At 42.3% G+C, this 1017230-nt stretch overlaps 13 protein-coding genes and 4 long non-coding RNA genes across 61 annotated transcripts; 9 read left to right on the forward strand and 8 right to left on the reverse strand.

Moving 5' to 3' along the window:
- Positions 1-240: 240 nt before the first annotated feature.
- On the forward strand, positions 241-73390 carry UBE2Q2 (ubiquitin conjugating enzyme E2 Q2). 4 transcript variants are annotated; one of them, XM_005294502.5, is made up of 13 exons: positions 241-725; positions 26456-26560; positions 38011-38115; positions 42132-42188; positions 44483-44623; positions 57457-57541; positions 60651-60711; positions 62575-62665; positions 63347-63405; positions 65143-65191; positions 66304-66399; positions 68567-68633; positions 71692-73390. In XM_005294502.5, the coding sequence occupies exons 1-13, from the start codon at positions 540-542 to the stop codon at positions 71721-71723; spliced, it is 1134 nt and encodes a 377-aa protein (XP_005294559.1). In that variant the 5' UTR covers positions 241-539; the 3' UTR covers positions 71724-73390. The 4 variants fall into 4 exon arrangements, 3 of the variants coding, with proteins under 3 accessions (XP_005294559.1, XP_065414464.1, XP_065414465.1); XR_010590767.1 differs by having other exon boundaries at positions 350-725; positions 66054-66399; XM_065558393.1 differs by lacking the exon at positions 241-725 and adding an exon at positions 1627-1784.
- Positions 73391-75591: 2201 nt separating this feature from the next.
- Positions 75592-89489, forward strand: FBXO22 (F-box protein 22). Of its 2 annotated transcripts, none has more exons than XM_005294503.5 (7): positions 75592-75869; positions 77629-77761; positions 80206-80293; positions 84070-84165; positions 85408-85557; positions 86599-86764; positions 88479-89489. In XM_005294503.5, the coding sequence occupies exons 1-7, from the start codon at positions 75766-75768 to the stop codon at positions 88903-88905; spliced, it is 1164 nt and encodes a 387-aa protein (XP_005294560.1). In that variant the 5' UTR covers positions 75592-75765; the 3' UTR covers positions 88906-89489. The 2 variants fall into 2 exon arrangements, with proteins under 2 accessions (XP_005294560.1, XP_065414463.1); XM_065558391.1 differs by lacking the exon at positions 75592-75869 and adding an exon at positions 76263-76396.
- A 4648-nt stretch (positions 89490-94137) lies between these two features.
- LOC112060531 (uncharacterized) lies at positions 94138-101197 on the forward strand. The gene is made up of 3 exons (XR_002889842.3): positions 94138-94272; positions 95367-95437; positions 101061-101197. It is a non-coding gene; the product is annotated as an uncharacterized LOC112060531 (long non-coding RNA).
- NRG4 (neuregulin 4) lies at positions 96836-152465 on the reverse strand. Of its 20 annotated transcripts, none has more exons than XM_042842395.2 (10): positions 152329-152415; positions 139834-140023; positions 136536-136629; positions 134741-134816; positions 133484-133549; positions 127674-127767; positions 108048-108197; positions 101599-101639; positions 101095-101174; positions 96836-100987 (listed from the first exon to the last, which is right to left on the reverse strand). In XM_042842395.2, the coding sequence occupies exons 5-10, from the start codon at positions 133491-133493 to the stop codon at positions 100982-100984; spliced, it is 381 nt and encodes a 126-aa protein (XP_042698329.2). In that variant the 5' UTR covers positions 133494-133549; positions 134741-134816; positions 136536-136629; positions 139834-140023; positions 152329-152415; the 3' UTR covers positions 96836-100981. The 20 variants fall into 20 exon arrangements, with proteins under 20 accessions (XP_042698329.2, XP_065414467.1, XP_008173159.3 ...); XM_065558395.1 differs by having other exon boundaries at positions 152309-152366; XM_008174937.4 differs by lacking the exon at positions 139834-140023 and having other exon boundaries at positions 152329-152465.
- On the reverse strand, positions 103651-104585 carry LOC135973755 (uncharacterized). The gene is made up of 2 exons (XR_010590770.1): positions 104448-104585; positions 103651-103765 (listed from the first exon to the last, which is right to left on the reverse strand). It is a non-coding gene; the product is annotated as an uncharacterized LOC135973755 (long non-coding RNA).
- On the forward strand, positions 152465-281927 carry TMEM266 (transmembrane protein 266). 10 transcript variants are annotated; one of them, XM_065558383.1, is made up of 13 exons: positions 152487-152605; positions 154040-154192; positions 181962-182021; positions 202373-202478; positions 205443-205631; positions 219083-219237; positions 225745-225818; positions 234997-235053; positions 237468-237606; positions 240140-240255; positions 253641-253827; positions 279531-279593; positions 280678-281927. In XM_065558383.1, exons 4-13 carry the CDS (start codon positions 202465-202467, stop codon positions 281286-281288), a joined length of 1605 nt encoding a protein of 534 aa, XP_065414455.1. In that variant the 5' UTR covers positions 152487-152605; positions 154040-154192; positions 181962-182021; positions 202373-202464; the 3' UTR covers positions 281289-281927. The 10 variants fall into 10 exon arrangements, with proteins under 10 accessions (XP_065414453.1, XP_065414460.1, XP_065414452.1 ...); XM_065558381.1 differs by lacking the exon at positions 154040-154192 and having other exon boundaries at positions 152465-152605; XM_065558389.1 differs by lacking the exon at positions 219083-219237.
- Positions 171052-175954, reverse strand: LOC135973754 (uncharacterized). Its single transcript, XR_010590769.1, has 3 exons — positions 175815-175954; positions 173772-173826; positions 171052-171187 (listed from the first exon to the last, which is right to left on the reverse strand). It is a non-coding gene; the product is annotated as an uncharacterized LOC135973754 (long non-coding RNA).
- On the forward strand, positions 228469-231989 carry LOC135973753 (uncharacterized). Its single transcript, XR_010590768.1, has 3 exons — positions 228469-228607; positions 230440-230546; positions 231768-231989. It is a non-coding gene; the product is annotated as an uncharacterized LOC135973753 (long non-coding RNA).
- A 30994-nt stretch (positions 281928-312921) lies between the features above and the next one.
- Positions 312922-358165, reverse strand: ETFA (electron transfer flavoprotein subunit alpha). Of its 4 annotated transcripts, none has more exons than XM_065559567.1 (12): positions 358073-358165; positions 351304-351453; positions 348362-348443; positions 348167-348249; positions 346507-346606; positions 345174-345284; positions 343888-343989; positions 340017-340085; positions 338268-338350; positions 322203-322268; positions 317642-317722; positions 312922-313185 (listed from the first exon to the last, which is right to left on the reverse strand). In XM_065559567.1, exons 1-12 carry the CDS (start codon positions 358148-358150, stop codon positions 313147-313149), a joined length of 1044 nt encoding a protein of 347 aa, XP_065415639.1. In that variant the 5' UTR covers positions 358151-358165; the 3' UTR covers positions 312922-313146. The 4 variants fall into 4 exon arrangements, with proteins under 4 accessions (XP_065415639.1, XP_065415638.1, XP_005311675.2 ...); XM_065559566.1 differs by having other exon boundaries at positions 343888-343992; XM_005311618.4 differs by having other exon boundaries at positions 357988-358159.
- A 9205-nt stretch (positions 358166-367370) lies between these two features.
- On the forward strand, positions 367371-369740 carry LOC135973960 (uncharacterized). The gene is made up of 2 exons (XM_065559565.1): positions 367371-368294; positions 369119-369740. Exons 1-2 carry the CDS (start codon positions 367757-367759, stop codon positions 369619-369621), a joined length of 1041 nt encoding a protein of 346 aa, XP_065415637.1. The 5' UTR covers positions 367371-367756; the 3' UTR covers positions 369622-369740.
- Positions 369741-387849: 18109 nt separating this feature from the next.
- ISL2 (ISL LIM homeobox 2) lies at positions 387850-396974 on the forward strand. The gene is made up of 6 exons (XM_005311619.4): positions 387850-388059; positions 388840-389029; positions 389514-389776; positions 393115-393398; positions 394664-394831; positions 396716-396974. The coding sequence occupies exons 1-6, from the start codon at positions 388002-388004 to the stop codon at positions 396830-396832; spliced, it is 1080 nt and encodes a 359-aa protein (XP_005311676.1). The 5' UTR covers positions 387850-388001; the 3' UTR covers positions 396833-396974.
- Positions 396975-406235: 9261 nt separating this feature from the next.
- Positions 406236-930993, reverse strand: SCAPER (S-phase cyclin A associated protein in the ER). 9 transcript variants are annotated; one of them, XM_065558411.1, is made up of 33 exons: positions 930848-930993; positions 774964-775152; positions 770256-770331; positions 745642-745759; positions 736129-736199; positions 710075-710272; positions 691793-691893; positions 690484-690600; positions 686999-687159; positions 673938-674200; positions 669931-670158; positions 668003-668173; positions 659502-659577; positions 659195-659312; positions 658670-658781; positions 657384-657524; positions 652427-652582; positions 649757-649899; positions 635768-635849; positions 634006-634158; positions 631188-631295; positions 581058-581194; positions 575494-575559; positions 552983-553109; positions 511796-511911; positions 494315-494438; positions 479574-479803; positions 472432-472587; positions 447183-447420; positions 444565-444714; positions 411725-411916; positions 408730-408781; positions 406236-406664 (listed from the first exon to the last, which is right to left on the reverse strand). In XM_065558411.1, the coding sequence occupies exons 2-33, from the start codon at positions 775017-775019 to the stop codon at positions 406558-406560; spliced, it is 4344 nt and encodes a 1447-aa protein (XP_065414483.1). In that variant the 5' UTR covers positions 775020-775152; positions 930848-930993; the 3' UTR covers positions 406236-406557. The 9 variants fall into 9 exon arrangements, with proteins under 9 accessions (XP_065414483.1, XP_065414484.1, XP_065414479.1 ...); XM_065558412.1 differs by lacking the exon at positions 930848-930993 and adding an exon at positions 492528-492560 and having other exon boundaries at positions 411725-411781; positions 669913-670158; positions 774964-775127; XM_065558407.1 differs by lacking the exon at positions 930848-930993 and adding an exon at positions 492528-492560 and having other exon boundaries at positions 669913-670158; positions 774964-775127.
- Positions 452102-454379, reverse strand: LOC135973756 (uncharacterized). The gene is made up of 2 exons (XM_065558416.1): positions 453666-454379; positions 452102-452671 (listed from the first exon to the last, which is right to left on the reverse strand). Exons 1-2 carry the CDS (start codon positions 454240-454242, stop codon positions 452196-452198), a joined length of 1053 nt encoding a protein of 350 aa, XP_065414488.1. The 5' UTR covers positions 454243-454379; the 3' UTR covers positions 452102-452195.
- LOC135973757 (uncharacterized) lies at positions 598668-603443 on the reverse strand. Its single transcript, XM_065558417.1, has 2 exons — positions 599949-603443; positions 598668-599237 (listed from the first exon to the last, which is right to left on the reverse strand). Exons 1-2 carry the CDS (start codon positions 600523-600525, stop codon positions 598762-598764), a joined length of 1053 nt encoding a protein of 350 aa, XP_065414489.1. The 5' UTR covers positions 600526-603443; the 3' UTR covers positions 598668-598761.
- RCN2 (reticulocalbin 2) lies at positions 783870-797842 on the forward strand. The gene is made up of 7 exons (XM_005290596.5): positions 783870-784269; positions 784648-784753; positions 786967-787163; positions 789171-789284; positions 791821-791917; positions 794274-794416; positions 796982-797842. The coding sequence occupies exons 1-7, from the start codon at positions 784132-784134 to the stop codon at positions 797132-797134; spliced, it is 948 nt and encodes a 315-aa protein (XP_005290653.1). The 5' UTR covers positions 783870-784131; the 3' UTR covers positions 797135-797842.
- Positions 831689-923122, forward strand: PSTPIP1 (proline-serine-threonine phosphatase interacting protein 1). 2 transcript variants are annotated; one of them, XM_005290595.5, is made up of 15 exons: positions 831689-832046; positions 868310-868410; positions 873819-873893; positions 892341-892375; positions 894217-894323; positions 897687-897749; positions 900304-900402; positions 901917-901962; positions 903353-903432; positions 908205-908303; positions 909535-909631; positions 912495-912579; positions 913722-913792; positions 917951-918051; positions 922055-923122. In XM_005290595.5, the coding sequence occupies exons 1-15, from the start codon at positions 832014-832016 to the stop codon at positions 922184-922186; spliced, it is 1224 nt and encodes a 407-aa protein (XP_005290652.2). In that variant the 5' UTR covers positions 831689-832013; the 3' UTR covers positions 922187-923122. The 2 variants fall into 2 exon arrangements, with proteins under 2 accessions (XP_005290652.2, XP_042698324.2); XM_042842390.2 differs by lacking the exon at positions 873819-873893 and having other exon boundaries at positions 831802-832046; positions 922055-922492.
- Positions 930994-949324: 18331 nt separating the features above from the next.
- On the reverse strand, positions 949325-985796 carry TSPAN3 (tetraspanin 3). The gene is made up of 8 exons (XM_065558418.1): positions 983931-985796; positions 982266-982516; positions 964876-965067; positions 963887-963961; positions 960075-960176; positions 956135-956287; positions 955680-955763; positions 949325-950283 (listed from the first exon to the last, which is right to left on the reverse strand). Exons 2-8 carry the CDS (start codon positions 982347-982349, stop codon positions 950191-950193), a joined length of 783 nt encoding a protein of 260 aa, XP_065414490.1. The 5' UTR covers positions 982350-982516; positions 983931-985796; the 3' UTR covers positions 949325-950190.
- Between the last annotated feature and the right edge of the window lie 31434 nt (positions 985797-1017230).

The following is a 1017230-nucleotide window of genomic DNA, read 5'->3' on the forward strand; positions in this document are numbered from 1 at the left end:
TCCTGCCCTGCTGTGTGGGGGGAGGAGGGATGAGTATGGGTTGGCACTGCTTGTGTGTGTGTGTGTGTGTGTGTGTGTGTGTGTGTGTGAACCCTGTCCTGGGGAGGGGAGTGAGTAGGGGGCTGGCCTAGCGCTGTCCTCCGGGGTGGTGGTGGTGGTGAGAGGAAGGGTTATAGACCCTGCCCTGCTATATGTGTGGCGGGTAGGGGGCCCCGCGTGGAGGGAGCCCTGCCTGAAGGCAGCGGAGCGAGGAGGGGCCGCCCTTGCACTGTTGCGTGGGGCGGGGTGGCTGGTGGGCCCGGCCCAGCACGGTTGGGGAGGGGGTGGCTAGCTCCGCTGTTGCCCTTTTAAATGTGTGAGAGGGTGCTGGAGGCTGGTACAAAGGGAGCTGCCGCCGCTCCTGCTTCCTCCACCGGCTCAGGCTGCTCCCCGCCATCTTCCGCCCAGCAGGCGCGGCCGGGTCAGGCCGGGCCGGAGCCGAGCTGCGCGGGGCGCGTGAGGCGAGGTGGCGCAGGCCCGGGCCCGGAGATGAGGCCAGGATGTCGGTGTCAGGGCTCAAGGCCGAGCTGAAGCTCCTCGAGTCCATCTTCGACAAGGACCACGAGCGCTTCCGCATCGTCTCCTGGAAGCTGGACGAGCTGCACTGCCAGTTCGTGCTGCTGCCGCCGCCGCCGGGGAGCAGCCCGCCGCCGCCGGCGCCGCTCACCATCCACTGCAACATCACGGTGCGGGCCGGGCCCCTGGCGGGGGAGGGGGGGCACTTGGCACCCACTTAGCCGGGAGCAGTGGGTGGGGGCACGCAGCGCTCGCGCAGGGCGCCCGGCACCCACGGGAAGGGGGTAGAGGTAGCCGTTGCCCCTAAGGTATGGGGCACGGCCCCCTAGCATGGGGTGACTCAGCACCCCGGGGTATGTCGTCCCCATTGGGAAGCAGCATATGGCACCCAGGTGAATCCATCGCCTGCGGGGGCGAGTTTACCCAGTGCCTAGGGGGGCACAGCACCTAGCAACCAGTACACGGGGGGCATGCCAGCTGTGTGCCAGCGGCGTCCTCCGAGCTCGGTCCTGAGACACACTGGGGCTGCCGCTGGCGAGACACTACGCGTGTAGCCTGCCTTCTTCAGAGCCTCGCCTATCCCTGCCTTGATTCCCCTACAGATGGGGAGAAACACCCTTTTCTGCCCACCCCCACCGATTCGGGCTGCCCCTTTCTTTTCTTTTCTTTTCATTTCATAAAGTATTGAATCAGCACCCCCGCTTTCTGTTTCTCCGCTGAAAATGTCGCCTCTCTTAGCCTGGGGGCATTCTGCGGGATGGGGGGAGAAAGGGGTTTTGCCCACCACTTGATTAGTTATGCTGCGTGTCTGGTTCTTAGTTCGGGAGTTGGAGAAGCTGGGAGCCCTAAACAAAGAGAGTGTAGGCCCTGGAGAGAGCGAGAGCCACCCCCTTGTGTATCCCCACCGTTCCTGCTGTTAGTTTTGTGCCCTAAAACCCATGGGGTGAGGAGAAGGAAAAAGGAGATTGCAGGGGAGACAAGTACCTCTCCCTAAAGGATTTTAGTGGGACGTGGTAAGTATTTTGCTCCCTCCCCCAAAAGGTGGAAGCCCAGGAAGAAGGTGGAGTGTGTGCACATTACTGAATACGCAATACAAAACCAAGGCCTGAGCTGAGCAACTTGCTTTTCTGTGTGACCCAGCCAAGTGAACGCCACAGAAAAGCTAACTGTTGTTTTGGGGCTTGGAGGGCAGAAGGCATACAGATCTTTTGGTTTTCTTCTACAGCCTGGTATTTACTGTATCTGCATTTCTAAAATACAATTTTAAAATGTGTGTAATGGTGAATAGGAGATTTCACTTCTGAAAGTGACTGAGTTAGCAAGGAGACTGAGGAAACTTAATTGTTGCCCATTTAAAGGGATAAAACTGAGTGCTTGCTGAATAAAATACTTTTCTTGCATAATAAATTTATGGAGGGGGATGTGTCTTGAATAACTCATTTGTGGGGTTTTTGTTTTTTGTTTACATGAGTGAGTAAAACTAGGGAGCAAGCTCCTTATGGTAAAGATAGATAAGGGGTATTTTAGAAAAAAGTTTACTTACCAGCTTTAGAAATAATATAGCCCCTGAGCATGCAAAAGGATTTGAACATATGGGAACTAATTCATGTAGAATGCCATTCTAGGTTTACTGTGCAGCATTGGGCCCATGTATAGGTACATGTACCAGTCTATTCGGCAGGACTGTTCTTAAAGGTAGACTGTCTTTAAGGCTTGACTGGGTGAAATTGAGATTTAGTATGTTGGGGGTCAAAGTAAAGATGACAACATAATTCATTGTCTTTCAGAAAAGGATGAAAGTGTCTTCAAACAGACATCAAAGGGTCTGACTGGGCAAATGCCCAAGTACTGAAAGCTGAATATTTAATTATATTAGGAACCCTCAGCCTTGCAATATTAACATTAGTTATTCTTTAATATAATAGAATCAACCACATTTTACCTGTATCATCAGTTACTTAAATTAGCTTAGGGGGAAAAAAACTACATATTTTAAAAGAAGGATTTGCAGGTTTGCCAGTTAAATGTCATGGAATTTGTTTTGTACTTACAAGTAGCTGAATAGAAGGGCACTTAATCCAAGTGTACTTACTTTTTTGAAAAACACCAGTAACTTTTTATAATGCAATAGGCAACATGTTTTGGAGCCCTATGTCTAGAAAAATCAGATGAGTTGCATGAAATAACTTTATTTCAATAGAAAACTATTGCTCTTTTGCTGAGGAGGTTGATTGCTACCTTACCAAGAGCATGACCTCTTTCATAAGTTTCTGAAAAGAATATAAAAGATAGTGTTTCTGCACCATGTAACATCAGTTCAGGATGATGGGTTGTTTTTACTGTCAAATGATAAGTAGTAAAGCAGCCAGTAGCAATGGATTCTGGGTTTGTGCTGTGGTGTTTCTAGCCTTTTTCTACCTGTAAGGCCACTTTCGGCAGCGGCTCATACGTATTTTTATTCCAGGTTGAAATTTTGGTTAGTACTTTTTGGTAGTTGCTTAATTGTCTTATGTCAGAGTGTGAAACCAATAATGTAAAGTGTGACCTAAGCTTTCCCCAGCTTATAGTGGTGTCTGTTTACTATGTTGTGTCACTTGCCCCAAAGGGCTGAAACCTCAGCTATGCTGGTTTAAGTGGCATGTGACCTTGCCACAAAGGAACTGAAAATGGCTGTTTTAGACCGAAAAGCCAAGGCTTCTGCTTTGCAAAGTGGTAAGAGTTGAAGTGTCTTGGAAGTTATGTTTGGCACTTCTGCCTAAGGAGGTTGGTGCTGTACAAAACTAGTTAAATTCTCACAGTATAAATAGTGACTTATTCAATCAGTTTTACAGATTGGGGATGGAAACTGAGGTACAGAAGCTGACTTTCACAAAATCACGTGGGAAGTCAGTGGTACAGCCAAGAATAGAATCCTGGTCTCCTGATTCCCAGGCCTGGTGCTTTGCCACAAGTGTGCACTTGCCTTCCTATTAAGGCTTGAAGTGGTGAAGGGAATTCCCTGTAGCAGACTCCTACTCAGTCTTGTGGTTTTAATTCCGAAGTGCTGCCAGCTTTGTCTCTAGATGTTGTATCTAGTTATAATTCTTACCCCTTGTCCTGCATGGGATCTAGAGTGCTTTTCTAGAGAGTTGGGTCAAGGCATTCTAGGATCTAGAATATATTTTCTGATGACCGTGTTAGCACACACAAACCTGTAATGTTATAAAAAGCCGATGGTAAACATGTGTGGTTCTCTGGAGAAACTCAGCCATTGCTAATGGAGGAGTTATCTCCAGGCTCTGGAATTGCAGTGCAAATATGTAACTTTTAGTCTGTTTGCCTTTCCTAGACAGCTTAACCCTCACAATACTGAAAATCCTCAAGGATATTTTCTTCCACTTTGGAAGAGGACTCCTGGCAAGTGCTACTGTAGTTCCATAGGCCATTAAATGTTTATTTCCTTCCTCCTTTGTGATGTCACAGAGACTAGGTTTCTGAATGCCAAAAGACTCCTATTTATAAGGGAAAATAAATAGCAACTAACCATGTGATCCTTTGCATAGTGTCAATTAGCAAAAACGTTGTACCTTGTGGGACTGTCGTACCACATGTACAGTGTGGTGGCTATATAAACACTTGTGCATTGTGTATGGGCATGAAAACTATTAATATTTCTAATGATCACTCTTACAAAGGAACAAAGTTCTTTCAAGAACTTCTGGACCAAGACCTAAAAAAAATGTAAGTTATCAGATCTTCTAATTAATTCTTTCCACTCTCCAATCTAAAGAGAGACAGCAGAGGGAATACGGCTAAAAAAAATTATCTCTGATTAAGAAACATAGGTACTCACAAGGAATTCAGTGTGCTGAGTTGACATACTTTGACTAGCAGCGTGTGTCTCCTGGAATTTCCCACTGAGATGACATTTTCACTTTGAAGGCCTGGAATAATATCTCACTGGAAAATCAGTTTGTTGAACTATCAAAGCTCAATGTTTTCTACAACTTCCCAGAAATGTTATCCATCTAATTCTTAAAGACCCCTGAAATAAAATTAAGATTTAACTAAATTAATAGCTGATCACCTTTTGGATATAGGATAGGAGTGGTCAAGTAGGCATCCAGTCAGATTTTGAGGAAACTGTTTGCTTTACCCTTGCCAGGAGATTGATCTATATTGGACCTTAAATAGTTAATCCTATTAGTTTCAAAGAGGCATTTTAGGGTGGAGTCATCCGTGTCAGAAATACTGATTCTCTGAGAACTATCTAATTATTGAACTTGTTCAGGCCTTGTACCTTTACATTCCCACTTGTTGTGCCAAGAGCAATATCTCTGCTCCACAGTTGTCACCTACCTTTTTTGTGCTCCCTTATTGGTTAGTGACAGCACCTCAGTTACAGTCAGACTGAACAAAATTTGCCTGTTACAAGTTCCATGTGGATTTACTCTTCTCCCCTTGGGGTGTTTTGAATAAAAAGCCAATCTGTGGACTTAAAATCAGTAGTTTATTGCTTTTCTATAACAATGCTTCTACCTTAAACATGTCTTTATTTGAGAGCTGTAGAGTTTCAATTCGAGATGTCACAGCCTAAGTCTGGTAAGGTACCAAAAGTTAAGTGTTGTGATTGGATGTTCTGCTTTCTTTTCACGGAAAGAGAAGGAACTACCCATATGAACTGGTATCTGAAATGCACAGACTGCATTTTAGGTAGAACTCTTATTTTCTTTTCTGCAAGTGGTGTGTGGTTTTTTTTTTTTTTTTAATTCTTGGCTCACTTCTGTACTTAAATGGAGACACACTTGAAAAACCACATTTCTATCAGAACACTTTGCACCTATTCTTACAATTAACTTACGAAAATTTACCTGTTACAGTAATTTTGTATATACAGTTTAAAGATCTGTGTAGTATGATATGAGACCTCTTTAGAGTGCTGGCAGTGGAGGGACAAATTGGACTCTAGTCTAAGCTAGTGTTTATCCAAGAATGAAATTTAATCCCTAGACAGACAGCAAAAGTCTTATGCACCGCTCAAGTTTTACTTAGTGCTTACATGGGGCCTATTTTGAACATTGTCCTTGTGTCAGCTGTGTCTGTCCATGGGGTGAATTTTGTCCCAAATCAGTACCACCTACTACTGTTCACAAATCATGTAAGGTGACTTATTCTGGGACTTGGTTATTTTTCATATGGAAAGACGGATCCTCTGCCTTTCCTGAAAAGGTAGTCTGCTGCTAAATCAGAGTTCAAGCTACTATGAAAGATGTAAAAGGATGTGGTGTCTGGAGATAATTGCAATCAATGAGAAAGGACTTTACTTTTCGGTCTAATACTTTTCTGTTATCTGTTTGGGTTTAGAATGCAGAATTTCTCCTTTTAACACCACAATCCTTTTACAATTTAGTACAGACAAAAATATATATAGGCATATCACATCGTGCACCCTTTTTTCTGGGTATTAATATTAAAGGCAATACCTAGAAGGGGGATGATTTGGAAACTTTTTTTTTTTTAAGGATGCTCAGTTTATACACAAAACTAATTTCATAATGAATGAGCCACCAACTCAAAAGAATCTACCAAACTTCTCGTATGATGGTAAATCCTTATAGTGATGGTTAGAGTCCAGATTATTTCCTATGCAGCATATAAATACAAGGAACAACCTGAAAAAGTTACTGGACATGTTTCCTTTTTGAAGAAAAGGAATATTCTAACACCCAAATTCTAAAATATATAAAACTCCAAAGAGCTAAACATGTTGCAAGGAGGCATAATAATCTTATTTATGCAACAAAGTATGAGAATAATAAAATAGTAAGGTGTTCCTTCTTTAAGGAATGCACTTCTGCAAAAAAAACAAACAAAAAAAATTCAAGAACAGAAATGCTAAAATTCAAAGAATGCTGAGTTTTCTAGCTGCATAATATACTTCGACACTGCAAAGCTCAAATTGGAAAAAACTAAACTTTGCTAGAACAATATTTTTTGGAAAAAATTCCAATTGCACCAGAACTGAACAAAGGTTTATAAACATCTGTAGCTTCTGTAATTTTTGTTTTGTTATTTACAGCTGCTCTGTAGCAAGAATCTATGGCCTAAAGATTATATTAAGAGTTTTGCAGATAAATTGCTCTCGTTTCCCCTCTGTAAAATGTACCTCTAATAATATGATAAATTGCCTCAACATATCCCATGACATCACAATGATAGGCCCCAGTGCTGCAGATGTTTATTACATGTGTCAAACTGTAAGCATCTGAGTAGTCCCATTCAAGTCTAGGGGACTACTCATGCATGTGTGAACTAAGAAGCAAGTAAATATTTTCAGGCTTGGGGCCCCCAAAACAGGCTTTTTTTTTTTTTTTTTTAAATGCTCATTGATATTAATGAAATCAGGTGACAATGTAAAAGTTTGATCTGGCTTAGGTACTTATATGGTTCCCATCACTATAGTATCTGAGTGCCTCACAATCTTTAATATAGTTATTTTCAAAGCATCCCTGTTTGGTAAGGAAGTACTATATCCCCATTTTACAGATTACAGGGGAACTGAAGCACAGTGATTTGCCCAAGGTCACACAGGAAGTCTGTCCCAGAGCAGAGAATTGAACCTTGGTCTCCACATCTTAGGCTAGTACCCTAATCTTTGGATCATTCTTCCTCCTAGCCTACATACTTGCTCAATCAGATTAGAATTAATGCTTCCCAATGCTAACACGGACAAAGTGGTCTCTGTAAAACTTAGTCACTGGTAATCTTTGCAGGTTTATTAACATTATTCACTTATTCTACAGAAACTAAAACATAGTTTAGGATTACTTCATTGGATAACTAGAAAACATTTAGTGGCCTAGGGTGGCCATTTGTGTTTCATGTTATCAAAAACATTGCATTTGAGCCAGAATTAGAGCACATAAAGCTATTACTCAATGTGGCCCTACAAGTGACACTCTTTGTAAATAGTATTACTATTTTTCCATTTAATTTGACAAGGTGTACACAGCAAGGATGTCTGCTTTTGCTGCTTCTGTTTGATGTGGTATTAGAACTGATAATAGCCCTTATGTCAGAGAACTAGCGGTTTTATTTTACTTGCCACAAATCGTTCTAGTTGACTTCCAAATTAATGAATCTAATAAAACAGTTATTGCCTACTTTGTTTCAAGGAAACCTATGATATCTTGGACACCACTGGGTGATAACTGTTGGCAAATGTTTTTTAAATAGAAATAACACCTGTATACTTGCTCTTCATAGACTAACTGCTTAAAATATCTAACAGCTTAAAGTGCTTTGTTCAAAAATTTTAAGTAACACTTAAATTTGCTGTTCAGGCGTTTGAAAGTTAACTTTTCTTATCTGCATAGTAAACACTGTCATTTTTATCTGTTTGAATAATCAAAGTGGTTCTTTCCATGCCTTCTTGGTTGTAAAGATTTGAACTGCTTCCTGAAGGTCCACAGTCTGGGAAAGCTCATGATCTATTGAGATGGTTTCAAGGCCGACCAGCCTCTCCTGTGTCACTGTGGAGCGTAGATGTGTTTTTTTTATTATCTTCAGCTTCGAGAAGCTGTGTTCTCCACTGGTAACAGTTACAGGAAGTGTGAGAAGTATGCACAGAGCAACAAAAGCATTTGGAAAGAGTATGGTCATCTTTGTGCACCTATATTCTTCAGGTATAGTGAGGAGTTTTAGAGTATCATACAACATCCCAGAAACACTGCTGTGTTCCTTGAGCTGCATGAAATGTTCTTCAACTGACTGTATTGCACAATCTAGCACCTGGTTAAAGAATTCAACTTTGAATTGTTGTTTGGGGTCTCTTATGGGATTATCCTGTGCCTCGTAATCAAAATGTTGTCTTCTTCGGTGACTCTTGTATTCTTGAATGGGTGGAAAAATAGCTTCAGTGTGAGGTTCCTCTGCCAACTTCTGTGCAGTCTTCAGAACATTTTGAAATCCCTCATCTGACCAGTAAGACTTTAGGTATGACTTTGCTTTGTCCAGTTGTTCCATTGCTCCAGATATATCAAGGTCAACACCTTGGAGTCTCTTGCTTACAACACTTATTTCAAACAGTTTCATATCAGAACACTAAGCCACACAGAATTTGAAGTTTATGTATGTTTCTGGTGATTCCATTTCCCTCTGCCACTGTTCTCCCACAAACAGTTCCTGTCATAGCATTATCCTCCATAATGGCAACTATGGCATTGTCTATCTTCCCAATTTGGTGTTTGATAGGCTTTATCACCTCCACTCGACTTTCCCATCGTGTGGCACTCAGTGGTTTCAGTGTCCGAGAGGATGTTCCCAGATGTTGCTTCAAAATTTGCCATTGATGAGTTGATGCAGAGGAAAAATACATAGATGCTTTGAATTAAATTAAAAAAATTCAGCAGCCTCACTAGAAGCTGATGCTGCATCACTGACCACCAAGTTCAATGAACGAGAACTGCATGGGACAAAAAAAGCTTGAGGGTTTAACTCTCGGATCTGTGTCTGCACTCATCTGTTCTTTCCTCTCATGTTTGGCACCATTATCATAGCCCTAACCTCCCATGTTAGCTATCGCAATTCCTGTATCCTCCAGCTTTTTAAGAAGCACATTTTGTCATACCAGCTCCTGTAGTATCATCAATGTCAATACATTCTAGAAAATGTTCTCTGACAGTCACCATTGCAGGGACATTTTCACTAGGTTCTGTTGTTACAAAACACACCATTAAAGTCACTTGTTCTGTACGGTTGATGTCAGATGTGCAGTCCAGAATAACAGAGTAATATCTTGCTGACTTCAGATCTGCCACAATCTTCTGTTTGACTTTTGTTCCTAGTAACTGTATGATCTCATTTTGAATTGTTTTTCCAAGGTAGTGGTGTGTGTACATTTCTTGGGAGGTGACTCTTCTGAGTGCTCCTGGAGTACAGCATCAAACTCCGCCATCAGCTCCACAATTTTAAGGAAGTTTCCATTGTTTGTCACATATAGCTGATCTGAAGTGCCACACAGTGCTAGGTTTTGAGTAGCAAGCATTATCACAATGGCAATGAGCCTTTTAGGAACACTTTTCCAGTAAAGAGACTCTGATGCAATCTTCTCTTGATGCTGATCATCTATGGTGGCCTTTAACCTTAATCTCATCTCAAGCTCTTTCCACCTATGGAATGCTCTCTGGTGATTTGCTGCCTTCTCATGGCATGCCAGATTTTTCCAGTCCTTTGTTCCTGTAGAACCCAATATGACTGGAACATTAGACTGGAAGAGTTTGCAACAAAAACAGTATGCAGCATTCTGGGGTTTTGAGTACATAAGCCATGGCCTCTCCACTTGGTCACCATTGGGGATTTCATGCCAGTAATGTGTTGGATGGAAACTTCTATTTTCATTGTCTTTGGGGAACATGAGGTTTTTTCACTTGCTGTGACCCATGCAGTACAAGGAAGTCCTTGAGGCTACTGCTCAAGTGGGTCCACAGTCCTGGATCACCTAGACTTAAGGAACTAAACTCAGCAGCAGCTGTTTCTTGCACCTCCACCACACTCTTCTCTGATCTTCAGGAATGTGCATGGTTACATCTATTTGAGATGGAGATATGGATACTGCAGTAGCTGCCAGGTCACCTGCACTCTGACTAACTGGAAGATCAGGCATCTCCTCACCACTCACATCCTCACTGGGGCCGGAAGGCTGACAGTGAACATTTGTGTCTATGTATCTCTGGAGAGCTCCTTCCTGCTTAGCTGGAAAAGCTTCCTTTGCTTGCTGCTTTCTTCTGAATGCTGTCCCAGAGGGGGATTTTCTTCTTTCACTCATGACTGCTGTTCTGTGCCAGCTATAGTGGCTCTCAACACTCAGTTGAAGGGGACAAATAAGCCGGCTGGTAGCAGGGCCTGAGTGAGGGAAGATATCAGCATCTTAAGGGCCTAACTGGCTCCTACTACTTCAGTTGACTGCCTGTTCTCCTCAGGTGGGTTCAGGGAAGCAGCAGGAAACAGGAAGCTCCCTGAGAAGCTGGTGTTAATCAGTTCAGGCTCCTGGGGGTGCTAGAGAGGTAGATAAGAGGCAGCGGCTCCTCTCTCTCTCTCTCTCTCTCTCTCTCTCTCCTTCCCTGCAGCTCTTGCTGGTTTCTGTTCTTCCCTCTCACCTTTTCTCCTGCCTGTTAAGTCTCTTGTGCCCTCCTTCCTCCAGCACAGCACTCCACCATCTCTGTGCATCTAGAGCAGAGAGAATACATATGCTCCAGCAGCAGACACAATTTTCTACACTCTGGGTCCTAGTAGCGTGTCTCCGCACCCCCCCCCCCCGCCTCAGTTCGCCTCATGGTAAGGCCAGCCCTGCTGGCAAACATTGATTGGGATGCTCTTCAAGCATAGGAGGGATATATATATATATATATATATATATATAAGGAGGAGCAGGGTTAGCAATAGGCAAATCAAACTAAGGATATGTCTACACTACGTAATTCAGTCAAATTTATAGAAGTCGTGTTTTTGTTTTTTGTTTTTAGGAAGCGATTTTATACAGTCGATTTGTGTGTGTGTCCCCACTAAGTGCATTAAGTTGGCGGAGTGAGTCCACAGTAGCGTGGCTGGTGTTCACTTTCAGAGCGTTGCACTGTGGGTAGCTATCCCACAGTTTCCGCAGTCTCCGCTGCCCATTGGAATTCTGAGTTGAGCTCCCAATGCCTGATGGGGTAAAAACATTGTCGCGGGTGGTTTTGGGTACATGTCATTGGTCACCCCTCCCTCTGAGAAAGCAATAGCAGACCATCGTTTCTCGCCTTTTTTCCATGCGGGTGCCATATTGCTTTCAGCAGACGGTGCAGTAGGACTGCTAACCGTCATCAAACTACCACTTCCGCTGCCACTCTGCTCTCCTGGTGCCATGAATCCACCTCGCAGGTCCTCTCATCATTCTGAATAAATATCTATTCTCATGGCATCTGCTGCAACTCTGCTCTCCTGGTCTTGTCTCACCATACCACGGCAAGTGCGCAGCCTGCTCAGCTAAGAGACACCGCCACTGTGTCCTGGTGCTGCTGGCGGCAGATGGCGCAATAGGTTGGCAAAACTGGCCATCCAACCACTGCCTCCACTGCAACTCTGCTCTCCTGCTCTTGTCTTGATTGATAGCAGATTTCTCCATATTGGCTGTCATGGGCTTCTGCTTCCGCTGCAACTCTCCTGCTCTCATGAATCCACCTCGCAGGGCCTCTCATCGTTCTCCATGAATATCTATTCTCGTGGCATCTCTCTATAAATATCTATTCCGTCATCCACCGCCGCTGCAACTTCTGCTCTCCTGCAGACGCCATACCACGGCAAGCATGGAGCTTGCTCGGATCACCACGGCAGTTAAGAACATTGTAAATACCTCGCGCATTATCCTACAGTATGTGCAGAACCAGAACGTGCAAAAGCAGGCAAGGAGGCGACAGCAGTGCAGTGACAAGAGTGATGAGGACATGGACACAGACTTCTCTCAAAGTATGGGCCCCAGCAACTTGGACATCCTGGTGGCAATGGGGCAGGCTCATGCCATGGAACACCAGTTCTGGGCTCGGGAAACAAGCACAGACTGGTGGGACCACATAGTGTTGCAGGTCTGGGATGATTCTCAGTGGCTGGGAAACTTTCGCATGCATAAGGGCACTTTCATGGAACTTTGACTTGCTTTCCCCTGCCCGAATCACAAGAATACCAAGATGAGAGCAGCCCTCACAGTTCGCAAGCGAGTGGCGATAGCCCTCTGGAAGCTTGCAACACCAGACAGCTACCAGTCAATCAGGAATCAATTTGGAGTGGGCAAATCTACTGTGGGGGCTGCTGTGATCCAAGTAGCCAACACAATCACTGACCTGCTGCTATCAAGGGTAGTGACTCTGGGAAATGTGCAGGTCATAGTGGATGGCTTTGCTGCAATGGGATTTCCTAACTGTGGTGGGGCGATAGACGGAATGCATATCCCTATCTTGGGACAGGACCACCTTGGCAGCCAGTACATAAACCGAAAGGGGTACTTCTCAATGGTGCTGCAAGCACTGGTGGATCACAAGGGACGTTTCACCAACATCAACGTGGGATGGCCGGGAAAAGTACATGACGCTCGCATCTTCAGGAACTCTGGTCTGTCTGAACAGTTGCAGTAAGGGACTTACTTTTCAGACCAGAAAATAACCGTTGGATGTTGAAATGCCTACAGTTATCCTTGGTGACCCAGCCTACCCCTTAATGCCATGGCTCATGAAGCCATACACAGGCACCCTGGGCAGTAGTCAGGAGCTGTTCAACTATAGGCTGAGCAAGTGGAGAATGGTGGTAGACCGTGCATTTGGACGTTTAAAAGCTCACTGGCGCAGTTTACTGAGTTGGTTTGACCTCAGCGAAACCAATATTCCCATTGTTATTACTGCTTGCTGTGTGCTCCCCCTTACTCTCACAAATATTGTGGAGATGTTTATGGTGGGAGGTTGAGGCAAATTGCCTGGCTGCTGATTACGCACAGCCAGACACCAGGGCAGTTAGAAGAGCACAGCAGGGCGCGGTGCGCATCAGAAAAGCTTTGAAAACCAGTTTTGTGACTGGCCAGGCTATGGTGTGAAAGTTCTGTTTGTTTCTCCTTGATGAAAACCCACCCCCTTGATTCACTCTACTTCCCTGTAAGCCAACCCCTCTCCCCCCATTCTTGAGTGTCTGGGTAAGGAGGATATGGAACTGGGGGAGGAGGGCGGTCAGTTACACAGGGGCTGCAGCGGTGGTCTATGCTCCTGCCTTTCCTGCAGCTCAGCCATACACCAGAGCATATCAGTTTGATCCTCCAGTAGCCTCCGCATTGCATCCCACCACCTCTCCTCTTGCACATCCCTCCTGTCCTCGTGTTCATTTTGTCGCTTTCCTGGACTCTGATTTTGTCTGCCTCAATGCATTTTGCTGAGCTCTTTCAGTGCGGGAGGACATTACATAGCATGTGCTTTCAGTACAAGGTTGCATTTTGCCTCTGAATGTCCCCTTAATAAAATTCCCCTATTTCAACCAGGTGACCATGAATGATATCACTCTCCTGAAAATAACACCGAGAGAGAGAGAGAGAGAACGGATGTTGCTTGAATGCATTCCAGTAGCTGTACTGGTCGTGAATGCATCCCAAGTCTTCAGGGCAAATTAATCATTAAACATGCTTGCTTTTAGATCATGTATTATATTTACAAAGGTGCACTCACCAGAGGTGCTTCTCTGCCTTCAAGGTCTGGGAGCCCACCTTGGGAGGGTGCCGTTTGCCTCTTTGGTTTTTTGGTAGGCTTGCCTGAGCTCCTTAACTTTCACATGGCACTGCTGCGGGTCCCTGTTGTAGCCTCTGTCCTTCATGCCCTTGGAGATTCCCCTCCCCCCCCCCCCCCCCCCCCAAAAAAAAATATTTTGGCATTTCGTTGTTTGAAATTGAGTTCTGAAAGCACGGATTCGTCTCCCCAGTGATCAGATCCAGTACCTCCTGTTCAGTCCATGCTGGAGCTCTTTTGCGATTCTGGGACTCCATGGTCACCTCTGCTGATGAGCTCTGCACGGTCACCTGTGCTGATCAGCTTGCCACGCTGGCCAAACAGGAAATGAAATTCAAAAGTTCGTGGGGCTTTTCCTGTCTACCTGGCCAGTGCATCTGAGTTGAGAGGGCTGTCCAGAGCGGTCACAAGGGAGCACTCTGGGATAGCTCCCGGAGGCCAATACTGTCGAGTTGCGTCCACACTACCCCAAATTTGACCTGGCAATGTCAATTTCAGCACTAATCCTCTCATTGGGGAGGAGTACAGAAATAGATTTTAAGAGTCCTTTAAGTTGATAAAAATGGCTTCATTGTGTGGACGGGTGCAGGATTAAATCTATCTAACGCTGCTAAATTCGACCTAAACTTATAGACCAGGGCTAAGAGGGTTGGGTGGAACAGTGGCAAGAGGATGTAGAGAAACTAGTGAGAATTACTCACCAGTGCAAGAGGAGATTGCCTCATGGATCACCTCCACAGACTCTAGTAGGATATGGTCCACCCATGGAAAAATCAGAATCCTTGAGGAAGAGATAATAAAAGTGAGAAAGAAGGCATGAATGTTAGAATAAGAGCAGAAGGGAGACATCTTACTGTGAATGATGGGTGAAGGAATTGTCTTAAAAGGTGGGGGGAAGATGAGAACTCTGCCGAGATCACTTATTCCTGAAATCTGTAAGATACAGGGAAGTGAAGGGGAACTGGATACCAGATATGATGGTTCAGCTTTCACCTCTTAAATGGTATTTTGACTTCTAAACCTAATGGTGACCGAGTAAAAGCCAGTCTTAGCTACTTCGCTACTGATATGGCTAATACTTCTCTAGTAAAGCTGTTCACATAGCCATAGAAATAAAGTGTGAATAACTCTTAAATATATTTATCAGAGGGGTAGCCATATTAGTCTGGATCTGTAAAAAGCAACAGAGAGTCCTGTGACCCCTTTAAGACTAACAGATGTATTGGAGCATAAGCTTTTGTGGGTGAATGCCCACCCACGAAAGCTTATGCTCCAATACATCTGTTAGCCTTAAAGGTGCCACAGGACTCTCTGTTGCTTCTGAAATATACAAGAGTTGCCTATTAATTTCAGGTAATCAGTGGTTTTTTTTTTTTTTTGTTTTGTTTTTTTTCCCGTTTTGTTTTGTTTTGTTTTTTTTCTTCCAGACATCCAAAAATTAAGTTGTGTGGTATTCACCATGTCACAGGCTGAATCATACTAACTCCTTTAGAATCTGATACAAAAATCCATGCCTTAAGAATAGACCTTTTGGTGACTAGATGTTAGAGAATAAATATATATTGCTTTACCTCCTCAAAGTGTAGCTTTTTAAAAATTCCAGTTACTAGTTTCTTCTAAAAATAGTGACCTTTCATTGTTCAAATGAATAAGAATATGCTCTTCCCTCCCTTCTCCCTCCCCCCCCCCCCAAACTGGCTTGCTTTAATTATACCACTCAGTATTAAATTTCCTGTAGCATTACTACAAACCCATAAGCAAGATACTTTTTTTCTTTTGTTTGTTTATAATTATTTAGCAAGGGGATGTGCCAACTTAAAGTTGTGCAGTCTGGCAGACTCACTTCCTAGACTGGTTTACCGAACCCATAATCTCCCTGAGGTTGATGTGGTGTTTCACACATTGCATTCATTAAAACAGTAGGTATTGAGTTATAGCCTGAATAATAAACCCAACTTAAGTGGCTATAGAACTCTGCCTACAAGAAGCCTAATAACTGTATGCTATGACATATGTCTACATTCATGACCTTGACAATTTAACTGAAATCTATTATTTGCTGACTATTACCTTCCATTGCGCATACCCTGGCTTATTGTAAGATGTATTGATACTAGAGAACTGTTTGTTTGTTTGTTTTGTTTTAGGAAAAGTTTATGGGCTGGGGTGAGTGTGTGTGTGTTTACACGGGGTAGAGAGATTCAGAATTGCAATCCGCTTTATCTATTTTATTTTACAAATTTCAGAATTATTACACTTTAGAGCATCTTAAATTGAAAACAAGGTTTTTCCTTTTCCTTATGCCAAAGTAATAATCTTGATCTCTAAAATGTTTTTACTTACTGCCTTAACTTTTTTTTAAATTCAGCTACACTTATAGATTCTGTAACAAATCCAAGAAAATTCTGTAGAACTAACTTGTATTTGCTATAAGCTGCATGGTTTTGGAATAGCTTCCAGCAAACATGAGAACTCTCACCCAAATATTAGCCCACTTAGAGAGAGAGAGAGAGTGTGTGTGTGGTTACTCTGTGGTCACTGGCCTGTGAATACTGCACTGGCATGCACCACTGATAGGGTGACCAGACAGCAAGTGTGACAAATCCAGACTGGGTGAGGGGGTTATAGGAGCCTATAAGAAAAAGACCCAAAAAATTGGGACCGTCTCTATAAAATCGGGACATCTGGTCACCCTAGCCACTGAGTCCACCACCTGCTGCAGAACTGTAATCAAGAATCTAAACTTTCATCTTACTTACAAAAATATTTCTAATCCATATGCTTGCAAAGAAAACACTGAAATGTGTACAGTGAGATAACGGTCTGCCTGAATCTATAAAAGGCTGAAATGATAGCTCAGAGGTGTGAACTGCTCCAGTCTTCTCAATAGGGTTTAATTGTGAAACCTAGAAATGATGATTGGTTAAATATTGGCTGACTATTCTGCTTATTTCAAGCAGAAACATCTAACTAATGTTAACAACTCTTTCTACAAGAGTAAAGCTTATCTGTCCGGGAGTCAGATCTGTCTCACGTGGGCTGGCCCAAGACTGGAATAAACTCCCCCAGGATCCTGAGTACCATCACAAACCTCACCATGTCCCACTTTTAGTACAAGGTACATTTCTTTGACCCTTGACTTCTCAAACATATAGTTGTGAGTGTATTTAAAAATAAATAAATAAAAATATCCAAACAAAACACTTCACTGCACACACTTCTCCCCCTAGGGAGAGGGTAAGAGAACAAATACGTGACAGATATTAGTCCCATTGCTTAATGCACTACTGAAAGGTGTTTTGGATACTATCGTGATGAGCACAGTATTAGAACCTATATAGAACAGGATTACGGGATTCTTCTCTAACATGCCTCCCACACCTCCCCAGATGACTAAAGCCCCCACTGTCACCTGCATAACTACGAAAACCTCCAGTTACCTTCATGACTCTCTTCCAGTATAGTTATACCTTGTCAATTCAAAATCTGTATAGGAACAGCATCATATTGAATTTCATATAGAAATTAATGAACTGAATATGAACATATGGAACAATTACGATAATAGCCTCTTTTTTAATCTTTAATCTTAAATGAAGCTTTAGCAGAACTTCTAGACTGCTGCCACACAATCCAGGGCATCTCCCACAAAACATAAGTTGCTTGCCATAGAATACATGGGCTTTTGACTGTAGGGAGGGTGAAAGAAAATAACATTTGTTTGTTGTCATAAATATTCTGCCTATATTGTGTGGATACTTTAAAAAAAATTATATCTGCTTAACTGAAACTATGAATATGGTTGGATTTGTTTATTGTACATTAACAGAAGTAGGTGGTAGGTATTTACATGGCTTGTGTAAGGGAACCGTGGTGGAAAAGCAGATAAAAATGTCTGCCTTTTTCAGGGCGGATACAAATCTATTTTTTAAAAGTTTTTGTTTGTTTACACATGCTTTTTTTCCTAAAAATAAACCTGTTTAAAATTTGTAATGAAAACCTATGTTAAGGCCTAAAGCTATTGTAATCTGTTAAAGACAGTTTAATGAAACATAATACATTACATTAATGAGCACACCTCTCTTCTCTTCTCCCCTCCCCCCCCAATTTGTAATGAGTTAAAAGATGCTGCTTTTTTAATACGGAATCAAGGTGGGAAAATGTCCAACTTTTGAGGTCAACTCAAGGTTTATAAATGTCATTATGTAATGAATTACATTAGTATCTCTGTGGATTCCCATTCCCCCTCCCTCCCCCCCAGTCTTTACAGTGGAGCGAATGCTGGTATTTACACTTGGAAACATGGAAGTTTACTTTCAGTTTTTGTTGTGCAGAAAAGGTTTAGCCTTAATTACTTTTGGTTTCAATGTAGCTAGACTTTAACGTCAAAAGCACTACCATGATCATCTAGTCTGACCTCCTGCACGTTGCAGATCACCACAACCTCACCCACCACTGACTGGTTCATTCAAAGTTGAGAAACCAATTTGGGGGGGGGGGGGGGTTCCCTCCCCTCCACCACCCCCCTCTCAATCTAGAAGTAAAAGCCAGGTTAGAGGATCAAAATTTATAGATATAGGGGGGGCCAGGTTTTCAAAATGTTTTTTTTTATGTGCCTGAAGATGCATATGTGAACCAAATGGCATTGTCAGAGGCGTCTGTCTGCATCTTTAGACAACTAAATACCTTTGCTTCTAGTCACCATGGGCTGAATTTTTTTTTTTCCATGTCAGCTCACTGATTCTACAGTTAATACTTTGTTTAATAAATCAGTTTTAAATGCAAAACAAGTCTTGATAATTTTTGATTTTTTCCCTAATGTATCAGCACATTTAAAATATTTTTAATTAATAAAAACAATTTTAAATGTTTCTGTGCATCCTTAATTGAATTCCAATTTCCATCTAAATGTAACTTACCACAAACTAGATTTTTTTTTTTTTTTTTTTTTTTTAAACTCAGAAGTAAGAAATGTCAATGCCAATTTTCAAACAAGAAACATTTATTCATATTCTAAGTTTATGTTAAGGTATATAATCTAATGAGCTTTATATTGCATCCTCCTGGCTAGTGCAAAATCTAGTTTGAGTCTATTTAGTTTCAGATAAACAGTTTTTAGTGGTTAAACCAACCACAAAGAATTAACCTTTCTTTAGGAAAGTAACTAAAAAGTACAAATGCAAAACAAGATTCAACTTGACTTAAATTAAGGTGTTTTTTTTTTTTGCTTGCTGATTTAATTAAAACTGGTGGGTTTTTTTTTTCCCCCCCTAAATTTTCTCCACCATGGCCTTGGGAATAGTACAATAGTTGTCTAGTGAGGGATAAACCCTGTACATTTTAAGGGTACATCTGCACAAAAGCTGGGAGGTGTAATTCTTGCTCAGGTGGATGTATGTACACCTACTCCGCTGAAGCTGATGCTAATTTTAGTACAATGTAACTGTAGCTATAGGGCAGTGGCTAGGCCAGCCTGCTGCCTATGTAGCCATGGCTTCACTGTGTGAATTTTATCACACTAGTGGTATCTCAGTGTAACCTCTCATCCTTCCTTGTGCGGTAGTTTTATGAAAAACTATTATGCCAACTAACAGATATGTAGTTCTAAAAGTTCCTAGGAGCTCTTCCCTCTCATGTCCTGGGCATTTATTAAAGGTCCAGATTTAACAGCTATCTTGATATTGTTTAGCTATTGGATGCTTTATATAGCATGGGAGCTAGACAGAGGTTTGGGGTTTCTCACAACACAATCTGGCCTCTTGTTAGTACGAAGGCTGTCCTGAATGTGAGGATACTATGAGTTGTAACTGTACCTAGGTTGGCTGTAAACATTGAGCCTTTGTCTTCGGGCCTCAGTAGACTTTAGCTGTGATGTAATTGCTCAGCATGTCAAGTGTTATTGTTACTGAGCAATTTTTACAGTACACAGAGTAGCTTGTAAAAAGCTACACACATTTAAGCATGCAGGTTTTACTTGTAACAAATTCCTGCTCTCATTTGTAGAGAGCAAGAAATTGCTCCCTTGCACAACTGCTATAATAAGACAGCCAATCATTTAATGTGAACAGTAACTCTGCATCTGAACAGTATACAACCTCGTCTCGGTTGAACTGTGTGGCAAAAGGCCCAAGGTAAAGTACCCTTCAACCACCTGAGAAATAACAGTAATTAATATTTATAACAGTAGGTATCAATACAATGGCATTTCTCGAATTAAAGGGTTGCTTTCCTAAAATGTCATCATTGGGCAATGAGTTTTTTTTAGAGAGGCACAGGTGAAGCTGTTGTCCCTATACCACATGGATATTTTTTCTTTTCTTCGACTTTGCACCCCAATGCCACCCCTCACCCCCCCCCTTACAAAAAACAAAACACCAACCCTCTCAGATCAGCTGCTTGTAGGTAGGTTTAGACATCTAGTAAATTTTACAAGTCCCGGTTCTGCTGAGTAGTTCAGATGAGTACAGTTGGATTTTTTTTTTTTTTTTTTTGCCATATCCTAAGTATCATGGCGTTTTGTTTCATTACAGATCTCAAGTGAGCGTCTTTATATTTACAGATTTTAATGTTTGAAATGCTTGTTTATATTCCATATTCCAAAATGGGTGGTGACTCATCTCCAGTGTAACACAAATGATGTCACAGAATAGTTATTAATATAATATCTGCTCATCTACAGAATCTTTTGATATTTCTTTTTTAAAAAAGCTGTTACACTCACTCCAAAATTGTGACTATATCCATCAAGAGTCAACTTTAAATACCTTGATTATGTGCCAAATTGGAATATACAATAAGTGTGTGCATGCACAATTAGTTTAAAAACTAAAACATTAACTCACTAAGTTTTTCTCATCCATTGACTGCATAGGACTGGTATTGAACTTGAAGATCCTTTTCCTTTTGCATGTTCAACTCCCATTAATACTGTGCTTAGTATATCGTCACTGTAATCTGCTTTTTCCACTCATTTTTAAACAAAAATGAGTAAGTAACATACAGCTCAAGAATATAGAAGAGAAAATAAGTGCCTAATGACAGGTGTTTCGTGCCATACAAAAACAGGACTGATATTACCTGTGTCTTAACATGCTTCCTCACATAGGGTGAGATTTACTTTACTTGCAGAAAATCCAGTTAGTTGGGAAGGGATGATGAGAAGGTGAAAATCATCCAATGCAGGATACCTGCATATCCTATTAGCCACTCAACCCAACTTACATATTAAGACCACCAGATCCACAAATCTAGTGTTCTCCTCAGAGGCTGGCCTGCTGTCATTTCTCCTCCCCAACACACTGGTTATTGTAAATGGTGCAGAAGGTATTGCATGGGTCCTCCAGACTGGGGTGAATTTTGCTCACACAGCTGAAGAACTCTACTCTGGATATCTTAATACTGCTGGGGGCACATGGTGGTGTGAGAGAGCCTTTAGAATTCTAGGGAAAGAATATAAATAGAAAACTACTGTCCCAACAGATTTCAAATGCATTGTTTGGAAGAATGAACTGTGAGTAAGATGTCTCCTCCCATTCCCCTTTGCACCCAAAGCCAGGTTGACACAACTCTGGGCAAGTAACTAATCACTCTGATTTTATGGATGATAATTAAATAGGGAGATTCATACTTAAGATTTTGGATTAAATTATTTAACCAAATGCCCAGTTTCAGTGGAAGTTGAGTCTTTGTCATGAGATCACTTGCCTGGCTGGAATAACATCATCCAGGTCTCTCAAATAGCATTTAATGTTTCTAAAATCTTTCCTTCTCTTTACCAAGACAAGAATACAATTAGAAAGGTTCAGTAAATCCAAAAATTCTGGATGGAGTTTGCTTGTCCTCTCTGCAGCTTATAATGAATGACTTATTGCAATCACCTGTAGACGTAAAGAAAATACAGGACTGTAAAAATTTCCGTTTTTGTTCAAGAACTCCTATATCTAGATGTACACCTTCAATTGTAAACCAGGAGACCTAGGAGCCGATGGACATGTTGTCATTTCTAGGGAGCTTCGCAGAGCCAGGTAGGGAGACTTCCAGCCCTGCGCCAAATGAACTTTTAGTGGCCTAGTGAGCAGTTCTGACCGGAGCTGCCAGGGTGCCTTTTCAACTGGGTGTTCCAGTCGAAAACCGGACACCTGGCAATCCTAATTTCTGCAGTTACTTTATATAGTAATTAGTGGAAGCTACATCTCAAGACACTTAAAGCTAGAGTAGGCAGACCCCTAGGAAAATATTCTGCAGCAGGAAAATCTTAAGGCTTCATCCTGCAGCCATGGTCATATGAATGCAGATTCCAGGATCAGTCCCTTGCATTGTGTCTCTACCTCACAAAAGTAAGGCTTAACTCATTCATGAAGCACTTTGAAATCTTCAGATGGAAGGGTGTTATAGAAGGGCCCAGTACTATTGCAGGAGGATGGGACTATGACTAAAGAGGTCTCATTACTACAAAGTGGAATATTTTAAATGCAGTATAACTTTTGATTTTATCAGTTTGTATAGTGTGGTATTGCTTATCTTCTGATAAAAATTGTAAATCTTGGCTAAAAAGGGTGTTTAAAATATCTTTAAGATAGGAAGACATCTGACACATGATCAAAAAGTACCTCATTCAGTGGCTTTAATCTTGGAAAGAATTGCACCCTTCTCCCTCCCACTTTCAAAGTGAAATTGGCTAGGTTGCCAGTGGCTGAGAATGTAAGATGTTGGGTGAAAGAGTGCTATGTGGTGCTCTATAATAAACTTGTTCCTTAATTGGCGGTTAACAGGCTCCACAAAGAACCTGTTTGTGGATGGAAAAATTTAATTAAGATGACCACTAAACATACAAATATCTTGAGAAAAGGAAGAAAGTGAATAACCAAACCTGGCTGTTTTGGACAATTTATTTAATAAATACAAATCTACTTTTGGAGACTTGGCCTGATTTCACCTTAGCTCATTCCCCAAAATACCCCAAACAGAGAATTATTTCTGTATCTTGGAAAACACTTTTGACTATTTCTATGAGCTAAAACTTGATAGACGTCTCAGGGGCCCTGCTTTATTTACAGCATGCTTGAAAACAAAGTGAAAAATGACTGATTTTTAACACTGCTCCTCACTATGTAACACACACAGTCTTCCTGAATGATACTCTTAAGCAATTCAAACATTTAGGGAAAAGTAGCTTCTCTGGAGTCTTGTAAAACTCAGTTTTATAAAACCTGTCAGTTACTAGTAGAATTTTTTTGTTGCTAATTTGTCTATAAAACAAGCTTATCTACTGACATTTATAAACTCTGAGGTCGGAGTCTTTGTTGTATGTTGTTGGGGATGCATTCTGCACTGAACTATCTTTATTGCCAAAACCTGCTGCACCTTGTCTAGTCCTATGACCTCTTGCAAAAATCCGCTTTTCTTCAATTAGAAGGGTTATCTGTGAAGCAACTCTAGTGCTAGTAAGAGCCAATTCTACTATGCTGGTATTTCTCTATTTAAAAGTCTGGCGGTACATACTCTGCACTTTTGTTTTAAAAACATAGTGATTTTGCAAATGATCAAAATGCCTAACCAAGTAGGAAGATCTAGCAAAGTCTTTTTATCCATGATATTCACTTCCAAAGCTTGTTCAAAACCTTGTTTGGGGTTTTAATGACTGAATAGTAGTAACATTAGATCCTAAACTTTAGGGGCAGGAATCATGTCTTCTGTAAAAATTCCCAGCACACTCTGGGGTATTGTAAAGCAAAGAATAAATATCACAAGAAGGAAACTGTGTAAGGATATAGTCATAGTGCACACTTGAACACTATTAATTTCATTAGTCACTAAAACAGCCAGTAATCTTGCAGTAGCAATGGGAATCTTAACTGCAGTTAGTAAGCTGTGAAATAAACTTTCACTTAAGCATAGTGATTGTGCGGATACTGGTGCACTCACAGCCTGGAAAAGATATTTTGTGGTGTTTCCAATGGCTCTTCAGTGAATTTAAAAAAAAAACCTTAATTTTTTGTTGTACAAAACTGGAGGGGAGGGGAAGGAGATGTGTGGTGTTGATAGGTTGCAGATGAAATGTCTGGATGTCTAAACTAGTGCAGTTCAGTGACTGGCTGAGAAGGGGAACATGGAACTTGGCCATCAGAGATCTCTTGGGCTGGAGACTTTCCTGGGCACAACTTAGTTTTTAGATGCGCATAGCCATGTGGTCATGATCAAGGAAACGGGGATGGGTGGGTGAAAGTTTACTACTGACTTGCATAACTTGTCTCACTTTTTGGGGGAAGCCGCTAATTTCCCCATATCTCAAAGACTTCTGAAGAATGGCAGAGGATTGAAGTGAGGCCTCTGTATTTCATTACTCTTACAAAGGCAAATACACTTTAAAATATTCTAAATTTAAAATTAAACTACAGTTGTGTAAGTGATAGTGTCTCAAAACATACTTTGTTCTTTGATTTATTTTGTTTACTATGAGGTTAAATTGTTGCTTTGTTTTTTTCTGAAATATGTGGGAGATATGGAAGTACACTATGCCTAGGCACATGCACCTTCAGTATATGCCCACAGGGTTAGAGGCAGGTAGAACGCCTGCTGTATATAGGGTTACCATATTCAAACATTTAAAAAAGAGGACACTCCAGGGGGCCCCAGCCCCGCCCCAACCCCACCCCTTCTCTGCCCCCATTCCAACCCTTTCCCCAAAGTCCCTGCCCCAACTCTGCCCCCTCCTCTGAGCACCTCACATTCCCCCTCCTCCCTCCCACTCTGATCTTGGTTGGGGGTTGCTAAATGCTTCCCTGCTCCCCACTCGCCCTGCAGCCTCTGCACCCCCCCACAGCGTCTGTGCCCCCTGCTCCCCACTCGCCCTGCAGCCTCTGCAACCCCCCTGCAGCCTCTACACACACACACACACCCTCACCCGGCAGAGGGAGAACTGCAGGCTCCACGTGGACTCAAACACTTCCTCGTTGCTCTGTGGGGGAGGAGGGAGCGGGGGAGGGACTCTGGCTGCTAGAGGCCCTAGTGGCTGCGAGCGGCTTTCAATCAGGCCAGGCGTCCAATCAGCCACGCCGCACTCCACAGGAGGGGAAATCCCGGACATTTCTACTTCATTAGAAATCCCCCCCGGACGGCCATTTAAGGCTGAAAAAGCCGGACATGTCCGGGGAAACCCGGACGGATGGTAACCCTACTGTATATGCTGTACAGTGTATAGCATTTATACAGCTTCTCTTGGAGCTTCTCGCACCTGCCTTCTCTCCTCATTCAAACACCACATCTACTGTAAGATGCTGTCTTGCTTTGGACTTGGCAGACCCTGGCAATACCAGCCTATGGCTTTGTCTACACTGAACTTTTGTCTTTCAGGGGTGTGAAAAAAACACAAACCTCTGAACGACAAAAGTTTTTACTGACGAAAAGTGCCGGTATGAACAGAACTTTGTTGGTGGGACAGCAGACCAAGCTACCACCACTCCCTGGGGGTGGAAGTTTTTTGTCTGCGGAAGAGCTCTCTCCTGCCAACAAACAGTGGCTATACTGCACGCCTTTTAGCGGCACAGCTGTAGCGGCACATAACCATCTATGCTAGGATAGATCTCTTGATCCTAACTACCAAGATTATTCAGTAACTCACAGGCTTCTTCTGACGATTCTGAGAATTTCCTAAAAGCTGCAAAAACAATTTGTAGGAATATTGAATGTTAAGTAAGTGGAGGATGGAGTGGTAAACTTGTCTTATAAGTAGTGTAGCAGTTTGAGTTATCTTTGGTAGCTTCTAAATAGCATAAGACGTGCTTCATGATTGTGCAGAATTCTTTTTATTCTAACTAGCTTATAAATATATTTGGCATTTTGCTATCAAACTAAACAAATTTAAAACCCTTTTTGGGTCATAGTAGTGTCTTGAAAGCAGCCTTGAAGAAGGAGGTTTTTGAGACCCTGCTCTCCAGGAGGCAGTCTTTAAACTCTGGAGGGCCTTTCACAAGCCCACAGTAGCAGAAGCATAGATAAAATTGGTGCCTCTGAAAGTCCTGGTCTTGGAGGACATAATGGGGACATGTTACGTGAATTATTTACTCATGTACACCTAGAGCACACTTCCAAAGCAGTTAGGAGAAACTCGTTCCAGGGTTAAATGTTGGTGCCTCTTCTATGGTACTGTCAGGATTGTGAATAGGTACCAAATGCTTTCATGTTTGTTTCACTTACTTGAGTGAGTCTCTAAAACTTTGTTGACAAACAGGAAGTTGGGATGTAGGTATGTCTGACTCTTGTCCTTCAAAATATAGCTCTAGCTTGTAATATGTGATGACTGTACTAGATTCATTGACTTTCTGTAGTGTCCACTGCCCTCCAGATTTAAACTTCAGAAGTGAAGGAAAATTTACTTTTAAACCTCAATCTTATGCATGTCCATTGTTGGACAGAGAGGAAAATAGGCTGAAGTTTAAAACTGCAGGAAAAAGCTTGAGTAACAAGTTGAGGTAGAGAGGTTGGGGAAAAGTAACTTTAAGAAAAAAGTAAATCTGAGGTAAAAGCATCAATGCTACTACATAATCTAACAGTTTTTTAAGTTAGTCTGACACTAATATTGTATTGCTTAACTATTGGTATGGCTGTGTTAACTGTCATTTCTATTACAGGAGTCTTATCCCTCTTCATCACCAATATGGTTTGTGGAATCAGATGACCCAAACCTGACTTCAGTGTTGGAGCGATTAGAAGATATTAAGAAGAGCAATACTCTGGTGAGGAACTAGTGGTTTTTTACTTTTTCATTAACTGCAGGTCAGATTAAATAAAAAGTGGTTTCACGTGGCAAGGCTCCACTCCCACCCCAATACTTTTGGCTGTTTTGCATATACTTTCATATCAGAATGCAGGCAGCTCTTTTTAAAGTACTTGAATAGTAATTCCAAAAGGCTTGAGTTTTTTGCATGACTTGAAACTGTCTGAGAGAACATTTGTTAAATTGTCAGTGATGTAACTTATGCATTCTGAAAATAGTTAAATGATAAATAGATTTGCACATAAGAACTTAAAACCTATTAAAAATCTCTTAATGGGAAGCATTTGAATATTAGTCATTGGTATTTCCATTATGCAGAAATTATAATTATTTCATTACTTTTGGGGGTAGTTTAATGTGTGGTTTTTAGAGGAAATGTGCTCCAGAATTCAGCTGGAACTGTGGTTTCCACAGCTGTAGAATTTCTCAAACTGAAACCTGAACATTTTTCAGACTCTTTTTTGCTTTTAGTAGGAAAGATTTTAACAGATAACTAATTTGTCCTAGACAGCTTTGCAATCAGGTGGTAATGAGATTGTGCACTTACATGATGGACTTGGAGGACTGTAATGTACAGATTGTTTAAGTTGAAAACTGCTGGAGTACAAGTTCTGTACCAGTAAAGGCTGTTTGGTGGCACTATTTCTGGCGTGAGAACCCTTTGGTGCAATTACAGGGAAACCCCTCTATAACGCGCCCCACGATAATGCAGATTTGGATATAATGCGATCATAAGGTGGCTCCTGCTGCCACAAGCGCGCGCGCAAAAAAAAAGGTGGCTGGAGCACCGCCGAAGAAAAACCAAAAAAAGGAACGTGCCTTCCCCACTGCCTTCCCCCCCCCCCCCCTCCCCCCGCTTCTCCTTTTGGTGGGAAGAGCCATTCTCCTCCCCAGCTGCTCCTCACTCTTCCTCTGCCCCTTGCACATCTCCCCTGCTCTCTGCCCAAGAGAAATTGACGGGCTTGAAACTGACCAGCTTTAAATGGTACAATTTTCGTAACCCTACTATACCGCCGCCCCGCATTTATCGCGATGGAATTTTTTGGACCCCAATCATCGTGTTATAGCAGGGTTTCACTGTATTAGAATTTTATCAAATCAAAACATTCCTTTCTTATACTGTGCAAGGAAGGTGAATGGGACTATGTCCCCAGCCGCTTTTGATTGCTACAATGTGGTTTTTTTGTTTTTTTTTAAGAAAGAGAGGGAGAATCCTAATTCTTTTGCAGGATATTAGTTGCCATATGGATTAATATTGGTTATATATGATTCATTTGTTTGGGGCGGGGAAATAGGGAAATATTCATGTAATTTGCCTGAAATGTTCAGCATGTAGACTTGGTTCTTGATGTGTGGCTTTTAATTATCTGGATGTAAAAATGCACAGGATAAATTACATTTAGGAGACCATGCAGAAATAGCAAGGAAATTAACAACTGAAGGTGAAATTTACCATATGTCTTCCAATAATTAGACATAAAGGCATTTTGGAGCCTACAGGAAGAAGCCTCCCAGCTCAGGTTGACAGACTTGGGTTAGTGAAGCTTGTGCTAATGTACTAAAAATAGTCTAAGGAGGGGGGTGGGCTTCAGAGCCTAAGGTCCAGCCCAAAGTGCTGTCTATATGGCTGTATTTAGAGTGCTAGCGTGAGTCCTGCTAACCAGAGTCTGTTGATGCAGGCTGCAAGGTTCACTTCTGCAGACTCCAAAATGCTATGTGGACATACCTGAAGGGGCACTGACTTAATGCACCCTGTTGGACCTACTTATGTGAGGAAATGCGGTAAACTTCTCCTTCAGTTGTGGATTTCCTTGCTGCTTTTGGTATAAGTGGAACATTCTTCTAACTGTAGTTTTTGGTGTAGTTTTTAATAATTTAGCTTTTTAATACAACCTTTAGCAGAAGGGGTTATAATGATGGATGTGTTCAGGTTCTGGCAGTGATCATCAGTAGACCATATGGCCAAACAAATGGTGTCCTGGGATACAATTGAAGAACTTTCCAAAACTTGCTTGGCTTGTTGTTTAGTCTCTTTGTGAATTCATCATTGTTCAGTGATAACAAATTATTCAGTAAGCATGGAATATGTTTGTTTTTATGTTTAGATTCGGGCTGTCAAGCGATTAAAAAAAAAAAAAAAAAATCCTGATTAATCATGCTGTTAAGCAATACGTATACACCTCTACCCCGATATAACGTGACCCGATATAACACAAATTCGGATAGAATGCGGTAAAGCAGCGCTCCGGTGGGGCGGGGCTGCACGCTCCGGCAGATCAAAGCAAGTTGGATATAATGCGGTTTCACCTATAACACGGTAAGGCTTTTTTGGCTCCTGAGGACAGCTTTATATCGGGGTAGAGGTGTACTATTTATATAAATATTTTTGGATGTTTTCCACATTTTCAAATATATTGATTTCAATTACAGCACAGAATAAAAAGTGTACAGTGCTCACTTTACATTTATTTTTATTATAAATATTTGCACTGTAGAAATAAAAACTAGTATTTTTCAATTCACTTAATACAACTACTGTAGTGCAATATCTTTATCATGGAAGTTGAATTTACAAATGTAGAATTATGTACCAGAAAATAACTGCACTCAAAAACAAAACAACGTAAAACTTTAGAGCAGGGGTAGGCAACCTATGGCACGCATGCCGAGGGTGACACACAAGCTGATTTTCAGTGGCACTCACGCTGCCTGGGTCCTGGCCACCAGTCCGGGGGGGGGCTCTGCGTATAATTTAATTTTAAAGGAAGCTTCTTAAACATTTATAAACCTTATTTACTTTACATACAACAATAGTTTAGTTATATATTATAGACTTAGAGAGCTTCTAAAAACATTAAAATTTATTACTGGCACGCGAAACCTTAAATTAGAGTGAATAAATGAAGACTCGTCACACCACTTCTGAAAGGTTCCCCCTGCTTTAGAGCCTACAAGTCCACTCAGTCCTACTTCTTGTTCAGCCAATCGCTCAGACAAACAAGTTTGTTTACATTTACAGGAGATAATGCTGCCCACTTCTCACTTTCAGGTGACATTGTAAATAAGGCGTTCACATGGCACTCTTGTAGCCGGTGTTGCAAAATATTTGTGCCAGATGCGCTAAAGTTTTATGTCCCTTCGTGCTCCAGTTACCATTCCAGAGGATACGCGTCCATGCTGATGATGGATTCTGCTCAATAATGATCCAAAGCAGTGCAGACCGACGCATGTTCATTTTCATCCTCTGAGTCAGATGCCACCAGCAGAAGGTTGATTTTCTTTCTTGGTGGTTCGGGTTCTGTAGTTTCCGCATCAGTGTTACTCTTTCAAGAATTCTAAAAGCATGGTCCACACCTCGTCCCTCTCAGATTTTGGAAGGCACTTCAGATTCTTAAATTTTGGGTTGAGTGCTGTAGCTATCTTTAGAAATTTCACATTGGTACCATCTTTGCATTTTGTCAAATCTGCAGTGGAAGTGTTCTTAAAACGAACAATATGCTGGGTCATCATCCGAGACTGCTATAACAGGAAATGTATGGCAGAATGCAGGTAAAACACAGAGTATGAGATGTACAGTTCTCCCCCCAAGGAGTTCAATCACAAATTTAATTAATGTATTATTTTTTTAACAAGTGTCACAAGCATGCCCTCTGGCAGGGTGGCTAAAGCATGAAGGGGCATACAAATGTTTAGAATCTCTGGCATGTAAATACCTTGCAATGCTGGTTACAAAAGTGTCATGTGAATGTCTGTTATCACTTTCAGGTGACTTTGGGCAGCATTATGGGGGGAGGGGATAGCTCAGTGGTTAGATCATGGGCCTGCTAAACCCAGGGTTGTGAGTTCAATCCTTGAGGGGGCCATTTAGGGATCTGGGGCAAAAATCTGTCTGGGGATTGGTCCTGCTTTGAGCAGGGGCTTGGACTAGATGACCTCCTGAGGTCCCTTCCAACCCTGAGATTCTATAATTATCTCCCATACATGTATACAAACCTGTTTGTCTGAGCGATTGCCTGAACAAGAAGTAGGACTGAGTGGACTTGTAGGCTCTAAAGTTTTACATTGTTTTGTTTTTGAGTGCAGTTTTGTAACAAAAAAAATCTACATTTGTAAGTTGTGCTTTCACGATAAAGAGATTGCAATACGGTACTTGTATGAGGTAATTGAAAAATACAGTTTCTTTTGTCATTTTTACAGTGCATATATTTGTAATAAAATAATATGAAGTGAGTACTGTACACTTTTTGTATTCTGTGTTGTAACTGAAATCAATATATTTGAAAAACAGCCAAAATATTCAATGAATTTAAATTGGTATTCTATTATCTAACAGTGCGATTAAAACTGCGATTAATTTTTTAATTGCGATTTAATTTGAATTAATCGCATGAGTTAACTGCATTTAACTGACAGCCCTAGTTTAGAGAACTACATGAGAACTTGTGACAAGGCAATAAACTTGTCACAAACTTGACCATGGTTTGTCATGTTGAATTGCACTGAATATATGCACCATGTCTGTCTGTTTGTGTATGCAAATACTAGTTGGTGTCCAAGAAAAGCTCATGGCTGGAGGAGTGAACACAGATTTTTGGTTATGCACTTCATCAGGAATGCTACCTTCATAGGGAAAGAGTTACTTATTTTGTTAGTCACACCTGGCAGTGACTTGTTCATCTTACCATTGTATTGTTTTATAGGATATACTGCTTGTCCAGGGCCTCAGAGGGACAGGCGAGTGGTTTAGTCAGACAGCCAGGGATTCCAAGCAGGGCCCAGAAATAACTGGGGCCCGTTAACGTCTGTGGAAACCAGCCTGGACCACACAAAAGAAAGGAGCAAGGTACCAGAGGCTGGGAGTGGCTTAAGAGTAAAGTAGCCATGCTGAGGGAAATCTGCAGGGACTCTAGACTTGGTACGGAGGCAGCCCTAGTGTCAGGTGTGCCTTTTGCTGCTATCCCTGTGTAAATTTTCCCCCAAATCTGGTCAAGTTGTAAGCCTCTGAAAAAATGTAGTTTGTACATGCACAGGAGAGGCTTGTTTAGAGTTAGGTCTCTAAATATTCAGTCACCACCAGGCATGCGCCAACCTCAGGTGAGCAGGACTCTTCCTGGCAGCCAGAAGGTACTTATCTGGGCAGAGGCACGGAGAACAGGGAGACAGTTGCTCCTGTGTTCTCAGCGCTCCTCCTGCTGGTGCCCAATCAGAGAGGAGAGGAAACAGCATGACTCAAATGCACGGAGTGTAGGCGTGGAGGCCTTCAGAGGAGGGGAAGGTGCATGAGTGGGTTAGCTGGGGTATATGGCGGGGAGCAGAAGGATGTCTGAACACACTGTCCTCTGTGGCTCCTGGGTGCAGTTCTAAGTTCTTAGTTTCTTCATTCCTCTGTCGATCCGTAGCTGTAAAACCCACTGACAGTATCTCATCCCTTTCTAGTGGCTTGTCCACATGAAGGAAAACAGACTACTAGAGCTACTAGTTACATCATTAAACTGAGTGGTAGAGATCTGTGCTGTGCATCTGAGGATCTGGACCCTGCTGATGACCCAAATTAGGCATCAATATGGTTCCACATGATATCAATTGTGTGTGGTGGTGGGGTTGTTGTTTTTTCCAGTTTGCTTCTTTAAAAAGTGGGAAACTACTATTTATCCAACTATACTACTACAAAAATTTGTGATTAAAGACCATCATAATTCATATGCACAAAGGAGCCGAATTAGGGTTACATGGACAACTTTATTTCTGGCTTTTCTGAAATTTTGAGTGGTTGACTTTGCAACCTTGATAATGGGGGGTTATTTGTTTGTTTGTTTATTTATTTGGACACAATATAGATGTCTGTAATGTGGATAAGTTAATGTGACTATGAGCATATTAAAACTTCCTGAATTATGAATTAAAACACTCAAATTAATTTTCTTATTTCAATGAAAAACATGTAATCTCCCTCGTGCAAATTATTCAAACAGTAATAACTGTATTTCTGCTGGGATCACTAAGGGTATGTCTACACTACAAATAGATGCGGCTGGCCTGTGCCGGCTGACTTGGACTAGGGGGTTCAGGATAAGGGGCTATTAATTGCAGTGTAGTCATTTGGGGCCAGAATGCAGCCCGAGCTCTGGGAACCTCTGATCTCACAGGGTGCTAGAGCCCAGGGTCCAGCCAGAGCATGAATGTCCACACCGCAATGAAACAGCCCCTTAGCCCGAACCCAAGACATCTGGCATGGGCTAGTTGCAGATTTTTAACTGCAATGTAGACGTATACTAAGGGATCATGTAGGATGGAAGCTTCATTTTTGTTCTGCTAAAACTTCAAACATCTACAGAACGTGCTTGGACACTATTTCAGTCTTAGTAAGAGTTGCTGTTTCTCTAAATAGTGACATATATATATATATATATATATATATATATATATATATGAAGCAAGATATTTTCTACTTTTTTCTCACTCTTCCCCTTCATGCTGTCCCTCCCCATCATGTTCTCTACCTGTTTTCTAGAGTGGAAGGCTAGCACTTATTGCTGCATTGCTATGTATTCTTTTATCCAGTGTGTTTCCTAGGTGGTCAAAGGCACTAGGCTTCACAGTTGAGCCAGGGAATACATTAATTTTTACAATTAAGGATCTCTAAAATTCCTTGTCCCTTTTGTGCTGTAATGGAAAATCTCTAAAGAATGTATAAAAGAGCCTTTTGTGTGGGCCAGAGTTAAATAAAACTTGTTGTCCTATTCATAAAATGTGAATACAGGAAATTGAAAACAATGTCTAAACACCTCTTGGAACTGTAACACCATCACGGCAACTGCAAGAACAAGTTCGCAGAACCCCTGAGGGGTATAAATAATTTCATGGCTCTATTTAGAGTTACTCAGTTACCATGATATAACTCAGGTGTGTGCAAGACTATTTCACAGTTCTCCTGTGGTGTTTGTGTTAGGAAAACATCCTAATGTCCTTCTGCCCTCCTGCAGAATCTTTTTTGATGTAAGATTCTGCTAAAAGAACAAAAGTAGATTTTCTTGGTAAGTTTAATATCAGGATAAACAGTCAGGTATTGAGAGATGAGGTGTCTCAGTCAGCGTACAACTGAAGTTGCCATTAAAATGGTGCTCAAGTTGGGGTGGGTAGGTCTCTCCTCAGCCATGGTCATAGCCCTCCAAGAACTTCTAAGTCATCCTGTTATGGCACCTCTCTCCTGAAGATTCTCTGGCTTGTCAAATCTAGACAGTACTCAGATACCTTACAGGGAAGAGGAATCTGATACACAAGAGTCACTGGTATTCTGGCTTAGAGACTGCATCTTTCTTGGATAGCCTGGATCTAGAAGATCTAGCCCGGATTTTCTGAGAATTTGGGAGCAATACATTTTAAAAAACAAACCCCACCAGAAACAAACACTCTGTGACACTAAACATAGATTGACTTGGACAAAGCAGATAATAGACTGGAAGGTACATTCTCTCTGTGAAAAATGGCTTGACATGCTAGCCAGAATAGCGCAGGAGGAAAACTGACAATGATTGTTTTAGAGGAGCAGTTTGGGGCAGAGGGAGTGAGGGGAAGGTATCTGACTGTGGCCAGAGTTTCTCATAAGTGTGTGTTACCAGGGAAGGCTCTCAGAATACAGCTTCCTCTTTGGTTTTGAGCTGTTAACTGGGTGTTTCCTCTTAGACTTGTCAGAGCATTAGTACGACCGTTTGTGCTGCTTACTGGTTAATACCAATTAAAACAATTGTCTGATTCCAACACCTTTCAGAAGTAGCTGCATTCCTTCTGGAATAATGGCTGATTTTTCTGTCATCTTTTCAAGCCCTTGAAACAGAACACGGGGGAGGGGGTTAATCACAAGAGATGTCTGTCCTTCAGTCATGATGGTCTGAGCTGCCTCATTTGTGAGAAAGATTAAGGACTCTTAAGGGAAAAGCTCATCTGCAATAGGAGGCAGAATGCAAAGTTGTAGTAATCTTTCTGATGCCTGTGCTACTAGTAGAAAAATGAACATGGTAAGGTACAAACAAGTTCCCTGTGGCCTAGCGAAATCAAACTTTATGAATTATTCATTTCCAACTCCTACCAAGTGCATGTAGCAGGGAAAATGTTAATGACCCTATCTGTTGGCAAGAAAAGGCTGCCAGCCTGTTGGAATCAGTGTCACTGCTAACCTGTAAATGGCTCTTTGAGTGCATCTCTTTCCCTGCCCACCTCCAAACACACACAGGTGTCGGGCTTGTACCTCTCCTTGAATGGAATTCTGCAAGTTGTCCACACTGACCATGATTGGGTTACAGGTCCTTGGGTACCAGCAAGTCCACCAGGGTTTATTCTTTGGGAGCCTGTGATTAGTACATATTTGCTGTGAGATCGAAATAGCTTCTTCAAAACAAAGCCTGGCTTATTTTGGCCAAAATGGATTTTAAAATAACAGACCTATAAGTATAGTCCCTTGCCTAAACTTAGCCTCTATGCCCATCTCAGGCAGGTTTGTCTTATTCCACATCTCTGAGTTGGGAGAAACAGCTTACGCTGCCTGCAGCCTTCTCCCTGTCTCTGACTGTCTGTTGGTCTTTTCACTGGTACATTCTGGCCAGTCTTTCAGCTCACCCAAACTTAATGCCTCCCTTTTCTAGGGTCTGTGTGGTTTTGTAAATCTTTTTTGATCCCAGATTTAGTTCTGGGAAGAGTAAAACATCCTAGCATGGATGGAGCCAGCGAGGTAAATTCTCCTGCCACTTGATGGCCCAACCATCATTACCTTAACTCCTTTAAAGCTGTGTACGTAAGGCTGACTTATTTCTGCCATGTCTTTATCTCATGTGCTGAGTTCTGTAAGACCCCCCTTCTGTAGCATCCTCTGATTTAGCACTGTGCATTCAGGCAGGTCATAGTACAAAATTGGCCAGCATCTTTATACATTGTTCTGACCGCTGGGGAATTTGTGGCTTGCTAACCTTGCTGGTTTTAAGGAAGGTGGTGGTGACCCTTAGCAGGGGGAGCTAGTGTCTGAGACAGATTGGTGCAGGGAAACCCTGGAAATAGCCAGACTGGATGGGAAAGAATGGCCTTGTGGTTGACATGTCAACTGGGGTTCAGTTCCCAGCTTTGCTGCAGCCTTTCTGTGTGACCTAGAGCAAGTAGTTTTAATTGATGTCTGTTTCTCTTTCCATAAATGAGGTTACTTGCATACCTCACAGGACAGTTGAGACAGAATTTGAGCTGCTCCAGAGGGAATGTGTTATTGAATTGCTAAGTATTTTGTACTATCCAGAAAGAAGGGGGTAAGGTAGGAGATAACTGGGTCTATGGGCAGCACATTATGAGACGCCTATTGTACACTATTTCCATAGCTCTTGTGACGGGTTCGGTCACAGAGACCCCCTTGGGACTGTCACCTGATGTGCTGAAACTACCTCTGAGCCAGTTTTCTTTGTCCGCTTAGGACTCCAGAACCCTGCCTTGTTGAGTCAGACATGCTATCTGCTGGAGCAGAGGTCCCTAAAAATCACTGTCTTGCTACTAGTCTGAGCTAGAAACAAGTGCTTTATGCCATTGGAAAACCTGGATTTTCAGCTCCAGTGGGATAAAGTAAATGTATCTAGCTCAGCTAATCATAAGGCCTTGTATCTTTAAAATGGTTGCCAATTCCAAGACTAGCGATGTAAAGAAATGTAATTACTAATCACCAGGGCATCTAAACACCAAAATAAACTAATTGAAGTATGTGTATTGTCCTGACTGATCTCTTCTGCACCCTTGATGAGGCTGGATTGCCTCCTTAAAGGGAAATACTTAAAGAGAATTGGGGCTTTCTGGCCTAAAAATAGCTGCTTCTACTGCAGGAAGACCTGTGTAAACAGATATCTTGTTTTGCACTCTGAAAGTGGCAGGAGAACTTTTCCTCATATCTTGTAGAAGGGAGACCTATTCCTGGCTGCAACTTAGTATCTTATCTCCAGCTCCTGCAGGTAGGGTTGCCACTTTAGTTGGCCATATTCCTGGAGGTTTTGTCACATGATGTAATCTTTAATTAAAGATTTATCTTAATTCCTGGAGACCCCAGGACAATCCTGGAGGGTTGGCAACCCTATCTGCAGGCTTCATCTTCTGTATTATAGTGCATAGTTCTTGTTGATCATATAGCAAATATATAATCCGCAATCCCTGCTTCTTTGCCTAGTTCATGTTGTTTGAGGGCTTGGAAAGGAGGAAGGAAGGAAGGAAACATTTTGTGATAGTGGGGTGTTTGGTATTTTTTTGTTTGTTTGTTTGTTAGTGTTTGAGTTGCTCAGAGGTTTGGAATGTTAGTAATCATGGAAATGAATTCATGCGCACAGTTAAAGTGTAGTGGTAAGAGACAAAATTAATGCCACTATTCCTCACATGCAGAAATAAAGGAGTTTATTCTATGCAGGGAAGTGGGGGGGAAAAGGCATAGATCTCCTCCCGACCCTCCACTTCCCCTTCCTCCACCATCAGCAGCCTGACATGAGCCATGAATACCTACACCTGCCCCCTGTGAATTTGAGTGTTGTGAACTGGTGCAAATCTGAGTGGTGTGGCAATCCATGTACCTGGTTGCAACACTACCCAGTCGCATTGTCACTAAAGTTTGGCCCAGCCAAAAGGTGGTCAGACCATGATCACGGTGGCACCACCCACTCACCAGTTCTGCAGCCAATGCTGTGGATACCATGACCATGTGAAGTCTCTTCATTTACATATTATAACTTTATTGCAAGGTACAGTAATCAATAGCACACTAATAACTACTGGAATCCAATAGTTCTAGTAATTTTGGGCTGAGATTATGCCTGAGCCTATTGCAGGAGGACAGGTGTGAGGATAGGAGTTTACTCTTCCTCTTATCCCTGCACAAGGGCCAGTCTCATTGCTTATGCTGGGACTGCTAGCTCCCACTGCTCCAGGGGTGTGTTTCCCCAAAGTGGGTTGGAAAAGGGTAAGGCCATGGCCACATGGCTCCAGGCTGTGGGGGTAGTAGGCTGCATTCATATTTAAAAAGCATACTTCTCCAAGACCGGAAGCTGGGAGATAGATTGTGCCTCTTGAGATGTAATCCATTTCACTGCTCTTAGGGTAGAGCAGCTTCATGGACATTGCTGGCACAAATTTGATACTTGAGCTGTGAAACCCAGAAAACTTTTACAGTTTCCATTGTTGACTTGCCATGTTGGTGGTTTCCTGATTTAGGAATTTATAGGAGTGTGATCATTATAGAGAAATGAGTGTCTGAAACTTAATTACTCGTGTTACTATTCTGTGGACTTAGTTCTGTACTTGCATGTTAAAATGACAGCCTGAATATTCAGTATCTTCGGTGTAGAAACTTGGAAATGTGTTAAACTGTGTTAAAATAAAACTTTTGTCTTTTAATTTTTATAGCTTCTTCAACAACTGAAGCGATTGATATGTGACCTCTGCAGATTATACAACCTTCCTCAACATCCAGATGTTGAGATGTTAGATCAGCCATTACCAACAGGACAGGTAAATCCAAAAATTCTAGACATCTAATGGAAATTAAAAGCCTGTTCTTTAATTCTAACAAGATTATATATAGCAAGAAGGAAAGGAATGATCTTAAAGTAGCCAGTGTTTGGACACACTGCTTTATATTGCTATTGCTTTATACCAAAACTTAAGGCACCTGTCCTTCCTTTTTAATTTTGTTGTAGGATTTACTTACCTTTTCTATCATTGGCAGAATAATGTACAGCTCCCCTTCCCCTCCCCCCATCCCAATTCCCAGTGAGAGAGAGGTTGTGGGGAAGTGTTCATGTGTACAACCTCTGGACTGTCAGTTGTGAACTTGGCCCAAGATTTTAGTTTGGGGACTCAAAAAACCCGGGTAGAATATTTTCCATCAATTGTTTGTTTGACTTTTTTCCCATGCTTCTGGAACAACTTTGAGTAACTATTTTTATACTCATTCTTTTACTGCATATATCAGTAGGTGCTCAGTGAACAAAGGACATTCCTTCTCCATCACCCCATGCCCTGAAGCAGCTAGCAAGAGGAATGTTGATAGTGATTGCCTTTTCTATTATTGTTTGTTTTTCTTCTTCTCCTATCTATTTATTTGCCATTCTTTGGGCTCATCTGTCGAAATTAACTCCACCGTTTCCCTTCCACTTAGCTGTCATCTACAGCCTCATAACTCCTGGCTCCCCTCTCTTCTTCATCTGTCATCTACTCTTATCCATGGTGACTTTAATTATTATATTGACTGTCTCATCTGACCCAGTGGCCTTCTACCTTCTCTCTCGCCACCTCATTCAGTCTTCAATCCTGACTCAACTCTGTCACATGAAAATACAGCCATTCCTTGGACCTAGTCTTCACTAAGCACGGGTCTCTCTATTACCTCTCTTGCTGAATTCCTGATCTCAGGCCAATATATCAGCATCCCACAACTCTCTTTTGTGACTTTCAGACCATCAACATCTCTGAATTTTCCACTGTTCTTGTTGTCCTTCACATCTCTAGTCTGTCCTCCCAATCTGACTTTCACCCACTGCACTGCTGCCACTGCTACCCCTCTCCACAAATGTACTTCGCTCCAGCCATGACCCGTATTGGCTCCCATGGCACTGAAATCTCTGGAGAAAAATCTAGAGAACTTCTGCCAATGCAAACTTTCCCTTTATCTTTTGCCATTACTGTCTAGCTCCCCAAATGACTCTACTACTTTCTCATTGAATCCATTGTCTGTCTGCCATCTTCAACTGCTTTCTCAGTCCCCTCTTCTCGTCTAACATGCTTCTTCATCTTCAAGGAGAGAGTTGTATTTTGTTATCTTCATTTATTCCTACCCTCCTGCTTTTGCTAGTCACCAATCTTTATCTCTCACCTATTCCCTTCCGACTCATACTCCTCTGACAGCCAGCCTCTCATCTTAAACCAAAAAGTCTCCTTTGTACACAGAATGGAAAGGGTCAAATAAGCTTTGGTAAGCCACATCATCTTAAACAAAAGCTTTGACTCGACAGATATATTGCCTCCCCCTTCTACTTCATCTTTCAACTTAAACAGTCTGCCTACAACCACTGCATTAACTTCCTCACCTCAAACCACTGGATCTACTGTAATCTACCTTCCACCATCTCCATTTCATGGAAACTGATGTCACTTGCTCATTCTCTTTCTGGCTGTCATAGGGGGCCTATGTTCAGTCCTCTTTGATCTCTCATGTGCCTCTGATGCTATTGATTCTTAACCTGCCTTTTCTTGGCATTCATTACTGTTCTTTCCTGGTTCTCCTCTTACCTCTCCAGCCACTTTGTCAGTGGTTTCTTTCGCGGCATCTCCTTCTCTGGAAGAGGGGTCCAAGAATAGAACCTGGAGAGACTCCACTCACATGGGCCTGTCTACTCAAGTGTACTTCTCCACTTTGGATGTCATATCTAGCTGTCTTAGACATCTCTGCCTGGATGGTTTTGTTATCTCAGGCTCCCCAGGGCCTCAACTGAGCATATCTTTCCTCCCAGATGCTTTGTTACAATTAACCCCACCATTCTCCCTATCAGCATGGCCTGTTACGTGGAATTTTCAACTCCTCCCTTCTCCAGCCAAATACATAAACATCCAGCCTGTGCCATTCTGTTGCTCTTTCCTCTGATGCTTCAAAAATTCACCCACTCCACATTCTGGTCCTCATAGCCAAATTGCTTAGGCAGCCTAACTGGCTTCTGCTTTAGCTATTCTAATCTTTTTATTTTGTTAAATAATTTGGATTAATTTTGTCTGTCTGACTATTGCCCACCACAACTTGAGTCACTTTTCTACTTCCCCTTGTACTGCACATAACATCTTGGTCCTATCTCACGGAGCCTTTGCCTAAATCTGACACGGCTTTCTCCTTTTGTGTTTTCAGCTATTTAAATCTGAAATGTAATGGTGTTGTAATTGTAGGGGTCCTGACCCAAAAAGGATTGGGGGGAGGAGGCTTGCAAGGTTGTTGTGGCGGGGGACGGGGGTTGCGGTACAGTTACCCTTACTTCTGCACTGCTGCTGTTGGTGGCGCTGCCTTCAGAGCTGGAGAGTAGTGGCTGCTGGCCAGGAGCCCAGCTCTGAAAGCAGAGCCACCGCCAGCAGCAGTGTAGAATTAAGGATGGCATGGTATGGTATTCCCACCCTTACTTTTGTGCTGCTGCCTGCAGAGCTGGGCCCTCAGTCAGCAACCGCCACTCTCCGCCACTCAGCTCTGAAGGCAGCAGTGCAGAAGTAAGGGTGGCATGTTATGGTATTGCCTCTCTTATGTCTGTGCTGCCACTGTCAGGGCGCTGCCTTCAGAGCTGGGCACCCAGCCAACAGCTGCTGCTCTTCGGCTGCCCAGCTCTGAAGGCAGTGGAGAAATAAGGGTGGCAATACTGTGACCCCCCTCTAAAATAACCTTGCGACCCATCCCTGCAACTCCCTTTTGTGTCAGGGCCTTCAATTTGAGAAACCCTGGTCTCCCCCATGAAATCTGTATAGTGTAGGGTAAAAGCACACAAAAGACCAAATTTCATGGGGGGAGACCAGATTTCACGGTCCGTGATGCATTTTTCATGGCCATGAATTTGGTAGAGCCCTAAATATATGTAATAGGCTCTGAGAATATTCTTTTTATTTGTATGTGTTAAGATAACAACATGGCTTCTAAACTCCTGTAGAACAGCAAACTGTCATGTGGTAAAATAACTTACGGTAATATAGTAATGACTAAATGGGAATGTGACCAAAAATGAGCAAGATTATAGTTGTATAGTGTATCTGTCTTTCCCCAGTTACACACAAGGAAAAGGAAACTCCACGCTGGGATGGACTTGTAAGTCACTAGATCATCATAAAAGGAAATAGTTTCACTGAATAGTTCTGGTCACACTAGGAAGCTCAAGGCAAACCTGAGAAAATCTACAGCAAGTTACTGAAGAATTGATTCAACTTGCTGTTCCATATAATATGCAACAATTCATTAAAAATTTGAACTAAACCACATAGTCAATACCTTACAATAATATTGTTGCACAATTTATGTTTTCTATAGAAGTAAACAGATTTTAGTTAGCTCATGACTTAATTGAGGCCATCATAATATCCATGTGGACTCTGAATGTTCTGAAAACCTAGATGACTGTCATGACATCAGAAAGCTATCTATTTCATTTTAGTAGGTTACCCATGTCTTTAAATAGCTATCCTTGTATCATATCCTTTTTAAGCTCCCACTTTGCTAGATTTAATGTTACAGTAGCTAAACTAATAATGGCATGGCAGCATTTTAACTTGGACTTTACACAGAAATATATCTGTACCACTTTTCCTGGTAATGGAGTAAATAAGACTAGGCATGCATCACCTTTCTGTTTGATCCATTTAGATTAAGCTGCAGTCCTATGTGAATCTTGGTAAATGTAAATGTCATATGTACTGCATTTCTTTCCTGGCATACTAGAGCTGCTACTGTGATGCTAAGCAAAAAAAAATCCATACAATTCATGAAACCTAATTTTGTATTCCAGAATGGAACGACGGAAGAAGTAACGTCAGAGGAGGAGGAGGAAGAAGATATGGGTGAAGTATGTGTATGAGAATTTGTTATGCTGTAAATCTGATGTTTGTGTTCAAGAGGCTGCACAATCCTTGCCTTGATTGCTAATGAAAACAAAATGCATATATTCTAGGCAAAAAATGGCCCTGTGAAAAGTGCTGCAGTATGAACGTTGACCAAAAAGTTCAAAGCTTTGCTGGCCTTCTCGGATAACCCTTCATGCACGAAAATATAGTTTCTCAAAGTATTCTGCTGAGAATGAGGTTCTTGGGTGTTGAAACATGGACATCTGTTCATTGTTTGTCCAAACAATATATATAAAAAGCTTGTGCCATATCAGCAAGTTTGCATTGTAAACCCTTATTTCTAATAGTTTATAAACTGGCTTTGTTTATGTTTTAAAAAGTTTCCCAAGTTGGAACTGAGGCTTCATGTTGAGAGCAAATTTGTTCACTAACTCTTATAAATCAGCTGAACCATTTAAAAAAAAACAACTTAACTTCAGATATATTGAAGAGGTGGAGCAAAGTGTGAAATGGCAGAGACCAAACTTTAAGTGGGTAATATGATTGTATAGCAACATGATACTAATTTTAATAAGCTCCTTCATATATGCAACTCCCACCTCAAATTACTTCCCTAATATGCTAGAATGGCTCAAAGAGAAACAAATGTCTGTGTTTAAACAATATAAAGGTTTTATTAGACAAGAACTGCTCAGGCTTAAAATTTATATTTTTAATAAAAAGGATATTAAATACAGTTCCCTTTGTTTTTGGAATAGAGAATTAATACAACTTTTTTTCAAAAAGAACTTAAATATATGTACCTTGTGGAATGGAATAACTCTAAAGGAGTCTGCTGTGGCCAGCTACTAGGTAGATCAGAATTAACTAGTGTTGGAGCATTTCTAGAAGTGTCTTAAAACTTGCTTGCTTTCAACCAACCCCGTATTTCTGTACAAACGATACTGGGCAAAAGGGTTGTCTTCGCTATATAGAAGCAATGTATTGCTTCCCTGAAGACAGATGAGTGTCAGACATAATCCATTTGAAATCTAGTCCAGATTTTAAAACCATATAATTTGGGGTATTATACCAGAGCACTGCTTATGATTATATCCTTTTAAAAATGTTTCTCTCATCTGAAAGAACCTCACAGATGGGAAATGCACACACAATGCTGTCAAATGTACCAAGTAAGTGAAGACACTTCTAAAACCTTTCCTAGTTTTCAGGTAGTCTCTGACAACCTCAAGGTTTCCAGCATATAGTTTATACTCCCAGTCTGAACTCTTGGGGAAATAACACTTCATTTTGTATTGAAGGATTCCAAAGTATGTTACATCCTGTATACTTGCGTTACTGAAATTCAGCCTCCTTTTTAGCAATGAGGATGTCATCTGAGGGGGTCAAATGAAGCACAACAGTGGCAGGAGGGAAAAACTTGGACAAGAACCCTAGAGCAAATACTGCTTTTTAGTAACTTATGAACTCTTCCCTATCTAAGTATTTGCATGGCCCTTATAATCCTAGTACTTGAACAATTTACAAATAATTATGTTAGCTTCACAACACCCTTTGAGGTAGGGAAGTACTATCCCCACTATTTTTAAAAACGCAGAGGTTAAATGACTTGTCCAAGGTCAGAATGACTGTATAACTGGTATTTGAACCCAGATCTGAGTTGAGGTCTAATGTCTTCAACTGTGACATATACCCCCTCTGTCCTTTTTAACGTCCATGTAATGCAGATGCTCTCTCTGGCCTCTTTCAGCTGAAAGCTTCACATAGTGAACTACGTGTACTTTATTTTTCTGTCTTTCATGTTTGCCAAACATGAATGTGGATTAGAAACTCAGCGGTTGTAAAACTTCTGCTATTATGGAAGTGGAAAGTTGCAATTAAGATTCTGTAGAGGATGCTCTAGACAGGTTCATTTCCAGCTTCTCTGATCACTTTCCCTCTGCTCCCTTCAGAGGTGTTCTAGACCCCTGTTTTCTACTTGTCTCAGTGGACTGGTAATCTGCAACCTCCCCTTCCCACAGCGATGCCTTTTTGCCACCAAAGTCTCTGCCAGCAGAAGTGTAGATGAGTGTGGGCCTTGTGTACAATCACACAGCCTCCCTAAATTACAGAGACTGTCCTGTTAATGGTGATAGCAAAGTCGAGGCAAAATAAAAGTAGCATCAAAAGATGACTAATTTGGTACTCTTCACCGTACACCATCTATGCCCCAGAAACCCCAGCATGGAGAGCAATCTTTTGTGCTAACTGGACTTTGCAGTTCATGTGTTTCAGTGAATTTTCCTCCATCTTGTAGGACATTGAAGACCTAGATCACTATGACATGAAGGAGGAAGAGCCTGTTGATGGAAAGAAATCTGAGGATGAAGGCATTGAAAAAGAGAACCTTGCAATTTTAGAAAAAATCAGAAAGAATCAAAGACAAGACCACCTAAATGTAAGTGTACCTAGGTATTGGACTTAATACACTTACACTGCAGCAGAACCCAGTGCTACATATATCTAGCAAATAAATGTTGCTACTGTGTATGCAAACATTGTAGCTGACTTCTACCATGTATTAGGAAAAGAAGCCTCAAGCCATGAAACTTAAGAGGAGAAGCTAAACTCCGTTAAGCTGGTTTGGTAAAAGACTTCTAAAACTCCAAAGCGAACTGATCACTACCCTAATGTCTTCTCAAAATCCTTCGCTCTGAAGGGGTTTTGCTAGAAGCCTGGATTCCAGAGAGGCACTGTGACAACTTCAAAGTGCTCCATGGCGTGCCCTCTTTCATCTGAGCTGGAAAATGCCAATTTAAATTGAAATTGTTTTGTAAGGTAGATCAAAGAATTTCTGGCATTTCAGCTGAAAAACAACTTTCACACTGGTGAGAGTGAAAAAACTTACACCAAATCCATTTTTCACACTTCATAACATTTCTTAGGTTTCTTGCCAGAGGTATCTAGCTAGCTGGTTTTCCTTCTCCCTAGTCTGTCTCCTACTTGCCTCCTCTGATAGGAGGACTGTTTTCTCTGCAGGATCAACAGGAAGCAGCTAGGTTGTAAGCGAGAGCTGTTGCTCATACCTCTTTAGAACAATTAAAGATACAAAAGGCAAAGTACAGTAATCTCTAATGCAGTCAGTACTTGCAGTTTTACACGTTCTGAAGTATTTTTACACATTTGTGTACTTTATTTAAAAATTTAAAAAAAACTGGAGTCCTATCACCCTCTCCACTTTGGCACAGAGTATATCAAAGAAGCTTGACTACTAGCAAAATCTATTTGATAACCACAGAAGGCAAGCTGTAGGCTGCACAACACCTTCCTTCTTTCTGATGGTGGAAATTTCACTGTGCAGTTGAGGTGTTAGTTTTGTAGGTATTACTTTCAGGAGGCAGAACTGAGAGCAGTTATCTACGGTATCATCCTTTGGAAAGCCAGCAGAAATATCCCCAGAAAATATAGCAGTAAAAGCACTGCTTAGCCGTGTATCATCTATCCTCTCCTCAGAGGCTTGGGAACTTCATGTAGCGAATCACACTGTCTGCCAAATAATCTTCCATCTCCCACAGGTTCATTCTGGGAGGGAATTCTATGACCCGTTAATGAAATAGACAGTTCTTTTTATGGGGGAGTTTCTTTTCTTACTAAAAATTAGCATAACCTCTCCAGATCAAGATTTTTTTTCTTGATTTTTAAATTGAGGTGATTCAAATAAAACAGCTTTTGAAACCTTCTGTTCCTGGAACCAAGACTCCTGCTAAAGAAATGGAAATTAGATTAGAGACCACGGCATGATTGCTATAAAATAAAATATAGTTGGTTCAATATAGTATCTTCTTTAATGCTTTTTTGAGGACCTTCTACATACTCCAGCTGTGTTGTCCCTAAATCTTTATCATGACTGTCCCACTCATAAAGAATCTTTAATTTGCTGTTGGTATTTCAGTAGATGTGAGTATTTGGAGACTGTCATCTGTCTAGAATGAAAATATTGGACAAAAAGTGCTGCTTATGACTGGAACCAATAATACAATCTCAGTAGCTGGGACATATCCAGATCTATTTTAAGCTTTTCTTGTGATTTGTTAGCCTGTGACACCAATGAAGCCCTAGATAGTTTAGGATCTGGCTACTTGAGACAGCTTCTTCCTGTTCAGTACCATCACACTTTAAAATAAGTGGAGGCACTGCACCCTGCTTTTCCAAAATGGAGTGATTCAGTTGCAGGGTATCCACCATGAAGGTTCCTCAACTAGAACTGCTCCTGTCCCTGCATCAGTCTGACACTGGTTGAATTTGTTAAGCCTGGTGGAGCATTCTGAGTTGTGCTTTTCTTAAGGTGGTGGATTGAAGGAAATAGAGTGGCTGAATGGAGGGCACTGTGCTTTTTGTTGAGTGATTCTTCTATATTCCCATACTCTGACTTCAGGTTCTTGGATCAGAAAGTTATGCAGTTCAGAATGTTATCCCTAACTTTCGATCTTTAAAACAAGTCAAACTGAACTCTGCTTTTGCCATCCAAGGACTTGACCATTTAAAGCTTGAGTTCTTCTTTTTTTTAAACTGTGTACAACCACTTAGAGCTTCAGGATAGACACCACTTAAAGGAATATGTATATCTAAAATTCATGCTCTCATGATGATGGTACAATAATTGTAATTAAAAAAACAAACTTGCACAGCAGTGTGAGGTGACACAATCCAGTCACTCTGTCCGTGGAAATTAAATGGAGTTGAAAATAGGCCCCCATAGTGTTAATTTTATTCTTTATGGTTAAGCTGTGAATTTTCTTTCCTTACAGATTTTGTACTTCCATTTGGCAAACGTTGGCTTTCCTCTTCTCTCTTTTGGAGCTGAAATGAACATTGCTGGTTGTTGTTTTTTTTGGGGGGGGGGGGGCGTTCCACAGCTGCAGCTTCAACTTACATAATAGCTTTTTCTCATGCCAACACACTCTTGTTTATGCACCAGCATCAACAAGGTCATCTGAGCCCAGGGAATGGTGTATTCAACTCCTGTAAGGAGCCACAGTATTTGTGTGGGTCACCAGAAATAGTAGCTCCTGTTCTGGTTAAATGCCTTAAAAGATTTTGTTCCTTTGGAGTTGAGATCTGAAAGCTACAGATCCACCACTGAGCAAAAGAGAACTTGCATTAATTAATCTCATACTTGCATTAATGTCCACTGCTGCACTACTAGACAGCAGATGGTGGAACCATAGCAGAATGTTGATTCTAAAATGGTGAGCAATGTGCCCAACATACTAAGAAAAAATGAACTTTGATTCTAAATTCTTTGGCATTAGGCTTTCTTTTCTTATAGCACAGTATGATGGAGAATTCTCTCAGTGCATTGAGGCACAAAGGCAAATCCCAAATTCCTACCTTGTTTTTACACAATTACTGTTCACTTTATCTTCAGAGGATGGCAAAACAAACAAGTACAGATGGAATTAGAAAAAGGAATCACATTTTTAATACCCATCAAACATTCAAATTAGAAATAATTTAATGTTACAAGGAGGAGGCAGATGATAACTATAACTATAACTAGTTTTATTTGGGATCCCAAATAAAACTCTGTACCAGTCCACCCGTATTTTATGTTTCAAGTTTCTCTGCAGTTTAATTTAGTAAGGGCTTTCTGACAGTCAGCACAGCACCAAGTGGGTATTGGAATCCAGAGTTTCATTGGTTGCTTTGTGCTGTTTTTCATAGATTGATAGATTCCAAGGCCAGAAGAGACCACCATCATGATCATCTAGTCTGACTTCCTGTATAACATAGGTCATAGAACTTCCCCAAAATAATTCCCTGAGCAGATCTTTTAGAGAAACATTCAATCTTGATTTAAAAATTGTCAGTGATGGAGAGTCCGCCACGATCCTTGGTAAGTTGTTCCAGTGGTTAATTACCTTCACTGTTTAAAAAAATACATATTATTTTCCATCAGAATTTGTCTAGCTTCAACTTCCAGCCATTGGATCATGTTGTACCTTTCTCTGTTAGATTGGAGAGTATATTATTAAATATCTGTTCCTCATGTAGGTACTTGTACACTATTATCAGTTCACCTTCTCTGTAAGCAAAATAGTTTGAGCTCTTTGAGTCTTTCCTTATAAGGCATGTTTTCTAAGCCTTTAATCTTTCTCATGGCTCTTCTCTGTAACCTCTCCAATTGTTTAACATGCTTCTTGAATTGTGGACACCAGAACTGGACACAGCATTCCATCAGCAGTCACATTAATGCCAAATATAGAAATTAAATAACCTGTCTACTCCTGCTAGAGTTTCCCCTGTTCATGCATTCAAGGGTTGCATTAGTTCTTTTTGGTCACAGCATTGCACTGAGAGCTTGTGTTCAGTTGTTTATCCACCATGACCTCAATCTTTTTCAGAGTCACTGCTTTCCAGGATAGTCCCCCATTGTGTAAATACTGTATGTCCTATATTCTTTGTTCCTAGATGTATGCATTTATATTTAGCCATATTTAAAATGCATATTGGTTTTGTGCCCAGAATACCAAGTGATCCAGATTGCTCTGCATCCGTGCCCTGTCCTCTTATTTACTACTCCCCAGTTTTTGTCATCCTCAAACTTTATTAGTTACTTCGTTTTGTTCCAGGTCATCGATTAAAAATGTTAAATAGCATGGGGCCAGAAACCAATCCTTGTGGGATCCCACTGGAATCGCACCTGTTTGATTCCCTGTTTACAGTTACATTTTGAAATGTATCAGCTGCCAGTTTTTAATCCATTTAATATGTGCCATGTTAATTTTATATAGTTATAGTCTTTTAGTCAAATGTCATGTGGTACCAAGTCAATGCCTACACAAATCTAAGTGTGTTTCATTAATACTATTTTATCACCCAAACTTTTAATATTATCATAAAAAAGATAACAAGTGAGTTTGATATCTAGTTTCCATAAACCCACGTTGATGGGCATTAATTATATCCCCTTCCTTTTAATTCTGTATTAATCAAGTCCTGTATCAGCCGCTCTGTTATCTTGCCAAGCATCAGTGTCAGACTGACAGGCCTATAATTACTTTGGGTCATCCTGTTTCCCCAACATTAGCTTTCTTCCAGTCTTCTGGAACTTATTGAAAATCAGCATTAATGGTCCAAGCAAGCGCCTCAACTTGCATCCAAGAGTATTGAAAAAGCTGGCGATCTGGACCTGCTGATTTTTAAACTAACTTTAGTAGCTGCTGTTTAAAATCTTCCTGAGATACTAGTGGAATGGAAAGTGTTATCCACTTTATATCACTACACAGACTCCTAGACTTTAAGATTAGATCATTTAGTCTGACCTTCTCACCCACCCACTCCTGTAATAGACCCCTAACCTCTGGCTGAGTTACTGAAGTCCTCAAATCATGATTTAAAGACTTCAAGTTACAGAGAAACCATCATTTACATATAGTGGACATATTTATTGAACATCTCCCTTTTCTGCATTATTAGTTGTAATTGGACCATAATCATCTAGCAGTGGACGAATACCATTCTTATGACTTTTTGTTCCTGTTGTACTTTAAAAAAAAAAATCCTTATTGTCCTTTACCTCTTCTGACCATAGATTTCTCCTTGTCTCTTTGCTTCCCTTATCAATTTTTCTACAATTCCTAGCTTCTGATTTATATTCATTACTATCAACTTCCGTTTTCTTCTACTTGTTTTGATATATTGTATATTATTTTTTATAGTTGCCTTCTCTTCCCCTCTAAACCAGATCGGTTTTTAACCAGTATGATCTCCTTCCTTGATTTTGGGATTGTGGCTTTTTTGGCATCTAGTAAAGTATTCTTAAACAATTTCCAATGATCATTCACATTTTTCTGATTTAAATTCTCTGTCCCTTTGTTTTCAGCTTTGTGAAATTGGCTCTTTTAGAATACCAACTATCTATATATCGCTGTTCTGGACTTGATTTAAATTTATAATGTGCAAAGATAAAGTCATGATCACTTGTACCTAAGCTACCATTACTTTTTAGTTCTGTGATCAGTTCCTTTTTTATCTGTCTAGATGAGATCTAATATAGAATTCCATTGTGCTGGATGCAACACTTCTTGAGTTAGGAAATTGTCATATATAGTATTTAGAAATTCCAAGGATGTTTGAGTACTGTCAACATGTGACTTCCAGCATGTGTTACTCAAATTGAAGTTCCCATGATCATGCAGCTTTCTTTCCCTGATGTTCTAGATATAGTAGGTGCATAAGGTGCTGGTATTCCTGTTCTCGGGTGTGATTTTTGAGGTCTGTAGTATACACCAGCTAATACCCATCTTGTATTTTATCTGTGGGACATTGATACATAACTTGGAATAAAAGTGATCTTGAACGCTTATCAGTGACTCACTCAGAAACAGGTAATGCCATTTTTGACATAGAGGGCCACTCCCTTCCTCTTTTGCCCACTCGATCCTTCCTAAGTAGGTTATAACCACTGGGGGTTTTTTTTCCCCTCCCCCATTTCAATCATGGGAATCATCCCCCCCCCCCCCCCCCCCGGTTTCCGTTATAGTAAATGAGCAATTCAAGTTCCTCTTGTTGCAACAGTATCTCATTTGCAAAGAGCATTGGCAGTGGCATATTCTATAACATGCTTCCTTTGTACCATGTCCACCTGACCTAACTTCTTCTGATTTTTTTGAACAAGCAAAGCTTAATTAACAACTCTTTAAAAGATCGTACTCTTAGCTTACCTTACCTGTGTAAACTTCAAGACACCCCCACTTCAACAGCTGTCACTTAAATATTAAATGGCCAGCTGTTTTTTTGCTCCTCCTCTTCCTGTTCATGTTCCTGCACATCTTAAAAATGAACATGACAGAACTAAGATGCTCTAAAGAAAAATCACCTTAAAGATTATAGTTAGATTGTGCTCTGGGAAGATAAAGGATAAATATGAAAAAGCTGTCTCGTTCAGTGTGTGGCCTATGTGGACGTTGCACTTCCTGATGATCCCCTCTCATTCACTATATATTGTTCCTATTCTGCAGCACATATGGTAGTGCTCCTCTCAACCAACACCTATTAAACCACCCAACCCTGTATCACAACTCTGTCCCCTTGTGAGTTCAGGTTGCACAGACAACCTTAACTTTTGCATTTACAGACTTGAGTGCTTCATTTTGCAGTCTGAACTTTCATCTAATACCCACTAGAGATTCCATATAGAAGCTGTATCTTTAAAATTCCATCCATGTTCAACTGCTAAATAGCAATAGAACTCTCTTCTCTGCCCAGTTACGTCAACTAGTGAGGCAAAGGCTACTGCAGAATGCCCCCATTGCATATTAAGGGGTGGGGTCTTTGTCTGGCTTAATGGAGACAAGTAGTCAGTTGCCACTGTAAAGGCTTCCCTTCCCTCTCCCCACTCCACAATGCACACAGAAGGTTTACCTGGTCCATCTAGGAAACAGGGAGGGTCTGACCAGGTCAGCAGAGGGACTTGTGCCCTTCCTCCATGGGTGACCAGAAGAGGAGGGTATTTGGGAGGAGGAGTTGGAAAAACCCCTTTTTACCTGGACAGTGAACCATGGTTCCTTTTGAAGTATTGCCTCCTTATTGTGTACCTGTGCAAACCAAATGAAAGGAGACAGAGCTTCAGCGGAGCCTCTGCCTCTGTCTACATGCCTAATTGCAGACCATATTTCACAAGTCCTATGTATTAAGAAAAATGAGTGGAATTTCAGTTTGTGTATGCAGATCCAATGGAATGCTAAGATGGATGGCCCAAGAGTAATACCCTTTGGCTATGTCTACACTATGGACTTCTGTTGACATAGCTGTATCTGTCAGGGCTGCGAAAAGCTGTGTTCCCTGACAGACATAGCGGTGCCAGCAAGAGCTCCCAGTACTTTTGCTTGTGTAGCTTGTTCCACACACACGAGGAGGGTTACTAGCTCTCTGCATTCATGGGAGGAATGCTTTGCCATCCATAAGCCCTTTGGGTTTGTTTTTTACCTTTTTTACCTGAAAAGCTCCTGGGTTTTACAAAAGCTGTTTAGTCCAAAACTCGGGTGAAAAATCAGGATAAACCACTCAAGTACAGGAAAATACTGAATGTTAAAATCCATACCTTACACTACATAGATGTGTTTTATGCTGATAATAAATTTGGTCTTAAGTGGAGTGCTAGGTAAACATGAAGTTCCTCTTTTTCTAGGTTTTGCTTTGAATTCTGGTTATCATTTAAAAGTTTAAAGACATTAAAGTTTGAGTTTTACATATTTATCCTGACTGTTTGCATGTATTCTAGCCTCTACACCAGGGGAGGGCAAACTATGGCCTGCGGGCCGGCTCTGGCCTGTCAAGGCTTTCAGTCCAGCCCGCAGGATTGCCAGCCCCATGGTGTAGCAGGGCTAAGGCAGGCTCCCTGACTGCCCTGGCCCCGTGCTGCTTCCAGAAGTGCCTGGCACCACGTCCCTGCGGCCCCTGGGGGGGGACAGAGGGCTCCGTGCGCTACCCTCGCCTGCAGGCACCACCCCTGCAGCTCCCAGTGGCCGGGAACAGGGAACTGCGGCCAATGGGAGCTTCAGAGGTGGTACCCACAGGCGAGGGCAGCACGCAGTGTAGCCGCCTACCCCACCCCCAGGAGCCACTACCGGACATGCTTGGCCCCACTGCGTGCCGCTGCCACCCCGGTGCCGCTCGAGGTAAGCAGCACCGGGCCAGAGCCTGCACCATGAACCCCTCCTGCACCCCAACCCCTTGCCTTGAGCCCCTTCCTGCACACCGCACCCCCTCCCACACCTTGCACACCATCCCCCTGCCCCAGCCCTACATTCATGGTTCTGCATACAATTTCCCCATCCAGATGTGGCCCTCGCACCCAAAAGTTTGCCCATCCCTGCTCTACACATTTTGTGTTTAGTGGGAGAGAGAGGATTGGGAAAAAAGCTAACATTACCAGGTGTGGCTTTTGAGTTTTCAAATTTGTCTTTTTCATCCAAAGTAAGGAAGCCATTGTGACGGGTGAGCTGCCACCTGATGTGCTGTGGTTTAACTGAGCCTCCCCTGCTCAATCAGCCTGGGTTCCTTCCCTCTTACTGCTTTGCTGAATTAAGCTCTCTGGCCTCTTGCAGCACATACACGCACGTAGGGCCGCATCCCACTGCAGCTACAGACTGAAATCAGCTCTGTGTGAGATGGCTCCCCCAGCACTCATGTGCCCACCCCTGTTGGGAGACAAACCCAAAATACTACTGTCTTGCACTGTAGAGAAATACTTGTACAGTGCAAGCTCATAAAATTTGCCCTCTTCCTCACGGTGAAGAGAGATGTGCACGACTCCCCCGCCCCCCCAGTTAGAAATTCTAGAAACTGGGTTAAATAATAAAATTTGTTTTGTTCATTAACTACAAAAGGTGAATTTTAAGTGAATATAAGAGATAAAAGACAGAACAAAGCAGTTTACTGAACAAATAAAACAAAGTATGCAAGCTAAGCTCAATATACTTAAGAAACAGGTTACAAAATGTAATTTCTTACCCATATTATTATTTTAGACAGGTTGCAAAGTTTCTGTAGTTTAGAGTTCCAGTTATATTTCTTTTCAGATTGGACCCTTGTCTCAGGCTGGACTCCACTCTGCCTTCTCTTCAGGTGGCTTTAGCAGTTTCTCCAGACAGGCCATGGAGAGGAGAAGTCGCATTTGCCTTTCTCCCCATCCTTAAAGGATTCCTGCCTTATGTAAATCCTATTCGTTTTCCAAACTTAACCCCCTTCCCTTCCAGGGGAAAGTTACAAAAAGTCCCAGGTAATGTTTAATATCAGATAATGAGACCACCTGACCTTGTAGTGTCACAGTTGTCCCTGATGCCTCCCAGGAGGGAGAGAGATTAGTATTTTCATGGTTTTGTTCCTTTCTGATGGCTCATCAGATTTGATGGCCTGTCGTCTGGTGGATGTCTTCCCAATACACACCCAGTTGTAATTGTTACATAGTCCATATTTCTAACTTTAGATACATAAATGATACATTCATACAAATTGGATAATCACATTCAGTAAATCATAACCTTTCCAATGATACCTTACAAGACCCATCTTGCATAAAGTATATCTCAGTTATGTCAGTCATATCATAAGTATATTTTCATAAAGAAGATGGAGTGAAACCTCACAACCATTATTCCTTTCCCCCACATCCTCTGGATCTTCAAACACCATTAATTTCTCTCAGTTTTAGGTAGCAGCCACTTTCCTAGAGAAAGATTATCCCATCAGACTTCTGTTATCTGAGTTCAGCTACTGATAAACTGAAAAGTGTGCCTGTATGCTTGGCTCTCATTAATGGAAATATAAATTGAGTGAAACCACATTTTATTTACTATCCCCCACTTTGTGCTCAGTTTCAGGAAGAGGCTTCTAAATAAGTCCCAATCATATATATATATATATATATTTTTAATTCACTGAATAGTTGTGGTAAGTTTGCCTTAGCTTCATAAAGCGGTTCATACCATATATACTTGATCATAAGCTGGTTCATTTATAAGCGGACCCCCACAGGATGGATAAGTAAAAATGGAAAATTTTTATAACCTGTTTATAAGCCGACCCTATAATTCAGGGGTCAGCAAACTTTGGCTCCCGGGCCATCAGTATAAGCTGCTGGTGGGCCGAGATGGTTTGTTTACCTCCAGCGTCCGCAGGCACGGAGGTAAACCTAAGTAAACAAATTGTTTCGGCGCACCAGCTGCTTACCCTGTCAGGCCAGGACAGCAGCTGGTGTGGAAACTTTTTTGGGGGGAGAAACTGGGAGTCAGGGGAGTAACCCCTGTGACCACCCCCCACATAACCCCAGCCCTAGCCCGGGACCCCCACACTCTCCCCTTCCCATCCCTTCCCACCTTATCTGGGGAGGGCCAGGGGAGGATGTCTCTGGCCTGGCTGGAGCTGCTCCGGTGGGCCAGACCGGGCAGCGCGGCCACAGCCTGCTCTGGGGGGCGGGGCCAACCGGTGCGGCTGCAGCCTGCCAGCCCCGGAGCTGCAGCTGCTTTGGAGACTGGGGAGAGAGCAGGGTGGCCAGAAGCGGAGAGACTCTGGCCCCGCCTCCTCTCTGCTGGCTGTGCTGCCTCTCCTTGCTCCTTCTGTTGGGGGGAGGGGCTGTGTCCCACCTCTCCCTCTCTACACCCATTCATAAGCCGACCCCCTTCTCTGGTGCTTCCCTTTTTTACTAAAAAAAATTTGGTTTATGAATGAGTATATGGGGTACTTTTCTAATGAACTCATCATTAGAGATTTATATATCCAAACTCATCTGACATTTAATGTAAGGGGTTCTCTCCAATTTCCTGGGACAAGAATTGAGGAGTTTGAATGAGGTATCAGGTTTGTAAATCTAGGCAAGAATCTGAAATGTCATTCCTGTGTGTCTGAAGTGAGCAATAATACAATACACTTTGCATAATCTTAGCAGCCCTTTTCTAAGGAGCTGATTACTTCTGAAAAGGGGAATTAATAACAGTTACATTTATGGGCAATTTTACAGAGCCCCTGCATTTTCTTCATCTGATGTGTTCACTGGTACAATATAATAGATTGGGTTGAAAGACAAGAGCCATGTCTACGCTACAAGTGCTTTACGGGTATACTGTATAGGTAGGCTTGGAAGGCCAGATTATCAGTATATTTCACTGTACACACAAACCGACAAAATATATTCCCATTGATAAAAGAAATTTACAGATAAGCAACTTTTTTTTTTTTTTACTCTGCCTAAGAACTTGTTGAAGTTTGATTTAAGGATATAATATAGTTTGTATATTTTGACATGTGATGTTGACAATTTGTGTTTATCATTGTTAAAAGCTTTAACTTTTTTAATCTCAACATCTACTGTCACAAAACAATGGGGGTTGACCATTATTTTACCACCATCCTATAATTTCCCGTAACTGAACATTTAAATAGATAAAAATAGAAAAACATGCTTAAAAATAAATATTTATGATATCCATTGAAATTATAAAATAAAGATAGGCTTCACAGAATTCAATGTTTGGTCTTTATGATTTCCTGGGAATTGATTGATGTTTGTTACAAATTTTTAAAAAATGCATGAAAATTGGGTGCAAAAAAACAAACTTCACAGTTTTCTGGGTAAACATTGGGGGTCTGGAGGACAAAAAAACAACTAATTGAGAAAAGGAAGAGTACTTAAATCACAGCATTTATAAACTTAAGAGTATTTAAACTACAATAAACTGCTTTTATTTTATTTTATGAATTGTACTTCAACACAACGTGCACATGCGTGTGTATATCTACATCTTCTACTACATTGCCTCACTTTAACAGACAACTTTCGGTGGGGTGGCCTCTTCTCTTAGTTGTTCATAAACTTCAAAATTCCTTTTGTGCAGAAATTTTCAGTGCTTGATCTTGAATCAAAGATTAATTCCTTTTAGAACTCTGAGCAAAATCAATTCAGTTGAGTTATAAGAACTTGTCAGTGGGAAGAAGGGGAAAGATAATTTCCTGCATGTCATGATCAGAACTCGTACTCACAGAGGTCCAATGGTACAGTAATTCCTCACTTAACGTTGTAGTTATGTTCCTGAAAAATGCGACTTTAAGCGAAACGATGTTAAGCGAATCCAATTTCCCCATAAGAATTTATGTAAATGAGGGGGTTAGGTTCCTGGGAAAAAATGTTCACCAGACAAAAGACTATATTTTACACTCTCTCTCGCGCGTGTGCTCTAAGTTTTAAACAAACAATTTAATACTGGTACACAGTGATGATGATTGTGAAGCTTGGTTGAGGTGGAGGAGTCAGAGGATAGGATATTTTCCAGGGAATGCCTTACTGCTAAATGATGAACTAGCAATTGGCGGAACCCTCAAGGGTTAACTCTCACACTCTACTGTACAAGGCAGCAGGAAAGTAGGGAGGGCAGACCGAGACACACACCCTGTGTGTGTGAGTGAGAGAGAGATGTGCATTCCCCTTTAAGTATGAAGAGTGGGGTCAGAAGTACACTGCCTTGTTAATTAGATCAGCAAGCTGAGACCAGACCAAAGCTGCAGCTGCTGCTGCCTGGAAGCTCCCTCTGTCTTGTGTTCCCCCTGCTCTATGGAAGATGGGGTAAGTGGGATGCAGGAGCGGCGGGAGGGGGACACCCTGACATTTAATATACTCTACCATTTTGTGGTACCTTAATAGAGTTGCATAGACTTTGAGAGTATACAGTTTTTTTTTTTTAGCATTAGTAATACAAATGAAGCTGTTAACTGTTGCCTGTTTTTTAATTTTAGGGTGCAGTGTCTGGGTCAGTCCAGGCTTCAGATCGACTTATGAAAGAGCTCAGGGATATATACAGATCACAGAGTTATAAAACAGGTAAGGTGCTCTACATTTCTCTCCTTAGAAATGCAAGTCAGAAGCTTTTTATCTCTTGGTAAATATCTTCTGCTAATAGCTCTTTGTTTTGTACTTTATTTCATTATGTGCATTTTTTTTTTTAATCTTCGCTTCAGATTTTGAAGTTGAATTACTTGAATTTTCTTTAAGCATTCCACCTGCAAAAAATTTTTTTTCTGGCTTTCATATTTTTCTAACCTGGCTTCTTTGCTACATAAAATTTCATGTTAACAGTAGTAGCATTAATATAACCGCTTGAGTGCCGTCTAGAGGTGATGCTGAACACCACAGATCACATTGACTTTAGTGGGAATTGTGGTTTTTCAGCATCTCTTGGGATCTAGTCCTCCCACCCCAGGTACATAGGGCAAAAATCTTGCAGTGCTGTCCTGGTCATGTGGTACTGCATGTTACATTTGAAGCAATTTAAATATTCCTGCCACACAAGGGATTGCACTTGATTCAAAAGCCCTTTTCTATTGAATGCAATAAGTGAGATTTAGTCTTAGCCATATTTTTATCTATCAGTTCTCCTTTGATAATACTCTCTGATGCTCAGTTTCTGTATGCATACAGTGTTGCACATACACGTCCTGCCCTTTCAGCTACTGAAACTATTGAAAAACCATGGTTGTATGTTTATTTTGTAAACAAGTGTTCATCATTTATCCCAATAGATTAGCTTAGTCAGATAAAGGCTAGCTATCCTCTTTACACCGTATATAGAAATTGCCTGAAATAGCACAACAGTGGGGTGAGTGGATTGTGTTGTCTGGTCGCTTTCTGTAGTGAGCAGAAGTTTTATAATATAGTTGTTATAGTAGATTCATCTGCTGTAACTTCCTGAGCAGAACATAGCCATACTGGCTCAGCCCTAACGTCTTATTTCTTGCCCACACAAGGGACAAGAGTACAGGTACATGTCAGGGTGGGAATAGGGGGAATTCCTGATCAAAAGTCTTTGGATTTGCTTGTCTGACAGGAAAATGCCTGTCCCAGCTGTCAGGATAGGCAGCCTTGTTCTCAAGTAAATTAAAAAGAATGATTGCTGCTCTGATTTGTCTAAAGGCATTCTCTGCATTTTGCCTGTCCTATTTTGAGTTACTGTGCCAGTTTTCTTATTTTAATGTGCCTGACCCTCATTCAGTGGCTTTGGTATTTTAATTTATATTTAAGAAAGGACAAAACTGAACAAGACAGACCACCAGTCTGAGACTGTCTCAGTTCCATTTCAGAATATTTACTTTAACGTTATTGTGGATTTCCTATATTTATCTGGTTTGAAATACAGATCTGATCATACAGAATAGTGCTAATCTCATGCTGCCTGCTACTGTTGAGTGTTCATTTTGTGACACGATCCATCACTGTCTTTTTGTTCAGATTACCCCTTCAAGCCAGTAGAGACTAGTCAGTGGGGCTGAGAAGAATCTACAGTTAGGCCATTTTCTCTTATCTGCATTAAGTCATGGAGTGCGCTTTGCCGTCTATGTGGGGATTTCAGGTTTATTTTAGGAAAGCCATTTCCATCAAGAGCAGTATCCTTTTGAAAGGCAGGAAGCCTGGTTGCTAAAGTCTTCATTAAATATGCATGTGCACTGTCTCAGGTGGATTTAATGGTATTGAGTCATTTTAGATGCAACTACTGACCAGGGTGCCTTATTTCAATGCCTCTGTGAAGTGTTTAGCAGATTGTCCACCTATAGACTGGCATAATGGGCCAATTCACTAAGATTATGCTACTGTGTGGAGTGAACGTATTGAAACCATGTGACTCTGGAATGCTGTAGCCTGAGAGCCCTATAGATAATTTTTTTTTCTCCCTACTGATTGTCTTGGTGTTAGAGGGCGGAGAATGTACAATTGTGGTCTCTAAAAGTTCTTCATGCACTTGTCTGTGTCTTTGCTGTGGTGCCACATATCTAGTTTGAACACAGCTTTATAAGAAAAGTCTGAGAGTGTATTTTGATAGATGAGTGGCTTGGTCATCCATAGCTCACAGATTTGCACCAACACTAACCATTCCAAATGCAAAGATCCTAGAATAATAACTCATAATTGATTACCAGTGATAAAATCACAACCTTGGGTATCAAAGAATCAGATGGTGGAAGTGATTACTGGAGTTATATATTCCTTCAGAAAGGAATGAGATTTCTACAGCTTGCATAGTTACCAGACTCTCCTGTTGGAATTATAATCTTCAGACTATTCCTGCCTATGTCATTATGTGATTATTATCCATATAAAAATTACATCTTTAAAAACATACCAGTCTTGCCTTATACGGTAAAAGGTTTACTTGACTGTTTATGTATTCCCTGTACTTAATATACTGACTCCTTTAAAATGCTATGGTGAAGTTTAGTTATGTAAGGCAGCAGGCACATTCTCAGTATAATCTGTGATTCTAATTTGTACAATAAACAGTTTAAACATACACAGATCAGAGTCCCAAATCATGCCGTTTACAGGCTGCCAGAGACTGACATCCTTTTGGTTTGCTGTTGGAGTGTCTGTCACTACCCACTGTGATAGCAACCCCCTTTTTTTATTTTCTATTCAGTGGTTACCTTTCTGGCAACATTGATTGGATCAGCCCCCACCTGCAAATTAGGAAATTGTTGGTTTGGATTAACGTGCATAATACTAATCTTTGTGCATACGTACAGGAGATGAAGCCTGTTCAGCATTGAATGAGATGTGGCTATAGATGTTAGGAAATATGAAGAAAACAGAAGTAGAAAAATTCTAGAATGGGAAAGGACACCCTTGATTTGTGTGGTATTCCCATTTGAAACTATTAGGAGATACAGATAGTTTTTGTAACCTTATTCTGAAAGTACTTATGGTTATCTAAGGGAAAGCACATCTTGAATTGAGGGTCTTATCCCTTGATGTATCTGATAGATTAATCGTTGCTTATAGCCACAAACTGGCCTGGTCAGGCACTTAAAAGGATATAACAGATTTTATATGCTTTTCCTTATTAAAGATGATAAAACATAATCTGTTTGGGATGGTGTTACACAGTTAATTCAGAACAATACATTCTGGTTCCTAAATAACTTGTCTAATACTTCCACAGGGATTTATTCAGTGGAACTTGTAAATGACAGCCTGTATGAGTGGCACGTTAAACTTCTAAAGTAAGTTTACATTTTTTTTAAACTCTCTCTCCTAAAGAACCCATTTTAGTGCTGCTACACAGATTACAATATGGAATTGACACTGTCTAGCTAGAATGTACTGTGAAGGCTTCCTGGATAGAGGGCTTTGGAATTTAATGCAGACTGAACTGAACTGCATGGTAGAGCTGGCACAGAATATACCTGAATTTACACTGTCAAACCAGTGCTCTTTTACCATAATTTTTGACCACCAAGATTCTCTCCCCAAACCCTTACAAAATGGTGAACCTGTCGTACTGAATAATTTTTTAACTTGAAGAATAAATAGGTTTTGATCCTTTTTGAGTTATACAAAAGAACAGAACTGTTTTACTGGCATTAGCAGCTTTTATTTTTATGACTCAACAATGACATATGCCTAAAATGAAAAAAATACAATTCCAGGATATAGTCCTAATCACCTGTGTGTGAACTATGAAATGTTAACAAGATTGAAAATCTTAAGCTTTTTACTACACATGTTGGCCAATACTACTGACACATCTATACTTTTAATTACTATTTTATCTATACTTTTAATATGTATATATCTTTTACCTTAAAAAATATTCCCAGAGCTGTTCCCTTGAAATCATCCCTGGTGATAGGGTAACATGCTAACCTACAGATTAACCTCTAAAAAAGGAAAAACATACCCCAAACCAAGCTAGTTACATCTGTCCCCTAGAAGTGATGGAGTGGATCCCATCAGACTGCTATGAGGTTCTCCCAGAACTGCATGGACACACAGAACAACTGCTTGAGGGAACACCCTCTCTGGATGGACCCCCAGCTGCCATGAGCACAAGCCTTGTTTCCCTCTTTGAGGGCTTGTCTACACTACACAGCTTTTAGCGACACAGCTGTGTTGCTACAGCCATGCCGCTAAAAGTCGGGCAGTATAGCCGCTGTTTGTCGGTTCTCCTGCCGTCAAAAAACTGCCACCCGCAACAAGTGGCATTTGCGTTCTCCTGCTGACAAGGCTCTGTTCACACTGGCCCTTGTCGTGGCAAAACTCTTTCTGGGGGTTTAACACCTCTGAAAGACAAAATTGTCACTCACTTATCAGTGTAGACATAGCCTTAGTGTGGTTGTAGGCATTCAGAGAAGTGCTACTGGCTTCCAGTGGAATATCTATGGTCTTCAGCAAAGTGCTTGATGCATCCAGCACATATGTAACCAAACTTACAAGGAAGGGACTGTGTCTGTGTTCTTACTAAAAAGTTTATTGGGATGCCAGTTCTTGAGGTAGGATTAACCTACCACTGCAAGAATTGATAACCAGGCTGCTAGCTATTTATAATCCTGCCATCAGTGTCTGCCAACAAACAGGGTTGTTGAAATTGTGCTGATAGCAAAGACCGTTGGCTTTACTAATGCCACAGATGCAGAATTTCTGATTCGGTGGTAATCTAGAACTCTGCACTATACATCAAATGTAACTCGTTCAGTTAGTAAACATTGAAGGTTTGAGTACGAGTGTAAAAATCTCTTCATTTAAAAGCATTTAACTTTTAGAAGGACACCAAATTTCAGTGACGAGAAAATGAATTACTATTTTCAAACAAAAGGGTTTTTTATTTTGAATGTCCGCATTTCAAATCCTTGAATAACATAAATATGGTAAGAACATGATACATCACAGTGAATCTTCTTGCTGCTACTTTCAACTGCAGAGTGTTTACCTGGCATTTGTGCTTTGATTAAGAATTGTAAAAGTTAATTGAAACTGCAAGAACATTAAAGGAGATAAAGGAACTCTTAAAGGGTAATTTCTCTTCTATAGAAAGCCAAATGATTCATTTCATTCTGTTTTGCTTTTCCCACCTGTTTAATTCCTAGAGTTGATCCTGACAGCCCGTTACATAGTGATCTTCAGGTCTTAAAAGAAAAAGAAGGTGTAGAATACATTTTGCTCAACTTCTCATTTAAGGTAAATGAGTATCAGTAGAGTACTGAGAGGAAATTTTTACTATCTGGATGTAGAAATCATTTAAAATGGTAGTAGGCCATGTGCTCTATTTCGGGGTTCTCAAACTTCATTGCACTGCGACCCACTTCTGACAACAAAAATTACTTCACAACCCCAGAAAGGGGGACTGAAGTCTGAGCCTGCCCAAGCCCCACTGCCCCAGGCGGGGGGGCCAAAGCTGAAGCTCAAGGGCTTCAGCTCCAGGCAGCAGGCCTGCAACCTGAGCCCTGCCGCTCAGGGCTGAAGCCCTCGGGCTTTGGCTTCGGCCCTGGGCAGTGGGGCTCAGGCTTTGGTCCCGGGCCTCAGCAAATCTAAGCCAGCCATGACGACCCCATTCAAAGGGGGTGGCGACCCACTTTGGGGTCCTGACCCACAGTTTGAGAACCACTGCTCTGTTTGAAGGATGATGGTATAGCTTTCAAAAACAGATACGATTTTTAATATATTACTGTACTGTCACATTCCAAGGCTGATGTTCTGGTAGAAGTAATGTAAACTTCTACGTGAATGCAAGATGAAGATTTAACTTTTCAAACTCTATAAACTATGCATTGCCCAAAGAATAAATTGAAATATCCTTTTCTTATTCGAAATCAGTGTTGCAGCATAGCTTTTAACTCTATACTTTGTTGTGCTTTTCAGGATAATTTTCCTTTTGATCCACCCTTTGTGCGAGTGGTATCTCCTGTGCTCACAGGAGGGTAAGTTTGTTTTTTTGTTTTTTGTTTTTTTTTTAAACTCTGACTTGTATAAAAAGGTTTTGTAGTAGAAACTATGCTGAAGACACCCTTGATTTCTGGGAACTACAACTGGATTTTAAGGCAAGACCCCACAATGTATATTGGTGAACTGCTGTCAGATAGGAGACTATGACAACACTCAGGAAATGAGAGACAGACAGACACCGAGACTTGCTTCTCAATCACTGCTAATTCAAACCAGTGAGCTAAAGTAGCTTCCAGCTAGCTGCCTATATGAAATGTGTTGGTTTAGTCCATTGTGACGTTGCAAAGTGTGTGTGTACACTAATTCTTTTCCCTAGAACTTCCTGCTATTGACGTTGGCAGTAGCAATGATAGGTGTAACAGTAAGGATAACTGCCAGTGTCGTTACCTCCATGTGATTTAATCCTGCTGTGCTCAGAGCAGATGACATGGTGGTTATAACGCTGCTGGCCAGTCTGTACTGGTTTTCACACTGGTGGAGCTGCATCTCTGTAACAGTGGGGAGTTTTAGGGCAAAAGTTAGTGCAAACATAGCCCAGAAGCATTAAACTTGATGACGATGACCTTCTTACTCCTAAGGATGATTCCTTTAGAGTATTACTGAAGTACATTGGCTGGGCGGTGTTGGGGAAGCTTAAAGATATTTATTGGGATGGGATGGAATTCGGCATCAGTGTTGTAGGAAGGTAAGTGACAGTTCTTATTTTAAAAAATTTATGAATTTAGTGGAAACTGATTCTGACTCTGCTGTAGCCTATTGTCAACCTTAATTCGAGAAATAGTAATTTTGAATTGTAGACATGACTGCTGCTGTCAACAAATAAATATATAAAAAGTAATATGAAAACAGTGCATTCATTACCCATTTAGAAGCGCACTCTCTTCCTTAAACTGATTCTTCCTGATGCAAAATTGCTGGTAAAGAAAAGGTTAATAGCTCTAAAGGTCTAGATTTTTCATGACTATCGCAGAGGAATGTAACACAATTCCAGCTTCGGAAATGTGTCCAGTGTGCTCCTGATAGTCCAGATGAAGGAGAACATTCTGCACTTTGTGGGCTTAAAACTCCTGTTACTTCATCCCATTCCCTTTGTTGCCCTGGCATGTTGTGAATTGCTGATGTTCATTCAGAGTGACTTCGCAGTATGTATAGTGCATGCTGAGGAGTTATTTGGTTTAGAAGTGACAAAATGCTTGAGAAGGTGAGTTTTAAGATTAAATAATGAATGCCCCTCTTGCCTGTCTCTTCTGTGAAGAGGAGGCCATTGCACATACTTGTAAAGTTGCTGGAATTGTGTTACATTCCTTTTTGGAAGTAACTCTAAAAAACTATCCATTTGTACTATGTCTACAATAGAGCCCTCAAAAATAGCATCCCTCTGCCACATTTTTCAATTCTGACTGTGTAAACTGTCCAGACTAGCTGTCACTGATTCTCACTAAGACTTTCCTTGTGGTTGGACAAAGCAAATTAGTTTCTCTTGTCTCTAGACATCATTCTGCTCTATATAAATAAATGTATATAGCTAACATACTGCAATATATTGCCCTTGAAAGTGCTAATTTTTTATAGCTGAGCAAACAGTGTGACAGACTAACTCATAACAGCCTGAGGGTATGACTGCATAGTAATCTCTTTACTAACTGGTCTTGAAAGATGCCAAATAAAAGCCACGTTGAATTCAAAATTTCTAATCTAACATTTATTTTTAGGTATGTCCTGGGTGGGGGTGCATTATGCATGGAACTTCTTACTAAACAGGTGAATATAAAATCAAAATCTTTTGTATTTTCTTTGTGTATTTGTTTTTTTAATTGTCAAGAGTAATGGTGGAAGGGTGCAATGCTTAGATTGGGGGGGGGAGAAAGTGATTGTAATAGCAGTTAGCATCCTGACTAGAACAAATAATATTTCTTAAGAATAGCAATAAGAAGGTGTTTTTGTATGTGAGCTTAAACACCACCGCCTGTTACGAACAAAGGGCCAAATCATACATTCCTGTGGACATGCTTGCTGTAGGGGAACAAGGTCCAGGAAGCTTGAGCTCTGTAAGGGTCACCTTACTGAACTTGCATCAGATCTTCCTCTTCACCGCGGAGGGACTGGGGAGGGAGAGGAAACAGGAAGTGCTGTTCTTTCTCCCCATCCCAAACTTGGTGGATTCCTGGAGTCTGTGAGAGAGGGAACCCCAGGTCCAGTAAAAGGCGAGATCACTTTGTCCTGCTCCTTTGAAGCCCCCCCACACCTTCTACCCTAGTAGCTGCCCCCCAAAATCTGATATGGGGGTGCAGGTGCTGAGCTTCGGTGAATGCTGCTTGAAGCAGCTTTAATTTAGGAGTAGATAGCTGCTGCCTATGGAAAGAAGATTGCAGTGGACAGCATCTCCCCTACAAATATAGCTCCTGTAAAAGTCTAGTAGAGACTTGTGTGAACCCTGGAAAGGTAAAACAGTGCCAGAGAGGCTGCCCAGCTGTGTGGAAACAAGATCTTTTTGCTCATTTAATTGCTTAATTGAGTCATTAAAAGCAGTCTTTTAAAGCTGTAATTGCTATTGTAAAGCTAGCTGAAAATGAGTAGAATTCTATAATGTAGTTGTGTTTTTCTTTGTTTTTTGTCTTACCAGATTCTGGAAATGTGTGCAACTTGGCTTTTTCCTTTTTCCTACAAGCTCTTTATGCTAACATAGTTTACTTTAGTTTCTTGTGTTTCTCTTGGGAATAACTAATTGTTTTATAGTTTTAAAAGCTATTAACCAAAAATACCATGGTTTGCTAGAGTTTAGCAAAAAGAAACATACTTTCCAGAGTGGATTTGCAAGGTGAGCGTAAGAATACAAGCACATATTCTGTAGAAGTATTTCCTTCTTCCTTTAGGGCTGGAGTAGTGCCTATTCAATAGAATCGGTCATCATGCAGATCAATGCCACTTTAGTCAAAGGAAAAGCCAGAGTACAGTTTGGAGCCAATAAGGTAAATATATTATGTATAATTATTGAAGTGATTTTTGTGTTGTGGGTAGATACTTGTTTTATTTTCCATTTTATGTTGACTCTTATAGAAAGCTCAAATATAAATTTAAAGATTAAATTAAGGTCCATATAAACTTTTGGTTCACTTTTTGTGTGCTGAAACATATTGGTGTATTTGTGGCTAGTTTGCTGGAAATGAACAATGTGTGTGGGCCAGAGGACAAATATTTTTTTTTTACATGGAAGGGTCAAAGAAGCAGGTGAAGCTCCTACTGTCCTCTTTCTGGCTTCTATTAGTAATTTTAATACAACATAAACTTCAGCCTGAACTTTCTCCCAAGGTTAACTCTTCTTAAGACTTTCCCTACCAGTGGTCTGTCACTCTGTCCCTAGTTCTCTGTGCTCCTGAGGACAGGCTCCAACCCTTCTTAAATTCTGATTGGTGCTAACTGAATCCATCCTGTATTTTCATGCCAGGATGAGTGAGGAGCCCTGCATCCCTATGCAAGATTCTGGAGCATGTCACTCTGGTACAGGGAGGTTGTTGTATCCAAACTAACTTTAAACAACTTTTTGCCTTCTCTTGGGTAGTTGAGAAAAAGTATCTGAAGAAAGCTTTTTGGTAAACACTAAATAATATTTTAATAAAGGATGAAAAATTAATGAAATAACTATCATAGATCTTTGTATGTGACTCTAAAAGTTGTCTGACCTTACCACTATTAAGGGGACACCTGCTCTGTGTTTTAATAATGTATGCATAGAAACAGACTAGTAATTCACCATAAAACAAGAGACAAACCATGTTGTTAGGTATTCTTAAAAATGTTTACCCAGGTCCCACTTTCAAGGTGGTTTAGGCACTTAATTCTAAGTCCCATGGACCTTTCATAAGGGCTTAAGTTATGAATGAATTAGATCACTTAGGCACCCTTAAAATGCATTTTACCCATTGCTTCTACTTGCCCTTTGGTAGGAGACCGCTGTCCTATTGGTCCAGTCCATTGACTGTTAAAAGTTAAGCAGTTTTGCTGTTCTTATCAACCTACATTTAATTTCCATCATGTCTGTCTTAGGATGTTTCTAATTTAACACTGATCAGATGTGCATTGCTATGGTCAAGTGGAGTTCTAGGGTCTGCAGGTTATTTAGGCCTCACAGCTCCAAACTGTAGCACAAATTTGTGAACCAGCACAAATTTGTGAGCCTGCAAACTTTGGAGGCATTTCTGATATTGGGTGCATGCAAACTGTGCCATTTGCACTTCTGCCTGCTCCACTTTTTTAAAAATAAATTTTCACCCTCAGAGCCAGATATTTAATATTACAAGCTTTGTGTGGAAGATGGCTAATTAGTTTGACAGTAAGAATCTTTTTAAACATGTTAGGTAGGTTGACTTTTGAAATCTATCCACCTGGAATGTCCCTTACCCTAAAAGTCATTCATCTATGAAATGTTATGTCTACACTGCAATAAAACACCTGTGGCTGGCCTTTGCCAGCTGTCTGGAACCCCAGCTGCGGGACTTTAAAATTGCAGAGTAGATGTCTAGGCTCAGGCTGGAACCCAGGCTCTGGGGTCCTTCCCCCTTTCAGGGTCCCAGAGTCCAGGCTCTAGCCTGAGCCCAGAGGTCTACACTGCAATTTTATAGCCCTGCAGTCTGAGCCCCTCATGCGCAAGTCAGCTGACACAGGCCAGCCAGAGGTGTTTTTATTGCAGTGTAGCCATACCATTACTGTCCTAATATTTGCCTGTATTGGTACTATGGAAAAATATTTTTTAACTTGTACATGATTCAGAATGCAATGTCTTAAGATAGTCTTTTTTTAGGGGGGGGACGTGAAATATGCTAGGTGCAAGAACAGCACTTTAATACAATGCACTTTGAAACCCGAAGCCCTGTATTTTATCAGTTAGCAAGTCCCATCACACAGCCACTGTACATGGCTTTTTAGTATGATGGGAGCCAACTCTTCAGTCCCCGAGGCCATGGATTTTGCAGGTTAAGACTGCAGTTTGTTTTCTTGCATGGCACCTCTTAATAGACATTTTTTTTGTTCTACTTACAATACTGTCTAACTTTTCAAACAGTTACTTTATGGTATTTTGCTTAAGTGACTTGGTGTCGCTTCCTGATGGTAGTATTAAATGACTTATTTTTCTTTCAGAACCAATATAATCTAGCAAGAGCACAGCAGTCCTATAAGTCTCTAGTACAAATACATGAGAAAAATGGTATGTAAATATTTACATTTTGCAATTTTGTATGTTCTTGTCTGTACAAATTGCACAGTGGCATGGAAAAGATAATAATTCTTGAAACTAATATAATTGCCATACAATACAAACTTTTACCTGGTTTATTTGGGATAAAGCAAGAATGGCCTATACCTCTTCCCATGCATTGAAGGGCCTGTTTTGCATTTTGTTTCCACCCTGATTATCCAGATTTTTTTTTTTTTTTTTGTTATGCCTGAAATGTTTAGATGCTTCTCTAGCAAATAGACTCTTCCGTTCTCCAAAGAGCTTATCTAAATATAGTGCAAGACAAGTGAAAGCAATAATCAATGAGAGAATGAAGTAGAAGGGAGGATCAAAGGTTGAAAATACATGGAAAGTACAAATTAAAACGTGTAGCCTGAAAACTGTTCAGTCTGGCTCTGAAGGCGGGGAGGTATGCTTTCCCCCATACAAAACCAGTTGCCACCAGCTGGTGTTGCTGTTCACTTGTTGTGTGGTAAGGTGGACATGGCTCCCTCTAGAAATTAGTATTACTACTTTCCAGCTTGAGTGAGCCACCTAGATCAGTTATCTGCTCCCAATATCCCACATCATGATTTGGCATTGTTTTGCAACTAGACAATTCACCTAGACTTGTCAACTATTTTTAAAGTTGACAAGGCTCTTACAAAGAGAAGTACAGTAACTCCTCACTTAATGTTGTAGTTTATGTTCCTGAAAAATGCGACTTTAAGTGAAATGATGTTAAGCGAATCCAATTTCCCCATAAGAATTAATGTAAATGGGGGGGTTAGGTTCCAGGGCAGTTTTCCCTACTCTGCAAGCACCAGGGGCGGGGGGGCTCAACCCTCAGCCCACCCACTCCACCCATGCCCCCACCCTTGACCCGCCTCTTCCCCCCCCCCACCTCCTCCCCCTTTACTTTGCACGCTGCGTCCTGGCTCCTCCTCCCTCCCTTCTAAACGCCGCAAGCCAGCTGATTGCCGCATTTGGGAGGGAGGGGGGAGGCGCGCAGAGTCCTCGCTCCTCTCTCCGCCTCCTGCCCTGGTGCAATCAGCTGGCTTGCCATGTAGGGGAGGGAGGGGGGCCTGCGTGCTGAGTCCTCGCACCTCCCCCCTCCTTCCTGCCTCCGAAACACCACAAGCCAGCTGATTGTCGTGGGCAGGAGGTGGGGGAGGGGGACGTGGGGAGGCTGCCAGCTGTGGCGAAAGCAGGCAGCCAAACAACGGAAGAGTGGAGCATTGCACAACTTTAAATGCGTATGTTCCCTAATTGATCAGCAACGTAACAACGAAACGACGTTAAGCGGGACAACTTTAAGTGAGGGATTACTGTATCTATTATTTATACTGTCTTGCTTTGCTGACTTATTTATCAAAGAATCTTCATCTAGGGACAGGGTGTGATCCAGTGGTTAAAACCTGGTACTGGGAGCCAGGAGAGCTCTGTCTCAGTTGGACCTTGGATATGTTTTTCAGGGAAACTGAGGTGCACATCTGTACAATAAGTATGTCTTCTGTATCAGAGGAAGAGATGTGTATTGGAAATAGTTGATTCTAAAGCACTTTGAAATGTTATGATTAGCTGCTATTACTTGAGCTTTTTGGTTGTTTTTATTCAAAAAAGTCAATATGGCTCTGTTTTAGTTCTACCTATACACTACACTGATTACCAATATACAGAGCATTCACAGTATTAAAGATGTTTAAAGGCTTCTTTGTTAACTTATGGCTACTATAGGTACACAGGAACAGCTTAAGTAGGCACTGTACTAATCATACAAAATTTGAGGCAGATCTCTTAAAACTTTTGCTAGCATGGTGGATAGAATTAAATAGATACTTTGATTTTAGCAGTGTCCATTTAAAAAAAAAAGTGCACACTTTGGTCTCACAGACTGAACCTTCACATGATCAGAAGTTATTCTGGGTATGTAGCAACTGAAATATGTATTGAGAGGTAAATTGCTTAGTTGGCATTTCTGAACTTGCTGTTACAGTTCATCATTCCCATTCCGTCCTCAGCGGGATGAAACAGATGTGTAACACCAGGAACATCTTGGTCTATATTTTCAAACACTTGTGCAAAAGTTGAGCATGTACTTGCAAAATAGGATATTCATATGCATATACACCTCTACCCCGATATAATGCGACCGTATATAACACGAAGTCGGATATAATGCGATAAAACAGTGCTCCGGGGGGGGGGATGGTCTATTATCTAGACCATCCCTGACAGCTGTTTGTCTAAACCTGTTCTTAATAACCTCCAATGACAGAGATTCCACAGCCTCCCTAGGTAACTTATTCCTGTGCTTAACTACCCTTACAATTGGGAAGGTTTTCCTAATGTCTAACCTAAATTTGCATTGCTGCAATTTTAAGCCCATTACTTCTTGTCCTGTCTCCAGTGGTTAAAGAGAACAATTTATCACCCTCTTCTTTATAACACTCTTTTACATACTTGAAGACTGTTATCATGTTCTCTTCTCCAGACTAAAACCCAGTTTTTCAATCTTTCCTCATAGTCATGTTTCTAGATCTTTAATCATTTTTGTTGCTCTCCTTTGGATTTTCTCCAACTTGTCCATCTTTTCTGAAGTGTGATGCCCAGAACTGGTCACAATACTCCAGTTTTGAGGCCTTGTAAGTGCTAAGTAGAGTGGAAGAATTACTTTTCATGTCTTGCTTACAACATTCCTGCTAATACATCCCAGAATCTGGGCCTTTGTCTTAAGCAGATGGAAACTAGATCACATTACTCTTTGCAGTCTATATTGGTGTCTTAAGATTTGTCTAATTCAGCAGGATGGCTGCCGCTAACAGGAGCTCAATGTTAATGCTTTATTTTCAAATATAAATACTGTGTCTGATCTTGCAAGGTGATGAGTGCTTTAACTCCCACTGAAATCAATAGGAGTTTTGGGTCTGTGGTGGATTGGTCTAGTTTTCAAATACAATTTAAATTTTAATTATACATCAAAATAGAGCCTAAAGCTGTCTCCCACTAAAGTTAAGAGTGCCTAATGTGTTTCTTTGTTCTTCTACAGGCTGGTACACTCCTCCAAAAGAAGATGGTTAATATTGTGGACTGTTGTACACCTGGACCAATGTCAAACAGCTCTTTTTTATTTCTTTCCAACACACACACAGACTCAAGCTACGAGTGCCCCTATAACAGCCGTACTGAAGACTTTAGCTATTAGATAAGTTAGTGGATAATCTGTCAACTGACACATCCAGTATAATTTACAGCCTTACCATTTTGCTCTTATTAGGTATCTTGGACTGAGCAGTTTTGGCCTTTACTGTATTTGTCCCTATGGATTAAGCATATTTGGGCCACTCCCTTCCTTCTCCATTTTTGTTTAAAAGTGCAAACTTTTTAAAGCTGGCTATTGAGTTACTAAAAGATCATTCAATAGGAGTCACTCACTACTTCTTACCTTTTGCAGAATGTGGACTGCAGAGACTTGCATTGTAATGTTTCATTTAAAGCCAACCACGTTTAATACATTGTTTAATACTGTTTTAGGAAATTTCAGGTCTTGTATATCACAGTAGTTTTTCTGGTCTAAAATGAAAACATTTGTAGTATTGCCAAATTAAAAATATAGGAAAACAACATGTATGTTAAGTCATTAAACTTTTTTCATGGCTGTGTGAGGATATGAACTGTTTCTTGGAAGAGATACTCTTTATTAGATTGTTGTATTTTTAAGCAGAGCAAGGCTGTGCCAATAAAACCTTGTAACTAGTCACTTCCACTGGGGCATCAGAATCTTGCTGGGCTGTTTCTGCTACTTAACAAAAGGAGCCACAGTATGAAGCTTGAAGTTATTTAAGATACTAAAAATCTTTTTAGGTGTTCCATTTTATTAACGGGTTGTTGCAATCATTTGTAAACTAATGAACTTATAAAGTGATTGGCACAAATCAAAATGAAAATCCTTGAACAAAAGTTTTTATATAAAAGCTACAATAAAATACAAAAAAGACATCACCTGATTGAGTTGTAAAAATAATGTTGCCATAGTCATGACAGTGCTTTTTGTTATTGAAAGACTAACAGGAACTATTCTTTCATTATTAGGAAATGAATCTGGGTCTGTGTAATTACTATATTTCATTGCCTTACCTAAATCAATTCTATTTTGGTTGTAGTATTAGTGATTAGACCTTTGTACTGCCAGGGATTGATATAAGGGTGTGTACCATGGATTAAGCACTTTTTTTAGCCCAGAAGCATGTGGGTTTTTTTTGTTTTTAGTTACAACTATCAAATTTGTGCTTTTCTTTTCTCTATCAGGCACCCATGGGCCCTTGTGCATTTGCTTCTAGATCCAGTTTTTAGCTTGAAAGAACAGATTGAAGGAATTTGGCACTACTCCTGATACGTACTGTTTTGTTTCAAATAGTCTTCTAGGGAGTATAGTGGATGACTTGCCAGCCTTTCTGCTTACTTGGTTGTACATATATTCGTATACAATCCTGATAAGGTTGCTATCTGAGCAATTGGCTAAGTGAAAGGCAGAACTCTTTAAGCATTAAAGTTCCTTAAAACCTGAGGCTAAAATCTTTGAATACATTATTGAATTCTTTAATATTCTAATGGGCTAGCAGGTTGACAGATGCACATTTGGCATGCTTTGTTTTGGATTTCATTTTTCATTGCAGAATTATTTGGCAATGTACAGTAATTTGTAAACTTGCATCAAGTTTATGAATAAAGAACCATTTTAAGAATTATTCTGTTTGTGGTTAGTCTTTGAATATAGATAGCTTTCTGTTCATGAACATGTGTGTGTTCCCAACCAATGCAATGTATAAAAGGAAAAACTGGTCAACAGGTCAAAACCTCTTTGGATTTCAGGTTCATGAGTGTAAAATGCTCGTATGAAAAGCACCACTAAGTATGTAGACCAATGCATTCTGCACTAGATGAAGTTATTAAGTGGACTTCAGGTATGGCCCCATAAAGTACACTGTAATCTAAAGTATAAAAATCACATGGATCACTGGTAGTAAGGCCCATTGGGGGGTAAGGGGGAAATGGACTTGCGCAGCCACAGAGGAGGAATACTCATTCACTGCTGCTACTTTACCCTCTAAGGTCAATGGGACCTTCAAACTGCATGTCTTGTTAACCAACAAGTGAGCAAATGGGAGGAATGCAATCAGATTCAATCTTCCACTTCTCTGAATATCTTCCTCCTCCTCCAAACACCTTAACTTTCTTGGAATCAAGCCTCCCATACCAGCCCTCATCTAATCCTCTAATCTTGAGTGAATGCTAGGAAAGCCAAAAGCCTACACAATCACAATCAGACAGAGTTGAAAATCATTAGCCATGTAGCCAAACCTGCCTCATTTGGTAAATAGAAGCAGACAGCACTGAATGCTAGGCTACCCCACAATTGCCCTTTGTCAAACAACTAACACAATCCCAGCCTTGAGTTCACAATCTAAATCAGAAACAGGAAACAAAATAATTGTTTTGCAGTAAGAGCATATGAGAGTTTGATCCTCATTTACCTTGCAAAAATGGAAAATCTTTCTAAACCTAAAGAATTAAAAATGCATTAGAGTGCACCTCAACTCTACTTTAACTTACAGTGGCAATGTCATACAGGAGTCTAGGACAAAAATGGTTCTATCTTCAGCAGTTTGAGCTGCATGTGGGTAGAGGAAATGTCACCTTCAATATAGGTGACACTAAAGTAACTTTCAAGTCTTATTCTCCATATAGAAATCTCCTGCATTAAAGGGACATTAACATAGAAACTGCTGACCATTTCTGAAAGTTGTTTACAGTGTCCTAGTTGTGTTAGTCCTAGGATATGAGAGAGAAAAGGTGTGTGAGATCTGGAACATCTTTTGTTGGTGGAAGAGATGGACAAGCTTTTGAGCTAAACAGAGCTTCTTCAGGTTTCTAAAAGAACACTTAAAAAGCAGTGCTTGGTACTACAGCTGCCCAAATCTTCTCCTACCTGCTTTTTTTGTATGTGGTTTTAAATTTTTTTTCATTCCCCCCCCCCCCCCCCCCCCCCGAGAACTGTGCAGTTGGCTTGCTTAACAGTTACTTCTCTAAAGTAAAATGTTGTGTGGGGTGGGGAGAATTTTACCTTAAGATGTGCTGCTGGAGGTTTGTGTCCATTTTTCTTATTCACTTAGGTTGAGAAGGGCAGTTGATCAACTCTAATCCAGCTACATACAGCCGGTGCCTTAAAATCACTTACTTATATATGTAACTGAGCCTGGAACAAACACCTTGAGGCAGGAAGGTGTGGTAGGTTTTTTTTGTTTTGTTTTTTTGAGGAGCAGAGGAGAATGTGTAGCTTTTACTTTCTCACATCAATCCACTTGTTCTAGGCCCAGTTAATGCAGCTTTTAGGCTGGACTCTTGTTATGCCAGTGGTCTGACCCACGGCTGATAGATTCCCCTTTCCCAGTGCAATGCTTGGACAGGATGTAAAGGGAGGGCATCCAGGCATGAGGCACTGCACGCTCCTAAGGCCTGTTTGCCTCTTGTAGGCTGGGGCTTAGGCTGCCACACCCCCCACTACTCTAATTCTAAAACTGCTTCCACCCAGCCCCACTCCCCAGGCGCAGGCAGAGGCATAGCTGTCTCTCCCTCCCCCGGGAGCGTTAACAACAAACCTCACCACAACCTTAAGGTATTTGTCCTCAGCCCCTGTGGGGCTGCGCCCTGCTGCTATCCCCAGAGTACAACTGGACAGACGTCACGGCGATGCTAAGAGACTTGCCCAAGGTCAGACATGAAGGCCATAGCTGAGCAGGGAACCGAACCCAGGGCTCTCCGGGCTGGATCAGTCACATATGCCCCAGCCCCCATCGCCAAGAACTGGAAGTCACGGCTCCAGCGTCTGTCGTAATGTCACGTGGTCACTACGCAGACGTTAGCCGCCCAATCGGCACACGCACCATCTACACACCAGGGAAGCGTTTTGTGGCTGGTCACGTGCTCTGGAGGCGGAGAACGGAAGTGGGGTCTGTGCGGATGACGCAATCGGAATGCGCCGCTGCCAGGACCTTCCGGCTCCTAGCCCGCTTCTTGGTGCGCGAGGCAGGCGCCGGGAGCAGAGGCGTGGGTGGCCGTTGCCATGGAGTCAGACGGCAAAGGGGCCTACGTGCTGAGTAACCTGGCTGAGGTGGTGGAGCGGATCCTGAGCTTCCTGCCCACCAAGGCATTGCTGCGGGCGGCCTGGTGAGGACCGGCCTCGGGCTTCCCCTCGATCCGCACCGGGGGAGTTGGCGTTTGCCCCCGCGGGGGGGCGTTGAACCCTCGCGTCCCAGCTCCTTCCCTCAGACAGCCCCGGTGTCGCCCTGGGAGCTGGCTGGGCCCCGATGTCCTGCCTGGGCCCTCGCCCGCCCCCAGAACCGGGCCCCCGGTTGTTCCCCGCGCGTAGGGCGGAGGCCGAGGACAGTTTGGGATCCAAGAGCACGCTCCGAGGAGCGCGTGCCCGGGCCTGTGACGCGAGCGAGTCATTCCCCGCGCTGGCGGGGGAACGGCTGCGCTCGTGGCCGGGGTGACGTGAAGCCAACGCACAGGCGCCAATTCCCGAGAACAATGTGTAAGAGGAAGCAAGGGCTGGACTCGTCCCTGCTCCGGGCTGATCAGGCCTCGCTGTTTCTGCAGGGAGGTGGGCAGGGGATGCGTTGCGGGAACAGCCCGCGTTTCCCAGCTTCTCTGGAACCCTCTCTGCCCACCAAGGCATTGCTGCGGGCGGCCTGGTGAGGACCGGCCTCGGGCTTCCCCTCGATCCGCACCGGGGGAGTTGGCGTTTGCCCTCGGAATGGCTTAAAAACCGCGCTCTTTACTTCAGCCAAGCTGCGACAGAGTCCGCGGTGCTGCCACTCCGGGGTTGTTGCCTATCTAGTTCTCTGTTGCTGTCCCACGCAGCCGCCCGGCTTTGGGTGAAGCTCGTGATAGTGCTTGTCACGTTTGTAAATGTTGACAAAGTATTTTGAGCTCCTCGGATCAAAGGAGCCCTAGTAGCGTTGTGCTGTTATGGTTAGTAGAGCTGTAACTGTCAGACACACACGCTGTAAGGAGGAGTTTTGTAGTTGCTTGACGAGTTTGTTTTTAAAACAAACTGATTATGTTAAATGAATTGCGAGGCCTTGTTTTGTTTCAAATTAACATTGTTTATTTTTGGAGAGAAACTTAAAATGGCACATCACTATGTTCTTTACATACATTGAGTTCTGTTGCCACTGAACTCCATCATTAGGAGTCAGAAGAATAGACTTAGTGAACAAATCTGATAACACAAGAAAAAAGACTTTTTTTCAAGTGTACAAGGAGTATGTTGTCCCTAGACACTTTCAGCAGAAAACAAGGTTACCTTCTCTGTACTTTGACAGCATTTTGTTTTGCTGATTTATATATTTGTGCTGTAGAGAGGAGCTGGGAATGAATTGTTCAATATGCTCTTTTGACCAGCTACCCCAGACACATTATTTGGTAATTTATTGTGACTGGTACTGAACAAGGCAATTCATTATCAAAATTGCTGGCTTTTTCTGAAATTCAGAAACCTTAAAACAATAGAATAGAATCGAATCTCAGGGTTGGAAGGGACCTCAGGAGGTCATCTAGTCCAAGCCCCTGCTCAAAGCAGGACCAATCCCCAGACAGATTTTTGCCCTAGATTCCTAAATGGCCCCCTCAAGGATTGAAATCACAACCCGGGGTTTAGCAGGCCAATGCTCAAACCACTGAGCTACCATAGTACCCATACAAATAATGTACTCAGTTTGTTCTCTAATAGACGTCAGTAGAAAACCAATCAACAATTTACACTTTGATTTAAATTTGATCTTTTTTTTTTTTTTTTTTTTAAGTGCAAGAGTTTCTCATAAGAATGTGGGATAGATACTTCCAAGTCAAAAAATTGGAGGGGGGGAAGATTCACAGCTGCTAAAATTTCTTTTTGTATATTGTAGTAATTTTTGTATTTTAGTGTTTGCCGGTTATGGAGAGAATGTGCCCGTAGATTACTGAGAACACAGCAGAGCGTTGCGTGGGTCTCTGCACTTGAGCCTGGTCCATCTGATAGTCATTCACTGGTCCGTGCATTAGCCGAAGAACTTGAGGTAGGTAAAATACCACTGTTAACTGCATACATTGGCCATTCCATTTGAATTTCTAACTACTGTGGTATAATCCACATGCACACTTGTGAGTCTGTGGTGATACATTTTTCTAAAGTCAGTTCTTCCATACTGATGTTCTAGTGCACGTTTTAAGTTTCAATTCATATCTATACACAGCTGTATAAGGACATAAGAACATAAGAGCGGCCACACTGCATCAGACCAAAGGTCCATCTAGCCCAGTATCCTGTTTTCCGACAGTGGCCAATGCCAAGTGCCCCAGAGGGAATAAACAGAACAGGTAATCATTAAGTGATCCATCCTCTGTCACCCACTTGATTACCTATTCTGTTAATTCCCTCTGGGGCACTTGGCATTGGCCACTGTTGGAAGACAGGATACTGGGCTAGATGGACCTTTGGTCTGACCCAGTATGACTACTCTCATGTTCTTATGTCCTTTACAGCTGTTTTATGGTTACGGAATGTCCAGCCATTTGGCCTTAAGCATCACATTATGCAGTTTCATGATTTGTCTGACTCTTTCACTAAAAAGACATTATAAAGCTTGGTTTGGTCATACAAATGAGACATATTTTGATTTATTTTTTCTGGTCTTGACCCCTTTACCCATTAAAGTCAGAGAACCCCATTTTGTTTTGCGATCCCCATTGTATTTCAGGATCTCTGCTTTGTATTGCAACCTTCATTTTGAAGTGTTACCTTAATGTTGTCTTGCAAGTTCTTGTGCGGATTAGAGCATCCGCAGGGGGGGGAAAGCTGTGACAGCAATCCGGGGCAATCAACATTGAATGACTCTTCCCTACTGAAACGATGGCGGGGTTCTATTGGTAGGACCATTGACTTTGAATTTGGGGGGAGGAAGGACTGCACCGGCTGAAGCACGTGGAACAAAGGAAGCAGAGACTGTTTTAAAAGAGGGGTGCTTCTCTAAGCAAGGGGGCCAGTCCACTGGCACAGGTAAAAAAACCAAACTAAAGAGGGCAGGAAGGGCTGCCAAGCCTAAGGACACTGTACAAAGCCAAGACGCTCAGAAGGAGAGAGATCAGACTTGGAGCGGGGGGGACTGTGGTCAGGATTTTGTTCGTTTTTGTGTTCTCTTTAACTCGCTAATGCTTTTTAAGAGAAAAATGTCTGTAGTTAAGAAGTTCCTTTGCTAAGCCTGTGTTCTTTGCTTCTCTGCCACATTGTCCCAGAAGAGTTTAGCTAGCAGCCAGAGCTCCCAAGCCAGGTGAATTCTGGAGGTAACATGTCTAAGCAATTGGGAGTTCAGGAAGGCTGTGGCATTGATTCCCAAGTCCAGACAGCTGGATTGCAGGGCCCCACTACCCAGGAAGAATGCCAGACATGGGGTCTGCGCTTGGGAGTGTGCCTGAGAGACGCACAGCTACAAACACTGACTGGTCACTGCTGAGACCCAAGGGGGTTAGACACACATTGGATCCAATGGGTTAGGTCCACTCACTCCAGACTGGTGTCTGTTCAGAGAGTGGGACTGGGCCAGGCTGTAATAGGCAGGATTCCAGTTTTTAAACTGGATTGTAAATTTTCATTTGAGTTTAAGGTGATCGTGATAAAATGGTAAGGAAAGTTCATTTTAAAATATAGTCTTATGTTGATACTGATCCTTAATTTGAGAGAATTTTAAGCAACTGTGTCTAACCAGGCAGACAGCAGTACCGACTTGGAAACAGTGGCAGGTAGTAAGTTTATCTGTGACAAGTCTGGGGTCCCATTTTTTTCAGCATTCTGGAGAATATAAGCCCTCATTTTTCATCTAAAAATTTTAAAAGTTCTGACTCCTTTCTTAAATATACACTGGAGAATGATCAATGCATGGTTTATAGCACTTTAAAATGAGCGAAGCTGAAGCAGGTGACGTTCTCTGCTACTGATACAAACTTTAGAGAACTTGGACAACCGAATATCATAGAGTAAATTATTTCTAGTTCCAAACATCAATGAATATTTAAATAGAATATTTCTCTAGAAACACAAATGTACAAATCACTACAGTTGGACAGATTTATTGTTTTTATATATAAATAAAAAAATCAGCTCTTGAAGTGGTAACTGGATGGCTCTAGGGATTTACAACTGAACATGGAGTGCTCTGCCTTTAGGGCCACAAATGTGGGCTATATCAGTAGTGACAAAGTTGTTACCATCTGACAGCTGTGTTTGGCCAGTTATGAGAATTAATGTCAGTAAAGTGCACTGAGGTTCTTTGATAAAAGGCACTAGAGATGTACCCATGCTTGTCATAGCCAGATCTTTCCTATCACTGACTTCCAGGAATCTTCCTCTCTTGCCTCTAGTTCATTTTGGTTTTCTTTGTGGGACCAAGGTGTGGCAGCCTGCAGTTAGGTAGCAGAGTCTGCTTTTCTTATACTGTGTTTTCATTTATCTTTTTGTACTTTACAGAATGTGCATGTGCTGCCACAAACAGTACTTTACATAGCAGATGCAGAGACTTTCATTGGATATGAAGAGTGTCACAGACAAAAGAGGGGTATGTATAAATCCTATCTATACTTTAAGAGAACCTTGTCAAGTACAACTGTAATGGAGTAGGATGCTTAAAGGAAAACAATCAGGTAATGTGATATTGTCAAGAGGGCATTGTCACCTTGTGTTTGCGTCAAGAGATGTGATCCATGTAAATGTAGGCGATTCTATGTATAGGGCCCTACCAAATTCACAGCCATGAAAAAACATGTTGTGGACCATGAAATACGGAATTGTAGGAGGGTCACAGAATTGCCACCCTTACTTCTGTGCTGCCTTCAGAGCTGGGCATCTGGAGAGTGCAGAGCAGCAGCTGCTGGCCTGGTGCCCAGCTCTGAGGCAGCACCACCATCAGCAGCAGCACAGAAGTGAGGGCAGCATGGTATAGTGGGGGGCGGGGTTTGTCATTTTTTGCAGGGGGTCAGGGCGGGCGAATGCCCCCAGAGCGCTTTGGTTCTCTGTCCTCTTCCCTTCCCCTCCCAGACAAACAGACAGACCAAGGCCCCTTAAACCCACAAGTGCTGGGCCTGGAGAGGGGCCGGGCTGGGGGTGCACCGGCCAGGCATTCCTGCATTGCGCCGGGCTCCAGCTGCTAGTCCAGCTGGACTGAAGAGGGATGGGACTTCCTCTTCCCCTGCAGGGTCCGCTCTTGGGGCTGGGTCAGACCCATCTCTGGGAACCTCCCCTGGCTGCAGGAAGCTCTGCGGCTGCTGGCTGGGAGCCCAGTTCTGAAGTTGCCCCCGTCGTCAGAAGCAGTGCAGAAGTGGCAATATTTCATCCCCAGTGCAGTAGCCTTGCAACTGCCCCCCACAATACCCTTTTGGGTCGGGACCACCATGGCTAAAACACCATAAAATTTCAGATTTAAATATCTGAAACTGTGAAATTTAAGATTTTTAAAATCCTATGATCGTGAAATTAACCAAAATGGAACTTGAATTTGGTAGGGCCCTATCTATATAGATTCATATAATAATTAGGGCTGTTGATTAATCGCAGTTAACTCAAGTGATTAACTCAAAAAAGTTAATCGCAATTAATTGCACTGTTAAACAATAGAATACCTAAATCTTTTTCTACATTTTCACATACACCTCTATCTCGATATAATGCTGTCCTTGGGAGCCAAAAAATCTTACATTGTTATAGGTGAAACCGCGTTATATTGAACTTGCTTTGATCCACTGGAGTGCGCAGCCTCGCCCCCCCCGGAGCACTGCTTTACCGCGTTCTATCCGAATTTGTGTTATATCGGGTCACGTAATATTGGGGTAGAGGTGTATATTGATTTCAATTATAACACAGAATACAAAGCGTACAGTGCTCACTTTATATTATTTTTTATTACAAATGTTTGCAATGTAAAAATGATAAATCAAAATAAATAGTATTTTTCAAGTCACCTCATACAAGTACTGTAGTACAATCTCTTTATCATGAAAGTGCAACTTACAAATGTAGATTTTTTTGTTTTTTGAATGCAGTTATGTAACAATGTAAAACTTTAGCGCCTGCAAGTCCACTCAGTCCTACTTCTTGTTCAGCCAATCACTAAGAGAAACAAGTTTGTATAATGCTGTCTACTCCTTAATTACAATATCACCTGAAAGTGAGAACAGGTGTGTGAAATTTCTAAAGGTAGCTACAGCACTCAACCCAAGATTTAAGAATCTAAAGTGCCTTCCAAAATCTGAGAGGGACGAGGTGTGGAGTTTTAAAAGAGCAACACTCTGATGTGGAAACTACAGAACCCAAACCACCACCAACAACAAAAAAATCAACCTTCTGCTGGTGGCAATCTGGCTCAGATGATGAAAATGAACAGGCGTTCGTCCGCACTGCTTTGGATAGTTATCAGGCATGTCCTCTGGAATGGTGGTTGAAGCATCAAGGGACATATGAATCTTTAGCATATCTGGCATGTAAATATCTTGAGATGCCAGCTACAACAGTGCCATGCAAATGCCTGTTCTCACTCTCAGATGACATTGTAAACAAGAAGCAGGCAGCATTATCTTCTGCAAATGTAAACAAACTTATTTGTCTGAGTGATTGGCTGAACAAAGAAGTAGGACTGAGTGGACTTGTAGGCTCTAAAGTTTTACATTGTTTTGTTTTGAATGCGGAATTTTTTTTACATAATTCTACATTTATAAGTTCAACTTTCATGATCGAGATTGCACTACAGTACTTGTATTAGGTAGGGTTACCATATTTCCACAAGCAAAAAAGAGGACACGGGGGGGGGGGAGCCCCTCTCTAGCCCTGCCCCGCTCCCATCCACTCCCTCCCACTTCCCTCTCCCTGACTGCCCCCCTCAGAACCCCCCCCCCCACCCACTCCTTGTCCCCTGACTGCCCCCTCCTGGGACCCCTGCCACTAACTGCCCCCCTAGGATCCCACCCCCTATCTAAGCCGCCCTGCTTCTTGTCCCCTGACTGCCCCCTCTTGAGAACCCCCTACGACCCTACCTGTCCCCTGACTGCCCCGACCCTTATCCACACCCCCACCCCATATTCACACCCCCGCCTGCAGACAGACCCCCGGGGACTCCCATGCCCTATCCAACTGCTCCCCGCCCCCTGACAGGACCCCCAGAACTCCTGACCCATCCAATTCCCTCTGCTACCTGCCTGCCTCGACCCCTCTCCACACCCCTGCCCCCCTGACACCCTCCCTGCCCCCCAAACTCCCAACCCATCCAACCCCTGCTCCCTGTCCCCTGACCAGGGCCGGCTTTAAAGAGCCCAGGAATCGGGCTGCACTCTGGCCGGGGTTGCAGGGCCTGGGGGGCTGGGCCGGCGCGCTCGGCCGGAACCAGGGCCTGGGGGGCTGGGCCGGCGCGCTCGGCCGGAACCAGGGCCTGGGGGGCTGGGCCGGCGCGCTCGGCCGGAACCAGGGCCTGGGGGGCTGGGCCGGCGCGCTCGGCCGGAACCAGGGCCTGGGGGGCTGGGCCGGCGCGCTCGGCCGGAACCAGGGCCTGGGGGGCTGGGCCGGCGCGCTCGGCCGGAACCAGGGCCAGCGCGGGGCCGGGGGGGGCGGTGCTCGGCCGGGGTCGGGGCTGGTGCTTGGCCGGAACCGGGGCCGCTAGGGCCCGAGCTGGACCGGGGCCGCCGGGCACCGCTCCGCCTGGGCTGGAGGGAGCCGCTCGGCCCGGGCCACGCCTCTCCGGAGCTCTCCTACTTGTGCCCTCCCCCCCCCCCCCCCCCCCCCAGCTTACCTGCTGCTGCCTCCCGCTTGCCCCTGCTTCTTTTCAGACTTCCCGTGAAGATCTGATTCGCGGGAAGCAGGGGAGGGGGAGGAGCAGGTGGGCGGAGCATTCAGGGGAGTGGAGGAGGGTGAAGACAGCTGCGGGGCCGGATAGCGTGGTAAGGTTGCAGGGGATGGGGGGAGCTGGGAAGGGGCTTTGGGTGCCCAGCGGCGCTTGGTCGCCGCTTTTCTGTCTATAAATAGCCGACCAGGGGGAAATCCCGGACACTTTTAGATTTTTTAAAATCCCCCCCGGACGGCTATTTATAGACCGAAAAGCTGGACATGTCCAGGGAAATCCAGACATATGGTAGCCCTATATTAGGTGAATTGAAAAATATTATTTCCTTTGTTCTTTACCGTGCAAATATTTGTAATGAAGAATAAAGGCGCTGTTTTAATCCATATGCAAAGTCAATTCTATTGCTGCTTAGGGTAGAGGTCTTTGAGTACAGACAGAGGCTCTGTGTAACCTGTGGCCAATCACTTTAACCTTTCTGTGCCTTAGTTTTTCCTCCTCTTTTGTTACAGCAAGGAAAAGAAATAGTAAAGAAACAGCAATTGCACTAGAAAAGCTGTTGCCAAAACGATGCCAAGTTCTGGGACTGGTCGCTCCTGGAATTGTAGGTAAGAAGAAGCAATATAACAGCCTGACTTCAAGATATATACCAAACGGTTAACTTTTTCAGACTATTTATTAGACTCCCAAATTCTCTCAAATTGAGGCACAGTCCTACAGATTTGTATGTAGACCATACTAGTATCTCACCGTCTACTAATTCCAAATTGCTCAATGTCTACCCCGTTTAAAGAATTCGTGACAGTGCTGCTAAGTTGTATGGTGTGACTTGAAAATTCTTAAACTCAACATTTTTCAGTCTGCATAGAAAAGACTGACTTTGGAAAAAATTGGATGTGCTAGATATTTGAACTAGGATCAAAGGCCTCAGTATCAGCTGATGGCTATTATGGAATTTCTTCTGGAGAAACCTGCTCAGCAGTCACATATAAAGGTCAATGGTATAGCAGACTTGACCAACTCAGACATGATTTATGGGATTTCAGACACAAACTTCGGAAAGCACTATAAACTCTATCCCAGTTGTGATCGTATTAGCTTCCACACCCAATTATTAAGGTGTTTTCATTATTTTAAGATCCAAGTGATACTTTGTGTCCAAGCGAGTTATACAGTATTCACATTTCTTAATCTTTGATATGACTGCATCTACAAAATAAGAGATGACTAAGCAGAGGTCATAGGCTGTACTCTCTGTATCTCCTTGGCAGAGGATGGCATGAAGCACACATTACATTTTTTGGTTGGGGTCATGTTTCTGACCAGTCCCCTAGGTGTGTGTTAAGAAAATCTCCCATATTTGAGGAGTCTATCTCTAATAAACTCATTGATCCAGATTACTTGGCCAAACTTCCCTGGATCTGTTTGTTCAAAATTTAAAGAAACACAATGGATTTAAAAATGGCACTTAATTTTTTTTTTTTTTCACTTTCTGTGTTACAAAGGACATGCAATGGCTATCACTGAAAGAATTTAGAGGGAATTTTCCTTTATTTTCAGTTTAGTTGTGCATTTGACTCTTTGTATATACTTTCCCCAGTTTGAGTGAGTCATCACTTTTTAAAAGTATGGACACATGGTTGTAAACCCACAGAAATTTGCAGGGGTCAGCTGTACCAAATGAGATTTTGTTTTTAAATTGACTAACTTTCAACTTGACCATAGGTAATATTTTCAAAAGCACCTGCATCCTGTTTTTTTTACCCAGTTTCCCTTTATGTATGTCATTACGTAGGCAAAAGTATTTTAATCAAAATAAACAAGATGTTCACATTACGCTTCTTTATCAGTTACTCCAATGGGCTCAAGCAGCAATCGACCTAAAGAAATCGAAGACGGTGAAGCTGGCTTTGCTTTATTGTTCCCAAAAATTGATGGTGTGAAAATCCATACCTTCCACTTTTGTAAAGTCTTTGATGAAAGCAAATTGACTGAATCAGGCAAGTCATTTAATTTTATATCAAATACTTTGTGTGCTGTAGCCTCAGTTTTGTAGGGGCTCTGTGTGAAGTGAATTGCTGTATTTGTGACTGCAAAACTCAAGTTGCCTCCTGGCTGGGTGGGTGGGTGGGCCAGGTTCCCTGGAATCATGGACCACCATATAAATGCAAAAATGCAAGGCTGCCAGTGATTGATAACTTTGTCCCCCCAGCAGGGTACTAAAGTACAAAGTGTAATCTTGAGAGGTGATCTTGGATCTCTTCAGTTAAATTTGAGCAATCCTATTGTTCCAGCTCAGTGCATGAGTGGGGATGTTGCAATCCTGGATACAGTCATTCTCTTTTGGTAGCTTCCTGCATTATTGAACAGTCATCACACAATAATCAGGACTGTGCAACTGGAAATGTTTCAGATTGTTGTTGTTTGTTTTTTTTTAAACTGGGGCTCGGGGTGGTTTTTTTGTTTTGTTTCATACTTCAATATCCATAGTCCCCAAATTGTATGCCTTGGTGAGGAGCAGAGCAAGAATCCCCAGGGGAATATATACGTAATGTACAGTCAACACACTACGTGCTCAGCAAAATGTCTTGCTTGTGAAGAGTAATTTGGCCAGTTTGTGTATGAGCTTGCTCACTTCTGCAAATTGACAGGTACCTCATCTGTGACTGGAAAAACCCAAAAAGCTAAATATTGAGGGAGTCGATGAGAGCTAGAAGGGGTTTGTACAGTCCTCCTGCTAACAGAGCCAGCTTTTGAGCACTATAGAGGAGAATCTCAGAGTGTGTGTGTGTGTGTGTGTGTGTGTGTGTGTGAATAAATATATATATCTTTGAAAATGCAAACTGTCCAGCCCACCACTTGAGGGCACAGGATGACTTGCTTCTCCCCATTGCTGCAACAGCAGTGAGCTAGGCAGCATTACTGAATGTGTTTGTGGGTAGGTGTATAATAAATATAATGAGAATAATTCAAATGCTTGGATTTCAGAGACTGAGAGGTCTTAAAGGTAAAAATTTTTATTTTTTGTTTTGTATTCCCAGGTCTTAAAAATAATCCAGAGCTCCGTGTGGTTCTTCTATTTGTCTACAATTCCTGGAAGCCGGGAGCTAATCGGTTTCTTAATCAGATAATCAATCCTTTAAATGAAAAAAGTATCATCTTGGCTGGGGGGTATGTGGAGAGCTTGACGTCACTGACCTCTGAGAAGTGGGTATCTCTTTCAAGTTAATTTGTGATGAAACATTGTGGAATCGTAGCAGGTACAGCACTGGACACGAAACCTCTGTGAATAGGGCTGAGTCAGACATCTGTGAAAGGCATCATCCAAGCACAGTGATGTCATTTTTACGTGGGGAGAAGAAATACCCAAGGACTTCCTTTTTCTAACCAGTGTTGTTTTTCATAGTAGTAATGAAGTATTAAGGAAAGTCTTGAAATCACAGTGAAATATGTAATAGGAAAGATGATACAGGGTTGCTGCTGTGTACTCTAGTAGGAAAAGCTGTAGACTTTGTCACATGGCTTTGCTTTGTGGCCTGTTACAAAAAGTAGTTTTAAATCTTGGATTCTAGAGAGCAACTTTCAGGTGAATTAGAGAGGACATTTCCTGCTTTGAAGATTCTCTACTGGTGAGAGTTTATTCCAGTTTGACAGTGCTTTGCTTGAAATCGATTCTGCCTTCTGCATGATTTACTCTTCAGCATTTGTGCTCTTTTCTTTCTCATTATGCATTATATAGTAACATTGTAATTGCTTGCTCATTTTTAGGGAGGCCAGTCTTGCCAGCCAGTTTATAAAGCTTTACATTTCAGATTTCATCATTGGGGGGGGGGGTGTGTATGTATGTATGTATAGCTGGCTGCTATCATGTCTTCCAATTTGTGTGTTAAATTATTCCTTAAGTGTATTACTTCCATTTTTGTCCATTGTAATGTGAAACAACTACAGCAGACCCTCGCTAGAATGTGCGTCTTTCTAGCGCGAATTCGGTTATAGCGCGGGACCGCGCATGGATCCCAAATGTAATTACCTTCATTGGAATCCATGGTAACGCAAGCCCGCGCATAGATCCAAAGCCCCGCATTCTAGCAGGGGGCTCAGTGTACGTAATTTCTTCCTGTCAGGTGTTGAGATGTCAGTGATAATCCCCTGGGTTTTTGAAAATTCTGTGGTCTGAGATTCCTAACTTTTGAAAAAATTGCTAGCCTCACTCTCTACAAAAGATGCTGCTTCAATATGTAGCTACTAGGTCTGTCAAGCGATTAAAAAATGGATCTTAATCACAGTTTTAATCGAACTGTTAAACAATATTAGAATATCATTTAAATAGTTCGGGGGGTTTCTATATTTTCAAATATAGGGTCAGAGCTGGGGGCACGGGGCTTCAGTCGCTCTTGAGGTTTGGGGTGCTGCTTCAGCCCCCCTGCCACCAATGCCTCCCACCCCACCCACAGGTATGCGATTAACGTGTTAATTTTACTTTCAGTTAATCATAAGCTTTAACTGCAATTGACAGCCCTGGTAGCTATAGTAATAGATGCTCAGACAATGTTCTGATTTGAAGTACTCTTTAAACCCCATTGTGTATAAGTATTGCAAGTTGGAGAATGCTGTTCTATAGTATGTTTGCCAAGGAAAAACATATGCCATGGACATTATGCCAAATGTCCAAGAAGGATATCTTTCCATTGCTGAGGAAAAGGAAAGGTTTGCAATTGGCTTGTGAATAGGGGGTGTCTGCCTTTGACTTGACTTATTGGAGAATCTTTGTTGCTTTTGTGGGTGACTGAAAAAATCTCTTTAGAATATTGTCGTCTATACTGGGTGTTCAGTTTGTATAATGTTCTAGTGAAGCCTTTGTATTTAAATCGAGATCGGTTCCTTTGGAATCTTTTCTAATTTGGTGTATGTTGTCTTTCAGTAACACTGAGGCTGGCGATTCCTATGGTGTGGTTGGATTGGCTTTCAGTGGACCCCAGCTACAGAGTGCTACAGTTTTGTTAGACCAGGATGTAATTGATGAACGGACTGTAGAAGCAGCAATGCAGCGTCTCAAAGCAGCAAACATTCCTGAGCACAACACCATTGGGTTCATGTTTGCGTGTGTTGGCAGAGGATACCAGTATTATAAAACCAAAAGGAATCTTGAAGCAGATGCATTTAGGAAGTTTTTCCCTAATGTTCCCCTATTTGGCTTTTTTGGACATGGAGAAATAGGATGTGATCGAATAGTCACTGGGAATTTCATACTGAGAGAATGCAATGACATAAAGGATGATCTACTCCATGGTTATACTACAGTTATGACTCTTATTCATCTTGGTTCAACTAAAGCAAACCAAGTTTAAACATGTTTTTTAAATACACCAGCTGAGCTACTTGGTTGTTTCCATTCCAGAAAACTGAAAAATCTGGAATACATACATACTATAAAAGCACCTTCCAAAATCTAAAGTAATCACTTTTGTAATGTTATAAAATCATGTAGTCAGGATAGTGTTTTAATGCAGTAGGTATGGGGAAGCTTTGCATTTTGTGTAATACTGTGCAAAAGTCAGAACTGCAGGTAAATGTACATGTGTTCAAATTTTACAATAGAAGGAAGCTTCTTTCTTTCTTTCTCCTAAGGCTAGAAGAGTGCACAAATGGCAGTGTAGTCCAGCAAAAATGCTCAACAGTATAGAGAAGTGAACCATCAGTATTTTGATGTGATCTCTTTTATACATGAAGTCTTTAAAAGCTACTGATGTGTATGTGTCCGGTTCCACCTTTACCTGAGTCTTCTCTCAACAGAGATTTGTACATTCCATCCAGATTCAGAATTGAGCCCTACCTACAAGCAATAATACCTCTTTATTAGGTCAAATGAATGAGAATATTTGGGCAATAATCATGAAGTGTTCATTAAATAAAATATAAAATATATGTAAAAGGTACAGTGTCTTCTATTTTTAGAGAAAAAAGCCAATTTAAAGGGACACTATCAGGTTACAAACTGACTCACTTAAAATTGTTTTAATCCAAGGTTTTCTTGAAGGATCTGACATACTCTTTACTGCATCTGCTGGTTTACTTTTGCATTTCTCAGCTTGGACATGAAAATGGACCAGTCACCTTTGCTCTTAGATTCTCCGGGACAAGCACAATGATGCATTGTGGAGGTTGCAGATGCTGCAAAGGGCTGTTTGTTCATTTAAAAACATCCTGTAGAAGCTTAAAAATAAAAATGGAAACGTTTTCATTGGCCTCAAGTTCCTTACGAGTTTTTGGACATTTTTACTGACCCTAAAACATGGGCCAAGCCTAGACCAAGTCATGTCTCTTTTATAAATTAGTTTTTGCAAAAAGGTCTTTGTTGTTGCTTGTTGTATTTTTCTCACTTTTACTATAATGAACAGAGAATTTTTCCCAGGCTTCTTTGCGCTTAAGTTTTTAAATGCAGTTTTTCTCTTATTACCCACTCGGAGCAATACAGCTGGATTGACAAAATATTAACTTTACTAGATACTGAATCTATAAAGTCAGAAAGAATAAATTCATACTTTTATACAAAACACAGTATAGCTTTATTATAACTCAAATATTTTGGTAGTATTTCATGCTGTCTCTAAATTCCAAATCCGGTAACTGTCCTATCCTTTATGTTGTATGTTGGCATCAGGGTAGATTGGGAAATATCACAAAAAGCTCTAAAATGGGAGGAAAATTCTGATCCATTATAGTTATTTGATCTTCAGTAGGAAAGGGATGCTTTTTTTGTTCTAGGACATACTGCTTACTTTTCTGGAAACTGTTGAAAATAACTATCAATAGTATACACCTTGAACATTTTTGGCAATATGACATGTCAAGGGAAAAATTGTCACTGAAATGTATACTCAGTTACATCAGGTTTTTTAAAACTAGAAGAATTCATACTGTGACATTAATTGACATAAACTGTGACCGTATAGATCATTGTTGCAACCAAGGTCCTATAGTTGACCCAAAACTTGTACAAAGGAGGTTTGTAATTTGCTGGTTATGATTATGTTGTCTGTATGTGTTTATCATTTTTGTCCTCTCCATGGATCACCACCTTGTAGTGGTGGAGAGGCTTGCGTGTCTCCATGACCCTGAGAGCGATGCTGCCTGGAGCATTGATCTAACTAAAACCTTTGATTCAGTGGATCGCTGTGCCCTCCGGACTGGACTTTCTAAGATTGGATGTCTTGATAAATACATCAGTGTCCTAAAATTGCTTCATGATAACATGAAAGCGACTGTTCTGAGCAGCACTGGCTCCCAGAGTGAACCCTTTAAAGTACAAACAGGAGTCAAACAGGGATGTATCATCGCTCCAACCATGTTTGCGGTTTTTATTGCCATCATTTTTTACCTAATTGCTGAGAAGTTTACAGCTGGCGTTGAAATCATTTACAGAATGGACGGAAAGCTGTTCAGGCTTAGCAGGCTGAAAACCAAGAGTAAGATCTCCACAACATCTATTGTGGAACTTCAGTATGCTGATGACAAGGCAATCTTTGCTCACTCTGAGAAAGATCTTCAGACTATCTTGAATGTGTTTGCCGATGCTTACGCTTGTCTTGATTTCACTCTTAATATCAAGAAAACTAAAGTGCTCTATCAGCCCTCTCCAAATGAGGTATTACATGCCCCATCTATCAAAGTCAATGGAGTGGGACTGAAGGATGTCGATCATTTCCTCTACCTTGGAAGTCATCTTTCATCCAAGGCAGATATTGATGCAGAAATTCAGCATCACCTCAGCTGTGCCAGTGTAGCTTTTTCTCGTTTATGGCACAGGGTTTTTGAAGATCGTGGCATTTGAACAGACACCAAGCTTCTTGTTTATCAAGCTGTTATTCTCCCAACATTGTTGTATGGGTCCGAAACTTAGATAACCTATAAACATCACTTGAAAGTCCTTGAGAGGCACCATCAACGCTACCTTCGTAAGATTCTCAAGATCAAATGGGACGACAGGTGCACCAATATTGGTGTTCTGGAAGAGGCAAAGACCACTATTGAGGCAATGATCATCCATCAGCAATTCCGCTGGACTGGTCACGTCCGGATGCTAGACCATTGCCTGCCAAAACAGGTCCTGTTCTCTCAGCTCAAAAAAGGGCACCGTAACGTGGGTGGACAAGGGAAAGTGTTATAAGGAATTGCTGAAGGACAACCTAAAAAAGTGTAATATTGACATTGACACTTGCCCAGGATCGCTTAAAATGGAGTGAAGTCCTACACGATGGTCCCCTGCATTTTGAACTTGCTCCCTGACAAGCTGAAGATGACAAGAGGCGTAGGAGGGAGACTGGCTCCCAGTCATGGTCAGCAGCCTCCTGCTGAGTCTGAAAACATCTGCCCTCATTGTAATAGAACTTGTGGTTCAGGGACTGGCCTTATTAGCCACTTGAAGACCCATAACTCCCATGGAAGATGATCATATCGGTAACGAGTGATCGCCCATCAGCATCATCATTTTTGTATTTGAAGTTATGAATATTGGCTATGTACTTGTATCTCAATGTGTTTGATTCTAAGTAGCCTCAGTGAAGCATTTGGTCAGCTTCTAGAGAAAGGACTATTCTCAGTAAGTGCCCAATCAAGGAACACTTAACTGACAATGGACTTTGGGAGACGCCAATCCACATCAGAGCTTTCCTGGGAATGTTCAACTAACATGTAAACAATGGCGTCGGCCTGCAAAAAGCTGAACCATTCATGGACATGTGACTTGCCCAAGTGGCTACAAATTCCATCTTGTTGCTGTGATTTTGCACAGAAGAACAAAGAGGTTTCCACCCACAGAGAGAGAGAGAGAATAGAAAAGACCCTTGAAGCCCCTCTATTTTGTCTTCAGCTGGCTTAAGAGATGGCCTCTCCACCCCAAAGAGATGCCTGAAAGAAACTGGCACAAAGGACCGTAACTATGGAGTTGTGAGTGATTGCTGGACCCAGACTGTGAAAGAAGCTTATTGGAATATCTCTAGGGGTGAGATTTCATGTGTAATCAGTTTCTTAATGTATTAGACTTAGACTTGCGTGTTTTGGTTTGTTTTGATTGGTAACTTACTTTCTGTTCTCCAGCCTCCACACTCAAAACTCACTTAAAATCACTACCAGTGTCTCAAAGCAATCAGCTGTACACAGATCCTGTTCAACTAGGCCACTGTGACGGGTTCGATCACAGAAACCACCTTGGGACTGTCACCTGATGTGCTGAGACTACTTCTGAGCCTGTTTTCTCTGGCAATTTGGGCCTTCAGAACCCTGCCTTGTTGAGCCAGATACACTAATCTGCTGCAACAGACCCAGGGTCTGAACCACATGCCCCAAAGCTGCAGACTTAACTGAAACGGCTTAGCAAGTGCTCCTGTCTCTAGCACCCAGACATCCAGCTCCCAATGGGATCCAAACCCCAAATAAATCCGTTTTACTCTGTATAAAGCTTATACAGGGTAAACTCATAAATTGTCTGCCCTCTATAACACTGATAGAGAGGTATGCACAGCTGTTTGCTCCCCTAGGTATTAATTACTTACTCTGGGTTCATTAATAAGCAAAAGTGGTTTTATTAACTATAAATAGTAGGATTTAAGTGGTTCCAAGTAATAACAAATATTCATAACTTCAAATAAAAAAAGATACACAAATACAGCATAATCATAACCAGAAAATTACAATAGACAAATTACTATAGACAACTTTCTTGACCTCCTTTGTACAAGATTTGGTGCAACTATAGGACCTTGGTTGCAACAATGATCTGTACGGTCACAGTTCATGTCAATAACGTCACACATACCAAGTTGTACTCTGCACTGTTGGCTTTTTAAAGCAGGAGATTAGCAAGTATAGGTCTCTTTAATTTATCCTACTGGATGTTAAAGCTGTTAATTGTGGTATTCGGTTTGTTCTGCCCTTTGAGGATGCGATGTTAAGAGAGGCCTTTCAGGGGGAGTTGGGTGCCTTCCTCTTGTGTTACATTCAGTCATTTCTGGTTACTTGGTGCTATGATTTAACTTAGTGAAAATTTAGATAAGGAAAATGTTTCATTCATTTTATTGTGCAGTTTTCCCAAAACAGCCAAGACTCTTTTAATGAAGAAAAAAACATCTGTTCAAAACATAATAAATGCCAATGTTTGAGGTTTGTGTAAACTTAGTATGGAATGTACCAAAAAGCGTTACTGTGCTCTTCCCCAGTTATTAATTTGTTTTTTTTGTGTTAATTGTACATGTGCCACCAAACAAAATAAACAAGAAGATTTAAGGTTGGACAATAAATGATTATTTGCAAAAATGATTAAAGAGTGAAATGAACAAGAACTTTAAAAGGCTTCCTTGGCAGCCTTCAGACTTTTCAGAGACTTCCCTGAGAAACATTTATACGTGATTTCAGAATTCCTGAGTTCAGGGCTGACTGCAATACATCTCTTGCAGGCGTGACTTCTCGTCCTTGACACAAAGCAGGGCGGAGATCAATTTGGTGGAAAAAAGGAAGAAGCGAACACTTCATAGGCGCAAGATCTGCAGGCCAAAAGTGGTGTTTATGACTTCTGATTTATAGGAAGCAAATATGATCCTGCTTCTACACACGTTGAATATGATCAGAATGTTCTTAAATGTTTGTTTTTACACTACTGTAAAATGAATAGCCTCCATATTCCAGATGAGATACCATTGGATTGCATAAAACCATAAAAGGTAATGGAAAAATGAAATGATTATGATGCCTAGCCAAATAAATGTTTATATTTTTATATATATATATAAAATCACACAGGAAAAAGCATTAAAATGATAGTTATCCTGTTTTTAGAGCTAATGGCCCATGTTTTCATACCTCATAACTGATTGGCCCTGCTGTCCTGTGTAGCTGCCATTTGACTGACACTTTCTAGTTTGACATAATACACTTCAACAGAGAAAATGTGGCTCCAAAATTTAAGAGGCATGGGGAAAAATACAAAACTCAGTTATTGCAAAATGCATTATATTATTACAAAAAATACTTTGAAGTTCTCCCTTGGGTATTCAAACCCCCGTTCAAGGAAAGTACTTAAGCAAAGTCCATGTCTGTTCAGGACAGTTCTTAAGCCTGGCTTAAATTCTATTGATTTCAGTTGGACTTCAGCACCTGCTTAAGTGTTGTCCTGAATAGGAATGTTTTCCAGAATCAGGGACTCAAATATTAAGGTGTATTTTCCTGCCCTTCCAAGTGCAATAGCAACTTCCCGCTTGTTTTTACAATATATTTGAAACTTTTTTTTAAATAGTGTTGGGTCTTATATGTAGGTATAGTGCACGGAGTATTCATGTTATTTTAGTTTTCCCTCAAAAAGCCCAACTGGCATAAGGCTTAATTGGGGAATAAGGAATCCTCTCATTATCCCTGGTGTGTTCTTATAGTAGACCTTTGGAAGAAAGCAAGAATAACCTCATGAAGATAAGAGACCGCAAATCATATGATACTAAATCTTCACAATTGCATCATCTAAAAGGGATTTCAATTTAAACCTGCAGGAACAGTAAATCTGCTTTTTTGTCATTTTCTATGCCTGCAGATTCCTTTTGGTCCAGCTTAATATTGAAATAAGCTTTATTTTAACAGATGTAGACTCCGGGCCTGGTGAGTCATGCCCTCTTTGCGGGGAGCAATATACTAGGATCCTGTAAATGATTAAACCATAGTCTGACTTTCAGGTACAGCAAAGGTGCCTGGTAAGACTATGAATCTCAACTATGAATTTTGGGAAATCGGTTGATCAAAAATGTTCATTTTCTTTTTTACCTTTCAGGTAAAAATGAAGCTCTGCTGTATATCAAATGGGATCTTGGAATTCACTGACGTCCTGCTAAGAAAAAAAGGGTAATACTCTGTTTATGTACCATTGTTTCATTTTTTTCATCATATTTTATCTCCACTTTTGGAAGTAGGGTGACCAGATGTCCCGATTTTATAGGGACAGTCCCGATTTTTGGATCTTTTTCTTATATAGGTGCCTATTACCCCCCCACTCCCTGTCCCGATTTTTCACACTTGCTGTCTGGTCACCCTATTTAGAAGAGACAGAAGTTTCTATTTCTACCATAAGTCAATAAACTGGGTTTTAGTCTTCATTTATCTAAGAAGGGCTATTTCTGACACATCTCCAAATATGAAGCATTAATGGCCAAGTCAGAGAGCGTTTAGTCAATGGGACTACTCAGATGAGTAAATTTATACATGTGCAGAAGTTTGCACAGCATCTGACCCAATGTGAATAGCTGCAGAGGTAGTGAATGTGTAGGTACATGCTTTATATAAAACTTCTTTACTGCTGTAGCACCATCTATCAGAATCTCCAAGTGCTTTACAAGCTAAATAAATGTAATCAATGTCCCTGCCAGCTGATATTTTTTTCATGAGTATGTTTCTGGGGAAGAAAATTTCAGCTGGCACACTCACAGTATATCTATACTAAGAAAAAAGGTGGTGAATTTTACTTTCTTAGTGAACGCATGGTAAATCCTAGTGTGGACAAGGCAGGTGTAGTCTTTGCAAGTGTTAGCAGGACCAGGTAAACCCTAGATCATGATTTCCATGAATCTGTTCTTTGTTTGAAATTATTCACTGAATGTTTTACAAGAGGATGGTTCAGCCAGTGGGTGGCTCACAAATACAAGTGGCAACTGCACACGTTGGAGCTATGAAACTTGAGCTGTTTTGTTTGGACATGTGGTATGTTACTGTCTCCTGAACACAACTGTCAGACCTAGTCTGCATTTGATAAATGATGCTGTTTAGGTACACGTCATAGAATCATAGATCAGCTTTGAACAGCCCTCACTTCTGGCTGTCCAGTTTGGAAGTATACTCCCCAACTGGCTGCTCAGAGGTGTGTCCTCTATGCAACAAGGCAAGCTGGATCTAAATCAGGGGTTCTCAAACGGGGGGGGTCGGGACCCCTCAGGGGGTTGCGAGGTTATAACACAGGGGGTTGTGAGCGGTCAGCCTCCATTCCAAACCCCGCTCTGCCTCCAGCATTTATAATGGTGTTAAATACATAAAAAAGTGTTTTTAATGTATAAGGGGGGGTCACACTCAGAAGCTTGCTGTGTGAAAGGGGTCACCAATACAAAAGTTTGAGAACCACTGATCTAAATTCTGTGGCTCTGTTGCTGGATTCTGTGACACAATAGAAGTTTTTGTGGCCACTTAAATTTAAATAATGAAGGTTTGAAATGAAATACAGAAATAAGACCAATTAGTACAGGAACCCTCGTGTTTATTTTGATAATGAATTTTATTTGTTATGCTGTCCTCATATTTTCACAAACAAAAAGGAAGCAAAACCAGGTATATATACTTTTGGAATACATGAGAAATGGGTAACTTTAGGTATAATAAAGGAAAACAGTTTAAATTTTTTCAGTGTCCTTTTGATATTTGAATGATCTTTACCTTCAAACTATAAGAAAGGCAGCTATGCCTGAAAGGATTTCATACCGTCTAGCATTACTCTTAATGGGGGGGGGGAAAATTACAAATGATTTGTCCTAGATTCTTTTGACTTATCCAGTGCTATTGGGTGGGGGGGAATTCTTATTTTTCCATAGCTCTGCAACTGAGCATATAGCTGCTACCACTAAGTGTGTGAAGACATCAGAGTTTTGTGGTCTAAATAGGTGCTTAACTGGTAACATCAGTAAAATTGCCAGTGAATGACAGTATTTCTGGACTATTATGCCTGGATTTTAGTGTAGTCCCAGCGGGGGGGGATACCAACCAATCCACAATTCCTCCAGCAAATATTTGAAACATTTTTATAGTGTTGTTTCAATCTGAAGAAAGTCAAATACCAGTGGAATATGATTTTTGTATTGTGCTTTTCTACACGTGTTACCATAAAAGAGAGAGTTGCTCCAGGCCACATGCATGACCACTGTTCATAAAAGAGCTCTTCACACAACTACTCCTCCCACTTATGTATCTAATTTATAATGTAATAATTACCAAATACCTGCCAGGAATTATATCTTCTGATCCCTTAGATTTCGTAATAATTTTTTCCAATTCTGTGAGGGCTCTAACTAAAGCAACTCATAGTATGAATGATTTTTAAATATTAAGTAATTAAAAGTGAGGATTTCTAATGGGACAACCATTTTCTGTATTTCACCTGTCCACTGGTTTCCCTTTTCAAATAACTGAGTCATTCTGCAAAAGCTCTTCTCCTTTCCTTTTAAAAAAAAAAAAAAAAAAACACAAAAGGTCTGAGGAAGACTAGAATTCCATTTTATCACAGTAAGTTTGGGAGATTCTAGGCTATCTCTAACCCTTATTTTCTCCCATAACTTTAGAGTAAGAGGTGCTACCACATAGACTTCCTTCTGTTTTCTCCTTGATGTTTGGGAATAAAAATCAAAGCAATTAGTAGAATAGGAAACTCCTCTTGTTCTCTTTCCACCTGTTTCTCTCTGTCTGGTGTACCTTGCCACCAATGTTCAAGATGGATCACCCAATAAGTACCTTTTATATTGGTCACTGACAGGTCACCTTATGATTTAGTTCTAGAAAGAATTTTCCTGTTAATTTTAGCCATTTTGTTTCCCCAAATGAGCTGGAGGATTTTCTAACATCTTATGGGAAACCTTTACTGGAATATTCTGGAAAAGGAAGGTGATCCTCAGGAGCAACATTATTGTTATGGCAGTAATGTTGCCAAAACACTATAATCATCTCTTGCTTTTCAATCACTTTTTAATTATTTTTTTTAACAAGCACAGGTGGCTGGCTTCATATAATGTTATTAAATGGGGAAAAAACATTGACCACTACATACTTTTATGTGATGTTTGGCTAACTTAAATTTAAAATGAATTTGTAGCCTTGTTTGACATTGATCTTTAAGGCAAATTGACATGACTTGCAATTTTGTATAATTAATTTTAAAACCTATGACCTCCCTAAATGTCATTCTTTTGAGGGATTCTGCAGTCATGAATAGGACTTCATCCACAAAGAACGCTATATTATGGATTGACTTCTTTGCATTTAAATCCTGTATTTGTTGAATTTTTCTAATTTTCTGTGCAAATGGTTTCTTGGTTAATACAAACAAGGTGGGGAATAGTGGACAACTTTGCCATAGGCCTCTACGAAATGAGAAAGGCTCTGAATATTTATTACTGACTCTTTCTTTAGCTTTTATAGATTGGTATAAGATTTCAGTCCATTTTTTTCTTTTACTTTCTAGACCTAGTCCCTTCATAAACTTCCATTTAACTTGCTCATAGACTTTTTCCACATCTAGTGAAAGTACCATACCTGACCTCCTTACCTTTGATAGGCTTGAATGGATCACAACCAGTAACCTACGAATGTTATCTAATAGCTGGCTTCCCTGATTAAATCCCATTTGATATATACTAGTTATTTTAAGTGTAAATGATTCTGTCAACACCTTTGCAAAACTCTTAAATTCTATATTTGACAATGAGATGTGCATATGTGAGGTACATTCAATCTTGTATCTTTTGGCCTTTAAAATCACAGCAATATTGATTGATTTCTTCATATCTGCTAATGTTTTGAAGACCTGAAAATTACTTAGACGTTTGGGGGAAAACTGATAAGTCAAAGATTTGTACAGTTCAATTGAGAACCTTTCCATACCAGGTGCTTTACTTGAGAGCATATTTTTAATGACTGATTTGACTTCCTCAGATTCTTTCTGTAAATGTTCAGGTATAACTGGGAGCCCAGATTTTCCAGTGTAAGAACTTGTATGACAGTGCATCTCACTGTTGTGTTCTCTGATACCAATCATAGTATTTTTTTCTTTTTCCTGTCTTAGCCTATATGCTGAATTGTTATGGCCCTTATTTCCCATCCCATTGTACTTTTGTTTAAACTGATATACAACACAGTCTCTTTTTTCTGGCCACAGAACAGAGAGCTGTCCTCTAAGGAAGGGAGGTTTAGCCAGCGTTTTCCTTGCATCTGTCTTTTTGTGCAACTTCTCTAATTTTTTTATTTCAGAGTGAAGAAACTTGTCTTCTGTATTTTTTCCCCTTTTAATTCTAGAGAATGTCTCAATTAATTTCCCCCTCAATACTGCCTTATAAACCTTCCATAGTGTATTGGTACATATGTTTCCATTTTTATCATTATTGAAAGAAATTTTGGTTTTGCTAATTACATCATTCAATACTATAAAGTTTTCAAATAATGGATTATTCAGGTCCCAGTTGCTATGCCTCCTACAACCAAACAAATCTTTAAGTGTTGTCATGATAGGAAGAGGGACTGACCATGTAAATTCACCTCTCTTTGCCTCAGTTAAAGGATTTTCTAAGCAAGCAGACAAAGATATATAATCTCTTTGCGTGAACAGCAAATGGGGATATGAATAAAACAAATAATCCCTCACAAATGGCTTCACATTCTTCCATGAATCCAGTAGACTGAGCTGGGAAAGATTTTGTTTCAAATATGAGCCAGGGGAATTGGGTTCCTCCATTCCACTGTCTGATCTATCAACTGTAGGATTTGAGGTGAGATTTAAATCTCCCTCAACAATGAGATCCTCGGAAGAAAATGTCAGGACAGGAAGAATAGCATTGGGAAAGGCTCTTTGTCCAGTGTTAGGAGCATATACCAAGCACAGGGTAATTACTCTGCCCAGTAGATTTTCTTTAACTGTTATGAATTTCCTCATTTTAACACTGTTTTACTTCAAGTTGAAGTCTCTTAGCTAGGAGGCTGGCCAACAAGGTGATGTTTCAAGACCGTGTGAGGAACCATTGAATCACTATTTAAAACAAAAATGTAGGTCTTGTATCAGCTGGAGAGAAAGTGGAGGGAGAGGCCCTTTTATCCACATCTGATGAGTATGTCTGAAGTCAGCCAAATTCTGAACATATATCCCAGATATGTTTTGAAACCACTGGATTGAGAGAGTCCCTTGACCTCTTTGTGCTGCTTCCAGACTTTCCTATGAGAAGGGGACGATCTCGTGAAAACCTCTAAAATGATATACTCTTTACATGGTGAAATACCTCAAAGATTCTCATGCTCCCTGTCTTTGCATTGGAAAAAGAAAGAACTCCCAGATAGAACTACTTGGCTGCAGAGAGTCTGCAATACATTTGTCAGGGGAAAGCTCACAGAAGATTCAAAAATGGTTCTAATGATTTCTCTACAATGTGACTTCCCTTCTTTGAAAATAATCAGGCACTCTGATAAATGTAACTATTTTTCCCTATTATGATCTATGTGCCATCTTCTCCCAGTACATTAGCCGATTTATTTGTTTCTAATTTCTTCTTTGTTCATCCTGGTTACCAGACCCTCCACAGCGCCTGTTCTGTTGTTATGGTTCCTCTGCATGTTGTTCTCCCATGGTTCCTGTTTTATTGCTTTATTCTGTTATCTCTGAAGAGTTAAAAAAAAATAAAAGGAAAAAAAGTTTTTATTAATAACAATTACCCCTCTCTTCCTCCCCCAGAATAACCCTGCCACTTAATTTCAGATGTACTCACTGTTGCAGCCATTGCTGCTGGTAGTCTCAACCAGGCTGACACCACGCTCTGTTGAGCTGGCCCTTCGAATGTGGACCTTCCTGACAGTGAATAAGTGACCGAAAAAAGGGGGATGGAGGAGAGATGAAGAAACACAGAATGAGAAAATATTGGTCAGAGAAGAGAGAGACAGTAAATGAATGGTGCTTTCACTAACAATATAATACTAGCACTTTGCAACTTCCAAACACATGACAAACTTTAATATTCAGCCCCTTTGTGAGGTAGGGGGGAAGCAGAAGAAATGTGCTCAAAACCACACAGCATGCCCGTAGCAGTGCCAGGATTAGAACTCAATGTATGGGTCCCAGCCAATGTTGCTCTGGGCTGCCTCTCAGGCCTTTATTATGTAATTGGTCACTATAATACAATTTTAACTAATTAATCATTTAAATCTGTTTAAAGCCCTTTCAAAATGCTGAAGAAAGGGATGCTTTGTACATAGCTGTTTTAAACATAGCTAACCTTCTTTTGAAGAGTTCAGTGAGTACCTCACCATCTTGACTCTTTTTAAAAAAAACAAAACAAAACACAACCACTTTAGACATTTATCTTGAGAGAGGCTGTCAGTTTTGCTCCTTTGTGTCCAGTTTTTGCCCTGACGTGACTAATTCCTCCACATAATGTGTTGCCTTGATGGCTATATTCCTAAATGGTGTTTATTAGATAGGTGGCTCCGATCTTGTTTGTTAATATACTCTTCTCACATAGGTAATTTAACCAGTCAACATGGGTTTATATTACGTCAATGATTCACTGATCTGTAACTATCCCTAGCGTTCCATTTGCCCCCTCTATGCTGTCTTCTTCCCCTTTAAATTCTATTGGGAGAATTGAAGTCATAATGTTCTATAACTTAACACAATGAGAAAAAATCTCTCTCGGGTGGATTATAGACCAGATTCAAATCAGCCACCTTTTACTCTTTTCTAGTATACCTTGTACAGCCTTCTCCGGGGGTTAGGAGTCCCAGGGGCCTTCCACAGACATTTTGAATTGCTTGTAGTGAAATCTGCCTTTTGCTCTCTTAGTAACACCAAGCACCATAAATACCTTCCTACTTTCCTCAGTGGTCTGTCTTCGTTCCATTTAGATAACAGCTGGTGTATGCGGCGATCTGCATGGGTGGCGAGGGGAATGGGCAAGGAGCTCTCTCTTCTCCCACCCCCTTGTGTGCTATACAGGAAGCTGGCACACTCAGTCCTTGCTCTTGCTCAGCAAACTAGTTAAGTTAGCTATACGGCCCCTTTGTGCTGCTCCACAGCAGGGGCCAGAAGCTGGTCCTATAGCATTAATAATTGTTAAAACAGAAATTCAAGTTCAAAGCTCCCCTACATAAAACCAATTATCTCAGTTAAAGAATCCTTCACATCCCTTTTTTCAATTCACAATGTCAATATTTAGCTGCTATTGTTAAAATATGGTTAATGTTGACACTATGCCATAGATCCCAGCAATTGTGGAGGACAGTTTGGAATACCCTTACTTGGTGAACTTTCCAAGGGGACAGTGTGGACATACTTGTACCACATTTTGGTAAAAGGGGCTCCCTCTTCTAAACAGGCAAAGTTAACATGTCTGTTTTGCTGTTCATGGAACAGTAAAAATTTTCTGAATAAAGTTCAGTAAAACAGCAAAGAAAACTAAGTTGCTAAAACTCAAGTCATTTGTAGTACCTGCTACCTGATGCAATATTTGTGGGTGTAGAGGGCAAGTTTCTGAATTTGAACAGCCAGAGACAAGGGCTATTAGAATGGTGCAGTGCGGGGCCATAAGGATCAGGGATGCCTCGAGACAGCAATCTGAAGCTGAAAGCCACTAATATTTGTTGCTATGCTTGGGAGTGCAGTGCTTGTAATGTTAGGAGGGGATTGTGATTGGTGCAGATGATGCAATATGAAGGTTTAAGATGATTGTCTGTTGCTTTGCAGGGCTCTGTTTGCTTTCAATTAATAGAATAAAGATTGCTTTCAAACCAACACAATTCTTTTATTAAAAAACAACAACCGGAGGAGAGAGACAAACAGAAAAACACATCAGCACTGAGGGAGATGGGAAGTTCCCAGGAGGAGGTGGGGTACCGGGATGGTTAAAGATTTGTGTATGTCCAGGGATCAGATCCAACCTTCTCCTTTGGAGTACAGTGCAATGGGTACTGTACTTCAGCAGGGCTAAACTGCAGAGGGATGGGTGTTGAATACATTGGGTACTGGGAGTCCGCCGTGCTGGACTGTGACGGGGGAAGAGTGGAATGCAGCAGGTACAGACTAGAGCCAGGAGGTTGATAAGAGTGTGTTGGCGGTGTCTGGGGGGCGCATGGGAAAGTTTTGCGACAGCGGCTGCAGGGGAGGGCGGGTGTGGAGCTGCTTCACTTGCAGTGCTAGTATCGCCTGGAGCATGTCCGCTTGGCTCTCCATAACCTTTAAGAGCCGCTTCATTCTGGAGTACCACGTTCCTTGTGGTCCCTCTCTTTGCTGTCCCTCCACTCCTTCAATTCCTGTTTTTTTGGCCGCAGAGTACATCATAACATCACGCAGAAAGTCCTCCTTAGTTCTTTGTGGCCGCTTTCTAATTCTGCACATCCGTTCAGCTGGTGATAACAAAGAGGAGGGCTGGGCTCCCAAGGTCATCTCTGTAAGTTTAAATGTAACATTTTACAGAAGCAGTATTGTTTGCAACACACAGAACACTGATTCAGTGATTAAAAACACAGCTGTCACTAACTGGCTGACCCCAGGCAAGCACACATGAGCCACAAGATCCCCAAAATGGTGAGGAGGGGCAGGATAAATCAGTGTTCCCGGACCCTATTGTACACTGGGCACGTGGCTCTTGGGGAGAGTCAGCACTGTAGGGGGGGCCTGATAATCATTCCTGTCCCCACATTTTCCACAAGCTGTGATCATTATGGAAGATAGCTCGCTGCTGAGGGTTAGCAGGGAATCAATGGCGGGTCTTCTCCAAGACTGCGGCTTCTGCCCTGGCCCTTATGCAGCTCGCCTGTGTGCAGCAATGGTTCCCCCTGCCCCCTACTGACAGCAGAGTGGTGCAGGAAAGTTACCGTTAATGGGGCAAGAAACAAAGCAGCTCAGCCAAAGACCCTGTGGCAGCAAATTGCCCAGTGTCTCCATGAGAGTTTCCTGGAGATCTCTGAGGGAGATATCCGTGAAGTGAGGGAGTCAATCAACAGCCTGTTTCTCCGCTCAGACGAGGCATGTGGTGGTACGCGCATCATACAGACACAGGCCTGCTTTCTGCAACCCTCCTCCCCCCAGCAACTCGCTTCAGCAATTCCCAAAATCAAATCCACTTACCAGGGGCCTCCTCTCCTGTTTGTGCTTTGCCATCTCCAACAGCTGTGACTGGCTAGCCTCCTCAGGGGTAGAAAAGAGCTCCTCGCTGCATGAATCTCTGACCGCCGAGTGGTCCTCTGCCTCTGGGTCACCCTCCCCATCCTCGTCCAAGATTTCCTACTCCGGGCTCGGTCCACTCTTGACTGGCATGTGAGCCACCGAAGTATCCACAGTGGCCTTCGCACTGGAGGTGGGGTCACCACCGAGTATCGCGTCCAGCTTTTTGTAGAACCAGTAGCTTGTGGGCGCAGCACCGGAGTGGTGGTTTGCCTCCTGTGCCTTGGGTAGGCGTTCCGCAGCTCCTTTGCTTTGACCCTGCACTGCAGTGTGTCCCGGTCATGGCCTCTTTCTATCATGCATCATGAAATTTGTCCTTACGTATCATAATTCCTATGGCTGGAGGGTAGCTGGGACTGGACAGCCTCCTCTCCCCAAATGCTGATGAGGTCCAACAGCTCAGCATCGCTCCCAGCAGGGGATTGCCTGGTGCATGGAGCAGGCATAGTCACCTGGAAAGATGCACTGAGACCACTGCACACATCACCAAGCAAACAGGAAGGGGACTTTCAAAATTCCAAAGGAATTTACGGGGTGGGGATGACAGTTGCTCACGTGAGGGCAGGGCAGTAGTTCAAACCGATGACCAGAGAGGCAAGAACAGGGATTGTGGGACACCTCCTGAAGGCCAATCGCAGCACTGTAATTGATCAGGGTGTCAACACTGGCACGGCGGCGCTGTGCCCCCAGCGCAGAAAGCTGTACGCCTCTCATCGGGGTGGCTTTTTTACAGCGCTGCAAATGCGCAGTTTCTGCACACTAAGTGGCTTGCCAGTGTGTACACCTCGGGAGTTACAACGCAGAAAGCTGCTTTACTGCGCAGAAACTTGCCAGTGTAGATAAGGCCTTAGGCAGCAGTGAAGCCTACCATATTAGGCTTCTCCAGAGTGATGAAGACTGCAAGGCTAATATTCCCTTTATACAGCAAGTGATGTTCCTTTCTTTGTGACGAGAAATCATTCCCTTGTTTTTTGAGATCTCCCACAGTAGTCTGTATTATATTCTGGATTCAAGGTCCAATATGGGAAGACTGAGTTGCTGCCCCTTTGTTATTTCCCTAGGGAGGAATTCATCCTGTACATCCCCTGCACAAAGCCTGAGACAATGGACATGGAGTTTAGGATCCACCCTGCAAACCAATGAGCAGGGAAGCTGCATTCATTCTTTGTGGATGTTATTCTAGTCCCTGAATTAGAATAGTGGCAGCGTTCCCTTGCATGACCCACACACAGGGATCTTTGGCCATTAGGTCCATTTAACTGTGGACTCACTGGTCAATGCCTCCGCCCCTTCCCCAGCTCTACTGCATGCACGTGGAGAGGAGTCCCCATGCTTGATTACTCCTGTGCTATGCATCCTGTGTATATTAAAACCTCTGAAGTTCTGTTGCACTGGGGTCACTTTTCAGCTCCTCTATCCAAAAGAAAAATCTCACCTCCAAAGAACTGCAAGACTGCTGGCATGTATTTTAAAAGGGTAGTACAGGGCTGGTTTTATTATTATTTCAGTGAATTCACAGCAATTCTAGAAAGGTATTCGCTTGCCACTACTCCTCTGGAGCTTAATGAAATGGAGAGGGTTTCCTGTCTCAGTGATAGGGCAGATTGATTTAATCAAAATGGTGACTGCAATGCTTTTGATATCCTTTACAACTGTCTCTTGATTATTGAGAGTATTTCTATAAAATAATTTTGCTTCTTCTAATTGTATTTAGTTAAGGGGGAAAATGAGCATTCAGCAAGTTTCCATTACATCAGCTGATGAAATAAGTCTATTTGTGAAAAGGGACTTTTAGTGGAGCAACTGAGTCTGCTCCATAGAGGGCCCAACATGGATTTGGAGGGATAAAGAAATGAGAAGTGCAGGAGGACTAGTCAGTAACAGCCAAGGGAAGGCTGCAAGTGAGTGATGTGTGAGAGCTATAGGAGCAAAGTCACAGCTCGTGGAGTTAGGCCACAGGTTAGTGGTCACTAAGAATAAAAGTGAACTAGATTGTATTTCAGGGATTAAAATGCTGGCAAAAGTGGAAATATGTGCAGACAGTTTTATGACAGGGTATGAGCTGGAAAAGTACTGTTGATCTACTCCCTTGCAGTTAAAGTGTGACTACTGATTGGGCTGACCAATATACATCTGAGTTAAGTCAGGGCACTAATATTAGCCCTGAGCTAACTATAGTCTTCAGATACTCAGGAGAATAAGCATAAGTAAAAACAGGATACCTGGGATGTCTAGCAAACCAAGTATATGTGAAACGTGCATTCGTGTAAAAACGTTTCCTGTGTTATGCTGGAACAAGAACCTGATTTATTCTTATCTTAATCTCCAGTATAATTCCCAGCGCTTTTTTTTTTTTATTAAATACAACTGTAAAATGTTACAGGAACATTCTGTGGCAGATGAAGTACCAATGTTTTAAGGTGGCCTACAAATGTATTTTAAAGTAATAACTGAAATTACGGTTAGTGCTGAATTGTACAAACATCTACAATCTTGTCTATGCCAGACAGGGTTTGCTGGTGTAGCTTGCTATACCGGCAAACCATCCTAACAGAGATGCGGTTTATATCAGAAAAAGGGTTCTCTTGCTTATATCAGTTCCCTGAATTAAATAACTTCTTTTCTGGTTTAATTATGTCTACACTAGGGCTTTTTCTGGCATAGCTATGTCAGCTAGGGAGGGGATTTTTTGCCCTATACTCTTATCTGACATAAGTATGCTGGCAAAACTTAATTATAGTCCAGACCTAAGGTAACCATAGCTGTAAGCCACTGGCATTTTTGGCTTTTTTTTTTTTTTATTAACTTAAATAACACAAACTTGCTCCTGAACTTGACTGTTTCTAAGGTTGTCCTCTTCAGATTCCTCTGTCCTGGTGCCTTTAGTGCTCCTGGGTTGGAGCTAACTCTCTAGTGTGGAAACCAAATTGACTCAGTAGAATAACTCTGCTCTCCCCATTCCCAGCACAGCCATACAGAGGGAGTCAGAAATTATCCCTGTATGTGGTAATTCTATGGTACATTTTATTTTTACAGTTGAAGGATAAAATTCTCAAAAGTGCCTAAGTTGACTTTCAGTGGGACAGAGTATCCTATATAATAAGATGCTTTTGAAAATTTTAGCCAGTGTTCTGATTTCTGAGCACTGCAGCTGACGGGCTTCTGCCTCTACTTTTTTGCAAACTGGCAATGTAAAGTGAGTTGTACCTTAATGTGTTATACTCTCTGATTCTGGATATGCTTTTAGTTAGGATAGGAAACTGGGGGTCACAATAAGCTTTTGTAAAGTGAGTACAGCTGACAAAGCTGAAAAAGGTATTCCAAAAAATTACAAATTAAAAAATAAAATATTAAGAGCAAAAAGGTCGATTAATTTTGCTGAATAATCATGCATATCTAATGTATAATTCATTACATAATTTTAAATTCAAATAATTAGTATATGATTACCTGAAAATAAATTCTACTTGATTGACTAGCTTCAGTACTCTGAAGCACTTTTACCTGCAAAGGAAGTAGAATGTTCCAATTACAAGAATTCCTAGAACAACAACCGAAGCCAAGAAAGCTGCAAACGGTTCACTTTTAATTTGGGTCTTGAGACTAGGTAGCAAAACTTCTTCACAACGGGCTCCTGTATAGTTCTCAATACACCTGTGAAACCAAGTTTTATATAAATTAGATTTTTTGGCAGGAGGGGGAGTCATTTTCTGACTCAGTACAATTAATTTATATTCATTTCTATAGTGCATATTCATATAAATCCCATTTATAGAATGATGGGAATTTCTGACATTATCCCCTTTGATTTTTGTAACATGACTGGAATGGGGTAAAGAAGCATTCTCCCCTAAAGTACACTTAAATTATCTCTTTACTATATATGCTTTGTGAATCCAGTAGCTACATTATGCTCTCCTGCAGACAAACCTGTGGAAGGGGCAGATTTACTTGGGAAAAAAACCAGGAAGTTGCAGTTTGTTCAGTTCCCAGCACGTCATCTCAGAAGCGGGCATGAAGTTTTCCTTGTCATATAAGGAGAAGAGAGTGTGGCCTTCTGAATGTACAGAACTAAAATCAGTGGAGAGGGAGCGTGCTGCCTGCACCTTTTGTAGATTTATCTTTTTCTCTCTTCCAAGAGCTGCTACTGTTATGACAGATCAAGGAAATGGGCATTCATTGCGACATTTGACAAATTGCAATGATAGTTACATTTGTAGTATATGCAATGAAATAAAAGGCATACCAAAACACATTACATGTTTTTAAAAAGCAGTTGCACTCACTGAGGGACCTAGTTAAAAGGCTTCACTGCTACTCCTACCTTGTAACAGGCTTCTCAAAAACTTTTCCAAAACTAAGGAGAGGCAACTTCTTTGGAGATCACTGTAGCTTCTGACACAATGTAACAAAATTCCTGCTGTTTAAGTGTACATTAGTGTCAGGAATCAGTGCCTGCACCAGATCTAGTCTGGAAGCAGGGCCTTCAGCAGAGCCAGGCTCTGGCAACCTAAGGATCCCAACTGGTATGTAGTAGGCTGCTTGATTGACTGAAAGAGTAATCAGACCTGCAGCAGCTCCAGTTCAGTGGCTGATCAAAGCATTGCCCACAGCTATGATAGCTGCTCTTGCCTTGCCTCACTCCAAGGTCACTGGGTTCTGTCTCTCTGCTCCAATTCCTGACTCTGTCTCTGACCCTGGGCCTGGTGCCTGGCCTCTGACTCCAGCTCTGATGCTTGTCTCAGTTTCCTCGCTATTGATTCCTGCTCCAACCACTGTGCATGACTCCTGCTTAAATCACTGGGCACAACCACCCATGTCCTGGTCACCAGCAATTACAAGTAGTGCTAAAATATGTGCTAAAGGGGCACACCTCACTGAGCCATATGCACGCAGCCAGGTAAGCCAAGCACCCCTCTACACATTCTATTTTCCAAACTGCCAATCATTTTACCAAACTACAAACAGAAGGGTGACTCCCATGAATTTTGTATCTATCATGAGGTCTCCTAATTTCTCTTCATGACATCCTGAGATGGACTATGTTACTTCAAGTTTTACAGTAATGAAGAATAGAGGACATATTTACAAGCATTTGCAGGAGCTCCTACAACTAACCCAATAGGCTTGCCTTGAAGATCTGTCCAATGTCTGTCCTGGCTGTTTGGGTGCAATGCTGAGTTCTGGATTTTTAGCCTCCGTAAGTAGAACACAGATTTGTGATTTTTGGCATGGTGCTTTGCAACTAATAGCTCAAGAAATTCCGTCATCCCCAGTAAATGCTGTACAAAGGGCCAAATTGTGGCTTCACTGCACAAAGAGGCTGCACGTTGGCAGTAACACTTGGGTTTTAGGAGGGGTTTTCCAGAAGCAGACATAGGGCCTGATCATCCACTGCCTTGTACTTTATGTAGTCATTTACCCCTGTGAAAAGGTACCCTTCCCATTTCAGGGAGGTATAAATGGCTACACAAGATCAAAGGTAACAGATAATCGGGTTTCTATCTCCAGGATTATTTGGGGGAGGCACAATGTAACCCAAAATGTATTGTTCTGTGGTACAGGTGTATATGTCATTAAGTCTATAGAGTCTCAGGGCAAAAACCACTGATCTGAACACTTCTCCCAAATCACAAACCATCTACCTACTAATCCAAGATGACAAAATATACTCCACATGTATGAACTAATGCACCACAAAAGATCTTTTTTTTTTAAGTGTTTTTAAAAAGCACTGAGGAAAATGAAGAAAGGTCTGAAAAGCAGACTATCATTTTTTCCCATGTAATTTAAAATTTTAAATTTTTTTCTTTCAGATTTTGAAAGAAAATATCAGTTTTCAGACCAAAGCAAATTTTTACTACAGAAATAGTCATCTAACACTTGAGTTAGAGTAGCATGAACCTGTATAGCTATAGTTAATACTCTCATGCTTAAATCAGACATAGAATTCATGCTACTGTATCCGTGAATTGGCCTGAGTTTGACCTGTTTTAGGTGAGTGATATGATTCATATGCCATCTACAATTATGGTTATTGTAGAAGGTAGCAATGACTTTGCATGTGATCAACATCGTTGTTGTTTATTTAAATGGAGATAGGCTTCCAGCGAAAAATACTGTTTAAAAATTGTGAATGCATCACTGAAGAATTACTAACCAAAACTATCACTTTGGAAAATTCAAATTAGACTTGGCAGATCACCTTTTACATGTTCCTGTTCACTATCATTCGAATCAGGATTTATTACACTTAATATACTGACTCTTCATGATTTTCTTGGCTATGACGACAGTGCAGTGCAAAAAAAGACTGGGCCAAATTCTACACTTAATGATACCATTGTCAATCTGGGTAATTCAAATGAAGTTATGTTATATTTACACCAGTGTAACTGAAAGAAGAACTTGGCTTGCTTTTTATACAACTGTGGTTCAGGTTTCAGTTTTGCTAGGTTATAGCCAAACTTATGGGCCAAATTATGTAAATATGTTGTATAGCTACAAAATGGTTGCATATTAATGTTGCAAAGGCTGAGTTTGCATCCCTTTTCTGGCGGACTCTGGCCCTATATATAGCTTCACTTGTCATATTGTCTCTGATTAGAACAGAAATAATCTGGGGGGGAAGTGCACAGGTAGAATTATGAAGTCAAGAAGCACATGTGCAGAAACATATAGATCACAGTTCTTGACCCTTAGGCCGCATCTCAGAATGTTCCTTGTTGCTCCTGTCAGTGAGTTCTGCAGGGAGACAGATTCAAGGCAGAAAATTTCACTTCTCCCTCCCCCACTGCCCTGTTGTACACAGGTTTCCTGGCAGGCACCTGTGTGCAATCCCCTGCTAGTATTTGACCCATAAGCTTATGTTACTGTGAAAAGGTTTGCATACAACATTTCATAACTGTTAACTGGATTTAGAACTAAATTACCCATTAACTTAACGTTCAGTTGGTACTGGTGATATTATAACCAGTCCAACTTAATGGTCTGTTCATAATTCATACCATGTAAAAGTCAAAGAAATATATAGGCTACAAAACTTATTTACAGACATTTCTTATCTAAAGTTCTTTTAAAGACTGGGTGACTGCACCATAGAAAACTGCATTTTATTTAGTAACCACACTGTTTATATATCAGCTAATTTCTGTATCTTCTTTCCCCATTTTTCATTACTAGGGACTTTTGAAGGAAAATAGGATTTTTGTAGTTTAGGAGTACATCTGTTCCTGCTTCTTACTCTTGACTTTGAAGTTACAATCCTTTGTGACATTACAATACATTGCTATAGCTGCTATTGTAATGACGCAAAGGATTATTGGCTGAAATTCTGTAAGGTGCCAAGTGCCATTGGCTGATGAGGGTGTTCAGTGCCTTACATGACTGGGCTCATAATCATATATCTCTACAACAATATATTGTAACATCACAAGGAATGAGACTTCATCAAGAAAAAGAAGTTGGAGTTGACTGTCCAACAGAGGACAATTCTAGAATATCTAATCAATTGCACAAAGAAATCTTCCTGATTTCTCAATTCCTCTGGCACTGTAGCGAGACGGTGAGATACCCCACAGCCCTGCTGAGGGCCGAACCCCCCCTAACACCAACGTGGGCGGAGCCACCGGGTCTGGCACCTGCCCCTCAGAGGTCACGGCGCCGACCCGGAAGTATAAAAGCCCACCTGCAGAGCTCAGTGGAGAACAAGCCGGTGGAGAGAGCCGACGTCTGTGGCTGAGCTCCCACCTGGGAGACAGCAGCAGGCCGCCCGAGCCTACCCCTCGCCCGGTATCCTGAGGAGGACTGGCCAAGCCTGCCCCTTTCCAGCTACCCCGAGGAGGAGCCAAACATACTCTTCGCTACCTACCTGGAGGAACCGATGCTGGTGGAGAGCACCGAGGACACTAGTCCGGCCCAGGTACCCTACAAGGGGGAGTGTGGAAGTAGCCCGGGTGCAGCCGACCCCAGTCTGGCTGCAGCACTGCCAGAACCTATGTCAGTGTGTTGCGGCCAGGATCCCCACTGACAGCAGCGAGTTTCCGCCACTGCTAGGGCCCTGGGCTGGGACGCAGTGTAGTGGGAGGGCCTGCGTCCCGCCTGCCACCCACTCCTTAGGTGGCAGACTCCCCCTTTTCCCTGGCCTAGAGAGGCTGGGACCTGTTGCTCATTGACTCAGCCCCTGCTTAAGGGCCTGGGTTCCCAACTGACTATTTGATTGCTGCCCCGCCCTGACCTAGGGCCTGGGCTGCTACAACCCATGGACTCAGCCCCTGCTTAGGGATCTGGGTTCCTGAACTGTTGGCTCAGCCCCTGCTTAAGGGCCTGAGCCCCTAACAGTGTGTTTGCCGTCCCCCACTACCGCTGGACCAGGACTGACGGCGGACCAGAGCGAGGCGGTGAGATACCCCACAGCCCCGCTGAGGGCCGAACCTCGGCCGAGACTACTACAGGCACACAGAGATCATATTCTCAATTTGTTGTCCAAATGTTTTATCTCATTTTCAGTCATCAAATATCACAGCTATATAATAATGACTAAATGAACACTATTTTCTTTAAGTCCATTGCTTGAGATCTGATCATCTCAAATTTACTATCCATGCAGAAACTTGATTCCTTAGAGCTATCTAGACCCTGCTTAATCAACTGATTGCTGTAAGCTAACATTTCAGAAATTCTCTGTAGATTTTCATATAAAATGCAAGTTATTTGCATAATGTCCTTCATAAAAGGTATCACAATGTTTCATTCTGAGAAATACAATAGAAATATAGCTTTAAAGAACAGTTTGTCTCATTCAAATAGAAATGGGAAATGACCCAGAGCTGTAGAGAAAAACAGGCACAGAAAAACAATGTATATGCATTTTTCCTGCATTTAACTATTATTGAAGACTAGTGACAGGAAGAATGGAAGCATGCAGTGTTAGGGAAGGGAAAGGGGAATAGGTTTCAGCATCAGTCTAAACCATAAAGAAGAGTTTTAAGGCAAGAGCATAAGAGGAAGTAAGTGAGTGACTTAGAGAGAGGGAAACAAAATGGGTCAGGAGAAGTGAGAGAGACACTGTCATTGTGAATAGCCACCGAGAAGGGTCTGGGGGAAAAGCGAAGGTTAGAAAAGTACAATCATCAGAGTAGACAGATTGCATGGGATGAGGTGAGTAGTCCAAGAATATTTTAAAAACAGGAGGAAAACTTACAATGTGATTGTCAAGGCAGATTCCCCACTCTGTCACTCCGAGTACAGGAAGTGGAGGGTCCACAAGTATTTTAAAAATTAATACTTGCCACTCCAGGCTTGTATTAAACTCCCAAGGTTACAGCTTTTCTCTGACCTTGGCTTGGTAAACGCTGCCACCACCCAAATGCAAAAAAAACCCCATTTGGACCACTTGGGAATTCCTCCCTGTGGGCTACCCTCAAGCCCTTTCACTCCCCATCCCAGGAAGAGCTGAGAAAGAAAACAAAGGAAATTAGCTGTGGCTATCAGCTAATCAAACAACATGCACAAACCTCTTAGGACACCAAAAATCCAATCCTGTTATTTAAAAAGGTCAATTTTATTAAAAACAAAAAGGAAAAAAATACATCTGGAACTTAGGCTTTTTGCTAAATCTTAAAAGAAACAATTACAAAAACTAAGCACCAAAATAGCTTTCTTGGAGGTTCAGCTTAAAGGTTACAAGCAAACAAAAGCATCGGGGTTAGCACAGAAGAGAGCCACAAGCCAAAATAAGAAATAAACCTGATAACTCTAACTTAACATTCCCTATCCCAATTATTTCTTCTAGGTATGGAAGATACTTCTTCATACCTGATTCAAACCTTACACAGCATTTCTGCTTATAGCATTGCTGCTCCGTGTTTCTGCGGCCCAGAGAACAACAGACAAAGGGAAAGTTTCTCTCCCCATTTTTAAAAAGTTCTAGTCTCCCCATAGGCTCTTTTGGTCAGGTGCCCACTCCCTTCCTTTTACCTGTGGGCTTGTTAATCCTTTACAGGTAAAGCAAGCAGAGAACAGCTACCAAGAGGGATTTTACAGCTAACTGGCTGGCTGGGTGTCCATAAAAGGGAGCCCCCCCCACCCTTCATTTATCACAGTGGTGGATAGAAAGATAGCAGAAATCACTGAGAATGTGGAGGCACATTTTTATTAACTAAAAAACAGAAATTGTAGAAGTGGTGCCTTTAACATGAAGACCCAAGAAGCAAATAGCCAGAGAATCTAGACCTGTGAATTTCTCCCTTGAATGTCTGCATTCAGAGCTGCCATACCAGCTGGGAGGGAAGGTGGCATCTCTTAAGGAGTTTTCAGCTGTTCTACCCACTGTTGAAGTAGCATGTTTGTAGAATCAGGTGGGGCTGATCTGGAGTCATACACGAGAACGAATGGATATAAACTGGCCGTCGGGAAGTTTAGGCTTGAAATTAGACGAAGGTTTCTAACCATCAGAGGGGTGAAATTTTGGAACAGCCTTCCGAGGGAAACAGTGGGGGCGAAAGACCTCTCTGACTTTAAGATTAAGCTAGATAAGTTTATGGAGGGAATGGTTTGATGGGATAACGGGATTTTAGTCAATTAGTCAATAACGTGCCATCGCTGGTAAATAGCATCAATGGTCAATGAGAGTCTGGCTGGAGAATCTTGCCTGCATGCTCGGGGTTCTACTGATCGCCATATTTGGGGTCGGGAAGGAATTTTCCTCCAGGGTAGATTGGCAGAGGCCCTGGAGGTTTTTCGCCTTCATCCGCAGCATGGGGCAGGGGTCGCTAGCTGGACGATTCTCTGCGACTTGAAGTCTTTAAATCACGGTCTGGGGACTTCAACAGCTGAGTTAAGGGAAAGTGGGTGGGTCAGCTTTTGTGGCCTGCATCATGCGGGAGGTCAGACTAGATGATCATAATGGTCCCTTCTGACCTTAAAGTCTATGAGTCTATGAGCTTCTGCCTACTGCTCCTGTAGACTAACCTAGTTCCCCTTCCCCCAAAAGGCCCACAGTTGGAAAATATTGCCCTATAGCCTAAATATTCCTTGTAAAAATTTAAAGCATCATTTAAAGTGAACTATAAACTAGTGAAGCACTTTATAGAAACAGGAATGACTAATGTCAAAGTATTGGTTTATCTATTGTTCACATTTGTATCTTTTACAAACAAAATTATGAATGCAGTGACCCTGCCAATGGGCTTAGAACATTGTACAATCTTTTAGTCATTTATAAAAATGACTAAAACATTCTATTAAAAATCATCTTTGTTAAAAACTAAACATTTGTAGGATCTGGTACATCAGAAAGGGGAAGAAGTGTAACAAATATCAGGACAACAGTTGTTCTAAGGCACCCTAAGGAAGGGAAACATTTTTACTATATACGTTTTTAAAAGTCAGAGAGACAGACTGAGCGGATTTCAAGGCTGAGTTCCTCACTCTAAGAACCTGATTATCCTCTTATCCCAGTATAACTCCAGTGATATCAATAGGGTTTCTCATTGACATCAAGAAGAAAATCCAGGCCCCTGCTTCTGAAAGGCATGTGTGTGAGCACAGACTCCCATCATGATGAAACTGTAACAGGAGGTCTCAAAGGTAGCCAAACACCATATTCTTAAGGGCTTTTCAAATCAACTGTACCAGTTTATAATCAATCTGCCACTTTATAGGCAGTCAATGTAAGAACAAGATTAAGCATGATGTGTTTGCAGTTGCTCAGTTCAGTGGATAAATGCTGCTGTGTTGTGAAAAAGTGTCTGCAAGAGACAGAAGCCCTGCAGTAAGCCCTACTAAGAGGGAATTATACTAATTAAGGCTTGTGGTCACAAGGACAAGTGTTACTGTTGCAATAGGTTACTTGCATGCTGTTGCAACACGTTATCTGTTGGCTTTAAACAATCCTACTTTGTAGGATTCTAATATGAATTTAAAAAGGAAAGTATAGTTTTACTGCATCTGAAGAAAAATTAGAATTTCTAATTTAAACAAAAAATGTTAAAAGAAAATAGATTTCAAATGTCTACTAGTAAAGCTGTGAGCTTTAAAACTGTGAAAACAGAATTTCAGATGGTAATCAAGATTTCCACTTGCCTTGTAAAATACATACTTTAAGGGCTGGATCATCTAGCTTGCCAAAGAGTTACAAACAGACTTAAAGGCAGCAGAAAAGAGACAGCTGCGTTGGAGGAGGAGCCAGCCACAAGAAAACTGTGTAAGGGGAACATTTAGGTCTCATACACCACAGAATATTGCTCCACGTGGAACTCTCCATGTCAGCATCAAGGAGGAAGGGTGGGAGTGGATCGGACCTGGGAAGATGTGTGGACATGTCCAGTGGGTCTGCAATTATTTATATCCTTTAGTGAATAAGTCACTCACCAAAATGTGCATTGTGACTCTTCATTGAGCCACAGCAGCTATTGCTGCAATTAGGCTCCAACAGTTTGTACGGTTGTGCAGGTGCTCCAGGACTTGCCCATGGCTTTAGGAATTCTCCCATCCCACCTTTCTCCAATCATTGTAGGTGCCATGAGCAAATCTCATTTTAATAGGCTTTGCGCAGAGAACCAGGATTTGACCCTAATAAACACACAGGAAACCCCACTGCTTTCCTTCTGATTAGTATTGTTATTAATCAGAGCAAATAATATTATTAGAACTTGTCTCCAATCAGGAAAAGCAGGGGAATTTCTTGGTTAGCAATGGTTTGTATGAAAATACCAAGCTCTAGGCAGAATCAACCTGTGGAACTTTGCCAGTGGATAGTCTGAAGGCCAAGACTATAACAGGTTTCAAAAAAGAACTAGTTAAGTTCATGGAGGATAGGTCCATCAAAGGCTATTAGCCAGGATGTGCAGGAATAGTGTCCCTAGCCTCTGTTTGCCAGAAGCTGGGACTGGGCGATGGGATGGATCCCTTGATGATTACCTGTTCTGTTCATTCCCTCTGAAGGATCTGGCATAGGACACTGTTAGAAGACAGGATACAGGGCTAGATGAACCTTTGTCTGACCCAGTATGGCCATTCTCATGTCCTTATATTATCCACCTGCCAATTCAGGCCAAGGGGCTGATATCCTGAATATTGATACAGGCTTTAGTCTCCAACACCGTCCTAAAAGTTGTAAACTATCTTGACCCAGTGGAAGAAAAATCAGAATATCAAATATAAAAAAATTTACCATTTAAAGCCAACACTTGCAAAAGCTTGGGCAGACAAAAACAGCTGTTTAGGGGCCTTTAGAGTTAAAGCTGTGTGCCCAGAGGTCTTTCAAAGCTGGCATTTGGTTGTGCACAAGTTGTCTGAGGCCATGTCTAAACTATGGAATTTCTGAAAATTAAAATGCCCACTGTGCTAACAGCAGTGGGAGCCTAAGCAGTGTGAAACCAAACCAAAGGGACTTTTCCCCTAAAACACCCTAATGTAAACTATCTTAAGTACTTATGCTCAAACCACTGAGCTATGACTCCCAGTACCATAGTATCTGAGTGTCTCACACTCTTTTTAATATAGCTATCTTCAAAACACCCCTGTGAGGTAGGGGTAGTATTATTATCCCATTTTACAGATGGGGAAACTGAAATGCAGAGAGATTATGCCCCAGATCCAGTAAGGTGCTAAAGAGCTTAAACCCAAGACTCAGGTGCTGAAGTCATAGGTTTAGGCACCTATGTCCCAATTTTGGCTACACAGCTATCCATACAACTCCCACTGACCCCTGTAACTGCCTAAACTCAGTGCCTAAGTTTTCAGGGTAAAAGTTCCTTCAGCACCTAGGTTTCTGCTTCTGAGTATGTACACTACTGCCTCCCTCTAGGTGTCTTGATGCCTATCTCCCACCTAAGCCCCAGAACAATTCACAAACCAGTGTGCATGCCCTGAGGCAGCAATTGAGGTGCAGAGGGAACTTTTACACTGCAAACTTTGGCACTGTTGAGTTTAGGCACCTATGGGATTCAGCAGGCATTTTGCAGATCGCAGAGGAGCCAAAACTGGGATTTAGGGACATAAGGCCCTTTGTGGATCCCACTCTAAGTACCTTGCCCAAAGCCACACAGAAAGTCTGTGGCAGAGCAGGGAACTAAACCCAGGTCTCCCAAGTCTGAGCCTAGCACTGAACTATCCTCCCTCTCAACACCTAAGAACCCAGTGACTTCAGCACTCCACAGAAGCAGGATGGAGTGTAGTCTAGGGTAGAGGTACCCAAACAATATTTTCAGAAGGGCCTGTTCGAGGTGTTCAAAGTAAGTTTTTTGAGCCATGAAGAAAAGCCAGGATGTACAGGTTAGGCTGCTAAAGCAGCAGCCCTTCACTGGCTCTTTGCATGTTTGCAGTCTGAAGACAGACATCACACAGAGCAAGGACTCTCTCATACACCCCTTGGAGAGAGCTAGACAAACACAGGGATGGAGAAAGAGATACAGAAAGAAACAGGATTTACTGAAGATTTATAGGATTAGTCTAGGAAAGATGGAGGAGAGTCTGGATTAAGTTAGGGACTAGGAAAGGTGGAGGGAGGAAGTAGAAATAGTTGCCACTCACATATTGGAATTTCATGTGAGAGGCACCTTGTGGAGCTGCCGGAGTGAGGGTGAGGCAGAGGGGTAGCTTGAGGAAGAGAAAGCAGTACAGGACTTGACTATGTGAGGGCTGTATAAAAAATGAGGTGGCATGAAATGGAGAGGCTTAGAGAAGGTGCTGTAACCTTAACGGATTCTGTGAGCCTTAGAGGGCCTTCCTCAACCTTGCTGAGCCACAAGTTACCCCCAAACCACTCAGCAAAACTGTGATGAGCTGAATGCTGACCTAAAAAAGCCAGACCCCTTCTTATCTGTGTCAAGGTCACTGAACTCAGGTCCTTTCAAAGGACCATTGGGGACACTACTAGCATCAGCCAGTGAGTTGCTTCTGTGTAGAGGACTTCTTAAATCTGTGATCTGCATGATTATAGACCCACATTAATTTATTTATGGATGGGCAGACACAACATCAAGTTATACAGGAATTCTAAGCCACGGATGACTTCTCATCTGTAGTGGCACATGGTGCATATCTCTGTGATGATATCAAGGGGAAACTATGCCATCTGTAGTACTGCCAACACCAGGCATTTGAAAATTATGAGGCTGGGCCCAAAAAAGTAATGAGATTGGCTTACAAACAATGAGATTTTTTTAAAAATAATTGTGTTCTTTTTACTTGCTTTCTGTTTTTTGAACCTTCAGGGTGCACTTGGTTCATGTGTTCAAGTTTTTCTCCACAACCATGAAGTCTAAAAACATACTTTCATAGAAAAAGAAAGCTGCGATTTTCACATACTGTCTAGACTCCAGGAGCTGAGACTTTTTTTAAAACATCAAATGTTTCAAGAGTTTGCACCACTGAGTATGAAATAGAACTGACACACAGGTAGTATATACAGCTGTGCTAGATCATTACCCAGAATCATGCCACTACTTCCACATTCTGCCTTTTTCTCCTATGGTATGTAACCAATTTACAACCACAACTTACTGCCTTTGCTTTATCTTGGCAGAGGAGTGTCTTGAGCACTCAAGAGAAGGGCCATTTCTTAATTATGTTGTCAACTTCAGTGCAACCAGTAGGGCTGGATAAAGGCACAGGAGCTACAGGCCTATGCCTAGGGCCTTAGTTCCTGGAGTTATGCGATGGGGACAGACTTTTTTTTTTTTTTTTTTTTTTTTAAAGTAAATGTCCGGTCCTCATTGTTGCAAATGTGACACTTCTGCCAGATAGGTAATAGCAGCAAAAAGGCCATGTTCAATATATTACAAGAACTGGGGGTCACCAAATGAAATTAATAGGTAGCAGGTTTAAAACAAACAAAAGGAAGTATTTTTTTTCACACAACGCACAGTCAACCTGTGGAACTCTTTGCCAGAGGATGTTGTGAAGGCCAAGACTATAACAGGGTTCAAAAAATAACTAAAGTTCATGGAGGATAGATCCATCAATGGCTATTAGCCAGGATGGGCAGGGATGGTGTCCCTAGCTTCCGTTTGCCAGAAGCTGGGTATGGGTGACGGGATGGATTTGGTGATTACCTGTTCTGTTCATTCCCTCTGGGGCACCTGGCATTGGCCACTGTCAGAAGACAGGATATGGGCTAGATGGACCTTTGGTCTAACCCAGTATGGCCGTTCTTATCTAGGGCCCCTCTTGACAAATAACTAAATCAGCTAAAACCTGGGAACACTATCACAGGACTCTCACTTGGACTTGCAGGTCTCCCTTAAAATATCAATAGTACTATTTTCAGAAGACTGAGAGTCCATTTGTTCTGGCAGAGTTAGGTACAGGAGCTCAGTTGTCTTAACATGTGGTTGTTGCCTAACAGACCTTTGCAGGGAAAAGGGCATGGAAAACACCATTTTCCACCAGCCCATTGGATTGGGGATAATGGGGACTAGAGATTATATGTCTAAACCCAAACTTCACTAAAAATTGCTTAAGCTCATTGCCACCAAACTGCGGCCCATTATCAAACATTACTATGTCACTTATACCATGTCGGGCAAAATAGATTTGACATGCACAATCACCAGTTTAGCAGTAGTATCTCCTAGTAAAGCTATCTCAGGGAAATTATAATAATAGTCTAGAATGCATCTTTTCCCAAGTAAATGTAAACAAATCTATGCCTACTGTGCTCCAAGGGACCAATTTTTCCTGTGCCACCAACACAGGCTCTTTTGCTTAACCCATCATGTATTTTTGGCATGTGCAATAGGTCTTGACAACTTCCTCAATGTCACTGTTTATCTGAGACCAGTATAAAACATCTGCAGCCTACTGATGCAATAACATATGCCTGACTTTAGAGAGAGCCTGAAACAATTGTTCTGAGAGGTGTAAGCTACAGCCTGCCTCTTAATGGGGCCTTAACACAAACACCCACTTTTGAAGGGCCCTCCAACAAAGCACTCCGTGTATGAAAGGAGAAAAGTGCAGCAGGCCCAGCCTACCCACCCAGGCAGATACTCTTTCGACTCTCAAGGGGAGGAATGCCCCTGACACTGCTCATGGAGTGGAGTTGTCCCTGCCTGACTTGCCGCTGGCTCTCCAGGGTAGGACCACGAGGGAGCTTCAGCTATGGTGTGTCTAGGAGTAGGACCTGATTGCCTCAGTCAGTAGCTGGACTTCTTCTTGTCCTCTTATCCTCTCTGCTTCTGTCTTATCATTTGTGCCTGCCCCAACCTTTATGAGTTTGGCCGCTCTTCACTGGAAATAGCCATTACTTGAAAATAACCTGCTTTTACACTGCTCATTACTGGGTGTCCAAGCATCATTAGTATACTGCCTGTTACCGCTTTATTGTGCATCTGGTGGCTGTTTCTGCTCAGCCTTAAACACTAAGGATATTTGCGTGGGCACTTTGAAAATCCCACCAAGTACTGTATACTCAAGCAATTTGGGAGCAGCCAAATCCAAGCTGTGAAAATTGCCTGGGCACATAATTCGCTCACACTAGTGCCCCTTGATGGGGACCCAAATAGTTATTTGCATCTACCCAAGATTTTAAAACATTGCCATAGTGTATAGAACCTGCCCCTTCTCTGCTTCTTATTCTATTTCTGCAACCTGTGAGTACAGAATATATTCATCTTAAACAGTGACCAACTCCTGTTCCTGATCTCTATCTCCTAGGCTTTTCTATCTGTTCAGATGCTGATGAGACAATGGTGTCCGTGCAGTCCACAGATTCCCCTCAGAGGATTGCTGAAGCATCTAAAGTGGACTGGGAGAAGGGGAGGGGCAGTGATATTCAGAAACAAGGAGAACAGCAATGCCAGGAGAGCAGAGCACCATATAATAGTGAAGCTTTGAAAATACATTCTCAGTATTGGGTCCCCCAGCCATAGCTGGACTTCCATCCACAGAGATTTTCAAAGAGCATGCACTGCCCACATTCTGCTTCCCTTTTTTGCCTGAGTGCCCAAAACTGGGCATCCAAATTCCTTTGCACAGATGTAAGATAAAATAAAGAAGAAATAATTTAGTATGAGATTGGTACCACGGATGACAAAATCGCAACTTAGTACTCTTCTCCAGCTTGTTAATGATAATGGGACAGCTGTACATCAGGTGCTCAAGCAAACATCTTTCAGCCTCATGCTTTACAACACACCTGAGGCATTTGGATTTCACATTATGTTCTGTGTGTTTGTTACTTATATATATTTTTTAAATTGGATACTTCACTGTTGAATCTCAACCTGTGTATGGCGACAGGTGCACCTTTGGCTGCTGAGGAAATTAAGCCAGTATTAGAAATGGCACAAAGTGAAGATGGCAGCTCACAATATATTAACATATGCCAGGTGCATTTAGAATCAGAAAATGTTATCCTGTGCAGAGAAAGTTTTTGTGCTACCCTATTTCAACTACATACAAATACCCACTTCTGCCAAGTGAAAGTAGCTGTGAAATATCTAAAAGCAAACAGTAACTATCAGCTTCTATATCCTCTATAAAAGAGGCATATTTATTTTAAAGGATGATGCAATTCTACTTTAGACACAGATCATAGTTCGCAGAGTTACAACAGACTATATTGCATCATGTATCCTGCATAAACCCTGCTTGCAACATGGCATTTATCATAATGTGCTATCTATTTACATGAATGTATTTTAAGCATTTTTAAAACAGTTTTCAGGTCCACATTTTTGTTTCCTTAATCCTTTCTAATCAATGGTGCCATGTCAGTGATTCGTTCTTTGGCCTGGAGAATGTGGTTCTAAAGCCCTAAACTCTAGTCATTCTTTGCATTGGCCACAGTTAGTCATATAAGAGCAACTTGGAGGCTATGCTGTAGGGTGGCGCCAGGTCCCTGCTACTTCGAGGAGCTAGGCAAGACTAAGAAACACAACATTTGATCACTTGCTTGGTGATGTCAGTTTTAAGGAAGTTTTAAAGAATCAAATATTTTTGTTAATTCCACTGCACAGTGATGCACTTTTTTCCTGTTATTTCTATTCACATCACTGCTGATTACTCAGATATCTGTGTGTAAACAGAACCTTTCTCATTTATAATTAGCCTTCTTCTCTGACTGATTAAGGAACATGCTTGGAATGAGAATATGCTTAAACAGAATGCTTCTATTTAAATTCGTATAACTTGATAAGCAGCAATTAGATACACAGGAAAAATACTTCAAAGTCAAAATGGGGTAGTGAAGAAATAAGTTTTGAGTGCTAGAGTACAACAGAGATACTCTAAAGAAGTTAGCTTTTTGCCCTTCCAGGCTGCAAAATATCCTAGTGCCAGTCTGACTGATTTACATAAGATTTCATTTGGAACCCTTTTAAAGTGGAAATCACCTATGCTTACAAGCGTGCATTGCTAAAGAATTAATTGTTCAGGAAGTCTGTTACTCCAAATATACATTTATCACATTAGATACACCTCCTTCACTATATATTGTGGTTAGGCAATTCCTAGGACAGAATGCTTTGAAACTGTATCTGAAGTTGTATAACCGACACTATCTAATTTTAATGTTCCACTTTTCCCCTACTTATTATTGCTACTAAAATGCTGGAAAGGAGGGTTTCTTTCTAGTTAACCAAAAATAAGGATTTTTCTTGACAGACTCTTATTTTCAATTTTTCTGCATTAATTTAAATTATATAATGTGAGTTAGTGTGGCCTAGTAGCTAGAATAAGTGACCTGGAAATCAGGACTCCTACATTCTATTCTTATCTCTTCATTTGATTCACTGAATGATGCTGGACAATTATCCTCAAGGATAAATCTCAGTGATGCACAGTGAATATTTTAACAAGAGTTTCCTGCAAAAATATTCTCCCTTAGCGTGTGATAAACGCATGTACCAGGGCCAGCCAGGGGTGCATGTGCTTGCAGAGAAGAAGGATGAGGGAGTGGATAGTGTATTCAAATGGAAGAGCAAAAAGCAAATGAACAAAGGCCCTTTGTCATAATCATAACCAAGAAGAGAGGTGACAGAATGTGTCATGTTTGTATCATGTGCATTTCACTAGAAATGTTTGTACTTTTTTGTTCCAAGAAAAATATACTAAGGTCACAACTGTGCTTACTCACATGAGTAGCCCCACTTATGTCAAGTACTGTGTGAGTAAGGGTTCCAGCACTAGGTCTTGAGTTACTGACAATATCACACAGTGCTCAATTTGTGTAATCTGAAATAGAACTGGGGATTGATTGTGTGAAGACTTATTACAGGATTTTGGCTGCATCCTTCCCAGAGACATTGGCTGAATATAGCTGTGATTTGGTATAATCTAGTACATTCCAAAGACAAAAATATGCACTTCAGAAGGTTTTTGTTTGTCTGTTTCTTTGTTTTCAACCTCAAGGATAAGTAATCTCTGGCAAAGCTTAGCCAGTTAGTATTAAATTTTAACACTGTCCACTACAGGCAGGGAAATTACTTCCACCCAATCTTCAATTTGGTAGTAGAATCTCAAAAGACTCTGAGGGCACCCTTGAACACACTACTAATCATTCTGACCCTCAGTTTATCCATCTGTAAAGTTAGAATATTTATTACGTATCTCACAAGAAAACTGTGAGGCTTAATTCAATGAGTAATGGGGAGATTAAGGTGTTGATTTTGATTAATTTGAATGGATGGATGTATTTGAAAAAATTGGTAACTTTTTAATGTACACACAGGCACTTTTTAAAAATCACAAATTAATCTTTTATTGGACCAACTTCTGTTGGTGAAAGAGGCAAGCTTTGGAGCTACACGGAGCTCTTCTTCAGGTCAGGCTCTTTGTAGCTCGAAAGCTTGTCTCTTTCACCAACAGAAATGGCCTAATAAAATATATTACTTTACCCACCTTGTCTCTCTAGTATCTTGGGACCAAGAAATCTACAACACTGTAACAATAAATTAATTGATAGCACATTAAGATCTTTGGAAATAAATAGGGTACAAAGGCTAACTTCATATAAATTAGAAAATTAAAGATTTAATAATTACTGAAATCCTGTTAAAGAATTTTCCACAACGTGTGTGTTACCCTGTGTTCTTCTTCCTTTTTTCTATAAAATGTATCAATTAACAATTGTGAAAATTCTCTGTTATGATGGGCTGTGTCGAAGTATTTGATGTTTTAATTTAATTTTAAGTTACAAGACTTCTATATACAGCGGGTAACATCCCTAAATTTTCAAAGTGTGAGGGAGAGTTTTAGCTAAGCATTTTCCATTGATTTGAATTATATGGCTAAAATCTCATGCAAGGCTTTGAAAATTCAGGAACCAATTACTAACAGGGCTAGAAGAGAGACAGAATGAGCCATAACCATGGTTTAGTAGTTCTCTGGTAGGTCTGTAAATTTCAGAAGAATTTAGGTTTTCATTTAAAATAAATTAAGTTTCTAACCCTTATGGCTGAAACCTTTCAAATGTGACAATTAGCAGCACTGTTTTGCTGAATCTATTGACCTCCTTAACAATAGCTGAAAGGTGGATTGACCTATTTCAGTAGAAGTTAATTCTGAAGCCTAATTATGCTGATTTAAATGTCAACTTTATTAACTATTCCACTGCTGATCATTTCAGAAGAAATAGTTAATATATGCCTATCTACTGGGGCTAGAAAATATAACAGTAAGAAATGGAAAACATTTATGAGATCATATAATTATCCCTTTAAAAACAATGCAGGATTGTTCCCTGCAGTCTAATCTTCAGGATTTTGTCTATTTTAGATTGGAATGCCCAAAGTGAGATTATTCGGTTTAACAGATCTCACCATTAGAAGTTTTCCTGTTTTTTTTTTTTCTTCCTAAATATTTCAACCCATTACATCTAATTATATCTGAAGGCTGAAAGAAGCCACCACGGAATGGGGAAACAGAAGTTGCCAAGCGTGAGAGAAAGAGATCCCTAACATTCTAACATCCATAAACATAAGCTTTCAGTGTAAGTGCCAGCTTGTCAATTGAACCATTTAAGTTAACCAGCTCACTTATCTCAAATGAAGACTAGTTTAAAATTAGTAGAAGCAGACCTAAGATAATATATTGGTAACCTTTTCTTCTTGTGTCTCTGATGGGTGATTTGGCAAATAGATAGCAGCTGTTTTTACATGTGGAAGGGGAGATCTTATCTGCAAAGATAGGCAGTGTTATGTCTTTCCACATTCTGTTACATGCTCCCCTCCTGGAGGTCACGTATTAGCTTTCCCAAGCACTATAAACCCCTGTCATATGAGCACAGCATACACAAGTTGGATATTAGGAAACACTATTTCACTAGGAGGGTGGTGAAGCACTGGAATGGGTTACCTAAGGAGGTGGTGGAATCTCCATCCTTAGAGGTTTTTAAGGCCTGGCTTGACAAAGCACTGGCTGGGATGATTTAGTTGGTGTTGGTCCTGCTTTGAGCAGGGTGTTGGCCTAGATGCCCTCCTGAGGTCTCTTCCAACCTTATGATTCTACAGCTACTATGCTGCTTTTTTGTCAAATGGCTTTTTTTAGCTGTCCCCTGAAGCTGTGCTTTGTGATTCTTTCAGTTGGGTTCATAGAGCACAAACAGCCTTCACTTATGCTTTTGGCCTCCATTACATTTCCCCCCCTCCCTAAAATAAATATGCTGTCTTTCTTGACTCCTCCCCATTTTGCTCAAGCCACACCCTTTTTATATTATAACACTTTGCTATATAATGTGTAGGAGAGGAGGGAATATACTTGTATCCATTATTGCCTCTCTGTATGCCCTTCCTCCAGTCTCTTCTCTGTGAGATTAAGGGCATTTTTCTCATTCTGTACTGCATAAGAAGAGGGGAGTATAAAGCTCTAAATTATACATACCAGTCTGAATTCTGAATACATAAATGGGTATTGCCTCATCCACCAATTTTTTTTCCCCAAGCATACACAAGTTTTGAAAACATTACCCTTTCTATGAACCAGACAGAAACATTAACATTAAACCACATGAGCAAGAACTGCTGAATTTGCAGATACAAACATGTTTACAACAGCCAGGGACACATACACATTTTCACCTATCATGCTATATTTCTTTAAAGAAATATTGTTAAACTAGAACAGTATCCGTCCTTCCAATAGCTAAATCCAATGTGTGAACACACAAGCTTAAATTTCACTCACCTGCAAAATGGACTGGATACAGTAGGTATCATATAACAAATCCCGCCATTTAGGCAAAAAGGTCCATAACTGGTGCCACAGAGTTCTTCATGATCTGAAAAGAACAGATACAAAGAGAGAGATTTGTTATACTTTTACTCAGGAGGAATCAAGATGTGAAAAAATTATACCATGTGGTGGTTTGGGCTTTGTTTTGTTGTTTTCTTTAAATTATAACAAAAAAGATACAACTGGCTTAAAAACACTAGAAGCTAATAAGGGACAGTTTTACTCTCCAACACATCAGTATGTACCACCAGGTATCTAATAAAATCAGTGATTGTAACTGTGGATACAAGTATTAAAGTTTATTTTACAAAATATATAGCAAATGTACCAGCAAATCAGAAGGCAGGCTTAAAGTTTGAGGAAGTGGGAGCAGTTCCATTAGTAAGGAGTGACAGAACTTTGAAATCTTCCTCGTGGCTTTCACATTTGGGGAGCATAGTGAATATGTTGGGCCAGATGCTAGACCTTATCAAGACTGCTTTGCACTGCTCTAGTGGTAGGGTTACCATATTTCAGCGAGCAAAAAAGAGGACGGGAGGAGCCCCGCCCTAGCCCCGCCCCTGCCCCTCCCACTTCCCGCCCCCCCGACCTCCCAACCCTCCCCCCGTTCCTTGTCCCCTGACTACCCCCTCCTGGGACCCCTGCCCCTAACTGCCCCCCAGGACTATCTAAGCCTCCCTGCCTCTTGTCCCCTGACTGCCCCAACCTTTATCCACACCCCCACCCCCAGACAGACCCCTGGGACTCCCACGCCCCATCCAACCACTCCCCACCCACTGACAGCCCCCCCCCAGAACTCCCAACCCATCTAAACCCCTCTGCTCCCTGTCCCCTGACTGCTCCGATCCCTCTCCGCACTCCTGCCCCCGACAGCCCCCCCCAGAACTCCCAACCCATCTAAACCCCTCTGCTCCCTGTCCCCTGACTGCTCCGATCCCTCTCTCCACTCCTGCCCCCTGACAGCTCCCCCCCAGAACTCCCAGCCCCCTACCCCCCCCCCCGCTCCTTGTCCCCTAACTGCCCCCTCCTAAGACCCCCCCCAACTGCCCCCCAGGACCCTACCCCCTACCTGTACCCTGACTGCCCAAAACTTTCTCCACTCCCCCCAAAAAGCCCCCCCCGTTTCTTGACCTCCACCTCCAGAACCTTCCTGCCCCCTGACCTCCTTACCCTGCTGCTCAGAACAGAGTGTTGGGCTCTGTGCAGCCGAGCCGGACACATGGCTGAGCTCCCCTGCACAACAAAACCCGGTCTGGCCCTGCACAACAAAACCCGGTCTGGCTCTGCACAGTGTTGCTGGACTGGACTGCAAGGGAGCTGCTGGCTCAGAATGCAGGGCGGATCCGGCTCCTCTACAGCTGCTCCTGAGTCCAGCCCGGGACTTCCCTGCAGCCCTCCCAGCCACTCTCTGCTAATCCCGGACATTGTGAGTGATTTACAAATTCCCCCCGGACGCTATTTTTAGCACACAAAAGGAGGACATGTCCGGGGAAATCCGGACGTATGGTAACCCTATCTAGTGGTGCAAAGCAGCTTTAAAAGCAGCTATATGGGGATGCCTGCAGCATACAGGAATCCACAGATGTGGAGGCAGTATAGCCAATCCTATACTCCCCCTCCTCCCAGCCTAGGAGTGGGGCCAGGGAAAGTGGAGGATGGCCTAAGCGCTGCTGCAGTCTAACTGTCCCTGGCAGTGAATGGCCCCTTGGGCCTTTAGGCTGCTCCAACCTTCAATGAAAATTGACCCCCCTGCTGACTCCAACCAATTTTGGTTCACCCAGCTGCACCAAGCACCAGTCTGGCACATCTGAGGAGCTAGTTCATTAATACTTGTTTGGAGAAACTGCAACATAAGATTACTCGAAACAATTACATTTGTTTCTTATAATGTAATTTCAAAAGAGTACATTGTTCATGACTGATTTTATACATGAATTTTCAATGTAGGCTCCTTAATATCCAGATCCAGTATTTGGATGCTCAGATTGGCATGTAGAGAAGTAATTGTCCATTTTATGTACCTAAATGCCAATCTGGGCATCCAAATCCAGGATTTGGACATCCTAGTAAGAAGTCCATGTTTTTAAAACTGGGGTAGGTGGGTGGGTGGTATATGCAAGTGAGTATATAGCCGTATATATGTGGGGGTGGGGGAGAATTTATTTAATTAATCTCACTTATTAAACCCAAGCGTTTCCTTTCAAACAGGAATAGAACAGGCCTGTGACATCACAAACCTGAGAATCATGTGTTATCTCACACTTTAGGTGTGATTATTTTCACTGTTATTTCTAGCCATATCTGAAAATGAGACTGCAGAATGCCTACTGTTCGCATATGGCAAAATGTGCCTTTAGCAGTGCATACAAAATATACTATGATGGAAAAAGGTATCGTGATTTTCATTTTCATATCTACTCTTTTGGAATAACCAATGTAGCTCACATGTAACTCCCCTGGGGCAAAACTGTGGCTGTGAACAACAGTCCGCACTAGCAAGTAGTGTTAAAACATCCCACAACAGGGAGCGCTCCCAGAGGCATTGCAGTCTAAGTGGGCACAATGCTTCCAGGAGCACCAGGAGAGTTTGGCCATTGCTTGTAGTATGCACTATACCTATACCCATGCAGTATGCACTATACCCATACAGTGCACTGGGCTGGCACTACTAATTCTGCCCTCTCACTGTCCTCTTTGGGTTATATAGTGATGCAATTGGCAGTGGAGACCCTGGGTGAAATCCTGGCCGTGTTTAATTCAATGGCAAAATTCCCATTGGATTAAATGTGGCTAGGATTTCAAAGTCAATGGGCGTTTTGCTGTGGACTTCAGCAGAGCCAGGATTACAACCCCCATGTCCATGTACTCAAAGTGCAAGAATCAGAACTGTGCACAGACCCAGTGCAAATTATCAGGAGGGTAGAAAGCTCTTTGTGCCCTCTCCATCCTTGTGCATCTGCATAAGACCAGGCACAACTTAACTCTATACGTTCACACTAAGGTCAAAAATAAAATACTATTTCACTTTTAATCAGGATGATTTCTATACTTATAATACACGTTAACAATTTGTTTACTGCAAACTTACTATTGAGAACTTTTCAAGTATTACACTTGTGTGTACAAAGCATTTACTATGGTGTGGGGGGCAGGGAGAAAACAGCTAAAGAGAAAATTTATTAACAAGTCTTTTTGAACAGAAGCTGTAAATAAATTAAATATGTTTTATTATCTCCATGGCAGATATGTCAGTGTAACCAGATTTGGGGTCATGTCATCTCCTGAATGAAAGGAGGGGATGAAAAAAGTAGAAATCCTACTCTATTGTCTCTGAAACTGCTGGAGGGAAGGGGGAGAAGCAAAAGTAGAAAATCTCCCACCCCTCTCCAACTTCCCCAAGCTTATGGATGCCCATGTGAGGGAATACAGTGCTGCTGAGACTCTACAAGCTGAGATAGCCAGCTGAAGGAAGGCAGGGCCAAGGGAAATTAAGTTTATGCAGCAGCATCTCTTGGCACGCCCTCAGGAAAATTTTCATGAGAGTTAATGAGATCCTTGTTAACTTCCCTAGAGTCCTGCCCAGCGAATGGTCTTTTATTCCTCTGAAAGTAAGAGTAGGGCAAAGGCTGTGGCTCACTCAAGAGCCATGCTGCCATGGGGGAGGAGGACCTAGGAGTAGTTGATGCCACAGCCAACCTCCCAAATGTTCTGAGATCTGCAAGATATTCTTGTAGAACTCAGAACATCTGCCCTCTCTGCAGTCCCACTAGATATGCCTCCACTCCATGGCAAAATGTCTCAGGAACTCTGGAGAAGGAGAGACAGAGAGAGAGAGTGTGTCAAAATAATCCATTTGAATAATTTGAGTATAATGCTCTGTGGGTGTGGGTGTAAATTACAATAATGAATATTGTCATTCTTGAGAGTACAGTAACATCAACAAAACCAGTTCTTCAGGGAATCTCATCACAGACTTAATTCCTGGATATACTGCCACTTTCCAGAGCCATTACTTCTTGCAACAAAGAGGGAAAAAAATGTATCCTTCATTTGTTTAAAGTAACTGCCTATAAGCGGGCTATTTAGAGAATACCTTTACACTCATGTGGGTCAAGTATCTCATCATCAATCCATTTGTACTTTTCAGTCACTCTGATCTGAGCAAATAGTATTTTGCTGCTATTTATTAAAAGTGACACTGTGTAAAGTGGCCTACACATTTTGAATAAATGAAAGAATAAAATAAAATACAAGATGCTATAATATCAAGAGAAATTATTGCAATCAATGTCACAATTCATGGTCACCTCATTAGATAATTTTGACCAAATTCTGCCCTTAGGCATGCACAGCTCTCACCAGTGACAATAGGAGTCAAGTTTGAGCATACAGGGCCAAAATTTGCCCCTTTAAGTTTACAGTTAGTGATTTGGAAGACTGTAATACAAGTATTATATGAGTGTCAGAAGGGGTTCTAATACAGGTAGGAACCCAGATACATTAGCATCAGAGAGGATGGAGTATAGCTTGACACTTTCTACGGAGATAAACTGTTTTAATAACCAGTTCATCTAGCTAGTACTATACTTTGCTGACAAAATAAACTCATCTAACCTGAATTGCTATCGCTATTTTTATTCTGATTTTATTAAATCTGTTGTTAGGAAAGATTGTGTTTTATTTTGAAAGACCTTGCTGTGCCTTTTTACAAGTGAAGTTAATAAACTGTTTTAATCTAAAAATTCAAATGTATTCTACAGTTAGATTAGTATTACCAAGACAGAAAGGTCATACAAGATAAATGTTGATGAGAGGGAAACATTATCAATATCAATCTAGATTATAAATAATTGGATATTGTCATCAACTTTTCCAATTAATACCACTGTAGAAATGGCACCAACATATTATGGATATTCTATGTCATGTATATTTGTATTTTGATATATTGCTTTACTTGCTGGGGACAGAAAATAAAGGAGAGGGCCAACACATTTTATTTAGAAAGTGGTCAAACAGTTGCAACTTTATTGAACCAAAATTAAGCAAAATTGATTCTTGCAGCCCTAACACAGCAGTGGTTCAAAGTGGAAGAGGCAATAGTAGCCTCTAAGTACTCATATAACTAAGACCTACATTTTCAAATTGGCATATTCAGCACTTTATATGCACACACAGGTGTATGCATGTGCACATATCCAAATAGCCTTGTGCTCATGCACTAGGCCCTGTGTGTGCATATTCTGGTCAGACACATGGTAAATTGTATGCACACTTCTATCTGTACCCATTTGAAAATTTGGTCCAGAGTGCCCTATGTGTTGGGGGGGGGGGGGGGGAATCCTCAACACCACCTAACCCCATAGAAACCTCCTCCCCACACATATATTTGTCCCCAATCCAGAGGCTAAACTAATCACTCTTTACCCAGCAAACATTGCCCTAAAGTTGCAATCATGTGAATAAAAAAGAAAAAAAACTCAAAACTGTCAGGTGGCAGATTAGAAAGGATCTGCTTTGTCCTGCCTCCTTTTATAAGTAGTCCTGGGCCATATGCCAGCCAATCCCAGAACTTCTGAGAGGTATTAAGATTGGCCAATGCAATCCCTCCTTACAAAGTTGAAACCTCTGGTCTGTTGCCCCAGGAGTAGAGTTGGCTCTGAGGAGAAGCCACAACAATCCAGCACCAGTTGTTGTAATCAGTGCAACTATAGTGAACTATAAATAAACATCTGAGTAAAAATAAACTTACAAGAAATTACCTGTTCGCATATTATTCTGACAACAATTTTTATTCTTGGTTAGAGGCTAGTTTTCTAAAACAGCACCTAAAGACAAAAATTTAAATTTAGCATTTTAATCCTATTGTATTTTGCCTGAGTAAATAACTAAGTTTGTCTACTGTAGATAGAAATATTCTGTTATACTATATGTAAACTCAATTTTAAAACTAATGGCAAACATTCATACATAGAGTCAAATTCCATAAACCTTTATGGGATAGTGCTACTGATAAAGCAGATACACCTTAAGACTTGTTTGAATAATGAAAACATTGAAAAATAGTTCTGCAGAGGAATTTCGCCTGGAAGAGAATGTAGTAATTCAGGATTTACAGTGCTTAATGCTTTTAGAAAATCTACATTATTACCTACATTGATATCTAATTAAACTCTGTTGCTTTATAAATTCCAGTGCCTATAATAAAGCCAGTCATGATTCTGAAGTCAAATTAAGTTTTGCTGCAGGATTGGGCCCCATTTTTGCAATTCACTAGTATGTGAAACTTACTGTCTCACAATTCTTGTTTGTTGTTTGTTTTCTATTTTGTCTGATTGTAAAATTAAATTAGAAACTGAGAGTTTAATAACATTCAAAAAAGTATTAGTTATATATGGATTACAGAGGATAATTTTTTTTATAAGGGATATAAATTCTTCTACTTCAGGACACAAACCAACCACTACCAGAGACAGCTAGGAAAAAAAACTTCCCTTTTGGGAAGTTTATTCCATAATTGTCCACTATAGGATTTCCTGTACCTTATTCTAAAACATCTAGTTGTGGCCACAGTCAGAGAGGATGGATCATTAAATTGGACTGGTCTGGTATGGCAATTCCTATTTTCTAAAGTTTCCTATTTCTGAATTGATTTTGTTTTAATTCACATATCATACTACTAAACCACTAAAAATAGAACATGTAAGAATAAATTAATTGTGGCAGCATATAGCCACAGGTTAGGAGAAATATTGAGAAGTACCACCACCAGTAAGATCACAATGCCACCAGAGGACAATAGCCGCTACATCACCTTTAAAGAGGATGCAGTGTTTACTCCTCTTTGCATCATCCATCCAAGGTACTTCCTTCCTCCCAGCATTTAAAAGATTTTTTCCAGTTAAGTAACAAAACAAAGAATTTAGAAGCATTACTAGAAAGAAATGCCTCTGCCTGAACCTCTCTAGTTGTACAAAACAAGTTTATATAGAAGCTTTTTTAAAAGGGTTTGTACTTACTGTATAAATGTAAGTAGATAATTCTGTTCCTCACAGGAACTCAAATCACTTCTTTACTCCTTTAAGTGTCCTGACCCTATAAGAGAAATCTAAAATGGCAACTCCCTACATTACAAAGATGTAATACCAAGGTCTCCACCCAAAGGGCAGTCCTCCTCTTTGGCTCTCACACATACATACAATTTTATCCACTGTAAGTGTACATAACAAAATAGTGTTAAAAATAGTACATGGCACAAAACAAACAAAAAAATCTCAAAAATGACTTACCTCACAACTAAAATGTTTACAACAAACACATTATCTTGGAGATGTGGTATGTTCAGCAGAACCCAAGGTTTGCATTGTATACCTGCTGTTAAAAAGCTGAAGATTTATGTGTGTGCATAGTGCAATGTGGGTGAGGTTGAGAAAAAGACAAAGGTGTGCACAGAGGCCAAGTATGGGCTGGGGAAACGCCCCTCTGTGCTCACAAAAGATTTCTCACATTTTCACAACTGTAATCCTAGCAGATCCTCGATTATAAACAAGTGATATTTGGCTGAATTCCAATGCAGTGTCCAAATTCCAACATAAAAAGAATACATTGCAGCCAAGTATCTGGTTACAAGGTAAATTTAAACAAATCAGAAAACTTTTACTCTTAATTTTTACCCCATAAAAGATATCGTTCCACTTTTTAAAATATTCCACTACTGTGAAATACCCAAGAGCTCTCATCCCAATCAGTTTAAATAAGATACATGACCTAACTTTACACTAACTGCTTCACCAGGTTTAATTAGCTGCAACCTCCTCTTTACTGTCATAGCTTGCCTAAGCATTGTTTAAAGCAGGGGTGGCCAACCTGAGCCTGAGAAGGAGCCAGAATTTACCAATGTACATTGCCAAAGAGCCACAGTAATATGTCAGCAGCCCTCCATCAGCTCCCCCACCCCACCGCTCCCAGTGCCTCCCATCCACTGGCAGCCCTGCCAATCAGCGCCTCCCCCTCCCGATCAGCTGTTTTGTGGCATGCAGGAGGCTCTGGGAGGGAGGAGGAGGAGCGAGGGCACAGCAGGCTCAGGGGAGGGGGCAGGAGGGGGTGGAGTGGGGACAGGGCCTGTGAAAGAGCCAGGGGTTGAGCAGTGAGCACCCCCTGGCACATTGGAAAGTGGTAGCTCCAGCCCTGGAGTCGGTGCCTATACAAGGAGCCGCATATTAACGTCTGAAGAGCCGCTTGTGGCTCCGGAGCCACAGGCTGGCCACTCCTGGTTTAAAGGAATATTTTATCCAGATGTTTGTATGTATTGAAAACATTTGTTCTTTAAGATATATCTGTTCTTAATATAAACATGGAACAAAAAATGCCCCGCTTAATCTCAGGCAAATTAACTTTCTCCAATCTGCTACATTTTATCCCATAATCCATTACTTTTTAGACATCCAATACATAATTGAACTCGGTTAACTCTGTTATAACAAATTTCCCCACTGCCACTATCAAACCCATATACTAGTCCAACATATCAGAAACTTGCAGAGACTGAATTTCCAATGCCTGGCCCCTGTGTAGTCCTTTACATCTGTGCAAACTAGGTGTAAACTAACATGAATGAAGAATTTTGATTTGGTTGCCGTTCTACATTCAAATTACACAGGTGTAAATGACTAGACAGGGTGTGAGACAGTGGGGAATCAGGCCAACAAACCTCTATCTAGTCTTATTCTATCATAATTCTTACTTCCAGCACAAGCAACAAGTTTAAAATAACTATCTCCATGCACCAGCCACTGTAACAAAACAGTAACTTACCTCAGGCTTTTTCTTCTTTAAGCTTTGGATCCTGGAAGCAAATGAGGATTCATGCCATGGAAGAAGCCTCTTTATCAAAAGTAACTTTATTCAGCTAAGGAGAAAATATGAACTTATTTCAATACTTACATGATTGTTGATAATGCCAACTTTAGGCATATGATTTAAACTCCCTGACCCCACCCTGATTGAAACCTTTATGAAAAGTGTAACTTCTTTACCAAAACGTATTTCCCATCTGTTTTAATTTTTCCATTCTACCAAATACAATATATCTTAATGCTACAGCTAATTGGTGGGAAATGGATTCACACCCACATTTCAACTAGTTCACGTTATGACCTGTAACTTTTATCTTACCCCCATTAAACTGAGAGGGCCCAATACATCCCTGGTGTAATGCTGTTGAAGTTAATAGGGTTACATCAGGGATTAATTTTGCCCAGGTATTTCTCAGCTTCTGACTCCACTTTCTGTTTTAAAATAAGAAGGTACTATTCCATATGTTTCTGAATTTGATCAAAACTGAAATTAGAGCCCCTAGAAATTAGTGTCCAGGGGACACTTGAACGGGGGGGTGTCTCTCATCATCTCAGGTGAGTACCCTAACCACTGGGCTACAAGTTATGATCCAGCTCCCCATCCCTTTTTGCAAGACACACCGTAGGCACCTAACTCTAAGAGAGGGTTCACCGCTGAGAATTCCAAGCAGAGATAATTGCCTCCCTCCAGTCCAGACTTATGTGCCAAACTCCCATTGTACAGGAAGCCTGAGCACCTGACCCAGGCTTTGTGATTTTTCTAGACATCTGCAATTTAGGCGGTGCAAGTCTGAGCACCGCTGCGCCTAACTCCCTCTGTGAATCTAGCCCCTAGTGCTTATGCTTCTTATTTGTCTAAGGAACATATTACTAGTCTGAGGACTTGATTTTCAAAAACTCTCATACACCATCTTGCATGTAATTTGCATAAGTAATTGCCAGTATTCTGCACACAAATCAGTTATTTGCATGCATAAATGACCACTTATGTGTATAATTAGCTACCTGCATGTGCAATGCCTACTTTGAACATGCAGTTGTAACAGCTCACACAAACTAGATCAGCAAATATGTATACTTAACTGTACATTTTCATTTTTGAAAATGAAATCCTGAAAGTCACAAAAATCTCTATCAATAAGGGACTAGCTGAGAGAAGCATTTTGTTACATAATATTGGAAATAATCTTTCAATTTAGAAATGACAGGACCCACATTGCTAGATGGTATCACTTTACTTGGTATCTCGATAGAGAAAATTTCAGACACGTATTCATGTATTCAACCCTAAATAGACATAATCTATACAGGAGTCTACCTCAATCAATTCTACTCTGATGCTTTTTCTGTATCTTATCATGATACCAGTTCTGAAAACAATAAATATTGTTTGACAGACTACAGCAAATAGATTAACAAATTCTAATGTCATCAGAATATAATGTTATACTTATATTTTTGCCTCTTCTATTATCGGAAGGTTCCATTTGATATGATTTTAATGTCAACTATATTGTTTGGAATTCTGTAATCCATCAAATTTAATTAGATCTGTTAATAACAATAGCCTCAATTCCACAAACTATGTATGCTTAATTTTAGGCATGTGAGTAGTCCCATTTAAGTCAATGGGACTTAAGCATGTGCATAAAAGCTTTGCAGAACTGGAGTTTGTGAGGTATATATTGAATGTGTATATATTCTCTTATGCAGAAGCACAAGGCCCTAAACAGAGTGGAAAGCTGGGTTTTTGCTTCATGGTGGGTGATCATTTCTGTTGGTGGGCCCACACACACCTGTGCACTCTGCAACAGTTCTCTGCTCTGGAGTACAGGGTGGATTTGTTGGGGCTATGGTTTGGGAAAAGCCAGTGAGTTTCTGCACAGGTTGGATCCACTAATCCACAAAGCTGCATAACAGAGAAGCAGTGGATTTTGTCCAGTGCTTGTTCACCCTACAGTTGTGACTGCAGCCCATATATGAGAATGCCTCTTTCTGTGACTGTAAGTTGGGAGGAGCCCTTTGCTCAGAGCACTATGATCTGTCTCTAAATGATCTTGTTTGCATTACCCCTTGCACACTTACTAACAATTAATCTTTTATACTACTAATTTCCTGTGTACTTGACCTTAAATTTATATTTTTAAATTAAATTATTAAATTGCCAGCTATTCTATACATCTGTGACTTGTTTCATCCCAAGAGGACGGGAAATTGGAGGACTTGCATGCGCAGGCAGATTTTTAAAAAGGAATTAAATTAACTGCAAAACCACATATATTCCATATTTTTGTGTTGCTTTGCTCACCACACACTTTTTAAAAACAATCTCCACAAAAGTCCCTAAAGATGATAGATAAATTACTAAAATAGTTTTTCTAGTACGAGTTTTCAAATACTTGCTGTTATTTTTATTATGGTAGTATCTAGAGGCACCACTCAGAATTGGGGCCACACCATGCTATGTATTCATAGATTTTTAAGGCCAGAACATACTATTAGATCATCTAGTCTGACCTCCTGTAGAATTTCACCGTGTTGTCCTTGTATTTAGTCCAATCACCTGTTTGTATATTGTAAAAACACAAAGTAAAAGATGGTCCCTTTTCCCAAAAACACATTATCTATTTAAAAGACAGAAGTGATTGTAAAAATCAATTTGAAGCAAGTGAGATAAGAGAAACATTAATACATAAACTCAGGTTCTTAGGCCAGATATATGCACAGCTAGGTGGTTTTGAATAAACTAATTTTAAACAGTAAATTTAAGATACAATATTGTATCTTTTTTGTATAAGTCCTCTACTGTCCATTCACTTACCAGTTATAAATTAGCAGTTTTCTATAGGCATTACAGTAAAATAAGTCTCAAAGTATTTGAAAGTGGGCAGATTTGTGGCCTAAATGGAAATGAGTGCAGGGGACTGGACTAGATGACCTCTCAAAGTCCCTTCCAGTCCTATGATTTATGGTGTTCTGTACATAAAAAGCAGCATGGAGGTGCTCGTGAAAAAAATGAGCAATGGAAGCTGGCAATATTGGTTGAGTAGAAGGGACAGGAAGAGTGTGATAAGATATAAGAATGGATAAGTTGGGCAGAGCTAAATTGTGAAAGGCCTTAAAGGTAAGAACCAGAAGCTGTATTTGATGTGGTGCAGAAGAGAGAGCCAGTGGTGAGACTTGGAGCTCTTTTTACAGAAGTTAAGGAATATGCAAAAACAATACATAGAACTAACTGCCCATAAAGAAGAACTTACAGGCCACTGCAACAGCCAGGAAAGCCTCTGTAGCCGGATTGCCCTCCCAGTGAGCCATATCATTTCTGCTTCTGTCAGCAGAAGATTCAGCCATCCAGCAGTTCCCAGCCGCAGGAACTGAGAGGAAGTGACATGCTTCTGAAAAGGTGTCACTCTTTCTGAACAGAATCCCCATTGTAAGTTTCATGATCTGAGTGCAGGAAGGGGATCAAGAAGGGGGTTTGGATGAAAAAGTGTTATTGTTCCCTCTTCCTTCACCAATAAAAACTCTGAAGAACCTTCACAGAAAGAACCCCTAGGCTCCTTTTATCTACACGAGCTACACCTCAGCATAGAACTGCGCTCAAACTTAAAGAGCTGACACTGGTTACCCTTTGGCTTCCCCTCTTACTCATGCTAAGGTGTTCGTTCCTAGAGCTGGGTAATTAATGAAGTCTCAAATGTTTTGTGATGGTGTATTTTTGTATGTACAACTTGGTTTATGTTTTTACTATAGTTTTCTCAAAACTTTTTTTAAGGAGGGGGAGGGAGGCTTCACTCTACTTGTATATGTATGCAATAGAAACCCATCAGTGACCATCATTTGTAATTCCTCCTCCCCCATCCCCAAGACTACATGAACTGATTTCAGTCTGGTTTTACTAGAAATGGTTCTTTTCTCCTGCAGATAATGCCCTATAGCATGTAAGGCATTTTTCTTTGGCAGCAGATTATTATCACTTCTGAAAACCAGGGTTCAGACAGTACAAGTGACAACTGTAAACTTTTAGATAATATATTGTCTCTGTGGCAAATCCTTTAGTCTTTACTCAGACAAAACTCCCATTGAGGTCAATAAGAGTTTAGTCTGAGTTTTGGCTGATGGTCAATGAAAGTAGGATTGAATTGAATGGGAGTTTTGCCATCTTCCTCAATGGGAGTGGGATTATGACCCAAGTAGGGGCTGCAGAATTTGTCCCACTGTTCTTTTTAACCTTTGGAATACTAACTTATTCTATATGTAGGACATCTAAAATTCTTGGTCTAAGGGATAAAGCATTTAAATGCTTCCTCACATTAATCCATGCTGAACTCCTATGGAAATGCTCATGACATCTATATTAATAACAAATAATCTCTTCCATATTATTGCTATTATAATGTATGTAAAGTAAGCAAAAATCTCATATATAAGGCAGTTAACATACAAGTGAAATGTATTTATGTATATGCATAGCCATGTGATAGTTTTATTTACTTTGCTGTACCTGCATTTTGCCTACTAATCCATCTCCCTAGGTCTTAGTCTCATGTTCCAAACATCTAAGCATCTTCAAACATATGCCTTTTAAAAATAAATTTATCAGAGAAGTATTTCTTCCTTTTTCACCCCAATCATAGAAACTTACCCCAAATTACATTGGCCAGAGGCCCAGGATGATCAGTCAGTTTTAGACTCCCCAAAGGAGAGGGAGTGATGTAAGGCCAGTGCTCAGTCTCTGTTCCCCTGAGCACTGGACAGCAGAGAGGGGGTGGCATGGGGTAGCATACACTTGTCTGTAACAGGATTAAGCAATGGATGTTTTGTGCTTTCCCGCAGCACTTCCAGAGGCAAAGTGCCTACCACGTGCACAAATGCCATTGAGAATTGCCTGCCATGAGGCTATGTCTTAAAGCCATAATCCAGCCTTCTTCTCAGTTTCTTTACAGAAGAACAAGGCCTAACGGGATATTTTTCACTCCCTATCCCTTCTTCATATGTCAGCCATATTTGGTGGGAGAGGGAACCAGCAAGTTATAAAGTTACATGTGGCTGGATCCAAGATCTGTGACATTGAATTGTAAATTGAATAAAAGGAAAATGTTGCCAAAGAAATCATATTGGGGAGGTACAGGCACATGGAACTGACACGGCAAACGTGCAGAGGAGCAGCTAAATGTTTGGAATATTGCTGAAATAATTCAACAAATGGACATGTGCCATGCAGATACCTGACTGATATGTATTGCAACAATTTGTAGATAGGATCCAGAATCTGACATGCTTTTGGTGAAATTAAAATAATTTGGCAGTGGTTAGATGACTTGTTGTTGGTTTTGAATTTTGAGAAACATGTTTCTCTGCCCTATCACAACTCTCAGCTGCTACTGTGGAGCAAATGATTAGTTCACTGCTAAAGTGGAATATGAAAAGAATATCTTATTTATATATTGCCCATCACCATATCGCTAGGCACTGTGCCCGGCCAATTGGCTCAAAGAGAAGCAGCTATTCTGCCAAAAGAAGAACTAAGAAAAACATAATCCACAAATGAAGAGCTAGTGAAGAGCGCAGACACAATAGTCAAAGATGAACTGTTCTAAATAGAAAGACCTAGCACTGAGCATTGAAGACAGCTACGAAGACAATCTGACAGATGTGGCAGTTTATACATGTGCTGTTGTTTCTGACAGAGCAATAACTTTTGACCTGGATTAAGTCTAGACTTACAACAAAGACGGAAGAAATGAATCCCACGATTAAAGGTGAGCCAGAAGGCACTGAAGATGATCCATGTGAGTACAAATACATTTTAGTCATATAACAGGTATGAGGTTTTGTAGGTTATAATAAACAAGCTAGTCTACATATCAGAAATGTTTGAATATTTGTGTGAGGGTGTGTGGGAATGCAAATATCTTTTGGGTTGAAGAAGTTATTTTTGGCCTGGTAGTATTTTTGCAGGTGGAAATATGAAAAACTTCAGTTCATGTCTCTACCAAGTTGACAAAACATAACAGACATTTTGTAACTATTGATTTTGCATTCCTGTAACTAAGAACAATGGCTAAATTTTTTAAGTAGACATTTTCATACTGGTAATTTGTAATGTGTTGTTTATGTTTTTAAAAAGTAAGTGTTTACAAGTGACTGCAGTGCATGCATAGTAACTACTTTTCATAAAGATTTTTACTCTAAACTTGTTCTTCTAAATTCTTTCAATGCACTTATCTTCATTCTCTATCTAACCACTGTTTTATTTTGCTGATCTCTCTCTCACTCACATACACACAGATCTCAGTACAGCTCAATGTGCCTGCAGAAAATTGCCCACATTAGTAATTTGCTGGATTAGGGCGCAAGCGTTAATCTACTTTAGTTTTGAACAGACCTAGTGATTGTGCCTCAATGATCACCTTTGCTCGCAGATGGTGATACTACTGCATATACCTGTGTTGCTCGTACCTGTCCGAAAACTGAATTCTTGACTTTTATGGTGGAAGGACTATCAGCAGACTACCACTGAATGTCTTAACATCCAAGAGAAAGGACAAGCCACAGGTAAGTCCCTGACACAACAAGAACCTCTAGAAGTCACACCATCAGGGAATCAATCTATGTACAAGAAAAGGGAACCTTCTTGATCAGGTCCCCCTGGTTGCCTTTATACTGGGAAGAAAAGGCAAAAAGTGATCAGATGAGTCTCTCAGACACGAAGGTCAGATGGGACCATCATGATAATCTAGTCTGACCTCCTGCACATTGCAGGCTATGGAACCTCACCCACCTACTCCTGTAATAGGCCCATAACCTCCAGCTGAGTTACTGAAATCCTCAAATCTTGATTCAAAAACTTCCAGCCAGGAGCGGCGCCAGGGTTTTTGCCGCCCTAGGCGGCAGCGCTCCTCCTCTGAGCATTCAGGGAACCTGGGGTCTTCAGCGGTGGGGGTCCTTCCACTCCGCGTCTTCGGAGCGAGTGAAGGACCCGCCGCCGAATTTCCATCGAAGTTCCAGAGCAGAAGGACCCCCCGCCGCCGAAGGCGGCAAAATGCTGCCCCCCAAATCCTGCCGCCCTAGGGTCACCTAGTGGAAGCGCCGGCCCTGCTTCCAGCAACACAGAATCCACCATTTACTGTAGTTCAAACCAGACAGTGAGCTGTGCCCTATGGTGCAGAGGAAGGTGAAAACATGCCCCCCACACACACATCTCTGCCAATCTGATCTGGGGGGAAATTCCCTCCTGACACCAAATATGGCAACCAGCTATAGCCTGAGCATGTGGGTGAGACCCACCAGCCAGACACCTGGGAAAGAATTCTCTGTTGTAACTCAGAGCCCTCCCCATCTCTGACTGTTGGAGATATTTGCTACTAGGTGGCACAGATGGGCCATATGCCATTGTAGGCAATAAATTATAAATAAATAAATTAATGGAGATATCCCATCTCCTAGAACTGGAAGGGATCTTGAAAGGTCATCAAGTCCAGCCCCCTGCCTTCACTAGCAGGACCAAGTACTGATTTTGCCCCAGATCCTTAAGTGGCCCCCTCAAGGATTGAACTCACAATCCTGGGTTTAGCAGGCCAATGCTCAAACCACTGAGCTATCCCTCCCCAATCTCATCATACCATCCATTTTGTAAACTTATCAAGCTCAGTCTTAAACCATGTTAAGTATTTTGGCTCCCCACCACACATACACACACTCCCCTTGGAAAGCTGTTACAGAACTTCACTCCTCTGATGGTTAGAAATCTTCATCTAATTTCAAGCATAAATTTATTGATGTCCAGTTTATATCCATTTGTTTTGGTACCAACATTAACCCCTAACTTAAATAACTTCTCTCCCTCCCTTGGTGTTTATCCTTCTGATGTATTGATAGAGAGCAGTCATATCTCCCCATATGCTTTGTTTTGTTAGACTAAAGAAGCCAAGCTCCTTAAGTCTCCTCTTGTAAGGAAGGTTTTCTATTTCTCTGATCATCCAAGTAGCCCTTCTCTGCGCTTGTTCCAGTTTGAATTCATCTTTCTTAAGCATGGGAGACCAGAATTGCACACAATATTCCAGATGAATTCTCACCGGTGCTTTGTCAATGGTAATAACGCATCCCTATCTCTATTGGAAATACCTCACTAGATGCACTCTAGGATTGCATGAGCCTTTTTCATGGTCACAACATGTTGGCGGCTCCCTCAGTTCTTCTAACTCAGAGCACATCTTTCAAATCTCTGAAGTTGAGGAGGTTCAATCGGGATCTGCAGAGTCCATATGCTTGGAGGGGCGGGGGATGTCTCTACACTGTGTGACCTGCTAGCAGTGGCAATACTCAGAAGGAGGGCTCAGGAGTATAACTAATTAAAAAGTGACAAACAATACTTTTCCAGGTGGAGCAACCAATCTGACCTGGAGGTATTATCAAGAGAATGATGCTTTATAAAGAAATCAAATTCCAGATAGCAGTTCTGCATATTTCAACAATTGTCACATAATGAACAGATGCTGTAGTTTTTGCAGCAGAAAGGGATTTCAGTTCTGCTTTTTGTACAGTAGCTTCAGCAAACACAAAGCATATCTCAACACAGCATTTTGATCCATTTAGATCACCTCTTGACTGATATGGACTGGCCCTTCTTATTTTTTACCAAAAGCCAGAAACAATCTTAAGGACTACTTAAAGGTTTTGTCATGTCAAGGTAATAATCAATAACCCTCTTAACATCCCAGGTGCACAACTGAGCTCAGCCCAGAATATCAGGAGGCTTCCAGAAAATACTAGCAAAGAAGCTGTGTGATTTAAATGAAAATTCAAGACCCCAACAGTCAAGAACTTGGGATGGGATGTTAAGACTATTTCATTTTTATGAAAAATGTGTTATCAAGCGGACCTGCCATCAAAGTGTGCAGTTCTGAAACTCTCTAAAAAGATGCAGTAGCCACAACACATATGCAAATAGGAGCAGATACCAAGCTCAAAAGTAGCCTCCATATGCTTGTCAAAACCAAGATTTCAATTCCATAGATTCATAGATTAAACTTGTGAATGGAGATGTTCATAAAGCCTTTAATATATTATTTTCTAAAGATGACAAAAGACTGGGTTCTCTTGCACAGATGCATGTAAATATGGCACAAATACCTTTTGGTTTTATCCCAATAAAATGCTGTATCCATGTAGGACAAAGAAAATTCTAAAATGACTGATAAAAGGGAAAGAGACTGGAGTGGTATCTTTACTCTCTCCAAATCCTTAAACTATTTCCACTAATTGATATGCGGCTATCTAGCAGATTTCTGTGATTCCACATTCATAGCTCTGTCTTTCGCAGAGGATTAAAATCAAGTAATCAGGCCAACAGATGAAGAACATTTCCAGTTTGAGTGAAGAATTTGATCTTACTGCTGAGGCAAGAGGGGCTCAGGAAGAGAACAAAGGGCTTGTTGTCCTTGGACAGGGCTATCAGAACTGGGAATCACATATGGTAAACTCAAGATGGGGCAACCAGAATCTCTCTGGCCCTTTCTTGCTCAGTCTTTTTGGAATTTTGCTAAGAGAGGAAAAGGTGAAGAATATGCATTTTCTTCCCCAGTGTAACAAACTTATTTGACACTAAATTGCGACTATGGATGCCATGGAGCAAAATATTGCACATTTTGTATTCTCACTCATTGCAAAGAGAACCACATATGGATGACCTCCTCCGGTTTGAAAAAAAAAAGGGAATTAGCTATAGAATCCTTTAAGAGTGTTGATATCATCTTGTTATCCTTAACTGCTAGCATGTTCTCTCATGCCAAAATGCAAGTTGTAGATATTGCCCTGTTATGAATGTACCAATTACACAAAAGTGATGCATGACTTGTTGTCACACCTCAGGGGGCTGGGATCTCCATCTGTTCAAATATACCATTGCCACAGAGTGTTGTTTGTAAGAACTCTCACTGCCTTCCTTCTAATCAGAAAGACAAAAGGCAAGTTAGACGGCCTTCAACCCCAACATGTTTACTTGTAATACAAGATTTTCTGGGTAGTACCTCATAGGGTAACTGCCTGGAAATCTAGTCTTTGAGTTTGGAATCAATGAATCTAAAAAAATGAATCTAAATCCCCTGCTAGGAATCTAGATACTTTTGTTGTGACAGACAAGCTAATACCTTCCTCAAATTCTAGGAAGCCTTTAGAAATATTGGAACCTGAATGTCACTAAGACTGACTTCCACACATTTTATTTAATACTCTTATTTATTTACATTATACAAAAATAAAAAGGGGCATCTAATCAATACTTTACAAGTTATAAGAACAAATATAAAATTCCCTTCTGAACCTTATAGTATTAAGTAGAAAATATTTAACCTGAGTTACTTCCTGTGCTTCTGCCTTATTAAGATGAGGAATTATGCATCGTGAAGGTTGAGGGCCCAAATAAATCTTGAGAATTTAGAACAAGGATTGTACTTTCTAGAGTTGCAATAAGGCCATGGCACCAGCACCTATGCTTTGATCTCCATTTCCAGAAGATATTGGACCTCATCCAATAGCAGTGTATAATGAATAAGATTTCTGAAGAGGAATGGAAAGTTTTGGCATGATCTGAAATTGAAGGGCACAGACACATTTGATAAACTCTGAACAAAACTACATCCTGTCATGCCTGTAAATATTTACACAATTAGGAGCTGAAATTAAAATTGGTTCTATGTCCTTCTGCAAAACTGTGGTTTCACAGTATCTAGAGTAGAATCCAATGGATGCATAATGGATAAAAGAGATATCTCTGGCAATCCTAGAATGATTGGGTCCAAACTGTAATTGAGTGGAAACTCCTTGAAGAAACAGTGGAAGGACTGGCCTTGGATATCAGCAAGAGAGCTACTTATACAAAGACTGACTCAATATCAGTGTCAGAGCTGTAAATCTGGTAACTGAATATTATAGCCAAGAGCACCAGCAAACAATGATGGTCCTTACCAAGGACCTAGTCATCAAGCCTGAAATGTCATGAAAGGCTCACAAAAGTTATGTTCCAAACTACTAATCTTCTTAAATTTCAAGAACGTCTTACTACTTAGGGCTTGTCTACATTTACCAGTAGCTCAGCGCTGCTGCAATCGATGCAGCGGATGTTGATTTAGTGGGTCTAGTGAAGACACGCAAAATCGATGGGAGAGCGCTCTCCGGTTGACTCCAGTAATCCATCACTCCGAGAAGAGTAAGGGAAGTCAACAGGAAAGTGTCTCCAATCAACGCAACATGGTGTAGACATCACAGTAAATTTACCTAAGCTATGGCGACTCCAGTTACATTATTCACGTAACTCGAGTAGTGTAACTTAGGTCGACTTACTGTGATAGTATAGACAAGGCCTTACTCTCAGGGATATTTTCCAGAAATGGGGATATTGTCGTTCAAAGGGTAGAACAAACCATAACTGCTTGTAATTAGTAGTTATTAAAATAAGGACCAGAAAAGAGAATGCCCTCTTCCAAAATTCATTTTCTTTGATACTGTCAACATAACCAAAGAAGCTGGGTTGGATTCTGGCTTGTAAAGTTTGTCATATTTCCTGTTCTCTGATGCATTAGAGACTGGGTGGTAGGGGGCCATTCAGATTGTAACATAATGACAGTTTCTTAGACCCTGCACAGGCATGCAGGGTTTATCAGTTGAGCAACAGTAAGCTCCAGTGCTAAAAGCCTGCATAAAAATGCAGATTAATTATTGCTGTATCACTCTGGCATTTGGATTTGGTTAGCTGCCACTAAGATATGAGGTGTTTTCTCTGGAATATAGAGAAGGGTCTGGCACACAGGAAATCCTGCAAGGAAATCCAAGGGACAGCAAAGCTTGGGGAGAAAACTTAGCCAGAGATTTCACTTATGTAATTATACTTGTATATAAGTTGCCAATACAGCCAAACCCCAGAAAAATAGTAAATTTGGACTATATATATAGTGTGTACGCGTCATTCAAAATAGGCTATGAACCTGACCTGCTTACAGAGATCTTTAGGCTCTACAGAAATGATAGTATTACTATTTATCATCATCCGTTTTAAAGGCTATACTAATAATACCAACATTTATCATGACATGGCGGGCACAGATCAAATTTGTGACTTTATAGCAAATTTAAGGGAAATCTTCCACTCCTAAAATTTTATTAAGTTTTCATCCAACTGTTCATTCGTATATTCAGAATCCCCAGTTGTACAGTGTCAGATATTTGTCCCTCTTTTTTTCATCCTAGTTAATCCTATGTAATGGCTAATTACATATAGCTCAGCGCCGTGCACCTTGTATAGGTATACCCTAGCTCACCAAAGGACAAGCTGTAACATCACCCAACATAATGGAGCATTCTTCATTTATCTAAAACCCTAAATGTTTTGGATGCCCTTTAAATAATGCAAGTAAACATTGCTGAACTGTGTATTTATCTGACTAATGGATATTTGCAAGACTGTAGAATTTTGTGACATGCCTTCCAATTAAATGAAAGACATATCATGAGCACACTTCTCAATTGTGACCCACTACAGCCAAAGTTCTAAGTTTTATTGTTGTTTTTTTAATTTGCCATGCCTTTCATTAAATGATAGGCATGGTAAAGTCTTCAGTCATATTATACATGAGTAATTTCCACTTCTGTTTCTCACACCATATCTTAAAACAATTAAACAAAAAGAAGAATATCTAACATACCAATACTTTGCATTAACTTATACTGAGATTACTCAATTTTATTAAAATTTCCTTCAAATTTATAAAAATATTTATAGGCACCCTTCCTATACTTTGCACATCAACCATAAATTAAAACCCCACAAAATACAAGAGGACTGCCTAGGAATATTATGCATTCTATCTGCCACCAATGAAAAATTACAATAGGTAAGTAATGAACTTGTGTTCCCTCAAAGTATCAAATGCACACATACGGGACTAAATTCTGCCCTAAATTACACTTGTGCAACCCCTCTAAGCTCAGAAGGGTTGCACAAGTGTAAACGAGAACAGAATTTGTCCCATTATTTAAAGACTTGATTTTGTATTTTAATCTTTGAGTTAGCTGGCAGCTGTATAAAATCACATGTACAGTAGGCAGGGAGTTCCCATTTAACTGTATCGTGAAGAGGCCCATGTATAAACATTGTTTACTCCTCCAAGTACATGGACTATATTGTGCTCATAAAGTTTGCCCCACATAGACCAATTTCATACATGGACATATGAGCAGCTGGTGGGTAGTGAAGCTTCAAGCACAGGTCTAATAGGTATTAAAGTTTTCCTGATTTATCTGTCTGAAGATTCTGGTACTCAGCGCAGCTACACTTGTGAGGTGAGGCTGATGCAAATCTGTCAGGTACATACAGGGGTATGTAATTTCTGGTATTTCATGTAGCGCTCCGCAATCAGATTCAAGTCCTGGGCCTATGCAAGGGGAATTATTAGTTAATCAGTTTTAGATAAAAACTGGTATAAATACACACCCTAAAACCCCACAAGTCACACTGTGCGCTCATACATTTAATTTCTTCTCTACAATAATCCCTGACTCACTCTCATACAGCCTCATCCCCAACACACTTGTGTTTAAATGTGTATTTTTAAAAATCAGTTTAAGTGTAATAAAATGTTAAGGTTCCCAATGTGGGATTACTTTTTATATTCATAACTCCGAGTTATAGATATTCCCCTACTAGAATCCCAGTTCTAACTCTCCTTCAAATTTTTGGTAAAGTTGAGGTTCAGATCCAAACATCACATCGCAAGACCATTCTTATTAGAAATTGGTATATTAATAACCAATTTGTCCAGTGGTTATTTGATAAAATGATAGGTCCATATAACTTTTGAGATACTGAAAAATATGTTGTAAAACTTTAATTTTAAAATGTGGTCACTGGGTGCTTCAAGTAACTAGTTTTTATAAACTAAGCACAATCCAAACACAAAATAATTGTCCAGAAACCTCTATAATAGCTAGGCTTGTGGGAGGGAAATGCTAAAAACTGGCTTTTAGTCTTAATTCCCTGAATTTTGTCAGTTTAAAACAGGCTCTTAACCTTATTTTGATGTTTATTTTTTGCATTTAATTTTCTATTAATTTGTTCTACTTGACTGGCACTTACTCCAATGAATGGGTATTATTTACTCTACTGGTGTAATCTTTCTCAGATAGGACAATCTGCTGAATCAATGTAATCTCTAGTCTGCCTCATGTAATCTTGCAGCTGCTCACTCTCTTTGTGATTATGTAATTGTCCTGGTGTATGTAAAAGCAAGCAAAACTTTAGTAAGTGGGGGGGGGGAAGAAACCTTTATCATAAAAGCAAAATTAGGGGAGTCTTGGCACTACACTAGCAGGGCCCAAACAATACTCAATTGAGGACTACATTAGCAACATGCCAGGAGCCCCAGGGCTACATTTAATTTGCATAGACAGTGTAGATTGTTGCAATCTTCATCTTTAGTATGAAGTTACAATTCCTATATATACTACAACTCCTAACATGCAATGATTCTAGCACCCATTTTTATTCTAGAAATGCAGCCTGTGAAAATTATGGGGTCCAGCATTCAAACATTTGTCTTCATAATCAACCAGCTCAGTCTGCAGAGATGATGGCTCCCAAGATCCAAAACACTATACTGACTTGAATGACATAGCCTGCTGAAAAGACAAATACCAACATGCAATGCTCCATCTTGGTACAAGTGCATAGAAAAGATGACCCCCCAGAAGAAGATGATTAATCCAAGCATTACAGCCCCAGGGGACAAGAGGTTTTAGTGGCAACATGCCATCCTGACCATGATGGATTTTGGATTAAACTGGAATACAATGAGCTCTTTATCCCTGGCAATTGGACGCAGGTTTCCTGTAATTCCAGAATTTGCCAAATGGTCCTGATTTTTCCCTTGAGTACAATCTTACATCCCTATTCTTGAAATACGGGACTTGAGAAAGACCATGACGTAGTGAGGACTTTGGTATTTAGCTATGGTGCTGCTCGGGGCAAATTCACGATGGTGATGTCTCACATCTTCCCCTTCATATTAAAGATGTGGTAGCAAATAGCACCAGGAAGCCACAGAGGTGCCTCCATCCTAATGTGGAGAGGACCAAATAAGGCAACTTTGCACCTTACTGTGCACTAACAGCCAACCTCCTTGGGAGCAACAAATCCCAGGCTCAGTTGCCAGGTTAGTACACACCTGTCCTTCCTGCCCCCACTCCAGAGCAACACCTCAGCACAGGGCTCCGTTTTAGGGATAGGATGCTCCTCATGAGTGACTCCCCTCCCCCACTTTAGGTTGGGGTTCCCATCTCAATAGCTCCTCCCCTCCACCAATGTAGGGCACGAGGGGGGTCTCTCAATAGCTCTTCCCTCTCCTCCCCAATGTAGGAGGAGGAGGTCTTAATAGCTCGTCCCCTCCCCCAATCTAGGGCGGTGGGGGGGGTGTCTCTCCTCAACCGTTCCTTCTCTCCCCCAATCTAGGGCGGGGAGGGGGGTTCCTCTCCGCAGTAGCTCCTCCCCTCCCCCCTAAAGCGAAGAGAGCGTCTCTCAGGAGCCACTCCTAGCCCTCACGAGAGGGTGGAGTCGTACTTCAGAAGCCCGCTCTCCTCAGGGGCCCCTCCCTGGCCCCATCCTTGGGTGGTGAGGCCTTTCCTCAAGGGTCCCCCTCCCGAGACAGGGGCTCCTTCCTTCCTCCCTCCCTTCCCCCCTACCGTAGTACTACGAGCCTTACGCAGTCCGTCGTCTCCATTGGGCCTCCATGCCCCACGTGACGCTGAGCGTGCGCCCCAAGCCGAACTGAGCTGCCACAGCCGGTTGTTTCCTAGGCGACCCATAAGAAAGGGAGCGCGCCAGAGAGCGAGCTAGGACTAGGACAGGGCACGTGCACGAGCCACAGCGAGCTAGAGTGCGCGCGCGTTGGAACCCCGATCGCTGGAGAGCGCGCGCCAGCCTGATCCCGGGAGCTGCTGCTGCAGAGCGGAGCGGGATGTCAGGATTCCGGGCATCAGGTATGTGTCTCCCGGCACCGCCCCCCCGACCCCAGCACTCCCGCAGGGCAGCGTTTGCACACGTGCCCAGTCCCACCCGCAGTGGGAGGCGCTGGGGACCCCTCTCCGTAATATACCACATAGCCCTGCAAACCACCTCCGGCCTCTACCAGAGCAGGGCATCACCCACATAGCGGACTGCGTGGGTCAGTATGACAGAGAGCAAGGCATCCCGCATTTAACGGGGCTGTGCGGGTCTGTCTGGCAGGGAGCAGGGCATAACGGGTCTGTATGGCAGGGAGGAGGGCATCCCCCATATAATGGGGCTGTGCGGGTCCCTTTGGACAGAGTAGGGCATCCCCCATGTAACAGGACTGTGTGGGTTTGTATGGCAGGGAGCAAGGCATCCCCCATTTAAAGGGACTGTGTGGGTCCCTGTGGAGAGAGCAGGGCATCCCCCATGTAACAGGACTGTGCGGGTCCCTGTGACAGGTAGCCCCTCACATAAAGGGGCTGTGCGGGTCTGTATGGCAGGGAGTAGGGCATCCCCCATATAACAGGTCCCTGTGGAGAGAGCAGGGCATCCCCCATATAACGGGACTGTATAGCAGGTCTGTATGACAGGGAGCAGGGTATCCCCCATATAACAGGGCTGATTGGGGCAGTATGGCTGGGAGCAGGGTATCCCCCATAGACCAGGACTGTGAAGTCTCTATGGCAGGGAGCAGGGCATCCTCCATATAATGGGGCTATTTGAGTCTCTGTGGAGAAAGCAGGGCATCCCCCATATAACGGGGCTGTGCAGGTTTGTATGGAAGGGAACAGGGCATCCCCCATATAATGGGACTGTGAGGGTCTGTATGGCACGGAGTAGGGCATCCCCCATATAATAGGGCTGTGTGGGTTTGTATCAAAGGGAGCAGAGTATCCCCCATATAACTGGTCTGTATAGCAGGTTTGTATGGCTGGGAGTTGGACATCCCCGATATAACAGAGCTGTGCGAGTCTGTATGGAAGGAAGCAAGGCATCCCTCATATAACAGGTCTATATAACCTGGAGTAGGGCATTCCCCATATAACAGGGCTGTGCGGGTCCCTGTGATGGAGCAGGTCATTCCCCCGTATAACAGGGCTGATTGGGGCTGTATGGCTGGAAGCAGGGCATCCCCCATAGACCAGGCCTGTGAAGTTCCTATGGTATGGAGCTGGGCATCCCCCATATAAAAGGGCTGTGTGGCCGGGAGCAGGGCATCCCCCATAGACCAGGGCTGTGAAGTCCCTATGGCAGGGAGCAGGGCATTTCACATGTAATGGTCTGTGGGATCCTCATGGCAGGGTATGATCTTATGATCCTATATGATCTTCTATGGCAGGGAATTCCGCCCCTCTTCACCCCCCCGTAAAGCAGGCTTTAGAGCAGAATGTTTCTCTTTCCCAACTCCCTTCATTTTACAGGGTGTAAAGTTGCTATGTGCTGGAGCAGGGCAGGTCATCCTTCAAACATCCATCCATCCCGATAGAACAGGCTGTGGGCACCCAATGGCATGGTGCATGGCAAAGTACTGCCCTCCCTACATATTGGGATTTCTGTGGAGTTCCTATAGCAAGGTGCATTGTGATCTGTCTGTCTTTCCTGTCCCGAGGATAAATGTATAAAACTGGTATGCTGAAGAGTTCCTAAAGCAGGTTACGTGTCAGTCCGTCCTCTCCTTTCAGTGTAATAAACGTGCACTGGGGTTCTGGAGGTAAGACATGGCAGCATAGCACCCACTATGCAAATAACAGATGGACTGTGGATTCCTATACTAGTATATATGGCAGTTCACTGCCCTCAATACAACAGGCATACTCTTGATTCTCTATAGAGGGTGTATATAAGTATATTGTGTGGGCATTACCCTTTTTGTAATTGCCCCGGGTGCAGGTCATGTCTTAGATGTCTTTCTCTGCTTGTTATTTCTATTAAGTGCATCATTAGTTTATTAATAAATATAAATAGAGGAGGGAAAATGGACTCCGAAATATTTGTACTTAATGAAAAAGAAGCTACTGAACACTAAATAACTTGTACTGAAGATGTGGTCATGAGTTTGGAAGTTATTCTGAATCTGGTCACTTCTTGTGTTTAAGAAAAAAGCTAAACAAAAAAGATATAAGCTCTGGCTGGTGTGGAGTTGTATGAAGTATGTGGAGGGTTGCCTAGGGTTTGATCCAGTTCTTAGATGCTGATGAGTTTTCCAATTCTGTGATTTGTCAGTAGCTGTAAAACCAGAAAAATTGTTTTCCATCTTTGCTCAGTTGTACCTTGCTAGTCCTGGTCTACATTACTGGGTCTTTCACAAGGATACAAGTAATTAGCAACACTTTAGCAGGTGTATGATTAAGAATTACAAACCTGATCCTAGAAAGAGGCCTTGGGAATCACCTTATACCATATTCTCAGATATAAGTATAAAGAATCCCAGGAGCCTGGGGGCATTAATGCCATTTCTCCTCCTCCCTCCCCCATCCATCTTTTGTGTGATTTCTTCAGGATAATGCCTCTTGAATCATGCCTTCATTCTAAATGCTGTAAATCCATAAAATTATATTGTGACTTTTGTCAAGAAGGTTCTGACCTACATTAGCATGGTATCACATCACAGCACGAAGACCAGTAATAGTTTTTGAAGGCCAAATCCATAAGGACTTTTTTTTTTAATCGGGAAAATGTTTAGTTTTCCCTCTGTAATCTGCTGCATTGTTATGTAGCACAGAATTAACAGTCTTTTTTTTTTTCATTACACACATGTATAGGGATGAAATCGGTAAACGTTGGAGATCCATGTGCAAACATAAGATGTCATAGCATGTCACATTAACTTAATTTTGAGAGGTTCCTAAGTTAACATGAATCACTATTTCAGTTTGTTGTCCTATTGCCCATATATAAAGGGGCTGGTAAATGTGGTTTGATGTAAATTTCTGTATTCTGTACATGCATATTTAACAACAGACAATCACTTGGCTGAACACCAGACTGAGTGCACACCCCTTGAGCCACATTTGCTAGTAGGTACAAAAGGTTTAATATGTAATAGGTATAACATAAGTGTGTATAATATATAAAATAAATGTAACCACACACACATAAACATGTCTTCTATATTGAATCCAGTGTGTGTAATATATTGTGAGGTGCATTGCCATATATTGCCGGCTGTGTTTGCTGAAAAAGTTAGCACAGCAGGACTGAGCTAAGCATTCTGTGGTAGTTTTAATCTGAAGATTCTCGTGCTTGTATGCATTTAAGTGAAAACCAATGTTGTTTTATTATTTTGTTTGTTGTGACCATTAATTGATATTTACAAATATGGCAAGATTTTGTTTCTGATTTTTGCTTAATATATTGTAAAAATTGTATTATCTGTAAAGGGTTGAACTGAGATTATACTGGTACTGTATGGTTCTTCTAGTTCTTGTGCAGATACTGTAAGTTCCTGTAGATCAGGTATGTCAGAATACTTGTAAAAAGTTCATTAATGTAGTATGAGCATGTTAGAGATATTCCACACAAATTAGACAACAGCTGTACGGTATTGACATATAGAGTCTTCTGTTGAGAGATGAGATGTTGGCATTAAATAATTGTTACCTTGGGCTTGTGAACTGTTGCGAGACAGTGTACTTTGTGCAGAAAAGGAAAGGAATGCTTCTCTCTCTCTTACGAAAGGTTCAGAATGGGAAACTAGTGCATGCTGCTTTGGACACACTGTGTCCTGGGCAGCATTACAGTGGGCTGATGGTCAGAAAAGTGACTACAGGTCCAATTCAGTGAGTAAAGTGCCTGCATGCCTGAGGCAGTGCATATGCTCACTGACTCCAGCATGTTTCTGAACAAATTGTAGTAACTTCATGTTCATTTTTCTCACTGAGTTGCAGAATTAACTATGCAGACCCTGTACACAGTGTGGTATGTTTCTCTGACAAAGGATGAGACTGTCTGGGTCAGACAAGAAAGTATACGGCTAGCCTGATGGGCAACTACTCCAAATTCTACAGAAAAGGAATGTGAGCAGTTATTTCAGTCTTAGAACTAAAATATAATAGGGCTGTATGCAGACATAACTCCTGCCAATTCATGGGGCAGTGGAGGGGGTGTTAGTAAGGGCATGACAAAGGTCTGCTAAGCAGGGATCTACCCAGATCTAGCATGCATGGGCCCATGCTTGCAGTGTGTGTGTGCAATGAATAATCTAGAGCTCGGTTGAAATGTCTGTGACTGGGTGAGGTAATATCTTTTATTGGACCAACTTCGGTTAGTGAGAGAGACAAGCTTTCAAGCTTACACAGAGCTCTTCTTCAGATCTGGGCAATGAACTCAGAGGGTCACAGTTAAATACAAGGTGGAACAGATTGTTTAGCATAAGTAGTTAACACATATTTCAAGGGACCATTCAAGGTGCAGTGGCCAATTAACACCTCTCCAGTCATAGGGGCAAAAAATAAAACTGGGGGACAAAAGGGGCAGCTAAAAGGGTTATAGATTGTTGTAATAAGCCATAAATCCAGCTGTGACACTCTGAGTACATTTTCCAGACCTGAAGAAGAGCACTGTATAAGCTTGAAAGCTTGTCTCTCTTTACTTCACCCACCTTGTCTCTCTAATATCCTGAGACCAATACAGCTACAACACTGTGATTTGTGACAGATATTCTGGATGCAATATAGGGTGTAGAGTTAACTGTTTCCATAGGCATCATGTCTGTCCCAATGTATGAGTGTGGGGTGATGATATAGCTGTTTTAGAGGGGCACAACTAGAAAGCTATGGGGATTTATGCAGTTCAGTACCCACCACCATTCTCGTTGTGCCACATGGCTATTTCTGCTGCGATGGCTAATGGCAATTTTCATGCATCCCTGGTTGGCTGGGTGCTGGATACTTGTTTCCTCTTGGATTGTCTCTGTGCTAATGTATGGTGAAGGTAGCTCTGAGTCTCCCTTTGTATGGTCTTCTTTTATTAAAGAGGGATGGAGGTAGCAAATTTCTGGGATGGTTAAGGGCTTTTGTGTTTTAGTATATCCAAAGCACAAGTGGGAGAAGTTAGACTGCCGTAGCAGCAGAAGTCCAACCTCTTTACCAGAAGGCAAAAGTCTGTGTTCCAGCATCTGCATGTGTTTAAATTTCCTGCCCTACCTGAATGCAGAATAAACAGTTACTCTAATCGTGCTACATAGTGTGAACACTGTACAGGAGTACAGTGTACTCTTACCTCTTTAAAGGGGTAGTGAATGGAGCTCAATGTAAGGATGCCACCTTACTCGGCCCATCTGCACCCTGGAGGACTCGGTTACTTTACGGACAAAAAGTTTCATCTTTGTTAATGCTGCAGAGCTAATATAGCCATGGGAAAGTGAGCTGGAGTCTCTTCCGCCTTATGTGTTATCATCAAAAGTGTCAACTAAGTTCTATTTGCAGAATCTTGCTTGCTAGTGGTTATATAAGAGGGATTTATTTATTTATTTTGAATCCTAGATTGAGTTCCTGCTCCCATGGAAACCAAAGGCAAAACTCCCATTAGTTTCAATGGGTGCAGGAGCAGGCCCCGAGTCTGCAGTGGAGCAATACAGAAAGTTTGTTCTTTTGACTTGTAAAATTGATATGACTTTCGCCAAGCCAGAATAAATACAAAACTTCACCAATACTTTTAGAGTTGCTTATCAGTTTAGCTCCACTTTAATGTATTTTGTGAAATTCCAGCTTTATACTTTTAAAAATAAAATAAAAATTCTTGCTTGTTGTTATTGTGGGACTAAACTTGCCCTGTGCCACCCTTTGGCTGCACAGGCCCTTGCCCTTGGGGGAATCAATGAGCAAGGTGGTTACAGGGTGCAGCAGGCCCTGAAGTTTCACAAGAGGTAATGGGCGGGTTCCTTCACAGTCTCTGTCCCAGAAGACCTAGTTACTCAAGCTATATGCTGTGCTTGGAGTTGGCTTGATGAGAATGATGTAATAGAGTTTAATACTTAATTTAGTTATAGGGTCCAAATCAGCCTTCAATTACACCCATGTAATCCCAGCAAAATCATTGGTGGTGCATGAATTTAAGCAGAGGCAGAATCTGTTATGTATACTTGAGAAGCATATGGAGGTGATTCAATTTCTAAAGAATTATTAATGGAACATCTGCTTATTCCTTGGTTTATTCAAAACTGTAATGTTTCCACTGTAAAAATTTCTCCCTCTGTCCCACTTGCATTTTATCTTTTCCCTTATACTATGATCATTTAGATTGTGAGCTTTTCAGGGCCAGTACCACGTTTTTCCTTGCTTTAAAAAGTACCATGTACATCTATGGCACTGTATACAAATACACCTCTGCCTCGATATAATGCTGTCCTCGGGAGCCAAAAAATTTTACTATGTTATAGGTGAAACTGCGTTATATTGAACTTGCTTTGATCCACCAGAGTGCGCAGCCCTGCCCCCTCGGAGCACTGCTTTACCGCGTTATATCCGAATTCACGTTATATCAGGTCACATTATATTGAGGTAGCGGAGTATAATGACATAAAAAAACTATGTTAAAGGAACTTTAGGTTGTGAAGTCAAGCATTCAAAAGTTAGGAAATGCCAGATTAAAATTGTCTGTGCAAATTTAATTCACCCCCTTGTGTGTACATCCTTTACACTGAATGAGGTGGGGGTGGGTTTTGTGGAAAAAATGATAATCGTCATTAAATACTGTATCATAATGCAGCTGAATAATGCAGATTTAAAGATGCACGGGCAACCTTTAATCTGGAATTTCCTAACTTTCAAGAACTTGACTTTTCAGTCAAAATAACAGTCTTGTAACATAGAAAATCCTCAGAAATTCCAAACAACAACTAACAGAAAAGAGAAAACATTCTACTATGTGCAACTCTAACAATTCTCCCAATGAAATATTATCAGCAGGATTTTAACCTTAAACCTGCAGCACTTACCTCTGTTACTTGAGCTACAGAACTAGTTACAGAAGGAGAAGGCGGTTGTCTCAGAGCTGAAGGATAGGCTGTGGGGGCCAAGTGCTGGGTCTGAAGGTGGGAAGGAGGATCCTCCCAACCCATCTCTCTCACTCTCTCCTCTCCTGGAATTGGGGGAGCTCCTGCCCTATGTGCTGTACCCAGATAGGGGGTGGACCACTAGCGCCATATTTTTAATCCAGGGGAGTGGTTGGGGAGGAAGAGCCTGGCCTGGCTCTCTCCCCTTAACCCTCCTCCTCTCCCGCCCTAGAAGCTCCTAGGCTTTCCTGATGCAGTCAGGGCCGGCTCCAGGGTTTTGGCCGCCCCATGCAGCCAAACAAACAAAAAAAAGCCACGATCGCGATCTGTGGCGGCAATTCAGCAGGAGGTCCTTCGCTCCAAGCAGGAGTGAGGGACCATCCGCCGAATTGCCGCCGAATAGCTGGACGTGCCGCCCCTCTCCGAAGTGGCCGCCCCAAGCACCTGCTTGGTAAGCCGGTGCCTGGAGCTGGCCCGGGATGCAGTGTGTGCTGATGTTTTGACAGTGTCATGAACCTGGCTTTAGAATGTTCATATGCAGTCGTTGTTTTGGCAGGCTGCCAGATTTTTTTCTGAGCCAGGCAAGCAAGGGATATGAGATGACCATTTTAAACAATATATATCTTAGCTAAATCTGCATGAAATGTCACAGGATAAAGAAAGGGCACTTTTATAGCCAGAGGGCTATTTCCCTATTGAACTTCAAAGGCCTTTTGTAAACAATGGGGATGTCAGAGCTTCTCAAAAAAAAAAAAGTTGCAAGAAACTTTTATAATGGAAAGTGTTAGGAAACTTAAATGCAGGGGTCACTACCAGCTTCTCCCTATAATTAAAGATGAGAATTCCCAAACATAAAGGGTAAAATCATGACCCTATTGAAGTCAGTGGGAGTTTTGCTATTGGCTTCAATGGGTATGTCTATGCTGCAAGTAAACACCTGCAGCTGGCCCGTGCCATCTGATTTGTGCTCTCAGGGCTCTCCCCTCATGGGGTCCCAGAGTCTGAATGTCTACACTGCAATTTTATAGCCCTGTAGCCTGAGCCCCACGAGCCCGAGTCAGGTGACCAGGACCAGCCACAGGTGTTTAACTGCAGCGTAGACATACCCATTGAAGCTGATGGCAAAACTCCCACTGACATCATTCGGGTCAGGATTTCACCCAATGTGTTCATTTGTTCAAGTCCACCGTATAATTTCTGTGGGAAATCCACCATCTGAACTATCAGCCCTTCTAGCTGAAGGTACACCTCTCTACTGATTAATATTTTCCATATGAAGCCTTAGGCCTTCTTACTGCAAAAACTGAATTCTAAAAAGTTTTTTAGTTAGCTCATGAGCTCTTAGCTGTAATAATTTACATTAGCAAACTGCCAAGGTATGATCACTGGGCATGTGATGTGCATCAGTCAGTAAACAACCCATGACTTTTCTCAGTATCTAATAGGCTAGTGGAATTTACAGGCCCCTTCTAATAAATTATCACATTCTTATCTGGAAAGATAAAATTAGGTTTGGAAAACAGCTTTTTTTTTAAATAGAAATGGGAGACAGCTCAAGGTACTCATGTTCACTTACACAGTTGATCCATAAATAAAAGAACCTTTAAAATATTCACTTGTAACTATTATTCATCAGTTTTTTCTCTCTATCCTTTCTGCCCACTCCCATTCTAAGTAATTTGATTGTTCACTGATTATTTTTAAATAAGTAGGATTTTTGATCAGGGAAACTGATAGTAAACTACATAAATAGAAATGTTTAACTTGTGTTAGTTATAACAAAAAATCTCAAAAAGGCAAATACTCCTTGGAGTCATTATAATATGTGACCATATTGTATCTTCCAATTGGGACAACAAAGCTTAGGAAGCTCCAAGGTTCATTTAAGAGTATCTGACACAAGTTCCCCTTGGCAAGAAGAGACTCAGAGGAGACTGCGGAATAGATGTGACCTCTAGACCTCTAAGGGCTCAATGATCCATGGGAAAAGGAAGTACCAAAGCCTCAGGAGGGCTCATAGCTGTCCCTCTGTAGGGCTGTCTTCCTCCATACACTTCCTCCCCACCTCAAGAGCCATAATGCTATTGGTTCTTTAACCCATGCTTTTGTGATATCCACCCTTTCTCAAAAGGGTCTTTCAGGAAGTTAATCATGCTAGGTGTAACATTAATTTAATTTTGCAAGACATCCACCTGCCAAGCAAGGATTATGCTGAAGAGAGAAGTAGCTCTCTAGTGCCACCTTGGCATTGCCCTCCCTACCCTGAGCTCTGTGTCCCAAGTTACAGTGAGCAAGAGCAGAAGAGTTTATATAGGCTCCTGGTATGGGGGGCAACATGCTGCAGAGACACCATCCAATGGAGAGCTGGAGCCGATTCACACCGGTTCGCAAGAACTGGTTGCTAAATTTAGAAGCTGGTGTAGAATCGGTTCCTAAAGGGGCGGGCAGGTGGGCAAACTCCGGTCCGCGGGCTACATCCGGCCCGCAGGACCGTCCTGTCTGGCCCGCCTGAGCTCCCAGCTGGGGAGGCTCCCCCGGTCCCTCCCCCGCTTCTCCCCCTCTTGCAAAGCCGCCAGAACCCTGGGGAAGTGGCGGGGCTCCGGCAGCTATTTAAAGGACCGGGGCGGCAGAGGCAGCTGGAGCCCCAGCCCTTTAAATAGCCCCTGGAGCCCCCTGCTACTCCAGGGCTCCGAAGGCTATTTAAAGGGCCCGGGGCTCCACCGCTTCTACCGCACCTGTCCTTTAAATAGCTGCCGGAGCCCTGGAGAGGCGGTGGGGCTCCGGCGGCTATTTAAAGGGCCGGGGCAGTAGAAGCAGTGGGAGCCCTGGACTTTTTAAATAGCCCCCAGAGCCCCGCTGCCGCTACCCCAGGGCTCCAGCAGTGGGCCTCTGGTGGCAATTTAAAGGACCTGGGACTCCAGCCCCTGCTGGGAGCCCCAGGCCCTTTAAATTGGTCCCTGGGGAAGCCGGGCCACCCCGGTATGGCGCACCAGCTTACTTTCACCTCTGGGTAAGGGGATGGGGCTGCATCCTTACACAGCAGCATGGTAAGGGGACCGGGCCAGGGCTGGGAGGAGGGGTTGGATAAGGGGTAGGGAGTGGTTGGAGGGACTAGAACTGGAAGGGACCTTGAAAGGTCATCGAGTCCAGCCCCCTGCCTTCACTAGCAGGACCAAGTACTGATTTTGCCCCAGATCCCTAAGTGGCCCCCTCAAGGATTGAACTCACAACCCTGGGTATAGTAGGCCAATGCTCAAACCACTGAGCTATCCCTCCCCCCTTTTTCTGGGGGGGGCGGTCAGGGGATGGGGAACAGGGGGGTTGGGTGGGCAATGGAGTCCCGGGGGTCTTTTGGGGTGGTGGTGGATGGGGTTTGGGCAGTCAGGGGACAGGGAGTGGGGCAAGTTGGGTAGGGGGTAGGGTCCTGGGGGGCAGTTAGGGTGGGGGGTTTTGGGAGGGGGTGGTCATGGGGACAAGGAGGGGGTTGATGGGTTGCGGGTTCTGAGGGGGGCAGTCGGGGGCAGGACGTGGGTTGGGGTTAGATGGGTGGGTGGCGGGGAAGAGACAGGCACGTGGGGCTTGTACTCATCGCGTGGTTCCCTTCCGGGTCTTCAGCGGCACTTCGGCGGCAGGTCCTTCACTCGCTCCGGGTGAAGGACCTGCCGCCGAAAACCCGGAGCAAGTGAAGACCCCCCCTGCCGCCGAAGTGCCACCGAGGACCCGGTAGGGAACCGGTTCTTAGGATTTTGGGAGCTTATCACTGGCACCCTGCTCTGCTCCTCCCTGCTCTGCCATCCCCCACTTTTTTTTCTTTTGCACCCAGTTTAATTTATCTTTGCTCACTTCCCTGCCTTGCAGTGGAGGGGAGCATATGGCATTGCAATGTCCACCTGGTTGCTATATATGCACTTATCATGGTTCCTGCATGAGGACCGCCATTATACATTTCTTATTCAGGAAAAACTTGCATTGAGTTCAGTTGCTCTTTCAGTGTTTATTCTTTCCCGTGAATGGGAGTTGTTCACAAAGAGTTAACAAAACAGATCCCTATTTGTGCATCCTCAAACTCCTATATTAGTAACATCTGTATTATGGTAATGCTCAAAGGCAATAAGGATTGGGGGCCCCATTGTGCTGCGTGCTGTACAAACATAGATAAGAGGTCATCTCTGCCCTGTTTAAAATCTAAAATATTTTTTGTTGGAACAATGTGTATGGTGATAGGTATCTTACCTTAGATATGCAGATAGTACTGTACATCTAATTAGTAAGTCAGTCTTTACATTTTGGCTCCATATCACAAACCCACTTCTGGTATTTTTGCTTAAGTGCAAAACCAAGCATCCTAAATACTTTCTATTTTTATTGTTTTATCTGGTAATTTTAAACAAACAGCTTTTTAAAATGCTTCTTTTTTATATGTGGGGTTTTAGTCTAGAGCTGCGAGATATATATTATATATATATATATAATTTATTTATTTATTTTAAGGAGACATTAAAATCATCATATTTGTTACTATATGTTAATGACCAGGTCCTACAAAATCAAGTACCCTTGCCTCCTGTGGGACAACGTATGAGTGTAAGTGTCTGTCTGTGTAGACTTCCTTGCCATAAATCAGGCTTCAAGTTATTAAAAACTGAAATAATGTTTACAGTCTAACTTTCTATTATGTATTTTGTTGGTTCAGAGAGATACCAATAAGTATATTTTTAAAAAATCACAATTTTGCATGGATTCTTCTAATCTACAAGTAACCCTTAAGCTTAATACAGCTAAAAGTTCAAAGAAATTGTATCTACTTTTTTACTTTATGTGTTTGACAGCTAGCCCTATGTGTACTGCCTATTTCCCCCTGTCCTTAGTTTGGATCTTTCACACAGCAGAATGGGAGAGAAAAAAAATTAAAATACGAAAATGTGATTGTAAAACAAGAAAGTTGGTAGGGGGAATAAGAAGCATGTATATTACCTGAAACTGCCTTGGCCTTTGGAACGGGGACTATCTTGTTGTCATATGTGTGTTCAGTGCCAACGATAGTGGGGCCCTGATCTTCTATTAGAGTGGTAGGTCATACACCAGGGATGGGCAAACTTTTTGGCCTGAGGGCTGCATCTGGGTATGGAAATTGTATGGCGGGCCATGAATGCTTACGAAATTGGGGGTTAGGGCTAGGGAGTGGGTGAGGGTTCTGGCTGGGGTTGCGGGCTCTGGAGTGGGGCCAGAAATGAGGAGTTCAGGGTGTGGGAGGGAGCTCCAGGCTGGGGCATGGTGTTGGGGGGGGGGTTTCCGGCTGGGTGTACGGGCTCTGGGGTGGGGCTGGGGATGAGGGGTTGGGGGTGCAGTAGGGTGCTCCAGACTGGGATCAAGGGGTTCGGAGGGCAGGAGGGGGATCAGGGTTGGGGCAGGGGGTTGGGGCACAGGAGGGGGTCAGAGGTGCAGGCTCCAGGTGACGCTTACCTCAAGCAGCTCCCGGAAGCAGCGGCATGTCCTCCTTCCAGCTCCTACACGAAAGTTGCCACTTTTTGATTCTCATGCCACTAGCACAACATTATTTAGGTTTCCTGTAAGATTGCAGGGGAATGATTCACTTTAAAACACAAAACAATACACTTTTTTTTCCACTTAATTTTGAAAGCATTGAATAAAGTTAACTAGACAGAGGAAGAAGAATCAAGTATTGTTCAATTGACAAATTTAGAAATAAAAGGCAATGTTTGATAGTGAATGAATTAGTTCATATCTGATGGCTCTTTGACGGCTTAAATGAATTAGGGTGTTGGCATCAGTTCATTTTCAATTGAGCAGGTATCCACATCCTGCTCCAAAAAACACCGCCTCAATTGGCATGCTTATTAGAGAGACAAGGTGGGTGAGGTAATATTATTTATTGGACCAACTTCTGTTTATTGAGAGAAATAAGTTTTCATCAACAGAAGTTGGTCCGATGAAAGATATTATCTCACCCACCTTCTGTCTCTAATATCCTGGGATGGACACGACTACAACAACACTGCATACAACAATTGCATACTTGTTGACAGCCTCGGTGGAGAGAGTGAGGATTTAATGGGCCATATGCAGAATGAGCTTTCATCTTGCATTTAAAGTTGGAACCTCCAGATCAGGGTTGAAGCACTGACCCACACTGGCCTGGAAGCTTGCACTTGCGCTATTGACTGTTTTGTAGATAAATAGAAGATTTCACTCTCAGCACCTTCCATCTTTTCACAAGCTCTGTGCCTCTCACAAGCTCTAAAATTCACATTGAAGTATATTCATCTTTTAGATTGTAAGCTGTCTGGGGCAGGATCTGTCTCTTCTGATTGTGCAGCGTCTAATGCAGTGAGGCCCTGATCCTGATTGGGGAAATACAATAATTTAAATGATTATTAATAATAAAGAAACAAAGGGCCAGGAACAAAAATACATCTCTTGCTAATTAAGAATTAGGTACTGCAGAGAAACAGCTGGTTTAGTGATATTTTGATCCTCTAGAAGGATTCTGGACATCTGATCTTGGTGCTAAACAGTGGTTTCATTAAAACAGTTTATCAAGTGGTTCACAGACTGAAATAGAATGTTTTGCTATTGCTTTCATTGCATGCACAAAGCATATTGTGTGAACAGCATTTGGCAGGAGCAAATGTAGTGTATCTGAAACCTTTAATTATATACTGTAGGCAGCTCTGTCTGGGTCAGAAGATACCACATTATCAAATGACATGGTGTAGTCATTCAGAACTCATGCAACAGCTTGATCATTCATTGAATGATTGGTCTCTATCAAGCAAGTAACAGCAACATTTTCATTAGAGCCTAAGTGTGAAATGTTTGACTCTCTTGTTACCTGATTGATATAAGAAATGAAGGGAGCTGTGTTCAGTGAAATTTTTACAGCAGCAAAGACAGTGCATATTATGTGCTGTGTCACACTTCCACTTGCTGTATGGTACTAGCAGTTCAAAAAGTTTACAAGGTATTTCAGTTTCATTGAATTTCATTTTGCGAGTGTATGCAGCAGGACATAATACTATATAAGCTCGGTTTAAACACAAATTAAAAAGAAATGAAGAAAAATGGTAATGTTTGGGGATATTTACACTATTCCATTTTCCAAACTAAAGGTAGAATAAGTTTATGATTAAGGCACAGGAGTGGGAGTCAGGAAGTCTAAGGCTATGTCTACACTGCTCACCTTATAACGGTGCGACTGTACTGCTGCAGCTGCGCCATTGTAAGGTGCACAGTGTACCTGCTTTTTGTTGCAGGTAGAGAGCTCTCCTGGTGACAAAATAAAACCATCCCCAATGAGGGGCGGTAGCTTCGTCGACGGGAGAATATCTCCTGCTGACGAAGCGCTGTCAACACCAGCGCTTTTTGTGGTTAAAACTTTTGTCATTTAGGGGTGTGTTTTTTTCATACCTTTGAGCGAGAAAAGTTTTAACAATGAAAGTGCATTGTAGACAAAGCCTAAATTATATTTATGGCCTTGCCACATACTTCCTGAGTGACTATAGGCATTTCATTCGACCTCCCTGTATCTCAGTTTCCCCATCTGTACAAGGGAGATAGCATCTGTCTCACACAGGGTTGTGAGGCTTACTTCATTTATTTGTAAAGTGCTTTGAGATCCTAAGATGGAAGGTGCTATTGAATGGTAAATTATTAACTGTAGTAGAGTCTCCGGAACCAACCCATGCAACAAACCTCGATGCCAACTCTGCCCACATATCTACACCAGCAACACCATCACAGGACCTAACCCGATCAGCTACAACATCACCGGCTCATTCACCTGCACGTCCACCAATGTTATATATGCCATCATATGCCAGCAATGCCCCTCTGCTATGTACATTGGCCAAACTGGACAGTCACTATGCAAGAGGATAAATGGACACAAGTCAGATATCAGGAATGGCAATATACAAAGACCTGTAGGAGAACACTTCAACCTCCCTGGCCACACAATAGCAGATGTAAAGGTAAAATGATTCATCTTACAGCAAAAAAACTTCAGGACCAGACTCCAAAGAGAAACTGCTGAGCTCCAGTTCATTTGCAAATTTGACACCATCAGATCAGGATTAAACAAAGATTGTGAATGGCTATCCAACTACAGAAGCAGTTTCTCCTCCCTTGGTGTTCACACCTCAACAGCTAGCAGAGCACCTCACCCTCCCTGATTGAACTAACCTCGTTATCTCCATACTGATTTATACCTGCCTCTGGAGATTTCCATTACTTGCATCTGAAGAAGTGAGGTTCTTACCCACGAAAGCTTATGCTCCCAATACTTCTGTTAGTCCTAAAGGTGCCACAGGACCCTCTGTTGCTTTTTACAGAGTCTCATTAGTGGCTGATAGTTTTTGCAAGTCTGACAAAATATGTCAGTTCTGGGTTTGGCTTGTAGCTATTCCAGATAAATGGGTTCCTGCTTTGGACTTGTCAGTCTGGCAGAGTCACCAACTGCCACAGAGAATTTGCAGGTTGCAGGCAATCTTTTTTTTTTTTCTTTTTATTAATGCCATCTCTCTTCTCCACATTTCACTCTGCCTAAAAGTCAGGCAGCTAATTTTCTCTTTCCTAGCACTTACGCTTTAAAAAAGAAGCAATAAAGTGGTGGAACTGAGACTATTTGAAAAATGCAAAAAAATGCTGGCCTTGCACATTAAATTGGCCTGTGACTAACTACAGTGGTACCAATTAATCATAATAATAATTAATAACGTGTTTTTCCATATCCCTGGTTTCTCAGACCACCAAAGAACTCTCTGCCTTGCAGTAGATGAGTTACATTTTCAGTACAAACTATATACCCGTTTGGGCTGGGATCAGCACTTTTACTCTTCCCCTAGGAGAAGTGATGATTGTAGCATTTATCATACATAAAGGAATCTACCATAAATAGCTGCCAAAAAGTAGATCAGCCAAGAGAACAAATTGAGCAGTATCCAGGATCTCAGAAACCTTTTCAGCTAGTATCAGGGGGTAGCCGTGTTAGTCTGTATCCACAAAAACAAGAAGGAGTCCGGTGGCACCTTAAAGACTAACAGATTTATTTGGGCATAAGCTTTCATGGGTAAAAAAACTCACTTCTTCAGATGCAGAAGTGAGGTTTTTTACCCACAAAAGCTTATGCCCAAATAAATCTGTTAGTCTTTAAGGTGCCACCGGACTCCTTGTTGTTGTTCAGCTAGTGGAGCTGATGGTGAATTAAGGAAACTACTCCCTCAGTGCTCTCCAAAAGCTCCCATTTTGGAGCAATAACAGATATGGGTGGGTATATGTGTGTCAAAGTTAGACTCAGGACTCCTAGTTTGTCAGACCACTCTGTTTTATTAGCACAGCGCTCTGCTAATACATTCAGATAATGTGAGCCCCCATGCAAGATTCAAACAGTCTTATTTATACAGATAAAAGGATGCGAACTAAACAAAGGGACAGAGAGAGCAAAATTGTAAAATTTGCATAGGGCACAATATGCATATTCTGCTTCCTTATTAACTCTTATCGATCTAAGGCTAATGCTTCACCAATTGCCCTTAAGTGGCAAGTTAAGCAGTTAATGTCTGCTTTCCTGCCCCCCTGGCTTGCAGCATTTCTCATTTCTACTTAAAGATACATACAGCATTCTTTAATTCATTCTATTTCTTTAATATAATTCATTTCACTTTCACAATCCCTCCTTTTGGTCAAGTTTACACAAAGACAAACAATTACTGGGTTCCACATATTAATAGTTCTTTATCTCTTCATTCATCAGTGATATTTAACATCATCATATTAGCACTCTGTTTTGGGGCAGTCACCTGGGTGGCATACCTTACACAGTTCTGGAGACAACAGGAGATTAACTGAAAGCATACAAAAATCATTAGGATTCCACACAGGATAGTCAGGGCTCCCTGAAACAACCAGTTTCCTATGCCAGAGAAATTGAATAGGTTACTTAGCCACTTCCATAAAGAACTCAGCTCTTCATAGGGAAGATATGCGATTTGTTCTAAGTGACTAGCGTGATCTATTACCTCATTGGTGTTGTCAGGTATGAACACACAACATTCTTTTCCAATGAGAGCACAGGTCCCTCCTTTGGCCGCCAGCACTATGTCCAATGCCTGACGGTTTTGGAGGGCCATCTGTCAGATCGCCCCTGTTTCTTTGGCCAGGGTCTTTAAACTCTCTCCGGTTTCATTTGCCATTATTTCAACTACTGCTTGTAACCTTAGGAACCTTTTTGCACAGTGTATTACCCCCCCAAGTGGGATAAGGGAACCGCCAATAGCCTCTTCCCAGGTCAAGGGGCTTATATTATTTACATACCATTGGGCATCTGATAAGTCCCTTCTTCTTCGCCTGAAATTACGAAGGCGTTCTCATGGGAAGGACCCTAGCACTCGGAATTGTGGGAAGAGTCGGGCGGGATAACAGATACCTGACCAGTTAGCTGGTAACACAGTATAAGCTTTGGTCCCACAAACTCAATGATGGCCTATTAAGGCTGGGAAGGGTCAGTTGCACCCATTTGTCACATAGGTGCCTACAAAGGAGGAGTAATATCCTCCGAAGGCACAGGGTAATTCTCCTTACGAGGAGTGGTGTTATTTGCATGGCATTGAAAGATTGTATTGTTTTCACTAAGATTACTGTAGGGGGAACATGAGATTGATTTTTCTGTTTGATCCCAGGTTGAGAAAAATTCATATCCCCGTACCCAGCCCGCCACTCTTTAGTTTTGTTCGAATAATCCCATACAGCATTGGCCACAATATGCTGAAGGCAACGGCTTTTTCCCAGTTCCAGCCCTGTCCATTACACACTCAACACCAATGACCTTTTCCCTCCATCACACTTATCCATTTAGATACATTTATTCCCACTGATTCCCAAGTGTCATTATTGTTCCATGTTTTGTTAAACAGATGAAGTCCTCCAGTGAGGTCTGGGGAATTGAGTGGGATTGCCAGGACAGGAACACCAGCTTGAGAGTGAGCTGGGATGTGGCTGCAGACCCAGCAATTAGAAATATTAACAGTCTGAGCTATCCACACTTGCTGCTGGATAAAAGAATTGTCATTGTGGACTCCCCAGACCTTAAGACACCAGCAACCGAGGAACAGGCGCCACCAGAGGCTCATGTTGGAGGCAAGGCCTTTCCGGTTCTGACAACCTCAACTGAGGGAACCGCAGTCACGGTTTTACATCTACCAGGCAGCAGGCGCTAGGCTCACTATTGCTTCTTTTTGGGCCTTGCTTTAGGTCCTCGTCTGCTTCTGGCAACCCTTACGAGAGCTTAGATGGTAAGGTATTGCAGGCTGTTCCTCTACGTCTTCTTCTGGAGTCAAAATTGACTGCGTGGTCCTGAGGTGATTGGTTTGCTGGGGGGTGCCTTCTTACACTGCGAAGCATGTATGCACGCTGTGATGCCAGACAGTTTAACAGCCATCTGGATAGTAAGCAGTACCTGATGATTCTTTGATGTCCTTTAAGTCTCTTTACTTCTTCTTTCTTGACTCTGGCTATAACAATGGCCTTCACACCTTATCTTTTCCTGATGCATACATTCCTTATTCAAACAGATTGAGAATACAAACAGTAGTATTTTATATGGAGCAAAAAGGCATTGCAAATTAAACCTTGCTAAGTTTTACAATCAATAACCAAGACAATTTACATTGAGACCCAGGCCTTCAATGTTCCTCTAATCTACTTAACATAGACACAATAGAGAATCCTGTTTCTTACTTACTAAACCTTAAAACAAAGAAATGTATATTTAACTAGAGGCCTACTTTGTAATACATATAGGAAACCATAGTAGACATTATAACTTATTCTAAAACAAAAGGGTGACCATAATCAGTCATAAGGATTGTTCTGGTCTGTCATTCCTTTCTGCTATTCAAAAAGGGTGGCTGACAGGGATGAAATCAAATCATACATTAATTCTTATGGGACATTATAAAATCCTGCTCCTACATGTCCCCCTTTTGACACTAAGATTATTAATCGCCAGTGTCACTTCTTATTTAGTCCACGTAATAGGAAATACTGGGAGGTGATTTGGGCCTGTGGCTCTAGCTTTGCATACATTTGTTTTATCCAACAGCACATTTCAAACGTTACAATTAAACACATACAATTTAAAACCAAAACCAATTAGGGTTAGTAACATTAGTACGCCAGTAGTTGTGGGAGACCATTCAGAAAATATGTTATACCAATGGTAAGCTGTTATGTCTTTCTGCAGTGGCAATTCTTAACATGTTGCCATTTGCATGTATAATATGAATGGTTCAGTTTCCCACATTGCCTTTTTGTTTGTTTTAGGAACTATGTTACCTTTTTACCTTTTGTAAACACATTACTTACATTACATTTACATTTGTCTATTGGAAGGTTGCTAACACTTCCATTCTTTTAAAACACTTTTCCCCCCAAGAATTAACACATACACATAGCCCATTATACAGTACTTTGGTCTCATTATTCATTGTATCCCACATACAGGATCCTAGTGAGATGTCTTTACTACAGGGCTTTGGAGTAACAGGCATGGATAAGCATACCCACTTTTATTTGTTTCTTATTAGGTTGTCCTGTAGCTGATATTAGCTTTTTCTGAAAGACAAAAATAACATTTTTCTACCCCTTTTGGGGTGGCATTCATTATTGCTTAAAATATTCCTTTCTTTTACAAATACCCTTGCTGATTGCAGGCAAAACAAGAGGAATTACCTCCATATTTTCCTGTGTTTTTGTTCTATAGGCAGGCCAGGTTTTAATGGCTTCTATCTTTTAAGAGTTATGGGGAAATTATCCCACTGTTCAGTCATTAAATCCATGAGGTGGTGTACCTCAGTTTTCCCTTTACAGCAGACCAAGGTTACAGTGTCTTTCCTGCTGTGTTAAGCTTTAAGTTTGTTCACAGGTAACAGCTGAAAAGCATCATTACCATAAAGGATTTTTTTTTTCAAAAATCATACACACTATACATTGTTACAGGGGTACTTATTAACATTAAATTTATTTTAATTAAAGGTATCTTGTTATACCGTGCCTTTTATTTAGACAATTTGTTTGCTGACCAGGTTTGTTCTTTGTCTGCAACTTCTTTGTGCTGGCAGTTCTCTCACTTCCTTTATCAGTTAGATAATTTGCATCCACACAGGCTTGGCTTTTGGATTCAAAACCATTAGCAGAGCTCAGAGACTCTGTCTTAAAAGGAACACAATTAACTTTTACCAGAGTTTTGATTACATTTAACTCTTGCTTCCAAAACACACAGATCTGAAAAAGAAAACACAGTCTATTGTGTCTCCTTTGGAGCCCTAATAGGATTTTAATTAAATAGCATGTTTCGTTTGCATTTCTTTTACCCCCTCTATAATATACACTGCACACGTCTGCACATTCCTTCTATACTTTAACTTTTAAAACATTAGCCATATTAATTTTTACATAAGGTGTAACTGTTTCTTTTGTTCTTAGAGTTTTAGGTACCCTTATCAAAGTGACAGTCTGATTACACAGAGCCATTTTAAGGCTCAGTGTTTCTAACATTGCTTCTTTTTGTTTTGTGCACCTCACCCCTGCTGTTGCTTCAGAGGGCCACTGTCTTTATTCTTTTCCTACAGCTTTCATCTGCTATTTTGTTACAAAAACAAACAAACAAACAGAATCCAGAATCTCTCCCTATTTTTCTGATTTTGACTGTCCTGCTGCAGTCATGACTTGGTCTTTATTTGAAAACATTTAAATTTTGTAAAGAATCGAGTTACCCCTTAGGGGTTAAATACCAAATCTCAAAGTCAACCAACACTCGTTACCTGTATCTGGCAAAAAGGTCTGTCAGTTTTGCAACTTTGAATTAAAGAGTCAGATGGATTTTTAGTGGCATTATAAACAAAACCAAACCAATTTATCTTAAACTTACAAAACAGGAGTTTTACAAACCTCACATATTCCCACAGACAGACAGATACATACACATTTTCTCTCCCTTAACATCCCTCTTACACTGTACATAGATTACATTACCTTTATACATTTGGGGCAGTTAAGTTCCAATAGAACCCCCCCTTTGTTCTTTTAGCAAATTTGACTCAATTGTCCATAGTCAAATGATTTTAATTAGATAGTCTCTTTACCTGGATTATTTACAGACATTCCTCTGGAAAAGGGCCCATTTTTCCTTCAGAATAGCTGCAAAGAAACCAAGAATTCTTTTAACAAGATCCTTTTTAACATTTTCACAAAGTTTAACTGTTTAATTCTCTCCAGCCTCTGTAGAGTTAACTTTTCACTCTTTCCTTAAATCACTTGTTTATTTCCCAAAATGACACCTTTATCAACTCAGATTTCACCATTTTAAGTATTGTTCCAGGGGTTCATACTTGCACTTACTCCTGACACTATGCCCTTAGGGCTTCCAACCTGTTTTTTTTTTTTTTTTTTTTTTAGTTTATCTGTTGCTTGCCTGGGCCCAATCCTGCTTTTTCCAATGAACCATTTTTGTGAGTGATATTATGGTCATTTCACAATTTTGAAAGAAATGCTTAAGGAAAGGGACCAGAAAGGGTGGGGGCTAGTTGAGGAGCCCACCCTCCTTGCTGAATTGGTAATGGAACACTAAAGAATCAGTTTCTGAGGCAGACAATGAAGGGGAACAGAACAAGGGGCATTTTATCCTTTTTACAATGAGAGGGGAGTATGAAGGGAGTTGGGATCGATCCGGGGTTGTTGTTTTTTTTTGTCAGAGAACAGGGTGAAGGGGAGCGCTCAGTCTGGTGGTGGGAGAGGAGGCTTTTAATAAAGCTTTTAACTTATTATTTGAATATTTGAGAGAGGCAAGTTTTGATTTTGTCCACCTACGATTTGCCTCTTCCCACCACTGCAGAAACAATTAACCTCTCCTTTAGCCAATTTAGTTTTAGGCTGTCCGAGTTTGTTTTTTAAGATGTCCACTCGGTCCTTGTTCCAAGGTTTTAACAGTGGCCACTGAGTTTTGGGATCTCCCTGAGTTAGCCTAGACCATTTTTCCAGAAATGTACAGGAGTCCGGACCATTCCTAAAACTGAGCCGGCGTTCCTTTAGGGAACTGTCCCGACTTAGACGTCTGGTTACCAATACAGGAGGACTTTACACACACCAATCACACAAGAAGGAAATTCGGGTTCATCAGAGCGATGCCCGGTGCAACACACAAAAGGAGCCCACAGGCTACTGCCTCAGTCGCCCTTGCTTTCACACCAAGGGTTTTACCCAAGGTGCGGTGAGGCTGCGATTGTGCAGATTTCACTCACTCAGATCGCGGGGACAGGAACCCCTTGGTCGGCCGATCCCCGGACGGAGATGGCACCCAGACTCAAACACTCCACAGGAGGACGGATAGACACAGAGACAGGACAGTCCTCAGTCCGGACAAAACACAGAAATAATTACCTGACCAGATTCCTGATGTCAGATCCCGGGATCCCTACCAGAACAGAGTGGGAACCAACAGGTTCGATGGCGTAGACCTCACTGTGGTCGTGCACCCTTCCGTTCAGGAGGAGGACCGCTCGGACCAAATGCCCAGGTGCCGGCTACCACGGTCGTCCTACAAAAACGGTCAGGAATCACACAGCCCCAGTGAAGACGGTTGCCATCTCGGTGGAACCTCCAAATTGTCAAAGTTAGACTCAGGACTCCTAGTTTGTCAGACCACTCTGTTTTATTAGCACAGCGCTCTGCTAATACATTCAGATAATGTGAGCCCCCATGCAAGATTCAAACAGTCTTATTTATACAGATAAAAGGGTGCGAACTAAACAAAGGGACAGAGAGAGCAAAATTGTAAAATTTGCATAGGGCACAATATGCATATTCTGCTTCCTTATTAACTCTTATCGATCTAAGGCTAATGCTTCACCAATTGCCCTTAAGTGGCAAGTTAAGTAGTTAATGTCTGCTTTCCTGCCCCCCTGGCTTGCAGCATTTCTCATTTCTACTTAAAGATACATACAGCATTCTTTAATTCATTCTATTTCTTTAATATAATTCATTTCACTTTCACATGTGGAAAGGTGCCAATAAAGGTACCTGACAACAGAATTCCATCTGAAAGAGACCATTCTAGTATGTCAGAGCATGAGGCCGTTGAGCATCCTGACTAGACCTAGTCCTGTGGACCAGAGCACATTCATACTCACTCAAAAAATTGAGAGTCCACAGACAAAATACTGTGAGCTGGATTAAAAAATATTACTGCCAGGAGAATACTGGACTTGTCCCAGTGGTGGTCTGTTGGTGCAGGAAGAATATCTTTCTGAAGGATGTACTTCAGTCCCTGGTCACCCTAATTATGGATGTGACTCTCCTAGGCTATAGGGAAGAAACAAGAAAAAACAGTACAATACAGTTGGTCCAAAAGAAAAGTAAAAAAAAAAAAATCCATACTAATGTGGTAAATATGAGGGTATTTCATCTGTCTTTTCTGGAATTGAGGACAGAATGGAAAGAAAATCATGTACTGGTCTAATCAGACAGCCCTTTGCCTTTAGCAGAGAGAAATGAGGTGCAGGAGACCAAGGTCCAAAAACTCCTCTTTGCTTCCTCTAGCAGAGGGTAGGAAAAAATAGAGTAGACCCAGGTGTCAGAATGATCTCCCAAGGGAAAACTCTGAGAGTCCAAACTCCAGGTTTTCACTGCCGTGTGCAGAAATCACCAACAGAAGCCTGATCACCTCTGCTGACCTTGGCAGAAATAAAGTTGCTCTCCTCCAGACACTTTGTGCATTCCAAGCAATGAGAATGTCAAGACAGATGGGCTTTATTTCTGGTAAGTATTGTATATTTAGAGGGCTTGGATTGACTTTGTGGGAGTTGGGCTTGATAACCTTGCTTTGCCTTGAATAGAGGAAGGGGAAAGGGATTAGTCAGCACAAAAAATAAGCTGATTCATGCTGATGATCAGGTTCAGTACATGACCCTTATACACTATTTTTTCTTCCCCTCTATCTTGAGCAACAAGACTTGACTGATGGCTTAATTTTAAATTACTGTTTCATCATACCCTTGCTAGATCTCTCCCATTCATTACTGAAGGAACCACCCATCTGCTCACAGAGATGCTTGTGACATAAACAAGGGAGAAAATGTATGGCAAGGGCTAATCAAATATATGATATGAAGCCACCTGCTGCCCTGGTCTCCTGTCATGGCATTTAGATTGGTGGGTTTTGAACTGCCAATCATCCCATAATATAATCTCAAAATAAAAGGTGGGGCTGGAAGAGTTGATCTGTGGCATATTCAGGGAGACTGATGATATTTTTATCCTTCTTTTTAGATTTTGTCTCTGTGTTTTTTGTTTTTGGTGTGTATGTGTGTGTGTATATATACTTAAACCAGTTCTAGGATTTATGCACTGGCCCATGTTGCCTTTTTGATAATTATTGTTTTCAGTTGTATTTTGGTTGATGCTCAGAGGCCCTTTAGAAATAAACGCCTAATAACTAAAAACCTAGCAATAGATAGTGATACTGTGCAAACTGGTTGTCTAGAAACTTATAGCACACATTTTCTTCACAAACCTTTTACTTTATTTGAATGCTAGAAGCTGGGACTGGATGACAGGGGTAGATCACATGTTAATTGCCCTGTTGTGTTCAGTCCCTCAGAAGCATCCGGTACTAGTGGCCACTGACAGAAGGCAGGATACTGGGCTAGATGGACCAATTGTCTGAGCCAGTATGGTCATTCTTATGTTCCATTTGGATTACTTCGTGTAAATCTCAACGCTAACGTTAGAAAATGTACACGTCTGAGATGGCTACACTATTACAGCTAGTATGGGAAAAGGGATATTTGTTTTATTTTAAATGATTGTGTGCAGTATATATGGAATTTTCACATAGAAGTATTTGATAAAGCCCATAACTAGCAGATCTGAGCTTTGATCCTGCAGTATTCAAGCCTGCAAAACATCCATCAAAGTCAGCCCTGGCAGGGGTACTCAAACTCATTTACAATGTAAGTTCTTATTTTAAAAACATTGTCTTGTGGACCACTTCTCTACCATTGTATAACATCTTTGTGGTAACTACAGCAAATGCTTATGTGGAGAAGTAATATTACAAGTGTGTGTGTGAGTGTTAATCAGTTTAGTTAGTTGCTGGGGGGAAATCAGAGAAGCCAGCATTTTGTGACCAACCAGCTCTCAGAGGCCTATCAGCAGTCCATGGACCCCAATTTGAGAACTTCTGGATGACAAAATTCACCTCTTGAACTTTCATTGGTTAGTTCTCTGGGCTGTCAGCACTGAGTGTATCTTTGGATACTTGAGTAAATCCTACCATGTGCTGAAGGATGCAGAATCTGTAGTCTTAGTCACTATTTTTCAGTATCTTGAAAAAGTTAGCTCTTGAGCTCCAAAGTTAAATAAACAGGTAATTTGACTTGTTCAGCTATGTTTTTACTTTAAAAGTCTTACACACCATCTAGTGATGATAGTGCTCTGGAAAGGGCACGACAGTGGCTTAAAGCTTTAGCCTTGTGGCCAAATTCTGCCCTTACATACTCTGGTGTAAGTTCAATAATTCCACTGTCTCCTGGTGTGAGAGAGAGGAAAGTTTGTCTCCTTGTCAGGAATATATTTTAGAATGCCACATTTTCTTACCCTAAGAGGGAAAGACTTTGACAGTCAATATGATTGATTGTGTTTTGGTCCATTTCTTTTCCTTTAGCAAAGCAACAATCAAGTTAAAACAGACAGGAAAAACAGATCTGTGTAGCTTCTCACATTTGTATGGCCCATACGGTAGCCTCCTTTCTGCAGAATGAAGGGAAGTACTTGTAGTAACTTGCTCCAAGATGAGTCAGGAAACAGCTTATGTGGGTGAGAACAGCCTGAGTGACATGCTTCCAGTGTGACATACATCGTAATCACATATAGCACATTCACCATATCTTCAGTGTCATTCACACAAGGTGCGGTCTCTTATAAATATATAATAATTTAATGGAACTATCAAGACGTATAGCTATTCCAAACTTGAGTAACTATGTCATCATATTGCTGAAACCTTTGTCTAAAATTAGATTGTGAGCTCTTTGGAGCAGGGCCTATGTCATTTAAAAGAAATTGCTCTGTAAAGTACCTAACACATTTTTGTGAGCTGTATAAATAATAAAAGTGTGCCCCAATTTTTCTAGCCCAGACAGATTAGCTATTGGGATCTTAAAAATCATATAATTTTGCTTGTTCCTCTTGTGCTTTCCTCTATTTAATCCTGTCATGGTTCTAGCAGCTGAGTTCTCTGACAGCTATTACTGGAAACAAATGAAAGTCTGGAATCCCAAATTTTTCAAAGGGTATAAAACATGAATTTCAACAGTTCCTGAGCTGTCAGATGCTAAAATCGTGTCTGAATTAAGTATGCATGTTTGTTGAGCGTGAGGGCTGGTGCAAATAATTGGAATTGTGTGATTTTTTTTTTTAAGGACTAGTATCTCATGAACTGTAAAAAATAGACATGAATGATCACAAGATATCAGACCTTAAAACTGTCAGTAAACCCTTGATCTAACAGTACATTGTTGGCACTATGCCAGGACCTACTGTAGCAAGTCCCCGATCTCAGGCCAATATAACTTTAATTCCTTGCATGTATCCTTGTTTTACTTGAGACATTTTATTGATTTTGCTGTTCCTTATCTTTCTAATTAAAACAAGCCTTTAAAACAAAATTACTTAGTCATTTTGGTGAACAGATTTCATATATACTCCCAGTAAGGAATATACTGAGACTGCAGGTTTCGCTTTTTCTTAGGAAGCAGCATGGTATAGCACAGTGGTTTTCAACCTTTTTTCATTTGCGGACTCCAAAAAAATTTCAAATGGAGTTGCGGACCACTTTGGAAATCTTAGGCATAGCCCCAGTTGAAAACCACTGTTCTGTGGTAACAAGAATCTTTCACAGAACCTTTAGATATAGTCTGCAAACCCCTAGGGGTCCGTGGACCACAGGTTGAAAACCACTGGTGTAGCAGATTGAACCATGGGCAGTGAGCCAGGAACACAATAGTTCTAATCCCAACTCTGGTACTGACTTGTGGCTTTGGGTTTTGTTTCTAAATTGTAATTAGAGCAGAGGTTCTCAAACCATGGTCCGTGGACCACCAGTGATCCGCGAGCTCCATTCAGGTGGTCTGTGGATAGTTTTCTCTAAGGTGCATGCCTGGGCGGCCACATACAAGAGAATGAAGGGCCACCCACTTAATTAGTGGAGCCGCGCAGGCGTGGCTCCACTAATCAGTTGCCTGGACCCTGGAGAAGACGCACATGTAAGGTGAAGTGGTGGCCTTGGGGAGAATAGGGGGTAGGTGGGAGAGGGCAGTGGGATGAGAAGAGGGGGTGTGGGGAATTTGCGATGTGAAGGGCTGCAGCGGCCAGAGAAAGAGGCAACTTTCCCCAGCTCCAGGTCTGCAGCTGCTGGGGAGAGACTGCCGTCCTTCCCAGCCTCAGCTCTGTGGCTGCTGTGGCGAGGGAGAGACACTCCCCCCTTTCCAGCCCCAGCTCGGGGGCTGCCGCGGCGGGGGAGAGAGGGCACATCCATCGTATTAGAAAGGTAAGACTACTGATATTAAAATATGAGTTGTGTGCTTTTATTTGTAGAACAAAAAAATGTTAATTGTTATTTTTTTTTATATAACGCTTTTATTCAAAGCGCTTTACAATAGTTAGCTAACGGTACAAACAACATTTGGAAAGATCATTAAGTAGTCCACCGATACCCTCAGCAATTTTCAAGTGGTCTGCGGGAAAAAAAATTGAGAACCACTGAATTAGTGGATGGGTGCAGTTTACAGGCCATCATCACACAGACATTAGATTTTATGATGAGAGATTATTGAAAATCAGTTTAATCAAACAAAGGGATCTTCTGATCTCAAGAGATCAGCCACATAGCCAGGTTAATATATAACTCAGATCTTACCCAATAATCATGCTGCTGCCAATCCTTTAGTAACTAAAATCTAAAGATTTATTATAAGAGAAAAGAAGAAGAGAATTACAAATGGTTAATAGATCATTACATACAAGATTGGCAATGTTTTTATACCAGGTTTGTAGCAGTGACATTATAGACTGCTGGCTTGTAAAGTCTCTGGCAACTTCCAAAAGATTGGAAGGTCCTCAGCCCATAGTTCAAATATGCTCCTTTTAGTTGGAAGTCCACAGTCCAGAGAATCAGAGCTAGAAAGAGGAAATATGGAGATGATTCAAGGGTCTTTTATACTCCCTGCCATGTGCTTGGAATGTTACTGTTCCAAAATAAAGCTCACACATTACAGTTTGTGGAAAATTACTACTGGCACAAGAAGGAGTCCAGGGTCAGATGAGCAGGTCACATGCCTCTACATGGCTTACTGATTCACAGGGGCAGCCTTTGGCCACTTGGAAGCTAAGCGCGACTTCAGGAAGAGCCATCTGGGCAGAATGAGTTTCTTCTATGGTCCATTGTGAGAGTTAATTGCCTTGGGTGGGCCATCAACACAAAGCTGTCTGGCTTCAATGTAGATTTTACCTGGTTGGAGTTACCCCAGGAATACAAATCTATAGCCAATATTTATAACTTCAGATACAAAAATGATACGTGCATTTAAACAGGATAATCATCTTCAGTGAATCCTAATTTTTCCATTGACAACTTACATGACATACTTGTACAAGTTTTGTTGCAATTGTCAAATAGTGGGAATATTAATGATATAAATGGTCATATTTCAATCATACAACATCCTATATAGAATCTGTTTACATCATTTTCCTTGTATGTGACACTACCACAATTGCAACCAGTGGAAGAGCCCAAGCTAATTCCCTTGTTTAAAAGAAAGGCAGCTGATTGTAGATTATTGAAAGGAAGGATGATCCAATGGTTGGGGCACTAACCTAGGACTTAGGAGACCTGGGTTCAATTCTTTTCTCTGCCACAAACTTCCCATATGCCTTTGGGTAAGTCACTTTGTCTGTCTGTGCTTAGTTCCCCATCTGTAAAATGGGGATAATAATTCCTCACAGGAGTGTTGTGAAGATAAAAACATTAAAGAGTGTGATGAAATTCTGAGATCTACTGATGAAAAGCACTATTTAAGAAATACATGGTGATATTATTATTATTTTCTGGAACATCCTTCCCCTTGTCCGTCGTGCTCTGAATTTGCCTATATATTTTTACGGTGTTTGGAGGGGAAGGGGGTTTGAAGGATCTAATGGTTGGATGATTGTTTTAGTTACGTAGGTGATCTGATGGGATGAAGTTGGTGGATTGAACTTTTTTTTTATTCTTTCAGTTAAGGATTTATGTCCTCCTCGTGTGTATGGAGTTTTGTACAAAATTTCTAAAACTATGGGTAGGTATTTTAAACATAAATATGAAGAAATGAATTATCCATAGTTATTTGCACTGTTGGTGTATCCTTGTTGGTCCCAGGATCTGAGAGTGACAAGGTGGGGGAGGAAATATCTTTTATTGCTCCAAAAAAAGATATTACCTCTCTTACCTTGTCTCTCTCAAGATATAAATAATACATTTTGAAAAGCTTTACTCCACCTTGCAGGAAAAAGAAAAGAAAAAAAGTACCCTTTATTTTCTGTGCTTTCTTAAACTATTCCTTTCTGGTGCTTTAGTAATCCTCCTTTATATTCTACTTAAAATAACTAATGAATCAGTTAACTCCAGTCAAATAAGTTCTGAAAACCCCATTACATCTCAATTAGTGAAATGTACTGCTTAAGTTCCAGTTACATAGAAAATCGATAATTGTTTTAATATTTCAGTTCCATTGCACAGACAAATTAGAGCCCCTCGTCTCCAAAATACAGTTCAGATACAGACACTTAATGATTAGCAACTAAAGTGATTTTTTAAAAAGTGTAATTACCTAATTAAACTCCAAAATATCTACTTTAATTGTCCGATATAAAAGAGAAATGGAAGACAAATTAAAATTTTGTGCAGCAGACATATTGTAAGAGGAAATATTCTTCACAGAGCCATATCTCAGACCATACTTGTGCTTAGACTAAAGGTAACTCTGGATATTAGCCCTTTACATCTGCATAGCTCAGCTTTGCACCGGTCCACCATACCCTTACTACGGTTGGTGAAGTGGGTGGCGGTTCTTCTTCCTGGCCCCTGGAGCAAGGTTCTGAGCCATTATGTGGGGTGGTGAGCTCATGCAAATGCGTTCCCTGCTGCCCCTTCCCACCACAAGTGGTTTTTTATCTAGCCTGTTTGTGTGTCTTGCTGCTCCTCCTCTCTCGTAGTACCCTAAAATTGTATAGCTACCCCTGTGGAGCTGCTGTGGGAGAAGGAAGGGGGCAAGAGCTGGGTCTCAAAACTAGTTCCCTTCTCCATTCCTCCCCCCAAAAAGATCCCTTTGGCTCATTCCTAAGTACAAGCATTAGGTATTGACACCCAACTCGCTAACAGTGAGCCGGGAAGGAAACTAGACCTAAAAGATGTGCTTTGTATGTGCATTTCCTTCCTGATGTAATCTTTCAGAACTCAGTTGGGGTAGAGATGTAAAGTGATCTCCAAGAGTCAGGAAGGAATTTTACTGCCATGTATAGTATTGCACTTTAGCCCATATAGCTAGTGTGGGCTGCTTCACCTTCTGAGGCAGGATACAAGATTTTGATTAACAATATGTAATATGTGCACCACGATGAAATGCAGTAGTTGTTTGTGAATTTACAGTCTAAGCCACTAGGCTATTTGTCACTAAAAACTAAACTACAGGGAGTTATTTTGGATTTGGGAGAAGGCCAGTGTATTTCATATTAATAGGCTGACTATGTGCCATTATGCAGTTGCCATTAAGATATAAAGTAAAACTACAAATTAAATGTATCCTTGCTAGAAAGATGCCCATAGCATTTATGAAAGATGATGGAACCTAGCTATTTTTCAATAGCAGCAAGTTTCTGTTGCAGTGTAGTGCTTTTTAATGTAAAATCTTCACTTCTAGATATTGAATTTGACTTCCCTGTACCTTTATAAAGAGAAGAATTTGAAAGCCTCGTCATAATTCAAAAAGTGTGCTGCACACGGTGTTGGAACACACTTCAGTATTCAGTCTCCCAATGCAATTTTTTAACTTTTGTTTTTTATAAATTTCCAAGTATGTTTAACAATACAGCTTTGCATGGGAGCAGAGAGTGTAGTCCAACATTTAGAAGAGTGGACTTGGTATGCGGATATTTGGGTATATTCATAGCTGTACTCCATCTTCAGTGTATGACACTGAGCAAAAGTCAGCCACTGTCTCAGTTTCCTATCTGTAATATGAATATTATATTTAAGTGCCTCTTATGGGTGGGATTTGTTAAAATGTATTCAGATGCAGGGAACTATATAAGTGCAAAGTAGTGTGTGTTTATTTTGGGGTTTTATGCATTTATTTTGTATCCTAATGGTAATGCTCTGAGCCTTCCATGTGGGAACAGAGTATTGCTCGATGTTTGAGATTTACTCCTCTGGAAAATTAACAAGCAATACTGATGGTCTCCAAAGGAGTTCCGGTCCAGGAGGATGGTGCATATGACTTGGGTTTACAGGAGTGAGGGATTTTAATTGGTGGAAGTGGGAGTCCACAAAGCTCCAACAGGACTGCAGAGTCCCTTGGAATAAAAAGAACACAAAAGGCAACCTTAACAATGCATTAACCTAAGGGTATGTCTACACTACGAGAGTAGTTCGATTGTACTTAAATCGAATATGTGGAATCGATATTACAAAGTTGAACGTGTGTATCCACTCTAAGGACAGTAATTCGACTTTGTGAGTCCACACTAACGGGGCAAGCGTCGACATTGGAAGCGGTGCACTGTGGACAGCTATCCCATAGTTCCCGCAGTCCCCGCTGCCCATTGGAATTCTGGGTCGAGCCCCCAATGCCTGCTGGGGAAAAAAATGTGTCGAGGGTGGTTTTGGGTAACTGTCGTCATCCAACCGTCACTCCCGCCCTCCCTCCCTGAAAGCGCCGGCGGGCAATCAGTTCGCACACTTTTCTGGTGAGTGACAGCGCGGACGCCACAGCACTGCGAGCATGGAGCCCGCTGCGACCACCACTGCAGTTATGGCCGTTGTCAACACCTCGCACCTTATCATCCACCTTTTCCAGAGGCAGATGCTGAGAAATCGGGCGAGGAGGCTACGGCAGCGCGGTGAGGACATGAAGTCTGAGAGTGGCACAGACCTCTCACAAAGCACGGGACCCTACGCCGTGAACATCATGGTGGCAATGGGTCATGTTGATGCTGTGGAACGGCGATTCTGGGCCCGGGAAACAAGCACGGACTGGTGGGACCGCATATTGCTGCAGGTCTGGGATGAATCACAGTGGCTGCGAAACTTTTGTATGCGGAAGGGAACTTTCCTGGAACTTTGTGAGTTGCTGTCCCCTGCCCTAAAGCGCAAGGACACCCGGATGCGAGCAGCCCTGACTGTCCAGAAGCGAGTGGCCATAGCCCTCTGGAAGCTTGCAACGCCAGACAGCTACCGGTCAGTCGCGAATCACTTTGGCGTCGGCAAATCTACCATGGGGGTTGCTGTGATGCAAGTAGCCAACGCAATCGTTGAGCTACTGCTGTCAAAGGTAGTGACCCTTGGAAAAGTCCAGGTCATCATAGATGGCTTCGCCACGATGGGATTCCCAAACTGCGGTGGGGCTATAGATGGAACTCACATCCCTATCCTGGGACCGGACCACCAGGCCAGCCAGTACATTAACCGAAAGGGCTACTTTTCAATGGTGCTGCAAGCACTGGTGGACCATAGGGGACGTTTTACAAACATCAACGTAGGATGGCCGGGCAAGGTTCATGACGCTCGTGTTTTCAGGAACTCTGGTCTGTTTAGACGGCTGCAGGAAGGTATTTCCTTCCCGGACCAGAAAATAACTGTTGGGGATGTGGAGATGCCTATAGTGATCCTCGGGGACCCAGCCTACCCGCTAATGCCCTGGCTCATGAAGCCCTATACAGGCGCCCTGGACACTGAAAAAGAACTCTTCAACTACCGTCTGAGCAAGTGCAGAATGGTGGTGGAGTGTGCTTTTGGACATCTCAAGGGGAGATGGAGAAGCTTACTGACTCGCTCTGATCTCAGCGAAACCAATATCCCCATTGTTATTGCAGCTTGCTGTGTGCTCCACAATCTCTGTGAGCGCAAGGGGGAGACCTTTATGGCGGGGTGGGAGGTTGAGGCGAATAGCCTGGCCGCTGATTACGCCCAGCCAGACAGCCATGCGATTAGAAGAGCCCAGCGGGATGCGCTGTGCATCCGGGAGGCTTTGAAAGCTAGGTTCCTCAGTGAGCAGGGTAACCTGTGACTATTAAGTTTGTTTAAAGAGAAGCTGAACCTGCTCCCATTTCTTTACCCACTTACTGTTGACTATCCTCTCCAGCTACATACCCCGTTCACCCCGTCCCCCCCCTTCCAACACACATTTAAAAATAAAATAAATGGAACTTTGTTAATGAACACCATTTTCTTTATTACGGATTTCGTGGTAAAGTGTTGAAACTGGGACACAGACTGTGGTGGGGAGCGGGTGTAGTGATGGAAAGAACGCTTCTAAACTCAAGGAATGACAGGCTCCTGCTCCTAGAGTGGGCCGCAGTGGTGGACTGGTTGTTTCAACGGAGCCTGCCACCCCTCCTTTTCGGGACTCTGTGTGTGGGGGCTATTTGACTTTGTGGCGGGGGAGGACGGTTACAGATCCCCTGCTGCGTGGCTCTGTGATCCAGGATAAGGACCGCTGCATAAGATCTCTATCCGCCCTCCCCCGCCACAAAGTCACATGGCCCCCACCACACAGAACATGAAAACCACCTCCCAGACTGACCAGGGTGCCTAGTGACTGCAATGTGTGTGTGACCTTCTGCTGAACCTGCCCCCATGTCTGTACCCTGGTAAAGGTGACTGTCCTCTCCAATTACTAACCCCTTTCCCCCCTTCAAACACACTCTCCCCTAAAAGAACATGATGGAAACAGTAATTAACAGAAACGTATCTTTTATTAGCAACTACACAGTTAGGGGATGAAACTGGGACGGGGGCTTGGGTGAGGCGGGAAGGAAAGGACTTATCAAATTTTTGGGAATGAGAGCCTTCTGGTACTTGAGCAGTCTGCAGGGGTGGAGTGACAGTTTTCACGCCCCCTGCCGCCCCTCCTTCTTGGGACTTTGGGTGAGGGAGGTATGGGAGTTTGTGGCGGGGGAGGGCGGTTAGAGATAGACTGCAGCGGGGCTCTGTCCTCCTGCCTCCGGTCCTGCAGAACATCCACAAGGCGCCGGAGCATGTCCGTTTGCTCCCTCATTAATCCAAGCAGCGTTTGAGTCGCCTGCTGGTCTTCCTGCCGCCACCTCTCCTCCTGTTCACTGTGTGCTCGCTGGTATTGTGATATGTTCTCCCTCCACTGGGTCTGCTGAGCCGCATTGGCTCGGGAGCAGCCCATAAGTTCTGAGAACATGTCGTCCCGTGTCCTTTTCTTTCTCCGCCTAATCTGTGCCAGCCTCTGCGAGGGGGATGCCAGGGTAGGTCGGGAGACATTCGCAGCTGTGGGATGGGAAAAAGGGAGTGAATTCCTCACAAAGATAATTTTTTGTGAACAATGAACATAACCTTTCTCTGTGAACAAGACCATGCACAGCACCTATCACATGCGTACGCAGGACAAGGTCGAATTTTCGGCCTTTGCATTCAGTGCCTGGGGTCTTGCAGTGGAGATCAGACAAGCGGGGCAGGACAGCGGAATTCGGGTAGCAGGCTGACATGGTAAGCCGTAGACTTTTGGCTGCTTAAAACTTAAATTATAGCAGTGCTCTCCTTTCACGTTCAAAGCAATGCTCCTATCATTGGCCAGTTCCTGCTGCCAGCAATCCGGCAAGCATGAACTCTGCCCCTGTCCCACCCCCTCGCGGCTGTCCCCAGGAAAGATCCCTGTATGCTGCCCCCTCCCGCCTCCACCGCGTGGCTGTAAACCGCCGGTGACAGTTCTGTAAAGGAACAGGCAAGCAGTCCCAATAGTAACATTCCCCTAATTCTAAGCAGGTCACCATGAGCAACATCACTCTGCTGAGAATTTCTGAGACCGAGAAAGAACGCATGCTGCGTGAAAGCCAGCAAAAACCAGGGCCGTATGCCACCATGCTCTGCAAGGCAATGATCCCAGAGTACTTGATGATAGCCTGGCGAGGAAAAGTTTCCTACCACGGAGGACACAGTAAGGCCGCTCTCCCCAGGAACCTCATGCAAAGGCTTTCCAATTACCTCCAGGAGAGTTTTGTGGAGATGTCCCATGAGGATTTCAGCTCTATCCCTGGATATATAGACCTTCTTTTCCAGTAGTTGCACTGGAAAGGACTAAAAAGTAGAGCGCCTAGGGCAAACTAATCATGATAAACCAGACATTGTTAGATTCTTTTGCAGTAGTTGCACTACCAAGGACTAAAACGTTAAGCGCCTAGGGCAAACAAATCATGAAAAATCCATTGTTAATATTCCTGTTCTGTTCAAAATAAATGTTTACATATTTAAAACACTTACCAACTGATCCTTCCCCTGATTCAGGGTCTGGGTTAACGTCTGGGAACGGTTGGTAGGGGATCTCTGTGAGGGTGATGAAGAGATCCTGGCTGTCTGGGAAATCAGCGTTGTAAGCGCTGTCGACTGCCTCGTCCTCCTTCTCACCTTCCTCATCTTCCCCGTCCGCTAACATCTCCGAGGAAGCGGGCATCGACAATATCCCATCCTCAGAGTCCACGGTCAGTGGTGGGGTAGTGGTGGAGGCCGCACCTAGAATGGAATAAAGTGCCTCATAGAAACGGCATGTCTGGGGCTGGGATCCAGAGCGTCTGTTTAACTCTTTGGTCTTCTGGTACGCTTATCTCAGCTCCTTAATTTTCACGCAGCACTGCGTTGCATCCCGGCTGTACCCTCTCTCTGTCATGCCTTTTGAGATCTTCTCATAGATCTTTGCAGTCCGTCTTTTCAATCGCAGCTCCGAAAGCACGGACTCATCGCCCCACACAGTGATCAGATCCAGGACTTCCCGATCAGTTCATGCTGGGGCCCTCTTTCTATTCTGAGATTGCATGGTCACCTCTGCTGGAGAACTCTGCATCGTTGCCAGTGCTGCTGAGCTCGCCACGATGTCCAAACAGGAAATGAGATTCAAACTGGCCAGACAGGAAAAGGAATTCAAATTTTCCCGGGGCTTTTCCTGTGTGGCTGGTCAGAGCATCCGAGCTCGGACTGCTGTCCAGAGCGTCAACAGAGTGGTGCACTGTGGGATAGTTCCCGGAGCTATTAGCATCGATTTCCATCCACACCTACCCTAATTCGACATGGCCATGTCGAATTTAGCGCTACTCCCCTCGTTGGGGAGGAGTACAGAATCGAATTTAAGAGACCTCTATGTCGAACTAAATAGCTTCGTTGTTTGGACGGGTGCAGGGTTAATTCGATTTAACGCTGCTAAATTCGACATAACCTCCTGGTGTAGACCAGGCCTTAGAAAACATGAATGAAATCCTGGCTCCATTGAAATCAATGAGATCTTTGCTGTGGACTTCAATGAGACTAGGATTTTCACCTCGTATGTACAGTTAACTGTTTCTAAAAAAATAAGTCTGAAAATACTTAAAAAGTTAAGCAGAGAAGTGCAACCCAGAACTGTAGGTAAAACTTCTGTGTGGGAAAAAATAGGAGCAGTCTAGCATAACAAGACATGGCTTTTCTCTGGAATCCTCTTTATCTTAGTACCCCCTCCAAACACTGACTAGGCTTACCTGGATCAACTTGAGAGCTGAGAAGATCACAAGACATGGTTGCAGGCTGGTGACTTTTTTGAGTAATTTGAATTCCTTGGATCACCAGGGAATGAGCTAAGGACTAGAAATAAAATCAGAGACTGAATTCTCTGTTGGCCCAAGCAAATGCAACTCCAGTGAGGTTGAGTTGGCACTGCACCCATTTACACCAGCAATGCATTTTACCCAAGTGTGTCATCTACAGTATTGCCAACCCCAGCCATTCAGAAATCATGATCTTGGCCCCAAAAATCATGAGGTTTTTAAAAAGAAATAAATAAATTTTGGATTATTTGTATTTGCCTTCTAGTTTTGGAGCCTTCAGGATGCACTCAGTTCATATATTCAAGCTTTTTCTCTGCAGCCACGAGGGCTTGAAACTTGTTTTAAATGTAAGTTGAGGAGTTGGGGCTTTAAGTAATGCATCAGATATCGGAAGGCTCATGATAAAATTGTGTGAGTTGGCAGCACAGCACCTAACACTGATCAGTATGTTCATTAGGCAGGACAGCAACCACAGAACACTAGGTAGTCTCAGATGGTCACCCTGCTGCCATTAAAACCAGCCCAAACCTGGTAACCTTTAGAAAGATGAGTAAACCCAACTTTTTAAGTATGCCATTGCAAATTTACTGTTATTTACTGAAGCAAAATAAACTACACCTCAGGTGACAGTTTGGAAATTTGAGGGATGATGTGACAATAAGAGGATGCTATCCCTGAGTAACAACAAGCTCCAACAGATCCCAATGCTTGATCTGATTAATAAGCTTACTACTGAGAGAGCTAGTAGTGACCTTGATATTTAGGTTGCCTAACAGTTTCCGTTACTTTTTCTGACACCTCTACTATTTGCAGCAGGCCTTTAAAATTCAGTAGAGAGAAAGCCCTCAGGCTAGAGAAGTGCCTTTTGCTCAGCTGTAGCTAAGTTACAGATTGTTAAAAATCATGATTTTCCCTGCTCTGGTTTGTGTTTTTTCAGGAAAATTTTGGAAGCATGACAAAATAATAACTGAACACAAACATTTGAAAGATTCTGGGCTTATGGTGCCATGAAGGTCCCAGAAGGTGCAGTGGCACACACTGCATTGAGAATCCTGGGTTGCTGCTGGAGCAGCAGTGGGACGTGGCGAGCCATATCGAGCTCCCTCCAACCCTCACCACAACGTTATACCTGGCACGTTGCCCCAGAATCACATCCCCATCCCTCCCTCTCTGAGGGGGCACCAAACTGAGCAGGTGCTCCCCCAATTCCTGGGTTTGTGGGAAAAGACCCAGACTGGGCTCCCTCCATAAGTGTCCTGGACTAAGTGTACATAGCCCCAACCCATTCCTCCCCTCTGGAAACACAACATGGGATAGAAGCACTCCAGCTCCCAAGGAGTGGGAAAGAGAAAGGGCTGGACTGGGCTCCCTCTGAACCCTGCACATGGAACCAGAATCCTATTTTCCTACTGCAGATGATAACCTTCTCCTGCTATTAGCTAATGTTAGGTCCTGTACTTCAAGCTATGCTGCAGTGCTGAAAGTTTTGTGTCCAAACCTTCATAATGATACATAATGGAGGGATTGTTACAGTTGTACATAATAGAATTTATTTTTACATTTAAAAAAACTGGGAAATTACATACAAATAACCTGTGTATCTGGATTATGAGATAGTCTTTAATTACATGATCACATACTATTTTTCCACAGCATTCTGGTTCATTCAGGGCACAGGATGATCCACAAAGGGGTAGAATTAAGGCTGTATGAGCAACTGCAAATCTGGCATTTCCTAATGTTTGAGTGCTTGATTTTCCAACCTAAACATCTTTCTTTTAATATCAACACAACAAAGAGTCTGGTGGCACCTTAAAGACTAACAGATTTATTTGGGCATAAGCTTTCGTGAGTAAAAACCTCACTTCTTCGGATGCATAGAGTGAAAGCTACAGATGCAGGCATTATATACAGACACATAGAGAGCAGGGAGTTACTTCACAAGTGGCGAACCGTGTTGACAAGGCCAATTCAATCAGGGTGGATGTAGTCCACTCCCAATAATAGATGAGGAGGTGTCAATTCCAGGAGAGGAAAAGCTGCTTCTGTAGTGAGCCAGCCACTCCCAATCCCTATTCAAGCCCAGATTAATGGTGTTGAATTTGCAAATGAATTTTAGTTCTGCTGTTTCTCTTTGAAGTCTGTTTCTGAAGTTTTTTTGTTCAATGACAGTGACTTTTAAATCTGTGATAGAATGACCAGGGAGATTGAAGTGTTCACTTACTGGCTTGTGTATGTTACCGTTCCTGATGTCCGATTTGTGTCCATTTATTCTTTTGCGGAGGGACTGTCCGGTTTGGCCAATGTACATGGCAGAGGGGCATTGCTGGCACATGATGGCATATATGACATTAGTGGATGTGCAGGTGAATGAGCCCCTGATGGTGTGGCTGATGTGGTTGGGTCCTCTGATGCTGTTGCCAGAGTAGATATGGGGACAGAGTAGGCAACGAGGTTTGCTACAGGGATAGGTTCCTGGGTTGGTGTTTCTGTGGTGTGGTGTGTAGTTGCTGGTGAGTATTTGCTTCAGGTTGGGGGGTTGTCTGTAAGCAAGGACTGGCCTGCCTCCCAAGGTCTGTGAGAGTGAGGGATCATTTTCCAGGATAGGTTGTAGGTCGTGGATAATGCGCTGGAGAGGTTTTAGCTGGGGGCTGTATGTGATGGCCAGTGGTGTTCTGTTATTGTCCTTGTTGGGCCTGTCCTGTAGTAGGTGATTTCTGGGTACCCGTCTTGCTCTGTCAATCTGTTTCCTCACTTCCCCAGGTGGGTATTGTAGTTTTACGAATGCTTGATAAAGATCTTGTAGGTGTTTGTCTCTGTCTGAGGGGTTGGAGCAAATTCGGTTGTATCTTAGGGCTTGGCTGTAGACAATGGATCGTATGATGTGTCTTGGATGGAAGCTGGAGGCATGTAGGTACGTATAGCGGTCAGTAGGTTTCCGGTATAGGGTGGTGTTTATGTGACCATCACTTATTTGTACTGTAGTGTCCAGGAAGTGGATCTCTTGTGTGGACTGGTCCAGGCTGAGGTTGATGGTGGGGTGGAAATTGTTGAAGTCCAGGTGGAATTCTTCAAGGGCCTCCTTTCCGTGGGTCCATATGATGAAGATGTCATCAATGTAGCGCAAGTTGTTGCGCAACATCACTTGTCCCATAACCTCAGCCGTACAGAACGCAATGCCATCCACAGCCTCAGAAACAACTCTGACATTATCATCAAAGGGGCTGACAAAGGAGGTGCTGTAGTCATAATGAACAGGTCAGATTATGAACAGGAGGCTGCCAGGCAACTCTCCAAGACCACATTCTACAGGCCACTATCCTCTGATCCTACTGAGGAATACCAAAAGAAACTACACCATCTGCTCAAGAAACTCCCAGCTACAGTACGGAAACAAATCTACATGGACACACCCCCAGAACCCCGACCAGGGGTATTCTATCTGCTACCCAAGATCCATAAACCCGGAAACCCTGGACGCCCCATCATCTCAGGCATTGGTACTCTGACAGCAGGATTATCTGGCTATTTGGACACTCTCCTCAGACCCTATGCTACCAGCACTCCCAGCTATCTTCGAGACACCACCGACTTCCTGAGGAAACTACAGTGCATTGACGTTCTTCCTGAAAACACCATCCTGGCCACCATGGATGTAGAAGCACTTTATACCAATATTCCACATGAGGATGGACTACAAGCTGTCAGGAACAGTATCCCTGATGAGGCCACAGCAAGCCTGGTGGCTGAGCTTTGTGACTTTGTCCTCACCCACAACCACTTCAGATTTGGGGACAACTTACACCTTCAAGTCAGTGGCACTGCTATGGGTACCCGCATGGCCCCACAGTATGCCAACATTTTTATGGCTGACTTAGAACAACGCTTCCTCAGCTCTCGTCCCCTAGTGCCCCTCCTCTACTTGCGCTACATTGATGACATCTTCATCATATGGACCCACGGAAAGGAGGCCCTTGAAGAATTCCACCTGGACTTCAACAATTTCCACCCCACCATCAACCTCAGCCTGGACCAGTCCACACAAGAGATCCACTTCCTGGACACTACAGTACAAATAAGTGATGGTCACATAAACACCACCCTATACCGGAAACCTACTGACCGCTATACGTACCTACATGCCTCCAGCTTCCATCCAAGACACATCATACGATCCATTGTCTACAGCCAAGCCCTAAGATACAACCGAATTTGCTCCAACCCCTCAGACAGAGACAAACACCTACAAGATCTTTATCAAGCATTCGTAAAACTACAATACCCACCTGGGGAAGTGAGGAAACAGATTGACAGAGCAAGACGGGTACCCAGAAATCACCTACTACAGGACAGGCCCAACAAGGACAATAACAGAACACCACTGGCCATCACATACAGCCCCCAGCTAAAACCTCTCCAGCGCATTATCCACGACCTACAACCTATCCTGGAAAATGATCCCTCACTCTCACAGACCTTGGGAGGCAGGCCAGTCCTTGCTTACAGACAACCCCCCAACCTGAAGCAAATACTCACCAGCAACTACACACCACACCACAGAAACACCAACCCAGGAACCTATCCCTGTAGCAAACCTCGTTGCCTACTCTGTCCCCATATCTACTCTGGCAACAGCATCAGAGGACCCAACCACATCAGCCACACCATCAGGGGCTCATTCACCTGCACATCCACTAATGTCATATATGCCATCATGTGCCAGCAATGCCCCTCTGCCATGTACATTGGCCAAACCGGACAGTCCCTCCGCAAAAGAATAAATGGACACAAATCGGACATCAGGAACGGTAACATACACAAGCCAGTAAGTGAACACTTCAATCTCCCTGGTCATTCTATCACAGATTTAAAAGTCACTGTCATTGAACAAAAAAACTTCAGAAACAGACTTCAAAGAGAAACAGCAGAACTAAAATTCATTTGCAAATTCAACACCATTAATCTGGGCTTGAATAGGGATTGGGAGTGGCTGGCTCACTACAGAAGCAGCTTTTCCTCTCCTGGAATTGACACCTCCTCATCTATTATTGGGAGTGGACTACATCCACCCTGATTGAATTGGCCTTGTCAACACGGTTCGCCACTTGTGAAGTAACTCCCTGCTCTCTATGTGTCTGTATATAATGCCTGCATCTGTAGCTTTCACTCTATGCATCCGAAGAAGTGAGGTTTTTACTCACGAAAGCTTATGCCCAAATAAATCTGTTAGTCTTTAAGGTGCCACCAGACTCTTTGTTGTTTTTGTAGATACAGACTAACACGGCTACCCCCTGATACTTTCTTTTAATATATATTTTTCTTTGTAATATAGTACTGTATATATACTTGTTGACCAGTAAAGTCTTCACGATTGCAAAAATCCACCCTTGCTTTCCCTTTCTTTTTAATATGAAACCTTCTGAAATCCGTCTTGTTCCCCTGCAAACTCCTCTGGAATTCCTTACATTAGAGCTGTCAGAAGGATTAGGAATCTGCAGTGTAAACATTTGATGAACGCCAGCATGTTTCCCAAGTGATAACAAAATTCATTTACTGTTGATGCCCGATATGTGATATTTTAATGTTCATACATTTTTTCTAAACAGCAGTTTTGTTTTGGTTTATCAAATCAAGTGTTCATCTTGTTGGGCTACCTACATGCCATGTTTGGGGTTCTAGAAATTGACTTCTCTGAATACACCCCTTTTTTAAAAAATGTAATAAGTATAGAAAACATTTTCTTCACTGAAAATCAACTGCATGGTTTCCTTCAAACTTTCAAAAAGCATTAATTTAGACTGAGAAATGTATTTACTAGAGCCATGATGGTGAGAGTCATGTGTCAAGCCTAACCAATTGTAAGAGGAGATATTCATTTTAAATTTTAAGCGATATCTGTACAGGAGTTGGTGAAAACTCTTTCCGCCACCACAGCATCTGCAAAGTCCTAAACTGCAGAACTGTTTGGGGCAGTGGCCCTGCCAAATCCTAGTTATTGTCACACAGTTATAAAGTGGAATCTTTTCCAGTTGTGAGAATTTTATGTTGCTGAAGGAAATCATTTGGATCTGTTACTGAGCCTCTGTTGTGGCAAAGCCGTGTCTTGAGGGAATAAATTCTATGTCTATTCCACTTGAATTGAGGTCATTGTTGCTCACTGAAGTGGTGACAGAGCTGCAGGCTGTAGTTTATAAACTAGACCCAAGTTTTTCCTGACTGAGGAATGCCAGCAAGGAAATGTTGTGTTCTCTGTCAGTGGAGATTCTTAGTGCCTCCCTTCAGAAGAGCAGCCTCATTCTTGAGGTATCACTTGATGTGGAAAATGTTTCCAGCTATGGATCTGTTTTGAACCTTTATTTGGGCTGATTAAGAAGATTATAACAGCCCAGTAAATCAGACAGCCTCCAGAATTCTCAGGATTTCTTGACTCCATGCAGTAGCGTTTCAGGTTTCAGTAAGGTACATAAATTGCACTAATAGTGCTGGTTAATATCTTTTCCTGACAGTGAATGAAGGTCACGACCATGCTGATCCTATCTTTTTCCTTTTTTTTAAGCTCTCATCTACCTTCCATGCTGTTGATCATGAAGTTTTTTTGACACATCTGTGGTTCATACCCAGAGGTACATGGAGCCACTCTATTTCTTTCTTTTTTAAAAGATCCCAGAGCGGTACTATTAGATGATTAGCCACTCCTACTCTCCTATGATGACTCCATCCATTTCCCTTTTCCTCTAGGCTTCTAGATAGCTCCATGGCTTACTTATGATTGACTAACAGGGATAGCAAGAATTTTGATGTTCCTATCACTTCCCATTTAACTTTAGAATAGGTATAATTTTCATTCACAGATTGAGATTAGAGCCTAATGTTTCTAGTAAAAAAACCTTTCCAATGTATGTTCTATTAGTGTAAATGCTTCAAAGTCACAGAGAAGTTGAAAAATGGGGAAACCGTGTAAAGCAACCCTGGCATTCTTGCTGAATTTATTTGCTTTCAGAGCATGCTGCCAGGGTTCTCCATTTTCCCCCACTGATTTTGCAAAGGTGGTGTGTGGAGGGATATGGGGATGGGGTGGTGGAGATTGAATTTTGTTGCTTTGGTCAGGTAAATAGTTCTGTTATAGATTTCCATTTCTTGTGTGTATTCTTTTGTACAAGAATCTAGAACTGTGTTATATGTACTTTTAAAGGAATGTTAATAAATATATATATAAAAAAAACTGGACTGTGTGCTCTTGATATACAGTGACCTCAGTTCAGCTGCACAGAGTACAAGTTAGCACAGACTTTGGTCCAGAATGTTTAAACTCCACCTTCCCTCCCTCGTCCTTTCTTCTCTCTCACTCCCTCCCTGCTTCCCTCCCTCTTCTTAGTTCTACAGTGCATACATAGCTTGTTGTATTTGCATATATGTGGTAAGGCTGTGTAATAAAATATCCTGTTTGTAATGAAAAAGTACCAGGGTACAGAGTTTTAAGACTATTCTTGAATTTTCGTGATTACTATCTGGGTGTGCAATATACACACACATTCTTGCATACTTTTTACTGTTATGTATCACCTTTCATCCCAAAGCGCTTTCCAAAAAGTAGCGTATACATATAGTCCCACTGAAATTCAACCACCTCTTGTTTGGAAGGCAACAGTCAGTTAGTGCACTGTATGGCCAATAATATGTAAAGCAATCCATAAAGGTTAACAAAGTAACTCAAACAGTGAAGAGTTCTGGGTAACAGCACCAGTGCAAACCCCTACTCTAGTACCATAGCATATATAATATCCAGGCAGAGCAGACAGGAAATTTTAAGGTCTTCTCTGAGAAGGACACACAGTGAACTGTATAGAATTTAATTCATCTGTGCAAGAAGAATGAAGGGCTAAGTCAACCCTGCTGAGATTTGAACCTATGATGCCAGGGAGTCTATACATGACAAATCTGACTTCTCCAACTATATATAAGATTGGGAAGGCTGGATGATAAAACCATGCTTTACATCAAATTGAAGCCTGTGTATTGGCTCCAGATCTTTTCTCAGTAGGTGCAGGCTAGTATTTTAATGATTTCAGCTTAATGAATGTGGGACCCCACTAGATACATCCTCCCAGTTTGACAGCAAACCATTGATAACCACTCTCTAAGTATAGTCTTTGAACCAGTTTTGTACCCACTTTATACTAATTTCATCTAGATCACATTTCCCTAGTTTGCTTATGAGAATGTTGTGTGGGACTGTGTCAAAAGCCTTACTAAAATCAAGATGTATCACATCTACTGCTTTCCCCCTATTCACTAGGCCAGTAGCCCTGTCAAAGAAGGAAATTAGGTTGGTTTGGCATGATTGTTCTTGACAAATCCATACCGGCTATTCCTTGTAACCCTATTATACTCTAGATCATCTAGATGCCTATAAATTGATGACTTAATAATTTGTTCCAGTATCTTTCCAGGTATCAAAATTAGGCTGATTAGTCCATAATTCCCTGAGTCCTCTTTTTTTTCACCATTTTAAAGATAGGTGCTATGTTTGCCCCTCTCCAGTCTTCTGGAACCTCACCCATCCTCCAGGAGTTCTCAAAGATAATTCCTAATGGTTCTGAGATTGCTTCAGCTAGTTTAAGTACTATAGGATTACTTTTATCAACTCCTGCTGACTGAATACATCTAATTTATCTAATGTTCTTTAACCTGCTCTTTCCCTATGTTGACTTATATTCCTTCCCTCTTGTTAATACTAATTTTGCTGAGTGTCTGGTCACCATTAACTTTTTTAGCGAATATTGAAGCAAAATGGACATTAAATACCTCAGCTTTCTTGATGTCATCCATTATTAGCTCTCCTTCCCCACTAAATACAGTACCTAAAGTTTCCTTAGTCATTCTCTTGCTCCTTTTGTATTTAAAGAACCTCTTCTTAATGACTTTTATGTCCCTTGCTTGGTGTCATGCTATCTGGAGTAGCTCACAACTCTGAATGCCTACCTCAGGGCAGACTGTCCGAAAACAGGGCAGACACCCCAAACTCATGGTATGTTCTATAATTAGATTTCACCAAGCCAGTGACAAAGGTGAACTCCTGGATCACTATACCAGTCTTAACGTGGAGTCACAGACAGTCCACTTAGACTTTCCAGTCTATCTTGCCACCCAGACAATCTGGACTTTGTGATAAATTGTAATAAATTGCCCTGGGAGGTTGTGGAATCTCGATCATTGGAGATTTTTAAGAGCAGGTTAGACAAACACCTGTCAGGAATGATCTAGTTAATACTAGAGAGCAGGGGACTCGACTAGATGATCTCTCGAGGTCCCTTCCCATCCTATGATTCTATGATAAAATGGTTACTTACACCAAAAATCACATCACATTTAGATTGCTTCCAGTCCCAAGACACCAGTCACTTACCCCAGATCAATTGGTACTCTAGATCAGTGGTTCTCAAACTTTTTTTTCGTGGACCACTTAAAAATTGCCAAGGGTCTCAGCAGACCACTTAATGATCTTTCCAAATGTTGTTTGTACCGTTAGCTAACTATCGTAAAGCACTTTGGATAAAAGCACTATATAAAAAAACGTTAATAATTAATATTTTTTGTTCAACAAATAAAAGCACACAACTCATATTTTAATATACGTAGTCTTACCTTTCTAATGCGATGGATGTGCCCTTTCTCCTCCACCGCGGCAGCCCCCGAGCTGGGGCTGGGAAGCGGGGAGTGTCTCTCCCTCGCCACAGCAGCCACAGAGCTGAGGCTGGGAAGGAGGGCTGTCTCTCTCCATCAGCCGCAGCGCTGGAGCTGGGGAAAGTTGCCTCTTTCTCTGGCCGCCACATCCTGCACATCCCAAATTCCCCACACCCCCTCTTCTTACCACACTGCCTACATGGCTCCACTAATTAGGTGGGTGGCCCTTCATTCTCTTGTGTGCGGCCGCCCAGGCATGCACCTTAGAGGGAACTATTCACGGACCACCTGAATGGAGTGGTCCGCAGACCACAGTTTGAGAACCTCTGCTCTAGATCTTACACCAAAGACAACACTGGGAGCCAATTCTATAGTAAACTAACTAAAGGCTTATTAACTAAGAAAAGGAAATGAGAGTTATTGAGAGGTTAAAGCAGGTAAAATATATACACATGTAAGTCACAGTTTGTAATTCCAAATGGTGACAATGATGTAATAAGCTGCCAGTTTCCCAAAAGTCATTTCAGGGTACCCAGATTGTCTCTGGGAATCTCCGTTTTGCATCTGGTACACTTTCTTGTAAGAGTCCAAACAATCCAGAGATCCAGGATCTTTCCTTAAATCCATACTTACATCATCTTCTCACAGAAAACAAGCTGACAGGGTCACTACCCATGTGGATTTTTCCTTTGATGATGGAGAGTGAGGAATACATTATGAGTCTTTGACTTCCAGTCAGCACACACAATGACCACTTGCTTTGAAATTAGCACTTTTCTGTTAAAGTTCTTCATTTGCATTCCACAAGGCTTCTTTCCCATTTGATGGGTTATTTAGTTACAGGGATATACACAATGAAAATGTTTACTACTACATATAACGAGATACAACAATGCAAGTAACATTCCACTAGTTTTCATGAAGTTTAAACACCAAATACATTCTTATACATTTAACAATCACTTTGATCTATACTAATACACAAGTGACTTGGCGTGGGGCTCTGGCATGAGCTGGCACCTGGTCTGCCAGTGTCACACTATGTATAATTCATTTTGTGCCTTGGACTTTCTGATTTTGTACCTACATGTTTGGGCTATTCTTTGTACTCCTCCTTAGCAGTCTGTCCTTGTTTCTACTTTTTGTAGGATTCCTTTTTGATTTTCAGGTCATTAGAGAGCTCGTGATGGAGCCATACTGTCCTCTTACGATTCTTCTTATCTTTACTCAAAAACAGTTGATGGGACTTTGATCAAACTTTCCTTTAAAAATATACCACATTAGAAAATTTCAGCCCGGAAGGTAGACGCTTTAGGGAGCTATGAGCTTCTCAATACAAAGCTCATCCTGGGAAGTGTTTTGTAGCCTTATCTACAATAGTCTGTACCTTTAGCCTGCTATAGGCCCCAGTTCAGCAAATCACTTAAGCATGTGCTTAAGTCTCATTAAAGTCAATGGAAAGTAAGTAAATGCTTTGCTGCTTTAGGAGCATAATGAACAAACTTATAACTAGGTCCTAAGCCAATGGAAAGACTCCCATTGACTTCAAATGAGCGTTGGATCAGCCTGCAGTGCATCAGAATGAGTTTATCTAAATACATATGCAAATTCTGTTTTTAATCCGATTTTTAATTGCAAGTTTCTTAGATCAGTATGGTATATATGTTAGTCTATAAATTATTTATTATTTTAAGGCCAGATCATGCTTGCTCTATTCAGATGAATATTTTCATTAATTTCAGTTGGTCTACCTGCATGCGTAAAGTGATTAAGATTTAGACCCTAGCCTTTTGAATACTCAAGCATATAGGCACTCTAAGAATAAATTAATTGGCTTTTATTGTGTTACAGGCATACGGTATATGAAATAATGCTTTGGAAATTGCTATACTAGTAATTATAGTAGTACTTCTAGTAGTTATACTAGCAATTTTAGGTTAATTATTTGCTATTAAGGGATTGCTGAGGTTCATACTGTCAATATATTAAACATCTTTATCATATCCTATACATTTTTAGCTTATTTTATGAATTTTTGCAAAAAGAAGTATAGGATACCTAAATGATTTGAATGATGCAATTTGTAATTGACTTAAGTAATGTTTAAAACTTAGGAGACATTTTAGTAAAATAATGGCAGTTTTTCAATGTGAATGTCAGCTATACCCTAACTTCATACATTTGTGTGGCACTCATTTTAATATACTCCTAATTAATAAGAGTACATTTTTGTCTTTCACCAACAGTCTCCTTAACTTCATTGTTGCTAATTACATGCACTGTATAACCCTGGAAATAGCTTTTAAAAGTCTCTCATTATATCACTCAGATTCATTTTTATTTTTTATCACTACAGTTTCCCAAATACTTAATTTAAAAGGGCAGTGGCTTGTTTTGTTTAGATTTATATTTTGGACTTTTACATTGTTTTTTACAATTTAGGGTTGAATATTGGTGCTTGTGACAGCAAGGCACATCAGCTGCTGCCAATGGCTTCATTCTAGCAAGCTTGTCCACTACAGTTTTGGTGTTGCACCTCAGTCCTGTGATACAGCACAAATGCACAGGCATATGTTTGGCCTTGGGCAAAGATTGCCTGTTATGCCAAACAGGTTTATGAGCTTGATAGGTAAAAACATTCTCTAGATACTAGACCAATCATTATACATGAGAACCAAGGAGAGGTTTCCTAAAGATGCTAAGGGATTTAGCAGCACAAGTCCCACAGAAGTCATTCAGACTTGTGCTCCTAAATCCTTTCACCTTAACTAACACTCTCATATGTACAGGTCTGTACAGTATGTAGAGAATAAGCTCCGTGGACTTTCTGAGGACTTGTGCTCCTAAACCTCTTCGCCTCTTTTGAAAATCTGCCCCTAAGACCTTGCCCATCACTGTAAATTTTCTGATTGTTTAAAGCCAAGCCTGTAATGTTATTTAAACGTAAGGGTGTATTGCGCGGGGGGCTGGAAAGCTACAATACATTTTCAAAGTTCTATGATGAGGCAGTCTTAACCCAGAATAGAAGCATCACCAAAAAAAGGGGTGGGTGGCTTTTGTGGGAAATAAAACTGCTGTACAAACTACATTATATGAAAATGAATGTTACACTAACTGCAACTGAGTTCTAGATAATACATTTTACCTCTTGTAGAAACCTTGCCTTGAAATGCTGAAAATTCTCTGCAGAGGAGCTGAAGTTAGTTAAATACTGGAACAACTGCTGATTTATTTGCATCTTTCAACATGACCAATCCCCAGTAAGTACGATATGAGAAAGTTACAAATGCTTTTCCATTCAATGAGTCAAATCCCATTCATGTAAAATCCTCTGTGCCAAATTCTCCTGATCCCAAGGAGGTTGCCTCAGTATTCCTGGGAGGAGAATTTTAAGTTTGGGGTAAGAGATGCAGGATTTGCTCAGTTGTCTGCAGACCCGGAATTAGTGCAACAACAACAAAATGAATATTGTAAACTTTTCTAAAGTATTGTTAATAGTGAATTACCAAGAACTAATATATAAAATTATTTTCGGGTCTATCTACATTTTTGTTGTCCTGCCAACAAGCCTGTGTTAAGACTATTTGTCAACACTGTTTCATTTGCTTTTTCACTGTCACTTCATTATCTATCTCTCATTTAATCTACTTAAGAGTCCAAAAGGTTAAAAAAAAAAAACAGTTGGAAGCTGAAAGGGCTTCTCTAACACTTTTCAGTTTGTTCTATAATACCGGTAGTCACACTGTGGTCCACTTCCAAAATAGCTAATATGTGGTATAAAAGCATTAAATCAGACAAGAGAAAAGTCTGGCCAAATATCAGAAAAAAATCTCCTGCTAATTAGATCTTTTTAGACAGTGAAATTATTTTCAGTGGAAGTGGTAAAAGTCTCATTCCTTGAGACATGTAAAATTAGATTGGACAAAGAACTAAATAAAGGGACACTGGCTAGATGACCCAAAGGATCTTTTGCACTAATTTCTATGATTGTGTGAAACAATATAGGTCATTGTAAGCCTTTTACTTCAGTCATAATAGTGTCTTCACATTGTTAAAGTGACCTTCCCAGGTAATCCGTGCAGTGGTTCTACTCCATTGTAATTCTAATGCTTAGACTCTGAGCAATACTGCCTTTTCCCACCTCTTCAACTTAGACTTTTATCCTTCTTCATCCACGTCTTATGTTCCTGGCTCCAAACTCTTACAAGACACACGATTTAGGCAAGAGCTCTTCTAAATTATTCAGGTTTTGTGAGAAAGATGAAGTCTTATTCAAGTTGGTTGAATAACTGGAGGATTATAATAAGCTCTTTTAAAAAAAAATCAATGCAACTTTTGCAGTCAAATAAGAAAGGAAAGTTGCATGTAAGGCACTTTTTAACTGTATTCCTAAGAAAGGTGCGATGGTTGGGAAAGTATTTTTCTATCTGTTAAAAACTTGAATGAAATAGCCTGGCATTTCTTCAGAAGTTAACAAGCTCTCCCAGATTAAAGCTAAAGAGGTTTATGTTTACGACACAATGTGAGTCAAATGGAAAGGGAGGCATTCATTGGAGTCCGCAAAGAATCTATACCTGCTGGGACTTGACAGGCAAACCCTCTACACTAACAGAGTTGTCCATCACATATACTATATATTAAGTACTGGGCAATAACTTATTTTTTCTCTAAGTAAGTGGTATCTTATTGTAAGTCATATAGACACACATACATAGAATCATAGAATATCAGGTTTGGAAGGGACCTCAGGAGGTCATCTAGTCCAACCCCATGTCCCAGATCCCTAAATGGCCCCCTCAAGGATTGAACTCATAACCCTGGGTTTAGCAGGCCAATGCTCAAACCACTGAGCTATCCCTTGGTTTTACCCTTGTATGCGTGCATGGAGTTTCCATTAACATTAAGAAGGATAGAGAATGCATGACCAGTTTTAAAATTATGTTCTACACATATATGGATGGGAAGAATTTATCTGGGATCCTCCTATAATTTTATTCCTCTTCTTACTCAATAACTCTCCTCAGAAATCCTAGAGCATTAGCAACCCTTTCTCTGGTTGAGTAGGGCAAGATGTGGCAGCATTCAGAACTTTTCTAAATATTGACCAGAGGTCAATGAAGGGCAATAGAATGTATGTATTACCTTAGAGCAGTGGTTCTCAAACCATGGGGAAGGCCTCCCAATGGAAGCACAGGAATGTGTCAAGGGAATGTGCTTCTTTTTAAAAAAAAAAAAAGAGCTCTGGCTGTCAGCCCTGGCTGGCTCTGGCTCATGCAGAAAGGCCATGCACACCCAGGAGGCGGAGATAAATGGGACAGCCAGAGCCTGTCCCCCAGGGCTAACAGCTGGAGCACCACCACTTAGGCTCTCCTCCCTCCACCCCCTCAATCCCTCAGCAGGAGGCAGCCCTGGCTTGGGGTTTCCTTCCCCATTTCCTCCACCAACGCCTCAATCCCTCGTCTCAATGCAGCGGGGCTCTGGCTGTCAGCCCCAGAAGAGCAGCAGCAGCGCAGAAGTAAGGGTAGCAATGGGGCACTAAGTCTGTTGTGAAAAGTGATATTGATGAATATTACTTTTCTCATTACCACCCTTACTTCTGTGCTGCTGCTGCTGCTGGGTGCCCTGCCGGCAGATGCTGCTCTCTGCTCTGCCTTCAGAACTGGGTGTTGGTATATATACTTGGGAAGGGGGCGTAAGCAACTACAGACACCAAGAAGGGGAGCCCAATCAAATAAGTTTGAGAATCACTGCCTTAGAGTGATTTGTACACTGGTCAGTAAAGTGCTTGATCATTGTTCACTGATCTCACTACAAGGAAGGGGGTTAGTTCATGTAACTACATGCCTTCGTTTCATTGACTCTCTTTTCTACTTTGCAAGTATACTTTGCTACATAGTTCATAGTTTGTTTCTTTGTGTGTTTGTTGAATATTTATGTTTATATTTTATGTGCATGAAAAGGCTTCAGCTCTGCAGTCTGAATCCAATTTTGCCCTTGTGTGCATGTGAGGATGTTATTAACCTCAGTGGGAGCGACCTTTCACAGATGAGGATAGATTTTGGCCCCATAAAACATTTCTCCACATGTATTATCAAAAATGACACATAAATACCAGTAATCAAGCCTTTTTCCTTCATTATGGGAAATTTTAGTCCTGCTACTTGTGGAAGTTTCCCATTCCTTACTGCGTATATTTTTTTCCGTTTGCTTATTCATCATTTTAGGCCTACAATAGAAGGTGGAGTTTCAGAAGTTGAGATCATTTCACAACAAGTAGAAGAGGAGACCAAAAGCTTAGCTCCTGTACAACTTGTTAACTTCACTTATCGAGATTTACCCCTTGCTGCGCTTGATCTCTCTGTGGCAGGGTCCCAGCTCTTGTCAAATTTGGATGAGGAGTACCAAAGAGAAGGGTAAGTGCAAAGGGTATCCTAAAGGATTTTCATGGTTTACAGAAGGGAAAGCCATGAGATGGAGAGAGAAGGCCAGCCAATTTCACTTGAATCCATTCTAAAAGCATCTTTTCCTAATGTAGCTATTTAGTTGTTTTCAGACTCCTTGCAATAAAGTAATTTCTGGCTCCCGTGTGAACACAGTGCATATTAGGAAACTGCTGTCAGAGAGAAAACTAAAGCTTGGTCTATACTAAAATGTTAGGTCAACCCAGCTACGTCACTCAGGGGTGTGAAAAATCCACACCCTTCAGCGATGTGGTTAAGCTGACCTAACCCCTGGTGTAGATAGTGCTCGGTCAACTGAAGAATTCTTCCTTCGACCTAGCTACTGCCCCTTGGGGAGGTGGATTACCTGCTGCGATGGTAGAACCTCTCCCGTCAGTGTCTACACTAAAGTGCTACAATGGCACAGAAATGCTGTAGCATTTCAAGTGTAAACAAGCCCTAAGTTGAGTCTTTTGCCCTGACTTTTGGCTCTTCTCCATAAAAACAAAACAAAACAAAAAATGCAGAAAAGCCATTCCATAGGTCCTCTGTGACAGATGTCTCAGGAGAGTGTTCCATGGTGAGATGCAGGGGTCAGTGACGGTGGTCCACATGTTTGAGTGGACATTTCTTGACCTGGTGATTATGACTATGCAACACAACTTCCTAAGCCTCATGCAGATTATTTCTGTTTCTAAAAGAAGAATTTGCTCTGGTAGGCTGTGAATGAGGCTGTTGATATTCAGAATATATATCAGGGATCGGCAGCTTTGGCACGGAGCCCATCAGGGAAAGCCCCTGGCAGGCCGGGCTGGTTTGTTTATCTGCCGCATCCGCAGGTTCGGCCGATCACAGCTCCCACTGGCTGCGGTTTGCTGTCCCAGGCCAATGGGGGCTGCAGGAAGTGGCGTGGGCCGAGGGATGTGCTGGCCGCCCTTCCTGCAGCCCCCATTGGCCTGGGACAGCGAATCACGGCCAGTGGGAGCTGCGATCAGCCAAACCTGTGGACGCAGCAGGTAAATAAACCGGTCTGGCCCGCCAGGGTGCTTACCCTGACGGGCCGCATGCCAAAGGTTGCCGATCCCTGATATATATGCACAATAATGTTGTTGATAGAACATACATGCCGATTCTGGCTACATTTACACAGGGAGTCCAAATCAAGTTCATTATATTTGTTAGAAAATGTCTTTGGAAATGAGAGAATTAAAACACCTACTAAATATACTCTTCAACTGAGTATATTAAAGGTAAAAGAATGTTTAATACTGAATCACAATATATATGAGAACGGCAAAGCATTTTACCTAGATCCATTATTTTTATAAGTAGTGGTTTGTAAGTAGCTACCTTAAAAATGTAACAAACCTAGCACCTTGATTGTCTAAAAGGCAGGGAATACCCATAGTGGGGGAGTGTAGAAGGCTCTGTTCTGCCTTAGACATATGGATGCAACTTCTGTTGGTCTGAAGGCCAAATTGAGCTTTTTACAAAGGCCAGTTAACAAGTCAAAATTTCACTGTAATTTACAGGTAAAACAAGTAGCATGTAAACATATTTTACTTATGGTAGTAGTAAGAGTTGTTTATATTTATGCCTGTATCTGTAATTTTCACTCCATGCATCTGAAGAAGTGGGTTTTTTACCCACGAAAGCTTATGCCCAAATAAATCTATTAGTCCTTAAGGTGCAACTGGACTCCTCCTTGTTTTTATGGATACAGACTAATACAGCTACCCCTCTGATAACTGACTGCACAGTGACTCATTTGGAAAGCTGTCTCCCTTAGTGTGTGAAGCTATATAAAAGTAGCATCACCTTTGATAAGGAGACCAATTGCCCAACATTGGATTATATAGCTACTGTTCATTACTATTTCAGTTTATATCATACCAAATGTATATAGTTACTTTTACTGCATGATTTATCTAAAAACACTTCACAGTAAATCAATCTGAGATTTCAAGATGAAGACGTATAAAAAGGTTTATATAAGCTTCAAATTGTTGACAATTAGATATGTTTTAATCTACTCTTAGAAATCAGCAAAGATGAGACATCCTTGATCTGCACTCAGCAGGTATTCCATGCTGCAGTCAGGAAGCAGAATGAGGGGAAAGTTCTTGCAACTAGTTTTTTTTCCAAATTGGACTTCATGAGATATCTTCAGAAATTCCAAACAAGGGGAAATAAATTTCAGTTAGATTATATAAATATGATGCAATGCCACATGTGTCTGAAGAGGCACTTTATAATTAATTTGAGTATGCAGGTGTAAGCCTGAGGCTATACTGCTATTGGATAAATATAAAACAAGGTTAGTGCAAGTATTCAGCCCTAGTAGCTGCAGATTTTACCATCTGAAGATCCATTCTTCAAGGTCCAAAGATCCGTTACAATGGGTACTTCAACCTGCTTGCATCCTGGGTGCAGAAACAGACCTGTCAGTCACAGAGAGCAGGGGAATGCCCCTCTCTCTGAAATTCCCCCCGGATTTATCTGCCTCCGCAGTGGCCAGTGGCTCAGCCAGGCCTCCCTGCTATGAAGCTTTTCTGTGGAAAATTCCAGACTTTATTTCAAATTTCTGACTAACAGATTGGTTGAAAAATGTGTCTGTCTAATTCCCAGCGGTGTCACAGGACTTCATTTGCCTTGTGGGGAGATTGCCCCCTCAACTGTGCTTCCCCTTTGGAGGCATTTGCAGCGGTTGGTGCTCCTGCAGGTTTCAGGGAGTGAGTTAGGCTGAAAAAAGTCAGAGGCAAAGGGAAAGGTCTGTGTGGTCTGCTTCACCTTCTTACCTACTGTTTTTTGAGGGAGCTCGGCTGTTCTATGGGCAGAGCACAGCTTCCTCCTCACAGCCCAAACTGGGCAGGGTCACCTCAGTCCACCCTTCCCCAGGCAGGAAAGAAACTTGGTAGGATTGGAATAGCCGGCTCCAGGGGAAAGCAGCTCCTCCACCCCTATCTCCACGATGGGAATGACTTCAGAGAGGCAGTGTGCCAGATGGTAGATTACACATAAATCCCAATAATCCACACCAGCAACCATGCTCCCAGCTGTGAAGGTCAGTCACCTCCCTCCCTCCCTTTATCTCCCCGCAGGCTGTAGATGGACACAGCACAGACTCTGCCAACATCACAGACTGCAGCAAGATGTCTTTGGGGCTATCTCCCTCTTCCAGCTGCCACCCCACCTCTATAACAGGCGTCCTGGGATTCCCAGGCTGCCATCTCCAGGGAAAACACGCAACCATATGGCCGATCTACTTCCGATGCGGTAGAGAGGGGTAGAGCTTCTGTGAAAGCCCATCTTTGAACCTCAGGCCTGTACCTTCCTGAGAGACCCAAAAGGGGCCCATGTTGGGTAGAGGATACAACATGTCCCAGCCTCTTTGAAAACAGGGAGATTGCTAGCCACTTGAACTATTTTTGGAGCAGTCTCTGAGCCCAGTTTCTCTCTCCCATCTGAAGCAGGATTATGGAGACAAATTCCCAACGGGTAATTAATTAAACTTAGTGGTGTTTTCCCTGCTCACCTTCACAGAGTTCAGTGTGGCAGATCTATGCAAAAAGAACCAGGCCAGAGACTTGTGCAGACCCCTCTGGGCATGCCTGCACATACACACACACACAAGAGGGAATTCTTCCTTTTTTGGGGGGAAGGCCTGCTGTCTGAATCAGAGTTAGGGGATCAAATAATAAAAATATATTAACAACAAACAAACAAACCAAAAGAAGTGGAGGATAGACTTTTAGGCAGAGTACAGAGTATTGTGAAACTATGCTTAGGACAGTGGTTCTCAAACTTTTGTATTGATGACCCCTTTTGCCCAGCAAGCCTCTTAATGCGACCCCCCCTTATAAATTAAAAACACATTTTTATATATTTAACACTATTATAAATGCTGCAGGTGAAGCGGGGTTTGAGGTGGAGGCTGACAGCTTGCAACCCCCCCATGTAATAACCTTGCAACCCCCTGAAGGGTTACAACCCCCAGTTTTGAGAACCCCTGGCTTAGGAGGTCTGCAGCTGCCCTGGAACTTACCCTACAGGCTGTTGCAAAGTCTGTAGTTTAATTACTATGTTAAACAAGTGAAACATAGCCTTGAGAGTCTTCAGGAGGCCTTAATGCAAGTGTATAAAGAGTGTCCATGCAAGAAGGTCAAAGTGTTAGCAGCATGCTCAAGTAAAGGAAGTTTTGTGTGAATCTCAACATTAAGTGCTTCCTTAGGGCAACAACCCTTATAGATTAAACTCCTGAAAGTCTCATAATACTTCATATCCGTTAAAATATACTGCCTATAGCTACTATATCCCGTCAGACAAGTATTGAAGTTGGGAGTTTTCTCAGATGAGACAGAGCTAGTTCTGTGCTTCTAATTCAGACAAGTAGTCTTCAAGCTGTCCTACTATTGATTCCTAGAAGTAAAGTGAAAAAATATTCTTTCTTCTGTTAAGCATCAAAGTCTAGTCCTTAGGACTACTGACAGCCTTAGGCCAGAGAAGTTATATCCCCTGTATTAAGATTTGCTAGGTGGTCAGATGACCATCAATACATAAACTCACCAAAATTTAACATATTGGTTATCTGGTCTTTAACCAATGCCATTTTTTGTCAGAAGGCTTCTCCACACTATAGAGTGCAGGGGAAGATGGAGGATATATAATATGCCTCATTTGGAATGTCCGTACCTAAAAAGATAAGCCTGTTCCTGACCCTGGAGGAACACCGCATTGAAAATCCTATTGTAACAGATCCATGGACCTTAGCACAATGAAGTATAGAAAAATGTGTGTCTGCCACAGATCAGATAATGCACTTGTCAGAGGGTGAGTACAAAATAACCAAAAGGTTCTATTCAACCCTCAGTGTTACTGTGATGTTCTCATTAAGGCTATTGGGAGTTGTTCATGATATTGGAGAGAGTGGACGCCAAAGTAGAAGTGTTATTGTAAGGGAAATTGTTAACCAGAAATCTAGTGAGTGTTTAAAAATGAGTTAAAAGTAGCTTCAGGTGCCGCTCCTAATTTTTATGGTTTATGTTGGTATTTTCTATTTTATAAAAATATTTTCTCTCCCCACTGCCATGTAAAAGATCCACACAACTAATGGGAAATTGATGGGAAAGAGTGAAATTGACTATAGACAGAAAATATTAAATGCACAAATAAACAAACACATTGAAAAAATACTAGATCAGTATTTTTTAAATCTCATAATAAATTAAAAAACTTAGCCAAAAGTGAAAATGTTTTGGGTTTTGTTTTTGGTGTGTGGGGGGGGGGTGGATTGGGGGTGTGTGTGTTTAATTTAAGTAATGGACAGTGTCCCTAAATATGAAAAAAAAAATTGTCTGGTCCATATCTTGTGCTGGTTATGTGTTTTATCTGGTGGATATCCCTGTATGATTTTTTTTAACTATTTGTCTTAGTTTGTTGCTTCTGTACTGAGCCACATTTTAAATCTACTTACATTTGCTTATGTAGAGAGTAAAATAAACTATAGAAAATTATTTAAGAAAAAATGATGGGAAGTAGGATAAGAGGAGGAACAGAGAAGAGAGAGCAGCGAAATAGGAACATTGTGGGCTGGAATTTGGAACAGCTGGGGACGTTAAAAATGGTCAAAGACTTGTCAACAATATTAGGAAGTTAAACATGGGAGAATAATAAACCTTCATGCTTTTAATTTTCAAATCATTTTACAAACAGTAATTAATGCATTCAATCTTCCTGTGAGAAAGGGATGGAAGTATCATTATCTACATTTTACAAATAGGGAAACTGAGGTACAGAATTTAAAAGTCAAATTTTCAAAAGTGACATTTGATTTTTGGTGCTGTAATTTTTAGGTAGTGAGTTTAGGTCATTTTATTCAGTGGGAGCAGAATCATGGCCCTGAAGTATGAATTTCAGAGATGCTGAGCACTGGCAGCTCTCAGTGAACTCAATAGTAAAACTTCCATCGACTTTAATGGTGCAGGATCAGTCCCTTGGTGACTTAAGATAGTCACTAGCCTAAGGCCAAACAACAAGTCCTTGTATTTACAATAACCCTTCTAAAATTTTCTGTAAACAAAGCTGTTTGGATAGACTTTTTAAAAAAACTTTTCTGTGTTTATTTTAATGATTTCTTCTTGTGCAATGTTCTTGGCAGTCTTCTCCAGACGTGAAGTATAGAATTAAGGCTGGATTACATCTTTGTGCTGCTTCACTCCCCTTCTCCAGATGAAATGCCAGTGCATATTTATGTAGATGTGATTCAGGATTCTTGCACCTGAATCTCTCAGCCTTTGGATATTTTCAAAATTGCTTCTCTTTCTGATTCATCAAAGTTCTTTTCATAGTCTACACTGTAATAATAGACTCTACAGCAGTGTTTCCCAAACTTGGGACGCCGCTTGTGTAGGGAAAGCCCCTGCCGGGTTGGCAGGTTCGGCTGATCGCGGCTCCCACTGGCCGCGGTTCACTGCTCCAGGCCAATGGGAGCTGCGGGAAGCGGCGGTCAGTACGTCCCTCAGCCCGTGCCGCTTCCCGCAGCTCCCATTGGCCTGGAGCAGCGAACCGCGGCCAGTGGGAGCCACGATCGGCCGGACCTGCGGACGTGGCAGGTAAACAAACTGGCCCGGCCTGCCAGGGGCTTTCCCTACACAAGCGGCATCCCAAGTTTGGAAGACACTGCTCTACAGCATGGCTTGTTTTATTCCACAATGACCTGATTCCACTGTTTGCAGATGAACCACAGTAAAATCACTTTAATAAAATTAGAATAATAAAGTCGAGGTGAAATACTGGCTCCAGTAAAGTTTGGGAGCTTCACCATTGACTTCACTTTGGGGCCAGGATTTCACCAGGACGTTGTTCACCAGTACTATTGTGATGAGCTGATATAACCCTGACACAATGTGGCATAACCTGTAGTTGTATAAAATAGGTCCCTCATGTTTCTCTTATCTTGAATGAATTCCTCTCCTACAGTTCTTCAAATTTCTTGTTCTCTATCTTATGGTGGGCCATGCAAGGTAACTCCAACTCTTCCTGTTACTGTGAACATTTCTGTGCTTTTAGAGATCTGTTAGTTATTTCTGCTTTGTAATAAAGAAGTGATGTTTGGGGGTAAAGGAATGTTTTATTTTTCCAAGATATAAAATTGCATACTGACTATCTCTGCATAGCATTCTTCATATCTTTTTAGAATCTATAAAGCTTTTGGTTAAGTTTGTGAGATACAGAAAGCAGCACATTATTCACAAGATTACAGGTATTGTGTTAATTGAAGAAATAACTGGAACCTAATCCTACAAGGATTTATGCACATGCATAACTTTACATGTATGTGTTAACTATGTAAATATTAACTATGTGCATAAGTCTTTACAAGATCAGAGCTATAGTAGTGATATTTCATGGAAGATTTTGCACAGCAGCTGTGCAGTGCTGCATGTCAATACAATGCTTCAACCCAAACTACTTCTGTTACTACCATGGAATGTTGTGGGGTGTTTTCCTTCATTATTCTTTGTGTTGCTGTTGCTTTTTATTAGTTTTCTTGACGTGGTCAGTATTCTTATTCTAGATTTATTTTTCATCCTTGTTCCTGTTGTCTTGTAAAAGCTGTAAACATTCTGTTCTTTCTGGCATTTTACATTGCCTCTTCATTTTCATTTTGGTTTTTGTGATCTCATTTCTTATTTTATTTGTAAAACACCAAGAATGTGCTAATTTTGCTCCTTCAGACAGTTTAGTCTGGCTTCTATGTTTGCATCAGATGGTGCTAGATTCTTCATTATTTCTGTTTTTTTCCAAATCTTTGAATTTTTATTTTGATTTCTATCTAGTATTTTAATTGTTTGCTGCAAGACTTAGAGGGGGATTAACTAAAATGGGGTTAAGTTTCTGACTTTCTTCCTTGGTTTGCCACTTGATACTGTAAGGGCTTTTACTATCCTACATCACTCCTCTTAATTACTCTGTTCAACTCATAGAGGTCCATGAAGATATCAGACTGATCCATGATGAATTACTCAGCCCCAAGGAGGGAGATGAGATGGAGAGCTTTTAAGGCTGAACTGTATCATGCAGTGAGCAAGCTCTCTCTCTATTTACAAAAGTGATGTTTGGTTGGTTTTTTGGTTTTTTTTTTTAAACATATGCATAACTGCCAGACATGAACTGGGGCCAGAAAGATGGAACAAAAGCTGAACAGCGAAATGTACTGAAGGAGACTGTAATGATGATTTGTTCTCTTGTGCAGTACTACATCATTGTTACTCTGTGTGCTCTGGTCCAAATCTAAGACCTGCATTGCAGCAGAAAATGTTCTCCCTCTTTTCCACTTTGAGCATTCGGCACTCTAAATTCTGTGGGATAACTGGCTCTTTATTGCAAAACATATAAAATGTTGCACTGCTCAGTCAGTATGTTACAAACATGTTCCATGATTTCAAAATGTCTTTCTGATTCTTTTCTGACACAGATCATTCAAAATCTTCATGTGAACGTTCTTACCTCTGGTAGGTTGTTTCTGTATGTGTCATGGTGCACAAGACCCTTTCAGCCTGATCTACATTAGCCTTTCTCCCTAATATTTCCCACCACTACTCCCACTGGTATAGCTAAACCAGTGGAAGCACTAATACAGGTAATGCAGTGACTGCCCGTGTCTTAACCAAGATGCCATGAAGACCTGCTGTGCGTAGCTAGTAATTACACTAGTGGAGCTGCACCAGTGGTAGTAATGGTGGGAATTTCAGGGAAAAGGCCAGTGTAAGTGCAACTTGAATACTTGGTAGTGTGCACAGTATGGTACAAGCTCAGAAGCAAGCGCAGTTGGTTCTTCATATGCCTTACCCTACATATTTCACCTTTTGATAGGTTCCCATTTGCACACTCGCACACCTGTAATACTAAAGAAGGAAACTTTATACCAGAGCTGTCAGAAAAGAAAGGTTGCAAATCCCCTCAGTATTAAAACTTATTTAAAGAAATAATTCATGAAGTTATTCTTAGCTAAGCCTCTAAGGAGCAATCCAGTTGGAGGGTACAAGGCTGTACGTGTCTCTCAGAGTTCCTCAGGTCTTTGAGGTGCTACTTGCAAGCTCCTGCCAGGCTCTGCTGCCTCGCTTCCCTCAGCCAGGTCTAGGCTGCTACCCATATTTGCTTCATCACTTTCCAATCTAACTATCACTTCCTGGTCCGGGTCATGCCTTCTGTTGGCTAATTGCTAATCTGCATTTGTGTCCATCCCTAGATATAACCTGTTGCCCAATTTTAGCCTGCAAATCATTTTGAGGGAGGTGAATGCTTACTAATTAGCCAAAAAGGCTGGTTACTACACCATGAATGTTTGGTTGGTTGGTTTGTTTTGCAAGACAAGGAAACAGAAACAGTGACGGATGTTAGTAGTTGAATGAAGTGATTATGGTTGCTCATTACCAAAGAAATGTGGTAATTTTTTCCCCAATTATCTTCAGTGTTGAACATCTTTTTTAAAACCTGTGTATTAGTGCATTAAACTATGCTAGTAATAGATTGGCTTTTGTAAAAAGCCATGTTGAAAATGTCTTTTTAAAAAATTCCTGATCATTTCTATCAATATAGATTTCAAACACCCCATAATAAAACTGTGCACTTGTGTATTGACTTCCACGAAAAGATTCCAATATGCTTAATGAACATTAATTTGTTTTACCTCATATGGGTGTTGTGAGGCTAAGTATTAAAAATAAATTCACATTTAAAATAAAATGTTAGGAAAACTGTCCCATCTTCACTCACACGGTCAGTCCTGAGTTCAAAGTTCCATTTCCCCCCTTGCTTTGGATTTCAGAGTTTGCGATGTCTTCAGTTATTGTGGTGGAAACACAGACTCCTCACCCCAGGCTTGCTATGCCTGTGTCTAGTGGTCAGAGCAGATGACTTGCTGTGTGAGTTTGGGCAAATAGCTGAACCTCTCTGCATAATTTCTGTATATGTGAAGTGAGAATGACAACTAATGGTGTAAAATTCCTTGAAATCCTCAGATGACAGATTATACATGAGAGCATAATAAGTGAAAGAGCAGGTAGTTTTCCAGTTTTTAATTTTAAAATGTGTTTGTAATTTTGAGATAAAGATTCATAGTCTGTTAATTATAAAGAATCTTAAGCATTCTAATGCTTTGCAGTTCACCTTTAAGAACAATGCTTTCCAAACTATAATCCGATACTTTCGTTGCATAGTTTTTGTACAGAATGAAAAATTGCTACGTGCAGAGACTGCCAGTGCAGAGCTAGAGAGGCGAACTTTATTTTTCATGCGTTATCAGTTCTTTAAGTAGTTACTAACTTAAACAATGAAATAATAATGTTAATCATTATAGTGCCAGTGTGTAGTATATGCTAAGTAATGCAGTCTATTTAAGCGTATGTATGTTCAGTGTTCTTAGAAGTCTTGAGAATATTGAGATTTTTAAAGTATGTAGCTAGGCCCTCTACTGATCACACTGAGAATAGGAAAAGGGGAAAAGGAAAGAGTTAAGCTAAGGAAAAGGAAGAGCGAAGTATTGGTAAAATAGAAGAGAAAAAAGGTGTAAGAACAAGAGAGAAGCATTAGGAAAATAAATACGGCTATTCATTAAATATAACCACCAGGAGAGTGATCAGAAAATGATTCAAAACTAAAATAACAGCCATAATGAAGAATTAACCTGTTCTGAAATTAATTAAAAAAAACCCCTACCAATAAATCTAATGGCAAAAGGTCTCAGTCCACATAAAGGTCTGTCCCCAGACAGTTTGGAGGATTAGCACTTAAGTATAGTGGTTAAAATATGTAAACAGGAAGCAGGAGTTAGAGGTTCTGTTCCCTGCTCTGCCACAGCTCTCTGTGTGCCTCCGTTTTCCTGCCTGTTAAGAGCAGGGCCAGCTCCAGGCACCAGCTGAGCAGGCTCGTGCTTGGGGTGGCATTCTGCCCAATCCTTTTTGTTTTTTGCTTCGCCACTCCGGCCGCCCTGCAGGTTTTTGAGTTTTTTTGCTTTGCCGCTCCAGCCACCCTGCAGGGTTTTTTTTCTTTTTAGTTCGCCGTTCCGGCCGCCCTGTAGGGGGCAGCAGCGCGGAGGAGGGGAGCGCCCTGCTGGGAGCGGGCTGTGCACTCCATCTGCCCCAGCCGGTGCCAGGTCTGCAGTAAGCCCGGCAGCACAGCCCGCATCATTCCCTGCCCACCGACCGGACAGCGCGGAGCCCTCCCGGTAGGCGGCGCAGCGGGAGGGGCCGCGTGGCAAGCGCCCCGCTGAAGGAAGCCCTGGCTGCCCCCCTTCTCTCTCTCTCTCCCTCCGCTCCCTCCCCCCCGCTATCCGGGGCGCACACTCCGCTGCCCGGGGCACGTCTGCAGCGCAGGGAGTCCCCCTGCACCCTGGCTCCGGCCGCCCACACGGGTTCTTTTTTGTTTTTTGGGGTTTTTTTTGCTTGGGGCGGCAAAAAAGCCAGAGCTGGCCCTGGTTAAAGGGTACAAATGTACCAAGCTGGCTTACCAGGGATCTTGAGAGTGAGGCTTAGCTTATTTATGTTTGTGAAGCAGCTTAAGTTCCTTGGATAGAAGAACGTCAGAGTATTTTTTCAATTTTCCCACAAAAAGAGCAAAAATTCTGAAAAAGATCAACTTTTGCTTCACTTTTCAGTGATGTTCTTTATAGCTTGTGGCATTGGTAGTGCTTTCAAAGCCAAGTTCTATAGACCGAACTAGCGCGGAAGTTTGCAGTGTTGTTGTAGACACATTGGTCCGAGGATATTAGAGAGACAGAGTGGGTGAGGTAATATATTTTATTGGACCAACTTCTGTTGGTGAGACAGACACGCTTTTGAGCTCTTCTTAAGGTCTGGGAGCAGTTTTGAGCACTGGACTGGGATCTAGAAGATAAGGGAATACATCAGCTTCCATCTATGAGATACTTTTTTCCCTGTTGACCAAATTGCAATTTTTCTGTGTGCCCCAGACAGCAGGGAGGATTTTCCCCCTTGTTTTACCTCAAAACCCTGTTTCTTCCCAGCGGCCTTATGTTTGAGCCACCAGCAAAGTAGGACTGAATGCAACTCCTTTAGGAGCCTGTCACTGTCTCACCTTAAAACTGGGCAGAAGGTTAGCAGCACCCCTTTTTCCCAACCACCTGTGTGCCTTTAATTTTTCTTTTTTTTCCCCTCTCCTTTTGGTGTTTTAGTTTTTTTGTTTTAATAATAGTTTAAAAATCTAGAACTCCCAGTCTTTTACAGTTCATGTAGTAGTGTTTTGTTTCACATTTTTTCAGTCAGCATGTGTGAGACAGAGAAGCAATATCAGGTGATTTCAGACGTTTACTCCAGAGTCTTGATGCATTTGAACTAAGGATAGGTCTATGTACTGTAAACCTTGCCAGATCTTTCAAGTTTAAAGTGTCTGCACAGGAGGTCTTTTAGGGTTAGTTAATCAATCCACTGGGGGAAGGAGCATTTCACTGAAACGCTCTGTTCTGAAGAGACTCCTGAGAGCTCTAAGTCCCTGAGTGATGCTTACGTAGCATTGAGACATTCCCTTGTCTCATTTTTGAAGATGTGGCTTATGGATACATCAGGGAAGGCTGTGTGATGTTGATATGATGGTGGGGTTTTTTTTCAGGTGTTTGAATCCCATATGAATTATGCCTCCACTGCATCCACTTGATCACTGACCTTGCCACCCTTCCCTTCTCCAAGCACCCACTGCCACCTTTTGTAACATCATAGACACTGGCTCTGGTGCACAGGGTAGGTTGAAGCACGACTGCATGCCTGCTTTGGCAACTTTCCCTCCCAAGTCATCACAAAGATTAAGTGGTGTAGTGGTCGAAGACCATAATACTCACTTCCAGAGGAACTACCACCAACTTCATCATTTTCCAATCTAACTACAAAGAGTGGGTCTTTGCCTTCACAAATAAAAGCACATAGCACACACATCAAAACAAACATACAAGAATTTTTTTCTTCTTGGGGATTGAGGAAGGGACCACACATGACAGATGTTAGTCATATTGCTTAATGCATTGTTGCAAAGCACTCAGATACAATGGTGATGGGCCTGGTATAAAAATTTGACTAGAATAGAGGGTCTTGTTGAGTCCTCTAGACAAGGAAGAACTTCCTCCATAGTACAGGTGCAATTAAGGATGCCCATTACATTCAGGTCATTTCAGTCGATATATGTAACTAGCATCCAACTCTATACTAATTCAGAAAATTAGATAAGAGGCAAGGCTGCATTTAACAGAGAAATTAATAAAGGTAAATAGTATTTGTAAAATCTTTTAACTTTACTGATGGTCACATCTATTCTAGCAGAACTTCTGTCATTTAGAGTCCATTACTCTTTACCCTCTCTTCCTTTCTCTTTCTCTCTCTTCTGCCCTCCCCGCCCCCCTTGTTTTATTTCCTTAGATCTAACTGGCTAAAGCCGTGCTGTGGGAGACGAGCAGCTGTGTGGCAGGTATTTTTGCTCAGTGCAAGTCTCAACAGTTTCCTGGTAGCCTGTGTAGTGTTGGTGGTGATTCTCCTGACTCTGGAACTCCTAATAGATATAAAGCTTCTCCAGTGTGAGTAGCAGGCTTTTTTAAAAAATTTGATCGAAGATAAATGATGTTTAGATTTAACTTGCTTGGGGGAGTGGGGTTGGTCATGTAAGTAGTTTAAAAGTTAGATAATGACCTTTACTGTACTGTTAATACAGTGGAACCCTGGTATAGTGAAGTCCTCCCCTTCCCCACAGAGCAAATTCGTTAGGGGACAGATTTTTAGAGGATGCAGGTAGAATTCACCTGCAAAAATGTGCCCACACCTTGTTTACCTGCAAAAACTGCACACTCCCATTATGATAACCTTATCCAATTTGCATACACCAGAAAACAGGGCATTTGTGCAGTCAAAAGGTCACTTCTGTGATAGTTACCCAGTTGTCCATTCACATGTATGTATGCAAATAGGTGTGCATGGATTTTGCTGGTGCAGTTGGTGCTCTCTCCTTTAGTAATTTGTCCCTATAAACAGAGATTTGTTGGAACTGAAATTGCAATTTGTATCTGGCAATGCATTGAAACTATTAAGGCTTTCCTTCTACTTCACTAACATATTGTAAGACAAATAACAACAACACAAGTGAAGTTTTGTTATATCCAGGTTCACTCTACACAGGTTCCATGGTACAGGCAATTTTTAATTGTGTTGCTTTGCTTTCTGGTTGAGCTGTTCTTTCACTGTTCTCTCCCTCCATTCTTTTTTGCTTAGTCAGACAAAACTCATCTGAATGTAAGCACCAGCAACAAGTTTTCCTGGGCTAAATATTAAAGGTGCCCTTTAAAAAAGAAATTACGTAGAAATATATAGAAATAACAATAAGGGGTTTAAACACATCCACAATGGCAAAAAAATTTACTGTTAAAGATTAAGGAACTCTAGGGTGAAATTCTTGAGCTTTGCTATTTGACTTCAATGGTTTCAGGATTTCATCCCAGTTTATGTAGTATAATGGAATGCTGTAAAGCAGTGATTCTCAACCAGGGGTCCAGGGCCCCTGGGGGGCCGGGAGCAGGTTTCCGGGGCTCCGCCAGTGTTACACTTGTTGGGGCCTAGGGCAGAAAGCCAAAGTCCCACTGCATGGGGCTGAAGCATGGGGCCCTGAGACCCGCCACCTGGGGCTGAAGCAGAAGCCTGAGCAACTTAGCTTCACGGTGCCCTCTGTTGCATGGGACTCTGGGCAATTGCTCTGCTTGCTATCCTTTAACGCCGGTCTTGGCAGAAACCAGTTATTGTGACACAGGTGGGCCATGGAGTTTTTATAACATGTTTGGGGTGGGGGGGAGGAGCTCAGAAAGAAAAAGGTTGAGAACCCCTACTGTAAAGGTAATATTAAGGGAGACACTAGTTAGGAGCAGCCTGAGTTGTTATTTTATTTTATAAGCTCTGTAAGAAGGAATGCTGACTGGGCCTTCTCCTACACCCTACCTGTATTTGATCTGGTCCCCTTATACCTCTCTATCTGCACACCTCAAACACATATGAAAACACCCCTTCCAGCCTCAGACAACCCCATCAGCTATTTGTGAGGCTCTGCTGTCCTTGCTAACCAAACTCCTCTGTGAACAGGGAAGTCAGAAGGCAGCACCAGAATGCAGTCTTCTAAGTATTGCGGGTTATTGGTTATGAGATTCAATCTTTAGAGCTGAACTAAGAGAGGATCACAGACAAATTCAGTGATGGCACTTTGATAGGTGAGGTGCATATGCCTAAAGTTGCCACTGCTAGTAAAGCTAATGGTTGAATCCTAAACATTGGATTTATTTGCTTTTGTGGGTTTGTCTTAGACTTCTAACACTATTTTGGAGGGATTGCCTGCATTCTTTACCATTTGCTCCCCCATCAATACTCCTCTCTGAGGAGTACTGCATGTTACATCCTTCAGAGCCCACCAACCTCTACCCTACACATCAGCCAGAGAGGTTTGTGCCAGGCAAACAGATGGTACTAGGCTGACCATTTTGTCTCTGCACTACTCTCTACTCTTGCTGGCCCTGGGCGTAACAGACTGCTGCATGGCAATGCATTGCATTGAGACTAAATCGTCAACACACCACGCTTCTCATTATTTCATGTAGCTTTTGTTACATTAAATTCCTTCAGTTTTGTTCTTTAACCACTTATGGAATATATGGGAGGAGTTAACATAAATACTATAGTTCTGTGAAACGAAGACTGTACTTTTAACTTAATCTTTCAAAAGCCATTAGTGTGCAATTATGTTTTTTAAAAATGTAATTGTAGCATATAATGATTCCCTGTAGTATATGAAAGCAACATATACAAGTGTATTAAGGATATGTTATGGTACATCACTGCCAATTTTGTTTCTAATAAAAGCCATTAATCCACATTATAGACTGCAGTCACCAAGGAAATCTGTTTTTTAATGAGTGTTTTTAATGGTTTTGAATTACATGTGCAAAAATATTGTACAAAAAATCAGGCTTCTATGATTGCTAAAATCCCAGGGCAAAATTCTCCTCTCAGATTCTTAGTGCCGATTTCAGTTGCACTCTGCACTTGTTCAGTGGGCACAACTCCTTGTTGTCATCAATGGAAATTGTATCTGCAAAAGTGCAGATTATCCAAATGAGAAATTAATAGACCTTGAGTGAATTTAGCATGAAGCATATTTTATATGACAAACTCTATGTACATTAACTAAATAATCTCTTATTACCCCAGTAATGTACAGAAGTATTGTTATCCCTATTTTGTGGATGGAGAAATGAAGGTAGATTAAGTCACTTGTCCAGGGTCTGAGAGAAGTGGTTCATTAGCAGAGCCATGATTAGAATTCTTTAGTTTTTGACTCCTCGTCATCTCTAGACCATGCACCTCCATCTCTTTGCCAAACCACTTCCTATAGTGGTGGGAGTGACTTACTACTGCCCTTTTCCTGTGATTGGATACATATAGGCACATCTGTATACCTGCGTGAAGTCCTATTGAAATCAGTGGGGCTCCACACAGGTGCAAGAATCCACCTGCGTGTATCTGCTTACTGGATCTGGGCATATGTAAGTACTTGTATAGCTGTACAATGAACATGAATATAAAGATGAAACCATGCCTTAGTGGGAATTTGTTTGGCCTTATTTGTTGTAAAGGTTTGATCATTTCACAGTGTTAAAACAACAGTATGACAGCCCAGAAGAGAATTGCAGCATGTTTGAAAATGATTTTTAATGATTTTTAGAGGTGCTTAATTTCTACAGTTCCTTTCATAGGTACTGGAATTAGGGGTGCTGAGGCTGCGGCTGCACCCCCTGGCTTGAAGTGGTTTCAGTTATATACAGGGTTTACAGTTTAGTTCAATGGCTCTTAGCACCACAACTATAAAAATTGTTCCAGCCCCCCGTCTCCCTTTTGAGTACAGTGGGAGCTGCAAGTACTGAAAACCTACCCAAAAAAAAGAGTAAAGTCGTAGCCTTTGTCTAGTTTTTTTGTTTGTTTGATTTTTCTTCTTTTCTTTAAGAATGTTAATTTTTTTTAAAAAGTTTACAAATCCAAGAAATTCAGAGGTAAGGCTGCACTTCTACAACAAGCCAGATTCACACAAATAGTAGCCTGTGACTCTGTCCCACTCGTTTGGACAATGTAGTGTTCTCATATTGTTTCTGAAACAATAATGTTGTTTCTACAGTTCAGTGTGAGGAAGTCTGTATGTTCAGTTGGATGTCTTTAAGGAAGAGAAGGCAATTGAGAGTGGTGGAATGTCGACTCGGTTTATGGGACATTGATTCAGCTCTTGTTCAGGAACTTCTTGCCTGGAAGGTTATTTTAAACTGTTTACTGTTGATACCACTCGGGCACTTTAATTGTGTCGCCATCCTGCAGTATATCCAGCAGTCTTTGCTGCACATATTGCAATATGAGAAATCCATTTCTCCCCACCCCAAATTCCCATATGTTATACCTCGCTTGCACACTAGGGGGCAGTTTGAGGACTGCATGTCAATGGATTGCTATTAGAATGTCTCCCCATAAATGGATTCCCCCCTATTTCCCAGCCTTGCCCTATTGTTTAGGCAGTGTGTCGGTGAAATTGTGGTATTGTCTGCTTATTTCTTTTTTATTAATCAGTAATTGTGTATCTGCTGAAATTCAGTGATACCATACATGGCAATTTCTACTGACCCCCTATTACCATATCTTAAGGAATATCAGTGGCAACTAAATTGATGTTATTCCTTGAATCCTAATCCCCCTCCCCTCCCATTATTCTGCTACAACCTGGCATCTTCATGCACACAAAGATGCCCAAAACATTTTTCCGTTGTGCGGTAACTCAACCTATCTTCTCAAGCAGTTTTGATCCTTTGTAGACAAGCTCCTAGGACCTGGGCAGCACACAGGGTTTGGGGGGAGAATTTTTTGTCTCCTTCGTGTTTTTTTATGAGACTGCAGGAATATGAACTTTGATACAAGTACTGAACACGTCCTTTCAGTGTTCTGCTTTGCTATGTGAACAAAGCTCTCCTCATCCTGGACACCCACCATGTGCAGATAGCCTTGCAGCTGAACTTTTCCAGAAAGTCCTCCATGTCTCAAAGGTACATTAACGCCTTTATAGACAACCCAGGCCTGAATCTTTCTGGCGTGGTAATACAGTAGTCCTCAGTGGGGTAACACAAAGACAAACTTGGCAGTTTGACAGCTATATGCTTACTGAAACATATTGTATGAAATGTTGTCATTCCTGTAATACATTTTTCTTTATTTTTGAACCTCCATTGTCAGCATTTTATCAATGGGGTCTGTACATTTGTTAATACAGTTTAGAGTTAAATGTGTTCATAGTATGTGTATTCTCCTGCTAGCAATTCATCTTTATTAGGTGGTTTGATGTCAGATGATATTTCACATTTTTCTAATCCACTTCAATTGGATTCATGTGCAGGGATCAAATATTGTTAAAAGGTACATTAGTTCTTCAAGGTATTTCTAATACTGGTCTCAATGCAGGTGTCCATTTTGTTTTGTAGAATCAAACTAACTGTGAGTGGGGCAGAGTTCTTCTGTGAAAGCTGAGGCTAATATATTCATAGTTAGACACCTGAATAAGCGATCACTTCCGAAAATCAGGCCACTTACTTAGGTGCCTAATATGGATAAAGGAATCTAAGTTTATGCATCTGTTCTTGAAAAACTTGGTCCAAACAATTATTGGTCTTCCAGAATAAATAAAAATATTTAAAAAATTATTTAAAGAAATAATGAGTAATTCTTTTTGTTAGTTTATAGAATTTTACTATTAAGTTTTCAGTTGCACAGAATTTAGTCTCATCTCCTAGTAAAACCAATGGGACTTGTGCCCCTATATCCTGGAACAATGACAATACAGGGTATTGCGCACCAAAGATTTCATTCTGTAGCAGCTCCACACATAGGACAGATGCAGAATCTGACCTGCAGTGTCATTCCTGTGTTCCTTTTTTCCTATAGGGCTTCAAACTGGGCTGACATCTTTTGATAGAATTGTGATTGATCTCCATCCCAAGCAGGACGTGGGTGGTCTGACCTAGTCGTCAGAACAGAAGTCAGGCTGGGTCAGATACCAGGAGGTCAGAGGGCAACCTGGGAGTCAGGAGGCAGGGTCAGGTTACCAGGAGATCAGGCAGTAGGAGTTGGTATTGCAGAAGATGCAGTCCTAAGCAAGAGAAACCGAGTCGCGTGGACAATTTCCTGTTCCTGCCATTAGTTTAAATAGAAACTGAGGACCAGTCAGGACCCCCAGCATTCCACCAATTAGATACCAGGATAGGAGACTTCTGTCAGAGTTCAGCTTCTATTCTGACAGCAGTTAGCAGATCACTGGTTGGTGGGTTGGAACTTATTAGCACCTAGGAGCCCAATGGGCTAGGGTTCAAGACCCACTGCCTCCAAAGCCACTACTAGAGAAAGGGAATGGAGGGTCTCCACAATCACCAAGAAGAAGTGGCTGAGAGGAGAGTGGCACAAAAGCCCCTTCCTACGGAGTATTTTTCCTTTCTCAGATTGTCTTGGAGTAGCCTAGTCTCACACTGCCTATTCCAACTCCTAGCTTTGTTTTTCAGAGGCTCCAACTGCATGTTTCACTACTGGAGTGACTTGCAGCCTCCTATCTGCAGGTGGCTTACCACAAAGGTGACCCACTTTCAAAACAGAAAACTGGGATGAACCCATTCATTCCTTAGCCTCTCTCCTGAGACTTCCAGTTAGTGTAGGTTTTAGTGGTGTTGGCAACTGTGAACAGTGTCACCTGGGAACAATGAGTGAGATCACCTACTGATTTTACATAAGGCACTGAACAACCATCAGATAACAACTTTATGGTCATTGCTAACCTGAATTGATTTGAATGAGCAACTTAAGAGGGTAAAGCTCCATGTCCCATTGAATCTAGAATCTTTGTTATATTTTCATTATAGTGTTTCAGATGAAATGCTTCTCCTAAATATAAATGGCGATGGTACTAGTCACCATTATATATAAGTTGCTACCTGGTACTAAAATTATGCTTCATTATATTGTGTTAATTACAGTTTCAAGTGCATCACAGTTTGCAGGAATTATTCACTGGATCAGCCTAGTCATCCTGTCTGTGTTCTTTTCAGAGGTATGTATAATGCATGGTGAAATACAATTGATTTGGATGCAGGGCCCAGTCCTGCTTCCACTGATGTCAAAAGTGGGAATTTTGATGCTAGGAACAGGAGCAGGCACATGGTGTGTTTTAAAAAAGAAAATAAGTCAGCTTTTGTCATTCATATTTGGAAAACCAAAAGATCTTGTTTGTATTGACAGTCATTCTCTTTATTAAAGATAATTAGAATGGACCAGGAAAAATGGAAGAATGTTACCATACAAATATAAGAGCAAAGTTGTGAGGAGAGATAATTATATCTGTATCATCTCAAATCAGTCCCTTTTAAATTATGGGAAACGGACCTGGTTCTGAAGTTCTTATTCCAGGAAAGTTCTCATTGGCCTCAATAGGAATCTTGCTGGAATAAGAAATCCAAGACTTCATCTTATACAAAACTTGGTTCTGAATAAGAATGAATCATCTCCTTTCATAACTTACTTAAGCTGTTCTCTCTGTTTTTTCTAAATATTTTCCTTACATCTATATTACTGCTGTATAAGAAAGTAATTAAATACAGCAAATTAGATACAAAGTAAGAATGAACAATGGTGAATTTCTGTGCAAATGTGTATTGGTACCATAACTGAATAAATTAATTCATTGGAAAAGCCCATATTGATAATACAATAAATGACTAAATTGAAATAACTGACTATAGTTTGCAACTTTATTCCAAAAAATGTCATCTGTGCTGAAATATTAACAATATATCTAAAGTGCTTCCAAAACAGCAATTTGGATTATTCCTCCAGGACATGCTACGCATATTGTTACAAAAATCCTGTTACGTGGTTGTGTGTTTTTAAATTACGCCAACATCCATGCCATGCCAGAAGATTCCCTGGAATATCTACATACCTGAAGAATATTTTTCTAGTTTCGCTAGGGGAAAGGATTTGCATCCAAATAAAACAGAAGTTAGAGGCTGCACCTAAGAGTTCAGTTTAGCTTAAGGTTATGAGTATTCGCCTTAGAAGAAGCAGGAGCCTTGATAGTTATAGCTGATGCTGGAAACCACTCTTGTTGGACATATAGTTAGTTATATTACACAGCCATTTATTTCTATGGTTCTATTAATGGATTTAAAAAATCATACCAAATTTAAGCAATGAATACACACAACCCTAAACCGTATACTTTTGCTCCCAACCTCCAAATCCCGAGTCCGAACCTTTCCTACTGATTATGGTTCAGAAATAAATAAATATTAAGATAAACTTATTTTGAATATGATAGGCAAAGTTGTTTAGCTACCCTCCATCCCATTTTGTGTCTGTATTGCATTTTTTCTTCTCTCTGTGTTTAGGACAATATGAGTATTGGGAGTGAATCTCCCTTCACTGCATTTAGTACCCCTTGTTCTAATTCTGTTAGCACCCACTTTGCAGTTTGCTTCCGTCTTTCCAAATTGATGAATTTCATTCACCCGTTTGACTGTAGTTTGAATTTACATTTAAAAAAAATTCACCAATAATGATATAAAATAGCCATATGAGGAGCACAACGCAGCTAGGATTTTTGGAGTTCGTTTCATCAATCAAGCCTTTGGAAACTTTTAAGAGTCATAGACTGGGCTAATAATAGCTGCAAACATCATGTACTTCACCACTGTGACAGAATCAGCTCCACAGACCACCTGAAAGCACTTGGCAAACCATAGATTGAGAACCACTGAGGAAGGGGAAGAGTGAATTTTTCACCTTTGCTGCTGCTATTGTTTTGCTGGAGATAGTTTTCTACAACATTGGATTAACAGAGCAGAAACATTTCTGTTTACATTGTGATGATTGTCATCAAAATAGAATAGAGAAACTTATTTTTCTCATCTAAAATATTGTCCAATGCTCCAGAAATTGCAGGCCCTGAAAGAGGCAGAGGATCTCTTACAGCATTTTCATTACATTTATTTATTTCCTGTTCCTGATGTAACAGATTTGTCTTTGTTTGGGGTGGGTAGGAAAGAATTTTGCTCTGTGTTTCAGTGAGACTTTTACAATCATTCACTGTTCAGACCAGGCTGGGCAGAAAGATAGTATAATGATTTCACAAAGAGGGTAGGGCTTTTCATTTGATTGATCAAACCTTATCAGATGCCTGTTGAATATGATTGATCACTTATAATACTATTTTCCTCAAACCACACAAAGGCACTTGTGCTCAAAATTTGGAAAATTGTGATTGATAGAAATCTTTAGTTAAAATGGATAACGTTTGCAACTTTAACTATAGTAGGTGCTATTAACACCCATTTTAATGTCTCATTACAGTTAAATAAGAGCTGGCTTTCTGCTTGATTGAAATGTAGTGGACAAATGTGGCAGGTACTTGTAGCTGCTAACAATATTAAGTTGCTACTCCTCCAGCTTTTCCTTCTATCTTTACACTTGTGCTATAGCCACAAGTCTTAACCTGAATTTACTGCATTGTGTTAATTTTATATTCTCCTCGTGTTAGTCTCCGAAGACTTTCCAACATATCACAATATCTTTTTTCAGTAACATGCATATAACTTTTTGCAAATGCTCAAATTAGATTTACTGGTTGTGATGCTTTGCCTGTTAGTCTCTGTTTACGTATGTCAAGCCCGTACACCAAACAATACCCAGATGTTAAGACAGAAGAGGAGATAGAATGTCAGAGGGATAAAAAAACAAAAGCAGCAGTCAAGGCTAATTCAGGATTGCACCGTATCAAGAAGGTAAAACCAGCCCTGAGAAAAGGATGAGAAAAGGCAAACAGAGAACTTGGCATTGACTTTGGTAAGTGGCGTGGGGTCTGAATATATTTTAATAATCTTATGACATTGGTATTAGGGCCAGATTCTGCAGCGCTCACTCACTGCAGTTGTTCCATTGAAGATACTGGGACTATTCATGTGAGAGAGGCCTGCGGGTGTGGGCTTTTTTAGCCTGTAGTACTCTGCTGTTGCATGCTGCTTTATATAGGCCCAATTCAGCACAGCACTTAAGCACTCTACTGACCTTAGTCACAGGAGTAGTCCCATTGAAGTCAACAGGACTGTTCCCATGCTTAAAATTAAGTACACACTGAATCCGGGTCTTTTTTTCCCCCAAAGGTTTTGGAATGGGAAAGCATTCAGCAGGGTTTGGGGTTCCAATAGTTAAGGTGTTAATTGTCTGGGTTTTTTAAGTTTGAGTTAAAATGTATTAATTGACTTGTCGCATTAAGAAGAGAAAGAAGACAAAATGAAACATATCACTCAAATTACATATAAACAAAAAATATTCATTGTAGTCTCTCATACTTGTATTCCTCCTTCATAACAATCTCTAGGAAGATTTAAACATCTGAGAGGAGAGTCCTACAGAATTTAATTAGAATTAAGCCAATATGGTTCTGTAGACGTTACTGGGAAAAAAACCTATAGAATTTAATAGAAAATAATATCCTTTCTGTATGTTTTTTCTAAAGAATCCTATAGTAGTAATATAATTCTCTATTAAATTCTGTAGCATGTTTCAAGCAACCTACCAGTATAGAAAGATTAGAATTTAATAGAAAAGTATATGATTCTTCCATAATGAACTGGAACTTTACCTTTCTGAATGTTTTCCTCCATTCCCTATGCATACTAGTTTTATTATCGTAGGATTCCTTAAGTGTGCTGGATTGTTGGCCATGTATGTGTATTGGGGGAGTTGTTAAGAAGAATTGATATCGACAGCATTTGGTTTTGGGAACAGGTGATGCAGAGGAAAACCTAGAAAAAATTACATGGATTTTATAAACGGATATAAAAAAATTAGTTAAACTTTGGCTGTGGAGTCGTTGATAGAGTCCAGAAATTTAACATCTAATGTTTTGTAAATCTAGCTCTGCTCAGCCATCCAACTTTGTAGCTTACACACCAAGGTGGATTCAGGAGAGCATAGAATTTTATGGAGGGATGGGACTTTAGCACAAAGCCTTCCTAAAATTTCATCCCTCTTATCTCAGCCCCTTTTTCTCAAGAACATTTCTGACCCATGCAGTGTGCTATACTCGTGCTACAGCTGGACTCTCTTCAGGCTTCATTTCTTGTTGCTGATGAGATCCCTGCACCTTCTACACCATGCACCAGGGATGTAGATAAAATCCCTAGTCCAAACGTGACCAGAAGGAACTTCTGATGTAGGAAAGCCAAAGACTAAGTTTGTATCAAATTTATATTTGCCTCATGGTAGCGTGCTGTGCAGCAAATAGGTCACTGAGCCATATCCGTAAAACACTTCTGAATCTAGAATTCTGGGTTTAGAATCCATTTTCATTCTCAATGACTATATTCTAAGGACAAATTTGGTACAATACATGTTACAGGAATGTTTGTCTGAATGCACCTGTAGAATTTAGATACTATGTAATATGGTACCAAAAAAATTGATGGTTGCTAGTGTTAGAGAATTTAGGTGTTTATGCCTGCAATCTTGGTGTCACTCTGCTATTGCAGTTAAGTATTATTAATTATTGTGGATATATTGTACAATAGAACCACAACAATTATAATGCAGAGCACGTGGAAGATATTTTGTACTAGTTTAATAATGTGTGAGATGTAGTCAACTGTTACCCTTTTCTTTCTTTTTCCTTGTAGAAGTTTGACTGAGGAGAAGCTGAATGAGAAGATACCCATGTGTTAGAACCCTGAGTGTCAGGTTAAAGATGATAACATATCCCTGCTTCTCCAGTGGTATGGGAATGGTAGGTACTAATAATTGGGGAAGCACTTCTAAGAACTGTCAGCCCATAAAAAGGTAAATTAGAACACTTCTAAACAGTGTTTGAAATGAGTAATTTGTGGGATGACCTGGGTTGCAGGAGATAAAACTCTCATAGATGAGTACAAGGTATTCTTCTTGGGGAAGGTTTACTCCAGGTATTTTGAGTAATCTGGTGCATTGCAAAACAAAAGTTTGCTTTTCAGAGTAATTATGCCAGCAAACAATAAATGCTGCGGCGTGGGGGAAGGGACAGGGGAGAGCTACACCAGGGATTGGAAAGATTGTCCCTTCCCCCACACAACCCTTTCTTCCATTTTCCCCTTTCAGGACAAACAGTACTGCTGAGCTAAATATAGTACTCTCCTTTACCTAAACCTAATGGGCCAAATACACCCCTTTACTCACTCTTTTGGTTTCTTTACTCTAGGGATTAATATGACCCAGTGAGTCACAGAATAATAAATTGTATATTAACCGTGCAAGGAATAAAGTATGTAATAAAAGTATTGAGTGTACATTCACAGTAGGCTAACTCATGCAAATTGTGGGAATTCACATGGCTGGCTCAGCAAAGACCTCGGCCAAGTTTCCCTACCAAATTAGATAGAAAAACTGTAGTACCACTGCAGAGAGCTAATTCTCTTTACTTGACAATAGTAGGCCACTTTGTTAAGGGGACACTGTCAACTACTACGTTTCTGTCTGAAAACTGTGTACTTTTTTTTAGTAACACCTAAGATTACTGTAATGAAAATAATTTACTAAAAATAATTTTCCTGTTTTTCTTTGTGCATTTAATAACACTTTTTGTGTAATCAGTTATTCAGTTTCTCTCTTGATGAAAAGACATTTACAAACATCAGAGGTAAAAACATTTGTAAAGTTTGGGGATTTTTAATGATTTTTTTTTATAATAAATTCAGAGTGTTCTATTTAAAAGATGCTGTATCACAAACTGAATATCCATACATTTTTCAATTTTAAATAATTCAAGTTGACACTGCCCCTTTAAGCCAAAAGGTAATATGTACAAGTGTATTAGATGCTTGTATTCAAGTTTACACATCAAAATTGCAATGTAGCATGACAGCTGCATTGTTAAACAGAACATCTACAGGTACACATTTACTATAATGCTAGAAAATATCTATACATAAATAACAGAATAACACCACTTCTTATTTTTGCCTTTTTCTTACAGAGACCAGTTTAAGTGGCATTGTATCATATTGCTAGAGTTCATGCTTAAACTTTGGTAAATATTATAATCACAATTCAGTTTTAATTCATTTACATTTTCATTGTGCAAATAAGATGTTCTAATCATTATTCTCCTTTGTCTTTCAGATCCTGCCACAGATTCTGTTTTTAAATGCACTGTACAAATATATCACATTAAATATATTTTTGTTTGCCCAAGAAATACGTTTGATTGTTTGGGGGGGAAATTAATATGTTATTTGTAAGTAACACCAACATTTTTTTATTCCAGTATTTTTCTATTTATCATTAACTTGACAGGTTCAAAATACCATATATGGAAATTTGTCTAATGAAGCTCTTTTGAGTGTAGAAGTTCTCAAAAACAACCATGGAAGCGTGTTGCCAACATGTGTTCTTTGTAAAGGCCAGGGGTTAGTGAGAGAGGGTGATATTAGCTTGGAATTACATTCATAAGCATTGGCTGATGTGTACCAAGAACACTGCAGGTGTATCTTGGGATACACACAGTGTTTAAGACACATTAACCATGCCCTCCTACCTATATCTCCACAGAGCAGAAAATGAATGCATGATTAAAAAGACCTCTGTACAATTTTTTAAATTAACATGTTAATGAATGTTCTGTTGATGAAAGGTGCAGCCCTGAAGACTGAAGACATCTGTCCACAGAACAAGCAGCTGTCAGGCTTATTTACAGGAGCCCTCCCATGTGTCTGTATTCTATTCTGGAGACTCTGCCTCTAGGTTGAGAGGCTGGTGCAGACTTCATGGTTGCTGATTGTGAGGGTGGTTTTCCATGAGGTGGATACCTGTCATCTAGAAACTGGACCGAGACCCACCAGTTCATTCCACATACACCACGAAACAGCGGTCAAATAATTATTTTCAATCATTGCTGACTTGCACTGATTCACAGCAGCAAAATAGAGGTTAAAAGCCTTTGTTACTGGCTACCCCGTAAAATGAGCTAGCCAGACTCCTTAAAATGACAGTATTGCAGCCTGATTAAAATATTGCGGAGAGGACTTAAAGAAGCAGCTACATTGTGTGGGGAAGTGTTATGCCCCCTAAATAGAGAGTTTCAGACAACCTATATTCAGGGTTGTGAGCTAAAGAGTTGTGCTGTTTATTCTCTTTGTAGTGGATATACCTTATTATTCCAAAGATAAAATGTCTTTGTGCATTCTCTGTCCATGGCAAAAATAAGTGCATTTCATAAGCAGTTTCTGAGTATATGCTAACTATTTAGCATTCCTCCAATTGCTCATTAACTTAGCATTTCACAAATACTGTCTAAGCATAGGACAAAATGGGCCAAACTCATCCCTCATGTCGCTCCATTGAAGTCAATGGAGTGGCAACAGGGAAGAGTATGTCCCAAGATTTAAATGAAGGAATGTTTCCTTTTAAGTTTCCTATTAACAGCCTGCTGCAGAATTTACTTTGCCTGGCTTTTAGCTTACTTGCTGAAACCTTCTTTGCAAATTCTTGATCAGAAGCTCAGCAGATTTTTACAGGAAAAACAAATCTTCCATTATAGACATGCCTTCCAGGATTTGATTCTGTTTCTGGAAAGGAGCTGGTAGGGTCAGGGATTTTGAATATGATTTTCTGGTTTTTCAAATCCTTGTTTTTTTGGAGCAAGGACTGAGAACTCTGACACTTATAGGAATGTCAACCAATGTGTGTTTTCAATGGGAATGCTGTGTAATGAAAATGCTGTAAGTGTAGGACTATTCAGATGTCCTAAGGGCCTGATCTTGAGATTTGCTGAGCACCTGCAACTCCAGTTGATTTCAGCTCAGGATTTGAATTTACTCCCGTGTTCATGCTCCCACATAATATTGGTGAGTATGGAATTATTAGAGGAGCTATTCCTTAGCTGCAACCTTGAAATGTTATGAAGTTCTTTCTGCCAATTGAACAGTTGCAGTCTTGCCCCACAGGCAGCTGTGTAACAGGTTAATGTAGTGACCCCTGTGAATGCTTTATCAGTTTGCTAAATTTGTTAATCATTTTGGGATCCTTCAGATGAAAAGGTATTTTATATATGTAAGTTTATCAGCAGCAGCATTGGTTCCTGATGGCAGTTCAAGGACCCACAACACTTCTCAAAGGGGAAAAGGGTAATCGCACTAATTATCCTGACTGGCATACCCCCCCTCTCAGTAAAACAGACTCAGATGTCCAATGCTGTGTGTGAGCTATTTTTAAGTGCACATTAGCTGATCCATTTGCCTGCATAGTCACTGAACTACTGGTATTGTTCTTTTAAAAACTCTGGGCTTGATTCTGCAGTCCCTTGCAGCCAGTGTAGTCATTTATATCTGTGTAAAGTGAGTATAAAAGGCTACCCATCTGATATGGAGCAGTTTCAACTCATTTTGTTCAGGTGAAAACTGCTACAGAAAGTGCAAGGCAGTGGATAATCAGGCTCTTGTGTATGAACAGTGTTATTTGGAAGAACCCAATGCTATTCTGTGTCTACGTTACAGTTATTGTGTTCAGAGTCTGTTAGCAGCATAAACCCAGAGTTTTGGGGTTTTTTTATATATTCGTATTTGGAATGAATAGAAGATATGTATATTCACAGCCATTTTCATTCTTTTTTCCTGCAAAATTCTGACTCCTTTCCTGGCCTGGGCACCTCTCTCACATATCTACCAAGCTCTCTCTGATTAATTATATTTTTAGACAGGCAGAATAATATTTTGGTGTATTTTACAAGCCACACATCTATGTTTTAATCCTCCTCTTGCTTGTAAAGTACATTTTAATCTGAGTTCTGCACTGCCACAGGCAGAATGGCACCCTAACTTTTGTGTGAGTGAAATTACACTAATTTTTAATTTTAATTCGATCTTTTAAAAACACCAACACGAGAAAAAATGTGAAAGATGCTGTTGGAATTTTCATAGGAATTTATCACTGTTTCGTGGTATGTTCAGTTATTATTCCTCTTTTCTAACTAAATAGAAAACCTTACGCTGTTTGCTTAATGGCAAAAGTGGGTGCAGACATTTTCCTCCCTGCACTCAGACTCTCTGGGACTTTAAAATGAGAAAATGCTCCTTTGCTGTGAAGAGAGAGAAAAGCAGCCCAGGAGCATGTAGGGGATAATTGTCTTATTAATTCAAGGAGATTTCTGAATGAGTGTCATGCAAATTATAATAAATTGCTGTCTTTTTCTTAATATTTCTTGTTAGACTATTTTGAGAATTGTGGTTCTCGGTATATGGGATTATATTGAAAACAAAATAGAGGTAAGTAAAAGTACCACAACCAACACTGTTTGTATTTCAGCATGGCAAAGTAAGAATAATTACCTATTTCTGCAGTGTACTTTAGCTATAGGAATTGATGCATTTACACTCTCAGAGATTTATGCATGTTACTCCCTGCACACAAAGGTGAAATTAGATGCAAATTAAAACACTGTCCACAGTGGGAAGTATCAGACCGATGCTGGTTAGAACAGTGTTTTAAACACATTCGTTTCTTTCACAGTTTTAGTGTGATTTTGCTGACTGGTGTGGACAAGAATTTCTTTTTGAGAACCATGTGAGTCAAACTGTGATTATATAATCCCTGGTGACATTATAATGATAACAGAGTCTGAGGATCTGGTTAACAATATGATTGAGAGTTGTAGTGTAGATGAGGCCTAACCATGTTTCCATAATCAAGTTAAAACTAGAGCTGGTAGGAAAATTTTCATCAAAAAGAGTTTTTGTTGGAAAATGCTGCTTTAACAACACCAAACATTTTCACTAAATCATATAGATTTCAACAAAAATTCATTTATGGAAAAAACTTCAAAAATGTTGAAACGTCACATTTTAATATGTTCAGAACTAAAACTTTAGATTTTTGTTGTTGTTGTTTCAAAAAGACTTTTTGTTTGAAAAAAATTATTTGGCTTTTCCTCCCAATCCAGGGTGGAAAAAAAAAATCAAAATCTCAAAATTTCCATGGGGGAGAAAATCAGTTTTCCAACTGGTTCTAGTAAAAACTCTGAAAGTCCAAGTATATAGCCCATTTATTGGGACAATAAGTATCGTCTGCAATACAGTTTTTAACTGTGTTGCTAACCCACTCCCCATACTTGATTCTGGCTGTAGTATAGACAAGGCATAGACTAATCCCCCAACATACAAATAATCTGTCACATAGTTTTATAACAGACAACGAACTCCTGTCCATACTTGTCAAGGAGACCATGGCTGGAACCTGCTAGCAATAATTGTGTTCAGGCGTGTTTGTAGCTATTATGGTTCTGACCAAGAGTAGATAAGGCCTTAATGTACATAACTAACAAAATGATAATTGCTTAAGAATTTACACAGTAAAGTGCAGCAGTAGTTAGTGTACATTATAATTTCAGTAATTGGTAGGATTGCTGTGATAGAAACAGGGATTAAATGGAACGTAGAGCTAATAAACTAAATGCTGTACGGGAGAGGACAGGAAATTTGGTTTTCATTACATATAAAGCCACAATTAGAAGTGTGCAAATCTTCCATAACTAAACCTCAAACCATTTATCTGGCTTGCATATTCCAAGTGAGACATACAGTATGGGTTGGAAGCCAGGTGGTACTTGATGTTATCCAGCAAAACATCAATTTCAACAGTGTTATATTCTAGCATCCTCCAGATGGTGCCAGTGAGGATTACGATTTGTTATTTGCGTCTTTCCAGTGGATTGTGTTTATGTTCAGTTCTTGATGCATGTTGCTTATAGTAGGGTACGTCCTGTTTCCCTGTGCAAACCATGAGTAAATGGGCCTTACTCTGGGACTTTTCACAGGGGCTGGGGGGCACAGAATTCTGCCTTATGCCTTTCCAGGATGCGGTGGGCCAGCCCAAGCATTATTATTAGCATTGCCCTCAATTCCATTTTCTCTGCTTTGCTAATGATCCCAGCCTTGACATGCCATTTGTCCACTTCTCCCACAAACCTTTCCATGGCTTCTCCCACATTGCCTCCCACACATAGAATTGCCCTTCCTGAGCTGATTCCCTGTGGCCACTAACCTCTCCTTATTCAGATCTCTCCTGAAGATCCACGTTTGCCAGGACACCTACAGGAAGTTAGCCAGCTAATAATCAGAGTCATGGAGTCCTTGGGGATAGTCTTTATATCTCTGACAAACACAGAACACCCCAGCATTGAATTACTAGGATGTGGTCAAGTGCCACCTGGTCACTTTACTTGTTTGTTGTTCCCCTTTACTCCACCTCTTTCTCCCTGCGTCTTTTTAAAATGCAGGTTCTTTCAGGCAGGGACTACGTCCTCTTTTGTGTTTGTACAGCACCTAGTGGCTGGTAATAAATATCAATAATAATACAGCTCCTGGGTTGTAATAGCATTTGGGGCATCACCTCTACATGGAGATTTTGGCCAATGGAGTAGTTGCAGACCTTCCTGGCCGTGGCTCCCCCTCACCTCTAAAACTGCAGATGAAGTCACTAAGAAATTCTGCTTCACAGCATGCAGAGGATGCAGCTTTTTTGTGGCCTGCTCACCTCACCTTGAAACACACACACAGTTTATCATAACTGCACCACTTTTGTTCATTAAGAGCCTTCCAAGATCACTAAGGAGGGTGGGAGGATTTGTGACCCTTAGAAAGGGTTTGAAAATGCTATTCATTAAAAATCTTTCTCATTTTAGGTATTTGATGGTGCTGTAATAATTTTATCCTTGGCTCCAATGGTGGCCTCTACAGTGGCAAATGGCCCAAGCAGTCCTTGGGATGCCATCAGTCTCATTATCACTCTGAGAATTTGGAGAGTTAAGAGAATTATTGATGGTAAGTGGTGATTAAACTTGCTGTCTTGAGAATTGGTTGGTTGGTTAAGAAAAGGATTGTAGCCCTCGGAATTGCTTTTAGAGAATATCTATATTGTTCTCCTTCCTCTAAATTTTAAAAGCAATGAACAGGTATTTAGTGTTGTGACTACCACTGGTGGGTGAGAATAGGAATTGATTCCATGGCTTCTTTATGAATCCTTCTTCCAGCATCCTCTATCTTTCAGTTTCTGCCTCTGGTATAACTTTGTATCTGATTCCTCATACTTTCTTTGCATCTTGGAGGTTCTCCACTGAAAATTTTCCACAAATCTGTCTCTGCTATTAATTTGAGATAATTAGCTGTGTGCCAGGGCTGTTTTGCCCAGGATTCCAGGACACAGCTCCATTGGGAAGCACTTGGAGAGAGGCAAGCAGCTTGAAGAATTAAGACTGCAGAGAACAGGAGCAGTGTCTGAGCATGGAAACAAGAATTCAAGGAAGGGGCTATTAGCATAGGTGGAGGGCAGTCAGATCTATTATCAAACTGTTCTGCTATCAGTGTATGGGATTCCAGGATGCAGGGAAGAGGAATGCAAAATGAATGAGGCCAAGGCAGGATCACTTTGCTTCTGTGAGAGAAAGAGCGTGTCACAGTGGCATTTGTGTTCTAGATACAAAACTCCTCACTTAATGTTGTAGTTATGTTCCTGAAAAATGCAACTTTAAGTGAAACAATGTTAAACGAATCCAATTTTCCCAAAGATTTAATGTAAATGCGGGGGGTTAGGTTCCAAGGAAATTTTTTTGGGACAGACAAAAGGCATTATATACGGTACAGTACTGTACTGTACTGTGGTTGGGAAGTGCCCCTGGCTTACTCCACACAGGCACAGCCCGCTGCAGGCAAGGACACTAGGAAGCACCTTTGAAGCAGCAGCGGCAGCTTCCCTGGAGAAGAACAGGCTCGGACTTTGCCAGGAATGCTCCAGGCCCTCCTCTTCCTGTCCCTGCTCCACTCCAGGCCCACCTCTTCCCATCCCCACTACACCTCCTCTCCGGAGCATGCCACATCCCCCCCCACACACACACACACAAAGTCCTAAGCGCCACCAAACAGCAGTTGGGCGGCGCTTAGGAGTTTCTGGGAGGGAGGGGGAGAAGCGGAGACGCAGTGCTTCCCCGCTCCTGCCCCTCCCTCCCAGAAAGTCCTAAGCATGAAGTACTGGGAGGGAGGGGGGGGAGCGGAGAAGCCCCACGTCTCCACTCCTCCCCCTCCCTCCCAGAAAATCCTAAGTGCCGCTAAACAGCTGTTTGGCGGCACTTAGGACTTTCTGGGAGGGAGGGGGAGGAGCAGGGAAGCGCCGCATCTCCACTCCTCCCCCTCCCTCCCAGCACTTCCCTGCTGCCAAACAGCTGTTTGGCAGCGCTTAGGACTTTCTGGGAGGGAGGGGGAGGAGTGGAGATGCGGCGCTTCCCTGCTCCTTCCCCTCCCTCCCAGAAAGTCCTAAGTGCTGCCAAACAGCTGTTTGGCGGTGGGGGAAGCACTGGGAGGGAGGAGGAGGAGGCGGAGAAGGAACTTGTGCAATGCTCCCTTGTAAAGTCGCTGCTCTGCCACAGAATCTTACAAGCAGGCAGCCAAACAACGTTATAAGGGAGCATTGCACAACTTTAAACAAGCATGTTCCCTAATTGAACAGGGACATAACATTGAAACAACGTTAAGCGGGACGACATTAAATGAGGAGTTACTGTACTGAGGACTCCCAAATTCCAAAGGGAGGGAGTGCAGCCCTGTATGGTGAAGTACTGAGATCAAAGTTCAGGATCTGATTCAGGTTGTGAAGAACATCAAGAAAAACAGTAAAATTTGCATAGTCATCCTGAACAAAGTAAGCTGGCCTTAACTGTGACTCGGTGAAGATTTTCAAAGGCATAAATGGCAGGTAGGCGCCCATCTCCTATTGAAAGTCAAAGGGAGTTAGGTGCCTAAATGCTGATTGTACCTTTGAAACTCTCGCCCTTAGTCTACTATTTCCCTCATATAGATATTTCCTGCAGTTGTATTTAGGAGTCGATGTTAAAACGCGTAGGGTCTGGAATAGCTCTTCTCCTAGAAGCTGGTGCACAGCCACACTTTTCAAATGTTATTGGGACATGCAGAATACAAAGCAGAAAATGTTCTTAACCAGCCAGTTAGAGGATCTGTGATAAGTGCTGGAATAGATCTACATTAGTGCAAATGCATTTCAGCTCTAGTTTTGCCTGCAACTCAAGTGATGGTTCGCAGCTGGGGATCTAACATCCAAGGTTCAAACCCTGCTGATGACCCACATCGGGGGTCCTTGTGGTTGCAGGTGATCGAATTCCTTCTCCAAAAGAAATGCTATAGTTCAATCACAAATTGTTGGGTTTCATGGAGCAATTACTGAGTGAAATCCTATGGTCTGTGTTACACAGAAAGTCAGATCGGATGATCGTGATGATTTGTAACATCTCCTCTGATAAGCTAAACTGCTGCTGAATTTCTTCAAGCACTTGTCTGTTTTTTCCAGCATATGTGCTGCCAGTGAAAGTGGAGATGGAGATGGTGATTCACCAATATGAGAAGGCAAAGGTCATTCAAGATGAGCAGCTGGAAAGGCTAACCCAGATCTGCCAAGAACAAGGGGTAAAAATTCCATTATATTTTTATTTACATGTTGTCTTCACTGGAACGGGAAGAATGAATTTTAGTTCATGGAAACGTTTCTTTTGATCTGAGGTTTGGTGAAAGCTTTATTTTCACAAAAGCTAAATTCTGGGATATATTTGGCTTGATGGTGCCCAGGAGAAAGCATTTCACAAGGAAGCCTGTCATCCTTACTCAGGGAAATCTCCCATTCACTGGGAGTTTTAGTTGTGCAGAAAACACAGGGTCAGTTGTCAAGAGAGATGATAGGCTTATTTCTGGCACTCAGCCCAAGCCAGGCTGAAGCAAGAGACTGGAAGGGCACCACCCAAGCACAAGACAAAGGAAGACATACAGCCTAGAGGGATGGCAAAGTATCAGAAAACTAGAGCAAAGCCCTACAAATGCTCCCTTGCATGTATGGTTAAATACTGTCAAAACCTAGCATCCGTAGCCTGTGCTGTAATGGTTAGTACACCCGTATATCCAACAAAAATAAATGTTGCATTGCTCGATGGAGTAAATCCATGGAAACAGAATAGAGTCTCTCCTAGCTTCGAGGTGGCATCAGCTACAGTAAAAAATATATACTAAAGAAAAATGACAGCATACTAATCTCCTTTGTTTTCATATCTTGTATTCCTGCCAAACAAATGTCTCAGCTGTATATTATGAGGTAAATGCACTAATTTGCTGCAACACAAGACATTGACACAAGAACTGCATCCTCCCTTCATAAACGGACAGCTTCATAAGCAAGTGGAGAATAAGCTGTCAGCATTATAATAGTCACATTGACATTGTATGTAGTGTGTAATTGAGAAAACATATCTTAATGTTCTTTAACATCTAAAATTCTGTCCAGCTTCCGAACACCTGCTTTTACACCATTATTAACATTTTTAACTTTTGAAATGCAGACCTCTTCTTGGAGCTTGCTGTCTTGAAAGTTTGTGTTTGTATTTTTGAGCTAACGATGTGGATTTTGGACAGGAAAGTTCCAATAAAAAAAGGTTCCCCTACGATGGTAACATCTGGAAAAGACACATGCAAAGAGGAAAAAGCAGTATTCTTAAGTTTCAAAGCATCATATATAGATAGTGAGAGATTAAAAATATGGGGCAGATCCATAGCCAGAGTAATTTCCATAGGTCCAGCTGAGGATTTGCCCCATAGATGTGTGTGTGTGTGTGTGTGTGTGTGTGTGTGTGTGTGTGTGTGTGTGTGTGTGTGTGTGTAAAAGGGTCAGTTCTGAGCTGCTTATTCAGGCAAAACTCTCAGTGAATTTTCGCATGAGTTAGGAGCTCAGGTTTAGTCTAAAGAATCTGGACAAGAGAGAAGCAGGCGGACTAAAACCTGAGTACTGTTCCTGAAGTTTATATTTTGTGAGCAAGCTAGTGATTTGCATTGATTTACAAATTATTATAGACGGGTCTGGTAGCACTGCCTGTAGGTAAGGTTGCCTGACACTATCCATTGTAAGACGCTGTTTTCAGTTCTTATAATTTTGCCAAACATTAACCATAGGGACTGAAAATTTTCATTTCTGATGTCTGCCTCAGGCTGAATTTTTCTGGAAAATTTCACCCAAAATGGTTCAGCTGTTTCTCAAAACAAAGTTAGGGAAAATGTTATTTTGCTGATGTTAAAAAAATTCTGTCGGCCTTTTCTTGAGTGTCCCTCTAGTGCAGAGGTGGGCAAACTTCGGCCCACGGGACTGTCCTGCCCGGCCCCTGAGCTCCCGGCCCTCCATCCAGTCTTGCAACCCCAATTTGACCCTCGGGCCAAAAAGTTTGCCCATCCCTGCTCTAGTGCCCCTTGGCTTTGGAGCAAAAATTTCACATTTAGCAGGATGGTGGCCTGTGTGTCAGGGATGTGCTTTTTGCCATCACTGTGAAAATCTGCCCAAATTTGACCCAAGTTTTAAGCCTTTGAAAAATCACAGTTTACACATTATCCAAAAAGACTTGCTGGGGCTTTGCAGCTAAATTCCCTGAAGATTCCATCCACGCAGAGTACACTCCAGGCCAGGTCTGAGCAGGATTTGCCCTGGAATTATAACTCTGGTCTGCTGCAGGCTGAGTCCAGGCACCAGAACTGAGAGCAGAGAGACTGTCTCTCCTATGGTCTCAATACACCCTGTGCTAAGTCCAGTATCGGGGGTAGCCGTGTTAGGCTGTATCTACAAAAACAACAAGGAATCTGGTGGCACCTTAAAGACTAACAGATTTATTTGGGCATGAGCTTTCATGGGTAAAAACCTCACTTCTGTGCATCTGAAGAAGTGAGGTTTTTACCCACGAAAGCTTATGCCTAAATAAATCTGTTAGTCTTTAAGGTGCCACCAGACTCCTTGTTGTTTTTGTGCTAAGTCCAGGCAATGTGGAGGAGGAAGCTGCCTGATTCAAATGCTGAGGGGACAAGAGAAAAACCTGGGTAGAGGAGCAAGGGGAGTAAATTGAGACCAGGGTCTTGGGGATGAGGTAAGACTAAGACTGAAGGTGGCAGGAAAGTGGGAACCTGGAAGTTGAGCTGGGGAGAGTAGGACCAGTTGAGCAAGTAGACTTAGCCCTGGTCTACACTACGGGGTTAGGTAGAATTTAGCCACGTTGGGTCAATTTAAAAATGACTGCGTCCACACAACCAGCCCATTTCCGTCGACCTAAAGGGCTCTTAAAATCGACTTCTGTACTCCTCCCTGATGAGGGGAGTAGCGCTAAAATCGACCTTGCTGGGTTGAATTTGGGGTAGTGCGGATGCAAATTGATGGTATTGGCCTCCGGGAGTTATCCCAGAGTGCTCCATTGTGACCGCTCTGGACAGCACTTTGAACTCCGATGCACTAGCAGGTACACAGGAAAAGCCATGGGAACTTTTTAATTTCATTTCCTGTTTCGTCAGTGTGGCAAACTCAGCAGCACAGGTGACCATGCAGTCCCCCCAGAATCATAGAGCATAGAATGTTTCTATGCTCCCCCTATCATCTCCATCTCTGAGGTTATTGCAGATTAGAAGGCGAAAAAACCGCACTTGCAATGACATGTTTTCCGAGCTCATGCTGTCCTCCCGCACTGATAGAGCACAGCTTAATGCATGGAGATATTCAGTGGCAGAGGCCAGGAAAGAATTAAGTGAGCATGAAGAGCGGAGGCAGGACGCAATGCTGAGGCTAATGGAGGAGCAAATGGCCATGATGAAGTGTCTGTTGGGGGAGCAAATGGACGTGATGAAGCATCTGTTGGGGAAGCAAACGGACATGATGAAGCGTCTCATCCATTGGAGCTGCAGGAAAGCCAGCAAGAGCACAGACCCCCGCTGCATCCACTGTATAACCGCCTACCCTCCTCCCCATGTTCCATAGCCTCCTCACCCACATACTCAAGAACGTAGCGGGGGAGGCTCTGGGCACCCAGCCACTCCACTCCAGAGGATGACCCAAGCAACAGAAGGCTGTCATTCAAACAGTTTGATTTTTAGTGTGGCTACAATAAGCAATATGGCCTTGTCCTTCCCTCCTCCCCTACCCCACCTGGGTTACCTTGTCTGTTATCTTTTTTTTTTTTTTTTTTTTAAGAAAGAATGCATGATTTCAAAACAATAGTTACTTTATTTCGAAAGGGGAAGGGTGGTTGGCTTACAGGAAATTAAAATCAACAAAGGGGGTGGATTTGCATCAAGGAGAAACACACACAACTGTCACACCGAAGCCTGGCCAGTCATGAAACTGGTTTTCAAAGCCTCTCTGATGCGCAGCGCACCTTGCTGTGCTCTTCTAATCGCCCTGGTGTCTGGCTGCTCAAAATCGGACGCCAGGCGATTTGCCTCAACCTCCCACCCTGTCATAAACGTCTCCCCCTTACTCTCACAGATATTATGGAGCACACAGCAAGCAGCAATAACAATGGGAACGTTGGTTGCGCTGAGGTCTGACCAACAGCGCCAGTGAGCTTTTAAACATCCAAAGGCATATTCTACCACCATTCTGTACTTGCTCAGCCTATAGTTGAACTGCTCCTTACTACTGTCCAGGCTTCATGAACTGATCCCCGAGCAGGAGAGCAGAGTTGTAGCGGAAGCGGTGGACGAGGATGGTTAGCAGTTCCACTGCACCGTCTGCTGCCAGCAGCGCCCAGGAAGACCAGAACGGATCCCCTGAGCTCGTCGCTGGGGAGCAGGAGAGCAGAGTTGCAGCAGAAGCGGTGGAGCCGTACACCATGCCCTGGAGGTTGCTAGGAGCCGGGCAGGGAAGACGTTCCCAGAACCCCCAGCCAAGCTACATGTCCGACGAGGATGGTTAGCAGTCCTACTACACCGTCTGCTGCGAAGGCAAGGAGCTGCTGCTGTGTAACAATGCCAGCTGCTGCAGGTGTTTGTGTCAAATGCTTGGAGGTCTGGGTAGGGCAAGGTACCTCGGCGAAGGCAAAAGAGCAAGAGCCCTGGAACTGTTACATGTGTCAACCAGAGAAGTGCTATGGGGAGTTACAGCGCCGCCCAGACTGGAATGTACAGCTGCAAGACTTCACCAGCAACAAAGGAGAGGAATATGATGCACCTAAAATCTAAAAAGGCCCGCACATTTTCCAGAGTCACTACCCTTGATAACAGAACGTAAGTGATTGCATTGGCTACTTGGATCACAGCAGCCCCCACAGTAGACTTGCCCACAACAGCAACAGTGATGTTGAGCTGAGTGGGCTCCATGCTTGCCGTGGTATGGCGTTTGCATGGATAACCCAGGAAAAAAGGCGCGAAACGATTGTTTGCCATTGCTTTCACGGAGGGAGGGGTGACTGACGACATGTACCCAAAACCACCTGCGACAATGTTTTTGCCCCATCAGGCATTGGGAGCTTATCCCAGAATTCCAATGGGCGGCGGAGACTGTGGGAACTGTGGCGTAGCTACCCACAGTGCACCGCTCTGTAAATCGATGCTAGCCACGGTAGTGAGGACGCACTCCGCCGAATTAATGCGCTTAGTGTGGACATACACAATCGACTGTATAAAATCGATTTATAAAAATCAACTTCTATAAAATTGACCTAATTTCGTAGTGTAGACATACCGTAAGACTGAAAGTCAAGGTAGAAAGGAGACTGGGACAGCAAACCTCTGGTGTGAGAGGAAGGAAGTGGGGGAAGTGGAGAGAGACAGTGATTTTATAGATATGACATATTCTGTTTTAAAGAAAGTAAAATGGACAGATCACATTCTACCACATTGCACATAACATAGTAAGTTGTGTGTACAATTTATCTTTTGTAAATGTGTTATAGAATGGATCATAGAGCAGATGTAGCAGTGAAGTCTGTTTTTAAAAAATTAACAAACAGAAAATATACATCTGAGTATTGACTTGCTTTTTTAATTACATTTATTTTTATGGGCGGAAGTTTAAAGGGGAAAGGGAGATTGGCAGATGATCAGGGATCACATCTATAAAATACATATCCATTCTGGAATGACGTAAGAGACATACATTTGCAAATATAAAAAACTCTTTCCAGATGTTGAATTTTGGCTGGTCATAATATATATTTTATGAATTAAAGTACCATGCACTACTATTTTGACTTTTACAGTGTCCCACTGAAACTGTTTGAATTTCTGGTATTTTATTCAGTCCACACATGTTAGAAAAGCTACAATTAAAAGAGAAGGCAGTCGAGGTAGAAAGTATTAAAAATACTGACATGACATAACTACATTAGAACTCAGAATAATAAGTATTTATAAAATGGACTGGGTTAATCTATGCCCATTGTAATTTTGTAGTAAATATTATAACAAACACACTAAGTTGCAGGTGAAACAGTTTTATTAGACTGCCTTAAAATAAAAAAATAATCCAAAGCTTTCATTAATGTGCAAATTCCAATCAAGAAAGGTGTAGCTGTATCTTTGGTGTCAACTGTGAGGGAATTTCCATCCCACTACCAGTTCTGGTCATAGGTCATCAGTTTATGAACTTTCTTGCGTAACTTCCTGCTTAAGAATGCTTCAGCTTATGATCCAACCAAGACTGCAAATACAGTCATATCACAAGAGCTGCTTTTCTGTCAAACCATGTAGCATTGGATTTTTCATCATTATTAAAACCATAACTATGGAAGCTAAGATTTTTTTTTAACTTAGTAATTTGTAAAACAGCTGCTAGTTTAATGGCATGGCTATTTAGCTGGTAAAATTACCTATCAGAGAAATAACTTATGTTATCCTTTTGCAATAACTTTAATTTATTTCTAACTACCAGTCATTTTCCTAGGGAATGGCAGGCAGCCAAGGTCATCCTGTGTTTCATTCTGACCATAAATCATTAGTTTGCAACTGTTTCCTGATTTTTATTGTTACCAACAATGGCTAAACTAATGGAAATAAACATTGGATTGTATCCCAGTGGCAGATGAGTTTTAGGGCAGGGCATTCTGTACAGACAGCACTAATAGAATTGAGCAAAATTAATGCTAGTGCATTAGACACGAGCTAGTTTCTGGCTAAAGTGTTCATTGATCTCTCCAAGGCTCTGTCAATCATACTCCATTGCTGGACTGTTAAAGAGAAGTACCATATGATTCACTGCTAATTCTGTCCCTTCTTGATTCTTACATGAGAGTTATACAACAATAGACTGGATGGATGGCACTCTTTATAAATCCAGTCAGATAATGGCAGATGTTCCCTAGAGTTCCATATTGGTCTCTGTCATTTTGTCTGTTTATAAATAATTACCTAGTGCATTGCATTAAGTGGGGATATGCATTGTAATGCACTCTAATTCTTACTCTTTTGTTTACAGCCAAAGCATCACTAATTGTGTTATAGCAGCATGTACAACTAATTTTGCAAAAGGCAAGTTAGTTTAATTCTCCCAACAATGTAGTAACGAGCTTTACCTCCAAAATGTGCGATCTAGTTATGACTCCCTTTGTTAAATCCTTCAGAATGATTGGATAGTTTCAAAAGCCAATCAGAATTTGAAAGCAATTTCTCTTAAATCAGTGTAACTATCAACCAAATCACAGGCTTAAAAAATATTAAGAATCTTGAGACATTTAATGTTCTGGCTTAGAATTTGTTCAGCCAATGACATAATTGTTCAGTTACTATAGGCTGAAATGGTAAGAAATACTATGCCCAGTATCACACCAGAAAAAGAGTTCATAACAGAAGAAAGGAGTTGCCTAATCTCACAGAAAATGGCTTCAAACCCCTTTTCCTCAATAATGAGAGCACTAACGCTTCAGTCATGCACAAGACATTGATTTTATACACCTCAGCACATATAAATATGAAACCCATCCTTACTATAGCAAATCATATTTTAAATAATAGTGGAGACATAACAGATTATCCACATTGAGTGAGTTTAAGTTTGGCCAGTCTCCCTTTTACCTGTTTCAAAAGAGGCATATGACCCAAGTCCTATGAAAGTTCCAGAGGTACAGCTGAAAAAAGTCCTGCAAGTTTTGACTCTCAGACAGTGGGACAACAAGATAGATTCTACCAGGTCTAGAACAAATTGTAATCTACCTTGTATTTTCTGAAGTTACTGGAAACATGGTTCCTTTCTGAAGTTACTGGAACCCTGGTTCCTTTTAGATAAAAGTTTTTCTTAGATGATAAGTTGTTTGGTGCGGGAACCACGTTTTCTAGTGTGGGATTCCCCTCCCCCCCCAGCACTTAGGACAATAGGAGCCTGTTCTTGATTGCGGCCTTTGGATTCTACCACAATATAACTAGTTAAAACAATAAGCTGGTTTTACAACATACCTAGTTAAAGCAAGCCCAAAAATTAAGACATTTTGGAAAGCTGTTGGAGACTCCATAAGGGAGATAACAGGGTGTCAACTGTCAGATAACCCCTTAGTATTTATATTAACTAGGGTTACCATATTTTGTGCCTCCAAAAGGAGGAAACTCCACGGGGCCCCGGCCCCAGCCCCGCCCACGCCCACGCCCCAACTCCACCCCTTCCCCAAAGTCTCCGCCCCCTCTCCTGCTTCCCGCGAACATTTGATTCGCGGGAAGCCTGAAGCAGGTAAGGGGGGTGTGGGGGGAGGAGGCGCAGCCCAGTCTGGCCCCCCGGTGTCTCCAGCCTGGGTCGGCTCGGGTCCTGGGGTGCCGGCCCCGGGCCCGGCCCCTGGCCAAGCACCCCCGGCCCGCCCAGCACCGCCGGCCCGGCCCCCGGCCCGGCCCCGCTCCGCCAGCCCGGCCCCCGGCCCCGCTCCGGCCCCCGAGCCCCTGGCCCGTCCCCGCTCCGCCGGCCCGGCCCCCGAGCCCCCGGCCCGGCCCGGCACCGCTCCGCCGGCCCGTCCCCCGAGCCCCCGGCTCGGCACCGCCGGCCCGCATGTCCCGATTTTCCCGGACATGTCTGGCTTTTTGGGATTTCCCCCCGGACGGGGATTTGGAGCCCAAAAAGCCGGACATGTCCGGGAAAATCCGGACGTATGGTAACCCTATATTAACTTGTCTTGAAAACTCTGTATCTTATAAAAGCCATAAAGAATTGATCACTCCCAGTTGTTGTTACAATTACTACAGTAAAGTGGTGGAAGAGGAGTGACTGCCCTCTAAATCTATTGAGTGGATGTATGGGAAAAGTATGGGAAATTGTATCAAAAAGTATGGGAAATTGTGATACTAGAATACTTATCCCATCAAGGCAAAGGTTTAGAGGGGAGAAGCAAAAAAGATAATTACTTACAAATCTGATGGAAATTTTTGGAGTGTCCTGGAAGATGGTCATCACCCGCCATCATGCCTGATAGTTTGAGAACTTTTTTTGAAAACAAAGGAAGGGAGAAACCCCTTTAATAGTCAGTCACTCAAAATTAAGATAAAATAAGGAAGATAGATAGGAACCATCTCACTACTAGTCATAACCTTTATTTTTATTGGCTTGTTTATACTAGATAAACCTATTTTAATAAATCCTATAGCAGTATTCCAGCATCTTAAATGTCTTCTCTTAACTTAATTTTTTGTTGTGTTTTATACTTATGTAATCTCTCTAGATGAATAATTGGATGTAACTAATTTTAAAATGATCGTTTGGGTAGATCCCATTTGTGAGCTAAAATGATTAGAAGATGTCATGTCTCGTCCTTTATTTTTCCCTAAATATTTTAATAAATATCCATTTGTTTTTCATAGCAGTATTAGTTTATAATATCACTAAATGGTGATTTTCCCCCTCCCTTCTTTTCAAACGTGCTAACTTAAATTAATAGATTTTTTTTGTTTTGTAAACATTTTAAACAGAATTTCATGTATCTTATTTACTGTTGTCAGTAATCAGTTTAAGGGTTTGCATCTCAGTTGGCCAAACTGTATAGATTACCTTACATAAATAATGGACAAAGTGGGAGTGTCATAAAGATCATTAATACAACACACTCACTCTTCTGCCCTGGTGGTAGAAAAGCTGTAGCAGACAAATGGTAGCATTTTATGCCCACTTTCCACTGATGTAAATGACTGCACAAGTTTCATGGCAGTGATGAATGGGAAGTTAGATGCTGACAGTTCCAAATGCGAGGGGGAGGGAAGGGTGAGCCTACCTCAACTCTTTATAGCTGGATGGGTTTCAGTAAGTGTGAGATTCATCAGTATTTCTGCTATTAACTTCTACATTTCTGTGTCCTGTTGCTCAACACACATGCATTCCATTGAAGTAAATAGAACTATGCTGATTTACACTAGCTAAGCATCTGGTCCTCTAAGTGCATTCCTTTAACAGCCACTCTGATCCTCCATGTTTGTCTTTAGCCCAGCTGAACCAGCAGAGAGGTAAGAGTGAAAACAGGCCAAACAACCAGATCATATTTGCAAAGACCAATAAAAAGAGATTCACATATTGTTGGGGAAGTGTATAAGGCTTGTGTATGCTTCTCATGCCTCAAAAACAGGGGAGGGAAACTTTCCACACTACCTGAGACATCAAGTACAGATTTCTGAGGCAGATAAAACTAGATGCTTTGCAGAAATACATGGGTGCACACTTTAGCAGGGCTGGCAATGTGGTGTGTGGTTTTGTCCTTTGGCCATAAGATGGCAGTAAAGCCACTTCTGTTATTTTACTTTATCGACAATATTGCACTGTTCACCTGAATTACTGTTCTTCACTATCTTTGTGACTCCAGTTTCACTCACCAGTCAGAATATTTATCTTCAGCTAAGATATGAATTTTTCCAATTTAGGTTATAAAGATTTGCTTTGAGGAAGTGGAATTGTCTAGTGATTAGAGCACAGAAGTGGGAGTCTGGAGATCTGGTTTCTGTTTACATTTCTGCCACAGATTTGTTGTGTGACCTTGGGTCAGTTTCTGTGCCTCAGTTTCCCCATGTTTACTTATTGTAAATAGTTTAATCTGTTTGCTTTCTGAAAGAGCTCAAATTAAAGTTGGCTTTTGTTTTCCAGTCAATCATGAACAAGATTAAAAGAAAAAGAACAGCAATGCCATTGTAAATGTTCCCCATAATCTGTTTCTTGCCTATGATTTGTGTGTTTTTTTTAAAGATGAAATTTTGCGAGATTTTATTTCATTATTTTAGTTCATGTTCTTCTAAAGATTCAGTATTGAAAGTTGAAATTCTCTGTTATCCACCTGCTCATTGTAGTATCTAAGAATCTTTCTATAAATCTATCTATAAATTGTTGGTTCGTATCTGGCCCAAACTGGCATTTATGAAGAGTCATTATCACCATCTGGCTTTTGAAGTAGGAAGCTATTGTGAAAGGAGTTGGTGGTCCCTGTCCTGTTCTTTTTTCGGCTATGTCTACACTTACCAGCTTACAGTGGCACAGCTGTACCGGAGCAGCTGTGCCACTGTAAGATTGCTCGTGCGGCTGCTGTATGCCAACGGGCGAGAGCTCTCCCATCGACATCATAAAACCAGCTCAATGAGCAGCGATAGCTATGTTGGTGGGAAAATATCTCCCGCCAGCATAGCACTGTGCACACAAGCGCTTGTGCCAGCAAAACTAATGTCACTCAAGGGTGTGTTTTTTCACACCCCTGAGTGACAAAAGTTTTGCTGACATAAGTGCTAGTGTAGACATGGCCTTAAGTTAATAGGTAGCCACAAAAACACTACTGTCAATATGCTTGTTGGAAGTTTCAGTGGAGAGCTCAAGGACTGACAAGGGATAGAGACTAAATTACACTCTCACTCCTTACACGTGTGTCTTACAGGCCAAGTGCCCCTCCCCATACTGTGAGTAGAAGACTTCAGTCTCCAGGGCTGCCAATCTGGTATCTTTTTTTAGTATATGGAAGCTGTTGTCCATTTCCCACTCCAGTAATACATGAATCTCAACCTGGAAGAGCCACTTCTCTCTATAGCTGACCACTAATCCAGTGTTCATACTAAATTAATAGAGACCATTGCTTTGATAGCCTGACAATCATGCTGAATCATGGCTTTTCAACAGAGGACTCAGTGGAATGTACACTATAGAATGAACTGAGTCCTGCCTTACATGGAATGAACTAGGACTACCACATGTATAATCTGACAGCAAGATGGATTTGAGTCAGCATCTCGGAGAGGAAAGCCAGAACCAAATTCAATTAGCTAACGTGCCATTACACGCAAGTTTTTAAGAGCTAAGTTACTAATTTCCCTTCAGTTATAAAAGTGTAGTGACAGGTGCATTGCAGTGTGCCCACTGTAAGACTATCCTTTCGGCCATGCAAAGTCTTTTCAGATCTTTTAGTTAAGAGGCACAATGCTGGAAATGTGAAATGCATTAACCTATCACTTCACTAATTTCCTTTTCCCTCTCACTGTGTGTTATTAGAATTATATTGGTCACCACCATACGTCTCCATGTTTTGAAAGAGTTGCAACCCAATGCATTCCTTCCTCAGAATTGTGGTGGCTTAGGTGTAGGGGTTGTAATGCAGAAGAAGGAGTGAAGAAATCCTCAGCCCCCAAATGAGGATTCAGAGGACCCTTCCTGTCCCTGCCAGGAGGGAGATTTCTTTCTTGCATCACAGGAGGCATGTGTCTGTCAAACACAGGGAAATATCCTGGATCTGTCATTGAGATTGCTACTCCCTAGCTCTCTGCCTTTCGGTCATTGTCACTTTTATTGTATACAGTGCCGCCCAGGATAGGATGTAACGTATTCAAAAATAATAGCAATAATGGGTCAAATCCTGCCCCCTTCCCTGCAGTTCTAGAGGGCCTTGCCTGCAGCAGAACTGCTGTGGTTCAGTTATTTGAGGGAGGAGGTGTTGGGTGTAGAGGGGAGAATCTCCTCCATGGAATTCATCGGTGTAAAGTCCAGATATTAGAATTGTGTGTCAATAACAGGAATCACCCTGAATGATGGTTGAAATTAGGGTTACCATACGTCCGGATTTTCCCGGACATGTCCGGCTTTTGGGGGCTCAAATCCCCGTCCGGGGGGAAATCCCCAAAAGCCGGGCATGTCCGGGAAAATCGGGAGGGCTCGGTGGTGCTCAGCCGGGGCCGGCGGTGCGGGGCCGGGGGCATGGTGCCGGGCCGGGAACCAGGGGCGCAGTGCCGGGCCAGGGTCACAGTGCTGGGCCGGGCGCGGGGCCGGACAGGGAGCCGGGGGCGCGGTGCCGGGCCGGGAGCCGGGGAGCCGGGCCCGCGGGGAGCCGGTCAGCCGGGCCGGGAGCCGGGGAGCCGGGCCCGCGGGGAGCCGGTCAGCCGGGCCGGCGGGGAGCCGGGCCCGCGGGGAGCCGGTCAGCCGGGCCGGCGGGGAGCCGGGCCCGCGGGGAGCCGGGTCAGCCGGGCCCGCGGGGAGCCGGGCCCGCGGGGAGCCAGGGAGCCGGGCCCGCGGGGCCGGGAGCCGGGGGGTGCGCCGGGCCGCCGGGGGCCGGCAGTGCTGGGCGGGCCGGGGATGGTCGGCTGGGGCCGGCACCCCAGGGCCCGAGCCAACCCAGGCTGGAAACGCCGGGGGGCCAGCCTGGGCCGCGCCTCCTCCCCCCATACCCCCCTTACCTGCTTCAGGCTTCCCGCGAATCAAATATTCGCGGGAAGCAGGGGAGGGGGCGGAGACTTTGGGGAGGGGGCGGGGGTGTGGGCGGGGCTGGGGGCGGGGCCGGGGGCCGTGGAGTGTCCTCCATTTGGAGGCACAAAATATGGTAACCCTAGTTGAAATGATTATACAGTGAAACCTGTATTGGAGGTCACACTTATTAGACAATTTCTTCTCTTAAGAAACTGCCCCAAAGTGTATCTCCAAACCGAATTAATATAATTTCCCCCCACCTTTCTTAGAAGACCATCAACATCCAAGCAACCAAACAACAGGTTGGGTGCTAATCTAAACTCCACTTTTCTGGGGAATAATGATTTCCAGGTAGGGTTTACTTGTGTCACATTGTTTTATGTTGTTTTTCTCATAGTTTGAAATTAGGCAGTTGAGAGCCCACCTAGCTCAGCAAGATCTGGACCTAGCTGCTGAGAGGGAGGCTGCGCTGCAAGTACCCCACATGCTGAGTAAACAGAGCAGCAATAGATATAAGGTAGTGGCAACTGGAGACTCAGATGATGAAGCTACTGAGAATATCACCGAGTTACGACCACCACGAGGTGAGTGCTATGTATAGTGCCAATTGCTTCTGCTGTTCCCTTACATGGAATTGTTGAATTCACTGATTATTCTCATTTTACAAGTGAATTGATTACATTCCCTGGAGACTCCACTTCCCCATTTGCAAGGAAGCCAGGTCTGCTTCAAAGTGGCAGATGTTCTATTTGTGAACAAATTCCAGCCAGAGCCAATAAACTGACACTGGAAGAAGATGACTATGATGTTCTCCTTCATGGTTCTGATGCTTATATCCGACAAGCACTAAAGTGCAGCAGCCAAATCAGAATTGGCAAAGAATTTTTCGCTCAGTGATAAAAGCATGGAAATCAGGAGGAACATTAGAAAACATTATCAGCCTTGGGGCCACCCACATTTCTGTGATTTGAAGCAGGCATAGGGCAGTTTTGAACTGATGTCGCATCTCACATCTGCTTGTCTGTCTGTGGAGCAACCTGGTCTCAACGTATTTTTATTAATAGTCAAATAGTAATATTTACAGTGAAACACTCTTTATACGGATTTTTACAGTAACAAATTAAATATGTTGGGCCAGGTTTGTCCCTGATGTTGTCAGCACCATTACATCAGGGATTTATTTGATCTATTGTGCTAATGAGCCCAGTTTTTAAACATGGTCACCTAGGTTGAAGACCCTATTTCTCCAAATTACCAGACATATATAAACATACACACACACCTAATATGAATGTGTCTGATTTTAGTACCCAAATGCAGAATTATGCACCCTCACTTTGGTACCTAATTTTAAACATAGGCATCCATAGAAACCCTGCATCTTCTGTAGTATTCTGGGAGCTGTATAATATTCTGTGAACATTAACACTGGGTTACCAAACAGTAAAAACAAAGACGTATTCAGTGTGGGGAAGTGGTGAATAGCTACACACCTAAACTAAATCAGGAGATCTATCTAGCCTTCGCTGTTGTACAGGCTGTAGATATTACCTTTTTCCTGGTGTGAGCATGAATTTGGGAGACTAGCACTCTGACCTTCACATTAGTATGACCCATAACTGTGCACTGTATATTGCTAATGAAGGAGCGTAATGCCATGTGTCAACTTGCTGAAATGGAATAAGTAATATGTTCACCAAAAGTGTAGGTGCCTTTTCATGACATGAGCTGTGAATGTACAATTCACAATCAGGGCTGGCTCCCGCATTTCTGCCGCCTCAAGCAAAAAAAAAAAAAAAGTCACGAGTGGAGGCGGCAGTTCAGCAGCAGGTCCTTCGCTCCTAGAGGGAGTGAGGGACCTGCCGCCCCCAAATTGCCGCAGGTGCCGCCCCTCTCCCTTGGCCGCCCCAAGCACCTGCATGTTAAGCTGGTGCCTGGAGCCGGCCCTGTTCACAATGCACAGTTCTTGTTATGGAAACAGGATCTTGTTCACATGGCACTCTCACCATACATTCAAAGGCATAGAATGTGGCATTGTGATTGTTGGACGTGCATCAGGTGTTAAAGGTATCTCTAGCTCTTTTATCCCATTGTTTGTTACAACTGTTGTATGGCCCTGGTTATAAAAAGAGATCTGTACCAATTTTTGGAAGTCAGTATATTGCTAAAGAGTATTGGTTTTCATGAAGCAAGAGTATGAATATAAAGAGATGAATATATTTAGTTGACTTTGTCACTAGGAGAACATTTATTGGAGTTCATGTATTGCAGTAACGGCTCATACAGTGCATGACATGACTAAGCCTACTGCTGTTACTATCATGTCACCACAATGCTTGTTTTGTGACTGTCTTGCTGACAAGGTGGCAGTGAGGCACTTTAATCTTTGGGACACACCAGTCGCCATGCTTATCCAGCATGTCGTCCTATTGCCCAGTAGGGATGTGCAAGTGGCCAGACACTTAAAGTGAAGCTCACTTCGTGATTATAGACTTCATAGTCAAAAGGTAGCTCAAAACGCTATAGATGACTTGGGTGCAACGCTGTGCTTGGATGAAAGCAGCTATGAAAACTGAGGATGCAAGAACTGGAGCAATATATGCTGTGGGAAAAGTTCTGTTTTTCTTTTACATGTCTAAGCTGCAAAGCTATGGGGTATGAAGTACTGGTGGTACAGTGGGCCTGTGACCTATTCTGTTGGCTTAGAGGAAGACAGGTAAACGGGACTGTGGAGTACTAGCAGATATATTAGCCGAGGTCCCCTTCTAGCATTCCAGGGACTGGAATCTTACCTATCTGGTACTTATCTGTACAATATAGGGCAGGGTTTTATTCTCCATCTGGACCTAATAGAAGCAGCTGTTCCATAACATTTCTACCACATGAGGATATAACCCACATAATGATGTTAAAGCTGATGAAACAAACTTTTGTACTGGATTTTTTTTTTTTCAAAATTTCAAAAGATTTGGGAGAATAGAATCATAGAATCATAAATTGTAGGACTGGAATGGACCTCAAGAGGTCTTCCAGTCAAGTCCCCTGCACTCAAGGCAGGACTAACTATTATGTAGACCATCCCTAGCAGGTGTTTGTCTAACCTACTCCTAAAAATCTCCAATGACAGAGATGCAACAACCTCCGTAGGTTTATTCCAATTTATTCCAGTGCTTAACTACCCTGACAGGAAGTTTTTCCTACTGTCCAGCCTAAACCACCCTTCCTGCAATTTAAGCCCATTGCTTCTTGTCCTGTCCTGAGAGGTTAAAGAGGACACTTTTTCTCTCTCCTCCTTGTAACAACCTTTTATGTATTTGAAAACTGTTATCATGTCTCCTCTCAGTCTTCTCTTCTCCAGACTAAACAAACCCAATTTTTTCAATCTTCCGTCGTAGGTCATGTTTTCTAGACCTTTAATCATTTTTGTTGCTCTTCTCAGAATTCTCTCCAATTCATCTGCATCTTTCCCGAAATGTGGCACCCAGAACTGAACACAATACTCCATTTGAAGTAAATCAGTTCGGAGTATAGTAGAACACTCATGCTAATACATCCCAGAACGATGTTTGCTTTTTTTGCAACAATGTTACACTGTTGACTCATATTTAGCTTGAGATCCAGTATGACCCCCAGATCCCTTTCCGCAGTACTCCTTCCTAGGCAGTCATTTCCCATTTTGTATGTGTGCAACTGATTGTTCCTTCCTAAGTGGAGTACTTTGCATTTGTCCTTATTGAATTTCAGCCTATTTACTTCAGACCATTTCTCCAGTTTGTCCAGATCATTTTGAATTTTAATCCTGTCCTCCAAAGCACTTGCAACCCCTTCCAGCTTGGTATCGTCCACAAACTTTATAAGTATCAGAGGGGTAGCCGTGTTAGTCTGAATCTGTAAAAAGCAACAGAGGGTCCTGTGGCACCTTTGAGACTAACAGAAGTACTGGGAGCATAAGCTTTCGTGGGTCAGAACCTCACTTCTTCAGATGCAAGTAATGGAAATCTCCAGAGGCAGGTATATATCAGTGTGGAGATTACGAGGTTAGTTCAATCAGGGAGGGTGAGGTGCTCTGCTAGCAGTTGAGGTGTGAACACCAAGGGAGGAGAAACTGTTTCTGTAGTTGGATAGCCATTCACAGTCTTTGTTTAATCCTGATCTGATGGTGTCAAATTTGCAGATGAACTGAAGCTCAGCAGTTTCTCTTTGGAGTCTGGTCCTGAAGTTTTTTTGCTGTAAGATGGCTACCTTAACATCTGCCAGGGAGGTTGAAGTGTTCTCCTACAGGTTTTTGTATATTGCCATTCCTGATATCTGACTTGTGTCCATTTATCCTCTTGCGTAGTGACTGTCCAGTTTGGCCAATGTACATAGCAGAGGGGCATTGCTGGCATATGATGGCATATATAACATTGGTGGACGTGCAGGTGAATGAGCCGGTGATGTTGTAGCTGATCTGGTTAGGTCCAGTGATGGTGTTGCTGGTGTAGATATGTGGGCAGAGTTGGCATCGAGGTTTGTTGCATGGGTTGGTTCCTGAGTTAGAGTTGTTATGGTGCGATGCGTGGTTGCTGGTGAGAATATGCTTAAGGTTGGCAGGTTGTCTGTGGGCGAGGACTGGCCTGCCTCCCAAGGTCTGTGAAAGTGAGGGATCATTGTCCAGGATGGGTTGTAGATCACTGATGATGCGTTGGAGAGGTTTAAGCTGAGGACTGTAGGTGATGGCCAGTGGAGTTCTGTTGGTTTCTCTTCTGGGCCTGTCTTGTAGCAGGAGTCTTCTGGGTACACGTCTGGCTCTGTTGATTTGTTTCTTTATTTCCTTGTGTGGGTATCGTAGTTTTGAGAATGCTTGGTGAAGATCTTGTAGGTGTTGGTCTCTGTCTGAGGGGTTGGAGCAGATGCGATTGTACCTCAGTGCTTGGCTGTAGATGATGGATCGTGTGGTGTGACCGGGGTGGAAGCTGGAGGCATGAAGGTAGGCGTAGCGGTCGGTGGGTTTTCGGTATAAGGTGGTGTTAATGTGGCCATCGCTTATTTGTACGGTGGTGTCCAGGAAGTGGCCCTTCCGTGTAGATTGGTCCAGGCTGAGGTTGATGGTGGGGTGGAAGCTGTTGAAAGCATGGTGGAATTCTTCCAGGGCCTCCTTCCCATGGGTCCAGATGATGAAGATGTCATCAATATAGCGTAGGTAGAGAAGGGGCATGAGTGGACGAGAGCTGAGGAAGCGTTGTTCCAGGTCAGCCATAAAAATGTTGGCATATTGTGGGGCCATGCGGGTGCCCATAGCGGTGCCACTGGTCTGGAGGTATATATTGTCACCAAATTTGAAATAATTGTGCGTGAGGATAAAGTCACAGAGCTCAGCAATAAGTTGTGCTGTGTCATCATCAGGGATACTGTTCCTGACAACTTGTATTCCATCTGTATGTGGGATGTTTGTGTAGAGAGCCTCTACATCCATGGTGGCTAGGATGGTGTTTTCTGGGAGGTCACCAATGCATTGTAGTTTCCTCAGGAAATCTGTGGTGTCACGGAGATAGCTGGGAGTGCTGGTGGCGTAGGGTCTGAGTAGGGAATCCACATATCCAGACAGTCCTTCAGTGAGAGTGCCAATGCCCGAGATGATGGGGCGTCCAGGATTTCCAGGTTTGTGGATCTTAGGTAGTAGATAGAATAACCCCGGTCGGGGCTCTAAGGGTATGTTGATTTGTTCCTGTGTTAGTGTAGGGAGTGTCCTGAGTAGATGGTGCAGTTTCTTAGTGTATTCCTCAGTGGGATCTGAGGAAAGCGGCCTGTAGAATTTGGTATTGGAGAGTTGTCTGGCAGCCTCCTTCTGGTAGTCAGACCTGTTCATGATGACAACAGCACCTCCTTTATCAGCCTCTTTGATGATAATGTCAGGGTGGTTTCTGAGGCTGTGGATGGCATTGCGTTCTGCACGACTTAGGTTATGAGGCAAACGATGTTGTTTTTCCACAATTTCTGCCTGTGCACGTCGGCGGAAGCATTCTATGTATAGGTCCAGACTGTCATTTCGACCCTCAGGAGGAGTCCATGTGGAGTTCTTCTTCCTGTGTTGTTGGTGGGAGGGTATCTGTGTATCAGTGCGCTGTTCAGTGTTATCATGAAAGTATTCTTTGAGTCGGAGGCGGCGAAAGTAGGCTTCCAGATCACCACAGAACTGTATCATGTTCGTGGAGGTGCTGGGGCAAAAGGAGAGTCCCCGAGATAGGACAGACTCTTCTGCTGGGTTGAGTGTGTAGCTGGATAAATTGACGATATTGCTGGGTGAGTTCGGGGTACCCCTGTTGTGGCCCCATGTGGCAGGTAGGATTTTAGACAGCTTACGGTCCTTTTTCCTTTGTAGAGAGGTGAGGTGTGTAATGTAGATCTCCTGTCTTATTTTAGTAAAGTCCATTTGTGTGGAGGGTTGGTTATTTATGAAAGTCTCCAGGTTGGAGAGCTCTTTCTTGATGTTTTTCTGTTTGCTGTATAGGATGCTGATCAGGTGGTTCCTCAGTTTCTTTGATAACGTATGGCATAATCTCTCACTGTGGTCTGTGCAGTATGTAGATAGCAATGGATTTTTCACCTTCAGTCCATTTGGTATGATGTCCATCCGTTTGCATTTGGAAAGGAAGATGATATCTGTCTGTATTTGTGCAAGTTTCTTCATGAGGTTGATAGATTTCTAACTTTATAAGTGTACTCTCTATGCCCTTATCTAAATCATTGATGAAGATATTGAACAGAACCTGACCCCGAACTGATCCCTGCGGGACCTCACTTGATATGCCTTCCAGCATGACTGTGAACCACTGATAACTACTGTCTGTGAATAGTTTCCAAGCAGTTATGCACCCACCTTATAGTAGCTCCATCTAGGTTGCATTTTCCTAGTTCATTTATTACAAGGTTATGCGAGACAGTATCAAAAGCCTTACTAAAGTTAACATATACCACATCTACTGCTTCCCCCTCCCCTCCATCCACAAGGCTTATTACCCTATGAAAGAAAGCTATTGGGTTTATTTGACATGATTTGTTCTTGACAAATCCTTGCTGACTGTTACTTATCACCTTATTATCTTCTGTGTGTTTAATTTCTTAATTATTTGCTCCATTATCTTTCCGGGTACTGAAGTTAAGCTGACTAGTCTGTAATTCACCAGCTTGTCCTTATTCCCCTTTTCATAGATTGGCACTATATTTGCCCTTTTCCAGTCCTCTAGAATCTCTCCCATCTTCCATGACTTTTTGAAGATAATCGCTAATGGCTCAGATATCTGTCAGCTCCTTGAGTATTCTGGGATGTATTTCATCAGGCCCTGGTGACTTGAAGTCATCTATCTTGTCTAAGTAATTTTTAACTTGTTCTTTCTCTATTTTAGCCTCTGATCCTACCTCATTTTCACTGGCATTCATTAAGTTAGAAGTCCAATCGCTACTAAACATTTTGGTGAAAACTGAAACAAAAATGTCATTTAACATTTCTGCCATTTCCACATTTTCTGTTATTGTTTTCCTCCCTCATTGAGTAACGGGCCTACGCTGGCTTTGGTCTTCCTCTTGCTTCTAATGTATTTGTAGAATGTTTACCCTTTATATCTCTATCTAGTTTAATCTCGTTTTGTGCATTGGCCTTTCTAATTTTGTACCTACATACTTGTGTTGTTTGTTTATATTCATCCTTTGTAATTTGACCTAGTTTCCACTTTTTGTGGGACTCTTTTTTGAGTTTCAGATCATTGAAGATCTCCTGGTTAAGCCAGGGTAGTCTCTTACCATACTTCCTATCTTTCTTACACAGTGAGACCATTTGCTCTTGTGCCCTTAATAATGTTTCTTTGAAAAACTGCCAACTCTCTTGAACTGTTTTTCCCCTTAGATTTGCTTCCCATGGAATCTTTCCTACCAGCTCCCGAGTTTGCTATAGTCTGCCTTCTTGAAATCTATTAACTTTATTGTGAATATATGGACATCAATTGCTTATACCAGTTCAAATCTCTTTTCTTCTTTCTCCATGTGCTTTTTAGACCCCCTCTGGCATTTTGCCTGATAATTTTAGTGGGATGGTCACTAACTCTAGAAGGGAGAATTGCAATACTAATCCATTTCAATTAGAAACCTTCTTTCAGTCAAATTACACAGAATTCAGTATGCATAGGGTTTTAACTTAAAGGCCCAAAAGAGCTCCCAAAACTTGTCAAATAATTCTCTGTTCTTTGCTAAATATTAAATTAGTAACAATGAAACAAGTTAAATATTTTGGCGTTTTGGTTTTTGTTCTTTCTTTTTACTAATTTGCAATTATGATAATAATTTATCCATATGTCACCCACCCAAATCAGTGGGTGGGAGAAATTGATGGGGATAGCGAAGGGAGGGAAACATTTACCAGGGGACAATAGGTAGCTCCTTCCCCTCGGAGTCTCTGGCACCCATTGGCCAGCGGAACGGAGAGGGGTGCTGATTGGCCAGCATTCCCCAGCTCCCAGGATTTAACCCAGCACAGGGACCATGTGGAGCCTCTTTCAGCTCCGTTCCAGCAGCCCACCCTATTCACCAGAACTAGGAACGGGAACCCAGCCTGACAGATGCTATGAGTCTAGCTGTTGCCTGTTTATGAGGTCAGGAAGGATTTTTTTCTCCCATGGGCCAGTTGTGGAGGACCATGGAGTTTTTTGCCTTCCTCACAGCACCTTCGAGCCACAGTGGGTTAAGTATGAATGAGCATAGTACCTAACTGTTGGTGTTTATGCGTCGCAACTTGCGGCCATTTTCCAATACGGTTAAGAGAATAAAATGAATGGTTACCAGACATAGGAGAGCTGGGATTTTGGTGATGGGCCTTGGGCTCACGTGATAGGGTCAGACCTTGTAGCCCTTCCAGGCTGAGGTTCCCACCCTGCTGCACCTGCTGTCCCCCTCATGAGAGGAAGGGTGCTGGAGTCAGAGAATGCTGAGTCCTTGAGGGTAGGCTGAGGAGAGTCTACCCCACATTATGGGTTATATGGTAATGAGTCCTGTAACCCCTGCACTGGAACTAATTAAATGCCTGATATAGGAGAATATGGATGATGGGCAGTAGCACCCCTCTCTTATGTTAAAGTTTAATAAAAAGTTGTGGACTGCCACTTAATTCCATGCCTGGATCTGGCCTCATTTTGCTGCTGTATCTACATCAATAACTATTTGAGCTTTCAAATTGTATTTAGAAAAAACAGAAAGTGGATTGTTTGTATGCTGCCCCATAAATGGATTTCCTCCTTTTTGTCCAATTTCAGAGGTTTCCCCAGGAGGATACTTTATAATTTATGCATATGTTCCTTGAGGGTTACATTTGGAACTGAAAAAAGTTGTGCATGGTATAAATACAATTGCTTAAATTATAGTGACTTCAAATAGATTGCAATGTGTCTTATAGATATTAATGCTTGTTACTGAAACCTTGAAAACATACATTTAGCAAATAATAAAAAATGATTGCTACTTTACGTTTTCTATTCCTGAATATCATACTGTTATGTTAGAATTAAGAGGTCTTGTTGGAAATCTACAGTTAATCTCTGATGTCAAGGGAATCAACTGAAAATGTAAAGGAAAGATTTTCATTATGAATCCTATATTGTGTACAAAAAACGATGTTAAAATAAGATTTCAAGTATTTGACTTTGTAACCTAAAGTTGGAAACACCATTTTTGAGGTTGCCCAGTGCACTGAATGAAGTAGGGGTCCTATGGAAAAATAGTGTGTGATTATGTAATTAAAAACTGTGTCATAAGCTTATGCACAAGGGGGCCAAATTAAGGTTGCACACGTAATGGTAAATCTGACATTTACTACCTTTCAAGTGCTAAACTTTGCAAGCTTAAATAACATTATTTTAATGTCGTTTTTATAGATTTAATTTTCTACATTATTTTTTTAAAAAGAAAGAGGTTAAACCAAATCCTGTTATGCACAAATGTAACAACTCTCCTCCAATCATGCATCATCAACAAGATTTGAATCCTGAACCTTCAGTTTTGCTGCACAAATTACGTATTAGCCGGCAGCTGGAGAAGGCTGTTATTCCGGAGAGGATGGGTAGGCCACTGGGACCATGTGCCCATCTAGGTGTGTCTGTAGAGAACCCAGCCCAATCCTGTTCCCCTTCCCCCCAACTGCTCCAATATCTCCCAGGCATTCCCAGTATAATCTGTGCTACTACTGTTGTTGCTTTGTCAGTTATTGTTTTGGCATGCTGCCAAAATTTTCCTGAGCAGTGCAATAGCAATTTCTATAGATTAGATCTCAGCAAAATCTGAATGTTTTTTCTTGGGACAAAGAAAGGACATTTCAATAGCCCAAAGTGCTACTGCAGCTGGGACATTCTATCCATCTACCAGGGGCAGGGAAATCCAGTTAGTCCCAGATCCCTTGTTTTTCCCACACATACCAGTAAGCCTGCCTACATACTAGGGCAGATGATGAACACATACTCTGCATTCTTGCCCCATCTCACACCCGAAAACTGCACTGATTCTGCTGAATGCAGGGCCTTCCACAGCCCTTACTTTGTCCGGCAGAAAGCCCACAGTTTTTTTCTATACGTGATTGTGCTACTTTGGCCCAAGGATTGTATGTTGCAAACTGCCCTGCGATTCAACCAGTCTTAGGAATAATTTTATCTACATCTTCTCCCAACTATGCCCCTCTTCATTAAATTCTCTATCTTGTCAGAACTACTTCTGATCAGACTAATATATTTGGGTGGTTCATATCATGGCATCTAGGAACTATAAAGAATACATGGGAATGCCTATAGCAGCTGAGGTAGGGAATGGCATGAATAATTCACAACTCTGACAAACCTATTTTTGTGGACCTCTCAAGATCTTTCCAGGTTTGGAGGGCCCTGAATTCTGTCGAACCAATGGGCTTTAGCTGGCTAAAGAACTGAGTGCATGGGAAAACGGGGTATTCCTGCCAAAGCTAATCTTATTTCCCTTGTTCATAAGGAACAATGGAAACATTCAGTATCAACTACTTTACCATGCGGTGTTACAGAATAAAAAAGCATTCAGACTTCTGCTCATTTCCCTGCATGTGAGTTTTATGGGACAGTGCATAAGTTAAAGCTCCTTGGGGGCAGCTCTAGCTTGCACTGTGGTATTTACACTGGATTTTGTGTAACCATTTTCAGCAGCATTCAATAAAATAAGTCAGGTAACCCTGCATCACATGTTACACACAGCACCTCAGAGACACAGACTTCCTCAAAGACATACAGTGCATACATATACCAGGAGAATACTGTCTGCACTGGCAACTCGGGTAGCTTTCAGTGTACATTTTCAAACTGGTTTTATTATTGCACAACTGTTTCTTGCCTTCCTTTGTTTCTAAAGTGAAGTAATTGCTGGTGGCATTGAGGAGAGTGAAGTGCTCTATCCATACCATACGATGAAAGTGTTCCAAAATGGCCCTGTCAACATGCCTCATGCTTGTCACCTCTGTGAGGTGACAGCCTTGTTCGGCCTCCATAGCAGAATAATTCTTATGCTAAGCCTGTGAATAACAAATTGGCATGTTTTAGTCTCTGCAAGGTACGCCACTTCCGAGAAGTCTACTGTGGGTAGGAATAGCTGTGTGGAAAGTGTACTAATGTTGAATATCTTTCTGGGCCAGTTTGGCCAAGAGATTCAGGAAACATTTCCTCTTAAACTTGTCCTGAGTGTAGACTTTATGTGCTGGAAAGATTTTTACTAGATCTCTAAAGCAGACAAATATGGAGGCTAAAAAATTGACCTTAACACACAATCAATAGGATTCCCTTATCAATGACAATGGAGGGTGAATGTCAACAGACGAGTGCATACTAATAATATGAGCACCAGGGTAAGGAGCTAGGAATTCCAGAGTTCAACTCTGACATTACCAGTCTCTGTGAATAACGCATTTTCTCCTAATGTAAAATTCGGATAATAATACTTACCTATTTTACAGGAATGTTGTGAGAATTAACAGGTTGGTTTCTAAAGAGTTGAGGAAGAAAACTGCTACATATAAATGCTAAGTGTTGCTGGTAAGTCATTTTTAGGAATCACGTGGACATTCTTTGCGTAATAGTGAAAGAAATATTCTAGATGTTATCCTCTCTCCTCTCTTCCTCCCAGAAAAAGAGCAGTGATGCAATAGCAAAACTTATTCTCACTGTTCATCTCTAGATTACAAAGGAAGTTTTTCTTGTCAAGTTCTTGACTCACACAATATGTAACTGATCATGGTCAGAATAACATCTATTTCTTTTCTGTTTAGATTTGCTCCAGCACAAATCATTTTTAAAGCTTGAGATACAAAGTTCCATGTTTCAAGGAATGTCAAGTTCACAGTGCCCCATATAGTCATTAATACTTCCTTCCAAAATTTATTATTCTTTAATCTGTCCCATAATATGTGAATTACAGTCCCTGGTGGAAATTCCATATTTTTCTGCATATATCATTTCAGTCTTTGAAATTCTACAATACTGACATAGTTTTTAAATTAATACACAGCCCTAGGCCAGGAGAAGAGAATCCCAACTCTGTTACTTTGCATTGCAGAAGGGTTATTTTAGATATTCTGAGACAAATTTCCATTTTTATGAGGTTGGCAATGAAGTTTTACCTTTGGGGAAAAGGTAATATTGCTGCAATTTATGAGCATGTTTAGTGAAAACGAACGCTTGCTGTACCCATTCGTATCCACATTTATGTACGTCTTTATCAAAACAAGTAAAGAAAATGGCATTTAGTGGATCTGAAAAATTCCAGTGCTTTCCAGGGGCTCCATTAGGATTATTCTCAAGCAGGCAGAAAAGTTAAAGCATTACAGTGGAAATGGATTTCACTAAGTGTTGCTGATAATGGTAATTCAGTTATATAAATCAAATCTGGTTTTCAAATAGCCAGTTCCCTTTGGTGCTTGTATGTTTGTTTGTCCCCATCCATGCTACTTGATGGGAGCTTTCTTTGCAAGGGATAATAGGAAATTACTTAAATGTTTTTTTAAAAGCCAGGAAAGACGTATACACCTTTTGAGCTGACTGTTAGACCTTATAATATCTTGATTGCACTGCACTGACACTCTAAAATGCCTGGGTAGACCTCGCTCTGTCTATGGAAGACTGAGAATTTGGCTTTTCTGTATGTGTCTGATTTAGAACACACAGTGTTTCATGGATCCACATGCAGTGACCTCTCACAAGAGTGGATAGGGGTCATCCAAATCAGTCCTTAAAACAGAACCTCCATGCATATAGTATGTAGTTATTGAAATGTGCATTAACAATAGAGAGAGGAAGACACACTTTGCATTTCGAGAACCAGTGAACATTTATCTATCAGTACAAAGTTAAACCTCCTTGCCTCAAGTCTATGGCTGCTTTGCAAGTGTGTAGTAGACAGGTAAAGTTATACTATGAGGGAATTTAAGTTCAAACAAAGATTCTGTAGTCAGAGGGTCTTATTTACAGAGCTAATGAGCACCCACAAAGCCAATTGAAATAAAAGGGAACTGCAGCCAAAGAGTTGCCTGGAGTCCAGTGTAGAAGGAACAGAGGGTGAGATTTTCAGAAGTGACTTAGAAGCACAGGTCCCACTGAAAATCATTTTAAGAATTGAAATCCAGTGGGACTCGTGCTCCTAAGTCACATGGGGTATGTCTACAATGCAAAGAGAAACCTGGGGTGCCGAGTGTCAGAGCCTGGGTAAGTTGATTTGGGCTCATGGGACTTGGGCTGAAAGGCTAAAAATAGCAGTGAAGAAATTCCCAATGAAGACCCTCTTCCCTCCCCAGGTTTCAGAGCCTGGGCTCCATGTCTACACTGCTGTTTTTTGAGTCTGAAGTGTAGATATACCTTTGGGCACTTTTGAAAACCCCAGCCCTAACGAAAAACCCAGAACTTAGATCAGTGACTGGTGGTGTTGGCATGACACAGCAAACACTGGTTTTCTGAATCAAAGTATATTTTTGATTTTTAAATCCTTAAAATATTCTGATCACAGATGTCACTGGCCATCTTGACCTCATTTAGAGCAGACTCCGATAACACATTGATTGAATCAACACACAGTTGATTTATCAGCGAAAACTGGGGCCAAAGTCACCCTTAAAGTCATGTGCTGTCATTTTTAGAGTTTTTTTCTGCTACAGCAACATGTACTGATAAAGGAAGAGGCAGTGTGTCTCAGGATTTCCCAAACCAACAACCCTTCTATGTCTCAGGTGTATTTTTGATTGTGAATCATACTGATTCTCTTGTCTCCTGTGTCTACTAACGTTGACATTTCTGTCAGGATGGATGCAGTAGATCATCCCAAATTCTCCACGCACAGCCAGTCTCTGCAGGGACTGGATATCCGTGTGAATGGAAAACCTTGTGAACACTGCAGCTGTCACTAATGTGAGAGTCCGCTGTTGCATAGAAAACAGAAGGAAGTCTCCCCTGGAGATTGTCAGCCACCCACCCTTGTCCCATTGACAGGAATGTTCCATGTCACTAGAGTGAAAGAAGGACTTGGTGGAGGCACCAAGGTAAGGACTGTGAAATTCCACTCAGGTCATCTTGTTTAAACCCATTAGGATGAATAGTACAGCACAGAGGAGAGAGCATTGACATGACCCTGTTGATGTTTGGCTGTAGGTGACTTCATAATTAATTGATGACAGCAACATTTGTTTGGAAATGGGGTCAGTTCCAGAGTTTGGGGAAAGGGGAATTCAGATGGTTAAGATCAGAAAGTTCTGAAGTGCCAAAAGTGAATTGTAAATAAAAAGGACAATATCAGATTACTTGAATTTCTAAAGTACCGTCGGCATAGTTTGTAGACACTCTGCATAAGTTTGTTTAGTGCGTGGAAGGTGGAATTTTCTGAAGTGCTCAATGTTGGCCCAAATTTGCTCCAACTGAAGTCAGTGGTAAAACTCCTGTTGTCTTCAATGGACACAGAATTAGATCAACACTGAGCACTTTTGAAAAATCCCACCTGTAATGCCCCCTAAATGCAAGCCCCTCTTCTGAACAGCTTCTTGTCAGAAGGGTCACATTCCTAGTGGGATCATACTCTTCCCTAAAGAAAACGCATGCATGAAAAGATGGGTGTTGCACCATGTCCTGCAGATTATACAACTGATTCATCCCAGTGGAAAGATGTTTCATAGCCAAGGACCTGCCACAAAGAAAGTTCTGCCCCCAGATATGCATGAAGGATAGCCTGTGCTCTGTCCACTGAAGTCCTTGTTAACCACAGCTGTTCTTCTGAGTCACAGAATGAGAGGCAAACAGAGGTAGGTGGGACCAAAATACTGTTTGTAAGTGAGGACCAGGACCTTAAACTAGAGAGGCAACTATTTTAAAGTGTGAAGCACCAGTGTGTCATGGGAGAATGAAGCATATGAAGCTGCAATGTCTTTGGGGAAACTCACTTTTGTGGGTTGTCAATGCGATCTCAAAAAGCCATGTTATACCAAAAGCTTTATTTTGCATTGTGTATGCACTATGGTACATCTCAGTCTGCTTCCTTACTATATGGCTGCATCATACTAACCCTCTTTTCTGTTTGCATGTGAACTCAAGTTGAGGATTACTGGGAGCCCTGCTGGCCAAAGACAGAGCAGCACAATGCTTCTCACAGACCTTAACTCTAAAAATACACAGGTGAGCAGGGAAGCCCCTGTGAAAACTGAGGCTTGGTTACATAACCCTGTGATCCACATGAATTAATTGTCACATGACAAGCAGTGTGGCTCTGAATGTGGGCATTCTTATTTAAGGAGTCTTTTCTAAGACAGAAACATTAATGTGTAGCTCCTACCCTTTCTTTATTCTTGTAGCCCTGAGCCGCTATCTTACCATTAGCATCATGGCAAATCCCAAAGGGACATAGATCGAGCACCACACAGATCGATCTTCAGCTAGGTCTTTAAGACAGTCTGGCTGGATGTTCAGTCTGTGTCCATCGTAAGCAATCTTATCACACTGAACCTTTCAGCACTCGTAAGATTGCTGGCTATGTAGTAGCATTCCTTGGTAAACACGCTTTGTAATTTGTTGTTCTTCCATTCTAATAACATGTCTGTACCAAGAAAGCTGCCAAAACTGAACCAGTGCTGATGGAGGCAGTTGCTGGTTTCAGCTACAAATATCCTCATTGGTGATCTTATCCAGCTACTTAATATGGAGGAGCTGATGAAGACGACGAAAGTCAAAAACATCAGTCCACCGCTCTTCAGCCTTCCTCAGCATCCTCCTTTCGCTGGCACACAATAAAGTTGGTATAACTGTGGTTGGGTAGATCCACAGTGTTGTAGCAATCTTGACGTCATAACATCTCCACAGAGGCCACTGAAGGGCCCACATCTTTCAAGCATCCTACACCACTGTCTAGGATGCTTCCCAAGTTTTTGATAGTTGCCATCTTTTCAATGTCCTGTTTGAACAGGTTAATACTGAATGGGTTGTAATCTGGAGCTGCATTCTGCTTGATGGTAAAGGCCATGGAATTAGTTTTATCCACATTAATAACCAGACAAATTCGTGCTGCTTTTCCCCCAACCAGATCAGCCATCAGCTGCAACCATTCACTGAACTGAGCCAACAAGACAACGTCCAAGTTGCCAGACAGCTTTCCTTTTTGAACTGCTTATTGCCCACAAAGTCTTTGAGACTGTCATCTGATGAGGAATGGCTTTGTTTGTCATCGGTTCTTTTGCTGCCAGCTCAGTGCTGGGGCCTCAGCCCTTCAAACATCAACCATGGATCAGTGAGCCACTGTCTAGTCTCATATTAAGACAATTAGCTATAATGGAACCTGGAATTTTGAATATGGTTATATTATCCACAGAGACTGCTAATGTAGATAGTAAAAGATAACCAAAATCATGAGGCAATAATGAAGTTAGGCCATCTCTAATCAGAGCTGATGTACCACTGACAACCCTGTGTTAAAATAATAGGGAGAATTATACTGGAAAAGCACAGAAATCTGCTTTTGGAGCTCCAGTTGAAATATATGCAGTGATGTTTGTTACTGCTTTGAATTTACTTTGAAATCGTTTTTAGTTATCAGGTTTCAAATTTAACAAGTCCCTGTCCTAATGTGACAAGGAACATACTGAACAGTGGCTCAGCAGCCTTTGTTGCTGTACTTGTGTATTCATTTTCCTCTCTTTATCGTGGTTTTCCTTTCCATAGGTTTCTAAATGCTATTGGTACTCAAGGGGAAAGATACCAGTGATGGAGCTGCAAGATCTCATTCTTAAGAAACCGCAGAATAAAGATTGTTTCCTAGTGGTCAGTGTGTCTGTATAGTGAGAGGTAATAATGTTGTATCACTCCACTCTAAAGACTCATGACCTCACAGAGATTCTGCTGCTGAAGAAAGAATAATTCCACGGTCTAGGAAATTCAACTCCAATAGACAGAAGTCAGCAGAATCATTGGTAATAAAAAGATGAAATAAAATGCTTTAATAATAAAATATTTCCAAGTAACATGAAGAAACTTTTTTTTAGAAAAAAGACTCAAAATCATAAAGATGTACAAATGATATTTATTGCATGTAGAGGTTTTGCAGATTCATACACTGGGATCATTGATGAAACAATTGTTACAGTCACTATGGAGGGATTAGAGGACTAGAAGGGAAATCTGCCTTGATGGACAGAATGGCATTTATGTGTTCCACCAAATTTATGATGTTTTTATAGGTTCAGGAGAGAGAGAGAGATTACATTGTCATCTCATGGGTTGGAAGGGACTTTACTCCAAATAGTTTATTATTCCCAGGAAAATTTCAGTTTTATGTTCTATATTTTTACAGAAAAAAAAAAGGCAGACTATTTGGAACTGTTCATCAAAAACTTTCCAGTTGCTGTGTGATAGTTCCTGACCAGGAGCCCCACATTTTTCAAAGACAAGATTTTGGATAGCAGGCTAAAATGCTAGCTCCATCCCCCTGAAGAAAATGGATGGGCCTGGCTTTATAATGCACATGGCAGCTCAAGCAGCTGGCCCACAGAAAATGGTTGACTTTAAATTCAGGGAAGAAGATTTTTTCAGTTTTCATAAGAGATAGGCTATTAACGTCAGTGTCCTGGCTAAACTCCAGTTTGGATAATTACCTTCCTTCCTACTGAAATTCCCACTCTAGTCTTAGTTGGATTCAATACTAGTCTTCACTTCCTGTCCTGTATTGTGCAGTTCTGCTGTGTATTGTTACACAGATGCCTCATTCCATCTAGTGGCCGCATTTCACTGGCAGGTGAAGTGATTCCTTGTATTTATGTTTGTCAGGGTCGGCATTAATTTACACCCCAATTCATTGAGCAGTGTCTTGCCATAGACAGCAGTCTATCCTACCTTCTTCTTTCCAGGGCCTGTCTTTCTCCTTGCTACGCACCACAGTTTCCAATCCACTGAAAAATGTGAAATCATCTTCCCTTCCAGAATGTGCAGATAAATTGGGGTCCTATTGGTAAGAGAGATCCTGATTCCATGGCTTTTATTAACAGCACTGTTGCTTGCGGTCCAAATCTAAAAATTAAACAAGCTCCAGTCCCTGTGTAGAAATGTTTTGATTCCTCTAGGCATATCAAACAAAGAAAGGAAAGCAAGGTGGGACTCTAAGCATAACTATTAGAGTCCAGTGTCCATGACCATGTTTCCAAAGTCACCATCTCCAATGGATGAAAGGAAAATTATTTTTTTTCTTGCTTCTCCAATCCATCAGCTTAGGCTGTGGAATGAGATTGGCTTTATGGAAGAGACTGTGGAGGCCACATAATTGTATCTCATAAAGATCCAAGCTATCTGTAAGAAAAGAGAAAATAGTCTTACATCTCCTGGATCCTGGAAATTGTGAGTTCTCCATGGAATAAAATCAAAAGAAAATTCCACCTCTGAAGAGGAGACAGAGGATGAATTTGAAAGGTGAATTGATACTTAAGAGAATCAATATAGAATTTGAGAGAAGACTGGCATGATTCCACCTGCCAGACTTCACATGCGATGCATACAGCCGTGCTTCAGCTCAGTTTACAGACTGAACAGGGACAGTCTGGACAAACCCCTGTCACTGCCCACCAAGACCAGGAACTCCCTGGACTGGTGGAAGAACCCAGCCAATGCATGCAAAGGGATTCCCTTTTTTCAGGCACCACCTTCGTCACTCCTTACCACCGATGCATCCCTCATAGGATGGGGCACGCATTTAAATAGCTTTGCAGCGCAAAGCAAATGGCCACTTTCAAAGATATCCTTGCATATCCATCTCCTTGAGTTGAGAGCAGTCAGGAACACCTATGCCCATTTCCTCCCGCTGATAACAGGATCACATATAAAGATCCTAATGGATAACATAGCCTGCATGTATTATATCAACCATCAGGGGGAAGCCAGATCGCTCTCTCTCTGCATGGAGGCAATGAAATTGTGTAACTGGTGCATCTCTCACAATGTTACCTTATCCGTGGCTTACCTCCCAGGCACACAAAACATGATAGTGGACAAACGCAGTCACACATTCCCACACAACTACAAGTGGGAGATGCACCCATTAGTACTTCACAACTTATTCATACAGTGGGTAACATCATCCACAGATCTGTTCGCCACTTACCAGAACAAGAAGTGTCCACGATACTATTCCAGGGCAGGGGTCGGTCAGCACTCTCTGGGTGATGCCCTCCTCCTTCCATGGGACAAAGACCTTCTTTACTCCTTCCCTCCGTTTCCTCTTCCGCTGAAAGTCTGGCTGAAGATAAAGAGGGACAGCGCTCACATAATTCTGATTGCTCCCCACGGGGCCAAGAAAGGCCTGGTACCCTTACCTGATGCAGCTCGCAATGTTTGCCTGCAGAAATGGTCCAGGATTCAGATTTGGTGCACATCCCACCAGATCTCTCCAGTATCAGCAACTCTTCCACATGTTCTGGAATATACCCTGACCCTTAAAAAATCGAGGTTATCCCTGAGTTCTCTCAGGGTCCACCTAGCAGCTATTACAGCATTTCACCAAACCGTAGAAGGGTACTCAGTGCTCTCGCACCCAACCACTAAAAGGTTCGATAAGAGAATAACAAACCTCTTCCCTCAACCTCGACTTCCTCCCCCCTCGTGGGATCTAAACCTAGTGTTGAAAGGGCTGACTAGGCCCCCCTTCAAACCTATGGCTACCTGTTCACTAGCACACTGATCGATGAAAGCGGTCTTTCTGGTTGCAATTACCTCAGCTAGAATAGGGGAAATAGCAGCTCTGATGGTGCATCACCCATACACAGTATTCTTCTCTAACAAGCTTACACTTAGGCCACATCCAAGGTTCATGCCTAAAGTGACCTCTTCGTTTCACATGAATCAGTCTATTCACCTTCCCGCCTTCTCCCTCAAGCCTCACCAAGACAATAGGGAAGCCATACTGCATATCCTCCATGTCAGGAGAGCCTGTGCATTCTACCTTGATAGGACAAGGGCCTTCAGGAAGTTCCCTAGACTATTTCTCTCTATGGCAGAAAGATCTACGGGCCCAGCAATATCAGCTCAAAGACTCTCCAAGTGGGTCTCTAATTGCATCAAACAGTGCTGCCAGATTCATAACATGACCCCGCCGGACTCGGTCAGTACACATTCCATGAGATCCATCTCCTGCTCTGTCGCCTTCCTCAAGGAAGTCCCCATCTCTGAGATCTGCAGAGCAGCGACATGGGCATCAGTCCACACCTTCACAGAACATTATGCAATCAACAGGGACTCTGCCTCAGATGCCATCTTTAGCTCTGTCATCTGTGACTAACCCACCCCCAAAGTCCCAACCCTCCAAGGAGGGTACTGCTCGGGAGTCACCTAGAGTGGAGCACCCATAGGGGGACACATCTTGAAGAACCATCATTACGCCACAAGGTAACTTCTTTTATGTACACATAACATTCAGAGGATTCCAACTTTAATATTTTTTTTAAATTCTTGAGTACAAAGCATTCTTCTAAAGCATTTGAGATTCTCTTATGATTAAAAACTAGTTTGTTAATTGCCAGTTTGCTTTAATATAATCATCCAATGCTTGCTTCATGCCTGGTATGCATATACTCATGTTGCTCTGCCATAGTACTTTATTGCAAAGGTTGCACAAGCTAAAAGGCTGGGTAATTTTATGCTCACTAATAACATTTTTAGCAATGTAAATGGAGATAAAGCCAATCTCACATTCCACAGTATAGGCTGTTTATCTGCTGTTGTGGATAAAGAATGTTTCCCTCCATATATAGCACTGCACAGTTAGCTAAGTGCATTATAGGAGACTTCCTTTGGCACATCAGATATTGGCCACTGCCCAGGTCAAGCTGCTGGATTAGTTGGACTAGTGGTATCCAAGTCAATATGGCAAATTTTATGTTGATTTGTTTGAAAACTATCCATTCACACATCATAAATGTTATGTTGATTGATATTCAAATTCTTAGATTGACACATACATGAAATCTGGAAGGAGTTCTGATGTCCAATATGAGTTTTGACATATGGAACCAAAAGCAGACAAGCAATTGTTTATTTCAGGGTGGGTTACGTCGCCATTTTCATTATAACATATAACAACATAGTTTCTCTTTCCAGAATATTTCTTACGTCATCTCTGAATTAGAGTCATATGTTGTTCAAGGATCACAAGAGATTTCTGTAACATACAGAAAATCTAGTGAGATCTTTAAATTGATCAAGGCTCTAATATCTGCACCCCCCTGATGCTCGCCCCAGAAAGTTATGTATACACCTGAAAAATGCATGCTAGATCTATAAAGTGTACATATACTAGCTGTGAAGGTTGTGGCATTTATAGTATAAATTATGAATGATTGAAATGAAGTGTATTTTAAGAGCTGATAGCTGAAAAGCAATGCAATGTACTCCTAATCCAGTAGCATTGCCTTGAGCTACTCTGAGGCCTCTTTTTAAACTCCGACATTAGCACAAAGCACACCTCTGACTGCAGGCATTTAAAGATCAACAGGGGCCAAAAAAGCTTTTAAGATCCAGTGAAACCAGGAAAACAACCATGTTCCCTTTCAGTGTCAGGTTAGATTGCCATCTTATGAGTGCAGCTATTTCAGGTACAGAGTGCTTAGTGGTTTGGGTCTTGTTGTGTGGAGAAAGTGTTCCACTGAAAACATCTGTTTCTTTCACCTGCAAACCACAATGTGCTGTGAAAAGGCAGGACTGTGGCCACAGGGACCCAAGGGGATGTGGGAAATCTGGCTCATAGGGATGAGCACGATGTTCTGAAACATGGTATCAGAAAGAACACTTAAAAGGAGAGGATGCTTCTAAAGCATCTGATAACCGCAAATTGGATAGATCGGATTGCTTTTAAGCTTGAAGTTCTTACTGGATTCTCTCGTTATGTTCATAATGGTAATGGTTCAGTTCTGCTCAAAATTGTGACAAAATATGTGTATATTTTGCAGTTACTGTAAAATTCTCATTGTTTTACCATAAGAGAATTAATTCTTGGGGGGGGAAAAATCAGTTGACAGTCAGCTACTGTACAGAAAACAGAACTTCTTTAGTGACTATAAAATGCACAGTACAGCTGGTGTTTTTCTGTTATTGCTCTCATTACATATTTTTCAGTCTAAAATCAGATGCAGATTTCATATGTGTTGTTACATACGATGGCCAGATCCTCTGCTGGAGTTCAGTCGAAGTCAATAGAGAACTTACACCCCCTGATGATTGGCCCTTAATTCGTTCTGAAAATAATTATCATTGCATAAATAAGGGGCCAGATCTTCAGCTGGTGTAAATCAGCATCACTCCATTGGCTTAATGGGGCGCTGTGAATTTATACCAGCTCAGGATCTAGCCCAACGACCCGTAGCATTTGGGATTGTTGTCTGATATCCCAAGCATTTCAAGCATTGTGCTGTTTTGAAGTGTAACTTCCATTGGTTTGATAAATTCTGGAACAGTCTCATGTTCTTTTGATTTATCAAGTGAATCAGTGTGGCATAATGTAGTTTCTTTCCCCCACCTAAATTCCCTGTTCTGTTTATAGGAACCTACTGGGTACAGGTTAGCATTTTTATTAGTTAACTCTGTATCAGAGCCAACAAGCTGAACATCAAGAGTGAGGGAAAAGAGGCCAGAAACAGACTGAAACTTCCAGAGAGAAAGATGAAAAATCATCAAAATGGAGTGTGACAGCAGAACAGGTTTAAAAAAAAATTACAAGTGAAAAAAAGAGAATCCCAGAACCACCTGGTTAGCATTCCAGAATACTGAGAAAGGGGTTGAATTAAATAATAATACCCCTAAGCCAGAGCTAAGACTTGCAAGTCAAATCCCCAATGCTAGAGAAGCTTCTAGAGGTATTGATCTCTCACAGATTAAGGGAACGGCTGCAGATTGGTAAGAAATGGTCAGCATGGATTCATAAGCGGGAGGTCATGATTAATAGAGAAACAATACAAGACAAGAGTACCACTGCTGTTCCAAAACCATAGTAAATCATCCCCTTTATAAAGAATAATCAGGTGGAAGGAGATTGCTCAGTAGTGTAACTTCAGACCTCAGATTTAGAATATTTATATTCCTTAGTATAAAAGGCTCAGAAGCCAGCAGAACTGATACAAACTTTTGTCCTTTTAAAGCAGATCGTATGAGTGTGTGGGTCAAGTCTTATCTGCTCTGCATGCACATTAAAAATCTCCTGGCATGTTTTATAGGAGTAAGGAGTTGCCATGGTTAAAATTTACCCTCTTCCCCTGTTTTTGTTCTGTCAGCTGAGTGCTGCCCTCTGCCCCAAAAGTGGCTACATTTCAGTGTCACAGTAAGTATATGGCTTGCTTACCATTTCAGGAGCTGCAGATGACTAGCCCCTGTGAAAATGAGGCTGTTTATTTAGATGGCTAAATGAAAATTTAGCTGCCTAACTTTAGACAACCAAATTTGAGCATGTTGACCCCAAAGCTACATCATTCATCCATGGTGTAACCCCACTGAAGTAAGCAGAGCTGCTCCCTAGATGAATGAGGCCTCTATAGTCTAGACATTCTGAACAGTAATGTGACAAAACTGTAGAAAAAGGAAACACCCTTAATAATACATAATTCCTTGGATTTATTTTGCTGTGTTAACTGACTCTTTTTTTTCAGCCATATATCAATGCACAGGAGTAACTATTCCCTAGCACAGTGTTTCCCAAACTTGGGACGCCGCTTGTGTAGGGAAAGCCCCTGGCGGGCCGGGCTGGTTTGTTTACCTGCCGTGTCCGCAGGTCCGGCCGATTGCAGCTCCCACAGCCTGCGGTTCGCTGCTCCAGGCCAATAGGAGCTGCTGGAAGTGGCGCGGGCCGAGGGACGTACTGGCTCTTTTGTTTAATCTTACGGGAAAGGATGACTTTTGTCTCTAAAACACAGGACTCGGAGCCAGGAGATATGTGTTCTACCCCTGCTGCTGCCTGTGTGACCTTGGGCAAACTTGTCTTGGTTTCTCCAGGTCTATAAACGGGGGATAATAATATGCAGCTATTCCCCAGAGGTGCTGTGCTTATTGTTCTTTGTAATGCACTTTGAGATCCTTGAATGCAAATCTATAGTACACCTCTACCCCGATATAACACAACCCGATATAACATGAATTCAGCTATAACGTGGTAAAGCAGCGCTCTGGGGGGCAGGGCTGCGCACTCCGGCAGATCAGCGTGTCTGGCTCCGACACGCTGCTCTGAGCGGCGTGTTAAGGATGGGAGGCGGGCAGGAGGCGGGTGGGCAAGCGGGCTGAGGAGGCGAATGGGGAGGTGAGCGGCAGGCAGGTGGGGGGTGAGGAGGCGGGCGGGCGGGTGGGAAGACAATGAGCAGGAGAGCGGCGGTCGGGCGGATGCAGGGAGGCGCCCCGGACAGACGGTGAGGAGACTAGCGGGGCAGGCCGGTGGGTAGGTGAGGTGAGGAGGTGAGCGGTGGGCAGGCGGGCGGGTAGGTGGGGTGAGGAGGTGAGCGGCAGGCAGGCGGGCGGGAGCTCTGGGCAGATGGTGAGAAGACTAGCGGGGAGGCTGATTTGTCCCAGGCCCCCACCCCTCTAGGGACGGGTCCGACACGCTGCTCTGAGCGGCATGTTAAGGGTGCCAGGCCGGGGCCGAGGGGTTGGGTAAGGGGCAGAGGGTCTCGGGGGGCGGTCAGGGGACAAGGAGCCTTCCCTACCCTGTATAACACTGTTTCACCTATAACGCAGGACGATTTTTTGGCTCCCAAGGACCGCATTATATCGGGGTAGAGGTGTGGTGCAAACCACAATTTTATAGCTTACACTTTCAGATTAATTACAGTGGCTTTGGATGTAAGCCTTTTCAGTAAGGAGATGATTAGCAGCACACAGACAATAGGGAGTGAACCCTACAGAGTTAAACATCCAAACAACTTAGGATCCCTGGAGAGTCAAGCTCCAGACTGAACATTATTGTCACTTTAAATCAATAAACATTGATTGGAAAGAGTGGCATTAATTCTACTTTGTGCTGAGAAATTTCCCAGTCTATCTCATTTAAATGATGGGGTTGCCATTCTTCATATCAGAAGGCTTGAATTAGGTGAATAACAATTTTAGAATTTGGATCAGGAAACTTGTGTTTTGTCTTTCTATTATCCCTTCTTAGAAGTCTTCCATTTGCTACCATATAAAGAAACTTAAAAAGTGCTCAGTGAGGAACTGGTCCCAAAATCTTTATCCAGGCCAAACTCCCATTTACCTTTTGTGCCCGAGTCGGGGCTGCAAGATCAGGCTTGTTGTGAAACTGCTTCCAAAGACACCATTGCATATCTAAAAGCAGCTTATAACCTCACAATGTGTGTCATCAAAGGCCTGGTCCACACTAACCCCCCACTTCGAACTAAGATACGCAGCTTCAGCTACGTGAATAACGTAGCTGAAGTCGAAGTACCTTAGTTCGAACTTACCGCGGGTCCAGACACGGCAGGCAGGCTCCCCCGTCGACTCCGCGTACTCCTCTCGCGGAGCAGGAGTACCGGCGTCAATGGCGAACACTTCCGGGATCAATCCGGGATCGATTTATCGCGTCTAGACAAGACGCAATAAATCGATCCCAGAAGATCGATTGCTTACCGCCAGACCCGAAGGTAAGTATAGACTACTTGACACAATGAATGGGGCTAAGGTAAATGATGCAGGAGAGTATCGCATAGTATGGTATTTCAATCACATGGATTAGAAAAAATAATCAAATGGCTTTCTAATGGCATTCCCTCTTACTCTTCCAGAGGCCATGATCAAGGATGATATGAACAACTACATCAGTCAATATTACAATGAGCCCAGCAGTGGTGAGTTTTCTTTAAAGATTTAGATTTAAACTGAATTTCAGAGTATCAGACATGTGTAACTGCTGTATTGCACTGAATGACATAGAAAAAGCAAGACTGAGCAATTAAGTAGATCAACCTGGGGAATTAAACCAATCTCTAAACCTATCATGTTTTCCATGAAAGTTTATATCAAGGTGATAGTCTCTAAAGGATAAGGGACCTGATCTTGCTCCCACTGAAGTCAACCATAATGGTTTCAAGATCCAGGTGTGCATTTTTCCTAGAGTAAGTTATCCAGTCAATAGAGTGGTTCAAATGGCCATGGAAAAGAAACCTAGGGAGGAAATAAATGAAGAGAAAATCAATTGGAAGTTAACTTAGACAAACCCCTTGCTGGGAACCTTTTAGAAAGGTTAAACTGAATGAATGAAGGAAAAGAAAACTCAACGCCAAACAACATTGACTTGTGAGCAGTAGCACTGCATCATGCTTCAAATGGATTTCTTTATTTTGAGTTGAATTGTAGCCACTAAAGGGTCATAAGATATCATTTTGCACTGCACTGAACGGCTTTCATACACGAAGACGCAGTAGTTTGGATTTTAAAAGATATGCAATAAAGCAAATAGTCAAAGCAGTTCACTTGACTCTGTGCAAATTTGGTTAACAAAAATACCACCGCTTATGTGGCATTTTTATGTTCCACTTAAAAATATTTACTCCCAAATGTATTTAAAAATAATCAGGAGTATATCAGCTCCATATATGCCTTCCTGTGTCATTGTGACCACAGATTCCATTATGGGACATTTGCAAATATAGCATTTTTTAGATACACACATTTAGACTGTAAGCTCTTTGGGGCAGGGCTGTCTTTGTTTGTTCTGTGTTTGTTCCCCACCCAGCACAATGTGGTCCTGTTGTATTACTAGGGCTCCTAGGCACTACGGAAAATACAAATAAAATAATTATATTTCTAGGAATGTCATCAGCTCTCTCCACTTACCGAACAATTGTATGGGAAAATGTGCTGTTGAGACGATCGTCACACATTTCAGAGGCAGGCCATTTTCAATTGACATTTCTATTATTTTACTTACAGACAGTGGAGTTCCTGAAGCTGGTATTTGTGTCATTACCACAACGGCCATTGACGTGCACCACCCCAACATATCTTCTGACCTGTTCACAGTGGAAGTGCCCATGAAGATAGGAAGTAATGGAACTTCTGCTAGTGTCACATCAGGCAGTGCCTCCAGATCTACAGACAGCTCTGTAACCAGAGCCCAGAGTGACAGCAGCCAAACCTTTGGCTCTTCCACAGACTGCAGTACCACCCGGGAGGAACCCTCTGAATACTGCCCTTTAGACAGGGCTGGGAATGCAAAACATGATCAAATCGATTCTGCAAGGCATAGGGTCAGCAATGCAGTAGTTCAGGAACTGTTATCATCGTTGTCAGAGGATTCTTGCTTGACACAAAAAGGCTTAGATCCAGTCAACCTTAAATTGCCTAGTCCAGCAGGGTCCACCAAAGCTAGTCCTGAGCTAGAACATAGAGTGAACATTTACAACAAGAAGAACCAAGAGAGCTTTGATGTGCTCCAGATTAAGCCAGTTATTCACCTTCAGCAAACTGCCTCGGTGATCAATGAAAAGTACAAATCTTTGGAATCCAAAGAGCAAAAGATGAATAGGGTCCCAGATTCATAGTTCTTCACAGTGGTAGGAAAAGACGAGACATTCTAGAGCTTTAATGGCACCCTCAGAACAATTGCTGGCTGGATATCTTGCTCCTTGCTTGGTTTGAATGAATTGAATATTCATAAAATGCATGAGTTCTGAGAGCCAACATGAATCCATGACATTTCTAGCTTCAGAGGTCCTCAGGCCAAGCCCTGGATGAAGAGAAAACATTCTATATTACAAAACAATGACCTCAAAGATGTACATATTCTTGATCTTGGTTTTGTGAGGTTTTTTAAAAATACAACAACAATTTTTATGGAACTCTGAACAACCTTCTATCAGGTCAAGCTTCAGCAGGGTATGGTACATGCAAATGTAAATTTCTCCTTCTACGTTTTCTTACTGTCCCTTTGTACATGACGACAGTTGTAAACCCCTTTGTACAAATTCTGGAATTATTTTTGTTCTTCCCAAAATCTTTTTTCAAGGAGCACTTTGGGTGAGGCAGATTAAAGGGAAAAAGTGTGATCTGTTTTTAATTTAGCATGAGCTCTTTAAAAACAATATTTTGGAAAAGAAAATATCGTTTTCACTTCCAAGTCAACACGAGTGAAAAATGGACATTTTGCAAATTCAATTTTAATTAAAAAAAAACAAACAAAATAGATGTTCATTCAGTGTTTTTATTCATAGATTTAGAGCTAGGCTAGATTCATGAGATTATTACTGTGGCTTTAAATCTTCCATTTTGGAAAATATTTTAATCTCATTTACATTTGAATCAGAGTTTAATGAAGTAGTACATTGAAGTCACTTGAATGTACAGTGACTACTGAAAGTGGACACAAACTTTTGTTATAATCACAAGAACTTTTAAGACAGTTCAGCTACTTAAGATGATTTGAAAGTTAACGCTAAGGTTCTCCTCTAACGTAGTAGTACCTAGCAGTAGGTGTAAGGCCTTTGCTCAATACGACGCACGAGTTTATGCCAAGGTAGATGGCCAGCTGCGTGCTCAGCTCATGCCCAGGGATAAGTTAGGAGAGCCAGAAGGCTGCTTGCTGTAACCTGTGCTGCCTGCTAATAGCCTCAAGGGCCCAGTATGGAGGCCAGACCTCTTTTCCCCAGCTGCATACCGCCTAAAGACCACAGGGAGAGGGATGGCATAAGGACCAGTACACCAGTTGTATGCCACTAGCAGAGCCCCCTGCAGTGGGGTCATCCTCCCATGGCCAGCTGTTATTTATTATTATTTCATGCCAAATTTAAGACTTATTTGCACCAGTGGTGCGACCCAAAGCAACCACAGTACGGCTCAAAGTATGGGACGTTGAGTTTGTTTCTATTTATTTATTGTTGAATTATTTACAATTTACAGAACAGATCCAGTGAAAATCCATGTGCTTTTCTGTCCATTTTAGGTACTGCGCTGGTTTTATGGGAAGATGTATTGATCAAATCCACCTTTACAAGTATTAGGGGCCCAACTGTCCTAGCAAAAACACATATGCAGCTCCTAGGGTTTCAGTGGAAGTTACCCATGCACTGTCAGGGACAATCAGACTTGCCCATATGTGAAAATTGGGCATTATCAAAGGAAACGATTGGTTAATATCTCAGGAAATTATCCATTTTACAGTCTACTTGCTAGACTAGAGCACTTGCAAGTATTTCAGCTGTAGGTTGGGATAAGAACATCGGACCTGCCATTAGCAGGTCAGACCAATGGTACATTAGTCCAATAGCCTGTTTCCACCAGTTGGCAGTGATGGGTGATTCAAAGGAAGGAGTAAAACCTGCACAGTGCTCCTAATTGTGTATCACTGTACCATGAAGAGGAAGGAGACTTTCTGACCTCAGCTAGTGATCCGCTTATGTTCCCTAGCTAGCAAAACTGCTGCTGCTGTTTTTAGTCATATAAAATTTTATGAAACTTTTGCATCCATAATATTTTGCATCATGGAGTTGCATTGTAAGTGATTATACATGTTCTAGTTTTAATTTGCTGCATCCTAATTTCAGTGAGTGCCCCCTTATTCTTTTGTTAGACGGCTGTCTGTAAAACAAATTCACAAAATGCAACTGTTTCTGCTCACAAGACTAAGTGGACAGTAAAGGCCAGTTTTTCAGGAGTGCTCATCATTCACAATTGGGACCAGGTTTTCAAAAGAGCACAGCTGCTCTGTAGGCACCTGAATGGGAGCTGCTGCGTGATAAGTACCTCTGAAAATGGCCATAAATGGGGTCAGTCAAAAAGCTCCCCAACAGAAAAGGCACAACTGCTTTCCTTTTTAAAAAAAAAAGCCAGAGACCCTTGCAAGGTAGTCAAATGCAATTTTTTGTGTTTTTTAACTGAGGTATGTGATGTCTGGTTTTAATGAAAAGCCACATATTGTCCTACTATTTGCTAGATTGATACATTTCTCCACCATCTAATTCCCCAAACTTGTACCTGCTTCCCTAGGGAATGTTAAAAAGGAGACATGAGTTTCCATAAGGATCCCCTTCAAAGTTGCTCTACCCTGGATCAATCTACAAATGCCTCATTTATATATTTGGACAATAACTGCTTATTCATTTGCATTTTGCTGAGTCTTGTGGTGAGTGGGTGGAATGAGCGTCCAAGTGAAGTGGTTAAAGTCAAGTACTAATATATTTAAACAAAAATTGGATGACTGTGTGGAATTTGATAGATTGAAGGGGATCGTTAGTTCTGTGCTTGGGAGAAGCCAACTCCCTTCCTGGGGACTGGAGGGAATTTTGCATTGATCATTCTTTTTCCACAGATCAGCAATGGATTTTTTCCTTTACATGGGAGCATTTTGCCTTTCAATGACACACCCAGCTTTTAAAAGTATCCAGTCAAACACTGATGTTGTCAAACTCCTTCCAGGCATGCAACGTTCCTGGCTGGTGTTTGATACTGTACAGCTGTGTAACTAGTTTTTAAAAAGCCAAGGCAAACACTTAATCATGTGCTTAATTTTATTGCTGTTAAAAACAAATCTCTAGTACTACTCTCGGTAGTAAAGTTAAGCTCATGCATAAGTGTTTGCAGGATCAGGACTGAAGAATTCATTTTTATCAAATTGCGAAGTATGTTAACACAGTGAAATGTGTATAAAACATACTTCTGTAGTCCATGCACGCTGTGGGTATTTGTCATTTACATAGATAAGTGGCCAGTCTTAGGCCTTGGCTACACTTACCCGGTAGTTCGGCGGCGAGCGATCGAACTTCTGGGTTCAACTTATCGCGTCTAGTCTGGACGCGATAAGTCGAACCCGGAAGTGCTCGCCGTCGACTGCGGTACTCCAGCTCGGCGAGAGGAGTACCGCGGAGTCGACGGGGGAGCCTGCCTGCCGAGTGTGGACCAAGGTAAGTTCGAACTAAGGTACTTCGAACTTCAGCTACGTTATTCACGTAGCTGAAGTTGCGTACCTTAGTTCGAATTAGGGGGGTAGTGTAGACCTGGCCTTAAATTCCCTCTAAGCTGCGCAGTTGCACAGCAGGCTATAAAGGGCCGCAGCAGCAGAGGCTTGGAGAGGAGAGGTAGGGGATAGGCAGGGACTGGGAAGGGGAGCAAATTGGGGAGTGCAGAGCTGCCGGGGGCCTCTCCCCTTGCTCCAGGAGCTTGCTCGCTGTTGCCGGCGGGGAGAGAGGGGCCCCTCCCCCAGAGCTTGCTGCTGCCAGCGGGGAGAGGGCTGGGGGGAGTTCTCTGGCCCCGGGCCCAGGGCAGCCTGCCTGCACCCCCCAGCTGGAGCCCTCACCCCCCTCAGCTCAATGCTCTGCCCCAGCCCTTTTGAGTCCCCTACCACCCAACTGAACCCCTCATTCTCGGCCCACCCCGGAGCCCTCACCTCAAGCCGGAGACCTCACCCACGCACCCCCAACCCTCTGCCACAGCCCTGAACCCCTCATCCCTGGCCCCACCCCAGAGCCCACACCCCCAGCCGCAGCCCTCACCCCACCCCGCATCCCAACCTCTGCCCTAGCCCTGAGCCTCCTCCCACACTCAAAACCCTTCCCCCCCCATTAATTTTGTTATGTGTACCCATATGGAGGTGATTTGTCACACATCACCTCCATATGGGTGCACATAACAAAATTCAGATGTGGAGGAGTTTTTTTCCGCACATGAGTGGGAAAAATTAGAGGGAACACTGGCAGCCACTGCATTAAATAAGTTTATGAAGGTCAGTGTATACCTTGCAAGGTAAGTGTGATATGTTGAAATGACAATACTAATAGTAATCTGTACTCATTTTCTGTTGTGCCACAGAGGGAAAAGGCTGGGAGAAAGCATGGGGGGAAAGGAAGTGATACTGACAAACCAGCTGACCTGTCACCAGATCTTGATTTAATGTGGGTATAATTGGAAGAGATGAGGTTTAAGTTTCCAATATCATAATTTAATGAGAGAATCGAGCTTCAGGGTGGTAGAAGGTTATATCCACTAAGGTTAACGTCTGTTCAGCGTACAGCACTAAAAATGGCTGCCCATTCTTACATATGTAAGGGGACTGTTGCCCCCTTACTAACACTCAGTGGGGGTGTTTTGGTTGGCTAGCTCCCAGCACTAAAAGGGGAAGGGTCGATGGCAAATCAGGAGCCTGAGACTGACTGTCCCCAGGAACAATGGGGAGAGGCCAATGCTCCAGATCAGCCTGATTGACAGGGCGGGCAGGCTAATCAGAGAGTCAGGAGGCCGGGGGGGGGTCCCGTCCTCCGTGTGAACTGGAATGGCCTGAGACAGACAGAGTGGGGCCGAGCTAAGGAGAGAGCAGGGGCCCGAGCCGAGCTGCTGGGAGCAGAGCTGCAGCCCCAAAGCCAGAGCACAGCCCAGAGAGAGCAGAGCTGCCCTGGGAACAGAGCTGTAGCAACCAGAGCCAGAGGGGCCAGACAAGCAGCCAGGAAGCAGGTCAGAGCTGGGAGCAGAGTCACAGAAGCAGCCTGCAGAGCAGAGCTGTGCTGGGGGCAGAGTTGCAGCAACCAGAGCCAGAGAGGCCAGAGAAGCAGCCCAGGGAGCTGAAGGCAGAGGAGCAGCAGCGGCCCTGCTGAGGCAGAGTGGAGCTGGAGCCGGGGCTGGAGCAGTCCGGAGCTGGGGCTGGGGCAGTCCGGAGCCGTGTGCAGTCCGAGTGTGGTGAGCAGCTGGGGAGAGTGAGGGGGACCCTGGGCAGTGGGCCCAGCACAGGGAGACGCCTCAGCCGAGAGGCCTTACAGGCCAAACTTGCAGGGGGATCATAACCCCGACCGGGCGGGGGCGACGCTGGGAAGAAGGGTCCTGCCACCTAGAGCCTGAGAGCGTGTGGCCACCACCAGAGCAAGTGTCCAACCCACAGCGTCCCTGCAGCACAGACAGGGCCTGAGAAGCAGGCCTGGGACCTACAAGGAACAGACTGAACTGCCCTGACGTTCCAGAGACACTGTTTGTAATGTTCCCTGCCACAGAGCGGGGTGATGTGTTTTCCTTTAACCTTTCCCATTTTTTCCTTATTCTTTTTTAAAATTAATTGTTAATTAAACAACTTGTATTTGCTTTAAATTGTATGGAATAATCAGTGGGTCAGGGAGGTGCCCAGTGCAAAGAGAGTACCCCGGAGTGGGGACACCCTAGCCCCTGTCCTAGGTGACCACAGCAGGGTTGGGGGTCGAGCCCCCCAGGAATCCTGGGCCCAGCCTTGTTGGGGTTACGAGGACTCAGCCAAACAGGAGAGTGGAAGGGGAGCCCTCAAGGGCAGGGAGGCCTCTGGGTAAAGGAAGTGGGAGCGAGGACTCAGATCCTTTCGCTAGTCCACTTCACCGGGGTAGTGCAGAAGCCAGGAAAGTTCCCCACAATAGCGGGACCATTCCCCCGCTTACATAATTGGCGTCACGAACAGGATCCTATCCACAGGGTCCATCCCATTGGTTTTCTGGTTAAGTTCTAGTAGCATGGTCCGGGCCTAGTTGAGCACCCTACCATGGCTGGAATTGAAGAACTACGAACCCAGTTTGCTGAACTTCAGCGCAGATTATCAGACCAAGCAGAGGCATTACAGCAAGCTAGAACTGAACAGAGAGAAGCCTTATCGCTGGCCAAGGCAGTAATAGACCAACAGACAGCAGAAGCTAAGAAACCCCCTACTATTTACGTCCCACGGGAGCGGAAGGTCACGGAGTTTGGTGGCTTCCCGACTAGACCAGGAGACATTACAGTAGAGGAGTGGGTCAAGTCTGTGAAGGCGGCTCTGCGTGTGCTAAGAGTACCTGAAGAAGATCATGTGGACTTCATAGAGGAGCACCTCAAGGGCCAGGCCAAGGCCACAGTAAAGTTCATGGCAGTGGCAGACAAGAAAGATGTGGAAAAGGTATTTGAACTCCTCCTAAAAGTGTATGGAGACAAGGTACCTATTGGAACCCGACTAAAGGAGTTTTTTGAGAGAAAGCAGGAGCCTGGTGAAACTGTCCGGGCATACGCATATGACCTCCAGGAGAGAATGAGCAAAGTGGAACGGCGAGACCCTCAGCGAGTTCCAGACCCAGATACGGTTCTGAAAGAGCAGTTGGTGCTGGGGCTCCGAGATGACTCCCTCCGACGTGAAATGAAAAGGAGGTTTAAAGAAGAGCCCAGTAAGAAGTTCCATGAACTCATGCAGGCTGCCATTATGTGGTCAGAAGAAGAGGAAGTTCCTGTGGCAGAGGCGGCCAAGCCTAATCCCCATACACGAAGTGGGGGCCTAGTGAATGCAGCTGCTGGGGAAAAGGTCCTGCCCCAAACAGAGCTAACATTGGAAAGCTTAAGTGAAGCTGTCCAAAAACTGGCGGTCCAACAGGGGGAGATGCTGAAAGTAATGACCGAGTTGATGAAAGAAAAGAATCCCATTAGTATGCCAAAGTATCCAAGGGCACCGGGATCCCGAAGAGCCCCACTGAAGGATGAGCTGGGAAGATACATTTGTTACACTTGTGAAAGGCCAGGACATACTAGCCGAGAATGTCCACTGAGAAGGAGAACAGAGTCCCAGGCACTCGAAACCAATGGGGCACCAGGAGCAAGTGGTCCCTCTACAGTAGAAGGCCAAGCAGTGGCAGAAGGATTCCTAGGCCTGTCCTTTGTGGAAAATCCCTCTGCATACAGTGTTGAGAGGAACATGGGCAGTGCCAGCATATCTAGCGATTTCTGTAAGCGAGCATTTGGAGATTGTCTAACTGCTGAAGTATGTATAGCAGGGGTGAAGACCAGATGTTTGTTAGATACTGGCTCAGAAGTCACCACCATTACTAAGTCGCATTTTCAAAAATATCTGAAGGACAAGGACCTGACCATGCACAGCATACAGTTTGTACATCTAACAGCTGTTAATGGACTGGCAATACCAGTGGTGGGGTGCCTCGAAGCAGACATAGAGTATATGGGCCAGACACTGCCAGGAAAATGCATCTTCATCCTGAAAGACAAAGCCTCAAAAGGGAGCCATATAGGAGAAGGAGTCCCAGGGATTCTAGGGATGAACATCATTAGTGAGCTGAAGGAGCTACTGCTGCCAGGAGAAGGAACCAGGAAGATGAACTGTCACGAGCACTCTATGAAGAATGCTGTGCTGAGTAAAGTACTGGCTCGAGAGGAGAGGCAGAGTCTTTCCCTGGGCCCCACAAGGCATATGGGAAATGGTAAAGTGGGCAGAGAACGGAAGACCATTATTCCTCCTTGGAGAGGGAAGATCCTTGACGAACACAGCTGTGTACCAGGAAATGAGCTGCAGGTGACGAAGGAAAAGGGAGGACGAGTTACCTTTCTTCAAGAAAGATGTGATGGGAGACTGCAAGTTCCAGTTCAAGCGGCACGTCAAGGGCTGATTCCTGCACATGTGGCTAACATAAGGGCGTTGCCAGAGAAGCATCAAGAAGTCTTTTCTAAGAATGAGATGACCAATTATGATGACCAGGTCAAAGGTCACCATGACAGGCTGAAGACAGCCTGGAAAGTTGCTCTCAGAACAACTAAAGACAGAGCCCAAAGTAGGAAAGGGACTTATGATAGCAAGTCCAGTGGGGCTCTCATCAGATCTGGTGACTGTGTACCACTTCGTAGCCGTAGACGCCGGAGATGTAATAAAATACAGGACAAATGGAAGCCAAATCCCCCCACTGTGGTCACCCACAACAATCCCGAACTGCCAGTGTACGCTAACCAGCCTGAACGAGGAGGTCCTGGAATAGTAGTACATAGGGACCAGTTGAAACATTGTACTCTTAGTCCAGACAGGGACCATAGGAGGCATAGATCAGTACGCCCTAAGGAGGCTGAAACCAATTGGGAAATGGTTCTAGTCCCACAAACCGAATACAGAGGGGGACAGAGTGGGGCAAACCCAAACCCTAACAAGAATGGCCAGATCCTTCAAACTGACCCAGTATTACCCGAGAATAGAAAAATAGAAAATATGGGTAACGAACCGCCAGTCTTAAGAAGGTCCCAGAGGGCTAATAAGGGCGTACTTCCTGTTAGACTTTAAGATAATTATGTTATTGGTTCTATATAGTGTTTTAATGAATATTGTTATGTATGGTATTAAGAAGTAGATGTGAAATGTTAAATATGCTAAATGTTCTTTTAATAATTGCTAATGGGTTGTTGATATACAATGATATGGGTATATGTTGTTACCATGGGGCCTGGATGTACCGATGTAAATATTGTGAATGTGGCAGTATTTTAGCAAGGGGGAATGTAAGGGGACTGTTGCCCCCTTACTAACACTCAGTGGGGGTGTTTTGGTTGGCTAGCTCCCAGCACTAAAAGGGGAAGGGTCGATGGCAAATCAGGAGCCTGAGACTGACTGTCCCCAGGAACAATGGGGAGAGGCCAATGCTCCAGATCAGCCTGATTGACAGGGCGGGCAGGCTAATCAGAGAGTCAGGAGGCCGGGGGGGGGTCCCGTCCTCCGTGTGAACTGGAATGGCCTGAGACAGACAGAGTGGGGCCGAGCTAAGGAGAGAGCAGGGGCCCGAGCCGAGCTGCTGGGAGCAGAGCTGCAGCCCCAAAGCCAGAGCACAGCCCAGAGAGAGCAGAGCTGCCCTGGGAACAGAGCTGTAGCAACCAGAGCCAGAGGGGCCAGACAAGCAGCCAGGAAGCAGGTCAGAGCTGGGAGCAGAGTCACAGAAGCAGCCTGCAGAGCAGAGCTGTGCTGGGGGCAGAGTTGCAGCAACCAGAGCCAGAGAGGCCAGAGAAGCAGCCCAGGGAGCTGAAGGCAGAGGAGCAGCAGCGGCCCTGCTGAGGCAGAGTGGAGCTGGAGCCGGGGCTGGAGCAGTCCGGAGCTGGGGCTGGGGCAGTCCGGAGCCGTGTGCAGTCCGAGTGTGGTGAGCAGCTGGGGAGAGTGAGGGGGACCCTGGGCAGTGGGCCCAGCACAGGGAGACGCCTCAGCCGAGAGGCCTTACAGGCCAAACTTGCAGGGGGATCATAACCCCGACCGGGCGGGGGCGACGCTGGGAAGAAGGGTCCTGCCACCTAGAGCCTGAGAGCGTGTGGCCACCACCAGAGCAAGTGTCCAACCCACAGCGTCCCTGCAGCACAGACAGGGCCTGAGAAGCAGGCCTGGGACCTACAAGGAACAGACTGAACTGCCCTGACGTTCCAGAGACACTGTTTGTAATGTTCCCTGCCACAGAGCGGGGTGATGTGTTTTCCTTTAACCTTTCCCATTTTTTCCTTATTCTTTTTTAAAATTAATTGTTAATTAAACAACTTGTATTTGCTTTAAATTGTATGGAATAATCAGTGGGTCAGGGAGGTGCCCAGTGCAAAGAGAGTACCCCGGAGTGGGGACACCCTAGCCCCTGTCCTAGGTGACCACAGCAGGGTTGGGGGTCGAGCCCCCCAGGAATCCTGGGCCCAGCCTTGTTGGGGTTACGAGGACTCAGCCAAACAGGAGAGTGGAAGGGGAGCCCTCAAGGGCAGGGAGGCCTCTGGGTAAAGGAAGTGGGAGCGAGGACTCAGATCCTTTCGCTAGTCCACTTCACCGGGGTAGTGCAGAAGCCAGGAAAGTTCCCCACAATAGCGGGACCATTCCCCCGCTTACATAATTGGCGTCACGAACAGGATCCTATCCACAGGGTCCATCCCATTGGTTTTCTGGTTAAGTTCTAGTAGCATGGTCCGGGCCTAGTTGAGCACCCTACCATGGCTGGAATTGAAGAACTACGAACCCAGTTTGCTGAACTTCAGCGCAGATTATCAGACCAAGCAGAGGCATTACAGCAAGCTAGAACTGAACAGAGAGAAGCCTTATCGCTGGCCAAGGCAGTAATAGACCAACAGACAGCAGAAGCTAAGAAACCCCCTACTATTTACGTCCCACGGGAGCGGAAGGTCACGGAGTTTGGTGGCTTCCCGACTAGACCAGGAGACATTACAGTAGAGGAGTGGGTCAAGTCTGTGAAGGCGGCTCTGCGTGTGCTAAGAGTACCTGAAGAAGATCATGTGGACTTCATAGAGGAGCACCTCAAGGGCCAGGCCAAGGCCACAGTAAAGTTCATGGCAGTGGCAGACAAGAAAGATGTGGAAAAGGTATTTGAACTCCTCCTAAAAGTGTATGGAGACAAGGTACCTATTGGAACCCGACTAAAGGAGTTTTTTGAGAGAAAGCAGGAGCCTGGTGAAACTGTCCGGGCATACGCATATGACCTCCAGGAGAGAATGAGCAAAGTGGAACGGCGAGACCCTCAGCGAGTTCCAGACCCAGATACGGTTCTGAAAGAGCAGTTGGTGCTGGGGCTCCGAGATGACTCCCTCCGACGTGAAATGAAAAGGAGGTTTAAAGAAGAGCCCAGTAAGAAGTTCCATGAACTCATGCAGGCTGCCATTATGTGGTCAGAAGAAGAGGAAGTTCCTGTGGCAGAGGCGGCCAAGCCTAATCCCCATACACGAAGTGGGGGCCTAGTGAATGCAGCTGCTGGGGAAAAGGTCCTGCCCCAAACAGAGCTAACATTGGAAAGCTTAAGTGAAGCTGTCCAAAAACTGGCGGTCCAACAGGGGGAGATGCTGAAAGTAATGACCGAGTTGATGAAAGAAAAGAATCCCATTAGTATGCCAAAGTATCCAAGGGCACCGGGATCCCGAAGAGCCCCACTGAAGGATGAGCTGGGAAGATACATTTGTTACACTTGTGAAAGGCCAGGACATACTAGCCGAGAATGTCCACTGAGAAGGAGAACAGAGTCCCAGGCACTCGAAACCAATGGGGCACCAGGAGCAAGTGGTCCCTCTACAGTAGAAGGCCAAGCAGTGGCAGAAGGATTCCTAGGCCTGTCCTTTGTGGAAAATCCCTCTGCATACAGTGTTGAGAGGAACATGGGCAGTGCCAGCATATCTAGCGATTTCTGTAAGCGAGCATTTGGAGATTGTCTAACTGCTGAAGTATGTATAGCAGGGGTGAAGACCAGATGTTTGTTAGATACTGGCTCAGAAGTCACCACCATTACTAAGTCGCATTTTCAAAAATATCTGAAGGACAAGGACCTGACCATGCACAGCATACAGTTTGTACATCTAACAGCTGTTAATGGACTGGCAATACCAGTGGTGGGGTGCCTCGAAGCAGACATAGAGTATATGGGCCAGACACTGCCAGGAAAATGCATCTTCATCCTGAAAGACAAAGCCTCAAAAGGGAGCCATATAGGAGAAGGAGTCCCAGGGATTCTAGGGATGAACATCATTAGTGAGCTGAAGGAGCTACTGCTGCCAGGAGAAGGAACCAGGAAGATGAACTGTCACGAGCACTCTATGAAGAATGCTGTGCTGAGTAAAGTACTGGCTCGAGAGGAGAGGCAGAGTCTTTCCCTGGGCCCCACAAGGCATATGGGAAATGGTAAAGTGGGCAGAGAACGGAAGACCATTATTCCTCCTTGGAGAGGGAAGATCCTTGACGAACACAGCTGTGTACCAGGAAATGAGCTGCAGGTGACGAAGGAAAAGGGAGGACGAGTTACCTTTCTTCAAGAAAGATGTGATGGGAGACTGCAAGTTCCAGTTCAAGCGGCACGTCAAGGGCTGATTCCTGCACATGTGGCTAACATAAGGGCGTTGCCAGAGAAGCATCAAGAAGTCTTTTCTAAGAATGAGATGACCAATTATGATGACCAGGTCAAAGGTCACCATGACAGGCTGAAGACAGCCTGGAAAGTTGCTCTCAGAACAACTAAAGACAGAGCCCAAAGTAGGAAAGGGACTTATGATAGCAAGTCCAGTGGGGCTCTCATCAGATCTGGTGACTGTGTACCACTTCGTAGCCGTAGACGCCGGAGATGTAATAAAATACAGGACAAATGGAAGCCAAATCCCCCCACTGTGGTCACCCACAACAATCCCGAACTGCCAGTGTACGCTAACCAGCCTGAACGAGGAGGTCCTGGAATAGTAGTACATAGGGACCAGTTGAAACATTGTACTCTTAGTCCAGACAGGGACCATAGGAGGCATAGATCAGTACGCCCTAAGGAGGCTGAAACCAATTGGGAAATGGTTCTAGTCCCACAAACCGAATACAGAGGGGGACAGAGTGGGGCAAACCCAAACCCTAACAAGAATGGCCAGATCCTTCAAACTGACCCAGTATTACCCGAGGATAGGAAAATAGAAAATATGGGTAACGAACCGCCAGTCTTAAGAAGGTCCCAGAGGGCTAATAAGGGCGTACTTCCTGTTAGACTTAAAGATAATTATGTTATTGGTTCTATGTAGTGTTTTAATGAATATTGTTATGTATGGTATTAAGAAGTAGATGTGAAATGTTAAATATGCTAAATGTTCTTTTAATAATTGCTAATGGGTTGTTGATATACAATGATATGGGTATATGTTGTTACCATGGGGCCTGGATGTACCGATGTAAATATTGTGAATGTGGCAGTATTTTAGCAAGGGGGAATGTAAGGGGACTGTTGCCCCCTTACTAACACTCAGTGGGGGTGTTTTGGTTGGCTAGCTCCCAGCACTAAAAGGGGAAGGGTCGATGGCAAATCAGGAGCCTGAGACTGACTGTCCCCAGGAACAATGGGGAGAGGCCAATGCTCCAGATCAGCCTGATTGACAGGGCGGGCAGGCTAATCAGAGAGTCAGGAGGCCGGGGGGGGGTCCCGTCCTCCGTGTGAACTGGAATGGCCTGAGACAGACAGAGTGGGGCCGAGCTAAGGAGAGAGCAGGGGCCCAAGCCGAGCTGCTGGGAGCAGAGCTGCAGCCCCAAAGCCAGAGCACAGCCCAGAGAGAGCAGAGCTGCCCTGGGAACAGAGCTGTAGCAACCAGAGCCAGAGGGGCCAGACAAGCAGCCAGGAAGCAGGTCAGAGCTGGGAGCAGAGTCACAGAAGCAGCCTGCAGAGCAGAGCTGTGCTGGGGGCAGAGTTGCAGCAACCAGAGCCAGAGAGGCCAGAGAAGCAGCCCAGGGAGCTGAAGGCAGAGGAGCAGCAGCGGCCGTGCTGAGGCAGAGTGGAGCTGGAGCCGGGGCTGGAGCAGTCCGGAGCTGGGGCTGGGGCAGTCCGGAGCCGTGTGCAGTCCGAGTGTGGTGAGCAGCTGGGGAGAGTGAGGGGGACCCTGGGCAGTGGGCCCAGCACAGGGAGACGCCTCAGCCGAGAGGCCTTACAGGCCAAACTTGCAGGGGGATCATAACCCCGACCGGGCGGGGGCGACGCTGGGAAGAAGGGTCCTGCCACCTAGAGCCTGAGAGCGTGTGGCCACCACCAGAGCAAGTGTCCAACCCACAGCGTCCCTGCAGCACAGACAGGGCCTGAGAAGCAGGCCTGGGACCTACAAGGAACAGACTGAACTGCCCTGACGTTCCAGAGACACTGTTTGTAATGTTCCCTGCCACAGAGCGGGGTGATGTGTTTTCCTTTAACCTTTCCCATTTTTTCCTTATTCTTTTTTAAAATTAATTGTTAATTAAACAACTTGTATTTGCTTTAAATTGTATGGAATAATCAGTGGGTCAGGGAGGTGCCCAGTGCAAAGAGAGTACCCCGGAGTGGGGACACCCTAGCCCCTGTCCTAGGTGACCACAGCAGGGTTGGGGGTCGAGCCCCCCAGGAATCCTGGGCCCAGCCTTGTTGGGGTTACGAGAACTCAGCCAAACAGGAGAGTGGAAGGGGAGCCCTCAAGGGCAGGGAGGCCTCTGGGTAAAGGAAGTGGGAGCGAGGACTCAGATCCTTTCGCTAGTCCACTTCACCGGGGTAGTGCAGAAGCCAGGAAAGTTCCCCACAATAGCAGGACCATTCCCCCGCTTACACATACAACATGCAGATCTTATTCAATTTAAATGTTAAGGTATCACAGCCAATGGGGGCAGAATAAAAACATTTGGGGTTATTTCTTCCATTTTCCTCACTGCCCATTATTAGGATCCTCAGAGGCTGTTGTGTAAACTAAAGAGCAGCAGGCTGTGGGAGTCATAAAGCACATCATAAAGAAAGCTCAAGCTCCAATATTACTTGAAACTAACTAACCCCTGCTTCTTGCATCCTAACTGCTAAGACAATAAGGCAGGTGTGAAAGTGAAATGAATTATATTAAAGAAATAGAATGAATTAAAGAATGCTGTATGTACCTTTAAGTAGAAATGAGAAATGCTGCAAGCCAGGGGGGCAGGAAAGCAGACATTAACTGCTTAATGAATTGCCCCACTTAAGGGCAATTGGTGAAGCATTAGCCTTAGATCGATAAGAGTTAATAAGGAAGCAGGATATGCATATTGTGCCCTATGCAAATTTTACAATTTTGCTCTCTCTGTCCCTTTGTTTAGTTCGCACCCTTTTATCTGTATAAATAAGACTGTTTGAATCTTGCATGGGGGCTCACAGTATCTGAATGTATTAGCAGAGCGCTGTGCTAATAAAACAGAGTGGTCTGACAAACTATGAGTCCTGAGTCTAACTTTGACAATTTGGAGGTTCCACCGAGATGGCAACCGTCTTCACTGGGGCTGTGTGATTCCTGACCGTTTTTGTAGGACGACCGTGGTAGCCGGCACCTGGGCATTTGGCCCGAGCGGTCCTCCTCCTGAACGGAAGGGTGCACAACCACAGTGAGGTCTACGCCATCGAACCTGTTGGTTCCCACTCTGTTCTGGTAGGGATCCCGGGATCTGACATCAGGAATCTGGTCAGGTAATTATTTCTGTGTTTTGTCCGGACTGAGGACTGTCCTGTCTCTGTGTCTATCCGTCCTCCTGTGGAGTGTTTGAGTCTGGGTGCCATCTCCGTCCGGGGATCGGCCGACCAAGGGGTTCCTGTCCCCGCGGTCTGAGTGAGTGAAATCTGCACAATCGCAGCCGCACCGCACCTTGGGTAAAACCCTTGGTGTGAAAGCAAGGGCGACTGAGGCAGTAGCCTGTGGGCTCCTTTTGTGTGTTGCACCGGGCATCGCTCTGATGAACCCGAATTTCCTTCTTGTGTGATTGGTGTGTGTAAAGTCCTCCCGTATTGGTAACCAGACGTCTAAGTCGGGACAGTTCCCTAAAGGAACGCCGGCTCAGTTTTAGGAAGGGTCCGGACTCCTGTAAATTTCTGGAAAAATGGTCTAGGCTAACTCAGGGAGATCCCAAAACTCAGTGGCCACTGTTAAAACCCCGGAACAAGGACCGAGTGGACATCTTAAAAAACAAACTTGGCCAGCCTAAAACTAAATTGGCTAAAGGAGAGGTTAATTGTTTCATGCAGTGGTGGGAAGAGGCAAATCGTAGGTGGACAAAATCAAAACTCGCCTCTCTCAAATATTCAAATAATAAGTTAAAAGCTTTATTAAAAGCCTCCTCTCCCACCACCAGACTGAGCGCTCCCCTTCACCCTGTTCTCTGACAAAAAAACAACCCTGGATCGATCCCAACTCCCTTCGTACTCCCCTCTCATTGTAAAAAGGATAAAATGCCCCTTGTTGTGTTCCCCTTAGTTGTCTGCCTCAGAAACTGATTCTTTAGTGTTCCATTACCAATTCAGCAAGGAGGGTGGGCTCCTCGGCTGGCCCCCACCCTTCCTGGTCCCTTTCCTTGGGCATTTCTTTCAAAATTGTGAAATGACCACAATATCACTCACAAAAATGGTTCATTGGAAAAAGCAGGATTGGGCCCAGACAAGCAGGCAAGCAACAGATAAAGAAACTAAAAAAAAAAAAAAAAAAAACAGGTTGGAAGCCCTAAGGGCATAGTGTCAGGAGTATGTGCAAGTATGAACCCCTGGAACAATACTTAAAATGGTGAAATCTGAGTTGATAAAGGTGTCATTTTGGGAAATAAACAAGTGATTTAAGGAAAGAGAGTGAAAAGTTAACTCTACAGAGGCTGGAGAGAATTAAACAGTTAAACTTTGTGAAAATGTTAAAAAGGATCTTGTTAAAAGAATTCTTGGTTTCTTTGCAGCCATTCTAAAGGAAAAATGGGCCCTTTTCCAGAGGAATGTCTGTAAATAATCCAGGTAAAGAGACTATCTAATTAAAATAATTTGACTATGAACAATTGAGTCAAATTTGCTAAAAGAACATAGGGGGGGTTCTATTGGAACTTAACTGCCCCAAATGTATAAAGGTAATGTAATCTATGTACAGCTATGTAAAAACAAAACAGTGTAAGAGGGATGTTAAGGGAAAGAAAATGTATATGTATCTGTCTGTCTGTGGGAATATGTGAGGTTTGTAAAACTCCTGTTTTGTAAGTTTAAGATAAATTGGTTTTGTTTTGTTTATAATGCCACTAAAAATCCATTTGACTCTTTAATTCAAGGTTGCAAAACTGACAGACCTTTTTGCCAGACACAGGTAATCAGTGTTGGTTGACTTTGAGATTTGGTATTTAACCCTTACGGGGTAACTTGATTCTTTACAAAAATTTAAATGGTTTTCAAATAAAGACCAAGTCATGACTGCAGCAGGACAGTCAAAATCAGAAAAATAGGGAGAGATTCTGGATTCTGTTTGTTTGTTTGTTTTTGTAACAAAATAGTAAATGAAAGCTGTAGGAAAAGAATAAAGACAGTGGCCCTCTGAAGCAACAGCAGGGGTGAGGTGCACAAAACAAAAAGAAGCAATGTTAGAAACACTGAGCCTTAAAATGGCTCTGTGTAATCAGACTGTCACTTTGATAAGGGTACATAAAACTCTAAGAACAAAAGAAACAGTTACACCTTATGTAAAAATTAATATGGCTAATGTTTTAAAAGTTAAAGTATAGAAGGAATGTGCAGACGTGTGCAGTGTATATTATAGAGGGGGTAAAAGAAATGCAAACGAAACATGCTACTTAATTAAAATCCTATTAGGGCTCCAAAGGAGCCACAATAGATTGTGTTTTCTTTTTCAGATCTGTGTGTGTTTTGGAAGCAAGAGTTAAAAGTAATCAAAACTCTGGTAAAAGTTAATTGTGTTCCTTTTAAGACAGAGTCTCTGAGCTCTGCTAATGGTTTTGAATCCAAAAGCCAAGCCAGTGTTGATGCAAATTATCTAACTGATAAAGGAAGTGAGAGAACTGCCAGCACAAAGAAGTTGCAGATAAAGAACATACCTGGTCAGCAAACAAATTATCTAAATAAAAGGCACGTATAACAAGATACCTTTAATTAAAATAAATTTAATGTTAATAAGTACCCCTGTAACAATGTATAGTGTGTATGATTTTGGAAAAAAAAATCCTTTATGGTAATGATGCTTTTCAGCTGTTACCTGTGAACAAACTTAAAGCTTAATACAGCAGGAAAGACATTGGAACCTTGGTCTGCTGTAAAGGGAAAACTGAGGTACACCACCTCATGGATTTAATGACTGAACAGTGGGATAATTTCCCCATAACTCTTAAAAGATAGAAGCCATTAAAACCTGGCCTGCCTATAGAACAAAAACACAGGAAAATATGGAGGTAATTCCTCTTGTTTTGCCTGCAATCAGCAAGGGTATTTGTAAAAGAAAGGAATATTTTAAGCAATAATGAATGCCACCCCAAAAGGGGTAGAAAAATGTTGTTTTTGTCTTTCAGAAAAAGCTAATATCAGCTACAGGACAACCTAATAAGAAACAAATAAAAGTGGGTATGCTTATCCATGCCTGTTGCTCCAAAGCCCTGTAGTAAAGACATCTCACTAGGATCCTGTATGTGGGATAAAATGAATAATGAGACCAAAGTACTGTATAATGGGCTATGTGTATGTGTTAATTCTTGGGGGGGGAAAGTGTTTTAAAAAAATGGAAGTATTAGCAACCTTCCAATAGACAAATGTAAATGTAATGTAAGTAATGTGTTTACAAAAAGGTAAAAAGGTAACATAGTTCCTAAAACAAACAAAAAGGCAATATGGGAAACCGAACCATTCATATTATACATGCAAATGGAAACATGTTAAGAATTGCCACTGCAGAAAGACATAACAGCTTACCATTGGTATAATATATTTTCTGAATGGTCTCCCACAACTACTGGCATACTAGTGTTACTAACCCTAATTGTTTTTTATTTTAAATTGTATGTGTTTAATTGTAACGTTTGAAATGTGCTGTTGGATAAAACAAATGTATGCAAAGCTAGAGCCACAGGCCCAAATCACCTCCCAGTATTTTCTATTACCTGGACTAAATAAGAAGTGACACTGGCGATTAATAATCTTAGTGTCAAAAGGGGGATATGTAGGAGCAGGATTTTATAATGTCCCATAAGAATTAATGTATGATTTGATTTCATCCCTGTCAGCCACCCTTTTTGAATAGCAGAAAGGAATGACAGACCAGAACAATCCTTATGACTGATTATGGTCACCCTTTTGTTTTAGAATAAGTTATAATGTCTACTATGGTTTCCTATATGTATTACAAAGTAGGCCTCTAGTTAAATATACATTTCTTTGTTTTAAGGTTTAGTAAGTAAGAAACAGGATTCTCTATTGTGTCTATGTTAAGTAGATTAGAGGAACATTGAAGGCCTGGGTCTCAATGTAAATTGTCTTGGTTATTGATTGTAAAACTTAGCAAGGTTTAATTTGCAATGCCTTTTTGCTCCATATATTCTCAATCTGTGTGAATAAGGAATGTATGCATCAGGAAAAGATAAGGTGTGAAGGCCATTGTTATAGCCAGAGTCAAGGAAGAAGAAGTAAAGAGACTTAAAGGACATCAAAGAATCATCAGGTACTGCTTACTATCCAGATGGCTGTTAAACTGTCTGGCATCACAGCGTGCATACATGCTTCGCAGTGTAAGAAAGCACCGCCCCAGCAAACCAATCACCTCAGGACCACGCAGAGTCAATTTTGACTCCAGAAGAAGACGTAGAGGAACAGCCTGCAATACCTTACCATCTACGCTCTCGTAAGGGTTGCCAGAAGCAGACGAGGACCTAAAGCAAGGCCCAAAAAGAAGCAGTAGTGAGCCTAGCGCCTGCTGCCCGGTGGATGTAAAACCGTGACTGCGGTTCCCTCAGTTGAGGTTGTCAGAACCGGAAGGGCCTTGCCTCCAACATGAGCCTCTGGTGGCGCCTGTTCCTCGGCTGCTGGTGTCTTAAGGTCTGGGGAGTCCACAATGACAATTCTTTTATCCAGCAGCAAGTGTGGATAGCTCAGACCCTTAATATTTCTAATTGCTGGATCTGCAGCCACATCCCAGCCCACTCTCAAGCTGGTGTTCCTGTCCTGGCAATCCCACTCAATTCCCCAGACCTCACTGGAGGACCTTGTCCGTTTAACAAAACATGGAACAATAATGACACTTGGGAAGCAGTGGGAATAAATGTATCTAAATGGATAAGTGTGATGGAGGGAAAAGGTCATTGGTGTTGAGTGTGTAATGGACAGGGCTGGATCTGGGAAAAAGCCGTTGCCTTCAGCATATTGTGGCCAATGGTGTATGGGATTATTCGAATAAAACTAAAAAGTGGCGGGCTGGGTATGAGGATATGAATTTTTTTCTTGACCTGAGGATCAAACAGAAAAAAATCAATTTCATGTTCCCCCTACAGTAACCTTAGTGAAAACAATACAATCTTTCAACACCATGCTAAAAGGCTCCTAAGGTTACAAGCAGTAGTTGAAATAATGGCAAATGAAATCGGAGAGAGTTTAAAAAACCCTGGCCAAAGAAACAGGGGCGATCTGACAGATGGCCCTCCAAAACGGTCAGGCATTGGACAGTGTGCTGGCGGCCAAAGGAGGGACCTGTGCTCTCATTGGAAAATAATGTTGTGTGTTCATACCTGACGAACCCAAGGAAGTAATAGATCGTGCTAGTCACTTAGAACAAAATCGCATATCTTCCCCATGAAGAGCTGAGTTCTTTATGGAAGTGGCTAAGTAACCTGTTAAATTTCTCTGGCATAGGAAACTGGTTGTTTCAGGGAGCCCTGACTATCCTGTTTGAAATCCTAATGATTTTTGTATGCTTTCAGCTAATCTCCTGTTGTATCCAGAATTGTGTAAGGTATGCCACCCAAGTGACTGCCCCAAAACAGAGTGCTAATATGATTTCGAAATATCACTGATGAACGAAGAGATAAAGAACGATTAATATGTGGAACCCAGTAATTGTTGGTCTTTGCGTAAGCTTGACCAAAAGGAGGGATTGTGAAAGTGAAATGAATTATATTAAAGAAATAGAATGAATTAAAGAATGCTGTATGTACCTTTAAGTAGAAATGAGAAATGCTGCAAGCCAGGGGGGGCAGGAAAGCAGACATTAACTGCTTAATGAATTGCCCCACTTAAGGGCAATTGGTGAAGCATTAGCCTTAGATCGATAAGAGTTAATAAGGAAGCAGGATATGCATATTGTGCCCTATGCAAATTTTACAATTTTGCTCTCTCTGTCCCTTTGTTTAGTTCGCACCCTTTTATCTGTATAAATAAGACTGTTTGAATCTTGCATGGGGGCTCACAGTATCTGAATGTATTAGCAGAGCGCTGTGCTAATAAAACAGAGTGGTCTGACAAACTATGAGTCCTGAGTCTAACTTTGACACAGGCAGCATCAGCTCGCAGGTCTCCATCTGCCTATCACCAACCAACGCCTCCGAAAATTAGCTGGGCCTCAAAAGCTGTTTGTTGATCTTCGTGCGCCACAGAAATTGAATTAAAAAAACAAAGAGCTCAACTCATTTGGCTTGAGAGCTCATGATAATGGTAAACCCTCCATCACCTCCGAAAGCTGCTGTTACTTGAAAACATCTGCCTCATTCTTGCATTTGGACCTATATTACCTGGCCTGTTACACAAAGGATTTTTTGTTTTATTTTAAGCATTTTGGTCAAATTATTTTGTTCTCATGACCTGGATCCTTTGTTTTTAAATTACTCGCTGACAGACAGACGAGTTCATTGTCTGGGATCAGCCAAGGAGAGCCTCATTCTCTGCTGACATCACCCCACCTTTCCCACACCCACACCCAGGCCGCCCAACCGGGTCAAGTTAGTTCACTGTTCTTCTGCCTTTTCCCTGCGTATAATTATATATAAGGGATGCTGCCCCTCCCCCTCAGAATAATAGAAGACAAACCAGGGAAAGCAATAACACATAACAATGTCTACAAACCAGAGGAACAATGTTAATAGTTCTAGTCATTGGGGTGTAACTGTATTAGAGATCATGCTCCTGAGATGTGCTAGTCACACTGTATAGCAGTCCTGGGGTTAATTCACCCAGTTGTGATTTGATATTGGCCACATCTGAGAAGAGAATATGATCTTATGTGTTCTACATTATGCTCTGCAATGCACATTCATTGTAGTGATTCTATGGACCAAGTAAGGAGCCAGAATTTGCGGCTGACAAATGAATTCATGTCCTTACTGTTGTTTCAGTATATATGAATTTTTGTGATTCCCCACCCCCCACCCCTGCCACTCCACGATGTGATCGTACTGCCTTGCAAGTCAGAAACTACGTGGAACAGACAACAGACACATGGAATGCCTGGGTACCAAGGGAGCTGTTTCTCACAGCAACAAACCACATGAAAGCTCTCAGAACGTCAGCTCCTCCTTATGTGAATTGGTTGCAGCTCCCAGACTGCAGGTAGTAAAGGCAAGTACCTAGTTTGTTGCTAAGATTACTCCTAAGACCCTACTTTACCTCCGTTTGGCTTCTCAAATGCATGAGCACACCAGCACTTTTTATCTTAAGAATTTTGGAATGTATTTAATGTTTATAAAAGTTGGGGATTAATAATGAGAGCCACATCCAGTGCAGAGAGAGCCCAAGATTCCCCATTCTGCCTTACCAGGACACCTCAGGCATGACTTGAAACATCTCTGATATTCCAGTGCGAGGGGTGGCGGAGCGTTAAGCAGCAGCTGCCAGTTTGAAGTTCAAATCGACGTTGTTATTAACAGCATTGCAGATGCAGAAGAGAATCACTGGGAAAAGCAAGGCCTCAACTGCCTCTGTGACATCTGTCCATCCACACCCCAAACCTATTTTTGCTGCACTTGCTGATAACTGTGCAGCATCAATGCTAGTAGTTCCAACAGCAAGCGGCATTGTGTAATGTTCTGGTCATGTGGCTTCATGAAGGTATGAGGCTGTTGAAGGGGAGGCCAGACCTAAGCTCTTCCTCTCTCAGGGTGCAAGTTTGGTCCTGATCTGAGTCCCGCGGATGACAAGGGGTATTGGAGCAGTCCCTAAGAACATCTTGCCTGTCAGCCCTACCAAAGATTTGTTTTCCAGAGACCATGTTTTGAATTCTCCCACCTACTCAGAAGTGAGGTTGATTTTGTTTGGGAAGGAAAATATTGGAGGTGGGTGTTCCTGGGGCAACCTAGCTACATGGGGTAATTTTTCAGAGCTGTATACAGGCAGCTCTATGCTCATCATCAGTGGGGCTCCCTGTACTCTGTTTGTTCTATGTTGTGTTTAACCAGGAGTAGGTGAGTCCTTCCTTTCTCTGCTTCTTGGTCCCCTAGCACTGATACATGTAGCAATCCTGGTAGTCTGGAATGTCTACCTTAGTGAAAGTTACAAGCATAAGGTTACAAAGGAAGTGGCAGGAACTATTTACAGCTGAAGGCTCAGCCAAACATGAGCCAAAATAACTTGCTATCATTTAGTGCCTCATTGTGCTAGGGGGCTGCACAAACATATAGGAAATGACAGTCTTTGCCCCAAAGAGCGCAGAATCCAAAAGACAAGACATGGGTGATACAGACAGGTTAAAGGGTGGGGAAGGGGAAAGGATGCGGTTACAAAAAGAACAGACTGTTTTAGCTCAGACAGGGATGTGCCCAGTCCTAGAGAGGTTAGCTTTTCCTCTGCCTTTATTGTTGTTAGGTTCTGTATATGTCACCGACAAGAAAAGGATACATTTTGGGGAGGGGCTCAGGGAGCAAATGAGCTGGGGGATGGGGGCAATGTTAGGGCTCAGCACAAGGTTCAGTGAGGAAAGAGCTAGAATGACAAGAGATGTGCAGGAGCCAACCAGGCAGAAGGGACAAACCGGCGGCGGCTGGGGACACAGACCAGTGCAGTTTCTCTGTGCGTTAGGCCAGATTTACCTCCTCCTGTCTCCAATGGTCATTATTTTTTTGCACAGAAGCTGAAGGGCCCTGCTTCTGTAACCCTGTCCAGAGGCCACAGCATGCACTTCACTTCCTGCGGCTTTTGGCTGGCATCTCTGCTAACATCCAGCAGTGAAGTGCGGCTAATAACCAGGGCTCAGACAGGCAAATGCACAACACAGAGCTTCAAAAGAAGGGGAAATAAAATAAAATGACAAAGAGCAAAATCTCTCCTGGCTGCAGCTAAGAATGTACAGTCCCAGCCACTGTTAGGTTAGCTTATATCACAACTTGTGCCTCTTCTCCCCTCAGGACTCCCAAAGCCTTTGTCACTGCTCATGCAACTTCTTTCCTGATAACTGCTAACAGTCCACCTGTGACTCAGTTAATTCCAGCCTCTGCCCAAGACTGTGATTTGCAGGAAGTGGCTGTTTGCAGCTCAGCTCCCTTGGTGAATGGAAAGAGACTGCTCCTGCTCCTTTCCCAGGCAGCCTAGTCCTAGTGCCGCTAACAAAATGGACTAGGACAAATGGAGAGGGGAAAAAGGAAATCCTTTAAAAAGAAGGAAGGACTGGATTCCTCTTTGCTGTGGGACATAAAGGGAACAGCACAGTGATTTATGGAAGAGAAGAACTAACAGGTAACTCTGTCACTCACCATATTCCATTCATGTGCCTCTTCACAATAGCTAGTGGGAAGTTTTATGGAGATTTCAAAGGTCTATGGCCTCTCTCCTTTCATACTGAGCTAGTGCCTCTGTCCCACTACTGGGGTGTGGGGGAAGGGTTGCGGAATAACACTCTAGCATTAGATCTGTGCATGCAATTCACAGTCCTTGTGTGAATTGTACTACAAAGTGACTAGCATGTAATAGTGAATAACACAACCTCTGGCATCGCCGTAGTCTGTGTGCTGAGAGCGGAGGAATGGTGAGACTTGGGAATCTTGGATTCCATCCCAGCCTTTGGCAGGAAATGTGCTCTGGTGGACACAGACTTCCTGTCTATTTCCTGCAGCCTGGTCCCTTTTGACTTATTCCAGCACACTCTGTTCTCCATCCCACGCTCCTCGTCCAGTCTTCTTATATAGTCCTTGTCTCCCCTCTAGGGGTCTCCTCCCCCAGTGCTCATTCTCTTCCCCAACCCCTCATCCAGTCCCAAACTCTTGGTCCAGCCACTGCCAGTTTTCCCTCCCACCCCAACTCCTTGCACCCAGTCTCCTTGCCCAGCCAGTGCCAGTCCCTGATCCTCCTCCTGGTTCCTCATCCGATCTGTATATCTTCCCCACTGCTCTCAAGCTGGAGCCCAGACTGCGCCTCCATCCCAAGGCTCCTCATCCAGTCTCAGTCTCTCCCCCACCATCTCCCTGGCTTCTCATCCCAGGCTCTTTGCACGGCCAGTCCCAGCTCTCTCCCCCTACCCCAGCTCCTTGTCAGATCTCTCCTCCCTCCCTGCTGCCCCGTTCTCTCCTCTCCCCCACTGTTTCCTTGGCCAGCCAGTGCAAAGCCTCCTCCCCCTCCCCAAAAAGCTCCTCATCCAATCTCACTGGTTTTCCGCCCCACACATCTTCCCCATCCCCCACAACCATCTGGCTCCCAGTCCAGGTCTCCCACTCTCTCCCGAGCCCCAATCTCCCCTTCCCAACTCTCAGTCACAGTCTCACCCGCCTCCAGATCCAGTTTCACCAGGCTCCCAGTGTTCTCCTTTCCCTCCCGACACTTCAGCTTTTGTATACTCTACATTCAAGTCAGGTGGCTTCTTTTTCCGCCCTGCTTGGGTGATAGCAGGGGTCATTGAGCGCACAGGAGAGCCAGACTCACTGTTCCGCTGCCTGGCCTCACCCCAGCCCAAAGTAGCAATTACAGCACATCAGGCTTCGCCGTTGTTGCCCTGGGCTGGAGCATGCTTGTTTGCGCTGTAGAGGTGACGAAAGCCAGACTGGTCAGACTCAGCACTAAAATCTGTGAGAGGCTTCAGTGTGCTAGTGAGGATAGACTCTCTGGTGCTATTAGCTGCTAAAATCAAAGTTGCAGTTTATTTTAAACTTGGTCACATTGGGCAGATTTTCATGGGGATGACAAAAGACACCCTCTGTCTAAAGACAAGGCCTGACACAAAGGCCACTGCCCTCCCTCCCCACCACCACTAAATTTCAAGTCCCAGCTTCAAAGCAATGTATTGTTTTCTGCCCACCTTCTTAGAAACAGCTGAACCATTTTGACTGAAATTAAAAATTATTATTATTATTCAGCCTGAGGTAGGCACCTAGCATGGAGAATTTCAACCCAAAGTTGTTAGCAACTGAAAACAGGGTCTTATAATGGGAAGTGTCAAGCAACCTTAACAACAAAGGTCTAGCAGCCTGATCTATAATACACCCTGGCCTCTGGTTTGAAGTTCTGCTCCATATGAAGCTACTGCTGCAGCAGAGAGCAGGCAGAAATAGGATCTTTTTAAAATGAAGTGAAATTGGAAAAGAGCTGGAGGAGGAAGAGAACTGGCCCGTGCTCGTATACATTATGCACGCTAAGACCATGCTCTAATCAGAGTGGAGCTGGTAATGAAACCAAATCTCGGCCCCACGTTTTCTGCCACAGCAGGGGGTATTAATTTAGGTGCTAAGGCACTAGAACTCCCCTGTTAGATATTGCCAGTGGGTGGAAAATTCAACTGTGCTGAATTTTTGCCTTTCACTCCTGGTCTGAAATGTTTGCCGGTGCCTCTCCCCTGCACCCCTGCATACTGCACTAAGTGATTGTTTCATGCTGTGTAGCTTGAAGTCGGCTGTGAGATGGAACTCTTTGGAAAGCCACCTGGGCCTGAAGACAAACAGCAACTGCATTGCACGGGAGGGCGGCACTAGTTTAATACAAAGCAATGCAATCAGGGAAGCACAGGTGCAGCAGCAGCTTCAAGTGCCACCAAGGCCGTTGAGATGCAAGGCTCCTTCCCTTCTGCCACCATGTTTCCGTTTTGGCTTTAAGCAGTCAGTATAAAATGTTGGGTTTTGGCTTCCTAGGTTTCAGTGCAGGGAGCAGGGACAGTTGGAATTGGCGTCTGGCAAATATTTAATCTAATTAGCTCCAGAGCTGATTGAACGTCTGTTGTTGAAATTTATTGTTGGTCGTGGAAGAGACTGTTGGCAGGGCTTTATGCAGTAGCACTCTGTTCCCATCCTGTACACAATCTGTCTGATCACTCTGGGCATGGGGGAAATGAAGCCGAAGGATCTCCCCCTTCCTAATGTATTTTGCATGGATTTCACATTAGCCACAGGCCTCTCCCCCTGCCAGTGCCCTGATATGGAAACCCAATGTGTTGGATACAAAATAGTCATTGATGCAGGAAACGTGACATGCTGTGGGATTTACCCCATTACTGTAAATAACTTTCTGTAATGATTTTCAGCTGTACAATGGAGGGGGCACCAAATGTGTGTGAATCATAGACAACGTGGGACCGAAGTGAGTGCTGTCCCTTGAAGTGACAGACGGGTCAGAGGGATGCACTCTAGAGCAACCGAATGGGCAAGGAGGCTGAACTACCCTGTCTCACCCTTGGGCTGAGACAGGGTAGTTCAGCCTCCTTGCCCATTCGGTTTTCTGCTACAGCTACCGCCAACCATGCCTGTAGCAATACCATAGCTGCCTCTCCTCTGGGGCTTGGCCTGCCACTGTCAACCAGCCACCAGAGGGTAATGACTCATTTGAAGTAGTCACCGAGAAGTGAGAAGCCCTAGATCCCCTTCCCAACAGTGCTAGCTGAATGGAAAAGTACAAACAGGAGGTAGTAACAGACAGTGCAGTAAAATGTGAGGATTGCTTTGGAGTCTGCCAGCTCTTAAATGTGTCTAAGCTAAGCACCCCATGCCTAGCCAGTACTGAAATGGGCATCTTCTGAAGAAAACCTAGCTGCAGCCCAGCATAGTGGTGGGGTCCCCGCCATGGGCAATAATTCCTTTAAAACACCAGTACTGAATTACACCCCAGCTTATGTGACTAGAGATATGATCCACTGAACGAAATATAATACCAACAGCCTGACCCCTTCCTGATGAGTAACAAGCTCATGGGACTTTTTGGTAAAAGGATGGTTCCTCTGCAAGAGCTGGCCAGCATCTAGTTCTCCATTCGCCCTACCTAAATTCCTGTGTTTGGGAGAGGGCTGTAGGTAGGAGATTAGGGGGTAGGGGAACAATCTTGAGTGTGCCTGCCTTGCCCATTGTGCTTTGTTATGGTTTATGACTCATTAATATCCAGCCCTCTCCACTCTGGCCTTTTTCTTCACAAATGCCTTCATAGCCACCTTTGCCTTCAGAAGAGGCCCATGTTGTGCCCTGTACTGCCAAGCTCCTTTTCCTCTACCCACCCTCTCCCCCTCCCTTGGTGCTGTCATTTGCCCAGCTTCTCTTTGGCACCCAACTCTTCTTGGTTCAGTTCTGCCAGCCCTTGAGACTGTTTTCATCCTGGCTCCCGACACCAGAGCCTCATCTATCCTGTGTCACCATTTTTTATTATGGGATCTAGCAGCACACTGACGCCGCTGCACAGAGCTGGGCGCTCACTTGGCCTGTACTGCTAACAGCCATGTGTGCTTAGTTCATGCTACCACTGACTCTCTTTTCTACCATTGGCGGTCTCTCCTCTCCCCCCCCCCCCCCCACTTTGTTCTCATGAGCATTTGTTGAGCCCATGGTAGGCTTTATAACTTTATCCTCTGCTCACTTTTTTTTTTCTTCTCTTCCCCACATCCCTTGTCACACCTCAGACACGCTCTAGTATTGGAAAAAGCTAACTGCTTGTATTGTACATTCATCTTTGCTTCCTCAACTCCTGCCTCACACTTGTCTGCTTGGTGTCTCAGCCATTTTGTCACTGCCACTGGCCTTAAACCCAACAGCCAAGACCAGCCACACTCTAGGTCCATCAGAAATACTCATCCTCCAAATATCTTGATGCAAACTCAGTGTCTGTGGCCTACATCCCCACACTCCAGCTCTGTACACTTGTCTGTATTTAGGGGTTGGTGTGGCTTCTGTTAGAGCTTGGTATAGCAGAGTGATGTGCTCCTAGCACAAATTGCTTCTAAAGGATTTGTAACTTTAAGTTACTACTTCTACAAAAAACACTCCTGCCGGGACTGTTGGTTGGAAATCATGATAGAATGTTGACTACATTCAAAGAACTTACAGTTCTGATTCAGCTTGGACTATTACCCTTGTCAGCAATGCTTCAGAGCACATTGCAAGCCATGCCAGCTTCTTAACAGTGCAAAGTTAAATATGGGCAGTGGTTGAGCTGTTACTTGCCAAATAACATTTCACTGATGACTTGTACATTTACATGACCAGACTGTTTAAGTAGCCAAACTGTTACTGTGTATGCAGCCTTTTTCTAAACAGCGGGGAAAGCAAATCCACCCTGGCACAATTTCTAGGATCAGTAACTGGGGAGGAAGAAAATCTGGAAAGGGCTGTCTGGAGACAGTGGTATAGTAGAAAGATGAAGGAAAACTCTGCAATATCTTGTGTTGAGTTACCACTGATTTGTAGCTGTCTGATTTCACTTTTATTATATAGAAGTCAGGGCCAAAGCATTAGCTATTTATTAAGGAGTTTTTGCCCTGTGTGTTTAAGGCTGTTCAAATAAGTTTGTATTTCATGATTTGAAAAGTAAGCCTTTCATTCATTAGTAAAAATGGTGTATGTTTCCTTAGTAACTAGAGCTAACCCATTATTGCCTTAGTAGCTGTCTATCCCAGAGCCCTTTGGAGATGGTATTTGTAGAGTAAGCCCTAGACTATTGTATAGTCAGGGATGTTAGTTAACACCTAGTGGATTGTCTGTGACTTAGATTATTGAGCTCAAATGACCATGTTCTGTAAAATAAAAAAAATAAAAAAGGGGGGGCCAAAAAATCTGCACTTAACTCATTCTTTCCTCAGGGGACATTCAGAGACACCCCCCCCCCCAGGCTTGTACCAAGGAAATCTGGTTCCAGCCACACAGATCTTGGGCCATCAAGTACATGGAGCCAGCCTTTGACTTAGCAGCACCACTTATTGATGATCTGTCTTGCCATTGATGCCCAGCTAAGCATGCCCTTTTCCTCCCACGAGTGGACAGAAGCCAGAGATTAACAATGCCTTATTGAGCGCTGCTAAATAACACTGAGAATTTTTCTAGGAGGCTATGCCAAGCCGTACGTGAGGAGGGGTTTCTGCAGGTTTAAGGGTGGAGGATAATAGTTAAGCTCTTCTTCTTTACCTTCACCAATTGCCCTTCTGCAGAAAAAAGTTAGTCTTGAATTCTCAGCTGATATCCCAGGAAGCTATCACAGACTAAGTTTGCGAACACTGATAACAGAAGGGGTATTATATTGCCTAAAGAACAGGGGAAGCTGTATAGCACTTTGTTGCATAAATGATTGTTAGCACCAAAGCCTCCTCTACATTCCCTGTAACCAAGTTATTTTGATAATCGTACAAGGGAATATTTCTCAGAACTCCCAGTAGCTTGGATCATTTATTGGAGTCGGAGGTGGCTTCACTGTTCACACCACTTATAATAGTTAAGAACTCTATAGCATTCATCACACTTTCCTTTCTGTTGCCTCTACTCTTGCTGCATGATGGTTTCTTTATCTTCCTAACACTCAGACATGCTGTCTGAAGTTTCTGGTTTTGGTGGAGTGGTTATTCTCTCTATGGGTATGAAAACTCATCACTTCACACTCTGATTATGTTGACTAATATGATTGCATTCACAAATCCTAGGCTAAGCACCAACTTTGCTTGATTGTCATTAACACAGGGATCACAACAGAACATCACAAAGTACATTAAAACTGAAAGAGCACATAAAACTATGAGACTTTCTAGAAAAGAATAGAGAGATAAGGACATTTTAAAGTATATTTCCCAGGGACCCACCATTGGACTTCTGTGACCCACAGCCTATTGCCAGATGCACTATTAAGAAAAGCAGTAAATTAGTATTAGCTATTGTTTCCTCTGACTAGTTAATTTATTTACAAAACTTAGACAAATTAAGATTCTTTAAATGTCATACAGGTCACTTCTAAACATTAACAGCGATTTGTTAAATCAAAACACATTTAGAATTGACAAATTGTCTAGAAATAACTAATTGTTCAAATGCATATTAAGAGTTTCCAGCAGGGGTCAGTGTTTGGACAAAGCAGAACTACATACATGCTTGTCACTTGTAGTGTATATACACTTTACGTAAAGAACTTCACTACCAAATACAGCACTACTTTAAGTGGCAAACAGACGTAACACTATATTGCAGATATGTTGGAGAAAATAGCATTGTATAGCAGCCCAAGTAATTCATCCACAGTTAAACAGTTCTATACCACCCCCCCAATGCTTTATATACAAGCCAAAATTGAGCTTTGTAAAAGCTCCTTTAAGATACACAGTGACTAAAATCTTGATTTCTGGAGGCTTTCAAGCCCATCCTTCAGACGACAGTTCTTAAAAAGTTGGTCATTTAACCTTACCCCAGAGTAGTCCAGCTGCTGCAGACTTTCTTTTTTTTTTTTTTTTTTTTTAAAGCAAACTAGGTGTTCCAGAAAGAATATAAAACTCTTTCAAGGAGTTTTGCTTTCCATAATTAATACTGTGGTTGTCATAATATTAATTGACATGAGTGGTAAAAGCTCTTGGATCAAAACTCCACTCAATAGAAAAGCACTGGCTTTTATTTAAGAACATCATACAGTGACTCAAAGTAGTAATTGTGTACTCACACACCCCTTCCATGTGTCCCTATAAAATAAATTACAAGGCAGAAGGAAACTGCTACTAAAAAAATTAAACCAAAATAATGAAGGGTTAAAGCTGAAATTCTGGTTTTAGATCTTGCAGCATATAGTCTTGAGTGTGAAGTCTAGAAATAGCAGAAGGAAGTTCTTTACTCTCCATTTGGAGGATCTGGAATAAAGTTTTTGAAAGGTTAAACATAACTTGTTCAAATAATCTTGTTATTAGTGATCTTGCCAAAGAGACATGAGAAAGGCTGTGTTGAGCTAATATATAGCTCAAATGCAAGTTTGTTAGTGGGTAGACAAGTTTCTGGAAAAGAGGGATAATTTTTGTCCCCACCACAAACCAAAGTTCTGAGTTAAAAAAGCACACACTGCCAGCTGCTAGATTTTATATTGTATGTTTTATTAAAGAACTGGAAAAAAATCAAAATGGTTTGCAGTCCAACAGTAGCTGAAAAGGTAAATGACTGCAGTACACACAAGAGATTCAGAGTTAGAATTTAGACAATTTGTACAGTTTTTCATTGTTTCAAAATCTGCCTGAAACCAGCAACTCAATGGCATTGCACACAGATTTTTTTTTTCCTTCAGAATTTGAAGGGTGCTTTCACTTTTTCTTTAATGCTTCAGTCAGCTCAGGAACTACCTGCGAATTTAAACAGATACAGTAAGTATATACACATTTCAAAGAAAAGGTTTACTAGGACTGGGAAAGAAACAGGTTCTGAAACGTTATGTTTAAAGCTCATAAGACACAGACAATACCAAGAAATGATTTGATATGCCCAGCCCTCACAGCCTAATGAACGCTTGTTTAGATTTAGCTTGACCTTTAAAAAAAAAAAAAGAAAAAAAAATGTTTTCACACCAAACTCAGTCATGGGGCTCAACCCAACTGAAGGTCAGATTCTAATCTCAATCAATACAATAACTACTTCTTGGAGGTATTCTGTAAGGTCTGTGTACTGAATAGTTCTACAATTCGCCTGTTCAATATTTAAATATCAGGTGATTTTCAACAGAAAAACTAAGGTGCAGTTGTGCTGATATTATGAGAAGCATCTTTATTGTTGCTGTAAGGCTTCATTAGATACATAAGTAGTAGGTTACAGCCCATTTTTTCTCTATTGAAGTCAGTGGAATTAGAACTGCACAGAGGCTTGAGTATTTGAAGAGCCTTACAATAATAGTTAAAGGCCCTATTCCTAAAATTTCTAGTTCTAGCCTGGTTAGGAATATCAGTGTTGCTTTAGGACATTACAGTACATTTCTGTGATTTACTTGGAAAACTTGTTTCGTTCCTCATATTTTCAGCAAAATTTAATTCCAAAGAGATGAGAAAGTGATAGGTAGTAAACAATCACCATGGCCAAAAAATAGTTTAAGGTAAAATGCATCTACTAGTCAGGCTGCAAAAAATTAGTCAGTAACTAAGTAATAAAAAAAGGAAATTGTTTAATGCTAGTTAAATCAGCTTTTCAATCCTTTTAAAGTGAGTTAGTGCCAAAGCCTTGGCATCTGCTGTGGGTCTGCCACTTAACACACCAGCCATGCTGCACTGTAATTCTGAATAGCACTAGGAAGAGCAGTTAAGCATATAAAGAGTTGGTAGATTAATCTATAGAATACACCTGAAAACCTATCCTAGTCACTTGTGTAAAATATCAATTACCTTGTCTTTCAAGGGGCTGCACATTGCCCCAGCTCACAGAGATCCCAGCTGAACTCACCACTGATGAATATAGCCTCTCAATTATTTAAAGAGAGCTACATTTCCATTAGGTGGAAATAATGTGTTCGTACAAAATTTATTAAGGAAATTGTCTACATGTTGTTTCTTCCGAATGTCACTTTGTCTCCAGCTTATTAAAAGGCCCATGTTTACTGCCGAGCCAGCAGGCATTAGTTCAGGAATGGCATTAAGTGCTGGCAGTGTTTCTGCCTACTTTCCTCAGTGGATATACTATGAGCTCATGCCAGTCATACAGATTACATGCTAATAGAGCGCCAAGTGTAACCTGTAGCAGCACTGTGAAGAGTTCTAGTAAACGTTCAATCTTTTCTACATAATGGTAAAGAAGTTTTTGGGGTGACAGTAGGAGTTCAGGTGATAAGCCTACTTAATATTAGGAAACTGACATGCTTTATTTCACACTGTACAAAACTAGAAACATCACTCAAACTCTATTCACTTGTATCGAAATTCAATGTTAACTGCATGTTCATTCACACTTCAACTAAAGAAATTTAGTGATTATTCAGTATTTGGTCTTTTCTTTTCTATAATAAGTTCAAAAAAAGGAAACCAAATTGTTAAAGTTTCTGAAAGTGAAGTATTTGGGATAACAATCAAGAAAGTCAAACTTGACTATTTAGATCTGCTGTGATGTGGGAATGATACATAATGGTACCTGAAATTAAATTCCTTCAATACGCAACAGAGGAGAATGAAAGAGGGAAAGCTTTCCTCAAGACTTTAAACAGAAACTGCTTTGTGGAAAGGCTAAGATTCCACATAATACTCAGTGAATGGGAGATCCTTGCCTAAGTACAGTTACTATTCAGAACCTAGTGCACAGGATGGATGCACTTTTAGTACAAATCTAAATAAAATTCAAATAGCTATTTGCAGAGGCACAGATTTCCCCCCACATAGCTTCTTATTATGGGGACTGTTTTGATATCTTTATATCATAACTTTCCCAGAATTAGGAAGAGTCTGGAAAGCAAGTCAATGATAGACAAGAAACAGAACTTCTTAAAACCTTGCTTTCACACAACTCAAACCTGGCTCATCAAGGAAGTCAGTTTCGCTGTGAAATGAGAGAAATGTAGAGGGATAGTTGCCCCAACGCAAAGCACTTAGGCTTAATGATGTGCTGAATTCTCATTCATATCAATGGGATTTAAACCTCTGCATAAAATACTTCCCTGAATGAGGGCCAATGAGAAGTTCTGATGGGTAAAACAGATACTGGATTCTTCCTATAAAGCAATGGTGGGCAACCTGCAGCCCATCAGGGTAATCTGATTGCGGGCTGCGAGACATTTTGCTGATTTTGACCATCCGCAGGAAACAGCGAACCGTAGCCACCGGGAGCTGCGGGGGGCCGTGCCTGTGAACGGGCAAAGTCAGCAAAATGTCTCGCAGCTCGCAAACAGATAACCCTGATGGGCCACCTGTGGCCTGCAGGTTGCCCACCACTGCTACAAAGGCTACTACTCATAAGCAGCACAATTTGTGCAATGGTAATTGCTAAAGGAACTCATATTGGAGTTGTTAAAACAGAATCCTAAATTTGAGTTGAGTTTAAGATGGAGATGCCTGTAGGAATATGCAAGGCAAACACAACCGCATCCTACAGGGAGATACCTATAGGTATGCAAAAAACAGTGTAAATAAGATTCCTACAAGAGTTACAATATTGCTGATATCAGTGCAGGTTCTAAGAAATTTTGAAGTGCATGAGAAGCAATTGGAAAAATGAGACTGCAGATCTGGAAAAGGAGGCTATCATTAAAAATGACAATTGGGATGATTGTGTCAATCAGAGTGAAATGTATATTTCAGTTTCAAAACTGCTAAACCGGAGTAAATGTTATCCCTAAATAAACACCAAGCTGAATTTCAAGCTCAAACAATTACGTCTGTTCACACCTGCACTGGAAATTAAGAGTATAACTAGCTTCCAAACAACTCTGTATGGATGCAAACATAGGGGAGATGGGACAGTCTCACTCACCCAACACTGGGATGCTGAAAGTAGGGAAAGAATATGAAAGCCCAAGACACACAGTATGCAGGATTTTTTTTAAAACTTCAATGAGGTTTTGGGCTGCACAGAGAAGCCAGGATGTAGGCTTAGAAAACTATCCTATACCAAACTTTTATTCTCTTGGTTTCCAGCTTTATGTATGATACTTTTAGGAAAGTCACTGTGATGTGTTCTTGAAAACAAGCTTATGACCTCTGGTGAGAAGCAGGAGATGATGGAAAGTGCCTGACTGAGGGCACTCAGTCCAAAAATATAGGAATACAAGTGGAGTCGCATCATAGGCGCATTTAACTTGCGCGATTTTAACTATACGCGCTTGGCAAAACAAAACAAAGAAAAATAATTTAAATACTGTACCTGTAGTGCGGGAAATTCCGCCCGCCATGCCACTCAATGAGCGTTTGACTATATGCGATTTTCGCAATGACTTCAGAACCTAAGGTGTGCATAAGGTGCGACTCCCCTGTAAATACTGCCTGTCCCTAAAAGGTGCTACCTATATGCTGGCTGGTGTAAGGAGCATGAAAAAAGCGTGATTTGTGAGGCGTGGCAGGAATAATGGACATATTATAAGATAAAATCTTTAAAAGGGCAATTGTTCAGCATCTGTAGTAGCTAGTTTTACACCTTAATCTTCTGACAGTTTTACTATTTAAGTAAAACAGTGATGCCAGGATACAGTTATGGACTACTGGCTATAAAGTGTCATGTTTTAAACATCAGTTTGAGTAAATGATCCAAAGCATCTAAGCCTCCTCCCATATTCTAAGGGTCTCTTCCAGAATGAGTCTGATTTAATATAGATTATTTTGAACTGTCTTCCTGTCTCAGACTTCATTACACTCAGCTCCCATCTAGGTATGGTTTTTTTTTTTTTAATAGTAATCTAAACTTCTGATAAACAGGGAGGAGCAGGTGCCACTATAATGCAGAGATGCACGGACACAGAAATTTAAAGATTAATGTTTAAACAATAATTAGTCTACATGGAAATGAAAGGAAAACTTTTCAACAGTTAGGAGGAGTGGTTCTCACCTACAAGCAACCACATGCAATGGTGGACACTTTTAAAGACATCAGAGGGGTTGAACCCATAAGTTCCTTACTCTATTTTTTACTCCTATCCACATGCTTACATCAGCTTAAAACACCATACTTCCTTATTCTTAGTATCTCCTTAAATACATCTTTACTCTTACTTCAAAATTTCATGAAGTAAAAAAAATAAAAATAAAAAAAAATGTATGCAGAACTGATCTGTGCTGGGGCAGCTCTAAAAAATTAAGGAGATTTCCCCTTCCCTCCCCCCCTCAAGGTTACTCTTACCTTAAATAAATCTGCTACCAATCCATAGTCCGCAACCTGGAAAATCGGCGCTTCTGGATCCTTATTAATAGCAACTATGGTCTGAAAGTAGAAACATTTAAAATATACAGCTGTAGATTAAATTTTTTCCAATAAAAAAGTATCTTAAATTCACACCAGAATATTGGACCCAGCAGATATGGTCAAGTGCGTTTGACAAATGCTTCCCATTTCTGCCTCGAAAACAAGACTATAAAGGAAATCTCAATAAAAGAACTAAATGTCGACAATAACAATGGAAAAGTTTTTTAAGCTCTCACTATTCTATGCTCATTTGGTCAACGGCATTTGACAAATGTTTTCAAGGGAGAAATGGGAAGCAAGACTGTGAAGGAAATCTCAATAAGTGAATTAAAATGTCTACAATAAATAATGGAAACACTTATGGTCTGACTATTCCATGCTCAATTAGCAGGGCTGTCATTTGATGTAGGATGGAGGAGGGTGGGGGGGAAGATACTTCCTTAAAATGCTATAATAAAAAAAGGACATCCACTATAAAAGGAGTGTGATGTTTAACAAATAAAAACAGGGAAAGACATTTTGAAAAAGGAACATAAAGCCACATACTGGAGACTTAAATATAATGTGGGCAATCTCATTTAGTTCACTACACAGTGAATCCCAATGCTAAATACAGAAAACTCCCTCTCCTAGAGGACAGAGTCTGTACTTCTAGACCAAGTCATTTGAAAATAGCCCAAAGACTGCAGGTGCCCAGATAAATAGCCTGTTACGGGATAGGGAGAGCTCTGTAAACACAAAGCTATACAGCTCACAAAATAAACCCTATACTGGTTATGGTTATAGCTACTACCTATCAATTCAAAGCAGTGAGAAGCCACACAGGTATTCTAAACCAACATATTCTTCATACATTTATCTGCGATTCAAAGAGACCTTTCATTCAAATGTCTGTTTTTCTCCATCCACTACAAGTACTCTACCAATTAATTTTGCTGAAAAAGTATGATGGTAATAATTAAATGAAATAAGGTTAGAAAATCCTATGTTTCTAAACCACAGAAATGGTTTTCTATAACTAGACTGACATTCAAGATGTGTGCCTCCAACTAGAAGTTGTATGTTCTAAAGCGGTGGCATTTGAGGGTATTAATGCATGATCAAATACCAATTTTCTTTAAGTGTGTTCCCTGAGACACGCCCTATGATTTTTAAATGGAAGTGTTTGAATCAATCTGCAGCCTTAGGAGCAGCTGATGTTGATGCCAAGCTCCAGCTGCCCTGTTGGTTGCCTGCAGTATTCCAAGGGAGGGAGGAGAATGCTGCTCCATTGCTGTTTCCTTACTGGACTATGGAAGCCCACAGAATAGTAGTTGGACTGACTTCACTCGGTGCCTAGAGACAACTAGCAAAGGAGGATCTTCCTCCTCAATATAGCCACCCAGGGCAGCCGGGGGGGAGGGGAAAGCAGTTATGGCTCCTCAATTCTCTGCCCCAGCCTTGGGCACTAGTTAGAGGAGCATGGGGGCTACTCTAATTTCCGCCAGTTGGCAACGTTCCCTTAGGAACCATACGTCTAGCTGGGGATAGCCTCATTGCAGGGTGCTGTGACCACTCCAACAAGGACTGCTTGCACGAATGCATAGGAGGTGGCTGCACTGGTGTTACACCTGGTGAGGACTTCCCTGATAGAGCTCTTCAGGGTGCTGTCTGTTCTTTCTACACTATGTAAGTAGAATAAAGGGTACAAGTCCAGAAATCTGCCCCCAAGTATTGTCATTTTGAAACAAGGTGATTGCCCTCAGGTGAAAAGGCTGGAGAGCACTGCTCTAGAAGAACCTTGTGGAGGTATTATCTAATAGGCATTCAGAAAAATATTCACCACTGGCCTGATGAAGAGGGAGATGTACCCTCACCATTGTTAGATTTCTTTAAAAACACCCCACCTCAGTTTCTCCTATAACATATTCACTAATTCGAAGAATCTCAGTCACCTGGTATTTCTTAATCAGAGCCGATTTTCTGGGTCATACATTACATTTCACAGTCTTTAGTATTGAGAAAATCTCAATACCGAAGGATCAGGCAATCAGCATCTCTTTTCTCTCTCCCTTTCACTTCGTAAACAAGCGTTTTTAAAATTTGCATTCAGTACAACTTAAAACTTTGTACTTTGGTTACAAGACCAACAACAATCCATCTCCTACCCTGTGTGATAATTCGAATCCATGTGTTTTAAGGGTGCAAAAATCAAAAGCTGATAAGAAATGACAGCCTCATGAAAACTGGCCATATTTTCATCATTTTACAGCTCCATCATCCTTTCCATGAAATACTGAAGGAAATCATCAGATGGTAACTTCGGAGAAACAACAAAACAAATACTATACCATTTAAGGTTTTCTAAGAGGTAGGTCTCTTCACTAAAGCCTTTAAATGATAGTTGTTTTCAGACACTGTATTTAAGACCTAATCTTTAACAATGCTTCATAGCTTTGAAATATTTTTATTTTAAATCATTGTTCTGTAAAGTGACTGGATTCAGTACATTTAAAAATTATGCTAAACTGACTGGCATGTAAACTAGGTAAGATATATATATTAAAAAAAGCAAACTCCTAGAAGGGAAAGGAATTGTGAATCCATAACAGACAAAACAACTAACATAGTCCATCCCTTCAGGAAAACTGATTTTTCTACCTTGTTGTAAAAGTACAAATAAATTATACATTTCACTCAGAGAAAGCTTCTCTGACTACTTCTGAAAACATATCCTTAAGTGTGCAAGTTCACAATGCCAGATAATTCACAGTATGGGGGGGGGTGGAAATCACACAAGAGACTGTAGCCATGGTTACATTTTTTTTTAAACAGTAATATAAATCGGATCTTTTCAGTAAATACAGTACCTAACTGCGTCTACTAAAAAAAGAAGTAGGTCACAGTTCAAGTAAATGTAAAAATAAGTCTTAAGATACACAAGTTTGTTTAAATATAAAATAAATAGCATAAAGAGAAAAATTAAACCAAGCAGCATATGACTCAGTTACCTAATCTTTTATATGTAATTGGGATCAAACAAACAAAACAAAAAAAAGGATTTTCAAAATTCAGGACACAATATTGAAGAAAGAGAAGGGGATCTTATGATATTAACAGGAATGCAAATATTCTTTATTTCAAACTATTTCTTTATCACCTTCCCCACCTCTCTCTGTTTAATCTAGCCGAGAAGAGGCTAATGTTACACAATTTCACTAATACTGGCATAAAATCTGCCTCTTCCACTGCAGATCCTATTACCTGCATCTCTCCACCTCACAATCTTCCCTGAAAGTTTTTCCTCCATTGCCCACAGCATAGCCTTTAATTTCTCGCTCAGGTTATTTTTCCAACTGTATTAACTCTAAAGCAGGACACAGTTTGTATGAAGAAGGCTATACAAAATGTATTACACTGCATCTTCCATGGAATTTGCTCTAACCTAAATCTGGCAGCTGGTGTTCCACTCATTCTTATGCCCTCCAATAAAAGTTTGACATTTCACTTTAAAATGCACACACCGGACTGCAGTATTCAGAAGAAACTAGGTGCTAAAATAAGTTCAGATCATCCTATTATGCAGTTTGGCTCATGCTAAAAATATCATTGGATACTTAACCAAGCTAAATTTGTTACTGTGGACTGAAAGGAATTTTAAGAACTTTTCTCCTGAAATTTCAGAAGATGAAGATTCATTTATCAAAAGGTAAAAACAAACATGTGCTCCACCTATAAAACAATGGGAGACCCTCATAGGGGTTTTCCTCTGCTTTATGAGCTGTTCATGCTTCAGCAGGATGCCACAACAGAAACACATTTAAGCCTGTTTGATAAACCTACTTTAACAGAGAGTGTCTCCTGAAGAGGTTCAAAAAATTGCCTCATTTTAAAAATTACTTTTAAAAAAAACCCACTTTTCTATTTTTGGCATTGTTATTACTGCACATAATCCTGCCAATCTATTAGGAAATTGTCATCGTCCAGTCCAGAGTCAAATTCCAAATTTAGCCCATACATTTCAGCTACTAACGAGTTAAACCTTTTAAAGTTTTATTACCATTTTATAATAGGTTTCCATTTGAATGGATAAATGCAGGAATGTCAGAGTCATCTTTTACTTTATGGAATAGTAAGTTCATAATTCAAATTGCATATTGTTATGCATGAATTAATATGTCAGGTTCTGAAATATATGTGCGTGGGACCTATAATATAGTATTCAAGAATGGAATTTTTGTTTAAACAATACATCAATTAGTCTTTTCTAATGAAAAACTTCTGTTTTTGCAACAGATTTCTTTTAAAGTGAGCTTACTATTGAAACACTTTATTTCACAGTATTTAACATAATATAGAGCTTTGAGAGTTGACATTTATAACACAGCAGAACAAACCAATCATCTTGCTATGTTCACTTTCAACAAATGTTGGAAGAAGTTTTACTGCTATATGTATTTTGCCAAAAAAAAAAAAAATTCCCTTCTTTCAGTCTTTTCTAATACATGCAGGACTGTACCTTGCTGTCTTTCATCCCTGCTAAATGCTGGATTGCTCCAGATATTCCAACAGCAATATAAAGTTCCTAGAAGAAAAATAATTATTAGGGTAAGTGAAAGTTTGTAACATCTCACTGAAACTATAACAAAAATCAATATTGTAGAGTGTTTTAATACACAAGTAATTTCTCATCTAGATTACTGAAATCCAGATATCCCAGGGAACAAGATTTGGTTCTCTTGTCCACCTGGCCAGTTTTGGGGTGGGAAATAAAGACAAAAAAAAAAAAAAGCATCTGGCACATACACAGAACCACAGTGATACCCTGTATACGTGAGGTTTGTAGTGTTGTAAATGCATCATAGTACACTACTCCTCAGTTGAAGGATGGACTGTCACCATTGGAGGGTCTTTCAGATTCTCTGAAAGATTTTTTTTTTTTTAATTTAAATTTTTTCTACCAGTTTTAATTAGATACAGGTTTATTCCTAAAAAAACATTTTTAAATTTCAATTTGAAACTGACAACCTTTGTTAAGGCCTAAATTTACTATAATCATTTAAATTAAACCTCAAAAAAATAATATTAAGCAGTATATGTTTGCTACCCAGTTTCAAAGAAATTCACCCACTGACCTAGTGGTATTCACTGGCTATGCACCTGGAACCAGAGTTTGCTGACACACTAAACCAGCTTTTGACAGCAGTAACCTCTTCTGTAGGTGCAAGAAACAAATATTTTTTTCTTTTCAGTTTACTCAGCTAGTTCAGTTCAATAACTAGTTCAAAGTTAAGAAACCAAGCGGGAATGGAAAAAGCAGGAAAGCTTGTTTTTCTCTTTCAAGCCATGAATAAAAACTAGGTGTGAGAGGGTGAGATCTACTAGTCCTAAAACCAAAGGACACAATGACCAGAAACAAATCAGTTCAATTTGCTAACTACCGAGAATTTAGATTAACTGTTTAACAAATCAGTTAGTTTTAAATGCAAAACATGTTTTGATAAACTTTTTCTTATGTATCAGCACACGTAAGATAGCTTTATTTAATTAAAAAAATAAACCGTTTTTGTGCATATTTACTTGAATTTTCATCCTAATGCAGCTTGACACAACCCTCAAATGAAATTAGCTATCTAGTAAATACAAAAATGCAACACTCACCATATTCTAACAATAAAAATGTAAAAATTAAGAATCTGAACAAACATAAGTTAAGTTACATAATGGTTTAAAGAAATGTGCATAGAGAGAGTGAACCCACCTAGGTAGCAAGAAGAAGCACCACATTTAGTGTAAAGAGTACATTGGGTTGCAAATCAACACATTTTTATGTTACTAATAAGAACCAACCTTTCTTTAGAAAAATAACTAAAAAGTACAAATGTAAAACATGATTAAAATCAATTATTTAAATCATGACTAGAACTGGTGATTTAAATCAATCCACCCTGCTGCTATCTGTCTTGGAGACAAATAGGGCTTAAGTCTCCAGGGTTGTCAATGTGGCAACTTTTACATACTTTATATTTGAAATGGGTAAGAATTTATAAGCAAATAAATGTAAATTCTTCAAAAAGGCTTATTAATATTGGCAGTCTTAATTTATAGAAGAAAACGGTTTCTCCTTGGTTTGAAAGTCATCCTGACTACAATCTACCCAAAGCCAGGCACATTTTGAACTCATGAAACAATAGTTTTCGGCCAACAGTCCAAATTTCAGCCAACATTTTATTGTTTGTCTACCTTCAGAAATTCACAGAAGAGAACTAAAGAGTACTTTTCACTACCTCATTCATAAAGACCAAGACAAGGAGCTACTAGCCAGAAGGAAGGTCTAAGTTAAGTCATCATTTCTCATTGCCTCTCACTCACCCACTCTCCAGTCAAGGTCCTCCATTTTGAAAACAAAAATTAAAACAATCTTAGTTACAAAACCCAGTGAGTTTATAACACCTATATTCCAATGCACAAAGAGCATAGTGTACATTATGATCAAGGAGGTAAGAAAGACTACCTTTTTTTTTAAATCGAAGAGTGTTCTAGTTCAAGTTAGCATTTTTGGGTCAGCAAATTTATCAGGGACCCAAAAAAGCCACAAGTGGTGGTTTGTATGTCCTTTTCCCACATGCTTTAGCGCATCCCAAAGAACCACACAATGCCAGCTGTTGTCAATTTAGCCTTTTACCTTACTTGAAATATGAGCAATCCACCAAAAATTACCATATATAACAGACATAGGCAACCAGGGAGGGTTGGGAGTAGGAGTCCCAGAGGGCCTGTCAGGGGGCGGGGATGTTGATAGGGGTCGGGAGGGCAGTCAGGGGACAGGGAGCAGGCGGGTTGGATGGGTTGGGGGTTCTGAGGGGGGCAGTCAGGGGGCGGGAAGTGGGAGGGGGCAGAAGCCAGGCTGTTTGGGGGGGCACAGCCTTCGCTACCCAGCCCTCCATACAGTTGCACAACCCCGATGTGGCCCTCAGGCCAAAAAGTTTGCCAACCCCTGACATATAAAGACAGTAGAATACAGAATAGAGCACAAGGATAAAGTCCCCAATACAGCACAACAAATATTAGAAGTGATCGTGTAACAGTCCTTGTCCTTAACCAAAGGCCTTCTCCAAGCCCACACTTGGAGTCTTGTTACAGTGTTTCAATCACAAACTTTGCTAGACACAAAACTGAGGTCTCAATTTTGATGCCCCACCCCACATTCCAGGCTTAATTTGGAGAAAAATCAGCCTGGAGCCTCTAATCTTGACTTCTTCCATCTTACAAGAGGCAGGTAGTACTTAGAAAATGATGCCCCAACTTTCCCTAGTCTTTATTATATCCTTCCCCTCCTCCCAACTAACTGAAGCACTTTCCCATTTAGCTTTAAAGTGAGCTGATATCTATTTTTCCTTCGGCAGGCTTAGCAGCCCAAAAGCTGCAAATAGTGTGCCAGAGTCTAGATCAGTGGTTCCCAGACTGGGGTTTGCGAAATGTTACAGGGGGTTCTTGGGAAAAAGTTCCCTAATGGCAGACAGAGCTGTCCCTAGGGACCCCGGGCAGCACAGGGCCAGCAGCCCAGAGCCCCTGGACTTCCAAGAGCGAAGCAGATCAAAGCAAGCATCTCTATCACACTGAGGAGATTTAAACTTCAAGACTCCTTATAAGAAATGCAAAGGGAGGTGGATATTTTTTGCTGTTTTTAAAATTAAATAGGCAGCTAGTATTGTTTTTAAAATTACTATGAAGAACAAGTTTAAGCTTTTTTGTAACGTCCGTTGTTTGCCTGGACTGCTCAAGACTTGAATGCTTGCGTAGGAGGAATTCTTAGAGTTGGCTTCTTAAATACCTTCATCAAGGAGTATCAGGTGTGAAACAGCATGAAACATAGGAGCCTTGTCTAATAAAAGGCTTATTCAAAGTGATACAAACTGTGAAAGTGTGTTGCTGTTTTCATAATGTAATAAAAATAATGTAATGATAAATAATAATAATGTGTAATAAGCAAGTCATAAAAACAAATTTTATATTTCCAAGATCACTGCTCTTATAATTTATACTCGGGTAAAGGAGAAAATCCCTGGAAATAATCATTTTGAGGAGGGGGTTCGCGAGACTTGACATTTTAGTGAAAGGGGTTCACAGGTTGTTAAAGTTTGGGAACCACTGATCTAGATCAAGGAAAGGGACTAAAGTGTAGCCTTATTGGCTCTCAGCAGGATGTTTCAACTAGAAAGCCTTGGATATGGCTGTTTCCCTTTTTATTCACCTCAGTTTAACTGCTACCCACTTCTGTTCAATTCTTCACTCTAAAATTACATGCACAGATCAAGTTTAGAATCCAGAGTTCCCACACCCGGACTCCTGTATGGGGCTTCTCCTTTCCAAGGATCGGGGAGAACACTTATCTCAATGGCACATTTTATTCTACTGGATCCCAGCACAAAAATAGCATTGATCATTACTGTCTGATACCAAATAAGCCAAATTCCTGCCCCATTGCTCAGGGGAAACAAAGGCCGGGGGCTTGAATTAAGATGGCTGGATGCATAAGTTAGGAGAAAATTTACTTATTTCTGCCAAAGAGTCTTCAAAAATTATACTTTTAAAATTTTATTTTATTCCTATGTATTCGTGAATCTCTCTCACTGCTTACATAGAAAAATCTCTAAGAGTGATACAAATTATATAGAAGAAGCACAGAGTGATGATAGGATATTTCCTTTTGAATATAAGAAGTCTACAAAAGCAGGAAAAACATGAATTAGGCTATGAAATGCATCTCAATTCTGAGCATTTTCACAAAGATATCTAATAGTTAAAGACTACAAAATTCATTGAGCTTGCACCTCCCCTTTACTCAATAGATTACTGCTTGGGGTCACCCCATTTTAACTGCAGCTGCTATGTCTAACAAGTGTAATATAATATGTACACAGAAGGAACCATGGTTAGACTATAATATTGTAATTATCCCAAAGGAGAAAAAAAATGTTACTGTAATATGATTTTGAGAGAGATTCATTAAGCGCTGGTTTTCTAGACTACCAGGTTCTTCTTGTCAGTTTGCTAAACTTTTAAAGACCAGTCTTTGGAAGGAGTCCAATTTATCAAAAGTCAGACATTCATGTCTATTTCCTATTAACATATCTAGTAAAGACAAAGATGTTTTCATTGAAAGGTCATTTATACACTACCAGATTTCTTTGTCCAAAAAGAAATAACTGTATGTTTAAGACCAATGCACATCACTAGCCTTTTAGTTTGCCTGCCTTCAGCTTCCCAAGTATGATATCCAACCCATTTTGATTGGTTTTAGTTTATGTGGTAGATCACTTCAAGTAAGCAACACTTTCACTTGAATGTGTAATTATAAAGACACTGTGCAGAACAGCATGTTTCCTATTAGTAGTTCCCTACTAAAAAAAAAAAGAAAAAGAAAAAGAAAATCCAAGTATTAAGAAGAAGACTCAGTTTTAATTAAATGTACCAAGCTGATTTGACCAATAAAATTTCCAAGCTGCTAGGTGATGCTTACATCAGCACCAAGGAAGGAACTGGTCACCCAAAAGGCTCTCAGCCATATCCCCTGCCAAGATAAGGAAGATTAGGAAACCCGTATTTCCTCTCAGCTCTAAGGTGAAGTCTTTGGAATTATCTGTGCTGTAATAGTGCCCAAAGTCCCCAGTCAAGTCTGTGGTCCCACTGCACTAGGTACTGCATAAAAACACAAGAGAACATGAAGCCAGATTTCATATTGATGCTCTCAGAAGGCACAGTCCAGGTGGACGGTGGGTAAAAATGGGTTTACACCATCTGTGTGTTTCCCAGATTTGGAGTCCCTGGAGCAAGTTAGAGCACCTTCTGGGGCTGTTCTAACTTTCTGTGACATATGTCAGCCCTATGCTGCTCCTGCACAGGAGAAATTTCACCAAGAGGGCACGTCAGCCTCTTTACATCACTGGGGCGGCAAAAAAAGGCAGTTGTGGGGCCAGATTCTAATCCATGGTCCTTGCCCTGAAGAGCTCACAGTCCAATCTGAAAAAGGATGCAGCAAGTGAATGCAAGTAATATGGGGGGGGAAAGGGAGAATGATATTAATATGATGACATGGCTATAAAACTATATACTCAGGTTGATGGTTTTGAATAATTTGAACCTCCTTCAATATTACCAAGGAATATATACACACATTAGAAGGGTTTGGTAAATATGAACAGCACAAGTGTAAGGAAAGGGGAAAGAGGAGAGCTGACGGGGAGATGGTATGGAATGGAGGAACCAAGAAGCATGGAAGATGAAAGGACACTGTGAATAGCATACAAGGGCAAAAAGTGGAAAGGTAGAGAAGCATGAGTAAGACAATACTAAAGTAACAGCTGTATTTAAATTAAAAAGGTGCTATTTGGGGAATTGGTGGCAGTGATGGAAATGTGTGAAGGCAAGGGGAGGGCCAGCAGCACACACTCACTCCTCAGGAGGGCTACAGCAGCAGCCAGAGATGATTCTGCTTGTGGCTGGGGAATTTGTAACCTGCCCAGACAATCACACAGTAATTGCATAAGCATGAGAAAGAGGACAGGCAGAGGCTCAACTCAAGCATTCATCCCTGGCACCTCTTAGGTCTGTAGCAGCAGGTTTGAGTCAGAACAACTCTAAAGAAAGAGAATCACCACTTAAAGCCCTGATTTTGTTCTATGTACAATCTGGATTTTGACTCAAGTTTCAAGCAGCCAGAATTCTAGGCTGAGAACAATTCTTACTCAGATCTCTCCATGAACTACCAGTTTAGAGTCAAATTAAAGTACCCAATCCTGCAAACGCCTGCATCTGTAATTTTCACTCCATGCATCTGAAGAAGTGGGGTTTTTACCCATGAAAGCTTATGCCCAAATAAATCTGTTAGTCTTTAAGGTGCCACTGGACTTCTTGTTGTTTCTGGTGGATACAGACTAACATGGCTACCCCCTGATACTTAAACCTTACTTGAGTAATCCCAATAAAGTCAATGGGATTTCTTATACAGAATTTTGTAGGATTGCATCTGAAATCCATATACCCAGTTACACTAAGTTTTATGGACTGTCACCTACAGGTCACTATATAGCATACCAATAGGTCAATGCAGAATGTTTTTCATGTGTACCTAGATCCCCAAATTATTTATGAAATGATGATTTCCTAAATGTGCCTAAATGTGTTACTTGATATTTACTTATAATATTATTTTAAAATGCCCAAGGCTGCCTTAGGGCAGTTACATTTGCTTAAGAGAGCCACAAGAATAATTTTTATTCTCATTTATAGTATGAGTGGGAATTCTCTTAAGGTACTGTTTTGTATCTTGCACAGGTGTAACACAAGATGAGGTACTTGCTTTGCAAGTGTGCTGTCAGCTCCTATTGATTTTTATCCCAACTTTTGAATTACATTTAAAATCTTCAGTGTACATCAATTTGTCATCATTGCAAAGGCATGCTTTTAAACAGCTAGTTTAATGAACCCCTTTGGCACATATACTCTTTCTACAGACAGCCCAGAGATTTTATTTTCTTTGAAAGAATGAAAGGACAATAAAATTAGAAAGAAATCTTAGTTATGAGAGTTACTTCACATGAAGGATCCCTTCCAATTAAAAGCTATTAATTCAATAACATATTTTATGGCTTGACACTAGTTATATGTAAACACTGTATCAGACAATTATTCCAAAAAATGTACTAAGCAATAGTTGAATATCTTGCATTCAAGTAGCAGAGGTTATTAAACAGTACACAAAGTATTGCAGTTCCATCCAGTCCTAATCTCTTTCACTTAAAGAACCTTTAAGGACTTTGATCAGCCAGGGCATGTAATTACTCTTAAGAAGCATGCTTAGGGTGTCTGCTGGAGTACAGGGCCATACAGCATTTCTTTCTGCTCTCCTGGGAACTGCACATCAATTGCTTTCAGCTAAATGCACTCACATATGAATATTTTAGTACAATTTAATGTTTCTGCACCAACCCCAAAGGAACAGAGCATCAATTTGTGAACACAGTTCTCTTGGAGTTAAAAGCCATGCTGGATAATGCAGGATGAAAGGGTTGTCAATCTTTAGCTTTTTAGCAAGTCAGAGAAAGGTAGCCTGTAAATTCAGTCCCAGCTGCATACAAACAGCTCTCTAAAGTTCGCTGCTACAGAGCTACTTTTCAACACTAGTGAATTTTCAGAGGAGACAGTCCAAAAAACAAATGTCCTAAGCATGGCCATTTTTCCCAAAGCTATTCCTATCTGCTAACTACCTAACGACCTCAACTCAACCATTTATACAATAACAAGTGCGCCTGCTGGTCTGTTAATAAAATACCCAAATGTAATGCACAAATAACACATTCCCACAAAGAAGCTAACTATAGGTGTGAGAACATAAGTAATTCACCATGTGCTCGATTACTGAAACTTTAGCTATCTCAATATGCTCTTGTACCTATGGACAATTAGGAAGTAACGAAAATGTTGTCCATATAGCTGTTGATAAGCAAGTAGGGGGAATACTATTAAAAAAAGTGAGTATGTACAAATAAGGAGGTCCAGATGACATACAGCCTAGGGACCTAAGGGAATTAACTAGTTCACTTACTGTTAGCAATTACTTTGAAAGGGAGTCAGATCTGAGAAAGAACATGAATACTGGAATAAAGAAAGTGGTACCAACCTCACCCCCCCAAAAAGAGAACAAGTTTCATAGATACCATTCACCAGATGGGACAAGTAAATAATCCCAAGGAAAATAATGGAATACATATTGGGAAAAGAATTTGCAAGCACCCAACTGAGTAACAGAACCATGAGCCACTAATATAAAGAATAAATCAGGCTACACAAAATATCTGATTGCTGTTTTCCCCTGGTTTAATAATGGAATTAGCAGATGAAAAGAACGCAATAAATACAATAATGCAGCTTTGAAGTATACGATGTTGCCTCAGATGGACTGAACAAAACGGTCAAAAAAAGTGTGATGCATCACATGAAGGCGAGATTGTCTAGTGCAGTGCTTCATAGAAAAGTAGATTTTCATTTTTTGTCCAGTTTTCCTTTAAATGCCCAAAGTGATAGAGCTTCCACCACTCCCCTGGGGAAACTATTCCACTGCCTAATGTATCTCAGCACCAGGAAATGTTCCCTACTATTCAGCTCCATTTTCCCTTTCTCGATTTCATCCTGTTATTCCTAGTTATATGGGATGTACCTCACTTAAGGGTTTGTCTACACATGGAATGAGAATATCTGCAAAATAGTTATTGTGCTTTAAACTCATACCCTACCTTAATCCAAGTTAATTCTGAAATGTACACAAGTCCCAAGTTGTTGTTCTCCATCCTTGGTGTTTGTGCCCTTCAAATATTTTAGACTTCCATCCCACCCTTATTCACATCTATTAAACCAGGGGTTCTCAACCTTTTTCTTTCTGAGGACCCCCACAACATGCTATAAAAGTCTCCACAGCCCACCTATGCCACAACTGTTTTTCTGCATATCCAGTAGATTAAAAGCCCATGCCAGCATTAGGAGGTAGCAAGCCGGGCAACTGCCTGGGGCCTAAATTCCCTGTAAGCGGTGCGGCCGTGCAGCAGCCTATTTAGCACCAAGCAGGTGCTCAGGGAACCCGCCCCGGCCCAGCCTCCAGCCGTGGCGCAGACCTGTCACAGCTGGGGGAAGGGCACTTATCCTGCAGCCCCAGCCCCAGAGCTGCCACAACAGGGAAAGACACCTCTCCCCCACAGCCCCAGAGCTGCCACGGCAGGGAGAGCCAACCCTCCCCTCCAGTGCAGGTGCTGCTGTGGGAGAAAGAGCTGGGGGGAGTCCTCTCTCCCTGTCGCAGCCCCGTAGCACTCTCCTGAACCCCAAACCCCTCATCCCAGGCCCCACCCCAGAGCCCACACCCCCAGCTGGAGCCCTCACACCCCTGCATCCCAGTCCTGAGATTCCTCCCACACTCTGAACCCCTCAGCCCCTTTTTAAATTTTTGCACAAAATATTAACTTCCCCAGTATTCCAAGGCTTACTTAAAAAAAAAATCAACATTAGTGGTGCAGTGAGCTCCTCAGCCAGCTCTTGCAAAACTCTTGGATACAAGTTATCTGGACCAGCTGATTTAAAAATGTCTAACTTCTGTAGGTGCTGTTTAATCTCCTCCTGAGATACTAGAGCAGGGGCAGGCAAACTTTTTGGCCTGAGGGCCACATCGGGTTTCCGAAGTTGTATGGAGGGCTGATTAGGGGAGGCTGTGCCTCCCCAAACAGCCAGGCATGGTCTGGTCCCCGCCCCGCGACCCCTGACCCATCCACCTCCCCACTCTCTGTCCCCAGACACCTCACCCCTAACTGCTCCCACCCCCTGCTTCTCGCCCCGACGGCCCCCCCCGGGGCCCCTGACACATCCACCCCCCCGCTCTCTGTCCCCGGACCCCCCACCCCTAACTGCTTCCCCACCTCCCCATCCAACCCCCCTCTCCTTCCTGATGGCCCCCCCAGGACCCCTGCACCATCCAACCACCCCTTCTTCCTGTCCCGACTGCTCCCATCCAACCCCTCCTCTCCTTCCTGATTGTCCCCCTCCTCCCCCCCTCCTGGCACCCCTGCCCCATCCAACCACCCCTTCTCTCTGACCGCCCCCGGAACCCCCGCCCCCATTCAGGCCGGGCTCTGCAGCTGCGCTACCCCAGGAGCTCGCAGCCCGACTGCCCAGAGTGCTGCCCACGCGGCAGCGTGGCTGTGGGGTAGGGGGGACAGCAGGGGAGGGGCTGGGGCCTAGCGTCTTGGGCCAGGAGCTCAGGGGCCAGGCAGAATGGGCCCGCGGGCCGGATGTGGCACACGGGCAGTAGTTTGCCCACCTCTGTACTAGAGGAATTGAAAGTGTGTGTTGTAATCATATCATGATATGACTACATCATCTCTTTTTCCCCACAAATACAGAACAGAAATATTCATTGAACACTACCACCTTTTCCGCATTATTAATAATTTAACATTTCTATCAAGTAATAGACCAATAACCCTGTTAGAATTCTTTTTGTTCCTAATACACTTTTAAAAACGTATTATCCTTATCTCTGCAGGCCATAGATTTCTCCTTGTGCTCCTTTGCTTGTCTTATCAATTTTCTACAATCCCTAGCTTCAGATTTATATTCATTACTATCAACTTCCCCTTTTTTCCATTTTTATATAAACATCTGCCTTCACTTCCCCTCTAAACCAGGTCAGTTTTTAAATCAATATGGCCTTCTTCCTCAGTTGCGGCTTTTGATGTATCTAGTAAAGTATTCTTAAACAATTCCCAATCACCATTCATATTTTTCTGATTAAATTAAGGGGATAGGAGAACTTGCAAGAAAAGACTGGAAAAAATGCCACTGAATAGCTTGGATACATGACAGCTAATGCGTACAGAACAATTATCTACAAGTATATGATAGAGAGAGTCAATATCAAAGAGCGAGGAGTTTTAGGGCAGTCCAAGAGGAGATAATGGGATGAAAGAGCAAATGGATATCTTCCTCCTAGTAGTGAGATCATTTTAGATTCTGAAGGGGCAGCTTTCACTGTTTTCCCAAAGACTACTCCATTTGCCATTTAAAACTAGAGTGCACTCCTACAAGCAGAGGACATGCTGCTCTCCTTAGATTCATCTCTCCCAGCATTTGCGAGGAGAACAGTTTCAGCATCTACAGAGGAAGCAGGCTCCCACAGAGTTTCAGGGGACAAAGTCAGAAGCAAGAGGGGGAGAAACTAAGGGATGCCATATTCTCTGTTTGAATACCTAAAGCAGCAGCAGAGTAGATCTTTGGACTTGCATCCCCTCACATTTGCCCAGAGAAATGGTAGGCCTAGCCAATGGCAGCACAGTTCTTGTAGAAGCTATGTGGCCATTGTGAAACGGGTAGCTAAAGAGTAGCACAGAGGCACCAAACCTCTGTGAGACCTGCTGAACTCTTTCCTGCAGATCTATAAGGCTGGAAGGTCACATCACCTGCCTCTCCTATAGCATCTCTAACCCTCATCCAGCCACCCCAACTTCAAGGTTTTGCAGGACACTACATAAGGTTTACAACAATTTACTGCCCCTCATATACCCTCTGTGAAGGAGCTTACAAGTTTAACAGCTTCAAAATTCAATAGCTTTAATGATTAAATGCTAGACAGAAAGTCCTGCCATGTGCCAGTTCAAGAACAAGTCTACACACCATTATAGGACAGCAACACTGCTAATGCTAATAGCTCAAATCTCCATGAAACACCAAGGTGTTCTTTTCTAAGTGGAATACTATCATAAATGGGACATAAGTACTTGTTTTCATGTATCTAAGCAGTTGATAAACACAGTATTGTATTTACCTACACACTAGCTTTTAGTGGACATCTATGCAGGTGGGTATATTTTAATTGCGTAAATTGAAATCTCTGCTTCGGAACAAAATTCCCCATCAGTTCAGCAAGAATAAGTTCACCTGTTTGGGAATGCAGTAATTTTCCAAACTACATTAGTGTAATGAATATTTACAATAATCTAAAAGTCTAATCAAATATTCAGGCATTCACAAAAAGACTTGTAGCAAATTGAGTATCCAAAACTATTTAATTTGAGTGTCCTAAAAAGAGTTAAAAAAGAAAAAAGAAAGAAAAAAAAACACTAGTAAAACAGGGACAGCACATGGTACTTATTTTAAGGAACAAATTCCATACATTAGCAGAATTTTTATATGGTCAATGTAATAGATGACTGTCTTTTTGTAAGCAACATACTCTTAAAACAAAGAACACAAAATAAGGTTTCTTGTCACTAATTAATATTAAATTAAATTGGATACATAGGATTTTTCAATTAGTAAGAAAGATTTTAGCTTAAGATTCAGCAGACACATGCTACTGCTTATGCCTAACAATATTCTCTGAGTTCACAGATAATCTTAACATAACTTGCCTCCTTATCTATATGCTAAAATGCCCAGTAGGGGAGTTTTTATTTGGATATCAAAAGTTTCAAGAAAATATTGCTAGCGTAACAGACATTTGGAGTCAACAGTAACAAAGTCTACATTAAATTAAAGTAATAAACCTCAATGTCGTAAAAAGTCTGGAACAACTCCTCAAAAATATACAAGAGCAACATTACAACAGCTCCAGTCAACCATAAAATACATGAAACTCAAGAATGAAAGTACTGTATATACTCGATCATAAGCCAGTTAGTTTATAAGCCGGCCCCCCCAAAATGGATAAGTAAAAATGGAAAATGTGTATAACCTGTTCATAAGCCGACTCTATAATTCAGGGGTCAGCAAACTTTGGCTCCCGGGCCATCAGAATAAACCGCTAGTGGGCCGAGATGATTTGTTTACCTCCAGCATCTGCAGGCACGGAGATAAACCTAAGTAAACAAAGTGTCCCGTTGCACCAGCTGCTTACCCTGACGGGCCAGGACAGCAACTGGTGGGGAAATTTTTGTGGGGGGGGGGGTGGGGGGGGGAGCAAGAAGCTGGGAGTCAGGGGAGTAACCCCTGTGACCGGCCCCCACATGACCCTACCCCTAGCCCAGGACCCCCACACTCTCCCCATCCCATCCCTTCCCACCTTATCTGGGGAGGATGTCTCTGGCCTGGCTGGAGCTGCTCCAGCAGACTGGGCAGCGTGGCCACAGCCTGCTCTGGCGGGCCAGACCGGGCAGTGCAGCCGCAGCATGTTCCAGCGGGCTGGGCCCAGCAGCACGGCCGCAGCATGCTCCGGTGGGCTGGGCCAGGTGGCGCGGCCACAGCCTGCTCTGGGGGGTGGGGCCGAGCGCCACAGCTGCAGCCTGCCAGCCCCGGAGCTGCAGCTGCTTCAGAGACTGGGGGGAGAGCAGCGTGGCCAGAAGCAGAGACACTCTGGCCCCGCCTCTTCCCTTTTGGCTCTGCTGCCTCTCCTTGCTCCCTCTGTTGGGGGGAGGGGCTGTGTCCCACCTCTCCCTCTCTATACCCTTTCATAAGCTGACCCCCTTCTCTGGTGCTTCCCTTTTTTACTAAAAAAAATTCGGCTTATGAACAAGTATATACGGTACATGATTTTACAAACACAAAGCTATTGTGAAAGTTAAAGTGTACCATGAAATGTACTGCACACAGACTTAAGTCTCATGTCCATAATGGAACATTTGTATTTGAGTTTCTTATTCAACTAATTTCTCCAGTCACTGAAGAAAAGTGAAAGGTTTTATGGAAGTTTTCTAGGAACATTCCAAGAAGAATGTGTGTCGTTTAAAAAACAATAAAATTGGCAATATGGTCATGTATTAGCATATTAGCATTTCGGAAAAGCTCTTATCTGTGCAAAAAAACCACCTCATAAGACTGTGGGGATTCACAGAGTGTCCCGTGATGCACTAGCTGAGCTGGGTTCTTAAATCTGTAGTCAGTCAGCCAAGGAAAAATTAAGGGTCAAGGACCAAAATTTCTCCCCTCTAATCACATCCACAGAAAAAAAATAAGGAAAGAAAAATACGTATCCCAGAGCATTACCTTCTTCACCAATTAACAGGACGAAAGCACCTCCCCCCATTAGAAGGCAAAAAGAAGCAAGACTCACACCCTTCTTCCCCGCCTCTAAGCTCTCAGAATTAGTCTCCACCTTCCTAGTCCTTAACAACAAACCCAATTCCAGATCCATCCCAGTCCCCCACTGGGGCTATGTAAGCAGCTATAAATAGAATAGCAAGAGCATACACTGAAACACTTTTCCCCCCAGAAACTAAAAAGCACAGAAAAGCAGACATCTCACACTCCAGCAGTTTCTTGTAGCAGAGTCATTTCCTGCTTTTTACAACAAATACAGCGATGCATGATTTAAGTCAGAATTCAATTCTATCTAATCTGAGTGGAAAACTAAGGAATCAAGTAATGTGATTACTTAATATACAAGGTTGCTTTGTGACTGCACTCAAGTAAAAACTTTCAGAATAACAGAGAATTTTTTCACTTCAAGGTCCCAGAAGCAAAGACAAGGTTTTCATCTCGAGGCGAAAAGACCAAAAACGTCAAAGACACTTGATCACGGCCTTGAATAGACCAAGAGACTACCTACACTTGACCAGAGCTCAGAGAGCCAGGAATACTATACTATAGGCTCCTGCTAAACTATCTTCATAGCAAAGCTTGCAGGCACCTCTTTCCGATGACTGTTCTGTATCTAGTATCCCTTTATTCTATTTCAGAGAATCCAATTATATTACTTTTCTAGGTGAACCTCCTCTTCAGCTATAAAGACATACTCTCTAGCTAAAGAACTGAATTGACTACAAGCTTGAACTAGTTAACTTTCAGTAGGAAAGATTCATTGGAGGTCAAGTACATGCATTTTTAGACCTTTTCACATCTAAGGTATGCATGCATTATGGTACAAAATTCTCTCTTCAAATTAGTAACTAACCTTTTTACTATCAGTTCAGCTTGGTTAAATACCAACTCACAGATACATAAACTATTTTTAATGTCTAAGTTACAGTATATTGCATTTTTGACCTGTGATTTGGGACTATAGTTAACTTGGAACAATTCTTTCAATTAAAAAAAGTTTTAAGTTTTAATGCTATTTAAAGAAATAGGAGTAAATATAGCAAAATGCTGATCAAAGGATTTCTTAACTGTCTCATTTACATCCACATGGTTGCATCAATTAAGATTAATTTATTGACAAAATAGTAAGCCTCGTCTATCCACTCCAAATTATTTTGATAGTCTAACTACGGTCACCAAGACTATATGAGTTTCTTATAGCTTTTACAAGTTGCTGATGTGATGTGATCAGTCATCTGGAGTGAGCCTTCTACCTCCAAAAATTAGTCTTTTCTATTCCAACTTTTCATAACTGCCTCTAGGGCTGAAGATCAAAAAAGCTTAGATGTCCCTAGAATGCCCTCTAATGCTTCCGTGATCCTTGACTTTTATAAACCATTTCACAGCTGAGATGTCCCTGAACTAGCACTTTGCAATATAGTCAACATTCCTTGTTTATTTCCCATAAACTTGTAATCCAACAGGCTCTCTGATGCTTGATGTTCTGGCATTTTCATATGTTGCACAAGCTTTGCTTAGCACACAGTGCAACAATTCAGTAAGAGTTACCTAAGAGCTTAGAACACCACATCATTAGTGTGCATATGAGGAACAGCTCTGTAAAGTGCCTAACTACAAAATTACTAGTTAAAGTTATAGGAGCCACAGAATTAGAAGCCAATGCCAGCCATGATGGCATTCAGTAGATCAATGACTTCTCTTGAAAGATGCAACATGTTCACACAGACAACTGAAAGGAATCCAGCATACAGACACCTACTTGAGGTAACTTGCCGAACACTTCAGGTGAACAATAAGTGGAAAAAACGTTACACCAGGAGTTCTGTTGTTGTGACCTTAAAAATGCAAGGTGCCTTTTTTATAGGAGGTACTTGGATGCTGCTGCTAGGTTCAATATTAAATCTTGACTATTATATGCATTACATTAGAAATACATGATTATATTTTTATTAATGACATGGAATACATACAGTTCTCTTATGAAAAAGATAGATATTTCCATACTTACTGGTGCTACTATTTTGCCTGTCTGTCCAACTTGCATGTCATTGGGAACAAAGCCAGCATCAACTGCTGCACGGGAAGCACCAACTGGTTGAAAGAAAATATTTTCAGTGTTTTCTCTTAAAATATTAGCTAGCCAAATTTAGTTTGTATATTAGCAAAGAGTCCCATGCAATGGCATGTATTTGAAAATTTCCCTCCTAAGATTATATTCTTATAGTACTCTCTCTGTACCACTGATTGAAGTTTCTAGTTATTAAGTGCTAATGCATTTCATAAGCAACAGGAAATCCCTACTCCTACCACCAAAGAGTTGTATATTTAAGTCTGGCATATTTCCACCCTTCACTTCATCAAAAAAATATTTGCACACAAGTGCTTTCCCTTACTCTTCATCTACCTTGTATGATATGTTTGTATCATATCAGGTCCCATGGAGATAAGAGGTCAGTTATCATAAATATTTTGCTTAAATTTGATTTTTCTTTTATTTGTAAACTAAAGTGTCTAAACCAGGTGTGGCCAAACCATGGCTCGTAAGCCACATGCAGCTCTTTTACAGTTAAAGTGCAGCTCAGAGCCCCCCGGCCTCCTCGCATTCTCCACCTACGGGGGTGGGGGGGTAGGGAAGGCGGGTAGGGGCTTCTGCCCTGTGGTGGGGGAGTTCTCAGGGCTTTAGCCCCGCATGGGGGACACTGGGGCTTGAGCCATGCCTGCTGGGACTCGGGGCTTCAGCAGGAGCTGAGCTGAAGCACCGACAGGTGTGTCCCATGGGGGAGAAGCCCCGAGCCCTGGCAGGCATGCCCTGCGGCTCTTGAACTACTGAAGATTATCATATGCGGCTTGGAGAGTCAGTAAGTTTGGTCACCCCTAGTCTAAACATTGCCTAAAAGTCAATTAACAGGTCAATTTAGAACAAAACCATGTTTGAAAATATCTACTCATTGTTGCATTTAAAATCTAAAAATAACTATAGCTGAATAAAGAGAAAATATTTTTTTACTTTGTATATTTTGCCACCACATTATGCAGTCAGTTTTTCCTGTTTGTATCAGATTAACAGAGGGGAAAGACTTAAAAAAAATAAAAGTTAGAAAATGTGACTGTAAAACCACAAACTGTCAGGGGAGCTCTGGTGCAGATGCAATACCTAAAGCTATTTTTAATTCACCTTTTTTAATGGACTAGATTAAGTTAAAGGGTGCTCCTTTTAGTGACATACCACCTCATCATTTACCCAAAAAAACAATACTAAAATGTTTCAATGGCTAATATTAATCTTTGGGTATTTTTAATCATGAACAGACACAAATTTACATTTAGCAAAGACATTCATAATTATACTTGAATATTCAAAATTACTTTAATGTATTCCATTTTCATTGAATGTCTGAATTTGAATACCTATGCTGTACATAGCAAAGAAGTTTTGAATCCAAAACTTTAAGTGATATTGCCATTTAAAAATACATATGAAAAATTTCCCCATGTTGAGTTTTTCTGCTTACAAAGGGTACCATTCAGATATTTTACCCAAACTCATGCAGCCTGAAGAAAAGAGAGTGTTTCCTTTTTACAGTGTTAAGATGCCATCAATGGCAAAACAGACCATAATGCCTAGACAAAAAGCAATTTTACATCAGTAGTTGGATGGGATTTTTAAAGACTATCAAAAAACACTAATGTGATCAAGCCTTGTTCTTTTGTGTCAGTTTCAAACACCCACAATTAAAACAAGAAAAAATTTTTTTACCTGCAGCATGCAACTGATCTGCAAGGTCATATAACAGTTTGAAATTGTCACCACTCTTCAAACCTCGCCCTTAAAGGTAAAAAAGGAAGGAGACATTTGATATTCTGTTCAAACACCTTGTAATAGAGAATGTATGCATACATGACACACATTACCAATACTTGTATTCACAGAGGCACTCAAGTACTTTTTGCAAGGGGTACTTTTGACATTTTACTCAACAGTTCTAAGCACCCCTATGAATCTTGAAAATAAAAATTTCAATTCATACAGATTTTGCTCTGTTCCATTTGATTAATATGTGGTTATTTCTTATCCATGCATCAGCATTGCCCTGTCTTGTTTGCCTCCTTAGTTGTCAACAGCATCATCAATTCTCTCTAAAGTCTGGGAACAGGATTTGTTGTCAATTTGTGCTCCCTCTGCTGGCTTTAGTTATATAGCTCTCTTACTGCAGAGCAAAAAAAATAAATAAAAATACGTCATGTAGCTTTTTATTTTCTTGCTTGGGTATAATGTTATGAATTTTTAATTAACAGATAATTCTTGAGCTATTGTACACTGGTTGTACTAATTTGAATGCAGGTCACATTTGGATCTAAAAATATTTGCATGAATCTCTTTAAATTTGCAGAATTGCTAAATGTGATGAGGACCTTAAAATATTTGTCAGCATTTGTTACAAGCTTTCACAGTTTGCGGTTTACATGATGTTGGGCATCTGCCCTCTTCCCAAAAAGAGAGCCACATACTGTAAATAAAATAATCTCTAGACCAGGCCTGCACAACATGCGGCCTGCGTTGGCTCACTGTGCGGCCCGCGGGGGGGGAGGGGGGGGGGAGTGAGAAGGTGGGCTCACTGTGCGGCCCGCGGGAGGGGTGTAGGCAAGCCAACAGCTGGCCGGCCGGCCGCGGCCAGCCGGTTGGTTGGGTGGACGGGGTGGTAAAGGGGCCAGTGGCAGGGTGGAGAGTGAGGGTGAGCCAGCGGCAGGAAGGGGGGGCAGTGGCAGAAGGTAAGAGGCCAGGCAAGTGAGCTGGCAGTGGGGCAGGGGGGCTGAGGAGGCGAGCAGGTAGCAGGGGGTGAGTAGGCGAGCTGGGAGGGGTGGCGGGGCTGAGGAGGCAAGTGGGCGGGCAGTGGCGGGGGGGCAGGTGAGCCGGCAGCGGGGGAGGGGAGGTGAGCGGGCGGGCAGTGGTAGTGGAGCAATTGGGAGAGCTAAGTTTTTCTGTTGCTACACCAGCGGCTGAGGAGGTGAGCGGGGGGGGGCAGATGAGCCAGTGGCGGGGGAGGGGGTGGCTGAGGAGGCGAGCAGGTGGACAGTGGTGGGGGGTGAGTAGGTGAGCCGGAGGGGGGGGGGGGGACGCAATTGGGAGAGGGAAATGGCAGAATGCCCCCGACAGTCCCAAATGTTCAAGTAACTGCCCCAGGGTGGTAAAGAAAACTGGGTCATTAAGGCTTGACAGTCTCTGGGGGGAATCTCTGCTAATCCCAGGACCAGACAGGCTGCTGTGTTTGGATCAGGGGTTCTTCAACTTTTTCATAGTGTGGAAAACTGGTTAATGCAGGGACTGCCTCATGGGTTCATGTGCCTGATATCACTGCAGCAACTGCTTCCATGGAAAAGCCACCTTAGGACGACGTTTAAATGTATATTTAGCTTCTTTCTATCCGGGGCGGCTCTATGGTTTTTGCTGTCCCAAGCATGGCAGTCAGGCGGCTTTTGGCGGCATGCCTGCGGGAGGTCTGCCGGTGCCATGCCTTCAGCGTCCCTGCCACCGAATTGCCGCTGAAGCCGCAGGACCGGCGGACCTCCTGCAGGCATGCCGCCAAACGCAGCCTGACTGCTACCCTCACAGCGACTGGCAGGCCGCCCCCGGGGCTTGCCACCACAGGCACGCGCTTGCTGCGCTGGTGCCTGGAGCCGCCCCTGTTTCTATCTCGCAGTCAGAAGAAGCTGGCCCCATGTGCACACACACCCAGCTCTCTGGACTCAATCCCACCACACTTTGGGAACTTGTGCAGCTAAGTCTGTCCCCAGCAGTGCAAAGGCAAAGGGAGGACAGGATCAAATCAAATGTCCATCCCCACGTTAGAGAAGAGAGAACTATGACATACTGCACATAAATCCGAACCACTTCATTAGCTGAAAAGTTAAGCTGTCAATTTTAGAGGAGCCCAGTTAAAAGCCCATCAACAAATCTCACTTACAAATATTCGACAGCTCCCCTAAAAACCCAAAGGCAGGACAGTCTACAAATGAACAGTTCAGGGATCCAACCCCACAGCCATATCATTCTTCCCTGTTCCTCACCGTCCTGCCTGCCCTGCCCTACCCCCAAGAATCCTAGCCACATCCCACCTGATCCAGGCCCCCAGCTCTTCCTCTGCGGAGCAGCCCTTGCCACAGAGCCAAGACTCAGCAGAAGGGCAGTTTAAATAATTTAAAGAGTCAATGTTATAAACATGACACAGATCTTTGTGATCCCTCCGCTCTCCCCCAGTAACACCCAGAGGCCCTCATCCAACTCAGCCAGACACCTGGTGTTTGGGGCCAAGCCATTTTGGGGGTAGGAAGCTGGGAAAATGTTCAGAAAGGGAATAATGGATATTTGTGAAATACCTTAATTGCAAAACCCCTTTTCTGAAGGTTACCAAACCTCCCAGACAAATCCTACCTGGCCTAGGAGAGTTCAGGGGATCTGGTAATTTTTTGGAGAAGTTACACGGAAGTTAAAAATGAATCTTAGTTGTAAGTTAGGATCAGTCTAAACTATGGAGTGGCTACCACTGGCCCATTACATCCGGGTGAGCGAGCAGCACTGGGCCTGATCTGGTCTGGCTCCCATCCCCTCTCCAAGGGTTGTAGCTGTCTGGAGGTCCTTGCCTTCCACAGTTTCCTCATTCACACCTCATTCATTCAACAAGGCAATTGATTACAAAGTGTGTGGGGGGAGATCTTATTCTACTTCTAGCAAAAAGACATTTTTCTTTTACCTTAATTATACTACCTTAGAAGCCTGCTATAACATATTACCAAGGTTCAATACAAAATCATAAAAGTTATACAAAAATGCATAATGCAGAGATTTATCTACAACTGCATTGATTGACTGCTGTGTGCAGTAATATAGTGACCCCTGGGTCTTTGAATCAGGGTTTATACTTAGGGGAGGCGAGGGGGCGAGCTGGAGGCGAGCGGGTGGGCAAGTGGCAGGTGGGCAAAGAGGCGAGCAGTGAGCCAGCAGGAGTTCTAGGGGCGGGCATGGGGGTTTCTGGCAGGGGAGGGAGGAGGAGAAAGGAGGCAAGTGGTGGGTGGGGGACTGACTAGGAGGGATGCAGCAAGCCAGTGTGGGGGCTAAGGGGTGAAGAGGGGTGTGATGGTGGGGTCAAGTGGGGAGGGGGTGGGTCCTATTTTACTGCTGTGATCTGGTCACCCTATGCACACCGTTTCTTTCCCCCCTCTACACTACAGGCTTCCACACACTGTCAGTGCCTTCCCAGTGTGCCATACATACAATTGTTTACTTTAATTGAAAAATTCTTACTAAAAGTAGCACCCTCCCTCCCCCCCAAACCTTCCTTTTCGGCCCACAGCTGTTTCGGTGGGGCGGCACTGGGGAAGGAAGGTTTGTTTCTGCAGGGCAGGTGGGGCTGGGGTGTGTGTGTTGTATTTCAGGGGGGCTGGGGGTGTGTTTCGGCAGCGCTGGGGGGGGGGGTTCGGCCCTCAGCTGTTTTCTTTGGAGTAATATGGCCCTCGCCACTTTACGAGTTGTGCAGGCCTGATCTAGACACAGCAGAGCAGGTCAAGATGGAGTTCTGCTACAGCTATTAGTTTAACTGAAACTCAGCACTACTTAAATATTATCTACTTACCACCTGATACGACCACCTTTGCACTTGTGAGCTCTGGCCGATCACTTTTTGTTAGCTTCTGCTCAATCCATTCAGACTGACCAACTGGTGATGGAGCCGTTACTGCTTATGTGACATGTTAAAAAGTACATGTTTCTTAATTTTTTAAAACTGCAATATTTTTTCTGCTTTAAGCTAAAGTACTACATAAGAAACCAAGTGACCAGGAATCCCTTCCAGCACTGATTCTATTCATATGCCTCCATAATAATTCCTTTCATAACTGCCCAACTGTCTTTAAACTACAAGTCCATTTATTAGCCACTAAGATAATTTACCTCTGTATTATACTTATATATAATTTAAATTTCATTTGTAGTACTATGTGCAAAGTTTACTGAAAACTATTTTCACTTTGCATATTAAACTGGACTAAAATGAAGGCTTGTAATATACACACATAATGTATCTCCTTAGCAGAAGCAGCTCAAATATTATTAAAAGAGAGAGAGAGAGAGAGAGAGAGAGAGAGAGAGTCAAGCTGGCTAAGTGATCTAATGACAGTGCAACATGCTAATATTAATTGATCAGAGTTGAGTTGACAAGGTCAATGCTGGAGAAGGATTCAGAGGCGGTAGTTGAACATCCCTGAATATTATCATTGATGAGAAAATGCAATACTTATGGTGCTACTGACTCCCTCTGGCAGATGTATGGAACGGTCTTGAATGGCCCCAGACCAAGAAAGGACATGTGTGACTAGGGCCTTGTCTGTATTCAAAGTTGCACTGGTTTAACTGAAAGTGTTATTTTGAACTAGTTTATTTAAAACTGGTGCAAAACATAGTCTGGGACATTCGATCTGATTTAAATCAGTTTATCAATTTATCTTAATGTGATAAGAAATCAATTTAAGCTAAATTGATAGAGAACCGGATTAAATCAAAATGGGAATGTTCAGACTGTTTTGCACTAACTTAACCAAGTTGGTTTTTAAAGCAATTTAAACTTAAACTGGTTCAACTTTAAATATAGACAACTTGTAAGGTTGCTGCAGCACAAGGCCAAAAAGCAGGCATAATGAGTGAAATAGTTACTAGACAGGTGTGATCAGAAGAGGAGAAACGGCAAGTGGACAGACAATATGTATCTTTCCTTTGCTAGCAAAACTAAAAAGTACAAGCTCTTAAGCACAATACAAAGATTATAATAATTAGTTTACTTTGATAAGAAATGCTGTGAACTCAAGTTATGCTTTGCACAAAACTAAAACCAAAAGATGAAAATATATCGAAGTAAACACCCACCTTTTTCTACACTAGCACTTCCACCGCTCACTGGTGCAGCTTCAAAAGAGGTTCCCCGTACAGAAAACACTTTTACTTTTTCATCACACTTCACAGTACACAGAGCATTTCCTAGGAAAGATATTTTGCAAAAAAACATAGAACAGAGTATCAGTGAATCATAAGAAATACTAGTCCTTCTAGCAGAAAATGCAGTGTTAAAAAAAAAAAATCACAAGATTATCTCCCTAAAATTGCCGTTTTAGGTCACCAAAATCAGAAAATCAGGAGGCTTAAAACTGCATTTTACAAATATTTTAACATTTCCTTCCTATCACACACGATTTGAGAAACATGCTAGTATGGAGAGAATGCTTTTCCCCTTTCTGATCAGAGCAGCATGACTGCATTCAAATGAGCGCTCCACTTTTAGGTATTTTTACATTTCAAAGATCAGGATTTTAACTTCATAACAGAATATGAAAAGCCTCCATTTCACGAACAGGCCTTTTAAACTGTCACATGACTTAAGGAAAAAACCAATCCCACTACATCAAACATTTGGTTTTGGATATCTTAACTAACTTAATCTTTCTCAACTGGAGGTGTTAGGAACAGTGGAGGGGAAAGAAATGCTAGAATATCAGCTACCCATTAAAAAAAAAATCTTAAATCTGTGAATTACAAGGAAGCAATTTAAAATGCATTGCAATTCATCTATGTCATGTCTCAAATGTAATATCACAATTATCACAAGATACCATGTAGGCTAAGGAAAGAAAATCCTTTCACAATAAAATTTAAGAAACAGGCTAATGAGCTCATGTCTAAATTTAAAAAATTAAAACATAGGATCAGACAGGCATTAGAGAACTATGATTGAAACAAAGATTGCAAATGATTACTAAAGAAAGTCAATTAAATATTACAAATAATCAGATCAATGTCTACACAACTACGAAAAATAACCTTATGGATATCTGAAATCAGAACTAATGCTAGCCATATTAAATAAAGTCAGACAGTTATCTGAATGTCTTACATTTTGCAAAATCTGATCAGAAGTACATTAACAGAGAAATACAATATGTATGAAAAACATCACCAGAGATAGTTAATTAAAATGCTAGATCTGGTTTCTGAGCTGCAATCCTATAGTACCAGGGAAAATTCTATGTGTTTTTACAAAAATAACTTCTGTTTTCTAGTTTCATTCTGGTTAACCATAGCGATTTAGGACACTATCTTGAAATTCCTTACACATCCCAAGTTATAGTAATGGGAGTTTTGGTAACACAGGTAAGCAGGATCAGGTCCTTATTGTACAGCATACACACAGTCTTGTATTGCTCACCTGCATAAATAGTTCTCACAAAAGTGTCAGGTGATTTAATCTCAATGATGTCAGAAATAGGGGCAACATCAAGTTTAGCTGCCACTCTGGGAAGAAGATTCTAAAAAGTTAAATATGAGAAGTTAGCAAAATGTTCTAAATGCTGACAGGTTGTACCCTAAATATGTAAGGAAAGTTAAAATAAATCTGCTTGGCATATGAACTATAATTAAAATACATTCAGTGCCCTAATTTTAACTTTTATATAATGCTATCTGTGAAAGGACGCACAAAACCATAGACTTCTAGTATGGCTACTCATGTAGCCTTTGCAGTCAAATGAAAGCCCATTACTGTAACAGCATTAGAAATTTTATGAGACTTACAGTAAGTAAACCCTTAATTCAATATGTTGAATTATGATGCTTATTTGCTTTAATAGTTTAAAACTGAATATAGATGCCATTTGCTCCCAAAATTGACAGTTATGGATTGCTGGATTCTGACGAGTAAGGTTGTGGGGTTTTTTTAAATAGATTTAGAAGTTATTTCCCAAATACCAAGAGTGAGGAACAAATCTGTACTTGAGCAGACACAAAAAAAACCAAATTGACAATATCTTAAAATTACAAAATTTAAGAAAGACACTTTTTTAATATATAGTGGACTACAAAATATGTACTTAGCATCCTCCCTGATGTTTTTAAATATAGAAGGCGCACAATTCTTATATGTAATAAGGAGTACAAGGGTTAAGTTCTTCCCCCTGACTTGCACAAAATACAGGCACACTTCTGGTACCTTTAGTCATGTTAAGTAGTACCTTACTACAGGAATAGGTACACTGAATTACTCCCACAGAAAATTACTACTCAATGTAAACAAAGAGGTCAGAGTTAGGTGTTAGGAGAATAGGTTCTTCATACCAAGATCTTAAGACAAGAAAGCTGAAGCTACCATTTTTAGCCAGCTAAATATCAAGTCAGAGCTGCCAAGAAAATTTGCATTGGGACAAAAAGCATCTAAAGAAACTAAACTAAAACACATATAAAGACGGATACTGATTGCAAGTGAAAGCTCATCTAAGGGAAGCCAGATCGAATTACTAATGGAATACTTATGTGAAAGACAAAGTAAAACCAAAAAAAAAAAAAAAAGAGAGTTGCACTTACATTTTAAAAAATATAAAACAGAGTTAGTGGTTTTCATGCACAATTTAAAAAATTTTTATACTCTAGACTGCATTACTCCATAGACATATGTAAAAAAACCCAAAACAGTTTAGTGCTAAAAGGCATGCATGCTTTCCTTCTTCATCGATGCAAATGGCACAACTGAATACAAAGAAGCTAATTTTTACTTTAAAGTAAAATAAGAGCTACCACAGCTAGCTTTTTATACTAGTCTCTCTTTTCGGAAGGCATAATGGTTTCAGATCTCTAGTTCCTATTTGTTTTATTAAACATCCACATAGAAAGCAAAATTTATACTATGACTAATATATTACAATTAAACACTTGCTTTAAATTGCTCTTTTACACTGCTGTAACATTTCAGAAAAGTCCAACATGGCTACAGAATATATGAAAAATCTTTCACAGATTTCTGACTCACACTTACATGTAATGGGCTCTTAGCCTCATACATGCTACAGATTTGTGTGCGTTTCTTATCTGCTCACCTTCCCAAAAGCAGATGCTCCAGCACAGATGTGTGTGTAATTAAACTGTTTCTGAGTTGCCAGAATCAATGGAGTCAGCTCCTCTGAGGAAAAACATGTCACAGTTTACAACAGTCTCATTTATATTTTCAATTACAGTTTTCATTGCTAAGAATGACACCAGACTATTTTTGGCTGTATACAAATAATGCTCACCTGGTAGAAATCCTTTGTATACATCATGCTGAGCCACTAGAACTTTTGCAATGCCCTGTACTTTGCTGAGCTCTTCTGCTACCTAAGATTACAAAAATAGTAGTAGTATTACACCAGCACCTAGAGGCCCAATTGAACTTAGGGCCCCAGGGCGCTAGGCACTGTGCAAACAAATAGTAAGAGACAGTGCCCTCCCCAAAGAGCTCACAATCTAAATAGACAAGACAAAGACAGGAGTGAAACAGAAGGGTAGATTTGCCCAAGGTCACATAGCTGGTCAGTGGCAGAATTCACTGGAACAGAACACAGGTCTTTGACTCCCAGTCCAGGGCCAATACACTAGACCAGAGGTGGGCAAACTACAGCCCGCAGGCCACATCTGGCCCACGGGACCATCCTGCCTAGCCCTTGAGCTTCCAGCCGGGGAGGCTAACCCCCGGCTCCTCCCCCACTGTCCTCCCTCCCCTGCAGCCATGCTGTTGCATGGGGAGCACTCTGAGCAGCGGGGCTGCGCGCTTCTTCAGGGCAGTGCAGCAGCATGTCTGGCTCCGACCGGGCAGCACGGCTGCCAGACATGCTGCTCTGAGCGGCATGGTAAGGGGGCCGGGCTGGGGCGTTGGATAAGGGGCAGGGGGTCCCAGGAGGGTGCAGTCAGGGGACAAGGAGCAGGGGGGTTGGATGGGTCAGGGATTCTGAGGGGGGCAGTCAGGGGGCGGGAAGTGGGAGGGGTTGGCTAGAGGGCAGGGGCCAGGTTGTTTGGGGAGGCACAGCCTTTCCTACCCCGCCCTCCATACAGTTTTGCAACCCTGATGTGGCCCTCTGGCCAAAAAGTGTGCCCACCCCTGCGCTAGACTGTGCTGCCTCTCCACAATTTTTGAATAAGACAAAAACTGCAAAAGAAACCATCATAAGACATGCTGGCCTCATGTAAATAGTAGTGTGCAATAAGGTTATGTTATTACATTGGAACTACAGTTCTCAACAGGGTAGGACAATGAGCCTTCAAATATTTCAGTAATTACAGTAAAATTGAAATGCCAACAACGCTATACACTCAAATTTGGCTCAGTCACTCCTTGTTGTGATGAAGCAGTGGGCAGGGCAAATTTGAATGAAAGGCACTGCTATCTGGTCGTGGAGGGGCCTCCAAGTTCAAAAACAATTCTAAGGTGAGATCTGAGTTAAAAAAAGGTGGAGGAGAACCCCTGCAAGAGTATAAACATTTATAATAAAAGTGATCAACAATTACTATTAAAAACAGTCAACCTAATGCTTCAACTGATCTAATCAAATTATTCAAGAGCTTAATCTTAAAACTCATTGATTTCAGAGGAAGTGCCATTTATTTCAATGATATAGGCCCTATGTTACAAGTGCTAAGGAAAACAAGTGGTGATGTAGTCCTCTTGTTAATTACAATAGAAATCGTTTGTACTGAAGTCTGACATTATTAGCTGTTGAATTGCTGTAGGTTTCAGATCTGCAGTTATGTTTTTGCTATATTACATACACAAAAGCAAATTTTAAGCTACAAAAGGGTTATTGCAAATCACATTGAGTGTATTGATAGAACTGTGTTAAGACACTTGCATTGCCCCAAACAACACTACTTCCTTGCTTTCCTAAAGATCAGTTTTACCCCCCAAAAAAACAAAACAAGGGCTGTAAGACAGAAAACCAAAGTGGCTACTACATAACAGTTATTTATGTATTATGACTTTTTTGTCCCACCTGTACACATTCTTACAACTTTCTTTTTAAAGTTCACGTTATATGCAGTATCATTTTCTAAAATAACTTGGGTCACCACCACACACAACACATGGAGTATTGAAAAAGAACAAGTTTCACCCATCACTATTTAGTTATAAGTGCAAAAAGTCTCCAAAATAAAAGGGGTGCAAATGGAGGTGTTACAAAATATGAACCAAACAGATTTTTCTCAAACTCAGTAAATGTTTGCTCCTGGTCTCAGACCTAGAATGTCAGGTTTTAAATTTAAAACCAGTCTTTACAGTCTAGTTATAATCCCTTCTCCTGAGATTTGTGACTGGAGAGGATGCCACAACTTTAATGTCACTTGCCATGTGTATGGTTCTCTGCCTAAGATAAAACTTATCACTACAAGAGAAACAATTCAGCACTAACTCAGTTCAATTTTACAAATGATCAGACATGATCAACATCACTTCCACAGTCTTTATACAGTTAAACTGTATTGACCTGTAGGTGTCAGTGCTAAAAGGCTATTCTCAAAAGCCTTAGTGACAATGTAACAAAACTGGTCTACTATAGACTCTTGAGACAATTCAAGCAACAGTACTGGCAAGCACACAAGGCATTAGTTCTCTAATGTGTAGCATGCTTTTAAAGTCAGGAAACACTAACATCTTAATCATACATGGTAAACAAATCCTTACATTAGTAACACCTTTGATTATTAACAGTGAGATTTTTTTAAAGTTCTATTTGTCATTCTTTATGCTCTGTTTACTTTTTGACGTTTTCACAGAATGGACAATAAAAGTCAGTTAAGCAAGTTTTGCTTTCAGATTCTTAGTGCTGCAATACCTGGATTTCAAACTTTACAGGAGAATATTTGTTTTTAAATAGCTATTTAAACTGGAATTTTAACATTTCTATTGGCCTTTGGATTTATAAAAACTTCATTAAAAAACAAACAAACAGAATGTAAGTTGAGAGTCCCTTTTAGCATAGTCACTTGTTTAAAGAAAGCAACCCGACACCCTATATGCATATTTTCAGTTTAGAAGAGCAACAATTTAAATTCAGGACATTTCCTTGGGACTAGTGACCATTGGCATAGCTCCTCCCACTTGAACATTATTCTTGAAACTGATCCAAGTCTTGTTTGGTTTACTTAGTGGTAGTCACTACTTTGTTTAAACACATCTAGAAAGAAAAATAATCAGGTTTCTTACCTTTTCACAGTTGGTACCAGCTACTAAACAAGATATTTCACCTCCAAGCCGCTTTGCTGCACTGATAGCATTTAGTGTAATGGGTGTAAGAGACTCATTTGTGTGTTCAGCTATTACCAATGTACTCTGAAATCTCTGGAGCAATGAGGCCTTAAAAAAGAAAAGAAAACAAAAAAACACAGGGTTAACATTAAATGTGGAAGGAACAAACAATATTTTATAGTATTTTACAGAGACCACCTAGTGCCTTATAGAAAGCATTTCATTTGTACAAAACTACATTAACCAGTAACACTGAACAGACCAACTGAACTAACAGATATTTTTAATAAAGCAGTTTGAAGGTACCAGGCACTAAGCAAGTGACAATCTTCTGAACTTCAGGCTATATACTGCATAGCCATTTTGAGATGATAGGAAGATACTGGTCAGGACTAGGGATAACAATTTTATAAACCAGATTTTTTTAGGTCAGTTGATCAGCCTGGTTAAATGCCTTAAATGGGTTGTTGAGCACATGGAAGTAATTTAAGAATTTGGATGGTTGTAGGATGAAATCCACAAGGGAAAGGAAGCAGGACATAATGGGAGGGAATCAGAGGACACACTGCTATAAGGCAAGTAGATAATTATTTGCTTGAAACAATAAATATATTTTTCAAGCAAAGCTTTGACTGAAATCCTAGAGAAAGAACCTGCACTTATTTTATTTTTTAAAAATATTGTATTCTTACTTTACCTTTATTAATTGTTGGGAATTGGGAAAACAAACCAATAATTAGGGTCTTAGGCAGGTTTGCAGTCTAAAGAAACCATAATAAAAACGTCTATTGGACTGTATCAGACTTGAATCTAAGTAATATATTTTATTTTAAAATGTTCAACCCTTTTCTGATGATTCAAACAATATCCCAGTAGAGTCCAATATGGCTACTTAAAATAATCACTTGACCGACCTACTTACTATATTCTCTGGTCATTCTTTAGAACTTGTTCTGGAGCACTTTACAAATCAAAACAAAATTGCAAAAACAGGAAGAGGATCAAACTGAAATGTACAAAGGATTCTAAACATTGTTACTTTGTTTCACTGCATTTCACTAATACTTCAGTTTAGTTTGACTACAGCCTCTTTACATATAAAAGGTTAATTTAGCCAAGCACTGGCCACTCACAAATCATACACAAAATCACAGAACACTATTGCAGGTAGCCTTTTGGATTAACTATATGGACTGGTTGCCTAACACAGTGCATTAAAAAAAATAAAACCACCTGCATTGTTTTCCAAAGGATTTAAGTCATGATATATTTAAGTCTCTCCCTATCAACACATAAGACCAGGCATTTCCTGCACACCTAGTGCCACATAGCCCCACAAGGACAATGCACCCAAGAGGATCCTCCAAGATCTTTACTGTATGGGAGGATACAAGGGAAGAGGTATCATCTGCCTTCACAGTGCCACTTCTTACCCCTGCTCCAAGGACACTCCCTAGAGCAGTGGTCCCCAACCTTTTTTGTCTGGCAGGTGCCAGACAACGAGCCACCGCAGACTGTGGCTGGCGGACAAGCATCAGCCGAAATGCCACCGAGAAGTGGCAATGTCAATAGGCGTTGCCGCCAAAATGCTGCCACCAAGCAACGTCATCCAGAGGTGTCGCCGAAAATCGGCAGCACTTCAGCGGTGAGGCCTCTGCATGACGCTGCTTGTCGGCGGCATTTCAGCGGATACTCGTCCGCCGGCCAGTACGTGGGTGCACATAGATGCCCCAGAGGGCGCCATGGTGCCCGCGGGCACCACGTTGGGGACCACTGCCCTAGAGTCAGGGTCCTTTGGAGTCTGCTCAGGAGGTAATACAGCTGTGCTAACAGGTCCAGGAGAAGAAGCTGCCTGGGGCCAAAAGGTGGTGTAAAGGTACAAGAGCTACAGTGGGTTTTGATCATGAACCTTATCCCTTACGTCAGGGGTAGGCAACCTGCGGCACGCGAGCTGATTTTCAGTGGCGCTCACACTGCCCGGGTCCTGGCCACCGGTCGAGGTGGCTCTGCATTTTAATTTAATTTTAAATGAAGCTTCTTAAATGTTTTAAAAACCTTATTTACTTTACATACAATAGCTTAGTTATATATTATAGACTTATAGAAAGAGACCTTCTAAAAACGTTAAAATGTATCACACAAAACCTTAAATTAGAGTGAATAAATGAAGACTCGGCACACCACTTCTGAAAGGTTGCCGACCCCTGCCTTATGTTAGCATTCCTAATATGATAGGAATAGAAATGATCTATTGGAATTTCCATGCAGAAAACCTGAGTTTTCTTTCCCATACCCTCAAAGGGGAACCCAGAAGTTTTAGGAAGTAAAATATCCAGAAGTGAATACAGAAGATGAAAGTACTCAATGACTATCACCACGGCAATGCATTATTAAATTGCAATTTATTTTAGATTTTTAGGTTTCTATTCTTTAGGTTTGTTTTAGTCTACAAAAGTACCATTTATTATTTTGGTGCTTTTCATACAGTGAATGCTGAAATTTTAAAATACTGCTGAGTGGGTACAACATATACTGTTTTTGCAACGTTTATTACCTATAATGCTACTGTAATACTCTTAGAAATCTCAGTCATGTTGCTCTGTAAGTACTGTATAATAAAAATTCAGGTGCATATGGATCAGCCAGCTGCCTAGCCAAAGTTTTAAATGTGTGTTTTTAATTAATGTTTGAAAAAAATTACCTTCACATCAACAATAAAGACCTTTGCACTCTGGCCATTTGAATACCAATTGTTTCAAGTGACACATTGTAGTGCTCAGGTCATCTTTCAGGAAACCTATTTATGTGAATGACCATGGCAGGCAAAAAGAGAATGGCTACTGAGGATGCAGTGGAGAATAAAATAAAGACCATGGGCAGATTTTCAGATATACCAAACACCCCAAACTTGCACCAAAGTCAACAAGAACTGAAAATGCTCAACAGCATCAAAAATCATGCCACATAGTAAAATAAGTAAAGGCACAGCAAGAATAGATTCTGAAGAGGAAAAAAAAAAAAAAAAGAGAGAGAGAGCACGCCTTTAGTGAAAGACTACTAGATATTAGAAAAATCAAATACGGGTCTGCTAGGCATGCAGAAAAATTAAAAGTTACATTTATACCCTCTTTCACCCAAGGATCTCAAATATTTTTATAAAAATGTGGGAAATAGTATTGAATTTATAGATATGTTGAGTCCAAAATAGATCTAAGAAGATCTTTTGTGCAATAAAAAAGCATTATTGAAATCTGAAAAAGGTCAACAGCTTTTACCCTCCAATCTTTAAGGCCAAAACAAGGAGTTGGAAGCAGCACAAAAAGAATGAACTAACATTCAAAATATTTTTCTTCTCTGATGTCACCCCATCATACAGAGAGAGAACTAGTAGGTTTTTTGCATCCCCATTTGGGTAAAAATACCAATACTGAGTATTTACATGTTTGTAAACTTTAAAAACCCCAATAAAAAGGAAAACTTAGAAATAGGTAAGGCATAACTTTATCCAAACAACCTGATGAATCATTATTTTAACACAGTGGTCCCCAACCTTTTTCGTCTGGCGAGCCACGGAGGACCGTGGCGGCGGATGAGCATCCGCCAAAATGCCACCGAGAAGCAGCAGCATCCAGAGGCGTCGCCGCCGAAATGCCACCAAAAATCGGCAGCATTTCAGCAGCAACGCCTCTGGATGACGCTGCTTCTCGGCGGCATTTCGGCGGATGCTCGTCCGCTGGCCAGTACGCGGGTGCACTTAGACATCCCGCAGGCACCGAGTTGGGGACCCCTCCTCTAACATGTAACTTGGAAATAAAGTATCCACAGAACAATGTTTTATGACGTTATTAGGGCACTAATTTAAGACAAAAATTAATGGAGTCATTAAAATACTAATATCATATAGGTATCCTACCACCAACGTGCCTTACCTAGAATGTGTCTTACCAGTCATCACTATTTACTTGTAGGGGAGTAATGGAGTTTTCCTTAGCACACATTAGAAATCAACTGCTTTTGGATATAGGACCTGTGGCTGCCTAATTTTAGTAAGTTTCTTCTACCATTACCTTCTTATTTAGATATTTGCAGGATTCTTCATTCAGAAAAGAGCTCCTCTGAAATTTATGACATTTCTCGATTATCCCCTTTCCCCACCACTCCCCACCAAGATACCCTATTTTGCAGCAGACACCTCTCAATCTAATTTAAGACTATGACCCGGTTTATCTTAATCAATAGTTTCTCCATTTTAAAGATATCCTAATTTGTAAAAGCAGCTCAATAAAAGTTGCATTAAGTAGAAAATTATATTCTAGAATACCTCAAATTGGCTTTTTCCCTGTTTTTTTAAGAGAATCAAACCTAGAGGACATAAAAAGATGAGGCAAATGTGTTTTACCACCAATGGAGAGTCCAGGATTTTAGTACAGAAAGAAAGTCACCAATATTTGAAATTCCTTCTCACCATCCACATGACCTCCCAAAACTTCACTGAAATCAATTGGTCACAACTCCATTTCAATCAGTGGAGTCACATCCACTTTCAACAGGGGTGAATTTGGTCTTTTACATCTGTTTAGTTTCAACTGAACAGTAGAACAAATAGATTATACCTTATCCCTATATAAACAGGCCACTGGAGCTTCCTCTGCAGTAAACAAGTTGAAAGTCCAGGTTCCTTGGCACTGTTTTGTGCTCTTATTTACAAAGCCACTTATACAGTATATTTAAATATGATCCCCATGACAGCTGATATCAGAGCAGGATTCTTCCATTGAAATTCCCTGCCCCTCTTCTTTGTTGCATAGGATAAATATTTTGAAATTACTAGTTTCTCCTTATCCTTCATACTTTACAAATGCTCCCTGTTTAAAAAAATGCAGGGAAGAGAGTCTTGATCACAATATTGCTAATATACTTCATCTTACAAATTAAAGAACGAGAGTGCAAAAGTTGACAAACAAGGAATTTGGCTTTGTGTTTCCCATTTTGTGGAACTTGGAACTCTAAATTGGTCATAAGGGATTATTATTTATACTGTAATAGCACACAACCGAGGGGCTGTACAGATATACAGGAAAAGATCATCCCTGTCCCAAACAGCCTTTAATCTAAAAATACAAAAAACACAAACAAATTGGTTAGGATAACAGTTTGTATCTTTTAAAAAACAGTGAAACTAATATGACACCCTGTCCACTGCCCCTGTACTAAATCATTGTTTGTTACTGACAAAATCCATTGATATAGCCATAGTATTAATACTTTGCACTTCCATACCACTTAACATTTGAGAATCTCAAAGGACATTATAAATAAAGCTTGTCACCATTTTACCAAAAGGGATACTTAGGTAGGTGGCCTGTAAGTAACTTGCTTAACGTCCTTCCCCCTACAGCATAATAGATTAGATAAAATATGTCCTTCACCCACCCACCAAGTAACCCTGAGTAGTCACCTAGTTGTAAAGCTTAGCAACATACAAGCTGGAACACAGAGTATGATGCAACAAAAAGTAAATAACCTTCTATGGCCTAACATATAAAAGTGCTCAGATCCCACCTTTACATGCAAGCCTCCCAGTTAAATTAGTTTAAGCTCAATCCTGCAAAGAAAATACATGCATTCAAGTCCCACTGCAGTCAACTGGAGGTGACTATCTACTTTACTGTGGTATTAAGGCATATTCCCACTCTCTGCCTATTTTATCACCACAAATCTGGCTAAGCCTCCCCTTTACACACACATGACTTTTTACAAACTCTTAGAAGATCCAGTCACTAAAACCAAGAGTCTTTTACAGCTGCAGTAATTTTCCTTCCTCAGTGGGCTACGCAGGGTTTTTAATCAATGAAAATGAGAGTCCTGGATCCCTGCTCAGAGTAAATGCAGACCAGGACAACTTTTTAGCCTTTTGCTATTAGATGAATGTTTTATTTGACATGAGCCATTATTTGAAGTGAGATAAAAACACATCTCCATAGACTGATTAAGAACTTGTCAAGCCTGTCCAGAGTATGAAAGGGGCACTCTTGCATAATGCAATATAAATTAGACCAAACAAACCTCTTGCGCTGCCTTTTCCTCGCTTGTGTGGTCTTAAATGATGCCCCAAACCTACCAGTAATCAGTTGTTCTCCAAGTCCACCAAGGGCATGGTAAAATGTAACAACAGGCTTAGTTTGCAGCAAGGGAGATTTGGGTTAGATAGGAGGAAAAGTTTTCCAACTCTAAGGATAGTTAAGCACTGGAACAGGTTTCCAACCCCCCAGCACTGGAGGGTTTTGAGAACAGGTCGGACAAACACCTGGCAGGGATGGTCTGGGTTTACTTGGCCCTGGCCCAGCGCAGGGGATGGGCTAGGTGCCCTCCTGAGCTGCCTGCCAGCGCCAGGCTGTGGCTGGGACCACGGGCCCTGTGGGCGGCTGGCGTCTCCCTGGCTCTGGGTGACCTTTGGCCCAGCTCGGGGCCGAGTCAGGCAGCTCCCCAGGACGGATAGGGTGGGGGGAGCCAGCGCTGAAGCGGGGCCGGCCGTATGGGCCCCCGGGAAGGGCTCCAAGGGGGGCGCAGCTCCCCTGCCCGGCGCTGAGGGGGAGACGCTGCTCCCTGCGGAGCGGGCCCCGACCGCCGCGCCGCACTCACCGCCCGCCTCAGGCGCCGAGCCCCGACCGCCAGCAACATGGCGACTCCCTCCGGGACCCTCTCACCCCGCCTCAGCAGCACCCACCCGAGCCGGTTGGGCGAGGCAGAGATCTCGCGAGAGCTGCTGAGGGACAACGTGACTTGGAATCCTGCCTTTTCCCATTGGCCAGCGCGCACAGCCAATCAGAGGAGGCGGGAAGTTTCTTGGGCTCTTTGAGTTCCTAGGGCGGCGCGCGCGTGCGGGGTGAGAAATGAGGTTCGAGGCGGACTCCCGGCCAGCTCTTGTGTTGCTCGCTGAGTCACTAGCCCAGATAACACAGCAGCCCCAAGGCCCTGCCATGGCTGCGCCTCGGTGCAGCTTTGCAGTCCGTGGGTCAGTGTGCGCGGTGCGGTGCGGTGCGGTGCATCGCTTATATTCAGGGGAGGAAAAGTTGGCAAAACTAGACATGGGCACAAATCGAGACCCCAGCTTGAGAAACGGTTGGATCCACAGTCAAAAATGTACAGCTTGGGCCTACCTACAGTCAGCACTCATCCGTCTGCCAGGGACACCCCGGAGCATAAAAAGTGGACTCTCAAACAAGACTGTGACTGCTAACCATCCTTGCTGCTCCTTCTACAGTTAGGGTGATTAAGCAACTCAAACTCCCCATTAGTTTCCTGGATGCAGGCCAGCAGTTATAGCAAAACGAATATCCAACTGGTCCCAGCTTTGCATACGTCTAAAAAAATTAAACTTAAAAATGGGGGGGGAGTGTATTATCCCATTAACCACATGGATGTAAACTTTATGAGATTATTAGTTCTTTCTTTGTATTACATAAGCCAAATATAAAGATTCAAGGTTGTGATCTTAAGCGCACACACAAGCTTTTCTTATTGTTACATGCTTAAAAAAAAACCCACACCTTTCCACTGCTGATAATGCAAATGTTTGAGAACTAGCCAGAAACTTTTACAGGCAGAGACAAAGATGATCTAACAAACATTTTTGGCATCTTAAGTAGTATCATATAATATATAATTATGCCAATTCCATCCTGAAGGGTCTAAATATGGTTCCCAGGCATCACTTAGGAAAGGAACCAAAGAGGTTGTCCTTTGTGCTAATGTTGGAGAAGGAAGCTATACGCTGTATGGACTGGGTTCAGAATCCAAGAATGGGAAGACTAGAATGGATTCATCCAGCAATTGAACAAGAACCATACAGGATCCAGATGGCAGGGAGCACAAATGGACAACCATCTACATAATACTGAGGAATAATGGTGAGCATTATATCCTCCTCTTGACCAGATTTAATAAAAAAAATTACGATATGGTAAAAAAATCTGAATCAGTTTTTCTGATATCTCTTTTATTCACGTGTTTGTTTTTGCCAAGAGTTAAATAAAGTTTTTAAAGAGGAATAACACCTCTGGAAGTGAAGTTATACAGACAAGTATCCAGAATCAGACTGAAATTCTTCCACATTGTACAAAGCTAAAGTAAAGAGGAGGAGGAAATCCTCTGGTGTAGTCTGCAGTACTGCTATTGAAGGTTGTGGGCAGCAACAACCTCTGCAGCCACTGTGCCCTCCACAATGCAGAGTATAATTAATGTATTCACACTGATAATTCCACTCCCTTTCCCAAACCTCTTGCCAATTATCATAAATAGCACACCTGTAGAGCACAGCTTCACAGAGCATAGGAGGGTCCAGAACCTCCTCTCCTGCTGCTGGTCCTGCTCCAATGCCATGCACCTTGTATAGTAATTTATACCAATGCAAAGTAGATTAAGACTGAGTGTAGAATACTACCAAATCAGAATGGCAGTATCTTATACCCAATTTGTACAGTGTAAATTGCAGAAGTGGCTAGACAGAAGAATCAAAACCTCTTCTTTTAGAACACAAGTGAAGGCACCTTGGTACATTTGCACAACTTGTCATGTGTCGTTCTTAGCCTAAATGTTTCCTGCCCTAAATTGTTGGGCAGCGTAGTGTTGGTGTGCATTGCAGCCCATCATGTGCCAGTAATGTATGTTTTCCCATTAAGGATAATGGCCTAAGTCTGTCCATAAGAGCCCTGTGCCATGTTTGATCTGACATGCCCAGTTCAGTCAGGCTGATGTTGACATTGCTGGGCCATCTTCCATTCTGTCTGGGAGCCGGACAGGCCGAAGACCTGACTACAAACTGTGTTGAACAGAGCAGAGGCATTAGTAAGCTCTTAAGTTCTCCCCTATCCTTCCTACACATTGCAAAGTTGAACAAAGCCATAGAAAATGGAAGGTGGCTATGAGCAATGTTCCTCCCTCCACACAGCAGAAGAGCCATGCAGCTGGCATACCATGTGAAAAAGGGAGTATGGCCAAGGTGGGAAAGGACCTGGCAACAGCCACACTAAGTACCATGTTCCATTGTGAAAGCTATATATATTACACAAAAACTTGTGGAAATGTAATGCTGCTTGAAGGAGGCTAGAGTGGCAGGTCAGATACCACTGTGGGCAGAGCAGCAACTGTCAATATGGCTACCTCAACCCCATGTGTTGCCATACTTTGGGGGACAAAGGGGAGTATAGATGCCATGGGGCTAGCCAGAGTCCATGTGCGTTGAGGCTTGGTTTCTCATAGATTAACAGCTCATCACTGCCTTTCTTGGGCCCTGCCTCATGACTGCAACACAATCCCACTGGCCCCATGGCCTAGTAGGAGGTAGTTTATTTACGTAATCATGGATCTCAAAGAAACACAGAGCTTTCGTATTTTGTTCCTCTCTGTGCATTTCTACACAGAAGGGGAATATATGGTGTTTGGTTCCCAAAGTGAAAAGAAGACTCTTTGTAGCCAAGTTCTGGAAGCCCCTCTAAGCTCCTATTGCCAAAACCAAGAAACCCAACATTTGTATCATAGCAGAGCCTATAGTAAATCTCTCTCACGCATCTGGTATAGACTTACTGAAAAAGAAAGAAAGAAGTGTGGGGGGGGGGAAAGCTCAGCTGTCCACAGGTGCTGGAACATGGGAGGGGAGACAAGCCGTCAAGGCTTTTTCCATACTCCAGAACCTGCCAATTGTCTAAGTCATTTGATGTTTCAAAGACCAGTCAAGTAACACCAGCCCAGTATGGTATCCCCATTACAGAGGACAGATGTATAACTGCTTCAGCCAACGCCCCTTCCTCACGTACAGCATTATAATCATCAGAGGCCACAAAACCCATTTCTGTTTTGGAGAATGGCTCATTTGCTTTTAAAAATTTATAGGTTTTTTAATTTTTAAGGAGCTGAATGTATTTTACTCAGGATTATATTTCATTTAACAATATGAAACTGATTAAAGGAAAGTTCAGCAAAATATGGTTTGCATCCTTGCTCTGTCCCTGCTATATAGAGAAAACAGATGATACACAGCAATTCCAGAGCAAATGAGTCAATCTTCCTGCGACAAACTGCAAAGCCCAAGTAAAATGGCTTTGTGGAGGGGTGCTTCTCAAGAGATGAAATCCTCCCTCCCAAACTGTATAGTGCCAGCAGAATCTCACTACAGCCATGATTGCAGGCACGGAGTTACAGCACATTCTGTAACAATTGTGCCCCCACCCAAGGGGTGAAGGGATTGGCCAGTAGATTCACATTGACACAAATCTAATGGACACGGCCATGTCCCTCTCTAACAAACACCTTCTGCACCTCTCTATGCGCTACTACATTAGGAAATCCATAGAGCAAAATTCTATGAGACACTGTAGAGCTCCCTTTGTGGATTCCTTACAGCCTGCCCCCACAGTGCAGTAGAACCACTACCCTTCAGGTAGTATATGCCCATACAAGAGGCAAGATCTGCCCCATGGTAATTGTTTAATTGTTACCTTAGCTGTTGTTTCTCTCCACCCAATTTATTTTCAATACCATTCTTGGAGAGCAACCAACCTGAGTTTAGCTTAGCGCTTATACAGCACTTGCCATCTGACAATCTCAAATACTTTATGAATTTTTCCCATTGTCCCCATTTTACAGATAGGGAAATTGAGGCACGGAGACATTAAGTCTTCCATTTTCAGGTGGCCACTAATTCTGCATAACTCATATATTGGCTGTCCAAGTTGAGACACAGGTATCTCAGGCTAGGCAGCCATAATTAGTGGCCATCTTTGAATCTATGGACCTAAGTGACTTTCCCAAGGCTGCATAGCAAGTCATTAGTACAATGGTGGGCAAACTTTTGGGCCCAAGGGCAATTGTATGGCAGGCCATGAATGCTCACAAAATTGGGGGTTGGGGTGCGGGAGGGAGTGAGGGCTCTGGCTGGGGGTGCGGGCTCTGTGGTGGGGCCAGAAATGAAGAGTTGAGTTTGTGGGAGGAGGGGCCGGGCTGGGGCCGGGGTGCATGGGGGGTGAGGGCTCCAGCTGGGAGTGTGGGCTCTGGGGTGCGGCTGGGGATGAGGGTTTGGGGTACAGGAGGGTGCTCCGGGTTGGGACCAAGGGGTTTGGAGGGAAGGGGGGGAGATCAGGGCTGCGGCAGGGAGTTGGGGCATGGGAGGGGGTCAGGGGTGCAGTCTCCAGGTGGTGCTTACCTCAAGCAGCTCCCAGATGCAGCGGTATGTCCCGCCTCCGGCTCCTACACGGAGGCACAGTCAGGCAGCTCCGCATGCTGCCCCATCCGCAGGCACCGCCCCTGCAGCTCCCATTGGCCATGGTTCCCAGCCAATGGGAGCTGCGGTGGTGGCACTTGGGGCGGGGGCAGTGTGTGGAGCCCCTTGGCTGCCCCTACGTGTAGGAGCCATGCTCCTGCTTTTGGTAGCCACGCGGAGTGGGGAAAGCCCCCAACCCAACTTCCCGGCTGGAGCGAGGAAAGCCCCAGACCCCGCTCCCCAGCTGGAGTTCGAGGGCCAGATTAAAATGTCTGAAGGGCCGGATGTGGCCCCCAGGTCGTAGTTTGCCCACTCCTGCATTAGTAGCTAGGTCTAGAACACATATCCCTTGACTTCCACGTGTACTTAAAGGAATTCTGATATGGCAAAATTCCATACTACATCATTAACATTGCAGCTTCACTCAGATGGTGCCTGATCTATTTTCCCCTCAGAACAGCCTATATTTAACCATAGAACAGCTTCTATTACAAAGTAGAACTATTACAGATCAGTCTTCCAAACACACAGGGTCAGATTGTGATCTTGGTTACACCAGTGTAAACCCAGCTTCCATTAAATTATTCCAGATTCACACCCACATAACTGAGATCTGAAACAGGCCCACTCTCCTAACAAACAAGATTAACACAGGAATCTACTCCACAGTAAGGACCATACAAATCTCTGCACTTTGTTCTGAGAGCCATGACACTTCCCGAGCAATAATATACATTAGGTTCCACAGAAATATCAGGTATTGTTTTGCTTTTTAAAATTTCCTAGTGGCAAAGGGATGGATTTAAAAATACATTAAGCAAAATACTCCCCTAAAAATCTGCATTGTAGATCTTTGAAAAATGTGGTCACTGAAATCTTGGAGAGACTGACAGTGGCCTCTTCACTTAAGTTATAAATCAAATCAATCAATCCAGCAGTACTAAGAGCTTATGGATTTGTAACACTACAGACTTTAAGATCCTGAAATCAATGAATGGTGTGTCACAAATACAGTTTCTTCCTTATCATTAATATTCTTAGTATTCTCTAACCATTTCACAACAATGCATATTTTCCCCCAAAATGTAAGGGGTTTACAGCATGTTGCTGATTTATCCTACAAATGCATTTCTATGCACCCATCACTGTGATCTTTCTCAGACAAGTGCATAGCACTTCAGCTTTCCCACAACCTACAATGCCAAGAAATACTACAGATCCTACTGCAGAATGTGTCCGAGCGTATTCAGATATTTTGTATTGCTGGACAATTAAATTATGATGATTGTAAAGACGAATGAGATTTGAGACAGCCATTATGGCTATACAGCACATCCCATTTCCTGGCTCTGGTGCGCTGGCAACTGTATAGACCCTGTGACAAGGGCTAGAAGAAGCAAGACTGGAGTGGACTGTGCCCTGCCATTCTTGGCTGATCAGATTGTCCCTAAAGGACTCTTCCAGCTGGCATAAATTAGAGTAGCCTCAGGGCCCTTAGCCTTAAAGTTACTATAACTAGCTCAGTGATGCTAAGGAACCAGCCCTTTAGGTCTCAAGGCTGTTCCCAATTCTCTAAATTCTGGAAAGAATTCACCTCAGAAAAATTGAAAAATGACCAAAAAGTCATCACCAGATCTGATTCTCCTCTCACAATGGTGTGCATAAGAATAACTTCGTGGAGCCACAGTGCTATCAAATTGGGGTTAAATGAAAATAAGTACCACTGATTTCAGGGATGAGGCAACTTCCTCCCATCCCTTCAGAGAGCTGCGTCCTAAAAGGCACAACTGAGCCTTCTATAGAGGAAATTTGCCAAATATTGTTACAATTGCTTTGGAAAATATTTTTACTTAGGAAATCTTTATTAGAAATCTAATAAAAGAAGCACAAATAAATTGAGTATATGATGAAGATGCTCTTTGTGTACCCTTTATTTGACTAAAATGTTTTTAATTAATGTATATTTTACTCATTAAAGTGTGGCACACCCCTTGGTAATCCTATTGTAAGCCCCTACACCCCTCCCCCCAAAAAAAAAAATTAGTGTTCACAGTGCAAAAACAGAAGGCATATTTTGTGGAATCAAGCCTTTAAAAGGAACAAGTATAGGTTTAGAGTATTTATTACTCGACTATAAGGAAATTAACATTAGATCAGCTTTGGCCACATGGTTATCAGTCCAGATAACAGCTCAGAGTAAGTCAAACTCTTTCTTTCTATGCATCTGTTTAATAGCATAAAGTATATTTTGATCAGCAAACTGCTGCTGGCAAACTCTAGGTCAGATTTCAAAGTAAAAGTGCCAGAGATCTAGAAAATGACAGGCTTGATATTATATTTTCTGTTTTTAATGTTAATTTAAAACCCGAATAGCACCTCAAATACATGTAATCTTTATTGAAACTGGCTTGATAAGGATTACATCTTGATGCACAAAGGAAGTCTTTATCACTTATGGCTAGTGTTTTAGGCGCTTATAAAACTGTAATCAGGTAGGGATTATATCAGCATGATCCACATGAAATAGAATAAATCTTTTTGTCATGGTTCAGCTCATCTCCCACATAATGGGTGCTGATAATAAACGGGTAAAACATAAAATACACAGGAACCAATGAAACTGTGGATTCAGAATCCATTGCAAGTAAAGAACATTTTTATACATTTAGAAAGAAAAATGAATGATTAATTAGTGGAAGAAGCCCTGAGTATGGTGCATTGTTATCCAGGATTATTTCATTAGGATCTGCTGACCCAATTTCTTCATTGTAAAGGGAATTACATTTTTTCACACTGTGCAGTTAGATCAATACTGAGGATGGCTCAAACTTGTTTAAATATAGTAGGTTAGTGAAAACACAGCAAAAAACCCTACTCCAGTAACTTAATGACCCACAGGGGAAATGAAACAAGAATGGGTACAAATAATATATATGTTGGAACTGAATTTTGGTTCATGTAAAATACATAATTCCTACAAGACATGGAAACCAGCAAACACGTTCTCATGACTAATGGGTTTAGTAAAGAAGATGACTGCATTTTTTGTTTGTTTTTTAAATAGCAACACCACTTTTTGGTATGGGTCATCCTCAGTTTACGGTTTCTGCAATCATGATGAGTATGGCTGACTTGGAGATAAATTAAAGAGCTTCATTCAGGAGCTCTACCAACAGTTGAAAGGATTCACCTACTAATCTGTCAAAATCCAATAATGTTAAAACAATCAGAATCTGCTTACCACTCTACTGAAGAATTTAAAAATTGAACAGACAGTATCTGCCTACATGACACTACAGGGATGGTCAAAAAGAGAGCAAGACAGCAATGCACCACGAGAGATGAGAAAAATAGAAGAAGAAGGAGTGACGCAAAGTCACTAGAGAAGGTAATTGAGGATAGTTATTGCCATAATTTAAAATTATATTATCCCATTTAATGGAGCAGATAATTCTGTTGTCAAATCATTTAGTCTCCAACCCAAATACTTATGCATGAGAGTAACTTTACACATGTGAGTAATCCCATTGTGGCACTACTCAATGTTTAAAGTTACTCATGTGCATGTTTGCCATGTCAAAGTGCAAATATTGCCCATTTCTGTATATTTCAAGCCTTTTTCATTTTTTCTAATCCAGTTAATATTGATCCTTCCCCACTGACATTCATTTCTGCAGTGCATGAATATTGAAACATAGAAATGAAATGAATGAGACCTCTCTCTATAGGGCCTGATTGTCTTCTCACTTGCACCAGTTTTACACTGGTGGACCTCCACTGACTTACTCCTGATTCACACCAATGTAAGTATAAGTCTCAGCCTGTCTTACAATTAGATTCCTTTATAATAAGATATAATCATATCATCATTTATTATGCCCTTTATGGCATCTTTCATCTGAGTATATCAGAGCAATTTACAATCTTTATTTAAATTAACCTTCACTACTTCCCTTTGAGATTGGGAAGTATCTCCATTTTACAGTTGGGGAAACCGAGGCACAGTGCTGTCACTTGCCTTGTCCAATCATAGAGAGCTGGGAACAGAATCCAGATTTCCAGACGCTGCTCTGATTACTGTGCCACACTGCAGTTTCCCTATAAATGACACTTCCTAATGAAGTTCTAAATGTTGATATTCTTCTGGATAATTAGATAAATAACAATATCATTTCATTTTCTCTTTTGCATATTTTCATAAATCATCATTACCAGGGAGTAAAATCACTAGCCGTAATATAGCGCCTGCTCCCATTTAAGTCAATGGTAAAAGTGGTTCAATGGGAGCAGAATCAGGACCTACTAGGTTATGTAAGAAGGAGTACACATGTTCATGAGTTCATTGATCTAGTTGCAGTATTGCTAGAATTGTTAACCTTTTTGGAAGTGAAGGCTTACATTAAAAAAAAAAGATGGAACCTTCCTTGAAAATATTTGTTGTTCATGCTATTTGTAATGCAATTTGCTCAGGAATATTTATGCTACAGTGGCTCAATAGAAAGACAGCCATCTCTTCCTGTCTGCAGTGCCAAAGCAACATTGTCAACCTAGACTTTTGGCTGTACGCTGCCATCGTTCTGTGTGCAGAGCTCCCATTGAAGTTAATGGGAGTTGTTTGTAAAATTCAATGGCAGAATACACTGCCATTATTTTTTAAACACATATCTGCTTTTTATTACATGGCTAAAGAAGAATCTGCATGCCACTCACTATTCCCTATTCACACTATCCTGAGCCTTTCCCTGTAAATCCAAGAACATCCAGTCTGAGGCCTGGTCTACACTACGGGTTTAGGTCGACTTTAGCAGCATTAAATCGAATTAAGCCTGGACACATCCACACGACGAAGCCCTTTCTTTCGACTTAAAGGGTCCTTTAAACCGGTTTCTTTACACCACCTCCGACGAGGGGATTAGCGATAAAACCGGCCTTTGCGGGTCGGAATTGGGGTAGTGTGGACGGAATTCGACGTTATTGGCCTCCGGGAGCTATCCCACAGTGCTTCATTGTGACCGCTCTGGACAGCACTCTCAACTCAGATGCACTGACCAGGTAGACAGGAAAAGACCCGCGAATGTTTGAATTTCATTTCCTGTTTGCTCAGCGTGGAGAGCACAGGTGACCACGCAGAGCTCATCAGCACAGGTAACCGTGATGGAGTCCCAGGATCGCAAAAGAGCTCCAGCATGGACCGAACGGGAGGTACGGGATCTGCTCGCCATATGGGGAGATGAATCAGTGCTAGCTGAACTCCGTAGCAGTAAAAGAAATGGCAAAGTATTAGAAAAGGTCTCCAAGGCCATGAAGGACCGAGGCCATAACAGGGACACACAGCAGTGCCGCGTGAAAATTAAGGAGCTACGGCAAGCTTACCACAAAGCCAGAGAAGCAAACGGAAGGTCCGGGGCAGAGCCGCAAACTTGCCGCTTCTACGCGGAGCTGCATGCCATTCTAGGGGGTGCAGCCACCACTACCCCAACCGTGTGCTATGACTCTCTCACTGGAGAAACACACAGGGAAGACGGTTCGGGGAACGAGGAAGATGAGGATGGAGGTACTGTAGGTAGCTCACAGCAGCAAGGAAGCGGAGAAACCGGTTTCCCCAACAGCCAGGATATGTTTGTTACCCTGGACCTGGAACCAGTAACCCCCGAACTCACCCAAGACCCTCAGGGCACACAGGAGACCTCTGGTGAGTGTACCTTTGTAAATATTTGTAAACATTACACATGGTTTAAAAGCAAGCGTGTTTAATGATTAATTTGCCCTGGCAATCGCGGCCAGTACATCTACTCGAAAAGTCTGTTAACGTGTATGGGGATGGAGCGGAAATCCTCCAGGGACATCTCCAGAAAGCTCTCCTTTATGTACTCCCAAAGCGTTTGCAAAAGGTTTCTGGGGAGGGCTGCCTTATCCCGTCCGCCATGGTAGGACACTTTACCACGCCAGGCCAGTAGCACGTAGTCTGGAATCATTGCATAACAAAGCATGGCAGCGTATGGTCCCGGTGTTTGCTGGCATGCAGACAATATCCATTCCTTATCTCTCTTTGTTATCCTCAGGAGAGTGATATCATTCACGGTCACCTGGTTGAAATGGGGTGATTTTATTAAGGGGACATTCAGAGGCGCCCGTTCCTGCTCTTCTGAACAGAAATGTTCCCCGCTGTTAACCACGCGGTGGAGGGGAGGGGTGAAGTGATCATCCCAGAGAATCGTGTGTGTGTGTGGAGGGGGTGGTTTACTTGGGTTTGTGCCGCATGTTAACTGGGAAACTGCAGCCCCTCCTTTTACATTGAAAACCCATTTTAAATGGACAACCCAATTCATCCTTGATATGGGAAATGCACTGCTGTTTGAAACCTTTCCTGCATGTTAAGAAGGTTAAAAAAGCCAAAACACTGTGGCCTACCATGGCTGCCTGCAAGCCGAAATATGCGACCTTGTAATGAAAGAGTGTACCCATTGTTCTCTAAAATGTGTCTTTTTTAACCACCTCTCCCTTCTCCTCCACCAGCTGCAAATGTTTCTCCTTCGCAGAGGCTAGTGAACATTAGAAAGAGAAAACGTAGGACGAGGGACGATATGTTCATGGAGATGCAGATGTCCTCCCACGCTAATAGAGCACAGCAGAATGCGTGGAGGCAGTCAATGTCGGACATGAAAAAAGCACAATATGAACGAGAGGAGAGGTGGCGGGCTGAATGGCGGGATGAAAAGAGCAAGTGGCGGGCTGAAGACGATAGGTGGCGTCAGCTTGCAGACAGACGGCAAGAGTCAATGCTCCGTCTGCTGGAGCATCAAACTGATATGCTCGAGCGTATGGTTGAGCTGCAGGAAAGGCAGCAGGAGCAGAGACCGCCGCTACAGCCCCTGTTTAACCAACAGCCCTCCTCCCCAAGTTCCATAGCCTCCTCACCAAGACGCCCAAGAACACGGTGGGGGGGCCTCCATCCACCCAGTCACTCCACCCCAGATGATCGCCCAAGCATCAGAAGGCTGGCCTTCAATAAGAGTTAAAGTTTTAAAATGCAGTGTGTCCTTTTCCATCCCTCCTCCCCCACCCATCCCAGGCTACCTTGGCAATTATCCCCCTACTTCTGTGAGGAACTAATAAAGAATGCATGAATGTGAAAAAACAATGACTTTATTGCCTCTGCAAGCGGTGCTCGAATTGGGGAGGGGAGGGTGGGGTGGGGTGGTTGGTTTACAGGGAAGTAGAGTGAACCGGGTCGGGGGGGGGGTTGGAGGGTTCATCAAGGAGAAACAAACAGAAGTTTCACACAGTAGCCTGGCCAGTCACAAAACTCGTTTTCAAAGCTTCTCTGATGCGCACCGCGCCCTGCTGTGCTCCTCTAACCGCCCTGGTGTCTGGCTGCGCGTAATCAGCGGCCAGGCGAGTTGCCTCAACCTCCCACCCCACCATAAAGGTCTCCCCCTTACTCTCAGAGATATTGTGGAGCGCACAGCAAGCAGCAATAACAATGGGGATATTCTTTTCGCTGAGGTCTGAGCGAGTCAGTAAGCTGCGCCAGTGCACTTTTAAACGTCCAAATGCACATTCCACCACCATTCGGCACTTGCTCAGCCTGTAGTTGAACAGGTCCTGACTCCTGTCCAGGCTGCCTGTGTACGGCTTCATGAGCCATGGCATTAAGGGGTAGGCTGGGTCCCCAAGGATCACGATAGGCATTTCAACATCCCCAACGGTTACTTTCTGGTCCGGGAAGAAAGTCCCTTCCTCCAGCTTTCGAAACAGAGCAGAGTTCCTGAAGACGCGAGCATCATGTACCTTTCCCGGCCATCCCACGTTGATGTTGGTGAAACGTCCCTTGTGATCCACCAGGGCTTGCAGCAGCATTGAAAAGTACCCCTTGCGGTTTACGTAGTCGGTGGCTTGGTGCTCCGGTGACAAGATAGGGATATGGGTTCCGTCTATGGCCCCGCCACAGTTTGGGAATCCCATTTCAGCAAAACCATCCACTATTGACTGCATGTTGCCCAGAGTCACTACCCTTGCTATCACCAGGTCTTTCATTGCCCTGGCAAATTGGATCACAGCAGCCCCCACCGTAGATTTGCCCACTCCAAATTGATTCCCGACTGACCGGTAGCTGTCTGGCGTTGCAAGCTTCCACAGGGCTATCGCCACTCGCTTCTCAACTGTGAGGGCTGCTCTCATCTTGGTATCCTGGCATTTCAGGGCAGGGGAAAGCAAGTCACAAAGTTCCATAAAAGTGCCCTTACGCATGCGAAAGTTTCGCAGCCACTGGGAATCGTCCCATACCTGCAGCACGATGCGGTCCCACCAGTCTGTGCTTGTTTCCCGGGCCCAGAATTGGCGTTCCACGGCATGAACCTGCCCCAGTGACACCATGATTTCCACATTGCTGGGGCCTGTGCCTTGTGAGAGGTCTATGTCCATGTCAATTTCCTCATCACTCTCTTCGCCGCGCTGCAATCGCCTCCTCGGCTGGTCCGGGTTTCGCCTTGGCATGTCCTGGCTCTGCATATACTCCAGGACAATGTGCGTGGTGTTCATAGTGCTCATAATTGCCGCGGTGATCTGAGCGGGCTCCATGATCCCAGTGCTAGCTATGGCGCCTGGTCAGAAAAAAGGCGCGAAACTAGTATCTGATGGACCAGGAGAAGGAGGGAGGGCCGAGTGACGACATGGCGTACAGGTACAGGAACAGGGAATTAAAATCAAGAAAGGTGGCTGTGCATCAGGGAGAAACACAAACAACTGTCACACAGAATGGTCCCCCCAAAGATTAAACTGAAAACCCTGGGCTTAGCAGGCCGTTGATTTCACGGAGGAAGGGGAAGCAAATGAATACAGAACAAATCTATTTTTTACATCTTAAGCTGGCAGCCGACGGTGCAGCATGAGTGATAGCCTCTACAGTACGATGACGACGGTTACCAGTCATAATATACCATCGTCTGCCAAAAGGCAAGGGGCTGCTGCTGTGTAGCAATGCAGCCCCACGTCTGCCAGCCCCACGTCCGCCAGCACCCAGCATCGCCCTCGGCCTCTTCTGGGTGCTTAGCAGACAATACTGGGCAATTGGCAGAAAATAGTATACTACGACTGGTAGCCATCATCATCGAAACAGTAGCATGTCTGCCCAGGTGGCCATGATTGACAGCCACTCCAGTACGACGACGATGGGTACCAATCATAATATACCATCGCCTACCAAAGGGCAAGGGGCTGGTGCAATGCAGCCCTACGGCTGCCAGCCCCACGGCTATTACTCATGCTACACTGTCTACCGCCAAAAGGCAGTTAGCAGCTGCTGCTGTGTAGCAATGCAGTCCCACGTCTGCCGGCACCCAGAGAACATATGGTGACAGTGAGCTCAGCTGAGCTGAGCGGGCTCCATGCTTGCCGTGGTATGTTGTCTGCACAGGTAACCCAGGTAAAAAGGCGCGAATCTATTGTCTGCCGTTGCTGTGACGGGGGGGGAGGGGCCTGACGACATGTACCCAGAACCCCCTGCGACAGTGTTTTGCATCATCCGGACATTGGGATCTCAACCCAGAATTCCAAGGGGCGGCGGAGACTGCGGGAACTGTGGGATAGCTACCCATAGTGCAATGCTCCGGAAGTCGACGCTAGCCTCGTACTGTGGACGCGGTCCGCCGACTAGAGCACTTAGAGCATTTTATGTGGGGACACACACAATCGGCTGTATACAACCGATTTCTATAAAACCGGCTTCTATAAATTCGAACTAATTTCGTAGTGTAGACATACCCTATGTACATGATGGCCTCATGGGAATTACACCTTTTATGCTTGCTTCCAAGCATTTCTGGAAAGCTGATTTCCAAATTTCAACCTAGAAAATAATACTTCTGCGATTAGTGCAGGAGTCACAGTCATTGCCTTATTTCTTTAAAAGTTATTATTAGTGATTGTTGATCCATTTGTTTTTGGATGGCTAATTTGCACCACCAGAAACAGGCCCAGTTTTCCAAAAGCGAGCATTCCATTCTGCAGAGCATCAGACCTCTTTATAGGGTCTCAGGTTGTTACTCAAGAATCGAAGCAGCCAGAATCATTAGTCATTTTTGAACATGTAGATAATGTTTTGCATTTCTTTCGGGCCTACCATCTATAGAGCTTAAAGCACTTTTCACATTATTAATGAGGTAAGCATCATCACATGCCACAGGTAGGTCTAACAATAAATCTTATTGTACTGATGAGAAATTTAAATCATGGAGAAGCTAAGAGCCCAATCCAATTCCAATTGGACTCAATAGGAGAAAAATTACCAGCCCACTTTAACACAAGAAGTCTATGGCAGAGAAACAAACAGAATCCAACTCTCCTGGTCTCCAGGGTCTGTTGTTAAACCAGTAGACCATATCATATGTACTATGATTGCATCCAGTTTGCATGGATTGAGAGTGGGAGAAGTTATCTGCAATATTCTGCCTCGAAATGCAAAATGTCCCCCTCCCACCATTTCTTCCTTGCACTCTCAAGATCCCACAGTATGTCCATCATCTTAAATCCTGCAGACAACAGAGTAACAAGATCCAATGGGTGGAATTTAATTTAAAATGCAAATAAGGTGTACATTTTTAAATAGGAGTAGTAAATTAGAACAGCTTACCAAGGGGTGTGGAGAATTCTCAATCACTTAAAGTCTTTACATCAAGACTGGGTGTCTATCTAAATTAAAAGATATACTCTAGCTCATCACAAGTTACTGGTCTTGACACAAAAATTACTGGGTAGAATTCAGTGTTCTTTGTTGTACAGGAGGTCAGACTAGGTGATCCTAAAAGTCCTTTCTGGCCTTAAGATCTTTATTAGATCTTCACTGAAGAAGAAAAAAATGGAGAGAATATCCCTTTGCAATCCCACCAAGGCTAACTCTCAATCAGTCACAGGGGTGGCAGTAGCTGTTGTACAACACCTTTTTGCAGTGTTACACATTCTGTCTCTGCAGAACTCCCAATTCCTTATGGTCTGAGGCTGAAGCAGAGAAATGAATGCTGTATTCCCACAGAGCAATACCATTTAACAGTTAACCACTGTTTAATTTTGTCATATTTGTTTGTGAGTTATACACATACTTTTAAATTGTCAAGGAGACTTTTAAAAAGGATATTGATTTTAATTTCAAAGGCTCTTGAAAATAAAAAATGAATAACTACATTCTAAAGGAGAGTAGTTTCCTCAACAGCTGTAAATAATTTATTGTTCACAACCCAACCAGATCAAAAGATACTTCATCAATTGATGTGGCAAAATCTGGTGCAAGCTGCATTTCTATTATCTCAGATCCAATTAACCATTTGGAGCAGACTAAAACATAACTAGATCAATCCAGAATCAGATTAATATCCAATCCATAATCACATTAATCACAATCTGTCCATAATTAGCCATCAGATAATCTCATTGGACAGGAGGTGACATGCAGTATCCCATTATCTCATTAATTATCTATTTTCAGTATTGGACATTGTCCCTAAGCACAAGAAAATGTTTTTAAAGTGGAAAATGATTGCAGAACTGTCCTTTTGATAAATCTTTCCTATAAAGATTGTGAACAGATCCAAACTTCTGAGTTTTACTGCGTTTCTTTGCTTTTACACATTCTGTTATAACCCAGAAATGGATCCTTGAGAGATGTCATCTTTTAAAATAAAATATGATTATCTTCTCGGGAAGAGGAATAAATAAGACATTTGATTCATGTGGAGTTTATGAAAGAGAAGAAAATCATTCATCAAAGGTTTTTAATAGTAACATAACAATAGCTTTGCAAAGCTAAATCTTATTGCAGATGGTTCCTGTCCTTTTTGTAATGTAAGTGAAATTGTGTTCCATCTGTTTTAATTTTATAATGGACTTAATCCATGGCTGGCTCTGAAAGAATCAGCATTTACTGCCTTTGCAATCTGCTGCAAAAGTCATTGTTTCTTGTTTATAAATGGGACTGATACATCAAATTTGTGACAAAAACTGAAAATTATTCAAAAAAATCTGAAAACCTTATTGGCAAGCTTAATACCATACCCTGACATAACTGCACGTACTCAGAAATCTCACTGAAATCAATAGGAGATTTTCCTAAAAAGTGATTGAGGATTTGGCTCTTAAACAGAAAAGTAAATCAAGAAACAGTAATTGTGACTGTATAGGTTACATTGACTATTGACAATCACACATTTTATTTTAATGATTGTAAGTGACCTGACAGTTTTTCTGTGAAGAAATATACCCCCTGCCCCCCAAAAAAGACCATATTCATTTATTTACCAAATGCAGGTCAAATCTCCAAGGCTAGTTGATTTCAGTGCCTCTTAGCATTATAATGGAGAATATTTTTATAGACTTTTGAGCATCACCTGCTAGAACAGTTTTGGTTTAGGATCCATCAACAGTTCCATTACAAATCCTTTTTTCCTGGGATTTCTACTCAGCGGTGCATGGGGATGACGACATGTTATGACTTGCCATTCAGAGCCAAATTCTTCTCTCAGTTACACTTGTTTAACTGCATAGTAACTCTATATAAGATTCAATAGTGCAACTTCAGATTTACACCAGCATTACTGAAAGAAGAATTTGGCTTCTAGGCCAGAAAGGTGGTTATTTAGAAATAAAAATAATTTATTCCTGTTTGTTTATATTTAAGTGGAGGAAGGAGGTTGTGTGGAAGCGTAAAGAGAATTGGTAGCATTGCCCTCAAAATTGACAAATGATGCAAGAAAAAAATATATTGTATTCTTATGTGTGTTTCAGCCTTACATCAGTCTCCCACTGATGGTAGTTTATTATTATTACTACAACATGTGCAAATACTGACTTACCCAGGAGCCCATGTTTTTCTGGACCAGCTGAGGGTCACGCTGTCTACTTCACTACATTCTGGAGTCTCATCAATCAGACTTTGCTATGCTGGCTAGCAAACTAATTTGCTCTCTGGTTCTTTTGTTCTGTCCTGTAGGTAGCTTTGCCCATTTTCATCACACTTTTGGGTTGGACTCCCAAGGTGAAATCCTATCTCTAGTGAAGTCAATGGCAAAATTCTCATTCCCTTCAAGTGGGACCTGAATTTCACCCACAAAGCATGGGCTCTTCTGTAGCAGCTGAAGAAGTCAAAATGTGTCCTTCGTTGCTTTGGATTTGAGAACTAGAGTCTGGCCCTTCTTGCTCTGGACCTTCAATGTTTATAATTGCAAAGTGATGCACATTGGAAAACACAATCACAACTATACATATATAATGAAGGGGTAGGTCTTTGAAAACATCCACTCAATGTGCAGCAGCAGTCAAAAAAGCTAACAGAATGTTAGGAAAGGGATAGATAAGATGACAGAAAATATCTTGATGCCACTGTGACGTTGTGCAGTCTATATGGTTTTATAAAAATATGATAATAAGTGAATATAATGTAACTGGAATATGCTTCATGCAAAAGATCTCTTGTAAGGTATCATTACAAAGCTTATAATCTACTGAGTGTGATCGTCCTATTTGTATAAATGTACCACTCTTGTATCTAAAACTAGAAATATGAAATATAAGTCTGAGGGCCTATTGTAATTATGCAAAGTGTGGGCCATTAATGGTGGTTTGGAATCTTGATGATTCCCATTAACCAGGACCATTGTGTGCAGATGGCTGTGTTTTACCTGTGAGTCTTCCTGTAGATGTGTGTGCTGGCAAGTGGGCAATGGAGTCTTGTAGTGACATGTGATCATGTCACCTGAACTGGAATCCATCTTTAACCTGGTGCTTTTCCAGTGAGGGGGGGGTGGAAACCCAGAGGGACAAAGGGTTCCCGCCTTATGCAAAAGATATATAAAGGGGTGGAACAGAACAAAGGTGGAGAGAGGAGCCATCATGAAGAATCCCCTAACTACCACGTGAGCTGGATCAAGAGCCGTACCAGGGGAAAGAATTGTGCCCAGGCCTGGAAGTTGTCCAGTCTGAGAAAAAAAACTTACTAAAGCATCTCTGAGGGTGGATTATCTGTATTCAGTTTGATTAGACATAGATTTGCGCATTTTATTTTATTTTGCTTGGTGACTTACTTTGTTCTGTCTGTTACTACTTGGAACCAGTTAAATCCTACTTTCTGTATTTAATAAAATCACTTTTTACTTATTAATTAACTCAGAGTATGTATTAATACCTGGGGGAGCAAACAACTGTGCATATCTCTCTATCAGTGTTCTAGAGGGCAAACAATTTATGAGTTTACCCTGCATAAGCTTTATACAGTGTAAAACGGATTTATTTGGGTTTAGACCCCACTGGGAGTTGGGCATCTGAGTGCTAAAGACAAGCACACTTCTGTGAGCTGCTTTCAGGTAAACCTGCAGCTTTGGGGCAAGTAATTCAGACCCTGGGTCTTTGTTGGAGCAGACGGGAGTGTCTGGCTCAGCAAGACAGGGTGCTGGGGCCCCAAGATGGCAGGGAAGGCAGGGGTAGAAGTAGTCTGGGCACATTGGGTGGCAGCTCCCAAGGGGGTTTCTGTGATCCAACCTGTCACAGCCACTATACAAAGCCATGGTACGCCAACACCTTGAATACTGCGGGCAGTTCTGGTCACCCCATCTCAAAGAAGATCTATTACAAAATGGAAAAGGTACAGAGAAGGGCAACAAAAAATGATTAAGGTTATGGAAAAACCTTGCATATGAGGAGAGATTAAAAAGTTGGACTGTTTATCTTAGAAAAGAGACTACTAAGGAAGGATATAATAGAGGACTATAAAATCATGAATGGTGTGGCGAGAGTGAATAAAGAAGTGTTACTTTCTTCTTCACAAACAAGAACCAGGGGTCACCCAATGAAATTAATAGGCAGCAGGAACAAACAAGAGGAAGTATTTCTTCACACAATGCACAGTCAACCTGTGGAACTTGTTGCCAGGGGATTTTGTGAAGGCCAAAAGTTTAACAGAGTTAAAAAAAGAATTTCATAAATTCATGGAGGACAGGTCCATCAGTGGCTATTAAACATCATGGTCAGGGACTCAACCCTATGCTCTGAGTGTCCCTAAGCCTCTGACTGCCAGATGGTGGGACTGAACAAAAGGGGAGGGATCACTTGATAATTGCCCTGGTCTGTTCATTCCCTTTGAAGCATCTGCCACTGGCCACTGTCAGAGACAGGATTCCAGGCTAGATGGACAATTGTTCTGACCCAGTATGACCATTATAATGTTATTTCTTTGACTTCATAGGGAGGACTCACATGGATAAGGCAAATAGACCTGGCCCAGGAAAGACCTGTCTAGTTTCATTGAACAAGCTGAGTGAAAGGCAGAAGTAAACACAACAGAAGTAGGGGGGGGGGAAATATTTGTCCAGTTTTAGTAGCCTAAGAGGTTATTAGTAACACAGGAGAGATTTTGTCTATTGCATTTTTATAGGGACAGCTGTGTGCCTTTAAAAATCAGAAAAGCAAATAAACTCAAGAGTCAAAACAAAAACACTATCCTTAGTTCACCTCCTTGTGCATGAGTAATGCAGAGATCTCCCAAAAGCAGGAGATGTTTACAAGGTGCAAAACTGAGGGAAAATGGAGTAAGATAAAGACTTGAATCTGTCAACACAGAATTTTCTTGCTAAGGTAGATTTAGACCAACATGTGGCAGGTAGACTTAAAAAATTACCTAAAGAATAACTGCTCTGAGTTTCACCAGTGTAAATCTGGAGTCAAATGGGGGGGGGGGGGAGGAAGTCACATGGCAAATATCCTGTCTTGTCTTCTAGAGGCTCAAAAATTCTGTACCAAACAATATATGTATTTAAAACAAGTGGGATTACTGTATTGTGATGATATTGTTGTCCTATGTATTTTTTTAAATCCCACCTTTAAAGATAATGTAATAAAGCTGTCACTGAGGCACACTTCAGAAGGTGCTACCCCTCTTTTTTTGACCATGAGGAAGTTAACAAATCGGGGGGGAAGGGCGGGGAAGATGAGGGTTACTAAGCCCTGATTGTGGAACAATTTATGCATATGCCCATTAACTTCAAGAACTCAGAGTGTGTAAAGTTAAGAACTTATAAAAGTATTTAAGAGTTAAAGACAAATCCCGTAATGTGAGTTTTTTTTTTTTTTAAAGAATCTCACATCTTTCAACAGCTGAAGAGGATCATTTGTATGTGAAGCTGTGTGAAGATATTTCCTGCTTTAATTTCACTTGAGAAAAGTGGTAGGAATTAATCTGAAATCCCATGGCAGAAAGTTACGGAAAAGCTTGTGCTTGGTAAAAATTAACAGATCTTTTGAGACATTAGTGTTGAACTATAGGGGAGACACAATATCCACCACACTACAAAGTATTTGGGAATGTAAAGGTATTATTTTAGCCACTGAAGTGCTCTCCTATTTTTCCATTAAGGCAAGAGAAGAAACCCATGGAGACTAAAGAGGAAAACAAATCATAAAAAAATTGAATACAAGGGATACAAAGTTCAAACAAAGGGTGTTCCTTAGTTTGTATCCAGATCTCCAGGCATGTAACATTTCATGAGAATCAGACTTAATGTCCTGAGCTTTGCGTCAGCAAATACTGTACATGAGAAACAATAGAAGGGTTCTCTTTAATTTCCTATACAAAAGCCATAAATGTGAGTGAGAAAACCAGCGCTACATATCAAGTGGTCAATCCAGCCCCCAATGTTGTGATTGCAGGAGCAGGATGGAGGGATGTTGTCAGGAGCACCACCAGCTTTATTGCCACCCTAGCCGGCAGAAGGTCCCGCTCCCAAAATGCCGCCCCCGACAGAGGCGGTGGAAGTTCCCGCCCCCGAAATGCCGACGACGACCGGGGCGGCCGAAGATCTGGCTGCCGCGGTCGCCATCCCCCAAATGTTAGTGCCCTAGGCGACTGCCTAGGTCGCCTAATGGGTTGCGCCAGCCTTGGATGTGGTGTGAAGCCCAGGTTAATTATTAATATTTATTATTTGTATTATAGTAGCATCTAGGAAGCCCTATCATGAACCAGGACCCCATAATGCTAGGGACTGTACAAAGACAGTCCTGTCTCAAAGAACTTACAGTCTAAATGAGCTCTGAGGACTCCTGGGGAAATCAGTGAATGGGAGGGGAAGGGGAGAGAAGCAAGGATAGACTGGGGGATGGACAAGTCCAGAAGACCCTCTGTTATATATCCTCCAGCTCTCTCTCCCCACAGTAATGCCAAATCAGCCATCTGGGATTCTATCTACTTCAAACCCACAGCACAGGTACTCAGTACATGCTCAGCCACTCAAACTGGGTGCCTGTGCCCCTGGATTTGGTTCTAAAAGAATAAGGGTTCAGTGTTGGCCTAACTGTCCCCATTGAAGTCAATGTGGAAATTCCTCATCGACTTCAGTGGAAACAGAGCAAAACAGTTGCTAAGCCCTTCTGAAAATCTCACCTTAAAGTTCCATTACGAGAGCATAACCCCCTTGGGGGCAGGGGGTTTCAATGGTTGTAAACTGTTAGTTAATTATTTAATAGTCTGAAATTATCTTATCACTAATTAAAGGGTCAATGTAATGCAATTCCCATGACGTTTTGCATCTTAGTCATATACACTTGTGACTTGCTGGGGAAGGGTGGGAAAAGGAGGACATGATAAACCATCAGCCTTACCCATGTGGATCCCAGAGCAGCATTAGCCACTTGTTGTATTTCTGCTAGGAATTCAGTAGGAATGCTGCAGGGAGTGGCTGCCCACAGTTTAGTTCCCAAAATCCCAGGGAGTCCTACCTTGATGGGGATCTCACTGAAGGCCTTATATAAAAGTTTGGAGGAAGGAGAAGTCATTACTGTGTTGTCTCTGATCCATTCCCTCTGACAGCAATAAAGTCATGCCTTCGGAGTATCCACTTTTTATTCCCTCCATGCAGCAGAGCAGAGCAGAGCGATGACAGTAAACCCTGACATGGTCCTTCAAATATATAGTAACTTTTGACAGAGTTCTCCCTTAACTCCTATGGAAATTGGACCCATGTAATCAGAGGCAGAATCCAGCTGTAACTGGTTTTCTAAGTTGTCTCAAGTCACCACTGTGACTTTTAAGTCCCAGACTTGCAGCCTTGAGGCTGGAAAAACTGTCAGGGAAGTCAGTGGGTATTTTACCTGTGTCTGGACTGGAGGATTAGATCTTCCAGATATAGGTTTATACTGTAAAGAATATCAGAGGCTTACCACTAGGCAGTTCAGTGACATTTTCAAAGGGACCCTGAAGTATAATGAGAGGTAATGAAAGCCTTTGGTCAACACTAATTTAAAAAGTTCACACAAGACATTTTTACACTGTAGCCTGTACATTGCACTTTACTTTCTTTCACAAGCCATATGGTTTGGTTTTGACCCAGTCATACCAAACCTCACATACGGCAGGAAAACACTTTAGAAATGGAAGTAATTTTCCAGTTACTTGCCTTAGTTATCCCAACAGAAGTGAAAGGAACTGGTGCAATTCTAAATATGAACAGTGGTAAATACTGTGCACAAAAACTGGGAATGACTTCTCTATGGCAATTTTCCATATTTTCATTTGAAGTGCTAGAATATTAGCACTGTCAACATTTGTTTTAATTGCATTTGTTATCTACTTTGTCTCTGAAATCTCCTAAGCGCTTTTAGATAATGGAAAGCGCAGGTTGCTAACAATAATAAAAGTCCTGCCACCAACCATCAAATAACAGATAACTCCACTCTGCATGCTGCTAAATGTCATAGAAAGCATCCACTAAATCTTTATTGCAGCTGAAATATAACTCTCTCTTTGGAAAAAAAAGTTTCCTGTTTCTGCCTCAATTTATCTTGAAGAAGAAACTTCTTCCTTGTTCTCTGTGTAATTGGGAATTTTCTGCAAGATGTTGTCAGATATAACATGGCCCACCTTATACTGAAAAAAACAGTCTTTTCAAGACATTCCCTGGGTACTAGTTGTAAAACTTTCTTTCATGTATAGACGGAGGGAACCTTTCCAAAATAACCCTCATGGAACAAATATTTCAGATCCAAGTGCTGCCAACCTTTCTTGCTTTTTTCAATATTCATCAAGCTAAAGTTTTCTTACGTTTTCAGTCATCCGTGGTCTACTCGGAAAGAAAAGGGCTTAGTTTGGTCAGGACCCAGCATCCTAGAATTAAGTTGTGAGAGGCTCATTTGGGGAGACTGATCTGTTATAAAGATCTACCCTAGAGTGTGCCCTCTTAACTGTTTATTAATAGGAGAAGTTTTCCTCGGAGCCCAAAACAGGGATTAGGATCCGCTGTACAAACAAATGAAACAAAGAGAGTTCCTGCCCACAGATAAACTGAAACATACCAGCATTCAGTAAGATAAACTTCACTTCTCGTGACGTTCTATCATTAGAAATCCAGGCTGGTTTTGCTTCCCCACCTGTGGCAGTTGCTGTCTGAATGTTTTTTGTTTGTTTGTTTTTTGTTGTTGTTTTTTGGTTTTTGTGCGTAACTCGCTTCCCTTACTCCCTGCTCCTTCTGATTCAAGCTGGAATCGCGTCTATTGCAAATCGCCTCCCCGCCGACACACAGCGGGCTGGCCTCTGGCTCAGGGAACCTGACAGCTATAGTCCCCCGGGAACCCACCAGCGGGCCCAGTTTAAATAAAACCGATGGGAGATTAGCCTACACACGTGTATGCGCGCAAAGCAACCTGGAGCGGGTAAAGCCAGGGGTGTTGTGGCCACTCACCCAGAGGAGCTCACTTCAGGCTACCCTACTAAGAAGTCCTGCTTCTCTCTCCAGCAGAGCAACTCCTCCAAAGCCACAGCAACAGAGCCCCAAATCAGCTACCAGCCGGGACCTGCCCAGCACCTGTGTGTGGTCAGGTCATTACCGTGATGGACAGCACGGAAATGAATCTCCCCCTTGTGCTACGCAGGGCGTTAGGCTGGGACTCGTGGCGCTGGCTAAAACCCGGCTGGTGCCTCCCCGCTTAGCGCATTCCTCAGCCACCAGAGCGCCAAGGCTCTTGCTTGATATCAGCCAGAGCGTGTCAGTTTCTAGCCAATACGGCAATTTATCCTGCCTCTTCTATCAGTGTCTACGAACCTACGGGAAACAGGCAGAGACAATAAACCCGAATCAGTGTAGAATCACTGCGTTTTGTATCGATGTATTTATTTATCTCTGTGATTATTTAGCCTTCTCAGGGAGAACAAGTCAGGGAGTGAAACATGGACAGATCGCCCACTGGGCATCAGCTCCATTTGGGTCCATTAGCGGTTCAGAATCACTTAAGGGCTAATAAGTCCCTTTTTCGGAATAATAAACCCCCATTGACTTCAGTGTGTCTGTTTGTGCCACAAACTCGGGCCCAGAGTGAGGGGGGCAAAGTAGATCTTCGCTTGGACGCTTTAATGTCTTTGTGGGGGGGGGGGGGGGAAACACCGCACTGATCCCTTCTCTGGGTGAGGTGGGTGGGGTGCATGAATGAGCTAGTCATGTTCACAGCACAGAGGCGATGATTGTGACGTGGCAATTTCACTACAGGGCTGCATTGAGGACGTGGTGAAACTAGAGAATCAACTTTTTGAATGTCAACCCTTTCCAATCCGGTGTTCTGTTGTGTGATTTACATGGGATGCTGATAGTGCAGTGACATCTACATACCAGCTCTGTGTCCATATCCCGATCCCCTGGTGGGACAAATACATCAGGCAAAATGGCACTTGGTAATTCTCTCCTCCCTAGCCGGTTTGTGGTTTTAGTAAAGATCCCTCTATCATGCCCTCTGTAAAGCATTACTCAATTACTTCTGATGGTTGATCTTCCGATTCCCCTTTGGAATAAATAATATGTCCCAAAGAAACAACCACCTCATTCATGGAGAAAGGACAAGAAACAAGACAACAGCCTGTCCCTTGTGATTGATTTTCAAATACTTTCCATAGAACTTCCCGGTTTGTAACAATTCATTACACACTCCAGGCCGGCTCTTTGTTCGGATCTGATTTCGAGCTGGCCTTTGACTGGAAATATTTGCAACTAGGAGAAGACAAACAGTTAAAACGAATCATTCTCTCCTTGAAGTGACCAGCTGAAACGGTCAGAGTTTCCTTCAGGAAGCAGCCTGCTTATCACCGTGAACTGTGCAAAAATCCATCACTTGCCTTATGTTTTCCCCCTATCCCTTTGAGAAGGGAGCCCAGCTGGGAAGGTGTGGGGTGGGCAGAGTGTTGATCTGTTCGCTTTCGAGTCTACTCTGTAGATCGTCCTCCCTCCCTTTCCGGGAACACAGTACAGATAAAGGTCTGCATCCCAAAAAGCCGAAAGGATTAGCAATGGGTGTTGGGAAATCCGAACCCCCACAGTGTTCTTTCAGTCAGAAATGTCAGGGGAGCTCTTACGTTCCTGTTTGCACCTGACAACATGCCTTTGTGATGGTTTTACTCCCCTGAAAAAGAGGATGTGGCACCCAGAGTTTTACAGACAGGGAGCACTGTCAGTAGTTCATGGAGCAGTCGCCTGGGAGCCAGGAGTCCTGAATTCTGGCTGTCAGAGGGGCTGGGCTCAAGTCACTTACCCTCCTCAGCTGCAAAGTAGCTTTCCTGACTCCCGGGGGCGGTAATTAAGTTATTGTGCGCTGGGAATGTACAACGCACCTATATGAACCAGGCCTGGGGGCCACTGAGACAAGTGGGACTAACCCTTGAGTAAGAATTGCCCCATGAATTAGACTTTGCAATATTAGATCGCTAGTTATTAATTCGCATTTATGTTGGGATTGCTGTATTGGTGTTTTAAATGCCGATCGTGTGCATGTTATCTTTACAATTGATTATTGACCATCAATTATTAGTATCGTTATTTACTCACCGCTGTTGTGTGAGTACGTGGGGTCTTGTATCTTAAGGGGAAACTCTGTTCGTCTCAAACTCAAAGCTTTGTCACTAAGATTTGGTACCTCTCTACGCTGGACGGGTGATTTCCCTATTGGCTGATCTTCAGACTCTAGCAGATGCCTCGGCTTTGTCACCGACTCGGGGTGTGTCTGCGTGTGTGCAGGAAGATTAAAATCCAGCGCATGATGTTCTTACCTGTGGTTCGGTGGGCTGCCGCTTGAGCTAAAATCAGCACCAAGCCTTTGGCCAGCATTGTTATGTAGTTCGTTTCAAGCTAAGGGGGAAACGACATGCTGATGCGACTGACAAGCCCTGCAACTCCCTCACCCCACCCCTGAACTGTTTAGACCCCAAAAGTCCTGGTGACTGGCACCTTTCACTACTGAAGCCTGGTCCTGCCCTTGTTTGGTTTTGAGTGCCGTTACTTTTGCCCAGGTGTGAGTGAAGAGATGTTTTTACATCACATCTCCCTCGGACCAGGTTTCTTTTGGATAATTCCTGATTTTAACCGTAGCGGATTTTTTAAAATATTAATTTCAGAGGAAATGTGGCAGGGGAAGGGCTAACTTCACCCAGAAACTGCCCCTCTGTGGCGATCTCACAAGGCAGGAACTGGGGGTGATGTGTGATTTGAAGAGGAAAAAAATCTGCATGATGGTTTAAGGGAGAGATGAATGGTTCAGCGCGGACCAAATTGGGCATCCAGACGCCTGACAAATACAGAATTAAACTGTGAGCCTATATTTAGGAGCGATCGCAGCAAGAAGACAACAAACGCGCCTGCAGTAGGGAGGCACTGCCTGTTTGCCCGGCTCATGGCAGGGCAATCTCTCTTGTCAGTGAGCTCCTCCAAAGGAGGGCCGTGGGCAACAAGCTTCCAAAGTGTTTACAGGAACTGAAACCTTGAGGGACCTTTACATTTCAAACGTGTCCGATCCAGCCTGCCCAAGTCCCTCTCCTTTGCCTTACGGGCCGGGTACACTTTCACTCATCATCTCTGTGGCAACTTAAGTGGCCACATTTCGATACACATTAGCACTCGGTTGCACCGAGGGTGTGTGCAGCACAGCTGCCTCGGGATGGACGCGGCTCTGCTGAAAGCGTCTTTAGCTTTGGTGGAGCTGGATGGTCTATCTTCTGCTCGTGGAGACCGAGCGTTGGGTTTGCCAGTTGGCATCAACCTAGCGTCACAAAGCCAGACACCGCTCCTGAGCAGGAACAAACATTGTATCAAGGCACCAGCGCGGCTTGTTCAGATGTGCGACAGAAAGAAGAACACTGAGTACCTGTCATCTTTGTTTTGGCAAACCCCCTTCCTTCTCCTCCATCTCCCTTTCCCAAACTGCAGATCTCGCTAGCGGTTCTGTACAGGCGGGGAAACATGCACCTTGCCAAACCTGCCAGCTAACTAGCCAGGGTATTCCTTAAGGGTGCCGCAGCCTTGCAAGCCCGGCCCATTAATATTGGGGATGATAGTGTTCGGGCAGGAGCGAGTTAAAAAGGACATTAACAATGGAATGTCCCTGCTAGCAGATCACTTAAAGCAATACACCCTCGCCCTGTGAGCTCCAGTCCTGAATTATTAATATTATTTCATGTTACATCAATGCGCCTTCTTGAAGATTAGAGGTTTATTAAGTCTGGCGACAAGTTTTAACCGATTAGCCATTCTCCCAGTAGAGGTCCTTCTATCCGAGTGAAATGCAGAACCCGGCTTTGGAAACCAGACAGTGGGGACCGTGTAGAGGGAGTTTAAACGTGAAAAGAAAACAGAAATGCAGTGAAACGTCAACTGACTGACAAGTCACATTAACTCCAAGATCGCGGTAACAGGTTTCTGTGGAGTGGTCACCTCTACCCCCAAAATAAACAATTGGATACTTCTTTGAACTGCAAACAGGGCATCTTATTATAGAGGGATGTTGCAAATGGAAATTCATCAGAGTAAAAAAGATTTTTTAAGAATCCCCTTTTAATATTTGTTTCCCTTTTTTATGCAAAGAATTTTCCAAGTTGCAGGTTAAAATAAAAAAAAGGGTCCGTGTAGAAATTGTGGGGTTGTGAACTGTGGCTGTTCAGCCCTGTGATTATTTAAGCAGCTTTTCAGCACATTATAAGGGCACATTTCCCCCACCCCCTTTCCTCTGGGGAGAGGATTTTAAAAGATCAAAAGAGAGCCACACGTTTGCAGCTAGTCACCGAAAGGGCTGATAAATTCTGGTGATAGTTTGCCTTCATGAATTGCTCAAGAGACACCATGACTGAAAGCTGCAATATAGACCGTAAAAATGTCCTCAAGAAAAAATTAGTTCAATAGGCTTTTCAATGAAACAATCTGCCCAAAATGATATGTGCTAAAAGAGTGGCTCATATCACTGTCTCCATCGGTATTTCTACAACTAATACAGTTAAACAACAAAATGTCAAAAACAGAATGAAAAATTAGAGTGTCTTCCTATCAGAAATGTATTTTTAATTACAAATTGGTGTTAATAAAAGGGAAAGAATACCGGATCGGTAGTATAGCAACAGTAATACCAGCTGCTATGTTCGTTAGTTTCTTATGATGACCTTGGATTTGAGAAATAAACTACATTTAAAATAATTTGTTGTGCAGGATGGGATGAAATTAGAGGTGCAATATATAATTCTGTTTAAAATATCTATTAAGCTCCTGTCAGTTTCAAGAGCAAGTTCCCAGCTAATTTTTCTGCCTTTCTTTTCCCTCCAACAAATAAATTAATAAGGTTCACATGTAAATGTCACATGCAGAAACACCTTTTATGGGCACTCGTCTTGCACCTCAACATAAAATAGGTTTAAATAGTACATAAAGCATAATAACAAATACAGACTAACATAGTATAGTAATGCGTTACTGAAATAAACCCAAAGTCATTCTTGGGATGTTAAGATAAAACTGTTTGAATTAGATTTTAAAATACTTGAGCGAGCTGGTTTGATTTAAACACAAGGCGAAACATAATTCATTACAAGAGGGAGATTTTTAGTAATTCATTCGGAAAGGAGAAAGTCTCCTTCCAAAAGGAGTGAGGGCTGGGGGCATGTCTGGATTTCAGCTCTCACACAAGTGTAATAATCACCTCTTGAATGGAAAGCTCTGAAGCAGATCGGAGGAGTGGTTGCTGCTGGGCTAGAAGGGAATCTCAGACCAGGTAAACAGTGAGGGAACTGCTGCTTCTTGAAGCGTGGGGGGACCTGAGCGAGAAAGAATCTTTGTGTGTTGCACGGCGTTCCGCGTTCCATTGTTCACTCCTGGCCAATCAATTCGCTCCCTCTCCATCGCTTCCAATCGCCTCTGGGGGCTGCTCTGGCGGCCTGGTGAAGTCACTGCTCCCCCCCCTTCTCAGTGCTGGGCCTTGGGCTGATGCGTGCTGACGTCATGCTGCGTATGGGACAGGGCAGGCTCCACTTTCTAACTCCTCCAGCCTGGAGTAGTTAGTTAGCAAACAGCAGGCACTGGGCAGGCAGCCTGCTCTTTCTGCATCATAACACTTTGCACACATCTCTTTCTGCATGGTGGATATTATTTTTCATTATCCTTTTCTGGGTGCTATGGGGGATCATTCCAAGAGTAAGTTGATCTTTGGTCTGAATGATACTTGTAAATATTTTACTTGAAACGTTTAAGTTGATTCTACAAGTGGTTTATTTACAGAGATACTTTTAGAGAACATTATAAAATCGTGCATTTTTTAAACTAGGATTATTTTTGCTCTTGCACAATTTATTGCTTTTTGTTATTTTTAAAATTAAAAGCTATTTTATCTTGCTGTGTCACGATCTCGGGCTGCAGAATTCGTTGTTTCTTTTTTTCTTTTTAAAGACTAAATAAATGTTTTGTTGGGTTTTGCTCTTTGGATGCCTTTTATTCTAATAGCTCAGGCATTCGTCATTAATTATTAATATATACAATAAGAAAAATGCAAAGAGGAAAAGAAGAGCATAGTTGGTTTTTTTTAAATAAGACGAATAATAAATGCAGATGAAATAACCGGCAGATAAAGTTCATCTGATTTTCCATTGTGTTTAAATATCTTCCAGTTCTATCTTTTCCAACCTTTATCCTAGTATTTACACCTACCAATTGCTTCTGTAAAATTTCCTTGCAGTTCAGGTGACTGTAAAAGTAACAATATGTGGAGAATAGCTGATTGCTGCAGTTTATCGATTTCACCTCTTTCTTTCTTTCTTTCTTTCTTTCTTTCTTTCTTTCCATTGCCTGAACATTACTAGAGAATGTCTCCTAATTACGAATGTCTCTGTGATTGCAGTCCTTTGAGGCAGTTCTGATTAGAACTGATATGCCTACAGTTGTACGTTCTAAATTTCCTCTGCTCATTTCCACTGGTAGAAAAGCCCGGAATTGCCATGTGTGTGGGCTGTGGGAGTCAGATCCATGACCAGTACATCCTGAAGGTCTCCCCGGACCTCGAGTGGCATGCAGCATGTCTCAAATGCGCTGAATGCAGCCAGTACTTGGATGAAACCTGCACTTGTTTTGTGAGAGATGGCAAGACATACTGTAAAAGGGATTATATCAGGTGATTCAAAAAGCTCTTTATCCATTTAAAAAAAAAACTTTCCTCCGACCCATTTCTTAAGAGCTAATTTCAAGAGCTCCCCATCTATGAAATCGCCCCTCCTCCTGCTTGCTAAAGGAGGGAGCCAATACTTTTGTGATCAGGACAAATTATGTTCCTGTTTATTCGGCTTTGGAGACAGGAAGTTATTAACAATTGATACAACCAAACAAGAATATTAATAATAACCAGCATGTCGGCGAGCAAGAGGCAGTATTGAGCTGCATATTCCCTAATGCCTGTTACAGAAAAATGTGGGTAAGGGGAAATTTTCCTATTGACCCCGAGCCCCCTTATCGAATTGAATGAGTGGGTCAGATTGTTAGGAAGAGAGCAGAGGGGACCCTCTGGATTTCGCAGCCGGGGTGATTAGTTACTGGGGAGGGTGAGCTGGGATCAGTGGGGTGAGTGTGTAGTAGCTTCATGGCCCTTTCTCTCCCGGCAGGTTATTCGGCATAAAGTGTGCAAAGTGCAAGGTGGGATTCAGCAGCAGTGATCTGGTGATGAGAGCCCGGGAGAACGTGTATCACATCGAATGTTTCCGCTGCTCTGTCTGCAGCCGCCAGCTCCTGCCCGGGGATGAGTTCTCTCTACGGGACCACGAGCTGCTCTGTCGGGCCGACCACAGCCTTCTGCTGGATAGGAGCTCGGCGGATAGTCCCAGGAGCCCCGGCCATTTACAGAGCACCAGAGGCCTGCATCTATCAGGTAAAGGAGCAACAGATCTGCCAGGCGCTGGGGCCCACCTGGGGGTGTGAGATCATCAGCTAGCTAGCTTAGTAAATACAGGGCATGGACACATACACCTCGTGTATTGTTATCCCTGGGGTAAAATGCCATGCACGGTACAAACTGCTATAGCTGTGTGTCTGTGATATGGATAGATTGATAGATGTATGAATAATTTTCTATCTAATCTGCCTCGCCTATTAACGCTGCAGTGACATTTATATCTTTAGTTGTCCCTCTTATATGGCTACAGAAAATACATCTGTTATCTCCACCACGCTGTGCTGAGTTATGGAGGCCTAGGAGGTTTGGCCAGAGACTCCGCAGTCTTGAAGTGTTTCCCACCTGGCCACACACTAGGAACCTCTCCCTCCCCCCCCCCCTTCCATCTCCTCCATGTAGGCCTCTTTCTTCTGCGTCTGGGGAGTGGGAGGGACTGGACGTTACAGGCCACTTGCCAGGGAAATGTGAGGTTCTGTACACACCCAGAAGAGGAGAGGGAGAGGCAGACTGGGCGAGGGCAGAGCGGGGGTGTCTGGAGGCGGCTGAGGAGGGAATCGAAGTAGCTACAGGGCTGGGCGAGCATTATACAGGCCAGGCGGCTGAATATCGAGCTACAAGTAGCTGCAGCTAAAACAAAAACAAAACCAGCGCACCTGGGGAGGGATGGAGGTAGGACTCAATGAGGCCAGCCAGTCGGGCAGGGGAGAGGGACTGTGACAGCCCTGGTTGCCCAAGGGAGCAGCAGCGGATTCGTGGGAAAAGCTAGAGGAACATGGCAGAGCCGGGGAGCGGCTACATACCCTGTTCTAGACACTGCAGTGATGCCAAGAGGCACGGGAGGGAAGTTCAAGCACAGCCAGGACAGGAGACTAGAGAGATGGCTGTCCCCTTGGGGTGAGGTCCAGAGCCATTTAACCGGCCTTCATCCTCTAAGGGCCAAACCCTGCTGGCTCCCAACCCCAAGGCAGTTGTGCTCAGATACTAGGGTGATGGGCTCTGGCCCAGGAGACTAGCTCGACCGATGGATCTGCAGCGTTTGGCCCTAAACTCCAGCTCCAGAGCCAGTCCCATCATGTGTATGCGAGCACACAGGAGCGGGAAGACACGTCCAAACAACGGCTGCGCTTAGGAAGTTTTGGAATAAACGGGGATTCAGCCAAGGCACCCTGAACTGCCCCGGCAACAGGCTGCGAAGCTCTCGCTAACCGCGGGACAGCCCCGGCAGTGGTCCTGGCGCGTTCAGTGTGAACGGGACTAGAGCTCGAAAGGTGGCGTGTGAGTATCCAGAGAGAGCCAGGGCTGCTTCCCCAATGACCGCCACCCAGTCACTGCACACTCCGGGCCATCCTTCTATCATTTAGGGGAAGAAAAGCAGCTAGGATGGGGGTATATTTTCGTGCACAATCTGTGCTTTTCATAGGCTGCCCTCCTTTCCTGCGGGAATAATAACCCTGCGCCTGCACTCCCTGCGCCCGCTGGCCTAGGCCACGGATTAGTTCGGCTGGTTTGTTTCAAGAAGGGTGAGCGTTCACTAATCGGAAACACAATCATGTGGATTTTAAAAATATCGAGCTGCAAAAGTAAAAAAAAAAAAAAAAAACCACCCCTGCTAACACCAACACTGAGTATGAAGGGAACCGAAGCGAGATTATTCCTCTGATCAGAGAGGAATGAATGGTAAAAACAAAACAAAGCCTGTCTGCAGGAAGCCGAGATCCGATGGAGAAAGGGTGGAAGACCTGGTTTCGATTGTCTATTTTTAGGTCTATTTGTGCTGGCTGATTAGGATCTGAGCATATCGAGATTATACGGCGGTAATGCCGCTGTGTCTCCATAAAGATTCTAGCCTGGTCCTTTTTTGGATACTCTGCTCACGCTGTTTCTGAATGATAATTATTGACTCATTATAGTTAACTAGTTAAAGATCGCGGCAAGCCGGCGTTTCCCCTTTTGGGGGTGATGTTATACCGCCCGTGTTATTGATTATTAAGGAAGCTCTTATATTGACTCCTTCCCGTTCGCCGCGTGAGAAGTGCTCCTATTTGCACTGTTTTCGAGTAGAAATACCGACTAAGGGTTTTTACTCCAGAGTACTCCCCGCCGGCGGAAAGCTGTGCAGATCCTACAATTCCCAGGGCATGGAAGAAGCGCGGAGATTAATGGACAGGGTCACAATTGCTAGCTAGTTAGCACTTCAGCACGCTCTTTTCCTGATTATCCGACTCTTTCTCCTCCTCCCCCACTGCGCTCTGCTCCGGTGCACCAGTCAGGGCAGTTCCCCCCAGCCTCCGGTGGGCTGTTTGATTGAACGGTTTTTAACTCTGTTCTCCGGGCCCTGCGCTCTGCCACGGGCCGCTTTGGGTGGCTGGGTGAGCGGAGCCGGCCCTAATTAGACCCTGGGTAATTTGCACTTGATATGAAATCTAATGGTCACATCTCAGGGGCAAAATGCCCGTTTTGGAATAATTAATATGGGGGCGGGGGGTTATTTATCGAGCCTGTAACCCCCACCCGGGCTTTCCCCATGAAATGTCCTGCTCTAAAGAGTCACTTTCTTCCCCGATTTGCCAGTCGGGAAGCGGCGCGGTGCCTGGGCTGGGCCTAGCCTCTGTGTGCAGGGCAGCTCTGACTCGGGGCCCCGGTTGAGTGAGTCTCAGGGCGATTTTCCTCCTGCCTGACTTGTATTGTTCGCCCTGTTTTCAAGAACCTCAGCGGCCACAGCCTGTTTGTTTCTGGGGGTGGCGGAAGCACCTTCCCCCAGTGCCTGGTGGGCTGTAAAGTACCGAGACCCCCCCTCCCTTGGGTGTTGAGCTGAGCCCTGGGATCCCCGCCTTGCAGTGTGTGTGATTCCGATTCTCCCTGTTACCTACCCGGCTGGGGAAGCAGGAACCGCTTCCCCCGCCGCAGAGTGGCTGGTACAACTCCCTGCCTGCCTGTGCTGGGGGGGGGGGGCAGCTCCAGCTTTGGGGTGCGGGTGAGAGTGGCCTTTTATCTCAGAGGAGACGCAGGCCGCACTGGCTCAGGGGCGCTGGGCCTTGCAAGCTAATCTCCCAGGCTACATTTAGTGCAGGGGCTTATCTGCAACCCCTCGCTTCAGGGAAGCCCCTAGCAGGGACCCCCTCCCCGGGACCCACAGAGTTTATCCTGGGGGGGGGGCGCTTCACTGCAGCAGGGGAGGGTTGAACACAGGCCGGGCCAGAGATCACTGCCCCCACGCTTCCTTCGCGGACTGGCTGGGGCTGGGGGCGCGCCGGGAAGTGGCTCAAACCCCAGCGCTAACTGGAGTTGGTCGCTTCCCCCTCGCCCCGCTGCAGACTCCGTGCCCGGCCGCCAGCCCTCTCTCCGGCCCCACGTGCACAAGCAGACGGAGAAGACCACCCGCGTCCGGACGGTGCTGAACGAGAAGCAGCTGCACACGCTGCGGACCTGCTACGCGGCCAACCCGCGGCCGGACGCGCTGATGAAGGAGCAGCTGGTGGAGATGACCGGCCTGAGCCCCAGAGTGATCCGGGTCTGGTTCCAGAACAAGCGCTGCAAGGACAAGAAAAAATCCATCCTGATGAAGCAGCTGCAGCAGCAGCAGCACAGCGACAAGACAGTAAGAGCAGGGCATCTTTTTCCACCCACAGGCAGGGGCCATTTTGCAGGAGGGAACGGTTCTCCCTGTAGTTCCCGAGGACTCCTGGCCTTGGCCCTTGATTTCCCCCCCAATATTACTCACATGGAAATATCTGGTGGAGAAAATGTCTGTGTGGGTGCGGGACAGCACAACCCTGGGGTATTTGTACAAGACATCCCCTCTGCTCCACGCTCCCTTTTATGGGATAAATCAGCTCCCAGGGACCAATTCTATCTCTATTTACACAATTCCTAAGATCCACATAAATGTTTGTGTGAATTTAAAACAAAAATCCAATAGTAAAGATGTGTTAAATAAATGAATATCCCGCGGCAGCATCTGCAACCCCCAGAAGTGAAACTGGTTCCAAATTGACCAGAAACCAAAAGTGAAACGGACTAGTCTGAGAGACATGTACAGAGTAAACAAACAGCAGGAACAGGGACCAGCGATCTAGATTTAACAAAAAATCGTTCCGCTTTAATAATCTACGGGTTTGTTGGCTACATAAAGAAAGCGATTTAGTTTTTAAAATGCATGAATTGTTATTATGAACCATGGCCGTGACCCATTAAGATATTTTGGGTTTAAGTTAAAGCTGGTTTGTCATGACAGCTACTTCATTCTTGCACTCGGGACATTGTTCAAAACGATAAAAAAATAACGCTCAACCCAAAGGGAAAGTGCTCTTCGGTGCTGAAACAAACACCTTCCCGGGGTTGTTTTTTAACTTCTTGGGAGAGCCCTAAATATTGGTTTGACCCTTTTCCTCTTGGGTGCTCGGTTACAGCCAAATCATGTCAAGCTAATAATAATTTGTACAAGTGAAATCCCGGGCTGAGATGTCACTTTGGGTCGGTGAGACTGCAGGAGAGCCCGGGGGAGGCACTGAGAACGAAAACCGGGGGGAGTGACTCTGTAACTCCGTTCTTGTTGGGATCAGGTAGAACGAAAGGCCTCGGAGCGCCTGACCCGAGCAGCTGGTGGAACAGAGGGTTCTAGGCGGGAGGGAGAACAGGTCCCCGCACCTGGCGCTTCCACGCGGCCCAGGGAGCCGGGAAGCGCAGCGCTGGGGCGGGCTCCAGAGGGAGGCCAGCCGCAGTTTTAGAGAATCAGGACAGCTTTTGCGTTGGGAGAACCCGCGCCCTGGCTCTAACTCCTGCGGCCCCTGCAATGCCCCGGGCCGCGCCCGATACCGCAGAGCCCGCCCGGCCTGAGACTTTGCTGCTTGTCTCCCCCTCTAGAGTCTGCAGGGCCTGACCGGGACCCCCCTGGTGGCCGGGAGCCCCATCCGCCATGAGAGCGCCGTGCAAGGCAACGCCGTGGAGGTCCAGACCTACCAGCCCCCGTGGAAAGCGCTCAGTGAATTCGCATTGCAGAGCGACCTGGACCAACCTGCCTTCCAGCAGCTGGTAAGAAGAGGCCGCTCGGCTCGGCTGCGGGAGCGGGTCCCTCCAACTGCTCTTTATTTATTACTCCCCGACCGTGATCACCGCACTCCATCCTGCGCCTGGGAGTAAAGTCATCCGCGGAGCGTCACGTCCGCGAAGGTTTCCAACTCCCGTTGACATCACTAAAAGTTAGGAGCCGAACTGCAGCCGGGGATCCCTGTGCCTAGATTTTTGGGGGGTTGACAGTCACCCTGTGCCCGGAGGAGGAATGGTTCAGGAGCTCTAGCAACCCTCACTTCCATTTCGCTTGGTATATTTCGATGTGAATTAGAGAAAAGGGCTGTTCCCATGGGAGCTCAGCCCAGTGCAGCCCCTGAATACAGGCTGTATTAGGGGCACTTAGACCGTACGCTCCCCGGGGCAGGAGCTGTGATCCACAGCAGGGCTACAGGAATGTTAAACGGTCAGGAGACCAATAATGTTAGAAAGGGGATTAGAGATAGGGACGTGTTCCTGGTGCGTTCCCATTTCAACGGTTCCCCGCACTCTTTGGCAAGGGAATAGGAAGTGTCCTTATTAACGAACAAAACAAAACAGCCAGTTCCATCGCACTTGGAAAAAGGAAGCGAGAGAAATTCCCCGGGACAAATCAGCTAGTGGTTTATAATTGACCATGTGCTAGTAAACAGTTACAAGGGGCCAGATCCGGACATTCTGACTCAGGAGTTTCTCATTCCTAGTTAGACGCTGAAATTCTCTCTAGATGGGCAAAACTGGCCCTGACTTCAATGGAAATTGGGTCAGGATTCCAGGGGCTGGCCCATGGGCTCTCTGGTTGTTAACACTCCCGTTCCGATGCCCAGTCTGCGCTAACTTTTCTCTGAGCTGGGTGTTTGTGGAGGAGACTCGGGCTTAGAAAAAGAAGCGGATGAAGCCCCCCGTTAATGTACTCCTCCGCTATCACTGTGATGTTTTAGAAGATAATCAAAAATTAATCTTGTGTTATGTTTAGTTAATATAATGGGAAAGTGAGACAGGAGTGCTGTATGAATAATTAAACGATCATTTACTAGCATTGGAAGAGCGAATTGATGAAATATGCTGCACATACATCACCCTGTGATATATGGAGCCCAGCACTGCGCAACTGCCACTGGACCACTGCCTAGTCTGAAATTAACTTCGAAAAGTCTAGCAGATTTCTTAATGGGCAGGAGAGCCTCTTCCCATTGCAAAGAAATCCCCGGGGGTTGCATTAGGAGTGTGCAGCACTGCTGAGCTGGGGAGATTTTTGCCATAGTGCCCAATAGGATTCCGCCAGGAGGAGGGAACTTCTCTCTAGGACGCCTGGGTTCTCATCAGCTTGGTTTGTTTATTTAATTATAGGTAATCATGTCCTATCCTTGTATTACGGATGAGATTTGTTTTGCCAGCACAAGCCCTGCCTGGCAGAGGGGCTCTGTGGTTTGAATGTTGGCAAGAAGAAGAAGGAAGGATTCTGCGGGTTGTGTCGCTCCCCTTGTGCTAGCCCCTGACAATAGGCGTTTATGGCATTACTCTGAGCAGGATGGAGGGGTTCTTTAGCTATGGGCATCCCTGCTTGGGTGGGTCGAGGCTAGGTTTAGAACAAGTGTTATTTAAACACGTTTGAACTAAAATGTGTACAAACCCTGGAGGAGACAGGGCATGTTGTATTTTAGCGCCTTATCTGCTGCAGGTGAATCTTAGCTAGTTTTAAAACCCTGCCTTGAACTTGGTGCTAGAATATTTTTTTAGCAGCGTCTAATTAAAACGGTTAACACGATAAAGAAAAGCTTCCCCCGGTCTAGATAAGACAGGGATTGGGGGCTCTGAATTCTGCCCACATCGCTCTCACCCATCTCCCCCCCCTCCTCTCCCCCCCAGGTATCCTTTTCCGAATCTGGCTCCTTGGGTAACTCTTCTGGCAGCGATGTGACCTCCTTGTCTTCCCAGTTACCTGACACCCCCAACAGCATGGTACCCAGTCCTGTGGAGACGTGAGACCAGCACACCCCCCAGCAGATTTGGACTTTCGCATGCTCCTGCTCCCTGCATGAGACAAGCCCAGCCTCGGGCTGGCCCAGAGCTCCAAACAAAACTTTTTATAAAAATATTATTTAAAAACAAACAAAAATATGTCTTGACTGCCAAAAAGCACCAGGATTCTAGCTGCCTTCACCAGACTGGAGAGAACTCTTCCCCCCCCTATTCTTTCCTTACGGATTTTTTTTTCTCCCCAGAGGAAACCTGGATTTACTAAAACTAGCCCCCAAATCACGTACTGTATAATGGTAGTTTGTACATTTTTTTGTTTCGTTTTCCTTTTTGGAAGAAAAATGGATCTTTTGTGTCTTCCTAAGACTGTTGGAAGTCAGTTAAATCATCTCAGCTCGATGTTGTCTTCTGAGTAGTCATCTCCACCCCAGTGTCTCTCACAGCACCACATGAGTGAGATCATTCCATACTCCGCATTATCCCTGACTTGAGAACCTTGTCCTGTTTTTGGTGGGGGGGAAGGACCCCCCCCCCCAAGCCGCATGATTGCTGAAAAACATATATATGGAAATGAGACTTTTATTGAAAATGTTAAGTTATCTTATGGATGGAGGACAGATTGTTTGAGCCTTTAAAGAACAAAAGTAAGTTATTGTTATTTATTGTCAGAGCAGCAGTTAATAGTGGGATTAATATTTTGATTTTAATAAAAAATAACCCCATTGGAAAGTGCTACATCGTGTGTGTATTGTTAACCAGCTCTGTCAGGTGAAGAATAAAGAGAAACCAAGGTCAAAATTCTGCGGAAATAATTCTAAGGGGCCATCCTTGAAAACAAATCTGCAGCTCGAAATTACCATCCGGAATCAAAATGGTCAAACTAGAAACAAGATAGATAAATGACCTCTTCTGCCATGGTATCAGAGGCTTTAAAGTAATACACGGAGCAGCAGGAATCCGTGTTGCTAACGAGCTCCCAGTAATACTGAGCTAATAAAACTAGCAACGTTCATCGAACTGCATTATTTATAACTGTTTTCTTATCAATGTATATTTTAAAAAACACCCTGGTGTGGATTTTGATTGATATTAAAAGGAAAAGCTGAATGCCCCCCCCCCATAATGATTGTATAATTTAATCGACTTGCCTTCCTGAATCATGGCACTACCTGTTAAAGCATCCTGTCTGCTATCACAGGGTATTTTAAAATTAGAAAACAAAATTATTTCCAGTTTCAACGTGAACCATTTTTCAAAACCCCAATGCAAGCTGCCCTTCTTCCCAGTGCATCCCTGGTGAAAACGTTTGTTTTCTCAGCAGTAAGAGACAGAGATTTCATCTCCAGGGCAGCAGCATAGACATGCTGGGCAGGGCTCGCTGTAATTCTGCTTCTCTTTGCAGCTTCTTATTTCAGATCACACTCAATTGCCAGCGACTGGGGTTGTCCCTACAAATCTATTAAATGTAGCACCAGAATTGGAGTTGTTTTGCTCTCACCTGTGATTCTGTTACTGCATTTACAGTTAGGCCCTGGCCTGCGCCCTCCCCCACGAGGCAGTGTATGGAGTGGGCTCTGGGTTTGTCCGGCTTTAGCTGCTGGGATCCTAATTCACAGGGAAAGTGAACTGCTCGGGGTGAACAGGGACGCTGTTAGCAGGGGCTGGGCAGTAACCCGGCCCCCAGCTTCTGACCAGGAGAATGTCATTGGGCCAAAGGTTACGTCCTCTCCCCCACTCTTTATTTGAGGATGTCTCTGATTCATGCGGGGGGAGGGTTGAAGGCACCTTTAGAGCGTGGGCGTGTGAAATATATTTATTGACAATTTGCTGCTCAATAAGGAGGTGAGGATGAATCTGCATTAGGATCGTTGGCTCCCTTCCACCGGTGTAAAGGTACTGTCAATCCAGAGCCATTCCGGATTTACACCGGTGGAAAAGAGGACAAAGCTGGCTGTTAGTAGGGCTAATGACTTGAGCTTGGCTGTGTATTAGTTATTTCACCCACCGTCCCAGAGCTAAGACCCACTCCGCCCCTCCCACGTAGTTAGAGCCCCTCTCCTGCAGCCCTTCACGCAGGCACAACTTCCCTCGGGTGTCTGCCGCAGTGGGCAGCGTTGTCAGCGCCCTCCAGCAGCCCAGGCTGCGGGCCGGGCCAAGGGCGCCGGGCCGGTACCGGCCCTAGCTCGCACTCACTGACCGCGCCCCCTAAGCCGGCCCTGCTCTGCCTGGCCCAGCTGTGACTGTTCCTGCCGCGGACACACACACCTCGGTTCTGCTCGGTAGCTGCATAACTAACAATTAGGAGGGCGCTCAGGTTGGGTTTCGGTTTACAAGACTACTAATAGCGCTGCAGTCCGTGTAACAGGCTTTTCGGCACAGAGCCGTCTGCATCTCATTGTCTCCCGGGCTGCAATGCCCAAGCCGAAGCATTTAGCAACCACGAATATCCTTTTTTTTTTGTTACGCGGCTTGCCACTCAAGAGGCCTAGCATTGTCCAGGCGGTGCAAAGCACTTACCCTAAACCGCTCTGCTAGGGGGGGCTAAGAGGCTGTAGAAATAAAACCCTTTGCACCTAGGGAAGGCGAGGGGCAGAAGCCGGGGAGATCACCCAGAGAACAGCCCCCACACAGGGAATCGCTAGTATCTAGTAAGTCAAATAATAACTGCCGAGCCCCAGACACAAGCCGCCAACTCGACCTTTTAAAGGCCACGTAGCAACGAGCTAATTAACGCGCTAAATCCTGTGACAGCAGCTTGGGATCCCCGCGAGTGGCTCGTTTGTCCTGGCTGTCCCCAGAGTGGATTTGTGATGTGATCAATCTAGTTGCATTTATTAATTCTCCCGTCTAGACAGAGGCGAAGGCTGGGCGGCTCCTTATCTGGGTTTGGCATCACCTGCAAGCGATACACTGAAGGGAGCCACAACCACCCTCCGTTACGGGCGCTGCTAGTTCCCCTCCGAGAACCAGTCTGGCGTGTCCTGGGTTTATTTTCTTTGCAGACCCAAAGGCGAAGGGTTTCTCTGGGGAGGGAGGGGCCCCGCTTGCTGCAATGGCCCCTGGATAGGCCGTGCCCAGGTCAGCTGGTGTGACATTTCAAACCCCGCCGCCGGCCCTCTGTGTGTGTGTTTTAAAGAGAAACTGACTAGTGATCGCAGGAAATAAGAGGCAGATACTGAATCTCCACCAGGCCCCCGGGCCAGGCCATGAGCTGGAGGCTCGGGTTCTCAGTCACAAATATTTAACCCTTTGTTTAACCCTCCGGTGCCAGCTCTCCGCCCCCTCCCCTTTGGCAGTGGGAACCTGCCCCCTTGCAAGGGTCTGGCACAAGGCAGATGCCAGCTGCAGGGGGCTAGAAGAGCCCCATAGACGGAGCTGCGGATGGATTTAGGGCTGGCCAACAGGGTTGTGGGCTTTCAGCGAGGGGCAGAGCTGGGCTTTGCTCAGAGGCTTGTCTCTCTGTGTCCCCCTAGGAGCCCCTCGGGCCAGCTGGGGCTGCAGGCACGTCACTGGGGGCCGGGAGGCGGGGGTGGGGTGATGGGGAAACGGTGGAAAGGGCCCGAAGTCTGGTTTTCTTCTAGTTCCCGAGAGACAGCAGCACTTTGCCTTTAATAAGCTCTTTCTCCCGGGTGTAGGAAATGGGGCTGCAAACTCCGAGATAAGAGTCTAGATAGGCTGGGTTAATAAGGACCAGGTTCGCCTCCGCACTGCCCGGGCAGGCTTGGAATGAGCGCTGCTGGATCCTTGCAGATCGTGTGCACTTAACCTAGACCGCTCCCCTCCCTCCAGTCCTGCACACTCAGCCCTCCAGATCTCCCGTAGGGGCAGGCGGGGCCTGACCTGAGTCAGGGACAGCGCCTCCAGACACCTTCCCCACAGACACAGTCCTCATCTCCACTGCTGCTGGAGTGGGGCGGAGCTGCCCCCTTTGCATTAAGGGGTGCGGGTTGCGGAGCTGATTGGAATCGCTGCATTGAGCGCATCCACCGCGCGCGCGGGCGTAGTTGTGTGTCTAATAGGCACTGGCCATCTTCGCAGCCCGGCGTCGGGCCATGCAGGAGGCGCTCGGTCATTCCCTGCCTTTGTGCCGGCTCTGACCAAGGGAGCCTGCCCTGTCTGCCAGGGACAGGTGGAGGCTGCAGGGCCCCGAGCTGAGGTCAGCGCCCCGCTGGGTTAGTTGCATCAATAAGGAAGCTCAGGTCTTCCCCAGCCAGCAGGGGTTTCCCCGTACATTAAACTCTCCGCTGCAGACAAATCTCCCCTCCCGCCGGCCGGCAATGAACCGGGCAGGATTATGTGTCTGCCGCAGGGTTTGCGCCGGGCACGGGGCCAAGTGGGCCCTTTGGGGTGACTCTGTGTCTGGTCCCAGCTCTCTCTAGCCGCAGGTTTGTTTGAAGCCTGGTGAGTGTAACTTCCGAGTCACTAACCTGTGCTGGGAAGTGGAGAAGTTGGATGCTTGGCAAACATATCAGTGTCCTCCCAGGTAAGGTCTAGGCAGCGAGCCGCCTGCAGGCCAGGGGGGCTGAACTTCGTCTGGGCCACCAGGAGCAAACAGTCGGACCACCTGAGTTTGCAGAGGTGCTGAAGCGCTTGATCTAAAGGGAGTCCACGTGGGAGTCTCCGCCGGGCAGCTGCATGCAGGGGGGATGGTGAAAGGCTGCTTGGGAGGGGTGAGGGGTAGAAAACGGGCTCTAAACCGGGACACAAAGGGAGGGAAGGTGAGGGAACTTTCCCCGGCTGCAGGGCAGTCTGTGTGATACACACGGAGTTGGGGTAGAGACTGTCACTCCAGCGCATTAAGATCTGCGGAGTCCATTAGGAAGCGGAGCCACGAAGCCATACGGCGGAGCGATGCTGCAGCTGCAGCCGGACCCTGGAGTGTCTGGAGCAGCCAATAGAACAACTCGGGGAACACAGACAAATTAAAAGTGGTGTCTGGAGCAGCCAACCTAGAGCGAGCCCCGCGCTAATTGGCGCAGGCGGAGCACGGGCCAGCCCCTCGTGCAGACCCTGTCGTGGCCACCAGGCAGCCGCTGCCGAAAGCGGCAGAGAGGGAGTGGGTGGAAGTGGGGTTAGGCCCCCCTGGAGGCGGGTGAGCTCCCTGCTCCCCGGGCTCAGCGGCGGGGCGGCCCCGGCCAGGCAGACCCCGCTGCGGGCAGTGCCAGCGGGGGAGCGGGAGGGACGAATGATACTGGGCGGGGGAGCTGTGCCCGGCGCTGGGCAGCGCTCACCTGCCAGCGGCCCCCTCGCGGCCAGGCAGCGGCGTGCGGGTGGCTTCAGGGCCCCAGCCTGGGTCAATCCTGGGGCGGCTTCACGCCGGGAGGTGGCCGGGCGCGATCCCGCCGGGCTCGGGGCCCGTGGCCACTCGCTCCCTCTGCTGCGCCCCCCGCCTAGATTGAAACAAGCTGCTCCCGTCACCTGGGGATGGAGCCGCCCGGCCCCTGGAATGCGACCAGCCATAAAAGCGCAGCCCGGCCGGGCGGCTCCTTGAAGAGGGAACTTGAAACCCCAGCGCGGCCCCCAGTCCCGCTCCTCCGCCGCCTCCCAGGGGCCGGGCTGCTGCCCGGCTCAGGCCGCAGCTCCCCCTACCGCCGGGGCAGGTGTCTCGGGGGTGGCAGCGGGGCTGGCTCAGCTCCTGGGCGCTGCCCGTTAACGGTTGACTGGCCAGGCCCGGCCCGGGGGGGGGGGGGGGGGCTGGTTGGCGCGCGCTCTGCTCCATCCCAACGAGCGCCTGTTGGGACCCAGCCCGCGCGAGCTGCGGAGAGTCTCCCGCCCGACACCGGGGCACGCGGGGGTGGGGGTGGTCCCGCCTCCCTGGGCGCGGGCGGCAATTAGCTGCTTTAACGAGCCATGGCGGCGCGGGAGGCTCGGGGACCCCCCCGCGGGCGGATGCCCAGGGTGGGCGCTGCACCGCAGTGGGCGGCCGGGCTTCTCTGCCCGGCACTGCTCGCGGGTGGCTCTAGGCTAGTGGCGGAGGGAACCGTCCCCTTCTCCTCCGGCCCTCGTGCCAGGAGCCCCCGGGGCCACCCGCTAGGCTCCGATCCTGGCCGCTCGAGACACCCGAAGGCGAAGGGAGCCGGGCGGGGGGAGAACAGCTCCGGCGCTGAAGGCAAACCTGGGGCAGCTCCGCCCGGGTTTTTAGGCTGCTCCCTTCCACTGGCGTCAATGGGAGCGAGGAGCCTAAATACCGTTGGACCCTTGTCACGAACCCTTCACACACTCGTTCACCTGCCCAGACTCCCATTGGCTACAATTGCCCTACGCAGAATCGGGCCCAGCAGAAACCAGTAAACACGAACTAGGGCTGGGTTTTGATTTAATATGGCCTCCCAGCCCTATTCCTTTCCTTTCGCCTTCACTTCAGATCCCGCCACCCTGTTGTCTCCCTTCCTAACGAGAAAAACAAAGGTTTGAAGTTTTATGTTAAAAGGACAAATGTCTCCACCATCTGGGTTCATCCGAGCCATGGCACATTTATTAGACGCCAGTAATACGGTGATTTATGCACCAGTTGAAAATTCAGACAGTGAATCACGTGCCGGGAGCACGGCAAGGTCTGGAGGAAATGGACACGCTGCCCTTCCCAGTGCCAGGAGCCTGCAAAGGCCATCCCAGGGGAGAGGGCCACCAGGCTGCAGCAGGTTAAGGATAAGGGAGAGGAATCGCAGCCAAGCTGGGCTGCTGTACTTGACAGAAGAACCTGTGACAAAAGGTCCATCACAGCTGGCATGGCCCTGCCTGGAAAATCTCCAGAGACTTGGGCAGGCTTGAAGATCCTGTGGCTGGTGTGGAAATGGAAGCTGGCGAGAGCAGAGCAGAGCCAGCAATTGTATTGGAAACCTCTCTGCAGGGCTTGCTGGACAGGTCGGTTTGCCAAAGCTCTGGCTTGTTTTAATTTTTGTCTTGTCTACATGGGGTGAACCAAGGATCTGTTCCCAAATTCTGTGCTCACACCTGGGCAGACTCATTGAAATCAAGGGGAGCTGAGCAGCTGGACTCACAGGGGTGTGTCTCATCCCAGCATTGGGCCTGAGAGCCCCTGGGGGGTACATTCGATTACCTGCTTGTCATTGCTGCCCCCTGGCTAGTCCACTCAACTGAGCAACGAGCCCTCCTTCAAGCAGAGCCCCATGACTGGCACCACAAACAGCGAGCTTCTGAAAGAGATGGCCCAAACCCCTCCAATGTCACACAAGGGCTTGTTTTCTTTAGCCTGCTCTGAACGCTGCTGGCAAGGGGCTGTTTTCTACTGAATAAAGTATTTAAGCACCGACTAACCCACCTTCCTGTCCCAGAAAAAAAGTTTGAATGAATCCTTGGTGATCAAAGCTACTTGTGATCCTTCTGGGACCTGTCTGCAAACGCTTTAAATCTACTTAATGGCTGCTGTAGCCCAAATGCTTGGTATTTCCAAGAACCACAGACTGTTCCAGCCAGCAAGATGGATACTTTAAATAGGTTTAGAGACCTTAACAAGAAAACAAAAGGCAACCTATCTTAATCCTTTCCCCCAAAACTCATTTGGCTGCTCATAAAAAGCAGTGGCAGTGAGAAAGTCAGGAAATAAAGTGCCCTCTTGTTCCCTCATTATTAACATCAACAGCAAATTTCATATTTGCCGTCTTGGATTTCCCTTTTTCTGGGAATTTTTAATCCCAAATTCCCTTTTGGTTATGAAAGTAGGAAACCTTGAAATACAGTGACATTGTGAACTGAATGCCTTTCCAGCTGCAACTGACACTCGCTTCCAGCCACTGCCAGTAGTTTGTGAGCAGCAGGATATTGTTGCACAACCATTGAAGTGCTCAGAAACTCTTGAAAATAGAGGGTCCCATCCTGTTCACACTGCAGAGGGACAATTTGCCATGGACTTGAGTAGGTGCAGGGACTGGCCCAGAGACTGACAGAGTTCAAGTGTGCTCTGTTTAGAAGTAAGGGCAGGGAACTGGGTTATTTTTTCCCAATTGCATCTTTGCAGTGGGGATATTACTATTAATTTGTATTACCATAGCTGCAAGGAGCCCTAGTTATGAATCAGGACTTCATTGTGCTAAGTGCTGTACAAACACGGAACAAAAAACTGTCCCTGCCTCTAAGGAGTTTGCAATCTAGGAATACTTACTTCCCTGACAGGGCTGTTTGTGAGGTGCTTTGATAGCTTTGGATTAGTGAAGTGTTGCAATTATATATTTTAACATTTGATTATTATGTATGCAGCATTGTAAATGTGCACAGGGCTTTATCATAATGACAGTGTTCTGTGTATTTCCTATGGGCACAATTTTGATTTTTCAGATTCTTTTCTACATTGTCTCCTTTCTAATCAGAGTCTTCCTTCCCTTGCCCCATCCTTCATGTTATCACTGAGGCATGCACCATCAGAATCTCTGCTGTGACTGAAAATTGTGATGTTAAACACACTGACTTGACAGTGGTTGGCTTAGAGCGAACAAATGTCTTTACATGCAGAAATCTTGACATTGAGGAAAAATGGGGAAAGAAAGAAAGAAAGAAAAAAATAGGGAAAGGAAAGGGAGCCTGCAAAATCCATAGTTAAAACTCTTCCTTAGTATGGTGGGGAGCTCTGTAACACTATTCTTCAAGATACTCACTCCAGTGTTCGCATATCGGTTTGTAAGCCTGGGGTCTGATTTTATACAATATATAACATTCTTTAAACATTCTACAATAAAATTTTTTATTTGCTTACAACATCATGGTGGCATTTACGTTACACCCTTTTTAATGCATCTCTCAAGTTTAAAGCAACAGAGGGTCCTGTGGCACCTTTAAGGCTAACAGAAGTATTGGGAGCATAAGCTTTCGTGGGTAAGAACCTCACTTCTTCAGATGCAAGATCTGTTGCTTTTTACAGATTCAGACTAACACGGCTACCCCTCTGATACTCTCAAGTTTAGTTTTGAATAAGTTTATAATATCCATATTTTTCTTTTTTGTCTCATGTTTGTGTGTGCCTGGTAATTGTTACAATTCACCAGGGTAAAGTAGTAATCTGAATCACCACAGACTGTCATATTTCTGAGAAATAATTTTAGCCTAGCTAAACAAGCAAAAGAAAATCTTATTTTCAACAGAAACACCATAATTGTGTTTTAATATTGCTTGACATAGCTTTATGAAAACTCACCATTAACAGTACCAAGATGCATCACAATTTTTTAACAATTATTATGAAAGTCTTATTCAAACTTTAAAAATGTGTGTGGCTTAAAAAGTTTAGTACAAATGATCTTATTCTAAATCACAAGAAAAGTCTAAATGAACTCTAAATTGAGTCAATTCAGCATAAACTTGCTAAAATTTTGATTAATTCAAAAGACGCCTCAAAACTTCTATTTCTATTTATGAGATTGTGTGGTCTATAGTAATCTGAATAAGTCACACAACAAACAGAATAAGTTATTTTATTACAAGATATATAGAAGATAACATTTTCTATATTTGTAACCTAATTTCAGCAGTTTTACAGTGCAAGAAGTACACATCATAGGGTAGAAGCTACCAAAGCCATGATGTAGTATGTAAATGAAATAAACAATTTTCAAAATTAAAAAACAGAGCTTTAAAGTATCTACAATACTTAAGACATAAATAGTGCAAATTATATATATCTAGAAGTTTCCAAAACAGTTTCTTAAAGTATGTAATTAGCACAAATTGCTTAACATTAACATGTTAGATGTTTTAAAAATGGAAACAGAATGAAACACTTATTTTTTCTCTTTTTTCAAGAAAAACTGTCGTGCTTCTTCCCAGGCCTGGCAAGGGAATCTGTTAGACAGCTCAAGATAATCTTGGGAAGTGAAGAATTTTTCTGCTAAAGAGAAAACATAAAATTATCAAACTATTCTTTCTTAATATGGTAATAAAACAAGAATAAAAAACATGGGCAATTCCACTTGATTCACCTCTTTTACCTCCTATAAACAAAGTCCTTAAAACACAGAAAAACAGTTCTATGCTACTATGCATGCATTATTTTTTTGGTGAAGGGAGCTATCCTACTGCAGTGAAGTAATGGCAAGGCACTTACTGCGTCAGTCTCTCTGTTCCAGCTAAGCTCTGCTCCAGACAATAACTGGGCTTTATGCACCTTTGTGCTCCCTGTGTTTTGGCACCAGTCAGGGACCAATTCAGTCCCTTTCAGTTAAGCAGCTTTGAGACTGCCCTAATTTGTCACTGGCTACCAATTACTTTAACGGGGTCCCATGAAGGTGAAGAGATCTGCCCACAGAAAGCTCACAGCAAGATCAGGAACTTAGGGCCCTATCTTGCAAACTTTTAGTACTCCTTTCATAAGTACTTGCTAGTAAAGTTAATGGGACTACTCATGAAAGTAAAGGTTTGTAAGATCAGACTCTTCAACTACTGTAAACAATCATAATTCAGCTTCATGATTCAATATAAAAAGCAAATTCTACTGTATCAAGCAGAATGAAAGTCCAACCTTGTTTATTTAACGGGACATTATCTTTGAGGTTTAAAATGATATATTTAAAAAATGATCCTGATTATGTTGTTAATCATACCTTAGACTGTTATAATTGGAATTAGTTTAGAAATCAAACTCACCTGTCACCATGTATTTTTGCCTTTCATTCAGTTTGGACAATGAAAATAAAATAGTTCATTTTCTCTTTGGTTTTTAGTTTGTTTCACTTGCAGGTTCTTATGCATAAACACAATGCTGTAATGTCTGCAGCAAAGTGTTTGTTTCAAATCAAACCAAAAATGTTTTAATTGATATTAAAAAGTATCATGAAACTGCTATAATATCTGATTTTGTAAACATTTTTTAAAAACTCAAAGCCTTAATTTTGCACCTAGACTGCCTAACAGTATCCTGTTAAATATACTGCAATGTGTTAACTGGTTATCACCGTGAATCACTTCTTGGTGGCTGAAATACAAAAAGACTATAAAAGGGTCCACTGTACTGTATGCTGAATATGGAGAACCCGAAATGAGCTCCTGAGTCACTCGCACATCTGAATCTCAAGTCAGTCTACTAGGCAATGGCTGTCTCAGATGAACATCTTTCAAAAATTTAGCTTGCAGGTTAATCATGTTCCACATTCCAAAGGTATTTACAAGCACAGGAAAACAATGCAGTAACCTTTTACAAACCGATACAGTGCTTATGCATATAATCACAGGAGAATATTTTATTAATAGTTTCCGGCCATTGTCTGGGGGGCTATTGGGGTGCATTGAAAATCTTCATGTGGCTCCAGTGACTTAAAACCCCTGAATAGAGAGGTACTAACATGAGTAAATGTATGCACGTTTAAGTGTTTGCAGGATACACTAACACAGGGGTAGGCAACCTATGGCACGCGTGCTGAAGGCGGCACGTGAGCTGATTTTCAGTGGCACTCACACTGCCTGGGTCCTGGGCACCGGTCTGGGGGGCTCTGCATTTTAATTTAATTTTAAATGAAGCTTCTTAAACATTTTAAAAACCTTATTTACTTTACATACAACAATAGTTTAGTTATATATTATAGACTTAGAGAAAGAGATCTTCTAAAAACGTTAAAATGTATTGATTGGCACGCAAAACCTTAAATTAGAGTGAATAAATGAAGACTCGGCACACCACTTCTGAAAGGTTGCCGACCCCAGCACTAACACATCACACTGCATTTAACAAGATCTACATTCTGAACTTCTGATGCTACAAGCAGTAAAACTACAAGTTACAAGTCATGTAAATAACTTAGGCTAAAAGAGTCTCCCTAAATATATGATGTCATTTTGTTGTTTACTGCATTTTTTTTTTATTGTGAGGGCAGATACCATGAGCTAATCACAGTAAAATCAAGATCTTCCACATTTTTGTTATGTAATTGTTAAGTTGGTAAATTTCACTGGAGACATACCCTTTTGTTGAGAAGACTGGTTATCTGTTTGGCCTGAATTCTGTGTGAAATCCTATAAAATAAAACAAATGTTATTTACTACTATATACTACAAATACTACTATATGAAGAAGTAAAAAAGAGATGAGATTTAATTTTTCATAGTTACAAGAAAATATAATCCTTCTAATGAAACCTGTGAATGAATAAACTTAGATCTGTTTGTTATAAAGAAATAACAAAATACTGTTAACATTTAAATCATATTATATGCAGTTGATTTTAATAACACTTTCCAGAAAAATGCCTTTATTTTGTGCAAGAACACCTTCTTATGAAATTAGGACCACTTCTTATTATATGATTTTTAACTTTAACAAAACTCTAGCTACCGCTGCATTTCTTTAAAACAGAAGTCTTCTCAGATTTATATTTTCCACTTTGTATAATATATGCTTAAGGATTTCTTCAGTTGTCACTCACATATTACTAATGTTTATTATCTCTACCTACAGCAAGAGTCTGATCCTGATCTCATAGAAATCAATGGGAGTTTTGTCACAGATGTAACTAACTCTAGATCGTACAATAACTGACTGCACAATAGCAATAGATCATAATAAAATTTAGGTGCCCAATCCTGTATATCATGAGCCCTGTTTGTAGTCTTTTGCTTACGTAAGGCTTGATCTCGCACCCAGTGAAGTCTGAACTTTGCCATTGATTTCAATGGAAGCAGACTCATGCCCATAAGTAGCCAGTAGGATTACTCAAGTCAGTAGTAAGGGCTTTCAGGATCAGGCCCTTCATTTAAGTATCTGTCAAACATAGCTGATATTTTTGATTCATGCTGATATATTCTCTAAGAGCAATGATTTATCAAATCACATATATTCTGTTAAATAATATTTTGATCTATTTTAACACATTGCATCCAGATTTAGAAACAACAAAAATAACTAGGATGATGTAGAGTGTGGAAAGAATTCTGTTTCTGGGGTGATGTTAAATGTATAGCTGTAAAGTCCGATTGAATCATTTTCCTCTTCTGAGATAGCCTTGTACACATTTCTAAAACACAACTATATTTTAATGACTTTTTTTACGATATATATTTGTATATATCCAAATATTGTATATATCCAATATATTTGCCAAATATTCAAATAACCAGAAGAATTTCTTTTTGCATTTCCTAGCATAAAGGATCCTGTTCTCTAATGAGGTAGGCAGATCCTAAAGTCCAAACTCAGATAAAACTCCCATTAAAGCAAATGGTAGATTTACCTGAGTAAGGACCGCAGAGTCTGTCTCCTGATGACAGTAAGTTGACATATAAATATAAATGTAAATCTGTTGTTTCCTTATTGATATCTGAAAATTCCTTCACTTTTACAGTACTTATTATGTGCGTTAAACATTTCGGGCCAGATTCTCTGGTGTAAACTGTCATAGCTCCACTGAAGTCAACAGAGCTGTGACAATTTGTACCAGCTGAGGATCTACCATTAGATTTTTAATTTTGATGTGAAAACATTTTCAATTTGCCATTGGCACTTGACTTCAAATATTCCTATGAACTGCAAATCAGGATAAACAGCACCTGAATTAATATTTAATAAAGTAAAGCTAACCTTTGTAATTTTATTTATGCTGTGGCTTCTCGATCAGAGACCATCACCAATGCCAGTTTCACTCTTACAGTGAGAAAAGCTAGGTAAATAACTTTAATTATAAGGATCAGATTAGTGTCTGGAGTAATTTTTCCCCCCTCCCCTTCTGGTTGAGGAAACTGCTGTTTGCATGTGATGTCGAATTTGTGTTTCTTAAGTTACGTCAAAGGCAACTAGAGATTTCATATAAGCATATGTTAATACTTTAAAAAAACAAATCAAAATAAAAAATGAATTATTTTTTATATGCATACAAAAATGAGTTGGTTACAATAGGAACAATTTTTGAGTGTTAAATTCTAGTGTTCTTTGTAACAATTATGTAAAAATGTTGAGTATTCAAAATGATGAAAATATAAAGTTACACTGAAAAGCGTGATGTCATCTGAAGACTTTTTAATAATTATTTAGCTTTCATGTCCTCTCCCCAAAATATATCCAGTCTAGATTTGGAAAATTTGGAAAGCTTTTGAAAACCCCCCCAACAACTTAATTTTCTCCATTCAGTTGGTCATATATCATCAGCTACGAACAATATTGCTTTATCAACAATTATAACTTTCACTTGACTGCTACAGAATTCAATCTGTTCAATCAACATCAAAATATGTTTAAATAAAAATCAGAATATTTAGTTAAGCTGCATGTACTTTTTAATAGAAAATAGTTAATGCAACTTTTTCATATATATGTTTTTCATAAACTGATGAATAAAGCACAGAACATCAGTTTACAAAAAGAGAATACAATTCTGCAAACCCTTGTTCATGAGAGTAGTCTCAATTAACTCAATGATTTACTTACACATGTAAAGATTGCAAGATCAGGACCATAATATATATTCTGGTATTTTTATTTATGTGTGTATGTGTATACACACACACACACACACACACACACACACACACACACACGCACAAATGATCAGTAAATTCTCTCTGCAAATCTGTTGTACACAGCACGTAGTTGAGTATCTATCTGTAACTAGATGCATTATAGAAAACAAACAATACATGTACAATAAAATATCTTCCTTAAAAAGCAGTATTTTAAAAATGGTCTAATAGCTGCAACTAGTGCAAATTTCACCGTGTCCAATCACTTGAATGAAAATAGAGTCCCACATGTGACAGTGAGAACCCAACTACTTAGAAACCTTTTAGTACTACAAGAAGCCTCAAGTACAGAAATAATCTGTGGTTTGAAAAATAATTGGAAGATGTCTTAAAGTGCTTAAATGTTATTTATTTGTACTATCTAAAGTGAATTAATTTCATATGTACAGAAAAGACTAAAGTATTGTAGTCAGATTGTGTGTAATTGCACGTCACTAGAATAGCTACCTGAATGAATGTGGCAAGTAAAACACAACTCATCTCCTGCTCCAGAATGATCTTGTTCTGAGGGTTATTGTAACAAGCAGCTATTAGCGTAGGGAAGAGCACTTTGATTAGGCGAGGATCACTGAAATACTGGAAAGGCAACTGGCATAGTTTTTGCAGCACTGTGGGGTGACGGCCAGATTGTACAATTACCTGAAAATACAAGAGTAACATAACATTAGAACAGTTGTGCTGTCTGCTCTTCCTTTTACATTAACTGGTAGGAATTTGGAAACTATAGTAACTAAAAGAACATGGTTGAGAAAAAAATGTTTAATGAATGCTAAAAGAAAAGCTCAGAGGATTTAATCAAAATAATTTCTGTAATACAAGTATTATATCCATAGCAGTTATAAGAATGTAAGGAATATTTGATTATAAAGCATCCTTTTCCTGCATAATTAAAAAAAAAAACCCAAGCAAATGAAAACAGAGTTATTTGAAGACTACTATACATCATTTAATGCTACGATAAGAGAGACAAAGTAATACTGCAAAGAGATGATAATAATTTACAATAACACACTTTTAAAATATAATAAGCATGATTTTAGAAAAATAATAAAGAGATCACCAGTAATGAAATAACCCTTATGATGCACATTCATGCTTTACTATAATTCTCTCTAGCAATTATAAAAGACTATGTTTCATCATAGATGTCTGCTACACATTCACCCAGGCACTGAAAAGAAAAGGTGATTGTAAATTGCACAGCAATGAGTTTCAGCAAGTATAGACTCAGAAAGATCCTCCCATCTGTATTTCTTATCTCAGTTTCTATCAGTGCCATTGACTCTAAAAGGAGAATTGTTTAGATAAATGGAACTGTTGTCATGAAGCAGGCTAGGTTTACAACTGTGTACATCTGAAGAAATAAAGCAATGCCATTAATGGTATCTTTCAGGGGAACCCTCCTAATTTACTCACTAGTCGTACAAAGTCTTGATGATAAACTAAAAAATGTCAAAATCAGATCTGTTCCGAGTAACCTTGATTAGACAATTATAATATGAAAGAGCTGCTTGACCCAAAGTTGGCTTTTCAGTATAGGAGGAAGCTCCTATAAGGTTAGGAACACTGTAAAACTTAAGGTCATGACTGTAAATTGTACTTGGAAAAACACAATTTTACAGGTACACACCCAGACAGGACTGCATTCAAATTAAAACCAGAAGGACAGAAAGAAGCAGTGGAGACCACAGGAACATAAATTACAGGGATTTACAAGTTTTCAAAGCACTTTTAACAATACGTTAAGAACACACTCTCAGTTGATAATGCAGTTTGGTTTAAGAACAAGATCAACAAAGTAATAGTTCACATTTTTTAGTTCAATAGCCAAAAAGACATTGAAAACCCTTCAGAGAATACTGATAGGAATGCCTTAATTCTCTTAAATCCAAGAGGAATTTTTAAAAAACAACCAAATATGTGACAATTTAGCATGCATTCAGACATTTCTCTTTTGAGAAAAATATTATCTACATTATCAATAAAGCACCAGGATGAATCTATAGTTAATTATCAGCTACGAATTCTGTAAGCAAATGATCACCATTTTGGAATGTACAATTACTGTTTTCAACCCTAGCTATTTCAATATTTTTAATGTAACTCTGTATTCTTCTCTTTTAAACTCTCCTGCTATAAGAGTAATTAATTTAAAAATTCCACCATAGGCTGGAATAACTGCAACTGATACAATTCTGACTCAAGGATGACAGAACTCTTTGGCTTCCTGTTAATGGCTATTGTACATGATAAACGGGCAGAAGTGATTTCTCATCCTACACTACCAATTTTAACTAGTTATTCAAAGAATGTATGGATAGTTAGCAACCTCATCCCCAAGTAGTGCCACATATAGCTACTGCATTCATAGAATTAATATTTAAAAATCTTTTTCTTTTCAGTTTTAAGGCTGGGTTACTATGTAGGCATCACAAATAAATGCAGTGAGCTAATATACTAGAGGCACTGATTATTTTAAGTCTGGCATTTATCACATATGGAATCAATTTAATGATTTTAGTTCATTGTATCCAACATGGCTGATAAAACTGATACAACTGGGAGTATATACTCTGAAGAAACCAACAAGAGAATTACCTTCTTATTGAAAAGCAATAACAGAAGTACAGCTTCTTTGTTCAGTGAATGGAGTAAATAAAATTCAGCATCTGATTTATAATAGTGAACAGTAAAGAAAACAAATCAAAACCTTCCCTTTTACTCTCCTTTATGATGGTTAAGTAGTGTCTCAACATTAAAGTTAATTTATTTCTCTCTTTTTTAAAAATTGTAATATCAGATCCTCACTTGCCTCTTTGCTGAGGGATCCTGGCAAGATTTGTAGGATCAGAGTAGTGATGTAATAAGAGGCTGTAACCTGAGCTAAAATTCCCTCTCCCCACAATTCAGTAAAGAAAAGTGCTTATTTTTTCATTGTCTGTCTGAACCGGTAATTCTCCTGTAACTTGCTTTTCCTGCCACTCTTCCTCCAGTGGAAGAATGCTGAGCATACACTTGTTTGTCACATTTACTAAAATCCCCAATTCAGCAGGCCATTTCTATTCAGCAAAGGATTTAAGCACATACCTGAAGTTAAGCATCTGCTTAAACTTTCCTGAACTGAGGCCTAAATATCATATCAGTAAAAGCTACATAACTTTTATACCCATTTTCTGACCAACTTAAGCCAGTGTGTCATTTACAGCACTTATTAGAACCAGTAAAAATAATATTTTGCAATTTTTTGTTTTTTTGTTGAAATTAAAAAAATCATAAAGCTCTATTGCTTACTTCACTGCTAGACTTGCCTCAGAGAACTGCCGTGGGAGATGCAGCTGCTTACCTCAAGCTGTATTTTGGCCCAATACATAAATAATTAGGAAAATAACCTGGTAAAGAGATGGGCAACTAATGCTTACATACATTGGCTGAACCACACTCACAATGTATGCAGCTACCAAGGAAGAGAAAACAGGTATCTGGAAAATACAGTGCTGAAGTAACTATTTAAAGGTTTTTATATTGCATTTTTGTTTGTCTACAAGTAAAATAACACAGCTAAAACTCATAATGCACACTAGTGAGGAGTTCTCACTACATATTAGAACTAAAGGCTCCACTATGGGACTCTCATGTTTGACATTAAGCACATATTTAAGTGTTTTCCTGTGTAGGAATAGACTTACTCATGCCCTTAACTTTAAGAAGATATTTAAATGGTTTGCTGAATTGGGGCCAATGGCACAGTCCACTCAAAAGTTAAATGTTGTTAAAATTAGGAGCTATCTTCCATCTTGTAGAGTTGAAGATAACATTGTCATATTAGCTGAAACGTAGAACTTACTGAGAACATAACTTAAAAATGGCACAAAAATATATTAGTTATTTCTTATGTATATGTATTATCATAAATATTCTTTACAGGTCCATGTGTGATGTTTTAATTAACATCTATATCAAATCTTTGGTATTACAGCAGGTGCACCAGTTTTGACTGCTACATACATAAGGGTGAAAAATAGTTTCCATTTTTCCTTTTTTCATTTATTCTTAACTTTCCAAAACATTCACTTTGAAGACTGACATTTTTCATGTTTGGTCTCTGCCTAAATCTGCAACCTTCCCAATCTCTTACATTAATTTTAGCATTTAATTTGCATATATTAAAACAAGAGCAAACTGTTGCTAGAGCTCTCTGAGAGTTCTAGGCAGAAGGCTGATGTGATGACCTCTTCCTATTTCCTCTCCTGTTGAGCAGGCTGTGTAGGGTGACCACACTTTTAAAAATGGAAAACCTTTAAAAGGAAAGGGACACCTTTCTTGCTATTGTCACCAGAGGCTGGGGATGCAAGAGGTCTGGCAGCTAGACAAGGGTCAAATTGAGAATACTTGTCAGTAGTGTTTGTGGGGGAATTTGGTACCTAGGAGGGTGTGTTTATGCTTTTCATTGGCAGAAGGGGTCATGTATGAGTTTGGCAGTTAGGAAGGCCTTTGGGAGGTGCCTACTTGTGTCTGTCCTTCACTATCCCACCAACTGACCTTTCAGCTTCCTTCCTGTCCCAACAGCATCCAGTGTCTCCAGTAACCTAGTGTCGGGCATCCCTCCCTCCCTTACTGGTGAATTCAGCACTTCCTGGGCCCTGGCTGCACTTTGCAAGCACTGTGCAACAGTGAAGAGCCATCCTGATCCTGAACTGGTGTTTGTGAAGCTGACCTTTTGGGAGAGCACAATTCCTCAATTCTGATGCCTCTAGATGGCAGCCTATGCCACCTACCTTTAATGCCAGTCCTGTTATTTTAACATGATTACATGTTAAATATGACCCAAGAGGGTAAAGAGAAAATTAACATATGCAGTAGATCACTATGAAACAGTGCAGTGTCTGAAATTCAACGGTAAACCAAGAACTATCTAGTTAAACAAGATGCATTTCCAAATATTGTGCTGAGAAAGAAATGCAAGGTGGTCTACTGACACAGAACCAGTTCATTCACAGCAAGAATCCAGTGGCCACAAGATACACCTGATCTTTATAAAATAGTGTGCCTCTGGGATTTTGTTTCCTTCCTTTTACTCTCAATCCAACAGTTCATTCAGGATAATATTTACCATACAAATGTAAGATATTACTTAGTAGCTTGTTGCACTATATCTAATTAGAATGCCAAACATAAATGTTCCTAGGTATGTAATAGTTAGCACCAGTCTAGAAGTCTCAGCCTTTCACAGCTGGATATATTCTAAAAGTGAATGACATGTGACAGGTGATATGCTACACAGCATTCTAAATATTAAGGAAGGATAATCAAATCAAGGAATTGGAAAAAAAATTGTACTTGCCCCCTCTCCTTGTGGGATGGAATGGCTGCAAAGAAAACACAAGGTTGCCCTCACAACATTTCCTCTTAATTACTCTGCTGAGAGACAGGGTTTTCCCCTTAGAACTGGTAGTGGTTTGGCCCAGAGATCTGGGGTATTGGTGCAGGGTAAGGTCATCCACACCACTTCCTGGACTCTGCAGCTCTGTCTTAGATCTCTGTCGAGACAGGAGCACCAACAGGGCTTCCCTTTCCAACTCTTGGCACTCTCTACCTCTTGAAAGTCCCCTGTGCAGAAAGGGCTCTGCTCAGAAGTTAATAACCATAAGGCTCTAATAGCCCCCGAATGGATTTTCCCCAGGGCTGGGGATGGGAATGGGAATGGTGTATAAGTAGCCCAAAGCTATTCTCCTTTTCTGTATGGATTTTGGAGCCCACAAAGAGCCCTTGGCGGAGCGTGGGGAAGTGAGAGACAGTCCTGAAGTGAAAAGCACTTTTCTTTACTGAATTGTGGGGAGAGGGAATTTTAGCTCAGGTTACAGCCTCTTATTACATCACTACTCTGATCCTACAAATCTTACTTGTTTGAATGGGCAGGAACATATCCATGTGTGGATCTATGGGGAACCTTTACACAGAGAAGCTATAATAAGATGGGGCTCTCTATTTTGGCCAACTGCCCGATCACATAATGTTTGGTTTAATCAGTCTCTATATTCTTTTTGATTACACAAAATAAAATTACTAATATGCACATATCTATGACATTGGAGCCAGAGGAACGCATGTCAAAGAGTATTATGACATCTTCATAACAAATGGGATTCAGCGCTTTTGAGTGGTGTAGACTAGCAGTTATATCTCAAAGTAGAAGACAAATCTCTTGAAGTGGTATTTTAATTTTATAACAAAAACTGTGAAAAGGATCCTCTAATCTTAACAGCCATACAATTACAATTAAGTGGCTAAGAGGCATAAATATTCCATGACTGACAAATATATTTCTCATTAAACAAACTAAAACTTCGCAGTCAAAGCTACAAATCTGCAGAATGAATGTATGTAAATACTGGGAAAACAAAGACTTGACATTAGCCAACTTTGAGTTCAAGATAATGATTTATATACTAGATAAAATCTACAATACCATCTGCAGGTTATATCAATGCATACTACTAAATTAACGTCTTAAAGTACTAGTAACTTAATCAATTGTTTTGAGAGGATTTACATTTTTTAACCTAACAACAAGGATCTTTGGTGACAATCCAAAATTCTTATTTCCAAATGGTAATTGCACACATTTTACGTATGTCTAGAGTTGGAGGAGGAAAAAAAAAAAAAAAAAAGAGAGAGAGAGAACGACAACGATGACTAATTGAATTTAAAATTTTGCCAGAAACTTTTAAACAGATTTAAAGAAGCTTAACTTCAGTTAAGATCACAGATTGGTTTTTAGTGTCTCCAAGCTCACACACTAAGTACTGTAAAAAAAATTATTACAAGTTACAAAAGGACTATGCAGCCTCAATCACACTCTTTTCTGCCCCTTGTATACGGTAGAAGTTGAATCTAGGATTACTGTAGAGTAGAAGTGCTGATTTGTAAAGGAATATTTAGTTTACTCCTTGTGATGGATTTAGGTTTGGTTTCCGTGTCTTATGCAGACATTTTCAGTTTTGGAAAGGTATCATTCATGCCATTTATTCTTGCCCATATCCATGACAAAAACACTGGAATTATCTTTCAAAGAGGCTAATTAATTGTCTGATCAGAGGCAGTGGCAACTTTTAATGTGTACACAATGGCAAAACAAAATCTGGAAGAAGAAAGTATTGAACAGATTCAAACACATCAAGCTCTCAATAAAACACATCATCTTTTGCAAGTCATCCTCAGTGTACAAATCTCACCATTTATTATTCTTATTTGCTGAGCACTGTCTGTATGTTTGGAGCTCTACAAAACATAAAAAAATAAATTGTCGCTGTCCCAAAACATTTGAATATTAATTAAAAAATAGTCACTCATGCTGAATTATTTGTTCTTCCGTTAAAAAAATTGGTCACTATGCTTTATGTTAAAAACGATGTGGTAGAAACCTGACAATATGCTGTCTTCCTTCATAGTCAGAGAGCAAATGAGCTTTAAAAACTAGTCAAAGGAACAAACTCCCCAAAGCATTTGATTTTAATTAGTCAAGTTGTGTCTCTATCTATCAAAGGAACTCATAAGAACATAAGAATGGCCATACTGGCTCAGACCAATGGTCCATCTAGTACAGTATTCTGTCTTCCGGCTGTGGCCAGTTCCAGGTGCTTCAAAGGGAATGAACAGAACAGTGCAATTATTGAGTGATACATTCCCTGTAGCCAATTCTTAGCTTCTGAAAGTCAAAGGTATAGGGATACCCAGAGCATGGGGTTGTGTCTCTGACCATCTTGGCTAATAGCCATCGATGGATCTATGCTCCAAGAACTTACCTAATTATTTTTTGAACCCAGTTATACACATTCCATGGGTTGATTGTGTGTTGTGTGAAGAAGTCCTTCCTTGTGTTTGTTTTAAACCTGCTGCTTATAAATTTGGGTGACCCCTGGTTCTTGTGTTATAAGAAGGGGTAAATTACACTTCCCCATTCACTTACTCCACTCCATTCATGATAGACCAGTATCATATCTCCCCCCCGCCCCTTAGGCATTTTTTTTCTCAAATGCACAGTCCCAGTCTTCTTATTCTCTCATGTGGAAGCTGTTTCATCCCCCTAATAATTTCGGTTCCCCTTCTCTATACCTTTTTGAACTCTATTATATCTTTTTTGAGATGGGGTGACCAGAACTTTACACAGTATTAAAGGTGTGGGTGTACCATGGATTTATATAGTGGCATTATGACATTTTCTGTCTTATTATTTCATAACAGTTCCTAACATTGTTAGCTGTTTTGACCGTAGCTGCACACGAAGCAGATGTTTTCAGAGAACTATCCATGTTGACTGCAAGATCTCTTTCTTGATTGGTAACAGTTAATTTAGATCCCATCATTTTGCATGGATACTTAGGATTATGTTTTCCAATGTGTATTACTTTGCTCTGATCAACATTGAATTTCACCTGCCGTTTTGTTGTCCAATCACCCACTTTTGTGAGATCCCTTTGTAACTTTTCGCATCAACTTTGGACTTAACTATCTTGAATAATTTAGTATTGTCTACAGAATTTTGCCACACCACTGTTCACCCAGTTTTCCAGCTGATTTATGAATATGTTGAACAGCACAGGTGCCAGTACAGATCCTTGAGGAACCCTACTATTTACCTCTCTCCATTGTGAAAACTGAACATTCATTCCTACCCGTTGTTTCTTGTCTTCTAAAGTTACGATCTATAAGAGGACCTTCCCCCTTGTCCTATGACAGCTTACTTTGTTTAAGAGCCTTAGGTGTGGGACCTTGTCAAAAGCTTTCTGAAAGTCCATTATATCACCTGGATCTCCCTTGTCCAAATGCTTGTTGCCATGCTCAGAGAAATCTAATAGATAGGTGAAGCATGATTTCCCTTTACAAAAAAAACACACTGATTCTTCCCCAACATACTGTGTTCCTCTATGTGTCTAATAATTCTGTTCTTTACTACAGTTTGGACCAATTTGCCTGGACTGAAGTTAGTCTTACCAGCCTGTAATTGAGCCTCTGGAGCTCTTTTTAAAAATTGGCATTACATAAGCTATCCTCCAGTCATCTGGTACACAGGCTGATTTAAGTGATAGGTTACATACCACAGTTGTTAGTTATGCAATTTCACATCTGGGTCTCTTCAGAACTCTTGGGTGAATACCATCTGGTCCTGGTGACTAATTACTGTTTATCAATTTGTTCCAAAACTTCCTCTATCTGGGACAGTTCTTCAGATTTGTCACCTAAAAAGAATGGCTCAGGTGTGGGAATCTCCCTCACATCTTCTGCAGTGAAGACTGATGCAAAGAATTCATTTAGCTTCTCCGCATTGGCCTTATCTTCCTTCAGTGTTCTTTTTGCACCTTGATTGTCCAGTGACCCCGACTGTTTGGCAGGGTTCCTGTTTCTGATTACTTAAAAAAGTGTTGTGGTTAGCTTTTGCATCTGTAGCAAGTTGCTCTTCAAATTCTTTTTTTGGCCTGCCTAATTATACTTTTACACTTGACTTGCCAGAGTTTATCCTCCTTTCTATTTTCCTCAGTAGGATTTGACTTCCAATTTTTAAAGAATGCCTTTTTGCCTTTTACTGCCTCCTTTACTCTGTTGTTTAGCCAGGTGGCATTTTTTTGGTCCTCTTACTGTTCTATTTTATTTTTTTATTGATTTGAGGTATGTCCCTATTATGGTGTTTTTAAATAGTTTCAATGCAGCTTGCAGGCATTTCATTCTTGTGACTGTTCCTTTTAATTTCCATTTAGCTGGCTTCCTCATTTTTGTATATTTCCCCTTTTTGAAGTTAAATGCCATATTTTCCCCGCTACAAGGATGTTAAATTCAATTACAATATGGTCGCTATTACTGAATGGTTCAGCTATATTCACCTCTTGGACTAGATCCTGTGCTCCACTTAGGATTAAATAAAAAATTGCCTCTCTCCTAGTGAGTTCCAGGACTAGATGATTCAAAAGCAGTCATTAATGGTGTCTAGAAATTTTATCTCTGCATCCCGTCCTAAGGTGACATGTACTCAGTCAATAAGAGGATAGTTGAAATTTCCCATTATTATTGGATTTTCTGTTTTTGTAGCCTCTCTCATTTCCCTGAGCATTTCACAATCACCATTACTATTCTGGTCAGGTGGTCTGTAGTATAATCCTACTGCTATACTCCTATTATTCAAGCCAGAAATTTCTATCCACAGTGATTCTAGGGTAATTTGATTCATTTAAGATTTTTACTATATTTGACTCTATGCTTTCTTTCACATATAACCCCACTCCTCCACCAGCACCATTTACCCTGTAATTCCTATATATGTGGTATCCTGGTATTACTGTGTCATTGATTATCATCATTCTGCCAAGTTTCTGTGATGCCTATTATATGAATATCCTCATTTAATACCAAGCACTCAAGTCCACCCATCTTAGTATTTAGACTTCCAGCATTTGTATACAGATACTTATAAAAATTGTCAATATTTAGTTCTCTGCCTTCATGTGATGGGACTCTTTTTCATTTGACCGATTCTCCTCAGTTCCTAGCTGTACTTTATCAACGTCTATCTTTTCCTCTTTACTAGGATATAGTATCCCCTTTAATAAATCCTCCTCTAAGGGATGTCTCATATGAACATCATGTGCTCCTCTGCACCTGTGTTGGCTTTCCCCCAGCCCTTAGTTTAAAAACTTCTCTACAACCTTCTTAATTTTATATGCCAGCAATCTGGTTCTGTTTTGGTGTGCGTAGAGCCTATTCTTCCTGTATAGTCTTCTTTCCCCAAAGGTTCCCCAGTTCCTAATACACCTAAACCCCTCCTCCCAACATCCTTGTCTCATCCACGCATTGAGACCCTGCAGTTCTGCCTAACTGGCTCTGCACGTGGAATTGGAAGCATTTCAGAGAATGCTATCACAGAGGTCCTGGACCTTAATGTCTTGCCTAGCAGCCTAAATGTGGCTTCCAGAACCTCTTTCCTGCCTTTCCCTATGTCACTGGTACCTACGTGTACCATGACTACTGGCTCCTCCCCAGCACTGCACATAAGTTTATCTAGAGGTCTACAACCTTCACACCTGGCAGACAATTCACTATGCGGTTCTCCTGGTCATCACAAATCTATCTATATTTCTAATAACTGAATCCCCCATTACTATTACCTGTCTCTTCCTAATAATTGAGGTCCCCACTCCTGGAGGGATATCTTTAGTACGAGAGTTCACGGTATCCTCACTGTGAGATAAATAATACTTCCCATCTACTATGTCACATACACAAAATTCCATTCATCTTGGTATGTAATATCTACAATGATAATCCATTATTCCAGGTCCCTAGAACACAGTGTTTGGGTATTTTAACAGAGCTGGTCTTTGGAGATGCAATCAGACCAATGTCACTTGAATACTGTATAATGCACAGGGGGCCATGATAATGGATTAACCTAAAACATGAAAGTGTACTTTCTTGTTATTACTTCTGTTTGATTTGAGGGGCTTGGTGAAGAAAGGGCTACATTTATACATCTTAAACAAGCTGGGAGAATATGCTCAAGGTATTGCAAAATGTGTTTGTGTACTTGGGCATTTCCTGCAGTAAATCCCATAGTTGAGGTTCTGTTCCCCTTTTCTTGTAACCTTTCCAGTTGCTCATAACTTTCCCCAAGCAAACTCCTTTGGACTGAAATGTTTGATGCTTATTTTAGTCCCAAGATAATTTATTTAAGAATGTTTGAGGAAACTTGGTTTCCCTTTTTGAATTGTGTGTCTGTGGGAAGAAAATATCCCCCTTCCTTACATATTCTGATTGAATTTTGTACTGGCGTAACTAAAAAATGGCTAGGAACTTCAAACTTGGCTCCTTCTTTTATAACCCTCATTGAGCAGATGAAAAGTTTGACAGAATTACTGTAACATAAGGAAATGAGAAGGGATGGAACATAAAATAATGGTCTAATGCAGAAGTCTAAGCAGTGTCTGGAAAGCTTTTACACCCAACTTTTAAACTGACTGAGGGTATAGCTTTTTTTAGCTTGATGGGAGAAAAACGTGCTGATGTTATAGCATATTCCATAGCTATTCCATATAAAATGCACTACTTATTCTTGTGAGATGGAACTAACTCTCCAGAAGAGAAAGTTACTCACCTTGCAGTAACTGAGGTTCTTCGAGATGTGTGTCCCTGTGGGTGCTCCACTCCAGGTGACGGTGCGTCCCGGTGCCATTGATCGGAGATTTTTGGTAGCAGTGCCTGGTCGGGACGCATGCGCTCAGCTGCTGTCTCGCGGTCTCGTTAGAGTCTGCCTGAGTGTGTGCGTCCCACGCCCCCCTCAGTTCCTTCTCTACCATGGAGAAGTCAGAATAGTACTCCAAAGTAGAGGGGAGGAGGGTGGGGAGTGGAGCACCCATAGGGAACACATCTCGAAGAACCTCAGTTACTGCAAGGTGAGTAACTTTCTCTTCTTCTTCGAGTGCTGTCCCTGTGGGTGCTCCACTCCAGGTGAATGTGAAGCAGTACCCACTCTGGCTGGTGGGACTTTGGAGTTGTGGCAGTGAGTACTGTAGACAGTATTGTATGGCCTACTATGGTCTCTGCTGTGGTATCCTGTGTGATAGCATAACGTTTGGTAAATGTGTGTTCAGATGACCACGTGGCCGTCTTACAGATATCAGGAATGGGTACATTATGGAGGAAGCAATGGATGTTGACATAGCTCGAGTAGAATGAGTTTTGATGCCTTTGGGCGGTTGAGCATTCTGAATGTGGTAACAGGATCTGATGCAGTCAGAGATCCACTTGGAAAGGCGTTGCTTAGAGATGGCCGCACCCTTCGATCTCTCAGTAGTGGAGACAAATAGTCGCGAGGACTTACAAAATGGTTAGACCTGTCTAAATAGGAGGCAATTGCTCGTCTGATGTTGCGGGTATGCAGAGCCGCCTCGTGCAGAGTCTCATGAGGTTTGGAATAGAATGTAGAATATATTGGTTGGTTAAGGTGGAAGGTGGACACCACCTTAGGGAGAAATTTAGGGTGTGGTTGCAGGGTAACTTTGTCTTTAGAAAAGGTTGTGTAGGGAGGGTAGGCCATCAGGGCGCTTATTTCCCCTACTCTCCTTTCTGATGTAATAGCAACCAAGAAAGCTACCTTCATGGACATGTGAAGAAGAGATGAGGTAGCTAAGGGTTCGAATGGAGGTTTCATAAGACCATGAAGAACGAGACTGAGATTCCATGCAGCTGCCGATGGATAAATCTCAGGCTAGAGATTTTGTAGGCCCGTGAGAAAGCATTTTATGGTGGGGTGGGCAAAGAGTGAATAGCTGTCTAACAAATCATGGAAGGTGGTGAGGGCCGCAAGGTGTACTCTGATGGAGCTGAGCGCGAGTCTGTCCTGTTTTAGTTTCAAAAGGTAGTCTAGGATGTTAGGAAGGGCCACAGCATGGGGTGTTAAGTGTTTATGTGAGCACCACAGGGAGAAGCGCTTCCACTTCTGCAGGTAAGTTTTACAAGTGGAGTCTTTTCTACTATGCAGGAGGACATATTGTACTTGCTCAGAACAGGCTAGTTCGTGGGTCTGGAACCATGAAGGAACCACGCGGTCAGGTGGAGTTTCTGGAGCTGATGGTGAAGAATCCACCCATTGTCCTGAGAAAGCAGATCTGGTCTGCTGGGGAGAGTCCGTGGAGGACACGTGGACATGTGGAGCAGGTAAGGATACTATGTCTGTCTCGGCCAAGCTGGGCAATAAGTATGACCCGGGCCTTGTCGTCTCTGATCTTGTGTAGAACCCTGGGTATCAGAGGGATTGGTGGAAAGACGTACATGAGAGAGTTGTTCCACGGGATGAGGAACGCGTCTCCTAGGGATGCAGTCCCGAATCCCGCTCTGGAGCAGAATAGGTAGCATTTGTGATTCTGGGTTGTGGCAAAGAGGTCTATTGACAGGGTGCCCCAGTGGGAGAATAGCTGTTATAGTATCGCAGGGTGCAATTCCCATTCGTGTTCTGTGGAGAAGTGTCTGCTGAGTGCGTTGGCAGTAGTGTTGTGACAGCCGGGTAGGTATGAAGCAGTAATTGTATGTGGTGTTGTATGCACCAATTCCACAACCGGATGGCCTCCATACATAGGGAGTGCGATCGTGCTCCCCCCGTCTGTTGATGTAAAACATACATGCTATATTGTCCGTTAGGACCCGGATAGATTTGTTCTTTATGAGGGGAAGAAAGTGAAGGCAGGCTTGTCTCACTGCTCTGAGCTCTAGGAGATTTATATGTAGATGCATCTCTGGCGCAGACCAGCGGCCTTGTGCTGTGTGTGTCCCCAGATGTGCTCCCTAATCGATCAGGGAAGCATCCGTGGTGAGCGTCGGGGATCATTGCTGGAAAGGAACACCCATGCAGAGGTTCTCTGGTCTTGTCCACCATTGTAGGGAAGCTAGTATGTTCGCTGGAGGAGTTAGCAGCATGAAAAAGCTATGCCTGCTGGGTTTGTAGTTGGAGTTGAGCCAACCCTGACATCTCATGTGCAGCCTGGCGTACTTGACCACAAAGGTGGTGGCTGCCATGTGGCCAAGGAGCTGTAGGCAACTTCTTGCTTGTATCCTGAGATGAACAGAGAGCATGCGTATGAGATGTGTGATAGCGAGGAATCTGTTGTGTGGGAGTGAGGCTCTGGTTCGAATTGAGTCCAGGTGAGCTCCAATGAATTTGATTTGCTGTGTAGGTGTCAGGGTGGATTTTTGGATGTTTATTTGCAGGCCTATCCTGTGGGAGAGGGAGATGGCAAAATGGGTAGCTTGTAGTTTCTTGGGAGGTGGGCCACGACCAGGGGTGAAAATAACTTACAGGACTTACCGGTACTGCTGGAGTCCTGAGGGGGGCAGGGCCTCTCAAGATTTAAAGGCCCTGGAGCACCGGCTGTGGCTGGGAGCCTCAGGGCCTTTAAATCAACCCGGGGCTCCCAGCTGCAGAGGTGGCTGGGAGCCCCTGGGGCTCAGGGGCAAATTAAAGGGCCCGGGGCTTCGGCCGCCACAGAGCTCCGGGCCCTTTAAATCCCCACCGCAGCTCTGGTTGCTGGAGCTGTGAGCGGGATTTAAAGGGCCCGGAACCCCAAGGCTTGCCGGGCTGGGGCCGGGATTTAAAGGGCCCGGAGCTCCTGCTGCTGTGGGGAGCCCAGAGCCCTTTAAATCCCAGCCCCAGCCCGGCCGCCGGAGCTGCGGGCGGGATTCAAAGGGCTCTGGGCTGCCTGCAGCCGCGGGAGCTCTGAGCCCTTTAAATCCCGGCCCCAGCCCGGCCACTGGATCCGCGGGGGGGATTTGAAGGGCTCTGGGCTCCTGGTGGGGAGACGCTTGGCAATGGACGTGTGTCTCACTGAGGCACTTCACACAATGTGAATGTCCATCGGACCTTAGCATTGAGTCTTGACAGGAAGCACATTTCTTGAATCCTGAGGAAAAAAGTTTTTTTTTTTTTTTTTAAACTAAGTAACTATTCTAAAGGAAGGGAAACAACTGGGATGTTACTAACTAACTATTTCTATGTTCTTTGTAATTGTTTCCTTCAGAGACCAGGGAAGAGGATCAGCACTGCCTCGAGTCCCGTCTTCAGCTGAGGACGGTTGAGAAGGAACTGAGGCGGGAGCGGGACGCACGCGCTCAGGCAGACTCTAACGAGACCGCGAGACAGCAGCTGAGTGCATGCCTTCCGACCATGTACTGCTACCGAAGATCTCCGATCAATGGCGCCGGGACACACCGTCACCTGGAGTGGAAAACCCACAGGGACAGCACTCGAAGAAGAAATGTATCTTATCTTTCTCAACAAAATTTCACTCCATGTGAAATGAAGCATCAAAACGTTCTCTTCTACTTGACTGTGTTCTTCTGCCACAATTTATTCCCTGTTCAGACGCAACTCTCTTAGGAGGAGCTCAGGCTAAAAAGCTAATGGACCTAAAATGGCACCATTTGCCATTTTCAGACTCTTATGTGAGTGCTGTTCCAAACCTGAACATGTACATTATAAACACTGGACCTTTACTATTACATTGTGATTATAGAGACTATTACTATTTATATATCATTTATATAAATGTCAAATTTTAATGGAAAGGAGTTAATAATTTTACTAAACAGGAACTTAAATACACTGCAGCTATTCTTTCTAGTTTCACAGTACTCCATCAAACAGTTAAATGCTTGGGTTTTATGTCGGGTTATTTACAACTTTGTAAAAGAAATAAGTCTTTATATTAGTAGTTCAGTTTCTCTTCAAAGTTAGATCTGCATTATTTCTTTGCACTTATATAAACAAATCCCATGCTGCTAGCATTTAATCAGCAGAATATGTCACCACTCAGGCTCTTCTTCTGTTTTAAGGTCAAGCTATTTCCCCCCCCATTTTGCTAACTCCATCATTGGCAAGGCTATAACCTCTAAACAAAGTATGTTGTAAATTTGTCTCTAACATTTATCAGGGATCAGAGGACTATTTCTATGTTGAAAACAGTATCCAGAATGGTACTCTTCAAGGTTAAAAATGATCATTTTGTTTATCAGAAAATGTTTAGTTTCTTAAAATAAAAATTTATGCTTCCAAAAAGAATGGTAGTTAGAGAACACAAAGCTCGGAAGTAACATTAGCTTTGCTAGGACCACATCACTAGCATTTTCCTTTTTGGGATAGCTTTAGGGCAGTGGTAGGCAACCTTTCAGAAGTGGTGTGCCGAGTCTTCATTTATTCACTCTAATTTAAGGTTTCGCGTGCCGGTAATACATGTTAACGTTTTTTAGAAGGTCTCTCTCTCTCTAAGTCTATATTATATAACTAAACTATTGTTGTATGTAAAGTAAACAAGGTTTTCAAAATGTTTAAGAAGCTTCATTTAAAATTAAATTAAAATGCTGATCTTACACTGCCAGCCTGCTCAGCCCGCTTCCAGCCTGGGGTTCTGTTCACCTAGGCCTGCAGCGGGCTGAGCGGGGCCTGTGGCCGGGACGCCGGCTGGCAAGGGGCCGGCAGCTGGGACCCCAGACCTGGGGGGGGGGGGTCAGGCGTCAGGGCAGAGGGTGCAGGGCAGAAGGCTGGGTGTGTGTGTGGGGTTCAGAGGTCAGGGCAGAGGGGTGGGGGGGTTCAGGGATCAGGGCAGAAGGCTGGTGGGTGTGGGGGTGCAGGGCAGAAGGCTGGGGGTGTGGGGGGTTCAGGGGTCAGGGCAGAGGGCTGGGTGTGTGTGGAGGTGCAGGGCAGAAGGCTGGGTGTTGGGGGCAACTCGAGGTCAGGGCAGAGGGCTGGGGTGTGTGTGGAGGTGCAGGGCAGAAGGCTGGGTGTTGGGGGGAGGTCAGGGCAGAGGGCTGGAGTGTGTGTGGGGGTGCAGGGCAGAAGGCTCGGGGTGGGGGGGTTCAGGGGTCAGGGCAGATGGCTGGGGGTATGTGGGGGTACAGGGCAGAAGGCTGGGTGTTGGGGGGGACTCGAGGTCAGGGCAGAGGGCTGGGTGTGGGTGGAGGTGCAGGGCATAGGGCTGGGTGTGGGGGGTTCAGGGCAGAAGGCTGGGGTGCTCGGCTCGTGGGGGTGCTCCCAGGCCCCTGCCCTGAGCGGCTCATGGCAGGGGGCTGGGAGGGATATGCCCTGTTCCACCCCCTTCCCCAAGGCCCGTCCCTACCTCTCTCTGCCTGCTCTATGGAGCAGCGAGCACGCTGCGCTCGGCTCTGCTCCGCTCCCCCTCCCAAGGGCCATCGCCGGCAGGGAGAGGGAGAGGGAGAGGGAGGGGGAGGAGGAAGGGCCGGAATGCACCAAGCTGTGGGAAGAAACGGGGAAGGGGGGAAGCTTGGCTGCCGCAGGACCAAGCTTCTGCCTCCTGCCCCCGCAGGGGAGAGTGGTGGTGGTGGTGGGGGGGCTGAGTGGGGCAGGGGGCCGGGGCCCTCCCCCTCCACCGCTCTCCCCTGTGGAGGCAGAAGCTTGGTCCTGCGGCAGCCAAGCTTCCCTCCTCTTCCCCCAGTGTGGCGCTTTCCGGCCCCTCCGCCCCTCCTCCTCCTCTCACCGGGCAGGCAGTAGCGTGCCACTCAAAATCGGCTCGCGTGCCGTAGGTTGCCGACCCCTGCTTTAGGGTTTTTGGTCTAGCATGGGTATATAACTGACAGAAGAATTTGGCCAAACACTATAATAATCCCAAATCTTTCTATCACTTACTACGAAGGATAGTTATAAACAAAGCAGCATATTTAAATATGTAAACATGTTTACCAAACCTGATGCTAACAAGAAATCTAGCTGAACGTATAGGTTCAATATGTTCCTAATTTAAAATTTTAATACATAAGCAAAAATGTGTTAGCCTAAAAGATTTATTAAAAGTTATGTAAGTAGTTGCTTTAATATTTTTTCCCTATAACAGATGAATTAAAGCAGATGAAATTCAGTTATGAGTAGAACATATAGAAGTAAAAGACGTTGGAAAAGATTAGCTCCATTACAGCATAAAAAGGTAGGAGTTAGCAATATTCTCAAAGGAAAAAATTCAGAGATGCCTTGAGGCTCTCCTGCTGTAAGGTTAGCTTGTGCCTGGACCAATGTAGTCTATTCTAAAGTAGAACCACTCTCTAAGGTCTTGTGTGGGTGCCATGAGAAAAGTAGTGAAACTACGGGGAAGGTTAATGCGAACTATTTTCTGGCCTGAACTTATCTACTGCCATACAGTGTGTTCATATTTTCTTTTCTTTTTCTGTGAGCTCCAAAACAGTTATACAACATTTCTGCTTAAACATAAAAAATATTACACAAAGATTTGCTAGTCTTTTTGAATGTGCTGATTTAGTGCTTTCACAGGTGAAATAGGTTCCCCTTCGAATTTTTCTTCTGCTTATGCTTCTTGGATGAAAGTTCAGTATAAGCAGATCCTAATTATGGTTCATAATCATTATTCAACATTCATGCTGAGTTATCTTAGTCATTTCAAAGTTTATTACTCTTTAAATAAATGCATACTTCCTGTGTTTCATTCACAATCTAATCTTTTACTCCAGTATTTGTTCACATTAGCTCTGTGGTGAAAGCTGAAAAGAGGTTTAAAGGTTTGGGAGCTGGTTCATTCAGAGACTTGTAAACTTGTAAAAAGAAGAACAGGAGGACTTGTGGCACCTTAGAGACTAACAAATTTATTAGAGCATAAGCTTTCGTGGACTACAGCCCACTTCTTCGGATGCATATAGAATGGAACATATATTGAGGAGATATATATATACACACACAGACAGAGAGCATAAACAGGTGGGAGTTGTCTTACCACCTCTGAGAGGCCAATTAATTAAGAGAAAACAAACTTTTGAAGTGATAATCAAGCTAGCTCAGTACAGACAGTTAGATAACAAGTGTGAGAATACTTACAAGGCGAGATAGATTCAATGTTTGTAATGGCTCAGCCATTCCCAGTCTTTATTCAAACCGGAGTTGATTGTGTCTAGTTTGCATATCAATTCTAGCTCAGCAGTTTCTCGTTGGAGTCTGTTTTTGAAGTTTTTCTGTTGTAATATAGCCACCCGCAGGTCTGTCACTGAATGACCAGACAGGTTAAAGTGTTCTCCCACTGGTTTTTGAGTATTTTGATTCCTGATGTCAGATTTGTGTCCATTAATTCTTTTGCGTAGAGACTGTCCGGTTTGGCCAATGTACATGGCAGAGGGGCATTCTCTTAATTAATTGGCCTCTCAGAGGTGGTAAGACAACTCCCACCTGTTTATGCTCTCTGTCTGTGTGTGTATATATATATCTCCTCAATATATGTTCCATTCTATATGCATCCGAAGAAGTGGGCTGTAGTCCACGAAAGCTTATGCTCTAATAAATTTGTTAGTCTCTAAGGTGCCACAAGTCCTCCTGTTCTTCTTTTTGCGGATACAGACTAACACGGCTGCTACTCTGAAACTTGTAAACTTGTAATAGCAATAGATGAGTATGGTCCTTTGCATGTTATTTTCACCTGATTGAGGTGTGTACAACTGGGTAACCAGCCAGTTTAATGTCCTGATTCAGCAAGTTACACAAGCACACGCCTAACTTTAAGCGTGTGAGAAGTCTCAACTACTCATGTGCTTAAAGTATCTTCCTGAACTGGGGCCTCAGTTTCTTATCCCAATCAACTTCAATTTATAAAGCACTAACCCACAGGCCAACACACTGTAACTGTTTATCAGATGAGAAAGTTATCAGACACAAATTTGGACATGCTACAAATCACACGTATCTACAGAAATACATGTATACTGTGGCATCAAATAATAAAGATCAATGTGCAATGTCTCAAATCCATATATTTTATAGAAAACATTGAAATGATTGAAATATTACCTCTTTTATCTTTAGTTTTACATTATCTTTCAAGAGGTCAACATCAAATTTAGATAAAATCTACCACCCTTCCTCCAACTCTTTGATTACCTGATTACCTCAGAATTGGTTAACAAGAATTGTGTCTTTATACATATTGAACCTATATGTTTGCCACTGGTCTCCAGTTTTGTCTAAGACTATTGGAACTTAGGTGCAAAAGGGCTCCTGAAAAGCCTTTATGTTTGAGCAGGACTTACATATTAAACTTCCCTATTTGCTCAAGGTGTTATTTTGTGTAATTATAGATATATTTAACATCTCAAAGTGATTGAGGATTTAAAAAAAAAATTAGCTCATGGCAAGGCACATTAACTTTTTAGAATGACTACTGATCTTTTTAAAAAAAACCTATGACTTGCAATTCCTTCTGTCTCTATTAACTTGATATTTTGGTGGTGTTTGAACACTACAGATTGCAGGGTTTGGATTAAATAGTTTGACTCACATATAGCATGTGGACGGGAAATTCTGTACTGGTAGTCATTACTAGCAGTTCAGATGTAGTATGCTGCATGTAAGGAACTGGATCTCACTTAAAAAAATCCAAATGTGGATGCTTGGTCAGTTGAAAAACAACACTACATCAGCTTTCACTAAAATACCAATTATGTGCCTGATAATGTGGCTATTTATGTCCATTCTATATCCCACTACCTACTCTGTAGTGTCAAGTGTTTGCACACTGGTTTGGTGGACATTAGAGGATCTTTGAAGCATGCCCTTTTCTGCAACTTAATTTGGGTACTGTATCTGAATGAATGACATATTGGTGAATTTGGGATGGGTTACATGACCTCAGGTTCCATTTTCTGTATTAAAGGGAAGGTCTCTCAGGACTGTAGGACAGACGTGGGCAAACTACAGCCCGCGGGCTACATCCAGCCCACGGGACCGTCCTGACCAGTCCCATAGCTCCCAGCCCAGGAGCCTAGTCCCCGGCCCCTCCCCCGCTGCCCCCCATCGTCCGTACCCATGCCGCTGAGAGGCCCGCGCTTTGGCCTGCCGCTCCTGCTGGGCAGCGTGGGGAGCGTAGCTGGCTCTGGCCAAGTGTAGCGGCTGCGAGCTCCTGCTGCTGGTAAGGGGGCAGCGAGTGTGGGGGGTTGGGTAAGGGAGTGGGGGGTCCTGAGGGGCAGTCAGGGAGGAGGGGGCGGTTGGATGGGGCGGAGGTTCTGGGGGGGGCAGTCAGGGGATGGGGAACAGGGAAGCTTGGGAGTGGGAGTCCCGGGGGGGCCTGACAGGGGATGGGGATGTGGATAGGAGTTGGGAGGGCAGTCAGGGGACAGGGAGCAGGGGGGTTGCATAGGGGGCAGGGGTCCTGGGAGGGGGCGGTCAGGGGACAAGGAGTGGGGGGGTTGGATGCATTGGGGGTTCTGATGGGGGCAGTCAGGGGGCAGGAAGTGGGAGGGGGCCAGGCTGTTTGGGGAGGCACAGCCTTCCCTTCCCGGCCCTCCATACAGTTGTGCAACCCTGATGTGGCCCTCGGGCCAAAAAGTTTGCCCACCCCTGCAGTAGGAGGACTGCATAGCTCCTATCTACTCAATGGGCCTGATTCGCCACGGTCTTGTGTAACCATTTACACCTATACAAAGTGAATGATAAGAAAGGTCTAAAACTCTACCAGTTCCCATTGCTACTAGGACACATACAGGTAATATATCAATGTAGGCCTCAACTATGTTGAATGATGATTAGGAGAAATCTGTACCTGAAAGAATCCCTTGGAAATGAGATCTTACAGGTACCTAATAAATATTTAAGATAAATCTGGACCAAAGGATGATGCAATACTAAAATTCTAATCAAAATTTGACATTCACAGTTTGAGTCTTCTCTCATTTACACTGGTGTAACTCAATTGACTAGAATGGAGTTAGTCTTGACTTAAGTTAGCATAAATCAGAGGAGAATCAGAATCTTGGTCTTCAAGAATTAAATCTGATTATTGGAGGAGAGTTCTTCCTTCACACTTGGAGAGATTCTCTAGAGGTGGTTGTTTCCCAACCAGTGGGCCACAACCCCCAGAGGGTCATAGAAGACAATCAGGTGGGTGGCAAAGCACTGAACATTTTACCACACTCTAAAGAAAAGAGAATCTTGGTCTCCCACTCCCCGGAGACCCTTACCCTTCAAGGTAAAGTATTCTCTGTTAACCTCTCAAAACTCACACAAATAAATTATACAGCATTATCATTGTTATAAAGGAGACATTTTTGACTTGTACTTTTATAGTAAATGTAATGTGGTTGTGAAAACATTTGAGTTCAAACAAGGGGTCACCAACCAGTAAAGGTTCAGAAACACTGCTCTGTGTGCTATATTACTGAGATGGCAGAAAGAAAGCTTTAAGCTGAAAATAGGAAAATTTTCTGCCATGAAAGGTAAATTATCATCTACCAGTAACTAAGTTTAGTCACAGACTAGCAAGACTTTTCATAGTACTCACCTAGGCTACATTATTTTTAACTTACATTTTATAATTAGACTTGGCAGAATTTGACTGTTTTATATGAATGTTTATTTTTAAGCCTTTTTCCCTATAATTACCAATTCAAATTTTCACAGATGCAAAAAAATACTGGGGGTCAGACAATTATTTAATGATTGCAGACAATGAGTCTCAAAAAGTTAAAGCATTATAACCATTAAAACACAAATTGTCAACATCACATGTCAAAACATACACAGTAAATAGCCTTAAATCTAATTCTAATAAGTTTTCAAGCAGCATTTTTCTTACTTTGGCTATCTGTAAATTTGGATTATTATGGAGGGAAATACTTTCCCCTCAGTTTGTGTGTGTATGTTGAAATTGACGTTTATAAACATTTACCGATAAAAAGCTAATCTTTCCAAGCCTATTTATAATTCTCTCTCTATTTCTGTACAATTCCAATAAAACATTATTTTATTTAAGCCTAGTGGAATTGGGTATGCAGACTAATTTGGACTGTAGCAGCCTGGCACCCCTAGAGAAGTATCAAAATACTTTGGCCCCTCAAGGAAGACAGAGAGGAGTAGTTAACTGCCTGAGTACGAACACAGAACAGGCTGTTGTCTTTCTTTCCAAACAGTGCACAGCAGCGCTGAGGGGAGCCACTGTGGGTATGGAGAGAGTTGAATGGCTTACATTCTATGAGGCTATCATAGGAGATCGTTCCCTCACACACTAGGCAAAACAGATGATGGCTCTCAGCAACTGATTAAAGATTTGCAGACTTCAGACTTTGTTTTAAATTTTTGTGTGAAATTTAATTCTCATGAAAATGAGAGACTGATAGCTTTGGTTAGAGTCAGACAGAGTAAAGGCAGGCGTCATGCAAGCTTATTCATACATCTCTGCCAAAGTAGCTCTATCTTGACTGGCCAAACCCATAATATTCCAGGATTGGGTCTCGGCTGAGAAGAAAGCGCCTATTAAGCAGAATCATGCCAAACTCTGTGGTGTTTTTTTTTACATGGACAAGTGTCCACTAGGGATTCAGCTGAGGCCACCAAGATCATTTTATTTCTGACCTAAGATTAGAACCCAGTCCTCCAGAGGCTAGTAGATTAACTCAAGGCTGTGCCCAGCCCTCTTTTTCACCTTAGAATTCTGTCCAACTTTAAGCTTCAGTTATGGGCTACATTTTTAAGGCTGGAAAAAGTTTATTCTGCAGATGATTCAAAATGACAGAAACCAGAAATCCTTAACTGAATGTAACTATGGTTCATCATCATAAAATCTTTGTTCAGATATGTCAATATCCCACAAAGCACAGGACCCACTTTGGTGTTTTATCAGTGCAGTTAACCTACAAAGCTATTAAAGATCTTGCCTTACTTGAATTACCTGTGGTCACTGTTATTTATTGCATTTTAGGCACAGCAGTTTGAAAATTTTCAATACATTTTTTGCACCATGTTTTTGTTCATCCATGATGAACAATTACAATTGTGTTAATTACAAAAAAAGAGCACCCATCCCATGTGGTAGGTCGCCTTGTTAGACTCTTAAAAATACAATTCGTTCCTAACAGTCTAAAAATGTCTTGACAAATTATCTACAAGATGTTCCCATGCTTCCCCAATTGTATCTAGAGTGGAAAATCATTCTTATTGAAGGCCTTTGTCCACTTAAACTCCTCTTGGGTTATGTAAAACTCACTAAAACTGTGTTTTAATTCGCTCAATTTTAAGACAATGAGTTTTATTACACGTGGATTTTTTCTGGTTTATCAAGACTACAACACACCATATGACTTATGAACATGTTAAAGTATTCAAGAACATCCCCAATGATTTTTATGGTTCCAATTGAAAAAAATCATTTTTTTTTAGTATCATATGATTGTAAACAATTTGGCTACAAATAGTCAAATTGATGTTTAAAGTCCTATGTTAAAAGGACACTATAAATATGAAATCTACTTAGTTAAAAAAAATTGAGCTAAAAGTTGTTTGGGGTACTATTTATTTATTTTTTTACCAAGATTTGTGCTAATTACAAAAAAAGAGCACTCATCCCATGCAGTAGGTCGCCTTGTTAGACTCTTAAAAATACAATTCGTTCCTAACAGTGTAAAAACCAATTCACTGACAGCACTACTAGGACCCTAAGAATGCCCCACTGCTAGAGGGCAAGAGGCTCCCTAGTAGTCTAAGCTGGTCTGAGCGGCTACATGTATCTGAACTCACTGCTGTCATAATCTGTATCTAAAAGCTGTTATGTAAGGTATCAGATGCGAACTGGTAACACAGTGGCATTAAGGATATACAGGTGATATATGAAAATAATAAATATGTACTGGAAATAGATTATTGAAATGTGTTTGGCAGGTAGGTCTTAAGCACCCTTCCCTAGACAAAGGAATGTGGTCCCATGTGCTTGAATGGTCTTCAGTGGAAAACTGAGAAGAAGAGACAATGAAGTACATTTACATAAAAGATAAACAAAACCATCGAACTAGTGAATGGAGATTGCCACTTAACTATCCAGATGGGGGGAGGAGGGAAGAGGAGACTGCAAAAATTAATACGGCATCAGCTCCCTGGTAGACATAGCAAGCTGAGCCCCCAGGAAGGCCACCTGACTTTGAAAACACAGATAATCATTGAGGATATAAGCAGAGAGAAAAAGCCATTTTGGCGTCCTTCACCTGAAGAGCCAAAAAAACCAAGCGCTTTGAGCCCTGTGTTGGATCCTTGCTAAGAACTGGCCAGTCATGCTGGAAGCACAACTGTGGTGAGAAACTGCTTTGAACAAAAGGCTCTAGTTTGTTTAATTAGGTTTTAATCTTAGAAGCATATTTTTACTTTTGTTTGTAACCATTTCTATCTCAATTATTCTACTTGGTATCACTTAAATATCCCTTCTTTATAAATAAACTTAATCTTGTTTTATTACACAGCCATTTCAGTACAGTATTTCAGACTGAAGGGTAAAATCCTCAGCCAAACTAACAGGCGGGTGTGCTGTGTACTGTTTCTTCAAAGGAGCAGCGAATTTGATAAAGTTTTGAGAGTGCTACAGTGAGAGGGGCTGAGCACTGCAGAAGAGACGGTTTGGGGTAAATTCGGGACTGGAAAGGCTGTTGGTGTCACCCTGCAAGGAGTAACCAGGGTGATGGAAGCCAGGGCGAGGTCACTGTGCTGTAAGTAGGCTGCTGATGTCACCCTGCAAGGAGTAACTAGGGTGATGGAAGCCAGGGCGAGGTCACTGTGCTGTAAGTAGGCTGCTGGTGTCAGGCTCTGAACCAAAGTTGCACACCACAGAAGCACTCAGGGTTACAGGGCAGGCAGTGACACAATCCCTTACTGGTCTGGGTGAACTCCCAATGCCTCACAACTACCCCAGCAGCAATGCGATTATAACAAAAATTTAATAATCAACTCCACCAACAAAACCACTGGTGGAGTCTCCAGCTTCTCTTTCCTATACCTGTCCCCCAAGCCTCCCTGTCAATTTATGTGGTTTTATAATCCCATTATCCTATTGTTAAAAGTTTTGCTCTTCCCTTTTGTTGAAAGACTGATGCAAACAGCAGTGGAAACTGACAGACTACAGTAAGAAAACAGTGAAAATTATACACAGAAAGTGCTATCAAATGCACAAAATAAACCACCTACAAAAATTAAAGCTTTTTTTCCCCTTTAAATTCTATAGGTGAAGTAATCTTAGGTGTTACCTGTAAAACAACAGGAAATTATTTTCAGACATAATAGTGATTTTAAAGTTGACAAAGTCTGTTTAGACACTTTCTATGATAGCTGATGCTTCTCTTAGCAGCAGTAACTTCAGCTGGCTCCTCTGGTGGAAATACTGTTTCAGAAGGAGCATGCTGCTTAGAGTTATTGCTCCCTAGCTCTATTCCTTTCCCCTCACTCATGCAGTGGGTTTCCCTAGGCTTGAGTAAGGGAGAGAGTGAGGTACACTGGCTTTGCACGCCCTTCCATGGGTTAGAGGCCCTTTTGCCCCTTTATTCCACGTCTTTTCCTCTTTTGCATGCTGGCGAACAGCCAGGTGCACAAGGTCCCCAGTAAACAAACATCCTCTTACAGTTCTAAGAACTGGTATGTACGGAAAACTGATAGTAAATACTAGCTATATCTCTCCTGTCATAATTTAACATTTCAGAACAATAAAGGATATCAGACACTATGGCTGAAATTTTCAAGGCAGTGCAGGGGATTTAGCCACACATTTTCCACTAAAGATAAATCCCCTGTACTGCTATGAAAATTTCAACCTATGGGCTTGGAAAACAGTCTGAAGTAAAACTTGGCATAATTAACTTTTACAGTTACGCTTTGCTGCTTCTTCCTCAAGCCCCAGCTAATGCCTACAAGTGTAAAATAGTAACTAAGTATCTACTAGTAAGTATAATTTCATGTCACAGAAACAATATATTTAATAATGCTGTTATTGTGCTTTTTCAGTTACACAACTATTTAAGTATTACAAATTTGCAAATATTAATTTAGGAAGCTCATGGAAATGAAAGAATTTATCAGCAACTTTGATAAACATGACTTAACATATTTCCCACACATGCAACCAGTATTTGTGTCCATAAATCACATAGCTAGATGTCAAAATAATCTCACAAAGGACTGGATTAAAAAAAAGTCAAATGCAAATTTTAAAGGTAGGTTGAGGTTTCTTTAAAAATTTGGGCTTGATTTTCACTTACACTAATGGCCACTTTACACCACTCTGACAATGTGAAGTGGCTTTAAAGTGAGTGTAAATGTAATTTAGACCATTTTATAATTTTATGGCCTTTTTGTTTGTTTTAACTTTATGTTAAATAGTTGAAACAAAGTGTTTACTCTTCGTTTTTTTTAGCATTATATTTATACCCGTGATTTTACTGCTGTGTGATGTGTAATAGTTTTAAGAAAGGAGAAACTCCTCTATTGAAAAGTTGACTGGTCTTTTTTCATTTTCAAATTACAGTTGGTGTTATACTTGTACAAAAGGTTCTGTCAGTTTTGCATTAAATCTTCCACATTAAAAATGCTATTGCTGTGTCCTAGTAGGTAGATGACAATATTAAATGAAAACTAACCCTTTAATATATGTATTCCTATTTTCAACAGATGGTTTATTGTAATCCATTAATGTTATAAATTATATATGAATTTACAATAAAAACATTTTAAATCTAAATGACTTTTCTTGAGCCAATAAATGCGGAGTTTATACCCAGTGACCTAATAACATCATGCTTCAGATTGATAATTTAGAGGTATAAGGCTCTGTATCGTATTGCCAATACCCAAAGTGAATCAGACTCACACAAAAGCAGTTTAAATACATTGTTTGTGTTAATTCCTGAAAGTAATAAAACTAGATTTATGATACAGGCACAACTAGATAGATGAACAGTGCAACTTCTTTTAGAGCCTTTTGATGCAAGATCATGGGTCTAAGGTCTTTAATTTGAAAAGATTTTCCAAATTAAGAATATTCCCTAACTACAATGAATATGCAAAGATTTTTATTCCCCAAACAGTAATGTGAAGGAAGCCAAATCATCTGTCATTTGTGTTAATTTAATTATCAGGCTACATTCAATTATCCAATATAAAATGCAAATGAAGTAGATGGTTGACAGCACATAGCAATTACGTTCATTATAATAATTAAATCAGACAAAGTAGAAAAGGGAATGAAAATGTAATAAAATACGAGGGGATTTTTAATTAACAACAACATTTTAATTAGAAACTCTAATCCTATAGTAAGTCGATGATTGGCTTAATCAAAGATAGGGACATTATTTTTATTTTTATTATTATTTTGAGTGCATCTTTAGTATCATGGGACCTGTTTTCTTAAGTTAATAGACTAAATGGTGACAAATAAAGAGAACCAGTTTCACTGACCATACTTTATGCAAAGCAGATGCCTAATAAAGCAATCTTACACTAGCGCATGATTACAGAATTCTTGTCTTGTAAAAATGCAAGATGTCTAACCCTACAGTAAATAAAAGTTCACGTGCTGATACAAAACAGACTGTGCAGTTTACACTCGACTAATGATGCTAAAGCATTTAACATATTAAAGGACTGTTTGCTTTAAAAAATTGTTAGTTTCATAACCCAGGCCCTGAAAAAAGCTTTATGAAGATTAAAACAGGATATGAAAAAACTATTACTAATACAATAAATGTAGGCAATGTCAGAAAGTCATAGTAATTTTAAAATAAACTTAGCAAGTATGGTCCAAACAAAAGAGAATCCCTTTATCCTGATCACTGGTTGCACAGACCAAAAGTTATTTTGTTATTTAAATCAGGACTCCACTGTATTACTTTTCAAAAGACAATGTCACGCTTGGCAGACCTAAAATATAACATACCTTACTAATAACATTATTTTAAAATTTCCTCTGCTGCAAAATCTGTCCAGCCTCTAAAATAGGGGATGCCAAATTCTGAATAATAGGCTTGCTGCTGCTTTGTCCTACTCATCATATAGGGTTTTGTGTCTGTGCTTGTAGGCATACATGTGAATGTACACAGACACACTGTAATATACCACGCTACTTGTCTGCCTTGTTCTTGTAAGCAGGGAATTGAAATTTACAGGAGATAATAGGGGACTAAAAATCTACAGAGGAAAAGACTTGTTTAAACTACAAACAAATCACAACAAATATTTTTTGACTGCAGGAGCAATCAGAAGGCTGATATGAAATATCTCAGTCAATGGTCCCTTAAAATGCACTTGATGAATATACGAACACAGTTATCAGGATTTAAGGGATATTTGTCTTCTTCGGTGAAATCTGGGATACATGCTTTGACTTCTTGGAGCATAGAATCACAGAACTGGAACAGACCTTGAGAGCAATGGTCTCAAGTTGCGGTGGGGGAGGTCCAGGTTGGATATCAGGAAAAACTATTTCACTAGGAGGGTGGTGAACCACTGGAATGCGTTACCTAGGGAGGTGGTGGAGTCTCCTTCCTTGGAGGTTTTTAAGGCCCGGCTTGACAAAGCCCTGGCTGGGATGATTTAGCTGGGAATTGGTCCTGCTTTGAGCAGGGGGTTGGACTAGATGACCTCTTGAGGTCCCTTCCAACTCTGATATTCTATGATTCTATGATTCTAGGTCCTCTAGTCCAGTCCCCTGCACTCAAAGTAGGACTAAGTATTATGTAGACCATATTATGTGTTTGTCTAACCTGCCTTTAAATCTCCAATGACAGAGTTTCCACAAACTTCCTAGGCAATTTATTCCAATGCTTTACTACCCTGACAGAAAGTCTTTCCTAATGTCCAGCCTAAACCACCCTTGCTACAATGTAAGTCCCTTAGTCTTCTCTTCTCCAGACTAAACATACCCAATTTTTTCAATCTTCTCTCATAAGGTAATCCTTTCTAGACCTTTCATCATTTTTGTTGCTCTTTGTACTTTCTCCAATTTGTCCACATCTTTCCTGAAACTGGGCACAATATTCCAGTTGAGGTCTAATCAATGCAGAGTAGAGCAGAAGAATTACTTCTTGTGTCTTACTTACAACACTTCAGCATCTTTAAGGAGGCTAATGTTTACAGTTCTAGAGCATTTGTTATTTGGCTTCTGCTTCAGGAATATACTAATTTTTTTAAAACTAGCATTGCACAAATGTTCAATGTAAAAACAGAAAGTCCAGGAACTAACATTATAGTGGTAATAAATGAACCAGTAGCACTTCCTGTATCATGGAAGGCATCACTTCAATACTGGGAATCACAGCACTAGCATACGAAAATAACAGTTGCACGCAAATCCCAGTGCCTGTTCGGTACCTGAATTTATTACTAGTTGGCCAGAGACAGTCTATGCTTAAACAGTGTAAAAGAGAAACTCAATTATTGCCCTTATCCTCACAATACAGGCATGTAACTTTCTGAAAAGGTGTTGAAACCTGAAGGGTCCAACTTGAGGTAAAGAAATGCTCCTTATTTGAGCCTACATGAATGGTCCTACAGAAGGAAAGAGAATCAAATTGACCCAGATATTAGTTTTCTCTTTTCTTTAGATTAAAACAGACCAGGAGGCATGAATATCTAGTTTCTCTAAGGAGCAAAATTTGACCATTTAAAATACATGTGGATTTTAAAAAAATTAAATAACAAATTACCAGATTCTATGACATAAAAGTAAAACTTGTAACCCATCTAGTTGGAGATCTCATAATTATTATGCCACAGGCTGAAGGGTGAAACATGGTGGTTTTAAAAGGTGGGTGGGATCTTGGTAGTCTTCAACAAATTGTGAACAGAGTGGAAATATGTTTTTGCTTGAGAAAACTGATTTTTGCAAAAAAATTTGCAAAGCATTAAATGAAAATTGCCATTTTTATGAGTGAAATGCTCACAAAGTGACTCTTAATTTTGCATATCTCTAACAGAAATAAATAGCTTGAAGAAGTGACACCAAAGCAGTCCACTATGTACACTGCCTCTACTGCCTGACCACCACTGTGCTTATTTTAGCAAGGACCTAAAATTATTTTATGTAGGTGAAAAAGTTATTTATTAATCCTCAAATTTAATCCAGTTCATAGGTAGATTAGTGATGGCACATGACTTTAACCACAAGGGCAGATGCTGAAGATTTAGACAGACTGCAACATTACCAGCTGGGAATCATGCCCTCAGACAAACACATTTATGCACATACTTTATCTCTTGGCTACCTACTCACCATAGCCATCTGCTAGGATGGCATGGTGCCTGCTCACAAGCTGGTGGACCTTTGCCCTAGGGCACAAATCTAAACAGCGATGGGCACTACAGAGCACTACAACTGACATCTCTGGAAAGAAGTTCCTCTTCTGTGCTATTACTGGCACATTAATGGTGCATGTCCCTTTTCCAATGGATCACATCTGTTTATACTTGAGAGCCAAAAAAAGAATTCCTGAAGTGGAGAGAAAAGGAAGATGGAGTTCACTGGCACTTCTGTAAACCAAGACCAGTTATACTGCAGTGGTAATTTGGAAAGCTCAGCAATACCACTCCGCTCTCAAAATGAACGCGTTACAAAAATACCACCTGCAGGCAGTCTGTGTGAAAGAGCAGTATCTCCACAGGACTTCTCAATTTCTGCTTCAATGGAGTCTAATCCCGATTCAAATTCCAAAAGTTACTTAACATTAGCCCTGCAAAACACAGGACCATTCTTGGAGTCAGTTTTCTGAGGGAGCAGTGCCAGGCAACTTTTGGATCCTGAATTAGGATTTGGCTTCACACGGTAGCAGGGCTGCAGCACTTTCTCTGAAGCTGTGGCCAAAACCGCTGAAATTACAGTTTTTACTGCATTGTCAGCCCTAAGATATTACAATGTTCAAATTGAAGTTGACAGCCCTATCATCATAGTTCAAAAGGTTTTTTTTTTTTTTTAAACGTATACTGACAAGTTGAAACATTCACTTATATCTGCTCTTCAATTTATGGAGGGGATTAAACTTCTAATTCTGAATAAAATAGTTTAACGGAAAAGGGGCATAGCAGAAACAGACATAAAGGAGTAATAAGGCAAATGACAATGTAAAATATACCATATAACCAAATAATATCAAAGGATAATGCGACAAAATACAATTTCTATGTACACATACACAGTCAGGTCCAAGTATTCAAAAATAAAGAGCAAGGGCAAAGTTTTGCCCTGATTTACACACTGGTATACCCCGAATCCAAATATCCTCAAAGTTTTGCATCCTGATTATTTTGTAAGCAGTTCTTTCTAGTGTGTGAGTTCTGGGAGTCCATTATAGCTGTGGACTGCAGTGTCCAGGAAGTTGAAGGGGATTTCCAATGTTGTAATATCAGGTTATGTTTTGCAACTAAAGCAGAATGTAAAAGTCATTCCCGTAGGAATCAGAGACCAGTGCACTATTAATATAATTTAGTACAAATAGAAAGGTTAAAATTAATAGAAGAATGAAGAACAAAGGATAAATTCTATTCTCAGATATGCATGCACAGCTCTTATTGGCTTCCAGGAGATTTGCATTTGCATATATCTAAAGGTAGAATTTGACCTTCTCTCTGGTACAAACGTCTATCCAATAGGAAAGGATAAAAAGAAAATATATGAACCTAAGATATAACACCTTTGTGGACATGAAAAACATACTTGTCAACAGTCCTGTTTTGGCAGTGACCAGACCTAACTATGGCTGGTCAGTGCTATGAGTATCTCAAGCATAGGAGTACCAACCATAAAAAATAAATAAATGCCAAAAAGAATGATGTCCCCCTTTACATTCCTCATTTAGTCTTTCGTCCTAATACAAAACTTAGGCTCCTATCTTACAGATGCTTATGTATGTACATAAATTTACACACAATGGCACTACTCACATAATTAAATATTTCAAGATCAGGGCCTAAACACGTGCACGATAATCCCAAACACATTTTCTGATTTCCTTACCTGATTATCTGGATGGTTGACAGTAAAATACCCAACACAAACAATGACTTCATGTAGCAGTCCTTCACAGGTATGCTGAGAACAGTACCACAGCAAAGAGCTGATAATATGACGGAATGCAAGAGAAAGTCCCTCAGCACCTACAATAGACTAACAGAAAATATGAAATCATAACCTAGCAATATATTATAGGGACTATCTGAAACAAATGAGAGTTGAAACTACAAATCACATACTTTTCAACATTATCAGAAAGTATTCAAGTAAGATTTTGGTTATACTTTTGATTGTATAATGGTCGTGGTAAAAAAATGCCAAGTGAACCCCTGCCCCTCTCCCTTCCTTAATTTTTTCATCAACTTATCAGTAGGATGTTAATTAATATGATAAATGCCACTGTAAATAAAACTGAATTTTATTTTTAAATGGGCAAAGAAAAATTTGGATTCTTCTCACTTGGCATTCTGTTAGCATTAAGCAGCCAATTTCATTAAATATGCAGAACATGTTCCGGGAAAACTTAATACTAATAATAATTCTCAGTAATAAGCAAAGGAAAACAAATCATTCCCAATTTTTGCAAAAGAGCAAAATACATTTCTCATTAATATCTGTGTGTTCTGAACGGAAAAGAAAGATAAATAATAACTAATAACTTTTCAAACAAACATTTTCAAAAGTTGGAAACATTCAAAATAAGACAACCATCAGCTGCAATTTTTTGGGGGGATACTTTCTGAAAGTAGGCAAATTGCTGTAGTGTGGAGATTCAGGAGAATTAGATTTTATCTGTGCAGCCTACAGCCTCTATTTAATAAACATGTCAAACAGACAGAGCGACATAAGGTCAAAGGGGAAAACTGAAGCATAAGGAATGAGCATGACAGTCTACTAACTCTAATGAAACAACAGCTCAGGCCTGTGGGAAAATATCTTTCATCTGAAAGTTTTCTTTAATTCATATCTTCTAGTCTGTGTGGACTATATGTACATAAATCTAAGTGTGCTAGAGTTAGGTTTTAACATAATCAAAATTCAGCCCAGAAAAATTGAATTTTTGTTTTAAAAAACCAGCAATGGATATCTTCCATCTCCATAGTTAATTCCCCCAATAAGTTGTTATACTTTCAAGCTTCAAAACATAATATAGTATCTATTTGCTACTTTACATCATGTAGCAATATGTTTTTGGGTCCAGCCCTTATTTAATTAGTCATGTCCATGCATGCTGTGACCTAATGCTCTGTGTTTAACCTTCCCTGATAACAACAGGCCAAGGGGCACATGAGTTTGTGTATAAAAGTTAAACTAATTTTTCAAGGAAACTATGCTTCCTCTTTAGCCTGAATTAATAGTAATTCAGTATCCTGTGTATTGTTTCTCACTACCATCTTTCAATTGTTAGACTGTCATGTTAAATGACGTACACACCCATGAGCCAGGGGATTATCTGTGCTGAAATTAATTCATACTGTGCCACAAGTGAACCTCTTCTTTTAATCAGAAAACTGTTCTATAGTCTTACTATTACATGATAAAACTATTCCTGAAAGCTAATAATCATCAGGCAGCACATAAACTATGTTTGTTTTCTTTCCTGCCTTATAGTCTGCTACAGTTCCTAAGTGTCAGGAGGGACAATGATATGTTTCAGGTGTGTGCTGCCTTTTTAACATTAACTAAATAGTTAACATTAATAGATGGAGACAAGTAGTTACTAAGATTGGAACAGTGATTCTGTCCATCAAAACAATACTATCACCCCAATTCAGCAAAGCAGGTAAGCAAATGCTTTATTGAACTGAAATTGCATTTTTTACTGCATTGTCAGCCCTAAGATATTACAATGTTTACATATGAAATAACTTCTACTTTTGGGAAATTTGTCTCTCCCAACAGGGTGGCCTTGATCCTGCAACTGGATCCATGTGGATGAAGGGGTCTTCCTGCACAGAACTAGTTGTAAGATCAGGACTATTAGTTGTATACATTATACATAAAAACTTCATTTGATATACTTCCCATCTGCCAAATTTGAATGTTTTTTTCCTGAGGAATTTTAAAAGATAGTATTTTTCTAGCTGAGTTGTACCATCTTAAATTTAAGTAAGTGGCAAGTCACACTTAAACACAGTGTGATCTAGGGATGCAGCCATCAACTCAAGGCACCTAAGCAGCTCAAAATATCATAGAAGTAAGCCATTTTCCATTCTGAAAAGAAAAAAAATAGCTGTTTGTGGACCGTGGCACAGAAGGTTTGCAAGCTTGTAACACAGGAGATTAGAATTGATATATAACATACTGGTCACCCTCAAAACCAGTGGAACAAAAATGGTAATGTTGTATATTCAGTTTAGTTTGTGTGTTCTGTATGTCTGCCTTATAATAAAAAAATAGATTGCATTTATTATTTCCCATAGTTAGACAATGGAAATAACATTAGCAAATAGCAATTCCATGCATGCAGAAATAAGATCAAAGAGTATTTATTTCATTTGTGACTCTTCCTCAAGTTAATTTTAAATACAATTATATGCATTTGGCTAAATTAAAAGAAAATGTACACAACAATATATGTTCTAATTTTAAGCATAAGTTAAAAAAGCAAAAATTGTTACCTGAAAAGCTGGCAGATCAAGAACTGCAAAGCTATTGAAGAAGCGTAAACTCTGAATAGCAACCTGGATCGTGTTCTCTGTATAACTCTCTTTAGGACTTGCCATGTTTGGATCTGAGATTGTGCCATGGAAAAGAATACAGTACAGCATATGCAAGACTCCAACTAGATCTGTAGTCCGAAGAACTGCAGTTAGCCCTGTGGGATCCTGATGTGTATTGTCAAATATGGGCCAAGACCTACCAAAGAAACATTAAACTGTCTAAAACGAAAACTACCACAAGAGCTAACATTTTTAATGTCTCAAATGGAAGAAAACAAGCAAACAGTTAAACATGAAAAAATGTGATGTCTATATGATGTCAGGAAACCATAGTATTTCCACAAAATGTTTGACAATATACCCTAATTTATATATAAAGTCTCTCTAATTATACACCTATCTTTAAGTATCTTTCTCCGAAGATATTGATCTCTAATTCCACTCCTAGGTTCTTACCAGTGTGATACCAGACAGGAACTCCATAGCTTGAAAGTTATGACCACTTTGATCATAGTAGCTCCTTGCACACCTCTCATACATATATTTAGCCTACATCCCTGGGCTCCAGGTCAGTTTCTTTATGACAATGGCTGGCAGAGGAACTCCCTTGGGACCATCACCACCTTAACTGACAAAGAGATGGTGGCTGGAACAAATTGATATATTAAATAGCAAAAAGATACCAGGACCAGATGATATTCATCGGAGAGTTCTGAAGGAATTTAAGAATGAAATGGGTGAGCTGCAAACAAAAAAAAACTAACACGGCTGCTACTCTGAAACAAAAATATGCAGCCTCTTATTAAAATCAGCTATTATATTAGAAGACTGCAGGTAACAAAACCTAAGGAAAAAGGATAAACTGGTACAACTTGTGTAAAGGAAAACCATGCTTCTTCAATCTACCAGAATCTCTTGTGGATGCAAAAATCTATGGTTAAAAGAAAACTGACAGATTTAATTAATCTGAACTTTTAAAAAGCCTTAGACATAGCCCCCCATAAGAGTCTATTGAGGAAACTAAATAGTTTTGGGGTGAAAGTTCTGCAATTACAAAGAAAGAGAAAACAGAGAGTAGGAGTAAATGGTCAATTTTCAATAGGGCAAATGGTTAACAGTGAGTTTTCTCACTGATCTATATCAGAACTGGTGTTGTTTCACATACTTAATACTGTGGAAAAGAGGGTGTAACAGTGAAGTGATAAAATCTGCAGGTGAAACAATTTAGGACAGTCATTATTAGAGAAGACTATGAAAACTCCAGAAGAGACCTAATGGACAGCAGGACGCTGGATGCAATTAAACACTGACAAATATAAGGTAATACATATTGGAAGAGATTATTTGAACTAATCATACATGCTGCAAAATTCTAAATTTAACCCCTAAGGAAAAGTACTGAACCTTACACTGAGAGAGTTCAGTGAAAACCTCTGCTTAATGTGCAGTGGCAGTCAAAACAACAATCCAGTGCTAGGATTTAATAAAAATAGTATTAAAATATTATGTCATTACAAAAATTAATAGCTGTTCTTCACCTCAGATACTGTGGTCAATTCCCATAAAAAAAAAAAAAAAGAATCAAACAGAGGGGATACATAGATGGGGATCTAAAACGATAGACACATGGGAGACTTCAATATTAAAAGAGATTGAAAATATTAGTAAGTTTATAAATAAGAGAGGACATACAAAATATATATAAAACAATGAATGATATAGAAAAGGTAAATTGGGTAAGGGTACATTTATTTACCCTTTCTCATAAAAAAATGAAAATGAAAGTCAAGAAATTTCAATTAAAATTTATAAAAAAAAATACATTTTGATACAACAGATGGAACTGATGCCCCATGTGGCAGACAACCACAGACAACCTCGCCCACAGACAACCCGCCAACCTTAAGCATATTCTCACCAGCAACCACGCACCACACCATAACAATTCTAACTCAGGAACCAACCCATGCAACAAACCTCAATGCCAACTCTGCCCACATATCTACACCATCAACACCATCACAGGACCTAACCAGATCAGCTACAACATCACCGGCTCATTCACCTGCACATCCACCAATGTTATATATGCCATCATATGCCAGCAATGCCCCTCTGCTATGTACATTGGCCAAACTGGACAGTCACTACGCAAGAGGATAAATGGACAGAAGTCAGATATCAGGAATGGCAATATATAAAAACCTGTAGGAGAACACTTCAACCTCCCTGGCCACACAATAGCAGATGTAAAGGTAGCCATCTTACAGCAAAAAAACTTCAGGACCAGACTCCAAAGAGAAACTGCTGAGCTCCAGTTCATTTGCAAATTTGACACCATCAGATCAGGATTAAACAAAGACTGTGAATGGCTTTCCAACTACAGAAGCAGTTTCTCCTCCCTTGGTGTTCACACCTCAACTGCACCTCACCCTCCCTGATTGAACTAACCTCGTTATCTTCATACTGATTTATACCTGCCTCTGGAGATTTCCATTACTTGCATCTGAAGAAGTGAGGTTCTTACTCATGAAAGCTTATGCTCCCAATACTTCTGTTAGGCCTTGTCTACACTACGAGAGTAGTTCGATTTTACTTGCATCGAATTTTTGTAATCGATATTGCAAAGTCGAACGTGTGTGTCCACACTAAGGACAGTAATTCGACTTTGTGCGTCCACACTAACGGTGATAGCGTCGACATTCGAAGCGGTGCACTGTGGTCAGCTATCCCACAGTTCCCGCAGTCCCCTCTGCCCATTGGAATTCTGGGTGTAGCCGGCAATGCCTTCTGGGTAACAAAATGAGTCGAGGGTGCTTTTGGGAAACTGTCGTCATCCGTCCATCACTCCCGCCCTCCCTCCCTGAAAGCGCCGGCGGGAAAACAGTTCGCGCGCTTTTCCAGTCATTGACAGCGCGGACGCCACTGTACTCCGAGCATGGAGCCCGCTGCGACCATCGCTGCAGTTGTGGCCGCTCTCAACGTCTCGCAGCTTATCATAAAGGTTTCCCTGAGGCAGATGCAGAAAAGTCAGGCAAGGAGGCTACGGCACCGCGGTGATGTCCTGAAGTCTGAGAGTAGCACAGACCTGTCAGAAAGCAGGCGACCCAGCGCCGAGGACATCACAGTGGCAATGGGTCATGTTGATGCCGTGGAACGGCGATTCTGGGCACGGGAGACAAGCACTGAGTGGTGGGACCGCATAGTGCTGCAGGTCTGGGATGAATCCCAGTGGCTGCGAAACTTTCGCATGCGGAAGGGAACTTTCCTGGAACTTTGTGAGTTGCTGTCCCCTGCCCTGAAGCGCAGTGACACCCGGTTGCGAGCTGCACTGAGTGTACAGAAGCGAGTGGCCATAGCCCTGTGGAAGCTTGCAACGCCAGACAGCTACCGGTCAGTCGCGAACCAGTTTGGGGTGGGCAAATCTACCGTGGGGGTTGTTGTGATGCAAGTAGCGAAGGCAATCGTTGATGTACTGCTGCCAAAGGTAGTGACCCTGGGAAACGTGGAGGCGATCATAGATGGCTTCGCAGCGATGGGATTCCCAAACTGCGGTGGGGCCATAGATGGAACTCACATCCCTATCCTGGCACCGGACCACCAGGCCACCCAGTACATTAACCGAAAGGGATACTTTTCCATGGTGCTGCAAGCACTGGTGGACCACAGGGGACGTTTTACCAACATCTACGTGGGATGGCCGGGCAAGGTTCATGACGCTCGTGTTTTCAGGAACTCTGGTCTGTTTAGACGGCTGCAACAAGGTATTTACTTCCCGGACCACAAAATAACTGTTGGGGATGTGGAGATGCCTATAGTCATCCTCGGGGACCCAGCCTACCCGCTAATGCCCTGGCTCATGAAGCCCTATACTGGTGCCCTGGACACTGAAAAAGAACTCTTCAACTACCGGCTGAGCAAGTGCAGAATGGTGGTGGAGTGTGCTTTTGGCCGTCTCAAGGGGAGATGGAGAAGCTTACTGACTCGCTGTGATCTCAGCGAAACCAATATCCCCATTGTTATAGCAGCTTGCTGTGTGCTCCACAATCTCTGTGAGAGCAAGGGGGAGACCTTTATGGCGGGGTGGGAGGTTGAGGAAAATAGCCTGGCTGGTGATTACTCACAGCCAGACAGCCGGGCGATTAGAAGAGACCAGCGGGAAGCGCTGTGCATCCGGGAGGCTTTGAAAGCAAAGTTCCTGAGTGAGCAGGGTAACCTGTGATTTTATAGTTTGTGTACTGAGAAGCTAAACCTGCCCCCGTTTCTTTACCCAGGTAATGTTGACTATCCTATCCAGTTACATACCCCCTTCACCCCCCCTCCAACACACGTGTCGAAATAAAAATAGTTCTACTTTGTTAAAGCACACCGTTTTCTTTAATACTGTTTTAGCGGGAATTTTTTAAAACTGGGACGCAGACTGTGGTGCGGGGCGGGTCTAGTGTTGTGATGCGAATGCAGCTTCTAAACTCAAGGATTGACAGGCTCCGCTGCGGTGGGATGCTTGTTTCAACGGAGCCTGTCACCCCTCCTGATCGGGACTGTGTGTATGGGAGGTCTATTTGACTTTGTGGCAGGGGGAGGACGGTTACAGATCCCATGCTGTGTGGCTCTGTGATCCTGTCTAAGGACCGGCGCTTAAGATCTGTAACTGCCCTCCCCCGCCACAAAGTCACAGAGCAACCCACCCCCCCCAACATTACATCAAAACAACCTCCCAGACTAACCGGGGCAACTAGTCACTGCATCACTGCACTGTGTATGTGCCCTGCTGCTGTGCCTGCCCCCGACTATGTACCCTGCCAAAGGAGACTGTCCTGTCCAATTTCCAACCCCCTTTCCCCTCCTCCTCCAAAAGAACATGATTGAAACAGTAGTTAACAGAAACGAATTTTTTATTATCAACTACACATGGCATTGGGAGGTGAAACTTGGACGTGGGCTTGTGTCAGGCGGGAAGGAAAGAACTTTTCAAATTTTGGGAAATGAGAGCCTTCTGCTACTAGAGCTCTCTGCAGGGGTGGAGTGAGAGTTAGCAGGGACTCTGCCGCCTCTCCTTCTTTGCACTTTGGGTGAGGTGGGTATGGGACTTGGTGGCGGGGGAGGGCGGTTAGAGATGGACTGCAGCGGGGCTCTGTCCTCCTGCCTCCGTTCCTGCAGAACATCCACAAGGCGCCGGAGCGTGTCCGTTTGCTCCCTCAGTAGTCCAAGCAGCGTTTGAGTCGCCTGCTGGTCTTCCTGCCGCCACCTCTCCTCCCGATCCATGTTGGCTTGGTGCATTCGGGTCAAGTTCTCCCGCCACTGGGTCTGCTGTGCTGCCTGGGCTTGGGAAGAGGCCATAAGCTCAGAGAACATGTCCTCCCGTGTCCTCTTCTTCCTACGCCTAATCCGCGCTAGCCTCTGGGAGTGTGATTCCAGGCTAGGTTGTGAGACAGTCGCAGACGGGGCTGTGGAAATGGGAAAAAGGGAGTGAATTCCTCTGAAAGATAAATGTAGTTGTGAACAAAGAACATAGTCTTTCTCTGTGAACAAGACCATGCACAGCACCTTTCACATGCGCACTCAGCACAAGGTCGAATTCTCGGCCTTCGCATTCTGTGCCTGGGGTCTTGAACAGCACATTTGAGAAGCGAGGCAGCACAACGGAATTTCTGTTGCAGGCAGACATGGTAAGCCGTACACTTGTGGCAGTTTAAAACTTTTATATTACCACTGGCCTCATTTCACATTTAAATCAATGTCAGTCCCTGCTGCCAGCAATCCGGCAAGCGGGAACTCTGCCCCTGTCCCACCCCCTCGCGGCTGTCCCCGGGAATGATCCCTTTCGGCTGCCCCTCTCCCGCCTCCACCGCGTGGCTGCAAACCAGCGGTGACAGTTCTGTAAAGGAACGGGAAAGCAGTCCCAACACTAACATTCCCCTACCTAATTAAAAGCAGGTCACCATGGCCGACATCACCCTGATGAGGATCTCCGAGAGCGACAAAGAGAGAATGCTCCGGGAAAGCCTCCAAAGACCAGGGCCGTATGCCGCCCTGCTGTGCAGAGCAATGATCCCCGAGTACCTGATAATCTCGTGGCGCGGCAACGTGTCGTACTTCGGAGGACCCAATAAGGCCGCTCTCCCCAAGAACCTCATGCAACGGCTTTCAAGTTACCTCCAGGAGAGCTTCATCGAGATGTCCCAGGAGGATTACTGCTCTATCCCCGCACATATAGACCGCATTTTACTGTAGCTGCAGTAGCAGGGAATACACAGTAGAGCGGCTTGTGCAGGACAATCACTGAAAACCGGACATTGCTAGATTTCTTTTCAAAACTTGCACTGCCCCTTACTAAACCGTTAAGCGCCTAGGGCACACTAATCATGAACAACCCATTCTTTTAATTGTTAATATTCCTGTTTTGTTAAAAATAAATGTTTAGATGTTTACAACACTTACTGGCTGATCCTTCACCAGATTCTGTGTCCGGGGTAATGGCTGGGGACGCTTCGTAGGGGATCTCTGTAAGGGTGATGAAGAGATCCTGGCTGTCGGGGAAATCAGCGTTGTGAGAGCTGCCAACTGCCTCGCCCTCCTCATCTCCTTCCTCATCTTCCCCGTCCCCTAACATGTCTGAGGAACCGGCCGTGGACAGTATCCCATCCTCAGAGTCCACGGTCACTGGTGGGGTAGTGGTGGCGGCAGCACCGAGGATGGAATGCAGTGCCTCGTAGAAACGGGATGTCTGGGGATGGGATCCGGAGCGTCCGTTTGCCTCTTTGGTCTTCTGGTAGCCTTGTCTCAGCTCCTTGATTTTCACGCGGCACTGCGTTGCATCCCGGCTGTATCCTCTCTCTGCCATGTCTTTAGAGATCTTCTCGTAGATCTTTGCATTCCTTCTTTTGGATCGCAGCTCGGAAAGCACGGACTCATCGCCCCACACAGCGATGAGATCCAAGACTTCACGATCAGTCCATGCTGGGGCTCTCTTTCTATTCCCAGACTGCACGGCCATCACTGCTGGAGAGCTCTGCATCGTTGCCAGTGCTGCTGTGCTCGCCACGATGTCCAGACAGGAAATGAGATTCAAACTGGCCAGACAGGAAAAGGAATTCAAATTCAAATTTTCCCGGGGCTTTTCCTGTGTGGCTGGTCAGAGCATCCGAGCTCGCACTGCTGTCCAGAGCGTCAACAGAGTGGTGCACTGTGGGATAGCTCCCGGAGCTATTAGCGTCGATTTCCATCCACACCTAGCCTAATTCGACATGGCCATGTCGAATTTAGCGCTACTCCCCTCGTCGGGGAGGAGTACAGAAGTCGAATTAAAGAGACCTCTATGTCGAACTAAATAGCATCGCAGTGTGGACGGGTGCAGGGTTAATTCGATTTAACGGCGCTAACTTCGACATAAACGCCTAGTGTAGACCAGGCCATAGTCTTAAAGGTGCCACAGAACCCTCTGTTGCTTTTTGTGATGTGGACATTTATCTGCTAAGAAGTGGATTGAAACCAGCACCTGATTTCATATGTGCCTCTGAACAACTGCCAGGCTTTCAGTCACCACCATCTTGTGCTGATGCTTAATTATTTACTAGTGAAGAACCAAAGTGAATAAGAAAGCACCAGGTTACAAATGGATACCCTTGTATCAATGTGAGTTTGTGTTTATAATAGAAAATTATTGTTCCTTGGGTAGAAAATGTGACTCCAAATTGGTAACAAATGTCCCAGTCTTCATGTTTGGGATTTTTCAACATACCTGTATAACTTTACTTGTGAAATCAACTCCTATATGTTGTACCTTTACTGCTCTTTCTTTCGTGGGATCTCGAAGCACATTAGAGAGTGAAATAAGGAGCTTATTAACAGAACTGTACCTGCTACTCATTTTTCTAAGAAACTTATCTCAAGATTTGGATGTAATTAACACAAACTCAAGACAACATAATAAAGCAGAGCTCGTAACTGAAGAAAATGTGGGTCAATTTTTGTATTATTAAGCAGAAATAAATCATGGTGAGTTCTTAAAATTCTCTGGCAAAGACAATTTGTTTCATTATTACTGGAAAACATATAGGGTATGATTATGGTTTTAGAAATAGGATTGTTTCTTATGATAATTTGTTATGTCAACTTAAAAGGATGCTAATTAAGATTTTAAGAATATGTATTTAACATACCCAATTAATCCATCTTAGTAGTTATATATTATTTTTATATCTACCCTTCTATGACTGATTAATATACATTAAACTATTGAAAACAAACAATTAACATTTAGCCAGGGTCCCAGACATAAAGAAACAGTGCCCCATGCAGTTATTTCCCTATAGAGGAGTTCATTATAAATTTGCTTCTGGGGAGCCAGTAGATTAGCTAATGCTATTTTTACTTTTATTGACTCAGTCCTGGTGAGATTTTCATAGAATATGTAAGGTGCATAGGAAATACTATGATGAAGAGAGAGAGAGAAAGCAACTGAGCTGCAGTAAGTGGCATATACCCAGCTATAACAATCAGCTTTACAGGTAAGTTAAAATTAGGATGTACTAACTTTGATAATGTCCCTTTAAGCATATCCACAATAAAATGCATATTCTGAACGGCTGGAGTACAAGTCAGTGCTATATATATATATATATATATATATATATATATATACTGGATATAGTATATATTACATAGCTATAATATAGTATACTGGAAATGGAGCTTTTGAATAAGAAATGGGTTTTAGATTCTAGTAGTTTGTTACTTTGACCTTGGCATATATTTTCACACATTTTATGGGGCAATGCTAGGTTTGGGTGGACAGTAGAAGTCAGGTGCAGTGATAGTGAGTGATGATAGATGATAGGGCTGGGAGGTGGGCGGAACTAGTTGGATCCCCTGCACGTTCATTTCCAGATATTCTAATGTTTGAGTTATTTTTAAAGATGTCAAATTTTTGTATAAAAAGTATAATGTCTGATGTTAGCTGGATTCTACTGAAACACATTGTTTTAGTGATAATTTTGGGCTGTGAACAAGCACCAAAGGTTTAAATCAGGTTGGTGTGGGAGGTTCACTGGAGGGATCTCTTCTACCAGATCTTATGATGTGCATCAAAGTGGAGCTTCTCTCCACTTTGCACACTTGAGCAAGTCCCAAGGGTATGAGTGAGTGGGCAGTTATACCTGGGTGAGATATGGGGGAGTGGACAGTGGAAGGGAATGGTGGGTGTGACAGGTTGCATCACAGAAACCCCCTTGGGGCTGCCAACTGATGTGCCAAGACTACTTTTGCCCCTGCTTTCTCTGCCAGCTTGGGACTCCAGTATCCTGTCTTGTTGAGACAGACACGCCGGTCTGCTCAAACACAGACCCAGGGTCTGAACCATATGCCCCAAAGCTGCAGACTTAACTGAAAGCAGCTTACAGAAGTGTTTCTGTCTTTAACACTCACATGTCCAACTCCCAATGGGGTCCAAACCCCATTTAAATCCGTTTTACCCTGTATAAAGCTTACACAGGGTAAACTCATAAATTGTTCGCCCTCTATAACACTGATAGAGAGATATGCACAGCTGTTTGCCCCCGCAGGTATTAATACATATTATGGGTTAATTAATAAGTAAAGAGTAATTTTATTAAATACAGAAAGTAGGATTTAAGTGGTTCCAAGTAATAGCAGACAGAACAAAGTGAATTACTAAGCAAAATAAAATAAAACATGCAAGTCTATGTCTAATACAGTAAGAAAACTGAATACCGATAAAACCTCACCCTCAGATGTTTCAATAAGCTTCTATTACAGACTGGATGCCTTCATAGTCTGGGCACAATCCTTTCCCCTGGTTCCAGCTCACGTGGTAGCTAGGGGATTTCTCATGATTGTTCTGTTCCACCCACTTATATATCTTTTGCATAAGGCAGGAATCCTTTGTCCCTCTCTGGGTTCCCACCCCTCCTTCTAAATGGAAAAACATCACGTTAAAGATGGATTCCAGTTCAGGTGACATGATCACACGCCACTGTAAGACTTCATTACCCACTTGCCAGCACACAGGTATACAGGAAGACTTACAGGTAAAACAGAGCCATCTACAGTCAATTGTCCTGGTTAACGGGAGCCATCAAGATTCCAAACCACCATTAATGGCCCACACTTTGAATAACTATAATAGGACCTCAGAGATATATTTCATATTTCTAGTTTCAGATACAAGAGTGATACATTTATACAACATGATGACCACACTCAGTAGACTATAAGCTTTGTAATGATACCTTACAAGAGACCTTTTGCATGAAGCATATTCCAGTTACATTATATTTACACTCATTAGCATATTTTCATGAAATCATATAGAGTGCAACGTCACAGTGGGGGAGAGGTATTTTTCCATGTTCAAAACTTCAAGTGATTAAAATCTAGCAAATGTTGCGTGTTTTAAATTTAACATGGATAAAAGATACTGACCCAGATTCTCCATTTAAAACAGCACAAAATGAATGCAAAGTGAGTGTAAATTGTCATCCTTCTGATTTAGTAGCATTTAGCATCTATGTTGCCCTGGTGTAAATAACAAGACAAAGTGTAGGTCAACACAGGATCTGGCCCCAACCCTTACTCTTATTCTTTCTGTGTGCCCCCCCCATATTACATGTGTTCCCTTCTCATGTCCCTGCACCCACCCTACATATTTCCTCTATTTCCCTTCACCCTTCCATGCTTTCTAGTCCCCTGAATCTCTCCTTTATTCCCTCTTGCATGGCCTGGCCAGCGTACCGCCTCTCCCAGTCCCATACATCTCCTCTTCACTCCTCCACAAGAGAACTCATTCAAGACCAAACAGCACGGTTCCATGACAACCAGTCCGTTTCCTGCCAATCCATGTCCCTCCCTGTCCACTACCCCGTTCTCCACACCTCCTGCCCCCCTTCACATTTTCCCCATCTATGCCTCAAGTTAGTACCTTTTGAACTTACATTTATAAACATTTTAAAATAATTTTAAACATTGCTCTGTAGACACATGCAAACAATACCAGAAAGAACCCCGGTACACACATTGTAGATGAGGTTGCCATGACTGTAACCAATGGTACCAGTAACGATGAGCATACCACAGGCTTTGTCAAGTGCCGATGATTTCTCTGTACCAAGGGTACCACTTATACAGGCATCCCCGGCTGAGCTGCTTGCATCGGTACCGATTGTTGGGTTCAGGCGTACAATGGTACCAATGGCTAAACGAGATACTTCAGTGATGATGACAGGGCTGAGCAAGATGGTACCTCGTGTTTACTCTCCTTACTAGCGGAGGGCATGGGCATCCTACTGGAGTTGTGCTTCCTCTCCTTGGAGCTCCGGGTCTTTCTGGGCCTGCTGGTACTGGAGGAAGAGTCTGTGGCCTCAACAGTATCCTGGGAGACTAGGGATGTAAATACCGTTTAAAAAGTTAACTGTTTAAACGATTAAAATATGTAATTTAAATGGTTACCCAATTAAGTGGCTGGGGCCGATCCCGCCAGCTGGTGCGGCTGGGGCCGATCCGCCAGCACGGCTGGGGTACCTCATGCTGGGGCTGGCGCAGGGCTCCTGGGGCCAGCTGACCTGCGGTTAACAATTAAGGCAGGTTAACCGGCAAGACTAATGCTTACCGGTTAACTTTTTACATCCCTATCAGAGACCGAGGACCTTGACGGGGACCTGGTCTTTTTTGGAGGTGGCTCCTTAGATACAGTCTGTGCTCCTCTTTTTGGTAGTCTTCCCAGAGTGCTCCAAAGGCTTTCCTTTCTCAGGAGAAGCATGCCCTGAGATTGATGGGGTGCTAGATCTGTCAGGGACAGATGTGTGTTGGGGGGTCATCTCCTGACCTGGCTCAGAGGGTGTTTGCAGGTTCCACAGCCAACAGTTTGAGCTTTATTTCCCTGTTCTTCTTAGCCCTGGACTTAAGGGTTAAACAAAAGGTGCACTCTGGGAGATGGGGCACTCTCTCCCCCAGGCAATGGACAGACTTGGAGTATCTGTGGCTCACTGCTATAGCCTCCGGGCAAGAGAGGCAATGTTTGAAGCCTGGCAAGCCAGGCATCGTCCGCCAGGAGAGGATAAGTCTCCCAAGGCAAAAGAGAGGGAAATCAGTCCTCCCCTCTAAACTAACAACTATTCTAACACTAACAACAACCCTAAACTAACTAACTTTGATAGAAAAAGGGGATAAAGCAAAAGTCCAAGTATGCTCTAGGTCAAGGGTGGGCAAACTATGGCCTGGGGGCCACATCCGGCCCTTCAGACATTTTAATCTGGTCCTTGAGGATCCAGGGCTAGTCCTGCTCTGGCGCTCCAGTCAGGGAGTAAGGTCGGGGGCTTGCCCCGCTTCGCACATACCGTGGCTCCGAGTGGCTCCTGGAAGAAGTGGCATGTCCCCCTTTCGGCTCCTACACGGATCTCCACATGCTGCCCCCACTCCAAGGGCCGCCCCTGCAGCTCCCATTGGCCGGGAACCACGGCCAATGGGAGCTGCAGGGACGACACCTGTGGATGGGGCGGTGTGTAGAATTGCCTGGCCACGTCACTGCATAGGAGCAGGAGAGGGGACATACTGCTGCTTCTGGGAGCTGCTTGAGGAAAGCCTGGAGCCTGCACCCCTGACCCCCTCCCATGCCCCAACCCCTTGCCCCAGCCCTGATCCCCCTCCTGCCCTCCAAACCCCTTGGTCCCAGCCCAGAGCACCCTCCTGCACCCCAAACCCTCATTGCAGCCCCATCCCAGAGCCCACACCCACAGCCGGAGCCCTCTCCCCCACCCCAACCCCCTTGCCCCAGCCCGGAGCCCCCTCCTGCACACTGAACTCCTCATTTCTGGACCCACCACAGAGCCCGCACTCCCAGCCAGAGCCTGCACCCCAAACCCCAATTTTGTGAGCATTCATGGCCCGCCATACAATTTCCATACCCAGATGTGGCCCTTGGGCCGAAAAGTTTGCCCACCCCTGCTCAAGGTGAACATACTAGTGTTCCATCTTGGGCCAATGTGGTAGAGAAGGAACAGAGAGTGGTTTGCCTGGGAATCCCTATATAACCTCGGTGTCCACCATGAGGAGGCATATAGTGTACATGAGGGCTGAACAGACACTGCTAGCTAGAAATCTCTGATCATTGGCTCAAGAGATACATGTGCACCTGAAGTGGAGCACCTATAGGGATACTACTCAAAGAAGAAGAACCTACTCCCACATTAGCATATCAGGGGACTCACCCATTATATTCAGTAAGCCTTCCAATGTAATTCCCTTAAGTCTGATGGTTATACAGCAAGAAGTCTAAGCTTCTACTGTTGCGAAAGTGGCTAAATGTAAAATTCTTAATGCAGCATTCTGCAGCTGTTAGAGAGGGCTACTGTACTTCCACTTGGAACTGAAATTCGCGCCTGCAGCTGTACAGCTAAAGCATTCCTAAAGCTTATTTTCTATTGGATCAAATTCTAAGATGGAGAATAATGTAGTTGCTGACCTTGCATGGGAAATTTCTGCCAATATCAACAGTTATTTTCTAGTTCACAACTGTTTTGTAGCAGTGATAATTTCGGAATTCTGGGAGTGTATTCAAAAGAATAGGTCTGTGTGCAGTATATCATTGCACAATGTGACTTGCAAGCTATTCTTGAATAAATGCCCAGTTTCTCATGTCTTAATCTCCCCCTCTCCTCCAGAGTGATAAAGGATCCCATCATAGAAGAATTACTATAGTGTACTTCTCTAGTGGAGGAAATGTTAGGACCTAGAGCAGAGGGGTGAATCTTCTACACTGCAGAAATACGACGTCTGTGTGGGCTCTTCGGGTGGCTGAGAGAAATCATGCTGTAGGTGCTGGGCAGGGGCACAGCCTGTGGATACACTGCTTGTAAGATTCTCTGTTCCTTGGGGGTAAAGAGAAGGGGGAAGCAGAGGGAGATGCTAGGACTATCAACATTATTCCAGCCCTTAAGTTGGAGTAGTGGCTTCAAATCGGCTCTACTCCTGCTCTCTGGCCTCCAAGTAGTTCTCTCCCAATTGGAATTCCCTAATGTCCAGCTGAATTACTTGTTCTGGCAACCGGAGGCAGGATTTGGGCTGCAGGTACAACTTGATAAATGATCTTTTAGGTATTTAAATTTGCATGATGATTGTTCAGAAGAACCACTGATGCTTAGTTGATCAGATCATGTGTGTCAAGAATAATTTTCTCTGAAATTGCTGTAAGAGGACAAAGCTTATTTTAATACACTTCTATTGCAGCCCGTCCCATGACTGATGTTATTGAAAATAGGCCTAAATTACAAAATATTTTTCCTTTACCACCAGGATATTAGTGGCCTAGTCCTTCTCATAGATAGCTGACCTATCTTGTGCAAAGTACACACAAGGCTGCACAATCACCTCATAAAATCTTTGAAAGGAAACAACTAGTTCTTCAGATGAAATGCAGTTAAAAACAAAAAGAAGCAAACTGTGTCTATTTACGTACAGGTACCATCTGTGTGTTACACAAACTCCTGTTCGCCATTGTCAATCAGCACTCAGCTACTTCCATTAGAGCCATAAGAGTTAGAGGTCAGCCACTTGCAGAGACTTGACTACAGACTAATGTGTCTGAGTTTATTGTACAGGTTCAAAAACGGGGCCTGTGTTTGTTTAACACCGACTGTCTTTAATAACCAACTGGGAGTCCTAAGAATCCACTAAAGAAATCATGCCATAAACCAAACTGCAACAGAGTTTCAAAAAGCTACTACTGTTGAATTCTTTCAAAATGTAATGTATCATATTGAAAGCCTTACTAACCGGCAAGTTGAAGTAAGGCAAAAAAAAAAAAGGGCTGAAAATGCTGATTTGTTATCTGCTATAAAAAAAAAATGAAACAAACATTTCAGTCTAATTGCCAGGTTGAACATCCCCTCCATTTCTTCTCATGCAGAGGATAAAAGGAGTCGAAAACCTACTATTAGGGCTCAAACTTTGTTTGGGGGAGGGCAGTACTTCGATCAGCCAATATGACATCGCCTCCTTCCCTGGATTGTGGAATCTTTCTTCATGAACTCTTCACTTTGGGGCTCTTTGCGTGTTTTTTGAGTGAGTGTCGCTGAATGAAGACAGGAGAGAGCTACTCTTTGTAGCATCATCCTATTTCAAATCTGCAGCATTATTATCTTATGCAGATTTTTGCTTCACAACTTCCATCCCCTTGTGGGGGAAGAGGCCATCCCAGGTGCAGACGAGGAACCAACTGGAGGGAATGCTAATTCTAACAGCTTTTAGGACACTCCTGGATTGAGATGGCCATGCCTTCTGCTCACACAATGGAGGGGGAGCTTGTGGCCTTTCCTGACTTTCATGTGGAAAGACATGATTTAACACAGACGGTCTAGATGAAGATTTTTAAAACTTTACTTTCTCGGTCAGTGAGCTCCCTAGAAACTCCTTGCCTTTAAAATTTTATTTTTGTTGCCCAATTAGTTATTCTGCAATAGACTATATAGTTACTCATAACACTCAAGTCACTAAAATACTTCTCTTTCCCTTCATATCAAAGTATAGCATACCTGCTTTCGTCAATTAGCATTTCTTAATTTTAATGATAAATCTTAGGGTTTTCAGTGATATAAAATGGAAGAATAATTAGCTGAAAACTATTCATCACCCAAAATATAACCTAATATTGAATACCTCAGAGCAATTTTTGCAACTATTTGTAATGAAAAGATTGATCAATTTTACCTGAGGTTAATGTTAACTTATTCTAATCTCCCAACCCATTAATAGTGCTAAACAAATCCATATGATAAAGCTTATTTAGCTGGATACAATTCATTTGCAATTTTGTACTACCATGGAACAGTGAATCAATCAGAAATATATGTTAAAAGAAATCAGATGTAGAAGTGGTTCAAAAACACAAGCATTATTTTTTCATAAAGAAGACTGCACATTTTGCAACTACACCACAGGACATAACCGTGAAAAAAAACCCCTCTGTCTGCTGTGTTTAGCTTGTAAAAAACTAATGTGGAACTGAAGGAACTCTTGGAAATGTTTACTTTTGATTTTGCCTGTATTACAGATAATTTGTACATGAACAGGCCACTGGCTCCTGTTGGTTTTAACTGTCAGTTATAATCACTTTAAGCCTAAATGTTTACAATAAAAAAGTAAAAGACCTTATTCATACCAGTTGTGGGCTTTAAAGTGAAAAAAATGTATATGCAATGAAGGAAAATAAAATATGAACTTTTGTATATGTTGCTTTGAGTGATTTTGTTCAACTTAGTAAAACAGTGAATCTCTTACATATAAGAGGTTTTCAAAAATCTTTTGATTCTGTTTCAAATGTTGAGAAGTCTAACAGCAAACTCAGTGGTAACGGTCAACCAACAGATTAAAGTTTTAAAAAGCACGTGGGCAAAATGTACAATTTTGCCATAGGTGTTTTAGGTTTGAAGTCAGTAAATACAACAACGAAACACCAGAAAATAAGGGTTCTGCAAATAAGCACTGCCTCTTTGAGGAAGGGTTATTTGTGCAAGTCATTAGCATCTTTTCGCACCAATGGTATCAGTCATCAATATCAAATTTTGAAAATTTAACATTGTACACCCTACACAACTAGTTAAAATTAAAGTTCTGAATAAAACTGTTGCTGAAGTTCAGAAATGAAAATGCAAGTAACTATGTGTCAGTTCCCATACAAAGGGCCAGATTTAGATTTTCAACCTCACACTGAAGAGCCCCTTTTTCTACAAGTACAGTAGTCCCATACTTGTGGAAAAAGGTACTTTTATTTTGCTTGTTTTCTCTCTCTGGTTTTGGCCTTGTACCATTCTCTTTGAATACCCTGTTTAAAGGAGGTTCACTCCTTATATGGGTCTGGAAGTGTGGTTATCAGAATATAATCATTAAGGGCAAATCTCTTAGCTATCGTTAGCATGAAAAAACAGGTGAGTATTTGAATTGCAGCAACAGTTCCTAAGATGGTGGGTGTTTTTTTTTTTAATTTAAGAAAAGCCAGGGAGTCTGCACTACTGTTATGAAAATCTGGTACGCATTACAGTTCAAGCTCTGCCATAAGGGGATCCATGAATGGCCACAGAATTTGGGTTACTGGGAGAGAAGCTTATAAAAATAATAAGTACTAATGTAAAAATATTAATTATGTTCATACAGCATACTGTTTATACTAATCTCATGATAGCTCATTTACAGGTTAACGTATCGCTTGAAACAAATTATTTGTCAATACTGAGAAATTTAGCTACAGCAAGATTATAGGAATTATCATTAGAGAATATACCATTTATATAACAATACTTTCAATATTGTTGCTCTGTAGCACAATATATAAAAGAACAATTTCTGCAAGGTTTTATTTATGAGAGAAAATTGTTTATATTTAAAAATATGAACTGATCTAAAAAGCAATCATGAGTCTTTGTGAGGGGTACATTTTAATGTTTGCATACACACACACGGTTAATAACAGTAGCTAAATGAAGAAATAACTTTCAAAAAAGTCTGTGAGGACATAACCTGTCTTTTCATGCTAGGATTTACAGCTCAACAACACTGTAAAAATTAGGAGGGGGAAAAAAAAAGCACATAAAGCTTTTATACCTATTATAATTAATATAGGCCTCACTTCATTGTATGGTATGTACAGTCATAAACCCTTTTAGTTTCTTCACTTCTAAGTAAGTGTTAGTTACTTGCATGTAGTTTACAGTACTTGCTGAATCTGCTGTGTCTTGGCAATGGAGAGTAGGACAATCAGTACTCTAGCAAGCTGCTTTCATCCAATTTGCCATTCAGCAGCCAAAATAGGCATTATCTTAATTACTGTAATAAAACAGAAAAACCAGCCTACTTCCCTTGTATTTCTGTGATCTGACATTTGCTATTTTCCTGGACAAAACCCTGTATATTTCTGTATACCACTGTTATAGCTTGTAATTCATAGTCTAGATTCATTAGCCACTGACAAGGATTTACACGCTGTCCAGTTCTGTTTTGAGATAACATTCAGTAGCAACAACATAGCTTCTGTATTGATGTCACACACTATTTTCACATTACATTAGCAAGAGAGCTTGTAAATAGTTCTCGCATCAAGCAATGGCAAATATAATCTGTAAACTGATGCTCCAAGAAGCTTGATGATTTGAGAGGAGTTTATTTGCAATATTCTCCTTATGGAGAACCAAGTTTTATCACTGGGTCTGTGTTATTGTTAGTTTATTTTACAGTCCTTAATGAGAACAAGATTTGGATACAACTAGCCCTTATGATGTGCTTCAGCTGAAGAATTTCCTTCCTCCCCTTTGTATCAGTTATACAGTTCTTTATTCAGGGTTCATAGAAATTATGTCTTTGGCTAGCTGATTTTTCATTTATTTTTAACACAGGCCTTTATCTTGCAAGTCCTTATGCAGTGAATGGCATGGTATGGTGAATTGTTACATTTCAGTATGAATGTAAGCAGAGGCTACTGATGGTGACAAGTGAGCTTAAGCGTTAGCCATAGTCTTCTGCACAGAGCTACAGCTAAACTTCTTGTGTACTCAATCTTACTCACACGTACTCAGGTTAAAAAAAGGGGTAGGGAACATGTGAAGAATGGGCACATCTGAAGAGAAATAGACATAAGCGTGATTCTTGGCGTGTTGATGAAGAACTTGGCTCCATGTTTTCCTTCTTAGGTCTCACTCCTGCTACTAGGAAGGAATAAGTTGAGGCCGCACAGTAATGTTGTTATTAATGGAGGATCAGGTTTCCCTGTGCTCCCTGCCCTTTTCATCATTTTCTGTCTTGTATTTACATGCACAACATGTCACACCTGGGCAGTGCAGGATTCAAGGCCTAAAAATACACCTTTACTCCTACAATTACAATAAGTATTGGGAAGCAGGGCCACTATCAGTGAACATTGTTAAGCCCTCCAAGAGGGGCACACATTGCTTGGTTCCCCAAGAAAAGATTTATATAAAAATAAAGCTGTTACTCGGTAAAAAGAAGAATATTTAATAATTGCTTTTGTTTCAGGTTTTTAAAACTAACTTGGCTTTCAACTTTGCTTAAGGGTAGCTGGAGCAATGAGGAAAGCAAGGTTAACTACTAGATAATAATTACAATAGCCAAAATTTTCAGTCTCAAATGCCTTGAGGTAGGCTCCTAAATCTTTCGACACCAAATATAAATAGCCTATTTTTCAAAAGTGCTGAGCATTACCAAACCCCACTGAAGACAAAGGGAGCTTCAGGTGCTTAGCACCTTTATTTACATACCTAAATATGGATTTAGGTGCCTAACTTTAGGCACCTAGGTTTACAATTTCATCCAGTATATATTAAATCTTGTATTTTATAATTATAATTACTATAGCCATTAACTATTGAAAGGATTGATCAATAGTTGCTTTTCAACTTCCAAGAATAAGATAAACTGATCTTAAGATCACATAGCATCAATGCACAATGTCTGATTTACCAAGAAAACAAAACTGCTGTATTTTATGTAGGACTGTTCAATACAGCAGGGGGAAAAAGAAACTATTGCTTTAAAATCTGGGATGGGCACCCACCGGAAGCTCCCTGCCCCAGCTCACCTCTGCTTCACCTCCTCCCCTGAGCATGCCATGTCCCCGCTTCTCCTCTCAGTGCTCGCGGTGGCAAGCGCTGGGAGGGAGGGGGAAGGATGGGGTATGCTGCGCGCTCCAGGAAGAGGCTGGGCCAGGGCAGGGATTTGGGGAAGGAGTCCAATAGAGGCAGGGAGGGGGAAGAAATGGGGCGGGGACTTTGGGGAAGGATTGGAGTGGGGGCAGGGCAGGGGTGGAGTCGGGACATGGCTGGAGACGAGCACCTACCAGCTCTGGGAAAAGTTAGTGCCTATGAATAGGAGTATGAAAAAAACATCTGTCCAAAAGGCAGCTCATAACAGACAGCCCATATTTACATTCAGAGACCCCGCCTGGCCTCAGACACTGGTACACAATATACACAATTGAATCTGGAGCTTCCTTGGTAATTTAAGTAATTTAAATGGTACCGCAACTGGAAGAGACTTTGCTGGCACTCTGTGGACCACTGCAAACCTTCCTGAAGTACCATTCTGCTACTTAATTAGTGGACTGATGACAGCTAACCAATCTAAAATGACTCCAATATTGATAATATATATTAAATAAATAAATATTCAAGTATTATGTGTATTATGTACCATATATTAAAAATATAATAAAATAGTTTAAAACCCTGAATTTGTAATAATGTTTACTACTATGAATGCTATAGTTATAGCTATATAAGGTTGCATAATAAGGGCCACGATAAAAACCTGCTTGGATATAGTCAAAACTTTCTGGAAAAAAATTCATATTAACCTGAACCTTTCCATGCCTGATCTCATTACAAATACTGTATATTATTATGCTGGTTTTAGTCCACACACTAAGTTATGGCTCAAAATTAGCATGTGATTTCAATAACCCTTGTTCATATGATTATTTTATATTCTATTTGGCATTGCTACTTGAATGTGAGACATTTTAACCTCATATAAAGGTTAAGCATTTTTTGCATTTGTGTACAGTGACAGGTCAAGTGACCCATGATCTGAAACAGGATCAAAGCTCCATGGTCCTGAAGTACACAATTGACCCCTGCAAGAGTCTCTTCCTGCAGCAGGGAAAGGCTCCCACTGCAGGGAAGCAATGGGACACTCAGGGCCGGCTCTAACTTTTTTGCTGCCCCAAGCAGCAAAAAAAAGCGCCGCCCCCTCGACCCCCCCCGCCAAGCGCCGCCGGAGCCTGCCCCCCCGCCAAGCGCCGCCAGAACACCCCCCTCCCCCAGCACTGTGCCCCCGCACACCCCCCCGCCGAGCGCCGCGCTGCCGGAGGTCCCCCCCCGCCGAGCGCCGCCAGAACCCCCGCCTGAGCGCCGAGCCCCGCCCCCCGCCGCCGGAACCCCCCCAGCGCCGCGCCAGCGCCGCCCCCCCGCAGAGCGCCGTGCTGCCGGAGCGCCCCCCCCGCGGAATGCCGTGCCGCGCTTCCCCCGCCGCCCCTTACCAGGTACCGCCCCAAGCATGTGCTTGGGTGCCTGGAGCCGGCCCTGGGGACACTACATAGTTAAAAACAGCAGTGTAGACAGGGAGGCATGGCTTGAGTGAATAGAGAGCTGTGTAGGGTATGTACTCGGGTACATATCCACACCCTTCAGGCATATCTGGATTATATTTGCCTAAGCCATGCCTCATTGATTACACTGCTATTTATGCTCTTGCTTCAGGGGCTACTTGTGTATGTACTCTACACACGATGGAAAAAACATGCAGTGTAGAGTAGATGTACCTATAGTATGACATGAGAACAGCTGCGGTCTCTCAGGTAGGAAGTTCCCAACCCATTCCCATTGATTTCTTTGGTGTGAGACAGGGGTCCTCAACCTTTTTCTTTCTGCGGCCCCCCTAAGATGCTACAAAAGCTCCCCGGCCCACATGTGCCACAACAACTGTTTTTCTGCATGTAAAAGCCAGCCTGGCATTAGGGGATAGCAAGCAGGGCAATTGCCCAGGGCCCCACGCCACAGGGGGCCTTGTGAAGCTAAGCTACTCAGGCTACAGCTTGAGGTCCGGTTGGCAGGGCTCTGGACAGTGGGGCTTTAGCTTTCTGCCCTAGCCCTCAGTGAGTCTAATGCTATCAGAGCCCCTGAAACTTACTCACAGATCCCCAAGGGGCTTCGGACCCCTGGTTGAGAACAGCTGGTGTAAGAGATCAAGCCATAGTACCTAATTATCAGAAAAAAGACTCACATTTGAGATGATTATTAATGTTTTCAACAGCTGATCTTTTATATGTATCACAGGATGTTTTGGAAACTATGATATCTCATCCACTGCAAAACTTAAATTAAAAAATATCAATCAAACATTTATTAGCCAGTATCAAAATATTAACATTTGAAAGGTAAGATCAATTTCAAAGTTAAATCATTTTTAAAACCCTGCCAATAAATGAAAAAAGAATCCCCCCCTTCATTATAATGGATGTTTATAGCATACGTTGAGAATGGAGTCCTTCATTTCAATAACTAAACTTTTATGGTGATAAAATTAAGACTACTCAAATTTATGTTACTAAATTAGTGAGAATGTCCTTAATTGTATCTAACTGTACAATGTCTACCATGGGAATACAATCTGTAATCTTTGTTCTTATGTCCCAAAGTTGAACTTCTACTATATATGAATCACACATTTCAGTTAACATCGCCTGTTCAGATTCTTAAATTATTTAAGATTTTTCTCTATTTATTGTCACTGTTGTGACAACTTACCCACAACTGATCAGGTCTAGGTGTCCCATCGGCACTAGTGTCGGACACTGAGGGACATGATTTATTTTTATTTAAAAGAGAGAAGGAGAATCATTGGGTTGCCACCAAGCTCCTGATGTAGAACTGGAACTCACATGCTTGGCTGCGACCTCTACATTGTCTATCACATTTAAGAAGGTGTTTCAAGAAACAATTGTTCAAATAAGCCCTCAGTCATTACAGGGTTTGCATGCATTCTGGTAATTGGGTAAATGTCTGGGTTTTTCAAAATGTTCTTGTGAGGTAGATAAGTAGGAAAGTAGGTTTTAGTATCCTCATGTTACAGATGGAGAGACCAAGGCAGAAAGGTTAACTGACTTCAGGAAGACTTCAGAGGAAGTCAGTGCCAGAGCTTGAGATTAGAAAGATGAAGTCCCTTGCTCAGTCTAGTTTTTACTTCAACAGACCATGCCTATCAACCTATTGAACTGTCCCTGTTGAGGGTAGAAGCCACATAGGCTGCTCTTCCCCAAATATTTGCAATCTTATTAGCAAGTTAAAATAGTTCCAGGGAAGATTAAACTTGTGCAACCGACAGTTTCACAGCAGATCATAACAGATACCCTTGAATTTGGCTGCATTAAGGGGTCATATGTTTTCCTAGATGAACTGCTCTTTATTTCTTCAGCGAGTAAGGTACACTGGATTTTCTACAACTTCAGCTATTCATGTCTTGTCTTTTGACCTACTGTGTTTAATAAAGAAATATATTCTTCCCTTGGTAAGCACACAATTTCCATTAGCAGTAGTGGGAATTAACTATATCCACTGGGGGGAAATAATTATTGTGGTCTTTATATGGAAGCTTCTTTCATGTTACAGTTCTTTTATGTCACTCTTGCACCAATTATAAGATCTTTTTACATTAATATCTCTATTGTCAAAACCTCTCAACACTCCAGTGTCATAGGACTGATAGTATTTATTCATTTTTCCAATAATAATCTGAAATTAATTTAGACAGGTTATCCTACTTTGATGTGTGCTTCTTGTTCATACTCATTCATGTTTATCAAGATGGTACTTCAGTATTTACAGCAGTATTTTGTAGGTTATGCTGTTGAAGTCCTGTCACCACTTACCCTGAATCTAAGTAGTGTTTGTGAATTACTCACAGAGGTTGCTTCTGTGGCAGTAGGTCATGCATTGTATATTGGTGTTATTGTACTATACCAAGTTTAAGAGCTCAACAAATATGGGACTCATTTCTATTCTCTTATATGTGTTGAGAAGATCTTACTTTGAAACCTACTGAAATCAATGAGGCTACTTGAGAAGTTAGGTATTACCCAACATGGCAGAATCACACCCTTGATTAATTTCTTTAATGAGAGTGGACTGGGTGAAGAAAAAAACATACTATATTAAAACTACCATTCCAACAGGCCTTTATGTAACATTTGATCAAAGAGATCTCTCAAGGACAGTGGTTAAAAATCTAAAATCCCATATTTGCGTTCCCTTGTATGCTCAAGTGAGCTCTAGCCAATTGAAAATACTCTGTTCATTCTGAGATAATCAACGGCATTGTCATCATATGAAAATCACATAAATGTTGGGGTTTGTGGAAGCAAAGCTTACCTGCCTTGATGTTCTGGACCTGCTACAAGGTACATATTTTCTTGAAAGAGGTATTTGCACAATAACCGCTATTCTGAGATACAGTACTTTCTAATTCTTTTTGGGAAGGATATGCCTGCTTTAGAAATTCCAAATAGTATGTAATTTATTCTTGTGGCTAGAATAATTTTTCTGCTAAGAGAAGGGTGATTCTTTAGTATCTATTTGACTTTTGGCAATATTTCGTAGAAAGTGCAAAATGACAACTTGGCAGCCCACAGGAAGAGACTAGAAGACAAATTTCATTAAGTCTGGATGGTCTTTGTGGACTCATATTTGTAGTTTCGGTACTTTTTCTTGGTCATGGGACTCCTACTTATCAGAAATTACAGCCACCTAGAGCTTTGTTCCATATTTTGTGTTTTACTGACTCATGTTTGTTTTTCATGACTAATGTTACTTTTCCCTTTCAGGAATTAAGTTCCCCCTGCATCAATGTTGTTTTCTTTTCCTCTTCTTCCTTATCTACGTTTGCATTCAATGGTTAACTTTTCCCCGTGTTATTAACAAAATAATTGCATGACATTAGTTAACAAGAATGTTTTAAAAATATTCTACAATGATAAAGGAAAACAAGCATTTGCTCCTTTCATCACTCCCCTTATGAAGATTTAAGTGTAACCTAAAATCTAGCTTATTTATTATGTGGCCAATGTATTTATTTTACAAGTAAAATTCATTATTCAAATGTTCCTGCAGAAGGATGCCATATACATTCCTGAATCCCTTCTGTCCTGCAGGATGAATTCCACTGAATGAGTTCCTATAAAAAAAATCAGTCCCTTCTTGCAAGTGGAATTTTGAAGTACAAAGACTGAATTAGACCATACAAGAAATAAATTACTTAACAGTTGAGTTTAGCCGCTAATAAAACATATATTGAAATCCTTAGGACTGATTACTTAAAATTACTAGTGATAAAACATTTTCTATGATGATGAGTAAAGGAGATAAAGTTTGTAATTCTGATAAATTACTTACTACTAGGATGGTTGCAGGTAACTGAATATAGTTGTACAGCCAAAATGTGGACACAGTGAACTTTTGATACCAGCATCTATACTAACCTTGGTTAAACTAAAAGCAGTTCTATTCTAGAACTTCACCTAGAATGTTCAGTTCCACATAAGAAGGATATACTTGTGGCTACAAAGGTTGCTGCTTTTCAGATGCTTAAAAAAAAGGTGAAAGAGCAAATCAGATATGATAATAGCAAGAGCACTTACTTTCCACTGACAGCAAAACAGAGCTGACACATTCCATGTAACACTGCTGTAGCATTTTGCAGAAAAGTAGCTATTTTTGAATTGTCATCAACAGGACCTTGGACGGAGAGGAAACAGCAGCATAACTTGTCTATCAATCCTATATTCACCACATAACTATAAGTGGAGGGAAAAAACATTGTATTAAGATATGGCACCCTGCCAGTTTCAATGAATTATTTTTTTTAGTATTATCATTATCAATGTCAACTTGTATAAAAAGCAGGTTTTGAATTCACAACTATACAAACATAAAAGGTTAAATAAAGTAGCTCAAGTTGCAATAATCTTAGATTTGGCCCTCTATAGCTATAGAAGTTTCTGTTAAGAGATCTGTCTATCTTAGGGTAATTTCTATTATATTTCACAAGTAAGATGAATGAATATGTTTATTTTACCATACTCTTAGAAGGACAGTGGAATTTTGCCATAGTTAAATGATTTATAATAATCTCTATATTTTTGCAGTAGTATGATTTTTTTTTAACATGAAGAGAAAAACTTCCCAGAACACAATAACACAAGAATGAGATGATGTTATCCAGATGCAATCTTATTACAACATAAACCAGCAATGACTACTGCATATTCTTTTTTTTATTGGCAACAATTAACTGACTAACAAATAACAATTAGAACAGCTTTCTACTGTTAGATGACTTTTTTGTTGTGGTAGCTAAAACTCTGGTCCAGGCCTTGATCATCTCCTACCTCATCATTTCTGGCTGCAGCTGCTGTCATCTTACCTCCTTCAACTCCATTAAAAGTGCTGCTCCCCAGATCATCTCCCCAGATATATCACCCCACTTTTAAACCCCCTTCCTAAGAATTGCAGGGCTAGAAACCAGACTTTTTGCCAAAGTTTACAAAACAGACAGCTATTGGAAACAATATGAGTAATTATGAATAAAAATACATTGTGTACAAAGTAGGGATCTCATTGCAGTATTAAAAGACCATTTAAAATCTTATTAAAAAAAGACTGAAGATTATTAGTTACACTCAGATTGACTGTTCAGGTAAATTTGTGAAAAGTTGTAAGTATTATATAGATTTCTGATCTAAGCAATTCATCTGCAATACAGGTCATAAACATGCTCTCCAATATTGGCAGGCAAATACCAAGAGACAGCTAGGGAGTTAGATGTGTAAAATGCTGAGTGCTGTCTATCTCTGAGCAGCAGGAGGGGAAGGAGATGAACTGAAGCTAATAATGATAAATTATTATCGAAGGTACACATTTTCTGGTCAATGTTATTCTTCCTTTTTCTCCAGGGAAATCTCTACATTCTTATTGGCATTCCAAGGATCCCTCCATGTCCCCTTTAGTTTATTGCCCAACCTTGATGCAATGTGCTGTAAGCTATCATATTTCTGACAGAGAAGAAATGGAGGAAACTCTTCCCAGTCTATCTGGGCCATTTCTTAATTGGCTTTGGGGGCAACATGAGAGATATGAAGCACTCTCTTCCCAGGAACTAAGCATACAGCTGAGTAGAGTTACAAAGCTTTGCTTTCCCTCCCTGTTTCCTTTTAGTTAGAAATTTTTCCCATGGTAGAGTAGTTCCAGTATCTCTGCCCAGCATAGCTGCTCTTGTGGTACACAAACTGTGTGGCAGTTAATTAGTGCTGCTTATGCAGTGCACATTAACTTTTCCCACAGAGTTGCAAATATTTTCACTGACACTTTTTTTTTAGTCAAACATCTTAGTTTAAATATCTCCAAAAAGAGACATGATAAAATGGCGAGAAGGTGAAAGATTCTCATTAATAATATTAATTTATCTGTTTGTAGCTAATTTAAAACACCCACCCCTCTCCTTTTTCCTAATTGCACTATTACTCTGTCACCATGCCTTTCATTCCCCTGTTAGAATCAGATCCCTTAAAGTGCCCCAGGTGAAGAGCCTATTCTGATTCTCATGTATCTTCTTAGCTCTGGGGTATGCCTGTGTTTGGCCCTGTCCGTTTCAGATGTCAGTGCAGTACAAAATATCAATAAGCAGACCTCCCACCCTCTCATTCATATATGGGGAGAATACAACATCCTGAAATTTCACACTCTTTGAAAACCCGTTTGGGAAGGGGGCGGGGCTACATGTGAACAATAAAGTTTTAGAGGTCACTGGTATCCATGACAACTGTTTGTTTTGCCTTCCTCCTACAGCTGTCCTCTTAGATTTATATCAGTCAACATTATACCAGACTTAAAAAAAAGTTTTAAAATGTACTAATTATAAAATGTAAGTACAAGGGGTTTAAGACTAAAAAAAAAAAAAAGTATTTTCTTTGCTCTCTTATGTTACCTTTGCCACACTTTTGTACCATCACATAAGTATTCAACTCCTGTAGTGGCATAAAAATATTCTTGATGATTTTTATATATTTAGGACATTACTTAATTTGCAAAACAAGTTAATAATCCAGCATTTTCCAAGAGAAATGTCAATTTCCTACCCTAGTTAAGACATTAAACTAATGAACAGTAAAGAATGAGAATGACATAGAAATGGCAGGTGGCGGGATTCTGTATTTAGTGAAATAGATACTTTCTGATGGTTAATTGCTAAAAATAAAAAGCCAAAGATTTAGGATAAGAAAAAAGCGGAGCCGCTGGATTAACCTTTGAATGCTACATATGTCATGTATATTCACTGTTCATGAGGTTTCTGGGGTGCCTACATTACTTGTGGGAAACTTTAATAGTATAGTCTAACAGCACATCTATGGTTTAAGGAGGCAGCATTGCTCAATGGATAGGACACAGGACAAGGAGTTAGAAAAAAACATGGTTAAGTTCATATAACACAGGAAGACCTTAAAGAAACTATGGGCAGCTGAGAGTCTGTCTGGGTTCAAGTGAAAGAGAATAGGTAGACTAGAAACTTGCAACACATAACTTCTCAAATAACTAATCTGTAGAAAATAACAAATCCAAAAAGAGTTGTAAAAAGAAAAATAGTAATGAGATATTTCAAGTACTTAGGAAACACTAAATTAAGTCATACATTCAAGAACAAAGTACCTGAGTGATTTAGTCTATAAAATCTTTGAACAGAATCAACAAAAGTAAAAACTAGTACAGACTGTGTATAATCAACCTGTGGAATTCAGTGTCACAGAAGGTCATTGAGTTAAACACTGTGGCTGGATTTTATAAAGGGCTGGATAATTACATAAGTATTAACATCATTTGTAGCTATGTAGGCTAACATAATGACAATCAATTCTCATCCTTTAGGGTGAGAAAAGATCTACAGGAGTCAAAGGAATTTGCCCCCTTATGTTAAGCATTGCACAAGTAAGTAGGTGCATTTTTTATTTCTATGGCTTCCTTTGCATCCTGAGGGATTAACTATTGCAGGAGATAAGATTTCTGATTAAACAGATCAATGGCCTGATTTGACATAAAAAATTCTATGTTCCTAAAATGTAAAAGGAAAGCAAGCAAGCAATTCCGCTTCATTCTGAGAAATATAAAGAACAAAATCACTGATGTAAAGATGAGAAAACATCATATGCCTTTGATAGTGATATATGGCAGTAGGACTGAATTGAAATTAAAAACGGGGTCATTCATATAAACTATAGTGAGTGTGTGTGTGTGCGCATGTATGTAACACACAAAGTACGTTGAAAAAACATTATTAAGGTTTCAAAGTCAAGTGCTCAAAAGCTTTAAAATGCTAGAATCCCCCAGGTCTGGCTCTTGTCCCCTTTGATTTCCATTCAGGCAGCTTTCTCCTCTCTTCCTGCCCATCAGTAGAGGGGGCTTTAAGAGTACAGGAGAGACAGGCCCTCCTACTCTTTGTTCTGGTGCCCAGCTCTGGCACAGCCCCCAGCAGCCCAAAGTGGCAACTACAGGGAACCTCCTGCTCAGCCTCCTGTTGCCTCAGGCTGGAGCATGCCCAGTGCAGAAAGAATGTTCAGAGAATTAAGCTGCAAAGTTCTAGCAAGCTGCTATAGAGCATGGGCAAGCTACAATTTTTCAAAGGTTGCCCATCTGCCAAATTTCAAGTTGCTACACCAAAGGAAGGGGGCACCAGACCTTCCCAAAAGAAAAGGTTGCCAGAATATTTTAGCATGGTCAAAACAACATATTTTCTCCATACCACTTCCTTGGAAATGGCTGAACCATTTGGGCTGAAATTTTCCAACACAATTCAGCATGTGACAGATACCTGGTATGGAAAATTGCAACCCAAATTGCAAGTATGGCACAGTTATAAGCAATTTAAAGCAGGGTCTTATATTGGGATGTGTCAGGCAACCTTAATAATAATAGATGGTGCTACCAACCGTTCCTAAAATATGGTTTGTGTGTGTATATTTATACCTATCCTCCCCCAACACACGTATATGTAAATATGTAAATATGTATATATTTGTGTTTTAGCACATGGCATTATGAGAAAAAGGAGAAACAATTACTGAAATTAAATAGGATAAAACAACTGAGGGCAAGGAAACAAAAAGCAAAAGGAAAGTGCAGAAAGGTAAATTATTGTGGACCCAAATGTTGTGTGTGCCAATAAATATACTAGGAGTAAAAAAGGTCAGTGGAGATGAACAAAGAAGTGCAAAGAGTAATTAAGGGTAAGAAAGAGTTATATTATGAAGTATTATATAAAATGCAAGGCAAAGAGAAAGTCTGCAACAAACACACATTAAAGTAAAGTGTACTAAAATTGAAAAAATATTGAAGAGGAGAATGAAAACAAAATTCCATATGAAGAGGTTAAGATAAATCACAATTTTTTCAAGTGCATAAGGGACAAGAGGTCAGTGGTGGAGACAGACAGGCTCTGTGAGATGAAAAAGGTAATTTATTAACTGAAGAGGTAGGCCTTACTGAAAAATTAAATGTATCCTTTGCCTCATGTGCTCACAAAAAAGGTTAAAAGACAGATGCTCAGAACAGATAAATTCCCCAAGGGAGAAAAAAAATAGAAGAAGAAATCAGGGTCTCAGCAGAAGAAGAGACCATGAAATTAGAAGATCTGTAGACTGCTAAAATCTAGGACCACACAGGGTCTATTCCAAAAGAGAAAGAGATAGGATTCCCATTAGCAAATTGATCTGAAACCTCTATGGAAACATAAGAGGTACTGAACTTGGAGGAGGCTAATGTAACACTATGATCTGAGAAGAGATTTATGAAGATCTAGAAAAGTATAGACCCGAGGGGGACATAATGAAACCAATAACCAGGGACTACCTAGCGCGACATCAAGAATATTATGATTTAATTGAGGCTAGTCAATAATCAGCATGGATTTTCAAAAAGATGATCACCCTTGACATACCTCATAGACTTGAAAAAGTAAAACGGAATTAAATAATGTCCGTAGCTTACTCCAATGATATCTAATTATTAAGGTCCAATCTTATCTGTCCTCGACTCCCACTGAAATCAGTGAGAACTGAGAGTGCTTGCCACCTGGCAGGAGTGGGTCCTAAGACAGCTTTTTATACAGTAACATACCAAAGGCTAATCTGATAAAGTTCACTAAGGGAGTGTCCTGAGTAAGTAAAGAATTCCTTAGATATCAAAGAGAAGAAATTGGGAATAATGACTACCCAAGATGGAAGGAGTTGAGTAATTCAGTGCAACAAGGATTAATATTAGGACTAATTAGGACACTTTATTTAATGACTTAGAAGAAAGAACATATAGCATTGTGATGAAACTTGCTAATAATACTAAGTAAGAATGTGTGAATCAATAGAAAGAAGAAGGGCAGCATAGTTCAGAATAACATGGATAGACTGTGTGTGTGTGGATGAATAAGGAACTTTTGAAAGTAAATGTAGATAAATATGAAGTGACGACAGAACAAAAAGGAAGAACAATGTATTATACCTGTAATGGTTGTATATTCAGTATTAAAAGAAATAAATATGGGAATACAGTGCTTTTGCCCAGTAAAAGAAAGGCAAATCACATTGTATATTAAAAAACAAAAGCAACACTATTGATCTCTAAGTCTCCTACTGTCTTATCTGTGTCTGTTTTTATACTGTAAACTCTTAAAGCCAGGGACTGTCTTTATGTTGTGCTTTGTATACTGTTGGGAATCAACAAATATTATATAAAAATAATGTAAGGATCCATATACAGAGTTGCTAACTATGGATTGTCTAGAGGAACTTTTACTGTGCAAAATTCTGGTCACCTTTATTTAAGAAAAAAGGACAGAAAGATCAACCAACCAAATAATACAAGGATTCCCACTGACACAAAGGAAACATGCATATACAAAGGCAGAATTTTGGCGATGTTAATCCAACACAGTTAAACAAACTAGCGGACTGATCCTGTGAGGTGCGTTAAGCCGACATGATTAAAAAAAAAAAAAAAGAAAAAGGAAAATGAAGATATTTCAGACATCACTGAGAGACATAAATTTCTACAGAGAATAAAAGACAAATGGTAAAGTGCATAATGTAAATTACTAGCAAATACAAGAATAATTCATGCATGAATGAAAGCTATGGAAAGTCCTGCCACTAACTTTCTTTCTGTACTATAGCAAGTAGTTAACATTTAGAAACAATAATCAAGAGCAGCAATTAAGAGCAAATAGTAGCATTTTTCAAAAAGAGGTTTAGCATAATTTGGAGAATGTTTTATACTCTCCATGAAAACTTGTTCTGACTTTCTGTACATTAGTTGCCTTTATTCTATGTTTATTGACAGTGATATTATTGCAGTAAATTTTACTTACTCCTGTGCCAATAAGGAGGTATTTTGCGGTTGGAGAACTTCTCAACATCAGAAGAGAAAGTTGGACAATCACAGGGCCAAATTTTTCACTTAGATAAATGCACAAATCTCTATGGACTTCAGTTTACATGTATATTTGAGGGCAGAATTTGTCCCATATTTTTCTGAAAGAGCATTTTTGCTTGAAAACATATATATATATATACACACACACATATATATATATATAGCGCCTTTGAGTGGTCTTCTGAACCATACATAGGTGTTAGTCTTATTGAGTTAGGTTCAGAGGAGCTTATTACCATTGCTAGTTCTTTGCAATTTTCTTTGACTAAAATAAAAAAAAAAAGTTTAAAAATATTTCATAATTTTTTACCTGATCAGGTCCTGAACCCTGCTGTTAAAGGCCTCAACTTTTGAGGGCTTGTTTTTCACTTCCTGTATTATTTTAGGTGCAGTGGGCTGATTGTTTACATCTGGTAGACTGGAGATCAGACACCCAAAGACCACAGCAATGATTCTGAGAAGTCCAGTTGTTAAACCTTCAAATACTTGCTTATTTGCACTTCTTCCCAATGTTGCATTATATTCATCTGGAACACAAACCTGCATAAAGAGATACAATAAACACATTTCCATAAAATATGTAAAATTCAACTAAAGAGACTACTGTTGTTCTCCTAAGAATATATTTTTAATTAATGCATGCAGTGAAACAATCATAAAAGCCCGATGGTATACACAAACATGCATTAGAACCATAAATAATAACTGAGGAAACAATATTCCAGCATTATTGATGAACATTAAAATACAATACTGCATCCTTTATTAGGCAGATTGTTATAAGATTATATTTCTCCACCTTCCATTTCCAATGAATGCCATTTGAAACCTCTAACAATTACAATGCGTGCAAAATGTATGTGTAGAATGTGTCCTAATGGATAAAAATGAAGTAATTCCTAAATGGAATTCAGTGTATATGAACTTAAAGAGAGAAACCTTATAGCAAAGGACTACTTAACTAACTATATAAAGATATTATTATTAATTATTATGTATAGATAAGGTCTTATGATGATTCACTGGCAAAAACAAAAATATTTTCAATATAACTAATACATTATAAAGTAAACAAAGTAATGAGATGGCTCATTGACTCCTTGATTAGTGCCTGTTTTATCAAATTAAATCTTTGGGTCTGATCTTTTGCGTCTCAGGCTGCCTGAAGCTTGGAATGTTACAGAGGCATCACCAGTGCTCTTTTGTAGAAAATGAACCTTTGCAAAAGTACTGATGTTCTACAGTAATAATGCCACCCATCTGTCCTTGCCCAGAAAGAAGAATGCTATGACAATAGTGATGAGTGTATATTTAACAAAATTGATGGGGGATGGCTGGCAGAGAACTACTTGAGTCTTTCTTATATGGTACATACAAGTGAGCCTTTTGATAGAAAATGCAACACACTTAGTAATCCATGTGAATGATCAAATATCAAGATCAAATCTCCTATGGACTTTTCTCCAGGAATAACAAAGAGGCACCAGAAATGATTGAAAGACTTTATCTTAATATAAAAAATGAGCGCATCCTAAACATCTATTCTTTTGTGAAATTGTTGTCCCAGAAGAATTATGGAGCCTAAAGAAAAACACAGAAGAACAGGTTATTGATAAGGATGGCACTCAGAAACCAGTGTCAGGAAAAAAAAATTAGAATCAGGAGGCTGCACTACCTAACCCATTGGAAAAGGATATTAGAAGATCTGAGCAGCAAATGCAGGCAACACAAGCCAGAGCCACAGGTGGCCTCATTCTTGTCTCAACTGAAAAGTACTTGGTGGATGAGGAAATAAATTTTCCAGTCAGCAAGAAGGAATCCAATAGTGCTCTTTAGCTTCCGCCTACCTTAGCACAAAACCAGTACCATTTGTTGTTGATCTCAATGCAAATAGATTAATCTCCGGCTGGCCCTAGCAAGCATGCCCATCGCTGAGTTAGACCCTCATATTGGTCCCACTTCATAGACTTGAAAGAGAGTTCTCTAGATAATTTGTTTCGCCTTATAAGTGAATGGCTAATGGAAAGTCTAAGAATAGCTCAGTCCTACACACAAGTTGCTCTTAGGCTGTATTGAAGCTAGTGTAAAATAGTTTCTAAACTTTCTAGCATTAGCTGCACTCTTACTTCAGATTAGAGGAAGGGAAACTGCCAATGCCAGATGAATGACTCACAAAATTGAATACGCAAATAAGCTAAACATATCAAAGAGAGAAGTGCTCTTCTAGGCAAGAGAAGCATCCTCAGACACATCTCTATCTTCTTCCTTGATTCACATCTGCCTCTTTTGCTTGTAATCCTGGTGCCAATCTTGACACTGAATGCTCATCTCTTCTTTGAATACCCTGAAAATGCTTTTCTGGGGATGATGCTGTTGCTGTGGGTAGAGGGCTGTCACTATGGAAGTAAGATGCTAAAATGAATGAAGATTTCTCCATTGTACTCAATAGACCCAGAAAAATATACAGGCATGTCTGTATCACTACTGGGATTGTGTCATGATTCACATGAATCATCATTTTAAGTATGGATAAATCTGTAGCTACCGTGGACAGGCTTTTGGTAAAAACCTACATCACCAGAGAGTAAAGATACTTCCTTTGTGATTTCTGAATTAATGTGTGGAAGCAAGAATCTCAAAGGCCAATAACATCAAATCAGAGTTCAGGGAAAAGGGAAAGGATTCTGACATTGAAATGATTGAAAGAATATGATCTGTTTGGAAATCTGTTCAAACTTCCAAAGTCTAGAATGGGCAAGAAGCTTCTGGAATATTTTAGAATAAAAAGATAATGGGAAAAGAAATCCTGGCCTCTGTGATTCATTGTAACAGACTCTATTGATAAAGATTAGGAAATATGTCCTAACAGAAACTTGTGAGAAGGGTTCCTGAAAAGCAGACTTTGTGTGAGAAGTTGGTTGGGATGAGAAACAAATTCATATTGAAGGGCATTGCCAGTCTCGCTTCCATAAATTCAAGGTCATATTAACATGACATGTTGGAATGTCAGACATGGAGGAAACTGGCTAATGGTTTTACAAGGGGAGCTAATGACAACTAGAAGGAACAATGGGAATTAGTTCCATGCTCTTTCTGGTTAAACCTCAAATTATGCATGACATGAGTCCAGGTAGCAGGAGCCAAAGTTGCTCATTTGTAGATGCCCTTTATATTTTGTCACTGCTAAGGACAACAGGGAAAATGTCTCTAATGCAACTGATAGTATGGTAGCTCCACTTGGGACTTATTAATTGGTTCAGTCAAACCCAGAAATCTGGCTGAATCTCCTGTCTCCTCCATTTTAGCCAAGGTGTTATCTTTGTCTTGGTGAAGGGCGAATTAAGTTCTTCACCCTCTAGGCCACCTGGATGAGGCCTAAATTCCTCAATGAAGAATACCTTCTGTTGATTGTAACAGAAGCCAACAACCATGATGTCATGTGAGAAACGTAAGATGTAGTGCTGCTTGAAAAGCTGTAGACTCTCCTGAGTCACAGCTGTGAAAGCTTATTTTTGAAAGGGAGTAAATCAGCAGCTGGAAGCATCTTACTCTAAAGATGGTAGTAATATCTGGACAGATTTACTACATGTAAAATAAGAAGGCTATAATATATATAGCGCTACAAAACTGGGAGCAACTTCTTAGCTAGTGTAAACTGTCACAGCTTCACTGAAGTCAATGAGGGTATGACAGTTTATATCAGCTAAAGATTTGCCCCATTTTGAGCACTGGAGGTTCCAGGATCTGGTGATAGACAGAAAAAACAAGAAGTGAAGGCAATATGAATGATGTGCTAGCTTTACAGACAGAATCTTGTCACTTTAGGTACATGCATCAAGAAACATGTCTCCTAACTGGGCTCACTGCTTTTAATGGTGCTGATGTCGGCACAGTGCTGTGGTTCTGTAGAAGCAATTTAATGACAGAGAACTTGATCTTTATCCACCCTGTAATTAATGATCGATACTGCCTGAAGTTTTCTTTCATTCAATTTTAAAATCCTGTAGAATTAATGTATGCTAGTGGATTCATAAAATGCTGTTGCTCCATAGCTTAGCCCTGTATAGGTATCTGGGGGGATTTGGTAACACTTGGTGACAAAGAACAACATGCACATTTCTTTATTATTCATTAGCTCTGAGCCTTGTGTTGGTACTTAAAACTCATTGTAATAGTCTGGCTTCTGGTGATGAGCCAAGTCAGCCAGTGAGAAGTCCTCAGCTGCTAATTCAAGTTTGACTGAAAAAATACAACGTTGCTCCTGTAATCTACACTGACTAAAATAATTAATGCCTAATGGTTTTGATTCTGTACTAAATAAATGAATAAATTCTCTACTGAACCAGATGGATTGCATTGTAAAATGTGTATATCAGTTTAAATATGGCAGCCTTGCACTATGAACACCAAGGTTTAAAATTACTAAGATATACTCTCCATTGCTCGTGCAATTAAGATATAAAATGATGTGCAACCTTTTTCTTAAAAAGATTATTTAGTACTAATATTTTGTATCAGCAACCTTTCATTTGCTATAATTAACAGCATTTAAGACAAACTGATTTTGTGTTTTCTTACAGTGTTATACATCTAAGTTGTTATATTTTCTAAATGCATAACACTTAGTTACACAAGTCAAAGATTTTATATTATTGTGCTATTTCTAATTATTTTAAACAAGGAGCTCTATTTTCACTGGTGTTTTCTATAATGATTATATTATTAATAATTGCAAGACATTGATTTTTACAATTTATATATGGAATATATGTATATGAGTTAATGTATTAAGGTTGCTTGTTGATAATTATATTGATTGTGGATGTGGATAATTAAAATTATGGAAGGGTTATTTTATAGGTTTCAGATTCTAATTTTTTTATGTTGTCTATATATGGAGATTCAAGTGTGAAGTTAATGATGTGTGTCAAACATTATCTATGAATTCGTAAACTTTCAAATATTTCATTTCTAATATTCAAATACAGTATTCTTTTGATATTTTGAAATGTTTAAATGATATATATATATATATGACCCTAACTCAGTGGTGGGCAACCTGCGGCTTGCGGGCTGCATGCAGCCCATCAGGGTGGCGAACCACAGCCACTGGGAGTTGTGGGGGGGCCGTGCCTGCGGACGGTCAATGTCAGCAAAATGTCTCATGGCCCACAACCAGATTACCCTGATGGGCTGCATGCGGGCTGCAGGTTGCCCACCACTGCTCTAACTCTGTATTGAAAAAGGTTCGGTCTGGTAATTGGTATAAAGCATTTTTAAGTGATTGATGATGAAAGAAAAAGGAAAGAAAGAAAACAATGTATCCAATGTCATAGTGCTGTTTCAACAATGTTATTGGAAAACAGCATTATACCAAACCCTGAATTCTTTACTCATTTTAAAATCAGTCTTTACACAGGAAGACTCCTAGGCCCAGATTCTAGGCACTGATGCAATCCACTTGCACTGTTATGGCAGCTTGAAGCCAGCTTAACTGTTCAACTCAGAATTTCCCATGTGTGGGGGAAATCCCTTGCTGGCATAGCCTCCTCAGCTGTGCCCTCCATTTAGAACTTAATCCAGCAAGGTGCTGAGCATGCTGGCTCTGATCCAGCAAAGCACTTAGCATGCATTGAACGCAGCTGAGAATCTGGTTCTCCGGACTCATGACACCATGACTACAGTTGTACTTCAACACTTCTATAAAAAACAAACAAGCCCACAACACACATTTTGACTTTTTTTGTATGTGTCCAACTGAAGAAAGAAATAAGAGTTTTCACGGAGCATCAAAGTGCAACATCTTGTGCCCAATCTTGCTCTAATTGAATGCAACAACAAAACTCTCATCAACCTCAATTGGTGTAGGAGCAGACCCTTCTGTTTTGGATCGGCTGTTTCTTTCTCAGCACTACATATTGGTTTTCATCATTTGGAATTTCAAATCAAGAATGCACTTCTGTATACAATCCATTGTATGTTACTTTGAATGTTATCTTTACAGAATTTAATATGCATTCAACAGGCATTAGCATGAGATGTCAAAAGAAAGTACATGTAAAATGTTCAGAGACATACCCCAAATTTTACCATTTCTTTTGAGTTGCTTCTATTGCCTGTAGAATTATTTCTGATAGAGATGTTGTCTTCATGTTGATAGCTTTTCCTCCACTGAGAGCTTGTCTACAAGTTGAGTTATTCAAGAACAGCTATTGCTGAATAATTCCATGTGTGAACACTCATTTTGGAATTAGAGTGGCTTGTTCCTGTTTAGCTTGCCCCATTGGGTTAGCTGTTCCTGAATAACTCCATACAAGCCCTTAGCTCTAAAAGGGAACAGAGAAACACAGGCCTAGATTTACAAAAGACTAATTCTGGGCCTTACATCCAGATTTTGTCAGACTGAGGAACTGTGATTTTAGGCTGGTTAGGGACAGCATTCTCTACTCTGCAATCTCTGCAGCATTGATCGAGCTAGACAGAACTTCATGACTAATGAATGAGATGGAATTTTACATTATTTTAAATATTCCTTTGCAGATATTTTATATCTATCTCAATGCATTACATTTTTTTGTATAAAAGAGAATGAAATACTAATTACTGACATTTTAAAGTATACGCACGAAGACATAACAATTTAAAACAAATGTCTACTCAATAGACCACCCGGAAAAGTTCCCGAATGAAAAATGTTCAGTGTTATATTTCAAACTTTAATTTCTTTGTGTTATAGTCCAGGTTCATTCATAAGATTTCAATTGGAAGTAAAGCTTTTAAGAGCCTGAGGGGCAGATCCTCATTTGATATAAAATGTCATAGCTCCACTGACTTTCAATTTACATCAGACGAGGATCTGTCCCTGAAAACTTGCAGTTTTTAATCACTCTTATAATAGTTAGAAGCCCATAGATCCCAAAACAGATCTAAGTAATCACAAAATAATCTAAATATGGTGATATTTTGTGACTGTATTTACTCATACAATGGTTTCTAAGCAACTTGCCCTCAGGATTTCTGCATTAAGGGGTGTTGCACACCTTGTGATGTTATCTCTGCTCACTTAGTCACTTGTGTTTGTATCGCCCAATCAGTCGTGTTGCTGTGCTTTCTGCAGACATAAAGTCACTGGGCTTGCCTGAACAGAAACATTTTGGAAAATGTGCAGTTTTTCATAGTATTTGCAGTAAATACTAGTGGCTCCCTATATGAACTGAACAATTATGCTATGAAAATTGAGCTAATGCTCACCCCTAAGGTGGGTGGTCTGTGCAGGTCAGGGCTGAGGTCAATAGCAGGGTGGGTATAGAGAAAGCTTGCATTACAGCTGTCTAACTGTACCTGGCCAAGGAATAAACAGAGCTCTTTAGCTTCTGGCATTTCCAATCCTTCAACCTTTAGGCAGAAACATAAAAACACACTCCCTCTTCGAAGAAGAACAAGGGCTACCAATTTAACCAGAATATTACAGCAGTGCCATTCAGCCCACAGCAGGATATGCTGTGCCAGCATTTCTACTCTAAACCCATTTTTCATAAGGGTTTGCAATTTGGCTCTAAACTTTCATTCTAGGCTGAAATGTGACATACAAGGTCTCCTCTCAAAAGCAAACTGATTCACAAATTGCACAATAAAATATAAAAATGGATTCAAACCATTTTTTTAGTTACGGAATTGCAAAGAAATAAAAGATGCTAGTGTTGACAGATGCTTTTTACATGCCAACACTGAAGCATGCCTTCTATTACATTCGAAACTGCTTGATCAGGTTGGCCTGATATCCTAATTAAGTGGGTTTCCCTATGTCTGCTTCTTTTGGGTGATGATCCTCAATCCTCCAACTGGAGGTGAAGTCAGAAAGGGAGCAGTTTATTTAAGCACCTCTTGAACTTGGATGATGCTTTGGAGATGAGAAGCTCTGCAGCTGCTTTAGTTACCCTGGAGTGCAGAAGCTCTGCACTTCTCCTACAGTGCGTGTTGCAAATTATCTTGTTGACAGCTCCTCCTAGTACCTTCAGTCTCCCCCATGCAGCTCTTATAAGCTCTTCCTCTTCACAGCTCCTGTAAGTGCCCAAAAGTGAGTGACCTTGTGGAGACTGAACATCATGGACATTGCAAACTCTGCATGAACTAAAACAGCTGAGGAGCTCCTATACTTGTCGGCTTACAATCCTTGTAGTTATCAACGTGGAGATTGTAAACCCTTAAGAGACAGGGATGCAATTAAAAAACTGTGCAGCTGCCTCAGTTTCTGCAAAGTATAGAAGCTTCACAAAATCAGTGACATACTATACAGAGTTGAGATAGTAGCATATTTAATGGGATGGACTGTCCTGTTTAAGTAGCATTAATATACCAAGGGAGTCCTTCCGAATGAATTACACTTTGGGAAAAAAATCAGTTCCCTGGGAACTGCCCCATGTAACTGGATAACCCCAAATAAATTTAGTGTACTATATGAATAAAATTTTACAGGCCGTTTGTCTATAATGTGAATATAGCTTTAAGTACTGTATTTAAAAGTATAAAATGTAATGATCAAGTTGTTTTGTTTTAGTAGTTTTCTGTGCATCTATATGGAGAGATTAATTTCTAGTACATTATACATAGGGCTGGGTTAAACGGGTAGAATCATTTTCATGAACATTTCCACCAGTTCATTTCGTACAGTTTTTGTGTTGTCAAATGATGCTTTATACAGAATTTTGAGGGCCCAAACATTTGAAGATTACCTGGAAAAATCAACTTGTACAATAACACAAGATTATGAATTTTTAAAATTTCACCTAGAAATACAAATAGCAGCCACCTCTGGAAAATTTGACTTGGGGAGAGAAAGTTGGTAGGGCTAGAACAAGAGTCATATACACATTTATTATGGAATGGCAGCCATTACCTCAGAGTTAAGAATACAAATGAAGTTCTATTATTTTTGGTAGGGTGTGCTAGAAGAAAAGCCAGTCTGTTTCCCACCAGGATCTCAGATTGTGTACAAAAACATTACTGATTTTTCTGGCTTATACACTATGGGTTTGATTTATCACTGCAGGAGCGGAAAGGTGCAATCTACATCCCTTTGCATTGAAGGAGATGTCCATTTCCAGGATGGCAGTTGACAGTACAGCCACTGGCCTCCCATGGGGTTTCTGTCATAGAAAGCAGCTGGAAATTCAGACCAAGGTTCCATATCCAAATTCAGGCCTGAAAGATGATAATCTTTTAATACTATATCTTGTATGAAGAGCGAACATTTACCACCCCCCCCAAATATTAAGAATTTATCTGATATGGTAGCAAAATAGTTTAAAAGATTTTGCTTTTTCTATTTATTTTTACAAAGCAATTAGTAAGAATTTGTTTATCACAAAGTATCTTGAGATATATCTATAAACTTTCAGATTTACAACAGTCAGCTCAGGATGAAAGATCCTGCATTCTTTTTACAAACATCACAATATGTATTCTTGTTTTAAGATGGCACTGATGGTTCAGTTTCATGCTGGTTTGCTTTGATTTACCTTGAACGTAACATGTTGGATGAAAATACAATATAAAACCTGTCTTCTGTATGTCCATTTATAGATAGTATCAGGGGGTAGCCGTGTTAGTCTGTATCTACAAAAACAACAAGGAGTCTGGTGGCACCTTAAAGACTAACAGATTTATTTGGGCATAAGCTTTCGTGAGTTAAAACCTCATCCGAAGAAGTGTCTTTAAGGTGCCACCAGACTCCTTGTTGCATTTATAGATAATTCCTCACTATCAGTTCAGTACGTGTCCTTCACTCCATACATTATGGATGACTGTTGCAAATTTAAAACTTTACTAGAGTACAGCTGCTTAAAGTTTTCTATGAGAGATATATCATCTTTCAAGAGTTCAAATATCTTGAAAAATCAGAATTTCTTTATTCACCTTTTTTCTAAAAGAACCAGGTAGCTTTCATTTTAATTTTAAGAAAAAAAAAGTCCTTTTGACTTTTCAGATAATTTCATGGGTGGAGAGAAGATTATTTTATTGAGAGGATGCTCTTAGATAAATTTTGACAGAAAAAAATAAGCATATTTAAATATCCATGAACACAAAACATACTGTATCAAAGATTAATATTTCTGATGGGATAAAACAGTGAAGACTGCCCTGATAAACATGTGGCATTGATCATGAAAATCCATCACTTCATATGGAAGGCTTCCTATGAGATAGTTAAATACTCTAAAACAAACTCAGCTTGTTAATATAGATTCACACTTTCATAAAATGTTTAGAGATCCTTGGATGAAAATAATAATAATATGAGGAAAATTCCTTAGCAATTCTGTAGAGCCCAGAGAAAGAACTGACCTGCAGAATGCAATCTTTTCTTTCCCTTTGATACTTTTTTTGCGCTTTTTCTCTAAGAAGGCTCAGTTACAACCTTGTCATGCAATTGTATATATATTTGGATTCTGTGATCTGATATAATTGTTGAGAATTATGCATGTTTCTGATTACTGATTACTAGAAAAAAATCATCTGATTGAGGCCTTTATGAATTAATCTTAAAGAGAAAAATAATCTCAAAAATAATGTTAATGATGTGTGAAGCAATAATGTAATTGAAAAAGCATGTGGGAAATTAATATCAATGCCTATGAATAGGGCCCTACCAAATTCACAGCTATGAACAACGCATCATGGACCGTGAAATCTGGTCTCCACCCGTGAAATAGATTTCACGGGGGAGAGCAGCGTTTCTCAAATTGGGGTGCCTGACCCAAAAGGCAGGTGCAGGGGGGTTACAAGGTTATTTTAGGAGGGTTGTGGTATTGCCACCCTTACTTCTGCGCTGCCTTCAGAACTGGGCAGCCAGAGAGCAGAGGCTGTTGGCTCTGAAGGCAATGCCTTGACAGCAGCAGTGCAGAAGTAAGGGTGGCAATACCATACCATGCCACCCTTACTTCTGTGCTGCTGTGTTCTGAGCTGGGCGCCCACCGAGTGGCAGCTGCTGACTGAGGGCCTAGCTCTGCATGCAGCAGCGCAGAAGTAAGGATGGCAATACCATGCCATGCCACCCTTACTTCTGCGCTGCTGCTGGCGGCGGCGCTGCCTTCAGAGCTGGGTTCCCGGCCAACAGCCGCTGCTCTCCAGATTCCCAGTTCTGAAGGCAGCGCCGCTGCCAACAGCAGTGTAGAAGTAAGGTTAGCAGTACCGCAAACTATAACCTTGCAACCCCTCCACAACTCCTTTTTGGGTCAGGACCCCTACAATTACAACACCATGAAATTTCAGATTTATATATCTAAAATCATGAAATTTATGATTTTTAAAATCCTATGACTGTGAAATTGACCAAAATGGACCGTGAATTTGGTAGGGCCCTACATATCAATAAATGAAATTATTGGTAGTAATCGTCTCTCTTGTGAGTGAGCTATCTATAATTCTCTGGTATTTAGTATGTCCTTTGAAACGGAAAGGAAAAAGAATCTAATTTTGGATGCTTATGCCCAAGAAAAATTATAACAATCTGAATACATTGGCACTAATTCTTAATGATATGCATTTGAACTAAATGGTAACAAAGTAGGGCGTATCCCGGAGGGAAAGGTCTGAATGAACAAAAGCACCTAGGTCAGCTTCAGATGAACTCAGATTGTTTACTAGCCTGGGCTGTCTTGTCCAGCTTGTTATTTTCAAAAGCTTTTGGAAACTTCTCTTTGATCTAGCTGAGAACATATAGTTAGAAAATAAACTATCATGCCTTTTACAAGTTATTTTTAAAGCATAAAAGGACAGGTATTTGTAATATAGCAGATGAACAACCAACTGAGGAATATTTACTAAGGAACAAATACATGATTTTTAATTATAAATTTATGTACAGTAGAACCTCAGCGTTATGAACATCAGAGTTATGAACTGACTGGTCAACCACACAACTCATTTGGAACTGGAAATATGCAATCAGGCAGCAGTAAAGACAAGAAAAAGCACATACAGTACAGCACTGTGTTAAACAAACTACTAAAAAAATAAAGTGACAGTTTAAAAAAAGATTTGACAAGGTAAGGAAACTATTTCTGTTCTTGTTTCATTTAAATTAAGATGGTTAAAAGCAGCATTTTTCTTCTGCATTGTAAAGTTTCAGAGCTGTATTAAGTCACTGTTCAGTTTGTAAACTTTTGAAAGAGCAACCGTAATGTTTTGTTCAGAGTTATGAACAACCTGCATTCCTGAGGTGTTTGTAACTCTGATGGTCTACTGTATAGTGAAGTACATGTTTTATACAAATGGCTTTTTCTAGGAGTGGAAGAGATATCTTTGTAGAAAATTACATGACAGTTCTAATTTGCTTTGATAGCTATCTGTTGAACTACAATAAAAATCAATCCAAGCGTACAGTTCAAACCTATCGACTCATTCTTCTCAGTGTCAAGCCTTATAAAATATACATCTGGAAAGGTTTCCACTATAGACTTACAATAATCCATCTACAGGACTCAGAGACAAGGAAGAGCTGAGCTGGTAACTTTGTGTAATCTAATTCAAGTTATGGGAGCAGCTTCAAGACATGCATGCATGTACATAACTCCGCCCCTTCCCCGCCCTAACTCTGCCCCTCCTCCCTCCCACTCCCAGCCACACGGAAAGCGCTGCCCGAGCGCTACCGGCTTCACGGTTTGCCGGGCAGCCCCCAGACCCTGCGCCCCCGGCCGGCGCTTCCCCAGTGCAGCTGGAGCCTGGGAGGGGAAGCGCCCAGCCGGAGGTGCAGGGTCTGGAGGCTGCCTGGCAAACCGTGAAGCTGGTAGCGCTTGGGCTTCGGGCAGCCCCCTTGCCTCCGGACCCTGCGCCCCCAGCCGGGCACTTCCCCTCCCGGGCTCCGGCGGCGCAGGGTCCGGAGGCATGGGGGCTGCCCGAAGCCGGTAGCGCTCGGGCAGACCGGCTCTTAAACAGAGCCGAAGAGTCAGGGGAGGAGCAGAGCCGCCGCGGCCGGCAACTGAATATATTTAGATACTTGTTAAATTGAGTATTTTTCTATATTTGCATTCATGAATATGAATATGATCCAGCACTAAACCTATTTCTTCCCTAATCTGCTCTTCATCTATGGGGCTAGAGGCCTGCAAACTTGATGCACTCAAGAATTATCTGTGATATTATTTTTTATTTGTTAAGTGCCAACAATGTGGCTGATGATGTTAAGATGTAGATAAAGGCAGCTCCTACCCCAAAGAGCTTATCACATAAGGTGGCACGCGAGCTGATTTTCAGTGGTACTCACACTGCCCGGGTCCTGTCCACCGGTCCAGGGTATCTGCATTTTAATTTAATTTTAAATGAAGCTTCTTAAACATTTTAAAAACCTTATTTACTTTACATACAATAATAGTGTATAATTAGTTATATATTATAGACTTATAAAAAGAGACCTTGTAAAAACGTTAAAATATATGACTGGCATGCGAAACCTTAAATTAGAGTGAATAAATGAAGACTTGGCACAACACTTCTGAAAGGTTGCCGACCCCTGCCCTAGATGTACTGTACCTTTTGCATGTATATCACTCAAGAATTATTTTAATACGTATTTCATTACATTGGGAAGTTATTCCAGTTAAGGACAATATACTGCCCAAAATCTGCACAAGAGACTTTAATAATAGAAAGTTGAGTTTCGGTGTGGATCAAGGGAACAAATTGGTTCTAACTGGAGTTCTGCTGCAATTCAAAGCAGTATTTGGCATTATACTATGAAGTTCTGTTCTGAATGGAGGGTAGCTCTAGGAATTCTTAGACAATTAACAGTTTTCTTAGTGAACACCACCATGTGTGACTGGCAATTTCATTCGCCCCTATGTAACACATACTTTGTATATTTCTACAACAAAAGAGGAAGTTAGTCTTTGCACAGAAGTCTTGGCACAGTACTAAAATGAGGAAGGGGAAGGTGTTTGGCATCAGAATGAATCTTGTCACTTGTAAAGTGCTGAAGTATTCAATGCCTTGTGTAATTAACCATGGAGTCTGTGTTTTGGCTTGTTCAGCAGAAAGAAAACAATTTTGTGGCTGGCCTAACATTATACATGCAACTTTCACTAAATATAATTAAAATCTAATACCTGGAATCCTTTTGGAAAGATTTGGTGAAAAACCATGAGTTGGCAACTACATAAAGTAGAATTTAAATGCTGCCTTCAGGTTTTCTTTGTCTGTCAAGGATCTTTTGAGTGTCGCTTTTTAAGTGTTCATTAACAGTCCTATGTCTTGTTGACTCTAACAGTGTCATGTAAATTATTTAAGGCATGTACATAATTTTTCAATTAACAAACTGCTTGGCTCATGAAAATACATACACACAATTTATAAGTAGAAATTCTAGACTAAATATCTCATGATGAGCAGGTCACTATGAATTAAAAATGAGTTTTCAAATAAAATATTTAATGATATCTGAAATTAAATGAAACATTGCAAAATTAAAAGTTTCTCAGTTAAATAGGCCTGCTGTTTAACAATTTTGCAAACCAAATTAAGGCTACAAATTGAGCAGACTTATGTTTTAGATATTAAAAGATACCTGAATTGAACATGTGCAGAAATAAAGCTCAAATAACTATTCACTGAATGTAATCTCAGTGGAACTGAAGCAGGAAGAGTTAAAGAAAAAACACCGGCTGACCATCTGAAGTGTTTTTTGTTTAGTTCTTAAATATATGTTGTGTGTGTTCGCAGAATCTGTTTGCAGAAATTTTCTACTTATACACAATTACAGTATATACACAGTAACCAAATACACATGAAAAAGCAGTAGTCCATCACCTTGATTTGTATTGGTATACATTCTGAGTATAGTGGTAGATGTGATGGGGCACCAATGAAAATTTGCTAGGTACGCTTGTTTTAACTTTTCTAGTACATACAGAACTTTTTCAATGTCAGTATCATAGTAGAAATATATCTGACTTTGAATCCCATATTTTTCTGGTATTTTAATATACCAAATATTCTAGTATACCAGCACTAAGCAAACACACTTCATTTCTAATTCAGGGTAAAAATGTTACATACCGTTAACTGATGCATCAACAGGTCCATTAAAAAAGTGATCTTATTACTAAACAGAACATAGGTGCAGTTTTCTGTGCAATTACTGCAGGCCAGGTTGTAAACATTTACGGTATTGCAGAGTGACCTAAAATAAAAAATGAAATGTCAACATAGTTTTCTTCTTAAATATACTAATCTATAAAATTAAATATAAATATTAGGCTGTGAGGAATATCATCAGGCAACCTAAAGTGAAGGTAAGTTTAACGAACATGAGTATGAAAAGTTACACAGAAAATACAAATTAGCATGAGGTAGGTTAAATAAATATTGACATGATACAGAAGTTCTAAGTGAACCTATATACATTCCAAATTCTATAGTGTGTTACCACTGCATCTGCTCTAGAACGAGAACGTGGGTTTAAAACTAAATTGCATGCCTTGGAAGCTGTAATGTTTAAATGAGCAAGCTCTCCTATGTTACATGTGGTATTAAATGTTTGTGCACATTTACACACCTTCACATGCTTACACACACACACATCAAACCTTTGATTCCCCGCCCCCCCATCATCGGTATATTAGAAATATATTAAATGAAAAAGGAAAAAAAGGAACATCTGTACATCATCAGGTAAAACTCTTATTTTTGCACAATTTGAAAAACTAATGTTTTTTCTGGAAGAATTCATTGTTTCATGCAAGTATACAAGATCATTGGTCAGTTTGGTAGCAGAATATTCAGGCAGAAGGATATGTTATAAATTAACCATCAGGAAATGCTAACACTGTACTGGGATCAGCTTTAGAGAGGGTCTGGCTTGCAGGCCCAGCAAACTAAGGTGAATTGTATTGAACAAAAGGACAATCAACAGGTGAAACATCAGTCTTTTGCCGCAGGTGAATCTCCTGATAATTTTGGGACTTAGGGCTAGTCTACAATGGCAACGTTAAAGCGCTGCCGCGACAGCGCTTTAACGTGGCTCACCTCCGCAAGGGGCATGGCTCCCAGCGCTGGTGCACTGTCTACACTGGTGCTTTACAGCGCTGAAACTTGCTGCGCTCAGGGGTGTGTTTTTTCACCCCCCTGAGCGAGAAAGCTGCACCGCTGTAAAGTGCCAGGGTAGACACGCCTTTAGAGAGACAAGGTGGGTGAGGTAATATCTTTTACTGGACCAATCTCTGCTGATGAGAGAGACAAGTTTTCGAGCTTACACAGAGCTCTTCTTCAGAAACTGTGAATCACTGGCATCCCCATTATGGGGACTGTAAACTTGGGTGCATAACTACATTAGCAATGATGGGAGCTACACGTACGTATGAGGGGCAATAGATGGTAGGTTTGCAATAGCAAAAGGGAGAGCGTGAATTCTGAAAAACTGGAAGAGCAAAAAGAAAGCTAAACAAAGTAGGCCATAACGGTTCAAAATATATACAGTAGGCCTGGTTCTTCTCTGCATTTCACATTGCATAGGAATAAATAACTCCACAAAGTGAATGATTTATGCAGAGTCGGAACTTTCACAGGAACTGGCCCTAGGCTATGGAACTCATTGCCACATGAGATATACCTGCCTAAAGAATTTTATCACTTTCAGAATAATTTTTTTTCACAATATTTTCTTTGACTTAGCTTTTCCTCAAAAATGTCTTTGCTTACAGACAAGCACACGGACACAAAACACACATACAACACAACTCTACAATAAAATAAACAAATAAATAAATAAAGTCAATAAACAATTCTGGTTGCTTTCCAAAAGGAAAGCAAAAAGAGTTTTTTTATTTTTATTTTTAAATACATGGGAATCACTAATGTGATGGAGGCTAACCAGGCTCAATAGACAAGCCAGACTTGAGATCATTGGTAAAATTCACATTCTGGAACGGGTTGGCAGTGCCAACTGACAAGTTTTTATAGAGAAGCTGTCAAAGTCACCATCTGACTTTACTAACTAAATTAATTAAATAAATGTATCTATTTTATAGTTTTATTTTTTCTTGCAACTGGTGAGCATGGAATGGGAAAATATTTAATGGAGAGAAAGCCAAAGGTCATCATTTTGTAGCAGAGTCTTAATAATGTTTTTGTGCGGTTCCCTACTGAATTTATTTACTACAAACATTTAGGAAGCCTGCCTAGGTATTTATTTATATTGTGCTCATCACTGTCGCAGATGATCATCTAGCTCCAAAGGCTGACAATTTAGAGACATCATATACATCAATTTCAAATTCTTTCCCACATTTCCCAAACCAATAAGGGCTGGGAATGCTCAGAAGCCAGTGAAATTATAGTAAATCGTTCCTCTGAGTAGCTCGATTGCTTCTCCTCCAAATGAAAACGAACATTATTGGACTCTAAAGGGAATGTCATCTAGTCTTCCTTGGCTGATAAGAAAGTGACAGCAAATGGGGCACTAAGGATGGAGGATTGTAAAAACTTATGAGAGTATTGAGACTGTGATAGGAACATAGAACATGCTGCAAGATTTAAAAATGGATCAGAACATTTTTGGGAGAACGTATTTATATGATAGTTGATATTATAATTCCCTTCATTTGAACATGGAAATCCATATAATCATAATGCCTGTTTGTTAATATCCTGAATATAACTATTAATACAAATATTTTGTGTATTGTTTATATTGTCTTGTTATAAATTAATATATTCACTCTGACTGGAAGGCACTCTTCTGGAAATATGGTTCGAACAGTATAAAATGCAATATCAAATTACTGCTTACTGAGCTGCAATTCATTCACTTGTTTTTCAATCTACACTGATAATTCCTGTGGAAAATTCAACTAATATACCTCTTATCTATCATTATCTATCATGCTTAAAACTAAAAATATATATGCAACAAAGCTCTCTTTTCCTAACCTAGCTTTTAAAAGAGGTTTATATCCTTCATTTAACAAAATGAAGGATGAAAACATATTCCTACAGTAGTACTGAAAAATTATGCTCTAGAACAGTGTTTCTCAATGACCAGTCCATGGACTGGCACTGGACCCTGAGATTTCCTTGACACAGTTTAGGAAGGCAACAAGCCGGTCCCTGGTATCAAAAAGGTTGAGAAATACTGCTCTAGAGGACTTAATTTTTCTTTCAGCAAAGATAAGTCAACATATATTAATGAGGCTATTACACTTAGAAACATAAAGGACATCTGGCAATGTTTATTTTCACTATATAAAGGACAAGTTTTAGTGCTCACCTTTTGGAAAGCTCTTTCACCTACTGCTCTAAAGGAAGGATCAATTAATTTAAATATGAAAATACATTTTCCTAACCCTTGAAATTTGAAGTTAACAGATTAACTTTACATCTTGATAATTTATTTCAATGTTTAGAATTATGTAGTTCTCTTATTGAAATACAGCTCAGAGTGGATGGCATATTTAATAATTCCAAAAAAGAACCGTCATTCTAGATAGATCTAAAATGAAGAATCCTCTGTTTTAGATGTACAATAAATTAATCTGAAGTAATATACCCTGGTTTTGTATTTCCCAAATGAATCCTACATCCAAAAAAGTATGTGAAGTTCCAAAGATTCAAATAATGCCTTTGAAAGTGTGGCATAAGCAAATGCATGTCAAATTAATTTTTCACAATAAGGAGGGCTTTTTTAATTGATAACATAAGCTTGTTAACTATAGACTGCTATGATTAGAATGTATTTAGACATGTTCTTAACTAAGGTTCAGTTATAGAATTTTTTTATTTAAAATTGGAAGTGTCAGCACTGAAGCAGGCCCCAGGTGGTTTGCAGTGTTAAATGGCAGATTAAAGTCAGCACAACTAATTTCTTTACTTTAATCTTATTAGTAGAACAACAGCTGTCAACTGTCACCATTTCTGCACAAGGCCTCTGAGACAAGCACAGAAAGCTGTGTGTGTCGAGCAAGAACTTCATCTAACTATAACTTAAATTTACCAATTTGCAAAACTAAATTTATTTTTTGATGTTTTTATATTGGCAGATTTTATTACTCACATTTTAAAAAAAAGTATGTATCAATAAAGCTATCAAAATTATGTTAGGGTAATAGAGTATTTTCCTCACATGTAAAGCAGTTGTTTATTGACTACTGATGTTGTTCTAAACTTTGTATCACACCCACAAATCAGCTTTAAAGCTAAGTTAGACAGCACATATACTCAAACCACATAATAAGTCTACCCTCTGATGAAGGGCTTTACTCTAAACTAGAGTAAATCCAATTATAAATACACTCTTTATGATACACAAATTTTGGCTCCAGAGAAGAGTTCTATCCTGAAGTTTGACCAAAATATATGTATATACATTATATTATTTATCTTATGTGAACATAAATAGATGTGAACAATGTTTATCTTTAATATATGTCTTCATATACAGAAGAGAACAGAACAGTTTAGAATCTATGATCCTTATTCTCCTCTAAATTATGCTCTAAATTACTCCTAATTTACCCAAATGTAAATGAGTGGAGAATCATGGCCTCTATCTAAAATTGTATCCCACAATACAAAATGAATTCATGTTTGTGCACTAAGATATGTAGGTGAAAAGTCATAATCTTTGCTTCCATAAAATCAAGGTACCACCAACATATAGAAACAGCCTACCTCTAAAATAAGACTTTTGAATAGTAACTCCAAGTTTGAAAGACTGGAATTAAATATACACAGCATGAGGTTAAATACACTACAATCCCTTACACATTAAAAAAAACCCTCAATTATTGAGTGAGTTATTACAAGACTTAAACCAGGGGTCGGCAATGTTCGGCACGGGGCTCACCAGGGTAAGCACCCTGGCGGGCCGGGCCAGTTTTATTTACCTTCTGACACAGCAGGTTCGGCCGATCGTGGCCCCCACTGGCCGCGGTTCGCCGTCCCGGGCCAATGGGGGCGGCGAGAAGCAGCGCGGACGAGCGATGTGCTGGCCGCGACTTCTCTCCACCCCCATTGGCCCGGAATGGCGAACCGCGGCGAGTGGGGGCCGCGATCGGCCGAACCTGCCGCATCAGCAGTTAATAAAACTGACCCGGCCCGCCAGGGTGCTTACCCTGGCGAGCTGTGTGCCGAACGTTGCCGACCCCTGACTTAAACAATCAAATTCATGGTTGTGCTACCACAAGGGTGAACTGCAACGTTTTACTAACCACTGCTGTTTGAACAGAACCTGGAGAGCTGAGAGGCCTTCTCACTGTTCTGCCAGGGAAAGAAAGCAGTTAGTTTGGTATCTGACAAAAAAGAGCAGAATGGAGGTGACAGATGGGGTAGTAGTTAAAGAATGGAGAGAGAGAGAGACAGAATGGCAAGCAGTGGAACAGTAATAGAAGAGACAAGGTATGGATACAGGATGAAATATAAAATTAAAAATCAACCAGGAAAATGTTGAACTATGAAGCTATAATGCCATCTCTAGATTTTGAAGACTGCATAAACAAACTCTTGAGCTTCACTCACATGGTTTATAATGACATCAGAAATCCTCAAAGGAATTACATCCTCATAATTCACAGTTACCTGTTTATTCTGTACATCATCAACACGATCTTAAATTCTCTGACTCACAAATGGGCTCTCTAAAGACTAACTACAACTAATAAATAGAAATAGTGGAAGCCAACAGAACTAACCCTCCTTTATTTTTCACCAGAAAATGTTTAAGTTTGGAACCCGTTCTTATAAATAAGTTATTATATGACATATGACAAATCAAGTGTACAATTTACCCCCACTATTTACATTTATGGTAGAATCTGGCAGACTCTTGTATAAAGTTCAGAGGCCCTGACTTATTAACTGAAAGAAACTGTTCCCACACTAAAATCCATTCTAAACAATCCAAAAGAGCTCCTTCCATCTACACAGTTTGTTCACATACTAGTGCAGCAGGGCAATGTTGATTTGTGCTTGAGTACTGTCAAATGTGAAACCCAGCTCTGTTACAGAGAGAGAAAGAAACGGTCATGAAAACCGACAGATGCTGCAGGTTTTGGATGTTGATCTTGCAAGGAGGTCATTCTCTTCAGAGAACCCTTATGCCCTCACACCAACTGCCAGTCTGGAGTGAATGTTTCCCCAGAGAGAGTAACCTTGCAGAGAAAGCTTGTTTTGGACCTCAGGTAACAAGCATTGTGAAAATACTTAAAAATTGAATAAATAGAGCACTTCACATTCAGAAATATTTATAAAGTAGATCAAAAACTGTAAAATGGGAGAGCAAACTATGGAAGTATTTTCAGTCTAAGGTAGTGGTGAATCCTATCGCCACAAAATATTTTATTTTACACTGCAACTGCTAACAACTATATCCATCAATATACAATATTATGCACACTATTTTCTACATACTATAACTATGGCTCAGGCTGGCTTCCCATGATATTTACTATGACTGGATGATGAAAGAAGCAGTATGGCAAGACACAAGGAAAGAAAAACAATTTTTCCCCTCCAATCAAGTTTTTAATAGTAACAAATGTCCCCCCATCTATCTGCTATCAGCCTCTGAATAATTTGCATTTACATTGTGCAACTCACTCAAAGAACTAATTATTTAAGCCTTGCAACACCATTCTGTCATATGTAAATATTACTTTATCTGTTTGGAAAATGGGTAGCCAAACTGAAGCACAGATAGGTTAAGTGATTTGCCCACAGGTCAGTAAGCAAGACCATGGCAGAGGCAATAATCCTGTTCCCTGCCTGGGTTCTGTTACTCGTGCAGGGTTTTTGCTGTCTAACTCCAATTTGATTTTCATTGAAGGCACACAGATAAAATATTACAAAACTGGGAATTTTTACTCAAGTATGCTAAATTATGGCTTGTTCAGTAATCAGAAAACTGAACAACAGTGTCAATCAGTTATGAAAATTATAAAATGCTTCTCTAAGAAATAATACACCTGGACACTAATTCTTAATACCTTAACACCAATAATAAAACCTATTATAATCCAATTCTTTCTCCTCCCCTTTGAGTGTTTTGTTCTTAAAAAAATGACCCCCCACACTAAATGGATCATCTGTCTTTTACAAATGCCACATCTTTCCTGCAGCATTTGCTGTCCTGCTGGTCTAACTAACAATCTGGGCAGTACAAAACAACAGGCATATTGTTAAATCTTTTTATAATAAAGCTTTATCTTGTAGACATGGGATTAAAGTTCTGAGCTGCACCATGCTGCCAGGATTTTGGGGAAAGAGAGATGTGGATAATAGCCCGTGTAATCTCCTCACCTACTTCTAAATAGCTTAACCTCATCACAAAATAGCAGACAGATTCCTAATTTAAGATGAGCACAAATGGTTAAATCATACAATGCCACACAAACTGTCTATTTTAGTTAAGTGGAGTGGTATCCTTTAGCGAGACCTATTTTTGTGGGGGAAGTCACGTGGATAATTAATACATGACAATGTTTAGTTTAATTTATTTCCATGTTTTTACTTCTTGCTCGTGTTAGCACTAAACATAGGACAATGCCATTTCATAGGACTCAAACTTTAAAAAGCAGAGATGTAAATTATATCAAAACACAAAATAACCTAAGAAAAGTAAATTGCAAACTTCTTTCAAAACTTAAGGCAAGAAGAAAACTGATTTACATTTTATTTTTCATTAAAGAATCAGCTACAACCAAAGACTGTGCTTTGTTTTTTTAAAGATAGTCAGTTGGAAAACTTCCATCTTGAAAAAACCCTCTTATTTAAGAATTTGTATGAAGGAGTTTTTGTGACAGCAGGTTAACAGGCATCAGATCACACTGATTCTCTGTACTGAGAGCAAAAAAATGGTTGCTCTAAAACAGCCAAGTCTCAGCATGCTTCAGTTGTTCATAGAAAGTCACGTCCTATGGAATTGGAGCTCTCTCAACAATCCAGTTACAGTTTACTTACATAGCACATTCATTTTCATGATTCATTTTTCGATTAACCCAAAAACTTTAACAAAGTCACCTGGAGGGAAAGGTTTGCATCAGTTGATAGTATTAGACACTGTCTGTGAAACCTTTAAAGTTGATTAGTATAATACATTTAAGGGGTTAAAATAAAAAGCAGATTCCATGCCAGAGTGAGGTTTTGCCATTCACTAAAAAAAACCCTGATAGCTATGGATTTCTGTTAGCAGAGCCCTCAAAAGGGGGTATGGTTTGAAAAATGGTGGTATTAGTTAACATCATCAACAAAACATACACACTAGATATTTTATATTGTCTAAAAAGTTGAATCTGGAAGAAAAATTTCATGCATAAATTTAAAGACAACCTTATTAAGAATAATGTATACAATCCAATTTCTGTACAAGTGTGTAACAGCCAATGTCGGGCAATGTGTTTTTTTCACAGCTGTCACCCCAAACGCAAAACACAACACTCAGGAGTATGATGTGGATTTGGGTCTATAAAGGAATACATGATGATGTACTATTTTCTTATGTAAAAGATAAATCTTGATGCAATGTTGTTCATATCATGTAAAGGGAAATTGTACCAGTAACTCCTAGTTCACCACTCCACCACATCAAAAGGGAGGAATAGCTCAGTGGTTTGAGCATTGGCCTGCTAAACCCCAAGGTTGTGAGTTCAAACCTTGAAGGGGCCACTTAGGGATCTGGGGCAAAATTAGTACTTGGTCATGGTAGTGAAGGCAGGGGGCTGGACTCGATGACCTTTCAAGGTCCCTTCCAGTTCTAGGAGATAGGATATCTCCATTAATTTAATTTAATTTAATTTAAAAGAAAAGAAGCATCTCTAAGAATAAGCTAAGAAATAAATTGGGCAATTAACATCTCAAATGACTGCACTGCACCTTTAAGTGGGGCGAAGGGGGAGCATTGTCTGGCTTGCCAGGAAAGGGGTATAGTAGTGCTTTATGGGCAGGGGATGAGAGAGAGACTTGGAATCTGCTGTAAAGGGGGACTGGGTAAGCATTGTGATGCTGACTCATCCCCAGAGACTGGAAGGGCTGGGGAATTGCTAGGGGGGAAGCCCAGTGGGAGAAGTCCCTTTTCTCTGGACCAGGCAGAGCAGCACCCACCTGTCCTCCCTCTCCTTGGAGGAAGGAAAATAGCATGTTTGGTCAGGACCTACTGTGGGCATCACGATAGTCACTCCTTTCCAGGTTGGCTGGGAAGGAATTTTTCCCTCACCACCAGATTGGCCCATTGGTGTCGGGCTTTTTTTTTGCCATCCCCACAGCAGGTTTGCGGGGACTTGGTTATGGTGAGTAGGAAGGGAGATAGGCTATGATGTCGCAACTCGTTATGTAAGTGTGGGGCAGATGTTCAGTGCAGGTACTCCACAGGGTAGGGATACAGTGAGCAGATAAATGGCTTGTTAAAGACTTAAAAGAGAGGTTTTTCTTTTAAAGAGTGAAATAGGGGGAGGGGAGAGCGTTTCAGGGCTCCTATGACTGGTACAGCAGGGAGCCAACCCCCCTTCCTTATAGCCCACCTTAACCCTTGTTCGAGGAGGGTGGGTGAGAAGGTCCCAGAAATGAGTTGCTGGAGGACCAGGATGGAAAAAAGGGGAGACTGGCGGAAGCCCCCAGGTAGGTGTTGAAATGATCATGGAGTTACCTGCACTGTACACTTTTATCTGTTGGGTAGTCCCAGACATCTAATAATACAGTTGTGGCCTGATTAAACCATATCCAGTGTCTCCTATCCTTCTTTCGCTATAGCCGGACATTAACAAAAACACTTAAATCAAGCTCAAGAAAGGGTGATCGATTTTAGTTGAATACTATGTGTTTCTGAATTGAAAACCTGAAAATTCCTCTTACAGCCTCATTAGCAAAGTGAGAGCCATACTTGTGAAAAAGGGCATAATCTGGTAGAAATATTGCTGCCCTTATAGCAATAAAAGTTCTACTAAATTTTACATCTTAACCTTCAGAATACTGCTATTTTTCAGATGCCCAGTTAAAGGAATGCTTAGGAAGATGTATCTCTGCGTCCACAGTCTCCAAAGGTGAAATTCACTCTTGCGTAGAGAGCCACCAGGATGCCTACATACAATTTTTGCCCCACTATTTTGAATGTACTATTTGTACTCAGGAGCAATTTAACATATGACAAATAAAACTATGTTTTCAATGAGATGTCTTTCAATTTCTCTGTAGTCTCATAAAATGGTCACATTTTATTACAATCCCTTTTAAATGCATTCACATATCCTTACTGTTTATGGAGTCCATTAACCTGAACATTTTAACTACTATTTTGTACCACATGAGCTCTAAAAATTGGAAGTAGAAGAGAAAAAAAGAGAGATGAAGTGATATTTACAAGTAAATACATACGCCTAATGTAAGATATACAGGTGCAAACACAAAAATCATGAATCACATAAAGAAATATGCATTGTATAAGATATTCTGTTAAAAAAATAATTAAAATGTCTTTCTACTTTAATGAGTTGCAATAAATACATTAGATCTGAAAAGATTAATCCTGATCACTTATTATTTAGACAAACAGAAAAAAACATTGCCACCTTTTCCATTCATAAAAATACTATAATTTCATGAATACCAATATCTACACACACATTTAATCATAAATTCTACAACATAAAAGCTCCAAACTGGGATTTCCTGATCTACCTAGTGAACTATATTGATTCTGACCTTGGTGACAGCTGATTTGGAATAGATACACCATGTGAATGAATCATAGCAAAACATGAAATGATACCAATACATGTTTATTTTATATACTATAATAAATAGACATACTCTAAGGTCTAATATTAGCTTCATTATTTTAAAAGTAAAGTTATCTCTCACAGATCTTTTAACAGAGCTAGAAAAATAGTTGAAGTTTGACATTATACCTCTGTTTGTGATCCCATTCTAACCTCATTTTTGAAGGGTTTATAAATCTGCCATTCTTATTTGCATTAGGCTGAAACTTGGCCAGACAAGTTCTCAGCCTCAGTTATGTAATTTGTAATATGTAAAATTTATGTCATTAGTTCATCTGTTTCCTTCATTTACAATGTAGTCAACCAACAGAATTTCTGAAAGTTTTCGATTAATCCAAAAACTTTTCAACAACCCAGGATGATATTTGCACCTGAAATGCTGATGTTATAGAGAGCAAATAACCTATTTCGTGGAGTAGGTTCATCTGGTATATTGTTTGTGATGCATATTGGCCAGACCCTCTTGGTATATTGAACTGACTGAGCTATTTAACTTCAAAAGCAGTTTCTTATCATGTGCAGTACAGTAGATTATCTTAATAATAATAGACTATGAACATGTATTGCATTCCATGGTAGTATACACATAGCATGGACACAATGTAAAATACTACTGGATTTTAATAGGACCTTTCCTAATAAAATTAATCTCAGAATAGCATATTTGAAACTATTATGGAAATTTTAACTGAAATTAGTCTATGTAGAACTGAACACTTACGACAAATCTGTAAATGGAACTGTGTATCAATGCCTCAGAGAAATACAACACAAAATCCCAGCAAAAAGCTCCATTCACACTGTATTTGTTGGAAGGAATAAAATACTAATAAAAAATATATGGAGATATACCTTTCTCATAGAGCTGGAAGGGACCCTGAAAGGTCATTGAGTCCAGCCCCCTGCCTTCATTAGCAGGACCAAGTACTGATTTTGCCCCAGATCTGTAAGTGGCCCCCTCAAGGATTGAACTCACAACCCTGGGTTTAGCAGGCTAATGCTCAAACCACTGAGCTATCCCTCCTGTTAGCATAAAACTTAGAATTTCTCTGTTTTGGAGTGGGTTTTTTTTTTTTTTTTTATGTACTGGTTGTACTTTATACATCCTGGAGCATTCCAATGCTGCTGTTTGGAAAAACAAAAACAAAAAAAAAAACCAAACCTTCTTGGGCATCATTTTGGAATGTTACCATTTCTTTCAATTTCCATGAACATAAAAAATGTCAAAATAACTGACAGTTGTTTGTAAGTTCCCTACAAATGCAAAATTGCTTTATCAACTTTTCAAAATGTTTTAGTGACTCATAATCACAGGTTGATACACAAAGGGTCTAGGAAGCAATCTGAAAACATATATCCTGTTCTAAGTAATGACTGAAAGTTACTAGACAGCGTTCAGCATTTTCAAATACCTTTCAAAGAGTCATGATTTGTACTGCTAATAAATCAAATACAAATCAAAGATGCTTCACATCTTCAAAAGAATGAACTATATCATAGTAAAAATAACGAGGAGTACTCGTGGCACCTTAGAGACCAACACATTTATTTGGGCATAAGCTTTCGTGGGCTAAAACCCATTTCATCAGATGCATGGAGTGGAAAATCCAGTAGACAGGTATAAATACACAGTACATGAAAAGATGGGAGTTGCCTTATTTACTTATTATTTCTTGCACAATAAGAAGTTACTAAACTATGATTTTTCTCCAAGTGCTGCAATTTTTTTGCCAATAGAAGGCTATTCAGAAAGTGAAAGAATTTTAAGCTATCTTTGAGACAATATTTCCCAGCTATAATGCATGACCGCCTAGCAACTGCATTCCCAACATGCAGGCCTCACTGGTTAAAAAGTATTTTAAATATAAACATAAACATATTTGAATTTGATACAATGGTTAATGGCATGTGGCTGGGCAACAGCAATGCTAATTAACCAACCTCTACTCAAGAAAGTTCTGAGCTATGCATTTGAAGATAATTTGGTACTCCTCCAAGTCAAAACTACATTGTTCAAGTGTAAACTGTCTTGTTATTTAAATACTCCAGTATAAAGGTCCATTGCTATTTTTGATGCCTCCTCAATTGGTAGCATGTTTCAGTGACCAGAGCTATTGTGAAGACATGGAAGACTTTGAGAACAGTGGGCAATTTACAAAAGCTGCAAGCTACAGATTGATAGCCTACTACATACAATGAATGCAACATAAAAGGAAAAGGGCTTATTTGGAAGAAAAGAATAAAATAAGGAGTAAAATTTCTTATTTTTTCACATAAAATAATTGTTGCAAGTGACTGCTTCTAGTAGGATACCTTTTTAAAAGAAGTACCAAATGAAATGTTGTGTTAATAAAACTAATTAAAATTAAATATCTGATTTTATTTCTTTTAATCGTAAGTCATCATTCCCCATAATACTCCATTATCATCCATCATTCCTGAATATATTTATGCACTAGTGAATGCTGAAGCCAGTATTTAGAAGGGCAGAATTTGAATATTGAGTCAAGGTCTTGCCATCTTGTATATAGACGGAAAAAACAACCTTAAGAGATTTTTCTATGATTTTGCTGAGAATAATACAGCAATGCCTATTTGTACCTGGATGAGAAAGAGATCTACTGATTCCTTCCAATGGAGAAGAGTCTTTTTAAAAAGGTCCATCATTTCATCAAAATTGTCTGACAGCATTATTAGTGATATTCTCAAGAGACTCCTAGATTCAGTGTATTAACACATTCTTTTCACTTAGAGAAGGTTGCTATAACTCTATTTTCTTCAGAGTAAGTTATACCACACCCTGCAGTCAGACAGTTAGACATTGTTCATTTCAATGATGTGCAGGGGTGGCCAACCTGAGCCTGAGAAGGAGCCAGAATTTACCAATGTACATTGCCAAAGAGCCACAGTAGTAAGTCAGCATCCCCCATCAGCTCCCCGACCCAGCTCCTCCCACCCACCGGCAGCCCCACCGATCAGCGCCTCTCTCCCCCCCGCACCTCCTGTTTCGTGGCATGCAGAAGGCTCTGGGGAGGGGATGGGGAAGGGGTGAGGGCATGGCAGGCTCAGAGGAGGCGGCAGGAAGGGGTGGGGTGGGAACAGGGCCTGTGGCAGAGCCAGGGGTTGAGCAGTGAGCACCCTCCCCCCCTGGCACATTGGAAAGTTGGCGCCTGTAGCTCCAGCCCTGGAGTTGGTGCCTATACAAGGAGCCGCATATTAACTTCTGAAGAGCCGCATGTGGCTCTGGAGCCACAGTTTGCCACCCCTGAATGATGTGTTTTTAAGAGTTCAGTTTGTTTTCTTTTAGTTCTGAAAAAAAAAGTTACGTTTTATATCTGTGGATGCTTACTAGAGATTGCAATTTATAATAACTTGAAACAAATCACTCTGAGTACTGGTGCAAAATTATTGTTACAGATGTCTCTCTGTGAATCTGTTAGATTTATAAAACAGATAGAAAGATTAACCTTTATCTCTGTTTTTTGTAGATATTTGATTTGGGAGCACAGTTCAGAGATAGTTAAAAGCTTATGTGTTAATATAAAGTATTACATTTTAAGCAAAAAGTACTTTAAAAATAGTAAGTTTAGTGCTCATGAAAGTAAGGAACCATTGGAACCAGACACAGGGTGGGTAGTTAATATGTAAGAGGAGAAAAAAAGTTTTGCTTCTATCTTCTATGATTTTTTTTTCAGTTATATGAACATTGCAGCTGACGTTGGTTTTCATTTATCAGCACAGCAAGTTCCTTTCAAAACTAATACATTTTCATACTGTCTAGCAAACTTTAAACACAATTTTCTCAGTAATATAAACACAATTTTCTCAAACTCCCTCAACAAAACCTTGCCAAAATGAGACTTTTTAAAAAAAAGAAAAAAAGAAAAAAATGCCATTCTAAACAGTTAGGGATAAACTGTGGCCACACAGTGTGAGAAAGGAGACAGGACTCTCACCTTTGCACATATAAGGGTCACCTACAATCAGGGCCGGCTCCAGGGTTTTGGCCGCCCCAAGCAGCCAAAACAAAAAACCAAAAAAAGCCGCGGTGGAGTGAGGGACCGTCCGCCGAATTGCCGCCGAATACCTGGACCTGCCACCCCTCTCCGGAGCGGCCGCCCCAAGCACCTGCTTGAGAAGCTGGTGCCTGGAGCCGGCCCTGCCTACAATCACAGCTCCTGTGCTTGAGGGAGTGCAAAGACTGCTACCAAATTACTTGCCCTAGGAACAATTCACTGGAAAAGGAGTCATCCCTACATGCTCACCAGTGGAGCAGGCCAGATGCTACATGACATAAAAGGAGTACAGCAATTTTTTTCTCCCTTCCTTCCAGGGCAAGCAGGGAATTCCAAGAGGCATTTTACTTCTGAATGCTTTTTTTCTTGAGATGCAGCTCTGTCTCATCACACTTTACAACAGAGACAATTTAGCTCTCAAACTCCACAGGAAATCTATAAAGTATTGCTGTTTGGTAGTACACTAAATATTGCTGGTGTTTTCCAAACTCACAATGAAAACAGTTCAAGAGAGAAGACCGTGGGCCCAATTCTCATCACACTAAAGCCTCTTTACTCTCCTCTGGCAGTGTAAGAGGGCCTTAAAGTGGATACAAATTACAATTAAAAGATTAGATAAAGGAGGAGATCATGCTATTAATGAATTTCTTCTAAGTTAACATTTTTGCAGGAGCTCTGTCCAACTGCAGCCCATTCTGACACCTGGCCACCTTTAGGGGTCCTGATGCTTAACCTTCAGCCTTTTATTTCTCATGCACTATAATGAGGCATTCCTGCACTACCAGTGAACTTAGATATATTTCCAGTAGCAATTTTAGACAGCAATATCTAGGAGCATCAAAGACATCAAACACGGCAAAGCTCCTGGGGTTGACAGAATTCAACCAGAGGTACTTAATGGCATGAGGCAAGATTCTGGCCCAGCAGCTAACAAAACTCTGTGATGAAATATGGGTGAAAGAACAAGTGCCATAAGACTGGAAAGATAGCATCATCACGGTATTGCCAAAAAAGGATGACCTCACCCAGTGCACAAACTGGAGATGTATTATATTGCTATCAATTCTGGACAACATATTGGCTACTGTTATGCTGCATGGAATGAAAAAAGCAGCGGATGGAATATTACGAGACGAACAGACTGGGTTCCCTCCAGACAGATCATTGTGTGAACAGATATTCACTCTCTGACAAATCACCAGAAAAACCTACCGCTTGGGGGGAAAAACCCATCTTAATCAACTTTATTGACTTTAAGAAAGTGCTTGATAGTGTCCACAGAGAAACGCTGAGGAATATTGCTATACCATTCAAGCTACTCAACATTTGAAGGAGTTTGTACAATGAAAGTATACACTTAGTAAGATCAGACACAGACCTAGGTGTGTGGTTTGATATTGTGACTGGAATTAGACAAGAGTGTGTGCTATCACTAATCCTCTTTGCATTAGCAATAGACTGGGTGATGAAGCAGGCAACAAAAGGTATCATGAATGATGTAAAATGTGTTACTACTGATGAGTTACATGATCTTTAGTTTGCCAATGATATTGCTTTACTAAGTATGACATGGAATGGAATGTCTGTCCTTACATCAGAGATAGAACAGAAAGCAGCAAAAATTGTCTTGAAAGTAAATGCAGAGAAAACAAGATTATGAAGGTAGGAAACCGAACAATAGATGCAAAAGTCTACACGGATGGAAAAGAAATTGAACAGGTAGAAGAGTTTGGCTATCTGGGGAGTGTCATGACATCTGAAAGTAGCTGCGATAAAGATATTCAAATGAGATCAGGAAAAGCAAATAACACTTTTGGAAGGATGAACATGTGGTGAGACAGAGGTCTCCATACCAAATTAAATTATTATACCATGCGATTGTACTGAACATGTTATTATACTGAGCAGAGACTTGGCTGATGACAGTGGCTAATAAAAAGAAGTTGAAGGCTGCCCATCACAGATGGCTGAGGAAGATATTACACATTTCATGGAAAGACAAAATAACAAATGCGAGAGTCAGGAAGATCAAAGAGCAGGCAGTGTTAGAAAATATCGTCAAAGAAAGAAAGCTCAGGTCATTGGGACATGTACACCATATGGAAGATGGGAGACATGCTTAGCAAGCATTGAACTGGGCACCTGAGGGAGGAGAGAGAAAGCAAGGAAGGCCAAGGATGAACTGGCAGACAGTGACAGAAGATACTATATATGCTGGCATCACTTGGGAAGAAGCACCACAACCAGCGAGCAACTGTAACCAGTGGAGGAACTGGACTGCCCAATGTGTCAGAGGCACAGGAGGAATCTAAGGTGATATCTCGGAACAACTGTTTCACTTTGGATCAAGTTAGGATCACAACACATAAAAGCACTTAAAAAAACCAAAAACAAAACAGGGACCTTGATAGTCTAACTTTTTTAAAATGTGAATCTCCTCTCTACAGAGAGATAGGTCTCTGCTGCATTCCTCACTCTGGATAGGCAGGGAGATCACCTCTCAAAGAAACAGAAACAGTGAAACACTTACAGACTTAAAACTGATCCTAGAGTTTTGGGGCCAAATACGGTCTTCCATCTGGAACTTAAATGGCAGGGTAGATTTTGGCCCTTGGTTTTTAACATCTACACCACAAGGAAGGAGCAGCAAGCAGTTAGATAAATAATAAAGTCAAATGGGGTTAGTGGAAAAGAAATATCCCCCATCAGTGATGGCATAATCTAGTAATGATTCAAAATGGCAACTATAGCACCATACATACTTGGGAGGAATCCGTAAAACTGCATTCAGATTCGTGGATGAAATCACTACTTGAAGAATGTGTTCAAGGGCTGTGAGTCCTCCTGCAACCCGGAATGCTATTTGATCTGCCGCATTCTGGATAAACACAAATAGAGAATAATAATTATATGGAATATTTACTGAAATTTAAAAACAAATTTAGTATTTAAAAGATGTGTCTGGTGTGTAACTGCCTTGATGTACACTTGATAAAATCTTAATACAGTTTAAACAGATTGTTCACCTTTTTAATTAGTGCATTGATTCTTTCACTACAGAAGCATGGAGCAGAATACCCCTTTGAATATGCAGGAGTTAATGTTACTTGAATATTGTTTTTCCAGATGATATTATATACACTGTAACTTCATTATAATACCACTGCTATTTTGATTTTTTTAAACAGATATTGGGTTAGGGCTCAATCTTATTCCCACTGAAGCTCTAATTGACTTAGGTGGAAGCAAGATCAAGCCCATAATGAAGATTATTTTAACATGAGCCTCATTTAGCTGATAGCTGAGGTGCAATTTTGTAGGACACATTCTAACAATGAGGGACAAGTATGTATTTTATAACTTTTCTGATTTTTTCCCCCCTTTCGGGGATTAATTTCTGTAAGCATAAATAGGAATTACCCAAACTTCATGTGCATCAACTATCTATCTGATCCTGGACCCCTGGAAGTCAATAGCAAAACTTCAATTAATTTTATTGGTACAGAACCAACACCAACACCACACATAACAAACCTAACAATTGTGGGACCTTATTATTGTAACCCTCAACCTCTCTTTTTCCAATTTCCTCCCTCCTTCTCCAGTTGTTTGTTGATTTCACTTGTGTCATGTCTATAATTAGACTGTAAGAACTTTGAGGTAGGGATCATATTCATATATGATTTGTCTGTAAAATACTTAGCACTCTGTGGGTGCTGCATGTCAGAACAGCCCCCTATAAACTATGGTAAAAACAAATAATTTAATAGGATTTCATAACCCACATTTTTTCTTACCAATATTAGAAGTCATATGTAAACACCACAGTACAAGACAAGTTTTAAGAGCATATAATTTTCTCCCCAGCAAGTTTAGCTCTCTCAAACATTCACACAAGGGTAAAGCAGTAACCTATTTAAATGGCTTGCCCAAAAGGTTTCAGAAAAAATGTTCCCATCAATCTACTAGCTCCATTTCACACCATGTTGGGAGCTAGATTTTGAAGAGATCATAAAGAAGCAATTTTGTATGTCTAATGTGCATTGGATGTGGATTTGTAAACAACAACAAAAAAGACTTATCTTCAAAGGATGCAACTGGTGTGAAATGACAGAAAACTGTTTGTGTGTGTCAGTTTACACAAGTTGTTAGATAGCCAACTAGCAATTTCTATAGGTTTAATGTTTATGTGACTCCAAAATTTCAGTCAGTTAGTTTTAGTCCAGTTAACTCTTAGGGTAGGTCTTCACTTCAGCTTTAACTTGAGTGATGAAGCTTAGCTCGAGTCCCATCCACACAAAAAAACCCTTAACTCAAGTAGGGTGGTGTTTTTAATTGGAAATGGCTGGTCTATCGGGTATAGGCTAAAGCTCAAATTAGCAAATTTATTAGTTGCTAACTAAACCATTCTGTAGTGTGGACACAGGCTAGCTCCACTCAAGTGCCATTAGTCCTCCAATGCCTTCCCACAATTCTTCCCGTGTGCCCAGAAAAGACTAACAAATTTTCCCACAATTCACTGGGAAAGAATTCATAGAGCAGTTCAGCTTATTGCAGCACGAAGAACCAAAGGAAATGCCACCAGAAGTCTTAGTGCAACAAATAAGCAAGTGCAGCACCAGTGTGGACACTGCAGCTTGAGTATTATTTTGCAATGTAGCCACTCTAACTTGAGCCAGACTACCTCTCGAAAAGCGACCAGAGTGTAGATAATTCGATTTAACTCTACAGTGAAGATATACCATTAGTCACATCCTCCAGAAAGGTCTGATCCTGGACCACTGAGGTAAATGGGAATTTTCCCAGTGACTTTAATGTGAGCAGGACTGAGTCCTATATGAAGGTTAAAAACATTTCTAAGCTATCACTTTCCATTGTGATTAAAATGTATACTCAGTGTAGTTACCAAGAAACCTCATACACAAAATAATCAACATGTACGTTCAATATATTTAGAGAAATGTATATGAGAATTCCTAGATACATGCATCAGAGGATACAAATGGAAAAGCCACTGACCTGCCAGTGCAGGACTGTTCCCTATAGTACATTTGTTAGTGTTGCATCCACTCTAGTTTTAAATGAGACAAGCAATGCAGTTTTCACCACTTCCTATGGGAGATTATACCACAACCTATTAGATCTCACTATCAAGAAATTTTTCCTGACATTCAACCTGAATTTGCCCTTTTCAGTTTCATGTAATTACCCCAAGTTATACCCAATTTTATTATACCAATTCTTCTCCCTCCTTCCTGATTACACCATTCCTAAAATTGTAGGCTATTACATATTCCCACTTTAGTTTTTGCTTAGCAAACATATTTCATTCCAAATCTTTCCTTTGCCTTGTAATTTTTCCATACCAAATTTTCTTGTTTTTTCCAAATTCCTCCCAGTTTCTTAATATCTATATATTAGGAAATGAAGTGTCCAGAAATGAACACCTTATTTCGGGTCAAGTCACATCAAAGCCACAAAGAAAAGGACTATTATCTACATGTGTGGTAAGAGGATGTCTTCACATGTGTATGCAAAAATAGCATTGGCCTTTTTGATCTCTGTATCAGATTACAAACTCATGTCTAATGTTTGCTCTTGCTTCTAGGTCTAGGTCTCTTTCAGTATTACTCTTCTAGATCTATCCCTCCCATTGAGTATCTGTGTTTCAGATTCTTTTGATCAAAAAATATTAACTTGCATTTTTGAAGAATGTATGTTTTTGTCTATATTTCTAATCTTTCTAGAGTCCCTTTGTTTTCTTTCTCTGTCCTCCATTGTGTTTGCAATTCCTCCTAATTCAGTATCTCTGAAAAAAATAGTTAACGTCCTATTTATTTCCTCATCCAGACCATCAATGAAATCCATGAACATTTTGTTGATTGTATACCACGATGATAAACATCCTCATGAATATGAAAGACAGACAAAACAACAAGATTAAATAAAAGGATTTAACTAAAATTATTGTGGTGGATGGAGGGATGTTATACAAAAGCATCTGATTAGCTGCGGAGTTTCCAGGAACTACTTCAAGACAGAGTGGAATGGGGAAGGAGGACTTGAACGGCTGACCCTATACAGATGGGACTAAGGCTAGGAGAAGAAGAACTAAAATGATTATGGTAGCAAGATTGGGGTAAATACATGAGCTAATTATTTGTTCACTGCTCCTACTGCAGTAAAGGAACTTTAAAACCTGGCACTCAGTGATCTGGAATCCACTGTTGATATCACTGATTTCTTGCATGCTCTTGGATGAATTTATCTTAAAGGATGTGTTCTACATAGAGTGGGGTTTACGAAAGTACAAGTGACTTTTTAAAGAGTCTTTCAAATATTTGTTGACACACATTGCTGATTACTGAATTAACTACATATATGTGGTACATGTGTGTCAGCCTAATGATTAAGTCACCGCACAACTACCTTTCTATCCAAGAATCCCAGGTTCAGGGACAACTCTGGGGCTCTTGGCCTTGGGTCAGCAGAGGTCATGGGAACCAAAGAAATGATGCCACAGAAGTATCATTTACTCTTGAACACTACACTAATAATGTTCCCAGAGTGAGTGTTGTGTGTCACTGGATCCCTAACAATGAAAATGGCACCTGATTGAGTGGTGAGAAAATAAGTGTGTGTGTATGGTGGAGGGCACCCTCAGCTTACATATAGCATATCATGGGCTGTATTAGAAAGATGAGTTGTGCAAAAAATAAGAATTAATAAAGGTATTAAAAAAAAGAAAAAATACCAATTTTGTTAATCTAAGAAATATGAAATTCAAAAGATATCAAATGAATTTTCATACATACTTGTAGTATTATATCTGCTGTGAAGTGATTATCAGCTTTTGTAAAAAGCAACAGAGGGTCTTGTGGCACCTTGAAGACTTAACAGAAGTATTGGAGCATAAGCTTTCGTGGGTGAATGCACACTTCATCAGACGCAAGCTTTTGATACATCTGTGTGCTGGTCTAAGAAAATCCTTTCAAAGCGTAAAAATATGGATGCAGAATATCTGTTCCCTTGCACTTTTTTCCCCTTAAATGAACTCCTCCAGAATGTGACCCAAATTCATATAGGGTCTGGAGTGCTAAGGCTTTCATTAGCTGTTACATGGGAAAACAAATATTCCCAGATATTTCTACAGAACCTTGATACTGAAGGAAGTTGAGGCATATTGGTTATTCTACCTACATGCCTAAACAACATTTTGATGGAAGCTTGCCCCAATTCCAATCAGTGCAGAAGGAAAGAATCACATTTAAGGGACCTTTCATGATATTGTTGTTGTTTATTTTTACTGTGGTAGTCGGTGTCTCAATGAGATCAGAGCCCCATAGTCTAGCTCTCTACAATAATTTATGACAGTGCCTGCCTGATAAATCCCCATTTGGAAAGGGTACAGATCCAGTATAAAACACTCTTTGCAATGTTGAAGAATCCTCTGGATCCCTAAAATATTTAGGTTCCAAAATATTTCAGCTTAGATGTTTATCTGGGACCCATTCTATAAACCTGACTGCAAAATCTGGCCCTTTGGAAGGGGTTACATATTTAGACTAAGAATGATATTCCTCAAACTAATCCATATAAAAGATATTTGTTCAGAAAATGTAAATCAATGTATGTCAGTTGGATTGTGGAACAGCACATGAAACTATTTTGCTTCTCCTCTATATAGATTTGCACAAATATGCACACAACATAATTTTAAAAAACCTGATTTCCAAATGCAAAAGGATTAGCAGGTTTGAGACTACCTGCTGTGCAGAAAATCAGAGAAAAATGAACAGGCAACAAGTGAGCAAAAGTGACTATCATTATAATATATACATCTGTTACCGAAAAAGGCCTTATAAAACTTTTCTTATTGAGCAACATAGATTTGAACTAACCTTTAGAAAACATTTTCTAGAGATGTAATCTAGTGAATAGTAATGGTAGTAACCAAAAACAATGCTGGATAGAAAAAAGGGCTTTTTTGCCCATTCACAAGTATTTGACATTGTGAAATGCAGTGGTCCTGTTTGTAGAGGAGGAAAGCCAACGCACTTGACTAAAGAGGTATTGAAAAAATAATTCCTAATCTTTATACCATTATAAGTCTGTCATACAGAAAATACAGAAACCCACTTCAATGTAAAATCCTAAGAGTTATGCATCTATTCAGAAGTATCCATGTAGGAAGGGATAAGTAAACAAAGATAATTTGTTATTTCCTATATAGATTAGTTTATACAATTCTATGACAGGATTTAATTATGAAAAATAAAATATTTAAACAAACATTACTTATTTTTATAATTAGAGTGATTTGGATTTAATTAAAGAAGCACAATCAAGAAAGTTCCCTGAAAATTGAATGTGTGTGGTTCACTCATTTTCCTACCTGTTACAACACCTTAATGGATTTGAATTCCCCTGATCTTCTCTACTATGACTTGAGTGACAACTGACTAATAGGATTACAGGCTCCATTCCAATAATACAGCTCAGCTACATGCCAACAAAAAATGACAGCCTAAACCTGAATTACATGGCCTGGGAATCCATCCAATTATTAACTAAAGTAACTATTATTACCTAACCTAATCAAAGGAGAAGCAGCTGTTAATCTTTGGTGGCCTGCAGTGTAGTAGCGGTCAGACTGGATGAACTGTCTTTGTACTTGACTCTTCTACAGACAATAATTATGTCCTTTGTGATCAAGAAGGAAGGGCTTCCTAGCCTTTTAGACAGAGGCAGCAGATGGGGAACAACTGTTTGCATGTTCATTAACAAGATAGGGTGGATTTTATCAAGGTTTGGCATCTGCGGTACCTCCAGAAGCACCACTTATCAAATGATACAAGGAGGTTTGGCAAGTCTGCAAATTTCAAAGTTAGCAAACTAACTAACCTGAAGTAATTTAAAAGAATTTTTGATCTACATTTTTTCATACAAAAAAACAAAAATCCTTAAAATTAAAAAAAATGTGCTAAAGCGCATTTATGCTTATTCCCTATCACACTGCATTATATCAGCCTATACCTACAATACACAAAGAAACACACATGAACATGTCAATATGTCTTCACTGCTACAACATTTAATTTCATTTAGTTATTTTACAATTCTTCATATTATATAGCTATTTTACATTTTTGAAACCATGGCAAATAATGTACTATAGGAGGTGAAAACTTGGACTTATTTGAACAAGCCAACAGTCAACACACAATAACACCTACATTGAAATAAACTGAACTTTAACAAATAGTACTTTTAGAATGCTGCATGCACTACTTCAGAACATTAGTGAGACCATAACTAGAACAGCGTCATCCAGCTCTGGTTCCACACTTTACAAAAGGATGTTAACAAACAGGGAAGGGTTCAGAAAAGGGCTACAGGAATGAGTCGAGCTCCGAAAAACCCACCTTGCATTGAGAGACTAAAGCAGCTCAATTTATTTAGTTTATACAAGAGAAGTTTAACAGGTGACTTCATCACAGTCTCTAAGTACCTAAATAGAAAGAAGGTTTCTAGCAGGAGAGGGCTCTATTTTCTAGCATGCCAAGGTATAAGAAGATCCAATGTCTGGAAGCTGAAGCTAGACAAATTCGGACCAGAAATAAGGCACAATTTTTTAATAGTGAGCATAATTAACAATTGGGACAACATATCGGTGGATATGGTAGATCAGGGGTCGGCAACGTTTGGCACGCGGCTCGCCAGGGTAAGCACCCTGGCGGGCCGGGCCAGTTTATTTACCTGCTGACGCAGCAGGTTCGGCCGATCGCAGCCCCCACTGGCCGCGGTTCGCTGTCCTGGGCCAATGGGGGCGGCGGGAAGCGGCGTGGACGAGGGATGTGCTGGCTGCGGCTTCCCGCCGCCCCCTTTGGCCTGGGACGGTGAACTGCGGCCAGTGGGGGCCGCAATCGGCCGAACCTGCCGCGTCAGCAGGTAAATAAACTGGCCCATCCCGCCAAGGTGCTTATCCTGGTGAGCCGCGTGCCAAACGTTGCCGATCCCTGTGGTAGATTCTCAATCATTTGAATTTTTAAATCAAAACTGGGTATTTTTCTAAAATATCTGCTCCTGATTTAACAATACATTATGGACTGGATGCAGGAATTACTGAGTGAAATTCTATGGCCTGTATTATGCAGGAGATTAGACTAGATGATCATAATGATCTCTTATGGCCTTTAAAAAAATCTATGAATGAATATTCAAATCAAGAATTCACCTTTCACAGATTTCCTCTGTCACCGTCTTATATTATTAGCTACATAGTAAAATAGGACCAGAAATAAGTCAGTCTTTTGTATCTGAAATGTTTTGATGACAACTTTTCCATTTCTATCCCATGCAATTTAAAACCCTTTGAAAGTTTAAACTTTTTATCCTCTCTTTAAAAAAAATTTAAAACTTAAAAAAAAAAAAAAGTTCTTAAACTACTGCTGTGCAAAAACAAACAAACAAAAACCAAAACCAAGCCATTGACACTTTGGTGAAGGTAGGGAAGAATCTTTCCTGATCCCCAAAAGGGTTTCTTGCTACTTTGAAATTAAAAGATTCATCATGGAAAAGCCCTGCATGCACAGACCTCACATTAGCTCCAACTGAAGTTGTGTATGTGGAAGACGTGCTGGATCTAAACTCGGGATCTCAAACTCAAATGACCAGGAGGGCCACACGAGGACTAGTTCATTGGCCCGAGGGCCACATCACTGACACACACCCCCTCGCTGCCCCTGGCCCTGCCCCTACTCCACCCCTTCCAGGAGGCTCCGCCCCTGCCCCACCTCTTCCCTGCCCCCATTCCAACCCCTTCCCCGAAGTCCCCACCCCAACTCTGCCCCCTCCCTGCCCCCAGAGAGTGGAGGCAGCGGCAGCTCCAGCCACCAGCGCTCCAAGCGCGTGCCTGGGCCGGCAAGCTGCAGGGGGCTCCCTGCAAGGGTGGCAGTCAGGCAGCCTTTGGCAGCACACCTGCGGGAGGTCCACTGGTCCTGCGGATTCGGCGGAAATTTGGCAGCGGGTACGCCGAAACTGCGGGACTGGCGGACCTCCCACAGGCATGCCGCTGAATCTGCGGCACTGGGGACCTCCTGCAGGCGTGCCGCCGAAGGCAGGCTGCCTGCTGTGCTTGGGGCGGCAAAAAATCTAGAGCCGCCCCTGGGTGCAGGAGGGGTGTGGCGGGGGCTCAGGGCAGGGAGTTGAGGTGCAGGGAGTGCAGGAGGTGCGACAGAGGGCTCAGGGCAGGGAGTTGGGGTGTGGGGTGCAGGAGGGGTGAGGGGTGCGGCAGGGGGTCAGGATGCAGGGTGCGGCAGGGGGCTCAGGGCAGGGGTGAGGGGTGAGGCAGGGGGCTCAGGACAGGGAGTTGGGGAGTGGGGTGCAGGAGGGCTTCAGGCTCTGGCCCGGAGCCGCTTACCTAAACTGGCTCCGGGGTGGCAGCGGCGCACACCAGGGCCGGCCCCGTGCCACTCTGCTCTGTGAAGCAGCTGGAACCATGTCCCTGCAGCCCCTGTGGGGGGGGCGCGCTGCTTGTCGCTCCTCCAGGTACCTCCCCCGAAGCTCCCATTGGCTGCGGGTCCCTGTTCCCGGCCAATGGGAGCTGTGGGGTGGCGGTGCCTGGAAACCATGGCAACACACAGAGCCCACTGCTCTCCCCCCCACCCCACGGCCGCAGGGATATGATGCCAGCCACTTCCGGGAGCGGCGCGGGACTCTAGGGGGGCAATCCCGCGGGTGTAGTTTGCTCACCCATGGCCTGGAGGTAGGCCGGGGGGGGGGGGGGGGGGCGCGGGCCGCTTGGCGGGCTGCAGGAAATAGCTACGCGGGCCGCATGTTTGAGACCCCTGATCTAAACCAAATACTTGTATACACTTTGCCTTCTGTTATTGAGAGAATGCACTCAATCTGTGCAACTGAATTCTGTACTTATTAAATTGAAGCAGCAGTGGTCAGCCTATGAAAGAAGAGTTTTTTATTAATTAGTAAAATAAAGTTAAGCTCTATTTTAAAAAATATTTTCTTCTCTCCTATAGCCTAGTTTTTAGCAGAGATTCTATCTAAAGTGCCAGTGGCTAAGAAATACAGTTCAAAGCTTCATAAAAAAAAAAAATCCAGACAGGGGGATCCCAAGCTGGCTCCTTGTCTTTTTTTTTTTTTTTTTTTTTTAAATCATCTCTGATGACTTCTTGGTTTTGAACTCTGTGCACTTAAGAGAAAAAAAAATTACACCCATTTAGATCTGTGTTGTAGTATTAAAAGTTCATATGGTGACAAATTCTGTGGAAAATATTCCAAAACAATTTTTTCAAGGACAATTGGCATTTTTGAACCTAATGAATAGCGCTCTCTTTGTGATACCAGTATAATAAGAATACCATGATGCATGGCTAGAAAGGGTTAAACATCCTGCAAAATAAATAGCCCACAAAAGACATGTGGGGAGATAATGTTTGTGGTTTTGTGAATTTACATATGTATGAGTAGGGTCTACAATGTAATCAACAGTCCCTGTCTATGCTGTATTCTGATAGCATTTAAAGGAACTGTAAACATGAGATATCTCAGTATTCATCTCTCTTTGAAATGTGAATGGTGGAGGAAAAAGCAAATGGCCATATGTTAATTCGTATAGCTAAGTACTGGTGATGGACCTCCTTCAAAGTCATCCTAATTCCCTTTTGTTCCCCTTGGAAATCCCAACTTGTCAAAGAGGACAAGAAATTGTATAAAAGATCCTTGGGCCTTAATTCTGTGATCTCAGGTCTGTTTCAGTTTCTTCAGGGGAAATTTGAGTTGCAAGATTGAGGTCCCAGTTATGATGGTACGGCCTGGATGTGATATCTGGACACTGGACTATTAACTATGAACTATTTCTGAAAGAACTCTTTGCAACGATGAAGCTCACCATCTCAACTATGAATCTGCACCTAAATGAATTGAACTCATGTCTGTATGTACATTGATCTTTTAACCATACTCTCCCTTTTGTTTTTTAATAAATGTTAGTTTAATTAATAAGAATTGGCTGTAGCGTGTATTTGGGTAAGATCTGAAATATTCATTAACTTGATAGGTAATGTGTCCGATCCTTTGGGATTGGTTGAACCTTTTCTTTTATATGATGAAATAAGATTTACAGAAATTTTCATTATATTTGACATGGGTACCTGGATGGAGGCCTGAGGCTGGATCACTTTAAGGGAACTGTGTTGTTGGACTTCTGAGTAACCAGTTAGGTAATGAAGAAGCTGTTTTATGCTGGTTTGGTAAATCTAGGTATTGGAGTATCAACCTGCTGTATGGGGATTGTCTGCCTCATTCTTTGCAGTTCACCCTAATTGAGTGACCATAGCTGGCTCCCCACTAGGACCCCGGTCACAAATACTTTGAAAATGGGTGGAAGGGATTATATTAGGGCAAAGTGCTTTTCAGCAATTAATGAATTAAGCCTCACAGCACTGTTATGAGCAGGAAAGTATTATCCTAATTTTACAGATGGAAGAATTAAACAGCGAGATTAGGCCAAAAAATGCAAACTAGGATACCTAAAAGTTAATGAGAACTGTGGAAAATTTGAAAAATTATCAATTATTTATTTAGGTGTCTCAAGATTTTGGTTCCTAATTTTTGGCATTGAGGTATGAAAATTTTGGCCTCAGTGTCTTATCTAAGAAAGGATGTGGCAAAGCCAGGAATAAAACTCAGATCTGCTGATTCCCAGACCTTTGTTTTAGCCACAAGACCATTCTTCCACGGATAAAAGCTCAGTGTATGTAATCACAAACCTGTTTTGATGTGGTATTAAGGATAAAAACCTTAACCTTCAATACTTAAAAATCAATGCTAGTCCAAAGGAAGCATTTCTAGTTTTGTAATTCTACTTATAAAAGTTTAAAACATTTTGACAAAACTGAAATGTATTTATAATATTAAAAAATTAGCCAAAATGGCTCAGAAAAGTGTGTGTTCCAACAAAAAGCGGCTATTTGCTTACATTATGTACCCTACCTCTACCTGTTGTCAATCCAGTAAGTACAACAGGACAAATCCTGCCCCATGTCATTGCCCTGAATAACAGGGGTGCTTGCTGGGATGATGTGCAGGACCAAGAGGAAGAAATATGGGGGAAAAAATCCTGCCTGCAAACTGAAAATTTGGCTGTTTCTGCACCCTTGAAGTTGAGGTAGCCCCCATGGCTTCTGTTCTCACACTATGCAATGGAAATCCATCAACCTCATGATTAAATTTGTTAGTCTCTAAGGTGCCACAAGTACTCCTGTTCTTCTTTTTGCGGATACAGACTAACACGGCTGCTACTCTGAAAACTATGCATGGGATAATTTCAGTAGATCTGTGGAGCAGAGGATCAATCAGGCTTGCCCTGCTCCTCTCCTAGCCTGATCCTGCCTCATCCCCACCCTCTGGCATGTGACAGGGTACTGGGAGCATGCAGGAAGCCCTGTTTCACAATATAGAAGGGGTTCATACTTACTGTATGGGCTTTACAGTTCTTGTCCTTGTGCAGCAGAAGCTGTAGCCACCAAAACTACAGGACAACATTATTTCTTTTTGCTACAAAATCTTCAGCTTCACTAACTGCAATCTTGCATACCAAATACAAAGGTACAAGGAAAATGAAAAAGAAGGGGATTTGGATTCATTTAACTTTCGATTCATTAAGCACTTGCAGCAATAAGAACGGAACTACTTTTCTCTCTAATGCAAACTAAAGACAAGAAAGTGGTGGCTTTTTGTTTTTCTTTCTGAAGGTGCACTCTGACTACCAGAGAACTCAATCAGGTACTTAACACCAAATCATTGTAGGAAACAACTGAGGTTTAGCTAGGGTTACCATATTTCGAGCCTCCAAAAGGAGGACACTCCACCGGCCCCCGGCCCCACCCCCAGCCCCGCCCACGCCCCAACTCCGCCCCTTCCTCAAAGTCCCCGCCCCAACTCCGCCCCCTCCCCTGCTTCCCGCGAACATTTGATTCGCGGGAAGCCTGAAGCAGGTAAGGGGGGATGTGGGGGGGAGGAGGAGCAGCCCAGGCTGCCCCCCCCCCGGCGTTTCCAGCCTGGGCCGGCCCCCGGCCGAGCGCCCCCTGGCCCCGCCAGCCCCCGGACCGCCGGCCAAGCATCCCCCGGCCTGCTCAGCACCCCCCAGCCCCGCCTCCGGACCCCACTTCTCCTACCTGGGCTCCAGCTGAGCTGCTCCTCCCCTCTCAGAATGTAAGAGCCGAGCTGCTGGCTTCGGGCAGCCCTCCCCTGCCTCAGGACCCAGAGCTGGCTGGGCACGTCCCTTCCCCGGCTCCAGCTGAGCTGCTCGGCTCCTCCCCCTCAGACTTACAGAGCCGAGCTGCCCCAGCCAGCGTTACCGGCTTCGGGCAGCCCCTCCCTGCCTCCGGACCTTGCACCGCGGGAGCAGCTCAGCTGGAGCCGGGTAGGAGAAGTGCCTGGCTGGGGGCTCGGGGTCTGGAGGCAGGGGGGGCTGCCCGAAGCCAGTAGCGCTGGCTCGGGCAGCTTGGCTCTGTAAATCTGAGAGAGGAGGAGTGGAGCAGAGCCGCAGCGGGAGAGGAAGTGCCGGCCATTTTCCCGGACATGTGTGGCTTTTCGGCAATTCCCCCCGGACGGGGGTTTGATTGCTGAAAAGCCGGACATGTCCGGGAAAAAACGGACGTATGGTAACCCTAGTTTAGCCAACTTAGCATGCACAGGAGTGGTTGTGTGAAAATGAGCCCTAATATTAGGACTGCAATTCTACTAAGACAATTGGTTCCTATGCCTATGGTACAAGCACACTGCTATTAACTAATTTAATTTCTTCCTAGGCTTGTTCTGTATCTTATTCCTTCTCCCCTTTCAACCTTCTGCTCATATTGTGTGTCAAACCTCAGTTTAATAAAAGGGAAACTGGCTACAGTCTTCCCTTTCACCACAAGTTCTGCAAGTTTTTCTGGTTCACCAATCAAACCTGAGTCAGAGAGACATTCTATTAACACCTCTGCTGATACTCTGTCTGAGGACAACCCTGGGTTATCCTTCAAAAAACGCAAATCTGCTTGTGAGCACTAAAGAGTTAGTGCAAGCTGTTAACCAGTCAGGTAAGTTATTCTAATGAATATCACCCACACAGCCCCCTGCCCTCCCTTGATACTATTTGCCAAAATTGGAAAATGCCAACCTCTCCTGTAAACAGAGGACTACATGTACTTGTAGGTGCTACATGTGAATGCTATGGGCATTGGAGCACTGTGTCATTTAATTCCAGTATGCACAAAAGCTTCCCACCTAGTTACAAACAACAGAATATCTAATTGCAAGCTGAACTCTGGGCCAAATTTTTCCCTGCTGTCCTGTTGCACCATGTGGGGAATTCATCTAGTGGAATATGGATGGTGTGACTGCTGCCTGGCCTCTCCTGGGGTTTCCATCAGACAAGGCAGATTTAACAACTTCTGGGGTTTTGATAGGAACCCCACTGGCAGACGCTCACAAGGGAATATATGAATCACATCACTAGCTCTCTTGTTCCATAGCAGCGCCATTCACTTTTTGGAGTCTGCTTGTTGACTGTTGGCTCCTTGGGAAATTGGCAAGTTCCAGGCCCTTAGCACCATTATAACCCTACACAGTAGACTGCCCACCAACGGCAGGCTCTCTGCCACTGGATGGTAGCACTGATTCTGGGTGAATTTGGCCCACTAAATCTAACAGAACCAATCCAAAGCAACTGGAAAATGTAGTAGAGACAGAGAATGGTTAGTATTTGAAGCACTGGATGGCAGACAAGAACTCTTGAATTCTAAACATGCTCTGATATTGACTTCTTCGGTGGCTATGGGTATTCTACTGTGACCTCTGACACACTTGACCTTAGTTTTCCCCATCTACAAAATGAAGGTGGTAATTAAAGGCTGCTGTGTAGATTATTTAGATCAGTGCTTCTCAAAGCCGGTCTGCTGCTTGTTCAGGGAAAGCTCCTGGCGGTCCGGGCTGGTTTGTTTACCTGCCGCGTCCACAGGTTCGGCCGATCATGGTTCCCACTGACCGCGGTTCGCTGCTCCAGGCCAATGGGGGCTGCAGGAAGGGCGGCCAGCACATTCCTTGGCTCGCGCCGCTTCCCGCAGCCCCCATTGGCCTGAAGAAGACCTACACCAGCAATGCAGAGCACTAGAGACAGTGTTGACACATGATGACATGCGCGATATTGATTCGAGTGATTTAGGTGATGAACTGAAAGCCCTTTCAAGATACATTTCAGCAGGATCAACTCCAAAGGCTCTTCTGGAATATATGTGCACAAATAAGATGACCACCCTCTTTCCAAATGCTTTTGTTGCTCTATGCATACTTCTAACACTTCCTGTAACAGTTGCCAGTGGAGAACGTAGCTTCTCCAAGCTGAAGTTAATAAAAACACATCTACACTACACAATGACATAGAAGAGGCTGGTCGGTCTTGCAACCATCTCAATAGAGCATGAGCTGGCCCAGACTGTGGACCTTCAGCAGGAAGCAGTTCAAATCTTTGCAACCAAGAAGGCCCGAAAAGCACCACTTTGATTATTCAAACAGATAAAAATGCAAGTGTTTACTATGCGGACAAGAAAAGTTACATTTGCTGTTCAGGCGTTTGAAAGTTAAGTGCTACTTAAAATTTTTGAACAAGGCATTTAAAATGGCTAGTTCTCCTTTATTGGGGTAGGTAGCAGAGCAGTACCATGAGAGGAGTAGAACATGAAGAAGGCAGAATTGAGACCTTTCAAAATTTTGGCCCAAGCGAGGGGGTGTGGGTGTCATTAGAGCTCCCCGCCTCAGGTGCCAAAATGTTGTGGGCCGGCCCTGGGCAGGGAGCGCGTGGAGCTTGGCGAGCCGCAGGAAATAACCCCGCGGGCCGTGTGTTTGAGACCCCTGATCTAAAGCATTATTACAGGAGAGTCATGTTTATATCACTACAGGTAATTTGGACCATTGGTAGATACAATAATTACAGTACAATGAAAAATATTCCAGCCTCTCATATTCCGCTGGACCTTTCCACATCCTCCAAACCAGGCATTACAAGGAATATGCAGCATTGGCACTAACTGTTTTGAAAAAGATTAATCTGCAATTCATCTGCTCCAAGAAATACAGCATTAATTTTTAATGGCATTTACTCCTATCTCTCTGGGCCCTGGATTTAATGCTGTTTGTTTGTACTGCTCAGAGGTGAGGTGAAATACTTTTTAACAACGAAAACAAAAGTCCAAAAATCCAATTTGAGATCGCAAATCAGTAAGAACCTGGTCCAAAGTTTTCCATTGACTTCAATGGGCTTTAGATCATGCTGTAACAGAATGTGTGTATAGATTTAAAAATTATATATATGAATGTAGTTTAAAATAAAATTAGTATCAATTTCTCCATCGCCTACCTGGCTGACCAAGACCTAAGTTCAAGCTCTCAAGTTTCTGTGGTTCCCTAAGCACAACTGAAGACTCGGCTAATGCTAGCAACAAATGCAGTATACAGATGCAACTCTCTATGCTGTTTTAACTGTTAGTGATATCATTAGCTCTTGCAGGAGAAACAGAGAAACCCAACAGCCTGAACTGAGGTCTTGACAGGTAAAAAAGACTTTTTGTTCACCTTTAAAATACATTCATTTGCCAGTTTTAAGACTACACATCTGTTTAATTAATAATTTTGGTTCACAATTTTAAATTATTTTAAAAATCCATTTCAGCTCACCTTTAAATTAATTATTCCCATGTGATTGTTACAGTATTAAAACTATACAAACTTTGCAGTGTTGCTCAAAGTTGAACCCAAAGGCCTGATATGTTGCACTATGTCCCAAAATGTGTACCATAGATGCCCTCATCCTACAAACTTCAGGGTAAAGAAAAAGCCAGTCAAATGCAGGTTTTTATTATTAATAGTGAACTCAAGCAAGATATTACTGTATGCCTATCAAGGAAGACACAAGCATAGGTAAATATAATTATTGAGGGCATTTACCTTGCTGTAAAATTGGGGTATATTGATGTGCAGCCGTTAGGTTGTTGACATTTTGTCAATGAGGTCATTGGCATTAGCGCCTACATTTTATGGTGATTGATGACAGAGAAACAAATAGACATTGCAGATTAAGGGTTCCCTGTGTTAAGGTCACAAAATTCCATATTAGTGGCGGGATAAATATTTGCTAAAACATCATCTCAAACTGGGGACTCCAAATGATCAGAATTTCAAGTTTGTGATGCTTGAAGAGGTTTTTGGAAGAACAAAAAAGTCAGGCGTACATTATGGCAAGCACAAGTTTGGAAAGATAGGCCCACTGGCATCTTGTTGCCACTATAAGGTCCAGTCTAGAAGCCCTTACACTTGTGAGCTGGGCCTGCAGGACTGGGCCCTCAGTTTCTATCCTCAACCCTCTGGACTTGCTACTTGGGGAGTCTAAAGAGGCTGTGTGATCTGGTGACTGCATCAAAGAACAGGAAGATCAAGGTTCAAATTACAGCTGAGCCATTCATTCACTATGTGACCTTGCACAAATACTTGATCTGTATCTGAGTCAGTCAGCAAAGCTGTAAAATTGGCCTATAAGCATTAAAAAAAAATCAGTAAAAGCTACATGCTGCATCTGAGCTGTACACAGATTATTTTAAAAATTCAGCAGCGATAATATACTTATCTCAAGTTTCTATCTCTTGATGAAGTCATAATGAAAACATAATTTGAACAGAAGAGGGCTGCTATTACAGTCACGAAAAACTACAGTTATCGGTACAAACTGGGTAGGCAGATTCTTCAGTCTTCCTGAGGAAAGTAGTGCTCAGGCACAGCTGGGAGCGGTTGTCTGCAAGAAACTGTTGAGTTTCCCGATCCTTAAACATCTGATCCCAATGTAAATTAAAGCTGCAAGACAGCAGTTTCAATTTATGACATGTCAGCAGAGATTTGGGTGTAGCACTGCTGTGCCATGCTCTGCCCATCCCACACATGTCTGATCCCTAGAAGGTACTACATGCCCCAACCTGTGGATGGGGAATTTTCCCCTGGTCATCTCTGTCTGCTTTAAAGCCGCTCTGTACCACTTATGTAGAGCAAAGTAGCCTTAGTGGAGCAAAGAATCAAGCCCAGGGTTCTTACGATATTTTCTTAACCTCTATTAAATTCAATTATTTTTAGCGCTTTTGTTAAATCTTGATTTCACGACTGAAATTGAGATTTTTCTACGCTTCCAGCATGGCCAAAGCATCTGATATGGCCTACAGCATATACATGACCCGCAGCTTCCGAAGCTGGTATGAGACAGAGAGACGTGATAGCAATCTGCAGTAAGACAGATGCTTTTGGACTACAGTGAAGGGTCCTCTAGGCCCCAGAAGGAAACTGAATGCACTTGAGAGATTTGTCCTGATGATCTCAAGCTGATATATGAAGAGTTGAAGAGGTCAGTTGTGAAGCACTGCCCTCCAGACTGTGACTATTGCTGATACCATCAAGCCCAGAAGATGAAGAGTTTGCCCGACTTAGATGCTCAGAGGGTGGCAATCACTATTACTGTGATCTCGGTAAACACCTTGGAGGCAGAAGGGCCAAAAGCAGGGCCATGTAGTAGAAAAAATAAAGGAACTTGGGAAGTGTTGAGTGAATATGAAGGTACGCATCCTTGAGATCCACTGAGAGGTAGGGTAAGTCACTTACGGTATGTCTACACTATGAAATTAGGTCGATTTTATAGAAGTCGATTTTTAGAAATTGATTTTATACAGTCGATTGCGTATGTCCACACTAAGCGCATTAAGTCAGTGGAGTGCGTCCTCACTACCGCGGCTAACATCGACTTACGGAGCGGTGCACTGTGGGTAGCTATCTCACAGTTCCTGCAGTCTCCACCGCCCATTGGAATTCTGGGTTAAGCTCCCAATGCCTGATGGGGCAAAAACATTGTCGCAGGTGGTTTTGGGTATATGTCATCAGTCACCCCTCCCTCCGGGAAAGCAATGGCAGACAATGGTTTCGCGCCTTTTTTCCTGGCTTACCCATGCAGTCGCCATACCACAGCAAGCATGGGTCCGCTCAGCTCACCGTCATCACTGCTGTTGTGGGCAAGTCTACTGTGGGAGCTGCTGTGATCCAAGTAGCCAATGCAATCATTGACGTTCTGTTAACAAGGGTAGTGACTCTGGGAAATGTGCGGGCCTTTTTAGATTTTAGGTGCATCATATTCCTCTCCTTTGTTGCTGGTGAAGACTTGCAGATGTATATTCCAGTCCGGTCGGCGCTGTAACACCCGACCGGACTGGAATATACTGGAATATAGCACTTCTGTGGTTGATACATGTAACAGCTCCAGGTCTCTTGCTCTTTTGCCTTCGCCGAGGTACCTTGCCCTACCCGGCCCTCCAAGCATTCGACACAGAAGCACCTGCAGCAGCTGGCATTGCTACACAGCAGCAGCTTCTTGCCTTCGCAGTAGGTGCATTTTGTCCAAGAACAGGCCCTGCCCATCAAATGGTAGATCCTGCAGGGTCTGTTGCAGTTCTGGCAGTAAGCCAGACACCTGAAACCAGGAGATGCGTCGCATAGCTATGCCCGATGCCAGGGTCCTAGCAGCAGAGTCCGCTACATCAAGAGAGACCTGTAAGGAGGTCCTAGCCACCTTTTTGCCCTCTTCCAATAAAGCCCCGAACTCATCCCTGGACTCTTATGGAATCAACTCCTTACATTTACCCATGGAGTTCCATGAGTTATAATCATAGTGGCTCAAGAGTGCCTGTTGGTTTGCGGCTCTGAGCTGTAGGCCCCCCGCTGAGCAAATTTTGCGTCCAAACAAATCGAAGCACTTGGCGTCTTTAGATTTGGGCGCTGCGGCCTGTTGACCATGCCGTTCCCTTGCGTTCACTGAGGACACCACCAGTGAACACGGCTGAGGGTGAGTATATAGGTATTCATACTCCTTAGAGGGAACAAAGTATTTCCTCTCCACCCCTCTGACAATAGGTGGGATAGAGGCAGGGGTCTGCCATATTGTCTTGGCGTTAACCTGAATGGTGCGGATGATGGGCAACGCTACCTGGGATGGGGCATCAGCTGAAAGGATGCTCACCACCGAGTCCTCCAACTCCACTATCTCCTCTGCTTGGAGGTCCATGTTACGTGCCACCCTGCATAAAGGTCTTGGTGAGCACGTAGGTCTATCGGGGGGGGAGGGGAGTTGGGAGGGGACCCGTAGTCGTTGTCCCCGCCACCGCCTCATCTGGAGAAGATGAGAAAGATGCTACCGGGACTAATGGATCCGGTGGCGGGTCCAATTGCGAGGGGTCCTGATGTTTAGGATCAATTGTACCGGGGTCTGGGGCATGCATAGGAGTGGGCGCAGGTGCCTCCATACCCCCGGGGGGGGACGACTGATGGTGGCCTCCGGTACTCGGGGCTCTGAATGTGCTGAGCGGGAGGCCGCAGGTGGAACCCCTTGGGCTTGGTGGTATGCCCACGGGGTCCAGAAAAACCACTGTGCAGGCTCCTGGCTAGGGTCTTCGGCCTCATCCTGCCAGTGACCCAGGTTGTCCGCTGCTTGGCCTGGTGCAGGATAGACTGAGTGGGAGGCACCGTCCGACTGGGAAGAGCGTGAGGCGGATTGTGAGGGCCAGGGTGGTGAGGAGCGTGCATGCGTTGACTCCACTGGGAATGGTGCTGGCCCACAGGAGAGCGGTCTCTACACGGTGCCGGGGAGTGGTACCGGGATCGAGAACGGTGCCGATGGTCATGCCGGTACCGAGATCCAGACCTGGATCGCGATGAAGACAGTCTGTGGGAGTGGTGCCGGGAGCGGCTTCTTGAGCAGGATTGGCGCTCTGACCGGTGCCGGGAGCGGCGTCGGGAGTCCGAACGGTACGAGGTCCGGAGCGGTGCCGCAAGGCAGAACGGTACCGGGAGGAAGATCTGGGTCGTGAGTACGACCGGTGCCGTGATAGAGAACGGTGCTGGGACTGCGAGCGGTGCTGGGACCTACTCCTAGATCGGGAGCAGTGCCAAGAGTCCACACTCGGAGATGGTGGACGTAATAGGGCTGGACTGCACTGCACGGGTGAGATGCGGTACCGTAGCCTGAGTCGGTGCTGGTTCTGTAAGGTCAATGAGGTCCCTCGCCGTCGCAAACATCTCCGGCGTCGATGGAAGACGGGGCTCAACCACGGTGCGGGTCAGGGAGCCAGTCCGCGCCAGACTCAACGGCCCTTCTGCCAGTGCGGGAGTCAACGGTGCCGATATCGGCGCCTGTATCCTTGGTCACTCCGGTCCCAGAGGCGTAGCCAAGGTTGGTAAGGGGGGTGACGGTGCCTGTTGTTGGGAGGCAGCCCCCTCTGGTTTGCGAGGGCTGTTCTGACCTGGGGACAGGGACCGGCGCCGAGATGCTTGTGGAGGACGCGGTGCCGGCGAAGGCAGGTGCCGTGGGACTCTATCTGCATCTCCTTGCGGTGCAGTACTGGAAGTCGCCGCCAGAGCACTGCGCATTGAGGCACTTGGTGCCGGAACTTGGCGTGCTGAAGGAGGGTCCGGGCTGAGGGCCGCCTCCATAAGGAGCTGTTTGAGTCTAAAGTCCCGCTCTTTTTTGGTTCAAAGCCTGAAAGCCTTATAGATCTTGTACTTTTCGGTCTGGTGAGACTCCCCGAGGCACTTTAAACAAGAGTCGTGGGGATCTCCCGTTGGCATAGGCTTCAAACAGGCTGGGCACGGCTCAAAACCTGGAGCCTTGGGCATGATCCCAGGTGGCATGCCGGGAGGAAGGGGGGGAGGGACCCCTTCCAGCCTGCTAACTTCACCTATAAACTTAAATCTATAACTAACAACTACTGTACTACACTAAATCTATAACTATATAACTACAACAATATCTAAACCGGGAAGTAAAAGCTTTGTTATTACACTCATGTACCTTAGCGAAGAATTTAGTCTACTGTGATATATTTCACAGTTCCTGTAATACCAATGGGGTCTGTTCCCTCCTTTATATAAATACATTATGCCATCACAGTTAGCAAGCCACATTCTGCTCTCAACTACCCTCCTAATGAAGTCAATGGGAAAGATATCCAAATAACAGAGCAGAAATAGGCCCAGTAATGGTTACTATACATTAGCACATTCTGAAGAGATTAAACCCCTGTGAAATTATTATAAGCCACACCACCATTATATTATTTCTAAGAAATATGGAGCATTAATGGGTTTGATTCCAAGTGTACTTTTCAAAATGAGGATACTTTTCAACTCAGTAAAGAACCACATTTCACTGAACTAGACTAGAGAGGATTATTAATCTGCACTCTGGACTCCTCAGGCACTGGAATGTGCCTTTATTTGGTACACTTCATTCCTACAGTCTTCCGAGCAAGATAATGTTATCATATTACTTCAAGCCTGTGAGTGGCACTGCTTGACAGCTAGTGAACATTTTGCAAATAAAGAGTAGTTTTAAAGTTTTTCAGCTAGACTTTCTAAGAATTATGCAACACACAATAGAACAGGAAGCTCTGCCTTAGCTGTTCTTAGGTTAAGGACAATCTGAAAGTCCATCATTAATTCTTTTTTCCCCCTTCTTACATCCATCACTTCATCTCATTGCGCAGTATAGGCAGCCTAATTAAATTTGCATGACAACATGAGCTTTTAGCATGTATTCATTAGTCTCATTAATCAGTACGTTTTATAAATTACATTATAAACTGTGCCTTTTAAAAATCTGATACTCAGACCTCTGATCCCAAGGAGTCATGACACTTCTTCCTGTTTTGAATTAGGTTTAGGCTTTTATGCAAGTATGGTACAGCACCAGAAATATTTTTTTAACTGTTCAGAGATACCAGGGAACTTACTTGACACTCTCCTACTCTAAACATCTGATATATTTAACTAAAGAAAAGACTTAATCTTGATATGAACCAAGACTTTCATTATGTAGAGACTGTATAAGGTATGCAAATATTGTTAGTTTTCATTAAAACTAGGAAACTCATGAAACTTAGAGCAGCTATTTGAAGTGCATCACAAAGTTTTCTGGTTAACACATGAACCACAAAGGACTGTAGCATCTATAGATATGATATATCAAAATAGCAAAAAATAAACCCCCCAAAACATCCATCTAAACGTTATCTTTTAAACATTCTGCCAGCAGATGAATGTCTAGTGCATGACAATTACATGTGTCTTTCTGGCTATCCACCACACATTTTTTTTAAAGCTTGTCAAATATAAAAACACAACAGCATTTTAATATATAGTCATTTACACACAATAATTCCTGTTTTCAATCTATCATCAGGTTTAATTTTAAAAACAAAATACCTTCTCAGAATTAAAGTATAAAATATTTTATTTATAAAATTATCATAATTATAATCAACATTAAGTGAATGAAAATGATGTGTATGAATTTTCCCCTTTGAAAACAAAATTTTATCTTTGAGGGCAGTTCTATCACTTTTAAGGATTCAAAGTACAATATTTGTGAAGTGTTTCTGCTAGTACTGTCCTCTAGTGGAGAAATGAGAGATTTAAAAATGAAGCAAAACAAAAACAATCCCCTGCCCCCACCCCAGGCTACAGCAGAGAATCAAAATTTCAAGGTTATAAAGCATGAGAATGATTATCTATCACAGCTGTTCTCAAACTGTGGGTTGGGACCCCAAAGTGGGTTGCAACCCCGTTTTAATGGGGTCACCAGGGTTGGCTTAGACCTGCTGGGGCCCGGGGCTTCCACACTGGGCAGCAGAGCTCAGGTTACAGGCCGCCTGCCTGGGCTGACACCTTTAGGCTTTGGCTATGGTCATCCCGCCTCGGGAGGTGGGGCTCAGGCTTTGGCTCCCCTTCCCCCCAGGGCTCGGGTGGGCTCAGGCTTCAGTCTCCCCTCCTGAGGTTGTGTAGTAATTTTTGTTGTCAGAAGAGGGTCATGGTGCAATGAAGTTTGAGAACCCCTGCTCTATCACAAAGATACCTATTGGATTTTGCTTTTCTATTGAACTTTTACATGACTATATCATGTTTTTTAAACTGTAGTCAGGTAGAGAAAGAGAAATAGTGGCACAGTAAAATATGATAGCTCAGCTAACTGTTGTTAGCATACATTTCCATGTCTTTGTGCCATCTCTAATAGCTTTTTGCTAAATCAGTCTTGTAACCTGCACTCTTTAGGCAGAGGTTTACTAACAAAAATTGTATACACATTAGAGATCTCAGGTGCCATCAGCTCCAGTACTCTGAAATCCCGATTCTAATAGGTATGGCTGTACATTATGGGGCAGATTGTGATGGGATGCTGTATAGATATGGAGAGGGGAGGTGGCGAATGGTTCAGGAACCTCCAGCACACATACATATGTATGCACATATACAAACTCAGAGGGAAAATCCTACTGGTTTTATTGTGCAGCTGCCAATGGGCCAATATTCAGTATGGTTGTGCTGCTTAGGGAGGCTGGGAAACAAAGGAGGCTTTTCAGGTCCAAGCATGGAATGGAGTGGAGCATTCTTTGTGACAGTTGGAAGGTGGGATCGGGGAATGGGCGTGGTGTGGCCAGTGTGTCTGTGACCTGGGCAAATCCACTAGACCAATAGTTCTCAATCTTTTCCATATTGGGACCCTGCTGAGGACCCCTCTCATTTAACAACATGGGAAGGGAAGGCAGGTTGTGATCTGCTGATGTGGTTGTGATTTTTCTAAGGATTGCAACCCCCAAGTTAATAACTCACACACTAGACAAATCGCATGTGGGGATGGGGCTAGAGGTTATAGATGCTACCACATCTCATTGGCTAGTGACTGTGGCTTGGCTGCACAGGTGCTCTGCTACTGAACTGGGGAAAGAGTATTCCATTCTTGACCCCCTCAACAAACCCATCTGTTGCCCTCAACCTCATGCAAAGGCCATATAAAATAATTTCATAAGGAGAACCAGAATTTCATGTAGGACCTTGTGAATTCAAACCATCTTGAAAAGCGGCTTCTCTGTGTTTCTGAACAAGTTATGCATTAGCTTCAGTAGCTAATACCATTGCACCTTTGGGAGATGTCCTATACAATCTTCTCTTTGATGGTTTCAGAGCCACAAACACGAGGGGACAGATCTTCTGTCTTGGTTGAGCTGTGTTCAGTGCAAGACCGAAGAGGGGAGATGGGGGAGAAGAGGGCTTTCTGCCACTTTTAGTTCTCTGATCCTAGAGTCAACGGGGGACTAGTCTGGCCTCTGGTGTAACTTAGATATATCTGGCAGACCAAGGTTCCAAGCGGCCATTCTGGCAGGTGTGGATCACCAGAGTGCATCCCTCTGGCCGTGTCCTCTGGAACGGTGTGTTGGGGCTGAGAGACAGGTGTCAGAGTTGGCATAGGAGCTCCTTGCCATTTCAATAGTCCTCAGCTATGGGAATCCCAACATAGATGTTTACCCCAGCTTTACAGCCTCTTTGAACCACCAGAGCCAAATGTGACTAATTCCCAATAGTATCCTCTTCTAGTCTTATAACAGCTATAGTATATAGCATTTGCCTCTTCAAGCTCTTTAGAAACATTAGTGCTAAGCACTACAAATGGCTTAAAGTCTAATATATACTAAAAAGATTTATTCCATTTAATGCTAGTTTTGATCTGTACCTTACTTTTGCCACAGATTAATTTAACGAATAAGTATCTCATCAGTTTTTAATTTTACACTATTGCTTTTGTTTCTTGTCATCTCTGTGGCCAGGTTCATGTCAACAGAAAGCAAGTTTCCAGTGAAATCTATACGTAGGCAACCTGGTGAATCCACTAAAAACTGTTCTATTAATTGTCACACTAGAACTGGTCATTATGCAGAACAGGCCTGACAGTTTGTAGATCAAAATCTAAATATTGGATCTGACGCTGTACTGTTGAGGCCAACCATTTCTGACAGTCTCTGCAGTGTGATAAACACTGTCTGTCTACAGTCCCCCTGTATTTGAAAGTTTACTGGAATGTAAATAACTGACATCATGACTGGTGCAGCAATGGGCTGCAAATTTATCTAAAAATCAAGAAAACAAAAATGCTGTTTGACACTAAATAAATCATTAGTTGCCACTGGGGGAGCACTTTTTAGAGGTCATAAATGTGCATCAATCTTGAAAATAGTAGTGTAAAAGTGAAAAGTGTAGGCACTTAATATATAGATTCAAACACTTCTGAAATTGAAAAAATAAACATTACTAGGGGAATATTTTTTCTTCTCTGAAATCTGCTTCCTATATGGAGAAAGACATTAAACGGTACAAAATTATTTTCTTCTTAAATTTAGTAGGGTAATTGAAAAATAGGTAACTGGAATTTTTTGTTGCAGTATGTACAGTTCTTATTAATGATGTACAAAGAAGAAATAAATGTGGACTAAGTAGTTATACCATCCTTAAGTTTTAATATCAACTTTAATATGGAATTATATGTATAATTATTATTTATTAGTAGTATTTTGGTAATCTATAGAAATGTCAACTGACGTTAGGGCCCCACAGTGCTAGGCATTGTGCAAACACACAGTAAGAAAATATCTAGACTGGATCTAGGATGGATCTAGACTGTTCTCAGTGGTACCAGACGACAGAACAAGGAGTAATGGTCTCAAGTTGCAGTGGGGGAGGTTTAGGTTGGATATTAGGAAAAACTTTTTCACTAGGAGGGTGGTGAAACACTGGAATGGGTTGCCTAGGGAGGTGGTGGAATCTCCTTCCTTGGAGGTTTTTAAGGTCAGGCTTGACAAAGCTGTGGCTGGGATGATTTAGTTGGGAATTGGTCCTGCTTTGAGCAGGGGGTTGGACTAGATGACCTCCTGAGGTCCCTTCCAACCCTGATATTCTATGATTCTATGATCTCCAAGGCAGTAGGAAAACAAATCAGTGCATATAGCGTATGTGGACATTGGATTATTTTCCCTAATACATTACAGCAATGTGCCGCATGTATTAGAATGTAGCCCTACACTGAAACATTTCTTTACCCTTCAGGCAATCGAAGTTCTATAATCTTCATTTCTGTTAAATCGTGATATGAAATAAACAATCAACTTCGGGACAAATATATTTTGAATCTGCATGTAAAATAATCTCATACTGCATTTGATCCATGCTCTCACCTCAGACATTTTAACTATTCTTGATTTCTACTGAAAACAGCACCTTCCAGGTAAGATTTTCAAAAGCGCCTAAATGATGTAGTCTTAGGTGCTTTCAATTAGAGTTCTGCATATTCACCGCTACTGAAATTCAGGCCAACTGATTCTAATGAGATTTTATCTGAGCCACGTGTTGGTCACCTTGCCTTAGATAAATGCTTTTGGTGGAACGGGCAAAACTTTCCTATGCAATTCAGTATTTTTGTAAATCGCATTAAACAGAAACAAACAAACAAACAACTCATCTCTTCTCAAGCCATATGAGAAACGTCTTTGTTATATCAAAAGTTAATCTTGATTAGTCAATAGGAAAAAACACTTCAGTACTGTGCAGGGATACCAAGGATCACAAAGTCCCTCCATAAGAATGTACTGAATCTGGATAAATGTTTTATTTCACACCAGAAAGAAGTAAGATGCAAACAGTTTTTGCATAGATTTAACTATGCTGATTTAGAAACTGATGTAGTAAATTCATCCCTAGTGTGGATGGAGCTACAGTAGTATAAAGTGCCTTTACTGGTTCAGCCTATTTCTGGTAATGTAGTGAAATAAACTGTTTTTATATATGCAGTACAGAGGCAGTGCTAGCTAATTGGGGGCCCTAAGCAGGAATATTTTTGTCCGCCCACATAATAAAAAGCGAATAGGGAGCTCGCTTGACCTGCTTGGGGCCCTAAACAATTGCTTAGTCTGCTTATGCTAGCTCTGGGTATATAAGCACTTTTATTCTGTGGTGTATAACTGTGGCCACATTAGGGGGTTACACTGATTTAACTATATTGCTTTCTAAATCAATATAGTTAAATTTGTCTACACAGAATTTTTTGTACGAGCCTAAAGAAGAATGGAGTTAAGAAGGAAGTACACAAAGCTTGCTGAGACATGGCACAACAGACTTTCAGAGATAAGCTGAAACTTTAAGCTGACAAGTGGACAGAAGTTCTATCAGCCTTTAGGCTTAGAAACACTTAGTCTGGGCTGTAGGTAATATTTCCATACTTTGTAAAACAATAATTGTGTCTGTCTAGTGGCGCTCCTGTTGCCTCAACTTAGATGAAGTTAACTGCTATTTCATTTTGTCATTTTCTCTATTTAAGAAATGCCAAATCAACTTTGCAGTGATTTATGATAATTTAAAAATTTGTGTGCGGTGAATGTTAAACTGGGGATACCACTGCTGGGTACCTCGGAGAGAAAAAAATTATTTTCTGAACTTCAAGGAGATGGAAGCATGAGAAGGGGTAATGGCTTAGGTGCTTAGCCAAGGTCACAAAGGGGTTGCATACCTCTTCCCATGCACTGCTGCAATAAAGCAGGAATATGCCAATACGAGCACATACGACCTGAGAGGTGCCAGGTCTACTTGTAAATGTCAGTTACCAAATGAAATACAAAATTATTTTTTTTCTCAAAGTGCATCACAATACAATTCTGAAAGTGTACTTTTAACAAAGATAATTCTTGTTTATAAGACAGCTTAATATAAATGTACGGCCTCACTCTGGATTTCTTGCACACTCAAAATTCCTATTGCCTTTGATCGCAGACCTGTAGAATCAGGCCCGTAATGGCTAAACAGATGAAATTAAAATAAAAAGTTATGTGATGAGAGAGACATTTTAGTCTATGGGGTCTCAAATGTCAATTTTATCTCAGTGGGCTTTGGAATTTATTCTTTGGCATCAGCTAAACTGGTGATTTTAGGGGGCCCTTGATAGAAGGAGAGCTTAAGCTTGATATAGTTTCCAAGATCTTGTGAAGGGTGTGAGGGGCCACATATTACTGTTTACTGGGGGCTGCACACAACCTCAAGCCAGCCTTATTTGTTATTGCCTTTATTGTGTCCATTACTGTGTTTTTTCTTTTATGTTTATATGCACACACACATATATATATATATAGAGAGAGAGAGACTGATGCTTATATAATTTCTCCCCAGAGTTTCTGCCAGTCAGGATGTGAATATGCATAAAAACTGTGAATTGCCTTCCAAGAATATTATGGTCTATATAGTCTGAGTGTTACAGTTTGTTTATGTAGTGCAGTGGTTCTCAAACTTTTGTACTGGTGACCCCTTTCACATAGCAAGCCTCTGAGTGCGACCCCCCCTTATAAATTAAAAACACTTTTTTATATATTTAACACCATTATAAATGCTGGATGCAAAGCAGGGTTTGGGGTGGAGGCTGACAGCTTGCGACCCCCCATGTAATAACCTCGCAACCCCCTGAGGGGTCCTGACCCCCAGTTTGAGAACTCCTGATATAGTGACTGGTAACTTTACTCTCCTAGCTCTTTTTCACTGGATGAAACTTTGGGCTGAAATGTTAGGAACATACAGCGATTTTTAGAATTTTGAGTTTTGTTAGATGTTATTTACAGAAAGCAGCACAGAGGAGCACTGAAAATATCTAGTATAATGAGGCAGCTATCCATGCTGGTTATATCCAGTAAAAACTTTATAAGTCATAAGTTTATTCTTTAGCACCCTTTAAGTTTAGGTTTTACTTTTGTGATTCATAGCTGGAGAAAGCATATACACATATACACTTTTTTTTAGTAGAGTACTGAGATTTCACATACATTTAATGTACCTTTCTGTGTATTCAGAAGTTCTGCATCATACAAGTTAACTTCATATTAACATGCTACAAAAGTCACACAATTTTGATGCAAGCAGATCCACATTATACTGCAGCTGAAAGAGCGATATATATCTGTTTTTGCTTTAGTGAATGTCTTTACCCCCTAGTGGTTTATAAATATTGTACTGGACATGGTTTAAAATATGATATAATTTAATAAAAAAGAAAGTAAGGAAAAATTTAAATGGCGTAATGATATTGAGACATTCTCCAGAATATTACAAAAATCAATGAAAGATTCTTGCATTTTACTTATTTACTATTACCTAAAATAATAGCAGCTGAAAGTTTTATTTAAATGGTGTTAAAAAATCCTTTATTTCAGTGGTGAAATTATATAAGAATATTTTTGCCCTCATTGTTACTTTTTAAAGTGAAGAAAAAGCATTTAAGAAGCTACGTGTTTGAATACTAAGCTTGAAATATAGCATTGATTCCCTTGAACATATATTCTTTCAATCAATATGAACTGCTAGCAGAAGAAACATTCAGCATGAAAACTGTTTATACTATGCCTTTAAAGGGCTTTGTGAGAACTATTTTATTTTACTATTTTTTTATGTCGCTACTTGTAAGTCTGAAAGACTTTTAGTAAGTGGCAAGGAGCTATTGTAGTGAACTCTGTCCTCCCTTAGGGCAATTTTTTATCCAACCCAGGCCATTAGCAAAGGTAAATCAATGTAACCAGCTCACACACACTGACAGCTTGTGTGGTTCCCACTCCCTCACTCCTCCCCCTACATCATGGTATATTTTTATGCTCCCTGGGGAAATTCAATTAACAGTGTCAGTCTCCTCCTCTCAGTCAATGACTGACACCATCAAGATTCTTTTCACCACCCACTGACATGCAAGATGTGTCCGCTGATTTCTTGACTCACAAGTTAACAAGAGAATTACAGCCTACTTCTATAAATGACTATATATGATCTGTGTCATAAACACACTGACAGCTACCGAAATCAATCTTTCATGACCCTATTGATTAGGACACTCAGAAATAATGAGACTTCACTGGTGGCAGGGTAATGCCTAGAAAAAGAAAAAAAATGAGGCCTTGCCTATTAACTCTACCAAATTTATCTTTTCTTTCCCCTTTCCCCATTGTAGAGCCTACTAGCAACAAAACATTATACAGAGTTAATAATCAATGTTTAATTGTACTTCATGTGTCTTTTTAAAGAACATTTTCAGGAAACTCCTAAAGATGAAAGGTTGTATGCAATAACATACTTACTGGTTATTATTATGCAAGAGCATCCGAAGGCCGCATAGTACTAAGCACCTGACAAACATACAGAAATATCGTGGAATCTTTCATATTCATAAGACAATGATCAGACTCCTACAGTTTGAAAGGAAGTGACAGTAAATGGATTTTTCTTATGATAAAAATTTGAAACTGAGAACATGGCATAAACTGTTTCAAGAAAACTACTAAACTTGTTAATCAGCTCAAAGTAAACAGTAAAATACTAGGAGGAACGGTTGATTTAAAAATGTGTGTGTATCACAGTCAATCTTCACTATTTAGATAAACATGACCCTAATAAGAAGATATGATATAATTTTTGCTCTGTGTTGATTATATTGGGCAGCAGCTGGCCTGCAGTCTGCATGGTGTACAGCAAAGTGAGACACTTAGTTTTTTTTTTTCTCTATGACTACAGATGTGAAAAAGCAAACTGCCTCTCACAAGTGATATTTTCTAAGGATTGGTGGGAGAGCATATACAGTGTATTCTGTTGCTGGAAGATCTCTTGAACAATATTGTCCAGAGGGAGTAGAAAACTGTGTAACAGGACATAGGATTCTGTGGAAGAGAATTTATGCGTATTACTTTATTTTGATTTAAACAATATAAAAAAAGCCTATGGTTCTAGACACCATGCCATCTATTGATAGAACAATAAAAACTGTCCACAACAATGAAAACAGAAAAGCCTCCCCCCCATACATAATATTAGTCAGCAAAAATACACATTGCATAACAAAATCTCCCCATCACTTAGATTCCACCACAAAATCCCCCCATCACACACCTTCAACCTTCCCCTAAAGGCCTATTCAAAAAAGACGAGCTTTGAAGCATGTCCTGAAAAGTCGACACATTTGTGCTGTTTCAGAGCAGATTCGGGACTGAATTCTGAAGTCAAGGGGCACTCTTGGTCAGGGCCGGCTCTGGCTTTTTTGCCGCCCCCGGCGGAGAGCGCTGGGGGGAGGGCGGCGAGCCCGGCCGGGGCCCCGCTCTCCCCGACCGGCCGGAGCGCCGGGAGGAGGGCGGAGAGCCCAGCCGTGGCCCCGCTCTCCCCAGCCGGCCAGAGCGCCGGGGGAGAGCGGAGAGCCCGGCCGCGGCCCCGCTCTCCCCGGCTGGCCAGAGCGCCGGGGGAGAGCGGCCCCGCTCTTCCCGGTCGGCCAGTGCGCCGCAGGGAGGGCGGCGAGCCCGGCCGCTGCCCCGCTCTCCCCGACCGGCTGGAGCGCTGGGAGGAGAGCCCGTCCGGGACCCCGCTCTCCCTGACCGGCCGGAGCGCCGGGGGAGGGCGGCGAGCCCACCGTGGCTCTGCTCTCCCCAGGTGAGCGCCGCCCCCCTCCAGGTGCTGCCCCAAGCACATGCTTGGAGGGCTGGTGCCTGGAGCCAGCCCTGCTCTTGGTGAATGTTCTGCCACAGCCTCCTCCAAAATAGGTTCCAGTTCAAGGGCTTCTGCTGATCTTATATACATCACTATTGCACAGGAAGAGATGCAATCTGTCTGGCAGGCAGGATCCAGGCTAACTAGGACTTTAAAAATCAACTTTAACGCCTTAACTCCTACTGTGAAAAACCCATTTTTCTGAGGGGAAAAACCCCAGTAAACTTTTGAAGATTTTTTTCATTTTTAGAACTTCTATATCTGAAGTAGTCACGTAAGAACATAATTAAAAAATTTTAAATTATAAACAGTAGACTCTAATTTCAATATGTGAAAGAACACATTCTAAAAAGTTAAAAGTGAAATGATGTGAATATCAAGGTTCTTGCTGGGCCTATTAAGAAACAACAATAAAGTTACAGAACTGCCTTGGCATTAGAGGGGAAGGGGAGCATGAGGAGATATTGTTGACTGGAGAAAGGAGTAGTGGATAGTAGGTAAAATCAAATATCAGTGGATACTGAAGAGATTGCGGAGTGGATGAATGGATACTGAAGTAAGTGGAGTGTAAACTGGGAGGGGGCTTGGTTTCTTAGAATGTAGCTATTTCTGAAAGGTAGCAGGATAACTGATAAGATTTTATATCAAATTGGTTTGCTCATCTTATTTTTCCAGTTTTTAGTTATGCACAGGGTTGAATTCACTAGGGGCAGGTCAACACTAGAAGCGCTACATTGGTACAGCTGCGCCTCTGTAGCACGTCTGGTGAAGACGCTCCAAGCCGACAGGAGAGTGCTCTTTCATCAGCATAATTACTCCATCTCCGCAAGAAGTGGAAGCTATGTTGGCAGGACAGCGTTTCCCATCGACATAGTGACGATGTGGATAATGCTTAAGTCACTGTAATTTGCGTTGCTCACGTGGGTAACTTTTTCCTGAGTGATGTAAGTTAGATCAACTTAGGTAGTAGTGTAAATTGGCCTTAGGTGGCTGTTTCTTATTGTAACTGTAGTAAATGTAAAATCAGCTGATAAATATAATGCAGTCAGGTGATGATTCTCCAAGTAGGACACATTCAGAGGCATCATCCTCATGGATATGCAATTGTGATGATAATTTAAATCCCTATAGACTTTCAGTATCTCTTTAACATCACCTCCATTCCGGAGTAGTGGAAGTTCAAATATTCTTTTGCACCCATTATCTGGTTCATAGTTGGTTGCCTAAAAAAAAGGAGGATTATTGCCCTCACTTGTCAATAACACTCAGAACTCTCAGGAAAATTGTTTCTCTACATTTGCATCCAACTACTGTAAGTATATTGAAATTTGCAATGAATATGAGAAGTACTTTGATCAAAAGAGAGCACACATTTTACAAAACAATGAATTCTACAGAGATACTAAAATGGCAAATGCAATTGAAGGAGGTTTCACAGAGATTTGACAGATTATAGGCAGATTATACTATTATTACAGTCTCAGCGGAAATCTGGCTTGATCTAATTAACTAAGTACTGAAACACACAAGGATAAAATAAAAAAAATTATTAGGAAAAGCTACAGAACTTTTCATCACTTGGTCAACATGAGTGATCTCCCCCACCCCCAAAAATGAATTATTGAGCCAAAAACAGGAGACTGTAGTTGATAAAAATCTTGAGTTTCTTCCTTCTCTTTGAATTTAAAATTGAAGATCCAGATATTTATCCCAAATCTAAGTTTGTGAAAGAGGCTGTACAATAGTTTGTTGCATCAAAATGTGGAAATTGTGGAATAAAGTGACAGAGGACAGTTGAATTTAGGATTTTATCAATTTTTAAAAGACCTGCCATCTGTCCAGCCAATTCTGCATCATTCTAGCATGTTTTCAGCATGTTCAGATTGGTTTGTACCAAACTATGCAATATGCTTGGTGCAGAAACAATGAATGCATTGGTAAATGTCTACAGGTATCAAAAGACAGATATAAAAGAGTGGTAGGGCCTAACTAGCTATAGATTGAAGATTCAATTGTTGTGTTTTTTAAATTTTATTTACAAAAATGCAAGCTTTTCATTTTGGATAATGTATATGTGATCTTTTGTGTATCAGGAATACATATGCTTAGAAAGTAAATCACATAGTATGTTTTCTGTGGTTTTTTTACATAGCGCTTTTGTGGGTTTTCCCTGGGGAATGAAAAAAGCGGTAAAATCAAAAAAGCCCTGTGAGGAAGCCAATAGGCAGCAAGTGCAGATCACCGAGCACTGGTATCAGGGCCGGCTCCAGGCACCAGCTTGGCAAGCAGGTGCTTGGGGCGGCCACTCCGGAGAGGGGCGGCAGGTCCAACTATTCGGTGGCAATTGGACGGACGGTCCCTCACTCCCGCTCGGAGCGAAGGACCTCCCGCCGAACTACCGCCGCAGATCGCGATCGCGGCTTTTTTTTTTTTTTTTTTTTTTGCGCCGCTTGGGGCGGCAAAAACCCTGGAGCCGGCCCTGACTGGTATTGTATGCTCATAGCGAGATGATCCACTAGCAAGCAGGCCTCTGCAATCTACACTAGCTTCATGTAGAGCACATTACAGTAGTCCAATCTAGAGGTAGCATGAATAATGGTAGCAAGGTCTGCATCTATGAGGAAATGCTGCTACTTTATCAAATGTAAAAGTTGTTTTGACACTACCAAATGCACCATCTCTCACACACACAAACACCAAGTTCATTGTACAAACCCTGCTTATTTGGGGTGAAGGGAGCAAATGTTATTCATATATGCACAACTGCAACTTATCAAGCAGACAAAGTATTTCATACCATGAGTTGAGAAAAATCTGCCTCAGTTAATGCCATTACTCTGATATGCTGCTGCCAATATTGCCACAGGAAGAAAAGTGCTATTTTCACTACATTTACATTATTGATAGATTTTCCTTTGTTTTCACACTGCCATAATGATTCTCCTCATGCACTAACCTAAACTGGTTGGCTTGGTACTGTTTATGAATGCAAAAGAAATAGAGGCTATAAAATTAAAAATAGCTATCGATATGGAGGGCAATTATGGCCAATTGTGGTGGCTGTGGCTTTTGCGTATGTGGACAAAACAGGACTGCATCCATCCACAAAGGCCACTGAACAGCATTCTGATAGTTACTACTGACATGGAGCCCAGTTTCAACCAGTGCCTAACTGCTGAAAGGCTCCATATGTCATCCGATCCACTGAGGCAGCAAGTATCCTGCAATCTGGTATATTTGTATAATTTTAAAGCATTGTTTTAATAACAAGAAACACAGGAGTTGGCATATTGCCATCAGGCTCTGCGCTACAGCAAAAACATGCAGCTGGCGGCTAGTTCCCCACTCAGGAAAAATTAGTATCACGATGACGCTGCTGGATGTGTACTCCTTCCAATTCCAGCAATAGCAGAGAGAGAGCTGCTGCCAGAGAACAGCAGAATCAATATTTTAAAAACACCACGCATTTACAGAAATTGAATTAGTCATTAGCTTTTGGAATTCACTTCTTTGACATCTGAAGTTACTACTGCTGGTAGGGTAGCTAAGATCCCAAGTGTCCCAACAATTTTTTAAAATTTATTATGTAAGGTCCAAATCTCAACACCACTCATTTCTGCTCATGGATTTTTAAATGCATCACTTCCCAGCTACTCTTAACTAGTAGGGCTATGAATAATACTCTCACATATAGGGTTCAGTAAATCTGAATAAATTCAGAAGTGTTTGGATGGAACACAGAACTTAGTTTTGCACAAAAGGAAATATTATTTTCTTAAGATATAGGGTATAAAACTTTCCATTTTCTCCCTAGTTAAAAGTTTTTAAATCTTACCTTTTCTGCAGTTAAAAAATATAAAGCAAAATGAAAACTGTTCCTTTCTCTAAACGGCCAAGGTAAAAATATATCTAAAGACTGAATTGATAATAATAATATTCACCCGAGGACAGAAGAGAATAATAAAGAGTTAGAGTATAATTTGTAAATGACAAATCATACTAACAGCAATCTTTGCCTGGATTCTCCCAACCCCCTTATTATTATACAGCAGTTCCACGTCCACCACACACACGCACACGTCTGGATGATTATATCTGAAAGAAGATATGCAAACTGTGGAGAAGGGAGCTGGGTTTTTTTGTACCATGATTATTTGTTTGTGCTATTAGAACGATGATGGGCTCACAAATATTTCAGTGATACTGACATACTTACACTGGAAATCACTTTTTATTTTAAGTAGTTTAAAGACCATGTTTTAAAAATAAGAATTATGGAACCCGCAGAAACGTTCTACTCTTTACAGATCCCATTAATGGTACTTAACATACAGCATAAAGATATTAAGAAAACCTTTATGTGTATATGGTTGTATTCTACAGAACCATACAAGCTCCTTCTGAACAAAGTATTGTAAATTCCATAGCCTATTTTTATGTTACATTTTCTTTGTATTCTTCAAAATATTACCACTTGTTTTCACTGTCAGGCTCGGTGATGCAAATAGTTAACAGCCAATTTATTATGATTGTATTTATTAGAACTGTACTCGTACTTCATATAAAATAATTCAGCTTTTAAGATAATATTCTAGGAGAAATGTCTTAGGACATATTATATATCACTTGATATTTCTTTAAATAGGAGTATGTATGATCGTTGTGTCTTCACTGTAACAACACTTTGTTAATGTTTTCTTTGGGATGTGTGCTTGGCAGATTCTCACTATAAACTTTGCCATTTGGGGCTAATGACTACATGATCTGCTCTGAGCCTCTGCAGCAGCCCAGGAAGGGTCCATCACTGTCCTGGGTTCCCTGTTTCCTTTTGGGAGGAAGCAAACTGTCTTGGCTTATACTATGCTGCCGACTGGAGAGAGAGGGAGCAGAATCAAAGCTCCATCTACTCTTCCCATCATTGGCTATCTTAGTGGGGAGCCACCTAGTGTGTCAGCTTTTGTGAATCCCATTCTTAGGCGCCTATCTCCCTCCATTCACTGTACATGGAGTCTGAGTGCCTAACTCAAGCTTTGTGAGTCCCACTGACTTTCTAGGCACCTAACAGTTAGGTGTGGCAATGCTGAGCGTTGCAATGCCTGAGTTCCTCTGTGGAGCAAGCCCTTACAGCTTTGTATCACCAAGTAAGCTGGGTCATGATTTGGACCTTAAGTAGCAACTTTCCTCAACACAGCATGAAACACTGGCCACATTTTATATTGCTAGGTCCTGTGTGTGATTTTTTCCTCCCACCTAAGGTATCTATTTGCCAACATATCTGCAGAAATTTGTGGGAAATTTATGGATTTCACATAGATAATCATCATTAATGGACGTTGCTCATATAAACCCCATATGCATGTGTAAGAAAATAGAATCCTATTGTATTATAAACTTAACACACAAACACACATATACACACACGTATATATATGTATTATATAATATGCACTTTCAATGAAATCATCATCTACTGAATCTTACTCTTTTATAAGCAAATATATTTAAATAAACTGCTAATTTGTTTCCCTCAAATTGGTTTCATGGTCTACCACTAATATAAGTAGTTATGTAAAATAAGAAATACATAATTGCTATAAGATATCAACTGCAGTGAAATGACTCACAATGAATCTGTTTGAGACACTGATCGGAGGAAAATTTATGCACATTTATTTTTGATTGTTGTTATTATTTAATTTATTGCAATATAGCAAAATTAGCAGTGGTAAGAGAAAGAGACTTCATACTCTTTACAGTTCTATAATTACAGTGTAGATCCTTAAGTATGATAAGGGCGAAATATAGAAAACAAACCAAATTTTGCCGTGAGTAATGGCCTCATTTTCAAAACACCATTTAAAGCGTATGTTTGCAATATTTCTTGAAAACAACTATAGCTACTATTCCATTATCTGATTGGCACCAATGCTAAATAGAGCAAAGATAAACTATATTCTCCTGGTAAATATATATGCAGCATTGGTTCGAACGGAGCACTCTAGAACACAGATATGTAATATATGCTTGCTTGCCTTTTATCAGAAGAATTCAATTTCTTCTTAGTTCAGAAGAGTTCAATTTCTTTTATACAATAATTAAACTAGAATTGCTAAAACTATGATCCATCTTATATAATATTGGATCAAATCAAAATAAGCTTTTGAGTTATAAAAGTTATATTGATTGTTTAAAGAATTCTTTTTTTCTCCCTTACACCATGAGTTAATGGAAGAGTGTACTATTAATTGCACTAATGATGTCCACTTTTGGAACGTATTGAATAACAGCCTGACCTTGAGAGCTATTGAATACCTCAAACTCCCACTGAAGTTATTCACACCAGTGTAGTTGAGAACAGAATTTGGCCTACTGTCTTCTATTTTTGAGTAATCACTTATGTGAATACAGATTGTATTGCAATTTCCATGCTACAAAAACCCTCGACAAAATGATTGATTCTACTGTAGCTATTAAATAAAAAAAAAGCATTTCTACCTATACTGTGCAACATTGCTGTAGACCTGAAGAAGATCTCCGTGTAACCTTGAAAGCTTCTCTTTTTTACCAACAGAATTTGGTCCAATAAAAGATATTACCTCACATACCTTGTCTCTCTTTCAACCTATAACACAGTCATGAAACAATGTACCATCACAAAGCTGACACAGGATTTCCTAAGATACCTACTACCACCATAATAATGGAAATAATGGGCTAAATTCCTTCCTGTCATACAGTCCAGGAAACCCCATTGGGTCTGATACTCAGTTATTCCAGTCCTGTGGTTGGGGCAGGAATGAAGGGGTAATTAAAGGTAAATTTAAGTCACCTTTGTGCTCCCTGTACTTTGGGGTCATTCAGGAGCTTGTCTGGTCCCCAGCGTAAGTTGGAGTAACCTCAAGGCTGCTCCAACTTACTCTCTGCTTCCCATGGCCTCTTACAGGCTCTGGAAATCAGAAAATAACCACAGTATATGGAATTTCAGCCATGCCCCCCTTCACACCCTGACCTAACCCCTATACCTGGGGTTAGGTCAACTGTAGAGCCCCTCTTCTAGTTTTATACCAGCCAGGGGAGCTCTCTGCACTGTGGATATTATATGGGGCATTTCCATCCATTTAAGGCACTTTTACACTGCCAGAGTTGTGTAAAGCGGTCAATGTAAATAAGAATCACGCCCATTGGCTTCAATGGGTTTGCAGAAGGTGTTAAGACAAAATTTGGCTCACATAAGTGCCATTACTTATGCTGTAGAATGGTGACTTACATTGCAATGTGCCACATATAGCATGCAGTAAAACACAAGGGAAACATAAAAGGCTTGCCAGCGGAAGAGGAACACCTCACCCCTCCCAAAAACACCAACCCAACATATCAGGTCTGAGACTTCACTGCTTTGCACTTTGTATGTTTATTAATACCTGTGCAAAGTGCTGATTTGACAGTATTTTACTCTGCACTCATTTTGCAGAGGTGTAAAGGACTACACATGATGCAAGGGAGAGGAGAACTGGCCCATGTTCTCCAAGTGCCTGATCCAAAGCCCACTGATATCAATGGAAAGACACTTACTGACTTCAGTGTATTTTGGATAGGCTCTAAAAGAAGATATAGGCAAATTATTTAACTGGAATGTACTATTTCAACCAGTGAAAATTTTCACTTCAAGTACAAAGAAAAAAAAGGCAAACTAAAGAGAACTCTTCAAACTTCAGTTCTTTGTAACATTTCTAATAAGAAATGGGATACTTCCTTCTTAGCTTGCGAGTATCAGTAGCAATATAAACCATACTTCAATTTCACTTTGACAGCAATAATAACATAAATGTTTTTTTCCTTTTTGCTGAAAACCATCACTCAGTACTGTTTACCCAAGCAGTCTGTTCCTGAGCTCTGTGAGCCACTATACTTGGTAATATAGGCAGCATGATGTCATTTTAACCTTCTAACATGATGGGAAAGGAAACACAAATGGCAACCATTCCTATGGCAATGTAATAATTGTATTAATTGCTTCTCAAAAATGGACAAGAGGGAGGAAAATGAGAGAGGCTTAAAAGATACTAACTACTCTAAACTGAATGTTGTGAGTTTGAGAATTGCTGTGCTAAAAAAGTAAAAACACAAGTCCACCAGTGAATCTGAAAGCTTATTGTGAAAGTAACATGATCATTTGAAATATATACAGGTTAAGGGAACAAAAGATTTACAAGGCTAGATTTCTCATTTATTTGGAACCTTCTGTGCCAGTCTGGCAATGTAAATAAGCCAGAGAGCTGCTGAATTTTCCTAGCTAAGGATTCTCCTGATGTAAATGATTGCAAGCTGGTGCAGCTGTGGGGGGCAGAGTGAGAGCACAAAAGGGAGCAATAACCTGCCAACAGTAGAATTCAAATACCTCAAACAGCACCACTGCCAAGGCTGCTCTACCCTATGTTGGGGTTATAACCAGTGCAGAACTGGCCTCACGATCAAAGAGTCGTGGCTGGCTATTCAGCCCCCGCAGTTGCATTCAGAGGATAACAGGTATATCTAAGAATTTAAGCCACATTCTTTCCTTAGTCTATATTTGTGACTGGCAATCCATAATTGTCATGGTTGGTATGCACAAGCACTGAGTGGAGGACTTCTACAGGACTTAAATATCGTTATTTGAGCATTTGTGGAATCTGAATGAACTTGAAGTGAAGGAATATTTGCCACAATTTAATATAACATAATATTACACTTTGTGACATGGGTCACAGAAAATTTTGCTTCTCTAATTTCCATCAACTTATAGATTTTGGCAGATATGAAGTTACTTATTCAGGTTCATAAGACTTGCAGCTGGCTCCCTACTTAAATCTGGCAGTATTCTAAAATATCAGGAAAAGCAACTGGAAAAAATCCATGTCAAATCCATCTGTTTAAACTTCGTTTACTTGTGGTAACAGCATACACATGTCTAAAGTTACTGATAAACCACAGAAAGCTTATGTAATCCTGTTGCTATCCAAAATTAAAAACAATATTCATCTTCATCTAATAACCAGAGAAAATCACTGTACATATGAATCACGTGTGCAGTGGTGGTCTTTAATTTATCTGTTAAAAAAGGGCGGGGACTTTCACAAAATTAAGAAAAGGGGAGAAATGTACTCCCTGTATCTCAGGTTTTATTGGAAAAATCTGTTTAAACAGTAAAAGAAAAAAAATCAAATTATAGTTTTTCTATAAAGTCATGTTTTGTTTGCTGTAACTTCTTTTATAGTAAAAAGTTTTTTTTTTTTTATGAAGAGCATCTGGTCAGTATCAGATGCATCTGGGGAAGGAGCTGGAATCTCCAGAATGGTCAATTATGTAACAGCTAGGTTATATGGAAAGTTTCTTCCTAACCCCCTGAAGTAGGAATGTTTATAACTCCTATATTCATGTACATACATGTTGAATGCTTTCCCGATTCCAACTAAGCTGTGCATTCCATGAGTTAATTATGTAATAAATAATACCTCTTTTTCCAGAATACGAGAAATCTCTCCTAAAGTCCTGTCCAGAGCAGAAACCTTGTTGTTTGCCAATGAACTGCTATCCTGTACTTGGAACTGCTTTAGAAGATCTTTTGCTAATCGCTGCAACCTTCAACATTAAACAAAAGACAAAAGTGAGTTAAAAGAGAAAAAAGTTACATTCAAGTAAAATTTCAAAGATACCTACTGAAACTTTATGAGCCTCAATTTGATTAAAACAATTAAGAAAAATCTACATACAGGTATTACTACTCATATTGCAGTAGCATCCAAAATGTGCACCACAGAGGAAGACAACAGCCCCAGTCTAGAAAGAATACACTCTAAAAAAGGACAAGGAGAGGAAGAAAGGGGGAAGTGAGGCCACATGCAAGTAAAGAGATTAGGGCAATCATAAGCACTTATTAGTCACCTGTTTGTTTGTTGCTGCTGTTGTCTTTTTTAAGTCAATCACAGTTAATTCCCTGCATCCTTCCTCCACAATTCAACCAATTTGTCTTTCCCAGCTTCAGTTCCAGTATTCTTTTGCCTCCTCCTCCCAGCATTCAATTATCTCCCTCCACACAGATGAGCAATTCACTCAGGAGAAGAGTAAAGGGCATAGAACAGTAGATGATTTAACTAGTTTTTTAAGAAGTGGGTTTTTAGGGGAGACTGAAATGAAGAGAGTGCAGTGGCTTTACAGACCAGTTTAGGAATGGCATTCCATTCATTAGAGGTAAAAAAGAAAGTGTGGTGGTAGCTGTGGCATATATAGAGATAAGGTGGGATGGAGCTGGTTTCATTGGTGGAGCAGCATGAATGTGGGAGGATGACATAAGAAACAAGTAGGGATAAGTAATGAAGGAAGTTATGCAGGACCTTGAAATTGATCACAAGGAGTCTGAACATCATGAGTGGGGGAAGGGAGAGCCAGGAAACATTCACAGTGGGGGTGGCATGGGTAGAATGACAGGAAAGGGAAGATGATCTTAACTAGTACCAGAAGGTTGAAAAGGGAATCAGCATGTCTGTAGAATCTAGATCAAGATCATTTGTAGTTAATTATTTTAAAAATATTCTAAATGGGGGGCAAGGTCTAAGCAGGGAGAGCTCCTGCTTAATCAGTGGAAGGTGGTATTTTTTATTTCTTTCACTGAAAAACAGTTAAGTAAATAAATATATAAAAAGACTTCATATGACTGTGAATCTGGAGAGTTAAAATGCCCAATAAAAGTAAAAATAAAAATGATCATCAGGATTTCTTTGAGCCTAGAACTTGTTAGCATCTGGTCAGCTGGACCCGCTGACATTCAGCCAGAGGATTTTTCTGGGAAAGGAATGCTAACAGTGGGTTAAGTCCAAACAAGATATTCTCTGCACTGCCATGCCCTCTGTGAAAAATAAAATTGAAAGAATTTCTTCTGTACTTACTAAACTAGGAGCAAAGATGGAAAAAAGAAGAAAAAGTGTAGGATTTGGGACTGCAAATCTCATTAATTAAATACCATGACTGACCAACACAAGCAGGTTACAAAATTAGTGAAAGGCAGAATGGCTGCAGCCCATACTTAGAAAACCAAGTAAGATCTACAAATGTAAGAAGTCTAGGCAGTTTTAGCGGAAGGTGATTCAGACCTACTTTATCTTCTGGAAAATCTGCAAGATTTCTGAATCTAAATAAAGATCTATTTGAAAATAATTACTGCATTCCCATGAGGAAAGCCCATAAAACTTCATTAAAAAGAGAGAAGCATCATAATCACAACTCTGTCTGATCTGAGAGAGCAAGATGGAATTCTGCTTGCTGCAGGTAGTATAAAAAGAGCAGAAATCAAATTGGAGTAAGATCTGAGGTCAGCCATGCAGGCCAAAAGAAGGGACTTTGATGCTCTTAGAGAATTTGGTGGATAAAGATGATAAAGCCTCATTTTTCTATATGGCAAATCTTAAAGCCTCTTTCGATGAGAAAGTGTGTGTGTGTGTTTTATCTACATCTATGTGTAGATCAGACATCATTGTCCAGAGTACTTAACATTACCTAAGATACTGCTCAATGCAAGGACAAGAATTAGAGGGAAGTGAAAAAGGTCTTACTGAATAATTATAATTAAGGCTAAGATTTCATCATGGATATTTTTAGTAAAAGTCAGGGACAGGTCATGAGCAATAAAGAAATATTCATGGAAGCTCGTGACCTGTCCCGGACTTTTACTAAAAATATCTGACACAAAACGGGGAGCTCAGCTGTGGAGTCCCCAGACCACCTGCGGTGGCTTGGAGTGCCTAGGGTGGGGGGCGCCCAGGGTGGCTCGGAGCTTCCAGCCACTGCGGGATGAAGTCACAAAAGTCTCTGGAAATCATAGATTCTGTGACTTCCACGACCTCTGTGACAAAATCGTAGCCTTAATTATAATATTAAACTGCCACCTCTGTTGACAAGTTCCCTTGCTTCCTTCCTGAGTTGGAAAGACCTTTTTGTGTGCACCTGGCAATACAAAGATTTTCACACCATTATATTGTTATATATCAATGTGAGTCTGTATAAATGCTTTAATTAAACATTAATAATTTGGCGTACTAAGAAACTAGAACATTATCTATCGCTGGAGCAGATTTGCTCATTATTCAGCTATTTTCCCTCCAGCCAAATAAGATGGGCACTCACTCATACTAATTTGTTTCATCTGGAATGATCTTTATTTACTGGAAATGCTGGTCAGTTTTAATGTTAGATTGCATGTTTGACAGTAGGAATTTTTCTTCTCTTTTTGGATTATATTAACTTTGACCTTTTTATAAAGACTGAACAAAAAAGGTGTGGCTATTATTAACAACAACAATTTCTAAGTTAAATGTATCGTCTGAATAATGTTTATTGTATTTTTCGATGCCCATCCAATCAGTGCACTGGAACCGACTTATTTCCTCAATTTTAAAAAAATTCGTAAGTTGCGGATATTATAGTATCTGTCTGTCTGAAAGATGGATTGTAGAAGGGTATATAATGGAAGAGTTAAGATTGTTTTTGGAATATGCAATATGATATTTTACATATATACATTTAATTAAGAGACTGTATAAACTGTGAGTGTAATTAAATACTTATCTACCTTAACTCTTTTTCTTCTATACTTTTAAATAACCGTAATGTTCCTTTACTTACACACACACACACACACACACATACAAGAAATCTTATCTTAAAAGTTACATTAACAGATAAAAAGAAAGTTCCTTGATTTTTAAAAACACTAGATCAAAGAGAGTCTCCAGCTCCACCCCCATCTTTCCTGCAATGTGGCGTTTAGGAGTTCTGCAAGGTCCCTGATTTTCCTTATCTCACACTGACCTGCAGAAAGTCCCCTCCAAAGCATATGGGTCTAGGGAGGCGAAATCTGGTCTATTGCGAATGTTCAATGTTCAAAAAGAACTTTTGTTGAAAGTCTTGTCCTAATGGGTTATGAACCAACAAGGCTGGTAATTAAGAGAGGAGAATAACTTAGTGATAAGAACATAACATAAGAATGGCCGTACTGGGTCAGACCAAAGGTCCATCTAACCCAGTATCCTGTCTACCGACAGTGGCAAATGCCAGGTGCCCCAGAGGGAGTGAACCTAACAGGTAATGATCAAGTGATCTCTCTCCTGCCATCCATCTCCACTCTCTGACAAACAGAGTCTAGGGACACCATTCTTTACCCATCCTGGCTAATAGCCATTAACGGACTTAACGTCCATGAATTTATCCAGTTCTCTTTTAAATGCTGTTATAGTCCTAGCCTTCACAACCTCCTCAGCTAAGGAGTTCCACAAGTTGACTGTGCGCTGTGTGAAGAAGAACTTCCTTTTATTTGTTTTAAACCTGCTGCCTATTAATTTCATTTGGTGATCCCTAGTTCTTGTATTATGGGAATAAGTAAATAACTTTCCCTTATCTACTTTCTCCACATCACTCATGATTTTATATACCTCTATCATATCATATGCCCCCTTCATCTCCTCTTTTCCAAGCTGAAAAGTCCTAGCCTCTTTAATCTCTCCCCATATGGGACCCGTTCCAAACCCCTAATCATTTTAGTTGCCCTTCTCTGAACCTTTTTTAGTGCCAGTATGTACTGGATGGTACTCTTGGGGGCTTTTGGGAACTCTTTTACCATCAAATTGAAGGAAGAAATGGGGTGATTTCATGAATCTGATGGAGCTGTGCCTTGGATACAGCTCTATCATCCTTGCAAGAGACAATTAAAATTTCCAGGGTTCATAAAAATAATTAATTCTTAACAACAATATTTTTTTAACTCTGCAAAGTACCAGATTGTGTTAAGTATTTTAAAAAGTCCCAGGGGGAGATATTCCCCAACTCTTTTCCTCCACTTCAACACAGACCTATCTCAAACCAGACACATACATACATACATACATATATATATATATATATATAAAATGAATTTTAATGTTCTGTTCTGGTGATTGTGGGTGTCTCCTCTCTTCCTCTGGAATAGAGAGGGAGTCATTGTTTGTAATGGGCTCACTCTCTTCAACACAGGAGAGTGGGCTACTGATGAAAAAAGGAGGCGAGTGAGTGAAGGAGCTGCTTGAGAGAGTGAGGAGTGAGAACAGAGTTCCCTCTCTTTCTAGGGAAAGCCAAGGAGCAAGCTAGTTGTGGGGAAGCCAGGCTGCTGTAGAAGTTGGTTGAAGGAGCATCTACCAGGGATGAGGACCAAGTATAGGAAGGATTGTGTCATTAGCAGTGAGAGACACCAAGGTCCTTACTTTGATTATAGATGTAACTGTAGCAGAATGTCAGTGGAACTGAATTTTGTGACACGATAACAGCCATTCACTGTAAAGTACATACTGAGGTCTTTATATATAGACATATTGGAATGAAGCCGAGACCTTTATTTCCGAACTGGGGAACTATTTTCCAGTTTTATTGACAGTTTTGCTACCACACTAAATCTTTTTTTTTTTTTAATGGAATGCTCTGGCAAGTCAAAGTAGAACACATCTTATATTTATAGCAAAGAACGGCTTTGATTAATTATATTTGGATAAAATCTCTGTTTCATATTAAATATTTTTCTTTGGTGGATAATACAGTGAGGAAATAGCCTAAATTAGAGCAACACAAAAATGATATTGCAAAAAAGGGAAGAAACCCTTACTTATCTGTATTGTAATTGTTGTTCTTTGAGATGTGGGTGCAAATATGTATTCCACGCAGGTGATGCATGCTGGCAATGCATACCCAGTGTGCTGGAGCCAGAGAGTTTTCTGCAGCTGTACCTATTGGTGCAGCACACGTGCCCTATGCCTCCTCATGGCCACTCCTACAGCTATATGAGGGCAGTGCCATCACATCCTCCATCAATTCCTTTTCACTGAACTATGGTGGCTCAAAACTCAATGCTGAGGGAATGGATAGAGGGTCGTGGAATACATGTGTGCAATCATATTTTGAAGAACAATGGTTACAGTACAGGTAAGTAACCAGATTTTCTTCTTCGAGTGTTTACACATGTATATTCCACTCAGGTGACTCAAAAGTAGTACTGTCAGGAGATCGGGCTCCAAGTATATTTAAACAGTGACTCAATATTGCTTTCCCAAAGTTTGCATCACATCCTGAAGCTGTTGTCATGGCATAATGATGAGTGAATATATGCATGGAAGACCAAATAGCAGCTCTACACATGTATAGTATGGGGATGTCCCTTAGAAAAACTATTGAGGTTGCTTGAGCTCTTGTGGAATGGGCCAATAGTCTTTGGGAAGGAGAGGCATTTGCTACCCCATATGCTGCTGCAATACAGGAATTAATCCATTTGGAAACTGTGCTGAAACTGCCTGACCTCTCATTCTGCTATCATATTAAACAAAAAGCCAAGAAGACAGCCTGAAAGTCTTGGTACTATATAGATAGAAGGCCAGTGCTTGCCTGACATCCAAAAGATGCAGATTTGAGTGCCATTTTTGAAAAAAACAAACAAAAAAACAACAGGTAAGTAGATTGCCTGATAAAAATGAAATTTGAACTTTAGTTTACAATTTTGGATGCAGCCTCAAAGCTAATTTATCTTTGAAAAATAATATATAGGATGTACTACTAGGACAGACAGAAGTGTCCCCATTCTCCTATCTGATGAGAAAGGATGCCTTTTGAGACAAGTGAAGCCAAGAACAGGTCACCAAAGGCTCAAATGGAGGATCCATTACAGCCACTAATACAGTGCTGAGGTCCCAAAGTGGTACTGTATCTTTAACAGAAGGAGAAAGGCAAACAATTCCTTTAAAAAATCTAGAAACTATGGAGCTGGAAAAAAACAGATCTCTCTTGAATGGAAGATAGATAGCTAAGTGGACTCTCAGCGAGGCAAGAGAAAGACCTGAGGATTTGAGGTGTAACAGGTACTCAAAAATGTCTTGAATCGTAGCTTTTGCTGGGTGAATTCTGTGAACAGTACACCAGATCAAAAAACGTGTCCATTTAGCCAAACACAGGTGAGTCTCATCTTACGCAGGGGTTCCATTCCGGGGTTAGCGCATAAAGCAAAACCCGCGTATAGTCAAAATTACACTGAGTTGAATAGCAGGCAGAATTGCCCGCACTACAAGTACAGTATTAAAATTTTTATTTTTCTCTTTTTTTGCCGACCACGTAAAGCTGAAATCGCGCATGTTAAATGCGCGTAAGATGCGACAGACCTGTACAGGGACCTAGTGGATTGTTATCTAATATTAAGAAGTATCTCCTGAACTGACACTGAGCAGTGCTTCTCCACTTGATCTAACCACTGAACAAACATGCTGTGAGGTGCAGACTATTAAGATCTGGGTGACACATTCATTGGTGTTACTTGGAAAGCAGATTTGGAAGAGGAGGCAGAGACCATTGGTTTGAATCGAGAGAATGTGAAGATCCAAGAACCAGAGCTGTCTCAATCACACTGGCAATGATAAGAATTATCTTGGTGTGATCTTGTTTTAAACTGAGAACTTGTGGAATGGGGGAAACGCATATATGAGACACGATCCTCATCTCAGGAGAAATGTGTTGGTTATCGAGTCTGGATTATGACTTACTCGAGGACAGAACTGATGGCATTTCTTGTTGCCTTTTGTTGCAAATAGGCTGACTGCTGGAATACCCCAGTTTTGAAAGACGGTCCTTGGCATACTGTTCTTTAGGGGCCATTCATCATTCTAGGAGAATCCCCTTCCTGGGTAATCGGCCATCTGTTTCTGGGAGACAGGTAAGTGAGCTGCAATGGGAGTAGTCTTCCTTGATGCCAAAGTCACAGAGATTCATCAATCTTGGCAAAGCTGATCGGATCACCTCCCTCCCTATCTGTTTAGGCAGTACACCATGGTTGTATTGTTGGCCAATTTCTGGATCGACAAGCCCTTGAAGTGAGGGCCTTGTGAACTGCCCAGAGTTCAAGGACTCTTGATACAAAAATCTGCTTCTTGCTCTAGTAACGACTGTCCTTGACGAAAGGGGCTGAGAGATATGTTGTTTTGATCCAGGGAACACAGGATCACCGGAGGAACCTAGAACAACTTGTCTAAAGGTGTCTGTTTAGTGAATCTTGATGGATGTGGAGGTTCAGCCTGGCATGTTGGGTCACGTAAGTACACGAGGCCACATATAGTAGCCTTAGGCACACCTGACAGCAGTGTTAAGGTGTGACTTGAGAAATATGCACAACTTGTGAATGGTCTGAAATTTGTCCTGAGAGAGACAAGCCATCGAATTCCTAGAACTGAGTAGGACCCTGATGGACTCAATTTTCTGTATTGGGACCAACATGGATTTTCCCTTGTTCAGAATGAGTCCCAGACAGTCGAAGAGACAGATGATGAACTAAACATGGAGAAGTACCTGATGTTTCAATCTGCCTTACACCAACCAATCATCCAGATAAGTAAAGATGTGAATTCCCTTTCTTCTCAAGAAGGTCGCCACCTTCACTAGGCACTAGGTAAATACATGCGGCACTGACAACAGGCCAAACCGAAGTACTGTGTATTGATAATGTCGGCCCGCTGCTACAGATCTCAAAACTTCCTGTGACTTGGCAGCACTGCCACATGGAAATAGGCATTCTGGAGAGAAAGGGTAGCAAACAAGCACTGTGATGTAGGGAAGGATGGACTGATGCTAGGGAAACCATGTAAAATTTTATATATCTGATGAACTCGTTGAGATTTTGGAGGTTCAGTATGGGATTCAGACCCTCTCTTGGACTTGGGGATCAGAAAGAGTCATGGATAAAACCCCTTTCCCCAGTGCCAAAGGGAAATTCTTCTATGGCCCCTAGAGTGAGCACAGTCTGAACTTGCTGAAGGAGCACTGACTCCCTGAGATGGTTCCCCAAAAAGGGATAGAGGAGATGAGTGGGAAAGGGGGGAGTGAGAGGAATTGGATAGAATATCCCAGTCTCATAGTCCTTAGGATCCATTTGTCTGTGGTTATGATCTCTCAAGCACTGAGGAAGTGGCATATCTGTCCCCATGCATGGGGGGGAGATAACAGAAAAATCGCCAACGATTGTATTGCTCTCTTTGAAGAAGTTAACTGTGCTGCTTCCAAACAGCAGACTGAGGATGAGCTGGCTGATTTGTATAGGAATTGGTGGATCTCCTTCTCTGTGATTTGTGCTTCCTCCTCAAAAAATTCTACAACTTGAGCAGCTCTGGTTTGTTTTATGAGTCCTCTTTTGGGGAAGCTCTGGATAAGACGACCAACACCTCTTCCTCAGAGAAGAGACTGAGGCCATGTCTACACTAGAGAGCTTACAGCGGTACAGCTGTAGTGATGCAGCTGTGCCGCAGTAAGATCTCCCATATAGCTGCTCCAAGCTGATGGGAGACAGCTCTCCTGTCGACATAATTAAATGACCCCTAACAAAAGGTGGGAGCTATGTCAGCAGGATTGGGTCTCCTGCTCCCATAGCGCCGTCCAAACCAGCACTTCTGTTGGTGCAACTTATGTCGCCCAGGGAGGTGTTTTTTCACACTCAGGAGCGAGATAAGTATACTGACAAAAGTGCTAGTGTAGACATAGCCTGAGTCTAGGGGTCTGTCAGAGACCACTGCAGCCTCATTAGTGGACTGCAGGTAGGCAATAGGTGTTTGGTTGAGGGTCCTGGGGCTGAGGTGTGTCTCATGGCCTGCTTCATAAAGTGTTGCTTGAGGCACAGATCTTTGGAAATCTGTATTCTTTTTCTGAAAGAATGGCAAATACTGCACCTCTCCCTAATGTGCCCCTCGCCAAGACAGAGAAGGGAGAGCACATGAGGGTCACTATTTGGGATAGACACCCCACATGACAGGCATTGCTAAAAGTCCGGGGAGTGCTGCATGTCACCAGTGTCTAGCACTGAAGACTAACTACTAACAAACAAAATAAAACCCTAAAACAAAATAAAATAACAAAAGAAGTCTAATTATGGGGTACTAACTTCTATTTACAGGGAAGGCAGAGAACTAATCTTGCTGACTACAAAAAGAAAAAATCATGAGGTAAACTGCCCAGGAAGCTTCAACTCAGGCTCTGGGTGGTGATAAGGAACTGACAGGGTCAGGGCAGTGCCACTCTCGTATAGCCTCAGGAGGGGCCAGGAGAAGGTGCAGGATGCATTCACGGACCCAATGGGTACTGCTGCATAAAACACTCTGGCTCTGGTGTACTGGGCACCCACACACACCTGAGTGGAATACACATGTTCAACCACTCAAAGAGGAACTCTTGCTTCTCTTCCTCGGCCCAACAAACTGTATATTGGATCTCCTCAATTATATTTCAGCCATAGGCCCCAATTCAGGACAGCATTTAAACATACATTAAAGCCCATTCTTATTCAGCAAGGTACATGTTTAAGTAAGGAAGTGCTTAAATCCCTTAAGTAAATATTTCTTCCAAATTACATGACTGAATGGAGACACACTGGAGGCTGCACAATCTAATCTAATAATTATGAGGGTTTATGTTGAAATATATTTTACTAATCATTAAAATAATATGAATGTACTAATATAAAATATGATTTTGTATTGACTACTCAGAACTATAGTATACAGTATGAGTGTTTTCTTTGCACAGTTTTGATGTGCTTCTTTCTTAATACACCCCATATCACTAACACTTTCAATAGTGGACTACATCTACACAAAAATTAATATAAAAGGAAAAAGACTATTAAAAATGGTTTCTCTGCCCCGCCACTTTGTATTTGAATTTGGGCTGGTGTCCCATCAGATTAAGGTAGAGGCAAAGCAAGCGTAAAATTATGGGCAAAACATTAGACTTTGTGACAGAAAAGTGGCCACTTCATTGGTTGGAGGACTGCAGAGAGTAATTCTAATATTTTAAACAGTGAACTACAAAGTACCTAAACATACCTATAGAATACACATATTTGTATGTCAATGTCTTTATGAATTTAGCATATATTCCGCCCAATGCCAATAGTATTTAAAAAGGCATAAGGAACATTCACTGAACACAAGAGGTCTGTATTTAACCCTGAGGTAAATCAAAACTGTGATTCATCTGAACTAAGCTTAAAGGAAGAATGCCAGAATTAGAGTGATGTTTCAGTAATACGAGCTAAAAACTATGTCCAATTTCCAACCTCAACGGAAGAAACACTGCTGGTAATGTATTCCCCCTCAAGAAAGAAACTGCCAGATTTTAACTTCAACTGTAAATAACTCCAGAATCTTTTACTAGAAGACAAACTTTAGTTCACCCTGGCGTAGTCCTGTTTGAAGAGGACGATGTTAACGCAAACTAGCAAGCTTTTAGTTTGCGCCTGCTGCATCCACATGGTGGAATTACAGCTCAGCACTTTGGTGCGTACTGCTATTCACAAACCCTGTAGTCCAAACTGTGGGGCAGTATAGACAAGCCCTAGGAGTGAAATTTCCAGCCCCACATGCTAATAATTTACTCCTGAATTGCTTATGTTTAAGGCTAAGATTTGTCACAGATATTTTTAGTAAAAGCCACAGACAGATCATGGGCAAAAGAGAAAAATTCATGGAAGCCATGACATGTCCATGACTTTTACTAAAAATATCCCTGACAAAATGGGGATCTGCGGGTCCTCACACCGCCTGAAGCGGGGCAGCTGCGCTGGGGTTAGGAGCAGCCTGCAGCATCTGAGGGCTGCGGGGGTACTCCTGCTGTCTGCAGCTCTGGGGATCCCTCGCTGCCTATGGGGGATGGGAGTTGTGGGGTTCCCCCGCTGCCCTCAGCCACCTGGAACTTGGGGGTTCCCCCACCATGGCAAGGAGTGCAGGGTTCCCTGCCGCCAGCGAGCTTGGGGGTTCCTCCGCTGGCAGTGGCCAGGAGCGTGGGGGTACCCTGCCTCCTGGGAGCTGCGTGGTATCCCACCGCTCACAGTGGCTTGGAGCTCCAGGGACTGCCAGAGGCAGCGGGGGACCCTGCAATTCCCAACCACTGCAGGCTGAAGTCACGGAGGTCGCTGGAAATCTCAGATTCTGTGACCTCTGTGACTAAATCATAGCCTTACTTATGTTCTATTGTCTGCTAATCCATTGACAGGAAAATGGTACAGTATGTGGTCTTATTGGGAGGACAGAAGCAGAAATGTTCTCTGCAACCGCTAAATCCTGGATGAGTTATCTCAACTCCAGAAAGTCTTTAAACTGATTTTTTGGGCAAAGGAAAGATGGTGCTCTCTTTACTTAGGATTGTTTTGAAGAACCAAGGAATTTGTTTGATACAGTGGATTGTGCTTGAATACGGAATTTATCATTGGTATCAACAGATTAGGAGAAATTGTAATGTTTGCTCCAGTGTTTATATGGACATAGCAGCCTTTCCAAATTCATCTATCCATCTATTTCATGACAATATTTACATTCTTTCTGTCCTGAGTTCTGTGTTCCTCCACTTTTTCATACTAGAAACTACAAACACCTAGGCAAAATTCACCGGGCTTCACAAAAAGGGATGCCACAAATACAGTATATGTCTTTTTAATCTACAATGATTTACATCTCACCAAATAAGATTTTAGTATTAACCACAAACATGAATAATCCAGATTTTAGAAGAAATATACATAAAGCACATATGGGTGTGGCTGACTGGGAGGTGCTACCAAAATATAAATACTAACTAAATAATAATTTTAGTAAATAAAAATATATTGACATTTTTACCATTCAAATGCCAAAATCAGGGCTGCTCATGTAAAAGGTTTTATGCTATATAATAGTAATAAATAAGTAATAAATAAAAAAAATCCAAAATATTTTATAACAAGAGTTTCTTTGTGCTATGGGCTAAGTATTTTTAGTAGGGCTGTCAAGTAATTAAAAAAATGAATCGCAATTAATCGCGTGATTAAAAAAATGAATCACAATTAATCGCACAGTTAAACAATAATAGAATACCATTTATTTAAATATTTTTGGATGTTTTCAAGATTTTCAAATATACCGATTTCAATTACAACACAGAATACAAAGTGTACAGTGCTCACTTTATATTTATTTTTTATTACAAATATTTGTACTATAAAAAAAAAGAAATAGTATTTTTCAATTAACCTAATACAAGTACTGTAGTGCAATCTCTTTATCATGAAAGTTGAACTTAAAAATGTAGATTTATGTACGAAAAAACTGCATTCAAAAATAAAACAACGTAAAATTTTAGAGCCTGCAAGTCCAATCAGTCTTACTTTTTGTTCAGCCAATTGCTCAGACAAACAAGCTTGTTTACATTTGGAGGAGATCATGCTTCTTGTTCACAATGTCACCTGAAAGTGAGAACAGGTGTTCTCATGGCACTGTTATAGCCGGCATTGAAAGATATTTATGTGCCTGATGTGCTAAAGATTCATATGTTCCTTTACGCTTCAAACACCATTCCAGGGGACATGCATCCATGCTGATGATGGGTTCTGCTCAATAACAATCCGAAGCAGTGTGGACCGATGCATCTTCATTTTCATTATCTGAGTCAGATGCCACCAGCAGGTTGATTTTTGTTTTTGGTGGTTTGGGTTCCATAGTTTCCACATCGGAGTGTTGCTCTTTTAAGACTTCTGAAAACATGCTCTACACCTCATCCTTCTCAGATTTTGGAAGGCACTTCAGATTCTTTAACCTTGGGTCGAGTGCTGTAGCTATCTTTAGAAATCTCACATTGGTACCTTTCTTTGCGTTTTGTGAAATCTGCAGTGAAAGTATTCTTAAAATGAACAACGTGTAATGGGTTATCATGTGAGACTGCCATAACATGAAATATATGGCAGAATGCTGGTAAAACAGAGCAGGGGACATAGAATTCTCCCACAAGGAGTTGAGTCACAAATTTAATTAACACATTACTTTTTTAACGAGCGTCGTCAGCATGGAAGCATGTCTTCTGGAATGGGGCCAAAGCATGAAGGGGCACACGAATGTGTAGCATATCTGGCATGCAAATACCTTGCAATGCCGGCTACAAAATGCCATGCAAATACCTGTTCTGACTTTCAGGTGACACTGTAAATAAGAAGAGGGCAGCATTATCTCCTGTAAATGTAAACACACTTGTTTGTCTTAGCAATTGGCTGAACAAGAAGTAGGACTGTGTGGACTTGTAGGCTCTGAAGTTTTACATTGTTTTGTTTTTGAGTGCAGTTATGTAACAAAAATAAAATCTACATTTGTAAGTTGCACTTTCAGAACAAAGAGATTGCACTACAGTACCTTGTATGCGGTGAATTGAAAAATAATATTTTAGCATTTTTTCAGTGCAAATATTTGTAATAAAAAATAATATACACTTTTATTTCAATTACAACACAGAATACAATATATATGAAAATGTAGAAAAACATCCAAAATATTTAATAAATTTCAATTGGTATTCTATTCTTTAACAGTGCAATTAAAACTGCGATTAATCACGATTTTTTTTTTGAGTTAATTGTGTGAGTTAACTGCGATTAATCGACAGCCCTAATTTTTAGTAGATTTTACATACTGGAAACGAAAAGGAAAAAAGATCTATGTCAACATTCTTAGACTAAGCTTCATTTCTAGAGAAAGGCCTTAAGAATACTGATTTGTCAAGTTATTTTCACCATTTCTACAGATTAACTCAATAAAATCTTGGATGTATACTGCACACACCTAAAGGAGAATTAATATGGACAGACACAGGTCTAGTGTCTGTCCAACTGATGTACAGGTTTACAAGGGAGCGGGAGGTTGCAATGAACCACATTCTTTTTCAGGAACTAGCCAGAATCCAAATGGGAAGCATACATCTTGCTCCCTCCTATTGCCCCAGCAGGAACTATGAAGAGGGGTAGGAAAGGCTTTGGTGGTACCTGCCCTGGCACAGTCAGAAGGGGGTGTATATTGTATCCTCTTAAAGGATTGTGTATTAACTGGAGATTTATTTACTCTTTTTTGGCTCCTTTATAGTTTGCACAGCTGTTTGGAAAATAACAAATTCTACACAAATATTTCCAGCATGTGGGATTATCTGCTTCTTTCCACTAATTCCTTTAAAATGGAGGTTTGTCTCTGAATGTTGCCAATACTTTGGTCTAATGTCTTATAATTGGCCTAAATAGTAACTTATGTATTAGACCAAGAATGGCCTAAATATCTTTCTCTTCTGTGAGTCAGATGGTGCACTGGGTGGCAAACAAGACTATACTGTAATATAGAGCAGTGGTTTTCAAACTTTTTTTCTGGTGATTCAGCTGAAGAAAATTGTTGATACCTGCAACCCAACGGAGCTGAGGATGAGGAGTTTATGGTGTGGGAGAAGGCTCAGGGCTGGGGCAGGGACTGGGGTGCAGGAAGGGGTCAGGGCTCTGGGCTGGGGGTACAGGCTCTGGGGTCGGGCCAGGGATGAGGGGGTTGGGGTGCAGGAAGGGGCTCAGGGTTGGGGCAGGGGATTTGGGGCATGGGGCTGGGGCACGGGCTTACCTTCGGCGGCTCCTGGTCAGTGGTGCAGCTGGGGTGCAGAGGCAGGCTTCCCGCCTGTTCTGGCACCGCAGACCGCACTGCACCCCAGAAGCGGCCAGCAGGTCTGGATCCTAGGCGGAGGCACGCAAGCGGCTCCGCATGGCTCTCGCCTGCAGGCACCATCCCTCCACCACCAGTGTGGAGCAAGTGCTCGGGCAGCACACGGAGCCCCGTGGCACCCCTGCCTATGAGCTGGACCTGCTGCTGGCTGCTTCCGGGTAGGGACTACTAGTTTTACGACTAGTTTTTACTGGCCAGCTGCCAGTGCTAAGCAAGGCGACCCAGTGCCTTGGATTCTGCAACCCAGTACTGGGTCGCAACCCAAACTTTGAAAATCATTGACATATAGAATGTTTAATTTTTGGCTATGCAAGAATGTATCTCAGACAACATATCCCATTTCTTCTGTAGCAGACTCTTATTAGAGTTTTTCTTTTTAATTCTGTCTTCCCTCTCTATTTAATCCTCTTTTCAGGATAATGACAGCTTAAATTTCTGTAGTGTTCAGCATGTGCCTTTTTGTGATAGTTGTTTTTTTTTTTTTTAGAGGAGTTTAGAGACAATTTTACAAACCTGCAGAAAGGCAGTGTTAACTAGTGTTATCTAATGGTTAAAGCACAAGACTGGGAAGATTTGATTTCTGTCCCAGCTACTGACTCACTACATCAATTGCAGTATGTCTCAACATTTTCCTCTGCCTCACTTTCTCTATTTATGTAATGGGGTTCATAACACTTTGATATCTCACATGGTGTTTTGATGCTTAATTTTATACTGAAAACTCTATGGTCCTTGGAAAAAAGGTGCTAAGTAAGTGCAAAGTATAACTTATTTTGTGATAACCTACTTCCCCCTTCCTTAAATCTGTCTGCTAGTGCAGCCTTCTAACAGATATTACAAAGGGAATGGGATGGATGCCATGTTGTTGTAGCTGTGTCGGTCCTAGTATATTAGAGACAAGGCGAGAAATATCTTTTATTGGACCAAACTTCTGTTGGTGAGAGAGACAAGCTTTTGAGCTACACAGACCTTGAAAGCTTGTCTCTCTCACCAACAAAGGTTGGTCCAATAAAAGATATTACCTCACCCACCCTATCTCCCTAAGATAATAGGTATCCATGTAAATGTAACTTTAATAGGCAAGTTTACTGGATGAAATGCTAAATTATTACATCTAAACTGATCCACAGCATAAAAATTAACACTATAGGAGCCACAGGAATCTGTTCACCTTCAACAAATAACCAAAAAGAGCACCCATCAACAAACAGCTGTATGAAGCTAACAAGCGAACAAGTCAACTGGGAATAGTCTCCCTGCTGCAATGATAGCGTTCATTTGCTTGGAAAAGTGTCATTGGCTGCACAAATTAGTGGACAGGGCAGAGCACCTAAGGAATAGGTAGTATTCTGGGACCGTTTCCCTCAGCTTTAGGGGACAAAAGCTGCTCATCAGATATGCTAGAAATCTCTACTGGCCATCTTCTAAACTTCTACTTGTAGCAAAGAACTGCTTTGAGTCTTCTGACAATCCCATAAAAAACAAAACAAAACAAAAAAACAAAAAAACCACCACTTTAGAGTCAGTACTCTGGAGCCCACAGAAGTGCACATTTCATACCTGCCAAAGCAGCATCGGTCCAGACTGCTGACTAATATTAATGTCATCCAACTATTTAATGTGCTGTTTAGAAAACATTTGATCCAGTGCTTGGCCAATGCAAAAAATTGTGTAAAACTGCGAAATGTAAACTAACAGCAGCTACTAAAACAATCTGTGAACTGCAACAGGAAACTAGTGGTCCTTGCAACACTACTGTAGTTTAATCATAAAGATGGCAGGTAAAAAGCTTTTCATGTCAAGACCCTACATTTGGGGTCCTCTCTTTCTTCTGCAACATCTGCTGACATCATTAACACCTAAAGGAAGGTAGGGAACTGCATTCCTTCAACTGCTTTAGTTGATGAAACCACTAACAGTTGAAAGGAAAACACAGATCTAAGATCTTAGCAGATACATATAACAAGAAATTATTTTCAACTTCTTTGCTCTAATGTAGATTTATTTGTAATTTTGAAGTCTACACATGTAGTCTGTTAATGATGCAAGGTCTTAAATAGCCTTTGAGATTTAAAAAAAAAATTTACTGTTCATCTTTAGGAAAAGTTTCTTTGTTTATTAATATAATTCCAGCCTAGTCAGATTATTTAAAACCTTCTTTTAGAATAAACAGAAAATATTGATGTTTGTTTTGTAAGAGAGAATTTTTTTCAGATCACATATTATTACAGACATTAAAGGTGGCTAAGAATCTGTCTCACATTCCTTTTCAATACTAGCATTCCCAGTTTTTTACCCTTTCACTCCTTGATATGCCATGTCTCATTACCTCAGCAGATTTTCTCAGAGCCTGCGTTGGATAGATTCTAGACTCTTATTACTGGCAAGAATTCACTTTTTGTCCGCCAGGCACAGTAGCACGGTTAATATTAGCTCCCAGTAAAATACTCTGTGTTCTGGCTGAAAGGATAAAAATCTAACTTTTTAAAAATTTCTCAGTAGTATGATAATGTTCCACCCTAGACCTACTGTTGCTCTGTTCCTTTCTTCCAGTTTGTTTTTTCAACTATTGTACTAGGTAACACAGGGCCCTATGCTTAGCTTAATAGCAGTATAATCTTTCCTTTTAACTTTTTCCTTTGTTAAAAATGTCTTTTTACACTAGAAAACCACACTGATCCAGGCTTTAGTGTTTGCCTCATGAAGTTTCTTGTCTTCTCATTCACTCTTTTATTGATGGATATAAAGTTACCTTTCCTAGATTATTTGTCTTCAGTTCTGGTAAAGATTTGCTTAATTTCCTGGCACAATATATGATGTAAGCTCTGAACTGAGCTGTTGGTTGACTCATAGGCAGTCTTCTATTCCCTCTTTCACAAAGTATGTTCAAACTGGAGTTCCTATTGCTATTGCCTTGACCTCAGAGCAACTGGCAAATACTTAAGTCCTGATGCTGGATAGTTAGATATTTTATTTTTGAAATGTTAACTGCTTTCAGGCTACTGTGCTGAAAGGTGGCTTTCTGACTAAACTGGATTTGAGCACTACCTTGATTCCAGAAGATCTTTCAGAAACAGAAGTCTCACACTGCTATTTTTCTGTAGGTCTGTGTTCACGTTTAGAATGTGGGCTGCATTCTGCCCAGCATCAGAGTGATGCAAAAATCACACAAATCGGCAGGAAGTTCTAGAGGAACAGAGTTTCCTGGCACACAAGGGAATATGTCCACTGTTTCCCGCTTAAAAGGGTGTAGTGTATGCTCACCCACTTTGTGACAAGTTGGCTCTGCTGCTCCTTCTTCTCAAGCCTTCCCTTCCCACTTTGAGGTGGCTTGCAATTCCAGACTCACATGATCCCTACACTCATGAGTGCAAGAACCATGATTACGCTCAACTTCCATGAGGGGCATAAGCTCTTTTCACCCACCCATCCATTCTTGTCAATCCATTCACAGTTAGGAATCTCAGGATACCATCTAGTCCTACATTTTTCAGATATCTATTTAGACGATAATCTAACAAAGTAATCCTACAGACTTTTTAGAATTCAATCCGACTTTATGTACTGCAGATGCATAATGTTGCAATTTGAGCATAGCCTGGGGAACCACAGTAGAATACTATCAGGGTGCTCTAACTTGCACTGGAGACTGGTCTGGCACCAGGACAGGGCCAGACAATAGGATTCAGCCCTAGAGACTTTTATTATAGGACTCTGGCAACACCTGTTTTAGTTTGGAACATCATGACATAGTTAAATATACTAGACTGAACACTAGTCTTCTGCCCCCTAAATTTCCAACTGAGAGACTAAATCTCATCAATTTCCGAGCAGTTAAGGGTTATTGTCACTAGTGTCAGTGCTGTAATACAGAACTGATGTAATATAATTTTATTATATAGTAATTACCACTTCTACTATTTATTTATTGTTAACTATCAACAATATGCTCTGTGTCTACATAATACCTGTGTATAGAATAAGCCACTCATCAGTATTCAGAAAACCTAGAATACCTAGCCACATCTTCTAATTTTTCTGGTATTATATGCTAAAAATTGTTAATTTAGTAAACACTTCTTCTTTTGTATGGCTGGTGTAGAGCACCAACTACAATTTCACCTGAAGCTGATTGAGCCAAAAGGCTACATCAGGAGTAGCAGAATTTATTGCAGCAATGCCTCCTTCATATTTATAAATTGGGCAGTAGGTGGTGATATGTTCGATGGTCTGTCATGGGGAATCACACTTGCACACCAGGGAGTCCTTGATTTTCCATTTGTGCATTAGATATCCGCATCTACCATGGTTGGTTAGAATTCGGTTCAGTGTTGACCAAGATGACCGTGGAAGGGATCTGGCACAAAGTGCTTATTTTTTAAGTCTTGTGTAGCCCAATTTGCTTTCCAAGCCTCCTTCTGATCATAGCCTGATTGCATGAGACTTAACGAATGTTCCCAGAAAGGCTTGCAGGACCCAAGATGTTGTGGGGGGTGGGGGTGGCGTTGTCAAGGTCTTGGTGAATAGGAAGACATCTGTTTTCCTGGATTCACTGAGCTTTGTGGAATGTTGCAGCAGTTCGTGATATTGGCGGGGGAGCGATGTTAGACAGGATAGGTAGCCATGGTGTTGGAGTCGACTTAAGGGTTCCCATGATGCACCACATCACTGTATTTAGCTGGGTAGCCACGAGACGTGTGTAGTTGCATCTGCTCCATACCAGTGAACAATATTCAGCTACTGAACATACAAGTGTTATTGCAGATGTTGGCAACACTGATGCAACCCAGGTTATACATGCTAGTTTCTGGATTATGTTGGCTCTCGTTTTTATCTTTGCAGCTATCTTCTCAAGATGACTACGGAAGGAGAGGGTGCGGTCAAGCTTCATTCTGAGATATGTTAGAGTGTAATCGTGTAGAGTGGAAGATGGCAGCCTTCACGGAGCCCACTCTGTTAAGTGAGAATTCACAACGAATGCCATCAACTTGGCGACCGAACATCGCTCAGTGATCTCCCAGTTATCAGAGCAGCAAGTAAACACTAAAAATGATTTATTTGTTTCTCCTCAGTGAGGACTAGTCAAGTGCATGGGGTGTATTTTTTGTAAATACTTGCTATGAATACCTGAGCCATTGAAAACGCTGTCAACATTCTAGAAGAATTTATAAAACTTCACAGGCTTCCCAACAAAAATGCTGTACTCCACCAGGAGTAGAATGACCGTCCAGGAATAGGATTCCTGCAGAGTTTATAAGTTCTTCAGACACAAGAGATATAAAAATAAAGAAGATAAACAAGAAAACAGGTGAAACGAGAAAAATCAGATTAAAAGAAGAGAAGCCACAGGAGCTAATGAGGGACTGAGGCTGGTGAGTCCAATGAAGCAACAACAACAACAACAAAAATTATAGTTAGTTCAAGTCAAAAATAAAAGGAAATTTTCAGGTGAAAAATCAGGGGATTGTTGAGTTTGTGCTGTGGTACAGCTGAACCAGATGACTGAAGGCACTATGATTTATCAGTGTGTCAAGGAGAGCCAGGCACATGCCCACCCTGCTATTGGCTGATAATCAGGCTTTAACTATGAGTTTCCTGGCAGCCACACACAGGAAGCAGAGATCCAAGAGTGCTAATCTGTCATAATACTTACTCTAATTATTAAGAAATGGAAGTCAACAACAGTACCCTCTATCCCAGAGCATTTTTGATGTGCCATTGATGGAGATGCTTAGTAATGGTCATCACTGATAAAATCACATGGAAAATGGGAACAATTTGTTGATTATTATTAGCAGTACAAGGCAATTAATATCAGAAGTTCAGAGTACAAGCAAGGGGGAAAAGACAATGTGGTTAAGTAGAACCTGCATAACTAGCAGCTGACTAATAATTTTGTTCACAAAAAGTACCCAAAAGTCTGAGTTGGCTGTCTTTTCTAGTTGCTATTTGACTTACTTAGATTATATGTATTTATATATTACTTACCATAACAAACTAGGGAAATACAACCTAAAGGGAGTTACTATAAGGTGAGTGCATAGCTGGTTGGAAAACCATTCCCAGAGAGTAGTTATCAGTGGTTCACAGCCAACTGGAAGGGCATATCAAGTAGGGTCCTGCTCTGTTCAGTATCTTCATCAGTGATTTAGATAATGGCAGAGAGTACACTTATAAAGTTTGCAGATGATACCAAGCTGGGAGGGGCTGTCTTGGAGGATAGGTTTAAAATGATCTGGACAAATTGGAGAAATGGTCTGAAGTAAATAGGATGAAATTCAATCAGGACAAATGCAAAGTACTCCAGATTTGAGGGCTGGAACACACCCTAATCTCATGTGTCACTTTTTATACCACCTCTGAAAAGTTTTCCAGGCCCTAATGTACATTTGAGATCAACGGTTTATATGGAAGGCCTCAGTCTGGGCAAACCAGGCTTCTCTAGAAGTTGGTTGAAGGAGCAACTACCAGGGCTACTACTGGGCAAACTAGTGATTTCATCAACAAACTACTGCAACTACTGGGCAAACCTGACCCAGCAGAGCAGGAACATTCTCTTTCCCCTCCTTATCCTTAGAGGGGTCTGCAATGATGCTCAGATAGCAAAGAAGAGATCTACAACAGGAATGGAGATATGAGATGCAGGTTGCCAGAATCATCTTCTCTATCTGTGTGAGCAGCCATCCTGATTCTTGGCTGAGGGAGCCTTAAACAGAAATTCCGGTGGACAGAGTAGATTATGGAAGGGACTGCAAAATTAAGCTTCAGTAGTGGTACAAACAATTTCATTTCTAAATAGTTTTCTATACTTACCTCTTCTACATTACAATCCTATTTTGAGTGCATGTTTGCACAATCATTCTTCCAGCTGGTGGTCTCCAAAACATTTCTGACTCCTTAACTCGTGTTAATTCATTGAGCTTGCATATCATTTTTAACTTCATTGCAACAAATTTCCTGGTCCCCAGCTTCCTAGATTTGCCTATCAATGGGTTAATAATATATATGTCTACAGAGACAAGTGGCCAGATCACCACTCAGCTGGCGTACACTGGTGAAGCATCACTGAAGCCAATGAATATCTAGCCCAAGATACGCTGCCAATGGCAAAATTCCTTGTGAAATAAATGAAAACCCCTGAAAAAACTCTTTTCTCTCTTATGGACATTATATTGTACTGTAGCCTGATTTGGGTCACTGGAACCTAAAATGTTGGCCCCCTGCTAACCTCTTTGCCTATTGTGTGGAGATGCATATTTTGCATCTTATCACTGAAGTGGTTATAGCGCTGACTTTCTGTGTTAGGAACTGATCTGCAGTTCAAGAGGACAGTATACCAAGTATTGAATGGAAAGCTTACCACATCGACCCCTACGGAAAAGTTGCAGATGCACGTCTACAAAAAACACAAACAACAAAGTATACAGTTAAATACTTACTTTGCTTTGTATGGTGATTCAGAGGTGGCATTTTTTGCTTCCATTAAACTTTCATATTCTTTAGCCCTGAGGGAAAAATATTAATCAACATTGATTTTTCTTTAATTATTCAATGTTTGAAAACCAATTAGACAATTCTACTATGTGATTTATTCAGCTTCATGACACTGTACAAGTCACTGGGCATTTCTGAAAATCAATTTTATTGTAAGCCATTTTTGTCTTTTCATCAGCCATATTTGTTCCTAAAGAACAGCCAGTGACTTCATATGATTATTGTTACTATAACTTCACCTGTTGTGTATTTAAGATATTTTAAGCTGATTTTCAAAATCATAACAAATGGAATACAAAACAATGGTTAGAGAAATATTATTTTTATCCTGAAAATATCATTGCAGATGAAAACATTACTAATTTTGACATGTCTAATGAATCAAAAGACAAATTTATCACAAGTGTTATAATATACATTCAAATTGTCCATTACATTTGAGGGTCCAATTAAACCTTCTATGAAACACTAATGACAGTACTATAACAATGTATTTCATGAGACATACAACTCTAAAATAAATCTCTCTATGAATGTCTGCTTTACTTTGGGAAATGTAAGCAGGACTCAACAGCGTAAACCTGTTTAGACACTTAAAAGTATTCTTGTTTACATTGGCCACATGCCAAAGTAAAAGAAAATTTGAGACAATACTTCTTTACCACTGCTTAGTGTGGCTCCAGCTGGACTGGGCCAACAGGTGATAAACATCATCAGTTCATCAACCTAAGTCAGGATTCATTGCAGTGATTCATTAACATTTAAGATATTTGGTAAAACAAATTTAGACACTATGGTGATGCAGAAAATTTAAATTCTCACTTCTTACAGACAGAGCCCTATCGTAAAAGAAATATCCAACAGAGCAGCTAGAAAATTCAGCTTTGGACCAATTAGGAAAACTCTACATTGACTTCATATTCAGAAAGAAAATGATGGCATATGCAGAAACTAAGTGGAGAGATAGTGACGTTTGGGTTAGGTAAGGCTGCTGCTCAGGACTGTTGAGTTCTATTCCTAGCTCTGCAGCTGACTCAATCTCTGACAAAGGGCAAGTCATTCATATTTTCAGAAAGGAAAATCCAGCCACTTTTTTAGGTGTCCAAATGGGAAATGAGTTATTTTGAACATAAGAATTGCATACTGGATCAGACCAGTGATCAGATCTGTAATCCTTCTCTGACAGTGATCATCATAAATTGCTTTAGAGGAAGGAGCTGAAACCCCACAGTAGGCAAATATAGGATAATCGGCTCCTCAATAAGATGTCATCCTAATTGCTAATAGTCATTCTTTGCTTTAAGCCTGAAGAATGAGGTTTTATCTTCCTTCCAAAACTATTTTAGGATAAACTATTATAACTCTGGATACCCCTATGAATGTCCAACTCTCCCTTGAATCATGCTAAAATACTGGCTTCAATGACAGTCAGTAGCAATGAGTTTCACAATCTAATTCCATATTGAGTGAAAAGTATTTCCTTTTGATCAGTTACAAATTGTTATCTTTCGATTTTATTGAATGTCCCCTTGTTCTTGTGTTATGAGACAGGGAGAACAGACATTCACAATCTACCTTCTCCATATTATTCAGCATTTTATATACTTTTATCATGTCCCCTTCTTTGTAAAGCAAATAATCCTAATCTTTTCCATTTCTCTTCATATGACATCTTTTTCATGCACCAATCATTCTCATCACCTTCTCTGAACTGTCCCCCTTCACCCACCAATTATGTAATATCTTTTTTGCAATGTGGCCACCAGTGCAGCACACAGGGTACCAGATGAGGGCATATCTTTGATATGATTGTAATATTTTCCATATTATTCTCCATTCCAATCCGTTCGGATCTTAACATTTTCTTTGCTTTTTTGACTGTATCTGCACAATGAGCAGAGGTCTTCATTGAACTGTCAGTAATGCCCATGTCTCTTTCTTGCGTAGACCTAGCTAATTTAGAACTCTGTAAGGTATATGAATAGTTCATTTTTCCCCTCCAGTGAGCACTACTTTGCATTTATCTACTATGAACTGCATTTGTCCATTCACCTTGCTTAGTTAAGTTCCTCTGAAGTTCTTCACAGTCTTCCCTGGATTTGACTAACCTAAACCACTTTGGGCAGTGGTTCTCAAACTAGGGCCGCCGCTTGTTCAGGGAAAGCCCCTGGCGGGTCGGGCCGGAAATGTTTACCTGCCGCGTCCGCAGGTTCGGCTGATCGCAGCTCCCACTGGCCGTGGTTTGCTGCTCCAGGCCAATGGGGGCTGCAGGAAGGGCGGCCAGCATGTCCCTCAGCCCGCACCGCTTCCTGCAGCCCCTACTGGCCTGGAGCGGTGAACCGCAGCCAGTGGGAGCTGCGATCGGCTGAACCTGCGGACGCGGCAGGTAAACAAATTGGCTCGGCCCCCCAGGGGGTTTCCCTGAACAAGCAGCAACCCAAGTTTGAGAACCACTGACTTAGGGTACGTCTACACAACAAAAAAAGACCTGCAGCAGTGAGTCTCAGTGCTCGGGTCAACTAACTTGGGCTCACGGGGCAAAAAATAGTAGTGTAGATGTTCGGGCTCGGACTCTGAAACCCAGTGAAGGGGAGGGTCTCAGAGCCTGGGCTCCAGCGCAAGCATCTACATTACAATTTTTAGCCTCGCAAACTTGAGTCAATTGACATGGGCTCTGAGACTCAGTGCCATGGTTTTTTTATTGTAGTGTAGATGTATCATTTGCATTACCTAAAAGTTTTTCTACCTCTTTATTCACCCCCCTTTTCCAGGTCATTAATAAATATATTAAACATGACTGGACTTAGTAAGAAACCTTGAGGCATCCCGCTATTAACCTTTTTCCATGATGAAAACTGACCATTTATTCTCACTTTTTGTTTCCTGTCTCTTATCCAGTACAAAGGCATTCTAACTTGGAGTATGGCCCAGAAAAGTAAACCAAAAATTATTCACCTAAAATACATCCCACAACAATTTTTTGTGAAAGGAAGGTTTTAAACAAATTGTAAATGAGAAATCACAAAACATATTCTTTCGTTAATTTCTTCAGGTGTATTATCAGAATTTACTATTTAGTTCTCACTGACAATCAATCTGACATGCAGACACTGAAGCATTCTTTTGATAGCATCACATACATATTAAACTGGGATAATTTACCTAGATATATATCAGCTGTTATTACAGCACCAGTTTAATGGCTTAGGGTTATAAATATTATTAATAGACCAACAAAACTTTTACACAGAACTAATAACCCATTGATCACAATTTGTCCTTTCATTCACCTTTGCTCTTAGTTGCTTTCATATTCTGATTTAAGATCTAGCATCTCATGAAAGCAACACAAACCTATTTTAGTGCAGTTACTAGCTTCGGCTCAAATTTAAAATCTTATAATTTTCTAACAACTGAAATACATTCATAATTGCCAAGTTTACAAACCTAGGGGGAGTTTCCCATGACCATTATGAAATAAGGTATATCGATGACTCAACTTAAGACTTCCTGGGAAATTCTAAATGAATGATTACTGTTCCATGCTCCTCACTTCCCACCCAGTCCCCCTTCCTTCCCAAATTAGTTAATAAGGCCTTTAAATCTACCGTCCAGATAAGTTCTGAGTTGGTTTTGAATAGTGACTCCCAACTGTTTGGTGGTCTTAGAATTGGATTGTTTCACAGAAATGTGGTAGACATCACATAACTCATTTCATAAAGTATTTCACAACACTGAGACTCCTGCTTCCTCCTGCTTTAATCATCTAGTCTAATAAAGCCCTCTTTTGTGTTCTGAATATGGGAAACCCTTCTCCCTCAGATCAACAATGAGATCTCATGAGAGTATCCAGGCAGTGTTTACCAATACTACAGTGACTTATTAAGGTGCCAACTGGTAAACCTAAAGGTAAAGCAATATCTGCACAGTTAAAATTAATTTGCCAAATGGAGTATATTCAAAGTATTTTACTAAGGCTTTGTTTTTGCTTTAAATTTTATGGGACAATCTTTGTTCTGTTATGCTACTGGACTGAACCACATATTATATTTTTGCTGAGCTTCTTATGGCTATATTTATGGTTAAATGTTCAATACTAACTCACAATTTTCTTTTCAGGGTTAATGACCTAAAATAACAGAAAATTATTTGGCTATTCCTTGAAACTAAAATATTAATTATCTTGCTTTTCATATTTTTCTAGATTTTGAAGCTTTCAGTGAACATTTCAATTAAATGAAATCTATAAAATAATACCACATTACTATTAGTGATGTAATTATAAATAATATTTTTAAAATATGCTGACTCATGTGACACACTAGAATTCAAGATGTACTGACAGAATATTTCAGTTATTGATGCGAACAACAAACAATTGGCTTGATCCTGTTTTCCTTACTTCGGCAAATTTTTCAGTGAATTCACTGGAACTTTTACTTGAGTAAGGAATGTACGATTGGACTCAGTGAGTACAGTAAATCGGCAATATGAACAACTCCCTACCCCTAATAATCAGAAATTCTGAAGGAAAGTAGACACTGTACTTTCAATACATGCATCTTGTAAAAGAGTAAACTCTAATTTGGTGATCATATATAAGATGCCAATGACAAAAAATCTATCACATAAAAGAGCAAAAGGGGAAAGAAAGAACTTGAGGCAACAAGATGATAAAAGACAGAATAAGTGTATCTGTGCAAGATTTAAGTTACCATTATTGCATCGTAGCAATGTTAATGAACTATTATTTTATTTAAACTATTGTTTTAATAAATCTATTCAAATATCTCTTTCTTATCACAATTAAAAATAAGAAAAAATACGTTAATGAATGCTTAGACTTTTTTAAAGGTAAATGCAAAGACTGTTTTAAAAAGGAAATCCAGATTATGATATTCTATTGAAGTTATGCTAACCTCAGTTGGGGACATTTCAGCTATAAGACAGACACCACAGTTCATGATATAATGATGCCCTGCATATCATTCTGATCTGGAGATGTCACTTTTTAGGCTAATGACAAACTACAGGTCTGACAACTCACTTTCCATTTTAAGATATTTCTAACTTTTTCTTGTTGTGACAGGCAACAAAATTGATTAAATCCAGCCATGGGATTTGACACTACAGCAGGATGGCTTCTATTTGTTGATTACTATTGATTTTCTTTGATACTTCATTTAAAAATCAATAGCTAAGAAGAAAAATAGGCATGGTTTACACATACTTAAACATACTATTGTATTCTGGAAGAGGCTACAGTTTTGGCAGGGCACTGGCATCCAATTATGAGAAAAGCTCTTAACAGGTGAAAGCAAGGGCTCCAGATCGATATTCAGTTTTCTTTCTCAATCAGAGAAAGTGGCTATAAATTAGGCTCATCAGTGTTATTTTCAAGACATTTCTGAAGCAAATAACTTTACACTTTTTTTCAGTGTTCAGTAGCATTCCTGTTAAAGGACAGAAGATTAAGTTTAGAGAAAAGCTAAAAGAATATTAGCATTACCTGGAGTTCATCCGTGCCTTTAGCTTCTTTGCCTTCTTTTTAGTTTTTTGCTTCTCCTCTCCATCTTTTAAAGGTTCTACTGGAACAGAGCTTTCAATCACAATATCAACAATGTACTTCTTCAGTGACAGGTGCTCCTGCAGAAGACATTGAAATAATATTTTAAAATAATGGTATTTCATTTTTATAGCATGTGAGGAAACTAAGATTCTGCATCAAAAGAACATCAATGATAAATATTTAACAAAAGGCTGAGAAAATGAAGAAACAAATGTTGATGTATAAACTTTTGTTTATATCTTTTCAATGTCACCTGTCCTTTTATAAACCAGTAATATGACAATATTTCTGGAAACACTTTCTGATAATTACAAACCCAAGACACACAGACACACCTTTTGGTCAGATCAAACTCAATGAACAAGTAAACATTAGCTCAAGAAAATAAGTTAAAAGCAATCAAAACACACAGTACTTAATTAAAATACAAAGCCATATATGATGTTGATGCTGCAAACACTTACAGCACTGACTTACCTGGTTGTAATTATTATATTATCTTCAACAGGACTCCTCACACACTTAAAATTAAGCACATGCTTCAGTGTTTACAGGATCAGGGCCTATATTCAGCAAAACCAGAATTTCTTTCTTTCTTTCTAGCTAACTAATAATGGTAATGGGACATTTCATGCATGAATGTTTCTATGAACCACTAAAAGAGAAGTTTGTTTTAAATTTCTTATAGCAACTAGTGATGTCTGGTTATACCAGTGTTTCCCAAACTTGGGACACCGCTTGTGTAGAGAAAGCCCCTGGCGGGCCTGGCCGGTTTGTTTACCTGCCGCGTCCGCAGGTTTGGCCGATCGTAGCTCCCGGGCCAATGGGTTCGCCGCTCCAGGCCAATAGGAGCTGCTGGAAGCGGCGTGGGCTGAGGGACATGCTGGCCGCCCTTCCTGCAGCCCCCATTGGCCTGGAACGGCAAACCGCGGCCAGTGGGAGCTGCGATTGGCCGAACCTGCGGACGCGGCAGGTAAACAAACCGGCCTGGTCTGCCAGGGGCTTTCCCTACACAAGCGGCATCCCAAGTTTGGGAAACACTGGGTTATACCATTCTCAATTAACCCAAAATGTTATATAATTAATTGTAATATGTAATTGGAAAGCCAATAATGACACAGCAAAAAACAAAATAAAGCAATAAAATATGTTGGTCGTAGCAAAATATTAGCCACTAAGAAAACACCCATAATGCATCTGTTATCGATATATATCACTAAAACAAACAATGGGTAATTTTGTAACCAATAAAAGATATTAACATTTCCACATACCTAAGGTGCATTTTGAGGGTAAGACAGAAGATTTAGGAACAGATTCAGCCATGGGATAATCACTGGGGTTCCCTGCATATCTTGTGGTGGCAGGGCCTGTAGTATTGGAAAATCTGCTTAGAATGGGGCAGCAATGGCACAGAAGTGCCCTACTCTGCCTATGATCCTAGCTAGTGTAGGTCCAAAACTTATCAGGATTGACCAGGATGGGGAATGTCCGGGCCAATCAGAGAATGTGCTGAATGCCTTATGCAGTTTCTGTAAGTGGGATTGTTCACAGATAGTTAAGTCTGCCCAGGGATCGCAGAGGTGCAAACACTGCTAACCGTCTTCCACAGGTCACTGCCAGTGGGGTACAGCTGTCTCTTCTCCAGCAGGAATGAATGGTCTCTTAGGCCTTGGCTACACTGGCAATTCACAGCGCTGCACTTGCTGTGCTCAGGGGTGTGAAACCCCGCCCCCCTGAGCGCAGCGCTGTAAAGCGCCAGTGTAATCAACGCCTGCAGCGCTGCACGCTTGCTCGCAGCGCTGCAAGCTATTCCCCTCGGAGAGGTGGAGTACTTGCAGCGCTGCAAGAGAACTCTCGCAGCGCTGGCGGCGCGACTACACTCGCGCTTCACAGCGCTGCCAAGGCAGTGCTGTGAATCCGTGAGTGTAGCCAAGGCCTTAGTGTATTTAATCACTCAAAACATGAGTCATTCAGCCTAGGGCTTTCCTCTCTTCTCAATGTCACCTTTCCTTGGTCGTCTTCTTTCTGAATTTGATATGTCAAAAATTGGGTTTCTTCTCACCTCATCCCTTCCCAGAAATGTTAACCCATCAGCAAATTTTCCCAAGCCTTCTGTCCATTTTGAAGTACACTATAAAATCTTTTTGTTGTTTTCCATGGAAGATTTTCTTTTTGATCTCTCGTCTTTCTCTCCAACCTCATCTCTTTCTATTCTCCAATTTTTTCCCTTCATTTGCCTGATACTTGATTTCTTTTTGTCCCAACTTGTGTGTTCACAGTCAGTAGTAGATGCTTCTCCCATGCTGTTCCCCTCTTGCTTAATTGACTCTCTTCATAGCCCATCTCAATATGCATCTTTTCTCCCAGCCAACTACTCCTAACTCTTTCTCTAACAAAACAAATAAATCCTATTCCCTGGATTTCTAAGTTTTCCCAATGCTCAATCATGCACTCTGAAACTTAACCATTGAACCCCAGACCATTCTTGCTCTATCATGTGTACATATCCTTCCTGTATAATTCTAAGATAACCTAAAGACTTACTTGTATTTTTATGTCTAAACTATTACTGGCTGGGAAACATCTTATCATATTTGAGTATAAACATCAAATATTCAGGAAAAAAGTTTGGAAGGGATATAAACACTTCAGGACATAAGCCAATCACTAACTGATGGGGATTACAGAGAAATTTTCCTTAGGAGCAAGTTATTCCATTAGGCTCTGATCCAGTGAAGTAAATGGGAGTTCTTCCTTTGCCTTCAATGGGCTTTGGATTGGGCTCTGTCTATTTGCAGGGTTTTCTTGCACTTTCTTTGCAAGTATCTTGCATTGGCCACTGTCAGAGAGAATACTGAGTCAGATGGACCAGTGGTGTGATCTGATATTTCAATTCTTATGGTCCCACATTAAAATAATTCATGATTGCATATTCAATGAAGTTAGTATTTTCAATTAAATGTGTGGCATTTTTTTTTACTGAAAGCCTTTTAAAACTTTTTATAAATGTACATACTTAAAACGTTTGTTTGAAAATAAAATTGCAAATATAGGTACATATCAGAACAAGTCCAGTGAGAAAAACTAAAAACAAAACAAAAAAACAGTTTTCTACACACCATTTAATAAAATTAATCCCAACTCCAACATTTTTGGTGGAGGGAGAGCAAAATTATTCCAAAAAGATTAACTTATAATAAAAAAAACAAACCAGCCTTTAAAGTCCCTCAAAAACATACCCTATAAATATAAAGGGGCCAATTATGGCTTTGCCACAAACTCCAGTTATGGGTGCTGTGTAGTTACACTGCTCCAGGAGCAGACCTGAAGCAGATTCTGAGTCACCATCTGCCTCACGGTTCTCCCTGCTTCAGAAGAGACATATGCTGTGCCAGCCCTAGAGCTGGTACAGTAAATGTCCTCAGTGCACTGACTGGCATGTTGAAAGGTGAAGCCAAGGTATGGGTGGAGGGGAGTAACGCTGTACCTTATGCTCATTTACTACCATTTGCATGTGCACAGGACAGATCTCAATAATTCATAACATTTCTACAGTTCCTGTTAAGCCCACGTTTAATTCAGCACTTCAAAACATAATTGGTGGCTATGGATAAAAGATGTACAGTATATCCTTCTTTCCCCCAACTTTGTCATTTTTTATGTTCATAAAATCTAGTTTAGTTCATTTTAGAGTTTTTGTGGCTCCATCTGAGTCCAGTTGCATTTAAGGGGCTCAAATCTTTGTTGTGTTCTAACCTATGTACTTTCCTCCAGCAGCAAAAAGGATCCAGAAATGAAACTGAACCAACCACTGGAGAATTAATAGTTCTGGCATGGAGGGAACATAAGGGTATGTGTGTCCAGGAAAAAGGGGATGGGTAGTTATTTTGTCCAACAATTTAAAGAAACTGATACCAATGCAGATATGATCTCATCAAAGCTGATATCTTTCTTCTTCTCTGAATTAACTTTTCTGGCCACATAAGATCAAAGCTCTGGCCTACCAACATAATTCACTGTATTAAATGAAATAATTCATGCTAAGGTTTAAGATTTCAACACTTTATCAAATTATTCTGAACTTTGTTATTTTTGTTTAAATATGTGTGAGAAAATATTCACCATTTACAGTGTTACAATTTATTGGAAGGAATGTAATTTGTCTTTCATACTCAAATTTGCATTTCAGTGAAATAACATCAGTCACCCTGTAAGCTACAGTTTTCCTCCTAAGAGCAGCCTCATTGTGAGATAGCTCAGTTTTTATCAAATGTCATGCATGAAAAGTAAATATCATTATAACACATATTTTACTTAAAATAAACATTTTGCTTTTTTTGTTATTAAAGAAATCCACACAATCCAGAAGGTTCTTTTAATTGCTGTACAGAACATCTCATGAATAGTGTGGTCCAGGGCATGGGAATAATAGGCTGAGCATAGCAGTTCTGTTGCAGGTGTTCTCAGTTTTGTAAGAATTGCCCATTGAGCACCGAAAGCTTTCTTTGAAAACCATAGTGTGTGCACATACACATGATTTGCCACTTTCAAAAGGACATGTGGAAATCAATAAAAATTCAAACTGGATTTTCATGCATTAAGAAGGAAACCCCATCACACAGACACTTTGTCATTTATAAATACAACCTTTAATTTAAATGTCCATTGCTGAATAACACCATCTGAGATGATATCTTCTTTTGATTCTAACACAATGTCTTTGGGCTCGTCTACATGAGAAAATTGTACTGATTTAACCAAACTGGTTTAAAAACTGATTTAGTTAAATCAGTACAATGCCCTTGACTGGTCACTCTTATTTCAGTTGACGAGTGCCTTAAACTGGTTTAGCTTAAATTATAAGGAATTCTGCATTTATCTTGCATATATAATAAGGTCTTGTAGAAAAAAATAGTATTTGATCATGTAAATTAAAGCGTGCATCAAAATGCAGATGCACAAGGGGACCAAATTAAGGTTGTGCAGACAATCATAAACTATCATTTCCTAACTTTCAAAAATTTGGTTTTGCAACCAAAATGATCATTCTTTTAATGTAATTTTTTAATGTAATTTCCTAGGGGTTTTTTTTTAAAGAAAAAGGTAAAAACATTCTATTATCAGCAACGTGACCCGATTATTTGTATAATTCTAGATCTACTTCTGCTTCCAAATGTGATTAAAATATATATTCATACACTCCAGAAGTCACTCAAAAGTATTTTTATTGCAACTAGTAGAAATCACCAATTCCCATATTGCATCTTACCTGTCTGGGCTGATTAAAGCAAAATTTAATTTGAGCTAATCAGTCCAAGGCAAGGAGGAACATGAAATTAACTAAATGAATCAATTTCAGTTTCTATACTATTTGTATTACATTTATTAATATAGTAATGCTTCTCTATTTTTTGTTTCTTGTATAGTACTATATGCATTTTGAAGGATAAAATAAATGAGAAACTGCTTACTCATTATTAAACCTTGAAAATTATCAGGGTCATAATCAGAAGATGCCTTGTCATTAAAAACTGAAATAAAAATAAATAAAATTTTAACTAATAAAAATAAAAACAACTAGGGGAAAAACATTCTGTGACTAATTCTATAGCAATACAGATAGTATTTTCCAGAAAACAACTGATCATATTTTCTCTTACTCATTCAGGAAAAATGTATGCCTGTTAAAAACTAAATAAATCTTTGTGACATTTCCTGGAAAAAGGCTGTTTAATTTTTGTAAAACATTACAGTACAATCTAGCCTTGCAAAATCAAAATAAGGCTTGAAGTTTCTATCTTAAATCATATGTATGCAAAGTGAATGTTAAACCAATATCATGAGTAAGAAATCAAGCACACCAACCTCAGGAAATTCTAAAAGGTAAGTAATGCAATGTTAAGTTGGTCATACTGCTCATTCTGTATATATTATGGTAGATACATTTAACAAAAGAAAAATTAATATATTTAAGGTTATAAATATTTTTCAGTGCTTTGTCATTCTTGATTATACAAGCAATAAGATTTCTGCCACTTCCCTACAGTATACTATTCCACTGACTAACAGGTCTCATTATTTGGGTGTTTCCCCTGATACTCAGCTTGAATATTTTTTTGCTAAATTTCACCCCATTAATTTTAGCTATACCCCTGTAAACATCCCTGAAAAGGGAAAAAACAGTGGCCTGCAACTCTGCTTCCCTGAGGATGTTCCGACAGGATTCTCCCTCTTGAGTCTCAGTTCCCTACCACAAGGGTGGCAAAACTCCTCAAACTCCTGATGACTCTTGGTCCTGAAGGGAAGCAGTAGAAGGGTGGAGCAGGAGTCAGTCCCCAGTGCTGTTTATCAATCTCTCACAACCACTGCCCTTCTAGTCAGTTCCTGACTGCTTGTGGTGAAAGGAAAGGTGACTTAAGATCCTTCAGCTTCTGCTAGAGCTCAGAAGGCGTAAGCATCATACACAGGGAGAAGCCAGCCATCAATGTTGAACCAACTCTGTGTGGCCCCAAGTCTCATCAATGCTTCTCTATGGCCCCCATGGCTTGATGGTGTCAATTTTTTTCATTTTAAGAAAATGAAGGACCTTACTTGGTATATTACTGTTTTGTCACATTAGACATGGAGACATCCAGTGCCTAGCACATTCTTGGGTGTCTGATTAATAAAATAACAGCAATGAGAATTATAACAATTTTAGTAGGATATCTCAACTTTTAAAACTGTTCATTAATATATTTTACTATCATAATTTTTTCTAATTACACCATCTCACACAAGTCACATAGTGGTAAGACAATTATATCTTCTGTAATTCAGGAGGTTTTAAAAAGTAATTGAAAGATTAAACTTTTCTAACCTATGACTCTACAGGTGTGGGACTGATTTGTGTGTTTATGAGATCTACAATCAATTTACTTGTACCAGTCAAAGTGACAGTAGGAGCAAAATGAAGCTAATTCTCTGCTTTGAAACAGACACCATATAAAATAAAAGAGCAGGCAATCTTCATTCAGATATAAAATGAGAGTAAACCAGCTATCCTCATGCCACTCAATGACAATTACAAACACTCCATCAGATTTCTGATAGGTGAGAATGATGAATGAGACAAAGCCTTGTATTGCCTTTGCAGGGTCTAATGTCTCTTTCCTGATCTAATCTATAGCTTAATAGATGACTCAAACAGAACTACAGAGTTCAACAAGCTTATTCATTTATCACCTTGTGAAGGCCAAAAAACGTCTTAGCTGTCAATAGCACAACATGGGATGGCTACAAAACACGCTGTACAAATAAACACAAGCACCTTAGCAGAGTATGTTTCTCAGAGTTCTCAACTTTCAATTGTGGCAGTTTGAATTAATATCAAACTTCATCCTTACAGCTCATTAAAATAAGACTAGAGTAATAACACCTTGTGTCACAAATAACTGTCACTTCTTGAAGGTACAGATCAAAGTGTAGGATTATCACACTAGGCAGATTTAGCACCTTTCAGGTGAGAAACATGTACAACTAATAGCTCAGATAGTATTGAATGACAATACTCTGTGAACCCAACAGCAGTAATGTCAAGCTTCAGAACAGTACAAGTATATTTTCTCTAAGGTCCTGCTAAGCTTGTAATATTTGTATTAAATAATGTAATTTTTAAAGTCCACATAACCACACTAAATCATACTAAATCTGCAATCCTGAAAACAATTAGGCATGTAACTTTAGTTGTATGAGTTTTCCATTGAAGTCAATGGGATGATAGAGAGATATACACCCCCCCCAATTTACTTGCTAAGTACTGCATAGGGCCCAATCTTTCAAACACCTATGCTTATCAGCATGTGTGTATATATATTTATGTAGGTGTTTGAAAGATTGGGCTCTACACAGTACAGTACTTAACAAGTAAATTGGTCTCATCTTCTTAAAGATTTTACTTTAGCAATCGATATTTACATTATGGAGTCCCACAGTTTGATCTCTAATCAAGACAATACATTGTAATTGTTTGGCATTTTATTTACTTCTTGCCAAAAACACTTCTTTAAGTAAACGTTAGATGTAATCAGAGATACTACTTACTTACCTAGCTATCTCACATGGTGTTGTGAGGATTAATATATGTTTTCTATAGCAATGCAAAGGTGTAAAGGACTACAGGGCTGATTCTGCAACTGAGAGATAATGAGTGCCCCAAGATCCTAGTGCATCAATAAATCTCCAGCCCTCTGTAGAATCAAGCCAGTATAAATTCTATGATTATGTTAAAAATATTTTCAAATGAAATCTTATGCTATTAAGATTGGTGTTCACATCTACTAAACCTTTGATGTTACTACCTGTTTTATAATTTTAATGTGACTGATCTGAATTCTCTCTGCACACATTCTCAAATGTACCAATGCTATCTGGAAACAAGGGCTATAAATAAGTAAAAATAATTACCATTTCCCATCCCGAACAAAAGACTGAAACATACTACAAACATTATGGTCAGGTTCTGCCATCCTTACACACACTGAGTAGTATCTTATTCTGCAAGTAATCCTATTGAAATCCATCAACTAACAGAGTAAGATACTATTCAATCTTTGCGCAGAATCTGGACCTCATGTAGCATCTGGTATGTACAATGCTATGATATTCAGCCATAAAATATGGAAACAGAGGAGAAATTCTGTGTTAACATATTTAATGGTTTATCATGTTCTGTTTTACTTTAAATCTGGCCAATACATTTTTTTTGCTCTATATTCTTTTGTTAGTGTCTGTTCAACAACTCAATAGACTAGAAACACTCCTGTTTCTTTTATACAGTTTTACCAAAGTTGTGGTAGGAATATATGATTTTTAAAAATGTAAGGTATACTGCATCGCAAAGCATCTTCATTTGTAGGCCACTACTCTCAGTGCTCTTCAAGATCACATTACAAAATAGTTTTGATGTCTGTGCCCTGGGAATAAAAAGAAAGGCTTCAGCATGCTTATTATAATCACTGAATTCTTCATAAGAAGGACAAGATGAAAGTTTCCCTCACTTTCAGTCCTCTGGCCATTTTGGAAATTAATCACTCACAAACAGATGACAAAAATCACAGATTTTCACAAGAAGAAAAATCAAGAGATTTTAATGAAATTAAACACCGTTTTTTAAAATTAATCTGTTTTAAAATCTCTGGGCTTGATCCTGACTTCCTTACTTTGGCAACACTCAGTAAAGTCGATGGGTTGCGCAAGTGGCATAACTTGAGTGAGAAGTTGAGGACTGGTCTTATTATGGGAGAGGAAGATTGTTTTAAAACGTTAGAACTGATTTTTGTTGAAACAAACAAACAAACACACACACCATTACCTTTTTCATTTAAACAAATTAAAGAAAATATTAGTAAGTTTGGTATTTTTCCTTTTTAGGTATGTACTTATATAACTTTGCAATTTACACATTTAGCAATTTTGTAATTGTATTTGAGGTATTGTATTTTCATGTTTTAATTATCTAGGTCTTAAATTGCAAGGTTTAGATTTATCTGTTCAATTTTGTTGTGGCATTCTTTTCAGTTAATTTTCTTTTTTCTTTTCTTTTCTTTTTTTTTTTTTATAGTTGTGAGTACAAGTTATCTTCCCTCTTAGATTTTGAAGGTAACTAAAGAGGTGTCTACAAAAGGGATTTTTGCACAGAATTTTCCACTAATATCAACACTGATTCAGCAAAAGCTTTGGAAGCCACTGAACATTTGTCTACACTAGGGCTCCAATGGGAATTTGTTTTGCAAAATTCCCTATGGCAGACAATATCTACAAAGGTAGGCACTAACTTCACATAAGGATCCAAAACCCATCACCACCACTAACCCTTTTGTCCCACCCTTCCAAAGGAAGGAAGGAAACAAAAGCATAAGGGACCAGGGAATGATAAAGAAATCTATATAAATCTAAATGGAGACTAAATTGGTGTAACTTTTTTTTCAGCCCCCTCCAGGTGTACATTACAACAGCTTTGACTGTTAGATTGACAGCCACTTACCAATGTGTAATCTACCTCTGCATTTGACCTAGTGTTTCAGACTAAATTGACATAATTTACAAGCTGAAGGGATGACAGAGAGGAAAAGCAACCAATAAGTACAACAAATACATAAATTATAAAACAAATATAAAATCAATGTAATGATGGATTGGGACCTTATATAATAAACATAATAATTTATTAATCAGGTGGGCATTAAAACATCATCAGGATGATCCGAGTCATGAACAGAAACCCACAACATGTTCCCTTTGTATATATTATAATGTGCAAAAATGTAAAAATAAATAAATAAATAAATAAATAAATAAATACTTTAGAAATTGCATCATCCTGCAGTGTAAACTTTAGAATGTTTTTAAATGCTGCAATTTCAGGGCCTGACGCCTTAAACTGAAAGAATTCTGCTAGGACTGCAATTAAAAATCACAGACTAGAAGAATGAGACAAATAAGTAAGACAGACCAACTGATCCACAGAGAAATTCCCTCCTCACTGTTCAGACTTTCAGCATTCACAGTTTTGTAACTTTCCAAAATGCAGCAGATGTGCCTTGTCCACAAACTGCATGAGAAACTGAGTTGACAAAACCATTACTGTTAAAACCAGAAGAGGTTAAGGTCACCCAAGAAATCATGTTCCTGCTGGATATCCCGTTCTCTGATGCAAATGTCCTGCATGAAACTGAACAACTATCCAGTGAATTTCAGATCTTAGTAACTATAAGGCTTTCAGCTGACCAGGCACTTCTCATATATTAAAAGTTATATTACAGTTATTACGGTATTACTAATATTATTTGACGAAATCACGATTCTTTTAGAATCCAAATAATATACAGTTACAAAACTTCTCCATAAAAAAATGAAGTAAGTACTAGAAAATGCAGAGACATTATATATTCAAGTAGGATGCAGTTCAGATGAATTAAACCATATCATAATCCAGATTCTGACCCTTGTTTGTTCATGTGAAATACAACAGCTGGAGAATAAACTTTCCAATTAACAGTCACTTCATACAATACATGATAGCAACCGAGGCATTTATTCACAACTGGCAATGGCCAGTATCTAGAAAAACTGCTGGTTAATACTGGGAGTTGACCTACAGTAGACTGTTAAATCTATTTTGTGTCATAATGGCGTTCTGTTACTCCTGAGAGACTATTTGGTATAATAACCCCATCACCTCCAATAAAAAAAATCTCCAAAATCAAAAAAATCCCATCAACATGAGAACTGAATAAAGACTGTCCACACAGTAGATTCACCTTTGATATTCATTGATGTCTCCTATTGGTGTTGATGAGAATTATGTGTATGCATAGGAAGATTATTATATTCTTAAGTGTCAACCAAGTCAACTGAAGTGAAAGTTCAGTTATTATATTGATTATAAATAGAATTATTTCTAATACACAATCTAGCTTTTGAAAAAAATGTTAACGAGTAATATTGGTATTTAAAGCAACATCAGGAAAGCAAAGTGTCAAAGTTGAACTGATATGGTAAAGCAAGGTCAGGATTAATACAAATATAATATTTTCACATGCATTTGAACAACTGGATCTGCTCTGAGCTGTGGCAGTCCCAAGAGGAGTAAGAGATGATAAAATGTTATCTCCTGATAGCTGAGTCTAAGGCTTCCAATAATAACTGGTGTTGTTGAATAGCCCATGAAATAAATTGCACCTGGAGTTGACCTTCTGGCCTGATAGGCATTACAGGATTAATACTTGAGGCTCCTCAAAGGAATCTATTGGTATGCCAAGGAAGTAAATAGAGGGGACTGAAGACTTCACAGAGGAAATAGCCCAAAGGATGCATCTTCTATCTGCTCTTCCACTAGCTGGAGAAGACTCCTTTACCTCCATGAGGTACATGGTCCTAACATAACTACAGCTGACCAGGAAAGGGATCCTGCAAAAGCTGCCAAGGCAGGGACTACTGGTAAAGAAAGAGCATCTGGAACAGGCAAAGTAGCAAATGACAGACGTACACAACACTGAAAAGCCACATTAGTTGTGATTTGTATGTCCAATTTTGCTGATTTAAATGCACCCTATATGAACTAGAATTTGAATATGTAAGTAGTGCTGGGCCTTTAACAAGCAGACAATTCTTTCTCCTCTCCCCAATATTAATAAATAAAATCTTTAAATGTTATTTAAAAATCTCATTGTGAAAGTCAGTGTTTTAAAGATATTTTAAGTATTTAAATAAACTGAAAAAAATATATCCAACTACAGCACATATAGTATTTATCTTCTGAATTAGAAAAGTGTCAGGAAATGAACAAAAATAGTAAAGGTTTCAGAGTAAATGCACTTAAAATTATTAGAAAAAGTAGTAGAGGAAATAGGAGTAATTTACATAACTAGCACTTCATCTTATTTCTATCCCGAAGAATCAAGACATGCCAACACCCTCACCATATATTTTATTAACATTTTACTTAGGATGCATGTCTGTCTTTTTCATTAATATGTACCCTTTCAGTGTTGCATTACTGAGGACAAAAGTCTGATATTCTCATCTTCAGCTTTTCTAATAGATGACTGCCAAACACGAACAAAGAGATGGTGAGAATTAGCATGCAGATCTAAAAAAAGAAGTGATGGGCACAATAACAAATTATAGATACCCTTACTACAGGTATGTTTAGGGACAAATTCAGTACAACTAGGCACTGGGAGGTGTAACACAAGCTAAGCTGACTATATTTAAGAAGAAATTAATCCTCTAAGAGGAACCTTCTGTTGGTTCTATGGACAAGGATGGCAGAAAAATTAAAGCTGTAGTTTGCACCAGAACCCTAAAGGAATTCCATTGATATGAGTTTCTCCACAGAGTCACTGTATGAAAAAAACAACTTTTGACTGTCCAGTCTACACCTCTTGTTCAGCTAGCACTGCAGTACTTCCTAGGTCTTGAAGTGTGCATTTGGTCATGTGCACCCACACGAACAGCAGCCACACATTTCTGCAATGGTTTATGCCATCGTATGCCACTCCTAAATTTGGCTTATGGTGTGTAAACTCCATTTAAATAGCCGTGTGACAAATTCTGAAGAACTGCAATTTAAAATTATATTGCAACAAAAATATATAAAATGATTCATGCATTGTTGATACAGAAGGATAAAAATAAATATAGAAACATGTATAAAGTGTCCTAAAACACAGGATACCACATTTCATTAAAGTTGGGATATGTTTAGTATAACCTTATGGAAAAGGACAAAGTGACACATTAATGCATGTATTTTTAAACAAAGATATTTTAAAATCAAGTGGTAAAGTCACAATGATCTAGAGGATCGAGCCAGCAAATAACTAACTTGAAAAATATTTATGGTCAGACTATTACTTATATAGCAAAGTATATTCAAACAGAACTGTCAGTAAGTAAAATGTACTGACAAATAGGAGAGTTTCTGGCCCAAAGGCCTTTTACTCTAAAAGCATGGGTGGGTATAATATGGAAGAATTAAAACAAAAATTAGAAGAGCGTTATTCTTTTATGGAATGTTTCATGGGACAAGACTTATTTATGGATTTATCCTTAGGGTCATATTGCATCTAGAGATTATCAAGGTGAGCAAGGCAGAAGGGAGAAGTGCTAAGAGTCTTGCATCTGCTGCAGAGAGGCAGCAACAATTGAACTTCTTATACTCCTAAACACAGAGACTGCTCCTTAGTACTCTTGGTGCACAAACTACCTCCTAAAAATGGCAGGAAAAGCCAGGGAAGGAGGGGGCTCTGGGGCTCCCCCAGCCACAAAAATTGGCCAGTCCTGGAGGGTGGGCGGTGCCTGCAGAGCACTCTCCTAATGTATGGCACAGAGGGCATATTTCTCCTGTGCACCAGGATCTCTGCAGGACTATGCACTAGCACCAAAGAGGGCTGTCAAATGCCACAGTCTGGTGCTGAATATATATGTTTGACCTTTCTGACATATTGTACATTTTCTATCTAATGTAATATACTGCATAGTTACCTATATTTCCCTTATGCATGAGTTAACCAGCTCAGATAAATTGACATTGCTTCCACTCTAGGATCTCCACCCAAAACCAAACCAAACTGCCAAACTGCCAAATTGACCCTTTTTTGGAAATTGAAAAAGTTTAATTTTTTTCTCCCGTTATTTTTCATTTTCATTCCCCTCCGTATGCCGGGATTCAGGCTACTACCAGAAGCTGAAGTGCCAGTGTGTTACTTCCAGCCTGACTTGAACCAGAAAGTTTGGAAAGAAAAAGGCATTCTTACAAGATTTCTACTCCAATTCTGCAGATACAGGAGATTTGGTGAAGTATCTGACTTTGGATGCTCATCTGAACTCTATCTCTAAAGCTTTCAAATTCTAGTTTTTATACTATGTCTTGGATCAATGTTATAGGTAACCAAACTAGAAAGATTAGCAAGGAATAATATTTATTACCCTAGAACACAATCATGGCACTGTCCATAATTCTTAATCTGTATTAAAACAAATCAACAGAAAATTGGTTTTAAAAACTGTTATAAAGTATAAATGTACATTTCAGAAGATCAGTACCAATTCTGAAGTTCACATCTGTATTTTGGATTAAAATATATAGTACCTTTTACCTGTTTCAAAATAAACTGTAATTCCAGAAAATAAAAAAGTTTTCAATATTTATTACCCATGTCAGGAATAACAGTTCCTAACTTGTGTATAATCACTTAGAGCATATATTTGCCAATTTTTAAAGGGGTCTTTAAAATATACTTTTAAATCATACTATCACAAGAATATTTGTTCTTGATTTTATTATATATTTAAATAAAACTTCTCAGTATTCCTTATTTTTTCATATAACCTAGCGCCATATTTAACATTGCACATACATGCTGAAAGGGACAAAGAGTTATTTCAGATGCAAAATCTAATCTGCAACATTATAATCATTGATGGCTCGAAACATTCAAGTTTATTAAAACTGGATCATAAAGTAGAAATGTAATCAAATACTGTATCATAATGCCACAAATTATAATATACTTGAGAATCTGGAGGAGATTCAAAACAACTGAGCTATTTTACATGAACTGCTTTATAAGAAATATGGAAATCTCCTATGTGTGAAGGAATGGCCTATAAATCAATCATTCATAGGACTGGAAGGGACCTTGAGAGATCGTCTAGTCCAGTCCCCTGCACTCATGGCAGGACTAAGGCCTTGTCTACACTACGAGAGTAGTTCGATTTTACTTGCATCGAATTTTTGTAATCGATATTGCAAAGTCGAACGTGTGTGTCCACACTAAGGACAGTAATTCGACTTTGTGCGTCCACACTAACGGTGATAGCGTCGACATTCGAAGCGGTGCACTGTTGTCAGCTATCCCACAGTTCCCGCAGTCCCCTCTGCCCATTGGAATTCTGGGTGTAGCCGGCAATGCCTTCTGGGTAACAAAATGAGTCGAGGGTGCTTTTGGGAAACTGTCGTCATCCGTCCATCACTCCCGCCCTCCCTCCCTGAAAGCGCCGGCGGGAAAACAGTTCGCGCGCTTTTCCAGTCATTGACAGCGCGGACGCCACTGTACTCCGAGCATGGAGCCCGCTGCGACCATCGCTGCAGTTGTGGCCGCTCTCAACGTCTCGCAGCTTATCATAAAGGTTTCCCTGAGGCAGATGCAGAAAAGTCAGGCGAGGAGGCTACGGCACCGCGGTGATGTCCTGAAGTCTGAGAGTAGCACAGACCTGTCAGAAAGCAGGCGACCCAGCGCCGAGGACATCTCAGTGGCAATGGGTCATGTTGATGCCGTGGAACGGCGATTCTGGGCACGGGAAACAAGCACTGAGTGGTGGGACCGCATAGTGCTGCAGGTCTGGGATGAATCCCAGTGGCTGCGAAACTTTCGCATGCGGAAGGGAACTTTCCTGGAACTTTGTGAGTTGCTGTCCCCTGCCCTGAAGCGCAGTGACACCCGGTTGCGAGCTGCACTGAGTGTACAGAAGCGAGTGGCCATAGCCCTCTGGAAGCTTGCAATGCCAGACAGCTACCGGTCAGTCGCGAACCAGTTTGGGGTGGGCAAATCTACCGTGGGGGTTGTTGTGATGCAAGTAGCCAAGGCAATCGTTGATGTACTGCTGCCAAAGGTAGTGACCCTGGGAAACGTGGAGGCGATCATAGATGGCTTCGCAGCGATGGGATTCCCAAACTGCGGTGGGGCCATAGATGGAACTCACATCCCTATCCTGGCACCGGACCACCAGGCCACCCAGTACATTAACCGAAAGGGATACTTTTCCATGGTGCTGCAAGCACTGGTGGACCACAGGGGACGTTTTACCAACATCTACGTGGGATGGCCGGGCAAGGTTCATGACGCTCGTGTTTTCAGGAACTCTGGTCTGTTTAGACGGCTGCAACAAGGTATTTACTTCCCGGACCACAAAATAACTGTTGGGGATGTGGAGATGCCTATAGTCATCCTCAGGGACCCAGCCTACCCGCTAATGCCCTGGCTCATGAAGCCCTATACTGGCGCCCTGGACACTGAAAAAGAACTCTTCAACTACCGTCTGAGCAAGGGCAGAATGGTGGTGGAGTGTGCTTTTGGCCGTCTCAAGGGGAGATGGAGAAGCTTACTGACTCGCTGTGATCTCAGCGAAACCAATATCCCCATTGTTATAGCAGCTTGCTGTGTGCTCCACAATCTCTGTGAGAGCAAGGGGGAGACCTTTATGGCGGGGTGGGAGGTTGAGGAAAATAGCCTGGCTGGTGATTACTCACAGCCAGACAGCCGGGCGATTAGAAGAGACCAGTGGGAAGCGCTGTGCATCCGGGAGGCTTTGAAAGCAAAGTTCCTGAGTGAGCAGGGTAACCTGTGACTTTATAGTTTGTGTACTGAGAAGCTAAACCTGCCCCCGTTTCTTTACCCAGGTAATGTTGACTATCCTATCCAGTTACATACCCCCTTCACCCCCCCTCCAACACACGTGTCGAAATAAAAATAGTTCTACTTTGTTAAAGCACACCGTTTTCTTTAATACTGTTTTCGCAGGAATTTTTTAAAACTGGGACGCAGACTGTGGTGCGGGGCGGGTGTAGTGTTGTGACGCGAATGCAGCTTCTAAACTCAAGGATTGACAGGCTCCGCTGCGGTGGGATGCTTGTTTCAACGGAGCCTGTCAACCCTCCTGATCGGGACTGTGTGTATGGGGGGTCTATTTGACTTTGTGGCAGGGGGAGGACGGTTACAGATCCCATGCTGTGTGGCTCTGTGATCCTGCCTAAGGACCGGCGCTTAAGATCTGTAACTGCCCTCCCCCGCCACAAAGTCACAGAGCAACCCCCCCCCCCAACATTACATCAAAACAACCTCCCAGACTAACCGGGGCAACTAGTCACTGCATCACTGCACTGTGTATGTGCCCTGCTGCTGTGCCTGCCCCCGACTATGTACCCTGCCAAAGGAGACTGTCCTGTCCAATTACCAACCCCCTTTCCCCTCCTCCTCCAAAAGAACATGATTGAAACAGTAGTTAACAGAAACGAATTTTTTATTATCAACTACACATGGCATTGGGAGGTGAAACTTGGACGGGGGCTTGTGTCAGGCGGGAAGGAAAGAACTTTTCAAATTTTGGGAAATGAGAGCCTTCTGCTACTAGAGCTCTCTGCAGGGGTGGAGTGAGACTTAGCAGGGACTCTGCCGCCTCTCCTTCTTTGCACTTTGGGTGAGGTGGGTATGGGACTTGGTGGCGGGGGAGGGCGGTTAGAGATGGACTGCAGCGGGGCTCTGTCCTCCTGCCTCCGTTCCTGCAGAACATCCACAAGGCGCCGGAGCGTGTCCGTTTGCTCCCTCAGTAGTCCAAGCAGCGTTTGAGTCGCCTGCTGGTCTTCCTGCCGCCACCTCTCCTCCCGATCCATGTTGGCTTGGTGCATTCGGGTCAAGTTCTCCCGCCACTGGGTCTGCTGTGCTGCCTGGGCTTGGGAAGAGGCCATAAGCTCAGAGAACATGTCCTCCCGTGTCCTCTTCTTCCTACGCCTAATCCGCGCTAGCCTCTGGGAGTGTGATTCCAGGCTAGGTTGTGAGACAGTCGCAGACGGGGCTGTGGAAATGGGAAAAAGGGAGTGAATTCCTCAGAAAGATAAATGTAGTTGTGAACAAAGAACATAGTCTTTCTCTGTGAACAAGACCATGCACAGCACCTTTCACATGCGCACTCAGCACAAGGTCGAATTCTCGGCCTTCGCATTCAGTGCCTGGGGTCTTGAACAGCACATTTGAGAAGCGAGGCAGCACAACGGAATTTCTGTTGCAGGCAGACATGGTAAGCCGTACACTTGTGGCAGTTTAAAACAAAGAGAGAATGCTCCGGGAAAGCCTCCAAAGACCAGGGCCGTATGCCGCCCTGCTGTGCAGAGCAATGATCCCCGAGTACTTGATAATCTCGTGGCGCGGCAACGTGTCGTACTTCGGAGGACCCAATAAGGCCGCTCTCCCCAAGAACCTCATGCAACGGCTTTCAAGTTACCTCCAGGAGAGCTTCATCGAGATGTCCCAGGAGGATTACTGCTCTATCCCCGGACACATAGACCGCATTTTACTGTAGCTGCAGTAGCAGGGAATAAACAGTAGAGCGGCTTGTGCAGGACAATCACTGAAAACCGGACATTGCTAGATTTCTTTTCAAAACTTGCACTGCCCCTTACTAAACCGTTAAGCGCCTAGGGCACACTAATCATGAACAACCCATTCTTTTAATTGTTAATATTCCTGTTTTGTTAAAAATAAATGTTTAGATGTTTACAACACTTACTGGCTGATCCTTCACCAGATTCTGTGTCCGGGGTAACGGCTGGGGACGCTTCGTAGGGGATCTCTGTAAGGGTGATGAAGAGATCCTGGCTGTCGGGGAAATCAGCGTTGTGAGAGCTGCCGACTGCCTCGCCCTCCTCATCTCCTTCCTCATCTTCCCCGTCCCCTAACATGTCCGAGGAACCGGCCGTGGACAGTATCCCATCCTCAGAGTCCACGGTCACTGGTGGGGTAGTGGTGGCGGCAGCACCGAGGATGGAATGCAGTGCCTCGTAGAAACGGGATGTCTGGGGATGGGATCCGGAGCGTCCGTTTGCCTCTTTGGTCTTCTGGTAGCCTTGTCTCAGCTCCTTGATTTTCACGCGGCACTGCGTTGCATCCCGGCTGTATCCTCTCTCTGCCATGTCTTTAGAGATCTTCTCGTAGATCTTTGCATTCCTTCTTTTGGATCGCAGCTCGGAAAGCACGGACTCATCGCCCCACACAGCGATGAGATCCAAGACTTCACGATCAGTCCATGCTGGGGCTCTCTTTCTATTCCCAGACTGCACGGCCATCACTGCTGGAGAGCTCTGCATCGTTGCCAGTGCTGCTGTGCTCGCCACGATGTCCAGACAGGAAATGAGATTCAAACTGGCCAGACAGGAAAAGGAATTCAAATTCAAATTTTCCCGGGGCTTTTCCTGTGTGGCTGGTCAGAGCATCCGAGCTCGCACTGCTGTCCAGAGCGTCAACAGAGTGGTGCACTGTGGGATAGCTCCCGGAGCTATTAGCGTCGATTTCCATCCACACCTAGCCTAATTCGACATGGCCATGTCGAATTTAGCGCTACTCCCCTCGTCGGGGAGGAGTACAGAAGTCGAATTAAAGAGACCTCTATGTCGAAATAAATAGCATCGCAGTGTGGACGGGTGCAGGGTTAATTCGATTTAACGGCGCTAACTTCGACATAAACGCCTAGTGTAGACCAGGCCTAAGTATTATCTAGACCATCCCTGACAGATGTTTGTCTAACCTGCTCTTAAAAATCTCCAATGATGGAGATTCCACAACCTCCCTACGCAATTTATTCCAGTGCTTAACCACTGTGACAGTTGGGAAGTTTTTCCTGATGTCCAACCTAAACCTCCATTGTTGCAATTTAAACCCACTGCTTCTTGTCCTATCCTCAGCGGTTAAGAAGAACAAATTTTCTCCCTCCTCCTTGTAACAACCTTTTATGTACTTGAAAACTGTTATCATGTCCCCTCTCAGTCTTCTCTTTTCCAGACTAAACAACCCAATTTTTTCAATCTTCCCTCATAGGTCATGCTTTCTAGCCCTTTAATTATTTTTGTTGCTCTTCTCTGGCCTTTCTCTAATTTGTCCACATCTTTCCTGAAATGGACACAATACTCCGAGGCCTAAACAGCACAGAATAGAGTGGAAGAATTACTTCTCGTGTCTTGCTTACAACACTCCTGCTAATACAGCCCCAGAATGTTGCTTTTTTGCAACAGTGTTACACTGTTGACTCATATTTAGTTTGTGGTCCAGTATGACCCCCAGATCCCTTTCTGCAGTACTCCTTCCTAGGCAGTCATTTTCCATTTTGTATGTGTGCAACTGATTGTTCCTTCCTAAGTGGAGTACTTTGCATTTATTCTTATTGAATTTCATCCTATTTACTTCAGATCATTTCTCCAGTTTGTCCAGGTCATTTTGAATTTTAATCCTATTCTCCAAAGCACTTGCAACCCCTCCCAGCTTGATATCATCCGCAAACTTTAAACTCTCTCTGCCATTATCTAAATCACTGATGAAGATATGGAACAGAACCGGACCCAGAACTGATCCCTGCGGGACCCTGCTCATTATACCCTTCCAGCATGACTGTGAACTACTGATAAGTACTCTGTGGGAATGGTTTTCCAACCAGGTATGCACCCAGGAAGGTACATCTCTCCCCATATTCCCTGAGACCAGAAAGGAAGAACAATAACTCCTCACTTAACATTGTAGTTATGTTCCTGAAAAATGCGACTTTAAAGCGAAATGATGTTAAGGGAATCCAATTTCCCCATAAGAATTAATGTAAATGAGGGGGTTAGGTTCCAGGGAATTTTTTTTCACCAGAGAAAAGACTATATTTTATATATATAAATATATATATATATATTGTGACAAAGTTCCTCCTCTACCTTGGTGGGTCCTGCGCTTATTGGGGGATTTGCTCCCTTCACAGATTCACCCTGTGGGTCAGGAAACAGTCCAGAGACCTTCCCCTCTGGTAGAAGCTATAGTCCAGGTCAATTCCTCCTGTGTTTGATCAGGAGTTGGGAGATATGGCGGGAACCCGGGCCTGCCCTCTATTCTGAGTTCCAGCCCAGGGCCCTGTGGAGTGTAGCTGTTTAGAGTGCCTCCTGGTACAGTTGCATGACACCTACAACTCCCTGGGCTACTTTCCCATGGCCTCCTCCCAATACCTTCTTTGTCCTCACCACCGGACCTTCCTCCTGATGTCTGATAACGCTTGTACTTCTCCGTCCTCCAGCAGTACGCCTACTCACTCTCAGCTTCTTGCACAACTCTTGCTCCCAGTTCCTCTCACACACTTCCTCTCCTCTGATTCCCCCTGGCTTAACTGGAATGAGCCCTTTTATAGCATCAGAGGGGCCTTAATTAGAGTCAGGGGCTTAACTGCCTCACCTGACTCTTAGAAGGTTAATTGGAGTCAGGTGGTCTATTAGCCTGGAGCAGCCCCTGCTCTGGTCACTCAGGGAACAGAAAACTACTTATCCAGTGGCCAGTATATCTCCCTTCTGCTACTCTGCTGTTCCCAACTGGTCTAGGTCTATCACAATACACACACACACACAGAGTATAAGTTTTAAACAAGCACTTTAATACTGGTACACAGTGATGATGATTATGAAGCTTGGTTGAGGCGGAGGAGTCAGAGGGTGGGATATTTTCCAGGGAATGCCTTACTGCTAAATGATGAACTAGCAATTGGATGAGCTCTCAAGGGTTAACTCTCATGGTCTACAAGGCAGCAGGAATGGAGGGAGGGAAGAGAGCATCCCAGACAGACACACACACACTGTGTGTGTGTGTGTGTGTGTGTGTGTGTGTGTGTGTGTGAGAGAGAGAGAGAGATGCGCATTTCCCCTTTAAGTACACTGCCTTGTTAATTAGATCAACTTGCTGAGACCGCAGCTGCCTCTGCCAGCAAGCTCCCTCTGTCCTGAGCCCTGTCGTGTGTGTCCCCTGCTCTACGGAAGATGGGGTAAGCGGGATGCAGGAACAGGGGGGAGGGGAACACCCTGACATTGGCCCCCCTCTTCGTCCCCTCCCCCCCCCCCCCGCACAGCAAGCAGGAGTCTCGGGGAGCAGCTCCAAGGGAGAGGGCAGGAGCAGAACATGGCAGTGGGGGGAGTGACAGCTGCAACTGCTAGCCAGCTGGGCAGCTGCTGCACAGGGAACTTAGGGGATCAGGGAGCTGGTAGGGGGCTGCCAGTCCACCCTGGTTCCAAGCCCCCACCAGCTAGCTGCAATGGGCTGCTCTTCCTGCAAGCAGTGGACAAAGCAGGCGGCTGCCAAACAACGTTAGAAGGGAGCACTGCACAACTTTAAAGGAGCATGTTCCCTAACTATCAGCAACGTAACAACGAAACAACATTAACCGGATCAACTTTAAGTGAGGAGTTACTGTGGGAGTATGTAGAGGTGTTCCTTCCATGAGAATTAGAAATCAGTTTATTGGATGTGAATAGGCCCATCCTCAAGACCAGTAATGCAATCTGAGAACTGCCATGAGACTAAAGAGACATTGGGGGGAAGGGGGAGCACTGACAGCATTAGCTAAGCTGCAGGGACAAGTGGGATGGAAAGGGGAAATGAGAATACAGCTGGCCCTGCTAGCAGCAGCAGTTCCACTATCACTGATGACTCAGGGAACATTTAATGAGATCCAAGCCAAATCACAGGCTGGGCTTCTAGCACTGATCTATCACAGTTAAAGACACAGTCAATAAACAATCTTACTATTAAGGTACAATTTGCCAGTTACTGCTCAAAGTACAAAAAGACTAAAATTGATGTATAAAGTACTGAGGAACACTATGCAAACTGGATCCCAGAACAAACTTTATAATTAACCAATAAGCACGGCAGTTCTCACAGAACAGATGTATTCACAGTTGGACTGAAGAAGCCAAAGAACTCTTGTGCTGAAAAGGCTATCGGACTGAATAATCTGAGAGACGCAAACACAACAATGGACCACACATGCTTTGCCTAGTTCTTTTCTCAAAATAAAGCAAGTCTCTGAAATACCCTTCCTCACTTTTCCCCAAAATTGAACCAAACCAAACCAAACCAAAAACCAAATAAACCCTGTTCTGGCTTCCAAGACTGAAGAAAGCCAAAACAAAGGATCCAGGATGGCTTGTCATTTGCTCACAGTCTAATTCCTGCCTATATAGGGATTCTGAGATTCACAGCTTGCTTCCACAGAATGCTTCAGAATAAATCAATGGGAGAGAAATAATACAAACCCCTCAGAGAGCACATGGCTAACTAACCCTCTGACAGTAACAAGGGCTTGAAGCCATGTAATAAAAAACCAAAATAAAATCTGAAGCTCGGCTAGTTGGACATCGCCATCTGCTAGAGATAAGAACTTAAAGTGGTGTATTCAGGCACATCAGTTCCCTTTAGAGGGGACGGAAATCTGTTACCTGTCCCCATGGGCTGGTAGAAAGTCATGTGTCTTGTACTTCTGATTTGGGGTGTTGGAGAATTTTAATTTCAATTTAAAAATGTAATTCTTTATTCTTTCAAAATACATTTAACAACCTAAGACTGTGGCTCCTCAAGATACTGTAGTCAGTGCACGCCCGCACCCCATGTACACAATACCAGATTTTTGTTTTTCAGTTAGCAGTGCCTGGCAGGGCAGCGCCTGTTCCTCCTCATGCTCCCATACAAGGATATAAAATGTAGGGTGGCCCTCCCTCAGTCCCCTTGCCCTTCGAAGTCCGTGGTAGCTGGGAACTCCAACTACAGTGGCAAAAGAGTGCGAGTTGTGGAATCCATATTGACTACATAACTTGAAGATCACAGTTACTGTAGGATAAATAACTGTATTTTTTTCTTTGAGTATGTGTCAGTATGGATCCCAGTCTAGGTGAATGACAAGCAATACTCTCCCTTGGAGAAGGGAGAGGAGTTGCAGCCATATCACTAGAATAGTGACTAGAGCTCAGCCTTTCTGAAACCACCACCTGCTCTGGCCAAAATATCAAGCACATAATGCTTCACAAATGACTGCCTTACAAATCCTGACAACTGGTACATTTCTGAAGCAGGCCAAAGACACTGTCTGAATACTTATGGAGTATGCCCTGATGTTTGTAGAAAAGTCAACAAAGAAAACTGTCAACAGGCGGAGTTATAGTGAATAATCCACTCTGACAATCCGTGAGAAGAAATTGTCAGACCTTTAGACTGACCTGAGATGGGTATAAAGAGGTAGGGAGAGAATCTGAGAAGTTTTGTGTTGTTCATGTAGTACAGCAGGGTCCTGGAAACATCTAGACAATGGAGTTTCTTTTTTTCCTCAAAGAGGAGTTTGATTTTGGAATGACGACTGGTAAGGCAACTGATTGGTTCAAATGAAATTCCAATACTACCTTTGGAATTATTTTAGGATGTGGTTTCATTATCACTGTGTCTCTATGGAAAGTCATATACAGCAGTCCAGCCGTGATGGCTTGGATCTTGCTGATTCTTTGGGACAATATAATGGCTACTAGGAAGGCCATCTTGATAGTGAGATGGTATGAGGAGCATTCTGAAAGAGGTTTGAATGGGGGTTCCATGAGTCATAAGAGGACTATGTTGAGATCCCAGGTCTCTAACAGGGTGACACAAATGCATAAGTCCCTTGAGAATTCTTGCCATGTGGGGTGTGAAGACTGACTGTGACTGAACCACTGCATGGTATGCAGAAATTGCAGCTTTTATCCCTTGACCTTCAGGCAGCTAAATGCATAGTATTCTTGCTTCAGAAATAGTATGTAGTTTACAGCCTTTGGTATTGGAGTCTTGACCAGGTCCATATTATTCCCGGATGCCCATATGGAAAATCTTTTCCATTTCATGGCATAGGTTTTCCTGGCGAGGTTTTTCTGTTTTAAGCAATATTTTCTTGAACATGTCTGTTGGTGCTTCTTGACAGATGGAGAGGTGGATGGGAAGTTGATTGGATAATTTAAGAAGATTCAAACCCCAAAACTGTGTTGGCCAGAATGAGGCCATAAAGCTCACTGTGTCTCTGTACTGTCTCATTTTTGCTATTGTCCTGGGGATCAGAGGAACCAGGGAGGGGAGGAATGCACAGAAGAGACACCTGGACCGTTGGAGAAGGAATGCATTTGGGAGGGATCCAGCAGTCATGCCTTCCCTGGAACAGAACATCTTGCACTTTGTATTCTCTGCCAATGCAAATAGGTCTACTATAGTCAGGGTCCTCATGTCTGAAAGATGGGGTCCAATATAGAGTCCAGTAATGACAACTCATGGTTGGATACACAAGTCTGCAACACTGTTGCTGATCTCCAGAAGATGCAGGGCTGCTGGGTTTACTGCATGCAGTTGGCACTATTTGCAGAGCTCAATGGCCTCCTGACATAACTGGAACGTGCATGCACCACCCTGCTTGTTGATGAAGTGCATGACCAACCTCTTATACATTATGATCTGCACTACTGAGTTCTGGAGAACAGGCTGAAATGCTGTACAGGCCAGTCTTACGGCTCTCAGTCCTAGGACATTCATATAAAGATTCATGTGATCTGGGGATCACACATCTTGTATTTACAGGTGATCCAAGCTGGTCCCTGATGCGTCCATAACAAGCATTCGAGATGGGGAATGAGTATCCCAGCTGGTCCTTTATGTGTTTGTAACAACCATTTGAGATGCGGAGGGGATGGGTACCCCTTTCTGCATGCTGAAAGGATCATCCATCAGGGGAGTTCCTGTAGCATCTGGAGAGGTACAACAACTACTTTGTTTATCTAGGGAAATACACCAACCTCAGCCATTATTGCAATGTCTGTAAGCAAAGTTTGGCAAGAGATTTCAAATAAGTACACACAGACATGTGTCACAGGAGGGCTAAGCATGAGCAAACCGTGGTCAGAAGATTTCATCTGCAGGTAAAGTATGTAGCACTGAATGGATTTGAATCTGACATCCAGTGGGTAGGCTCATGTCACTTAGGAGTTGCTCCTATGAATTTGGTCATCTGAGATGAGGTGAGAAGCAATTTTTCACAGTTCACCAGGAGACCTAACTGAGAGGACAGGTACACAGCCTGTGGTACTTCTGATTGGTTTCATCCCATGACAGACCTCTGATCAGTCAATCATATAGACATGGGTGGACATGTACCCCTTGATTCCTGAGATGTGCTAAGCATTTTGTGAACACTCTTGGTGCCGTAGAGAGTCTAAAAGGCAGAATTTTGTACTAGTAGTGGCTGTGGCCAATCTTGAACCTGAGGTACTTCCTGTGGGCCAGATGAATGCAATGTGGAAGCATGTGTCCTGCAAGTGGAGAACTGCAAACCAGTTTTGTACTTGGAGCACTGTAATGATGGAGGCAAGTAGCTTAAGATCCTGAATCTGAGATGGTATATGTATTTGCTAGGTCTACTCAGTCTCTCAGGGCATGTCTACACTTACCGGTAGATCGACACTGCTGCAATCAATGCAGTGACTGTCGATTTAGCGGGTCTGGTGAAGACATGCTAAATCTATGGAAGAGCACTTGCCCATCGATTTGTGTACTCCACCTCCCCCAGAAAATAAGGGAAGTCTACGGGAGATGCTCTCCCATCAACACATCACAGTGTAGCCACCACAATAAGTGGATCTAACTACGTCGACTTCAGTTATGGCAGTCACATAACTGAAGTTGCATAAGTTAGATCGATTTACTGCGGTAGTGTAGACCAGGCCTCAGACTGCTATGGAGTGAGCAGGGTACATAGTTGAGGGGTTAGAGGATTAATGTCCTCTGTTATAACAAGGCTGCTTCCTGGCTTTGCGCTCACTTAATTCTTTTCTGGGCTCTGCCACTGAATGCCTCCATGCATTAAGCTGTGCCCTATCAGTGCGGGAGGACTGCAAGAGCTTGGAAAACATGTCATCGCAAGTGCGTTTTTTTCGCCTTCTAATCTGCAATAACCTCAGTTACGGAGATGATAGGGGAATGTAGAAACATTCTATGCTCTACGATTCGGGGGAGGACTACATGGTCACCTGTGCTGCTGAGTTCGCCACGCTGACCAAACAGGAAATAAAATTCAAAAGTTCCCAGGGCTTTTCCTGTGTACCTGGTTACTGCATCGGCGTTCAAAGTGCTGTCCAGAGCGGTCACAATGGAGCACTCTGGGATAGCTCCTGGAGGCCAATACCGTTGATTTGCATCCACACTACCCCAAATTCGACCCAGCAAAGTTGATTTTAGCCCTCCTTCCCTCGTCGGGGAGGAGTACAGAAGTCGATTTTAAGAGCTCTTTAGGTCGACGGAATAGGGTTGGTTGTGTGGATGCATTTGTTTTTAAATCGACCTAACGCGGCTAAATTCGACCTAAACCTGTAGTGTAGACCAGGCCTAAGTTCTGACTTGCTACCATGGGCGATAAGAATGAACTGGGGGGAGAGGCACCCCAGTCTTTATGTCCTTATACGGGAGCATGAGGCGGCACAAAGCACAGGTGTGGCCCCACCAGACTCTGCTAGTTAAAACCAATCAAGTCTCATGCACATTGGGCTCATTTACATCCACACTGGGACCTACACTGACCCATACTCAAAGAATAACAACAAATACATCAGTGCAATTATTGAACTCTGCTTCAAGTGTTGTGACTGCAAGTCCAAGTTTTAAATGTAGTTGAAGAATTCAAAGAAAAAAAACATAATGGCCCAGGTAAGAAGAGTGGAAATATAGACAACTGGGACACAATTCTAAAACCTTTACTCCCACTGAGTACAGGTTGCAGAATCAAGCTCACATCATCAAAAAGGTCTCAGGGACATATAACATAGCCTTGAGTGATCAACTGGTGACAAAAGAGTTTGAAACTAAGACTATGTCTACACTGCAGAGTTTTGTTGCCAAAAGTTATGCCATTTTAATTGAAGTGCTTTAATTAAACCGCTGTTGCATGTCCACACTATGCTCCTTGTGTCGGCAGAGTGCATCCACACTAGCAGCTCTTGCAGCCACACAGAGAGCAGTGCACTGTGGATAGCTATCCCACTGTGCAACTGGCTGCAGAGTGCTTTGCGAAGGGTTTCCAATGCCTCATGGGGCAGATACAGCATCACATGATGCAGGTTTCTCAATCCCAATGTTCCATGAACATCTACGAGACTGCCAGCTGCTTTTCAACTGAAGAGTGTGTGTGTGTGTGGGAAGTGTGTGACAGGGAGCATGTGTATGTGTGTGGGGAGAGACACAGTGTGTGTCCACATGCTGTCTCGTAAATTCAGACAGGCACAGGAAGCAACCAGTTCTGAGGCTGGCAGAGAGGGACACCCCTGACATCAGCCCCCGCCTCCGTCCCTGGGTCTGCACAGCACAGCAGTCACTCTCTCTCTCTTTGACTCTCTCTCACACATACACACATCTGTCCCTGCCTGCCTGCCTGCCTCTGTGTTCCTAGTGTGGGAGAGAGCAGGAGCATTCCATATTAATGATTTGCTCTTTGTTGCCCAGAGCAGAGCAGCACGCTCAGCTGTCAGAATGGAGCTTTGAAAGGGGAGGGGCACATTCCTGCAGTGCTGCTGAGTTCATGTACGCTTCCACTGTTTTGTCACCAAAAGCTGCCTTTTAGCAACAAACCTCTGTAGTGTAGACAAGGCCTGAATGCCAAAAACTTACACTACGTGAAGTGAAACTAAGCATAGAAAAAAGAAAGGTGGTGACAAACAGGGCGATCAGTGCAATTCAAATAGCTGTGTAACACAGTGAATACACAAATTATAAATAAGAAAAGAAACCATTAAACTGATATAATATTTTTTAAAAGACCACTTAACTCAAGGTGTAAATGCCTCAAATTCTTCCAGTAGATTAAGTGAAAACAGTGAAAACAACAGTAGTTTTTATACTGCAGGAGGACTGATGTTATTTTTCATGTTGATTAGTCAGAACTTTTAAGATATAGGAAACATATAAGGTTTCAAAGTTAAAAAAAAACAACCTCTTATTTAGTTTTGACTCAAAATGGAAAAGAAGAGGCCCTTTTCCAATGTCTGCTAAGCTGTCTGCAAAAGAAAAAAAATATACAATTCGACACTGGTAAAAGCATAGTTACTCAAAGATTTACTTAAGTGCAGGAATCAGGGAGTGTCTAAACAAGAAAGAAAATTATGAGTACAGAAGGAAGCAAGCATGAAAAACGAGTACAGAAGGTCAAGTATGAAAAATCCCAAATTTTTTCCCTCCAAAATCCTTTCATGGGAAAGGCTTGAGGATTTACTATAAACTTTAGGATTTTCCTTCCTTTTACACACTTATCTTTAACACCATTTCTAAATTACCTGGAGAAGACACTAAATAGAAAAGTATATTAAATAAATGGTGTGACAGTATCTGGTATTCTCAGGTTGTCTGACCCTCTTTAAGAATGTACTGGTACTCAATGCCTTCTGTGAGAGCTTGTCTACAGTTGCAGTGGCGCTGCTATAGCGCTAAGTGAAAATGATACCTATGCTGACGGCAGAGTTTTTCTCCTGCCGGCGTAGGTACCCTATCTCCACGAGGGACAGTAGCTATGTCAATAGAAGTAGCTCTCCCGTTGAGATAGCGCTGTCTACACCGGGGATTAGGTTGGTATAACTGTGTCGCTCAGGAGCATGGTGTTACAACTGTTAAGTAACAGAATAGATTTCAGAGTAGCAGCTGTATTAGTGTGTATCAGCAAAAAGAACAGGTGTACTTGTGGCATCTTAGAGACTATCTAATTTGTAGCCCACGAAAATTTATGCTCAAATAAATTTGTTAGTTTCTAAGGTGCCACAAGTATTTCTGTTCTTTTAGCAGAATAGAGAGAAAAGAGAAAACAAAGGTTAGTATAAAATGTGTGTGGTTTAACTAAGAATTCATTATCAGACCCTAAATACTAGTTGGAAGACTTAAATTACACAGGAAGGTTGAGGAAAGCAAAAGATTTTGGCCAGATTTACACTTTGAAGATTTTACCAGTACAGCTATACTAATATACTATACCAGCAAAACGCTTTTGATGGTACACCTCTACCTCGATATAACGCTGTCCTCGGGAGCCAAAAAATCTTACCGCGTTATAGGTGAAACCATGTTTTATGGAACTTGCTTTGATCCAGCGGAGTGCACAGCCTCGCCCCCCCGGAGCACTGCTTTACCGTGTTATATCTGAATTCGTGTTATATCGGGTAGCATTATATCGAGGTAGAGGTGTATAGTTAATTCCAGTCCCCTCCCTGAGTGATAAACTATACCGGCAAAAGAGCAGTTTGCTGGTATAACTACGCCTACACTAGGAGCATCTGCAGGCTCAGCTATGTCATCCAAAAATCACGTCTTATCACAGGGGTCGGCAACCTACGGCACGCGAGCCGATTTTGAGTGGCACGCTGCCTGCCTGGTGAGGAGAGGAGGAGGAGGAGGAGGAGGGGCCGGAAAGCGCCACGCGGGGGAAGAAGTGGCAGGAGGGAAGCTTGGCTGCCGCAGGACCAAGCTTCTGCCTCCTGCCCCTGCAGGGGAGAGCGGGGGTCCCGCCCCCCCCCCCCACTCAGCCCCCCCCCCCCACTCTTCCCTGTGGGGGCAGGAGGCAGAAGCTTGGTCCTGCGGCAGCCACGCCCCCCCGCCCCGTTTCTTCCCATAACGTGGTGTATTCCGGCTCCTCCTCCTCCCCCCTCTCCCTGCCGGCGACAACCCTTGCGAGGGGGAGCGGAGAAGAGCAGAGCTGAGCGGCAGCGTGCTCACTGCTACGTAGAGCAGGCAGAGAGAGGTAGGGACGGGCCTTGGGGAAGGGGGTGGAACAGGGCATATCCCTCCCAGCCCCCTGCCATGAGCCGCTCAGGCACCCCCACAAGCCGAGCACCCCAGCCCTCTGCCCTGCACCCCCCACACACCCCCAAGCCCTCTGCCCTGCACCTCCCCCCAACACCCAGCCTGCTGCCCTGCACCTCCACCCCCCCCAGCCCTCTGCCCTGAACCCCCCCACACCCAGCCTTGTGCCCTGCACCTCCACACACACCCCAGCCCTCTGCCCTGCACCTCCACACACCCCCAGCCCTCTGCCCTGAACCCCCCCACACCCAGCCTTGTGCCCTGCACCTCCACACACACCCCAGCCCTCTGCCCTGCACCTCCACACACCCCCAGCCCTCTGCCCTGAACCCCCCCACACCCAGCCTTGTGCCCTGCACCTCCACACACACCCCAGCCCTCTGCCCTGATCCTCCCCACACACACCCAGCCTTCTGCCCTGCACTCCCCCCTCACTCCAGCCCTCTGCCTTGACCTCCCCCCAACACCCAGCCTTCTGCCCTGCACCTCCCCCCAACACCCAGCCTTCTGCCCTGCACCTCCACACACCCCCCCAGCCCTCTGCCCTGACCTCGAGTCGCCCCGATCAGCCCGCTGCAGGCCTAGGTGAACAGAACCCCAGGCTGGAAGTGGGCTGAGCAGGCTGGCGGCGTAAGATCAGCATTTTAATTTAATTTTAAAGGAAGTTCTTAAACATTTTGAAAACATTGTTTACTTTACATACAACAATAGTTTAGTTATGTAATATAGACTTATAGAGAGAGATCTTCTAAAAAACGTTAACATGTATTACCGGCACGCGAAACCTTAAATTAAAGTGAATAAATGAAGACTTGGCACACCACTTCTGAAAGGTTGCCTATCCCTGTCTTATCACATCTCTCTGACTGACACAGTTATGGTGGAAAAAGCTTGTAGAATAGACCTGGCCTGCCTGATAGCCTCCAGAAAAGAGTTGGTTGCCCTTTCTTAAAAGAAATGTGGGTGGGCCCAGCCAATCATCTTCTTTTATAAATCCCTAAGTTTTGAAGCTGTCAATATAAACTCAGAGTACGATTATCTCATCCTTCCGCTAATGGATTGTATTTTTCTTTGATCTGAAGATGTTATTCAAAATGGTTATTTGTTTCTTTAATGTTATTTCAGAATACAGAAAACAGTCATTTCCTTCTCTTGCTAATATTTTAATTTTTCACCTGTGCAAATAAATGTTCATTAATATTTCTTCATTAAGTAGTCTTCAGAATACACAGAGTTTTAACATACAGATTAGTTAACTTGCCAGGTATATGGCTAATTTGTTTAGCTCATACTCTATTGGAAGCAAACTTTAATTATTAGAAATATTTAGATAGTGCATATATTTACAGAGTGCTTTAAAAACATAGATAAGGACATATTCTCTGTCTTAAAGAATTTAGCATCTAAATGAGATGAGGCACAGACAAGACATGGGACAATAGTTCACAGAAGGTAGCTGAAGCGATTACTATATTAGGGAGACAATCGCATGTAGCCAATCTGTGACTGCTAGCAGCAAATATTTCCAACAGCCAGGGATGGGACACTAGATGGGGAGGGCTCTGAGTTACTCCAGAGAATTCTTTCCCAGGTGTCTGGCTGTTGGGTCTTGCCCACGTGGTCAGGGTCCAACTGATCACCATATTTGGGGTTGGGAAGAAATTTTTCCTTGGGTCAGATTGGCAGAGACCCTTGGGGGGGGGAGGGGGTTCGCTTTTCTCTGCAGCATGGGGCATGGGTCACTTGCTGGTTTAAACTAGTGTAAATGGTGACTTCTCTGTAACTTGAAGTATTTAAACCATGATTTGAGGACTTCAGTAACTCTGCCAGAGGTTAGGGGTCTATTACAGGAGTGGGTGGGTGAGGTTCTGTGACTTGCAATGTGCAGGAGGTCTGACTAGATGATCATGATGGTCCCTTCTGACCTTAAAGTCTACGAGTCTATGGGACTGTTCCAGCATAGGAGACAACATAACAGATGGCATAAACAAGCCACTGGCAAAGGAGAAGGGAGAAATAAGGAGGAAAATAGGGAAGAAACTGAGATATAAGGGAGAGCAAGAGCATATAGGGCCCTAGTAGGCCTGATCCATAGCCCAATGAACCCAGTGGGGAGTCTTTCCACTGTCTTCAATGGGCTTTGGATCAGGCACTCGGGTCCTGATTAAGCAAAGCAATTAATCACATGCTTAACTTTAACTCCATCGGTTAAATATATGATTAAAAATGAGTACATGCTTAAATTCGCTACTGAATCAAAGCTGATATGAAAATGGGGGGCTAAATGCAATGGGGCAGGAGACAAATTACCACCATCTTCTTGAATTTTCTTGGTTATGTAAAGAGAGGGAAGAGATACTTTGGACAGAAAGGTTGGGCAAGCAGGCCAGACAGGATACGGTCACTGTAATGAAGATGAGATAATCAGGGCATGGACAGTTTTAGCAGCAAAACAGTGAGAAAATGGTAAATTCTAGAAATGTAATGAGGAAGGAAATATCATGTATAGTCCAATCCTGCACCAACAAAGTCAATGAAAGTTTTGCTGTTTATTTCAATGGGAGCAAGATGTACCCCGTAATGAAAGACCAGACGTAGGGTGAGAAGAAGAAAGTGGAATCAAAGATAATTTAATTAATTTTAACATTTTAAACCACAATTTCACATTAGTGGCTTTTATGCTCTGAGGTAAATATACTTTTTAGGGGATTAGAGAAGAGAAAGAAAGAAATAACGAAAACAGGCAAAGTTAATGTTAAGGAAGCTTTGTCACATATATATTGTGACACAGACCCAGACCAGTGGGGTACAGGAGTCTGGTAGAGGGCAAATATACCGGTCACTGGATGAGTAGTTTTCTGTTCCCTGAGTGACGAGAGCAGGGGCTGCGCTAGAGTAATCAGGAACCTGCTAGAACAAGTTAAGGCAGGCAGGTTAATTAGGACACCTGGAGCCAATTAAGAAGAAGCTGCTAGAATCAATTAAGGCAGGCTAATCAGGGCACCTGGGTTTTAAAACGAGCTCACTTCAGTTTGTGGTGCGAGTGTGAGGAGCTGGGAGCAAGAGGTGCAAGGAGCTGAGAGTGAGAGGGTGTGCTGCTCGAGGACTGAGGAGCACAAGCGTTATCAGACACCAGGAGGAAGGTCCTGTGGTGAGAATAAGGAAGATGTTTGGAGGAGGCCATGGAGAAGTAGCCCAGGGAGTTGTAGCTGTCATGCAGATGTTACAGGAGGCACTATAGACAGCTGCAGTCCACAGGGCCCTGGGCTGGAACCTGGAGTAGAGGGCGGGCCCGGGTTCCCCCCAAACCTCCCAATTGACCTGGACCGTGGGTTCTTCCAGAGGGGAAGTTCTCTGGGCTGTTCCCCAACCCACATGGTGAATCTCTGAGGCAAGAAAATCCGCCAATAAGCGCAGGACCCACCAAGATAGAGGAGGAACTTTGTCACAATTGATATACACCTCTACCCTGATATAACGCTGTCCTTGGAAGCCAAAAAAATCTTACCGCGTTATAGGTGAAACCGCGTTACACTGAACTTGCTTTGATATGCTGGAGCGCGCAGCCCTGCCCCCCAGAGCGCTGCTTTATCGCGTTATATCCGAATTCGTGTTATATCGGGTCACGTTATATCGGGGTAGAGGTGTATTTTCATATTTCTTCACTTTAAATTTCTTCATTAGTAACCTATCTTAAATTTGTGGGGTTTTGCAAAATATATACCAATTTACAACAATTTAATTAATTCTACTAATCATGTTATATGCCTGCTCTGCACAAGATATGAGTATTTCCACCCACATTAAGGAAATTGCTTCAATGTGGAATTTATTTTCATATCTCAATAGTTTAAAAGCAAACATTTATAATGTTTACAATATTTTAGAATTCATGGACTTGATGGCAAATAATAAATAATCCATGGCACTCAAATAATACAAAAGATTTTGTTTTTTCCCATGCTGGGCAAAATCGACTTTTAGCCAGTTTCCATGCTACCCAGAAAAATCTGTGTTTCAGGGTTCATGTAGTGCATCAGACTTTTAACCAGCATCGAACATTTAACATTCTTCTGGCAGTCAAACAATTTTTTAAAATATTCATACCATGAAAATTAAATGCTTGTATAACATATTAACAGAGCAATTTCCAAATTTTTAATGGGATACTTTATAGTTTAAATTTTGTGATAATGGCATGGATAAAATTAAACATGCTCCAATTCTTTCTGTGATATCTCAAGCAACACTAGAGAAAGTCTATGGTCAAATTACAATAATAATAAAAAAAAAACAATAAAAGCTTTCTTTCTAGGCAACTACCTATTACACTTAACAGGCTTAAAACAAAATGTGTCAAAGATCAAGAGTAAGTTATCTGAGGTGTCAAGTGCAAAAGGTTAAAGGTGGAATTTTATTAGGTCAAAGGTGGCATAAATAAAATCTTATATGTCAAAGAAGAAGGGTCACAGACAAGGTGTATATAATATAAAGACATCACAGATGACAAGTAATAACTTTAAGTAGTGCAAGTGTGTTCACTACAGATACCTTCATTGATTAAAACTGGAACTCAGTGGTTAGTGACTATGAACATTACAGTGCCCTACTATAACACATTATTTACTTCTGTATATTATTTTGGAAACTTGCTTTCAAGTATACTAGACCTAATATTAAATTATTAAATGCTTTATTTGTGGGGGAGGCAAAGTTTGGCATTAACTGTGCATATCAAATGAAAAGAACACAAAATATATCTTAGTTGGATAAATGTAATAGGTTTTCTACTTTATTATGAGAGTACCTCTAAGATTCATATCTTATTACTGAAGTACTGAAAAAGAAAACTGTGAAGATGGCCTCAGGCCAGGGAAATCTCAAACTACAACTGTATAGTTGCATTGTTGTACCCATAGAAGCAGCTGAAATTTAGGTATAAATCAAATTATTTTTTAATACACCTCTACCCTGATATAATGCGACCTGATATAACACGAATTCGGATATAACACGGTAAAGCAGCGCTCCGGGGGGGCGGGGCTGCGCACTCCGGCAGATCAAAGAAAGTTCGCTATAACGCTGTTTCACCTATAACGCGGTAAGATTTTTTGGCTCCCGAGGACAGTGTTACATCGGGGTAGAGGTGTATAAGATTAGTAACTAAAATGTCAGTAAACTGGTACTACACTATAACTGTGGTGGCTTTAGGTTAACATTTTAGACAGGCACAGTAAGCCACAGCACTGCAGATGCATTCATTAATTAAGGACTTTTTTTTAAGTGACCCTCAATCTTCTGCTGTAGCTGTCAAGTTGTACACTGAATTGGAGGTGTTCCCACCAGAGTTCTTTTGCTCCTACTCTAGGGCCCTGTTTCAGGACAGCATTTAAGCCCACGCTTAAAGTATGTACTTAAGTTCATGTTGAAATGCTCTGCTTGAGAGGAATGGATTTAAGTATATGCTTTGGTGCTTTACTAAACCAGGTCTCTGTTAGAAGTATGTACTGTACCTTTAAGAGCACAGGACAGGCTAGGAAGAACAGGATGATTAGAAGCAATCTAGTGTTAACTTCACCAGATACACAACCAAGAGCATATGGCTCTCCTTTGTCTTATGTAACTCTGTATTAGTTCTAATAAAGCCTTACTTCTAAGAGTTCGGACTGTGCCTCCTTCTTATGTATCCACAAGGCAACATATAGTACTAGAGTGAGGTAGAAAGAGGACAGAGAAAAGAGGATTGTGGTGAAGGAATAAAAGAGTATTTTGGACATGGAGCAAGTAAAAGCCCCCAAGGAGTTGAACTAAGGTAATTCAGTAGACTCTTGGAATAGATTCAAACAGAGTTTTGAAATATATATATATAATATATATATATAAAGCAGCCGGCAATGATGAAAAAGAAAACCAACAGAAAATGGCAATCTTCTTAAACTTTGCAGGACTTGGCAGTAGATGTCTTTAATTAGCATGCAACTAAATCAGGCAGAGAGAGCAAGTTATGACACAATTTTGCAGAACTTTGAAGAGTACTGCACAGCTAAAAAGAGCAAAACATTTGAAAGGTATAAGTTTCACCTTAGAAGACAAATGGAAAGAGAGTCCTTTGAAGAATTCCTAACAGAGCTGAAGCTAGAGAGCCAAAACTGCAGCTATGGACAATTAACAGATTCAATTATAAGGGATCAAACTGGAATTGGAATCAGAGGTCCAAAGCAGCAAAAAAGACTATTGGAGGATATTGATCTTACTTTGGCTAAAGCAGTAAGACTATCAGGCATCTGAAATCACTCTGAACAAAATAAAAATAATGAAAGGAAAATAGGACACTGCCACTCTGGATTAGAGTGACAAGAGAAAAATAAATCCTGGCAAGCAGTAAGTCATTACAGAACAAAAAACCACAGAGAAGCATGAACAAAGCAAAGCACAAGAGTTCACAAGAGTCAGCTTCAAGGATTGCACAAAATGTGGACACAAACACTGACCTGAAAAATGCACAGCTTTTGGTAAGCACTACAATATTTGTAAGAAATACAGTGATTTTGCTGAAGCGTACAACCAGGATTAACAACTGCAGAAGAGGAAGCAAAGCATGCATGCTGCTGCAATAATTCAGGAAGATGGCACAGACAGCAACACAGAAGAGGAGCTCTGTTTAGTAGCTGTATCTGAAGTGGAAGGAACTGACGAATGGACAATTTGCTTAGAGACTAATGGGACTCTGGTAATCTACAAATTGGACACTGGTGCTCAGGTAAATGTTTCATATATTAATGTTAAAAGGTTAAATTAAAAACAGATTAAATGGAAAGCTTATAACGAGGAAGTCATTCCTACTAGAGGTACATGTGTACTAGAAGTGAAGGTAAAAGATGGAATAGATTGATAAAATTTGTGATAGTTAAAGGGAGCAAAGCACCTATACTGGGTTTAAAAATATGCCAAGCCCTTGGGCTCATACAAAGAGTGCACATGGTAGAGGAGATAAGGGACAGAGGCATACAGTAACAGGACGTTTTAGAGGGTACAGGAAAACTGGCAACTGAACATAAAATTGAACTAACAGAACCAACTGTCCTATCATACATGCCCTAGAATTCTTTACTCCTGAGGGCATTCTGCGCCAAAAAATTAAAAATTCTGCACACAGTATTTTAAAATTCTGCACAATTCTGCAAGTTTTATTTGTCAATAAATAAATGTATAGGCTCCAGTATGGCAGTGAGGAGCACAGACCACTGGCTGCACGAAGGTGGGAGATCACCCTGCAGCACCCCCGCCCCTAGGAAACGGACTCAGCAGTGAGGCTGCGCCCAACCCTGATACAGCACAAGGCCTGGCCCGTGCCCAGAAATACCTTGGGGCCCTGCTCCTCTGCACCAGGCAAACCAGATGTAGGCAGGCTCAACCAGGCAGGATCCAAGTGTGAAGGGGCTCAGTGTGGGGTGATCCAGGTGTGGGACAAGAGGGTTCTGTATGGAGCAATCTGTGTGCAGGCAGCTCAGTGGGGGGATCTAGATGCACAGGCTCATTGGAGGAGATTCCAGGTGCAGGGGCAATGGGACTTTGCAGGGGCTTCCAGGTGAAGGTAGTTGGGGCTCAGCGGAGGGCTCTGGGTGTGGGGATTTCAGTGGGGGAGTGGGGCTTCGTGGGGTGGGGGGGCTGGGTGCAGCTAATTGGGGGTTAGTGATGTGGGGGCTCAGGGTGGTGCGGGGGGCTCATAAGGGTGGAGGTTTGAGTGCAGGGAGCTCAGTGGGAGGTACTCTGGGTGCGGGGGGGGGGGTCTGGAGGCAGGGGGGCTCCAGATGCAGGAGTTGAGGTTCAGTGCGGTGGGGTTCCAATATGGAGTGCTAGGCAAGTTCTGGGTGTACGAGATGAGGCTTGGCAGGGTTGTCTGGGTATGGGAGGTCCAGATGCATGGGAGTTGGGCAGATGGGGGAGCAGCTCCCCATACAGTGACCCCTCCCCCTGCAGCTGAGGAGCGATGGGGGCAGGAAGCAGGGGAGGATGCTGAGTTTCCTGCAGCTGCGTGAGATTTCTGGGGGTAGGTATGACACAGCCCCAGCAACTCCTTGCAGGGGAAGAGGAAGTCCCATCATCTCCTGCCTCCAGCCCAGCCGGGACTAGCAGCTGATCCCAGCTCAGGGTAGGAGCCACTGGCTGGGGGGTCACCTGCCCTGCGGTGATTTACCTCTCTGTTAGCTGTCTCGGGTGCCTGAAACAATGTACCTGTGCTGCTAGGCAGTGGTGCGTGACTGCTCTTGCAGCTTCCCTTTGCTTCCCTGTCAAAGTAATTTTTTCTGCAAGGAAGCAAAGAAATCTGCAGGAGACATGAATTCTGCACACATGCAGGAGTATAGAAATATTCTGCTAAGTATGAGAGAAAGCTCAAAGAAGAACTTCATTGTTCAGTAACAAGAGACATCATTAGAAAAGTACGAGAGCTTACAGAATGGATGCACTCACTAGTCATAGTAGAAAAAAAGGATGGAACACTGCGATTATGCCTAGATACTAAGGAGTTTAAGAAATATATCGAAAGGGAGCACTTTCAGTTACCTATCAAGGAAAACATTTTGGCAGATATGGCTGGTGCAAAGTATTTTATTACTTTAGATGCACCATCTGGATTCTGGCAGATTCCTTTAGATGAGAGGATCTCCAAATTATGTACTTTTATTATACCACATGGAAGATATTGCTTTCTTTGATTACTGTTTGGTCTAAAATCTGCTCCAGAAGCCTTACATAAAACTATGTATAAAACTTGAGGGAATTGAAGGCACAAAAGTGTATATACATGACATTCTCATCTGGGGCAGTACAATAGAGAAACATCATTACAGGTTAAAAAGACCATTGGATGGGATTAGAACAGTAGGCCTGAAGCTAAATTAACAAAAATGTAAATTCAGGCTCAGAGAAATTACCTATTTAGGAGAAAGGCTAACTGAACAAGAGGTATGTATTGATCCTAGCAGAATACAAGCTATAACAAATATGCAACACCCAGAAAATAAGGAGGGAGTACAGAGGTTTATAGGAATGGTTAATTTTGTTGGGGAAGTCCCTGCGGCCCATTCGCCTGCAGGCACCACTTCCCACAGCTCCCATTGGCCAGGAACAGAGAACCACAGCCACTGGGAGCTGCGGGGGGCAGTGCCTGCGGATGGCCAACATCAGCAAAATGTCTCGCGGCCCGCAATCACATTACACTGATGGGCCGCATGCGCCCCACAGGTTGCCCACCATTGCTCTAGTGGATTCATGTCTTTCAAGGTATGTCTGCACATTTATCACTATGTCACTCAAGGGTGTGAAAAAGATGGCCACCGAGTGACTTAAGTGCCAGTGTGGACAGTGCTATGTCGGCGGGAGAGTGTCTCCCGCCGAAAGAGTTACTACTACTCGCTGGGGGTGGTTTAATTATGTCCACAGGAGAGCTCTCGCCCATCGTCATAGAGTGGTTACACGGGAGCTCTTACAGAAGCACAGCAGTATTGGTACAGCTGTGCCACTGTAAGCTCTCTACTGCAGACAAGGCCTCAGTCTGGGGCACTAGAGCAGATGCCCTCACATAGTTTCTTTTTCTAGAAGAGCTATGCTATTAAATGCTGTGATTGGTGTATAACATTGAGACAAAGGAAAAATCTATTTTACTTTTATTTCCTCATGTTTTAAAGGGAGGCAGTGGCCCAGCAGCTAAAAGGTAGAAAAGACGGTTACTCACCGTTGTAACTGTTGTTCTTCGAGATGTGTTGCTCATATCCATTCCAATTAGGTGTGCACGCGCCGCGTGCACGATCGTCGGAGAATTTTCTACCCTAGCAACACTGGTGGGTCGGCTGTGGAGCCCCCTAGAGTGGCGCCTTCATGGCGCTGGATATATACCCCAGCCGACCCGGCGCCCCCTCAGTTCCTTCTTGCTGGCTACTCCGACAGTGGGAAAGGGGGGCGGGTTTGGAATGGATATGAGCAACACATCTCGAAGAACAACAGTTACAACGGTGAGTAACCGTCTTTTCTTCTTCGAGTGCTTGCTCATATCGATTCCAATTAGGTGACTCCCAAGCCCAACTTAGGTGGTGGGGTCGGAGTGAGACATTGCTGTGTGCAAAACCGCTGATCCAAATGCAGCATCGTCCCTGGACTGCTGCACTAGTGCATAGTGAGCTGTAAATGTGTGGACTGATGACCAAACTGCAGCTCTACAAATGTCCTGGGTCGGAACTTGAGCCAGGAAAGCAGTCGAGGAAGCTTGGGCCCTTGTGGAGTGAGCGGTGAGGTGCGGTGTTGAGACACCTGCCAGGTCATAGCAAGTCCGGATGCAAGACGTGATCCAGGAGGATAGGCGTTGTGAGGAGACCGGTAAGCCTTTCATTCGGTCGGCCACTGCAACAAAGAGTTGCGTCGTCTTTCTAAAGTGTCTTGTGCGGTCAATATAGAAAGCTAGGGCCCTGCGTACGTCCAGAGAATGCAAACGCTGGTCATGGCGAGTAGCATGTGGTTTAGGATGGAAGACTGGGAGAAATATATCCTGATTGATGTGAAACGGAGAGACCACCTTAGGAAGAAAGGCAGGATGTGGACGAAACTGCACTTTATCCTTATGGAAAACTGTGTAAGGGGGCTCGGATGTCAGCGCCCTGAGTTCAGAAACGCGCCTTGCTGAGGTGATGGCTACGAGGAAGGCTGTCTTCCAGGATAGGTACAGAAGTGAACAGGTGGCCAGTGGCTCGAATGGAGGACCTGTGAGCTTGGAAAGAACCAGGTTGAGATCCCACGTCGGAACGGGTTGACGCTGTTGTGGGTACATCCGGTCCAAGCCCTTGAGGAACCTAACGACCATCGGGTTAGAGAATACCGAGGACGCGCGTTCCCCTGGATGAAAAGCCGATATGGCGGCCAGGTGAACTCTAATTGAAGATATCGCCAAACCTTGCTGTTTTAGGGAGAGGAGATATTCCAATATGAGAGGAATGGGTGCCTGTAACGGGGACATGGCTCCTTGTTCGCACCAACAGGAGAACCGCTTCCACTTGGCCAAGTACGTGGTCCGTGTTGAAGGCTTCCTACTGCTCAGCAGAATCTGTTGGACAGAGTGCGAGCATTGTTGCTCTGCCTGGGTGAACCATGGAGCAACCACGCCGTGAGGTGGAGCGATTGCAGGTCGGGGTGACGCAGTTGGCCGTGGTCCTGAGAGATGAGATCTGGACACAATGGGAGCGGGATCGGTGTCTGAACCGAGAGCTCTAACAGTGTGGTGTACCAGTGTTGTCTCGGCCACGCTGGAGCGACCAGAATTACTTGTGCCTGGTCTCTGCGTAATTTGAGCAGCACCTTGTGGACCAGAGGAAATGGAGGGAAGGCATAAAACAGGTGGTCTTTCCAGGGGAGGAGAAACGCATCCGAGAGAGAGCCCGGAGCTCGCCCTTGTAGGGAGCAGAACACGTGGCACTTCCTGTTGGCTCGAGATGCAAACAGGTCTACCTGGGGAAACCCCCACCTCTGGAAAACGGAATAGATGATGTCCGGACGGATAGACCACTCACATTACTCGCAATCAGCGTCTGAAAGGACCTGCTGAGTCGGTCCGCTAAAGTGTTCTGGACTCCAGGGAGGAATGATGCCGTGAGATGGATTGAGTGGGCGATGCAGAAGTCCCATAGGCGAATTGCCTCTTGGCATAGAGTCGATGAACGTGCTCCTCCTTGCCTGTTGATGTAAAACATGGCCGTGGTGTTGTCGATGAGAACTAACACACAGCGGCCACGTAGGAGGTTGAGAAATGCTTGGCACGCCAAACGCACCGCCATCAGTTCCCGAACATTGATGTGCAGGGATAGCTGGGGTGCAGTCCACAGGCCCTGGGTATGGTGTTCGTTGAGATGGGCACCCCAACCCAGCGATGATGCGTCTGTGACCAGGTGCAGAGAGGGTTGTGGGGCGTGAAATGGCATCCCCTCGCAAACCACACTGTGATCTAGCCACCAGGTGAGGGAGGTCAGGACCGAGTTCGGGACCGTGACCACCATGTTCAGGCTGTCCCAATATGGGCGGTATACCGATGACACCCAGGTCTGGAGTGGGCGAAGCCGAAGTCTGGCATGCCTGGTTACGTACGTGCAAGAAGCCATGTGACCCAGCAGGGTAAGGCATGACCTCACCGTGGTAGTTGGGAAGGCCCTGAGCCCTTGAATGAGGCTCGTGATGGTATGAAAGCGATTGTCTGGTAGGATAGCTTGTGCACGTCCGGAGTCCAGGACTGCGCCGATAAATTCTATTCTCTGGGTAGGCTCTAGAGTGGATTTCTCCTTGTTGAGTAGGATGCCCAACTCGTTGAATGTGTGCACTATTATGTGGACGTGAGCTCGAACTTGCTCTTTGGTGCGACCGCGTACCAACCAGTCGTCTAGGTACGGGAACACCTGTATCCCTTGTCGACGAAGGTATGCTGCCACGACAGCCATACATTTTGTAAACACTCTTGGGGCCGAGGATAGGCCGAAGGGAAGGACTGCAAATTGATAGTGCACCTTGCTTACCATGAATCGCAGGAAGCGTCTGTGAGGCGGGTAAATTGCAATATGAAAGTATGCGTCTTTCATGTCGAGGGCGGCGAACCAGTCTCCAGGATCGAGGGAAGGGATAATGGCCCCCAAAGAGACCATGCGGAACTTCAACTTTACTACGAATTTGTTGAGTCCGCGCAAGTCCAAGATGGGTCGCAGACCCCCTTTGGACTTGGGGATCAGGAAGTAGCGGGAATAAAATCCCCTGCCCCTTAATTCTAATAGAACCTCCTCTATGGCCCCCATCGATAGGAGCGTGGAAACCTCCTGTATAAGAAGTTGCTCGTGAGAAGGGTCCCTGAAGAGGGACGGGGAGGTGGGGTGGGAGGGGGGGAATGAAGAAAACTGGATAGCGTATCCTCTCTCCACCGTGCGAAGGACCCAACGGTCCGAGGTTATAAGGGACCAAGCACGGTGGAAATGGGAAAGGCGATCCCGAAAGGAGGGGGCTGGATCCTGGGGGATGACTGGGGCGCCGTCCTCGACCGCACCTTCAAAAGTTCTGCCTGGGGCCTGAAGGTGGCCTTGGTGGCCCCTGGTTCTGATCGGGTTGAGGGCCGGTCCATCTTCTCCTACCACCTCGCCCCCGCCTTCTGGCAGAGTCCTGTCTCTGACGAGGTGGAGGGGGGTAGAAACGTTGAGGCTGGGGCCTAAATGGTCTGCGCTGGGGACCCGCAACATGCATCCCCAGGGAGCGCATGATTGTTCTCGAGTCCTTGAGGCTCTGCAGACGAGAGTCCGTCTTGTCCGAGAACAATCCGTGTCCCTCAAAGGGCAGATCCTGCAGGGTTTGCTGCAGTTCCGGAGGCAAACCCGAAACCTGGAGCCAGGAGATCCTCCGCATAGCGATACCTGAGGCCAGGGTTCTCGCAGCCGAGTCTGCTATGTCCAAGGAGGCCTGCAAGGAGGTCCGAGCCACCTTCTTACCCTCCTCTACCAAGGCCCCGAACTCTTCCCTGGAGTCTTGGGGAACCAATTCCTTGAACTTCCCCATAGCGGCTCAGGAGCGCCTGCTGGTTAGCCGCTCTGAGTTGTAACCCTCCGGCTGAATAAACCTTACGCCCAAACAAATCGAGGCGCTTAGCTTCCTTCGATTTGGGGGCTGCGGCCTGTTGACCGTGGCGCTCCCTTGCATTCACTGATGACACCACCAGTGAACACGGCTGGGGATGAGTATACAGGTACTCATAGTCCTTTGAGGGGACAAAGTACTTTCTTTCCACCCCTCTGGCTGTGGGTGGGATAGAGGCAGGAGTTTGCCATATCGTAGTGGCGTTAGCCTGGATCGTGCGGATCAGGGGCAACGCCACTCTGGATGGGGCATCCGCAGAGAGGATGTTCACAATGGGGTCTTGCACCTCCACTATCTCCTCTGCCTGAAGGTCCATATTACGTGCCACCCTACGTAATAGGTCCTGGTGTGCCCGGAGATCTATCGGGGGTGGACCTGTGCTCGTTGTGCCCGCCACTGCCTCATCTGGGGAAGATGAGGAAGATGCCTCAGGTGGCAAGGGATCCAAGGGCGGGTCCTGGTCCAATGAGCCCTGGAGCGGAGCATCACCTGCCCCTGGGTCCAGGACGTCAGGTGGTGCGGGCACGGAAGCCTCCATGCCCCCTGGAGGAGGGCGAGAGATGGTGGACTCTGGGGCCCTTCGCTCAGAGTGCACCGAGCGAGAGGCTGATGGTGGTGAAGCCCCTTGTGCTTGGTGGTACGCCCACGGGGTCCAGAACGACCAGTGCGAAGGTCCCTGAGCGGGATCCTCTGCTACCTCCTGCCAGTGGCCCATGTCCGGATCATCGGCCTGCCCCTGAGGGGGGTATGCCGATCTCGATGCCCCATCGGAGGAGCGAGACACTGATCTCGACGGCCATGGCGGTGCCGACAGCGCCGACACGAGCTCCGGAAGGTACGGTGCCGTGCGGTGCCGGTCTGGAGATGAACGGTTCCTATGCGGTGCCGGCGAACGGTGCCGAGATCGGGATCGGTGCCGATGACCGCGTCGGTGCCGAGAGTCCGACCTGGACCTGGAAGGTGATCTCGAGTAGGCCCGGTGCCGGGAGCGGCCCCTCGATGTCGAGCGTCGCTCGTATCGGTGCTGGGAACTGCGTCTCGAGGTCGAACGGTACCGACGATCATAGCGGTGCCGGGACGTAGAACGGTGCTGCGACGATGATCTTAGCCGCGAGTACGACCGGTGCCGAGGTGATATTCGGCGCCAGGACTGCGAGCGGCGTGGGGACCTGCTTCGGGACCTGGATCGGTGCCGTGGTTCCAGCCCTTGGGATGGTGGGCGCATCAAGGCAGGTTTCCCCCTGGATTGCACTGGACGAGGGCCCAACGGTGCCAACGGTGCCGGTGGTTGAGGCGGTGCCGGCTCCATGAGAGCAATCAAGTCTCTCGCCGTCGCAAAGGTCTCTGGGGTCGACGGGAGCAACGGTACCACCGCTGGTCGTGGTGGTGAGCCCACCTGCACCGGACTCGACGGCCTCGGAGCCGGAGTCGACGGTGCCGGAGGCACCTGCTTCTGGTGCTCCGCCAGTGGACGCGGCTCTACCCCCGGTGCCGGGGGGGCCGGCGTCTTCAGGACGACAGTCTCCTGCGCCTTACGGGATTTCTTATGTCCCGGCGATAACGAACGGCGCCGAGGCACTTGCGGTGGGTGCGGTGCCGAAGGGGTCCGGTGCCGTGGAGGCTTGTCCGACGCCACTCGCGGTGCCGGAGCAGTCGGTGCCGCCGGGGCGCTGCGCACTGAGGCGCTTGGCGCTGGGGCTTGACGCGCCGATGGAGCGTCTGGGCTAAGTGCCGCCTCCATGAGGAGTTGACGAAGCCGAAAGTCCCGCTCCTTTTTGGTTCTCGGTCTGAAGGCCTTACAGATCTTGCACTTATCTGTTTGATGGGACTCTCCCAGGCACCTCAGACACGAGTCGTGCGGGTCGCTTGTGGGCATAGGCTTAGCACAGGACGCGCACTGCTTAAAGCCGGGAGCCTTGGGCATGAGCCCGGCTACACGCCGGGGGAAAAAGGGGGAAGAACAACCACCTTAATCCCCTTTAACTATATAACAACTATTACTAGTGAACTAAACAACTATCTAACTATATACAACTACAACTATAACTACAACTATCTTCAACGGAAGAAGCTAGGGAGAGTGGAGAACAGCTATGCCGCGCTCCACGGTTCCAACGACCGTCAGGGGCGGTAAGAAGGAACTGAGGGGGCGCCGGGTCGGCTGGGGTATATATCCAGCGCCATGAAGGCGCCACTCTAGGGGGCTCCACAGCCGACCCGCCGGTGTTGCTAGGGTAGAAAATTCTCCGACGATCGTGCACGCGGCGCGCGCACACCTAATTGGAATCGATATGAGCAAGCACTCGAAGAAGAACTACCGTTGTTTGATTACTGTTTGGTCTAAAAACTGCTCCAGTAGCCAGCAGGGAGAAGCATACAAGATAATTAGGTACCTGTGACAGTCAGTGTACAAATTGATGGATCCAAGAATGGTAATCTATGTGTCTGCTTGTGAGTTTGCTGGGAACTTTCACAGCTCACAGTTCTAAGACTCTGGACCCAGCGGGAAGTCTGCCACTGAGGTAATTAGGTTACACCTACTGCCCAATAATCAATTTCATCCAAACAGGAAGTGAAAACACTCCCATTACAATAGCCATTTTAAAATTACAGAAAATACAGAGTTAGAGAACCCTCAACCTTTGATTAGGGAAATAGGTGAGTTGCAATCCACCAAGATGTATTTCTCCAGAGAATCCTTTCTCTGTAATTACAATGATCCCTTCTCCAAAGACAGCCATATCGGTGGGTTGCAGCTCTTGGAAACTTATACATTTCCCTGCAGAAAAAAATGAGAAAAACCTGCTACAGGTTGTGAAAAACAAAATACAAAGAAAATACCTTAACTAATAAAAATATCAACAAATATATATTTATGTATGTGCTTGTGGATATGAACACATAAAATGCCTCCCCAAATGCCACAGCTGGCAAAATAAATAGACATCCTAAAATAAACAAACTCTATGGGGTGGAAACATTTGGTGCACCTAGCCTGGAAACAGATTTTGTAACACTAAAGTCAAATCTGAATCAGCTCTGGAGACCCAGATTAAGCAGTATTTCTTAGTAAATATGAGATGGGAACACCATGTGGCTGATTCACAAATCCTCCAGATGGACACAGTTTAGAGGCTAGGTGTCAGAGTTGAACTGTTTCTCACAGAATGCTCCTTGACATAACACTGTAGTTCCAGGTCTGCCATGCTGTGGCAGTGGAGATAAATCACACAACAATTTAGAATTGTTCTCTTGGAGACAGCATAGCTTTTTGAATTGCTGTAAAAAGAAAAAAAGTTGTTTCTCAATGCCTCCTGAAGAGACAGCGAAGTGCCAATTCTTTTAAAGTTGTTGTTAAAAAGCCATTACTTGATAAGGGCAATTTCTATAACTATTGTCCCATCTTGAATTTCTAATATCTGTGGAAAATTATCAAGAATGTTGTGAAAAAAATAATTTAATACTGCTCCCTTCAGCACTATCGACCAGGAAGTGCAGACAACACATTTGCAGACCCTAGCAGGAACTGACAGGTTTGCACTTGAGTGGTTTTGCTCTGTCTTTCTATAAACTATGTTGATGATACTCAACCCAGACAAGACTAAAGTGAATTTTACAAGATGAGAGAATTAAACAGAGGAATCGGTGGAAATTATACCAGCTTTCCAGATTGCAAGGAAGAGTCCATGGCTTGTTTCTCATATTCAGAACCTACGGATTTTGCTGGGTTCCTGGCAGCTGCAGGAGTCACAGATATCAACAATTGTCAAGTGTGCTTATGTACATTTGGGAAGGAGGTTATGTCTTTTTCTTTTGGATGCAGTTTCACCACATTATCTATGCCCTTGTCACTTCAAAGTTAGATTATTGCAATGGGGCTATCCTTTCATTTTTGCAATGGGGCTATCCTTCCAATTATTTGGAAACTGCAACTAGCATAGAAATGGGCAGCCTACCTGTTTAATGTCTGCTCAAGCAAAGACCACATTATGCTGTATCCTGAGATCTGTACTGGTTACTGACTGTTTCCCAAGTGAAGTTTAAGGCATTAGTTTTCATTTTTAGAGCCTCAAATAGTTTGGGGTCAGTTGTTTGCAAGACTATGTATCAGCATGATAGTTGAGGTCATCTGAGGCACTACTCCTCATAAATGGAGAGGGCTGACAGCAACTCATTCTAGATGTCCCAGAGCCTGAATTTGATACCTCACAGGGGAGTTGTGAGGATAAAGACATTGAAGATCGTGAGGTGCTCATATACTATGGTGATGAAGGCCATATAAGTACAACAGACAGAAGGATCGACCAACCTACTTTCAGGACATGCTGCAAGATCCACCTGTTTTTCCATGTGATTCTGGGAGAGAGGGGGAGATGGGAAGGGACATGACAGCTAGGAGGCTGATCGAAGAACTACAGGAGACTAGGCTGGGGACAAGAATACACACTATTTTGGGATGGGGACCTGGGTTTTTCCTGTGTAGTTAGCATGTGTGTTGTTGCTGTTTTACTTGTTAAGATGTAGGGGCCCTGTTTGTGTCCTGTTTTGTAGTTATACCAAAATTGGGTGTTATAGTAAAAAATAAAAAATGTGGTGTGAGTAGAGTTTAGAGAGGTGCAGAAGAAATATAGAGAAGAAAGAGCCTACTCCTCAAACACAACACAATGACCACAAACCTCAGCACCTGCAGAACAAAAGACCAGACTCACTTGACATAGCTTTCTTACAATAAATCAATAACATTTTAGCTAACCTTTGTGAAAGGACGGAAAGAAGGACAGAAAAATTCTATAGTAAAACCTGCCTTAGAGACCACCTCTGAAGAGAGACCACCTGTCACAAGCGACTACGTGCAGAGGCCATGGAACACCACCGCTCTCTAGTGTGCAAACCTTTGAAGAGAGACCACCTCTTACAAGCAACCACTTTTGCTAACTCCCATGAGCGGTTGCTCTTGGCAGGTTTTACTGTATATAAAAGACACTAGTAAAGCACTCATATACCACATTGATAAGTACGGGATAGGTTAGATCAGTGGTTTTCAACTTTTTCATTTGCGACCCCTAAAAAATTATTGAGGTGTGGACCTTGTTGGAAATCTTAGACATAGACTGAGGACCCCTAGAGTCGGCAGACCATAGGATGAAAACCACTGGGTTAGATGGATAGAAAAAAATACCTTGTTAGAAAACAGTCAATTTATATACATTGCATCATTTTCTATAGGAAATCTATTTATATGACACTCACTGGAATAACTGTATTTGAATGTTCCATTTTTTTTTTTTTTTTACATTCCATATTAAAAAAAGTCAGCATTACTATCAATAGTACATCTTATTTTTGATACCTGACTTTTTATGTTCTTAGTTCTGTGAGAATTTTCAAATCTGTTTTAAAATATTACATTTCAGATGACACTGTAAACCAGAAGAATATTAATATTAATATTAAAATCTTTTACAAAACATACCACTTCTTCATCTGAAAGCTCTCGTCCTTGGATGCTGCTATTTTCTCTCACTGCTTGTTGGTGTTTTTTCCCCTTAATGTGGCTAAAAAGATACACCTCTGAGGAAATCTGGAATGAGAATAAATGATGATTAGGGCCCTACCAAATTCACAGTCCATTTTTGTAAATTTCAGGGTCATAGCATTTTAAAAATCTGGAATTTCACGGTTTTAGATATTTAAATTTTAAATGTTATGGTATTGTAACAAAAAATGAACATGTATTTAAAAAATGGCAAAATATAAACATGTGAAAGCCCTTAAGACAGAGGTTCTCAAACTGTGGTCCGCGAGCGCCATTCAGGTGGTCCGCGGATAGTTCTCTCTAAGGTGCGCACCTGGGCGGCTGCATACGAGAGAATGAAGGGCCACCCACCTAATTAGTGGAGTCGTGCAAGGGGTAGGTGGGAGGGGGGCAGTGGGGTCAGAAGAGAGGGTGGGAGGAATTTGGGACGTATAGGGCTGCGGTGGCCAGAGCAAGAGGCGACTTTCCCCAGCTCCAGGTCTGCAGCTGCTGGGAAGAGACGGCCCTCCTTCCCAGCCGCAGCTCTGTGGCAGCTGTGGTGGGGGAAATACCCCTCTCCTTCCCAGCCCCAGCTTGGGGGCTGTTGCAGCGGGGGAGAGAGGGCACATCCATTGCATTAGAAATATAATACTACTGATATTAAAATATGAGTTGCGTGCCTTTATTTGTAGAACAAAAGAACGTTAATTATTAAGGTTTTATTTATATAGTGCTTTTTATCCAAAGCGCTTTACAGTAGTTAGCTAACAGTACAAACAACATTTGGAAAGATCATTAAGTGGTCTGCCAAGACCTTCAGCAATTTTCAAGTGGTCCGTGAAAAAAAAAGTTTGAGAGCCACTGCCTTAAGACTCAGTGTTTCTCAGAGTGGGGGTCCTGACCCAAAAGGGAGTTGCAAAGCTATTGTAGGTGGGGGTCACAGTATTGCCACCCTTACTTCTGCACTGCCTTCTAGTGGAGACTGACATAGTGGAGGATCCCAAGTTGTTTATTCTTGCTCTAAACAAGTTTATTCCAAAAAATGGTGTAAATGCCTGTACACCATTTGAAATAATTCTGTGTTTGGACATGAGGTATGATACAAATGTTCTAGGGACAGCACAAAAGGGTGACAACACCAACTTTGTCTGGTGCAGATGAGGCCTAGAAATACAGATTGGAATTCAGCTAATAAGTTAAGAGCAATGCTCATGTTTATGCCACATATGAATCACAGCTATTGCTCTCTACTAAGCAGTAGCAAGATCCAAGGTACTGGGAGTAAGAACTGCATGTCTCTCTCTGATACGTAAGCCAAACCAGAGCATCCAGCCACTGAACTATTTCTGTGCTCACAGTGTTGTTGTAGCCAGCACTGTAGTCGGTCCCAGGATATTAGAGAGACAAGGTGAGTGAAGTAATTAATATCTTTTATCGGACCAATTTCTTTTGGTGAAATGCTTTTGAGCTACACAGAGCTGTTGACCTGAAGAAGAGCTCTGTGTAGGTTGAAAGCGTGTCTTTTTCACCAACAGAAGTTGGTCCAATAAAATATATTACCTCACCCACCTTGCCTCTGGGTCACAGTCCACAGAAACCTATGGAAGCCTCCCTGGTAACATACATGCAGAGACTACTCCATAGCCATGTGTACAATCATGAACACCTGTTTACTCTGTCAGAAAGAAGGGTTCTTGTAAATGTCAATACCATACCTCTTCATCTTCAAGCTTGCCAGTGAATGACACAAGCAATCAATATTGGCAAATAATTAAAATATGGAACATCTATGTTTTATTTTATGTTGTACCATATTGACCTATTATAATGGTTTTAACTATAAAACCTGTTTTAATGGTATTTTCTCACTGCGTGAATAAAATAAACCAATTTTAAACAAAAATCTGGAAAAACAAATTCCATCGTATGCAATCAGAAGGAAGACCTATTTGTAGTGTCAGCAGGGTTTGAACTCTGGACCATGAAATCTCCAGCATAGACCTCAGCCCCTTGAACTGTTATCCTCTATTTGGATCTACCAGTAGAGAGAGAATTGATATACACTTTGCCAGCAAGTTGCACAATTATCTGTTAGACAACAGTAAAATGATGGAGATCAAGAATCTTGGTTTCTATTCAGGTTCTGGGAAGGGAGTGTGGTATAGTGGCTAGAATAGTGGTTGTTTAGAGACAGGATAGCAGAGCACATAGATCTGGCACATTCATTCTGACAGGCAGTGTGGCTAAGTGGACAAGACTTAGGTCTACGATATGATAAAAACTGGGTTTTTATTCTCAGCTCTCCCTGAAGTGACCTTGTGAAATCTTTCAGTGCACTTATTTATAAAATGAAGAAATGATGCTTGACTGACTTCTTGGGTAGGTTATGAAGCCCTTGCTCAATGATAAGGAGTCTATAGTAGACAGAAAAATAAACAGCAATCAGTACAGGGGAGACCAGGCCTCCTAGCTCCAGCTCAGTGAACGGCGCCCTAAGCTACATGATTCTCTCTCCCTGTTTCTGGGACACTGCCTGACCTGGTAGTGCAATGGAACAGCAACCTAATGCAACTGCAGTGCCGAAGATCCCACAAAATCTGCTACATCTCAGAGCTCTGATCATTACTTTGTTCACAAAAGCGAGGAAGCAGGGAGAGAATGGTGGGGCAGCACTCCATTTACAATACATTCATGCCTGCAAACCACAGCAAAACTGGTAGATCGAAACCTTAGCTAGGCCCATTACTTTTGATAGCATTGCTTCAATCCAACTTACCAAAACATTGCATAATGAACACTGCTTTTTTCGTTCATATGGTGTAAGTTTAGGTGCATAATCAGTATTAGCATGTCTCCCACTGCTTAATTCAGCTGCCTTTTCTTTCCTCTGTTCAATTTGTTCCATGTGTCTCCGAATGCTTTCATCATGCTAAATAAAACAACAAATGGTAAAGAACATCGAATAAAAATAAACAGAAATGAATAATGTTCAGAAATACCAAGGTTTATTAAGTACTGTCTAGTTCTAGATGATGAAAAGTAAAATTAAAACATGTATAATACCATCCAAAATGCCAAAAAGGATGCACCAGGCTGTATCACCACACACATTTTAAGTGTGTTACTCTTTATTGATATAATTTAAAATATTAACACTATACTGTTATTTATGTAGACTAGTATCACTTCATCATCTTTTGTAAATCTAGTCCGATGGTTTTCTGTTGCATTTAGTTTCTGAGCTCATGCTGTATTTCTTCTGCAGGAAGAACTCTGAGACAGAATTCAATTAGTTCAACTTCCAATACCATACAGACATTACTGGTGTAATCGTGCTTGCTCTGATGAACTGAAAGCAACATGGCATCAATTAAAAAGGTATACATGATTTATTATTAATATTTAAATTGTAATAGGGATTACAGTCTCTAGACCCTTTCAAATGATGCTTTGGTTTATCAACCACAACAAGGATGGCACAAAATCTATATATTACCTAATACTAGAAATTAGCTTATAAACATCAACTGTATGAGAAAGAATGGCATTTCACAATAGGAGCATGTGTAGTGAGAGTGCTTCTTAATTAGTGGGATCAACAGTAGAGAATTACTTAGAGATGGAAGAACAGTCTGTTTTTTAAAATTATACGACTGTATAGATCTACCGCAATGGACCACAGATACTGATGGAGACTACTAGGTACTCCCATCATGCTATTACTACTACTAATATTCTGTAACTTTGATAAAGGTTTTATTTTCTCAGTTCACCAGAACTTCAAAAATAGCACTTAGTACTTTGGAAATCTTTATGCCTCTCAAAATAGGATAGATATATGTTCAAACTTCTTATCATTTGGTCTTTGGTTCTTCATAAGGTAGGAGTTTCACAAGCTGTGTTGTAATACTGCAGCATCCTACCTAACATTCCCAATCCTACAACTGACTCCACATGACTGGATCCCTGTGCTTCTGCAGAGATCCAGTGAAATTGACAGGGCTCTGAGTGGATCCAGTTGCAGGACTGGGACCATATTCTATGCAGTGAAGAGGAAGGAACATGCCATACTTCCATTACTGATACTTGTGAAGACCCATAAAATGGCATCAGTTCCCATGTCCTTTTCTATGTAACACTGGTTTGTAGACTGTTTTCACCAAACTGTACAAATCAGTTTTAATTATTTTTTACCAAGACTTTTATTTTTGCCAGAATTTCATTTTAATAATAAGATTAGAAATTTCTTCAAAAGTACAAAATCATTTAGACCTGTGATCCCACACTTGGTTTACACTAATTAATTCCATTGACTTCTATGGCATAATTTCTGATTTACAGTGTCAGTGAGAGCAAAATCAGACCCATCTGATGTCTAGATAAAAAACCTGAACTATAGTAGCAAAATTCAGGGTATGATATTGCTCTACTGTAATGACTTTGCTAAATACAATGTACTTAAAGAAAATTATTTTGTGGAAATTCTATTTTAAATAGAAATGTATTTTCAGTTAGAAAGAATATTACTCCCTTTATACCTTCAGCTGAATCTTTTTCTGTAGCTCCTCCATTGCTTCTTGTTGAGCTGCAGTGAGAGCTGCCAGCCTCTCCTCTCGATCTCTACCAAAGGAGAACATGTATTATAGCAAAAGTGGTAAAGGTCTGAAGTATACATTTATAGTTATAATATATATTTGAGATGGGGAAAGAAAACCAGAGACGGTGTTAACTGCTACCCCTTGTGAAGCGACAACAGGGAGTAATACATTGATGACTTTCCCAAAAATGTCTAGTGCAGACAAGGCCAATCACAGAGTCACACAACAGCTGGGGGGAATGCTTGAGATAGAAAATGATGATGGCTAAAGGTCTGATCACAGCAGCTTTCTGAAGTTCTACAAATTAAGCTTTACTGCTGTTTTTGCTGTTTCGTATATACTCTTGATCAAGCAATAAGAGGTATGTGCATATTGTAAATAAAGGAATTTACAAGATAACTGCTAGCCAGAAGACTGAACTTACTAGCCATATATTGACATGCAAGATGCATGAAAGACCCACAAGCAAGTTCCATGTGCAAAGCCCTGGTGAACCTACCTTCCCCACTGAGAAGAAATAAAAGGTGCTGTCTCTAAAACCTACTAGGTGGCCCCATCTTTAGTCTCAGTCTCTGGCTAGTGAGTGTTGATGCATTTGAAGTCACCTTTGCTTCCATCTGGCTGCAAGAAGGCAATGCTTACTGATGCGAGGGAGAGAAAGGTTTCTTGTACTCTACATCTCCCTTGCTTTTTTTCTTTTTGTCCTGCAGTCCCATGAATATTCCAGTGCTTTTCTCTGGTGCTGATGATTGTAAAAACTATCAGCAACACTGTAAAAGTGACATGATTCTCAACAGTTTCACTGCTCCCTGCAGGGTTCTGAATAGTTAAGTGAAATTGTCCAGTCTTAAGTTCACTCTGCTGCTGCTTCTTCGGAAAGGCAAGAGCAAGAGTACAGGTACTGGAGCTAACAATCACGAAGACAGTGCCTCATCAGTTCATATTTGGAAAATTATCTTTGAAACTGTAAGTATTAGAAACTTTGTTCTTTTAGAACAAAGCTTAAATTCTGCAGAAATTAATTATTAAGGTCACACATTCAGCAGGGCAAATTTCCCACTTGCCAATAGCAAGTGAGAAAATGGAATTTTCAAACCCTAATTATAAATCAGAATACAGTTGGCTGCTGTTACTGTTTGTATAAAGAGAAGCAGCCTGGGTAGGGACCAAAAGAGGTCATGGAAGCACAATGCATGCAGCTTTGGCTATGCTCAGCAATGAAGAAGGCACTTAAATCCATTATGCATCTAATACATTGATACACACAATACAAATCCAATGGAATCAATTCTAGTAACTTCTTATTTCATGTACTTGAACCAAGGACCTAGGCACAACTACAGCTAACTGAGGGATGCTACATAGAATAGAAATAAAACAAAGGTCCAAGGATGTCCAAACTGGGTTGAGGGAAATATGTTGCAAACGAAGAGGTGAGCATTTGGTTTCTGGACTTATCTCCTTTCTTATAGGTTGAACCCAAATGCTTCCGTAAAAATTTCAAAGCTCGCTCTTGTCCTACTGAGAAGCAGAACGAAGTGAAATGCCCTAGAGATGGTGGAGAGAGACAAGGTGGGTGAAGTGATATCTTTTATTGGACCAACTTCTGCTGGTGAGAGAGACAAACTTTCGACCTACACAGAACTCTTCTTCAGGTCTGGGAAAGGTACTCAGAGTGTCTCAACTAAATACAAGATAGAACAGATTGTTTGGCATAAGTAGTTAACACCTAGTCTTAGGACTTGTCTACACTTGAAATACTACAGCAGCACAGCTGCAGTAGCACCGCTGTAGCATTTCAAGTGCAGACACTGCCTATGCTGATAGGAGGGGTTCCCAGGCTCATCTTTTGAAAGTGTTGTTCAGGTTTTCTTTGAGGATGAGGACTAAGAGGTCAAATACAGAGTGATTGCTTTGTGAAAAGTGTTAACCCCCAGGTGATATGGTATTTTTGTCTTTTATCATTTTTGTGAGAGTCCAATTGAGAGCATAGTGATTGTATTGTTTTACCCACATAGTTTTTATTGGGACATTTAGTGCACTGGATGAGGTACACCACATGTTGTGATAGGCATGTATAGGACCCACGTATCTTAAAAGATGTTTTGTGGAGGGTGTTGATCATCGTAACAGTGGAGATATGTCTACAGGTTTTGCATCTGTTGTTCTAGTAAGGTCTGGTAACACTCTGAGTTGGTGTGTCCTCGTCTGCATGGTGTTTGCTTCTGATGGAGAAGTTGGAGGTTGTTTGAAGGCCAGAAGAGGAGGTTCAGGAAAGCTTTCTTTCACAATGTGGCCCAATCAAGTGTGGGTTGCAATTGTCTGATGATACCCCATATGGGTTCCAGTGTGGGGTGGTAGATGACATCTAGAGGTGTACAGTTGGAGAGGGAAGCCATACAGGAAACATGGACTGAACAGAGATACTGGATTTATGTCTTATTACAACAATCTATAACCCCCTTAACACCACTACCCCCAAGTTCCCACCCCCTTTCCTACCTATGACAGAAGGGTTGTTAATAGGCCACTTCACCTTGGTTCCTTGAAATGTGTGTTAACTATTTATGCTAAACAATCTGTTCTGTTTAACTATGGCACGGAGTACGTTTCCTAGGCCTGAAGAAGAGTGCTATGTAAGCTCAAATCCTTGTCTCTCTCTCCAAAAGAAGTTGGTCCAATAAAAGATATTACCTCATCCACCTAGTCTTTCTGATATCCTGGGACAAACATGGCTACAACACCCCTGCATACAACATATTCTATGAGAGCATTCAAGGTGAAATGACCTGTTAGCTGCTAGAGCAGCCCTGGATAACTTGAATCTCCTCTGAAGTTCAGTGCTTTGAATGAGTTGTAAGACTCTCAGCAAAACAGTCAGTCATTCCAAAAAGGTCGTGGCAAGCCTTCTTATGTAAACAATTTTGAATTATGGAAGGGGTAATTGATTTTAGTTGGTCATCCTAGATCGTGACAGCTCAGACTGTTACTTAAAGAAATATCACACTCAAAGCTAACAAGATCTACCCCAATCAGACAATATAGTGATCATGGTAATCTGAAACCAACATCTTCCTGCCGCTTTTGGGGCATTTCTGCTTTTGAATGTGCCTGCCATACTCTCTAATGAGAAAAATTAAACAACAGATATTCTGAAATAAAAATAATCTGAACGGCAAAAGCAGAAAGGGAAAAATATTAAAGAAAACTGAAAAGTAAAATATTAAGAAGTACTTTACTGAATAAACTAGTTCTGGTGAAGGCTTGCATAAATCCAAATTTAAAAAATAAAAAAGCACAGAAAATATAGAAATACAGGCAGGGAGAACAAGGCTCACAGTGAATACTAGGCACAATCATTCTTTCAGAAAATGTAAGTGAACTCCTCCAATTGCCATGGGGGGAAAAGGAGATGACGATGAGACAAATTATGTACTTTATGTACTATCTTCCCTGAGGTACATAAGCAACACCTGCATGCACTTTAGTCTTTTAGAAAGTCTTGATTTTGGCTTTAAAGAATTCCTGACTCACACTACACACCCAAAGAACACAACGTCCAAAATGGATTATGCAACAGAACTTATTTTAGAGAACATATTTGTTTTCTTCCTCTATGTGACATCAAAATTAAGACAAAGATAACACTATGGCTTTTGAATCAATATTTTAATGTAGATAAAAATTTTCCTAAGACTCAATGCTCTTACGTACAAAACATAAATATTACTCCTTGCATAGCTTATTGGTCCATATGTAAAACATATTTGTATATCATTATGCTCAGTAATACAGTTGTATGATTACTATTGACAGAAGTGGAATTTTCCATACTATGGAGGTCATCTCTTTGGAATATAAAATGCTCAGAAATTGCATCTAAAGCCTTACTGGGAATCAAGCTAATGTACCATGAGAGCACAGGGTCTCTTAATAGGCATTTTTACATACACTACCCCTTTCATAAGAAGGCTTTAATCACCACCAGATGCACAAAATGAGTGGATTTTGAAGAAAAGTTAAGTAGATATTCCAAAATGACCCATTCCATTCTGTTTTAAGTCTTTTCGTATAAGATTCAAGTATTTCTAGCAGCAAAATAATGAACCAGATCCTTGGGTCCCACTGAGCTATACCAGAATCCAAGAGGGAGGGTGACTTAAAGTCAAACAAACTCCCCTGTACCATGGCATCAGGATTCATGTTTGGACTGATTTATGTTAGAGAAACCTTTGGGCTACTCTAACATGCCCGATGCAGTGCCCCCTAAAGGCCATTCTACCAGTCCAAATCACTGGATTGCAAAATGCTGTGGCCACACCTCTTCCTATCCCTATGCCAAGGAAGGAGAACCAGGAATGGATGGCATACAGTTGGTATGCTGGCTCTATGCCACCAGAGAATTCCTCTAAGTAAAGGTTCCTCTATTTACCAGCAGCTCTTTTAGGGCAGTTTTCTGCCCACTTTCTACCATAGAAATGGGCAAAGGGGACAAATAGGATTTGACCCACTGTATTTTCTCTAGCTTAAAATACCCCTTTTGAATAGTATGCAGTTAATAAAGCATGGAGCCACACACTGAACTAATGAGGATAAAACAAAATATTAAATAGCTACTCAGCCAGTGTGCATCACCCACCCGATACACTGAATGAGGACAGGCTCCTGTGAAAAAATAGTATGTAATTAAAAGACTGTATCATAATGCACAGTGGCGTCAAATTAAAGTTGTACAGGTAACCTTAAGTCTAGTATTTCCTAACTTTTGAGTGCTTGACTTTGCAACTTTAACACTCTTTTAACAAATTTTTGGATATAATTTCTAACTTTTTAAAAAAATAAACTGATAAAAAAATTCTTGTTGAATTTGGGTGGAATCATAGCTTCACAGCACAGACCTCTGCCACTTGAACGAATGGAGTAATGGCTAGCAGTAGTAGGCTGTCATCCCCTATGTGGACCAGCCACTGGAGCAGGATGAGATGCACACTTCGTCAGCAGGTTTCACAGATATTTGCTGACAGCAGAAGAAAGCTGAGGCTTGGGATCTTGAATTCCATTCCAGGTTCAGTAGGGCAGTGTGGTATAGCAATCAAAGATGCTTCTGCCTCTGTCTCTCTATGCTGACAGGAGAGAGCTCTCCCATCGGCATAATAAAACCACCTCTGCAGGAGTCAGTAGCCATGTCAGTGGAAGAAGCTCTCCCACCAACATAGCGCTGCCCACACCGGTGCTTAGGTCGATGTATCTTACGTCGCTTATTCACAACCCTGAGGGATATAAGTTATACTGACATAAGTGGTAGTGTGTACAAGCTCTGAGGGTATTAACTGCCCCTGAAATCATCCCTCAGTTCCTCACTATCTCTAAAATCAAAAGACACTTATGAAGCTTTATAAAAAAAGACAGACAGTGATGCTGATTGACTGAGATGAAAATCTCATATCATTTTTGTTAGAAACTTGGGGTGAGGCCTAAGTACTGCCTAACCTTTATGGAATATGGTATACAGTTGGTTTGGCCATCAGAGTCGGTTACTCCAAAATGCCCATAGTCAAGGTAGTGACCACTAGAAATGAGACTTTCAGTGACAGATGGTACAAAAAGCAATAATCTACAAGCCCCTTCCCTAAGGGTATGTCTACACTACGGGATTAATCCGAATTTATATAATTCGAATTTTGGAAACAGATTGTATAAAGTATGCGGTCACACTAAGCACATTGATTCGGCGGTGTGCGTCTATGTACCAGGGCTAGCGTCGATTTCCAGAGCGTTGCACTGTCGGTAGTTATCCCATAGCTATCCCATAGCTCCCGCAGTCTCCCCCGCCCATTGGAATTCTGGGTTGAGATCCCAGTGCCTGATGGGGCAAAAAACATTGTCGCAGGTGGTTCTGGGTACAGCCTCACCCCTCCTTCCATGAAAGCAACAGCAGACAACCATTTCACGCCTTTTTTCCTGGGTGAACACTGCAGACTCCATACCATGGCAAGCATGAAGCCCGCCAGCTCAAGACAGCAGTCATGAACATTGTAAACACCTCGCGCGTTCTCGTGCAGTTTATGCTGAGCCAGGACCAGAAAAATGAGGAGAGGAGGAGGCGGCGACGGCAGCGCAGCGACAAGAGTGATGAGGACATGGACATGGACACAGAATTCTCTCAAACCGCGGGCCCTGGTGCTTTGGAGATCATGTTGTTAATGGGGCAGGTTCTATCCGTGGAACGCCGATTCTGGGCCCAAGAAACAAGCACAGACTGGTGGGACCGCATAGTGTTGCAGGTGTGGGACGATTCCCAGTGGCTGCGAAACTTTCGCATGCCTAAGAGCACTTTCATGGAACTTTGTGACTTGCTTTCCCCTGCCCTGAAGCGCCAGAATACCAAGATGACAGCAGCCCTCACAGTTGAGAAGCGAGTGGCAATAGCCCTGTGGAAGCTTGCAACGCCAGACAGCTACCGGTCAGTCGGGAATCAATTTGGAGTGGGCAAATCTACTGTGGGGGCTGCTGTGATGCAAGTAGCCAAAGCAATCACTGAGCTCCTGCTACGAAAGGTAGTGACTCTGGGAAATGTGCAGGTCATAGTGGATGGCTTTGCTGCAATGGGATTCCCTAACTGTGGTGGGGCGATAGATGGAACCCATATCCCTATCTTGGCACCGGAGCACCAGGGTACCCAGTACATAAACCGCAAGGGGTACTTTTCAGTGGTGCTGCAAGCACTTGTGGATCACAAGGGACGTTTCACCAACATCAACGTGGGCTGGCCGGGAAGGGTTCATGACGCTCGCGTCTTCAGGAACACTAATCTGTTTAAATGGCTGCAGCAAGGGACTTACTTCCTGGACCAGAAAATAACCGTTGGGGATGTTGAAATGCCAATAGTTATTCTTGGGGACCCAGCCTACCCTTTAATGCCATGGCTCATGAAGCCATACACGGGCAGCCTGGACAGGAGTCAGGAGCTGTTCAACTACAGGCTGAGCAAGTGCAGAATGGTGATAGAATGTGCATTTGGCCGTTTAAAAGGTCGCTGGCGATCGTTACTGACTCGCTCAGACCTCAGCCAAACCAATCTCCCCATTGTTATTTCTGCTTGCTGTGTGCTCCACAATCTCTGTGAAAGTAAGGGGGAGACCTTTATGGCGGGGTGGGAGGCTGAGGCAAATCGCCTGGCTGCTGATTACGCGCAGCCAGACACCAGGGTGATTAGAAGAGCACACCAGGAAGCGCTGCGCATCAGAGAAGCTTTGAAAACCAGTTTCATGACTGGCCAGGCTACAGTGTGAAATTTCTGTTTGTTTCTCCTTCATGAAAACCCGCCCCCTTTATTGACTCATTCTCTGTAAGGAACCCACCCTGCCCCTTCCCCCAGCTTGCTTTCAAAGGAAATAAAGTCACTATCGTTTAAAAATCATTTATTCTTTATTAATTTATTATAAAAAGAGGGAGGGAACCTGGATGGGGTTTGGGAGAAGGATCAGCGGGAAGGAAAAGGCCACTAAAAAAAGGTTAAAAAAATGACAGCCTTTTGCTTGGGCTGTCCACTGGGGTGGAATGGGAGGGTATATGGAGCCTCCCTCCCGCGTTCTTACACGTCTGGGTGAGGAGGCTATGGAACATGGTGAGGGGGGAGGAGGGTTATACAGGGGCTGTAGCGGCACTCTGTTATCCTGCTGCCGTTCCTGAAGCTCCACCAGATGCTGGAGCATGTCTGTTTGCTCACGCAGCAGCCCCAGAGTTGCATCCTGCCTCCTCTGATCTTCCTGCCGCCACCTCTCATCTCAAGCGTCTCTCCTGTCCTCACGTTGGTCCCTCCTGTCCTCAAGTTCACTGGCTTCTTTCCTATACTTTGAAACCGTGTCCTTCCACTCATTCAGATGAGCTCTTTCACTGCGGGTGGATTCCATGATTTCCGCGAACATCTCATCTCGCGTTTTCTTTTTCCGACACCTTATCTGAGATAGCCTTCGAGATGGAGGAGGGAGGCTTGAAAAATTTGCAGCTGCTGGAGGGAGGGAAAAAAGGAGAGAATTTTTTAAAAAGATACATTTTACAGAACAATGCTTATACTCTTTCACGGTGACCAACACTATTCACATTACATAGCACATGTGATTTCTGTACAAGGTCGCATTTTGCCTCTTAATATCGAGTGCCTGTGGCTTTGCTGCTAGAGATCACAGACGCAGGTCCGGGCAACAGAATTCAGCTTGCATGCGGCCATGGTAAGCCATTGTCTTTCGGCTTCTGCGCCCTCCTTTCCCACATACCAAGCAAAGCCCGTTGAGTGCTGCGGTTTTCCTGTTAAGCTTCAGCAGCAGAAAACAAACTAGCCCCCCTCATCCAATTCTCTGGATGATCGCTTTATCCTTTCCTGCACTGCGTGGCTGGTATCAGGGAAGATCCCTGCAGGAACCAAACTAACACCCCCCCACCCTGCTATGAATTCTCTGGGATGATCGCTTTACCCCTCCCCGCACCACGTGCCTGGTATCAGGGAAGATCCCTGCTAGCCAAACGCGAAAAGCTGCACTTGGCTAACTGCAGGGAAGGATTTCTTTTCAGCCACAGGTAAACAGCCCAGTAGGATCTGCCACCTCTGTCCCCTTAATTTAATTCCCGTATTTCAACCAGGTTACCATGAGCGATATCACTCTCCTGAGGATTACACAGCGAGATAAAGAACAGATGTTGCTTGAATGCCAGCAAACACCGGGACCATACGCTGCCAGGCTTTGTCATGCAATGATATCAGATTACTTGCTGCAAGCATGGTGTGGTCAAGTGTCCTACCATGGAGGATGGAATAAGGCTGCACTGCCCAGAAACCTTGTGGCAAGGCTTTTGGAGTACCTCCAGGAGAGCTTCATGGAGATGTCCCTGGAGGATTTCCGCTCCATCCCCAGACACGTTAACAGCCTTTTCCAGTAGCTGTACTGGCCACGAATGCATCCCAAGTCCTCAGGGCAAAGTAATCATTAAAAAACGCTTGCTTTTAAAACAAGTTTTATATTTTAAAAGGTAAACTCACCTGAGGTCCCTTCCATGGGGTCATGGTCTTGGATACTGGCTTGGGAGGGTACTTGAGTCAGGCTGAGAAAAAGATCCTGGCTGTTGGGGAGAACGGAGTGCTAGTCCTCCTCCTCCTCCTTTTCCCCGTCTGCAGAATCCTCAGGTGTAGCTGATGAGATTACCCCCGCTTCGGAATCCACGGTCAGAGGTGGGGTAGTGGTGGCGGCCCCCCCTAGAACTGCATGCAGCTCGGCATAGAAGCGGCATGTTCGCGGCTCTGACCCGGAGCGACCGTTTGCCTCCTTTGTTTTTTGATAGGCTTGTCTGAGCTCCTTGACTTTCACGTGGCACTGATCTGAGTCCCTATTGTGGCCTCTCTCCATTATGCCCTTGGAGATTTTTTCAAAAGTTTTGGCATTTCGTCTTTTCGAACGAAGTTCTGCTAGCACTGAATCCTCTCCCCATATAGCGATCAGATCCAGTACCTCCCGTACGCTCCATGCTGGTGCTCTTTTTCGATTATCGGCCTGCATGGTTACCTGTGCTGATGAGCTCTCTGTGGTCACCTGTGCTGGGCAAACAGGAAATGAAATTCAAATGTTCGCGGGGCTTTTCCTGTCTACCTGGCCAGTGCATCCGAGTTTAGATTGCTGTCCAGAGCGGTCACAATGGTGCACTGTGGGATAGCTCCCGGAGGCCAGTACCATCGAATTGTGGCCACACTAACCCTAATTCGAAATGACAATATCGATTTTGGTGCTACTCCGCTCATTGAGGTGGAGTACAGAAATCGATTTTAAGAGCCCTTTATTTCGAAATAAATGGCTTCATTGTGTGGATGGGTGCAGGGTTAATTCGATTTAATGCTGCCATATCCGAATTAAAGACATAGTGTAGACCAGGCCTAAGTCTGGCTAACATAAAACTCAAACATTAAGGATAATTAGTCTCCTGGGAAGGGAGAGTACAAGTTCATAAGATCTTTTAAAAATGGTTTGAAGTAAGGATGGTAAAATATAAGAACATAAGAACTGCCATTCTGGGTCAGATCAATGGTCCATCTAGCCCAGTATTCTATCTCCCACTGTGGCCAACAGCGTACAGAACATTGCAATTTTTGAGAGTTCCACACATCTTACCCTTCTGGCTTCTGGAAGCCAGAGGTTTAGGGATGCCACTAGCATGGGTTTCAGTAACGTAGCTAGGGTGGGAGCAGGGGGAGCACCTGCTCCCCCGAGCCCAGAATTCCGCGCCACTCTGTCTTTCGGCGGTCCTGCGTATGCGCCAAAATGCCACCGAAAGACAGAGTGGTGCATGTGCAGGGCTGCCGAAATTATTCTTATTTCGGCAGCCCTGCACATGCGCCACTCCGTCCTTCGGCGGCTCTGCTCCATGATGCCTGGAGTAGCAGCGCTCTGCCCGGCGCTCCAGCTGGGGGAGCCAGATCCTGGCTCGTGGCACTCAGGACAGCACTCCAGCCGGTGGAGAGGGGCCGGGGGGCTCGCGGTGCTCCGGGCGGCGCTCCGGCTGAGGAAGCGGGGCCAGCACTCCGGCTGGGGGGAGCGGGGTTGCAGGCTCCTGTCGTTCTGGCCGGCACTCCGGCCGGGAGAGCATGGCCAGGACTCAGGGCACTCTGCCCGGGACTCCAGCCCTGAGAGCGCGGCCAGGGGTCTCGGCGCCCCGGACAGCGCTCTGGATGGGGAAGTGGGGCCCGCTCTCTTCTCGGGAGAGCGGGCCGCGGGCTCCTGTCGCTCCGGCTGGGGCCGCGGGCTCCCGGCACTCCGGCCAGTGCAGCGGGGCCGTGGGCTCCCAGCACTCATCCGGCACTCCGGCCGTGAGAGCAGGGCTGGGACTCAGGGCGCTCTCCCTGGGACTACAGCCCTGAGAGCGTGGCCGGGGGTCTCGGTGCCCCAGACAGCGCTCCAGATGGGGAAGCAGGGCCGGCGCTCTTCCCAGGGGAGCGGGGCCGCCAAAATAAGAATAATTTTGGCAGCCCTGCGCATGCACCACTCCATCTTTTGGTGGCGTTTCGGTGCATGTGCAGGGCCACCGAAATGCCGCCGAAGGACCGGCGCCTCTTTTCTCCACCGCTCCTCCTCGGCAGCAACCCTGGCTATGCCACTGATGGGGTTACACTGCTGACCAGCTTGGCTAAAGCCTTTGATAGACCTATCCTCCATGAACTTATCCAGTTTTTTTTTAATTTTGTTATATTTCTGGCTGTCACAACATCCCAGGAGTTCCCCAAGCTGATTGTGCGTTGTGTGAAAAATTACTTCCTCTTGTTTGTATTAAACCTGCTACCTGTTATTTCATCAGATGACACCTGCTTTTTGTTTTGTGGGAAAGAAATAACACTTCTCTATTCACTTTTTCCACACAATTCAAGATTTTATAAATCTCTATCAAACACCCGCCTTAATTGTCAATTTCCTAAGCTAAACTGCCTACTCTTTTTAGTCTTTCCTCACACGGAAGCAATTCCATACCTTTGATCATCTTTGCTGCCTTTCTCTGAATGTTTTCCAGTTCTACTGTATCCTTTTTGAGATGGGGTGACCAGAACTGGATACTGTATTCAAGATGTGGGCACACCATGGATTCATACAGTGGCATTATGACATTTTCGGTCTTATTTTCTATCCCTTTCCTAATAGTTCCTAACATTCTGTTAGCCTTTTTGACCACAGCTATACATTGGGCTGTAGTTTTCAGAGAACTATTCACGAGACTCCAAGATCTCTTTCTGGGATGGTAAAAGCTAATTTAGACCCTCTCCTTAGATATGTGTATTTGAAATTATTTTTTCCGATGTGCACTACTTTGCATTTATCAATGTTGAATTTCATTTGCTATTTTGTTGCCCAGGCACCCAGTTTAGTGAGATCCCCCTGTACCTCTTTGCATTCAGCTTTGGACTTAATTATGTTGAATAGTTTTGTATCATCTGAACTCTTTGCCACTTCACTGTGCACTCCCTTTTCCAGATCATTAATGAATTAACTTAACAGCACAGGTCCCAGTACAGAACCACGAAGGACCCTGCTGGTTACCTCTCTCCATTGTGAAAACTATTTATTCTAACCCTTTGTTTCCTACCTTTTAACCAGTTACTGATCCAAGAGAGAACCTTCCCTGTCATCCCATGATGACTTAGTTTCCTTAAGAGCCTTTGGTGAGGAACCTTGTCAAAGGCTTACTGAAAATCCAAGTATGCTACATTGACTGGATCACCCTTGTCCACATGCTTGTTGACACCCCCAAAGAATTCTAATGGATTGGTGAGGCACGACTTCCTTTTACAACAAACCGTGTTCATCTACATGTCTGATAATTCTGCTCTTTGCTAGTTTCTAACAATTTGCCCGGTACTGAAATTAGGCTTATTGGCCTGTAATTGCCAGGATTGCCTCAGGAGCTCTTTTTAAAAATCAGCATTACACTACACTGTGGTCCCTTACATAATAACATAGTGCACAGAAAAAACAGCTTGATGAATAAACACAGTTGTCAGGAATAGCTTTGATTACACCAGAGACAAGAAAAAAAATCTAAATGAACTGAAAGCAGGATAAAGGATTTTAACTTGAGCAACCTTTTATAATCAGTTCTATCTAGCAGCACAGCACTTCCTGGACTCCCAAACAACTGTCTGGATCTCCTCAGATAAGCATAAAACATTCTGTCCTAAAAATCTAACAGCCATAATGTCAGATAAAGAAAGGACCTGAAGTCTGGATACACTGAACTGTTGGGAAAGAAATCTTTAACACAACAGGAGAGTGAATGGACGATCTTTGGAAAGAGCAAGAATTTCTAAGGACCAGGACTGCCTTTCCTACAGTGGTGCAACTAATATCATCCTGTCCCTGTTCTGCCTAATTTTCCTCAAGTCCTCCGGGAATTAAAGAAAATGGAGGAAACCACAAAGGGGCTCTTCCACCCGACCGCTATGACAGAGGCTTCATAGAGCTGGCTATACTGGCTCTGAGCAATCCAGGAAAGGCGCAAAGAGTCATCAGCAGATTGGAGGATCTTGCTCTTAGAGTACATTATGTTTAACCATTTCATGGCATATTAGGTCTTTATATGATGTCAAATTAGATTAATTTATGTTCTTGGAAGATGTAGAAAAAAATCAATACAAATTCAGAATGTTTTACTTAGATTAGAGTATTCCTTAAAAGGCTTTTAAGACCACTAGCTGTGAATATCAGAAAAGATGAAATTTTTTTTTAAACCAATGATCCTTTAGTCATAAAAAACTTCAGCTACAAAAAGAACGTAGCACATATTTTACATATATGCTTTCGGAAAGGGGGGAGGGGGATTGAGAACAAGATTCAGACAAAAAAAATAAACACTAATAACTTAAGCAGAAGGTGATTTTAACATAAAGAAAGTATTTTGTGTACAATATAATGATGGACCTACATTCAATGGGTCAAAATTCATATATACATCCAACTCAAATTTGTCCCAAGAGAGATAGAGAGCTGAACAGCTGAAATGGCTATTGTATTAAAAACCTCTTTGTGGAATTTTGATTATGGACAAACCATAAAAAAATAGGAAAAAGGCAATTTGTTAAAAGGTCTTGTTAGTAATAAAAGTTTATGATACAGCAAATTTTAATACTATAATAAAATAATAATGTATGTAGTGTGCGCTGCAAATTTACACAGCACTTTTTCAACACAGAATAAGGACTCTGCCAGAAAGGACTTATAATTAATATGATTCACCTAATTTCTGTATTTGAAAACATTTATAAATGATATTTATTAATATCACTCTCCAAAAATACCCAAACCAAAGCCCCAGGTCTGCACTGTGATCTGTACAGGAGCACAAGTCTACTTGTATGGATCACCATGCAGAATAAGGGCCCAAGATAGTAAGGAGAACTACCTGGCCCTTTCCCGTGCCGCATCTTCCCGTGCTTTCTCTTTCTCCTGCCGCTGCTGTTCAATCCGAGCTTCTTGTTCTTTCCTTTTCATCAGCAGCTCTTCAACCCGGGCTTGGCGTTCTGCTTCCAAAGCTCTTTTACGCTCCTAATGATAGAAAAGTTATTTTCAGCTACTCACTTTTATTTACAAATTAACAACGGTATGAAATCATACTTTACCATCATTGAAGGCTCTAAGGACAAGATATGCACTGGACAGAAGCCTTGACGCCTGCACACAAAGATGCTCACAAATGCTACACACACATAAGCACCTAAATAATAATTTGAATGTGCAATTGTATGCACTCCTATAGGCAGTAAATGGGTATATATTTTTGTTTGCACATGAAAGACTCTATTCACTCAATAACTGACTCAAACAAGACTGACCAAGTAACAGTAACATTTGGGTATATTCTACACTTCTTAGAGGTTGAAGACTGTATGCTATAAAAACAAAATACCCTCTCAAAGAACTCCAAAATCTTTGAGCATGATCCTAGAAGCATTTTGCCTGGTAACTTAAGTACTGGATATGCAATCTTTACATCTATTAAGAGCAAACAACTTATCTATGGTTTTGATTTTACACTAATAAAAGTCAGGAAATTCAAAGTCATAATGACAACAGAAGCCATAACTCAGCCCCCTTTTCACATTTATAATATTTTGTGTTACTACTTATGGTGTTAGTTTTAATGTCTTAATATACATGTGCAATGTGGCTGGGTTATGGTTACTGTGGGAACCATAAATGATTATTCTAACTTGTATGTGTATAAAATTTCAATAACATTGCATGAATGCATTTAATTTTCTTCTTTTAAAAAAGGTAAACAAGAAAAGTAACCACATGCTTGACTGTGATTGTACAATTAAATAAATGCACAAAAGTGCGAACTGCCATATGAAATATACAAAGTGCATCATGGGGCACTGCAGAAAAGACTGCAAGAATGCTGGACCTCCCCAACACAACTCTATAAGGGTATGTCTATGCTGCAATGTAAGCCTGGGCTCAGACTTAGCTTGGAGCCCAAACCCCGCTTCAGCCTACACACAAATCTCTCAGACTTGGATTTAGGATCCTGGGACTATTTGGGGGCTGGAGGGTTCAAGGCCGAGTCAATCTGGGACCCAGGGTTCGAGCCCTATTGCTTTGCAGAGTAGATGTAGCCCCATTGACACAGGTCCTGGGAGTCCGCCAAAAGTATCCCACAGTCCCATGACCCAACTTCCTTTGTCCTCTCTATTCTGAGAATCTCCAGTTGACTCCAGGGAAACAGTAGCAGCCCTTTTTGGTGTAGTGCAGCAGCTCGGTAAGTTAGTGTTTAACCTTTTCATTGTCCTCTGAACACTGAGCTGCAAACACGCCATCAGACAGCCTTCTGTATTTGCAATGTGCTGTGCACAGAAATAGCACTGTAGGAGGCTGAGGGTTTTAGTCTTTAGTTAGGCAAAGGAATCTGTGGACAGAAAGGAATGGTGGTGGCATGTGGGACTGTAAGACTGCTTGGAGGATTTCCTCTAGCTGGGACTGAGAGGGGCCTAGAGCCCCTGATGAAGGGCCCATCAGGGCAGGACTAGAGAAGTGGCAGGTACTCAAGGGAGCAAAAGCAGGCTGAGACCACAGAAAAACAGGCTGCAGGCACAAAGGAGTGGCTCATCCCTTGAAGATGAGGAGGAAAGCTAGGGAGGTAATCATTAGGGACAAATGTTCTTCATGGATTTAACCAGTCTAACGGGTCTCTTTCACAGGTGGTGAGCCAAACAATCTTTGGGAACCCAGGGTTTTTTTGAGTGATCAGTCCAAGTTCTATCAAGGCAGATGGGGTAAGTATGTTTTCTGCTTCCTGTGTAGTTACCTTCGCCTCAGCATGACCCTCTAAGCTATCAGAGGTGAAAAAGTGAGAGCTGTTTTTCCATAAAGAGACAGAATCTTACTCACCACTGACACCTATCAACTGCACAGAATTATTAAGTGAGCCCTGAAGGAAGCATGATTAAAGATTCACAGGTGAAAGATACTTGGGGTGATCTGACGGATGTATACGGAAGAAGAGGGAGTTTACATAAGAGAAAAAGTTATGCTTTGGTTTGTAACATAGGAAGCAGTGCCAAATAGCGGATGTATGAGGCTAGAGAAATCTAGCATTCAAAGGGCGTAGTCAAAAATATAGAATTCCAGGAACACACAAACATTTTCTTTGTGTGTTTAAGTAGCCCTATAAAACTGGAATACTTAAGCTAGTATTCATATGGTGACTATTTAACTACAGTTTTTGCATTGAATATCTTTAGGTTTTCATCATAAAGCCTTCAGTATTGCTAAAACCTATTTGCTATTCCATTACAAGAAAACCATTAAATTCTTTAAAAAACTGAAGACATGAAGAGTCCCAACTAACCAGTATTTGTATAAACAGCCCTGTACAGCTTTTAACAATCACATTTTTTCCAGCTTCCTGAAGCATTATAAAGAAGCTATCTGTGGAATCTTGCTTTTTTGTAATTTCGTATAGGAGATAAATCAAAATGTTCATACATTATGTAATCATAATTAAGAGCAAATTTGCTGCTTTTATTGTATTTTTGCAACTATTTTTTTCACTTGAAAAGTTACATTATACCTGAACAGCTTCATCACGTGCTTGCTTTTCTTCCTGCCTCCGTTGGCGTTCTTCCTGTAATTCATTTAGTCTTTGTTCATACTCTTTTAGTTTGGACAACACATCATGACGTTTATTTTGGGCTTCTAAGGTGTTTATAAATGCAATTTCATTTACCTGCAATTAAACCAAAACGTACAAGACATTTGAAGAGTTAAAGGAACATTCTCCATTTAGTGGAGTCTATCCCAGGTACATTTCTAACATTTGCGGATAAGAGGTTTGCAAGCACAGTGTATGTATCCTTTCCCATGTCCCTGGTTTTTCATCAAAGATTCTCATTTTTAGTCTCAATCTGATGCTATCCTTTGTTAAGGATTTGGATATACATGAGAAAAAATAGGCATATTTTAAAATAATTTACCTAGATTATCCTACACATCAAGAACTACTATAAACTAAACCTCTATTTTTTATAAGGCCCTGATTTAGAAAGGTACTAAAGCAGATGCCTACCTTTACTCACGAGTAGCTCCACTGAATTTAATGGGACTGTTCACATATTTAAGTACTTTGCTGAATATCTTTAATCATCTTTTTAAAATTAAATTTACTTTAGACTGTAATACCAACTAACAGTCTCTGGGTTGCAACCAATCTCATATACTAACATAACATTTTAGGTTTGGGTTTTTTTTTAATAAAAACATAGGTCCCTATCCTTCAAGCATTTACTCGTGTTTCACTTTACACATGTGAGTAGTCCCACTGATTTCAATTTAAATGTTTGTAGGATTGGGTCTCTATAATGCAATCCCTTATCTCACAGCTGCACCAACTAGGATTATTGTTAAAAGTCCACAGACAGAAAGCATTACTTAGGCCCATATCCTGAAACTGGATTTACATGGGCAGACCCTCCTCCCCATCTAGAACATCTAGAAGAAGCCCTAGGCATTTTGTTGGCCAGGGCAGAAAACATTTTCGGTACCCCCATTCCTTCTAAGCAGCTGAGCAAAGAAAGGCTGGTCAATCAGCGGAGCAAATAAATGAAGCGCTGCAGGGATGCAAGGATCCCAGTTGCAAGATCAGGGCCCTAAGTAGTTAAAACAAAGCACTGGGAGTCAAGAGACTTAGGTTCTGTTTCTTTCTCTGTCAGACTTGCAAGTCATTTAACCTATGTGCCTCAATTCTTCTATCTGCAAAATGGGGATAGGAATAGCTACCTCACAACAGCATTATGGAGCTTAATTCACTGCCATTTGTAAAGAATTCAGATATTCTTAGCTCAAAGACATTACAAAAATTATATTTATTCCTACTACAGAGTTGCACACTTCAGTACATAAGTCAGCATAAGAAACGAAGCATGAGGGTTAATATTCTTTATAATTTTTTTTATCTCAGTGTAACTGAGGACAACATATTCAAATAAGTAAAGGATCACATACTTTGTTACTTCTGTAGGCTGAGCCATACACCCAATGAGAACAGCAAGTTAAGCTGCAGTTTATAATATGTGTAGGAAGCAGCAAGGGGTACTAGAGTGATTTCTCTGCTTGAAGCATGAAATGGGCACTCTGTGAGCCTTACTTTCCTGTCACGTCCACCAATAGAAATCAGATTTTTCTGATTTTCACCAAAACTAATAGGGTTCTGCCAATTGACGCCCAGATGATTCCCTGAAATTTTGGAATTAATCAGATGCAGTGTTTGCAAGCAAGTTGAATTGTTTGGTTTCCTCACACATGATTTGTTTAACAGGGTAGCCCAAGGAGTATAAACAAGCTATCAAGAAATGGGATAAGCTATCAAGAAAAAGTTAAATTTAGGCTTAATATCAGGAAAATCTTCCCAATAATGAAACGTATTGGACTGTGGAAATTTTCTCATGGTAAGTTAGAGAGGCCACATAATTTGAGAAATTTAAAACAAGAATAGATAGTGCACTAGCCCAGGGTCGGCAACCTCTGGCACGTGGCTCGCCAGGGTAAGCACCCTGGTGGGCTGGACCAGTTTGTTTACCTGCCGCCTCCGCAGGTTCAGCCGATCGTGGCTCCCACTGGCCGTGGTTCGCTGCTCTGGGCCAATGGGGGCGGCGGGAAGCCGCAGCCAGCACATCCCTCAGCCCGCGCCGCTTCCCGCAGCCCCCATTGGCCCGGAGCGGCAAACCGGGGCCAGTGGGAGTCACGATTGGCCGAACCTGTGGAGGCGGCAGGTAAACAAACTCGTCCGGCCCGCCAGGGTGCTTACCCTGGCGAGCCGCGTGCCAGAGGTTGCCAACCCCTGCACTAGCCAATACACTCACGTGAGTAAAGTTATGCATGTGCATGAGTGTTTTTAGGATCAGGGCCCATATGATTCATTCAGTCTTTTCCACCTTTTACTTTGAAAATTGTATGTATTTATAGATTTATTAAATTCTGATATTTACCTCACAAAATGGAATGTTTTAAAAGTGGGTATATACATATTTGTAATTAAGGAAAATATATCAAGCTCAATAGTCTTTTTCTTTCATACCTTGTTATGATCTATTTCATAAATACATATTTACTATTTTATTGATCCACAGAAGAACAGTACATAACATTTTAATTCTAAAATTGCCATTGATAAATAACTCATGAAAAATTGATGCATAGGAGCCAATTTTGAAGTGCTTTCAGATATTTTAATTTTTTACATTAAATATATGCAAAAATTTAAGCTTTGTATTCCCAGTGCTATACAATCATTATTTTATTTTAAATTATTTGAAATAAGTGTAATTTTTACCCTCTCTGCATACTCAAAAACTGCTGAAAAGATTTTGGTGAACCTTAATACATATATACACGTAATATTTGCATCACGGTGAATGTTTCAGAAAGGTATATGCAAATGAGAAAAGGCAAACTATTATTTAATCTTAAATAAAATATATTTCAGAAGGAAAGTTATTGAGGAAAAAAATCACAAAAAGTTATTAGCATTGACAAAACACATTAGGAAATACTGAATATAAAAGAGAGTACATTGTCATACACAACCTATTACATTTGTGTGAATCCATAAAAGGATCGTGCAGATGTAAATCTGTGGAACTAATAAGAGGCCAAACAAAAGGTAGATTTTTCTGCTTTGTTTACTGACTGGAATACATTTACAGAATTGATTTTGTAGTTCAGTGAACAGCAAGCAGTGGGAATTTGGAAAACCAATTGGGTAGCAACAGTCATCATGGTCTTTTAACTGTATTACACATCAGCTAGTATTTCTGTAGACCCAATTAACCTTGGGCTTGTCTACACTTACATTTTACAGCGCTCTAACTTGCTGACTCAAGGGTGTGAAAAATCACCCCCCTGAGCGCAGCAAATCTGAGCGCTTTAAAGTGCTAGTGTAGACAGGCTCTGAGCACTGGGAGCCAGGCTCCCAGTGCTCGGAGCTAATCCCCTCATGGAGGTGGATTACCAGGAGCGCTGGGAGAGCTCTCTCCCAGCACTCTCGTGCAACCACACTCACACTTCAAAGCGCTGCCGCAGGAATGCTCCAGTGGCAGCGCTTTGAAGTTTCCAGTGTAGACATATCCCTTGATCTTCAAGAACAAAAGAACCACAAGAGGCAGCAGATTTCACACATTAAACACACGCAACACTTCAAACATCTGCTTAGTTGGGATTATGTTAAGTGTGATTTAGTTAATATGATTACAGAAGTCACGCTGGTTTAATGAAATAATAATGAAGGTAAATGTGTTAGACTGAATTAGATAGTTTAGAATAGAATCTGGACTAAGTGACAGAAACAACCATTAAGTTAAACTGCTAAACCAATTTTGTCATGATTATGATAATTAACAAGGTTGAAAAGGTGTATAAATCACAGAGCTTCACTACATGTAAAACACAGCATTTAGTAGTAAGAGGACATCTTTGTTACAGAAGAAAGGAGCTTTAAAATAAATTCTTCTTCTAAGTTACTTTATTAACAGTTCTTCAATAAACTAAAACAAAAAGCATTTATCAGCAACTACCACCTTAGTTCAAGTCAATAAACCATTGATATATTTTGTCTACCTTCCTAGAATAAATACACTATGCCAAATACTTAGTCCTGCCATGACTGTAGGGAGCTGAACTAGATGACCTCTCAAGGTCCCTTCCGGTCCTATGATTCTATTATAAGGTCTCTGAGCTCTCCAATATTTAACAACATTACTAACGCCTTACTGATTTAAAAAGAAAAAAAAAACACTAAAAACACAACCATCAGTGCATTTAATTAATGTAAAAAATTAACATTCTAATCTACATTCTTGTTTCTTCAGCGAGGTACTTCACAGACCCAGGAGGTAAGTACATTTTAAAGTGTGATAAGTCTATATTGGAGGCTCTCAATCATGTTCAGTGCACTAGTCATGAGTCACTACTTTACTTCTGTTTGGGATTCCAGTCATATCTAAATCCAAACCACTGGGAAGGAACAGTGGGTTAGTATGAACATGTGATATACGTTTACAGGACTCCATTTAAAGGGCCAGACTGTCCCTTAGTCCTAGAGTGGGGGTGTAGCATAGGAAGAGCACAATGAGCTTTCCCCACTTTGCACATCCCATGCAAAGCTACAGGGACAATTGGAATTAAAAGGACAGGCTCCTTCTGTGAAGCTTCAGGGGTGCAAATTACTGAAAAAGCCATTATGTGTAGAGGGGAGTGTACTATGCACTATCCAAAGGCTGGCAAGAGCATTACTTGCTCTTTATTCAAATCTCTCCTTAAAACATATTTCTTCCACTAAGCTTAGCAATGATAGTTCACCCATGAAGGGATTTTTTTTAAAGGAAAACTTTCATCATTCTGAAACTGAACCTTATCTGCTTGACTGGTGATCATATGTCTGATACATATTGCCTTCATATATCTGATAGAGAGATCATGTATAGTGCTGAGCACACTCAACAAATAATAAATGTTTTTCTATACAGACATCTTACCTTTGCTTCTTCCTCTTGTGCTTTTTTCACAATTGCTTGTAACTGCACTTCACGTTTAAATTCAGCATGGAGTAATTTTTCCTCCATCATCCTGCGTCTCTGGTCCAGTAATTCTTCTTTCCACTTTCGCACATCTTTCTCCTACACATAGTGAGTTAGTACATTATTAATACAATACAGCAGTTAATGTCTGAATTTTCCCCAGTATTTTCTACTTTGTAACCTTTATCTACACTTGTGACAGTACAAATTAAGCTATCCTGCAAAACCCTGCAGTAATTTCAGTCTAGCTCAAAGAGAACTGAGTCAAAAAATGCTAAAATTAAGTGAGCTCTTTTGATATGTCCCAGTATTTAGAGCGCTTTCTCTGAGTAAAAAGGACTTAGTGTGGGATTTTCTCATAAGTCTCACAGCGCTTAATGATTTGGCAATAACTCTTTGTTTAATGATGTCAACACTATTTTACAAGTCCAGTGCAGTATTGTACGCAGTATGACAAAAGCCTTTTGATTCAGGTAATATAACAGACTCAAAAGGAGCCCTCAGACAGGGAGCAGATCAGGCCCTTCTGATGAAGCCAATCCCTAGAAGCACCAGGGACTCCTGCAGTAACAGCTTGGAGCAGCACAGAAAGGAGAGATATCTGCACAGCCACTGGATGCAAGCAATATCAGAAGACTGCTTTTTACAATCTGAACTATAGACATAATTTTCTTACTGATGGCTGGTTGCTCACCCCAATCTCCTCTCATCCCTCTCCTGCACAGTCCTATATCTACCAGTGACCTCTCCATTTTTCCTTCCTTTCCCGTACCCATCTCTCCATCCCCAACAATGTCCCTCTTCCCTTTTATTCTGTATTCACCATTTCATTCCCCTTGCCCTTGTCTGGCTCCCAAAACAAACAGACAGACAGACAGATGAAAATGAACTAACAAGATGCGTGCCCATCATCACTCTGATCAGTGGTTTGTGTGTTTTTATCCCCCTCCCCGGTCTTTTTTCTGTTGCTTCTCTTTTAACACTGGAGGAAGACACATAGCACAATGGGAGCCCAATCTAGAATGAGACTTTGGGTAACATAAATAATAATAATATACAAGCCTCCTAGAAAGTCAGGTCAATTGTGTCATGCACTACGATTCTGCTAACTCAGACCCAGAAGACAAGGTTCATTCTGAAGTTAGCTCTGAACTTAATAGCAGAGTATGTTTTAGGACCATGTGAACAAAATATACTCTTCTAAATTAAAATAAACTGGATCTTTTTAACTATAGAAAGCTTACCCGCTCCATCAGTTTTTGAAGCTTTAGCGTTTTCTCTTCACGTAACTTTTCTCTCAGCTGTTGAGCTTTCATCTGTTTCTCCTCATGTTTCTTTTTAGATTCTGCTATTGTTCTTTTAATATAAACATAATAAAATAAGCCAATGAGACAAAGAACTGAGATTGACAATCCTATAAGCAATTTAGCTGTCCAAATATCTTTAGAAAAGTAAAAAAAGCATTATACTGCTGAAATGTAACTTATTTGATTTAATCTCATTTATAAGTGTTTGATTAACATATTTAATATTATCCCTGTTCTGTTCTTTCAATCTCAGAACATTTTATCATTTGAACTACTGTATAATACAGTACAAATGTAACAAACTTTATAACAATAATAACTAGCTCTTATATAAGTTTTTTTCCCTCCACAAATTACAAAGCACTTTATAAAGAAGACAAGAAATTATTAACATAAAAACTTCTTGCAACAGTTGAATCTATTTCTATTTTGGCTATTCAAGTCAGCTGAAAATTCCAAGACCTTTTGCGAGATGGTGAAGAGAGTTTCTCATGCATATGTATTCCATGGCCTGGTGGACGCGCAGGTTCTTCTTCCACTATATCACCCCATGAATTATTCTGACGCCATGATTCACGAGCTGCACAGAAAGGAAACAATCACTTACATAATTTAAAATATAATGTCCAACAATATCCAAATAACATCATTCTGAACTTCTCAATGATTTGGGAGTCATTTCTATTCCAAATGCGTAACTAAGTATTAAAAGAAAGTCTCTTTCATAAACTGTTATTTTGTGTGTTTAGATGAATACATAAATCTTTACCTTCATAATCTGCCAGGACATCATTCCAGTCCATAGACATGCCACAGAAAGATATACTTCCACTGCCCATGCTAGCCTGAAATTTCATAAAATGATCCATGAAATCAAAACATACGTCTTTTACACAACCCTATACTAGCAAAAGGGTGGATTTTATAATGCTGTACAAACTTAGACTAAAGCTTAAGGGCAATTAAAAGAGATACCCCTGCAGAAATAGAGTGAATCCTAAGATAAGTCAATTTTTATGTAATTTTTAATTGCAGAATAATGTCTTAATTACAAATGACAGCTCCAGCTGCTACTAAGCATTTTACATCTCTGAAGACTAATAAACTACCATAAAAAGAACAGGAGTACTTGTGGCACCTTAGAGACTAACAAATTTATTAGAGCATAAGCTTTCGTGGACTACAGCCCACTTCTTCGGATGCATATAGAGTGAAACATATATTGAGGAGATATATATACACACATACAGAGAGCATAAACAGGTGGGAGTTGTCTTACCAACTCTGAGAGGCCAATTAAGTAAGAGAAAAAAACTTTTGAAGTGATAATCAAGCTAGTCCAGTACAGACAGTTTGATAAGAAGTGTGAGAATACTTACAAGGGGAGATAGATTCAATGTTTGTAAGGGCTCAACCATTCCCAGTCCTTATTCAATCCTGAGTTGATTGTGTCTAGTTTGCATATCAATTCCAGCTCAGCAGTCTCTCGTTGGAGTCTGTTTTTGAAGTTTTTCTGTTGTAAAATAGCCACCCGCAGGTCTGTCATAGAATGACCAGACAGGTTAAAGTGTTCTCCCACTGGTTTTTGAGTATTATGATTCCTGATGTCAGATTTGTGTCCACTAATTCTTTTGCGGAGAGACTGTCCGGTTTGGCCAATGTACATGGCAGAGGGGCATTGCTGGCACATGATGGCATATATCACATTGGTAGATGTGCAGGTGAACGAGCCCCTGATGGTATGGCTGATGTGATTAGGTCCTATGATGATGTCACTTGAATAGATATGTGGACAGAGTTGGCATCGGGCTTTGTTACAAGGATAGGTTCCTGGGTCAGTGGTTTTGTTCAGTGATGTGTGGTTGCTGGTGAGTATTTGCTTTAGGTTGGGGGGTTGTCTGTAAGCGAGGACAGGTCTGTCTCCCAAGATCTGTGAGAGTAAAGGATCATCTTTCAGGATCGGTTGTAGATCTCTGATGATGCGCTGGAGAGGTTTTAGTTGGGGGCTGAAGGTGACAGCTAGTGGTGTTCTGTTATTTTCTTTGTTGTGCCTGTCTTGTAGGAGGTGACTTCTAGGTACTCGTCTGGCTCTGTCAATCTGTTTTTTCACTTCAGCAGGTGGGTACTGTAGTTTTAAGAATGCTTGATAGAGATCTTGTAGATGCTTGTCTCTATCTGAGGGATTGGAGCAAATGCGGTTATATCTTAGAGCTTGGCTGTAGACAATGGATCGTGTGGTGTGTCCTGGATGGAAGCTGGAGGCATGTAGGTAAGTGTAGCGGTCAGTAGGTTTCCGGTATAGGGTGGTATTGATGTGACCATCGCTTATTAGCACAGTAGTGTCCAGGAAATGGACCGCTTGTGTGGATTGATCTAGGCTGAGGTTGATGGTGGGATGGAAATTATTGAAATCATAGTGGAATTCCTCAAGGGCTTCTTTTCCATGGGTCCAGATGATGAAGATGTCATCAATGTAGCGCAAGTAGAGTAGGGGCGTTAGACCAACGCTTCCTTAGCTCTCGTCCCCTAAGTCAGCCATAAAAATGTTGGCATACTCTGGGGCCATGCGGGTACCCATAGCAGTGCCGCTAACTTGAAGGTATATATTGTCCCCAAATGTGAAATAGTTGTGGGTGAGGACAAAGTCACAAAGTTCAGCCACCAGGTTAGCTGTGACATTATCAGGGATACTGTTCCTGATACTTGTAGTCCATCTTTGTGTGGAATATTGGTGTAGAGGGCTTCTACGTCCATAGTGGCTAGGATGGTGTTTTCTGGAAGATCACCGATGGATTGTAGTTTCCTCAGGAAGTCAGTGGTGTCTCGAAGATAGCTGGGAGTGCTGGTAGCGTAGGGTCTGAGGAGAGAGTCCACATAACCAGACAAGTCTGATGTTAGGGTGCCAAGGCCTGAGATGATGGGGCGTCCAGGATTTCCAGGTTTTTGGTTCTTGGGTAGCAAATAGAATACCCCTGGTCGGGGTTCTAGGCATGTGTCTGTACAGATTTGTTCCTGTGCTTTGTCAGGGAGTTTTTTTAGCAGATGGTGTAGTTTCTTTAGGTAATCCTCAGTGGGATCAGAGGATAATGGCCTGTAGAATGTGGTGTTAGAGAGCTGTCTAGCAGCCTCTTGGTCATATTCCAATTTATTCATGATGACGACAGCACCTCCTTTGTCAGCCTTTTTGATTATGATGTCAGGGTTGTTTCTGAGACTGTAGATGGCGTTGTGTTCAGCATGGCTGAGGTTATGGGGCAAGTGATGTTGCTTTTCCACAATTTCAGCCTTTGCACATTGACGGAAGCAATCTATGTAGAAATCCAGTCTGTTGTTTCGACCGTCCGGAGGAGTCCACGCAGAATCCTTTTTATTGTAGTGCTGGTAGGGGGGGATTCTGTAGGTTAGTATGCTGTTCAGAGTTATGTTGGAAATATTCTTTGAGTCGGAGACGTCGAAAGTAGGATTCTAGGTCACCGCAGAACTGTATCATGTTCGTGGGTCTGGACGGAAAAAAGGAGAGGCCCCGAGATAGGACAGACTCTTCTGCTGGGCTAAGAGTATAGCTGGAAAGATTAACAATATTGCTGGGTGGGTTAAGGGAACTACTGTTGTGGCTGCTTGTGGCATGTAGCAGTTTAGATAGTTTAGTGTCCTTTTTCCTTTGTAGAGAGGCAAAGTTTGTCTTGTAAATGGCTTGTCTAGTTTTTGTAAAGTCTATCCATGAGGAAGTTTGTGTGGAAGGTTGGTTTTTTATGAGAGTATCCAGTTTTGAGAGCTCATTCTTAATTCTTAATGACCAGACACTTTAACCTGTCTGGTTATTCTATGACAGACCTGCAGGTGGCTATTTTACAACAGAAAAACTTCAAAAACAGACTCCAACGAGAGACTGCTGAGCTGGAATTGATATGCAAACTAGACACAATCAGCTCAGGATTGAATAAGGACTGGGAATGGCTGAGCCCTTACAAACATTGAATCTATCTCCCCTTGTAAGTATTCTCACACTTCTTATCAAGCTGTCTGTACTGGGCTAGCTTGATTATCACTTCAAAAGTTTTTTTCTCTTACTTAATTGGCCTCTCAGAGTTGGTAAGACAACTCCCACCTGTTCATGCTCTTTGTATGTGTGTATATATATCTCCTCAATATATGTTTCACTCTATATGCATCCGAAGAAGTGGGCTGTAGTCCACGAAAGCTTATGCTCTAATAAATTTGTTAGTCTCTAAGGTGTCATAAGTACTCCTGTTCTTTTTGCGGATACAGACTAACACGGCTGCTACTCTGAAATCTGTAAACTACCATAAAGTCCTACAACCTGTTTACTGAATCCTGAGTTTTGTATTATAGTTATTATGAGTTTCACAGAACTGTCCAAATGCCCCAGTAGGGACTGGGACTCCACTCTGCTGGGTACTATATAAACATAGTCCCTACCCGAAAGTGCTCATAAGCGAAGGATACAGTCCTGCAAATATACATGAATCACTTTACTCAGATGAGTAGTCTCACTCAATTAAATTCTATGGAAAGTCACTCAAATGTGTATTTCTAGGATTGTGCCCTAAATAATTAATCTCTATGTTTTCAAAATGATGTGTGAGGTTTTAGCTACCTAATTCCCATAGTCACTTACAGCCTCTTTCTGCTACTGCCAGTCACACTGAGTAGTACTCTTCTTCATGAGTGGACACATAACCCTGGTCTACACTATAAGTTAAGGTCGAATTTAGTAGCGTTAGATCGATTTAACCCTGCACCTGTCCACATGATGAAGCCATTTTTGTCGACTTAAAGGGGTCTTAAAATAGATTTCTGTACTCCTCCCCGACGAGGGGATTAGCGCTGAAATCGACATCGCCGGGTCGAATTTGGGGGTAGTGTTGATGCAATTTGACAGTATTGGCCTCCGGGAGCTATCCCAGGTGCTCCATTGTGACTGCTCTGGACAGCACTCTCAACTCAGATGTACTGGCCAGGAAGACAGGAAAAGCCCCGCAAACTTTTGAATTTCATTTCCTGTTTGGCCAGCGTGGCAAGCTGATCAGCACAGGTGACCATGCAGAGCTCATCAGCAGAGGTGATCATGGAGTCCCAGAATCTCAAAAGAGCTCCAGCATGGACCGAACGGGAGGTACTGGATCTGATCACTGTATGGGGAGATGAATCTGTGCTATCAGAACTCAGTTCCAAAAGACGAAATGCCAAAATATTTGAAAAAATCTCCAAGGGCATGAAGGACAGAGGCTATAACAGGGACCCGCAGCAGTGCCGCGTGAAACATAAGGCGCTCAGGCAAGCCTACCAAAAAACCAAAGAGGCAAACGGCTGTTCCGGGTCAGACCCCCAGACATGCCGCTTCTATCATAAGCTGCATGCAATTCTAGGGGGTGCCCCTACAACTACCCCATCCCTGTATGTGGACTCCTGCAAGGGAGTCTCACGCAACAGGGATGAGGATTTTGAGGACAAAGAAGATGAGGAAGAGGAGGAAGAGGTTGAAGATAGCGCACAGCAGGCAAGCGGAGAAACCGTTCTCCCCGACAGCCAGGAACTGTTTATCACCCTGGAGACATTATCCTTCCAACCCGGGCTCCCGGACCTTGAAGGCAGAGAAGGCACCTCTGGTGAGTGTACCTTTGTAAATATAATACATGGTTTAAAAGCAAGTGTGTTTAATGATTAACTTGCCATGAAGACTTGGGATGTATTTGCGGCCAGTAAAGCTACTGGAATGCAGTCAAGCAACATCCGTTCTTTATCTCTCTCGGTTATCCTCAGGAGAGTGATATCATTCATGGTCACCTGTTTGAAATAGGGGAATTTTATTAAGGGGACATTCAGAGGTAGCCGTTTCTGCTGGGCTGTGTACCCGTGGTTGAAAAGAAATCATCCCCGCTGTTAGCCACGTGGTGGGGGGAGGGGTGAAGCGATCATCCCAGAGAATTGGGTATGAGGGGAGGTTTAGTTGGGTTTGTGCTGCACGTTAACCCAAAAACCAATGCCCCTCCTTTTAAATGGCCAACCCAACTCTCCCTTTTTTTCCTCCTGCAGCTGCAAATGTTTCAACGCTCCCCCTATCATCTCCGTCCCAGAGGCTAGCGCAGATAAGAAGGCAAAAAAACGCACTTGCGATGAAATGTTCTCTGAGCTCATGCAGTCCTCCCGCACTGAAAGAGCCCAGCAGAATGCGTGGAGGCAGACAATGTCAGAGACCAAGAAAGCACAAAATGAACGCGAGGACAGGAGGGACGCATGAGAGGATAGATGGCTGGAGTGAGAGGATAGATGGCGGCAGCATGATGAGAGGAGGCAGGATGCAATGCTGAGGCTACTGAAGGATCAAACTGACATGCTTCGGCGTATGGTTGAGGTGCTGGAAAGGCAGCAGGAGCACAGACTGACACTGCAGCCCCTATAACCAACCACCCTCCTCCCCAAGTTCCATAGCCTCCTCACCCAGACGCCCAAGAACGCCGGGCCGGGGGCGGGGTGCGCGGAACCCAACCACTCCGCCCCAGAGGACTGCCCAAGCAACAGAAGGCTGGCATTCAATAAGTTTTGAAGTGCAGTGTGACCTTGTCCTTCCCTCCTCCACCATCCCACCTGATGCTTCCCTCCTCCACCACCCCTCCTGGGCTACCTTGGCAGTTATCCCCCTATTTGTGTGACAAATGAATAAAGAATGCATGAATTTGAAACAACGACTTTATTGCCCCTGCAAGCGGTGATCGAAGCGGGGAGGGGAGGGTGGTTGGCTTACAGAGAAGTAGAGTCAACCAAGGGGGCGGGTTTTCATCACGGAGAAACAAACAGAACTTTCACACCATAGCCTGGCCAGTCATGAAACTGGTTTTCAAAGCTTCTCTGATGCGCAGCGCGCCCTGCTGTGCTCTTCTAACTGCACTGGTGTCGGGCTGCGCGCAATCAGCAGCCAGGCGATTTGCCTCAACCTCCCACCCTGCCATAAATGTCTCCCCCTTACTCTCACAGATATTGTGGAGCACACAGCAAGCAGTAATAACGATGGGAATATTAGTTTCGCTGAGGTCTAACCAAGTCAGTAAACTGCACCAGTGCACTTTTAAACGTCCAAATGCACATTCTACAACCATTCTGCACTTGCTCAGCCTATAGTTGAACAGCTCCTGACTACTGTCCAGGGTGCCTGTGTATGGCTTCATGAGCCATGGCATTAAAGGGTAGGCTGGGTTCCCAAGGATAACTATAGGCATTTCAACATCCCCAACGGTTATTTTCTGGTCTGGAAAGTAAGTCCCTTGGTGCAGCCGTTCAGACAGACCAGAGTTCCTGACGATGTGAGTATCATGTACCTTTCCCGGCCATCCCACGTTGATGTTGGTGAAATGTCCCTTGTGATCCACCAGTGTTTGCAGCACCATTGAAAAGTATCCTTTTCGGTTTATGGACTAGCTGCCTTGGTGCTCCGGTGCCAAGATAGGGATACGGGTTCCGTCTATCGCCCCACCACAGTTAGGGAATCCCATTGCAGCAAAGTCATCCACTATGACCTGCACATTTCCCAGAGTCACTACCCTTGATAGCAGCAGGTCAGTGATTGCATTGGCTACTTGGATCACAGCAGCCCCCATAGTATATTTGCCCAGTCCAAATTGATGCCCGACTGACCAGTAGCTGTCTGGCATTGCAAGCTTCCAGAGGGCTATCACCACTCGCTTGTGAACTGCGAGGGCTGCTCTCATCTTGGTATTCTTGCGCTTCAGGACAGGGGAAAGCAAGTCACAAAGTTCCATGAAAGTGCCCTTACGCATGCGAAAGTTTCGCAGCCACTGGGAATCATCCCAGACCTGCAACACTATGTGGTCCCACCAGTCTGTGCTTGTTTCTTGGGCCCAGAATCGGCGTTCCACAGCATGAACCTGCCCCATTACCACCATGATGTCCAAATTGCCAGGGCCCGTGCTTTAACAGAAGTCTGTGTCCATGTCCTCATCACTCTCGTCACCACGCTGCCGTCGCCTCCTCACCTGCTTTTGCAGATTCTGGTGCTGCATATACTGCAGGATAATGCGCGAGGTGTTTACAGTGCTCATAACTACCGCGGTGATCTGAGCGGACTCCATGCTTGCCGTGGTATGGCGTCTGCAGGAGAGCAAGGTGGCAGCGGAAGCATGACAATGGTTTGCAGCCCTATTGCACCGTCTGCTGCCAGAGCAAGAGAGCAGAGTGGCAGCGGAAGCTGTCGTTCAATGATGATGGTTTGCAGCTCTATTGCACAGTCTGCTGCCAGAGCAGGAGAGCAGAGTGGCAGCTGAAGTGTGATGATGGTTTGCAGCCCTTCTCCACCATCTGCTGCCAGCAGCATCCAGGACACAACAGCGGTGGCTGAGCTGAACGGGCTGCACGCTTGCCGTGATATGGCGTCTGCACGGAAAAAAGACGCGAAACAGTTGGCTGCCGTTGCTGTCACGGAGGGAGGGGTGACTGACGACATGTACCCAAAATCACCCGTGATAATGTTTTTGCCCCATCCGGCAGTGGGAGCTCAACCCAGAATTCCAATGGGTGGCGGAGACTGCGGGAACTGTAGGATAGCTACCCACAGATCAACGCTCCGAAAGTCGACGCTAGCCTCGGTACTGTGGACGCACTCCGCCGACTTAATGAGCTTAGTGGGGACATACACAATTGACTGTATAAAATCGCTTCCTAAAAAACTGACTTCTATAAATTTGACCTAATTTCGTAGTGTAGACATACCCTTAGATTTCAATGAGACTACTCGTGGAGTAAGGTATTACACAACGTGAGTAATGGCAGCAAAATTGAGCTTTTGGCTAGTAATGTAAATATTTCTTTGAAATTTTGAGGGCAAAACAGACCCCAGCAAGACAACTAAAAAATTAAATGTGCTGATCAAAGACTCATACGAAACATCTCCCTTCAATTTCCATCTCTGCTTTCTTTAAAAGTAGTATAGGATCTTTCCAGATAAAATGCTTAGATGTTCTGCCAGTTAGTTGGTCTTGCTGACTAATTAGCAACTACAGTAATATGCAATACAGAAAGTGAAACACGGTAAGATTAAAAATATCTTCAGCAAATTTCTGTAAATTGATATAGTTGTCACAGTTATTACATGATAATGTAATACATTTATTAACAGTTATTATATTTGCATATAAAATAAATTGCATATAGCAAGTAGGAATGTGAAATTAAATTCTATGCTTACATTCTGATAACAACTAAAATTAATCATTTTAAAACAGACTGAAAACTCACAGAAAAATCACTGTCATTGTCAGTCTCAATGTTAATGTCATTGTTTTCTTCTGCTTCAATTTCTCTAGTTAACTGCTCTTCTTCTGCAATGGCACTAGCTATTGCTTCTTCATTGGCCTTTTCCAGGCGATCTGCTAACTCTTCTTTTTTAGCAAGGACTTCTGCCATAGACTGTATAGAAAATCAAAAATTAGAACTGGACCAGAAGGTTAGAAATAAGAAGTTTTCCAAATATGGATTATGTTACATTTTAAGGTCAATTTACAGTCATTTTCTATATTAGTTGTACATTTAAAGGATACATTTAATGAATTAAGAAAACAGGCTAAAATGCTAGCAGTTTCAAACTAATTAATTAAATAGCTACAAGAAAATTTCTTACAATATGATATCAAAATGAACTTCAGGAACTCTTTACAAATGAGGAATTTAATCTAGCCTCTGAATCTAGACAATACTGTTGGAAGTCTGAACTGAGTTTTAAGTGGCATCCTTGCAGATCTGCAGTATAGGAACCCAGGTAAAACACATGCTTTGGAAGCTGCAGTATTTCTGGTAGAATGACTCTGGAGAGTTCTAGAACAAGAAGTTGTTCTTTTTTTTATAAGCTGCAGTAGAACTGAATATCTACTTAGATATTTGCTGATTCGATATGGGATTCTTCATAAACCAAAAACAAGCTATGAGGACTACAAAAACTCATTACTCTCTCAATACAAAATTTGAGACCATAACTGTACTCTGCATACAGAATGGCCATTCCATGAGAGGATCAGGGACTAGCTACATGATGATGAACATAACTTGTCCTTATCTACACAGGCCAAAAAGTCATGGCCAACATTATGTCGGCTAACTCAATTATTAGAAGCCATGTTTATACTCAGTAAAATCTCCTAATGTAGGCAAAACAGGGGTAAATGGATAATTCATTCATCATGACCATTCATTCCTTGGCCCCTCTGCCAAAGCCAAGAACAAGGTGACACCTTTTATTAGAAAACGGTCTTGCATGTCAAAGGTATTTTACGTAGTATCATGAAATAAAGTCATAATTAAGATTAGCAGCTTGTTCTTGGAAGTCCTCTTGCTGCAAAGTGACATCCATGTGTGATGTTAATGGTATGGGAGATTAATGTCAGAGATTTTAAAACAGTTTCTAGCTTGCTTTATTAGACAAGAAAAAGTTCTGTTTGAACAGTACGCAACATATTTAAATTATACACAGTAAAATTATTATTCAGATTGTTACATCAGCACTAAGGCACATTTTTTTAAAGTACCAAATTGTTGAAAGGATCAGAAATAAAATATTCTTCATGCTGCTTATACTTCAAAATAAGCAAACAAAGAAAATAAAGAAAAAATTATAAGGAAATATTGTATATTGTACAAGCTCCCTGGTAAGAAATGGCCCCAAACAATATGTCAGCCATGCTTGCTAGTTGCATGGGAAGACAGAAGAGAAGGGTTGGGTTGATTTTAGTGGGAAAAGAAGTTTGACCATTCCAAATGAATTTCAATAACTCATGCTCTTCCAATCCAAGCAATTAGTGGAATTACTGTAACAATGAATGGGTAGCCTGCTTAAAATCAACAATTATGAAAGGAAGTGAAAAATCATTCTGATCATGTATCTAGAAAGAACTGGAGTTATGACTTTTGTAATCCAAACCAGTGCATTACTGTATTTTAGCCTAACTCGGATGTCTCACTGTAATCAATTCTAGGGTTGAATGTGCTTGGACATATGCAAAAAATGATTTTTTTGCCATGCTATATATATTTGGTGCTCTGTGGACTTTTTCACAACTTCTATAGTAGGCTAACATTAAATATTATGCAAAGCAGAATGAGAAACCCAAGGCACATCTTTGTAATTTATTCAGAATTCTTGTAAATTGTCTTACCAATCTGGCAGCACTCACATTTGAAATGTCTGAGGGGTCCATTTCACTTTCTATCTTGTTTTTTAATGCTTCATGCGGTTCTTTACTACCAGAGTTCAGGGAGGGAGATTCATCAATCTGTAGACTTTCTGAAGTATGTTCAGTGTCTATGACAACTGCCGGCATTTCAGGTGTTTGTAAGCAAGAACTGTCTTGTAAAACCACATTGCCAGTGTTTCTGGTATCTTCTAGTGTGTGTGCTGTGAACTAATAAAAGACATATTTACAAAATAAGTTAGATGCAACACATTGATTTTCAAATATACTGCTTGAAAAAAAAGCTAATAAAAATACTGTACATGATGCAAGGAGTGCCGGCTTTAGTTAAAGTTGCCTGACATTTTCCATCTACTTATAACTTACAGGTTGAAAGTGCTGGCCTGAAGCTGATTTTTTTTTTAAAGCTTTCAGCTAAAAGGCCCTTGTGTCTCCATGCTTTGGAGCAGGGATATCTAGCAGCAGGGGTCCCACTGGTGCCAGGGATGTGCCTTTTGCTATCCTCATAAAAATTAGGCCAAATTGGGCCATATTATAAGCCTCTGAAAAATCTCAGTTTGCACATGTTCCATACAGAACCCTGCCTCATTTGGTGCATAGGACAGAATGTGCTTGGTGAATAAATCAGCACTGTATAGTGAATGAGGCTGTTCTCTGCAGGATACCTGCTTCATTTGTTGAAGGAGCTGGAAGGTATGTATGTAGTAAATGAGGCAAGGAACTGCAGGAAGAAAAAGGATGGTCTCACGGTTAAAGCAATTAAATTCCATTCTGGGGAACTGGATTCTATTCCTCCCTCTGCCAAAGTTCTTATGTGATGTTGGGCAAGTCTCATAAACCAAAATTTTCACAGGTGACCACTAATGGTGTGTTCATTATATTTTTGGTACCCAAGTTGAGACACCTCAGAAGTGCTGAGAACTCACAACTGCAACTGTAGACTGCTCTAAACACTACGGGCATGGCTACATTGGAAACTTCAAAGCACTGTCGCGGGAACACTCTCACGGCAGTGCTTTGAAGTGTGAGTGTGGTCGCACGCAAGCACTGGGAGAGAGCTCTCCCAGCGCTCCTGGTAATCCACCTCCACGAGGGGATTAGCTCTGAGCGCTGGGAGCATGACTTCCAGTGTTCGGAGCCTGTCTACACTAGCGTTTTAAAGCACTCAGACTTGTTGTGCTCAGGGGGTGATTTTTCACCTCCCTGAGCCGGCAAGTTAGAGCGCTATAAAATGTAAGTGTAGACAAGCCCATAAAGTGATATAAAATGTTAAGTACTCTAAAAATCAGGGCACGGGCAGCTCAAAACCAGGGAGTTAATTCTAGGTTACAAGTCTGGGAAAACAGATGTAGAAGAGGTGACTCTGAGAAAAGAAGACAAGGATAACATGTGGAAATATAGTACAACATTCTTTTATTAAGGCCTACAATCTCCCCTCCCTTTTTCCATAAAGAGAGGAGTAAGTGAGATTTGAAGGGATGGAAATATCCCCAAAGCAGCAAAATGCAGGAACTTTTGACCTCACCAAAGTCAGTGTGGTTGCACTGCTGTATAACTAAAAGCAGAATTTGGCAGAGGGGGTATAAGATCTATTCAGTGTTAATACCTGTATATAAATAAAAGCTGGAATTTGTTATGTGGGCCCTTACCCTTCAGGGAAGAAAATGGGAGGATTGGTATAGTAGCAGATCTCCAAGGCCCTACCCCTTCCTCAACCCACCTACTTCCTGCATTCTCACAAAAAGATGGCCCCCAGAGCTGAGCTACACACATACTGTGGGTTCTCCAGAATCCTGCCACCCACTCCTTATGCAGAATGATGACACTGGTCCTTTTTCAAAAAAGACTATCCAGAATTGCAGAGGCAGGAGCAGGTATGCTTCTTTGAGTGTAACTCTGTTAAATCAGTGGGATTACGTGGGTGAATAGGAGAGCAAAATTTGGCCTCATATTGTTAAATCAACCAATATGCATACTTTAAGGATTATCGTTCTAATGACAAACATAATTTATACAATTTCGTTTATACTGGCATCAACATTATTTATATCACAGTCACTGTTGATAATATACTTATTTGCAATATTTATATTAGCTTGACTGATGTTTACAGTGTAGTCAACACTGTTTATGAGAAAATCAATAGTTATATAGCAAAATAAATGGTAATTTTATGAAATAATGTTGAAAAACACAAACATTCCCACTACAGCAAAAGACTTCAATACAACAATAGAGAAGACTGCCATACATATCTTTGTTACTAAGCTTTCCTAACAATAATATTTTAACCAAACTACACCTCTACCCCGATATAACGCGACTCGATATAACACGAATTTGGATATAACGCGGTAAAGCAGTGCTCTGAGGGGCGAGGGGGGGGCAGGGCTGCGCTCTCCGGCAGATCAAAGCAAGTTCGATATAACGCGGTTTCACCTATAACGCGGTAAGATTTTTTGGCTCCCGAGGACAGCGTTATATCGGGGTAGAGGTGTATATTGACCAGTAAATTATTTCCACCAACATTACTACTATTACAAATGATATTATTACATGAACTTCTAGCAAAGCACATTCCCTTTGACTGCACTGTAATATCTACGCACCTAGGGTTTTATACCATGCTCATACAACAGTTCATTTTCACACAAAGGATTAACTTTATGGCCAGATTTTGCCAGGCCCTCGCACAGACACAAAAACGAGAGGAATAGCTCAGTGGTTTGAGCATTGGCCTGCTAAACCCAGGGTTGTGAGTTCAATCCTTGAGGGGGCCACTTGGGGATCTGGGGCAAAATCAGTACTTGGTCCTGCTAGTGAAGGCAGGGGGCTGGACTCGATGACCTTTCAAGGTCCCTTCCAGTTCTAGGAGATGGGATATCTCCATTAATTAATTATTAGGAAGCAAGGGATTCTCCCACTCCTTTGCTATTTCTATCCCCTCCCTGCATGGAAAACAGGTAAAATTGCAATCCTGTCACTTTGGTGATAACGCATATTTTTAGAATACAGAGACTGTTATCTGCTTGCGCCCCCCATAGGATTCTAGTCACCACCAGAGGAAGTGGGGAGGGGCCACAATAAGTGTCAAAGGATATATCCCTTATACCACCCCTTCAACATCATCCATCAGAGATGTCAGCCACAAAGGGAAGATTAGGCTTCACTCCTCTAAAGAGAGTTGCAAGGGACATACTCCATGTGCCAGGGAACTCCAGGAGGCATTGTAGCTCTGAACCACCCCTAACATGGGCATGTAGCGTTGACGGCATAATCAGGCACTCATTGTACATAAGTGAATAGAGATAATTTTTCTGATGTACTTTAGTTTTTAATATTTGGTTGTCTGCGCTAGGAGCTATTGTAAAGCCAAATTTGATTTTATACTTTGAAAAACATTAAAACATTTTGGTTATTCTTGCAACAAATAATGTGTCCAATCCTGCAGGTCTTGTGGGTGAGCAGATCCACTGACTTCAACTAAGATGCCTACTACCATACTACCACGCCCAGTTATTTTTCTAGACACTGTAAAATATATGTTGCATCTCTATCTGATAAGAGTTTTTTATCACTGTCAGTTTACGTCGCCACCTTAATGTTATTCACAATGTAGTTTGTGTATATTAATCATAATAAAAAGGATCTGATAAAAGTTCCAAGTACACCTCTACCCTGATATAACGCGACCCGATATAACATGAATTCAGATATAACGCGATAAAGCAGTGCTCCCGGGAGGGGCGGGGCGGCGCACTCCAGTGGATCAAAGCAAGTTCGATATAACGCGGTTTCACCTATAACACGGTAAGATTTTTTGGCTCCCGAGGACAGCATTATATCGAGGTAGAGGTGTATTTTAAAACCTTTCAGTCAGGTTAAAGAATAAGCCACTGGACATGACAACCGTGATTAATGTTTCTATATAAACATTAGCAAAATATTACAATAATAAAAACAAAAAAATGTTTCCAAATTACACTTACCTGAGTCCTTTCAGCAAGAGGATGCTCACTCAGATATAAAGAATCTTTCTGCAGAGGTTCTGTATTTTTGGATGCACTATCTCCATCGAATGAATTCTTCTGTTTACTTTCTGATTGTCTGAAGACTACATTTTCTTTGTCACTGTCATCTTTAGCTCTTAGCAATTCTGCAGCTACAGGAGTTTTTGTTGCTACAGCTGTAGATCGAGATCGAACAGGCCTTCCACGCTGAACTGTTTCCCATCCTTCTGCATCCTTCCGTTCTACACAAGGAAACAAAAACACCCCACCAAGAAATAGCTTTATAAATACAATTTTGCAAAGCCACAATTAGCAATTTTATTGTCTAAATTGTTCTTGCACAACAAGAACACCTTTTCTCTTTAAAAATATATGGAAACCTATTAGACACTGTTCACGAATAATTTTCCTTCCAAGGGACACTATCGGTTTAAAAATCCTGGGCCCCATCCTGCAAACTCCTACATACATACTTTACTAGTGGGAGTAGTTCCATTGACTTCCAAGGGGCTACTTTCATGAGCCAAGTTACTCATGAACATAAGGGTTTGTACTTCTTTTTTTCTTTTTTTTTTTTTGATATGTACACATACTTTTTAACAATAGATTTTCTTATCTATTTTGCATTTCGCTCAAATTGGATCATAAAAATACACTATTTAGTGTCAATTTCCAGATAATTTCACTTTCTGAGTGTCATGAAATAGCAAAATGCTGCTAAGTTTGGGTTGCAAATTGAAGGGGAAGTTTATTTATTTAGTAGAGCAGTTTCCATTGATTTTTTTTTTAATTTCATGGAAATGTGTCTATTGATCACAGGTTTTATACAAGCTCAATGTTAAATAATTATACAAGCTCAATATTAAATAATAAACTGTACTGATTCAGTCTGGATCCCGTCAATAACTGCTAAATAAGAATAATACCATCATCCCCAGGTCAGAGTTTTCTGACAGATTCTGTCCTGGGGAACATCTGAAAGGTCTTTAAAGTTAATGTCCCTAAATATTTGCAGGATAAGCTTTACTCAGCCAGACTTTATAGGATTTGTACCTACAGAGAAGAACATACAACATTACCATTATTTCCAACACTTAACAGCAAATGAGTTCTCACAAAGTTTATGAAAGACTCATTATTAAAGCTTCCACCAATCCTTTTGCTTTCAAAGGTAAACTGAAGGAAATCTTTTTTTGTGAACTTGGACTGTTTAGCATATAAGTATACTGTATACTGGCAGATGGTCTGCACTCTAATGGTCATGAGTATGTATGATCTATAAAATCCATTCAGGAACAAGGAAATTTATTCCAGGAGAAGCTATTTGAAAATAAAACCCTTTTGTCCTTTTTAAAGTTTGCCATTGTTCTTTGAATTTTGCCCTCTATTGTTACATTTAACCAACAGACTATGTGGAAAGTGTATAAATAGTGTTGGCTTTTCAAAAAAAAAAAAATCTAGGAAATAGATACATTTAGTACTTTTAATAATCTTTCACCTTGCTGGGCTTTATATCATTCTCTAGTGACCAAGACCCCTATTCTGCAAACACTTAACTTATTTGCTTAATTTTATGCATGCAAGAAGTTCCACCGATATCGAGGGGCCTACTCATGTGTGTAAGAGTAAACATGCCCAGGTGGTCACAGAAAAAGACTCAAAAAAGAACTACCACAAAAAAGGAATCTTAAATTGAACATAGTTCTTTAATTTAAAAAATATAAATTAAATTGATACTTTTACAATACTCCGTGTTAGAGAAAGAGCACAAATTAGCAAAGAATCTTAAAACGTAGTCCTTAAAAAAAAAGTATGACAAAATAAGTAACAGAGAAGCCTAATCTGTACTCTCTTGGATTTTAGTTTTCAGAATATTTAGTTTTTCATCCTTTATGAACACTATGATTAATCATTTTATTTTAAAACGGGAAAGAAAAACACTCTTTCAAAAGCTTCCTTGTACAAAGAAATACCATTTCGAGCTTGGAGTTAATCCATTAACCAAGGGAATGGCCAACACAAACACTATTATCTAGTAAAATATTGAAAAAATACAAGAAAATAGTAAAAAGAAGAGCATCTCAATATAAGAATAAACTTAGAACTCAAAGAAACTAAGGGATTAACTATGGACAATATTTTATTATATATCTTTGGTATAAACTGTTTTGAAGAACCATTCCAATAAAAAATGGAAAGGTCTGTAAGAAAGAATGTTTGTCATGACTGAGAGCAAATCATAGAAATGAAACTGACAAAAAACCGCTCAGTTCTGTGAGAGACTAAGTTTAACATAGTATAGCCAGCATATAAACAACTCTTATGATCAAGGTATCTCAAAGCCTTTTACAACAGGAAAGTTGGTCATGTGATTAAGGCAAAAAGACTGAGAGTCAGGATATCTGAGTCAAAGTTTCCAAACTTAGGTGGTTTCATAACTTACTTATGCCGTTATTGATTACTTGCAAAAAAAACCAACCAGGGGTACTGGTTAAATTATCATTTGATGGCGTGCATATAAGGGATAATTACAGAACAGGATGACTGATACATTATGACGAATTGCATATTACTCTTGAAGATTTTGGTAATGTTTGAATTATTGGTATCTGATATATAAAATAAATATATAAGTCTTTAAAAATATATTGGGTGCATTATTATGCTCTTTGAAAAATCTTGTGCCCCTCTGGCAGCCAGACTCACATTGTATCCAGGCTTCAGGAGGAACTGGATCAGCTTTAAGTATTGGTGATCAGACAACCATTTGGGAAGATGAGGGTATCAGACGCCTGTTCCCCTTGTATGACACATTTTTTTGCTTTAAACAAAGTTACAATATATAGGGCTGTCTTGGCTTGATCTCCATTTTTGTTTTCCAGAATCCTTTGTGCCTCCAACTCAGAAGCACCACTGTAAACCAGTACAAGGGCCCTGGCACCAAATCCTGTAAAGCATTAAGTTTAGTGCCAGTGCACCTAGGGATTGTACTACAAAGTGTTGCAATGCTACAGTCTGGGGATTTCCAACAACGACAGAGGTTGCATAAAACAGAACGTTACCGGCTTATTCTACTTCCATTAACTTCAATGGGAGCTGAATTGGGTCCAACTTCATTGGGAGGCAAACAAACTTGGAATTGGATACAAAACAAAGCAGTGTAAATTGCATATTTATTCTTTGCCACCCTTCAGTACCTAACATTTTGTAATTACTGGGGACTTAATCTAGTTATCTTTTTTCCCCATTTTGTACAGAAAAACAAATATGTGGAAATGCTGGAGTAGATAGTCAATGAAGTCAATGGAACTATAGGGATATTTACATCAGCTGACTGTCCCCATTTTTGTTTTTAAATAGATCAAATGTATAGATACTGTAATTCAAACAGCTGTTAATGATAATTCCATGGTCACAATTAGCAGAAAAATGAAATGTTATGATCTGTTAAATATTATCAAAGCTGATAATGTAAGATAGCTGCAATAAGAACAATCGAATATTTACAAATCAAACTGCTTTACATTACTTCAGAGAACCCATTATCTGCAAACTGGTCGCAGACATTTTTAACACAAGCCACAAAACTTTGTGCGAGTGATTCTGCAAGGGGCTTTTTCTGTTTGTTGACAGCAGCCAAAGACAGTATACCTCCGCAGAAGCCCTGTGCTTATTCCTCCAAAATATACTTAAATAAAGATGAGAGTGTGCCTCTGGTTAGAGTTATGGAGACTTGAAGTTAAGAGATCTGGGTTCTATTTCTTGCTTTGCCGCAGACTTACCATATGATCTCAAGCAAGCTATTTAATCTATCTGTGCCTCAGTTTCTCTGTCTCTAAAATGAATTTATCTAATAGTGTTATTACCAGATCAGGATTACAGTATCTTTTCTGCTGGAACTTACTGATAGCAGGAAAATTTCTTCACAGATCATGAAAAAAATTCTGCTGACTTATAACTCATGCAACTACAATGACCTTAAAAGATGTAAATCAGGATAGTCCTGGACACCAGGTCTTCCCTTTATGGCAATAACATTTAAGGAATTGTAGAGTCTGATCCAAAGCCTACTGAAGTCAATTAAAATGTTTGACTTTAATGGATTTCGATCAGGATGGATCAGGAATGTAGTTCACAGGAGTGTTGTGAGGCCTAATTATTGATTGAAAGCACTTTGAGATCCTGGAATGAAAGGTACTATGTAAATACTATGCATTAATTAACTATTATTATAATCATTCCATTATTAATATAAAGAGATGAGAGAGGAGTCGAACCCCAACAGGAGTCCTCAATGTCCTCCACTAAGGTCTGCAAGGGATGAAAAAAGTATACGCCATAAAGTTATCCGTGCTAATGTCAAATAAAACAACAAGAAAGTTCAAACATAAAGATGAGTTGGAAAGATAGAGGGAAAATTAGTTAACCCTACAATTATGTTCTAAATGCTGCAAAAGCAAGCATAGGAAAGACATTCAGCACATAAATTATTCCAAAATTAACTTAAAAAAAAAATCTTTTTAAGTCATGTGAAGTCCTGCTGGCTGCATATAAATCACCATGATACTGAAAAAAATACATCATTCTGGGACAAAAGAGCAATCAGAAACTCTACAAGCACAATGGAAGTGGCCAAAAAGGGATCAGATAAATGGCAGATTTTAAGTATGTCATGCAGTTTTGAAAAGTTTCAATAATATTATTTTCTATCCCCTATATATAAAATAAAAACAAAACAAAAATGTTTTAAAGTTCACCTTTAAAAAAAATAAGGAAGGACAAGGCACTAAAAGAGTTTTAGATAGAATTTCTTTACACTCAGAGTACCTTATATCCACTGACATGCTTTATTTGATGAGGCTCTTCCAATATAAATATACCTTTATAACAACATTCTGCTGATTTATTTATTAGGTACAGATGTGAAAGTGGAGCTTTATACTAGACATCTGACACCCATTCATGAGCTCAAAAGTTTATTTTTTAAATCTTTTTCAATTTTAATTTACCCATCACCATCTTATGTTCTCAACCACTGCAAACAATGCTATTTTAACACAAATTTTGCAGTGCTAATATCTTCATTGACATTAGCTCACTTGGCTTTTGATCTTGAGCAAAATTAACACTAACCAAGGTATTATCCCTGGTGCGTAACAATTGTTTTCAGAAGTCTTGAATTATTTTCACAGAGCACACTAGCCATTCTCCACATGCTAAGTATCACATGCTGGATTTGGTTACTTGCCCAGTTTTGTTAATAATTCATTCTCTAGTTTTACCTGAACTTCCCTGTCTCTGCTTGCTCTGGTATTACATGGAAGTAACAAGCCATCTGTTATCTTGAGGCCCCCATTGTCATTTGGGCCTTATTCCTTCAAAGTTACTCTATGTGGCAGAACTGCACAGCAATCTTATTGGTATAATCAATAAGATAAATTTATCCAATTATATGCAATACTCCAAGAAGTTCTGCCTTATGAGATTTGTGCTCACTTAAACATTTCTTTGCCAGTGATTTATTACCTAAGCCAACTTGGCTTTACCCCATCATTAGTAAACTTTAAGTCCCAGGTAACCTTTATTATATTTTAAATCTATATAATATTACTGTAGGTACTATAGTGGCACTATGGAGAGCTGTGAATGCATGAGTGTTGGAAGCATAAGCCCAGTAGGAATGGAAATTTCCACCCCCCACAACTTCTGGTAAGCCAAAGATAGGAGTATAGGACAGAAGATAGGAAAGAAAAAGAGTAGTAAAGAAAATACAGCGAAAATGCAATGCTGTAAGAAGCCATAAATCTTGACAGTCATAAGGAGAAGCACTGTCTCCATAAGAGTTGACTCAGGCAATGGATATAGGTAAAATTGTTAAGAGACCTAAATCATCGGCTCTAGTAAAACTAGTATTCACAACGCTTTTTTTTTTCTTTTTTTTCTTTTTTTTTTAATGACAGAAGAGAAAAGGAAAAGAAGAAGAGAAGTACAATTTCCAACAGGGATTATATCTACTTAATGTGCAATAAATTCTGCTTTGACAACCTAGCAGGGAACAAACTATGCCTTGATATCTGTGGTGATATTTCTCCAATTTGCTCCTAGTGCAGGTCTGTTGATGTTGTCCTACATGTAACCGGGAGCAAGATCAAGCTTGCAGGAGTAGAGCTGAGCCAAAAGTAAACCTGACAAATATCACGTTCTGTGAACAAACCACTGTTGACTAGAGCTTTAGAGATTGACAAAATATTCTATCTCAATTTATTCTGGCCTACAGAGTCAAAGCAGGAAGGGCAAGAAGGAAAGGGATAGAGGAGAGGGGAAGATGTAAGAGAGATACAGAGGGGAAGGAGGAAAATAAGATACATATACAAAACACAGATATAAAGCAAGGGAAAGTGAGTGGGCAACTGTTGCACAAGCCATGGACAGAGAAGGAGGAGAAAGAAGAGACTAAACAAGGAGACAGAGAATCAAAAGGTAACTAACATTGGGCTATTACACATTACAGAATCATATTTTTGACATTTATACTTGGATTAATCTTCTAAATTTTGAAAACATATAAAACTAAGAGTTTTGGGAAAATGTGTTTATTGACCTGTAACTGGAATTATCTGAAAATACTATCTACATAAAGTCACCTGGCAAGACAAACAGGGTGGCATTTGTGGAGGCAGTATATTCTGAGAATTCCAGTTAAAATTAAGTAACCTTTTCTCCTTCAACAATGTCTTAACAGATTCCTCCATCTTGGATATGAGTAAGCAGCAGTCATCAAAAAGATCTACATAGAGAAATTTGAAGTCATGCTACCAAACCGAGCATCTGACCTACTAGGTAAAAGGGAAATGAAGAAAATGAAAGGTTTTTGGTGCCCTTTACCAAGTTTATTTTTATTTTAAGAAGTTTGCTTTTAAATTAGAAATATCCCACCATGACTTTCCCCTTTTTGATGGAGGACTTTTTGGAAAACTGGAATGGGCTGCTGCCAACCCAAGGAGTTGAAATCTGAGCTGCATTTCTCTAACAACAGAAGAAGATAGTGGGTCCAATTCTCAGTTCCCAGTCTGCCAGCACAATATAGACTTAAATACAGTGGAACCAGGTAGTAGAGGATTCCCTGTAGCAGCACTACACCACTCTCTTCTTTGTTGCTAGCACAAGGTGTACACAGCCAGGAGAAAGAGGGGTACAGCTTTCGTCTTAGTTAAGACTAGAATGCCAAAAACTGAAAGGTGACGTAATAAGAAAATGAAAGGCTATCAAGGCCGTTTGTCTACTTTTTGGAGAGAGACTACCTGATTCCTGGAATCCAGTATGTTGTATAGAGAAAAAAAAATCTCTGATCACATAATGTAAAATTAGTAAAATTTGCTTGTCACTCATTTCAGAACCCGCAAAAACAAACCATTTTTTATTAATTTGGCCTGGTGAAGGGAATCACAACTCTAGGTGTATTTAACGGTCCCTGGTTTTAGCTTGAAATTGTCTATCTGTGCAAAAAACAGAAAAGCTGGTAAAATTCTGCTTCCAAACAACTTTTTGATCCAATCAGCAGAAAAAAATTCAGTCTACTCTTTATCATATCCAGAATAGAATACAATAATCAGATCACTCTGTTCAAAAGCTGAACCTGACCCACATCATGGTCAACTTCAGTTCTTTGCATTTTCTAAAAAGAGACTAAATTAAAGCTTGAAACTTTAGCTGCCTACTTCAAAAATATGGGCAAAGGATGGATCCTCCAAAACAGCCATTCACTTTGTCCTCTTCCCCTGCAGTTACAGCTACATACAGACGATTTATAAGGAGTCACCAGTTTCTTCAGTGTCCCAATAACACACGTCTTGATCATCTTCATCATCAGAAAAAACAATGGGGAGTCCTTGTGGCATTTCAGAGACTAACAAATTTATTTGGGCATAAGCTTTCGTGGGCTAAAACCCACTTCATCAGATGCATGGAGTGGAACATACAGTAGGGAGGTATAAATACACAGCATATGAAAAGATGGGAGTTGCCTTACCAAGTCAGGGGTCAGGGCTAACAAGCCAATTCAATTAAGTTGGAAGTAGGCTATTCTCAACAGTTGACAAGGAGTGGGAATCACTTTTGTAGTGTTCATCATCAGAGTTCACCTTAAACAGATGTCACAGGTGCTATGTCAGGGAAGGAAACTAGAGAGTTGAGACTGGTGCCAAAACCAACAGTATTAAGACAATCACTGCAGATAAATGTGTTGTCAGCTGTGCCATCTACTCATGAATTCAGTCCAGTGCATTCAGGCCTCTCATGGAACGGAGGATTCCATCCAGCGCCAGTGTCAGGTCAGTGCTGCTAAGCACCAAAATTGCTGCAAAGAACCACATCTCTATCAAAGCCATCTCTGGTACAGCAATATTTCCTATTGTTTTATCTGAGAATCTTTTGGCTTGGGTACCCGTGCACATACTATTCACAGCTGGGTTCCTGAAGATTTCAGGGATTGCCAATAGGTATTGAGGACAGCATAAATCACAAACTGGGAGATAACCTGTCACTTCTTTAAATGGGTTGAACATGGTGCTTTAAAGACAGTGATGCCATATTCTATGAAGAATCGGTGCCAAGTCCCCTGGGATAGCACGTTATACTACTAAGGGAATTGAAGCCTTGACACAGGCAAGTCACAGGCATTTCAGGTCTTAGAGCATGCACCACAGAGATTGAAAGCGATTTTGCAAGCTCCACATTTCCACAGTAGTTATGCATGTCCGTAAAGGATATTCTCTCTCTACAATATGCAAACTTAGTAAAGCTTCTGGGGCATCTTCCTTCTTACATACTGGTAAGCAAGGTGAAAAAAGAGAGACAAGTGACATGGTGAAGTGTGGTGTGATGGGGTCTCCACCCCATGCAGGACTGACCAGGGTTAAGACACCCGGGTAGGCCAATTAATTGCCCAGGCTGCACTTGGAGGAGGAGCCAGGGAGCAGAGAACTAAGTGATTGCATGCAGGCCCACCTATGCAGGAACAGGCAGGACCTATAAAGCCAGGTAGAGGGCTACAGTCTGCGGCTGCTGAAAAAGGGCAGTCACTCCCTGGGAAGAGGGAGGAGTGGTTGGGGGCTGCTGGGAAAGGCTGCAGGAAGGCAGACAGCAGTCACTCCCTGGAAAGGGGGAGAAGGGTTCTTGGAACTGGTATACACAAAGAGAGAAGGGGAACCAAAATGTAGGAAGCAGTCTAGGGAAGGAGCAGTGAGGGCAGAGAGAGGAAGCCCAGAACTGCTGAGCTGGACTGGAACCAAGAGAAGAGGGTGGGCCCAAGTTCACCTACCAGCCACCAAGAGTGTGGCATAGAACTGAGGCAGTGAATGGGAAGGCTGTCTAGGACTGCTGATGTACTGAACCCCGGAAGGGGAAACGCTGAGTGACCTATCCAGAGGGCTAAGTCACGAAGGAGATGCTGAGGGTCCTGGAGAGAGAGGAGCTGCAGACCAGAATCGGAGTGATGGTGTGCAACCTGTGGGAGGGGGTGTTGGCCTCAACAGCTAATCCTCAGAGTGACCAGGAGACGTCAGCCCAGTGGTGAGAGGTGCATCCTGTGACATGCAGTGATAGCGTGCTGAGCCAAAGTTCACAGATGGAAGATTGGGTGAGGGGAGTAAACAGGGCTTGAAACCCTGAAGTGTTGAAGAGACAGGTTGTAGATGAAAAATCTTAATATGGACTAAGAATGTGAAGTGCCCAAGAAAAAGCAAGAGGAAACCCAAATCCTCATCAATACACCTACAAGTTTGCCCCAGGAGGACTCAGAGGCTGTTCAGTGACTCAGCAATATCAGTGACAGAGCAGGGCCCCTTTAGATGATCCGATAAAACTAAGATGCATGGTACAAATCCTCTCAAGTATTTCAACAATGAGTGTACTCACTACAATACTGAGTAATTGTACTGAGTACATCTGTTCTCAGTATGAGCTGGTGCACCAATAAAAGAATCAAAATGTAGGTAGTGTAACAAGAAGTAACCATTCCCTGGTACTTTGTGCTTAAGTCTTAAGCACAAAGTGTTTTCTGTACAAGCATGGTACCCATACGCCACTCATGCCACTGCTATAGGAAGAGTCTGCAGCCCCTCTTGAGCTTCTTTTTAAGATCGTGGCTCTCTCTGAAAAAGATAACCCCACCTCTTTTCTTGTTCCTAGGAAGTAAGAATTCCTTCCATCTCCTGGGATGTTCAGCCAACATCTGTTCTGCAAAATTATTAGCCAAATCCGAATCAGTTGCATTTGTTTTAGGAACTATAAAGAAGCTTATTCAAACTTAAACACAACATTTAAACATATTCTCATTTAGTTGCAGGCTACAAGAAGCAATTCAAATGATAGCTGTAAATCCTTTCTTTCTATTAGCAACCTTTTATTTAATATGTGTTTCTTTGAGGGATCAGCCTGTCACTTTTATCAGGACAACATAAATATCCTTTTGCATGGCTTGTCTTTCATCTCTCCTTTCCCTTTCAAACACAGTGTCCTTTGCTTATGCTTCCTTGAGGTGATGTGCTGAGGAATGAAAAGTGCTCTTTAACAAGTTCCTTCGACCTAGCTTCTACTATACAATTACTGTGGTATTTTTTAATAGATGTATGACAGGTGCTTCAAAGACCCAGAAATTGGAAGTTACAGAAGCAAACAATCACATCCGGAAAGGATGCACCCAAGAGTGAAAATCCACTGAGATGGGGAGGTATGATAGACGTGTTTTCTTTTTGCAGAGATAATGAAAAGTAAATTAGATCTTTACTAAAACTGAAAGAATTGTAATCAAAGATGCTGTCAGTAGCAGGTAGATGTGAAGCAGTGGTGGTACACTTCAAGCACAAGAAGTAGCTGCTTTCCAAAAAACATTCCATTTTTAGTTACAAAAATGTAACAATTGGAAACAAAAAAAATATACAATTCTCACAAACAGACCACGCTCTAGCTTTGAAAATCATGGTATTTCCTCCAGAAGTGGGCTCTCAGAAAGGTGGGAATTTATAGCCCCTTTTCCTATTCCTTAGATAGGAATTCCTATCTTATTGTCTCCTCACCACCAAACTCCCCACTCTATTATTTGTAATGCGGTAATGTCTAGAGACAACAATCATGCAGAACCCATAATGTCTGGCATGATATAAACCCAGTCCCTAACCAAAGAGCTTACAATCTAAATAGATTCATCATCTTACAGGAACTTTTTCCAGTATGCAACTCAAAAGCTGGCATATACTAGACCAAGCAGCAACAGACTGCACTTCTCTCCCTTCCAGCATGTAAATATTCTTATGCTGAGTGTAGTTTTCCTTTATTTTGTTCCTCAGGAGATGGCACCTCATGACAGTAAAGAATTTGTAACTGTTTTAAAACAGACACATTTCATTTAAAGCTTGTAGTTTGAGATGATATCCTTCAAAGTTTCCATTTTTCACAGCAGTCTCAAAATAATGCAGCTCTAACATGGGTCAGAATGCTCAGTCTCCTGGGTATAAAGTAAGACTTCTTAAACTACTGTATGAGGTATAGTTCATATATGTCAAAAAAGAGCTGGTGATATCTGCCGCTCCTCATTTCTCCTGTACATTAATTATTTTATTTTTATATAAAAATCACATACATCACTGAAATAAATCATATGCCACACTGGAGTCCTGTCATGTTGTTGCTGCAATTTCTCAGTTTTCCATTTTATACATATGTTGTCAAGAATACATTAAAATGCTAGACCAAAAACAAACAAAAAAACTGTTGAGGAGTAGAAGTGACACTAGAGACAAGAGGTAATTTTAAAATGATGCTCAGGGAGATAGACCAGTAAAATAGCAGGACCGAATGAATGAATGTGAGACAAGAAATGAGTAAGCTTTCGACTGTTCTTTTCTGACCATATGAAACTGCTGTTACAAAACTGAATTAATTTAAATTGTAAGATATTTTGAGGCCGGAAACATGTTTGACCTTTGTAAAACACCAAGAAAATTTACAGCTCTATATATGGTGCATAATTTTTACTACCAATACTTTTAATGTGTAAATACATGAAGTGCATGTCTTTCTTTTCTAGTAGTTTTTCTTTAAGATACTAAATATATTAGAATGGGATTCTAAATTCATTTTTTGGGGAGGATATCTACTTTCTCTATCTCAATTCTGTGTTTGCATAGAGAAAACTGGGTCAATAAATTAAAAGATAAATGGGGAAAACAATCTTTGGAGAAAACTCCAAGGCCCCAATATATGCCGTCAGAGAGAGGGAGAGAGAGAGAGAGAAGTTCATAAAGCAAAAGGCAAAGTTTTGTTTGTTTGTTTTTTTACTATTTCCAGTGAAACGATCTTCTCTAGAGCAAAAGGCTGTGAATTAAAAGCTTCTCCAAGGACACTCTTTAAACAAAGGGAAAGGAACTACAATCTAGTGTGGCAACCCTTCAGAGAAAGAACAAGCCATCCATTATCACTTCTTTAGCACAGGTCTAGTGCATTAGTCTCTGTGGACACACATCTTCAAGCTCTTTTGGAAAATATCAAAGGTTATTCTTGTGGGGCCATTTGTACATTTCTGAACCTGAGAATCAAAACACTTTCTGCTTTTTAGTTGTGATCCCTGATGTCCATGATGAAGTTTAGAAAACAAACCTCTGAAGGAGTTTTAAAGAAAGATAAATAGTAGTTTCATTAAACCAAAAGTTTAGTCACATTTTTTTTTCCTATATGAGGTGTCAGGTAGGTTACTAGTCAATGAAAAGTTATCAGCACTTGAAAAAACAAATTTGCTAAGGGAAATCTTCCTCAACTTGAACAGCAGCATTGAAAAAGCAATGTTGGAAGAACCTACATTTTGATCATTAATTTAATTTTACCGTTATTTTATGTAAAGCTAAATTGGTGTACTGTAACAACAAAAGTTGTGATTTTGATTGATTTATTTTTGTTATGAAATAAGTCATCTCACATTGAACTAACTTTTCAATAGCTGGACCATAATAATAATTTTAGATAATAGCTCACTGAAAGACACTTGCCATTTCTCCGTGATGACTTCTGCACTGGTGCTGGCATGCAGGTTTGTGTAGATGCTAGCTGTGGAGTGGCAGCTTTAGCTCCATGGTTAGCTTTCACCTTATCAGCCCAACTTACACCTGAAGGAGCCAGACGAGTGGTAGCAATTGTCACAGATGGATTCCTAAGTGAAAAAATAATTCATAGATATAACACTTTCTGATCAAATAATGGAATGGTTTATCGGAGAATTTCTTACATGTTCATTTATTTTGTGTCTTGGCTTTTGGTGGCTTAGATTAAAGGAACAGGAGTACTTGTGGCACCTTAGAGACTAACAAATTTATTAGAGCATAAGCTTTCGTGGACTACAGCCCACTTCTTCGGATGCATATAGAGTGGAATAAATATTGAGGAGATATATATATACACATATACAGAGAGCATAAACAGGTGGGAGTTGTCTTACCAACTCTGAGAGGCCAATTAAGTAAGAGAAAAAAATTTTTTGAAGTGATAATCAAGATAGCCCAGTACAGACAGTTTGATAAGAAGTGTGAGAATATTTACAAGGGGAGATAGATTCAATGTTTGTAATGGCTCAGCCATTCTCAGTCCTTATTCAATCCTGAGTTGATTGTGTCTAGTTTGCATATCAATTCCAGCTCAGCAGTCTCTCGTTGGGAGTCTGGTTTTGAAGTTTTTCTGTTGTAAGATAGCCACCCGCAGGTCTGACCTTGAATGACCAGACAGGTTAAAGTGTTCTCCCACTGGTTTTTGAGTATTATGATTCCTGATGTCAGATTTGTGTCCATTAATTCTTTTGCATAGAGACTGTCCGGTTTGGCCAATGTACATGGCAGAGGGGCATTGTTGGCACATGATGGCATATATCACATTGGTAGATGTGCAGGTGAACGAGCCCCTGATGGTATGGCTGATGTGATTAGGTCCTATGATGATGTCACTTGAATAGATATGTGGACAGAGTTGGCATCGGGCTTTGTTACAAGGATAGGTTCCTGGGTCAGTGGTTTTGTTCAGTGATGTGTGGTTGCTGGTGAGTATTTACTTTAGGTTGGGGGGTTGTCTGTAAGCGAGGACAGGTCTGTCTCCCAAGATCTGTGAGAGTAAAGGATCATCTTTCAGGATAGGTTGTAGATCTCTGATGATGCGCTGGAGAGGTTTTAGTTGGGGGCTGAAGGTGACAGCTAGTGGTGTTCTGTTATTTTCTTTGTTGGGCCTGTCTTGTAGGAGGTGACTTCTGGGTACTCGTCTGGCTCTGTCAATCTGTTTTTTCACTTCAGCAGGTGGGTACTGTAGTTTTAAGAATGCTTGATAGAGATCTTGTAGATGCTTGTCTCTATCTGAGGGATTGGAGCAAATGCGATTATATCTTAGAGCTTGGCTGTAGACAATGGATTGTGTGGTGTGTCCTGGATGGAAGCTGGAGGCATGTAGGTAAGTGTAGCGGTCAGTAGGTTTCCGGTATAGGGTGGTATTTATGTGACCATCGCTTATTAGCACAGTAGTGTCCAGGAAATGGACCGCTTGTGTGGATTGATCTAGGCTGAGGTTGATGGTGGGATGGAAATTATTGAAATCATGGTGGAATTCCTCAAGGGCTTCTTTTCCATGGGTCCAGATGATGAAGATGTCATCAATGTAGCGCAAGTACAGTAGGGGCGTTAGGGGACGAGAGCTAAGGAAGCGTTGTTCTAAGTCAGCCATAAAAATGTTGGCATATTGTGGGGCCATGCGGGTACCCATAGCAGTGCCGCTGACTTAAAGGTATATATTGTCCCCAAATGGACAAAAAGGACTGGGAATGGCTGAGCCATTACAAACATTGAATCTATCTCCCCTTGTAAGTATTCTCACACTTCTTATCAAACTGTCTGTACTGGGCTATCTTGATTATCACTTCAAAAGTTTTTTTTCCTCTTACTTAATTGGCCTCTCAGAGTTGGTAAGACAACTCCCACCTGTTTATGCTCTCTGTATGTGTGTATATATATCTCCTCAATATTTATTCCACTCTATATGCATCCGAAGAAGTGGGCTGTAGTCCATGAAATCTTATGCTCTAATAAATTTGTTAGTCTCTAGGGTGCCACAAGTACTCCTGTTCTTTTTGCGGATACAGGCTAACACGGCTGCTACTCTGAAACTTAGATTAAAGGGTGGCTCTAAAAAAATGGCACCTCTTGACAACCAATAGAAAGCTCTTATTCTTGCCCCCATCTCTCTTTCTATACTTACACAATTTCCTGAGCAGAAAATCTTCTTGAGTCTAAATATTAAGGGATGCTTTCCTGAATTGAGGCCTACATTGGCCAGCACTTAAGCACATGCAGTAAGCAGGGCCAGCTCTGGCTTTTTGGCCGCCCCAAGCAAAACAAAACAAACAAACAAAAAAACAAACACCTGCGGCACGGCCGGAGCGCGGGTGCAGGGGGCCTGGCTGGGGGGTAAGGGGGGAGGCGGCGGGAGAGAGAGAGAAGGGGGCTGCCAGGGCTACAGCAGGGGCGCTGCCACGCAGCCCCTCCCGCTGCGCCACCTCCTGCCGCGAGGGCTCCGCTCCGGTCGGCGGGGAGGGAAGGAAGAGGACTGCCCTGCAGGGCGCTCTGGTTCTCTGCACCGCCGCCCCCTACAGGGCGGCCGGAGCAGAACAAAAAAAAAAAAAGCGGCCGTGCCACCCTAGGATTGGGCAGGATGCCGCCCCATAGAATCTGCTGCCCCAAGCACCAGCTTGCTCAGCTGGTGCCTGGAGCCGGCCCTGACAGTAAGCCCCAATGGGCTGGAGTTAAAGCATGTGCTGTATAGGAATGGACTTACTGAATGTGCTTAAGTGCTTTCCAATATTTGGTCTTTAGTGAAGATAATGCTCCCCTGAAATAGAGTTAAATAATTTAATTGTAATTTTTGTGTGCTTGCTCCACATACTGGCACTTAATTGAATAAGAGGTTTAGTATTTTTATAATAAGTATTTTCTGTCTTTCAGACTAATATAAATTTTGCTGCTCATCAAAATCAATTTCATTTTACATTAATTGTTAGTGATCAACATTAACTTCCTGCACACTCAGCTTGCCATACACAGGTGCATACACAGGCTATTTTAAAATGTCAATTACATATATTTTGACCTTTGTTTTGTAGAAGGAAATGGCTGCTAATCTTATTAAACAGTTAACATGAAATAGCTTGATTAGTTTTTATCATCAGGTCATTGAAATGCTGAGGAATAAAATGTCTGATTAAATATAAGCAAAAAAATTAGGTCTTCTAGCAGTAGTTTTTTGCTTTGTTTTGTTTATACAATGTGTTGGGTATTTTTCTCTCTCGTGTTTACATACATCAATATTTGGGTTCAAATATGGCTTAGCTAATAGCACCCAAAACAATACATTAGCTGCAAAAGGAAAATTATGTACGAGTTAACCCTGAACCCTTTTAATAAATGAGTTAGCTTTCCTTTAGTGTCTTTATTATTTGTTTTCATACCCAAAATTTAAACTTCTTCGAGCATTTGATGTTACGCTGATTCTATCTGTTGATGGACTTGGTATTACATGGCGTCCTGGAGACATCTTCTTTACTTCCCAGGCCAATGAAGTAGGTCTAAAAATTCAGGAGAGAATAAATCCTAAGTAGTCATTACAACATTTTTCAATGAATATTCCTATTTCAACTTGAAGTAAAACAAAATCATGTTTTGGATGTTGGTGATGTAGCAACAGTGAGAAATTTTATCTGAACTAGCCTAGTGTGGGCACAGCCAGTGGTTGTAATATAGAATATGTCAACTACTGATTAATTCAAAAATGGACCAAGTGAGGAATCAATAGGGCAAGGGAAAGCATGGGCTTGATCTGAATGCAATACTTTAAACCACTTTTAAAATAATTGTTTGCCTGTCACTAAAGGGAGGCAATGTTGCCTAGTGGATAGAGCACAGAATTGGAATTCGTGAGACCTGAATTCTATTGCCAACTCTACCACTGGCCTGCTGGATGACCTTTGGAGAGTTACTTCACCTTTCTGTGCCTCAGTTTCCCCATCTGTAAAATGGGGGTAGTGATGCTTACCTCCTTTGCAAAGCACTTTGAGATCTACTGATGAAAACTGCTATGTTAGAGCGAGGTATTATTATTGTTGATGTTATTGGAGCCTAAATTCTAAGCTTTTTCTTCTCAGATAATTACTTAAGAGAATTTGCAAGGTGGGGACACCTACACAGATGCTGCTGAGAAGAACAGGGTATTATGAAATTGTTTATAGAAAGCATGATTTAGCTTTCCTTGGGAAAACAGGAACCTGAATAAACAGTTAGGCTGATCTTTTTTTGTAGATAGTAGGTAAAATTTTCAGTCACACAAATGACCTAGGAGTCCAAGGGTATGTCTACACTGCAATAGGAGATGTGATAGCAGTACAGACTGGCATACCCACTCTAACTTTAATCTAGCTAGCATGGCTAAAAACAGTAATAAAGACATGGCAGCATAGGCTTCTGTGTGGGCCGAACAAGCATACCCAGGGAACCCCCCCGGAGCACTGCTTTACTATGGTAATGTCCAAATTCGTGTTATATCGGGTCACGTTATATCGAGGTAGCGGTGTACATTTTTTTTAAATACCATGATTTCATATGGCTTTGTTCATGATTTTTTAATGATTGGAGCTGGCAATATTGCTTAAGTGGGACTTAAGTGGCTCATAGGCCCTTGTGCTGGACCTCTGCACTAGGGTGAATTTCACCCTGAGAGACTATTAGGAAATAGATTAAAAGAAAAGAAAAAAATCTGATTACCTGCTTTGAGCATCAGCCTTCTCTAGCTTTTCCTGTAGCTGTATCCAGTCAATCAATGCCTTGAAATCTCTTACATAGTTATCTAGCATCATTAGAACCTCCTGGAAAACAACAACTTACATCAGGTATTTGTATTTATGGGGGTGAGGAAGGCAAAGAAAGAGGCAATATTGGAAGAAATAGAAAACTCAGCAAAAAACCTGACCAGACAGTACACATTTCACTCTATGATAGCTAAAGTGGCAAAATCTGCTTTAGTAAAGGTTGCATAATATTTTCCATTCTGACACCACTTCAAGTTGCCAATAACTTTCTGAAACAAACTTTTGAAGCTGAAATTTACCAGTCTCAGTCCCTGCTTGAAAGTGGAGCTTTTGAATGGCTTAAGCAAAAACAGTTCAGACTTTAAAGAGAGTTTAAAATACTTTTCCTATTATAAATAATTCTTGTGATCTTTTTTGAACATCTCTGCAAACAAAATGGCTAAGGACAGAAAGCTGAAATCTGGCATGTAAATTAAAGCTCTCATTAAGCACAAGTGTCTCTGAATGCTCCAGTGAAATTTGATTTTGATTTGACAAGTTATGATCTTTTAAAATTCACATGCTGGATATGTGCAGTACATTTTGCATAGAGTTTTGATAAACTTATGAACTGCATAGGAAACTGCACAAACATTAATGATTCACTTGGCTATGTAATATGCAAAGTGATTAGGAGGGCGGCTGCACATTTTGTAAAGTCAGCAGGAGAGAGTCCACTCTAATGAATCCTAGGATATCAGCAGTTGGGGAAGGCAAAAAGCACTCTACCTAGCTCTGTAGCCCACAGGAGAGAACCCCTCTTCCACAGAATTCCTAAATTGTGGCACACAGAACATCCTGCTGGTGTGTAGCAATACTAGTCTGTCTAGAGATTATGGAATGTATATGTGATATTGCCACATAAGATTCTACTCAACCTCAGCATCAACAAAATTATAAATTATACTATAATTACAGAATATTACTGGTGATGGTTTAAGAGGCAGAAAGTATACAGGGAGAGATTATGGCATTGGCAATTGACTTGTAAACAGAATATATTTGATGTGAAGTTACTGAGAGCACTACTAAGCACAGAACCTCTGGGATGTAAAGTTTACATTCACTTTTCTCACAATAACTGCACTTTAAGAATTGTAAACCACAGAATCCCACATTCATGGCTTTGGAATAATTATATATTTAGCCCTTATAACAGCCAATGATCAGATTACACATCCTGTTTGTATGGATAAGTGATTCTATTATCTTTTTGGAAAGATACTGTTGAATGAAATCTAATTGTTCAAGAATTTACCTACATTTCTTAAGTGATTCAAAATCAGTTATTTCAGTCAGACAAAGTGAAAGCTGCATCCATTGAAGCCAGACTTTCACAGTATGTTGGAATTCAATTGATAATGAACAGAGTCTTGCAAGATCTTGTTAATTTGATAGAACCTAGTCATGTATACGCTGACGAGTAACAAAGAATGCCATTTGACAACTGCAGACCTTTAATGTGAATCTAATATAATTTCTCACATCTAAAGAAGAAAATTAGCGGCACAATAATCATGTACACTGAGCAAAATAGAATTAAAAGTCTTTACTTCCTTCTAGTAGCAAAAAATATTATTAAGCTTTACTTTGAAAATGATTCATCATACATACTGGTTTCCAATTCATTCAAGCTTTGGAAGTGTGTTAATTATGTCAAGGTTGCCCTTAAACACAGAAGATAACAGTTGAAATTGAAAAGGCCATTTCCCCTATTACGGCCTGATTCTGCAGTCTTCACGCAGGTAATTCTCCCACTAATTTCAGTGGGAGATTTACCTAAGTATGAGCTCTTACTTGTTTCATTTTTTTTTTAACTGATAGCTATACATATAATCTAAATCAGACTAGCACAAGGCCTATGGACCATTTATCTCCCACTTAAACACTCAAAATAGGACTTAACTGAGACATAAGTGGTGTATAGTCCATGGAGTGGACCTACGCACAGGGGTAATTTTCATCCAAAATGAAGGGAAGAAAGAACTCTCTGACAAATACTAATAAAAAAAACTTTAATACTGAGACTTTATATATACATATACATAGAAGATGAAAGATAACTACAAATACATCTATTGGACATAGTCTAAAAGTGCATTTGTAGTAAATATTTACAAATATATATAAAAAAATCAAACAACTTTTATATTAACATCATATTACCTTTATTCTGAAGTGTCACAAAAACAAAACATTTTATTTATTTTTCTTAAAAGGCTATTGGCATTGCAAAGTAACTGGTAAGAAAAGTCTGCTACAAGAAATGAACAAATTACGTGTTTTAGCCAGCCCTCTTCTTCCAATTTCACTAATAAAAATCTAGGTTTCTAATTCAGTTTAAGTCAGTCATATTATCTTGTGCTGAACATTAACAACAGTAAGAGCATAGAAAGCAAGATTAATTCAGTATAATTTATTTTAAAATGTCTGCTACTGAGATTTTCCCTATTAAAAACTGAATTAATCCAAATATGAGTTATATTTCTGAAGCTAGATGGCACAAAGAAAATACAATAAATGGCTTAAACAACCTCTTTTAAGGAATGTTTAGCTACACTTTATCAGAAATGATCAGAGCAGTACCATGCAGCTGTAATCTGAGTCATGTTTTACGAACAAGGGAATACAAACAAGACAAGCAGCTGGAGCGGCCCCATATTCACTGATGCACATCTTTCTCCCTAAAGCTATGAAGGCCATTTTGTCAAGCAGGATGAAGCAGAACAAAAGTGGCTCTGAAAGCGCCGTTACAGGCATCCAGATAACTACATATAGATGTACAGCTAAAATTACCAATTAGTTTACCAATTGGCTGCAACGGATTCGATTGGTTTGTAATTAATTCTAGTTACTGGCGCATACAGCAGGACGGTTGGCGCCATCCTTTTGTCCTCCTGATACACAATACTACTGCACAGGGCCCTAGGGTCTTGGCTCTCTAATTCACCTACAGTACTGAGTGTAGCAGATATACCCTATGGTGCTGAAGCAGTGGAAACTTGTACCACTTGAGAAGGTGCTGACAAAAAGGAACCTTTATGGGGTAGACTGCTGCTGCACTAGAGTCAAGGCAATTTTAAATGCCATTATTTGTCAAGGTCAAGTGTAACTCATACTGATTTTTAAAGGCCAGTACAAGCTAAGAAAACAGGTTGAGGGGATGATCTTAAAACCAATGTCAACAGGAAAATGTGAAACAGAAGAATTTCTACAATATTAAAATTCCCCCCTGCATCATTCTAATGACTTCTTCATGCTTTCATTTTCTACCTTGGTGTATTTCCTTCCTCCAGCCCTGAATCATTAGCTTAATTTCAAATAAAACAACATATTAAAAAAATTATATATATTTTAATCCATGCTTCTTGTTCCTACATTTTGGGCTCATGGTAATCTTTTCCATGGATGTCCCCACCTTTCCTAAACACCTTGGAGAAGCTTTACCATAATGCATTCGCGAAACAGTATATGTGTGGTCCTGTGATCTCACACAGCTTCCTGTATCTTAAAGGTTTTTTAAATAATGAAAAGACCTCAACATCCTTCAAGCTCAGTATCAATATGGTGGAATTTTTGAACTGGAATGAAAACAATATATATTTAATTGAAGTGTTTCTCTAGTTAGTTGAAAAAGTGATGTTAATTTCAGCAGTGGGCAATTAAAGAGGGCAGCCGCTGAATAAATATTGGACAGGTCTCTAGACATTAGAACCTCACACCCTATAATTCACACATACAAAAATGGCCTCTCCTCACTTCATAGCAACGGCTTAGTGGCAGAGCACTGGAAGGATGTCTAATATTAGTAAGACCTCATTATTTTTACAAAATATCTACAGTAAATTTACAAGTGTTCTCTTTTTCTGTCTGATTCCATGGAAACACATCCCTAGGACCTCTGCAGGGACCTGGCTTCTTAGGTGTGGATAGACAGCCCAGGGGATGGCTGCTGTCCAATCTATCATGCCCCCTAAATTAAGCAGGGACTGGTAATGTAATTTAATGCCTCTTACCCAAGCCAGAAATAACATATATGGATTAACCCACCATAGAGTGCAACACACATACACTGAAGGGATGGGATGGGAGGTGTCAGGGCAGGAGAGGATCAGCAACAGTAGGAGATACCATAGAAGTACAGCTCCTGCTCGTACATGAGTCATGAGGGTCCAGAAGCTGTGCAGAAACACAGGGATCTCCCACAGAATAATAAAGAAGAAACTCCATGAGCGGAAGGAAACTCAATCAGTTTTCCAGCCCCTTGTATATTAAAAAAAATAAAAAAATCTACAATGATTTGGTTCCTATTGCATATGCCTTTCGAAAAAAGGAGTCTAGTTTGTTCAGATATAATGTAGTCAACTTGGAAATCAAATCTTCTCAGTTTCACTCCCCTACACTAAAATGCAGGGAAGGGGTGAGAGGGGGGAGGCAAAGGAGACCACAAGATGGAACAATTTCCCCGGCATTCCCACCAGCAGAACATACCAGAGAAAAGAACTTTGTTAACATACAAATGTTCAGTTCATTCTCAGGTCGGGAAATGGGCATTGAGCTTTTTCTACCAGTTGATAGTTCCGCAGAGTAATTATGTTGTACATTTTGGATTAAATATGTGTCAGATTAGATGCCATTTTCAGTTATTCCTGCATAAAAAACAAGCAAACCTAGTTTTTTTCTCGTCTGTCTTTCTATTTAATTTTGAAAAGGACAATCAGATATTTGTTTTAGTCATTTGGCTTAAAAATTGCCCTGAGGCTGAGAGTTTGCACAAGGTTCAGTGCAGAGATACTTTTTTGACAGCCGAATTATAAATGCTTAGAAGAACCCAGACGGTTTGGTTTGGATTCTTGCTTCCTAGTCAGGGACAGTCACCAAAGCAGTGTGTTTAATCTTAGTGGAGGATTGGGGGGGCGGGGATGTGAGAATCCCCTTACTCTATCTAATGGAGTGCCATTGAACCATTCTCCGTCAATGAAAAATCACAGTAACATGAGGCCTTAAAGAAGAGGCAAAAACTGTGTGATGGGGGAGAAAAAGAATATAATACATCAATAACTGGAGTTCTCCAAAAGATGTTGCCTCTGCAAATCCCCACTGTAGCAGTCTTGCACCATGCACATAAGCCACTGAACTGTTAGTAGTTAAAGCTTCTGGGAGCACTTGTGACAATCTAGGATCCAAATGTTCAAGATCCCATAACTGTTCTCAATTTCTTTCCTCATCAAAGCATCCATTAAGGGACTGCAAAGAGGAGTGGAGGAAAGATGATGAATGTGTCTCAGCAGAGGCAATGGGACTCCACCCAATCTCACACTGATTTTCCATCTATTCAGCTTCGCTGACTTCAACTGAGTCATTCTTGGTTTACACTGGGGTAAAAGAATAGAATTTGGTCCTATATATTCTGAGAATTCCAAGTATTGCTAGGCAACCTTCATTTTGCTTTAATGAATTATCTCAGCAGACCTGTGTAGGAGACTAATCAGCAAAATCACAATCACAAGAGGCCAGGGAGTGCTTACTTAGAAACAGACTGAAGTGTTGCCCTACTGAACAGAGCAAGTGATCTATATTCAGAGTCAAGAGAATAATACTTCATGCAGGTGTTAACTCCACGTGGCAGCCTAACATATTTCAAGAATAGATATATTTCTAATAGAGGCAGCCAGTGTAGCCACAGGTCTCTTAGAATGCCCTCAATCTATCTGGTATTGAGACTCCAGCCTGATCATAAAAAGGCCTAGATAGAAACCAGAATCCATTTGGAAAGCCTCTGAATTGAAATTTGGATTTCTCCACAAGGAAGAAAAAAAAGGAAAATTTACAAATAAGGCTGAGCTTTTTCCAAACAGTATTAAAAACTTTTTAAATATCTAACCTATTAAACCTCATTTCATTGGTAGATGATGAGACTTGTGAATAACACAGCACGAGAGAGTTATATATTTGCTAATATGAAAATCTACGACCATCTTACTAGGCTTTGGGGTGATGTTTCAGAACCACTTTGTCTTTCTGAATAGTGTAAGGAGGATCAGCCATAGAACTTCCAGATTGTTTCTTTTAGAAGGTGGAGTGTTAATAAACATTCTTCTAGAGGTTCAACTCCTGTAAGAAATCAATTCAAGACCCAGTGGTTTTTGGGTTGTCAAACTAATCGAAATATATGTAATGGGCCCTAAAAACTAAGATGGAAGAACCCTAAACTTGTAGCTGGTATGAGGAAATGGAAAATAAATGAACCCATCCTGATGATGGGCAACAGAAGAACACAGTGTCTGTTTAGATAATACTTGTCTGTCATACTGTATCTGAGAGTCAATACAAATTACCCATTCACTGAGTTCAGGAAAACCTCGACCACTAGCCTAATTGCTCTTAGCGCCAATATATTTGTATGCAATTTATTTTCTTTGTTTTCCAAATATTAAATAAGGAAGGGCAGAGTGAGATTGGGAATAAGAGAGCAAAAGGGAAGAAAGAAAATATTTCAAGTACAAATATTTGTGCTGAAGGATGATCTGGTGGGTAATACACAGGACTGATGAATAGGACTCCAGATTTCATTTCCAGTTCTGCCACTGACTCACTGTGTAACCTTACCTGCCTGTGCCCAGATTTACTCATATGTAAAGTGGGGACAATAATACTGACCTACTTCAGGAGATAGGTGAAAATACTTTAAGATCATTGGATGAAATTACTACTATTAATTATTATTATCATTAAGAAGGTTGAGACAGGCTGAATCAGAAAATACATATTCACTTCATGTACTCACATCTGCAAAAATGTCACTTTAGGAGCAACTTGGAACACAGCAAACTGTTTGGGACAAGCTAACTTTCAAATGTGTTCCTGTGCCAGAGGCACAAAGTCTGGTGGATGGAAATTAGGGGTAAATCTTAGTCAGTCAGAGTTCATGGCAATGTGACTGGGACCATCTCCAAACTTCACAGGAAAGCAGCACAGACCATTCGTTATGGACTGGGGAGTATGTCATGTTCTACAAAGGGTTAGAGGGCTACTCTTCTGTTGGGCTAGAGAATGCTAAATAATAAAATAAAACAGAGATATAAAATACATGGAAACATCAATATTTAACTTGAATGTGCGGGGACTATAATATAGCAAGTATCTACACAATTTAGCATTTCATTTTTGTTTCCTATTTGGTCTTATATCCACCAATTCTGTGACCACTAAACCAGTGGACAGACTAATTTAAATGAAATAAGACTATGTTTAAACTTGACAAACCCTGCTTCTTTTAGAGGTAATTTAACCAATTTGTCACTGTATTCTTAAGCATGAAGCATCAAAACAGTATCAATACATACATTTGTGGTTTCAAATACCTCAGCTCCAAACCATTAGCAAGAGTTCCTGAGATACTGCCTTAGGCAGCATCCAAAGCCAGGAGGAAATATACACAACAGCTGATCTTCTTACACACATTTCCACTGTTTGCATCCTTACCACAACCCTTTCGTCTGCAATTTCAACCACAACCACTCACCAGAGCTCAGTCCCATTTGGAAGCACTAAACATTATCCACAGTGACAATGTAATCAATAACCAAGTACTCCAAATCATAAGATTGAATAAATCCCATATGTATAACTTCAAAAACAAACACACACATTTTCAAGCTATCCTGGATTAATCCAAAGGTGTTAAATGTTGGTAATAGGGTCAGGTTTTATTTTCTTTAACAAGTATAAATCTTGTATTGTAATTTGACCTTTAGCACAATTAAAACATTTATAACACTGCATGATGTATCCACTTGATTTTTTTCAGTATAGGGAAAAATATGAAAAAATAGTGACAAATTTCCCAAATTAAAATACAAATATTCAAAATAATAAATTAAGATTATTTTAATAAAATCTATATGAAAGCTTTTCTTAATAACAATTGTTTATTTTCAGAGGACAATTTAAAAATAAAAATAAGTAACACAAAGGCTAGAGCCGTGTTAAACTCTCAAACTTGTGTACTGGTGACCCCTTTCACATAGCAACCTCTGAGTGCAATCCCCGTCATAAATTAAAAAACATTTTTTGTATATTTAACACCATTATAAATGCTGGAGGCAAAGCGGGGTTTGGGGTAGAGGCTGACAGCTTGCAACCCCCCATATAATAACCTCACCACCCCGTGAGGGGTCCTGACCCCCAGTTTGAGAACTCCTGGGCTAGAGAAACAATTACCAGATATTATATTTCCTTATTTAATATTATTTTTACAAAACACTTATACAGCATTGTAAATATAAATGACACTTCACAAACTTAGCTAACAATACATTCTCTGCTCAAATTGCTTTCAAACTAAATAGGTAAGAAAAACAAGACAACAAAATATGAGTCAACACAAGTGCTGCTTTTGTTTATCATCATCAATGTCCTTTAGTCCCTCAGACCTGGCAGACTTTGTGTGAATTCTCAACTGTAGGCAGTGATTTGTCTGTCTAGTACAATAAGATAACTCTTTTTTTATACCCCTCTACCCCGATATAATGCGACCCGATATAACACGAATTCGGCTATAACGCGGTAAAGCAGTACTCCGGGGGGGCTGGGCTGCATACTCCGGCAGATCAAAGCATGTTCGATATAACGTGGTTTCACCTATAACCCGGTAAGATTTTTTGGCTCCCAAGGACAGCGTTATATCGGGGTAGAGGTGTATAATTAATACTGTTTTAAACCACTAGATTCCTTCTCTAGACACATCAGGCAAGTACGAAGTGTTACCAAGTAAGCATATGAGTGAAATTAAAGATATTTCCACCATTAATATAGATTTTAATTATAAAACTGATTTTCATCTTAAAATGTAATTTAAAAATTCAGAAGACCAGAGTGGTCTTTTTAATCTCTAGACTCCTAAAATATAATTTTTAAAGTTATTGTTTAAACAATCCAGCAGAATTACTACAGATTACCTATCTATCAACACTGCAGTGTCACTGTATATTCATGGGAGGTTACAGTACACCAAGAGAGACTATATGAGCCACAGAGATGATCAAATCTTCCAGCTGCAATTCTTATAATGCCTAGTCTTTTCTATTGCAACACTGTCCATTATTAGAATTATTTTGATAAGCAAAATAGAAAAATATCTAAAGCCACATTTAATGACTAGTTAAACAATTGGAAAAAATAGCTTTACCACCAAATCAGAGTCATCCAAGAACTATTTTTATACAATGACAATGCATGATGGCTCAGTTGCTCCACCCCAGAACCTATAAAAAGAGGAGACCATATGTGGGGAGAGGAAGAAGTTCCACCTCCCTTGTCTCAGAAGATTTTCTGCTCGTGACTCTACAGAGTACAAGGTGTGGAGTTGGAGCAGGATACGCTGATGTTACTGCATAGCTGCTGTGGGATGCGATCAATGGCAGCATGGCTCCTAATAAGGCTATGTTGCCCAGGGGTAAGACAGACAGAGAAGCAATAGTTATCCTTGAAGGACAGTTCCTGTCTCCACCAAAAAGGGGATCTCTTCTCTCAAGATCCTTAGGATGTGTTGACTTTGGCGAGGATGTTGCTCCAAAATCTGTGTGTTTGCAAATCTCTACCACTGTGAGGGAACAGTTTCATAAAAACTCTTTAAAGTGAACATTGCACTGTTTTGCAACAAACCCTCTCCTGAGTGTGTCAGAACCTAAGAATAGCCATATCAAGTCAGACCAATGGTCCATCTGCCCAGTATTCTGCCTTCCAACAGTGGCCACTGCCAGATGCTTCAAAGGGAATGAACAGAACAGGCCAACTGTCAAGTGATCCATCCCCGTCATCCAGTCCCAGCTTCTGGCAGTCAGAGAGGTTTAGGAACACACAGAGCATGGAGTTGCATTCCCTGACTATCTTGGCTAATAGCTATTAATGGACCTATCCTTCATGAATTCTTTTTTGAACCCAGATATACTTTTGGCCTTCACAACATCCCCTGGCAACGAGTTCCACAAGTCGACTGTGCATTGTGCAAATAAGTACTTAAATAAATTACGGTGGTTCTACAGAATGGGGCAATCTACACTATTGTATTAAAATCATATTTAGAGGACACACTGAAATAGCTCTATCAGGTTCACAGAATCAGAGAAATGTAGGGCTACAAGGGATTTAAAGATCACCTAGTCCATCTCCTTGTGTTGAGGCAGGATTAAATATACCTAGGTCTGAGAGGTGTTTGTCTAACCTATTCCTAAAATCTTCCAATGATAGGGATTCCACAACCTCCTTACGTAATCTGTTCTAGAGCTTAACTATCTGTATAATTTGAAAGCTCTTCCTAATATCTAACCTGAATCTCCCTTGTTAAAACAAGCCAATTATTTCTTGTCCTACCCTCAGTGGACATGGAGAATAATTGATTTCCATCCTCCGTATTGATCACCTTTTACATATTTGAAGACTGTTTTCATGCCCTTCCCCCACATCCACCCCAGCCTTCTCTTCTTCAGCTGAACATGCCTAAAGCTTTCACCCTTTCCTCATAGTCATATTTTCCAAACCTCATATTTTTTTGTTATTCTCCTCTTGACTCTCTCCAATTTGTTCATATCTTTCTTAAAGTGCAGTGCCCAAAACTGGACACAGTACTCCAGCTGAGGCCTCATCGGTGCCAAATAAAGTGGAACTATTATCTTCCCTGCCTTACATATGACATTTCTGTTAATACATATCAGAATAACATCTGCTATTTTTGAAGCAGAAGCAAACTTCTTGCCTCATATTCAATTTGTGATCCACGATAATCCCCCAATCTTTTTGTGCAATACTGCTGTCTAGCCAGTTATTCCCTATTATATATTTGTGCATTTGATTTTTCCCTCCAAAATGTGGTACTTTGCACTTGTCTTTATTAAATTTCATCTTGTTGATTTCAGACCAATTCTCCACTTTATCAAGATCATCCTGAATTCTAATCCTGTCCTCCAAAGGGCTTGCAACCACTCTCAGCTTGACTTCATTCGCAAATTGTATAAGCATACTCTCCTCTCCATCATTCAAGTTATGATGAAATACTGAATGGTACCGGAACCAGGACTGACCCCTGAGGGGCCAAAGGAAACATGAACCATTGATAAATACTCTTTGAGTATGGTCTTTCAACCAGTTTTGCACCTACCTAATTTCATCTATGCCATATTTCCAGAGGCTGCTTATTAGAATCTCATGCAGAACAGAGTCAAAAGCGTCAGTCACTGAAGTCCAGCTACATCAAGTCTACTGCTTCTCCCCATCCAGAAGGCCAGTTACTTTGTCAAAGATGGAAACTAGATGGATTTGTCATGTACATGTCATGCCAAACCAATCTTGGCTATTACTTATCACCTTATTATCCTCCAGGTTTGAACAAATTGACTGTTTAATAATTTGTTCGAGTATCTTTCTGGGTATCCAAGTTAGGCTGACTGGTCTAAATTCTCTAAGTCCTCCTTTTTCCCCTTTTTGAAAATAGGTACTATGTTTGCCCTTCTCCAGTCCTCCAGGACCTCACCCATCCTTCATGAGTTCTCGAAGCTAATTGTTAATTGCTCAAAGATTGCTTCAGCTACTTCCTTAAGTACCTTGGGGTGAATTTTGTTGGGCCCTGCTGACCTGAACACATCTAACTTACCTAAGTATTTTTTAACCTGTTCTTTTCCTAGAGCCTTCTCCCTTGTTGTTAATATTAATTGCGTTAAGCATCTGGTCACAATTAACTTTTTTAGTAAAGATTGAAGTAAAGGCTGAATAGTATATGTTTAGAAAAACATATATGTGCTTAACCAAGTAAACAGACTAGATTCAGAAGAATATGGTCAGTCAGGCATGTAGAGGGTAAATTATCTACCTGTAATTGTTCTCTGAAAGGTAGATTCTGTATTTGAACTAAAGCCCTGAGGTATCATACTTTCAGACAAGAGTCTTCCTTTTAAGCACTTTAAAATATCTTCCATTAAGCCTTTTGCCCTTGGGGAAGCAGTCACGCACCAGAGAATATATGAAGTGCACCAACCATCAGTTCTTATTTACGTGAACAACAAGTGGAGTCCTTCTCTGTGGCACTAAAAGTGCTCACTATTTTGCATGACAGAGAAATAATTTCTTGGGATCTTTTGCCTTTATTTCTTAATTTTACTATTACTTCTATTCTGTATTTTAAAGCCCAGAGGAGTTCTAAGCTTCACTCTTGCCATTGTCAGCCTTTGTTTGCTTTCACCAGCTTTTTATATTTTTCTTTCGGACTTCAACCTTTTATTTTTTTGTGACTTTGTCACCGCTTATACAGAAAAGTGATCTCTATTGATTTCTAGCACTGCTCTGCGCAATAAGAGTTATGATGGGATTTGCTCACTGTGAGTTACCACCTTTAGGAAGGTTTAACATTCTTAAATATTAATTTTCTAGCTTCTGACAATTTCATTCACATATTATTTACAATTGGATTGAGACATTTAATAAATGACAGCTAACTAGTTGTTTTAGGCATGTTTGAAAACAAAAAAATGAGATGCATACAACTGCTCAGGTCTATGCAGGGAATAAAAAGAGAAAGAAGGTGGATGAGATAATATCTTATATTGGACCAACTTCTATTGATGAAAGAGACAAGTTCTGAGCTACAGAGCTCTTCCTCCGGTCTGCTCTGTATATCTTGAAAGCTTGTCTCTCTCTCCAACAGAAGATGGTCAATAAAAGCTATTACCTCACTCATCTTGTCTCTCTAATATCCTAGGACCAACAGGGCCACAATACCGCTGTAAATGAAGGGAGGGGAAAATAAGATTATTTCACTAGCACTCAACCTGCATAAATCTTGCAATGCAATATTCTGTTGCTGACATTTTGTCCTCGGAAGCAGAGGTGGGGTAAGAGTCTGACTTTTGCCTCTAGATAGCATAGAACTCATAGCCCAGGCGGCAATGGCCTAAAGTGGCTTTAATCCACCTTTACATCCTCCCAATCCTAGATTGCTCTGAGGGCTTAAGCCGGGGTGGACAAACCGGATTTGGCCTGCGGGATTGCCACCCCTGTGGTGCCGCGGGCCCCGCACCACTCCCGGAAGCGGCTGGCACCACGTCCCTGAGGCCCCTGGGGCAGGGAGGCAGAGGGCTCCGCACACTGCCCTCACCTGCAGGCACTGCCCCTCACAGCTCCCATTGGCCGGGAACAGGGAACCTTGGCCAATGAGAGCTTTGGAGGACGTACCCACAGGCAAGGGCAGTGCGCGGAGCCCTCTGTCCCTCCCACCCCCAGGGGCTGCAGGGACGAGCCTGCCTTAGCCCCGCTGTGTGCTGCTGCCACCCTGGAGCTGCTCCATGTAAGCGGCGCTGGGCCGGAGCCCGCACCCCAAATCCCTCCTGCACCCCGCACCCCAACTCCCTGCCCTGAGCCCCCTGCCGCACCCTGCACCTAACCCCCTGCCCTGAGGCCCTGCCACACCACGCACCTCTCCTGCACCGCAATCCCCTGCCCTGAGCCCCCTGCCACACCCCTCCTGCATGCCAACCCCCTGCCGCAATTCTTCTGCACCCCTACCTCCTGCCCTGAGCTCCCTGCCGTACCCCGCACCCCTCCTGCACACCAACCCCTTGCCCTGAGCCCCCTGCCACACCCTGCACCGCTCCTGTACCCCAACCCCCTGCCCTGAGCCCCCCCCCGCACTCTTCCCTGCACCCCTGCCCTGAACCCCCTCCTGCACTCCAACCCCCTTGCCCTGAGCCCATTCCTGCACACTGCACTCCCTCCTGCACCCCAACTCCCTGCCCCAGGCCTACACTCATGGCCCTGCATGCAATTTCCCCACCCAGATGTGGCCCTTGGGCCAAAATGTTTGCCCACCCCTGGCTTAAGCAGCACCTGGAAGACAGCCTAAATTACGGCAGTCTCCCTAGTTGCCTATAAGCCACAGTACTGCCTGTAGATATACCCACAGAGGCTCCTCTGAAGGCAGTTTTATGATGCTCCTCCACATTTTCTGACCAAGGGAAACCTATTCTAGATGAATACAGGGCTTTTAGAGACCCTTTACACCAACTCAGCCCTTTTAAATAGCAGAATAAAACTGGAATGGGGAAGAGGATCTCACCTCTGGAGTTAGAAAACAAACACAGGCCCTTGTACATGATATGTATTACAAGGCACAATATAACACAACATAAACAGGATAGGATGTTGCCAATGGGATGATGTAGTCTAGGGTTACCATATTTCAGCAAGCAAAAAAGAGGACGGGAGGAGCCCCGCCCTAGCCCCGCCGCTGCCCCTCCCACTTCCCGCCCCCCCCGAACCCCCAACCCTCCCCCCGTTCCTTGTCCCCTGACTGCCCCCTCCTGGGACCCCTGCCCCTAACTGCCCCCCAGGACTCCACTCCCTATCTAAGCCTCCCTGCCTCTTGTCCCCTGACTGCCCCAACCCTTATCCACACCCCCACCCCCAGACAGACCCCTGGGACTCCCACGCCCCATCCAACCACTCCCCACCCCCTGACAGCCCCCCCCAGAACTCCCAACCCATCTAAACCCCTCTGCTCCCTGTCCCCTGACTGCTCCGATCCCTCTCCGCACTCCTGCCCCCTGACAGCCCCCCCCAGAACTCCCAACCCATCTAAACCCCTCTGCTCCCTGTCCCCTGACTGCTCCGATCCCTCTCCGCACTCCTGCCCCCTGACAGCCCCCCCCGAGAACTCCCAACCCATCTAAACCCCTCTGCTCCCTGTCCCCTGACTGCTCCGATCCCTCTCCGCACTCCTGCCCCCTGACAGCCCCCCCCAGAACTTCCAACCCATCTAAACCCCTCTGCTCCCTGTCCCCTGACTGCTCCGATCCCTCTCCCCACTCCTGCCCCCTGACAGCTCCCCCCCAGAACTCCCAGCCCCCCACCCCCCCGCTCCTTGTCCCCTGACTGCCCCCTCCTGGGACCCCTGCTCCTAACTGCCCTCCAGAACCCCACCCCCTACCTAAGACTCCCTGTTCCTTGTCCCCTAACTGCCCCCTCCTAAGACCCCCCCCCAACTGCCCCCCAGGACCCTACCCCCTACCTGTACCCTGACTGCCCAAAACTTTCTCCACTCCCCCCAAAAAGCCCCCCCCCGTTTCTTGACTGCCCCCTCCAGAACCTCCCTGCCCCTTCTCCTGCCCCCTGGCCCCCTTACCCTGCTGCTCAGAACAGGGTGTTGGGCTCTGTGCGAGCCGAGCCGGACACGTGGCTGCGCTGCCCAGCACAACAAAACCCGGTCCCTGGCCCTGCACAGTGCTGCCGGACCGGGCTGCAGGGGAGAGCTGCCGGCTCAGAATGCAGGGCGGATCCGGCTCCTCTGCAGCTGCTCCGGAGTCCAGCCCGGGACTTTCCTGCAGCCCTCCCAGCTGCTCGCTCTGCTCTGCCGGGGGAGGGGGGAAATCCCGGACATTTTGAGTGCTTTACAAATTCCCCCCGGATGCTATTTTTAGAACAAAAAGGAGGACATGTCCGGGTAAATCCAGACGAATGGTAACCCTAATGTAGTCTGTAAAATGAGAAATGGATACAAAGTTTTATCATACACCTTATTCTGTCAAATATGGATCTACTGTAATGCGCTATGCGCTACACCTGAGACTGACCAAGGCCACCCTTAAATTAAGGCATGCAGAGGTTCATCTACTAAGCAAGAAGAACTGTTGACAAGGTCTCACACCAGTGCTTCATGCTCAACCCTGTTTGCATATCCAGTTCTGAGTGCAAGTCAAGAGCCTAATCCTCAGTTACAAAGCCCTAAGTAGGCTGACGCCAGCTACCTGAGTGAATGCCTCGCTCTGCACCATGAAATGCAAGCTGCATTCAGCCAGAGCACTTTGGCTGACAGAAGTCAAGATATGCCTTGCAGGGAGTGAGGGCAGAGCTTTTGGTGTGGAGAACCACAACTGTGAAACCAGCTTCTGGAAGAGATTTGGCTGCGCCTAAATTTTACCACCAGCGTTACACAGCAAAAAATCCTTTGAAAAAGAAAAGAAAATGATGTATGGGTACACGCATGTCAATGATATACTAATCAGTCTCACATACAAGCCCACATACATATATAATTTTACCATAAATTTATATTATACTTTTTTCCTGCTTACCTACATGTACAACATTAATCCTAAGAAAAAAGCAAAAATAATACTTTTCCAAAACATTCTAGTATTATGCATAAATCATAAAAAATATATTATCAAAGTCACCGCCGCCTTATATTGTACCAAAGGTATCTCTGACATTTAGCTAAGAGCACAATAAATCAATCAATACAATCATCATGCAAAAAGAAATCAAGAAGCAGCTCAACAAATATAACTGGTAACTGTTCTCCACAAATAATTAATAATAAAACTATTTAAAATTTTCCATCTTTCCTACATCTCATCTTCAAAAAACTCTATTAAAAGATATATGACCAGATAATATGGCCTATTCAATGCTATCCCATAAAAGAAAATTCCTAAAATCAAGATACTATAACAAAAATAGCAATAGAGGGTTCTGTGGCACCTTTGAGACTAACAGAAGTATTGGGAACATAAGCTTTCGTGGGCTTATGCTCCCAATACTTCTGTTAGTCTCAAAGGTACCACAGAACCCTCTGTTGCTTTTTACAGATTCAGACTAACACGGCTACCCCTCTGATACATAACAAAAATAACACACATAAAATCTTAACAATCACTGGGGCTGCGTTAAAGTGGTGGTTTTGTGATGAAACAGACATTTCTTTATATATGATTAAAATAATGCAGTTACTAAATATGTTTGGGGGTGTAAGATTTAGGATTTACATAGATATTCATTTCTGTGCTTTTAAGTGCCTAGGGAGTTTTGCAGGCAAACAATGTGACAGGTAACTGCGCTGTTGTCACTTACCAACCTTAACTGGTGTTTTAAAGATTTTTGGTTTGGGATGTATATATATTTCCTTCCCAGCACTGACTGAGTGTTATGACTGGAATTCTAGGTGAGGTCTCAGCTCTATAAAGATGTGATAATGTACAAATAAACTTCTTTTCCTTCAGTCATAAAAGTTTATAAATGGTAATCTGATTACATGACAAAGCAGATTGGTTTTCTTAAAAACAAAAATTCATCAGAGAAATTTCCTGAGCAGGAAGACAGTCCAGTAACAAAATGTTAAATTATGTTAGATCAACTAATGGTTTGGAAGCCTCCAGCTACTGTTCAGTTCTGAAACCTGATTTCAATTAAATATATTTGTACGCTAATCCCAAAGCCAATTTGGCCATCTCTGATTTCAGCAGAAAACTAGATACACATGATAAGATGAAAGTTTATTTTAAACTATATATGTAGATATGTAGATATATACATATCACAGTGATTAGATAATGGCTTCCAGAATTTGGTGAACTATCAGCCATGTTTAATGTTAAAAAAAAGTACCTTTAATATTTTCTTAAAGATGTACTGTCCTGGTTTCTCTTAATTCTTGTGATCATTTAATGCATTATAAAGTAATACAGTGTACAATGAACTCATTAAAAGGCAATAGTTCTCCTACTGAGTTACTGGAAAGACACCATGCTTTGTGTCTCTGTTTTACATCTTATTACAAACACAAGGTTATCTAAAATTAGAAAAAACACCTTATAACGACATCCCACCCAGACATTGTTTATACTTGGCCATCAATCGCACTTTCTTACCACCAGAGAGTGAATTAGAAGAGTGATAACTATCTCTGCAGAAACGGAGCAATGTGTAATTAAGACATTAAACAGGAAACTAAAGAATGTGAAAACGGGCTGAATCTCAACAGTGCCACCTACAGCAAAAAGTACTGCAGGCAAAAGGATATGACAATTACTAGAAATATCAACCACAGACTGAATGAGGCGTTTTTGGTTTTTGTTAATATAAATTACGGTAATCTGATTGCAGTGTTAAAAGTCTAAGAAAAAGTTACATATTGCTATAAGTTTCATATCATTCCAAACCGGTCAGCGTGTAAGATGAAAGCTTCTTTTTCTTGGCAAAAATAAATCAATATGTTTTCAGCTTTCTTATTTAAGGCCCTCAAATAAAATACAAAGCATGCAATAATTTGTTTTTGAGGTTCTGTTTCTTGTTTTTAGCTTATCTGTAATGACAGGAACAGCACCAAGAGACACATTGCAACAATTGGGGCAGAACACTTCAGAAAGAGTCTTACCTTGCATTCTACTACGCTCTGATCCGACTCACAAGTAACATAGATTTCATCAACTGCTCGTCTAAGATTGTCAAAAAGAAATGCCCAATATCGAGCTCTCAAATCAACTTTTCGAGGTTGCCTTGTTTTTGTTGGGCTTTTGTCAAAGTTTTTATCTCCAGCCGCTGCTGATGTTATTTTACAGTCTACTGTAGTACTCTGAAGAGATGAGATACAACATAAAAAAAAAACACAAATAAGTGTGGCAAGGGGTTGGGCTTCTGTATAACATAATTTTTTCAACATATGTCAACACTTTCAAACAAGACGTCCTTCATTGAGGCTTACGCCATATCCCACTGACTGAGTTCTTCAAACAAATTTTCTCACCTTAAACAAAAGGGGCAGGTCTGTAGAACCTAATTTCTGTTTCTCTGACATTTCTAACCCAATATTTACATCTGCACAATAGCAGAAGATATTCTGCTCTGTATGTAGATGGGAAAGTTGCATTTGCCCCATTACTTGTTCTGGCAAGAGTATGTTTCCAGAAGATGCAAACGTTATTTTGCTAATGACTATGCCAGGTACATTCTGTCATCAAACAAATGTTATTGCAAAGATATTGTATAGAACATTTTGTCTCAATTTTTTGTTAAAATATAATAACTTCAGTGTACAAGTCTTAAGGCCAGTGAACACAGCTGTGACCAGCCTTTTAATCAATGTTTTATTGCTTCACTGTAGTAAAGAAGTCAGTAAGCATCAAATTAGTTACAAAGAAAAGCTTTCATACTTCAAAAGATTCATGTCTTTGCCTGTATAGGTGACTTTCCATTCATCACAATATTAGAAGGCAAATTCAAATCCAGCATATTGACTTTAATTGTGCTGCTCTTGCTTAAAGCCAGGTCTGAAGCTGTCTCTCTGTTGTTTTGACTCTAGAGTCATGATTTTAGCAATGTTAAACACACCTTAAGCGTCTACCCTTATTTTCAAAGAAGAGAAATGGAGTATAAATTTATGGTTCTCTGCAAATTATTGAGATATAAATGCTATGTTAAATTTGATTACTCTATTTTCTTTGGGCTCGTATTAGCCCCAAATTTTCTTCGTGACTGCTGGATCATAGATGCTCTGTTATGTGCCATCTTAAAAGCAATAATTTAATGATTACTACAGCCTTACACATCTGCTGAGCTTGCACGTTCAGTTCATTCCTTTTCATAATGTGGGAGGTAGGTTTTTCCTTCGTTGACTGATCTACTGTAACTCAGTCATGGAAGACATTCTAAAAGGGTGTGAAGCACCTCTTCCTGGCTGACGGCTCCAAAATTGAATTCAGCCAGATTCAGGATACTGGGTCCATCTAGCCTAAGATTCTCTCCCACAACAACAGCAAAGAGGAAGGAAGGAGTTCCCATACTAGAAGTGCTGCGGGTATGGGGGGTCCTCTCCAGCAACTGGGACAAGCACCCCAAATCAATCCAAAGTGATCCTCAATCACATACAATTTTACCATGTATCTATTAACTAGATCTGAGAACAAAACAGGCCAAAGTCCTAGCATATGAAAGCATAAATAGAATTATAGTCACTGGCAGGTCAAAATTGGCCCCAAATTTAGGTTTTGTAAAAATAAGCTACCCGCTCAAATGTAAATATATAAATATTGCTCTGCAGCATTTGAAATCCAGATAATGCAGCACTACACTAGTTTCTATGCATGAGAACATGCCATTGCTTAAAGTGATTACAAATCAGTGAAACTGACCAGTCTATTTTCACTGTCTAAATTGAGAGAAATACAAAAAGCAAGAAAATACATAAATAATTAAAAGAAAATTAGATTTTTAAAAAGTTACTTCCCAGACTATTTAAAGGAAATTTGTGAATAAAGTTGTCACTATTCTCCTTAAAAGACACTGGCAAGATATTGAAAACTATAACATTACATCTAATCAAATACAAAACAAAAAGAATGGAGAATAAGCTTTTATAAATAAAAAGGCGCTCATGCATCCTTTTTTTCATATCAAAAGAAAAGACTGAAATTAGATATATACGGACAACACAAACATAGCATTGTGTTAGTTAAGGCATGAGAACCAGAAAACAAAACCAACTTTAAATGGAAAGTAAAAATGACCATTTAATTTCATTAGCCAAACAATCAAGCAGCATAAATGGAAAAAAATAATTTAAATATTTCTTTTTCATAATTCGTATCTTGAAGCATTCCTTTACCACTCCTTTCATGCATATGTTTTCTGTAGCAGAGATCTCTAGAATGTTATATTGAACGAGACACTCGTACATTTTTAGTATTGCTTGGAGAACTCCATCTTTTCAAATTCCAAATTCTTTAAACTCAATCTTTTAGTCAGTGTGTCAAAATGAACAAAATAATATATGAGCCAGGATGCCTACAGGATACATCAATTAAACAAAGGGATGAGAATTTCAACAGTTTAAGTCAGTTATTGAAACAAAAATGCTTACGGGCTCCCACTTTTATATTCCAAGATTAAATCCAATGAGATTTAAAACAGCCCAAGCTACTAAATCCTTGAAAAACAGGTTTTATAATTAAAACAACTAATCTTAACTACAATATTGAGAACAGGATGCTATAATAATTGGCTTGGGTTCAAATCCTACTGCTCCTCAGTGAAAAGCTGAAAAATATTTTTCTCCTGTGCCAAAAGTTTGTTTCATTGCAGGAAAGTTTGCATTCAACAGAGACAGAGCACCATTGTAGAAATGTCATTTAAGCCCAAAGGCAATACAAGTTAAAATACAAACTCTACAGTAATTTTGGATGAAAGTCTCAACATTATAAATGGAAGGTAGATGGATTAGGGGAAAACCAGAAAAACATTTTTTATGTTGGCATTTGTGCAAAAGAGATCCCAAGACTGTGCAAATACTAAGTGCACAGAGGATTTTCCTTGTTCTCCTCAGAAGGTTCTTTGTGATTTTTAGTATTCCATCATAAAGATACTGCAATAAATTCAGTGCCACTTTCAACAAATTATGCTGGCTTTAAATTAAAAAGAATTATCTGCATGTTTGGAAAACATACAGTATATCAAATCAGATTTTTATATAAAAATGACACACCTTTAAAAGTGAAACTGTAAGTGAGAATCAAATAATTTTTAAATTACTGTATTCTAAGACTATAAATGTCTCTACTTCTTTTCTAGAAGATTTTTAACTACAGGCCACATTTCTAGACATGTAACTACCAAACAGAAGTGAATTGCACAAATGTGTGAGGGCAAAACTTGCCAACTGTTTATTAAAGATCAGCTCTATTAGAATTCCTGGATCCTTTTATGGGTTTTCTCCGCATTCCAGTCTATTCTTCCTCTCAGATAGCTCCTGCTCTGTCTACACTGCAAAATACATCATGTAATGTACTAAAACATTTGGTAAATTTCATTTAGTAACTAACAAGGAGCACACAGTGCAATCAGATTGATCATGATCTCAATGGCTGCACTCAAATTTCTTTATCACAATAAAATTTACCAAAGTTGTAATACATTTAATTTTGCAAACCAAACCAAAATAGTGCATGAGAAACTGGAAGAGCAATAAAGTAAAAGTGTGCACTTTGAGCCTATTCACTTTACCTTCTGTAAGAACGCAAGGCAGATTGCTGGAAATAATCCACACTTGGATGCTTTTGGCCAAATGCCATGTATGGTTTATTTAAATAGTGATTTTGATCAAGTCTAAGATTTATGACTTTGCCAATTCCATATACATATTTACATTTTGCTAGCAAGTATAAGAATTGCAAAACATTCTCCATTATATTAATATTTGAAATATGCATTCCATGATATATTATACAAATGAAAAAATAAGGAAAAATCTACACAGAAGACAAGAAACTGGTGGAGTACCCACCAGGCCTTTCTCTCAGAGAGAGCAATGATTTCTGACCCCAAACTAATGATTTTAGGGTATCCATGGTGGCCAGGGCCAACTACAGAGAGCCGTCATACCACTCCAAGCACTGACAACACTTCCTTTGGAGACTGAAAATCGTGCAATGCAATCTGTAGTGCTTGAGCCTTAAAACCACACTGAAAATCACTCTCCATACTTTTGCCATCTGTAGTGGAAGCAACCTCCAGAGCCCAGATAATTTTAATTACATTTCACTGAACCTTTCCTTTTTCTGTTGTCCTTTTTTCTGTTATTTCAGCACATATGAGCCATTAATACTGCTCTTTCTAAATGTGTATTACCTTGAACATGTCTTGCAGTTTTCTAAAATTAATTTTAGAGTTCTTCATAATCCTTCCTTATTTTGAATAGGCTACATAATTTTGTTGGAAAATTGTGCTTTTTCCTAGTACTGATGTCTGAACCCCGCTATTCGTCTATGTCAATGCAGACATCTGATGATTTATTTCTAATATTCATTTAATGTTTCTTTTCTCCTAACCATATTTTAATACATCAATACAAATAAATAGCAGGCATTATGACCGGACATTACCTCTTACTCAACATTTACCATGCTTCTTCTTAATAATATTTTTATTATAGTAGAGCCTCACAGCCCCAAAGACATAATACAGAGGAGTTTATAATCTCAGTGCAAGAGACAACAAATGGATACAATGGACAGACAAGGGGAGCACAAGGAAACAAAGAGACAAACTGCCTCCTCTGAGGGACATCATCAAAACCGGTTTGAAAAATTTATAACTATGTTCTTCTGGTAGTTTTATCATGAACCTTTTCATAAGCATCAACCTCACCAGTGGGCTTTGTATCTATAGCATGGTTTTGGTGCAGGGAAGCACGATCTTTCCCTGTTACTTATCCTTCAAGTCTCAAGATCTTGATGTGTTTGCATGTTGTCTCTTGTGAACCAAAAGGAAAAACTCAACAGCTGCATGTGACTCACCAGGTGTGACTACTCAATTTGTGGGCTCTGTTTTATGGTCTCTTGACTTTAATTTAGATGCAAAAATAAAATCCCTTAAGGTTTTCCTACTTATAAATAAGTATAAAGGAAAAATAAATGAATCTTAACTATCTTTCCAATGTAATAAAATACTTAAGGAGGAAGCAAGCTACCTGCTATCCTTGTTGCACTACAGACACAGAACTTCAAGATGTAATTCTGTGTGGACACAGTTTACAATCTTAAATTACAGGACTGACATCTTTGAACTGCCCGTAGAATTGCAAAGGAATGTGATACCCTACTGACAGATTAGTAGAAAAAAGATAAAAATACAATTATACCTTTTACTGAAGGAGAAGACTAACTTATTTATTATATGGGACAGGACTTTTTTCCCACCCTTGCTTGTATCTCAATTTGTAAATATTCCATAGCCAACACGTGCACACAGCTTATGTGACCCAGGAAGTACTGTCTTCAGTTCTGAGCCACTAATAATTTGAACCCTATATAGAAATGTAAGAAGGAATCTGAAACCACTAGAACTTTTTTCCAACCTAAAACATAAAAACAGTTCACAGATTTTGTTCAAACTTTTCTTTTTAAAAAAGCTTAGCTTAGCCCTGCACATAAACTTTTAGACCAAAATGTATTATGGCTAATTTACAACTATTTTAAAGTACAGTTTATGATGGAAAAGATGACAACCTTAACTACAGTGTCATAAATGGTTATATTATAACAATAGCATTTACCCTCTGCAGTCTGCATTTATAAAAACCATTACCTTGGTAAGGTGATTAGGCTTCTTCTCACATTCAGCAAAGATTGTGAACATAAAGAATGAATTGTCACAAAACAGGTTTAATGAACTTCTCGTAATTGAAATGAACATCTTTAAATATATCTTAACGATGAGCCCTGGAGTCAGTTTTTATATTTATCTCTGAATTTTATACATGTGCTACATTTAGCATTCATTTATTGGTTTATCTTTCTTGAGTATTTTGAGTATCAATTGTATTTGGTCACCCAAAAATGACCCCAGTAGACATCCTTACTGCTTGAAATTGTTCATATATGATCACTTGCCAGACAGCTATATATTCTGGAAGTGTGAGGTTCTTTGGGCAAAAGATTTGAAAAGCAAGAGTTTGATAAACAAGTGCTTTTTATCTTCTAAAATGTTTCTGTAATGTCATATCTCAAAAACAGCTTGGTCTAGACCCGGGGTTCCCAAACTTGGTTTGCAGCTTGTTCGGGGTAAGCTCCTGGTGGGCCACGAGACACTTTGTTTACCTGAGCGTCCGCAGGTATGGCTGCTCGCAGCTTCCAGTGGCCAGGAACGGCGAACCGCAGCCACTGGGAGCTGGGAGCAGCCGTACCTGCAGACGTTCAGGTAAACAAAGCATCTCGCGGCCCACCAGGGGCTTACCCTGAACAAGCGGGGGAGAGGGATAGCTCAGTGGTTTGAGCATTGGCCTGCTAAACCCAGGGTTGTGAGTTCAATCCTTGAGGGGGCCACTTGGGGATCTGGGGCAAAATCAGTACTTGGTCCTGCTAGTGAAGGCGGGGGCTGGACTCGATGACCTTTCAAGGTCCCTTCCAGTTCTAGGAGATGGGATATCTCCATTAATTTATTTAATTTATTTATTTAAGCCACGAACCAAGTTTGGGAACCCCTAGTCTAGAAACTCCAGATTTGTTTTATTCAGTTTTCTTTAAGGAAGTTTAGTACCTACAAACAATTTTAAAATTGTTGGATAATTTACATGTACTACAAATATTTAAATCTCTGAGAAGTCTGCAAAATCCGTAGTGTATTTTTTAAAGACTCTCTAGTTCCTACTCACTACTATTGTATATAATGAAAAATTAATTTAAACATAAGTCAGTTTAATTTTTTTAATGATCTTTAAACCTAGATTAAAAGAATCATCTTACACACAAGTTCAATAGAACCTCAAAGATATGAGCACCAGAGTTACGGACTGCCCGGTCAACCGGACACCATGTGAAAATGGAAATAACCAATCAGGCAGCAAAGACAAAAAAAATAAATAAAAGGAAATACTGTACTGTGCTGCATCTTAACGGTAGGCACATTTGGGCTGCCTGTCCCCACCTCACCCCCAAGTGCAGGGCAGCCACTTACAGCTAGGAGGTAAAGATGCTGGGGCTGCCAGCCCAAGGCAGCTGGAACAAGCAGAGGAGGCACAGCATTATGATTGGTGTCACTTTCACCCCCTTTCCACCTCCCGAGTGGGGAGGGGGGCATTCTGTTTTTACTGCCCCTCCCCAGGCTGGGAAGCAGATGCACTGTTTTTACACTGTCATAACTATAAAGGGAAGGGTAACAGCTGTCCTGTGTACAGTACTATAAAATCCCTCCTGGCCAGAGACTCCAAAATCCTTTTCCCTGTAAAGGGTTAAGAAGCTCAGGTAACCTGGCTGGCATCTGACCCAAAGGACCAATAAGGGGACAAGATACTTTCAAATCTTGGGGGGGGGAAGGCTTTTGTTTGTGCTCTTTGTTTTGGGAGTTCGTTCGCTCTTGGGACTGAGAGGGACCAGACATCAATCCAGGTTCTCCACATCTTTCTAAACAAGTCTCTCCTATTTCAAACTTGTAAGTAAATAGCCAGGCAAGGCGTCTTAGTTTTACTTTGTTTTCTCAACTTGTAAATGTACCTTTTACTAGAGTGTTTATCTTTGTTTGCTGTACTTTGAACCTAAGACTAGAGGGAAGTCCTCTGAGCTCGTTAAGTTTAATTACCCTGTAAAGTTATTTTCCATACTAATTTTACAGAGATAATTTTTACCTCTTTCTTTAATTAAAAACCTTCTTTTTAAGAACCTGGTTAATTTTTTCCTTGTTTTAGATCCAAGGGGGTTGAATCTGTATTCACCAGGAGTTGGTGGAAGAAAGAAGGGGGGATGGTTAATTTCTCCTTGTTTTAAGATCCCAGGGGGGTTGGAACTGTATTCACCAGGAGTTGGTGGGAAAAAGAAGGGGGGATGGTTGATTTTTCCTTGTTTTAAGATCCCAGGGGGGTTGGATCTGTATTCACCAGGAGTTGGTGGGAGGAAGGAGGGGAATGGTTAATTTCTCCTTGTTTTAAGATCCAAGGGGTTTGGATCTGTATTCACCAGAGAATTGGTGAAGGTCTCTCAAGGCTTCCCAACTAGCCTTGGGACGGTGGCAGCGGACCAGACCTAAGCTGGTAGTTAAGCTTAGAAGTCTTCATGCAGGCCCCCACATTTTGTACCCTAAAGTTCAAAGTGGGGATACAGCCTTGACATACACACACACACACACTCTCTCTCTCCCTCCCTCTCTCCCCTGGCAGGAGGAGGAGAAGCTTGCAAACTCAGTCCAACCCAGGGCAAGAAGCTGTCAGCAAGGAAGCAGCGGGTGCTGAAGAGGGAGCTCAGCTACTGCTGGAGCCTGGCCTGGAGTGTCAGCTGCTGGATCTGGAGTCCGAACTGCACTTTGTTCAGAGTTATAAACATTTCACAGTTACGGACAACCTCCATTCCCAAGGTTCGTAACTCTGAGGTTCTACTGTATGCAGAGCAGGGTGGATAAAAACCAATTATTTTTTTGAAAAAAAATCAACAGAATCTGATTTTTTATTTAAATCAGATTTTTTTGATAAAATGCTTTTTGAGGAAAAAACCTATCTAAAGATAGTTTTAGTTAAGATACATTATATCTCAAAGATATCTCATCACGGAATAGTGATTATAAATTCTAATTCTATAGTATGAGACAATATATTCATGTAATGTTTCAGAAAAGTTTTGTAAATGAGTTCCAACAGTTCATGGATTAGGGACCCAATCCTATAAGGTTCCAGGGGCTTCTGTATAGATTATTTAGGTTAATCTTTCTATCTACCCAATGGGACTCACTGCTAAGTCTAGAAGATACCATCACAGATGCTTAGTTTTGCAGTTCTCAGACTTTGGATCTGCATCGCCAGAGATAACATGCTTGTTAGCAGCAAAAAATGTTTTAAAATAAAGAAATAATATATAGAGGTGAGAAATAACAGACCTCAACCATATTGTCCCTCTGCAAATTTGTGTACATAGAATCAATCCCTTACCTCTCTCTAAAAGTGCAAAGTTTCAAAAAGTTCAGTGAATAGAAGATTATTGGGTGTGGAATAGATCTGGACAAGAAGAAGAAGTCTGGAGATAAATGTGAGATGGGAGGGACAGGCAGTAGAAACAGAAGTGAAACTGTTTGAGCAGCATATTCCATAAGTCTTGAGGTCTTTCTGAATGTAGCCTTCATTGATTTGAGATCTACCATACCATTCTCTCACTAGAGGGAAAAACCTATAATGGCAGCACGCCATAAAAGAGACCCAGTTTGGGAATATTTTAATGAAGTTCCTCTACCTGTGGATAAGACAGGCATGCATGCAAAATGCAAACAGTGCAACAAAGAAATGCAAGGCCTGGTTGCCCAAATGAAACAACATCATGTGAAGTGTTCCTTCTCAGGAGGAAGCTGTGTTGAAGATGATGAAAGAAACATGTCTGAACAAGCAGGATCTTCAGGTTGGTAACTTTTTTTATTTTATACTTCTTTCTTAAGGACTGCCTGTCTTCCTTCTGGACTATTCTTGAATTCTTATGTTTGAGCAAAAAATATAGTTGTTACTCTATGATACTAACATTTTAGATGCAGTTGTGATAAAAAATAAATACACTTCTACTCCAATATAATGCTGTCCTCGGGAGCCAAAATATCTTACCGCGTTATAGGTGAAACCGTGTTATATCGATCCGCCGGAGTGCGCAGCCCCACACCCCCGGAGCACTGCTTTACCGTGTTATATCCAATTCGTGTTATATCGGGTCGCATTATATCGGGGTAGAGGAGAAGCTGAAATAGGCATATCTTCCTTTTACAATTTCACCTTTAAAGCAGTACTGAGTGTCAGTGAATGCAATGAGTAATACTAAATGAGCAGTATGGTAATAATAATTAAATAACTGCATTGACTTATTTAGTTTAGGAGAATCCATCCTCAACATACAGGATTCTGAAGACTATCCACCTTCAAGATCACCATCATTTTCTATAGTTTCAGAGTTATCTGCCAATGATAGTGTTTCAGTCACATCATGTATGTCACATAGCCACAGTATATCACCTGTAGCAAAAAGAAAAAAAAATCTCCATCATCCAGAAACAACCATATAAAGTTTGTGATAAGAACAAGCAGATTACAAAAAGAGGTAATTGATGAAAAAGTTTCTTTATGCAACAAACTCTCCTTTCTATATGATTAAGAACCCACACTTCATTAACATGGTTCAGTCATTAAGACCAGGATACAGCCACCCAACAGAGCCGATGTCGCAGGCAAATTGCTGGATAAAGTTTATGAAAGAGAAATTGAGCAGTGTGCAAAAGGCCTAGAGGGTGAAATTGTTAACCCGAGTCTTCATGGGTGGAGCAATGTCCACAATGATCCTGTTGTATGTGCTTGTGTGACAACAGAAGAAGGGAATGTCTTCCTTATAGAAACAATTGATACATCAGGAAATGCACACACAGTAGAATACTTACAAGAAGTAGCAGTAAAAGCTATAACAAACGGTGAAAAAAAATTCAAATCTCTAGTATGCAGCTTGTCAGAGACAATGCTGCAAATGTATCCAAGATGAGAAGAAATTTAGAAGAGAGTGAAGAGAGCTAACAACATATGGTTGCAGTGCTCATTTGATGCACCTCCTAGCCAAAGACTTCAGTGTTCCCTAAATAAAGGCTAATGTTGTTGAAATTGCAAAATACTTCCGTAACAACCACTTTGCAGCAGCTGCTTTGAAAAAAGTGGGAGGAACCAAGCTAACTCTCCCACAAGATGTGCAATGGAACTCAGTAGTGGACTGTTTTGAGCACTGTATCAAGAACTGGCCTAATCTGATGACAGTTTGTCAACAAAATCATGAAAAAATAGATGGCACTGTCACAGCCAAAGTTCTCAACATTGGGCTTAAGAGAAATGTTGATGATGGGTACCCTAAAGCCTATTTCTGTAGCCTTGAACAAAATACAAGGAAATAGCTGTTTTATTGCTGATGCTGTTGACATTTCGAGGGAACTGAGTGAGATCTTAAAAAGAGAAATATGCAATGACAGAGTTAAATTACAAGCATTAAAAAAATGAATGGGACAAGCACTATCTCCAGCTCATTTTCTTGCAAATATTCTTAATACTCGGTCAATACCCTGGTCAATCCTCAACTGCTGAAGAAGAGGAGTTGGCTATGACATGGACATCCAGCAATCATCCCTCCATAATGCCAACTATAATAAACTTCAGAGCTAAGGGTGAACCATTCAAGAAATACATGTTTCCTGATTATGTTTTAAAGAAAGTCACACCAGTGAACTGGTGGAAATCACTTAAGCACTTGGATTCAGAGACTTCTGAAGTGATTTTAACGACAATAGCTTTCTTCTGCCGGTGTACAAAAAGTATTTTCTTCCTTTGGACTAATTCATTCCAAATTGAGAAATCATTTGGGACCTGAAAAAGCAGGAAAGCTTGTTTTTCTTTTCCAGATTATGAACAAACAGGAAAATGAAGGTGAAGACAACTGAATTAGCTGCAGAAGCCAATATTTTAAGTTTTTCATGATGACCTGGCTGACATAGTCAATTTAATTTTTGTTTTTTTAAAAAACATATTTCATTTAACTAGTTTAGTTAAAAACAATTTTAACAAAAACAAACTTGATTTTAAAAAACTTGAATGTTTAACTAAATTCAAAAATTTAAATGTTTATTTTGTTAAAATATACTATGTTTGCTGTTTAAGAAAAAAATCCAGAATACATAATGTTGTTTTAGTTAATAAAACAATTTAAATGTCTGTCTGGTGATGTTCTCCTCCTAATACAGCCTAGCAAGAAAATCCTCCAAATATTAATGATTAACCCGTTGAACTGGAGATATTTATGAAGTCATTGGGAGGTGAACTATCTGCTTCAATTACCTTTGGTAAATGAAATAACCAAACAATCATTCATTTTCTGATATAGCTGTAAAACTAATCTGAAAAGTTTTCAAAATAAATCACTTGAAAAATGTATAGTGTGTACCTTCTAGAAATGAAACCTACATCTATCTCTGAGTTGTGAAGAATATGTATTAAGGTTATAACAACCAACAAGAATGCACTTTTATGTAGAAATCCATGATTAAATCAAGTCTTCCTGACTAGTGATTTAAATCATAATTTAAATCAATTCAATTTAAATCATATCCACCCTGATGTAGAGAGACAACATTTTTCTTCATTATTTTTTAGAAGAGTCTTCCCAGTAAAAATTATATTTAAAATTAGAGAGAGAAGGTAGATGAGGTAATTAATCTTTTACTGGACCAATTTCTGCTGGTGAGAGAGAAAAGCTTTCGAGCCCCGAGAATTCTTCTTCCAAAGTTTGTCTCTCTCACCAACAAAAGTTGGTCCCATAAAAGATATTATCTCACTCACATTGTCTCTCTAATATCCTGGGACCGACATAGCTACAACTACACTGCAAATTTAAAATTGTTACTAGGAAAAAACAGATAAAGAAATGCAGATACAATTTTAAATTTTTTGTTTTCTTTTGAAATACTATTATAATTCACATTATGAAGAGAAAAGACTTGATTTTCCATGTGGCAAGGAGTGGGGTTGTCCCACCATGAAGAGAAGGAAGTGAGAATAAGGGAACAGAAAGGCTGGTGTTGGAAACTTAATGAGCTTTCTAGGCTTTCTGGCAATTTGGCTTTTTGAACTACTGAGATGACATTCTAACTTTCTGAATTGCGTTTGTTTTTGTTTTTGTTTTTTAAACTTTAACTCCAAATTTCTTTACTTGCACAGTTTGGTATTTTTACTATCCCTCTGGAATCTTAAGTATATCACTCAATTGATTTGCCTGATCTCTACTGGCTCAGGAAGGAGACTGCCTCTTTGGCCAAGGGAAGCTTAAATAAGTCTCCTGAAGCAGACCAATGCTCTGTCACTGTGGTACAAAACCAGCCTAGATCTTTCTGATCTTCACTTGCGACCCAATCCAATTTCCAGATTTTCACTGACTTCAATGAGAGGTAGCTCTGCCCCTTTGTGACAGTGAAATGCTGTTTTGTTACTTTAAAGAAAACAGAAAAAATAAATATGTAGAAGAATATCTTCTGCACTTACACTCTAAGCACACAATGTAAAAGATATGATTCCTTTGGTTATAAAATTTGAGTAACATCTACAGTTACCCATCATCATTAGTGTTATAATATGAATTTAATTCAGATATAGACAAACATATGCAACCAGTACAATTATTGTGCAAGAACTGACGCCTGTTTTTCTATCCAAAGCATAAAGACTGCTACAGCAGTTATGCCAGCAAAGGTTCCGTCATATGATCAGTTATCTTATACAGTGGGCAACACATTTTTTGTGAATACAACTATAGCTAAGCATAGACAGTGAGGCAGTGGAAGTTAATGGAAAGGTTATTTTAAGTCCCCGGGCACCAGTCAGTTCTAACATTGTACATTTCAAATTGTCACAGTTTGATATCTGCCTTCCTCTCCCTTGAGTGGCAACCGTTAAGAAAGAACCCAGATTGTGTCTGATGCTTGGCATTTTACCCTCCATTAGCTACTTGAAAAGGGTCAAAACTGAACAGGCTGTTAACCAACTTTGCCATAGCACTACTGGCACCACCTTTATTCAGCGGTGAAACACAACATTCAACTTTTATTTTTAAAATGATCATGACCCTGAATATTTCTAATGCAAAAATACTGTCAAGGTTATAAATGAATGATGACTACATTCTGTACAAATATTTAATGCTTGTTATCAGCAAAAGTACCACTATTTTAAAATAAAATATCAGTAAATTGCTAAACTAAATCTTTAATTGCAATTTTTTTACCCCAGTTGCATAAACAAATAAGACGGTTACTCACCGTTGTAACTGTTGTTCTTCGAGATGTGTTGCTCATATCCATTCCAATTAGGTGTGCGCGCGCCGCGTGCACGATCGTCGGAGAATTTTCTACCCTAGCAACACCGGCGGGTCGGCTGTGGAGCCCCCTAGAGTGGCGCCTTCATGGCGCTGGATATATACCCCAGCCGACCCGGCGCCCCCTCAGTTCCTTCTTGCCGGCTACTCCGACAGTGGGGAAGGGGGGCGGGTTTGGAATGGATATGAGCAACACATCTCGAAGAACAACAGTTACAACGGTGAGTAACCGTCTTTTCTTCTTCGAGTGCTTGCTCATATCAATTCCAATTAGGTGACTCCCAAGCCCAACTTAGGTGGTGGGGTCGGAGTGAGACATTGCTGTGTGCAAAACCGCTGATCCGAATGCAACATCGTCCCTGGACTGCTGCACTAGTGCATAGTGAGCTGTAAATGTGTGGACTGATGACCAAACTGCAGCTCTACAAATGTCCTGGATCGGAACTTGAGCCAGGAAAGCAGTCGAGGAAGCTTGGGCCCTTGTGGAGTGAGCGGTGAGGTGCGGTGTTGAGACACCTGCCAGGTCATAGCAAGTCCGGATGCAAGACGTGATCCAGGAGGATAGGCGTTGTGAGGAGACCGGTAAGCCTTTCATTCGGTCGGCCACTGCAACAAAGAGTTGCGTCGTCTTTCTAAAGTGTCTTGTGCGGTCAATATAGAAAGCTAGGGCCCTGCGTACGTCCAGAGAATGCAAACGCTGGTCATGGCGAGTAGCATGTGGTTTAGGATGGAAGACTGGGAGAAATATATCCTGATTGATGTGAAACGGAGAGACCACCTTAGGAAGAAAGGCAGGATGTGGACGAAGCTGCACTTTATCCTTATGGAAAACTGTGTAAGGGGGCTCGGATGTCAGCGCCCTGAGTTCAGAAACGCGCCTTGCTGAGGTGATGGCTACGAGGAAGGCTGTCTTCCAGGATAGGTACAGAAGTGAACAGGTGGCCAGTGGCTCGAATGGAGGACCTGTGAGCTTGGAGAGAACCAGGTTGAGATCCCACATCGGAACGGGTTCACGCTGTTGTGGGTACATCCGGTCCAAGCCCTTGAGGAACCTAACGACCATCGGGTTAGAGAATACCGAGGACGCGAGTTCCCCTGGGTGAAAAGCCGATATGGCGGCCAGGTGAACTCTAATTGAAGATATCGCCAAACCTTGCTGTTTTAGGGAGAGGAGATATTCCAATATGAGAGGAATAGGTGCCTGCAACGGGGACATGGCTCGTTGTTCGCACCAACAGGAGAACCGCTTCCACTTGGCCAAGTACGTGGTCCGTGTTGAAGGCTTCCTACTGCTCAGCAGAATCTGTTGGACATAGTGCGAGCATTGTTGCTCTGCCTGGGTGAACCATGGAGCAACCACGCCGTGAGGTGGAGCGATTGCAGGTCGGGGTGACGCAGTCGGCCATGGTCCTGAGAGATGAGATCTGGACATAATGGGAGCGGGATCGGTGTCTGAACCGAGAGCTCTAACAGTGTGGTGTACCAGTGTTGTCTCGGCCACGCTGGAGCGACCAGAATTACTTGTGCCTGGTCTCTGCGTAATTTGAGCAGCACCTTGTGGACCAGAGGAAATGGGGGGAAGGCATAAAACAGGTGGTCTTTCCAGGGGAGGAGAAACGCATCCGAGAGAGAGCCCGAAGCTCGTCCTTGTAGGGAGCAGAACACGTGGCACTTTCTGTTGGCTCGAGATGCAAACAGGTCTACCTGGGGAAACCCCCACTTCTGGAAAACGGAATATATGATGTCCGGACAGATAGACCACTTGTGCGTCTGAAAGGACATGCTGAGTCGGTCCGCTAAAGTGTTCTGGACTCCAGGGAGGAACGATGCCATGAGATGGATTGAGTGGGCGATGCAGAAGTCCCATAGGCGAATCGCCTCTTGGCATAGAGTCGACGAACGTGCTCCTCCTTGCCTGTTAATGTAAAACATGGCCGTGGTGTTGTCGATGAGAACTAACACACAGCGGCCACGTAGGAGATTGAGAAATGCTTGGCACGCCAAGCGCACCGCCATCAATTCCCGAACATTGATGTGCAGGGACAGCTGGGGTGCAGTCCACAGGCCCTGGGTATGGTGTTCGTTGAGATGGGCACCCCAACCCAGCGATGATGCGTCTGTGACCAGGTGCAGAGAGGGTTGTGGGGCGTGAAATGGCATCCCCTCGCAAACCACATTGTGATCTAGCCACCAGGTGAGGGAGGTCAGGACCGAGTTCGGGACCGTGACCACCATGTTCAGTATATGTGGGCGGTATACCGATGACACCCAGGTCTGGAGTGGGCGAAGCCGAAGTCTGGCATGCCTGGTTACGTACGTGCAAGAGGCCATGTGACCCAGCAGGGTAAGGCATGACCTCACCGTGGTAGTTGGGAAGGCCCTGAGCCCTTGAATGAGGCACGTGATGGTATGAAAGCGATTGTCTGGTAGGACAGCTTGTGCGCGTCCGGAATCCAGGACTGCGCCGATAAATTCTATTCTCTGGGTAGGCTCTAGAGTGGATTTGTCCTTGTTGAGTAGGATGCCCAACTCGTTGAATGTGTGCACTATTATGTGGACGTGAGCTCGAACTTGCTCTTTGGTGCGACCGCGTACCAACCAGTCGTCTAGGTACGGGAACACCTGTATCCCTTGTCGGCGGAGGTATGCTGCCACGACAGCCATACATTTCGTAAACACTCTTGGGGCCGAGGATAGGGCGAAGGGAAGGACTGCAAATTGATAGTGCACCTTGCTTACCACGAATCGCAGGAAGCGCCTGTGAGGCGGGTAAATTGCAATATGAAAGTATGCGTCTTTCATGTCGAGGGCGGCGAACCAGTCTCCAGGATCGAGGGAAGGGATAATGGCCCCCAAAGAGACCATGCGGAACTTCAACTTTACTACGAATTTGTTGAGTCCGCGCAAGTCTAAGATGGGTCGCAGACCCCCTTTGGACTTGGGGATCAGGAAGTAGCGGGAATAAAATCCCCTGCCCCTTAACTCTAATGGAACCTCCTCTATGGCCCCCATAGATAGGAGCGTAGAAACCTCCTGTATAAGAAGTTGCTCGTGAGAAGGGTCCCTGAAGAGGGACGGGGAGGGGGGGTGGGAGGGGGGGGATGAAGAAAACTGGATAGCGTATCCCCTCTCCACCGTGCGAAGGACCCAACAGTCCGAGGTTATAAGGGACCAAGCACGGTGGAAGTGGGAGAGGCGATCCCGAAAGGAGGGGGCTGGATCCTGGGGGATGACTGGGGCGCCGTCCTCGACCGCACCTTCAAAAGTTCTGCCTGGGGCCTCAAGGTGGCCTTGGTGGCCCCTGGTTCTGACCGGGTTGAGGGCCAGTCCACCTTCTTCTACCACCTCGCCCCCGCCTCCTGGCAGAGTCCTGTCTCTGACGAGGTGGGGGGGGGGGGGTAGAAACGCTGAGGCTGGGGCCTAAATGGTCTGCGCTGAGGACCCGCAACATGCATCCCCAGGGAGCGCATGATTTTTCTGGAGTCCTTGAGGCTCTGCAGACGAGAGTCCATCTTATCGGAGAACAACCCATGTCCCTCAAAGGGCAAATCCTGCAGGGTTTGCTGCAGTTCCGGAGGCAAACCCGAAACTTGGAGCCAGGAGATCCTCCGCATAGCGATACCTGACGCCAGGGTTCTCGCAGCCGAGTCTGCTATATCCAAGGAGGCCTGTAAGGAGATCCGAGCCACCTTCTTACCTTCCTCGACTAAGGCCCCGAACTCTTCCCTGGAGTCTTGGGGGACCAATTCCTTGAACTTCCCCATAGAGTTCCAGGAATTAAAGCTATAACGGCTCAGGAGCGCCTGCTGGTTAGCCGCTCTGAGTTGTAACCCTCCGGCTGAATAAACCTTACGGCCAAACAAATCGAGGCGCTTAGCTTCCTTCGATTTGGGCGCTGCGGCCTGTTGACCGTGACGCTCCCTTGCATTCACTGATGACACCACCAGTGAACACGGCTGGGGATGAGTATACAGGTACTCATAGTCCTTTGAGGGGACAAAGTACTTTCTTTCCACCCCTCTGGCTGTGGGTGGGATAGAGGCAGGAGTTTGCCATATCGTAGTGGCGTTAGCCTGGATCGTGCGGATCAGGGGTAACGCCACTCTGGATGGGGCATCCGCCGAGAGGATGTTTACAATGGGGTCCTGCACCTCCACTATCTCCTCCGCTTGTAGGTCCATATTACGCGCCACCCTACGTAATAGGTCCTGGTGCGCCCGAAGATCTATCGGGGGTGGACCTGTGCACGACGTGCCCGCCACTGCCTCATCTGGGGAGGATGAGGAAGATGCCTCAGGTGGTAAGGGATCCAAGGGTGGGTCCTGGTCTACTGGTTCCTGGAGCGGAGCATCACCTGCCCCTGGGTCCAGGATGTCAGGTGGTGTGGGCACGGAAGCCTCCATGCCCCCTGGAGGAGGGCGAGAAATGGTGGACTCTGGGGCCCTTCTCTCAGAGTGCCCCGAGCGAGAGGCTGAATGTGGTGGAGCCCCTTGAGATTGGTGGTACGCCCACGGGGTCCAGAATGACCAGTGAGAAGGACCGTGAGCAGGGTCCTCCGCTATCTCCTGCCAGTGGCCCATGTCCTGTTCCTCGGCCTGCCCCTGAGGGGGGTATGCCGATCTTGATGCCCCATCGGAGGAGCGAGACACCGATCTCGAGGGCCATGGCGGTGCCGACCGCGCCGAGATGAGCTCCGGGGGATACGGTGCCACACGGTGCCGGTCTGGAGACGTTCTGTCTCTATGCGGTGCCGGTGAGCGGTGCCGAGATCGTGATCGGTGCCGATGACCGCGTCGGTGCCGAGAGTCGGACCTGGACCTGGATGGCGATCTCGAGTAGGCCCGGTGCCGGGAGCGGCCCCTCGACGTCGAGCGTCGCTCGTAACGGTGCCGAGAACTACGTCTCGATGTCGAACGGTACCGACGATCATAGCGGTGCCGGGACGTAGAACGGTGCCGCGACGATGATCTTAGCCGCGAGTACGACCGGTGCCGAGGTGATATACGGCGCCGGGACTGCGAGCGGCGTGGGGACCTGCTTCGGGACCTGGAACGGTGCCGTGGTTCCAGCCCTTGAGATGGAGGGCGCATCAAGGCAGGTTTCCCCCTGGATTGCACCGGACGAGGGGCCAACGGTGCCGGTGGTTGGGGCGGTGCCGGCTCCGTGAGAGCAATCAAGTCTCTCGCCGTCGCGAAGGTCTCTGGGGTCGACAGGAGCAACGGTACCAACGCCGGTCGTGGTGGTGATCCTGTCTGCACCGGACTCAACGGCCTCGGAGCCGGAGTCGACGGTGCCGGAGGCACCTGTTTTTGGTGCTCCATCGGCGGACGCGGCTCTACCCCCGGCACCGGGGGGGCCGGCGTCTTAGGGACGGCAGTCTCCTGCGCCTTACGGGATTTTTTATGTCCCAGCGATAACGATCGGCGCCGAGGCACTTGCGGTGGGTGCGGTGCCGAAGGGGTCTGGTGCCGTGGAGGCTTGTCCGACGCCACTCGCGGTGTCGGGATAGTTGGTGCCTCCGGGGTACTGCGCACCGAGGCGCTTGGTGCTGGGGCTTGACGCGCCGATGGAGCGTCCGGGCTAAGTGCCGCCTCCATAAGGAGTTGCCGAAGCCGAAAGTCACGCTCCTTCTTGGTTCTCGGTCTGAAGGCCTTACAGATCTTACACTTATCTGTTTGATGGGACTCTCCCAGGCACTTCAGACACGAGTCGTGCGGGTCACTTGTGGGCACAGGCTTAGCGCAGGACGCGCACTGCTTAAAGCCAGGAGCCTTGGGCATGAGCCCGGCCACGCGCCGGGGGAAAAAGGGGGAGAACAACCCCCTTAATCCCCTTTAACTATACAACAACTGTTAATAAAGTAATTTAAACAACTATCTAACTATATACAACTAGAACTAGAACTATAACTATCTATAAACGGAATAAGCTAGGGAGAGTGGAGAACAGCTATGCCGCGCTCCACAGTTCCAACGACCGTCAGGGGCGGTAAGAAGGAACTGAGGGGGCGCCGGGTCGGCTGGGGTATATATCCAGCGCCATGAAGGCACCACTCTAGGGGGCTCCACAGCCGACCCGCCGGTGTTGCTAGGGTAGAAAATTCTCCGACGATCGTGCACGCGGCGCGCGCACACCTAATTGGAATCGATATGAGCAAGCACTCGAAGAAGAACTAATATTATTTTTGAAGAGTATAAATAAATATAACAAGAAAAAGAGGGCCGAGGGAAGGTTTTTCAATACTGTAGTTAAATGTGTAAGCACTCTGCAGCATCACCATTTTATTAAATTTACACCTCTTAAGAATAAGTTTAAAACTTATAAACATACATTGCAAAACTCTCTGCTTTTGACATTGCTGGTAATGCAGAGTCGCACTGCCCAAGTATGAACTCCAGAATGGAGTGTACCTCTGGAGAGACAATCACTTCCCTAGCTCCCTTGCATGCAACTGCACTATCCTAGTGCAATATGCTCCCCTCTCTGAAACAGGCCAATTTGGAGAGGGATAGGACAGAATAATAACCCTTCATCCTCCCCATCCACTTTGGAGCAATTTAGTTGAATACTAAGGTTCAGATCCAGAAAACAATCATGTATCTTAACATGACACAAGCAAGTAGGTCCCATGGATGCCAATTATTTCAACGGGATTATTCACGTGTCAAGCTACAAACAAAAGGTTTGCAAGAACCCTTGCTTTCTACTGAGTATTAAAGAGAGTAAGGGGTCTGAGACCATATATAAGATGCAGTGTTTTTTTTAAAGACTTATTATAAACAAAATTTTATCTATTTTCAACAGTGGAAGTGTTTGCCAAATAACAAAATCATACACAGGTGTTTGTAAACACTTTAATAAATCCTTTGTCTTTTTTGAAAACTATGTGCTTTTTAAACTGAATTTGAAATAGAAACACATATTCCTTGTATCACAAATTACACAGTTTATGTGGTGAAAAATTACTATATTAAAAACTGAATAATCTATTTATCTATTTGCACAGAAGTTTCAATACTCCGCCATGTAAAGGCAGCAGTTATAGCAAGTATAAAGTATGTTTATTTTGAGAATGGCAAGAAATTCTTGAATGTAAATTTGTCAACACCTTGGGAAGAGGAAGATGATGTCGATAAGATCAGAAGAGGGAGCTATTAAAAGAATATTTGCCTGAATTTAAACAGAGCTGTGGCACTTTTGGGATTTATTTTTACTTAAAAGAATAAACAAAAGCCACAAAAACATAAAATTTTCATTTTTAAAGTTGTATCCATGAGGTTTTTACACTGCTACCCCCAATACTCCAGTTCAAGCCAACGAGGTAATAATGGAGAATATATTTGTTGAAGCTCAATATTTCCACAATCTCCCAGTGGACCTAATTAAATGATCATCCTTGTGCCCAACTAGATCTGGGGGAGCAGACCCTTCCACACAAAACCCCAATTACTTCATTAAAGTTCCACCTCCATGATCAGACTGCAGGATTAGGGCCTAAATAAGAATTTTTTTCTAATAAAAGGAAATCTTATCTAACTTGCATTTTAAGCAAGGATTGGAAACAAGAAAGAGGAATACCAATTGCTGAGCAGGGTGGAAAAGTAACTTGCCTATTCACTTACACAAAAAAGGAACATTTTTCTTTTTTTCCTTTATACCATCTCCTGTGATGCATAATATCAAAGACTGGCAGACTTACAGATCAAAATGTTACGCTAAAACTGTTATATCAAAGAAGAGGAACAGTTAAAAAAGATCAAAAATGATGAGAAGCTGAAATGTATTGCTTTGTTAATATAACATTATTATATAGTTAGTTCAATTTCAAAGGCAAAGCTGGTAGCACCGCCTATTATTTATGTTGTCTGACATTTTCCATTGTAAAATCCTGTTTTTGCTTGTAACTAACTGTTTGGACTACCAGGTGTCTATCACGGGCTGAACTTTTTGGGGAAATTTTCAGCCAGAACGATTCAGCGTATGAAGCTAGGGAAAATACATTGTTCTCCTCACATTAAAAAATTCCAGTGACCTTTTCTTTGAAAAGCTCTAGGTCCTCCATGAATTGGAGCAGGGGTTTGAAATTTGGCATGGAGATGCAATGTGTGTCCATGTGACTCAAAGCACCCCCTTACTCATACCCTACACACTACTGTAATATTCTTTGTACAAAATATGCCTAGTGAGGTATCACTGAAAACTAATAACTTACTGGTTAATCATATGTATGCCTCAACATTACACGTAAAGTTATGAATTCCACCTGTATGATGTTATTAGCACAGGTTCAAAAGCAGACAGTCCTGCCTAGGCAAAAGTTGTTAAACAGGTTTATCCTGAACCAAGGAGTATGTTTATCTCAATTTACATATAAGCAGTAAACAGGTTCATCTGAAAAAGAGGGTTGGGGGAGAGGGGCGAAGATAGCAGAGGACTCAGCAATTTGCATTCCAGCAAACACAATTGGGAAGAAAAAAAAAACTTCTTCCATCAGCAGACTCCATGTCACCTTCCTCACTGCTTGAATAAATTTTACTTTGAGGGGTAACCTTCCAAATAATCAATTTAAAAGGTTTACAGCTCTATAAAGACAGAGGGCTGAACCTCTAGTGATAAGCAGTTGAAGCAACTAATTGAATACAATATTAGTGTATCATGTAAGGTCTTTTATGAATGCCTATAAGTTACAACACGCTTCAAAAATGGCTCTTGGGTGGTGGTTGACAGTAAGTAGAGGGTATGGCAATAGAGGGAGACCAAGAAGCAAGACCTCTGAATCTTCTGACATTTTCACGGTGATTCGGCGCTGTGCTGGTAAAAAGGTGCATGGGGGTGGGGGGGTAGCCTTGATCTATAAAGTTGCCTCAGGTATTTCCTCCTGGGGGCCAGAGTATAAATCCCCAAGGAATGCAGAGTTGATCTCAAGTTTTTTAGTGAGTGCAGGGATTCATTCATTTTCTCATTAAAGAGATTCGACCTGTTAAAAGGAAGGTCCTGGATTGTGTTTTGGACCTCCCCAGGAAATCCTGATGATTGCAGCCAGGAGTCCCCGCTCATGATTAGCCAAACTTCTAGAAGCTGTGTCTGCCACATCCACTGCAACCTGAAGAGCTACCTTTGCCACTAGCTTTCCCTCATCTAAGAGAGATTGAAATTGGACCATCCTCTGTGGAAAGTTCTGTGAAGACTGCAAGCCTAGAACAGGTATTAAAACTGTATTTTGCTAACAACACTCGGCAGTCAGTGACAGAAAAATGCAGATCTGTGGAGCCCACATTACTCAGACCCGGTGGCTGCAAGATGTCCAGGAGCCAGTGTTGAGAGTCCTGGACCTCCTCTAATGGGATCGGTAGGTTTCTGGCCACTTCTTGTAACAGCTCCTGGTATTGACAATGGTCATGCAGCAGAAAAGGCGAGGAAGGAGTGACTGCTTTGTCCGGGGAAGAGTCACCTGTCGGAATTGTTGGTATCTGCGGATCCAGTTCCACCTCTTCCTCCTCACACACCAACAGAACCAACTGGCAAGAGGAAGAGGAGCAGTATGACTCCTGAGAGGGGCAAGATGCCAGCCATAAGGATCCCACAGACCAGTAAAAGGGATCAATCGATTGCAAAGGACCCCAAGGAAAATGGAACTATGGCCTCTGGGGAGCTTGTACCTGGTGGAATGGCAAGCATAACCCTTTGACTGTATCAGGGCTCAACTGCCTTTGCGGAGATACCAGTGCAGTCATCTCCTCTGAGTCATCTGAGTCCAAAAACTGCTCAATCGGTAGCAGCAGTGCCATTGGTACTGGGGCACTCCTACCAGATGGTTGGAGGTGAGACAGCTCCTGGGTCAGTGATATAGGCTCCCCCTCGGGAGTAAGGGCATCCGTTAGGAGGGCTGGAAAGAAGCAGAGACTGTGGATAAGGGAGGAATATATCCTTTGGTGTTATACACGTCTCGGTGCACCCTGATGTTCAAGGGGTTCCTGCAGTTAAGTCTGACAGATCCAGTGCAGCAACCAGACGGTCTTTAAATAGATAAGACAGTACTGATAATGGGTCCAGACCCGAACTTGCAGACAGAATTGGGAAGCAGCTATCCTTATGCTTCAGTACTGAAGTGACAGATGGAACTGGCGGATATTTCTATTTATGTATCTTGTCCTCAGATCTGAGGGTCTTCATTAGAGCTGGGTTCTTAGATTCTGCTTGCAATGTCTCATCCAACCTGGACCAACTCAGGGAGGAAGTGTGTTTCTTATGGCCAGTCCTCAACAGGAATCTGTCCTTGTGCCCATGAAAGAGCCCTCTTCTCTCATGGGGAACCCTGGAAGAAGAGTCCTTGGACTTAAATGTTGACAGCTCCACTCCAGGCATAGATGCGAGAATTAGGAGTGCGGGGGGTGCTGCAGCACCCCCAGGTTTTACGCAGGGCTCCACTCCTGGCCCCGCATGCAGGGTCCCAGCTGCTGGCCTCACATCCGGGCTCCACTCCTTGCCCTGCACATGGGGTCCCGGCCCCACTCCTGGGGTTCCGGCTGTGACCCCCGCGCCCAGGATCTGCTCCTAGCCCTGCCCCTGCCCCCAACTGTGGCCCCAGCCTCAGCCTCTTTATCCCATCTGTGTCTCCTCTTCCCAGAGACACAGCCCTGCTCCCGGCCACAGCTCTGGGGGGGATGGGGCAGAAAAGGATAAGGGGGCTGGCTTTCAGCACCCCCACTATTAAAAGTGTTCCAGTGGCACCTACTCCAAGGCAAGTGCTTGGAAGGGCACAGCTAGGCTGCTGAGACCGAAGTACAGTAGGCTGTCCCTGGCCTAGATCGGAGAGAGGCCTCATAGCCTTCTCCATCAGGTGCTTCCGTAGGTGCTTCCCGGGCTTCTTGAGTTCTGTGTGGGAAGGAGCAACACGTACTGCACTTTGCAGAGATGTGTGCTTCACCCAGATTGTACAGATAACACTGATGTTCGTCACGGATGAAGAAGAATCGAGGACAAGAGGTGCAATTCTTGAATCCTGGGACTCTGGGCACAGTCGTGGAGCCAGGGGACTGGTTCGCCAACTGGGGAGAATTAGGCCTGAATAAAGACTGGGAGTGGATGGGTCACTACAAAAAAGTAATCTTCCCTCTGCTGATACTCACACCTTCTTATCAACTGTTGGAAATGGCTGACGTCCACCTTGATTGCATTGGCCTCGTTAGCATGACAAAAGTAATTTTCCTTCTCTTGATATTCACCCCTTCTTGTCAACTGTTGAGAATAGGCCACTTCCACCTTGACTGAATTGGCCTTGTTAGCACTGACCCCCCCACTTGGTAAGGCAAATCCCATTTTTTCATGTGCTGTTTATTTATACTGCTTACTGTATTTTTCACTCCATGCATCTAATGAAGTGGGTTTTAGCCCACGAAAGCTTATACCCAAATAAATTTGTTAGTCTCCAAGGTGCCACAAGGACTTCTCGTTGTTTTTGCTCATACAGACTAACACGGCTACCACTCTGAAACCGGGAGAAAGAAATATTCTATACTATTCAATAGACTTTTTAACTGCTAAATACATATCTAAGAATATAACTATTTACAAATGTTTTCTATATAGGTTATGAAACAAAGTGAAGGGGGACATGATTCCGATCAGGCCACACGGTGATAAGAAGGAACTGGAGAGGCATCAACCTACACTGCCTCTTATACTCTTGGTCAGGAGCACGAGGAGAGCTACTGTGCATGTGCAGGCCAATGGATGCTGCTTTGAAGAACTTCCGGACTTTGGTGCATGGTGCATGCACACCCACATGTAGAATACAGATAGTGACATCACTCGAAGAAGAATTAGAGACTGTTTCATAATGCATATGCATATGGGAGCCAAATTAAGGTTGCATAGACAACCTTCATTGTGGCATTTTCTAACTTCTGTGTACTTAACTTTGCAACATAATAATGTTCTTTTAAGACAGTTGTGTGTGTGTAATCTTATTTACATACACGTACTCATGCGCACACATTATTGAGTAAATGGTGTATTAGTTCTATTTCATGACATTTATATGCTGTAATTGAAATTAAAACGAAACTGAAAAGTTCAACATATATACCTGTTTTGTAGGTTTATGTGTTCCATGAGTCACTCTCTTAGATTTTCCACCTACTTGCCATTTAGACTTACCTGTAAAGAAAACAATTATTTTAATCAGCAATAACTATTTTAGGAAGATACATTATTCTAATATTTAAGCAGCCAAGCTTGTAGTGTGTTAACAACAGTGCACTACACTCATAAGATAGATGAGGGGAACAATTAATGAATTAAACCAATTTGCAAAATTGTATGTACTGAATTTGATACTTATTTCCATCGGTTCTAACTGAAGGAAAGAACTGAAGATACAATTTAAAAGTTGGCAAATATAAGCATGAGAGAGAAAAATTTAGAGATTTTTCTACACAAGGGTGGACTGCTTTCCAAAGGTGCTAAGCACTTCGAAAACCAGGTAATTATCATCTAGAACAGGGGTCGGCAACCTGCAGCACGCAAGCTGATTTTCAATGGCACTCACACTGCCCAGGTTCTGGCCACCGGTCCAGGGGACTCTGCATTTTAATTTAATTTTAAATGAAGCTTCTTAAACATTTTAAAAACCTTATTTACTTTATATACAACAATAGTTTAGTTATGTATTATAGACTTATAGAAAGAGACCTTCTAAAACGTTAAAATGTATTACTGGCACGCGAAACCTTAAATTAGAGTGAATAAATGAAGGCTCAGCACACCACTTCTGAAAGGTTGCCGACCCGATATAGGTCCTTGCTATACAAAGTTGGAAACCACTCTTGAATTTTAGAACTGACGCACTGAGTTTTAACAGATATTTTGGGGCCAAATTCACGGACAGGGTCAGCTGTTTTACATTGTTCTGGTGATGTAATGCAACTGGCTGAATCAGTTAAACCAGGTTTATTGCTATTTTGTGGTGGAGGAGCATACTAGTGAACCAGGCCTTTCATTTTTAGACAAAATCTACATTACCTGCTTTAGACTTCTTCTTAAAAACATTGAGTAAACCACAGTTACAAGCACAAATAAATTAAAGATTCTGAACTCAACGTGAGCAGGTTTCAAAAATAAAAATGAGATACTGTGTGTTAGCAAATAAGAGATTGTCCACAGAATACATATTACACTCCCTATTCATTGAAAACCTCAAATTCCAGATGAGATACATGCCAGGATTAGAAAGATTAAAATATTACCACAACTGAGTGCAATCTGAAACTGTTTACATTCCCAGAAGGCAGAATTTTGTGTGTGTGTGTAAATGGCACAGAAAACTTGTACCATGAGTCCATTTTCAAGCATATCAAAATAGATATGCCAGTACTAAAAAGGATGAAGGATAAAAAAAAAAGCATCTCTTTAGAAGGCACAAAAAATGTGATTTATAAGTAAAAACTGGGAAATGTTTGAACAAGTCAGGTGCAGAGATTAAAGCAATTTCCAGGCAGACTGAATATGCAAGGCAAGTACATAAAAAGCACAACACTTATGTCAACACTGGATTTTGGCAATTTAAGACAGGTAGTATTTTTGGAAGGATTTTTAAACAATTTATTCCGTGTATACGACAAACAAGTTTGTCTTTCATCATCAGCCATGCTTTCTTGCTTCACTACCCTTTTTTATTCAACAAATATTTTTATGGCTAATGTACAATAATTTCCTTTCAGTATTCATGAGCAGTGCCACAACGATGAGTGTTATTCAAGACTTTGTATTTGTGAGGCCTACTAGTCTGTAACTGTAAAATATTAGATTGTTCATGAGATGGAAATCGGGTATGAAGCCTTTTGCTTATGAGGTACTTATTCAATTTTAGATTAGAACAGTAGGGACCAACGATCACCACCTCGTCAGTTGTTAACTAGCCATTGTTACATAAGTGAATTAGTGAAGTTCTGGGTACTCAGGGAGTTTCAGATATAACTTATAACTTAGGTCCATTTAATCTTTGACTGGTAAATCTAGTGGGGAGAGGTTGGGTCATTATGTAGAGAGACTGTACATCTCATCAGAAGGACAAAGTGCCAGTATCTCTAAAACAAACAATTGTTAAACTACACTCAAAAAGGCATCTTTTACACTGACAATCTCAGCAATTATCATTGTCTCACATCTTTTCTTGGGGAACTTTACTGAGAAAGGAATGCAACTCTGAGAATAGCCGGAGTCAGATTTCTCTGACATCTTTCAATCTGATACTAGGCAGCAGCACTATACAGACCACACTTGTCTCAAATCATCACAGTGGTGGACAAGGATCAAGTATCCATTGTTTCTTTTACATCTATCGTTGCCTTTGACACTGTTGACTATGAGGTGTTGTCAGTGAACCCTGGCAGGGATGGAAAGAAACACACTTGAGTAACTCTGTTATTTCCTCTCTGAGTACACTCCAAGTGTAGGGCTAGGTAATTGCTCATTTTTCTCCAGGATTCTCATGTGGTGTCCCACAAAGTTCTATTCTGCCACTCATCCTCTTCCATGTGTATGCAAGATATCTAGAGAAGATAGTGAGAAAGTCTGGCTTGTAGTGTTATCACACTATGCTGACACCACTCAGCTCTATTATTTCTTTTTCACTGGCCCAAGATGGTGCAGTTGTTCATCTTAGCCAGTCTTTGGCATTTGGATAAGAAGTGGCTGCCTGGAGCTCCTTTCAAATAAAACAACACAGGCAATGCTGCTTGTCTGGAGGAAGCAACCAGTGGGCAGAGAGACATTATTTTTGGCCCTCTGAATGTGGATGTACACTCTCATTTTATTATTAAAGTTTGTAACCTTATTGGATTCTCAACTACTTTTGAATGTTCAACCAGGCATTTTCAATCATGAATCCTCAACTCCAGCATGCATTTCTTCCTTTGGTCCAAGACAGCCAAAATTTGTTGATCTCCATCACATACTGCAAAGCCTATTCATTCTATCAAGCTTTTTCTAAAAGTGTAGGTTATTATTTTCCAAGTGTCCAAGATGTGCCGTACACCTCCGCACCAAATAAAATATGTTCCCTATCCTGAAGTGCTTACAGTCTAAAGCCCCAATACTGCAACGTGCTCTGACTGGCCAGACCCTTCTGTGGCAATCAAATGACTTCAGACAAAAAGGGAATAAGGGGAAGAGAACAGTTACAAATACAAGATTACGTGGTTACTTTGGCATGTCATACGTGTTTCTTACATTTACAAAGATATTTAGACATTTTTATTTTGGGTTTAGTGAAAAAGGTCTCACATGGGAAGTGTTTTAAGTATTTTTGATATGGTATCAACTTTGATTTTGCAATACAATCTTTGTAGATTGTTTGCCTATGTGCCTCAAGTTTTCTGATAGGTACATTAAGTAATTAAAAAGTACATCATTCCTTGATTCCTGTATGCTGAACTGCCACAATTTTTTTAATTGGGCCAGGGTTACCCAGGCCCAATATGCATTAACAATCACAGTCCTGATGAGGGAGTCTAGATACCATTCTTATTCCACATACAGTTGACAAATGCATATTAATTCTGGAATGGCTAGAATACATCTCTACCCCAATATAACACGACCCAATATAACACGAATTCGGATATAACGTGGTAAACTAGCGCTCCGGAGGGTGGGGCTGTGCACTCCGGTGGATCAAAGCAAGTTTGATATAACGCGGTTTCACCTTAACGCGGTAAGATTTTTTGGCTCCTGAGGACAGCGTTATATCGGTGTAGAGGTGTATCAGAAATATACATGTACCAATTCCTTCCTAATGGAGCTAAACTCTGCCACAACAACATACATACCCCTTTGCCAAGGGAGGAGGCAGGGGAGCAGAAGCTGGCTATGCAACCCTTTACACCAGCTGAGTTCCCTTCCACAAGGGGAATTATCTGTTTCCTGCTATGACCAGATTCTGGTCACTTTAGTTTGTCTGAGCAGTGCAAAGAGGTCAGATCATAAATGAGAATTTGGCCCACTGTCTTTATGAACAAAATTACATTTGTATAACCTGTTAAATGTTAAAATAGAGCCGGCAAGACCAAAAGAACCAGGAAATTATGAGTTATGGCATGATTGTCTGGGTGTTAACTTCTCCTGTAATGTCCAAGTATGTGTGACAAACACCATTTAAAAATCACATCTGAATTTAACAGAGGCTGGAGTTTCACATTAATATTCATTCTCTAGGCATCTCTGTCAGCGAACTGTTAAACTCCTCTACAAACAAGCATCTAAGAGCATGTTGAAAGTTTCTAAGAGAATATTACAAGCAATCCAGAACTAAAGAAAGTAATTCTATTTAAAGAGAAGCCTCCCATCCTGCCACAAATGCCTCAAGTATATAATTGCTAAATGTATTCTATGTTCCTCTTTCAGCATCATAAAATAGTTGTTCATATTACTACCTTCCTCAAAGCTGTAATTCTGAATTATAAGTGATTTTAAGCCCTGATCTTGTAAACACTCAGGAAAGTATTTAACTGTAAGCATATGAGTAGCCCCAATGAAATCAATGGACCTACTCACACACTTAAAATTAAGCATGAACAAGTGAGTTTACAAGATTGGGGACTAAACAGATGCATTTTGGGATAACAGTGGTAAATGAAGCAACAATGAAAAATTGCTCCTGTTAAATATCCATATATTTATGTTATTCAGAATGTGCATGTAAAGTTAATTGTTTTCTCATACCAAGTCATTAAAAAAAGCTTTAAATTTTCCAGTTGAAAATCTAGTTCTACATTTCTAAATCTAATCTATATTTAGACATAATTAAGCATGCCAAAGAATCTGTTTTTCCCTGTTTAGAACATTTTGTGATTAGAGATGATAAACAATGACTTGTATCTGTTGTACTACTTCAGCAGGAATGAGATTTGCCACAGACACAAATTGACAAATATAGAATGGCTGCAGGTATCAAATAAACAATCAAAGTGATTGGAAAACAAGTTATCTGAGCATTTTTGTTCTGATTACTGGCCTAGTGGATTGGCAGAAGCAGTAAAAGTGGCATAATATGATTTTAGTAAGGCTTTTCACTCTGTCCCACACGACATTTTCATATGCAAACTAGGGCCTAGAAGAAATTACTGTAAGGTGAGCGCACAAATGATTGAAAGACTGTACTCAAAGAGAAGTCACCAATGGTTTGCTGTTGAACTGGGAGAGCATATCTAGTGGGCTCCGCAGTGGTCAGTCCTGGATCCAGTACAATTCAATATTTTCATTAATGACTTGGATAACAGAATGGAGAATATGCTTATAAAATCTATGTACTCCGTCCAATTCTGGGCACCACATTTTTGGAAAGATGGTGAAAAGTTGGAGAGTCCAGAGGAGAGCAACAAAAATGATAAAAGGTTAATGAGGAAAGGTTAAAAAAAACGGGGCATGTTTAGTCTTGAGAAAGAAGACTGCCCACTGAAGGTAGGACAAGAAATAATGGGTGTAATCTGAAGCAGGAGAGTTTTAGGTTAGATAGGGTAGTTAAATCCTGGAATAAGCTTCCAAGGAAGTTTGTGGAATCCCCGTCACTGGAGGTTTTTAAGAATAGGATGGATAAATACCTGTCAGGGATGGTCTAGGTTTACCTGGTCCTGCTTCCTCAAGGACCCTTCCAGCCCTGCATTTCTATGATTCTTCCTTTTTATTTTAGGTTTTTCTGCTACAACTCTCCCCCCTCCCAAAAAAAATCATCCCATTTTATGTATTCACTTTGGTGTTGACATTTAGCCTTGCCAGCGAGAACATATGCTAAGGACCTGGCTCCACAATAATTAACGGCAACACTTCTACTCAGTGTTACACTAGTTTAGGTACAACAGTACTTATCACAGAAAAAATATTCAAAAATACTAGTATTTTAAGATGAAGACATTTTAAAATGTTGGATCTTCCAAAATACAGATTTAGGGAAAAAGGAGTACTCAGATGCTGTAAGTATAAGCTTTCAGTTTCCAGGGAAGACAACAGTCCGCACTGATCTTGCACACCACTAAGGTATAATTCAAAAGCAGAATTAATATTCACATCCAACAAACCAACAGTTCTATCAAACTAATTATACTGTATTAAGATCATAGCTGGAAAAGTACAGCTGTGAAATGGTACTTCAAGGGCACCAGTGAAAATTCCATGTCTCCACATTGTGTCTGTTTAAACATTTTAACACTGATTCTGAGTGGTGATGGCCTACTTTCATTTTCATATTCAGGGAAAATTAAATAGATATTATCCACCTGAAACCTAGCCAATTTAAAGAAGTTTCAGATACTGCAACTGAATCCTTCTATCAATTTCTGCAGTTTTACAACACTTTCCTAATTTTCCAAATGTTTTCTCTCCTCCATTTCTGTAACAGTAGTAGGTTAAAAACAATTCAGGAAGAACTGTGATTTTTAAGTTGATGGTGTCCCTTTAAAGGCAGAACAGTTTATGGAAAATCTTGACTCTAAAATTTTGAAAATGCTTTGATGTTCACTAATGATAAACACTATATAATTGTTAAATATTATTACTCTGACATGGACAAAGTTTGTTAGAAGTTTTTTTTTAAAGTAACAGTTTGTATATGCACTGGAGCTCTTATATTTGTAATTTTTCAAAATGTTTTCATATTCATATATACAGATCAACTTTGCTCACAATGGCACTTACAGAAAAGGTTTTGTATCCCATTCTAAGGTACATATTCAAAAGGGATAGCCTCTCATTAATTAACATTTTAATTCTGAGACACCAAAGTACAGACCCCCAACAACATAATGAGACTTATGCAGATAGAACATTTAAAAAAAGGCAACTATAGCATCTATGTTTAATTTAAAAAAAAAGTAGCAACAGAGTTGTCTTAGATACTATGGTGATGAGTGCCAAATAATCACCTAGTTAAAGAAAGACTGTTGTACTTGAGCACAACAATGCAGTCAATATATTTCCTTGTTCTGATGGCTCTGCTGTCTCCAATTTACTGTTAACAGATTTTTCAATTTAATATTTATGGTTTAGACATAAACGTTCTTCCACTTGAACAGTGGCAACATCCCATTCTTGTGAATGTGTTCACACTGTAAGACTCTGAAAATACATGTTCCTTCTTAGCAAGAATTATTTGCAACTCATTGCTGTGCACAGAGAGAGCAAATAGTTTATAGTAACTTACTCTAAAACTAGGCAGAGACCCCAGTGTTTGAGCTATGACACGTTCTCTAATTTTTTCCCATTTAATCATCTGGGGCCTGGGGAAGGGGGGCTTTCAGGGAACAGTATTGGGGACAAAAGGGTTTCTGGTCATCCCCTTGTTTTTATTTTGTTTAGATATTTGAGCTCCTGAAGAGCGAGAGTGCAAGCTCCATTCCTGTCCCTCCTTCAGACCATAGGGAGAGTCTCCTTTCCCTTCTTTACACTTGAAATTCTCTTACGTTCTTTGTAGGTGTGATATAGATGGAGTAAAATCATGTAAAACTCTCTCTTCTCAACTGGTACAGCCCCACGTTTTTACAACCCTAACCCAGAGCAGAAAGGACACCTCTCTAATTTCCCTGTTTAAAGGGTAAACAGAGTGAAGGAGTGTTGCCGAAGTGAATACTGAGATAGAAGGCTAGAGTCTCCCAATGAAAAGAGAAAGCCTTAATTTATTTTCTTTCTTTCTTCTTTTCCTTCTCATAGAAGTTAAGTGTATTGTACCTGATAGGGAAATAGCAGTTGTCCCTTTTCTCCAGCTTGATTCAGAGAGAGACAAAATAAATCTGACAGCCACTTCTTAAACAACTAGCCATTGTTCTGCCTTGTCTTACTACATATAGCTAATTTAAGGATTCACATGTCAGCAGTAACCAGTAAGAAAAACAGATGCCATATTGATAATTCTGCTATATCAGTGGTTCCCAAACTTTAATAACCTGTGAACCCCTTTCACTAAAATGTCAAGTCTTGCAAACCTCCTCCTAAAAATGAATATTTCCAGGGATTTTCTCATTTACCTGAGTATAAATTATTAAAGCAGTGATCTTGGAAATATAAAATTTGTTTTTATGACATGCGTATTACACACTATTTACTATTAATTATTATTTATCATTACAGTATTTTTATTACATTATGAAAACATCAAGATCTCACTTTCGTAGCTTGTATCACTTTGAATAAGCCTGTTATAAGATAAGGCTCCTATGTTTCATCAAGGAGTAGCAGATGTGAAAGAATGAAGGTATTTAAGAAGCCAACTCAAAGAGTTCCTCCTACACAAGCATTCAGGTCTTGAGCAGTCCAGGCAAACAATGCACATTACAACAAAGCTTAAACTTGTTCTTCATAATAATTTTAAAAACAATACTAGCTGCCTATTTAATTTTAAAAACAGCAAAAAATATCCACCTCCCTTTGCATTTCTTATAAGGAGTCTTGAAGTTTAAATCTCCTCAGTGTGATAGAGATGCTTGCTTTGATCTGCTTCGCTCTTGGAAGTCCAGGGGCTCTGGGCTGCTGGCCCTGGGCTGCCCGGGGTCCCTCGGGACAGCTCTGTCTGCCATTAGGGAATTTTTTCCCGAGAACCCCCTTTAACATTTTGTGAACCCCAGTTTGGGAACCACTGTGCTATATATAAAAGCTTTGCAGACTGTGCTTATTCACTTCAGGCAGGAACTCCAGTGAGGCAGGATAGTTGGGATAAGGCTGCAGTAAATAGGTCAGAGGCTGACACTGTAGAGTCTTAATGTCCTTTGAAATACTGGGCAATTGTAACCCATGTTCATTTTGTTTTATAGTTGATAAACACAAAGGATATAGCTATCCTCCTTGTTTGCCAGAGTTCAACAAGAGTGTTAGGTAAAGACCCTGAATATCCCAGTGCTGAAGTTCCTACAGCACTTCAGAATTTGCCTGACGCTTCCTGTCTCCCGCTCTGTGCTGTCAGCACTTCCAGGATGGGATATCTGAATAAGTTTTTACCCATTCCCACCACACACACTACCTCTAGGGTTTGTTCCCTAAAGCGATGGGATTATGCCTTGCTCTTGCACTTTCCCTTCTCATGCGCCTCCCACACACACACACAGACCCTGGAAGGAGGAAGAAAACCCTTGGGCTGTGTGGACTCATCAATGGACTTTGTTTTGGGGGGTTGAGTTTTATTTACAGATTATTTTATATTAATAAACCAAGTCCCAAAAGAAGGTATTTTTGACCAACAAAAAGCCTGAAGTGTATTTAAACAGTCCAAGAGGGGAAACTGAGGCAGACTGCCTGTAGCGTAAACCCAGCTCACAAGGGGTCACATAGGAGGCTGACTGTAACCAGCCTGGTTACAGTCAACAAAGGGGGACAAAACAGTAAAGATACCTTTTATTTCATCTTTATCAAATTTTTGTATACATTTTACAAAATTATAATTTAATTAAACAGGAAGCATACTGAAGAAATTATTTTAAAATATTGATGATATCTATGTTTTAAGCAGTTATCAAATTTAAAATACAATTTTTAGGTATAAACATTTTTACTTCAAACAAACTTCTTTTTTGGGTGGGAGAATAAGGGAAGGTTGGGGGGAAGGAAGTTAAATACTTACTATCGTCCTCTTTGCTTTCCAGTGGGACACTCCATGCAATAAGGTTTCTTGCTGTACGACCCTCTTCTGCAACAATTTTCCTCACTTTGTCATGACTATTAGAGCGCTGGAAAGAAGCCTGAAAATGTGAAATACAGGAAAAATGCATCATCCTATTTCAAGCTAATATATTAATTATCTCAAAGCATTAATGCTAAAACATCCAAAAAGGGGCTTGCGGTTGACAATCCTCACATAAGTATAAATATTAACTACTATTTGTAAAATACCTGTTTTATCTATTTGTAAAATCTGTGAGATGGGTATTGTATTTTCACTATCTATTAGAAACTGTGTGGGTGGCACGGATATACTCATTCATTTTCACAGAGAAGAGGCATGGATCATAGCTCCTACGTGTCTTCTAGCAGAATGTTTAATCAGAATGGGAACTAGTGTCTAGCCCTCAGCTGGGGTTTGTCTACACCTGACTTTTTTTAACCTTGATTAAACTGATTGCCAGCACTGGAGAAGTGTTTACACCTTTATGAGTGTGTTCACCTTGTGTTAAACGCACCTGCTGCACCTTGACGTGGCTGCTGCTCCTAAACCTGGATAAAATCGGAAGGACTGAGCACAAGACAAACATCTACCCCCATAAAAAACAAACAAAAACCACCTCACTGGTTATAGAAATGGAACCAAGCTACCACTCCATTACAGATGGCTGCCAATGCCTTATGTTTCATGAAGGGTTCTGGAGAAAGCCAGTCTGTGGAAGCCAAGACCCCACAAAGGCGGATGATGCAGCAAGAAAACACTTCAAAGTTGGTTATTGGAATGCAAGAACAATGTTTCAAACATCAACAATCTCGCAAATCATGAGGGAAATGGATAACTATGTACTCAAAATCCTGGACATCAGTGAGAGCAGATTGACCAGGTGTGGACAAGAAGCACTTCTAGCACGAAAAGAAAATTTTCATTTGTTCAAGTCATTGTGATAACAAACACTGAGTGGGAGTAGCATTCATTACGACAGACTGGGCATACATCGTCAGCTGGGCATACATCAACCAACACATCATATATGCCAGACTTGCGGCCACACTAACCCTAATTCGAAATGGCAATGTCGATTTCGGCACTACTCCTCTCGTCGGGGAGGAGTATAGAAATCGATTTTAAGAGCCCTTTATGTCGAAGTAAATGGCTTCATTGTGTGGATGGGTGCAGGGTTAATTCAATTTAACGCTGCTAAATTCGAACTAAACTCATAGGCCTGGTCTACACTACGACTTTAATTTGGATTTAGCAGCGTTAAATCAAATTAACCCTGCACCCGTTCACACAACTAAGCCATTTAATTCGACATAAAGGGCTCTTTAAATCGATTTCTGTACTCCACCCCGACGAGCGGAGTAGCGCCAAAATCGATTTTATCATTTCGAATTAGGGTTAGTGTGGCCGCAAGTCGATGGTATTGGCCTCCGGGAGCTATCCCACAGTGCACCATTGTGACCGCGCTGGACAGCAATCTGAACTCGGATACACTGGCCAGGTAGACAGGAAAAGCCCCGGGAACATTTGAATTTCATTTCCAGTTTGCCCAGCGTGGAGAGCACAGGTGACCACATATTAGCTCATCAGCACAGGTAACCATGCAGGCCGATAATCAAAAAAGAGCATCAGCATGGACCGTACGGGAGGTACTGGATCTAATCGCTATATGGGGAGAGGATTCAGTGCTAGCAGATCTTCGTTCAAAAAGACGAAATGCAAAAACTTTTGAAAAAATCTCCAAGGGCATGATGGAGAGAGGCCACAATAGGGACTCAGATCAGTGCCACGTGAAAGTCAAGGAGTTCAGACAAGCCTATCAAAAAACAAAGGAGGCAAACGGTCGCTCCGGGACAGTGAACGTGAGGACAGGAGGGACCAACGTGAGGAGAGGAGAGACGCTCGAGATGAGAGGTGACGGCAGGAAGATCAGAGGAGGCAGGATGCAACGCTGGGGCTGCTGCGTGAGCAAACAGACATGCTCCGGCATCTGGTGGAGCTTCAGGAACAGCAGCAGGATAACAGAGTGCCGCTACAGCCCCTGTATAACCTCCCTCCCCATGTTCCATAGCCTCCTCACCCATACGGGTAAGAACGTGGGGGGGTAGGGGCGGGGGGGGGGGGGGGAAGGCTCCGTACACCTTCCCATTCCACCCCAGTGGACAGCCCAAGCAAAAGGCTGTCATTTTTTTAACCTTTTTTTAGTGGCCTTTTCCTTCCCACCGATCCTCCTCCCAAACCCCACCCGGGTTCCCTCCCTCTTTTTATAATCTATTAATAAAGAATAAATGATTTTTAAACGATAGTGACTTTATTTGGTTTGAAAGCAAGCTGGGGGAAGGGGGAGGGTGGGTTCCTTACAGAGAATGAGTCAATAAAGGAGGCGGGTTTTCATGAAGGAGAAACAAACAGCTATTTCACACTGTAGCCTGGCCAGTCATGAAACTGGTTTTCAAAGCTTCTCTGATGCACAGCGCTTCCTGGTGTGCTCTTCTAATCGCCCTGGTGTCTGGCTGCGCGTAATCAGCAGCCAGGCGATTTGCCTCAGCCTCCCACCCCGCCATAAAGGTCTCCCCCTTACTTTCACAGAGATTGTGGAGCACACAGCAAGCAGAAATAACAATGGGGAGTTTGGTTTGGCTGAGGTCTGAGCGAGTCAGTAACGATCGCCAGCGACCTTTTAAATGGCCAAAGGCACATTCTACCACCATTCTGCACTTGCTCAGCCTGTAGTTGAACAGCTCCTGACTCCTGTCCAGGCTGCCTTTGTATGGCTTCATAAGCCATGGCATTAAGGGGTAGGCTGGGTCCCCAAGAATAACTATTGGCATTTCAACATCCCCAACGGTTATTTTCTGGTCCGGAAAGTAAGTCCCTTGCTGCAGCCCTTTAAACAGAGTAGTGTTCCTGAAGGCGCGAGCGTCATGAACCCTTCCCGGCCAGCCCACGTTGATGTTGGTGAAACGTCCCTTGTGATCCACAAGTGCTTGCAGCACCATTGAAAAGTACCCCTTGCGGTTTATGTATTGGGTACCCTGGTGCTCCGGTGCCAAGATAGGGATATGGGATCCATCTATCGCCCCATCACAGTTAGGGAATCCCACTGCAGCAAAGTCATCCACTCTGACCTGCACATTTCCCAGGGTCACTACCATTAATCTGGGCTTGAATAGGGACTGGGAGTGGCTGGCTCACTACAGAAGCAGCTTTTCCTCTCCTGGAATTGACACCTCCTCATCTATTATTGGGAGTGGACTACATCCACCCTGATTGAATTGGCCCTGTCAACACTGGTTCTCCACTTGTGAAGTAACTCCCTGCTCTCCATGTGTCAGTATATAATGCCTGCATCTGTAACTTTCACTCTATGCATCCGACGAAGTGAGGTTTTTACTCACGAAAGCTTATGCCCAAATAAATCTGTTAGTCTTTAAGGTGCCACCAGACTCCTTGTTGTTTTTGTAGATACAGACTAACACGGCTACCCCCCTGATACTTGATACCTTTCGTAGCAGCACCTGAGTGATTGCTTTGGCTACTTGCATCACAGCAGCCCCCACAGTAGATTTGCCCACTCCAAATTGATTCCCGACTGACCGGTAGCTGTCTGGCGTTGCAAGCTTCCACAGGGCTATCGCCACTCACTTCTCAACTGTGAGGGCTGCTCTCATCTTGGTATTCTGGCGCTTCAGGGCAGGGGACAGCAAGTCACAAAGTTCCATGAAAGTGCCCTTACGCATGCGAAAGTTCCGCAGCCATGGGAATCATCCCACACCTGCAACACTATGCGGTCCCACCAGTCTGTGCTTGTTTCCTGGGCCCAGAATCGGCGTTCCATGGATAGAACCTGCCCCATTAACAACATGATCTCCAAAGCACCGGGGCCCGCGGTTTGACAGAATTCTGTGTCCGCGTCCATGTCCTCATCATGCTTGTCGCTGCGCTGCCGCCGCCTCTGCCTCCTCGCCTCGTTTTTCTGGTCCTGGCTCAGCATAAACTCCACGAGAACGCGCAAGGTGTTTACAATGTTCATGACTGCTGTCTTGAGCTGAGCGGGCTCCATGCTTGCCATGGTATGGAGTCTGCAGTGTTCACTCAGGAAAAAAGGCGCGAAATGGTTGTCTGCCGTCCGTTGCTTTCATGCAGGGAGGGAGGGAGGAGGCTGTATCCAGAACCACCTGCGACAATGTTTTTTGTCCCATCAGGCACTGGGATCTCAACCCAGAATTCCAATGGGCGGGGGAGACTGCGGGAACTATGGGATAGCTACCCACAGTGCAACGCTCCAGAAATCGACGCTAGCCCCGGAACATGGACGCACACCGCCGAATTAATGTGCTTAGTGTGGCCGCATACATTCGACTTTATACAATCTGTTTCCCAAATTCGAATTATATAAATTCGGATTAATCCCGTGGTGTAGACACACCCAGAGTGTAGACCAGGCCTTAGTCAGGCTTTTTCCTGTAGAGTACCTGGTTGCATTCTGTTGTGAGGCAAGAATTTTTTAGTTGATGTTAGTCGATACCTGTTAATGTTTGTTTTATTGTATATACTTTCAAAAGCCTTGAACTGAGTATATTTTAAAAATCTAACCAAATTTGTTTTTCTAAGTGAGTGGGAATCATCCTCAGGGATCCTTCTTATATCCTTAACTTCTCTACTATAGTTTTGTGTAGTAGTAAGTTATCCTCTAGGGTCTTGTTTCCACTAGGAAGAAAAGGTGTAATTTTAGCATGTAATAGGTAGTCCGGATAAACCTGAGCTCCTCTCTAGGGTTTCTTTGCCATGCTAACGTGTATTTTTGGCCTAAGGTTTTGTCTTCACTAGACTTTTTTTTAACCTCGATTTAACTGATTGCCAATTAATTCAAGATAATTTATTATCACATTTCATCCTTCTCATGCCAATGTTAGCACACAGGGCAGAAATTGGTCTATTCTATTCTTCTGAGTCTTTCAGCCCAGTGAATCTTGGGGGGAGGGGAGCTCAGAGCCAGGGCTCTGGCCCTCCCCCTGCGCCCCAAGCCAGCTGAGACTGACTTTCTTCCAGCTGCCTGGCCCCTGCCCTGCCCGTTGCTCCTCCTCCGGCCTTTGTCTCCCTTCCAGGGCCAAGAGTCACCTGGTCGCATCCCCCTCCTGGGTCTCAGGTTACAAAGGGGCAGCCATAGCATCTGTGCAGGCAGCTGGAGTAGCCCCCGCAAAAGTCACACGCCCTTATTCTCACCACATAGACATTGGTGCAGTGCACACACCTCATTCATGCAAAACCGTAAGGCTCACATAGGCTCACATACAACATAACAAGGGAAAAACCCCACTACATCACAGTATCACGCTGCAGAAACTTTCCCTACAACAGAGAGTAGTGTAACTCTTCTTCAGTTGTTACAGTCAGTGAGACAACCTTTTTGGAGTATTCTGACAATGATTCCATGTTTCTACTAGTTGGGAGGAGGGTCTCCTTTTACCAGACTTCATTGAACAGTTCTTTCAGATTTGTTAGGGTTGTGTTATCAACTGCTTTTAGCATTCCTGCTGTCTTTGGTCATCTGCTGCTGTTTTGTTGTTTTTCAGCTCCTGGACTACAGCCTGTACTTTTGACATCTCTATTGGACTGATGTTAATGTCAAGTTGATCAGTTTAGCATATTTCATCAAAATCTGGTGCTGTTAGTTGTAAGCATTTTTTCATCTTTGCCTTTGACTGATCAATTTCTTATTTTGAAATTTTCGCAAAGGATTTCAGTCATTTAGTAAATGTCTCTGTGGTTTCTTTTCATAGCAGCATTTTCAGTTTCAGCTGCTAGGTCTTCAGCATATCTCCATTTATCTTTCCTTGCATTGGTTTTCACTTTTTTGGTCTGGTTTCTTATATTCTCCTTTGGTTTTTCCAATATTTCTTTGGTCTTAGTATTCACGAGTTTTCCTTGCAGTGCTTTCCTTACCTTGATGAGATGCCTTGTCTCTTGGCTTATCCAATTCTTGCTCCGTCTATACTGATATCCAACTGTGACTCCTGCAGCTTCAATCCCCTTCAATCCTCTGAGTGCTGCCCGTTTTTCTTAAGGTTCAGTCTTTGTCTCACTTTGATGTGCCTTTGGCAGTGCTTCAAACCTGTTCCTTAATTCAAAGAGGCTTTGAAGCCTCCGGGAGCTATCCCACAGTGCACCATTGTGACCGCTCTGGACAGCAATCTGAACTCGGATGCACTGGCCAGGTAGATAGGAAAAGCCCCGTGAACTTTTGAATTTCATTTCCTGTTTGCTCAGCGTGGAGCGCTGATCAGCACAGGTGACCATGCAGAGCTCATCAGCACAGCCAGAATCAAAAAAGAGCTCCAGCGTGGACCATACGGGAGATACTGAATCTAATCTCTGTATGGGGAGATGAATCTGTTCTATCAGAACTCCGTTCCAAAAGACAAAATGCCAAAATATTTGAAAAAATCTCCAAGGCCATGATGGACAGAGGCCACGACAGGGACTCAACACAGTGCTGCGTGAAACTTAAGGAGCTGAGACAAGCGTACCAGAAACCCAAAGAATCAAATGGACGGTCACGGAGGGAGGGGCGATTGACGACTGTAGCTATCCCACAGTTCCCGCACTCTCCGAAAACCATTTGAATTCTGGGTTGAGCTCCCAATGCCTGAAGGGTCAAAAACATTGTCACGGGTGGTTCAGGGTATATGTTGTCAGCTCCCTCCCCACTCCTCTGTGAAAGCAAAGGGGAAAAAATAGTCTCTCGCCTTTTTTCACTGTCACCCTATGTCTACTGGATGCTGCTGGCAGACGCGGTGCTGCAGCGCTACACAGCAGAATCCCCTTGCCTTGCCTTGTGGACGGTGCAGTATGACTGGTAGCCATCATCATCGTCCCGTGGATGCTCCTGACTGGCCTCGGTGAGGTCGGTCAGGAGCGCCTGGACAAAAAAGGGAATGACTCCAGGTCATTCTCTTCTTTAAGTTTTGTGTAATGGAGATTCAGTCCTGCCTGGAATATCATGCCAGCTGGAGGCTTCTGCCTCAGGCTGCTCTCCCAGTCGGCAGCACCGCGCGGTCACACCTACCCCAGCCTACCCCTTGCTCCCAGAGCTCACAATCAGATACTTAGACCTCTACATTTTGCTGCAAATAAAAAAAAAAGCTGCCATTTAGAACTGTCCCCCAATATACATATCCTGGGACATTTTGTATTTTACCAGAGTCAGCCAAAGGCCCACACACAAATGGAGATTCAGTCCTGCCTGTGCCTCTATCCTAGTGCTTATCACAGATTCCCATTTTCAGCTGTAGGCTGAGCAAGTGCAGAATGGTGGTTCACTCAACTTCGCTGTAAGCCAACCACCTTCCCCTCACCCCTTTGATCTCTGCTTGCAGAGGCAATAAAGTCAGTGTTGTTTCAAATTCATGCATACTTTATTACTTCATCACACAAATAGGGGGGATAACTGCCAAAGTAGCCCGGAAGGGGTGGGGGAGGAGGGAAGCAACGGGTGGGGTTGTTGTAGGGGCACCCCCTAGAATGGCATGCAGCTCATCATTTCTGCGGGATGTCTGGGGCTCTGACCCGGAGCGGCCGTTTGCCTCTCTGGTTCTTTAGTACGCTTCCCTGATATTCTAGGCAGGACTGACTCTCCATTAGACAAAACTTAAAGAAGAGAATGACCTGGGGAGTCATTCCCATTTTTGTCCAGGCGCCCCCCAACCGACCTCACCGAGGCCGGCCAGGAGGACCCATGACAGCAGCAGACGGTACAGTATGACTGGTAACCGTCTTTGCCAACTTGCAAAGCAGCAGACGGTACAGTATGGCTGGTAACTGTCTTTGCTAACTTGCAAAGGCAAGGGGATGCTGCTGTGTAGCGCTGCAGTACCGCGTCTGTCAGCAGCATCCAGTAGACATACGGTGACAGTGAAAAAAGGCTGAACAGGCTCCATGGTTGCCGTGTTATGGCATCTGCCCGGGCAATCCAGGGAAAAGGGCGCAAAATGATTGTCTGCCGTTGCTTTCATGGAGGGAGGACTGACTGACGACATTTACCCATAACCACCACAAATTTTTGGCCCTATCAGGCATTGGGATCTCAACCCAGAATTCCAATGGGCGGGGGAGACTACGGGAACTATGGGATAGCTACCCACAGTGCAACGTTCCGGAAGTCGACGCTAGCCTCGGTACATGGACGCACACCGCCGAATACATGTGCTTAGTGCGGCTGCATGCACTCAACTTTATACAATCGGTTACCAAAAATCAAATTCTGTAAATTCAGAGTAATCCTGTAGTGTAGACATACCCTAAGAAGGCAGACTTTATGCCATGGCACTGCAGATCAACAGACTGGGGCCCTCTGAGACAGGCATAACATGCAAGAGCTGGCTTTAAAAGGACCCTCTGCTGAGGCTGCACTTCTTCCAGTACAATAGTAAGGAGAAGGAAAATAAGGGAGAATCTTAACTTCAGTACGTTCATAATTGTTGACAAAAGTGCAATAAAAAGAAAACTAATGATGACTTACAAAACAAAATTAAACAACTGGGCTAAGAAATATGGATCATCGTAACAATGTTTTTATTATTGATCACTTTCTTGTGATTTTATTTTATTGCATTATACTGAAACCACCTAATATTTAAAATATGACTTTAAAAAAGTAACAACTGCAGTAAATGACATTCAAAGTCCAAGTTAGTAAGCTATTAATAGGAATCTTAGTCACTTTACTCTAGCTGAAAATTCCTAAAAACTTATACTTACAAATGAACAAATATTTACTTACAAATATACAAATACAAATATTTAACTTACAAATATTTGTACTTTTATTCCTGCAATGTTATTTTTGTTTTTAAATGGTTTGTATAATTACTTCTACATAATTTTCTATCTGAGGATCTTAAACCACCTTATAAGTAATAAATTTAGCTTCGCAGTATCTCTTTAAGGTACTATGAGTTGATGGGTAGCTTCACCAGACAGGGAAGGTATATAAAGCTCCAACCTTGAGTCTTTTTAAAACCCTTAACTTAGGGCTTGTTTTATTCTCAAATCAACTGCAGCGGGAGGGGGGGGAGGGGAGAGACACCCTGGGTAATAATTCCAAGAAGGTTTCCCTTTGTTAGCCAGACAGGAGGGAGAGAACGCATCCTTTCCCTAAGAGCTGTCCAGTCTGCACTAACAGGGAAGGGAAAGGATGCATCATTCCGCTTTGGGTAGCACCTACTGGCCATTATTCACAATTGGCTCCTGCTCCCTGCAAGTGTCTCCCTCTCTGCCTGAAAAATGCAGAAAGCCGTCTCAGATCCTTCCCTGAGGTGGGACTCCTCTATCTGCTTAAGAGGAAGGAAGCTTTATATGTGATTTCCTATAAAGCAGAACTAGGAGCATGTTACCTGCAGATACAGCTCAAAGTTTTAAAAGCACAAAGGCTGTCAGAGGTGCACTGGGATGTGCATATGCACCACTGTGCCCTGTTACAGGTATATATTATGATGTCCATTTCAGGGCTTGTTTCTATAAACACTTAAAGGGACACAGTCAATTTGAAAATCGCATTTACATCTGAAAATGTTGTAGCTACTATCATTACAAATAAACCTGAAGATAACTGTAACGGAAAGAAATTAAAAGAAAAAGTATTCTCTTTTCAGATTGTTTACTTTCTTCAATTGACAGCACACTGTGCATAGTCTTTCTGTTTTGTTGATGGGATATTATTCTCTCTCTCATGCTCTGCAAGAGGGAGTTTACTGTTAACAGCAGGAGCAGAGCTCAAATTGAAAGGCAGGAAGTAACAGTCAGGTATGTACACACAGACAAAGGGGGGAGGAAAGGAAGGCTGGCCTGAAAAATTTCAGTGATGTTGCTCTCGTGCCCATCCATAAGACTTTTCCAACTGTAAACGGGGGGAAGAAAAGCTCCTATAACAAATTTTAGAGTACATTTAACAAAATTCAAAACATACTACTTAAAGAGTGCTCTGTACAAAAATTAATTTAAACGTTCAAGTTATAGTATGTAACTACCTATGTGAGCAGTCCCACTGAAGTCAACAGAACCATTCATGTAGTTAACTGTTTGCAATACATGTTGAGAAAATGAACCACAAAACGTTAATAAAACCAATATTTTAAGCAGTGATAGTACAGATGGAGATGTTTCCTGCACCACACTTACAACTTGAGGCCCCAGTCTTGCAACCATTTCAGTCCATGAGCACTATCATCTTTAATAACCAAGTCTTGTAAAAATGACTGCAGACTCTGCTAGATGAGGCACTGTAGTTTAAACTGTTTTATCTATGTGTATCATGGTAGTATGAAATGCAATAAATGTGTGTGAGAAATTGCACATTTTTTTGAACGTTTGTACCAACAATATTTTAACCTAGGCTCCTGTCATCCAGAAAACCTCAGTAGATTGTTTCAAAGTCACAGTGTGCCATCTAGTGCTACACAGAGAATTACTCGGAGGCACTACCGTATACCATAGTGTCCTTAACACAAAAGTAGTATAACTAAATAGGAATTGAACTGTCAAGGAAAGCTAATATATGAAAGGGACAAGGGACAAATTAAAACCATTTAATTTGGTTCAAAAGGAACCCCAAGGAGGGTAAACTCAAAAATGGGGCCTATGTTAAAACTGTTCCAATTCGTCCTTAGTCTAACTACTTGCCAGGAAATGTTAAAAACAGCCAATATTTGTGTAAGTCCAAAATAATATTTTACTTTTTACTAGAGCTGTCAATTAACTGCAGTTAACTCATGTAATTAACTCAAAAAAGTTAATTGCAATTAAAAAAAATTAATCGTGATTAATCGCAGTTTTAATCACACTGTTAAACAATAGAATACCAATTGAAATGTATTAAATAGTTTGGATGTTTTTCTACATTTTCATAGATATTGTAGATATTCATAGATAGTGTGTTGTAATTGAAATCTGGCACTTAAATATCTTTCAATACCAGCTATATCAGTGGCATGAGAACTCCTGTTCTCACTTTCAGGTGACATTGTGAACAAGAGGCAGGCAGTATCATCTCCTGCAAATGTAAATAAGCTTGTTGGTCTGAGCAATTGGCTGAACAAGAAATAGGAGTGATTGGACTTGCAGGCTCTAAAATTTTACATTGTTTTATTTTTGAATGCAGTTTTTTGTACATAATTCTACATTTGTAAGTTCAACTTTCATGATAAAGAGGTTGCACTACAGTACTTGTATTAAGTGAACTGAAAAATACTCTCTTTTGTATTTTTACAGGGCAAATACTTGTAATCAAAAATAAATATAAAATGAGCACTGCACACTTTGTATTCTGTGTTGTAATTGAAATCAATATATTTGAAAATTTAGAAATCACCCAAAAATATTTAAATAAATGGTATGCTATTATTGTTTAACAGTGCGATTAATCGCGATTAATTTTTTTAATTGCTTGACCGCCCTACTTTTTACTCTACTCCTGCAGAAGCATTTAAAAGTATTCTCAGAGGCTGGCTTACATTACTGATATAGGGGTTTATAAACTGTCAATACAACATGCAGTAAGGAAAGATGCCCAAAGCTTGCACAACCAAGCAATGCACAAACTGGTCAGGAGCCTAAGGGCCATAACAAATTTGCATAAAATGATAGTCTTCTCTCTTTTTACTCTCTAAGTAACGTTATATGTCTTGTCAACACAAAAAGTTGCACCAGTTTAACATACATCTAATTTTAAATCAGTGTAGTTAAAATGTTGCAAACCCCTATATGAACACTTATTTCAGTTTGAGCGGTTTAGTTTGATTTAAATTAAACCAATTTCTAACCAAATTCACCTAACTGAAATAAGCCAAAATACAAGTGTTCATAAAGCCTTTGGCACTGGATTTAACTAAATCAGTTTAAAATCATGGCTTTAGTTAAAGCAGTGCAATTTTCTGTGTGAATAATCCCAAAATTGAGGAAAGTAGTGGGCTGTCTTGCAGACCTTTGATCATCTCAGCATTCAGACTTACTCTGAAAAATGTTTAAAAAAAACTTGTCCTATAGTTGTTGCATGGTTTTCTTTAAAATTATTATTTCAACATCTTTAAAAACAAATAGAAAACAGCAGAAAAACCACATGCCCTTGTCTTTTATTGGCCGTAAGACAATCAGATATTATGTCTCTTTTGAATATGATAACCTGCGACTTTGAAAGAACTTCTCTGATATGAAACCACATATACAAAATTAGTCAATAATCAGACAATGGTAAAACAAAATATTCTAGAGATGTTTTCTAAACATAAGTTCTCTTTTTAAAATGGAGACCAGTTAAGTGAAATTTGGACTAAGTATGAACAAGAAAACAATTCCCTCCTTGAAAGAAAAAATGTCATCATTATGAATTCAATAAACAGTTTAAGAGATTAAGTTTCAGGTTAGCAAGTGATTATTTTGATCCCCCTAGTCTTGAGACCACCAAATGATACCCCAAGACAAAGTGCACAAGTAGCTAGCTACAGGCTTTATCTTGAAATTACTACAAAAGATGTCTATATTACTATCACCCATCAGTTTAGCCCTTTACGTAACTAACACATGTTCTGTGCCCCAAAGAGCTTGCAAGCTAAGACAAGACAGACAAGAACAGAACCTTGTGGGACACCAGCCAGAGAACAGGAAATCCTTAAAGGAGGTGCTGAAGGTATAGTCAGCTAGGTTTACCATTCGTCCGGATTCCCCCGGACATGTCCGGCTTTTAGAGTTAAAAATCGCGTCCGGGGGGAATTTGTAAATGTCCGGACTTCCCCCCCGCCCACATGCAGAGCGCGCGCGGCTGACAGGGCAGCCGGCAGGATGGTGCCACTTACATGGGGCTCCGACTGCCAGAGAGAGCCCCCTCCTCCACTTCCCCCTCCTCTCCCCTGCAGCTGAGAGCACTCCCTCCCTCCCTCCCTCCCTGCATTCGCAGATCACCAGCCGGCCTTTCCACGGGCAGTCTGGAGCTCCTCCCCCTGCTCCTCCTCCCCAGCACACTGGTCTGAGCAGCAGAGTAAGGGGGCCAGGGGGTCGGAGAAGGGGCAGGGAGGTTCTGGAGGGGGCAGTCAAGAGACAGGGAGCGGGGGGGGGGGTCGGGAGTGTGCGGGGGGGGCTTTCTGGGGGTGTGTGGATAAAGTTTTGGGCAGTCAGGGTACAGGTAGGGGGTAGGGTCCGGGGGGGGGGTCTCAGGAGGGGGCAATTAGGGGACAAGGAACAGGGAGGCTTAGGTAGGGGGTGGGGTTCTGGAGGGCAGTTAAGAGCAGGGGTCCCAGGAGGGGTGGTCAGGAGACAAGGAGCCGGGGGGGGGGTTGGGAGTTCTGGGGGGGGGCTGTCAGGGGGCAGGGGTGGGGAGAGGGATCGGAGCAGTCAGGGGACAGGGAGCAGAGGGGTTTAGATGGGTCGGGAGTTCTGGGGGGGGCTGTCAGGGGGTGGGGAGTGGTTGGATGGGGCGTGGGAGTCCCAGGGCTCTGTCTGGGGGTGTGGATAAGGGTTGGGGCAGTCAAGGGACAGGTAGGGGGTAGGGTCCTAGGAGGGGCAGTTAGGATGGCGGGAGGGTCTCAGGAGGGGGCAATCAGGAGACAAGAGGCAGGGAGGCTTAGGTAGGGGGTGGAGTCCTGGGGGGCAGTTAAGGGCAGGCGTCCCAGGAGGGTCAGTCAGGGGACAAGGAGCTGGGGGAGGGTTGGAGGTTCTGAGGGGGGCGGGGCTAGGGCAGGACAGGGGCGGGGCTCCTCCCGTCTTCTTTTTTGCTTGCTGAAATATGGTAACCCTATAGTCAGCAAAACAGGAGAACCAGGACAGTAGAGGCACAAAGCAAAGAGAAGAGTGTGTCATAGAATCACAGGGTTAGAAGGGACCGCAAGGGTCATCTAATCTAACCCCCTGCCAAGATGCAGGATTTGTTGTGTCTAAATCACTGTGTCAAAGGCAGTACCGGACATCAAGACATTAAGCCCCTTCTATTCATCTAGAATGAAGTAATCATTCACCCTATAGCGAGGACTATTTCAGCTGATGGATAAAATCTGGGGCCCAAACCCCAGTATATATATAGTATTGAAATACTCATGTTTTAAACATTTCTAAAACTGCTGGAATTACAATCATCAGTTAACTAAGAGGAGCTACTACAAATTCACTAACCCCTTACATATTAGGTAGTTGTTATTAGGTCTGTGCTATTTACTTGCAACCTTATCTTCCTTATTTCATTGTAAATCGCTAATATGCACGGAGGGATGGCAGTGAATATTAGAGGGCCCTTTTACAGAGGTTCCCCTACTTCATTAACAATCTCTGTATACATGTACTAAGACATTTCTCTAATCAGGACGAGATAGTCAATTTCACCCATCTTGCACTGTCCAGTAGGGTGACCAGACAGCAAGTGTTAAAAATCGGGATGGGGGTGGGGTGTAATAGACTTCTTTATAAGAAAAAGCCTCAAATATAGGACTGTCCCTATAAAATCGGGACATCTGGTCACCCTACTGTCAAGCAAAACTTAGCCATAGTCCCTGTGACATTCTGTACCTTGGGGGAGCACCCTGGAACCCCCATAATTCCTCATTTATATATAATTGTGATCTTGCATATAAAGCATGCCTTGTAAGATAACAGGGGAAAGGTTATGATCTGCTGAAAGTCATTTCTCTATCCATATATGCATATCATTAATGCATATGAAGTTATGAAAATTATGTTGTATGGTTGTCACTAAAACATGTTGTAAGCTGGGGAATGAGCCAGATACCAGCTCCCCAGAGGCAACAGCAAGGAAAGTAACCAACACCCAGGCAGGGTATCAATCAACCCATCAGCAACCATTGTCCAGCAAGGGAGCTACAATGTAATGACTCACCTGCGTGAGGCCACACCAGGGGAATTGCTCAACCTTGCTGGGAGATTCAATGCCCCAGACATGCCTGGACTTGGGTTTTCCAAACAGATGGACTGAGGGTATAAAACAGCCAGAGTGGCCATATGCTGACTTTTCTCCTGCCCCCACCTACACTGCAAGCAACTAAGGGCACGTTTTCACTAGCAACGTGAAAGCGCTGCCACGGCAGCACTTTAACGTGGCTGTGTAATCGCGGCACCAGCACTGGGAGAGAGCTCCTCCAGCTCTGTAAAAAACCCACCCCCATGAGGGGAGTAGCTCCCAGCGCTGTTGCACTGTCTACACTGCCACGTTACAGCGCTGAAACTTGCAGCAGACGGTATATTCCTGGGGTACAGTGCTGGGAGGGGATTGGGCTGGTACTTTTCTCTGTGTGATTCATGAGTGGCTCTGGGAGCATTCATGCAATATAGCTGGGTGTGGGGCTCCACATGCTGTTGTACTAAGTGATCACAGTGCCTGGAGGGGCTTGCTGCTGGTCACTAGCAAGGCATTGTGAGAGACAGCCCAGACTGGAGAGAGTTAAGGGGGCACAGTGGTCCCACAGTTCCAGGCTGCACCCCAGGGGGATCCTGCTATGGTAAGGTAGAACAACATTCTAAATTAATGGACTGCATAACAGTCAGATGTGCAGATCTCTTGGTGCAAGAGAGTATGAGGTCACTATTAAAGTTTTGCATAAGAGCACAAGTTGGATGAATATGGAGATAAACCTATATCATAGACCTGGAAGGGACCTTGAAAGGTCATTGAGTCCAGTCCCCTGCCTTCACAGCAGGACCAAGTACTGTCCCTGGCAGATTTTTGCCCCAGATCCCTAAATGGCCCTCTCAAGGATTGAACTCACAGCCCTGGGTTTAGCAGGCCAATGCATCCCTCCGCCACCCCCCGAAATTGGGGAACATACTGGTTTTTGGTATGTATTGAAGACAGAAAGAAATGCTTTATGGAATATCAGAGTGAATTACTGACAACATTGTACATGATGGCAAAGGTGGCAAGAAATGCTGGAGGCCTTTTCTGTAACTTCTTATTTGCATTCTCAAGGTTTTGGGTGATGGAGGTGTGTCCTCATGCAACTTTAATTATCACTAAATGCATGTTGTTTTACTTTCAATATTTAAACATAAAAAAGACACATCACATGTACAGAAACAAAAGGCTATTAGTATGAGAAACAGAAAACCTAAACTTTGAGGCAGGGAAAAAGCAAAAATTGAACTGTATCTTCCCACTATCCCCCCACTGCGCACACACACTGAAAATCTGGGGAGCAGTTTCCACTTTCTCTTCAGTTAGGGACTAAGCATTTCTTGCAAGCTGCTCAGCATTCTCAACTCCCACTGACTTCAACTGGAATTGAGGACGCACAGTATCCATGGGAAGATTCTTCACTGTTAATAGTCTAGAAGATTTCCTGCATCACATCACTGACAAAAAACAGACCTGTGCAGCTGAGCTTTTTAAAATTGTACTGTTCTTCAGTATTGGAAAAAATACTGCAAAAAGACTTAGAATTGTAAACAGTGCTGTTCCTGTTGTTTGTAAAACTTTGGCAAATTGCTACATCAGATTAAAAAGGTACTTAAAATATTTGTTGAAAGTCTCTTGTTGCAAAGTGTTCTTTAAAGGTCCTTGAACAGCAGACTCTGGCACATAATAGAGATGTCTTAATTCTCTATTAAAAATGTCATTTCTTAGCATTCCCTCAAGACAATATAAAAGTAATATATAAAAAAAGAAACTGGTCTCAAATTCTTTCATAGCCTATATATTCCCAGATAATGCTGCCTTTTCTTCCCTCCCCCACCCACAATGCTTGGTGGTTTCATGATAAAGAATTTATCTTCAGGGAGATCACAGAGTTGTGAACTCCTTTTTAGTGATTTGAAAGTGTCCTATGCTATAAATCATTGAAGACACTCATTTATGGTATATGTCAAATTGAGCTGGACCATAATGGTATGCAGCCAACAGTCATTAACAGAAATGCATGAAATTTAACAAAAAAATATTAATTTACATGTAGAGTTTAAATTTACATCTTGGTTATGTATATTTATTTTATGGAGGGCAAATTCAAATATCAAACCCATTTAAAAATGGACTCTTTCTTTGATCTATTTCTTAAAAATACAGTTGAAAGTCGATCTAAATAAGTACAGAATGGTAACATTGCATCAGTTGCTTAACTTTACAATTCCATGTGCTGATAAAAGTTGTGCAACTCTTGTAAACTCAGGATTTACCTGAATTTGCCAAATTAGTCCAGTAAAACGCATCTTCAGGTAAAATATCTTGTTTTTGATTTTTACTAACAGCATTTGGGGGGGAGGAGTTGAGATTATTTTATTTTGTTTTTGCTTTGAGAAAAGCATTTTTTACTCTTTAAAAGAGCAGTTTATCTTTTTTAATTAAATAAGATGCAGGTACCAAATTTAGATTTCTAATTTTATGATTTCCAGTATTACAACTTGCTACCGTAAATATGATTTAAAATAATAAGAATATAGAGATAAAAGAACACATCAAACTTTTATAATTAACTTGTGTTATCTTTTAAAGTATATGCCCTCTTTTCAGTTATATATGTACTCCTAACATCAAAAAGATATATGCAATACCTTTTTAAAAAATGTTTTATTTGATAAACTACCCTACCAACAGACCATCTTTGCAGAATTAAATTTAACAGTAAAGAACTAGACTTTGAGAATTTCATAATCAACCGACATATTCTGACTTTTTTTTTATTTCCACTCTTATATTTCAAAAACATCATTTACAAATCAATTAATTTAGTTACTTTGAGACTGCTACACCATCGCAAAATTTCACTATGAAAAATACTTAATTGTTCTTGAAGATACATTAACTGGGATTAAAATAGGCTGTTGAAAGAAATAAAGGTAAAACGTACATACAGAATAGAAGTAGAGTTTGTATGCAGATTTGTTTTCCATCATAATTAACTATGATAAACTTGTACCACAAAATTTCTAGAAGATGTCCCTCTTAATGCTTAGCAAAAATGTTATCCAATATTAACAAAAACAGATCTTCATGTAACTGATCAACTTGTCCAGGAATTGCCAACTTGTTCAGCATTAGCTTTCTAACCCAGAGATCACTTAAAGCCAATTCGTAGTAAGATCTGCAGGCAAAAGTTGTTTTAAATTAGTTGTTGCTAACCAGGTCTTTGTTTAGGCAACTCCTTATCATTGGCAAGTCCCTCTAAGCACTGAAAATGTTGCACTGGCAACCCACACCTTTATTATGCTTACACACTAAGGCCTTGTCTACACTGGCAAGTTTCTGTGCAGTAAAGCAGCTTTCTGCGTTGTAACTCCCGAGGTGTACACACTGCCAAGCCACTTAGTGCGCAGAAACTGCGCAGTTACAGTGCAGTAAAAAAAAAAAAAAAAAACACCCCAACGAGAAGCGTACAGCTTTCTGCACCAGGGCTACAGCGCCGCGGTGCCAGTGTAGACACCCTGGTCAATTACAATGCTGCGATTGGCCTCCAGGAGGTGTCCCACAATGCCTGTTCTTGCCTCTCTGGTCATTGGTTTGAACTCTACTGCCCAGCCCTCGGGTGACCAACCATGAACTCCACCCCTTAAATTCCATGGGAATTTTGAAAATCCCTTTCCTGTTTGCTCGGTGACACGTGGTCTCAGCGCATCTTTCCAGGTGACCATGCCTGTTCCACACACCAGGCGATCCCCCACTTGGAGCTATGCCGAGCTGCTGGACCTCATCAGCATTTGAGGAGAGGAGGTTGTCCAGTCCCAGCTGTGCTCCAGCTGTAGGAATTATGATACCTACGGACAGAGTTCACGATACATGACAGAAAGGGGCCATGACCGGGACACACTGCAGTGCAGGGTCAAAGTAATGGAGCTGCAGAACACCTACCACAAGGCGTGGGAGGCAAACCGCCGCTCCAGTGCTGCCCCCACGAGTAGCCAGTTCTACAAAGAGCTGGACATGATACTCGGTGGTGACCCCACCTCCACTGCGAAGGCCACTGTGGATACTTCGGTGGCTTGTGTGCCAGTAGAGAGTGGACTGAGCCAGGAGGAGGAAATCTAGGACAAGGATGTGTAGGGGAACCCAGAGGCAGAGGACGACTCTGAGGTCAGAGACACATGCAGCCAGGAGCTCTTCTCTACCCTGGAGGAGGCTAGCCAGTCATAGCTGTCAGAGCTTGGCGAAGCACAAACAGGAGAGAAGGCTCCTGGTAAGTGGCTTTGATTTTGGGAATCACTGAAGCGAGTTGTTGGAGGCAGGAGGGTTGCAGAAAGCAGGCCTGTCTCTGTATGGTGCGTGTCAGAAAGCAGGCCTGTGTCTGTATGGTGCGCATACCACCACATGCCTAGTCTGAGCAGCAGACCAAGGTGTTGATTGGCTCCCTCACTTCACGGGAATCTTCCTCAGAGATCTCCAGGAAACTCTCATGGAGATATTGGGCAATTTGCTGCCGCAGGTTCTTTGGCAGAGCTGCTTTGTTTCTTGCCCCATTAATGGTAACTTTCCCGCACCACTCTAAGCATCATGGGGGAGCTGAGGAGGGGGGTGCACTGCTGCACACAAGTGAGCCATATAAGGGCCATGGTGGAAGCCGCAGTCTTGGAGAAGACCCTCCATTGATTCCCTGCTAACCCCCAGCAGCGAGCTATCTTCCATAATGAACACAGCTTGGGGAAAATGTGCTGGCTCTCCCCAAGAGCCACGTGCCCAGTGTACTGTACGATCCTGGAACACTGATTTCCCCTACCCCTGCGGTTACTCACTATTTTGGGGGTCTTGGGGCTCATGTGTGCTTGCCTGGAGTCAGCCAGTTAGTGATAAGTACTGTATGTGAATAGTGGCTGTGTTTTAAATCACTGAATCAGTGGTCTCTGTATTGCAAACAATACTGCTTCTGTAAAATGTTGCATTTTGGCTTCACAGATAAGACCTTGGGAGCCCAGCCTCCCTCTTTGTTATTGCCAGCTGAATGGCTGCACAGAATTAGAAACGGAGACGAAGAACTAAAGAGGACTTTCTGCGTGATGTGATGATGTACTCCGTGGCCAAAAAACTAGAATTGAAGGAGTGGCAGGACAGCATGAAGAGGGACCGAAAGGAGAACGTGGCGTGCCAGGACGAAGCCATGGAGAGGCTCTTAAACATTATGGAGTGTCAACTGGACACGCTCCAGGCGCTGCAAACCGAGCAGCTCCATGCCCACCCTCCCCTGCAGCCGCTGTTGCAAAATTCTTTCCCATGTGCCCCCCAGACACTGCCAACACACTCTTATCAACCTTCTGCCTCCAGTCTGTACCCGCTACATTTCACTCCTCCCCCGTCACAGTATAGCACTGCGGACTCTCAGTACCCACGCACTGTACTCCAAAGGAGAAGGTTGGATAGGATACCTGGACATACACAAATCTTTAACCGTCCCGGGACCCCATCTCCTCCTGGGACCCTCCCTTCCCCCATCCCCCTCAGTGCTGATGTGTTTTTTTGCCTCTCTCCCTCCTCCGGTTGTTGTTTTTTAATAAAAGAATTGTTTTGGTTTGAAAGCAATCTTTATTCCATTAACTGGAAAAAAAACAGTGCCCTGCAAAGCAACCGGCAATTTTCTTAAATCTTCATAGTGCATCATCTGCACCAAACACAATCACCTCCTAGCATTACAAGCTCTGCACTTCCAAGCATAGCAACAAATATTAGTGGCTTTCAGCCTTATGGCCCCACGCTGTGCCACTCTAATAATCCTTGTCTCTGGCTGTTCAAATTCAGCCTCCAAGTGCTGAGCCTCAGCGATCCAGCCCTGAGTGAAGCTTTCACCCTTCTCTTCACAAATATTATGGAGCGTACAGCACACGACTATAAGCATAGGAATATTGTCATCAGACAGGTCCAGCCTACCATATAGGCAGCGCCAGCAGGCCTTTAAACAGCCAAAAGCACACTCAACAGTCATTCTGCACTTGTTCAGTCTGTTGTTGAACAACTCCTTGCTGCTGTCAAGGTGCCCCCTGTATGGCTTCATAAGCCATACAACTAAGGGGTAGGCAGGACCTCCCAGGATCACAATGGGCATTTCAACTTCCCCTACGGTGATCTTCTGGTCCAGGAAGAAAGTACCTGCTTGCAGCTTCCTGAACAGGCCAGTGTTCCAAAAGATGCGTGCGTTATGCAGCTTTCCGGACCAGCCTGTGTTAATGTCTGTGAAAAGCCCCCGATGATCCACAAGCACCTGAAGAACCATTGAGAAATACCCCTTCCGATTAATGTACTCAGTGGCTAGGTGGTCTGGTGCCAGAATTGGAATGTGTGTGCCATCTATCGCCTCTCTGTAGTTAGGGAAGCCCATTTGTGCAAAGCAATCCACAACGTCATGCACGTTGCCCAGAGTCACGGTCTTTCGGAGCAGGATGCAATTAATGGCCCTGAACACTTCTATCAACACGAATCCAATGGTCAACTTTTCCACTCTGAACTGGTTAGCAACCAGTCAGTAGCAGTCTGGAGTAGCCAGCTTCCACAGTGCAATTGCCACATGCTTCTCCAATGGCAGGGCAGTTCTCATTCTTGTGTCCTTGCGCCGCAGAGCTGAGGCAAGCTCATCACACAGTCCCCCTGATGTGGCTTGCCTCATCCGAAAGTTCTGCAGCCACCGCTCGTCATCCCAGATGTGCATGACAATGTGATCCCACCACTCAATGCTTGTTTCCCAAGTCTAAAAGCGGCGTTCCACCGTGGTCAGCAACCAACCAACCAACCTCGTGTAGTAGCTACTACTCGTGGCGAGATCAATGTCAAACTGCTCTTGCCTTTGTAGTTTAAGGAAAAACTCCACTGCCACTCGTGACATGTTAGTGAGAGCGAGCAGCATATTGGTCAACAGTGCAGGATCCATTCCTGCAGACCGAAGAGGCAAAACAGAGCGTGAAGTACACAAACCGTTGAAAGATGGCACCAAATGCAGACGGAAGCATAGGGATTGCTGGGATGCAAAGCAATGCATCACAGAGCATTAGGACAGGACCCAGGATGCCCTGCGACTCCCTCCGCCTTCCCACAACTCTTAGCGGCAGAAGAGAAAGAGATGCTCTGTGGGATCGCTGCCCAGAGTGCATCGTTCCGAATACCACTGCAAATGCCGCAAGTGTGAACACGCTATTTCGCAGGCAGCTGACAGTGTGAACACACAACTGCTGTTTACCTTCAGCGCTCTCTGAGCGACACTGTAACAGCCGACGCTGTAACTCTGAAAGCTTAGACAATACCCTAAAGCTCTGCACAATTACAGTGCAAACCAAACGACGATGTAGTTTGTGACAAAGCAGGCAAAATCTTACCAAGATTCAGATGTAACTGCCAACATTTTATGGTATAGTTTGATACTCTTAAAAATACTTCTAATATATATGTAAAATTAAATAAAAAATATGTTAAAAGAATTTTAAGGTTACAAAGTCAAGCATTCAAAAAAGTTAGGAAATGTCAAAATTAAGATTTCCTGCGCAACCTTGATTTAGCCCCCTTGTGAGTATACATTAAGATAAAGACTTTAATTACGTAATCACTTACTATATTTTTCAGAAGACCTCTGCTTCATTCAATGCAAAGCAGGAATGGTGTTCATTGAATGGGCAGCTATTCAATATTTTTTTGTATCCTCTTCATACAATGCAGAGCCCAAGGCCCAATTTATCATACATCAGCCAAACCCCGAACTGAATATATAATTACTAAATTTTTCATGGGCTTTTCTATGGTACTCTCAACAAAGTACCTGAGTGGTCACAGACATTAATGGATCTGTCTTCACACCACTATCACAAGGTGGCATTATTATCCCCACTTTACAGATGGAGAATAGAGGCACAGAGACATTCAGGCCAAAACTCACAAAAACTTAAAAGGAAACCTGCACAACACCTTCAAAAGATAAGCTTAAATTCCTAACTTTGTTGTAATGAGCCTTAAATTCAGTGTATTTATTAGGTCCATGATTTTCTAACAATCTATAACCCACTAGCTCTCCTTTATCTTATAGTGGCAGAGGTGTTTACTGCCACCTATCCCAGACCTGAAGAAGAGTGGTGGGTAAACGCAAAAGCGTGTCTTGTTCACCAGCTGAAGTTGGTCCAATAAAAGATATTACCTCGCACACCTTGTCTCTCTAATATCCTGGGATCAACACGGCTACAACAACACTAAAAACATCCACTAATTTTGGATGCCCAACTTGAGATGCCCAGGGCCTGATTTTTTGCTGTACTTAGCATTTGTATAGCACTTTTTACAGTAAGTTCAAAGCACAGCTCCAGTCAACTTCAATTGCAGTTGTGAGCACTCAGCACTTCTGCAAGTCTTGTCCCAGGTGTCTCAAGTTCAGCAACTAGAAAATTAGGAACATCAAATTAATGGCAACTTATAAAAAATTTGGTTAAAGTGATTTGCCAAGCGTTGCATAGGAACTCTCTGGCAGAAGCAGGGATAAAATTTTCAGCCAAGACACTATATTTTCTCTACCTGCAGTCCCCAACCCCATTCACTATACACCTTCCAAATTCAAATTGTATGGCAACTTTAATTCTGGTATTTACTGACTTTTGAGTTCTTGACTTTGCAACCTGAATGTTCCTTTAGTGTAGATTGTTTTAAATGTCATTTCCTAATTTTTTTAAAAAGCAAACTAAAAAGAAAAATCTGCGTGGAATCACATTGACCCCTATGTTGGTCATCAGCAGTGTTGGCACCTTTAATCCACAGCCCAGATTTCTACAATGTGAGCTGAGTAATTGGTAATAGTAGTCTGTTACCCTTTCTGAAGACTAGCCACTAGAGCAGGGGTTCCCAAACTTGGTTCGCGGCTTGTCCAGGGTAAGCCCCTGGCAGGCTGTGAGACACTTTGTTTACCTGAGTGTCCACAGGTTTACCTGAGCGTCCACGGTTCGCCGTTCCCGGCCAATGGGAGCTGCGAGCAGCCATACCTGCGGACGCTCAGGTAAACAAAGTGTCTCACAGCCTGCCAGGGGCTTACCCTGGACAAGCCGCGAACCAAGTTTGGGAACCCCTGCACTAGAAAGTTTCATATCTGTTTGCTCCAGGAAAGGAATGCTGAGATTCAAGAATTCTGGTTTCAATTCCAGGTTCAACAGGGGAGGGTGCTGTAGTAGCCATAAAAAAAAAAAAAAACCACATACACACAAAAACGAACCTATCCCTCTCCTCCCTCTACAGCCCGTCTGTCTCCTCTGTTTCTATCCACTATCACCCACACTCCTGTCTCTGTACATTCTGCTCCTATTCTCCATGTGCTATCACCACTGAGAACTTAACAGAGAAATGGCTGCTTGACACAGTACTAAGGGGCCTCCTTCCCTTTCTGCACTCAGGACATATCTATACTACAAACTTAAGTAGACCTATGTTAGGTCAATTTACAGCCACTGCAATAATTACTGTGGTGGTTGATGTCCACCCTACCCCACCGTCCTTTTGTCAGTGGTGGGCATTCTCACCAGGAGCACTTCCACTGACTTAAGAGGGGCAATGGGGGGCGGGGGAGAGCTGAGAGTTGCAAACAAAGCACAATATTTATTTTTGGTAAAGAAAAATCTTAAAACACTGTTGCATTGCATGAGTGACTTACCATCATGTTATAACTCTCTGCTACATCAACAGTCTCACTTATCACATTTTTGGCTGACCCCATAGAGTTTTCATACCTGTGTTAAAATAAATGTAACTAGTCATTACTTTATTTTATGCCATATATATTTTTAAAACTATGTTCTAACTTTAATGCTTGACATAAATCTTTTATTATCTTTAGAAGAGTTAGAAAATGAAGTAGCATTTTCATCATGCATGCCAGTTTAAATCTATAGGTACAACTATCATCTAAATGTCTTATCAAAAGTTTAAAAGATTTTTTATTAAAAGAGCTAAACATGTGGCAGAAAATCAAAGGTTAACAGAGGGAATCCATAGCAAAGTTTAAATCTCCATGCAGAAACATTAGTAATGCCATAAAGTATATGTAAATTGATTCAAATCAACTGTATTGGGAAATATGTTCCTAATATAACAGGAAAATACAAATGATGGAAATCTAAAACCTTTTTAGAGAAGATAATATTGAGGTCCAGGACTTCCCATCTGCCTCATCAGAAGCGTCTCAATTTAAAAAATAAAGAGCTCTAGGTTATAAATAAAACAGCAATTTCAAACTAGTCTACATCTGTTTGTTTGTTTTTCTTTTGGTTACACTACTAAGAAGGGTATGTCCTTAGTGCAGGGGTAGGCAACCTATGACACGTGTGCCGAAGGTGGCACGCGAGCTGATTTTCAGTGGCACTCACACTGCCCGGGTCCTGGCCACCGGTCCGGGGAGCTCTGCATTTTAATTTAATTTTAAATGAAGTTTCTTAAACATTTTAAAAATCTTACTTACTTTACATACAACAATAGTTTAGTTATATTATAGACTTATAGAAAGAGATCTAAAAACGTTAAAATATATGACTGGCACTCGAAACCTTAAATTAGAGTGAAAGAATGAAGACTCGGCACACCGCTCCTGAAACGTTGCCAAACCCTGCCTTAGTGTATTCCATAGTTTTGGAAAATAGCATATTATTCCTTTATGGCATGATCCTGCAGGCCTTTTTCATGCTTGTTGTCCCACTAAAGTGAATGATTTGCATCAGTGGTCTTTATAAAGCACTTATTTAAAAGGGCTTCACTGAATTTCTTTACTTGCTTTAGGATGGTACACACATCTTTTAAAAAATTAGGTTTTATTAAATATTTCTTAAAGCCAGCTTCACAGTAAATCTACATGTGCTTTCACTGTTTACATTGCGAAGAATCTTCTGCAGATTATGACAAAATCCAATTTTAGTTTTTTATTGCCATATTGAAAAGTTGTAAATGTATTTCATCTATTTAGTGATATGATAATGACTCCCTCTATGATGTCAACAGATAAAATGTTAAATTTTCAAAACTGTCTCTTTGACAAGCACTTCCTCTGAAGCATCTGGTACTGACCACTGTTAGAGACAGGATTCTAGATTAGGGGCCTTACATCTGACCCAGTGCAGCAATTCCTACGCATCACTGTTAAATGGCAGTACTGTACCTTTTTTTAAGCTACAGTTGTGCCATTCCCCTGCTCTCAGATTAGTACGTCAAACTTTCCACATCTTGCACCCCATTTTATGTGTGTATACGTTTCAATGTATATATTGTATACTCATATAAATATAAAAACCTGGGCAAGACATGTAGGCTTTTAAAATAACCATCAGGTAACTGCTGGATTCTTTCTTTCATTTTTACTCTCCATTATTTGGAATACATTCTTTTAAACAAAAAACTAGTTTTTTTTCTCCCTGTGCTGATTTTATTTTTGTAATTTGGCAAACACTGTAACAATTTGTCTCTGAAACAAACACTGAAACAATTTGAGGATAAGTGAAATTAGCATGGTTGTTTTTGTTTAAAAAAACAAACACTTGATTTGTCAAAATAAAATGCGCTTGTGCATCAACATTATTTAAAAGATCAGCACACGTCTGGGAACAGTCAGAAGCATGACATCCACACTAACATGGACCAACACTGAGAAATATAAAATATGGCAAAACAAGGGATGAAGAAGGGGAAGGAACCCTCAACACTGTAAGTATTCAGAAAATGCCTTTATACCTCAAAGTAAGTTAGGCTCAAGATAATCCCCCCCCCCCATCAAATTAAAATTTTTTAAATTAGGTGAAATTTGGGCCATAGGAATTTTTACAATACGGTGTCGCTTTAAACTTTGGCCATCATGTAAGGACAAGGTACCTTGATATCAAGAACCTGTAACAGCAGTTTCCAATCACTGCCATGTACATCAGTATTTATTATGCTGTACTGCCCATTTCATAGAATCATAGAACTGGAAGGGACCTCGAGAGGTCATCTAGTCCAGTTCCCTACACTCAAGGCAGGACTAAGTATTATCTAGACCATCCCTGACAGGTGTTTGTCCAACCTGCTCTTAAAAATCCCAAATGATGGAGATTCCACAACCTCCCTAGGCAATTTATTCCAGTGCTTAGCCACTATGACAGTTAGGAAGTTTTTCCTAATGTCCAACCTAAACCGCCCTTGCTGCAATTTAAGCCCATTGCTTCTTGTCCTATCCTCAGAGGCTAACAACAACAATTTTTCTCCCTCCTCCGTGTAACAACCTTTTATGTACTTGAAAACTGTTATCATTTCCCCTCTCAGTCTTCTCTTCTCCAGACTAAACAACCCAATTTTTTCAATCTTCCCTCATAGGTCATGTTTTCTAGACCTTTAATCATTTTTGTTGCTCTTCTCTGGACTTTCTCCAATTTGTCCATATCTTTCCTGAAATGTGGCGCCCACAACTGGACATAATACTCCAGTTGAGGCGTAATCAGCACGGAGAAGAGCAGAAGAATTATTTCTCATGTGTTGCTTAAAATACTCCTGCTAATACATCCCAGAATTATGTTTGCTTTTTATTGCAACAGCATTACACTGTTGACTCATATTTAGCTTGTGATCCAGTATGACCCCCAGATCCCTTTCCGCAGTACTCCTTCCTAGGCGGTCATTTCCCATCTTGTATGTGTGCAACTGATTGTTCCTTCCTAAATAGAGTACTTTGCATTTGTCCTTATTGAATTTCATCCTATTTACTTCAGACCATTTTTCCAGATCATTTTGAATTTTAATCCCATCCCCCAAAGCACTTGAAACTCCTCCAGCTTGGTATCGTCCACAAACTTTTTGTGTGTACTCTCTATGCCAGGGGTCAGCAACCTCTGGCACGCAGCTCACCAGGGTAAGCATCCTGGCGGGCCGGGCCAGTTTGTTTGCCTGCCGCGTCGGCAGGTTCGGCCGATCGCGGCTCCCACTGGCCGCGGTTCGCTGTCCCAGGCCAATGGGGACGGCGGGAAGCCGCGGCCAGCACACCCCTCGCCCCTTCCCGCCACCCCCATTGGCCTGGGACAGCGAACCGCGGCCAGTGGGAGCCGCGATCGGCCGAACCTGCCGACGCAGCAGGCAAACAAACTGGCCCGGCCCGCCAGGGTGCTTACCCTGGCGAGCTGCGTGCCAGAGATTGCCGACCCCTGCTCTATGCCATTATCTAGATCATTGAAGATATCGAACAGAATTTCCGTAGCCGTTCTCGCCCATTAAAAAGTGACTATCAATTTAGAACCTAATCAGTTAAAGTTTTAAGTAGTTTCCAATAATACTCTTGCTCAAGTCCCTTCTGCCAGTTTTTGAGATTTTACAATCAAGTTATCCTTTCTCCCTTATCTGTGTGAAGGTCTTTCACAAAACAAAATGAGGGGACATAAGCAGAAACAGGGAAAATGACTATACATTAAATGCTGTCAAATACATAAAGGAAGCAAAGGAATCTTCCCCCTATCTCTTTCAGGTATAATAATCTCAGGTGTTCCTTGTAACTCTAGTAAGAAAGAAATAGAAGTATTTATTTTAAATTGACTGCACCCCTTTAACTATAAGATTCAGCTGGTGCCCGGTATGCCAGAACTGGTGTGCACTGAACAGCCACAGAATTTAGGCTGATGACAAGTCTGGGATTTGGATCAACTCGTAAATTACAGCAGCTGTTCTAAAGATGTACTTGGAGGGTTAGACTGAATTCCCACATGATCAAGTAAGAGTTCATGGTGGCTCCTGCCTAACACCGGTAAAGTCTTTTGATCGATAACCGGGTTCCAGCTGCCCTCTGAACAAGACTAATCACGTTTACCAGACACCAGTGGTAGATATTTAGATACCATTTGCGCAACTGGATAAATTATTTTTTCCAAGCCCAAACAACCGAGGGAAGTTCGCTTCATGGTAAGTGCTAAGAAAAGGGGTCCCAAGCACTGAGCAGAGCTCTCTCTCCTCCGCACTCAGGAGCCCCCCATCACAGCCCAGCCCCCTGCCATCCAAGGGACCGCTGCGTAGGAGCGTGGCTTTGGGGAGGGTCCCTCGTAGAGGAGTTTATAGGGCGGGCCCGCTCCCCTCCCTGTGTGCAGGGGCCCCACAGCAGCCTATGAGCGGCAGCCCCACATCCCCTCCCAGCAGCAGAGCCAGGTGTCAGGCTGCCAGCTACCCCTTGTCTGTCGGACCCCCCAGGTGCTGCCCCCAGCGCTGGGGAGAGAGGCCCATCGCCCCGCCCGCCTTGGTGGAGTGGGGCAGCCGGCTCCGGCAGAGGAACGGAGCCGGCCAGCCGCCATCTTGTTGTCCCCCCGGGCTCAGCAAGTTGCCCCTCCCCTTTACTCCGCGGAGCGCAATAAGCGACCCACACTTACACTCTCCTCTTTGCTGCGTTGTCCCGCCTGCGCGCGTCCCGCCGAGCTGATGTCATCTCATCCCGCCAGTGGCCGGTGCAATGTCAGGAACGGCCTCCCGTCACAGCTTGCCGGAACATGCCGGAGCCGCCTGCGCGTGCTCAGTACGAGCCGGCGAAGGCGCTGCCCTACCTTCGTTGCCACCAGTACCTGCTGGGGGGCGGGCAGTAAAAGGGAGGCGGGAGGGAGATGGTCAGGGTTTGTGCAGGAGGCAAAAGGAGTCCAAAGCAGGGGAGGAGCAGATAGGCAGCACTGGGGACAGGGTGTAGGAGATGGGGAGAAGGGGTAAATGGACTCTGATGGAAGAGTGGCAGAGGGGGGTGGAACCCTGGCATAGAGAGTGGCAGGGTAAAAAGGCGTCATCCATCTGCTGTGATTGCCAGAACAGAGTGCGGGTTTTAGAGGGGCTTGTGTGGTACATCTCAGCCCTTCCCTCCCCAGGGCTGGGGTATTCAAGGCACACATCAAGGCAATGCCTAGATAATAACAATACCTAGCTCTTAAATAGTGACTGTCAGCTGTGATTTCAAAGCAATAGAGTAGATAAAGGAACTAATGACAATGCATCCCCATTTTTTAGATGGGGAAACTGAGGCACAGGGCAGGGACGTGACTGTGGCTCTCCTCAATCAGAAATTATGTATTGCGTACACATGGTTTTTAGGCCTTGGGTGTGATCTCGCACCTATAGGAGTGACAGAATCTTCCACTTTTCCCATCCCTGAGGAAACTGAAGGCAGGGAAAAAACAGTGAAATAAATTATGCAAATATATTTGTATTAATTCATACATAATAATCATAACAAGGTTTATTATCACTAGGTACAGTGTAGATGTCTCAGCATGTCACACAGCACTAGTGTGGGGACACAAAAGAGTAACAGTAAAATACTGTTTTAAATGCACTCTCCATATCCCATGGTCACATGTGCATCCTCCACATTGCCACAATTGACAACAACCATGTCTGTATGTTCCCATTCTGCCATGCCTGAGCACAGTCATGTCTATTTGCCTTTCCTATGACAATCAGGGCTGCCGGAGGGGGGGGGGGGCGCAAGTGTGGCAATTGGCCCTGGGTCCCGCAGGGCACCCCCAAGAATATAGTATTCTATAGTACTGCAAGTTTTTTTTTATGGAAGGGGCCCCCGAAATTGCTTTGCCCCAGGCCCCCTGAATCCTCTGGGCGGCCCTGATGGCAATGCCTGAGCATGGCCATGTCTGTCCACTCCCCCATGGCCATGTCTGAGAACACCCATGACCCACATCTGTATGCTCTCTCTGCCCTTGCCCTCAACTGTTAAGTCTGCATTCCCTGTGTCATGTGTACTCCTTGTACACAGTAGGTTACAAGGCTGCCTCCTACTAGTAGGTCAGGCTTCTGTACTGGATTTGGACTGGCTACAGAACTTCCATCAGGGAGATACCAAGAGATGTATTCTCTTTCAGATGCTTTAATGCACTGCCAGGTACAGCTGTTACCAGCTCAAGTAAGCCATGTCATACACGATCCCATCTTGTGGTTCAACATTATAATACAGTTTTACCATTCCATCATGCCTTGCCTTCTTACAGCCACATCTGCACCTTGCCACCTAACACACTTAGCCATGCTACCATATCCCCAGCACAGTCATGTCTGTGCATTCCTCCTCTCCCCTCACTGCCACATCTGAGCATAGTTATGTCTTTACACTACACCATTGTCATGCCTGACATGCCACATCTGCATGCTTCCCTCCACTATGCCTCAGCGCAGTCATAGTTGTATGTTAACACTGCCGCCACACATGGGTGTGGCCACATATGTGCACTGTCCCCAATACTCTACAACTGAAAACAACCACGTTTCTGTCTTCTTCCCCATCCCCTCTGCCACACCCCAAAATGGCTGTGACTTTGTGTGCTGCCACATCTCAGTTCATCTGCCTCTGTACACTCCTCCCTAGTATCTTGCCTGAGCATGTGATACCAAATGCTACCATTCTGAATTGATATATAGTACCAGTATGTGATATCAAATCAGAATGGTAGCATTTTATAACCAGTTCATCCAGGTGTAAATGGCTATACTAAGTGTAAAGCTGTGGAAAATCAGGTCTGTAGTGTCTTAAGTTTCGAAAACACTCTTGAATCCTTCGTAATGAAGGGTGTTATAAATTATTATTTATTATTGGCGTCATTTAGAACGACACTCAGAATGCAATGTAAATGATACTCAGTAAATTATCACTATTTTGAAATCCATATACTTCATATTTGAACAGTGTAAGACTATGCTCTTTATAATTGTCACAGACTTGTTGCTCAGTTTACATTATTCTGACAGTGAAATAATACAAAATGATATGTATGTCACGGAGTATTGGGGGACTCAGGGCCCTGCACCCCCGGCTTCCTGCGATTCACCATGACTCTCAGCCAGCCAGTAAAGCAGAAGGTTTATTTGGATGACAGGAATACAGTCCAAGACAGGTCTTGCAGGCACAGACAACAGGGCCCCCCTCAGTTAGGTCCAGCTTGGGGTCCCAGGGCATCCCAGCCCACCCCCCTTTGGGGGGTCAGAGCCATCTCTGCCTCCCAGCCATCTCTCCAGCCCGCTTCCAGCACTCTGCCTTCAGCGACCCCTCCCACCGCCTTTGTTCAGTTTCCCGGGCCAAGGTGTCACCTGGCCTCCAACCCCTTCCTGGGTTCTCATGTTACACGCTCAGGTATTCGCCTTCGGGCAGACTCCCATCCCCCAATGCAGACTATCCTAGCCACACTCCCCTGTCAGCATTCACAGACCACAGTAAGAACAGTCCCAGTTCGTCACATCTCCCCCCTTTGAGACCGAACTGAGCAGGGTCACTTTAGCCAGTGACCCGGGGAAGTTCGAACCTACCCCCGTTCCCATGGATGCCCCCGCATCCCTCCCATTCCTTGGTGAGAATTACACCAGGCCCCTCCAGTTTCACGCCCCCCCCTTAGGTCGGGGGTGCTTGATGGCCCTCGCAGTTCGCATGTGGGAAGGTTTATGCGGCCTGTGCCCTTTTCCCACCCCCATACCTCTGGGGTTCCAACTGAGCTGTGGTCTTCTCCCAGCGCTCCCGTCTGGAGGTCTGTGCTTTGGGCTCTCTTGGTTTAGAGCCGCCCTTTTAACCTTGGCCACCCTCCGGAAAGGATCCTTTATGCTGGGCAAGGGTCCTAAAGCTGTTTTCCCCTTGTCCCAGGCCTTCCTCCCCCTCTGACAGGGGTCACAGGATCCGCAGTACTGTCGGACAGTAACAAAGACCCCAGGCCAGTAAAAGCTCCGTAGCAGCCTCTGCTGGGTACGCCAGGTTCCCTGGTGCCCTGAGAGGGGAATGTCATGGGCCTGGCACAGCAGCTGGCGGCGATACTTCTGGGGTACCACCAGCTGCCTCCTGATCCCCCCTGACTCCATTTTCCCTGGGGGAGCCCATTCTCGGTACAGGAACCCCTTCTCCCACAGGAACCTTTTCCGGCCACCTCGTCCCATGGTCTGTACCGCATTGAGGTGGGCCAGGTCCCTTATCTTCCGCAAGGAGGGATCTCTCTGTAACTCGGCCTGGAACTCAGCAGCTGGGACAGGGATGGCCACCTGCTCTTTCTCGCCTGCCGGGTCTGAAGCTGCAGCCTCCCTGAGCCGTGTCCCTGGGCGTTCCCTCCCCACCAGGTTAGGGTCCTGCGCCTCAGGCAAGGCACCCCCCCCAAGGCCAGGGCGCAGTGCCCCTCGCTGGCTCTGACTGCGGGTCACAACCAGTGCCCTTTGGGGGTTGCTTGGCCAGTTCTCCAGGTCCCCCCCCATCAATACCTCAGTGGGCAAATACGGGTGTACCCCCACATCCTTGGGGCCCTCCTTGGCCCCCCACTTCAGGTGTACCCTTGCCACTGGCACTTTGACTGGTGTTCCGCCCACCCCCGTCAGGGTCAGGTAGGTGTTGGGCACCACCTGATCTGGGGCCACCACCTCGGGCCGGGCCAGCGTCACCTCTGCGCCCGTATCCCAGTATCCATTGACCTTCCTCCCATCCACCTCCAGGGGAACAAGGTACTCTCTCCGGAGGGACAGCCCCGCGCCCACCGTATAAACCAAAAACCCTGAGTCTGGAGCATCCAGCCCCCTAGAGGAGCTGGCCTGGAGCTCTCCTCCCTCCTTAGCAGGTGGTACTCTGCCAGCCCCCCTTCCCTAGGAATGCTGCCTCTCGCCGGGCTGGGTCTCTACCCAGTCAACCCTCTGTGGGTTCGGTCTGCTCAGTCTGTCCCTGAGCCTGGGGCACTGGGCCCGTATGTGGCCTTTTTGGCCACAGTGGTAGCAGCCCATGTCCCATGGGTCCCCCCGAGTGGGTCGGATGGTCCTGACGCCGGATGTTCCCCTTTGATGGGGTTTTTCTGTATTTTCCCACGGGGAGGTCCCATGGTGACTCTCTCTCTGCGTTGTGGTGGGACTGTTCCTTTGGGACTCCTCCCTGTTATCTCCTGACCGGCTCTTTACAAACTCATCGGCCAGCCGGCCTGCATGTCGCGGGTTCTCTGGCTTTCTGTCCACCAACCACAGCCTCGGGTCTGATGGGCACCGCTCATACAGTTGCTCCAGTACCAGCAGTTTGACCAGGTCCTCCTTCGTCTGGGCCCCATCAGCCCACTTGCTGGCGTATCCTTCCATGCGGACGGCTAGTTGCAGATATGAGATCTCAGGGGTTTTATCCTGACTCCGGAACCTTTCCCGGTACATCTCAGGAGTCAGCCCAAACTCACGTAGCAGGGCCTTTTTGAATAGTTCGTAGTCCCCTTTCTCTGCCTCTTCCAGTTGGCAGTACAATGCCACGGCTTTGGGGTCCAGTAAGGGGGTAAGGACCCGGAGTCTGTCCGCGGGATCAACCCGGTGCAGCTCGCAGGCCGTCTCAAAGGCCTCCAGGAAGTCATCCATGTCCTCCCCCTCCTTGTGTGGGGCCAGGATGCACTTATCAAAGCTCAGTGCAGTCCTGGGTCCCCCCTCACTCACCGCAGCCGGGGGTTCGCTGCCCTTCAATCTTGCCAGTTCCAGTTCATGCTGACGCTGTCTCTCTTCATGCTGTCTCTGTCTCTCTTCATGCTGTCTCTGTCTCTCTTTCTCCTCCCGTTCATGCTGTCTCTGTCTCTCTTCATGCTGTCTCTGTCTCTCTTTCTCCTCCCGTTCATGCTGACGCTGTCTCTCTTGTTCACGATCCCCCAGCTCTCTCAGTTTTAGCTCTTTCTCCCATTCCAGCCAATTCCGCTCCACGGATGCCGAACGTCGCCGGGAGGATCCTCTGCTGGCCGGCGAGCTTCGCCGGGAGGATCCCCTGCTGGCCGGGGGGGTCACGGCGCCCTCGGTATTTGCTGGGCTCCTCCCCACCCTTCCCCTAGGCATAGGAAGGAGGGGTCTCGGGAAGCCCTCAGCAGCCGGCTGACCACTCCCAGCTGGGACAGACACTGGTGCCTGCGCTGCATTTGCCAGGCTGCTTCCCTGAGACACCGGGATCAGTTCATTCGCGCAATCTTCCGCCTCCAGCCGGGCAATGAGCTGTTCTTTGGTGAGCCTCCCAATGCGCAGCCCCCTCTGCTTGCACAGCTCCACCAGGTCGCTCTTAAGCCGCTTGGCATACATCTTCCTGCTGGCCACTCACCGGCCTGTGTGCTCACAGCTCCCCACAGTTCCCAGGGGGACCCCTAGTGTGCCAGCCCTTCTCGAGGTCACCACCTCTCTGCCAGGGTCGAGCTGCAGACTCCTCCGCCCCTGGGACCACTCGCTGCGATCCCCCCCGGGGGACCCTGTTACTGCAAAAGTCCTTCTCGCTGGTCACACACTCCCAGGGGTAATAACCGTCTCTCTCTCACTCTTCAGCACGCCTGGTCCCCGTCAATCCCCCTTCGTTTTACTGCTCCCCAGTCACTTACTGCAGGAAGCACCGTCCACGGGGTGCAGTAGATCCCGCCGCTGCCACCAGTTGTCACGGAGTATTGGGGGACTCAGGGCCCTGCACCCCCGGCTTCCTGCGATTCACCATGACTCTCAGCCAGCCAGTAAAGCAGAAGGTTTATTTGGATGACAGGAATACAGTCCAAGACAGGTCTTGCAGGCACAGACAACAGGGCCCCCCTCAGTTAGGTCCAGCTTGGGGTCCCAGGGCATCCCAGCCCACCCCCCTTTGGGGGGTCAGAGCCATCTCTGCCTCCCAGCCATCTCTCCAGCCCGCTTCCAGCACTCTGCCTTCAGCGACCCCTCCCACCGCCTTTGTTCAGTTTCCCGGGCCAAGGTGTCACCTGGCCTCCAACCCCTTCCTGGGTTCTCATGTTACACGCTCAGGTATTCGCCTTCGGGCAGACTCCCATCCCCCAATGCAGACTATCCTAGCCACACTCCCCTGTCAGCATTCACAGACCACAGTAAGAACAGTCCCAGTTCGTCACAATGTAGAATAGAAAATAACAGAAAATCAAGGTACAATAATTGTTAGCTGAAAAGCAGCAAAATTAAAATTTAGAAATGTCAAAGTTCTAGTTAAAAACAACTGAACAGACAATGTTTCCTGTTCAAGATGATTGTTAATATTTTGTTGGCTTTGTTGCTGGGCATCTGCTGTCATGCTAACAATTAAACAGAAAAAGATTCAGGTTTGCAAAGCACTCAGAGAACAAAAGAAACTATAGATTTAGTACGGTTATTAGAAAGCGGGGCAAAAAAAAATTCCAACTCAGTCAAAAATCTGTTTGGAACACAACTTCCTAAAAAGAATTTCTTTGCAATTAAAAGAGCAGCTCCAAATAATGAAACCATAGGGTGGGGGAAATATGTCATTATCATAGTCCTAACTGCTGGCATTGATGAAGAAAGCAGTAAAATCAAAAATTATTCAGATCAGAGATCTTACCTGCAGTGAACTGGTAGGTTCTGACATGGATATTAAAATGATTATCAGGCAAACTAAGCAGTAAAAATTTAGAGAGCTTTATGAAGGACTGATCCCTTGTAGATCCTCATCTGAGGGCACAGGTGTTTGATCAGAAAATTCCAGAAATACAGAGGGCAAGAACTTTTTTTTTCCTGTGGTACAATTTCTAATTCTAAAATTATCAAGATTATGGAAGCGTCTTGACCCCAACAGAATGACTTTAAATGTTATTGTAGAACTAATTAAGAATGTTAAGAAACACTTTGACACAGGCAAATTATAAAGAGAAGAATATGCTTTCCTATGTTTTCCCTCTTGGAAAGTGTTATTGATGAACTGTACTTTTTTGCCTAATATATAGTATATACCATTTTTGTGTTCTGTTTGTTTTATTATCCCTGTAATCATATTTCCTCCCTTTCCTATCTTTGGACATCTCAATGCATGACCGCATTGCAAATAAGCTTGCATGTAACACATCTGCTCTGAATTAATGTTATTTGGGAAATCTATTATAATAGTTGTGGACCATGAGATGTATGTGGCACACCTGACAGCTCTTAAAACATGCTGCAAAGATGCTTTGCTTTGTTGTTGTTGGGTGTTAGCAGTGGGTACAGCTCAACTGGTCTGAACACAGTTTAGCTGAAAGTGCAAAGACAAATTATGGTCAGCACCAGTACAGAAACTGACCAAGTTTTAATTTTTTTTCTGAAACCGTGAACAGTTACAGGACTTATCCTTTTCTTTGAACCATAGAATTGTAAGGCTGGAAGGAACCTTGAGAGGCTGGACTAAGTAAACCTTCCAGGGTTCTCACAATAAAAATTTTGGTGGCCTCAAAGTGTGGCCACCAACTCTTGCTGGTGGCCACTATGACAAATTTTCTTAAAATACTTAATGAACTTTAGGAAAAACTAGCTCAGTGGTTTGAGCATTGTCCTGCTAAACCCAGGGTTGTGAGCGCAATCCTTGAGGGAGCCACTTAAGTATCTGGGGCAAAATCAGTACTTGGTCCTGCTAGTGAAGGCAGGGGGCTGGACTCGATGACCTTTCAAGGTCCCTTCCAGTTCTAGGGGATAGGATAGGAAATAAATATGCACATCTGCATGTCCAAATCATTATACTTTATTTATATAGAGTTTTATTGCAGACTCAATAATAATAATAATGTACAGTTCTCTATTCTTTACTGGACCTAAACAGAATAGAAACACGAATAAGGTGCTTTGCACGTTCTTGTATCTTGTTGTTGTTGTTTCTTTTGGTTTTGGTTGTCCTTTTTTTTAAAAAAAAAGACTTGCTAGTAAGTCTGGTGCTGTGAAAACTGATATCTGTATGTTTGTTAATATCACTTTTCATAGCAGACTTACTAGCTAGCTGTGAGGCTGTGAAAAGTGATATTACCAACAGTACAAATATCAATTTTCACAGCAGACTTGTTATGCAAGTGTCACAGCCATGGCAAGCCAGGGGACAAATTAAGCCCTGGATAGGCAGGTGGTTAGGGAGACAGTGGGGGCCAGAGGTGATGGGCAAGATGGATGGGGGAGGAAGCGGGGGCCAGGGCCAATGGGGGGGGCGGTGAGCCCAGGGTCCAGGAGATCATTGTATTTTTTCCCTTTTAAATGGTATAGTAAGTTAAGGAGCTCTGGTGGGAAGGAGGATGTTGCCATGCGGGCAGGGGACTGGACTCGATGACCTCTCGAGGTCCCTTCCAGTCCTATAATCTATGATTCTATGAATGGCAATGACATGGCCCTAACCCATCAGAGTCCCGGCTCTTGGGTTCGGTTCCAGGCTGAGCGTGGGCTAGTGGTTAGAACAGGGGACTGGGCATCAAGAATCATGGGTCCTCTTCCCAGCTCAGCATGGGAGTAGGTGCTAGTGGTTAGAGAGCTGTGACTCGGGCAGGACTCCCTCAGCGTAGGTGGGGGAGGAGGAACCCAAGTCGCTATGAGCCAGGCGGGGCCTGGGGTCGCTGGGCCTCGTTATAGCTCGGCCCCGTTCACAGCCCCTCCCTCCCTGCAGAGGCTGCTCGCAGCCGGTGCGGGGCGCTGTGTCCGGCTCTGCAGCCACGTCTCCGCAGAGCGAGCCGCCAACCGGGTGGCCCCCACCAGCCTTCTGGTCCCAGCCTGTCGAGCCAGCCAGACTGGGCGGACAGTTGCAGCGCCGCCGCCAGCTCTGCTCCTCCTTCGGCGGGGCCGCGGGCGCGATGCGGCCCCCGCCGCTGCTGTGGCTGGGCCTGGTGCTCGGGGTGCTGGGCGCTGCGTGCGGGGGACCCAGCGACCAGCACTACGTCGACGGTGAGCACCGGGCCGACTACGACCGGGAGGCGCTGCTCGGAGGCCAGGTGAGCGGCCCGGGAGGCCCCCTTAGACTCGCATTGGTGGGCGGGGAGCTTCCTGCCGTTCCTGGAGGCTAGGAGACAGTCCCCAGGCAGGGGGCGCCGGGCGATGACCCTGGGCTCGGGGTGCTAAGCCTCGGTAGACTTCGAGAGCTGCAGCAGCCTGTCTCCCAGCCCGGGAGGCTGTGAACGCTGCTGAACGATGACACCCACCCACCCCGTTGAGATGTGTCCCCCACTTTTTTTTTTTAAATGAACGCAGGTTGCTGTGTGATTTATTTTTTTGTGGGGAAGAGAGATTTTAATTTGCTCTTCTGCTCAGAAGTGGCAGGGCTGTATCAGACTTTTGTGTTAGTTCTGTTTGGCTTTTTTCTCCTTCCAAAGGATGAAGCGGAGGAATATACTAAACTCAGTCCAGAGGAACAGCAAAAGAGACTGAAGGCCATCATAAAGAAAATTGACTTGGACTCCAATGGATTCCTTACTGATGGTAGGGGCTGCACACAGATTTTGTGTCACTGGAAAAAAATCACTTACATAGTGGGTAGGGGTGAGAAAATAGTGCAGCGTGATACACCTCTACCCTGATATAACGCGACCTAATATAACACAAATTCGGATATAACGCAGTAAAGCAGTGCTCCGGGGCAGGGGGGAGGTGAGGCTGCGCACTACGGCGGATCAAAGCAAGTTCGATATAACGCGGTTTCACATATAACACGGTAAGATTTTTTTGGCTCCTGAGGACAGCGTTATATCGGGGTAGACATCTACTTAAAAATCTTGAGTTGTAAACCTACTAGTGTAGCTATGTCTTTCTTTGTCTGCAGACACTGTTGTGTGTCTCTGTTGCTGCTCATAGCTTTGTGAAGCTATTGCAGAGAGATAGTAACAAGTGACTGGTCAAATTCACTGTTCCTCTGCTGTGGCTAAGCATTAAAGTTAACATGTTGATTTCACTCTGCTACTCCGGAAAGCTATAAGAAGCAGGAAAGGCAAGCAATGGAGCTGCTAACAGGAGAGGAAAACTCAAAATGTGGAGATGAAGGGACAGGTAGCAGATACATAGTCAAAAAGTTCTGGTGTGAGAGTTTACTCTTTCTCACTTTTAGTTGTCAGAAGGGGGCAGCTGCATGTATATCAAACATATACTAGCTAGAGTGTGATAGGAAGAGGGAGTTTTCACTATGGGGATTCTCCCCACTTCTTTTCTATCTGCCCCCATTGGTAAGATCAGTTCTTTATCTACTAGGTGTCTAAACTTGTCAGTCCCTACAACATGTCTCCCTTGAACCTGTGCAGTATTCTTGTATTACTGTATCTACTGTTAAATTTATGTCAAAGTTGAAGTTCTAGATTGCAAAATAACTGTCGTCTGTATCCACAGTCCTATCTGATTCTTTCAGTGCAAAAATAAGATGTTTCTGCTTTTTACTCCTGTTACCCCTTCATAGTAAACACTGTGCTTAAGAGAGAGAGTTAGAATCAATTCCTTCTACAGCACCAATTCTCAACAAGGGGTCCCTGGGGGTCCACCAAGCAAGGTTGGCATTAGACTCACTGGGGCCAAGGGTGCCACACAGGGCTAATGCCCTGGACCCTGAGCCCTGCCACCCAGGGTTGAAGCCAAAGGCTGAGCAACTTAGCTTCACAGGGCCCCCCTGTAAATTGTATTAGTTACTTTATTCCTTTTAGCAATACAGAACACAAACTTATTTTAGCATAAGAGACTGCTGTGAAATGGTGGGAGTGCAGATCAGTTGAATAAAAAGGTGCCATTCCTATATTTGTCACTTTTCAGAATTGCACTGGAATTTAATGGTTTTGACTAGAGATTCTTTTTCTAATAATAGGAAGGGTGTGTGTGTGCATGCGCACACATGTATGCATTTTTAATATATTGAAAATACAATCTTGGGAAATAATCATTTTAATTGGGTGGTTAAGACATCTAAGTATAAGAGGGAGAACTGGCCAATTGGCTAAATCTTGGTGGCGTTTTTCTTTTAGTTGCTATATTTCCTTGAAAAACAAAGCTTAATGTCTACTCCAAAATTTATAAGGCCCAGTTGGGGCTCATTTTAAGTGGAAATCCTTAGGTAGTATTTTCTTTTGGATAATTAACTTTAGGGGATATTGACGGATTTATGTAGCTGTATGTATTGTACTTATTTATAATTTGTGCCTGTCACACTTTTCAGAATGCAGAAATCTGGTATATTGAATACTTTTTAAAATAGTGGAATTTCGTTTTGCAGAAAGTTGTCTTTAGACAGTATGCCTTTTGTACCCACAGATTGAGGTTAAACGATACTGTTTCTCATTTATTTCTCTAGCCCTGTAAACAATTTGAAATGGGCATCATGATGGTAATTAGTTTCATGTTACTAATAAACATTAATGGAGAAAATACTGCTACATGGGAATAACATAGGATTTTAGCTCTGGTTGGTTCTCTTTCTTGGCTGGCATAAAAAACAGGAATATCCTATAGAAAGTGGATTCCTGGGGCACAACTGAAGCCCCGGTTACGTGATTGCATGTGTTTATTTTAACAAGTAAAATCTTCCACTGTTTGAATATGAAGATACCTTCTTTATACTGTTTAGGAATGTGGAAAATGCAACATTTACTGTAATTGCTTTTTAAATAAAAAAAAGGTTACATTTAAAGATTTAATTGCATTATGTGGCATTTCCACAGATGAACTAAGTTCATGGATCCAGCAATCGTTTAAGCATTATGTTACGCAAGAGGCTAAACAACAGTTTGGTGAATATGATAAAGATGGTGATGGATTAGTATCTTGGGAGGAGTACAACATTCAAATGTATGATCGTGTAATTGACTTTGATGAGAATACTGTCCTGGAAGATCAAGAAGAAGAATCATTTAGACAGGTAAGATACTCAAACACCAGCTTTCACAAAGCATTGGCAAATGGCAGTGGTGTTGGATTCTTTAGTCATTTTTTTCTTAAACACAGTCAGAGCTGGCAAACATACTGAACATTTTCAGCTGTCTGGACTTGCTCAGTAGTTAAAAGGTAATAACAAAATATTGAAGTTCCTACTAACAAAATGAATGACAGAACAAGCCACATTTAAGAGTTGAGTAGGGTACTAATATATTGGTAATGGAATCCTAGAAGCCACACCTCAGTTGGTCCCTCTCTTGGCAATGTAGGATGGAAATGTACTGGATCAGACCAATGACCCATCTAGTCGCTATCCTCTCTCTGATGGTCGCCAGTACCAGCTGCTTCAGAGGAAGGTACAAGATACCTGTAGTAAGCAACTATGGAATAACCTCATAGGAAAATCTTCTTCCTAGCCCCCATTAATTATAGTTTAGGGCATAAGCCAAGTATGAGTTCATATCCTTTCCTGAATTCTGCTGTTATGAGAATACTATTCACTTCAGTATATCTCCTGGCCCAGTAAGCTAAAAGGGGAAAAAATACAAAATATTGTCAAAAGGAACCTTGTCCATGGCTCAGGTATTATGGTGATGGGTGCTATAAAAATGAATAATCCAGTTTATAAAATCATAGATACATGTGTTTATGTTTTGTCCTGTAAACTATTTGAAGAGATAATGGCAATAGAACAGAATGTCACAAGATAAATGCTACATTATGTCTCCCTTTTGCTTTGCCATTTCTATAGCAATTTGTCAAAGTTGCTGCCCTTATCCCGAAGCAAGATTCTATAACAAGGAGCTTACTTCTGTTCTATCCAATGAAATGACTAAATCTGTTGCATTGTTAATTTATTTAGCAGAGAATTGCTCATTATTGCTCCAGTCCAGTAAAGTACTTAAGCAGATGCTTAAGTGCTTTCCTGAATCAGGCCTATAACACCTATTGCTTTGGTGCATTCTGATAGAGAGCGTGTAGAGCTGTTGTACCCTTCAGCCAATTCATTTTTCCATAAATCTGCTAAACTGCTGTAAGCCATGTTAGTACAGAAAGGCTGCTGACACTGTTGACTGCAAAATGTTAATTAGACTTGCTCCCAGCAAGATTAGATAGCATGGTGTTAAAAAGTGGCAACAGCCAAAGCCCTGTCTACATTACAGTTCTCATGGTGGCTGGGAAATCTGAAAAATTCCCTAGTGTGGACAATCCTTTAGACTACAAGACCTTTCTGGGCCACAGTTTTATCCATTTCTCTCCACATGTGCTCTTCCAAGGCTAACCTGTGAGTCTCCCCTCTCATTTCCCATATTTGGTTTATATTTTGCTGCATCATCAGCCTGGGAAAATGTCTGCTCCCTGCCCTGACCTTCATGGATTCCCTCTCCCTTTTAAATACAACTCAAAATCTTTCTACAAGCAATACACTTTTAATTTTTAACTGGTCCCCCAAAGTTTTGACCACTGTTTCATTTCTTTACAATGCTAATTATGTACTGTACCCATCTGTTCTTATTTATTTGTATTGTGGTAGCACTTACTTGACATAATTATTGTACGACCCTCGGTAGTCTGGGGCTCAATTTATGCAGCTAGCCATGATCTGGATTAGTGTTTGTGGTTGGATTGGTGAATTTTGGAGGAGTAATGTGTGTGAAGAATACACCTGCTGCTTGGTCTGGTCACACTACCTCTTTTTCATTTGAGGTCTGGGGCCAGGAACCTGTGTTAAGATCTTCCCTTGGAGTCTAAAAGTAGCAAGTTTCAATATGCATACTTGTAACAAATTACCTTAACCAAGAGCACTGCTCTTTTATCTCTGCATGAGCTGTATTAGTGTAAACATAACAGGTTCTATTATACCCATATGTGAAACGCGGTAATACTGTGTTTTCTAGCTGTAATCCTGTAAACCAGTTGCTATAGATGTCATTGTTCTGCTTCATTAAGTGATCGAATCAAGTCTGTTTTCTGAAAACTTTTTTTTAAGCTTCATTTAAAGGACAAGAAGCGGTTTGAAAAAGCCAATAGAGATGAAGTTCCTGGTCTGAATCTGAATGAATTTATTGCTTTTGAGCATCCCGAAGAAGCTGAGTATATGACGGTAAGACTTAGGGAAAATCATTTGTTCTAAAGGTTAATGTGGATCAAGGCTACACCTTTTAATGGTTGTCTTAGTCAAACGAACCTTGGAAAACTTGCCTGTGAACAACTACTATTCCTTTCTCTTGAAGAACATACATATATGATGTGCAACTTTCTTAGTCCTCAGTCTTGGGGTTCAGGAGTTTACCCAGTAGAGTAGTGGAGATGCTTTAAATTGTCATACGAGAGGTGGGTTTAGATGATTCTCCCCTTAGGTTGGGAGTAGTGCAGTAGAGCGTTCTGTTTTATGATGAGGGAGTCAGGTCTAGCTTGGAAAAGAGTCCCCATCAGAAAGATATAAATCATCTTAAGAAGAAGCCTTTGGCATGGGAAAGGATTAAGTGAAGGGAATACTCAGCCCTCTAAAAGGGATGCAGAAAGTCACTTTTCTGACTACAGATAAGCCTTCAGGTTTGATGTTAGGTGAGATGAGAGGGCATTAATTACTGTGATTTTTAAAAATGAGTCTGCATGCAAATGTAGCAGAAACTATTTCAGCTTCATTGCTGTACGGGTCTGTCACATTTTACGTGCATTTAACATGCGCGATTTCAGCTTTACGGGGTCGGCAAAAACAAAAAAAGAGAAAAATAACAATTTTAATACTGTACCTGTAGTGCGGGCGATTCCGCCCGCCATTGAACTCAATGTAATTTTGACTTTACGCGGTTTTCGCTTTACGCGCTAACCGCGGAACAGAACCCCCGCGTAAGATGAGACAGACCAGTTATGCACCAGCCAGGCTGGGAAAAATTGTTCAGTCACTTGTCAAAAGATATGCTCAGGCCAATTCAATACAGCTGTCCCAATTTTATTTTGTAGCCATAAAGTCTTAAAATTAAGCCCTACTTGTTCGTGCACTATATATATTTATTGTGGAGTTTAGTTATTTGCATTTGTTCATCAATTTTATGAACATCATCACTAACACTAGCAGACTGTAGGTGAACATAGCATCTGGGATAGAACCAGAGAATCAAAATAAGCTAGTACAGGTCTGTACTAGTATCTACTTCTCTGGAAAGTCCTAAGAGTTCTAAACGTAGATTAGTAAGTTAATTTCATTCACTTGAATTGACTGGATTTGGTTGACTGGCCTGAGTGAGAATGTGAGATTTCCTAGCTTAGTAAAACAGTTTTAAATTAGAAGTGAGTTCTTAGTTTCAAGATGAAGGATGCATTGCTTATGTACCTTTGATGCTTTTGTTTAAAAAATTACTTAAATTATCTAAGTTAATTTTGATCTACTTTTAAAGAGATCCTGTCAACTTGAATTCTTATCAGTTTCAAAGAGTTTAAAAGTTTCAGCTAACACACTAGCCCCTGTATCTCCATGCTAACTTTTGTGGTTTCACAATCATATTTTCTTATTTTTTAAAAATATTTTCCTTTCCCTTATTGGTGTATGAAAGATTCATACAAACAGTAAAACTGGCTATGCGCACAACAGTGAAACTGTTTCTTTTGAGAGCATTTTGAATAAAATGAAAAAAATAAATCCTAATCTTTCAGTTATACACCTCTACCCCGATATAACATGAATTCGGATATAACGCGGTAAAGCAGTGCTCCGGGGGGGCGAGGGGGGCTGCGCACCCCGATGGAGCAAAGCAAGTTCGATATAACGCGGTTCACCTATAACGCGGTAAGATTGTTTTGGCTCCCGAGGACAGCGTTTTATTGGGGTAGAGGTGTAGTAATTTTAAGTAATTATACAGGTAGATGAAACATTTTCACTCACAAGTATGATTTTTAAAGTGCCTCTTTATAGTCTGAGGTCTATAATTCTTTAATTTAAATATGCTGGGGGTTTTGTTTTAATACTTTCTTGCCAAGAAATTGAAAAGAAATAGCTTCTTTCCTCTATAGAACCTGTAATGTTTAGTTCTTTGCTGCTGCAGAGCCAGCCACCAGAGGGAGCACAAAGCAAACCTGGCATCAGTTTGTGTGACATGATTGCTAATATTGGTGAACAAACAAGGCATGGTAAAACTAGACAAGCAGGCACATTGACTTTAACTCCATTGGAAAATATAGTGTCAAAGGCAGATAATTTTAAAAATGTTTCCCTAATAATTTTACTATCAAAAAGTATTTACCAAATTGGAAGTAATAGAGAAAAGTGATCCATTTTGTTTAAATAGGTGGCAGTGCCCCTTTTTAAATTTATATTTCATATACATATCTATTGCCTTGCATTCAATTCCAGGATTCCAAATCCAAGCATCCCATTCAGATTTGATTTCAGTAAAATGTGATTGAATTAAAAATCAAATGAATATGCAGTCTGGACTTATTTCCCTCCAGGACTGGACTTGTGGCTGTTTTAATTGTTACACTATTCTACACTGAAAGAGAAATTTGTTTGAAACCAATAAGTGTTTAGAATATGGGATATATTCTTTTAGTCCTCTAGAATGATATATTGCTGTTTTTCTTAATGCTAAGTTTTTACCAGCTAATGTTTCTTTCACATATACATATGCACACAAAAGGAATTTGTCATTCAGGAGGCTTTAGAAGAACATGATAAAAATGGTGATGGACTTGTGAGCCTGGAAGAGTTCCTTGGTGACTACAGAAGAGATCCAAGTAAGTAAAAGTGGGGGGGGGGGGGGGGGACAGGGGGAGGGGAGAGGGCGGGAAATGAACAAAGAAGCTTCTTTGTGCTTTCTAAGGTGTGGTGGTTGTTTAGTTAGGACAGGGGTGGCCAACCTGTGGCTCCAGAGCCACATACAGGTCTTCAGAAGTTAATATGCAGCTCCTTGTATAGGCACCAACTCTGGGGCTGGAGCTACAGGTGCCAACTTTCCAATGTGCCGGAGGTGCTCACTGCTCAACCCCTAGCTCTGCCACAGGCCCTGCCCCCACTCCACCCCTTCCCGCCCCCTCCCCTGAGTCTGCCGTGCCCTCACTCCTACCTCTTCCCCTACTCCCCCCGAGCCTCCTGCACGCCATGAAACAGCTGAGTGGGAGGTGCAGATCGGTGGGGCTGCTGGTGGCTGGGAGGCACTGGGAGCAGGGGTAGGAGGAGCTGGGGGGGGGGGGGCTGCTGACATATTACTGTGGCTCTTTGGCAGTGTACATTGGTAAATTCTGGCTCCTTCTCACGCTCAGGTTGGCCACCCCTGGGTTAGGAGTATAAAAACCAAAAGAATACGCTAAAGGCTCTGGGTACCCTTGACACTCATTTAAAAAACATAGTACAAACATGAGCCTAGCAAGAGTACACCATTTTAGCTTCTTTTACTCTAATTTTTGTATGTGTTTGATAGCAGTTAGTGTATTGTCTTTTTCCCAGTAATAATCATTTTCTCTTGCCATTGTCAGGGCGTTATAGGAATACAAGACACCAGGGATGTAGTAAAACTAGGCTGCAGCATTATTAATAGAATACATCTGGGAGACTGTCCAGTAATAACTCAAGGTCAACCTTCCTTCCATAATCCGTACCACTTGGGGAGGACTGTTGTAAGCCTCCATCGTTGTGGGGACCCCTTCACAAGGATTAATGGGGTAGGGAAAAGAGAGTGGACCCTCACTTTACCAGACACTAGGCTTCCCATCTGCTTTCTCCAGTGGATGCCCTCCCCTAATCCTGCTCCATTATGGTTTATTGGGAAGCTGGACCTGTATTTAAAATGTACCTGCACTGACTGCCTGCCAAGTTGAAACAACATGAACATTTTACCCACCAGGTCTCAGAGCTGCTTTCAGGAAGAAAAAACCCAATGCCAGTCTGGCAGTGAGGGAAATTCCTTCCCAGCCCCAATAAGACAACTAGCATGATGCTTACAATAAGGGCCAGAAACACCAGACCTATTCTAATCCCAGTGGAGTGGGGAAGGGGAGAGTTGTAACTCCCTGGGTGCATAGGAAAAGGCTTATGCCATTTAGGTGTACAGGGGCTAGTGAATCCAGTCAATCATCTAGGAATACTTCTCTCCCCTGCCATCCCTTGCTACATGAATTTCGCACGATCCTGAGGAAAGAGGAGGGGTGTGCTTGGAATCCTTAAAGGGGCTTCCTTTCCTTGCTGTCCGAGACTCAACCTCTCTACCTCTGAAGTTATAGGGTGAGGGAGGCATTTCTGATGCTTACAGGGAGGAGAAAAACACTTTTTTTTTAAGTGGTTATAAAACCACTAATTGTCAGGGGTGACTCCGAAGCAGCTATTAGTGCCGGGAACTACTTTTTTTTTTTTTAAATGGCTAGTTTTCAAGCAAAACTTAAATTCTGCCAAAATGATTGATATAAAGTAGGTAGGCAACCTGTTGATCATTTCATAATTTTAGCCTGCCGCACCTGAAGAGTCTATTTCTGCAGCACCCAGTTATGATGCAAGTTTGACTTCAACAGCAGGGGCTGCTGAGAGAGCCTGTTTGCATACAGACATCCTTTTTAATGAGGAACAAGGAAAGAGACCTCACCCATGCCTTATATACAGTGGAAACAGATCTATTTTTGAATTGATTGTTTTTTCAGTCTTCTGTATGATGTCAACTACTTTTGATGAGGTTTCATAAGGTGTCAGCTAATGCTTCACTGTAACATTTGTTACCAGGAAAAAATTGCCTGACAAATGGTTACTCTTTTAAATACATTTATTGAAGAGGCAGAGAAAGGTTGCCAAATACACAAAGTAAAACACCTTTCTCCTATTTCAGTTAGATTAAGCAGTATTACAATTTTAACTAAAACACTTTTGTTTCAAAGTGTGATGATTGAGTTGATTGTATCCTTCATTACATTTCTCGACTTTAATTTTAAGTTTGCAACCTTAAAGTTCCATTACTGTAAGCTTTGTTTTTAATTCTGTTTACATCTATAGGAAACAGTTTTGTTGATTTAATTCAATGAGAAAGATCTGTAATGCATTAGAAAATAGGTGAAAACAGTCTCGAAGATACTGAATGGTCTTAAAGTTTGAAAAATACTTTTTATTTAGCTGCAAATGAAGATCCAGAATGGATACTTGTCGAGAAGGATCGATTTGTTAATGATTATGACAAGGATAATGATGGAAAACTCAACCCTCAAGAACTGCTGACGTGGGTAGTACCTAATAATCAGGGTATTGCACAAGAGGAGGTATGAGGTTTGAGTTCCTGGCTTTTGTTTAGACTTAATGAAATTTCTTGAAAATATTGTGTAAAATGACCAAATATATGCTGCGTTAATTTAGTCTATTGTACAAAAAAAGTATATTTTACATTTTATTAACTGAAAAGTATCTAATAACACTTTTCATAACGTTCTTATAAAATTAAGATTTTCACTTTAATAAAGAATGAAGATTATTACAAAAATGTTGCATAGTGCAGCAGTTAGAATTCCTATGGACTATATGAATGCTGGTCAGAATATTAAATTAATACAGTTGCATTCCTCAAAGGTAAATAGTCAATCTGACTTGATGGAAGATACAGTATTTTTATCAAAACCATGATAAATCTTTCCAAAATACTAGATGGATAACATGAATAAATTAAATATTAATACAGAGGCCATAACATGCATTCTTCTGATAGAACTTGCTACCCTTCATCTAGCTGGATAAGTTGCTGCCATTTGTGTCTTGGGTAATAGAAACCTATGTACATAAAATCAAAACAGAACCTAAGTATACCATAATCCAAATTTAAAACAATTAAATCAGTTGAATTAGGCGTAATGTGATATAAGGAGTTTAAATGGATTCTTTGTCTAGCTGTTGTTCCTTTCTCTTATTTTTTCCTGCAGACAATTGAAGCACTTAATGTCCCAAAACCAAATTGTTTGTTTTGGTAAACGGTCCTCACTATTGCTGAGTACAGCAGATAGGAAGAAACCTACTCTCCCTATCCCTTTTCTCCCCAATAACTGTATATTAATTATCCAAATGTTCCTTCTTTTGACTGCATCAGATCATTTGACATTTCAGATTGGAGGGAAGAATGTGTTTCCCCTTCACATTTAGATCATCTTTTGTTCTTGTCTCAGAGACAGACAGCACATTCTGTGTCATAGCACGTTCTCTGTGTTGGAAAGCATGGTTACTGAAGCCATCTCTTAACATCTTTGTTGTATTGTCACGAGAGAAAAAAAACTTGGCCAGGAGTCCAGTATTGCCTCTCAATGTATCGGGTCTTTTTTGAGGTTAAGTGCAAAATGGTTGAAATAACGTTTCTGCAAGATAAAAGTCCAATCAATCTTTGCCAGCAGAACCCCAATATCCTGATATTACTTGCCCAAATCTGATTTTTCAGTCTGCTCCATTCTTTCTTCAAGGATCATATTATTCTTGCTGACTAACTGGCTTTGTGTCTTTCCGTGTACTTTCCTTAAATCCTGTGTGGTCTTGTAACTTTTCAGTAATTCTTTGCTTATCCAGTTGATTTTTTTTTTTTTTTTTTATTAAGCTGACAGCTTAATTTTCCAGGAGGTCATAGCATTTTTCAGGCTGCATCCTGGCAAGGATTTCAGTAAATTTTTTGTACCATGGTTCCTTTCTTCTTTTCCAGTACCAAGGGCTCATCTAGAGCCTTCAGGCTAGAGAGACGGTGACACTGAATGAGTCATTGGATGTAGTTTGAAAGTTGTTCTGCGGTTTCATTTTGCTATTTGCAAGTGACTTGTTGCTTGACCACTAGATTACCAAACTCCCACGCATTCAATCCCCTTAGACTAACAGTTCAACCTTTGCTTTAGTAGAACGTGTTTTTTTTTTTTTTTAACTGATCATAAATATATAAAGAATATTCAGCTGCAGCTCTGTACCTCAGATATTTTAAAACTAGCCATCTTCAAATATTGGAGAAATATTTGACGCTGAGATTTTTAACTTTCTTATCCAAACCATAAACTAGGTCAGAATTAAAGAAGAAAATATGCAAGTATGGCCAGCAAACTAGGGATGTCCAAAGCTGAAAACAGGAGTATCTACAGCTTGACCTAAAGAGCCAGGCTCTGTAGCTGAGAGTTGTAACAGCTGTGCATCCTGTGGGGATCAGGCACAGAGGTGGACATTTGACACATGCTGACCAGTGGATTATACACTTCCTCTGCAAGTTCATTACAAGCATCACAGGAGTTCAAATCCTGGAGGAGGCCCCACTTATGTGATGGCAGCCATTTTAATCAACACACTGGGGACCTCCAGAGATAATAGTAAAATTGCCTATTGCTGAAGCACTGTGGTTGGGAGATGTAACATTTTCTGGATCTGGCAGAGAAAGGGGAATGTGTAACATACATTGACCAGAGGAATAAACAAGAAACTTGCTCTTCCAGTAAGATTCTTCGTTGTCTTTTGCTGCTTGTGGAGGTTTGTTTTAATACTATCTTCTGCTTGATCCTGTTTGATATTGGTAAGCTGCTGTAGAATTGAGTGAGGCTAGATATTCAGCGTTATCACTTTGCTATAAGACAGAAGAAGAACTGTGAGAAAACAAACCTGTATTCTAAATGTACAGTTTCGACTATTGAGGGAAAAATGACAGTGCCTTAAACATACAAAGGGAGTTGATTTTTGGTTCAAAGGTGACAGACATTTTGTGTCACAAGAGTCCCTTTAAACTAATGGCACGAATTAGACAAATCCGTGCTAAAAGCATATTTATAAATGTAAGCATCAGCTTACTGGACAAAACAGATTGTGTTCCATTTATTTTAAAGGCTCTTCATCTGATTGAAGAAATGGATTTGAATGATGATAAAAAGCTCTCTGAGGCAGAGATTCTTGAGAACCAGGATTTGTTCCTTACAAGTGAAGCAACAGATTATGGCAGGCAGCTCCATGATGAACGTTTCTACCATCAAGAACTTTAGTTTACTCATTTGTGATCTTGCTGCCTCTGTGTTCCTAAACTGGAGTTTTTCTTTAGGGTACTCAAATTTATAAGCTGCATTGTAAGTTTTACTTTGTGTGATTTATAAAATACTAGTGTTTGTGTAAGTGTTTTGCATTCTAAATTTAATTACTTAAGTACTTTTGCAAGTTTCCATAGGCTTTTTCAGCCTTCAGAACTAATCTGAAATATTTAGTATTCCTCGAATTGCAGCATTAACATTTTTGGCATCTGAAAAAGTAAACATTCTTAAATAATCTATATGTTTAGTACTGTATTGTGAAATGAGTTGTACTACCGTACTTGAAGAGTCTTAATGATTCTGAAAAAAGGCAAAATGTGTGAGATAAGCAAAAATTACTAATAATTTATTTAGGTGGTTAATGTTTTTCAGAAGTTATGGTGGGGAGTGGGAGAGTAGCAATGTTTAGGTTCACTATTAAAGATGTTTTATTTAATACCCTTGGAGGAACATTCAAAAGGATTAATACCTCAATTGTTCAAGAGGTTTCTGCTTATTTTTAAATGATTTCTATAGCAGGTTAATTGTATGATATAAAACCTTATATTTTTGCATCTGTACAGATAGTAATTATTTTTAATGTATAATTCTACATCATTAGAGGTACATGTGGTATTTCAGTGTCAGAACCCTCTTCATTTGTCAGATTAAAACAGTTAAACGCTCCATCTTTCTATATTTCTTTTCTAAACTTATTCCTAATCTGTGATCACCTAAAGCAACTACTGTAGTATATTTATTAAGGGATAATAAGAGAGGTGCCCCATCCAATGACACATTAAAATTTATCCATTTACAGTATTGCCAGTGAAAACTGTGGTATTCCTGTGTCTGCTGTACATCAAGTGATGCTCTGTTCCTTTTTTCTATGCCAATTAAGAAAAAATGTGATATAATAAACATAACCCTTTATTTCTCCTATTATCTTCAATATTGTGGAACTCCACCCAAGAAATCAGGTAGCATCCTCAGCCATTATATACCTGACAGAAGATTCAAGAAGAGCTAACCATGCATTTGACATTTTTCTGAACAAAACTTGGAATTATGGAATGGGACAATGTTTTTTTTTTTATAAAAATGGAATGTTGGGCTAAAGTGAAGTAGAAAGAAAGCACTGATTCTACAATCCTATCACTAATATTTTTAGAGTAATAATCTAATACCTTATTTTGGTGGGGTGAAATACCCCATGAATAGCATTAGAATCTGAGCACCCTTCGCTTTCAGTTCCAGTGGTAATCTGAAACTGAGGCTGAAGACTAAGTACCAGAAAGGTTAAAAAGCCTTTTAAAACTGAGTGGTGGAAAAATTTTAATTATTACAAAATTTTAAAGGAAAAAATGTATTTTCTAAATACACTTTTTAAAAAACCCTTATTTTCATGCTCTGTCAGCAGGTCTCAAACTTTCAGCAACCTGAGGATCCCCATTTGATTTAAAATTTGTCACAGACCCCAAAGCTGGCTTCTAATTTTCTCTGGGGGGTTCTTAACTCCTGTTCAGCACCAGGCCGTGCCCCCAATGCACCCCTGCCCCCAAAGCCCCACCTCTTTCCACCCCTCCTCTTCCCTGCTCCTCCCCCTCCCTCCCAGTGCCTCCTGCATGCTGCTGAACAACTCTTCCACAGTTATGCAGGAAGCACTGGGAGGGAAGGGGAGGAGTTGATCAGCGGGACCGGCGGCCCCAGACATGACTTGCTGACCCTAGTTTGAGAACAGCTGCTTTCTGTGTTAAAGGAAATTATATAGAAACTACAAAAAAAATTCAACCATCCTCATACACAGCATTTCTTTTTCTTAGAAATATTATGAACTCTGTCTGCTGACTTTAGTTATGTGGTCACACCTTTTAACTTCTATTTAAATATAGCTTGAGTTGCAGAGGTTTTTTTTTATTAGTATTCAGAAAAAAACTTTCACTTGATAATTCTCTGCTAAACATACATGCCCATATAAAAATGTTCATGATGAAATATATATTTTGGAACACAGCATAGTGTGGCATATTCCATTGATGTAACAGATCTGAGTTAATTTATGTAGCACATATACTTTTCAGAACATTAAGTTGATGCAGCAACATGTAACAGCTCAAAAACATTATTTTTGCACAAAGACTGATGCAATAGACAGCCACTATGGTTTAATTAAAGAGCTACATGCAGTTGTTAACTTCATATTGAAAATCCCCAAGTTTTATTTGGGTGCAGGAATAAAATCAAGTAAAGATGATTTCCAAGAGAACTGTGTGTTTGGTTTTTGGCTCTTCAACAGCTGACTGTTCTACTTCATAAACTAGAGTCAGCAACAGAATAAAAACAGCTATTTGGGTCATAGCAAAACTAAGCACCTGAAACTGCTGAAAGAGATATTTAATTTTGTCTATACATATTTAATAAAGCCCTCTTACAAACATACTATTGTTGCTTGTGTTGCACTTTCCTAGGGTTTTTCTTTCCTCCCAGTCTTTCTCTTTATTATTGAGTAAAAGCATACATTGTTTTGGCTTAAGTTTGCTTGTTAATAGTATTAATGATTTTCAGAACAATCCATGATGCTCAGAGGTGGTTTTAGCATGTGGTCCCTTGATTTGCTAACTCTATTAGCAAAGCAAATGTGTAAGGGTAAAAGGGCTTTTTAATATAGTGTTGATGACACATTTAACAAAATACACTTATAATTCTCAGGACACTCCCCACCAAAATAGTAAGTTTTTTGAGTTGGAGACTGTATCTAATGTATTAGAGTGTACTTTTAAAGACTCCTATTTTTAAGTGTTTGACTGAAGATAAAACTTCAGACTATTTGTTTGAATTTTTTGTTTGTTTGTTTTGAAAAAACTCATCTCTGGCAGGTGTCTGTCCACTTTTACAGCTTAGGGGAAGTCTACACTACAAAATTAAGTTGACCTAAGCCTTGGTTTACCTACAGAGGTCAGTGTAAAACAACCTAACTCTGTAAGTGTCAACAATAGAACGTAGCTCCCACCAATGTAACTCGCCCACTACACCAACTTAACTCCACCTTCATGAGACACATACTGCTTAGGTCGATGTAGTTACGTTGAAGCAATGTCAGTGTAGACGCTGTTGCTTATATTGGTTGTTGCTACCTTTCAGAAGCCATCCCGCACTGATAGGTAAATGGGTGCAAGTGCTCCTGGTCAGAAGGTGCACTGCCAACACAGGGAGCATTGTGTGGACATGCAAAAGCAATTTAAATAGTGTGGTGGCTGTACATCGACTTAACATAGGTCTACTTAATACCCAGCACAGCTGGGGCTGCTTCTGCTGGCCGGCACAGCTGGGGCTGGGGTCGCGCTGCAGGCGTGGTTGGGGTTAACAGTTAGGGCATGTTAACCAGTAAGACTAATGCTTACAGGTTAACCATCTACTATTTTACATCCCTATCCTAAACAGAAGTTGTTTCAATAAAAGATGTTACCTCACCCACCTTGTGTCTCTAATATCCTGGGATAAATACAGCTACAAGAATGATTAAACTTGGTTATGGAAAAATAAGTTGTTCTACTTGGCAATCTACAAATACAATTCGACCATAATTATTCAAATAGTTTTTGGCAGAGGGAGACACACTGAAGATTTGGATAATCAAGAAAATTTTGAGTGTAATTAAGGCTGGGTGGCATCAACCTGCTTCAGATAACAGTTTTGGATAATCAGAGTGAACTGTACTAGGAGAAAAAAACTGCTAATGGATGAAGTACTACTGTTTTTATATAAATTGACTTTTGATCTATATGCAGAGTTTCTGCTTAGCATTTAGTTTTAATCAAACCAAATATTACCTCCTCAAGAGGTGGTAGCCAGGTCAATGGAAAAATTCTTCTGTTGACCTAGTACTGTCTACATGGGGTTAGGTCAACATAGCTACATTTCTATCGGGTGTGGATTTCTCACACCCCTGAGTGACATAGGTATGCCAATGTAAGTTCCCAGTGTAAATTAGCCCATAACGTAGACACTTTCCAAGTCAACAGATGGGATTTTTCCATCAATGTAGGTAATCCATCTCCCCAAGACACGGTAACTAGGTCAGAAGAATCCTTCAGTTGACGTAGTTGTGTCTACATTGGGCATTAGGTTGACCTAAATATGGTGCTCAGGGGATGACATTTTTTTAATCTACTTTTTAAAGTGTAGACCAGGCCTCATTCAGAATTAAGGTGCCCTTAATTTTGTTTAGCTTAATTCACTTACAAAGTGAATTAAACTAAAATGAATTAAGGCCCCCTTAATTTTGAATGAGTGTCCACATAAGGGTTTAATGCAGTTTAACTAATCCACTTTCAATTCACCCCTTGAGTTAATGCAGATTAACTTTCCTGAGTGTCGCCAGGTAGGCAAGGCCTGTGCCTACATCTCCCAGGAGTCATGCTGCATTGTACAGACATCATTCCCTGGACAAACCTGCACATGAGGGATCTACAGAGAGTCCAGCTCCAGTGACTAAATGACTTGCTAAAATGCGATGAACAGGAAAAAATTCTGCTGCTTGTTCTGAAATCCCTCCATCAACTCAAAGATCTGTGCAACTCAGCATCCTGGACCTCTGAATGAACACAATATTTACAAATGTATCAGGTGAGCAGTAATGTAACATGACAGCAACTGAAACATTCATTTTATGGACCTAAGGTTTGTGAAATCTGACTTAGTTTGCCAGAGCACAGAGCAGCATGCATATTTTAAACCTACCAAAACAACACACTATACTGCATCCACAATTCTGGGGAGATGACAAGAAACAGAGTAAACCACACATGACAGATATGATTCACATCACTTAATATACTACTGGTAGGTGCTCAGATGCTATGGAGAAGATGACAAGAAGAAACTGTACAGGATAGAACAGAACAGCTGTTGGTTCTGTTGAACAATACAGAATGCCTCTTACATACATAGAGGAGGAGGAGGAACGAGGAGCATCTCTACACTGACCTGTCTAGACAAAGGATAGGGAAAATTCTGACTATTTCTGTATCTTATAAAAATACTATTTTTATAGTTTCCCATCTCAAGCTGTTCATTCCTCACCTGTCTGCATGTATCCGAGTCTGCCTGCAGCAACAGTGCAAGAGCTCTCTCTCTCGGGTCAGACGTCATGGAAACTGATCTGAATTTCATTAACTTTGAAGTTACTTTTGTCACAACATGCTGGCTAGTAATATTATTTCTCTAGATTTACACAACTAAAAAAGAGGACGGATATCGAAGGCCCTAGGCACCAGGCCACAAATTACAAGAACAAAAATAAAATGAAATAGCAGTCTCCACCCTACAGTGAGCAGAACACCCACCCCCCACCCCGCCAACACAAATTTCCCTTCCCCCATGCAGAACTCACTCCCATCAAAATCCACCTGCCACACAGATATGTCAGAGCATCCTGAATGCTGCCAATGGACTGGAGTGGGAGATTGTTCATGGAGAGTGCTCCGTCACTAGCTCCATGAATCCTAAATCGAAGGGGATCCAGCTTGAGGGCTTTGATGTCACACTAACGCCAGTTGTGTTCAAGAGGAGAAAAGTGGTCTCAAATGCTGGAAGGTCCCAAGTGATTTATACTTAAGGATTTTGGGATCTGTATTTTTATCAGAGCATAACTTTTCCTACATAGGCTGTGATTTCATTGCAATTGCTTCCTGTACAAGTTACACTGACAGCAAGGGGATCCACCTTGCTCTGTTTAGGTGCTTTCCAACATACCTGGAGCATACTGTTGAAGAAACATAGCAGCATGTTTCAGGATATGTGTACAAAAGAATATTTCCATCTTCATTTCATATTGTTTAAAAAAAATCAAGATAATCTCTCAAAGGGCACTGCTATCAGCTTCTATATGGCTGATGCTCAAGGCAGTAATAGAGAAATACAATCAGAAATGTATCAGAGGGGTAGCCGTGTTAGTCTGAATCTGTAAAAAGCAACAGAGGTCCTGTGGCACCTTTGAGACTAACAGAAGTACTGGGAGCATAAGCTTTCGTGGGTAAGAACCTCACTTCTTCAGATGCAAGCTTCTGGGTACACGTCTGGCTCTGTTGATTTGTTTCTTTATTTCCTTGTGTGGGTATCGTAGTTTTGAGAATGCTTGGTGAAGATCTTGTACAGGAACAAATCAACATACCCTTAGAGCCCCGACCGGGGTTATTCTATCTACTACCTAAGATCCACAAACCTGGAAATCCTGGACGCCCCATCATCTCGGGCATTGGCACCCTCACTGAAGGACTGTCTGGGGCGTCCAGGATGATGGGGCGTCCAGGATTTCCAGGTTTGTGGATCTTAGGTAGTAGATAGAATAATCCCGGTCGGGGCTCTAAGGGTATTTTGATTTGTTCCTGTACAAGATCTTCACCAAGCATTCTCAAAACTACGATACCCACACAAGGAAATAAAGAAACAAATCAACAGAGCCAGACGTGTACCCAGAAGCCTCCTGCTACAAGACAGGCCCAGAAGAGAAACCAACAGAACTCCACTGGCCATCACCTACAGTCCTCAGCTTAAACCTCTCCAACGCATCATCAGTGATCTACAACCCATCCTGGACAATGATCCCTCACTTTCACAGACCTTGGGAGGCAGGCTAGTCCTCGCCCACAGACAACCTGCCAACCTTAAGCATATTCTCACCAGCAACCACGCACCGCACCATAACAACTCTAACTCAGGAACCAACCCATGCAACAAACCTCGATGCCAACTCTGCCCACATATCTACACCAGCAACACCATCACTGGACCTAACCAGATCAGCTACAACATCACCGGCTCATTCACCTGCACGTCCACCAATGTTATATATGCCATCATATGCCAGCAATGCCCCTCTGCTATGTACATTGGCCAAACTGGACAGTCACTACGCAAGAGGATAAATGGACACAAGTCAGATATCAGGAATGGCAATATACAAAAACCTGTAGGAGAACACTTCAATCTCCCTGGCCACACAATAGCAGATGTAAAGGTAGCCATCTTACAGCAAAAAAACTTCAGGACCAGACTCCAAAGAGAAACTGCTGAGCTCCAGTTCATTTGCAAATTTGACACCATCAGATCAGGATTAAACAAAGACTGTGAATGGCTATCCAACTACAGAAACAGTTTCTCCTCCCTTGGTGTTCACACCTCAACTGCTAGCAGAGCACCTCACCCTCCCTGATTGAACTAACCTCGTTATCTCCACACTGATATATACCTGCCTCTGGAGATTTCCATTACTTGCATCTGAAGAAGTGAGGTTCTTACCCACGAAAGCTTATGCTCCCAGTACTTCTGTTAGTCTCAAAGGTGCCACAGGACCTCTGTTGCTTTTTACAATCAGAAATGGCACTTAAATAATTTGTCCATTGTGTCAACTAATTTTCATTCCCTAGCATCCTCACTGCCTACTTTATCCATTATGTTGTTTACACTTAATGCAATTATGCAATGTTTTCAGTAGCAATGGCTTCCCAGCAGCATATGCTGCTTATTTATTGTACTAAGTTAGTGCTTTATATAGATTAAAGCACCAGAGAGATGAACGGTAGGAAGGGCAGAAATTTGCCAATGCACCTGATAGTTTGGAGATATTGATCATGTGAGAAACAAATATCTGATTCTAATGGATGATGCCTGTGGATGATTTGTGAAGCAGCAGGTATCTGACTGTGACATCTGGGAACATTCTTGTCCAACCCCAAATCTGGCAATCTGTTCAATTCTGCATGTGAGGAAGACACTGTTAGTATTCAAATTATTTGTCCATTTTTTCTTTAATTCCCTTTATGAGGATTCTATCTTGCAGTAATTGCATTCTTCATAAATGGTCTTAACTGTACTGAGTTTTACCTAACAAATCAGTACTGACAAAATACATGTATCACAATTATGATATTTAGGGGGGAGGCCCAAGTCTGGGAAAACAGTATTTTCGAAGGGGACAGGAAATCCATATTTTAAGATAAAAAAAATTTAGGTGACGAAATTAATCTAAAAGGGGTTTATTTAAAGTAACAAAAATTTCTATATTTAAAAAGTTTGAAGGTAGCTAGGAATCTCTCTACCACTATTATTATTAAGGGAGAATGAGAAAAGAAAGAGCAGCATTGATGGAAAAAGCAGACCTAATTACTTAAACATCTGAAGTATGATTCAACCTGATCAACATTTCTAGCATTCATAGTTTGCAAAAAGAACAGTCGTTGGTGCCCAAATACTACAAATACTTTTACTATATGATGGTGGAAATAACTGTTACTTTTTCTGGTGCTTTATATATTTAAGGGCATGTTTGCATGACAAAACATCTCCGTGAATATATTCTCAAACGTGGAGAAATTTAATTAACTGATTTGTTCTGAGACTAAACAGCTAGTCAGTGTCTGAAGCGTGACCCTTTATCTGAAAGTCAAGAAAACTGTTCTGTAAATGGAGAGAGAAAGTTTATGAATAATAAGCAGTCTATAATTATTTACCTTTTAAAAAAAATAAAGCATATTGGTTTGGTTTTCCCTGTTTTTTAATCCAAATGCTTTATCTTGTGACTTGCTACATCCCTACAGTTTTGCTGTTCTACTCAGACAGCATAAAATTAGGCATTTATAAAAAACAAACCTGCTGCCTTAAGTGAACACATTTGTTAGAATATTTATGTTTGCTTAAAAATGCCAAAGTAACCTGAGCTAATATTTATAATAGTTTAATTTGTGCATTTTCCATGGCATCACAGGGGAAAATTCTAATGCAGGAAGTATACTGTACAATTCCAAAAATTCCTGTTGAGTATCCAAAGATTATTCTACCACTTTTAGCAGAGAATCAATTCACAGATATTATTTATATTTTTCAGTCACTGGATACTATTTTAAATTAGCAATTGACAAGAGAGATGAAATAAATGTGAGCGATTAATAAATACAGTTGCAGCCTAATTAATCCAGCTCATCTTTCTTCCCATGTGGCTGGGACAAGCAATATTTGCACGTGCTATATTGCAGCTAATGCTATGTAACAAGACTGATCTTATAACAAACTGAATGATATCCTATGTGATGCAATGTAACATACAGGAAAAGAGTGACTCCCAATTCAACCTTTTCTCATATCAGAGAAAGTATTTGCTCAGAAATGATTGATTGATAAACATGAGTTCTGCAGGATAACTCAATGATATGGGTCTGATCATATTTTTTATTCTTATTATTTCCTTTATATAAAGGGAAGTAGGTCTGTGATTCTACTTCTACAGTAGACACTGTAGAGAATTCTTCTTACAGTAGTAATAAATAGATTATTGACTGATTAGCCAGGAAGTTTGGTCCAATGGTTAGTATGGGACTCAAGAGACCTTGATTTAATTCCCTGCTCTGCCACAGACTTCCTGTGTGACCTTTGGCAAGTCACAGGCTCTGTTTGCACTAGAGAGCTTACAACAGCACAGCTGTGCTGCTGTAAGATCTCTGGTGTAGCTGCTCTATGCCGATGGGAGAGAGCTCTCCTCTCGACATAATTAAACCACCCCCAAGGAGCGGTGGTAGCTTCTCCCGCTAACATAGTGCTGCACACACTACCACTTATGCCAGCATACTTTATGTCGATCAGGGGTGTGTTTTTTTCACACCCCTGAGCAACATAAGTTTTGCCAACATAAATGATAGTGTCGACATGGCCTTAGCCTATCTGTGCCCCAGTTCCCCATCTGTACAATGGAGATAATAGCACTGCCCCGTCTCACATGCATGAGAGAAGATAAATACATTAAAACCTGTGAAGCACTCAGAGACATCAGAAATGGGAGCCATATAAGTACCTAAGATAGTACGTGAAACAGTTACATTTAAGTAAAAGTACCAAATTTGAGATAATGGGGCATAGCACACTCTACAATATTTTTATGTGCAGCAAGAGTAACAGTTGGAATTTTTGCATTCATTTTGCAATCTTGATTACACTTTTAATTACCTACAACTTACATGTTCTTTCAGATTTACTGAGACCTTGGTACAGGGATGTCAGTGGGAACTGCAGGAGCTCGGTGCCCTTTGGGATTTGTCCCATTAAGAATGGGCCAGATTCTTATTAAATATTATAATCAGAGATTTCACTCAATGTAGTAAAAAATCACTATTAACAACATGTGTCCTAAAGATGCTCATTCAGTAATATGGTAACAGCTTCTTAAATAGAGAGATCCAATGATTATATTACCGTATAAATGTTTCTCTAAACAAAAGCTCACTGTTGTAATTATTATTGTTTTGTCTCTGAGATCAACCTGTTAAAACTCCCTAAATAAATAAATAGTTTTAAAAATGGGTCAGATTTTGGGATGGTGTAAACTGGTGTAACTTTATTAGAGTCAAAGAAGCTATGCCGATTTCCACCAGCGGACGATCTGGCTCTATATGTGCTTCTAAGTATTTTGTATCTAGTTTTAATTCTCACCCAGCATACAGATGAGCTGAGGAAGTGCAGCTCTCCACCATCCAAAGACAACATGTGCCTGAGAAAGTTCTGCAATCTTTTCTTTCTTATAGCTGTTGGTGAAAAAATTGGGAATGTTCTAGGAAAGATAAAGTCTCGCAAGTTTATTAGAATATCCATCTTTAGCGGTTGGTCTTCTGTCATTGCGGAGAAACTAAACTAAGTCTTTGCTTCAGTCTTTACGGCTGAGGATGTTAGGGAGATTCCCAAACCTGAGCCGTCCTTTGTAGGTGACAAATCTGAGGAATTGTCACAGATTGAAATGTCTGTAGGTTTTGGAATTAATTGATAAATTTAACAGTAACAAGTCACCGGGACCAGATGGCATTCACCCAAGAGTTCTGAAAGAACTCAAATGTGAAATTGTGGAACTATTAACTATGGTTTGTAACCTGTTCTTTAAATCAGCTTCTGTGCCAATGACTGGAAGATAGCTAATGTAACGCCAATATTTAAAAAGGGCTCTAAAGGCGACCCCGGCAATTACAGACCGGTAAGTCTGACGTCAGTACCGGGCAAATTAGTTGAAACAACAGTAAAGAATAAAATTGTCAGACACATAGAAGAACACAACTTGTTGGGCAAAGGTCAACATGGTTTCTGTAAAGGGAAATCGTGTCTTACTAATCTATTAGAGTTCTTTGAAGGGATCAACAAACATGTGGACAAGGGGGATCCAGTGGACATAGTGTACTTAGATATCCAGAAAGCCTTTGACAAGCTCCCTCACCAAAGGCTCTTACGTAAATTAAGTTGTCATGGGATGAGAGGGAAGATCCTTTAATGGATTGAGAACTGGTTAAAAGACAGGGAACAAAGGGTAGGAATAAATGGTAAATTTTCAGAATGGAGAGGGGTAACTAGTGGTGTTCCCCAAGTGTCAGTCCTAGGACCAATCCTATTCAACTTATTCATAAATGATCTGGAGAAAGGGGTAAACAGTGAGGTGGCAAAGTTTACAGATGATACTAAACTGCTCAAGATAGTTAAGACCAAAGCAGACTGTGAAAAACTTCAAAAAGATCTCACAAAACTAAGTGATTGGACAACAAAATGGCAAATGAAATTTAATGTGGATAAATGTAAAGTAATGCACATTGGAAAAAATATCCCCAACTATACATACAATATGATGGGGGCCAATTTAGCTACAACTAATCAGGAAAGAGATCTTGGAATCATAGTGGATAGTTCTCTGAATACATCCATGCAGTGGCAGTCAAAAAAGCAAACAGGATGTTAGGAATAATTTAAAAAGGGATAGAGAATAAGAAGGAGAATATCTTATTGCCCATATATAAATCCATGGTACACCCACATCTTGAATACTACGTACAGATGTGGTCTCCTCATCTCAAAAAAAATATACTGGCATTAGAAAAAGTTCAGAAAAAGGCAACTAAAATGATGAGGGGTTTGGAACAGGTCCCATATGAGGAGAGTTTAAAGAGGCTAGGACTTTTCAGCTTGGAAAAGAGGAGACTACAGGGGAATATGATAGAGGTATATAAAATCATGAGTGGTATGGAGAAAGTGAATAAGGAAAAGTTATTTACTTATTCCCATAATATAAGAACTAGGGGGCCACCAAATGAAATTAATGGGCAATAGGTTTAAAACAAATAAAAGGAAATTCTTCTTCACACAGCCAACCTGTGAAATTCCTTGCCTGAAGAGGCTAGGACTATAACAGGGTTTAAAGGAGAACTAGATAAATTCATGGAGGTTAAGTCCATTAATAGCTATTAGCCAGGACGGGTAAGGAATGATGTCCCTAGCCTCTGTCAGAGGGTGGAGATGGATGGCAGGAGAGAGATCACTTGATCATTACCTATTAGGTTCACACCCTCTGGGGCACCTGACATTAGCCACTGTTGGTAGACAGGATACTGGGGTGGATGGACCTTTGGTCTGAACCAATATGGCTGTTCTTACGTGCACTGAACACGTTGAAATTCCACCAGGGATGAATGTGTCCATTTCTGTGCTGCTTCTTGTACCTCTAAGGAAGTTTTCAAAGCACGAAAGTAAACCAGATGTTCTATTTACATTTGAGAGGGAAAGGCAGGGCTGGCTCCATGCACCAGCCTAGCAAGCAGGTGCTGGGGTGGCCAATGGAGAGGGGCGGCACGTCCGGCTTTTCGGTGGCAATTCAGCGGTGGCTCCCTCACTCCCTCTCGGAGCAAAGGACCAGCCACCGAATTGCTGCTGAAGACTGAAGCGGTGGCGGTAGAGCTCCCATCGAAGTGCCACAGATCACGATCATGGCTTTTTTGTTTGGTTGGTTTTTTTTGTTTGTTTTGCCGTTTGGGGCGGCAAAAATCCTGGAGCTGGCCCTGGGGAAAGGACCCCCTTTTACGCACAGGCTGAGCCAGGTTACAGAATTTGATTCCCTCTATCTTACCCACTAGAGACTGAACTTTCTCCTAAAGAAGGTTTGTTTTAAGAACAGAGCTGTCACAAAGGCATTCTTTAATTATGAGTTAAGTGGGATGTGTTAACTGATTTATATAAATGTTTTTGCAACTTGGTTTCTGACAATATCTAGCTGGGTCCACTGATGAGTTTTCCGCCTTTATCTGGACTTTAGAACCCTCCCCTCGGAGAGTATAGGAGGTAGAGTCAGAGGAGACAAATTAATTTATTTACAATACCAGAGAATTAACAGCTCCAGCTGAGAACATAGGGTTTAGGGGTAACAAGACCAAGGATAAGGGCATTTGAATCCCAGAAACAAATCACTCCTAGACAGGGACAGAGCAGCAATCTGTACTAGACTTTAGGATCATGAGGAATGTTGAAAGAGGAGTCACTAATTTACATGGATGGTAAGTAGAAAGGAAATGGATTGTTCCTGCTATACTGGAGACCTAGAAATAAAACTTTAGGTAGATTGTGATGGTGAGGACAAATGGCTCGCACATAAACTATTTGAATACCAAGCACTGATGCAATATTTTAAAGTTACTTCTACTGCTCTGCTCCCTGTCCCGGCTCCTGGGGCTTCACTCCTGGCCATGTGGTAAAAAGTGTGGGGACCACTGCTTTACAGTTTCCTTGGCTGGCTTTCAGCACCCCCTCTATGAAAAGTGTTCCAGTGCCACTGGCTATGCATGCCACATGCGTTGTGATCTTACAGGGGGAATAATGTAAGGCTAGAAGGGTAAACATATGGAGGCTTCAGGAAATGGTGCTGGTGATTCAGTAAAGTGTCTCTCTTCCCTCCAAAGGTACATTTACACTGCTGCTGGGGAAAGGATGATTCCATGCTCGGGTAGATGTACATACACTAGCTCTGTTGGAGACAACCTGCAGTGGCATAAAAGGCAGTTCAGCTAGCTACCCGAGTACAGCCCTAGGGTCTTGGATGGGGTTGCATTTGTGTGGCTACCACAACCCACTGCCTGTGTCACTGCAGCCACACTGTGTCTGTCTACTGGAGCTGGGAATTACACTTCCTAGCTGCAGGGAAGAGGTACTCCAAGTCAGTAGCAAACTAATGCCTCTCACAGTGCTAAGCAGTAATGTATTAGGCACAAGACACTGACTGCTGGAGGTGGCATATTTTGAATAAGGTCTTGATGTCTTGTGATCAGTTAAAGATACTGTGTATTTTTCACAAGATCTAGGAGAGCCTTTGTGAACTCCAACTTGGGTAATAGTTATCATCCTACATTCCCCCTGTAGTTTCAGTCAGGATATTTTTCATTTTTTGTCCTAATCTGCTGGTTAGTTTTTCTGTGAGCTGTTAAACAATTGCCACATTTTACCTCAGAGGTGACTGCATTTCCATGGCAGAGAAAACAATCTCTGTATGTAGTTTTTACATCAATTTAAGTTGGAAAACATTTATATGGTCTCATTGCAAAGTGTAAGATAGTACAGTATTCAAAGAGTCCCGACTAGGACACAAACCTCTTAGATGCTGCACATGCTGCCTACTTAGCTAGCAATTACATAGTTACTCTGCGTTTTATTGAATGCAATGGACTATAGAGATGAACAACCATGAAGACTTTGTCAGTAGAATGTGCAAAGAGCAGCAATGTGATAAAAAAGTATCTTTACCCAAACCTGTGACAAATGAGGGAGATGGAATGCACTTACAGAAACTTGTCTCTAACACAAGTACAAAGAACCACCAGTAGTTCAGTCACATCAGTCAATGCTGGTGGAACACACCAATGTGTTTAGGTTAGAGCACTGGTGCCTTATCCAATGTTGTAGTATAACAGGACCCTCTCAGCAAGTTAGAATGCAGGCTACCAGTCTGTGCTGAAATTATTTCAGCCACTTTATTCCCCACAAAACAAACGAGTGTGGCATCTGCTGCCTGAACATTATGAATGGCCCAACTACCACCACAGGTTATCAGTGAAAGAGAAGCACTGGGGCATTTAACTTTAAGAATTAACAAGAAAAAAAATCACTTTTGGATTTTGATTAGCCTAATGAACCTGCAGCACTGGAAAGACAGGGTCCATTTCTAAAAGAATGATAGATCTCTTATCAACAGCCTTATATGAAAATATCATATGGAGAAGAAGTAAAGTACAGGGGATAGGACACAGGACAGGGACTAAGGATACATGAGTTCTTTCACTGACCTGCTGAGTGATCCTGGGCCAGTCTTTTCATTTTACTGTTTCCCCTCTCACCCTTTATCTATTTACATTGTAAACTCTTGGGGGCAGGGACTGTCTCTTACCACCTATTAGAGCAGCACCTAACACACTGAGGCCCCCACCTCACTTGGCTACTGAAATACTCACAGTAATTTGGGGGGAAATATTAACGGGTATGATTTTAATACAATACTGAATCCATTTATAAATCTCATAATTGGTAGGCAAAACTAATAGATCTGCTGAGTGCACACTTCAAACATCAGGGCCCTGTTCCAGCTCGCCATGAAGTCAATGGAAAAACTGACACGGACTTCAGTGGGACCGAGTTAGGTCGAAAAAGAAAATACAAATATACTGATAAACACATTGGTCTGTGTGCTGGGGGGTGAACAGGTATTTTTAATTCCTAAAATTTGCATTATTGCAGGAACATACATGTCCTAGGCCTAGTGAATAGAGCACTGGACTGGTATATGTGGGAGCTTAGTTTCTATTCCTGGCTCTGACAGTGGCCAGTTGGATGATCTGGGGAGAGTCACTTCTCTCTATTCCTCAGTTTCCCCTTTAGTAAAATGGAGATAACAAGGCTGAGATCCTTGGTAAAGCACCTGGAGATCTACAGGTAACCAGCACTATATAAGAGCTAGGTATTAATTATAATCAAAAATTCAATATGGGTTTGCCTTTCATGAATTTTTGGGGTTCTGAGATTCATTTTCATGTTAAATGTAAATTCAATTAAAGCAAAACACCAATTAAAGAGACATTCTGTATTATAACAAACTGTGGATTAGTGTCAAGTCAGTCTAATAAGGCCCTTTAAAAAAACCCAACCCCATAAATATACTAGCAAAACATTAACTTTCCTCCCCATGGTTAATGTTGCAGAATTTTTGAGAACACTGAATACTAAACTTTGCTGGTTTACATTTAGCTTTCAGCCAGCAGCAAGAGCTGAACTTTAAAAGGGATCTAACAAATCACTCCGAAGCCTCCTGGCTGCAGTTGCTGTTTCCATAGAAACAGAGATTGGCTTGTCACAGAGGATAAGGTGGTGTAAAATAATTGTAAATCGACAGAATTGAGGATAGTTTCAAAGCACTTCATTGAAAATCTGACATCCGTTTCCATGGAAATAGAAATGGCAGCTTCCAGATAACCAGTTAGAACTCTTGGAAGTTTTAGCTGTGATTTCCCACTGGGAGATGAAAATTGTGTTGTTTTGCTGTTATCAGTGTCTATAGACTTTAAGACCCAATAGGCTCTGATTGTTGTATAGAGTCTGTATTGTTTTATTTTTTAACATTAATATAAGCCTGTTAAAGATGGGTTCCTTATGTTATTGTGATAGGTGCTTTAGATCTGACAGAGATAGTTTCCTACTATTTTCCATTTCACAAGCACAGTGATTTATCCAAGGAGACTTGACATATGCATTAACTAGATACCCACACAGTCTGAAGTATTACCACCTAATTATATGCCTCTTTTTATAATTTCCATCTATAGAACCCCCCATCCAACCTCTATCAAGAAGAGAAAGTATATTGTCTGTATTATCAGAGAACTATAAATCATTAACATAACACTGAAAAGTGTCATGTTTGAAGCACTGGATGTGTACAATCCCCACCCCCTGCACTGATATTTTAAGGATGAGACCAAATAAAAAGCTAACTCTCAACTTCATATCATTACAGTGGGCAGAACCAAAACACCAAAACTCTGTTCTGAACCATCCCAAACTCAAGGGTTTAAAATCTGAACCTTCCCAGCGTTTACAATTGGAATCTGTACTCAACCCAGCATGATCATAAACCTGCAGTATACAGTAATAACTCGCTGTTACTACAAATGGCCACAATTGCACCTTTCAGCAACAAGCAGTTCATAACGGTCTTGAAACTAACTTATGGGACTGCTTTCCCCATCCACATTCTAACCAGAATTATGGCTGCTTATCAGACAGAAGAGACTAGTTTATAGACCATCCAAACCATCTTTTCTCCTATCTTCTGTTTCTTTGTGTTTTCCTATTAAAACAACCCCAAATTTACAGAAGGAACATTTTTGAGTTTGTAACCACATGTAATATCCTTCAATACACATACACGCTTAGATCCAGGGTTCTCACAATACATTTTTTGGTGGCGTCAGAGTGCGGCCACCAACTCTTGCTGGTAGTTGCTATGACAAATTTTCTTAAAATACTTGATTAACTTTAGGAAAAACAAATAAATATGCATATCTACAGGCCCAAATCATTATAATTTATTTATATGGGGTTTTATTGCAAACTCAATAATAAAAATAATGTACAATTCTCTATTCTTTACTGGACCTAAACAGAATAGAAACACAAATAAGGTGCTTTGCACATCCTTGTATTTTGTGGTTGTTGCTTTTGTTTTTGGTTGCTTTTTTTTTTATTATTATTATACTTGCTAGCTAGTAAGTCTGGTGATGCAAAAAGTAATATTTGTATGTTTGTCAATATCACTTTTCATAGCAGACGTACTAACTAGCTGTGAAAAGTGATATTAAGAACCATACAAATATCAATTTTCACAGCAGACTTACTCAACCCTGGCAAGCCAGGGGACAAATTAAGCCCTGGATGGGCAGGTGGGTAGGGAGACAGTGGGGGCCAGAGGTGATGGGTGAGATGGATGGGGGGGCCAGGGAGGGAGTAGGGGCCAGGGGCAATGGGGGGGGGGGGCTGTGAACCCAAGGGTCCAGGGCCAGAGCACGAAGCCCTGTGGCTGGGGGCCAGAGCCCGCCACTACATGGCTGGAGCCCAGGGCTGGAGGAGGCTGCGGGGGCCAGGGACAATGAGGGGGAAGAGGTGGTGAGCCCAGAGCCGGCACCTGCTGCCGTGTGGCTGGGGTCCAGGGCCAGAGCCCAAAATTCCATGACCGGAGCCTGCCGCCTGCTGCCCCAGGGTTAAAGCCCCAGACTGACCACCCCCGGGAAAGTGGGGAACTCACTGGCTGCCTGCTCCTCCAGCGTTTGTGATTTCAGAGGAGGGGAGGGCCCAACCACTTCTGGTGGCCCTGGGGGAGAGGTACTGCTTTGCATTCCCCCCGAGTCACTGCCCAGGAGGCTGTGGCTGCAAGAAAAGCCCCTGGTTGCTGCATGCGGCCACGGTGCCCACATTTGAGAAACACTCGCTTAGATGTATTGTAAAGTTATTTGCTATATTCTTGAGATCAGAAAAAAGTTTATTTTCTGTACGGCGGGCTTTTCTGAGTACAGGGGATCCCTGGTATATGTCTGGGTTGCGACGGATACCAAATGACAGATACCGGGGAATTTTTCCCCATAAGAAATAATGGCCCATCCCGCCTTTTCCCACCCCCTCTCCACCTCATGTCACCTCTTCCCGCCCAGTTCTGCCTCCTCCTCTGAGTGCACCCTGTCCCTGCTCCTCCTCCCCCATCCCAGAGCCTCCTGCATGCCACTGAACAGTTGTTTTGCAGCATGCAGGAGATGCTGGGAGGGAGGGGGAGGAGTTGATCAGTGGCCTTGTGGGGCGCTGGCGGACAGGAGGCACTGGGCGGGGAGAAGGGGTGTTGGCTGCTGGTGGGTGCTAAGCACCCACAGAAAAGTGATGCCAAATGTGAAGCGAGTAAATTGCAAACGACAGATATGTGGATCGGGACCGACATGAATCAGAACACATTCCTCTATTGATGAGCGATGGATATGTGAAATGATGGATAAGGGGAGATATATACCGGGCAACCCCGGTAACTGTGGATTTTGCAAATTACAGAATACAAAGCAGATGACTGTGATAGACTTCAGTGGAATTGTAAGGCAAAGTACTTAGGTCAGGTGGTAGCCATAAATTCAGATCACAAGGCCAGAAGGGACCATTGCGATCATCTAATCTGACCTGTATACACAAGGCAGTCACAATGGGATCCACTGATATTCCACTGAATTTTAGGCTCTATTTAGCCAGAAATTAGAGAACCTTATCCAGAAGGAGTACTGTCAATTTTAGGCTCTGGTGGTTATAGTTCAGAAGGCCAGCTGGAGTAATAATGCCTAGAAAATAGTAGACAGTTGTGGACATGTGGCAAACAGAGACTACTAGAAATCTGTGGTGTCAGGAACAGTGAATATTTGAATTTTGAGTGGATTAGCCAGGTTTACAGCTTGATAAGAACATATTCTATTACACATTGTATCTAACCTTGACTCTTTCCTTGGTGCTGTCTAGGTGACCAGTGTACAGCTTCATGAGCCCAGGGAACATGAGGGTAGGCTGGGTCCCCCAAGATCACTACTGGCATTTCAACATTGTCAGCGTTAATCCTCTGGTTAGGAACGATTGTCCTTGCTTGTCTTTTTCTGAAAAATCCTGTGTTATTAAAGATGCGAGCATCATTGCTGACAGTCACAGTCCTGCATAGTGAGAGACGATTAATAGCCCTACACACTCACATGACAATGGCCTGTTGGTTTTCCAACTCCAAAATGATTTCCCACTGATCAATTGCATGCTTCCAGAGTGCGATCGCCACTCGCTTCTCCACTGTCAATGCAGCTCTCATTCTGGTGTCCCTGTGCTTGATGGCTGGCATGAACTTGGCACACAGATCCAGGAATGCAGCCTTTTGCAGCTGTAAGTTCCTAAGCCACCACTCAGCGTCCCAACTTGCATTATGGTGTGATCCACCAGTCAGTGCTTGTTTCTCGGACTCAGATGCAGTGCTCCGCCACCTACAGCCACTCCGTGAACACCAACCCTGCCTTGAATTGTTTTCTGCTATGTCCATCAGCAAACTGTTGAAGATATCATAGTGCAACAACTGGGGACGTGACTTCTTGAGAGTCTCTGAAGACAGGAGAATCAGGCTTCCTGTATTTGCAATGTTCAAGAGAATAGCACAGAGCTCTGAGAGCTGACATCTTTGACAGAAGCATGCAGAGACCAAAAAGCACCATGCAGGTTTCTGGGATTTTAAAAAAAAATGCTGTGTAAATTATGGGAAAAGGATGGTATTATGGAATGGAAAAAGTTACATGCTTGGAACTTGATCCCTGCATGTCATTAATATCCCACAAAACATTGCAAAAATGTCCCAAAAGGCATTGTACTGGATGGTGGTGCATGGCACAGAGGAATGCCTATCCATGGTACAGTCAGCATGGATCAAGAACAGTCAGCATGGATTCACGAAGGGGAAGTTGTGCCTGACTAACCTAATTGCCTTCTATGATGAGATAACTGGCTCTGTGGATGAGGGGAAAGCAGTGGATGTGTTATTCCTTGACTTTAGCAAAGCTTTTGATACGGTCTCCCACAGTATTCTTGCCGCCAAGTTAAAGAAGTATGGGCTGGATGAATGGACTGTAAGGTGGATAGAAAGCTGGCTAGATCGTCGGGCTCAACGGGTAGTGATCAATGGCTCCATGTCTAGTTGGCAGCCGGTTTCAAGCGGAGTGCCCCAAGGGTCGGTCCTGGGGCCGGTTTTGTTTAATATCTTTATTAATGATCTGGAGGATGGTGTGGACTGCACTCTCAGCAAGTTTGCAGATGACACTAAACTAGGAGGCGTGGTAGATACACTAGAGGGTAGGGATCGGATACAGAGGGACCTAGACAAATTAGAAGATTGGGCCGAAAAAACCCTGATGAGGTTCAACAAGGACAAGTGCAGAGTCCTGCACTTAGGACGGAAGAATCCCATGCACTGCTCCAGACTAGGGACCGAATGGCTAGGTAGCAGTTCTGCAGAAAAGGACCTAGGGGTTACAGTGGACGAGAAGCTGGATATGAGTCAACAGTGTGCTCTTGTTGCCAAGAAGGCAAACGGCATTTTGGGCTGTATAAGTAGGGGCATTGCCAGCAGATCGAGAAACGTGATCGTTCCCCTTTATTCGACATTGGTGAGGCCTCATCTGGAATACTGTGTCCAGTTTTGGGCCCCACACTACAAGAAGGATGTAGAAAAATTGGAAAGAGTCCAACGAAGGGCAACAAAAATGATTAGGGGTCTGGAGCACATGACTTATGAGGAGAGGCTGAGGGAACTGGGATTATTTAATCTCCAGAAGAGAAGAATGAGGGGGGATTTGATAGCAGCCTTCAACTACCTGAAGGGGGGTTCCAAAGAGGATGGAGCTCGGCTGTTCTCAGCGGTGGCAGATGACAGAACAAGGAGCAATGGTCTCAAGTTGCAGTGGGGGAGGTCCAGGTTGGATATTAGGAAAAACTATTTCACTAGGAGGGTGGTGAAACACTGGAATGCATTACCTAGGGAGGTGGTAGAGTCTCCTTCCTTGGAGGTTTTTAAGGCCCGGCTTGACAAAGCCCTGGCTGGGATGATTTAGTTGGGAATTGGTCCTGCTTTGAGCAGGGGGTTGGACTAGATGACCTCTTGAGGTCCCTTCCAACCCTGATATTCTATGATTCTATGATACACCGCACTTTAAATCAATGCAAGCACTCGTAATGAGCATGTGCAGCTCTAATGCAAACGGGCAAGTATACAGGGGCCCGAGCAACATATAAATTGTGGTGGCTGTACACTGACCTAAATTGCATTGACTGTGGTTTGTCCCATACAGATGACCAAACTAATCCCTTAACCTCCCTCCTTGAATCTCATTTTACTCTGTTAACATAATATAATGCTTCTCTCCTGCACAGGGTGTCATGGGCTTTAATTCATTATACATCTGAAAAGAGCATTGAGATTATTAGATGAAAAGCATAAAGAAGTGCAAAGCACTAATCAAATGGGGAGGGAGGAGGGGAGGAATTAGTGATGGCATGATTCAACTGTGTTTCCAAATTCCATTCCCAGGTAAGGCAGCAGAGGTAGCAAGTGGGATTATGGCATAATGATTTCCACCCACTCCAGTAGGAAGAATTTCCATATATTCAATTATTTTTCATAGTGTGAGCTTAATATAAGGTAAGAAAACCTAAGGACCACATTCCATAGCCAATTGCCTGCTTTAAGTAGACTTCAGTTAAAAATATCTTCTACTAAGGGCTTGTCTATACTTACGCGCTGGTTCGGCGGCAGGCAATCAAACTGCTGGGTTCGATTTATCGCGTCTTGTCTGGACGCGATAAATCGAACTCAGAAGTGCTCCCCGTCGACTCCGGTAATCCTGCTCGCCGCGAGGAGTACGCGGAGTCGACGGGGAAGCCTGCCTGCCAGGTCTGGACCACGGTAAGTTCGAACTAAGGTACGTCGACTTCAGCTACGTTATTCACGTAGCTAAAGTTGCGTACCTTAGTTCGATTTGGGGGTTTAGTGTAGACCAAGCCTAAGTCACTGATTTTTACTTACAAAAGGTTTTACTGTACAGTGGTATCCTCTTAAAATGAAGTCACTTAAAAAACAACTATTCCCAAATACAAAAATTGCTATTTTCACACTTGCACAAACACAGACATGATTTGAGACTTTCATTCTATTCACTAATAGTAGAGTTTCTCTAGAGTTCACTGTAGGTGCGTTTCACAGTATAGCTTTTAAAAAATATAAACACGAATCTTGTTTCCCCACAATTTTTTCTATTCACCTTACCAAAGTTACGAAAATACATTGAAATGCAATTTACATTTTAAATTTACACGGGGGTGGGGGAGAGCCTGAATGAATGATGAAGTCCAATAAATTTAATACACTCATACTCATAATTGACTCAATTCATTTGGAAGGAATTCTATATGTGATTACCCTGGGGTTAATATCAATGACATTTCTGACTAACTGAAAACGTCTCTTGAATGATTAGTTTTATAGATACCATTGTCCCTGGTGCTGAGCAGAAACTGGTGAGATGGAGATAGTTATTTTCTTGGTGAAATTTGTTTATTTACAAAATACATTAACGTCCTGTTTACTTGAAAAGAGATGGTAACAGCTTACAGGCAATTCTCACAGAGAGCTTGGGTAAGACATCCCTGACCCCGTCCCCAGAAGCAGCTGCCTTGGCTTTCTCCAGGCCAGGTCTCATACATGTCTCTGCTTACAGTAGGGCATTCCAAGTGCTGTCCAGTCTAGTCTCCGAGTTTTTCAACTGGGTAAATCCAGCCCAAGGAACCCCATCAGACCACATGGTCTGGACAGATTGCCTCGCCATTTACCATCCTTTTCCAGAGCTGCTTTGCAGTACTAAGGAATCTCAGAGCTTTAACTTCCAGACAAAGGAGAGTGGTTAAACCCACACAATATTCTTAATGACTCTTTGCATGCATCCTGAGGCCTGGTCTACACTAGAAAATCTGGTTGGCATAACTAAATTGCTCAGAGGTGTGAAAAATTCACACCTCTGAGCAGCGTAGTTAAGCCGACCTAAGTCCCTGTGTAGCCATCACTAGGTCGATGGAAGAATTCTTCGTCAAATTAGCTATTGCCTCTCGGAGAGGGGGATGACCTATGCTAATGGAAGGATCCCTTCTGTTGGCACAGGAAGCGCTACAGTGACGCAGCTGTGCTGCTGTAGTGTTTAAGCATAGGCAAGCCCTTACTTTCATTCCGGTTGCTTTTAACATTATAGTCTATTTTAACATGTGTCTTTTAATGCATTTTCCCCGATTAAGTGCTTCAGGGTGAACTCCCTACATAGTGTATACATAAAACAAAAAGATATAAAATACTAGGGTTGTGGATCTACACTATTGTACTCCATACATGGCAAGCTCATAGACTCATAGACTTTAAGGTCAGAAGGAACCTTTATGATCATCTAGTCTGACCTCCTGCACAATGCAGGCCACAGAATCTCACCCACCCACTCCTGTAACAAACCCCTAACCTATGTCTGAGTTATTGAAGTCCTCAAATCGTGGTTTAAAAACCTCAAGGTGCAGAGAATCCTCCAGCAAGTGACCCGTGCCCCACGCTGATCTTTGATTATTAGCAGGTAAATATGCCCAATGGAAGGCGAAAAACCTCCAGGGCCTCTGCCAATCTGCCCTGGAGGAAAATTCCTTCCCAACCCCAAATATGGCGATCAGTTAAACGCTGAGCACGTCGGCAAGACTCACCAGCCAGCACCCAGGAAAGAATTCTCTGTAGTAACTCAAATCCCACCCCATCTAACATCCCATCACAGACCATTGGACATATTTACCTGCTAATAATCAAAGATCAATTAATTGCCAAAATTAGGCTATCCCATCATACCATCCCCTCCATAAATTTATCAAGCTTAGTCTTGAAGCCAGATATGTCTTTTGCCCCACTACTCCCCTTGGAAGGCTGTTCCAGAACTTCACTCCTCTAATGGTTAGAAACCTTCATGTAATTTCAAGTCTAAACTTCCTAATGTCCAGTTTATATCCATTTGTTCTTGTGTCCACATTGGTACTAAGCTTAAATAATTCCTCTCCCTCCCTGATATTTATCCCTCTGATATATTTATAAAGACCAATCATATCTCCCCTCAGCCTTCTTTTGGTTAGGCTAAACAAGACAAGCTCTTTGAGTCTCCTTTCATAAGACAGGTTTTCCATTCCTCGGATCATCCTAGTAGCCCTTCTCTGTACCTGTTCCAGTTTGAATTCATACTTATTAAACATGGGAGACCAGAACTGCACACAATATTCCAGATGAGGTCTCACCAGTGCCTTGTATAATGGTACTAACACCTCCTTATCTTTACTGGAAATACCTCGCCTGATGCATCCCAAGACCGCATTAGCTTTTTTAATGGCCATATCACATTGGCAGCTCATAGTCATCCTGTGATCAACCAATACTCCGAGGTCCTTCTCCTCCTCTGTTACTTCCAACTGATGTGTCCCCAATTTATAACCAAAATTCTTGTTATTAATCCCTAAATGCATGACCTTGCACTTTTCACTATTAAATTTCATCCTATTACTATTACTCCAGTTTACAAGGTCATCCAGATTTTCCTGTATGATATCCTGGTCCTTCTCTGGAATAGCAATACCTCCCAGCTTTGTGTCATCCGCAAACTTTATTAGCACATTCCCACTTTGTGCGCCAAGGTCAGTAATAAAAAGATTAAGTAAGATTGGTCCCAAAACCAATCCCTTAGGAACTCCACTAGTAACCTCCTTCCAGCCTGACAGTTCACCTTTCAGTATGACCCGTTGTAGTCTCCCCTTTAACCAGTTCCTTATCCACCTTTCAATTTTCATATTGATCCCCATTTTTTCCAATTTAGCTAATAACTCCCCATGTGGAACTGTATTAAATGCATTACTGAAATCGAGGTAAATTAGATCCACTGCCTTTCCTTTGTCTAAAAAATCTGTTACCTTCTCAAAGAAAGAAGAACAGGAGTACTTGTGGCACCTTAGAGACTAACAAATTTATTAGAGCATAAGCTTTTGTGGACTACAGCCCACTTCTTCGGATGCATATAGAATGGAACATATATTGAGGAGATATATATACACACATACAGAGAGCATAAACAGGTGGGAGTTGTCTTACCAACTCTGAGAGGCCAATTAATTAAGAGAAAAAAAAAAACTTTTGAAGTGATAATCAAGCTGCTAGTGATAAACAATGCAGGCCACAGAATCTCACCCACCCACTCCTGTAACAAACCCCTAACCTATGTCTGAGTTATTGAAGTCCTCAAATCGTGGTTTAAAAACCTCAAGGTGCAGAGAATCCTCCAGCAAGTGACCCGTGCCCCGTGCTGCTAGCTTGATTATCACTTCAAAAGTTTTTTTTTCTCTTAATTAATTGGCCTCTCAGAGTTGGTAAGACAACTCCCACCTGTTTATGCTCTCTGTATGTGTGTATATATATCTCCTCAATATATGTTCCATTCTATATGCATCCGAAGAAGTGGGCTGTAGTCCACGAAAGCTTATGCTCTAATAAATTTGTTAGTCTTTAAGGTGCCACAAGTACTCCTGTTCTTTTTTTTGCGGATACAGACTAACACGGCTGTTACTCTGAAACTTCTCAAAGAAGATCAGGTTGGTTTGGCACGATCTACCTTTTGTAAAACCATGTTGTATTTTGTCCCAATTACCATTGACCTCAATGTCCTTAACTACTTTCTCTTCATTTTTCCCCCCAAGACCTTGCATACTACAGATGTCAAACTAACAGGCCTATAGTTACTTGGATCACTTTTTTTTCCTTTCTTAAAAATAGGAACTATGTTAGCAATTCTCCAGTCGTACGGTACAATCCCTGAGTTTACTGATTCATTAAAAATTCTTGCTAATGGGCTTTCAATTTCATGTGCCAGTTCCTTTAATGTTCTTGGATGAAGATTATCTGGGCCCCCCAATTTAGTCCCATTAAGTTGTTCGAGTTTGGTTTCTACCTCGGATGTGGTAATAGCTACCTCCATATCCTCATTCCCATTTGTCATCCTACCATTATCCCTAAGCTCCTCATTAGCCTCATTAAAGACTGAGGCAAAGTATTTGTTTAGATATTGGGCCATGCCTAGGTTATCCTCCACTCCATCCTCAGTGTTTAGCGGTCCCACTTCTTTCTTTGTTTTCTTCTTATTTAATGGCTATAGAACCTTTTACTATTGGTTTTAATTCCCTTTGCCTACATGGCTTTTGGCCTTTCTCACTTTATCCCTACATGTTCTGACCTCAATAAGGTAGCTTTCCTTGCTAATCCCTCCCATCTTCCACTCCTTGTAGGCTTTCTGCTTTTTCTTAATCACCTCTCTGAGATGCTTGCTCATCCAGCTTGGTCTACAACTCCTGCCTATGAATTTTCCCCCCTTTCTTGGGATGCAGGCTTCTGATAGTTTCTGCAACTTTGATTTGAAGTAATTCCAGGCCTCCTCCACCTTTAGATCCACAAGTTCTTCAGTCCAATCCACTTCCCTAACTAATTTCCTTAATTCTTTAAAGTTAACCCTTTTGAAATCAAAAACCCTAGTCCCAGATCTATTTTTGTTTATCCTTCCATCTAGTTTGAACTGAATTAGCTCATGATCACTTGAACCAAGGTTGTCCCCTACAACCATTTCTTCTATGAGGTCCTCACTACTCACCAAAACCAAATCTAAAATGGTATCCCCTCTTGTTGGTTCTTCAACTACTTGGTGAAGGAATCCATTGCATTCAGGAAAATCTGAGTGCTATTATTCTTACTAGCACTTGTCCTCCAGTCTATATCTGGGAAGTTAAAGTCTCCCATGATCACTCAATTCCCATTAGTGTTTACTTCATTAAAAACACTAAAGAGATCTCTATCCATATCCAAATCGGATCCTGGCGGTCTGTAGCACACCCCAAGCACTATCTCAGGGGAGGCTCTAGTAGCTTTCTTTCCCAATGTAATTTTTGCCCAGACAGACTCTGTCTTATCCATTCCATCCCTTCTTATTTCTTTACAGTCTACCTCATCTAGGGTGACCAGACAGCAAGTGTGAAAAATCAGGACGGGGGTGGGGGGTAATAGGCACTGATATAAGACAAAACCCCAAATATCGGGACTGTCCCTATAAAATCAGGACATCTGGTCACCCTAACCTCATCATTGATATACAATGCTACTCCACCATCTTTGCCATTATTTCTGTCTTTCCTAAACATCACATAGCCTTCAATACCTGTACTCCAGTCATGACTATTATTCCACCATGTTTCTGTTATCCCTATAATATCTGGTTTCACTTCCTGCACCAGTAGCTCTAGTTCCTCCATTTTGTTACCTAGGCTCCTCGCATAAGTGTACAAACATCTTAATTTTTGCCGTTTGGCTTCACTGACATTCTTTACCCGATTAGGCACAGACATTCTACTACCAGTATCACCTATTAGACTGGTATCTACACTACCCTTCCTCCTTATGTCCATTCTTATACCCATGGCTGTATCCTTTCTTACTTTTTCTTCCCTCTCAATGTTAAATTCCAGCGTGGAGATTACCTGGACATCTCCCAACCATCTCCCCCAAATTCCTAGTTTAAAGCTCTCTTAATCAGTTGTGCCAGCTTTCATCTTAGAAGTCTATTTCCCTCCTTACTCAGGTGAAGTCCATCCTGAGAGAACAGTCCTCTGTCCATGAATGCTTCCCAGTGGCCATACATCCCAAAGCCCTCCTTATAGCACCACTGCCTGAGCCATCTGTTGATCGCCATAATCTTGTCACACCTTTGTTGCCCTTCTCTAGGAACAGGCAGAATCCCACTGAAGATCACCTGAGCCTCAATTTCCTTAAGCGTCTTCCCGAGCCTGGCATAGTCTCCCTTGATACGTTCCAGCGAGAATCTAGCTGTATCCTTTGTTCCCACATGAAGGACAATCAGCGGATTCTTTCCCGCTCCCATTAGGATCCTTTTCAGCCTCAGGTCCACATCCTGTATCTTAGCACCCGGCAGACAGCACACCCTTCTGTTCTCCGGATCAGCTCTAGTTACAGGCCTGTCTATTCTCAGTAAGGAGTCCCCAATCACGTAGACCTGCCTTTTCCTGGTGATGGTGCGATTCTCCAGTCTATCCCCTGTTCCCTCTGGCTGCAAGTCCTCTCGATTTCTATTGTCCCTTGCAATCCTCTGCAACCCATCCCGTATCCTCCTGGGGTCATATTTGGAGTTTTTATCTCCATTGACTCTTCCCCTCTTCCTATAGGACTAGCTGCTCTTCTTTTCTTCCTTGCCCTCTCACCTTCAGTGACCACCTGCTGTGCCCCTTCTTCATTTTCCAACTCCGCAAACCTGTTCCTGAGCTCTATTTCTCCTTCACTAGCCTGTCTTTTCCTCTGCCTGGTTCTCTTAGTCACATGCTTTCACTTTCCTCACCCAGCAGTCTCCCCTCAGAGTTCTTTGGTCCTGCTTCCATCTGCAAGTCTGAGCTTTTCCCTTCAGCCTCCTCATGTCTTTGCTCCATCATCCGCTTGAACCCCCTTCTAAATTCAACCATAGTTTCCACCCGCATCTCCAATCCTCGGATCTTTTCTTCCATCAGCTCTATCAGGCGGCACTTCATGCAGACGAAACTCTTTTCAGGTACCCCCTCCAGGATCACGTACATACTGCAGCTTCCACATCCAGTCATCCTCATTGTGTCTTCCACTGCTGCCTCTGTATCGGTCATAGCCTTCCCACCTAAAACCTGTTAGTCCGGGAAACACAAACCGAACCACCACCACCCACAGCAAAATAAACCCCCAATAGGCACCAGAACACTGGCAGAACACCACCCACTTAGTCTCCTCCGGAAATTCCCCTTGCAAACTCCCACTGAAACTCCCCTGTTTACAGCTCTGTTTGCTGGCTCCTGTGCCGCTGCAGCGGTCTATGGCGCTGCCTGCCTGCCTGGCTACCTTTATAGGACCCCTAAGCAGAGAAGCCCTTCCCCCTAATCAGGGCTCAGCTTCTCTCCCAGCACACTGCCCCTATCAGCCTCCACACATATAACTACAAAATACAATAAACAAAATACAAAAACCTTGCAAGTATGTGCTTGTGTGTGCATGCATCCCCTTATTCATGATAAGAAATACTAAGTGTTCACACCTATGGGACTTGTTTGTGATGAAATGAAAAACAGTATTTCAGTTAAAAAAAAAAAAAAGCCTGGGAGAGAAACAAGAATCCATTGAGACAAGTTGAAAAAATAGTGAATTATGCCAAAGGAGAGTATAGACGGGGTGCCGAGCCCAGCAAAAGGTGAGTTTGGTGGCTTCCACAGCCTGCTCCCCTACCTGGATCAGTGAAGGCTATGCTAGTTGTTGCTTTGGGTATGGGAAGGAATTTTCCCTCATACCACCAGATTGGCTGAGGCTGGACAATGTTTTTTCACCTTTCTGACAGCAAAATTCAACCAGAGGGCTGGGATCGTCCCACTCCCAGAGGCCACAGTTTGACCTATGTGAGTTATTTAGTTGTCACACCTTTCAGCAGGTGCCCAGTGCAGAAACTCACTGATTTAGGCTCCAGATCAAAAAAGGTAACATGGTGGCCAGCCTGAGGGCATCTCCTTATGAGATGGGGGCAATATGTTTTGCTTCCTGGGGGCAAATGTGAACCAGGGTCCAGGACAATATCTGGGGGGGACTGCCCCGTCAATGCGCTTTATAGCAGTGTTGGTGAGGGGAGGTGTCAAAGGTCCCCTCACCTCAACCCCTGAAAGGGGAGGGATACTAGCAGGTGAGTGGAGGCACACAGAAAACCTCCTAGTGTTATGATTGGCTGCCCCTGTGATGAGATCACACAAAGAATTGGTAAAGGATTAATGGGCTAAAAATGACTACTCTGGGCTGTCTCCCGACAGGAAACGGATGTAATTTTTGACCAATAAAGTTGTGGCCTTGTTAGAACCTAAACCATGTGGTCCTTTCCTTCTTCCCTGCCACGAGCACACCAGAGAGAGAGTCCCTGTCGGACGGAGACCATTTCAGACTTTATCAGCAAACAATCTTCACTTCCAACCACCACCAGTGAAATTCCAGACAGGTGTAATTTTGAACTGATGTCCTACTTCCACAACTACATGTTGCCCTCTTAAATAACTTCTCTCTAAAAATGACACTGGAACCATCTTGCTCTATTTAATAATGTGAGAAAGTCCAGCTTTAAAGCACAGCCCTCTGAAGGCCAAGTAACATGTTGCTAATGAAGGGATTCAAGCACAGCGGAGGCCAATTGCACTGGCCATATTATGTTTCCATTTTTCTCCTACTGTCATTCCAGTCCCCGCTGCTACCATGAAAACAAAGGGACAGAGCTGTGAAGCACACTGGTGAGGATTAAAAATAATAGGGCAGAATGTGTTAAAATGTTTTGCAGAAAAGGAATGACTTTAGAACCTTCCTAGCAGCACGTATACACACATGCTGTACTGAGATCTACCTGGTGGTCAAAGAGTGGTGATCAAGAGATTTCAGAGAGGCATACATTCTCATTGTCTTTACTGTTGAAATGCAATTGTTGTCATGAAAGATCCATCATGGTGGTATGATTCTGGATTGTTTTTTTAAAAGATATTTTATTCCCCAAAGCTTAGGTAGATTATTGTTCCTCCACTTTTACTTCTCATCCCTCTTCTGAGAAAATGCTAAATAGAAAGGAGTTGCTGTCTCTTCATATATTTAAGGATGTTAAATGGAAACTTTTGGATGGCCAGATTTTTATCTTAGCTTGTTTCACCTAAGAAGTTTGAGAAATCTGATACCCAGCCTGGTCTTGCATCTGCACTAGCAGAGTTAATCGACACCTGTTGTATTTTTGAGATTAGAAACCTGCTCTCAATTTACTTTTCAAGAGCTACAAACAATTATTTGTATAAGACAAGTTCCTTGGAAGTGGAGTGCATAATAATTTGCTTAAATCGTTTCACATAATGCACTTCAGCACTTCTTCGTGCAGTTTTCAAGAGCCTCAGAGTGGGAATGCTATTTATCCTCATTACACAGTAGCCTCAATCTAAATAGAATAGCACAGCACATAAGTTTAAATGAGAAACGGAAGAGTCTACAGTTAATAGCTTTCTTAAATTGTTGTTAATGTGGCAGTGAAATGCATCTATCCCTTCCTTGCATAACAAAGCCTATATGTACTTTATTAATATCAGTCATCTGCCAGGCTAAGCAATACTTTTCCAGATATTTCATCCTGTATAGTTGTGCTATGTAAGACTGCTTTCTGCTGGATGGAGTATGTCAAATCTGTTCATTCATATGTAGCTTCTCTCTAACAACTGAGATAGAGGAACGGTTCCCTTAGGACTCCATCCTGCAAGGTTCTGGGCACTCTGGTTCCAATCCAGCAAAACACATCAACATGTACTTAATAGTATAAGCATGTGAGTAGTTCCCTAGGCTTCAGTTTGGGCCACCATAATGCTCAGCACAATGCAGGGTCAAGTCCCTAGTTAATGAGGAAGTAATCTGTGTGAGAGAGGCCAGGATTTCTAACCCTGATGCTGTAGATATGTGGCTAGTTGACAATAGTCGTGTTTTTTTTTTTTTAAATAATAAGATGGGTGAAAGAAACATTGTTGAGTTTGGTTAAAACCCCTGTTGGGATTGATAGGTGTGAACTCATCCCTCAATTAACATAACTGGAAACATAAGCCCTGCAGACAAAAGTGTATGTGAACCGGCCTAGGAGCTTTTGAGCTGAGTATTGTTTTGGGTAGGTGTGTGTGAGAGAGAACACACACCTACTGAGGTCACAATTTTGGGGTTTGGTGTTAGCTCAAAAAGGGCGGGGGGCTGGTAAGACAAGAAATTACTCCTTTTTGTTCTTGGTTACTTCTGTGTTCAGAGACACAGGACTTTGTACATTCCTTGATGTAGTTTTGTTTATTTACAAAGAAACACCTGGCTACCACCAATTTCTACTCCCAACTGGAACACCCACAGAGCCCTAAACTTTGACTAGTTGCTCTGATCAAAAAGGAGAAATGATATATTTGCAGCTGTGGATCATTAAACTAGAATATGTAGTTAGAGCCAGGAATAGAATCCTGGAATCCTGGCTCCAAGACTCCTGCTCTGCCACTGTCTTTTGTGACTATAAGCCAGAGAGAAACTGAAGCACAGGGAGGCTGTCTCTAAAATGGAAATAATACTTCTCTTTCTCATAGGAGAAGGGAGGCTCAATTTGAGGATAAACGTGTCCTTGTACATCTCTGCTCTCCTTTCCTTCTACTGCCCTTTTTTACACTCTCTATGCTTCTCCCAATGTTCTCTCCTTATTATTCCCTTAGGGCTTGACTGTGCAAGATGCTAAGTGTATGCTTAAATCCTTTGCTGGATTGGGGCCAGCAAGCAGGACCATTGAAGGCAGTGGGACAACTCTCATGCTTGAAGTGAAGCATTTGCTCAAGGGCTGTGCTTGATCAGGACTAGCGTATTCAGCACCTTGCATGACTGAGCCTTTAGTCTTCTCCTTGCCATTCATGATTCCGTGCCTCTTTCATGCTGGTTTGAACAGTCCCATATGCCTAGTCCACCAAGTGCCCTGCCTCTTCGGAAATCCCACTACTTCCACAAATCCTTCCCACTTTGTTCTCCTCACCAATACCCTCTGCTCATCTTTCTTGATCTGACCAGTTGTCCTGTGACTAGTCTCTCGGATTGTAAACTTTGGAGGCGAGGAAACATGTCAATTTTATGTTACATTTGCATCACTACATGCATGTCTAGTAACAATAATTGCAGAACGAATCCTACAATTAGATCACTGTAAGCAGACACTTATGCCCACGGGGAGGACCAGTGAGGTCAAGAGGGCTCTGTGTGGCCACAAGGACTACCTGTGTGGAACTGACTGCAGGATCAGGGGAAACCCCTGCAAAATGCTTTGAGATCCTTCAAAGAAAGAGACCAGTTCTAAGTACTGTTTCAATAGATCAGATTTAAAAATTAATTGAGTGCACCTCAGGCATTTTAAATGAACATATAGTGGGCCAGGTTTGGAAGTGGATAGTATGCTGCTGGGAAACCCAGATTTCCAGAGCTTTGTATGGGCTATTCCCTACTCCACATTCAAAAGGCTCCTTGTTCAAACTCCAGTCAGAATTTTAAAATAAAAACCCCTCAAAAATTTTGAAAGGGACTGACAGACAAATTGCATTGATCATGGCGTAAAGAGGAAAGCAGAGACAAGTCATAGTTTCAAATAAAGAAAATTACCAAGTTAGTACAAATTATTTCCAGGCCTATAAAAATATCTGACATCCGATTTAGCTACTTGTTTTAAACATGCATTTCAGTGCTTCAGTGGGTGAGGTGTTCTGCACACTGTTAGCTTAAATGTCTGCTCTTCAAAATGGTTAACAACTTCAGATCTCTGTGCTGGTAAGCTGTTAACTCTAACTAACCTCTCACTCACGCCTCACTTTTTAAAGAGTTTGGAGTTTACTTCTAGACTCACTTATCCAGCTTCTTAGTAAATAAGACAGTGCCTCCCGTAATATTTTATTTGCAAGTGACTTGACAGATCACCCAGGGTGCATTCCTAGCACTCATTTTACTGAATCATCACATTTTAAAATTCTTTACACAATGATGTCAGGAGGAAGCTCTGGATTAGCATTCCAATGTCAGTGTGCATGCCTTTTTTTTTTTTTAAATAGTCACAAAGACATTTGTATGAAGGCAGTTTGCAAATCAGAGAAATGTATATATTTACAATGAAGACATTGTGATTTCCTCAGTCCTGCTAAGGGGCTGCAAAATGTAACTTTGCAGCTACACTTCCTGTGCGTGTGTGTGAACTTCTGCCAAAAAGATGATGAAGAAATGCGGTGCATGATTTTTTCTGCAATGCCTCCTCAGCATGTGACTATTTTAATCTGATTTCCTCCCTGGTTTGTCTCTTTCTATTATGCTGGTTTCCTCATTATTATTATTATTTTTTCATTCTCTCTTTGAGTAGTTGATCAGATCCTGTGATCACCATTTTTTTTTTTTTTTTTTTTTGCCAGTAGCTCACGTGCACACATGGCGAGGAGCAAACTGACATCATTTGACATCACTCTGCTTCCTCATTTCAATATTAACTGTTTATCAGAAGAGAAACAGGTTTGGGGATAGGCTGGTTTTTTTTTTGGTTAGTGAGGTTTTTTCTCTTCACAGTAGCAGATGGAGCTTCCTCAAACTGCCCAGTGCTGTTTTTCATTTTAAAAGAGACAGGACTGTGGAAGTGTTTCACTTTCTGCTCTAGCTGGTGTATAGTAACAGCAGCAAAGCTGAGTGCCGCTGCTACTCTGCTCTCAGAGCAAACCTGTTAAAGGATTTTTCCCCCTCCATAAATCAATAGGCATGACACAGCTGCAGTTCAAAGATGCATTTTGGGTAAGTGTGCAGTTCCTCTATATTTCCTGTGTTATACCTTCATTTATACATCTAAAGAGATTTTCTATTAATTTAATTATAGTTCACTCTTCAAACTGAGTTTAGAAGCAAATTATGCTCCCCCCCAAAAAATATACTGTTTGCTATGATAACCATTTAACCTAAGACACATTATAAAGCGTTATGGTCAACTTGGACTATATGACAGGTGAGTTCTGATGCTTTATTTCTAAACTAAGTACTCAAACTCTTTTGAAAGGAACAAGGCTTAGTTTGTCATGCAGCCCCAAGACCACTTGCTTATAGGGAATTGTTGGAGTTAGGGAGTCACTACTCTGAGCAGGTGAACTGTTGCTAATGGTATTATGGTTTCTCTAATACTTGCTTTTAGAATTTTTCAAGCGTCAGCCAAACTAACAGCCCCACACAGAATCCTACCATGCACCCACCTGCTGTGTGTGTATCTAACTTAAACATGCAGAAGGGCATTCATGTTGCATTAAGGGCTCAGTATGCCAAACCATGAGTCAAGGTCTTCCCCCCCCCCTGCTTTTTTTTAAATGGAGATGGACTTAAAATCATGAGAATTTCAGTAATAATAATTTTTAGAGCGGGGGGATATTAATTTGCCTTTTGGTTTCTGAGCCTTTAGTTGTCATGTTTTCAATCTCTTCTCTGGAAACACAAGGGTTAGAAACAATTTGGTTTTTTTAATGAAAGCTGAGATTTGTAAGCAGGAGCTGGGGCTTTAAGAAAAACAACCAACGCTGTATGGCTTACAGGCTGAAAATGACACTTCTTCCCCACCCCTCTTTCCCTCCTTGCCTCTCCCCCAGCCCTGGAAAGCACCTGCAAAGGATCAGGAATCTACATGTGGGAAGGGAGTGAATATGAGTGCACTACCCCCATCATCCCCTCACCAAGCCTGAGGAGAATCCATTTAAAATTTAATTCAACCCTAATGCTGCATTAACTTTCATGTCACACCCACAGCACAATGAACCTCCTGTGGGTGAAGTGGAGGGGAAGGACCATGGGTGGAGTGGAGTGGGGAGATAAGGAAAAAGGAGAAGTGGTGCAGAGGTAAAAAAATAGAAATGGCTAACCTAAACAAAACTCCATATTCCCCAAATGAGAAGTAGGCAAACTCCATTTCCCTGCAATTACACTCCGGAAAGGGAGTCCAACTCCTTAGCAGCTTGTCTCTACGAGAGCTGCAAAGCCTGGTTACCGGAGAAGAGGCACACAGCAGGCCCTGGTGCCTTCTTCATCTTCTGCACAGATGATCCTGATCTCCAGTGAATATTGGAGACTCCACAGTTCCGCGGACCAGACACTGGATTCTTTCCTGGGGTGGGTGCCAATGGTTTCCCTGGGTGAGCTTTTCTCCCTTCAATCATCTCCGGGGGTTTTCCCACAGGAGGAGCTTTGAGCAGTTAAAATAGGACCCGAAAATACAAAAATTAAAGTTCCTATTGTAATGCTAACACAGCCGTGGGTGCACGTAGGAGAGATTTTCCAGGCCTGTTTTTTCTGTTAAGGTTGGTAAATGTACAGTGTAATATTCAGGATGGGGAAATGTAGCTAGTCAGCGCTACTGTAACTTCAGCTTCTGCATTTTGAGACTTCTTTTTAAACTGTGCAACTTACATTTTGCATAATACTTTTTTTGTATGTAGGAGCCAGATCCTCAGTTGGAGTAAATCAGCATAGCTCTGTGGAAGTCCATGGAGCTATGCTAATTTACACCAGTTGATAATCTGGTCCTAGCAAGGTTTTGGTTGTGTTTTTTCCCAGTAAAAGCCCATTGCCTGTATTTTGGAATGTTAGTATTTGAATAATTCCTACTAGGCTTTGAAGTTTACACCTCCTTAAAGTGAACATACCTTTGTTTTTGCTATTGTCTGACTACAAAGAGTTTTTTTGCAGGGCTTAGTTAATAAGGTAGAAACACATCCGGTGGCTGTATCTTCACAATTAAAAAAACTAAAATAAAAGCTTAGAATGTACAGGATATTGCACAATGTGCAACACCTCACAGCGAGGCACTATAAATCACAGGATCGGCAGTTTATTTCCCATCCATGAGTTTCTGCTATGTCCAATAGCAAGACAGGTTTTGGAAGAGATTTGCTGTGTCTCTTTCAATGAGAGATTCATCTCCCACATTCAACTGGCCCCAACAGCTGTGACTATGTCTTCATGACAAAACAAGGTGGTTTTCACCTCATGGTAGCTATCTTGAGATAGCTCCTTAAAAACCTAGTGGAGACAAGGCAAAGGTAGTTCCTATCTCAATGTACCTGGTCAAGGTCAACCCCAGGTGAGGGGTATACTGTTCACCTCAACTAGCAATTATGAGGTAAAAACTACCTGTGCTTCATCTACACTAGGATTTAAGTTGAGGGAGTTGAGGCAAAGATAGCTTTTAGCTTGTCATAGCTAGTCGAAGTCAACACTGTACCCTTTGCTGGGGTTGACCTTGACAGGGAGATAAAAAGTAACCATACCTTGTCTCCACTAGGGTTCTATATTGAGGGAGCTATCTTGTGTTAACAACTGTTGTATTACAGAACACCCACTCATACACACTCTTTTGCAGTGAATACATGACCTGAGAGCAGCAGATCTATGTCTTTAGGGCTGGGTAGAGAAAACACACAGTTCACCCTGCCTCTTAAGTGTTGCCCATACTTTAAAGCTGAACCCTCTTTCCGGAAAATGAATCATTACAACTGGTTTAATTTTTCATTTCCTCCCCCAGTCAAACATATGGAAAATTTAGCACAGAAATGACTTTGCTAAATTTCACGCTTCAGCCATTTTTGCTGTAAACTGGACTTGGGGAAAACAAAAATCAGTAGAATTTTTTTTAATTGCAAAGTATTTTTAAAACTGTCTACAAACTCAGCAACTGCTGAAGGAAATTTGGTCAAACTCTCCGTAAAATTTGCTGGAACTGGATACGGCTTTTGCTGGCACCTTTCAATGCTGTTCCTTAATCATCTTGGAAGACAGAGTATAATTTTCAAAAGCACCCAAGTGACTTAGGGGCCTATGTCTCATTTTCAAGTGACTTAGGCACTTAGGGCATGATCCCAAGTTCACTGAAGTCAATAGAAAGACTTCCCATTGACTTCAGCGGGGTTTGAATCAGGCCCTGGGGAATCTAAATCTCATTGAAAGTCACTAGAATTGGAGCTCCTAAATGTGGGACCTAGTCATAAATCATCTAGATGCTATTGAAAATGTGACCAGCAACATGAGGTTCTTGCTTCCCAACCCTGGACTGAGCACAGCACTCTCAATTTCTGGTCATTCAGAGTGAAAAGTATTAGCAAATTTTACTGGCAAACAAGCTGATTCCTCTCTCTCATAACTTTAAATACATTCTGTGCAAGATACACTGCAAAATCTACTGCCTAGGTGAACCCCAAACATTACTTTGGCTTTGTGATTGCTCTCAATATTTCTGCACACAGGTATACTATTTGTACACAGATGGCTAAAGTAAAAGTTTTGATTTCTAATGAGGCTGTGGCCCATGATATGCAGGCGCAGAAACAAACCTAAGAGTCCAACATTTCCGCAGGCATAATAAGAACTGTTTGAGAGACTTAGCAGACACATACTTAGTACACACTATTCTGATTGATATTTTATTTTACAAGGAGGCTCTTTTTACATGGTGAAACCATTAGACACTCAAGATGTTTGCCTACTTTCCTGTAATAATAAATAATAATAATAATAATAAAAGAGAGCTGGAAAAAATTGTATTTATGTGTAGGAATGATACAAACACCTTGATGTAGCTACATGAAGGTCAACTGCCACCCGATATTGATCTAGACTCTCTACACTGAAGTAAAAGCTACCTGTGGCTTGACTCCACTAGGATTTTGCATTGCAGTAGCTATCTCTGTGTAAAAACGCATTCGTTCTCCCCCCCACCCCCAAGCAAAGACACAGCCACAGTTTGCAGGGTTTAATGTCTCCACAGCAGCAAGGGAGAAGCTAGAAACGCACTGAATAGGATCTGTGGCCCTTCCTGTGCAGAAGAACAAAATGGATGGTTGTGCAGATCTCCATCCAAGAATAGTCTAGCTATATTAGCTTTATTTCATCACAATGGACTAGGTTAGTAGTACATTTTCAGTGCATTGGATTTCACATGCAACAGATAGAGTTTGATGGCTCCTATAAGCTTATTCCTCCTGCCACTAGAAGAACGGGTTAGTTCAGTCTAATATTGTTTTGATTTCTTTTGGTGAAAACTATTAGAATCAAGCATCTGGAAGTGTAGTGCAGGCCAGTGTTTAGAGCAGGCATCTGGGAAGCAGGACTCGAGTCTTTTCCCTATTTTTTTCTATAGATTCGCTTTGTGATCTTGTAGGCAAGTCACTTAGTCTCACTTTACTCATCTGGAAAACCAGCATAGCACTTGTCCATTTCACAGTGGTCTTCTGAGCTTTAATATTTGTAGATACAGCATAGTAATTCAATACAGCCAGAGTTTCAGCAGACTCGAGTTGGGTTCAAGGGGAACAGAAACATTTCATTAGCCAGAAATATTATTGCAAATTAGGGATCCCAGTTTTTGACTGGATAGTGAGTTCCCAAAGCAATTTAAGAGAAGTCTGGGCCTTTCTAAAGGGAGTGAAATAATAAAAAAAATACATAGTGTAATCAACAAATGAAAAGGGCCATCTGCCAATTTTCAGAAACAGCATTATGAAAGCTTTGAAAGGGAAACACTGAACTAATGAAGAATGCCTTTGCTGTGGGTGTCCAGACGCCATAAAAAGAAAAATATTGAAAGCCAGGAAAATACTGGGACACATTGTCTATGCTTTTGGAATACAAAACTGAGAAATGGAACTATTCTGATGGTATACATCTGGGGTTGTACTGTATGTTGGCCATCAAAAAAGGTGCTAAAAATGTTGTAATCTATGGTCTGCAGGATCCCTTTGATAAGCAAACTTATCAGAACAAATGATCTTGTCCTATGAGACTAGTGCTCAAGTTATTTTGGGGATAGTTAATTTGAAGAGAAATAATAGACAGTCAACACCAGCTGTTAAACATAGACTGGAGCTAATGGTTCCTTTTCTGACCTACATCTCTACCGCAACAGTGAGTGCATGCGTAAAAAGTGCAGGTACTGATGAGAATACAGTCTACAATAATACTGCTCCTGCTTCCTGAGCTTAATCTGGAGAACCGCTATCTTGCTCAAAAGTGACCTCAATGATTCAAGAAGAAGAAGAAGAAGGAGAACCCAGCGGATGAGACTGTAAACCCAGTTTGGAAGTTTAACATAAGAATTTTTAACATTATTTAACATCTACACAGTAAAGTTTTTCAATCATTTAAACAAATGTAGCAGGACAGAGGCTGCGACAGTAACAGAAAGAGTTACTTCAAATTAAAACAATATTTTGCAACAAGAGTATCTTGCCATAAGAATATTCAAGTTCAGAGCAAGAGTCATGGAGCTCTTATTGAATGCTGTTTAACCACTACCATTTCTGCCACCAGCACTCAGATCTTCTAGTTGTCACAGCTTGTGCAGTCCATCACGGGACTCAAAATGACAAATCTGTCCCAATTCTACACACTCTATTGGGCACAAATGGGCAATTTCTTTTCTTTACTCATGTTTCCTACATTCTCTTTACATCCAAATTTCAATTATTATTAGGCGGGCATAGCTTTGTACAAATGTCGTTGACCCACGGCTGGGAAACTTGTTCTCGTATATAGTAAAATCAATTAGATTCAAAGATCTAATCTCTTAAGTTTTTCCCTCACTGTGGACTGCATCATTAACCTTCTCCTCCCCACCTGATGTCTCACTTTGCCAGGATTGGATCATAGTAGCACAGCCACATACCTGCTTCATTGAAGTTTGCAATGATTCAAGAGAAGTAGCAAGAAAAATGTCTTACATCACCTAACTTAAGGGGCATGTTCTCTTGTACTGCTTTGAAGATGCTGTGGAATGTTCTTTGACACTCACTGGGCATTTGTATGGATGGCACATCAGGTTGCCTAGGAAACAGCAGATTTTTGGTTCCTTCCTCTGTCTTTATCTCACCAATGTCATTTTTTGGTTTTACTTTCATGCCATAGTGCAGCAAGGCGGATTCTGACTGTCAGATGGTATGTAATACACTTGCTTAATCTCAGGCGGCTCATCTGTTTTTTGTTGTAAAACATTTCTCAGCAACTACAGTCAAATAACGTAAAGCTGACAATACAATTCCATCTGGGCTGAGTCAAACACTGAAGGTACATAACCCAGCACTGTAATCATTCAGTGTTATTTTGGAGGTCCAGGATAAGAAAAAAAAGAAAAAGAATGTTGAAAATATGCATCCAAGTTCCAGCAGTTTCTCAGTTCCTTAAAAAGTTACCTCTTTACTAGAAATGGAATTCTGCTTCCATGTGTTAAGAAACCTAACTGGATAAGTCTCAGAAATTGAAAAGTTCCATGGCTGCAGCTGAGCAGTCTTAAAGGAAAACAGAAGCAAAGTGCCATAACGCCTTAGAAAACTCAGTAGCAAAGAGCTATTCACAGCAAGGGTTAAAAAAGGGTTTAGAGACATCAGCTGTTGTTCCTCTATACAGAGGCAAGAGCAAATAAAAAAGAGATTTGTAAAGAAACAGTTTTTTCAAACCTTGGGGCAGGTTGGCTGATGGTGGCCGAAAGCACCCCTGAATTCACACCCTATACACCATTGTAATACTCTTTGTACAGAAATACCTGGTGAGGTATCATCTGAAAACTAGTAACTTGCTGGTCAGTAATATCATAGTGAAATGTATGTAGCAACATCATATGTACAGTTATGAATTCCCCCTGTATGATGTTATTAGCACATGTTCAAAAGCAGACAGCCCTTTCTAGGTAAAAATTGTTAAACAGTCTATCCTAAACAGAGAAATATGTGTTTCTCTCCATTTACATATAAGTAGTAAACAGAGTCCTCAAGACAGCAGGGGGAGGGGATAGCAGGAAACAGACCAATTTGCATTTCAGCAAAAACACATGGGGAAAGAAAATCATGGAGCCTCCTTCACCACCAGACTCCAGATCGCCTTCTTTACTGCATGAATGAATTCACTTTAAAGGTCCACTGGACCATAAAGGAAAGGGGCAGAGAACCTCAAGTTCTCTCTCTTTCACCTATGAAGAGGAAGACACCAGCACCCTTGGGCCTCTGGGAGAGATCTTGACCAAGAAAAGAGTCAGTCCCATCTTGCTGGAAGACTGTGGGTGAGAAAGACCATCTTAAGCAAACCCTTGAACCAAAACTTGCTAGATTAAATTTCAGCAGGGCCAGTGCAAGGAAGTTGAACGCCCTAGGCAAAACTTCTACCTTGCGCCCCCCCACCAAGCCCTGCGGCAGCTCCCCACCCCCCTCTCTGCCCTGAGGCCCCCCCCACGGCAGCTCCCCCCCCCGGGGAGCCGTGCGGCAGCCCCTCACCCCAGCTCACCTCTGCTCTGTCTCCTCCTCGAGCATGCTGCCCCTGCTCTAATTCTCCTCCCCTCCCAGGCTTGCGGCGCCAAATAGCTGATTGGCGCCACAAGCCTGGGAGGCGGGAGAAGTGGAGCGGCGACAGCGTGCTCGGGGAGGGGGTGTAGCAGAGGTGAGCTGGGGTGGGGAGCCCTGCGGCAGCTCCCCCTCCCCCGCGGCAGCTTCACACGCCCCCGGCCCGGGGAGCCGTGCGGCAGCTCCCCACCCCAGCTCACCTCTGCTCTGCCTCCTCCCTGAGCACGCCGCCCCCCCTGCTCTAATTCTCCTCCCCTCCCAGGCTTGTGGTGCCAAACAGCTGATTGGTGCTGCAAGCCTGGGAGGCAGGAGAAGTGGAGCGGCGACCACGTGCTCGGGGAGGGGGCGTAGGAACGCTGTAAAAAAAAATTGGGGGCACCGCTTTTTGGCACCCCCAAATCTTGGCGCCCTAGGCAACTGCCTAGTTTGCCTAAATGGTCGCACTGGCCCTGAGTTTTAGACATTTAAATGTTTTCACTTTTATCTTCTTGTACCTAGGGCTGTCAATTAATCGCAGTTAACTCACGTGATTAACTCAAAAAATTAATCGTGATTAATCGCACTATTAAACAATAGAATACCAATTGCAATGTAGTACATATTTTGGATGTTTTTCTACAATTTCAAATATATCAATTTCAATTACAACACAGAATACAACATGTACAGTGCTCACTTTATATTATTTTTTATTATAAATATTTGCACTGTAAAAATGATAAAAGAAATAGTATTTTTCAATTTTCCTCGTACAAGTACTGTAATGCAATCCTTTTATCACAAAAGTGCACCTTACAAATGTAGTTTTGTTTTGTTATATAACTGCACTCAAAACCAAAACAATGTAAAACTTTGGAGCCTACAAGTCCACTCAGTCCTACTTCTTGTTCAGCCAATCGCTAAGAGAAACAAGTTTGTTTACATTTACAGGAGATAATGCTGCCCACTTCTTAATTATATTGTCACCTGAAAGTGAGAAAAGGTGTTCGCATGGCACTGTTGTAGCTGGCGTCGCATGATATTTACATGCCAGATGTGCTAAAGATTCATATGCCTCTTCATGCTTTGGCCACCATTCCAGAGGACATGCTTTCATGCTGATGACGCTTGTTAAAAAAAATAATGTGTTAATTAAATTTGTGACTGAACTCCTTGGGGAGAATTGTATGTCTCCTGCTCTGTTTTACCCGCATTCTGCCATACATTTCATGTTATAGCAGTCTCGGATGATGACCCAGCACATGTTCGTTTTAAGAACACTTTCACTGCAAATTTGACAAAATGCAAAGAAGATACCATTGTGAAATTTCTAAAGATAGCTACAGCACTCGACCCAAGATTTAAAAATCTGAAGTGCCTTCCAAAATCTGAGAGGGATGAGGTGTGGTGCATGCTTTCAGAAGTCTTAAAAGAGCAACACTCTGGTAAGGAAACTACAGAACCCAAACCTCCAAAAAAGAAAGTCAACCTTCTGCTGGTGGCATCTGACTCAGATGATGAAAATGAACATGCGATGGTCCCCACTGCTTTGTTATCAAGCAGAACCTGTCATCAGCACGGACACATGTTCTCTGGAATGGTGGTTGAAGAATCAAGGGACATATGAATCTTTAGTGCATCTGGCATGTAAATATCTTGCAACGCTGGCTACAACAGTGCCATGCAAACACTTCTTCTCACTTTCAGGTGATGTAAAAAAGAAAGAAGCAGGTAGCATTATCTTCTGCAAATGTAAACAAACTGGTTTGTCTGAGCGATTGGCTGAACAAGAAGTAGGACTGATTAGACTTGTAGACTCTAAAGTTTTATGTTGTTTTATTTTTGAATGCAGGTTTTTTTTGTACATAATTCTACATTTGTAAGTTCAACTTTTATAATAAAGAGATTGCACTACAGTACTTGTATTAGGTGAATTGAAAAATACTATTTTTTTTGCAGTGCAAATATTTGTAATGAAAAATAAATATAAAGTGAGCACTGTACACTTTGTATTCTGTGTTGTAATTAAAATTAATATATTTGAATATGTAGAAAACATCCAAAAATATTTAAATAAATGGTATTCCATTATTGTTTAACACTGCAAATAATCGCACAATTAATTTTTTTAATCGCTTGGCAGCCCTACTTGTAACCCTTTCTAACTTTATTTCTTTTACTTAGCATCAGTTAACCTATGTTCTATTGTAAATAAATTAGTTTTATTTTACTATAATCCAACTCAGTGAGGTGTTTCAAGGGAAGAATGTATTCACCTCAGCTACATTGATAAGCTGGGATGTGTTTTTGTGTCTTTAGAGGAACAAATGAACCTTATTATTTCTCTGAGTTGTTCAGGAGAGGGCTGGACACTTCAGGGTACAGTAAACAAACCCAATTTTCTCTCTTTCCTCATAGACTGTTAATCATTTTTGTTGCTCTCCTCTAGACTTTCTCCAATTTGTCCACATCTTTCTTGAAATATGGCACACAGAAATGGACACAATACTCCAGTTGAGGCCTTATCAGTGTGGGATAGAGCAGAAGAATGACTTCTCGTGTCTTCCTTACAACACTCCTGCTAATACACACCAAAATGTTTGCTTTTTTTGCAGCAGTGTTATACTGTTGACTAATATTTAACTTCTGATCCACTATGACCCCAGATCTCTTTCCACAGTATTCCTTCCTAGGTAGTCATTTCCCATTTTGTATGTGTGCAATTGATTGTTCATTCCTAAGCATTTGTCCTTACTGAATTTCATCCTATTTACTTCAGACCATTTCTCCAGTTTGCCAGACCATTTTGAATTTTAATCCAACCCCTCCCAGCTTGGTATCACCCACAAACTTTATAAGTGTACTCACTATACCATTATCTAAATCATTTACAAAGGGCTGGTCTACACTCTCTATACCATTATCTAAATCATTTACAAAGGGCTGGTCTACACGCGAATAGCGTAGCTGAAGTCGAAGTATCTTTGATCGAATTACCTGGGGTCCACACGGCGCGGGATTGACGGCCGCGGCTCCACCGTCGACTGCACTACCGCCGCTCACTCTGGTGGAGTTCCGGAGTCGATGGTGAGCGCGTTCTTAACGAGATGAGATATATCGATCCCGGATAAATGGATTGCCCAGAAAGACATACCCAAAGATATTGAAGAGAACTGGACCCAGGACTGATTCTCTGCAGAACCCCACTCAATATGCCCTTCCAGCTTGACTGTGAACCACTGATAACTACTCTTTGGGAATGATTTTCCAAGCAGTTATGCATTCACCTTATAGTACCTCCATCTAGGCTGTATTTCCCTAGCTTATTTATGAGAAGGTCATGTGGGACTGTATCAAAAGCCTTACTAAAGTCAATATATACCATATCTACCACACATCCCCACCCATAAGACTTGTTACCCTGTCAAAAAAAGGTTGGTATGACATGATTTGTTCTTGACAAAATGTTTTCTTCCTGCTCTGAGCTATGCTTTCATTCCATCCTGAACACCGCAAGGAGGCCTCACATGTGAAATAGTGATTGGAATTCTCTGCTAGGCTCTCTTTAACAAAAAAAAAACAAAAACAAAAACAAAGGACAAATACAAACTTGGAGTCCAATCTTGCTCTCAACCTTGATTGGGGGGTTCTAGTCACTACTGTGATACAAACAATAAAAACTCCAAGAGACTTCAATGCAGCAAAAATCAAGACATTGGTTACATAGTTCCATCCTGTTATCACAATTCCGAGCGCCTCAGGGAACAGTAGGAGAGTCATAGAGGTTAAGGCCAGAAGGGACCACCAGTTCCTCTAGCCTGATCGACTGTATATCACAAGTATCAGGGGGTAGCCGTGTTAGTCTGTAGCCACAAAACACAAAATATATCACAGAACACCAACTCCATCCAGCACCCACACCCTAAACCCAACAACTGAAATTAGACCAAAGAGGTAATAACCAAGTGAGACTTGGCCACAGGGAGGGGTTACTCAGTGAGTAGAGTGCGCTCAGAGGGATAGCCTCGGGAGATTGACCAACATGAAATGTGGCTGTCACAGGGGGAGAGCAGTCAGACAATCTTGCAGTTCTTTACAGCATGACATACTATGGAGCAGACCAGTTACAGCATCAGTTTGTTTTATACCAGAAAGGCTTATGGCGAAAGAGAAAGTTTCCTAAGGATCAACATTGTCTAGTTTTCTCTTCCAGTTGAACAGGCATTTCATTCTAGTTAGCTGGAGCTGCAGCTCCGAGTCAATGAGACCATTCACAATGCCACTATGCCTGCTAGTAAGGGCTGATCTAAACAATAGTTTTTGCTGTTCAAACCAATACAGTGTAATCACTAGTCTGGATGCAGTTATGTCAATATGAAAGTGTTTATATCATAGCTTGTATCAGAATAGGGATGTGTCCATATGAAACTTCCTACCAAAATAGAGTTTTCCGTTCCAAAGCAGTTTAGTTATTCTGGGATAAGGTGCAAGAGAAAGCAATGTAAGACAATTTGTGTGTGGATAGTAGGCAGGTTCTGCCTGAAAAAGCAAAGTTGTATCAGTAGAATGTTCCATGTTTTCATGAAACACTTGTTAGTTGTGCGGAATTTCTTTTTGTCGTCAGATTGCACAATTTTTCAGGTTTTGTGACACACCATCCTGATAGATTGAGTTGGCATATTGCATCATATTGAGTAACAGGATGTGTTGAAAATTATTTGGAAGATCAAGATCATTAGTTAAATGTGGATTTTGTGGTTTGAGAGGACTATCTAGCCATGTGGATAATCTCTGCTAGGAGCCAGAGGAATTCATTCCCATATACAACAAGGAATAGAGAAAATTTCCTAAACACGTGTCCTTTCATATTCTGGAGATCTACCACACACAAACCTCTCACTGAGAAAACTGAGGCTCAGATGGGGAAAAGGCCTAGAGAATGGCTGTGTGACTTTAAAGTGAAACAAGTTCAGGAAGGAGTAAATGAATCAATGTGAAGAAGCAGTTTGTACTTAAAAGCTCTATAAGAAGAATTGACAGAAAAGTTTGTTAGCGAGGAGAGAGAGGAGGCATGTCCCTGTTGTAGTGGATTAACATATTTTCCATAACCTTTATAGATCTGGGATCAAATCCTGCTTAGGTTGTAAATTCAAGGGAATTGAGTGGTCTCACTTTTAGTCCTCAGTTGATGATGTCTCACATCTCAAAACCACTACTGCAGCCAGCCTGCTGTCTCAGAATGGTTATCATGCTAACGGGGGGAATCCTCAGTTCAAACCCTTGACTGTCTCGATCCTCAAGCCAGGAAGTGCTTAAAGCACTATGGAAACAGAAAATGTCACCTCCAAAGGGGTATCTGTTTGTCCACAACAGTGGCACCGGCTGGCTACTTAAAAATAATATATTTATGGATCTCTGAAAGTCTAGTACAGGGGTCAGCAACCTTTCAGAAGTGGTGTGCCGAGTCTTCATTTATTCACTCTAATTTAAGATTTCGCATGCCAGTAGTACATTTTAACGTTTTTAGAAGGTCTCTTTCTATAAGTCTATAATATATTACTAAACTATTGTTGTATGTAAAGTAAATAAGGTTTTTAAAATGTTTAAGAAGCTTCTTTTAAAATTAAATTAAAATGCAGAGCCCCCCGGACCGGTGGCCAGGACCTGGGCAGTGTGAGTGCCACTGAAAATCAACATGCGTGCCATAGGTTGCCTACCCCTGGTCTAGTATCTATTTTACATAAGGACCAGGATGCTCTAAATTACGTTGAGAGACAGTTTGGCGTATGCTCAGGCTGACCACTTAGGGAGGCGTAAAAAGGTACCTTTGCCCTCACACCTGAGCTGCTCAGAACTGTACGACTGCTTAACCCAGCTGCAGCTCAGGATGGAGCCGAACATGTATCTGAAGACAGGAGAAGATTTTTTCTTAAAAAGAGATACTGGAAATAAAACAGGGAGGAACAGATACATAAATGTGGGGAAAATTTTTGGCCTGAGTTTTGTAATATCTGCATATTCACTATTAACAGAAGTTAGATTGAGACCAAGAGTCTTCCCCAAATTTTATTTTCAGTTTCTCTTACGTGATTAAATATTATCTAATAATATGCTGGAACAACCTTTGACCTAGCCTTTAGCCCATGTATCTACCAGAAACCAAAATGCCCTCAGAAAAACAACACTACTCTCTGGCCTCACTCCATAACAAATAGGTGGAAGTGACTGAGTCAGATTTCTCTGTCCTTAGATTATCCAGTAACGGACAACCTTGGTTTGTTGATTAAGCTGAGGCATAAGTCATCTGATGACAGAAAAGTTTAAAGGAACACCACTACCTTGAAAATCTCACTTATCTCAACATTTTGCACAAACTGTACCTGTAGGTAACTACATTCTAAACAAAAGAAGTTGGCAAAAGAATCTTGGTTTTTGTAGAGTAGAACCTCAGAGTTACAAACACCAGAGTTATGAACTGACTGGTCAACCACACACCTCCTTTGGAACTGGAAGTACGCAATCAGGCAGCAGCAAAGACAAAAAAAAGCAAATACAGTACAGTGCTGTGTTAAACGTAAACTACTAAAACAATTAAGGGGAAGTTTAAAAAAAGATTTGACAAGGTAAGGAAACTGTTTCTGAACTTGTTTCATTTAAATCAAGATGGTTAAAAGCAGCATTTTTCTTCTGTATAGTAAAGTTGTAAAGCTGCATTAAATCAAAGTTCAGTTGTAAACTTTTGAAAGAATCACCATAACGTTTTGTTCAGTTACAAACATTTCCGAGTTACAAACAACCTCTGTTCCTGAGGTGTTTGTAACTAGGGTGACCAGATCGCAAGAGTGAAATATCAGGACACTTTGGTCGAGTGGGGAGGGGTGAGGGAGGGGAGAACAGACAGACACAAGTGCACAGCCCAGACCAGAGCCAGAGGCACACTGGTTCGCCTGGCCCTGTGCTACCAGCGTGCCCTTCCTGTTGAGGGTGGGCCCATGTTGCGCCACACAGCTCCCCTGCCCAGCGCTCCCTGGATCCACTATGCCCAGAGCCAGGGCTGGCTCCAGCTTTTTTGCTGCCCCAAGCGGCGAAGCGAAAGAGAAAGGCGCGATTGGTGGCACTTCGGTGGCAGCTCTACCGCACCGCTTCATTCTTCAGCGGCAATTTGGCAGCAAGTCCTTCACTCCAAGAGGGACAGAAGAGGGTCCCCGCCACCGAATTGCTGCCGAAGACCCAGACCTGCCACCCCTTTCCATTGGCCGCCCCAAGCACCTGCTTCCTTCGCTGGTGCCTGGAGCTGGCACTGCCCAGAGCCCCCCTACAACCCTTCCACCACAAATGCACAGTGCTGTGCACACATACCCAGCCCAGCGCCCCCCTTCCCACAACCCCACCACAGCTGCCAGCACCCCACACAGAACCCCCACCTCGCTAGTTTCCCAATACACACAGATTTCCCCTCCCTCCCTTCCTTCCTCCCTAGGGTGACCAGATGAGGGGAAGAAAATATCGGGACACATGGTGGGGGGGGGGGATGTCTGCCGCAGAGAAAAAAAAAAAAAAAAAAAAAAAGCTGAGTCCCGCCGGCTGAGCGAAAAAAAAAAGAAAAAAAAAGAAAAAAAAAAAAAAGGGCTGCCGGCAGATATCAGGACAAAATGCGTCTGTGGGACAGACACCGAAATATCGGGACGTCTGGTCACCCTATTCCTCCCCCCCAGTGCCCTTCCCCACAGCCCCACCACCACAACTACACAATGCTCCACACAGACCTGCACTGCCCAGTGCGCTGCCACACACAGATCTTCCCAACTGCGCAGCACCCCCCCAACAGGCCCCTACTGTCTAGCACCCCAAAACACACAAACCTCCCCCACTGCCCAGCGGCCTCCACAACCTCACAGTCCAGCAGCGCGCACACACCTCCCAGACACTCACTCCATCACACCCTGCCCCCTTCCCCGGCTGCACTCACCAGCCCTGCTAGGAGGTGTCTGGGGTGAGAGTGGCGAGGGGAGTCTCCAGACACTCCATGTGCTGCGCCTGCCACAAGCGCAAGCTCTGTGGCTCCCATTGGCCGAGAAAAGCACCAATGGGAGCTGCTGGAGCCGCGGAGTGGGGCTTGCACGCGCTGGCAGCATGCACAGCCCCCCCAACCCTAAGAGCCAGAGGGACTTGCCAGGGGCATGTTGGGGAGTCCCGGCGGTGCTCACCTGGGGCGGCTCCCATCCTGGGAAGCATCCGGCAGGCGGGTCCCTTTGGCTCCTAGGGTCAGGGGTCGGGGGGGGAGGAGGGCGGAGGGCTCTCTGCCTGCTTCCGGCACCTGCAAGCCCTGCCCCTGCAGCACACGGTGCTCCTGCTGGCGGGTGGGTGCCGGGAGCTGCCCCAGGAAGCGTTGCTGCGGTTGCGGTCCATATAGTCCCCGATATCAGGACAAAGGGTGTCCCGACCGATGTAAGGTCGGCACGCGGGACAAGTCCCCTAAAATCAGGTCTGTACCGATAATATCGGGACGTCTGGTCATCCTATTTGTAACTCTGAGGTTCTACATAGTTAGTTTGCTTTTGCATTTAGAATCATAGGGTTAGAAGGGACCACAAGGGTCATCTAGGCTAACCCTCTGCCAAGATGCAGGATTTGTTGTGGCTAAACCATCCAAGGCTATCCAGCCTCCTTTTGAAAACCTCCAGTGAAGAAGTTTCCATAACTTCCTAGACAGTCTGTTCCATTGTCCTACTGTTCTTACAGTTAGGAAGTTTTTTTCCTGAGATTTAATGTAAATCTGCTATGCAGTAGTTTGAACCCATTGCCTCTTGACCTGCCCTCTGTATCAAGAGAGAACAGCTTTTCTCCATCTTTTTTATGGCAGCCTTTCAAGTATTTGAAGACCACTATCATGTCCCCCCTTAATCTCCAACTAAAAAAAAACCATACCCAGTTATTCTAGTCTCTGCTTATATGGCTTGCACTCCATCCCTTTGATCATCTTTGTCACTTGCCTCTGGATCCTTTTCAGTTTTTCTACATCCTTTCTATACATTGGTGACCAAAACTGGACACAGTACTCCAGCTGAGGCCTAACCAGTGCCGAATAGAACAGGGCTATCACCTCCATGGCTTGCAAGCTATGCCTCTGTTAATGCAACTTAAAACTGCATTTGCTTTTTTTTGCAACAGCATCACATTGCTGACTCATGTTCAGGTTGTGATCCACCACTACCCCCGGATCCTTCTCAGCAGTGCTGCTGCCAGGCCAGTTACCCCCATTCCATATTTGTGCATTTGGTTTTTCTTCCCTAGGTGTAGCACCTTACATTTGTCTTTGTTGAATTTAATTTTGTTGTCTATAGCCCAGTTCTCCAATTTATCAAGATCCCTCTGAATTTTAGCTCTATCCTCCAAAGCATTGGCAACCCCTCCCCCCAGCTTTGTGTCATCTGCAAATTTGATCAGTGTGCTCTCTATTCCTGCATCTAGGTCATTAATAAGATGTTAAAACAACACCAGACCCAAAACAGATCCCTGTGGAACCCCACTTGAGACCTCCCTCCAATCTGACATCAGCTTATGTATCAGAATGTCACGTGGGACTGTGTCAAAAGCTTTGCTGAAATCCAGGTATCTTATGTCCATCACATTCCCCCTATCCATCAAACCAGTTACCTTGTCAAAGAAGGAAATCAAGCTGGTTTGGCATGATTTGTTCTTGGTAAATCCATGCTGACTGCTAGTGATTACCCCTACACCCCCAGGTATTTGCAAATGGAATGTTTTATACATTGCTCTAGTAACTTCCCAGGTAAAGTCAGACCAGGGCCGGCTCCAGGCACCAGCTTACCAAGTAGGTGCTTGGGGCGGCCACTTCGGAGAGGGGCGGCACGTCCAGCTGTTCGGCAGCAATTCAGCAGACGGTCCCTTACTCCTGCTTGGAGCGAAGGACCTTCCACCGAATTGCCGCTGCAGATTGCGATCACGATCGCGGCTTTTTTGTTTTTGTTTTGTTTTGTTTGTTTGGCTGCTTGGGGCGGCCAAAACCCTGGAGCCGGCCCTTAGTCAGACTGACTAGTCTATAGTTCCCTGGCTCCTCCTTTTTCCTCTTTTTAAAGATGGGCACTACGTTAGCCCTTCTCCAGTCTTCTGGGACTTCTCCTGTCATCCATGAATTTGCAAATATTATTGCCAGTGGCTCTGAGATTTCTTCAGCTAATTCCTTCAGTTCCCTCTGGCCCTGCTGATTTGAATTCATTCAAATTGATCAGAAGATCTCTGATGTGTTCTTTACTTATCCCCAATCTGTATCCCTTCCCCTTTACATCAGCATTTGATGAAATGTATAGTTTCCCTGTTTCACCTGTATGATCTATCAGTCAGTTTTTTCTTTGCTGAAAAGACCCTTAAAAACCAGAACAGGTGAACAGAAAATCCCTTATCATAATTTCTAAAGGACTTAACACACATTTCAGGACACACTATTTAAGAAATTGGAATTTTTCTAGATTAAGTCTTTTCAAAACACCTTTGAGCTGATAGCGTCATAGTGCAGGACAGCATACGAGGTTGATGGCTCCAAATCTCCATTGTGACCTGTGTTCTATGCATCACTCCAGTACCAGAAAGGGGGTTAAAAGCTGGTGAAGAGGGCCCCAAGGAAATATAACCTGCAGAAAGGGCCTCCCTGGTCAGCACAGAGCTTCTGCAAAGGTACCATGATGTTAGCCTACTATCCCAGTTTCCAGCACTGGTAGAGTATCAGGGGTCTGGAGATGTGTTGCTGTGCTCCAGCCATTCTCCACTTCTGATGCCCTGTGAGAGGCGATTGGAAACAAAGTCAATTTAGAGCAATCTTGCAGCTGCTCTAACTAACTCTGAGGGTCAGGCAAGTCCCTAAAGGGCCACAGAATACAGGCAGAGCAAAGGAGATTTAAAGTCACCTTTGCATCCCCTCTCTCCATACCACCCCTCCTTCTGCAGTGAGAACAGAGATGGAGTAACAATGTGCAGGAACTTCATTTCAAGGCTTTAGAGTCAGTGAAAACCAGCAGCATCTGAAAGTGGGTTAATGAAACTGGCAAATTAATAAGTAATCTGAGCCAATTTATGACAGCAAGAAAAGATCATGATTATTTCAAGAGAGGTTGGGCTGCGTCTGCCTGTTTTGCTATTTAGAATAAGACCATTAAAGATGGTCTGCAGAGTGGATACCACTTTCTTAACACCTTTTTATATAGCTCTATATTTGGGATGAAGAAGGCACTCCCAGCCATCAGAAAAACTAGCATCTTTTTATGTTGGAAAATACCAGGTCTCCAATTCCCTGGTTTCGCTGAGGATCCTTGGAAGACTGGAGAACTCATGCATTACAACAACCCAAGAGACTGACAGCCGAGCAATTGAAAGGAACGGATAGTTAGTATGATTTAAAGCTCTGTTTTAAACTTAGAAAGCGCTTTTTGTGAAGGGTTCAAAATCCCTTAATGGAAGACTGAGAAACCATTTCCTCAAAGTTCTCTAGTTGTCCAAGAAAAACAGGGAAGACAAGCCATGAGGTTCCTGTTATTTCAAAAAACCAAAATCCAAACAGAAAAGTCCTTAAAAAAGTAAAAACTCTGTGATGTCCAGCTTCTGGGAGCAGCAAAAAAGGGGAGAACTAAGATATCAAGGTACTGCTCGTCTAAGACTTAAAGTTGCTAAGATGAAGTTAATAAGTTCAGGCAGGGTGCTTGTAGGCAGGGCCGGCTCCAGGGTTTTTGCCGCCCCAAGCGGCGCAAAAAAAAAAAAAAGCAGCCGCGATCGCGATCTGCGGCGGCAATTCAGCGGGAGGTCCTTCGCTGCCAGCCAGAGTGAGGGACCGTCCACCGAATTGCCGCCGAATAGCTGGACGTGCCGCCCCTCTCCGAAGTGGCCGCCCCAAGCACCTCCTTAGCAAGCTGGTGCCTGGAGCTGGCCCTGCTTGTAGGATACAGTTGAACTAAAGATTTTTTTGAACTTGTACCTCTGTATCCATTTATTTCACTACCTAACAAACCAAAAGCAAAAATCAAGAAGAATTTTCTGCAACTGACGACTTGGAGCTACACTAATGTGGGAGTAGAAGAACATAGAAAGGCCAAACCATGTACTGCAATGACAAGAATGACAAATATATATAACTTTACTGGTCCAGAGGACGAGTGAGGATGAAGAAGCACAAAGGTGAAAAGTTAATTACTCTTTTTAGCAGTACACTATGCCATGCATTTGCTAACACCCACTATGACACGGAGAGAGAGAGAGAGAGAGAGAGAGAGAGAGACGCACCACAGAGCAGGCTGCTGAAATGCTCGGTGTGGCCAATTCTTGCAATATTATGAGTCTCATGATATCTGGTGTTTCTTAGAGCTCCAGCTCCCAGATACCTGCAAGTAATTGAGAATCTCAGCTTTCATTTAAAAATAATTAATTTTCTGGCCCTCAAGGTTGCCTACAAAAGCATGAAAATGAAACCAGAGCATAATCTAAGGACTCAGCCAGAAGGTAAACAAACAGAACTCCACAATTTTTTTTAAAAAAAATTACATCTTATGATTTTAAGCTGTTCTCATGATTTTAGGGGGCCTGACTCATGATTTTTAAAATACACGGGGCTGGCAATATTTGCTAAACAATATGTATGAATCAGTTTTCAATAGTGCCTAGGTGACTTAGGAATGGAATCTTATGTCCTATTTTCACAAGTGATTTAGGCTCTTAGGCTGCTTAAGTGACTGACTTAGTGTTGAAAATGAGACTTAGGTGCTTTTGAAAAAAATTTCCATACATAAAATTCCAGCATAGCCTTTTGGATCATTAGCAACCACTTACATTTCTAGTAAAGAAAAAAAAAAAGAGTTGCCAAGGGGTGAGAGAGATTTAAACATTGGTATAACCGATTTTGAGAACAGATGTGAGCACAGCTCCTCAGCACCCTTTCCTTATGATCCCCATCCAAAAAAGGTCTATTTTTGTACACAGAAGCCAAAACCAGTTCTAACTAGGAAAGCAAGTGCAGTGTACAAGATCTGTGAACAATGGTTACCTTTCAATGGACTCCAAGCAGTTCTGGCCAATATGAGCAAAGGAGATAATTTGTTAGTAAACTGCTTAGAACATGGGCATACATTTCAAAAATCATTAACCATGTGATTATTGGAATAAGAATAATACTATAAAAGTACATATATAACTCCGGACAAGTGCAGTGACTATTCGGGTTTCAGAATTCTAATTTCACACTACTTGGTTCCCTGAGCTAAACCTCTTCCTACACCATCTGTGCTATTTATGTGTACTTGCTTACCAATTAAGCTGCATACCTTCAGCATTTGGCCATTAACTATTTCCAGCATAAAATGCATTGAGAGGACCAGATAGACTTTTTGTACTGGAAATACTCCACCCTTCACCAACCTACCCAGGCTCCCAGGGTGCAGAACTACAATTGTCTCTTTCCTTATTTCATTGGGAGAAATATCTAAGATTCTTTTACCATAGATGGCACCCTGAAGTCCCTGCACATCTCCTTTCTCAATATAATTTTACACTACTGTGCACCATGCTACAGCTTGGACTTGAATAGCAACAATAGATATTTCTCTCTTTTTCCCCCTAATTCCTCCTTATGCACCAGGTACTGAGGCTATTAGACCATGTAAAGGTACCCTGTCAAATAAGAGGCAGCGATCCAGTCACAATAAGGATCACAGCAATCAAGAGAAAGTCACCAGCACAACCAAATGCACTTTGGGAATACAAAGCTCCTTTAATTGTTTACCAACAGAGTCACAAATTAAATTTGTTTGTGTGATTCACCAACAACATATAAATTTCTGAAATTCAGTCCTTGTTGGAGCTCCTAAACGGAATCAAATAACCCCCAAGGATCAAAGATTAGGGGGGAAAAACACCTCCCTCAAAAAAACCCAGTGTTTTTAAACAGTTCCAAAATCTAATACATTATTTATTGTTAGAGCAACACACTTTTAATATATCATTTTGCAATGGTTGTATAATATGGATTTCCTTCTGGTAAAAGAAAAAAAGATACTGGCATGAAGATATAGATTCAAACTTCACTTCCAAAAAAATAAAAATAAAAGCCAGACCCAAAACTATCATCCAGGAGCTCCTCCATAATTCTAGCGGGTAATTCTCTTATTTATAAGCTTGTGACAATGAAGTATTAAGTTTTAGCTTTGCTAAAATAGTCAATATCTTATCTGTCAATTTCACCAAACAGAAAAGAGAAGACTGAGAGGGGACATGATAGCAGTTTTCAGGTTTCTAAAAGGGTGTCATAAGGAAGAGGGAGAAAACTTGTTCACCTTAGCCTCTAAGGATAGAACAAAAAGCAATGGGCTTAAACTGCAGCAAGGGAGGTCCAGGTTGGACATTAGGAAAAAATTCCTAACGATCAGGGTGGTTAAACACTGGAATAAATTGCCTAGGGAGGTTGTGGAATCTCCATCTCTGGAGATATTTAAGAGTAGGTTAGATAAATGTCTATCAGGGATGGTCTAGACAGTATTTAGTCCTGCCATGAGGGTGGGGGACTGGACTCGATGACCTGTCGAGAATCTATGAAATCTATCGAAGACAACCTGTGAAATAAAACTAGAGCTGTTTGAAAAAAATGAACACCTATTTTTGTGAAAAAATTCAAAGTTGTTGTTTTGAAGTGTTCAGAATGGACCAATTTTTCAAGGTTTGAGATTTTATTTTGTATACAAACTTTTTTAGACTTTTTAATTTACCAAAAACTGGGTTTTCAGCCAACAACAAATGGATAACCATATTGAAAATGATTTCAATATTTTTTTTCAAAACTTCATTTAAAAATAAAGCACACCAATTTCCTCCCCCGAATGATAGATGCTGTTGAAATTTGAGGGGGAAATTTTTTGTTTGTGAAAAAAATATTTTTCAGACAACAACTTTTCAGCCAAAAAATTTCAGCCAGCTCTGTGCAAAAACCCAGCATAACCGAGGAAGAAGGATTAATGATAATAGAGTGGCTAAAGGCTCCATGTAATTTAATTATAATGTCAAAGATTCCAGAAGCCCCTGACAGGTCCTTATGGTATGAGGCACTGTGGAAACAGAATTTAAACTCTTTAGGGCAAGGCCTGTGTCTATCTAAGAAGAAATGAGCAACAAATAAAGTGTGAAAGAATGAGACAACATATAGGGAGGGATCCTCATCTGATTCAATGATTATAGACTTCAATGGAGCTATGCCAATTTACACTAACTGAGGATCTGTCCCACAGTTTTTACATATGAATATATACACTTAATTTTTTTAGTTTGGTAACTGCATAAATTATGACTTTCCCAACCACTACCCACAGGCTAGCCATGAAACATTGGCTGACTTCTTGCAGGTGTCTCAGCGTGAATGGATCGTAAGAAGGGGTCACATTCAAAGAGCCTAGCCTAACTGTCAAAAGCCTAACTGCACTTCAAAGCTGGAAAGCTTGCCAATGTGGTTTTCAGGCTCTGGCATGGAGCTGCAGTTGCAGAACACGTTCAAATGGAATGCAAATCCAGAGACACAGCATCACAGAGGCAGACCTGTAGCCGGGGTTGCCAACCTCAAATGTCCAAAATTATGAGACAGACACTTAGGAAAATGTCTATGTTTAAAATTCATACTGCTTTTTCATCTACTTTAACTCTCGGGGGGAAGTCACCCCTTTTCATATGAGCATATTTCAGGAGACAGCCTGAAATGCACAAAATAAATCCACCCACAAATTGAGGCACCTCCACCTCCCTTTCACTTCTGGTTGGTTGGTAGACACTTCCTCAACACCATCTCTTCTCCAGGCACTGGTCTCAGCTGCCTCCTTGGTGACATGCCCATGGACCAGTGCAGTCCACAGTTCTTCCCTCTAGTGGGCACCCCCCCTTCACTCTTCTCCACTGGGCACTGCCCCATCTATTCTTTTTTTATTCTATCCAGATTTTTATTCCACCCTCTTGGCCATATCTGAGTGCCTTCCCCTAGCACATTAAGCTGTGTATCTAGTATGTCACGTGTGGTTTATTCTTTCATTCACCTTTGCCACAACAGGGGAATTGTGGGTATTGTGCAGTGTTTTCTCCCCCTCAGACACCCCTTTTTTTTCTTTTAGATGTGTATGTACCATCCAGCTCCCACCCCAGGTTACAGTCCCCTGTTCAGTTCCTTCTTCCTTCCCTGGCTGCAGGCCCTGCCCATCTCCCTCTGCTCATTTCCCAGACACTGTCTCAGACCTCTGCTCCATTCTCATCCCCCCACCTCAGATATTGCTTCTGCCCAGTTCTGGGAGAATGCAGCCAGGCTGGGCTGATTCCCTATATTCTGCAGAGGAGTTGAACTAGTGTGTGCGTGTGTGTGTGTGTGGGGGGGGGGGGTGTCACACTCCTGGGTGCCTTTTCCACCTGCACTGCTCATCTTTGCTTCTCACACCCATCGGCCTAGCACTGTTCATGCCGGTGGTTAGGTCAGTTTAACTGCGTTTCTCAGCGGTCTGGGTTTTTCATACCCTTGAGCGACGTAGTTATAACCAACCTGATTTCCTAGTGTGGACCAGGCCTAAGCGTCTCTATACAGGGATAGATAAGCAAGTGCATATCTCATTAGAATAGGTATTTGGACACATGACTGGCTATATAGGATCCTCTTATTGAAGGAGTCAGTGGGGAATTTTCCAAAGGTTCATTGTCCAAAGCTAAGCTCTGATTAACCGGTTGAGGTTTTTTTAGTTTTGTCATAATTTTGTCCTCTTCCAGTAGGCCCTTATCACTTGCAAACATAAAGGAACAAACTTGAAAAATGCTCCCCCTTAACTTCCAGACCCCCTCTACTGTGCTCCAGTCCACTACCCCTAGTCTCTGCAAGACAGAGATGAGCGACTGAACTACGTGTTAACAACCCAGTGCCAAAGGTTTGATGCTGGCCAATTGCCCTGCAAAAACACCCCTCCTTCTAAGCAGCTGTGAATTAGTTGTTTCTGTTTAGGAGCTTTTTTCTAGTGCAGTGATATATAGAAACATCGGAATTTCAAGTTGTTCCAAGCTGTCTTCTTTTTTAAATTTTTAATGCAAGCCTGACAGGGTACAGGGACTGTATTAATCATTAGGTTTATTTGCGTAGCTGTAAGGACATGAGCATTACCACTGCAAGGACCTTCAGCAAGAGCCTTAAAGAGGAGATAAGAGACCAGACATTCACTGTTTTAGCACTCAGGTACCACTTTATTCCTGTTAAAGGGGCAAGGAATTGAAACTACGCAAGATGCCCTGCCCACAGGCTCCTCTGATTCTTTATATAATCCAAATTTCCACAGCTCTACCACCAATCATCACATGAATCATTATGTGAAACACACCCAGTTATGGGTTATTGCTCTCAAGTCAGTCCTGACATTTACCCAGTTATTTATTATGGAGAAACTTCTACCTCCTAGAAAAACCACACTTTTCAGCTACCCAGTTCCCTTTTTAAAGCATTATTGCATGAGGAGCAGCACCTACAAAGCATTGGGGATGAATGGGGGAGAGAAAACAGCAATAAGAAAATATATTCCAACTTGCCCACTTCATCATGAGGAGTTGATTATCCAAAAACTCTGAGGATAATTTTGTGTAGTTTCCTGCCACTCTCCCCCTTAAACCCAAACCCCAGATCCAACCTCCCAACCTGTCAGGAAGTTCAGATCCAGACTGTGTAGCCCGGACCCATTTCTCATTGTTTTAGGCTGGGATTTGGGTTCCTACACTCCCTTAGGTCTCTTTGAAAATCCCACCTGAAATGCGCGGGAGAGGTGTTGCAAGAAAAATGTAGGACTATAAATCCAGGCATTGGCAAGTTAATTAGCTGTTACTACTCAAAAAGAGATCTTGGAGTCATTGTGGATAGTTCTCTAAAATCATCCACTCAATGTGCAGTGGCAGTCCAAAAAGTGAACAGAATGTTGGGAATCATCAATAGATAATAAGACAGAAAATATCATATTGCCTCTATATAAATCCATGGTACGCCCACATCTTGAATACTGCATGCAGATATGGTTGCCCCATCTCAAAAAAAGATGTATTGGAATTGGAAAAGGTTCAGAAAAGGACAACAAAAATAATTAGGGGTATGGAACGGCTTCCGTATGAGTAGAGATTAATAAGACTGGGACTTTTCAGCTTGGAAAAGAGGCGACTAAGGGGAGATACGATAGAGGTCTATAAAATCATGAGTGGTATAGAGAAAGTAAATAAGGAAGTGTTATTTACTCCTTCTCATAATACAAAAACAAGGGGCCACCAAATGAAATTAATAGGTAGCAGGTTTAAAACAAACGCAAGAAAGTATTTTTTCATGCACTGCACTGTCAACCTCTGGAACTCCTTGCCAGAGGGTGTTGTGAAGGCCAATACTATAATGGGGTTCAAAAGGGAGCTAGACAGATTCATAGAAGATAGGTACATCAATGGCTATTAGCCAGGATGGGCAGGAATGGTGTCCCTAGCCTCTGTTTACCAGAAGCTGGGATTGGGTGACAGGGAATGGATCACTTGATGATTACCTGTCTGTTCATTCCCTTTGGGGGAATGCCATTTGGCATTGGCCACTGCCAGAGGACAGGATACTGGGCTTGATGGACCTTTAGTCTGACCCAGTATGGCCATTCTTATGTTCTTAAAAGCTTTTCACTCAGTTCCAAAAGTGGCATTGGTCAAAGCTACAGGGGAGGAAAAAAAAAAAAACAAAACAAAAAGCCACACGTCATTTTCCAAACCCCACGTTAGTGTGTTAGTTTCAGAGTAGAGCTGTTGTTAAACCACGGTGGTGTTACAAATGCAAGTCTGGACAGCTTGAGCTAAAGAACTAGCCTATGGTAGCTGAGCAGACTCTCATGCTCTATGGATCACGTAACACAAACTGCCCAGTGGGCTAGACACTTCCACTGGACAGAGGAACCTTATCCTGAGCATCTAAGGCCCACAAAAGTTTGAATCTTGAACAACTCCTCATTTATGTGATAGCAGCCATCCTAGCCAACACACGGGGAACAGAACCAGATGCCGCCAGAACATCTACAGATTGAGCCAAAACCTAAGCTTTGTAGCTGGGGTGTAACAGCCTTGGCTCCTCTGCAGATTGAGCTCTGAGTGGGATCATAACACAGCAGCCTGCGGGATACACCATTACAACTAATCTATTGGATGAATTTTGATTTTTTTTCTGGTCAAATGAAATAAATTAACTTTTTCATTATCTGACGAGCTCTAATCAAATGGATGCGTTAGTAAGTATTATTTAGCAATATACAGGCTGATTTCACCTTGAAATTTAAACGTATTGGGGACGAATATTGAACTACTATTTGCAATTTTCCCTCTGTGTTATGATCTCTTTTGTACTGCAGAAACCTGCAATGCCACAGTTATGCTTCTACCTAGTAGCTCAGCTGATTTAGGTGTATTCAGCACTCAGCGTTAGCAACAATACTTTCCAGGGAGGTCCAAATTGAAGATAGAGTAAGAATCCCCAGACCAGGCAATAAACTTCACAAAATACTCTCTTAAGGTTCAGTCCTGCAATCCTTAAATCACTTAAGCGTGTGCTTAAATTTAGGCACATTAGTAATCTCATGGTTTGAGTGGAACTCGTCACCATGGGATGGTGTGATGTCCAAAAGTATAACTGAGTTAAAAAATAATTAGATAAGTTCATAGAGAATAGGTCTATCAATGGCTATTAGCCAAGATGATCAGGGATGCAACCCCATGCTCCAGGTGTCCCTAAACCTCCAAGTGCCAGAAACTGGGATTGGACCACAGGGGATGGATCAATCAATATTGCTTTGTTCTCTTCATTCCCTCTGAAGCATTTGGTGCTGGCCACTTTCAGAGATGGGACAATGAGCTAGACGGACCATTGGTCAGATCCAGAATGGCTCTTCTTATTAGTGCTTTGCTGGATTGGGGTCAGAGGGCAGAGCTCCTTGGAGGACTGAGCCTTTAACAACAACAACCTCTAGGATGCGAGATTCCCAGGCTGTGGTCTGTGGAGCACTTGATGCTGGTCCACAAAGAACCATCTGGCCACATTTTTCTGGCTCCCCTCTCTCCTCACTTTTAGCTGAAGGAAGGGGAAAAGACATCAAGTCTTTCCCTATATGTACTTTCTCATGTAAGCAATTGCTGACTTTGCCACAAAGATGATGAATGAGAGGGGAGGAAGTTTCTGCAATCATGAATGGGAGTGGAAGATGGTGTCAGGACTGTGTCTCACTCAAAATGCGGTCCACCCCATGAAAGAAGTTTGGTAACCTTTGGCTTTAGATCATAGATCAAGATGGATTCAAACTATTAATGGAATAAGCTCAAAGCAATACGCAAATATCTCAGTTACACTAAAATTGTCAAGCAGTTTCTTCTTAGAGATTTAAGATCTGCTGGACAAGGTAGATTAGGTACTCTTTTTTGATGACACGACTAAGGGCAAATCCTCTTTTGTGTTCATGTAAATTTCACCTAATTGGAATCTCTTACCTGACAGCCAGACACAAAATTATCCCAGTGGCTTTACAGATGGACATCTCTTCTTATTTCAGACAGCTGTTAAATACTGTCTGTGACAAAATCTAGCACTCATATAATTTATTAGTTATTAAAATATTTCTCCTATTTTTTTAATGAAATGGCTTAATTGCTTTGTCATTTTTAAATACAAATATACTTCCAAGTCATCTCACAAGAAACTAATAATGTTAGCCGTGACCTTCAAAATTTGTAATGAAGAACCACAATTTATCATTCAAACATGTATATATTGTTGTGTCTTCTGGTATGTGGTCAGAAACTGGAGTTAATGTAGCAAATTAGTAACAGGGTTTGATCTAGTAGATACTTTGTTTCATTGGGAAAATTGTTTTTAGAATTTATTTTTATTTAGAACATTATGAAATGTAATGTGTGAATTCTGAGCACCTTAGCAAGGGTGGCACTTTATTAATAAATAACTTGAAATCATAATTGCTTCTCCCCATCCCCGCATTGGTTAGTGATTTAGCCTGAATATCAAATTTACTGTATTTGCATGTTAAAAAATATTTCTTCTAATTGCCAGCCCAGCAAAATTAAACTTTAATTAATGGAGATATCATATCTCATAGAACTGGAAGGGACCTTGAAAGGTCATTGAGTCCAGCCCCCTGCCTTCACTAGCAGAACCAAGTACTGATTTTTGCCCCAGATCCCCAAGTGGCCCCCTCAAGGATTGAACTCACAACCCTGGGTTTAGCAGGCCAATGCTCAAACCACTGAGCTATCCCTCCCCCCCGACATCTGAAAATCAGGGTGGGGACTCTTGAGAGACTGAAAGAACAGAGATCAGAATTTGACAGATAATAACTGATGCGTGAAGCAGAACAGAAGCCAGCTCATTCTCCCACAGCACTTCAGAGCCAGGGCAGCCTGTGTGTAAAAACCTCACTTTTTGTCAGAAAAGTCAGTAAGCAACAAACAGGAAGCAGATCCATTTTGATCCGCACTGTACATACTCACTTTCCAAAAGAAGTGAATGACAAAGGCATCCCCTCCACATGCTGTTTGGTAGGAATGTAGACAGAACCATGCAAATTAAATTACTGATGATAGTTACTCTGTCCTTTAAAAGAACTGTCTGTGTTCTCACTAATGGGATAAAATATTCCTGCAGACATTAAGGGCTGAATTCTGGTGTTTGTACTCGGATGTGTACTGAGGCAGGGGAATAAGAAGGGGACCAGGTGTAGCCCAGAACCCTTCAGGAATCACTGTGAGCAGTCCACTCTCATGATTACTGCTATTAAAAGTAATATTGTGTGCTAGTCCCATTACCACCTGAGGGACTCAAGCAAGAATGCTAAGCAGTTCCATGCCCATGCCCCTAAATGGACCAGCCCTGCCACCTGAAGAAGCATAGTTCTTCAGGGAACCTTGGCCTGCCTCTTGGTAGATGTGCTGCAGAAACTCATGGCTCCCTCTTGTTGCCTAGAACCTAGATTACTCATGCAGAGAGCATCACGATTTAGTCTTTAATATAGTAACACTTTTTTCTTACATTTATTATACATTAGAACAATCACTCCATTACAAACAGATACTTTGAATGACTTCTAGCAGTTGAAGTATAGGCACATTAGCTAGAACCACTGACATGACTCCTCAGTCTGCTTGAAACGGGATGACTTAATGCGCACTAAGGGAATTTTGAGCACGTGCCAGCAGGATCTAGAATTTACACCGCTCTGATGAGGACTAATGTACCATGTAGACAAGTCCACATTCTCTCTGGCACTTGGCCTGGGAATTTATCATAGAATATTTTGGCAGCTGTTATGAGTGTTAACTCTTGGGTTAAAGATCTGGCTTTATTTTCCCAAGTTTTCTTTCTTGCATTTTTAAGCTCTTATTACAATTTGCAGCATTGTGTATTGCTCCGGGGTGGGGAGTGGGGATGCGCCATGTGTGCAATTTGTTTAATTTCCTCTGGGCAGCTTTTCTTGGGCATGAAAAGGAGCTTTGGTTCTTCTTTGGGCTTTTTAACAACGCACTGCTACCCAGCATTTCTAACTGCATCTCCAGCATTAGAGATGGTATTAAGCATTGAATGTCAGTCTTGGAAGATTAAGGAAATACTACAGAGAGATAAACAAGTGTGCCCAAATGTCCCATTGTGTGCAATCCTGATTACCTGGTACCCGGTATACCCTGGCTTGGTGCACAGCAGATGATCAATTTCTCACTTCCTTGCTGAGTAAGGATACTCCCTTTCCTGTGGATAGCACTGAACTTGACCCATAATGTCCTGTGTCCGGGAGCATAGCTAGCCATTGAGAGGTGGCTTAGTCCCGGAGCTGGCCATGCGTGCCATGTTTTCCAGTGGTCTGCACAGATCTCATAATGAGACAAAAGGGACCCAATGCAGAGAATGTAGGCATTGCCATACTGATTACTAGACCAGTGGGCCAGCCAGACTAGTATCTGATGTCCAGCAGTGACTGTTGTCAGATGCTTCCAGAGGAAGGCTCTAGAATCACTATAATGGACAATTATAGAATGTCTGCATACATATCACCCATGTTACAATGATCAACACTCCCCCCACAACACACCTTTCACGATCCATGGTTCCTACACATGCCTAGCACAACATGTTGTGCAAGTCCTCCGGTGCACTAAATGGCCCAATAGAAACTATGACGGTGAAGCCAGACAATCACTGTGCTCTCAAATGAACTCACACAGGAAAATGATAAAAGATAAAAACACCACATCACCCATGGAGGAACACTTCACAAACAGTCACTCTATACTTGACCTCTCAGTCCTCATCCTCAAAGGAAACCTGCACAAACACTTTCAAAAGATGACCCAGGAGCTTAAATTCATAATGCTGCTAGACACTAAAAATCATGGACTGAACAGACACGCTGGATTTATGGCTTATTACAACAATCTATAATCCCCTCATCCCATCTTTTGTCCTATGACTGCAGAGGTGTTAATGGGCGACTATCTTGAATGGTCCCTTACAACAGATTGTTTAGTGTAAGCATATATTGTATCTTATATTTAACTGTGACACTCTCAGTACCTTACCCAGACCTGAAGAAGCACTCTGTGGCTCGAAAGCTTCAAGTTGTGTGGCTTGAAAGAAGTTGGTCCAATAAAAGATATTATTTCATCCACCTTGTCTATATTCCTTACAAATCAGAGTAAAAATGTGCTGAACACCCTGTGAAACTAAACCATTTATTTTCACTCAGCTGTAGGCTAGACTCCCAATTTGCTTGGTCTAAGCAGAAGACTACAGTGAATAATAAGGCCCACCTTCACAGTTGTTGTACTGACATGACTATGTTGATTAGGGGTGTGATTTTTTACTGATCTAGTTCAACCCCAGTTGATGCAATTACATTGACATGAAGATGCCTTATTCTGATATAGTTTATTCCTCTTCCTGTATGGGGGAAAAGCTGTATTGCTAGAAGCATTCTTATACTAGTATATCTGCATCCACACTCGGAGGGTTATGCAGCTTTAACTACACTGGGATAACTGAAGTAGTACAACTTTTGAGCATAGATAAGATCTAAGGCCAAGTGCACACTACAAAATTTTGTCAGCACAGCTATGCTAGTTAGGTATATAAACCCCTCCCTCCCCCCTCCTCCTGCCTCCTAGCCAACATAGCTATGCGGGCAACCCCCAGGGTAGATGCTGCTATGCCGACAGAAGAGTGCTGGTGTTGGGATAGCTAATGTCTTTTGGGGAGGTGGTGTTACTGTACTAGCAGGGCTATGTCACAAATAGCTGTGTAAGTGTAGCTGTATCGGCAGAGCCTGGATAGTGACTGTAGACTAGCCCTAAGACCACACTAGAATGAGCAGCTTGCAACAAAACTAAATGGAGAGAAAAAACCCTCCTAGAAATGCTCCTCCAGAATATGATGGAACTTCCCTGGAAAAATTCAATCAGCTGTGGGCTATGGCTTGTGTGTGGAATATATGACTGAAGCAATTTCTATCAGAAGTAGACCAGGGGAAGGATACATGAGATTCTATCACAACAGCAGCAACAAAGCTTCCATCAGGACCTGAATTCTCAAGACATCGGACGAAAGCAGGTGGCAATCAGCTGTCAGTGGGGTTACTAAGTATCTTTCCTACTTTGGTCCTCAAATGGCAAGTGTAGGTTTGTTTTTTGTTCTTTATTTTAACCACTGGGACAATGGCTCAGGGTTTTATCTGCTCAATAGATGTGAGGTGTTAAACATATTACAGCAGAACAGAAATAATGCTAGAGTGTGGGAGGGTGTAATTGTTGGCAAGGATCAGATAGGCATCTCTAACAATATCAATTTCCTGTGGTTACACCAGTGGCAGGGATGAATTCACCATCCCCTTCACAGCATCTTCTATGCCGGTTGTTTTGCCTCAGTTTCTACAGAATGTGTATTTTGCTGGTAGAGGCATTTGTCTGGGACTAGTATGGACCATTCTCCTTCTCCTCTCTTTCTCTTCATCCCGGGGCTCACTGTAAGTTTCCATTAGAGAGGAAGGAGTTGCCGCTGTCAGGAAATTGTGGCATTGGAAGCTTGTAAATGTGCAAGTGGTAGCAAAAGATTAACCACAGAAGTTAAACTTAGCACTGGGGGAAACAAAAGCTTCCGAATCCAAGGAGCCACATGCTGCTCAGAGCCACTGAAACCCAGGTCCTTAGTTCAGAAGCATAACAGCAGCTGCACAAGGCTACAAGCCAGTAATCAGTCTGTGACGTTCATTCCTGAATGTCGCTCAGTTCCTTTCTCTTGAAGTCAGTAGCTGAAGCCTCAATGTATTTGCTTTAAAATGAAATGTAAGAATCTAGCTGTTAGTTGCCAAATGGTTCCTCCAGAGACTCAAGTCTTGCCAAAGAGACCTAGTTCTTGGTAGTTCTGGTGGGAAGGCAATATGTCAAGGCATTTATAAAATGATAAATCCTTTGAGGTCTGTGAATAGATGATGAACTATAAGGAGTAATGAATGCTTTTGGAAACTTCATGTTGGACAGTAAGCAATTTGGAGATGGGCCTGTAATGTCCTGTATGTGCTTGTATACCAGCTCATTTAAGCTTTTATATGCTACATAATGCAATACTACTATTTAATTCTTGTAACACTCATGTAATGTATGGCACCATATTTTTATACTATAGCCATTCTAGAGATAGATAAACCAAACTACTCAAAAGTTAAAATGGAGCCCAGAATGTGAGTCAGTGGCAGAACCTGGAAACAGAAGCCAGGAGTCTTGTCTCCCAGGGCTATGCTCTAAGCATTTGACAGTTTTATAGCCCCCTGCTTTCCCTCCCCCTTTTTTTTTTTTTTTTTTTTTTTCTGGTTTCTGGACTTTCCCTGGATTGGTGGCCCTCACAATTTTGTGAATATAATTCACCATTGACACTTCCATACAAATCTGCAAGTCAGTAAGAAGTGGCCAAATGCAAGTAAAAATGACCCGGGTACTGCAAAGCCTCCAATTAAAAAATATAAAATAAAATAATCACTGCATGCAACAGTGAAGGAGAAGCTGGTTCTTGGCAGCTACTCTTGGTGCTTCAGACCAGTTTAATACTCCATAGGTTTCCTGTGAACACTTATAGTTTCACTGCACATCTATGCATTGCAGCAACTTTTTAGAGCCTATGATGCTGCATCTACGTTAGCAAGAGATGGATTTAGTGATGGGAAGATTCTTCACAGTTTGAGCAATTCCAGAGATAATACACAAATAGAGTAGCTGATATGTTGGCATGATGATAAAATACTTCAGCTGTTCTCCTGTGTAGGCTTTAATGGAGCCTCCCATGCAAAAACTAAGATGGGCCAAAAGCACTAGTGCAACCCCATGGCTGTGAAACAAGTTCTTCAGGCTTTTACAACTAGACTATCAAGTTGCCATAGACTGAGTGCATTACAGCATGTTGCTGTCTTGCAGGGAGCCCTGGCAGGAGTGGATAGTCTGGGAGTGGTCTGCCTTTGTCTGTTCTTCTCAGAGAACTGATGTGCGCAATAGCTCCTCTTCCACAAGATTACTCGAAATGGAACCCACCAGTGATCAGTATAGTCTCTCCACCTTTTCAGCATATCTGAGACCTCCTGGAGAGAGGCAGGGAAATGCCATGGGCTCTCATGCCACCAATACACTGATGACAAATAGCTTGAGGTTGTATTGGAACAAACACAAGATCAACATCTAAGTAATTAAATTCAAAAGGAGGAAAAACACCATAATGGTAGATCTAATGAGCTGAGGTACAAATAAAATACATTGTATGGCTGCCATAAAAATTAACTCCAAATATACTTAAAGGTTATGAAGTTCTAACTACACATCTAGGGTGGAATCCTGGCCCTGCTGAAGTCAATGGGAGTTTTGTCATTGACTTCAATGGAGACAGGATTTCACCCTTAGTGTTTAAAGCACAGGTATAATGCTGATTTGGGGAAAGTGTTTGTATATCACTTTCTTGGCTTAGCTGATGGAAGTTTTAGACTATTATTGAATAAGGAGAAATCATGAAGTCCTTTTCCAAAGGGCAAAGGGTCAGAACTGACAGATTTCCAGAATAAAACCTGCCCCATGAAGCTAGAGTAAAAACCAAAGAGAAACACAAAAAGGCATTATTTGCTTGTCAGTGGAGCTATTACTAGCTTCGTTTTTACATTACATCTTTGCTTTAAAATAATTCAATATTTTATTCAATAAACTTGGTTGATCTTCTGAGGTAGACTGGATAATTAAGCTCTCTAATCCATTGGTAAGCTTTAGAAAAAAATCCAGTTGACTTTGGACAATAAACCTCTGACTGCTAGAACCTGGGCCTGAACGACAGGGAGTGGATTACTCTACAATTGCCCTCTTCTGTGCATTCCCTCTACAAGCATCTGGCACCAGCCAGTCAGAAGACAGGATCCAGGGCTAGATGGACCATTTGTCTGATTCAGTATGGCCATTCTTATGTGCTTATGGATCAGCATCACAGACTGGGATAAGGACTAAAACAATCATATTTTCCTGAAAATTTTATTTATGTAACTTCTAATGTGCATTCCTTATAGATACTGAAGTGTGAGCCTCTGAATGTATGGAAATTCAGATATTAATGCATAACCTCTATCTAGCACTTTGTAGCTTCAGCTCTTATCTGACAACCAGAGAAATGTCACACAAAAGCCCTGGAAGGAACCTAAGAATTATTTTACACATGGTGAAACAGAGACAAAGATGTTAAATGACCTGCTGACGGTTACAGCAGGAGTCTGTTTAAGAGAGAGGCCAGAGGAACTACTGACTTTCAGATCTGTGCTCAAAACCATTTCTCCCTCTCTGATAAATGCCAACATTTCAGATACTGTCCTTGTCAGACCTTTTCATTCAGCTAAATTGGGCTGGAGATCTCTGATGCACTACCTTCCTTTAAGATATTTCAGTACTTGTTCCATCTGGATGGGATGGGATATAAAGTAATGTTATGGCAGGTGTCACCAAGTGACACTGTTACATTTAGTCTTCCAAGTTCTTTCTTAGTGTATGAACAAATGTTCAGTCTTGGAGAGACATGCTATGTGTTGTTATATTTGAACTTTGCGAGCAGCAGGAGAGTTTGCTCTCTGACTTGGTCTCTAATTAGCGGCAATTCTTAAAGTAGAGTTGCTCCCTGGGAACCAGGTATTGGTGTTGAGCTGAGATTCTTGAGAGAAGAAATTGCTTACATGCTTTTGACCATGTTTGTTCCAGGACTGATATATGCATGTAAATAAAGCAAATTATGCTTAGACCATTCCCAGACACCATGTCACTAATTTCTCCACCACTGCAAAACTGAACTGCAAGACCCTGGGGACATCTGTTCCTGCTCTGCAGGAGAGCAACAATAACATAAGAATAGGCTCTCTCGTAGTAAGTTAGCACACCCACCTTTGGTGAGAACCATTATATGTAGAGTCAGTAGGAAAAATAATTTTTGAAAAGTTACTTTGTTTAAGTTCTGTTGATTGTTTACATTCTGGGCAGAGGTTAAAGTTAGTTCTTATTTTTTCCAAACTGATTTGTTTAGCACTACTTACAGAAGGTTTGTTGTGCACTTCAGAATGGTGTCTGCTAATCAACTTACATAACTGTTCGCCTTTGTGATTTCAGTGCAAGGAATTCACTGTCCACTCTGGCTATGAGGTGCTTCTCCAGCGAATGTTGGATGGGAGAAAGATGGCAAAAGATGTGGAGGACTTGCTCAAACAGAGGTAAGAAGTGGTGGTGAAGGAGGTATGAAAAACTATTTATGAACTCATCTCACCTATTCCTGAACACTCTTGCAGGAGCTGTAGGAGGATTCTGCGGGTCACTTCAGAATTTGATTCAGAGAGTACAGTCATACATGTTTTTAACAGAGAAGTCTGTACAGAAATGATCTCAGAGCCAACGAGTTCTTAGCAGCAAAGTCAGACACCACGTTGGCATATGAATCATTTGAATGATGATCCCTCCCCCTCCCCCACACTCCGCATAGCTAATTTAAGACATATTTCCGAAAATGAAATGAATGAAAATAAACAATGTCGGAGTTACACCTTGTCATGCAGTTAAACAATGCTTGGAGGAGGAATCATAGACATGAGCAAGAGGAAAGACTAAGTCATCTACCCCTCTCTACCAATGCAGGATTTTTCCCCTTGCACTATACGTAGAGATAGACCTGAGTTTCGAAGTTAAGATCCAAATTTTCCCAAAGATTTTTTTGAGGGGGGTGCAATAGGAGGAGGTTTGGAAGGACTTTAGATCCCGAGTTCCATTCAGACCCATCTCTAATCAGTTCTGTGTTGTAAATACATACTTAACTGCACACGCCCAATTTATTGACTGAAGTGACAATCCTCTTTATTAACATCCAGAAGTGAAACATCACTGTTTTCCCTCGTTCACAGAAAGCCAGTGCTTCACACATATTATAATATGCTATTAGCCAGATTGGGTCAATTTCCTATAATTACTGAAATTTGATCTTTCTTTTGGTGTAACCAGGGGTACGTATGGTAGCTCTGCGTAGACCTTTCCCAGGCATTCTAGGATTGACCATATTAATTCTCCCATTTTTTCTTGTTCCTAGACCCTCTTTGAACATACTGTATGCATGTGTGTCCATCTGCAGCCTGTTTCTCACAGGTTGTCCCACAGCAACATGTGGTGGTTGCCATTAGTTTCTTGGTTAGAAAATACATAGAAACCGAGGCCACTCTTCTGTCTCATTTTTGTCCTTCATTTTTAGCTGAGACTTAGAAAAGTTCTATTCAGTATTTAGTTCCAGTTTTAATTGGCTGTGTTTAAACAACTTTAAGCCACCATGTACGCTGTATCGTGCTACCCCAAGGCTATTAACTCATTGAAATGTAAATAGTCTCCCACAAACATTTAAGTGGTTTGGGTTGATTTCCTTGAACGCTAATGGAAACGTCTTTTACTGTGTCACACAATCCCGCAGCAGTCTCATAACGACATTAGATGAACTGTACCCATTTGAAGAGACTTTGTTGTGGCTCCTTAAACTCCTAGAGATCAAACCCTTTCTTGCATGTGTCCGTAGTCGCTAGGAATTATAGTATGTGACTGAGATTATGGAGGGGTGGAGGTGGGGGGTTTCCATCATTTGCAGGATAAGCCTAACCATGGCGTGCAGGATGTGCAAAAAGGACTTTCCACAAAGCAGGAGAAAGATTCATCTCAAAGCCATTCTGAAACAAATAGCTGGAGAAATCTCTCAGAATTGTTTTTTCCATGAATTCTCACCCTCCTCCAACCTACTCCTCTGATCCGTAGTCCTGTACGTGTATGTGCACACGTGCGGCGCCTGTCAGAATCTCTTTACTTTTGGCTAGAAATGCATTGAAGCTGCCTCTTCCAAGAGTGATGCAAGTGCATGTTCGTGAGAAGGACAGAAGAGGGAGAAAGATGGGACAAACCAAACCTTTACTCTTGGAAGCCACATGAGTCTCAGTCAGTGATTTTATCACAGCAGGTGCTGAAAGGGCCTTGTTGACACCAACAATGGGTGCAGTTTTGACACCTATCTCAAAAGCAAACAAATTCTGTCCACAGCTATCCTGTTCTATGCACAAGGATGGGGTAAGATTACGGGGAGGATTAGGACAATGGTTCTTTAGGACAAACAGCAAATTTTACATAAATGCTATGCATGTAAGATTGTTAGGTCCTTCCATGTCTGTTTGTTTCAGTCTGGTTATGTTTTCAGGCGCTCTTCACAAAGTCTTAGAAACCTACTTTTAATTTTAAATGAGAACTACGGTTCTCCTTTATGGGGCCCAAACATTGATTCTATTAACAACTCCTGTAAGTCCCCTCCAGCTTATCAGCAGCCTTGGTCAACCTACACATAGATCCAGTACTGTCAAATACGGAAATTCAAAAGTCATAAGTCATTCCCGCACTCCGGCCCCCAAAACCATGCGGTTTCAAGAAAATGCATTTTGCCCTCTGATTTTAGGACCTTTAAAGGTTCACATTCTGTGCAACTTTCATTAAAAAAAAAAAACATAAGCTGAGAGTCTCATGCAAATCACCCGACTGCAGGACCTGGGGCTTCCGGAAAAACAGCAGTATCATGAGAGCTGGCAACACCCTTTGATCACCATAGCACCACCTGAGTTTAAAAGATTCCAAATCTCCAATTCAAAACAAACAAACAAAGAGCCCTGTCACAAACCCCTCCATTTACCATGCAGTTTTTGTTCATGGATGATTATCCACATTTTCATGCCTATAATCACAGAAGAATCAGAATGTATTAACAGAACAAACATTAATCACTCTTTTCCCATGTGCAGGGAGGAGAACTATAAACTGTCTAATTGGCTGCTCCTTGCTGTACAACTATTATTATTCAAACACAGTCCTCTTCTTCAGAACACACATGTATTGCATACAAATCATAAGCCAACTGGCTTCTAAGGACATTATTAGAGAGAAGAGAAGGAGAATCTTGTCACCTTGTAAAAAAATTATCTGCTCTTTGAGCTGCACATATACAAGGGGACACAATAAGCTAATGTATGACAAGATCCCACTTCAAACAGTAAAGGCTCAGAGCTCTTAGATGTCTGTTTTCAGTACTTCCTTAGCAACTCCAGTTTTCACTTTAAATGCTTTTGGTAGTCCAGGCATCACCCTCTTTTGAACACTGACATGGCATTGCTGGCAAGGGCCTCTAGTCGTTGCATAAGCACTAGTGGTTTTGCAATGCACTGTGCTGTGGTTTTTGCTTTGCAAAAGTTTAAAACACAAGGTGTGTGTGTAATATACACATTTGCTTGAACCAATTTCCTGTATGTGGAATTAAGGCAGCAATTACAAATTAAAGTTTAGATATTTTCTGTATTTAAAAAAGAGAGATGGCCAGGTTAAAAATCATATCTTAAAAAATATGAAAGTGGCTCCAATCCTCATTTGGGGCCACGAAACACACAGTGCATCCAGGGTGCATGTACAGAAAGATGGCTTTAATCCACCTTTGCACTCCCCTGATCCTATGCAGGTCTGGCCCCCAGGGGCCATTGCAGCAGGTGAAGAATTACTGGGGAGCCCTGGCTACAACCCTTCTCCCCAGCCATGCCCCTCCCCCAGATGCAAGGATGGGCCAGTGGTATGGAGCCACTATGCAAGTTCTATGTTCTGAGGATTCGCCTACACTTGGGTGATCATCCCAGGGCTGGGTACATTGGCTGTGGGGCTGCTTTGTGCTGCTCTAGTGGAGCAAAAGGCCCAAACACAGGTGAGGATTGGAGCTGAAGTTCTTATCTAGGGCAATGACAGCATCTCTTATTTTTAAGAGAGAAATAAAAAATGAATTTACTTTTCACTCTTTACTCTGCATTTCCTCTCACTTTATCCAATTAAAGTAGACTAGTCAGTTTTACTTTGAAGGAATCTCTTACAAATCTACTGTGTTAAACATAGGTAGTAAAGTGCTGTTGGGGCCATACTTGATATTTAGTTCCCTTTAGTCCCAGAGGATCCCAAAACCACTTGCACATAAGCGGCTGCGTGTGCCCATCGATCACCACTTTGAAAGGGCATTCACCTCTGGGGTGGACTGCAGCAATAAACGGGCAGACCATAGAGGGCGATGGTAAAGATGTGAAACGTTAGCAGAATAATTTATTCAAAATCTGAAATCGAGTACAGCAGGTTGTAAAGTAAGGCCTATCGCAGCAAGTATATACAGAGAAGTGTTTGAAAGGCAACTAGGTATCTTTAAAGACAGAATCAATCAAATAATCTCCTTGTGGCAGGGACTTGTCTGAATCCATATGGAGAACACCTGGTGCCGGATAAACAACAAAGGTCAGAGTGACAAATCAGGGAAATGGGGCTAACATTAATTTAAATGGGGCCTGTTAGGCCAAATAGCCATACACTTGTCTGGGAATTCCTTTTGGATAAAGGGGATAACTTTCAAAAGTGCCCAATTGACTTAAGAGCCTCAGTCCCATTTCCAAAAGCAACTTGGGTTTCTAAGTGTTTAAAAAAACAACAAGGAGTCCGGTGGCCCCTTAAAGACTAACAGATTTATTTGGGCACAAGCTTTTGTGGGTAAAAAATCCACTTCCTCAGATGCATTTTTTAAATGAAAGTTGCACAGAATGTGAACCTTTAAAGGTCCTAAAATCAGAGGGCAAAAAGCATTTTTTAAAAAACCTCGTGGTTTTGGGGGCCGGGGTGAGGGAATGACATGACTTTTTAATTCCCCTGTTTGACAGTACTGGATCTATGCGTAGGTTGACCAAGGCTGCTGATAAGCTGGAGGGGACTTACAGGAGTTGTTAATAGAATCAATGTTTGGGTCCCATAAAGGAGAACCACAGTTCTCATTTAAAACAAAAAGTAGGTTTCTAAGCCTTGGTGAAGAGCGCCTGAAAACATAACCAGACTGAAAGGAACAGGGATGGAAGGACCTAACAATCTTACATGCATAGCATTTATGGTAAAATGAGTGAGTTAAATTTGCTGTTTGTCCTAAAGAACCATTGTTCTAATCCTCCCCGTAATCTTACCTCATCCTTGTGCATAGAACAGGTTAGCTGTGGACAGAATTTGTTTGCATTTGATATAGGTGGCAAAACTGCAGCCATTGTTGGTGTCAACAAGGCCCTTTCAGCAGCTGCTGTGATAAAATCACTGATTACGACTCATGCCCAAATAAATCTGTTAGTCTTTAAAGTGCCATCAGCCTCCTTGTTGTTTTTGAGGATACAGACTAACACGGCTACCCCCCGATATGAAGAGTTTAAGTCACTTTTGAAAATGGGACTTATGTGCAAAAAGGCACCTGTTTACACCCAGCATACGCCACTCAGTTATAGTCCAACTTTTCCACCCAACTGTGAGCCAAGCAAAAATAGAAGAGCCAATTTAATACAAAAATGTATTCTCTTTAAGCAGATAAGAGTTTCTTCCAAGTCAGGGGAGAACCTCAGTGGGTGTCTTTTTAGATGAGCTCTTGATAGCAGTGGCACTGGGGAGAGAGAATAAAGACAGCTACAAACCAATTGTTTGCATCTCAGAGTCGGCTACAAATGCATTATTGCAAACATGGGCCCAACCTCAACAGAAGAAAATAACTAAGGAATTTTGTTAACAGGGCACAAGCAGAAGAGAGATATGGGAAAGAGCTGGTTCAAATTGCCCGAAAAGCAGGAGGACAAACCGAAATCAAGTAAGTCTTTTTCGAGTTTGTTGCATTAAAGTACCTCCTGTTAGAGACATGGCTTCACTGAAGAAAAGGTCAGGAATGTGCATTTCACACTGAACTAAGATTACATTTCAGTTGGCTTGGGAAGCCTTATTATCCAGTAAAGCTCAGTTCACCTCATGAAGCATTCTTTCTCCATTTGGCCCCTCTCGGCAGCTTGGTAATAAAATGGCAGTTGTTGCTGGGCGTTTCTTGAACAAGTTTTTATTTCAGTATTACTGAGCTCTGCAACTGCTCTGTGAAGGAATGAAAAGGAAAAGAGATTTGGACTTGGGAAGATCTAGAAATCTTGGTAAAGCTTATTCTACAGCCACTTGAAAGGCTTTCACTCTTCAGCTCTATTAACTAATGTACTGCAGCATGTTCAAAACAACACATGGTGCTTCTCCATGCCCTCTACTGTTAGCTGACAGTATGTATAAAGTGTGGGGAAAGAGGAGAGGTATGTGTTGGCAGGGAATTCTACTTCATAAACAGCACTGCAAGACCGCTGCTATTTCTGATTGACGCGGCAGTAATGAGACATCCTGTCATTACAGTCATAAGTAATAAGTAGTAGTAATGGTGTATTAAGGTGGAAGAGGATGAAGATTTGGGGTCACAGTAGTTAGGGCTGAAAGAGTGGACTCCAATCTACACAAACCTGCACTAAAGATCCCCAGGGTCACTCACCCCCTCCAGCCCAGATCTGATTTCTTAATTGCATCCTACTGGTTTTGTCAATTTATCACTCACTTCCCCCAACGTGCATATGAATTTCTGTTAGTTTTTAATGGAAAATCTGACCTCAAACCCGTGGATTATTTCCTGGGCACCATCATAGCATGCAAGTACCAATCAATCACCTGTATCACTGGCCCTCATATGCTGTGACATATCCCAGATTAAAGGGCCTATGGGGAAATGCTGAATTTGACTCTGGCTATTAATTTGAACTCTTAGATAAGCCTAGTGAAAAGCAGCGTAGAGATTTGAGGCTCACACTAAGGGACATCTCAGGCATTATTTTTCTTCGCATGTTCTCCCTTTCCTTTGCTGTGGGTCTCTAAGAAAATCCAGTAAGTTAAAAGGAAGAATTCTTTCGGCTGGGGAAATCAGTTTCTTGCAATTCTTGCAATTTCCGTTGAAGATGGTTTTAAACATTCTGATGGTCCATTTCATAGAGTGAAAAAAAAAAAAAAGACTAATGGTTTCAGAATTAAGAGAGTGGATTAATGATGGACTGTTTTGTCTCCAGTAAATCTGTATGCCTTTTAAAAGTCCAGGACTTGCAAGAAAATTTCTTCAAAATTTCCTTCCTGGCAAAGTAGGGCCGCCAGAGATCGTGCCTACAGAAATGAAGGGCTTTCGCTGCTGTCCTACAACTTCAATAGGCAACCTATGGAAATTGTGTCCTCAGTAACTATAATAATTTGATCTAAAGATGGGCCTAGGTTTCAGCATTGGGATATGAATCTGAATTTCCCTAAAGTTTGGGGATGTTCAGATCCAGGGCTTGGGTTCAGGCCCATCTCTACTTTATACCGGTATTTATAATACTTTGTCATGGACACAGAGGTGAATACACTGGCACAGTGTGTTGTAAGTGTTGCAAAGCTCATTTAGAGAGGAATGTTTCTATAAAACCATGGCCAGCCTAGTGGTAGCGATCCTCTTCGCTGTGATGCATATTGTCCCAGATGTCTCACTGTAGTGGTATATTGGGGTTGAGAAGGAGAGAAAGTACCTTTCGTCACTCAGCATCCTCTCTGATTGTTTAAAGAGCTACACAGATGGACTGAGAAGGGACTCTTGTCTAGAATACGGGGATATAAACCAGACAAAACTGAGATCTAAGCATGGCACATAATGGCGTGACTAATGAAAATATAATACGTAGTTTTTATAGCCTATATTTTGACACCATGTCATGCTTTTGTTTGCTTGCCTGGATATATGCTGCAGACAGTAACTCTGAAGAAGCAATTCAGTCAGAGAGACTCAGAGAGGGAACAAACATACTAGTGATAGTCAAGTATCAGAGGGGTAGCTGTGTTAGTCTGGATCTGTAAAAAGCGACAAAGAGTCCTGTGGCATCTTATAGACTAACAGACATATTGGAGCATAAGCTTATGGTGCCACAGGACTCTTTGTCGCTTTTTAGTGATAGTCAAAAAGTTTCTAAAAGAATTGCACCACAACTAACCTCACATTCCACATTCTAACTGCCTAGCCATTAAATTAAACGAAACTTGTACATCTATGTGAAATAGTGAATAGTTTGTCACTCCCAATAGTATTCCAAAATTTAGACTGAACTAGGAATAAAATGTCTCGGCGTGTTCAAATGCAGCTTTGGAAGCTGCATCTGGGCAGCAGTAAATCTGAAATGTAACCTAAGGATTTTGCTAAGCATTTGAATTTGTGACTCATATTCAACAATTAGCAGGAAAAACAGCTTCAGTTTTTCTTGCAGAACACTTTAGTGAACTTCCTGTGTCATGCCATATATAGAATCATAAAAGCTAGAGGTGGAAAGAAAAAAAACCACCTCAGGTCACTCAGTCTATCTTCTTGCCAGTAAAAGATTGTGCCCTAGTCTTTTGTCCAGTCCAGTTTTAAATGTCTCTAGGGAAGGGGCTTTCCATCACTTCTCTTGGGAGATTATTTCATATTCTAGTAGAGTTCAATGTCAGGAAGCTTTTCCAGATATTCAGCCTAAAAACGTTCCTTCTCTTAATTTCATCCCATTACTCCTAGTTTTTTAGCTTGATACAAGGGAGGAAAATTTACCCCCGTAAATACCCAATCCCAGAGAACATCCAGAAGGCTCCAGAGAGAAACAATGGCAAGGCCAAGATGTTAATCTGATGGATCATTACCAACAACTGCTGACTGAAGTGACTGATGAACTGGTTGAAAAATATCCCCATGGCTCCCGCAAGTCAGTGATTCTCTGAAGAACTTACATGAAATGAAGCAGGAAGGCAAAAGGGGCTGGAGTGCTTAAGGCATAAAATCTACACAGCCCCAGTCTAGGAACAGCTGGCCTACTGACAAAGAACCACTGGCAGACCTACACTGCAGACAGAAACGTAGCCAACAGAACCTTCCTCGCAGACACAGTTATATCTGCCAAATCACAGATAGCAGAACTGTGACATGCAGCAAACAGCCTAATAGAGCCCCAAATACCCATGCCAATATGAACAGTTCTGCCCAACTTCACAGTCAATCATTGCCACTGGGCACTTTACAGCTCCTGCCCCCAAGGGAGCTTAGAAACAGGGATCTTCTCTAACATCCAGTCTACCTGGAGAAGTGGCCTTGGAACTAGAGAAGAGCTGCAAGAAGAAACTAGCTGCAGTACAGGAAAGCCTGATCAGGTCTTCACCTCAGCCCAGCTGGGATGGGAAAGGAATGAGGCTAGGAGACTAAGCAGCACCAGTGAACACTGGCAAGAGGGAGCAGCCACCAGGGTTCACCTTTGTGAGCTTGCTGCCTCTCCTTTACAGCAGATATCTTGGGTTGATAGGAGTACAGCCTGCAGCTAACCATTGTGTGCCATGGAGAGGGGAGAGCAGAGGGCTGGCAACTTGCCGGCTGACAAGTTCGGGCTTGAGGGAGGACCAAGCAGCCAAGATATGGATCCTTAGAACCAAAGATTCATGCAGAGACTGGACCCCAGAGGAAGAGACTCAAGGCTAGTTCTTAAGTTCTCTTTCAAGCCTCCAATTAAGTTTTGGATGAAGTTACTTGTATTTTATCCAAACCAACCTGCCTGTGCATCATATACCTAGGACAGTCTGCTGCGATAATTCCCTGGTAAAATCCAACACAACAAAGGCCTGGCCTCCAGTGATAATGGAGACGTTCTTGCCTTCTAATACCACATTCAATAATTTTTTCCTGAGTTTAGCAGCAGTATTCGCTCAGGAGGCTGCATCACAAGTAACAACTAATGATTTCTTAGGTACTCAATATAGTAACTGTTTCAGGTTCACCACAAACAAATTACTTGGCCAATGAGAAGGCTTGAGTGGGGATTCTAAGGTTGTACAATCAGGAAAGCAGCCGTGTTTAGGGAAATGGTAGGAAGAGGAATTTTGACAAGAACTTAGTTGAGTTATTACTAATAACTCAATGGCACCATTTGTACAACAGAAAAGTTACCATAACCAAGGCCAGAAAGTTTTCAAAATGTAATTTTAGTTCAAAAATATTATTTATAAATGAACCCAAAGAAGAACGCAGTCTGAACGCAGGCATAGGAGTCAGGAACTGCCAACTTCTAATCCTTTCCCACACAAGTTCTAATCTAATTCACACACAAAAACATCATTAACATGGAGTTAAAGTTGCAGGTACTCAGCAGCGCTCTATGCTCCACCTGCCCTTCCAGAATGGAACAGTTTGAAAAGCTGGGAACACAGAGATACGTTGATGCTCCCTGCACAACCTCACCTCTGTCCCCGAGGAGGTGGCAATAGAAGCCAGGAATACAACAGTACCTCACCCCTCCCTAGCAAACCTACCATTTTCTCTGTGGTGCCCACAACTTTAAATCAGTACTTGGCCTGCTGGCCCCTCCCTGCTGCTCAGAGGGGTGCAGCGCAGATGGGAAAGCCCTTTGAAGATTAAAAGCACCGTGCATGTGTTAAGTATTATATTGACAACTGTCAGATCATTTTTACCAACTTTTTAAAGCTATTATATTTTAAGTAGTAGAAATAATTAAACAAAATGATAAAAATTGTACAAAGGTACAAAACCTCTGAAAGAACATAAACCATAATAATGTAGGTCTGTTATCAACAGAAAAGAAGAATTTGCTTGCAGATCATTCCCTTTTTTAAACACTCCCTACTATTATTCAACTAGATTATTGTCCTTTTCTTCCAGTGGCCTAGCAACCTGCATACCTAATCTCTGTCTGTTTTCCCTTCCCAATTATTTCTACTTATGTAACTACCAGCCACTTGCTGCTCCATGACTCCAAGGGAAGGTGTGGCCATCTATTCAAATACAACCAAAACCCTGTAGCTTTTCCCGCTGCTTTGTGTGTACCCAAATACGTTATAATGGCAGTTATCACCAAGTGGTGCTGTCTTCCACGTTTCTTGTCTTAGTGTGAGAGCAGATGTTCAGTCTTAAGAAGACATGCTGTGCATTGTTAGTTTTGATAACACAAGGTTCTAGGTAGAAGCAGCTGTGCCAGCAGCAAAGTGTGCTCACTGCACTGGTGTCTGATTAGAGTTAATTCTTGTGGCAGTTACTCTCTGGGACCTGGGCATTGGTGTTAAAATGATCCCTGGAAGAAGGGATAATCTGCATGCAGTTTGTGACCACCTCAGTCCCAGGACTGGTGTATATGTCTCAATAAGATAAGCCATATTTAGAATTTCCCCAGACTCCACATCACTGATTTCTCCTCCATTGGGAAACTGACCTGTAGGCCCCCCCCACCCCCCAAACATCTGCTACTGATTGGCAGAGGGGCAACAATATAATAAAGCACCAATGCAGAATGAGATCTGACTACAGACACTCAGCGAGCTAAACAGGATTTTAGTAACAAAACCGGTTAATTAGCAAGAAGAAGAAAACGTGGTGTCTCCATCTTTATCCCCATTGGCACTAGCACACTGAACAGTGGCTTTCATCGGTAGAGTCCCCTCTTCTGGTACTGACTTCAGTATTTATGTCAATGAAGGACAAATAAAAACATTTTCAACACTAGCTCAGAAAGCACAGTTGAAACTTGGCGTATATGGGAATGAGCTCCAGGAAGTGCCAATCACTCTTTGTGAATTGGTACTGAAGATGGCCATGTCTGGCCTACACTAGTTGTGAAGCCCTCTCTAAGTCAGAGATCCGAGGGGGCCCTGCTGTGGTAATTCTATTTCCTAGTATAAGAGAAGTTGCTGCTGGTTACCATGGTAATAAAACTGTTGGCTAACGTCCAGCTGCACAAAGTTATTTTAGACAGATAGCCTGATCCAGGCAAATTTAGGCACTGTAGCTTCTTGTTCTTGGAGCTCTGCAGCTGTGGAAGCTACTTCCGATTTGGGGTGGAGTGAGTGTATCCCTCTCTAGCCTTGTAGTCCAGATTTAACTCATTGGTTGGGTGGAGGCATTAGCCAGGGCCCAGGCTAATTTGTTACAACACATTAAAGGAACAGAGGCCTGATCCCAGCTCCCTTACAATGAGCTTTTCTCTAAGCATGTTCACACTAGAGTCCCAACTGTCCACTTTGGTTCTTGTGACAGGGAAGGAGTGGAGAGACTGGCTGGCCACTCCTTATATTTTAATCACCTTTATCCTCCAGTGTACTTTGGGACCTCCCATCATTTGTGCATTTGGGATGCAAGGGGTTGGGAGGTCCTAGTGAAAGAACTGGAAAAAGAGGCCACCAGACCAGAACTTCAAAGGGAGGAGTAGGGTATATCAGTACAAGTACAATCAAGGTTTTCAGAGCTTTTAATTAAAATAAAGCCTGAGATATTTGCATGTCTGCAACCTAAATTTGTAGTCATAGTCTCATCTGCATGAATGTTAGATGGGGGAGGAGAGATGACGGGTTTAGGACTTTTAACTTTCTCCAGGCTTTGGACTTGAACATCACTCTGAAGCCTGAGAGACCAGATTGTCATATTTGGGCAAAAGTGGCAAAGATATGAAACACATCCATACGTTTCACACAACTGGGAAAGGATGTCCACAAAGGTTTTTTAAAACTGCAGGGTTTTTCAACTGAATAATGAGCTACTTTGAGTTTGCAAGTGCTCAATGGTAGTTTGCTGTTAGGAATCAGGGCCTGCAGTTGAGCTAGTCTCCAGGCAGCCTCATCACTACAGCTGGCCTGCTGCAGGCTACCTGATTGGCTGGAGGGGCCAGCAGGCCCGCTCATAAACCAGCAAGCTGCTGCTGGCTGCTCAATGCTCATGCCCACCACTGTGCCTGCTCCTGTGGTACCTGGTTCTAGTACTGTTGGTCCTAGGTGCTTACATCCAGCCTTGCCTCTGCCTTCCCCTGCCTTGAATCCTCCTTGCCTGCTATTCTGCTTGCTCCAGTTCCTGACCTGCTGCTTGACCCTTGGCTCCAGCTTCTGACCCTAGTCCTTGATTCCTGACGCTCACCCTGACCACCAGGCTAGACTGCCCTTGTCCTGGTTGGGTGTCATGTGCACAGTCATGCTGCCTTGACACATTATGGCTGATTCACAGCCAAACTTGTGTCCTTTGTGTTTAAGGGAAAGAGTCCTTTTGTGCTGCAAAGTGGCTCCATGCTCGAGCTCAGGAGTATTCCCTGGCTCTGAGTGACACCAGGACCACTGAGTTACACTGAGCAAATGAGTTGGAGAGCCTGATTTTCAGACATTCATGCCGCTGCTTCTCCTTTCCTTGTCTCTTCTCATGTGTATGCTATCTCCCCTCTTTTTTCCTCCCCCTTTCCTATTCTGCCATCCTCTTCTGCCACCAAAAGGGACATGCCTGCAAACCCACTTCTGCCATGCACTTCTCCTCAGTGCTTAAAATAGTGAGAATCCTGCACTGAGCATATACTTGAGTCTCACAAATACAAAGCAAAATTCATAACAGACTTTGAAAGATGTGCTATATTTATACATGGTGAACAAAGGAAGAAGCTCAGATACTCTGTTGATAAGAACATACATAGAACAATACAGGTCATGTTGAATTTTTCCGTATTGTGAACGTCAACAAGTTGCTCTTTGATTTGCAGCTCAAATCATTTTGGAAAGTTGCTTCCCTGCATGGTCACTTTACAGCAGAGCTCTTATTCTCCACTCTAAGGCCCTGATCTTTGAAAGGGTCTGCACATTGTACTTTGAAGTCAGCAGGACTCTATGAAAGAGTAAGGGAACATGTGTATGGATGATCCCATTGCAGGATCTATGACTAGATTAGATTTGACATGAAATGAGGCAGAGAGAAGCTGTCAGACGATAGAGGGCGGAAGTGGTTATGCTGCGTAGGTCCCTTTGTAGTTTAGATATTGTTAGGCTGGTGTAGGAATGTGGGTCTTGTTGAAGATACTAAGGAATGAAGTGTACCTTTTTCAGTCACAGTTACCTGTTGAAAAGTTGTGGACTTTCAACTAACCTATAGTTTCATGGCTCTCATTATGGGTTTGATTAAAGGATTTACCACCTACCTAAATAAAAATGAATTAAAACCCTTGGTTATATGTTTAAAGCCATTATGTTACTTGCCTTATTTTGTTTTTAACTTTATGATACAAATGTCATAGGTGATTCTGAGGGTGTTTGCATTTTCTTATACTTTGCATACGACTAAGCATCCTGGCATCAGAGGCAAAGTCTTTGCTAAATTTATGATGGATCATAATACACCTAAAGGAACTAGCAAAATTGGTCTCCAAATTTTTTAACTGTATGTTCTAACCCGACATAAGATTTGGTCTTGACTAAGCTCCCCTACTGAGGGCCTAGTTCCCCAACATTTGTTTTTAACCTGGCATAGTTTGGTCAATCCCATGTGTGGGATATAGGGTTGACCTCAACTAGCTGCATGGAGATAAAAGTTTTCTGTGCTTTTTCCCCAGTGTGGTCTAGTGTACACTATAAAAGGTTTGCTAGTATAGCTATACTGGGAAACCCTCTTAGTATAAACACAGCTTATGCCGGCAGAACTGTGCTTATACCAGTTTCCTGAGTTGTACCATCAAAATGGGGGTTTGCTGGTATAATCGGGTGTATGTTAAGGGTTTTGCAGATATACAAATTGCATACAAATAGTCACACCTATAACATTATTATATCAGCAAAAGTTAGGTCTATTGCCAGGTAAAAACACACCTCTTTTTGCAGTGTGGACATAGCTCCAGATTCATAATACATAGGACAAAACAAACAGCCTTTTAACTCATTTCCCAAACCATGCTACAGCCTTAGACTTTGCAAGAGGATACCTTGACTATTGAGAACAAAATTAAGCCAAGGAACCGAAGGACACGAAGCGAAAAAATTCTTTAATTGCCTATGTAAGCCAATTCCGAGATCCTGGGTAACAAACAAAAGGAATTGGAATTGCTTATTTATGAGTACAAATTTGATCTACTTGGTGTTACTGAAACCTGGTGGGATGAGTCACATGACTGGAATGTTAAAATCAGTGGTTATAACGTATTTAGGAAGGATCATGTGGGAAAAAGGGGGAAGGGGGGAAAAAAGAGTAGCACTAAGTCAAAAATGGCATTACCTGTTCCGGGTCACTGGCAACTCACAAGGAAGTGACCTTGACCAAATATGGATCAATGTCCTAACAAATAAAGCACAAGATAGGGTATTAGTTGGTGTTTGCTACAGACCACCAAACCACACTAGGGAACAGGATGACCACTTCCTTGTGCACCTATCTATAATGTGTAGGAACAAAAGCTGCATGATCAAGGGGGACTTCAGTTTGAGTGACACATGTTGGAAATCAAATGCTGCCAGTAGTAAAACATCCTTGGAATTTCTAAATATTATAGATGATAGTTTCTTAAGGAAATTCTGTATTAGACCTTGTTTTGACAGATATAGAGGAACTGATCACAGAACTAAAAATGGTAGCTTAGGTACAGTTGATCATGACTTGATCACATTTGTGAAGTGCAAACAGAATAAAGTCCAGACCAGTAACATATGTATTTGGGGCTTTAAGAGGGCCAGTTTCACAATGCTGAAAACACTTCTGAGCCACATCAGCTGGGGGGAAGAGTTTAATCAGAAAAATGTAAAAGATAGTTGGGAGTTGTTTAAGAACACTTTATTAGATGCCCCAAAAGCCACAATCCCACAATCAAGGAAAAAGGCTGTATTGGTTTAAAAACTGACCTGGCTTAGAGGGGAAGTGAAAGCAGATATAGGAGATATCTATGGTCAGCAGAGTTAGAGACATTTAGGAGGAGTTTTTAAAGTGTATTAGAAACAAAAAGAATCTTAACAATGGTATTGGTTCATTAGATCATTAGTAGATGGAAATGGTAGAATTATCAATAATAATTCAGAAGATGCTGAAGTGTTAAATACAAAACAGAAATATTTATTGAAGAAAAAACAAATGTTGTAGTCATACCATATGAGGAGGCTATCACTCCTTCCATTTCACTAGTATCTCATGAGGATGTTAAAGTCAGACATTTTTAGGTCAGCAGGCAAAGATAGTTTGTATCGAAGACTTTTTAAAGGAATTATCTGAGGAGCTTGCTGGATGGCTAATGTTGATTTTCAACAAGTCTAGGAACACCGGGGAAGTTCCAGAATATTGGGAAAAAGCTAATGTTGTATCAATATTTTTAAAAGGGTAAATGGAATGTCCTGGGTAATTATAGGTCTGTCAATCTGACATTGATTGCAGGCAAGATAATGTACTGCTGATATTGGATTCAATTAATAAAGAATTAAAGATGAGTAATACAATTAATACCAGTCAAAATGGATTTATGGAAAATAGATCCTGTCAAACTAATGATTTTTATGAGATTACAAGTTTGATTAAAGATAATAGTGTTGAGGTAATATAATAATAAACTTTTAGACTTCTGTAAGGCATCTGACTTGGTACCTCATGATATTCTGACTAAAAGACAATATCAAATTAACATGGCACATATTAAATAGATTAAAAATTGGCTAACTGATAGGTCTCAATATGTAACTGTAAACAGTGAACCATCACCGAACAGGTGTGTTTTCAGCTGGGTCCTGCAAGGATCAGTTCTTAGACCTATACTATTTAACATTTTTATCAGTTACCTGAAGAAAACTTAAAATCATCACTGATAAAGATCGACTGTCTGATTACAAAGCTGACTGAAGCCAAAGTAGGAGGCATAAAATTTAAAGATTCATCTTTAGAGGATCTCGAGTATGCAGATGATGATGCTTTACTTGGAGAGACTATTGACCAACTACAGCTAATGCTGGAAGAGCTGTGAAAAACTGCCAGAATCTATGGGACTTAAGTTCAATGGTGATAAAACCAAAGTTATACATGCCTTATAAAACAGAAACCAATAACCTGTCAATGCTGCATGTAGATGGCAAAACTATTCACCTATTCAATGTCATTATCTATCTGGATAGTCAGTTGACAGCAGGACATTCCTTACCCAAAGAAGTTGCACATTGGATTGGTTTTGCGTCAACACCATTTCAGCATCTTCAGAGGCTTCTGTTTGGGTGGTGGGATCAGTGCCTAATTTGTAATGAAAGAGGTACCACAGCTTATTTTTTCCTTCACTTCGTGAATAGGAGTGGAAAATACCACCGCCTCAATCATATTTCTTATAAATAACAGCAACGCGATACACCATGTTCTCTTTATAAAAAGTGTGGCTTTTTAAAAATGGAGAGTGAAACCATTGCCTCTGCTATGCAGACTCTTCAGCCCTAAGGAGAACACTCCCCACTGGCTGTTGTACTCTGTGCCCAGGGTGAAAGTAACTTAACAGACTTACTGGTACACAGGGCGGCCAGGGTCCTGGGCAAGGTGTGTGTGGGGGGAGCAGTTCTGCCCCTTTTCCTCCCCCCCCCCCCCCATCAGCGGCCCTGCTGGTATAGTTGGCTGTGTACCGGTGGCCACTTTCTTACCCGTATGCCATACAGGACCGTACCAGCTTACTTTCACCTCTGTGCCCCAGGTGAATTAGTCCCAGCTACATATCAGGAGACCAGTTAAATATCAATCCCCTCTCTTCCTTCAATGGCCATGGTTAACATCTGGCTTGGTTCTAATCTACCAGTATTTGGACTAAACTAGGTTTTAATTCATAGATTCCAAGGCCAGAAAATGTAACCTCCTGTCTAACACAGGCCATAGAACTTCCCCAAAATAATTCCTAGAGCAGATCTTTTAGAAAACATCCAGTCTTTATTTTAAAATTGCCAGTGATGGAGAATCCACCATGATCCTTAGTAAATTGTTCAAGTGGTTAATTACCCTCCCTGTTAAAATCTATGTAGTATTTCCAGTCTGAATTTGTCAAGCATCTGACCAATGGATCATGTTGTTCTTTTCTCCGCTAGATTGAAGACATATTTTTAAATATTTGTTCCCCATGTAGGTACTTATAAACAAGTTGTCTTCCTTCAGCAAAAGTCAATAATGGGACAATTTAGGTTTCTTGAACCCGCTGATGGAGGGGGGAGCAAAAGGGGCAGCTGCCCTGGGGCTCAGTGATTAAAAAGGGCCCAGGGCCCTTTAAATTGCCACCAGAGCCCTGAGCGGTGTGGGCCGGGCAGCACTGAAGGGCTAGCTGGGGAAGTCTGGATCCAGCCCCGCCTCTTCCACCCGAGGCACCGCCCCTTCCAGGGGCCCAGAACTGCCCCCCCCCCCATCCCCTTGCCCAGGACCCTGGCCGCCCTGGGTTCGGGTAAGTCTGTTAAGTTACTTTCACCCTGGGCACAGAGTACAACAGCCAGTGGGGAGTGTTCTCCTTAGGGCTGAAGAGTCTGCATAGCAGAGGCAATGGTTTCACTCTCCATTTTAAAAAAGCCACACTTTTTATAAAGAGAACATGGTGTATCGTGTTGCTGTTATTTATAATAAATATGATTGAGGCGATGGTATTTTCCACTCCTATTCACTAAGCGAAGGAAAAAATAAGCTGTGGTTTTCCTGTCAGAAGAGTCACTGTTTTATCTTCCTGTATATCAATAGTAAAGGCACTTCATAAATTACTGTGTTAGGCTATTCTGAGCTTGAGGGAGGAGGCAAGACATTCAGAAAAACTCAAACTGACACAGCAAACATTCCACTTTTCAGTTGGATCCAAGTCTGAGCCCAGCGTTTCTTGAGATATACTGTTCCTTTAACAACTGAGGAAGGAAGCTGGTGCTTTGAGCCACAGCTCATTCACGTGCAGCTGAACACACTTTAGTGGGCAGGCAGGGGTAAAAAACAGCACAGACAAAAAATGTTAGTGGATATAGAAAAAAGGACGTGGAGCAGAAAGAGTGAGAGGTTGGGGCTTCGGGAGAAGCTAATCAGGGAGCTGGTTTGCTAGCGTCAGGAAGTGTGTCTAGTATACACTAGAACATTTTGTAGCTGTTTCACAACAGCGTGCACTGGTGCTAGCAAGGGTGCAAACACCAGCACTGACAGGATGCAGGCGATTTTATCACTTTGTCATGAAGCCAGGCTTTCATGACACAGTGGTGAAAGCACCCTGAATCCCATCAGCAGCACATTGTTGCTAGTGCAGGTGCAACTGCACTTTTGCTGGAGAACAGGTATGACATTTTCTAGTGCAGACTAGATCTATAAAGCATTCTCTCTCTCTCTCTCTCTGCTTAACAGCAGATAAGGCAAAAGGACGAGAGTAGAAGGGCTGCAGGGCAGCTACCTGACCTTCAAGGAAACAAAGGACATCTGTATGAAAAATAAGGGACAGAGCTTGGTTTTAAGGATCGCCATCCCACATCCCAGTACAAAATCCTACTTCTGATCAATGGATACTTTGCATTGAAAATAGATTTATAATCTGATCCAATTCTTCTCAGCAGTTGCATTTGGTTCATGGGAAATTAGGCACCAAACAAGGGCCACCCTTGAGGGGGTGGGGCAGCAAAGAGAACAGGCCCTGATGGAAGAAAACCAGGGTCAGTTTTCAAGTGATCAATCCCTGCAATGTCTATCCAGTAAAGAAAGCTACAAGGGGAAGCAGTGTTGCCTAATGTATAAAATACTGGAGTGGGACTCAGGAGCCCTGGGTTCTATTCCTGGTTCAGCCATTGGTCTGCTGGGTGACTGTGGGCAAGTCACTTCATTCCTTTGTAAAGCACTTTGATGACAAGCACTATATAAGAGCCAGGTATTATTATTAATTATAGTGAAAGTCTTCCCTACTCCATATCCCGCATCTTCATATTTCCACACAAGGTATAAGCTCATCTAGGAAAGAAACACATATGGTGATTGCTTCCTGAGCAAGTACCCAGGAAAAGCAATGCTCATGTTTTTAATGTGCTCATTTCAAAATATTTCAGAAAACACTTACTTCTTTCAACAGTGTGCTGAATATTTTAAAAGTCTTAAGAATACTGTAAGGAATGAAATCTCTAGGACATCTGTTGCCTGATTAACAGAAAAAGGTTTCAGCCACTAGATGGCAAAAATCACCTGAAGTTGGTGCTTGGTTATTGCTCCATCTGCCACAGCTCCCTTGACTCTAACCCCAAATACAGCCCCTTCATTTCTCTGCCAAAGTTTCATATGAAAACTGGGTCTTTAAATCCATGCTTGACTAAGTGCAAGGCTTTAATTACACACAATACATTTCTATAGACATTTCACAAGGATGCCAGCAAGCGGGCTTGCTGTGGGCTGGTTCAAGACGAAGGCTGATGCTTTGCCTGTAACTTAGTTTAACAGCCCTCCTGACTTAAAATAGTGGCACTTCCCTCCCCCCCACCTTAAAAACGTGTATGTGGGGACAATGAATTTTGTTCAACTGGACTAAAACTGAGGTATCCCCAACCCCACAGACATCAAAACAAAAACATTACAAATCTCAATAGGAAATCACACCCACATGGAGAGGGGCTCTGAAATGAGCAGGCGCGGCTCCAGGCACCAGCGCATCAAGTACGTGCCTGGGGCGGCAAGTCGCCATGAGGGTAGAAGTCAGGCGGCCTTCGGCGGCATTTCTGCGGGAGGTCTGCCAGTCCCGCGGTTTTGGCGGCAATTTGGCAGCAGGTATGACGAATGTGTGGGACCGGCGGACCTCCCACAGGCATGCCGCCGAAGGCTGCCTAACTGCCGTGCTTGGGGCGGCAAAATACATAGAGCCGCCCCTGGAAATGAGACGCTTTATTTAGATACCATGCATTCAAGAGTATTAGCAAAATTAAATTACAAGCATCTCACACATACATCTCTACCAAATGGGATACTTTCCTTCACCCTCACAGCTACATCCTGGTGTCCTGGAATGAGATGTTCCATCCATATGTCAGAGCTTCAGAAGGTGATACATAGCTGATACACAGGACTGTACCTGGTATATTGGGCAGCACTCAAGGGATTAAAGAGATATTTGAAGGTTCTTAGGCCTAAAATTTGATCTACCTATTCTCCCTCCTATCTGTTTACAAAGTTTATGTGTATGTCTTTTCCCCCAAACCCCACAAAAAAGGTTAGATTCAGTTACTCCCAGCTGCTTGTAGCCAGGGGCATTATTCAGCTTACTGGAAGACAGACTAACCCTCCTCCACTCAAAGGGCCCACAGAAGAAAGTAAATCACAACATCTGGCTTCCTTTCATAAACCACTCTGATAGCATAGACCACTTCAAGGACTAAACTCCTTTTCCCCTGGTATTGAGATTGTATCTTTCTTCAGTATCCAATACAGCAATTTAACTACATCTGGCAGAAACTGACACCTCAGGCTCCAGGAAAAAACTCTGGAAATGATAGATCAACATGCTGTGCAAACAGCATGTGCAAACAGTAAATGTCCTGGGTTTGTTTTTTATATCAATATTTGTATGTTACTCTGATGAGGTATCTAATAAAGTGCCCCACCCTCACTACAAGATATATGCAAAAGCAAGGGCCAATTTGTATTGTAAGTTATGTTTACTTTTAAAAAAAAATCCCAATCATATAATCTAGAACAAAAATGGATAAGCCACCCACTGTACTCAATTTATTATTTGATTTCAAATTTGAGTAAAAAGACTCCTTCATTTCTGAGCCCTTACGCTCCAAGTTTCAGTTTGCATCAAAAGTTTACACCAGCCAAGTTCTACATATTTGGGAACACAGGGACAAAATTAAATCCAAGGGCACCTTCACAACAACAAAGGAGCATATTTTAAAAGACATTCAATCTTTTATGCTATATCCTAGTGATCCAAGGAGAGTCACGAGCTTTTGCATGCCGGCTTGGAGCCCGCTTTTACAGCAGAGGATTTTGAGAGCACCAACTCAAGCCTTTAAAGATTTTTTTGTTTAGAGCCACCAGTAATTCATAACTCATTTCAGGGAAAATATTTTGTAGGTTTACACACAAAAAGCTGAAACAGTATAAAAATAAGATGTATATTGATCATTTTTGGCTGAAAGGCTTTTTGTTCACACATTTTACAGGTAGTCGTGCTAGCAAATTTTGAATCAAGACTCAAGGTTTTCGTGATGTTCTTTGGGGCCTGCATGATGGTGTCCATTTCCCTTTATATTTTTCCCCTAAGAGTCCACAAGGGTGCTTCAAGACCTGAAAAAGGGTCCTATTTCTCTTTGCTGCTTTATGTCCAATTTAAACCCTAAACAGGCCCCTCTGGAAGGGCATACGGTATATAGACTATACTTCTTGCCCTTCTGGCTAAGCATGTGCCATGAAGAATGGGGAGGCAGCATATCTTTAAAGATGACAGCCTCAGGTCCAGTAGCACAAGCAGATTGTATTAAGGGAAATTCTCCAATAGCAGGCCCAGTTTCTGCCCTTGGATCTGTGCACTACTGAAGTCATTGAGAGCTGCATGCATCCATACAAGAGCAGAATGAAGGTCTATGTGATGAAGCAAACCTAATTGTTGCCCAGATGTCGATAGCTACCTTCAAGTGGTGCTTAACAAATACAGTCCACCCAAGGACTGAAAATAGCAACCCCTCTGTTCCAGGACTGGATTACATGTTTGAAGCAGTCAATGCTAAATGCACTGGAGATGCTGACATGACAGGATGAGGGCTACCACTTGGCTAGTTCAGCACCAGCTCTGCCAAGATTGCGTGTGGTGGTGGTGGTGGTGGTTTTTAACATGAAACCTGAGTGCGGCAAAGCAGAAACCAGGGATTTGCTTTCTCTTTAAAACTGATGTGAAGGCCATGCCTAGAATGTTTTTAAACACAGCTCCAAGTCTCAGCCAAAGGAAAAGCATCCGGAATTCCCACAGGAAGCATCAGAATTGGAGAGGGCAGGAGGCTGCATCAGACGGGGTACAAAGTGTGGGTTTTGAGCCAGGTGCCTGCAGGAACACTTCTTTGGAAGCCAGGCTGCCATCAGGAGCCTGCACCTCGTCCAAAGTACCACAGAGAATGTGGGCTCTCATATGTGTGTCTCTGGCCTCCTAGGGTGGCCCAAGATGTACATGATTTCCTCATAGATCTCTGTCCCCCAGGGGTTGGCAGGGCCACACATCCCTCCCCACTCCCTCAGTGGCAAAACGTTATGCTTTTAGCCATTGAGTATCTCAACTCACAAGCTTGGCTGAATATTTCTTCCCCTCTCACGGGCCATATCAGGCTCTCTCTTTATCAAGCCCCTGTACAGACCTTTGGAAGGTCACACAGTCCATGCCCTGGAAAGATTACCTTCTAAATTCACAATACAGCCCCCAGTAAAACCACTGGTGACCAGGCTCTTCAGACCTGTGTGCAATTGGAGCAGCAATGCTGCAACAGAAGTGGGGAGTGCCCACTATGCCTATGGCAACTCTCTCTGAATTACTTCTCTACCTCTTTGCTGTTCTTTCTGCTGCTTCATTAAAACGTTTGCAGCTTGTTCCCTATTCATCTGCCTGACTGATTATCATTTACTCAACCCAGGACAACAAGAGACAATAGACTACTGCCTTTACCAGCCCCCTGTGAAACACCATTATAAGGCCCACCTCTTACTTTGACCCAGCTCCATCTGATTGCTCATATTGACCAGTGTAATGTTTTGTCTTGCTAGTCTCACCTGTATTTCATGGCCTGGTGCTGAGGGCTCCGGCTGGTGGTGGAGCTTATTCATACTGCACTGTGCAACTGTGAAAAGCCACTGTATGGTCCATGATTTCAGACCCCTAGAGTGTATGGCTCTGAAAACCATTGGTCTTAATTTGGTTTCTTTAAAGAATTTGGAGACAGTACCACAAGGGGGTGCTACAGAAGTGCAGGAGGGAGGTAATGTTATACAGCCAATGCATTGCTCCTGCTGTGAGGATTACTAAGGAGTTAAAAACAAGATATACTAGCACTGATCTCTGACTACAGAGGTCTTACCTATCTCTGTCCTCAGAGATCTCCTCTTTTGGACTACTATTCCAAATATCAGTTATACTGGTCATTTGTATTTCCCTGTATTCATGTTCTCACCAAGACATTGGTACAGACAAGTTAATATTAACACGTGTAATAACGAATACTAAGGGGTTAAACAGTCCAGTGCACCAGGAGTGCAGAAGTCTTTAATTCCCTGCTTCATGAAGCATTTGATTGCATGGCCTAATGATAACCTATAAATGTAATCTCTCGCCCATTTGCATGGTCAATTTTTTTTGATAGGGCTATTAAAGGTTTTATTTATTTTTGTGTTTCTTTGAGGGTAAAGGTCTGGTAGTGTAATTTTTTTTTTAGATTCACAGTCTGTCATTAGGACATTATACCAATAAATATGTGTTTGTTTTCTCAGCACTCTGAAGGCAGCATTCGAGGTCCTAAAGCAACGTAAGTTTATATCCGCCTTCCCATCCCTGTGGGAGTTCTTTCATGGATGGCTGATTTGTCCTGGGGCCAAGCCATCACTGAGGAAGACGGATTTACTATTCCAAGTGTTTTACTGCCCATTATTTACACCCTTTATTCTAATCCACAATATACAGAGATGGGTATTCACAGGGGTCACAATCCTCCTCGGTAGCTCCACATTTAGTCCAAATGCCCTTTCCCCAACAGCTTGCACTGTACCCACTATAATCCACTAGCAGAGGAACAGCCAAGCTGCCATCCCAGTTCCTTTGCTACCCCCCTTCCTCCTGAATTCCTAAGAAACCAAAGAGCCTTAAAACCATCTCCAGTTTAGGTCCTCAGGTCTCTGCACTGAGAACTATGCTTCCCCTCCCAGCCCAACCCCTTAATAAGGGAAGGGATTTCCTCCTCTTTTTGGAAACAGGATCCCAACCCCACACCAATGAGTTGACCACACATGGCTGAAACATAATCAGAAAGGACCAGCTGGCCAATGAGTGACCCCTAGCAGACTAATTTGCTGTGTGACCTTGGACAAATTATTTAAGGCAGCATCTCCGGCAATCAGGATGTTTAGTTTTCTATACCTCAGTTCACTCATCTGTAAAATGGGGGCTGTCATACACCCCCGCAGTTGTAAGGTGCTTCAAATCCCCCCAGATGAATGACAGTAAGCAAAGGCACACCCATCTCACCAGCACAGTCGGCAGAAAGCACCCTTCGCCATGGTCACAACCTGGACACACAGAGACACTCCAGGGTCTAACACACTCAGATTGTTCGTCTGTGCTACAGACTGTGGCCGCACCCCCCTAGTTAGGGGTAATAATGGAATTTTTGCCAACTTTTTGGGCTGCTTCCCCAACACTTGCTCAGTCTTACCTGGTTTGGGCACAGACGACTAACCCTCATCTAAGCCCCAGGCTCATCAAGACAGCGGAATATGCACTCTCTTGTGCACCAAGGGCTAAATGCTAAAGTTTTTACACCCCTAAGACATAATAGTATAATTACCTAGTATACAATGAGGCGGTGCAGTTGCACACACTGCCTACAGTTTAGATAAAGAGGCCAAGATTTTCAAATGTGGCTAGAGATTTAAGGTCACTCCTGGTTTGAAGGGGCCTGATTTTCAGAAAGGTGGGTGCTCAGCACTTTCTGACAAACAGGCCCTTTTCAAGACATCTCAAAGTTGGGCACCCTAAAATCACTAAGTATTTTTGAAAATCTTGGCCAGACATTTTAAAATTTAATTTCAAGAGTAAGTTATTTCCATCTCTACTGAACCCTGCCCATTTTCAGCCCCCCTAATTGGATGATAGTGCTGGGACAAGCCTGACTGTAATTGGGAAGTGGCTGACAAGAGAGACTGATGTCAAGCAGTGTGATGGGTGGGAAGGTGATCACAATGTGGATAAAAAACCTGGGGTCACTAGGGAGACATGGAGGGGGAAGAGCGAGAGCCCTTAAAAAGAAAGGGGAAAGATTGGAAGTGCGTGGTGGGAATATGAAGAAGTGAAAGGGGGCCAGCTAAAAGTATTTCTATTTACATTCTCCTGGCAAGTGTCACAAACAGCAGCAGTTCTGGCCCCATGTATGTTGCAGGCATCAAAGGGATTGTGATGAGTCCTATCCTCCATTAATTGATGAGATAATACAACGATCTGAATAAAAAAAGCCCTCCTTAAGTTTCTGAGACTGCCAGGTGCATGTAAGTAATACATTCATGCCACCTCCCAGTAAATACATGCTGAAAAACCTGACTTTGTATTTATTAGAGGCCTTTTCATTGACTGTCTATAAATTCTCATCTGCCTTAGAAATTGAAAATGTTGGAAACTCTCATATCCAACTGGCATTGATGCTGAAGGATGAATTGAAAGGAATAGAGGATTTCAGAGAAAGACAGAAGGAGCAACGAAAAAAGGTGAGGAAATATAAGAATTGTCAGACCAATGGCCCATTTATTCAGATAGGTTGTCTCCAGCAGTGTGCTATGGATGTTTCAATGCACGATAATCGCCCCCTTCCACCCAGGCTCCTAGCTAACTTGATACTGGGGTGAATCTCTCTCTCTCTCTCTGTGATCACAGCTGGTGATGAGATAATGCTCTGAACCTATGAAGACTGAGAGCCCTTGTCACTTTCTAGCTAATGTAACTGCAGATGCTATTCTTATTCCTGTAAGGGCTTGGCCACACTTGCGAGTTACAGTGCAATAAAGGAGCCCCGGGCGCCCTAGCTCACTCCCCGTCCACACTGGCAAGGCACGTAGAGCGCTCTGAATCCACGGCTACAGCGCTGCTGGTACTCCACCTTGGCGAGAGGAATAACGTTTGCTGTGCCTTGGCTACAACGCACGGGCGTCAGTGTGAACAAGGGGTTGGGTTACTGCACTGTGATCATCCTCCAGAAACATCCCATAATCCCCTTAAGTCAAGTGACCACTTTTGTCATTGTTTTGAACTCCTGTAGGAATGCGGAAATGCCCTTTCAAAGCTCTGTTTCTGACAGCCGGCATGCAAGCCATTAGTGTGGAATGCTGTGAGAGAGAGGTGTGGGGGAGAATGGGCGGGGGTCTGCTGCTGTCTGAACTTACAAGACAGCAGGCTGACATGCTCTCAGCCCCCCCAAAACCCCACTCTCTCTCCCCCCACATACACACAACACACTCCCTGTCACACTCCACCCCACCCCATTTGAAAAGCACGTTGCAGTCACTTGCATGCTGGGATAGCTGCCCATAATGCACCGCTCCCAGTGCCGCAAATGTGGCCACGCCAGTACGCAAGGAGCTGTAAGTGTGGACAGACTGCAGTGCTTTCCCTACTGCGCTCTACGAAGGTGGGTTTAACTCTCAGTGCTCTACATCTGCAAGTGTAGCTATACCCTAAGTATATAATCCCTTTTTAAAACTCTTGCTAAGCAGGTTGCTTCAGTAAAAATCCTGTAAGAGCATTGCAATACACTGAAATTGATGCAGTAACAAAAGTTTGTGCATTGTGTTGAACTTGAAGCCTAAGTAATAAGGTGATGAGTGTGTTAGAAATCCACAAGATAAATGATATTAATCTAGTATTCACCAGAGGTGTTGTATTAAAAGAATCCAGCTGTGTTCAAGCCAGCTTTCGTTCCCTTTGATCCTCCCAAATTCAGCATCCCTTGAACAAGGTATCTGTTAAGCGAGTGACAATGTTAATTTTTACACCCTCTCTGGTTCTATCTGGAAATAAATAAAGGGCGTGGCCTTGCCACTGAAAACAATGATGGTTTTTGGCAGCCATGCAAAATTTCCACATCCCACGCCCCTTTAAAACAAAACAGGACAAATCCAGGTAGTTCCAAGTGCACCAACCTCATCATCTCTGTAGCACAGATGGGAACTTAGCCAATGAAACACTCCAGAATTTCAGAGTGGGTAAAAACGATCCTGTTTCTGACAGTGCTGTTGTCTGATTTTCGAGCTCCACAGCTGCTTCATGAAGCACATTCAGTTTAGACACAATTCCATGTCTGTTTCATATTTGAATCAGTATTTATCTTCTCCACCACCCCGTTTACTACTTGGAGAGCTGCATGGAAACAGGGGCTGTATCTTTTTGAAATAGTTCTGCATTGGAAGCCTTTAAGAGAAACCTTTACTGGGAGCAAGGCAAAGATCTCTTCTGGATTCTCCATGTCGGTTGCAGGTTTTTCTTTTGGTCACCCATTGGCTGGCTGCCAAGAAAGTAGCACTAGAGCAAACCATGCCAGCATTTCCGGTGATCTCCCAAAACACAGCAGTGTGGGTCTTTGTGCTAGCTCTGCAACAGCAGCATTCTGGACTGCACCATTTGGCCCTTACTCAGGCAACACCTCTGTTGGCACCAGGGGGAGTTTTGCTTGAATAAGGTCTAAAGACTGCAGAATTAGACTCCCCTCCCCATGGGCGGCGGGTGAACCCTGGGCTCGGGGAGGCTAGCCCCCCTGCATGGCCTGCCCCTTCTGCCAGAGGCCCCACCCGGCCTGCTGAAGCCCAGAGGGTCCCCGCATATGGCCGTCATCACCCCTCCCCTAGCCCTGGAGCGCCAGACAGACAGGCGACGTGGCCTCTCCCAGCCCTGGAGCACAGGCCAGCCCCCATTAGTCCCTGCCACAGGGGAAAGAGCTCCCCACAGCACAGTGCCAGGAAGCAGGAAGGGCCCTGGGGACGGAGCATGGGCAGGGCCACCCAAGGCTGTTTGGGGAGGCTCAGCCTTCCCCAGCTTTCAACACCCGCCGTCCATGCCCCTCCTCCCGCCACCTTCTCCAGGGAAGAAACCCTGATTCCCAGCATTTCCCTGACATCATGGATGAGATGATCTAGACATTGAGTTCAACACAAGGCTCAAACTCTTTGCTACTACTTCAATTGCAGTATATTTTAGTGCTCCGGCAGGATATTATAGAAGTAACCTTCTTACCCAAATTTAAAAAAAGGGATTAAACACTTACAGCAGTAATCAGCAGCCACCTCAGAAATCCATTTTTTTTTTTAAATCAGAGAATTTTGGGGTTTTTTAATCATGGAAAACTAGGATCTCTGGTGATCAGCCAAGGCTGTTGGGAGAGAAGCATTACATATATTGAAATTTCATAATCTGAAACAAAGCCATCTGTGTTCAGATCAAGCTCTGTTAAAAAGACTGTGTCATGGGATGAGAGTCATGTCTGGCTGCCGAATAGGAAAGGCTCTTGTTTTTAAGCTTGGAGCTGGGTATTTCAAACCATGTCAAATTGAAGAAGAGGAGGTGGGGCCAATGTCCTTCAAGCTAACCTGCTGATGCCCATGGAAATTAGGTAGAATATAGTCATTTGACAGAGGTAATGGGATCTGTTATTAATCATACAGGATATGCTCACATTTGGAATGGATAGAAGTCCTTACTCAGCAAGGTGGGGCACTGGTTTGACTGCACAAACACAGCAGCAGCAGCACAAGATCCTATCCCAGGGCTTGTGCTGTTACGCAGAACTCGGCTGGCAAAGCTTATGTACAGTGTGACTGGGTGTTACGCAATTTAAGCTTCTTCAGATAAGTAGAGAAAACGAAGACATATCCTCTTGGCTATTAATGGAAGCCACTGAAGCAAAATGATCTTGGATTAATTTTTCCTAGCTTTGCACTGTGTCATTTAGAAGGGCGTGAGTTACAAAAGCAACATCAAGGCATTTTCTGCACAGGAACATGGTTCTTAGAAATGGTGAAACAATTGCTCTTCTAATCCTGCCACTAAAAGGAGAAATGTTTAGTCCTGTGTGTTTCTTACAGTACGAGATTGCAATGGAACGTGCGCAAAAGAGCAAGGTGTCCCTTTATAAGAAAACAATGGAGGTAAGTTATGTGGTTTAATAATACATTCATCCAGTTGCACACGGAGGAAAATTAGGGTGGGAGGGTGAAATTTTCATTGCAGACAATATCTTAAAGGAATGTCAAGAACATGATGAAATAAAGTAAAGAGTATGTGTTTCCAAGCCATAAGGTTAAGACATGGAAACATGTTTTCCCTGCCACGCCTAGTTAAAGGTCTCTTACAGCACCTTGAGGGTTAACTTTGAGTTACTGCCACCGTTATTTCTGTTTTCAACAAATTTACAGGCTAAGATTTTTTTTTTTTTTTTTTTGCCATTCAGCCTGGCCTACTCAGCCTGGGGATCTGAAAGTCAAGTGAATTCCTACAGGCTCATGCATCATCACCATCAATGAAGATTCTACAGGCCAAGTGCGACCTGAGGATCACTTGTGCAACTCCAATGGTATAAACGATGAGAGAATTTGGCTCAGCTGTTGAACTAGATGGCAACAATGATGATGCATGAGCAACAATGGAATTTAGTGCCCTCTGCTGGAGTTGTTAACTTTGGAGGGCTAACTAGAGTGAAAAGCAGGGAAAACCTATTTTGGGCTGAGGTTGGCATCTATAACGCTGGATAAACACGGAGAGCAGCTCTGTTGATTAAGTAGTGCCATGTCTAGAACTAGGAAAATGGTCAGGTTTTAAACTCCACTCTGATAATGATGCCAGCTACCATCACCCACTCGTTCAGTTTTCAAACCAGGCACCTTTGTGCTTTCTCCCATGCTGCCTCTATCCATGGGAGGTGCTCCTTGTCAAATCCATAAAATTAACTCCTTATTCTCCTTCAAATCCCTTCTTACAACTCTCCTTTTCCTCGATGCCACAAAAAACTTGATGACAGATAGGCAGCTGGTGTTTTGAGGCCACTGCCTACCATGCTGATTAGTATTGTTTTGTTAGGCTTCCCCACGTTTGCTATACCCACCTGGTGTTTCTTGTTACCTAAATTGTAAGCTCCTGGGGGGCAGGAGGAAGAACTGCCTTTTTGTTTTGTGTTTGTACAGCACAATGGAGTCTTTGTCTGTGAGTAGGGCACCTAGATGCTACTGCAATGCAAATAACCACCAACCATTTTAAACAGGACCTTGCACCTACTGTGGACAGGGCATGTCATATTTAAAAATGTGTTAAACTGGTCATGGTTAACCCTGTAGGATGCCTGGGAGGCAGTGTGGTCTACTGGATAGGGCACTGGTCACTGGGACTCAGGAGACCTGGCTTCTGGTTCTGAAACTCACCTGGTGTGTACTTTGGGCAAGTCATTTCCCCTTCTACCCTTTGTCGGTCTTGTGCATTCAGTAGAGCTGGTGGGAAGTTTTCAGATGGAATGTTTTTCTGTTGGAAAATGCTGATTCTTTGAAAATGAAGCTTTATAGTTTAAATGAAACTTGACCTTATCAAAATGCCTTTTTTTAAGCGTTTCCTTTTAATCAAAAAGAAACATTTCTATCAACCCAAAACAATATTCTCTCTCCCTCTAACTATTGTTTTGCATGAAATTTCAATCTTTGTTTTGTTCCATTTCCCCTCCCCCCTCAAAATTGCAGAATTTCCCAAGAAATGGAAAATCCAATTCCCATCCAGCTCTAGTATTTAGACATTTAATGAGAAACAGTCCCTACCCTGAAGAGCTGTGTGGCTGTACAGTGCCCTGCTCAATAGGGCATCTAGGCATCCTGTCATAAAATAAATAATTACAGTGACTAGTGTCAGGACCACATATGGGGATGTTGGAGCGGGTTGCTTGGTGTGCTGCTCATTTGATATGTCAGCATCCAGGTTGCTTTTTCTTCTCTCTTTTATGTCCATCTGTGATTAGGTGGGCAACAAAAATGATTAGGGGTATGGAACAGCTTCCATATGAGGACAGATTAATAAGACTGGGACTTTTTAGCTTGGACAAGAGACGCCTAAGGGGGGATATGACTGCGGTCTATAAAATCATGACTGGTGTGGAGTAAGTAAATAAGGAAATGTTATTTACTCCTTCTCATAACACAAGAACTAGGGGTCACCAAATGAAATGAATAGGCAGCAGGTTTAAAACAAACAAAAGGAAGTATTTCTTAACACAGCGCACAGTCAGTCTGTGGAACTCTTTGCCAGAGGATGTTGTGAAGGCCAAGACTATAACAGGGTTCAGAAAAGAGCTAGATAAATTCATGGAGGATAGGTCCATCAATGGCTATTAGCCAGGATGGGCAGGGATGGTGTCCCTAGCCTCTGTTTGCCAGAAGCTGGGAATGAGTGACAGGGAATAGATCACTTGATGATTACTTGTTCTGTTCATTCCCTCTGGGGCACCTGGACCTTTGGTCTGACCCAGTATGGCCATTCTTATATCAATTTAATATTGTGCCCCTTTCAATTTTAAAATTTAAATTAATGTTTAAAAGTTTTTAAAATGTAAATTGTTCCAATCTAATGCCTGATTTGTTCCCCTTGCCTGCAGAAGAGACCATGTCAGGGTGGAGAGGGTTATCTAGCCCAAAAAGAAAACATTTTTTTGAATTTATTTTAATGCAGTCGAAGAAGACCTACGAGCAGAAGTGCAAGGATGCAGACGAGGCTGAGCAGGCCTTCGAGAGGATAAGCGCTTCAGGCAACCAAAAGCAAACAGAAAAGGTATCGGAAACCACTGTGCTATTTAAGCAATGGTAGCAGACAGCTCTGTAGTTTTCATAGACAATCCGCTTTGCATCAGAGCTTGCACATTTCAGAGGTTGCTCTCTGTTCTAATAAACATTGTAAAATTCACTAGGAAATTTTCCTCCACAGATAGGCTGTGCCTTTTGAGCAATCAATAGAATTGGAACAAGTTCATAGTTGCCTGTGTTTTTAAAAAGCATGGGAGGCTGAGAGATTTAGGGAGACAATTGGTATGGCCTATCATTAGAATGCAAATTCAGTTTCTTCCTGAATCAAATTATTCATAAAAATGAAAGAAAAAGTCTGAAACATATTAATCTGCTGTTTCCACCTTTGGATCCCATGTTAACCAAAGTAGGTACAGTACCTTGCATTAAATGCCCTTTCTTTATCAAACTGTCTCCTGGTAGATAGTTTAGTTTCATCGGAATTTACAAATTTGAAAATAAATAATTGAAAACAAGACATTTCAATCCCTCATTGCATCATCTTACATGTTTAGCTGACAACCTACTAACCTTTCATGAGAACATTTTACAATAAATTCAGGGCAGCGTAAGCAGAGATCCAAACTCATCTTTTTTTGCAGGGGAGAGGGGAGGAGCAATCTAAAAATGGCATTAGAAATATGCATTTTATACCCACAGTGTTCCAAAAATCTTCCACAAGTCACAAGTTAGATTTTATTTATAGTGGGTGAAATCCTGGCCCCATTCAAGTCAATGACAAAACTCCCATTGACTTGAATGGGGTCAGGATTTTACCCAGAACAGTCCTAGGGTGGCTACTTTTACTTACTTACTTACTTACACACACACACCAGCTGTTTAACTCTGCAGAGCAACAGCGAACAGTTTAGGACAGTTTTTGGGGGAATTTCTTGGCCTGTGTTATACAGGAAGTCAGACTAGATGATCACAGTGGGCCCTTCTGGCCTTGAAATCATGAATGTGTTTTTGGAAACAGCCAGGAAACATTAGCGTTCAGAACATAGTGTAAAAGTTTGACAGTGTTCCTTTAAAAAGTCTGGTTACTTATCTCTGAACGGTACCCGAGGAGATGAGGAATTTCAATTGCCATTTATTTCTATTTATAAACTTCTGTTACACAGCAGTATTTTGAACGTTCTATAAAAGTTATCTATCAGTGGGAACAAAAATGGGGCCAGATTCTGCAAACACTGTTTTTTAAAACAAAATAAGAAAGTAGAGTCTTTGTAAGTGCAGTACCTAGGACCAGGGCCTCCCCTTGGTCAAACTGTCATAGCTATATTGAAGTCAATGGAGCAATGACTATTTACAGCAGCTGCGGATCTGGCCCCTACTTTGAATAATGCAAAGTCAATGGGATGATTTGTAGCAATAAACTAAGTAGCAATTATTTGCAGGGACAGACACTTCATATTTTATCAGGGGGATTTTGTGACCTGAGGGAAAAAAAATATGAAAATGGAAAGGGCTTAATTTCAATGTTTTCTTTTTATATTTCAGAGTCAGAACAAAGCCAAGCAATGCAAAGACACAGCCAATGAAGCAGGTACCGTTCTACATAAAGTCTAACACCCAGTTGATTTAACGGCATGCTATCAAGAGAGGGAAAAACAAACAAACAAAAAAAACTCATGTATAAAAATGCAGGTTCCTAAAGACTCCTAAACTAATGAAAGTACAGTTAAAGGCAACTATCAGCTACTTTAGACCCCAAGTTTACATTCCACTAAAGGAAGATAAATATGATGCTGCATATACTTCGGAGATGCCCTTTATGTATTCTACAGTTTATTTAAAACACTTTAATAATGGGGTTTCTTTTCCATTTGTTCTTTAACATTGTTTGGGTCCTCAGCCACCCTAACCCAAGGCAAGGAAGACGTAGGTGTGCATGCTTACACATGGGCAAGCTAGTATGGCTATGTTCTCTGGATCCGGCTATGAGCCCAAACTCAGGGAGGGTACATCTACACTGCAGCAAGGAGGTGTAATTCCCAGTTCAGGAGATGGATGTGCACTAGCTCAGCCTACAAATAGCAGTGCAGCCGAAGTGGCACGGATGGCGGCTCGGGCTAGCTGCTGAAGTACATACCCAAGGGGTCGGGTGGGATTGTACTTGGGCAGCTAGCCTGAGCAGCTGCCTGTTGCACCTTGGCCACAGTGTGATTTTTAGCATGCTAAATCAAGCAGAGCTTTCACGTGTTTGTCTCCTCAGGCTGGGAGGTATGACTGAGTCCCAGCCGCCACGTATACACACAGGAAACTCGCATATGCTCTGGGACTGTGAAATGGAGCATTGCAATCCCTAGCCCTCAAGAAATTCCCTCTGCCAGTTGGGTGGGTCCTTCTGTGTCCTTCTTGGGCACCTGGTTCACTTAGGACAGTGGTCCCCAACCTTTCTCGTCTGGCGGGTGCCAGACAACAAGCCGCAGAGGACCGTGGCGGCGGACGAGCATCCGCCGAAATACCGCCGCCAAGTGGCAACGTCAATAGGCGTCGCCGCCGAAATGCCGCCGACAAGCCGCATCGGCGGCATTTCGGCGGATGCTCGTCCGCCAGCCAGTACGCGGGTGCACTTAGACGCCCTGGCAGGCGCCCTGGCACTCGCGGACCCCTGACTTAGGACAATGCAATCCTACAATATCACTCAAGCCTAAGAACCCCTGGCTGCTATCAACATACACATTGTCCAGTTGAGATGTTTGTGGCATACCGGTGGGCAAGTCAGAGAGATCATTCTCTCCAGTAAAAATACCATGAACTAACCCAGGCATCTTTCCGCTTAACCAGGTTCTATTATACTATATTCTGTAGGATATAGGTTAGGGCTATGTTTTACCAAAGTAAAGTCACACCATACCTAACAGGAGGAGATGTGGGGCCCTGTATTATTTTATCTCAGTCGGGAAGTTTCCATTTCATCTCTCTATTTACAGAAAGGGCGTACAAGCAGTATATAGAACAGCTGGATAAGGCCAGAATGGAGTGGGAGAAGGAACATATCAGCACCTGTGAGGTAAATACTTTGACCTTTGGAATCATTTGTTTGTGCATTTTTTTATTTTACTCACTCACGGATCTCAGTCCCAGATGCAGTGTTACCGCTGAGGGATCTGATACATACTGTTGATGGTCTGTGATTAGCTAGAGATGACTGCTGCAAGAGTACACTTGACACTACCATGGATTTAAAGTATAGCTGTTAGCTTTCTGACTTGCTTATGCTTTTCTTGCTTGCCCATTAAATTTAGGTTGCCAGATCCTCAGCTGGTTTAAATTGGCATAGTTACAGCAGTACACTTCCCATTTCCACCAGCTGAGGATCTAACCCAGGGTAGAATATAAGATCCTGCTAGTTTTAGGGCTGCCTTATTTAAATCAAAGCCAAATTAAACCTATTTCCCAAGTGACTGATTAGAAGCACACAATTTAAAAGTGCCTGAACACCAGTTTAAGTCCAGGAGCTACCAACTCTTCTTAGCCCACAGAGAATCTGTTTGTGGTCCGCTTCTGTATGCTCGCCAGGTATTTTTACATCAGCCCAGCCTCCCTGTAGCTTTCACTTTCTGGAATTCTCCCATAGCTGGCATGGCAACCATTCTACAGAAATGGTGTCAAAAAATCTGAAGTTTCCTCTAAGATTCAGATTTCCTCCCCTCCCCCCTTTCCATCACTGCTATACATATCCCAGACTGGGAGTGCTCTTCAGAACCTGGCCAGAGCTTGCCCTCTGCAATTAGTACAGATTTATCACTCTTCAGCAAATGGAGTTATTGATTCCCTTCTCGATGTGTTTGTGGCTAAATCCAGGACTACTAAATTTCTAAGGGGGTTCTAAGCTAGCAACTTATGAAAGATGTATATAAAAACCAGTATTTGGACATGCGCATATGTAGTTGGCATGTTAAGTTCACCATCTACATCAAAATAATAGTGTCTGTTTTAATGAACTGATGCACTTGTGAGCAATAGAATAGTTGTTATACACTGCAAATGGCTTCTTGTGTTCAGAAGTCCCTGTAAAGCATATGGCTAAAGTTAAGCACAAGTACTTTGCCCAGTTGCTGCCCCAAATTAAATACTTTCTCTCATTCTTTCAATCTCTTCTTAAAAGCTACTTCTCCCAGAAATGCTTCCTACCCTTTTCTTTTCACCAGCTGGTTTCTCCACACCCTCCCTTAGTTGTGCCATGCCTTATTTCTTACACAATGAGATCTTTAGGGGACAGGGAATGTATCTTACTCAATATTTTGTAAAACGTTATATGTACTTAGTTTTGTGGTGGTATGGATGCGCATCGTAACAAAAGAAGGGAGCAGATGGCTAGAAGAGTTTGAGCTTTCCACACCTTATGGAAAATAAATAAGCACATTCTATTTAGAAGAACAGTTCAGCTTAGAGATCAATTTTATTTCTGACTTTGCTGTAAAAATAGTTTCTTCTCTTGAATTCACACTGAAAGCTGCAGCCCCCCTCCCCCTCCCCATAGCTCTGCTAAAGTATTATGACTTCAAGCAGAGGAAGAAAGGAGCAAGTGAACTCAGAAGAGACAAAAACTCTGTTCTGCTGCGCAAATAGTCCAACAGTTTCGACATACAGTATTTTCCCAAAGCTTTCCATTAGGGGATTACCTGTATTATAAATCCAAAAAGCTTGTCCCCTGATCTTGTTACAACAGGATTCTGGGTTCTAAATCCTTGGGATCATTTGCTATTCAAATCACAGTGCCGTCCCCTTCTCCTCTTTCGCCCTTTATTTTTTGTCTGGGAAATGTTGTTAAAGGTTGGGTTAAACTTTCTTGAAGCTTTGAGTGTAACCCACGACCCTTCATTAAGATAGTAGGAACAGTTAAGCTCCTTTGTGAAATAACAGCAGTCTCCAAATCAAAATATAGGCACATGACACCATCCAAACCAAAAGGCACAGCTAAGGCTGTGATGGGTCCCCCCCCCCACCTCAGGGTACCTCCTGGAACTGGGGTACCACTGACCTCGCCTGGGTTCCCTTTACACTGTATTGCTGTGCATACCTGTCAAGCCCTCCCTCAGGCTTTAGAGTGCACTTTACCAGCACACATACAGGTAGGGACACATCCAGCTGCAACTTCACACAGATGCTGAGATCAGCTCTGCATGGGAAGGCTCAGCTGAGGAACTGCCCAGTACTGAAGTGCACACCTCCCTCCTCTCGATGGTATGATTTTGGGTTTACCCTCTTGTGCTGCACAGAATTCTGTGCAGTGCTAGCTCATGAAATTCACCCCCTCCCTCAATGTGGAGAGGAATAGACACAGCTTTCTGCCCCAAGTTATGATTTCCACAGACACTGGTTTTAGACAAAAAAAACCCCAAGTTTGTTAACTACAAAAAGATAGACTTTAAGTGATTATAAGGGAAAGCAAACAGATCAAAGCAGATTACCTAGCAAATAAAACACACTCAAACTAAGCTTAATATACCAAAGAAATTGTATATGTGTAGCAAATTCTCACCCTAAATGTTGTTTTAGGCAGATTGTAGAGATTCTTGAAGGCAAGCTCCACTTGCTTGCAGCTTAAAACTCCAGTTATTCCTTTCACAGGCTCTAGCCTCTAGCCTGGGTTTAGCCCTTCTCCCCCAACTCAGTGTTTGTTTCTCAGGTGTTTCCAGGAGCCTTTTTCTTGGGTGGGGAGTCAGTGAAGAATGAACCACGATGATGTCACTCCCTGCCTTAACTAGTTTTAGCATATGGTGGGAACCCTTTGTCTCCCAGTTTGATTTCCACCCCCAGCCAGTGGAAAAACACTGGCATTATGATGGAGTCCAGTACCAGGTGACTTGGTCACATGTCTCTGTAGGGCCACCGCAGCCATGACTCAGAGGCTGTTTTCAGTATCCCCAGTAAGGCTCCCTGGTGGGGGATTAGCATCTTCTAAGACCTATTGTTCTCCTTAATGGCCCTTCCCAGCTAGCCATCTAGACTGATTACATTCTGTCTAGTGGGCATTCCCCAAGTGTAAACACATTTGTAATAGATGCATAGACAATATTCCTAACTTCAGATACAAAAATGATACATGCATACAAATAGGATGATCATATTCGGTACATCATGACCTTTTCAATGATCTCACATGATCCATCTTGCACAAAATACATCATAATTATGCCATACTCATATCATCATAATATTACAATGAAGAATATGGGGTGTATTGCCACAAAAGCCACTCAGGAATTTGAGCTATATGGGTGGGGAGGTTTGCTGGGTATCGTTTTGGGTAAGGGGTACATGTGAGAGACACATGCAAGACAGCACAGAAACAACCATAGAGGCTTAGGGCTAGTTTACACTAATGCTGTAAGTCAGTCAATCTGTTACGTAACTGAAGTCAACAGAACTTAGATCAACTTACAGGGGTGTCTACATGGCGCTATGTTGGCAGGAGATGCTCTCCCATTGTCATAGCTTCTGCCTCTCGGGGAGGTGGAGTACAGATGTCAACTGGAGAGTGCTCTCCCACTGACTTAGCGTGTCTTTACCAGACCCACTAAATCGACACCACTGCATCGATCGCAGTGATGTTGATTTAGTTGGTAATGTAGACATGGCCAGGGGTGGCTCCAGGCACCAGCACAGCAAGCGCGTGCCTGGAGTGGCAAGCCGCAGGGGTCAGCCTGCTGGTCGCCGTGAGGGTGGCAGTCAGGCTGCATTCGGTGGCATGCCTGCGGGAAGTCCGCCGGTCTCGTGCTTTCGGTGGCAATTCGGCAGCAGGGACGCTGAAGGCATGGCACCGGTGGACCTCCCACAGGCATGCCGCCGAATCTGCGTGACCAGTGAACCGCCCACCAGGCGTGCCGCTGAAAGCTGCCTGACTGCCGTGCTTGGGGCAGCAAAAACCATAGAACCGCCCCTGGACATGGCTATAGTCTGCACTACAGAGTTTTGCTAGTATTGCTATGCAGCTGAAACTCAGCTAGGACGACAAAGAGTGCTTCTATCTGCTTAGCTAGTATCATTCGGGGAGGTGGTGTTTATATATCACCAGAACTTCTTCTGATGGTTTATGCTGCACCTCCACTAGGGAGCTCTGCTGGCATAGCTATGCCAGCAAAGCCTGTGTAGTATTGGTCAGCCCAGAGAAGGAGCAGAAAGCCAAGCACAGCCTAATCAAGCACAGTATGTATGGTCCTGGAACAGACTAAAGAGGGATCTTTTGGTCTGGGTGCTGGCTAAAAGAGGTTTGGAGCAAGGATATTATCTCCTGTTTCATTCCTCTTGTCTTCAGGGAAACAGGACTTTGTACATTATTTGTAAATAAACACAACTGCATGAAAAGATATCTAATGCTACCATCAATTTCTTCTTCCCAACTTGCAACCTATAAGACCCTGAATATTTGGCTAGCCGCTTGGGTCAAAAGGGGTAACAATACCTTAACTTAGTGAAAGGTGAGATAATATTTTGTATTGGACTAACTTCTGTTGGTGAAAGGAACAACCTTCCGAGCTTACACAGAGCTCGTCTTCAGGTCTGGGAAAGCTACTCAGAGTGAATTTAGAGAAGTCAGGTAAAAACCCCTCATCTGCTGTTTGCAATTTGAGTGACTAAATGTAAAAGTGGATTTATTTTAAGATTATTATCTACAGTTGATAGTGCATCCTGACTGTAGTGTGTTTCAGAAAGGTTTGCAGGTGTACAAACATTGCACAGTGGGATCCTGATGCATGACTTGGACTTCTAGGTGCTACCACATTACACATAATAAATAATAACCATGATGCTTGACATCTCTTCTTTTGGATTTAGGCCTTTCAGCTCCAGGAATGTGATCGTATCACCATCCTCCGGAACTCCCTTTGGGTTCATTGTAACCAGCTGTCCATGCAGTGTGTGAAGGATGATGAGGTACAGGCTTTCTCCCCAAGAAATCCCAGTCCTTGTGTATGGAGAAAAATGTGTCCTCTAAAGCCACCATACTGGCTCGCCCCTCTCCACACATCAAATGCCTCCAGCAATGGTGATGTCCACCTTACCACACTTGGCCAGGGCAAGAAACCACGAGCCAGGTTTGCCCTCCCCACTGAATTACAAATGAATATTTAAGCCAGCACAGACTCAGATTCTATAGCAAACTTGGTGCCACCAAACTTCTGTCCCCTCTCCCCAAGCTATGGGGTAGAATCTCAAACCTCCAAGTCAGCTTTAAATAAAGGATTTTTTTATTGTTATTCCTTTTATACAGGGAAAAAATGACTACTTCCATTTTAATAGTGAAAATCTTTACGTGTGTGAACCATCAAACTACTATCTCCCCTTTCCCCCTGCTCCCATGAGTTCTTTGGATGAGAAATTTCGGGCATGTCCCCTGGAATTTGTTTTGCATTATACAGTTCTCTTAAGAGTGTATGTGTGTGGGAAAATAAATAATCTTTTCTGCCCCCGCTCCTCCACTCATCTGGGTGTAATCCTTCACATATCTGCACAAATGCAGAGCTCTACCGACTTCAGTGGGGGAGACTTGGTTCTTTGAACAGGGTCGGGGCCTGGGTCTTCTAGCATGGGGCCCAAGAAAATGTTCAGAGATACATTTGGAAATAACAAATTGCTGAAACTGACTAATAGATTTAAAGGCCAGAAGGGACCATGTGATCATCTAGTCTGACCCCTTTCTAACACAGGCCTAGTTACCCCTGTATTTAGTCAGCACAAGTTACTGAGCTCAAGCCTTCCTTCTCAAAAGGCAACCAACCTTGATTTGAAGACTTCAAGATGGAGATTCCACCACTTCCCTTGTTCCAATCATCCTCACTGTTAAAAACGTTTATCTTCTTTCTAGTTTTAGTTTGTCTGGCTTTAACTTCCAATCATTGGTTCTTGTGATGCCTCTTTCCAGTGGATTAAAAGAACCCTTTAGAACCAGGGTTTATAAGCTTTTAAAGCTGGTCTCCCTTCTTCCTCATATTCTAAGATGTTGTCCACAGCAAAAGTAGAGAAATGTGTTTATATGCACACAGACACACCATGATTAAAGTGGACAGTGTCCTTTTAAGATGGAGAGAAATCCTAGCAGAGGATTCTGTGTTAAGAGCTCATCACTAAAAGCTGAAACTTAAAATCCTTCTTTTCTGTTTTGCAGATGTATGAAGAGGTTCGAGTGAGCTTGGAGAACTGCAATGTAGAATCAGACATGGATTACTTCATTAAGAATAAAATGACAGGAACAGATCCACCAGGTAATAAACCTCAGGGGTTTTTTTTGGCCTTGTTACCAATTAGAAGTAGAGTCCCCATGACAGAAATGCTGCCTCTCTAATTGTGGCCTTGGAAAATCACTTAAATTTCTGTTCCTCATTCTCGCCCCTCTGTAAAATAATACATACTGACCTCACAGGGAAAGTAGGCAGCTTAAATAGATGGTGTTTATAGAAGGCTTTGAAGAGGCACATTGCTAGATCCTATCATCAAAAACATTGGGAAGATTTCCTCAGCTGGAGAGAGCCAGAATATAGAAACAGTCCTACAGCTCAAGGGAGGGGTAGGGGGGCTGCCCACCAGCATCCACTGAAGTCAAAGGGACTCTTGCCATTGATTTCAACGAGCATTGGATCAGGACTTTGGTGATGACATGTGGAGTGGAACGGACAGCAGTTGTAAAATGGAACAATCCTACTAAAAATAAAATAAAAAAAATAAATAAAAAGGGGAAAGCAGCATTTTTCTTCTGCATAGTAAAGTTTCAAAACTGTATTAAGTCAATTTTCAGTTAGAAGCTTTTGAAAGAGCAACCATAACTTTTTGTTCAGAGTTACAAACAGCCTCAATTCCCAAGGTGTTCGTAAATCTGCAGTTCTACTGTAGCTTATTCCTCTTCCCATATAGAAACAAGCTATAGTGGATATTTACACTGCTATAACTGTGTCCACATTATTATTATCATCATCATCATCGCACCTAGACACTCTAGTTGTGCACCAGGATTCCATTGTGCTAGGCACTGTACAGACTCAGCACAAAGTGTTGTACCACTTTATCTACACTGGTATAGGTTAAACTGTTACAACTTTTGTGTTTAGACAAGCCCTGAGTAAAATTAAGCTTCCTCTCTCAGTTTGGTTTGACTGGTGTTAGTATCTCTGATGAATAAGCTTTCCAGTTCTCCAGCTGTCAGTAGTCTTCTATGAAAAACAATGTAGATTGGGGTGGGCAAACTTTTGGCCTGAGGGCCACATCTGGGTATGGAAATTGTATGGTGGGCCATGAATGATCACAAAATTGGGGTTGGGGTGCAGGAGCGGGTGAGGGGGAGGACTCTGACTGGAGGTGCGGGCTCTGGGGTGGGGCTGGGGATGAGAGATTTGGGTGTAGGAGGGTGCTCCAGGCTGGGACCTAGGGGTTTGGAGAGTGGGAGGGGGATCAGGGCTGGGACGGGGTTGGGGCACGGGAGGTAGGTCAGGAGTGCAGGCTCCAGGCGGTGCTTATCTGAAGCAGTGGCATGTCCCACCTCCGGCTCCTATGCGGAGGCGCGGCCAGGCTGTTCTGCACACTGCCCCGTCCACAGGCACTGGCCCTGCAGCTCCCATTAACTGCAGTCAGGGCCGGCTCCAGGCACCAGCTTGCCAAGCAGGTCCTTGGGGTGGCCACTCCGGAGAGGGGCGGCACATCCAGCTATTCGGCGGCAATTCGGCGGACGGTCCCTCACTCCCGCTCGGAGCAAAGGACTTCCCGCTGAATTGCCGCCACAGATCACGGCTTCTTTTTTTTTTTTTTTTTTGCGCCGCTTGGGGTGGCAAAAACCCTGGAGCCGGCCCTGGCTGCAGTTCCCAGCCAATGGGAGCTGTGGGGATGGAGCTTGGGGCAGAGGCAGCCCACGCAGTCCCCTGGCTGCCCCTAAGCTTAGGAGCCAGAAGGGGGACATGCTGCTGCTTCTAGGAGCCTCGCTGCGTGCGCACGCAGAGCAGCCTCCTACCCCGCTCCCCTGCTGGAGCGTGGGAGCAGAGCAAGCCCCATACCCTGCTCCCCAGCAGGAGCTCGAGGGCTGGATTAAACTGGCTGGAGGGCTGGATGTGCCCTGCGGGCCATAGTTTGCCCACCCTTGGTATAGATGAAACCTATATTTCTAAAATAAACAGAAAAAAAGCATTCAGACCTCCTTTAAACATTATAGAGAAGAAAAGAGGCACAGAGGCATGTTTCTTTACTTTTACACATCAGCAGTTTCTCAGTATGAATGCTACTCTTCACCCTCAGTTGCGGCTCATTTCTTCCCAGCATAGCTTGTGGCTAGTTTCTGGCCTGCAAGCTGTAGTATTTTAAAGTACAAGATACATAGGCGACCACATGCATTCTGTTATATAAGAGAACCACAGACGAGGACTTTGCTGTTAAAAAAAAAGTTCTCTCTTCAAAACTAACTGTGATGTGAGTTGTGGGTGTGAAGTCGACTAGCCCTGACTAGCCCCATGGTGGATAGCAAATTCTCTCTCTCGCTTTGGGGACAAGAGAGGTAGGCTGCATTTTATCTACACATGGATACCAGGAAATACCTACTTTACAGCATCTGACAACAGGGCCAAAAAATTCCCCAGATGTGGCTGGAATTCCTGAATCTCTGTCTATACATTTAAAAAAAACCCAGAAGAGCTGACTGAGTCACCATCCTCAGTTAGTAGCTGAGAGCTGCAGGGTGATTAGCTTTTGCTCCTTAAACAAAGATGGGATGACAAAGATGGCAGAAGTCCTATTATTGAGGCAGCAGCCTTTCTGATTAGAATTTGACCATAGCTATTGAAATGGTGCTGCAGCTGTGCTATACTTGCAGCAGAACTGTATTAAGCATCAGCTCAGCAGTACCCATTACTGACATCTGTCATCAGTAGTTTTCCTAGCATAGATGAGCTCAGAGGTCTGCGTGGGCTGCACCTATGTATTAAAGAGGAGCGTGGTTACACTGCAGAATTCCATTGGCCATTCCTGCTCTAGATTAGAAGACTAACCACCATGCTATGGAAACAAATCAATTGCATTGCTGGTAGAGGGGGGAAAATGCATACCTTCTGCCTGTTTACTCCCTTGTTTTTAACAATTATCCCATTGTAGTTCCAATAGGATATGAGAATTATTATGCCAGAGAATCTCCTAGATGTAGCAACAGCCCAGTCCAGTCTTATGGGATGATGAAAAGGTGAGTATATTGGTTCCTTATGGAAATGCTTTTCTGTGTAGAAAGCAATATATGGTTACATACATGCAAGAGACAAATACAGATCTTGAAAGTAATTGCTTCCATAATCATGGTGAAAGGCAGATGTGATATGCATGCATATCATATACATACACCAATAATTAATTTAGCAGAATTTAAAGTGAAGCAAGATTAGCTATTCACATTGTTGCTGGCGGGAAGGGAGAGCTTTAAAAGAAACTGACCAGCCAGCAAGTAATTGGGGCACACTTAATTCTGCTATGTGATAGGACTCAGACATATAGTGACAAAAATGACTTAAGTGGTGAGAGGGGGACAGACAGTTGTCTTTTCCAGCCATACCTTCTGTGCTAAACCATAGTGCACTACCATGCCACAGATTAGCAAATAGCTTTAAGCCTGGCCTGCGCTTAAAAGTTTCAGTGGTATAGACTTGTTGGTTAGGGATCAGATTTATACAGGAATATTTATACCGATGAAAGCCCTAATGTGGACCCAATTATATTAGTAGAAGATTGTTTATACCAGTACAGTTTATGCTGGTTGGGGAAACATCCAGGAAGAAAAATATAAATAGTTTGCTATATTTTAAAACTGACAGTTTTTAGACAAGTGTATTATAGTCTACAACATTCCAAAAGCCAGCATTTTTTCCTATGTTCAAGTGCATTATCATGAGGAGAAAAGGAAAGGGGGAAAAAAAAGGATGTCACCCCTTGCAATTGACCAGTCAACAGATCCATCATGTTGTCACGATGGGATGGTTTAAGCTTTGCTTCATGTGTCTTTAGATCTTGAATTGTCCAGAAGATAAAACTATCACAAAAATATAAATGTATAATATAAAAATATACTTTATTTTGTGTACAGTTTAGTGATTGGCAAACTTCAGAAGATTTGCTAGTTTACCAGGGTTTGTTTAAAATGAAAATAAGTGTGTCTGTTGCTCTAGTTCAAAACAAAACAAAAAAGTTTCCAAAGAGGAAACATTTGGCCAAAAGTTTTGGTGACAAATGGGAGGAATGAGGAAGATTACATGGCAGCGGACTAGCACTCTGGAAGTTTGAGGAATATACAACATATTCTGTACATTCTATCACCGGCTTCTTTTGGTTCCACAGATTCTCCGGATTGTTACATGGAAATAGCAGAAACTCCAGTGAAACCATCATTCCCACAGCCCCTCCTATAGGTATGTTTTACCAGATGTAAATCAAAAGATGTATCTGGTTCTATGAATCAATCATTTATATGCTTGTTGCATGGAGAATAAACTATGTGATAAGACATTAATATGTTATCTATCCTATGAGCTATCTTGAGACTATAATCTAAACATCAGTACAGCACAAACATGTAGCAAGCAGCTTCCCCCACCATGGAGACTAATATGAGCTGTACTATTCCTCTGGATGTGTGAAGTTTAAATTCTGACTGAGACCTCAAGGTCTAGGAACACAGTTTTTTCCTCTACTTACGTAGAGCATGGGGAAACCTTCCGAAGCCTTCCTGTGGCTCAGCCTGGTGTCCCTGAGAACACAGGCATCCGTACTGCTTCAAATGTTATGTTGCCTTACCAATCCCATGTCCAAGGCGGTCCTTAGGATTTATGGGGCCCTATGCAGTATTATTAAACTGGTGCCCTTATGCCCGACAGCAGCCTGGGCTCGGATGTGTATTTTAGATGAAGGTAGTCATTTGAAGGATTTATTTAAAAAAAAAAAATCCATGCAAGACTTTTTTTAAGAGATGTAATTTATAATCTTTAGCAACACACTAATGAAATATTTTTAAAGCAAATTTTAAACTAAGGTCCTGTAGACAAACATGTTCTGAGTAAACATTATAGTAATGCACAACTGTTTTTGTCAGTAAATTCAGAAACTGACAGTGTATACCTGGGGATTGGCAAATGCCTGTTAAATGACTTCATTACTACTTGAATGCCTCTTTAACAGTTTCAGTGTTGTGCTAATAGGTCTGGCAGGCATTTTCACTTTTAAATACTAGATCCCCTCTGGAGGAATCAGAGTAGCAGCTGTGTTAGTCTGTTTCCGCAAAAAGAACAGGAGTACTTGTGGCACCTTAGGATACGTCTACACTACCCGCCGGATTGGCAGGTAGTGATCGATCTATCGGGGATCGATTTATTACTTGTAGTGTAGACACGATAAATCAATCCCCGATTGCTCTCCCGTCGACTGCTGAACTCCAGCTCGGCGAGAGGTGGAAGCAAAGTCAACGGGGGAGCGGCGGTCATCGATCCCGCGCCGTGACGACGCGAAGTAAGTGATTCTAAATCAATCTAAGATACGTCGACTTCAGCTACGCTAGTCTTGTAGCTGAAGTTGCGTATCTTAGATCGATTCCCCCCGCCAGCGTAGACCAGGCCTTCGAGACTAACAAATTCCTCTGGAGGAAGACTCACCAGGCTGCCACAGATAGCCTGCAGTGGTGGGAGCCTGCAGGAAGGATCAGAACAGGGATAGGAAGAGGTGGAAGGGTGGACACTAAGACCCAGGGGTGCCCCAAATTTTCAGGTGTCCTATGCAGCCGCGTATGCAGTATGCCTAAGGATGGCCGTGCACGTCACTTGTATCACTCATTAGAGGCCACCAAAGCATAATATTTTGACAGCACAGGAAATAATGGTTTGTGACATTTTTATTGGCTCGATTTAAAACCAGCTAAGGAGATTTAAACTGTGATTGTCCCCTAATGAAAAAAAAAAATGCTGTTGGAACCAGTTTCCTTCACTACATCTGCCTCTGCACGCGGCCACCCAGAAATGGAATACAGTCTCTCCTAAATCCCTTGTTTGACTCCCCCGAAGAGTGGGAATTTTCAGTGCCATTCATGCAGGCTAGATCTGCAAGGTCTGGGTTTTTAAAGGTACATAGATGTTGCTCTTCTCAGAGTTACAATGTCTAACTGATTTAGGAGCCTCAGTCTCATTTCTGAGAATGAAATAGGCATTTAGGAGTCTAAGTCCCACTGACTTGCAATGAGACTTAGGCTTCTTTAAAAGTCTGAGCCCAAGTGCCATCCATTTCTATAGAATTCAATGGTGTCCCTGTGAATACAACTTGAATGAGAGTTGAAGGCATTCAGTGCCTCCCAGGATTGGGTCCCACATGTCTATACAGTAGTATATGAACAGCACCTGTCACATTTAATGCCTCCCCGATCTGCTCACAGCTGTTTGTGCGTCTACATTGGATTAGCAAAAAAACGGAGGAGTCCTTGTGGCATCTTAGAGGTGCCACAAGGACTCCTCGGTTTTTTTGCTGATACAGACTAACACAGCTACCACTGAAACCGGTCTACATTATATTAACTTCTCCTTTCTGCCAGTTTAGATCATGCTATTTATCAAGGCCACTATCGGATAATTATTGTCATAATTGCTTCCATGATAGTAAATCCTGATGTCACAAAGGGTGGATTGTGACTTTGTTGAAGGATCAGAGCAGGCTCGTTGTAAAATGAGATGCTACTCTTGGGACCAAATACTATGCACAGATGGGCTCTGGGGGCGCCTGTGGGAACCCGGAACTCATATCCATTGACAGAATGGGTCTCATTTAGTGAGCTGAGGCCAGGTCCTGCATCCACTGCAATCAATGGGAGTTTTGGCATGGACTTCTATGGGAGCAGGAGCATGCCCCTAAATTTAGAGAGAATATGCATGGTAATCTAATGGGATTTTGGTACCTACATTCTTCTTGCAGTTTGCCCAGGTGTGCCTGAGACTCTGGGTGTGTCTTCACTAGGAAAAAAACATGAATTCTTAGCCCACATTAGCGAACATGTGGTAATTAACATGAGGTAAAATCCTACCAAGGACAAGGCAATTTGTAGTTTTCACATGAGTTAGCAGGCTGAGATAACAACTCTGTGGGAGCCTAGGGTTTACCTTGACTTACAACTCATGTGAAAATTATAGACTGCCTGCTCTTCACTAAGATTTTACTTCAAGTTAGTTAACTCAAGTTAAGAATACAACTTTGTTCCTAATGAAGACAAGGCCTTCAGAGGTTTGTGCATATCGTGGTTATCTACCTGAATTCAGCTTCTTCACTTCCTGCTACATTGTTCTTTCAGTCATCTGAAGAATCCAAGCCACTTCTTGGAATGGGATGGGATCAGGATTTACTGTGGGCTGGTTTACAAGGATCCTATCTTCTCAGCCCTCTGCAAGGGGTCTATTATCCCAGGGATGTACAGGCAGTTTACATGGGAAATTCCCTCATGCCTCAGCAGGAGGACAGACCCGGCAGGTATAGCATTGTGGAGGAATGCTGTAATAAGTTCTTTTTAACCAGCCAGGACTTAATTACATTCCAAATTCTGGTTAAGTGCAAACACCTAAAGTCATAGTGTTGAGATAAAAATCTGACAATACAAACAATAGTGTGACATTTGCCTGTTTAATACACTGCAGCTTTCTTTTGCCTTAATGGCCATTAATTTATTATGAAGCAAGGGGATTGATTTCCATGAGAGCAGAATTAGGTCAGTGCTAAATGCTTTTGAAGAAGTGCCTTGGTAGGTGTTTTGGACTGATGGCAAAACTCTCATTGGCTACAGAGATGCAGGATCAAACTCTTTTTGAACAATCCTTAGGTCAGGTCTACACTTAAAAATTATACTAGTATAGCTATGGTATACTGGTATAGCTGTAGCAGATAAGGGTGTGATTCTTTTACCAACATAGTTATGCCAGTATAAGCACTAGTGTAGACACAGTTATAGCAACATAATTATCTCCACACTGGGAGGGCTTTCTAGATTAAGTATACTACCAAAACACAGTGTGGACAAGGCCTAATTATCACTATTTCACCGAGGCATTTATATCTGTTTTTGCAATAACACTGAATGAATGTTTTCCTCTTCTCAGTTATGACAGGTTGGATTAAATAATCAATATGTTTCAGAAAGGTCAAGCCAGTAACATATTCCATCATGGCACCATCTAAATTACTACTAAGGCTCACTGAACTTTTCTTGCACTGCATTATATTTTAGATAATTTTATTTTTCCCCTCAGAAAAATCACAGATCCCACCACAAACCAGTTTTATTATAATTATTTGTTAGACCATTTGGGACTATATTTTAAGCAGGGAAAACATTTACCCTGCAGTCTTACCATGTAGTGGAGTGAAAGCTAGTTTCTGACTCCTCTAGACAGTGGCAGTTGTGCATAGCTTTACCTGGAGTCCATAGCAGTTTCTGTAGGCACACACATCCTAGTGCACAGAGAGAAGAGTAGACACCCTTGTGTTTGTGAACTCTTGCAAATGATTCCTTGCATTTATATTCCTTTGTTTCACTGTTTTTCTAGATGAGAAAGTGGATGGAGTCTACGCAGCTATTAATGTGGGTGAACAAGCAGCGACCACACCATCACAGGATTACAGAGTGCTCTACGACTACACAGCCCAGGTAGTCAAAGGATTAAAAAACGAATGTCGTAATGCACTAGGCTTAAAATAGTACCTTTGACTCGAAGAGCCCATTAATTCTCAACACCCCTAGGGGTTATGCATTATCATTTTATAGATGGGGAAACAGATGGAACAGAGAGTTACTTAACTAAGGTCACCTAGCAAGTCTGTGGCAGCCAGGAGTTGTGACTCCCAGGTCTCTGCTCTGGCCACTAGACCATACTGCCCCCAAGATAACAGTATATAAAAGTTTATTTCAATTTGCTGCACATTAATGTGTTTCATCAATAACGGTGCCAAACCATCCCAACCCTTGTCTCTTTAGGGATAGAAGAGACTCATTCAACACAGAAGCTTTGTACATTTTGGCTGATGGTAACTAAACCACCTGGCTTTACAGGAAGATGTATAAAAATAGTCCCAATAAAAATGTAAGAGAAGTTAGTTAAGATCCTGATCCAGCATCAGGATTTGCTAGTGCAACCCCTAATCCCATGAATCAATGGGTCTCTACAGAGGTACACACTAGCGGATCTTGATGTAGGATTGGAATCCAGAACATTTGGATAGCAACTTAGGGCAGGAAATGATGACTACTGTATCCAGTTACAAATGCAGAGGGAGTTTAGGGTAGAAGAATGCATGTACTCCAACTGGAATCTTGGCAGCATAGAAAGACGAGTCCCCTCTTACTGTTTTTGCTGAAGAGGACAATAGGATCTTTACTGACAAAATGGTCAGGACCCTGTTTTACAGCTCATTGGAAAACAGCGCCCTCAGACACCATACTGAGACACTGAATCTAGAGCAGGTCAGCAGGGAATGGCACCGCCACTTTGTACAGCACCTGGGTTTTCCTCTGTGATCTCCCATCCAAGTAATGACTCACTCTGAATCTACTTCACTTGTGAAATTTTTGAGACTACAGCCCAAGGGAATACGGTTGCAGCTCATGTTATAAAATCCTCCCTGGCTTTTATTCAGCCTAGAAAAGAGGAGTGAGAGTCTGTCAAATATTATCTAAAAGCTGTTCTCCATTTGACCCCATCCTCATCTGGAGAATCCTACCCCAAGACCAGATTGATGTGTTGTCTGTATTCCATAGCAGGGGCAGACTTCCAACACAATCTCCACTGCACAAAAGGATTTTAGAACAAGTCATACTGATTTCCTGTTCATAACTATTGCCAGAGACAGACTCCCAGCCTGTCTTCTGCCTTTGCCTCAGTTCAGTTATGGTTTTGTGGGGGACTTGCAATATAAATATTTGTATCCATTTTCTACTTAAATAACCCCCGAGGCACTTTTTAAAAGGAGCTGAAACAACAACACAAGATCTGGCTTTGTCATGCTACTCCAGTTCCTGCATGGTGGAAATACTATGAGCTTGTATTATTCCAGCTCCATTAAACAGATGCAGGAGGAGGGACTATATTAATGAAAAAGCTACCGGTACACCACACACACTGACATTCTGATGTTGGAGTCAGACAGCACAGCCCTCCCTCACATTTGTCCATGGAAATACACTGTGCCCTGTTGATTGCTCCTGCCAAGTGCCAGTCCCAGCACAGGCCCCTTGGGCAAATGGAAGGAGCTTGGCCTGACATGCTCACTAATCTGAAGACACTGCTGATGAGCAACCAGCGTCCTCAACTAGGGTACTGTAATGTTCCTGACTTCAGACCTAATTCCGTTAGACATCATGAGTAAAGTCACAACAGGGACAAGCTGACTTGCTAAAGCAAGAGTTTGCTAACACCACACACCTTTTCATCTGTAGATTTTAGACTGCTTTTCAAAAGGAGGTAAAGTGGGGATGATGTTTATAAATTAGAATGCCAAAGCAGCCCAAGAGCCTTTAGCCTTACGATTGCCCTTAATGCTCCTACACAGGAAACATAGAAGTATAGGAGTCAGTCTACTATCCTGCCTCTGACAATGGCCTGATGTTCCAAAGTATGGTGCAAGAAGCCCCACAGTAAGCAGATGTGGGATAATCTGCCCCCATGATCTCATCCTAACCCCCAATAGCAAGAGATTGGTTTACACCCTGAAACATGGGGTTTAACCTTCCTTCCAATATTCTTTTCCTTAGCATGAACTATGGATACTTTTGCTATCCATACAAATGGCCAATCTCTCTTTGAATTGTGCTCATTCTTGGCTTCAACAACATCCTCTGGCAAAGAGTTCCACAGTCAAATGATGTGTTGTTTGGGAAAAGATTTCCTTCTATTAGTTTTGAATTGGCCACCTTTCGGCTCCATAGAAAGTGCCCTTGTTCGTGTGTTATGAGACCCACATTAAAAACACATCACTTAAGAGACTCTTTGTAAGAGGTCAACATGAGTCAGATCCTCACTTGGAGTAGTCAATAGGCAGCCCGTGTGCCAAATCCAGACCACCAGATGCTTTTTAACAGACCCCAAAGTCTTTTTTTTTTAAACTTATTTATCATCATCATTTTTATCTGGAGCCTGGACCTTGACTATTCCTTGACCAAGACATTTGGACCTTGACAAAAAATAATTGACTACCCCTGTTCTAACTGAAGTCAAACAAAAGTTGGGTTATGTCAGTGCAGCTGAAGAGAATTTCTTATGTAGTTCAGGGTGTTCAAATGTTTTTTCTACTCTCATTCATTGGTTGGAGAGATATTTGCTTTACGGCCTGTTCAGGGTCATTTTAATGTACCTCAGCATTCATGGCATTTTGCCTTAAGGGGAATTATTGAATTCCTTTCATGAAGATGGACTATTCCTAACCTGGGGGTAGACTTCCACACACTTGAGCATTATATTCCAATTAGATTGATCTGTTGAATGCAAAAATTTTGGAGCTTTGCTTTCACTGTTTTAATTTCATTGCTCTTTGGACAGTGAATTGATGCCCCATCCCACAGAAAACAGGACAGCATCACTTAATGGGCTGATAGAATCACTACAAGTCAGTCTGGCTATTTCCTGGGGGGGGGAAATAGCATGTTTTATGAATAATCATTATACCACCGTTGACCACTATTGCTCAGCAGCAGGGATCTGTTCTACCATGCAGGTAACCGGAGATCAATTGTCCTGATGAGAAATCTCTCCCAGACTGAGATTATTGGAGGCATCATTTTTATCTCCTTTGAGCATGTAGCCTTGTATTGCTCTAATGAAGGAGCATGACTGGCTGGTTCAGGAGGGAGTTGCATTTAGGACAGGTCTACACTTCAAAAGCTGCACCCATGCAGCTGTGATGCTGTAGTGCTTTACTGAAGATGCTGCTGCACTGATGGGAGAGCTTCTCCCATCAGTAGTGCTTAATTTGTGCCAGGGCTGAGCCCAGCAGCTCTAGGCTTGGTGGTTCAGAGCCCCGGCTCCTCTAGGCTTGGCGGTTCAGAGCCCCGGTACCTCTAGCCTTTCCACATCAGTTATGAATGTAAAAAATTGCTTAAACCCTGGTACCTCTTTCACTACAAATTAAGCACTGCCCATCAGCATAGTTAATCCACCTCCGCGAGAGGCATTAGCTACGTCAGTGGGAGATGCTCTCACGTCGACATAGCGCTGTCTACACCAAGGGTTAGGTCGGTATAACTATATTGCTCAGGGGTGTGGATTTTTCACCCCCCCCCAAGTGGCATAATTATACCCGTGTAAGTTTATAGCATAGACCTGGCCTTAGTCTCTTCTGGCAGAGGATGTTCCTATGATACAAGATCTAATCTGCACAGGGAGTGACTGCAGGATGGGTACATTTCTGTTCCACTTTGGAGATCTTGAGGAGATGGGAAGAAAGTTGATAGCCCCCAATATGACAAGCTCAGTAAAAATGGAGCCAAACACTGAGTGTGAGTCTGATATTTCAGATTCATTATGTGAATAATGTGTGATGCGTAGGATATGCTTTAGGACCATGGAAGCTAGGAAAATCCCCCCCACAAAACATGCAGAAGAGTATGAGTACTGAGGCTAACCAGATTTCCACTCCCTTTGTTGGGTCTCTCCTTTCAGAGCACCGATGAACTGGACATCAGTGCAGGAGACATCATAGCAATCATCGCAGAAGGCGAGGATGGCTGGTGGACAGCAGAAAGGAATGGTCAACAAGGATTTGTACCGGGGTCTTATCTCGAAAAGCTTTGACAAAAAGATGCATCTACTTTAAGACCTTAAAAATACCTTATTCTCTAAAATGGCACACATGGTCAGCCAGGGCTCACCAAGAGGAGCCCATATCATTGTCTTCTAAGATTATCACTTGGGGCTAACAAATTGTCCATGCCTTTTTCTTTAGGCCTCTCTCCCCCCACACTGGAGTTTTCCCAGAGACACTGCAGGTGTTTCCCTCTTACAAGGGCTTTTATCCCTTTGACTGTTCCATCAACATTGCATTGAACACATTCCATCAGCACCTCAAAGTTATGACAAGTATGGAAAAAAAAACAAAAATTTCTCTGCACCAAAAAAAAAAAATTGCTTATAAAAATGGAAAATGAGAAATGTCCCTCAGTAAGTCTATCACCTCCTGATAGGCTTGGAGACACTCTTGTGCTAACAGTCATTCTCTACCAATTATCTTTTTCTTTATCTGCATAAGTAGAATAGGCATCTTTGACAGAGGTGTGGAATATGGGGATGGTGGTGTAGGTATGCTGTGCTCAGGATGAAGACATAGCAGGGTCTTGGCTATACGACATGAGACAGAAGTTCATGCAATCCCCCTCCCCAACCCCAAATGCATGAATGGGAGAAACGGGTAAGGATTCTCCACCTATTTTATCATCAGAGCGACTAGGGCAAATCAAAGACGAAATGCTGCTTTAAAGAACATTAAAAGGATTGTGCCATGCATTGAGCTAAAGAAGAAAACATAAGCCTTTCCACCCCACCACCAACTCCTCCTGCTATTAAACCCCAAGTCCTTTATTACTCCAGCCTTGTGTGGAATCCAAAGGCAAAGAGATAAGGATAGACCCTGATCTTGATCTTTGTTGGACGTGGCCATTTTGATGGATTGTGTCATAACCTTAATATGATTTGTCATGTTTAAAAATAAGCTAAGTAAAGGCTTTCACTGGAGCTGTATTACCCAGACTGGCCTGTTGTGAGCTCATCGGGGAGCTGCCAATCTCGTGGTAGCCTTACATGTAATTGGCCTATATGTTATCTGATTTAATTTCTGCTCATCCCATCTCCCAGCCTACATTATCTTCTCCTGACCCCTTTCAGAGGCCCCTCCCCAATGATTTCCCGATTATCCCGATAACCCTCCTGCAGCCTCTGCATCTCCAAGATCATTGGGTCTGTCCTCGTTCCTTTTCCCTTCCTCACATTCATAAAGTGTGAGTACAAAGTTCTCAGAAGCAAAGCTGGCTATTTTGTACACTGTAGATCAATTTCTCCACAGCATTCCTACTCTATCGGGTGACTAGTATTTAGAAATACTTCCAAAAGCCACAGTATTTACCCAATAGAGACCATAAGATTCTCCTTCAGTATTTAGTGACGCAGTACAAACCTTCAAGGATTTGCTTGGGGAAAAAACTGCTTCCTAGGGACAGAATGAATTAACTGCCAAATTTTCAGATTTTAAAATCGAATCAAAGTCAATTTAAAGCACAATAATCACCATTAACAGATAAATCTTTTAAGTGAGGAGGCATTGTGGGTGTGGAGTGAGGAATTTAAAGCCGGAGAGAAATCTATAAGGAGTGTTCCAGCATTTTAGTCAACAGGACTGTAGCATGTTAATGAACTAGAATCAGTCCATAGAAACCCATAGCAGATTTTATTCAGTTTTGTGCTGAGAAACCAAGTAGTGCAGCCCTTTTGGGGATCCTCTCTTGCACACACGTTCCCCCTCACTTATCACCCCTTGCACTTCCCCCTCCGAGGAAGGCTTCCCTACAATTCCCCCCACTCCTAAACCTGGTACACACAGGGCCGGCTCCAGGCTTTTGGCCACCCCAAGCAGCCAAAAAAAAAAAAAATCTGCAATCGCGATCTGCGGCGGCAATTCGTCGGAAGGTCCTTCGCTCCGAGCGGGAGTGAGGGACCGTCCGCCGAATTGCCGCCAAATAGCTGGACCTACTGCCCCTCTCCGGAGTGGCCACCCCAAGCACCTGCTTGCCAAGCTGGTGCCTGGAGCCGGCCCTGGGTACACAGTATGTCTAGAAGTGCCTTGAATGGGTGCTTACAGTTTTGTTTTAACATAAAAACCAAAGAGATGCAGTGATGGGCTGTTTCCCAGGGCTGGCTGTGGAAAGGCAGAGCATGAGTGACTGACAACTTCTCTGTGGGGCAGGGATTATCTTTGTTCTGCTTGTCCCTGATCAGGGCTTCTAAGCACTACCACAGTATAAATAGTAACAATAAAGTGCTCCTTACAGGTTGCTGATGCCAGGGACAGCCTTGTGTGGCCAGATCTGAATTTTATAACCTAAGAATCATGGAGAGAAATAGGCCACAACTAGGGCCTGTACTGTATGCCAGTTGACACCTGCAATGTGGCTAGTCAAACAATTGTGTTGTAACCATCTTGAAATGAAACCTAAAGTATGAGTGATTTTAGATACTTGCCTCCTTTAATAGCAAGTCTTTCAGCCAGAATTGATGCAGGCAGACATTTTGTAGATTTCAATTAAAAAAAAAAGTTTCCCTCAAGATCTTGTCTGATCTGTAAATAAGTAACACAGGTATTCAGTTAAGCCCATATTCTTCTTAGGGCTCAGAGGATTTCACCAAGCGTTGGAGCACCCCTCCCGGTTACCACGTTGTCTGCAGCTTCTCTTGCTGTGGGCAAGGTATTACCTGCATCTCTGATCATGAGGTCATTACCAGTTTTGTGATGACTGCTATTCTCGGGCTCTTCTTGCCATTCCATAAAAGCATTTTATACTTTGCCATCTCCACCAGTCATTCCTTGATTAAGTGAAATAAATTATAGACTGAAGGAGTTATGTATGTAGGTATTTATAATCTACCCATCGCTACAGTATCTGGGCACTGGATGCTAATTTAGGATAGCTCTGTAGGTGGAAAGGCAATTGCAATGGTCTCATGATTTATCTTCCCTTCTTTAAAGTGAAGGGCTTGGCTGATAATTGCTTACAAAAATATATGTAACTATGCAGTTCACCTCATCAACCTTGGTAGCATGTGTCAGAAATAGGACACTGAGGAACCAATCAAAATATCCCAGCCCACTGAGCACAGGCAGTTTCTAGGATTCACCCACACCTGGTGCGTGGCCGAAAGGTTAAATTCCAGGTGCTGCATTGGGCTGGAGACAAAGTCTCACTAGAGCTGTGCAGAGCTTTCACAGCAAACCAAACATTCAGCAAAAGGAATATTTCACATTTGGTTGTGAAACTGCATATGTAACCCTTTTGCCTGTCTGAGTTGGCAGCAACAAGGGCCGGGTTCAGAATCTAGGGGCTCCGTTTCAATAACACAATGCAAAACCAGCTCAAGCCCCCACCCAGTGACCTGGCACAATTACATACCACACCCCCCCCCCCCCGGGCACCTCTAAGAGGCAATACTTCCCCTCTTGCAAGCACGGAGTCTGAGTGTAGCAAAATCCTTTTAATAAAGGAGGGAAAAATGTGGCATTATGTTGGGGATACACCACAAACAGGATTCATAGCAAAAGACCCCACCCCCAAGTAAGTTTGGCAGTGTCCTTTTCCCATCAGGGTCTAAGTCCAGCAACCCAAAAATCACCCAAAAGTCCAACAATCCAAAAGTCTCTGTCCCTGGTCAGTGCAGCCCAAGAGTTCAAAAGTTTATCTGCAAAGTTTTACCCTGGGGGGGGGGGAGAGGGGGCGGGAACAGGGGTGTTAAGGGGCACCTTATGTGGTCCAAGGCCAACTGCCCTGCCTCTCTGTGGGGTTCTGCTGCAGCCTTCACTGCAAGCCGCTCCGCTCCACCAGCAGTCCCATGAGCCATTCCAGCCATTCCACGAACTGCTCTGCTCCACCAGCCGCTGCACTCCACCAGCTGTCCCATGAGCCACTCCAGCCGTCCTGTGAACTGCTCTGCTCCACCAGCTACTCAGCAACATATCTTCAGCCCCCCCGCACTCAGTGATTTCAGCTCTTAAGTGATTTCAGCTTGTAGTAGGGGAACCTCAATGCTAGTGCACCCTTGGCCCAAAGTGAATTCAGCTCAGCAGCCTGTAAATAGACTCCTAATAGAATCAAAATTAGCTCTGATATTCCACAGTGGAGAGAGGAGAAGGTGCAATTGGTATTTCAGCCTCTCTCAATTCACTGGGTTTTGGAACCTATGTCCCTTGTCTAGTGAATGCTACTTAGTTGATGGCAAGTTCCTCTGTCATAAAACAGTTCCATTGTCCTTAATTCACATAATCAGGGTAACACCACTTTATTCTTCCTGCCCCAATAACAGAGAAACTGGGGATCCCACAGCAGCCAAAGTGACCATTGGGCTGCTGTAGGCTCATGCTCGGTCGGGTGGGTGTGCCTATGCAAACAAGATCAGCCCCTGAAGTTCTTTTCCACAACTTGCCACAATTCACCACCAGATGTCAGGGTAGAGCTCATCCTGACTCTGCTTAAACATATTACCCTATTTTCAGGGAAGAGAAAGGAACAGGCCTCAGTAAAAGTCAGGTTTAATGTTTTGACCAGTTCTCATGTTTAAAAGCTTTTCAGAAAAGAAGTTTGTCCCAAAAGAGAAGCTGTGTCAAAAAAAAAAAAAAAAAGATGTTTCCCCCCCCTCTCAAAAAAACCCCTTCCTTGACAAAAATATAATCCCCTAGAAAAGGGGGGAAAGAAAAAAGAAATTAACAATGTATATATAAAATACTTTCATTTAGGCACAAAGTAACACTGACTTTTTCAATTGGGAAACAGTCAATGAGTAAGAAAGTGGAGAAAATCCTATTTTCTGCCAATTTAATCCCCCCCCCCCCCAACCTGGAAAAATGGGGGGGGGGGAAGTAAAGTAAAAAAGTGGGAGAAAAGTTTTTTACTAAGATGGGAAAATTTCAAAAGAGGATTGTCCCTGCAAAAATTTCTGCAGGTAAACTGCCAATTTTCTGGCCATCTTTGTTAATCATCACCTTTTCTCTGATTGTTAAACTAACTTTAAAGCATCTTGTTTCACTGTTCTGGACTGTTAAACTTCTGGTCTCACCTGGATAGCATCACTGTTTAGTAAACTGGCTCCCTCCAATGGGAGATGCCAAAATGACAACTATTGACAAAGCTGTACAGTTTCAGAGTGAACTTTGTTTCATGGGACACTTGCAGCAAGCAGCACATTTCATCACGTAAGCTGTGTGACTGGGACTGAGTGGAGTTCTCCTTTCACATGCATGAATCTGTTCTCAGAGATGCAGGCTGCGAAATACCCAACACTCATGAGTTTGTCCACAGCTTCACAAGTGAGAAACTGCCAGTAGCACCACCGTAGCCTGTAGTGTAATTAAAGGGCAGGTACGCAATAAGTGTACTGAGCTGAGTTAGACTGTGCTCCAGAGGGTGGGGTTCTGTTTGCACAATAGACTATTATTCATTTTCTGGCCTGATATTCTCACACCTGTAACTATTAACCATAGATATCCTGACCAGTCCCTAAGAAACCTGCAGGCATCTCCAATCCACCCAGCTGACAGTGCCCCACCAAAGGGACAGGAAATACCAGGACACAGGACACCAGGACACTCAGGAGCCGAATTGTAGCTCAGGGATTTAGTTGATTTTTGGTTCTGAATTTAAGTTTTGGCAAATAGCCCTATTTAGGGCGCATCACCTGACAGCCTGTTGAGTCTCTCCTTTGAGCACTTCCAAGCTAGCCATGAAGGTGTTGTCTTTACTACAAAGACAAGGTATATTCTTAATTTAAGGCAACTATCACATGGTAAAATCCTATTGAAAACAAAGCCGGTGTAGTTTTCACACAAGTTAGCAGGCAGCAGTAACCTGAAGGTTCCCCCATATTCTTCAATTTGGGCTTTGTCTTCACTTTGCCAAAAGCATGTTTTTACAATGGGATCACTACTGCATACTATCTCTGTCACTGTACAATCCTATTGGAGACAAGGGACAGTAGTTTTGACAGTGATGTAGCTAGGCAAGCTCAGTCATGGGTAGGGATATAGTTTCACCTCTTCCAGCTACCTTGTGGAAAAAACTACATGATGTGCCTTGTCTCCGGTAGGATTTTACAGTGAAATAACTACTATGTGACCACACAATCACTCTGTGTAGATTTCACAGCGTTTCCAGGAAAAGTCTCTCACTCAAGCTAGGTTAATTCCAGCAGCTGACTTGAGTTAATTCTGCCGTGAAGACACACACTTAGAGTATGTCTACACTGAAATTAGGCACCCGCAGCTGGCCCATGCCAGCTGACTCAGGTTCATGGGGCTCGGGCTAAGGGGCTGTTTAACTGCAGTGTAGATGTTCAGGTTTTGGCTGCAGCCCGGGGTTCTGGGACCCTGCGAGATGGGAGGGTCCCAGAGCTCAGGCTGCAGCCAGAGTGCCTACACCGCAACTGAACAGCCCCGCAAGCCCGAGTCAGCTGGCACAGGCCAGCCACGGGTGTCTAACTGCAATGTAGACAACGGTGCAGTCTTTTAACTAGAATACCCACGGCATTTTAATTATTGCCAGAAGTTCCTCACACCTCTTGCATTTCAGACTAATATTTCCTACCTCTTTACTGTCTCCCTTGTAGCAGGTCCAGAATCCTTCCAGATAAGGTCACCTACCTGAAAGTCCTTCTGAAACCCAACAAGATACTACTGAGGGCCATGGTCCTCTACCCATAAAACCCTGCTGAAAGGAAGGTGCAGACAGCGCCTTCTCTTATACTGGCTGTCTGAGCATGCTTCCTCCACACAGTTCTCCAAGCCCTGGAACAAAGGGCTGAACTAGAGCCTGAGCAATACCCAGCTGGGGTGCCCCAGAGTGGGAGGAATGTGTATGGGGTCATGGTCTTGGTGCAAGATGTGCAGAGGGCACAGGTCCCTTCAACCTGTCAGGAGCTAGCCAGAGGCAATTACTGCACAGGTGCTGCCAGATGTTAAAGGACAAGCCACATGCTTTCTGGGCTTTTTGGAAAGCTGCCAAGAGAGAGAAAGCACCAGCAGGCTTTTCCCAGGCCAGGCATCTCATTTCCAGAGGGAAGGAGGTGGGAACCGAAGAGATGCTTCTTTAGGGATCCTCAACTCAGCAGCCAGTGGATCTTCAAGTTGGCTCATGGAACTATGGAGCTCTGCAAGAGTCCAGGTTCCTGGAACCCCGTCCTGCTCCCAGGAAGCCAGCCAACTCTCTCTGTCTTCCAGACAGGCGGTCACATGCTCCTCTTATAAAGAATACAGAGATTCTCACTGAAATATGGCAAATCCTGCATTACGTAGGACAGGGGTGGCCAACCTGTGGCTCCGGAGCCACATGCGGCACTTCAGAAGTTAATATGTGGCTCCTTGTACAAGCACCGACTTTGGGGCTGGAACTACAAGTGCCACCTTTCCAATGTGCCGAAGGGTGCTCACTGCTCAACCCTTGCCTCTGCCACAGGCCCAGTCCCCACTCCCCCGCTTCCCATCCTCTCCCCTGAACCTGCCATGTCCTCGCTCCCCGCCCCTCCCCCCAGCCTCTTGCATGCCACGAAACAGCTGATCAGGAGGGAGGAGGAGGTGCTGATCGGTGGGGCTGCTGGGGGGCAGGGCCGCCCAGAGGATTCAGGAGGCCTGGGGTCTTTGGTGGCGAGGACTCCTTCCACTCCGGGTCTTCAGGGCACTTCAGCGGCGGGTCCCGGAGCAAGTGAAGGACCCGCCGCCGAAGACCTGGAGCAGAAGGAGCCCCCGCCATCGAATTTCTGCCGAAAACCCGGAGCGGAAGAAGCTCCGGGTCTTCGGCAGCGGGTCCTTCACTTGCTCTGGGTGTGATCGGTGGCACTGAAGGACCTGCTGCTGAAGACCCACCGAAAACTCTTGTGGGGGCCCCTGAAAACGCCCCACTTGCCCCACCCCTCCGGGCGGTCCTGCCAGTGGGTGGGAGGCACTAGAAGCAGGGGCAGGGGAAGTTGATGGGGGGGGCTGCTGACATATTACTATGGCACTTTGGCAATATACAGTGGTAAAGTCTGGCTCCTTCTCAGGCTCAGGTTGGCCACCCCTGATGCAGGACATCAAGCCAGCCAGCCCTGTCTTTGTAATGAGCTCAATTTCAAACAGATACATAGCTAAACAGAGTAAGAATAGGAAGTTCAGATTAAAAAAAAGAAAAGAAAAAAGGAGTAAGTACTTGACCACAATGGTTCCACAATAGTCCTTGGACGATGAGCAGCATATCCTTTAACTAATGGGTTTAGGTTTGGGGTGCTGGGGGGGGGGGGAGGGAACCACCACAGACTTATTTATAAAATACAGTAATAAAAAGCAACAGACATGTGGGTGGAAGCAGCTGGCTCCCATCACCCCTGTTATTAAAGAACCAACAACATGCGCAGTGCTCTACAAGACATAAAGGCAGCCCCTCTCCTGAACAGCTGGTCTAACAGTTTCCTTTTAGTGGAGGGAGCGAGAAGTGTTTCCAGTGAGTTTTTACAATCACCTCTGCCTAAGAAAGCACCTTACACAGCAGATTAGTTGAGCAGCTCTTGTTACAGTTAGCAGAAATGCAATAGGGTAACTACATAAGACACCCCAACTGTTTGCCACCTCAAAAGATGTTACCCTCAGCTTTGCCTCAGGTAATACACTCAACTTCCTTCAGCTTTAGTGAGAACAGAACATGCGAGCAAGACATGAACAAAAACAGCTCCTACCTTATCTGTCTTCTTTCCTTATTAGCCAGAAATTTTTTTACCCCTTCATGGTAAAAGCATCTTTGCCTCCTCTGAAATCTTTCTCTGGAAGCTGTTTCCCTAGTGGAGACTCCTGATTACATCAGGAAACTAACTGATTGCTATATACAGCTTAAGTGAAAGCAGGTGGAGATCAACGTGCATTTCATTATGAGCTAGGCCTCAAGTGATGCTTACTTCAGGCCAAAAGGAAGGGGGGGGGGGGGGCTGAGAGCAGCTGAGCCTGAGCACTAGCCTATGGAATAGCTGATATTAACACACACTTCCAGGGCGTGATGTACGTGTAGAATTGCATTTGTTTTGTTTCTCTTGCAGGGAAGATGTCCTGTGCATAAATCCAGCAGTTTGGTGTACGTTGAGTAGGGTGTCAGCCAGCTGCTCACACAGCATCTGCTAGCTGAGAGCTGCTGCCCCTGTCATCAGGGCTAGCAAGTTGGCTCAACTACAAGTTTAGAGTAGCCAAGCTCCTCTAAGTGCACTTCATGCAGTTTGCTGTCCACTCCTTCGCTGAAAGCTCACCATTAGCCTTTAGCCCAGGCTCGTACCAAATTTGAAGACCATAAAACAGACAAGTTGTCAGGGCTTGAAAAATCAGCCACTACTCCTACATAGCAACTTATTTCTTACTATCCTTTACAGCTGCCATAGGAGGTAATACTTATAGCACTGGGCAACTAAGCCCTGTTAGAGATAAGACATTGCAGGCTGTTAATTAGCAAAACTGAAAGCAGAAGTAGGATAAGTTACTGTTGTTCTGCCAACACCACTCACCGCCCTTTTGAATGCAAGGAAAAACTGTACTCAGCTGCTGTTATATTGCACCTGCACTGAGCATGATCAGCATATTTAGCACCAGTAAGGAGACAGGAGCTGGGCTTTTGCCTCACTGCCCCTTGGCCAATGAAAGCGGCTTTCACAGAACATTGCCTAAAGGTGACCTGCAAAAGAAAATTAAAAACTGGGCTTGGGTCCTTCTTCGCTTCTTGTAAATCACATGGCTGAAAGGTGTTGTGGGGTGTTTTTTTTTTCCTTCCAAATGATGGGGAAGGACTTTGGGTTTTTCTTCTACATTAGAAATTCACGTCCTGCTGAACTAGTGAAACAATAACACAAGTATCAAAAACGACAAAGCAACTTTTAAGTTACAACAATTTAAACTGTTGTTTTTGGTTTGGTGGCAAATATTTAACTCCAATGATCAATTCACATTTTGGATAAAGGAAGTCTTTGTTATAGATTCAACGTGTTGACTCCCTTCAGTTAAGATGTTAACACTAGTAACACTGCTCCTAAGCCAAAATGCTTCTGAAATAATTCTGGATCACTGAGAACGAAAATGATGCTTAAAATTGTTGATTGGCTCTAGTTTTCAAGATATGCTATTGGGTCAGTATATACGACCCTTGACTTGGGAATGGCGGAGGATAAGTGAGGTATAAAGGGAAGGGATCTCAATTTAAACCAGAAATGACTAAAATACATCTTTGACTGGATCTATGAATAAATCTATGACTGGGTTTGGACAGTACTTGCTTTTTAGGCAAAACAATGAATGATGCAATCTGAAGCTGGTATTGCGTCATACATTATATGAATTGCATCATGTTATTCCTAGAAGTCATGGATGATGCAATCATAATGAAGCTTACATCATTCTGCTGAACAAATTGCCCTATATCAGCTCTAGAAATCATACAGTGTCATGCTCTCTTATTTGTCAGTGTTTGATTTTGCAAAGGGACACATTTCTGTTTAGCCAAAGTGAGCAGAGATGCCTCGTACTTGTGTGAACAATGCAGATAACTTCTGCTATGTTTGTGGTGAAGTGACTTTTGCATCACAAAAGCGCAGTATAACCACTATGGTTAAGAAAGCCTATCACCTTTATTTTGGCTGCAAAATTGGAGATCAGGACGAGAGGTGGGCCCCACACATATGCTGCAACACTTGTGCAACAAATCTTCGCCAGTGGTTGAACAAGAAAAGGAAATCTATGCCTTTTGCAGTGCCAATGATTTGGAGAGAGCCAACAGATCATACCAGCAATTGTTACTTCTGCATGATGCCTCCAGTTGGGAAAGGTGTGTCAAAGAAGAAAAAGTGGACTGTGCATTATCCAAACATTCCATCAGCTATACGCCCAGTACCCCACGGAGAAGGACTGCCAGTTCCTGATGCACCAGAATCATTCTCACTTGAGTCAGACGAGGAAGAGGAAGAGGATGAAACTTCTGGTTCTGAACCATCGATGTCACAGGACCCACATTTTCTCCCATCCTCCTCCTCTGAACCACACTTCATAACACAAGGTGAACTGAATGACCTTGTCAGGGATTTGGAACTACCCAAGAGTAAGGCAGAGCTGTTGGGTTCCAGACTACAGCAGTGGAATCTCCTGGCAGGTGATGTTAGGGTTTCCATGTTCCGTAACCGTCAAAAGGATCTTGTCCCATTCTTCTTCATGGAAGGTGATCTTGTAACCTGCAACAACATCGATGGTGTGATGGCGGCCCTCAACATCGTTCACGATCCAGATGAGTGGAGACTGTTCATTGATTCATCAAAGACGAGTCTTAAAGCTGTTTTACTGCATAATGGCAATGTTTTGCCATCAATTCCAGTTGGTCATGCAGTCCATATGAAGGAAACCTATGACAACATGAAACAACTTTTGAGGTGCATAAACTATGACCAACATCAGTGGCAGCTTTGTGGCGATTTGAAGGTTGTTGCTCTCTTGCTTGGTCTGCAGACTGGATACACAAAGTATTGCTGTTTTCTCTGCGAATGGGATAGTCGTGCAAGAGATTCCCACTACATCAAGAAAGACTGGCCACTCCGACAGTCATTGGAGCCTGGGAGGAAAAGTGTTTAGCATCCACCACTTGTTGAATCAAGAAGATTTTGTTACCACCCTTACAAATCAAGCTGGGTCTGATGAAGAACTTTGTCAAGGCCATTGACAAAACACAAGCAGCTTTCAAGTACCTCTGTGGAAAATTTCCAAGGTTAAGTGAAGCTAAGATAAAGGAAGGTGTCTTTGTTGGTCCTCAGATTTGTGAACTTCTTCGAGATGATGCATTTGACCATGCACTGCGTGGCAAGGAAAAGACGGCATGGAAAGCCTTCCAGTTAGTGGCAATAAATTTTCTCGGAAACAACAAGGCAGACAACTACAGGTTATTGGTGGAAAACCTCCTCAAGGCATACAAAAGCCTTGGTTGCAACATGTCACTAAAGATACATTTTTTGCACTCTCATCTAGATTTTTTTCCACCGAACTGCGGAGCAGTGAGCGACGAGCACGGCGAGCGATTTCACCAGGATATTGCAACAATGGAGAAACGCTATCAGGGCAAATGGAGCCCATCAATGCTTGCAGACCATTGCTGGACAGTGACAAGAGATGCTCTCCAGGAAACACCAGACTTGACATTCTTGATATTTCTAAAGACAAATACCAAACAGAATTTTGCTCCTAGTGGGATGATCTATTTATCCTCAGGACTCTTTAGGCAAAAGAGCATACAAGTGCATTATTAAAAAAATCATTTGGGATCCCAAAGAATCCTAAAGAATCCTTGAAGCCGAAAGGAGTTTTACTACTGAGTTCAGTGAGAGCAGGATCAGGTCCTATGACATGCATTTTACACACAGCTTGTATGGTCACAGCTATGCAACCAGCACCATAATTCAGTTAGCCCCCAAAACTGAGTTAAGGCTGAGTGGGCAATATTAAGTGAGAGCTTTACTGGTATTTTAGTTTGATCAAACTTCCTTTGACTTGATTGCAGAGAGGTTAGCTTTCCTCCCCACCTCTCTGTATTTGAGGATACAAGCACACAACACAGTTAGAAAAAAAAAATCTAACATATTTCCAACTAACATTTCCTGCAAGTGCAGAACTCTGTGTGGGCTATTTAAAGAATCCAAGCAAAGCATTTTAATAAAAAATTACTTACACTGTGACTTTGGGCAAGTCACTAAAATCTCTCTGTGCCTCAGTTTCTCCAGCTGTAACATGGGAATAATAATGCTTCCTCAATTTTGTAAAGCACTTTTAGATTAGCCTGCCTATAGGCTTTTCAGGTGGTAAGTATCATTGTTATTGTTCAACCCCAAACTCAGTCTAAACAAGCCGTTTTTTTGTGGTGGCTGGGCTGATATTTGCAGTGGAAAAGCTGGTACAAAAGAAGGCCATATTATCCTCTGTACATGATGCCCTGGCTTGTTTTGTAACAAGATTAGATGGTTCTTAGGAAGGGGGTTGCACATATGAGATACCATTCACTTGGAGTGGGGGAGGGAATTTTGTGCATTCCCTTCCTCTTTGCCAGTGTCCAACAGCTGTGTCTAAGAAAGAATTGTTTGGACGTTCTAAGCTGGAACAGTCAGTGTAGAAGCTTCTTGGGAAAGTGGTGAACTTTAACCTTCCCAGGATAAGAACGTTAACACAAGCGTGAATGGAAGAGCCTTCAATGCACTGATAGACATGAGAAAAGCTTTGTCTTTAGAAAAGGAGTGCAGGGCCCTTCTTGTGTCTCAGCCCATTGAGAGGAACCAAGACATGAGTGACAATGACTTTGTTCTGCTAAAGTTTTTTTTTTACTACGGTCACTGCTTGATTCAGCCAACATGTGGGGGATACAAAAACAGAGAGAAGCCCTGCTATTAGAGATATAAGGAGTCTTGATAAATACCCACACCCTGCCAGAATGGGGGGTGGGGAGGGAGCAGGGACAGGGCCCTGTGCCAACTCCTTTAACCAAGCACACATCAGGGCAGGCACCACCTTTGATCTGTGTCCTTTTTTAGAGCTGGTTTCTCCCATTTTCTCTCCACCTCACTGGTGTGTCATCCTGTGTCCTGGCAGGAGTGTTAATTAGACCTTTCGTTGCTGCTGACCCACCTTGTCTCCCACGCAGGCTTCAGGTATAGCAACACAGCCAAGCTGAGAGCGAGTTGGGTTCTTAAAGTGCATTGAAGTGCTGTGCAGTTACTGTAACGCTGTTCACTTGCAGAGCTAGCATGTCCTACAAATCCTGGAAGTGTGTTCAAACAGCAGTACTCCATTGTGCTTTCAGTGCGGGTTTGGGAAATCAGCTGTCCTCTGGAAAGAAGTTTCCTGACAGCTATGTATTTTAGGCTGAAAGTAACACTGTACCCCATTTATGGATTCCTCCTGACTGACAGAAATGTGTGTGTGTGTGGGGGGGGAGAGCTGGGGCCTAAAGGAAGACAATTGAGAGCATGGAGGGAGATGTAAACAAGATGGACAGCTCACAGCATTGCAGCTGTAAATCACTTGCTGGGCCCAATCCGACAAGATGATGACCTGTTGCTTGAGTGTCCTCCCCTCCCTCCCACTCCTCTAGCAATAGGGGATGTTCAGGCTCCTCTCATGATTGGTCTGAGGTCTCACTTTTGCAAAAGAAAAAAAGAAGCCTTTGGAAGCTGTAAGAGAGCCTGAAGGAAAACTGCTCTCTGCAAGCATTATCCTACTAAGGAAACAGCATGCTCCCAGCCTGCCTGTTTGCTGACAAGGGGCCACATAGTGCCCTCTCTCCATATGGAGAAAGAGAGCAGGTGACCCATAGCTTAAAGAAAAGCTGCATCCATCGCTGGCCTTTCCTGCTTTCATTAGAACTTCCTTCGTCACCCTTGACAGAAGATGGCTGCAGCCTTCCTGCTGGAAGGAGCAGTAATACAAGGATGGGTTTCTCTAAAAACATGAATGGAAACATTAGAAAAAACTTTCTGATTATAAAGGACAGGTAAGCAATGGAGCAGATTACCAAGGGAGGTTGTGGAATCCCCGTCACTGAAGGTGTTTAAGAACAGGTTAAACACCTGTCAGGGATAATCTAGGTTTACTTGGTCCTGCCTCTGTGCCAGGGGCTAGACTAGATAAACTTGAGATCCCATCCAACCTTACATTTCTATGATTAAATTTTAGTAACTAATGATGTAGCTCCCTAAGGTCTGGTCACTGCCGTTTCCCTACTGGCTCCATCCCCACTGACGCTGAAACTGATTTAACACAGGCCTTGTCTATACTGCAAAACAGACCTGTTACTGAATACAGGTTCCAGGCACCTGGTTTAAGCTGAACTGGCACTGAACAAAGTTTGGATTTGTCTACACTTACAGTGAAGGCCTGTTGAGCACTGTCCGCTACACCGATTGCTGGCAACGTTCAGTAACAAACATTTGTTGTAGTGTATTCAAGGTCTCAGTGTTTGCTTGGTCCATGTGGAAAATGCAACAGTTTCAAATCCATGTTTAAAGGCAAATTCCTGGACTAGGTCCTTGCCTATTGTGGTTTAAAAGTGACTCTTAACCAGGATGTTAAAATGATGCCTCTTCCATGGGTACTGTGCAGGCAAACCGAGGTGGAACAGTGTTAGTAGGACACAATGCGTTAGCCGGGTTTGCTCTAAGGACTGAGCCACATGAGTAGGGCCCTACCACACGGTCCATTTTGATCAATTTCACGGTCATAGGATTTTAAAAATGGTACATTTCCTGATTTCAGCTATTTAAATCTGAAATTTCACGGTGTTGTAATTGTAGGGGTCCTGACCCAAAAAGGAGTTGTTGAGGTTCACAAGATTGGGGGGGAGGGGTTGCATTATTGCTATTCTTCTGCACTGCTGCTAGTGGCGGCGCTGCCTTCAGAGCTGCAGAGCTGTGGCTGCTGGCCGGGAGCCCAGCTCTGAAGGCAGAGCCACTGCCAGAAGCAGCGCAGAAGTAAGGGTAGCATGGTATGGTACACCGCCCAGCTCTGAAGTCAGCACAGAAGTAAGGATGGCTATACCGTGAACCCCGAAAATAACCTTGTGACCCCCCTGCAACTCCCTTTTGGGTCAGGACCCCCAATTTGAGAAACACTGGACTCCCCCCCCATGAAATCGGTATAAGTGTAGGATAAAAGCACACAAAAGATCAGATTTCATGGTCTGTGATGCATTTTTCATGGCCATGAATTTGGTCAGGTCCTACACATGAGCCTTGCTGTAGAAGCATCTGTGCAGCCAAAACTAAGTGTATTGTTTGAGCATGTATCCCATGTGGAGCTAAAAGACCCAGTTTTTCATTCTATGCCCTGGTAGCAAGGGAGGTAGGGGATAGTGAGTGTTCATCATATTTAAGACTCTAGAGATAGGGGCTGCTGTATATCAAAGGTGACATATCTAAGGTGAAACCGGCCCTACATAGCCTTTGTACAATCCCACCCTGAATCGCCTTGCGGCTCTGTGCTCATTTCACTTTGACAACTTGTTTCTCATCTACAGCAAACTACTTTTGCAGACTTCCCCTGACAAAGCGAGAGAAGGTCCAAGCCCAAAATCAACTCACAACCTTCCCCAGAAGGTGCTCAGCCACGGTCTGGGTCAGCTAAGGAGAGTGGGTGGGGTTGGGGAAGGGCACTGCCCATGTATCACTAAAAAACCTCTAAAGTAAGACCTACCAGGAAAATCCCCTCCTGGGGATTATCGTTATTGTGCAGTGTGATCACAGCAAATGCGCTGCAGGGAATGAAACGTGAACCTTTTTCTCCCCCCTATTTTAGTTGTGGTTAAGGAAAAATCTTTTTGGAAGAAGTGCTATGGCCAGGGAGTCTATTTCGGTGGAGGGGATCCTGTGAAATAGGGCAGCAGTAACAGCCAGCTGGGAACCATCATCTTTCCCAAAGAAGAGCAGACAGTAGCACCAGCAAAATCCTCCTGACAAAGGACGGTTCATAGGCCATATCTGCACCCAAGAAATATGGTGTGCTAACTGCTTTGTGATCCCCCAGCATGTCTAGGACATGCTACACATTCACATTCCTAACAGTGCACTGGCCTCACAGCCACTCTCTGGATTAGACTTGCTTGGAACAAAGCTAACCACACCGTGTGTTGGCATAACTGGTCCAGATGGACAGCAACAGCCAGGGCAAGCAGTATCTTGAGACGATGAAGGACCACTGCCATAACAATTGGTCGAGCCTGGCATAGGAGACAGGCGCCGACTTCCACTGTTCCCGGTGGGTGCTCGACCCTCCGCCCCATCCCTGGCCCCACCCCTGCACTGCTCTCGCCCCACCTCCATTCCACCCCTTCCCCAAAGTCCCCTCCCCTGTCCTGCCTCTTCTCTGCCTCCTCCCCTGAGCGTGCAGTGTCCCCACTCCTCCCCCTCCCTCCCGGAAAGTCTTAAGCGCCACCAAACAGCTGTTTGGCAGCAGGAAGTGCTGGGAGGTAGGCAGAGGAGCAGGGACATGGCGTGCTCAGGGGAGGGGGAGGAGGTGGGGCAGGGGGGATGAGAGGAGCTCGGCTGCCGCTGGGTGTGGAGCACCCACTAATTCTTCTCCGTGGGTGCTCCAGCTCCAGAGCACCCACGGAGTCAGCGCCTGTGATGGGACACCTCTCCCTTTAGGAAGAGCTATACTGAACACAACATTCACTCCCTTCCCAGCCTGATGTGCTTCTGGACAGCACCATGAAACTCATTGGGGAGAGATGGGGAGAAGACCAGCTCCATGAACTGTTTGGAACAGCTGGCCCAGGAGAAGGTGGGCACATTCCTGCAACCCCCAGATCTGGAAAGAGCCCCAGGGGGTTGTGCTGGGAACTCTGCAATAGATGCGTAGAGGGCAGTGCATCTGCAATGGTGCAGTACAGTACAAGCATAGACATCAGGCAAAACTTACACTGAAGCCCCACAACTGGAGTGTACATATTGCATCATGGGCACTTACGCTAGGACTAGACCAAAGGGTCGGTTCTCTGACAGATACAGTCTTGGTGTACGTAGCAAACACCTGAACTCTCAATTAAGGAGCACGAGTGCAGTGCTGCCAACTCCCATCATCTCTTCCCTCCCCCTTTACAGACCAGTGCCACCAACTCAAGCCAGATGAGTGACAAAGCAAATCCAAGGCTCAGAGTGCTCTACAGAGGGTGTTGCATTCACTTTCACTAGGCTAGAAACATATTAGTAATTTATGTGTTATCCTATTTCCCATTGTCTAAGTCGGCTGGTATCCTATCACCCACCAGCTGTGTGTTGCCCTGAGCAATGGGCATATATTGTTTCCATTTTATAGTTAATTGTGTTTTGTTCAGTTAATTTCTAAGGTTGGGAAAGTTCTGTTTTGTACTGGTGCCTTGAGCTGGCAGCTGACTATTATTTTTAAAGACAGCCTGAGCGTATCCAAATTTTCATTAAAATACCACCCCAAAGACCTTTCCATCACCTCAGTATGACTAGAGGAAAGAGGGCAGCCCTGAGAAAGTGCAGAGATCAGCACAGAGAGGATTAATGAGAGGGGTTTTTAAAAGGGATTTGAAGGAACGGTGCTTATTGTGTGGAGAACTGGCAGCCATTCCAGCCCTAGGAGTTGTCTAACACACACACGATATGAAATTGAGCAAAAACTCTGTAAGGGCCAGATGACAATTTGCAAGCATTCATACAAACATGCAGGTCACAATATATTACTCAGTAAGGACCTGATCCAAATCCCACTGGAATCAAAAGAAAGGCCCCTAGTGGAGTTCAGTGGGCTTTGGATCAGCACCTAAGGGTTTGCCTACACAGCACTTTGGAGCAAGCTGGAATGAGGCTCCCAGCCCAAGCCACAACTTTAAAGCACTGTCAATACAGCTATTTTTAAGAGCATTAGCCAAAGCACCACTAGCTCAAGTCAGTGACAGGGGTTGGGAGGCTCACACCAAAATGCTGTGAAATTTATTCTACAAGACTTATACAATTTCAAGGTTTATTAACTGCTGCACTACCAAGACTACCTTCACTGCTATTATGACTGACTGTGTGCAGGGCCAGCTCCAGGCACCAGCAAAACAAGCAGGTTCTTGGGGTGACACATTTTTAGGGGTGGCATTCTAGTGCTGGCCATCATAGGCGCCGACTCCGGGGCATGGGGAAAAAGTGCCCCCGCCATCCCAGCTCGCCTCCACTCTGCCTCCACCTGCTCCCCGAGTGCGCCGCCGCCGCTCCGCTTCTCCCCCCTCCTTCCCAGGCTTGCCACGCGTGAAACACTTGTTTTGTGCAGCAAGGCTGGGAGGTAGGGAGCGAGGAGAAGCCGAGCGGCGGGCGCTCGGGGGAGGCAGTGTTGGTGGAGCCGAGGTGAGTTGGAGCGGGGAGCGGTTCCTCTACCCTCCGTTACTTCCTGCGCCTCCCCACCCTAGCTCACCTCCACTCCGCCTGCTCCCCTGAACGCGCCGCTGCTCCGCTTCTCTGCCTTCCCTTGCCTGAGAGGGATGGGGGAGAAGCGGAGCAGCGGCGTGCCTGGGGGAGCAGGTGGATCGGAGGTGAGCTAGGGTGGAAGGTCGCAGGAGGCCCGCCGGAAGCAATGGGGGTGGGAATGCGGCACGCCCAGGGGAGGAGGCGGGGCTGGGGATTTGGGGAAGGGGTTCGGAAGGGGTGGAGTTGGGGCGGGGCCGGGGGCAGGGGGACATGAAAAAAGGGGGGGGGGCGGCCAAAATTTTTTTGCTTGAGGCGGCAAAAATCATAGAGCCGGCCCTGACTGTGTGACAGCCACTTATCTTTAAGATCTCATTTGAGGCCTTGAGTATTAACGATCCCACAACAGACCTCACTCCTTTATTCTCACAAACCAATTTTGTATTTAGTTTAATATTACATTGAGCTTGTTAGAAGAAAACCAGCATGTAAAGATTGCCTGTTTAACATGAAGTTTGCATGTCTGATAACTGCTGATTGGACTGTAGCCGCACAGGGAAGCACTGACTCTTACATTAAATTGTTTGAAGCCGACAGTGCATGAACGTTCACTGTAAAGTATTTAAAAGTCATTTTAACAGCGGTAAGCCTCTCCCTTTAAATGTAGAAAACATCACAAGTGAAAAACTTAAAGTGATGCTACCCTAATGCCCACAGCTGTTGACAAGATGCTTCACATCAAGTTAAGACTAGTCTACACTGAAAACTTGCACTGGCATAGCTATGTCTCTCAGAGATGTGAAAAATCCACACCCCTGAGAGATGTAGCTGACCTAACCCCCGCTGCAGACAGCACAATTCTTTTGTTGACCTATCATCTTTTAGGGAGTTGGATTAACAACAACGCCAGGAGAACCCCTCCCATCCCCGTAGCGAGTGTCTGCACTGAAGCACTACAGTCCTACAGCTGCAGCTGTGCTGCTCTTGCATTGTAGTTTAGAAATAGCCTCAGGCTCATTGCTGATGGCAGGCTGGATTAGGCTTGTTGCCATGCTCCAGGTAATGTAAGTGTGTGTGTGTAATTCTTCACAGCAACTTCTCCTCTGCTCTCCACATTAATAATCTACATTGTTCCTTCAGCATAAGGCACCAAAACTGGGTGTGTAGATGAATTATTCTTTCCAGTTGTGCAGTCAGGGTGAATTCAAACATACATACCAATATCCAGTTTAATCGGGAACTCTGTAGTACTATCTAGGGGCAAATACACTTTTTTTTTTAAACTCTTCTCCATTCCTGCAAAAAAAAAATTAGAATTCCCACTGTTGCTATCACAGGTTTAGCTCCAGTAGGGTGGTATCAACAGTAGGAGTGGTTGTGTGAGAGGGCTCCAGGCAGCTGTCTGTCCTTACAGTGTCATCTGACCATGATCACTTAGACCAGGGGTGGGCAAACATTTTGGGCCGAGAGCCACATCTGGGTGGGGAAATTGTATGTAGGGCCGGGGCAGGGGGTTGGGGTGTGGGAGGGAGTGCGGTGTGCAGGAAGGATCTCAGGGCAAGGAATTAGGGCAGAGGAGGGGTGCAGGGTGTTTGAGGGGGCTCAGGGCAGGGGGTTGGGGTGCAGGAGTGCAGGATGCAGGAGGGGGCTCAGGGCAGGGGGTTGGGGTGTGGGAGGGAGTGCGGTGTGCAGGAAGGAGCTCAGGGCAAGGGATTAGGGCAAAGGAGGGGTGCGGGGTGCTTGAGGGGGCTCAGGGCAGGGGGTTGGGGTGCAGGAGGGGTGTGGCAGGGGGCTCAGGGCAGGGGGTTGGGGTGCAGGAGGGGTGCAGGGTGCAGGAGGGGGCTCAGGGCAGGGGGTTGGGGGCAAGAGGGGTGTGTGGTGCAGGCAGAGGGCTTAGGGGAGGGAATTGGGAGGCGGGGTGCAGGATCGGTTTGGGCTCTGGGGTGGCAGCCTGCCCTGACCCCACACCGCGCCGCTCCAGGAAGCGCTGCGGCCCCTGGGGGCGGAGGGCTCTGCATATGCTGCCCTTGCTGCGCCTCCAGGTACCTCCCCCAAAGCTCCTATTGGCTGCGGTTCCCCATTCCTGGCCAATGGTAGCTGTGGGGGGCGGTGCCTGGAGGCAAGGGCAATGAACGGAGCCCATTGCGCAATGGGGGGCAAGCCCGCGGGCCAGATCCGGCCCATGGGCCGTAGTTTGCCCACCCCTGAATTAGACAATAGAGTGGTAAAACATGCCTGAACACTGCCTATACTATGTTCCACTGTTGCTACAACTAGGAGAGTTGAATTGGAAGTGAATTACAGGTCCTTGTTTTTATACCAAGAAAATTAGGGTTTATTGTAATCCAGTTATCAGATAAATATCTTTGATGGACTGAACATTGTCCAAGAGGAACCACTTGATATAAAAATGGTAATGGGATATGCAAGTATTACATAGATACACTACTCTGATTAAACTAACAATTAAGCAAAAGGTACAACAAGCTGCCTGAAGGGAAAGAATTATCAACATGCAAAGAAAACTGAGTAACCAGTTATAGGCAAGGTGGGTAAGATAATACCTTTTATTGAACCCACTTCTTCTAAAGAGCTCTGCGTACCTTGAAAACGTGTCTCCTTCACTAACAAGAAGTTGGTCCAATAAAAGAGATTACCCCATCCACCTTGCCTCTAATGTCCTGGGACCAACATAGCTACATCACTACTGCAAATATCTACAGCTATGAAGTCATATGTAAAGGTAGATTGGCTCTCTGCAAATTCCTACCCAGATTCCGCCACAGTAGTGACATGTTAATTGAAAGAAACTAGAAACTCTCTCACTAGGAATGCATGAATACAAGGAGATATTGTGACAGGAATGATTAAGCTTCTTATTTTAATGTGCTGAAGTTGAAAAATAAGATGGTCTTTCATAGGTTCCCAGACCAGAAGGGACCCTTTGTGATAATCTAGTCTGACTTCCTGCATGACACAGGCCATAGAATTTCCCAAAAGTAATTCCATTTTACACTCGTATCAAAGACGATGCCATGCTTAAATGGTAATGAGGGCAGCACTCTCACCTTTACTCTAGGAGTGTAAACAAGCCAGAAGAGACAAGCAAAGGACAAGTGGGGAGGGAAGACAAGCCTGACATGGGATATGCAACTCAGACCAAGAAAGAGAATTGTCAATAACGGGGCAGGGACAGGCAGCCAGCCCAGAGCCCATAGGAACACAGATTTATGCTATGGCTGAAATCAACTGCATCCGTAAGCTGGAATGGGGAGGAAACAGGAACAGCAGCACAGTCAAAGCTGAGGTAGCAAAAGGGCACCTCCTCACAGTTCTAGTGTGGAAGAGCAAAATCTTCCTTTGTAGACATGTGCAGCCAATATATAGTAACTCCTCACTTAACATTGTAGTTATGTTCCTGAAAAATGCGACTTTAAGCGAAACAATGTTAAGCGAACCCAATTTCCCCATAAGAATTTATGTAAATGAGGGGGTTAGGCTCCAGGGAAATTGTTTTCACCAGACAAAAGAGACACACACACACACACACACACACACACACACAGTATAAGTTTTAAACAAACAATTTAATATTAGAACACAGCGATGATTGTGAAGCTTGGTTGAGGTGGAGGAGTCAGAGGGTGGGATATTTCCCTTACTGCTAAATGATGAACTAACAATTGGCTGAGCCCTCAAGGGTTAACTCTTTCTCTACACAAGGCAGCAGGAATGGAGGGAGAGATGCACATTTCCCCTTTAAGTACACTGCCTTGTTAATTAGATCAGCTTGCTGAGACAGCAGCTACTGCAATCTCCCTCTGTCCTGAACCCTGGTGTGTCCCCCCTGCCCTATGGAAGATGGGGTAAGCGGGGTGCAGGAGCAGGGGGGAGGGGGACACCCTGACATTAGCTCCCCACTTCCTTCCCTACCCCCCCCCCCCCCAGCAAGCAGGAGCCTCGGGGAGCAGCTCCAAGACAGAAGGCAGGAGCAGCACATGGCAGTGGGGGGAGGGGGACAGCTGAACTGCAGACAGCTGCTGAACAAGGAACTTAGGGGAGCGGGGAGCTGATGGAGGGCTGCTGGTCCACCCTGGTTCCAAGCCCCCACCAGCTAGCTCCACCGGGCTGCTATTCCTGCAAGCAGTAGATAAAGCAGGCGGCTGCCAAGACATTAGAAGGGAGTATTACACAACTTTAAAAATGAGCACGTTCCCTAATTGATCAGCAATGTAACAAGGAAACAAGGTTAACCGGGACGACTTTAAGTGAGGAGTTACTGTACTCCAATGCTGACTTACAACAGCTCTGCTATCCCAGGAACAGACTCCAGTGGAAATGGAAAAAGTCAAACACACTGCTAGCTTTTTAACATAAATAGGGAACTAGACCAGGGAGGGCTACATCTGGCCCTTCAGATGTTTTAATCCAGCCAGGGAATGGGGTCTGGGGCTTGCCCCACTCCAGCCGGGGTGCGGGGTCAGGGGCATGGCCCGCTCTGCACGGCTCCCACAAACAGCAGCATGTCCCCCCCCTGGCTCCTACATGTAGGGGCAGCCAGAGGGTTCCATACGCTGTCCCTGCCCCCGCAGCTCCCATTGGCTAGGAATTGAGGCAAATGGGAGCTGCAGGGGCAGCGCTTGTGGACCAGGCAGAGCCCAGAGGTGCCTGGCTGCGCCTCTGCCTAGGAGCCGGAGAAGGACATGCCGCTGCTTCCAGGAGCTGCTTGAGGTAAGCATCACCCAGAGCCTGCACCCCTGACCTCCTCCTGCACCCCAACCCCCTGCCCTGATCTCCTGCCCACCCTCTGAACCCCTCAGTCCCAGCCTGGAGCACCCTCCTGCACCCCAAACCTCTCATCCCCAGCCCCACCCCAGAGCTTGCACCCCTGCTGGAGCCCTCCCACCCGCCTCCAACCCTCTGCCCCAGCCCGCAGCTCCCTCCAGCACCCTGAACTCCCCATTTCTGATCCCACTCCAGAGCCTGCACCCCAACCCCCAATTTAATGAGCATTCATGGCCCACCATACAATCTCTATACTCCAATGTGACCCTTGAGCCAAACAGTTTGCTCACCACTGAACTAGACAATCACTCAGTAAGTAGGCCCACACTAAACTTTCCCATTGTTTCTTCTAATACTGGTGAAGCTCCATTCTGCTGTGGGAAAGGCACAGACGTGTAGTCAGGAACTAACCCCAAGCATGGGGGAGGGGGAGTGCGGGAGAGAAGAGGAAAGAAAAGGTTAATTGGTAAATCTCAGATACTTCAGTGATGGATGCAGTAAGAACCTAAAACAATCTCAGCAGCCTCCTAAAAGCCAGACACTTTACAGCAGCTGCACATCTTTTCCACCCACATAACAGAAGTCTGTTTTTCTGATCCTGTAATTTTGCTTAGGAGCATATGAATTTGCAAAGAAAAGGGCACAGAATTTAATACCAGACAGACTGGACTCAGAGCGTGTGGGAATATGGCCAGAAGGCTGGTAAATCTGAATGTTTTCACCTAGATACAAACGGATCTGGGTTAGAAAGTTTCCTTTTAAAGTTGAAACGTGTAATAAAGTTCTTTATGTGAAAGCAAAAAAAAAATTCTCCAGCTGTACAGAGGAAGCCCAGCTACAGCCAGGTGCACACTTTCATACACAGCACTGTTAATATTACAGCGACTATAACTGGATCTTCCATGTGGAAGGTTATGTTCCATTCCATTTCTTCTTAGATGTAGGCATACAATTTTAAAAATGCCGATTATACTGTTTCTGCTGAGCCAATCTTGTAGACCAGAATACTACCAATGAGATGTATGTTATGAGTATTTGATTCAGGCCATATCTACACTCGGCAAAAAGTATTTTTACAAAGATGACCAACACAAAAAGACCCCCACACAGTAGACAAAGTAAGTTGTAGTTTCACCTTGATGTAGCTGGTCAAGGTGAATCCTAGACCAGCTAGGCCTAGAAGTAGGGTTACCAGATAGCAACTGTGAAAAAACGGGACAGGGGGTGGGTGGGTAATAGGCCCCTATATAAAAAAAGGTCCAAAAAACAGGACTGTCCCTTTAAAAACAGGACATCTGGTCACCCTACCTAGAAGTAAACTACAAGCTGCCCCATCTTGCACTACTCCAGCCTTAGAGTGGCAATTCCATCTTCACTTGTACAAAGCTGGCAGTCACTTCTACACCTATGATACAGGCATGTCTCACGTTCTGGAATACAGTGAGACAGTTGGCTCTATTCTCTGCTTTAAATCCAGCTACCCAAGGAGAGATCATTTGCTTTAACTAGAATTAGATCATATGCAATCAGTTGAGTATTTTCATGATTTATGCCAGGCATTTTGATAAAATCCATCCACATGCCCAAGCTACATACTTCAAGAGAGCAAGAAGGCCACTGGTTAGTTAACACTTATTAGATATACAATACTTTTGAAGCTTGCCTGTCCTAAGCCCTTTTGCTCCAGCATTTTAGTCTCACTATTGATGGTGGATTTGTACCTCCCCCATAAACCCATGCCAGCCTCTGGGGAGATGGGAGAAGATACTGTTGGGAGAAGATACTGTTCTAACAAATGAGGTCTTACAGACCTGCCACAATTGCAAGCTCAATTATTGAAAAGTGAGTGAAAGTTCATAACTTGAAATTTGAGTGAGTTACGCAAAACCAATACACCTTTAGTTTCCAATTCTCTGTGTATCCTAATCACTAAGTTTCCAAGCTTTGGCATGAATTGTGTGTTTTCAGGGAGTTAGCAGGCCAGGCTCTCCATATTCAAAACCCTGAACCACGTTGAATTGTTTAGTATGGTACAGTGATACGGTCATGGAATAAACAGTCCCGCTTATTCCATCAAAATTGGCACAGCTATGATGGAGCTTTTTCACAACCTTCGTTTCATAAGGTTGTTTCAGACCTGTAGAACAGAGCTCCTGTGTTTTCCTCATTGCTTCAGCTAGCTTTCAACTTGTGTCCAGAAGCCCTTAGTATCTTCCCAAAAGTCTTTAAAACTGCTTGATTTGAATTGTCCCTCCATTTTGATTCCCATCAGCTCTCCCAATTTCTTCAGTCTGACATCTTCTTGCTAGGTCTGCTCCCTTATGCTATTTAGTCTGTTCCACCTTCCTCCAATGATTGATACTACAGATTTCTCTAGAGCATGGGTGGGCAAACTACGGCCCATCAGGGCTTTGGATCTGGCCCGTGGGATTGCTTCCCCCATGGTGCCGCGGGCCCCACGCTGTTCCCAGAAGCGGCCAGCACCACATCCTTGTGCGCCACTCCCTGCAGCTCCCATTGGCCGGGAAGGGGGAACCACGGCCAATGGGAGCTGTGGGGAGCCGTGCCTGCAGGCAGGGGCAGCACAGAGCCCTTTGCCCCTCCCCCACCCAGGGGCCGCAAGGCCATGGTGCTCGCCACTTCTGGGAGTGGCGCAGGGCCAGGGCAGGCAGGCAGCCTGCCGTAGCCCCGCTGCCACCCCGGAGCTGCTCCAGGTAAGCGGTGCCAGGCTGGAGCCTGCACCCCAACCCCCTGCCGAGCCCCCCTCCTGCACTCTGCACCCTTCCCTGCACCCCCTCCCCTGAGCCCCATCTCCACCCCAACCCCTTGCCCTGAGCCCCTTCCTGCACCCTGTCCCACACCCCAACTCCCTGCCCCAGCCCTACATTCATGGCCCTGCATGCAATTTCCCAACCCAGATGTGGCCCTCGGGCCAAAAAGTTTGTCCACCCCTGCTCTAGAGCACTGCCTGTTACAGAATTATTACAGAGCCTCTGCAGCACCACCTAGTGGGGGATGGGGAAGCAAGACTGAGAGCAGTAAGGTGAATGGGGGAAGTAAGTGCTCAGAATAGAACGGGTAAAATGTTCAAAAATGCTTAAGTTGCATTTTCAAAACTGACTTTGGAACTAGGCTCTTAAGTGACTAAATCAGTTTTGAAAATGCAACTTTCGTGCATTACCCATAGCTGATTGTAATTTCCCATTGAGGGGTGCTTTTAAAGCTTCTCTCCAAAGGGAATGATAACTTTGTTACCACCCTGTTTGAAGTACTAGATCTTTGGTGAGTCATGTTCAAGCATTCACAACCCGTAAGTGGCCTACCATTTATCCAGAGAATGGTGCATCAGACATCAGAAAATACAGATCTGTCGATAAAACAGATGCTTTCACATTAGAGAGCTGTAGCAAAAGAGGCTGGATGTGCTGAAATCCTTTAACAAATGCAATACAAGCAGGTACGTTTTGAGGGAGGATATACAGAGATTTTATTTAATCAGGTTTATTATTTACAGTTGAGATCACTTTCACATACTATTTTGCTACCCTACATGGCTACAGTATTTCCAAACCAACTTAAGATCTACAATAGAACAGTTCACTCAACACATAAAACAGCTCTTCATAGAAAAAATGAAAATTCATTATAGAACAGTAGTGCATACATTTTGCTCCTGAAAAGCCAGCTTTATTTTAAAACACTAAAGTTTGAAAGATTGGATCTCTGAATTTGAGAAGATCAAAGATGCACGCTTGTGATTCTAAAATTATTTTGGTTAGTAGTCATTTCCTACAATTTATCTTTAAAGTGTACTGGACTTCACCTATGTTTTTAAAAAAACCGACACTGGTGAGAGGTAAGAATTAATATATTTACCATCACAAATTAAATACAGCAGACTTCCTTTGTACAACTTTGGCCAAAAAAAGTTCCACATAGTGAAGATTTAAAGGATTCCATATATATATGTAAGAATCAGTGAATTAATGCTTAGAGGTAATCTACCAAATTAGGCACACTTCCTTTAACTTTCATGTCAACCAAATTAATCTTGATCTGCAAATGGTTCTGAAATTAGAAAGTTTGCTAGTATACTAAAACATATTTAGATACATGAATAGCTGGCTAAAATAGTGAGTCACAGGTAAGTATATGGGTATGTGGAAAGCCAAGTTGCTTTGCTCATCACCAGTGTACATTACAGCTGTCCTCATCTGTGCAGGGTGTGTTTTAGCTAAGTCTACATAGGCAGGAAAACTACTGCAGTAGACCAGGCCCATTCACCTTCCAAGTAAATAAGAGATTCAAGCTTAGGTTTGCATTAACTTCTATGCGTAGGTTCCTCCAGTGATAAGAAGCTCATAAGCAGGATCCCGGCTCCTCCTACACAACACTATACAGGCACACAGCATGCCCAGCAGCTATGGAAAAAAGAAAAACAAAACTGAGTACACAGGAGATACTTGTAAGAGATTAATGTCCAGAAACCAATCACTGGTTAGTTGCCAGTATATTTCACCACACTTCAGGCTTGATGTACAGTAATTTGAAAGGCAAAATAAGATGACTTTTGAAAAGCTTTACCAGCTACTATATAAAATTAAGCTCCAAACTGATCCTTACCAAAAAATCACTTTATAAGAGCATCTTTCATTAGGCTATTCCTTGGTCAAATCATTTGTTGTATTCTGACTCTATTATGCAAACAGATGTAAATCAAGACTAATTTAAAAAGGGTGGAAACTTTATTAGTGGGTAAGAAAGACTGAAATCAAGGTGAAGTGGTTTAACATTCAATTGCCACAGAAGAAATATTCAAGTGCCAGAAGTTTAACATTTCAAAGGGGAAATTAGAACCATACTATCTGATGACTGATGTGTAAATTACTGTAATCCAGAATGTACAAAATCAGGCTGTACTTTAAGTTAACAGAATTTGACTTGTCTGTTTATAAAAAAAAAAAGGACATGGTATAGCTGGAATCTTCTTTGCTCATGTGCCCAATTTGGGCAGAGTGTGTGCATGGTTGCAGTCTTCACCTTTTAAAATCCAGTTAGTGCTGCAAAGGTTAGTGCACAGCTGCTCTAAGGGCCACTCTGGCAGCTTGCCAGAAACCTGGGGGTTCAGCTAATTAGCATATAAATGTACATAGGATGTTAATCTGAGATTAATGTATTCATGGCTGTAAGTAACAAAGTACTTTACAAAAAAGTTAAATGCTTGAGGAAGACATCAATGAGAAGGCTGAACTGCTTTGCAACCAAGTCGACAGTGTCTGACTTTACCCTTTTATGATGCCTTATGAAAAGGTTGCCAAGTTAAGTTATTGTTTAGATTCGTTCATAAGGCTGAATAAAGGAAGAAGTCTGAACAGATATGTACTTCCCAAAGAGGCCACACACACAGACAGCAGCTCTCTTACATAACTTGATATCTACCTGCAGAGTGACATTTATAGAAATTCAGTAGGTTCCTTCATAAATCTTGGACTGAAAGTGAATGGAACATTGCAACTCAGTCAAGTCATGCTGAAATTTGGCCTTGCTTCTTCAAGTTTAATGGAAAATAGGCCTGCAGGCAGACCAATACATCAGCACAAATCAAGAAGATTCTGAATGTATGTTGCCACTGGGTTTCATTGAATAGAGAAATTCACACCTCTCAGATTTGCATTATTTACTGACCAAGGAAACACACTGTTGGGTAACAGTTTGACAGTTATTTGAAACGATTAAAGTCATGTACTAAATGTTGTTTGTGTGTCCAGGAATGTACACTTGCACATTGAAACTCAGTAACATTAAGTGATGTTAGCGCAAATCAATGCCAAAGTTTGTGTTACGTATTAAATTTAGTTAAGTTATCATGGTTCAGTTCAAAATTAATAAAATGTAGGTGTGAATTAGTCTTCAATCACTGGCAATACCAACATTGCCATAAATATTCCTGACTGACAGATCATTAAAAGCCAACCCATTTCACTAACCATATTTCAAACAAGAGTGTAGTGCAAGGAATTCCATAATGTTTATAACCATTACATATAAAACTAATCGTAGCTTATGACTGGGTGAAGGTAGTCAAATTATGTATTGTTGGGTCAAGTCAGGTCTAGAACAATGTCTGACAGATTCTACATGCATTTAATGGGATGCAGCCAATTATTTCATAGAACAGTTTGAGGGATTTCCAAGTGCATCAGCTGTTAGAACATCAGTCTCCAAAGGAAAACACGCTGTTGAAATTTTTGGCAGAAGAAAAGATTTCCATGTTTGGTGTTTTGTTTTGTTTAAAATAAAGACCTTGAAAGTATTGGTACTACCTATTCATCAAGAGAACTTTGGTTAGTGTTAAAAATCTTAATGTTCACCAAAATATTGATCTCTACCTTCACTGTAGTTAGTACTTACATCTTGGACCAATAAATCTTATCTTCAACACAAGTTAATATCTGCTTATTTTTGAAAGCTGTATCTTCACACCTCCCTCCATCAAAGCACTTAGATCTGATCATGGAGGATAAGTGTGTTTTCTTAGCTTGCCCATTGTAATTTGAACTACACAGTATCTACTGCCTAATGTCAGCCATTTTGTAATTTACATGCACAATGTTAGCTGACAGTACACTAGCTCCGTTTGGTCACTCTGCAGTTTATTAAAAACCTGGGTTTATTTCTTAATATGTCAAGCAAGTCTTAGGAAGTAGAACTTGCTCAGGAATACTTTGAGAAAGCTCCCACCTTTGATGACACCACTGGTCCACTGAACAAACCATATAAAATAAGCTATTAAGAAAAATTGCCTCCCAGCTAATCAGGAATATATGTACAAAACCCATGAATTTAGATGAATTTGCCCCTTTCAGCTTTCTTGCAGTTTACAGGAGACCAGCCCACACTGTCAACATGGCTGAGACCTTTGAATGCTCACAGACAAAAGGATCCAGCCAGTGACCGGAAGTCTGAACACTACTTCAAATGGACTTTTTAAAAGAAAAGTGACCCTAAATCTATTAACTCTGATCCTACACTCTGCTTCTCAGAAGCTTATACCACCCCCCTAACGGATTAACAAAGTGGTGGCTTTACTGGAACCCCTCAGATAGGAGAGAATCCAAGCAACTGATAAAGATTGTAAAGAAAAAGCAGCTTTTATGTTTGTTGTAGAACCAACAACAGTTTTTGCTCCAACCTCTCAGAAATAGTAACTGTGCAACAGCACAAACTCATTTTACTGAAGACTGAAACGGTGCTAAGTTTAACAGAAAAAGGTTCTAAAATCTTGAAATCAATGGAAGAGTCTTACTGATTTTTTAATACACACATTTTTAGCCTAAGATTGTCCTTTTTATATTACTCGGTCACTCAACAATGACTCTAAAGAGTCATAACTTAGTACGAAAAAGGCTTTACCAAAGTCTCAAACTTTAGTTCAAGTATTAAATTAATTTCATTTTCTTTCTTTGCAGAACAAACCCCGATTAATGCATATTGTGAGGAGGAACAGTCAATGATAACATTTTCTAATGATTTTTTTTAAATACATTTAGAACTTTGAGAACTTCCACAAAATTAGCCCCCAAATTTGATCCATCTTAAAAAGTTGTATGAAAACTTGATGGCATTCCTTCAATTGAAGTTTAAGACAAGTTAACCAGACAGTATAGGTTCTGGCAGCACAAGCACACTGTTTTCTTGCCCCTTCATTCCCAGTTCCTTATTCTGACATCTAAGCTAAGTGTCTTGTTAAAGAAAAAAAAGTCTCTAGAGCCAGACACTTTCTTTAGAGATATTATAAAATGACAAGATTATACCCATTGGTGATGCAGAATGACTTCTTGTGCAGAATTTGTACAGGATATCAAAGAAAACTTGTGCTACCACTTTTCTTTATCCTTCTCTTACCACTTTAGTGGAGCTGTCACACATCAACTTCTCTTTAAACTCTGGTGGGTCTACAGTTTCTGCTATTAAAAATGTTCTGTATTAGCTCAATATCAGGAAATACCAGCTCCCAGGAAGAAGGGCTATTTTTAACAAAAAATGTAAGTAACCTTTCATTGCCTCAGTCTTTTCGTTTTAAAACAAATCAAAACTGAGTTTGCTAAGCTGGGGAAACAAGTTAAAAACTTTTCGGTTACAGTGACAATACAGAGTTGCTGTAAGCAGAGCTGCCAGAAGCATTATTCTTACTGTCTATTACAAACACAACAGAAAGAGGTCATAATGGGGTCTGTGTGCATTCTTAAAGCCTTGATCAGAAATTTTAATGAATGGAGAAGATCACTGCCGCTCTAATTCACATTTACTAGGTCAAAGCCCATTTGTTCAAGGTTACATTCTTGTCCATGTTTCAATTAATTTTTATACAGTCTTGCTGTGCCATATGCACAAGTATGTACTGAAATTACATTTATCTGCATTACACAGAATCATGGCCACACTACATGCTACAGCTTTACAATGGTCTACTGGAGGTTTACTTAATAAAGTAAAGCCAGTTAGGACTAGGCTTAAAAGTAAAGTAAAGTAGAGTTTGACTATATCAAAAATTAGATTAAACCAATGTCTTATTTAATACTGAAACCTTAACAACAAAACCAATTAGATGATGTAACATTTAATAAGGTCAATAGTTCCTATTGCAGTCAGGGCTAAACAGAAATGTCAGAGGTGTCTAATAACAGAAACTGTTTACCGAACACCAGAGCTATGTGTTTAAGATCTTATAATCTATTTTCTTAATGGGTGTTGCATGGTTTGTTTCAGTTCTATATGAAAACATTTCAAACAACTTACGTCAATATCTTGGCAAGGGCAGAAAATCTCCTTTGATGTTTCCTTATTTTTTTTTTGCAAAGTGTTTACATAGCCTTTGCTGCAGACATAATTTGGACTCTCCCTGCTGATAGCTAGAGTACTGCCATGTGGCACCACAAAGCAAGTGCCACCCAAAATGCAGAGACTACACAATGAGCATGCTTACTTACAACTGACAAGCCAGTGGGACACTGACAGGCACACACATCCATGATTGAAAGAGTGGCATGGGTTTATAGCCCCATGCTGAGGAGCTAGGATTTTTAACAGTGCTTTAATAACCACTTCAATAAGTGCATTGGGGGGGGGGGGGGGGGGGGGGAAGAGAAAGGGTGGGCATCTCTTCACACCTCAGACTCCAAAATAAGAAATATAGCTCATTTTGGAAATTAGGACACAGCTTCATAAACTTTTCCCCTACATGTTTCTTAAGGGGGGAGCGGGAGGGAATTCTACCTTAAGCTCAGACAAGAAAAGTCAACTATGGTTGCTAAACATTGAACTCCGTACCTGGCAACAACAAAAATGGAATACTAAGAAACATCAATAAACTAACAACTGAAACTAGGATATCAAGACACTGCACAAAAGGCTGCAAAGAACAAGTGGTGTGACATATTTGAGTAAATAGGGTATACTGAAGATTTTGATTTAAATGTTAACCACCATTAAGTGTATCCATGAAAAGTATTTGCTCAGCATGAATGTCAGATATGTTCAGATACATTGGTCATTTATATTGGAGATCTTGTATAAAATGGAGGCGAGACACATTCCAGCAAAAGTGAAGGCACTGAACAATTTAGAAATAACCACAAGTCATCAATTTAAAATATTTGGTTATTTGACACTTGGGTCAATGGAACTCAAAGTCAAAATAAAAACTAAAATTGTTGAAGACTGGTGCATTTGCATGGTAACCTGGGATTACAGTCCAGAGTTTCATTTTTATATGAAAGATTATCAGCTAAAAAGAGTAAATGTTTTGAAATCTCACCTGAATGGCAGCAAATGCCAGAGCTGCCCAGATAACATACATCATGATTTCTTGTAGCTTCTTTACAACTAGAGCCTCACACCCCTGAAACAAGCAAGCAGTAGCATTTAGGAAGTATTCAGCCTGGTCATAAATTTGCATAGAAGCTTTGCTTATATATCCACTAATAAACTGAAATAAATGTCAAAGGCAGCAAGCAGAATGGACAGAAAATTAAAGTATAGTGCTAACGGCTTTAAAACTCAAGAAAAAAACAAGGAATTTGAAGGCTGGCTTTTAGGATGGGCAAGCCAACTGAGACGGAGAAGAGCAAAATAAGTTATTTATCAGACTCCAGATCAGATCCCTGATGTATGAAATATACCCCAAACCTCTTCACTGGCCATCAAAACAGGTAAATTTAAATGACTGTCAGCTTTGTACATACTAAAACTGAATTCACAGGCCTAGCTTACCTCAGAATAAAGGTCCATTGGGTGGGTCAAACTGCCAGTACAATTGGTGCTGGATGCTTTGCAGCAGCTGAGGGGTACACTGTTATTTTTAGTTTCTTTGAACCACTTAGTGTTCTCCCAGTCTGAATAGTTGTGGATCCCACAACAGCGCAGCTGCAGAAAAACAGAGAAAAGGCCACCATGTATATCAGAGTTTATTAGTAAAGGGACAATAATTAAGAATATGCATTAACTAATTACAATGCCATGAACAAAGATGTATTAGAAGAGGCTGCCTGTGTTATTTAAATATTGAACATTAGAGTAGGTCTTGTCACTTGCCCCTTAGCATGACAAATGTTTTGCCAAAAATTGAAACTACAGATTGAATGTTACTAGTATTACTTTCAACTTCAAACTAGTTTTATGGTGCAGATCCTGAAAACTAGCTATGAAATACTGTTAGAATTCTATCTCTGGATGCTAAATGTTTAACACTGAGTTTTCTATGCTCTCCATCTCATAAAAATCTGGGACTCCTTATAAGTTTAAGAAAAGCCCTATTCCATTAGGCTTTTCTTCAGACAAGTGGAGGCCTGGAGCCATTTCCTGTGCTCAAATGGCTACAGAACCGACTACAGAGTCTACTTCTTGCTATGGAAGTGTGCTTCAGAATTTAATCTCTCATTTTAAACAAGTATGTTTCTAGCCCTCATGGGTGTGAAGAAAGCCTTCAAAATGTGAACCAAATCTAAACCAATGCAGTACTGTACTACATTAAAATTGGGACGGACTAAAATAGCAGCCTTAAGCCTGAGCCCTAAGGGGATGATGATTTGCTTCCTTCAGCCCCCAGAAATCTACTAAACTCCACAACCCCACCCCCGCCCATGCACACTTTGGAGAACAAGGCTGCAGAGAATGGATTCTCAAAAAAAAAAAATCCAAAATTTAAAAAACCTCACTAAGAAGAAGAGTGTTTTGGACTCACAGTATAGGGAAGACTTTCAGATTCCAAGTGAACACATGGCAGCCAAGTCAGGTAGAAATGTCAAGGCTGAAGAAAATCAAATACCCACTGAAGCTGACATGTGGGAGTTAATCTCAGAGTTTAAGGCCAGGAGAAATTATGCCAAATCCGAAATGTTAGCTCTAAGTTTGCCAGACACAGAGAAGCCATTATTTTAGAAAACATTTGGGTATCAATGGGCAACAAATGTTGTAAGATAAATGGGAATTCACATCTCAAACAACCTAGAAGAGCTCTATTATTTAAAACGTCAAACCACTACTTAAGCAAGTGGTGATGGGGGGGGGGGGGGGAGGAGAGAAGAGAAGGGAAGGGAAGGAGAACCACTGGAGAGCTGGGGGAAGAATGCAAAATTTCTTGGCCAGAAAGAACAGCTGCAGTCAAAAATGAACCTTTTGCCAAGGAGATCTTCCTTATTTCACAATTATTCTGTAATTATCCCAGATAAAATCCTAGCAGGAACACAGAGGATGCCGTTAGAATTTACACAGAATAAAAAGAAGACCAAGAGTGAGTGCAGATATTTGTACAAACCCATTAAACATGGAGACTCGCTATACCAAATATTACATGGTACTAGCAAGCCAGCCAGCTCAAAGCAGCAGTGGATTGGGGCACTCTAACACATCCAAACAATGGGTCTTTATTGAACAAGAAAATTGTGGCAGTGTAAATATTGTTGAGTTACTCTGGATTAATAAAAAAAAAATCAGAGCCTTCAGAAATTTACAAACATCCTCTAGCATACCCTTTGCTATGGGTTTGGGACAGAACTAGAGATAAGGTAACTTTTCCCCTTGCCAATGACATTTATTGCAAATAATCCAGATCCTAATCCAAATTGTGAACCACAGAGTTTTAAAAATTGGAAGAACCATGGAATGCATAGGGTTGACGTTATTCAGTAAACTTTTCTAAATTAGAGATCATAAATAACTAACTCCCGTAGTACCGGTACTTTCAAGTTAGGCATTATGTTTCTCAACTTCCTACGACAGTTGTATACAGAAAGCTAATTTTAATAGAAGCAATGGCATCCGATCAGTTAAAAAAATAGCTAATTTATAATAATTTTTGCAGATTTTTTTCCTAACAAAAAAGTGTCCATATATGACACCTGGGAACAGGATCTGGACAAATAATCCCAGATGAATGGGATATGATCTGGAAAAGGAGGACCAGTAACCTCAATGTGTAACATGATAAAATAAAATGTCTTTAATACTGTTTAAACAGTAGCTCTTCCAATAGGTTAAAATATGTACATACATTGAAGGGGAAGAAGTACTGGAGAAATTGTGGTGAGAGGAGATTTTATGCATATATGGTAGACATGTCCAGGCATCAGAGTATTGGGATACAATCTGTAACCCAATATAACAAATAAATATTGGATATTTATCACCAAAGGATCCTTTGGTGATCTTCCTGGGGCTTCCTAGCAAATGATCACACAAAAGGAAATGAAGAATTGATCTTATCTGTTAGCGAAGATATGGATAGTCCAAGGGGAAGGGTTAAAAACAAACAAGAAGTTATTGAAAAACTAACGTGCCAATTGTGCACCCATCAAAATAGAGGGCAAATAGATACTTAAATATCTAATTACCATTTATTCAATACTCAGTCAACCCACCTGCAAAAAACAAGCACACCTATTCAAAAAAGTTGGAAGTTACAGTTTGACAGACATGCCTGGTTTGTTAAATGTGTAGTCAGATTTCACACACACACACACAGACACACACACACACACAAAAAGCTACACAACCCACCAGAAACAGCATGTCAGAGGTAGTGTACAGATGCTAACTCTAAGGGCTTGTCTACACTGGCAATTAACAGCACTGCAACTTTTGCACTCGGGGATGTGAAAAACACCCCCCTGAGCACAGCAAGTTGCAGCGCTGTAAAGCGCCAGTGTAAACAGTGCCCCAGTGCTGGGAGCTATGCCCATCGTTGAGGTGTGTTTTTTTTTTTTTTTTTTTTTTTTTTTTTTAAGAGCGCAGGGAGAGCTCTCTCCCAGAGCTGTGCCGCAACCACACAAGGCACGTAGAAGTGCTGCTGCGACTAGCCCTAACATGGTAATACCCTGTCAAAGTAATCTCAAATCTCCTGTTACAACAATAGTTTTTCTATATTTATTATTTATTTTAATTAGTATTGTTTTGTCGCCAATATCTACGTGACAAGAATTTGTAAGTCTGTTCAAAACTTCTTAAAGAGTTTGAAGAAAAATTGGACTTGAGGCTACAGTGTAGACAGGAAAAGCCCCTGTGAGATTTCCAGCAGTGGAGTTTCATCAGTGGTGAATTACAAGTCTCAACTTTCCCTTCACTAGGGAATTTCAGGGGGAAAAAAAACAACCCAAGACCTCCCACCAGTGATACCGTTTGTTCAAATGCACAGATTGGAGTTCTAATGTAGAGAACTCTGTAGGCTAGTTTTTAAAAATTTATAATGGTAAAAAACGCCAGAAGCCACTGGATCTTGTCTAAACTTGGTGAGATTGTTTCTGCCAAAAAATCCCCTGCCACAGATAAAATAAAGCCAATCAGGGCCCTTCAAGTCAATCAAATAGCTTTTACGCCACCACAACTGCATTTGTTTCCGCATCTTTATAGTGAGCAAGCAGCAGATGGGGCAGTGTACTCTGGGATGTCCTATTGCAGAGAAATATTGAAGGGAGACAAAAAGCACATTGAAGTGGTTACAGAAGGATAGTTATGTGACAGCCTAGGTCTCTTGAAACAGCTAAACAGTTAAGTGTCATGGGTACTAGTAGGTTTAACTCTGTTTATATAGTGACCAAGCTACTGCTTATAATCTTGATCAAAGTTGTGGACAGCATCTAACAAACCCCAAGGCAATAGAATATGGACTTCATGAGATCTACAATTACAATAAACTTTCCATTATGTTGGCTCTCACCTGTCTCTGTACATAATCAATAGCGCGAGTGGCAGCATCAGGGTTTGTCCCACTGTATGCATCATACACTTTCTGAATGCTGTGATCAACTTCATCCTCCACCTATAAAGCAAACATTAGTGCACTTTCAAAATATTGGTACAAGTAGTACAACTCTGGGCAGCACAGTCCTGTTTTCAGCTGTAAATAATTGAGTAAGCCAAGGCACCCGATTAGTTGAGTCTTAATTATTGTGTTTTACAGATTACCGTACTTTGGAGAAATGGTTTCTCTTTTGGAATTCTGATTGTACAAAATACAAACCAAATACTAATTTAATGCTAACGGTTAAGAGTTACAATTAAGAATACTCTGCACAGAAAGTTAGGATGAATAAACTACCTTACACAGAATTTGGGGCCTTAAGCTGCTTCAGGACATCTATACAGTATTTTAGAAATTTACAGTTTATATTTCTGTGCTGAGACATCACTTTCCCCTCTTTCATTGCATTTATTATGGGGTTGAGGCTACACCAACTACAGACTTAAGTTTGCAAATGAGCTTCCTTTAGAAGCATGAATTTTGCTACCCCACTCTTTCAAAAATACCAACAACTGAGGAAATAGCCTCCAACCTGTAAGTTAGGTTTGGGCCCAAGGCAAATGTGAGGAATTTGAAGTTAATTGGATACGGAGCACAGGATAGATCATTGGGCATGTTCTTGAAAGGACCAAGAGTTATAGCGTGGTGACAATCATCATGCTCAGCGCCAGAAATCTTGTCCTAGAACACTGAATCAGGACAGTAAAACTTAGAGGGGCAAAGATCTGGCATCAGTTACAACCGTTTGTTGTTAAAGGAGTAACTAAGGGTAGGATTTGGCTCAGGATAGCCAACTGGCATCTCTCTTAACTCTGCCCATTTCCTAGCTCCTTCTGCCCTGCACAGCCCTGGTGCAGTCACACTGATTGGAGAGTAGGCACGGATGTTTGGGAGGAAATCCTCAAAGATTAAACCTGTTTTGGGATTTACTATAATAGTAATCAAATTTTCCCCCCACTAGGGTCAGCCACACAGCACCACTTTCCTTGTCTGACCATCTACTCTTCATGTGAGAAGGTGGTGGCAGCACACCGTACACAACACTTACTGGGTGAGGAATAGCTACCAGCCCCATTGCAGATAATAACAATGCTGTTGACACTTGAAATGGTGCCTTGAGCAACCAACACCTGTTTCCCTTTGAAAAAGCTGGTATTCTCATTTTTTTTTGAAGGGGGGGGGGGGGGGGAAATCTTCCTAGAGTGCAGAATCAAGTAACCTGTATTTTAAGTAACAATTACATGTGACAAGGATACTCTTAAAAAGTTTAACATGAATGGTAATCAACACTAACTGAATTATAGAGCTGTTAACTTGCTTCACACAATGTAAAAGTAATTGCTACTATTCTAAAGACATCAAGAACTAACTAAACATATATAGTTCTCAACTAGATGCTTATAATTTATATCAGGAAAGTAAACCGATGTACACTGAAATCAATTTATTTTGGTGCCAGTCTATTTTGGAATAAAGTTGGCTAAAATGGGTGTATGCTAAATTTGTTACTGACCTTAGAGTTCATTTAGTCAATTTTACTCTGAAATAAGAGTGTCCACGCATAAATTTGCCCCCAAAATAGCTAAATTGGTGTCAATTCAACCTTTGTTATTTTGGTGCACATTTGTGTGTGAAACAGCCCATACAGATGAACCGCACAGGGCAGAGGTTTAGTACAGATGGCAGAAGACTTGAACTCCAACTGACCGAGTTTTTAAAATCCTGTGCCTGAGGTGAAGAAAGCCTCCACTACTCTGTCCAGAAGACAAGTCTGGAACTGTTCAATTGACTGACAGACTGATTAATCCCAGCTACCTCCATATGGAAATTAATCTTTCAAGAGGAAATTTCTTCTCATTTAGTAGACAAAACTAAAGAGACCTGAAATGGGCTGGCTGCTGTCATGGAGGAATGCATGGAGAAGATAAACACATCATCGCTCTAGGTAAAATGGGAGTGTGCAAATTGGACCCAGGCCTCATCACTAACAGAAGGATGTAGGAAAGTTTCAAATGCACCAAAGGTTAGTTATGCCTCCATTTGGAAGTCCACAATGCCAGCTTCCCCAAATAAGCTGTCACTGGGCTCAGTCTCACTTGATACTCAATCTTGCCAACTATTGTCCAGTCTTCCCTTCTGTGGAAATCTGTGACAAGGCAATTCTGATACCATTTTTTTAAACCTGTTCACTCTCTTGTTCTGAATACAAGATGTACACAGCTCTGGTCTTTGCTGATTAACTCCTCCTGGCAGCAAACAATGATCAGGTATATGTTGATACTTTCAGATCCTTCAGCAGCCTTTGATAACAAGACTGTATGGCTGTTAGTGTGTTTTCCAGCTATTGGCTAGCAGAACATTACTAGTCTAGAATGATTTCACTCCTCCTCTCCCCACCTGCCCCCCCACCAGAAATAGTAGAGGGTTGTTTGGGGCAACTTCTTTTCTACCAGATATCTAGGCTCTATTTTGTTGCCCTTTCTGTCTAAAGTCATGTGAGACAACAGTGAGAAATATATTTGGCTTCCAGGGTCATAAACAGGCAGGAGACAGGTAGGTCTGTGTCTCATTTTCATCTGATCTGAATGATGTGGGTTTTGTTTTCCCAGTTCTTAGAGACTGGGATTTGGAAGAGAATGAGCTGGCTGAGGCTCAACCCAGACCTGAGCACAGTAATCCATACCTTTGATCTTTAGACTAGAGTACTGCATTGTACTTTGTTTGGAACTACCCCTAAAAACTACTCTGAAGCTACTGCTGATGTAGAACACAGCTGCTCATTGTTTAGGTAGTTTCAGGAACTGCAGTGTCTTCCTATTTTACTTTTAATGGCTAGTCAAGGTGTCGATTTCAACCTACAGAGCCCGACCAAATTCACAGTCCATTCTGGTCAATTTTACAGCCACAGGATTTGAAAATTAGTCAATTTCACATTTTCAGATGTTTACATCTGAAATTTCATGGTGTTGTGACTGCGGGGGTCCTGACCCAAAAGGGGGCTTTGGGGGTGGGGTGTTGCAGTAAGTACCCAGTCCATTTGGGCTGCTTACTTTAAGACACCTTGAAGAGCAACAAAAAACCCCCCAAAAAACGAGATATTAAGTTGGGTAAGCATCGACATACAACATATCCAAATGCAGTGCAGCCTATGCTGCACACCGATTCAAAATGCTTTTAAAAACAGAATAGAATGCTTGGCAAACAGAGACACGCCAATTATGGCATAACTCTATTTACTGTGTATCAGCTTTTCACCTCACTCTTCAGTGACAAAATCCTACTAAACATCAGGCTGAATTGTATATAAATTATTCCCACACTACCTCTCAAAAAAATTGTAGCCCTGTTGTAAAGCCAGAATAAAATTAAAAAGCAAGTGAGTTATCAGGTTTTTTATTATTATTTTAAGTAATTAGCCATCTTTCATCCAAGTTTGGAGTACCCCATAACATTATTTTAAGCTACTTACTTCCAGACCTCTGAAGAGATCTGTTTCAATATAGGTTTAATTTTTTTCCAATCTTTGCTATCATTTAGGCCTGCACCTTTCTTTGATCTTATACAACGTAGAGAATCAAAACATCTTTACAATACCCAATAGCAGTTTTAGAAAATCCCAAACGTAAGTATACCTGCAGTAAAAATGGGAAGTTCTCCCCCCCCCCCCCCGCAGCAGGTTGGTCACAATCTACAACATTTATTGGACTTTAGAAGACAGTTTTTATTACCTTTGCTCTGTAGATGTATCCCAGAACTACTACCACAACTTCAGTGATGAAAACCAAGAGGAGGATGATCACAAACTGTTAAATACAATCCAAAATATTTATATAATACGTAGCTTTGCTGACATGCCTTTTGAGAACCTAAACTCTGCCTTTCGGGTTTATCAAAGTTGCCAGGCAAGTTACGAACTTAACAAGCAATTTATAGAAAGTCAACTGAGTGGATCATTCCAAATAATCTATCCACTAGATCTAGTCTGAACTCCTGTATATCACAGGCCACCAACGCCACCCAGCACCCGCAGATGAAATCCAACCAAAACTGGACCAAAGTATTACAGCCCACAGGACACTTATCTATTATGTGACAAAATTTTAAATACCTTAGTACCATACATATATTTTATTATTTTACTCAAATACATATGTGAATAGATGGCATACAGCGACAACAGAAACTGAAGTACTAATTTAAACACAAGTACAGCTTGGACAACACAGCCCCAATTCCTAATATTACACTACAAAATACTTGTAGTGAGATTCCATCACCAGTGCCATCCAATAATTTTAGTTTTAAGTTTCAGCTTTCTTAAGCACGAATGTGTTTTCAAGAAAAAATTTTTAAATAATTGAATACAAATGTATCAAAAACATTCACAGTATTAATCTTTTTACTTTAAGCAGATCATTATTCTGAAGAGGGACATTGGAAGGATTTTGTATAAAGTTTTAGTACTAAAAAGGCTGATTTTAATATGTTCCAACACAAAAAATTAAGAGAAGTATTTTAGGATAAAATAGGTAAAGAAAAAAATACTGAGATTGTAAAACAAGATTACCTGAGTAAATATCTAAAAAAACCAAACATACTTGAGTGCCCATTTTAACACCATCAGTAACACTCTACTCATTCAAAGGGAACACTAAGGCCAAATATACATCAGAACATACAATAAAGCCTCAAAAATTCATGTGAAACAGCAACTTACAGTGGCAAGCCCACAGCGACTTTCACGGATTGTGGCACAGCACCCAATAAGTCCAATAATAAAGAGAAGTGTCCCCACAGCTATTATAACCACTGCTGGAATAAGCGTATAGACATCTTCAAAGAAGTGATCGTAGTCGTCATATGTTATGAAGACATAGGCTCCCACATAGCACAGAATGCCTGCTGCGGCCTAAAAAAAAAAAAAAAAAAAAAAAATTAGGGTGATCAAATTCTTCATAAATCCCAACAGTTAATTTTTATTAAAAAAAACCACAATCCTCTACAAGTGGTTATAATTTCATAAGGAGTACCTTAGCAAGCATTTCTAATGTCAATTCAACAGCCCTTCTGTATGACCACAGATATAGACACGTATCTGATGACTGGTGAAGTATTGGCTATATCTAGACTGGGGAAAGTGGAGGTTAGTGCATAGTTAACTCCAGTGTTTTACCTAGTCTAGATATCGGTTAGATTAGGTGAAAGGCTGAACCCCAGTCTAACCCCCAAGTCATCGGCATCTAAGCTAAACAAACACTGGAGTCAGTTCACCTCCACCTAACCACCTTACCCTGAAATAAGGGAAGAAGAGAGGTTGTGTTGTGAACATTGCACTCCTGTGTGCCCCCTTCCCAAACATGAATCCCATGAACTAGCCTGATTGTCTAAATAACTGGTCATACACCACTCCTAATACTGTTGACAGTAAGGGTGTCTCTACACTGGCAAGTTTCTGTGCAGTAAAGCAGTTTTTTGCGCTCAAACTGCAGATGTGTATACACTGCCAAGCCACTGTGTGCAGAAACTCAGTTGCAGCACTGCAAAAAAAAAAAAAAAAAAAAAAAACACACAAAACCAAAACCCCACCTCGACGAGAGTCATAAGGCTATCTGCGCAGAGGCTCCAGCGCTCTATTGCCAGTGCAGCCACTTGATTGCTTTCTGCGCGGTAATTGACCTCCGAAGCTGTCCCATAATGCCTCAAGTGACCGCTCTGCTCATTGTTTTGAACTTGGCTGCCCTGGAGACATGCACCTCTCCCCTTTCAAAGCATCATTTATGACAGCCCTTGCGAGCTGTACTGATCTGCTTCGGGACACAAAGCAAACCATTAATGTGGAATGCTTGTGCTGTTGAACAGAGGCAGGTGTGTGCGAGCGCGCACGCTGTGCAGAGAACCCAGGGAGGGAGGCGCGGGCTGATGTTGGGGTTTCCCCCTCCCCCTGCCTCAGGACTGATCGCTTCCTGCCACGGTCTGAACTTACAAGACAGCATGCTGACACACTGTCCCCCAAAACAGTGTCTCTCTCCCCCCCCCAATACACTCACACATTCCCCCAACCCACTTCAATTGAAAAGCAGCTGGCAGTGTAGTAAGATGCTCATGGAACAATGGGATTGGGAAACCTGCATCATGTGACGTTGTGCCTGCCCCATGAGGCATTGCAAACCCTTCCCAGAGCACCCTGTGGCCAGTTGCAGTGGGATAGCTATCACAATGCTCTGCTCTCTTCGCCACTGCAAGAGCTGCTAATGTGGATGCGCTTCAGCGTCACAAGGAGCACAGTGTGAACATGCAATAGTGGTTTAATTCCAGCGTTTTAATAAAAGTGGTATAATTTGTGGTGCAGAAACTTGCCAGTGTAGACATACTCTAAGGGCTAGTCTATGCTGGCAATGTTGAAGAGCTGCTGTGGCGCTCTAAACAAAAACAAAAGAAACCTCACGCCTCCACAAGGGGTGTAGCTCCCAGCGCTGGTGCACTATCTACACGGGCGCTTTACAGCGCTGAAACGTCCTACGCTCAGGGGGGTGTTTTTTCACACAGCTGAGCAAGAAAGTTGCAGTACTGTAAAGTGCCAGTGTAGACAAGCCCTAAGATTCGGTTAAATCCAAACAGCTAGCTACTTGCAGATAATCCAGAGATTTCTTCCTTCAGATACAGGAACGGTTTTATACTCCAAGATGTATTACTTTCTTCCATTTTGCTACTTAACTAGGCAGGTAGATAGATCATCTATTTCAACTGCTGGGAGTAATGGGTGCACATGTAAATATTTTTATCTTTATTTAGTAAGGAAAAGATTAAATTAAAACCAAGATCCCTTTTGTGTAACCTATGTAACACCATTTCCATTTTTAAATAGGTAATATCTCCAGTCCAAATAAAATTCTTCACTATGAACAGTACACAAGTCAGACAATCGCTGTGTATTATCAGTGTGGTGCATATCTACAGAATACATATGGTAAGATTTCAACTTCAAAGGAAATATTCTCAGAAGTATTGTCCGAACTAGCCAGTTTCTGCACAAAGAGGAAATTACCTATACTGTTGTAACTTACTGGCAGATTCATACTGAAGATCTTATTGCTCTCTCTACTACAACTGTAGAGATGCAACTTATTGCAAAATTCTAACTCTAAACTGCTGCATGCACAACATCATTCTGATCCTAAATTCTGACTGCAGTAAGATTTCCACTGACTTCAATGGAATTACACTCACAAAAATTGCAGGACTGGGCCCATAAGATAGCACACGGTACATCAGTAGCAGCAAGTACTTCTGCCTCTGTATTCCCTTTTCTAGTTATACAATGAACCCACTGTCCTCTCTTCACATCCCCTGGCCCCATGTCAACATCTAAAACACTCAAGGTGAATTCTGCACTGAACAGCTTAAATGGGAGAACTATGCAATCTAGAATGTAAGCTGATGCAACTAAAATAGTGGATGCTGTATACTCAGTTATAATATTCTGTCTGTTCAGATGTGTTCAACAGTCTTCCAACAGGGCACCCTTAAGCCAAGTGAAGTTAATAGTCACTACACTGTCTCCTGGACTACATTAGTATACTGCCATAGATATGGCTAGTACTTAACATTCATTTAGTAAGTTACAAGCTTTACCAAAACCTTCAGAGCTCCCTAGGCCAGGAACAGCTAGCTGTATTGAAGGAAATGGACTATCGCTTTAGAACACTGAAAACATTTGGGGTTAATTCAAACTGGTTTTACAGAGTCTTTATATGACCCTGAATATCATCATTTATCTAAAGTGAGTTAAAATGGATCAAGACAGTTCATCACGGGGGCTTTGGTGAGCTAGAAACATTGAGCTCACTTTGGGAGTAGTTCTGATTCAATATGTTAGATTAACACCTTTTAGTATTGGAGACAATATAAGTCTTCGTTTCCCCCCTGGGGTATACTATGTTTTGAACTTGAATAAAAGTGATATATACAGGCGACTGACAATCTGTACATATGAAGTCACATGCAGTGTAGCTCTGGGGGTTTATCCAGTTTGTGTCTTTTCTGATGGGACCCTGGTGCTATGTAGTTTAATTGCAGATGCATATTAATATTTATACCTTAATGCTACTACGTATTTGTATTACTGTAGGGCCTAGGGTGCCCCACTGTGTTAAAAACTGCACGAATGAAGTGAGTCCCTGCCTTGGAGGGCTTACAATCTAAACACAATGAGTGTGCGGGCAGGGATGAATCTAATATACAAGCAACCTGAATAATGTAAATGACAAACATGATCGTGCCTGGATTTAAAAAAAAACAAAAAACAAAAAAAAAAAAGAAACCACCACCCACATTCATAAGAAGGGAAGTCGTTAGGAAGCTACTAAGTGAACAGAAAAGGAAGACAAGATGAGATACTGGAGAGATGTTAAATGGTGTAGTAGATATGGTAAGAGATGAACAGGGATAAAGTTAAGCCAGTATTTGGATAAGTTTATTTTAAGTCCCAGATCAGTGCCTAAAAACGGTACTGTTCACCTAAGGTATTAGTGACTATATTAGCCTTGATCTGTGAGCATGTCCATTAACAATGAAAGCTACAAATTTTGGCTGTGTATAATTTGAGATTTCATGGTGATGCAGGACATAGAAAATGTTGAGGGGAGGAGGGAATAATCTGTAGTTTAACTAGTGTGAAACTTTACTATCAAAACAAATTGTGTCTCAGCTGAAGTTTACTCTTGCTGCAAAGTTTCAGAAGCTATTTGAGAACTACACTCCTGCTGTCATAAACAGGTCTTATTCTCATGTGGAGAAAATACTAATTTTTGGGAAAAAAAGAATAAAGTCATTTTCACCATTACAGGTCCTCTTAAATGTACAACATGGGACCCAAACAACTTCTGTGGCTCCTATTCTCAGAAAAGTCTGAGAAGTGGTAAAGCACAAGTGTTACCATTAGGTTGTACCAAGTATTTCAATTTTACAGAACTGATATTTGATAAAAATGAGCTAAGGAACTTCTGGTTCTACTCCTGCCTGTTTCCCCTACCAACTTTTGTTTTTACAAATCATAGAAATGCTGGAAGGGACTACAAGAGGTCATCAAGTCCAATCCCCTGTGCTGATGCAGGACCAAGTAAACCTAGACCATCTGCGACAGATGGTTGTCCAATCTGTTCTTAAAAAGCCACCAATGATAGGGAACTCAATCTCCCTTGGAGGCCTACTCCAGAACTTAACAACCCTTATATTTAGAAAGTTTTTCCTGATATCTAACTTAAAATATCCCTTGCTACAGATTAAGGGCATTACCTTCTTGGACTACTTTCAAGGGACATGGAGAACAATTGATCACTGTCCTCTTTAAAATGGCCAACAACATATCTGAAGACCTTTGAAGTATGCTTTTTTTAAAAAAAAGTTTCCTCTCCCTCTTGTCACAGCATGAAACAGGCAAAATGGACTTACTATAATTTATGTATCTGACAGCATTTCACATAAACTACATTAATTTACCATAATAGAAGTGTGAGGGGTGGAAGATATGGCAGCTGAATCAACAGGTTAAATGCAGAAGATTCAGAAAATTCAACTATACATTGCATTCAAAGTAACAGTGTGAAAGAATAAACAAGGATGAGAGATTCAGGCGCACTCAAAGTATAATCATGGCTCTGCTGGTGGCTCACTGCGTGGCCTTGGGCAAGGTATTTCACCTCTGCCTCTATAAAATGGAAGCAATAGGAATCTCAACACCCCTTCCAATTAGTTATCTAATAAGTTCACATTTGCACAATACTGAATACATAAGGTGCTATATAGATAGCAAACTGAAAAATCAGCTGGGGCAAAACACAAAAATGAGACATTTTAGCGGAGTTATGTTTAATGGCTTATTTCCTTCAAAACTAGTTGCTTGGCAGAGATGACAACTAGAAATTCTAGCTCAACTCTAATACACTGGCATTTTATGTACAGAATGGAACAATGCAGACATGTACATTTGGGATATAAAGTGAAGAACTAAAGGGAAGCCATAGAACAATGGAATTACATTAAGTGTTGCCTAGTAATGAAACATGTGAATGTGCCAGTGATGTCATCCCCCACTTCAAAGGATTAAGATGCTTGTCAGAAATGTGGTATTTTGCAAGGCGGCAGAGGGGAAAACCATCTGCAGCTGTCACCAGACATGAGGAGAGTGCAAAGGAAGACTGAAATCAGCACCATTTGTGAGCCTCTTTGTCCTTCTCTGCTGTGTTTTAAATGGAATTTTAAGTGGCTTCTCTCTTCCCCCACCCAAGAAAACCCAGTTCATAGAAGCGGAGTTGAGACTTAGCATATAGCTGCATAGGAATAATTTGGGAAGGAAATTTTTGTCTGCAAAGCAGTTGTCAATTCTATAATCTTAGGATCTTTGCAATTTGTTAAGATTCTACAATTTTTACTGTTTGAGATGTACTTTCTAAAATAAAAATTGACATGAATTCCACTAATACTATCAAAATGCTGATCCAGAATAAAACATGCAGTGCTTATGAAAGTAATGTCATATAATGACTATTTTGAAGTAAAAACTTTAAATAAAGCACTTAAATTACAGCAACTGAAGACTTAACTAAAGCTGGTGTTGCATATGTAAGAACGTTTAAACATGTATGTTACCATTCACCAGAATCTTTAAAGTCAATTTACATGTGAAGATGCAGCTTTAGAGTGGAGCAGTGTGCTGATTCACTTATCTCACACATGGACTTCCAAATTTCTACTCTTATTCATCAATATCAAGCTCATATTGCTGCTGCTTTGTGTGTTTTTACAACCCGTTTAAGACCGGGTACGTATCAATATAGCAGAAAAAGACCATCCATCTAGAAGAGATTTATTCAAGCCAACTAAGCTTGTAACCAAAATTCTTATAATCTAAATTAACAATCAGACAAGATACTAGTTTAAAACTTGTATTCAGAAGATTAAAGTTAGAATAATTCTGCTTCTATCTATTAACAAATTAAATTTAAGAACAATCTCTTAACCTGCTTAAAATCGGAGGGAAAAAAAAGCCACAACACAGAGATTTTATTCTTCGCCTATCAAAAAATACAAGTTTGCAAACCCAATCTAAGATCTGACAGTCATTTTTTTCTGACACTCACATCACCACCACCAGACTCTGTAGTCAGAACTCTTAACAACTCTGCTGTTGTTCGAGTTAGAAAAGAATCTGGCTCGCAGCACTGCAATGGCTCTGCAGTAAAAGTTAGTAAAAGCTTTTTAGTCACTGTCAGATGCAACATAGAATACACTGAGAAAACAGATGGGTTGAGGAAACAGATGCCATTTTAGTGATAGCCACTTTTCTTATTGTAAGAAGACTTAAATTGACATCAGTTATATGCACTGCATATGATTTACACAGATGTATTTCATAAATAATGCTCTAGAATGTAAAAAGCAATATTACAAATTGAACTGCAGAAAATACGTGTATCAACCTTTCATGAATACCCAAATCAAGGAAAGTCAATGAAACTTGTGTGCTGCAATAATTAGACTTAGATCTGTTTGGACAAAGTGGATATGGATTAAAGTAACACCCAAAGACTAGAGGGAGTTTAGAAGAGGGCGAAGTGACCAGTGCTGCAGGGATGACTTAAGAATGATTATCTTCACTTGTGGTGGCATGTAGGGTACATGTAGCGCCACACCACAGTGAAAGGCTCTAGCAACAGGGAGACAGAGTGATACTATATAGTTAAAAGAACAGATGTGGGAGGCACTGCTTGGGCACAAAGACAGCCACGTAGGGTATACATCCTAGGGTTCTGGTGTGTTTACCTGTCTAAACTGTGCCTCATCCTCCACATAAATACCTGTGCTAATTGGGCATGCAGTGTCTACTCTACATACTGTCATAAGTGTAGCCATACCATGAAATATTTATTTGCACATAAGCATATGGAGGGAAAGGGAGCTTGGTAAATCTAAAGTGTGAAGTGCATCAACAGGCCAGAAAGGAGCGGTTAGGATGGTACAAGAGTTGGACTAGTAACAACAAGTCAATTGAAGAAAAATGGCTGAATATTAGGAAAGATTATCTGAATAGCTTTTTTGTATATTTGTATCATCCTCCTTCGAAAAAAAAATGGAGCATCATGCAATACCAACAAATTTCTCTAGAATTGCACAGGCTACCTTGTGAATGACTCTTTGGGGTATTGGGTTACTTGGAGAAGCTAGGTAAACCATACGGAGTTCTTTGGATCAGTCATTTTTTCAGGGTCTGATCTGCCTTTACATGGTCGCTAGACGCAAGAGTTAATAAAGCCTATGGGGATTAAGATATTCCTCTTGTTTCTACCTTTGGTACATACCAAGGTGTTGATGCTTATTTGAAAGCTCTTCTGAACAAACTGTTTCAGTGTAAGATCTCACAGCCTAACAATCCTTCATAACCTGTATACTTTGAAAGACTGTTAGAGTGGCTGTCAGATCTTACACTCAGTTTGAATAAGCAGAAAGAATTGTTTCTGTATAATAAGAAGGTAGTAATAATCCTCATGATTTTTAGACTGTTTTAAAACTAAAAGCAACGTAACACAAGTATACATGCCAAATTAACTTTAACTGTAGCTGCTATAAACACAGCACTTCAGAACAAAGATTACATTACTTTCACCACGTAAGCAAAAGGCTGAGCTAAGATTCGTTTGCACTTGGTATTATATATACAAAATCTCTCTTATTACAAGAGGTAGTGGACCATTGGCCTGAAAGTTTCAAATATACAGAGAGAGTCCTATCACACCCATTCTTTCTGTATGCACGGGATCATGGAGAGAGAGCGCTTTGTAACTTGACCTTTCCTCTATTGTTTCCAGATTCCTTGCACTGCACAAGAACAATGAAGATTCTTCCATGAAGTAAAGTGTTCCTTTGCTGGATAAAATATTTCAAACTTCATACACTATTCAGTGATACCACATTTAGCTTTCCAACTTGTTTTTGCTGCTACTGGCTATAAGCTCCATTTAAAAAAAAAAAAAAAAAAAACCACACACACACCTATGACAACAAGTATAGTAGGAACAATCAGGAGTTGGAAACATTTAAGGCCCCAATCTTGCAACAACTTAAAGCACACGACTATTTAATGGAGTTCAGTGGGACTACTAGTGGGTTTAAAGTAGAGCATGTGGGTCTTCCCAGGATTGGGGCCTACATTTGTTGCCTGAAAATCTGTCTCAAAATAAAACAAATGAAATAATTCAAACATGCCATATCAGTTTCAAGAGGGCAGCTTTAAAAATAATCAGTTTTTTAAAAAGTTTAAACATAGTTTAGTATATATTTTTTACACACACTCCCAGAAAATCACTCCCTCCTCCCACCAAAAGTACCCTGCTGATCTTCACTTCCACAGTTCCACAGCAGAAATTAAGCCACTTTCACACCAAGGCCTGGTCTACACTAGGAGGCGGGGGGGGGGGGGGGAAGAGGGGGGGGAAGAGAAGAGAAGAGGGGTCGATGATGTAAGATACGCAACTTCAGCTATGGGAATAGCGCAGCTGAAGTCGAAGTATCTTATTTCGACTTCCCTCCCGTCCTCACAGCACGGGATTGACAGCCATGGCTCCCCCATCAACTCCGATACTGCCACTCACCCTGGTGGAATTCCAGAGTCGACGAGAGCGCATGCAGGGATCGATCGCTACCTGCCGATTCGGCGGGTAGTCTGGACTTACCCCAAGAGATGACAAGTGGTTGAAGCGCGGGATTTCAGTTGAATGATTCCCACTGGTAGCCCAGTGGCTCATCTATGCTCACTAAATGACACTTGAGAATTAATTCTCATTTTAACTTCTGAAGAGATATGGAGACAATTCTCCAGCTACCATCACAGAAGGAGACTTCAAGCCAGCTAGTTTATAAGTTTAGCCACAGCTGAACCTTCCCTTGTTTAGCTCACTTTTCATTAAATCCCTTAATGTATTAGTTTTTGCTCAGACCTTCTTTTCTTAATATTCTCCTTTTAAGGAAAGTGTACAAGACTTTGCACTGTATTCTACATGTCCCAGCTTCTTCTGTGGTATTAGAACTATTTCATATGATTTAATATCACGATATAATTTTAACTCTTCTGAGCTGGGTGTTCAAGAGAGCTGTTCTGCAAAGCCTCTGATTTTTTCCACCTAAAAGTGATATTCACGCAGGGTGGATTTGATTTAAATCACTAGTCAGGAAGACCCGATTTAATTGTGGATTTCTATATACAAGTGCATTCTTGTTGGTTGTTAGAAGCTTAATACATATTCTTCACAACTTCGAGACAGATGTAGGTTTCATTTTTAGAAGGTACACCCTATACATTTAAGTGATTTATTTTGAAAACTTTTCAGATTAGTTTTACAGCTATATCAGAAAATGAATAATTGTTTGGTCATTTCATTTACCAAAGGTAATTGAAGCAGATATTTATGAAGTCACTGGGAGGTGAACTATCTCCAATTCAACAGGTTAATCATTAAGATTTGGAGGATTTTCTTGCCATGCTGGATTAGGAGGCGACCACCACCAGACATTTAAATTGTTTTATTTAACTATTTCTCACCTCTGTATATTTATTTATTTAAAAACATTTTTGCTTTTAACAAGCATGTTATCTCTGGAGACACAAATCCAAAGTTTGAGAACTGCAAAACTAAGCATCTCTGATGGTATCTTCTAGACTGAGCACTGAGTCTCATTGGGCAGATAGAAAGATTAACCTAAATAATCTATACAGAAGCCCCTGGAGCCCCATAAGATTGGGTCCCTAATCCAATTGGAACTTGTTTACAAAACTTTTCTTAAACATTACATGAATATATTGTCTCATACTACAGAATTAGAATTTATAATCCCTATTCCATAATGATATATCTTTGAGATATAATGTATCTTAACTAAAACTATCTTTAGATAGGTTTTTCCCTCAAAAAGCATTTTATCAAAAAAAATCTGATTCAAATAAAAAAAATGTTTATTTTTATCCACCCTGTATTCACACAAAATTAAGCTAAATGACTACTTTCTCAATAAAGCTTTTTAACAGCACCATTCATTTGAAACTAAGGCCATGTCTACACTACCCTGTATGCCAGCAAAATTTATGTCACTCAGGGGTATGAACCCTCGCCCCGAGCAACATAAAAGTTTTGCTGGCATAAGTGCTCGTATGCACAGCATTGCATCGGTGGGGGACGTTCTCCCACAAACATAGCTACCGCCCCTCATTTATCTGATATCATGTCAATGGGAGAGAGCTCTCCCATCAGCATAGAGCAGCTACACAAGCGATCTTACAGCAGCACAGCTGTATTGGTAGAGCTGTGCCACTGTAAGCTTGCAAGTGTCGACATGGCCCAAGATCATGTAATACTAAATTTTTAAAAATTACTTTTGCCACTACTGCAGCAGAGTTGTCACAGTGAAAGAACAGATGCAGAGATTGTTCTACTTCTACAGACATGTGAAGAAGGTACATGACAACTGAAGAAAAAGGAATGAAGTGCTACTAGAAACTGATTGAGCAGCATGAAGTTCCCATTTTCCTTAAGATTAGTCTCCTTTCCTCATTGAAAACTGGATTCACATGGTATGCTGGAGACCTCCAAACAAGAATTAGGTTGCATGTTTCAATGTCCTAAATGCTTGCACGTTAGAAGATACATACCCCTTCCTTGTTTTTTTGCCCTGACCCCATTTGTCATTGATTTACATAAGCCACTTATCTGCCTAAGCTCCCAGTCAATAACATACATAATCTCTTGTCCAGATTTTTACCCCCAGGAAACTTGTTCTCTCCCCCCCCCCCCCATTAGAAATATATTACTATTATAAACAGCAAATACTGTTTAATAGATAAAAATGGCTATTCTCAAAATATTTTCCTCTGTATGAACATATCCGTCTATCCTGAAATATTTCCATTTATAGGTAGTCTTACGTATCTTATCCATTTCCTGACCTACTCAGATGACCAATGATGTGGAGTTTAAGGATTACTTGGATAGATGAAGAAAAAAAAACCACCAAAAAAACCACACACATTATGAGTTCCTCAGAAATACATATAGGACATTGACAGAGGGCACTGCATCAGGCAGTGTTCAAATATTTGCCTGAATTCTCCACATTCTCATTTGGGGTCATTCCTCAGCTTCCACGTGGTCATACTGTCACTAATCTTTGCCATACCAACTCTTGCTCTATTTAGAGTACACCAATGTTTTGGTTTGAGGTCAATGCCTGGAGGGAGTTGTTCTGAAGGAACCAGATTCTCCAAAGTCAGCAATTTCCTGCAATTTTATTACTGTGTAGCCTTCCCCAGTAGTATTTTGGGATAGAGGCAAAGCTGTTTCTGGACTTCAGCCTACTGAGTAAAGAAAAGCATCCATGCAGTGGGTGTCTTGGATCACATACCTGATTTTGTTTCGCCTTTTTAGTAAAAGGCATCTTGTCTCGCTAACAGTGATGCAATTCCTGTGAGGCAGTATAGCAACAGTCCTTAAAACTACAACTTGGCATGTTCCCCTATTGTGTCCTTAGTTAGTTCCAGAATCTATCCCATTCATTAAGTCATGCTTATGAGTGTACCATTTACTAAGTCCTATCTTAAATTTTAATGAGATTTTAGCATCTCTTTATTCCACTGTAATTATGTTTAAAATTCTCCAGAAATATTTACTAGTGATTTCCTATTGTTTCTTTCAAAGTTTGGTGGATGCTCTTCTAACTTCAGATGTTCGTTTATCTGTACTAGCAAAAGCTAAATTCCTTCACAGTGTGTCTTCATAAATATCTGCCATGTCTAAGATTTAGATATTGCTAATCTAGCTTTTAAAAAGAACGTGTAGTCCTTTGATAGCACAAGATTGTCTTGTGCAACATCAGTAAGATATAGCTTTATAATGTAAGGCTTTCTTCTTTCATTATTCATGTTTGTGCCAAGATTAATCTCTGGCAAGGAAACATTAATAATGGGTAGAGCAGTTCAATATCTATTTATCGGGGGCTGACCCTTCTGAGGGGATCAAGTTGTAACTGATATTTCCTGATAATGTTCCCTTTAATTTTTTAAAAATGCCTCATAAATTATCTAAAATATAAATGTTATAATTGGCAGCTAAAATATACCATTTCATATTAAGATGAAGTCATCATGCTGGTTTGTTTCCATACCCTAGCTTTAACTTAATTCAGTGGTTCTCAAACTTTTGTACTGGTGACCCCTTTCACATAGCAAGCCTCTGAGTGTGACCCCTCCCCCTTATAAATTAAATAAATATATAAAAAAAGTGTAACACCATTATAAATGCTGGAGGCAAAGCGGGGTTTGCGGTAGAGGCTGACAGCTTGTGACCCCCCTGTAATAAATTCATGACCCCCTGAGCGGTCCTGACCCCCAGTTTGAGAACCCCTGACTTAAGGCATTTGTCTACAGTATACCAATTCAAGAGCCACTTCTGAATTCTTGTTCTCCATGCCATGAAGCTCAGGCATATCATGGAAGTTCTGCACTAGAGGCCTGGAAAGGAGCATGAAGGCCAGTGATAACGATACATCAGGCTGGCTGTATGACAGCAGTACAAATACACGTGTCAGTGCATACCAGCTCACCTATCTCCAATTGCTAAAAACTTGCCTCAGTGGCAACCTTCTATGAAAAAATAAGGGAATATAGGTTTAGAGGTATCATCAGGATAAAATGAATGAAGAACCCTAATAATGGGGGAGGGGGGATTGCAGACTTCCAGGAGAGACTGAACCATTTTTGTTGATAGGTATTCTAGGAAATGTTAATAAAAGCACAGTAAAGTTCTTACAATGCATACTAGCAAACAGTAAGAAAGTAACAGAAGTGCCTAGAAGCTTAATGGGGGAGGAGGAACGGGTATAGCCATTGGTGAGTGGAGACAAAGGCAGCCTTGTGGGTGAAATTAAGTTACTGGATGAAGAACTAGAAGTGGCTGGAGCAGTTACCTGTTAGCAGGCTTGATATGTTAGATTCTAGGAAAACGTGAAAGATGCAGGGGATTTGATAACATAGGCCTAGGGCATCATGAAAATGAATAGCCCATCTTATTTTTCAGTCTTCATTGTTAGTGTTCAGTAGGTGACTTTCTTATTCTACTAAAAGTAACAGAAATGCTGATCTGTTCTTAGAAATGCTAGCATAACTGACATAAGTGGTAGAAACAAGAAATGGAATAAACTGAAGCAGTGAAAATAATACTAACGTAAACCTTGTCAAGAGTTATAGCAAGATACAAAAGATTCATGCTCATCTCAAAGTAGTACATGATCCGTTTCCTCAAGATTAAACGAAACTGTCTAATTAAATGGAAGAACAAAACATGGACAGTTTGGGGATACTGAAAATAAGATATTCTCAATGTTATCTGTCTTAAACATCTAAACATGATACTTTAAGTCCCTGTTCCAGGCCTTACAACAGCTCTTCAAGATTGGCTTAATTCACAAAGTCTCTATTGCCCCCAAAGAGCAGAGATCAACTACTGATCAGCCACTAACACTGAAAGACCGAGACTTGAATTTGGAAAAAAAGTTGCAAGTTTCTTTTAAGAAAGCATTATCTTCAATGCAGCATAAAACAATCAGGGAAAAAACATTAAGTGAACTTTGCCCTGGATATACTGCCCTAGATAGATTAAAACTCATAGGCCCAATACCAGATGCTATAGATGAAGAAAGAGGAAGTTTTAAAGGGGAGAAAAAAAATGAAAGAATGAGCATTGGCATTAAACACCAGATAGCTGTTTGAACATGAGTATATTTAGCATAATACAGAACATGAGAAATGGCCCAACAACTAAAAAACCAAAGCCACAGAACCAAGTTGATATAAGTCCAAGTTGAAGATGTGACACAAGATTGTAGAGACAAGTACAAAGAAGTCTTCAGACAACAAAAGTAAAAAGTGAGAGCTTCTCAGGTGCAATCATTCTAAACATCTGCAAACAAACGTCAGGGGCATTCAAGCACACTATTTAAACTGTACTTAGAAAGAGTTAACACATAATGGAAGTTCAAATTCTTCCTCAACTACCATGCATCTGTTGATTGATAGAAAGGAGAATTTATGACCCAGTCTCCCTGGTGAAAGTTGGTAGACACAATCCTCCTGAGAGTTCTACACTGACACCCATCAGCAGTTTGTTGTATTTGTATTGAGAATGGACCACGGGGAAAACTGAACAATATTTTACATAAGAGACTCAGATGGTCTAAATTTATAAAAGCAATCACAGGAGATTTTAGAGCTATTTGACAGATTACAGGCTGTAATCTACTGCCAAAGTCTTAGTGGAAGTCTGGAGGATCTAATTAACAGAACTGGAACTACACAGATGAAAAATCAAAGATGGCTGAGATAATATGGAACATGTTACTTAACCAACAAAGCTGACCCCAAATATTAATGCCATATGTTGAGACCAGAGCAGGAAGCAACAAGTAATATGTAGATGATGGAACAAAAGCTGAATTTTTTCCTTCTCTTCTAGCATTTATAATTGAAGATCCAGATTTTTAATCCCAGAATTGATGTTTGCAAAGGTAGGTATTCTGCAGTTTCCCATTCTGATGCCACAAATTATGAAAACAAAATCAGAGTACAAGCCAGCTGAATTCAGAATTCTGTCATACCTACCGTCTTCTCCAGGCAGCTCAGCATCAATTGATCATATTAGCAGAACTGCCCTGAATGCCCTCCCAGCCAAAAACAATATTTCCAACTTTTGGGAGCACAAACCCATTAAAAAAAACATTAGACATTTTCATATGGTCCTAGAAACTATTTCACTATGTTTTAAATGATTCATGCTCAAGTTTCTCTCAATAAACCAAGGTAATAGCATTATTGTAAATCAGTAACCTCATAACCCTACACTGAACCATTCCCATGACAGTAATCAGCTGTCCAACCACTGTTTAACTTGAACAGTCACTACACAAATGAGTCACCATACAATTATATATTTGGAGGCTGTAAGTGCAAAAAAATTCTCACTTAAGTTCATAACATAGGAAGACATTATCACTAAATCTACGATAAGCAGTCATATGATTGAACAGAACTGAGTTTAAAAGAACAGGAGTACTTGTGGCACCTTCTCTGAGGTGCCACAAGTACTCCTGTTCTTCTTTTTGCGGATACAGACTAACACGGCTGCTACTCTGAAACCTAACATATTTGAGTTTGTGGTCATCTATAGCTAATCCAATTGATATAATTAACCAAGAACAATCTATTTTAAACTCTCTAAAAATACACCAGTTACAAAACAATTACATGGCTAGTTACAACCAACATATAACCAATTTCACAGGATGAATATTTAGTTCAAGCTACAGTATATTTAGCATAATACAGAACACAAACCTACCTTTAAAAGCCACACCCAACAATGCACTGTGCTCCAAATGAATAGCGATATTATAGAGGCTATTGTGGCTAAATGGCACATGCATCACTAATTTAAAAATCAAAGTATCAGAGGGGTAGCCGTGTTAGTCTGAATCTGTAAAAAGCAACAGAGGGTCCTGTGGCACCTTTGAGAGTAACAGAAGTATTGGGAGCATAAGCTTTCGTGGGTAAGAACCTCACTTCTTCAGATGCAAGAAAAATCAAAACAAATCTCAAATGTATGAGTCATCTCAGAGTAAGCAAATCCAGTCAGAAATGGTGGGACAGGAGGCAGCACATATATACAGATTTTGCAGTACCGCCATGGGTCACTAAAATATATATTAAAAATTTAAGACCAAAACACACACCATGGAACATGGGGATATTAGATTTAGTACCAACCCCATTTTGAAGAGTTAAACTATTTATATCAATGTTATTTCTGTTCTAATATTCTATTACCCACTATCCCTTCCAAAGCCTGAGATTTTTGAACAGCTGGGACAACAATCTTGCATTACTGTAATCCCAGTTCCAATCCATCAATTTGGAAAGGGTGCACTTTAAACACACCACCATATCATTTGTAAATCGCGTTTCCTTTACTTAAGCTATGTTATACTGATATAGCCCAAATGACACTGGGTTTTATGTTAACAATATAGCCTATCTGCCCACATTTAAAAACATGGCTTACAAAGATCTACTGTTCTACTAACCCAGAAAAGCTTTTGTCTTTCTGCCTGCATGGTTTTTAGCTACAGCAGAGTTAACATTCAGGGGAAGAGTAAAGGACTGCAGTTATTGCAAGAAATTAAAAAAGTCTATGATTAGTTATACTGAGACTATAATGCAAGGGCACATTACTATTTTGTTTATCACATTAAAAGGCTTCTAAAGAAACGTGTGTGCCCACCTCACCCCAACCATACATTTGGGATATATAATTTCTAGCCATCTGGCTAGTAACTAGAGGACCACAAACAGCACTGAGAAAGGTGAATGAATTCAGCAGAGATCTAAAAAACTAGAACTTCATAACCAGGCTCAAGTCGAGTATGGTTATTTGGAAACCTCTTAGAGTACTTCTAAGGTGCCTATCACCCTGCAGCCTATCACATTAACTTGCATTTACTGAATCTTTGTGGCCCAAGATTGGAAAGGTATCTGGTAATTGACATATCGTATTTAAAAAGCAGAAGATGGGAGTGTTTTCAGCCTCTCCCCTCTGTGGGAAGATCTGGGGGTTTATCTGCTGGAAGGAGGTGTGAGTAGTGACATAGCCCGGTCAATCACCAGCATTAATCATCCTTCAGGCAGCTCCCCGCGGCCTCAACAAGGCACAGCCCCGATGGGGGTACGGCGCTGGGGCTCCCAAGCCCGCGTCCGACTAGACACCCCAGCTCAGGTCGGCAGCCCACCCACCCAGCTACACGAGGCCCCAGCGCTAGACCCGTCCCCTGCCCGCCGGGGGGAAGGCTCTACCCGGCCCGGAGCTGAGCCCCCCCGCAGATCCGAGGAGGGGGGTCTGGGACTGACGGGAGCAAGTCAAGAACCCCTCGGCCTCCCGGCCCCGCTGCAAGCACCGAGCCCCTCGCAGAGGGAGAGGGCGACAGCCCGGGCCCGCAGCCCCCACGGACCCCCCGGCTCACCCAGAAGATGAGGTTGAGGAAGACCAGGACGGTTTTGGAGGAGGTGATCCCGCACTGCCCCATGGCTCCGGCTCCGGCACCCATCCGCTGCTGCCCCTCTCCGCTCCGCCGCCGCCGCCGCCAGCTGGCCGCCTGCCTCACGTGATCCGGGAAGGGACAAGCAAGGAGCCTAAGATGGCGGCTGCCTTTGTCACATGATGGGGGAGGTACCTAAGATGGCGCCCCCTTCTGCTCTTAAGGGAGCCGCAACCCTGTGGGGGGCAAGGTATGTATGTAAGGAATGAAAGACCTTGTCGGTCAAACACACACCCATCCTTATCGTACGCCCATGCACACGGCGGTGGGGCCTGGCCTGTGACATGGCACCCATGAAAGGCCCTGAGTCAGGGGTGTCCAAGAATGGCCGGGGGAATGTGATGTGACACAAAGGAGCAGTCAGGGTGGGCGAGGACAGGGCAGCTGGTTGAGCGCAGCTCTGCACTGGGTGCCTGCCCAGGAGCAGCAGGCGGGACAAGGGGCCCTGTATCACCAACTCAGTGCAGGCAATAAGCCCAAGTCTGGTCTCTAAAATCATGAGGTGAGCTTCAAAATCATGCAATTTAAAAAATAAGTTTGGATTATTTTATTTGGCTTCTAGGTTCTGCACCTTTAGGACACACCCAGGTCACGGTTTAAAGCTTTTCTCCACACCCAGGAGGAGTAGAAAATGCCTTTGGTTAAAGTGAAGTTTCTCCCATAATCCCCTGACACCAGGAGAGAAGGCTTTAAGGAAAACTAAGTATTGTGGGAACTCGCAGCACGGGAGAATTTCAAGGTGGTTTTGAGGTTAAGGCATGGGAGTGGGATTCAGGAGCTAGGTAGAGAGAGGGTGGACCAGTTGTTATGGTGTTAGCCTGGGATATGCAGCATTGCCAATCACAGATGTTCAAAAATAATGAGTCAGCTTGTTGCCGGCACAGAGTGCCCGAGGACAGCAACAGTGGGGTCCGTTGCCCAGTGTGCGTCATGCCAATAAACACACCAGGGTGGAGAAGCAATCAAAGTTTATTTGAGATCTCAAAGTGGTGCAAGGAGACAGGCACATCTCAAATCAAGCACACCAACATAAGCAGCCTTTGTCTTTTATACAGTTTGTAACTAAGCCTTTCCCTTCTTCCCCCGTCCTTTCTCACCCCCCCTCCTCCATTCCCACCTCTCCCCCTTTCTCCCTCTGGCTACAGTACACAACCTTGGCTATGCAGCTTGTTCTCACTGTTTTTTTTCTGCAAGTAATCTTGTCCTTTAGCTAGAAGCATGTAGGTTTCCCTTATCACTACTGCTTCCCAGCTGCTGGCCTGTGAGGTTAGTAAAGTTTAACATGCAGGGGCTTTGATTCACTTTGGCCTAGAGCAGGGGGGCTTCATCGACTCTCAGGTCTTCCAACCCTCTGAGTTACCTAGGGTGATGCCTAGTGACACCAACAACTCCCTCCTTTGAGAATACTCAACAAGCTTTTGGCTGAGTTTTCTTATATTCTGTGGACAAGATACGATTGAGTGCCATGGAGCTGGGGTTCTTAACGAGAGGGTATGCCAGGATTTTTGGGGGAACGGGGGGCACAAAGCCTATGGAGGAGCATCTTAAAACAAGCAATCAGGAGGAGAGTGACCAGGCATAGTACCACACCTGTGAGGAGGAGACGCACAAGGCCACCCCCCAGTCCTCCTAGGTCGGGCAACCAACTCCAAAGGGAATAGAAAACTGTGGGTTCCCTTTCCTGGGCCTTCCACTGCTCGAAAGCCTGTGGGGGAAATGGGAGTCAATGAGAGGAATGCCCCTATGGCAAAGAGTAACACAGTGGCAGACCCTGGACCTGATTCCATTTTTGGGCAGGTGACCCTGGGGCTTAACAATTACAATTCCCCAAATACTCACAAAATAACAATTACCAATAGCAGGCAGCCTGAAAACAAAAGGGACCAGGCCACCAGGTTAGGCCAGCCCTGTGAGAATAAACACAACCAATGATCAGAGTTTTAGCGGGGAGTGCGCTGCGACTGTCCAAAGAGATCACAGGGCATTCCCAGTAGACCTTATTGTCTTTTGAATAACAGTTTAAGTCACAGATCGTTGCTGGTAGTCCTTTTCCGTAGGCTGGACGGTCCAGCGTTCAGGAGCGGGCACTGCCTTCAGACGGGAGTGATGAATCCAGTTCTTGTGTCCCTCGACCTTTGCTGCTGTGTGGGAGACGAGCAGGACGGTGTGGGGTCCCTTCCACTTCTCTTGGAGACGCTCGTCCTTCCAGGTCCGAACGAGAACGGAGTCACCAGGTTGCAGGGAGTGGACAGGGGCATCCAGCGGGAGTGGCTGCAAATCGCTGGTATACCTGTGGAGAGAACAGAGAACAGCAGACAGAGAGCACATATACTGAGATAAAAAGCCACACCCCATTTCCCACTCCCCTGCCAGAACCGGTGTACCGTTCATAGGCCATGCCCTTCCAAACATAATCTCGAAGGGACTGAGTCCTAATCTGCCCTTAGGGAGAGCGCGAACTCGGAGCAAAACAAGGGGCAAAGCATCAGGCCACCGTAGGGAAGCCTCTCTGCCAGCGTGGGTGGTCTGATGTAGTTTCTGTAGCACTAGCCATATTAGATTCTTCGGTAGGAGGATTTTTCCTTCCATGGAGTGGAGCCATCCCTCCTTTGTCCGTTTGTAACAGTACCACTGCCGTCGGTGTACCACTCACAGTCTGCATTAGGGAGCGGCTGATCTTTTAAGTCCGGGCAGCTGGAGTATTGGGCATCTATGACCTCCAAACAGTCGTGTTCCTGCTCCTCTGTCTCCGGTAACAGGGTGGCTGGGTTAAGGGAGGGACAGGTCTGTAGGGTAACTTTAGGATTTTCTAACAGTTTAGCCTGATACCGAGCTACCCGAGCCTGTGTAAGCCAGAGACCACCCTTAGTATCCAGCAGGGCTTGGACCATGTGGGGAGTATACACTTGCACAATTCCCCCCAGTGTCAGTTTCTCGGCTTCCCCAAGCACTAGGGCAGTTGCTGCGACCGCCTGTAAACATGCCGGCCACCCTTTGGCAACTCGATCCAGTTGTTTAGAGAAATATGCCATGGGATGTTTCCAGGTGCCCAATAACTGAGTAAGCACTCCCAGGGCCACCCCTTTCCTTCCATGCACATACAGTTGGAGCGGCTTAGTGAGGTCCAGCAGACCCAGGGCTGCTATGGTCTTTGGTTAGCACTTCTTTTATCTGTGAGAAAAGAAACCTAACACATTTCATTAATGCCTGGCAGTATTTTGCAGATCTCATAGTTGCTTGGGCACATTCAGGCCCCCCTTTTCTTGGTTGTCAGCCAAGTCTTAGCTGTGAACAATGTCCTTGGATGGGGCCAGCATCTTATCTTTGGACTGAGCTTGCTAGCTATATTTTCCAGTTAACTCGTTCTGTTCTTTTTCCTTCTCCCTTTCTTGGCTTCTTTTAACCTACAAAGGAAACTTCCACTTTTAACTCATACACCTTTTCCCAACAATGAACACATACCCATTGCCATTATACACCCTTCCAGTAAAATAACTTCTATACAGAGCTTTGAAGCAACAAACCAGGGCGAGCACACCCACTTTTGAGGATTCCACTTGGTACAACCTCTGGTGTCCAATAGCTTTCCTTTTTAAAGCCTTAAATGCCTTGTCGGCTTCTGAGGACCAGTGAAAGGGGTCGTGATCCACTCCCTTAACGCATTCGTACAAGGGTTTAGCCCACAGTCCAAACTCTGGGATCCATATTCTGCAGAAGCCTGCCATGCCCAGAAACACCCTGAGCCGTTTATGATTGCTTGGGATAGGAATTTGGCAGATAACTTCCTTTCTTTCGTTTGAAAGCTGGCGCTCTCCCTGCCTTATGTGAAGCCCTAAGTATTGTACTTCTGTGAGGGCAATCTGAGCCTTACTCTGTGCTACCCAATATCCTCGGAGTCCAGCAAAGTTTAGGAGGCTCACAGTGGCTTTAAGGCAAGGGATTAGACCCACAGCGGCAATTAACAAGTCATCTACATATTGCAGGAGGAGGGACCTTGTCCCTCATTGTCCCCCGGAACCCCCCCGAGCGCCGCCCCCCCACCGCACGCCGCGCCGCCGGAGCGCCCCCCCGCCCCCCGCGGAATGCTGCGCCGCACTGCCCCCCACCACCCCAAGATTGGCCGCTCCTTACCAGGTGCCGCCCCAAACATGTGCTTGGTTGCCTGGTGCCTGGAGCCGGCCCTGTCCCCACTGCAGCCCTGGGGCCAGAGGAGCTCTGTGACACTGCCGCAGCCAAGTACTTGTGAATACATTTATTCAGATGGCTCCACGGTGCATGTATTTTCACTGAAATGGTGTGTGTACTGTTATTTCCTTGCATATGATGTATATGCATGTGTTGATATGGTATAACGCACCCCTCCAAAAGCGGTCAAATTTAAATTCCAGCGCATGCCCCTGAGGAGAAGGTATTTGAACAGTGATCTACGACTGCTCACACGTGCTTTTACCACTAGCCTATGGAATGTGCTGATGTACAGCAGCTCCCTCAATCTCTTCTGTTGAAGTTATTCCACTTTAATTAAATAAGTATTAATTAGGCTAGTAAAAAAAGTTAGAATGGCTGTATAGCCTAGTGGTTAGGGCACATACTTGAGAGGTGTCAGATCCCTATTCAAATCCCTTCCCATCAGGCAGGGAAGACTTGAACCAGTAGCCTTCTACATGTTGGGTGAGTATGCTAACCGTGAGGCTAAAGGTTATAACTTATAAGGGAGGTCCTCTTCCTCTTTCCCCAGCTGTTCTGTGTGACCACACCTGAGGGGCCCAATCCAGTAGACAGCCTCTAAGAATGCCTATTAGCTGAGGCCCTACACGCAACTTAAGCATCTGAATGCCTATTTTCCTCCAGTTTGTGAATCACAAGCAGAGATATGCACCTCTGTAGATCTCATTCTAAAGCACCTATCGCTCCCCATTCATTGTGTAGGTGCCTAAGTGCCTTACTCAGACTTTGTGAATTGTAGAGCTGTTCCTGTGATATTCTACATCTGGCAATGCTGAATGTAACAGCATCTAAGTCCTTTTGTGGATCTGGGTCTCAGATACTACTGTAATGGGCATCTGACTCCATGGGAAAATTGACTAGAACACTCTTATTCTGAAATAAAGGGTCCATATGGTGAGTTATTCCAGAATAGCTATAACACTTTCAATTCTCACCTTATTTCAGAATAAGTTCCCAGTGTAGACAAGCCCTAAGCATGGTCCGTAAGCAGAGATAGTAATACTTCCTGCACTCTTGTCTGGTTTATTTAGACTGTAAACTCTTTAACTCAGGGACCATTGCTTACTATGGGTATGCCTAGCAGAGTGGGTCCCTATAGTGGCTAATATGATTATAATAAATAATAATAATAATAATATAGTACTGCTCTGCCACTTGGAGGTTTGGGTTCCTATTTTCATGCCTTCCAGACTAGTAGAGGTTGGGTGGGGCTGAAGTGCTATAACTGGAGCTTGGCATAGGAGAATACAGCCCCTCACATCAATTATGACTCCTCTCGCTGATTAAGGGGCCATTGTGGGGCTTTGAAGAGAGTTGCTGCAGTTCTCCGCATGTGAAAGGATGGGGACCATGATATGGGGCTTCCAGGATAAACTTGTAAAAGTGTGTGGGTAGTAAATTAGAAGGAGCTGTTACCTCTAACAGGTATCTGGATTATCATCTAAGGAAAAAATGATGTTCAAATCTACAGACATTTCACACTCTAGTTCCCAAAGCCATTTTGAGACTACACAATGCTATCCTCACATCTGTTGAACTCATTTGTGTGGCTGGAAAAAGATGGAGACAACAAAATGGCAATCTAATTTCTGAGTCAGAGGATAATTTGAACCTGCAGTAGTGCATTAATCAAACCAAAGATTAATTCTTTTCTACTTGACTTTTTATGGGGTCACATAAATGTGATGTAGTTAACTGTTCATACTATTTAATCCATTTTAATCATGTAAACAAAATAACTAGACTCTTCAACTGCTGAGGAGACAGATTAAACAATTCAAAAAGGTTTTAATTTTGCAGGATTTGGGGAGTTCATGAGAATCTGAGGGCTTGGCGTCATAAACACACCAAGCACTTGGAATTATTTCAAATGTCAGGCACATAGAGTGGAATTTAGTTTTCCCAGTCACAATTTCTAGTGATCAGTTGTCTTTCAGGATCAGATCTCGCTAAAAGCCGGTGTCCACTTTTGTTGGTGTTTTATATTGGGGCCTTCAGTTGTAAGTATCTGGGTCATGGTGATTTCAGATATTCTTTGATGTTTTCTAGAGAAAAAAAACCCTCTCACCTGTTTGAGCCCTACCCACTTTATTTAACAACTTGTGGGAGCACAGGTTAGAACCTGCAATAATTTAATTGCCCTACATTTGTATTAAATTATCTTGCAGGAGTCACACCATGCTTACAAGATGAAGTTTTTGCTGCTCCTCACTCTTTGATGGATCTGCAAGTTGTGAGTTTCAAATAACATAAGTGGGGGAGGAATAGTTCACATTACCCTTCAAATACTGTATGTGAGGTCCATTTTAGAGCCAAAGGTGATTTGTAGAGAATAAGGAACATATCTGACTACAAAGGACAATAAAAAGGCTGAGGTTATCCCCTTAACTGATTAACTCCCCCATCTATTTGGTTTCTTTCTACCATATGAAAAAAAATTACAGTGTTTTCAATCTATTAGGAAAGCAAAGATATATGATTTATCCCTAATTTTAAGTGACTTCAAGAAGTGGCAGGATTCAACATCTGTCTTTGTAACCTAACTGGACTTTCTGTTCCCTTTTTATTCTAATATATGGTTTTGGTGCCAACAGCCATGGCACTGTGATAGGTGCTGGGATTTTGTAGGCAAACCTTTTGGGTCTGAGAAATACCACAAAAGCCACAGTATTAGGATAAAAGCCTACAGTTAGGCCAATCTGATTAATACAATACTGTCTATAGCTGAAGGCCAAACCAATACAATAATTCAAAAACAAAGTAACAAATAATTCCATTCAGAAACAGAGCACTCTTGTTAAAATAAATTACATTTGCTGGCAGATTACCCAGAAGTATATTAACACTGCATTTACTGCTCTGGAATTTTGTTTAACTAGGAATAGAGCTGTGTTGGCTTTAGATTCTCTGGCCAAGTTAATCTGTTTTTCAGATGTTTGTTCAGCTTGTTCAGTGCTATGAAAAAGGGAGAAATCTTCGGATTGTCCCTCCTGATAGTCAAAGTTCTGTACAGGCTCTCTCCAATCTGGTAACCTCTTTGACAGTCCCTTCCCTGTTTGCTCACTCATCCAGTCTTGGCCTCATCTCTCTCCTGCTTACAACTGTCCTCAGGCTCCTGCTGGCTCATCTATTGGAAATGTGTCTCCTGAAGGTAATTAGTAGGTGGTAGTGTCCCACACAGATACTTCCCTGATGGCCCCATTCGTTTCTACAGCTTTTGAGCTTTCATTTAAAAGCTTATGACTGGTTACAAGGACATGGTTAGGTCCCATCTACACTATAACTTATAACTGTGTTGTTACTGAGTTAGACATAGTTGTTGTAACTAGCTCTCCTAATGAGGTCATGTTTATAGCATAGACAGAGCTTGAATTAGTCTAAAATGGTATCTCAAGGGTGTGAACTGCTCCTATTAATCAAAATGTGATGTTAACTCTTAAGCCTAATAACTGTTTTAATTGTCACCATTATTAGCAGTTACTCTGCTGATCATTTTAGCAAGAACATCCAGCTTTTCTTGGATTGTGAGAGGACCTTGGGATGGGGATGGGAGAGTAGGGGCTTACAAGGTAGGGTTACTTTCTTCTTTTTGACTCCTGTCTCTCTTCCTGTCAGTGAGTCACTGCCTTATCTTTACATACTCCTTTATAACTCTCGCTACTCTTTAGCTTATACCTGATGCTGTGTAAAATATTTACTGGTTACATTGTCTGTAAAGGATGCTGTGTATGAAATAATGGCCAAATTCCACTATCATACCTCCCATTGACTTCAGTCTGCCTCTGAAGAGGTACCATCCTCTGAGTTTGTCCAGTGGGGTATGCTCAGCCGTTGTAACAGGGTCCACATTGCCACTAAACTAATTTAACTCCACAGAAATAGTTGCTACAATTGCAAAGCAATTTAACTAATTCTGTTTAAGTGGAGACATACATTGATGTAAGATAGTTTGTGTTTGGACTCAAGGCACTTTTGCTGTAATAAGGAACGTTTGTACCACTACAAATCTCTGATATAGACAAGGCCTAAGTAAATATCAGTAATCCCCACTTGCTCTGTAGCCATGATCAGTTGGCAGTTTGCTGGTAGACATCCCAGTAGACATGCTAGGAGGGAATTGATGGAGGAGAACATAGTGCTTTTCCATACAAGTTTGGAGAGGCTATTCCATGTGTCAATGTGGAAGAATGCAGGGAGACACTTCAGAGGCTATTGTGAGTGCAAAAAAAGCTATCTTGCTGTAAAATCCTAGTGGAGACAAGGCACCTGTAATTTTTACTGTGAGATAGTGTGGACATCACCTAGCTATCTCCCCACTTGTGGCTGACCTCACCTCATGTACCTCATGGTAAATCTACACTGTCTTATCTCCACTAGGATGTTACTGAGAGACAGCTAACATACATTCATTATCCTGCTGTAAAAATACACCTTTCTTTGGTAGTGAAGACAAAGCAGAGAAGTAGTCAAGTGGTGATTAAGGTTGGTATCATTGGCAGAGTAGAGTAGAAATAAGTCAGGAGGGAGAGAGTAGTGAAAAGGCTCAGAGGTGAGACTGAGAAGCTTAGGCTATGTCTACACTAGCACTTGTGTCGGTATAACTTACGTTGCTCTGGGGTGTTACGTTGCCCCCTCCCCCACCCAAGCAACATAAGTTTCACCAACAGAAGCACTGGTGTGGACAGCACTATGTCATCAGGAGACGCTCTCCCACTGACATAGCTACCACCGCTCATTGCGGCTGGTTTAATTATGTTGACAGAATAGCTCCCTCATTGGCATAGAGTGGCTAAACAGGAGATCTTTTACAGTGGTGCAGCGGCATCATACAGTTGTGCTGCTGTAAGCTCTCTAGTGTAGACATGGCCTTAAACTTGACACTAAAAAAGAAGGATTCAAAGTGTGTGCAAAGAGGAGGGGTGTATCTGAGTGAAGTCACTAGGCTAAGGAAGATGGTTTTAGCACTTGCGTTTTGAATGGATTGCGGAAGAGAAATCAACAAAGACAGAGCAACTGATTTCTGGATTGATTTTATTTCTGCAAAGGATCCAGCGTGTACACTGAACGTTACTGTGAATCGAACATGAGAGAATAAAAGCCCTTTCAGAGCTGCTCCCAGTTCTTCCTGGGAAATATATATAGCTTCTGCGTCAAAAAAAATTCTTGACAGCAACAGGAATCCAGTTAGAAGCAAAGACAGTTATACATGGGCTTAGCTAGTGCCTTCCTGTCAGTTCCCTTTACTTTCGGCAGATCCCACATTTGTATAATGAGGTTCTACCATTCTTAAAATTTCCGTCTACACCCGCACTTGCATTTCAGTCTATTAGAGATGAAAGGACAAACAGCCTGATTAAATGTACATCTTAAGCCAAAGATCTGCTGCAGGGTTCCTATTTCATAACTACAAAAACAACATGCAAAAGGAGTGCAAGGAAAAAGTGCCTGCCACTGCAGGCTTTCTCTGAAGTGGAGCACATAAACTCCCACTACTGTATTCTGTTGTTAGTTATATTACTGTGTACTGGGAACATTCTTCTGATCAACCAAAGTTGTACTGTATTTGTCAACAATACATCATAAAAGGAACATACCAAACAAGTGCAAAGACAAGTAAATGCAAGGATAGTAAAAACACCTGTGTCTTGGCTGTACTGTAGCTTTCATCATTGGTCCCACTCAGAGCTGGACTGGTGGAGAATCAAAGTTCAGATTTTCCCAGTTTAGCCTATAGCTCTGATACGACTAATCAAGAGTAAAGTTAAGCATGTGGCTAAGTATTTGCAGGATCTGGGCCTAACCTATTCATTAGACCCTCATGCATTGTTTCTTCTTAGTTTGCAACCAATGGTCCAGGATCTCCTAATGCCTAGAATCTTTCTTTTACTAATGTCCTATTGAGATCTTTTCTCATCATATCATCAGCTCATTACATTAAATAGGCTGGAGCCCAAGTGCACTCTTACAATTTCCATCCCTAAGTAACATTGTCATTGCGACTTACTCTAGCTCATTACTTGTTTGTAAAACAATTAATCTTAAAGAAAAGACAGTTACAAATAGACTTGGCTCTTTTCATTTCTGAGAAGCAGCTGTACTAGTCACTCCCCGCACCATCTGTAGCAGCTGCAAGGTACTCCAAAACCTGGCATCTGCATCATCTTGAAAGGTCCCTTGAAATATATGTCAGCTACTTATGCTAAATAATCTGTTCCACCTTGCATTTAGCAGTGACACTCTGAGGCCTTGGCTGCACTTGCGAGTTACAGCACTGTAAAGCCGCCCCCAGCGCTGTAACTCACTCCCCGTCCACACTGGCAAGGCATCTGCAGCGCTGTATCTCCGTGGCTGCAGCGCTGCATGTACTCCACCTCCCCGAGAGGAATAGCGTGTATTGCGCTGCCACTGCAGCGCTGCGGTGCCAGTGTGGCTGCCCAATGCGCTGTGACTGGCCTCCAGAAGTATTCGGCAATATCCCACAATGCCTGTTCTAGCCACTCTGGTCATCAGTTCAAACTCTACTGCCCTGGCCTCAGGTAACCAACCATGTGACCGACCCTTTACATTCCCCGGGAATTTTAAAAATCCCCTTCCTGTTTGCTCAGCCCGGCGTGGCGTGGAGTGCTATCAGCGAATCTTTCCAGGTGACCATGCCTCCACGCGCCAAGCGAGCCCCAGCATGGAGCAATGGCGAGTTGCTGGACCTCATCAGTGTTTGGGGGGAGGAAGCTGTACAGTCCCAGCTGCGCTCCAGCCGTAGGAATTACGATACCTTCGGGAAGGTATCAAAGGACATGATGGAAAGGGGCCATGACCGGGACGCCCTGCAGTGCAGGATTAAAGTGAAGGAGCTGCAGAGTGCCTACCGCAAAGCCCGCAACACAAACGGCCGCGCGGGTGCTCCCCCCGCGACCTGCCAATTCTACAAAGAGCTGGATGCGATACTTGGGGTTAACCCCACCTCCACTCCGAGCACCACCAGGGACACTTCAGAGCCAGTGTGTGGGGGGGGGGAGGACGAGGAGGAGGAAAATGGGAATAAGGGTGGTGGGCCGGATGGAGACACCCCAGAATCCCTGGAGCCATGCAGCCAGGAGCTCTTCTCGAGCCAGGAGGAAGGTAGCCAGTCGCAGCGGCCGGTACTTGGTGGAGGACAAACAGAAGAGCAGGTTCCCGGTAAGCGTTTTTTTTTCCGGGAAGGAATCTTTTCGGTGCGGGCTCTTTGGGAGAGGAGGGTTAGGCATGCATGCCTAGATGCGGAATAGTGCATTGATGTGGTTTATCACATCGCGGTAATCGGCCTCAGTAATCTCCTTAAATGTCTCATCCAGAACGTGTGCAATGCGCTTGCGCAGGTTTATCGGGAGAGCCACCATGGTCCTTGTCCCAGACAGGCTAACGTGTCCGCGCCACTGTGCCGCGAGGGGCGGGGGGACCATTGTTGCACACAGGCAAGCTGCATATGGGCCAGGGCGGAGGCCGCATTGCAGTAGAAGACCTTCCCTTGCTTCCCAGGTCACCCTCAGCAGCGAGATATCGTCCACGACGAACTCCTGTGGAAAATGTTGGGACAGTGTTCAGTGTAGGTGCCCCCTGAAGCTGTTGGCTCTCCCCAAGGCACAGAAACTGAAAGGACAGTGCAGCCCTGAAACAATCAGTCCCCCTTACTCACCATTTTTAGGCTCCCGTGGGATATGTGTGCTCTGTTTCGGACGGGAAAATTATGCAATCGTGTAGACCCCGTGTGTTTTCTACTCCTTAAGTGCGGGGGAAATCATTACTCTGTCTGGTATAAACAATGCTGCCTCTGTTAAATGTTACATTTTGCCTATACAGCTGCATCAACCTTGAGACCTCAGCCGTCGCTCTTATCGCCTGCTCAGAGACTAGGGTGACCAGACAGCAAGTGTGAAAAATCGGGACAGGGAGTGGGGGGTAATAGGAGCCTATATAAGAAAAAGACCCAAAAATCGGGACTGTCCCTATAAAATCGGGACATCTGGTCACCCTATCAGAGACTGCAAAGACTCAGGAAGAGACCGCGAAAAAGCAAAGAAGACACGCTGCAAGAAGTGATGCGGCAATCTATTAAAAAGAATGAGAAAGTACAGAACTGGAGGGAGAGAGAAAGCAGGATCCGCCAGGAAAACACAGCGCACCGGTGGCAAAGCACCGCGCACCGGCAGCAAAGCACGGATCGGCTCATAAGCATCCTGGAGCGCCAAGCAGACGCTATCCAGGAGCTTGTAGCCATGCAGAAGGAGCAGTACCGCAAACGCCACCCCCCCCTACAGCCCTTGTCCCAAAACTCTTTCCGTTGTGCCCCACTGTCACCTCCAACCCACTTTCCCCAACTTCCGTGTTCTTCACACCACCAGCTGCCTCTAACACCAGTATCTTCACCACCCAGCCCTGAAAACCACGACCCTTACCCTCTGCACTCAACCCCCATCACCATGCAGTATAGCTATCCTGAAGTGCAGCACTCATGCACAGCACACCAGACAGGACATACGCGAATCTGTGATTGTACCGTTCCCCACGCCACCCCCTTGTTTCTTTTCAATAAATGGATTTTTTGGCTTTGAAAACATTCTTTATTATTGCATAAAGTAAAAGACTCCTTAGCCCAGGAAATAAACAGGCACTGCAAGTCTGCTTGTCTGCTTAGCAAACACTGACTCCTAAAGATTGGAACTACTGCACTTCACTCCCCTGCAGGGCACTAGATATCACTGCTGGTTTTCAGCCTCAGATTGCTCCCTCAAGGCATCCCTAATCCTTGCAGCCCCGGGCTGGGCCCCTGTAATAGCCCTGCTCTCTGGCTGTGCAAATTCAGCCTCCAGGTGTTGAACCTCGGAGGTCCATGCCTGAGTGAAGCTTTCACCCTTCCCTTCACAAATATTATGGAGGGCACAGCACACGGATATAACCGCGGGGATGCTGTTTTCGGCCAAGTCCAGCTTCCCATACAGAGATCACCAGTGGGCCTTTAAACGACCAAAGGCACACTCCACAGTCATTCGGCACCAGGTCAGCCTGTAGTTGAACCGTTCCTTGCTGCTGTCAAGGCTCCCTGTGTAGGGTTTCATGAGCCACGGCATTAACGGGTAAGCGGGGTCTCCAAGGATCACAATGGGTATTTCAACTTCCCCTACCGTGATCTTCCGCTCTGGGAAAAAAGTCCCGGCCTGCATCTTCCTGAACAGCCAAGTGTTCTGAAAGATGCGTGCATCATGCACCTTTCCAGGCCAGCCTGTGTTAATGTCAATGAAACGCCCACGGTGATCCACAAGCGCCTGGAGAACCATAGAGAAATACCCCTTCCGATTAACGTACTCGGATCCTAGGTGGGGTGCTGCCAGAATAGGAATGTGCGTCCCATCTATCGCCCCTCCACAGTTAGGGAACCCCATTTGTGCAAAGCCATCCACTATGTCCTGCACGTTACCCAGAGTCACGGTTCTTCTGAGTAGGATGTGATTAATGGCCCTGCAAACTTGCATCAACACGATTCCAATGGTCAACTTTCCCACTCCAAACTGGTTTGCGACCGACCAGTAGCTGTCTGGAGTTGCCAGCTTCCAGATTGCAATAGCCACCCGCTTCTCCACTGGCAGGGCAGCTCTCAATCTCGTGTCCTTGTGCCGCAGGGTGGGGGCAAGCTCCTCACACAGTCCCATGAAAGTGGCTTTTTTCATACGAAATTTCTGCAGGCACTGCTCGTCATCCCAGACTTCCACGACGATGTGATCCCACCACTTGGTGCTTGTTTCCCGAGCCCAAAAGCGGCGTTCCACGGTGCTGAGCATGTCCGTGAATGCCACAAGCAATTTCGTGTCGTACCCCTTACGCGGCTCGATAGCATCATCGGACTCCTCACTCTCACTGTCACTTTGGATCTTAAGGAATAGTTTGACAGCCAAACGTGACGTGCTGGCGAGATAAGTCAGCATACGCCTCAGCAGTTCGGGCTCCATTTCCTGCAGACAGATCGCGCTGCACAGAAACCGTTGAAAGATGGCGCCAAAGGTGGACGGAAACAAAGGGATTTCTGGGATGCGAAGCGATGCATCACGGGGCATTGGGACAGGATCCAGAATGCCCCGCACCCACGCCCCCTTCCCACAACCCACTGCGCCAGAATGGGAAGAGGTGCTCTGTGGGATAGCTGCCCATAATGCACCGCTCCCAATGGCGCAGCAAATGCTGCAAATGTGGCCACGACAGTGCGCTGGGCAGCTGTCAGTGTGGACAGACTGCAGCGCTTTCCCTACTCAGCTGTACGAAGTCAGGTTTAACTCACAGTGCTGTACATCTGCAAGTGTAGCCAAGGCCTGAGTTAGTTTCCCAGAGCTGAAGAAGAGCTTTGTGTATGCTTGTCTCATCAACAGAAGTTGGTTCAATAAAAGATATTACCTCACCCACCTTATCTCCCCTAGTCGGTAAAGTTTCACCCATCCTGTCATAAGCCAAGCACAGAGTGATGTTTGCCTGGTGCTCTTTGCACTTTGGGATCAGTCCTGCAAGGTGCTGAGCAAGAAAGCACTTCAGTTTGTGCTTAAAGTTGCACTGAGTTACATGAGTAGTTCCACTGAAGTAAACAGGACTATTCACATGCCTCAAGTGTTTTGCTGGATCCAGCTAGAGGGTTCAGCATCTTGAACAATCAAGCTTGCAAGATCAAGCCCTTTTCCACAAGTCAGTTTTGGACTCGGCTTTTTTTTTTTTGCTCAGCTGACAGGACTCATCTTTTTGGTGTTGTTGTTCTGCACCCCCCCCCCCCCCCATGTGTCCCGATATTTTCTTCCCCTCATCTGGTCACCCTACGCTCAGCTGTTTGTAAAAGTGTCTTCCTCCCTAACAATATTTGTTTTTTTCCGGTTGGCAAATGCCATTTTCCCTCACTGGCTACAAGGAAAAATAAAACATCTCTCCAGCTCATTCTAGTTTCTCATTGTGTCTATGCAGTATTCTGGGTAACATCAGCCAGCCAATCACAGCTCACCACACAGGTGTAGCAATAAAAGAAGCAGATTATATCAGGCAAAAGGTAATGCCATCATCCAAATGGAAATGGCAGGCTTTGTTCAGAGTCCACAGCCCCTCTCTTACCCTTGTGACATTTGAAGGCCAATTTTTCAGGGGAAGAATTTATGACCTCCACGATAAGATATATTTTAGCACTCATTTAACAATGACCTAATATTTCAAACAAAATAATTATACAGTTTTTATAATGTTAGCTCATTTTTGTCAGGATGTTATTAGGATACCTGCCACAATGATCTAATGAGCTTGACCTTCATTTCATAACAAATTGCCCTCAGCTGAAATTATTTTTAATGGCCTTTTTGATTCATGCAAAGAAATATTTAGTGATAGCCTTCAATTTGCAGGGCAAATGGTTCAAATAATTCAGAATTTTATGAAATTGGCAAAAATATTGTCTTGTGCTGCTAAATGCTTAATCCTGTTCCTTATGTGCTATCTCCTTTGAATCAGGCTGTTTCTGGTGTCTCTCTCCATAATATACAAAATAGATGACGTCAGTTCATAATAGACTAAATAAGATTTAACTAACATGGTTGACTGTCCGTGTTGAATGTTTTGTACCAGTTTATACTTTTTCACCTTGACAATATTTACTACCGTGCATTCTGTTTGCTGCCACCTACAGGGCATTTCTACATACATCATGGAACAACTCCAATCAATGCTGTAAATATTTCTGTGTATAAAACCCTGGGGGGACTATTGTTCCTCTGACACACAAAGGAATTATGCATGTAACTCCTAATATATTTTAATTAGATAAATCCTGTTTTAAAAAGGTGTTGAAGAGGGGGAAAGGAAGGATCTATAGTATGAATATTTGTATTGATTGTCTTTTAAAATTCTCCTGACTGAAGCAGATGTGTGGTATGTGGCATTTCAGATGGAAGATGTAAAAGGTGGAGTTAAATAGAGTTGTGTTAATAATAAATAGGAATTTGTTGTTATTTTATAATTACTTTAACCTGAGCAGCCCAATTACTTTATACATATTAATTAACCTTCACCACCTCACTGGGAGATTGGTGTTAATTATTATATGGTACCCATTTTATAGACTGGTATTGTTGCGGCGCTGAGTGATAACCTATTTGGGGGTTTGTGGGTGAAATAAACTATGTGAAACCTGGGTATTTTCTTTGTACAACTTGTTTATTTACACTACAGACATCAGTTGTTAACTGGGGTGGCCACTAATAGTATGCAAACCCCTCTTTTAGAAAACTCAGCCCAACACCATGGCCCAAATTCTCAGTAAACTGCTTTGCACCAAGAATCTTTAGATCAGGGGTTCTCAAACTTCATTGCACTGCAACCCCCTTCTGACAACAAAAATAACTACATGACCCCAAGAGAGGGGACCAAAGCCTGAGCCTGCCCGAACCCAGCCTCCCTGGGTGGGGGAGCCAAACCCAGAGCTCCACCGCCCCAGGCGGGCGGGAGGGGGAGCTGAAGCCCAAGGGCTTCAGACCCAAGCAGGGGGCCTTGTACCTGAGTCCCATCACCCAGGGCTGAAGCCCTCAGGCTTTGGCTTGGGCCCTAGGTGGTGGGGCTCAGGCTCCAGCCCTGGACCTCAGCAAGTCTAAGCCAGCCCTGGTGACCCCATTAAATTGCAACCCACTTTGGGGTCCCGACCCACAGTTTGAGAACCGCTGCTTTAGATGAAGAGATTAAGGGAGAAATAAAACTTAGTTTGCAGCATCTCCTCCCCTGCCGAAGAAGCTGCATAATTGAACTAACAATAATACAGCATTTCTTCAAAGACTCTCTAAGAAAAAGAACTTGTAAGATTGTGTGTAACAGTGGCATCTGGTGACTCTTGCCATAAAAATATAGTAAAGGCAAAGAGAGGTTTACTCCTGGGGGCAGGGCCGGCTTTAAGCCGATTTGGCCGATTCCTCGGAATGGGGCCCCGCGCCTAAGAGGGCCCCGCAATGTCCGGGGCTGCTGGCGGAGCGAAAAAAAAAAAAAGCCGCACGCCGCATTCCTCCTCCTCCCCCCTCCCTCCAGTGCTTGCGCCACCATACAGCTGATCAGCGCAAGCCTGGGAAGGAGGGGTGAGGAGGAGGAATGTGGCGTGCTTGGGGAAGAGGCGGGGCCAGGGCGGGGATTTGGGGAGGGATCCAATGGGGCAGGGAGGGGGCGGAGTCATGGCAGGGGGGGCTCGAGACAATTCGCGTCCAGGCGTGGGGCCCCGCACCTGCTAAAGCCGGCCCTGCCTGGGGGAAATCTGCACCACTGCGTATGCACATAATTTATGTCCCTCTCAGATTTCTTTGCTTCCCCGCAGAAAAATGACTTTCTGACAGGGAAGCCAAGGGAAGCTACAAGAGCAGTCATGAGACCCTCCCCAGCAGTACATTTTGGATGCCCAGGGCAGCTGGCAGAGAGGTAAATCACTGTGGGGCAAGGGATGGGACTGGGGAAGATCCGGCTGGTGGCTCCTACCCTGCGCCGGGCTCAGCTGCTAGTCCCAGCTGGGCTGGGGAGAGCGGCACTTCCTCTTCCCCTGCAAGGCATCCGGGGCCATGTCAGACCTACCCCCAGATTTCTCTTATGGCTGTAAGAAGTTCTGCAAACTCCCCCTGCGCTTCCTACATCCATTGTTCCTCAGCTACAGGGGAGGGATCCCTGTACAGGGAGCTGCTCCCCCATCTGCCCAACCCCTATGCATCCAGATCCCCTCACACTCAGATCCTCCTGCTGAGCCTCACCCTTCTCTGCACCCAGAACCCCCCCGACTATCCCCACTCCCACTGCACCTGGACCACCCAGCGAGCCACCCACACCCAGATCCCCACCCTACCGAGCCCCAGCCAGCTGCACCTGGATCAACACCCCACTGAGCCCCCGCTCCTCCAGCATCTGGACCCCCCCCCACTGAGCTCCCCACATCCAGACCCTCCTGCTGAGCTCTATCCCCCCAAAACCCAGACCCCTGAGCCCCAAGCAAAATAAGATAAGCTCTGAATGTATGAATTACAGGAGCAGCTGTTTTCACTAGCCAGGAAAAATGAATGCAGACATACACAAGAATATTGGAAATAACTGGTCACCTAATTAGTATACTGAATGCTTATCTTATACATGATTTCACACACAAAATGGCAACACTGAAATGGCATTTTGAAATGGAAAATTGTTTCAATTAAATTTTTCTGACTGGCATTAGTTGGAGTAATGAGTGCATATATGGTCCACCTGAGCTGGTGGGGAAGTAGCCCCCTGCAGGTATCCAAAAGGGGCTCAGGACAAAGGGCTGAATGTTAATCTTATGCTAAATTTCAGTGCCCAATGTTTCCCTACCTGTTGCTAATTGTATAGACTTGACTCTTTAAATCTATTACCTTCACCGGGTCCTCCCCTTGCAGAGTCCCATTATCATTGTACCCGGAACCCCCAACAAGCCCCTCTGCATCCAGATACTCCCGCACCCAGATTCCCCATTGAGCTGCCCACACCCAGATTGTCTGACATCGAACCCTCTCTACCCACACCTGGATCCCCCTACTAAGCCCCTCCACACTTGGAACCTGCCTTGCTGAGACTGCCTGCCCACATCTGGCACAGAGGGGCAGGGCCCTGGGGTGTTTCTGGGGCAGGCCCGGTCCTTGTGCTGTGTCAGGGTTGGGTGCAGTCTCACCGCTGAGTCCTGGGGAGGAGTTGCACAGTGATCTCCCACCTCTGTACAGCCAGTGGCCTGTGCTCCCCAATGCCATGCTGGAGCCTCCACATTTATCTGACAAATTGCAGAATTTTGCAGAATAAAATATTGCCATGCCAGCTTTAATACTGAACTAATGTAGATCTAGTTATCAACATTGTCACGTCACTGCTGCTGTTAGTGCTGTCCTCCTGAAACATGCCACCGTTGCTGCCATGCCATGTTGCTCTACTGCTGCACTGATGTCTTTGGTGTGTAAGCAGAGTCAGGATGAGCTCTACCCTGACATCTGGTGGTGAATTATGGCGAGTGTGGAAAAGAACTCCAGGGGCTGATCTTGTTTGCATAGGCACACCCACTCGCCTGGCATGAAACAACAGCAACTCAAAGTGGTTACTTTGGCTGGTGTGGGATCCCCAGTTTCTTTGTTATTGGGGCAGGAAGAATAAAGTTTTGTTACCCTGATTCTGTGAATCAAGGGCAGTGAACCTGTTGTATGACAGAAGGACTGAGTGAGTCCTTCACCATTACCTAAATAGCACTTGCTTGACAAGGGGCATGGGTTACAAAACCCAGTGAATAGAGAGAGGATGGGGACAGGTATTTGTACCTGATGGTATGGCCCCCTCTCTGAGGGGTTGAAACACCAATTGCACTACCTTCTCTCTCCACTGTTGAATATCAGAGCTAACTTTGATTCCATTAGAAGTCTAGTTACAGACTGCTGAACTGAATTCACTTTGGGCCAATCATGCACTAGCACTGGGGCTCCCCTACTATGAGCTGAAATTGCTAAGAGCTGAAATCACAAAAGAGCTGAGATCACTGAGGCTGTGTTAACTAGTGGGGAGCCTGAAGCTATAATGCTAAGCGGCTGGTGGAGCAGCTAGCAGAGTGGAGCCTCACGGGACGGTTGGAGTGGAGCTGAGCGACTCACAGGTTGGTGAGCGGAGCGGAGTGGCTGGAGGAGCAGCTAGCGGAGCGGAGCGGAGCCTTGTGGGAGCGGCCCAAGGGACGGCTGAAGTAGAGCAGAGCTGAGCGGCTCACAGGTCGGTGAGCAGAGTGGAGCAGCTGCCAGAGCAGTTCGTGGGACGGCGGGAGCAGCTCACGGGACAGCTGGTGGAGTGGAGCGGCTCGTGGTGAAGGCTGTGGCGGAACCCCGTCGGCCTCGGATCACGTAAGGTGCCCCTTAACGCCCTGTGTGCCCCCCCCCGAACTCTGGGGCTGCACTGACCAGGGACAGAGACTTTGGGGGGTTGTTGGACTTTTGGGACTTTGGTGATCCTTGGGTTGCTGGTTTCAAGAACCCAAGGGAAAGGACACAGCCCAACTTGCTGGGGTGGGTTTTTTTTTTGCTCATGGTTTGTGTTATGAATCCTGTTTGTGGTGTTTTTTCCAATTTAATGCTGATGTCGTTTACCTCATGTTATTAAACATTTTTTTGTTACACTCAGACTCCGTGCTTGCGAGAGGGGAAGTATTGCCTCTTAGAGGCACCCAGGGGGTGGTATGTAATTGTCCCAGGTCACTGGGTGGGGGCTCGAGCCAGTTTTGCATTGCGTTATTGAAGCGGAACCCCTAGATACAGAACCTGGCCCTTGTTGCTGCCAACTTAGATGGGCAGAAGGGTTACAGGTGGTTGACCTCAAGATAGGCACATTTGATTTGAATAGCGTAGCACTAGGAGACAGAGTTCTGCATGACTGGCAGAAACTCTTAAGAGCTGATGCAAAGAGCTGCCAGAAGAAGGCATTTGCAGTGCACAATAAGTTTGATCAGTCCTACAAAACCCAGAACTATACTACATATTCTTAAGCGCCATCTGCTGGCATTTTATATATAACTAATTATTTACATGTATGTTGACATGCAACAAAACCCACTAGAAGCCAAGAATTCTATTCATTTTCATTTAAGCATAGAGCAGACAGAGAATTCTCCAGTTGGTTACATCATAAACTCCACCTATTTCAGTGGAGTTGTACCATACCAGACCTGGTGTAACAGCATGGAAAATCAGGCCCTTTTCCCAAAGAACCATAATATCCCTCCAAAACCAACAGTTTATTCTTCATCCATAGATTTCCAGTTAGATTTTGTGGGTTTCCGTGTGCACAATGCTTCCTCCTTAATTTCACATGTAAAGTGCTCTGTGGCTAGAATAGAACATGAACTTAGCAACAACATCAAGTGTCCGTGTTTAGGTGGATAATTTATACACCTTTCCGTCAGCAACAGTCAAGTGGCTGCTACATGGATGGGATGCTGTTACTAAGGCCATTCGTTCATTGGAGGCTCTGTCATGCAGCACTCCTGTTGATTCATTGGAGAGCTGCTTCTTTACATTTCAGAGCAATGTGCCAAACCTGGTTACAAAGTCACTCAGCCAGTTTGACGCATTACGGGGGGGAGGAGGGAGAATGGAAGGGGTAGTAGGACTTCAGTAGCTCATGTTCTGTGCTTTACAAGTGATGATTTTTTTGCTGAAGCTGACAGCAAAGGATATGCTAGGGGTGGCTAGTGAAATGATAGCAGGGGGTGAACACAGTAGAACAAATGTGTTTGCTTCATCAGTAAGTAAAGGGCTTCAAAGGACTGTTGCAGAGAGAATCTGTTGTCACGTGCGGGGGCGGGGGGTGTGTGTGTGTCAAACTCCTGGGCCTTTGAAAGCTACAAGGATGGTGGGAGGATATTTTGGACATTTTCTGAATGTTAAAATAACATGTGGTCTTATCTGAGAGTTCAACAGAAACATCATCAAAGCAATCTGTTACAAAGAGGCCAGTAAGCTTAAAAAGACATTGGAGAGGTTATCTTCAACCATTTCAAAACTTACTTTTTTCTCCATTTTTTGTTTGCAACAGCTAGTGATAAATGAAGGTTCAGAATAGTCTATTCTAACTCCTTGGGGGCTTAGTAATGCTTCCTTACCAAAAGAAATGTACATTCACTGGTTTAATATTGTAGGGTTACTCAGAAGCAATGGGTTATGCACTCTGGTTTATTAAGATTGTGTGGCTCATGGATGCTGGGTTACAGCAACTGATTGATTACGGCAAGAAAAAAACATTGAAGGATTTTATTTAATAAAAATAATGTAAAGAATCACTTTGACTTTGAAAACAAAAGGGAAAGAGGTCAAATTTGGAGTTTCTTAACTTCAGTATAACCTTTTCAAATACATTGTTGAGATTTTATGAAAAAGAAACAAACAATGGCTTGCACAGTTTTTTCCACTCTTGCTTTTTTCATCCAATGATGATACGTTTGCAGTAAAAATAGCTGCTGTGTTCCATTCTTACTTTTATCATCACTGTCAGGCATAGATCACTCAGTCCTCCCACACAGCAAACTATTCCAGCTGGGAAGAGTTAAAGAGAGGGCTTCTGTGATGGATTTTAGTCAGTAGAATCAGACTCTCTCATATTGCTCAGAAAAAAAGCCCAAATTGCTACAGCAGAATACTGCAGGGTCAGGCTTTCTCTAAATTGGCACATCTTCAATATACGATGGGCAGTGTGAAGACGGGGTTGTTAGAGGCACAAAGAAGATTGCACTAATAAGGGAAGGAGGAATGTTATGTCTTTTAGAATTATCCCTTTAGAATTATCCCTTCCCTGTAGGGTGACCCAGACAGCAAGTGTGAAAAATTGGGACAGGGGGTAGGGGGGTAATAGGAGCCTATATAAGAAAAAGACCCAAAAATCAGGACTGTCCCTATAAAATCGGGACATCTGGTCACCCTACTTTCCTGGCCAGAACCAGCTCCTGCTGAAGTCTCTGGAAAGTTTCCGATTGTCTCCAGTGGGAGTTGGATCCAGGATCCATATTCTTCACTAGGACTTTGAAGTGACTGAAATAGGAATGAGCCTCAAATAATCCATCCTAATGTTTTAAATGAGACGAAGTGCATCTTGGGACAGTGCTAGTTACAGAGGAAGAACTGGCCATGCCAGAGGCGTCGAATAAATCTTTGCACCCCTTTCCCTTATTCCCAGTCCAGTGTATTAAGGCTTCCAATAACCTAGGAAAAGCCAAGGAGATAGAAAGAGAATGGTTGCTGTTTCATTATGGGGCACAGAAGCCCCTCCACTTACATACACTAGTGGAAGGTGGCATGTCTACCTGTGAACAGATTCCGTTCATCTCTCCTTTAACAAAATCAGGGCCTGCTGGATGTGGTGGTCTAGAATCATCATAGAATCATAGAAGATTAGGGTTGGAAGAAACCTCAGGTGGTAAGCTAGTCCAACTCCCTGCTCAAAGCAGGACCAACCCTAACTAAATCATTCCAGCCAGAGCTTTGTCAAGCCAGGCCTTAAAAACCTCTAAGGATGGAGATTCCACCACCTCCTTAGGTAACCCATTCTAGTGCTTCACCACCATCCTAGTGAAATAGTTTTTCCTAATATCCAACCTAGACCTCCATCAATGCAACTTGAGACCATCGCTCCTTGTTCTGTCACCACTGAGACCAGCCTAGCTCCATCCTCTTTGGAACCCCCCTTCAGATAGTTGAAGGCTCCTATCAAATCCCCCCTCACTCTTCTCTTCTGCAGACTAAATAAGCCCAGTTCCCTCAGTCTCTCCTCATAAGTCATGTGCCCCAGCTCCCTAATTATTTTCATTACCCTCCGCTAGACTCTCTCCAATTTGTCCACATCCTTTCTGTAGTGAGGGGCCCAAAACTGGATGCAATACTCCAGATGTGGCCCCACCAGTGCCAAATAGAGAGGAGTAATCACTTCCCTCGATCTGCTGGCAATGCTCCTACTAATGCAGCCCAATATGCCATTAGCCTTCTTGGCAACAAGGGCACACAGTTGACTCATATACAGCTTCTCGTCTACTGTAATCCCCAGGTCCTTTTATTCAGAACTGCTGCTCAGCCAGTCGGTCCCCAGCCTGTAGCAGTGCATGGGATTTTTCCATCCTAAGTGCAGGACTCTGCACTTGTCCTTGTTTAACCTCATCAGATTTGTTTTGGCCCAATCCTCAAATTTGTCTAGGTCACTCTGGACCCTACCCTTCAGCGTATCTACCGCTCCCCCCAGCTTAGTGTTATCCATGAACTTGCTGACGGTGCAATCCAGCCCATCATCCAGATCATTAATGAAGATGTTGAACAAAACCAGCCCTAGGACTGACCCCTGGGGCACTCCACTTGATACCACCTGCCAACTAGACATGGAGCCATTGATCACTACCCATTGATCCCGACGATCTAGCCAGCTTTCTATCCACCTTATAGTCCATTCATCCAATCCACACTTCTTTAACCTGCTGGCAAGAATACTGTGGGAGACCATATCAAAAGCTTTGCTAAAGTCAAGGTATATCACGTTCACCGCTTTCCCCATATCCACAGAGCCAGTTATCTCATCATAGAAGGCAACCAGGTTGGTCAGGCATGACTTGCCCTTGGTGAATCCATGTTGACTATTCCTGATCACCTTCCTCTCCTTCAAGTGCTTCAAAATGGATTCCTTGAGGACCTGCTCCATGATTTTCCCAGGGACTGACATGAGGCTGACCGATATGTAATTCCCTGGATTCTTGTTCTTCCCTTTTTTAAAGATGGGCATTATATTTGCCTTTTTCCAATCATCTGGGACCTCCCCCGATCACCATGAGTTTTCAAAGATAATGCCCAATGGCTCTACAATCACATCAGCCAATTCCCTCCGCACCCTTGGATGCATTGCATCCGGCCCCATGGACTTGTGCATTTCCAGCTTTTCTAAATAGTCCTTAACCTGTTCTTTCACTACTGAGGGCTGTTTACCTCCTCCCCATACGGTGCAGCAGTTTTGGAATGGACCTTGTCTGTGAAGACCGAGGCAAAAAAAACCCATTGAGTACTTCAACTTTTTCCACGTCATCTGTCACTAGGTTGCCTCCCCTGTTCAGTAAGGGTTCCACACTTTCCCTGACCTTCTTCTTGTTGCTAACATACCTGTAGAAACCCTTCTTGTTACCCTTCACATCCCTTGCTAGCTGCAACTCCAGTTGTGCTTTGGCCTTCCTGATTACACCCCTGCATGCTCGAGCAATATTTTTATACTCCTCCCTAGTCATCTGTCAAAGTTTCCACTTCTTGTAAGCTTCCTTTTTGAGTTTAAGCTCAGTGAAGATTTCTCTGTTAAGCCAAGCTGGTTGTCTGCCGTATTTGCTATTCTTTCTGCACATGGGGATGGTTTGTTCCTGCACCCTCAATAAGGCTTCTTTAAAATACAGCCAGCTCTCCTGGACTCCTTTCCCCCTCGTATTAGCCTCCCATCTCATGCTCTTTCTTGTTCTGAATGTGGTTGTTTTGTATTTTCTGTCCATAAGAACAAAGCTGCCTCCTCATGCCAGAAAATGACATGTGGGCAGCTTTCCAAGGGGACAAATGGAGCAAGTCATTCACTGCAAGCCTCTCATCCACTGCTCCCCTACACTCCTCTTACAGAGGCACGCATCAGTTCAGTGGCTCTGAACCTTCCACTCATCCCTAGCTCTCCTGGCACAGGAGTTTGGGGATAATGTGTGTGGGGGCGGGGAGGGGGAGGAGGGAGCAGAGGCCCTGAATCTTGGTCCTTGCAGCCATGGTAGCCAATGGGAAATCATTGCTAGATGTCCTAAATTTGTTTGAATGAAACTCATGAGACAGCTAAAGCTCTTGGATGCACCCTGCTGGCTGTAGCATATTAACAGAATAACTGCCCTTCGTACTAATACGTGAAGATCCTCTATTACATAGATGCTTGATAAAGGTTGAAGAATGGATAACAACAACAGGCCATATCCTGCATGATGCTGAGAACCACTGACGTCATTGAGTGCTATAGATGTTCAGCCCCTCTCATATTTTGGCTCATTACTGCTGCTTAGCACTCATTACTTCCTGCAGAACAGGTGGTATGTTACAGCACAGTCATGGTGCTGTAACATACCACCTGTTCTGTAAGAAGGAAGGGACAGGTTTCCAGTATGATTCAATGGAGTTTCCCCTTTAGGACAGTGAATTTCCTGGGGAAAGGAGGGAATTTACAGGACTGCATAGAACACTTTACATTTTTAAAGTGCCACACAGACATTAACTAGCTAAGAGCTAATGGGGCAAAGAATGCAGCAGTGCCGCATACCACAAGGATCATAATAAACTCTGAACTGGGGAATCCTTGGGTCGGCTGTCCGTGTGGAAATAGACATGATGTAGTGGCTCCTAGCTGTCGCATTTCACCAAAAATGGTGATACTATAGTGATACTCCCATATGAGATTAACATATGCTGGAATTACAGATGCATAGTCATGTTTTTAAGAATTCTCTCTCTCCTAGCTGCTCCCCGTGCCATCTATATGTGGCTAAGGACCTGACCGCTTTCATTCTGAGCTTCCAGTTTCTATGGTTTTATAATGCAGCCTTTAAAATGTGATTAGGCTTGTTATCATGCTGTTTTACCATCTAAAAGATATAGTACATACATAAAATACACTACCAAAGGCAGGTGACAAGCCTACCACTCCTTCAGTTTGAACACCATGAACCAGGTTCTCAGCTGGTGTTGCTCCATGGCCTTCAGTGTGTGTATGTGCGCACACGTGGGGTAGGGAGGAGTGGGGCACTGTGGCGATTTGCACCAGCTCAGAATCTGGCCCTGTATGTATGAGAGCGGGATCAATCTCTTTGTGAAGTGCATGATTCCCCACCCCAAGCCACCCCAGCTTCCAAAATGCAGGACACCTTTCTGCATTTAACACCACCCAACCATAGAGCTGACATATGCACATTAGAGCATTTCCCCAGGAACGAGCCACCGTGCATTCCATTCCATTATCAGATTCAGGTAACTTTTCCTGGTTGAGAGTGGGTACAGATAACTTTATAAAATCAATTGCGTAAAGTCATTCCTTCTCTATCATCTGAAATGCAGCTGTATTTTACACAAGCAAAGCCTTTTCTAAAGAACTAAAGTGTTTCACAACCCAGGCACTCACCATCAGGGTAAGCACTGGGGCTGTTTTGTGTTCCAGACGGTTACTCACAATTATTTCCTTTGTTCTTGAAGTGACCTATCTGGAGCAGAGAGGAAGGATTGTTCTGTATAAGGGCAGCTATTCTGAACCTAAAACATTTTGGAGCGAGGAAGAGGAATCTCATTAGAGACAAGAAGGAGAGAATTAGGTCACAACTTCAGGATGCCAAGATTTTTCTTTTGCTTTGCTTATAGCTTTTGCAGGGCAGGCTACTGCATTTAAACTATACTGAAAGGAATAATCTGCTCACTGCACTTGGTGCACCACTTTGTTAGTACAAAGGAATACATTTAAATAAGGAAAAATGTAATTTTACACATTTATAGGGGAAGCCAAATAGTTATAAGGACCAACCAATCTACTCAGCTAAATAATTAGCATTTATCACAAAGCAGGGGGAAAAAAACAATCCATCTAAGTCAATTAAAATATTTCTCCAAAAGCAGTTTAAAAGCTCACCCAAAAGAATAAAACAAAGCACATCATGCCCACACATTTATTATGCAAAGGCAGAATTCAGAGGGGAGAACAGGGATGGAATTCTTGACATGTTGCAGGCTCTGGGAAGGTGAATTTTAAAACAGAGAAGCAAAACTCAGCTCCTCCCCTCAGATGGTTCCCGGAGCCAATATCGATCTATTGATTGCTCAGGACAGCAGCCTGGACTCTTTAAAATATTGTGCTATTCAGAGCCAGTAAATGCATCCAAATTAGAAATCGTTACATGGGTTTTCATATCAAATTCATCATGAATGCACTTTAGATGGAGCTCACTGTGTGACTGAGAAGATGGGATTATCATAAAGTGATGATGACAAAATACACGGAGGACAACCAAAATGGGAAGTTATGCCATTTGCAATAAGATCTACGGCTTGATTTTCAGAGCTGCTGAGCCCGCACAGCTTCAGTTGACTTCCACTGGAATTGTGGTTGTTCAGGAGTTCTGGATTCCAGCCCATATTGTGCATTATTATAAGAACCCAGGAACAAGCTTATTCTTCAGCTGTAGTGCTAACACGTGGCTATTATCCAGTCTGTTCCCTTTGCTATTACGCTATGTCCCTTTAAAAATTGCTTAGGATTTTGAGTACTCATCACACAATCTCTGGCATAAATCAGCACTTCCCATATACAGTAAATAACCAAATCCTCTTCTGTGTTTTCAGGGAAGAAAGTGAATACACGGTAATACCACCAGCCCCTTTCTGTTATTTGGAGAGGTAGGAAATATTGCAATCAGATACTTCCAATTTAATTAATTCCCTAGTTAACTTGATTTCACATTTAATTCAATCCAAGCCTCATGAACCAAATCATTTGTATTAAAAATAATGTAACAGCCACCCTTTATTTTAATCAATTTTGACTGCTTTAGGCTGGTTTAATGGATAATCTGATTACAAGATATATAGAAAGTTGACATTTAATTAATAAAAGGGGGGAATTCTGAATAAAATCAAAGAAAAAAGAGCATAGGGAAGGAAGGTGATATTAAAAAGTTGTGTTAGCCAGACACTGTTATTGGCATTATGGGAGCTGCTCTGTGCCCTTGTCACTGTGATATGCAGCCTGTGGTCATATGGATAACAGGTTCAGACACTTATTTTAGTTACAGTGACAGGAAGAATATTGACAGAAATACAGAAAATCTGTAAATCTCACATGATTTCCCCTCAAAATCATCGCAACTAATTAACTGCACTTGCAGGCCAGATCCTCAACTGGTGTAAATTGGCTTAGCTTCACTGAAGCCTGTCTAAGCCAGTTCTGGCCCTATATGTTCTATCATTTTCAAGGTTAGACAGTTCAGTACATAAAGGTAAAAGCTGGCTTTCTGTCTAGTATTTCTCTATATAAGGAAGGCAGGGGTGTGAAGCATAGCTTCTGCCCCTAGGTTTCTGAAGGGGACAGCCATGCCTGCTGAGACATCCAAAACACCTGAGTGAGACTAGATGGGATGTGGACCAGTGGCAATGTCACAGTGGGATGTGGCAAAGCCAAAGGCACAGTGGTTGTCCACAGATTTACTGCACCTGTAATCAGCACCTGCTACAGGACCCTCTGTTACTTTGCACCTGTAATGCAGTTTTTTACAATTCTGCTTAACCAGAGCAAGTACTTTTTTTGATGTGCTTGTCAAGTATCTTCCTTGTTTTATTACAATAGTCACCAACGCTTCCCTCGGCTGATGCGGCAACTCAGTGTCGGACGTAATCAGGTGGTTGAGGGACATCTACATAGAACACATCATTGGACATCGGCAATACTAGGAGGGATGAGCTGGAGTGCTGATGATAAGCGCAGTCAGGAAAGTAACAAATAATTTCCTCATGGATTGTATTATCTAAATAGACAACCAACCTAATTCTCAATTATTGAGGGACAATCTCCACTCACTGATATATTTTGCTTCCCACAACCAAATCCATGTACAACTTTTCATGACTGATGTATCCGAGTATTCGGATTCTAATATCTAAACTGTATTATTAAATCTATTCACCTAAATTTGGGTTATTGCTGATTATGTATCATATGACTTTTAAAAACTAACTTTATATTTGTGGATAATCTAAACACTATACCCAGATGTACAGACACTCTTTTTCCAACCTATGTATTATATAATTTTTTTAACATTACCTTTAATAAAATTTTAATATCTACCAGTACATTTGCATTAGTGTTTTGCTGTAATGTCTTAAGCCCAGCTGTTCAGGAAGTGACCACCAGAGAAAAGACGGTTACTCACCGTTGTAACTGTTGTTCTTCGAGATGTGTTGCTCATATCCATTCCATTAGGTGTGTGCGCGCCGCGTGCACGATCGTCGGAAGATTTTTACCCTAGCAACACCGGCGGGTCGGCTGTGGAGCCCCCTAGAGTGGCGCCTTCATGGCGCTGAATATATACCCCAGCCGACCCGGCGCCCCCTCAGTTCCTTCTTGCCGGCTACTCCGACAGTGGGGACGGGGGGCGGGTTTGGAATGGATATGAGCAACACATCTCGAAGAACAACAGTTACAACGGTGAGTAACCGTCTTTTCTTCTTCGAGTGCTTGCTCATATCCATTCCATTAGGTGACTCCCAAGCCCAACTTAGGTGGTGGGGTCGGAGTGAGACATTGCTGTGTGCAAAACCGCTGACCCGAAGGCAGCATCGTCCCTGGACTGCTGCACTAGTGCATAGTGCTCTGTAAACGTGTGGACTGACGACCAAACCGCAGCTCTACAAATGTCCTGGATCGGAACTTGCGCCAGGAAAGCCGTCGAGGAAGCGTGGGCCCTCGTGGAGTGAGCGGTGAGGTGCGGTGCTGAGACACCTGCCAGGTCATAGCAAGTCCGGATGCAAGACGTAATCCAGGAGGATAGGCGTTGTGATGAGACCGGTGAGCCTTTCATTCGGTCGGCCACTGCAACGAAGAGTTGCGTCGTCTTTCTAAAGTGCCTTGTGCGGTCAATATAGAAGGCCAGGGCCCTGCGTACGTCCAGAGAATGCAAACGTTGATCCTGGCGAGTAGCATGTGGTTTAGGGTGAAAGACCGGGAGAAATATATCCTGGTTGATATGAAATGGAGAAACCACCTTAGGGAGAAAGGCAGGATGTGGGCGGAGCTGCACTTTATCCTTATGAAAAACTGTGTAAGGGGGCTCGGATGTAAGCGCCCTGAGTTCAGAAACGCGCCTTGCTGAGGTGATGGCTACGAGGAAGGCTGTCTTCCAGGATAGGTACAGAAGTGAACAGGTGGCCAGTGGCTCGAATGGAGGACCTGTGAGCTTGGAGAGAACCAGGTTGAGGTCCCACGTCGGAACGGGCTGACGTTGTTGTGGGTACATCCGGTCTAAGCCCTTGAGGAATCTAACGACCATCGGGTTAGAGAATACCGAAGACGCGAGTTCCCCTGGATGAAAGGCCGATATAGCGGCCAGGTGAACTCTAATTGAAGATATCGCCAACCCTTGCTGTTTTAGGGAGAGGAGATATTCCAATATGAGAGGAATAGGCGCCTGTAACGGGGACGTGGCTCGTTGTTCGCACCAACAGGAGAACCGCTTCCACTTGGCCAAGTATGTGGTCCGTATTGAGGGCTTCCTACTGCTCAGCAGAATCTGTTGGACAGAGTGCGAGCACTGCTGCTCTGCCTGGGTGAACCATGGAGCAGCCACGCCGTGAGGTGGAGTGATTGCAGGTCGGGGTGACGCAGGCGGCCGTGGTCCTGAGAGATGAGATCCGGGCATAATGGAAGCGGGATCGGCGTCTGAACCGAGAGCTCCAACAGCGTGGTGCACCAATGTTGTCTCGGCCACGCTGGGGCGATCAGAATCACCTGTGCCTGGTCTCTGCGCAATTTGAGCAGTACCTTGTGGACCAGAGGAAACGGAGGGAAGGCATAAAACAGGTGGTCTTTCCAGGAAAGGAGAAACGCATCCGAGAGGGAGCCCGGAGCTCGACCTTGCAGGGAGCAGAACACGTGGCACTTCCTGTTGTCTCGAGATGCAAACAGGTCTATCTGGGGAAACCCCCACTTCTGGAAAACGGAATGTATGATGTCCGGACGGATAGACCACTCGTGCGTTTGAAAGGACCTGCTGAGTCGGTCCGCCAGAGTGTTCTGGACTCCAGGGAGGAACGATGCCGTGAGATGGATTGAGTGGGCGATGCAGAAGTCCCACAGGCGAATGGCCTCTTGGCATAGAATTGACGAACGTGCTCCTCCTTGCTTGTTGATGTAAAACATGGCAGTGGTGTTGTCGATGAGAACTAACACACAGTGGCCACGTAGGAGATTGAGAAATGCCTGGCACGCCAGGCGCACCGCCATCAGTTCCCGAACATTGATGTGCAGGGCTATCTGGGGTGCAGTCCACAGGCCCTGGGTATGGTGTTCGTTGAGATGGGCGCCCCAACCCAGGGATGAAGCGTCTGTGACCAGGTGCAGAGAGGGTTGTGAGGCGTGAAACGGCATCCCCTCGCAAACCACCTTGTGGTCTAGCCACCATGTGCGGGAGGTCAGGACCGAATTCGGGACCGTGACCACCATGTTCAGGCTGTCCCGATGTGGGCGGTATATTGATGACACCCAGGTCTGGAGTGGGCGAAGCCGAAGTCTGGCATGCCTGGTTACGTACGTGCAGGAAGCTATGTGACCCAGCAGGGTAAGGCACGACCTCACCGTGGTAGTTGGGAAGGCCTTGAGTCCTTGAATGAGGCTCGTGATGGTGCAAAAGCGATTGTCTGGCAGGATGGCTTGTGCACGTCTGGAGTCTAGAACCGTGCCGATGAATTCTATTCTCTGGGTAGGTTCTAGAGTGGATTTGTCCTTGTTGAGTAGGATACCCAACTTGTTGAATGTGTGCACTATTATGTGGACGTGATCTCGAACTTGCTCTTTGGTGCGACCGCATACCAGCCAGTCGTCTAGGTACGGGAACACCTGTATCCCTTGCCGACGAAGGTACGCTGCCACGACAGCCATACATTTCGTGAACACCCTTGGGGCCACGGATAGGCCGAAGGGAAGGACTGCAAATTGGTAGTGCACCTTGCTTACCACGAACCGCAGGAAGCGTCTGTGAGGCGGGTAAATTGCTATGTGAAAGTATGCGTCTTTCATGTCGAGGGCGGCGAACCAGTCTCCAGGATCGAGGGAAGGGATAATGGTCCCCAAAGGAACCATGCGGAACTTCAACTTTACTACGAATTTGTTGAGTCCGCGCAAGTCCAAGATGGGTCGCAGACCTCCTTTGGACTTGGGAATGAGGAAGTAACGGGAATAGAATCCCCTGCCCCTTAACTCCACTGGAACCTCCTCTATGGCCCCCATAGTAAGGAGCGTGGAAACTTCCTGTATAAGAAGTTGCTCGTGAGAAGGGTCCCTGAAGAGGGACGAGGAAGGGGGGGAGGAGGGGGGAATTGAGGAAAACTGGATAGCATATCCCCTGTCCACAGTGCGAAGGACCCAACGGTCCGAAGTTATAAGGGACCAGGCATGGTGGAAATGGGGAAAGCGATCCCGAAAGGATGGGGCTGGATCCTGTGGGATGACTGGGGCGCCGTCCTCGACCGCACCTTCAAAAGTTCTGCCTGGGGCCTGAAGGTGGTCTAGGTGGCCCCTGGTTCTGACCAGGTTGAGGGCCGGTCCACCTTCTTCTACCACCTCGCCCTCGCCTCCGGGTCGAGTCCTGTCTCTGACGAGGCGGGGGGGGGGTAGAAGCGCTGAGGCTGCGGTCTAAATGGCCTGCGCTGAGGGCCCACAACATGCATCCCCAAGGAACGCATGATCGTCCTGGAGTCCTTGAGGCTCTGCAGGCGAGAGTCTGTCTGTTCTGAAAACAACCCTTGTCCTTCAAAGGGCAGATCCTGCAGGGTTTGCTGCAGTTCCTGAGGCAGACCCGAAACCTGGAGCCAGGAGATCCTCCGCATAGCGATACCTGAGGCCAGGGTTCTCGCAGCAGAGTCCGCTATGTCTAAGGAGGCCTGTAAGGAGGTCCGAGCCACCTTCTTACCCTCCTCCACCAGGGCTCCAAACTCCTCCGTGGACTCTTGGGGAACCAACTCCTTGAACTTCCCCATAGAGTTCCAGGAGTTAAAGCTATAGCGGCTCAAGAGCGCCTGTTGATTAGCCGCTCTAAGTTGCAGCCCTCCGGCTGAGTAAACTTTATGGCCGAATAAATCGAGGCGCTTAGCCTCCTTCGATTTGGGCGCTGCGGCCTGCTGACCGTGGCGCTCCCTTGCGTTCACTGATGCCACCACCAGTGAACACGGCTGGGGGTGGGTATACAAGTACCCGTAGTCTTTAGACGGGACAAAGTATTTCCTTTCCACCCCTCTCGCTGTGGGTGGGATAGAGGCAGGAGTCTGCCATATCGTAGATACATTGGCTTGTATCGTGCGGATCAGGGGTAACGCCACCCTCGATGGGGCATCCGCTCCGAGGATATTCACGATGGGGTCGTGCACCTCCACTATCTCCTCCGCCTGCAGGTCCATATTACGGGCCATCCTACGCAGAAGATCTTGGTGAGCCCTAAGATCTATTGGAGGTGGACCTGTGCACGATGTGCCCGCCACTGCCTCATCCGGAGAGGAAGAGGAAGATGCCTCCGGTGGAACAGGATCCAAGGGAGGGTCCTGGTCTCCCTGCTCCTGGGCCGGAGCATCACCTGCGCTTGAGTCCAGGGCGTCAGGTGGTGCGGACACGGAAGCCTCCATGCCCCCTGGCGGAGGCCGAGAGATGGTGGACTCCGGGGCCCTTCTAACAGAGTGACCGGAGCGAGAGGTCGAAGCAACTGGAGCCCCTTGCGCCTGATGGTACGCCCACGGGGTCCAAAACGACCAGTGAGATGGGCCATGAGAATGGTCCTCTGTTATGTTCTGCCAATGGCCCAAGACCTGTTCCTCGGCTTGCCCCTGAGGGGGGTATGCCGATCTCGAGAGGTCCTCCGAGGAGCGAGACCCCGATCTCGATGGCCATGGCGGTGCCGAGAGCGTCGAGACGATTCCCGTGGGCTGCGGTGCCGCACGGTGCCGGTCTGGAGATGATCTATCTCCACGCGGTGCCGGCGACCGGTGCCGGGACCGCGACCGGTGCCGATGACCTCGTCGGTGCCGGGAGTCGGATCTGGACCTCGACGAGGACCTGGAGTATGCCCGGTACCGGGAGCGGCCTCTCGACGTCGAGCGGCGACCGTAGCGGTGCCGAGAACTACGTCTCGACGTTGATCGGTGCCGACGATCATAGCGGTGCCGAGACGTAGAGCGGTGCCGCGAAGAAGATCTTGGCCGCGAGTACGACCGGTGCCGAGGTGATATTCGGTGCCGGGACTGCGAGCGGCGTGGGGACCTGCTTCGGGACCTGGATCGGTGCCGAGGTTCCAGCCCTTGCGATGGAGGGCGCATCAAGGCAGGTTTCCCCCTCGAC

Source organism: Chrysemys picta, chromosome 10 (genome assembly GCF_011386835.1).
Source record: "Chrysemys picta bellii isolate R12L10 chromosome 10, ASM1138683v2, whole genome shotgun sequence".
Classification (NCBI taxonomy): Eukaryota; Metazoa; Chordata; order Testudines; family Emydidae; genus Chrysemys; species Chrysemys picta.

Excerpts from the sequence above, each read along its gene's own strand:
- UBE2Q2 (XM_005294502.5), top strand. The coding sequence starts at position 540 with ATGTCGGTGTCAGGGCTCAAGGCCGAGCTGAAGCTCCTCGAGTCCATC. Across the intron at positions 726-26,455 it reads CCATCCACTGCAACATCACG|GAGTCTTATCCCTCTTCATC; the intron begins GTGCGGGCCGGG and ends TTTCTATTACAG. Across the intron at positions 62,666-63,346 it reads TGCTCAACTTCTCATTTAAG|GATAATTTTCCTTTTGATCC; the intron begins GTAAATGAGTAT and ends TGTGCTTTTCAG.
- FBXO22 (XM_005294503.5), top strand. The coding sequence starts at position 75,766 with ATGGAGTCAGACGGCAAAGGGGCCTACGTGCTGAGTAACCTGGCTGAG. Across the intron at positions 75,870-77,628 it reads GCATTGCTGCGGGCGGCCTG|TGTTTGCCGGTTATGGAGAG; the intron begins GTGAGGACCGGC and ends TTTGTATTTTAG. Across the intron at positions 86,765-88,478 it reads ACGTCACTGACCTCTGAGAA|TAACACTGAGGCTGGCGATT; the intron begins GTGGGTATCTCT and ends GTTGTCTTTCAG.
- NRG4 (XM_024111448.3), bottom strand. The coding sequence starts at position 152,431 with ATGGGTCGCCTAGGAAACAACCGGCTGTGGCAGCTCAGTTCGGCTTGG. Across the intron at positions 127,768-152,328 it reads CAATGGAGACGACGGACTGC|ATCATGAAGAACTCTGTGGC; the intron begins GTAAGGCTCGTA and ends TGTTCTTTTCAG. Across the intron at positions 101,175-101,598 it reads ACTGAACTCTTCAAAAGAAG|GAAGGTCCACATTCGAAGGG; the intron begins GTTAGCTATGTT and ends ATTCACTGTCAG.
- TMEM266 (XM_065558381.1), top strand. Across the intron at positions 240,256-253,640 it reads AGATCTGCCAAGAACAAGGG|TTTGAAATTAGGCAGTTGAG; the intron begins GTAAAAATTCCA and ends TTTTTCTCATAG. Across the intron at positions 279,594-280,677 it reads TTACAATGAGCCCAGCAGTG|ACAGTGGAGTTCCTGAAGCT; the intron begins GTGAGTTTTCTT and ends TTTTACTTACAG.
- ETFA (XM_065559566.1), bottom strand. The coding sequence starts at position 358,150 with ATGGGAAAAGGCAGGATTCCAAGTCACGTTGTCCCTCAGCAGCTCTCG. Across the intron at positions 322,269-338,267 it reads CAGGCAAAATAGTAGCACCA|GAACTTTATATTGCTGTTGG; the intron begins GTAAGTATGGAA and ends TTTTTCTTCTAG. Across the intron at positions 313,186-317,641 it reads TGGTAGCAGATTTATTTAAG|GTAGTTCCTGAGCTGACTGA; the intron begins GTAAGAGTAACC and ends TTAAATTCGCAG.
- LOC135973960 (XM_065559565.1), top strand. The coding sequence starts at position 367,757 with ATGGAGTCCCAGGATCGCAAAAGAGCTCCAGCATGGACCGAACGGGAG. Across the intron at positions 368,295-369,118 it reads GGGCACACAGGAGACCTCTG|CTGCAAATGTTTCTCCTTCG; the intron begins GTGAGTGTACCT and ends CTCCTCCACCAG.
- ISL2 (XM_005311619.4), top strand. The coding sequence starts at position 388,002 with ATGGTGGATATTATTTTTCATTATCCTTTTCTGGGTGCTATGGGGGAT. Across the intron at positions 389,030-389,513 it reads TGTAAAAGGGATTATATCAG|GTTATTCGGCATAAAGTGTG; the intron begins GTGATTCAAAAA and ends CTCTCCCGGCAG. Across the intron at positions 394,832-396,715 it reads AACCTGCCTTCCAGCAGCTG|GTATCCTTTTCCGAATCTGG; the intron begins GTAAGAAGAGGC and ends TCTCCCCCCCAG.
- LOC135973756 (XM_065558416.1), bottom strand. The coding sequence starts at position 454,242 with ATGCAGAGCTCTCCAGCAGTGATGGCCGTGCAGTCTGGGAATAGAAAG. Across the intron at positions 452,672-453,665 it reads ATCTGGTGAAGGATCAGCCA|CCCCGTCTGCGACTGTCTCA; the intron begins GTAAGTGTTGTA and ends CCATTTCCACAG.
- LOC135973757 (XM_065558417.1), bottom strand. The coding sequence starts at position 600,525 with ATGCAGAGCTCTCCAGCAGTGATGGCCGTGCAGTCTGGGAATAGAAAG. Across the intron at positions 599,238-599,948 it reads ATCTGGTGAAGGATCAGCCA|CCCCGTCTGCGACTGTCTCA; the intron begins GTAAGTGTTGTA and ends CCATTTCCACAG.
- SCAPER (XM_065558407.1), bottom strand. The coding sequence starts at position 775,019 with ATGACATCAGCTCGGCGGGACGCGCGCAGGCGGGACAACGCAGCAAAG. Across the intron at positions 634,159-635,767 it reads AGAAAAAGATTCAGCTGAAG|CATGATGAAAGCATTCGGAG; the intron begins GTATAAAGGGAG and ends TGTTTTATTTAG. Across the intron at positions 575,560-581,057 it reads AAGGCACGGATGAACTCCAG|GGCTAAAGAATATGAAAGTT; the intron begins GTAATGCTAATA and ends TTTTTCCCTCAG.
- RCN2 (XM_005290596.5), top strand. The coding sequence starts at position 784,132 with ATGCGGCCCCCGCCGCTGCTGTGGCTGGGCCTGGTGCTCGGGGTGCTG. Across the intron at positions 784,270-784,647 it reads AGGCGCTGCTCGGAGGCCAG|GATGAAGCGGAGGAATATAC; the intron begins GTGAGCGGCCCG and ends CTCCTTCCAAAG. Across the intron at positions 789,285-791,820 it reads AAGAAGCTGAGTATATGACG|GAATTTGTCATTCAGGAGGC; the intron begins GTAAGACTTAGG and ends TGCACACAAAAG.
- PSTPIP1 (XM_005290595.5), top strand. The coding sequence starts at position 832,014 with ATGACACAGCTGCAGTTCAAAGATGCATTTTGG. Across the intron at positions 832,047-868,309 it reads AGTTCAAAGATGCATTTTGG|TGCAAGGAATTCACTGTCCA; the intron begins GTAAGTGTGCAG and ends TTGTGATTTCAG. Across the intron at positions 892,376-894,216 it reads ATTCGAGGTCCTAAAGCAAC|AAATTGAAAATGTTGGAAAC; the intron begins GTAAGTTTATAT and ends CATCTGCCTTAG.
- TSPAN3 (XM_065558418.1), bottom strand. The coding sequence starts at position 982,349 with ATGGGTGCCGGAGCCGGAGCCATGGGGCAGTGCGGGATCACCTCCTCC. Across the intron at positions 965,068-982,265 it reads TCCTCAACCTCATCTTCTGG|GCCGCAGCAGGCATTCTGTG; the intron begins GTGAGCCGGGGG and ends TTTTTTTTTTAG. Across the intron at positions 955,764-956,134 it reads CAATGGACCTTTATTCTGAG|GGGTGTGAGGCTCTAGTTGT; the intron begins GTAAGCTAGGCC and ends TGCTTGTTTCAG.